This window comes from Peromyscus maniculatus, chromosome 5, assembly GCF_049852395.1.
Source record: "Peromyscus maniculatus bairdii isolate BWxNUB_F1_BW_parent chromosome 5, HU_Pman_BW_mat_3.1, whole genome shotgun sequence".
In the NCBI taxonomy this organism is placed as follows: domain Eukaryota; kingdom Metazoa; phylum Chordata; class Mammalia; order Rodentia; family Cricetidae; genus Peromyscus; species Peromyscus maniculatus.
In genome coordinates, this window is record NC_134856.1 from 138392594 (window position 1) to 139546026 (window position 1153433).

The window sequence follows — 1153433 nt, forward strand, 5'->3', positions numbered from 1 at the left end:
AAAGAGCCAGGGAGAAAATAGTTTGATCCCAATCATCACTTGCAAATGAATTAAATTCCAGTGGGTGTTTCTACATGTAGTTTGTGCATTAGAGGGATACATTTACATATTATACTAAGGAGTAGGAAAGAGTAATATCTGTGCTTGCATTGAGACACATCCCTGAGACACATTTCAAGTTCCCAAACCTCTATTTTAAAATTTGCTAACCAGCTTCCCCAATTTCTTTGAATTTTCTTCCTTTAAAAAAATATTTTATGTTTTCATTTATGTGCATGCATATTTGTGCACCATGAGGAGGCCAGAAGAGGGCTGGGGGTCCTCTAGAACCACAGTTACAGGTGGTTGTAAACCACTGTGTGGGTGCTAGGAATTGAACGTGGATCTTCTAGAAGAGCAAAGGCCTAACTACTGAGCAACCCTCCAGGCCCTAAAATTCCTCCTTGGACAACAGGTGACTGCAAGGAGGCTTTTAGCTGTCACTTCAGGTGATTATTTGTAGTTGTTATTTATCTGTAAGGTTTTTTTTTTTCCTTTTTTCTTCTTTAGGACTGGATGATACTCAATGGAAATTATAAAAATGAATTGCAAACCTCTTTCAGTTATTAACAAAAGCAGTTCTCTATCAACAAAATATACAACCTACAATCTTGAAAATGTTGAAATGAAAATATTATTAGGTATTATTACTTTGTTTTTAAAGATGTAGAATTGGGTTTTCTGCTTCATCGAATCTACTGGTTAATAAAGCTATCAGGTAAAGAATATAGTTAAAAAACAATACAATATCTATCAATAAACTAGCATCAAACCTTCTTTCATGCTAAGGAGGTGCCTCAGGACCTTCGAATGGCTTGCAAGATACCACCGTTCATCATTTCTCAGGGTGTAGGACATCCATGAAAATGCACCCAGTGGAGTGCTCTGATTGGCTAGCTGCAGCAGCAGAGCTCACAGTTCATTTTACACACTTGCATCTGTGCATTCAGAGGTTGAGTGTTCAGGAGACTAAATGAAATAACGTGGCTCAAGGACATTGTCCAGGAAGTAGATACAGAACTAACTAGACTAAGAGCATGTGGGTGATGGGATGGTCGGTTACGCCATCCCTGGAAGTGGGAAGGGTATCAGTGGAGTCAGGGCTGTAGAGGCGAGAAGAAAAAGGGAGCAAGGGACCAAGAAAGGAGCCAAAGAGTAAGGTGAGACAGAGACGGCCGGGCTGCAGGAAATCAGACACACGGCACATTACTTACTGAGGCTGTAAGCATCGGAGAGAGTCCGTGCTTCTACTGGGTCTCATGGGTGCTCTTAACTTCTGGCTTTATGAGGATTTAGGTGATCACAGAACTTTTTCATTCTAATTGTCTTTGCCTTTCTCCTCCCACAGTGAACTCTTGAATAACAGGAACATTCTCTTTTATCTTAGAATTCTTAAAGCACCTGCCATGCCAGCCACATGGAGTGTGAACAATAATTCCTGGAAAGAAGCTGTGTCTATACAGACTGATTGATTAGAGCTACAGTGGTGTGGAGAGGTTGGAATGCTGCAGGTCCAGAAGCTAATCACTCAATTTCAGACTAACTTTAGCCCCCTGAATACCTCCGTTGTTGGTATTGTGTGTATTGCCCACCTCTGTGTGTTAGAACTAACTTCTTGTGACTAATACATAAAACCCATAGAAATCTACCAACTTAGAAGACCAAAAGCTTCTACTAACCCAAAGCTAAGCATGTCTGTCACCAGCTGACATCTGAGGCCTGTAGCAAAGCTTCCATCTTGCTATAACTACCTCTCTGATGTACCTACCAATGTATTTTAAATGGACTTAGGACTTTTTTCTGTAAAACTATAAAACTGCTTCCATGTTGGAATATGGAATTTGGAGCAACCAAAATCTGTGTTCCTAGGCTGTGGTCACTCAAACTGGCTCTAGAATAAATTGTCTTTTATTCCATTTAAGATGAGAACTATGTTTTGATGGCTGGTGATGATATGACTGCTGGCACTGAGTCACTAAAGGCATGCTGGGGCTAATGATGCCCAGTGCAAATGCATGTACAGACTACGAATTTGAATATTGTGATGATATGTTAAATTACCTGAAAAATATACTACCTTACAAATCTGGACACTCTATTCATCTTAAAACATAGTAAAATTATAGCACGAATCTTAAAAGGTCTTATTAATAAAATCAAACCTGGAGCCAGGTATTGGGGTGAACACTGGAAGATCAGAGAAGCAGAACAAGCCACAGCTTCCTCACCTTGCCAATTTCTCAGCTGATCCTGTTTCCTTAGACTGGAAGCCTCTGAGTCCTCATCCAAATGAATCTCAGCTGAACTGCTTCTCAAAAGCCTAAAAGCTTAACCAGCTCTAGTTCCTGGTTTTCATGCCTTATATTCCTTTCTACTCCTGCCATCATTTTCTGGGATTAAAGGTGTGAGTCACCATGCCTGATTGTTTCTAGTGTGGCTTTGAACTCACAGAGATCCGAATGGATCTCTGCCTTCGAAATGCTAGGATTAAAGGTGTGTGTGCCACCATTTTCTGGCCTCTGTATCTAGTGGCTGTTCTGTTCTCTGACCCCAGATAAGTTTATTAGGGGGCACAATATATTGGGGAACACAATATCATGACATAAAATAGCATTTTAAAGTCAATTAAATGTTTCATAAAACCTTAAAATGCTAATTGTTTATATAAAACAACATTCAGTAAAATTATAAAATAAAAATTTCATTAAGCTGTGAAATTTGTTATATACATAATTTTAATAAGGTTTTCTTTTCAAAACAAATTCTAAATGTATATATTAAATTTTTTATTTGATTTATGTGAGTAGCATAATTTACTATGATTTCTTTTCCAAAATATTAATATAAAACTGTTGAATATAAGGTATTTTATTAAGGCTAGACTACATATACAGTAATAAATGTATATGTTTACTGATGATCTTTATGCTATGCTATTTTTTCAGAGTGAGGATTATAGGAATACAATCCCAACAATGAGTATGAAAAGAAGGAAAAACAAATAGAGATAGCTAATTGTCCTAAATCTTTATTTGGGTCAATTAATGGGAATTTTTAAATTTTAAAAGAATTTGTCTTTTTTAAAAGGATAATGTATACATAATCATATAATTCTGGTCGATGACCCTTGTCTCAATTCTGGTTCTATGACATGGTCTCTGTTGCTTAAGGTATAAATTAACTTTAAGATTGGTTGCTCCTACTCAAGGCTACTTTTTTCCTATTGGATAATTACCCTCTTTTGAGATACTAAACTCTTATGTCAAAGATCAAGAGAATGGCTTATGTCTGTGCTTTTAGATGTTTTGTATGTATGTGAGTGTATATATATATATATGTATATATATATACAATCCTTTTAAGGATTTTAAAGGTATTTTGACTACTACCGCCTTTTAAAAAAAGAAACAAATAGGGGCCTGGAGAGATGGCTCAGCAGTTAAGAGCAGTGGCTGCTCTTCCAGAGGACCGGGGTTCAATTACCCTACATGGTGGCTCACAACAATCTGTAACTACAATTCCAGAGATCCTATACCCTTACACAGGCAAAATACCAATGCACATAAAATAAATAAATAAAAATAATTTTTAAAAAAAGAAACAAATGGTAAACAAGTTATTTCAAGAGCTTATCATAAGCCAGGCTTATGTGACAACCTTAAACATTTTTTAGAAATTGTCATTTTTAAAACCTGCTTTAAGGCTTACAAAGACATCTTAGAGCTTAGAGATAATCTTACCTCATAGTGGTATCTTTGAAAGATTATTCATCTCTGTTTTTTAGCTTTAAAAATATTCAAGTCATAAATGGCAAACTTTATTCTGCTCTGGATGCCTTACAAACCTAGATGTTTTTTCTAAAATCAACAAAAAATTCAAGGTGCATCCTATAATAACTTAAATATTTAACAAATAATTTAAATTTGGCTAAAAAACCAAAAACTATTCATGTATTTACCTGTACTTATTACATATAATATTCATTACACATATATTCTCATTATTGAACATAATTGGGTAAAACAATAATTATTGGATATTTAAAATGACTTTTAAGTCTAATTAACTAGAGATACTCAAAGATTTGAGTTAATTTTCTTATCTAAATGATACAAAAGACATCAATCTATAATAACAACATTCATGATGTTTTATACTTTAAGTACTGATATTTCCTGAATAAACCAACTTCTTAGATGCCCTTTAATATAACTAGCTGAGATTTAAAAAATTAAATAATATCCAGGGGTTTTTTGCTAATAAAAAAGGCTACTACTACAGTGACTCCTTCCAAAGTCCAATTTCTACCTATTTAAATATGTCAGATAGTTTACAGAATATAAATAACTGTAAGTACAGGAGCAAACATATAGTCAACTGAGTTACAATGCATACATTTTAGTTATTTAAAATGCATGCTTTCTTTGCCTGTTACCCTCACTCCAATAGGCCAAACTATTGTCGATTATTTTGATGTTAGGGTGTGGTAATCCTATTAAATGGCACCTGTAAACATCAGGTACAGAGGACTAGGTGTGGGGTTAGAGCTGACTCATGGTGGATAACAGTTTGATATGATCCAGGAATTTCTTTCTTAATTTCTGTTATTATTCCCCTGTCCTGGAGACATCGGTCCTGCCCACTACTCAGTCGCTTCCAAACCAGATCCTGCAAAGACTGATTGGACTGTGAGGAGACGTTGAGAGGTGCGGGCGCAGAAGCTGACCACCTTCTTTCTGGTGCCTTAGACCCCTTCAGAGCCAGTCCTTGTCCATCTCTGTGTCAGGACTCATCCTGTGACTAATAAATTAAAAACCTCTGAATCTATGAACTTAGCAGAACACTAGCTTCCACCAACGCAAAAGCTAGGAATGCAGTCACCAGTGTCTTTGGCCTGTAGAAAAGCTTCCCCTTCTTACTGTAACCGCTTCTCTGATGTGCCCACCAATGCAGTCTAAACTTGCCTTGATTTATAACTTTCTTTGCTCTGTAAAACTATAACATTTGTGAAACCACTTCCATGTTGGAACATGGAATTAGAAGTAACCTAAATCTTTGTTCTAGGGCCGTGGTCACTCAGGTTCGGCTCTAGAATAAACTATCTTTAATTCCCTTTAAGATGAAAGCTTTTTTTTTTTTTCATCCACAATTGGTACTTATTAACTGTTCAAGAAATGAAGAATGAGGGGCCCACGGAGACAGCTCAGTCTGTAAAGTACTTGTCATATGCACTAGAAGGCCTGAGTTTCCAATCCCTGGAACCCACATTCAAAACAAAACAAAACATCCTGGGTCTATAGTGTTGCTTGTGTGTGTGTGTGTGTGTGTTTCTGAGCTGACCTCTTAGTACTAGATAATCACTTTATATGTGTGCACTTATTTGTTTATATGCGCGTGCGCTTGCACACACACACACACACACACACACACACACACACACACACACACGCATATATGCAACAATATTAATTTAAAAATGAGGCTGTGAATGGGGAAAGGGATTATGGGAGGAATCAAGGGAGGAGAGGAAGTAATATGTAGCTCGAATTCAAATTGGTCTTAATAAAAATCTGGAGTCAGATATCGGGGTGAAAGCTGAAAGATTAGAGAAGCAGAACAGCAGCCACCAGAGAGTTCTTACCCCTCAGACTCCTCAGCCTGAAAGCGCCAAGCTCCCGTCTCCACCCCACCTTATCACTTATCTCTCAGGCCATATCACTTCCTGTTTCCTCCTCCCAAGTGCTGGGATTAAAGATGTGTGCCACCACTGCCTGGCCTCTAGTGGCTAGCTCCACACTCTGACCTTCAGGCAAGATTTATTTGTTAAAGCACAAACAAAATTTCACCACAGTAACTAACTATATTTTAGTTAAAAACCCAGCCGGGCGTAGCCACAGCACTTGCTAAGCCCGCACTGGCAAAGGGGTCACGGGAATCCCTGGCTGGCTGGCCAGCTAGTCTGGCCTAATTGGCAAGTCCCAGGCCAGTGAGAGATGCTCTCAAAACAACAGGAACAAAATCAACAAGTTGGGTGGCGTCCAGGTTTCCCCTCTGGTTTTACAGGAGCCCTCCCATGTGTTCATGTGCCCAGAGGAACTGCCTGAGAGGGCCAGAGGCAATGAGGCTACCCTTCAATGCAAGCAGGCCACGTGGGTTAGCCTCTGAGAGGCTCCATGTTTACATCGGAATTCACCTTTTTCCGGTTTTGTTACACACATTAGCATAACACTTAGACTGATCTGTACTTTGCCCTTTTTTTTCTTCTTAAATATCAAATATGCAGCTTCAAATTTAATAACTGTAAGGAACAAATTCTAAAGCAACATATTTAATTTACAGAATGGTAAATTAAGGAACCCAAGCAAAGGAAGCAATTTATTCAACCAAGGTCAGGGACAGGAGCAGAGATTGGGCCAGAAATGAAATGCATCATGTCCATGACCCGATCCTTACCTAGAGAGCAACTCTGCTTCTATCCAGCAAGGCCAGTACCTGGTTTCCTTTTCCCAGTGTCAACAAGACACTGTGTTGTGGAAAACACCTAGTAATGAAAAGAAAAGCAGGCCACGATGATTCTAACAAGGAGGCCAGGATCAAGCTCACAAGGTTGACCACAAGGTATACTGGTTATGTTTAGAAAGTTAAAAATGTAAAATAATTATTTGATTGAATTATTGGCAAGTAAAACATTCATGCAATTTGAAACACTGAAAGACTGAAAGGGTATAAATAAGCAGGCCCAGAGAAGTGTCCACCCCACCCAGACCGGTTAAGTTAGTACCTGCACATAGGTCTGCATCCATCTTAGTGTCTTAATTATACCCGCTCTCATTTCCTAATGGTTGTACAAGCGCAATATGAATACATATTCTTATTTTCTTCCTTTAAATTACACAAAACTAGCATATTGCAATAATCATCTATATCTTGCTCTGCTCTTTTTCCTTTTCAACTTAAAATTTATCTTGGAGAACTCTCATGCCAAAGCCAATACCTTCACTTAGCTACAAAGTATCCTTGCATTGTGCATTGTAATTTAATTAAATGGCCTCGTATTGATAGGCATTTGGGTTATTTCTAAGCTTTTGTTGTCAGGGGAACATCCTTTTATGACTAGCACTGTCCATACCTCGGGGCTTTGCATGTGTCATCCTGACGGATTGCCAATTGCCCTCCTCGTGGTTGTACCGATTCATATTCAGGTCTGCCACTGCTTGATTTCACACAGCCTCTACAGCAGCGTGTTACCAGGCTTGGGATCGAGCCAATCTGATGGGTAAAAATGTTCTTTTAGTGTGCTTTAATTTGCATTTATTTTAATGACAAGCACGAGCATTTTAAAGACACTAGACAATGGCACTTTGAAAGAGGGGTAACATGATTTGTTCCTGTTATCAGGAGGAGGGGCTAGCTCCCTGAGAGACAGTTGGGACCAGACTCTCCCCAAATTCAAGGTCTTCACCTAGGTTAGTTCACTCCAATGTCGACATTCCTGAATGGCAGGCATTGCTGTATCTGCCAGAGAGGAAGCTGAGGTAGAGCTGGAGCACTCTGCCAGGATCTGGTGAAGGACAGAGCAGGAAGCTGAGGTAAAATGGGAGCACTCTCCCAGGATCTGGTGAAGGACAGAGCAGACACCGGAGCTCATATCAGGACACCAGGGTTGCAGCCAGCGCTCAGGCTCCATCAGGAGGCTGTATTTATGTGGAGAGCTGGAGTCGGGTCATTTGTGTGCTATTCTTTTCCCAGTTGATTTATGGTCTTTCCTGTGGCTTAGCTGTATCTAGCTCTGTGCCTGGTTCTGAAAGACATATTTTTATTTAATGTGGCTGTGGCTCGTTGCTATTCCCTGTAGACATGTGAGATGAGCAAGATTACTCTCAGGCTGTCTCCCTTTTCTGCTGGTTCCTTGTTTTAAAAGCCACCATATTTGCAACAGATTATAAATATCGATCTGTTTTTTCTTTCACCTTCATATCAATATGAACACTGGAGCAATGGACTTTGTAACACTAGTAAATAAAGCAACTTGGCGGGGAAGTTTATTATTTCATTGATTATACGTGAAGGATTAACTCAACATAATTGTAGAAAGATAAATGTTGAGGTTGGGCTGTGCCTTGCGTTTTGTGCAAACCAGCTTTGGGCTGTACTTGACTTGGGTGCCTCCATCTCACAAGCATTGGCTCCATTTTGAGTGCTGGCTGAATGTTCTTGTGCACAGAGACACCACCTCCAGCCTGGCACCACTCAGGAGATAGAGATTCATAAACTGGGGTTCAGCTCTACCCTGATCCTTTGGCTTGGATCTACAGCATGTCTCCAGGACCATCTCTCAACAGAGTTCATTATCTACCCCAACAACAACAGCACTACCTCAGACTCCTTGCTTCTCTATCAGCCCTCTGCCTCTGCCTCCAGTAAGGTCCCTTTGAACTCTGAGACCTCTTTAACCTTTTGGTAACTGTCTTAATTACTTTTATATTGGTGTGAAGAGACACCATGACTAAGGCAACTAATAAAAGAGAGCATTTAATTGGGGATTGTTTAAGAATTTCAGAAGGTGAGTCCTCTACCATGATGGTGGGGATCATGGCAGCAGGCAGGCAGGCAAGCAGGCATGGTGATAGAGCAGTAGCTGAGAGCTTACATCTTATTTGCAAGTTAAAGGCAGAAATAGAACTAACTGGAATAGTATGGGCTTCTGAAACCTCAAAACCCGTGCCCAGTGACACATCTCCTCCAACAAGGCCACACCTTCCAGTGCTTACTAAACAGTTCCCCCAACTGGGAACCAAGCATTCAGACATATGAACCTATGGGGCCATTCCCATTCACTGTTTCTATGTAATATATAATGTGTGATCTGATGATTTTTGTGGTTAAGATGGCAATTAAAGATCCTGTATTGGCCCATGGTCATCTGTCAAAGGAATAGTTGGCAAACTGCTCCCAAGGGAACTGACATAGTTGTGAATTTATTGTTATCCAGTAAATTCTGCCATTGTAAGAATACACATTTGTCTATTTCTGACATGGAATGTTCATGACATTAATCACTTTTAAAATAGTTCATTTTAATGACTTATTAAACGTACCTAGACCTTTTCAAAATTTCCTGGGAAAGACTATTTTCCCCAAATAGAAGTATACTACAGAAAAGAATGGAGCGAATGTTCTGGACACAGAGCAGCTGTGTCTGTACCTATACAGAGTCACCAGTCTTCCTTGGACTGTGCTCACCCTGTTGGAATAGATTGGGAGCCTGATAACAACAGCTGCCTATCTAAGAAGCCTCTACATGGCTGTAAAGTGGTGTGTATTTGTGCCTCTCTACTTCATACAAACCTGGCCAGCTTCCTTCAGACTTATGCTTGCATCTGGCCATTTGCCCCTTCCTTCCATAATCAGAGTCTCTGCAGTTCACAGCCTGCTTCTGCCTCGCCTGGCTGGCCACCTCCATTCTCCTGTCCTGGAGTTTCTGCAGAGCTGATGTAGCATGGTAAGCCATGGGATGCAAGGTCCCATGCCCAGGAAACCTGAATAAGCCCACCCAAGCTTCTCAGTCCAGAGTTAGAGATATCCTGGAAACTAAGAACTGAGTCAAGACTGCATCTCATCAGAATCACCCAGGCAACTCAAATCACTGGGAAACTGCCATGGAAAAGCTCACGTGCCAAACAAACAGCTCTGTGGAGAGGTGGAGAAGAAATGGTCACCCATGCCCTGCCACTCAGCTTCTGAGCACTTTCCTCGGGGTTCCCTCAGTACAAGGTAGAAGGCTGTCAGTCAGGGCTTGAGAGGAAAGAGACAAGGAAGGAAGCAAAACAGAGTCACTTTGCATCCCCTCCCCTCTGCAGGTACCTGTAGAGACCTTCATTCACTTTCACAGGCCATTCTACCTGTACATTGGAAACTAACTAACTAAATAAATAAATAAAAATAAACCACCACAAAAACCAACCACTAATTCTTGGACCCCACTGGATTTGCATGACCTAGAGTACAGCTTAAGCACTGGGCTGTTTACTTCCCAGGCTGGTACAGCTATGCTCAGGGGGGCATTGTTTACAATAGGAAAGCACTCTCAAGTGAGTGAAAAGATAACCGTGCAGATATTTACCCTTTAAAAAAGGAAAAAAATCTGGTACATGTTACATGTCTGAGCCTGGAGGACAGTTAAGGCTTGTGTTAGGGACCTGAATGAAAATATAGGCAGCATGGTGTCTCCTCTATGAACTACTAAGAGCTGCATTGCGGACTTCTGGCTCTCACAGTAAACAGCAGGACTTTCTACCTGACCATCTATCTCTAGGTTTCTCATAACCCTCTGGGTCTCTATCTTTACCCCCAAGATTATGTGATCCAAATAGCAATGACTTAAGTTCAGGGTGGAACTTAATTCTATGTCATTGATGGAAGTAAAATATATCTCTAGCCTCATTTGAATCTTGGGGAGTCTGGCTCCAGCATGCTTCTCCAGACTTACTTGCTCCCATCCCTGTCCCCACCTGGGACATCTCACCCTTTCCAGAACTCCCTGCACTCACCATTCACCCCATGTCCTAGTTCAAGACTTCCTTTTTTGGTTCCTTCTTTGCCTGTTGTAAACCCCCTCAACTATCAAGGATGGGGCTCACTTTGATGCTTTCTGTAGAAAATTTCCTGAATCCATCCCACATCTTCACCTGTCCCCCCTGTCTGGCACAGTCATAACATTAAGCTGGGAACATTAAGGCTGCCTGTTCGGATGTGTTTATATCTCACTCCTGCAGTTCCCAGGACGCGGTCTTCAGCTTGGAATTGATGTTCTCCAGGAAGACAAGGAATTTCCCCTGTTCCTAGCCTGATGTTTGGCTCTGACTGAGTGGTCAGAATTTATTATAGTAAATTAGATTTAGCTGTGCAGCCCAGACCTTACTTTTAAGCACTACACAAATATATTCAACTGTCCATATGATTTCTTAAAATTTTTAATCGTGATACAATTAAAATGAGGCCTTGATTTTTCTCTGTATTTTTTCCTCTTCTATACGATTTCCCCAGCCCAATAATGGTACATGTCTTTTCTCCATTTATTGCTCAGGTAGGAATGTTGAACATTAACATTCATAACACCTCACTCTCACCTCTTATATCCAATCAGTAATCGAATCTGCAAAAGAAATGACAAAAACTCTCTTTTCTCTCCATCTTTAGTGTGGCCGGCCACCAGGCTTCATCATGTCCCTCTGCCATCTGAAACAGCACCATCCACGATCGGCTCTTTTGGTGCCTTCTCTTCCCTGTAAGTAACATGTCAAGCAATGTCATCCCATTGTTCGGACCCTTTTGTTGAATCCCACCATGCTTGGCAGTGGCAGTTCTAAAGATGATCTGGAAGGCTCTTCAGGACCCAGCTAATCTTCTTAACTTGCTGCTCACACTGGTTTTCTCCCCACTCTCCCAACATCAACTCCATCACGGCTCTTTATTTTTGTCCTATCTCTTTCCTCCCTCAGAAAATTTGCCCACAGCCATCACTGCCAAGGATGCTATTATCATGTCTTTTATTATTAGCTACTTGCTGATCTTCCAGAAACATGTGCCCCACCCAAGTGTTGCAGATCCCTCTGCTAACCTCCTCAGAGCACCTGAGTTTTCCATCTTAGCTCTGTGCTAGTTGTATGAATTAAAGGTAGCCCCAGAGGCACCGGAATGCACTCATGTCACATTTAGGAAGGAAAGCTCAGTGCTTCCCTTTGGGTTAATCTGACTATGAGGAAGCCCGAGTTTGGAAGCTTACTTCTCTCTCTGTGTCTTCCATCTGTCTGTAATTGGGGTTTTCTGGTTTGCACATAACCTGTCTCTTGTGTGTGTGTCCTGTCCTTATTACCTGTGTCTTGATGCTGCCCTAACAAAGGACTTTGCTCTTATAAGTCAACACAGAAAGTATCGAATGGGACAGGAAATAAGGGGCAATTTCAGAAATCATGAGTGTTTGACACAGGATTATGTTACTAACTCCAGATGATCCCAAAACACTTACTCCTGCAAATACACAATTACAAGTAATTCTTATGTTGTTCCAAAAATTTATAGTGGATGTTTGTTGTGTAAGATTGCTTTTGACCTGTTCGTTGTTTTCAACAAATGACTACCATAAAATACACACATACATACATACATACATGCATTGCTCTTTAGGTCATAGACATGGAAGAACATACAATTAAGATTATAGCCCTAGGTTAGTTTAGGTAGTAAAAGCTGACTTCATGGGAAATCCAAGAAAGTATGTTAGTTGTTACATTGTTCTCTTAAAAGCAGGTTAAACAAACAGGCTAAGTACACAGCAGACCATCAGGCTCCTAGGTTTAGGGGCACGAGGGATGCCTAAGTGGTTAAGAGCATGGGATGCTCTTGTTCCCAGCACCCACATCACAGGCTCACAAGTATCCATGACCCAAATTCCAGGGAGTCCAAAGCCCTCTTCTGGGCTCGATGGGCACCAGGTATGCGTGTGGTATACTTCCAAAAGTATGAGCAAAACACTCATCCACAGAATTTCTCTTTTAATTTGGAGCAAGTTAACCATTGATATACAAGACTGGGAGGGCCAGCTTAAAAGGGGAGGATTTAGAAGTGGCCCTTCATCACTATCATACTGGGAACAACAACAACAAAAACGCAGTCCAGTGCTCAGCTCTTCCTGGATGAAAGAGCTTTGAGCATTATGATTGGAACAAGGTTCTGTGGCTCCACCCTGGGCCCTTGCACTGTGTGTGCTCTCAGGCTTCAGATCTCGGCCTGGGGCTAGGAGGAAGCCTCCATCCTGTTCTCTGCCTCTCCAAGCACATTAGCATGGGCAAAAGAGGGAGAGGAACATTGTTTTCTTGAACCGAATGCTGCATTTTCAATGAAGCTCCTTAGGCGTTTAAACAATCATATTTATTCTACATGCAACAGCAGTTTCATTATATATAGTGAAAATCCTTCTAAATGTTAATGTCACATTGGCCCAAGGAATAAGCCAAGATGTGGCTTCTCGTTAGCAAAAATCTATTGAGTCCAGTCCTCGGCTGCAATTTGTTTTGGGGGAGATTTTGTTGTTGTTTGTAGCTGTTAAGAACATGGACTGAAGTCAGAAAGAACTGAGTTCAAACCCTAGCTTACTAATTGGATGACTTTCAGGAAGTCATTTACTAACACCAGCCTACTAAGTACGGCTTTTGGTTTTAGTGGTGAGACAAGGTTTCACTATGCAGCCCGGGCTGGCCTCAATCCACATCCTCATGCTTCAGCATATTCACTCATGGGATCACAGGCATCTTCCATTGCATCCACCCTTTATAGGGCTCTTGAGCAAATGTAGAACAACTCAGTGCATGATGATTTATTATATATGGGTTAGATATTCCATACTCAAAATGGTTCAGATCAGAGCTGCTTTAGACATCAAACTTTGGGGACCTTTGAATATTGCCAGTTCTAAATCTAACCACAAAATTTATTTATATTTTGTATACACATAACCTGAAAGAAACTACTTATATTTTTGGTGTCTTTGAATATTAATAGGAATTTAACAAGAATCATAGCGTGTAACAGGAACCCATCACATGAAGTCAGATGCAGAATTTTCCAGTTACATCCTATGAGCACTCAAAAAGTTTTGGAATTTGGCGCATTTCAAACTTTGGATTTTCAGATTGGAGATGTTTAACCTGGAATATATTTCATATAATTATAGGTTTTCATATTTATAGTATAAGTCAAGATTGCAAATGGCATTTATTTACTGTATATTCTATTGATTTCTATTATGAATTTCTTATATTCTAGCTTAGTGGTGGTGCTTGACCATGGTACAAACTCAGTCTTGATTAATGTTCATTGTCTATTCAGTAGGTAACCATTCATTGAGTCCCTCCTCTGCTTCAGGAAATATGCTAGGGATCACATGGTATCTTAGGGAACAGAGTGGACACTGTTTTTGCCCTCGTGGAGTGCACAGGGAGGAGTAAGAAAACCAGTTATATGTAGTTGTGAGATGTGGGGTGTGCTGCAGAGCGGAAGCCCCTCTGGAGAAGAAATTTGGGGGAGAGCTGTGTCAAGGAGGCCATCGGAGAAGTGACAGAGAAGTCCACGGCTACAGGGTGTGGTTCCCAGCCAGCAACCCGGTGTCATGCAAGCCTTTGCCAAAGGCTGCTGACCCCCATGGTTCTTTCAAATTTCCTGCTAGGTCCTGCACAGCTGGCCTGATCGATGCTCTCATCTCACAAACATGTGAGGCTGAAAAAGAAATTCTTTGATAAAATACTAGCAGACAAAATTCAGCAGCATTTGAAAGAAACTATCTTCTTCCACCCATTGGGTTTATTCCCAGACTCCCAAATTGGGTTTACATAAATAGATTTGCCAATGTGATTTATCCTATCAGGAGGTCAGAGGACAAAAGCTGCATCCTCATACCCCACAAGTAGCAAAATCATTATATTTTATTCAGATTCTGAATACAGCTTTTTCTCATGACTCTTTGCTGTGGTTATTTTGCCTGAAGCTGTGGGGCTTTTGACTACCAAATGCACTAGTTAAAATAATCAAATTCTGAGGGTTAAGCTTAAAAAAAAATCAGTGCATATATGGAGTTCATACCCTGGCCATTTCTACTGAATCACACCAGGATCCATTGCCATTCACCAGAGTCAGTCCAACATGAGCACCATCTCATCCCAGTCCCAGCCACATGCTCAGCCTGTCAGCCCCCCAAACACCATCAACACACCGAAGGCTGCTGCTCACTGTGGAGATGGTTTGATGCCATCGTATAACTGACAGACAACCTCCATTTCCTAAATTAATTGCTTTTCCTCTGAAGTTAAATTTGCTGTTGATGCATCTCACAAAAAAACATGAGCCCTTTACACAGAAAATGCTCTAATTAAGTAAAAATAAAGGGCACAAAACTTCCAGCGCTAAATGAGATACATTTATTCTGTGCATGTGGTTTACTCCTTAATAATTTGAAATATAACCACTTCTTCTCTCCCGGGATAGTGTTGCAATTGTGCCCGTGCCTGCATTTACATCTATCTCCCTTCTAATGTTTATTTATGGCCAAGTACGAGATGGGGTGAGAGGCGCGCACTTCTTTTGCCTGCTGCCCCTGCAGAGTTCCCAAACCCCAGGGGTTTGGACTAAAAGTTGTTCCTCTCCAACTCTTGTTGAAGCCCCCGCATTCAGTGTGTGCATGTTTGGAAACAGGGCTTTGGAAGTAATGAAGCCGAAAGAGTAGGGTCCTCTGGTCAAGTGAGACAGCTGATGAGCTTGAACTATTTAGGAAGCCCCCAGGCAGTGAACCAGGACCTGACCTTGGTGCATGAGCTGCCTTTTTGGAACCTAGGGCCTATGCTGAGACACTTTGCTCAGCCTTGGTGCAGGGAGGAGGGGACTGGCCCTGCCTCAACTGAATGTACCAGGCTGGGCTGAATCCCCAGGGGAGACCTTGCCTTGGAGGAAGTGGGGATGGGGGTGGGGGTGGGGAAGACTGGGGGGTAGGAGGAGGGAGGACAGGGGAATCCGTGGCTGATATGTAAAATTAAGTTAATTATAAAATAAAAATATTAAAAAAAAAAAAAAAGAGCAGGGTCCTGACCCTCCAGGAGTGGTGGCCGGGTGAGGAGAGGTGAGGAGATTGTCTGTGCTCTCCCTTGCTGCCCTTCTCTCCTCCCTTTCCATCTCCTCCTTGCCAAGGCCCTAAGGAAAGGGCCTGCAAACACTTATTGCAGCCTAACCCACCCAGGCAGGAGAGAAAGGGGCAGCTGGGAGTGCAGGCAGACATCTCCCCGCTTCCACCTTCCAGGAGTCCCTCCCATCTTGCTTTTAGCACCCACCCACTGGGCGAGCAGACTTCTGCTGAGTTCTGCACACTGGGTTCTGAACATATGATTGAATAGCTTCCTCCTCCCCATGCTCTTGTGCTTGCTGTGGCTCTTTGCCACAGGGTGGAATAAGACTTTCCCAGTGGGGCAGGGTTCTAAGTTCCTCTCTCATCTGTCCATTGAGGAGCCATATGAGTTTTCCACCCTTGGTTTAGACTGCATGGGTCCAGGGAGCGAAGTTCCCAGAATAGGCAAGGCAGTGACTCAGCACCCAAAAGTATCTTGCTCCAAAAAACGTTTATCAGAGGAAATCAAGAGGAGGCTGCACAGGGGAGGAGACTGTGACCGGCCAACTTTTAAATTCAGCTTCCAGCAGAGATCTCTGGAGGAGGCTGTTCCTGAGCAGAGCAAAACAGTGTTTACAGTAGCGGTGAATTCCCAAGACCAGAGAATTAAGTAGTTTATTAGAAGAGTTTTGGTGCCATGGATAGACAGACAACAGTGTGCTGGGGGCTCCCAGGAGAATCAGAACCCAGGTTGGAGGGGTGGCAGTCTCTTTTTAGACCTTTCTGAAGGTGCTCTCAGCAAGGGCCTGAAGCCAAGGTCTCCGTTCCCAGGCAAGAAAGAGGGTAGGGCGCGGTGTGCTAGGTGGCATGCCCAGGTGAGATGTCCAATACCAGCAATACTTGGTGCTGGAAATGGGGAGATTCCGGTGATTTGTCCAAATAGAGGAAAAATGCTTTGGAATTTGAGAGAATGTGTAGGAAAAAGGTTTACCAAAATTACAGACTAATACAATGCCTTTAATTTAGCTAATTTCCTTTTTGATCTCCAGGGTGTTAAAAGAGAATCCGGGCACCCCACTGGTGTCAGGCCCAGGGGGTGGACAGGTAAATTCCATGTAGCAAAATCTCAGGGAGTCTCATCCAATGGACACAGGAATACATGTTAGAAACAATAAATATGCCCTCCACTCACTTCAGAGTTTAAAACAGCACCGAGGACTCTGGCTTCACATATGTGAACCACGTTTGTCCATGATGAACAAGGATGGCAAGGGATTAAACCCAAGGCATCGTTAGAGTGCTCTCCATGTGTTCTCATTCTAAAGGGGAACCTAAGTATATCTTAAAAAGAGAAGTAACAATAAAAGATTTGGGGGGGCATTTAAGGTGAGCTTGTACCCCAAGCAATAGCAAGCTGGAGACACTAGTCTGTAGTAGTGACTATAAATGATACTCCCCAAAAGTTGACGCCATACCATCAGGCAGCAACTTTAGAAAGCCGCTCATCTAGAATAAATCTCATTTTTAATAAAAATGTATCTTTAAGATATACACAACGATTACCCTGGAAATAGATTGGACTGTCTATTATATTGATATATACACAATCTCAGAAATTTGTCTCCAGTGCCCGGTTTACTATACACCAACCAAATTTAGAGCTCCATAAAAATACTTTATAGCGCTCAGGCAGCAGCGTGCCTATTTCTTATGCGGGTACACTGGGGATGTGGTTGGGGCTGTCACTCATTCTTGACACTTAAGTGTTTCTCACAAATAGTAGCTGCCTTAAGAAAGTATCGCCAAATAAACTCATTTTATTTGGTTCTTTGATGATATGTCAATAGACATTAAAATAAAAACTTCCTTGTACGTAGGTGCTATTGCCCACTTCAAAATGTTTGCAAGGGGAGCTGGAGGGTCTCTGGAGACCCATCAGCAAGGGGAGGCGGCAGAGCAGGGATGATTGCCTCTTGAAGGGGTGGCGCACTATATTGGCCACTTCACCTTTATTGGGAAGGAGGGTGAATAACGGAATTTATAAGACACATCCTGGCATGTTCAGAGGAGGACAGTCATATTGGTGTGTCAGCAGAGAGGGACCAACCAAACACATTTCTTCATCTCAAAACACCAACACTATGCAAGTGTCCTTTGCTTAAAACAAATTTAGTCTGTGATATCTTCACCTGCCGTGTATAGCTGGTGGGAGGATGATATGTAGACACTAAGGAAACACATCACCTATATTCTGTAATCATCATACACAGCGAGGCTTAATGGGAGTATTGGTCAGATATTTATAATTACAACAAAATGTGGGAAATAAATTGCAAAGAAAGAAGACTGATTTTGGCTCATGACGTTGAAGTTCCTGGTTAGTGGTTGATTGGCCTATTGTGTGAGGCACTAAGTCTTGGAGGGAGGGTGTGGCTCAGCAAAGCTGCTCACCTCATTATCCAAGAAGCAAAAGGGGAAACAATGGCTGGGGTCCCACAATCCCCTTGAGAGAATGCCACCTTGTCAACTATAGACCTGATACTAGAGTCAGGCATTGGAGTGCACACCAGTGGCCCCAGCACGTGGGAGGCTGAGGTGGGAGGACAGTAGTCAAGGCAAGCTGGGGACTTGCAAAGTAGGCTGGCATGGCTAGCCAGCAAGCTCCAGGATCTGCCTGCCTCCATCTCACTGGCACTGGAGTTGCAAGCATACACCTAGCTCTTGTTGTTTCATGGGTTCTGGGGATTCAGGCTCTAATGCCTACAAGACAAGTGCTTTACTAACGGAGCTGTACCTGTACCCCCAGCCCCATTTTATCTTCTTGTTTCTCGATGCTATTATTCCCATAGTCTAGAACATTCCTCATTCAAAGCATCACTAAATAAAATATTTTTAGACAAAGTTAAAAGCCCATGTTTGAAAAATTCTTGGTTGTGACCTTTACCTCCTGAAATTGGTATAACTATAAACAATACTATTTATTATTCCCACATTTTAGTTAAGAAAATAAATAAAGGAGTGAAGTTTTTGTATTAGGAGTTAAAACACTACCCAGGTACAGATTATGGTCTGTAAATATCATTTTTAATTAAGATTTTTTTAAAAAGGGGGCTTTCTAGAGAAATGGCAGATTTCACAACTATAACAACATGGAGAGGCAGGAGGATATTAAGTGTGGGGTGAGGGAGAGAAGGAGGGATGGAGGGAAGGAAACAGGAGGGAGGGAAGGAGGAGAAGAGGAAAGAAGAAAAGAGTGAGAAGAGAGAAGATCCCAGACCTGGGATGGAGAACACACAAAATGAGACTAGGACATCCTATTGAGTAGGGGGCAATGAAGCTTTAAAGATAGGAGTAAGATCTGTGGCCAACTCAAAGAGGCTTCCGCGGCCAAAGATGAGGCAATGTAATTATCAAAAGAATAACCACAATAGATTAAAAATCCTTACATGCTACAATCCAGCCATTCATATTAATGCTTTAAAATGCTGAGTTAGTCCCTTTTTAACAAACTTTTAATACTGAGAGTGTTAAACACATCAAGATTCCTAGTTTTAGTTGAAAAGTGTAGAGCTGCTGGAGGAGAAAAGTCACCAGCAGTACCACAGAGCTGTGACTTCTGCCAGCTACAGTGACAATCCCACTGGCAAGATTGGCCATGGTGCGAGGGTGGCACGGCTGTTATCAGTGTCACCTATCACCTTTCAGTTGTAGTTGAGGCCACTCCACGTTAGGGAACTCATACCTGGTACTACACACCTTGGCAAGAGCTGGTGGCTGGGGAGATCATAGTGGGAGCCCACAATTATTGCTTTCCTAAATGAAACTATGATCAAGCTGCCGTCTAAATACCGGAGTCTATACCCATGGACTAGTGCTGCTCTTAGCATCAGAGCAGCTTCTGTTGAAATGGTTAGTGAGGACTCATACCTGGCCAAAGTGCCAAAAAAAAAAAAAAAAAAAGGGACAGCCAATGGTTTGGCCCTCAATGGGTCATCAATATCACCCATATGAAGACTCATGGAACATCATGGAAGAGGGTGCAGAAAAATTACAGAAGAGCCAAAATCAGCAGAGCTCTGTTACAAGAAGACACCTTCTGGACAGGACATGGCTTTTGTGTTCATGGTCTCACTATGTCTGTGTGTGTAAGAATTGTACCAAATCAGGTCCATCAACGTTTCATCATGGATGGAGGAGGGGCTCTTGAAGCTCCACCCCTCTTCGATGGTATACTGGCAGTTCATGGCTGCTGGGGTAGGCTGCAGTTTTCCTCAACAGTACAGCCACTGGCACATTGCCTGTGATCCAGTAAATATCCTCTACCTGTGCTTATGCAGCAGCAACATTAGTTAACACACACACACACACACACACACACACACACACACACACACACACACACACACTGGGAAAAGAAGAGGGTACTTTTGGGGATAAAGAATGGTTTTAATCAGAGAAAGAGGAGTGGATGGGAAGGTATAATGGGTAAAAATGACAAAAATGATTATATGGATATGTATGAAGTCGTCAAAGATCTAAAATCATAGGGTACAGGAAGCAACACCATGTAGGGATGGCTGTCTGTACCCTGAAGTACGGGCCCTAGTAGGCAGCAGGTAACTGCTAGGAACCTCCCCCCCCCCCCCCCCCCCGCCGCCCGCGCGCGCCCCAGGTGCCAAGATGGAGACCCCTTAAGACCTGGGATGAGTAAGTGCTCACTCTCTCTTGGCTACCTTGTGGTCTTGGATGCTGGTGCTGCTGATCACGGCAGAGTTCTCCAGAGAACTGCATTGGACCGTGACCCACACGTCCTGGATCCCACGAACAACTCCTTTATGCTTGCTGTGAGTTAACCCAGAATAAATTCCTTTGATTATCAGATAGACTCCGTGGAATTTCCTCATTAACACCATGCCCACATCTATAGCAAGAAAAAAAATTGAACAAACAGAAAAGAGAGAAACAAATATTTTTCACAAATATGTAGAGAGCTGAGGTCACATAGCAAATACGATCTGCTGCCAACGGAATGCATCAGGTGAGCAGATAGATTCTTGCACAAAGAAGAACACTGGAGGTTTGAAAAAAACAGTGTCTCTTGGAGTAGTGGTCTTACCTTGGATGTTTCTAGAGAACCTGGCCTGTTTCATGTGGGAGGGGCTTACAAATGGGCCCATTTTGCTAGTGGGAGAATCTAAACAACTGCTTAGAAATGCTTATCTCCTCTGCCTCAGAGGACAAGCAGTTCTGACCTGAGGCATGCACTAATGAGGTGAGGATCTGCAAGGTGAAAGAGGTCATGTCTCTGGCTTTATTGGCATATACAGACAAGAGAGGAAAGATCTGCATTCAGCTTCATCACTGGCAAGCACAGGAGTCACACAGCGACATGGAAGAATGGACAGTGGGTTTATTTAATGGTGTGGAGAAAGCAGGCTCTGTGCTGAGTGCCTTCCTGGAACACAAAATTGTGTGGGGATTTCTTATATTTTTGGTTGTGAGCCTAGCCTTTAATGGCTGAGCCATCTCTCCAGCCCTGTGTGGGGATTTCTTACGGGTCACTGTTTCCTAGATGCATAAAGCTTAGGTGGAGCTGAATAGTGCCATTAAAGCGACACGGGAATGTATAAGAAAAAAGAATTGAAGCCATGGGTCGCACTGTATACAACAGAAGCCCCCCCAACCCCCCCCCAAGAAGCAGGTGGAAGAACATTGCAGTCTGGGGAGTGATGACAGGTGTAGTCCCCCCCAGGAGGAGCCCGAGGGATCATCCCCTGCTGAGATCTCACAGAGAATGTTTTCTGTTGAAAGTAAGAATGTCATTCCTGGAAAGGAGGTGGGAAGGATGTAAAAGCCCCTCTCTAGCTCCTGGTACAAGGAGTGAAGCCCCTATGAGACGGCACCCACGGTTAGGTGCACATGACTGCCCACGACTGTCCTCAATCAGAGGACCAGAGGATGCTGGCAAGAAAAAACAGCCGTGGACTACAGGCAGAGGAGCAGTTTCACTGGGAAGCAGGGCCCAGGACAGAGGGGCTGTGCCCAGCAGCAGAGGGGCCGGGACCAGCCCTTCTGCAAATCCATTTGTATTCCGATGGGTAGGTTCTGAGTTGTTTTTATTTAATTGGTGTCAAACCTTTGGATTTTGTCTGTAGAATATCCCACCCAAACGCCAAAGAGCATACATTTTCCTCATCAGTGTATGGAAGCTTCTCTGAAGACTATACTCTGGGACACAAAGCAAACCTAAACAAATACAGAAAAATTGAAATAATCCTATGATCTTATCTGACCATTAGCATTAAAACTGACAGCAAGCAAAATTCTAGTAAGAGTATAAACTCATACAGATGAAACAGCTCATTACTGAATAATAAATGGGCCAAAAAAAAGATCAAGAAGGAAATAAAAATATTCCTGGAAATAAAATGAAAACGCAACACAACAGAACCTCTGGGACACATTAAAAGCAGTTCTAAGAGAGACGTTTATAGCCTAGAGTGTCTGCATTAGAAAATCAGAACAATTACAAATAAATAACAATGATGTAAGTTAAGAATTAGAAAAAAGAAAACTGGGGTGGTTTGAGTAAAAATGGCCCCCACAGGCTCCTAGGGAGCGGGACTAGTAGGAGGTGTGGCCTGTTGGAGGAAGTGTGTCATTGGGGGGTGGGCTTTGAGGTCTCAGAAGCTCAAGCCAGGCTTAGTGTGATCTTGTTGCCTGCCTATCAAGATGTAAGGACTCTCAGGCCCCACACCAAGTCTGCCTGCACACTACTATGCTTCTCACCATGACAACACTGGACTTAACCTCAGGAACTGTAAGCCAGCCCCAATTAATGTTTTCCTTTAAAGAGTTGCTGTGGTTATGGCATCTTTTCACAGCAATAGAACACTAACTGAGGCACAAACCAAACCCAAATCCAAAAGACATGATAAAAAATAGAAGCAGAAATTAATGAAATAGAAACAAAGAGAACAATACAAACAATCAATAAATCTAAGAGCTGGTTCTTTGAGAAGACAAACAGGATTTACAAACCCTTGGCCCAATTAATCAAAATAAAGGAAGAGAATACCCAAGTTAACAGAATCAGAAATGAACAGGGAAACATTATGGCAGACACCAAAGAGACTCAGATTATTATAAGGGAATACTTAAAAAATCTGTTTTCCATTGAGTTGGAAAAGATCTAAAAGAAATAGAGGAGTTTCTTGATTCATCTAAACTACTAAAGTTAAACCAAGCAAAGGCCGACAGCCTAAACAGACTCCATGCAAAGGAGGGAACTGAGGCAGCAGCAAAAGCCTTCCAACCAGAAACAGTCCAGGCCCAGATGGATTCGCAGCCAAATTCTACCAGACTTCCAAAGAAGAATTATAACCAATCCTGCTTAAACTTAAAAAAACAAATAGATACAGAAGAATACTCCCAAACTCAATCTATGAAGCCAGTATTACTCTAGTACCCAATCCAGGTAAGCACACATGTGCATGCACACACTCACACATACACACACACACACAGATACACACAATTTCTTGAATATATATATTCAATAAGTATATAGAAATACATATTTTCATGATATATACTCAATATATATATTTCTTGAGTATATATGTATACACACACACATACACAAACACATAGATATAGATATTCAAGAAAGCTATTTTACTTTAGGCTAACAATGCTCTTCACAAGAATCACAGACTAACAAAAACCTCAACATGGGTATGTGAATTGTTGGTCAAGGTAGTCCAAGTGACTCCCCAAACAACTAAACTATTGATATATTCCTTAGCTGGCTCTCAGAGGTTGAGGATAGGCCCCTTTACACAGGCCTCAGATGATCTGAGCTGGATCTGACCTGAAAGCCTCCACCCTGTAGTCTAGCTTTCATGGTACCAGAAAATACTGTGCAAGCTGCCAAGAGAGAGAAGCGATTAAACAGTCCTACTCAAACGTGAGACCTATGAACTACGGCAATGGCCAACATGACGATATATGCATAAAGATACAAGATGTGGCATGCATATATCAGTGGCAGCCAACAGCTGTAACTGGACTTAAGGTCCACTCAACAGGAGGGAAGTCATGCCTGATACTGGAAACTTAGCCAGCTTCCCTGGGGTCATGAACCTTAGAAAAGAACCTTCTACTGACACCATATTAGAGCTCCATAATTCCTTACTACATCTTAAACCTTTTCCTTTTACCCATGTCTTAGTTAGGGTTTCTATTGCTGTGAAGAGACACCATGACCATGGCAGCCCTTATAAATGAAAACATTTAATAGAAGCTGGCTTCCAGTTTCAGAGGTTTAGTCCATTATCTTCATGGCAAGAAGCATGGCAGAATGTAGGCAGACATGGTGCTGGAGAAGGAGCTGAGAGTTCTACATCTTGATCTGCAGGCAACAGAAAGAGACTGTGAGTCACACTGGTCATAGCTTGAACATATGAGACCTCAAAGCCTGCCTCCATAGTGGCACACTTCCTTCAACAAGGCCACACCTCCTAATAGTGCCACTCCCTGTGGGCCACGCAGTCAAACACATAAGTCTATGGGGAACATTCCCATTCAAACCAACACACAGTGTGTATGCTGCCCCTAATCAGAGAAGCCTCTCTTTACAGTTAATGGAGAGCATCACAGAAAACTACAACTGGACACAATGCAGAGGTCAGTAGCTCATGGGGAGTCCAACCCCAATGGATACATCTTACTCAGAGCTCCCGCATCTGTGGCTCAGTGGATACTGAGGCAGAGAAGGAGGAAAGATTTTAAGATCCAGAATATCAGGTGCCTGCTGTGAAACGGTCTTTCCTAGAAATGACTATATAAAGAAGACAGGAACAATGTGATATCAACAGACATATTAAGGTGGAAGGGGGAAATCACAAGGAGGTCCCCACCCTTAGACAAAGAATTACAGGTAACTGTTGACTGTCAGAGAGGAGAATTAGCCTCTTCAGGAATGAGCCAGCTCCCTTAGTGGTTATCCAACCTAGAGTGGTGGGCCCTGAAACCATCTTCACACAAACAACAATGACAGATTCTGCATGTTCTATTTATGTATTTGGCATACACACACACACACACACACACACACACACACACACACACACACACGGGTATGTAACAATAATAAAGACAAGGAGGCTATCGACTTGAGAGTGGAGGGGATGTGAGTTAGGAGAAAAATAGCTGGGAGGAGCTAGAGGTAAGAAAAGGAAATGGAAAGTGATGTAATCCTATTTCAATGAAAAATATATTAAAATAAAAATTTAAATGTTTAATTCACAAAAAATAAAATAACTAGCAATCTTACTTACAACATCCAGGTAATTAGAAATCTCCTCAATTGTCCTTTGAGAGAGATATGGAATATTCTAGTAGCTGTCTATCACCAGATAGGCCATGTGCTGAATTACTAACTTTAGTAATTTATCTCTGAAAAGTTTATGTCCCCATTGTACCAAGACAAGGACCAAGTATCTGACATCCATTTTAAAGGCTTCCTTGTTCTCCTAATGAAGGTCATGTGCATACAGTATTCAAACTGAAACACCAGGGAAATTTAGATCTTGTACGTCCTGTTGAGGACCTGTGAAAAGCAGAGGACTCAGTAAATGCTGGGGCGCACCTGCCAAGAGGGCCGTTGTCCTCCCAGGAGAAGGCTGCAAGTACTGGCTGGGCTAGAGGAAAAAGACAGAGAAAGAGCCACTACATAAAGCCAGCGCCTTGCGAAGGAACTGATCACAAGATGGTATGTGGGTTAAGCAGTACTCAAGCAAAGTGTAATGATTTTGTTGATGGCCCTGAGGTCCCGAGCACACCCACACCCTCATTCCTTCAGGATTTTACTCTCAGGGGCCAGAGTGTTACATGGGATAAGAGAGAGCGAGAAGACCCTGGGATGGGGGTTTTAGCTATAGGATTGAACGCTTCTTTCACATTTGGCTTTAAGAAAGACTAGGGGGCAATTCATAGTGGCTTATAGGATCAATGCAGGTTTTTGTGTACACCAGTGAAATCCGCCCAGCAGGTCCCGGCTTACTGGAGCACAGAAGTTCCCCGGAGTTGAATGGAATGGTCCCCCTGATGTACAATTGACGGCTCAGTACCCATGTGCAAAATGCATTTCTCCCAGCTCACTTTGCTGCAGTTGGTGAGATAACAGCACGATCAAATGCTGTTCAGTCAACCTGAGGTTTGAGGTAATAATGCCTGGGAGATGAGAACCACACAGGACATTTACAGTACCTGTGGCCTGTGTGGCTAGTTTTCTCTGAAGTAGAGGCAAAGTGAAAATGTCAGGGCTTGCTACAGAGAGCATCGGACGCTAGCACTAGATGCTGTGTTTGTCTAATTCATCTTGAGTGTTTAAGGGATGGCAGGATTTTAAGTAGGTTTTCCTTCCCTAGAGTTTCCCACTTGGTCTAAACTGAGGGAACCCTTGCCTTTCCCCCTCTGTGAGGCAGAATAACTTCCTTACCACTTCTGTTTAGCTGCGTAGGAGTGCCCTTATCAGAGCACAGCTGGTTGGAGAGTGGATTACTCGCTATGATCTGGAGGCAACTGCATGACCATAGGTTACGACTCATTTTTCTTAAAGTTCCATCCAGATGCTGTAGAGGGGGTGGTAATTTAAGTAAAGGGCCCTTTTTTCCCTCCCCACCTTTGAATTTGCTCTCCGATTTCAAGTTGAACACCACTGAAAAATCAGACAAAAGGGTTAGTTACTGTTATACGAGTTTCTTCTCTCTAGAGTAATGGGCAAAATGTGTGTATTGTGTGTGTGTGTGTGTGTGTGTGTGTGTGTGTGTGTGTGTGTGTGTGTGTGTGGCTTTTTGTGTGTGTATGTGGGTTTTTTGTGTGTATGTGTGTGTGTGTGTGTATGTGTGTGTGTGGTTTTTTTGTGTGTGTATGTGTGTGGGTTTTTTTTGTGTGTATGTGGGTTTTTTGTGTGTATGTGTGTGTGTGGTGTTTGCATGGATGAATGAATGAAAGAGTGAGTGAATGAGGCTTCCATGATTCCAAGACCGTAGCTTTTAGGAGGCCATGCATCTAACATATTTGGAGCTCATTTTTGGCCACCATGCTTTTTGCAGTAGAAATGTCCCATGGTCCCTTCCCGGCCAGTTCAATTGGCTTTTAACATCTCAAGTTCAGAATGACTCATGGGCAAATTGGCCATGTGTGGCTGAAGGAATTCTAAATTCCTTCATGAATATTTGTGCACCTTGCTTTGGTGTAGGGATGTTTAAAATTATTTGAAAAATAGCATTTACTTCTGGTCATTTCCAGGGTTCTACAGTAACCCATGCACCTCACCCATGGGAGGGATGGGCTCCCTGTGGGCACTGGTATTGGAGGGGGGGATTAAAGCTATTGGGATGTTAAATGGGCATATGAACAAAGGGAAGAGAGAAGTAGAAGGCAAAAGAAGACAGATCAGAAGGGAAACAGCACACTAGCTACAGAGAGGTAACCTGAGGACGAGGAAGGACATTTGTTAGTGGAATGTGCTTGTTTTTTGCTTCTCATACTGATCTTCAGATTTAGACAAATGATATTTCAGTTGTGCAGTTTATGACTCAGAATTTTTCTCAGAAGCCTCTGTATACTAATCAAAAATCCTACCCGCTTTGCTTACGAAATCGTGTTCTCTTTCTTTCCTCAAATGAACAACTTTATTCAAGTCTAACATCCCTAAGAGGGGCACCGAAGGCTTAAATAATTCCTGATGTAGCATGCTGTTTAGGAAGGTAGGCATGAGAAACAGAATTATAATCAGAATGTTTGCAAAGAGCTGGGTTTTCCAGGCACAGAAGAGGGTTTTCATTTAGCAGAGCATTCACCACAGAGCTGGTGGTGGCCAGCATGGCATGCCTTTTCTTCCTGAGGCTCCCAGCTGCACATTTGGTTGACTACACCAAGAGACTGTACTTCTGCCAGATAGAAAGCTAGGAAGGACTCAGTTTACCGCAGCTAAGCTCTCAGGATGCAGCATGAGGTTGGAAAGAGAGGCTCGATTGCTTTTATTGGTGACCCACAGAAGCATTTGCCTGATGATGCTCATCTAGCAAGAACTTAAAATTCGCTGGGTTTTGATGCCAACTCTGTAGCATGAATCTTAAAAGTTCTTATTAATAAAATCAAACCCGAGGCCAGTTATTGGGGTCAATGCTGGTAGATCAGAGAGACAGAACAAGCCACAGCTAACCTCACCTGGCCAGATCCTCAGCTGGTCTTGTCTCCTCAGACTGGAGGCCTCTGAGTCCTCATCCAGAATGGGTCTCAGCTGAATTACTGCTCAAAAGCCTGAATGCTTAACCAGCCAAAATGCTTCTAGTTTCTGGTCCTCATGCCTTATATATCTTTCTGCTTTCTACCACCACTCCCTGGGATTAAAGGCTGGCTTTCTGGGATTAAAGGTGTGTGTCACCATGCTTGGCTATTTCCAATGTGGCCTTGAACTCACAGAGATCCAGAGGGATTTCTATCTCTGGAATGCTAGGATTAAAGGTGTGTGTGCCACCATTTTCTAGCCTTTGTATTTAGTGGCTGTCTGTTCTCTGACCCCAGATAAGTTTATTAGAGTACACAATATTTTGGGGAACACAATACCACCACACAACTCAGACAACAGGCTCCCAGGGCCTGTGTTCCACCCTGATTCTCCTTCTTATGCCAAGCAATGTGTTTAGACAACACAAAACAGGAACACATGCCCAAAATAGCAACAGGTAAATTTAATTTCCTGGACAAGGAGGTAAAAATAGGACATCAAGTCCCCTGTAATGGTGCCATGTGTGTGCTGGGAAACAAACCTGGGGCCTCTGCAAGAGCAGCAGGAGTTCTAAACCACTGAGCCACATCCAGCCCCAACATCCTTGTGTTTATTAACCTTCCCCCTTTTAATCTCATAACCTCTTTGGCTTTATTCTGGAACAATTCTTTGATTATAGCTTTCAGCTCATGAATTCTTTCTCTTTAGGTGTTTATCTGATGTTTCATAATGGTCTATTGAGAAATATTCCCCCAATAATCATGTTTTTCTGTACGTGTCTCCCAGTAGTGTACAGTTTTAGTTATTATTATTGACAGGTGAAATTCATTTGGGCAAATAATATATGATGTAATAATTATATTTTTAAGAGTTTGGTAGTATATAGAAAATCAGATAGGTTTCTCACCATTCCCTGTCTATGTTGGACTCAGCATTCACCTTCTTTATTATGTCTGCATCCAGCACTTTCTAAAATGGTTCTCTCATCATTTTCTTTCCAATATGTCCTTCTTCCCTAGAATATAAGTAATGCACATGGGTATTGCAGAATATTTGTGTACATTGTAAAGGTGTGTCTCTGCCTAGGTTGCCTTCTGATTGGTTTAATAAAGAGCCAAATGACCAATAGGCAGGAGAGAATAGGCAGGATTTCTGAGGAGAGAGAAGAAGAGGAAGAGGAATCTAGGTGCTCAGATTTCACCAGAGACTCTGCAGAAGTCAGGCACACGGTACAGAACAGAGGTAACAGTCGTGTGGCAGGAGGTAGATTAAAAGAGACAGGTTAATTTAAGTTATAAGAGCTAGCTGGAAAAAAGCCTAAGCTAAGGCCAAGCTTTCATAATTAATGTTAAGTCTCTGTGTCATAATTGGGGAGCTGGCAGTCCCACAAAAGATAGTCTGGCAAGAAAATTTGCTACACATGGGGTTTAAATTTGTTCTGTTTGCTATTGTATCTCCAACACCCAGAATAGCACTTCATTTATCATAGGTGTTCAGTAATTATTTATTGAATGAATTGATGAACTCTTTGTTTTTAAGATTTATTTTACATATGTGTGTATGTGCACATCTCTGCATGTGTATGCCACATGTGTGTGAGTACCTGCAGAAGCTAGAACAAAGTACCAGATCCCTGGGAGCTGGAGTTACCAGCAGGTGAGGACCACATGATATGGTTGTTAGGAAGCTGAACCCAGGTCCTCTGGAAGAGGCCAGTCATCTGAGCCATCTCTCCCAGCTGGGTAAACTCTCAATAATCTCATTAAAAATATTTTAGGGAGCATCCTGTATAAATTCACAAACTTCCTTATACGCCCAGTTTGCTGTTTTAATAATACTGCATAGCAAGCTCTTTGATGTGGCCTGTATGTTAGGAAAGCCACCTACCTTTCCATCTTTAAATAGAAGTACTCTATCTTCTAAAGTCAATGGACTGATTGGATTATTAATTGTGGGGAGAGGGGATTTGCTGCATGTGATGTCACCTGCAGAGGTCAGAGGACAAATTGTGATTGTTCATCCTCACCTTCTACCATGTGGGCTCCAGGGACGAAGCTCAGGTCATCAGACTTGACAATAATCATGCACCTCTCCCCACTGAAGCGTCTCTGGTTCAGAAACTGCACACCAACACTGGCATGCTAACATTCAGCTAATGTATTCCTGGGATAAACCTGAATTGGCCCTGATCTTTCTCATCTTATATTACTATACTTAGGTTCCCAGGGTTTTAGGAAGTTTTAGGAAGACAGATGTGGGAGTTTTGTTGCTTCTAAAATGTGTTCCTGGGTTTGGTATTAGGGTCACTCCAACTTCATTGAAGGATTTGCAAAGTAAGGAAAGATTATGTAGGATTAAAACCTGTTTGTACCTTGTTTCACAAAATGTCTCTACAAATCACCTGAGTGTATGTGGAATAGGTTGGTATTTAGTTTCCAAATTAATTTAATTTTTTAAATAGTTTCCTTTTTATGGCAACTATAATAGTTTATAATTCTGAAGTCTTCCATTTCATCAAGGTTCTGAACTTAATTGGCATGACGTTGTTAATCATCTTATTGCAGGCTGAACTTCAGCTTGGTCTCAATTAGACCACCTTCATTTGTAATCTTGTATGTTTGCATTTTCTCTCTTTGTTCTTGCTGAACAATCTGATTTTACACATTTAACTTTTAATTTCCATATTTGTTTTTAATTAGCACACATAGTAATGGGTTTCATTAAGACATTTTCACATGTGCTTTATTTTGGTTGATTCCTATTCTCCCTTCTCTCCTCCACCTCCTTGCTCCCCCACTTGTTCCCTTCTGCCTCAGTAGTCCCCTCCCCCTTTATGTGCCTCCCATGACCACCTCCCCTGCTTCCTTAAAGGGTTCCCCTCCCGTGACCCCCTGTTAGGTTCATGACCTATACCTACAACATAAAGATTCAAAACCAGGATCTGCATATGAGAGAGAACATGTAGTGTTTGTCTCTCTGATTCCAGCTTATTTAACACCATCATCTCCAGTTCCAGCCATTTCCTGGAAAGTCTGAAAGCACTTTCACTGTGTAAATGTACCCGCTTCTAGTATCCATTTTTCAGTGTTCACCTTGCTCTTATGAATAGAGCAGCAATAAACACAGAGTGAGCGGGCATCCTTGTAGAGGATCCAGAGGCCTTTGAGTGCGTGCCCAGGAGCGGCATAGCTGAGTGATATGGTACTTCTATTCTTTAGTTTTTTGAGAAACCACCCTACTGATGTCCATAGTGGCAGCACTACTTTACACTCCCACTTGGAGAGAGAGAAAAAAATAATTCCTCTTTCCCCACATACTGGCCACATTTATTTTCTTGATTATAATTGTTCTGATTAGAATGAGATGGATTCTAAAGTCTTTATAATTTGCATTTCCTTAGTGTCTAAGCTTTTAAAGTATTTATTAACTATTTGTGTTCATTAGCCTGTTCATTGATTGGCAAGGTTGGGAGTTAGTTTTGGGTTCACTTTGTACAGTTCTTTATATATGATAGATATTATCCCACTTTCTGGATTATTGCTAGGAAATAGTTTCTCCCATACTATAGGCAGTCTGTTTACAATATTGATAACTTCCTTTGCTATGCAGAAGCTTTGTAAATTTGACGTAATGCTATTTGTCAATTCTTGGGGGTCATTTCCATCTTATTGGAGTCCTATGGAGAGAGTACTTTTTTTTTTTTTCCTGAGACAAGGTTTCTCTGTGTAGCTTTGGAGCCTGTTCTGGAACTCGCTCTGTACACCCAGCTGGCCTTGAACTCGAGAGATCCTCCTGCCTCTGTCTCCCAAGTGCTGGGATTAAAGACTTGTGCCACCACTGCCCAGCTGAGAGTTCTTATGTCTATATTTTAGAATATTTTCCTCCAGAAGTTTCAACACTTTGGGTTTTTAATGAAAGTTTTTTTTATATATATTTTTGGGTTGATTTCCATGCAGAATGAGATATAGGAATCTTGTTTCTTCTGCACATGGATATCCCATTTTAGCAGCACAATTTATCTAAGAGGCTATCTTTTTTCCAGTATATGTTTTTGACACCTTTTGTTAAAATATATTCCGTGGCCACAGCTCTATGGGTCCTCTGTTCTGTCCCATTAGTCTACACAGTTTTTGTACCAACATGCTGACTTTGTCACTATGGCTCTGTAGTATAATTCAGAGTTAGGTATTGTGATGCCACCAGCAGTTTCTTTCTGCTTAGGATTGCTTTGGCTGCTGTCTTTTGTGTTTCCATATGGATTTTAGGATTTTTTTTTACATTTATGAATAGTATTACTGTGATATTGATGGGGATTGCATTGAATCTGTAGATCTCTTTGGTAATATAACCACTTTTTAAATATCAATTCTGCCAAATCAGGTACATTAAAAACTATTTCCAACACCCAGTATCTTCTTAAATTTCTTTACTCAGTGGCATTGCATTCAAGTCTGTACTGCGGAAGTCATTCATCTCTCTGGCTAGGTTTAAGTATTTGGGGTGTGCTATTGAATAAGGTATTTCTCCTTATTTTTTTTCTTAGCACATTTGTTTTCAGCATATAAAGATGCTACTGAATTTGTGTATCAATTCTGTATCCTGCAACTTTAAAAAAGGTTGTTGCAGGTTTTGTCGGACCCAAGAGTTTCCTGGTGGTGTTTGACTTTTACCACTATGCAGTCTGCAAATAGGGAAAACTTGACTTTGTCATATCCTGTAACATTTATATATTTAAAATAATCACTGTTGGTCAATCTCATCTCTTCTTTTACATTTTTCTTCTCTTTCTATTTCATTAATTATACTCATATTTTAAACACTATTTTTTTAATTTACATTTCAGTCATTGGTTCCTAACTTTGAGATCAGAGAATGAAACCTATGTGATCTTTTTTCTTGAACTCAGGTTTATGGGCTGGTGGACACCTGTTAATGATAGGACATTTTATTCTGTACTTGCCTATGATACTCACCTGTTAAAAATAGCACTTGGTTCTTTTTCAACATTACTCTTCTTTTTCCTATTTGATCCGTCATTGAGAAGTGTTTTTAAATCATTATAGCTCATTTAAATTTTGCTTGTTAGGACTTGAAATGCATTATTAGGTACACACAATTTCAATTCCTAAGTTTTGAATTTTTCTGTTTTGTTCTCCAATATATTGCTAGTGTGTAAAACCGTAATTACTACACAGTAGACTCTTGAAAATAATTGAATGAAGTACAATTTTTATATGTATAGGGACTATACCTAAGTAATTTCATCTTCACGAAGAATGTTCTGCAAATAACAACTCTGAGGCAATCTTTTTCCATCAGCGTCTCTGGGGAACAGAACCAAAAGAATGAATATATTAAATCAAAGTCTCCTAAGGGAGCTTTACAGTAATGATAGCCACATCACCTCTGAGCCTCCGGGAACCTGGTCCTCGGTCTTTGAGGCTGAGCTCAACAGTCTGAGCTGTCCCAGAATAGATACCTGCTGTTCACTGGGGGCAGGGCGGAGGGCAGTGATCAATAATTCTGCCCACAAGGTGGGATGCCTCATGATCCCTGCCCAGCTGTAGCCAGGAAGGCCTGGGAGAGCCACTGCTCCCTATTCCACGGTGAAAGTTTGGAGACATTAGTTCTGCTGTCAGTGAAGGAACCCGTAGCAGCAGCAACAATGTCAGGGCAAATCGCCTTTGTGGCCAGAGGGAAGGACAAGCAAGCAAGAGGAAGCTGAGCATCTTCTGACACACCCTTTTTATCTGGGCTGCCACCTGAAGGTGCTGCTTTGGCAGGGTGGACCTTCCTGTATCAGTTACGGCAATCAGGGCAGTTCTTCAGGGGGAAGCTCCCTGCTCAAGTGACTCTTAAGTTGTGGCAGTTGACATTGAAACCAAGCATAATACAGTGTTTTGATTATATTTGTGTAACATTTTTTCTTCCAACCTGTATCTATCCTTATATCTTAGCTGTGTCATTTACTAAACTACAAAAAAAAAATCAAATTGGATATTCTTCATTTTAACTGGAGAATTTAGCCAGTATGTGTTGACTGAGATTACTGAGTCCTTTACAACATAGTCTGAATTTCTTTTGAATGATTTTCTTATTCTCTAATTTCTTGTTTTCCCTTCAACTACATTGGCATTGTATATTTGTTGCTCTTCTTATAGTGAATATATTAACCATTTATACATGTACATTTATATGCATGTGTATGCCTATATATGTCGATTTTAGCTATAAATTTAATAAACATGCTTTATTACCCACCTACAAAATCAGGATCACATACTATTTTAAATCTGGTTATTCTGATTTTATTTTGTGCTTTTATATGTTACAATCTTAATTCTGGATTAATTTTAAAGCTCTACAGGTGAGAATTGTGTTTGCTTTTTTCACACAACATTTGACTTAAATTTACCCACACTAGACATTTTCTTTGTTCCCTCAGGCCTTCTCACATCTCAGACCTTCTTCTCAAATACTTTTCCCCTTCCTGAATTACCTATTCTAGAAGTTACCACAGCGGGAGTCTGTCACTAACTCCAGTTCTGTCCAGAGCAACTTGACTTTGCATTTGTTCTTGGAAGCTCATTTGCTGGCCAGCAATGCCAGGCCAGCTGTGCTCCACTGGTGTTTTAATGTGCTCATTCCCCGCCCACCACAGCTCCTCATGATGCAGTTACCAATCTAGCCAGTGTTTTTACAGGGTGGCCCCAGATCAATGCCATCAGAATCACCTTGTAGCTCAGTGTAGCTTTTTAAAACCTTATTCCACAATTCCTGACCCCACTTTACAGTTGGGGACAGGCAGGGCTGTCTACCACCCACTGAAGTTTGATGGCCAGTGGTCTGAGCATCTGTCTTTAGAAGCATGATGTGGATTTTGGTGTCTTCAAGACTTACCTAGTCTCTGGCATCTGTAGACTAAGACAACTCTAGGAATTGATTAAGTGTTTTTTTTTTAACCTTAAATGATGTTTTTTCTTTGATTCTCTGAATTTAATAATTGATGGCTTCTGTTAATTGGACAGGTAGAACCTGTTACCATTTCAAGCATTGGTTTCCACCTCTATTTACACTATGTTTCTGAATGTCCTTTAGATTTGTGTTGGACCTCCTCACTATGCATTGTGTATTTTAAGTCATTTCTTCACATTTTCCATGTCTATGGCACCATCACTTCCATGCAGTTATTAATGGTAAGTAGGGACATTTGCATTGCTTCTGATAGCAACACATTAAATTAGATTTTCTTCTTGGGTTCCCAGACCACACAGGTAATATGAATTCAGCCTCTAGCTCACCAATTTCCCTGTCTGGTGTGTGTGTGTGTGTGTGTGTGTGTGTGTGTGTGTGTGTGTGTGTGTACATGAATGTGTCATGGTCTATGTGGAGGTCAGAGAACAACTTAGATGTAGGCCCTTGCTTTCTACCTTATGTGACACAGGGCCTCTTTGTTGTTTTACTTCAGTGTACAATGGCCTGTGAGGTTCTGGAGATTTTCCTGTCTGTGTCTCCCATCTCACAGAAGTTCTAGAATTGCAGATCCTTGCACTGTGTGAATAGATTTTACCTGAGTTCTGGAATTCTAGAATTGCAGATGCTTGAACTGTATGAATGGGTTTTACTTGAGTTCTAGAGTTTTAGAACTGCAGATGCTTGCACTGTGAGCATGGATTGTGCCTGGGTTCTGGGATTCTAGAATTGCAGATGCTTGCACTATGAGCATGGATTGTGCTGGTTTCTGGAGTTTTAGAACTGCAGATGTTTGCACTGTGTGAATGAATGGATTTTACATGAGCTCTGGAGTTCTAGAATTGCAGATGCTTGCACTATGAGCATGGGTTGTGCCTGGGTTCTAGGGTTTGAAGCCAGGCCACTGTGCATGGGTACCAAGCACTTTTACCTACAAAGCCATTTCCACAGCCACACTTTACCTCTATTTTATTTATCAACACACTCATTCATTGAGGCCATTGCCTTTCCTAGAGTTTTGCCACCGACCTCCATCTTGCTGAGGTCCAGGCATTTGGCTATTTCCCAAGATCACAGAAGATTAGCACATAGCTAGAGACCAGAAAACAATTATCAGGTTCTTTGGGGGAAAATTAGTCCAACCAAGTCAAATATTGACAGAACCTTGTGGACTTTAGCCTTTTCATACTAACTGAAAAATTAAATATACCTACATCTTGATGGTTGAGCTATCATGAAAATACATTAATTTCTTTCAAATTTTTTTGAAATTCTTTATTGGGGTTTGCTGAGTATCTTGTCATCCAAATACCCACAATTGAGATTACTTGGATTATCTCACTCCCTGGGCATGAACCTCCTATCACTACCCAGACTCCTTGCTGAGCATCCTGTACCTATTGGTTATATTGACCTTAGTGCCTAGCAGGTGGTTAAAGTAAAGAAGTTTGAAAATAAAGATTAACAAGGGAATGGTTGTAGCCAATGAGAAGTAGGACAGGGGGTTACGCATTTATGTATTAGGGGAGCTGTGGGCATTAGACCAAAAATAGCCTAATGTGTTGTCATGTAATAAAGGTGACTGACAAAACCCATAGAAAGATGGAAATGTTCATGATGTGGGACGTCAGAGTGTCCTTAGTGTTGCTCAGGAGCAACTGGTATGAACGGCTGCTGGTTAGAGCGACGCTATCAGGCACCTTCCATTCATGGCAACCCAGGCAAGTGTTACCATTTATTGGTTAACTCTAGCCTGCTGCCTGAATCTGGTCTAGTGCGTTCATCCAAAGCGTTAAGTTCCTTCACTCATGAACTATTTGTTAAAGTAGAAAATGACTCGGGAATTATTCCACACAAAATGTCAAGTGGCAGAATAAATAACCATTCCCCTCATTAATCCCCATGGGCAGCGTCTGTCTGAGGGCTTTGCTTTTCCATAATGAAAATATGTCAGCACTGAATATATGTTTGCGCTATTGAGACTGAACAGTGAAATGAAATGAATTCTCCACTCAGCCGCAAGTGAAATACAGCAGTTTGTGGGAAATGAGGCACCGAGTGCTGTGAAGTGGTGACCTGGACTTTGAGAGACCTCAGGCAGGCTAAGATCAAGAGGGAAAGGGGAGGGCAGAGTGTGGCAAAAGAATAAAGCATTTCTTCAACAATATTCATCTTAATTCAGCCCCATTTGTAAGAGAAATCTCTGGCCCTCTGTGTAGCTCAGTGTCAAAGACATATGAGGGGCTTTGTCATCCTGGAAGCTGTGAAAATGATGGAGGCCCAGGGGAGACATCGTGGTGAGCAAGAGTGTATCACCTAGGAAGACTGCTGAGGACAGTGAGGTCAGAATCATAGGACTGTGGAGACCTGCCTGCCAGCCAGGTCACTTCAGAACTGGGGAGAGGCAGAGAGTGGAGGCCTCTGTCTGAAGAGCCGCAGAGGGCTGGGGCAATTATTAGCTAAGATGCATGCGCTCCCACTCGCCTAGCCACACAGCAGAGTGCCTGCTGCATAGCTCTGTCCTCTGCCCCCTCCAGCATGGAAATAAGAAATTCTCAGACGTCAAAGTGTGATGTGTTTATTGTCCAGTGTCCCCCACCCCTCAGGGCCCATTGCGGAAGAGGAGCAGAAAGATTGTAAGGGTGAGAGGTAGGAGAGGCCCGGAGTGACATCGCGTCTTCTGGGCACAACAGGAGTACCGTCCTCATGAACTTCCAGCACCCATGCTTGCCTCCACAGGATCAAGACAGATTCAATTCTAGCATGTAGAAAGGAGGGACCCCCACCCCAAGGGGCAATTGAGGTTGGTGGCTTCTGAGGAAGGGGGAGCCAATTTTTGTTAAGGATGTGGTCTCTAGGAGGCCCACCATGTTCCAGTGGGTGGCCGCACACTCATGAGAAGAGTAGCAGTATAAATTGGACTTGGTGAGTTATTTTTTAAAACAAACATATCAGTGGGAATAAAGTTTGGAGTGAGGATTGGGGGAAGAGGGGTAGATCCAGGAGGAGTCAAGGGGATAGGAAGTGGGTGAATATGGATCAAAATGCATTGAATGGGATTCTTAAAGAATGAATTAAGTACACACACACACACACACACACACACACACACACACACACACACACACACACACACACACACGAGCCACAGAGGGCCAAAGCAATTATTACCTAAGATGTGTGCGCTCCCATTAGCCTATCCTCACAGCAGAGTGCCCGCTGCATAGCTCTGTCCTCTGCCCTCTCCAGCATGGAAATAAGACATTCTCGGATGTCAAGGTGTGATGTGTTCATTGTCCAATGTCTCCCCCCTTTCTCCCCTGCCCCACTCCCCCATCCCCACCCCGCAGCTCAGGGACCATTATGTGGAATAGGAGCAGAAAGACATTCGTGTGTATATTTAAAGTTCAAGGGTGGCTAGATGGCTTAGAGGTTAAGAGCACTGGCTGCTCTTGCAAAGGAACTGAGTCTGGTTCCCAGCACCTACGTGGTGGCTCCCAACTATCTCTAACTCCAGTTCCAGGGGTTCTGATGCCCTCTTCTGGCCCCCCATGGGAACTGTACAAACACAGTGTACAGACATACATGCAGGCAAACACTCATAGATGTAACTTTAAAAACTGAAATCAAAGTTCCATCTGTGTAAAGATATTGATCAAATATCCTTTCTATGAGGCCAATACATCTACTACCTCCTATTGTCTACCCTTCCTGTCTCTCCTCATCCTGATTCTTCCTGCTCATCGGTCTTCCCTTCTCCAATCCTCCTGTACCTCTTCTTCGTCCTGGTCCCCCTCTTCCTCCTCCTCCTCAATATCCTTCTAAGCAGACTCAATTGGCCTGCCTCTTTGTTCCTGTTATCATTTGTCTGTTGATATGTAATTAACAGATTAATTGCTGTTCTACCACGTATTGGCACAGGACTCAGAAGTGAGGAAGAATAGGGCAAATTGTGTGTGTGTGTGTGTGTGTGTGTGTGTGTGTGTGTGTGTGTGTGTGTGCATGAGTGCGTGCATGTTTGTAAAATTATCTTTGTTATCCATCAGAATTTCACCATACCAAACTGAAACTTTATATGGGAAATCTCCATTTCTCCTGCTTCTATCCTCTAGAAAGTACGATTCATCTTTCTGCCTCTGAGCTTGGTGATTCTTGCTAGCTCATATAAGAGGAATCACAGAATGTGTCCTTTTGGATTGACTCACTTCGTTGAGCATGTTGTTTCAATATTAATGCATGTTTTAGCACACGACATCAATTCCTTCCTTTTTATGGTTGAAGAATAGCCTGTTTAGCCATGAGATGACATTTTGCTTCTCATCCAATCTGTTATTGGCCATTCACCTAACTAGCATCTTGTGGTTCTGCTAGTGATGCCACCATAAATATTGACATGTAAGTTTAAGTTCCTGCTTCCAGGCTTTTTGTGTAGAGATGGAGGAGTAAAATTTCTGTGTGCGATGGGAAGAACCTCCATGCTGCCTTGGGCATGAGCACAGCACTTCCCCTCCTTCCACTAGTACTCAGGGCAGTGATCTGCCGGTAGACTTAAAGTGCAACAGTTGTTACATTATTTACTGTTTTGAGAAAAAACATTATAAATGGTGGGAAGTGAGACCTCACTGTGGTTTGAGTTTGCATTTCCCTTTATGTGTTTTGGAACATTTGTATGAATCCAGCAGATGTTCTAGTCAAATATTTTGCCTATTTTTAAGCATCTGTTTTATTGAGTTGTGAAATTTCTTACATATTATGGATATTAATTTCCTACCAGATAAACGATTCTTAACTATTTTTTCTGTTCCCTAGATTGTCTTTTCATTCTGTTAATTATGTCCTGGGATGCACAAAAGTTTTAATTTTAACTTTACTTTTCATTTTTGTCACTTGTGAAAAGTCTAGGGTTATGACACACTTTTCTTTAAAGAGTTTTATAGTTTTAGCCTTTGCATTTAGATCTCTGAGCTATTTTGAGTGGATATTTTACAAATGCTGTGAGGGAAGACTTCACCATCATTATTTTGTGGGGTCCCTCCACTTTTCTCAGCGTGGCTCACTGCAGACGTCTTTCCTTGTTGAATTTTGTTGGCTCCCTGACTGATAATCATTTGACCATATCTGTGAGTTGATGTCTGGGGTCCCTCCTGTCTTTCTGTGTGACAGCCCCACACTGGGCTATTGCCACAGCAGTAGAGTCAGCTTTGAAATGACGGAGTGACATCTCCTCCCACCTGCTTCAGTCTCAGATGGTTTTGGATATTCAGGGTCTCTTGAGATTTTTAAGATTCCTTATCATTTTCTAGTGGGTTTTCTGTTTCTGAAAAAAAAATTATTTTTGGAACATTGATTTGAAATTAGTAGAACTATAATTGGGGTTTTCATTGGGCTAAGACTCATATTTTATTAATACTAAGCTTTCTATGACTATGAAGCCTGCCCATGTGTATATTCTTTGATTTATTTCAGTATGTTTTGGAAATTTCAATATACAACACACAGGTCCTTTATCTTGTCAGTCGTTTCATCCTGGGTATCTCAATTTGGGAAACTATTATACATTGGATTGTTTATGTAATTCATTTTTTAGCATTTTCTTGTGAATGTACAGAAATAGCACTGATGCCTGTGTGATCATTTCCACACCTTTCAACTTTATCAAATGATTTACTAGCGTAAGGTTTTTTCCTTGTCATGCCATTAGGATTTTCTCCAGAACTGTGCCATTGCAAACAGACACTTCCGATACCATGTTGAATGGGTGTGGTCCACATGGGCATCATTGTCTTCTTCATGGTAGAGAAAGCTTGCGGTCTTTACCATTAAGTACAATACGACTGTGGGATTTTTATATTTGGCTCCTACTATAGTGGAGATTGCTTCCCCTTCTATTCCTTTTGAGTATGTCTATCCTTGAAGAACTGTTGAAGTCTGTCAAGTAATTTTCTGCAACAATTCAGATGATGGTATGTTTGTTTGCATCCCATTCATTCTGCTGATGTATCATAGGCCACATTGATTTTGTGTTTGTTGAACCACCTTCATTTCAGGAATAAACTCTACTTCAGCATGGTTTATAATGTTATATACGTGCTGTAGTTTCCTTGTACTGTCTCCTTTGACTAGAGTTAGAAAGTATTCATTCTTCAACATTTCGAGAAAAAAATTCAGAAGAACTGGGTTAATTCTTCTTAAAAAAATAATTTATTTTCATTTTCTCTGTGCCAGTGTATGTATACCACATGTGTGCCTGGTGCCTGTGGAGGCCAGAAGAGGGCACCAGATCCTCTGGCATCACAGATGGCTGTGAGCTTCAATGGGTGTGCTAGGAACTGAACCCAGGTGCTCCATGGTCGGTGTTCTTATCTCTGAGCCCTTGTTCCAGCCACTTAGTTCTTCTTTAATGTTTGGTAAAGATCACTGGTGATGTCTTTGGCCCCCAGCTTTTCTCTGTTAGTAGGCTGCGTTTCCTGATTCACTATCATAGCTGGTTATAGATCTGTGCAGACTTTCTCCCTGTTTGTGCTTAGTCTTGGTCTGTAGATGAGTTTCCAGGACTTTGTCCATTTCACATAGGCTTCCTAATTTGTTGTCCAATAGTTGTTGACAGCATGACATTGTCTCTTTCAGCTTCACAAATGCCATCATTCCTATATTTTCACAATTTGATTTATCTTTGTCAATCTAAACATTTGTAAATTTTGTTAATTATTTTCTAAAACCTAATTTTTGGTTTGTTTGATTTTTTTTCTGTTTTAATATTTGTTATTTATACCCTTCTGCTGGCTTCAAGTTTGTTATTTTTCTCTTTCCTAAAAGCGAAATATTAAGTTATTGATTTGAGATTTTTTTTATGATGAGGCATAAGAGTCACAGAATTCTGTCTTAACCTTAGTTGTGCTTCACTTCATACCTTTTTGTGTGCTGCATTGTTGTGTCAAGTCATTTAAATAAAGATGTTTCCCAGTTCAGTATCTTCTTTGGTACAATGAATGTTTAGATGTGACTTGCTTAATATTCACATCTTTGGAAATGTTAACTATTTATTTAGCCATCTTTACTGATTTCCAGTTTCTACTGTGTCCAGAAAGATATTTTATATGAATTTACTTTTTAAAAAAACTTACACAATTGAAAGTCTTAAAACAAGAAAGACTTACTTGAGGCCTAACATATGGTCTCTCTTGGAGAATGTTCCATATATACTAGAGGGAAAAAAATCAATATATTCTGCTGTTGTGTAGGGGGTTCCATAAATGTCTGTGAGTCTAATTGGTTTATATTGTTGTTCAAGTCCTCGACTTCCTTATTGATTTTCTGTCTGGTTGTTCTATCCATTATTGAGACTGGAGGATTAAAGTCTGCAATTAGTATTGGGGAGCTGGCTATTTCTCATTTTGAGTGTGCCAATGTTTGCTTCATATATTTTTGCAGGTGTGAGTTTTTCACATATACATTTTTACTGGCTGTACCTTCTTCAAAGTTAGCACTTCGGGCATCACATATGTCTCTTGCAGGGCCTTGTAACCATTTGACTTCAAGCCTATTTGTCTAATATCATAACAGCAATCTCTACTCTCTTTTGGTTGCTATTTTTACAGACTTTCCCCCAAATCTTTTACTTTCTACCTATTTGTGTTCTTAGACTTCAAGTGTCTCTTGTAGGCAGTGAATAGTTGGGTCATATAGAAGACAGTAGATAGTTTAATCTGTTCTTCCACTCTGCCTTTGACTGGGGCATTATATTTAAATCAGTAACTAACAAAGAAATACTTTGGCCACGGAATTGTTCTCAGTATGCCTTACAAATGCTCTCTTTGCCTCTCATGTCCTCCATTGTCATTTCCTTTTCCATTTACTTGATTTCTTGTAACAAAATGTTTGGATTGTGTTTCCATATCCTCTGTCAATGTTCGTAGAGTCTGAACTATTATGAAATTCATGTTTTGTCCTAAAGTTATCAGAATCCATTTTAAAATAATAACTTCAACTGTATGCAGAACACTAACGTACAGGGCTTCCTATAATTGAAAAAGTGGATCCTCTCAATAAAGACAGGTGGAATATATGTGAGCATTGTTCAACCAGTGCAGCAATTGTTTATGCATGAAATCATGAAGAAGTAAAATCAAGCTAGCTTTGCTGTCATCTCAAATTGAAAAATTTGTGGACATGGTGTGTGATAGTTCAGGAGGAGGCATTAAATTTATAGGTGGAAGATGTGAGCTGAAACAGGCTCACTATGATTCCACCGTGTCTTCGGGAAGTCCAGAGCCTGTTTAGTCTTCCTTGAAGGGTTCCCTGAAGTGAGTGATACTGTGACTCTTAGGTAACAGATTGAGGAGCTGATTTAGAAACAAGTTTGGAACCAAAAGGTATAAAAATTTCGAGAGAGGCTGTGCTTGCTAAAAGAGGTGCTGCCCATTTCCCAGCAGAGTTAACAAGTTGGTTAAGGAAAAAGAACACAGACTAAAGCAAATCCCAATTGTGTTGAAACTGGGCACTTTCTGAAGAAGACAACCATCAGAAACTACATCCCAAAAAGTATAGAGGAGTTGGGGCTGGAGATATGGCTCAGTGGTTAAGCATGCTAACTGTTCTTGCAGAGGACCTGAGTTTGATTCCCAGCACCCACATGGTGGCTCACAACCATTTATAACTCCAGGCCCAAGGCATCTGATGGTCTTTTCTCTCCTCCATGGACACAAGACATACACTTGATACACAGCTATCCATACAGGTAAAACAGGTCATACACATAAAATAAATTCTTTTTAAAGTACAAAGGAGGTACCATAGCATAAAACATGAAGGACAAGTTAACTCTGCCAAGGTGTGGCAATACCACACAGTATGTAAACATGCAATTGTAATTACCAGAGCAAAGAACCCTGAGATTCTAAAGAACAAACTAAAAGTCATCTGCCCTTGCTCTAATAGGCTCAGAAGCATAGGAGTCAGCCATCTTGTTTATGCAAAGGTTGTACATATTCTTTACCATAAAAAATGGGATAATACTTCAAAGAGGAAAGCTTCATAATTTAAAGTCCTGTTAATAATAAAATGCCCTTCCAGCCATCCTGAACCAGTTTGCTATGAAAATGAAAATGTTAAGGTTGTATTTTTACCACTATGATCAACTTGGAGCCACTTGGCCAGGGAAATGCTTGGCTTATGAATGCTGCTCCTCTTACCCAATATTTCATCACATCTGGCTGGCCACTGGTGCAGACCCTAATCTGGATGTGATGCAGGGGTGGAAGTCACTCACTACTGCTGATGCAGTGATATCCATCAAAGCTGCAAAGGGTGAAGTGAAGCAAGAAACTATAAATGCCTTAGGAACATAAGGAGTTAAGTCATGAATGAATATATGGTTTTCCTGGGGGTTAAAGGGCAAATGAGAAAAATCATTCACTTAGCCAGTAGAGTTGGTGAAAGACTTGCAGATGTACCTGATAAAGATGTGGAGGGGCATATTGAAGGCCACTAAGAGTCAATTCTTAATGATGATGGATGGGAAGAACCCATGACTCATGCACAGAGGAAGAAGAAATTGATGCAGACCCAACAATGTGGACATGGTCCATTTTCCAAAGCATTTCCCGTTGCATAGACAAAGTAGGACAAAATGGAGGAGTGTGATCCTCTCTAGACTACAAATCCAAACTTCACTCAGACAAAGGCTGAAGGGTTACAACCCTTAAAACATCTGAGGAACTAAAGAGTGAAAACAGCTTCCAGTCTGATGTTTCCAAAAGGCTTTTGATAGACACCTATGAATTAGGGCCTTGGATCATTAATGTTGTCCGTTCTGGATATCTAGCCATCAACATTGTCTCAGCTTAATCACGGAACCACCAAAGAAAGATTTCCTTCTCATATACCTTCAGGTTATGACCTTTTGTGGAATAACAGCAGAGACCATTCACTTCAGGTCATCTGGTTACATTGTATCAAACCACCTCATCACTATGGGGTAATTGTCTAAGAAGTGTTAGATATTTAAGGAGGGAGGGGGTAATATCCACATAAACTTGGCCATATGTTGTATTCTTTCATCAGCTATAGCTAATATCCCACTGTGCTTAACATAAACTTCATCCTAAGTGTGTTAGTTGTGGAAAAACAGCACAACTAGGGGCCAGTATGAGTTTAAGGCATCCAGTGAAGGACTTGGATGTATCCTCCGGATATAAGGAAGGGGCACTATGGTTTATAATTGATAAAAAGCTTGCAATTAAATAGGGGCAGTGACCTGATCAGCTTAGTGCTTTAGAATCAATTACTGTGGTAACAACGTTTAGAATAGACCATAAGTGCCAGAGTGAAGGAGCGAGCCAACCCTTACTGCGAGCATTTGGGAGGCTGAGGCAAGAAGATTGTAATTTCAAGGCCAGAGACTCCATCCAAGAACCCAGGGGCTTGGTTTGTACCTCACTGGTGGGAGGGAGGTTTTGCCTAGCTGTGTGAAGTCCTGGTTTTGATGCACAACACCGAAAGAGTGGATGAATGAAGCCAGCAAACAAATTTGCTCCTGAGATAGTTGAGGAATGGTGGTTAGAACCGGACAGTGATGACAGGATGGAGAAGAAACCGAGACAAGACTGAGATAGGGGGAAGCTTTACGTAGGTGGCGGAGTCATTGCTTACATCAAGGGCATTTTGTTTCCCTGCCCCCCCATCTTTTCCCTCCTCCCTTCTCTTCCATATGCAAGGTTAGCCTCAAGCTCACTAAGTAGCCTGGGTGACCTCTTGCCTCTGCCTCCCTGAGTACCGTCATTACTGTGAGCTACCACACTTAGTTATTTTACTTATTTCTTAGACTACACAAGACAGTGGGATGGATTGCTATGTGATACAAATAGTGAAATTTAGAAACGAAGTCCACGCCTCTATCTGCCACCTGCCCCAACCCCAGGGTTTTTCCTTGGCAGGAACCACTGCTACTGTTTTGAAATGTATCCTTTTGGGTCTTTTTCTTTCTGTGTGTTCTCTGAGCAACCATTAGTATCAAGTTTTAGATATATAATTTACATACTTGATACTCTTTACCTGAATTTTTCTAATATAACCAATATCTTAGAGGTTTTCCTGAGTTAGTGCATAGCAGGTGACGTCATTCTTTTGACTGCTACATAGCCTTCCAAAGTGTAGCCTCCTTCTGTATCTCTTTTGATGGATATTTAGTTTTGTTTCCCCAATTTCTCTTTTCTATTAAACAAGGCCACAAAGGAAACGCGTTATCTCTTTTCTCGCTAAGGGTGGTTGCTGGGAGGAGGACTCTGCTCCCTGGGATGATCCTGTGTCCGTAGCTCTTTCCGTCATCTCGGCTATTGTAGTTCTCTACATTATGGGAGTCCCCTTGGCCCACGCTCTCATCAACACTGGCTTGTACCAAGATTATGGTCTCATTTATAAGCATGATATTATGGTATTTACCGTTGTCTAATACCAGGTGGGACTGCACAGTTTCACTGCCTTTTGTGTTCCTGTGAACTGCTTTTAACCTTCCATCTGCCAGTCCGTAGTGCTGTGTTTTTCTTCTGAATTGTAGGAGTTAAAACATCCTTTATACCCTAGTCATCCCCGTGCTTTATACCACCGATATCTTCTTCAGCCTCCTTTGTCCTTTCTTTATGGTGTGTTAGTCTTTTATGGGTTCACATTTGTCAATTTGTCAATCTTCCCCTTAATGGATGATGTTTGTAAGGGTTTCGGAAAAGCCTTCTTGGTTCTGCTTTCCCCAGGCATGATGACTGGATGTCCTGTCATTGGTAATTTGTAAAGGTTGAGGTTGAAGTGTCACAGGAAATTCATGCAATGTGAGCTCAACAGCAGACGGGTATTTCAAAATGGAAACGAATTCAAATCCCTCACTGGGGATACAGACTGGGACTCTCAGAGTGGAGGGGGTGTTGCAAGCAGAGGTCTCAGAACACCCAGAGAGTGAGTGATGCCAATGGGACTCCACTGAACAGCAGCAATTGTGACGGATGTTTGAGTTAGTTACAAGCACACTGGGACAAAAATGGATGCTCTGTCCCAGTTTGGATGCTCACCGGCTTGACAAGCATCTGGTATGTTAATTCATGGAGGAGAGGTGGGTTCTTGAAGAAAAGGAGAAAGCCTTACACCCCCACTTCACTGAAACTGAAAAACGTTAAGTGTGAGTAGGATGACAAGAGTGAAACCCAGCATGGCCAAGGAAAAAGCTGGGGCCAGAGAGAATCAGAAGTAGTCAGATGGGAGGGTTGGAGTGACGTGCCTCTGAGCAGGCACAATAAGCTGACTGGGACATCTGAGAGAGACTGGGTGTCCAGCAGGTCATCTCTAAGTAATGGCAGCCTTGATTGACAGCCCCTGTGGTGGTATTGTGTTCTCCAAAATATCATGCACCCTAATAAACTTATCTGGGGTCAGAGACAGAACAGCCACTAGATCGTTAGGATAGAAAATGGTGGCACTCATGCCTTTAATCCTAGCATTCCAGAGGCAGAAATCCCTCTGGATCTCTGTGAGTTCAAGGCCACATTGGAAACAGCCAGGAATGTGACACATGCCTTTAATCCAAGAAAGTGAGCCTTTAATCCCAGGGAGTGATGGTAGAAAGAAAAGATATATAAAGTGTGAAGAAACTAGAAACATTTGGCTGGTTAAGCTTTCAGACTTTCGAGCAGCAGTTCAGCTGAGAGCCATTGGGATGAGGACTCAGAAGCTTGCAGTCTAAGGAAACAGGATCAGCTGAGGAACTGGCGAAGTGAGGTAGCTATGGCTTGTTCTGCTCCTCTGATCTTCCAGCATTCACCCCAATACCTGGCTTCAGGTTTGATTTTATTAACAAGACCTTCTAACATTCATGCTACAAGCCCCAGTGGCAATTACTTGGCACCCCAGACTGTAGTTATTTGGGGACTTGGTGAGTCAAGTTCTAACAAAACACAAGCATTCACATGTTGCAGACAAAGTAAAATTTATTGAGACAGACAGAACTGCGCCTACGCAGGACTACAGGTAAGCTTTTGCTATTAACCAAAGAGTTGTGTTCACATTCCAGAAAAGTCTACATGGAAAAGCATTCAGAGTACTAGATTTTCTACATCACTATTTCACCTACAATAGGGACAACAAACGGACACTCTGGATTTGATGGGCTTTTGTTACAAGGCTACACATTGAACAGGGACAAACATCAGTGACTGAGAAAAGGTGTAAAAAGACCAAAACCACCCATTGTAGAAAGGGCTCTTGGATGTTACTGTACAGTGTGGTCAAGGCAAAACAAAAGCAAACCCAATGCCAATGGCATTGTGGGATGAGCAGAGGGCAGACCTGGACAGACAAGTCATCATTTCTGGTATGTGGGCATCAAGGAGAAACTGAGAGAAAGCCATATGAAGGCATCCCAATGCTGAGAATATCTGTAGAAACTAAACACATTAATATGGCAGACAGTGAACCATGGTGGAAGAGAATTCTGAGGTTTAAATTGGATGCCACAGTAATGGTATTAAATAACTGTAGAATTAGAGTAACAGTATCAACTGAAGGATTTTTAAGAATAAGTCAGTAAGGATTCAACTCAGTACGTGCTTAAACAAGGGGATCGTCATCACAGTAGATATGCTTTAAAGAATCGTGTGGTGCTTAGAATTATTGGGATTAAATTATTGGAATGAAAGGCTCCTTCCAAACAGGGCAACGGAAGTTCTCCATCTCAGGGGAGGGCAACACAAAGACTAATTTTAAGTACTATTATAAAGAACTGTCTTTAAAACCCAAGGTGGGGTGTGAGAAGTGGTACTGGTGCTGCTTTCTTGATGTGGGCTCCAGACCTCCAAGGGCTTTTGATTTAATATTTTAATGAATCAAAATATCTTCTTGGAATGTCTCAGAAAACGACATCTCATTACCTTCCTGGGAAGTGCCCATTGAGCACTCTTCTCCACCATCAAGATAATGTTAAGGAGCTCCAAGTGCCATCTTAATGTGACACTTGTCAGAAGATAATTAGACAAAATAAGTGGTTCATTGGGTTCCTAGAAGTTTCTCGAAGAGAAATCAATTTGCTGATTGTTAATTTGTTCTCTTGTGCATTTTTTCCAAGCTCAAAGGAAATAATAACAATGGCTTATGTTGATGGCCTAAACTGAGATTTCTAATATGTCTTTTTAATGTATTCTATCATAATTTAGCTGCAATTGAGCACCTGTTTTCTAAATTATGATCTAAATTATGATCAGTTTTGAGAGTGGGAAAAAACAAAAACAAACTGAGGGACTGGAGAGGATGTTGTTGAGATTCCCAAACTGAGCAAGTCTGCGCCTCCATAGAGTTCAGGAAGCACACAGAACCTCAGCGTCCTTGGGTCTACCGGGCGGGCCAAGGGAGCAAGCGGCACCATGTGTTCATTTCCCACATGAGAAGAATTCTTGGGCCAATGTGACCTTGTCCATCCTGTGCAAGGAGGGAAATACTAATTAAAGGAGGCTCACTACATACAGAAGGCCAATTTAGGGTGGGAGACTGATTTGATCAAACTCCCTTTTTGCCTGAGTTAATAGATCTGTCTTGTGGACTGGCTAAAACTCACTGGGGAAGGCAAGGGCAACCAAGAGATAATGCTGGCAGCCTGTGGCCGTTAGAGCAAAATAGAAACGGTTCCTGACCAGTCATGGCTGGTTAGGGCAACTGGCTAGGCAGGAAACAAGTAGGCAGAGCTTGGCAAACTGGCCCTGACCTGAACGGGGCTGCACTGAGGTCCACTCTTTGGTACTTGTGTGAAAGAAATCTGGAAGAATACAGAGACGATGCCATTACTGAAACTAGATGCCAACAATGAGCTTAGGGAACAGACTGTGATAAAACTGCTTCCGTGGTGTCTCCACATGCATTGATGGGTGTCGGAGGGGAGGTTGCCAAAGGTGAGGTTGCCGACTCCCTGGCTGGCTTCTTATGCTATGATGAATCTCTTCCTAGGCCTCCATTGGAGCTTTCTATTAACCAAAGAGTTAAATAATAGGTGAGAAAGAGGAACTCTTAGAGCCTTTATACCCTGGTCATAATTTGTGGATAGAAAGGGGGGGAAAGAAAACATGAAGAATCCTAACTTTTTTCCTATGGACTATTACCATGATGCTGTCTTCTTGGAGAGCAGGAGCTTGGTAGGAACGCTGTAGAAAGAGCCCTTGCGGGTAGGGAAGGGAGCTGCCACAGGCAGATATGCTTCATCCTCAGGGGAGCTTTGAGCTAAAATGAAGAAATGGCTTGTGAAGCTGCCCAAGGGGGAGTTGCATGGCTTCTGTGGGGGCGGGGACCAATTTAGGCAAATGGAGGTTTATCCAAATCAAAAGGCTTCTAGCCCCTCTGCGACTGCATGGAGGAGCCTCCACAGGCTGCAGGCTACACACGCCAAGTGTCAGTGCAAACAGGACTCCAAGGAGGATTTCCTAGACCAGTTTGTGTTCTGCATCTGGAGGTGGTGACTAAAAGCCATAGTTTTCCTAAAGTGTTTTCAGTGTATGGTGTACAAGCAGACACTCGGCTGAGAGGTGTGTGTGCAAGTCATGTAAGCACAGACACCCGTTTGTGGATGTGCAAGGGGGAGCATCGAGATCTTAATTTTTAAAAAGGGAAATGAATTCTCCAAAGGGACTTTGAATTAAGGCTGTCATTGTAGGAAGCCAGATACAGTGACGTGAAAATTGATTTTTAATAAACACCAGAGGTGGTGGGAACAGGAGGAAAAGGAACAGCGTGGCGTGTTTTCCACAACATCTACAGGACACAAGAAAAGCACTTAGACACCATAAGGCTGGGAACCATGCTGTAATAACCACCGGTGTGGGTGGTCAGAGAGGGTCGTTGACATTTGAGAGGGTGGGGCTCCCCGCACTGCTGGATTCCACATACATCACATGCTAGTTGCAAAAAGCTTACAGGAGGGAAGGAGGCTTTTCTTAAGCCAGCCATTCTCTCATCGGATGGAAACAAAAACAAGAAACAAAAACAACATCCTTTCTCCCACACAACTGTATGCAAATTCAGAACGCTCTGGGAAGGGGTCTTCCAAACCTTAGCCCTGGTACAGAGAGCGACAGCGGAGAAGAGACCTGCTGGCCTCAGAGTCTTAGATACAAATGCAGGCAAAGGAAGCGACTTGCAAATCTGTGCCCAAAGTGTGTCCTCTTCCTCGTGGGCACTACCATATGTACCCAACCTCGTCTTCTTTGTCATCGTCTTCGTCCTCGTCATCTTCCCTCACGGCCCGGGTGTGTACCCTCAGCTTCCCCTCTTGGTCCTTTGGTGCCAGCTCCCGCTCGTCCTCCAGATCATCCAGCAGGACCACGGAGCCGCCGCTGCCGAAGTCTCCTGAGGTTTCCTGCTCCTCTTCTAGCACAGGAAGGAAAGACCTCAGGTTAGCGCCCACTGTTCCTAAAGGCCCATGTGGGCTCCCTATGCTTATGACTTGAGTTATAGGATACAGCCAGGGCATTTACTTCTGCAATGTGGGAGCTCAGCTTGAAACAGTGTCTAGGGCTTGGCCCTGTGAACAGGTTAATTCTTATGTCCTGGTTAATTTCTTATCAACTTGACACATTTGGGAAGAGGAACCTCAATTGAGAAAATGCCTCTATCAGGTTCCCTGTAGTCAAGCCTGTGGGACATTTCCTAGATCAGTGATTGATGGGGGAGGGCCCAGCCCATTGTGGGTGGTGCCATCTCTGGGCTGGTGGTTCTGGCTGTATAGGAAAGCAGGCTGAACAAGGCGTGGGGAGTAAGTCAGAAAGCAGCCCTCCTCCATGGCTTCTGTTTCAGTCACTGCCTCCAGGTCCCTGTCCTGTTCCTGCCCTGACTACCCAATAAGCCCTTTCCTCCCCAAGTTCCTTTTGAATACAGTCTTTATCACAGCAATAGAAAGCCAACTGGAACAGGGCCCTGGGGCACCCCAGGTGCTGCAGCCTTGTCAGGAAGGTCACAGTCTTAAGTACCAGGGACAGTCCCCTGACTCAAAAACTTGTCTACTCAGTGCTATCAGTGAGTATCTGCTGCTAGCAAAACCAGCTTTGCCTGAGGTCATGGAATTCCAGCATTTCTGTCTCCATTGCAGACTCAAGACAGCCAGAGCTGGCTCTTGGAGTTCTGCTGCGATCCCTACACAGTGAGGTCCCCTGGGTCAGCTGGGGCTGGTGCAGGAGGCCTTACTCACCGCAGCTCACAGTGCCCTGTTTCCTGGAGCCGGCGAGCTCGTTCCCATACTTATCCACACACCAGCACTGCCCTGTGCTGCCATGACACTGCGTGGCTTTGTAGTAGCCCTCCTCGTTACACCGAGGTATGAATGCCCCTGCGGGGGGAAAAAAAGGGCCAGTCTAAGTCAGAGAAACAAGCATGGAGGCTTGGGGTTAGTGCCGTTTAAGACAGGGAGCGGGGCTCACATGTAAGCAGAAGATCTGCTGCAGGGCTAGCAGGAAAGAATGGGGTTGGTTGGTTACTATTTTGTAAACATTATAGGGACCTCAGCCTTGAGGAGGAAGTATACACTGGACTCCAGGAAGCTCATTCTCCAGTTAGGCTTGGTAATAGCCATGAGTACTGAATAGTTATACATATTCTAGGCACTAGTCTAAACCATGTACATTATATATTAAACATGTTCACATAATTTATTTCCTTTGAATACATATACAACTAGGGATTTTGATGAGTTTCATGTTTTTGCTCAAGTATGCTTGTGATAAAAATTTGGAGAGTCTGATCATTAATCTTAATTATCAACTTGATTGGATTCACATTAGTAAAGCCCATCACTGAGAGGTATCTTTGAGGGCATGACCTAATCAATGGGTTAATCCCTGTATGGATTCATAACAGGCTGGCAATATTGGAAGCACAGCAGCATAGAAAGACATAGACAGTTAAGGGGGCATGTGATGGCAAAGCAGCCCCCCCATCCAGGGTCTGACTGAAGCCTCATGACAGCTGAGAATAAAGAATTCCACCACAATTAATATTTCTTATAAAGATTGCCCACAGAGCAACAATACTCCTTCTATACTGAAATTTTCAAATATGAGTTTAAAGTAAGAGCAAACCAAGCTGAAGGCCTGAGCCCATGTGACGCCTCTTTCAGATATTTCCTGAGATGCTCACTAGACAAGGTTCTCAGTCTCTCATGTGCTTTTTGTGGTGTCAAGTTTTACCTTATCAGCTGGAATCCTCCTGGCATACCTCAGGAGCCACCCTGGGATCTCATTTAGATTTCTAGCAACCCTTTGAAGATGTAACTTCAGAACCCACTAAACTTGTAACTTTGGCTGCTGTAAAGACAGTCAAGTGCCACCCTCCTTGGGGAAGCCCACATCTGTAATAGCATGTCTTTTTCTTTCCCCAAGTGCCTCTCTTTCAATGGACCATCATGCTCAAATCCGTGTTTTAAATCCGTTTGTAATAAACTTCAGCTTTGCTTCATACTGGCTGGCCCCAAGAATCCTTCCTGTGGTGAGATCAGGGGTCTGGCATTACCTGAGTGGAAGCCCCTATAGGAAGAAGGAATGCCTCAGGCTGCTAGCCGCCATGCTGGGCTGCATCTGTTAGTGTGCTTCTGCTGACTGCAGCAGATGAAAGGTAGGAGGCGGGGTCTAGTTAGAGGAAGTATGTCACTGGGGGCATGTAAGTTTTCTGTATTTTCTTGATGTGAACTGCCCTGCCGTGATGGCTGGCACCCCCAAAACTGTGAGCTGGAATGCACATTTTAGCCTTTAAGCAGCTCACTCAGGTGTTCTGTCAGTGATGAGATCTTAAACGCACTGTCTCTTTAAATTATTTTACAGCTCTGTTTCACAATTTGGTCCATGGAGCAGCAACATAATCTGGAACCCCTTTAGAAATGACTTGTTTCTGGTTCTGAGTCAAAAGTCCATTTTGATTTTCTTTTTAAAAAGAACTTATTTGTGTTTAGTGTGTGAGTGTGTGAGTGGTGAGTGTGTGTGTGTGTGTGTGTGTGTGTGTGTGTGTGTGTGTGCGCGCGCGCGCGCGCGCACGTGCTCCATGTTGCCTGCTTATTTATGAACTGTGTGCGTGTAATTCTCATGGAGGCCAGAAGGAGGCATCAGGTCCCCTGGAAGCGGAGTGACAGACCATTGTGAGCAGCCATGTGGGTCCTGGAACCTGAACTAGGGTTCTCTGCAAGAGCAGCAAGTGCTCTTAACCCTGCAGTCATCTCTTCAGCTCCCTGCACCCCCAAAGTCAATTTTGAGGGCGGTAAACACCTTCCCTCTGTACTGGGCTTGGATTGTTCACTTTTAACTCGGGACCGTTTTGCCTCTTACTGCCAAGCTTCCTCTGTTCCGTTAGTTTGTGAAGAACCAGCCTTTTCTAATGCGCGGTCGCTGGGGTCCCTTCTTTCACTCCTTTATTCTCTACTCATTTCTGGTCATTGTGTTCTTGGGGTTTTGAGTTGAAATCTAGTTCTGTTCATTAATCTTGATAATGTGTTTGACGTTATGTGTGCTTTTGGGGGCATCACGCTGTTTCTGTGGAGTTGGTGTATAGCCCTTTTATATTTTCATTCAGCTGAAATTTTCAGCTCTAGATTTCTTTTACTTCCTTGACATCTCTTTTCCTCACTGTCTGGGCCAGTGAGTTTGAGATGTGCTTATTAAAAATGTGTTTTATTTATGGGACTGCCCAAGACAGGTATTTCATGCAAATCTGCATGACTGCATATGCAAATATGATTGTGAGTCACACTGTTCAATTAGTCTATATCCAATTTGTGTCTACTTGAGCTGCGTTATTTGTGAAAGTCTATTATACTTAGTCTTAAAGTAATGAGGACACCGGCAGTCTATGACATGTCTTACTTCTTAGAAGGTGAAATGTTTGCCTTCCCAGATGTTCTCACAATATAAAAAGGAGAATTTTCCATCTTCTAATTTCAATTTTCTGTACAAATGCTTTAGGTGTAACTTTGAAGATACTTTCAAGTTACAATCAATACTTCCTGTCTCACAATATGTCAGTCTGTCCCATGTGCACTGATTGGGATTATGGACTATTTTGTTTCAAATAACTCTGGACTTTGGAATTATAACCTCTTTTTAATGTTAAAAAAATTTAAGTGGAAAATGCTAAAGGACCACTGAACTCAATGTTGTATTTACATTTCTATATCTGTATAAAGTAATGATTATAAATGTTTGTTTAAAAAAATTATTATAGCCACAGTTTAACCAAAAGTTTAAAGGATTGATAACAATATTAAAAGTCCTAAGAGGCATACAAACCAAGTTATACTATGTAGGACAGCTTTTACTGTTATGAACCTGGTGTTTGGATCTGGTAGAATGTTATTGGTGATTTTTGTTTTAAAGATGTTAACTATTTGCATATATGGTTCTGTGTGTGTGACAGAGAGAGAGACAGAGAGACAGAGAGGCAGAGACACAGAGACAGAGAGAGACAGAGAGACAAGAGAGAGAGACAGAGACAGAGACAGAGACACAGAGACAGAGAGAGACAGAGAGACAAGAGAGAGAGACAGAGACAGAGAGACAGAGAGAGAGAGATATTTTTCTAGAATTGGGTGTGTTTTTCAATCCAGGAAGAGAACACACAGAATGGGAAACGCTGCTCCCATAGCCTCAGCTGCAGTTGGAAACCACAGCACCTAACAGACCACAAAATAAATTAAAATTGGGCTGAGCCTTCAGGTTGGTGAGAAGCAGGTGTTGTACTAAATCTATAATTTAATAAGATTACTGCTTTTTCTAAGTAGGTAGTAATTATAACTGATTATAATTTGTTGTTGCTTGTTTCGTTTATTTATTTGAATCTGAATATCCCTGAACACACAGTTGTTATATTAGGAGATTTTCTTCATGCAGAAAATAATTTGTAAGCAATATAGATGGCATTTGTCTGAATCAGTCTGGGTGAACTCAGAATGTGGGAGGGTTGAGATAAGACACAAGTGAGATTATGGTAGGAGAAAGGCGGCAGTTGTTGGATCATATGCATTGAGGAACATGAAAATGAGACATGTCAGGTGGCATACCTTATATACAAGTCATTAATGAATGATAACAAAATCACCATGGCCATGGAGCTTTAAAAACATTGTAATTGCTTAAGCTGCATGTAGACCATGGGTATATCCTCAAACCTAAAACATCACCCTATGTAGAGGAATATGATTAGCCATCAGAAGTCCATGAGTTGGATAAAACCTATGTAGGAGATATCCAGACATCACGCCTTCAGCCAGAATGATGTCGTTTACACTGACAAACCAAGACTGCCAGGGTTTGAAGGCACAAGCAATGTTCCAGCAAAAATGAAAAGTACAAGGCAAGCCATGGAAACATGTCTCAAAAGGAGAAGGAAGGGGGTGCACTATGAGGTGACCCAAAAATTTCAGAGTGGGGCCAGCGTTTGTAGAATGCTTGCCTTTGGCAATCTTTAGGGAAAATGTGCCCATCCGCTTAAAGTAAATAGATTAACTTCTGAAATGGTGGGCTGCTTAGGGGATCATGTGCCTCTGAATGCTTAACGAGAATAATTCTGAATTACTATGTTGTAGCTGTCTGCTCTTTTTATCAGGGAGAGAAAGCAGGTTCTCTTTTCACCAAATGTGATTTACCAGTGTGCCAGTGATGGCCGCCACACCCACTCCCCATCCTGGAGCTAAGAGGACCAAAAGGGAGCCTGTACTCCTGCAAATGACCCACTTACTGTTTAAACCCAAAGGAGAAAGCAGCAGTGTCTAACTAGGTGGGAGACTTCCATCCAGAGAGGCTCATGCCCTTCAACACTATCTGATACATTCAGGTAGGGCCACAGATGGACTGGTTCCTTAAATGGACAACTAGCCCTGGCGAAGAGAAGAAATAGCCTAACTGAAAAGCCTTTCATTTTGAGAGCTGGAAAAACACTCGTGGGTGGCTTTCTGTGACAGGGAGAAACCCCAAAAGCTAGTGTAGCCAGAGTCAGAGCTCCCTCAGAGAACAGAAGACTCTGAGCATGGCCGAGCTGCCTGCTAACCCTGGCCTGACCTCTGGCTTCTCTTGCTGGTAGAGGCCATCTTGTGTGTGCTAGCCGCCTGCAAGAGCTCAGGCTGGGGGAGAACGAGGCACTTCCTCCGCAAGACTCTGTCCCTAATTGAATAAACACTGCAGCGCCGAATGTTACAAGAGATGTGGATGGTTTAATTAGTTGTTCTAATGAGTGGCAAGGAAGTGCACTTACCCAACAGGCTTTTCCCCTTGCTCAGCTTCTGAATTCTGTTCATTTCATTCTGGCAAGGGAGACCTAGAAAATAATTTATGGACGTCAGTTTCCAGATGGTACAGGATATAATCTCTAATGATTGACTCCACTCTTGATATGAAATGTAGGCAACGACACACCTGGGTGTGGAACTGCTCCATATGTTGTTGACTGTGTAACAAAACAAATTCAAGCCATTAGTGTTACTAATTTTAAGAAAAGCTGCATATCATATGGCACTTAAAATAGCATGTGGAGGCTACTTATATAATATAGGACACCTCCTACCTACACCGAACCAAGCAATACCAAGTGATTGGCCCAAGGAGGTTTTCATTTTCTCAGCAAAGGAAGCATCCAAAAAAGGCCTCTTGGAGCTAAAAGACTGATGCTAAGTTTAACCCTTACAAGAGGGCAAGAATTCTGAATATACAGACCAACTAGCCAGGGATGTCAATGCTTGGCCTACTGCAGCTCCTGTCTCATGGGAGAGAGGTTAGAAGCACTCAGGCATGCCTGCATGGACACAGTAGCCATGTGGAAAGGCAGTGAGCTAGCGAAGCCATCCAGAGCCAGACTCCATCACGGTTTTCTCTGCCCCTTGAATACTCAGGGCCCAACATCTCTTCACTACTTTCAGCCACTGAGTCCTCACTTGTGAAACATATGTCGTGTGAACAACCACCCAGGAAAGTGCTGTGAAGGACAGACAGGGAGCCACATGGCTAAGTGCGGATGACAGGGAAGGCATGGACCTGTGTGGTCTCCCTGGAGAAGAATTTACTAGTAGGCAAAGTGACAAAGACTTGCCTTTGTCAGTCTCATGTGTTTGGCAGGTCCTGCCATGGGCTCAGCATCCTTGTGGCACAGGAAGGAATTCCGCACCTCTGTACCCACAACCATCTCTCTCTACAGCGCCACTTCTGTGTCACTGTACGGGCTTCACACCACCACCTGGGCATTACTGCTGCCAGGTGAGAAAGACGGGGCGGCAAGACACATGTTTCTTACTTCAATCGGGGTAAGGAGAAAGAGTGAAACAAATCCCACTGTGAGTATGAAAGGAGCACTTACTATGACTAACACTACCATTTACTGAAATGTTAGAATGTTCTAGAGCTTCTTAAAATCTTTATAACCCCATACAAGACAGGCACTGATATTATGAAATTCCCATCCAAAGAGCAGAGACAGCTGGTGGGTAGAAGGATGATCAGACTGATTGTAACAGAGCACTGCTCTGGTTTACCATAAGTTCTTCAAATTTTCCTGCGGTAGTTTTAAAAACAACTGGTTTAAAGAAAGAAAAATTAAATAAATGGAAACCTACTTAAACACACACAAGAACAAGACAAACACACATTTTTTTTTAAATGAAAAATTCATCCTGGAATGTATTTGCTGCTGAGCAGATGACAATGCCTTGTGGAGGGTTCGCTAATCGGGGATTCTAAAGACAGAGTGAACTGTGGAAGATCAGAGCTCAGGACAGAGGCGTGCGGGCTCTAGGATGACCGAGACACAGGAAGAAAGACGCAGACAACAAAGAGACAAAGTTCACCTCCAAAGCCAGGAGATTTAAATGAAACATCTCTGTGGAGGCTGAGAAAGACCGAACCAGAGAGCGAAAAGTTCTCAACACAAACTCAAATGGAGAAAGGCTTCCTGCAAATGAGAAAGAATCGAATTCTAGAGTTGAGAGGCATATGGCATCACATCTCATTGATGCAACACACTGAGCTAAGGCGGCTTTAGGAAATGAAGGGCCCTGAGCGGAAGAAGAATCCTGCATAGTTCTTTTTTGTTGCTTTTGGCCATGGTTCTTCACTGGGGTGACTTAGAAAGCAAGGGGCTTAGTCTGACCCACACGTCAGGAGGCAAGAGTCCACTGGGCCTTGGAAGGCAGACCATGCCAATAGGAGCAAGAAGGTGGTTGGTGACATTTCCTCTACACACAGGGGGCCGAGGGAGGCAGCAGGCAGTGGGGAGAGGCTCTACCTTGTACAGGCTCCTCACCCTCCCTCAGCAGCATCACCAGCTGGGACCAAGTGTCCAAATACTCCAGTCTATGGGGGACATTCTCATTCAATGCAGAGCAAATCCCTCTAGCTTCCAGGCACAATGGTTATATCACCCGTAAAAGAGAAAAAACTACCATGGCTTCATGTTCTCAAGAATAAAGTAAGACTATTTTCAAATATTTCTACTAAATGTCTTCTAAGAAAGATAACTTCCAAGAAAATTTTGGAGAAAAATCTCAGAAAACTAAAACATCCATAAAACTAGAGAACACCACAAGATCTCAGGTTTTCCTTGGGTCATGGGTCACAGAGGTCATCGGAGCCTTAACCATAAAGCTACCAGATGTCAACATGTGTAGCATCTCCAGCTCTGCTCTGGAGAAAAGCCTGGAGTCTTGAATGTACTTAACACTGACCTATAAATTCTAAGTGTGACACCCCCATCATGTTTAAGCTTCTTTATGAAATTATGCAGCAAATCAAGCAATAAGGAAGAACATGGAGGTAAAACGAAAGTGAGAGAAGTATACAAAACGAAAAACAATTTTTCTCAAAACTAATCCTGGATGCTGCATCGTTCCAAGGTACACCACAAGTGGAAGTCCTGACTTCTTCCCGCACATGCCAAAGGGGAACCTGTCCAGAGATAGCCCTGTGGTCAAGCACCTAGCTCAGTACCCTGGGTATGGCAGTGCATAAACTCAGCCAGAGGGCTGGGCAGACTGTGCCATAAGCATTGTAGACCAAAGTGAACCAACTGCTATCATTTAGCTCCAATTTGTGTTAGCTAATATAGAGAGCAGAAAGGAATGAGGCATGAAGGGAAGGGGAAACAATGCAATTATAATTTAATATTCAAAGAAAAATGTATCACTGTTTGCACACGATACAGTTTACACTGGAAAACACCAAGAGAGCCAACCAGAACAACTGAGACAGAGTGAGAATTTGGTGAGGGAGGAGAGGGAAAGAGGGTTCATTTACAGTCGTGCCAAGACGGGAAACTGTGATAACAATGAAGCTGAAAACGAACGCCACCAGCAAGGACACGCTTCTAAGATAAAGGACTCAGTATCATGGCTGAGAGGGGTTTTTAATAATGGACAAATGTATCCTAAAGTTTAGGAGGGAAGGAAAACATGACTATTCAGAGCATTCTGGTATAAAAATTGATGGCAAGAGAGGAGAGACCTAGAATATACCCAGACGCAGGGTCAGTCAACTGTGATTTAAACTGTTTTATTAAACTGTGAGCTAAATGGGATAGAATTGATTTATGGATATTTAGGAAAGTGGGACTTAGTATTCAGGAATAAATCTAAGACACATGCACATATATCAGACATACTGTTCACAGAAGAAAGATTAGTCAATAAATGACAGAAAGGCAGCTAGGTGGTTATCTTCAGGTTTGGAGCAGCAGCTGAGGCCTCCTTGACTGTGTGCACACGTAGAGTAATGCAAAATTTGAACAAACACAAAACCACCCAAATTAGCAAAAGCGTGAGAAAGTTGCTCTACTAGATTCAAGTGGAGAATACCCTTCAAAGCCTAATGCAAGCTTCATGACTTAAAAAGGCATAGAATAAGAAAATGAAGACATGCAATTGTGTCAAAATTTAAAATTTTCTCACTAAGAAGAAAAATGCACAATGTCAAAGTTGGGGAAAAAATTGCAATACTCATCACAAGCAAGTCTCTAAGTCCATAGATTTTCCTACACAATTCAAATAGGAAAAAATGTACAAAGAACATAAAATTATTTTGAGGAAATAGAAACCTGAGTGTCCCAGAGATGAGTAAAGTTACTCAGATTCATTCATGATAAACAGAATAAAGCCAGTGGGGAGCGTGGTGTTGTTTTTGTCCCACTTTGGCAATAATGACTAGGCCTGATACTGTCATGAAGAAACAGCATTCCAAATTTTTTTCTCTCACCAAAGTATCTAATACAACTTCTTTGGAAAGCAAATTGGCAACTGTGCTGAAATGTAAAGACGCATGCTCTGCCACTGGGGATATACCTGAGAACTCTCTGAACGTGCACATGGAATTATTCTTCACTGAACACTCTTTGGAGTGTCTACATTTTTGATGTGTGTCCCGGCATCTTTGTGCACATGCATAAATATTGCAAAATTTAAATACTATTAGTAGACAGCCAGCCAGACTTCTGGTCCGCTGGGTACACCCCAGGAGGCAGAGACAGAAGTAAAGCCAGAAGGAAAGGCGACCCAGGGGAAGGCAGAGCACAGCCACTGGATGGAATGCTGCGGCAGGCTGCCTCCCTTGCCTGACTTTGAGTGACAGGAGACTCCTGATATCCTTTTCTATATTCCTTAGATCCAGTGTCTTTTGTTAGCTGTGGTTTGTTATAAGCAAACTATTATAATTAAGCAGAATTCATGTGACAATGGGAAATAAGATCTTCTTACATTTGTATAATATTTTTCACACCAAGAATCTCATAGTGGCCTTGAGAATGAAGTAGCGAAGGTTTCTACACACCCATTTTTATAGATGAAAATGCTAAGCATGGTTAGGATGCTTCCTTTCCCAAAATGAAGAATTACTCAGTGAGGAGCCACCACCATTTCACTCTTAGTTTCCTGAAATGTCATGTTAAAAGCAGACAGGTGCCCTTGGGCTTGCTGTCCGTAGGGTGACTGACAGCTGTGTCTTTCTGCCTGCCCATCCCAGCTGCAGGCCCTTGGGTCCCACCTCACCTCCTGGCTTCTGGAAGCAGTAGCACCACTCATTGTTAGAGAGTTTGCCGTCCTTGAAGGAGTCACAGGAGTTGAAGAGAGGCTTGATGCAGGGCTCATACTTGTCTAGGTAGATGGCGTTGATCTCCGAGTGGTCCAGCAAGAGGTCATAGTTCATGTCCAACTTGTTGAACATCCAGCCCAGGGAGTCCTTGCAAATGGGCAGGATGCTGGTGTCAAACCCTGTGAGAGAAAGGGGCAACTCAGCCTACCAGGCAGGGAGCACACTGTGCTGCTCCGGAGTGGCCAGGGTGCAGCTACAGTGTCCTCTCTTCGGGCTCTTTCCTTTATATATGAGACATACAGATGTCCAAAACACAGCCAACTTTGAGGAAAATATCTTCCAAAGAGAAATCATTCCCTATGATACTATATCTCTGGTATAAATATGAGTTCCACTGTCTGTAAACCTACTTGCAAGACACATCTGAAAGGAGAACCACAAACACACTGAAACATGAGATGTATAATACTGAAACCTGAGCTTACCTATTTAGGGAAAAAATGAAGACTCAGAACAAAATACCGGAGGAAGGAGTTGGGGGTGGAGGAGACAAGAGCAGGTGAAGGAGACTCAAAGGCTCCATCTATTCCATGGGACCCTCCGGCCCAGTCTGAGGCTGGAGGGCAGAGCACCCAGGACCTGCCTCTCGTCCCTTTCTTCTTTTCTGCAATCCCCCAAGGAGACACAGGAGATGGAATCCAGACCAACTCAGACAATCATTTCTTTCTTATTTCCCCAGGGAAGGGGAAGTCATTTTTCCTTAAAAAATTCTGTTTCTATGTGGAGTCTGTAAACCAGGAATGCTTGCTTACACTCAGCTCCACACCCTGGAAGCCCCAGCATGGCGGACAGACACCAAAGCCCATCCTTCTCTCAGAGTCAAGGGATGGTAAAAGCCAGGCTTATTTTAGGCACTGAGTCTCAAGGAATGGCTTTATTTTCCTAGGACACTACAGATAAAATGTTTCTAAGTGTTATATGCTTCATTATCTCACGAAATCCAAGTAGCAGTCATATGAAATGCCATCATCGCTACCATATAGATGAAGAAATAGCAAGATCATATGATTTCAGAATTAGGATTGAAACCCAGGCAGCCCAGTCCAGATCTAGAGTCCCCACCCCATCTCTCCCAGGCTCCCTGTGCCTTCTTTGATACATCTGTCCTGAAAGCATCCATCTGGCCTAGGATACCACGTCTGGGACACAGTGTCTGCAGCACAGGGTCCTGATGAGACACACTGTCCTCTCCAGTGTCCCCCCCCTTCTGTTCTGCACCACGGGGAGCCTTAGGTGTAGTGGGACTCAGAAGATGAAGCAACATCTTCATGGCAAATCTGCACAAAAATCTATACAAAGACAGCAGCTACCTCCTGTGAGCTCTCAGGGGAGGCCAGGCTTCCCCCCAGAGCTGATGCTCGATAATCAGGCTAGAAGATCTCTGAGGGGAGACCTCCATTTTCTCTTTATTACCCTTGGCACTTTGGGCACATCTTATCCGTAAAAATATTTTTTCTAGCCAGATAGGAGTTTTCTAGCCAGTTTTAAATTTACCCTTTAAAATAAATCTTCACATATTTAAATTTATTCATTTTGCTACCAAAGGATAACATTCTTCAAATTTTTTTTTTCCAGATGAGGACTATGGATGTGACATGGCCTCTTCTTTAGTGACTATCATGACTTTCAACCAGAAGAAATGCCAAGCTGTGTGGCTTAGTCAAAAGGTCAAGCCTGCTGTACCCCATTTCCAGTCTCAGAAAAGGGCACCTGCACCTGGCATACGCAGCTGTCGGAGACAGAGGACAGAGCTTGGAGCGAGGCTCGGGAGCTGCCCCTCAGGACTTACGGCTGACAAATGTGTCGCTCTTTCTCTGGCTTCCTAGGACCAAAGTGTCCTTCCTCTAGACCCCCCTCCCCGCCTACAGTGGCTTGGGAACTGAGTTGACTCCTGGGTATACTGGTATTTCCCAGGCAGGCTCCCACCTGTCTACAGAAAGGCTCTGCGGACTGACTGGAGGCTTCAAGGACATTTCTTCCCAATAGCCTGCTTTCTGAGGAGAAGTTATTCTGAAAGCCTGGGGCTGGGCCGCTGTTGGGCGACTCACAGACAAGCTTTTCTAGATGGAAATTAGTGTTCACAAACTCCCAAGGAACTTCTGGGAAGAATGGGAAAAAAGAAAAAAAAAACCTAAACACCAACAAAACAAAACAAAACACCTCTCTCACCTCACCATCCTATAGACATGGCTACCAAAACCTACCTCCCGTCCAGCACATTCTGAGAAGCACATGTTATGTCACCATTAAGGGGAAAGAGTCAGGTGGCTACACTAAGCATCCCTTCTCCAGGACTCCTCAGTCACCTCTCCAGGAAGCTGTGGGTGTGAAAGGCTTACTGAACGTTCAGATCACTGTTTTTGTTCTTGAGACAGCATCTTTCCATGTGGCTCAGGCTAGTTTGGGTCCTGTCTTTAAAGGATCCTCTTGCTTCAGCTTCCCTCATATCTGGGAAAGCATGTGGACCGCCACACGGGGCTGGACAGCGGAGACTGGTCCAGCTTGGTGGCAGAGCTGGCACTGTCACTTCTCACCTACTGCCTTCAAGCCAGGAGCATTACTTTTAGAGTTCCATCCAAACGACCAGAGGGACGGAGGCTGGGTAAATACCTTGACCAGGTCACCTCAAATGCACACCCAGCCCAAGTACCTGTGTTTGAAGGATCAGGTGGATCAGTGATCTCTATTGTAGCAGTCAGCACAACTACCTTGGAATTCAAAGCATGGAGAGGTGGAATATAAGTATGTGTGGGTTCTGGGGGCTCCTTCAGGAGCTTGAGTGTTAATAGGGAAGAAAGGGGAAGGGTACCCGTCTTTGTTCCTGGTGAAAGTTAAACCCAGCTGCCCAGTGTACACAAAAAGCACATTATTCAAGCTGTTTGCTACACTGTTGCTTATATTAGCAAAAACCCAAATGTCCTAATTAAAGGCTCCTTAAGTTGTTATATCCATGATTAGGATCCTATTTGGCTCCTGCAAGAAACTACTCAATAACATGAAAGCATAATGATATTTCTAGGTATTTAAATTTCCAAATGGTATATCAGCCTGTAAAGTGTGTAAACTTTCCAAAACACATGAATTTCCATATACAGCAAAGAAAAGTACTTCAATGTAATACTGTAGTATGCTTAAGTTGTTAAATGGGTAGGTAGTACTGTATGTGTATGTATATATTTACACACACATATACACACAACTTTTTTCTATATAGTTATTTATTAAAATATCTCTATAAAGCATGATCTCTTTGAAATCACATTTTTCCAAAATAAAAGATATATCTTTCTTGATTCTAAAGCATCACCCCTCTTTAATAATTTAATGTTTCTAAAATTGGGACTTGTTTTAAACCTCTTTAACCAACATGTGCTGTTGATAAACCCATGTGTCTGATAATTGAGAAGAGGGATACTTAGTGTGAAATAGCAAGAACAAAGTGGTCTTACTGCCTTGGGCTGTATCAGAGCTGGTAGGCTTGATGACTCTGTTGGCATCCTCATGAAGAGCCCCGAACCAATCCTTCAGCCGGGAAGCGAGGTTCCTCAGCTCCTTGTCTGTGCAGGCTGTGGGGAAACACACAGAGCAGATGGTGAGCACCCGGACTTTGTACCCTCGGTGTACAAGGTCATTGGACAAGCTGCATTCAAGACAATCTTTCTTGCCCAGACACTCTGAAAACACCCCCCCCCCAAGGGATGCTACTGTCATAAGTCAAACATGGGACAAAAAAAGGTTGTCCTCGATTCCCAGGACAGACAGGCTGTTCAGACTTGAACTGTCTCAGATAAAGCAAGCTGCTGGCACTTCACATTTGTGCAGCGTCCTCCAAGTCTGACTGACATCCCTTTGCTAAGCACATAAAACTTGTTATTGCGATTTTGCCAGAGAACATGACACCTTCCAGTATGCTCACACTAAGAGATTAACCAGCTCATGCTCCTAGGGAGAAAATGTCTGGGGTACCATGGGAGCCCAGGAGCAGCAGATTGCCCATTTTGGATTAGGACAAGGTGGACTTGCGAATTTGGTCTTTTTTTTTCCTTCCATGTACTCATCGCAGCTCTCCACTACTGACAGGTAAACGTCCTCACCATGAAAAGCCCTTTGTGCCTCAGCCCTGGCTCCCCATTTTAGTGTATGACAGAATGATGGGGGCTGATACTGATAAGGACAAGGAGAAAGCTAGTTTGTGGGTGGCAGCAGATAAGTGGGTGCAAACTATTTGAGGGTATGTAGAAGGCTGTGACTTGAGAGGGGAAATTCCAAAGGAGGGGGATGATGGAGAGACTGGAGCGGACTCTGTAAAGCTCTCTGCTGTTTCTTCAGGGCCCACCTTCGTTCTGAGTGAGAGAATCTTAGCTAGGGGTGCAGCAGTGGGATGCTCTCAGGACCCTGGAACGGAAGCACTTGTTTTGTGTCCTCCTGCAGTTAGAGAAAAGTTTAAAAGCCATGAGGCCAAAAGGGAACGAGGAGCAGACCTTCATGACTGTTAGCTTTTCCAAACTCTAAAGCTGGAGTAGAGCAAGTAAGCTAAGAGGCTGAGCACACCACTGCTCTAATGGGGAGCTGAATCTGGTCCTCTCCCCGGGTTGAGAGGACACAGCTGGTGCCTCCGAGGGCAATGATGGAGATATAAAGTGTCATCCCAACCCCACTGCAGCCTCCAGAAAGCACAATGCTTGGCTGAATCCCAATGCCAGGCCCCAGCAGACAGCCGTGTTGTTGGGGAGAATGCAGAAGAAGGTGATCCTTGGCAGGTGCTTTCCTCATTTTACAGCTCACATCTACTGTAGCAGCCAGCTTTGCAGACCTCACACAATAAAGGTCTTTCTCCAAGATCAAATGGGTGTGGAAGTGCAAGCCCAAGCTGCCTCCATACAACTGCCATATTTCAACCCTCCCTCCACTTCACATAGGATGCAAGCCTGAGCCTCTGCATGGTGTCCAGTGAATGTGTCCAGCTCTAGATGTCAAGCTGCTAGCGACTCGGAGGTCCTGCTTTGCCTTTAACACACAGACCTGACTATAGTTTGAGACACAGGTAGGAAGTGGAACAGACTATCTTGTTGGTAGTAGAATGTCACACCATGGGGTCACGCTGACTAGAGTGATTCTCAGTTTTATCATCCATCACAGACCTATCCCCAAATCTCCTGGGACCTCAGTTTCCTTATCTGTAAACCCGGGGTAATAAGGTCACAACAAACCTGACAGTATGGTCCAAACTCTTAACAAATGACACGATCATTTGCAGAATGTGCCAAATAGAGCTTTAGCTCCTTTCCATAATTATTATTTTAAATGGAATGTTTAAAGGTAGGCTTAGTGCAAGCACGTACTGTATATCTCAGAAAGAAAATCTGTAAACCAAATGCAAATAATCAAAACTAGCTTTGGCTACCCACAAATTCGTGCAAGTAGATACTTGTGTGATTCTATGTAAGTGAATTAATATTAAATAAAAGTACAAACTAATTCCTCGGGTACATGTCCCATCCCAAGTTGTCTCATTGCCCACCTGGCAGAGAGAGACCTTGCACTGGGTAGCACAGGATCCAGATCTTGCCACCAGAGCAGGCTGCCGCACTGGTTGGAACTGGGTGAAGGTGGCTTTTATTCTCTGATTTCTAACTTCACAGGGGCTCCCCATGATAACTAGCTACCCAATGTGTGTCTTTCTCCCCTTCCCTTTGGCCTTTTGAGCCAGAATGAGAAGATTGTAAGCTCCCACAAGCCACCTCCCAATACCTCTGCTAACCTGTGCTCACAAACAGGAAGAGAAGCAGTTGCTGCTGAAGGCAGAGGTTCCTTATCTACTCCAACTCAGAGCCTCTGAGGACCAAGCCTGTGCCTTTCTGACCTGCTCAGCTCTAAACAGTAGTATGACTATCCAAAACCAGGGTATGAACTCTCCAGCCAATCTCACATTTGGAAATTGAAAATTAATAGCACTCATTTTCCGTCTATCGCTAGTGCACCATCTATTTAGAAATGTTCTCTGAGCAGAGAAAATTGCCAAGTCAACTCGCAATGAAATCACTCACACACTGAAAGATAAATTAGTCAGCCATGTTTGTCTAAACCCTGAGACATGCAGGTAACCTATATATTCACAAGCCTGCTGGATTCCCCCAGGCTTCACAGAGCACAGAGGCCAGGGATGGCTGAAGGAAATGGGCAGTGCAATCTTGAAAGAGTGAATGTGTCACTCAGCAGCAAGTCCGGGAGCAGGGAGCCATGGCATGGCTGGAGTGAGATCAGAGAACAGAAACAGAGATAGAAGACACTCAATTACTGGGCCCAGTTCACTCGGTATCTTCAACGGAGTGGTCTTTGTGAGGAGAAAGCCAAGCACAGTCTGCCTGGAGCATGATATATTCCAGGGGAAATAATAAAGGGTGACGGCCTGCAGAGAGCTATTTGTTCAGATTTGGCACTGCAGCCACAGCACAGGCTGGCTGCCTCTTAAGATGTCTATCACTCCTCCAGATGGTGGGACTAACTGGAAATCACAATTTAGGAACTGGGAAGCCAGAGAATATTTCCCAAGGAAAAGTAATGTTTTCCAGAAAAAAACTGCGAACCACACCCACCTGCCATTCCCGTACTCTGCCAGGAAGTGGGATAATTCTTGTCACAGAGGAATTCTGCCCCAACCAAACCCCCACGTCTCCTGGTGGGAGAATCAGTCTGCAGAGCAAATGATGCTCTCCTGGGGACATCTGGTTAAACCAGGACAACATGGACCCTGGTCTGTTTTGCTACATTTTTTCCCAGCATGTGGGCACCACTGAGGTCACTATATTTGGTTCTGCTCCCTCCCTGTCTCTACCTGGGTTTCTGTTGCTCTCTTCCTCCAAGAAGTCTCTGCTCAGAGTCCTCCACTGAAATCCTATTTTCCTGCCTGGTCACTGCATCTTTCTTACATGACTCAGTCTGCTCCAACAGGACCCACTGATGATCCCTCCAGCAATGCCACGTCCAGGAGGCAGGAAGTGGTCCTTCCAATATTTGCCCTCAGAGCAGACATTTGGAAGTTTCCCTGGATTTCCTCATGTTCTTCATCTTCCCAATCAGTTGGCCACCAAATGCTTGTTTCTCCCGCTGTCTCCACTGCCTGTTCCTGTCCATCCACCACGACTCACAACTCTTCCCCCCTGGGTTAGGCACAGCAGGCTCCTAACTCCTCTCCCAGGCTTACTCTCTACAACCTCCCAAGTTACTTTCTTGTCTGGCTGTTTCTGAGGCTCCTGGTTGCTCTGTTGGTTGAGCCTAAGTCCATGATTTAAGTGGCCCACGGGATCAACCCATGGTCTTCCGTGCTTTGGCCTTGCTGGCTCCCCCACACACTCTTTACCTCAACGTCCTTAGCGCTGTTGCCTTGCCCATGTCTCCCTTACATCTCAGCTTTAAGGTTCTTTCTTTTCCAAGGTCTTCCAGCCCAGTGCCATCTCCCCCTTGATCGTAAGAGCATAAACTAGTACTGTTGGCTCTCAGCATGGCATGCAGTCCGTTACCTGTTTGAAGGATGCTCTCATTATATAGCTATTGATGGACTCTCATAACCCTCTCACTGCCTTTTGTAAACTGTAGTTTTTCCATCTGTGAAATGGCAAAATGAAGCTTAGCTCCTGGCATCATTGCATGGAATAAGATATCAGCAGAGCATAGCTCACAGCTACTGGCATGTAGCAGGGACTCATATTCCAACTATCTGCATGATATGTTGGGGTTTTATTGTTATTCTTTATTTTTAAGCCTGAGGAGATACTGATGCTATAAAGAATAACATCTCCCCTCATTTAGTTTATAGCTGTGCCAATAGAAGACCAAGAGACTGGGGTTTCAATTTCTGTCTGCCTTCTAGTTGGATAAGCTGTGTGATGGGTGATTGATGTGACTTCCCCACACCCACATTCCCAGCCTTATTGTAGGTAGTATGTAGTAATTGTTCAAAATATATTTATGGGAAGAAAACATGAATGATTGATTGAGCATATTGGTTGCAAAGTCCCAAGTCAAATGTTACACTAAGTGGTAGGATTGGGGTTTGAAGCCAGGCTGCGATCTTGCAGAGTCAGTTCTATGCCGGGAGGGTTGGGGGAAGCAGCCATCTTGGATAGACTGACTGGGCTTGTGGGTAGCCAGTACTAACGAATGCAATTAATAAACCTGGTCAGGCCTTCCCCTGTAATGGAAGCTCCTCCAGTGACCCAGACAGCAGCCGGCCCAGCAGTTCAGGGTGGAGGGGCAGGGAGTGAGGCTCTCGCCTTCATTAGCTTTGGGGTGAGAACAATGGCCATTCGGGAGGACTGCAGAACAGCCTGCCTCGTGGCACATGTGCAGTCACTGGGGCTTCATTAGGGAAAACAGTACCATTGCACATTTTTCTACGACGTCCAGAAAGACAGCTCACTTCCCCAGGAAACCACAGCACTCAGGCAGGAAGGGCCCAGGTAATAAGACACTCTCCCAGTGGACTTCTGTCTCTTTGCAAAGTATGAGCAGACTGCAATGAGCAGGGGCAGCTCCCCGGGAGCTAAGCAGCCCAGAAAGCCAATGTGGCGACTTTTACTCCAGCATTCTCACCTCCCCACCAGAGAGGCCTGGAGCTCGGAGGGGTATGGAGTGGGCTGGGTCTGAAGGCTCTCTACAGGAAGTGCAGTTCAGGTGATTCAGATGCAGAGGGAGATGGGGGGCTGTGGCCAAAGCTAGAGACAGGGCCTCTCTATGTCACTGCAGCTTGGGGCAACAAGGAGGAAGAGAGATGGCTGACCCATCAGTATTACCTTGTGGGGCAGTCAGATTGCCAGGAGAGCAGCTACCAGGAAGAGGTAGCCATGATGCCTGCTCCCTGTCTCCAGCCCTGGGCCCCTAGGGCTAGTTCTTCCCAGCCCCTCTACCCTCCCACAAGGCCTGGTGAAGAGCAGAGGAGGAAGCTTTAAAGTATGCTGCCGTCTTGACAAAGAAAGAGCTATGAAATTCAAAACTGCACCCAATCGTTTACCTCAGTCTCCAGTTATTAACAAGCGTGGCAGCTGAATGATAAGACGACTATTCCAGAAGGCTAGACTTGAGAGAGGACATGTGCAAAGGTGCAGAAAACATGGGGGAAGTGATGTTAAAAAGGCAGGTGGTGACTGGATACACAATCTTATTCAAATCTAGTGCTAACACCTACCGCAGGGACAGACATAGGCACCTGTGACTGTGTCCCTGTGTCAGCAGCCCTAACTGAAGCCGCATTTGAGTGCCCACTGGGGATGTCTGAAAACAGCACAAATCTGAACTACACAAGCATCCCTGGATACCTGTACACCTCTGCCAGGGAACTGATTCTCCTGCTCTGCTCTTCATTGCATCAACTTCTCCAGCTCAAGAGCCCAAGTTAAAAACTACTCCACCTGCCACAGACCTACCTCCCCCCACACCAGCCTCACGGATGCTTAGCTCAGGGCTCTGCAGAGGCTAATATGAAAACAATCCGGATTTAATTTAAACTTTAGTGCCTCCGAAGGTAATTAAAGAGTTGGGCCATACTCAAGTTCTTTCTGGGAGCCAGCCGAGAGGCCTCTCTGCAATGGAGACCTGGTGTGATGGTCCTTTCCCACTAATCCCCCTCAGCCCTCCTAGGTGCTATTGTGAATAATTACTTAATCAGAATGGCTCTGGATCAACGAGCTCAGAGTGTTTGCAATTAGCAGTTTCTGCAGAAGGTCCAGCTGGGCCTTCTTTCTGGTGACGATTAGACGCTGGGATAAGACTTCCCAGAGTCAGGACCTGAGCAAAGGCAAGGTTCCTTCTTAACCGGGCCTGTCTAGGCTAGAACCATTGCAACCTTTGAACCATTGCAACCTCATGCTGCTGGTACCCAAGGGACTCTAGACTCCCCTTCCTCCCCGGGAACGGGATCCTTCCAGTGGTTGCATTTCTGGCATTGATCAGGAGTGACAATGCTTGAGCCATAGACTGGGTGGCTGATGAGGAAAAGCTACAAGACCAGGAAACTTCAAAGAGGAAGGCACAGTGGCTCCAGGTCCCTTCGAACATGGCTCCTATAACTGATATGCAAATAGCGGACTGATGCTGCTTCCTTAGTTTCTGCAGCAATAACCAAAACCATTCTGCCTTCAAGGGCTATAGGAAGGCTGGAGAGAGGAAGCAGTTTTGGAAAGACAAGGAACCAAGTACGGATGTCAGATGAGACCGTGGACTCTTCCAGTCTCCTTGCCAGTGCAATGGAGGTGAAACAGAACCAGCCAGCGGGACCGCAGGAGGAACGAAAGCAGAGCAGACGTAAGCCTCAACCACAGGCCTGACAACCACACCACCACAGCCAGAAGCAATCCCTGTTGTGTTTGTGGGCACAGCGCAATGCTGTGGCTGACCACATGGGAAAATTGCAGGCCACATGGTACTTGCACACAAATCATCCCATAAGGCTATCCAGCAAGACCCGATTCTCTGTTGTCTTTCAGCGAAGTTCCACAACCCCTCCAAGGTCCTACAGATAGCGAGTGGAAACGCTGAGACTAACACTCTGGTCTTCAAACTCAGATTTCATCTGCTTCTATGTTACAACCCATGATCCCCAAGGCACCTGCTCTGCTCTTCCACACAGTCCCTCTGTCACATGATAATGACCTTGGGCATGAGTTGTAGGCTTGAGACTATGCTCCCTTTGGACTTCTGGATACCACCCCCCAGGAGACCAGTTTTTCTCAAACTGGCAACTCTTGAGGAACCCCTGCTTCCTTTTCTGTAAATGGGGACAATGACAGCCTGGATCTTATGTGGTGATATTGTGTTCCCCAAAATATTGTGCACCCTAATAAACTTATCTGGGGTCAGAGAACAGAACAGTCACTAGATGTAGAGGCCAGAAGATGGCACACATACCTTTAATCCTAGCATCCCAGAGGCAGAGATCCGTCTGGATCTCTGTGAGTTCAAAGCCACACTGGAAACAGCTAGGCCTGGTAACAAGAGCTATTAATCCCAGGAAGTGATGGCAGGAAACAGAAAGGTATTTAAGGCATGAGGATGAGGAACTAGAGCCTGGTTAAGCTTTCAGGCTTTTGAGCAGCAGTTCAGCTGAGATTCATTCTGGATGAGGACTCAAAGACATCCAGTCTGAGGAAACAGGATCAGCTGAGGAACTGTCAAGGTGAGGAAGCTGTGGCTTGTTCTGCTTCTCTGATCTTCCCAATACCTGGCTCCAGGTTTGTTTTTATTAATAAGACCCTGTAAGATTCATGCTACTGTCTTACTCTCAGCTGAAGATGTGATGCAGAGTGCTGGGAGAATTGTCTCAAAACCAACAGGAAGCTGCCACTACCTTCTGAGCTGGGGGGCTTTGGGAGCTAACACTGCCCACTCTTGAGAGGCTAATACTGATGCTTTGAGCCACAAGTGATTGTAAAGGGGGCTCCACGAAGACCTTTGGAAAGCGCACATTGTTAATCCCATTCTAACTGGAGCTCTCTTGGCAGACTAGGCTGTGCTTAAATTAAACCATGTTACATATGATTCTGGCTTTTACTTTTCAGTGCCCAAAACATCAATATATATGCATGTTCTCTTATCCTCAGAGAAGGTATCATTTTATGGAAAAAACAGGAACAAGGAAGGAATTAAGGCTCTGTTACTCAGGAGCTAGCTAATAAAATCCTCCTTAAAAAGCAGTTTTTGGAAGAGCTTAAAGTACTGACATTAAACTTGGAAGGAGATGAGTTTAACTAATTAATGGTACAACTCGCAATCGGGGATGGATACATTTCCTATTAAAGTCATTAAGACTATTCTTGGTAACTTGATTTGAGGAGGCTCTCTGTTCCCTTGATTCCAATGATAATCCTTCATTTGGAAAAGGAAATATGTTTAGAATTTGCCCAACATTTGTAAATGTGCATTAGCAGAGCCACACTTCTCCCCTTGAATCGTCTAGCAGGGCAAATGAGCCAAATGAAATAAGCTTTGAAAACCTCAGATAAAATCCACAGCCTTTCTTATACTCTAAGGTACGCATGTACTATTGAATATGCAAAATGCTGGCTATAAATGCCAGCTCTGGTTCAATTGTATTTGCAGCAGGTGAGCCGGCATTGGCCTGTAGAGACCGGGCATGGACTGCCGGCCACTACATAGAGCAATGTGCAACTGACAGTTGCAATGAGAGATTGCATGGCCATGCAGAGGTGTCAGGTGTCCCCAGAGAAGGAGACCTTTGCTGAAGAAATGACAACTGCCATTCCTACTTAAAACAAGCAAGGAGGTGCTCTCAGACAAGCTGTGAATGGGTCCAACCTGGATTACTCAGGATGCTGGGGTATAACACACTCTGCTGTATTATATACTATATAAGCAGCACATATCCAGGCTATGAGGTAACATGATATAAACTGATCATCATATGATAACCCCAGATTTGTAAGTAGCTTTAGTGACAGAACTCTGATTTTGAGGGAAAGATAATTTATAAAGAATCTTAAAAAAAAAACAAAAAAAACACTTTAACCTGCTCAGATTCAACATTCAAATCTAGCTATTACAAAGTGTAGATTTTTATTCTGTGATTTCAATGCCTAGAGCAATAACATGCACAGACATTTCTACCCTTAAGCAAGAGAATACTACATTGCTAGTTAGCACAGCAGAGAGCTAATGACAACCTTTGATCTGAGATCTTACACTAGCAGGAAGTCTAGGAGGTGCCTGGAACCTATGAACGGCTTCCTTAGGACCAGGGCACTAAATACTGTCACATGCATCTTCTGTGGTGGCAAAAGAAACGAGACAAGTGTAGAGTCCCTCTTACCCTCACACCCAGTTTACAGCAGTTACCTTTCAACAAGCTGTGTGGAAGGGAGGCCACACTACTCTCTGGTGACAAAGGTCCAGTAGCAGTATCTCTAGGTTCTGAGTCTAGGGTAAGAGGATGGAGGCCAGAACTACACTGAGAACCCAGAGAAGGGTCATTGAAATGCCCGAGCCTGTCATCTTCATTTTCACTAAATGACAAACCGGGGAGTCAGAGTCATCGGGATAAATGAAGCAGGATGCATGGAGGACCTGCCTGAGACTGAAGGTGCCCCAACCTCCCTGAGGTGTGACTGTGGACAGTGATTTGGCATGAGAAGTAGCTGGCATCTAAGCCCCCCTAGACCTCTCCTAGACTGTAACTGACACAAGGGTGAGAGATTAACCACCATTCTTCTATCTTGATCACAATTGCCAGTCTGGAGAACTATTATCTACAATGGAAGACAGTAAGCGACTTCTACCGTCTTCTCCATAGATAATAAATGAGGTATACAGAAAAGGGTGAAATCCTTTACTTTCATTAAAACTAGGAGGGAGAGAGAGAGAGAGAGAGAGAGAGAGAGAGAGAGAGAGAGAGAGAGAGAAACTCTCTCTGGACTTAAAAGCCAGAAACCTCTCAGATGGAAGTGAAAAGTAGAATTTCCATGAGGGTCTATAAAATGGTTACACACACAATAAAATGGCACAAATCTGTCTCTCAGAGGCAAAGGTTCCTCCCTAAAGTGACTCAAATGTTCTGATCAGCAAGAACTAAGGGATGTGGAGGGGAGGGCAGGGAACAGACTAAATGGAAACCACACGGAGGAGAAAGCGTGAAGAAAAGGGGAGGCGCATCCTGGAGGCAGCAGAGCTCAGAAGACACCCAAGGTAGTTCTGTGTGTCCTGTGCAGACAAGAGGCTCACTGCAAAGCACAGCTGGAGTGGAACAAGGACACTGGAGGATGACTGAACAGAGAAACAGAGAAAGCCCTCTTGGGCTGATCGCTTCCCAGAAACAGGGAAGACAGGCCCACACAGAGGGGCCGTTTTTAAAGGGAGCAATCTGTCTGTACTGGGAAGTTGGATGCTTTTGGAATTGTGAAGTCCATGGAGGATAGTTCGGTTCTCCTCCCCTGAAGATCCCACTGTTTTTAGTGTTTTAAAGAATCAGACCCTGTTGGTTTAAAGACTTCATAGAGATTGGGGGCAGGGAACAGATAAAACTACTAGAGAACACTGAGCAGAAAACATGAAAATGAGGACCAAGTAAACAATAGAAAGTCAAATGAAACACTCACCTTTGGAGAAAATAATAATAGTAAAATAAAAAGAAAGCAGCACATCAAAGCTCAGAGAAGGGAGGAAACAGTAGGGATGAAGTCAAAACTGGAGGAAGAAGAATGGACAGACACTACAGGAAGCAGGAGGATGCTAGAGTGAGCACAGGGACCAGCACAAGGGGGAGGAACCACTGCACATAAGTGACAGCCTTAGAAGCAAAGGATGCTCCTCATGTGGATGACCGACAGCCCTGAGGATACCATGGAAACATGAAGCAGAGTGGGCTGCAAATCCAGTTCTCTAAGTAAATCCCCTTTCTGCTGAACCTACAAGCTGAAAGCACAATGTGGGACAAGGAAATGGCCTCGGGATGGTCAATACGAAGATTCATCTTAATCAAATCACTGGATTTTCGAAGTAAAGAAAGTCAATATGGCATCAGAAGATACATCCTAGGGACTTGTGAGAGAGAAAAGTACAAAGCTGCCCCCAGATTTGAGCAACATTCAAGGTGGAGAAGCAAAGCCGTGAGTATGGCTGAGGCACAGGTTAAACCATGGAGAGCTAGCAAATCAAGTTATATAAGTTTTTTTTATACAGCAAAGGTGGCAAGCCCTACTAGGATCAGTGTATTGCCAAGTAGAAGACCGAAAGAAGAGGAGCTTTAAAAGAAAGATGGAGGGTAGGGGAGAGAGTAAGAAGATCATCTGGGTTTTGTCACTGTCTAAAGTGCTAACTTCGATGCGGGGAATGTTAGTAAACGCCCAAATTTTTAGTTAGTCGGGAGAATCGTAAGTTTAAGGCCCACCAAGGCTAAATAAGAATTGTAAGAGCAGCTTGGGTACCTTAAGAAAACAAGTGGCTGGGTGGCGGTGGTGGCGCCGGCGGGGCACGCTTTTAATCCCAACACTCAGGAGGCAGGGGCAGGTGGGTCTCTGAGTTTGAGAACAAACTGGTCTATAGAGTGAGTTTCAGAGAAGCTAGGGCTACACAGAGAAACCCTGTCTTGAAAACAACAACAACAACAACAACAAGAAGCAAACAACAGCACCAACAACCAACTTCATCAAACTTAACCTCTATAGCAATAAATATAAATGAGCTAAATTCATGTCTCAAAAAGATAAAATATTATATCTAACCATGTCACAAAGAAAAACTTAACTAGATGTTGACTACAAAAGATTTAACAGAATTTAAAGGATACAGAAAGGCTACTAATGTTTTCATTATAAAAATCATCTGTGGTCAAGAATACAAGGCTCTAGTCCACAGTACTGTCTGAGATAGCAAAAATCAGGAAACAATTCCAATACCTCCTGTAAGTCAGTTATAACACACCTACCCCACTGTAATCAATACAGTTAATTGTATTGTATACAAGACTCTTTGGGACACGAAGCTTTAAAAAAAATCAACATTCTATATGTCTCATAGAGGATCCTTGTCTGTGTTTGTTTCTACAAGGCATCAAGAATCTATTAAGGGCTGGAGAGATGGCTCACCAGTTAAGAGAACTTACTGCTCTTGCAAAGGACCTGGTTCAGTTCCCAGCATCCATACAGTGGCTCACAACAGTCTGTAACTCCAAAGAATCCAATGCCGTCTTCTGACTTTGTGGGCATTGCATGCACATGATATATATACAAACATACACGCAGGTAAAACTGTAATGAGTCTTTCTCTGTCCCACCAGCCAGGTCCAAAATAATGACTGGAGACTTCTTATTAATTATGAAAGCTCAGCCTATAGCTTAGACTTGTTACTAACTAGCTCTTATAATTTAAATTAACCCATTTTTATTAATCTACATTCTGTCATGTACCACCCATCCTCCATGTCACCTCACGCGTCTCTCTCATGCACCTAGATTCCTCCTACTTTCTCTATCTGCCATGAAGTCCCACCTATACCCCCTGCCTAGCTATTTGCCTTTCAGCTTTTTGCTGCATCAATCATAGCAATACACCTTCACATAGTGTAGAAATATCCCAAAGCACAAAACATTCATATACACAAAACAAAAACAAAATTTTGGCAACAGTAAGATATAAGTGATGAAGGAAGGAATAGTTAAAAAAAAAAACAGGGTGGGAGCTTTAATTCAGGAACATATGAAAGACAGCAAAGAAGGAAAGGGAGGAGGAGGAAAAACTATACTGAGGATGTTTGGAAAAGCTGAAAAGATATTTTTAACCTACAATTACATGTAAGTATATGGATGCAGTGGTAGCACTCAGATCTTGGCAGTAAACAAAGATGCCAAACTAGACTAAAGGCCCATTCAGCAGGAGAGAAATCATGCCTGGTATAGGAAACTGAGCCGGCTGCCTGGGCCTAGTGAGGCCATGGCTATCAGAGGAGGACCCAATGACCACTTTAACTAAACCACATTATTTCTACTGGCATTCTAAATACATGTCCTTATACCCACAGACAAATGTAGTTTCCACTCCTCATCAAAGAAGCTCCTCTTTGCAATAGGTAGAGATCATAAAGAAAACACAACTGATACAAATGAGGAGAACCTGTTATGGGATGTTCAGGCTGGTGGATACATCTACAATACACCTCCTGCATCTAAACCTCAAGAAACATCACAGAACGGGGGGGGGGGGGGGGGGGGCAGAAAGACTGTAGGAGTGAAAGGACCAAGCAAACTGCTGTGTGTGGGTGTGCCTCCTAGAAATGACGAGGAAGCTTCCCATGATACCCAAAGACATGGCTATCTGCACAAGACCCAAATAAAAGGCATCACCAACAGACACTCTAAAGGGGAAGGGGGAAAATCTCAGAGGGCCTCATCTGTAAATTGAACTATAGGCAACTAATGACAACTGTAAGATGGAATATTAGTCCTTCCAGGGATGAGGGCCCTTGTAGTGGGTAGCTATTCCAGCTTGGACCTGGAAGTACTACCCCTAATGAGGCTTCTGGTAGCTGCCACACCTACCTATGACCTGCCCCTGGGACGGACCAGAGATGGGAACGCTTAAGACCTGAGATCTAGACATGCAGGCTCTCTTGGTTCCTTGTGATCCTGGATGCTGGATGGCAGACCGTGTCAGAGTTCTTTAGAGAACCCTGCTGGACTGTACCTCACCTCTCCCGGATCCTGTAACCAACCCCTTTACTGGCTATAAGTTACCTCAAAATAAACCTCCTTTTTAACTACGTGGGGTTGCCTTGTTAAATCCTCACATTACCCCCTAATTGACTTTATGGTGCCAATTGGTCAGCCCTGTAATCATATACAAGTAACACTAAATAGATTAAGGAAGATTATATTTATATATTTATGTGCATGTACATTCATATACACATACATATAAATATAACAATAACAATTAAAGAAAAAGGCCATGAATTTGAGAGAAGGGGTAAAGGAGGGACGAAGGGAGGAATAGTAAGAGAGAAATGATGTAGCTATATTTTAATTTCACCTTTTTAAATTAAAAAATAAATCTTTAGAAAAAAGAAACTATTCAAGGGCACATGAAAATTAGTAACAATGGTTTCTTTTGGGGCAGGAGCCAGGAGCTAGGTCACTGGCAGAATGCCTGTGTTCCTTTAGATGATTTTCGTGTGTGGTGTAAATGTACACACAGAATCAAAACCATGACACCAACCTTGTCTGTCTGTCTCCCTTGCTAAGCCACCTGCTCCCTGAATCAAGGGACTGCATGTCACACTCAGTCATCTCTTCAAAGCTGGGCTCTAGATCAGAAATAACAATTGTGGCTGCCTGGACTTCGTTAAGAGTAAATAAATGGATGAACAAAAGCAGTGTAGAATGATAGGAAGGATGAAGCTTGGGTTAGGACAACGAGGGACTTCTTACCTGCAGCTCAAGACAGTTTGCACCCCTCATCAGTTTTCATGCTTACATGCTGATAATTCGCTTTTGAACCCAGAGGAGAAATAATCCCTAAATGCAGGAATTTTTAATCCAAACAGTCTGTGTGCTGTTCTCCATTGTTCCCGGGGTCCCTGGGGGCAAGTCTAAATCAATTTCAGCACTCCCTAAGCCACTCCGGGGAACACAGAGATGATTAAGACACAGCCCTCGCTTGGTGCCTGGTATTCACTCTCCCCTCTCCTGATGTGTAATAGAGGGGCAGGTACTTTCCTCACACCAAGTTCGTGTAGTTTCAATGAGGGAGTCAGAAGTGCTTTCTCAGACTGCTCCTTGATGGAGATGCAGGGCTCAGATGGAGTTATGCTTACCAGAGAATCTCATCCCACCCTGGAGGAAGCTGGATGCATCCCGCAGTCCAGGACACGGAGTCCCACCTCTCTGAGGTATATTGCACTGTACCACGCTGCTGGCCATCAGGGCAGGAAGGATGCTGGGGTGCACCTGACTTTCCCCTAGGTCCCAGTAGCCTGCCTTGTCAAAAGCGGACATCAGTAGGCTCACAGAAGCATCATAGGAGAAAACCTGAACATTTTTGGTGAACAGTTCCCTCTACTGCAAAAGCACTAAGAACACACGGTGAACTGGCTGAAGCTTAGCTGAGCAGCAGGTCCCTTCAAGATCAAAACGGAAGCTAAAGTCAGGGGAACATTCTTCCTGCCAAAGAGTGAATGGACCTGAAGGGGACAGGAGAGCAGAGAGAAATACACACACGAGTGGAGATATTTTGTCTTAGCCAAGCTTCAGAATGCCTCAGGGTAGCTTTTTGTCTCCACTGCATATGTGAGAATAGCAAACCTTCCATCTTGTCCATTTAAGCCCACAGGACCGAAGGATTCACACCAACGTGCCTGAAACCCACAAAGGAAAAAGATATTCTGACCATTTGACTACGGAATCTGTCACACTGACTCCCTAGGCTTAGACAAAGGAAAGACCAGGACACCTGTCAGTTCTCATTGAGTTCAGGGTTTCCCATGCTGAAACTGGATCCACTGTTTTACGGACTGGGATGACCCTCACTGCTAACACTTCAGACCTCAGCCCTCCCCCACAGCGGCCTGGGAGACCCTGACAATTTCTGCTTTGTCTGCTGTTATTGCAGGGTACTAGAGCTCCCTCACACCTGGCTTCTTTCAGCCCTGGCTTCTCACTGCTGTCTGGGTAGTTACCACTGTGTAATTTAGTTTGTCGGTGTCTCGGCAAGCTTATTTGAAAACCATGGAAGACTGCTTACAGAAAATTAAGCTTCATTTTCTTAAGCATCCAGCCAACGGTGCAGGCAGGGGATGACGATTTGGAGATAACTGGCTTTTGCATATGTAAACATGATGCATTTAGCAAATTACGCAGACTTCACACTTCAGAGCATTGAAGAAAACAAAGGTGTCTTCCAGGACAACTTTAGTGCAATAGAGCCATTCTGAAAAGGATGCAGAATTATTGGCTTGTAAGAAGAATGGAGCTCAGACAGGAATGGAAAATAACAGTTTATAGTGTGAAGCATGGGCAGAAACAAGAATTGGAACAGGTCTAATTTTAAGTGGTTTTATGGCAACTCTAAGGACTCAGAGGAATTATGGATCGTACGTGTTTTGAGATTGAATTCACAGTAGGAAGAGGTTGTACACTTCAGACTCAATTCCACTGTGACTCCTTGCGCTTCACACAATTTCCCAATGCATGTTTTTCTCCTTGGGCCTAGAGAGAAAATTCTAGGTCTGTCCTAAGCTAAAAAGCATTTTGATAGGAGAGGCAGCCCTGCAATCTATTGGACTTTGTTTCCCGTCTCCACCAGGACCTGTTGCCTCAGTCCCTTCTTCTACCTCATCGTCGACAAATTACACCTGAAAATGTAATTAAAAGCTTTACTCTGGTAAAAGTAACTGCTAGTAGCCAACGCCATAGACAGGTCAGGTAGAAGAGGATGCCTGCTGGACTCATTGCACATCTGCAGGCTGCAGGAGAGACAGCTTAAGTTTGCAGCCCTGCATCTAAAGGGCTGGCTGCAGGAGTGGCAGTTTATGTTTGCAGCGTCGTATCTAAAGGGCAGTGATCAACGCTAGCTGCTGACTTTAGGGGTCTGGATGGTATCAAGGCAGCATGGCTTGTCTTGTTTTCTAGAACTGATGCCACAAATGCCCCGATGCCCCAAGAGCCGATACATATGGAACATCTACTGCCACCAATACCCATGATGGTACTTTGCCTTTGTTTTGCTCACTAGAGTTAGTGACAACCCCTCAGCACCCTCGTTAATTATTACTTCTATTTTACGGATGTGGACATTGGGCAGAAGGAGGTTAAGTGAGTTGTTTCTGGCTGCTACCAAGTGCTTATTTAATGACGGGCACTAAACACACTGGCACAACCTCACTGAATCATCAGAGCAGCCCTGCACGAGGAATGAACTTTAATATATCTGCTACAGGCAGTGAACCCAAGGGAGTCACGCAACACATGAAGTCAAGGGGTTAGTGTCAGGAGAGCTGGACATAATACTCAAGGCTAGGACACAGACATGTCTGTTCGGCTACATCCTGCATTGCCCCATTTAGAAAGGGGTTTCTGCCAGCTAGGGTTTCTGTTGCTGTGATAAAACACTACACCCAAAAGCAACTTGGGGAGGAAGTGGTTTATTTCAGACTATAACTCTCAGGTCATAGAGAAATTAGGACAAGAACTCAAGGCAGGAATTAAAGCAGAAGCCATGGAGGAGTGATGCTTACTGGCTCCCCGTGGCTTGCTCAGCCTGCTTTTTTTTATACAGCTTTACTATACAGTCAGGACCACCTGCCTAGGGAGTGGAACTGCCCACAATGGGTTGGGCCCTCCCACATCAATCATAAATCAAACAAATGCTCCCTTAGACTTTGCCAATAGGCCAATCTGATAGAGACATTTCCGAGTTGAGGGTGCTTCTTCCTAAATGACTCTGGCTTGTATCAAGTTGACATAAAACTAGTCAGCACAGTCCTCTGAGGCAGTAATGAGAGGACACCAGAGAGAAACTCTTTGAGCAGCCAAAAGCCAAACTGACCTTGAGATGATGTGGTCTTCCTCTCCACTTCCTCCTCCCAAGATCTCACCAGTGTGTATGTGTATATGTATGTGCACGCATATGTACATGTCTGTGATCCCAAGTGATATTCACTCATCTTTACCATAATACAATGAAGCTACCACTGTTTTCACCCCCATTTTAAGGCTGTGCAGATTGACAGTGGGGGGCTCAAAAATACTAAGTAGCAGAGTGAGATTGGCACCAAGGCCACCAGATTCTCTGAGGCAGACATCAGGCTAGGTACCAGTTACCCAGGAAATATCAGGTCCAGGCAAACCATTTACTGGATTTAACACAGAACTTACGGCCAAGAGGCATAGATGGATGAGGAGAGTTAGCAGAACTCTTACAAATGACTACACTGCATACCACAGAACAAACACCTCTCAGAAAGAAATGTCAACACTGGGCATTAAATGGAGTTTGCAGAGACACGGAAAAGGAATGGCAGCAATAAAAGTATGGTAAAGAAAGGGGCTATGGCATGGGGAGTGTCCATAATAAATTAGACTGTGGGGAAATAATTTGGAGAAGTATCTGTGGTTTGACCCACATGTAACATGAAATGGACAATGGGGTGTGTATGAGAGAGGCAGGACCTGAAGCAAAGTGGGAAGACAATAGGAAAATTCCATTTTTAGCTTTAACAACTTGGAGGGAGGAAGCAAACAGCTAAAAGAGCAAGACATGATGGCTGGAGATCAGTGTGGCATCTCAGAGTCTGGAGTGTGTGGACATTTCAAGAAAAGCATTTCATGGTGATTTGGTGAATTTTCTACCTTGTTTTGGTAATGCACACTGCAAGCTCTTGTTAGTGGGTTGTCTTAGTTGCTCATCTGTTAATATGATAAAACACCTTGACCAGGGAAATTTAGAGAAACAGTATTACATTAGCCGTACGTTTCCAGAGGGTTAGAGTCTATGAGGGCAGAGAGAAGGAACAGCTAGGAGCATGCATCCAGATCCAGAACCATGAACCATGAGGTGGAGAGCAAGCTCTGAGAATTACACTTTTGAAACCTCAAAGATCAACCCTTGACACACTTCCTTCAACAAGGCCACACCTCCTAATCCTTCCTATACAGTTCCACCAACTGAGGGCCATGTATTCAAACACATGCACCCACCAGGGCCATTCTCACTCAAACCAGCAGCACAGGCACTATGTTTAATTTTGCTTTAACTGACGCTTTTCTGATTTATATAACCAGAGCAGCAGTCTTCAGGTAAAGGCACGGATGATCTCCTGCTGTCCTGAGGAACAGGCTAAGAAATGAGATCCTAGAGGATATTTGCTGTGGGATGGTCTGTATGTCAAATTGCTCTGATTGGTCAATAAATAAAACACTGATTGGCCAGTGGCCAGGCAGGAAGTAGGTGGGACAAGGAGAGAGGAGAATTCTGGGAAGCAGAAGGCTGAGGCAGAGAGACACTGCCAGCTGCCGCCATGACCAGCAGCACGTGAAGATGCCGGTAAGCCACCAGCCACATGGCAAGGTATAGATTTATGGAAATGGATTAATTTAAGCTATAAGAACAGTTAGCAAGAAGCCTGCCATGGCCATACAGTTTGTATGCAATATAAGTCTCTGTGTTTACTTGGTTGGGTCTGAGCGGCTGTGGGACTGGCGGGTAACAGAGATTTGTCCTAACTGTGGGCAAGGCAGGAAAACTCTAGCTACAGATATTCATCCTACAATCTATGTGTCATCCAGATACTGACCTCTCTATCCAGGATTTAGCTCTCTCAAGTGCCAATAAAACAAGGGATTTTTTTCCCTGTCTGTATCTCCTGTAAATGCTTCCACACTATAAGTCAATGATGTACTCTTCTTAATCCTCTGGACTCAGAATCACTAGCTTATAGTTAACATGTTTGTGACATATGAAACACAGTTCTTTTCATTGTGACTGCTGCCAATATTATGGAGAGTATTATTTCTTAGGCCTGTATTTTTCTTTGAGAGTTTTCTCAGCAGCCATATCAAGACTGAATATCATTTAGGTGGCTGGGACAGCCGTGGCCTGGTACCATGGGACCAGCACACAACTGATAAGTCAGTAAGGGCTATTACATTAATTCCTGCTGACCCTTTATCCCCAGCCATATCCCAATCAAGAATGTAACCTAAAGACATTCATAAACCCATCCTTGCCAAGTCATGAACAAGAAAGTCTTGGTACATCACAATTTGGAATCTTCCTGGAAACGTGGCCTGAGATATAGCTACCCAAAGAACTCCCTAAGACTGCTCTGTCCTAATTGTAAGTGTTCAGAACCTGAGAGGAAGGCTTCCCGTCCCTATAGTGAGTCTCTGTGAGGAACAGAGACTGTCTGTGTCAATACGTCCGAGCTTATCACCTGTAATGGGATGTGTACATAGCTAAGACTTAGTAATCCAATTTTATATCTCAAGGGGTATTAGAATCCTGGCAGGCACACATTCCTGAGAGGGTCAGAATACATCATCTTTTATTTAGTTTATTTTGTGTTTGTAATCCTGTGTAATGGATATGAACACCCCAATGATTCCAACAGAAATTACCGAGTACTGACGGTTACCACTGTGCATGCAGCAAGGGTCTTGTGAGAAGGGCTGGCGGATGAAGAGGCCAAGTTCATCAGCAGGTGACAGATTTGCTCCTGTGGAATGAGGCTGGAGCAAATTCAAGACTTCTCTGGGTAAAAATGGCTTCTAAAGGCCTAATTTTTCTACTTTCACCAAGAGATGGCTGAAATGGCCACAGAGAAGAATTTATAGCACAGACTATTGCATTAGGGTTATGAAAGGAAAATAGGCCTGCTTTTACAGAACAGAGCTGGGATATAGACACTTGCATGCCAACATTCACATTCACACCAAGGACCCATTTCCCACACACCTCTCCTGTCCCAAATAGCTGGCTCGGGCATTCCAAGCATGTGACGAAGCATAGGCAGAGCCCCCTCCCCACCACCCACTACCCCCACCCACCCAAAGCCTGCACCTGATGGTATAACCCCTTGCTGGAGCTCTGCAAGGAAGAAAATGGGGTCCACTGTGCTGCACACACAATAAAATATTCTACCGAGGGGATTCTTGACCACCCTGGGGACACTCAGATCCTCAGGAGATGACAGATTTGTTCTGGACCATAGATGTCGCCTGACCCCCTGGAGGCAGGGAGCAGAGTGGGGAAGACGGGTCCAGAATGGTTTGTGGCACCACACCTGTCAGGCCACCATTTCCAAAGGCCTGGACAGTTAAGTGCTGGACAGTGACAGAAAGCTTTGAAGGAAATGCCACCAGCCCCAAGAACTACAGAGAGAAAGACAACATTCCATGTTTGGGATACATAGTTCAGAGTCTAAATGGCTCAGACGTGGTGGCTCAGTTTTGCTGCTGGAAGGAACAGGCCCTTGGGCTGGGAGGCTGACAAAGGGGGACACACGTGCTTCTCTAGAACAAAGCTACCTTCACTACTAAACCAGAGCAGCAGCAACTCCATGCTTTCCTATCCCTGGACACTTGTGAATATGACTATTACTCCCAACCTGCTGGTCTCTTCTTGGAGCTTGTGCAGATACAGCCAAAGTAACATCCTCATGTCCCACACCACCAGGCAGAATGCTGATAGTCATGCAACCTGTACAGCAGGAAGTCAGAGGCCACCAGGACACTGTCCTCTGCTTGAACACTGCTTGGAACTCTTTGCTAAGTAAGCAAAAAACAAACACATTTGTGAGTTCAAATCCAAACAGTAGCCTCAAAATAAGCAGACCAGAAATAGGGAAATTATCTCATACTCAAAGTAGAAATCAGATTACAGGGCTTTGGAAAATTGGACAGTCAGCTCTGCACCAACTGTGTCCACCAGCTAAAAACACAAAGGCTTCATCTAGTCCTTACACAGTGGGGCACAGGGGCTGGTAACACATGCACTGCACACACGTGGAGGTCAGAGGTTAATGCCAGGTAGCTTCCTCTATCACTTCCTCCGCCCTTATTATTTTCAATTTTAATTTTATTTTATATGTATGGGTATTTTGCCTCCACGTATGTCCAGTCACCCCTTGGGTCAGATAGGGTATCAGATCCCTTGGAACTGGAGTTACAGGTGGTTGTGAGCTGCCATGTGGGTGCTGGGAATTGAATTTGTGTCCTCTGAAAGAGCAGCCAGTTCTCTTAACTGTTGAACCATCTCTCTGGCCTCTTCACCTTGTCCTTTGAGACACGGTCTTGCACTGAACCCAGAGTTCACCATTTCAGCCACACCACCTTGCTAACAAGACCCAGGGATCCATTGTTTCTACTACAATCGTCAGTGGCAGGACCTCAGATGTGTGCCGCACTACTCTGCTTTTACAGGAGAGTCAGGGACTTGGACTTGGGTCCTCCTTATGCTTCCTGGCAAACACTTTTCCGGTGAGTCAACACCCCAGCCCTTCTCTCTCTTCTTCCTGGTGTCATGGTTTGATATGGACTCTCTCCGGCAGCTCATATAGTAAAGGCTGGACTCCTGATGCGTGGTGTTTAGAAACTGAACTCTGACTTTTCTTTTGGTTTTCAAGACAGGGTCTCTCTGTGCAGCCTTGGCTCTCCTGAACCTCACTCTATAGACCAAGCTGGCCTCAAACTCACAGAGATCTGCCTGCCTCTGTCTCCTGAGTGCTGGGATTAAAGGTGTGCACCACCGCCCCCCAGCTGAGCTCTGACCTTTTCGGGTTAATCCATTGACACATTATCACCTAATGCATTTGAGGGCAGGGTTTTGTTACACCCCAGATGCCGAGAGGCAAACAGCTTTGCTCCTGGTGTGTTGGTGTGTTCTGAGATACATGAGCCCCAACACCTTCCCATATGCACGCGTGAACAAATGTGTGTGGAGCACCTGGGTCCTCAGAATGTAAAGAACATAAGATGATGTAAGAGTCTCCAGAGAGAAGTCAGAAACAGAAAATATTATTCCCTAGAAGAATGTAATGAATGCATCAAGAAACATCATAATGGGATCATCCAACAAATTACATCATTACATTTGTTATATTCAAGGGAAAATTGCAAAAAGGTTAAGTGTCACCACACAGTGTCTTACAGGAATTAAAGGCTTAGGGCAAAAATAGTTAACAAAACTCACGAGTTGAAGATGAGGAAAGAGAAAGTCTGTATCTCAAAGCAAGACAAGGAGTGAGGAGGCAGGAAGGCGGCCCAAGCCTTTGATCCTGACACTTTGGAGGCTATGGCGGAAGGACTGCGGGGGTTGGAGATCAGCCTAAACCAGCTTGAGTGAGACTTTGTCTCAAAAAACAAATGGTCTGAACATGCTATCACTATTGCCCATACAAAGTCAAAGCAGAGTTGGTTACCTACACAACATCCGTGCAAGGTCAAGTCAGTTAAAACTACCAGCATGGTACCGGAAGGGCTACTGAGGCCCACCCCTGCTGAGGAGTTATGGGCACATAATGGGTACTGGGGGATGGATGGTCAATTTCTCTGGGGATTGGCCACTGGTGGGATGCCCGTTTTAAGATGGATGACCCCACACCGATGTACACACAGGCAGCACAAAATTAGACTCTGTGGGTTAAAAAATATAATAATGTAATAAAAATTTAAAAAGAGGACATGACATTGGAAGAAGACATATTGGGGGGCTCATGGGGGAATGTTGAAGCTCGTGGTGAACATTGGGGGGGATAATTAGGAGTTAACATGACTAAGACACATTGTGTACATGAATGAAATTACCAAGGAATAATATTAATAAATTGAACGCTAAAACTAAAAAGGTATATGTTCACAGAATCTCTCACTGAGAAACTGTGGTGATCAGCTACAATCCTGTCAAAACTAACCAGTTTGAAATTTATGCAAATGCCAGTACAGTCCCGTTCCCAAAGCCTAACGGCAGCCTCTTGTTCCTGCTGCCCTGTACAGCCAAGGCCAACACTGTCCCTGAGGGGACACTGGGTAACACCTGGAGAGACTTTTGACTGTCACAACGAAATAATCATATTGGCCTCTGGCCAGTGGAGGCCTGGGATATTGCTAAGCCTCTCACAGTGCAGAGGGGAACCATGAGACAAAAACAGTTTAGCCCAGTGTGCCAGCAACGTCCAAGCTGGCAACCCCCAGACTCAGAGAAAAGACCTTCATTCTTTGTCACTCATGACTGAGGGAGGTCACCAAGGTGACAGGAAGGACAGAGCAGCTTGTGGACTCAACTGCTAGGGAAAGTGAACCAGCTGTCTCAAAAGCTCTGCAAACTTGTGCCTGCGGGTAGGTGGGCTGAGCTGTTTACACACACACACACACACATACACACACACACACACACACACACACACACACACACACACACACACACCTGTGCCCGAGGGTAGGTGGGCTGAGCTGTTCACACACCTGTGCCTGCGGGTAGGTGGGCTAAGCTGTTCACATACCTGTGCCTTTGGGTAGGGGGGGCTGAGCTGTTCACACACCTGTGCCTGTGGGTAGTGGGCCGAGCTGGTCTCTTTTCCTCTCACGTTGCCCCCTTTCCCAAGCATGTCAGAAAAGAGCAATAACAAATAACTTCACAAACAGACATGCTAGCCATCAGATATACAGATGACAAAATATCCATCTGTGTCCTACACAGGGGTGGCAGACAAGACAAAAAACAAAACAAACAAACAAAAAAAACAAAAATCCCCTAATAAGTGAAAACTCCGGAGTACTCAGCCTCTTCTTCATCTCATGATTGTGAAGAACTTAGTTTAGAAGTATATTCTATTTCCTCTATCCCTCCTTGTTACCAAGACTTATAAGAGAGTCTTTTCAGAATAATGTGACTTTCCTTGTTTATATTTATTCATGCCCTTTTTCAAAATGCATAAGGAATCAATTTTTAATAGAAAAATTAAACATTAAGTTATTATGAATGATAGTCCAAGACAAGTAGGAAAACAATTTGAAAACAAGGCAGAGTCAATATTCTTAATATATAAAGAGCTATTTCAAATCAATGAGAAAACAATTAAGATTATAATTGAAAAATCGACAATAGATATGGCCAAATGCTCTAAAGCAAGAATTATAAATGACTAGTAAACATGAACATAAAAAAGTGATTGACTTCAGTAGTAATTACAAATGGGAATGGATATAATAATAAAATAATTCAGTACATGCATAAAGTTAACAGACAGTAAAATATAATGACTATTCACTTACTACAGGAGTTGGATATGAGTACAAATGACACAACCTTCTTGAAAATCAAATTCTACTTTACGTCATCTATGAAGCCCAAGTTGGTTTCTAATTATAATCAATGCATTTGCTAATGGAGAAAGGTCACACTCCAAAGACAGAAAGAAATACAACTTTAACCTATGACTCCTTCAATATCTGGGAAGAAATTTGAATTTCTTTTTTTAATTAAATAATTAATTTATTTTACATCCTGACCACAGCCTCCCCTCCCTCCTGTCCTCTGCTCTCCCCCATTGTCCCCTCTGTCCCGCTCCCATCCACCCTTCCTCCATAATCACTCAGAAAGGGGCAGGCCTCCCATGGGCTTAGCAAAGCATTGGCCTATCAAACTGCCATAAGACCAAGTACCTCCCCCTGTATTCAGGCTGGACAAAGCAATCCAACGTAAGGAATAGGTTCCTAAGAGTCAATCAAAGGGTCAGAGGCAGCCCCCGCTCCCATTGCCAGGAGTCCCACATATAGCCCAAGCTACACAACTGTCACATACATGCAGAGTGCCTAGGTTGATAAATTTCTTATTGTGCCTTCTCATGCTTCTTGAGGCACGTATACAAGCACACACATTACAGTGCACATGGAGAGTGGAGCCTTGCTCCCAACCTCTGTCATTTCTGAAATCATGACAATCACGGTTAGGTACTGCTGCGTGGATGCATTTATACAGCTGCAACCTCACTATTGCCCACATACATTTCTACTCCTCTGGTTTTGGTCTCTTGCCTGCCACAAACAATACTGTCATTATGTTTCAATCTTTTCTGCAACTCTAATGACCGTGACTATAGTTAGAGTGACAGGGGAAAGAGGACATGGTTACAGAAACAAAACCAGATACTGTGCATGACAGGCTCTCATTACAGGAATTCCCATAGGACACACTTCCGGACAGAAGGCAAGGGACCCACAGAGAGTTAACAGTGCAACACAAAGACAGTTAACAGCAGTTTAACACAAGGTTAAAAACAACAACAGCAAACAAATGAAAACACCGCCAAGGAAGCAGCCTTGAGGTTTAGAAAGGCAGTCTGCAGGCTCATGCCCTCACTGCCCACACTAGTTACTGTCTAAGTAATAACAGGATGAATAACTTCAAATTAGATGAACAGGAATTAGAATACAATAATCCAACATGAATAAATAGGGAAAAAAGGGATTCATGGGAAAAAACAAAGCAAATAAAAAGCAGAAAATATTAATCAGAAAGTAGACTTCTGATAAATATCGGCAAGGTGAATATTTAGTTAATACAAAGATTGTGGAAAAAATGAACAGCAAGCTCTAGTTATTTGCTACTAACAGATAAACTAGAAAAAGCAAAGGTATAAAAATTAAAACACTATGCAATACTAAGAGAGTTACTACAGACACCTAATGAGAATACCACACTTTCAACATCAGAATTCGTAATAATTAAAATCATGAGCAAAAATGCAAATAAAGAGGAAAATAAGAGATTCACACCACCACAAAGCATTTCTCAACATCATGCACGAAGAAAGGTCAACCCAGATATTCTACACACTAAGCAAAATGTCATAGAGCCTGTAGAAGAGAATAAAATGGAGAATGATATATAACCTCAAGTTAGGAAAGGACCTCAAAGACTGAGACTTGGCAGGGCAAACTTAACCGTTTCTGTGCTTTAAATCACAACTCAAAGAGAACGTGAGGCACCATCAGGGAGAGGGGCCATGCTGAGGAAGGCTGGGGACTTTGTAGAAAAAGGATGCTTCTAGAGATGACTGAGAAAAAGATAGCTCAATATATATACCAACAAGAGTCTTGGACAAGAATTTAGTAAAACAAAACAAAACAAACAAAAACCCCAGAAAATAGAAGATGCTCACAGCAACCAAAACGAGGTGACAAGTTTCATTTCCTAACTAACATTAGGATGTCAACAAGTGTTCAAAGACAAACAACCAGGAACTTAGTTAGAGGAGCGTGAGAAATGACCAAAACTTTTACATATGTTAGCATGTCCCATGAAAAAGTCACAGTGGAACATGATTCACCATTCCAACAAAGCTGGAAGTTAGCATTTGTCAACAGTTAGCTGAGATATAAGAATTTTGACATAGAAACTCTTTACGATAGGAAAGGGAAATGTTCATCAGCAGTAGTTTACGCTGTGGTTTCAATCTTGACTATATTCTAATAGTGAAGGTGACTGAAATCCATCTGCATGCAATAATACGGGTAAGTCTTGGGACAGCAGCGCTGAGAGAGAATAAATACAGTATGGCTCCAACTATGAAAATGTTCTAAAGCACATAAAACTAAATGTGTATCCCAGAGGGATGAAAGCACATACTACACTATAAAGAAAATTAACGCATCAATAAACACACAAGTCAGGATAATGGTTACCATAAAGTAGGGAAAAGTGAATGTGGTCAGGAAGAGGCACATCAGCCTCAGAGTTCATGGCCACATCCTTTTATATTGCTGGAGTTCTCTATGTTGTTACTATCTAATCCGTACACAAGTTTCATAAGTTAAAAAAGGTAGGGGCTGGTTCCACAGCTCAGCAGGTGAAGGTGCTTGCGTCAAGCCTGGCAACCTGGGTTCTATTTCTGGGACCCACATGGTAGAAGGAAAGAGCAGACTTCTACAGGAGTCCTCCACCCTTGTCCTGTCAAATGCATGCCCCACCACACACACACACTTAACTAAATTGTAATAAAATAAAGGTAGCAATTCTATGTTAAAGAACCCTAACAATTTAAAAATAATAAATATTCTAGTCAGAAATGTTTATTCATTAAGGTAGGGCTGGGTGTAACTCAACTCACAGTACTGTGGGTGGGAGGAGGGAACATCAGACTATGAACTATAAAAGTCTTAAAGTGGAATGCATGCAAACTATAAACTGTTGTGGTTTTGCTCAACATCCCTGGAATTACTCTAAATTATTCATGGTTTACATGGGACAAAGAAGAGAAATGTCTTCTGTTGATTGACACTGTTCAAGATGCAGAACTGGTTTTTGTGGGATGCCAGATGTCCTAAGAAGGGAACAGCTGATCTAGGCGATGGTAGAAATGCTTTGTGCAGATGTGTGAGCTCCAGAAACAAAATCATTCTAGGAAAAACCGAGGCAGCAGAACACCTGTTTCAGACCTAAGCACTCACCCGTTTCCCTGTAGTCTGACTCAGTGCACCTTAAATAGAGTTGTGAGTCCATTTCCTTGACATCAACTTGGATAGAGCTCTGTGATAGATGTGAAGCTCTAGGATTTGGGGTCTGAATCTTTGAAGGTGTCTACAACTGTCCTCTTCTCTGTCCCTCATCCATTCACCAGCTCTCTATCTCTCTTTGGACATTTGCTCTTAGATTCCAGTTGTGAAGCCGTGAGAAATCTCTAGAGGAATCATAATTAGGTGCTCCAGCCAACAGTCCTAGCTGTCATACTAGCTGATGGCCAGAATCAATGGCAAACCCATGCCTAAGAAGGATTTCAATATCACTTCAGCTACTATCTGACTGTACCTACCCATGCGATCCCAGGAGCAAACTGCCCAGCAAATCCCAGTTAGCCCCACTGAAGGAAGTAACAACACCAGATGTCACTGGGGCAGTCTGTTACACTGTGGTAGATACATGGTACCGTGACTTTGTTGTCACTTATAGCAACCAAAGCAAAGACAGTGTACAGGAAGTGAAGCCCTGGCACTAGCTAGTTATCTCTTGTTAACTGCTGTGAACTTGAAGTTCTCTAAGGGAAAGATTGTGAGTCCCTGTCACTGGCTCTCTCTGACATGGGGTAGGCCACCTGAAAACGCTATTGCTCATTGTCTGCTGGCAGTGACACATAGCATCCATCAGGTACATGTTGTAGTCCCTGCTACTAGGTCAACATCTGACTGGCCCTGTCCTCTCTTCTTCTATGAGACATGGGTAGAACTCCTGGGGACATGCTGGCTGCATGCAGTTTGCTGTGGCTAAGCTCTCTTATAGAAGGGACCATCTGCTTGAACTTTCCCCTCAGACTTTTCTCTTTTCCTCAACCTTTAAAAGTGTTTCTGGTCCATGGCGTTAGACCTGACTAGCTGGGAGGCAAGCACACAGGCTGGGCTGAGAATGGAGCTTGGAGCCTAGTGCTAATCCCAAATCCAGGCCCTGCCTCTTACCAGCACGAGACCTGGGGCAACAGACTGTCCCATATGCCTCAGCTCCTCCCTTAAGAGGGAAATTAATTTATCTAATTCCCAGAGCTGCTATGCACACTGAATTAACATGTTGACACACATCATTCTTAGAACCTCGATGGACCCAGAAAGCCTTCATAATCATGGAAAAGGGTCAATAGGTTAGATGGAGGGCAGGGACTCTTTCGGGTGTTGGAAAAAGAAGACATCAATTAAAACAGAAGGGCCAGCTTCACATCTGGCAGTCTAGCCCTCAATAAAATAGGAACTAGGTTTGGTTCAGAGAACCTTGTGCCTCTATAGTGAAAGTCGGTAAAACAATCCAAGTGGATGTGGACTTCTACCAGGGACAGATTTGAAGGAGGGGTGTGACAGACTAAATCTTGCTGTAGTTTTAGAAGCCTGCAATCCAAAAGGCATGTTTCAAAATGATTGGGATGCAAGTGTGACTTAAAACCAGACAGCAACTAGAAGACCCATCTATAAGATAGAATGAAATCACGCCACTCTTGGGGGAAATGCACCATGTGACAAGCATCCTTTCAGCAGCAATGCAGCCTCCAGACACACTCAATACCCTCCTTGTCACAGAGGGGGAATCTGCCAATGTTCTGTCACCCTATGTGCTATAAAGATCCTGACCCCTAACCTTTCTATTCTCAAGGGGATGAACGAAAATGGAGTCCATTGAGCTCTGTTTATGACCCTAAATATACCGAGCATCTTTAGCAATCAATGTATCAATGGCACAATGGAGCTAGCTAAAAGTAGCAAACTCACATGAACACTGCAGGCTGTGTGGTGAGATTGTATCTAATTAGCAATTATCAATATAGTATTGCTTTCTAACTTTAACTTCTTTTGCTATTTCAGAAAATCTACAGAAATTTTGTGGTTTTTTGTTTTTAAGTCAGGCGTGCAACCTGGCATCCTGGCACATCCTATGAAGTCACTTTACATGAATACAGTTGCTTCTTCCTGAAATTAAAACACCGCCAGCTCCCCAAATGACAAGGAAGGAAATCGTGGCTTTTGAACAGCAAAACTGGGCAGTGTAGGCACCACTACCCTGATAAGGTTAGCTCAGAATGAGAGAGTGCGGCCGAGGGTGACAGGTGTAATTAAAATTATGTTCAGTGGCTGATCTGCTAGACAGATAAATTCTACACGCTCTAAATTGCATCATTTTGCTGAAAAAAGTTACAAGTGACTGCTCATTTCTTGTTAAATATAACATTGGTTTTAAAACTAGGATCCTAGAACTTCACCGTGATTAGTGAAGGCTTCCTGGCTTTTAGAATAAAAGGGGCATCAACCTTTGGATCATCACACTTTTCAAGGACCCATGCAGAGCATGGGACAAAACACCCTGCTCACTCTCTACATTACTACTGTCCAGAAGTTCAGATACTTGATGGTGAAAGTCTTTTCCACTGTGCAGTATAATCCCAAGCCAAAGAGCTACCTAATACAGAAGAAAAACAGGAGATCCAGAAAGCAGGCAAGACACAAGGCAACTGGCTGGACACTGAGTTCATGATGTGTCTATTGGCCATTGAGACAAGACTGGAGGCAACTCGCCCTGGCCTCAGCAATTCTATTTGTGGGCAATAATCCCAAATACGTGAAATTGTAATAAAAACAGATGATAGCACTCTCGTGATTGGTGCTATTCAAACATGATGTGGTAGCATCCTAAGATGGATGGATGCAAAAAAGTGTGGTCTATGCATAGCAGAATATTATTCAGCTTTGAAAATGGAGCCTCCTGCAATGTGGCAACATGGGCAAACCTTGGTGACATGCTATATGAATTAAGCCAAACATAGAAATAGAAATATGATAGCACTTTTAGGAAGTATCTAAAAATATTTAAATGATCAAAGGGCAGAGCAGCGGCTTCCAGGTGCTGGGGGAAGGAAGAAAAACTGTAATATAAAATTATAGTAGGGCAAGGGGCTAGAGAGAGGGCTCAGTGGTTAAGAGCACTTGCTGCTTTTGCAGAGGACCCAGGTTCAGTTCCCAGCACCTACATGGCAGCTCACAACTATCTGTAACTCCAGTTCCAGGGGATCACATGCCCTCTTCTGGCTTCCATGTGATCCTTCATATGTGTGGTACATATAAACTCATGCAGGTCCACATTTATACAATCAATCAATAAACCTTTATATTAGGGCATAGTCTCTCTCTCTCTCTCTCTCTCTCTCTCTCTCTCTCTCTCTCTCTCTCAGACATCACAAGTGAGATTAAGGTCTGCTGGAAAGAGAACAGCAAACTTGACAACTATGGGAAGGAATCATGTTCTTAAAACACCTGCTACACATGGCCACCCCTGCTTACATCTTTCCCTCTGAATTAATTCATTCAATATTTAATCAACAGCTATTCCATGGCCATCTGTTCTATATTTAGGACTGTTCAATTTACAGAGTGGGAAATAAAAAATCAGAATCTGTCCTTAAAGACAAAAAGGAACAAGGGATGAAGGGGAAATGCCCACATTGAGTGGCAGGTACTACAGAGGGCACCAGGAGACAGTGCTGGTTCCATTTGACTGAGGAAGAACCTGAGTTATAGAGAAGGTAGAGTTGGCTAGGGAAAGGACCAGGGCTGCTTGTAATCTCCATGTCTAACTTCAAACCTGTAACATTCCCAACCCTTCACTGGTGTCCTAACTGTAGAAGGGGAGCTAGGGCAGGTAGGTAGGGAAGGGGTCCTCTACCTGGGACAACATGGCCAAGGAAACTGAACTCAACGTCTAAGTCCCATGAAGGACGTAAGAGCCTGCTTAGTTCTACTTGTCAATATGGCTAAGGCCACAGTGCTGGTCAAATGTTATTCTAGATGTTTCTGTAAAGGTTTTAATGAGATTAACATCTGAATCAATAGCCTAAACAAAGGTGATTACCTCATGTATGTAGGTCTGATGTAATTGGTCTAACACCTTTTGTGAATGGGGTTCTGGGCAACTGACTTCCATGAGGAGGATGGTGACTCAGGTGTGTCCAGAATCAGCCCCCACAGTCTCCACAGCCATTCCCCCCATCCCCTCCTCCCTTTCCCCATTGGTCCTGGCTCTCCTGGGAACCCTCAGAAGTAGGACTGCGCTCTGATACTGAACTATGAAGCCAGCCCTAAATGGCCCTGAGCCTACAGGACATCCAGCAGATAGTAGTCCATCCATAGCTGCCTCCTGGTGCTCTGTGCAGTCCCTAGAGAGCATGGGGAGCAAAGGGGAATGACTGAACAGACCAGCCTGTGGACTAACTGTTCTTTCATTTCACAGATGCTTCCTGAATGGCTGGTGTGTATCAGCCTCTGTATCAGAGTCCAGGCTCCACCTGGCACACAATGGGCATTCAGTAAATATCTATTGACTCTATTGGATGAATAAAAACTTTACCATATCTCAAGAAACTAAAATATCCATGTCCTCTCTATTTTCTATTCTCTGTGCTAAAATAATTATACTTTCCAAATGCCTGTAATTAACATTTTATATTTTTATCTTGAAAATAGCACAAGTCATACTAACTAAACAGACAGTAACCTCTTGAACCCATGCAGGATGCTGTACCACTCCACACAGTCACCCTGACATGGACAGAGGAGCAAGATTTCCAGGGCTCTACAGAAGCTAAGAATGGGAGGCAGACCATACACCCTGACCCCCACTTCAAGTCCAGAATTCTCCCATTCTGCTACAGCTGAACTTGCTCACAATCAGTGTCGGTCTTTTAGCTTCTAAATAAACTAGAATTCCTGTGAACTTCTCGGGGGGGACCACAGCTGACATTGAATTCAGCAAATAATTAAGTCATTGCTCTGGATGCAAATCCACCCCAGTGGGAAAGCATAGTGGCTACTTATTAGGTTTTTAATTCTAATTCTTCCGAAGAGTTTCTCGAAAAATTGTAATATGCCACAGTAATGAAGAGTTTTGTTTTGTAAGCGTTTTCTCCAAGAACCGCGCAAGCCCATTCTCCCTTTTAAATCACACGTGGCAGCTATGGCAGGAAGGGCCGGCCTCTGCCTCCTCTTTCAGCGTGATTCCATTTTAAAGTGTCCCCTTTGGTGAGCATGCGGCCGGCAGCCCCACTGAGGCCGCTTGGGGATTTCAGACCTTATTTATTTTTAAAGAGAAGACAGCACTTTGGAAGCTAGAATCAAGTTCACAAAACCTAAGTTTTATTACAACCCCCCCCCTCCCAAGCCCTCTTTTATGCTATTGAAAGTTAAGGGGCTGTGGCAATGACAGGAGAGAAATGGAGTAAGAAACACAGAGGGGTAGAGTGGCTCTTGTGACCTGTGGGAGGAGAGTTCGGAACGTATCAGGACTCAGCATTCTATTCTCCAGCAAAGAGGACTATCATTTTCATCTTCCACCCCTGCGGACACACGGAGGACTCTGGAACTACAGGGCAGGCCCATGGTTAAACCTGACAAACATTTGCTGAGTTGATGTGAACAAGAAAGCTCCGCCCCCACCACCATTAAAAGCAAACATCCCAGATAATGGTGTGTGAGAGAGTTCCTTTTTCTGAACATGCTCACTAATCTTTGTTACTTTTTATTTCTTTGATCACAACCCTGACAACTAAGGTGACATGAAGTCTCCCTGTAGTTTCAATTTGTATTTAAAAGTTAATCTGATTGATCATTAAAATTAAAAAGATGTATATTGTATTGTATGTGTATGAGGTTTTGCCAACATGCATGTCTGTGTATCAAGTATGTGCCTTGTGCCCATGGAAGCCCAAAGAAGGTATCACATCCCCTGAGAGTGAGGCTGCCCTGTAGGTGCTGGGAACCAAACTCAGGTCCTCGGTAAGAGCAGCAAATGCTCATAACCACTGAGCCTTTTCTCCAAGCCCAAGCATTTTTCCCATATACTTCTTGGCCATTTGTACTTCTTTTTTTAAGAAAAGTCTATTTAGATCATCTGCCTAATAAAAAAAATTACCCAACTCACCTTTCTGAAAATATTTAAATTTTTCCCTATATAGTAATATAAACCTGGAAATCAGTGTAGAGTTTCCTCAAAAAAAAAAAAAATGAAAAAACCAAAACAACAACAAACAAACAAAGAAAAAACCCCTAAGATAGCTTTACTTAAATTACAAAATGTGATACAGAACTGCAAATGATAAGCATGTTAAGAAAAAGTGCAAGGCCACTGTTGGAGAAGCTTCCTCCAGCAGTAGTTAGAGCAAATGCAGAGTCCCACAGCCAGACACGATGCAGAGAGAGAAACTTAGAACACTCAGCTCTGAATGGGGTAGTCCCATCAAATCCCTCCCCCGAGAGCTCAAAGAACCCCATGGAAGAGGAGGCTGAAAGAGTGTAAGAGACAAAAGCGATGGAGGAGGCCAAGGAAACAGGACCCTCTAACTTAACTAAGCAAAACTCCCATAAACTCAGACTGAAGCAGCGAGCTCAGAGTTCCCATCTGCGCAGGTCCTCTGCATGCATATTATGGCTTCCAGTTAGTGTTTTCGGGTAACTCCTGAGTGTGTGAGCAAGTGGGTCTCTGGCTCTAGTGCCTTCTCTTGGGCTCTTTTCCTTCTCTTGGTTTGTCTTGTCCAACTTAGACATGATGGTTTTTGTTTTATCTTGCTGTATCTAATTTTGTTGTTATCTCTTAGAAGCCTGTTCTTTTCTAATGGGAGACAGAAAGGGAGTGAATTTGGATGGGAGGGGAGAGGGAGGAACTGGGAGGTATAGAGAGAGGGGAAACTATAATTAGGATATATTGTATGAGGAAAGAATCTATTTCAATAAAGGGGGAAAACAAACACATAGAATAACTACACGGCACCTAGAGAGAAGAGCAATTGACTTTGACCTTGTCGAGGAGGGAGGACTTCTGGTGGAAAGTGACATCTGATCTGAGGTTTCAAGTATGTGTATGGGTAAGAAGCTGAGGGAGAGGCAAGACTGGGGCTACTGGTAGGGACACACCATCATACATATGAGGGATGAAGTAGCCCGGGTATCAGGAATAAGGGAAGGTTGACCCAGCCTGCAGGATGCATATTACAAATCACTTCATCCTCCTGTCTCATTGGGAACCTTAGAAGACCACCCATGTCTGTCATTATGGTGTAAGTGCCACAGGGGCAGAAGTATTTAATTTTTTACCTGACTCCTCTCTTTGAGCATAGTGGCCAGTCCTGTGTAAGCACAATGACTGGCCTTGACAAATACACAGCAGATAAATGCATTGGCTGTCACTGCTTATGTGTTGTGCCCCATAGTGCACTGGAAACAGGCTTCCAGAAGGAGACTGTCTCAGACACCATGCTCAAGGCTAGAACATAGTAGGTCCCTGCCACTAAGGAGTGCTTTGTCTAGGAGGGACATATAAGGACATAAGGATTGCTGTGAAATAATCCTTGTGTACATTGTGAATGTGTATTACTCTCATTGTTTAATAAAAAGCTGACAGGCTGGTAGCCAGGCAGGAAGTAAAGGTGGGACAATCAGACACAGAGGACTCTAGGAGGAGGAAGGGTGGAGTCAGGAGAAGCTAGCCAACCACCGAGGAAACATGATGTATAGAAAATGAAGTAACAAGCCATGAGCCACATGGCAAAGCAAAAATAAAAAATATGGGTTAATTTAAGTGTAAGAATTAGCTAGTACCAAGCCTGAGCTATCAGCCGAGCATTTATAAGTAATATTAAGTCTCTTAGTGGTTATTTAGGAACTGGCAGGCAGGAGAGATGTCCATCAACAAAGAAATTTTAAAACTGGGCAAAGAATATGGTGAGGGTGGTGCCTTGGGCAACCTGAGGAGCAACCTCTACCACTACTGATCATTGGTGAGTCCTTAGCAGGGCCAAACTCAGATGGACAGTTTAACAAAATGGCCTCAAGGAATACCAATAATACTCTTAAAGCCACCCAAGAAGTGGCCTTCACTGTGGCAGGGTTGCAGATCCCCGTGAACAGCTATGGATGAGGGCCTATTGTACCCATGTGGCTGGCATGCTAGGGACTAGATCATAGCAGGAAATACCATGCTGGAGTGAAAACTGGCCCACCCTGAGAGCCTTGGCTCATCACCCAGGAGAAGGGCTGTCTGCAAGTCCGGGAAATGGGACGTTGGTTTCACAGCTTTTGTTTCACTTCTTCCTGTAGCTGGAAATGCTGTGATGGGCAAGACAAACACACACTGGGAATTTCTCTCTCTAGCTTTTGCCAAACTGTAAATACATTCATATGTATTTTTCACTGTTTATATGTGTATATGCGTGTGTGCATGTGCGTGTGCGTGTGCGTGTGCGTGTGCGTGTGTGTGTGTGTGTGTGTGTGTGTGTGTGTGTGTGTGTGTTGTACACCTTCATCTTCTCTTAACTCAGGCAAGCATTCTGACCCAGAGCTGGCCTAGTGGTCAAGATTATGGTGACGGTGGCAGTCACTATGGCAGGTGAAATGGTTGCACAGCTGCTCAACTCCAAGTCCTGTATGGAATATCTCCCAGGCACTGCCTCTTGTTACACCTTGTAGGCTAAGCATTGGCATTACAGCCACTTCCCAGCTGAGGGAATTGAGGCTGGGTCAGGGAACTTAAATGATTCATCCAGTCACAAAACCAGGTAGGTGACAGTTAGAAATTAAAGGCAGGTTTGTGGTGCTCCAGAGAAGGATTAGGCTGTGGTTAGGGGAGACAATCAATCCGCACAGACCCACATGGTGATGCCAGATAAATAGCTGAGAAAGGGCACTGCAGAGCTGGTATCGGGGCCAGGGCTGCCATGGGCACAGCCGTGGACGGCAGCAGCTGTCCTCTCTAGATGGCAAAGCCTGCCTGGGAGAAAAGGCAGAGAGCAAAAAGGACATGTGCCTGAGGTCCAGAGGGCCCCAGGTGCAGGTCTGCAAAGCCTTGGCAGGGGCGGGAAGGACAGCTGCCTGCAAGTGGACTCACTCTGTGCCTGGGATTGACACTGCCTGAGCTGTATGTCTCCCCCCACCCCCTCCCCACTCACACTGATTCCCATCACCGAAGCCACAAGCATCTCCTCTGGCCCAGAGTCTGGCATACACAGAACTGCTGCAAGTTAGCACCTGAATGTAAATCAGGCCACATTAGTGCTATTTCTGCAGGTGCCTCTGCTGAGACTTCTCCTCTCCTCCTGAAAGAAAGGGGGAAAGCATGCCACAGGGGGAAGAGTTACAGCCTGTCAGCTTGTGCTGCTCCCAGCCAGGGAGGCTGTCAGTTCACCAGAGAACACGGGGAAGGTATAGAATCTCCCTGCTTCTAAGAAACCGTATCCCTGCAGACACTGTCCCAAGGCAGAACTGCTTCTGCAGAAGCAAGGCAGGATGGGTGCACACTCATCAGAGTGTGTGTGCAGGGAGAGTTGAGGTGGCATTAACCACGACAAAAAGGAACATTAGCCTGGGGTGGGTGGCAGATGCCCTTGGGTCTGTCCGGTGTGGCTCAGCATTCTCTTAGCATCAGGCTTCTGGTGGCCATGGCCACAGGAAGAAAGCATGGTGGCACTCCAGAGAATGTCATCATGTGCACATCCCTCCCCTCACACATGAACAACCCTCAACCGAGCGTGTCTGGAATAGTGTCTAGCCCGGCTGAGGCTCTTCACCCCACAGTGCCCAGGGGAGACACCAAACTCCCCTGCCCTCTAGGCTCACGAGCGAGGAGGGGAGGCCAAGCCTGGGGTGGCAGTGAGGAGAGGCCAAGCCTGGGGTGGCAGCGAGGGGAGGCCAAGCCTGGGAGGGCAGTGAGGGGAGGCCAAGCCTGGGATGGCAGTGAGGAGAGGCCAAGCCTGGGATGGCAGTGAGGCTGCATCTTCTTGTTGCCTGGATGCCTTCTGACACTGCGCTGCCAACTAAAGCCTGGGAGCAGCTCTCCCAGCTTCTGGGAAGGGTGAGACCGAGGGGCCAGAAGGAGATGAGAGGTCCTGGAGAACCTGGCAAGGAAGGTCTGAGATGGACTCTAAGAAAGGGTGGGCCCCGGCAGCAGATCGGGTTGAGCCACACTAGAGAGCAGAGGCTGGGGCAGTAAGCCTGCTTTCAACACAGGAGGGCAAGGAACATCTCATGTCCATATTCCCCATTAAGTTCCCCTGAGCAAGACTTCAGTCTTGCTGGTGCCTGGACCATTGCTCTCCCCACATACAGTTTACCGCTCACGGACAGTTCATGGGCCAGCAGGAGTCCAGGCCAAGAAATCAGAAGACATCTTCTCTCCCACCAGGAGGTTTTCTGTGACTCTCCCCTCTGCCTCCTCCGCCCTCCCTGAGCTTTCTTCACTTCCCTCCATCATGTTGTATTCTCTAGCTCGTGTGGCCTTTTAGTCTAGCTTGCATGCAGACAGGAGCTCTTTGAGGGCAGGCGTGGCAAGTCCATCACTCTCTCAGTGCTCAGAAAGCACAGGATGGGATAAACAGGTGAATGAAGGTGTAGACGACAGTCACCCCACACCCCTCCTCCCCGTGTGCATGCCGGCTCCAAGAGCCCAAGCACAGGGGCAACTGCTCAGGAGGACAGGAGAAGGAGAACGGAGTGAGAAGAAACCTGCTACCTCACAGACATTTCCTATTCCAGGCTTTTGGGGGCTGGCCCTGAGCTAACACCCCCACCCCAGGGGAGGACGTGCTTCTTAAACACTTACTTAGCAAAACATTTAAAATGCTATTGACTTCTCTCCTCGAGAGAGGAAGTGAGGCAGTGATAGACATGTCGAGCAGTTAGCAACAATGAGTTGCATCCACCACCAACTGGAAGACACAATTTCCCTTTCAGATTACCAGCCACACAGCCCTGGAGAGAGGCAGCTCACTAATGGAGGCAGCCACTAGAACCAGCAGGCACTCTGGCTCAGACACCAGCAATTAGAGGCTTAAACTCCCTTTTCAGGAAGACAATGCAAAATAAATCCGATTTCCAAAGGTATGCTGGCTTGCAAGGCATCTTCCCCCTGTGTAGGGAAAAAGACAGGAGCCCAAATCTCCAGGAGCCAGGATGAGGAGTAACCCACATCAGGGCACCATCCATAATGGTGCCCGAGTCCCTTCCAGCTGCTGGACATGGGACTGGATACCAAAAACAAAGAGGAGGATACAAAGATGGGCTTTGTCCTCTCTGGTAGCCGCTGTGTGCGGAACACATGGAAGGTCACTCTAGGTGGATGAGGGCCGGCCCAGAACCCAGTTTCCCTCTGCTTCCGCTGTCCTTACTGCCCTAGCACACAGCACGGCAGCTGTCCTGGATCAGGTGTGCGGGGACATTCTTTGCTTTAATCTTTTGGGATCCTGGCAGCCACTTCCTAATGCCTCAGTGCTCAAGTATAAGAAAGTGTATAATGTCCCATCGGCCTGTCCCATAAAACAGATAAGTGTGAGATCAGCACACACACTCTGCCTAGGCCTCAGCTACAGACGTGTTTCCCCCTGCGGCGGGCTGTGATTTCTGTCTAAAACATGTCTCTGGCTATAAATGTGCATTAGAAATGACAGGCAGAGAAGTGAAGCCTCAGGAACTCCAGCACCTGACGTCAAGAGTGAGGCAAGGTGAGCAGCAAAGGTGACCCAGAGGCGCACATCACATCCCTCTAGGTCAGTGCCCACATTTACATATTTTAATGATCATATAAGTGGGGACTGGTGGAAGAGGCCACGCCAGACTCGTCAGAATGGAAGATGCCCGGGGAAACTAAGTAAAAGCAGACTTTTCTATTGAAGTGCAAGATACTTACACACTGCCTCACACCTTGCATTGAGCCATCTCTCCTGTGGGTTGCTGTGGAGGAACAGTATGCGAAACCCCTCAAGGTGGGGCTGCAGATGACATCAACTGACCCCTCTCCCATCTTGGCACGAAGAGGTAGTGCACAACAGTACCAGAGATCCACACTCCAGGTCATTACACTCTGGGATTCATGAAGCTGCCAAGCTACTCAGGCTGGGGGGAAATCCATCGTAAGCCTGGATACAGGCCGCCAGCACCTAGCAACAGAAGAGGGCGGGAGCAAAGCCAGACCCAGGCCCGTTGGGTGAAGACCACAAGAGGGGGTCTACCCACTTCCATCTCACCCTTCAGAAACTCTGAGGGCCAGCGTCTCACCTGCACAGGACAGCCTCCTGTTCAAATTCGAGGAAGGAGCAGATGGGGTGGTGACCAGGTAACAGAGAAGAAAGAAGGCAGGAGCATCTACCGGTGGGGGGACAGAGGCATGGTGGGGTGGGAGGAAGGGCTTCCATGTGGACCTGCAGTCTCCCTGTCTTCTCTGGCTCCTCTCACTCCTCAGCTGAATTACTTCGTTTCTCCTCACAATTAATCACCAGACATTGCTTTGCTTTTTGATGTGTTATCAGAATTTAATAACTGTGTGATTTTTTTCATCTTTTAAAGGTTACAAGTTCTATGGGGACAAGCATGGAGTGGCTAGTTTTGTATCTTAAATATGCTCTGCATGTTGTAGGAATCAAGAATGACATTCTGGGTTTGAGTTAATACAGGGACTGATGGCAGCCATCAGAGGGGAGGTTGACACACGGGTCTTCCTATCCTTAAGGATCTAAAAGAAGGAAGTGGCGGATGTGAGAGAAGGTAGTGGCGGGTATGAGGCCATGCAGCAACGCACATTCCCACCGTTTTCCTTTGCTTGCTATGTTTTGAGGTGTTACTACTAATTTCCCTGTTAACCAGTGAAGGCATGAATTCAAACATGCAGTTTCTTATAGAAATCCTCCACCTAGGAGGCTTCAGAACTGAACACAGATCTGCCTGAATCTAGAAGTAGAACTTCTCACCACCGTACTGTTCTTCCTGTCAATCACATTCCTTTAAAAAAAAATTGTATGTGTGATGTGCATATATACATGTGTATATGTGACATGGGTACATGTACATGTTTATGCATGTGGAGGCCAGGAGTTAATACATGTCTTCCTTGATCACTCTCTTATATATATTGAGGCAGGGTCTCCTCTCACTTGGATCCAGAGTTCACGGGTTCAGCTAACTTAGCTGGCCAGCATGTTCTGGGGTCCCCTGTCTCTGCCTCCTGAGCATTGGTATTATTGGTGGGCCACCACACCTGCCCCACATTTATGTGGGTGTTGGGGATCTGAACTCTGGTACTCACTGTAGCGCAGCAAGTACATTACTGACTGAGTCATGTGCCAGTCATGCCATACATTATTTTTATGAAACATGGACATTCTGCCTATACTGGGAACCTAGAAAAAAAGGGGGTAAACTCCAGAAGTGTGCAAATGAGGAGTTTGGTTTCCTGAGGACCTTAATCGTCATATTCTTACTGATGGTCTGCTGGGTACTTTCACATTGTTTACTGCCTCTCCATTATGATTGCACCGTGTTTGCTGTCCTTTGCAAAAGGCCAAAACTGGAAGACTCTTAGGCTACCACTCTGCTCACCACCTAACAAAGCCAGAGGCTCTAAGAACCAGGTCCTCTAGCCTGGGTCAGAGCCCACAGGGAGGAGTGGCCCCTAGCATCAAGATCCTAAGCATGCTTTAGCCTACCTATAAACTCTCTGTTGCTGGTAGCATCTGCTGGACTACCTTAGCAGGAAAAGGATGATGCAGCCTAGCTAAAGAACAAAGCTGGGTACCCACAACAGTACAGCTGGCTGCACTCCACCTGGACCAAAGCTTCCCCGTCATGCCAACCTTCTCTGGATGAACTAGGAAGCTACCAAATATCCCACAAGCAGCCCATTTGTTGTTCCCAGTAGTAAAAGCAGCTGCAGCCATGGGGCCTGCCAAAACTGTCTTCCATGGGGAATTTGCTAAAGGTCACTGTGAAGCTGCCATGCACAGTCAGATGCTCGCTGGGGTCTCTGTCATTCTCCCCACACCCCACTGCCTGCTCTGGCACTGCCCATCAGCTGTCCAGTGCCTGTTAGATGGTGATGCCAACAGAGACTGGGCTTTGAGCCTAGAGCTGAAAGAACCTTCAGTGCTGATTGGCATCCTGTCGCCATGGGCCCACCCATTGATCTACAGAAGGAGGCAGGACAGCTAACAGCGGGCTCCTAACTTCAAGAGCGCTTGGACTACGGTTCTAATATATCCTGATGCACTCCATCTGCTGCCAATACACCCTGGGCATGGCTCCTCACCTCAGTAACCCATTATGACTGGAAAGCTCATTACAAAGCATGTACATGCCTTGCAGAGAGGAGACAAATGCTGTAGAGAATCTCCTAGAAAACCTGGGGACAAGGGCAGGCAGGCAGGCAGGCAGAGAGAACATTCCACAAATAGCAATGCCCCAAATGCGGTGGGGCTCAATACCTCTGAGACGATCCTCGGTCCTTGATTTTGCAGACTTTATCAAAGCAAACATACGACCCATGGATGTTCTAACATGGCTGGTGTCTTGGGGAAGCTTATTTTATGCCTTTGTAAAGTAAGAAATAATTTTGATCTCATCTTCATTAAACCATAATTTTTGAGTTCTGTCCCAAATATCTGTCCTCTTTTTGTTGTTAAACGCCATCCATTTTTAATTTATATCTCTGGAGATTAATTAACAGTTCTGGGTTTTATCTGAGAACCACAGGTGAAAGCTATGTGAGGCGTAGTGGCCCTCCTGGTATGGCCATACCTAGACACCTGCTGATCCACTCTGGGGTCATGGAAGTTCTCCCTCACTGCTCTTACTATAAGTCAACAAGTGAAAAACCAGGGTCTACTGTGTGCTGGGTCAGCAATGGTTCACCTAAAATACATGCTTTATACAAAAAGGCCATGACCCAAACATTTTTCCTTAAAAAAAAAACTACTATATTATGAGTATTATTATACTGAAAAAGAAAACGTAAGTTTATATTACCATATGTCTAAGGACAATATAATTATTCTATGAGTATGACAGGGGGGCAGTTTATATTACCATATGTCTAAGGACAATATAATTATTCTATGAGTATGACAGGGGGGCAGCACTGAAAAAATAAATTCATGAGGCAGGAAAAAAAGACTGACATACCCAGAGAAAGAGTCAACTCTTCTCAATAAATGGCCAGACATACAAGTGGAAGAAAATAACCTAGTTAGAGACCTTACACCAAAAGTTTCTCAAAACGCAACATCCCCTCAATGCAAACTGCAACATTATAAAATATCTAGAAAAAATGAGAAAAACCTGTGTGACCTTGAGGTTGGTGATGAATTCTTAAATATAAGATCATAGCACAATCCATGAGAGAGAAAAAAAACGAGTGAGTTGGACCTTATTAAAAGCAAAACCTTATGCTCTGTGGGTGATGTTAAAAATGAAAACAAGAAAATACTGCAAATGTTGGTAGAAAATAGTTACAAAATGCATACCTGGTAACAGATTTATATTTTAAATACCATCTTCAAACTCAACAACAGGACAAGAAATAGTCTGATAAAGTTGTTAAATGACCTGAGTAGACATACCATGTGAAAAGATCATCAGTATGATTTGGTATTAGGAAAATGTGAAAGAACATAAGATGTTATGGACATACATGCATGCAGACACAGACAGACAGACAGACAGACACACACACACACACACACGCACACGCGCACACACACCCCCCTAAAATCCTGGAGTGGGATATCCTCACATTCCCAGCTGATTCTCAGCACACAAAGCAACAAAAGCTCTCCTATGTTCATGGAAGTATAAAAGGGTGAACCTACTGTGGGTCCTAAGCTAAACAATATACCATATAGCTCAACCATAGCATGATGAAGTGATTGTCCAACTGATTTAAAAACTCAGGCAACACTAAGAGTCAAATCTCAAGTGTTTATATCAGTTTTGCCAATGATCACTCAAACTAGACATTTCCCAGATGTCCTTCGATAGAGTGATCAACTATAAAAACAAGTCCACAATGGCATGCTCCTAAGTGATAGAAAGAGGTGAGCCATCAGACTGCAAAGAGACATTAGTGAATCTTAAATGAGAATTGCTAAGTGAAGGAAGCCATTATAGATGCACTACACAGAAGGTGTGGGTGCCCCATTGGACTTTCTTCTAGACAAAGAAAAGGGCTAGAGAATGTAAACAGACTGCTGGTGCAGGGGCGGCAGGGAGGGAAAGGAGTAGTTGAAAAGGTGGAATGGAAAGAATGCTTTAAAGAATGATTCCTTATAATACTATAAGGATAGGCTCATGACACTGTGTATTCTTCGAAGCTCATGCAACTTCATAGTTCAGTGCATGAACATCGGTATATGCAAAATTTTAAAAACCATTTAGGATGCCAAATGCTGCTAGGGTGAAATGTAGAGTTTGACAAACCAATCTCAATGTGTTACAAATGCTGGTCCGAGTGGAACACCTTTGGAAACTTTGGACTTTAAGGCTGAAGACAAAAGATCTATACAAAAGCACAGAACTCTAGCTGAGAAAACCCTGCCCAGGGAGGTGACACTTAACACTTTGCTCTCACATACACTCATACCAGAATGGAAGAATCAGGTAAATGGATGGAGGGTAGTCAGAGCCAAGTTCCTCACTATAGAGTGGTGCTGGCCATATGGATACCAGAATGATCATGCAATAGTGGGCCAGTGTTGGAGACCTAGTGAAGAGCCAACATTTAGCTCATATAGATGTGAATGGATCCATGTTGGAGAATATGTGGATATGTAAGATTTATCTCTCACTCTCTATACACATACCCCTTGAACCACACACCAGGCACATATACACACATGTGAATGATTACTAAGGTAGGAATGCAAAAGAATACAACAACTTCTGCAGGTTCTGGCAAAGCTAAACAACCCATACACAACAGAGCAAAAACCCTTTTGGCTATATATTCAACTGACTTCAAAATATATGGCAAAATGGGACATTGATGGATCGATATCTATAGATAACTATATGAGGATGGAGGAAAAGATAGTGACTGGATGGATGGATGGATGGATGGATGGATGGATGGATGGATGGATGGATAGGTGGATAGGTGGATAGATGCATGGGTGGATGGGTGGATGGATGAATGGATGGATGGATGGATGGATGGATGGATGGATGGATGGATGGATGGATGCATGGGTGGATGGATGCATGGGTGGATGGATGGATATATGGACAAGTGGATGGATGGATGGGTAGATGGATGGATAGATGGACAGATAGTTGATAGGCAAAGGCTCATTGGTAGATCCATGTTTTTCCTTGCTTTGCATTCACATCTGATGTCCAGGTCTTGGGTCATAATAGCACTCTCCAGTAGAAGGACCCCTAGTGACTTAGCCAAGGAAAACCCTGATTCTGGGGCTGGAGAAACGGTGGGTGGTTAAGAACACTGGATGCTCTTACCGAGGACAAGGCTTGCACCCAGCACCCACATGGTGGCTCACAACTTCCTGTAACTCCAGTTCTTCTGTCCTTCATGGCACAAGGCGCATACATGGTACACATATAGACACCCAAGCAAAACATTCATATACATAAAAATGAAAATGAACAAACAAACAAACCAAAGGGCCTGACTCTCTAGATGTTCGAGTTTGGAACATCCTGCAGTGCCAACACTTTAAAAAGTGCCAAAAATATGTAAATAAACCACAATGAGAGGCCACAGGACCAAGAAAGAGAGCTTGGCTACAATTTAAACAAAATCTCAATATTGGATTAATAGGCCTCAAGTATAAAATAAATGTTCATGAATAAGTATTTATTTAAATACATGATTAAAAATAATTAAAAGGAGAAGAGCCATCACCTGTGTGGAAGACTTCCCAAAGATTCCCACAGCACTCTGCCCTTCAGGGTCCACTTGAGAAGATGAAGCATCACCCTTGTTTCCAATGTGGGCATGTGCGATAACCAATTACTTTCTTCTTTAAAAAAATAATACAGCATGGAGAGGGAGAAAAATAGGGAAACCCAACAGATGTTACTTCCACCAGGTTCCCAAGGGTCATGCAGCTGTCACAGTCAGGTCAACACCACATACTCTTGACCTGTGATGCTAATAGCATTTTACCCTAAGAAGACACAAGCTCCTGAAACAGGGAAAGGAAACTCTAGAGAAACATGAGTTAAAATACAGACTGTAGGCTGCAAGATGGCTGGGCAGGTAAGACACCTGCAGCCAGCCTAAGGACCAAGATTCGAGCCTCAGGACCCACATAGTATAAGGAGATAATCAACTTCTTCAAATTTTCCTCTGAATTCCATGTTCATGTTGAGGCATGTACATGTACCTCCTGTCCTGCCACACACAAAATAAGCTAATAAATGTAACTTTTTCTTTAAGCCTGAAATTAGATTAACATACATTGTTATTGGTTTGTTAACTGTGGAAATGTATCTTACACATTTAATTTATTATCAACAGAGAGAAACGGTGCAGGTTTCTATCTGGGAGCTCTCTGGTATATTCAGGTGTTTCTGAAGAACCCAAACTCTTCTAAAACAAAAGCCTTAAGAGAAATGACAAGAAGGAACGGCTTCAGGAAACAGCCCAGCTTTCTGGGAGACCAAGTGCTGAGCAGGGACAGAATGACAGAGAGATGACCAACCCCAGGGTGAGAAGGGCCACTACAGGCAGTGGACAGGGACCTCACCAGCCAGTTCACACACGAGTGATGCATGGGGACCTCATCAGTCCATTCACAGAGGGACAGACTGGGCAGTGGCCCTGAGTCAAGTCACACCCCTCATGAAAATACCCCATACCATGGCTTCTTTGCAAAGTAGATAATTATTCACTTCATTCTAGAAGTTTCAGCCAAAGCCACAAGACATAACAAAGAAACAGAACCTGCTCAGAGAGTCAAAGAAATCACATACAGCTCCAGATTCAGGGGTCAAAATGATCTAGGTTCAAATTCAGCTCTGCCATTTGCTGGATGTGTGACTTGCACAGTTCAAATTTAAAAAGGCTCACTTTCTACTTTCTCATCTTTAAAATAGAGATAATGGTACCTCCCCTACCGGGCACTTGGAATGACTAAGTGGATAGATAAGGCACCCAGTGTCTAACAATGGTGGTCATAAATAAATGACAGCTATTTCTTAAAACTTTCATTGGATAGAAGGACAAAAATGGCCATTACTTTCAGATGATAGAATTTTCTACATAAAGCCCCAAATTATAAACCAAAAACCTACCAGAATCATGATAGACTATCTGAAGGAATCATTTTTAACGATCATGAATAACATATTTCCATCACAAAAAGCTGTCATCAACACCAGCTCTCACTTAGTGAGGACATGTAGCCAGCCTGAGGGAAAGCCACGGACTTTCTCAAGGAGAGGTGGGGAAAGACACACGTCACACTTCCAGACGGCACAGGGAAGCCCAGTGCTATCAGATCCCGTCAGAACCCAATCTAAATCTCATCTTTCAAGTTTTCAGAAGTGATTCGGAATATCATCTAGGCAAATGAATAGGTAAGAATAACCATGAAAAATTTGAAAGCTGGTAGATGAAAAGATAAATTACTGGGTAAAAATAATTCTTAAAACTGCCTATTCAAAGCAAACAGAAAACATCCCATGGATGCATTTCTCTTTTCATATCCTGAAGCATTAGATTGATTAAAATTTTACCAAGTACAGGTTTCAGTCCCTGAGTGGGTCTCAGACACCATCTGTAACAGGAAGCATCATGGTGGCAATGGAACCAGCACTCCTTAGAGCAGGGAAGAGGGCGGCAGGATGAGAGCACCCAGTCTCACTGGAGCGTCCTACTTGAACAACACTGGGCCAATCATTCAACATGAAGTACAGAATGGAAATGCAGGCCAAAAGTGACCCCTGGCCTCAGCATGGGGCAGAGAGGGCTAGGTGTCAATCAAGGCCAGAAACTCTGCAAGAGAAGGATGAGAGAACTGATGGATATAAACCTCAGAAAATAACTGAAACCTAGCACTTGGGAGGCTGAGGCAGGAAGATCAAGAATTTGAAGCCAGTCTGGACTACAAAAGGAGGCTTTACCTAAAAAACAAAACAAACCACAAGCAAACAAACAACAAAGACACTTTAAAATAAATGTCATGTTGGAGAAAAGTGAAGCACATACGAAGGATCCATATCTTACTGTGAAGTATTGGTAATATTGGTGCCATAAGTATGAAGTCTTAGGGCATGCGGGCAATCTGAAGAGGGATTACAAACAGCATACATACAAGTACACCCCCACACAAACACATGTCAGAACTGTAGCTTGATCAAAAACAGAAAAATAAAAACCAGGAAGAGCAGGCAAGTTGCCTCCTAAGATGTACTGTTTTGCTTTTCTTGACAATGAGAACTTGTATTTCCAGCTCTGTTCTTGTTCTCAAGCTTAAAACTCTCCATTTCCCAGTATCTAAGTGGGACCTTCTGACTAGACCCAGACTAAACTCAGACGGAGCTGGCCTTTGAATGTAAGTGGAATTACATCCAAATTCACAGTTGGACACATGAAAGAAAGCAGAGTGGCTTCCCCTGCTCTTTGATTTCTCCTGTGGAGTGGACTGCAGGTGGAATGGCCATTCTAGCAGACCTCGTGGGCTGCCACAGAGTGGACTTTTTAGAGAAGCATCAGGAAGGGGCCTGGGTCCCCAATGATGGAGGCTGCCTGTATGAGTCACCAGCTTCCTATCATTGACTTGCATCATGGTTAGATTCATTGTCAGCTTGACACAAACTAGAGTCACCTAGGAAGAGAGTTCACCCCTTCCAGACTGACCTGTGGGCATATCTGTGGGGCATTTTGTTGATTGCTCATTGATGTAAACAGGCTCAGCCCACTGCAGGCTGTAGGTGGAGTTTTCCTGTCCTGCAGCCACTCTCAAATAATCACCTAGAAGCTTAATATAAATTATAAATGATGGGCCAATAGCTCAGGCTTGTTACTAACTCTTACACTTAAATTAACACATATTTAATATCTATGCTTTGTCATGAGGCTCATGGCTCTTTACCTCATTTTCTACATGTCCTGCTTCCTCAGTAGCTGGCTGATGTCAACCCTGAGTCCACCCTTCCTCATCCCATCATTCTCAGTTTGGCTTTTCTGCCTAACTTTATCCTGATCAGCTATTGGCTTGTTTATTAAACCAGTCATAGAGACATATAGTCACACAGTGCACAGAAGGATTATTCCACAGCAGTGGGCAGTACCAAACCTAGACACCCTGGGCTGTATCAGAAGGTAGCTGAACTTGAGGCTATGAGAAGGCAGGAAGTAGCATTCCTCCATGGCCTCTGCTTCAATTTCTAGTGCAGGTTCCTGCCCTAAATTTCCTTAATGATGGAAAGCTGTAAGATGAAATAAAGCTTTTTCTCCCAAGTTGCTTCTGGTCATAGTGATTATCACAGCCATAGAAAGTAAACCAGGACAATCTGGTAAGATGCAAATAAAAGAAACCCTCTTTTGTTTAAAGCCCTGTTATTCAGGAACTGGAATCTCAGACATATTGACACCGAAACATATCTTAGCTAGTTAAACTCCATTCTTTCTAAAAAAAATATCTGAAAAACTTGTGAAATCTGAGGTGGATGGGAGTCTCTGAATAGGCCTGTGTGGTCTCTCTTCTCTGAAAGAAACCCTGCCAGGGTGTAACAGCAGCCTTGGATTGTGTATACTCTCATACACACAAGATCTCCCTCTTAAAACTAACCTCATGCAAATGATTAAGATGTCTGCACAATTAATACTTGATGTTCATAAAAGCAAAGTATATAATAGTGAATTAGGAAGAAGCTAAATGTTCAATAATACAGGACTAGTTAGAAAAATTACATTACACTTATGTAATCAAATTCCATGAAGACATTAAAAGCAAAGTTTTAAAAGAATAATTGATGGTATGGGAGTATTATTAAGCACCATTAAGTTAATTGTAAGGGTTTTTAAATAGTATGTGATTACATTCAGTTTGGGAGACTGAGTCATTTTTAAAATTTATTCGTTATCATTTGCAGTATTTTAATAGTGTTCTGTAACAAACATGATTAACACCCCTTTTTAATGTAAATGCTGCCCATGTTTGCAGTCTCGTGCCACACATTGTTTTTTCCAGATGGGCAGTTAGTCTGCACTCCTGCCTGCCCACAGAAAAGGTCAGTATGCCCGGTTGGTGTGCACCATGCTGTTCCTTTATCTCCACAAAGGTGAGGAACAGCAGCTTGCATGGCACACCCACAGGTCACCAGCTCCTACTCCAGGCCATCCTGAAAAGCCCATTCACTGAGTTCTCTGTGCCCAACACCTACAGAGTACCCCCGGAAAATGGCACTGCAGCCATCTTAGGTGTCCTCCATCCCTAAATGCCAAGATGTCACTGATCCTGACTCTCTTGGAGCTCCTGGCCTCACACCAATGCTGTGTGTCTCTACAAACATGGTCACTAGTGGACATACTCCATTTCCACTAGAGTTTGCAGCGAGCTGGACATGCAGTGGCACAGTCTCGCTGAATTACTCTGGGGCATAAACTAAGGGAGATAGAGTAATGGCATGCGTCCAGCTACCCCACACTGGCATCAGGGACCCAGGTATTCTCTAGACTGTGTCTTCCTCCATGTGTGGGCTGATTTCCTGGGGCTTGGCATCTTGTGGTTGCAAATGTTTCAGTGCTCCATGCACACCTTAGGAGTGAAGAGGACCCCAATTCCATGCCTAACCAGATTGCTGTCAAGGCAGAAGCCTTCTCAGAAAGTTCTAGAACATTTAAATTTCATGGGCCAGACTCAACTGGAAGAACTTGGGAGAATAAATAACAGTTTAGTAGATCATTTAAAAATAATAATGATAAAACCCAGGGTTGAATGGATGACAAGTTAAGGAGCTGACTGTATCTGTATAGGTCATCAAGGCTGATTTTGGAATTCAAACATCTATAGTGTGTTGCCAAAATGCACATACAATAGACCCAAATCAGAGGCATGCATATGCACCTATATTATAAACAACAGCAACAACAAAAATCACTGAGTTTCAGAATCAGATGTTTTCATAATTACCTCCCTGAATTAATTTCACTTTTATACTGCTGTCTCCAGACAAGTCACTTTGTTTTACTAACAAAGGAACAGAGTCTCAGAGAGGTCAAGCAACTTGCTTCAAACCACATAGCTATTATCCTAGAGCGTACTTCAGTTCCACAAGTACCTGATTCCACAGCCCACACCATTTCCAGACGACAGTGTGGCATCTTACCAGGTCTGACTATGAGCAACTGAGGGGCAGATGATGAGAAAGAAGTGTACATGAGTTTTTCTGAAACCTGAAGATGTGCAAAGACTCAGAGGAAGTCAGGTGAAGAGAAACTTTCTGCCTCGGTGGAGATTGGAGAGTCACATTCTCAGTTATAGTTGGTACTGTGAGCACTGAGGAGAGCAATCCAGACCTAAGATGACATCAATCAGACGGCTCAGAACAACCCAAACAGCAGGCAGTGTCCGGTGAGCACAGAACAGACAATTAAACACGAACATTACAGAGATGAAACCTTTAACCTGGACATCTATGTATCAGCATATTACCCACATTAAATACATGCCAGTACATTACCAGTTAACACTCACATTTGGTTGCACCCATATAAAGAACAGCCCCTGTGTTGGAACACAAGGATAAAGTAGGCCCCAGTTTCAGAGGCAGAGCCTACCAGTACCCATGACAGAAGCAAGTGTCCATTGGACACCCAGTGGCATGTGGACCTACATCTTAAGGTCAGTGTTCATGTCTCCACAACTTGTAATGAAGTAAGACCAGAGAGGCCAAAGTGGAAGTAGGTCAAAATTCCAGCAGAGTCTGCAGAAAACAATAAAAACCCTGTGGAGTCCAGGACTCATAAACCCAACTCCATAAAGAGATGTTGCACCCAGATCCAGATAGCTGTAACCTTGGGACACAAGTGAGTGCTGTGTGCAGGAGGCATTACTGATTATCCACTGTGGAGAGTGCCTGTGGTCCCTCTGAGAGGAGACCAGGCACTGGGTCCGGGCACAGAATGAGCACTTGATTGAGGCTGGATAGCTGGATGATGGATGGATGGAAGGATGAAAACACATTACTCCTACCAGCAGACTTGACCGCTGACCTCAATTTTGAGAAACAAAAAGAAAACAGTATTCAGAATTTTGCCTTAAATTTTACATTTTAAATAGAGCTCAGAGGTCTTTAGAAGTGAGGTTTATGAAGTAATAGATCGCTTTGGCATTAGTTTACTGTATTTTTCCTGTATAGGCAGGTTTCCAAGTGGACACAGTGTTAATCGGATTTGAACACAACCATGTTACAACATAGAACTGTGCATAATTCTTGTGCTAGAAATGCCTGACTCAAGTGAAAAAAAAATCTCGCAACCACCAGGTGCTCCCTCCTTTGCCTAGAAATGGCCCATGTTCTCACAAAGCCCAACAGAACCCCGATCACCATGTGGCATCCCAAAGAACACTCTGCGTCTGCTACCAAAGCAAGATCCAAAGCAATAATACATGTTTCTCCAGATGTCTTGGGTAAGCAGAACATAGACAGGTCCACCTCCACCATTGAAGTCAAGAGGCATCTGGTTCCAACCAGAGGAGCCTCTAAAACGCACACTGAAGTGAACTGCCAGACCAAGATCAAGCTCAGAGCCATTTGCTCAGGGACTTCAGAGAGCATGTTCTTGAAGGGTATGACTCTTAGTCTAGGGACCCATTCCCCCACAGGGGGCCCAGCTGTAGGCACTCAAAAGAGGACGTAGATATTGTAGTGGGGTTTGTTGAGGGCTATTTCTCAGGAGTCAGAGAGGGAAATAGGGGCTGTTTGATCACATTCATCACATACATGTGTCAAATTCTCAAGAAAGGAAAGTTTTATTAAGTAAAAGATAACAACATGTGTAGCTAGAGTTTTCCTGCCTTGCCCACAGTCAGGACAAATCTCTGTCACCCGCCAGTCCCACAGCCACTCAGACCCAACCAAGCAAACACAGAGACTTATATTGCTTACAAACTGTATGGCCGTGGCAGGCCTCCTGTTAACTGTTCCTATATCTTAAAGTAACGCATTTCTACAAATCTATACCTTGCCACGCGGCTCGTGGCTTACCAGCATCTTCACATGCTGCTTGTCCTGGCAGTGGCTGGCAGCGTCTCCTTCTGCCTTCCTGTTCTTTTATTTCTCCTCCCTGTTAGTCCCGCCTACACTTCCTGCCCAGCCACGACCAATCAGGTTTTATTTATTGACCAATCAAAGCAACTTGACATACAGACCATCCCCCAGTACAGCCAAGTGCAGACCATCTCAGACACCTGCACTCAGGCCCATGATCCTAATCATCCTCTATGCAAACCTGCTGGGTAACGCCACAAGGAACCCAAGAAGGGCTCCCACAGGACATACATTAACATCCCACAGCAAACATGAGCCTATGTATTTGATTAGTGAACTCATCCCACACGTGACTAGAGGCGACCTAATTTAATCCACTGTGCAAGGCATGTGTACAAAGACAAGGATGGTGTGTGGGTAGAACTGGGATTGTGGGTCTAAGTAGAGAGGATAGACTGGCAGGTGTGACCCACAGCAGTACATGGCAGGCAAGGGAACCTATAAGAGTTGCCACTGATATGGAGGCTGAGGGTTAGGCCTACGGGAAGGACAATGACAGATCCTTCCTGGAGGCTAAGGTCCAGATGTCAAGCCTGCCAAGAAAGCTGGGGTAGGAAGCTAGCTCCCCTATGCTTCTGCCCTGGAGCTCTGAAAACTCCCTCCATAAGCCTAGGCTAGGACCAATACATGCCTGGATTTGAAGAGATACAGAGACATGGAGCCAACCCTGTTCAGCATCAGGAATCTTCTTAAATTAACAGTTTCATGGCCCCATACCAATGACTTTTTATCTCCCTTTAAATTTATCTTAAATCAATTTTAAGACACGTTTGTTGCACTGGCCCTTGATTGGTGTTCTAATCAAACTCCCTGCAACACTAATTTTCTGGTCTTTGACATTCAACTTTTAAATCTGTTTTCACAGAGTCAATACTCCCTGCCTGTGTGGCCACTGAGGCTAGGGCTGCACTCGCACCGCATTCCAAGTTGGGCTCAGGGGGCTTAGTTGCCAGCCTCACTTTGCCACATCTGGTGGCAAGGGACTTTAGGAGACTCAAGCAGACAGATTACAGCTGGGCCATGGAGGCACTAACACTTGGTTCTCTCCAGACTAGGGAGGAGAAGAAACAGGCTCCCTGCTGCCTGGGCTGATGCCCCACGGGAGAGCTAGATAGCTCTTCATATGATCTTCCACAAGGTAAAAGGCAGTCAGCACTGAAGAAAGCACTTCTTCACCATGCCTGTGCTTGCTCTATGGGTATCTGAGAAGCAGGGTTTGCACTTTCTGCAGAACCCCTGGTCCTGGCTCCTAACTGCCTGGCCTCTTCTTCACACAGCTCCCTGGCCTGTTCTGAAGCCACTTCTCACTCTAGGTCTTTCTAGGTCTTGAAATCATGATGATAATAAGTAGTACATCCACCTTTTCTTGCTGTAAGACTCTCTTCAAACAGAAGGGCCACTGGGAGCCTACCCATGGGGACTAGGAGAAGAACCACACCATCCCAGTTAGGGTGTGGCTCTTGGTGTTGATTCTGCTTGTAGTCCCAAAGGATCTGGGTATCTCTCACTGCATATTTAAGAAAATTGTGAGCCTTGACTTTATCTGTCCTTGATATATATCCTCTAAGTGGAACAGCCAAAGTGGCATCCCTGTCCCTTTCACATCCAATCAAAGTGGCATTCCTGTCCCTTTCACATCCAATCAAAGTGGCATCCCTGCCTCCTTCACATCCAATCAAAGTGGCATCCCTGCCTCCTTCACATCCAATCAAAGGGGCATTCCTGCCCCCTTCATACCAACCAAAGTGGCATCCCTGCCTCCTTCACATCCAATCAAAGTGGCATCCCTGCCCACTTCATGTCAAATTGCCACATTGGGTTTTGCAACAGAGAACCATTATGATCATGACTATGTTTGTACTGTTGACAAAACGCAGGCAGAGAACAGAGGACAGTGATGTCAGACTGATGGTAACACACAGGCAGAGGATGCTAATAGTAGACTGATGGTGATGATAGTATACGAGCAAAGAACAATGACATCATACTGATGATGTCATACTGATGATGGCACTCAGGCAGAGGACAGTGATGCCAAACTGATGATAATGATAATATACAGGTAACAGACAATGACATCATTCTGATGATTGACATTCAGGCAGAAGACGCTGTTGTCACCTAATGAAGATGGTGGTACAGGATGAGGAGATTGATACCATGCTGAGACTGCTGTTTACAGAGCTGTTGTATTTTGTGACATTTATAGGTAAAACACAGCTAACTTAATCTCACTTGCCTGCACTGTCCTCCGTTTCCCACCCTGTCAAAGGCCCAGCTCCTAGTCCTGCTCATGGAGCCCAGGAAACAGGCACTATTTCGCCAAGCAGCCCCTTGGTGGTGCGGCTGCCACATGCTTCCCTGTGACTCTAATTTCAATTTATTTCATATTGTGCAGCGCTATCTTTTTCACAGCAGCAGATAGCCGAGCCATGGAAGAACAGTTGACTTCAGGACAGATTACAAATGAATTTTTATCTTCAAGGAGCTAGGTCGGAAACTTGAGACTATCAGAAAAGCACAATGTGGCAGGGACAACGAGCTCGTGGCAGTGTTTTGATAAACTTCAGAGAGCTACGCACACATGCTGAAAGACAGAGGAGAAAATGAGTGAGGATAGTATGTCTCTCACCTTGGAAAAATCCCATCAGTGAGGAATGTCATATCAGAAAAGGGCCATAGCCTCTCAGTACCAAAAACACAGTAAAATGAGTTTAACAAGCATAGATGTGTATGTTGTTCACATATGTGGGCATGCATGTGCATCCATGTGGAGGGCATGCTTGTGTGAGGGCATGCTTGTATAAGGGCATACATGGGCATGCATGTGGAGGATATGTTTGTGTGAGGGCATGTATGGGCATGTACATGCATGTATATGGGTATGATGCACATGAATGAGCATGTAGGGGCAGCATGTGAATGGACATATATAGGAGTATGCATGTGTGTGGGCATGCATAGGCATGGACATATGTAGACATGGGCATGTATGGGCATGCATGTGTTTGGACATATATATTGTAACATGTGGACCTTTTTCACTTTCCAAAGGAAGCTTAGCACTCATGGATATTTGAAATAGGTTAAGAACACAGTCTAATGAGAGGGTGATAATGAGAGCTCCAGAAAAGACTTAACCCTCAGCATTATTATCTATTCAAATCTTAAATTTCCTAACCAGCCATAGAAATGACATCATTCATTGGAAGAATTAAGTAATTAAACATGGTTCACATGTTGAGTGCCTACTACAGGCTATCTTGTGCTACAATAGTCTCTTTAAAGAACTTTTAAACATTGGAATTAATGGAACAGAAACACACACATACCCACAGACATATATGCATACACACACATACACACAAGAACACATATACACACATGCATACATACACATATATACACACATATACACATACATGCAGCAGATAACTTTAAAGCACAAAAAGCAGGCTCATCCAACTTTTGACAGTTACTGAGACTCTAGACAACATGCTTTCATGGAGCTTCCATTCTGGCTAGGCAAGACAGTGAGCAGGACAGGCAGTAAAAGGGATCTATTGGAGGGTCATAAATGCTATGGAGAACAATAGAGAAGGAGCAACAAGAACTGGAGAAAGTTTGCTAAGAAAGCGACATCTGTTAAAGGTGGAAAGAGCGCTGTCTGAGGAAGACAGGGTTATGGGCAGAGTGACGTGAACTGCACGTGGAGGCCTAATGGAGGCCGTGAACTTGAAGCTGAGTAAGCAAGTGGGTCAAGAGCAGACGACAGGGGCATAAATCAGCCCGTGCAGGGCTTCGAACCTCACCAAGGTGTCTTTAGTTTTTCAGTTAATCTGAATAAGGTGGGAAATCAGTTGTTGTTGTGCCCTGGATAGCAGTGGCATGTAATCACTCACATGTCATAGGTCAGCCAGGCTACTATGTTTAGAGATGACACAGGCCCCAGAGACCAATCTGAAGAGATTAAAATAAAACCCTCTCTCAGAGTCACAGTAGTGGTGGCGGGAAGCAGTACACTTGAAAATGTATGTGGAAATTGTACCAATGTGATTTGCTGGTCAGTTTCATGTGACATGCAAGGAAGAGGTTCTTACTGTCACCAGTGGAAAAGCAGAGCTAATGAATTAAAGTGGCACCTCCTGCAGGAGGAGGTTTGCCTTGGAACATGTCACGCTTGCTGTGCCTGTGGAAAGCCACATGCAGATGCTGAGTGGCCAGTGTGTATATGGTCTGTTGTTGTAGGTAATAGCGAGGCAGGTGGCTGTGATCATTAATAGGAACATAAAGAGAGACATATATCCACACACAGACGCATGGAAAGATCTGTTATTATATAAGAAACATTCATGATACACAAAAGTTAGGATACAAAACAGCCCAATTTGACTAAAGTTTAAAAAATAGAGTGTAGACAGGCTGTGGTGGCACATGCCTTTAATCCCAGCACTCAGGAGGCAGAGACAGGTGGATCTCTGTGTTCAAGGTCTGGTCTACAGAGTGAGTTCTAGGACAGTCAGGGCTATACAGAGAAACCCTGTCTTGAAAAACAAACAACCACAACAAAAATAGAGTGTATATATGTGTGTTCATACATTCGTGTGTGTGTGTGTGTGTGTGTGTGTGTGTGTGTGTGTGTGTGTGTGTGTGTGTAAAATTGGAGGCATTTTCAGAAAGCAGGTTAGATACGAGAGTAATAAGCATGTTCTTCATAGCATTTAGATTTTACATAAGATTGTGCATTACCACATAATTTTTTAAATGTTTATTTCATTTTTAGTTATGTGTGTTTTTATGTCTCTGTGGGGAGCACATACATTCGAGTGTGGGTTCCTGTGGAGGCCAGAGGAGGGCACTGGAGCTGGAGCTGGAGTTCCAGGCAGTGTGAGCCCCTCAGCATGGCTGTTGGGAACAGCAACCAGGCCTTTTGGAAGAGCGGGAAGCACCCTGTAAGCAGAGGCATCTCTCCAGTCTGGATGTGTAATGTGTAAAGAACTTAAGAGTAGTTTAAGCAAATAACCAAAGCCCCTAATTTCTAGATTATGCTTCCATCCTATCCTCTGAACTCCAGCCATGCCTCAGTTTACCCCTCTTTTTTTTTCACTCCCAGCTTTCTCTGATCAGTTAATATCAAATAGGCATTAGGGGGATCAGGGAAATCTGTGGTCTCCCTTCCCAGAGTTGGTCCCACAAACAGAAGCAGAGACCAAAGCCAAATCCAGCATTTAATTCAGAGTCCTGATCAGGGAACTTAAATTCTTTAGTCAGCTGCCAATTTAATTTCCAAGGTTTTTTCTTTCTTTCTTTTAAATCCTGACATTTGGAATAACTGGTCCCTAAAACTTAAATGCTCCCTCGTACATTTAATTTCTGACTACAGTGTGGAACAGAATAATAAGCAATGTGCGAGAATGGGTAGGAAAGGTTGCTGTAAACTGCTTTTAAATCATGGGTTTGCAAGCCTGGGGCCTTCACCCTGTTACACCACAGGCATTAAGTACAGCATTCTCTCCAGGACGCAAAGACAACCTCCAAGCTTCTAACACAATGGGTCTCAACCTTCCTAATGCTGTGGCCCTTTACATAGTTCCTCATGTTGTGGTGACCCCCAACCATAAAATTATTTTCATTGTTATTTCATAACTGTAATTAGCTACTATTATGAATCATAATATAAATACGTGTGTTTTCCAATGGTCATAGGTGACCCCCTGCGTAAAGGTCTTTTGACCCCCAAAGGGGTTGTGACCCACGGGTTGAGAACCACTGCTCTTGGAGCCTGGGCAGCAGGGTTTTCTTTAAGGAGTTTTCCATTGAGATGTTACAGCTAGGAGGAACTGTACTCTGTCTCCTCTGCACTGTCTCGTGTTCCCATTTAAACACATTTCCCCAGATCCACTTGTGATAAGTAATAGAATTAGACAACCCTCTGTCAACCCGAGACTCTCTCCCCCCACAGAATCTCTCTCTCAGGTGGAAAACACCATTTGAGAAGAGAAAATCGCTGTCTAGAATCTTTCTACTGTTGGAAATAGCTTGGCTGCGGGGAAGCTGTTATTTCCCCCTTAGCAAGCCCTGCTGCCAAAAGCTGCAGCTCTCCTGCCTCCCTGAGCCCAGCATGCGCTGGTCTTGCTCCCTTCTGCAGCATGTCAGGCCTCCAGTGAGTCCTTCTGGCCTTTCCTGGCATTTCTCAGGGTATCTGAACTCATATCCCTTCTCCAAAAGCTAAGCTGAGCTTCCGGAAGGAGGTGGAGTTGCTCTTAGAGAGCCGCCCGATCTCTCCACCTCCTCCTTCAGAGAGGGCAGAGGAGGATACTGTATTAAAGTGCCATTCAAACCCTTCTGGTTACAAGAATATGATGATGCTGTCTGCCTTGTGGTTGACACTGTAAGATTCAGTCAATGATTTCAGACCCAAGGGAAACTCCCAGCACTCGGAGACTTGCCTTATCCAGGCTGAGGTGAGCTGAATGTGACCCAAGGCTATAAACAGAGACCTGGAGTCCAGTGACCTAATTGTCTGAGTCTGGGCAAGTCTCTCCCAGGGATGCTCTGGGGTTTTCCTCTGGTATACGGGAACTGGATGAAGATCACTGGGGACTAGGGAGATGGCTCACTGGGTAAAGCTTACTGTGCAAAGCTTGGGGACCTGAGTCCAGATCCCTGCAGTGTCCATCTGTAACCCCAACATTGGAGAACAGGGTAGATAGAGACAGGTAGATCTGAAGGGCTTGCTGGCTGGCCAGTGTAGCCAAGTCAGTGAGCTTCAGAGTCAGTGAGAGACCCTGTCTCAAAAAAATAAGATGGAGAAGCAATTGAGGAAGATACCTGATGTTGACCTCTGGCCTCCACAGTGTGTACATTCAAGTGCATGTGCACCGTGTGCTCACACACATTCATAATCACATGCATAGGTCAATGGTTGTAAGTCTGTACAAATATAATCTACTGTAGATGCTGAAGTGGAGATGGGGTCATGCACGTGGCCTCTTCTTCACAAAACATGGGTGCTGCAGAGACAGGTATGAGAGCAGAAGGTGAGACCCTTCCTCACCTGGAACCCCACAGTCACTCAGAGTCCTCCCTCCACCCAGGAAAGCACCACGCCTCTCCGGGTGTAGGATGTCCATGGCAAGGCTGCCAAGCTCAGAGAGGGAGGGTCTGGCTCTACTGGAGAGTGGTGGTGAGGCAGGCTGGGAGGGCCCAGGGTTAGAAGGGGAGGAGACCCACTAGCTAACCCAAAGAGGGTACCTTAGAGCCATCCTTAAGAGACTTCTACTTTCTTTTTAGTTTTCTCCACTGTGAAGAATCATGCACCCAGCACTAAGGACTTCCCTCACATCTTTGCTAAGAATGGAAGGAAGGACAGCTGCAATACCCTGCAGCTGACCAGTGACAGTCTAAGAAGTGGCTTCCCGACTGTCCTGGTTATTAGTCCTGGCAAATATCAAACACTAAACTTAGGCTGAGAAGAGTTCCAGAACCTTCCCTCTCTTTCTATCTTTTTGCTTGAGATTCGCCTCTAGGCTTGCACACCACGCAGGAGCTTCACTACTGTGCTGTACGCCCTGCCTCTCATCTCTTCTTTTGGACATTTTTCTTTTCTTTGGTTTCTGTTGCTGTTTTGTTGAACAACTGTGAGTTTATGATTCTGAGGCTGGCCTGGCTTGATGAGATCAGAGAGGTAACCATGGTCATAAGGTGATTGAGAAACATAATAAGAAGCATTCAGAGCTATTCGAGGATGATTTTATCCCCCACCAGCAATTCAGGAGTCACACCAAAGGAAAGATGCCAGATCAGTGAAAAGAGCAAAAAACACAACCGCTTGGTTCTGACTTCAAAAAAAGGCTGAAAGAGACACAAGACACTTCCCATTTACAAGTTAGACACTTCTTATCTTGAAAACACCAAACTCAGGAAAGAATGGGGCTCTTAAATTAAGATGGGGTAAGTAGTCAGGTCCTCCCGCTCCCCCACCCCTGAACTCAATACTGATCAATACTGAGGCCCCAAGCGGTGGGGCACAGGGAAGGAAGAGAGGAAGAGTTGCCTGAGTACCCAAGAGGGATGCCTCCCACCCCATGCCCCCACCCTGTGCCCCCACCCTGTGCCCCTACTCCATGTCCCCACCCTGTGCCCCCACTCCATGTCTCTACCCCATGCCCCCTACCCCATGGCCCCCACCCTGTGCCCCCACCCCATGCCCCCACCCCATGCCCCTACCCCATGCCCCCCACCCCATGTCCCCTACCCCATGCTCCCCATCCCTTTAGGTCCACCCCATATTTCCCATTCTGTGCTCCCCACCTCACACCTCAGATCTAGATCTTGTCCTGGATTGGGAAGAGGCAATTCTGAAAACTTAAGATAATGGGAGAGCCCCCACCCAAACAAAAGTTTGTTGCTAATATGAAAGCCAGTTTGAGGCAAAAATCATGCAAATATTCTCTGCACAGAACAGAAAAGACTTGGGAGAAGATCTACAGAGAGACCTGAGGTTCCATGGCCTTCTTGACGTCAGAACACCCCTGAAGGACTGCCTCATCTTATCTGTACCCTTGAATAGGGCAATGGAACTAGACATATCTGGAGGAGGAGAGAGAATTCCATATGTCATTCATCAATATGGTGCATAGGGGTCATGGAAGCAACCTCAGATAGCTCTTGGGCCTGGTAGGAATAAACATTGGTCACCAGCTAACTGAAATGGCAAGAACTCCACATGGTTGGGTGAATTTAGCTAAAGAATGGCATGCTATATCAGAAACTGCCTCCCACAATACTGTAGCTCCTATCCATACTTCCTACAGTTTAGAGACAAGGCTGAGTTAACAGAATATCCCTGGCAGTGACCTCAGTATGCTCCTTTTCAGAAGTCATGGATCCTCAAAAGAGAAGTAGTGTTGAATTAGACCACTGACAATGCCCCTTAATAGCGTTGCCATATCTGGGACACTATAGTTTTTGTGAGACCATAAAATGTGATTTCTGCAGCAAATCAAGAGTGCTGCTTCCCCAGGCCAGAGACTCAAAGTGTTTTAGAGGCAAAGACTTCCTAGAGATGCCATGCCCACTGCCGGCCATGCCCATTGGTGACCACACCTACTGCTGGCCATGCCTATTGGTGACCACACCTACTGCCAGCCATGCCTATTGGTGACCACACTTACTGCTGGCCATGCCTATTGGTGGCCACACCTACTGCTGGCCATGCCTATTGGTGGCCACACCTACTGCTGGCCATGCCTATTGGTGACCACACTTACTGCGGCCATGCCTACTGTCTATTCTCAGTCAGGCGCCCTGACAGGTAGCAGGAGGCTCAGGCTCAGCCTTCCTCCCCTGTCCCCCCTTCCCTGCAGCTCAGTTGTCACCTGGGAACTGCCCTTCACTTCACTTCTGACCTCTCCCTGATAATCATCCTTCCTCCTCATTCCAGCTGCCAAACCTCAGCCCAGCTCTTGTGGCCTGTTACAAGTCACTCTGAGAGCTTCATGGAAAGAACTATTATCACTCCAAGGAAAAGGTCAGCCTCCCTTGATCAAATTTGTTCAGGTCAAGCATTATTAATGTAAATGTAATGTGATGACCCTAAGGAATTGTCAAAGCTCTTGTCACCATACATGTTACTGTCTGTCGAGGAAACACCAATTAAATCCATATTAAGTCTTTGAACATTCTGTCTTAGAAGGGGTTAGGACAACCTTGGATGCAGCAATAAATCACACCATAGTCTTCAGTCTTGCTACTTACTGGCAGCTGGTTGCTGCTTCACCTCATGCTTAAGTCAAAATTCCTACGTTAACTCAGAGCTTAGAAACAGGATTGTTAGCACAGAAGGCCAGTCTCGGAATCCCAGAGAAAGAGCTTGCCCCCAAGGGTGAGCTACTGATAGTTCAAGGAACATGTGGGGCCTCCAAAGTGATATTTCTCAGACAACTTCCAGATGGCCTCAGGGACTGAATAAATATGTTTCAGGAGCCATTTCAGCCCAGGGGTAAAGTTCTGAAGGAAAAACAGGCATGCCATCTGAAAGGCATTGATATGGTTTGGGATATTGTTGATATTATTTCCCTTGTCTGCTGTGTTAAGATGAACTTCCTGCTTTTCTGAACTGTCTCTCACCATTAACAAACTTGCTCAAATGCCTTGAGATCTCTGTAAACAACAGTCTCATCCTCACCGACCTTTCAGAATGGAGGCATGGCACTTTTTATCCCCAAGTTCTTTTACATTAAATGGCAACACATTTGCATAGACTCATGAGGAACTCGTTTTACCTTTTACTCGTCAATATCTGCCTAAGTTGATGACAGGGCCAAAGCCATGCCTGGTGGGTCATGCTTAAGAAGGCCTCCCGTCATCAGAGGTGAAGATGGTTAGAACACATAGGTTTTCTTCACTGGAGAAATGAAAAGGTCTCCCAGAAAATGGGGCTGTGTTACTTCAATATGAGGAGAATGGAAAAAGTGATGTTTTCACCTCATGTATAGATATCAGAGGCAAAACAACAGAAGACTTCTGGGTTTAGTTCCCCTCCCTTGGGACAGAGGAACAAAGAAAAGAAATAAGCAGTAAATCTAGAATAGCATGGAATGCAGAAGAGGATGAATCTAGAATAGTGTAGAATCTAGATGGCGAGGACTACCACAACTTCCTAGTAAGACTCCAGAGAACTTTAGGCAGAATTTTCTTGACTATGTAGTTAATGAAGAAAGGATTCCAAGGTACAGAGACAGGCAGGACTTTGTTTGTTGGGATGTTCTCCAGATCTTAAAATATCTCTACCAGCCACAAAAAACCCAGAGCAGACAGTTTCCCCATGACCAGCATGTGATGTCCAGCAAGTGTTGCTCCATCAGTAGGGCAAACCAAAGAAATCCCCTCCCACCCCCTTGTCCCCACTGTGTGCCATGCCTGACTTCAGGCACCGGTTGTGGATGCTTTTGGCTGATAGAACCTGACTGGAATCTTAGGATCTGACCCCCATCAAAAGAAGAAACAATAAAGCCAGCCCACCCTAGAGACAATCCTCTGCTCAGAGCATCCTCTGACCCATACAAGGAACACTCCGACTGTCCCCGTGTGGACCTTGCTCACGAAGCCACTCATGCTACTCCCTGGAGCACACTGTTGCTTTTTTACACACCCTCTTCCTAAATTAACTTTTCTTGCTGGGCTTTTCACACATCCTCTAAGTTCTTTTATTGATGATGTCAAGGACCTAAACTAAAAGGGTCTGACTTCCCCCACCTTTACCTTTACCTACAACGTTAACATCACAGTCTTGGGTTTTCTCACCAAAACACAATGAGGTATTCTACATTATATCTAAGTTTTCTTAATGCAGTTATATAAATAAATTGGCTTCAAATGCAAATATATATAGATGAGATTGGCTAGTAGGAAATCAATAGTAACCTTTGCTGGTTACTTATAATTACAATATTCATGATTTATATTGCTCTTCTGAGATAAACTTCTCAAAGAGCCTGTAATGTTTCTGAAGTGGAACTGCCCACTTGAGGTCTCTATCTACTTGCCCTAGCAGAGACTACACAGTGAATAAAAATTACATTGTCTCTCATCTTCTTCATTTCCTTAATCATAAGAAGCTTCTAGCTTTGGAAGATGTGTTGGTATACACATGCATACATTGGCATACATGCATATGCAGTATTTTCTACAAATCAGCCAGTCATAGCTAAGAACAACCAGTGTTACCAAAGGAAAATTCAAACTTGGATTTCAGGAAGGGGCAACAGTCAATGGGCCATATTATTTCTCCATTAGAAAACATCCCAAGAAGCCCTAGCATCCCAGCCCTGTCAACCCTGGAGCAGAAACAGTGGTCCCCAGGGGGCTGTTTTCTTTCATCTGTCCCTTGGAGTTATGCAGGGCTCCAGGAGGATGTATTGATGAAGAAACGCTTGGGGAGAAAGCTCTCCTCTGCCAGGATATCTCTGCAGTTTCTGTGATGTTTGCTTTGGAGAGGTTCAAAGGACTCTAGAGCTTGCAGTTGGAGAAGGATAAACCCAAGGGCAGGCCATGGTCTTAGATGCTGAAAACCTTCCCCTCCCATGCTAGAGTTAAACCACCATTTAAAAGAAGCCGGCGTACACCTTGGTCTAGCAGATTTGTGTTAAGAGTCTTTCTGCTCTTCTTTCTCTCTTTAATGGCAGAAGCAGGAGATCTTACTTGCCAAGTCAGCTCATGTTCCTTCCATGGGCCTGAACAGCTCTGTCTCAAGCCTGGCTCCTGGCATCCAAGACACGCTTGCCCACGCAAGCCTGCCCTGACCCCTGGACCCTTGTCCACTCACCACTCTTTTCTGCCTTGGGTTTCGGTGGCTCGGGCTCAGGCAGACACGGACAGGGCCCATCGCAGAGGGAGCTGAGGCTCTTGCCTGTAGAACAAGCATGGAATTCCAACTTGCACTGCAAGAGAGAGAGAGGACAGAGTGTCAGAACACAGCAGCACAGCCGCGGCTCGGTTTCTGGAAGCTCGGCTGTCCTGGCTTTTAGAGAACAAAGGTGGAGAAGGGAGGGGCCGACCCCGTCTGGCTTTCTGAACACTAACTTGGGATTGGCCTTTCATTTTGTTTTTGGTTTTGTTTTTTTTCAAAATGTACCAGATAACTTCCAAAACACAGCGGAAACATTGGAAAGCTAATTTTAATTAACAGTAGGCTCAACTGTCATCATTTATAAAATGTGATGATTATCTGAAATTTAATGCATGTGGAGTTCTATATGACCCATGAAGCCCTCCCACTTGGGCTCTAAAGGCTTCCCAACAAACCCTCCCACACAGAGGAAGTACTTGAGAAATTCTTAGTAACCAGCTCTCCCATTACTGTGACAGATGCTGGTCATAAACAAAGATTGGTTCGGCTTGTGGCTTCAATCCATCATGGTAGGAGCTATGATGGAAATACTGGCATCATGGTGGACAGGAAGGAGAGCAGGAAAGAGGGGAGCCCAGGACAGGACACAAGACACAGGGTATAAGGACATTTTTCAAGCGGCTTACTTTGTCCAAATAGCTTCCATCTCTTAAGGTTTCTAGACACTCTGAAATAGCATCATCAATTGGAGACCAAACATTCAACACCTAAGCCCATAGGGATGTTCCATATTCAAACCATAGCAAAGCACGGCCACCTCCTTTCCAAGTCTGGATGGTGCATCTGGGGTGCTCTGCCCCTTCCTCTCTGAGCAATGTGCAAGCTTGTGCTTCCCCTGTCTAGAACTGAGGTCTATTCTAGTCTTCTGTGGGCTGGAGCCCTCCTATAACTAGCTTGGGATACAGTGGAAATGCCTACCTAATTCTAGGATTCAATGTTCGAAGTCCATAAGCTATCATCTTTTATCAGCAACAATGGTAGCTTTGGGGTCCCTTTCTTTATCTCTTTACATTTAAGTCTCAACAGACTCAAAATATAAGTGGGAGAGAGGGAAGGTATTTACAGGTGTCCTAGACCACAGTGGATACCACATTATTCTTACTTGTATATTATAAAAAAAAAGAAATTGAAGCTTTTCAAGCTTAAACAACTCATAAAAGACCTCAGCACTCAGCCGAACATATGCCTGGCTTCAGCACCAAGCCCCGAAGGGTCCTGAGACAGTTTCTGTCATGTGGCTGGGGTTCAGAGCCGAGCCCCTGAAGGGTCCTGAGATAGTTTCTGTCACGTGGCTGGGGTTCAGAGCACTGACACTGTACCTGCTGTGTGGTTGGTTCCGCACCTTTGCCTTTGGCCCAGGTGTGCTATCTGAGTTTCCTCCCTTTCTACCTGTCAGTTTCTCAGGATCAAGGCCTGCATGTAATCAGTCTCCTGCAAAGGCCCAGGGCCTGGGAACCTGGCGGAGGTTCAAAGAAAGGAGAGATAGACGGAACTTAAGAACCCACTCAGCATGCATCTCTTATCAGGTGCCATGGGGAATCATTTAAAAGAAAAGGAAGAGCGGATACAGTCCTTGCCCTTAGAAAACACAAATCATCCTGTGAGAAGCCACCAGCATTTGCAAGGCAACTTGCTGGAGTACAGATGGACATGGGCTCACTGCGAGACGATGAGATGATCAGTCCCCAGACTAACTACAAACCCAGGCAGTGTTTTATGGCTGGCTCTAAAGGTTCTGAAATCACTGGGTATAACTCCAGCTGTCACCCACCCAACGGGCTAAGGCAGAGCAAGCGTACAGAGAGCAAGCTCCATCTCAGTGCAGTGCTCCCTTCTATACATGATCCTGAAACACCTAGCATGTGACCAGTGTGGTCACAGGACAGGGGCACTTTGTGAAATGAAGCCAGGCCCAGGCATCACTTGCCCTGACTTTGGAGTAAATGAGAGCGGATTCATCCAAAGTCGTGTGGACAGGACTATATAGTGAGGCTGACTTCATGAGTATATACAGCCAGAGCAGAAGGACCTCTGGGCATGAGTGTGCCTGCAGGCCAAAGGATGGACTGAAGGAAAGCCGAAGGCCGCCAGTGTCAGTGTTCTCTTCAAACAGCACTGTGCTCTAGTTTGATTTCTGTGGCTGTGATAAACACTGACAACAGGCAACCTGGGGAGGAAAGGGTTATTGGGTTTCAGGTTCCAATCCACAGTGCAGAGAAGCCAAGGCAGGAACTGAAGCAGAGACCATGGAGGAGTGCTGCTTATTGACTTGCTCTCCATGGCTTGCTCAGTTCTCTTTCTTATACAACCCAGGACCACCTGCCCGGGGTGGTACCACTCAAAGTAGACTGGACACTCCTACATCATCAACAACAACAACAAATTAATAAAAAAAATGCTGTACAAACTTGCCCCCAGGTCAATCTGATGGAAGCAATTCCTCACTGAGAGTCTCTCTTCCCAGGTGACCCTAGCTTTGTCAATTTGACAAAAACTAAGCCACATACACAGCATGTGAGCAGCTGGAGCAGAGACCACTGTGGCCAGCAGCTCATCTCCCTCCATCTCTTCCTCTTCCTCCCTCTCTTCCTCTTCTTCCATCTTCCTCCATCTCTTCCTCTTCCTCCCTCTCTTCCTCTTCCTTCATCTTCCTCCTCCTCTTCTTCCTCCATCTCTTCTTCTTCCTCCTCCTCTTCCTCCATCTCTTCCTCTTCCTCCAGCTCCTCTTCTTCCTCTGGCTTGGTTCTCTAAAATGACCCTCAGTTTCACATTGGTGGTTTATAAACTAGTTTTTAAAGAGACTCTAAATCTTATCTGGGCAAAAATATTCTTTTATGTGTAAATTTCTTTTATAAAGTTTAAATTTTGCCTGAATTCATCATAAGGCCTTTTCATACTAGCTTGTAATTTCCTGCTTATGTCTGTTGTAGACTCAAATATTTTCCCTCACCAAACTCTACCCTCCTTGAGTGGGGAATCTACATGATGCTCATGCCTGTGGCTCTTTGTCGCGTGACCCACACCTGCCTTCCCTGCCCCATGGTCTCAGCCCTGCCCCGTGACTGACAGGCAGGTGGATTAGAAGCAACAGTGAAGGAGCAGGTTCCAGCAGACACTTCTAGAACCACCGGTTTCATTGCCTCGTCTGCACTTCTCAAGCTCTGCAAAGGCCACGTGCCACAGAGAGCTGCTTCTTCTGCCGGGGACTCAGAAGGCAGAAGAACAGAACGGAAGCGCACCCAGAGCTATTGAATGTCACTATGTGTGGGGAAACAGACTGGCTCCCTTCTAGACCACAGAGCAGGGCAAGGGGCAAGGAAAGCCCCACTTCCTGTCTTATCTCTGACATGATGTGACCCACAGTGAGCCTGGCACATGGTAGACATTCAAGAAATAGAACAATAAGGAAAGGGTTGTAATGTGCACTCTGCAAATCCCAAGCCCCTGTTCAGTCCCTGAGCATGCCAGGAGTTAGCATGCTGGCACTCCATCTCAGCTGTTTATCCCACCCAATATGAGGCCTTCTGTCTGTCCTAAAGCCCCACATTCAGCACATGTCTCTCAGTCTCATGCTTGCCCGAGGCTACTGGCAGAGTCAGCCTAGCCCACTTGCTTCCCAGCAGCCAGACACCTGTGTCCTGTATAGCTCTGCCTGACCAGGAGCCCCAGGTATGACCTCTTGCAACCAAGCCTGCTTGGCAGGATAGCAGCATCCCTTTCCTGTTCCCCTGGCAACTGTCTGCAGAGACAGTTGACCTCTCTATAGTCAAGACAGGAGCCCAAGAAGGCAGCATTCACCTGTACCAGTCAAACTCAAGGTTCAAGGGTATTTATCTTCTAGGACAATATGTGACATGCAAGTGGAGCTCAAAAGGCTATAACTCCAGGGCTGGAGAGGTGGTTCAGCAGGTAAGAGCACTGGCTGCTCTTCTAGAGGATCTGGGTTCGATTCCCAGCACTCCCAGAGTAGTTTACAACCTTCTGTAACTCTAGTTCCTCGGAATTAGGTGCCTTCTTTTGGCTTCCATGGGCACAAGGTAGTCTCATGGTACATATACATACGTGTAGGGAAAACAATTCATGTAGGCAAAATACTTACACACATAAAATAAAAATATATTTAAGAAATGGTAAATGACTGTAATCCCATCATTTTATTTGAATTTTTAAATTTCTTTTTGAATTTAGAAATTCAAAACAGGCTAGACAGACAGACAGAGATAGTAAAAACTCATCATAGGTGTGTGACAAGTGCCATCAAGCTATGGTTACCTCCCTAGGGGATGGGACAGGGCAAGGCAGGGCAGGGCACACAGAACCATCGCAAAAATGGGTGATGTTTGCTTCATATTTTAATTCAGCTTTATTTTTTAACTTTTTTAACTCCTGGACTTAACAACTTGTATAAAGGATTCAGATATTAGGCATCATACATTTTATAATGAAATGGGAACAAAATGTACAGGGTTCTCTGGAGGTGGTAACCAAGCCAGAACCACACTGCTCCACTGAAAAGCTGCTCATCTGTGGGGAGCCACTGGTACCATACGGTGGAGGCTGTGCCCAGAAGCTCTGAATTGGAGTCCTGAACCACAATTGTGGGGAGCCCCCATACCATGCGGTGGAGGCTGCCCCTGGAAGCTCTGAATTGGAGTCCTGAACCACAATTGTGGGGAGCCCCCATACCATGCGGTGGAGGCTGCCCCTGGAAGCTCTGAATTGGAGTGCTGGACTGTACCTGGGCAGAGATGTTCCCAGGGCCTGAGGCTCTTGAGACTAGGGCGTCTCATAAATGTTCCCTTCTGGAGCTTTTCTCTAATCTATCTCCCAGTAAGTAAGTAAGCCTCCCAGGTGCAATGCCATCCTTCTCCTGCACCAGGCTGTTGCCAAGTCAGAGGCAATAGTGAGGCTAAAAAGCAGCCTCCATGCCACCTTACCAGGGGGCCTGGTGACTCTGAGAGAGAAGGACTTCCTGCTGGAGGAGCTCTACAATGCCAGCGGGGCCTCCGCACTGGGCAGGTGTTCATTTCCCTCTGCCAAGAGTTAGGTTACAGCCCCCAGGGGGAGCTGGCTGACTGCACAGAGCTGGCTGGACAGTGTAAACACATGTACTGGTTTAGGAATAATCACAAGGCAGGTATGCTGTGCCCTCAGTTCAGGCCTGCTAGGAAATGGGAGCCAAGGGGAAAGGGGTTGCTGCAAGCCTTTCCACTGCCTCCTACTAGAAACAGGTGCATAGCCCGAGATGCTGGGCTTCCTCCAGTTGAGCAGATGCAGCCTCGACTTATCCAGCTCCCAACTTAGTTGTAATAACAAGACATACTTTTCTGCTTGGGAGAGAAGCAGTAGAGAATGGAGCACAAGAGAATGAAGGAGTCTGCAGGAGAGATGTGGGAAAGGGAGAGAGGGAGTCCTAAGCATCCTCCCAGCATCATGGGGTACCAGCAGCTTCCTTTTGACTTTAGGACAAAATGACAGGGGCTGAGAACCTTTTGTATAGTATATGCAAAGCAGGAGCTAAAAACTATGGATGCAGATTGCTGTGCCATGAGGAACTAACTGGTCAAGCAGCCTCTACACCCACCCTGCAGGGAGGGAGGATCTGGGCAGGCAGAATATTGTGAGTCACCTTCAACTTTCACAGCATGGCAGTAAAACCAACCCAAATGAAAATGTGACCTTCTTGGGGGCTAGTAAGGGTACAGCATAACTTGCCTGTCACTTTAGAAAAAGCAATTGGTTTTGAGTGTAAAACAGAGGAAACGGGTGTAAGCAAATCCTCTGGACTGAAGAGCCTCTTGGCTCCTTACAGCTCACAGGAGCCAAAGCTGGAGGCACACCTGGAGTCCTCCATGAGAGGGATGGAAGACACCCACTGGGATAAACACCGAGTGGGTGCTTCCTACGGGAGAACCCTTCCTTTAGCCTCGCCCACTCCAGAAGAGGATATGAGAGAAGACCCTCCGCAGCTGTCTGCAGGGAACTCCCAGTTACTCTGGAAGCCAACATCTCCCACTAGGGTCCGACTCCAACCCACATGCAAGCTGTGTCCAGAGGAGTCCCAGACCTGGCCTTTTTAAAGAGTGGGGGCCTCACAGAAGCAGGCTGGAGTAGGACTGAGCCAGTGTTACTGGTGTCCTCATAAGGGAGGAGCACATGGGCACAGAAGTACCCAGGGAAGGATGAAGTAATGGGACAGACACAGGAGAAAGATATCTCTAAGCCTCCTCAGACCCCCAGAGGCGCCACAGACAAGGAAAACGGCCCCTCCACTTCAGAAGGAGGCAGCCCCTGTTAGTTGTTGGATCTCAACAGTGTTGGAGCACCCAGCCTCCAGGGCTACGCAAGGGAACTCGGTCATTTACACGGCTCAGTTTCCAGTTCTTTGCTGTGACAGCCAAGTTCACTGATACACGTTGCATCTAGTGTTTTAAGAAGACACAAATTCCAGGACAAGGAGATGCTCTAGTTTGGGATTAAAAATATAAAACTTGTGCCAAGATGGCACAGGTCTACTGGAAAGAAACCAAATAAAATCACAGAAGAGCAGTCTTAGGGTGTAAGAGAAGTGGATCTGAAGAAGTCAGCCATGTTGTGTCGCTTGAGACTCACGCCCAGTGGTGGTAGTGGGTGGACATATGAACATTTCACGTCTTATGTTGATTTTATAATAAAGTGGTTATATGAATAATTAGCTCTAACTCTGTACAGGAAATGAATTGAGAAACTAGGAAATCAGGTAAGGTCATTTAAGCATGGACTAGCCTCTGTATTCACACAAATAAATATAAATACAACTCCCTGGAGCTTCTAGGCCCTGGACCTGCTGGAACATAAGTGCCCTCCCAGCCACCTAAGGAACAGAGAATGGAAACACTGTATGACTGTGTAGAGGTGCTCAAAACACTGACCTACTTAAAAATAAGCGTGCTAGCAGATTTCCCAGCCAATCCTTGCTTCCATTTTGCATAACACGTCGGCATGAGTGAATGTTTCCTGCAAATGGCCAGTAAATCTTTCTCTCCTATGATTTGTAAAGCAAAGCTAATAACTTCTCTCTGGTTCATTGCTCACGCAGGTCTCCACACTCTTCACTGGGCCTTGCATGCTTGGGGTATTATTTTTAACATTTTATTTAAATTGCTTTCTCCACTGTATTTCATCAACCTATCATCTATTTTTAAACCAGACTGTTGACGGTTCACAGTTGACAATTTTGTTCACAGTTGATGAATTCTGATTTGTTTTCATTCGCCCAAAATCATGTCACAGCAGAGGGAGGGAAATAATCCCCAGGCTGTGCTGGCTTTAATACCTGGGCGCGAAGTGAGCGGCTGCTGCCTGCTACAGTCAGATGGTCCCCTCAGCTCTCCTCTCTAGCTGGGCCAGCCCCACTTCTCAAGTGGAGTCGATCCCTCTACCTCAAGGCCTACGCACTTTCCTTTGTCTGGAGCTCTCTCCCCAACTCACTTTATTTCCCCATTCACTTTTTTTCTCTGCTCAGTTCTGATCATCCACGCAATATTCTCTGCCTCCCCCTCCCCTGCCATATAAACACCATGGGGACAATTCTTTGTCCTACTGGCTTAGAGCCTAGAGCAGATGTCCCATTAGTGGCTTTTTTTTTTTTTCTGCAAGAAGAGGAAGGTATAAGTGCATACATGTTTGGAAAGGTTCTGCATGGATCCAAAGGTCCCCCCCTTGTTTTTCTACCTTACTCCTTCCAGAGAGCCCCCAGCCATTCAAGCCCTGGGCACTGACAGGAGGCTAGCCATCTTTCCATCAGCCAGGAGCAGTCTCAATCTGATAGTTGACCTGTTTGTGACCAGGTATGGGTCTTATATGTATACTTCTGCCCACCTGTCTCTCATATAAGATTTAAGAGTTTCAAAAGGAGGCAGAACTTCAAACTTGAAACTAAGCTGTTAAGAAAGAGCCCCTTTTCACAAAACACTGCCTGTCAAGTTTAAAGGGAAGGTATAATTAGAAAGTTGCATTTTTGCAATGCAAAAAGTTTGGGAAAAAAATAAGTGGGAGTAAGACATCCACAAGGTAGTTGGTCTCCGGGTGTACCCCAAGGAGTGTTTAGTTGCAACAGAGAAGAGAGAGTACATTTCCAATAAAATATGTAGCTGTCACCTCTTAACAGAGGGACCAAGATGCCAAGTCAGCACCACAATGGAACAGCCTGGCATGCACCTGTTCATGTGCCAAAAGAAAAAATCCAGTGGCTCTATAAAATGCAGCCCAGTGGGGCTGGCAAGACAGCCTAGTGGTTAAGAACACTTGTTGCTCTTGGCAAAGGTCCCAAGTTTAGTGCCCAGTACCCACATGGCAGTTCCCAACCATCTGTAATTCCAATTCCAGGGGATCTGACTGACATGTTCTTCTGATCTCTGCCTGCACCAGGTACACAAATGGTACATACTTACATATGTGTAGGCAAAATATGCTCATACACATAAAATAAATAAACCTAAAACTATTTAAATACTGCAGCCACACTTGCTAAACTTGAACCAAGTAGAAACAAGCATGATAGAGTTTCCTTAGTGCTTAGGTAATAATAATTAGACAAAGCTATAAAAGACTTCTTTTTTGGGGAAAGCATCATGATTTTAATGTGAATCACATTATTAGGTGATGTTTTGAAATTATTTTCCCGTAAGTGCAATAGTAAATGCTTCTAAGGCAATTACACAGAAGAACATCCCTTTCTTTAACAAGGGTTACCTACCAGAATGTCTGTAATCTGCTTCCAAATGCTTCAAGGGTACAGATACAGGTGTATGTATAACACATAAAGGCAAGAATACTATCAGTTTCCATATCTTGGTAATAGTGGACAGAGTTTTCCTCATCTGTCTTAGGCTCTTCATTTACTCATCAATTATAAAATCAATAGCTTGGGAAGGAATTTTAACTTGCTTTGCCTAGTAGTTCCTAGAGACTCTTCCCAGAATCCATGCCTGCCTGCCTGCCTGCCCCAAGCCCAGGCGACTGTAGCCAGCAATCGCTTTCCTTACTCTTGTTCCCCGGTAGGGGGCGGGCTCTTTATGGGCAGTGACAGGATCCTGCTGGCAGAGGCTTCAAGGACCTGACTAACCCTGAGGAAAGAACCAGCCTTCAATAAGTTGTTAAAGAGGCAACGATTGAGGCTTTCCCTAGACATAAAATCTTTAATGGATGGAAGCAAGCAGGACTCAGTCGAAGGCTAAATGCATGTGCATGGTCTTGCATATTTTAGACCTTGCAGGGGTACTCTTTCCCATAACAAGCAAATCAGTAAACTGAGGCTAGAAGACAGACGACTATATGTGGTTGCTCTCTTCAGAAACACCCTCACTTCTCCCTCTTGGGAATCCTGTCAATGAGTTGGCAAACCCTTTCAATACGAGAGGGGGGAATTTCAGCCAGTTCATATACACATTGTTTGCTGTCAGACCAGAAACTTAAGTTATTATAAAATAACGGTAACAAAACCAGCGCAGCCTCACATGTGAAATGCCAAAGACAGACTAGACTCCACTAGTAGGAGGCCTGAGAAAAAACTATGCTTTGCCAACCCACCTGGGGAGGGCAGAGACACTGTAACAGGTTGTAGCTCTGGTTGACTCCCACAGTGTCTGTGTGGGACCCCCTCTGTGTGATATCCTTGGGGGGAGAGAGCTGCTCCCCCAGATGTCTTCCCTGCCCAGCATGCTCTCCAGTGCCCCAGTCAGCCTCAGTTCTGGCCTCTGTGTTTGGCTTCCCCGTTTGTGGGGCTTCCTTTTGATGCTCACTGACAGTTCCTTCTTTACTGTCTGCTCTGCCTGGAAACCTCTGAGGACTGCAGATAATTCATAGTTCTAAATTTATACGGCATGTCTCCTCCATCTAGAATTTTGGGGACAGAACAGATGAGGAAGGGCTTGAAGTTCCCAGGCCTGCTTCCTCTTGGTACCAAGAATAGCACATAGGCGGAGCAAGGGCTTGATGAAAATGCCCGGTGAAGGAGCAGGAAGAAGAGCCCACGTGCAGAGCTGGCTGGGGATGCATGCCTGCTTCAACCATCAGTTCAGACCAGGGTGATCCCTTCCACTCCCACACCATCGGGTTATCTGTCGGCTTCTAGGGGGGAAACAGGCATCTCCTTCGGGGGCCTGGCATACAGCAGGTGCTTAGTACATTTATGTGCAGGATATGTATCACATGACCCATGTGTCACTATGGTCATGGTATAGAATAAGAAGCCCTGGCACAATGGTGCATGGTATTCTATGACTGCTATGATGGTCAGAGCTTCGGCAAAGTCTCTCAGAGCATCTAGGAAGGCTCAGTGAGGAGGAGGCAGAGAAAGAGGAGACCATGGAGAAATGGCATCACAGTGATGAAAGGGAGGGGGGGCTCAAGGTCCCCGCTAAAGGCAAAGATGCAGAGCCACAAGGAGGGAACAGCTGGCAGCTGTCCTTGTGCTTGCCTGCACGCCACATGAAGTCCCTGCTTCTTACCGGTGACAAAGACATGGACTATTGTTGCGTATGAGGAATAGGAACAAAGCTGGTCTGCCAGAGGCCCGGATCAGATGAGGATAGTGCCCACCCTTGTGTTTCAGGAGCTGCTGACACTGGAACCCAGTCTCGTTCTGAGGCAGAAGGTCCCACAGCTATTCTAGGGCAACAGACAACCTTTGATATTCCCAGGGAGCTCTCCGGGAAGAGCATTTTCAGGAATCGGCAATCCACAGAAGCCCAGGCAGGGCCTCAGAACACAGCTGGGTTCATAGGACAAGGTCTGTAAAGTTGACTGGGGCCTGGCAGCATGTTCCTAAGAAAGCTGTGCTTGTGGATAAACCCTGGTGATTGACATATGCCTGTGCCTGGAAAAAGTGGGCTTGCTGGAAGTTCATTAATTAGTCATCGTCCCAGAAACAGCAGAAGGTTAAGACTAACACTTCGATGTCACAAATGAGAGGAACAAAGGCAAGAAAGGGGACACAAATAGGACAGGAGGAGGGAAGGAACAGGAAGAGAAGTCACATCGGAGCCTCCCAGAGAAGGCAGGAAGAAAAGCGAGAAGAAACACGAGACAGAGACAGAGGGAAGCAGGGAACACCCTAAAGCTGCATGAGGCAAAGAAAAAATCAGAACATCAGCCACCCGTCTCTCACCTCTGGGGGTGTAAGGGCTTGGCAGCTCCAGGAGAAAAGGAAGACAATGTTCTGGGGTACCCACGATGCTTAAAATAAACTCTCTGAACCTAGAAATGCCCTGGAGATTCCAACCCTTCCCTGCCCGCCCGCCCTGATTTTCTGGTTGTGGGGGAAGCTCTGTGACCCTCTTCTCCCAGCTGGCTGTGCCCTCGTGGGTTGCCAGTGGTTGCAGGGCAGGGTCCTCCACAGTCAAAGGGAGGTGTAGGGCAAGCTGAGGTGCATCTGCAAAGCTGGGATGGGGAGCGAGGAGGTGAGATCTGCCAGGACTCTGTCTGCACCTCTTACAGGGAGCTTAGAAGGGAATCTGACACCTCAAGCTGCAGGGAGCCACCAGAGGTGAGAATCCGAGTGATTTGCATAACCCTTCTGAGCCTCCTTCCTTATCACTAAATAAACATCACCCTGCTGCCTGTCTGCAGCGGCAAGAAGGCAGAATGGACAGCGAGCAGACGTCTAGAGCCTGGCGGCGGTCCTGGCATGGGCAGACAATAGAACTTCCTTCCTTCCCGGGTCTTCCATCAGCCCCGCCCTCATTCTTTCTCTCCTTCAGCAGCTTCACACCCGAGTGGTCTTTGTTTAAATGAGTATTTGCTCACACCATTCCCGGCTCCCCATCCTCTTCAGATGTACTACATTTTAGCCTAATAGAAAAGGCTTTTGTGATGCCCGCGTCCCACATCTCTCCATCCGTCCCCACTTAGGCTTCTCACAGTCCACCTAAGACCTCTCTGCCCCGTCCCCCCTCCCTCTGATGCTCTGCTGTATAATCTCCAGGAAGTCTATGGGAGGGAGCCCCACGCTCCAGAACCTGTGTCCACCTCTGAGTTTTCTGTGCTCTGCATTCTGATGCTACTTTCTTACCCGTATCATTACAAATTTAGTGAAATCACCTTTCAATTCACACATGGCGCTGAACAAAAATGTGATGGGTAAATTTTTGCACAGGTAGATGGACAGATGGATGCTCCTATCCTACATCTAACTGCCAGCTAAGCAATCCTACACAGATTTGCTGCTGTCCTCACCAGGTAAACTGCCTGAATTAAATTATTCTTCACCTCTTGACTCCAGGCTTGGGTACACCTTGGCCCAGATGAAAAACCATTTCAAGGCTGGGACACTCACTCCACCACCTTGCCCTACCTGAAACAGGTCCCAAACTGTAGGCTCTTCCCTACAAGTCCCAGGCAAATCCAAGCCTTTTCTTTTAAGGCCGGTCACGGTCACTGTCAGGTCCAGAAGAACTCAGACAGATGGCCAAGTGAGGTGCCTATTAGCATACAAAGAGCACACCCAAAGCGCGTGCTGGCCACCAGGCTCACCCAGAACGGTGGCTCCTCTCAGCTCTTCTCACCCTGCCCCCACACTAAACCTCTTCAGTCCAGGGACTTGGCTTTGCTTCCCCTGGTTTCTCTTCCCTATGTAACCCTGCCATTTTGACCACAAGCGCTCTTGGTTCTCTTGGCTCTGTTCCTGGATCTCTCTTGGTCTTTTGTCTTTTTCTCTCACCCCACCCCCACCCCTGCCATGGCCCAGGTCAGTCTACTGGCGGTAATTCCTCTGCTACTTTCTCTCCTTGCTGTGGACTCTTCTAATGCCTCTGGCTGTACTCTCCTCCTCAGCCCTCCCTGGGAGTGCTCAGGTCCTCATTCTCATTCAGTCCCTATCTGATGCTGACTCTCTAACAGCATGGCCCCTTGTGTCAACACTGCCCCTGCTCTGTCCCTGCTTCACCCCTGTGCTCTCCCACGCCAAGTCCTCCTGCTTAGAGATGCCCTCCTGCCACTCATCTCCTGCAGGCCCCTCAGCTGCACAGTCCCATCCCTGCTCCAGTATTTTCTTCCCTGTGAGAACACAGCTCTGGGATTTCAGGGCTTTTCTGTAGTGTATCTATGCTTCCCTCATCATGCAGATCCCTGTATGCTTCCATCCTTCACGGCACTAGAAGGAATGGCTTATAAAGTCTTCATGAATCACAGAAAGTGAAGAACAGCTAATTATGAACCCGACATTTGTGCTAAAACTCTACCTCTACTTTCTCCTTTAATTTTCACCCTGCCCACCACAGGAAGAACTATAATATCCATCTAACACACAAAAAAAACTGGGGTTCAGCACTTCTGCTTGCTGAGTGGAAGCCTCTCTGAGGAGGAGAGAGGGAAGGCATGCCCTGCTCCATTATGTGGATGTCTGTGCCAACATGCTTAATTGTGCTCCCAGGTCAAGATGTTTTATTGTTGAGTTCTCCATCCTCACAACCCGCAGTGCTAGAAGAAAGGACCGTCTTAGGTACAAAGCCAAGTCACAGGTTGTCGGCACATCTCTGTCAAATGTACCCAAGGGGACATGCATCTGCCTGGGGTTGCCATTTTTGTATCTGGAAGGCACAGAGATGTGCTCTCTTCTGGGTGTTTCTGAAGGGGCCTCTGTGATAACCCCTGTTCCTAGGCTGCTCATGATCATGGTCCTTGCTCTGTTCAATCCCATAAGCATCTCAGGCACTTGGAATACTGTGTGGCCATGGCACGGGCCCTTTAATTATTATTTGAGTTGAAGAAAGAGTGAATAAAGGAAGATAATCCACCAAAGACCTACCGCATCTACCACCAAAGAAACTGTGAGCACACTGAAGAAATGATAGAAGACTAGAACATTCTAAGTGCTACAGCCATCAAAGGCAAGGGTGGGATGACAACCTCAGTAATGACGAGGAAGGGCAGAGTCATTGCACCCACAACCGTGACAGGGTGGCTCTTTTGTGACTCCGAGTACATTGTTTCCTGGGTCTGAACTGGGGAAGGCTGGTGACAGGGACACCTTGTCATGGGGAGCAAGTCACAGTGACTGGAGCCCCTGTGTCTGGCGGACATGCTCAGCAGTGCAGCTTGTGCTCCAGCCCAGGGCACCTGTGGGACAAGGGCAGCCCCAGGATCTGTCTGTTCCCATGGCCTCTGCAGCATGGTATCAGGAACACTACAGGGAGAAAGCTCCTCATCTCAGGACCAGGACCTCGACTCTGAGTCTCCAGATTAAAAACTCTGCCTTCTCTTACTTACAGAGCTTTCACAGGCAAGAAAGAAGAAATGCAGATGGCAAAGGTCATTGTACATAATAGTCCAGATTGCTTCCTTCCCAGTTGCCCTCAGTGTGCTCTGAAGAAAGAGAAAACAAATGCCCACCAAGCATTTCCACCAACTCCTGGCCCAGGCTAACATCCACCAAGGTCAAAACAGCCATTAAAATCTCACCTTGGGCCTTTGCAAGATAACTATCAGGCACTATTCAACCTTGCTTTTTACAGCTGCCCTTCAGTGTAACCTCTCTACCCCAGCCCTCCTTTAACTGGAGAAAACACACCCCAGTTGTCTTGCTGAATAAAGCCCTGGATATGTTCATCAGAGCCAGCAGAAATAAAACCAGAGATAGAGGTGACCAAAAAATGCCAAAGCCAACTTTTGACCAAATGCAGCAAGATTGAAGTTTTTAAAAATGAAACAGTAACTTAAACTTTGAATTACTGCCTGATTTTACTGCTTAGAGATGAAAGACCCCTTGGTGCTGAACGACAAAGGCTTATAACTCAAAGAGGATTTGCTTTGCTTGGCATCATCTCTGTGAAAATACATTTAAGTAGTAAAATGTCCTTGCAAGAGTCCATTTTCTGATGATGAAGCCGAGGTGTGAACCTGGTGAGGGAAGACAGTTTTCCCCAAAGGGTCTGATCCCATCCTTATCAGAACCTGATGAGAGATGAGCCAGCCGGACCAGGCAGCCCAGGAGCTGACCCTGTTAAACACTTCCCTATGATGAAAGCCAGAGACTAATGGTCTCACAACTCATTATAAGAACAGAAACATTTCCACGTACAGCCTTCTCCTTTGTTACTATATCTTCTTTTGAGGCCATAGCTACAGCCCAGCAACCCTGCAGTGGCCATGGGGTGGGGTGTCAAGGCCTCTGATGGTGCAATATACGATCTGAGCAACGTCTTGGGATGTACATAAAAAGTGATATGAAATCTACCCACCGGGGACTAAGAGAGGAGGAGTCACTACTTGCAGAAAGCTCAGTCTTGGGGTAAGATGCTAAAAACTTATGTTGATCTTTCCATTGGGTAAGCAATTGGTCCAAGAGGGGCAGAAGTAGGAACCAGTGACAAGGGAAGAGGCTTTGGTGACAAGAAGCCACCAGAAGTGGTGGTGGAGAACACTGGAACTATTTAGATGAGGACAATGACAGGCATACAGGTTCTAAGGAACTGTGACAGCATTTGAGTCCCATCAGTCCAAGCTTTCTCTCCTATCTCTGTGCCATGGTGTAGAACGAACAGGGAGGCCTCGGAGCCTGGACCAGGCCTCAGCCTACCAAGGTCTGGGCAAAGGGAGAAGCTTCAAAGCCCCAGACGCTCATTATACATTTCACCCTCGGCTCCAAGCTCCTCAGTGGACTTCCCAAAGTTCAAAGTTAGAAAGCTCAAACTAGTCCCCTCCACACACACTCTATCCCTACTCAGTCTCCACTTGCATATGTTGGTATCTGGAACCGGGTTAATCAGACCAAAATTCATTCAGGACGGGCAACCGTGACCTGCGGGAAGCTAGCTGCCCTCCAGCTCATGTAATTCGTGTTTCATATAGAGTGATTTTCAAACCCCATAACATCACAGTTTGGGAGAGGGGAAGCTTGGGAATGGCGTGGAGAAAATCTGCTTGTGGAGGCTGGGCTGTAACATGTGCCTCTGGTTCGGGGAATTCTGTATTGCAGACAGCTTGGCACCCCCATCATGTCCTTTACACAGATAATTAGGCTCATCAATTACTTTTGTCCCCGTGTTGCCTGAGAAGAATGTCACTGTGGGCCTGCCAGGGAAGCAATACGTCAGCCCCTGCAGTCCTTGGTACCGCCTGCTTCTTAGGATGGCAGAGGGGTAAAGCCTCCAGCAACTTAAGTTGAGATCTTCCCAGGAAATGTAATCTTGTACCTAAGGGAAATAAAAATAACTGCTTTGGTGGATGCCATAATTCACTAATTCAGCTAATATTTGATGAGCACCTACTATGTGCCAGGAAAGTGAGATATTAGAAAAGTATTAATAGTGATGAAACTATGTGCACAAGGCTCTCAGGCCAACACTCAGCCCTTACCTACTGTGTGTCTGCTGCGAGCCCATTAACCCTGCTGCTCAGCTTCCACAGCTATAACAAGTCCTGCTTGGAGAGGGAGAGTTACCTAGGATGGTGATCAGGTTCAACTCAGTGCCTGGCTTGGCTCATGTGCTCATCCCTCTTCTACCCAGCTCCACTTTTATCCCCACAAAGACCCAGGAAGCCATAGCTGTCAGGGTGTCTCTTCCACTTCTAAGATGGTACCCAGGGCACCTGAGTCGATCACTCACAAAGACACCGTAGTTCCATCCCCATGAGATGCTTTGTCTCCCCTGCTTGACAATGGTGGCCCGGAGCAGCCAGGGTGAAGCTGAGAGGCGGCAGCATGATGCAGGACTTCAAGGGGCAGTGCAGCACCCCCAGAACTTCCCGCTCAACCTGGGGCCACAGTGCAGCTCGCCTCTTTCCTGCCCTGGAGACTGCTGACTTCTAGAGAGCAGAGGCTCCTCATGGCTCCCTTGGCACTAGTAAGAGGTGTGCTGGCAGGGCACAGGATACACCAGAAAGGGCACAAGAAGTGAGGACACAGAGAAGGCCCTGATAGGCACAGCTGCACCGAATAACCGTGGACTTCCCGAAGAGTCTTCTGTAGGAAGTTCTGGAGTGAAAGTATTGCTTTTCACTGAACTGTCATCCACATAATCCCTAAGGAAGGGAAGGCCTCTCCAGGGGCCTGCCGTCTACAGTAGGCAAGGGCTGTATACAAAGCAGACTTCTTCCCTTCATCTCCCAAGTTTTGCACTTGCAGCCAGAACAAAGCAAGAACACTTAAAGTCGAAAGGATGAAAACCATTTGCACAGAGTATTACCAAGCACGTCATTCTACCCGAAGTGACTGACAGATCATAGAAGGACAGGTAATGAGAGAGGCTGTGAGAGACTTGGGATGCGAGCATTCCCTCAGTGGCCACCTCAGACAGCCCCCACGTGGCCCCCTCACCCTCACTGCTATCAAGGCAGGACAGCGGCACAAGAAGCAGCTCTAACGGCAATTGTAAGGAAGGACCTGTAAGACGTTAGGAAGAAAAAAAGCAAGTTTAAGTTTGGAGACATTATCCTGCAGGGCTCCAAGGCAAGAGCAGCTGCTGGTATTCCACCCCCTAGGAGCTTAGCCACCGCAGGATGTCCCTGTCCGCCATCTGTGAGAGACGTGGGGACCTGACTAAGAGAAGGAGACTGGTGTTTCCGAGACAACAGTTGGGGCTCCTGGTGGAGAATGAAGAACACTTGCATCCACGTTCAAGAAAGGCGGGAATGAAAATAAGAATTTAAAAAGGAAGGACATGACTGCTCCTTGGTATGGAGGAGAAAGTTCATTGTCGACAAAAGAGAGAGTGGAGCTAGAGGCAGGGACATCTGGGACAGTCCAGAGTGGACATGACCCTGAGCCAGGTAAAGAGATGGGGAGGGGACAAGGGAGAGCCAGACCAAGAGGCCAGGGCGGTAAAGAGAGAGAGCCAAAAGGGCTGGCATAGCAAAATGGCTGGATTATAAAGGGAAGGGCAGCACGGGGGGGGGGGGGGGGCAGCCCAGCCCTGGACTGGAGAAGTTTAGGGTAGGGGTGGGGTATGGCAGCCAGAAGAGCCCTGTAACAGGTAGAGACTAGGGGATGCAGGGCGAAGCTGGGGGACAGCATCCACTTTGATATGTCAAATAGGTACCTCAGCCATTTGTCCTGGGTGTGAGACCTAACAAGGCCCCCTTTCTCCTGTCAGCCACCAGTAAACACTCAGTTGTAAGGGGTACACCTAACACAATGGGTGACAGTTTTCACAAATTAGTTCATGTGACCCTTATAATGCCCCTCACTCCTTAAGTGTTCAGTCAAACTGATCAGTGGAAAGCTGTGTTCTGCAGATGCCTGTTTACCTCCCCGCCTTCTGAAAACTACTTCTTGTTCCATGAGGCATGCCATTCTAGGCTGGAGAGATGGACTCTGCAGCAGGACAGACCTCGGCTTGATGCCAGTTGGGCCCATGTTAGTAGAGTCCTGTTCTCCCTTCTGCAGACTGAAAGTAACAGTGCCTAATTTCAGCGCTATTAAATTGAAGGCCAACGAAATAAAAATGCTCGTAAAGTATTTAGCACAAGGACTCCCTGGGTAACCCTCCTCATCTTTCTTATGAAAAAGACCCTGTGTCTTCCTCTGCTACCTCCTGGGTTAATCTAACGCCTGATGCCAGAGGACAGCTGAATTCCCCTAAGGAGCCCAACAACTCCTGTTAGAACTTTCTGGATCCTTCCTTCATACTCCCAGCATCCCTCAGTCTGCCTGATCACCTGGTTTCTCCTACAGGTAAGCCAGCCTCCACGAAAGTTACAAGAGGTAAGGAATTATTATGCCTAGCTGCTGCTCACTGAGGTGGGGGCTGGACATTACCAAGTACAGCAGTGGTGTCCTGCTTGAGAAATGAACTGCTCTGGTCACAAAGGCTTCTTGGAGCTGTGAAGACCCAGCAGCCATCAATAAGAACCCATTCTTCTGAGGGGGAGTTAGATCCTAAAGGAGAGGCTTACATACGAGGGCACAGGGCAGGAGGGCATGTATCAATGCCTCTACTTCCAATTCTTCATGGTTCCATGAGTTCAAATCCCCCACACTGGGGATAGGCTGATTCCCCATGAGTCTATAGTAAACACATTTAACGGGTCTGTAACATTCACCATGGACTTAAAAGTTTGTCTATTGCAGTCTGGAGATGAAAGGTCCCTGCGTGCTGAAGCTTTGCCCTAATGCCATGTTCAGAAGCAGAACTTTGGGGAAATGACTGAGTCATTTGGCTCCTGAAACTAATTCTTCCACTAACCAATGGGCAGATAAATGATGGCTTCATTACCAAACAGACTATTGAAAGGTGGTACATTGTGGCAACTTCCTCTAATCAGAGGAAGTCGGCCATGGGGAGCCTGCCTCTCTTGTCTCTGGCCTTTCTCTCTAGCCCTCTCTGCTTCCCGGACGCTATGAATTCAGCAGTTTTCTCTGCTACCTGCTCCTGTCACCATGGCATTTGCCTTTGCCACTGGCCCAAACAACAGAGGCAAGTGATGAAGGATGGAAACTTCCAGAACCATGAGCCCAAGCCTTTTCACTCTTCAGTTGGCCATCACAGAAAATTTTGTCACAGATATTAAAACCTCCCCACACAGTATTCTTATAATATGAAACATAATCCTTCCGTGCCCCGAAGTCCAAAGTCTAGTATTGCTTAAAACAAGTTCAAAGTCTCATCTGAGTCTCCAGGAAAACTCTTTCCAGCTGTGAGCCTGTAAAATCAAACAGAAGCCACGTGCACCTATCTCCAAGCTCCAGTGACACAGAGAACAAACAGGATCCACAAGGCAAACATCCTCATCCCAAGGGAAGATGTGAGCAAATAAGACAGAATCGAGGTTCTTGGCAAGATGGATGCCCACCAGGACAGACATGAAATTCTAAAGCTCCGAGTCCAGCATCCTATGCACGATATGACATCAGTGGGTCCCCAAGCGCTTCAGTCAACCACAATCTACATGGCTTTGTCAAGTCACAGCCCACATGGCTACTCTTTGGGACTTGCTTTATGAGATAATGCCTGTAATGTCACCAACCCAGCATTACATGTTGCCTTCGTGGGGCTTAAGCAGTGGTGGCCCCACTCCCTGGACTTCAGTAAGCATGATGATGGATGATCTTTGCAGCAGCTGCCTCCAGACTCTCTCTTTACCTGGTATCCCAGGCTTCCTTTGAAGTCTGAGTGGAAGCTGCCATAAACCCATTGCTCTTACATTTGGAATGCTTGTAGAATTAGCACCATGTAGATCTCAGGATCTGCTGCCTGCTGCCTTAGGAATAGGGACATAAGCCATGGTTGGGCCATCTTGAGCCATGGCTGTGGCAGGCAGAGAGTAAAGCAGATTCCTGAGGCAGAGACACTTAGGGAGGCTATAAGGATCCCCGGGCCTGTTCCCTGGAACACTGTGCCCCCATCTCTGGCCTGAGCACATTTCTGAGATGCTTCTGAGGCCTTTCCTCTACTGTTCATATGAAGAACAACCAACTTCTCTGTATCTGCACTGATTTGTGTTGGACTCTTCCATGTCTCCCTGAGTTTTTAATTTTTTGTTCTGTCTTCCTATGTTCCTTCCCAGGTCAGGCTGTGAAATGACCAAATCTCACACTCTTTTTAATTATAAATCCCATTTTTAGATTATACCACTGTTCTGAATCCTACTGTATCCAGATAAAAACATCAGGGACTTCCTCCAGTATTCTCCTTAAAAGATTCTTCTGCAAGATACCCAAGGTCTTTGACTTGGCAATTTCCACTTTCCACAAATCCCTAGGCCTAGGGCACGGATGCCATTCACCCAAGTTCTCTGCAATGGTGTAATAAGGATGGCCTTTGCTCCAATTTCCAGAAGTGCATCCTCCCTTTCCATCCAAGACTCATTAGCATTCTGGTCACAGCTACTCACCCTGTCTGTGAGACATTTCAGCTCCTTCTAAGTCTCTTCTGAGCCCCAGCAGAATTACCCACAATGCTCCATTTGCAGCCTTCTAGGCATTTTCAGCTCATCCAAACTCTGCCCTTACCCAAATCCAATACTTACAAATATGGGCAGGGGGTTATATCAGCAACTGCCTTCCTCTCTCAGTACCAATTTTTGTATTTGTTCATTCTCTGTTGTTCTTAAAAAATACCTCAGGCTTGGTACTTCATAACGGCAAAAGGTGTATGTAGCTCATAGTTTGGGAGGATGAAGTCTAAGATCAGTAGCCCCATTGGTTTGGTTTCTGGTGGACCAGAAAGGGGAAAGGGCCATGGAGAGGAAGGGTCAGCCAAGTGGGTGGAACTGTAAGGACTCTCTGTGTGTGGCCAGCATCAAGCCTTTCTGAAGACAGTGTCCTTATCAGCCAGTTGCCTTTAGCAGTCCTTACAACTGCCAGCCTGAGAGCTTAGAGAGACCCCTCCATACCGTCTGTAGGGATATGGTCATGATATTGAAAATATCAGGTATACACTATTTTTAATGATAATGACATCGGTATAGAAATTGAGGATAGTTTTTTTGAAGCGTAAGTTTCTAAACGCACTCTGTAAAGCCTTGGGTTAAGAAGTTTTGTGGTCCTAACACAGTTTCACACGTTGACTTTGTAAGAACTAAACCTCTGCTGTCCATTTTCACTGTGAGTGTCCTTATAGTTACTGGATCCTAAGGGTGAAGGCCCCTCCCTCACTTCGCTGGTGATTGGCACGTGTTTGATTCAGGACTTCTAGAGTCAGAAAAGTTCTACTGACTGAAGAAGAGGGTATTCTCAAACCCTAAACTGTTCTCTGGGTGAGGCTTTGTGTTCTAGGCAAATGAGATAGGCAGTTTGGGAGGGATCCAATCTTCAACCTATAGGAGAAGACAAATATGTCCAGCACTGGGTGGATTTAAACACTTGTGCCAATCAGTGCTCACTGGAGATACTGGGGTGGGAATGGGAATCTCACACCTGGAACAGGTTTTATTTCTGACTTGGTCATGATCCCATGAAGATGCAGAACCAACCCAGAGATGATCTGTCACTTAAAACAACACAAACCTAAGTGATACTTTCTCTACCAAAACACCATAATCCCACTCAAGACAGGCTGCTAGTTTAAGGTTGTATTTCAATGAAAGAGGGTTGAGCTTGCCTCAAGAGCAAATTGTGAAATGGCAATTTCAAGTTCATTCTTTTGTCATCAAAATTGCTGTGCAATTTCTAAACTTCTTGCAGGGATGTAATTAGCCAGCAGATACATCTCTGAGGCCGGGAGCACCTCCCTTTAATGTCTGTGTGAGAAAGAACAGCACCCTGGGCTGTGCCTGTGGCCATCCCTTACCCTCCCTTTCTCTGCAGATCAGATCACATCTAGCATGTAAGCACAGACTCCTCGGGGGCACTTGACCTTCTGCTGTAGTGGTGCTCAGTGTCCTGCCAACAAAAACAACATGGAAGCTAAGTTGGAGCTCCCTCCCCAGCACAGGTAGCAGGTCTGAGCCCTTCCCCAGGAACTCAGTGAGATTATGGCGGGCAGGTTTTCTGCTGGCAGCAGTAGCGAATAGTAGAAACCAGTCAAGTCCAGATGCTGTGTAGAGTTTCATCTCGAAAGTATGAGACACCTCTCAAACGTTCCATAGCCTCCAAGCTGAGAGAGGAAAGGGGCCGTGGCATATAGTGAATAGGCAGATTTCTTTAAAGGGAAATGTCTTTGTTCCCTTGGGCTTTTAAGCAAAGAGCTTTGACAAGATGCAAGGCGAGTCTCCTGAGCCTGTCAGGCACCTGTGCTCATGAAACACTTTCTCTTTCTTATCCTACTCTCTGGCTCTGTTTCAGATTCCAGTCTAACTCCCTCCCTGCCCACCTCTCTACATACTAATCCAGCCATGGAACTGAGCCAGGACCAGGAAAAAGGCAGAAGGCATGCAATGGGACCTCAGGTCCTCTGGATGTTCTGCACTCTATGGTCAAGAGTCAAGCAGGGATAAGGGACACAGGCGAGCTGGCCAAAAGAGATAACATGAGATACACAGATACATGTAGTACATGATTCAGCTTTTATGAGTCCGAGGACTCGACATTCAAACTCGACAGCTTGCAGGGCATTTCTTTCATCTTCCCAAAGACTAACTCTCCTCTGCTCCATCCCATCCTCCCACTAACATTCAGTGAGCCTCATTAGCTGCTAGGCACTACAGTGGGTGCTTGAGATACAAAGGATCCTGCTAAACAGTGCTAAGCTGGGTTGCAATTGTGCAAGGGGAAGGGCGTGGTACCCAGGGCTTGCTCTTCCTCTGTGCTTCTGCATGATCCAGATTTACTGGAAGCCCTTCCTTTATGCAAGTCAGTCATCAGGTCCTTAAGGGAGCTTCTAGGACTGCCCAGGTGAGATCATGTTTCCTCCTACTATGCCTCTCTCGGCTGAGGAGGGAAATGAGGCTGGGGGAAGCTGGTTATACTGGGAGAACTCAAGGAGGGTCTCCCAGGAGAGACAAACTCCCCGCTAAGACCAGGGCAGCATGGAGGAGCCAGATATGGGACGCTCCAGGAGGACAGTGTTGATGCAGAGGGAACAGTGTGTGTGAAGCCCTCATGTGAGGCAAGTTCAGCACGTGGGAAAGAAGCATGCCTGCACAGTAGTCGATCAGAGTCACGGAGAGAGAGACACAGTAAGCTACAAGGCAGGGGGCAGAAGCTGGGGAAGCAGAATAAGGATATTCTTCTCCACCTTCCTGTGAAGAACAGCCTGCAATCAAATATTGATGGAAACAGAGACCAGTAAGGATGCCAGGCGATGGCTTGCACCACTAATGGGGATAGAGGAAACGATGATTAGCACTCAAACACGTGGTATAGTCCATGGGCAAAGATGGCAAGGTTGACCAGGACTGGCTACAGGGAACAAAGGAAAAACAGAGTCAAGATGACCCCAAGGTGCTTGACCTGAGTCACAGTGCAAGGGGGACTGGAGCATGGGGTCATCAGCAAGCTCGTGAGGGTCCTGGGAACAAGGAAAATCAAGAGCTCTGTTTAGCCACATTAAGCATGAGGTACCAATCAATATCTAAGCAAATTACTCTAATAGGCCATTCAGCACCCTTCTAAACAAGCACCAGGATACTCTGACTCACTCATTAAACCAGGAAAGGTAACCCTTTACAAACTGCAGGTTACAGAAAGCCAAACTGTTTCAGTTCAGTTAGATTTCAATTCCAGGTCCACACTATTTACTCATGCTTAGGCAAGGAAAACCCTCTATAAGGATGCTAGTGACGTTACCTGTTAATATACAGATAGAATCATGCAAAACACAGTGGTTGTGAGGATGGAATTTGCTGATGGGCAGCCCCAGGCACAGGGTGAACTGGGACCCATGGCCACCTCCCTGCTCCCCATACTGCTCCCTTGAGAGACAGGCCCTGATGGTGGGGAGCATACTGTAGTCACATGCCGCTCTCCATTCCTGCCATTAGCTATTATTACCCTTGGGTTGATGCAAACCTCATGAAAGAAAAAAGCCCAAGAGATTCCAAAGCAATACAGCAACGCTGTTTTGAGTGACTGAAATGGCAAACCAGGAAAAATGACAGATACAGTGATAAAAATGTGGATCTACAAGACGTGCAATCAAGGAAGGCTATGAGCTGTGAAAACCAAGCGACCTCGGGGACCCTTATTCCCTCCCACAGCTGAACTCTTCAGTATCAACAGAGCAGAAGAATCTGTGTGGGCGGTGGGCAGGCAGGCGGGAGCAAGGGGCAGCCCGCCTAGCGGGGGGGGGGGGGATGAAAGTGGGGGTGGGGGTGGGATCATTTGGGACTAGAGTCTGGGAGACTGACAACCGAGGATATGTGACAGAAGTCCTCTGCTTATGATAGGGTAGTGGGGTGGGATACCTGGGGACCCTCCCTGAGGGGTGCTGCAGCCCACTGGTCGTCAGCCTCTCTCTGCCCCCTGAGATTGCTAAGTGATACACTGTCCTTATTTTCCATGCACACGGTCTTCTCTTTCCAGGCATCTATAATAAGACAATGACCATGGCCCAAGACCAAAATAAAAACAAAAAAAGTTTCCATGACAACCACTTCTGAGTCAGGTACATGGGAAGTGGTACCACACAGAGGCTCAGGCAACTGGAAGAGTTACTGTCTTCAGAGATGGAGCCCTTCATTGTTTTCCTTCCCCATAGCTCCACTATGGGCTCGGGACTGGGCAGGTCCAATCAGATGTTGGGAAAGGAAAGGGGGCGGGGTTAACACAGACACAGCTTTAGCAGAAGCCCTTATCACTCAAACACAGTCCATAGGTGGCCCTGGAAAACAAATTGGGGAGTATAACTGAATCTAAGTACTGCTAACTGTCCCATGTTGTCATTTGTACCTCTTTGCCAAGACAAGGCTAACAGAACTTGAGTCTGCAACAATATTTCTTGTAAGATATGTGTGTATTTACATATATCTACACACACACACACACACACACACACACACACACACACACACACACACTTCCTATTCCTAAGTGGCCTCATAGATGACTCTGAATTGAGATTGTTTCTGTATAGTCTTTGGGAGTCAGGATGACGCTGTCCTGGAAGCTGGCTCTTCTGTCTTGGACTAAGGGACTCTGGAAGTGTCACTGAGTCTCTTCCTCCTACCCTTTCTCTTTGTTGTCGTTCGGCCTTCTCTCTTCCTCTGCACTATCTGAAGAAGGGACCTGATGACAGTGCCCTTCCTGGTGGACTGGTGTCATAACTGTAGCAGCAAAGAAAAGCAGAGGCACACGGTAGACACAGTAGAGCTTGACTCCTAGTATTCCCAGACCAAGGCTACTTGGTCAAAAGGGAGGATCTAAGGTGGCATGGTCAGATCAAGGGCGGTAAAGTCGCAACCTGGAGGTGGCTCTGGAGTAGACCCTGGTCAATGATCCTGTGGGTAGAGAGTTGTCCTTGTTCAACTCCTGAGGAAGCTTCCCAAGAAGAGCTCTCCATTGAGTGGTTTCCCCTGCACATCTGGCAGACATGAACCAGCACAGGAATGGCTAACACAGCAACAAAACAGTGAACATTGGCTCAAAGACCTCAGCAAAGCCCAAAGAGCTCCTCCTGATTTGCAGGCTCTGTAAAGTGCAGCTGCCTCGGTCCACACACCTGCACGCATGCTGAGCACATCAGAGGGACTCAGCAAGCACATGAGTAAATGGCAGACAGGGATGAAGTGATGCCACACTGAGCCTGCAGGCAGGCAGACATTCACACCTGCAGAGCTGGGTGGGGTTTAATCCACTTCCTGCCATCCCTTCACAAAACTAGGCAAGGCAGTTCTAAATGCAGGCCCACCTTGACTTCACACAGGAACTCCCATACCTGACCTTGCTTGCTACATACTGGTCAAATGAACAACAATGACCCTGAGAATCACTACAGAGAAAAGCTTGAGCATCTATCATGTTGGATTGGGAGTGGTGAGATGAAGTCACCAAGGAGAAAAGCATTCTTGCCACAACCAAGGACTGCTGCAGATTATATACTCAACAAGAGGTCCCTGCTATCCATTCAGAGTATGGCACAACTTCATGGATGTGGGAACAGAAGGAAACCTGATCATCTAGGGCCAGAGGGGAGACTGGGGAGAAACTATTAAAATACTACAGGCATATCTACAGGACTTACAAGGTTCTGATAACTTAGTCTGTATTAATTCAGCTTCTCACAAAGACCCTTCAGCAGAGGAGGAAACTGGAACACAGAGAAGTAGACCTCTGGACAAGGCCTGAGCCATGACTGATGCACCAGCTTCCTCCTACCTGTTTGTCTACTGTTTTACATCCAAATCACAATCTGTTTCCATGTCTGCCTTCTCTAGACATAGAGAGCAATCTGGGACTAGAACCAGTAACCAGCAGGGTCCCAGGACATAGCAAATGTGCTTGTGACTCCAGAGGGCCACCTCAGGAGAGGGGCCCAAGGCAGGCTCCAGAAAAGTCTGTGGCCTTCTCTAGATGTGGAGACTTACAGGCCTGAGTGAATGGAGCTACAGCCCCATAGAGTCAGAAGACAAAGCAACCTCTGTCAATCATGTGGTCTCCTAAAAGAGCATTTCCCTTGCCTCTCTGTCACCTACAGGATGAATGACATTCTCACACTGATCAGGGAGCCTAGCCTCACCCTTACCAGCCACTGGTTCTTATCTCAGACATTTACCTGGCCAGAACTTTACAATCCCCCACCACCACCTAAGTGAGCATTCTCTGAAGGGCCACCAGATGTATATAAGTCACCAAGAGTCTTCCTCTGCAGCACCTGCCACTCACCAGTTGGCTCTTGTGGCTGGTGTTCCATCCCCAAACCCTCTTCCTCCAAACAATGGAGGAAACAGCAACCTCGCCCCATGGAAAGCAGGTGTCCTACCTAGAAGGATGCTAAAATCTAAGACGTGCTTCAAGAGCAGTTTGTCCCTGAGAGGAGACTCTGGAGTGATGGAGTGTTCTCGTGGGAAGCCACAGCTTTTGTGACCTTCAGAGTTGCATGGAGGGAAGAAAAACATTTGGAAAGCATCAATTCCATTCTTCTGTTACCAGACTAGATGGAAGAACAGTGAAGTCTTTCTAACTCACGGATGATGCCAACCACCAACTGAGAAATACAGAGTCTATGGTGGGCAACTGCAAGAATGTGCTGCACCTTGAACATATCCCACAGGCTCGACATGAATCCTTTTTTTTTAAACTTCATTTTTTAATTTTATGTGAACTGGTATTTTCCCTGTAGGTATGTTTGTGTGAGATGTCAGCCTCCAGGAGGTGGAGTTACAGACAGGTGTGAGCTTCCATGTGAGTGCTGGAAAGTGAACCCATGGTCCTCTGAAAGAACAGCCAGTGCTCTTAACCTCTGAGCCACCTCTTCGGCCCTCTTGACTTGAATTCTTAAAAAATTCATTTAAACAGTCAGTCGCACTTGCGGCGAGCTCCTCGGCCAGTGAGGAAGAACGACCACCACTCGAGGATTCTTCTCAGATCACACTTTATTGGAGCGCCTCTTGATTAAGGGAGAGCTGAAGGTGAGGGGCCCCGAGAACTGAATTGCAGCTGCTTATATAGGGAATCAGGCAAACGTGCCATACTGTGATTGGGTCCCGCCAGAATGCAAGCACGGGGAGCCACGGGATAGGCTGAGGACATGGAGTCAATTACCATACTCGTGCATGCGCGGATCTTAGGACACGTAGTCCTAGGAGCATAGCCAATTATGGAGTTGTTTACAGCTGGGCTACCAGGAAGTCAGCACCATCTTAGAACGGCGGCTCCCTACACGCACTGATGTATAATCAATATATAAAAGTCTACATATTTTAAGTATATACTTCAAGAAGGTTTGGTAAGTATAAATATGTATATTCACGTATAAAATAATGACCATAATCTAGATAACTAGCATACCATTGTCCTTTAAGCTTTCTTCATACCCTTTGAAATTCCTCCTTTTTATTCTTCTCCAACTGCCTCCCTACTATGGATAAGCATTGATTTATCCTATCAGTAAAGATTAGCTTACAGTTTATGAAGATTTTATTAATGCAATCAATACTATTTTGGATCTGTTTTTCCTCCACATAATTATTTTAATATGTATTATGTTGTTATATGTATCAATAATTGATGCCTTTTTGTTTCTGGGTGTATTTTAAATTCTATGGTATTCTGGTTTGAATGTGTCCCTGAGAAGTTCAGATGTCAAGAATGGAATTTCTCAGTGTAGTAGCGGTGGGAAGTAGGTCTCATGTTAGGTCAGCTTTCTATGGCTGTGACAGATGCCCAAGGAATCAAAGGAGGAGGAAAGACGATGTGGGTACATGTCCACGGTGGCTGGAGCCACTGCTCTGGAACCACAGAGAGGTATGATGTCATGGGGTGTGGCAAGTGTTCGAGCACAGTTTTTCAACTCAGAGTGACCAGAAAGCAAAGGACAGAGGACAGAGCTGGGAGCCTTCAAGAGCATGGCCTTGAAGGCTTAAGGAAGCTTAAGTGGCTTCCTCGGGTTCCACTCCTGGAAGGTTCCATGGCCTCCTGACAGCACCAGATGAGTGAGGATCAGGCCTTCAACACAGCACCCTTTGGGAGACATTCCACCCAGACCAGTGGGAGGGAACTCGGGTTATGGAGGATAACCCTTCATGAACTGACCACTGTCTTTCCTGAGGGACTACCTAAGCTATGACAATTTAGGATAAGGGGCTGGAGCACTGGTGTAATAGTGTAGATGGGTGTTTTCTTTATCAAGAGATGCTTTTCATAATTTCATCTTTCAATACTAGACATTTCAAATTAGCCCAGCAGCCTTTGATAAATGTGTAATTCATTGTCTAAGTCTTAAATTGCCTTTTGTATTTAAACATGTTGAGCATTTGAACTTTACAGTCTGGATCTGAAAGTCTGTCACTCAATCTCTTGGGGGTCTAATTCTGCTCTTTATTGCTTATATCATCCCTCACAGCAGCTTACTTCCTTCTGAAGAATCCCAGTCTGTCTGGCAGGGTTTGGAGGGGGTGCTGTGAAGCCTCCAGGTGTGGACTCAGTACTGCAGAGGGATTCATGCTAGTTCTTCCAGGCCCCCTCATGCCTTCCCACTCAGGACCATTGGAGGTATCTATCTCCTGTAGTATGCCAAGAATATGAATACGAACTGCCCACCCAAGCTGAAATCCCTGGTGTGTGTGAACCACAGGACAGTTTGCCAACCGCTAGCCCTTCTCACTACTTCATCCCTCTGTCCTACGTATGTCTTTAGATGTTGTCTGAGCCATGCTTGCCATCCCTGAGTGCATGTGGGCTCTTTGTTAGAGTATTACCGATTTACCCTTATTCTCTATCCAAAGTCTAAGCTGAGACTCACAAGTGCTCCTGTAATCCTGATTCACTACCAGGCAGATAAAAAACAAACAGACAACAAAACAAAACCTAAACCCTAAACCACCTCAAACTCAAGGTGAATACCCAGATGATACTAGATTTATTTATGGGCTTTTGTCTCTAATCCCACCGAGGACTTAACGAATTCTCTTTGTTCTGCATAATGCTCTTCCCAGTGCTTTTTGACTGGTTTATCATTCTACCACCCTAAACTGCAAGGCAGGGGTCAGCATCCTACCTGGCTTTTAGTGCCCTTCTCTCCTGAACCAGGATTTGTCTTAAATTTTCCAAGATTAATCACTCAAAATGATTTATGCATTATATCTAGGACTTTCTATCAGAGGGCTGGGGTATCTCCAGACTATCATACACTTGGATTAATACAGGCACTCAGACAGCTCCTGCAAGGCAATCAACATACTCCAAGAAGAAAACACATGGTGTGATTGACATTCAGAAGAAAGACACAGCATTATCTGGCGTGAGGGGAACAGGGGGATGTACTGAGGAGACACACTTAGGTTGAACCTTATAGCTAAAATCTCAGAAACATGGTTTCTCCTTTTCCTGCTAGAATAGAGATGGGCAAGGGAGGCTCAATCTATTCTCTCCCATCATTGTGAATTAAGTACAAAATCCTAGGAGCTGGCTAGGAATGCTGCCAAACAGTAGTTGTGCTTAGTGTCCGCATGGCCATGAGTTCAAAGTCTGCCACAAACAAATAAATGTTAAAATATTATAATAAAAAGGTACATGCTCTCTATTCTACCTTTACCGCTCTTTTGCATAGCATCATTTCGGGGTGTGCATTGGTTCTTTCTAAAGGGGGCCCAAGTGGCTGACCCAGACAGCTTTCAGGAAGAAAAGGTTAAACACAGCAGGGGAGATACTGTCCTAATCCTGCACAGGGACACCTTTGGCACATCCCACCTTGACTGATACATGCCATTATCTGCCATTCACTCTGCTAGATAGAGGTTGGGGTTAGGGTGGCATTAGAGAAAAGGCCAATAGACTTCTGTGGAATATTCCTTTACACTGTGTGAATATATGTCACTGTGACTGATTTAATAAAGAAGCTGACTGGCCTACAGATGAGTAGACTAAGGTTAAGTGGGAAAAACAAACTGAGAATGATGGGATGAGGAAGGGTGGAGTCAGAGGAGTTACCAGTCAGACAGAAAGGAAGTGGGACATGCAGGAGAGGTAAAAGCCATGCGCCTTGGGGGAGCACATAGATTAATAGGAATGGGTTAATTTAAGTTTTAAGAGCCAGTTAGTAATAAGCCTGAGCTATCAGCCGAGCATTTATAATTAATAATAAGTTTCTGTGAGTTTATTTTGGAGCTGTCAGACCTAACAAAAACTCTACCTACAGACTTCAGTGCCAAAGCAGTTCTTATGGCTTTGGAGAATGTGGAAGAACATCAGAACTTTGGGCTTCAGAACTTCCCTAGTGGCTGGAGTGTGTTCTCTGAGCATCTCACGGGCCTGGACCTAGCAGTCCAGGAAAGCTGCCCACTCCTGGAAAGCACCTTTCCACTTCTAACTCATGCAGGAGGCTCTGAGCACAGTCATCTAAACTGAAGGAGACACAACAAAAATCCCCTAATTTTCACTGATTCCAGAAAAGGGAAAATAATGCTTTTGTAGAAGTAAGAGCATCCTTACAGTCATAACATTCAAACATGGAACAGTTGTGATAAGTTCTAACCAAATTCTAATAAAGAATGAGGAGTTCCTTAATTCCCTCACATGACATATGGATCCTAGTCCAAGGCCTGAGAAATGTGCAGAATTCTCTAGGTACTGCCGACTCTGAGGCTGAACCGTTCTCTTGGAAAACACTGAGAAAGACCCATGGCTTTACTCATGTGAACAATATGTCCAAAGGGAATGTTTTGTTTGTTCCCTTAAAAAAAACAGCTACATGATAACTTAATTAAAGTTATTTGTAACGACTTAATTAGATTTATAGCACTGAGCGTAGCATTCTGGCCAGGGACCTTTTCCATCTTTTTAACAGTAAAAAGGTAGAGTCCCAGGTACTTTGCAGTTTTATCTCATTCATCTTCTGACGTGCTGATGAAGGGCACCGAGCCTCACTGTGCTCAGGTAAGTGCTTCATCAGATAGGTCAACTGTGTGTTTAGCAGAATTGACAGCAAGAGGCCCCCTCGCCTTAATGTGTTTCTAACAAAAGGATTAACTAATTACATGATGCTTTACTTGGAGTTTCTAAGAAGAAATAAAAATCTATTTTTCAAATCTCAGTTAAATATGTGTTTGCATAAAGAACCTAGAAATAAGTAGTGAAATAGTTAATTGAATCACTTCCTTCTGCTGTAACTTTATGAAGAATCTGCATGCTGAAGAAATCTAGGTAAATCCATGGATGTCTTTTTGTTATGGATGGCATCTGAACATCTGTGCTTCCTGAAAATGTTACAATAATCATTTTCCCCAAAAGTTCATCCCCAGGAGCCAAAAAGACAGTGTTATCTTGGCATGTCTAAAAAGAAAAAAGGATGAAGAGAACTGAAGATAAATGGGCCCCATGTTCTGCAGAAAGTCTTAAGAATTAGGCCGAATGTCTTCAAAGAATTCTGCATTCAACCAGCACTCACTCTACATTTCAGGGATTTCCCCCTTTAATTAGGAAACATTCTGGGTATAAAAGTCTCCTTTTATCACTGTCTTTCTACAGGTATTATTCCTGCTGGGCCTGGGGAGATAGCTGAGTAGATAAGAATGCTTGCCATGCAAGAAGAAGACTGGAATTTGAACTTTCAGCACGTACATAAAAGCCAGGCACTGTCTCCTGGGCCTGTATCCAACATTAAGAGGTGGAGATGGACAGATCCCAAGAGCTCACCAACCAGTTTGTCTAGCAAGCCTCAAGCTCAGTGAGAGATACAGTCTCAAAAAATGAAGGCACAGGATGATAGTGGAGGATAGCAGACATCCTCATCTGGCCTTCAAGCATGTAGCATGTATGCATGCATATGGTGTACACACACACACACACACACACACACACACACACACACACACACACACACACGGCCTTAAACAATCTTACACTGGCTCAAACTAATGCTACTTAGCTGTTGACCCCAAAGAAGCTACCACATCTGATACCAGACAGGTGCTTTTAAATGTGCCCAGTCTAAAATGTGGTCTCCTGCCTTTCTTCTATTAAAGAAGTCTTTCGCTTGATCATAGAGAAGTGGGGCTCACGAGGCCAGAGCAGGCCACACACATAGCCTCATTAGGCAGGACAAGGACTTGATTAAGAGAAGGCATTTGATTCAAAATGAGCCAATTAGAGGCCTTCCCTGAGATCCTAGCACAGGCTAGGGTAAATTTCCTTGAAGTTTCTAATGTGAAAACAAGGTAATTTGAGGGTTTCAAAACCCACCTTCTTTGCAAAGAGAGAGAGACTATTTGTAGCATGAAGGCAGGCAGAGCCAGGATGGGAAAAAGCCCAGGCTACCCAATGAGTTTCCCCACCTCCTTGCCAAGGCCTGGCTGTCCTCTGTCATTTAACCTAAATTTGAGGTATATGTTCCTGTCATTTTAAAGTCAGAAGTGTTATGCTGATAGAGCTGGTATTCTAAAGCTTTTTGGTGGAATTTTATTTGCAAAGTAAAAGCCATGACCCCAGTCAGACTGGGGTTCAAATATGACTCTGATGCTTCTCAACCACGTAGATCTTTTAGCTGTTTCTCTCCCTCCCTCAACTTTCACTTTGGGGTCAACAGTGGTTATTTACTCCTGAGTGTGGGTCTTACTTTGCTTTCTATTGCTGTGATAAGGATGATGACCAAAAGTGACTTGGATAGGAGAGGGCTTATTTCATCTTATAGCTTATAGTCCAACCTTCAGGGAGGTCAGGGCAGGAACTCAAGGCAGGAACCTGGAGGCAGGAACTGAGGCAGGAACTGAGACCATGGACAAACTCTGCTTACTGGCTTGTTCCCCATAGCATTTTACCTTGCATATGTACACACACACACACACACACACACACACACACACACACACACACACACACACCAGGATCACCTACTCAGAAATGGTACCACCCACAGTGGGCTGGGGCCTCCAACATCAATCATTAATCAAGTAAATGCCCTAAAAACTTGCCCAAAGACCAAACTGATGGGGGCATCTTCTCAATTTTAAGGTTCCCTCTTACCAGACAACTGGAGCTTGTATCAAGGTGTCAAAGACTAACCAACTCATGGTGTTTTGAAAACTTGTTGAAATAACAGAGACTCAAAACACCATTTGGCACAGAAGCCCAACATATAGTATTCAACACGGCCTCAGCAAGTATTCCTGTCCTCTTAGTACTCTGAGACGTCACCATGGTAGCCACTGTGAGATAACATGTTCATCTGTCCTTCAGAGAGCTGTCAAATTTCAGATGGGCACATGGCTGCCTAGTATTAAAGCTACATTTCTAACCTCCTTTGCTGGGGCCTATGGCATAATTCTGGCTAATGAGCCATGAACAGGTGAGGCTGATGACTGCCGGATGGTCCCCATTTTTCTTGTCTGTTTTGACTGTACTGGATGGGCACAGAAGCCATGTTACACCCATAGGCAAAGCCTCACTATTCCTATTATTGTGGATGACAGAATCCCAAGCCAAATGGGTCCTGGGAAACCCCAGTCTGGAGGCAGCGCCTCAGAGCTGTGTCACCTCTGTGTGGACCAGAAGCCAGTGCTTAAGCCTGTTTCATCTAAGATTTTGTCATAGCACCTAGAATCCATAGCTTCCTGAATATGTAGTTAATATTCTAAATAATGTTTAAACTTACTCCTTGTGGAAGGTCTTTCAGGGGCGGGGGCAATAAAACTAGAGTAAAAAGCCTATTTAAAATAGCTGAAGGTAACCACAGAAATGAGCTCTCATTACCAAATGATATCTGACTCCCCCAGACTAAGACAGGAAGTTGTAAATGAACATGGCCTGAGGGGAAAGGGAAATTGGGGCATCTGCCATTCATACAGGATTTCTCCTGAAACCTCAAATTTTCTAATGTATGAAGCAAAATCACTTAAGAGTTGGCTAGAAGCCACCACGTAACTCTCCAGAATCACAAAGCCTCTACTGTTGGCCTTTTCTATGCACAGAAAATCAAAGCCATGAATTGGACTCCAGACCATTTATCAGGCTGTTCCTCTCTGGGGTCTGTCTGCTCTCTTTCTCCTGCTCTCTTTCTTCTGTCTGCTCTCTGTCCTGCTAGAGCATGGACAGAGTGGACCAGGGTCGCTTGTCCTCACAGTGCTGTTCAAGGGGGGGGGGCTCTGGAGGCAGCTGCCTTTCTCTTCTCCTGCCTTCACCAGGCTCCTGAGCACAGTGTGTGCAAAGGCCTGCATCCTACCTGCAGTTCCCGATTGTTTCATTTTCTTCATCAACAGCAAGGCTCTCTCGGGAGCCATTTGCAAGTGAAGACCATTCACAGGCCACAGGCCTGCAGGGAACAGGCCTACCTCTACTGCCAATCTCAACTAGAGACAAGCCAAGCAGAGGAAGGAGCCTTTCATGGCAGGAATGCCCACAGGTCAGACATCCTAGAAGCTGAAAACAGTGCCTACAGCCAGCCGGAGGAGCCTCAAAAGCCTACACCCCGAATCAGCTTCAATCCTCTGACTTACCTGTTCTTGGAAAGTCTGGCCAGCAGAGACTACACTTGCCAAGAACTTCAAACACGACCTTTACTTGGTAGCGGTTGCTAGAAACTATTAAGATGCCTGGGCAAAGATAATATAATCTGTGGCGGCAATGTGCTGGAAGAAATGCCAGCCCTACAAAGCACGCACTCCCACTCCGCCCTCACGTGCACACTTTCAGAACCCAAAGACCACATTTTCTTCCACAGCAGTTCTCAACTCCGCATCTCTCTTGGGCGTCTAGACATAAATGAACCATTTGCTAATTGTTTAACAGCTTTTAAGGAAGGTGTGGGGGAGGGTCGAGAGCAGATGGGTGTTTCCCTGCTTGTTTTCCAATTATCAGCTGGCAGGTGCCAGAGAACAGCCAGAGCTAACTCTTCAGAAACCTGTGCCACTAAGAGACCCCTCAGAGGCCACCCCAGGTCCTGGCTGGAAAGGAGCACTTGTGGACGGCAGAGCTTCCGCCAGTGTGGCCAGTGAAGTCCCCCGGAAAGATCCTGCCAATGGAACTCCCTCCAGGGACAGGGCCAAATTGGCCCAGGTATCCAAATTGGAAGAAGTACTGTATTCCATGTACCCCTGTGAGGAGACCTGCATTCTCTGTACTATCATGGGCTGCAGTCCTGGAAATCATGCACCTGTATGGGGAAAAGTCGTGGATATAACGTACCCGCATGGGAAGCCATATTGCTTATCATTTTCCTGTATGAGAAACAGTCCCAGCCGAGCCCTCCTGTGGACCCACCCTCTCTGAGCTTCCAAGACCTGAGCACCACACAGAAGCTGCTGCCGTTTCTAAATTAGCTTTCCCTTCTAGAAGTAGAATAGCTGGCCCACCTGAATGGAAGATGATCACAGAGCCAATGCAGCAGCCTGGACCCCCTCCCATCGGATAAGCTGCCACCCAGCTCTGCTGGGAGCAGCAGAAAAGAAAGGGATTTGCAAATGATGGGCTCCAACCATTGCAGGCACAGCCAAGACGCTGCTGACAGGATATCTACAAGCTCAGCTAGGGTGGATATGCAGGTGTCCTCGCGCGCTGAGCTCATAGCGGAGATAACCTTATATGTTTCACATCTATCGGTCACAAAGGCCAGGCTAACCTCCTTGGTGCCACTTTAGATTGTTTTCTGCACATGTCACAAACCACTGTCCCAGTCTTGAACGCTGTCAGTAGGTCTGTCCATCCCATCCCACACATTCCTATCCTATATGAAGGCAGGTGAATGCAAAACCGTGACTCTTTAATGGGATCCCCCAAGTCTTACAGGGCAAAGTCCAAAGTCCTTCTTGTGGTCTTCAAATTACTAAATGTGGCTGATTATTTCTCTATAATCAGCTATTGGCTCACTTACATCTAGATGCAAGAGAAAGATGTGGCGTTAAGAGTTGCTGTAGAAAAAGATACTCCCCCACCTCTTTAGAAATTGCACATGGGACAGCAAGGCAGGAGCACATGCTTTATAGGCCTGGAGTTTCTGTACCCGCCCCACTCCCTGGAAGGTGACCCAGCCACACTGATACTGGATGAGCCCCTCCGTGTACCTTGCTTTCTTTCATCCTTCATACCTTCATCCTTTTTGCTGAATGAAGGATCCAGATCCTGTTCCTTTCAATATCTGTTTCTTTTCAACCATAAGATCTTGCTAGCACCACTGTTAGAATTCCTAGCCACTCCCCCAGCTACATGACCACACATGCGCTGTCCAGTAACCAGGCAAGATGCTTAGTCACCCCAGGGCCTTAAGTCCTACGTAATCTGCACACTGTGTGATCACGTAATTTGTGTGCAGTGTGATCATGTAATCTATGCGTATGCGTGGCATAGCTATGTAAACCCATATGTACATGTGCAGGGTGGGGGTGGGGGACCTATAAAAGCAGGTTCCACCTATTCCTCAGCCCTGCCTCCTGCACAGTCATTCCATAGATCTATGCACACCCCTTCCATTCCCTTCCCTTAATAAACTCTTATAGTGGGTTTCATTGTGCCTCGAGGCTTCTCTCCCATGGTAAACAGTGCCACTTAATAAATACATTGTGCTGCTTAATAAATAACAACCAGCACTTTCTCTAAGATGACTGCTTAGTCCTCCAAACTAGTGGGGGTGACCAAGCTCAGTGCTCACATAGTACCTTCAATGCCCCTCATCCAAACAATGACTGTCTTAACCCAACTCTATGACAAATGTCCAAGGGTGGGTAATGTATGAAGAAAGTTCATTCAGCTCACAGGATCCCTTCACTACCATATGCACCATAATGGTCATGGTGATGGCATCACAGTGAGGACATATATAAGATGATAAAACATTACAACACAAGAGCCCATGGCCCAGGATGGGGTCCAGTCTTACTCTTTATAAAACAACTCATTCTTAGGAGAAGTTATCTACAAATTCACCATTAATCTCACCCAAGATCAGTGTACCCAATAACTTAATTACCTTTTATGAGGCCTGGTCTCTTAAAGGTACCATATGAATCTCCATTACATAAACTCCCATGGGACAAATTACCTGCTATAATTTAAGCATGCTTTTCACTGTGTCTGTCTTCCTTACGAGTTCCATGCAAATAGAGCATTATCCATTTTGGCCTTTGCAAGTGACTCTATTATGCACCATGTCTAATACTGAGGAATAAAGAATTCAAGAACTGTTGAACTTCTGCAATGCATCAGTTTTTCTGGACAGAAGACTGGTAGAAAAGACAGTAAAGGAAGTAGCCTGACACTAACTACCCAGAAGCTAAGTTCAGGGATAAAGCCAACTTCACACTCTGCAGTGAGCCGCAGTGTTGGCTTTGTCTTGCCATATAGCATCATATATTATGTCAAGACTGCAGCCTCATGCATTGATCTTAGGTTCTGGGGAGTCAGAACTACATCGGTACCTCTGGGGTTGAAATATTGGGAAGTACCTGCTGTAGAATGGTATTCTTGAGTATCTCCTCCTCTGTCAGTTCTAGAAGGCTCCACCTATCCTAGGCAGACACAGAAGCAAAGCTTGGTTGATGTGTCCCCAAGAAAGACACCTGTCTCACGGCCAGCCTGAAAAGTGGGCTCTGCCTTTGCTGACCCTCCACAACTGTCAGACCCATCATGAAGAGATAAAGAATTCAACCGTAAAGTGGTGACTGCTCATCGGGGGTGTGGGCTTTCCTGGCCATGACAGGCCATTTTTATAAGTTGGACTTCATGATATGAAAACACTTATGCTTACAAGTGCACCATGGTCTCATCTGGTCTCTGTTTTCCAATATCGATGACTTCAAAAGGCCATAGCTCCATGAGAGAGGGAGCCACTGTTTATTAATAGTTAACCCATTCATTCACAATAGCTGAACCTCTATTAATATTCTTCAAAGGTTTGTCTGCAAGACCCCCTCTTTTAATGTTCTTCAAAGGTTTGGTTTGTCTGTAAGACCCAAACATCTTTTTGAACCTCAATAAACAAGCAGCCATGTATTGAGGGGCAGTAAATAAAATACCTAGTAGTAAACCCTACCAGATGGAAATATGCCTTCTGGAAGAAAGTCCTACTGAGTCCCATTGTGGTCTCCGTCTCAGAGGCCTTAAGCAGTCAGTACAGGGCCGTGACTTAACCATATTTGACATATTACATTAAGAGGGAACACAGCAGAAGATGAGGACTGTTGTAGAATATTAATTTAAGATGTGTTGCATTTGTTTATGCTATGGAACATTTGTTTTAATGATGCAAAGATGTGTTGTATTCTTTTATGTTGCATTTGTTTAGCTCTGTGAAGCTGTGTTACTTTGTCTGTCTAAAACACCTGAGTAGTCTAATAAAGAGCTGAATGGCCAATAGCGAGGAAGGAGAGAGGAACAGGCAGGGTTGGCAGGCAGAGAGAATTAATAGAAGGAGAAGAACGTTAGAGAGAAGGAGCAAGAAAAGGAGAGAGGACTCCAGGGGCCAGCCACCCAGCTACACAGCAAACCATGTAGTAATCAGGAAAGACAAGTATATAGAATAGAGAAAGGTAAAAGCCCAGAGGCTAAAAGTAGACAGGCTAACTTAAGTTAAGAAGAGCTAGCTGGAATATTCCAAGCAAAGGCCAGGCGTTTATAAGTAAGAATGCATCTCTGTGTGTGGTTATTTGGGAGCTGGGTGGCGGGCCTGCAGAAAACCAAAGAGTGAAAAAACAAACAACTCCAGAGGACCCACCATCTTTCCTGGGATGCTGTCACTCCCACCACGCTGCCTCCTAGTTTTAATGTCACTGAAGTGGGTAGATCCACATACACCCAGGCAGAAGGCCAAGGGCATCAGAGCCTTCCACAAGTCTTGTCCCAAGGAACCTTAGTGTAACATATTCTGTAGTGTGGATCTGGAATACCCAACAGCCTAAGTGTTGAAGGCTTGACCCCCAGTCTGTGACAGTGCTGGAGGCAGTAGGACCTTTGGGAGGTAGAGCCCAGAGAGAGGAAGTTAGATGACTCAGAGTATGCTCATAGTGGGAGGGGGGCTCTCATAATGGGGTCTCAGGTCCCTTCTACTTTTTTCTTTTCTTTTTTTTTTTCGTGGCTACCACAGGCCTCTTCTGTCCTATGGCATGTCTCCTCGATGTTGTACTGTGCCTGAACAAGCCCAAAGCAATGGAGCCAAATGACGATAGATTGAGACTTCTGAGGCTACCAGCCAAGACAAACTTCTGTGAAAAGTAATCGTCTCAGGCATTTTATGACAGCAACAGATGATTAACATACCACATACTAACAACAATTTCTGAAGCAATGCTGGGAGACAGACTCATCCCACTTATTCATGAATTGAAGGGTACTGCCTGCCCTGGGAATGGTGTTGGGGATGGGGAAGGCCACAGAGTGCTTCTTCGCTCAATTCTGTGTAGAGACCAGTTCTCTGAAAAGTAAGGAGCCATTGTAATGGGATCTTCCCAAGACAAATTCTGTCTTCTAACCAAGTTATCCACCTGCACCAGAAAGCAGCACCTGCTCCGTATACAAGCCAATTCCAGGATGACAGGAGGGCCTTGATCAGCAAATTTCCCAGACAGGTCTTGAACAACTGACAGCACTTTAGGCCAGTGCATTAGACAGGTCACTGCTGCCTTGCGGCTCAGGGGTCCTGAGAGCTGCATTTTAATTTCCTTCTGTGAGTGAAATGCAGAGGTCAGAGGAAAGGTTTTGACTAGGGATTGATAACCAAGAAGTTCTAGTCTCTCACTGGTGGCTCATGGCCATCCTATCTGAGGCTAGAGGAGAAGACGGCTTACTCATATCCACAGGCACAAGGTTATATTTCCATAAAATAAAGAATCTCCAACATCTAGCTTTCTGCCATAACCCCAGGCTAGGTGTGTAACTGAGCAACTTGGTCCAGGATGGGGATGACTGGTAACTTAAATGTCTCTATCCATCCAACTTGGTCATATCCAGGGTAGGTTATGAACATTGGACTTCTGTAGTTCCTCTCAGCTAAAGTCTTAATTGTCTCTTCTGTGGCCAGTGATACTGAACATTCACCACACACTGTGCCCCATGCTTGGCAAGGCTAAGAATTTACATTTGTGTCTTCAGGATTTGACATTCTTTTTTTCTTGTCTTCTTCTCTCATACATTACATCCTGACTGCAGTTTCCCTCCATCCAGTCCCTCCCCCAACCTCCCTTCTCCCCTAGATCCACTCCTGTTTTCCTTCAACAACGTCACAAAGCAGGCCTCCCAACACAAAACATGACCTAACAAGTTATAGTGTGACTAGGCACAAACCGTCACATCAAGGCTGGATGAGGCAATCCAATAGGTGGAAAAGGGTTCCAGGAGCAAGCAAAAGAGTCAGACACCCCACCCCCACTATTAGGAGTCCCCAAGAACACCAAACTAAATGACATAATATTACATACAGAGGACCTAGCTTAGGCCCACACAGGGTCTGTGTTTGTCACTTCAGGCTCTGTGAGCCCCTAGGAACCCTGCTTAGTTGATTCTGTGTGCTATGTTCTCATGGTGTCCTCTGCTCCTCTCTCTTACAATCCTTCCTCCCCCTCTTCTGTGGGGTTCCCCTGGCTCCACCTAGTGTTTGGCTGTGAGTCTCTGCATCTGCTCCCATCAGTTGCTGGGTGACCCCTCTGATGGCAATTAGGCTAGGCACCGCTCCATGAGTACAGCAGAAAATCACTAGGAATCATTCTATTGATTTTTCCCAGTCATGTTTGGTTCTATCCTGGGTCTCTGGGCTGTCCTGCCTCTGGTTCCTGGTCATTCAGGCAGTGTCAGGTGTGGGCTCCCTCTCCTGCCATTGGACCAGTCATTGATTGGCCACTCCCACAGGTTCTGTATCACCATTATACCAGCACATCTTGCAGGCAGGACAGATTACAGGTTGAAGGTTCCAAGGCTGGGTTGATGTCCCAGTCCCACTGCTGGGAGCCTTGCCTGGTTATAGAAGATGGCAGGTTCAGACACCATATCCTCCATTACTAGGAGACTTCAATAGGGTAACTCTCGTAGATTCCAGGGAGTTTCCACTGCACTGGGTTTCTATGTTGTCCACCAAATGCCCTCAATTCTAGTCATCCCTCCCAACCCTGATCCTGCCTGTTCCCATTCCCACCTCACCCCAGTCTACCCACAAAATCTCTTTATTTCCCCTTCCCAGGGAGATCCATGCATCTCCTCTTCAGCCATCCTTGTTACTTAGCCTCTTTTGGTCTGAGGATTTCACATTCTTACGGCAAATGCAACACTCAGCATCTTGCAAGCCTGAAACTGCCCTTAAGTTTTCATCCTCTGGTTTGGTCAGTGTCCCCTCCCTGACTATTTTTGACACCCTCCTCCTCATGTTGCATACCCCACCCCTCACCATGGGAGCCACCTGGTTGTCTAATCAGCTCTGCAAACACATGATGCTTCCCGGTGGGAACATCTTCTCCTACTCTTAGCTCAGAGGACACCTCTCACAGAGGGACCGGCAGTGTCATCCCTACCAAATCAGGTCTCTTCCCACCTCTCTGCCTCTCCCCTCTTCTCTTTTATGTCTTCCTCCTCCTTTTCCTCCGTTCCTCTTCTTCCTCCTCCCCCTTCTTGTCTGCCTCCTCTTTTTTCTCTCTCAGTGTTTCAGCGCTTGCTAAAATTTGAAATGACACATTCATTTGCTGATTACTTGTCTATTTTTGCCTCTTCTACAAGACTATGACCTCTCAGTGATCAAGGTGGCACTCGCCTGCCCCTACCCATGTTTGGCTTGGTATCTGGCACACCTGTAGGTGTTAGGGGAGTAGATGCTGAGGTGATGGATGGGTGTTCCCTCCTAGGATTTTGGAGTAGGAGGGAGTCTGACTCTGGAGAACTCAGCTAGTGGCAAGAACCTCAGCTAAGTTCTATTAGCAAAAAGACAGTCTTCCTAGCATGTAAGCTGGGGAGGCCATGATCTCTTGATAACTCCAATAAGACTGAAGATAGCAGGCCATGAGGGTTCTTCCCAGGAGTCTGTGGTGTGAGGAACAGCCTGACAGACTGTGTGCAGCTGGAGAGGGACGGGGGGGGGGGGGGGCAGAAATGCTTGAGACCCACACAGCAGTGAGACCCAGGGTGACCTAGGCATTCTCCATAAGAGCTCACTAGCCATAGGCTCCACCCTAGGAAACTGCCCTGGGACTCAGGAAGGCAGATGAAGGCACACAGCTGTGCAGCAGGAAGTGAGAAGTACTAGAGTTGCGCCCCCCCCCCCCCACTTCTCCCCTTCTTCACCGGAAGCACTAACTCCCAGGCTGTTTCTCCATGGGTCAAGCAATGTGGCATGAGTCTTTTGGACAGAGTGCATCTCCCTCCCCGCTCTGGCCTTCAGCCACTGCAATCACATTTCACTTTGTTTTTCCTCCTTGGCCAGACGTTATCTATCTCTGAGTCTGCCTTCCCCAGAAAAACCAGGCTGCCTGCTCAGAGAATGGAAACCTGGCAAACAGACGTGCAGGGGTGTTTATAATACGCACAACAATAAAGACCAACCTTGGACGTGTATGTGTGGCCATCAGATCCGCAGACCATCGCTGACTGTGCCACGGGGCAGGGCTTGCACTTCACCAAATTTGAAGGTCCAACCCAGTGTTTGTGAGCCACGTTCCCCTTCTTTTGCCTAAGGAAGAAAAAAGGGGGATAAGTTAGTCAAAACCCTGCCCTGCCCCCGTCGATGTTTCCCTAGCTTCCCAAAGAACACAGCTAAATACATACACTAGAGCATCCCTAAAACAGATAAGAGGCCCAAGGGCTGCTAGCCAGAACTCCATTTGTTCCAAGTCATTAAAAGGTATCAGGGGGTTTTCTCTCCAGAGCACACATTCCGCCCAATAGCTGAACCGAGCAAAATGGTAGCTATTAAAACACTGCAAATCACGTACCCACATGGAAAGAACATCACAGACATCTCAGAGACAGTGAGAGAGAGCAGTACAGTCTGCCCCGGTGCCCCATTCAACACATCACAAGTGTCTGGAGCAGCCTCCACAGCCTTACACTCTCCTGGGGCCGCTGGGCAGCTTCCATATGGGTACCACATGCCACGGTGTGAGCACTTTCTACAGAAATTCTCCAAACACCACCAGGAGACTCTTGCACAGCTGTAGAACACCATTTCTGGGTATACCGTGAGGCGACTTCACTATAGCTACCAATTTGCCACTTGGCGAAGGCTAGAGTGATGTCACTTCCAGCTCTGGTTTCCACGTCTCACCTTTGCTGTGGTAAGTGGCAGCAACTGTGGTGGCTCTGTCCACAGAAAGGACCCCATCTCTGTATCCCAGACACTGAGAGAGGGGCCTGCAGCTCCTGCCATGCCTTCTCCCTTAGCTGAAGCTGATCTCCATGCAGTTCCTCTGTGTGAATCCTGTGGGCCCAGGGCAAACACCTCTGCACTGCCCATCATCCTGGCACTCAGCACTGCTCATCAGTCAGACAGTTATGATTCCCTTGAGGTCTTTTGCTCTGGCAATCAGTCCTACATGGTGATCAGCATGTGGACTCTGCAGTCGGAAAACACAATTCACACCCAGCTCTACCACTTACAGTGTGACCTTGACAAAACATTGAATGTTAGAAATCCCAGTTTCTCATCTGTAAATGAAGAAAACAGAAACTACTTCTGGTGGCCATTATAAAGATCACAATATGTTATGGTCTGAATTCAAAATGCCCCAACAGGCTGATGTACTGAGGGTGTGTTTGTGGGAAATGTTCCATACTGGATGATATGCTGGGGGCCTGTTTGTGGGAAATGCCCCAAAGGGCTGATGTACTGGGAGCTTGTTTGCTAGTTGAATGTGCTTTTAGGAAATTATTGGATCCTGGGGGCTCTGATACAACAAACAGATTAAGCCCTTAAGGGATTGAAATATAATGGAATTACAAACTGCAGGCAATACTTATTTGGGGGAAGATCTCTGGGGAAGAGGCATGTCCTTGAGAATTATGTTGTCTGATCCCTTCCTGTGTTTGTTTCCTCAGTTGCTTCTGTCATGAGCTGAGGCGCCTCTGTCACATATTTCCTGCTTCCACCACCAAGATGCACAGGCCTAGCAAGACTGTGAACTAAAACCTCTTAACCCCTGAGACCAAAACACACAATTTCTGTCTTCATGTGGCTTTACTTAGGTATTTATTTTTACAGCAATGACTATAACTAGTACAGCCTTCAATAAAAGCAATAAAAATGGCAGATATTACAATTGTTTCCCCAACAGATGAGACTATAAAGAAGGAAGTCACCATTGCATGGAAATGTGATAAGCCCTTGGGGCCTAGATCCAGAGAGCCTTTAACCACAAAGAACCTGTGAAGCTAGAAGGAAATCTGTTCTGCCAGGTGAGGAACTACACCCATGTCCCTCGGGAATTCAGCTGTGCAGTCTGAGGGGAGTCGCACTCTTCCAAAGGAGAGGAAGTGAGCAAGAGAGAGAGGTGAACACAGGAAACACTAATTCGGTTCTTATGCCACATCTCACACTTTCATTAGGAATTTAAAGGAGGCCATGGGTGAGGAGAGTGTGTTTGGAGAATTCCTGGAGAGCAACATCAAAGGGAATCAGTTCATACCCATAGCATAGCCCCTGGGCCATCAGAAATCCAGGCTGGAGAGAAAACATTTCTGAGCCTGTCTGACAAAGAAACAGAGAACAAAGTTCTAGGAGGGCAGAGACCACCCAGGATTGACCTTGTTTTACTGAAGAGGGAACTGAAAACACCAAGAGAGGTGGAGTCCTGTCTGATCCATGAATCTGATTGGTTGGTGAGGCTTAAGGCCTTCAGAGAGTGTCCAAGGATGAAGCTCTGCCTTGTTCCATGTCTTAGTTACTTTTCTATTGCTACCGTCACAAGACATCATGACCAAGGCACCTTATAAAAGAAAGCATTTGATTGGGCTTAGAGTCTGTGGTGGTTTGCATGAGAATGTACGCTCCCCCCACCCCTGCCATAGACTCATAGGTTTGAATACTTGGTCCCTAGTTGGTGAAACTGTTTGGGAAGGATTAGGATGGGTATAGGAAGAAGTATGACATTGGGGAATGGACTTTGAGGTTTCTAAAGCCCATGTATCTCAGTTAGTATTCTCTCCCTCCCTCCCTCCCTCCTTCCCTTCCCTTCCCTTCCCTTCCCTTCCCTTCCCTTCCCTTCCCTTCCCTTCCCTTCCCTTCCCTTCCTCTCTCTCTCTCTCTCTCTCTCTCTCTCTCTCTCTCTCTCTCTCTCTCTCTCTCTCTGCCTTCAACTTGCAGATCAGGATATAAGCTCTTAGCTGCTACACCAGCATTACGCCTGCCTGCCTGCCTTCCTGTTGCCTTGTTATGGTGACCATTGGATACCAACATCTGGAAACTGTGGGCCCTCAAATTCAATGTGTGCTTTTATAATGGTCTTGGTCATGGTGTCTCTAACAGCAATAGCATCCCTAACTAAGGCAGAAGTTTCAGAGGGTTAGAGTTGAGAGCTCACATCTTGATCCTTAAGCAGGAGGCAGAGAACACAATGGGAATGGTGTCAGTCTTTTGAAACCTAAAAGCCTGCCCTCAGTGACATACCTCTTCCAACAAGGCTACACCTCCAATCCTTTCCAAACAGTTCCACCAACTGCTGACCAAATATTTAAATATATGAGCTTATGGAGGACATTCTTATTTAAACTACCACAGCCCACCTCAGTCCAACTTCGAATAGCAGCTTTAAAATTCTTTGAGGAAGGATACCCTTGTCTGTGCTGTTGGGGGTCTGCCTGTTTTCCAAAAGCTACTCACATTGTCCTTATCTCTCTATCTGAGATGGAAATTTTTCATCATTTGAGTTTATGAATCACATGGACTTGAGGGCTGCTCTTATTCTTCCACAGACATGACTTTCTCAAGGTCTGTTTAAGTCAACCAGCACACATAGCCATGTGAGACTCACCAGGGCAGAGGAACAGACTGTTAGTACATGGTTGATCTTAGGGCCCAGGATTTCGTCAGCAGAACACGTCACATTTATCATCGTTCACACAGCACATTGTCTGTCACTGACAATGAGTCAGCAAGAGCGAGGAGATATGCTTACATCTGGTAGCTCTTCTCATGGGTTAGGCCCCAAAAGGCTGAAGCAATTCCTGTTCTGAGCTTCCAGAGGGGCGATAAGGCCCACAGGTTTCCCTGGAGGGAGCACGCCCATGTGCAGTGATGCTTTAGGAGAAAGAAGCCTTGGGGAGTTTAGCCAGAGGCAGGAGAGAGAGCAGCGAGCCTTGCAAGGATGGAACCAGCCACCAATCACCAGCCCACGACAAGTGCTCTCTGAACTTCACTATTGGATTACATTCTTTAAGGGAGGCAAGGAGGTGAGGCTGGCTGGCGCCTACCGGTTACGGCCCCTCGTGGATGTTTAAGGTGTCCCTGTTGGGTGGAGGTTCTGCCCATGCCTGCCATGCGGTTGTCACTCTGCAGTTAACCATGGGGTCACAGAACGTTAGAGCAGCAAGCACCTTCCAACTGGTCTAGATAATGTCACTTGTCTGCATGCATTCAGGGCTTACTGTTTGGCAATGCACAACGCCTTGGTGTGCTCTTCCCTGGGGAAGATTATGTCTCTCACTCTCCACATTCCTTAGTTGACTGTAGTTCTTAGTGCAGGGTTGATGCCTTGTGATCTTTCCCACGCCCACTTTGGCATGTTTACTGTTGCCCTTGTTTAGTTGATTTAGGTGGCCACGTTGGTGAGGCTGTATGGGTGTCATTTTTTACATTGGTTGGTAAAAGACACAGACTCACAGGAAACTCACTGATCCTTAGGCCGTTACAATCTTTCCACCCCTGTTCTGCAATGTTTCCAAGCCTTAGGTGCAGGAGTGCTTTGTGAGTGCATTCATTGATAATGGACTCCACAACTCTACATTTTTGTTGGTTGCCGTTTTCTGTTATACGGACTAAGCAGGTTATATTTAGGTATATATATGTATATGTGTGTAACAACATATATAAATATGGCAATCAATAAAAAGAGAGGCCATTAATTTGAAAGAGAACAAGGAGGAGTATATGGGAGGATTTGGAGGGAAGAAAGAGAATGGAGAAATGATGTAACTATATTATGATCTCCAAAGTGAAAGAAAAATACTTTTAAAAAACTAATTAGATAAGTAACTTTGCCATATAAACGAAGAATTAGAAATGTAGACGGAAAGCAATTTGTAATGTCACACAGGCATATGGCACTTGCATCATAGCTATTTTCCCGGGAAACCTTGGCAATGATCCAGTATGACTTGAGTCTCCGACTGGGATCAGCACTGCCATTGGAAGGGCTCAGTTACATAACAACAGCTTCTCTGAAGACTTGTCCCTGGCTCTCTACCTGTAGAAGAGAGGCTTGCCATGCCCAGGGGTGGGTGGTCATGGAGCATGTCTAGGTAAAAGCACTCTAGGCCTTGCCTCAGATGTTGGGGAGACTTTTAGTACAAAGCCTTCACCATTCCATTTTGCCACTCGTTCCAAAGACTCTGGAACACCTGTTACAGGAGAGCAGTCCTGGGTGCTCCTTATTCCAACGCAGGTAGGAGCTCGACAGAAATGGCACTCAACCTGGGACATCTATCAAGAAGCCGAGCCTGGAAAGCTGTGTGCCACCAGATGTAAGCCAATGGGGCTTAACTTCCCTGATGTCTGTGTGTGTATTGGATTCCTCCAATCCAGTACAAATCATAAAATAACAACCAGCTCAGTCAAAGCAAGTGACTAAGAATTCTGACTCCAATATTTCAATTTCTGAGTCAATGAAGAGTGAAACCCGATGAAGCAGTCTTGATGGAAATGCTGTGCCCAGTGTCACAGACATTCATCAACACGGGTGACACAGCAATTTGGTCTGGAGGTAGGTCCAGTCAGCCTTTCCCTGGCCATAGAGCTGACTCATCTCTGCCTGGTAAGACTGGAGGGGTGGCCTCAGCTCCTGTGGTTGACGACATGGCAAAGAACACCCCAGCCTCTAAGGCCCTATGGACTGCCAGACAAAGCAACCATCACCAGAGCTCCTGCTCTGTCTATTAAACCGCTTTCCTCAAGTTTTCTGCTAGAAGTCTACCAAATTTCCCAGCATTTATGTTTCTACAGTAAATTGATGGTTCTTAACTACATATCTGATCATGTGATGCTCACGCATGAGACCCTCACTTTCCTGTCTCTCTGGCCACACTACAGACTCTGAGTTTGGTGGCAAATTACTACAGCCTGTCTTATTAGTCTCACTATTAGCTCGATCCAGTCGCCAACCCGTATGTGTACATGTGTAGATGCGTGCACCGGTTTCTGTTCCACACTCAGCTGCTTCCTAGAGCCCTCAACGATGGCCTCTGTGTCATCATGCTTCACCCTCCTCCATAACATATCTTCACACCTGCCTGTATGTCTCCCCCACACCAATCCCCCCTTCAGAGGCTAGCTCACATATTAACTCACCAGGAAGCCTCCTGGGGCCCCTTCACAGACAGCGGCACTGTACATGCCTTCCATTGGCCTGTAATCACTTCCATGTCAGAGTTCCCAAACAAGCTCCTTGACTCTACCTGACCAAATAGTGAAGTCTTCATCTATTCCAAAAGAGCACATGCATACCAGGGTGGAAGCTTGAGAGCCACCATGCACATTCCTTCTTTCCTATCCATACCACCTTTCCCACTGGGGCCTACTGAGTCTGTGTCCAGCCAGCTACTGGTGGTATCCACGTCTGTCCTATGTACCATTCAGATTTGAGTTTGGAAATGGCTTCCTATCTTCACAACAGATGCCTATTCTGGCTCAGGCGTTCAATCCATTGCCCCCTATGAGCCTTTCCCAACCCCGTAACTAGCAGCACACCACGTTGTTGATCATAGCAGTGTTTGTTCCAACACCGAATCTTGATCAGACCCAGTGGTGACATTAACCACAGCACAAAGTGGCTCTTCTGTGTCTGTCTTCCTTAGGATACTGTGCACTCCAGAAGGGCAGTGACTTGTTTTGTCTTTTTTTTTTTTAGAAAACAACCCTTATCAATTCTTCCTCCACCTGCCTCTGAGAGGAAGGCTGGCCAGTTTTTCTTTCATCGTATATTATACACAGTCTTTTAATTAATTGAGAAATATTATCTATGCCATTGATAAAGAAATGTAGACCAGAGCAGAAACATAAGGAGTGTACTCTATGAGAAGATGCTAATGGGCTGCCTTCAAACAGCAGCCACATCTTCTAACAGATTCAGAGGGTGACACAACACCACATGTGGCCACCGTGTTAAATTGATTTTGCTCTGAAATGTTCTTTGGAACACCAATCAGAAGACTTCTATAAAACGCACTAGTAAATCACCTATCCATACTCATTGTATGTATAAGAACAATTCAGTGGCCATGGATACAATCACACACTTACAAGGTGACAACAGGTTGATCCTGTCCAGGTTCCAAGAAATGTCACCTTTAACTTTTGGCTGCTGACAAGGGTGCTTCCCGCTCCTGCTTCCCCCATCACACACCTGCAGCAAGGTGATGCCAAGGGAGTCTGATGACATCAGCTGTGACCTGGCAATTCATTTGCTGTTGCAGAGTGGTGCCATGGTCAGGGCCCACAGCACGACCTGGCAGGACAATCATTTTCTCAACAATAAATATATCTGTAAGAATAAATTTACCAACATAATCCTGCTGTTTGAAATTCAGCAATTTCTGTCAAAATATTTTAAAGGCAAGAGGGAGGGAGGCCTGGGAATGGGTGGCTGATAAAAGCACACACAGTAGAAATGTTGACTTATTTTCTTTCAGCCACCAAGGAGGGGCTTTCCTGTTACTCTCTCCTTCCCTCTGTTGAGTGTAGGTGGATAGGACTGCTTCCCTCTGTTGAGTGTTGAGTGTAGGTGGGTAGGACTGCTTCCCTCTGTTGAGTGTTGAGTGTAGGTGGGTAGGACTGCTTCCCTCTGTTGAGTGTAGGTGGGTAGGACTGCTTCCTTCTGTATGTGAACAGCTGGTGAAGGGGTAAAGCAACTCCGAAGAGTAAGTGACAGCCAGGCCAATCCATTTGCTCTGAGTAACTACCATATACCAATCTAGAGGTGCAAATGTATCTCCCTGCTTCTTCTCACAGCAGCTCTCTGGGGGTAGCCGCCATTAGGACCCATTCACCGGAAGGAAAAACTAGGCTTACATAATCTGTCCCCATCAACAGACCTTATTTCCTGGCTTGTCTTTGTTCTCTGGTTGCCTGTCTAAGATGGGCCTGTCAGCCTGGAGGTGTGAGAATCCATCAATGGACAATCTTTCCCCACTAATAACAGCATTGGTTTGCTGTCTTCAAAGGACTGCATGCATTCTATTCTCATGTTAATATCAAACTGCCCGTTCAAGAATAAAATTGAATTTGTTTTCAAAATCAAAACTAATTGGTTCTAAAGCAGGGATGGGAGATCCCCAGATCGTTGACATGGTGGCTATTTTGAACCAGAGACAAAATAATGAATGTTAATTGAAATGAAAACATGTTAACCATTGGAATAATCTGTCGTGTACAATGATGCTGTGATTTCTCGCTTGTTAAGGTTATTTCAGTCATTATCCTGTGTCATAAAATTACACAGGAACAGCATAATGGCTTATGTCATTTGTGAAAGCTGTCCCAGTGAAAGAGACAGGTTCCCACAGGACTGTTCTCCATCCCAGCATGCATGGGCTTACAAGGGCCCATTTATAAGTGAAGAAGGTTCCAGATACAGGATCCAGTGCAAACAAGGACAGTTTTATTAATGAGGCAACAGGGCTACAGAAAATAGTACATCTGGGCAAGGCAGTACCCAGTGATACGAGGTACTCAATGGCATAAATACAGACTGTTTGCTGAAGCTGGAAATATAAAAGGACAGGAATGTGATAATGAGAAAGGCTGCTACATATTTATGGAGGGCTTATAACAACACACCACTACTGATATGGACAGGACCCTCTGTTGGTAGTAAGTAGCCTAGGCTGTGATGAGCTCCAGTGAGGCTACAGTCATTGCTTTAGGCACTTTTTGTGAACTTTCCCATTTGCTCCTCACAAAAGCTCCTAGAGGCAGAAAACTGTGGTAGACATAGGGAATCTGCTAGGGAGAAGGAGTGGGGGAGATTTTGTAGGCAAAGCAGAAATGAGCGATGGGAAGGACCCAGACCATCCCCCTGAGCCCACCCAGCATTGAGGTGGGAGGTAGCCTCTGGTTTATCTGGAAAGTCTTGTGTGGCTCCATCCCACCCTGCTTGGTCCAGATGAGGAGGGTGAGGTTCACAAAGCATCTCAGATCAAGATTGGGCATGACAGAAGGGTCTGTAGGGTCCAGATCAAGCAAAGAACCACACTCCAAGCCAGCCCTGAGTCGGAGCACCAAGTACTTTCAAATACATAAGTACACTTACTTTAAAAGTCATAGAGTAGAATCAGGCCCAGGCAAAAGCTATGTGCCTGGGAGTCCACAATTCCAAAAGCAAAAACAGTTCTTAAAGTTCACGGCCTGTTTACAAACTGACTCATTTCAATGTGGGAGGTTTTGACCTGCCCTTCACCTGGGCTTTGGGACGGCCAAGGCAGCTGAGATGCAGCCATTCTTTGTCAGAGAGGAGTCAACAGCTTGGACTAGAAGTTCTGACAACAGCAGTCAAACTGTGCTTCCTCAAGCAAACTGAAGATGAACAAGAAGACACACCAAACCCATAGTACACACCCGACAAGGCAGAAGAGGCCGGGCAGAGGGCAGCAAAAGAGAAGCCGTGCTTTGCCGCTCTCTCTATCTTTCCATTGTTTCTTCTCTTACTACCAATCACATAGTGCTAGCTGAATTGACCTAAAAGCCTAAAAGAGAAATGCATCTAGAGAGCTCTTAAATTGGGCTCACCCTCACCTGGCTTGTTCTTATTTCTGAAAATGTTTTTAAAATCCCAAGTTGTTAAAATAGAAGGAAAATCTCCCAGAGTAGGAAGGATGGTGGGGTGTCCACTGCCTGGGCATAAGGGGAAACCATGAGGTGGACCACCCTATCGGATTGAGCCTTCATCTTAGTATTTCGACTCTTTTAAAGCTAAGATCTCAAAACTGAAGGCACAAGCCTTCAGCACAGGAGTCCAGAGACAGTCTACTTTTTCAACATGCATAACAGTGTGCCAGACACTGAGCAAGAAACTGTAAGGTAAAGGCAGATTTGCAGTCTCTACCACCTCTGCTCAGAACAATTGTTAGTGCAACTTAGTTACTATGAACAGGATTAGCCCAGAAGAGGTGCTACCTTTCTGATTTTGTTTTATTTTATTTTTTATTTTTATTTTTTATTTATTTATTTATTTATTTTTGGTTTTTTGAGACAGGGTTTCTCTGTGTAGCTTTGTGCCTTTCCTGGAACTCACTTGGTAGCCCAGACTGGCCTCGAACTCTGATTTTGTTTTATATATATTTCAAAACACTAGAGGCACATAGACCACTCACTAGCTTTAAAACAATTTGTGTGCGTGTTAAGTAAAAGACTATTAGCCTAGCTAGGCACAGTGGCTGATGTTTGTATTCCTAATGCCCAGGATGCCGAGGCAGGAGGATTGTGAGTTAGAGACTTTCCTGGGCTATGTAGTAAGTACCATGACAATGTAAGCTGTACTGTTTGGGTGCACAAATGGCAGGAATGAAAGGATGCTTGACTATAACTTCTGGTGGTTCATTGGGATATTATTTGAATCATGGCTTTTTAGACTTGCAAATCGAATCTATTTATCCTGGGACCCTGGTCAGAGCAGCAATCTCTAGTCTGACACATTCTCAGTATTTCCCAACTGGGTAAAGAAGATTAGCAGATTGACTGATCATGTAAATGCCACCAGTCTTCTGTAAACAGCCAGTCGGAGTCACCTGCCTTTAAGAGAATGACAGATCACAGCCAGTGGCCACAGGGCTCGGTGAAGCAGAGAACAGCACAGTTGTCACATAAAAATCAACTGGTTCACAAGCTTGGGTGCTAGGGCCAACATGTAAAAATTACACATATGTTCATTCTCTACCTGCCCATCACTAACCCCCCCACCCCAACACACACTACAACTCCAACTAAAACTGTGCTTGGTCAAGGAAAACCGCCAAGTCAGCAGCATAACAAGATATTAGATAAGGCTGGAGAGATGGCTCAGCGGCTAAGAGCACTGGCTGCTCTTCCAGAGGACCTGGGTTCAATTCTCAGTCACATGGTGACTCACAACCATTTGTAACTCCAGTTCCAGGAAATCTGACACCTTCTTCTGACCTCCACAGGTACTATACACACATGATTCACAGATATACATGCAGCAAAACATCCATACACATGAAACAAAAATTAAAAAGTAAAATCTTAAAAGATCAAGGCCACTAGAAAAATGTAGAGTTGACCTTTCCTTACTCCCTTAGGGAAAAGGTGATTTTAAAATCCATTTCTTCCCAACTGTGGAAAGAAAAGAAACTGTTACTGTTACCCACTGTTTCTTGCTCTCCATTGCTCACTGGCCCAATAATGTCCATCTTTAAGCCTAGGGAACGCTGGGCACTCTACTAACAGGTTAAGAGGCAAATGTAAGGAGCAAGCCCAGGACTTACAGTTTCGCTGAGTTCCCTTCATATGCATGCATCACCTGCCTTTTTGAGGAGAGGGAGATCAGGGAGGGGTTTTTGCTGACACAACTCCCAGCTAAGTGTTTGCAAGCAAAGGTGTCTGCACCAGGATCGTGGAAGCACCAGGATCGTGGAAGCATGCACATTTCCACCCTAGGTTTGGCTGTTACAATTTTAGAAAACATTGGCTTGCATTTCCTGGGGCCAATTAATTATCATGATTTGAGCCTGTACAAGAAATGAACGCCTGTGTGTGTTTCCTAGTCACCAGCAACAATGATCTCTGTCCTAGTAGGGCTACATGCATGCTGTCTTAGCAAGGAGAAAGTCAGTCACCCAAAGGGAGAGGTGGCATTGGAGACATGACAGGATTGTTAAATGTTTTATTTTACTATTCATACATACCTATAATGGGTTTTGATCAAATCTACCCTTCTCCCATGCCTCGTTCTTTTTTTTTTTTTTTTTTTTTTTTTTTGGTTTTTCGAGACAGGGTTTCTCTGTGTAGCTTTGCGCCTTTCCTGGAAATCAATCTGTAGCCCAAGCTGGCCTCGAACTCACAGAGATCCGCCTGCCTCTGCCTCCTGAGTGCTGGGATTAAAGGCGTGCACCACCACCGCCTGGCATCATCCCTCATTCTTATTTTTCCCTGCCAACCTCATGTGCTCTTTTTTTTTTAAAATTAGAAACCCACTGAGTCCATTTTATGTTACCTGTACATGAATGAGTGTGTGACCATCTACTGGAACCTGGATAACTGGTCAGGCCCTGTATTCCTGAAGAAAACTCTCTCTCCTCAGCAGCTACCAATTGCAAATAGCTCCTCAGACAGGGTGGGACTTCATGAGTGTCTCCCCCATACATGCTGGAATTTTATCTGGCTTCATCTTATGTTGCTCCTATCTATGCATGCAGTCCTAGCCACTAAGAGTGTGCAAGTGTACTGTCATGTCTGGCTGATACGTTTCATTACAGATATCTATTCCCTCAGGCTCTTACAATCTTTCTTACAACTCTTCCATGATGATCCCCAAGTCGTGGGGGAAAGGAGTATGATATGGATGTCCCATTCAGGGTTGAGCAGGCCACAGTCTCTCCTTCTCTGCATGTTGAGCAGTTGTGGGTCTTTGCATTAATCACTACTTACTACAAAAAGAAGCTTCTCTGGTGAGGTTAAAAGATGCCCTGATCTAGGGGTATAGTAAGGATATGTACTGAGGGTATAGTTTACACTAGGATTACCATTGTTGAGATGAAATACCATGACCAAATTTGGGGAGGAAAGGGTTTATCTCACTTACATTTCCAGGTGACATTATATCACTAAAGGAACTCATTACATGAGGACAGGAACTCAAGCAGGGCAGGAACCTGGAGGCAGGAGCTGATGAAGAGGCCATGAAGGATGCTGCTTACTGGCTGCTCACATGACTTGCTCAGCCTGCTTTCTTATAGAAGCCAGGACCACCAGTCAGAGACAGCACCACCCACCATGGGCTGGCCCCTCCCTCATCAATCACTAATAAAGAGAATGCCCGAAAGGCTCAATCTTATTGAGGCATTTTCACAAGTGAGGCTCCCTCTTCTCTGATGAATCTAGCTTACGTCAAGTTGACATAAAACCAGCCAGCACAGTTACCGTGTTCATTTGGAAAATACTAGTACTAGGCTCTCCTGTAGGGTCTAGGACCTAGCCAGTCCTGGGCTTGGGGTCCCGGTGATACTTAAATGGGTTGAAGTAGAAAGACAGAGTAGAGGAGGGAAATGGGGAAGAGCACCAACTCCAAAGACCTTGGGAAACACTCTATGGAAAATTAACAGTGTAGACTCTTCCTAAAATATGCACCTAAAGAGGTTTAAATGGCATTATCCTGTAAGAGGGGACAACCCCTCACCTAGACATAATAGGCTATCCCATAAAAAGACCAATACCAGGATGGGCTACCTCTTTTCAAGTTCTTAGCCAGTGGGGTTCCACAGACTCCCCCAAAACACTACAGGCTATTTCCACTATTTTTGGCAACCCCCTAGAACTTAATGTAAAGTTTACCATACTATTGCTGAAGCCACTGCATGTCCTGGGCCATGACATAATTACAGCAGATGGCAATTGACAATTTAGATGTCAACCCATCAGGTGAATAAGTCTCTGATGGAGGAGAGCTCCATTCAAGCAAGGCTTACGGGACCATAGACTCTAAACACCGTTGCTTCTGTCTGTGATTTCACATGTGCAAAAACAGCTATGGTGTCTCCCCAATACCTGCACTGTAATGTGCAATCTCATGTGATGTTTATATATAATCTCATGATTATATCTCAATCTCATGGGCACATATATCTGTGGATGGTCAGAAAGATGACTTCTCATTAAGCTGTATAGTTTTGATATATAGAAAATATACTAGGAGATGTTTCATAACTAGACCTATTGCTCCATGTGTAGACACTTAAAGCCTGTTTTGTTTCTTTAACTCAGACTAACATAAGAAAATAACCATTTCTCCCCAGCCTACATACAAGCTACATACATTTAGCTGATTTGAAACCTCAGAGCAATTTCAAACTAGACCGATTGTCTCTGTAAATGGGTCATAAGTTAAAAACTTTACATATATGCACAAGGACAGTTACAGATGTCTAACCAGGGTTAGTAACACAAAGCAACTTAAACTACTATGCCAGCCTCTTTTGCCAAGTCTGGCTGATAAAGACCTACTCCCTACACAAATCCCTCAGCAGCTTGTCTCACCAGGCACTATGCCCTTGACCTCGGGTCACAGCCCATAACCAAGGACCTTGAAGCTGGGTGTTGCCATGGTTACTCACTTCCCCTCAGATACAGCCTTTGCAACTTTTTTATTGCAAAAAGTTTGCTGTTGAATGTGTATATAAGCTGTGGAGAATCGGAGCAGAATGGAATAAAGAGAATGAAGAAAATTAGAGCTGAAGAAGAATAAAAAAGAATGACCCTCAGTGTGTGTGTGTCTTTTTCCCTTAAATAGATAGAAACTTATTCCTAAAGATCCTCAGATAAAGAAGTTTCATAAACCACGCTACTCTGAAGGCATTCTATTTATAACCCTGGAGCAGTTCTGGGAGCTGGACTCCTGGGCTGCTTAACTGAACACTTGGATGAAAGAATGTGGAGACATCAAGCTGGTCCTAACCTGGAGGCTTCTTCCCCACTGGCTGGAGCTCATAGTGATGAAAGGTCCTATGCATGCTACCAAGGAAGAAGAATCATCATCAATCATACCCAGCTGTGAACTGTGAGATTTAACACTGGCTGAAGTGACAGGATATATCATGGTATAAATGTTATGTGAATAACCAACCACTTTCTAATTGTATTTAAAGCCTGTTCCACAAGACAGAGCTCACACAACATGTTCAAGAACAATCTAGTCTTGTAACATGGTGTTTGAGTAGCTCAGGCAGCTGCACACTGTTACCCACAAACCATCACTACTGGGTCATTCTCCAAAAGTGGGGCAGGACGGAAGTGTCTCCAATCATCTGTGCCATGTGTCCCGGGTTCTCAAAGCTTTCTTCGTAGTTCGTACTAGAAAGAACAAGATATAGACTCACAGGGGTGTTTTCTTATCTCTGTGTTCCTCACTGGTAGATAATTTTCTGGTTAAAGTTTTCTAAAACTAAACCTAGCTCCCTTGGTTTATACTTAACCTTCTTCTAGAATCTCCCTATCCCTTCCTAGGGGGCAGCTCACATGCCATTCTTCTCACAGAATTTCTCAGGTACCTCTGCATCACCAAGGCTGCTCGTGTTGTAGAATATTATTTTAAGGTGTGTTACTTTTTATGTTGCATTTGTTTAACTCTGTGAAGCTGTGTTACTGTGCCTGTCTAAAATACCTGATTTAAAGAGTTGAATGGCCAATGGTGAGGCAGGAGAAAGGATAGGTGGGGCTAGAAGGCAGAAAGAATATATAGAAGGAGAAAACTAGGAGGAAAGGAAGAAAGAAGTAGCCAGAGCAGGAGAAGGACTCCAGGGGCCATCCAGCCACATAGCAAGCCATGGAGCAAGAGTAAGATTTACGGAACTAAGAAAATGGGAAAAACCCAGGGGCAAAAGGTAGATGGGATAATTTAAGATAAGGAAAGCTGGTAAGAAATAATCCAGGCTGAGGCCAGGCATTCACAATTAAGAATAAGCTTCCATGTGTTGTTTATTTGGGAGCTGGGTGGCAGGCCCCCCAGAAGAATAAAAACCCCCAACTACATGTTTGCTTGGTGTTCTTGGCTGCTTGTATGTGAACACACACACACACACACACACACACACACACACACACACACACACAGCCCTTTCCCAGTTGTTTCACACAGAGAGACAGGATGCTCAGGCATATGCCAACATGCTGCACCTGTGTGTCAGGATGCTGTTTCTGAGTAGAACCCAGACTAATACAAACAAGTTACCGAGTAAACAATAACCTGTTAGCTCTGTTCCTGGAAAGTCAGCCAAAGACATTGGAGCTGCCTTAAAGAGGTTGAGTAGGCAGGCTCCTAATTCTACAAAATTCAGAGGTCACTTGAAGAGGAAATATTTTTATTTCTTCAATGCTGCAATCAAGCACACTGAGCATTCTTACATATCTTTAAGTTGATTTTTCTTCCATGAAAGGGATTGGACAAGATGGAATCAAAAAGGTCAGTCAGGCTGAAATGCTGGTCAGCAATGTACCAATCTATACTCCAATAGCAGGGCACTGGTGTAGGAAAAAATGCAGGCATGATCTGGTGGTCAGTCTATGTGGCACGGTGCTTCTAACTAAGAGGCATGCACACCATACTCCTGAGTATTCCCAGAAGTCAGAACATTGAATTCTGAAGTTGAGTGAGTAGCTGGTAGCTGGCCTGCTCAGGAGTCCACCCTCTCTAGGTCTCCTTTATGTTCTTCTTCTGCATAGAGACCATGGTGGTGTGGATGCTCACAGTCTAATCTGAGGCAATGTGCTAAGCAATCATAGTAGATAGGCTTCCACTATATAAGTGGTTGCTTAGTGCAATAAAGCAGATGCTGTTCCCTGAAACCTTCTCCACAGTGGTTCTTCTTGGCAAATTTTAGCAACCCACAGGCATTGTGGTCTTGTCGGGATAACTGCCACAGCACACTGCGTGGAACCCTACTCCACTACCCTACCCTCTGCTAGATCAGTTTTGACTACCTACCACTCTGAGACCTAACTGAAGCAAAGTGACTTCCAAAGGGCCACTGACCATCACCAAGGCCACTCCAGCAGCAAATCCACTTTCTCTCATAACATGAGGGGTGGGGATTGGTTCCTGAAGAAACTGTTCAAGTGGAGAGCAGGTGCAAAGACAGCAAACATTACCTCACCAGGGCTTATCCTACTTGGTTTGCAGGTATAGATTGAGCTCACGTGGGTAGTGGAACCACAATCCCAAGGCCCCTTGGAGAGGTGAGTATCACATCTGCCAGCCCTCTGCTCTAGGTTTTTTTTTCCAGACAGAGAAAATGATGGAAATGCTGCTGACTCCAGTCTGAGGATTCCTGCTGGTGGGGGATAGGGGTGGGGTGACATGGCCTCAGATAACTCTATTCGCTCCTGTTCTTAGGAGATAGAAAGGTGAATTGAATTCCATAGGCCAAGGAATGAAGAGCCTAACCTTAAAAAGAAGAGAGTCTGCAGTCTGCAAGCCTCCTGGTTGGAGCAGTCCTTAAGAAGGAACGTTGGGCATTCACCAGGGCTCAGGAGCAGGCAGAACCATACAGGGCCTGGCACGGGCAGCTGGAACGGAAGGCATTCAATGCTGGTCCCTTTCCACACCTCCTTTCTTAAGGCGGGTGCAAAGATCATTCTGCAGCACCAGGAGGAACACAGCCCAGCCGCTCTGAGAGACAAATGACACCCCACAGCTCTAGAGGGGAGCTGACCTTTATGTTTGTCTAGTCACTGCGCATAGAATTAGAGTGAGCAATGAGGCAAGAACCCAGAGAAGTGGGTCACAGGTCAGACAGGGCAGAGCCCTGGAATCAGGCTCTTCCCAGAGCACAAAATGAGACTGATATATGAACATTTTCTGAGTTGTTTCTGAGTGCCCATGAGTGTGGTAAGTTCTGCGCAGAAAACACAAGGGGGTGGTCCTGTCCCCATCTCACAGTAATCCTCATTTCAAGCACCAGTTTGTAACTCAGCGACAATCCCAATTCCTAACTAAGCAAATTGTCCTGGTCCCACATCTCTAGCTTCTCCCTTAACTGACCTATTTACCTACAAAAAATTTGGCAAACACCTATCCTGTGTCAAGTCCTGAAGCAGGAACAGGAGACATGAGGTGAGCGGCTTATGTCCTCATGGAGCTGGTACTCAGAGGGGATCTGGGCTCAGCCATTGAGAGGAGCATAATGACTTAGCTACTGTTCCATTGCTGTGAAGAGACACCATGACCAAGGCAATTCATAGAAGAAAACATTTCATTAGGGCTTGCTTACAGCTTCAGAGTGTTAGTCCATTATCATCATGGCAGGGAGTGTGATGGCAGGCAGCCATTGTACTAGAGCAGAAGCTGAAAACTTTACATTCCAATCCACAGGCAGCAGGCAGAGAAAGAGACAGAGGGCTTAGCATGGGCTTTTGAAACCTCAAAGGCCACACCCAGTGACACACCTCCTCCAACAAGGCCACACCTCCTAATCCTTCTCAAACAGTTCTACTAACTGGGAGCCAAACATTCAAACACATGAGCTTCTGGGTGCCGTTCTCATTCAAACCACCACACACAGCAAGGAAGAAACGATGCACTCAATGTAGAACTTAGTATGAGTGACACTCTACAGACTAAATGTGTGCACTCCCTTAAACCATCTATTATAGCTCTAACTCCCACTAACACCTTTGAGGGGGGTGATTAGATCATGCTGTCACATCTTCATGAATGGGATTATAACTTTGTAAAAGTCATCACAGAGAGTGCTTCCACCACATGAGAACCTTAACAGGTTCTCACCAGACTCCCGAATAGCCACATAACAACAGGTGGGAGCTAGAAGAGTTCTGGGAACCAGGAAAGGCCCACATCACCAGGCATGGACTATTAGAGGAAATTCTGATGAGGCCAAAAGGAAAGAAGACAGCTTTGCAGAAAGTGTTGGTCTTCTCAGACAAAACCTCAGCATCCCTGAACAAAACTTGGATGGGATTCAGATGTAAAGGCTGCTCTGATGAGGGTTCAGGTAGAAATGAGAAGCAGCTACTGGAAACTGGAGGAAAGGTCATACTTCTAAAGTGGCGAAGAGCTTGACTGACCAGTGTTTCTGTCTTAATCCTCTTGGAGGTAGAACTTGAAAACATTGATGGTGGATATTTGGCTGCCGAAATGTGAAATCCAAGCATTGAGGGAGTGGTCTCTTTCCTTCTGGCTCCTCTATACAGCATGATTTAAAGTCTGAAGTGATAACTGCTAAGGCAGCTGAACTTGAAGATCTAGAACATTCTCTGCTTATATCAAGAGAAAAAGCTAAGGGTGTGGCCAAGCAACCCCTGGTTAAGAAGATAATATAGATTAATATTTTAACAGAAGCCAAGCACTATCTTGAAGGAAATGGGGGAGATCAGCTAGCTATGAAAACAGAAGCCAGGAGTTAGTATCCAAAACAAAGGAAAAATGACCTCTAAGAAGGCATTAGAGATGCCTTCCCATCCTAGCTGGGGGTGCAGGAGCCCCTGCAGGCCCCATGGAACCACCACAGAGAATTCCTATTAGATCAGTGTTCCCTGACCCAGACCCCAGGAGCCTATGCCAGCAGAGCCACAGGTATGCATCGAGGGAGCCAAAGGCAAGAGCCCTGTAGACAGAGCCACTCTGGGAAGGGGTGCCTGGTTCCTCAGGGGCCCAACCATTCCTCAGTGAAGCTGGGAGGTGGAAATACCTTACCCAAGTAACTCCAGGAGGTGAGGTGTCTGCCCTTGGGGACCTGGAAGGTAGGGCCTCTGCCCAAGTGGGCCTTAGAGGCAGAACAAGTTCAAAATGGTGATTTTTTTAAAAAAGTATTTATTTAATGTGTGTGTGTGTGTGTGTGTACACATGTGTGTGTACATGTGTGTATATGCATACAGATGTGTGTGGGCATACATGTGAAGGCCACAAGAGGGCATCAGGGTCTTCTCTATAATTCTCTCGCTAGTCCTTTTGGGCAGGGTCTTTCCCTGAATCTGGAGTTGATGTTTCCTTTGCTAGGCTACGAGCCAGCAAGCCTCAGAGATTCTCCTGTTTCCACCCAATCCGGAGCTGGGGTTACAGGTATGTGCTTGACATCCAGTTGGTTATGTGGGCCCTGGCTCTGTTGTCCCCTTTATATGATATCTTCTGTTTAGAACAGAATGTTTTTGCACACCTTAGGTCTGTCCTAGCATTTTCTTCGGGAAGTGCCTATGTTGGTTCATAGACTCGCAAGCAGTGAACAGTCACCTGAGGATGAACCCGAGTCTCACCTGTCCAGGTGCATTTTCCTGAGACTGTGGAAGTAGACTCCAAAGCTGACAGTGATGTGAGCTAAAGAATACAGTTATGAAATGAGTAAGGCCATGAACTGGGGAGATCCCGGGTTAGAATGGAATACAGAGAGAGAATGCTTTCGTTCCTTGACACCAAAATTTGTATATTGAAACCAAATTCCAGATGCTAAGATATTTGAAAGTGGGTGTCTGGGAGGTGACTGGGTCTGAAGAGCCAGACTGGGACTAGTGGCTTTATTGTTTTTAATATATATATATATATATATATATATATATATATATATATATATATATATTATACATATGAGTATTTTGCTGTGCATTCCCCATGCTCACAGATGCCAGATGATCCTCTAGAACTGGAGTAACAGGTGACTGTGAGCTAACCGATGCAGGTACTGGGAACTAAACCCAAGTCCCCTGTAAGAGGAGCAAGTGCTCTTAACTACTGAGCCTGCTTTCCAGCTCCAGATTAGTGACTTCACAAACGAGCCTGGGGAGGTATCAGTGGTTCCTCCTGCCACACAAGGGCCCGGCAAAAGGAGAACCTCTAAAAGCCAGGAAATAGATCACACCAGGCATGATACCTGCCATAATCTCTCCAACTCTAGGAGTCTGAGAAATAAAAATCTTTTGTTCAGAAGCCACTCCGTCTCTGGCATTCTGTTATAGCAGCCAGAGATGAAGACAACAGTGATGTCATCCAGAACACTGCTCATTGAACTTAGTAGTCCTGAGCATCTCTGGGATGACAGTTACTATTGTCCCATCTCACTGTTCTTGGCCGAGAACCAAGCCTGACGGCTGTGGCCTGCAGGGCACTGCATGACAGACTCTACCTTCCCTCCAGGCTTCTACCTCCCCTTGCCTTTTCCACCAGCACTGGCCGCCCTACTCTCATTTCCTTCAGAACAGCAGGACCCTTCCCCTCCCTCCTCACCCAGAGGCCTGTGCCTCTGTTTCCCCTCTACCAAGGACACTTTCCCCTACTCTTGCCCTGTCAAGAGGCTTTCCACGTTCAGCCAAGCGGAAGTGACTTGCATGGAGCCCTGCGTCTTAAGCTACACGACACTTATCACCAATGATTAGATTCTCAGTTGCATTTCAACAGTCTGTTCTAATAGACTTTAATATCTACATGAGTAGACTATATCCCTTTACCACAGAGTTCTAAACATAACACATTGTAACTAGAGAAAGGTACCCACATGTTTGCTGAATAAAGGCCTCATTACCAACTCCGATGCAGTAGCATATGGATGAATACCCTTGACCTTGCCATCACCAGTGCACATAAGCAGTGCTCTGAAGTGGTCCCTGACTTTAAGCCCTAACTTTTACCATCCCCATACACACTCATGGTACCTGCCAACAAAAGGGATCTTGTTCCAGAGGGCAGGGCAGCCCCACCACCTTGTCTCCACTTTAGGGTTTCTCATGGCCATGGGATACTAAGCCGTAGCTACCCCCCCCCCAAATTGGGCCAGAATCATGCACTGGAGTTAGCCCCATGGACCTGCATCTGTGGAGCTGAGATGACCAAAAGGTCATGGCTCTGAAAGCATCAGAGGCAAGGCAGGCTGCCAGAAGTCCTCTTACCACCTGATAACGGAGGTGCACAGGTTCAAGGTAGACCTGTGAGAAGAGAGAGCACTGAAAAGGAACCAAGGTCCTCAAACTAATTAACATCATCTCTCTTGTTCCTCTGTGCACAGAGAGCCTTCCCTCCACCCACCCTCTCCATGAACAACATTGAAGACAGAACATTAACTTGAGAACATTCTATTTAAAACACAAGTCCTTCTAAAGATAGTCTTGAAAGTCTGTCTAAATCATCCCATTTTCTGGCCCAAGGGTCTGTAAGGTCAGTGCCCAGAATGGGCTCTATAGTGTTGGATGCCTATAAAGAATATCTCCCAGGGTTCACGGTTTGAATTCAGCGTGTATGAGATGTCGAAACTGAACGCCTGTGAGTGGGGATCCGGATGAGTTCAGTAAAACAACAGCGGGCAAAGCAGATTTATGATAATACAGGAAAACAAAAGCCTTTAAGGAAACTAAAATAAAAAGGTGGAAAAATGGGAAACTTAAGTCTTATAACTTTTGTTCATGACTTTCGAGGGCCACATGTGTCAGGCCTATCATGATTGCTAATCTGCCCTCATGACCTGTGTCCTCAGGATGGGTGATGAGCATTTTACAACTTCAGTGTGCTGCAGGGGTGCAAGCTTGTTTATTTCACAATGAGCAGAGACAGATGTGCTAGCATGATCCACACCTGTGTGCCATCAGCAAGACGTGATCCCACAAGGAAATCACACCCAGTGATTATCTCTTCAAAATGGCACACCCACCTCAGCCAGTTTTTTCCTCACACAATTCTAAAGCTTCAGATTTGCCACTGGGTACACCGCTTGATAAACAGATACACAGAAACACCACCTGGAGTCCCAACATTGAAGGCAGCAGTACACGGAATGCCTTCATCAGACATGGAGGCAGGAATTGGGAGGGTGTCCTTGAATAACCCTGTGTCCTGTAAAATACTAGTCATCTCAGCTCCACAGATGCAGGCCTATTAACACCTGGGCACATGCACATCCTAGGAAGTCAACCGTAAAACATTCCTCATCTCCCATAGACATGAATCAGCTCAAAAAAAAAGAATGACAAGGAACCAGTGCTGTAGAGTCAATAGGATCCATAAACCTACCTTTGCAGGCAATATGGCCTGGGAGCCTGGAAGTAGAAGGTGGTCACAATGGGGTATTGTTCTGGCCCCTACCATACCCAGAAAATGCCTCACCAAGCTCTGAGACTTACCAGGAGCCTGTGACAATTAAGCCTATCCTTCTCAGCCAGCTTCAGGTGGCCTTGAAAGTATGGCTTTTAGGAAAAAGGGAAAGAAGGTGGGACAATGCATGGATGCCAAACTGTACTAGAAAAATTGCATTTGGTAATTAAAAACATCTTTGTAGATCTGGACATCTCTTCTACAGCAGATGGTGACTATCATGAAGGTAAACAACTAGTCAAAATGCAGAAACAAGTGAATGCAGGGTGTCTAACTCCAGCTGATACATCTACAATACAACTCCTAGTCCAAAGGCTCAGCACAAACAAAGGAGGAAGAGAGGAGAGATGATCAGAGTGAGGACCAGGATGGGTCCTGGGAGAGAGAATCTGTGGTGGTATTGTGTTCCCCAAAATATTGTGCACCCTAATAAATTTATCTTGGGTCAGAGAACAGAACAGCCACTAGACAGAGGCTAAAAAATGGAGGCACTCACACCTTTTATCCTAGCATTCCAGAGGCAGAGATCTACCTGGATCTCTGTGTGTTCAAGGATACAGCCAAGCATGGTGAATCCCAAGAAGTGAGCCTTTAATCCCAGAAAGTGAGGGCAGAAAGCAGAAAGGTATATAAGGCGTGAAAGCCAGGAACTAGGCTGGTTAAGCTTTCAGACTTTCAAGAAGCAGTTCAGCTGAGATTCATTCAGATGAGGACACAGAGGCTTCCAGTCTGAGGAAACAAGATCAGCTGAGAAGTTGGCCAGGTGAGGTTAGTTGTGGCTTGTTCTGCTTCTCTGATCTTCCAGCATTTACCCCAATAACTGGCCTCAGGTTTGATTTTATTAATAAGACCATTTAAGATTCATGCTACAAGAATCTTCTGTGTATGGCAAGGAAGCTGAACTAAGAAAGCTCAACCTTGTGGTCACCTAAACAAGGCCTGCATAGTGACAATACCAGTTGACACAATGGGGGAAATTTACAACACCCCATCCCCTGACTGCCAAGAAAGGGAGAATCTGTTTTCTCCAGAAATGAGCCCCGACAGATTACTCAATCCAAAGTGGCCATCCCTAAACACAAATACATACATGGAATATTAAATTTAACTCAATGGTGTGTGTGTTGTATGTGTGTGTGTGTGTGTGTGTGTGTGTGTGTGTGTGTGTAAATAATAACTGAAGAAGTCATGAATTTAAGGAGGAGGCATGGGAGGAATTGAAGGAGAGAGGAAAGGGGGATAGATGATATAAATACAGTACTCCTCTATGAAATTCTCAAGAAACAAAGAATTTCAATAAAAACAAATATATCTCTGTGAGTCTACCTTGCAATATAATAGGTACCTCACAATTGCCTTACATGCTGTCTCCTGCTTCAAGGGACTGAAGATTCCATGTAATCATTCACATTTCTAATATGAATTGCTTTCTCCTCTCTACTGCTCCTGTCATCCAGGTCAGACAATCAACGCCTTCAGTTTCATAAAGGAAAACAGAGGAAGGAGGATGTGGGCTTGAGCTGTAAAACTGCACCCAGGGAAGCCCCAAGAGCAGGCACGTCTGCATCCTGGACACAGATAGACAGTGTTTCTGTAGTAAGACCCCAAGGGTTTAAATTAACTCGGTATCTCTATGTGTAAGTGACATGTTCTTTAAAGGAATGCTTATGGAAAAACCACAAAGGAGAAGGCACCTGGAAAGATTGGTGTGGGCACAGAAAGGAGGAAATCAGTTTAATACCAGAGACCAGACTAATTGACTGATAAAGGACAGGTAGTACTAGGAGAAAGGGGTCCAGGGTTCCTCATGATGGGACCTCAGGGACCAGGGAACAATGACTCCCCCTTGGAGATCATCCCTAGGTGGCCTCACATCCCCAGTGGCTGCTGTGTGAAATAAGTAGGTGAGGAACCTAAAGACAGATGGAAATCTGCCTCTTACTGGCCATGTCCAATTGGGACAATTATTTATGGAACCTGAGTGGCAGCTTTGGTCACCTGGGGGATATAATGCAGACAGCCATGAGAAGGTCACACGATCATTCATGTAAAGTTCTTCTGACACACAGTACAGTCAGTCAGCGCTGCTTTGGAACATTCACTCTCCTCTCCTCTTCTTCAGTGGTATATATCTGGCATGAGCTCCAGCTCGAAAAACACAAAGTGCATGCCTTTGCCAAAACTAGGCCACAGTGGGGTCTTTTCCGTTTATCAAGGTGTTTGACTTAGAAGAGGGTGAACCCAAACTTAGCCATGATGTTTCCATAGCCAGCAGAGGAGCACCACCAAGTTCTTGGGCCCGAGCTCTGCCCATGAAGATCTCTGAGCTTAAAATGAAGCCCAAGGCAGCACATGGTCCCTCACAGAAGGGACACAAGCCACATCAGTGCAGTTTCCTAGTAATGAAGGTGGTCTCCACGACCCGATGATAACTCTCAATGCCTTGATGGGGAAGCATCAGAAAGTCAGGCAGGCACCCAGGAACCCGGCGCCTTCCACGTGGCCATGTGCCTTCCAAGCCTCCACAGCTATGTGTATGTATAATCAACCGGTTCAAAGCTCCTGTAGCAGGAGGCAGTGCTTTGTTGTAAAACAAAACTGAGATGAAATAACCCCATCCTTTCAAATATCCTCTGAGAGTTTGGTATTTGAGGCACATCCTGTGATGTGCTTCTCTCTGACCTCAAACACTTTGATTCTTTTTTCAAGTTCACATAAAAGAGAGAAAGCCCTGAGATTGGTCTACTGTACCAAAAGCCTCGACGGCATCTAAATTCTTTGCTGGCACAGAGAATTAGTTGTTATTCCAGATAGGGAGGAAGTGGAGATGAAGGGCCATTACATTAGAGAGGCCCAGCCCTCTGGGAAGTTGGGCCGTCTCGCTCCTTACTTAAAAATAAATGAGTTCCCACAGCTCCCCAAGGCTTTGAAGGGTCCACTTAGATATTGCAAGTCCCATTCTGACATGGTCTCCCCATTCACAACACTCTGGCAGAATCAGAGAACGTGGTTTGTCTGGAAGGCCCCAAACAAATGCTTCAATTTTCTATTCTCCAAATGAAAATCAATGGCGAGGGAGAGGTAAAAATCAATACTCAGGCTCTTCCGGTCCCAGGCACTTTAGGAGCTGCTGATCACCATTCAGACATGGCCAAGTCCAGGAACCAAAACACATACAACCAATCCTGAAAATAGCACAGCAGTGGCATCAAGAAACCCGGGTCACAAAGATACAAATCTCCTAAGGGGGTGGACCCCAAGTTCCTGAGGAACTTGTGCTTTGCCAAGAAGCACAACAAGAAAAGCCTGAAGAAGATGCCGACCAAGAATGCAAAGGATACAAAGATGAGTGCACCTGCAGAGGCCATCAAGGCCCTTGTGAAGCCCAGCGTGGTTAAGCCCAAGACACAAAGGGCCCCAGCCGCAAGCTCAGCCATCTTGTTTTCATTGCTCACCCCACGCTTGGGAAGTGCATTAGAAGCTACGTGGCCAAGGATCATAGGCTCTGCCAACCAAAGCCCAAGGTTCAAAGCAAGGCAGAGGCCTCAACTCCAGCTCAGGCCCAGGCTTGAGCTCCAGCTCAGGCTCCCAAAGGGGCCCAGATTCCTGTGAAGGCCCTGTAGAAAAGGTTTCTGTCTGCCAATGTGAAGACAGATGGACTGGTGTGACACACGTACACACTATTTGCAGATGATCAGGACCCTATGCTGTTTTTACAAATAAACTTGAGGCAAGATCTGTTAGAAAAGAAAAATCAATGTTCAGTCCTCTGTGAGGAGACCCCACCTCCTCCATCTCCACAAGCAGCCAATCAGAACCAATGATCCCCAACAACAGAGACCCTAGCAGCAGAGCCCAAGGCAGGCTCCATCCCCTTGACAATATTCTCCTTAAGAATACCTCAGAGAGGATTACAAAAACAAAAACAAAAACAAAAACAAAAACAAAAACTAAAACAAAAAAACCAACTATGAATAATAAGACATTGTTCTAACCATCCCCTTCCATCGCTAGCAGACTCAGTTATGAATGGGGCCTCTGGCTTCCCAGGATGGAGTCTGACTTCTCTGTTTCCCAAGGGATCTGCCTTGTGGCCATGAGTTATAGGATGCTCAGCCACTCTCATGTCTCTTCTTCCCCAGGCAACTGTATGCTTTCTGTCACCCCAGACATGGAGTCTGTGCCCCTTACGATGGGCTTGGCCCCAGAAGGGAGGAAATGGAGACGACATACTCCATACTTATTTGAGTCTGATTCTTTTTGTTATTTGGTTAGCTTTTGATTGTTTGGTATACTAATAGCTTATATTTGTGTTTGTTGCTGAGTAGTATCAAATTATAATGGTTAGGCCACAGTTGGTTGATCAGTTCACCTTGAGTTCTTGTGTGTGTGTGTGTGTGTGTGTGTGTGTGTGTGTGTGTGTGTGATTCTAAATGAAGCTGATATAAACACACATGAGAGTACTTTTACATATATATAAAGCAAGCAAATCCTTTGGACTATTTCCTCCCAGCATGGCTGGACATGTAAAAAAAGTTGAAAGAGTATCTACAAAGCATCAGACGTCTTCAATTTGGGTAAACTCTCATTTGCTATGTCACAATTAGGAAGTCTTAATCAAACCCAAGGACAGAAATGTCACATTCTTTTCTTCTGGAAGTCTTATAGACTTAGTGTGTGTGTTTACAAATGTGACCCATCTCTCAAGTGAAACTTTTATACAGCATGTTATGTAACCATTAAAATTTTAAGCATAGTTTATAGTACCATAAAGTATTCATGTATAAGGATCAACACAAAATTTTATATATTATATAGGCCATTGGCTAAGTAAGTTTTGTCAAGAACAAGTCAATAAGCCAAACAGAGGCTGAAGAGGTGCTCAGCCGCTCAGAGCACTGGCTGCTCTTCCACAGGACCCCGTGACAGCTCATAAATACCTGTATACACCTATATAAATACTCCAGCTCCAGGGATCCAGTGCCCTCTTCTGATCTCTGAGGACATCAGGCACATGTGGGGCACACACACATACATGCAGGCAAAATACTAGTGTGCATAAAATAAATAAATCTTAACAAAAACAAGAAAAGAAAAACTAGAAAGCTAGACAGAACTTGGTGAAATACTTCTAATATTTAAATTTAAATAATGTGGCCACTACCTACTTCTTAAAATATTTTCTGTAATAAGCATCAGCTATCATACTAAAAGTAGACTAAGAATTTTTAAGTCACCAAAGAGAAGCCATTCTGACCACATCCACTACTCTGTGGCACACCAGTGATGCCACAGAGACTGAAGAAGGAGCATGTGGCCGAGAATGTACCTCCTCCCACACCCGCCAGCACTGCTTAACAGAAGCAAGATGTGAAAGAATTTCCACAAGAATTCTCTAAGAAGGTCGTGAATGTAACAGGAGCCTCCAGATGAAACCCTACACATCTCCTCCTCAAAGGGTTGAGGAAGACTCCAGGGGAGGAAGGCCCGATTCTCTGCCTCCCTTTCCACCACCCCTCTGAACTGTTTGGTCAGCCCTGAAACACTGTGGCCACAGACCTGTGCTCCCAGAAGCTTCTCCATCCCCTTGAGCTCCACGGGCCATCTGGGCCCACAACATCTCCTTGCTGGGCACTCTCCAGTCTTGCTCCCTAATCCACTTGCAAGGCAGCCTACATCAGGGCCTCCTCATCAGCTGAGGCCTCCCAGCTGCCTCCTGATCTGCCAGCAACTCCACGTCTAGAGGCAAGATTTTCCCTTTGAGCTGCAAGAGGCCAGCTTGGCTGGCAGGATTCTCCACAGATGTTTTGCAGAATGAAGAAGCACTTCTCTGATAGAAGAATAAATAGAGCTGTCAGTATGCTGTCCCTACTCTAGGGGACCCCTGAAGTTTAATGTGGAAGGACAGATGCTTCCTCTGGGAAGGCATCCAAGACCCTCCAAGGAGTTACACACATGGCTACTATCGAGGGCTGAGAAATCCCACTTCTGAGAAAGAGATTTGTGAATACAACCACAGTGACCACACCACAGGCCCCTTTGGGCTGGGTCACCCCCTTCCTGCTAAGGAAGAGGGTGTACCATCGTAGCCAAAGTTCATTCTTGAGCTATTTTTTCTGGTAATGAACAGACCCCATTATCAGAAACGCAGGTATTTCCTTTGTCTTCTCTGTTGCAGATCACAAAGGGGCAGCAGAAATGTCACCACAGTCCTAGAGATCCAGTTCGAAGGCTCAGAGGCAGCACACTCGGCCTGGGAAATGGGAGTTGCTTCTTTCTTAGGAACATATGCAGTTGGGAGGGAGAGTTCTGGCTGATCTTCCAGAATTACTCAGAAAATAACTATTACAATGGTTGTTTTGCTAATTGTCAGAATAGCTGATACAGTCTGACATTAAGCCATCATTATACACCATCCCCTACACTGAACATTCACACAAAATACTCTGTGTCTTTACATTAAATCCATTTAACAGATGAAGAAATACAAATTTAGACACACAAATATATTTATCAAGTTTACACAGGCACAGAGAATCCACCAAGAAATTGAACCCACTTTAGTCTCATTCCTAAACCCAAAGCTATTATCATTTTATGGATGGAGGAGTTGGGGTCTATACTGTCCACATAAGCGGAGGATGAGGCTCAGAAGTGTGGCATGCCCAATACAATGTGTGCCTGGATATGTATGAGCACCGAGGAGGTGACTACTTTGATCTCAAACACATTTGAATTTTAAACTAAAAACTTCTCATTTGGTATTTCTTTGACTTTTAGGGAAAAGCATGTGAAGGATGCACCAAAACATACATCCATGTGTGTATACACACATATGTGCATACACATATATAGGAGACCAAATGGTTGAACCACCTTGGACATTATCCCTAAGGGCATTCTGTTCCTTGCCACTAAAGAGGGCTCATTTCCTTCTATCCTAAAAGGCAGAAATCACATGGTAGGAATACTGGAATGGTTTTCTTGGAGTATAGATACCTGAAAAGGAGCTTCAAATGATAACAATAAAATTCGTTTTACATCCCACTCAGTAATGACCTGCATACATTTACAACAGACAAAATCCAACACAGAGAAGAGGAGGTGGGCACAAGCCATGCCCCAAGCCAAGAAGCTATTTGTCCTTGATGGCTGCTGGGAGGGGGAAGTCAGTTTTCTTCAGTGGAGCGACCACAAAGGTATATCACCACACTCAGGGGCAGGCTCCACACTCAGGGGCAGGCTCCACACTCAGGGGCAGACTCCACACTCCGGGGCAGGCTCCACACTCCGGGCAGGCTCCACACTCAGGGGCAGTTAGCCAACACAAAACAGGCTCCAGAACTTTTTGTCTGTGCTTTTTATTTTTTACGTCTTTTTTTTTTTTTTAAAGAGTATGAAGTTGGGTGGGTAAGGAGGTGAGAGAGGATCTGGGAGGATTTGGGGTAGGGGAAAATATGATCAAAATATAGTGTATGAAATTCTAAAAATAAAAATATAAATAAATATTACATTAACTGAAAGAAGTTTAAATATTTGTATGCAAATTACCGATGCCTCTTACTGCTTCAACTCTTTCCCTTGCAAAATAGAGACAAAAAAAAAATCATCCGTTTTGAAAACTGCCTGAAGGAACTGAAGGCAACTGCTGAGCACCACTCCTGGGTACCAGGGCCGGACCCATCTAACTCCCAGGAAGAAGCACCGGCCGAGAAAACAGCCCCGCACATCTCAGTACTTTGCACTTAAAACAACACTAAAAGCAATCCCCAGCAAAGGATCCCGTGGCCAGGTCTGGGGCATCAGAAGACAGAGGCGGAGCATCACTCCAATGAGCAACTCTGTTTTGCTGCCAGTACTGATTTCAGGGGAGGGGCATTACCCCAGCAAAATTCAGAGGAAGCCACTTAGAAGGGAGAAGTCAATCACAACACATCCCTGGGAGATGAGCCAAAGGGCCAATGCCAGTGGCTAACGTCAGGAACTGGAGAGGGAAAGCACCCATTCTGCGGGGTCCCAGGGTGTCACGCTGGAGCTAATAAAGCCAACGCTGCAGGAGGTTCCAGTTTCTCAAAGGCTGCTTCATCATGTTCAGACTGTCAGTGGCAACCCTAGGAATGAAGGGTCACTTCCTGTGGCATGAATCTTAAAAGGTCTTATTAATAATAATAATAAAAAAAATCTTGGCGCCAGATATCGGGGTGAACGCTGGAAGATCAGAGAAGCAGAACAACCACAGCTTCCTCGCCTCAACAGTTCCTCAGCTGATCCTGTTTCCTCAGACGGGAAGCCTCTGAGTCCTCATCCAAATGGATCTCAGCTGAACTGCTGCTCAAAAGCCTAAAAGCTTAACCAGCTCTAGTTCCTGGTCCTCACACCTTATATACCTTTCTGCTTCCTGCCATCACTTTCTGAGATTAAAGGTGTGTGTCACCATGCCTGGCTGTTTCCAGTGTGGCTTTGAACTCAGAGATCCAGACGGATCTCTGCCTTCGGAAGGCTAGGATTAAAGGTGTGTGTGTCACCATTTTCTGGCCTCTATGTCTATCTAGCAGCTGTTCTGTTCTCTGACCCCAGATAAATTTATTAAGTTGCACAATATATTGGGGAACACAATATCACCACAACTTCCTGCTTTCTTGGCTGCAACCTTCCTGGGCACCAGGGTCACTTAAAGAAGAGGAAGGGATCCCGTGATGACGAAAGGGGCTTTTCTGTTCAGATGAGGGCTCAGAGTCAAAATTAAGAATTTTTAAACTTAAGATTTCTGTTCTTAGAGCTGGTGAGATGGCCCACCAGTTAAGAGCACTGGCTGCTCCTCTAGAGGACCTGGGTTCAATTCTTGACACCTACATCTTTAACTCCAGTTCCAAGGGATATAATTCCTTCTTCTGACCTCTGTGGGCACCAGGCACACACAAGATACACAGACATATATGCAGACAACACACCCCCACATACACTCAAGTAATAGTAATAATTAAAAAGAAGATTACTGGTTTTTTGTAAACCTGTGCTTGCAATCTGAGACCCATACCACCACCTAAGAATAGGCACCTGACACCATTTAAAATGGTGGCAAACACACTGCCCTACTTTGGTCCAACCTGCTTCCAGTCAGAGCCTGGATGTTTTAGATCCACTAGCCACAGAGCACCACTAACTCCAAGACACCTCCTCCCCACCTTACCTGGGCAGCAGGTGCTTGCGACTGACACACAGGGCTGTCTGGTAGTCCTGGGTCACACACACTTTGTGAGGGCTGCATTTCACCTTCAGGCAAGGGTCCTTGGATGGGTCCAGGGCTGAGATAAAAAAAAAAATAAAAAAAAAGGACAGCAGGGTTAGCACCTTCAGGGAAATTTAATTTCTATCACCACTCAAATAAACAAGTGGGAAATAAGACAGCTGTGTGTGTTTGTGCTGCACACTATTTCCCGAGGCTGGTGGGGACTGAACGAAAACCCGAGTCAGGTGGAGCTCTGCATCTGTCACCCAGATCTCTCAAACATCCTGAGAGCAACTCATTCCTGTACCGAGCATTTCACCACCATGATTTCAAGCAGGAATTACTCTTCTAGAAAAATCCTTTACTGTTGGGGGATGGCTTTCTGTACACTGTGAGTATATGTTGTTCCCATTGGTTAATAAATAAGCTGATGTGGGTTATGGCAAGGCAGCTTAGAGGCAGGCGGGAAATCCAAAAGAGACAGGAAGGAAAAAGGCAGAGTCTGGGGAGAAGTTGGAAGCCGCCACCAGGAGAAACAACATGTAAAAGTACTGGTAAGCCATGAAGCCATGTGACCATGCATAGATTAATAGAACGGGTTAATTTAAGATATAAGAGCTAGCTAGCAAGAAGCCTGACCCATAGGCCATATAGTCTGTAAATAATATAAGCCTCTGTGTGTTTACTTGGGACCAAGCAGCTGAGGGACTTGGGAAGAAGAGATTCATCCTGACCACAGGGCCGGGCAGGACTGGAGAAACCTTCAGGCTACACTTCACAATTGTACATGATCCAAGGATCAAGAGATACCAAGGCTGTCCCGCTTTGGTTACTGTCTGATGTTGGTTTATGTGACTTCTTCCAAGCTTCATTTTAATTATTTCCTCTTATATACACCCCAAATCCTCACTGACTTGTTTGCTCCTGTTCAATAAATATGGACTTCATACATGAACAGTTTAAGTTTTTGGAAAACTTCATTCAGGACAGGCAAGACATTTGTACAACACAAAGTTATGACGTAAGTGGGAGTGGGAAAAAACCTACACATAAATATTTATTGTGCAAGGCAGAATTAGATAAGGGCCGTGATGGGCATAGAAAATGATAACAGAGCTTGAGAGAAAAATAGAGATCAATTTCTAGGGCAAGGATTAGTGAAGCATTAATATTTGAATTGAATCTTGAAGGATGGGCAGGATTTTTGCAAAGCAAAGATGGAAAAGACAAGCCAGGCAGGAAGAGCAGCTTGAGCAAACGGGGGCGGGGTGGGGGGGGAGGGACAGCATGTTTGGGCAATCACAAGAGAGCCAATCTCTTCACTGCGGTTGTGGGTCTGAATGAGAGAGGGGGAAAGTTGTTCCAAACACACAACTCCAGGAAGAAGTCCCAAGGGCACAAGGTCACACACAGCAGCATTTCCTAGACCAAGCTGAGCGCAGGTCCCTGGCTAATCAGTCCTCTGCATGCTGAGGTACACGTGCTCATCATGGGTACAGAGGAGGCCCCGGGGGATCCTCTGCAAAACAAAAGCGATTGTGCCATCTCCCAGCTTCCTGGCTGAAAGCCTATTAGGCAGTAACTCTTTCATAACTGCTCTGGCAGCCAGGAGAGGGATGCTCCCCACATCATCCCCACACAAACATTTGGCTAAACAGATTGACATTCCAAGCAGGGACTGCAGAACTGTCTACCCCACCAATGAGATTCCAGCTATCACACAGAAAGTCACAATTCTTCCCTCCCACCCAGGCCTGGAAACTGCACATCGTTTCCTTTAGTTTGCTGCTGGGAATTTCTCAAGGGTCCTGAACCCACAACATTGGAAGGAGCTACTGCTGAATATCTCAGCATGGCTCTGCCCTGCGGCATGGGTAGCAGCTGTGGGCAACCAGGGTACATTCTTTTATCAGTCACAGCAGCAACAAGGCCCTGACTCCCATCCCAATGGAGTCACCTGGTAGAGTCTACTTCCCAAGGGATATGCTCCGATGCCTGGAGCTTAACAGAGAAACAGGTTCCAATAAGACAGTGGCTGGTTTGAGCCCCAGAGACGAGGCTCTCTCCTGGCTCTTAAGCTGAGAGCAGCCTCTGGGAGGCAAGGAGCAGAAAAGGCCAAGCCTGCCCTGCCTGAGTCCTCTGCAGCCAAGCCTCCTAGGAATTTGCAGGCAGAGCTTCTTGGTCCCGTGTAGAGATCGCCTGCGGAAATGACTGTGTGGAAGTTAGGAGGTTGATGTGGTCTCTGTGCGTCTTACCATGGGGTGTAGTGCAGCCAACTTCAACTGCTCTCTAAGATGCCTTCAAAGCTAAGGCAACCAGGAAAGATTGGCATGTGACCACCCAGGAGGACTATGTAAATCCTTCCTTGTTTCTTCTCTCGCTTCCACTCGCCGCTCATGATCTCAGCAAACCTGGGACTAGACCACTGGCAACCTCACCACAATGGCCAGTTAAGGCATTTTCTTAGTGCCAATGCTGCTGAGCCTTGGCATTTCTGCCCCAGTAGCTTTCAGAGATGGAGAATCCCAGGCTGGCCTCCATGATGGGTGCTGAAATCTGCAACACTATGTGATGTATGTGACAGGCTTTGGGATAGAATTCAGACTCTTTTTGCTTCTGCAGTTGACGTTTCACAAACATTTAATGTCCACACTGCCACCCAGGGGGACAGAACAATGCAAATGTCATAAGGACATTATGTCAAGTACAAGGCAGGAAAGGGCACAGACCTCAGCTCAAGGGCTTCTGAGACTGACTTCTAACAGTTTGGGACAGTTTCTAACCTGTCTATACTTCCATTTCTTCTGCAAATTTGGGTTAGTAACAGCTCCTTTATGGATTGTTATAGTTTGTTGGCTGCCACTGGTTAATAAGTGTAGGTGTGCATATGATCTAGGATGGTGAGCATGCGCCATGCATTTGTTGGGTTTGAAGGTTTGTATTTCCTTCTCAAAGTGGGTAACAAGGCTTCATAATTACAAGAACAATAGCTGGCACTCGATCGAGTGTGTCTGACATGCAGGCAATGAACTAAGCCCTCAGATTGGATTAGCTCATTATCCTAGTTTATCTCCTGTTGCTGTAATAAATATGACTAAAGACAACTTGGGGTGGAGAGGGCTTATTTGGCTTCAATTCCCCACCACAATCACTGCTGAGGGAAGTTGGGGCAGGAACTCAAGCAGAAGCAGAAGCAGGAACCGAAGAGGAGAGACATTTACTGGCTTGCTTCCAACAAGTTCATGCTCAACCACCTTCCCTACATAATTTAGGAGCATCTGCCTGGGGTGGCACTGCCCACCGTGGGCTAGTCCCTCCTTCAGGGATTAGAGAACAAGAAAATGCTGCCCAGACAGACCAGTCAGTCTGATGGAGGTGACTTCTCAGTTGAGGGTCTCTTTTCCCAGGTGACTCTAGTTAGTTAGTGCTAGCTGGTCAGCTCACTTATTTAGCATCCTCAGCATCCAAAGATGGGGCCCTGGCCAAAATGCACATCGCATTTAAATTGGTCTTAAAGAAAATGGCAGCTCAGAGGTGCAGTAGAAATTCGCACACTCGTCTATAAACCCAAACTCCATCCTATTTCATGCCATGGTGTAGGAATCATCTGGGAGCTTCTTTCATCTAGAAAGTTGATTGACAGCCCAAACTCATCAATGTGGGTAGCCCATCACACCATTTTCCAGATGCTTTCTGGGGTATAAGAAGTAAAAGGTGAATCCATGGGGCTGGTGCTTGAGGCCACAACACAGCCTGCCAGTATCCCTCAGGACTAAGCCACACAGTCACCAGCCCCAAAACTCCATCAGGTGGGCCCTACGCTGCACTCTCTGCCTACCAGCTCTAGACATGGCAACACCCATCCCCACCTCCCAGCAGAGGCACTTGGCCCATGTCCATTCAATTCTCTGTATTCTCACTATCTGCCACTATTAGGATAACTATGATAGATAATCCTTACCATCTGAAAAGCCAGACATTCTTAATAAGTAAAATATCCACCTCAAATACGAATACTTTAAAAATGTTAGTTTAAGTTTAAGCAGGTCTGTTGGTGCAAGCCTGTAACTCCAACTACTTGAGGGAAACTTAAGTTCAAGGCCTGCCTGGATAACTAACTATAACCCTGTTTCAAAATAGAAAGGGAGGAAAAGGGCTTGGGGTAGAGCCTTGTCTAACACTCATGGGGCCCTAGGTTAAAACCTCAGCACCACACGAACGAGCCATCCAACCATCACCCATCCACTACTTAACTCCGTACACATATTTAATGATCTGCACAGAGACATCCACTCTGCTAAACAGTAATTATGAGGGTCTGAGCACTTCAAACACATCTATGAATTGTTTAGAGTAAATGAACTTCACAGCACGACAGAAGAGTCACAAATCAAACTGTCAGCCTTCGCTTCATCAACAGCACACAGTTGGCTTTGAAATACAGCCATGCTTGGCTTGAAGGGGAATGACGGGGGTGGGGGAAGGAGTCTGGGTCTATTGCGAGCAGCAGTCACAAGGCTCCCAGCACTGGCACAGGGCTGCCTGGCTCCTCTCTTGAAAGGGAATGACTGGTAGGAGGTCAACACAGAAGTTGGGGGCGGGGCCTTGTGAGAGCATCCTCCATCCCCGCTGGCAGGCTGACTGGTGTGGGCTTTGCAGGTCTCATGCAGCCAGCCATATTGTTGGGAGTTCTTGGGGGCAACATGTCCGGTCCAGAAGAAACTGTCTCACAGCTGTTGTCCTGGTCCTCGGGTCTTTGCCATCTTTCCGCCCCTGCTTCCTCAGTGTTCCCTGATCCTTCTGTCTGGGGTGTGTCGTACTGTCCCATTTGGGACTGGGCACCCCACAGTCATTTATTCCCTACACATGGATCAGCTGGAGAGTTTTCTCCAAAGAAAGAAACTTCTTTGATGAGTTGTCAGGGCTGTACATATCTGTAGGCAAAAGGATGAATCTTTGTGGTTTTAGTAATGTGCTGGTGCTAGGCTGTCCTCTAAGGCCTATGACATCTCTAGCCATGGGTTCTTGGTTGGATTTCTAGTACCAGGCCTGACTTCCCTCCTATTGAATGGCCTTTAGGTTCAATTAGACAGTTGTTGATTACCCCCAACCTACAGTTGCCACTATGGCATCATAACTGCTGAGAGAGGAAGAAAGAGTTTTGATTTGAGAGAGAGGATCTCAATTGTAAGGGGTTAGATAGACCTAAACACATGTAAATAAGGACTCGGTAGGGTGTGTGTGTGTGTGTGTGTGTGTGTGTGTGTGTGTGTGTGTGTGTGTGTGTGGTAAATATACAAGAGGTCATAAGTTGGAAAACATGGGAAGAGTTGGAACAGAGAAAGGGGAGAGGAAAGAATGCATATACAGCATACTCATGTATGAAATCCTCAAATATAATAATCAGGGAATGGAGAGAGGGCTCAGCAGTTAAGAGCATTGGTTGCTCTTCTAGAGAACCTGCATTTGATTTCCAGCATCCACATGGCGGCTCTCAACCATCTGTAACTCCAGTTCCAAGGGATCTGATGCCTCTCTCTGGTCTCTATGAGCATTATATACACATGATACACAGACATATATGCAGGTAAAACACCCACACACATAAAATAAAAATAAATAAACCTTTTAGAAAATAATGATGTTTAAAAACAAATAACTAATATAATTAAAAAAAAAAAAGAAGTAGCATTTGCGAAACCCTTCCACTGGGTGTGTGTGGGGGGGGGGGAACCTGCCTGCATGGGGAGGGAAGAAAGGAGGCCAGGTGGTCAGGGACAGCCCTGTGCAGGTATGGAGCCTTGCTGTCAGGGCACTGAGGATTTCCTGGTGGCCCTCTCCAAGGCACACTCTTTCTCTGCACATGGCTGGTGACAGAATGCAGCAGCAATCCTCCAGGGACAACAAAACCCAGTGTCCCTGCTACAGTGTTACAACTCCTGTAGGACTCACCAGGTGCTGACCAGAAAATGTGGCCATCAAGGGCACAGCAGGGACTGTGAAGGTAATGTTATCTCTCCTGCCCACCTTCCAGCAGAAACTAGGCCAGAGTCAACTGGCATATGATACACGTCCAATTCATTTTTCAAAATAACTTTCACAAATCTTTCTTCAAGAAAAAAAAAAGAATGAATTAATTTATGGAGAGATTTGTTGAGCTATAGCACATTGAATTCAAAAGCCAGTTAATTACAAGCTTCACATAGTTTTTTTTTTTTTTTAATTAATGTTATTTTTTAAGCTCATTGCTTGGTCTCAATTAAGGTGGTGATATTTTAATTATCGTAATTGTTTCTGAACTTGTTTTTGAGTTCAGTGGGTTTATTTTTTAATTAGCTACATTGATTTTAAAATTCAAGATCAAGCCTTGTCACTGTCCTTGGCCGTATCCTACTGGCTTAATTGACAAAGGGCCAGGGTCATAACACCTGTGACAGAAAAGCTGCTGTTACTTCCTGGAGGGTGAGGAGAGAGGGGGGTAGTTATTTTGAAATTTAACACAGAAGATCCACCGGTCACTGGGCGAGCTTACATGCCTGTCTGTGTTTATTCAGCCAACATTAGCAGAGTTTTATTCCACATGAAGCACCTTTTGGCAGGCCAGAGGCCAGCATCTCCTCCCTAGGAGCTCATAGCTGTCTGGAAGTCAGATGGGGCATCTGAGCACCTTGTAGAGCCTGGTGAACTCCCTTCGAGAGACTTGCAGACATGGAAAAGTGGGTTGAGTGAGATAAGAGGACAGCGAGAAAGCTGCAGACCTAAGGAAACTGGTTCCAGGGACAGGAGGGGCTGGCCCATTTGGGACCCGGTTCTGAACTAGGCTTGCAGCAGGCTGAGTAGGGGTGACAAGTGCTCCCTCATCCCCCAGAGAGGGTGAGTAGACACAGTCATGGAGGGCCTTGAAAGCCATGGGGAGCCACAACCTCCAAGTCTCAGAACAATTGTAAACATGGCAGGTCCTGGTGACTCCTGAAATGCCCTTCTATGTTTAAGTAGGTACAGGAGCAGGGAGAGGAGCCTTGTGCATGCACTGTGTGGGGGTGGTACTGAGCAAATACAGACAGGCTTCACACAAGCAAAAGCCCTTTTCCTTCAAGATAGAAGAGTGGTTATGGCTCTCAGAACACCCTTTCTTCCTTCACTGAACCTCCTTACTTCCTCTCCCAAGCTGTACAGGATTCTGGGAAACAAAGGCTACCCTCTGAGACCAGGAAGCCAATGTATTATCTAGAAGCTGTATGAACTGTGGCCCACTCTGCTGACCCCCAGAAGCTCACACATGCAGGGGTCACTCAATTTACAAAATATGTACAAATTAACCATGGCCTATGTTCTTGTCCTTGCTTTTAAGATTGGCCTCTGCCTGGGAGGCCCATGGCCAATAGTCATCTAAAGAGCAGGCATGCCCAGTGATTCATTAGGAGTGACTTCACAGATGATTGACAAAGAAATTACCCCAAACTGTGAAAACCTCCTCAAGCTAGGATCCTGGACATGTATTATAGCTTGTCTGTCCCCATGGTAACGCGTGTGTGCATCGCACCTCCCCCTCTCCAGAGGCGCTTGTTTACTAGCTGGTGAGCCTCCATAGAATACAAATTGTGCTCATTGGATCTTGCTGGAAGCAGGGAAGGACAGCAGCTTGGAAGCCGCCTTCGTTACTCTCGGCTTTCACATTCAAGGGCTTCCGAGTTCTCTGAGGCTGAACAAAGGGACTTATTGGCCACGTGGTTAGGTGGCTAACACGGTTACTTTCAGGGAGGCAGGCTGAACCTGTGTACCCAAGGCCTGGGAAGTGGCCACAGAGGAGGGCACAGGACAGATATGACACAGAGGCAGGGGACAAAAAAGATGCAACTGATCAAAGCTAGCCCTGCTCCTTCCGTCCCCCTAGACAAGGGTCTGAAGAGTCCCAATTCTCTGCATCAAAGCAGAAAGCACCTTCCTAGTTACTAAGGGTGTGGACACGGGACTCATGACAATTGCTGAAAGATAGCTGGATGGATTTAGGGCATTCATTACTCTTGACTTTATGATATACATAAATTTAACAATAGAAGCCATTTTAATTTAAAGGATGGAAAAAGAAAGAGCTTATGATTCAGCAAGTCAAAATTATACAAAAAGAAAAAATGATCACCCCAGTGGTTTATAACAAGGGAACATTATAAACAATTTAAATGTTCATATGCATTAGTCTGTCTGGGTTGTGTGATGGCTAATCTTGGTTGTCAACTTGACATACCTGGGAAAAGGAAACCTCAATTCAAGAATTGCCTCCATCAGACTGGCCTGTGGGCATGTCTGTGAGGGCATTTTCTTGATTGCTAATTGATGTAGGAAGATCCAGGGCCTCTATGTGTGGGACCATCTCTAAGCAGGCAGGCCTGGCCTGTATAAGAAAGGGAGCTGAACATGAGCCTGGGAACAAAACAGAAACACCATTCCTCTGTGGTTCCTATTTCAGTTCCCACCTCCAGATTCCTGCAATGTCTCCCTCACTGATGAACTGTGACCTGTAAGATGAAGCAGGCCCTTTCCTCCCCAAGTTGGTTTTGGTAGGGGTGTTTATCACGGCAACAGAAACCATACTAGAACAAGCTGCTATGCCAAAATACCAGACTGTGTGCCTAAGCAATAAGTTTATTTTCTCACAGTTCTAGAGGATGGATCCTTGATTTACAGCATGGTGGGATTCTATGAGAGCTTCTCCCTAGCTTACAGATAGCCAGTTTTTTACTCTGTCCTTCTGTGGCCTTCTTTTGGCTACATGAACTTAGAGAGAGACACAGTAAGTACCCTAGTATGTTCTGATAAGGACAACAATTCTATTGGATTAGTGTCCCACCCTATAAAGTTTATGAACCTACTTTAACCTTAATGGCTTCCTAGGAGCCTCATCTCCAAGCATGGCCAAGCTGTGTGTTGAGACTCTAACATGCTAATTTGGAAGAGATGATGTAACATTCAGCCCTTAATGTCATCTACTGGTAAATGATTTAACTAATTACATACCATCTGTGTACAATAGCGTGCAGCTATGTTAAAGAAAGTAGAGGTCTATAGTTACTCGCATAAGTGGATGTCTGTGATGAACTAGATAAAACAATTTGAAAGTAAGAAGATTATCAGGAGAAAAGTAGCTTCTTGGCATTGGAAAGCCCTAATGGCTAAGACTAAATACTAGATTTATCTGTTTCTAAAGATGCACCTTCTCCCTTCCATATCTGGCTTCTCTTGAAGCCTTACCTCCCTCCCACACCAGCTCCAGCCTCCTCTCCATTCAGCTTCTCCTGGGTGGTTGTTTTATATCTTGTGGTACCTCTGGAACACTCAGGAACAAATTCAGACGCCCACAGACTGAGGCTTACATGGCCGCTGCCTGTGACCGCCTGCTCCAGGAATACCGTCAGCAGATCTAGTTCCTTCTGCTTCCTGAAGACTCTTATTTGTAGCAGGGAGACAATAGAAGTTAGGATCATAGCCAAGGGCTGGAATGGGTTCTTGTCCATTCCTGGGAGATTTTACTGTTTGCCTCTGAGATGGCAGGGCTAAGGACAAGCCATGATTGGCTGGAACTAATGACAGATACCAGCAAGAGAATGGGCCCTCAGCTCACACACAGAGCAAGACATTATGAGCAACCACTACTGAGGCCAGCATGCTCTTTTACACACCCTGGTCATTAGAAGACAAAGTGTTGAGAGACATGTGCGTGAGGGGCTGTGGAAATGTGTCAGTGGGCACAGAATTGTTTCAGCCTGGCCAGGTAGTCTCCTTTCCAAGGCTCTCACATCAACCCCCTGTTTCTTCCGACATGCTCCAGGGAGGGGAAGGGAGCACCATCCCTCAGTGATTCCAACAAAAAACTGATTTCCCTTTAAGTGGGGTCACAGCAGGCAGTGGGGGTCAAAACAGAATGAGGCAGCTGCATGCTTGGGTCTAAGTGGAAAGAAAGGGGAGGAGAATCTTCTAAGATTTCAGCCAATCAGGAGGCTGGTGGTGTCAGCAGCAGCAGCAGGGATGGATCTATAGGATAACATACTATCACACATTCTAACTTAGCAAGGAGGAAACCCATGCAGAAATCAGTTTATTCTTAACTGGTTGGCTGGTGACGGACACAGAGACATGGAGCAGCCTATGCTCATACAGTCAGTAAGACTGGGCTTCAGGCCTGGTGAGTGTCACACAAAGGTGACTCACAGAGCCACTGGAACACAAGTAAAGTGTCCCATAATGGGGACAAATGTGGTAAACAGAATGCCGAGCAGCCACACACCAAACCTGATGGTGCTTGTGATATTACCTACCTATACTGTCAGCACTTGGGGGAAAGTCCAGGAGTTGAGGTGATCCTTGGCTACATAATGAGTTCAAGGCCAGCCTGGGCTATATGAGTCCTTGTCACAACAAACAGCAAAAGCAAGCCAAGTTTCAGGGTGTTTGAACAATCTTATGTTGATGTTACAATAATTTGGTTTTTTTTTAAATCAAGGGGTCTTTCAAAAGTGGCCCTGCTGCCCAGTGAATGAACTAGGGAAGCCTCATTCACATGCTGCTGCCCAGTGAATAAACTGGGGAAGCCTCATTCACATGCTGCTGCTCCTAGGCAGTGTTCAACCCACAGCACAGATGGAGAGCTACACCCAGCCTGGCAGCCATAGAGAGAGGGTAACATGACCAAGAGGACCTGGGAAAGGCTAGACCTCTAAGGAGAGGAACAGAACTCTGCCCACAGAAAAGCCACAACTTCTCATCCCTCAAAATGGCCAGCATTTAATTAAAATGTTTTACTACTAAAAATGCTTGGGCGCTTTTCACTATAGTTGACATAAATTATTCATAAGACATGAATGGGAAAAGGAGAGAGAATTACTTAAAATACAAAAGAACCAATTCATAACCTAGAGGATCAGAGAGATAATAAGCACAAGAAAAATCAAATATTTGCAGAAAAAAAAGGTATGCCTAAAAGATCACTGTTGCTCAGAAAGTCTATCTTTTGTATCTGTGCGTCATTTTAATGCAGTCAGAAACCCCATAAAACATGGAGCCTTCCTCAGAGCAAAGCCATGCACAGAGCTAATTATTCTGACGCTGCTTATCCTACCATTAGCAACATCCATGGCTACTGACCACATTAAGAATCTACCCCCCTTTTCTGTGCACCAGGGAGGCATGGGCTGTGGGTTTGGGAGTAGAGAGGTTCGAGGAGGGGGCTGCTGTGCGCCCACCTGTGTGGGATCTGGGGTCTTAAGAGCAGGTACAGAGAAGCAGGTCCCCTTCTCTGAGGTTGTAGGGGGGATAGGGAAGATGCCTGACACGGGGTGACACAGATTCAGCTCCCATCCTTGTCTCTCTCGCCAGTTCCTTTCCCAAGGCACAGAGAGCAGCAGCAGGGCAGGGGGCCTGGACACTTCGGACGCCCAAAGCCCCGGGGCGGGGGCGTGATCCTATTCGCCCCTCCTAGACTCTGCGCTACACTCATTTCTACATAAAGAAACATTAAAACTCCTTTCTGAGCACCAAGTTCAAGTGTTCAAAAGCCTTGTCCAGAAACCTCATGCTGAGTAACCAGAAGCACATATTGCTGACGTCAGCTTGTGGAACACATGGTTCCCACATCTCAGGAATAGGAGTGACTCCCCCTCCCCCAAAGAGGCTGAGAATTAAGAAAAAAAAATCATTTCTCTAAGTTCTGTGTACTAGGATAATACAACAAAGCCATATACAAGAAACTGAATTGCCACAACTCACAGTTGTGTGCATATTGTATTTGGGCTTGAGAGAAGTTTTGTGAGCTTTGAAATGTTTGTGCTGGAGAGATGGGGAGTTGGAGAGCTGAGATATCCTCAAAGCTTATATTCAACACTGCTGGGAAAAGGCTAAGAAGAAAAAAGCCTGGCTAAGGAATGCAGAATTAGGTAACGCTATTAACATAAGAAGACAAAGGCTTGATCTAAGGTGGTGATTAGTGGGGCTGGTTGGGGACACTGAGGTAGGCAGAACCCAGCAACACAAGCTGAAAGCTGGAGGGTGTTGATGTCCTTGGGTCTGCAGTAAGAACCACCTGCTTGCCATCCTGATGCATCTGTCCTGATCTGCAGAACTCAGCAGGGGCAGGGATTAAAAGGCACCAGGAAAGTACAGGCTAGGGTAAGCCTGCTTCAGAATGGCGGTTGGGGGCTCCAAATGACAACCTAGAGCTCCTCGGATGACATGTGACACCTTATGAAGCAGAACATCAGTGCAGAGCTCTGCTCTGACACATAAAACCCACTCTCTGGTCACCTTCCTGGGGAAACCTCAAAACCAGCTAGAGAAAGAGGAATCGGAGCCCCATGCTTTGTGCCCCTGGTACTGCCTGCCTTACACCTTCTTTTCCTGTTTCCTACAACCCAATCTAAGCCTGTTTCTCAGACGGCATGGCAGGCCATGGAGAATGCAAACCTGTGGCAATCTCCCTGCAGTGGGTAATCTCAAACTTACTTTACAGAAATCACCGGTCTACTGTGTAAATCAACCAGAATTCATGTAAACTGGCAGAGAAGAGACTCCAAGAATGTGCGGACAGTGTTCTCTGCAATGAGCCTCAGAGTGGGTGTTTGCTCTTGCTGGCCCTGAGAGACTCTTTGCGAGGAAAGTTTGAAAAGTGCTGAAAGTGTTTACCGAGTTTAGAGGGTTCTGGAAAGAGGCAGAGAGCTCTCCAGGGTTGGCTGTGGAAGATGGAAAATCGATATCGGGAAAAGAACATACAGAGAACCCTCAGTAGCAAACTGTTCATTCTGTCTGATCAGAAAGCAACTCCCATTAAAGGTTATTAATCAATGATATCCCTCTAGCAAACTTCCAGGCCACCTCCTTCTAGAGACCTCAGTTCCATTAGTGAAAGAACCCAGGACTTTTCAGAGAGCAGACTGTTTAAAACACTTGGAGGGTAACTTTTTCCACGTGCCAAACATTGTGTGAGGTACATAAGCATTTGTGGCTCCCTAGGTATCAAATTTAATATCCTAATTAAAGCTGTTATTGCTTTTGTCCCTCCCAATGTTAATTTTCCAGATACACTCGGCCGTGGATTTATAAATGGGCAATCAGAGACTATTCATTTCCAAGCTCTTTCTTTCCCCAATTAGGGCAGATTCATTTCTCCTTCTTTGGGAAGGTTCCCAAGGTCATTAAATTTCATTCCTGAACCCAGAGTGTTGAAGTAATCATCGTGAAGTTAGTGCTGAGTGGGGCCAGGGTTCTTGGGGGCAGCTTCTAAGTGCTTGGAAACCATCCCCAGCTGAGGGAACTCAGCTCTCCCACTGCCGGGTTTGACAAGTGCTGTATCATTCCACTCTTACATTTTCCTGCTCCTTCCATTGTTCTTTGTGCCCCGCACCATTCAATCACTGCTATCATGTGTCACCACACATCTGGTAAATCTATCCATTCCAAAGCAGCCCACAAGCAACTCTGCCCTGCCTGCCCCTCTACCAACGTGCTCCTCGCTGCTTCCCTCACAGGGCTCTAGGAGAGGTCAGTGTAACAAAAAACACGTGTCAGGTCTTACTGTGCATGGAAGACACACAAAAATAAGTAACACTATCATTTCCACTTGGCAACCAAAGAAATAAAGCTAGAGCTTGCCTGAAATCACCCAACTAAACGATCACTCCATTACATAACTTCAAGTCTGTCTAGGAGCCTGCAGAAGTCTGTAGTAGATGAATTCTAGGAGCAGGGACAGCACTTTGCCTTTTGACTAGTGCCTGTCCCTGTCCCCACTGTCTACGGTATCACAGAGGTTCAATGAGGTGCTTACACCCAGGTACCAGGACTTTTCTAATCCTCTAATCTGCATTGACTAGGTCAGGGATCAAACTCATGTACCATTTCTGAACTCCAGGTGATCTGACGTGCCTGTTTCAAAGGATGCTCTGAGTCAATGCTAGTCAGTGCAAGTGTGCAAGTGGCAGCTGGCATTGAATAACCTGCTATCTAGAGGTCACAAAGCCCCAGTGCTGTGAGTCTCCCAGGCAACCCCAGACCAATGTCTTCATTGACATCGCAGGGAAGATTTCAAGCCTCAACTTCACCATGCAATTATGAAATCCAAGCTGCTACAGGACTAGGCACTGAGAGGTGGCTAAGACAAAGCCTCTGCTCTCCGGAGGTCATAGACCAGCAGAGATGATCAGAGAGGAAAGGGAAGAAGGAGGGGGCGGGGAAAGTGAAGCCTGGAAAGAGGCAAGGAAGAGACTAGGTCTCCACAAATATGGTTGGAGAGGAAGACAGGGACATCTTGGTGAGATGACATGAGAAAAGAGTCTCTCACCCAGGGATCCAGGTGGAGACACTCTTGACACAGGAGAAGCAAGAATTCTGGCACATTTCTGCTTTCTCAGTTGTAAACTGCAATTCTCCAGGACTCTGCTCAGAAACTCCATTTTCATTGAAAGGGCATGTGTGAAACTCCCTGTGCGAAGCTAGTGGCGTCCACTTTACCTTCTCAGTTTGTAATTCCATCAAAGGCATCCTCGGAGACACCTTAGGGTAGAGTTTATCAAAAGAGACAAAAAGAGGGGCAGTTTCCTAGCAAACTTTTGAGCTATAACTTGAGGGCCCAAATGATATATATGATTAATTCTAGGACACTGGACTCTCCCCCTGGGCTCACCCATGCAGGCATATTTTATCTTCCGCAAGTCTCGTTTAGAGAAGCCCACATCTCTGCCCTCAGCTCCGCTTTTATTATCTTTTCTGGTGCCTTTCTTTACCTTAAAGTCTCTTTAATAAAATCCCCACCTCTGTGTCGTACTGCTTAGTCCTGAATCTTTTTCTGCACTGAAGTCCTGTTTCTTGGTTTGGCCTGAGTCAAGACCGACCCCTAAAAGATGAGGGGATCTGCTTCCCCCAGGCTGCTGGAGGTAAAGGTGTGGGGCTGTGCCTCTGCCCCTCTCCCATCATTGACAATAAACACTTATGTTAGCCCAACCTGTTCACAGTTGTGCATCCTTGGAGCAGGGAGGCTCCAGACAGCTGATTAGCATGTTGGTGTCTAATTGGGGAGCACTGGTAAAAGCACGTTGGCCCTGCTCCAGCTCTGGGCTCATCTTCATGATCCATGATGGCAGACTCATGGTAAAGGAAGTGTAAGATTTGAGTTGTTTGGCCAAGAGTCAACCATCAAGCTCTGTGTTCAGCTCAGTTCTGGCCTTAGCAAGTTCTTAATAAATGGTAGTTCACCCCTTTCCCACATGATGCCTCTGAATCCTCCCTTCAGCGGCCCAAACTGGGCCCGCCCTTCTTGGTTTCCTTCAGGTTAAAGCACTGCCCTGGGATCACCTTGCTTCTCATATCTGTTTCCCAGGAGATCCATGAACTGCCTCCACATCAGTGAGAACCTTGATATCCAGTGAGTCCCCTTCCCAGGCCCCCGCATTAGAAGCCTGATTACCCACTACTTTCACCACTGTTCAGGTGTCCAGTGGGAGAAAGGTGAACTGGTAGATCTGTGCTTCTATTCAGTGGGGTCCAACTTATAAACCGATACCTGGCACTCAAAGAACACAAAGAAAAAGATTAACGGGGAAAAACTAGTGGAATAATGGAGATGCTTTTCCCCCAAACACTCCTTCCCCTTGCAAATGTTAGCAGACATTCCTGGCCCCAGATCTCACTGGCTGGGACTAACCCAGCCATCAGGCCTTTGTGATCCTGAACAAGCTAATGAGGGTGTCTGTTTCTGTGTAATCCAAACAGGATCTGTTTCGTGCCCAATCGTTTTTTAAATGGGCAACAAATCTCCCTGGTGTGTTCCTTTCTCTGACAAACAAAAGCTCTGTCTGGGCTCTTTGTGGGCTCTGTCCAATCAACAAGAGCAAGAGGCCCCAAGGATGCTAATTCAAAGTCCTCATCACAATAGCAGAGCCTCTGGGCCCTCAGACTCCAAAACCTAACGAGATTCCCATGTTGGAAGTCATGCCCAAAGCTAGAATTGTGAAAACGGACGGATGATGTACATACACCACTGGTTTTTAACTAATTCCTGAAGAACATGTTGATGACTTCTCAAATGAAGTTCACTATCTCAGAGAGTTGCATTCATAGATACAGTATAACAAAGCTTCACCACATTATTAAATAGGGAAGAAATTCCAGGCACCACAAAGTAAGTGGCCTCTGGAATATATCCCTGGATCCTTGGGCACTAGCAGAGCAGAAGAACCTTTGTGTACTGAGAAGTGGGGCTGTGGCAGAATCTCCCCTGGTTGTGGTAGACAACAGGAAGGGAGCCCTCGGGTGTGCCTTGCAGAAGCACTTAAAATCCCTGGGCTTAAAAGTAGTGACTCCTCGCTTGGGTCCAACAATAACAAAAGCAACATGAAAGCCTGGTGTCCCTCTCTGTATTTTGTCTCCTTTACCTCAGGTCCTCTGCTTATCTCTGTCCAGGGACATGTCAATCACTCAAGCAGACACATAGAAACTGGCACAAAGCTCAAAGTAACTGGGGTATCTTACTGTCAACTTCATACACTGCCCTCTCCTAGACCTTGTGCCTAATGGTTTCCAGTTGTCCTAAACCTGCAGTCACTTTGGATTCCAAGAACAGCAAAGCCAGGAGGAACAAAAGACCCCCCAAGAGGAAGGCAGCTCTTTCTCCCTGGTGAGGCTACACCCTGGAGCAAGAGTAATGACCTCTCAGGAGGCCTTGTCTTCTCAGGCAACAGAGACTTCTTCACTGGGTAGGATTAGAACTGAGATAAAAGATGGACTGGAGCACACATGGACCAGGGCTGCCCAATTATGTATACATACCTCTTGCTTCCTGACCCAAGCTCTTTCTCTGTATAAACCTGAAGTTCATACTTGGGTTAGGACCCCTTTAATCTATTCCTCTTCCCAGTATAGACTGATCAAACCTCTTCCCTCTGCTTTTGACCACTGCTCATTCTCTTTAACTAGAATACCAGGGTAAGTACAGCATTGCCTGTTGGGGCTGCTGGAACCTGGGCTTTTGCCCTAAAACTCTGGTTTTATATGTGACTATCCTCCACACAGAACTAGCCCTGTGCAGCTTAGCTTGCAGCGTTTTCAGATTCAGCCTGGAGCATAGTTCCCATGGCAACCCATCCCTTTGACTTCGATAGGGGCATCAACAAAGAACTGGGTTCACTCTGAAGTAGTGTGATACCCAGTTGTTATTATCACTTAAGCACAGATGTTCACTGAACACCTACTTTATGCAGCTTCTATTTCAGGTGCTGAGGGAGGCTGATCTCTATGCTTGTGGCATATACCAGCCCAAGAAATTTAAGGGTACCAGCACATTTTGGCTTCATAGAATCTTGCCAAGAACCCTCTGCAACAGGGTTCACCCCCATCCCCATGTCACAGATAAGCTAGCAGAGATATAGAATGTATTCAAGCGTGTGCTGAGCTTGAAGACTCCAAAGAAGAATTCAACCCCAAGTGGGTAGAGGGACTACCTACATCAGAGGCCATAGAGGGTAGACCCCATGGGAATGCTCTGGCCAACTTACATGGTGCATTTCAAGTAAGTCATCAACAGCGAAACATGGTTCTCTACAGGCTGTGGTGTGACTTTTAACTGAAATATCTGGGTACCTGGGTTTGCCCTCCTGCAGCCCCACAAGGTGGCCTCCTTGTCACTTCCTTTCCCCTCTCCTTCCCACTGCTGTTGCTGCTGCTCACTGGCCAGCCTCCTTCCTTCCTTCCTTCCTTCCTTCCTTCCTTCCTTCCTTCCTTCCTTCCTTCCTTCCTTTCCTCTTTCCTTCCTTCCTTCCTTCCTTCCTTCCTCCCTCCCTCCCTCCCTCCCTTCCTTCCTTCCTTCCTTCCTTCATCGGTTCATCAATTGCCTGCCTGGTCCCAAAGGCTCTGGTGTGTGTACACCGAGACTCCATAAGAACATATCTGCTCTTCACGAAATAAACAAGCACACTGCTCTTCCCCGGGGGAACTCCCGGGTTGGCTGGGCCAGCCTGTTCTAGAAGGATTAGTCCTTGCAGTTTAAGAATCATTCAGCAACATAATCACTTCTTTCTTATCTTTATCTATTTATCCAACTAGTCTGCATTGAATTTTGTTAAATTTCGAGTAATCGGGTCAGTAATCCTCCACCTGGGAGTGCTTTCTCCTGACACACTGCACACCACTTTCCTCTCCCTCCTCTTTTGTGTGGTCTTGACTGTCAGATCCCGGAGGTGACTCCACAGCAGAGGAGGAGCCCAAGGACCTCCTGTTTCTGATGCTGGCCCTGGGCTGGGCTCTTGTCACCACATATCCCCCAGCAGAAATAAGGACATCACCTCTGCGGGTCTTTCCTGTGGATTTTTCTGCTAACTCCCAGATCTCAATCCATTCCCTCGGCACTAACCTCTAAACATGAATGCATGGAAAGCCTCTGCATAGAAGGCAGTTTAGTCAAGGATCGACTCTGGCAGATCTAAAATCTACACACAAAAATTCATGGGCACCTTTGTGATACAAGAGACCCAAAGTAGATGCTGAGTTTGAGCCTCAAGATTGTCCCACCCACAGCCCACTGGGCAGATGTGGCTCTGGGATGCCTACAAATGCTGGCCAATGTAAGACTGTAACCTTATTTAAAACATAAGAATTTCTTACGCTTTCCTCGTTTGTAACTCAATCACAGTTCTCAAACATGAACTTTGTAGATGATGACACACCTTTGAACCCTCCACCTCCCCTTGTGGAGATAGTGAGGGACTGTCCTGGTTACTTTTCTATTGCTACCTTAAGACATGATGACCAAGGCAACTTGTAAAATAAAGAGTTTATTTGGGGCTTACAGTTTAAAAGGACGAATCCCTCACCACCATGGTGGGGAACATGGCGGCAGGCAGGCAGGCATGGTGCTGGAGAAGTGGCGAGAGCTCACATCCTGATCCACAAGGACGAGGGAGAGAGAGCTGACTGGGAACGGCATGGGCTTTGGAAGCCTCAGAGCCCACCCCAGTGACACACCTCCTGCAACAAGGCCACGCCTCCTAATCCTTCCCAAACAGCTCTACCGGCTGGGAACCAAGCATTCAAATATCTGACCCTACGTGGGACCTTCTCATTCAAACCACCACAGAGAAGGCCATTTCAAATGTCAACATACCAGCAAGGAGACAGGAGGACCACCCGACTCTTCTCCTCTTTCCTGGTTCACTGAGTCAAGTAACCACCATCTCTGCTTTGTGAAGAAGGAGCCCCAGAGTAGAGGGCATGCTGAGAACGTGAGTCTTGCTGAGTGGCCCTTTGGCCTGCCTCCATCCCTTACCCAACACCGAGTTTTCCAGCTTCTTCTGCCTCTCTAAGCTATGATGCCTGTGCCATGGTCTGTTGCTAACATTCAGAGACTTCCTCAATGAAGTAGGGTTGTTCTCAGGGAATATCTAACACATCTGTGGAAAGAAATCACAGTTCTAGGCCATGAAGCCTTCCATGAAGCATAGCCAAACCTGAGCTAGTCACTGTGATGAATCTTACTTGCTAAGAAGGCTTAGAATGATGGGATCAGTAGATCTTCCCAATGCCACAGTTTACAGAATGCTGCCCAGAAAACCACTCTCTCAATCACCATGGTGAGTGAGTGAGCTTTATGTAGAACACTCCTACACCTGTCAGCCAGGGACAGGTGGAGGCTGTGCCACAGATGGGAAGGACTCCAAGAGGCATTATAACGAGAGGGGAACTGAGGACAGAGAGTAGGGTGGAAGAAGAGCCCAGGCGCATCACAGTAACATCAAAGGGTGGTCCTGTGGTGATCTGATACTTGATGGGGGCACCAAATCTCCTCAGAGCTGGCTACCTACTAATAACATGCAGTTTCTCCAGGCTTCATGGGGGTGGGGTGGCTGCCATGGCTCCTAGAGTTATATGGACAGCCCTGGTCACATGAGGAGACTAACATGTTCTTGGTCCTAAATAAAAATTCGAATGTAAATTACCCAGTATACCCGATTGGTAGGCTGGAATCAGGTGTTCACTTTGACCCAATCAGTGATAACCTGGAACCGAGGTTGGCTGGCATTAAGAAGGCAAACATGGCAACCAGGACTCTATCTGTATGAGTTTGGTTTTCAGTCTATAACAAAATGTCTGAAGCAGGCTAATTCAATGAAGAAAATAGGTTTCTTTAGCTCAGAGTTTCAAAGGTTGGAGACTCAACAGCATGAGCTCTGGGGAGGGCTCCACAAGTGACAGGAACATGTGAGGGAGAAGAGATCGCATCACTAAACAGGAAAGCAAAGGGGTACTGACAACCCACATTCCGAGTCCATGCCTCCCGATCACCTACAGACCTCTTGCTATGCTCCACCTCCTAAAGGTTCCACGCTAACTCTACATTGCCAATCTGAGCACCAACCAAGCTTTTAACACATGAGCCTAAGCTTGCGGGGGTCAATCCCATCTGGGCCATATCGCCATTCAGATCTTTCCTCTTGTCTTCTTGGATGCACAGGCAATATTCCAAGGAGCCAGCAGCTTGGGGTTGGGAAAATATTTCAAAGCCTATCAACTTCCAGAGGAGTTGAAGACACAAAAACAAAGCCCTCCTAACTTAGAATCACCTCTACTTGGAATAATTTAAGCCAGTGGGTTAAATACTCCAGAGTTAGCAATTAATATCAAATGCATGTTGTCTCAAGGGCTCCAGATTAAAGTGTTTAGAACAATGATCAGCCTCATACCTTAGCCCTAAGTTTGCTGCCAGGCCTCTACCCCTCCCCAGGTAAGTCCTTCCTGTCCACCTGAGCTGTATTTCTGTTTCTTCGGGCTCCGATGGCAATTACTGTGTGCATGTCACAAAGTCAGCATTGTTTTAATCTACAGTGTTAGTCATGATTTATATTTTGATTCACGACTTTGCTAGTTTTTGTCTGTCACCCACCAAATTATGAGCTCCTGCCTGTGTGTTTTACTTCTCTCAAAGAAGCCAGCCAGCTACATGCTTTTGTTGACAAAATATGATCAACAAGTTTGTAATAAATGCCTTGTTTGTGATATCCTGACACCAATGAAAATGCATCTGCAAGATTTGCCCACATCTAAGATGCGGTGTGATAGAGGCTTTCTTAAACCTATCTCTTTTTTTATCAATTATTCAGAACCACAGCCTCCCAATTTCCACAATATAAGAGTAAAATCCAAATAGCTGTCATATTCCGGGTAAGATCTGAGAGCTGTCACCCCTCTTCTTTCTTTGGTGATGTACTAGAGGTGGGATTATCTCAGTGTGAATTCAGGTCTCCAGCAAAATACATGGAAATAGTTTTATATTTTTACTTTCAAGCTGGCAAGTTGTTTTCTTTTTTATCCCCCATCCCTATGGGGCAGAAGCCTCTGATCAATGTCCCATCTGCTCTGGGCACCTGAGCAGACCTCCTGTGATGTTAGCTGCCAAAAGACTGGAGGGGAGCGGTGCATCCACCAGTGATGCTGTGGCTTCAGAAGATGGATGGCAACATCTGGAGACCTCTCTAATCACCATGGCTGGCATGTGCTTGGGTGGGGATAAGGCTATGGGAGTTTAGTAGGAAGGGACAAGGGAGGGTGTAAAACTCCAACAGTGTGCAATGCTCTGTAGCAAAGAACTCTCCAGCCAACAGTCAGCAGCGTCAAGTTCAGGGGTCCTGAGAACGATGTACTGCTGACACATCATGTGTGTCACATCACATGATGTGGAGTCAGACACCTCAGGGGGAAGGCGGGTAACGACACATGGTCCTGATGAAGTTGAAGGTACAGAAAGGAGGGCCAAGAGCAGAATGTCCCATCCAGAGACCATCCGTGATCCACTGAGCTTGGGAAGGGTCTTTCATGTTTCCTCCTGTGGACAGACTGTTGAGAAGCTGAGATGCCTGGTCTGTCCGAGGTCATGAACCCCCAGCCTGGTATTCCACCTGTCTACTCCATCACACTGATTCCAGTGAGCCACTCCAAAGTGACCATCAGCCTTTAGAGTCACCCAGAGATGGGAGGGTGGAAGAAACAGCCCTGGCTGGAACAGAAGCTGTACCCATGATGTGAAGCCAGTGGAGATAGTACACAACAGATTTAACACCTGCTATATGCCAAGTCCAAGTTTACCAGCTAGAAATGCAGCTGTGGATGGGGAGGAAAACACTCTGCTGTCCTGGAACTTGCTGTCTAGTCAGGTGACACCTTCAAGAGTGGCTGTGTGGCAATAGCCACCATGGAAAAGCAGCACAGTACACAGCAGTCAAAGATATGACTGGTAACCTGAATTGTCTCCAGCGCTACCAGAAGCCCCTGTCATATAAGAGCATCCATGGGCATCCTTTACAAAGGGTATTCTAGGATGTGTCAGGTCGTAATTCAGTAAGTCACTACTGTATCAGTGAGCAAGGGACAGTAACAGTCGCAGCCGTGATACTGTCCAACATCCCTGGGCATGGAAAGGTACACGTGGGTACTGTGCTGCACACCTGACACACACCAGTTCACTAAACCTCTTCAACAACCCTGTGCTTCAGACAGCATCGCACTAACCATTAAGTGCACAGACTTGGGTTCCATCACAGAAAATAACTAATCCAACATCACCTAACTGGAGGAACACATCCTCAGGAGTGTGTTTTAGCCACTAGGCTGAATGGCATGAAGTCTCTCAGTACTCAGTCTGTCAGCATGGAGGCTGCTCTTCTGCCATAGCCCAGTCTGTATGCCAGGCACGGCTGAATACAGTTGCTTTCTTACTGTGCTAATGCATGGCCTTTCTCACACCAAATGATACGTTGCCGTTCTAAGTGTCTTCTAAGAAAATTCAGATGGTTTGCAGGTGATATATTTAAAAACATGTGCATACTACACTGAGCACAAAAAGACATACACAAAGGGCCACATTGTTTGAAATGTAAATGATCATATGCTGTTGAAGGCTGAAAAGCTGGGCGGTTCTACGAAGTCTCATGTTTACTTCTGAACACCAGGCGAGACAGATTGTTGCAGCCCCATAAATCCTAACCACTAGATTAAATTCTGTTAATGGGACCAACAATATTCAAAATAAGCCATTTTTTTCCTATGTGAACATTTGATCTAAGTCATTACTCCTCTACCAAATTGAGTTTCTCTTTTTTATTTTTCAGTTCTCATCAAGAATGTCATGTAGTGACTATCTCGTCCTGGCCCTCACTCACTGGGGCTCTGGAAGTCCACATGAAGGTGGGCATGGACAAGGCAACCTGGAAGCTAGGACAGATGAGTCCACTCTGCCAATTAACCCATACTCCACAGATCAAAGCATAAAGGTCTCATCAGGCTAAGATTCATAGGATAGTCACTTGGCCTGAGGAAACATGGTATCTTCACAAGGCTCATCTCAGGCAACCTGAGAAGGAAGAGTGACTGTTTCCATTCCTCCAGGCAGGAGAAGGTGGGGCTCAGAGAGGCTCAGTCATCATCCTGGGACACACAGCTAAGCCAAGAGTCAAACCTCCCATTCTAAATCCACATTCTCTGTTCTTTTATCGTCTTTAGCTAGCATCCCTATTACACCCACAGGTTCAGAGAGGGGCCCTGGCCGGAGGTATACACAGCTGTCTGGAGGAGAGAGATGAACAGGCGGTACAGAAGTGGACATTCACAGAATGCTGCTCTGTGCCAGGCAATGGGCAGGCTGCCTGAGGGAACCAGATGGCACAGGTGCCCCATGGGCAGAATCAGACCCCGCCTGGGTTTGTGTGTTGAATCCCTGATACAACATGACTGTGTTTGAAGACCGTGGCTTTGGGAACCAATTCCTGTTAGATGAAGTAACGAGAGCAGAGCCTCATGACCAGATTGTCCCCACAAAGAGAGGCCAGAGAGCACGTGCACTCACACTCCCTTCTGCTCCGACACCTCTCCTTCCCTCTCTTCACAGAGGAAAGGTCCTGAATCTGCACGGTAGGAAGGAGGCCATTTGCAGGCCAGGGGATGGCCCTCATCATGACTGTCCATGCTCCTGGTGTTTAAGCCACCCAGAGGATCACATTTTGTTACTGTAGCTCAATCTGTAAAAAAAAATACTATCACTCTAACAATAAGAAAAGTAAAGTTCAGAGACACTAGGAACCTCACCTAAGTGCATAGTCACAAACTGTGACCCAGAGCCTCACATGAATGACTGTCAGCTCCTTATTTTATCATTGTTTACCACATTCTTGTGACATCAACAATCACCACAGCCTGGATGTAAATGTATGTGTTCTAGGGCAGGTCCTGTGAAGCCTCAATGAGACTCATTTCAGGAGACTCATTGCTTTTGTAGAGAGCAAGCAGCAAGCAGCTACCACCCACTTCAGAGTGGCCATTACCTGGCTGTGGTCTAGCATAGATACGCACACTTCTGAATTAAGTCTTAGGTCTCACTAAGAGTAAGCATTTCCATTTTTGCTTAATGTCCTTCCTAGTTATGAGCTACTCAAAGGAACATAATAGATGTTATTTATCCTTACACAGACTGACACTATGCCTGAATCCGGACACACCAGCCAACATTTGCTGAACATGAAAGCTCCTTCTAGAAGCCTCTATGTGAAACAGTGAACACACTGTCAGTGTGAAAGGTCAGGATCCAGTGCATAACAGGTGTTCCATAAATGGTGGCCGAATGAAGAGAAATCCACTCATGGGTTCTAAGCAATAAAGAGCTAGTTGTATTTATACCCAGACAGCTTCAACTTATTCTCAGCCCAAAGCATTTGTTAGAAAAATACTACAAATGACAGAATCTAAGGAAGATGGAGACAGGAGAGGAAAACCTCATGGGGACACACAGTGGGCATTCAATTAGTGTTCCCTGACCTCTGAAGTCACCAGCTAACAACTGCCCAAAGCGGAGCTTGCACTAGAGTTTGAATCACCATTCACATCTGAGAGGGCAGCATGGCTCCCACTGTGCCTTTCTGATAAACATATCCTGTCCATGAGCCTCCAATTATAAAGGTTACCAGGACTTAAAATGCCATTAAGAGTACCAGATCAGTTGCTCGTATCCTGCCTGTCTAACAGAGTAAAAAGCCATGAACGATTTGCCTTGGTGGTCAGCAAATGGCTTGAGCCCCTGGTATTTGCCCTGCAGGTTTCCATACTTCACTTGCATAGTAAACTCACATTCTCAAGGAATTCGACAATCACCACCGACAAAGAATACCACCCTAGCCTTCAACATGCAAATCACAATGTTCCTAAATCTTCCAGGAAGGTAAAGAAGCAAATACTCCTGTTTTTAGATGAAGATGCTCAGAGTGGCCCTCCCATGTGAAGTACCTGATTTTGTAAGCTGATTTGTATGAACATACCTATACCTTGCTCCGTGCTTCCATTCAATGTGATGCTTCAGTGGTGGCAGGGTAATAAGGGTTTAGAAAAACAAAGAACACTTGGGCTCATCCCTCTGTGCATAGACAGGGCTTGAAGTGGCGATGGGAAATGGTAACAGCATTTCCAAGCTATCTCCACTGCCACGTAGAAAAACCAATTATACCGAAGCCCTCTCCCCTGCAGGAGGGCAAGCTCTCTGCCCATCAATATTTCATGCATTGTCATCTGTGCATTATTTAATAAAGCAATTGAGAGGATGAGTTTATTTTCTTTTTCAACCTTTCCACTGGAGACCCCGGGCCTACTGTACACAAGTGGAAGTCAGACAGCAACCAGGGAGGCATCGCTGCTCAGTCTCTGCAGCCCGGGGCTATTCTAGTCTTAACCACACGCCCACGGTTTCTAATACACACACCCTCCCCAGGGACATCCTAACTGCCTCTTATTTGTGCTGACGGAGGTAAACTCACTTCAGAATTCAATAACTGGTGATGTAGTTGATCACCAGTCATTCACTGAGTGCCACACTGGGGGATACGAGTCTTATAAGCCAGATCCCTGCCCTGTGGAATGCAGAGACAGGAGGAAAATGCATGGGCAGATAAACAATGGAAACTAGACTCTAGCTATACACGGGACTCAAACAATGCATTGGGCCTAGATGATTAAGAACATACTGGTGTCCATCCTTTTTCATCTCCATCCAGTTTCTGATATCTGGTATGTAATATTAATGAGAATGTAGTTCTTGAAGATGCTAGTCTCTCATTCTACATGTGAAGAGACCAGACAGTCCTTTTCCTAAGCCATGGCATAGGTTTGGGCAGGCTTCCAGGATTGTTGAGTCTTCAGAGGTACTTCAAAGAAAATCCAAACATCAACTACACTGCCAAGATGTCAGCAGCTGGGATTGACCCACGTGCAACATCCTGTCCTCAGCAGGGCCTTGGTTCTGCCCTCTGTCCAAGCCCCACTGGCAGTGCTGAGGGTCATCTGAGGAAGTCACTGGACTCATTTCTGGTGACAAAGAGGCTGACTGATGAATCATGCAAGAGCTGCATTCGGAAGACAAAATGAAACTTGGTCCAACTGCCCCTCCATTTCTTTGCCGGAACTGAGAATATGATTAGGGTACCAAAAATATTTTTCCAAGACTGGTATTTTGAAAACAATACTGAACCAATACCAAGCTGTGGAGCAGAATCTCAGGTCTCTTCTGCACTTATTTCAAAGTTTAGTGTTGTTTATCTTTTGAATTGCACATGAGATCAGAACTTAAGGATCTTAAACATTTCTACCCCACTCTGCTCAGGGAGCAAATGTGTATTTATTAAATTTCTTTGACCAGGATACCCATTCCTTCAGAATAAAGGAGACATTTCTTGTCTTAAATATCTAACTACAAAAACATCTACGATCTTCTCTATGTCAAAAAGTTACAAAATTCTATGGATACCTGTTGTCAATATCCTGGGAACAAAAAGAAACCCAAGGCATGCCTGAGATGACTCAGCTTCTGTTCAAGTATTCCTTCTAGAGAGGGGAAACCTTTACCTGATCAAGCATTCCCCCACCAGCTTGCCCGAAGGGAACAACTACACACACCTCGGATCCCTTCCTCTCCAAGTTTGACCGCACTTCTCCACTCTCCAAGGGGAGGAGACGAGATGACCTATCTTGGTGGTAAATTGGCTTTTGCATGCTTCAAGACAATTGCAAGCTCTCCCTGCAGGCTACTTTTCCTGAGGCTACGGTTCCTAATTATTTTCATATGTGCCTTAATTCCCAGTTCCACAGTCAAGTCTGCTGCTTTCCCTTAAGCCATGCCCCAGCTGTCCTCTACAGTCTTGGATCTGGGCTCAACCATCTTTTCATGCCCGACTCAGGCATCTTGGGGTGGGGGTGGGACAGGAGCTAGAAAACCAATTCTAGAATGTGGGGCACAGCCATGATTCATATAGTAAGCATTTCTCTTGATTAGAGATTCTTTCTTAAAGTTGGTCCATGGGCAGGCACTTCCAAACTGGTGTTGGTCAGCTAAGGAATCATGGTTTGGCGTTTTAGGTGTCCCACCCTCTCATCAAACTCAGTGTCCTTTAAGGAGTCACCACTGAAAAGAGTAGAAGGGCCAGGTGTGATGATCTGTGATTCTAGTACTCATAAGGCTAAGGCAGATGGATTGAGAGTTCAAGGCCAACCTGGGCTACATAGCAAACTTTGTCTTAAAAATATTTTGTGTTGGGGCTGGAGAGCTGGATCAATGGTTAAGAGCACTTGTTTTTTGAGAGGACCCAGGTATGATTCCCAGCACCCATATGGTTGCTCACCACCATCTGTAATTCCAATGCCAGGGGTTCCAGTGCCCCTTCTGGCCTCTGTAGGCCACAGGCATGCACATGGTGTGCAGACGAACGTGAAAGCGAAACATCCATACATAAATTAAATTACAAAATACTCTGTTCTGTTAGACAAACAACAACCAAAGGCAGGAAAAAGAAAGGGGAAGTGAGGGCTCCATCTCCAGGGTCCACGGCCACCTTCCTGCAGGTGAGTCTGCCAGCCTTCCAGATCCCCACCCGTGGAGCCCACCTCTGCCACAGATGTTTGCAGAGCTAATTTCTACTTTCTCCTCATCCTTCCCAACTCTACAATTTAGTCTTGCCCTCAAGGAGCTTATAAAACTCTCAAGAGGAATGTGCCAGAGATCACAGGAGAAAGAGGGCAAACTAGCATGGAAACGGGAGCTGTGAAGAAGAAATTGCTACCCACACCAGGCACGGTGACCTCGGCAGAAAGTGGGAGCTGGGAGTGGAAACCCTGAAATAGCCTCCAAAACGGGAAGCAGAAGCACGTGGAAGTTGTAGGTAGGGAATCACGTGACCAGAGACCATAACGAAAGCACTGGTATATTGCACTGGGAGGGGAAAAATAAGGATTGTGAGTAAATTATATGGCTAGAGCTCTACAGGATTCTCCCATTTATAGATGCAAATATTCTGCCTCTATAGTAAGCTGTTTATGGACAGAGTGAGTGACTGTGTTAATGTATCAGTTACACTTATCATTGCTCTGACAGAATGTCTAAGAACTCAGGGATGGGGCTCTCTTCTAGCTTACTGAGTCCACTGGACCCAATGCATTAAGACTGAGCCGAGGCAGACCGCCATGACAGTCAGAGTGTGTGACAGAGGCTGATGACAGGCAGGAAGTAGAAAGGCAGATAGACTAAAGGTCAGGACAGATGCAGCCCCTAAGGACATGACCCCAGTGACCACTTGCTCCAACTGCTCTCCACTCCAAACGTTTCCATCTCTTCCTAATAACGCTTTTAATTATGAATCCACCTGTGGATAAATCATGATGTAGGCAGAGCCTTCCCCAAATGGTCACTCCCCACATCCCTGACTCTAAACACCGCTCAAAACCAAGCCTTCAAATCCACGAGCCTCAGTGGGGATGTGTCATAGTCAGATCCTAACAGCAGGGAATGGCGTGGTCAGAAAATGGTAAGTGTTTGTTACGGTTTGACCTTCCACTACTGGGAGCTGCTGCATTGCTCTTTGGAGTGTTGGTGCAGCAGCCAAGAGGCCGGGCTCCAGGTTCTAATCCCAGTGTCACCACTTGGCAGCAGTGGGACTCTGGGAGTGCTCCTTAACTCTCCACAGTCTCTTTGTCATCTTTGAGTTGGAAAAGTCAGTCTAGCTCTTTTCCTGGCTTGTCACATAACACGGCTGGCAATCTAAACAGAGTGCTTTGCAGAGAGGGTCCCAGACCTCCCCTCCGCTCCCCAGGCTCCTCCACCCTCCTGCATTTGCATGAACACAGCTTAGAGATATGTATGTGGATACATGAACACACACACACACGGAGAGAGACAGAGAGACAGAAATGAGAGAGAGAGAAATCACTCAGCAATGACTCATTTGGGGTAAATTTATAGTTTGTTCAAAGTTCAAAATAAAATTAAAATCTACCAGCAATAATAAAAACAGGAGGATTTCACTGTCCCGCATCAGTGTGTGTGTGTGTGTGTGTGTGTGTGTGTGTTTCAGTCTGTCTCTCTGTGTATGTGCGTATAACTATGTAAGTGTGTGTGTGTGTCTGTCTGTGCATGTGTGTATGTGTGTGTATCTATATAAGTGTGAATGTGTCTGTATATGTGTGTTTCTGTCTGTCTCTCTGTGTATGTGTATATATGTAAGCATGTGTGTGTCTGTGTGTCTGTGTGTCTGTCTCTCTGAGTATATGTGTACGTGTGTGTATCTATATGTGTGTGTGTGTGTCTGTGTGTAGGTTTGTGTGTGTGGTACTAGGAATTAAATTCAGGGCCTCACTCATACTAGGCAAGTACTCTACTACTAAGCTACTTCCATATATTTTTTTTCAACAACTATGTTTATGCTCTCTTTAATGCTATAGAAATGTCCAGATTTGAGTATCAAACACAGAGGAGTGGCTACTGTTAAGCTTCTACCAAATCTTCCTAATGGCTGAATGAATCTAAAGCAACAGCCATTAACTCCACCAGCCCTCTTGCTTGTAAAAGCCTTTTGAATGAACAGCCTCCAGTGAGTCCCATGGCAGGTCCTGTGTATCGTCAGTTTGGAAGAACATGTCACTTAATCACACAAATGGCCACTGTGTCCTCAATTCCCTCCAATGTCTGCCATCAAGGTCACTTGGCCAGGCTCTGGGAAAGGTGTCCTCTTTGTGTACCCTGAAACAGCCCGAGGAAGAAGAACACCTGCGCTCCTCCAGGCAGTGACCACAGGACGAGTGGGGAAGGGACGTAATTACCGTATCTCCTACCTAGAGGCCGGGAAAAGCATTGAGTGCCAAGGTGGCTGTGTAGATCCTGTCAAAGTGAACTTGAAAGGCTTAGAATTTTGACAAGCTGCAGTGATTGCAAAATCTACCCCACCGTCCCCTGAATATGTATGCATGTATATATATACATATACAAGTATTTGCTTATCAGAAAGGCACATATTCATCAATAAATAATGTCTGCAAGCAGTCCCTGCCTACTAAACCTCATTAGAAATATAAATTCCTAATTAGAAAGGGTAATAACCCAATATGATGCTCTTGTCAATGTACATCAGCTACCAGGAGAGGTAGAGTGAAAGCAGCCCAGACACAAAGCAAGTCTGACGCTGATAAACTACATGTGCAGCTAATTGGTGGCTGATAGTTCCTGAAGCCAGAGCTGATGCAATGTAAGGAATTCTAATGACCTCTCCCCTTCTTACAGTATTCTTCAAAAGGACATTTATGGTGGGTCAAGTGGTGGTGTCCATGTCTGTTAACCCAAGAGCACTGTCACAATTCTTCCATCTCTTGGGATGGATTCTCCCATCCCCTTCCTCCCTTCCTCCCTTCCATTTCAGATCATGTCCTTTCTACCAGGAACTTTTAGCCAGCACCCAAAGGCCGAGATGAACTTATAAAGAAGTAACTTACAAAAGTGTAAACCCCAAGCGACTAGAAGATGGAATTAATTGGCAGAAGGCTGGATGCAGAGCGCTCCAGGAGCAGAGATGAATACATGGCCTCTCGAGCCGCATCTGCCCTGAGGTAATTGAATGATGGTGTGCTTCAGACCCTGTAGAGGTTTCTTCAGAGAAAATCCACCGTGTGGTGTTAAAGATGACATTTGTTTTCTTTGAAATCAGGGCAATTCCAGCCAGTGGGCAAATGACCATCCCGTGCTCCAGGTTTGCTGGGGGCATTCCACACTATCAAAGACATCTTCAAAGAGGTCTGGGTGGGAGGAGGCCAGAGGCCCCTTCCCTGGAAAGAGCTCCAGGCCACAGCTGAGGTAAGGACTCCAAGTGCCTGGTGTGAGCAGAGTGAGAAGCAGGGGAGGAAAGAACAGCCAGGAAGGAACTCTGAAAGTCCAGAAGGACTTGGGGAAGGAGAAAACAGGCAAGGAAGGCTTAGGTGGGCACCGGCTCAAGGAGGCCGGAAAGGGGAAACATGGCTGGGAGTTGGGGGCCTGGGGGGGGGGGGAGACAGCCAACAAAGTGTATTTGAAGTTAACACACTGAGAATAACCCCCACTGAAATGAACACATTAAACAAACCAATCATGCACAGAAATGATAGATTCAGAGCTGAGATAAAGAATGGCCCCCAGCTTTGACTCTGAAGAGCCTTTTGAAGAACCCTGTTAATCTGGTCCCACCAATACAGGAAACTAGTAAGTTTCAAGCCTACTTGGTCTAAGAAGGAAGCCCAAGGCCAGCTCAGAATAAAAAGTAAAAAGAAGGCTGTGGATGTAACCCAATATGCACAAGGTCCGGTGAACAATCTGTGGTTCCTCCAAAAAAACAAAAAATAAAAAAGAAAGAGAGAGAGAGAGAGACAGAGACAAAGAGACAGAGAGGCCAAACAGGATGTCAAAATTGCTGAGAGGGCACCCTCCTAGAATTTCCTCCAAGGCCTGGCACAGAGGCCGAGAGGGGTCAGTATCCCAGAGACTTTCCTGCCACAGCTTCTTCTTGCTCACCTCACTGCCTGTTTGCTCCAAAGGGCCTCTACCCCCACACAGCTTCTTTACCACAAAGCTGCCCCAAGCCCCGTGTGTGGCTGTGCACCATTCACTCTCCTGTTAAAATGTGATTGACAGGGCCTGGTGTAAAACCAGACAACAAATTGACTCTCTGCTCATGGGAGTGTTGGGACGGCTCACACCACTTCTGTACACTCCAGGGGTGAAAAGGAAAAAGAATTTATTCTGTCCAGGGTCAGCACCACTGCCCCACCCTGCCCCACCTCTGCCCTGGATGCCATGTTTTCTTAATTCTGTTTTTCTCCCAGTGTGGAGCACACCAGAGAGGATGGTGATCTTGTCTCTGAGCCTAACATGATGGGTGCTGAGTATGACTCCAGCCAGCTTTTCCCAGCTTCTCCAAGGACGAGCACAGTGGCCAGCTCAAAAGAGTGGTTCCTCGGAAAATGATGATGAGTCGGGTAGTGAAAAGGGACTTCTGTTTCTGAGCTAGTTAATGAGAGACTGCAGGTGTGTCTGAGGCCATTTGAGCTATTTAAACCCCAGCATTATTTTTCTCTTATATTAAAAATAGATTTTTTTATTATAAAAATGGGACCATGCAAAAAGGCAGCATCCAGCCCCAGTTTTCTCAGAAACAGATCCATGGTGGGCTTTGAAGAAAGGAAGGATCAGTTGCTAGCCACATGCAGCAGAAAACATTCCTCTCTTCCCCATTTGATCTAAAAATAAAGGCATGGTTCTGAATTCCTCAGAGGGTACCTGATTTGCACTGATTGTGTTGTGGAACAGGCACAGACAGACTTGTCTGCCTTGGAAGGTGCCATTTAGTTAACTTACACAGATGTCCCACAGGGCGACTTCCGGGCTGGCAGGGCTCACTGACCTGCCGGAGTCATCCGGTGTCCTCCACTTCAACAGAGCATGCTGGAGTCCTGAGTCCCATCACCCTCTCATGACAACTATTTCTCTAAGCACTCAGCAAAAACCCCCACGAGATGCAGAGTAGACTGTGCAGAGAATCACAGCCTTGCTCCACCCCTGCCTAGTAGAGACTGAGTTTATTCCCAAGATCCAGTAGCAAGAGTTTAAAGCAGACTTCAAGTCATTAGCTTGCCATCTCTGAGATTTGGGGCGGGCCCTGACTTTGCCAATGAGGGGGCATTTCTAGGGGCTCTGCCTACTTCACAGGGCTTTTGTGAGGATCAATCATAGGCAGGGCTACCTCACCCTTGGGCCACTTTTGCCCTACCTTGCCATTCCTGGATATTTCTTGTGCCCTCACTGGTCTGAAGCAATAAAATATCATCACAGAGCCATCCCTTTCATGCTCAGAATTATGCTACAAAGCAACTGTTCCTATCTCAATTGTACAGTGACTGACCCAAGACTCGGAAACACCCAGTCAAGTGGCTGAGCAGTGACCTGCTTGCATGTGATGGTGGTGAGAGCGCAGCTCCACGGCCAGCCTGTTATTTGTTCCTGAACCCTCCCACATGCTTTGTTTGCTGGGCCCACTGGGCAAACGGCACATGATAATACCTGCCTAGCTGAATGCAGCATACTGCATACAACAAAAAGAAAGATGTGGGCTTAAGACGACATTGTTAGTTAATGTTACTCTTTTCAATAGTGATGTTTGTGTCTTTCCTCAGTCACTTTAGCTAAGGGGATGATGATGGGTGGGTGAATAGGAGAAAGGAATGTTTACCTTCTAAACTAATAGGCTCATTACCTCAATACCTCAATTATCTCATCCGCAGTGGCTATGAGGTACATCAAGGACATCTCCAAACTTGAAACACTGAGTTTTGTTTCTCAATGACTCTGCTACCACAACTCCCAGAGTTTACAGTCACACAGCCCTGAGGAGATTCCCTGGCACAATGTCCCTCGCCATGCCTCCAGTGACAGCCAGGATGTCCACGTTTCTCTTGGCTGGAAAAAAACCAAGTAAGTCATCAGTTCCAGCGTATTCAGGTCAGAGCTGAGAGGAGCCTCCTCCCCCCTCCTGAACTGTCCCCTCCCCACAATCTCAAAATAGAAACCTCTGGGGTTCAGGTACCAGGATGATGGAAAATGCAGAAGAGCCAGCAAGGAGCTGTTCATTTTCTGGCCTTATAGTGCAAAAGTGAAGAACACATGATCAGGTGGATGGTCGCACAGGTTTGGCTTGGAATTGAATCCAATCTCTCGTACCTACTGTATATAAGGCCTTGAGCTTGGCACAAAGCAGAGATAAGAGATAGAGGTGACTAAAAAAAAGTCACGAGTTTAATGTTCCATGTTAGCATACCCACCACACACAAGACTCCAGTAAGTCTCAAACAAAGTGGGAACTCCAGGATGCCAACTGACAGAAAACTCAATAAAGGACGAGGATTATGTTGGGCCCGTTGAAGTGAAGCATTCTGGGAAGAAGTGACAGCAGGAACGTGTATATGGAAAAAGGGAAGTAGAGGCTGTGGTGTTCAGTGCCACAGGCTAGAAATCCATGGGGACTGGTAAGGACATGTTGTCTTACAACAGAACAAGAAGACTGATAAGCACTGTGCTAATGAGTGTGCATATTACTCCATGATCGGTGACAGCTATTGTCAATCTTTGAGGATGGGTGTGATGCAAAGAATGTGCTTAATGTTCCTTCATTCTATCATCGAGTAGCAAGCAGGTAGACTGGATGCACTGGTCCGTGGGGAACTGTGAAAAGTCTCCCACGGCTCACGTGTTTGAACACGTGCTCACTAGCTGGAGGTGCTGTTTGTAAGGGTTGTGGAACGTGTAGGAGGGAGAGCCTCACTGGAAGAAATAGGTCACAGGGTGTGGGGGTAGACAAGAGGTTTTATAGCCCAACCCTCTTTCCTTTCTGCATCCTGACAAGAAACACAATGTGACAAGTCTACCATGCCTTTCTCCTCTATGATGGACTCTACTTCCTTAAATGATAGGCTCAACGAAACCCTTTCTTCCCTAAGTTACTTTCCTCAGGTATTTTGTCACAGCAATGAGAAAAGTAACTAAAGTATAAATTGGTACCATGAGTGGGGTTTTGCTATAATAAACCTGACGGTATAATTCATAGACTTTGGAACTGGTTTGCAGGAAAAATGTAAAAGAGCTTAGAGCTACGAGCTAGAGAAGTCCGGGGGATGTTGCAAATAGTACCTGGGCCATCTAGTTGAAATTTGGAACAATGGGCTAGCAAGGGAAACGTGGTCAGTGGAGGCAGACCTGAATCATGAGTTTTCAGAGGGGAACAAAGATTCCATTAGGATCTGAGCTAGTGGTCATTTGTTTTATATTCTGGGAAAGAACCTGGATGCATTTTGTTCATGTATGTCCTGAAAATCTAAGTGAGGAAAAATTCAGAAGTAATGGGCAAATTTGTTTGGCAGAGGAAATTTCAAGAAAGATAGCATTCAGGCTGTGGCATGGTTGCTGCTCATTGTCCTTCTTCAGGTTTATAGCAAGAGAGAAGCAAGTGTAGTGGAAAGTTTGAAAACATGTAGCCTAGTGATGAAAAGAACAGGAGCCAGTTAAAGGTGCAGGGAGAGTAGGTCAGGAAGTGGCTGTCATTGTTAGGGAGAGTGATGCTACTGAAGAGAACAGGGTACTCTCTACTGGGAAGAGCAGAGATTCCTGAGGATAAGACCCTACCTATCAATGTCGTCAGCTAGTGGAAATTCAGATTTATTTTAAAGGAAAGAACCTGACATAAGAATGTCACAAAAGGACCCCCTGCTCAAAAGCAATTGCCCTGGTAAAATATTTTCTCAGACTCTACCACAAAGATGCACAAACCCCTTGTTTACTGTAGCTCAAGGGGCCAGGAAACTTTTAAAGCTGTCAGAAAAACACAGCAGTACCATTCTCCTGGTACTGATGTTGCAGCATGAAAGATCCAAGAGCAAGTGGGTCTTCGAAGCCTTCGCCAAGGTTCCTAAAAGGCAGGCAATATGCGACAAGGCTAGAGTCCCAGCAAGGAGGGCCCGGGAGGGCATTGTCTGAAGCTATGAAGTGTAGTCTCAGTGGCAGTAGAAACATGAGGATATTGAGGATGCCCAGACTGTGGGATACCATCAAAGGGTAGTGTACTAACCCAGGAGGTAATGCTGAATGTGCTGTAGGCAACAGAGCTGGAGGTTGATATATCAGATGATTCTATCGGTGGCCCTAAATGGTAGACATAGAACTGTAGGGTTGGAATTTTCCCTGAGGAATTTTGATCTTACCTGGGTCTGGTTTTTCCTTACTTTGCTCCCATTCTTTGAACATTCAAATAGATGTTCATTTTGTGCTACTGTATATTGGAAGGATGTAACTTATTTTTTTCTTATACGGGGTCATAGTATGAAACTATTTTGAGTCTCATGAGACTGTGAACTTTTAGACAGTGTTGGGACTTTTAAAGACTATGGAGACTTTGGAAGGTGGAACGAATCTATTTTGCATGATGAATGGATGGACATGAGCCTCTGGAGGTCAGGGGCAGGGTACGGTTACAATATAAAACATTCCCTATAACAGTAGTTCTCAAGCTTCCTAATGCTATAGCCCTTCAATACCATTCCTCATGGTGTGGTAACCCCAACTATGAAATTATTTTTGTTGCTACTTCATAACTGTAATTTTGCTACATTATGGATCATGCTATAAATAGATGATATATAGAATATCTGATATATGACCCCTGTGAAAGGGTCCTTTGACCCCTAAAGGATCACGACCCACAGGTTGAGAACCACTGCCCTACAGACTCATATGCTTGTACCCTTGGCCCCAAGTTGGGAATGCTAATTTGGAAGACTGAAATCCCTAGGAGGAAGATCTTCACTGGAGGAAATGAGGCCCTGGGGGTGGGACTTGATGTTTTATAGCCGGCCCCATTTCCTTTCTGCTTTCTGCATCCTGACTGTGAACACATTGTGACCAGCTGCCTCACAACGTGTGTATCCTCTCAAGTCATGAGTCCATAGAAACCTTTCCTTCCTTAAGGGGTTTTGTCAGAGCAATGAAATGCTCAGATGCCCACTAAACAGGGCTCCCTTGAATCCCCACTTTAGGATTTAAAATGTGGGGGTCTATTCAGAGAGTGACGGGAAAACTGGGAAGGGTCCCAATGGCATCTTCTCAATCCTCAAAGCTTCCAGCTTGCCATCAGCTTCACACCCCCATTTCACTGCATTTGAATAAAACATTCAGCAGAGTTTGAAGCATGGTCCTCATGGGAGCCGGAAACTTTGGAGCATTAGCTGACAAACAGGCTGCTGCTGTGTCAACTCCCAGGGCAAATGCAAAGTGCGGCCTAATCTTGCTGCTATCACAAGTTCTCTGAGCTGAGGATAATGTATGATAATCTAAATCGGGCTGGGCAGATGCCTGCCTGGGAAATCTGATTAGGATTTGCTTGGTGGTTCCCTTTATCCCCCAGGAGACCTCAGGGTATGGCAGACAGGACCTGGCCATGAAGCTGGCATGCCCCCTAAGTAGTCCAGGCCCCAAGGCACGCATCTGCTGAACCATCGTTGGTGCTGAGTCCTCCACTGGTGAGAACAATAATCTTCAATAGCATTTCAGCACTGGACTCAGGCAAACAGATCCTGGCTTCATCAATGCACATCCGGCAAGGCCAAAGCCTCTCTGTGTATGAGGAATACATACGAGACTTGCTGGTGCCTCGTCTGTGGTTAACGTCCTTCAAAGGACACCATCAGCCGTGGTGTGGTATTTAAAGCTGTCCCGCCCTCACCACTTGAGGCTCCCCATCACCTAACACTTGGTGCCGCTACAAGGAATGAATTACCGTATCTCTGCTCCTACACCACAATCCCCAGGACTCTGCTCTTGCCCTTCCTTCTCTCTGAAACACCCTCTTCCAGCTAAATCCTATTTGCTCTTACAAACAAAAGCAGATGTCTCCTTCTCGGGGAAACTTCTCCTGGACAAAGTCCCAGCTATCAGTTATTCAACCAAGCTTGGCCAGTGTTTCCAGTCCTCAATACTTCCCCTGAGTCAGGACGCGATTGGTGTCACTGCTGTCCCTGATGAAAGAGCCCCGATAGCTCTACTTGATGAAGACTGCATCCGCGTGGCAAGACCGATCCTGCTCGCCATCTGGATTTCTGACCCCTTGTCTCAATGAGCTCCTTCCACACCCCAGCTCTGGGTCAAGACTGCTGCTTCGGCTTTGTCCGTTCATCTAGATTCTGATGTCCTGGAAGGTTGAACCCAGCTCTCTGACCAATGTGGGATGTCGGCCTACTTCAGGGTCTCAACCAAAAGGCCCTTGGCTGTAGGGCTCTATCTGGTCAGTAGGGGGACCACGCAGCAGTAGGATAAGCTGATAAATTCAATACATCTTCCTCCCCGGAACACCCTCAACCGTCATTAACCGCCACTAACAACCATGGGGACCTGGTGAAGGACGTGTATGGATTAGTGGAGAGCCACTCATGGTCTGAAGAACAACTCCTAACGTATGGAATAAGGAACAAGGTACTTGCATTTTGTTCTTTATTATTGGTGGCTGTAAGTCAGGTATAGGGTGCCATTAAAATCTCCTTTAGGCTCCCCCAGAAAAGAGCAGATAACTCCCTATATAAACACATTGACACTCTGTCACCTAGATCATCTTAGACATTGCTCTCAGGGGTCTTTGCTACAGAGTCAGTATGTGCCAGAGACTATGAACAGAAAGGTTCAAAGCAGTCTGTCCTCACTGAGTGCTGGGGGTGGGGACAATTAAGCACTGAGGTACTAAGGTTCCCATGCAGCTGATCAGATGACTGGCCTGGTTCAGTCCCTTTATTCCCAGCTGGACCATGTTACCCGGCCCAGCTGTACGTCAGTTTTCCTTGGGTAAGCAAGGAGCCCTGAGCGTTACTTACCTCCTAAGAGTCAGCCTGACTGACAAAATGAGAAGGTGGCTGATGCCTGATGATGCTTAACTTCTACCATGATTGATGCAGATTGCCATTGGCTGGTGGCTTGGCCTCGGTGACTACCAGTAGGAATGAGCCCCAGGACAAGAACAGATGCTGCCAATTTTAAAACACGGTTTTGTTTTCCTTAATTATTACATAAAGTAGGCAATCTCCACTGAGCGTCCGGGCTTTGGCTTGCTCCCAAGGGCACACAGCTGTGTTTAGGACACAAGCCAAATAAGCACATGGTGGATAGGCGTCTCACTGCCCAGCCTGAGGAAGCCAGCCAGGCAGCACAGCCTGGTGCAGGAGGGTTTCAGTGGCCCTCACGTACTAACCAAGTGGCACAGAAGCCCTTCTTTGCCCCAGTTTCACACAAGGCCAGCTAGGCTGACCCTTCTTCTATCCACCCCTGGCACATACTAGCTGGTATGGACCACGCTCATCAATAGGAGAGAAAGTGAAGAACTCTCTCTACAAGCTGCTGGGCAAGCCATAAAGGTTCTCACTGGGGGCCATCCAGGTTTCCAATAAAATCAACACCTTGGTCCCTGAGTGGATGACACCGAATAAGGAGTCTCCCTTCCCAAGTCAGTGCTAAGACCAGTGGGGCAGCCAGGCTAAAATCCAGTTCTGGAAGGTGCATTGAAGGTACAAACCCATAACACAAGCTGTTTGCGCTTGTCCTCTTTCTCTCTTTAAAAACATCTATGGGTGTTACCTGCATGTATGTCTGTATATCATGTGGGTGCCTGCTGCCCATGGAGACCAGAAGAGAGCACTGGATGGATCCCCTGAGACTAGAGTTACAGATAACTGTGAACTTCTATGTGGATGCTGGGGATTGAACCCAGGTCCTCTGTGAGAGCAGCCCTCTTCAGCGCTGAGCCATCTCTCCAGCTCCAACCCGCTTGATCTTGAGAATCAAGAGACCCCTGGCCCGTGTACCTGCTTTCCTTTACAGCCCCGCCCCCATCCCCAGTGCTCCCTGTACTACCTGAGACTCAAGGTCTTAGGAGGCTTGGAACTGGGGATCTTCTGAGCTCTGCCTCCAGTTAACCTCTGTCTGGCTCTTCTCATACCTCAGGGTTCACCTTATATGCCTCCCTCTCCAAGTCACCACTTCCGGTGCCACCTTGCCCCTCTCTCATGAGGACCGGCTTACCCCCTCCTAGAGTATAACCATGTGGCCTGTGTCATTATCTTCTGTCTTGTGGACATCACATCTCAGCATCCAGCACATCACATCTCAGCAGCCAGCACATCACATCTCAGCATCCAGCACGGCAGGTGACAGGAAAAGAATGAAGGAGAGACAGACAGAGGATGCTCAGTGGAAAGACTCGGACAGGAGCAGGAAGGAATGGATGGACTCTGCTGGGAGAGGGAGCAAGGACAGATGGCAAAAGAAGAGCATCTACCCTTGTGTCCTGAGTGGCCAGGGACGTTTTTATTTCATGTTTTCTTTGGCCTATGAAACCATGACTCTATCCCTTTCAACTTGGCTCGCTCCGGGGCAGGGGTTGCCTTATCAGGGGCCATGCTTCTGAGTGACAGCCACAGCAGCTCCTCAGCCCCACTGCCCAGGAGACCCTTGGGCCAGTACACCGAGGCCGGACCCGGAATTCCTCCTCATCGATGGCTTTGGCTCTGGCAGACAAGGAGTCTCGGTGATGATTTTAATTGTCAAGTTTCTCTTTTTAACTCAGGAAACAGCGCAGACAGATTAGCTTGCATGGCTTTAGTACCTTCCCCGCTCTGTGGCAACCACTGCTCTGTCTAGAGGCCTCTGAGGTTCCTATGTCTTAATAAAATACAGAAATAAAGGAAGTCTTCCAGAGCTGTAATCTGACCACAGTGGGGGTCAGCGTGTGATTAGGTGATGGGATATAATGAAACTGGGCTGACCAGAGGAGGCTGTTGCACTGAGCGGCAGGAAATGGATGTGCTAGGCCAGCCCCTGAGGGAGTCCCGCGAGAAGGCAGAGCAGTACCTCACAGGGGAGGAGCAGGCTGTGTCTTTGCTAGATAAGGCCTTTCCATGTGCGTCCCAGTAATTGAAAACACAACGAATGTGGTATCATGACAAGATAGATAGGCAGTGAAAATATCCAGTGCTCCAACCTGATAAGTCACAAGGGACAGAGTCTCCTAGAGTCACATGTGGGGCAGGCAGCATGCGGAAGAAAACCCACTGGCAGCCCGGATTTATCTGTACCACAGAATGAAGGCCATTACTGGGAATCTACTGTCCTCACCAGTACAGACCCATCCTCAGTCCAGATCTGCACACAGCTGACAGGGGGGGACCACCTCATCTTCAGTGAGACACCTGTGGGTCTCTCCTCACCCTCGTTTTATCTAACTTCTTCTCTCCCCATCACCAACCTTCTCACTGAGGCTCACACACAGTGGCAGAACACTCTTATCATGGGCGCATCCTCTAGGATGTTTAGGGGAACTGATCCCATGCTGGATAGTGACTCCATGGCTGGACAGCAGCCCCGTGGCTAGCGCTGCTGTCGCTCCAAGTGTCTGTTTTGGGATGCACCTGCTGCCAACAGCACCATCTTAGAATGATTCGAGAAATTATCTTCAAAACACTGGACCAAACTGGACCGGGTCACACTGGTGGCATCCCTCCAGCTTCACAAGACGGAAGAACAGATGTAGGTTCAGCAGATGTACGACTGTGAAATCCCATCAGCTACACTGGGCAGTTGACGACATTACTCCTTCCTTACTAGGTGAGACATTTGCTCTGGAAATACATTAGGCCTCTCGGCATGTGATGTGTTTTCTGAAGCTATTGGTGGACTTACAGGGTGCCTCGTCCATCATCACGATTATTCTGCAGAGTATTGCTTCTTATTGAGGAGCTACCTTCACAGATGCAATGGGCTATGCTCTTGGGAGTCACTGGCCACACCCTATTCTTTACTCTCCTGAAGCAGCTGCCTTAACAAAATCGTGGAATGGTCTTTTGAAGATGCAGTTACAGGAATGTCTTAGACAGTGTGCTATTGCTGTGAAGAGACACCATGACCACAGCAACTCTTAAAAAGGAAAACATTTCATTGGGGCTGGCTTACAGAGGTTTAGTCCATTATTGTGGCGGGAAGCAGGGCAGCAAGCAGGCACAATGCTGGAGAAGGAGCCGTGAGTTCTACATCTGGGTCAGCAGGCAGCAGGAAGAGAGACACTGGGCCTGGCTTCAGCATCTGAAACCTCAAAGCCCACCTCCAGTGGCACACTTCCTCCAATAAGGCCACGCCTACTCCAACAAGGCCACACCTCCTAATAGTGTCACTTACTATGAGCCTATGGGGGCCATTTTCATTCAAACCACCACAAGGACCAACTACATGGCAATAGTACCTTGCAAGGCTCTGCTAGGATCCCTCAGTATGCCATGGAGGTCCTGATTGATGTATACTAGGTGGCTGTTTCTTGAACAATCAGGACTCATAGTCCAGATATCAAGGGGTAAAAGCAGGCAATTCCACATTCCATCATCCCTAGTGACACACAAGCAAACCATGTGCTTCCTAGTCCTACAACCTGCTTCTCTGATGGCCCAGAGTTCTTAGTTCCAAAATAGGGATGCTTCTCCCAGGAGGCACAACTATTCCAAGGCTCTGCAAACTAGAATTCTTCCTTAGCACTTTCAACTCCTTACGTCCCCGAGTCAACAGTCAAGAATGGAGTCATAATAATGGCCAAGAGCTACACCACCAAGGTGAAACTGGACTGGTACCTCATAATGAAGGTAAAGAGGAGTGTGGCAGTTCAATATCACAGTACCTTGTGATTAAGGTCAGGTCACCAAAGGCTGTAAAGGGGCAAACAGATCTGTTTTATACTTCAAAAGGATGGGCCAATAGCCACCATCAAAAGGATGATCAAATTAACTGTGTACTTCACAGAGTAGTACCCACACTTAAAACAAATGAGCTAGTGATACATGAAACACCATGATCACCCTCAAACACATGTAAAGCCATTCCTGTGAGGTCTAAGACATGCCACATAGCAGTGTATATGTTCATTTGCAGATACATGCACATATTCATATGTGTACACATTAAAGACCAAATTCAGGATAGTCACTACCTCTGAGAAGGAAAGATATGAGAAGATTTGGGAAGGGTACATGGGCTCTTTAGTGATAGATCTATGATGTTTAGTTGCATTAAAGCCAGTACCTTGCTACAGAGATGTGGTGAAGAGTAAAATATTACTCAAGCAGTTGGAAGCAAATGAACTGGGAAGAAGGGAGCAATGATGGAAACTCGGGTGGATCAATTAGGATGTGGAAGAGAGCAGCAGTGCAGACAGTTCAAGGAGCAGACTCGGTCCAGACCTTATACGCCATCCTAGATGTGGGTATTGCTGGACTATAAGAGCTGGAAGAGGCAGAGTTTGGCATCAAGTTTTCCAGCTTCAGTCACTAGGTGCTGGAGCCCTTGAGGAGGCAGAAAGTAGTAGAGGAAAAGCATCCAGCCACTCCAGGGAGGGATCCAGAACCAAGTACCGTTCTGTAACAAATGAAGCAAGGCCCAGGCATCCCCCCAGACCCATAATGGGCTATTGCTGTAGAATATCCTGAGAATTCTTTTGTAAGTCACGCCTGGTGCCTTCTTTTGATGAAATGACCCAATTAAAGAAGGGGAAGGGATAGGGTAGAGATGAAGCCCTGAGTAGCCATGCAGCCCATGTTTAATATTGCCCTCAAACCTTTGGGTACAGCCAGCAGAGGGGGAAAAGTTGAGATCTGGATCGTACCCATGAATACTTGATGGCTCAATATAGCTTTGGGGGTACAAAAGACTGTGAAATATGAATAGTGCCTGGCTGCCCCCGAGAAGTTACATTAGTGGTAATAATACAGAGGGCCATAAGTACAGGATGCAGGTGATTTATGTCCTCTTTAAGGATATGTTAGGAAAGGGAGGTTTAATAGTGTGGAAATTAGACAGGGTGAGAGATGACATCACAACCTGTCGATAACCCATCAGGCTCCTCCAGCCCCCAAACAGGCTCCAGCCTCCAGCCCTATATCCACTCTCCTCCCCTGAAGACAGCACCAAGAGCCCCCATACAATCTCCCCTGTCATAATAAAAGTGCACGGCTCACTTTTGGGCTGAAGGGAGCATGTTTAACTGCTCCTTTAATTCATGGAATGTTGGGGTTTTGGCTTTTCCTGTACCTGATACGCCAACTGGCCTGCTTTAGACCGAGCCTTCCCAGGAAGTAGGTGAAGTATCTGGGCCAGCCATTCCACAGATCACGAGCACAGATGGGAAGAGACAGCCGCAGACTCGGCGTCCTTTCCTGCCCTCATCAAGGAGACCTCAATCAGTGCCATTTGTTAATGATGTATTCTACCGGCCAACTGTGCCAGGGCATCAGCTAGACAAGAGGAATGAAAGTGTCTCTTGCACAAGGGGCAGGAGACAGAGAATGTGTGGCATGTCAGTGGCCCAGCAGCAACCCGAGCGGCAGCTGGTCTAAGTGTGGAGAGCTGAGGGTAGGGTGTTGATGGCTTTCTCTGAACTCAGCCCGAACTGCCTTATGCTTGGCACACAGACATAAGATGCATCTGCTTTTTAGGAAGTGACAGAGCAGAGCCAAGTCTTCTCTCTCCCTTTCAGAATCTCCTCCCAGCTCCCCCCCCACAACCATGTGACGCTCCCACCTCTCTGCTCCAGACCCACGTGATACCGCTCTAAGATGGCAGCTCTCACTCCACACCCCCTCCCTTTCCTACTATCCCCCCAGTCCCACGACAGAACCAGCACTTTGCAAAAGATCTCATGGGATCCTTCCACACGCAGCATCCCCTGGGCCTGCACCCCCACCCGCCCCTGTTCTTGGACAGACCCATTCAACAAAGGACAGGATCACTAGAAGCTACACAAACCCCAACTCCATTTGGACTTGCTCCATATCTAACATGTGAATGAATCAGAACAACCGAGCCACGAAGTCAAGGGGCCATCCATCAGCTCTATTGTTTACTTCTGAATCGAACCATGTAAAATGACCCTGTCGAGCCAAACCAAACACGCTGCTGCAGCCTGTCCTTGTGTAACCCTTCGGTGGCAGCACAGACACAGCCCACAGGCTTCAATACATCCTCTCGGTTTTCTCCGCACTTCCTCCACTTTTCAGGGTCACCAGCCCATTCAGAAGCCGGGGCCAGCTCCCACTCGGGACCGCCTGTGCGACTGCTTTGATACAGGTGCTCGGTGATTTACCAGGCTCTCAACAGACACGGGGGAAGAGGTCACTTTGGAGGACTGGTTTTTCAATAGTATTATTTTTTCAATAGGATTATATTTTAAGGGACATCTTGGATCTCAGATTATAGCTTAGCCCATGCCTAGCATATGTCAGACCCTGGTTTGATCCCCAGCATCATGGGAAAAGAAAAAAAAGAACTGTAAAGTTTCTTTCCCTCTGATTATCACATCTCTATTGAAAGGTAATATGGAGCAGGAGATAAGAGCCCATTAACTGGGTTCCATCCAGCTTCACTTCCTCTCATTTCTGTATCTCAGGTAATCACTCAGTCCCCAAAGGTCTGTCTCTACCCAGCATATCCATAAAACTAGGAGACAATAATGGCAGCCTGGTTGAGGAATTTCAGTGAGATAATCTAAATGAAAGTCTTCACAAGGCCTGAAATGGAGGAGGCAGCAAATATGACCATAACCATTCCACTGAAAACACAAAGGAAAGTACAAAGCAAGCCAGATAAGGCCACCCATAAACCCACACTGTAAACACTTAAGCATGCTCTCACATCCACGCTCATATATTTCATTTACAAAATTGGGTTCATACTATATAAACCATCATATTCTGACTTCTTTAGTTTTCTTACAACATTAAAAAGAAACACAATGTAAAAGGTTCCATAATATCCCATTGTCTTGTAATACCAAGATTAATCTATCATAATAGTTCATTGACTAAATTTTTTTTTTTTCCGAGACAGGGTTTCTCTGTGTAGCTTTGCGCCTTTCCTGGGACTCACTTGGTAGCCCAGGCTGGCCTTGAACTCACAGAGATCTGCCTACCTCTGCCTCCTGAGTGCTGGGATTAAAGGCGTGCGCCACCACCGCCCGGCTAACTAAATTTTTATTACATGTTGTTTTATAAATTATGTTGACAAGTGTGTGTTTCTATGTATGTCTTTGCCCTAATTTCAAGTTATTTGTTTGGAAAAGACCCCTGAAGAATAAATTGCATTTAACAGAGATTCTTATTTATTGACTTTCCAATGTGCAGGGAGTATTTTCCAGAATCCACATGCCCCCTGTACCTAGCACCACACTTGGCACACTGAGAGAATGATAATGTAACATCAGAGGCAGCAAGGTGGTGATTTCCTTGCTGTCCACACTGTTGTATTAAAAATGCTGACTAGGAATAGAAAATGCTCATTGTGCCTCCTTTGTTGTTTCTCTGAAATCCAGTAAAGCAGAATAGCTTTTCCTGTATTCTATTCTATTCTAACGCTTTTGTCGCTATCTTTAGTTTTAGTGATTATAAATACTTCTCTCTGCATATGGCTACCATCACTTTGACTTACTTTTGACATAATCGTGTGATGAATTACTTGTGCTGTTATTTTCCTGACTGTCTTTACTTTGTGTGTATTCAGGTTATGTGGTTTTCTGATGGGGTTCTTTGGGGTGGAGGAAAACTCAAACCATGTTCTTTGTTGCGCGTTCAGTGTTTATGGGTAATTCTTCTGAATACTCAGTGACTGAATGCATGCATTTGGGTGGTTGATGTGAGTTGCTATCTACCTTGATGCACTTAGCAGCCTCCCAGCACCCTCTATAAAGCCTTCTTTCTCAGATGCCACCGCAGGGATGTGCCCAAGACCTACCAGTGACTACAGGGCTTATTTCTAATGTGGGGATCTAGCCATTGCTCTCTGGTGGTGGGTGCCTCATCATTCATCCAGAGCCTCTAAGAAGTACACATTTTCTTCCCCACTTCAATCAGCAGATCCTGCCACCCTGGCAGGAGGAGCCAGAGACTGCCCCCCTTCCTGCAGATGACAGAGGCCTGCCACACAACCAGCATGCACATTAGTGCCAACAGCCTTGGCAGCCCATATGGTGCCATTCATGGCCCTCAGGCCAGGGACTCCCACCCTCCCCTGTGGAATTTCTTTTTGACATGACTTTCAGTCTCTGCATATATATGTTCCCTGCTGCCCACATTGGTTAGAAAGGAGCCCCTTCGTCCACACGAGTAGCCACAGAGCCAGTTTGTTGAACAACAATGACCAGTAACAGGTGTACAGCTCTTGCTATGGTGGCCACTAGTGAACCCTCACACTCTCAGGCTCTGCTCCACCTGATCTTTCAGTGCCAGGTGGGGTGACTTCTGTCCTCCCAGTGTGCTCTCTGATTTTGGGGTTCCATGTCATCTTGACTTCCCTCCTCATTTCTAGTTTGCTCTCAATTGTGTCTGTTGCTGCCTCAGTTTCCCAATGTCTGAAGTCAGAGCACCCAGCTGTCATCATCAGGCCCTTGCTTCTCTAGCCATACTCACTCCCAAGGCCATTGTATCTAGGCTCTTGGTTCTAAGGCCCAACTCCAGGCTAATGACCCTGCTGTGTCAAGTCTCCTTCTGTTACTATAATACAACACTGACCAAAAGCAAATTAAAGGAAGAAAAGGTTTATTTCCCCTTATAGGTTACAGTTCATCATTGAAGGAAATCAGGGTGGGAATGAAAGGAACTCAAGGCAGGAATCTGAAGCAGAAACCATGAAGGAATGCTGTTTGTGCACTGGAAACCATGCTGAATGCCAGCTTGTCACCTGGTTCTCTCTCTCTCTCTCTCTCTCTCTCTCTCTCTCTCTCTCTCTCTCTCTCTCTCTCTCTCTCTCTGTATGTGTATTTGTGTGTGTACATATGTATGTATAAGTGTAGTATGTGTGTGTGAGGGAGTGTGTGTGTATGTTATGTGTGTTTGTGAGTGGGGGGGGGGCACATGTATGCTAGCTTTCTTATATAACCAGGCCCACTTGTCTAGAGACGATATGGCCTAAATTAGGTAGTGCCCTCCCACAACAATCATCAGTCAGGACAATCTCTCACAGACATGACCTCAGGCTAGTCTGATCTGGACAACCCTTTAGCTGGGACTCCCTCAGAAGACTTCCTCAGACAGCAAGTTAAGCAGAGGCTATCTAGGCTTCTCTGCTTTGCAAGCCAGCCTAGTTCCCTATCAGGTTTGAACCTTTGACATCCTAAAGTGAACCACAAAACATTCCCTCACTGCCTGTTTCTGTACCCAACCCCATCAGAGTTCCTCAGGGACACACCATTCATATGCATCTCCTGGCCCTCATTGTCACCCCCTGCATCTGCCAGGAAGTCACTGGCCTCTGCTACTTTAAGTCTTTTAAGATCTGAATGGTCACTCTGCTTCTTCCTTTTGTTTCCTGTTAGACTGTTCCTAACAGCAGGTGGGAGGATCCCACATCTCTCTCAGAATTGGAAATTCTCACTGGTGTGTGTAGCTAGAGTTTTCCTGCCTTGCCCACAGTCAGGACAAATCTTTGTCACCCGCCAGTCACACAGCCGCTCAGACCCAACTAAGTAAACACAGAGACTTATATTGCTTACAAACTGTATGGCCGTGGCAGGCTTCTTGCTAACTGTTCTTATATCTTAAATTAATCCATTTCCATAAATCTATACCTTGCCACATGGCTCGTGGCTTACCGGTGTCTTCACATGCTGCTTGTCATGGTGGCGGCTGGCAGTGACTCCTTCTGCCTTCCTGTTCTTTCTTTTCTCCTCTCTGTTAGTCCCGCCTATACTTCCTGCCTAGCCATGGGCCAATCAGTGTTTTATTTATTGACCAATCAGAGCAACTTGACATACAGACCATCCCACAGCACAGCCAAGTGCAGACCATCTCAGACACCTTCACTCAGGCCCGTGGTCCTAATCATCCTCTATGTGGACCTGCTGGGTAAAACCATGAGGAACCTGAGAACGGGCTCCCACAGGACATACAGAACATCCCACAGCAGGTGTGTCAGACCTGTGGCCTCTGTTTTCACAACTGGGCACCCTCCTCACTGTTCCATTTCTTCTAGATGCTTCAGAAGTTCCTCACACACACCAGACACAGGTACTCTCTCTACCCACACAGCCTTTGTGCTGGCTAGTTTGTCAACTTGACACAAGCTAGAGTTATCTGAGAGCAGAGAGCCTGAATTGAGAGAATGCCTCCATAAGATCCAGTTGTAGGCAAGCCCGTATGGTATTTTCTTAATTACTGATTGATGGTAAGGGCCCAGCACATTGTGGGTGGGGCCATCCTTGGGCTGGTGGCCTTGGGTTCTATAAGAAAACAGGTTGAGTAAGCCATGAGGAGTAAGCCAGTAAGCAGCACTCCTCCATGTTCTCTGCATTAGCTCCTGTCTCCAGGTTCCTGCCCTGCTTGAGTTCCTGTCCTGTCTTCCCTTGGTACTGAACAGTGACACGGAAGTGTGAGCCAAATAAACCCTTTTCTCCCCAAGTTGCTTTTGGTCATGGTATTTCACCACAGCCATAGTAACGCAGCTAAGACAGGCTCCTTTTGTCTGTGTTGGTCTTTGCACACAGTCATCTTCTCAGTGAGACCTTCCCTGGCCCAATCTAATGTGCCACCTCCAAATAAAAACAAAGCAGAACTTTACCTCCCTGCTTTTCCCTCTCTCCTCACCTCCCAAGCTTGTATTTTCTCCTAGGCACTGAACCTGACACCTCTACATTTTATTCTTTTGTTTTAACCTTGACTTCTAACTCCCTCTCATCAGATCCAAATTCTACCAGGGCAGCTACTCTGTTTGCTTACTGCCATATCTGTAGAGTATACAGTACTTGATATTGTTGGGTTTCTGCAGACCTAGAGACAAGCTGTCTTGTTTACTGTTAACCCCTTAGTAGCTGCTTAGTGTCCACCTCTGTGTCTAATAGCCTTGCAACTATCAGGTAAATCCTGCTGAAATGTAATAACTTAACAAATCACTATTATAGCTTCCTCCAACTTAACAACTAAGAGCATCATCAGATAGCACATGAAACCCACAGCAGAGGTTGCCCCTTTTCGGCAACCTGCCCCCATGTCCCTATCAATGTGTTTGATAAATGTGCTGATATATGAGTTCCTTTTGTTCTATGGCCAACAAAAACCCATGTAATCACTGTCACAGTGGAGCAGGTCATTCAAAGCAGCCTGAACTCAAGTGCCCAGGCCATGGTGGTTCACAGTTGGCTCAGAATAAACACTTGTTCCCTTTGGAACAAGAGCTGGGCCTTGTACCTAACAGTAGTCCCTGAGTACATGAGTGGGTGGATAGATGGACAAACCACCCCTTTGCAAATGAGGAAGTAGGAGCGTAGAGTGGTTGGAAAGCCTCCCCAAGGTTTGACTATGTACCCAGAAATGGTTCTATACCTGTGCCTTTATACATAACACTGAACAGAGGCACCAGGATGGGAGCATTGCCTTAGAAACTGGTTATACTTTGCAAACCCAGTTCTATTTCACAATGCAAAATTCCCCACTGGTGTCTTTAGGGTGTAGTTTTGTGTGGAGAGAAAAACAAGATAACTATCAAAGCAGCTGTCCAATTGAGTTGGCCCAGGAAGTGAAAAAGCCACCAGCAAGACAATGGCCAACACTGAGTGGCACGAGCTAGGACCTGACTGACAGAAAGGGGGAAGAATTATTTCATCAGAACAAAGGCAAGCAGAAGGGCCGCTCCAGCACAGAGGCATGGTGCGTGTCTGGGGGCCCCCTGGATGGAGCGGAGATTACAAAACAAAACAGTCCTAATAAGATTACAGCTGATAATGAATCTGCTACAGAACTCTGCGATGATGTTAGGGTTTTAATAAGCATTCCCCAATGAGTACTCAGTCAATTTCACAAATGCCCATTCTCATCATTAAATCCTAAAGGGGAGGAAGGCCCGTTCTACCTAGCTGTTTCTAAATTAATAATGTGCTTCATTCCTGCTAGGCCTTGGGAACAAAGCTACTGTAACATTCCAAGCTGTTTTGGGGGAAATTTTAATATTCTCTCTGATAATATAAATATAACCTTATTAATTAAGTCCCAGAGAGACCACATTTGGGATGTAATCCAGACCCTGGTGCCAAATGCAGTGTTAACTCTTAAACATGCCTCACAGGCACAGTTCATGTGACCAGTAAGGCATGGACATTTTCTCTAGAAAAATGGAAAGAGAAGCCAAATGATTATTGGTACCTATTGAGAAAGGCTGCTTAATCCCAACTTGGACAAGATGTACTGGATGGGATATGTGGTCTCTTCCCAGCCATTTGAACGGCATCACTCTCCCTCAGAACTAAATGACCTCCCTGAAACACAACTGGCTCCATTCCACAGAGGGGGTGACAGAAAGAGAAGAGCCGTGACTGAAATGCACATAGAAAGTATATCTCAGCAGGGCACACAGGCATCAGTACCACAGAGGCAGCTGTGGGGACTGACACTCCAGCCCTTCACATCCGCAGCTGAACTCACTGCTACACAGGGACATGCCAGGGTGATGAAGAGCAATCCACTGCCAATCACCTGGGCAGAGCATGGGCTAGGAGCCCCTGGATGCAATCATTTTTAAGAGATACTGATCCTAGTCTTATGATGCGGCCTTTCTTGACATCCAAGACTCTGGGCACTGCACAAACCCTCTCAACTTCCAACACCAGCTGGCGAGAGAAGGTGAAAATCCAGGGAGAAATAATGGAGCAGGAGGGGAAGGCATGCATGGCTGCTCGAGGTTCTCACAATCTGAGCAAAACACTTGTCACTCCTGAGTCTGTTGGTGACACAAATTTGATTTTTAAAAATGCTCTAATAGTGGAAATAAAGGGAATCCCAGAGGGCTTCACGCAACATGACAAACCAGAGAAGCCAGGCTAATGCCCAGGACAAGCTGGCGTTCAACTGCATTTGAGAGCAGATTGCATGCGTTCTGGGACAGGCGAGTGCAGCAACACAGACCCACCAATGCAGTCTTCATCCATTTCTTGGTGTTCTCAGCATGCATAAATGCTGCCAGGAGAACTGATGAGCAGAAATTGCATGGAACAATGCTTAGAGGCTTCATTGGAGTTCAAAACTCATTTCCTCAGCCAGCAAGTGAGTGATTGAGATGTTCACGGGCTGAAATGGCTCCTTCACTTAAGGAGCTCAGATTTCAAAAGGGAACAGAACAGTGAAGCATTCTTCCCCCAGAATTAAAAATCAGGTCACAGTAAATTCAAAAATAACTTTGTAAAGACTAAGGATGGGAACAGAAGTGGTTCTATAAATAATCAGCCGCATCCATATTCATTGTGAGCCTCTAGACACACTGGACAGGCGGCTTCCGCAAAACCGAGGCAGAGCTGACGGTAGAGCTTTAAGAACGTCATACATATTCACGGCCTTGATGTACTCTAATCACAAATCAAAGTGCTCGACTCATTAAATGTTGATTGCTTGTTGCACAAAGGTGAAAGTCAACCCTCTAGCCAAGGTCTGAGTTATTCTAAGGAATGATGATAGTTAAGTTTCTTCTAGCCATTTTCTGCTTAATGAGTACATTACTCTTCAAGCAACTTCATTTAGGCTAACAATTACCCTGATTTAATAAATGACCAACTAATGACGGTCTGTTAAAGTCCCAGATGGGACAACTGACACCATGGACACGGTAGACCAACTTTCCTCACTTCTAAGGTCTGGCCTGTGGTAGTCATGGGGTGATCCTGAACGGGATAGGCCCACCTCTCATTGGAGAAAAGTGGTGTTCAGCGATGGCAGAGGCAAGCGCTATAGTCACCACCTAGACGTGATGAGAACATTTTCCAAAGACAGAGGGGCTGGGCCAAAGGCATGGCACTCACTCTGAGGAAGTGACAGGGGCAAGGGTGTCATCCAGGCCTGCGCATCTTGCTGCCGACACTCAGGGAAGTCTCAGGAAGCCACAGCTAACTACTGATGGTCACCATGTGGCTTTCTTACATTATCACAATGTACAGACCTTTCCCCCTCAGGAGCACATTACTGTGTTCACCTGCGTGCTAAAGTTGAATGAAAGAATCCTCCCCCCTTACACAGAATGCAGTACAGGTGAGTTAAAGGTGTCCCAGCACATCGTCTGCAGCTGTTGTTCACTCTGCCTGGCTTACACCTTTATGATTTGTAAGGTGCTTTTAGACTCTGCTCCCATAGGCCAGAATCTGCTCAGATCAAAAGCAACGTCGCTCCTGCAGAACCGCCTCTGACTGGCTGCAGGAACTCTACAAAATCTCTCTTAAATGGTGCAGACTGAGGATGTCTGCAACTTACAGAGGGAAGGAAAATCACGATTCATCAAAAGCCTAGAAGCTGGTGAGATGTAGATGAGGGGTGGCTAGAAGAAAAGAAAGTCTGGTCTAGATTCTGAATGATTTGGACTTAAATCCTGCTATGCATTTGTTGGGTACTCTGGATGGGTTACTTAACCAACTAGGTCTTGTAGGGTTTCTTCCTCTGAGAAACAGAAATAGCAGCGCCTTATGAGCCGTTCATTATGACACATTGGTTAAGTCCTATGGGGCTTAGAGGATGGTTCAGTCAGTAAAGCGCTTGCCGCCCAAGTGTAAGGACCTGAGTCTAATCTCCCACACTCACAGCTTTTAAAGCCCAATGTTCACTGAGCATCTGTAATCCTTGTGCTGAGGTGAATGGAGACTCTCTGGATGGACAATCCAGCTGAATCAGTGAGCTCCAGGTACTAACTAGGTTCAGTGAGAGACCCTGTCTCAAAAACAGTAAGGTAGAAAGTTAGGAAGACATTTGAGTTCAACCTCTGGCCTTCACATGCACACACACAGGCACACACAAGCAGATATTCAGACATACACAAAAGATCATGCCTATCAAGTCCTATCGGTTTGCTAAACATTAGAGGCTAATATAATATTTTTAATTTTATTCTTAACATCACCACTGATGTCTGTAGTGGGTAGCCATTCCAGCTTGGTTCTGGAAGTTCCAACCCCCATTGAGACTCTGGCAACTGTCACGCCTATGAGGCAGGGCGAGGGGAGGCGCCTGGGGACCCGAGAGCTGGATGGGCCACCGCTCGCTCTGGGCGCTCTCTCGGTGCCGGAACGCTGACCGGTGCAGATTGACTGTGCAGAGCTCCGGAGAACACCGCTGGACTGCATTACACCTTCCCCAGACCCTGCGACCTACCCATTACTTAATTTGTGAGTTACGCCATTTAATAAATATCCTTTTAACTACGTGGAGTGGCCAAAATAATTTCTCCAATAGATGTCTGGTCAGTATCACAGCAGCTTATAAACAAACACAGCTTTATAGAGTGAACTAAACAAAACCTCGAGAATTTCACACCTACCTTTTGTGTGACTCGGTTGCTATCCTGATAAAAATGGCTCAGTGTGGACCAGTGGGAAGGAAGTACATAAACGACACCAACCCTCATCTTAGAAGTGGACAAGCCATCACCATTTCACCCCCTTGTTTAACTTATCACCCCATATCAAAAGGTCTATATTGATGAAATTATTAAGGCCACTCCACATAGTTAAAAGGAAGATTTATTTAGTGGGTAACTTACAAATAAAGGGATAGGTAGGTCACGGAGTCTGGGGAAGGTATATCACAGTCCAGCAGTGTTCTCTGGAGCTCTGCTCAGTCAACCCCCACCATTCAGGGTCCAGGAACAGAGAGAGTGCTCGCCCATCCAGATCTCGAGTCCCCAGGTACCTCCCTTGGCTCTGCCTTGTAGGTGTGACAGTTGCCGAAGCCTCAAAGGGGGTTGGAACTTCCAGATCAAAGCTGGATTGGCTACCCACTATAGGTCTACCCTCAGAACAAGTTTTGTCCTCTCCTGTACTTCTAAAGCCTTATCTGCTCACCTGAAGCTTTGCAACTAATCTTGCACAGTGTCTCAAACTAGTCTGTGACATTCTCTTACCCAGTGACCTCCCTCCCCATCATCTGACAGCAAGATTTATTTGTTTAAAACCACTTAATAACTCCCTACTAAGTTTAGGGTAAAGCTTAAATCCCAACATACCTCAGCTGATCCCTGCAATCTTTCATCCCATCTCTCCCCACACTCACGAGCATCCACTCTACTCCACACACGCTCGGCTTGTTTCCACATGAAGGCCATGTATGAACAGAAGATCACTTCCTCTACTCCTTGCTGAGCTGGTATCATCCTTGATATCAAGATAACTATATAGTACAATGCAGTCAAAAGTGCTTGGTCCAGTCCTGAGTAGTTTGTAGGCACTGTCTTCTCCAGTCTGTACCACAGCCCTATGAGGGAGGTCAGAACCCTGTCTGGCCACCATTGTATGGATGAGAACACTAAGAGGTCAAGGGGCACCATGCTCAGGGTCAAACATCCAGGAAACACACAGGTATCACACACACAACACACACACACACACACACACACACACACACACACACACACACACACACACACACACACAGTCACATAGAGGGACCTCAGAGGGAAGATTCTGAAATCTCTCTTTGATTTCTCTTCAGAATGGCGGCGGGTCATGTTCAAAAACGTAATGTCCTTGTAAAGGCTGCCAGGCTGGGCTGGATTCCCCCCAAAATCAATAACAACCTCTACATCAGAGTGCATTTAGAGGCCAGTGAAAGAAACAGGCTCTTGTCCAATCTGTCCTCATCTTACCTTCCCCACATGTGCAGACAGCACTCTGGAGCTGTGGTCCCCAGGCTGTGGCTCCCAAGCTACCATTGCCAGATTAACTTGCATGGGCTTTAATAGGCATTACACCCTGTTGCTAGAGTTTTCCGCCTTGCCCACAGTCAGGACAAATCTTTGTCACCCGCCAGTCCCACAGCCGCTCAGACCCAACCAAGTAAACACAGAGACTTATATTGCTTACAAACTGTATGGCCGTGGCAGGCTTCTTGCTAACTGTGCTTATAGCTTAAATTAGTCCATTTCCATAAATCTATACCTTGCCATGTGGCTGGTGGCCTACCGGCATCTTCTCATACTGCTGGTCATGGCGGCGGCTGCAGTCAGTCCTTCTGCCTTCCTGTCCTTTTATTTCTCCTCTCTGTTAGTCCTGCCTATCCTTCCTGCCTAGTCACAGCCGATCAGGTTTTATTTATTGATCAATCAGAACAACTTGACATACAGACCATCCCCCAGCACAGCCAAGTGCAGACCATCTCAGACACCTGCACTCAGGCCCATGGTCCTAATCATCCTCTATGCGGACCTGCTGGGTAACGCCACAAAGAACCCAAGAAGGGCTCCCACAGGACATACAGAACATCCCACAGCAACACCCCCAACCACACAGAGAAAAACCTTCCTGCCATACAGAGAAACACTAATAGAGATTATTTCAGAGAGGTGTGCAGCGGAGGAAGGGAGGGAGTCACCCCACGCCCCACCACACCCCTTCCCACTCACCCCTGACTGTGATTCAGCTGGATCCCTGGTCTACACTGTCTGGGACACATGAAGTAAGTGACTTGACTTGCTGGGTCTGTGTCCCCATCTACCTCTCATGAATGTTATGAGATGTAAGGTAATAGATGTATTAAGGAAATGCTAATATAATCCTACAAGTTAAAGTTGCTTTTAATATGTTACAACTGGCATAATTAACACAAGCAGGAGAAACATCACATAAATATCATCAGAGCTGACATTTATTAAGCACTAATGGCATGCCTAGCAATGTCTTATGCCATATAGTTGGTTTGTTTTATTGAATCCTTGGCTGCCCCATAAAGATGGGACAATTATTAGCCCCCTTACAATCAAGGAAACTGAGAACCAGAGGGAGTAAGAAACTTGCTGAAGACTCATTGTAACTTGTGAGAAAACCCAGAGGTGAATGGTGCTAGGTCACTCTGTAGGCCACATGCTGAACCAGACTCCTGGAGTCCATCAGGAATAGGAGCATGGCATGGTTGTCTCTGAGTATCAGTACAGTTATAAGGCAGCCCCTTCTCCTCACTAACACAAACCTCCACACAGCCTTACACTTCAGGAGTCTCTTCCGGTCTGGGTTATTGAGGGACCCTGAGTTGTCTGTCTGAAAAGGCTCTTCCATGCCTGCCACCAGCCAGCCATTCTGTGTTTCTCTCTCTGAACCATTGGCAATGACAGATGGCCAAGATTAGACCTGCTGGCTCTGCTCCAAGAGAGAGACCTCCTGATGGGGGACATTGTAGGTTGAAACCAACATACCACCACCGACTCTTGCTTTTGTGCCATGTATAAAGGATAGTAAATGAAGGATTGCGTGCTCATGTGCCTTTCACAATTCCTTCAGTCGTCTTTAACTGCCAGCCATAGGTGCTGCCTCCCACAGTACTTCATGCAGGCCTGGAGCAGGCTTTGGCTTGTTTTACCTCTAGATCACAGCAAACCACCTGTTCAGCCACCACTGGCCCCATGGCCCTGGACCATAGGCAGAGGCAGCAGAGAGGGGGCTATTCTGTACCATAGCTCCAGGAAGGCAGAGGGGCCAAAGCCAGCACTGATTGAGCACATGAGCTGCAATGGGCCTGTGCTAAGGAGCATCCTCCACAAATGCTCACTGTGGCTTTGGGGACTTAATGTAGCCAGAGTTACTAGTTTTGAATAGTATCACATTCTGAGATCCCAAAGTCAATGTGAATTGAACTCAGAGCACAGAATTTAGTGTGATGTTACATAAGTGCCTGTGAGTGAGTGAGTGAGAGAGAGAGAGAGAGAGAGAGAGAGAGAGAGAGAGAGAGATATCTTCCTTAAAATTTAATAAATAACTAAACAGAGGAAGTTGTCCCCTCTCCTCCTAAAGTATTCTAGAAGCATTTAAATGAGTATCACTCAGTAATATGGATTCCAAACCCTACCAGTTCATTCATTTTCTTGAAATCCATAGCATGGCCAGACTTCTTCTATGTACTTCCCAAGAAATCTCTCCTTTGCCAATCTAAAGGTTATTTTCCTTCTTTACCCATAACTGTTTGGACTGGTTTAGCTTCTCTGTCAACCAGGAAACCAAAACCAAAACACACCCCACTATTTATAAGGAAGGAGGAGTCAGCATTTGCAGGGTTCCTCTTGGTGGCTGGCGAGCAGGGACCTCTGCAGACGTGCTGAGTGGAGAACGCCCCCCTCTCTCTGCCAGTAGGGCTAGTACTGGTGGCCCTGGGAACTTCGGCCTGGTGTCCTGTCTGTGTTTTTACAGATGGGCCGATGAAAGCCAAGAGAGGTTAAGAAAGATGGCCAGACCTCCTCTGACTCCTCAAGAGAATGACTCATCACAAATGCCCTTTTGCATCTGAAACAGAAGGAAGCAGAAGTCTAGCCTATGGCACAGAGAGAGGAGCAGTGCTCTGGCCAACAGTGAAGCCCAGGCTAGCTCCTTTGTAATGCAACCAGCCAGCAAATCTCCCTTTGACCTCCATTTCCTCATTTGTAAAACTGAGAGAATAATGTTGGTTTCACAAAATTCTTGAGAGAAGGCACTCTCAACAAATGTTATTTTCTCCCTGCCACCAGATGAATCATCTTTAAAAAAAAAAAAAACAACAAAACCTCCTCTATATTTCCCCAAATGTGGCAGCCATGACATTTCCCCCTTTCAGTATCAAATCCAGCACCATAGTAGGAATTACTTGCAGAGTGTTTACTATTTCCTATTTCCAAAATGTATTTTCCATCATGTAATTCAAAGCTATTAAGGCTGCCAAAGCCCCAAATAACCAGACCGCATCATAGCCAGCCCTGCACGATCGGCACGCTGAAAATGAATTGCTTCTAAGCGCCATTTAGATGTGGAGGTAGTTTGATTTTGCTCTGATATAGCTCAAACTGATTGAAACACTGTAAATATCCTTCCCAAAGTTGGAGGCTGCTGCCATTACCATTGGCAGCAAATGCCAGACCATTTTCATAATCATTTCTTGAGCCAAGAACCTGAGAGTGGCTTGTGTGACAGATGAGAAGGCACCGGGCTTGATTGAATCAGACTCAGCACATACTGCTTGACTGCATTTTGCCTCCATTATGGGCCCCCTGAGACTTCAGTCTCCATGTCAGTCAAATGAGATACAACACAAGAAGCCAACCTTTCAGCCCAAAATGGCCAGGAAGGTTACCTGTACGGGCAAGTGAAAACACTGACCCACGAGGTCAATTAGTGTACAGCTCCTAAGAAGAGGTTTTAAAAGATGCATGTAAAGAACTCAGTCCACAAACACAAAGCCACAGGAAATCCAGGGGAACTAACTTTCTCTTAACTCTAAATGTGAGACCTCCATATTTATATTCCTCGGCATTAAGATGCCAGCACTTCCAGGGCTCTCAATGTGCCAATACAGTCTTTTCAAACTTGTGTATTTGCCCACACAACTAGATTTGATATTGATTTTTTGTTACAAAGCCAGGAGCTGAGAGACTTGGGAGCAAATGTATGATCCAGAGCGGCCATTATTTTCTCCTTGTATTTCCAATTCTATAGAGTTTTAGGGTGACACTTTCACCCCATTATATATAGGATAATTGAGCAATGAGGTAGGCAGACAGTTGTATAGTGCCAGTTAGTATCAGCCTCTTTTCTTTCACAGATGGGTTTGTACGGACGCCTTCATTCTTACACCCAGGGCCAAGACTCAGGCCAAGGTTTTATGACTTCACCTCAAAGAAAGTCTGAAAATGGGATAATATAAAGCATCAAGCAGAGAGCGTGCTTGCTATCTGACCCCCGCCCCCCATTGAGAACCTGGTAAACTGTTTATGCAGGGCACACCTAGAGCAACCCTGCCCTAGTTGCTGGGAAATTAACGATAAACTATGTGTACTGTTTGGTTTTTTGGTTGTTTTTTTTTTTTTCATGTTTTAGAAAGATTTTTTTTTTTGTCTAGAAGTTGTTTGTTTCGATTCATTAGAGCCTCCCAATGGCCCTTTCACTAACTCATGAAGGTGTTGGAAAGAATATAAAACAAAAGGCCCATTTACAGTCAGATCAATTACCCAGTCAGGAAAGGGAGGCTCCTGGAGAAGTCCAGGAGAGACTTCACCAGTGAATCAGCTTTGGCAACCTTCATCCAGGATAACCCAGTCTCCAGGCAAGGCAGGCAGGGGAGGCTGGGGAGGGAATGCTCACCTAACATCCTGTGTTACAGTGTTGATCTTCTAATTTGCTGCTTGGGTTCCCCTAGTCCTTTTTTGTGCTGGTTACAGAAGAGAAGTATTTGGACCCCAAACTACCAATGATATTAGCTGGCATGATATGATTGGAGGCCGTGGGCTTTAATTCTAAGGTTGTCCCTTCCCCCAGTACACTATCCAAAAGCCAGTTAATGTCTTCTCTCTATGAGACAAAACAACATGGAGACTCATTGTTTCTCCTCTCAGTGGCCAACACATCATAGCTGGGAGACAGACACAGGGCAGCGGATAATCCCGCACATCCCTGGTACCCACAGAGAAAGAACTGCATGAGGCAGCTACAGGAAGGAACTCCAAGTCCTCACTATACCATGTCCTTGAAGAGAAAGAAATGAAAACTCAGAGAAGTAAGGACATTATTCCTTATGCTAGCCTTTTAAAGCATGAGCTAAGAGTTCCATCTTCAGCGTCAAACCTACCTCTGAGGGTTACTCTACTGCCCATTCACTGTGTGACTCTCAGGTTTGTAAGCACTTCTGAGGTTCTGGTCCACAGTGGAAACTGAGAGGAACATGGCACCTACCTCAAGGGAGGGGAGTGTTGCTGACTATGATGTTGCAGTATTTCTCTGGGCAAGGTTTCTGAGACAGGGGTCCTATCAACATCATAGACAGGGCTAAGGGGAAGATCTTTCCTTCTATTTGAGTTTTAAACCTGGTTCTTGTAACATAGTTCTTAGAATCCTTGGGAACCTCTAAGGGCTCAGTGTCTTCTAGGCTACTGAGATGACCTGAGTCTGAGCCCAAGGAGTGATTTAGGATAAGAGTTGCTCAACCAGAAGGACCCATGCACAGTTAGAGGGTTGGAACTTTTAGTCATAGCTTTATGATATGGCCTTACCAATGGCCAAAGCTACGACCGATTGTGGCTACATAATGAAGCATCATAAAAGCCAAGGACACACTCTCAGCCTGTTGAATGCATAGAAGTTCAGTGAGGCTCCTGGCCCCTTCAAACATATTTTGCCTTTTACATCTCTTCTAGTTCATTTGTAAATTTAATATACTCTACAAGATGTGGTTAAGTTAAAGAGAAGAAGCTACCTGAGTCTGGTAAGCATCTATAGCAAATTAATAAAATCAGGGCAGAGGAGCAGGGGGACCCTCAATTTATAGCTGACTGGTAAAAACCACACATCATAACCCAGGGCTTACACATGGCATCAGAAGTAAGGAATTGGTTCCTGAGCCTGTCAATGTGACTGTAATTCTATGTAGATAGTACCCAAAAGGATCAAAAATGCAATCAATGTCTGCTGGAAAAGCAGTTGGTGAGAAGACATGTCCACAGTCTGATGACTGTGTCAGCCACTCTTCTGTCACCATGATAAGACATCATGACCAAGGCAACTTAGAGAAGAATGTTTATTTGGCGCTCATAGTTTCAGAGGCTGAGTCCTTGATCATCATGGTGAGGGGCATGGCAGCAGGCAGGCAGGCATGGTGCTGGAGTAATAGCTGAGAGCTTACATTTTGAAACATATAATGAGGCAGAGAGAGCTAACTGGGAATGGAATGGGCTTCTGAAACTTCAAAACTGCCCCCCAGTGACACACCTCCTCTAACAAGGCCACACCTCCTAATCCTTCCCAGATAGTTCTGTCAACTGGAGACAAAGTATTTAAATATATGAGCCCATGGGGGCCATTCTCATTCAAACTCCCACAGTAACCAAAGGTGAAGTACAGAGTACTGAGTATGCCCAGTGTGAGAGTAAAGCACCATTCATTCCCAGACTATGAATATAATTCATAGAAAGTATTTCACATGGTGTCTGGCTTATGATAAGTATGCATTACTGATTACAGTATGGATGTTTAGCATCCATTCACATCACAGTCCTCCCAAGAAAAATTTTATTCACTCAACAAACATACACTTCATATCAGGCACTGTGGATTTGGCTGTGGCAGAATCATGTAACAGATCCAGAGTTGCTTGCATAATGTCTGGTTGACAATGTCATCTTGGTAGGTGAACACCCTGTGTTTAGTCCATGGCTGAGAAGCCCTGGGCCAGGGCACGGAAGGTTAACCCTTTCCACTGTACTTCTGCAGTGTGTCAGCTGGTAGTCTGTGGGTCGGACTCGTTCCCTGCAGCCGAGCTTCCTTGCAGAAGACAAGGTCAAAACCAGCCTTCTTGCACATGCTCAAGCATGCTGTACTGCTCTTGAAGTGGAAAGGCAACAGAGCGAGAGCATCCGCAGCCCCAAGCTCTGCCCAGCCTCCCACACTCAAGCTTCTACAACCAGGAAGTGTGTCCTGAGCCTCGGAGTCCACACAATGAGGCCTGGATTGGGTGGTCTGCAAGAGTCTCTGAAGAGCAAGGGGTCCTTCCAGGAAGGAAGAGAGAGGCAACGGAGACAGCGGCCAGAGAGAGCACAGAAGGGAAAGCCAAAGCCTACTGCTCACTGGTTCCCTCTTTAAAAAAGTTAGGAGCGTGTGTGTGTGTGTGTGTGTGTGTGTGTGTGTGTGTGTGTATGTGTGTGTGTGTGTGAACACACATGTGAGTATGCACATACGCATGTACAAGAGCCTGTGGAGGCCAAAGAGGGTGCCGGATCCTCCCCTGGTGCTGGAGTTACAGGTAGCTGTGATCTACCTGGCACTAGGAATCAAACTCATCCTGTGAAAGAACAGAAAGCTGTCCTAGCCACTGGGCCATCTCTCCAGCTCCTGTGTTCTTGATGCAGCAAAACATCCCCTCCCCCCCAACACACACCCACAGTGCTCCTGGCCCTGACTGAGCTGTGCCATTCAACAGTGTGTGTCCACTGTGACTGTTTCCATTGACTCGGGAGAAAACTGGGGCTTGGGGAGGGTGAGTCAGTAACACACAGCCTGCCACGTAGTATGTGTCCAAACAGCCCTCATGCAGAGGCAGTTCCCATGCTCATCACACTCCCGCCAATGACTCCTATCTGCAGGTATGATTAAAGCTCTGTCCAGAGCAGTCTCCTGATTTCCCTTCACCAAACCTCAAGAGGAAGAACTGTTGCTACTGGTTTACAGAAGAGGAAACCAAACAAACCTGCCACACAGGTGACAAGGCTGCCATGTCCCCTAATCTCCACACTCCTGGGAGTATGAGGTGAGGAGTCTGGAGACTTGGCTTGGATTTTGTCTTCACCGTCACTAGACACAGAGCCTCAGAACAGTGAATGGTGATTGTCCCCTGTTTGCCTCCCTGTGAGGTGACAAACAGTGCCTCCTTGATAGAAGTTGAGTGAGGCTTCAATGGATAATGTCACTGTGGTGTACAACTGTCCTCAAAGCCAAGCAACCACCATCTTGGGGAGTTCATCCATGCCCCCTTGCAAAAGATCATCCCAGCTGGGCTTGTTTGCTATGGAATAATCCTTCCGTACACTGTATGAATATATGTCACTATGATTGGGTTAATAAACAAGCTGACTGGCCAAAAACTGAACAGACTAAAGTTAGGTGGAAAAGCCAAACTGAGAATGATGGGATGAGGAAGGGCAGAGTGAGGAGTCACCAGTCAGATGCAGAGAGGGCAAGAGATGAATGTGCCATGCTAATAAAGGTGTGGCCCCATGGCAGAGAGTAAATAAGGAATATGGGTTAACTTAAAATGTAAGAGCTAGTTAGTAATAAGCCTGAGCTATTGGCTCAGCATTTACAACTCTCTGTGTGGTAATCTGGAAGTGGCTCCTGGGACAGGAAACTCTGCCTACACTTGTTACTGTTAACATCCCCTCATGGAGGGGTGGATTGGTCCTGAGACCCTCACCTGAGTAGCTGTTCCCTGTCACCTGCTGTGTGTGACTATGCCTTGATTGCATGTCAATTCCCCGGGAGGGGCCGGGAAGACCAGGTGGGGAGTGGGGCTCCAGCTATGTGGCTATGGGGAAGCCATCATCCTCGCTAGGTAAACACTTCCCAGTTACAGCTTGTTGGGGGGAGAAACACTGAAACCCATGTAAGAACCCCTCACCTATGCTCTGTAAGAAAGCACAATAAACTCTTCGCTTCTGCGGGGTGAACTTTGGTAGAACTGTGCTCGGTTTATTATTAGGAGGAGATGGCTTGCATCTCTCCCTGACAAGGAATTTCAGCAACAGCCACACACAGGTATGGTCATTACTGTGGCAGTAATTCACAGTACTACGGTTGATATTGGAAATATCAGCACAGACCCAAATCTTGCCATGACAATACTATATCAGTTTGTTCTATCATTAATACAAGGACATTGCAAACAGAATTACTGCCACACAACAACCATGAAGATAGCCCCACATTCATTGTGTACCTGTTCATGTCTGCATTCAATCATACCAGCACCAAGGGGCGTGGGGCCAAAGACAACCACTACTGGAATGCTTTTCAGGCAACGACCTTTGCCAACATTATATTCCCCAAATCTTAACAAAATTCTTAGTTGACCATTAATTACACAATTAGAACACAAATATTACTAAATACTAGTAAATAGTTAATAAATTGCTAGCATGTACTAGTATAACCTGGCACTATACTATCTGTTTATCTCTTAAATCTATCAAAAGGTGTTATTTTTATCCTTTTTTTTTTTTTTGTACAAATGAAGATGAAGGTTCCAAGAAGGAAGATGAGATGGCTAAGGTCACAGAGCTGAGTGGTAGAGCCAGAACTGAACCTCTGATCTGTCCAAACCAGACTGAGAGCCCTTACAGCACTGTGTCCCAATACATCAAAGCCACCCAGACACCAGAAAGTTCTGTCACTGTCGCAGCTCCAATGTGCCCTTGAAGATGCATGCGGCTTCACTTTCCACTCAGGAAGAGGCAACACTGTTTATCAGTTCACCATCACTTCTCTGCATCCTAGCACACACGGACAGCGTAACCGCTCACCAGAGACGACAATGCATGTCAGATGACTGGCAGACTGAGTCTGTCCTGATGTGGTCTACCCCTCAGACCAATTAAGATAGTCAGACAAACACAGTAACGAAGCACAAGGAGAAATGGGAGCAACGAACAGCTCACCGATAACATTCCAATGCCAGGGTACAATAACCAGGGATCGTGGGGTCTGAGGAAATGCTGGAGGGTGTCAGGTGCTCATGAAGAACTGGATTCTGGAGAATGTTAGACAACATGAGGCAGAAGTCACAGAAAATTCAACCATGATCATTCCTCTGTGGAAAATAACTTTATAAAAATATGTTTTAATCGGTAAATAATACCTCAAAGATTTTTTTTAAGTTGCATGTGTTCATTTCAATGGAAAAGTTAATATTCACCCTGTAATTGGATACAACCTAAAAGAAAGCCATGCTTTAAACATGTGATCATGTAAATAAAAGATCAGGTGTTACCCAGAGAAGTACTAGGTAAGCATTGGTCAGGGCAGGGTGACCAGCAGGGCCTATTACTTTAATGGAAAAAAAAAACATTTTTGATAATTTACTGTGTACTACAAACCAAGCTCTTCACAGATGTTTCCATCTGAGACCTGTGAGGAAGCTCTTTTAATCTGTACAGACAAAGCATATTTGCTTTCCAATTTAATGTTAAGAATTATTTCATCACAAAATGGCCCTGATGAAAATGGGATGTGTTCAGGGGGATGTGACACTAACCAAGCCAGGACAAGAGCTGGGCACTGAGGTGGTCTATAAACATCAGGACAAGAGCTGGGCACTGAGGTGGTCTATAAACATCAGGACAAGAGCTGGGCACTGAGGTGGTCTATAAACATCAGGACAAGAGCTGGGCACTGAGGTAGTCTATAAACATCAGGACAAGAGCTGGGCACTGAGGTGGTCTATAAACATCAGGACAAGAGCTGGGCACTGAGGTGGTCTATAAACATCGGGACAAGAACTGGGCACTGAGGTGGTCTATAAACATCAGGAGCACCTGATGCAGGCAGAAGAATGGCCAGTGGATTCAGCAAGTCAAGACGGTCTCGGGCAAAGACTGCGTTCTCTCTTCGACCGTCACTACAAGAAGGAGAGCTTGACTCTCAGTCGGTATCCAAATCCCAGCTTCATCATCTGCTGTCTGGTCTCAAATACTGTGTATTCTCTCAGATCTTAACTCATCATTTGCACAAGGACCTCAGTATAATCTTCTGGAATGTTTTTAGATGACCCAGAACAGTTCTGAACATAGGGCAAGGAATGAGTATCAACAACTAGGACTCCTTTGCTGAGACATTCCAACATGAAATATTTGCTTCTGATAAAGGCTTCTTCTCCAAGGATTATGTAATATATTATTAAAATAAATAAATAGGGAATGAGAGCAGAGAGTAAAGGCAATCAAAACTCTACCAACTCTACCCCCAGGGTTTTGTTATAAAGCCATCACTAAGAAAGCCTTTTTAAGAGAAGACACTAGCTGTCTTTGGGGATAAATATAAATACCAATAGAAAGAATCAAGGAAAAAGCATGCCAAGGTGACAAGAAGGTGTCAGGAGCCTGGAGAATGGCAACGCTAGGGCAGGAAGCTGTGGGGCCAGGAGCCCAGGATGAAGCAGATGTACCAGCAAAATAGGCTCCAGGTGGGGCTTCAGAAGCCTGAGGACAGGCAGGTGACTGGAAGAGACTGCTCTGAGGTAGACTACTGAAAACGTGCTGTGGGGAGGAAGGGAGGCAGAAAAGAGCTCAGACGTGACACTAGGAACAGAAAAATGTCAGGGAGGCCCATGGGAAGCCATGGAAAATCAAGAGAAACCAACAAAGAAAACAACACTCAGTTGACTCAAGAATTTCTTTCTGGTACCAGAGGCTCTACCCAAACATGATGAATAAATAAATATACTCCCAGTGACTACAGAGCAGCACTTTGCTTCCATCTAAATGACTCCCCAGGGCCAGCAGTTGGAGAAGCAGTGAGTGAGTACCATCAGGCTGGATCCCTGCATCCACTGCTAGTTTCCTGCATCCACTGGTACTGGGCAGCTAGAGAAGTGAAAACAGGAACAGAGTCCAGAATATGCTAGGGTCTTACAACAACAACCCTACTTCGCTCCTACTCCAGCTGGCAATCACCTCTGCCACCCGTGCCAAGGCCTCCCATCTATAAAACAGGGACAAGAGGGTATTTTCTAGCTTAGATGTTCCATGCATCAAAAGATGAAGTTTCCTTATCAGAGATGCTCTGAAATGTATCTCTGTACTGTTCTGAGATTGTCGTTTGTACCCATAATGTCAACAAATCACAATGTGGTTTGGAACCAAAAATCACATTGTGAAGTCCGCCACTGTTACTGGAGGAAGTATAAACTGCCCTTCTTGTATTAATAGCAATAACTTAATTGTATTTTTATTGATCATCTGCTATAGTAAGCACTTAAAATGTCTTCCTCCATCATGTAACAATCTCGTTCTCCTACTTGATAAGGAAATAAAGCCCATGGAGATTCAATAACTTACTCAACTCCCAACCTGAATGAAAGGTTCCAGCTCCACTGCTCTCCCCTGTCACATTCTACTTCACCGGAAAAAACCCACTATTTAGAAGTAGGTCAGAAGGAGAGGCGGCTTTGGCATTACCTGGGTCAACTATGCACTCACGCTTTCCATACCTGCAGCAGACATAGCTAATCCATCGTAGAATCCTTCCCCACTGTGATCAGAGATCTGTTTCTTAAGTAATCAGAGTTCAGGATAAAACCTGATCTTTTATATTCGTTTTTTGCCTGGGGAGACTATCCCATCAGAAGAGATGTGATGTCTTTAACACAGCATGCCAGTGACAGAGTGAAACCTGGGCTCTTGTTCTTTCGATTTCTGGCCTTATAGACTCATGGCAAGCTCTCTGTACGCGAAAGACGATACCTTTTCTAATTGACTCTGATAAATAGACTAAAGATGACTGCATCAAGTGCCAGGAGGAGGCTGTTCCAAATCCAGCCCTGACATATGGTTCTTGGATATTACCTGCCACGCAATTAATGGACCTGTATAAAACAGCTCTTCGGCTTTCTTCATAAAGAAATGAATAATTTGTAAAGCTGAGAAATTAACTTTCTTTTTGTCAGGCTAACGAATATTTGAACTGGGAATAACAGAAAACTCATGCATTAAACAAAAGAGCAATAATGCCATTCATTTAATTCCATCTGCAGGAACTAGGTTTCTTTTAGCTTTGCAGGGGAATTGACGGGCTCTATGTCTCCGCTGCACCTGAAGGGTAAGCCAGCACTTACATCCCTGAGACACAAGCAGAAGCGAGCTCTAGGAACTGGGCCCAACTCATCCCTTACATGTGAAGCAGATGAAGTCAGGTGGTCCAAGGGCTTTCTGAGAAGGCACTCTTCATCTGACCAGCACAGGAGGAAGATGGGGAGAGGCAGATGCCACCAAGGGCAGGACTGAGTACCTAGCTCCAGGCATTTGGGCAGAGGCAGACCTAGAGCTAGGGTGATAACTCTTACAGTTTGCATGTATCCTGATGAGGCTTGGGCACTGGGAATATAACCCTCAGAATTAGATGTTAATGACATATAGAGGTGGGACCTTTGCAAAGTAATTGGGATTGGGCGAGGGCACAAGGGTAGGGTCCCCAGAATGGCATCAACAGCTTTAAAAGAAGATTTAGCATGCTTGTTCTTCTTTGTCTAGTGCAGCAGTACAAGCCTGTAATTCCAAAGTTTGGGAGGTTAAGGCAGGAGGATTTTGAATTTGCAGCCAGCCTGGCCTACTTAGAGGAAACACCATCTCAAAAATAAAACAAACAACAAAAACCATGTTCTCCTCACCAAATGTCAATGCCATGCTCTTTCTGGCTGCCTAATCTGTGCTCCAAGTCTCTCTCTATTCTTTATAAATTGCCCAACCTCACATAGCTTGATAAAGCAACAGAAAGTGAACTATGATGACCAAAACCAAAGCAGACAGTACCCAGCTGTACTTAGATGAGGGATCTCAGAGCACTCCATCTTCACATGTCCTGGCTGGGACTTCAGGTGCATCGCAAGCAGCCTGTCCTGTCCCCAGCTTTCTGCCTAAAGACTTACATGGAATCTCCCCCACAGTGATGACAGACACATTTGTGCCCAGGAAATACAATGGCCTCCCTATCAACCTGTCCAGTGGCCTATTTACATAAGCACATTGGGATCTTTGTGTAAGCAGGAATAACAATGGTAAGATGATAAAAACCACTCAGCTAAAGTCATTTGCAGAGTAGCAAGTAAGCAGAATCCTGGCAGCAGGGTCTCAAAGGTCCTTTTATTTCATATTAACTCTTAGTTATATGAGGTGAAGCTGATTGGGGGCACAGGACTAGAAAAAGCAAGAACCTCCGAAGCCTTGCAGGGCCTGCCCCAGGGAAAGCCATGCATCTCTTTGCAGGATGGGCCTAATGAGCCAAGGGTTGGAATTTGTGCAAATATGTTTCTTTCTAAAAGAGGAACTCATTATTCCAGGAGTTGCATTTCCGAATTCATGAAGGCAAAATTACACCAATTAAGAATCATGCCTTTTCTTCTCTAAATGAATAGAAGCTCAAAATACTGCCAAACAAAATCTCAGGTCGAATTCCTTGAGAAAGTTTACCTCATTGCCAGACAAACAGTTAGATGTGCAAACACAGTAACTGGCAGAGTGCCTTTGCCCAGCATTCTGCAACCCACAGTAACTGACATATTCCCCCTCCTAATCATTCATCCATTGGCCTACTTGCTCATTCATTCATTCATTCATTCATTCATTCAAAGAATAAGACCCTTGATGACTAGATAGCAAGCTCAGATCTTGGTCCCTAATGAGCTTCTAGCCTAGATTATTGAAGATAATCCAGGGTGGTTTTATTTCAAGAGATGTGACAGGTGTATGAGGCCCTGGACCTATCATTTAGAGTTGCTTTGCCTTTTAAGAGACAACAGATTTTGAACCTTCATGGCATCACATAGATCAAGAGACTCCTGCGCTAGTGTCCAAGTCCCAGGTAACACACCCAACATCTCATCTGTTTTAGCAAAACATTCTAGACAGTGAACCTAGAGCATCTAAATAGCCCTTGCTCCTTCCAGTGGGGCTACCTACTGCTCTGCACTCTGGCGAATGGTACTTCAGGGCTAGCAACAAGAACCAATGATTTGGGGAAGAAAATGAAAGGTTCAGAAACAGAACCTTTCAGAGTAAAATAAATCAATTTCAAAGTCAATATCTGTGATAGTTTGAATGTAACTGGCCCCCATAAGCTCACAGAAAATGGCACGATTAGGAGGTGTGGCCTTGTTGGAGTGGGTGTAGCCCTGTTGGAGGAAGTGCGTCACTGTGTAAGCGGGCTTTAAGGTCTCTTTTGCTCAAGCTTCCATCAGTGTGACTTTCAGACCATTTCCTGTTGCCTGCAAGTGGAGGATTCTCTGCTACTTCACCAGCACCATGTCTGCCTGCATGTGGCCATGCTTCCACCATGATGATAATGGACTGAACCTCTGAACTTGAAATAAGCCACTTCAATTAAATATTTTCCTTTATAAGAGTTGACATGGTCACGGGGTCTCTTCACAGCAACAGAATCCAAAGATAATATCCTACCCACAATTCCTCATTTTTCAAAAGCACAATGTTAGTCAGTTCTGTGTCAGAAACAAATGCCCTTCCCATCTCCATCTGCATGCTTGGAACTAATGTATCAGTGCTGCCCTGCCTGACAGAGTCCCATGTATGTGTTTTAAGCCTATCCATATATCTGCTCAAAGCACCATCATTTGCTAAGTAATGCCAGGAGGTATGCACCTTGCTTAGCATGGATTTAGATGGTGTAACTCTCAAGGAATCATATGAGGTTGGGGCAAAATACTACTTTGCAGAGGAGTCATATGAAAGAGGATGTAAGTTATGTGGCTAGCATCACATAGGGCTGACATCTAATTTAGCCTCTGAACATTGTGAACTCTATGACTCCCTCATGTCACTACTGAGCTGCACTCTGAGGATCCTGGAAGCCAGGGCTGAGTCACGTTCATCAGTCTCCCCAGTGTCCATCTGAATCCCGGCCTCCTGGTGTCTGTGATAGCTGTAAATTAGACAAGAGTTTCATAGAAAAGAGATGCCAGGCAACAAGCTCAACTATTATCAAGATATGTGCCTTAAAGTTCACATTTTTAAATCATTTTTATAATTATTCTCTTAAAATGATGTAACCAGTAGCCATGGAAACACAGCCAACAAAAACATCTGCTAAGAAAAGTGGGCTTTGCTTTGAGAAAACGAAGAACAAGAATGTAAATATCCACATGGAAATATAGACAGGACAGCATTCAATGTTTTTGAAGAGGAGCCACACTAAGTCTCCTCTAAATAGCTCATTGCCTTGGAAATGTCAAACTTTAAATGTCTGATTTGGGTATCTCTTAAAATATTATAGTTAAAAAAACCAACCTTTTAAACTTTTGTCCATCCTAAAGCAAATATCCAGTGAATAAAGACACCATATAGAACACAGAACAGTGTGTTATTACAGCCCAGGTCAGTGCCCAAGCGCTTCCAAGAGTTCCGGCTGTGCCAAACTCTCAACGTGACATTCTCTCATGCTACTAAAAGAATTGCTACAAACTAGAATATGTGACATGGTTCCATATTGTCTCAAGGGATCTGTCCAACAAAGCAAAAACAAAACCTCCAAGCCTTGACACATTCAGTCTATAATAGAGACAACAGTGGATACCAATTTTTCTAACTTAAGTTCGCTACAGCCAAGGGGGCTCAACTATCAGAACCATTCATTATGATGTTTGCTTAGGCTGTAATTAAATTCATTTTCTTGGTATGAATATTCATATTTTCTTTAGTTGTTGGTATAGAAGTGAACAGTGAATGTCAATCTTCTTTCTCTAAGAAATTAGCATCTGAAATATTTCTATGGGGCAATTGCCTACCTATAATGAAGAATGAGAAGTAAACGTCTCTGGGAATGCCCACAACAACTTTTCCTCATGAGGTATCAGAGAAGCAGCAGTGTCTGCCCCAGGCTGGAGGCACCAAACATGAGCAGTGGGTGACTCCAGTCCGATGGGAATTTTAATGACTATTACCATTCTTATCAAATGAGACAGCACAAGGTCACAGGCTCTCTTGTTTCATTGGGGGCACACTAAGGAGATACGTTCCCATGTGTCCATTTGCCCTGGTCTCACTACAGAGAAATTAGGGGGAACTGGGTAAGGTCATTGCTGGTGTTGACACAGACACTGTGAAGCTAATGTAGACATGCTGCTGGGGGCTCTGTCCCCGGACTGCTCTGTTTCAGTATCATGGCCTCTGTGGGCACAAAGAACAATACCCGCAGCTTATAAGAACACACAGCAGGCCGGGCGTTGGTGGCGCACGCCTTTAATCCCAGCACTCGGGAGGCAGAGCCAGGCGGATCTCTGTGAGTTCGAGGCCAGCCTGGGCTACCAAGTGAGCTCCAGGAAAGGCGCAAAGCTACACAGAGAAACCCTGTCTCGAAAAACCAAAAAAAAAAAAAAAAAAAAAAAAGAACACACAGCAAATGTATATTTGGGTTTCTGTGTGTGTTGATTAACACAGACCTGTATAGAGATTTAAATAAACCTCAACTAAACCCTCATTGCAAAACAAACAAAAAAACCTGAGATTCTAAGACTAAGCATATGGGAAATATGTAAAATATAAATTTCTCTTTTATTTCCACATATTATGTGGTTTCAGAGTTCTTCCTTCTTCTGTCTCCCTAGTGCTGGAATTAAAGTCATGTGACCCCACACTTGCCAAAACCCATATGTGTGGGCATAAAAAAGTTCACTCAATGTAAATCTGTTGAGTTCCTACAGTGGCCTAGGCACAGAAGGTCTAGAGGGTAAAATTCTCACAGGGGCAACTCTGTCCCTCAAGGGTATACAAATGTTTTTAAGGTTTTTTGTTTGTTTTACTTATGTACATGTGCATGTCCCTGTGTGTATATGTGCCCCAACGTGAGCAAGTGATTGGAGGCCAGAAGTGGGTATAGAATTCCCCGGAGCTGGAGTTATAGCTGTTTTGAGCCATCTGATATGGCTGCTGAGAACTGAACCAGGGTCCTCTGAAAGAGCAGGGGGTAACTGCTGGTAGACAGAGACCACACACAAGAAGTAAATTGCGGAGTTTATTAAGCACCAGTGCTGGGCAGGAGGGTGGGGGGGACTATATGAGAAGGAGATAAAAACAGGCTAGGAGAGGAGAGGGCAGACACAAGAGCAGCCATGTTTTCATTGGCCATTCCGCCAATGCCTTTTCCCAGTCGTGGCTCTGTGACTTCCACAGGGGAGAAATGAGATTCTGGTGACAAGTTTAATAAAGTAAAAACTCTAACCTAGGGTAGCCCTGTTCATAATCAGCTATAGGATCCCTGTCCATGGAGGGGGGAACCTAAAATGTGTGACAAATAACATATTTATGTGCTTTTAAGGGATGTGTTCCCCAAGTATTGAAAACACAATAACAATTAAATGCAATCTTTTTCTATTCCTTCAGCATTTTCTCTATGTCCTTTAATTTTCCCTTTCTTCACAATTCAATACCCAGTTGGCTATTTAATTCCAAGATCCATCCATTTGAGACTGATGAGCTGCCATCTGGGGCAGACATAATGATGACTCCCAATGTTGTCTCCATTTTCATGAGACCCAAGTTCAACACCATTATTCTTACGTGATCACACATGTTTATGAAATGAGAAAGAATGAGCCAAATACTTGAGGAATAACTCAGCCATAAAAGATTTGTACAAGCCATGGGGATTATCTTCTAGCTGGCAGGTCAGAGCTTAGAGACTCGAACATCTGAACAGTGAGATAAAGGCAGCAGTAGAGAGGCCAATCATGGGCGTTAACTCATAATGTAGGGTTTATGTAGAAGTTGAATATGAGAAAGTTGGGACCCCTTAGGGTCTCATTCTAGGGTGGTAAGAGAAGCAGAAGTTGACTCCTGGGGTGGCTTTTCCCTGACTAATAATGTCATGGCGTTTCCAGCTCCCTGCAAAGCCCCAGCATTGTTACAGATGCTAAACAAAGCTATTCTCCAAGGGAGCAGCTGAGTATCTGAAAGCAAGAACAGCCTAGCTCAGCACTGTTCATAGGCTAAGTTCAGCCTCCCTGCAGCTTTGCTAGATCTTTTCTATAGGGAAATTAACAAGACGATCTCTTGGCTTAATGTATTATTGGAACTTGGCTACAAGCTAATTGGGAGAGAGAAATCTTAGGGAGTGTAAACCATGGCTTTATGGTTCCAATACAAGTCTGAAAATCAGAAATAACACGACAGCTGCCCACAGAGGCAGGGAGGCACATGCAGCTCCCACAGGTGGGCACAGACTTTTCTTGGAGTAACTATCATGCCTTCAAGGTACAGACGGCAAAGTTAGAGTCTACAAGGAGGATGTAGCCAAATAGAAATCCTTGAATCATGTTAGCTGAGAAGGAAGAGCTGTACATAATCAAAAGGCCAGTTCATACTAGAGTCCCCAGACACTCACCTACTGCAGATTTCAGAACCAATGAGAAACTTGAAAAAGCATCACCAATCAGTCTGCAAACATTGTGTTGAAATATAGAAGCTCTCTGCTAAGATAATAGGCGAGTCTCGCAGACATGGCCTCAGGAGCCTTCTCAATCTCAGCCCAAGTTCCCCTCATCTCTAAAATAAACTGACATGGCTCCTAGCATCTGTTTAATAACGTAAGGAAACTCCATGGAGATTTCCAGGAAGTGTCAGACCCTGGTCCCTCAGGAAGGCTATGGTACAGACCTAGGAAGACTATGACCCCTTTCCCCATGGTTCAGTGCCTCATGTAGTGGCCTCCATTACTGGTCTGAGGCATTGGCCCTGCCCAGTTTCACAGGCATGGTAGTATATTTCAAGTGTTATGTGGCTACCTTTACTGGCTCACTTCATTCTTTGGTTCATATTTGTGCTTCTAACGTTGCTCTCGTAGGGAAGATTAAGCACTGTATATCAAAAACCCAGAAGCCCCTCATGCTTAGTGACTGTTGAAAATTGGAGCCCATCAACAAGCCAGCCCAAGGGCCACACGGGAAACCCAGGTGTTCTAAGAGTCAGGCACACCCAGAAGAACCAGGACAGGAGCAGCTAGCTGCGGGGGCCATGGGCATGCCCCTACTTGTGTTCCATTTATACCACTCCTGTCTGGGTGATGGTGAGCCAATCCATTAAGTGCTCTTCACAGAGATAGAAAATGTTGCCACCAAAAACTGTTTACTGTGGGAGCCAAATGAGAAGTCCAAAATGCTTCACAACAGAACTGGTACACAGAACATCACAAAAGCTGTCAATCATCATCATCCACACCATTGTTAGGTATCAATAGGTGTTAAGAATCCCCAAGCAGTGCTAGGACATTACACAGTGTCCCCTAGAATCATATCCCTGCCCAGCACCTCTCCACAATGTGCAGCCACATTCAAAATGACCCGTAGCTCTCCTACATGCTCACATGCTACTGCATGAACTTGCTACAGCATGACTTTGACCCAATGCCACAATCTAACAGGAATATCCAGCACAAAGCTGGAGCCTGCAAAGATACGGTGTTTGAACCAGGGCCATCACCCTTGGCAGGCTGCATGCCACCTATTCAATTATCACCAGCTTCTCCATGTTAACATGTTTGCGGGATTCTCTTCTGGGAGACTGATGGGTGCATCTCATGCTAATTCTTGCTGGAGTTGGGAAGCCTTTGTTTCCTTATGTCAAAGAGAAAATGATGGCAGACATTTCCAGAGGAAATGTCATTGCTTCTTTATAATACCATCCAGATGCTGCCAGAATTAAACTACTGACCAGATTCATCTGTTTAACCACACACACTGTGACTTGATCTTCTTGCGCCGGGGACTCAAGAGTCATGCTGCCAAGGCATCTGCATTCAGGCTCAGTTAAGTGTCACTTAGACAGACTGGGTCTTTAATGCCATGGGGACAGCAGAGAGGGCCACCTCCTAGCTGAGCTTTACCCTTGCATGCCCCTCCCCCACTCACCCATACTTGGAGTTAAGTCTAAATGCTTTAACAAGACTTATGGGCTCTGTATGATGAGATTCCCCTGCTTGTCTCTTCTCCAAGCTCATTCTCTCTCTCTAGGCATCTCCACCCAGGGCTCAGGACTTCACTGTCTCAGCACCTTGGCATAGGTTGGTGTCCCTGTCTGGAGAGTCGCCTTCCTGATAATTCAGATGTTTACCTGTGACTGGACAGCAGGTGTCCCTTTACACCTCACTGCTGCAGGTCCCAGCCGTGTCCTCATGTCTCGCCTCTCAAAGGTCTTATTGCCGGTCACTATTTGCTTCCAGACTGTGGAAGGCCGAGAACTGAATCTAGTGGAGCACTTGACAAAGTATTCACTGTGACAGGATCTTGACAAACAATTTCCAAAGAATAAACAGGCGGTTGACCCTCAGTGGTTCCCGTCCTTCTTCAAAACCTCCCACCTTCATCTACCCACCAGATGAGGGGTTTGGAGTTAGGAGTTTTAACAAGGTTGGTGATCAGGGGCCACAACAACATGCTCTGGGCAGCTGTAAGAGGTGATGTTCAGAGCACACAGATTGTCAGAAAACTATTCCAAACCCCAGAGTTCCCAGAAACTATCTGTAAATCTACTGTCAGGCTGTAGACATTCAAGAATGCTTGGAAACCCTGATTTAACTAATCACAAAGGGGTGGCGCTGCACATGAAAGAGAACCAGGAAGTTGGAAGCCATGGGTATTTCATAGCGACTCAGTCCCTCACCTGGCCTTGCCTCATAAGGGAAAACCCTGGGGACAGAAAAGGCCAGAGGATGTCACAGGCTCTCCTGTCCTGCTGATCATCTGGCTCTGGCAACATCAGAAAAAGACACTAAGAATCCCTGGGAATTTGGCATTTGTGACCCAACTCAGGTTGAGGATTGAGAGCTGCAGAGGCACCTGGCAGCCAACCTTCCCTCTGGGAAAAGCAATAAGCCTGTACATACAGCAACACGTGGACAGTGAGGAAATCCAGCTGAGAACCTATACCCAGAGACTCAGGAGAAGGTGAGGGTTTTGGTTAGACCTTTGGCTCTGAAGGACAGATGAGGAAGAGTTTATCTCTGGACACTCAGGACAGAGCAGCAGCTGGCACACCAACCCTCCAGAGCACAGGCAATGGTAGCAGATGTGGGCTACCAGCTCCAGCCTCACAGATCCTCCCCTCCTCTGGATTCTTCTGTCCTACTCCTTGGAGCTTGTTGTGAGATTCACAAACCCACAGACATGACATAAACTCTGTAACCTGGGCGTTCTCTCATCTACAGTCGGTGCAGATGAAGCAGAGCCCACTTCCTGACAAAGCTGAGACCAAGCCCTGTTTCTCCTCTTCGTCTTCAACATGACTGATGTGGGCATCCCTGAAGGACAAAACAAGGTCTCAGATTTACAAATGGCACATGGTTGGTGTATCTTCTGAGACGGCTGGAACCAAAATCAGTGAGACTCTAAATGCAAGGCACAGGGCCAGCTTGGCACATGCAAGTGAGACCTCAGATAGAATAAGCTACAGAAATACCTTTGTGTAAGACCCTACCTACCACAAGACAAACATCTTTGGGATGATGTCTAATGTCATTGGTGTAAAATTGCAATTCGAAAGTGCCAAGACTTTCAAAATCACCTCTAAGAACACTTTAAATGTATTTTGCTGAGGAGGAGAAAACATGCACAAATATAATATTTTCATTGTAATTACTGCATGGCAGCTCTAACCAAGATAATGGATTAACCTGGAAACAATGTGAGAAATTAAGAGCAATCTAAATATACTTCTGCCATCACAGACTGGTCATGATCCATGAGCTCGTTAGGATTTGGCCTTCATGCTGGTATCAATCTCCCCAGCAACAAGATGAGCTAACATACACACTGAACACCCAAGCCCTGGGAGCCTCGAGGCATCTCTGGGGTTCTAATTTGGTTCAGATGGGGCCGGTCCTGGAGCAGGGACTGTGAAACTGACCCATGTAGGACTCAGCAGGGAATAGAAGAAGAAATTCTGTACTTGTTTTAGATTCTACATACAGCTAAGAACAGTAAGGCATAGGGGAGAGAACAGAGGCATATATTGTTCTCAAGGAGAGCATGAGTGGACCCTTGAGTGCATGGGAAGGAAACTCAATGGGCACTCACTTAGCCCAGGAACACACCTCATTAGTTCATAAAAACAGATGGTCTACTGGCCTTTGGAACAGCAGGTACAAGAGACTGGCCCATACCAAGTCCTAGGCACACACTCTCTGGTGGTTCTCTGGCTCCCTAGTTTTACTCTCCAGGATCAGTGGGGCAGATTCTTTTGAAAAATGACACAATACTTCAATCACAAGGCTACAGAGGAGAGGCACATCTCCGAGTATGACAGACAGCACAGATGTCTGTGACAGGGACCTTCAAGCCCAGGTGTATATGACTGACAGCATCTTTGCCCCTATACTGTAGAGTAGCAAGAACTGAAGGCCTGCCCTGGCCTCTGTAGAAAGATGGTCCTCCCTAGTGTTCTACCTTAAGCAAAGGGGACTCATCTAGAACAGGATTGGATAGTGTGATCTCTAACAACCCTTCAGGTCTCCTCCCAGCACTAATAGATAATGAGGGCACACAGGAAGCTCTTTTGGTTCATGTCTCTTGGGCATCTAACTTCTGAAATTCTGTACAAGAGGCTTATCTCAAACCCATCCATAAATATGCAAACTCAGTTAAGTTATAGGAAGAGCATCAGACCCAGAGGCTTGGGGGCAAAGGTCATCCCAGCAGCCCACTGCAAAATGAGTGACAGGAGGAGAAAACAAACAAAGCCAAGTTCTAGGATTTCAGGTACATGCTCCCACACCCAGACTCACCATGTAAAATGTTTATGTGCGTTGTCTGCACATATGTATTTGCACCACTAGTGCCCATGGAGCTAGAAGAGAGAGTCAGATCCTCTGGAACTGGAATTAAAGATGGTTACAAACTGTCACGTGAGTGCCGGGAACTGAGCTCAGGTCCTCTCTAAGAGCAGCAAGTGCTCTGCATAGTTGGCTGACTCCCTGACTTGTCCCTTTTTAATACTTTCAAAATATGCTAAATCTGGTCCTGCTTCATAACATGATTTCATTCATTGAAAATTGTACTGGGAACACAAACTATGTGTTTGTTATTATAAGAACGACTCAAAAACAAAAGGAACAATCTAGGCATTTTGTGACCTTTTACCCAGTCTTCGAAGATAATACCTCGCCTCATAGTACACTATTATAACTCAGATACGGATGCTGGGACAGCCCACTAATCTTTTAATGCAGACTTCCTCTGTAGCAGAAATCTTAAAAGTTCTTATTAATAAAGTCAAACCCGAGGCCAGTTATTGGGGTCAATGCTGGTAGATCAGAGAGACAGAACAAGTCACAGCTAACCTCACCTGGCCAACTTCTCAGCTGGTCTTGTTTCCTCAGACTGGAAGCTTCTGTGTCCTCATCCAGAATGAATCTCAGCTGAACTGCTGCTCAAAAGCCTGAAGCTTAACCAGCCACATGCTTAACCAGCCAAATGCTTCTAGTTTCTGGTCCTCACGCCTTATATATCTTTCTGCTTTCTACCACCATTCTCTGGGATTAAAGGCATGAGTCACCATGCTTGGCTGTTTCTAATGTGACCTTGTGAGCCCCAGCTCAGGCCCAAGCCACACTCTTGCTATGGCTCTAATAGCTCTGACTCCCGGGTAACTTTATTTATTAACATACAATCAAAATCACATTTCAGTACAATTAGAATGCCACCACACTTCCTCAACTTCAGTTACAGTGTGTATGTGCATGTGTCCAGTTCCTTCTCAGTTTAGTACAAGTTTCGATTTCTGTATCCACCACAGTAACATGCAGAGCACTTGCCCTTTTCTATGCACATCTACCTCTCTGCTGAGCCTGCTCCTTGGTTCCTGCCATCCAGAATCCCTGACAACTAACCTCCTTCCTATTTTTAAATTTTTAGCATCTGAAAATGTTATATAAATGGAACTATAGTACGTAACCTTTTAAAGTCTTTTTTACTCAGCAAAATTCCCTGGAAATTCCCTCCGGTTAGTGCATTAATCGATAGTGCATTCTGTTTTTACCGCCAAGTACCATTTCCAGGGTGTGAGTGCTGCTGCACATTCTCTAACCACTCACCCAGGGAGGGACCTGATTGCAGGGTTTAGCTCTTGTAAATAAACCTGCTGCAAACATTGGTATGCATGGTCTTGTATGAGCATAGCTTTTTGTTTCTCTGGGATAAATGTCCTAGAGTGGAATCGCTGGGTTGTACCGGATTCTCATTCCAGCGATTCCACCAACAATACATAGGTGACCCGGCTTCACCATGACCTTTGCTAGCTTCAGGTATTAACACTGCTAGTATTTCAGCTGCTCTGTCAGGTGTGGGGTGAGAAGTATGCTAAGTTTTCACTTTCACTTCCCCAATGGCTAATGATGCTGACCATCAGTCCACACTCCTTAGTCATGTGTGTATCCTCACTGGTGAGATTCCTTGTGTCTTTGGCTCATTTTCAAGGCTGGAGAGACGGGCCAATGATTAAGACCACCTGCTGTTCTTCTGGAGGACTTGGGTTCTGTTCCCAGCACCAATAGGGCAGATCACAACCCTCTGTAGCTCCAGTTCTAGAGAATTCGATGCCCTCTTCTGGCTTCTGCAGGCACCAAGCACATGCATGGTACACCGACATGAAATCAGGCAAAACACTCATACACATAAAATAAAAAAAGAATAATTTTGAAATGTTAAAAATGGCCTTACTTATGATTCACTTTGAGGGAATTTGTAAATAAAATAGGATGTTTAAATACCACCCGCATCCCTCTCCTCCCCCTCCTTCCTTGGTCCCTTCCTTTCTTCTTCCCTTCCTCCCTCCCTCCTTCCTCCCTTCCATTCTAATATGTAATGGACATGGGCCTTAGGTTGCAACTTTGCCAAAGTCAGTTTATCTCCAGGGTTCTCTCTGGGTTGCTGCTCTTTCCTTCTGATCCTTGTGCTGGATGCACTTGCTTTGTTGTGTAGCCGTATGCAGCTCCATGGCAATGCCTCCTACTGTGTCTTATCAGCCTGTCCAGTCTAGAGCCTGTGCCTCCCCATATAAGTTATAGAATAGACTTACTTATGCCTGCTGGCATTTAGACCAGGATGAGTTTCTTTAAATCAACTAAGGGAGAGCTGACATCTTTGTTCAGCTTTCTAATATATGAACAGCATGTTTTTTATTTGTTTATATTGTTTGATTTTTTTCAATAACCTTTATGATACTTAGTGTATAGATACTTCATACATAAATGTGTATCTAAATATTCCATTTTCTTTGTTAATTTTGCTTCCCATATATCCCTTGTTAGCTTGGAGATGCATGGCTGATGTTGTGTGTTGATCTTATATCCCATGACCTTGTTGAACATATTTATTGGCCCATCTTAGGGAATACCTGTCTTTTTACTTTAAGGCAGTTTTCCTTGGGATGTTCTTCATAGACAATCACATCATCTGAAAGTAAATGCAGTCCGACTTCTCCTTTCCTGCCACTATCTATTGCTTCTTCTTGTTTTATTGTGTGGTCAGAACTTCCAGTACTACAACAAGTAAGAAGAGTGACAGTGGACATCTCTGTCATGTGCCTCAAGACAGACGGTTTCTCTAGACCAGGTCATCTAGTATCACTTGGATAGAAAGGAGAGTGTGATCATGGGGATGAGAAGGCATTCTGAGTGCTTATTGGAGTGGGATGCCCTCTGCCAGTAACCTCCTAGAGGGTTGTTGTGAGTAAGGCAAGAAATTCCCAGATCACAGGGAGAAAGAGGCTGGGCCACATGTGGAATGGGGATCTTTGGCCACCATGGGCTCATTCAGAGGAGGAAGACCCTGTGGCCCAGGGGCAAGCACAACAATTCCCTCAGATGCTAGGATTAGTAGATCTGGGTGGATTTACCCAGTGATCCCAAAGGTACCCAAGTACCAATGCCTGGGCTCCTGTCTGTTGCTAGGTCATGTCATGGGTCTGAGAAAGCCAGGCTTGGTGGATGAGGGGAAGATATGGCTACCTCAATCCCGAGTTCTTCCTCCAGCCTCCTTTTTCCACCTCCAGAGCTCCACCTCTGCCTCTTGTGAGAGCAATTGGGAGCATGGTCACACTCAGCAAGGAGAAGAGAGCAGCTCCTCCATCTTGTCTAGACCAGGAGTCACCAAATACCTGCGTAAGTGTTAGGGTAAGCAAATTCTCTCAGTAGAATTCCAAATTGCTTATGCACCAGTCTTGGCAGCTCCCTCCCCACCCACAAAAAAAAAAGGATAGTGAAGGGGGAAATTGACTATTTCATAGAGAAACCTAGAAAACCCCACTCCAACCAAAGAAAAATGAGAGTATAACATGTAATAAGTAGTAACATGGTAATGTCAGTTTCTCGTCATCAAGTAATCAGTAAATGCCAAACGCCCCTCTCCCATGCTCTTTACAGAGTGGGATATCTTTAGATTCAAAGCAGGGAAGACTGACATCAAATGGACTTTCCAAAGGCTGCAGTCTGTCTCACTAAGCACAGTGTTCCATGCCAAACTGCATGTTCACCAAGAAGAGTGGGTTACCAGTACCTGTCTTCCTTCTAGCTGGGGCTGCCCTGCAGTCAGACCCTGGGGCTGTGTTACGATTAAAGGGGGAGATAGGCTCACAGAAGGATCCAGAAGCACTTTCTCTGTATGGGTTCCCCCTGGGAATATGGTTCAAGTCAACAGTTCTCAACCAGTGGGTCTCGGCCTCTTTGGCAAACCTCTATCTCCAAAAGTATTTATGTTACAATTCCTTAACATAGCAAAATTACAGTAATGAAGTAGTAACAAAATTATTTTACAGTTGGGGGTCACCATGACATGAGGAACTGTACTAAAGGGTCGTAGCATCAGGGAGGTTGAGAGCCGCTGTTCTAAGTGATTCTGAATGCTGTTCCTAAAACACCTACACAAAGGAAACCATGGCCAGCTACATTCCCTGTTTGATGAAGTTCCAACCTTTATCGGGAGCATGCCACTCATAAAGACATAACACACGTCTGGACATTTAACACAGACTGCACTATGGTTGTCAGCAACTATGTGTTAACAAGTTTCTATTATCTACTAATGGTCAATGAGCAGAACTCAAGTAAAATAATGACAGTAGGGGATAATGGGGAGATGGTGGTCAACAGGACACAGTTACACAGAGGGACTGGCTTCTGGTGATTGACTACTGAGGAAAGTGACTGTAGATCATGTATTGGATGTGTCAAAACAGCTGACAGTGGAGGTTTTCATTCTCACCACAGAAAAATGTTAATTGTATGAGGTGATGGATATGGTAATTATACTGACTTAATCATAATGTATATCAAAACATTATAGTATCATACACACACACACACAACTACACATTAATTTTAAAATGCAAGATAGACCCTAAAGCCTTATTCTAGCCACGATTTTCAACTTCTTCCCTAGTAACATCAGTGGATGCTGACGACGAGTAAGACATGCCCAAAACAGCAGGTTTGGGTGTGTATCAAAGAGATGAATGTGGCCAAGTGATGCCAAGGTTTGAAGATACATAGACAGGCAAAATATAGGTAAATACACATCTATTATAACTGCACATGACTGCATGTTAATGCCCAGTGTGAGTGTTACACACACACACACACACACACACACACACACACACACACACACATACATATATCCTCTCATATATATAAAGATTAAAAAGAAAACCATACATACAATATCAATATTTGTGCCATAGTAAGGCAAATAGATGAAAATTCCAGGTCTGTGTATTTATTTAACAGAGCAAGGAGGATACAGCTGCCCAAAGTGTGGAGTGTGTGCATATGAGTGTGAAGAGTGGGGCATGGGCACATCAAGGGGAGCTCACTGCAAGGCTCAGCTCTGAGCACCACCAATGGTGAGCATCTGTGTAGGATGTATACATGCATGCACAGGATAGTTACAGTTTCTTCTTTGACAGAGACCTGGGTAAATGAAACCTGCCACCATCTAGGCACTGTCTTCAGACAGGCAGGGAGAGTCCTGTTCTGAATGTCACCTTATGGACCCCTCCAAATGCAGTAGGACTTCTGCAAGGCTTAGAACACATCTTATCATGTGCCCTCTGTCCATGAACCTCAGAATTTCTGCCCAGATGGTCCTGAGCCAACTTCCAGGCCAACTGGGCCCTTAGTCTAACCCAGAGGTTCTCAAACTGTGGGTTGCTGACCCCCTTGAGGGTTGAACGACCCTTTCACAGGGGTCGTCTAAGACCATTGGAAAATACAGATGTTTATGCTATGGTTCAAAAGAGTAGCAAAATTACAGTTATGAAGTAGCAACAAAATAATTTTATGGCTGGGGGGAGTCAATACAACATGAGGAACTGTATTAAAGGGTCACAGCATAAGGAAGGTTGAGAACCACTGATCTAGTCCATCCTCTGAAGGTGGCCTGAGTGTCCAACAAGAGCCTGCTAGGCCTGAGGAGAGGTCCTAAGACAATGGTTTGGTATGAAGAGGAGGCTATCACAGAACCTGGACAAGAAAACTGGTTGTTGCACATGGGCACATGCCAGGTCCTTGGAGAGATAAAATGAAGCCAAAGATAAAAAAAGGACAGAGTCTTCTACAACCACATCACACTTCATCCCAGAGGGTGATCTGCCAAGGCAAGAAGATGGGACTTATGGAAAAAGTGGCTTGGTTTGTTTTTTGATTCAGCTGTCCGTGTGTGAATCATACTGCAGGCCCCACATATGCCTCAGGGAGTTGGGCTGGGCACACATCCTTGTTTGCAGGTCCCCCGAACTTTTCTGAGTTCTCTAGTATGCAGAAGATTATGGCACATGGTGATGGGTATCCTGTACTTGGGGACAGACATGATTTCTTGAGTGCCTCACACCAATTCACACTCTGCACTCTCTAGTAATGGGCTCATTCATCATATCGTCCCCAGAGCCACACACACACACACACTCATGCCTGAGAGAATCCTGCACTGAGCACAAAACATATCAGACCTGGGAGTTTCCAGAATTACATGAGATATCTGAATGTAACTCAAAACTAGTTTTAGCAAATTATACCTTTGGTCACTGTCAAAGCCACAGAATCATCACAGCCTCAACCTAGTGGCATTCTGATCTGACTACTCTGGGTAAGACAACCAAGGAAGAGATGACAGGGACATTATTGAAAGCCACTTGAGCAGTGAGCACTCCAGCTCATGGCCATGCTGCCCTATGTAATGACTTGACCCAATTAGTATGTAAGCAGCTTGGCTTTTGTAAATCTGTGAGGCCAGCTAAATGAATTCAGTGTCCAGGAGGGAAGGGCAGGCACCTGGCAAATGCAGAGAAATCATTAATTGGGCTAAGGCCTTAGGTTAAGCCAATTATCTATTTCTCATTTGGGTGGCATCGTGTGGAAATGAAGTCGAGTGGGTAGCCCACCATGACATCACCCTCTTCCTAGTAGTCACTCATCAGAAGGCTGAGAGCACCGGCTTGCTCCAGAGTCCCTCTTACTCCTTCCTCCACTTCATCCAAGGAAGAGCTTGTGCATCATGCAAAGAGGCCAGACACAGACGCTGAGCACATCTGTGAACCACTTTCCCTCCTATAATAAAGTCTCATTAGTTTGTTTAAGACCTCTGCCCTGAATGAGGCTCTGAGCAAATGATGCTCTATTGACATTTCACAGGCTCTTTAAATCTCACAAGCTTCAAGCCACCCAGGGAGGCAGGCTTAACAAAACTCTCTTGAACAAACCAGTGTCAGCTGAATGCTCAGCCTTTACAGTCAGGGGCTAAACAGAATGATCAGCCTTTGCTTCAGGAGACTAAGCAAAGAAAACAAGTCCTATTTTGCCCTTATTCAGAGTCAACAAGTTAATAACTCTAATTCAGATTGCAGCTGGGAAGAAAAAGATGTTATTCCTGGACTCCTGGGCACACAAGGACTACCTGGAAGACTCCTCGGAGCTCATACTGTGGGTCTCCACTGCATTTCCTAGGGCAGTAGATGTGGGCAGAGCTTGAGAACAGGATCTGAGGTGATGTCTCAGCAGCAGGTCTGAGGGCTGCACTTGGACGCCATTGCTTCAGTAAATAGTTTTCATATTTCTGACCGCCCATAAAAACTCACATTTACTTAATAAGGGTGTTACGGTGACAGAAATATTAAAGGTGGGATTGAAGAGATCTAAGTTTCAAGTGTGATCTGTATGGTCTTGGAAACTGCTTCCTCTTCAAGTCTATTTTTATCTTCTATAATTGAAAAAACTCCTCACAGGGTTGTGCAGAGGATTAGAATGAGCTAATATATGTAAAGGTAACCTACTATAGATTAAATCAACTCATTCATTCACCTAATAATTTTTCCTACTAGTAGTAATGTCAAATTATTTTCCATATGTTGACTCCCAAGAGAGGTAAACCCTATCTTCATTATTAATTTAAGTTTGCACTCACAACGAATACACAACGGCCCACAAAACCACTTATCATGGCAAACACGCTCCGCATAATCTTATCCAGTCTGAGTTATTTAGAAAACTGCCCTCTGTAGAAAAAGCAAATGTAAGGTGTTCAAATTAAGAACAAAACCTCAAAACTATTACATGCAAAGGAAATCTCAAGATGAATCTAATTAGTGACTATCACAGCAAAAGCATGAGCACATAGAATCCAGGGTGTAATAAAATATTATTACCAAGTAGAGTTTCCACAATAATACAAAGATTTCTCTACACTAGTAATTCTACAAACTAGATCATATTTTTATGGTTATAAAATCATATAACCATCTCAGAATCACTGAAGGAGTATTGAGTAAAGTTCTATGGCATTCCTGATGACATTAACAAAAGCTACTCAGTGAAACAGAAAGAATATATCTTCCTTGAAGTGATAAAAATGTATTTATCTGAACCTCAAAGCTAGTATACCTACTGTAACACTCAGATAAACATGGTAGTCACTATAATAAGGAGCATGCATTTGGCCTTAATTTCTGGTTCCTGGAGCAGAGATAACAAAACCCTTGGACTTTCCTAAGGGTCAAAGTGAAAGAAGCATCTACTGGTCTTCACACTGAGTCACTTTCGGTCACTCCTGAGTTTATGCTGATGAGGTGACTGTGGGAGAATGGCCTGGTTGCTGGAGGAACCAATCACATGATATATGATTAGAAGCTAGAATTTCAGCTCCAGGTCTTACTTCCAGGGATGGGTCTGGAGCTACAGATTGACATAATCACCAATGGCCAGTGACTTTATTCACTGTGCCCATGTAATGGAGCTTCTGTGAGTCTCCAGAGAGAGTTTCTGGCTAGGTTAATGCATCTATGTGCCAGGGCCAGTGCTCCTCAACTCCAGGAGCTTCTACGTTCAAGGCTGCTCATGACTTTGTTCCTGGCCTTTTATAACATACGTGTAAAGAACATAAGACATTTCCCCAGATTTTGTAAGCCTTTATGGCAAACTACTGAACACAAGAAGGGAGTGAAGAAGTCTTTGAATGGACAGCCCAGTCTTTAGAAGTACAGGTGATAAGCTGGAACTTAATACTGGCATCTGAAATGGAAGCAGCCATGTGGAACTAAGTCCATTAACTTGTGGGACCTGACCTGAACCCCAGCCAGTGTCAGAGCTGAACTCACTGGGGTGCACCCAGTGAGTGAGAGCAGAGAAAGTCTTGGGAAAAACAGAATTGATAATGGAAATGTCTTCTGTATAGAGAAAAAGTGTTTCTCTTTTTCATTATAACTGCTCATATTTCATATTATCTAAAGAGAATTAAAGAAATTAATTAAGGAAAACAAATTAAAGAAAATCCTTAAAAGTATAAACACTTAAATAAATTTCACTAAGACTGGTGAAAAAACAAGTTGACTAGATATCCAAGTTTCAAAGCATCAAGTCAATTAATAAGTAAAACTACAAGTCATGTCAGGAAACAGACAAAATACAGATGCAATTTGTGGATATTCCTGGCTTCCTGACATGCACTGGGAACAACTCACAGGCTTATGGAAGGAAATTATTCCACTTGACAAAGCACACAGAGAGTTAAATAGCAACGAAGTAACTAAGGAATTTGTACGACCTATCAGAAGAAATTTCACAAACCTTTCTAAGGGATACCAACCACCACCACCAAGTAAACCTGTGCAAAGGCTAGTGGGTATAGTGTGTGTTCAGAAAGATACATTCATGACAACATCACCCAGACAGCAGTTCTTGAGGGACTTTCTAAAGGCAGTGTGGTCCTCATGAAAACAATGTTTTCAGTTTGGGGATTACAAAAGTTTACTCTTAGTGCATGTAGACAAATACACACATACAACTATGAATAATGGGGAAAATCTGAAAAATCGTGGGGCTGCAGAGCCCTGTCTGATAACATCATATATTATGGAGCAACACTTAAAATAACATAGTACTGGTGCTGCTACAATATGGTTGTAAGACAAAGGAATGGATAAGAATATAAAATACAAAAATCAACCCGAATACAAATGAGTCAGTGTGGACTGGACGTGGCATCTCTCGGCTCAGTGGGCAGGAATGTGCACTCACATTCACACACACAGAAGGACAGACAGATGGCATCTCAAGAAACCTGCTCCACAATCTTCATCATCCAGCAAGGTAGACTCCAGTTGTGTCAAAGATCACAGTGGGAATTTCCTAGTTTCCTAGTAACTCAGAGGTGGGAACCTGCTTTTAAAGCCATGCCAAATATATCCAGAAGCCATAAAAGTCAATACATATGAACTCATAAACGTGAAATTTTACCTGGCGATATGCCTTGTGAAATCAAAAGGCAAATGCTACCAGTGAGAATTTTCTTATTCTTTTCTTTTTATTTTTTTCATTCAAATTATATTTCAAAGGCTAATCTCTCTATATAGAAATTTTTTAACCCTATAAATTAACAAGGGTTAAAGACCCATAAAGAAAATGGATGAAAGATCATACATGTGTGTGTGCTTGTGTGTGTGTGTGTGTGTGTGTGTGTGTGTGTGTGTGTTAGCAAGGTTGCTTAGAAATTTACTTGTGGATACTGATTTTTTTAATAAAATGATAGAAATCTGACAGTGGCCATAAAAATTATAAATATATGCATCTTCTGATTCAGTAACTCCTCTTCTGGGAGTCTGGCATATTATGGAATTGACAATTTGTGAGAGGACATTTATACAAGGTCATCACTGCAGTCTTGGTGACCATGTCACAATACTGGAAAGCACACAAACGACCATCAATAGAGACCACATGAAGTAAACCCAGCTATCTTTGCAGACTGAAACACCAAACTGCTATACAGGAAAAGCAACCAGTGATGAGCTCAATAAATAAATATGGAAGTATCTATTATTCCTTACCAAAAAAGTAGGACAGGGAACACTGCACATAACATGCCATCATTCATGTCTTTAGCAGGAGAAGGAACAGGCAGGCACATGCATTAGCAGGCATTATTAAATCACCTTTGGAAGGAAATGCAAGAAGCTAATAACAATGGTTACAGAGCAAGAAAAGTAGGCTCAAGAGACTTTTTACTAGACGCCTTCCTATTTATTTTCATTTCTGAACTAACAATGTATTTATTGCCTAGTTAAAAACTGTATTTTAAAGACATCAAGAGCAATGCTAGCATCTGTTGTGGCTGACTGTGTGGAAACTGTTAGTCAAATACGCCCTAGGAAGTGCCTCATCTGGTGCAACTGAGCTCTGCTCCCCTCAGAGACCCACATTTTCTTTTGCGGAACAGCTAGAGCTTGAAAGAGAGAATACTGGGTGTTCAAAATGCCCCACATTTGGCAACTGTTTTTGAAACTTCTTAAAATGACCACAACGCATTGACAGCAAAGGCAGGTGCTTTAAATACAGCCTGAGAGCCTTTCTTTGGCTTGGCTGTGTTTTCAGTCTCATTTTTCAAAGACCAAAGATACCATGGAGGTGGTTTTCCAATGTCACCACAAGTAAATCTCATATCTAGATGTGGACAGACACAGTCACATGTGGGTGCCAACCAGAACCAGCCGTCTTGACGTCTCTAGGATAATGGAAGACTTACTCATGTGAAAAACTTCCCGTCTGCCTGCATTACCAGAAGACCCTCAACTAGCCCACGGAAGAAATAATAGTTCTGCCCAAATCTATGATCACATTTTTATAGGAATTCTTCAGGGAAAAAAAAAGTCATAATTCAATGTGCTGATGGCACTGCTGATTCAATTTTCTGCTTGCATAAATGCCTGCTAAATCCCTTATTATGAACGATCACGGCTGGCCTCAGGTAAGAGACCTCCCGCTCTCATCACTGCAGCCACCAGAACTAATGATCCTGTAATAACTCACAACTGATAGACTCGTAGACTGGCCTCACCCACCACGCCGTTCCACGGGCTGGTGTTAACAGCCTTGGCAAGCAGAGGCAGAATTTATGGGCAATGAACAGGGATTAAAGGATTATCTAACGAGATAAAAGCAGCCAGGGCAAAACTATTTCTAATAAGGTGGTTACAGCTCTCTGTCCTGACGGTGGCAGCGATCTTGGTAAACATCCCAGAGAAGAGTGTTGCAGCTTATGTTATTATTGATGGAAGATAGAACTCTAATAAAAATTCAGCAAGTATAGAAAATGTCAGAGATGGTTTCATTTCATGTGTAATAAAGTCAGACACATAAAAATAACATGTTGCCTATAAAGAGACTGTTGTGCCTGATATTGGTACGCAGAAGCATAGAGCAAGGAACCGAGAGTCTGCTGGCAGCTGAGACATCCACAAAAACAAACCCTTACACTTGGACACATACAACATTCTGATGTGAGCTGGGGCCTAGAGAGGTGGTTCTGGGAAACACGCTGTCCTTCGGGGCCCGGAAGCCTGCACCTCCCACTGTGTGGTTTGCAAAATCAAAGATTCCAAGAGGAAAAATGAAGCCCAAATTTGAAAACAGATTCCAGGATATCTGAAAGCCTGGCTTATAGTTATGATGAATGTGAACAAGAGGGGATCCTAAGTGTTCTTTTCTAAAGCCCTAGCATGGAAATGGAAATTCTTCTCATGAGACAATAAAACACACATGAGTGAGAAGGGGTGGATGCTGGGTCTGTGGGTTCAGTTAGGGGACATCCTGCCTGAGGACAGAATCACACCTGGCCGGGCAACCGAGACTTAGCTCTACCCTCTGGGAAAGGTGTTCTCATCTAGGGGAAAGACCTGAGCTGTGAGACCTCCATCTGCAACTGCACATCTCTTTTGGGAAGGCGTCACTGTTATCTCAGCACCTCGCCACCACCCCTACCCCGTGGTTCCCTGCCACAGCATCCACCTCACCTCAGCGGCACAGTGGCCTCCATTTGGACACTAAAGATCAACCCCACACACCAGAGTGAGCAAGGGAGACTTTTCCAACAGACTCTGTCACTCTGTTTTTTTTAAGCAGGAGGTCTTTTCTTTTGGTTTGGGGTTGGTTTGTTTTATAACTCACCAGTGTTCACGGTGCAGTTATTTCTACTTAAAAGTGGAAACAGTTCATAGAAATGGATAAAAAAATATTTTTGCATATTTGTATTTGAGAGTTGAGATTACAGGTGTGCACCACCGTGCCCAGGGAGGTGGTTAAAATGCTTGAAGGTACCATTCTTGGCTTCTTAGTAACTCAATCCATTCCTCTACAGATTCCAATAAGAAGATAAATCCATCTCCCCATCACACCCTGGCTTCCCATAAAGTTGAGGAGAAATTAGTGAACATGACCCCTGACCCCACTAGGAGCAGAAATAAACATGGCTGGTGCTCAGCCTCCAGGTAAAAACTAACACAATTAATAGCAAACACATCCTATTTCACTGAGAATTCTCCTCGATGCCAACATTAAAAAAAAAATCAATGATCTTTTCAACTTAATAGCCAATCTGGAAAGCAATTTTAAAAAAATAATTGGTTTCAGAAATGGAAAATGCTCAGACATGAGTGTGTCCTTCTATTACCGTCTGTAGCTTTACAAGGCCATTCCCAGGCCTTGTATAACATTTATAAGAAATAATTATACATCTAATGATTATTATACCAATTGTTTGTTCTAATCAATAGTTAAGGACAGACACAGGCGAGGGAAATAATTAAGCATTTGATATTGCTCCTTATAAATGAGAGGAAAACTGAAGGCGATATACACATTGGGACTTTGCAGGAATGAAAAACCGCTGAGTCCCAGGTGAGGGGGTCTCAGGTGAGGGGGTCCCAGAATATGGGACAGTGATTTCCACTTTGCCAAGGAACCCGGGTGCTTCTGGAATTAGAACTACAGTGACATTAACAACCTCACGGGAACTGTGGTCAGACAATGGGCCAGGGTGAGAACGTGGCCTGTCCGCGTCCAAACTCACGCAAAGACTGACTTTTTCCACTTGGTAGTGTTGGTGTAAACATGAGGTGGAGGATTTGGGTCATGAAGGTGGAGTCCTCAGAAACGGAGCTCTGGTTACTTTGTGGGAATGGTTGACCTGTCCACAGTGCTCCCTTTCCTCTTCCCAGTCCTGCCTGCCACTGTGCTTTCCATCATGAGGCAGCATGCTAGTTGTGGCTGCCCATCCTGGGTCTCCAGAATAACCAGTCAAAGCCATTCTCTTTTTTCTCACCAATTACCTAGCTATAAAGCAGCAGAAAGCAGAATACGACACAGCCCAACCCTGAGTTTCTGAATTATCTCACAGAAGACATTCCTTACAAATGCAGCTAAGGAGACTGACTGCCTTGAGATGTTCTTTAGGAATGAGATCTAGGCTCAAATAAGTATAGGGAATCACACATAGGCTGCCTTTGAAGAGGCACAACAACATTAGCATATTAAAGGCTTGCAGAAGCCAAAGGATAAACATGCCAAATCAATGTTTAATGCATGCATGTCCCACTTCTCTTAGCAGCATTGGCACTTGTAACTACTAACACCTATGAAGCCGAAGGAAGAGTGACTTTCCTAGTTTCAGTGTTCTATTTGAACAATTAGCCATGGGGCACCTCTACCACCCTCAAAGGAAGCGGTCCACCACCGTAGAGAATTCTAATTATTGAAAAAGCAGGAATGGCCACAATTCAGGTCTTAATGTGAAACTGATCGATATTAGAGTTTGCACTGTCCATATAATCACCATGTAACCTTATTTTTACCTTCTATTTACCTGTAGCTTTTATTACATCTACAAAGTGCGGCTCACAAGATTATTACAGAGATGCTGAAAACCTTAGATACATTGAGACGAGGAAACTGCCTGACGTCTGCTACTGCTAGCCTTATTGTGACTCTCCTTGTGTTGAGTGAAGGTCTCTACAACTCATGCCCCAGAGAGTAGCTCCACATTCGAGAATCAATGTGAGTCCTACTTCACCCACCATGCTGTGTGGAGTTCCAGTTCTCTTATGCTTCCAGGTCCTCGACTGTCACCTTCACATATCTCCAACGCTGTCGTCTATTTTGTGGTAACCAAACTCTGTCAGTCCTTACAAGCTCTGTGAGGATAGTGGGCCTTAAGGAGATCTTCACACTTGTAGTCTGCTATCACAACCATTCCCACACATCATCTAGACCTTATTCTGACAACACTGTCTGTCTGAAATTGCCCACACAGCCTTCTCTGGCATTACATGGGGCATATGAAGGAACACATACAAAAGGAATAACCCAAGGAGAAGCCTAAAGTGGCCAAGTGAATTTCTGACATCAGCCATATTTATGGAAATCATGCTACTTGAGATGGGTCTTTGGATCATGTATCTCAGAAGCCCATGGGACCCAATCCTTGTGAATGGAGTTGATGGTCAGCATCATATCAAGTTCTTGTCTTTGTCTTAAGCATGCCTCTAAAGTTGGAGGACCATGACCCTGCATTTAGGAAGGCATCTAAAGTTAAGCCCACTCAACAGATAACCCGTGACTCATCAATTAAGGCATATTATAGCTAATCTTAGTTGTCAACTTGACTATATCTAAAATTGACTACAGCCCAACCCACTGGGCACCTCTGGGAGGGATTTTCTCAATCAGATTATTGAAGCAGGAAGATCCACCCTAACTCTGGGCCACATCCTCTAAAAGTAGCTCACATAGAAGGATATGAAGAAGGACACTCTGCTTTTTGTCTGTCTGTGCTCACTCTTGCTGGCCATCTGTCCTATTACTATGGCTGGTGTTAAGACCAACTTCTTCAGGATTCCACTGTAGATTGAAGACCAGCAGCTCTCTAGGAATCTTCCAGGACTCCAGGGCCAGAGTAGGAATCCTGAGACATCCAGCCTGATGGACTAAACATCTACCAGATTCTCTGTCTTTCCATCCTCAGATAGCCATTGTTGGAGTACCTGTACCATACCCTCTAAGGCAGTCTAATAAATGCTCTTTTAGTATATGTGTATACGTGTGTGTGTGTGTGTGTGTGTGTGTGTGTGTGTGTGTGTCTTTTCATTCTATTAGTTCTGTTCTTCTAGAGAACCCTGACTAATACAAAGAGTGTCAACCAAGTTAAAGAGGAGGCACAGGCCAATAATAAGACAGGATCTGGTGAGGACATGGTGACGAAGTAGACATAAAGGGGATGGCAGATCAGGACCCAGCATACATACACTCACTTCTCACCCCGAGACCCGGAGGAGCCCCCTAAGGTTTCGGGCCCTGTGCAGATGGGTGGCAGAAACAGGAATTCAGACTCTCCTTTGGTAAAGAGGCCACCATGTATGCAGAAATGATCACAGGCAACAGTAGAACTGATGAGAACTGGAGATCTCTTTGCAATTGCTCTTTGGCTCACTCATGCTCAAGCAAGCAGAAAACAGAAGCATATACACAGACTTCTCCAAGTCCAGAGACCTAACAGCCGCAGCAGAGACCAAGTTCCAGAACACTTAAAAAATAGTAGCTACTTCACTAGGCCAAAGAGACCTTGTCAGAGTTGTTTTTACCCAGTTTTACACCTATAAGTAGGAGGTCAAAGATTAATTGCCATGTAGTTCTAATGTATTAAAAATAAAATTTACCATTCTTCTCATCTCATAACTAAACAGTTTACACTGTGTTCCTTCTTCACCTTTCAAGATCTGTCACATCTTAATCTTTTTTTATTCCTCGATGTCTCCTCCAATTACTCTATGTGTATTTGTCAAATTCATTCACTGATTCAGCCCATCCCTATTCACTGAGTGCCATTCTGTGGGAGGCTCACAAGTGTGAGCGATCACTCTCTTACCCTTCAAACTCACAGTCTGGAAGAAAAGTTTTAGCCTTTCTAAAACTACTTGAGAAATGAGGTTGGGGCAACTCTCAGCACTGCAGGTTCCCTCGCTGTGATTGGCTGGCCTGTGTCATGAACTAAATAATACTTGTACAATTTTGAGATGACCAGTAATAAATGGCAAGCTCCTTGGTGATCAAGAATGGGCATTTCACATTCAGCTCTGAGTTTAGAGCTTGGCTCTGCTGTTTCTGTGCTGTGTGCCCCTCTGACCCTTCCATTGTGGGATGCGAATAGCTCTAGTCTTATATGGTCATTTTGTAAATTCAAAGACGACTCACAAAGGGCTTAGTGCAGACACTGGTAGCAGACGCCGTTTCGTGCCTAAGCCACTAGCAATCCTCTTGTAGGCTTTGAGGAACACTCAGAGGGAGTAACTACAATTTTCAAAAGCCACTATTGCTCCTGGACCAGAGCATCCTGGCCAGGCAAGCCTATCACACTTTCTTTTTTGCCTTTAGAAAAGGTGGTTGTTCTTTAAATAGATGTCAAAGGTCACGATGAAATCTGGAGCCTCAGATGACAGTGTTGCCTGGTGACAACTGTACAGAAGCTCCTTTAAAGATGAACATGACCTGTAACTCGTCGAACAAGAAACAATAGGCCGAGGGAAATAGTACAGACGACAGGAAGGCGTCCATCTCCCCGCCAGCATGCTGTTTTTTGTAGACCTTCTCCATCCAGGCAAATAACTTGCTTGGAAGTTAATGTAAGACAGGTAAGAAAAAATATTTAAATAATGAGAAAAATATTAGAATGAGCTCAACTGCACATTCCCTTTGATGTCGTGGCTACACTTCTAGGGATGTAGCCTACAGAAGTATGTAGAGAAGTATGACAGACTTAATTTCAGAATATTCTAGCAACTGTGTTTTAATAATAACTAAAATCAGGAAAGAGCTCAGATGCAACAATGGAAAATGGATAAATAAATAAGTATATTTCTGGCACAGATCTCACGGAATATTATATATTGAAATAACATGTGGATGGTTCTCTAAGATGTATGACTTGAAAAAGCAAGTATGAATTAAAATGAAGGTAACTACTGCCTTCTCACATCAACTCCCAGAGAATGCCTGAGAGCCGACAGTGAAGTTAACTACCGCCTTCTCACAGGGACTCCCAGAGTGCAAGAGAGCCTATAGGTCCGGCCCCTGAGAAGAATGACCACAGAATAACAGAAGCAAGAAAGTAAAGGACCTGTCCTGATTTCTTTCTACCTTGTACAGGCTTTTTTGGTTTTTTTGGGTTTTTCTTCTTCTTCTTTTTTTTTTTTTACTTAAAAACAATCAAAGACCTTGCATTTCCTAGCTCTCAGTTTAAATGTACCAACCAAATTATAATTAACATCAAGCTAAAGAGAAAAAAGCAGAGCTTTTCTGAAAAACTTGACAAGCTTTTCCATTAAGGCAGGCGATGCTTTCAGCAGGATGTGTTAGAGATGAGCAAACTGATAGTCGTTATCTCCCCCCAACCCCACACCTGATGATGTGCTAAACAACACAGACTGTAGAGACCCTGGCCTCCAGGCCGCCCTAAACCAGGGTCAACAACCTGACCCATGGCCAGATCTGGCCTCGTACTTGTCTCATGTAACCCATTAGCTAAGTATATGCTTTACATTTAAAAATATTTGAAAAAAATTTAAATTATTTCATAACCTAAAAAAACTTAGAAAGCTCAAGCTCAGTCTGCACACCTGAAGTTGCCTAGAAAGCAGCCACGCCCTTCATTTGCATATGGCCAGGTCTGCATTCGCCTCTAAGGCAGAAGTCAGTTATGGCAACAGAATATATGGACCTCAAAGTCTAAAGTATTTACTATTTGACCTTTCAAGGAGAAAATGTATATGTTGTCTGACTTGGTTGAGTCTCAGCTCCCCTTTCTGCAGGGCAGGTGTGGGAAAAGCCCAGTCCACAGAGACGTCGTGAAGACAGAATCTAATAATATATGACATGCTTGACACTCCATTTTCCCAGTTTTCATATTCTAACACTGAAATTGTACTTTTTAAAACAGCTGATAGAATGTCAGCTTGATTTGCTTTTTACGAATAGTTTGTAAGACTTGCTGTATCTAGCAGTCAAGGTGTGTAAGACAGAGGAAGCCACCGAGCTTCCCCTCACTGGTTATGTAAGTTATGATATAGTTATGATTCTCATTAACCTTCATTTGCCAATCCCACTCATATCATCACCAGCATCTGTTCACAAGGACTGCCCTCCCACACACGATCAGTCCTCCTGCCGTTGTCCGGCCCCAGCCATGGAAGCCGTTCTAGCGATGCCAGCTCACTCTGATTGCAGTATGTCAGGTGGGGATCTTTCTAAGAGGTCCTCAGGAGAATATGAGGAACACCTGTGACCTTGGGAGAACAGGAAGAACACCTGTGACCTTCAGGAAGGGGCTGCATTAAGAGACAACAGGAGGAACAGCGTATAGTCTACGGAGCACAGGAGAGATCAGGAACAACACTGACCCATCCTTAAGGAGCAGAGACACAAGTCCCCAGGCCGACTGCTTGGCTAAGTGCATGAGTCATTCACTTACAGTCGCGTCTCCTTGAGGTGGTGCATTCCTATCACACAGGCCCAGGAAAGCCACCACAGCTCAGGTCCCAGCTGTCAGCACAGCATCAGGAGTTATTTCTTCCGTGTTATCAGCCGTTCTCAAATGTAAGTGAGCATCAGAAGGCCCAGGGACCTGTTCGCACACTCAAATGTAAGTGAGCATCAGAAGGCCCAGGGACCTGTTCCCACAGGCTGCTCCCCACTCTCCTATGGCCTCTACCCAGCAGTTCTGAAGGAAGCCAGAGGACAAGCTTCCAGAAAGTTCTCCAGAGACACTAATGCTCCTGTCCAGGGAACTTTGTAAATCAGAGATCACACCCCTGAGGTACTGGACAGAGAAAGCCCTCTCCCAGCCATTACCTTTTAAACTTCCTGCTCCCCACTCACATCACACAACCTCATCTATACAACAGGACATTGTGTATTTGAAAGAAGAGAAAACCCCATTGTTGTCTTGATAGCGCTCATCACAGGATTAAGAGCCAGATTTCTACAGCCTAGTCCTGATTGGCTAATAACTAGCTGGAAGTTGGGGAGCAAGCCACTTCTCCTGCTTGGCCTTATGTCCATCAGTGAAAAGGCCAAATAATATTTTTGAAAGGCTCCCCTGCAGACCACCACCACAATGTGCCAACGTCCCGAACACCCTCTCCCTTCCCTGAGTGCTTACTGCAGATCCAGGCAGCTGCTAGAAGCGTCCTCTCATAATGAATGAACTTCCTGGTTGAGACTTAATTAAGCAGATGACAGTGAGTGGCGTCCCCAGTGGGTTTTAGATGCTTGTATGGCACAGAACCCCAGGTAGTAAGTAAGCTAGCGAATCATTAAAGAGAAGATATTGGGAGCAAGTCCCGAGCATACCGCCACCTTCAAAAGAGACTTAGCTCCCACTGCACTGAGACAGATGGAGCCCCTTCCACCCACATCTCTCTCCTGGCTATCATGTCTCTAAACATCAGAATCTGTCTCAAATCTGCCTCTAGTCTTTGGTTAGGAATAAAGCCATGCTTAACTTAATTGTCACTGTGCCCACAGGACGCGGGAACAGTTGATGAAGCAAATAGTAAAGGTCTTTAAAGTGTGACACAGCAGGTTCACAACATTTATGACAAAAAATCATACTTGGTACAAATATGGTATAATAGAGTATTGTAGGAGATTAGCCTGACTTAGTCTAGGGCATTAGAATGGCTTCCTCCAGAAATGGCATATAAATTGAGACCTCACAGATGAATTGGACAGGATATGAGACAAGGACAGGAGTTTTCTAAGCTGTGGTAACAGATTGTGTGCATACTAGGGTAAATTTAATTCATATACTAGGGTACATGGATTATAATGTTATACTGAGATCTTAAAGGAAGAGCACAAGAGCTAAGAGATGGGAGACCTATTATCAATCTGCCTGCTGAATCACAACTTTCCAGTTTCCACCTGTTCTACTGGACAGTTATGACATCAGCATGTGATAGTTTGGATGTAATTGGCCTCCGTAAGCTCATAGGAAGTGGCACTATTAGGAGGTGTGGCTTTATTGGAGTAGGTATGGCCTTGTTGGAGGAAGTATGTCACTGTGGAGGCTGGCTTGAGGACTTATATATGCTCAAGCCATGCCCAGTGTCTCATTTCACTTCCTGGATCCTTAGATCAAGATGTAGGACTCTCAGCTCCAGCACCATGTCTGCCTGCACATTGCCATGTCCCACCATGACAATAATAGACTGAACCTCTGAACTGTAAGCCAGCCCCCATTAAATGTCTTCCTTTATAAAAGCACAGGGACAAATAACCAAATGAATGGAAGCACAGGATCTATGAACCAAAGGCCGAGGGGCCCCCAACTGGATCAGGCCCCCTGAATGGGTGAGACAGTCATTTGGCTTGATCTGTTTGGGAGGCAGCTGTGCGTTAGTGCCGGGTCCTGGGCTCATTGCATGAGTTGGCTGTTTGAATCCTGGGACTTATGCAGGGACGCTTGGCTCCGTCTGGGAGGGGGGAACTGGACCTGCCTGGACTGAGTCTACCAGGTCGATCCCGGTCCTCGGGGAGACCTTGGTCTGGAGGAGGTGGGAATGGGGGGTGGGCAGAGGGGAGGGGGAGGGGGGCGAGAGGGGGATAACAGGTGAATCTGTGGCTATTATGTTAAACTGAATGGTATTGTAAAATAAAAAAATAAATAAAATTAAAAAAAAGAGTTGCTATGGTCATGGTATCTCTCCACAGCAATGGGAACCCTCAGGCACATGGTAATTTTCTCCATTTGATGAATTAAATACATGTAAGAAGCTACAGAATCAAGAAAAATAAAACCAAAGGGAAAAGTAGATGATTCAGTCATGAACACACAGCAGCCAGGATGAGTGCTCTTGTCTTAGGAACTGCTTTTAAGGATATTAATCTGTGTGTGTGTGTGTGTGTGTGTGTGTGTGTGTGCGCGCGCGCGCGCGCGCGCACACACGCGCGCGCACACGCGCGCGCGCGCCTGCATTGGTTTGCATGTGCCATACACATACAGGTGCTTGCAGAGACCATCAGAGTTATTGGACTTAGAGGTGGTTGTGAGCCTCCCACCTTGGGCACTAAAACTGAGCCTAGGTCCTCTGCAAGAGCAGTAAGTGCTCTTAACTGACAAGCATCTCGCCAGTCAAGTGAGAAAATTCTACAGATAAGTTCCTGTAGAACCATTAACCAGACAGCTGGCATCTTCTTCTGACTGCCCTTCACCCAAGAGAGCCTGAACGTCCCTGGAGGCACAAGTAGTCCCTCGGTCGTTTCTAGAGCATCTCAGTTCAACGTTGACCAGAAACACACTAGAGCAACTGTCCAAGCACATGGTGGTTCTCCCTATCTGACAGAGTGCATTTCCTTCGGTGCCTGAGATAGGGAGATGTAAATCACAATTAAGCCATTATGCACTGCAGATTTTTCTGTCACTAAGAGATAGCTAAGACAACTGACACAGAAGTCTGTAAGTGCAGTTCCTGTTGGGGCTGCAGCCTGGGATCCATGGAAGTGACTCGACCCTTCAGAGAGGGACAAGAGCCCGCTGAAGGGCCTGGGTTTTCCTTGTGGTCGGGGACCAGGCTAATCTGTCCCTGTGACATCTCAGAGGGTACTCTGATGATAATGGCTCCCCAAGTCCCTTTTCTAGTCACACCTTTTATCCAAAACATATGAAGGCAAACGCATGTCCTGGACAAAACACCTCAATGTCTCACATGAATTCTACAAAAAAAAAAAAAAAAAATCAAGCAGCATTTGCAAATCCATGGCTACTTTGATGACTCTAGAAAGAGCGCATGCCTTTGGGGTGGCTCACTCTCCTGCCATCCTTGCTGAGGACAACAGACTCATCTGAAGGAGCGAGCACAGGTAGCTCTGCCTTTGAGAGACTGGAGCTGTGAGCTGATGAGGTGTGTGACTCTTCCTCACGTCGGGGTAATTCAGCTATTCTTCACCAGCCCTTTGTGTCCACAGTAAACACTGTTTTTCTGCCCCACTGGCCCGTCAGTCTTCAAAGCTATTCAGGGGAGACTTGGTAAACCAAATGCACCTCAGACACAGCACCAAGACAGGCACTTGGGGAGCCCTAGAAGCTCTATTCATAAAATAGAGCCTCCCTCTCACCAGCCTTCCTCTCCCAGAACCACACAGACTCAAGGCCAGAAACAACGCCAGTGGTAACCCGGCCCCACCCAGTGCTCAATAACCACACAGCTACCTGCTTGGACGAAGCTCAAATCTATTGTTTTACAGCTCCTGCCTACCATATCCAGTTACCCGTGAAAGCTGATCATTTCTGTTGCTATGATAAAATACCCTGACAAGAAGTGACTTGGGGAAGAAAGAGGTTATTTGGTTTATAATTCCAAATTATGCTCCATCATTATGAGGAAGTCAAGGCAGGAACTCAAGCAGCTGATTACATTGCATCCTCCCATCCTTGTGTGCTTCTGCTCAGCTCAATTTCTTAACTCTTATCAAGTTTGTGACGCCTTGCCTAGGGAATGTTGCTGCCCACAATGGGTTAGGTTAACAATCAAGGCAATACCCCATAGGCATACCCATATAAATAGTTCCTCATCAAGCCTCTCTTCCCAGGTAGTTCTAGGTTGTGTCAACTTGACAGTTAAAACTAACCACCCGAGTGACCTTGCACATGCCCAAGTCCAGCTCTTGTGTCTGCAGAGTAGACACCATGCCACATGCACTACAGGGCTGGAGCTGAGACTCACCCACCCATATGTGTTCCCGCAGTCACCCCTGCTTCACAAATGTACATAAAATGAAACAATTTAAGTGTGGAGGAATCTGGGCTCTGCTATGAGAACAGAACGACCAAGGTTTGCCTATAATGTGACAATATAATTTTATCATTCCCAAGTGTGAATTTCTCCTCCTGTCTAATCACAGACAGAAAGAAATGAGTCAGGATCAACTTCACTAAAGGTAAAAACCATAATTATTAGCATATGTCTGCCAACACTTGTATGGCTTGTATCAAAATAGTCTATTTTCCCCACGGGTATTTTTTGCATAAATAATTCATCTTAACTGGATCACTAAGAAGAGGTATAACTTAAAATTAAAAGGTTATAGTGGGATTTTTGTGCTTGCTTTGACTTGAAAAAAATCAAAATAATATTCCTATAATTATGTACTATTTCAACATGCCCACATTTCTCACAAGGAATTATTTTAATGGTTAAAAAGATTTTTTTTTTTTTTGTGAACTGCACCTTCCTGCTGCCTGGTGAATGTGGCCATCATGCTAAAAGTCCCATGGTTTTGAGAGTCCCTACCCTTTTGGAGGAGGAAATGGGAATGGGTCAGGGGGAAAGGCTGGGGTAGGAAGCAGAAGGAGGGATGTGAAGGGGATCTGTGGTTGGTATGTAAAATAAATTAAAAATTTTCTTGAATAAAATAAATAAATAAATAAAAGTCCCATGGTTTGCTGAGAACTTCATTGCACGACCAAGTAGGAATTTGGTGATGTCCTTAAATAGAACACAGATTTTAATCAAGATCTTGGTATCTGTATAGGTACCAAATGTGCACCTATTTTTAAAATGAGAAATATGAATGTGTGTGTATCTGTTTGTGTGTGTGTACTTGTGTGCATGTGTACACATGTGTGTATGTATATGTATGTACCTGTGTGGGGGCATACATGTGTGTATGTGCATGCATGTATGTGTATATGTGTGCATGTGTGTAGGGTGTGAGCATACATGTGTGCTTATGTGCATGCATGTGTATGGGCATACACATGTGCAAGGGAAGCATTCCTGTCCATACAAAATACACACCTCACTATGCTAATCCAGGTGGCACTGTGTAGCTGCCTGGGCCTCTGGATTCTATGACGGCAAGTCTCTTCATTGGCCTCACCTATGGGTGTGACTGTGGTGATATATTGTGTGCCCTAATAAAATTTGCCTGAAGATCAGAGAACAGAACAAGCTACTAGATTAACATAGAGGCCAGGCAGTGGTGGCACACACCTTTAATCCTAGCAATCAGGAGGCAGAGATCCATCTGGATCTCTGTGAGTTCAAAGCCACCCTAGGCTACATGAGATTGACTCAGACTAGGAGAGAACAGAGCCAGGCAGTGGTGGCACACAACTTCAATCCCAGGAAGTAATGGTTGGGCAGAGAAATGTATATAAGGTGTGAGGAGACAGGCTCTAAAAGGCTTTTTCAGGCTGAGGAGTCCTAGAGGTGAGAGGTGGCTGTGGCTTGTTCCTTTGTCTCTCTGATCTTTCAGTATTTACCCCAATATCTGGCTCTGGGTTTTTTATTAAAAGACCTTTTAACATTTGAGTTACATGTGACCAACCTCCTACCTCAGCATGGAGGAAGGTGACTGTGCACTGAGGAATTGGATTCTGGATGTCTGAACATCTCAATAGAGGAGTCTGGCTCAGCTGCCACTTGGCTAAAGTTAGAAGATCCATCTGCTTCCATTAATTGGCAACACAGATCATTCAGATGCCTCTCTCCTGCCAGGAAGAGCCCAGAGCTCTTTGTTCCCAGTGCTAAACACTTAGCAGAAACAACCCCTCAGAGCAGTCCCTGATGGAGGTGCAGGCCTTCTATTCTCCATCTCAACAAGTTTAACTGTGCGTCAAGCCAGACCTTTAGAACACTGTGTACTCAGTATTACTGGGTTAATTATAGACCTGTAAGCATTGTCACACAGACAGATCTTGAAGGAACATCCTGTCGCTGTCAGATACTAACAGGAACTAGGCTCTCCCTCCTAAGCCCACTTCCAAGATCCCATGGGGGGGGGTCATATTTTTTTAATAGATACTTATATATGGTTGCATATACATCACCCTTTGGTGAATGATGCAGATAAAGTTAATTAAAAATAATAATAATAGGCCGGGCGGTGGTGGCGCACGCCTTTAATCCCAGCACTCGGGAGGCAGAGCCAGGCGGATCGCTGTGAGTTCGAGGCCAGCCTGGGCTACCAAGTGAGCTCCAGGAAAGGCGCAAAACTACACAGAGAAACCCTGTCTCGAAAAAAAAAAAAAAACCAATAATAATAATAATAATAATAAAGATACATCAGGCCCTCATGAATTTGCTTACATAGCTAAAAAGAATGCTTTAAGTAGGTGTCTGCAGGAAATGGAACATCCCGTGCAGGAGAAGACAGCAAGCACATTAGTCACCAGGTCTTAGAGTTAGGGAGGCTGGGGTGGACATGGCTGGAGCAGAACGCCCTGAGAAACAGTAGGGAACACAAACTCGGGGTTGGGATGTCTCCAGAGCGAGCATAGAAAAATAGGATGGTTCCTTTAAATGGGCAGTTGGGTGTCTGAAAGGGAGTCTGACAGGGGAGTGACCAGATCCAATTTACCTGTGGATGTATGTGTGAGAGATTGCCTTCCTCGCCTTACCTGATGTAGGAAGACAGCCTGAAAGGGGGCAGCACCACACCCTGGCTCACGGCCCTCGACTGCCTTAGAGAAGTCTAGCCAAGCACTAAGCATGAATTCATGCATTTCTGTATACATGTAAAGATGTACACATCTTTAATCCTAGCACTCAGGAGGCAGAGCTCTGTCTGGATCACTGTGAGGACAAGGTCAACCCTAGACTACACAAGATTAATCCAGTCTAAAAGAAACTAAAAGAGCCAGGCAGTGGTAGCACACACCTTTAATCCCAGCACTTGAGATCTTATGCCTTTGCTATCAGTATTTGAGAAGCACACATGCCATTAATCCCAGCACTGGGAAGACTGAGACAGGAAGTGATATGGCTGGATGGAGAAAAGCATATAAGGTGTGAGGAGACAGGAACTCAGGCCCCTTTCAGCTGAGGACTCCGGGGCATTCAGTCAGAGGATTCGTGGAGCTGGCAAGTTGAGCTGGCCTGTTCCTTTGTCTCTCTGATCGTTCAGCATTTACCCCAATATCTGGTTCCAGGTTTTTATATGACCATTTAGGATTCGTGCAACAGTGTATTCTATAACAGCAACAGAAACGCAGCCTTTTCCATCTGGTCGAAGTCTTCCTGCCTCACCAAAGGCTTCTTCTGACATTTCCCGCCTGCTCTGAAGTGAAGAGCAGGAGCTGCTGGGGCAATCCACAAGGCTCAGCCCATGGTGAACGTCGAATGGCTATCCCAGCTGGACACTGCTCGGCCCATTAGTGTCCAGAGAGCTGGGAAAGTCAGTTCCTCCACCAGCGTTCACCAGCTCAAGCAGGCTCTGCTGGGAAGCTTGGGGCCAAGGTTTTCTCAGTCCCAATAGCAATCTATGTTCGTGTGTGTATGTGTGTGTGTGTATGTGTGTGTGTGTATGTGTGTGTGTGTGTGTGTGTGTGCGCGCGTGCGCGCGCGCGCGTGCATGTGTGTGTGCATTTGTGTGTGTGTGTGTAACAAACCACCTTTAGGAGCTACAAGGGACCACATGGACATAGCAGTCCCAGCCCCCAGGACTTCCCAGGCTTCAGCCCCTCATGGTTGTTTCAAGCTCTTTTGTGTTCATGGTACACACTGAGCACAGTCCAGCGGAGGTGATTTCACTTGGACAGTAAGTCTCTAGCTCAGCCAGGTTCTACATCCACTTCTTGGATACCCAGAAACTCCAGGTTAGAGAGGATCCCAAAATATCGAATGGCCTCCATACTATACACACACACACACACACACACACACACACACACACACACCCCTAAGGACAAAGTCTGGCCAAGGCCACTGGTTCCCAGTAGGACCGTACCTACAAACAACCCCAAGATGCGCAAACTACCCTCATCCAGCACTGTTCCCATTGTTGCTGTTTTGCTTATTTTGATGCAGGGGTTTATATCATGATCCAGACTGACCTAGAACTCACTATATATCCCAGGCTGGCCTCGAATTTGTGAAAATCCTCCTCTCCAAGTGTTGTGAAGCCAGCACACCTGGCTCCCCAGCACTACCTTAAGCAACTGCCTTGCCAGTGGTGAGGAAGGAAGCTTCACATACAGACACCTTCCTTCCTAGCTACTCCTGATAAAGCTGACGTCCAGCCGGGCAGCCCTTGTGATGGGCACCAGAGGCCCAGCTTCCCATGGGCACCGGCTCTGCCTGACTGTTTATTCACCTGCTTAAGGTTTCTGAGAGGTGAGAGATAAGGGGGAGAGGCGGAGAGTGAAACAGCAGGGCCAGCAGTGGGTTCTGTTTTCTTACATCTCCTAAGAGGAGTGTTTTCAAGAGAAGCATCCTGCCTGGGGCAGAGGTGGGGGCTGAATTTGTGTCCTCTGAAGGTTTTAATATTGATGTCCTAAGCTCTAGTATGAGAGTCTGAGTAGCAGGGATTCTGGGAAGCTGTCAGGTTCTTATGGTTACCAATGGCATTGGTGCCCTTGTGGGTTTCCAGAAGATGCCCTGGCTCTGTCCTCCCTGTGAAGACTGGAGAAAAGTTAGCCATTGTTAACTGAATGGAGACCCTCACCACAATCCCACCATACAGCCACCATGAGCTCAGGCTGTAGCTTCTAAAAGCGTAAGGAATAAATGTCAGCTGCTTGTGAGTGGCTCACTCTGATGATGTCACTGATTGTGAGTGGCTCACTCTGATGATGTCACTGATTGTGAGTGGTTCACTCTGCTGTGCTTGTTCATAGCAGCCAAGTCCCCCACACTGGTGGACTCTGCTCAGGTGACCCTGACTGATCACGGTCAGAATCTATTTATCCCTACTCTGTGCTTCCACTGCAGCCCTCCTCCAAATGCATGGCCATTTTTAGGAAGGCACCAGGCACTTCCTCTGGGGTCTCCTGCCAGACATCACCCAGACTGATGACCCCTGACCTGAGCTCCCCTAACCTGAAAAGCTTCTTTGGGGCACCCACGCTGATCATATTTACTGGGTGCCAGGCTGGATATCAAACTGTAATGAGTGAAGGAAGTACTTGACTAGGTGATTGACAGACCTAGTCAGACAGATCATACTCAAGTGCTCAGATCCTTCCACATCTGAGGCTCAAGAACGAATCGGTAATTGTGCATCTTGTGACAAAGCTTTCCACCCTTCTCGTGTTCTTTATAAGAAGGCTGGGTCAGTTTTGGGGATCACATCATAGGTATAATAAACCCCATGAGCTCTGGCACACAGACAAGGCTCTCCAGGCCCAGGAAGGCAGAAGCCTGTCCAACTGCACAAGGTTACAGAGGAACGGTAGTTAGGAATGGAGGCCAAGCTCCAAAGCTGCAGTGCCAGGGCCTGCCCAACAGACTCCATTGCCTCCTGTGTGCACGGTGACTGTGTAAAAAGGACACTGCACAGGTCCCCATCAATCGCATGCTACATAATAAGATGAGGGTCTTAACAAGCAAAACGCTTTGATTTGGGCTTGGAGTGGGGTCCAGCAGTTTTTGAAGTATCCATCTCCCTTCTGTGCAAATGGAGAAAAAAAGGAATCCATTCTACTCTCCAAGCAGAGGGCTGAACCAGCCATACTGATGGACTTTTTTAAATTCTGCTGACATATTTTAACTCTGTTGGGAATTCATCTAAGCCAAAGCTGGTTCATTACAGCTCAACAAAATCAACATATCCAGGGGCTATTGTCCTACCCAGAAGGTGGAATTGTAGTAGATCCCCTCCCTTGAATTAAAAACTACATCAAATTTTGTAAGTTTTGATCAGCATGACTTTAGAATGGACTGGACCTTCTGAGGAGGCTCTTACATGATGACAGGAAGCCATAGTGCCCATGACTGCCGAGTGAGTTTTACTGCCCTCTTGACTCCGTTATCCCACCCAAATGGGGGAAACACAACCTTGAATGGTTTTTACTCCTGGGTTCTGGGGACAAAGGTCCTGGGAAGCTGTCCCAGAGCATTCTATGCACATTTGTCCCAGCACTGTGTGTGTGTGGACAGGGAGCCCGCACAAGTACACCTAACCGAATAGTCTAGAAATCCGAGCCATCCCCTTGGCCCTTGTGAGCAAAACAGCCACTTTCACAAATGTCCATCCAGATGGAATCACACATCTGTGCTTTCCTGCAGATGTGAAAGTGAAGGGTGTGACTGGGACCACAAAGTAATGGCACAGCCAAGATCTAACCAGGAACCCTTCACCCAGTCCTCTGCAAGGTCTCACAGGACTCTGGGGCAAGAAACCAGCTCCAGCTTGGGCCTTTCTTCCTGCTTACACTAAATGTTTCTTCCTACCCTGGTGGTTAAAAGGCCCATTTATTTCTACTGGTTTTATTGACGTTATATTCATACCTCATTGGTTAACCTGTAATTTTAAAATAAGAGCATTATGTTTTGAATGTTTCATTTTTCCTTCCTCTAGGAGAAAACATATACAGAGGCATGCTCTCAGAACTTAACACCCAGAAATGCAAAGGGGAAACTTTCTATCCGTGATAGGCAACCTTAAGTTAAGAAAGGCCATGGTGTTTGCCAGAGTTGGCCATTTTGATACTGGCATAGCTGCATTTGTCTTAGTTATGGTTACTATTGCTGTGATAAGGCACATGACCACAAAGAACTTGGGAGGGAAAGGGTTCATTTCAGCCTTCAGTTCCATTATGGTCCATCATCCAGGGACATCAGGGCAGAAACTCTAACCTGGCAGGAACCAGGAGGCAGGAGCTGACGCAGAGGCCATGGAAGGCTGTTTACTGGCTTGCTCCTTATGGCTTACTTGGCTTACTCTCTTATACAACCCAGGACCACCAGCCCAGGGATGGCACCTACCCACAATGGGCTGGGCCCTCCCTCATCAATCACTAATTAAGAAAATGTACCACAGGCTTGCCACAGGCCAGTCTGGTGGGAACATTTTCTCAATTGAGGTTCCCTTTTCCAAAATGACTCAGCTTGTGTCAAGTTGACATAAAACTAGCCAGTACAACATCCCATCCTGGCTCCCCTCTGGGAGACACTTCTCTGCAGGGCTAAAGTCTTGACAGGAAAGTCATTGTATGCCTGTGGAAGTTGTTAAGAAAAAGTACCCCAACACCAAAACAAAGAGAGACAACGTAGCCATCCATCAACAGGGGAGAACTGGAGTGAAATGCGGCACCTGCAGGAACATTACATTGTAAAGGAATCGCTAAATCTACAGCTACAAAAACAAAATGTCAAACAGTATGCTGAGGGCTGTAAGCAGCCTAGAGAAAGAGAGACTGATTGCTACTGTGAAATATATGATTTAATGTAACACCTTGTGCACATGTTCAGATGACATGGAAAGAAAAGACAAGTAACAGTCCTATCACCTTTAGGGAAATGAAAATGGGAGACAGGACCAAGAAAGGTTCCCCTGGATGCAAATATTGCAAATCTGGTGGTTTGTTTCTCTCAGGCAAGCAAACAGGCAAAGTCAGACAAGGAGGAAAGACCAAACTTGAACCTTCAAAGCCGAGAGATGGAATTAAACCCAAGAACACCAATATTTGAATTAATAATGTTCTCTTCCCTGCCAGGATTGAGTTGCAACATTTAGAAATCAATACTCCAATTAAAAAAATAGTTATTTCATTGTCAAAGTCAAGACATAAAAGAATTGGAGAAAGAAGAATGGATTTATCTGGAGTGAGGAGTACAGTGTGGTAGGGTGCAGGGGAATCAGAAGTGTTGAGTTAGAGAGAACATCTTCCTGAAGTTGTGTGGTGATGGAGAAGTGAAGCCCATTCCTCTAAATGTGAAGCAGTCAGGGGGAAACCATTCTGTTGCCTCCCACGAAGCAGGCCAGCTGCCTCTGAGCTATAGCAGTTCCCAGGCTCAGAGGTGAGTGAAGCTTTAAAAGTTGTTTTTCAAGGCCCAATGAATGCAAATCAGAGGTTCTGTGGAGGTGGGTGTTAAATTCCACACCAAGAAGAGAGCCCCAGAGACTTGGCATCTCTAGCTGGTCCAGAGTGTAAAAACTTCCAGACTCATCTAAGTGGGAAAGTTCCAACAACTTTAATCAGTGAGCCATCTTGTCCCCATGCCTCTTTCAGCCCAGCGATACAGCATGCTGTGGCACTCCACAGGGCCCTGGGACCCAAAAGGCAGCTGGAGCATGGGAAGAACCTCTCCTCTTAATTGTAAAATTTCTCCTCCAATGGTTCTGTGATGTGTCAGGATTTGAGCTTGTTGGGATGTTTGGATAACGGGTGAAGTCAAAGTCTCAGGGCTCGCTTCTTTCCTGCCATTTGAGTTAACAGCATGTGGATGGGGTTCCTGACTCCCGTCAAATCTGGAGATCTATTCCTGCATGTTCCTCCTGTGCTCTGAAATCACCTGCTGAGGGCGAGCCCCTGCTGGGCTGCTGGATAAGAAGGATGCACTCACTGCAGAAGGAGCATCATCCTCAAAGCCAGTGACTGTGTGCTGTCCCTGAAACACCCACCTCTTTCTCTCTAAAGGAGCCCACTTGCCTCTGGCAGGTCCCCTGATGAATCTCTCGGCCATTCCTCCTAACACAGATTGTTTCATCACCTGGGACTTCGTACCCACATAAACTGCCAGGCTCATTCCTGGGACCCACAACTACAGGAGAGATCTAAATCCATCCATGCTCCATCACTTGGAGACATCTTCAAGTCATCAGAATCACATCCTAAACATTCCAGTGTGATCAGGTAATTACACACACACACACACACACACACACACACACACACCCATGCAACAACAACCCACCAGCTATTCCATAAACAATATTGTAAACAAACTTCAGCGTTCTTTTTCTAATAGGACAGTTGGGAACCTTTGAAATAACTCATTAGAATTTGCTTCACAGCTTTTTCATCCCAAATTCTGTGGACTCCAAAGCCACACTTTTACTTTTGTAATGACACTGTTGTAGTTCCATGAATTGTCTCTTTCTTTCTCCTCTGGACTCTGTGGACAACTGTCCTCATCAAGCTCATTTCATCAGGTGGAAAAGAGGAGGAGACACTCTTGACAGCGCTCTGGAGGTGAGTGACATCAGCAAGATCAACTGTGCAGCAACAGGGAGCCTGAGCCACAGACTGGGTGGGGCCAAGCTGAGGCTGAAGAAAGTCACAGCAGATGATGGAGCCATTTGTGTAAACATGTACCAGCTTATGAGTGTCCTGATAAGCCAAACCTCACCCTGCTCCTACCCATGGCATGTCCCCATCAATCAGTGCTCACACACTCCATACCCATGTGACTGGGCATGTCCCACAAGAGAGGCCCTCCTTAGTTCTGTCCCTATGATCAATATTAAACATTTGACAGCTTTTATGAACTCTGAGTGTGGTTTTCAAAAAGTTCTTTCTGTGTCAAGTAAATGTTTCCCTGATATAAACCTTCTTTTGATATCCCTCCCTCCCTCTTTCTCCCCCTACAACCCTGCCCCCCCCCCGTGTGTGTGTTTGTGTGTGTGTGTGTGTGTGTGTGTGTGTGTGTGTGTATCCATATGTATGTGCCACAGTGGGCATGTGAGGTCAAAAGGCAGCCTCCATGTTGGTTCTTGCAGTCCTCTTTCCTTGAGGCCATTTCTTCTTCGCCCTGTGTGCACCGGCTAGCTGGCCCGTCAGCCTCTCAGGATTCTCCTGCCCCCACCTTCCTTTAGGAGCACAGGGACTGTAGGTTTGCTACTGCACCTCTGGATTCTGGGGATCCAGACTCAGGCCCCCCACTTTCATACAGCAGGCACTATATCCACTGGGCCATCTCCCTAACCTTGTATTTAATCCTTCCTCAGATCAGGAAAGTGTCTGGTTAATTTTTATCAATTCAACACAAACTAAAGTTGCCTGGGAAGATGGATTCTCACTGAGGAATTGCCCCCATCAGATTGGCCTTTGGGCATGTCTGTGGGGGCATTTTCTTGATTAATGATTCCCATGGAAGGCCCCGCCCACTGTGGGTGGTACTGTTACTGGACTGGTGGTCCTGGGCTGTATAAAAAGCAGACTGAGCAAGCTGGGAGCATCCAGCCAGTAAGCAGCACTCTTCCATGGTCTCTGCATCAGCTCCTGCCTCCAGGATCCTGCTTGAGCTCCTGTTCTGGCGTCCTTCAATGATGGACTGTGATGTGGAAGTGTAAGCCAAATAAATCCTTTCCTCCCCATGCTGCTTTTGGTCACGGTGTTTATCACAGCAATAAAAGAATAGAAAGGGCTTCATGTTTCTGACCATTTCTGTGGAGTTCAGTAACTCCTGTGTTCCAAAGGATGAGGTGCCCGATGTCATCTGTGCCTGTGGCTTTTATTTCACCATGTGGTGTCAGTACCATCAGTGACTATCCATTTCTATTAAGCAGTGTACAGTGTAATTGATGGCATCTGCTGGAGCTAATATTGTAAGTGAAGGTTGTTCTCTACTTATGGCTCTCCCATGGCTGTGTATATAAATGACCACAGCAGCCACACGGAGGTACCAAGCAGGACATTCAGCTGTACCCTTAAGCATCGGGAGGTTTGGGGAGAGGGTTCATTTCAGCAGACCTAATTTTTCAAGCACAGAACAGGCCAGAGCTCCCCATGCAGAACAGTGGCAAAATGCTTCTCAAGAGTCTTTTCCTAAGTAGGTTTAAATGCCATGTTTCCCTTGGGACTCAAAATCCCTGCGTGACCATCAAAACAAGAGGAGCAATCATTTATCTATCCAGATGGCAAACAGTACTTGCCTTCATACATTCTCTTCTCTCATGTGCACTAATAAAAGCAAATGTGTCTTCCCCTCATGGAACTTTCATTTGTCTGAATGCCCTGGGAGGGGGTAAATCTAGCTCCTCGGATGACAAGAGTCTACATATGCATCTTAGCCCAGAGCAGCAGCTCAGGGTACCTCACAGCAGAGCTGGTATCACGATCGAGAGCCTGAAGCAGATGTCTTCAGACAAACTCGCCCATCACACACAAACAGGGGATGTATCACTCTGCATCATGAGTATCCTTCATAAACGAAGGTTTAGCCTTCTAAGAACACTTGGTTAAGGAAATGCTTAACATACATGACTAACACCTTCATACATGCTACTGTCAACTGCTGGGGTGATTTGATGATTGTGAGAATTGTAAAGGAACAAGGCCCTGGCAGGCTAACACATGCGTATCCCAGGCAAAGCCTCCAAAGGAAAGCTTTCTGCACACACCCTCCTCCTTCCTTGGTACACACAGACCCACAAACCCCTTGCCACAGTCCTCTACACAGCCACACACCCTACGCTGCACACACCTGCGCTGTGGTCATCGACACAGCCCACTGAAATCATGACCACTCCTTCTCCTCGATCCTCACTCTGGGCGGCTCCGGTGGACACTAACCATGGTCCATTTGCTCTGCACTAGGTTTCTTTCCGGCTTGGTGTTTGTGCACAGTGAGAGCTCCATAAATTGTCAAGGTGAGCAGATGAATGGATGGATGGATGAAGGCATGTGGGAATGGACAAAGGAGATGTTGTACTGCTTTAAGGTTTGGGATAAACACACGTGAAAATTTCAACATCAGTTTTCCTGATGAGGAAAAGAGTCCAGAGGAAGAGATTGAACTGAAAGCCAAGAGTCAGAATTGTGAGCCATGGAAAACATGTATGGTAGATGGTGTCTCCTCTGCGTTGCAAGCTTAACAGGACACGCATATCCACAACATAACTTAGTGTCATTATGGCAGTGATGTCTGTACCAAGAGCTGTCACTCATGGGACAGCAGGAACAGGACAGTAATTCAGATTAGGCCCTCGCTGTGTGCTAGTAACTCACACAAGGACATAATGACTTACATCTGCCCCATGGTAACAGTGCCGTGTCTCCCAGGACCAGTGGGAAGGACTCGAGGGGACAACCACCTATCCATGAGTGACACTGCGACAGCTTCTATTTAGAAACCATGAAGGATGGTATTTGGCCAGATGGTGCAGGGGGTAATTCACTTCCCACCAGGCCTGATGAGCTGAGGGTGATACTGAAGCCCGCATGGGCGAAGGAGGGATCCAACTCCTGAAGACTGTCTCTGACCTTCACACATGTATATGCGTGTGAACACACACACACACACACACACACACACACACACACACACACAAAATAAGAAAATTGTTTTTTAAAATAAAAATCATAAAGGGATGCATTTAACAAATGATTTCAAGTATCCTTGAAAATCTCCCAGAATTATTCTTTTTTCCCCCTCATTGAATGGGAGGATATCTTTCAGCATATTATACTCTATCAATAAAACTTCAGGGTATAACCAGCCCCACAATTCACAAGCTTGATAATCATTTTACTTTTTTAAAAAAAACAAAACTAATCAATAATTTCACCAGCTGATTCGAGTTATAAAAATTGTTTAAATCTGTCTAGAAATAACCTCAGACAAATACCCAATTTGATAAAATAATTTCTACCACCCCACTCAGTTGAGGGCCCAAAGTCAATAAAATAAGAATGCTAGGTAGCTTGAGAGAGAGAGAATCAGCTGCGTGCAAGGAAGGCAGAGTGAGCGGGCATTTCCCATGGTGTGCGCGGCTAGAAATGATGCATCCTTTTACCTTGGTCGAAGGGCTTGTTGGGATTCCAGTTTCTGAAGTAGTCATCCTAGGAAAGAAAAGTAGAAACAAAGGTCAGATGTCAGAGGCCTCTCCCTGCATAAAAGCTGCCTTGTCCCTTTTCCAAAACACAAAGGAGAACCCTCACAGCTTACAAATCTTTCCCCAAACAAGCATTAGAATGCAATAAAAAAAAAAAAAGTCAATTTACTTCTGCAATCCTCGCCTTTCAAATTGTGCGTAGTAAACACTGGGAGTTATAAAAAACATCTCAGCCCGATATGGAAACAGCTCTGCTCATCTTAGTTTGACATGTAAGCCCAGCCATCTCCTAAGTGTGAGGTGTATCTGCTATCAATTATATTGTAGGTGATGCCTGGGTGCTCTCACTTAGGATTAAGCCCCTGTGTTTGTAACAGCTGATAATTTAACTGTCAGCATTTCTTTTACATGGAGACATATATCTTGTGGTGCACATTTGCAGTTTCCCAACACTTAGGGAGCCTAAATCCAGAGGGCCATTCAAAAGTTAGAACACCCCTGGGCTGTATGTTTAGCTTAATGTCTTTTGTTTTAGGGATGGAGGGGGATGGGAAGCCAAGTCTTTTCTGCTCCCATCACAGCCATGTGGTTCTTGCACGCAGTCTGCACCAAGCATGTGCCAAGGTGGGTCCTTCATTACTCAGTTCTTCAGGGTTCTATTAACCTCTCCTTACTGCTAGCAACCCTCTCCCTTCTAAACAAACACCACTGGCCTCGCCCTCCCCAGCACACCCACAGCATGCCAGCAGGAAAGGCGAGACTGTTCTGCATCATGCCACACCACCTCCAGGGCATTTGGCCCTTTTCAGCTGATGGCCAGTTTGTTAGCTTTGTGATTTGGGGCAGGTACTCCACACATCACAGATACCTTCAAAAGGCTGTCTGAAACAAGCCCCCGATTTCCCTTCTGGATACGTTAATTTACATCCAAGTGTACAATTAGTTTAAATTACCATCCCCACTGTCCCATGCTGCAGTTCATCTCCCACACAATCTCCTGTGGATTTCATCAGCCTCCTCCTTGTTCAATCACCTGACTTTATTAGATCCTTGTTGAGGTCACCCAAGCCCTCAGACAGATCTTAGGAAACTGGATTTAGAGTTAAATCAGAACATATTGCTTCATGGCTAGTGATTCCATTTTGCAGAGTGTGAATAAACATGAACAGCCTCCCCTGGATCCCAGAGACTCAGCACTAAGCTATTTTTAACTCCAAGGAACTGGTCCGCTTTGCTCCAGCTTTAATTTTACGGCACAACTGTTGTGTTCACCTGAATTGCATTGAGATCTATCCCATGAGCCATCACTAAGAAAGTCTAGAACAATCTATCTGCAACATCCCCCCTTCCACTTATTGTTTTAAAGACAATCCAAATTTGGGGCATTGTGCTATCTAAAAACTAATAGCCAGTGCTAAGTGGTCTTAAGTAAAGGGTGGGAGTTGGTGGAATATTTAGTACTCAATGTTTTTGTCTGGTGCTCAATATCCTCTTAGCCTTAGACAATCCTGTTACCAGAAGAGTCTATTGTTCATGAGAGCAAGGCAAGAGATAACCCCAAAGGGTTGGTCTCATCACCAGAGGACAAAGATAACAAACTATTCAGACTGCCAACCAATGTACTCTTCTCATGCAGAGTGGATGGCAGCAAGTCCAAGGGCAGTGTGGAGCTTCTGAAATCTTTTCACTTGAACATGCTGTTCTAATCCAGGGGAGCTCTAGAAGGTGAGGATGTGCGTCCGAGGGAAGGGCCGGAGCCTAAGGTAAGTTCCTTTACTTTAATTTCACACATTACATTCTCTTTGATATCCCAGAAAGGTTTGAACAGGTCCCAAGAACAGCATATTCCCTAATGATTCAGAACACTTGAGAACCTGGATGGAATTTGAAGCATTCTTCCGGACCTTGTCTCTTTGCAGGTTAACTCTAATTGCTATTTTTACATTTTTCTTTTGGGAGGAAAGCACGGTTTTAAATATAAAGCCTCTAAAAGCTGATATCTGCCTTAGAATATTTAAAATCCACTGCAAATGTAATAATACTTCCTAATTAGTGCAAATGTGAAAGCACACCTTGAACGAAAACTCATTATGCAAAGTAAGTCCTTCAAACAGCCCCTTGCCCAGGGAGGCCGAGTGGGATGAGGAATCCCGCCCTGCATCTGATCATTTTTTCCCCCACTAGAGGAAAGTAGATCACCAAAACACAGGCCAAGGAGCTGGCAGCTCACAAAGCTTTGAGTATTATGAATTTTACTGTAGCTAGTGGAAAACCTTCCACCAGAGGCTAAGATCATGAGCACTGGGAAGTACTCGATGCAACAAAGGTCATTGGGGAAATGGGCAAGGGCCAGCAGGGAGGGGATTTCTAGCTGTCACATCTACTGCCAGGGTCAGAGTGTGAGGCGTCAGGGCATGAGGGATCACTATTCTAACATGTACAAGTGGCCCCAGAGAAGCCCACACCCGCTCAGCTGCTTCAGCTGCTTCAGTCTGGGAGAGATTTTGATGAGGTAGAATCAGCGAGGCACAAAAAGCCAGGGATGAAGAACGCCATCTAGAGACTTCACCTGGGAATCTGCTCCTCCTCAAGTCCCACCTAACTAACCACTGGCATCCTTGAGAGACTTAAGGACAGCTATCTATGGGCTCAAACTGTCACTCCACCGATACCAGGGCTGCTCTCTTCTCTAAGGCTCAAGACACAGCTTGTAGAAGCCAGGCTTTTATTTTCTGTCTAAATGAAACACAGGTGCTGCTGTCCTTTGTAGCGTTCTCATCCAGCAGCAGGGTGCCTGGTCCCACACCAGCTTGATGCTGAGGTGTGTGACAATACATTCCTGCTAGCAGAACCTCAGAGGCCAGCTGCAAGGGCAGCAGAGACCTGGACCTGAGAGCCCTTACCTCTGACCATTTTCCTAGCCCAAGTAAGTTGATATCTATTCAAATTCAGATAGGGTTGGAGGCTACTGGATAGATGGGAGCTTGCTAGGTGAGTCTGTCTGGTTTGGCCTCTTGACGAGAAATGTGGTCATCGAATGATGGAATTCTTGCAAGGACCCAGAAACAGTTAATTTTCAGACATAACCTAACTGGTTATACCACAGCCCCCAAACAGCTGACACAATTTGGCCGCAATATTCTCCAGGGGTTTCCCTTTGAGGAGGCTTCTACTTCAGCTACAGAGACTTAGAGTAAACATCTAAATATAGTCATTTATTAAATTCAATAACTCTCATTAATGTATTGCTCAGACTGAACAGCATGGATGGCAGAGTGGCTCCCTATCTGTATTTAATAGTCTACCCTGCAGGGCCTAAGAGTGTCAGCTTCTGGACAGGGAGGCACACAGCCTTGCTTTGGAGTCCAGCCAATTCTTAGGAAGAAAGGCAAATTCTATTTTACTGTGCTAGTCCACAAGTGACCTGCCCAACTCTCCTTAGATGAGACTCTCCAAGACTCTACCAGTCTAAACAGAGGCTCAAGCATGAGTTTACGGACTGATGGCTGAAATCACGAAACATTTCAGGACTGTAAGTACTCTAAAGAGTCAGCCTGACAGAAAGTAAATCGATGGTTGTATGTCTAAGGCGGAGGAAGGGAAGAATGGCTGGTGCTCACAGCAAAGAACCAAAGACTGGTTAGTATTGTAGTACCATGTTATCATGTCAACTGAGACAAAAATCCTATCTCAACATTCATCTCATTTGCTAAATATCCCCAGAAACACAGCACTGGATGCTATAAAATGAATAGCTGCTGATAGCTGGTCCAAAGGAATTAACTGAATTTTTAACTGCATTAGAGATACTCTGTTCTGATCAGCATCTGTGAAAAGAAAATTTGTACATATACATACACACACACCCATGTGCATGCATACATATGCACCACACATATCTGCATACAAATATATATAAAGTTGTAAACACATGCATGTGTGTATTTTTATATCATATTATAACATATAATAACAAATGTGTGTATTCTCACAAGTCATTTTGTGTATGATGAGACACATAAACACAGTCATCTCTCTGTACCTTACATGCCACTTTTACAGATTCAACCTGGTATCAGAAGCCTTTGAAAAACACCTGCATTTGCACTGAACACAGTCGATTTCCTTATAATGATTCACCAAACCATGCGGTCTAATGATTGCATAGCATTCACACTATATTAATTATCATGTGTAATCCAGGGGTGATGTAAACTACAGGGAGGACATGAGCAGGTTCTATGCAAACACTGTGCACTTGATTTCAGAGATGTGAACATTTGGGTTCTTGGGGTCCTGAAGCAGGTCCTGCACAAGTGACTACATGTGACAAGATCATTGCAGTCTGCTAAAGGAAGCTTGGAGTCTGCCTAACATGAAATGAGGCCAAACCTCTGTGGACTCTGGGTGATCAAGTCACCGTGGACAGGCTTGTCCTATAGCACAATTGAACATGATCTCTCTTCCCTTATACCAGAGCCCCCAAATGGCTGACACAATTTAGCCCCAATATTCTCCAGGGGTTTCCCTTTCAGGAGGCTCCTACTTCAGCTAAAACCAACTCCAGGGAAAAGCTGGGGGCAGAGCCAAGCAAAGGCACCCAAGTGCTGTGGCTCTGAATATGAAGATGAGGGGTAATTTATTACATACAACAGCTTCAGATGCCACAGATCAAAGACACTGAGTGCACATGAAACAGATAATTTCTCCCTCATACATATTTTAGCTAAACTGTTTGAACCCTGCAGATCCATCTGAAGATTACCTGAGACAATACAAATTGCCAGTCTGGAAAATAAATGAGAGCCTCATTTATCCTGACCAGGGGTGAACAAGAAAGCCGTGAGCAGAGGAAGCAAGCTACAGAGAGGTCACCACAGTCACTGTGAGGTCATCTGTGGGGCCACTGTCAGTCAACAGAGAGAAGTGTGTCTCTCTGTTGTCGGGAAGCAGTGTTTCTGTATCAGTAGCATCCCAGATGGAGGCTAACTCCGCCAAGCACAAACCCGTGAAAAGACCCACTAAAGACCGGAGTCAAACTTTCTGAAGGTGACTCAACACACACTCGTTCACCTCTCTTCCGTGACATTTGACAGAGTGGAGTAGTGCGGAGGTAGGTTGTTGGGTAGGAGGTTTCCCTAAACTGGTTAAAAGAAGTTCCAGACCAGGCTCCTGTAAGGCCATCTACTGTATAATAGGACATTTTCCTGTGACCAATTCTTATACAGTGCAAATGCTTGCTAGTCAACCTACTATATGATGCAAAGCAGTTCATCTTTTGGGAAATGTCATGGCCTCCTATCCAGCCACCTCACCCCTGAGCTGTGTCCCTTCACATCTCTAAACCAGTAACATGCTCTCTCTCTGTGAATCTGTTCTGCCAAGCCTGCCCCATCCATCCTGCCTCATCCTGGTGAGGAACCCTGAATAAAATGGTCCAACTGACCCCCAAGTCCAGACTGGGAAGTGACTTGAAGCCCCTAAACATCACTCGTGGGACTTTGGTTGACCAGGGACAGGAGCTGTGTGCTGTATGTTGCTGTAGTGCATTTCAATGTGTATGTATGATCCTGCCACCCCCCCACAAATACACACATGCTTGAGCCTAGGTGATGTTTGAGCCGCATATTCCCTTAGGTATCACTCCACAGTGCATGATAAATTCTTGATGAATTGCTTCAAATACGAGAGAGCTGATCTAGCTTTAAGAGCACAGCAGCCCCTGAGAAATCCCCATAACTATTATTGGTGTGTGTAAGCACAGGTGGGTGGATGTTTGTACACACACTCTAAATCACTTTCACCCTGAATAGAGCTATTCTTTGATAAATTGGTCTGACATTTGGTGTAAAGTCCTGCAGGCTTTAGACAGAATGATTTAGAAAATAACAATGTGGGTTTCTCCGCTCTTTCAATAAATAACCCACCAGTAAAATACAGATAATAACTGACAATCGTACTTGTAGTGTAACTAATGAGAAAAAATAACACAGTCAATGGACTGCTTATATACATTTGATAAATTACATCCCTCACATATACCCATGAGAAACAAGCATTGTATATTCCCGGTTGGCTGAATGCAAACAAATATTTACCATGGAGATTAAAGATCTGAGATACAATTTACATTTTATTTTGCAACTATTTTGATACTATGTCTACATAGGGTTTGAAAGCAAAACCTACCTCAACTTCCTGAGTCCGAAAGCATAATGAATGGGAAAAAATAAAAGAATCACATCAAACAAGAAGGAATGTACACATTTTTGATAAATGCATCAAAATTTCAAAACATTATAAAGGTCATAGCCAGTTATTTTAAGCCACCTACCATCATTCCTTTACTAAGGTCCATCACCCACAGAGCCCACGAGAAAGGACTTAGGTAAAAAGGTAATGACTTGCGGGGGGGGGGGGGGGGGGGGGTCATGTCTCAGCTATCTGTGCATGCTGCAGGAGAGCTACCAAAACTCTGATGAAACCCAGACACTCATCCACCGTTCCCATCCACAAGAATGTCAAATGACTCACTGCAACATCAGCCCAATCAATAAACGTTCCAAGACAACAACAAAAAGACAACAACAAAGGCCAAGAATAATAGAGCTTCTGTATTTCTGCAAAAGCATCATTTGCCCTGAAGCTCCAAAATAGCTGGCGGGGACTTCAAACATTGGGCAGCCATGGAAATATGTGAGATGAGTAGGACTGACTCATCTTCCTCCCTGCCCCCACCACCCCTACTCTCTCGCACCCCTGCTTCCCTGCCAGTTAGAGTTGTAACTGCTGCGATGAGCTCTCCTTTCTCTGGGACTTACTGTCTCTATGGAGCCATCCAAATTGGGGTGGTAAGGTGTGTTATTGACCCAAACAGAAAAGGCAAGTCTGTGGTTCCTTCTCTGAACTGTATTCTGTATCTTCTTGTATTCTTCTGCTGACACAAATGCTGAAAGGATGCTACGTATACATTCATACTGAACCGTGGGGCAAGACCCATGCCACCCATGCCCTTGTCCTCACCAGCAAAGCCGCCAGCCTGTCTGAGCTAATGAAAGGCAGTCTTGTCGATATCTAGGGAGGAGAGAAATCAGTTCCATGGACTCAAAGGCAGCAGGAGCTAGGGCAGGCTTTGAAGGGGGTGTGGGTTTGAGTTCCTGCTCCAGCACTTCTTAGCTGAGTGGCCTTCTCTGAGCCATGTTCCTTATCCACTGGTACCTACCTTAAAGATGCTCTTAGAGCCTGACAATGATCTCAATGCCCAGCACAGCTGGCTTTCAGAAATAAGTGACAGGCAAGTGCTCTCGTGCCCATTTCTAGAGCTTTACATCAGTGAGGTTCCCCAGGAACACAGAGGGAATCAACAGGCTCTGTGGAAGTGGTATGTTTAAAATTTCTATGATGTGATTTCGGTATATTTGAGTTTTACCAATGAGACACACGTGAAAAGTGACCCAGCTGTACCAGAAAACAATTACAAAGTATTTTCAATCTTGGCTATTTTACTAGTCTCTGGTATGAAGAAACTAATTCAATGTGACTTGGAAACTTGAGTTGCAGGTCTGCTTCTAAAGACCACACGCCCACTCTACAGTTCAGTGACCCTCATCTAGACAACACAGCCTATCTAGCAGAGAGAGGCGATCTTATGAGACTAGACTGCTCCCTGCTTCACAGTGTACAAACACTAAGGTGAGTCCCTGAACCCACACGTAAATGTTTCAATGATGACTCACTGTATCCTAACACAGAGACTGGGCTCCAAAAGGCAAAATTTCTATGTAATCAGTCATTTGCATAAAGAAAGCAGATGAAGGATCCCTGAAAGTGTCTGTGCCGCTGGCACACCAAACAAAGCCCTTGCTGTCTCAAAGCATTAAAATTTCATTCCCCAGAAATCACAAATGATAACTGGCCTGAGACCCAGTTTTGTCCAGGTATTATGGATTCCAAGTTAATTGTGTCCCACTATGTTTCTGATAGCCCCCCACTCCTGGCCCTCCATGAGCATGCTTCCGTTTAACAACAGGACACCGTGCGTATGCTGAAGGACGGCTTGGCACTTGGCGGGAGCACTTGTTGCTCTTACAGGATTGTTCCCCAGCTCCCACATGACCGGTCTTAGTCTGCAACTCCAGGTGCAGCCCTCTTCTGGCCACCGCTAGTACTACATGCACATGGTGCATACACATTCGTTCAGGCCAATGCTCACGCATATAAAATAAAAATAAATTTAAAAAAAGAAAGAAAGAAAAGGGTACTATCTATATGCCATCACTCATTCCTTCCTCCCCACTAGTCTTCTCTGGATTATATTAATTCCAGGAGAAAGTCGCTGTCCCTGGCTAAGTACTGGAGCAGCCAAAGGACTCTCTAATCACTGATTCCTATCCTACTCTGGAGATGCTGACTAAGGGGCCTGGAGCGTGGTGTTCATCATGATGGCATCCAGCATGGGATTTTAAAGAGCATCCTAGGTGACTGTAATTTAGCCCTCAATGGGGCAAAGGAAGTAGACCATACACTAACTCAGACCAAGCGACAGGTGACCGAGGGAATGTCAGAGCCACTATGTATAGCATGCATACCAGTCACAGAACACTAGAGGTCCTCTGCTCAGCTCTAGGGCCTCCCACATGCACAGCATGGCCCCTGGGGTACTCTCAGCTGGGTATACAGAACCTCTGACCACCCACTCACTCAGGCAAGAATCCAGCTGAAGCTGGGGGCTTGGTGGAAGAACGCTTGCCTAGGGTATATGAGGCCATGAGTTAAAGCCCGGTCCTCAGAATAAAAAAACCCGGGTTATCTGGCTTCACTTCCTTTACTCGGCGGTAGCAATCCCATGCTTCAGACTCACAACCGTGGCTCCCTCTTCTGCGTCAGTTCTCTGCATCCACACCACCACTTCCTCCATCCAGGACAGTTTTCCCCGCATCACCACATGCCCCGCCCGGCCTCCTGGCCTCCCACAAGCGCTGCCAGCTCTTCTCCACACTGCTCCAATCCGGAGTGGCTAGTCCACTAACCAGGCTCCTAGGGCCCGGCCCCTGCAGGCTTTCGCCAGCTCACTCCAGTCACACTCCAGCCCCCTTCCAGCCCGGAATGAATGTTTTTGGTTTTATCTTTTATTGAAACAGTACAAAATCTGCTTGACTTCTGAAACGCTGCCCATGCTGTCCACTCAACACCTGAAGCACACTTCCCCATCCTCCCTAGGCTACCAGGCCCTCACTCCCTCAAACTGGCCCGCATGCTGCCTGTCCTGGAAGCCCATGCTCTTCCAGGCCCTGTGCTACCTGACTGGTTTGCAGGCCGCACTGCAGCAGCTGGCTGCTCTTCTGTAGTTCTGCCACAGAAGCTGCCCGGGGCTGGGCTGGGTGGCTTCACCGTGGGACCTTAGTGCCAACATGGCGCTTGTGTTTAACACACATATGGATCAGCAGAGCCGGAATGAGTACACAATGATCCCACCTCTGCCTGATTTCCTGGATGCTGCAACATCTCCCCACCCCACCCCCCACACACATAATTTTCTACTTGGATTCAAGGCCATGAGGAACTGGAGTAGAGAAAAATGAAATGGGCACCTCCCTTTGGTGACCCCAGCTGGGGCAGACATGGGACCCGGGAAGCAGAACAATGACACGGGGAACTTGGGAGGATGGGTCAAGGTGTGCAGCACTGGGGTGCTCAGTAGCATCCTTACCTCACAGCTAGTACCCCCATATCATCTCGGAACAAGCAGACTTTACAACCCATAGACACGTTCCCCATATATTTGAACACTTGTCTTTAGTTGATGGTTCCACTCAGGAAGAGCATGGGCCCTTTAGGAACTGGAGACTTGATAGAGGAAGTATGTCACTGGAGTGGCGGGTGGGGGGGTTTGAGGGTTTGTAGACTGGCCCCACTTCCCACCTCCTGTGTCTTTCTATATCTTTATCTCTATCATCCCTAGCTCTAGCTTTCTCTAGCTCTATATATCTCTATCTCTATCATCTCTACATCATTTCTATCATCTATCTCTATCTCTCTTTATTCTATCTCTGTATTTGTCTATCATTTCTCGATTTCTATCTCATCATCATCTCTCTTTATCTATCATCTATCTATCTATCCATCCATCTTTCTATCTATCCATCTAACTAACTAACTAACTAACTAACTAACTAACTCTCACTATCTCTCCTGCGAGTGGATGAAATGTTGTCATTAAGCTTCCCCACCAGGATGGATTCTCTCCTTGTGGAACCATAAGCCAAAATAAACAAATCCTTTCTTCTTTACATTACTTTGGTTGTGGTTATTTTTATCATAGCAACAGAAGATCTAATGAATGGTTTTAGAGTCAAGGCTTGGACCAAAATGAAGTGTACATCTTTAAATAAAAATTTTAAACAGAAGCTAATAGTGATAATGATGACACCAGTAACGGCCACCATGTGTGAGTGGTCCAGTGATGACCTGGCCAGATGCTGTTTTATCTGGCCCTTACAATAACTGTCTGAGACAGGTACAATAAACAGTCCTGTATCTCAGGTACAGACACTGCAGTTTGGAATGAGCTATTACTATCTTAGGTCACATAGCTAGTGAGAAGGAGAAATATGACTTGAACTCAGTGTTGACTTGACTTGACCATGTTCTCACCACAATACAGCCTCCTTCAGTGGCACCATGTAAGGAATGTAGAGACTGAAGACCCTAGAGAGGACCATGGATGGGCATGCATGCTCTGTGAAGACAGGAGACAGGAAGGGATGGGAGATGAGCATGACGATGACCAGAAGCTTCCTGCCAGTAAAGTGGGAAAACAGAAATCTATGCCTCACTAGGTCTTTGAGGGACCAGACAGCAACTCAAGCTGTGAATCCAGCCCCAGTAAGGTGGGCAGCAAGCCCCACCTTCCTGAACCTTACCTACCCAAGTTTAACCTTCCTGGGCACAATGATGGCCTCTGGGGCCAAGAAGCACAGCTACAAGAGCCAGCAAGGATGAGGTCACAGAAGTGTCCTGCACCTGCGAGCCCTGAACTGCTGCTGTCACCTGCCTGCCATCAGCCTTCTCAGAAGCCCCAATCAAAATGGTGCAGCCCAGACATCAAAATGCTGACCAAAAGCTGTGGCACTTTGACTCAACTCTCCCCTCTGGAAAGCCACAGCCACAGTGTCTCTGAAATGTCTACCTGCCACCCGGCTCATTCGACTACAGCTCCCTCCAGCCCTCTGCTGCCCTTGCCGCTTCCACAGACAGTCTAGGAGTGGTAGCATTAAAGACGCTCTTCAACGGGTCCCTAAAGTGTCCACTTCCTACTGTCACCTGCCAATGACACTGTCCCGAGGAGCACTGGAGCAGCAGAGTCAACAAAGCCCCCAAATAGATCCCATCAAAGTCTTTTGTCCATTCCATGTTAGTGCCACAGCCAGGATCAGCCATTTCCTCTGTGAAATATGCAATGTCTGCAGCGATATTGTTTCCATCATGAGGTAGCTTTCCTCTGTGAAATATGTAATGTCTGCAGCAATATGATTTCTATCATGAGGTGGTCAGAGTAAACAAGCCTGCCAAAAAATGGCCTCATATTCCTGAGCCAAAGTTTACCTCCACAATTACCAACAAGTTTCCATGAGGGAGAGAATGCACCCACCACTAAACCAGGGTTCACCAAGTGAGGGTAAGAATCTGCTAAGGATGATTAAATATTGTTTTCAGAATCCACAGAGCTGCCAACAAAACCTGAGTCACAGAAACCTGTCACCCAAAAGCATCAGTGCTGCCCACCAGCAGAGGAAAGATGCTGATAGACTCAGAAAGCTTAGGGACATGACCAGAGGCATATCACCCGGACTCCACAGCTAAGAATATTCTCATCTGGCCCACTACAGAGAACAGAAGGATTTCTGTCATGAGGACAAGGCGGAGACCAGAGAGCCCTAAGAGAATCTTTCTCATACCATACAACAATGCACACGAGTTCCCTGGTAGGAATGCAGCCCCAGTATCTACATACTAGGCTGGTCCATCTCTGTCTAGCAGTCCCATTTTCCCCAGCTGGACTGCTACGGCTGGCCATGCTGGATTTAGCAGACAGCACTGAAGAGCCACCAGGGAAGCAGCCCAAGCAACTACTGTCTTCCAAACATGCTCAGCCCTGTGTGTTATGGAGTCTAGGGAGCCCAATGAGAGCCCAGGGGCCAGTGAAAAGGTTCATTCTAAATGCACCATTATCATGTTGTTTGTCTGCCCTGACACTGGGCCAGAAAACAGATGTGAGGAACAGCTAACCCATAGCTTTATGAAGCCTGTGGTGTACCAAGAGGAGAGAGAGCCAGAAATGTAAGGATGCCTTACAAATGTAATGTACCTGACAAATGTAGCCATTAAAGAAAAATAGCTATAACAACTATGAGGATGAGGCCCCTGATTATTATCACACACGCACATACGCACATGCACATGTACACACATGCACACCCCAGAGAAGCAAGGCAACTTCTACTGAGAAAGATGCAACCACCGGATCTTGAAGGTTAAGGAAGATTCTGGAAGCAGAGTATGGGGACAGGGCTTGCACATAGTGTGGAGCTAGCCCAAGTTCATGGGCACAGTCTTTGCTGTGGATGTCCTCAGCTTAGGAGAGTCAGGAAAAAGCCAATGGCTCCAGAACCCGGAGGCAGTGACAGCAGAAGCACTGGCCAGGTCTCCTCAGTGTCCTCTGCACCTGCAGCCTGCTCCTGCCAAAGGACCAGGAAGCTCTGCAGCGGCTGCAGACACTGGGGAGGAACAATACACAGGATGAACACTACCCTCAGGGCTTCAGTGGCACGGCAGAGCACAGACTTGGTGCCTAGGAAGCACACAGACCCACCACCTGCCACCCCAGGGCGAGCATTCCAGTCCTCAACCTTTCTGGTCCAATAGCAAAAGTCCCCATGCCACCTGTTAAGAACATGTGTGAGTCATTATGAGCCATGATGGCGGCCAACTATCTGCCACTGCTCCCCTCAAGAGGCACACTGCCAGCCAGCTGCACCTTCTCTGCATTAAGTAATGAAGCATCTACCCCTCTAAAGGGCAGCGCCCCAAGAGTAAGTGACACACCAATATGACCATGCTCTGGAATCAAAACCCTGGGGGTCCTGCCTCCAAGCCTCAGACCAGGACAACAATGAATGCCCTGGTGTCGTCACTCAGACTGTGCCTGCAGAGGACAGGGCAAAGGAAGGGTGTACAGCCTGGCATCTGAGGCCCCCATCTTTTAAATTCAAAACCCTCCATGTTTTCAATTCAGACCCTCAAGCGAGATCATTTATGTGCTAACACAGACACACCAGTAAGGACATGGTTTCTTGTGGAGGGGCACTCAGCCATCAAAGCCATGGGATGATTTCATGCTTTTTTTTATTCATTTATTATTGGAAAACTGACAATCCAAGTCTCTGCTGTCTCAGAGTCTAAATTTGTCAAATAAGAAACCAAATATGCCCCAAATCTCTGTGTACATAAAATGGAGCATTTTTTCACAGGGTGCCAAGGGCTGGAGCATGCATAAGAACTTACGCTGAACCAGAGCAATAGCCGCTATTGCTTGGATCTTTATTTTTCCACTCACATTTTAAGGCACTAGTGTGAATACAAGGAATTACTGTATCTGAGATCCCTCAAGTCCCTTTCTTAGTAAATAACTCAAGAACCTTAAGAAATAACTCAGCTGGTTTGTCCCCATGATGGCCAGAACTATGAAGACATAAACTACAGACAAACTCCCAAGAGCAAATCACTCACCATGTTGCCCTCTCCTGCAAGGAGAACAATGGAGGAATGAAGCCGAAACTAAGACTCAAGAGAGAGAGCCAAGGGTGTAATAGTAGCTAACTACTTCCTCTCCACTTTAAATGCACCCCCCCCACACACACACACCAGTGCTCACAGCTCTCAGCATGCAAAGGGACAGGGCAGCCAGGTCCACTAACATGCTGGAGGCCAGGATGTGGTGATATTTTATTCACGCACCCCAATAAAGCTTATCTGAGGATCAGAGGGAAAAGTCAGCTACTATTGTGGTGATGTATTGTGTCCCCCAATAAAATCTATCTGAGGATCAGAGGAAAAAGCCACTATAAGTAAACATAGAAGTCAGACAATGGTAGCACACGCCTTTAATCCTATCACTTGGGAGGCAGGGATCTGTCTGGATCTCTGTGAGTTCAAGGCCACACTGGGAACAGAGCCAGGCATGGTGATACACACCTTTAATCCCAGCACTAACCATAGAGGTCTGGAGGTCTGTACAGACAGACAGGAAATGACAAAGCTGGGCAGGAAGAGGGAGTGATGTAGCTGGGCTGAGAGAGCAAATGAGAGAACAGAACAGAAAAGCACATAGGTGTGGGTACACAGGAAGTAGGTCTCTTTGGAGGCTGAGGAGTCAGTAAGGTGAGGTTGGCTGTGGCTTGTCCTATTCCTCTGATCTTTTGGTTTTCACCCCAATATCTGGCTCTGGGTTTTTTTAATTTATAAGACCATTTAGCAATTTGTCTTACACCAGGTAAACATGGCTCTGCTAGATCACGCCAGAACCACAGTCTTGTTCAGTCAAGTTCACAGTTACAAGCTCTAGGCTCTCAACCATCCTGAAGATATGTCCACAGGCCATGTGAGGACAAAAGTGAATATACACAAGGAAAACTCAAAATGGCAACAGTGACTACCAGTGTTTGGGAGAGCTGAGTTTCCTTCCTGTTTCTGCTTTTAAAAATAATTTTTACAATTTTTACAAAATTAAGATGGTTGTTATCTAGCTGGGTGATGGTGGCACACGCCTTTAATCCCAGCACTTGGGAGGCAGAAGCAGGCGGATCTCTGTGAGTTCAAGGCCAGCCTGGGCTACAAAAGTGAGTTCCAGGACAGCCAGGACTGTTACACAGAGAAACCCTGTCTCAGAAAACAACAACAAAAACCAAATGAACATGCAAACAAACAAAAGATGGGTGTTATGTGCTCGCTTCACTAATTTAAAGTGTTTGGGATGAACAGAGAAGTAGCACATCCCTCATATTACAAAGGAACTTTCAGACTCAGAGAGTGAAGTTATTTTTGCCAAAATCCACATTTCATTCAAAGCTGCATCTAAGACCCCTGTAGACTCTTAGCTGAGGCTGTGACAAACACACCATGCACCATGCCTTGGAAGCAAGAAAGAGGAGGGCTGCTGTGGATATCGCTCTATATAAATAAAACACTGATGGCCAGTGACCAGACAGGAAGTGTAGGCGGGACAAGAAGAGAGGAGAATTGGGGAAACAGGAAGAAGGAGGGAGAGACACTGCAGCCACCGCCAGGACAAGCAGCATGTAAAGATGCCGGTAAGCCACCAGCCACGTGGCAAGGTATAGATTTGTAAAAATGGGTTAATTTAAGATAAAAGAACAGTTAGCAAGAAGCCTGCCATGGCCATACAGTTTATAAGTGATATAAGCGTCTGAGTGATTATTTTATAAGTGGACTGTGGGACTGTGGAGCTTGGTGGAACCTGAAGAGAAGCTCTCCAGCAACAGAGGGCCCCTGGACCAACCCAAAGAAAAGCCCAGAAACATTCCAAGGCAACCCAGGAAGTCCTTGGCCTTTTCTTATGATCTTTTTTCCAGGGTGGCAAAATGTTCCATTCATTCACTTAATCTTTTTATCCAGGCATTTCTACTACCTCATTAAGAAATGAAGGGTATGGAAGAAGCAGGGCTTGACCCTCAGCTCTCTTACCAGCACAGATCCCATGACCCCTTCCAAAAACACGAGAGAAAGGTTCAGAGCTTGCATCAGAAATCACACATTTGCTTAGGACATAGTGACAAACCCACAGCAAACCTGGACTGTGGTTCTGGTTAACAAGGCAATCGAGGCCTGACACCTCATCCAGTCTAGCAGTAGGACACACCAGTCTCAGTCAGAAGCAGAGGCACCTCAGCAGGGCTGCCTGCTGGAGTTATATGGCAGCAATACACAGCGTAACTTCCTACCGCCCAGCAAAGCCTCAGAAGGCCGTTTCCCATGCCTCTCTTTTTACAAAACTCAGCTCCTACCCCAGTTTGGAGTTGAAATCAATGGTTCTGCTTCCCAGCCAGAAACCTGGAATACATAAGTACCGCAGGCAGTTTTTTAAGTGGCAACTTCTTCTGTCATTTCCACCGCCACGGTGTGAGTGACTTCACCTGTCCGTGCTCAGCTTCCTCATCTGAGTAATGAGGGCAGCGGTGCCAACACCATCCAGGATGCCTGGAAGCATGGTCAGAGATGGCGACTGCCAGGTGCCCAGCATAGAGGTGGGCATGTTTAATTGATCCCTGCTTATCCTCTGCTCCAAGCTGATAATGGAGTTTTATAAACATAGTGCAGGCTTCCTTTGGATGGATGCTTTCGTGGGTTACGGAGGGAGATTTTTGAGAAATCAAATCCAGGTGATGGCTGCTTCAGAAAAGCAGCCGCCGATGCTCTGAGGAAGTGTAAATAAGGTGCCACTTTAGTAATCACATTACTCAGCTTAACATGTGTGATCAGAGCTGCACGTGCGGATGACGGATTGTGGATTATCTGCTGGCTGCCACTGCAGTCCATTCAACTGTCTCCAGGCATTCCGGCTGGGAATATCTACATTAGCTTAGCTCCTGATGGCCCTGAGCTCCTGCTCTCGGTGGGGCCAGTCTCAGGAGGAAGGAGGCAATACCTTTGTAATAAGGAGATAATACAAACAGCATACTTTGCCTGGGGAAAGAGCTGCCAGGTTCTAAGTATTCATTATAGGGCCTTTCTCAGTCTTCAGGGGCTCGAAGAACAGTGTCGGCTGCAAGCTCAGTCTTCTCTTGCTCCTGCACAGCAGGGGTAGAGCATTCCACTTGGATGCCAAGGTACCGCCTGCTTTGGCTTAGCAGCATGGACCACTAGATCAAGACCAAAGGAACAAAGCAAGCATAACCACACTCAAATCTGCTCCTTCTAGGAAGGATCCCTGATCCCAGGAGCTCCATTTGACCAGGGTCACTTGTGTATTTCCGTGTATTTGTGCTTGGATAGCTGTGGGCCTTCTAGAGGGTTCCAGAACCTACCTACAGTCTGCAGATGTGTGTATATTTAAAAGAAGAGGCTAGAAAACTCCAAGGAAGGACTTAAGGCAGTGGTTCTCAACCTGTGAGTTGTGACCCCTGGGGGAGAGCTCACATATCAGATATCCTGCATGTCAGATATTTACAATTCACAACAGTAGCAAAATTACAGTTATGAAAGAGCAATGAAATAACTTCATAGTTGAGGGTCATCACAACGTGAGGAATTATGTTAAAGGGTCGCAGCAATAGGAAGGTTGAGAACCACCGACTTAAGGGCTAAGTTCTGGGTAACAGATCCTGGTCCTTGGAGCCTCCCCAAACTCTAGACTGTCAACTTCTGATGGGTGAATTGTGCTGGATCCAACTCTGACTCAAGCAGGCAGCAGCGACTCAGAACAGCTCTTGGTGGAGTCCCAGTTGGTCGTGTTGCGGAGGGAGCAGCAGTGCGGAAGGAAAGAGACGACTCCTGCAAAGCAGGGGAGCTGAGCCTTCCGGACTGAGGCAGGGGAGCCGAGCGTGAGTGGAGAACTGTCTGAGAGGACATCTGGGAGGAAAGGAAGGAAGCAGGATACTGGAGCTGGCTCCGCACCAGAGTGACATCGGGGAAAGCCAGCTCAAGGGAAGGCCTCGGGATGGTGCCCTCACAAGGGAGAAAGCATGCGTGCTGTTAGCAGTTTTGAGGCTGTTTGCTGAGGAGTGCTTCGGGGACACCTGTCCTCAGGGCTCCACACGCAGGCAGTATAGCATCTGACTAGGACAATGAACACCATCTTCCCTGTGGGGAAGGGGTGCAGATTCAAAGATGCAGCCAACTCTGTGACTTGGGAAGGGAGGGAGCCATGGGCTGGGAGCATGGACCCTAACCCTGTCTCATTGTCACACAAGACTTCTGTGTGGCCCTAGAGCAGAGCGACATGGAGGGACAGGGGCACAGAGGAGCATCCCTGATCAGATAGACTCCACAGAGGGCCAGCATGTGGAGGGTGTCTGATGAAGGTGCATCAGTCTGCAGCCTGATCTTCCCTTGTCCTGAGCGTGCACCTGCCCCAGCAGCTTCCCCAGCTCTGCCCTGGTTAACACCCAATCAGGCCACTGGTAACATGAATGAACACATGCTATTTTAAAGGCCCAGAGATGCACCAATGTCAGGGCAAATATAAATGTAGTGTGGCTTGCCTTGCGGATGTCCCCATATTCTCATGTAACAATCACGCCTGGATGCCACAACTAGACAACATAGTAAGTGAGCAATGAACAGCACACAGGACCACAGCCATGCAGACCGTCTGCGCTCATCAGGGCTGCCTTTCTTCTCTTTAACTCTCTACCATCTACCTGGAAGCATAAATCTTCCTTACCATGTGAACCAGTCCCATGACAACAGCGGCAATTCATTACCAAGCCATTCTGGGTTATATTTCTCCAAGAAAATAAATAGCCAGTTTAAAGACCTTCAGAAAAATGTTCCACCAGTACTCTACATAAACGTGATTATTTATTAGGGATATCAAGAGCCACTCACCCCTGTGGGATGGGGAACATGGTTTAAGCTCAAGTGGGCCTCTGTGAGCTTTGTACTGAAAAGTGGAAAATGGCACGAGATCCAGGGCCTTTCGTTGGGTTTCCCTTTGGGACTGGGGACTGATCCCCATGTTAGGCTCACACAGGTCTCAGTGGCTGATCTCAGTGATAGAAGCCCTTGCCACAGATGGCCAGGCAAATAAGAGCCCCGGCAAAGTTATATGTCAGGTATCAGTGCCCCATGTCCAGCTGATCACCACAGAAATCAGGTTCTGCCCTTGCTAGGTGGGGATGTTAAAATTTCTCTGTAAGGGCCAGGGAGCAACTGTTTTAAGTTTGTATGTTGTATACCACCTGTCTCATATTCTTCTTTAGCTTCCCCCCCCCCACCCATCTACCTTAATAACATAAAAACATTTAACCCACAGTCTCAGCTGGATTTGGCCCACAAAATGTACCTGAGCATTCTTAACATTGCAAGCCTCATTCAACTCAAAGCACATTTGGATTATGATATATGGGCTGTACTGCAGACTCAGGTTAAAGATCATACTGCCTTGGTCATAGACTTTGCACATTGGGCCTTGGGTCCTCCATGGGGTTAGGCAGACTGTTCACTGTCTAAAAGATCCAGGCTAGGAAAATAGTGAGGACTGGAGTACCATCTGCTCTCACACAGTAACCAAGCATAAGGAACAAGGCTTCATCTCTCTGGATGGTTCTTTCTTTTGTTTCTCACTAAGGACCCATGGTGGTGGTAGCAGGGGATCTCCCAGGAATGCAGGGCAAGAGGAAGCAGCCTCACTAGAAGCCTGGTGCTATGATGGGGGCCAGGACAGAGTCCAAATGTGTGTAATAACAGAGTGGGAGGGTGGGCAGGAACCAGAGACAGGAGCCCAGCTTCAGTCTATCACCGAGCAGATGTTTGCCTTGAGCATACAGACTGCAGGCTGCCTCACACAGATGTGAGCAAACAGATGATGTTAAACCTCGACGTGAAGAGAGGGAGCAGACCCTACAAAGTATTCTTATACACATTCCACTCCGGTCGGCTGACTAAGCCCTGACCACAAAAGGCAGCCAAGAGGTAAGAAATGTCCTTCCAATATCCTGAATTCTATTCTACGGGTGCTGTCCTTGAACCAGGAAGGAGCCAGTGTGACAGTGGGTTTCTTGTGGGCTCCTCTACAGTCTGAACTTTCCCACACATCAATAGTTCTGCCCCCAAAGCTTCCAGGCAGAATAGTCAGTCTACTGATGGATTCCATGTCTCTAGACCTCTCTGTGGCTCAGACTTTCTGTTCTTAACCTATAAAAGATAAACTGAGGCAACTGTGACAGTCCCAGGGAAAGGCCTGAGGCCTCAAGGAGGCTGTCCTTCTCCCATCCGCCAGAGAACAGCAGCTCCACAGATAATCACAGCAGAGACAACTGAGTTAAACTGTCAGGACTTAGCTCACAAACGAAAGAAACGATATTCATTTTCTTGTTCTCATCTCCAACTCCAAAGATGAGATGAGATTTTTTTTCTCAGAAGCCCCTGGAAGTTCCTGTGATTGTCCCCAGACAGACACTAGTGAGGAGAGAGCAAATTGCACTCTGCAATTACTACGCTCTGAACTCTCAGACAGCCCATCTTCACACTGCCATTGTGTTTGTCTACGGATGGCTGGTTCAGGCGGGGCAATCATTCCCAGAGCCCTTCACTACTGCAAAATGCTCAAACAGCAGTGTGGAAAATTACCCAAAAAACAGCTGTTTATGCTTTAGGCGGCACCTACACAGGGAGAGAAGCAATAGGTGGGTGGAAGCCACAAGGCATAAAATTGAGAAAATACTGTTTTCAAGCTAAAAGAGAAGTGACATCTCATAGAAAAGGTAATCAATACTCAGAATGGATCATGGGAAGATAGAACACCCTGGCGACAGAAAGAAAGACGGCTCCCAACAAGTCACCAACAAATGACAAGCACTGAACCTTAACAGTCCCAGAGGGACTCGGCGGCAACCCCTCAGCTCCTCCTGAGTCTCTGCTCCCATGGTCATAACTCCACCCACATGAACTCGGGTAAGGTGTGGCTCACCACACGGTACCTCGCTAGTTTGCTTCACTGTTGCTGTGATAAAACAATGACCAAAACCAAGTTGGAGAGAAAAGGGTTTATTTGGGTTACACTTCCAGCCAACAGTCCATCCCTGAAGGAAGTCGGGACAGAAACAGGAAGCTGGAGGCAGGAACTGAAGCAGAACATGGAGTGAGGCTACTTCCTGGCTTGCTCAGCTTTTTTATGCAGCACAGGACCACCTACCCAGGGTGGCACTGCTCACAGTGGACTGAGCCTTCCCACATGGATCACCAATCAAAAAACGCCCCACAGGCCAATTCTGTCACTCTTCTTGAGAGACTCTCATTTGTGTCAGGTTGGCAAAGCTAACCAGCACAACGCTGTGCTAACTTGAAGAACAGGCACCTGTCACTCCCTTACAGCCACAAGCCAAGAAGCCACAGGCCTCGGAAACCTTGGAAAGAAATAATCCCGACTCTGCCCCTGAAGCTTGATAATAAATAGCCCACAACGTAAACCAGAAGAGTCTAGTTTCTACTCGGTTGCTTATTCCCTGAGAAAGAGCCTGGAAGCCACAGACACTAACTGCTGGTTTCTCTAAGATTCCAGAGACCTCAGCCATTTGCTGCCAAGCCCAGACACCAAGCAGCCTTTCAAAATAAACGGGATATATGATAACCTTACATGTACAATTCTAGTCCAGCTTGTTGCTAACTGTTGAAGTCAACCATGTTTTACCAAAACTCCCAGGTTCTCCTCTACCCCAGGAAGATAAAATGGAATGCCTTTCTGGACAACAAGACATCATTAAAAGGGCCAGGGACATAGTTAATGTCACCGACATACTTCTGTGGTGGAGAACTGAAGAACAAGAAACTTCCCAGTGTCTCAGAGCACTGAGCTTCTCATAGCACAAGGCTCAAAGTGTGGTTTGACTGGCTGGAGCCACACTGGAAAGCACAGGGGCTCATCTTCCCCAGAAGAGAAGGCTACAGAGTTCTAACCGGGAGTATCCAACAAAACTCCCTAAAGTCTGGGCTCTACAGTTTCTTGACTGTGTGACCCAGAGTGTAAGAGACCATCCCTTTCCAACTCAGCTGCCTAGAGTCTGCAAAGTCCACCAGATTTAATCCATGCTGGGTGCTAACACAGAGAGTAACAGATCTCAAGTGGGAATGCTGTTTAGTAGCCAGCTCTCATCTGTGTCCGTTTCCACCTGTCACTCTTCTTAACAAGACCCTCCCATTTCATTACCACATCAGAGGAGAAAGGATGAAGGGGAGGTTTGGCTGACCTGTCCCTTTCCTTCAAAACACAGACCATACTCTCTGTGGTCTAAAACATGGTCTGGGCCTGAATGAGCTTCTCTTAAAAAGAGACAACCCTAAACCAGCCAGGGGCAAAGGTAAAGAAAGGCTCTTTCACGAAGAAGCAGAAATTTAGGGCAGAAGACCACAAGTTTCCCCTCAGGAAATGTGTCACTGGCAGAAGCCAGGAAGAGCTGTTGACCGTACTCAACAAAGGAGTCATACCTCACTCTCCCAGATGCTTGTTAAAACAGGTAAAGGACAAAACAAGCATCCTCTCCCTCGTGGAAGGGCACTGTGAGAAGACACTTTTCACCAGTTAAAACCAGCACAGAGGTGGCTTACAGATGGAAGGTATCAGGCTTACACAAACTCACAGGATAAAGACAGACAATTCCGTTAAGAAGGAGGCACGTGGGAGGTGGAGACATGGCTCAGCAGTTAAGGGCTCTTGCTGCTCTTCCAGAGGAGCCAAGTTCAGTTCCCAGCTCCCACATTAGGAGACTCACAACTGCCTGTAACTAGCTCCAGGGCATCTGGTGCCCTCTTCTGGCCTCTGAAGGCACTGCACTCACATGCACATATACATAATTAAAATAAGAATGTTTTAAAAGAATGGGAAAGAAGGTATGAATAGTTGTATTTCACAAAGTAGATGTTCACAAGCTATATTATACCAGGATGGCTGAAATCTGAACCCTGACCCTAACAAATAAAAGAAAAACTGATCTGCTGGAAGCTTGTCACCACTTGTATTTGTGACAATGCAAAGACACTCACACCCAAGAGCACAACTGCAGACCATCATGATGACACCCCTCAGAAATGAGACAGGAATACAAAGGGACTCAGGAAGGACCAGCTATAGAAATGCTCACATAGCCCTTAATTGGAACAGTCCAGAGGTCCTCAGCATGAAAGGAGCAGACAACATGAAGAAATGAACAGCAGCCACACACCACAGTGGGTAACATCACTCCCAGAGCAATGGGGGAAGGCTAGGTACAAAGGAGCGTCAGCATAAACCCTGGTGTTCTAAACACCTGACGATGATACAACAGTAGGAACCTCCAGAAAGAAGTAGAGGAATAAAATGGGGGCGCTGACGTGTGTGTGTGTGTGTGTGTGTGTGTGTGTGTGTGTGTGTGTGTGTGTGTGTGTAATGCAGAAAGGGGTGAATAGGAGAAATCGTGCTTCCTTTGATCTATGTGATCAAGCTCGGCCATTGCTTACTGGGAAATAAAGGATGACACTGAGCCAGGGAAATTGTCACATGGTAAAATGGACACACTTGCCATTGTTCACACACTTGTGAACCCCTGGACAGGCACACCCAGAGCCAGCTAGGGACAGAGCCATTGCCTAATGTCAGCATGGAAGGCTGTGAAACCAGAAAGGCAAATGGAACCCAGTACTGCCACACACTGACTGAGGCACAATGGCTTCCCCAGCAGATGACCAGGCACTGAGGCTTGCCTGAGGTCACACACTAGAAAGAGGTGGAGCCTTGATACAGCCTCTGTGGTCTTGCTCCAGAAGTCACATTAATAGCCACAAGCCCCATTCCCACCTTTGAACTCTCTGAAGAAATCATCCCCTCAGGCTAACAGAGGCACCTAGTCAGCAGTGGAAGCTGGGGCAGAGGCCTTAAGGAGGAGGGCCTGTGAATGAGCTCACTGTGCATCCATTGGGATTACTCCCCATGAAGGCTTTATAGGTTTTTACAGTCCTGGACTTGCACCCACTCTTATTCCTAGCGGTGGAGGAAAGCCACTAAGGTAGAGAACCGTGGGGATGGATGGGGCCAGGCGGGACCAAGTCCAGACCACTTCACCAGAAATGCCAGTGGTATCTCCCAGGTCCCACAAGCCACATTGGATCCTGACAGGATTAAGTCTCCATGGAAGCTGCAGGAAGCTGTAACCACGTGTGTATGGTGTGGAGAGGAGTCCCCGTCTGTGTGCTCTCTTCACACCAAAGCCAGCGTGCAAACACACAGAGCACTTCCAAGCATGGAGGAGCCCAGCTCCTGAGCGCTGAAGACCTCTACACAAAACTGGGGTGTGTCTAGGGATACCTCCCCCTGCTGTGGCACAGACACAAAGCCTATCTGTTCCACAGGTTCCCTCCCTCTTCTAAGGGGAACCTTTGCCTAGAGTTCAGTCAGGGCCGATTAACCCCCAACCCCGCCAACACAAGCCACTCAGACTTTGCCAGTGGGAGTTCACCTTCCTTAGTACCAGGATTCATCCAGGAATGCCCAGGAGACCTCACAGTAAAGAGGGGCACACTGGGTCTGCTGTCACCACAGGAAGAAGCTGCTTTCTCTCCATAGACCCTAAGTGGGGGGAGCTAAAGTGGAACTGACTGAGACCTTCCTGCCACTGGAGAAATGCATGTTTAAGAATAAAGCCTACGCCAGTGAGGCAGGCAGCTGCAGACAAGATGTAAGGGAACAGTGGCCACAGGCCTGGATGCAGCCATGCCTGAAGTCCAATGCGAGGCTTTCGTGCTACTGGGAGAATCAAGGTGACTTTGTGTCAAAGCTATGGTCAAAATTCAGTGTCAATAACCTGCAGCTGTTAGTCCTGATATGGTGGAGGTCTCTGAGCAAGGGATGATGTAGGGACATTTATCCACACAATTGACTGCTGGATGGATGGGGTAGGACAGTCCCAACCACTGCAAGAAAGGTTCTAAATGGAAACTACATTCAGCAAACCTCTGAAACCTCACTGGGCTTCTAGGCAGGAGAGCATAGAAACCATGCTGTCCCCCCTCACTGGGACAGCGTTGCTGAAATCCCAGCATCTACACCTCCCCCTAAGGTCCCACTGATAAACACACTCACTCTGGGGAACCAGTGAGTTTCCTGGGCTTTCTTACAGAGCGTGGATGAGTGGTTACTTACAGGGGCATGGACGCTTCCACAAAAGGCTGCACTGGCAAGTCTTTATCAGCAGAGAAGTTAGGTTTTCCACCACTGCACTGATGGAGCCCACTCCTCTAGGCTTCTCCAGGCTTTTACTCTAGTCTCTCTCGGGCGGGGGGGGGGGGGGGGGGGGGGGGACACGACCTTACAGTTAGGACAGAATTGCCTTAAACAAGTGGCATGGAGTGACTACGTACTCAGGTGACCCTCTTTCTATGATTAGATGCCAACAGTCCAGTGGTGGTTATTTGGCTTGGAGGACAGTCATGCTCAACATGTAGAAAACAAAACAAAACAAACAAACAAAAAACCAAGAGGTGGAGGCCTGACCCACAATGCCAGGGGGTGCTCCGGATGGAAGTGTGACCTGACAATCATGCCTAAGTCCCCCAGCACACAGGTGTTGGGAGGAATCCCTTCCCACAGCACAGCTAACTGCAGTCGGACCCGTCTCCACCACATGGATCCGCACTGCATAATGAATTGACTCGACTTTAACAAGCTTTTCCTGCTGTTTTAATTCCGCAGAGGATTCAGCCGTGAGAAAGAACAGAATGGCACTTGACTACCTGTAGGTACACTCCCCAACTTTTAAATTCCTGTCTTTGAGATGGGAAAAGAGTCAGCAATAAGAGGAAATTAAATACATAAATCCTTTGATTTATCACTGAACACACACACAGCTCTGCGACAGTAAACTCTATTCAGGTCGCACTTCCCCAAGAGTCACTGCTGCAAACACAGCGGAAAATCCTGATTTGAAATGAGAAATAATTCTGTTTTAATCTTGTTTATCTTCTTGGTCTAGTAACCCCCCTGTGGCCAGAGCCCATCTGGCACACTCTCAAAAAAACCGTGGCCACTATTTAATCCAATCTTGTGGTTGGTCCGTTGACTCTTTTTTAGTATCTACTGTACGCCAATGGGTGTTGAGTTTATTCACTTAAACCTAATAACCCAAAACAGATACCATTTATTTTAAGACTGTTTTAAAGGTATATACAACACATTAGCAGTTTTCAGTGGAGCACACAAATGCTATCTGCGGGGGAGTTGGCTGAGCCCAGCAAATTAGTTTAATCTTGAATGGACTGCCAAAGCAGTCTGCCAGTTTGTATCTCACAGCAGCTGAACATCATAGAAAAAGCCACATGTCCCAGTAGTCTGCCATTGTCCCTTGGAGCTCCAAATCTCTAACATTAGCCTGCACCACAGCCCCAGAGGAAACAGTTAAGGGAGGCAGGCCCCTAAGCCTCATACTGGAGATTCTGAATCAGGAAATGCGTCACAGGCTCTGACATCCTGTTACTGATGAGTCAATACTATGAAATGCCACTGTTAATGAAGATATTGCACTCTCTTCTAGCATGGACCAGAGTTTAGAACGAATTAAGTGTGTTACTAGCTCAAAACCTCATGTCCCAAAGGAACATGGCTTGGTGACCAAAATGTGCTACCTCCTTCCCTGCCCAACAGAGCACTGTGCTGGTTTCTCTTCAATGTCAACATGACTGCCTAAGAAAGTGGATACCCCAGCATGCCTCTAGGGAGTATCTCTGAAGACATCACCAAAGACAATTGGCCTTGAAGGCTTTGAGAGGAAGAATGGGTTCATCTCTGGGTGGATTTGAACATGATGGCATTGCTAACAGGTGGTAAAATGTGTATGTTGGGGAGTAGTGAGTGGAAGTACATCATTGGAGGCATGTCCTTGGGCTACATCTCACTCTGACTCTTTCTGTACCCTCCTTTCTCTGCTTTTCCAGATGCCACAATGCCGACATCTTCTGCCACATACTCCTGCTCCCATGATGTTCTACCTCAATGTGGGCTTGTACGCGTAGAGCCCCGCAAGCACAGCCTGACCCCTCCTCCCCAAGGCGCTTCCTTCGGGCATTTTGTCACAGTCAAGGTGAGTAAACACAGCCACATGTGGCTGCGGTGCAGTTGACTTAGGAAGCCAGCATCTAGTTTTTATTTCATTGCCACTCACTTTATTTAAATGGCTTTATGCATTTAGGCTTCTCGGTGGAACCATACAGCTAGATATGGCCAGAAGAAACTGGAGAAAAAGAAATGAGAAGTTCACAGACAAGATTAAACTGTATTTCTTTCCATCGTGACAAGGTTAGCAATACTCCCGTCAGTACATACGGGCAGGACAGCATGGTTTGAGTCTCCGTTGCTCTTTGCTCTTTGCAAGGCCTCCTCCAAAAGTCCCTCAGGTGAGGAAGCAGAACCAGCTAGAGGTCTCTAAGGTGAGCAGACGTGGGAAAGCAGTGCTATTCAGTGAAAAAACAAATGTGTGTTTTCTGAGCCCCAGCCATCTGCAACCAGTGGAATCGGAGCACAGGTCAACAGATGTGTGAGGTCTAGCTTGTCACCACTCTGCAAAGCGCTGTCCCTCCTCTGCCACCTCACTGACTCCAATGACCCAATAAGGAAGACCCATCTTTCTTATCATTGAGAAGCTGCTGTGTGGGGGCAGGAGAGGTGCTCCGTGGCTAAGAGCACTCACTGTTCCTGCAGAGATCGCAGGTTTGATTCCCAGCACCCACATCAGGCAGTTCACAATTGCCTCTAACTCCAGCTCCGTCACTGTCTTCTGGGCCCCACAGGCACTTGTACACGTGGTGTATATACAGACAAGCAGACACACAAATGTCTTTAAAAAAAAAAATAGGCTGTGTGACCTGTTTGTGTGTGTGCCCTACCCCCACCTCAATCCATATGTCAAATCCTAGTCCTCAGCATATGGGTGTATACAGCCAGGGTCTCTGGAGCTGGCTTGGCCCTTACACAAGAGGTCCAAGGGAACTGTCCAAGCCTGTGGCCACATATAGACACAAAAAGAAACCCAATTGGTGAGGAAGCCGGCCCTTGCCAGACACGGAATCTTCTAGAGCCTGTGTTTGGAGCTTTTGGCCACTGGAGCTGTGAGAATACACCTCTGCTCTTTATAAGTCATTGGTTTTATGGCAGTCTGGGAGTAACAGTCAAAACTGAGAAGCACAGAGAGACAATATGACTCCCCACGTACCTCAAGTCACACAGCACAGGGATGGAGCCCAGGTTCCGAACCTATACCTGTTCTGAGTTACAAGACCCAATATCCAGTCAGTGGAGCTGAGCAAACTCTCAAGGAAAGGTACCCAGTGGGAGAGAAGCCAGAACGGGCCCCACAGAGCATGCCCAAGAGCAACGAACCCACAGTGCTATGAGCTGCGCTGCTGCCGGCTCTGCCTGTTGGTGCTGTGAGCTGACGAAGACTTCCTAGAGATGGGGAGGGCTCCCCACTGACCTACTGTGAGAGCAGACCTCACAAGTAAATACCCACACCTGCGACAAGCCCAGATAAATCAGTTTAGAGCTGTCCCCTGGAAGGGTCAGTGGAGGTGGCAAAACTCCCCAGCAGTATAATTCATCATCCAAAGAAGACAAGCTGAAATGCATGCAAACATTATGCAGGCTGCAGAAGCAGCCTCGCACCAGTGATGAGGCTGGATCTGAAGCCACACATGCACTGAAGAACAGAGACCGCCACAGCAGGTTTCCCGGAGCAAGCACCGCCAAGCTCTCCAGCAGCAGAAGGGCCACGGCATAACTGATATACAGAGAACCGCCTTTGGACAAAAGACAACTGTCTGAATGTGGAGAATCTTCATACACTGTTGGGAGATGTGTGATAATCCAGCCACCGTGAAGTCGGGATGAGGGTAACTCAAGGAACAAAAAGAGACCTATCACGTGACCCAGCTGTACACCACTCCCTGGTACATACCTGAAACAGAATCAGTACAGGCAGAGATGCCCACACATGTATGTTGAACAGCGGTACTCTGCACACTAGCCAAGTTACAAAAACTGCCAAGGTGCCCATCAACACGGGAATGGATAAAGACAATGGGAAACTATACATAACTGAGTATTACTCAGCCATATAAAAAACAAAACCATGTCATTTGCAGGAAAGTCAAGTGGGAAAGCACATTAATCATAAGCCAGACTCAGAACAGCACTTTCTGTTGCTGTGATGAGACACCAGGACCAAACTCAACTTATGGAAAAGAGAATTTATTTGGGCTTGTTGTTCCAGAGAGAGTCCACGGTGGCTGGAGAGGCACTGTGGCAGGCAGCAGAGCAGGGAGCTGAGAGAGCACACCTTCAAGCACAAGGCAGAGGGTGAACAGGAAGTGGACTGAGACTGTGCCCCAAAGGCCATCCCCAGTGACATACTGCCTCCAGCAAGGCTGCAACTCCTAAAGGATTCTTAGCTTCCCCAAATAGCATCACCAACTGCAGACCAAGTGTTCAGATACCTGAGCCTATGAGGGACATTTCTCATTCAAACCATTCAGACAAATATCCCCTTTTCTCTCATATCTGGAATCTAGATTGTATTCAAAGGCAGGGAAGAGAAAGAGATCACATGAGAAGAGAGAAAGGATGGGGTAGGGACCAGAGGGAGTAGACATGTGTGTCTGCTTTCACCCCTTTAATGGAGGTTGATCTCTGAGAACCTCTGTCCTTTGTAATAACTGAGGAAAATGATCTGTTCATTCCATGGTACATCACACAACCATTTAAAAAGTGCTTCCAAAGAGACTCAGATAATGAGAAAGCTTTATGAAATTATAAGTTAGAAGAAACAGACCATTTATGATGTATATTGGAAAACAGAGGAACAAATTTAAAACAAACAAAAACCCTCAGAGCTGAGAGCCATTTCCTTCTGTGAGGACTGTGCTGATAAAGGAGAGGCGCTGTCCCTCTGGATGGGGCAGTGTGTGGCACACAGCGAGCACTTGAGCCCTTAGGAACAGGGCACAGAGAAGGAAGGGGGCAGGAGACAAGGTTCTGTGGGTCTAGACAAGTTCAGGCAGAGCTGGCCGGGTCTGGTGTCACCTCACCCCGCCTACTCCAGTGGGTCTGTGGATGTCTTCAGTAGAGATGTAAGCAAAGAACTTTATGAATGCTTAATTTTAATAGAAATAGAACTATTCTACTAAGTAGAAAAAGCATGACCAGAAAAGAGAATGGATAAAATCAAGAGTATGGTATATCTACAGCATCCCTTCAAGAAAGGAAATGCCATTTATGCAAATATGATTAGAGGTGTGTGACTTATGTGTCCTGAGAAGGTCTTGTTTCTGGTCTCAAAAAGACCTGACCCCACCTCATCTCTGCACCAAGGTGGGAAACTCTGGGCCAAGTATGTCGGCTTGCCTAGTCAACAGACTCTGCTCCCAAAGGGAGACAACTGGGTACTACAAGACCCACTGCGTCCCAGGCACCTGTCAGTGGCACTGTGTATATGGGGAGGGTATCTCAGCATCTTCCATCCTGAGCCATTCACCACCCTATGTACACACCTGCTCTGGACACCAGAATGAGGCTGTTCCAGAGCTCCCATGGGTCTGTGAACACACTGTGGTTTAATTTCCAGTTATTTGTACTTTTGTTTCTATCATACTGATAATGATTTCTAATTAAATACAAGTGTGGACCAAGACAAGACTAAGATTCCAAACCTTTGTCACGCGGCTTTATTTTACTAACAGTGCCATCAATTGCTGAGCCAAGAGCACTGAATCTCCAGGCACAGCCAGGAGGGTGTCTTCCTTTGACCAGCCTTTTCTTTACATCAATTGTGTTGTATTTCTGTCGTTGGCCACATACCCAGCATGGTCTTATGGATGAACTCGCATCTTTGTACAATGACCCCAGCTCCCAGTTAACACTCCTGGACTTGGGATCTGTTGTCTGACATTAATACCATTATACCCCAGTTTGCTTAATCTGCTGTCTTGCATAGAATCTCTCTGCCAACCTTCACTGCTCTGTATTCTGTGGGCCTTCTATAGACAACGTTCAGGGCCATCTATTTCAACAGCTGACAGTCTCTCCTTTAACGTTTGATATAACCATGGATACAGTTGATTTGAATCTAACATGTTCATATTTATTGTTTTTAAGATGGGGGGTCTCTATGTCATCCAGACTGACTTCAAACTCCCTAGTTCAAGCAACGCCCCTGCCTCAGCCCTCCAAGTAACTAGAAGTATAGGTGTGTGCCATCACACCTAGCACTGCGCGTTTCAGCTGCTCTCTACTCTAATTTTCTTTCTCTCCCATTTTCTGGGTTAACTAAAATTTCAGCATGTCTTTTACATCTTTCTATTTTCTGTTTGAGCTACCTACATCTTTGCTCTATCATTTTTGGTGAGTGATTGATACAGGGATATGTGACCTTAGCTTACAACATCCCGCTCAGTTTATATTGTACCATTTAATGTAAAAAGCAAAATTATTCCACTGACTTCTGCCACCCTCTTCCTCTGGGCCACAGTTACTGTTCATATGTAAGAATAAACATGCATGCATTACATCATATAATCTACATATATAGTAAACCCAATAGTGCTTTTTTTATTTTTGTGTATGCTTTCTTTTCTTTTTTATGTATTCTTTGATAATTTCATACATTCATACAATGTATTTAGATTATATCTAACCTTACTCCCCCTTCTTCTAATTTTCTTGCCCCTGAAGTCATTTTTAATTAAATCAAATTGAAAGAAAATTTATACATGTTATACAAAAATTTGTGCATAACTTACATGTAAATTTATAGATATCCAGATATATACATACTTTATATGTAAATGTACACATATCTTTTTTATCTTGTTTTAAATTATGTGTATGAGTGTGTCTGTGTATGGGTATGTGCAGATGTGTATAGTGCCTGGGGAAGCCAGAAGGGAGCATCAGATCCCCTAAAGCTGGAGTCACAGGTAGTTGTGAGAGGCCCAACATGGGTGCCAGGAACTGAAGTAAGTTCCTCTGCAAGAATAGCATGCCCTCCGAACCGCTAAGCATCTCTCCAAGCCCCCATCCCATATCTTAGATATAAAGTTATGGGTCTGAAAAGCTTCCTCTATCATACACTGCTGCATAGTTTGCTGGCAACAAACTACATTGACTTATCTGAGAAATACTTATTTCATCTTCGTGCTTAATGGATGTTTTGTTTTATACAGATTTAGGAGTTGACAGATTCGTAATGTTCTTTCACTATTTAAAACACGCCGTTCCATTCTTGTGTGGCTTCATTATTCCTTAAAGAGTTGGGATTTAAAGTATCATCATTTTCACCATAAATACTGTGTAGTGCATTGCCCCCATCTGCTTTCAGAATTTCTCTTTGTTTTTTAGCACTTTAACTACACTGTATGTTGGAAGAGCTATTTTTGCATAAAGCTTGCTTTGGAGCATTGTGTTTCTGTGTCTTTTTCCAAGAGTTTCAGGAAATGTTTTGGTATTGGTTTTTTTTTTTTAAAATTTTCTGTCAATGCCCCGCCCCCCTTCTAAAACACCTTGTCCTGGTTGGCGTTTATTTATCCACATGACAAGCTAGAGTTATCTGAGAAGAAAACCTCAATTGAAAAAATGCCTCCATCAGAGGCCTATAGGCAAGTCTGTGGGGCATTTTCTTAATAATGTAGGAGGGCCAAGTCCACTGACAGCAGTGAGTACCAACCCTGGGCAGGCAGTCCTGGTATATATAATAAATTGGGCTCTGCAAGCCAATAAGCAACAGTCCTCCATGGCCTCAGCTTTAGTTCCTGCTTTTAAGTTCCTGCCTTGAGTTCCTATCCTGACTTCCTTAGATGACTGACTAGGACCAAGAAGTATAAGCCAAATAAACCCTTTTTTCCTGGAATTGCTTTAGTCATGATATTTTATCACAGTGATAGAAACCATAACTAAGATATTATCACATGTGTAGCTAGTCACATGCCCCACATGACCATGTACTCTACTGATTCAATATTGTGTGTTTCAGACTGAATCATTTAATTGATCTAAACTCTAGATTCAGCAACTTCCCCAGGTCCATTTTGCTACAAGTCCTGGTTCACGGTCACTTCATTTCAGGTGCTGTATTTTCTGTGTTAAAATTGGCATTGTAAACAGTTTTTGCTTCTCTGTTCACATTTCTCAGTCTGTTTATTAATACCCCCTTTCCCTTGTCCTTGTACACATTTATAATGATTGTTCCAAAGACTTATCTCCTAATTCAACACCAGTATCATGTCAGGATCGAGCTGGTCGGATAGGTTTATGGTCATGACTCACACTCCTGTTTCTTTGTGTCTGGTAGTTTACTGCATAGTGGAAATTGTTCACAGGCATTCTGGAGTCGCTAGGTTCTTTCCAAAGTGTTTCGCTTGCAATGAATAGCAGCTGAAATATCTCAGATCTTCAGACTTTCAGAGCTGCTTGTGGCTAAGAAGCTTGGAGTATGCCCCACTCACATGAGTTCGGGAGACAGCCAATGGTTTGGGCAGGATTTATAATAGCTATCATCCCCCCTTTCCATGGTGCTCTAAGCTCAAAGCTCCTCAGTGCAGTACCAACACCTCTCTCTGCTTGACTTCTAGTCTCCCTGTGCCCAAGTGGAGAGTCCCCTCAGGCTAAAGGCCACACAAACACAAATGTACCGAGTGTGATTGCTTTTCAATGGTCAATTCCCTTCCAATTTCTGGTGGAAAGCCTAAACCATTGGTTTGGTCCTCAGAGAGAAGAGGCTGCCTTGAAAGTCTAGCCCAGTGAGATTTAAGGAACCATCCTCAACAAAACAGGGAAGAAACAGAGACATATCTATGGGTCGGTCCTCAAGCCTTTTGCCTCTTATCATATTATTCACATCTCATCTTGCATTAAGGAATGCCTAGCGGGGATCCCAGGACAGCTGCAGGCCCCTAACAAAGGGGTATCCCCCACACACATCCTTGGATCTTCTCTTAGAACCCAACCAAAAAGTAGATTCCTACCATTGCCCATGGCTGATCCTGACCCAGTGGTAATGTGACTTAAAGCCACTTAGCAATTGAGAGGGGCCAGGGCAGCCACACAGGTGCTAGGGAAGCAGGATCAGTTCTCTGGCAGCATCAGCTGAGAGCTCCTGCCAAAACATGTGAACCTTCTGCCCAACCAGAAGTTCTCCTTGCTCTGCTCTGGAACATTCAGCAAATACCAAGCAATATCTTATCTCATCATAAACCAGCAAACAAACCCACAAATTCTGCCCATAGTTTTAGGCAGCTCATACAGCTTCCGGTACCTAAACAGAGACGATCTAGAGATAAGGAAACCAGGCTGAGTTCAGTGCTCAATGCTGACAGATTCACAAGGTTTCCCTAACGGGATAGCATCTCAGTATTGAATGAGTGATTTTAATGCTGGATGTGGTAAGATGTAAGGAGACAGACACCCAGGAGCCCACTCCAGAAGGCCCGGACCCAAAAATGTGCTTCCCACCCATCATAAATGAACAAGCTTCCCAGGAAACATTGTCACAACTGAATTCACTATTGTGCATATCACAGGACCTAGAGACACCCTTTTGGAAATTTTGGGCTATGGGGTTATAGAAACAGGGAATTTTGAAATAAAATGTAAAGGCAAAGAGAAAATTGAGTTAGATTTTTAGTTTTAGCAGATATACTGTGGTGGGCATCTACACTGCAGAAGGCTCCTTCATGCAGAGACTTAATCTTGAGGCTCCTTGAGATCAGTTTCAGATTCCAATAAAAGGCTGATTCGACTGGATTCCCATCAACCGAAAAAGCAATTCTCTTTCCTATTGCTCCATCTCTTTTTCTTCCTCCTCCATCTCCTCCTCCAGTTCTCCCTCCTCTTTCTCTTTGTGGAGTTTGGATAGTTGTATGGACATGAGATGAGATATCATGGGGATGGGGCACAGTCGAAGGTAAAACCCATTTATACTTCATATATATCTTATACATACACATCTTATAGCCTAAAAGTAATTTTATACTTTTAGGGCACCTGCATTTTGACTGCAACCTGTCATGTGAGGTTAAATGTGGATTTTTCTCCCTTATAACACCATGTTGGCTACAAAGTTTCAGATTTTAAAGCATTAAATGAGAGGCTTGGCCTATGTCGTTATTAAACCAGGTAACAGGGCAGGAAGCCAAAGAAGGACATTGAAGAAGGTAAACATTGAAAGCAACACATTCCTATTAAATAAAATGCCAAGATTTCACATGCACGAGAAAGCAGAATTCAGTGGCCAGAGGCTTGAATGTGTCGAGCACGGAAGGCAGAGCGGGGCGTGTCTGCTGATCTCTGGAGTCCCAAGTACCACTTGAGCCTTGATGCCCAGAAGACGGACTCTCACTAGGCCCTGCTCACAGCCCGGCCCCCACAAACCCTGACTGCTGCCTGTTGTCACTGGTCTCCCACACTCTGGCCTCCATGGGTCTTCCAGAAAGCCCTGAGATGGAAGGCTATGTCCAGCCCTGTGAGATGTGACGTATGGTGCACAGGACTGGGGACACACCTGCTGACTGAGAAGAACAGGAGTAGGACGTTTGTAGGAAGAACCCCCAGATAAGGTGCCATGATGAGATCTATGGTACCAGCACCAGCTGGCATGGTGAAGGAGGCAGCTCCCACACTGACAGGGCGTAAGGCCAGTGAATTGGGTATCTGAGGAGTCGGCATCCCTTTACTGTGAGCATATTCTCTCTCTCTCTCTCTCTCTCTCTCTCTCTCTCTCTCTCTCTCTCTCTCTCTCTCGTATGAAAGATCCACCATGCATGGCTAGGTGACCTTGGCAAACCACTTAAAGCCAGTGGGGACTGTGGCTTTATCTACTGCATGTCATTGTCCAGGGAACAAACCAGTTTACTAAACCCACCACAGCAAGGAACCAGAAGCAGGAGCTTTCAAACAACAGGAATATACACGGCCCCGTGGCCTAAAATCTAGGTGTTGGCTAGGCCAGGCTCCCTGTGGAATCTGCAGGAAAGAACCTTCCCTGCCTCCATCAGGTTTTAGAGACTGCTGGTTATCATTGATGATCCTCAGAGAGAAAGCAACATTTCATTTTGGCCATCAACAGGTTTGTTTCTGACATTTCTCTCTTTTCCTCATATTAATACACTTGCCATGTTAGCTCAGGGGCCACCCTATGGCTTTCTTCATTTATTTATTTTTATGCATTTGTGTGTGTTGTGTGAGTTTGTGTACAATGTGTGTTCAGTGTCCACAGAAGCTAAAAGAGGGCACCAGATCCCTTGAAACAAGAGTTACAGAGCCACTATGTGAGTGCTGAGAATGCGACCCAGGTCCTCTATAAGAGCCGTAGTTGCTCTTAACTACTGAGCCATCGCTCCAGCCCTCTAATGGCATTAGCTTGACTGGTTACTTGTTAATACAAAGGTCACATCCATAAATATCAAGGTTACAATTTCAAAAGGTCTTTCTGGGGGTCACAGATGTCATGTTCATTACACAGCAAGGAGACTCACTAGATCAGAAAGATACTCGGTGCAGCACCCCATCACAAGAAAGTGCCCAGTTGACATTGGCTATGATCATTAGTAACACTGGCAAGTTTAGCATAACCACTATCATCATTAACTGGATCCCACCCCCTGACCACTAAACATGTCCTCCAGCATGTTCACCTGACCCCAGTGTCACCGTCCTCATAGCTGGCTCAAAGAAGTCCCCCATTTGTGTCTCCTTCAGAACCTCTTCAGCTGAGGCAGTCTGGGGTATCCAAAGGGTCCGTGAACTTCACAGAAGCTTAGGACCTGCCTTGCACATGTTCCCCAAGACCCCAGAACAGGCCCTACTAATATGCTCAGCTATCACATGCACATCCATACAAACGTGAGGTAAGACTTTGTCTTAGCCACAGGTGTTTAAGGCCTGGGTCTCCTTCCACATCACACTTACTCTGCATCATTCTACCTTGTTCCCCCAAATGCCAGAACCCAGAAAAGAGCCATGGAGGAAGCCTATAACCAGAACTGAGCCATGGGGAGTACTCAGTCAACAATCATTTCCATGCTACCTGAAGTTACTGCTGGCCATGATAGTCAGGAAATGTCTTTCAGAAATGCTTTTTTCCATCTGGTGTCATGGTGACACCTAAGAACATCACTAGAAGTCACGTGACAAGAGGAACATGCCCAGTACTGGGAGTACATCGGCATGGAAAAGAAACAAGTTTGAAAGCATGCCACACCAGAATCTAGACTGAGGGTCTAGATGTCTTGGATCTTCCAGCAATAGAACAAAAAAATGGAAGTGAAGACATGGAGCTGCCCAAGAGGAGAGCTTTCTGCCAGCAAGCGGCCTGATAATGCAGCAAATGCCATTGCGAATGCTCAGACTGCAGCCTGTATTTCTGCGGGAGTCACATGACCCAGAAATAACTCAAATCCCTGTGCTTGAGGGGTGGAACACCGCAAACAAGCAGAGCACATCTGCGTTGGAAGTTGTATGCTTTGTGCATCCAATTATCAAATATAAAAACAAATTTGTTCAGCCACTAGAGGAAGGTTGAATTATCTTTCTAATCTCTCAGTAGAGAATATTACAAAATTGATGTCACATAAAAAGACGATCAAAGAGCATGCTGCAAAAATGCACAGGGCAAAATTTATTGCAGAGGTGTGTTGGGCAGTTAATTTCTAGAATATATCATGTTTTTAATGTGTGTGTGCTTTTGCAAACGTATAATTTTGTGATTATTTTCTCAGCCCAAATAACAAATAATTTTACACATCAGTGTATAAATAGCCATGAAGAACGTCTGTGAAGAATGTCTACATGAGGCTTAAGCTTCAGGCCCCACTAACCAGGATCTATGAAGGTGTGAGTGACCATGAATCTTGGAGCTCACTCTCCTCTCTGAAAAAGCAGGTAGTTTCCTGAGGCAGTGTACACACAGAGAATCATCAGACAGACCCACCCTTCTCCCCATCACTCCAGCTGCGCATCCAGCCTCTTTGAGCCTCAGTTTCCCAGGCAATAAAATGGGGCTGATTTTTATATCCCCTCCCAGTCAGATATGAAAGTCTGTGGTGATCACTACCTGTTGCTCACTTGAGACCCTGGAACTTCATCCTCAGCAACCATAAAAAAAGAAATATGACCATGTATCTTGTCTTAAATAAGAATCACTCCATTTCTAAGCACTATGCTAAAAGCTACAGAGAGTTATAAGGAGATGTAAAGACTCAGTCCCTGTTCTCGGGGTCCCTGAAATCAGAAGGGGAAGGAGGCCTGAGGTCATGAGAGACCACCTGCTTAAAATGCCAAAATCTTTACCTAGCAACCAAGAATGTACTAAATGAACCACAACTTCACAATTTAAACATTCACCTGTTTCCCCAGGTATATGCACATCTCATCCAACAAGAACAGGAGCCCACCATGTTGGACAGGGCTCTGTGGCTTTCCCTTGATAGGCTCTGTTCTGCAATGTCATCAACAGCCTATTCTCTTGCTATTTGGTTTGCTCCTGCTCACTACATTTTACCCACTGCGGTGCCCCCACCATGGATTATGGGGCATGTACAGCAAAGAAAAAATGAGGCTGAAGTGTTCATTTTCCAGAAGAAAACTTTTAGGACACAGGAAACAAAGGCCAGGCCACCTTTAGGGAACAGTGACAGCACAGTGTCTTAGTGAGGGCCCCACAATAGTGCCCACATCAAGAGCAGAGACCCGCATAACTATCACCAATGAGGAGTGGGAGAAGCACAGAGATGCCTCGCATAGCCTCGGGGAATGTGCTGGAAAGATGGCAGCCAGCGACTGAAGGTGAAGGCCCAGGTGTCATGCCTGCAGAGGGCTGAGTCAGCAAGCACGTTCATCTCCAGGAACACTGGCTGCATGGAATGAGAACTGCGTTTATATAATGAAGAAAGGGCCATGGCTACAAAGAAATGGGAGATGAGATGGTGCCGTGAACCATGGAGCCTAAAATGCTGATATACACAAAGCACGGAGCACAGGTTTGGCAGTTAGTGGATGCTTGATGGACAGTGGCTGTCGGAATAATACACCTGCTGAACTGCCACAGAGTGCAGGCCGTGTCCAGCAGGCACTCCCAGCTGGACTTGATCCAGCACAAGGCACCACAAGGCATACTGAAATCACACTCTTCCATGTGTCCTTCCAGGTTGTTCCAGACATATAAAAACCTCATTACTTAGCTGCCTGCTCCCATCCATGCCCATCACTCCATGTGAGAAGTCAGGGCAAAGCCCTGTTCTTCCTCTGTGTCAGAGTAAGACAATGCCCAGACTCCTCTGACTTTTGCTATCTCAAGGCAGTTCTTTTTTCCAGGAGGAAGCAATCAGAGAGCTGAAGGGGAAGCTGGTGTGGACCCACCTGCCTGTTTTGAGTGGCATCTCAACAGTAAGCATGCCCTTCCCATTGCCTCACTCCTCACTCCTAACCCTGGCTAGGAAGTCCTGCTGAGGGTCTAGCTCCCCACTAAAAAGCCCCTGCACCTGACCTCAGACATTACTTCCTGCCATGGTCCATCAGGAAAGGCGCAAAGAGTCCCACCCCTCCATAGCCCACAGACCTGCTCCTCCAACCAGGCCCTACCTCCCAACAGCCAATTCAGCTCTAGACTCATCAATCCCATAATCCATCACTGATGAGGGTGGATCCTTCATGAGCCAATCACTTTTCAGAGCTGCCACTAGCTGGGGACCACGCTGTCATCATCAGGTCCTTGGAGACTTTGATACCCAAATCAGGAGACCTCTCAGAGCTTCCCCTCGGTCACTGTTATTCTTGCCTGTGTGCTCACTCATCGCCCCTCGAGCAAGCCGAGCACACGACTTATCTTTACTTAGTGGTAAGTTCAGACTATAGACATCACACGCAAATATCACAAAGATTAAGCTAGAAAAGTGATGTCACATATCTAGTGGCATGCCCACCAAGGTCCTCAGACACTGGGTCTTCCCACAATGCACAGGTCCTGCATCCCCAAAGGACATACAGCAGGCATGATGTGGACTGCCCCTGCTCCCACATATGGTGCAAAACTCCAGTCATCAAGAAGCCCTCACGTGATGCCCACTTCTCTATGTGATAAGTCCCCAAACAAAACTAAACTAAAAACAGCATACATTTGGGAGCCAGGATCCTGTGTGAGATTGGCTTGTGCCATTTATTAGCTACCTGTCTCAAACAAGTTACTAGACCTCTCTTAGGCAGTCCTGTAAAACAAAAATGACACTGCCTTCCTAAAGAGATTCGGAGAAAGACTAAGTGGGAAAAGCATAAAGTGCTTAACACAGCTCCTGGGACAAGAGGATGCTGCAAATATCTGCCTCCGTTCAGGCTTGTGTGTGACCAAGTCTTTGGGAGGAAAAAAAAAGCACGCTTCACTGTAATCTTTACTATCACAGCATAATGGCATCCAGGTGGAACCATACTCCCATCATCTTCATTTAAGAATTCTACATCATTTGATGATTTATTAACCATAAGAAGCAATTCCCTGAGGGAGAGTACAGTTAAAATAATTGTTCTGAAGAAAGCAGGGTAGACCAGAACGCCTGAGTCATTAATCACCAACACAACATGCATCTGATGTGCTGGCTTCCGCAAAGCTTTCTTCTGTAACAAAGGAGAGTGCACACAAAAATCTATAGTCCCCTCAGCCCACAACTCACGGCATTTTCCAGCTGAGAATGGCAGTTGGGTAGAGGAGGGATCCTAGCCATTAGTCACTGCAAAGCAGCCAGAGCTTAATGGGCTTATTAATGAATTAATAAGTTAGGGAATATTTAGTGGCTGTTTTCTATTGAATAATGTCCATGAAATACTGCAAAATAACCCAGGAAATGAGAGGCTGTGATGCTGTACATGAGAAATAAACTACCTCCCCCAGAAGCAGGCGAGACATGCTTTCAAATCCATTTGTCGGCTATTACAATATCGCAGGAAGGGTCCCTCTGCTCCCAAACACTGGTACCCCCATCTGCCTCTGGAAACTCTCCTTCTCCTTCAAGAGCAAAGGTCACCCAAGCCAGTCTAGAAATCTATGTTGTTTTCATCTTGAAAGCATCTTCAGTGTGGGTACTAATCTCTCGGGCCACGAGCCCAGAGCTACCAGTGTTGGTTTAACAAACACAGCTAATCCAAGAGGGATGAATTCATAGTGGCTTCTTTGCTGTTTGCCTTGGAGGGTTGTGGTTTTACTGTAAGGAGACTTAGCACGCTGCTTTGTGTGCACAGTGTATTGCAGGGTGGGGAGTGGCTAACTATTTTCTGAGCACCTACTATGTGTGAGCCACTACCATTAATTTGGGGGTGAGAAGCAGGTAATTCCAGATTCATGTCTGTTCCCATGGTATATATGTTTTTTGTCTAATGGTGAGTTTGGAACTGGATACATATTAAAAATATTGCTATCTTAAAGTCTTTACAGAAGATCCTGTTTCATATACTCCTGAGAAACAGGTAAAGCTGGTCTCAGCCCAATTTCTCCGCTTGAAACTGTTTGGCATAATTCTAAACAATTCCAAAGTATTTTCTCCTGTTTTTCTCGAATCTGATGTTCACATACACATGCACACGCACGTGTGTGTGTGTACACACACACACACACACACACACACACACACACACAAACACACACACACACAAACACACACACACTGACTTTTCTCCTTTGGTCTGAGAACTATAGCTTTTGTGTAAAGTTAGCATGAACATATAAAAACAAGGGAAAAAAAAGGAATCACCCACTAGCTGAATTACCAGGAAGCCATTGTTAAAAATGTCCTATCTGCCTTGTCAGCCTTGGTCTGTATTTGCCTTTAAATCATAAGCAAATACAGTAATTCTGCACCCACTCCTTTGTAACCTGCTTTTTGTAGTTAAGAAAGCATGAACTCTTCTCCGTGTCATTAAATATTCCGCAGCATCATTTTAGTGGCTGTCTAGTAGTATTCTGCCCTCACTTACTTAGCTTGTCTGAATTAATTAGGCTTCACTGTCTGACAAAGTCTTCTCCTTCTATCCCCAAACTTTAATAGTCAGGCAGTCAGGTATTGAATGGCTACCCCAAAAATGTCAGTTCTTTGGGGCACTTCTTCACAGAGTGGTCCTAGACACATGCCATTCCAAAACACGCCTGAAAATACCCCACAAGCTGGCTCAACATGCAGACTTAGCTCCCTCATATCTTTAGCAGTAAAATCAGCCCTGGAGTTGTGAAGCCTCACGGGAGCCAGGTGCCACCATGCAGAGCCTAGAGTCTGTGACTAAGCATGGCACTTCAGGAGGTCTCGTCCCCAGACCCTCAGAAAAACCACAACCACACACATTTGTGCAAAGTCTTCATTACCCTACCTGCAACTAAGCAGCAAGATTTGAGTTTCAGGTTTGTCTCCTTTTGTCTTAATCTAAGTTCAGAAACAAGTGAAAATCTAGACTGTCCCAAAACATGATGGGTAATTTGGGGCTCCCAGTTCTTTACAAAACAACTATCCATCTTTAGGGCATGCCATGAGTGAGTTATGTGGTCAGCTCAGGAGCCCAATGAGGCCTGAAGGCTTCTAATTCTGAGAATAAATGCCTTTTCTGTACCCAATTCCTTCCCATCTCTTGCACCATTTCCAGCCAGGGAATGTCTCACCAAGAGGAGACACAGCCATGTAAGGTTTTCTCTAAGGAGAAAACGCCTCTGGGGAAGCAGTGTCCACTTCTGTGCAGCTCCAACACCTCCAAGCTGCCTCCAGAGAACAGAATGGGCAGGCCTATGCTGCTCCCAGTAGCAATCCATTCAACCTAAGCAAAAGAAGCCCAAGACCCTGGATCAGCAGCATCTGAATGCTGAGTGCAGCGGGGCACTCTTACCTTTAGGGGACAACAGAGAGTGCTGTATATGCCCTGGACCAAAGTGTTATCCTATCAAGAGTTTTCAGTGGTTCCTGAAATTCCCATGACAAGTCTCTCCTCAGAATTCAGCAGGAAGGGTGTCTTCATAAGTATAGAGTACTACACTTTACAGCAACACTCAAACTAGCCCCTGGTGTAATACAACTAGCAGGTGAGGTGCACCAACCACCTGCTTAGCATCCGGGATGAGGTATGTGCATGCGAAAGAGTCAGGCTTTGGTGGGAGTACAGGGCACAAAGACCAGAGCTAGCTATCCTGCTGATGACAGTGCTTTCCTGGAAAACCATCAGGAAGCATGACACCTGAGACTACCACCCACAGGAATGCATCCCAACAGCCTCAGAAGGGACCCATACGAGAGCCCCAGTCTCTGGCCTCATTCATGCAGCTCCCTTCAAATGACCTGACCTCATTCTTCTAATCTTCCAGACCCCCTGCTGCTCTGTACAAATGTGGATGCACCAGGAATGGGAGAAGTGGTTCAACCCTATCCACCACTTGGCCAAGAGCCCACCTTCCCTGGCAAACATCCTGCAAGTCTCCTCGGTTCCATGGGCCAGGGCTTGTACAACATGGTGGGTTTTTGTGGGGCAGAACAAAAGAGGGTTGTTTACCAGTATGTTCTGATTATTTACTGTGTGTCCTGCAAGCTCAACATACTGGGGAATCAAGCAGCCTCCACAGATGCTTCCAGTGAAGACAGAGATGGAGAGGACAGCACCTCCCCACAGGGCAATGCGGAGCCTCCAACTGGTGCCTCTCTGTCCTCCCAGATGAATCTTGAACCCAATAACTGCTTGCTTTTTCTTGAACTTAGGCTTACTTTTCCTTTTCTCCTTTTCCCTCTCTGAGTTCCTTGTCCCAAAAACAACCCAATAAAACCTGGATTCAGGCTCTGGGCACATCTCCCAAGGCTTCTCTGTGAGGTCTTACACTTTATTCAAAGCTGAACAGCCTGAGAGAGCAGTGTCTCTTCATTCCCTCTGCTAGGCTTGCTTCACTTAAGGTAGTGAGTCTCTAGTGCTCATCGCTAGTCTCTAGTGCTCATCACTAGTCTCCAGTGCTTATCACTAGTCTCCAGTACTCATCACTAGTCTCCAGTGCTCATCACTAGTCTCCAGTGCTCATCACTAGTCTCTATTGCTCATCACTAGTCTCCAGAGTTCATTCACTAGTCTCTAGTGTTCATCACTAGTGTCCAGTGCTCGTCACTAGTCTCTATTGCTCATCACTAGTCTCCAGAGTTAATTCACTAGTCTCTAGTGTTCATCACTAGTCTCTAGTGTTCATCACTAGTCTCTAGTGCTCATCACTAGTCTCTAGTGCTCATCACTAGTCTCCAATGCTCCTTCACTAGTTTCCAGTGCTCATCACTAGTCTCTAGTGCTCATCACTAGTCTCCAGAGTTCATTCACTAGTCTCTAGTGCTCATCACTAGTCTCTAGTGTTCATCACTAGTCTCTAGTGCTCATCACTAGTCTCTAGTGCTCATCACTAGTCTCCAATGCTCCTTCACTAGTTTCCAGTGCTCATCACTAGTCTCTAGTGCTCATCACTAGTCTCCAGAGTTCATTCACTAGTCTCTAGTGCTCATCACTAGTCTCTAGTGTTCATCACTAGTCTCTAGTGCTCATCACTAGTCTCCAATGCTCCTTCACTAGTTTCCAGTGCTCATCACTAGTCTCTAGTGCTCATCACTAGTCTCCAGAGTTCATTCACTAGTCTCTAGTGCTCATCACTAGTCTCTAGTGTTCATCACTAGTCTCTAGTGCTCATCACTAGTCTCTAGTGCTCATCACTAGTCTCCAATGCTCCTTCACTAGTTTCCAGTGCTCATCACTAGTCTCTAGTGCTCATCACTAGTCTCCAGAGTTCATTCACTAGTCTCTAGTGCTCATCACTAGTCTCTAGTGTTCATCACTAGTCTCTAGTGCTCATCACTAGTCTCTAGTGCTCATCACTAGTCTCTAGTGCTCATCACTAGTCTCCAATGCTCCTTCACTAGTTTCCAGTGCTCATCACTAGTCTCCAGTGTTCCTCAATAGTCTCCAGTGCTCAACGCTAGTCTCCCTGCTGTCCACAGTGGGTGAGCACAGAGTATTAGTGGCTTCTCGTCAATACCAGGGTAACGCTCAGACCTCCAAACTCCAAAGTTACAAACCTTTTGGTTCTAGAGTAGCCTTACCAGCTTTCCCAGGCCTGGCTTTCAATGTAGCACCTGATTCAGTCAAAAAAAAAAAAAAAAAAAAAGGCAGGCTAGCCGGGCGGTGGTGGCACACGCCTTTAATCCCAGCACCGGGAGGCAGAGGTAGGCAGATCTCTGTGAGTTCGAGGCCAGCCTGGGCTACAGAGTGAGTTCCAGGAAAGGTGCAAAGCTACACAGAGAAACCCTGTCTTGGAAGAAAAAAAAAAAAAGACAGGCTTAGCATTTGACAAGGCTGCACTGGAGTACCAGCTCTGCCAGGGAAAGCTTTCTGAGGCTCTTTCCCTCACCTGTACAAAACACATAATAGAATCTGCTTTGGGGACTTTTTTAAAAATTAATTAGAAATGTCACAGCTAAAACAGCCAGCACGGGGTCAGAAACACACTCTGTTCTCTAGGAAAGGTAGTTAGTATGACTAGTCACAGGTCTATTGTTTATCCCAGGCTAGGATCTCTAGTGGCTGATTTACAGTCCGGCTCTGTTGAAAAGCACAAATAAGATCCTGCCATACTGAAGGGTCTCTGCCTGGACCACATTCTCCACTGTCTCTTTACTCCCCTGTGCACCTCACCCTGCGCTCAGCACCAAACAGTTGCTCCATAAATTAAGCTCCCAGGGCAGTCTCAGCCAGCGCTACACCTTTAATTGGCTCTAGTGAGATCAGCAGCATTTAAAAGCTCTCTGTCCACCACCGTGAGTGCCTGAGTCTTAATACCCAGCAGAGATTAGCTGTCTTTGGGAACATTTGAAACTATTGTATGTACCAGATGTAACTACTTCCACAATCTTATAGCATCCTTCAGACCAAAGCCTTCCCCTGCATATCCCACCAAACCCCTGGAGCCCCATCTCTACTGCATGTGTTGATCTTTGGCCTCTGCTGCTCAGACAGGAATGAGGAACGGACAGCCAGAGCCAGCACTATGCTAGTAAGAGCTGCATTATCTCAGCTAAAAATCCACCTCCTTTCACTCAGAAGCCGTCTAAGAGTCAGCCCGCACAGAAGCAAAGCCAAGCTGCTGTACTCTGCAATTCATATTCCACTGGGCTGTAGCTCTCTCCTCCTCTTATCTCTCTGATCCCAGGAGGCTGTGAGCTCAGGGGCCTGACTGTATCTCTGCAGCGGGGTGACGGTGAGTATAGAGAATGGGTTCAGTATGCTTTTAGCAAACAGGCTACCAGCCCTGGGAAGATGGCCTTCTTCCCAATGCCTTCTCTCTGGAGGAAACCACAGCTGGGAGAGGCTGAGAGTCTCAACTTCTCTCCACTCTGCTGATGATAGAAGGGGGACGTGCACCCCAAAGCAAACTGCTCAGCTTCTGCTCACTAGTGTCCTGGTGGCTGGAGCCCCTCTCCATTTGTGATTATTATGAGTAACTTTTCCCTAGACAGTGAACTCCCCTAGAGTAGGCATAGGGTCTGTCTCTCCACGCAAATGTACTCTATCCTGAGGCGGATGAGGCCTAAAGCACTGGGCCATGCCTTAAGCTAACACAGAGCTCTGACATATGTAGTAGTATCCTGACCCAGAGGACCCTGAAACTGGACCCTCAAGATGACCACTGCTGACATGTGACCCAGAGCCAACCAGGAAACACCACAGCAGCTGAAAGCAGAGCCTGCCAAAAGGTACACACATAAATACCCCAGTCCTTTGTTTAATAAACGAGATTGCTGGCAACCTCCCAGAGCCTGTGTCGTTTGGTTCTGCGTCTGTTCACCCCCTGCCCCCGGGATCAGAGACAGAGGAACCCCAGCTGCAGACCAAGCAACACTATCCAGGCTGCCATGAAGATTTACTGAAATTACCCAGGCCATTTAGCTGGCCCTCTTTGCATCTCAGGCTTCCTTATACATATGAATCATCCCCAGACAGCTGCTGGAATGCAGACTGTTACTAGCTGGTGTAAAAGGGGCCTAGGAGCCAACATTTCTAATGCTCCCAGTAGCCCTAGACTCCTGAAAATGTGAAGGCTGACTCTTAGGAGCAGGCTCAAGCTGAGGGACGGCTGGCTGGCTGCAGCTAGTCCTCTGCTCCTCAGAAAGGAACACGCAGCTTTCATTCCTGGGTAAGCTAATGTCACTCTTTCAGCTGTGACAACTGCCACAAGGGGCTAGACAACATCTGAGTGAGGGGATCTTGAGCAAAGCCTCCATCCCAAAGAGCTAAGGCCTGGAGAACTTTCCAGATTAACCCTCTATGCTGCATTGCAGGCTGGCTGCCCGACTCACAGCTTAGACAGCTCGACACTAACAACCTGGTCCCGGCAGCCAAGGCCTGGGCAGAAGCCTGTACTTTTAAATCGCTGGAATTTTGAGACCTTATTCTAAACTAAACTTTCCCCTGCAGGTTTCATTTCTAGCTCCTCTGCTTTCTGAATATTTCATTTATGCCCAGGATAGAGTCTTAAATTGCAGGAAACCAGAATTCTGCAGCTCAATTAGCCTAATTTACAACCTGTCGTTTTTCTCACTTAACAATTAAAATAACACCATTTCTGAGTTCAATGTAGGCTCCAGGGGCCCAGTGGAGAGCAAATCCACCTGCTTTATAGATTTGGGTTCATGTCTTCTAAAAGGGGTGACGACACACAGCATTCTAAGGCTCAGACTATTTTCTCCACTGATAAGATCCTTACATGGCAACATGGACAGAAATCAAAGTGCCCATCTTTCTATGGGCTCTGGGCGCACCATAGCTCCTCCGTTTACTGCTGGCAGAACTGTTTGCAAGAACTGGGAAAAGAATAATCTCGTTGTTATTCAAAAGAATACAAGAGCAAAGTGAAAGCAACTTTGCAAGGCAATTTATTTTTTCAAGCTCGTGTGCCAGTACCCAAATCAGGCTGGAAAGTACACTCAGCCAAGATGGCCTCGGGATTTTACCTCTGATGCAAATAATAATTATTTATCATCCTATTTTGGGAGTTCAGTTTCATAATCTACCACTCTTGGCTGATCAGCACAAAGGGAAAGGGGAGGTCCAGAAAACGGGCCTGTGGAGGGCTGTATTTCTCACAGGAGTCTCCTAGGAGGCAAGCCCCTGCTCACAGGCACAGTTCAGCTCTGGGCTCTTTCCCTCATTCAACTACAGCTAGACAAACGCCCGGGACTTTGAAGAGCATGTGGACTCATGAAGCACCAAGTTCCTTTGTTCCCAGCTTCTGCCAGCCATGAGGCTGCTGGGACCTCCTGTCTCCTGCCTCTCTTCGTGCATGGCCACAGTAGGAGAGTAGAGAGAACTGGCGGTCCCCGCTTCTGGGCCTCCAGGAGGCTTGTCCTTGATTTATATTCCCGCTGCTTGAGTGCAGTGAAAGGCACTGGGGACGCCGGCATTAGTGACCAGCCATAGGTGTGTTTCAAGAACAGATGGAGGGTGATTTGGTGAATGTGAGGGAGAAAGCTGGACAAAGACAAACCCAAGTTTGATAGTGCGAACACAACTAAACAGAGTCAAACTGTCCTTGTCATCAAAAACCATTGCAAAGATTATTGTTCAAGAATCAAAGGCCCACCTCTCCAGGCAGCCCATGTCATCGGATCTGGAAACCACTCCCAAAAGTAGAGAAAGGTCTAACTCCTAAAGAAATCACACATCACTGCACAGCTGCCTCCATCCCTCAATGGATGCATCTGTGACCAAAATAAAAAAGTCATTTGCCAACTACAGTCTACAAGGGAACCAGGTCACCATGGCCATACTGTCTTCATCAGCTGAAAACTGGTATAGCTATTATTCCCCTTCTCTGTTTATACTTTTCTTTCTATATTTGGAAGCGAATTTTGAAGCTCACCAAAATCTAGACTAAAAAGTACTTTTAATTTGATTATTTTAAAAGTCTTATTAATGTTTCAAACATACATCACATGTGGGCACCAATATATGCGCCAGACATTTGCAAACCGGTGAAAGTTAATAATCATTTGATGTAGTTGCATATGTTACAAGCCATCTTGCTGTCCCACTGCATTTTCAAAGACTACATAAATATGTAATCTATTCCTCTTTTCCTATCACAACATTCCACTGGGGCGATTCTGATGAGCTGTGTCCCTGCTGTCTCCGCAGTAAAGTGCTGCGCGGAGGCTGATGGATAGATACTGGTTTCGAGTGGAGAGGATTTCTGCAGCCATCCATAAACCTGGCTCATTTAAATTGCTAGCTGTCGACTACCTGAGAAGAAAGAAAAGGCTGTCTTTAAATAATAAAAAAAAAAAAAAAGTGTGGCTCTATTGTCTAGAATGGCAAGCAGAATTCTTATTTCCAGGCAGCAGGCCCGAAGGACCACCTGACCATGATGAGGGGCTTGGTCTGTCTTCTCAGCTTGCTCTCCCAGGAACCTTCCTTGGTTGTCTGAGAGAAGGTAGGAATGTCAAGGTTCTTCTCCCTGCTGCGGGTATCTGGTGAAAAATGAAGTACATAATACTTTAGCTGCCCTGTTGTGTCTGAAGCAGAAATGCATACAGATCCTGGGGTTTGCAGGAACTTGCCCCTTGGTGAAATGGGAATTGAGGTCCAGTCCGTCATTGCTCATTGTTTAATCGCTCTTCTTTAACGAGTAAGGGATTCATAAGGAATGTTAGGACTCCAAGCCCACAGCATGCACGAAAGAACACAGCAGAGGCCGGCCTTCCACATTTCACTTGGTAGATAAAATTTTTTTCTTAAGCATGCTGCTGAGGGCAACAATGCCCTGTGATGGAGACTTGCTGATCACTTCTCCTGCTTCTCTGTGTGGAATAGGACCTCATTCATCCACAGGCTTGCCCAGTGGCAGAGAATGTTTTCAGGATGTCATTTTAGCCCAGGCACACACCTCACACATTAGCCCCTGAGATTTGCCAACCGATGCAGCTGTGAGCTAAAACCTGTAACAACCTATTTCTTCCCTCTCAGCAGAAATGTGTCCAATTTCTGCCTCACAGAGGGAGGGGCACACACAGACACATCCTGAGGCTGTATATCATGAAGGCTATGGAGCCTGTGTGAGGCATCACACAACTACCCAGCTGAATTTTAAGCTGCCTCTCCTGGGAGTAAAAGTTCACAGAATTGAGGAAAAGTGTTTTGGAAGAAAATATCTATTGAAAAAACACAGAGAACTCAAATGACAGAGATTCTTTTGCCCTCTAACTGATTTGGGAGTAGCATTCCACCTCTACTTGTGAATGAAGCCCCCATTAATTCCTTAGCCCTTCTGCTACACAGAAAATATCATTTACGGGCTAGCAGAGAGGGCACTGTGGGAGTGCTGGGATAAACACTGTGAAAGGTCATGAGGGACAGGCCTGAGACGCTGGGGTAGGAAGCCCTGCATCGCTTCACCCACAGAAATGCCAACTTAGCAAACGCACAGGGTCCAAAACACCTTACGAGAACTCCAGGAGTCAGTTACAAGGCCACAGTAGCCCAGACGACCCACACCAAGAACAAGTTCACCCCAATGAGTATCAAGGGCATCCCCTTCTGTCACATGAGTTCTCTCCCAAAGCCAGAGCAGCATATGACCCAGAGGAAGAGTCCATGTTGTGGATCCCCCCTCAGGAGAAAAACCTGAGTGAACTCTCCCAGTTACATGTCATTGCTGTGAGAAAATATCTGACAGGAGCAACTTGAGAGAGGACAAACTGCAACAGTGATTTCTCTCTGACATCGTGGGACTGGCTTCTGTCCTGCCCGACTCAGGGCACTGAAGAGAAACTAGCACCCCTTGGCTGTGGGGTTATCAGATGCTCCTGTTTGCTTTCTCTTTCTGTGATAAACATGGACCAGAAGCAACCTGGGAGATGAAAGGTCCATGTGGCTTACAGGGTACAGTCCATCATCGGGGGAAGCCAGGGCAGGAACCCAGGGCAGGTGCTGAAGCAGAAGCCGTGGAGGAGTGTTGCTTACTGACTTGCTCTCTGTGGCTTCTTCAGCCTGCTTGGAACACCACAGTGTGAAGCCAGCAAAGTTTGCTGAAGCTGGAAAAATGCACTGGACACACGGCTCCTATGCTGGGGTGGGAAGAGGAGGGTGGCATATGAATACAACATCCAGTCTCTCAGAGGTCCTCTGAGCAAAGGGCCCTACGGACACATTCAGCAGGAGAACAACAGAGAACTCAGACAGCAAGCTAATTCAAAGACTAATTCAGCAGACCCTACTCTTTTGGAAAGCCAAGTATATACCTATAGAAAATATCTCCCCAGAAACAGATTTAAGCAGCCCCCAGAATAGCTGGCTGGCACCAGAGGAGGTCTCACGGAGACCAAAGAGAAGGCTATTTTTCAAATGTGCAGGTGCAAAATGGAGGCTACAGGGTTCACAAAGGAACCCAGAAACTAAACCTCAGGAACTGCTCCTGGGGGCAGAAGTAATGAATTTCTTGGAGACGAGTTTAAGGGACTATTACGAAGAGAGTAAATAAGGTCAGAAAAACAGGACAAGAACAATAATAATAACCCGGGAATTTTAAACAAATAAAAGCTTCAGAGTACCAGAAGATGTAGAGGAGTTGTGGATGTCACTGAAGCTGGTTCAACGGCTGAATTAGACAAGAGAATCAGCAAGCATGTCCAAAGACAGCTCATCTACAATCCTACAGTCATAGGAGGAAAAAATCATTTAAAAGAATAAAGAAAGCATAAGGGATATGGGGAGTGTGCCTGGTGTATCTTATGAAAATTATAAAAGAAGAGAACAGATTCTAATAAATAGCCAAAGCCATCCAAAGCACGGAAAACCAGAAATCATTATCTCTAGCTTGAAGAAGCCCAATAAAACCTCAACTAGCACAAACCTACAAAACTCATGGAAATTTCAATTGTGACTTAATTAAACTATCAAAGTCAGAGAAGAGTTTCAAAGGATAAAAGCAAGAGAGACTCGTATGTAAAGGAGGCTTTTGGCGTGTTTCTCAGCCCAAGCCTGCTGGACCAGAAGGCCATAGATTCAAAGAACTGAAAGAAAACAGCCAACAAGAAATATATTGCAAAAATGAGAGAGAAATAAAGACTTCCCTCGATAAACGGAAGCTGAGAGCAAGGTCACTGCAAGAGAAGTAATGGGGCGTCCTCCGAGCTGGAAAGACGCGGCCCTTGACAACAGCACAAAGTGCATAAAAGAACACAGTGAAAATAAACGTGCAGCGGGATCCAGAACCCTGTAACACTGCTGGAAAACAGCTGTTAGTTCTGGTGTGAGCTCCAAGGTGGAAGTAAAAAAACCTACAAAATTTTTAATGGACATAAAATTAAGAGGATAGAATTTGTGAGCTAATAACAAAAATGAAGGGGAAATAAAGAATAAGATTTGTGTTTATGACTCAAGTTATCAACTTGAAATGAATTATAGGAAATATAGACTATTTCACATAAGCCTCTATGGTAACACCTCCCCCATCCCCCCACTCACAATGTAACTACTTCCTTAACAGTAGTTATTTTATGTGTAAAAGGATTAATTATTCAAACAAAAGAAAGAGAGGCTGAATGGATAAAGAAAAAGAATAAATTACCAAATGTACACTGAATTGATTTCATCCCCAATAATGCAAATTGTCCTCTAAGTAACTTTTTATTGAAAATAGATTCTTCTCTCATACAATACATCCTGACCACAGTTTCCCCTCTGATATAGAAATATAGGATATAGATATGATAGGATAAAAGGGTGGATTGTTGAACCTATTTTTAAAGAGCCAACTTGTTTCAACAAATGTTTTACATTGGTATAGATTTTAGTTTATTGATACAAATTTAATGTTAATTTTGTTAGACTGTACATATATTTCTACTCTTGTTTAAGGTATTATGTTTGTGCAGCCCATTTAAATTGTAATGGATAATTAAAAAATACTGATTAATAAATAGTCTTCTATGATAGTCAAACTTATAGTCATGTTAAGTTTTCTAGATATACATAGATATAATTCAATTAGGTAGGTGATCTTCAAACACTTCAAAGACCTACAGAATATGGCATTTAAAATATTTTAAAAACTTAGACTTTCCTGGACAATGAGACACGTCTGCTCCTGGCAGCACCAATTTAATTTAGAGAGAAAGATGGGCATCAAAGACACTCCATATGGAGTTTATCTTCTTCTTAGCAAGAATAGCCATTTGGGCAAGAAACTGTTCTTGCCTGGACTGCTTGACAAAATGTTGTATCAACTGGACATGCAGGGCCCATAGGAAGGTGACCACTGAACTTTGCAAAGTGAGATGGTCCTTCAGGTTCCTGCTTCACAGAAGAAACTGTCAGACATTCTACAGGACACAGAGAAAAGTGACTGAGAAACTCTAGACCTATGGGCTAAAAATGGATGTCCCAACATTACAAAAAAAAACCTTCGGGTAACTGTCCAGTTAGCTGTCTCTGTCATTCTAGATTTTTGAAAGTTGCTTACAATGTTCTTCCTGTTTACTTAGGTAATAGTATATGCTTCTGAGGTCTTTGATGTATTTAAAGACTAGATAGTTATAATATTCCTTGGTTATGATAAAAGAAAAATTAGATCCAAACTTGAGACTTACAAATGTAGGATAAATAAAATATTTTCTTTAATTTTACAAAATACAAATAGACTAGATATTGTAACTATAATTCTTGCTTGATAACTGTTTTGTTATATGTAATTTTATTATGTTGAAGTTAAAACCTTCCTTTTGAATAGAAAGAAAAGGGGAAAGGATGGGTGACATCATTCTGTATGCTGTGAAAATGTGTTGCTCTGATTGGTTGATAAATAAAGCTGTTTGACCAATGGTGAGGCAGAATAAGGTTAGGCAGGACATTCTAACTAGAGAGACAGGAGAGAAGAAAAGAGAGCAGGGGAGGCGTTGCTAGCTGCCAGAAGAAGAAGCAAGATGTAAAGATACCGGTAAGCCACAAGCCACGTGGCAAAATATAGATTCATAAAAATGGGTTAATTTAAGATATAAGCGCTAGTTAGCGAGAAGCCTGAGCCATCAGGCCATACAGTTCGTACTTAATACAAGCCTCCATGTGTTCATTTGGGTCTGAGTGGCTGCGGGACTGCAGAGCCGTGGGAGCCGGGCGGGACCAGAAAAACTTCAGCTACACTCTGCCTTCACTGTGGTGATATTGTGTCCCCCAAATATTGTGCACATCAAGAAACTTATATGGGGTCAGAAAACAGAACAGCTGCTAGATAGACATAGAGGCAGAAAATGGTGGCACACACACCTTTAATCTTAGCATTCCAAAGGCAGAGATCCATCTGGATCTCTGTGAGTTCAAAGCCACACTGGAAACAGCCAGGCATGGTGATACACGCCTTTAATCCCAGGAAGTGATGGTAGGAAGCAAAAAGGTATATAAGGCGTGAGGACCATGAACTAGAGCTGGTTAAGCTTTTAGACTTTTAGCAGCAGTTCAGCTGAGATTCATTCCAGATGAGGACTCAGAGGCTTCCAGTCTGAGGAAACAGGATCAGCTGAGGAATTGGTGAGGTGAGGTAGCTGTGGCTTGTTCTGCTTCTCTGGTCTTCCAGCGTTCACCCCAATACCTGGGTTTTCATTCATAAGACCTTTTTAAGTTTCGTGTTACACTTTACTCCTCCCAGCTCCTCTCCACCTCCCCTCTCCCCCAGATCCATTCCCTCTCCAGAAAAGAGCAGGCTTCCAAGAGTCAACAACCAAACACACCAAAAAAAGGTACAATAAGACAAAGCAAAATCCCTCAAGTCCAGTCTGAGCAAGGCAACCAACCCAACGGGAGGAAAAGAGTCCAAGAGCAGGTAGAGGAGTCAGAGGCATATTCACTCTCCTTGTTAGGGGACCCATAAAAACACCAAGCTGACAGCCATGGCATATACACAGAGGACCTGGTGCAGACCCATGCAGGTCCATCGTTTGCCGCTTCAGTCTCTGTGAGCCAATATGAGCCCTGCTTAGTTGATTCAGTGGACCATGTTCTCCTGGTGTCCTCCATCCTCTCTGACTCCTACAATCTTTCTTTCCTCCCCCTCTTCTACAGGGTTCCCCAATCTCTGAGGGGAGGGAACTCAATGGAGACCTCCAATTTAGAGTCTCTCTATGCATCATGCCTGGCTGTGGGTCTCTGCCCCACTGCTGCTGGAGGAAGCCTCTCTGGTGGTGAATAGATAAAACACTGATCTATGAGCATAGCACAATATCATTAGGAGTCATTTTGCAAATTTGGGGTAGTGGTGGATGGAGGTTGGGGTAGTTGTGTTTGGCTCTACCCTAGGTTTCTGGGCTAGCTAGTCTCCAGTTCTCGACCATCCAGGCAGCTTAGGGAGGATGCCCTATTTACCATCTTATATCTATGCATAATTGAGCATTTATATGATTAAAATCAGATTCACTATGGGAAGGGACATGCACAGAAAAGAAATGATTATATAACTTAAAAGTTGTCAGTCAAAATGGAGATATCCATGGTGCACCTTAGCCACCTAACTCTTCCTCCTCTTGAATACCATAAACCAGTGTTTTTCAACCTTCCTAATGCTGCGACCCTTTAATACAGCTCCCTCAACCATAAAATTATTTTCATTGCTACTTCATAACTGTAATTTTGATACTGTTATGAATTATAATGTAAATATCTGTGTTTTCTAATGGTCTTAGGCAACCCCTGTGAGTTATTTGACACCCAAAGGGGTCATGTCCCACAGGTTGAGAACCACTGCCATAAACAGAAGGCCCAAACAATAGCTGGGGCCCCTGAGTGTGTCCTCATCCACGTGGTCTGCTGTCATTCTTGGCAGTGTATCCCCTTCTGACCTGTACTATTATTTTGCTTTTACTTCATAATCTGTGTGCTCCTTTATTTCAGTACTTGGAACAAGAGGCCCCAAACCTGGAAACACCTGGCCCAGACCCCAGCCATCATTAAAAGCATAGTTGGCCCTTTCAGTATTCTTCTGAAGAAGACAAACAATGTAAAGGCCTACAACAACATGATACTCTTCAATGGCCCCAAAGGGAGTGGCACTATTGAGATATGTGGCCCTGTTGGATTACTAGGTGTGGCCCTGTTGGATTACTAGGTGTGGCCCTGTTAGATTATTAGGTGTGGCCTTCTTGGATTACTAGGTGTGGCCCTGTTGGATTATTAGGTGTGGCCCTGTTGGAGGAAGTGTGACACTGTGAAGGGGATTTGAGGTCTCATATATGCTCAAGCCATGCCCAGTGAGACAGTTCACTTCCTGTTGCCTGTGCAAGATGCAGAACACTCAGCTACCTCTCCAGCACTATGTCTGCCTACACACCACCATGTCCCATCATGATGATAATGGACTGAACCTCTAAACTGTAAGCCACCCAATAATTTTTTTTTCCTTTATAAGCATTGTCATGGTGTCTCTTCACAACAATAGAAACCCTAACTAAGAAAGGGACTAAGTGTGGAGCTGGCCTCATGGGGCACAGGTATACTGCTGGATATCTAAGTCATGTAAGATGAAAGTCCTAAGCAGATCTAGCCACATCCTATGCACAAACTACCATCAACAAGAATGCCAGGACCATCTTCAGCTGAATTCCAGGGTCATCCTTGCAGCATCAGGCTATGACTCATAAGGACAAGTTTTACCCTGATCTATGTATCACTGCTAACCACAGAGATAGCACTATCTGGTATAGGAAGAAGCCTGCTAGTAGTGGAGGAAGTAGACCCAATTTACTAGTTGCTTTTGAACCCCCAAAGCAGTAGAGTTAGCTGGCCTTTGGGACAAAAATATTCAGCAATGTAAAAAAAGTAAAACTTTATTCAAAGCAAAGCAATAGGACAAGTCGGCTGTACTGAATACACCTACAATGAACAGTTGGAAGAAAATCTCATTCAGCATAGCATCAAAAACAATACTTTGTGGTGAGCTTAACTAAGGGAGGAAGGATGTGTATACTGATGTTGCTGAAAGAAGCAAGACAGAAATAAATTGGGAGATGATATCAATCAGTCATAGACAAAAAGACTTAAAACTTAAAATGTCTACATTGCCCCCCAAATACAGAAATCCAGTGCAAGCTCTAAACTCAACAGTAATATCACAGCGTTATCTTTTACAGAAATAAGAAAATAAAACTCTAACATTTAAACAGAACCACCAGGACAGCCAAATCATCTTGAGAAAAGGCAAGACTGGAGACATCTTGTTTTCTGACTTCAAAACATAATGCAAAGGAACCATACATAAAACAGTATGGAAGGGTGGTAGAACAGACATGCGTGCTAATGGAACAGGATGCAAAGCTCAGAAACAAAGATCTTCAGCCAGGGCATCAAGACTATACAATGTAGAAACCACGGTCTCTTTGACCGACGGTGATGGAAAAAGAGAATTCATGGACAACAGGATAAAACTGGACCTTTATCATGTGACACCTGCAAAAATCAAGCTCAAAAATTTCCTGGAAGAAACCAAGGGAGCAAACGACACAACAGTGGCTTTGGCACAGACAGCAATAGCAAAGACAGACAAGTGGGTCTCCATCAAACTTGCAGGCTTCCCAGCCACAGAGGAAACAAGTCAACATGGCAAAAGTACAGCCTATAAAGATGTATTTGCAAGCCACCATTGTACAAGGGCCTCTATCTGAAACACAGCCAAAATGTCTATAATGCAATAATAACAAACAACCTACATGAAAAATGTACAGAGGAACTGAACAGACATTCTGCAAAGAAGACATGCTAACAGCACACAGGGACGTGAAAGGTGTTTAACATCTCTAATCACCAAGAGAAGACAATCAAAACATGGCCTCCCGCTGGTTAGGGTGGTCAGTTGAAACAACATTGTTTGCAAGGTGGAGGGAGAGAGAGAGAACGAGCAGAAGTACATTGTGGGTGAGAATGTAAAACAGAGCAGCCACTATGGGAAGCCATATACAGGATCCTTAGAAACATCAATTCAAACTATCGTGTGATCAAGCAGTCCTTCCACAAAGAATTTGTGTGAAATAATGGAGATCATGATCCCAGTGAGAATTTGTCCAGTGCAGGGATAGGATAGAATGGGAGTTGCTATTCAGTGGATTAGAGTTTTAGTCGTGTAAGATGAAAAGTCCTAAGTACCAGCCACATGAAGATGCTCATAGCTCACAGTACCACACAGTACACTCACCAGCTCAGTGCAGACAACTGCTACACTCCCTGCATACACAGAGAGCCTCAGAAGAATGTGAGCACAGCCATGTTTCTCCATCCCAAACTTAGCTTCCAAAGGGACAATGCCAGCAGCATTAAGCTATGTAAGCAAGTCTGAGAGCTTGACTCCCAAAACAAGACGAGGAGTGTGCACATCGGTCCAGTATCAGACTTTGATATACATACATGTGCAAACACAGCATATCTGTAAATATAAACAATAAACTGATAGGACTATCTTATTATGGGGAGAAAAGATCAAGAGATGAGGGGGGCAGAGCACAGGTCCTGGAAGATTTTGTCAAAATAATTTAGTATTTTGATTGGTAAAAGATTTTAAAAGAAAAATGTATTGAGTTAATGGTGGAATTTGAAATAAAGAGGGTGAAATTTAATGATTAAATAAAAACCTACTTACTCACTATGGTACTATCTCTCAGTGTGTTTTCTTCAAGACAGGGAGACAGGGTTTCTCTGTGTAGCCCTGACTGTCCTGAAACAAGCTCTGTAGACCAGACTGGCCTCAAACTCACAGAGATCCACCTGCCTCTGCCTCCCCAGTGCTGGGATTAAGCCCTCCCTTCCATGACACCCCTTCAAACCAGAAAGATGCCACCTTTCTGTGATGAGAACATGGATCCTTCCCTGTGCTTTCAGTTCTGTGTGCAGTGAGGCCAGGGTGGGATATCTCATCAAGGAAGCCAGGTCTGCACACAGACATTCCTCTCAGAGCACCCATGCTCATGCTCAAAGTAATGTCTGTGTATGTGGTTCCCAAGAGTCCAGTTCTCCAGAGTTGTCCACCAAACCAGAAGTACTTCAAGCAGCTTGTAATGTGGTATCCAGCAATTATGTCTACACCTTTCAACGTCAGACAGAGCTCGGCTGTGGGTACAGCAAGGGGGTTAGGAAAAGTCCCTTCCCTTTACAACTCACATTCACAGTGGACATGGGCACGCAGACTCACCATGTTTAACTATGCCAGAGAGTACCAAAGATGGAGAAAACAAAGCCAGATCAATGGGCCACAGAGTGATGGATGGTGATGTTGTATGCAGAACACTTGCTATGGCCTCTTTGAGAAAATTACTTTAGAAGCAAAGGTTAAAAATAATGAGAACACTGGGAGTATACAGCTCATTGGTAAAGTGCTTTCCAGCCTAGCATGGGAGATCACATGGACCCATGGGCGGTAAAGGAGGGGTGGGAGAAAGCGTACATACAAAGATCACAGCCTTTCAGTCTAAATGACTCTCAACAAGTTGACCTCTAAAGGGGTTGTGCCAATTCACACTGCACCAGCCACAGCTGGAATGCTTGTTTCTCAACATATTCCATCCCACCTCAATTATCCATGCTTCCTTTATTTTCTGTTTAAAAATCACCACTCCAGGGTGGTGACTCCTCTTCGTGGAAATGAGGACTGCAAGAGAGAAAACGGAAGGCAGGCAGTTCCCATTCAGCACTTCCCATGTACATGCACTATGTATCATCCCCTCCCCCACACACACCATTTGACAGATGTCCCAATTCATCTTCATCAACATTCTGATGGAAGCATTAGCCAGGAAAAAAACCCATGAAACCAAGAGACAGTAAGAAATCAGAAGAGGAGCTCTCAGCTCTTAAGATAGAACTGTAGCTGACCTCAGAGAAACCTGAATTAAGGGTCAAAGTGCCTTCGCAGGGCCAGGCTGCATCTTCATCCTGAGCTGTGGAAAAATTGTGGGATGATCACATGCCTGAGGGCCCTAGCCTGAACAGAGATGTGGCCCTGGGTAATGTCTGACATATGCATTTGATTTCCTTCCACTGGATCTTTTAACAGCAGAAGCCTATATCTCCTGATGTGCCAGGAATTTATCTGAAGCTGAAGTAAGTTACTGTCGGGAAGATGTGGATATGAATAATTAAGCCCCTATTAAACATGCACACATCTTGTAATAAATCTCAAATTAGAATGTGCCAAGATCTTGTTAAACCTGCCAACACATATTCTTAAATAAGGTGGGAATACAATTTGAAGCTTATCAGGAAATTCAACCTTTCATGAAAGATGCCATTTCTCTGCTCAGAATTTTAATCTGAAGATTACCCGACTTCGCTTGACTATCCTTCCATTGTGTTTACGCCCATTGTAAAAATCTACCATGTAATTTCTCTTGGGATGTCCTCAAATGGGGTGCATTTTAATACATGTTGCATTAAAACTCATTATCTCTGATGAGATGGTGTCCAAAAGAGCCTCACTCTGAATACACTTCACTTAAATCCTAAAAAATAGTAATTTGCATTCATCATTGACTTAAATGGAACTTTCTAATACCCAAGTGTTGTGCTGTCTGGTGGATGGGAGGGACGAGCACTGTGGCTGAGCACACTCCAGGAACAACACCAACTTTTCACCTCAGCTCCACACTGAAGCAGAGAAGTCTCACAGTGTTCAGGACTGCCAGCCCCACACCAAGTACAGTCCGTAATGATTCATTTTGTTTGCTGTATCCCAGTCATGGAACTGACATTATCAATGGCATAGAAGTTCGTCATGATGCTTTAATTTGATGGTAGGAAACAACAGAGATGTACTTTCATAATCTTATAAACAACACGTGAGATTAAAATGAAAATGAACAGCTAGCATAAAGTACTGGAGTGTTACACATTACACCTATATATAGAAGCCACCACAGCTATATCCCTCTCAGTCAGGGAAAAGGGGACACCAGTGGTTAAGACACTTGCTCTCCACCCCCAGAAAAGAAACTGAAGATGTTCCCAGCCTGTCACAATTATTTAAATCACACCTCACGGATATTTCCTATCCCAATAAGTTGGTACACTGTTTAAATACAAGTCTCAGTTTTTATACAGAAGCTACATAGCCTGAGACAAAGCAAGCAGCCAACCAGGCTTTGATTTCCTCCTCTGTAAGGTGGACAATAACAGAGAGACAGGTTGCGGCATTGCTGTGAAGAAAATGAATTCACATGGTAGACAAGTCTGCACACACAGTGAGTACTTCCTGATGAGCACAGGGAAGGCACCGCCAGCTGCCTTTTCTATAGTGGGTTTTCATCATGTGCAAAATCGTGTGGACTCTCAAGCCACAGGATCAAGAGGGAAGAGTCTCACCAAGAATAAAAGAAGAACATAACTCTATTGTTCTCGTGGACTCTTATAGTCATGCATTGGAATTAACCATCCATTATCCACAGCCAGCTGTGACCCCATTTAAGGAGCAACAACCCATCACAGCCTTTGCTGCTCCCAACACCCAACTGATTGCTGAATGGCTCTTCGCTAATGAGTGGGGAGCAAATTCTGAGACATGACTGTACTCATCAGGGTTTTCCGTTGGTCTAGTCTACCTACCTACCTACCTACCTATCTAACTGCCTATCTATCTAATCTATCTATCTATCTATCTATCTCTGACTAGTTTTGTTTCCCTGGAGAAAACTGATGACTACAGGTGCCGAACACCACAGACATCCAATCAACACACGCCAACCTCTGCACGCAAGTGCTAGCCACTACTGCGATCTTAAAGAGCAATCTGCATGGTGTGCCGTCTTCAGCCAGCCTAAAGGGCCAGCCAAGCCTGAACGGTGCTGAAGGGAAAGCTACTGCTCTGGAGTCCATCTCAATTTGGTGCACTGTGTCAATCCCCATCCTTCACCATTTACAAGACAGACCCCCTGGCTATCACACTGGACCCAGTAGAGAGTCCTCACCATGTGGCTAGAGCATGTCCGGCCTCTATGGCATGCGGCGTGGGCAGCTGAGCTGGGGCCTCAGCTCTGCTCTACCATACCTTTCACCAGGCATGGCTTCTGAAAATTAGCTCTTCATCATGATGAGATGCCCACAGCATAGGAACTAAGAGATGGCTTGTGGGCCCAATTTGTATTATTTATGTCTCTGCCATGTCCCCACTTTCTCTCTCTGCTCAGCACCTGTGGCTAACTGAGAGAACCCCAGACACAGTGGGGGGGGGGAGTCATTCAATGGATGGCAGCTTAAGGGGAGGGCCCTGGAATCTTCCTGCTCTTTCTTCTCCTTACAACCGTTTCAGTCGCAGTGTAAACAGTCACCAATCTCTAGTCAGTTTGCCAGAAGCCAGTTCAGCTCGACCCTTCAACCCATCAACATTGATTTTAAAGCCATCTCTCTCTCTGATCTTAAGACATGACAATGATCTAAGCCGGACATCTTACAGACAGCAGAAATCACAAGTGAAGGCACATGTTAAGGCTCAGGTATGGAACCTGTTTTTAGTCCCAACCGTAAGCACACTCCCACCCCACCCCATGCAACCCTTCAATAAGTACATGCTAAGGAGCTATGCAGCAGCAGTCAGAGGGAGTGGAGAGATGAGGCCACGCCCACAGGGGCTCACTATTCTTCAGGAGCCCTCAAAGCCTCTTCAGTTTAGTTTGTCAAGGAAAGCTATGTGACTCTACCCAGCCCTACACTCACTCGGTAATTATTACTTTTATCTAAGGAGTCACATGCCAAGTGTCACTTAACTACGGTGAGCTCCATTTCTTGATCCAGCCCCATGACAGATACTATGTCTACCATACCATTTAAGACCCTGACATCACAAGGTAGGGAGGTATTCATGGGGCTACTTTACAAATGAGAGCTAGAAAGACCCAAGGACTTGCCCAAAGTCTTATAATCATCAAATGGTAGTGGGCTGGGACTGAAAGTCCCCGGTTTCCAATGGCAAAGCTCCAATCGCTCCCAGCATCTGCTGTGATTCCCAGTGGCTCCCAGGAGGCCTGCTTTTCACTTGGTTGTTAAATAACCTTCAGACTACTCAGCTGAGTCCAAAAGACTGAGCAGAAGAGACAATGAGGTGACTGGAGAGCGTGTGGCTGCAGACCCCACGGCCATCACTTCCTGCTCTGAGTGCCCTGCTGTCTGCAGGATGGACAGGCTGAAAACTGCAGCCCTCAGACACATTCCATCTTTAGAGTCTTCCGGATCGCTGCAGGCGGAGGGCCGGCCTGGTGCGAGTCCTAGCCCACTCCTCACAAGATACAGGCTGGCTCCAGTAGCCCCGCCTCTGTACACCCCAGACAGGCACTCGTCCTGTTCCCTCCCCTAATTCACCTGTGCATGGATTAGCATTCTCTGCAACTCAGATTACATCACTTTTCTATGTTAAAGGAACACACCGTACTTCAGCTCACTACTGCAACCTCATCAGTTCCACATAGTCTTTCCCTCCTAAGCTTCAGCCTTTCCCTGTCTGTGATATGCCATGTCCTTCCTCTCAAGTCGGCCCCCTTCCTTTGACGAGTCTGCTCCTTCTTCTCTCCCCACACTTTATCCATCAGTTCATCTCCAGTTTGTGCCCCATATCAGTATCACAAGTGGCAACTTTTCTATCTGGGCTCATTGTTCCTCTCTGTTTGTCCACAGCCTCCCAGCACCTGATACAATGCCAGGCACAAGATCAAGAAAGTAGCATTCACTGCATACCCCAAAGCGTAAACATTGCCTCCAGCACAGCGTCCTCCTTGGCTTCCCAGAAACCATGTTACAAAACTCAGGTGGCAGAGCACCTGAGGAGTGAGGCTGGCTGCTGAGGAGAGAGGACTTCAGCCAGGCCTAAGAAGTGGCACAGGTCTGCAGGTGGCAATAGCCAGTGCACCTGACTAAGCAACACCCTGATGGACAGCATATGACTGAGGGAGGCTGCACTGTCACCACGTGGTCTAGCCAATCTGATGCCTATGAAATCCACCAATGGGCTGAGTGCACACAGCTGTGCCTGAGGACAAGCACCTAAGGGAGCATGGAGTAAAGAGGGAAGGCAGACATTTGAAGTTGAATGCTAACGTCAAGGCTAATAGCACGTTCGAATGTCAGATTTAAGAACTAGATACAGATATTTGACAATGCCATAACGTAACATGGACACACCAGGTTTTTGTAGAAAAACAGGTTCTCGGCACCAGATTATAGCCACTGTGTCTGTTTCCAGAGGCTGGGATGTCTGACTTATGCATGCATCCCTGCCAACTACCTAGGCCTGAGCACTTGAGCTCTGATAGATCTCTCTCTCGGCCCATGAATAAGGGATTTCTCCCTTGTGCCTTGAGCCCCTCTGTGTTCCTTTTGTCAGCCTCCCCAGGCCTGGATTTCTCGGGCAGGCCAGAGCAAATGCTTCTGAAGGTACTTGGCAGTAATGTATGCAACACATCCGATGCTCCAGTCCCTAGAAACACAAAGGCAGGCACTCAGATCTGGTCAGAGCTGAGACGCAGCTCTTCTGAAAACAACAGGCATGCACATAGTGCATCTTCAAATACATAAGCTCTTCAGTGAACACATGGGGAGATAGATCCAAACAGCCTCTGCTTCTCAATGAAAGAAAAGAAAGAAAAATCTCAAAGATGTAGAAGCATCATGTCCAAAGCACCATTCTTAAAATTAAGCACATTAAATGGGATTTAAATGATGCCTCACTAGGGACCAGTGCAGCCCCTTCCCTGGGGTCTCGACCAGAGAAATCATCCACCTCTCCCTCTGTTGTTCATGTGACACGTATCGTGTGAGTTCCATAGAATTCACCATCTTCCCAAGAATGGATTCTGGGAGACAAGGTTGCCTTAAAACAGTGTTGCTCCAGAACATGGACTCAAAACAAGAGAATGTGGAAGCAGGCAGACAAGGTTCTTTTCTGCTGAGATAAATAGGAGACTTTCTACAAAGTGTCCTTTGAAACATCTGAGCAATGCTCCCGCCAGCCAACAGGAGCAGCTGCATCCTCACCTGTCCCCAGGCAGCCAAGTTGTGAATGCTACAGGAAAGTTTGTTTGAGGGTTTTTTTTGGGGGGAGCAGGGTCCTCTAAGCATTGAGTACACATTTAAATGGTTTGAGAAAAGTTTAATTAGCCAGGTATAAAGGAGAGTAAGAGGATGTCATGGAATCAGGCCCCATGCTTCTTGTCCTGTTGTTCTACAATCTTTGCAGATCAGACAATGTTTTTCCTGGTCCTCTGGTTTCAAAGATAACCTTCATAAGAAAATCGATCATTAGAAGATAGTCTTTGGTTCTGAATGAAGCACTATCCCAGACTCTGAGAAGTGGTCCCTGCAGAGGTCAATGAGATACCCATACAAGACATCTCATTTTCCCATCAGCCATGTTGACATTTGCAATCTCTCCCATCTCGACACTCAGGTCAGATCAGATCCTGCCCATAGACACTTGTGTTGTCCTGCCTTTCCTTGGAGAGCTGCACACAGTGCCAGATGCCCTGCAGAGGTGCATCTCCAGTAACATTTGAACCAGACACTTCTATGAAGCCAACATGTCAGTGTTGTCCCCAGGGAACCCCATCAGTGCCGGGGCTGACACATGCTTACAGTCTTGTGGGCCATATTTAGAGAGGCCCAGCACAGCACAGCAGTTGTCTAGGGGAGAAATGGGACTTGGAATTCCGGGGATCGATGAAAATGTTCCCCAATTAGATGTGTGATAGTTGTAGTACAACCTGGAAATTTGACTGAAACTTACTGAATTGCACACTTTAAACAGGCTAATGCTGTAATATTAAATTAGGCCTCCATAAAACTGTAAAAGAAATGCATTCATTGAGTAGCTAATGATATGGGGGAAGCAAGTTATGAAACAACACAGAACATAAAGCATCACATCATTTGCTCCTAACTGTTTAAAGTCTACATTCAGGCACACACAGCCACAGGAGAAACAGGAATTAAGCATACCAAAAGGCCTGTGATGTCTTTGCTAATGGCGAGACTACCCGTCCGTATTTCTTCTTCACCTCCCTGTACAATCCAAACCTCTCCATGGATCTGGACTTTGACAACCAGGAACTGACACCAACTGCAAAGGCGCTGCGGAGCAATGGATACAGGCAGCAGGACAGGAGAACCTAACTGTGCTTCAGGAGGCAACATTCCCAGCCACTGCCACAAGCAGGCTACCCAGCACCCTTCCTATTCCTGCAATTCAGGGCCCAGAAAGGAGTAAAGGCCTCTCTCGAGTGAGCACACCCTCTGCTCAGTGATGAGTTGCATTCCTAGAAGAGGGCTGTGCCTAGAATAGGGAAAGCAAATGATGAGCCCCACATAACATATGTATGTATACCAGCTCCTGAAACAGATATGTCTATGTGTTTATTCAACATGGACAAGTGCTGTGGATATCACTATATATAAATAAAACACCGATGGCCAGTGACCAGACAGGAAGTATAGGTGGGACAAGGAGAGAGGAGAATTGGGGAAACAGAAAGGAGAGACACTGCAGCCACCGCCAGGACTAGCAACATGTAAAGACGCCGGTAAGCCACCAGCCATGTGGCAAGGTATAGATTTATAGAAATGGGTTAATTTAAGATATAAGAACAGTTAGCAAGAAGGCTGCCACGGCCATACAGTTTATAAGTAATATAAGTGTCTGAGTGATTATTTTATACGTGGATTGTGGGACTGCAGGGCTTGGTGGAACCTGGAGAGAAGCCCTCCAGCAACAGACAAGACTTACAAGAACCACATTGTTAAGAGTCTGGAGGACCCATTCCCAGTTCAAAGAGGCATACGTATTCATACAAATGCTTTCTACTTGTGAAAAAAAGAGTTCATTTCTAGAAATACACATAATTACATATGAGAGGATGTATTGACACCAACTAATGATGAGATTAATGTGGCACACTGTCCTTTAGGTAGCACAGTGACAAAGAATTGTCTAAAACTATAGCTACTTTGTACCATACTAGCATGAAGTTTCTCTGCCTTAGGTGCTAAGCCTGAGAACAAAGGTCAATCCTCTTAGGTCAATCCTACAGTTCCCTGGTATGAAGCATCCTAAACTTGGGCAAAGGTATGTTCCTTGCTAATTCCCAGCTGGAGACCTTGAAGGCGGTGTCCTGAGCCTGGCAGCATAGCTCTGCCTAGCAGAGTGATGGGTCCTATGGCCTGGCTGATGCCATTAAACCCATCCCTTCAGCCCACTGTTGCTGGGCTGTGGGCACGCCACTGGTCTACTTATTCTCTCCTACAGTGTCCGGAACTAGACTGCAATAGACCAACTCACCACTGGTCATTTAAAATGTGGATCTGTACAGTCCTGAGCACGCCATAGGCAGTTCCCACCAAGGCACCTGTAAAATCACACTAATGAGAGGGGTCAGGCTAAGCAGAGAACACAGAAAAGAGACTGGGGTGGTTTTCTTGGCCCCCCAATATGCCTCTGGGTCTGAGCAAGAGTCCCTATGAGGGTACTTCTTGGGATATACAACTACCCCTTTAGTCTTCTGAGTCTCTATCCTTTTAGCATGAATGATTTTTTGTGATTCATATCCAGAGTGCCCTTGGATAAGGAACCTACAAAACTCCCATTCTGAATACAGGAAATTCTTCCCTGGGCTCTCTGCCTGGCGACATTAACAAAAGGACATTCAGAATAATGAAAACTGTTCCTCCCAGGACTAGAGGCCAAGAGGCTGCACATACAACAGGGGCTTGAGTACCAGCACTCAGGCGGGGGCCCGGTGAAGCCTCCAGGGTGACAGGTCAGGGGAATGCTCCCTAAGGACAGGGCAAGGGAAGACAGCTGCCTTGCTAACCTCTGTGTCTCACGCACCTGCAACAGCACTGAATACACAAAGCCTGACTTCACTGATGGCTTGGTCAGTACTCACTGAGAATCAACTTTTTACACAAATTAATTCCAAGCACAGGGTTGGGTTGTTAAACATACAATAGTAGAGGTCAAAAGGAAGAGCGTCTGCCCGAGGAACAGAAAGCAGCCCCGTTTGATGGACAAGCCATGCCTGTTTGCAGAACTGTGGGATGGGACTACAGGAAAGCAAGCTTTGACTGGGCTAGTGAGTCAGCCTTGTGTGCAGCTCAGGCCACCACATACTTGACCTGTTTGTATTCAAGAACACACGGCCACTGCAGTTTTATAAGACTGTAAACTCATCATCTTCATCTCCCTAATGACCAAGATTTCGCATCATACGTTTTATACCATGTACCATGAAGCACTAAGTCGTGGCCCCTGACATTAGATTCCACGGTACCCCCCACTTGTATACAGTCTAATCCTAAGTATCCATGCAACACTGGCTCCGGCAACCATCCAACTAAGGCCAAAATTGAATAGCAATTCACAGTATGACCAGAGATTTCAGTCTCATGCTCTTAGAATGGGATGTCTACAAACTACACACACACACACACGTGCATGCACACACGTGCATGCACACACGTGCATGCACACACACAATTCAGTGTATAACAGCATTATGTTCTGATGTTCCTATATGAATAAGCTTTATTCTTTCTTCTGGTCTGTCAAGAAATATTAATAAATGTCCACAGGATGGGGGTAGTGATTTGGTATTAGCCAGGAGACCAGACTTCTTAGCAATGTAGCCTCTCCACTAAGAACGTGACTTTCCAAGGCACCCTCTCCCCTCCAGAGTGTTGCTCCGTCCTTAAACTGGACTAGTGCCAGCCTCCGGTGGTGGCATTCAAAGGCAAGTCTGAGAATATACATCAAGATGTCAAACAGTAAATACCATGTAGCAGAAGCTGAAATGATGCTGTAGCCCATAAGTACTGCTTTTATTAAGTATATACTGTCATGCCAGTGCACGTACAAGGCCAGGGCACAAATCTCTATCTGCTTCAGGAATACAAAGATAAACGTGCACATGGACTCTCCATCAACCAAGGCCCAAAGCAGATCTGAGGAAGCCAACATGACCTCCAACATGGCCATCGGCATCCACATCTCATTTCCTACTGCATTTAGCCCTGGCTTTGTGTTAGACCCCACCCCAGCTCCAGGGTGGAGCACCGATTCACACCTACGCCAACCAAAGCACTACATGTTCCTGGCTACTGTGGTTTACATAATCCAGTTAAAACCAAGGGAAAACTTTAAAATGTTTCCATAACTAAACGACATTTTCTACTCAGCTGCTGTGGGTGACATAGCTCTGAGAACACAGCATGCCCCCAAATAGGTCCAAACTGAGGTTAAAGGCCAGCACTTAGAATCTGGTCCTGATGGTATCCATGGCCCCTGTACTGAGCTAACATTGAATTCTCAGTTGCATTTTAAAATCTCCCATCCCTGGCTTTCTTTTGAGAAAATTACTTTGTTCATAGTCCTGGAATGTTCTCATCTGGTCTGTGGATTGAGATGTTTGGGGTTGGTTGGAGGGGAACAGTGTGAGCAGAGAAGCTCGCTCATATTGAGCTATGAATGAGCCATAATCCTGATTTGAAGCCACAGCCTCGTTTCATACTGGTCTGCGGAGCAGATGCCCTGAAGAAGTGGCTTGGCTGACAGATGGCAAACCTGAACCCCTGGGAGGTGTGTTCCTAATATGAAGATGCCACACTCCAAGCCTGAGAGCACAGGCCTGCCCTGGGAGACCAGTCCAGGCCGGATGCGCAGTATGCCCCTGTGTGTGACAGCTCCTGACTTCCTATTTGTCTCATCCTTCCAGGTGGGCTGGACCATGACATTTACAAGGGGCATTCACTGGGGCACAGTGTGAAGCTGCTCGTAAATTCTACTTTATTGACCTCTTTAAAGAAAAAAAAATACTTGGTTAAAATACACACAGAAGGTAGACAGTTAAGGGACTTTGGGTCTCCAGCTATGGTCCCTGAAGAGATCTTGATCTTGGATTTTAACAAGAAAGGTGAACTGCCCTTCTCCTCTGCACAGGCTCAGGTCAGTATTACCTGACATTCGCCATCTGCCCAGTGCCCCTGGCCTTTGTCCACAGCTCACCCAAGCAGCTCTTCACCGTGAGGCTGTGTAGGGTAGTGATCTGTGTCAAAACCTGTCCATTCAGCACAATCAGGCTGGACCTCTGACCTTGCCTCTTCCTGGGACCCTTCTAAAGCAAATCACTTTACCTCTGTGAGCTTTAAGGCCCGCACCCCTGAGACATGCTCAGGAGTTACAGCCCTCACCAACAAAGCAACTGGGCCGGCAGCAGACCTTCACTGCACTCTCACAGGTAAGGAGACTGCAGAGCAGAAGTACACAGTAGCTTTGTGACCCTCCAGATCCCTGCACTGATAATGGAGATTCAGATCTCATGAGGTCCCTTCCCTCACTCATGCCTGGTCATCAGACACTCCATAGTTCTGCCAGTTAACATGCAACACCACACCCATGAGCTCTTAACTGGCTCTGCTCACGTTTCCTCTACTACCCAGGCTACAGTCTCCTTCAGGGGGAGCAATGTCAAGCTATGTTCTATACATATGCAAGGTAGGTCTCAGAAACAAGATGCACATTACATCTACCTTGTAATATGTGTACCTGCTCACAGTGCCTGGCAGACATGCATAGATGGAGCTGCATTCGGGGTCTTCTCTAATCAGTGAGATCTGTTTCCAGGGCCTTTACTCATCCTAAGGATGGAGAAGATACAGAAGGGGAGCAGGTGTACCCCAAACAGAGGGTATCAGGGTGCTGCTGGGGGAGGTGGCTCAGGTGTCAGGAGGGTGGATCATGTCAAAAGTTTGGGAAGGAGGAATGTGATTTAAAAAGGAAAAACATGAAATGTCTCAACTCTTTTGAGGTTGTACCTACTAACAAAGAGAATGTGTGTGCTAAGGACCATAGAGAACTATCAAAAACACAGAACTCACCTGCTCTTACCCTCTTGTGCCATTGGTTTATACTGAGCTCCTAGGAGCAAGACAGGGTAATAGACAGGACACTGTATCCCAAAGGTGCGAGACGACACAGTCTGGGCCCTCCTGATGAGAGCAGAGACTCCACATCTCTATGTCCACTGCCAGGGCCCACAGAAGTTTTCAAAAATTCCCTGTTCACCGTGACAAAATAACAGCTAATCCCAGGAAACAAAGAGTCCCACAGACCAACACTTCCACAGATGTGCCATGGAAAGAAGACAAAATGCTTATCAAGCTACTGGAGAGTGGGTGATTTTAAAACCAGTGCCCCAGACTTTTCCCTAAAGGATTCTCTGATTCTTTGCCTTGTGAAGCATCCTAGGTGACTGGCCCATGGATGAGGCACACGGGGCTGCCCCTGCGATAATGCACATCGCCAAGCAGACTTAGCCACAGGGCACTGTGAGAAACAAGGCTCCGCAGAAAGCGCTTGGCAAAAACACTTCAGTTTGAGATAATGTCCAAAGTAAGCCTACTACAGGCAGAGTAGTCCAGTATCCCCTCTGCCTAGGAATGCCCTCTTCCCAGTGTGATAATGAATAGTTTTATAACAAGTATTTCTCTGCGTGGGAAAAATAAAATGAAGAAATCTAAGAGGCATTTTATACCTACATCACTAAAACACATGCCTTGCCTGGGTACTTCTTTCAGCTCACCCTGTGGAATTGATCACCATGAATAATTCAGAATACAAATAAAAAATTCATTTGTTAGCCCAGCCAATCTCTAGCCTGTCCAATGAAGGAAGTAGTAACTGTAACCCCAAGGGGGGATTTCCTGACCTCCTCCTTATCCATTCAGGACCAAATAAGGTAGATTTCCAATAGAGTATTGGCAGACAGAAGCACTGGTCAATAGGAATGAAAGGCAGTAGCCTTCTGGAAGGGAATAGGGTCTTCACCGAGTACTTAAGTGAAGAAATGTGATTAGAGTTCCAGGCTCCAATAGGAGAGCAGTTTGGGGGTGGAAAACACTGGTCATGCACAGAAAGTGAGCCGTGACTGAGGAAAGAGGCAGCCAGGGAACGGGGCACTTTGTAGGACCGGACTATTTCATAAACTCCAGTCTCTAAGTTCTGTGTCCTTTGCTCCTGCTGACCCTTTGTTCCGCTCTTTGTTCCTACCTGCCTCTCTCAGGATAGAGATAGAGATATATGGATAGATAGCTAAATGGGTGGGTAAAATTGGATTTCAGGAAATGAGCTGAACTCATACACACCAGAATGACTAATACTAGCTATACCTGCAAAGGGCTGGTGGGTAGCTTTGAGCAGGTCTCCAACCAATGCAAGGGTACCCTGATGCCCGCCCAACCCTGTGGCTATCATGGGAAGTTTCAGGGGCACTGGTCACTGAGGGGAGAGGTCTGTCTATACCCTGACTACTGTCCATGATGACTCAGCTGCAGGTGTTGGTGAGAAGGAAGAATGAACTGCTCCAAACTTATACAGCATTTCCTCTGTCTGTCTGCTCTGCAACCCCTTGCCCAAGTTTCACCCACAGCAGAGGTAGAAAACTCGCCCAATGGTTGTTGTAAACTCCCACATCAGACAGGACGCACTAAAAACAGGATTTTGTTGGGGTTGGCCCCAGCCTCCCACTTTACAAAGCAGGAGTCATTCCCTGGGGGGCTGGGGAGTTAGCGCAGCAGTTAAGAGCACATACCACCTTTGCAGAGGACCCAAGTTCAGTTCCCAAGAACCCAAGTCTAGTGGTCCATATCTCCTGTAAGTCCAGAGGATCCAACACCTCTAGCCTCTGTAGGCATCCACACTCACATCACACACCCACACATGGACACAAACATATACATATGATAAAAAATAAAATAAACCTTAAAAAAGAATGATTCCCTGTTACAATATCCATTTACCCTCAGTCTAGTTCTCCAGCTGCTGCGTCTTCCAGGGAGAACCTTTGTCCCGGCATAAGATTAGAAAGCAGATGCCACAAGACAGTGCTAGGGGAATGCGGATTGGCCAAACTAGTTAATTGCCCTTTAGTAGAAGAGTCAAATATGAGTACAGGATGTTCCTTGTCTTCACCGGACATACTCCAAGGCCCCCAGGAGATAGCAGAAATCATGAACTGTCTAATCATTTCTTTTTTTCTGTACAGACATACCTACAATAGAGTTTAATTGCCAGATTGTGTACAGTAGATTATCAGTGTAATTAATAGTACAGCAGAGCAATTATGCCCATGTACTGCAATGAAAGCTACATGAATGTGGGCTGTCTGTTTTGCTTCCTTTTCTCCTTCCATAGCTCTCTGAGAGCACCTTACTGGACCGTACTCACCCTTCACTAGTCACATGTGGTCATGTGGGACAATACAATGGCCACACATGGAAACACTGGACAAAGAGATGACTCCCATCCCAAGCACAACAATGAGATATTTCATCACACTCCTCAAAAAGCACACAATTAAAAACTATGAACTTTTTAAAAATTTTTTCATTTAATGTCTGCCAGCCACGGGTGACTGGAGCTAACTGCACCTAGGAAAAGCAGAGCTGCGGATGAGGCAAGATAACGTCAGGGACCACGGGGGTGGCTGGCCCTGTACCACACAGGAGAATCCTGTTCTGCCTTCCACAACAGACTTGGTAACCCTCACACAGCCAGGCTGGAGAACACACAAGACTGCCCAGAGACCTTTCTTCCACAGCAAATCTCATCCCAACCTTTCTGGAACACGTACTTTCTATATGGAAGCGTATGCCACACAATTAACAGCCCTTTCCCCAAACTACAAAATCTAATAGGATTTGCCCATTCTGCAGAGTTTCTAAGAGAAAAGTTATTACACACCCCCTCATCCCCTCACATCCACACCCCCTAACCCCCTCACACCCACACCCACGCTCAGAGGCTTGTGCAGTCCAGCAGTCTACAGCTGTCTTGTCTACCTGAGGAAGGCCACAGTGGTTCCTGTGCAGACCTTCAGCCCAAGTGTGGAGCTGTGAATGCCGGTCCATCCATTACAGCTTCCTCTAGACTTTCGAAAAATCAAAACAACGTTTATAAAGCCTGAATGTCTTAGTCTACTTCCAAGTCAGAAGTCATTCTACTGCTGCCCTAAATAACCTGTGAAGACAGTTGTCACATCTTAGCTCTCGGTGACCTTATGTCACATGCTGTCTGTCACTGAAGTGGGCTGGAGGTTCACAATGCACTCTGGCACAGCAGTTCCAAAGGGGACGATTTTGCCTTCCAGGGGATGCTGGCAATGTCTGGAGGTATTCTGATTGTCACAAATGAGGAGACAGAAGTGTGCTGACATCAGTGTGGGAGGTCAGGGATTTGACTAAACAGATGCCACCACACAGGACGGTTGCCCATACAGGGACGATCCAGAACATCCACCGTGCCAAGGCTGAGGGCCTGCCTCAAGGTAGTGGCTTCACACAACACTCCTTAAGACACACACACACACACACACACACACACACACACACACACACTTTCCCCTTCCCTCAGGCCACTTCAAAGCAAATGTTTGTTATTTCCTCAAACAACATTGGTTTGCAATTCCAAAAGCTGCCACCAACAGTGGTACTGTTGACTTGAGTAACAAAAGCTTTCTAGAAAGTTCTCAGGCAAAGTCTGGAAGAACCACACATACTTTCCTTTCCCACAAAAACAAATTCAATGAATACAGGGTTTGTTTCAGTACAAAATCAGAATAAACACAGGATCAAACAATATTTAACAGGAATCAAATGCCAGACACTGGGGGTTGCCAACTCACAAAAGTCCCCTCCACCTCCTTGAATTCCTACTGGAGAGTCTACAGCCAAGTGCCTTCAGAGCTGAGCATGAAAGTCACATGTCTCACGGCCTCAGTTCAACAAAGGAAGTGACTGTCCAGGGACAGAGCTGTGTCCATTCCCAGTCTGCTCCATGACTAGCTCTTGTAGTTGAAGGCAGAATGTACAACTACCTTTGTGTATGGCCCCTGATGCCTGTCTTGGTACCCATGGCTCACACAGGGAGGACATGGCCTAGATTCTACAGCCTAGTACACACAACTTTTCTATCCCAAGGATCATCTGGGGCTTGGCAAACACAGGCCCTGTGTCTAGAGAGATAGCTCAGCAGTTAAGAGCACTGGCGGTTCTTCCAGAGGACCAGGGTTTGATTCCCAATACCTTCGTGGCAGCTCACAACTGTCTACAACCCCAGTCCCAGGGGATCTGACACCCTCTTCTGGTTTCTACAGACACTGTATATATGTGTTGCACAGACACACATACCGGCAAAACAACTACATACATAAAATAAAAAAATTAATAAATTCTCAAAATAAAATTTAAATACAGGCCCAGAGTCCAGAAAGTCCCTACAATAATCCACCTAGGACAGATGATGAATCTCCCATACACCCAAGCTCTTTAACTGGTTGTACTCAACTATCTCAGAATGTAGACAGACCCTGAAAGAATCAACTCGGCCTCATTCCAGACCAGTCCAAATCTGGGGCAGGGGAGCTGAACCCAGAAATAGTAAACGAATTCCTGGTTACAGCTGCTACACATGACAGCTAAGAAGCTCTCTGTGAGCAAATTCCACACAGTGCCACGGCCTCCCAGATGGAGCCTGACCTCTGACAAGCTGGCTGTGGGCTGCTGTGGGACAGACACAGCCTCACCTGCGCTGTTGCCACAGAGGCCCTGGGGGCGGGGGGTGCACCTTACAACAGCTTCTGTCTGCACCATCTGGCCCCTGGGCTCTACACGATACAGACATGGAGGTATTGGAGTCAGCATTCAGACTCTCATCCATGCCCGATACAGACATGGAGGTATTGGAGTCAGCATTCAGACTCTCATCCATGCCCCACACATCCCAGCTCTCCTTTCCGCAGGCCACCTCTCAGACAATTTCAAGGGAGCCCAAGCTCCCCACTTGCTTAAGCTCTCTCTCCTGGAGCTCAGTGGAGTGACTGGGAAGAAGGAGCCCTGGAGGCTGGAAGCATGCTACTATGCCGTCTCCTCCCAGCCTCGGGAGCCGGTTACACAGAGTCAGAGCCCCAATGCCATCGGAAGCGTGATCACCCCTTCCACCGGAACCTTCCTGGCTCGTGAGGGGCACGCCCCAAGGGACAGGGTGCCTTTGACTCATCTGCATCATCTGACTCCTGGCCTGCTTCCAACTCCAAGTCCCAGTCAAAGGCAGGAAGCGAGAGTGGGAGGAGAGAAGAATGCAGATGATCAGCCTTTGATTAACACTGAGCCAGGGATGCAGGGCCTTTTCTGAAGTGGCACACTCGGCTGCTGGAAGGAGTGTGAATGAGATGCTGGGTATGAAAAGTCTGCCCCAACTGCAAAGCGCCACACAAACAAGAATTAGCACTCAAAGAGAATCAAACGGGGAAACATGGCTTTTCCAGCAAATTCTGCCAGGCTCACCTTCTTCAGTCAAAGAAAGTCAACATCTCCTGAAAAGGGGTCACAGCTCAGAAGGAGAGTTCCAGCTAGCACGGTGTGCCCAGCTGCCTGCTTGGCTCTGTACACAACCACAGAGCTGTCCTGAAGAAGGTGATCAGGTGCAGAGGTGAACTGAGAAACATCCACGCTTCCCAGACTAGGGCTGCCGGGACAGGCTCCAGGAAGTGAGAGTCGGGGAAGATTGCAGGACTCTGCTGGGCATCCACCAACGGCCCTTCCAGTGGCCCTTCCATCCTCTGCTCCCGGGTCTTCCTCAAATGCCACTGCTGACCTTCCTAGTGTCGCCACCTTCACCCAGACCTGTCATTGAAGCCTACACACCCCCCACCCCACTCTCCCCACCCACCCCATTAACCCTCCTCACATATCAGCCCAGGGGATTGTTTACCGTCCAGTTCTGCTCTCAAACCAAATTCTGTTTGAAGGCCCCAACACCTCCTGTGACCGTTTGGGGAAAGTCCAAGCTTCCTGTGTATGACCCTGAAATTTCACTCAGACTCCCATGTTACTGCCCAGCATGAGCTCAAGTCACAACCTAAAGTTCCTCCAATAGGCTGTCTTCTCTGAGCTGAAGCACACATCCCTGCCTGGGACCTCATACATCATGGGGCCACCCAGTCTCAGCCTTCTTCCTCCTGTTTACACTTTCGGTCTCAGCTGAAACAGTCCCAACCTTGCCAGACCTTCTCTGAGTCCTTCCCATCTATATGTGGACATGAGCTGCTCTTTTCCATCCAGGGGCCACACTTGAACATTTTCGTGTCATATTGTGATTACCCACTGAGTACATTTCATCCTGCCTAGGAGCAGGAACTACCTGATAAACTCCAGGTGGTTCGGTAGATCTGCAGAGGGGACCATGATGCTCCATCTCTGACCAGCTATCCGGTCGACCTGAAGCTGCTGGGCTGTGGACCATATCCTGCGCACACAGATTGGAGCTTGATGAGCCAAGGCCATGCTTGTGCTTGGTCTGTGGGCACCACTAACGCCGTTTAAACCAAGAAGATGGCAGTCCCCAGCCAGTACAGAATGAGTAAATGAGAAATGGAGAAGGGATAAAGATAAACACTAGGAAACTGGAGGTTCAGATAGGCTCATCAGGACCATAGTGTGTAATAACAACATCCACAGAGCCAACTTTGTCCCTTAAAAATCCAGCCTTCCTGACACACATAATTGCTCATTTATAAAACTGGGTATTTGCCTAAATCAAGTCTGTAAAGCAAATGCAAGACCAAAACAGAACCTGTGAGCTTGGCAATTCTGTGCCCTTTACCAAAGTTAAACAAATTGTCACTTGTGACAGGGGCCACAGTGCCGGCACTCAACTGTGAATTATTAATGTGAAAGATTTGCATGTGCTTTTTCTGAGTAAAGCCGACTTTGATGTCTTTGTACCCTGCCTAGGATTTCCACAAACAACAATTCCTATGCCTGCCCTCAAATTATTTTTAAAAACATTTTGAATAGACCAAGCATAGAAAATGTGTTAAAGTCATTTCAATACAAGACAAAATTTCAACAATGATATTGCTCCTCTGTTGCCAAGGGTAATACAAGAGCAAAGGATGAAGTGCAGGGACATGCTTAAATCTCCATCAAGCAAGACAGCCCAACAGCCCTTTGGAAACCTGACTCTTAATTCTGCAGACCAGTGATCAGTGAATGGGAAAAATGGAGGCAAGCATTTGCAACAACTTCAATAACTTGCTGCAGATCAATACAACTCTAAAACAGCCCTCCTCGCCCTTAGCCTTCCAAAGAGTTCCGCCAAACTTGCAAGATGCTTTACAAAGCCTACATTGTGCACCTCAACACACTGGTGCGGCTCACTCACAATAAGAAGAAACCAGTGAAGAGAGAACTTGCAGGTAACGCTCCCAAGTCAGAATCAATAGTTCTCAGAAGAATAGAAAAGCGGGCAGGCTGCAGAGCCCTTATTTACATACATGTGACTCTCAATATATGCCTGACCCATGGCTGAGAGAAGAAATCAATAGTGCCCCTCGGGAAGCCTCAAGTACAGAGGGATGGGATGGATATAAAAGATGTCTGGGTCTGCATCTCTTTTTAATTCCAGCTCTGCACCTCCTCAAAGAAATACCTATAATGGCCAAAAGGCCCTCAATACCTGGGAGCCTCGATTAAACAGCCAGTGTTATGCACGCCTAACATCAAGCGAGCCCAGTTCTCAGGTTAGAATCCAGGCTTCAGGCTTGTGCGATGGGAGAGATCCCCTAGTGACTTGCTGGGAGCAGGACTGTGCAGACAGATGAAGTTTGCAACACAGATGGCAGAGGGGAGCATATTCACGTCTGTTGTATCAAAGTAGCCATAAGACGGTGGCTTAGCCGACAGAACTGTGTCGTCTTCAAGTTCTTGATGCTCCGAGTCTAACTTCACGGCTGGGTAGGAGGGCTCTTCGGAGAGCTGTGAGGCAGAATCCATTCCATGCCCCTGCACTAGACTCTTCATGGCTAACTGACAATACTTCATACCCCATGGCTCACAGGTTCATGACCCCATCTCTGACTTCATCTTCATATCTTCATCATCATCTGCATCTCTTTATAGTCTTCCACCAGTGTCTGTCTATCTCTGAGCCCAAATATTGCTCTACATGAAAAACAAACTAATAATGCTAGGTTACAAGGCCTACCTTAATTATCTCAGCTTGACTGTATTGTTCTAAAAATCTTGTTTCACAAAGGGCCTTATTGTGACATACAGGGGATTAGGTTTCCAGCACACGGCTTTAGTGGGATACAGACAAGGAGATAAGAGAGGAGGCTTCGCCAAGCGAGGCACTGAGCAAGGTAAAGGTCGGCTACCTGTTCATTCTTGAGTCCTGAGATCGGAAGGGAAACACAAGAGACAAAGAGTTGAGATGTACCTTCATTTACCAGTTTACACAGCACGGGCTGTCTGAGGGCAGGGTCCTGAATACCTATATGAAGACACAGACACAGCGGACACTGTTCCAAGAGATCTCACAGAGCTTTGGAGCAAAGGAAATCAGGAAAGAAACAGCTCAGAACCTTGGCACTCCAGGGACAGAAAGGAGCAGCTGCCAGAAAGGTTAGGAGCAAACCCAGGCTAAGGTCAATGGGTGAGTGTGGCGTGAAGAAAAGGACTACTGCTTCAGTGATGGCCTCCCAGACATATAATGCCATGTCACACTTCAGTGTCTGTAAACTGTCCCCCATCATAATTCTGTGTATCAGGAAGACACAGGCATGACTACACAGTGTTCCTATACCAGTGTGGTGGCACCTAAGATGGCCCAGTGGTCTCTCCTGAGGATGGGCTGCCATAGAAAGGCCATTCCTGTTTTACTCACCTGTTGGCCTTCTGAGTGAGTTCAAGAGAAATTACTAGGAGGCTGGACTCAGCTGCAATTGTCTGACCCAGTGCCTAAGACAGCTTCTCCACACGGAAGACCCATCAGGCTCAAGGCTGAAGGCTAGCCCACTCTGGCCTGCAAGTCCCCATCCACCTTCTGAAGCAACTTTCAGTTGTAAAATGAATTTGTGAAGCTCAGTACAACACAGGCCTGTGAGATTTTTCATCAGAACAGCAGAAACACTCATCATGAAACCTGCGACAAGGGTCTGGAGAGATGGCTCAGCTGTAAGAGCACTGGCTGCTCTTCAACAGAACCTGGGTTCAATTCCCAGCACCCACATGGTGGCTCACAACTGTCTGTGACTCCAGTCCTAGGGGATCTAATGCCCTCCTTTGGCCTCCAGAGGAAGCTACATGGTACACAGACATATACACAGGCAAAACCCCCACACATAAAAATAAATCAGTGACTTCCCATGGGAGACCTTGCCTTGGAGGAGGTGGGAACTGGGGGGGGGGTGGACTGGGGGAGAAGTCTGCGGGAGCAAGAGGAGGGAGGAGAGGGAGATCTGTGGTTGGTATGTAAAATGAACAGAAAAATTGTTAATAAAAAGAAAAAAATTAAAAATTAGTAATAATAAAATACTAAATAAAATTTAAAATACAACAAATACATACACATACCCTTCATAAAAGTGGGTATAAAAGTACCACTGTACTAAGATCATTGCCTGTCTCCATGCCCCAATTTCCAAAAATGTGGTTATTTTTCAAGGGGCATGAGCTTCCAGTTTATGGGACATGAAGGGCATATTCATTCACAATTCCACCCTGACAGCATATTCATTCACAATTCCACCCTGACAGCATATTCATTCACAATTCCACCCTGACAGCATATTCATTCACAATTCCACCCTGACAGCATATTCATTCACAATTCCACCCTGACAGCATATTCATTCACAATTCCACCCTGACAGCATATTCATTCACAATTCCACCCTGACAGCATATTCATTCACAACTCCACCCTGACAGCATATTCATTCACAACTCCACCCTGACAGCATATTCATTCACAACTCCACCCTGACAGCATATTCATTCACAACTCCACCCTGACACACTTGAGTGCAGGTGATGCTTGCTGCCAAGCTGTCACCACCACGTGCACTCTAGCCTCGGGAATCCTAAACTCAAATAAACTCTTCTGTAAGTTGCCATTTGATCATGGTGTTTTGTCACAGCAGCAGCAAAGGAAATCATGCAGTATTTTAAAGGACCCTGATGCCATGGCCCCCTATTGAGTGTTGGGCAGGTATCTAATTACCTCCTTGTTGTACAATATGTGTGCCCTGTGTGGTCAAAATGTGAAATTATGGCAATAGGTTTGCTAAGCCAGAAACTCAGGCCATTTGGTAAGGCAGCTCACCAGACAAGAAATGTAACTGGCCAGGGCTTGGGGGTGCAATGCAGAAGTTTCTTTCATAGAAGCATTGCTGGGCACTGCCCGTCTTCATCAGAAGATTGACTGAGAAGGCTTGAGGTTTTCTAGGCAGCCATAAGAATTGACAATATGACAGTATTTCCCACAGAGGATGTTGTCTGCCCAGCGCTGTGGTGTGCTTTCATTTTATTAGCATAGAGCGAGGGCTGAGGGCACTGCCTGGCACACTTCTAAGTTCTTACTCTGGGGCCTGTCTGATTTGGTAGGAGGTGGGAATCAGCCTCAGTGGCCTCTCTTTCCTGGCTCTCTCCTTTCCAATTCATCTTTGAACGGCACACCACAATTAAAGAGAGGCATGGGTAACCCCCCTCATAACACACCTCTAACTAGCCTTCTCTGGAAGGCAAAGCCGTGAACCTTAATGAGAAGCTTCCTGGTCTGAAGCCCGGGAAGGGATGGAGGCCACATGGACAGGTGTCTGAAGTCAGACAGGATAGGACGCAGCTCTTCTGTGACTCGTGTCTGTGTGGCTAGGAGCAAGCCTCTCCACTTCTCTGTGCTGCCTCTTGTCCTTGAGAGTAAAATTCACTAATGCAGGCTGTCAAGATGTCTCAAGATAATTTAGAAGAAACATCTAGAATGAGAGCTGGTACACCACAGGGCCCAACCAAAAACAGCTACTGTTGTTATTATGCCAGAAAACATTGGAATAGACTAAAACTTTTCCTCAAAGGTACAAAGCTAAATTTCATCATTAAAAGTCAGTTAATCATTCATCAAATATTTCATAAGCACCTAATATAGCCAACTATTTTGTAGATAGAAAAATGAGCTGAAGTTTGTTGTCATAATGTAGTAACTGCCTCTGGTGCTCTATTCTTGGATATAAGGTGCATCAGGAGTTTCCTAAATTCTTCACTAAGTTGTTATTGGTTTTTTGTTTGCAGGGCAGTTCTCGCCTGGAATGACAAGCCCACTTCTGTTACAGAGCTAAAGGGCCTGGCAGAGCTGATATGTGAACTCACCATGAGGCAATAGCAGAGAGAGAGAGAGAGAGAGAGAGAGAGAGAGAGAGAGAGAGAGAGAGAGAAGAGGAGAGGAGAGGAGAGGAGAGGAGAGGAGAGGAGAGGAGAGGAGAGGAGAGGAGAGGAGAGGAGAGAGAGAGAGAGAGAAGAGAAGAGAAGAGAAGAGAAAGCGAGCAGGAGGGGAGGAAAGGAAGAGGAGAAAGGTCTGAAGTTACTCAAAATGAAAAGGCAGGCAGCCACACACTGAAACCCTTGGACGTCAAGCAAAGTGTGCCACTACTTGCAAATGTCAGTGAGATCACGTCAAGACATGCACAGGAAACGGTAGGTATGGGGTAGGGGGTGTGGGGACTGCAGTGACCCCCTTCATATTCTTTTTGCTCTTTACACAGTTATTTTCTGCATTTGCAAATAAAAATACCAAGTTTTTCTGAGAGTTTTTTTGGAATTTACACAGTAAACGTCTATGACGTTCTGGATTTACCAAGTCAAGTCAGAGAAAAGGGATTAGCAGAAACAAATGTAAAGAACTCACATGGGAAGTAAAGCCAATAAACCTGGCAGATACCTGATGGCCTTGTGCTGGACCTGGACCTGACGCCCTGCACCTCAGCAGAGGAGCTGCCTTCTAGTTAAAAGCCAGCTTATGTCTCTGATCAGGTAACAGGGAGTTCCCCTTTAACAAGGACAGACTTTCTAGTTCTTCAAACCCTACTTTTAGATCCTTCCTGGGACTAACTTCACAATCTGACCAACAGAGTCCCCAGAGTACTCAGCTAGTGCAAAGTCTCAACCAAAAATTCCTAGGTACAAGCACAGCAGACCCAAGTAGAAATATCGTCATCTTCACTCTGCCTAGCAGGCTCATCTCCTTCCACACTTCCATTTCCTGCCCACATCCTTCCTCTGTGGATACTGCTGGCCTCCTGAGAGCCAATCCTAATACAATGTATTTCCCCAGACCATCACCAGCTTGACCTCCCCATGGCTGCTGAGCACCCACAGATCATCACCATCACCAGCCTGACCTCCACATGGCTGCTGAGCACCCACAAATCACCACCATCACCAGCCTGACCTCCACATGGCTGCTGAGCACCCACAGATCACCACCATCACCAGCCTGACCTCCCCATGGCTGCTGAGTACCCACAGATCACCACCATCACCAGCTTAACCTCCACATGACTGCTGAGTACCCCCAAACTGCCATTGTTCTCTAGAACTTCCTCAGAGTTGCTGTCTGAGGGAAACTCACTGCCCTTGCCTTCCTCCCAGCATCTTCATCTGCCAGCTCCCTTCAGATGATGCTCTCTGAGCCAGCACCACCCCTGCCCAGTAGCATCCCTAATCACTGTAAGCCTAACCACTCTAAGGTGCATGGAATTCCCACTATGGTAGTCAAACCAACAGTTAGTTCCTTGCCCCTAGGTCCAAATCCCCAGTCCTGATCTCTGCCCTCCTAGGCTTCTTCCTTAACTCTGCTTACACCCTTCACTCTTGCCAATCCAAGCCTTCTAGAACATCCAGTAATGAAAACTGGCCTTTTGGTATACTCTTCCACTACTCAAGGATACCTCAAGTCTGACTTCCCACTAAGGCTTCTTCATTGTTCCCCTGGAGGAAATGAATGCTTTTCCTCTGACCCTCCAAATCGGTCATCGAGTCCTACTGAAGCCATGTCTTGCTCCATGTCACTCTGCACTCAACATCCTTCCCCCAACCCTGACTCTAAGCTCCATGAAGTTACAATTGTAGTGCATTTCTATCTGGTTCTGTGTGCAGTCTAAAATATGTAGGCTGGTCAAGCAGTGTCTGCTAAACTGACCGTCTAGCTGATCCATACAGCACAAGGTTTAAGTGAGGATACCTCAGTTTTGGCACAGATGTGAGATTCTTTTCTGTGAAGGGATTGATTTTATTTTTCCCACAAGAATATAATATTCCTAAAGACAGACACCGTCTTCTTGCTCCCTGCTGAATCTTAGCATCTAGGAGAGAGTCCGACCTCTATACAGCACTCAATCAATACTATATCAACTAAATAGCCTTCTTTCAAGTCTTAGTTGATACACATCATCTCTGGTGGGTATCTTACTCTCAAATTTTAGTTAGATGTTTGGTAAAATGTGAGAGCAAGACAAAAACCACTTCTAAGGGCTATTATATAGAGCCAGTGAGGAGGAGGGCTTCCCATGGAGCTGCAGGGCACCAATTTCTAGAGCAGTGCTGGACTGCCATTGCACACTCATCTATTTCATCTCTAGAATGCTTTAAAGACCAGCTGCTCACTGTACCGATCAGCACTGGAGGCTGTCCCCAGACCCCACAAGACTTTCATCTGACATCCTCTACTGCCCTCAGCACCTCCACCCCTTTTCTTCCCTGTCTCAGGTCAGAGCTCACACAGGAGGGTCCTGCCCATGTCCCTTGTTGAGTCAATACTGGTCCCTGAAATTTAAGACAGTAGCTCCTGAACACAATGGACCATAAGCCTTAGGGACTTACTTACCTGGGACACATCCAGCTGTGAGTGGGAGTCACAGACAGGAGAGAAAACTCAGATCTACTGAAGTCCTAACCTCGCTCATCCCTTCCTCAGGACCTCAGAGAGTGCCCAGGGTGTCTGCACTGGCCCTGTCCTGGGATCACCTTCAGAAAATAGTTTCAAGTCACCCCAAGCTTTGAGACTTCATGTGTACTATCTCCACTGTAGGTGGCATCAGGCCAGCCATTCTATTTCTCTTTGATGAACCCCAACTCAACACCAATTTAGCAGATCAAGGCAAACACCACAAAGTCCACTTATTAACTAAGGTAAAGTGCCAAGTGAGGTCAATTTATAATTTAAATCTCCACTGCATAATGCATAAGATGTCGTGATAAATTATTCACTTACAAATTGCCATCTGGACATTTATGGAACTTGGTGGGAAATTTAAAAGGCAATGGATGGATGTCTGCCCGGGGTCTCATCAGTGGCAAAGAGCATCGCTTCTGTTGTTGCTGCCATCTTTTTGGCCATGAATCCCGGCAGATGGATTTCATGCACCTTCAACTGAAAACACTTTAGAGTTGTGTGGGGACCCATCTTCCCATTGCCTGTCTCTGCTCCAGATCCCACCCGGGGCCAATTTCCACCTTTACAGCAGCCATACTCCACACTCACCACAGCAGCTCAGAATGTCTACTAGACCACAAGGCCTCACCTACCGCTGACCTACCTGGTAACTAGCAGAGACCCCTCTCTCCATGTTCCCGCTCTATCTATCTACCTTTCTACCTATCTACCTATCTACCCACCCACCCACCCACCCACCCATCCATCCATCCATCTACCTATCTATCTACCTATCCATCCGTCCATCCACCATCTCTCTATTTCTGTCTCCCTTCACTGAAGTCCACACAAAGAACTGATCTCTACTTACCCAGCTCAATCACTCAGACAGAAGCTCCCCTGAACAGAGGATAAACTCAATGTGGGAACAAGGGGGGGTGTTCACTGCCTCTGACACCCCCCCAAAAAAAAATACATCCTGAGGTTGCTATGATAAACTTATTCATTCAGTTTATCACAACCAAACATCTATATTATCAACCTGTTGTCTTGCTGAGGACACAGAAATACGTTCCCATAACAAGCTACTACTGAATGAATTATCCCTGATGCCTGATCCCTGTTAAGGGCAGGGCCCATTGGGGGATGAGAACCAGAGCCAGTTTGTGTCTAGGCCAATGGGGATGCAAAGGACACAATCATTCATAGTGACAATCTTACATGTCAGGTTGACAAGGGATCAATTGTTTGGTTTTGGTATTGTCAACTCGACATTGGGTAGGGTCATCTGGAAAGAGGGAATCTCAATTGAGAAAATGCCTCCATCAGATTGGCCTGTAGGCAAGTCTGTAAAGCATTTTTTTCTTTACTGATAAATGATGTGGGAGGGCCCAGCCCACTATGGGCAGTGCCACCCCTGGGCAGGTCCTGGGCTGTATAAGAAAGCAAGCAAGCCATGAAAAGCAAAAGTAGGCAACATTCCTCCACAGCTTCTCCTTCAGCTCCTGCCTCCAGTTTCCTCTCTTGAGTTCCTGGCCTGACTTCCCTTCGTGATGGACTGTTAAACTGTGAGATGAAATAAATTCTTTCCTCTCCAATATCCAGTTCCTTCTGATAATGGTGTTTATCACAGCAATAGAAAGCAAGGTAATACAATCATCTCTACTTGTGTGATGAGAGACTCAAAACAGGCTGCACAGAGAAAGGGTGCTCCAAGAGCCATGGAGGAAGACTAAGATCTGCTGAGGAGAAAGACGGTGAAGAGAACAAAGACGTCCATAGGTTTAGTCATGTAAAACATGCACATGGGAGCTATGTAAAACATGCACACAGGAGCCATGTAAAACATACACACAAGAGTCATGTAAAACACACACGTAGGAGTCATGTAAAATATGCATATAGGAGCCATGTAAAACACATACACAGGAGTCATGTAAAACACACACACAGGAGTCATGTAAAACATGCACATGGAAGCTATGTAAAACATGCACACAGGACAACACCACAAATCTCAGGCCATGATGCAGTTCAGCAGACATGGCTGGAACAGGCTGATCACACACTGTTCCCTTTAAGGAGGTCGGTGTGGCTCTACTTCACCCATGACTAATGTAGGTCACACACTCTTGGTGACGCTAGGAGGAAATGGAATTTTTCTTATTCTCTCATAATAGGATAATTGGAACCCTTACAGCATCCTCTCCTTTCTCTGTTAATAATCCAACTTCCAATAGAATACAGTATCATTACCCTGAGGTACCACTCCATTTAAATCTTATGGATCTTCCTGGGAACCAGGAAATTATTGTTGGATTCACTTCACATGGAGGTGCAAATACGAATTTTAAAAAAAGAAAAAAGAAAAGAACAATGGCCTCTGATTAGGACACCCAAAACCCTGTCTCCTTCCCAAAGACTGTACCCTTCACCTCAGACTCTTGGAAGATCACTCCAGATGCCACATACCAGAAGGTGACCCAGCTGGGTTCTCGTGTTAAGGAAGAGACAGAAACTGCACAGCTGTGTGCTGTGTGTTCATGAGCGAGATCACTGGTCAAGGGTTGAGTAAGGCCAGTCCTTTCTCACGGCCCAAACCAGCTCTTCATTGTCCTCCCCACCTGCCACCTGAAGGACAGTGACAGAGCTGGCACATGGCAGCATGCTCAGCTGCACAGTGGATTTAGCTCATCACTTTCATGCCATAAACAGAGGCAGACAGACAGACAGGCTTCTCTACAATAATCCCCTCCCAGAAAACACTAATGTTCCACCCACCAAGACCAGAAGTGAAATCATCCAAGGGATCTTCAGCTGCTTCTTGCAAACCATGGATGCTGTGGGTGGTTGTGTGTTTAAGAAACATCCTCTGTTGGTTTTCTGATGAACTGTTTATCTCAGAGTCTGATATTCCTTGGCTAAACCTTTTCTGAGACTCCTGTTCAAACAGATTAAACACTAGAAACTTTGAAGGATTTTTCTATGCCTCCTGGACAAATTTTCAAAACTTACAAGATCAAATAAAAAAAATCCTGGTACCCTGAACTCTAATAGCTGCTTTTGGATAGTTTAGAAAGTATAAACCCATTACAAAGGCTTCGGTATGGAACAGAGGACAGGTTCTTAAGGCATCATTTCTGGGATGAAGGCTAAAAATTGTCTATCACAGCCAGTTAGCCTCAAAGGATGTCTAAATAAACCATGCCCACCAGGGAGCCTCTGGTATAAGACCTACATTGGTCGCAATCTTTTGAGCATCGTGTCTACATGAAATAAGAACTCTCCCTCTAACTGGGGCAAAGGACCCTCTGAAGAATAAAACTTTAAGTCACTGTACAGCAATGCCCCTCTAGGGATTAGAATGGAGGCTGCATTTGGATGATACCCTCATCCCACTGTTCACCATGGAGACAACAGCTGCTCCCCAGATAATGAACAAGGCACAAACATGCATTCTCATCAACAGCTCCACCACTGATTAAAGACCAAACTACCAAAGTCCAGAGCATGTAAAATCAATTAAGAGAGTTAATACATGCAAAGCACTTTGAACCCTGAATCAAAATTAGCTATTATATCAATAAAAATAATAGCTTCCATTTATTGAGTGCCTACTACATAGCAGGCAGTAGGTTAAGGACATGTGCTAATTTAATCCTAACAGCAGACCCTACAGGCTAGTGATAATTCCCACATTTCACAGATGAAGGTGAGGAGATGCAAATCTTATTAGTTGCTGCCTTGCTTGCAAGGCTTCTGCTAATGAAAAGCCATTTTTGCTTTTTTTAAATAAAGCACTGTGGTCCATACTAAGGAGCAAATGCGGTTGGTGCTTTTATATGCTTACCCAACTTAGATAAAGATAAAAATTCAAGAAGCAATACATAGATGCATACATTTTCTAAATCAGATATTTTTCTCTGTTGTGTACATAATATAGCACTGGGCTTTCTCTACGTCACATAATTTTGCAGCTGTCTGTCCCCTGCTGGGGGGAGGCTGTGACTCACAAATTCATCTCACAGCAATTTCAAGACACATGTATTCCTGAGTCCCCACAAGTCTGCCCCTACAAAATTCTGTCTAGTGGGCATTCAACAAGCAAAAGGGACCTACTTCCAATCCAGTCACTGACATCCTATGAGTTAATTGGACACAGAATTCTGCAGTCACACATTGCTGTCAACTATAAATGTGCAAGACTCAATGTGTGATCACTCTGTTGAACATTCTGCCTCCCAGAACACTGTTTCTTGGAAGGATACATGAAAGAAGCCACAGGTGATGGTGAACGGAAGATGGCAGCGGCATCAGTGTGCTCAGACGCCGGGAGACAAGGGGAGTTGAGTTCATGCTCACTACATGTCCTGATGCCCCACCTCACAAGTGTGCAACACTTTGCACGTCTGTCCTACTCATGGCTGGAAAACATTGGGAAAGTGTTCAGGAGGCAGACAGGAGCCATGCTTTTACAACAGCACTGCTGAACTTCCAGAACAAAGGAGTGTCTCAGCCACGCCTCTTCTCAGCTGAGTCTTTGTCTAGGGAGGGAGCTCTCCATGGAGACAATTGCCCCCTGTCTCAAAAACACACTCACCATTGCCCACCGAGTCTCCCACCTCCATCCCCACAGTGCAATGCTCTATTCCTGAGGAGCCTCGTGCTAGGAGGACAGAGGTGATGACCCTGGGAAGACAAGAGGGATAATGGCACCGCACAACAGTGTCTGTGGTTCCATCGCCACTGTAGCTGCTGATCCCCTTCCTGTGGTGGTTGAATGGAAGTGTCCCCCATAGGCACGTGTGTGTTTTAATACTTGGTCTCTCCAGTAGGTGGCACTGTTTGGGAGGTTACAGAAATTTTAGAATCTGCAGCCTTGCTAGAGGGGTCATTGGGGTGTGCCTTAAAGGTTTGTAAATGCTCCCCACTTCCTGTTCTCTTTCTCTCTGATTCCTGTGTGCAAACAAATATGACCACCAACTCCCTGCTCCTGCCAGTGTGCTATGCCTGCCCAACCATTATGGACTCATCTCTGGAACAGTGACCTAAAATAAACATAAGTTGCTTTTGGTCACGGGATTTTATCACAGCAACAAAAATGTAAGTTTACATTTTTATTCTTTTATTCATGTGTATGGCTAGGGGATGTTCTGACATTCCAAAAAGAGTTAACCAGTCAGGGTTCCTCAAACTTCCTCCTAAGAAGAAACCTCAGAGAGGGGCTAGCTGCCTCTGGAAAGCCGACCTAGTGTCACCACTTCAGGAGCAGTGATGAGACCCCAGGCACAAGGCTCCTCTTTCCCCCACATTCAAGCAAGTATACATGATGCTTGTTATGGACTGGACATCCATGTCCTTCCTCCTCAGATCCTCGTGTGGAAGAAACCTGGCCCTCAGTGTGATGGGATTTGGAAGAAAACTCTTTGGAAGGTAACCAGGTTTAGATGAAATCATGAGAATAGAACCTGTTGTATTTACTAATTTTTTAGAAAGAGGAAGAAATATCAGTGTCTTCTCTCTACTCTGTGGATACAGCCAGACTCTGGCCATCTGTGGGTCAGAAAGAGGGCCTCACTGGAGAGGTGAATCTTCCAGTACCTTGACTCCCTGCCTCCTTAAACTGAGGAACAGAAATGTCTGCTGTGTAAGCTGCCAAGTCTGTGGCACTTCATTAAAGTCTGAGCCAAGGAAGATTGTGTTGTCCTGGTCATCTCCCCTAGATCCCTGCCAGGCTGTGGACTCTGTGACGGAACAGATGATGTCATCTCCCCTAGATCCCTGCCAGGCTGTGGACTCTGTGACAGGACAGATGATGTCATCTCCCCTAGATCCCTGCCAGGCTGTGGACTCTGTGACAGGACAGATGATGTCATCTCCCCAGAGCCCTGCCAGGCTGTGGACTCTGTGACAGGACAGATGATGTCATCTCCCCAGAGCCCTGCCAGGCTGTGGACTCTGTGACGGGACAGATGATGTCATCTCCCCAGAGCCCTGCCAGGCTGTGGACTCTGTGACAGGACAGATGATGTCATCTCCCCAGAGCCCTGCCAGGCTGTGGACTCTGTGATGGAACAGATGATGTCATCTCCCCTAGATCCCTGCCAGGCTGTGGACTCTGTGACAGGACAGATGATGTCATCTCCCCAGAGCCCTGCCAGGCTGTGGACTCTGTGACGGAACAGATGATGTCATCTCCCCAGAGCCCTGCCAGGCTGTGGACTCTGTGACAGGACAGATGATGTCATCTCCCCTAGATCCCTGCCAGGCTGTGGACTCTGTGACGGGACAGATGATGTCATCTCCCCAGAGCCCTGCCAGGCTGTGGACTCTGTGACGGAACAGATGATGTCATCTCCCCAGAGCCCTGCCAGGCTGTGGACTCTGTGACGGAACAGATGATGTCATCTCCCTGGAGCCCTGCCAGGCAGTGGACTCTGTGACAGGACAGATGATGTCATCTCCCCAGAGCCCTGCCAGGCTGTGGACTCTGTGACAAGACAGATGACATCCATGTGCTCACCACTCCATGCCTGGCACCCAGCACAGAGTTGAGGCTGCAAGAATCACTAAAATCATGTGTTGGGTTGGAGGATGTGTGGGTGGGTGGGTAAATGTGTATAGGCACAGGCAAAGGTTTTGAAGGACATTCAATGCTGAAGGGAATGGTTATGATGTAATAAGTAATAATGTGGGGGGAAAATCACATAAACAATGTGATCCCAATTATGTAAACATTTGCACATGCTTAGGAATCTGGAAGGAAGGAAGCTGGGGATGCTAACAGGGATGGTCTCGGTGCTGAGATTTGGACTAATTGCTGCAGTTTTCTTCCTTTTCCATGTTTCCACAAATTCCATGTATTGCATTTATAATTCAAAAATAGGGTTATATTTCTGTAAAGAAAATTAGTAAGGAAAAATATGCCTTTTTAAACCTTCCAAAGCAGGGCTGAAAGAATCAAGGAAGCAGCCAGGACTATGAGGGGCCCATAGTCCCTGAACTCAGAAGCTCCTGCCTCACACTCCCCACAGCAGGAAGAACACTCACAGGGTTTGCTCCTTAGCTGGATGACATTAAAGCAAGTGGCCCTCTCAGCCCTGGCTTCTCAGATGTAGAAGAGAGGCAGGTCCCATCTTAAAAGGCAGAGCTCAAACCTGGAGGCACCATCAGATCAGAAGCAAAAGGCTAAGAAGAAATTCCATCCAGGGCTTTAGGCCCACGAAGACCAGGAACCCCAGGAGTGGTCAGCTGGTTGAAACATCCCCGACCCAGTTTGTGTTGGGAACACTCAGTTCCAGCTCCTGGCACAATTTTAAAGGTGGTGGAGCCTTTAGGAGGTGAGGCCTGGCTGGCAGAAGTGGGTCACTAGAGGAGGGTCTTCAAGGCTACACTTGCTCCTGTACCATCTGCTTCCAGGTCCATCTGCCATGTGACATCCACCTCCTGCTCCCCCTGCTATTAAATAAATCACTCCCACCTCCGAGGTTTCCATGGTGGCTGAAACGACAGCCAAACAAGCCTTTCTTCCCTCAAGCATTTGGTCAAGGCAACGAGAGTAACTCATATACCAGCTGCTTGGAAAGTCCCTCCCAGGGCCTCAAGCACAGAAGGTCGAGGCTCTGGAGCTGACTTTTTCATGAACTCGAAGGGTGGAAGTTACAGGTAATGACAATAATTGTGATGACAGCTATACTTGCTATTTGTTCAGAGCTCAACACAGCAGGTGGCAACCTTTTGCTGTAAAAGGACAGGAAGTGAATATTCTTGGCTCTGTGAGCCATATGGTCGCTGTCATAACTAAAGTGTGCCATTAGAGTACAAACACAATCACTAACAACAGGAAAGAGTGAGCGTGTCGCAGTCAAGGACTACTATATATATAAAGGTAGCCAATGGGTTAGAGTTGGCCCAACTGCCACAATTTGGCAGCCTCTGGCTTAACATGAGCAGTGATCTGCAGAATCTCTCTTTGAATCTGGTTATGCAGACTCAGGAAGCCCGTCACATGCCCAGGACCATTTTTCTGAAAGTGGCAAGGTTCAAGTCCAGGTCAGTTTGACTCCAAAGCAGCCTCATTATACCATAAGTTTATTTGACTTTGGGGCACCCAAAGGGCAAGCAACTCCTTCTCCACCAGTGAACGCACACTGAGCATGTCCATGAACCAGCATCAGGCTGAGGACAGACTGCAGTGAAAAGCAACCAGGCCTTGCGCTCTGGAGCTCACAGTGTCAGAGGCATCTGCCCCAAGGTAGCCAACATCCTCTCCTCGATGGAAGCCCGCAGCCTACAGTCCAGACACACATCAAGTGCAAAGCTTTCTTTACCAAGGGATTGAGTGCTCTACGCAAGGATATTGCTGGGAAGTGAGCTTATTCAAAGCCTCTGTAAATATTGATTTACACATTCTCAGTCCTGAGTACAGAAGCCAAGGGATAAACGGTGGCATGAAAAGCCCCTACTAGAAACTTGGTGTTCTAAGTCCCAGTTTAGGGCCACCTGGGGTGAAATCCCAGCTCTGCCAGGCCCTGAGTAAATGACCAACTTTCTCCAAGCTCTACTCATGCCTATACACTAAGGTTATGAAGAACTGTTTCCCCAGAGCTGGTAGACAACAGTGTGGGCAGAGCAGGGAACGTATTTGTTATGCTCACCATCATATCTAAAGCAGCAGATAGCCTGAGCACCAAGAAACAAGCAGAGAGGTAACCACAGATGGAGACGTTCTGAAATTACCCAAGACAGCAGAAAAATGGGGCTTATACTACAACCAGCAATTGCAGAAAGCCCAGCACAGCTGTCTGGCAGGCTGGGTAGGGCCAGCACAGAGGAGAGCTGAGAGGAACAGACAGAGTCTTTAGAGAGAGGAGGGCCTTGTTCTGAGAGAGGTAGGTATGATGGCGGTACAGAGAGCTGGGAAGGTGTGGGGTCCTCAGTGCAGACAACCTAGGATGCCTGGGCCCCTGCAACCCCACCTCCAGCCTTGAGCGGCAAGCCCCAGAGGCTCATTCATTTCCCCAGGCAGCCTCCCTTCAACTTCTGACTGTAAATAAACTCTGATCATATTTACTCCAGCAGAGGAATGAATACCCAGCCGCCCTTCCACCTGTTCCCTTCCCCAGGCCTTCCAGGGGCATAGATGGCTAATTGGAGGAACATAGTCATTAAACACCAGGATTCCCAGGCAGTTTTCCCTAAGGTCCAACTACCACCTGCACACCCAGGGCTGCTTCAGCGCCTCCAAAGCTAACACAATGGTGCGGAGAAGAGAAATGCCATACCGGCACCTACAGCATTGGCATCATGAGCTACAGTAAATTATACAACTTTTGTCTTCACGCCAGTTCTGAGAGGTAGGTGCCTCCATCTACAGTAGGACTTTAGCTCCAAGATGTTCTGTAGAAAAGACAATGACTTCCCTGAAATCAGAAACAACTTTTACACATGAGTCAGTCCCTAGTACTTTCCACAAGATGTGATATGAGATGTGATATGAGGTAAATGCCCATTTCTGTCTATAGAATGAAAATGAATGAATGAATGAATGAGAACAAATAAATAACCACCCATGTTCCCTGGATATTTCAGGACATGTAAACACCAAGAGTCCCAGAATCCATCACATGCCTCAATTTCTCTCTCTCTCTCTCTCTCTCTCTCTCTCTCTCTCTCTCTCTCTCTCTCTCTCTCTCTCTCTCTCTCTCACACACACACACACACACACACACACACACACACACACACACACACGGAGAATTTACCACCCATAATAAAACTTTCAGAGCAAGATTACAAACCACCACTCACTCCTTCCCTCACAGCATTGCCCTACCCTACGATGGAGATGGAGATGATGGAGATGGGGATATCTATATATATATATATATATATATATATATATATAGATAGATAGATAGATAGATAGATAGATAGATAGATAGATAGATAGAGAGAGATGCCTTCTCACCAAACCCTGCTCATCCCACTCTAATGGTAACACCTTGGTGACCTGCCATTTGCTGCTCAACTGACCTGCTGGAAGAAGCCCTCACAAAGCCAAAGAAAAATACAGTCACTCACGAAGGTCTTGCAGGCCCAGTGACACCCCTAAAGACAATGCGTGAACCACCCACTCTTTCTCCTAAGGCCACAGAGTTGATTACAAAGGACACAATGAGATCCCTCCCCAATGCTTCTGCTATTCAGCCATGTCCAATACCCAGTATGCACACACTAGAGCGCAGGACATTAGCCACCGTTTCACACCTATTGGCAGGCAGAATTTAAGGGGCAAAGCATGGCCCCAGTGCATGGCCCTGATGCATGGCTCCAGTGCATGGCTCCAGTACCCACTGCTGCTTGTGCAGCCTCAAGTCATTTTGTCTGTAATGGGGCTGGTTCAAGGAACTGTTCAGATGAGGGGGCTAGATGCATGTAAACTGCTCTCTGGTACTGCAGGAACCCTGTCCTCTACCTCCTGTCAGCCTGGATGCTCCACACTGGAAGAAGCCTGCCTGAGCACCCAGCAGGAGGTCATGTCACTATGTCTCTGATGATACCAACCCAAGCTTGAGGGAAGCATGGAGACAGCACCTGCTTCATGCAGCCTGAGGGAAGCCTGGAGACAGCACCTGCTTCAGGCAGCTTGCAGCTTCCTGTTGCTCAGCAGCCCTCTCCTCTCAGGCTGCGTCCGTCTGTGAGGACCCTCTCCCTCAGGCTGCGTCCGTGAGGACCCTCTGGAGGGCAGTGTGATGCAGCTGAGCAGATAGATGAGCCGGTTAAGCCATCTCCTTTGTCATGTCGGAGGCTTTGGGCCTCCTGAGTTAATTTTGGTTTCATCTAGCCCTTTGCTGAGGAGTCTCAGGCACACCCACATATCCACCTACACAAGGAGAGTTCTAATCCCATGGACCTTTGGAAGGGAGACAGGCTTGGAGAGAAGTCTACAATGCACTCGGTAATTGACACAAGTGAGTGGCCCTCTTCTCAGGAAGTTCCCTCCTTAAATAAAAGATCCTGAGATGTCACCTTAGAGCAAACAACAATGGGGGCAGGACCATTTGAGAGTCTCAGTAAATCAAAATCCTCCCATGAAGGAAACTGATTGCTGAGAAACCTACCTCCTAATCCATTCATAAATCAGACCAAGTCTCAGAGTCTTTCCCATGATTCATGTTAACATTCTGCTCGCATAGTATGAATCATCTGTTTAATGAAAACTTTCACCACGACCGGCAAGAGCCACTGGATCTGGCTTTAAGACTCTCTCCAGAGCTCAGAAGGTTTTCTATTATTGACAGAAAGTTACTGCATTTTAAGCAGCCACTTTAAATATTACTCATGCAATCAAAGCTGTTTTCCTAACTCAATTTATACAGTTTCCAAACATGTATTATAGTTGACCTTATTAAATATTCTGTAGCATCTTTTACACATGTTGGCATACAAAAGCACAACCCCAGACTTCTGGTAGATTGGAAGAGGCACAGACTCAGGGATTGGTCCTGAGGGAACAGATGAGGCTTTGGGCCAACCAGTACCACAGGAGGCCAGGGACAGGTTCTCACAAGCCCGCTGAGCTGAAGTGAGTGAGCAGGCATGCAGAGCCGGAGATACGGGCACTCTGAACACCATTCAGGAACCTCCCAGAAGCCTCCTCAGGAATTCTTTTCCAGGCTCTAGGGACAGGGGAGCATTTTTCAGTCTTATGAATGCCCAGGGTATCACGGGGAAAACAAGGCAATTAGACATTTTCAAATAAAACCTTAAAGTCTATAAGCTAGAAAATAATGCCTCGGATGGCTCCAACCATTGTGCTCACACCACCTGGCAATATGCTAAGCACTGGAGACTTAAGTCTTATTCCATCCTCAACACGCTCCTGAGAAAGATGCTGCCATCTTCCTGTCTGGTAAGATAGAAGGCAAGCAAGCTTGTCCATGACCAGGGCAGAGTCCAGTGAAGTAGAACCTGATGCAGCCAATACCTGTACCCTAAATCCTTCCCTCGGCTGTCCTAGGAGGTCAAAGCTTGAGTTGCTCCCCATCTACCATTCCTTGTTCTGAGTCTCATTCAGTTCTGGTAAAAAGGGGGTTAACGCCATTGGACGCCAACCCATTGCTCACCAAAGGAGTTCAGCTCCTCTGAACGGAGTGCTGCGCAGTGCTGTGAAACAAAATGATTAGTTCAAAACAGTTGGGCAGGGAAGTCCACCCCAGATGCTGCCATGAGAGTAGGAATTAGAGGGAAGAGAGCATAGCTCTGAAGGAAGATGAGAGGGAAGGGGACAGGTGCTGCAGCCAGCCAGGTGACAACTGTCAGCCACACCAGAAAACATCAGAGCAGGCAAATGAGCTAGCTAATGAGTATGGCTGCAAGTTTCACCAGGCCTCACTCTGGCTTCCTCACTGAACACAAGAGAGGGGTGGCGGTGCATAAGGAGGAAAGGGGGAGAGAGGGAGAGAGACAGAGAGACAGAGACCCAGGATCTGCTCGTCTCAGTGAACAAGGAGAGGGTGACGGTGCATAAGGAGGAAGGGGCAGAGGCAGAGACAGAGATCCAGGCAAGCACAAGAGCATACATAGTCTCTGGGTCCGATGCTGCCTATGCTCCCATCTGTCTCTCTCTGGACACCTGTCCACATGAGTTCAAGCAGGGAGCTAGGATTACCTGAATTACACCCCCATTGTCCCATCTGTGGCCGGGGGTAGGGGCACCTGCTTAGCCACCACAGACAGCTGTCCACTGAGTGAGCTCTCTACCTCCCTTGCTACATACAGTCAAACACTGCCAGTCACCAGGTGTCAACTGGTGCAAGATGATGCAGGAGCCACAGGGAGAGCCCTCAAACTCGCTAAAGCCAGAGCATCCTAAACAGTCAACATTCAGAAAGAGGAAGCTGCCCCAGTCAGCAAGAAGAGCATGGAAGAAAATAATTTGGAGAAATTGCATCACTGGGAATTTTAGGTATTTCTAGGGCAGCCAGCCCCTAGAGGACAGTGACCCAAGATGAGACAAATGGATGACACAGTCTCATATAAAAGGCTTACAGCTTAATTGGAAAAGAATAAATGACCATACAGGAGACACATGCCCCAGGAAGCCACAGAGCTGGCAGCACACAGTGGGGTGCCAGCCCTGTGCGGAACACCACCAGGCCCATCCCAGCTGACTCCCTGCTTCCAATTCTAGGTCCACAGTTCTTCATGCAGACACAGTTTATTCCAATAGGGCTTCTCAGTCCACACTCTTTCCCACCATCAGTACTGCCTCCACAAACAGCCAGCAACCATGCCAAGCCCTCTCATTAGGACCCTGCAGTGGGAACACTGGCCCCGGATCTGCCAGCCCAGACTACTGCCCTATCAAAACCTCCCCAACTAAAAGTCAGATACACTGTCACATGACCTCCCCTGAACACATGCTCTAAATTGAAAGCAACACCTGACCCTAAAGGAAATAACCCGATCAAATTCCTGCTAAGACATCCGACCAGGGCTGGAAAGATGACTCAGAGATTACGAACACTGGCTGCTTTTGTAGAGGCTCCTTGTTTGATTCTCAGCACCCATGTGGGATGCACAATCATCTGTTAGCTCCAGTTCCAGGGAACTGATGCTCTCTTCTGCCTTTGGCAGGTACTGCATGCACACAGTGCACAGACACACATGCAGGCAAAACACCCATACACATAAAAATACAAATAAATGAATCTAAAAACAGAAAGCAACCTACCATACCTAACAGTCACAGAGGTAGTAGCCTGGTAAGAATGAGTTTAGAATAATCCAGGTGAGCAAAAGAAGTGTGTATGTGTGTGTGTGGGGGGGGGGGGAGGTCACACTACAATTTATGCTAAAATTTCAAATAGCAAGTAGCACAGAGGGGTCCAGGGGGTCCTCAGAGGGAACAATGAGCATATATTACCTCATCCAGGGGTCATGGAAGGTTTCAAGAGACCTGAAGGAAGAAAGGAGCTAACTCGACAGAGGCGAGAGGTAGAAGAGAATGTACCGAGTCTCCACAGGACCCCGGGCAGAGCCAGCTAGGCTACGAAGCAGTACACGCTGCACGCAGTACACGCTGCACCGCACACAAAGTCAAGATTCCTGCAGAGAACGCTGGGAAGCCCTGGACTCGGGGGATCCTGCCATAATGCTGCTCTTCCCTGACCCCAGCAAGTTCCCTGAGCTTGCCTCCCCTCGGAGCCCTGCCCCTGACACCTCTCCTTGACCCCAATGTCTCTGCTGTTGCCTTCACCACCAAGCACAGGACTGAGTGGTCCAAGGGCTGTGTGGTCGGCTTCCTGACTCATCTTGCTGTGTCTTATGGAAATAGCCTGCTGCCTGCCCGCTGTTCTTCTGCACAGAGCAGAGGGGTCTGAGCAGCACAAGCGGCAGTGGAGCAAGCTGTACCTCGCTTCTCTGTGCTGGAGGGATGACCTAGATGCTGCTCTCTACAAAAGACAGCACTCCAAGCTTTAACTCTTCTTCCAGCCTGGCTCCCAGGTAGCAGACAAGGGCTGCCTAGGCACATGTGGGCGGGGACAGCATAATACAACCCCTCTCTGCCATGGGCTGTTCCAGATGAGATGAGGGCATGCCCCTGTGTGGGTGGGTGCCTTCAGAATGGCCAGCTACAGCAGAGATTTCTCTGGGACTCCCTGTTTATTGCAAACTCATTCACAAGGTCTATGATAGGGGACAAATGTGGCCTCCCCCATCCTCCTCTATCCTTACCTTCTATCCCAGACTGTCACCCTCAGTCTAAAGCATCCATTTGCAGTCTACTTTAAATATGTCTTTGTGAGGAGCCCATAGACAAGTGGCAAGCCCGTGTGAGATCTTTCTATGGAGAACACAAGCAAGCAGAAACCCGCAGGCAAAGACCACCTGGGGTTAAAGGAGCTGGGGAGAGAACAAAGCAATGGGCATTCCCAGACAGGCTAGGCATGCAACTTTCTAACTAGTCAGCTTCTCAAAACTGTAGACCATTGGTGTAGACAACTCTGGCGATAGCAACAGAATATATCATAACAAAATAATTAAATATAAAATAATAGCAAAAGTATTATAGATTATTACAGATGGCTGAGGCAGCAGGAATTCATGCCTCACAGCTTGAGACTGCAAGTCCGCTGTCATGGTGTTGGACAATTCGGATGGCTCTCTCAACGACTTGAATATGGCTAACTTCTTCCTTCGATGCCATCCCATGGACAGGAAAGAGAAGGGGCAGACTCTTAGATATCTCTTTTTATAAGGACAGCAATCCCATCAAGAGGGACATAACCTGATCACCTCACCCAACAAGAACCACCTCCCAAAAGCCCATCCAAATACCCTCACACCGTGGGTTAGGAATTCTACATAGGCATTTAAGGGCAGAGACATAATCTGCCACCTATAAACCACCAACCTCTAGGACTAAGGTAGCAACCATGTATCACCCTCGGGTACACTGCTAAGTCCTGTACCTTGTTATGTAAATGTCTTGCCATCCTGCTGACTCTTGTGGGTGCCTCAGGTATAAACGGCAGGCAGAATTTGCCTCCCAGAACCCAACTTGCCTCTCAGAACAGACATAATATCTAATTCTATTCTTCCTCTTCACACCCTCCCCCACCTCCCCCTGCACAGCAGGAGTGTGACTCAGGATTGAACCTTTTCCCTCCAGGGCTATGAAAGGGAAATGAAAGCACAAGCAAAGTGATTAAATGCTGAGCTGGTCATCATGCCATGATCCGGCAGTCCGATGCTGACCAAGTCCGTTGATTTCCCACCTTCTAATCACATCCCTGCCAGACTTGAAATGCAGTGAACATGGTGAGAACAAACAGTAACAAGGCTCTGACAGCCCTCAGAGGTCAGGATGAGGAATACACCTTGCATGTTTTGACTGAAAGGGGGCCAAAGAGGAAATAACGGGGACACTAAATAGAGATCTGTTATTCAATAGCATCAGCATCCCTGAAAGGCACCGGCTCCAATCAGTGACACTCACCCATTAAAGAATGTGCTGTGCAGTGTCCTGCAGCAACAGAAACACCCAGCTTTGTGACATGTATCTTTCCTGGCATTCAGCTAACGTGGCGAAGTCACAAGCAAATTTGCATCAGGCCTGAATGGAAGAGAATGTCCTTTACTGACACATGCTGTCATTAGAGTCTTGTTGTTGTGAGATGTTTCCAGGTAAATGCCAGGCCTTTAGAAATCTGGTATCAGATGCCTCCTAGAAGCTACATTGGGTAAGTTCATGCATTTACCCAATTGTCTTGACATTACCAGGGTTATAGAACACCCTTCTAGTGGCAAGACCTTAGGTCCAAAGGGACAATTCTATCTGGTCTTGCTGGCTGAGGCCAAGAGGACCCTAGGACCAACCCTAGCCCGTTCCTTAGCTAGTCATGTAACATGCTCTCCATGTTCTTCACTCTAGGCCCAGAAAAAGCTCAGTCTGGACCTGAGGATTCTCGGCCATTTTCTGGGTTCCTTGTACCTTCAGACATTGCCCTCTCCAGGGACCATACATTGAAAAATACCCACTTTGTATTGCATGAGTTTCCTAAATAAGAGACTTGGTTTGGGTCCTAATGAAGCACAATAAATAGTGTAGTAACTACAGGATTAGACAGCCCTGGAGGCAGGACCAGGCTTCTTCATATGCTGGGCACATGCCATGTGCAGACGCTTGTTCCACTCCAGTGTGGACTGTGGAAGCCAGTGCTTACCACCTTGGAGGAATTTTAGGGATTTCACGAACAGGAAATAATGTATATAAAGTGCTCAGCATGGTGTATTCGCAAATGTGACAAACTTAGCCTGTTTATAACTGGTTTCATAAAGAAACTGAACTTTTACTCCATTACAATAGTTAAAACAGCTGACTAGATGAAGTGTCGGAGAATGTACAGAGCAGTTGGAAACAAATGTCCCTTCGGGCAACATCATCCACCCTAAACCATGCCTACAACCTCCCATTATAAACACAGACAGGATTACTTGTGACACCAGAACTCCCCCCTTCTGCCCTGGCACATATACAATCATATTCATCTTCTCAGAGGAAGGACATCACTCCCCATCAAGCTACAACTCAACCACAACCACTCCAGTTTTCTTCCTCTTAGCTTATGTTACCATCTTCAATGGGAATGTGAGGAGGATGAGCTAAAGCCACCTTCAACCTGCCAAAGCCATATAGACACCATTCACCCATTTGCTTGATGCAACACAAGTATTTCACAATGTATGACATTGTGAATCACAATATCCTCACAATAACCTAAAGGGGCTCTTGCTAACCTCTGCAGAGGCCAGCACTATTCAACAGAAATATAGTCGCTGTATCGTGACTTATATATTGGTATCATGACCAATGGTATGCTCTATAATATGTAACTAAATTCTCTACCCATCACACTAAAAAGTAAAAACAAATGGGAATTTCAACGTTTTATTTAACCCAACATACTCACAAAGTATATTTCACCATGCCATTAAAGTTTTTAAATATAATGATCATTCATATTGAGACTTCAAAATTGGGAGTGTGTGGCTCTTGGCATATCCTAACCAGCCTCATTTCAAGGGTTTAGCAGCCACATGTGCCCAGATATTGTTGAATCAGATTCTGAGGTTTAAAGAAAGAAAAATGGCTTAGCCCCACACAGCTTCAGCAGGCTCTGTGTGCAGAGCCAAGGTCCTTTCTACAACCCTTTCCACTGTCTGGTTTGTTGTGTTCTTTGACCCCCACACCCTGCAGGCCACCATCTTCTGCAAGCAATGGGAGCATCTCCCTCATTACAGGAACTGGATGCACACCCCATCCTATACACTAAGAAGGCACAAAGATATATCTGCTATTTAACTTTAAAAATATGATCCTGACAAAATACCATCACTAAAAACCTGCTTAAAAAAAAAAAGACCCCAGGATGACAACAGGTAAGAGGAGAAAATGGGTGGTTTTCCAACAGCACCCCGTGGATGTCAGAAGATAGCTTCAAAACTGTCACACACACAAAAGTCTGATTCTGTCAAAAATTTCAGAAAGAGGGTGAATGTTTCACAGATTAGTTATTATTGGAGAAGGATCCCATTATAAAATACAGAAAATGGAAAGCAAAGCCCTGGGAGAAATGGGTAGCATGTTCTTCAATGAGAGCAGGTAAATGCATATTCATTCAGAGACAGAGCAATGAGTTGGGAAGCACTAGGCACAGAGCTCGGGGGAGCAGCCTCATAATGGCCCAGCTCTCGCTTCATCATCTTGCATTGTCTCCTCAAAGACAATAAAGTGATTGCGGATGGACTCGTCGCACCCATAGTTTGCCTCATAAGAGATGGTGGTGATTTCTTGTTGCCAATTTCACCACATGTAAAGGAACACCCAAGAATCAAGACAGCTTGGAAAGCTGTCATGAGATTAACACAATCCACAGTTTCCTGTAGGAATAAACCAGCTAGAGTTTAACTATAAAGAATACAAAGTCCCAGAGCATGGGCAGTCCTTAGTCTCTGTGCAGGATTAATCCAATGCCCTGTGTGCCAGGAAGGGTCTCCTCCTACCCAGCTAACATCCTTGCAGCATCTTTGTCAGAGTCCAGGGAAGAAGTCTGTGCCCAGTTCCAACAGACCTGTGGGGAAGTCCAAATCAAGAGACATGGCACATCCTCTGTGCTAGCAGGCCACCTGAGGACAGCTGAGACCTGAGCTCAGACCTGAGCTCACCCGGGTAGCAGGTGACCCGTCCTGTATTCTCCCTGCAACATGCCAGTCTCATTACTGCGGGTACATGCAAATTATGAGCTAAGGGGACATTTCCCAGTTCTTATAAAGTGGGACATTGACCTCAGTGCCCACTAGACCTGGCTCTTCTTGTCAAACATAGTATGGCCTTGGTGGGTCATTTAACCACTTGAAACACTATTTTTTTTCTTCCTAGAGTCCTCCAATCATGTTACACATAGTTATTGTGCCCATAGTTACCTAGCTACTTATACTAACAGAAAAACAAACAGATTTGTTCCGCCTGGAAGGAGGACCTGCCAGCACACAGGTTATCACATAAAAGCAAATATAACAACCGTGCCCTCTCCACAAAGCTGTCCTCGAGATTAAACGGCACATCCAGTGGGGACAGAATGCACTAAATCAACGTTATCTGCTGTTGGTATGAGTAGTAACAATGTTGATGTCTAATCTATCCAGCTACACAAGAGCCTGGGCCTAGTTCCAAAAGTCTAATTTGGCTGGAAGCCAGGGTAGAAAAAGAGCCCAAAGGGGTCACCATTCTTCATATCCTAATGTCTTTCTAGATTTTCTGGATTCATGCCACATAAGCATCCTACATATGGATGGACCCTAGATAGACTTCATTTGGCAAACTCAACAGTCCACTTAGCCCAGGACCTCAGTGAAAGGTGGACCTGGAACAGAGAGCTCTGGGGACAGAGAGCTCTGGGGACAGAGAGCTCGGCGATACAGTTCTCCCAGCTGGGGGAGTGCCAGCTTGTTTTCAGGCTGTGCCAAGTAGTCTACCTGCCTTCGGAGCTCATGTGCTAGCAAGGAGAAGCTGAGGACATCCCAACAGGCTGTGTCCTCTCACATCTTCACAGGGAGTGGAGAAACAGCAGGGAGTCAGTCCTGTCACCAGCATGGATTAGTGCCCTCCGACAGGTGTTACTCTAGGGGTACCAGGTCTCTGGAGATAGGAGGCTCTCAGCTCTGAGTGCTTGCCACACCATTCACCATGGATCTGCTGAACATGAACACAGAGACAGCGCTTGCCCACCTCCATGTTCCTACAGCCCTCCGTGGAATAGAAGCACTTCTGTGCTGTTTTATAGACAAGGAAAGTGAGGGTAAAGAGTTTGACCAAGGATGCACGTCAAGGAGAAACTAGGCAGATCCCAGCTCCAGGAGTCCAGGCTTGAACCCACGAGCCAAAGTGCCTCACCAAGGTCTACCCTTGGGGAAAGGGAAGCAAAGATCTGGGGAGGAGAGGGGCCTCCATGTGACCTGAACCTTGCTAATCTGTAGCAGTTCCTAATTGATGTAATTTCCATGAATGGATTCTATATGAAATTTCCCATTAACCTTTCAAAAATCATTGGATGATGACCAAGACAGCTCATATGCCAAGCTTTAAAATAAAAATGTCACAGTGAAGCAAAATACCCCTCAACAGTACAACTGAGAAACTGTGGCAATCAATCCACCTAAAAGGATACAAGAGGTCCAGGTAGTTCGTTTTTAGCAACACTTAATACTAAATGAGGAGACTGGTTCTTGGCAAGAAGGGACTACTGCGGGGTGGGGTAGGGAGTGGCCCTGGGAGCTGGGAGATGTTGACCTGGCTGAGGTTACAGAGGATGATGTAGAAGTCAACATTCACTGAGCTGTATATGAAAGATCTGCATGGATATTATCCCTCAATATGAATGAAAAATAATATTTAAAAACAAGTTCCCCTATATATTATTTGATCCAGGACCCTACTTTTAGGTAAGAAAGCCCAGATTCTGATTTGGTTTCTTAAGATGTCTCACTTCACGTAAGTGTCCATGTGCATGTGTCCATGTGTGTGATCTATGTGGATTGTATGCCCAAGGTGAGTGTGGGCACGCATGGTGGCCAGAATAGGATATCGGATCCCCAGAGCTGAGTTGATAGGTGTTTGGGAGCCACTCAGCGTGGCTGCTGGTGTATGAACTCAGGGCTTCACGATGGATCAATAAGCGCTTTTAACCACTTAGCCATCTCTCCAGGCCCCGCAGAATCAATTAATAAAGAAAGCAGTGCTCTATACAGAGATATTTTATATCTCTATATAGAGATAAAATATTTAAAAAAAATATAAATAAGAATTTTTTTGTGATTGAAAACTTATTTCTTTGCCAAATAATTTGTGTACTTAACAAAGAAAGGGCAGTGGCTATTAAAACATCTAACCAGAAAACTCAGGAACTACAGTACAACGTGTAAGCAATGGAATCAACTGCTTTAGCACGTGTGCACAAGCCACACAGAGAACAAAGCAAGGCCGCCCCTGCCACTTCAGAGGGCCTTAGAAGAACATTCCCTTCCTCTACACCTAGGAGCATTGAGCCTTTTAAGACGACGCCACAAGAAACTCAAAAAAGCAATCTCAAAGAGTGAGATAAAACTGTCAGCTATCTATCCCAATGACCAGGTGCATGAAGTAAAATGGGCGTAAGTGACAAGAAACCAACAGCTCACAGTCTCTCACCACACTGTGTACCATTGTGTGTGCCCTGGCCTCTAGTCACTTTCAGGCTTGGCAGCAAACTGTACTTAGGAAAATAAAAAACAAAAAAAAACAGTCCAAGGATCCACCCAGGTACTGCCCTGAAGCAACCGGAAGTCCCACAAAATGCACCATATGTGACCCTGGGCCACTGTCACCCTGCCTGGCAGCCAGCACTGGCTGCCTCTCCCATCCGCCCCTCCCACCTAACAAAAGTGAATCTTGCCTCCCAGGCCTCCCAGGCCGGACTTCGCTTCGCTCACTGCCACTGCGAGGGTTTTGATACACCAGGCACAGGAGCAATGAGTACGTGGCTTGACCACAATCACTCTGGTTCGAAAGATGGTTGAGCAATTACTAAGTCCTCAGCCCAGTCAGAGCTCCCTGGGGTGTGGCAGGTGGGCTTTTAAAGAGGAAATTGGACCCACCATGCAAATAGGTTTCACTCTCCTATGCCTTTTCAAAGAGTCCTTATTCCCGAACTCTCTTCAAGAGCTGGGGAAAGAAAAAGAAAAACTTAAAGGCGATGTAATTGTAGACCCACCCCATCTCCAGGCCCCTCTCCCTCCACAGGTGTCAGACTCTCCTCTCCCTCCTGCAGTGCCCTGAATCTCTGTAGCCGCCCCTGCTTTCTGGTGCACCCTCAGTACAGATGCCAACAAGATGAGAGCCGCTGGTAAGCATGTGGTGAGGCTGCGCTTTCTTTCTGTGAACTGCAGCTGAGAGGGCCCTGAGGTCTTCCCGGAGCCTCTCACTTTCTTTTGCCTCCAGCTACTCACAGTAATGTGCCACCGCCCTCCCCCCCCCCCCCCCCCCCCCCCCCCCCCCCGGGTCAGGGTCAGGAACCAGCTCTGAGCTTCTTAGGGATGAGGTTCTCTCTGCACCATGAAAGTCTAAATATACATCTTTGCGGAGTGCAGAATGGGAGGAAATGGCTGACAATGGTTAAGCCCCACTCCAATTCCTTAGTCCAATAAGAAAATGTAACCGCAGCAGCCCTGTGAAGGGAGGGTGAAGCATCCCGGCCAGGGGCAGTCAGGAAATGGCCACACTCACATCTGTATGGGGTTGTGCAGAGTGAGCTGTGGCCCCTCAAGGGGACCCTGGCTCCTGTGGAGCTCAGAATCTTCATCCTCCTGAAGCTTTCAGGCCCTCCCCACAGCATGAACCCCGAAGAATAGCCGAATCTGGGCTTCTTGTCTATGCCAACAAGTTCTGTCTAAAGTTGATGCGACTTAGGGAAAACATTTTAATGTGTGATGTCTTACTTTCCAAGTATCAAGGAACAATTTGTTCCTGCTACATTTTTTCTAAATTTCCTACAAGGAACGTGTATTACTTGTGGAATAATAAATTAAGTTTTTGGAACAAGACAAGACATAAGCAATTAAATAAGCTGACAGATTAGCCGTGGGAGGAGGGTTACTTCTTATGCTTCTGCATGACCACCAGCTGGAGCAGAATTCAGGATTCTCCTACAATGTCTTCAGACAAAACCCCTGACATCTCATCATGGACAGATTCCAACATCAATATCTTAGCCAAAAATCAGAACAGAAAGTGGGTTTGGGTCTTAAAAAGAAACCAGTCAGGGTTGAAAAGAAATCAGGAAACAGAGAGGGTAGGAAGAGGCACAACGACCCCACCCTTCTTGTGCTCCATAAGAGCATGGCTGCCTGAGGGAGGCACAGCCTGTCATGGCCACACTCTGCGGCCCTTGTAGCTGAAGGAGGAGAGAAAACGGTCTAATAGACCGTGTCTACAGATGGGACTGGAAAACCACTAGCTCCATGAAATCCCCAGGGGACAGGTGGTGATCAGAGTCAAGCTCAGAGGGTGAGTTAGGGGCAACAATGTGTCCTATGTGCAGATGGGCACCTTCCGTCTCTGAGATGGAATCACTCAGCAACACAAAAGGCCCTCAGGAAAATGAAGTCAGAGTCCCTGCCTGAGCCAAAGGGGAGCATCTGCAGGTACAAGCAGCCATGCTGACACCCTCTTGTGAGCACATCACCTCAGTGGGGTTCAGGACCATGGGTCAGGATGTCTGTGTCGGGCAGTCCCTCTTAGACATAATGCCAGGCCAGGGCTCAAGGCCTGAGGTGAAAGCTGTCCTCAACAGTCTAGACAGCAACATGAGCCCTGGTGGTAACTGAGCAGATGTTAAAGGAGCAGGAGAGTGAATCAGCAGTTGGTGAGAAAGGAGAGAGAAGTACCAGAGATACAGCAAAGCACCAGGAAGCCAAACTACTGCCCTCTGAGATGCCCAGGAAAGCCGGGCCCTGCTGCCCTCTGAGATGCCCAGGAAGCCAGGGCCCTGCTGCCCTCTGAGATGCCCATGAAGCCACACCCCTGCTACCCTCTGAGATGCCCATGGAGCCACACCCCTGCTACCCTCTGAGATGCCCATGGAGCCAGGGCCCTGCTGCCCTCTGAGATGCCCATGGAGCCAGGGCCCTGCTGCCCTCTGAGATGCCCATGAAGCCACACCCCTGCTGCCCTCTGAGATGCCCATGGAGTCAGGGCCCTGCTGCCCTCTGAGATGCCCATGAAGCCACACCCCTGCTGCCCTCTGAGATGCCCATGAAGCCACACCCCTGCTACCCTCTGAGATGCCCATGGAGCCACACCCCTGCTACCCTCTGAGATGCCCATGGAGCCATGCCTTGGAATGATCACAGCTGCTCATCAGGCTGGCTAGGCCAGTGGCAAGACATGGCTTTCCTACAGCTGGGACTGTTTTCTAAGCCTCTTCCTCCCGCATAGGACTGCAGTACACACTGATTTTCTGCAGGAGCTCAAGCAAGCCTCTATGCCTAAGAGCCTAAAAGAGACCCAGCATCAGCACCAACCTCAGAGGCTGAGATGCAGGGCTGGAAGGGTGCTGTGTGGATGGTGGGTAACAGGAGCATTCATTTCATCCCTGCCTCAGGACTGATAGTGTCAGGATCATGTTTTAAAGGCACTAGAATGGAGGTTCCTTCTGGCTTTCCGTCAAGGCAGACAGATTCAGTGTTTGAACAGTTTCGTTATAACTAATCTATTTTAATCTCCTTCAAACACAAGAGAGATCAAATACATACACATTTATCTTTACTGCCGAAAACAATATCCTGTGTAACATGCAGATATGCACCTGAAGCATCTTGTGGCCCTAACGAAAAGGGAGTTGCATGTTGAATTGCCACTGATTCGGTGGGAGGGTCTGTTCACACCTCACCACCATCCCCAAAACCTCACCACACCTGCTTCTCAGGAGCATCCCTGCCCACCAGGAGGATTTGAGTGTTACTTAAAAATCAAATGAGCCTCCAGGCAGAGGCCACACACACCTTTAATCCCAGCACTCAGGAGGCAGAGGCAGTTGGATCTCTGTGAGTTCTGGGACAGCCTGGTCTACTAAGAGAAGCCCTGTCTGGGGTGGTGGGGGGCGGGGATCAAATGAGCCACGCCAGTGATTTTTAAACTTCACTAATTTCTTCATCTTAATGGCCTTAAGTTATATATTAGATCAGCATCTCATTTGCATATGCAAGTTTCTCCTCAGGAGCAAGCCATGCCTGGCCATGCTGGTGCTTCTGTCGCTAGCCAGGACTGAGGTGACAGCAGGAGCTATGGGGTCAGTACAGTTAGGACTGTCTTCTTTCTCTAAAGTCCTAGTAAAATAGTCTTCGGGGTGATGCAGAGATCAGTGGTGGATCAATTCACAAGCACCAGTGGTGACGGTACCAACACCAATTCCCCGCCGCAGACTGAATCATCAGAACAAATACTGCCACTTTACCACTTAGTGGGGAGGATTAGAACGTCAGGGAAGAGCTTTACAAGCATTCATCATTCCCATTTTCTCCCTCTAAGATATTCTCAATACACACCTCAGACCCACACCAAATAAACTCACTGGACCAATAGCCAGGCAGAGCAAATGCCACAGAGTCATTCAGGCTCCAGGTAAGAACACTGTGCCCACAGGCACTCACTCACAGCAGGGGCAGGGGAAGATGTGGGGAGGGGTTGAGATACCCAAAGATAAGAATGGTTGTAACTCAACAGCTGGGCATCCCTGGCTGCTTCCCTGACAGACGCCCCCAACTGACGGGAGCTAGGTTCATCTTCCATCCAACCTAAAGACACTAGGGGACGGAATGGTCTTGGGGGATGTTTAATATGTTACTATGTGTTTTTTTTTTTTTTTTTTTTTTTTGTGAGCTTCTAAACAAGGCATCAGAGAAGACAGCCTGGAAAGGATGGGCAGGTAGACTGCTCAGGGGAGAAAGCAGCCTGAGTCACTTAGGAAAGAGCAGGAGGTGGCAAGGTTCTGAAGTCTGGTAGGCTGAGCCAATGCCAGATGCTGTTGACTTAAAAAGTTTCTTTCTGTTAGTGACTGAGCAACACTAGGGTAACAGTTGTACCTACTTCGGCTTCTTGTGGCTGATACACTAAATTACCAGCAGGCAGGATGCTTCACTTCATTTTTGTAACCTTTCTGGAGGCCAGAAGTCCAAACTCAAGGTATCCAGCAGAGCTACCCTCCCTCTAAACCTTAGAGAAGAATTAATGCTTAATTCTGCTAGCTTCCGAGAGCACCTGGAGTTCCCCAGTTACAGCAGCATAATTCCCATCTTGACCTCTGCCTCCATAAACCACCCATTCTGTGTCACTGTATCATAAACTGCTTCCCTTTCCCACAAGGAAACCAGTCACCCTAAGCCCAGAATGACCTCATTTCAAAAGTCTTAATGATATCTGAGAGACTCTTCTTCTGTATAAGATTGCATTTACAGTTACTGGGAGTTAGGCCTTGATACCACTTCTATGGGATAGAGGAGCACAATCCAGCCAGCAGTGCCTAGTGCAGGATCACACAGAGTGAAAGAAAAACAAGCTGTAATACATGTGATATGATTCTATTACCCAAATCATCAGCGTTTCCTCCTCCTCTTCCTCCACTTCCTCCTCCTCTCCCTCTTCCTCCAGGAGACCTTCAGAACACCTCATCCCTAAAGGAACTTTCTATAACTCAGGATTTCTCCATATTGTGATGAGTTTATGATAATCAGCAAAGACCATGCTTAGGCTGAAGAGAGATGGAGTCTCCGTGGCAAGATCACAGGTATATGCATCTGGCCAGATGTGGTTGGACCCTCCCACTCTCTAACAATGGGTCTCAGGCATACAGATCAGTACCCAGACCTCAATACCACCTGTGAGGAACAGAATTGTGACCATCTCTGATGGAATATAATGGGCAGTTCAGGTAATTAATATCCAGCACAAATGAGAAAATGTCACGTGCTCTCTAAAGAGAATTATGACTCTGGGTGCTACTCAGTGACTGTTTGCTCACTAAATGTCGCATGACTAAATCCAACAGCACCTCCAGCCACTGCTCCTAAACCTATGGTGGGAGTGGGTCACACTGGGCCATCTCCGTCCCTGAGAGACATGGCTGCATCCGAGTTTACCATCTCACCTCCTCCAAAATCCACAAAAATGAACATGCCATGTGCAGACTGATAAACCACTTCCGACATCCATTGGTCAGGCATTCATTCACCCAATACATATTCTACCAGGTACCTACTATGTGCTAAGCCACCTACATGCCCATGAATGGGGGTCAGCAAACGTTTCTATCAAGGGCTAGATAACAACTGTTTTAGACTTTCTGAGACATATGTTCGCTGCTGAAATTACTCAGTTCTTCAGTCACAGTGTTAGAGCCACCGTAGAAAACATGTCAACACAAGTGAGCATGGCTGTGTTCCAATACAACCTTATTTGGAAAAACAGGTGGTAGTTAACAAGCAGTTACAAAAAGTTGCAGAATACAAGGATAATAACATATAAAACTCAATTGTAATCATATAGACCAGCAAAGGACATATAGAAATTGAAATTATAAACACAAAAGCATTTATATCAGCATTTAAATTATATATCAGGTACAAAAATAAAAATATATATGCAAGATTTGTATGAAGAAAACTATACAGCCTTGATGAAAAGTTTAAATAAAAATTGGCAAACCAAGAGACATTCCATGTTCATGGATAGGAAGTAAATGCTATGAAGAGGTTGGCTAGTCCTGGCTTGAGCTACAGTCTTAATGTAATCGCAGTCAAAATCACAGCATATTTTCATATACACTGACATCTAAAGTTCACACGGGTCAGGGGGATACACATGAGAGCTAATATTTAAACAATATTACAGGGGAAGAAACAAAGTGGAAGACAGACATTAACCAGTTACAAGACTGTGGTGATTTAAAGGGAAATGGCCCCCATAGACTCATAGGGAACAGCACTATTAGGAAGTGTGGCCTTGCTGGAGTAAGTGTGGCCTTGTTAGAGGAAGTGTGTCACTGGGGGTGGGCTTTAGGGTTTCAGATGCTCAAGCTAGGCCCAGTGTCTCTCTCTCTTCCTGCTGCCTGCCAATCCAGGTGTAGAACTCTTGGCTTCTTCTCCAGCACCATGCCTGCCTGCACTCTGCCATGCTTCCCACCATGATGACAATGGACTAGACCTCTGAACCTGTAAGCCACCCCAATTAATTTGTTTTCCTTTATAAGAGTGGTCATGGTGTTTCTTCACAGCAATAGACCAACTGTGAAACTGTGCTCATCAACACAACAGAGAACGGGGATCCCAGAAACACAGGACTAGAGTCAAATGTATTTAAAAAGAAACAGAGGAAGAAAATGCAGCCCTTTCCAGAAATGGTATTAAAAGAATTAGACATCTGAGAGAGGAGAAGGGAAGAGGGAGAGTATGGGAAGAAAGGAGAAAGGGAGGAGGAAAATCCAAATGAAGACATTGTATCCTTGGCATAAATTAACTCAAAACTGATCACAGAACTAGCCAGACACTAAAACAGTAAAGCCCTTGTACAGCACCACAGGAGGAAATGGATGGGCTGGCTTTACTGGCAACTTTTCGGATAAAACATCAAAGGTGGAGCCCAGGAAGGAGAGAGCTGAGAAACTGGACTTAATTAAAATTTTCTTCTCTGTAAAAGACAATGCTAATAAAATGAAAACATGAGCCACTGAATGGAGGAAAAATATCTATAGAAGTCTTATATAATAAGGTAATATTATTTGAAATATATGAAGAATTCTTAAAACTTAACAATAAGAAATAACCCAGTTAAAATAAATAGACCAAGACTCTGAACAAATATCAAGGAAGACCCACTGAAGCAAACAGCCCAATGACAAGACGTCAGATGCCCCAAAGCTGCTAGTAGGTGGATAAAAACTCTAACAAGAGAGCTTTGCACACGCACAAGAACAGCCAAAGTCTCCAACAGGGACGTCACCAAACGCTGGTGAGGAAATAGCTCCTCTTGTCCACTGCTGGTGGAAGAGCATATGAAGCCACTTTTTGTAGACAGCTCAGCAGTTCCGAGAAAACTCAGTAGGCTCTTGCCGTACTTTCCAGCATCCTCCCTCCTTGGATCTTCTGAAGGGGCGGAAAGCTTCGAGCCACAGTAAAACTGCTCACAGACACTAATAACATTACTCATGAATCTCAGAACTTGAAAGCAATCAGGACATCTTTCATGTGTATAAAGTGAGGAAGCAACATCCAGGCAATGGAGTGTTATTTATTACTAAAAAGAAATCAGCTTTTTTAGAAAAGAAAAGATCCAAAGAAAACACAAGTCCATGCTAGTATGTGGAAGAAGCCAATCTGGAAAGACCACACTGTGTGATTCTAGTCTCTAATGTTCTGGGAGTCATAACCATGGAAACAGAAAGATCCTCAGCAACTGTCAGATATTAGGATGCAGAGAGGGATGAGCACACAGTACAGAGAATTTTAGGGTAAATAAAGCTACTTGCCATGGTGATGTGATATATCATCTTTTACCCAGACTCACAAAGTAAACACCCAAGAAATTATAAACTATGGGCCTTGGGTGATAATGAAATATTTGAGTGTAGGATCCTTGACCTAACAAATAGAGCACTCTGGTGGGGAATGTTGGTAATGGACAAGTTGAGCATACATAGTATCTAGTATCTAGAAATATCTCTGTAACTTCTCAATTTTGCTATGAACTTGAAACTGGTTTTAAAAATAGTCTAAGTTGGGTAGGTTGGTACAGCTACACAGAAGGCTGAGGGTGGGAGAACTCAGGAGTTCAAAACCAGCCTGAGCTATATGGTGAGACCCGCCCCCATTTAGATAGGCAGATGGGTGGTTAGATGGATGGATGGATGGATGGATGGATGGATGGATGGATGGATGGATGGATGGAGAGATGATAGGAGAGGGGGAGAGAGGGGGTGGCCTCTCAACAGCTTGTAGCCCCTAATTTTGAGGATGAGACCCAAATGGGACTCCCATTCTCCCAATGATGTCAACACTCACATAGAGAGGAAGAGATACTGCTGAGAACAGAATCCGGGCCTGTCGCTTACACATCAGGTGGTCAAACCATGTCCTGCTATATCCCATTCCGTCTACTCAGCACCAGAAAAAAAGTGCACTTAAGAGAAAAGAGTTGATGCACCAAAAGCATTTGTCAGAGGGACCTAGAAATATTTACAGTATTAAACCCAACAACAGCAAGGGTCTGTTTACACATGCAGCAGGTGTGTATAAAGCTCCTAACAGACTCTGGGCCTCTGTCAGGCAGTAAGAATGTAATAGGAGGGACAAAGGCCTCAGTCCCTCATGGAGCCCACAGACTAGGGGGATGAGAATCCCCTTCTGGTGACAACACCCTATCAGATGCCAACTGAAAGCACATAAACAACATAACCACATGATACATGAGAAACTATCAAACACCAGTGATCTTTCTGATGGAGAGCCAAATTCTCCCTGTACTTTTTGATGCTATCTCTGGGGGTAAAGGACTGCTGTTGACTTCACAAGGTGTCTGTTGTATAACAACATCAAGGTCACAAAACCCTTCAATAAAGACCATGATTTCTCTGATGTGCAGCCAAATGCCCCGAGTGTGTGAATCTATCGGCCCCTATGCCGTCCCCTGTCTGTGAAGTGTGTGTTGGCATTTACAGCCCCTGGCAAGCTCTGCTCACCAGAATAGATGGCGACTCTCCTGCTGCAGCTCTACAGAGATGTGACTCCAGTTTCCATATGGGTTCAGCACTCGAGTACATCACTCTGAACTGGAAGCTTTCAACACCTTGCCGAGGCTGCAGATTCTGCTCTTTAAAGACTCCCTCTACTCTCAGCCTCTTCAAAATAGTCAGAATTAAATTTAGACAAACATTTCAAAGATAAAGAAAATCCATCCAGAAGACTTGCCAACACTCACTGCTTTGACTGATGAGGAAAGGGCCGAGGAGGAGAACTCAGCACAGATTACCCACTTGTCATCTTACGCAGTGCTTAGCAGATCCTGGCATGATTTAGGTAGGCAAGAAAATAGGACAGCTACGGTAAAGCATCTAGAGTCTGTTCCAATGCCCAACCAGACAGGATGTGACAAGCACAAACAGAACAGTGCCCACACTTCCTGAGAGATGCGGACTGCAGGTTGCTGAGTGACAATCCAAACAAGCACACTTCAAGAGGGCGGGGAGTGTCTCCAATACATCCCCTAAGGTCTACGATCACAGATGCCTACAAGAAGGGCCCAAGCTTTCTAGAATTTCAAGAATATTTTGACTGGGTCCTGTGTGTGTTCTTCATAGCTTCTGTGTCCTGTCCAATGGGCACTTTGTGGGCCCCATACACTTAAATCCACTATCAACACTGCCCTGGCTTCATCTGACACCACAGTGAAGAATACATTTTTCCAAAGGTTTCAGATACCACTGCTGAGAGGACCCCAGAACAAAATGTGAGTTATATGCTCCCAACATGTGACAAGCAGTCCAAAAGCTAGTGGTGATGGTAAAAGCCATCTACTTTCTGACTAATGCCATGCACCGAGCTTTGGTCCACCCATGCTCAGCAGAGCATCACACCTACTTCGCAGGCTCAGAGCCACAAAGTTGTAAAAGGTAGAAAACAGTGCCCAAATCCAGGTCTCTGAGATGTCGAACTTCTAAGGAAAAGTGTGTGAATCAAGTCCCTTGTGGGTGGCACACAGAAGGAGAGCCCATTGACCACATAATCTCTGGTGCCCCACAGCTTAGTTCGGATGCCTGAACTGCCAAGGGTACATGAATTTTTGTGTAAGTTTGAATGGGGACTTACAGGTTTCAGCTGAGACCAAGGCTATCGAATGATGGGACATGAGACTATTCAGGAAGCCCCTCAACACGGAGAAGCCCTACAGCCCCTTTCCACTAGTGTCCTATTGGAACTGTCCACCCAGCCCATGTATGGAGGAGGGGCCTCTACATGACCTAGCTGTGGGCAGGTCTTCACTGTCCTTGATCTCATATAAAATTCCCATGCCTTTGGGCTGTATTCCCCGTTAAAGGAGACCCTTTCTCTTCTCCTCTCTGTGTGGGATTTGGCAACCCAGAGGTACTTGGGGATTTTTCTATTTAATAAAGGGGGCATAAGACAAGACAAGTCAGCAGATAAAAGTCCCCTGTGGTTGAAAACAAGGTCAAGAAGAAGTCAGTGTGAGGAAGTGATCCTGCCTAGAAAGCATATGTATCTATAAGGAGATAAAGGACATTTGTTCCTGTGCCTGTGAATACTGGGAATGGCCCCTGGGACCAGAACAGCCTCCCAGACTAACTCGTATATATTTTTAATGAAAAACTGCAAATTAGATTAGCTTAATTTGACCACATCTGCCTTTTTTAAACAAAGGAAATTACCATTTTAATAGAAAGACTGGCTATTTGTCTAAGGGAGAGGTCCTTGTGAGGTCTGCTCTGCCTGCTCTATTTCCATTTTTAAATAGGCAAAGAGAGACAGGGGGGCAGAGGACAGGTGGTCAGGCTTGAAAAACACAGCAGTTGTCCTGGGGTGCACCACAAAGGAGCAGAGGGAGCCTCCAGAGATGTGCGCACACATACATGCTGGAAATTTCTACAGCAGCAGGGCTCCCCCCAGCACATGACAGTGCTCAATCCCTGTGCTAAGCCCCTACTGTGTGCCCAGCATGGCATCAGGGTAGGATTCAGTAGAGACCATGGCACTTTCCAGAGGAGAGAAGCCAGATTTTTAATGCTCTGAATGCAAGCCAGGTAGCAGAAAAGATCTGGCAGGCGCAGGATACAGGACAAATTCTGCAGGCCAAATGGATAGAGCTGAGGTTAGTCAGGATGACAGAGCTGGATGAGGCTTCAGAACCAGAAGACACTGGCCATGATGGCTGCCTCCTTAGAGGAGAACAGTCTACCTTGTGGGGGCTGTGGTGAGTTTAGTCTCTTAAGGCCCCCGCAGCTCCACTCCTGGGTCTGAAGGGTTCTGACCTTTCTCCTGTCCTGGCCTCCCAGTCACCTGTGGTCTGCACAGCCTCCCTGCCTGACCCCCACCGCTACCCATGCATGGTTAGTTTGTCCTCCATTGCTGGTTCTGTATCCACCGCTTCCTGTCTGCCTCACAGACTTGCTCTTTTAACTAGCCCTTCTCTGAACTCAGTCATATCCAGCCATCTCCACTCACACTCGCCAATGCACAGAGGATGCAGAGGACCTGCCTACCCATAGACCTCCTGGCCTAGGCTGCCCAGCTCGGGCTCCCTGAACACAGACTCTGGACCAGACCCCACCTCCTGTCTTCTAGTTGCTTCTGCAGCAAGCATATCCTTCCACAGCTCCAGTGAGGCAGCCCTCTGAAGTCTTGGTAGATAGACCTCTGGTTGGACAAACCCTCTAACTCTCCTAGGCTGTCTTTCTAATGGTTTTTCCCATTCCTCCTCCATCTTTATCTTCTTTAGTGTGGTAAATTCTACATTAGTCTTTCTTTTCAGTCAGTCCACAGACACCGAAGTGTCCAACATGCATCCCACTCCTCTTGTCTACAGACACAAAAACTCACTGTGTCAGTGGGTTCCACAACTCATAGCGGATAAACACAGTAGGAGATGTGGAGGAAATTTCATGCACGGTAACAGACGATGACACAGCACAGTGACACAGAACACGGTTCCAGCCACATGTGTGAGCATCTGTACATAGAAGGTGACCTAGTTACAAGTACAGATTCTAATAATATCCATCTAAGGCCTGTCTCCCAGTCTTGGTATGTATCTGAGACACACTTGCTTCCTATACCATCACAGATTGCATGCCTAAGCTGAGGGCAGTAGCCTTATACATTCTAAATAAATACAAGTGAGTAAGTGGGAGACATTCCTGCATGCATCCAGAAACCTAGAAGTTGCACGTCAAATGATCAAAAATGGCTATCTCTGGATGCTTGAATTGTAGGGGGCCTGTGTTCCAGATCTGTCTTAAAACCAGCATTTCCTGCCTTTCTACAACTACTGAAGATTCCTTGTGTAATAATGCAATGGCTGAGACTACATCTGTCAAGGTGGGGACCCTAGATTTGGGCAGAATCCCTCCACCAGACAAACCCTGAGAAGGACCTTCCTTCCTTCCCCAAACACTCAGGCGCTCAATCATGATTACAGCTTTATTTACTTTCAATTGGCAAAGACCATGCCCCCACTCATAGATGGGACACTCTCAGGAACAAGGGTTTTGCCTTTATCCTCTGTATATACTTCACTGACCCATCGGAATAATTTCCTTTTAATTCATAGATGAGAAAACCCAGTTCCCACAATCTGCTAGGGCATTAAGTTCTAGGATCAGTAACTTTATTATACATTTACAGTTGTTAAGGTTCAGTGAAGTATCTAAGATCCTAAAGAACAGAATTGTAGCAATGCAAAGTTAGAATCTAACTTCAAGTCTCCATTCATTCTCTGATGGTGTTAGACCACCTCTGTGTCTTCTCTAATGTTGATGCTGATGAACAGCCTCCCAGTCAGACCCTCCAAAGCTGATATGGGTCTCAGTCACTTTTGCATTTCCAGCCAGAGGTGACTGACATGCAGTGGTGATCAATAGATATTCATTGAACTTAACCAGGAAACAGGAAACAGTTCTGAGGCCAGTTGTCCTTGTCCTTCCTACTACAGAGGGGCATTCTAAATCAAGTATGACCTTGAAATGGTCTCAATGCAAAGAGAGGCTAAAGGTCATTGGGCCTGGAAGTCCTGAGGCCCGAGGATGGGCTTCGAGTGGTCCACCAAGCCTTTCCCTAGGTGAAAAAAATGCTCTTGGGATGTGCACATGTTCTCTAGTGGGAGAGAAAAGCTTCATTCAGACACTAGTAGAATGGCCCAGCAACACTGAAGCCAAACAAAGCTCGAAGCCAAGCAAGATGAATGATCTCGGTGCAATGGGGAATGGTGGTGAATGGGTGGAGCTGGGGCTGAACCCAAACCTCCTCGCTCCTGTCCTGGAGTCTTCTCTCCCTTTGTTTATGCCAACGGCATGGTCCTAGAACGCTACGTTCCTGCAGCTCGGAAGGGTGGGCAGACAGCTTTACTGCTCTACTGAATTTTGTTTTCCGCAGACCACAGTGTTCTGTGGTGGTGAAATATTTCTGACGTGATCTGGATCCCTTCCTTTAATTCATCAGCTATCTATAAAATGTCAAGGCTGCCAAAGTAATTTTCTTTAAAATGATGTATCGGCCACATGAACACCAGTCATCTCATCTGATCTGCAGAATTAAAAGTACATTTCTCTTCCAAAGAGAGTGAAGCCGGAGGCCTGACAAGCAGGATGTGTTTTTCTGGTCTGGGGTGAGGAGGTCTCCATCAGCAAGGAGGACATCCCGAGGCACACGTATCTTCCTCACAGCTCAGCAACCCAACCCTGGCACTTAGACCTGGGACTCAGTCTCAAATAACTGCACTCGATAACCAAAGCAATCACTCATCTACCTGCCAAGCTGCAGGTGACTGCTACACTGCACACAGGTCACACGGTGATGGGGAGGGGAAGCAGCTGGTGGAGCAGAAATGATGTCCCTGCAATGCATTCAAGAAAGAGATCTAAGTCAGGTTCTCTGGGGCCTGGAACTGCATTCCTGGCAGTGAGGAAATAGACTCGGGGTGAGTCCTGAGCATACTGTTGTCCTGGGTGGGACTCTATCTTGAGTGTACATATGTCCCTTCAGAAAGCTGCGTAGAATACACAGCCAAGGTCATTCACTAAATTTCCTCACTGAAGGATCCCAGCTGCCCGACACTAATGGGAAGTTAGTGGCATCCCATCAAAGCTCTTTGTGTCTCCCTGGCCTAAGCATGCAGCCATCAGAATCCTTCATCTTGGAAGCTCAGACAAGGATTATGTCAGCTGAGACTTTGGGACTCCATCACCTAGAGGGAGGAGACAGCACTTTTGTTTACTTTTCTCATTTTCATTAGTCTTTGGAAATTTTTCTACTATGTATTTTGCTTGTATTTACCTTTTTCTTCCTAACCCACCCAACTTTATATCCTCTTTCTTTTTTTAACCCATCAAGTACAGTTTGAGCTGCCCATATATTCTTAGATGTGTGGCCTTCTACTGAAGCATGGTCAACCTGCTAGGAGCCACACCCTTGAAAAACCTGACTCTCCCTCTCCCAGACGTCATTAGTTACCAACAATTCCTTAGCTAAGAGTGGGACTTCACACCTACCCTCCCCCCCAGGCTGCAATTTGAGACAAAGCTTCCAAAACTGAGGATGCAGATGCCATAGTGGATTTGGGATTTCTCACCATGATTCAGCCTGCTCTATTTGACTTCCCACAGCCACAAAGCATGCTCTCCACAGCCCTGCTCCTTCCAAATGCCTGGACTACTTCTTCATGAGAAGTAACCAAGAAAACACATCTGTGAACATGAAAGTATCTCACCGGGATTTGGTTATCAAGGCATTCCCAACAGGTGATACATATGCTACTGAGGATTTTAGGAAGTACACATACATGCTTTATTTAAATTATGCATGATAATGCGTACTGCACCTGTGAGCTCATATTCATGACTGCTTAAGTTGGAAAGAGAGAGAGCTGATTTTATTAAAAAACATTTTTAGTAACTCCAAACGTATGATCATGGGGTAAAAGTCAGAACGGTGATATTTGCAGGGCAGAGCGGGTTAGACATGAGGAACAGGAGAGAAGGCAAGCTCTGGGCATCCACCCTGGGACAGGAGCTTTCACCTGGATTCCCATTCGATTCCCACTGCAGCCCTGTAAGAGGCAACTCAGTCTCTCATGTCACAGACAGGAAAAAATACGGCAAATATAAAAACATTTACCAAATATTTGGCCTTGAATTAGCTAGAGCAATTCATCCCGTCCCATCCCCCACCCCACCCCGCCCTCCGCAAAGAACTTCTCAGTGTCACTGTCCCTGCTTCTGCTAACAGGCTGAGAAAATACCGCAGCATTGCAAAGTGCTTTGGACTTCTAGGCTTTCAAAACACTCAGTTCACCAATATTGTGTGAAAAAAGAAGAAAACAGCCCTGAAATGTTAAGCAAATTGGCCCAAGTCACCCAGGTAAATGAACAAGAGAAATATCAGAACTGAGATTCCCAGATTTTTGGTCCCCAAAGCTCAAAGCCCTGCTCTGTGATTATTCTGAGGTAAAGAGCCATGGCTTTTCCAAGGAGTCCCTTGGAAGAGGGTACTGAGGTGGGAAATGCCTGTGATTGTATAGATCAGCAGTGGTGTTCTACCCAAAGAGGACCGCCACAAGAGTTGAAGGAGCCATGTCCACCCCTCTGCAGGTGTGAGGACCAGCCCTCGACACGGAGTGTGTGTCAGCAGGAGCAGTTGTGGATGGCTCACTGTGCTTGCCTGGGGACCGCTGTCCACGCCGCACCTGCAGTCACGGCTGTGTGTGTTGCCAGCAGCTACATTCCAGCTCTCCCAGCCTTGCTCTGCAATGGCGCAGTTCACTCTCTAAGGACAATGATCGAGTTTCTGTCCATTCCAAGCTCCACTCCTGTCACAGAGCCAGAGATGAAGGAGAGGAGCTTTGTTCTCTGTCCCTCCACACCTCATGTCTCCCTTGAGCATGCCAACATTGGGGCAGACTGTGGGTCCTCACCTCTGCCCACTGTTAAGATGCAGTAGTTGATCATATGTCTCTGCAGAGAGATTCCCTAAGGTCACCACTAGCCCCTGACCTTGGGCACATCAGCTACCCTCTCTGAGAGTCTGTTTTTCCTCAATTCAGTGAGAACAACACTAATGCCCATTACCCCAGGCTCTGTGAGGCTCATGTGGTCACCATGACCCCTTTCACCTGGCCTTCTTCATCTTCGAAGACTCAGCTCTGAGCTCACTTGCTCCAGGAGACTTCTTGGCTCTACACATTCCCTGCCCACAGAGTCTAGCCTACTCCCAGAAGTCAGAGGATGCTCAATATTTACATACCAAATGAATATGGAATGATGATTTTTCAAACAAAAGAGAACCATAAGATCCTAAAACAGGTAAACTACTGGAGTAGCAATTGTAGAATCATTCTTCCATAGCCTGGAGAAACTGCTAGAACCTTGTCTCACCATCAGCTCACATCATACATGCGGCAGCCTGAAACAACAATGCCCTTGTGTATTCTTCAGGCTTCAAAGACTTTTGGTGAGGCTGGTCAGCTGGCCAGCCAACCAGCCAGTCTGCCTGAGTGCCTGTCTGCTGGAGTGCCTACCTGAGTACCTGCCTACCTGATGCCAGTCTGGGCATGTGCAACCCTCAGCAAGGCAGCCTCATTAGCTGATGGGTTACAACAAGGCAGCACCATGACAGTAACTCACACCTTGGAAATAATTGGTGCCTGGAAATGAAGTGTTTGGTCCAAAATAAAGCTGCTCGAGGTTCCCGTCACCCCAGGAGACAAGCCAGAGAAACCTGAATGCAATCCATCCCCTGGTCCCCCAGGAACAGCAGAACGTAATGTGATTGTTTCTGGCATTAAGCAATGTATCTGGCCTTGGATCATTAACTTATATGGCTCACAAATATACAGTAACAAATCTGAAGTATTTGCCTAATTTATCTCCCTTCCTCCAGCCCTTCAAGCTGCATCTGATAGGGTATGCGGAGCACATTCTTCTCTCAGGAAGACAGAAATAAATCTTAGGGTGAAGTATGAGACCACACTAAACAAATACTCAACAAATTCAATTGATTTTCTAATTTGAAAGTATGGCATATTAACAAGGGTTTATGGATAATATTTCCATGATTTCTCCCCTAGTTAAGTGATCAATAAAAATCTAATACTATAGCACTTGTTTACTTGTACAAATGAACAAGTAGCATAGGAAATACTTCATGGACCAGCCAGCAATGACCTGCAGTGCACAGATGGGGTAGAGACCAGCCATATAGGTACAGAATGCACCAAGCCATTGGGGTTTTCCAAAAACCTCTCAATGCAAGCAGCTAGGGAGGACTGGATAGGGCAAGAATTTCTTTGCCAAATGAACAAGATGAGGAAGGACCATCTGCATGCAAATGACATTATGCTAAAGTATACACAATGGAAGGCGAAGGCGAAGAGACAATGTGTGCTACCTGAGACATACCTACTTTGCATTTCTGCTTTTCTTAAGCCCTTTTTCCCCTGAAATTTGTATCTCTCTGAATCACAGTAGCCAATATGAGGCACTGAAAGTAATGTAAGAAAAGGTTTGAAACACGTACAGAGTGGAGACACCAAGGAAAGGCTGGAATGTAACCATGAATGATGACTCATACTGAGGACCAGCTGTGACATGCAGCAGGCTCATCCAAGCATGAACCCATTTAATGCTACATCTAGCCCAGCCTGGACTATGGGGAAGCAGCTCCTACCACTGGGCTCTTTTTCCCTCTTTGTTCTTTTAATCACAATGAGGAAGAATGGACAGACAAAAATGATAGCCACTTAATACATTTGACTTGATGAGCTCAGGGGGAAGAATATACTTGTGGGACCATCACCACTGCTAAAACATTACCTCCAAGTATTAGCAACAACAAAAAAAGATTTGAGACCTTGGTTTCATCATTAAAAATGACACATACACACACACACACACACACCACACCCTGTCCATGGAGGCTAGACTACTCTTAGAACTCAGCAAATGCTCATGGGTCAACAACCAAACATATGTTCCAAAACAGTCTTCCAGGGAGAGAGCCAAGTATGTTGCAGAGGGATGGAAAGTCACATCCCCACAGAGGTCGAGGGTGGCTTCCTCTGCTCGCAGGAAGGCCCCTCCCTAGGCACCTCTAGATTCATCCACACAGCACCTACTAGGTGTCCCTTAAGTCAAGTCTTTGCTGGGAGCAAAGGCAGTGGATGAATTGGGTCAGTACAAAGGGAAGGCTAGGCTCCCAACAGCAGCTGGAGAGCTCCCCTGTCAGAGTCCAGCTCTGACCTGTTGACGGGTTCTGGGGGGAGGAGAGAGAAATGAGGAAGTATTAGATAGAAACATAGACAGAGATGATAAGAAAGACAGAGACACAGGATAGCTTCAGGAGGGCCCTGGGTCAATACCCAGTCACCCAGACTTTTATTCTAATGGGCTTTTGATACACTACCAAGGGGAGAGGGAAAAGACTTCCTTCTTTCAAGATCAAAGTACAGCATACAGCCAAGTGTAGACCCTTCAAAACACCTGGTAACCACGCCCCTGGCCAAATCATCCTATTTGCAGCCCTGCTGGGTAAAGCAAACTCAAGTTCTCTGACCTTGAGTAAGGCCTTACTAGGGAGCCTCTGTGGGCCCCTACACACCCCCTTCCTAAAGCCAACCTACAACCCAGGGCGCTTCCTGCTGCATCCACCAAGTGGGGCGATGACAGCCTGGGCAGTGAGGAGGGGCGGTGCCAGGTCTACTGGTGGACAGCCTGGGCAGTGAGGAGGGGCAGTGCCAGATCCCACTGGTGGACAGCCTGGGCAGTGAGGAGAAATAGTGCCAGGTCCACTAGTGGACAGCCTGGGCAGTGAGGAGGGGCAGTGCCAGATCCCACTGGTGGACAGCCTGGGCAGTGAGGAGAGATAGTGCCAGGTCCACTGGTGGACAGCCTGGGCAGTGAGGAGGGGCAGTACCAGGTCCACTGGTGGACAGCCTGGGGAGTGAGGAGAGATAGTGCCAGATCCCACTGGTGGACAGCCTGGGGAGTGAGGAGAGATAGTGCCAGGTCCACTGGTGGACAGCCTGGGCAGTGAGGAGGGGCGGTGCCAGGTCCACTGGTGGACAGCCTGGGCAGTGAGGAGGGGCAGTGCCAGGTCCACTGGTGGACAGCCTGGGGAGTGAGGAAGGGCAGTGCCAGGTCCACTGGTGGACAGCCTGGGCAGTGAGGAGAAATAGTGCCAGGTCCACTGGTGGACAGCCTGGGGAGTGAGGAGAGATAGTGCCAGATCCCACTGGTGGACAGCCTGGGGAGTGAGGAGAGATAGTGCCAGGTCCACTGGTGGACAGCCTGGGCAGTGAGGAGGGGCGGTGCCAGGTCTACTGGTGGACAGCCTGGGCAGTGAGGAGGGGCAGTGCCAGGTCCACTGGTGGACAGCCTGGGGAGTGAGGAGGGGCAGTGCCAGATCCACTGGTGGACAGCCTGGGCAGTGAGGAGGGGCAGTGCCAGGTCCACTGGTGGACAGCCTGGGCAGTGAGGAGAAATAGTGCCAGGTCCACTGGTGGACAGCCTGGGCAGTGAGGAGGGGCGGTGCCAGGTCCACTGGCCAAACACTGCAGCTGAAGGAAGTGGTGGCAGTGGGAAGCAGCTATGTATCTCTCATCGTGCCAACAACAAACAAGAGGTACCAGGGTGCAGGGAAGGCAGCGAATGAAAGCAAATAGAAGCTGGTGTTTAGCAAGTGTCAGCTTTTGATAAATCACCATCTGGTCTTCAGAATGATCCTTAAGGAAGCAGTACCTTCCTTAAGTAAGTACATCCTCTTCCTCAAGTTGGGAAATAAAGGTTCGGGGAGGTTAGATGGGTTCTCTGGGTCACAGAGCTGGCACCAAGAAGAGTCCGTGGTAACATGTCCATACTTACACATGCAGACTCCCTATCCACCACTCCCTCGCCCCCCTCCAGGCTCAGAACTTCCTTTTTGAAGAGTAAAGGTAAGTATCTCAGGAATAGCTTCTGTTCCATCTGAGATCTAAAGATTTGAGCCTCGGGTTTCTGAGAGAGGAAAGAGCACATTTATTAGTGTTATCTCAGAGACATTTCTATCTGCTTCCAAAGGAGCCATGAAAAACTCCATCTGTTCATCAAGATTCCACCTTGCGGCCAGCACCAAAAAGCCAAGGAAGGTGGGCTACCAGCTCTAAGCCGCATGTGCTGGAGGAAACTGGCCCATCTATTTCCATTTCCCTAGGCCAGAGGGTTTTCATTTGTTTCAGAAGCTGGTAGGTCCCTTCAGGAAAGCTTTTGTGAAAATGTACAACCATTGTAGATACTCTAGTTCAGGTGAGATTAATATGCTCAGATGCATTAAAACAAAACATACTTACATCTCCCCCAAATGCATGTAAATCATGGAAGGAAGCATTTGCAGGCCTGAATTCAGTCAGCATTTTTAAATGCCCCTTTTTATTGACAACCATCTGGAGTGGGAATGAGGTGTGTATTATGCCACTTGGCGGAGGCACTACTTGGCCTATATTATTTCATAGTTGACTGCAGTTACTTCTCCATTAGTAAGTAGAATGGAGGTGGGAACTGTACCACGGTAGAGAGCTCAGTGTGAATGCTGTCTCCCAAAGCAGCTGCTGGGAGCAACCTCAGCCTGTCCATCTCCTCCAGCCATGGCAAAGGCTACAATATGAAAACTTCAAACCGTGTTATATTTCATCGAGTGAAGGTAAATATCCAACCCCAAAAAGCAATTTCTACCAGAACCCTGAGAAGTAAAAACAGAACACATTTTCAAGACCATTGATTCAGATTCAGGAACCAGCTATAAACTGCACAGTGCAGATGAGAGGCACAGATGATTGTCCTGGGGTCCCTGAGGAATCCAGCCCATGTGGGTCCGGACCTTGTTAGAACCCCTGACCGACAGCATTACAGGGCTGTGTCAGTGGCCTCAGACACCCTCTGGAATGGCAGGCTCCCCTCATGGATACTAACAGTGAGGCCCAGACTGTGCCTAAGGTCACGTGGTATGGTAGTTTGAATGGGAAATGCCCCAGGATCAAGTATTGAGCACTCGGTCCTCTTATTGGTGGTACTGTTTGGAGGAGAGAGTTGTGGAACTTTGGGGAGGTGGGGTTTGTTGGAGGAAATGCATCATGCAGATGGGCCATGATGGAACCCTCTGGAACCATAGCACAATAAACGGTTTCTTCTCTACACTGCTTTTGGTCATGGTGCTTTATCCCGGCAGCAGAGTCAGCAGTAGGAGTGTCTAGATGAGTCCACGGTGGAACCACCACACTCCCACTGCTTTCTCTGTCCCATGCAGACACGCAGACTGCCACCTGCATCGTCACAGAAAAAGAGGCAGTGGAACAAGGAGGCCACGTGGGGAAGAAGCTGGAGGGAAACTGCTGGGACTCTGGCCCTCCCATCTTGGGTCCTCGGCATCCCCTCCTAGGATTCTCTGTTAGGCAGCACACTGAGACAGAGGGACATCTCCTGATTCCCATCACACCACGTATTAATTTCCAAGAAGCTCTCAGAAAGCACTTAGTTATTTCAATAGTATCCACTGCCAGGCTTTCTGAATGCCTACTGTGTGCCAGGCACTTCCCAGTGTGCTGGGATGAGAAGGTGAATACAACAAAGGCCATTGGCATTGTCAAGTTCACATTCTAGCATGGAGGAGACAAGTGTGATGGTTTTTTTTTTTAAGTATCCATTGTGCTAGAAGTGAATAAATGCTATAGAAATATGAAAGCATGAGTACAGCTTTCTGTTGAGATGAGAAACACAGGAAATGGAGCGGGGTAGGGCACAGCAATAAGTAAGATGGGGAGATGGGAGGTAACATCTGAAGGAGAGGGGAGACAGACAGTTTCTGGGGGAACATTTTGTGCAGAATAGGAAAAAACCCTGAAGTCTAGCATGCTCAAAGCAAAGCAAGGGGCCCCAAGGCCAGAGAAGTGAAGGAGGCCAGCCAGAGAGGTAAGGAGGCACCATCACACCTGCCTACAGCAGTGTGAGCACTCTGACTGCACAGCCATATATAAGCAGAGGAGTGACAGGATTCCACATGGCTTACAGACACCAGTTTGGCTTTTTGCTGAGCACAGACTGGAGTTGGGGGCATGGGGTATAAGTAGAAGCATACAGAGGTGTCAGGGGTCGTTGGCATTGCTCCAGATGGGAGGTTCACTGAGACCAGAGTGGGTGGGACCGAGTTGGTGAGCTTCAGAGTCACGGAGCATGTCACACTCACTAGCTTGGTACTGGAATGCCAAAATCAAATGCCACGTGAAGCCTAGCTGATAAGTTTAAAAGGCAAAGTAGAGCAGGCACACCAGAAAGGTAGGCTGTGGAGGGGCAGCTGCTCCTTGGTGACAGCCATTTGTGAGAGACTGTGGCCAGGGTGTCTGTGTCTGAGGATTCTCTCAGATAAGCAGGAAATTCACATGTATGGATTATTAGAGGGGCTTTCTAATTTATAAATGTTAACAAAAGAGTTGAAATCTTTTTTACATCCACATGAAAAAACCTACAAGACAGTTTTAGCCTCTGCAAGTTACCTTTGGTGTTCCTTAACTAACAGTCTGCTTAGCCACTGGAAGCCAGACCTGCTCATTTATTAAGGGTTCTGACTGGGTTATGAAGTGTCTTCTGTGAAAGCTCATGTATTAAACACTTGCTGCCCACTTGCTGGCATAGTTTTGGAGGGTTCTGGAAACCTTAGGAAAGAAGACCTCTGTGTGTATGTGTGCACGTGTATATGAGCGTGTGTGTTCTTGTTGGGTACCCATGTGGATACACTTGTGCATGCTCATGGTGCCCATGTGGATACAGTTGTGCACACTCATGGTGCCCATGTGGATACAGTTGTACATGCTCATGGTGCCCATGTGGATACAGTTGTACACACTCATGGTGCCCATGTGGATACAGTTGTGCACACTCATGGTGCCCATGTGGATACAGTTGTACATGCTCATGGTGCCCATGTGGATACAGTTGTACACGCTCATGGTACCCATGTGGATGTAGTTGTGCACGCTCATGGTGCCCATGTGGATGCAGTTGTGCACACTCATGGTGCCCATGTGGATACAGTTGTGCATGCTCATGGTGCCCATGTGGATACAGTTGTACACACTCATGGTACCCATGTGGATGCAGTTGTGCACACTCATGGTGCCCATGTGGATGCAGTTGTGCACGCTCATGGTGCCCATGTGGATACAGTTGTACACACTCATGGTGCCCATGTGGATGCAATTGTGCACACTCATGGTGCCCATGTGGATGCAGTTGTGCACGCTCATGGTGCCCATGTGGCAGTCAAAGAACAGCCTCAGGTACTAGAGCTTCACCCACAAGGCTAGGAGAGTAGGCCAGCACATTTCCAGGGATCCACCATCTCTGCTGCCCACCTCACCACTGCCGGGACTGCAGGTGCATGATGCCAGCTTTCCTGTGGGTTCTGGAGCTGAACTCAGATCCTCAGAACTGCCATCTTGCCAGCCTCCTTTGGTGGCTGAGGCTCCTGGCCCTTTCCTGGCCTTCCCCATCCACAACAATGTGAAGAACATTTTCTTCGATGCTTCTGCCACCACGGGGCTCTGTCTAAGACCATTTAGCCAAGCAACCATGAGCCAGATCCTCTGAAACCATGACTCAATGCATGAGCCAACCCTTCCCTCTTCCGGTTGTTTCTGTTGGCTGTCTGGATACAGATAGGCAAGAGTAACCCCAACACAGACTTACACCACATCAGCACTGCTTCTGGGTGTCCTCAGGAACCTTCACGAACACTCCAACATTCACTTTGAGTTTAGCTGCAAGTCAAGGGCTAGTCACCTTCAAAAGATGGTTTTAATGTTTAGTAATTAAGAAATAAAGACAATGCAATTATATCAAAGATACAGGGAGCCCTGGTCACCCACAGGGCTAGAATTTTTCTTTGGAAATACTACTCAAGACAAGTTTCTATAAAGCAACAGATTTGGAGATTAAAAGTCATCCTGAACTGGAAAAGGCTAATGTCTAAATTCATCACTGTTTAGGTCAAGAAAGTAAAGTTGACCTGAAATGATTTTGCAAGCATCCCAGGCAAGGAACAGGGAAATCCTCTCATCAATTTATATAATTACTGACAACTCACATAATGAGCTTATCTTAGCCCCATAAATCAGCTGAACTGCCAGTTACTAAGTCATGGGGTGAGGTGTGTGGGGAGCTTGAGGTAGGCCTCCTGGGAGAAGGGCTAGCGGCAGCAGGCGAGGACAGCAGCCGTTTTTCCTGTGTCCTCCTCCAGTCAGTGTGGATCCTCTGGGAGCAGCCTGGGTCTCAGGGATAGGCACAGCCACTGTCTCCAGATCCACCTGTCCAACAATGAACAAGCTTTGGAGCAACCCTGATACCCACCAGGCCCCATGAAGATCTGGACAGACACGTCCAAACATCTGAACAAAATCTAAACTGCAGAGAACAAGGGTAAGAGAGGAGCCTGGAAAACCTCTTCCTTGGAGAAAAATATTGAAAGCCGTATCAGGAGAGGACATGTCTTTGTTGTAGTTAGAAAAAGAGGCAAGGAGCCAATGCCATGCTGTGGGTCGTATGTGCAACCCAGTTTCCTATCTAAGAGCCCAGAGACCTAAGCTTACAATGGACTTCTCACAGTAGCCAAGCCCCCTCTGGTCTCTCTGCGTAAGTGAAAGAGGAAACAGAAAAGTCTGTGGCCAGGCACTGCCTGCTTCCGTCACCCTACAATCTACTGTCCTAGGGAAATTGTCATCATCCAGGTCCCGCCACAGTCCAGCTGAGAGGATGTCCTCAGTTCTGAAGAGATAAAATGAGAAGCCTTGTGGTCCCTGCTCACTCAAGGAGCCCAGAACACTCGCCATAGGCTCACCACAGGCAACCCAAGGCCAGCCACCCTGACAAAGGCACCTGCCACCAAGACAGTCACACCTAGGGGCACATAAAAGCAGTGCCCCTCCTGGAATCAAACTGTATAAAAGCCCAGTCACCTGATGGAGTATATAATGCTGGGGCTGGGGTAACAACACAGACTTTAGCAAGAGCATGAGGACTTGGTAAGAGCAGACACATACCCTTGACAATGAAGATGACCACCTGGGGTCAGAGCAGGCACCCCTTCTGCTGCAGTTTGGCTTATCAATGCCTCACACATTTCACATGCAGGCTGCTTGCAGCACTGGATGCCAGAGGACTGCCATCCAGCATTTGGACCCAAAGCTTCTGCTCTTGTACCTGAGGGCTTCTAGGGGGCAACTCTCAGAATTCATGGCAGACTGATGAGGGAGAACTCTCTGTGCTTGCTGGGCACACAATGTCCACTTCAATCGCACACCAACCTCAGAAACAGGCTTAGCTGGCAGCTGAGAGCATATCCATGGCTCCAGGTGCCAGCTCTTCTGCTTTCTGGGTAAGTAACCTTGGGCAGATGTGAACTGTGCCTTGGTGTTCACATCTGTAGGGTGGAAGAAATAAGCACCCGCCATATAAGATTGCTAAGAAGATTGAATAATTCAAACACACCATCAGCCTAGGTGTGAATGCTCACTTCCATTAATATCTGCTATTTTATCAATTTTTTATTGAGGGCCTTGACACTTGTAGAAAAAAGAAATTTGCCTAAAGCCAAAAAGCTAGTAAGTGGCAGAGCTGGGTCTCGGGCTGAGCTCTCACCCTCAGCCACTGTGAGACATTAACAGCGTCCTGCAGTGGTGCTGAAATATGGTAGAAATAAATTTGGAGAGAATTAACAGCTTAATTATACCAGTGAAATACATACTGAAATAGGGTGTAATTTTATGGTCTGGAAAAACAGACATAAGATCTTCAACTCCATAGCTGTCATTTTTATCCAGCTGGTGTCCAGGGAGATGAGCAACTTCGGAGTAACTGATCTTTTTCTCCTCCAGGAAAAGTGAAAACACTACCTTTTTTAAAACTTAGAGCTATACTTCACAAGTGGAGAGAAACTTGGGAAGAGACAAGGGATGGAAAAAGGGCAGCACCGGGGATTAACCCAGAGGGCAGGGTGTCACAAAAAGATCACACTGCCTTGGGACTCAGGACCTTGGGACTCTTAGAAGAATTTTCCTGGCGTACGGGTGCACAGTGGCAGCACAAATAGGGATCTGAATTTTTCCTGGACCTATATCCTTACTCAAGGTCCCTAAGACACATGTAATCAGAGAAACATTCAACTGTGTTTATGTTTCTAATTTTAATGTATTCTTTCACAACCTCATTCCTAGATAGATATGGAGGGAAGGAAGGAGGGAGGAAGGGAGGAAGGGAGGGAGGGAGGGAGGGAGGGAGGGAGGGAGGGGTGATGTGCTCTCTGATTATATTCCTTCCATTGCCCTAGCTCCTCCCCTATCCCACCAAGCCCTTTCTTCTTCTCATTAAGACCCCCCCCCCCCCTACTTTACTGTCTATTTTTGTTTGTTTGTGACCAACTGCATTGAATCAGGGTTCTCCGGTATGAGCATGGGTTCCTTATTCACTTATTTACTTGAGCAAGGACAACTTACCACACTACAAAACTGAGGAATATGATTCCCTCTGTACCCAACAACCATTAGCCACTAATAGCTCTTCAGCTAGGGATGAAGCTTCATGAGCCTGTTCCCTATCCACAGTGGAATGTTGCCTGGCTCAACCTTATACAGGTCATGTGCCAGGAACCACAGCTGCTGTGAGTCCATGAATGAACGCCACGACACAGAAGGCTTCTCACAGCACCCCTGCCTATCCCTGGGGTTTGTATCTTCTGGGAGAGGCCCTGGGCCCTGGAGGGAAATACAATGCCAGCGATATATGCTGGACCTCAGAGGCAACTTCCAAAGCTCCATGAAAAAGACCTCAATCTCCCCCAACACAAAACTAAGTCAGAAATCTTAGTACTCTGCAAAAGCTCAAGCCATTGCGCCCCTTCTAGATCAGAGGTCATGGGAATGTGCGAAAATCTTGAAACCACCATCAGGTCCCATCACCCTGCCTCCCAAATATGTCCCCATGAACAGGAGGAAATAAAAAATAAAAAAGCCACAGGACCTGCAGGGTCTGTGTCCACTTATCTCCTCCCCACCTTGTTGGGTGGCAGCCACAGGGACCTCCAAGAGCAGGACTTCCTGTGACAGGCTGAGCTTTGCACCACCCAGGAGCCTTTGCAGGTATAGTTCATCTCTCTGATCTGCTATTTGACCATACTGTGGTTTCTATCCTTCGGAGTATTTCCTGTCTGAATATACATTCTTTGTTTTCAGGCTTGCTGGGTTGTTTAGAGATTTTTGCTTTTATGATTTGTGCTCATAATCCTGTGGCTCCCCCAGGACAATGGCTCCAACTGTGTCACAGCAATCACAGCAAACTTTGGAGGTTTCCAGCTCTGTCATGAATGATGGGTCACTGACTGATGTCAGATGCCAGGCAGTGACAATGAGGATGGGGAGGGGACAGACACACAGTAGGTCCTCAGCTGATGGATGATGAAGACAGACCACACACCTCTGCTGTGACCATCACAAATCAGGAGGCCCTAGAATGCAAAACCAAAACCTTAACCCAGAAACCTGTCCCTCCTCACCTCCCTGCTGAGGGAGTAAGTGCTTGTCTTCGGCTTTAATCACAACTTGTCCTTAGAAAAAGTAAGGGGGGAGGGGAAATGCCCTAAGTTCCTGTATATGGCCAATGGGAAAATAAACTAGTCACCAGCTCTGGTCTCCTTTTGGTTTATTTTGTATTCTCTGTAACTTGTAAGGTCCCTCATAGCTCAAATATTTCAAATGTTGTGCCACAACAAAATACAGCATGGTCTACAAAATCAGATTTCCCTGGAAAGCCACAAAGAAATGTAGGGAAGGGCATGGACTCTGCTGACATAGACTTCGGGCATCATAGCTCTGCTACTCACTATTGATGTGGCCTTGACCATGTCCTGACATTGTTTCTTGGGCTCTCTAACCCTTGGTTTCTTTGACTGAAAAACACAGTTGACTAATCCCACCCTCCTCCTTGAGTGAGTGGGGAGATGGTGCCTAGACCCACTATGCCTGCTGAGCAATTCACGCCTCTCATCTCCTTCCATTCTCTGCTCCACGCCTCAGAATACAGCCCTCCAGATTGCCGAGAAAGGACTCCTGAGTCTGAGGGAAGCTGGGTCCCACATAATCTCTAACCTATTCTCAGCTCTGCAGGAAATGCCAGGCATGAGTTCTGGCATCCACAGTGTGGATATTCTCTTTCTTTTAAATGTCAGAAAGAGGTAGTGCTGTTGGAAGCACTTATATGGGCCCTATTTGTTATGTCCCTCACGACCCTCGGCAGGTAGTTTGAGTGAAAGCCATAGCTTGGGAAACACCAGTAGGCAAGAAAAAGAGGCTGTGGCAAACACACTGGCATACAGCTCCCATAAAACGGATAAGGAGTGCTGGACCACAGGAAACCTGGATCAGATACTCGGCCTGACAGCTCACATCCAAACTAGTTCCAGTTAGCTGCCTGTGCCTTCTTCTTGTTCTGTACAATGGCAAGATTATACACACCTTATAGGCTTGTCCATTTGTGTAGATGACATTGACATTAGCAGCATTTAGACACACACTTAATCCATAGCATTTAGCCCACAGTGAACGCTGCGTAAGTTAGCGGCACAGAGTCACCATCCCATCACTGCACCTGTCTTCCCACCTATTGCCTGGGGAGGTCAGTTTTGCCTTGCTTTTTGCATTCCTTGTTCCTCTATGGTTAGGATACCTATAAAGAGACTGTTCATTCAGTCACTGGACATCTCTTAAGTGCTTGGCTTAGTCTAAATGCTGAGCAAAAGAGACATCAACCCCTCTGGGATTTTATGGTCCAGTGGAAATTCAGTCTAGCTCAGTTTGGCATTTACTGGGTTCAGGCAAAGGCTAAGGACTAGAGTGAGAGGAAAGGATGGCCAGCACACCCCAGCAAGTACCCACAGTACCACCACATGGCTGGCACAGGATGGCACTGTCCTGGAGCCTTGAAAGCTTCATTTCCTCTTTTGACTCCCCCCACATCCCAAATCATCACAGACATTATTACCTTCCCAAGTCTTCCCATTTTCCACCTTCATTACCATGCTCCCAGAACTCGGCATTCACAGGCACTTAATCACGGTTCTCTGCTGGTTTATACAGAATCTTCCAGCTGATGTATTTCCCCTTATCTGGGAACTCCACCACAGCTAGTGCCAGTGTGTAAAACCTTTCCCAGGTATCATTTCACTTGTTGCCGAAGGTAATTAATTTTAAGAACTGATCAAGATGTTAGCGGGGGACCAGCCTCTGGAAATTGATGAGCATGTGGGGAAAGCATGACAAAAGGGCTTTTAAAAGATGTTCTGAGCAGCCTGGGAAGGAAGGGCTGTCTTGCGATCACCATCGCGGCGGCTACACGGATCATCACCATTCGATTCTGTTGTTAGTTTCATTATTCCAAATGAGCTCTGTTTTGTGACCAAAGATAATTGGCCCAGAAGATATCTTTGCATTTTAATGGAGTCAACAAGTATTAAATGGAGACCTTACCCACATCTGGGCATCTCTGCCTAGGGCTCATCACAAAGAACAGGCAAGCAAGGTGGACATGAGTACTGGAGCTCACACTTCCAAGCACCTGATCCAGTGAAGAGAAGAATGGACCCCACAACCCCATGAAAGGCACCACCAGAGACACAGACAGAGATGTCCTGTGTCAAAAACAAAATAAAACTGGTTTGTTTGTTTGTTTGTTTGTTTGTTTTCCACTCAGCTCAAAATGGAGAGGGAGGCAGTACTGGAGTGAGAGAAAGTAGAGTACACACCTTCAAAGAGGCAGAGATCCCCAGCCTCCAACAGGCATGTCTCACGGAAGAGCAGGAGAAGTCTGGGGACTGCAGAGAAGAACGCTTCTTCACACCTCTCTTTTGACAAAGTCCTGATCCCAGTCACAAGTCCTTTGGTGCCAGTGGCAGCGTGGGTCCCCACCAGATCCTCAATCCCAGAAACTTTATGTAAGTTGGGTGAGCAATGGGTCCTGCTGAAGACAGCGGAGAACAGGACAGATGAAGCCCCTAGCCTCATCATCCAGAGCTACTCACAGACCTGTGTCAGAACACAGAGAAGAGCGCACTTCATGAGCCACTGCAGCAACCATCTAACGTGGATTAAGACTAAGCCAAGATGGTCCAGACCAAGAGAACCCAGAGCCAGGCTTGAGAGTGGCTGTGACAGGCAGAAATAGAAGAGACACTTATTCAGAGTGGAGGAAAAGTTGGACACGTTCTAGAGAATGGGGAAAAGGCTGAGGAGATGAGGGTGAGAGATCAGACTTAGAATGTATTATACTGAAGGCAACAGGAGCCACAGAAGATTGGAAAGACAAGGAAGACATGGCTAGTATTTAAAGATGAGTCTTATGAGTAACCCACATGGTATTCTAGAATGTACCCTGGACTCAAAGCTAAGAGAAGCATGGCTTCCTCCACTCCATCATGTCCTAACTACCTGTATTTAGATAGATGACTTCCCATGAAAAGTCCCACTTTATCATATGTAATATGGGGCAATGTAGTCAAGGTACTATTGACCTAACCAGGACATTATACATCTCTAATCATGAACATGGAAATGCCACCAAGTTTCACAAAATAAATAAATGCAGTGATGACAATTTAGGAATGAAAAAGCGGGTCAGTCCACACAGTGCCTGCCTCACAAGCATGGAAACTTGAGTTTAGCCCTGGGAAGTCCCATTCGGAAGCCAGCAATGGCAATCCACTTGTAAGCCTAGTGCTGCGGAGGTGGAGACAGGCAGATTCCAAGTCAGGAAGTCCCAGGGTAGTGAAGAAGGACAATACCAGAGGAGAAACAGCACCCAAGATTCTCCTCTGCCTTCATACACATGTACACACACAAATTACAATCATGACAACTCTCCACAACACCCAAATTTCAGGTTTTTCCTGTGGATTTAACTTATTCCAGAAAAGAAAATTCTATTTGGCCCTAAAGACAAGATTGAACATACTTTTCTCATTATCCTCTCCAGCCCTCACCTCTACAAGAAAGAAAAGACCTGAGTAGCTACCACAGCAGCCATGAAGAAAGATGGAGGATAGGAGAGTTACTCCAGAACTCTGCTGTGGAGCCTTGGATCCTCTGGAACCCCAAGTTGAACAGTCCATCCCACTACACATGAGGTGAAGATAGAGCATGTGAGCCCAGTGAGACAGCGGCCTTGCTGACCTCCTGGCTCTCCAGACCACTGTGCTCTGGGGCCTCCTGCAACACAGATAAGACATCTGTCTTCAGTGACCAGGTCTACATCCTGAAGGCCCTCCCTGACACAGACCCTCACTGCCCAGGGGCCATGTAGAGCTGATACTATCACCAGTTCTGTTAGGAAAGAGTGCCTTGGGTCAAGCTGAATGCATGACACCTCTACAGAAAATTAAAAGAATTAGCTAGACTTCCATCCTATAGCTGAGCTGACATCTGAAAAGAATGAGTCTGGACGACAGCTGAAGATAGATAGATTTTTTCCCAAGTCAAATCCACATTAGCATGAAGGAGAGAAAAAACATTGGCAGGTTATATCTACTTAGTTTTAGGGAAAGACCTGGGAAGGACAAGGTGCTTGTCTGGAAACCATCCCTAGGCACTGAAAGGAATAATGTTGACTTACAATTTGTGAAGCTCAGAAAGAACAGTCCTTGGGACAGAAAGAGAGAAGTGTGGAATCTAATTCCCCAGAGCAGAGGAGGCCCAGAAACTCCAACAGAGTCTGAAACCAGATGTATGATCCAGGCAGGCAATGCACACGGCCCTTTGTGGGTGTCAGGCATGCACAGTAAAGGCGCTGTATTTCTTGAGGCATAGCAAGACAAATGTGCATGGGTGCTCTCCACAATGCGATGAAATACAAGAGCAGGGGAGCCTAATTCCCTTCAACTGAAGACCTGGAAAATAAATTGGAGTTCAAGAATATCTTTATAATCCAACCCTAATTGCATATTCTGACCTTAAACATTGTCCAGAACCTAAAGTTAAGTAGGAGTGTACTTTTGTAAATAATGTGTAGAGTCTGATTCTACCTGTATAAAAATTTTAGTAAATGTTAGAAATGTGATAGAGAAGGGACAATCTCCGTCTCATCTGCATCTTGTGGAACACGCACTAACTTTATCCCATTTTACAAATGCAGCTGTTAACTCGAATGTCTCTCCTTGAGCTTTGCTAAATGAGTGACTGCACTCAGCTCCTCACGACCCAATACAAACACCATTAGCTTATTCTGGAAAACTACACTGTGTGCCAAATATAAAGCCAAAGAAATATTAAAATGTACAGCTGAACCTTGACACCTTTGCTGGTGACAAAGAAAGAAATTGCAAGCAAGCACTAAATAATCACATGCTATAATCTACAACTTCACCCACTTCTGCTTCAAAGTTGTCCTTGAGGTGGAATGGTTTTCACAAGATGGTAAGGAGGGGTAGATGAGGGGGTGTCCATTCACCCACCTGGAAAGGGTCTAGATCCAGTCCTGCCTAAAGATGGAATTTCTTTGCTGCACTCGCTCCTTTGAGGGGTCTGGAATGAGCTCCACCCACCCAAGCACAAGGCACTGCCCTCCCTCCAGAGTCAGACTCCAGGCTTCTCTGGAGCCAGGACCTCGGCTGGGAGGTGCCTATTCCGTGATGACATAATCTAAGCACCAATCTCACCTGTGCATGGATGGATGCCTATCCAGACCAAATGTCTAGTGAAGTCTTTTCCTTTTCACCATTCTGAAATGTCCAACAGCTCACACCGAGCCTCAGCCTGCTTCCTCAGCAAGGAGTCTGTGGCCACAGAAGCTGACTGGGTTTAGAGAGGACGAGGCACTCCAGCCACCAGCCACTTCTGTTCTCTAAAATCCTGACTCCTGCGTGAATAAAATCAAACTTTTAGATCTTGCGGGTGGAACAGCTTGCCCTCAGCTAAACACTCAAGAGAAAGCACCAGTAGATAAGGTGACAGGAAAAGAATATGAATTACAGATTTATAAATGATTGTTAATTGTAAATGGAAAAGAAAACACAGGAAATGCTTATCCAACTCAGAGGGACAGAACACAAGTGAATTCGAAGGACAAAGCATGATTCTAAGGGGTTGGACAGGTGTGACCTCTGTCCCATAACCCCAGGTCCTCAGCAGCAGCACCTGCATTCACAAAGCCGTGCCTGAGTGACAGGGAGCAGCAGGCAGTGTCTCTGGGGTGTGGGAGACAGTGACCAGACATGGCTGTCCTTTGTCACTTAACCACCTTTCCAAGCTTCCCCTCCTGCCAAGCCATCTGCAGGAAAATGTCAACATGTGCTGCAGGGAGAAAGCGTGTTTGCTAATTTATATGCTGGATAAATTCTCTTATTCAGTAGAATAATAAAGCTGTGACTGCTCGCCCCCTCCCCTCTGAGAGTACAGACATCTTTATTAAAGGTTTTAAAGCCTGAAGAAAAGGGAGCACTCACTCTGCTTACATTTCCCTAGATTAAGTGGAAGACATTCGCTAACAGGTGGCAAAACATTGAAAACTGCCTTCCAGCTACAATTTATTACCAAAGAAGTTGTATCAAATTGGGATGTGACCATGTGTCCACCTATCAATTACATCACTGCAAAAAGGAAACACCAGAGATTTACAGTGTTTCCTGCATGTTCTATGTTCACGAGTATTAAAAATACACTTCCCAAGACCTGCTATTTCACCCATAATGCTCAGTTGAAAGTGCTGCTTTTTCTGGTGTCAAGTGGACTGTCGGCAATCCTCAATGCACCCTCGCTTTCCCACACTAGCCAGGAGAGCTCGTGCTGGTCTTAACGTGCTCTCCCCCAGCTTACCAAAGACAGCAATCACAGATGATCTTGCTTCTGAATTTGGCCTGAATCAACAAATGAGAACTCACTTAGAACCAGGGAAGCATTCAAGTTCTGCAGACTTGAGCGACTGTAAGCAAATCAGGACGGAAGACAGAATAGAGCTGAGTCCTGTCTAGTGGGTATAAGTCATTGAGTATTATTTGGGGATAAAATGTAAACAGAGATTTGCCAATACTTACTGGACCAGGGCGAAAGGAAGTGGGGTAGAGAAGCCCTTGTAGGAACCTCCCACTCCCTCACACAAGAAGGCAGAGCGGAATCAATTCTACCTCTAGTCCTCCTGACTGACCTTTAAGTAGAATTTGTGTAGATGGAGGATAAATCCAAACCAGGTACTTCAAAGCTAAGTCCTTAGCTAAGGGGCATCTGTGAAGGACACATGTAGGTTCAAGATGAAATCTAGGACCTCCCTCCTCTCTTCATGTAAACCAGTAATTCTCAATCTTCCTAATGCTGTAACCCTTTGATACAGAGTTCCTCAGGTTGTGGTGGCCCCCAACCATAAAATTATTTTGTTGATACTTCATAACTGTAATTTTGCTACTGTTATGAGTCATAATGTAAGTATCTGTGTTTTCTAGTTGTCCTAGGTAAGCCTTGTGAAAGGGACATTTGATCCCCGCAAAAGGATTGAAGCCCACAGAACTGCTGATATAAACAATGGTGAAAGCTGCCTGGATCTCATAATGTATCAATAGACCAGACTCTTTGGATTCCTTGTTCCAAGCTATTCCTTCATCCACAGCAGAAACTTATCCCTAGCGGACACTGAGAAAGACTACTGATAAACTGCTAACCAGTCAATTGCCCAGATTGATCAAAATTAACGTAGAGGGCCTTGTGTTCCCAATCTAGAGTCTTGTAGCAAACCACTTACAGCTTCTGGAAGAGAAAAGCCCTTGCTAAACAACATTCACTTCTACCCCAGTACCTCAACTACCCCAAATCTCATGCTACCTTCCTAATTCTCAGAAGTCTAAACACAAAAAACTTCAAACCCACAGATCCAAGAACTGCAATGAACCTCAAGTATAAGAAACATGAACAAAACTGGTCATATCACAATCAGATTGCTAAAGCCAGTGGTAAAGAGAAAGAGAAAACTCTGAACAGTAGCTGTAGGAAACATAGACTTGTCACAGACAGAGAGAAAACCAAAACAGAAAGAACAGCTTTCGTGGCAGAACAATATGAACAAGAAGACGGAAGAGCAACATCTTTAAAGTACAAAAAAAGAAGGTGTCAACCTAAAATGTTATACCTAGCAAAAATGTCTTCTGAAAATGAAGTTTGTAGAAAGACCTTCTTAGGCTTACAGAAACGTAAATGACCATGAAGAGACATGCATTAGAAGAGTTAAACCTTCAGACAAAAGAAATGTGTCAGGCAGACTTAGATCTTACAAAGATATGGAAAGCTCTGGAAAGGAGTTAGCTACACAGGGTCTCAAAGTCAACACCAGTTATAGATAGATAAATAGATGATAGATAGATAGATAGATAGATAGATAGATAGATAGATAGATAGATAGATAGATAGATAGATGATAGGTAGGTAGATAGATAGATAGATAGATAGATAGATAGATAGATAGATAGATAGATAGATAGATAGATAGATAGATCAGACAGATAAATGGATATGTAGACAGATTTCCTCATACTAATTGTCTTGTCAAATTATACTTATAGTTTTCTTTAATATCTGAATTAAAAACAGAGATAAGTGATAGTTTTATCTAATCTGCTCAAAGATAACAGAACCTGAGAAAACATTGCTCTTCCTAAAGAGGTATAACATTGGGGAAAATAAAAGATACACTAGAGAAATCAAAAAGGTCCTCAATGTGGTAGCTTGAATAAGAATGTCCCCCATAGACTTAGGTGTTTGAACATTTAGTCCCCAGTTGGTGGTGCTGTTTGGGGGAGAGTTAGGAGGTGTATCCTTGTTGGAAGAATCACACCACTGGTAGCAAGCTTTAAGACACTATACCATTTCCAGAATGCTCTCTCTGCCTTGTGCTTATGGGATATGAGCTCTCAGCTTCTGGTTCCAACTGCCCATCAGGCATGCTAGCTATGATGGTAAAGGACCCTTATCCCTCAGGAACCATAAGCCCAAACAAGCCTTCCTCAGTAAGTTGCTTTGGTTGTGGTATTTTATCACAGAAAAAGAAAAAAAAAAAACAGAAGCCCATCAGAATAACTATGATTAAGAAAGCACATGACTAGGGCATAGCTTAGGGGAAGAGTGCTTGCCTAACACATGCATTGCCTTGAGTTTTGTCTCCAGTGCTCGGAAAAAATCCTGCCCATGACTTTTTTTGCTGTGGGTATATCAACCAGAGTTTCAAGCGATCCATATCTGCATCCACACTGTCAGGTTTTTTTAACGTTACCCACTCTCAGAGAGGTGTAACAGTATCTCATAATAGTTGAAATTCATATTTCCCTGAAGACTAATGATTTTGAATACCGTTACATGAGTTGATGAGTCACCCATTTTCTTTTGCCATGTGTTTGTTCAAATATCTTGTTCATTTCCTTATTTAATCATCTTAATGTAAGTTACATTATTTCTTCATATACATATTTCTTCATATAATATTTCTTTATTATATCTATGCATATACATACACCTACATACAGCATATATATTGATATTTGTCAGCATATCAATATATACCAGTATGTCATATTTGGACAGATATACATGGTTGCTATAGTACTGACTGTGGAAGAGCAATCTTTCCCTAGGAAATTATATTGACATCTTTGTTAAAAAGAATTCAACTGATCACAAATGTATGGAACTCTTTAGAAACTCCCCTCTGTTCAATGGATCTACAGGTGTGATCCAGAAAGTCCATTCCTCGTTATTTGCCCAACAGAAATGCTTTGCGACCGAACACTGACGACAACCCTACTTCCAATGGTCTCCGGCTAGAACCAACCCCGACTAGAACCAACCCCGACATCCATCAAAAGATGAACAGAAAACAGATTTTGTTGAAAGCAGTCAATATTTTTTTTAAAATATAGACACAGAAAAACAGACAAATCTAAAAATGATCATGAGGAAAAAAAGAAGCCAGACACTGAAGAGCATACACATATGCTCTTATTTAGATGTACAACTTGCTCTGTCAAAGAGGTGATGAGCGGTGGGTCTCCCGGGACTGAGGGGCTGATTGCACAGGGACACGAGGGAGCTGATGGTGAGGAGATGTTCTCCAGTCTTGATTGTGGGAGTCACAAGCTGCATACATTTGCTGAATCCCAAACTACACTTTAAATGGGTGGGTTTTATTGCATATAAATTATTTCTCAATGAAACTGAGTTAAAAAAAATAAATGCTCCCTGTTTTCATTTAGGTCTTTTTATTTTAAAAATCTACCAGAAGTTCTGTCCACATTTATAAGTATGAGAAAACACACTTTGTACATAAAAATGTCACACTGCTCCTTGTCTCTATTGACTATTTCTAAAACGTTTTCACAAAGCTAATATTTTAAACTAGCACTTCAGATTGGGTCTAATGCAATGGATGGGCTGCCTTGTGTGCACATTTGTTACTAACGTGCTTATTGATCTGTCTCTCCTGGCTGGTTGTTTTCTTGACTCCCATCAGGTCACTAGTGTGATAAAAGCCTATGGAGCTAGAAACAGCAGACTGTGAAACCAGTTCCACCTGGCACATGCCCCTGCTCACTTGTGGATCTTTCCATCTGTGCCACCATGTCCTCAGCCTCCCTCCAAATGAGCATGGCCTGCGATGCTGCTGCCAAATTCACCTCCAACAAAAGAATGTATGCGAGTAATTGTTGAAGCAACTCCAGCAATGCCAGCACAGAACAAACCCATGCGGCCCCAGGGAGAGCCAAGGCACACACACACAGCATTGCCATCTTGGTTTGGGGGATACTGAGACACACCTAGAACCTCTGGAGCAACACACCCACATCTGCCCCCCTCCAAGAGCACCCTGACTCTGTATCCAAGAGCAGAGGCAGTCACAAAACACTGCCATGTCTCTCTGGAGCATGAGTTTTACGTGGAAAGTTAAAAAGGAAGAGAGGGTTCTATGACCTAGCATCTCTGTGTCACAGACTAGAAAGCAAAACTCACAGAATCTGCTAAGATTTTAAAAGGTACTGTGGACAGATCCTACCTTCAACAGATGCTTCACTTTCAAGACCCTAAAATGCCCTCAAACTTTGGGGTAAATGTTCCCACTGCATATCATTTAAGGATTCATTCCAAGGAGGGGAGGGGAGAGGCTGGAAGGGGAAGGGGAGAGAGGGGACAGGTGAAGAGGAGAAGAGGGCTGAGTTGAATCAAAGTTAGGCAACCCCCCCCCCCCCCGAACTGATAAGGCTAAAACATCCACCAGGACATGTTCCTAGCCTTCCACCAACATATCTGGCCCAGTACTCCAAATATGTCTTAGCCATATTTCTGCAGCACCTCAGAAGATGGAAGAACCGCCATACCTTCTGCATCCACAGAACAGAGATGCCAACAGTTGTTGGGTTATAAAGCACATGCTACCAAAGACTGCCCAAACATAATGTTGCCACTGCCCCTGGCTGTTTCTAGTCTATGCGAACTGTTCCTTGAGCTTTGAGCACACCAACTTCCATGCATTCAGCCATCAGATTGACTGCCAGTTCTCAAACGTTAAGGCAAGCACTGAGGACTCTGGAAACCCAAAGCAAACGCAGATTCTCTGGAACTCTTCAACATACTATACTTGTTGGCTGTCAACTGACATCGCTGAAATAAATAAGGGCTCTTTGTGGCTGAGCTTCAAAAGTAACCTGAAGCAAGCTGTTCAGCTTTGCAGTGAGGGTGGGCAGAAGAACAGACTCATTCCTATCAAACAAATATAAGGCCCGTGTATAATCCAGAATGCCTCCCCTTCTTGATATACAAAGGGAGAAGCTATGAGCAAGAGCTAGAAGTCACTCAAGCCAAGCATCTTTATTTGGGCTTGGAGGTGTGTCTATGAGTGCAAAATAAGAGTCAAGTCATGTTCCCCAACCTGGTGACCTACTCTCAGGCATATTTCAAGGCTCCTTGAAGTAGAAGAATTTGGAAGAATTGTTTTACACACACACACACACACACACACACACACACACACCAAAAGCACTGGGAAGTGCTTACTAAACGGAGCCTAAGTTTATGTACAACCTCCTGCTTCCAGAAATCTCTTTCTGATATTTCTAGGAGTGCCTGGAAAGGAAATGCATGAGCTGACAAAAAATCCTCCAAGTATGACGCCCCTTGACAGCTATATTCTGCCCAGGCAACCCCAGGAGCATGCTGACATCTCTGGCAAGGGTGCAGTCTCCACAGAGCTCCCAGAAGGCATCTGCAATAGTGCTGTGTGCAGAAAAGAGCGAATGGCACATCAAAGATTCAGGTTCCCTGTACATAGTGCATGAGGGCCGCTGAGAAACAGCTATCAAGCCCAGACCTTCATCTCTACCCCCCTTTGCATGTAAGTGGCACTCATTCTCACTAGCAGAGTGATTAAAAAAATGTGTGCCACTTTCAGATCAAATGGGCAAGCAGTGGGTGTGTCTTCTCCATGCTATCTCTTCGCACATCTGCCAGGGATGCACGTTAGAGATGGTAGGTCCTAGTCCAACACCATCTGATGCTCTTGGGTCCCAAAGCAGTGTGGGCTATGCACGCATATATCCCCAATGTCCCACAGAAGCAAGACTGAGTTTCTTGGGGTTACTGGGAGGAGGCTACAGCTAAGTCTTGCCACAATTAGTAAGAAGCCAGGGATCTAGGTGAGGGTGTGTTTCATCACAAAAGTGTTTTCAGAACCTGGTGGTCATGAAATCCCTCAGAATGATTCCTGCCAACAGAAAGGATGGCAGATGTGATCTGATTCCAACCTCTTCTGTCATAACCCAGAAATAACTCAGCCCTCAGATAAGGCAATCTATCCAGGCCCCATGATGTCCATGCTTGCTGTCTCAGAATCAGACCCACCTTATCTATATCTGCACAGTAGGATCTAGAAATTTTCCGTTAGTATCCACTTCTGAGCAAGAGATAAGCCAAGACATAATTTAGCACAAGCCATCCCAGGGATATCTGCTAATATAGAAGTCTACTTAGATATTATACTGGTTAATTCTCCCATTACTGTGATGGAAGCAACTCAGGGAAGAGCATATTTTGACTTACAGCTCCAGGTGACACAGTCCATCATAGAGGTAAAGGCATGGCATCAGGAGAGGGTGCTAAAGACACTGTATCTGCAGTCAGGAAGCAGAGAGCTAACAGGAAGGGAGACCTGGTTGTAAGACTCCAAGGCCTGCCTCCAGTGACCTACTTCTTCCAGTGAGTTTTCACCTCCAGAAGCTTCTCAAATGACACCACCATACGGGGACCAAGTGTTGAAACAGATGAACTTATGGGGACATTTCACAATTAAGCTACAGTGTGAATGTATCAATCTTCGGGGCTCAGCTTACAGATAAGTGAGTTTACATGAAGGAAAAGCCTCAAGAGTGTTGGCGACAGAAGAGTGACTACCGGGCAGCTTGGGCTGCTTGGCACACGGAAGCATCACTGGCAGAGTCCTGTAAAGGACACTGAACCACGAGGAGCCCAGCAGGAGACCCTCCCAGCAGAGGAACCCTGAGAGATGGCCCTACGAGAATCGGCCCCACCTGCCCTTCAATGAGTTGCTCCCTCATTGCTTCCTAGATTTACTAGTGGAGTTCAGGATTCCACAGAACATAAATTCCCTCCACTGTTCCAATCCCTCTTCTCCATTCTGCACCTTTCCTACAAAAATCCATAGGCTCTACCTATTAACTAGACAGAATTTTTGTTTTCTCCCTCAAATGATTTTTACTAAGGACTTTCTCTGCCCAATTAAAGTGTTAGGGTTTGAATACGAAATGTGTTTATGTGCTAAGTGATTGATGGTTGTCTAAAAGTTGGTAGGTGGAACTTGGCTGGAGGTAGTCCAGTCACTGGGGCTGTGCCTTGGAAGGTGATATCCAGCCTTCCAGCCTTGTCTGGCTTCCTGCTTCCCTCCTCCATGACATAAGCAGCCACCTCTCCCACACATTTCCACATCAGGATGTCCTGCCAGACTGTACAGCTTGACAGCTGGAGCCCAGGAAGCTAGATCCAGGGTTGGACCCTCTGAAACCATGAGCCATGAGCTAATGTAAATAATTCGTCTCCTCTAATGGTTTCCTCTGGTATTTGTCACAGCAGCACAAAAGTGACTAACAGAAAATTAGTACAAAAAAAAGTCACTCTGACTACATGACAATGTGGCCATTGAGTCTTTGAAAGGGGTTTGTAGGAGGAATATGAAAAGTATGAAGAGTGAAGGAAAATCTTGACATGCTGCAAACAGTTTCATGGTGATCCTGGTGAACTCCCAGAAGACCTTAACGCTGAGAGACATCAGAAGAATAGCTACAGTGCACAGATTTCAGTTAGAGTCGAGAACTCGGGAGAGGGGGCTGGACTAAGCCATTCATGTTCAGCTCTGACAAAGCCTCTCCCTTCATTCTGTCCCTGCCCTGAGACTTTGAGTGGGACTGAGTTTTAAAGCAATGTGCTAATTAATTCTGTGAAAGAAAACCAAGGACAGTGGAGTGTTGGAGGTATGACATCAGTGTTGCTGGATGCTTTTAGCAGGCTTGCAGTGAGGATTAGGAACAAAACGCTCAGAGTTTAACATGAACAGTTTGGCCATGAGCATAAAATGAAGCCCTTTAAAGTTGTAGACAAGCAGTAGACGGCTGTTTCAGTGTTAGCTCTGCTAAACAGAGGGCAATGATTCTCCACCAGGGCAACAGGAATGATACTCTGAGAGTGTCAGAACTTGGCTGGCCCCATGCCTATCTCAGAACCAAGGGTGTCAAAGTTTTTGTTTTTGTTTGTTTGGATTTTGGTTTTTCAAGACAGAATTTATCTGTGAAACAGTCCTGGCTGTCCTGGATCTCACTCTGTAGACCAGGCTGGCCTCAAACTCACAGAGATATGCCTGTCGCTGCCTCCTGAGCACAGGGGTTAAAGGCATGTACTGCCATCACCCAGCGGTGTAAAGGTTTTTAATTCATGTGGAAGTCCTTGCTTTGAGAAGAGGGCTCCAGGGTACCACATGCATCCACACAGATGCCTAGGGAACTGAGCATTCTGAGGCTGCTGAAGCTATCCATGGTTCAAGCTCTTGGCAGACCTGGGAGCCATCCACATGATGCTGGTTTTGCTGACATGCAGAATGCCAGAGTCACAGTTTCATGGCAATATCCATCTAGATTTTAAAGGAGAGCCCAGCGGACCAGGCAAGGCAATGTATGTAGAGTAAGGATCGCTACAAGTCGCCTCTGAGAGGGCAAGGTATGCATCTATGAGATTGAAGCCTAAGGTGCAGTGGAGAGCCAAGGTTGTTGGAGATTCTACCAAGAAAAGCTGCAGTGACCAGTGGAGCCAGCCTGAGAGAGAAAGACAGTGTGGGCTGCAGATGGCATAGCAGTAAGGTCAGGGATGCCTGAACCCCCCAGAACTCACATCAAGACAGTACATTACTCAGAGTCAAAGACTATACCCCTAGGGTTTAATATTTACCTTCCTGGGTTTCTACCCTGCTTCTATCTGATGCTTCCTTGTTAGTCTTCTATTATTTCCTTTTAAAATGTTAATGAGACCTCTGTAAATTGTATATTGGAAGAGCATGCCTGACTGTGTGTGTACATATGTGTATGTGTGCTTGTATGTGTGCACATGCATGCATGAACATGAGTGCATGTGTGTATGCATGGGTGCACATGAATTTGTATGTGTAGGATTTTAAGGGACTCCCAGCTAGAAGTTTTCTTTGACTCTCAGAGGACTTTGAACTTGGATTATTGAACAATGTGGGAACTGTTAAGATTCTGAGTACTCTTGAAGCTGAACTAAATGAATTTTACGTTATGAGGTGGCCATGAGCCTTTGGAGACCAGGTGCCAAGCATTACATCCTGAATATAAAACGTGTCTCACAGGTTTGTGTGGCAAACACTTGGCTAGGAGCACATCTTAGAGGTCGTGGCACCTTCAGGAGGCAGCACACGGCTGGAGGAAGTAGACTAGGGTTACAGCTACCCCAGTTCCTGTCTTCCTCTCTGCTCTCTGTCGGCCATGAGGTGAACTGCATGATGCTCTGCCTCACCCTGAGCCTAACCCCACAGAGCCAAGACTGAACCCTCTAAAGCCAAGCACAAAAGCAGCTCCTCCCTGTAAGCGGCCAAAGCCTTACAGAAGTAATTAACATGGATATTAAGACCATATGCTGATGCTCTGCTGCCAAACTCGGATCCCCTTGGTAATCTCCTCACTGGCCTCTGGCACACCAACTCCCAGAGACAAAAACAAAAATGATGAGTTTCCGCTAGGGGTTCCTCTGCCCGATTCCCACCATAGCTTACCAAACCTCCCTCCAGAATCTCTGCCAAGCGCTTCCATCCTCATGTCCACAGCTGCCCCCATCTCCATCCTCCACACCAGTCGTCACATGGGTCCTTACACACCCTTTCCCAGACAGCCTTCCCTTGGTGTCTCCTGAAGCGCCTTCTCACTGTATCAAAAACCGTTTCTACAGCTCCACATCTAGGCAGGGGACTCCAGCCTACTGTGAGTGGCCTTCCTTTGGTCTCAGGATCGCTGCTCCAGTCTCAGCGGGTTTTTATTACAGTATTATTACATCATTTCCCCTTCCCACGCAGCCCCATGGTTTTTACAGTGCTGTGATGGCAAGGCCGGACCTTTCCATCACACTCAGCTTTTCTCTAGTTCAGTTCCCCGGATCGGTCTGTTTCACTCCTGAAACACAGTGGGGCCCTAACTTCCCTGAGTTGTTCGTCCCTCACTTCCTCTCTCCACTCCTCTGGGCCTTCATCTCTGTTTGATGTCTGTGCGTCTTCTTCCAACCACACCAGAGTAGCCAAGTCGTTAGGAAGGCAAGAAAGCATTTCATAGTGGGAAGTCCACGAGGCTGCCAGAAGACAGTGTTTGATAAGGACGATAAACACATGATACTCATCTTAGCACACAGAGCTGTGTCCAACACCCCAGCACACAGAGCCAAGTGGCAGGTGATCCATCTTACAGAGATGCATTGCTGGCTAACTGATTTCTGCCAGCAGTGTATTTACTGGGATTAAAATTTGATTTAAATGTACCTTTAGAATTATTATTGAACATACCAAAGGCTCCATTCACATGTGGGCAAAAAGATAATTGATCACTCCAGCCCATTCCTATCAATTCACAGGAAGTTTATTCCTGCCTGATCCAAGAAAGCCGGATATTCTAGAACCATTTCCCCCACTGGAATATTAAAATGATGCTTCGGCCAGTTCTGTAATCACTTACCATTTTGTCTGTGACATTTCAGGCCCAGTGCTGGATTGTGTGATTTCAGCAATGATCAGACAGCATGTGCCCCAGGAGGCTTCCAGTCAGTCAAACTACAGCTGTACAGCCCTTTGCAATCTAGCAAGTGATTTTCTCTAGACTCTTTAAGCATACTTTTAGGTTATCTTAATTATTACTGTCCACACCTCCCCAGGTCTAAGAAGGGTGTCACATAAAAGTGGCACCTGGTTAGAATTAGAGAAAGATCTTGTTTTGTCCCGTTTTGATTAGAATGTAAACAAGAAGTACATACCATGGATTCCTCTAGAAACACACGCCATGGCAGACTCCTGTGTGGCCACCCTCAAGCCTTTGCAAGTCCACTCTCCCTTGAAGCCTCTCACTCCAGAGCTCGAGAAGTCAGACTCCAAGTTGAGTCATAACTCAATCCACTTCCAGCCACTGGGACATCTGTAGGGAACCTCTCTGAAACTTCCATGAGAGCCTTTACTTCAACTTTAATAAGAGAAAACCTGCATGGCTTGGCCCTTATTCTTCCCCCCTGTCTTACCCAGACACGTTATGTCTGGAGCTAGAACAACCATCTTGCAGACAAGAAGCCAGGGCAAAGGCATTAACAAAATTTCTGAGAATTGAGGATGCTAGCCCTAATGTTATTGAGCCAGCAAGCAGCTAACAGCAGCTAATGCCTTTGGGTGACTTATTAAGTAATGAAAGCCATCCCTGGGTGTTTAAACCACAAAATGAAGCTTTTGCTGAATTTCCTGAAGCCAAACAGTGCTGGAATACATATCCTAGGGGATGATTAAGTGTGTGGCCTTTGAACCAAACACACTCAGGTTAGTGCCTTGTTGTGGGATATTTGTATACTGTGTGAAAATGTATTGCTGTGATTGGTGTAATAAAAAGCTGAATGGCCAATAACTAGACAGGAGGTATAGGCAGGACTTCCGGACAGAGAGAGAACTCCGGGAAGAAGAAAGCAGAGTTGCCAGACAGATGTGGAGGAAGCAGCGTGGGCAGTGTGGAGAGACGAGGTAATGAGTCTAATGACAGAATGTAGATTAATATCAACGGGTTAATTTACGTTATAACAGTTGGTGGGACAACCTAAGGCTGAGCTTTCCTAATTAATAATAAGTCTCCATGCCAGTATTTGTCAGCTGGTGGCCCAAAGAAAAATCCAGCCACGGGGCCCTTGGTAACTGACTAGGTGCTTGAATCTGGACAAGTCACCTGACCCCAGAGAGCTCCATTTACATCCCACACATAATGAAAACATAGTTAAAGCCCATGTTACAGACTGTGGCTGGGAGGAAGTGAGGTGAGAGGGGGAACAGCACCTGTGGCACCCGAAGGATAACTTCCTGGACAAACTGTGACCTGTGACCCTGTGGAGGGGGCTCAGCACCATGTACAGTCAGGGACACACCTCCCCAAATCAAAGATCCCAGTTCACACCTATCAGGACAGACACTAAAGAATAAAAAGAAAATCAGCAACTTTGCAAAGATCTGGAGGAATCAGAGTCCTTAGGTTATTACCAGAAACTTAAACAGTGCAGACATTGTGGAAAACAGTAAGAATGCATCCACACTGTGCATGTGCAAGTGTGTGTAAGTGCACATTTCTCTCTCTCTCTCTTTCTTTCTCTCTCTCTCTCTCTCTCTCTCTCTCTCTCTCTCTCTTTCTCTCTGTGTGTGTAATGTTTTATATCTTCTCAGCTAGGAATTTGCCTGACTCCCAGAGAACTTTGGTCTCAGATTAATGAACGATGTTGGAATCATCAAATTACACATAAATTAGCATATGATCCAGATCCAGCAATTTCTCCAGAAAAAAAGAGCTGGACTTGAGAAGGATATTTGTGCACCTAAGCTCATAGCAGTGTTATTTGTGGTGGCCAAGGGGCAGGAACACCCAAATTTCAATGACTCAATGAACTAAATGTCACACACACACACACACACACACACACACACACACACACACACTGGAATATCATTCAGTCTTAAAGAGTAAAGAAATTTGGACTAGGACTGCAACACTGAACAAACCTTGAAGACATTTAGTTAAGCAGAATAAACCAGTCACAAGAAAGAAAATTACTACATAATCCTGCTCAGACAAGTTCTCAAAATATTAAGATCTATAGAGAAAGAAAGTGGAAAGGAAAAAGGAAGAGTTTCCATTAGGAAAGGTGAGACCAGTTCTAGAGATGGTTGGTTACAACAGCGTGAGTGTACTTACAGTCACTAAGTCTACTTAAAGATGCTAAATGGTTGTTTTCTTAGTGCGCATGTGTAGCTATATATAGCACATTTTTGAATGACTGTTAAATAAAAACAAAAATTTCAATGGAATAAAATTACAACCTCCAATCCTGACCCTAATATTAATAGTAAGATACCAGTTAATTCATAGGTTGGCAGACAATTTCATGGGTAACATGTCAGACATGGGTGGTATGCCATGATGCCTGCCCCAGGCTGGGTTGGTCCCTGAGCCTCTTCTCTAAAGGGAGTTTCATTCAAGCCCAAAATTGGAACACTCTAGTGCTTTTCCAGGAAACCCCAAGCAATGCAAGGATACCCTGCCTTGCAGAAGGCCACACATCTGTAAGCTGTTTGTTATATAGCGGGGGTCGCACTTGCTGGGTAGTGAGCCAGAGACATGTAGGACATCATCAGAGGCAACGCTGTGGCTCACAGCTTGGGGGCTTGATAAAAATTCCAAAGAAGATATGGAACTGGGGCTGGACTTGACAAACAGGAGCCTTTTCTGATCGGCAGAAAGGTCTACACTGTCTCCATACAGAAATCGCAGCTTGTGAGTCTAGGCATTAGTCCCTGTAGGTGGCTGTGATAAACATGGTGAACGAAACTGACTTATGGAAGAAGAGGTTATTTGGGGTGATGTTCTGGAGAAGAGTCTTGTCAGGGAAGGATGGCAGCAGGTGACTGGAGCAGAAGGCTGAGAGATCACATCCCCAGTCACACAGCAGAGAGAACGAACTAGAAGAGGGACAGGACTTTAACCTCTCAAAGCGTTTCCCCCAGTGACATACTTCCTCCAGCAAGGTTGTCCCTTCCCTACAGGTTCCACAACCTCCCCAAATAGTTCTACCAGCTGAAGGCTGAGTGCTCAAATACTTGAGCCTATGAGGGACATTTTCATTCAAAGTGCCACAGTAGAGACAGAAGAGCAGCTTGGTTGGTTGGAGAGAATCATGCATTAGGTTGAGCAGGAAAAGTGCCGTACACTGGGCAAAGGGTAGGGCCGCACACAGTGCCAGCAACAGCAGCTGAGACTTCTAAACACACCCAGGATTCTTAAAAACCATTGCCTCATCCAGCTGGAAGCAATGTGGAGTGATGAGCATGAAGACCACCAGTCAACTGCACCTCTTCTAAGAATGTGGGCACCCTCAGCAAACACACAGATACCTCCAAAGGTCTCAGACTGCGGATGGATACACAAACACATCCCAACTGCCCCAAAATCCTTCATCACACATGCTCCCACATGTGTAGAATAGACAGGAGCTCTGGGCCCATGTTCAAAACACAATTTCAGCCTGAGCCTTCAGAGTACTCGCTTAAGTCCTCAATGACAAGCAAACAGTAAAAATAATTGAGAAAAATATGCAGAAGGAGACCAAACCCTCCCAAAAAATGTACTCAACTGAGACCAATTTTAAGAAATTATTTTAAAGTTCTAATCACTCTAAGAGGAAACAATTCATGACAGAAATTGCAATTACCAAAGAAATGATCAGTTATGCAACAGCAATTTTAGTGACATTTATAACATACAAGAAATCATGAAGCTTAATTATTTGAATTTACTACATCTACAGATGCCATGTAGAAATCTAATTAAATAGATGCAGCAGAAGTGACCAGCTGAAGTAATGGTGCTGTTGCTCAACCAGGCATTACTTAGTCTATGAATAGCCTCCAAACAGGCAGGGAGTGAGGATCTAGCTCTCCCCTTAGCTGTCATTTGGGAAAAAAAAAAAACCCAGACATCCCAGTATTGATCCTCAGCGCCTCACAATGGACTTTACTTCAACTCTGAAAACACATCTTCCATTCTAATGATCTCTAGTCAACTCCAAGACAGATGCGTATTCTCACTGTCTGCCATCTGGGTCTCCCATCCAGACACATCAGCCTTGAGAGCGGGACAAGTCCCTAAGTGGTGAGAAAAGGATGTCCTGTCTCACTTAAGAATTGAACTGTTGGGGCTCGAGAGATGGTTCAGCAGTTAAGGGCCCTGGCTGCTCTTCTAGACAATCCAGATCCTGGTTCCCAGCACCCACATGGTAGCTCAGTCATCCATAACTCCAGTTCCAGGGGAGCCAGTGCTCTCCTCTGCCCTCCATGGGCACTGTACATGTGTGGTACACAGACAGACATGCCGGCAAAATATTCACACACAGGAGAAATACATTTCTATAACGTGAGCTGTTAACAGTAATCACTGGGGGAGTGAGTAATTCCTGAAACTGCCATGAATGTTTTGCTTAAATATTAAGGACTTCCAGAAAACAAGACTCTGGTTATGGATGGTAAGAAAATGCTCAAAGATGAAGAAAATACAGAAACCATAAAAGTACAAAGAAAATAAAGATTATTTATAACCTGAACAACCATGTAGAACCATAAAGAATACATTATACCCTCTGTCCTCCCAATGTATTTCTAAGAATAAGTCATTTTATCACAATGTGGAGCTATTGTGTTTATAGTGTTCTATCATATTATCTCACTAAAATTGTACAAAGTATATTAAATCGAGCACATTTAAAATAATTTCTTTAAGTTGCCCTCTACTGCTGTACTTACAGTATGTTCCCAGTTTCTAAACTTTCACCAATAAACTGACTGCTGTCACAGGGCCAACCTACCACTGCCTCTGCGCTAACTCCTGACCAGAGTTCTCAGACGGATGCTCCTGGGACAGTGCTCATTGACTTTTTCAGGAACATCTGCCAAGCTACATTTCTACCAACCGTGCAATGAATAGCCACACTAGAGAATTCTTTCCCCCTTTTCTAACAGTATTATTAAACTTCCAGAGGCTGGAGGGATGGCTCAGATTTATATGACTGCAAATTTTTACATGCAACAAAATAACTTTTGGGTTTAAACAAATCAACTAAAATTTTTCCAGTATATTTTATAAGAAAAGGCTTCAAACCATATTTTTCCAAGTAGGTAATTTAGAAATACATTTAGTAATTTACCCTTTCCCCTGGCTTATGCTTAGCTGTTATGGACCGATCTGTTCCATGCATGGGTATACTCCTAAAATGAAAACCACATGGTCCCAATTAGCATCATCTGAGGACATTTATATCTGGAAATGCAAATCTCTTCTCATTATACATAATTTTCAAAATTTTCTTGGCAATTTCAGCCAGTTTATTCAAGTATTTGAGAACAACTTGACACATTCCAAAACCAGGAGAAAGAGAGAAAAGACTGGCTAGGATGTTGATTAGGATGGGGCAAAATGATACATTTCTTTAGTGAGAGCTGACATCTTCATAGCACTCTGAGAACCCGGCATCACACATCTCCGTTTATTCACATCTTCCTTTATGTCAGCCAGTAAATTTTTGTGATTTGCCTCATATGGATTCAGCCACATTTCTTGCTATACTATTTCTGTCTGTTTCATATATATTTTACTCTTAAGCAAACTACCCCATGCACAGAAGGTCTAAGATGGTATATTCACATTTCAGTGCTACATCATCAAAGACAGCTTCACTCTGCAGGGCCTGAGAGAAAGTGTTTCCCATTTCCTGAATGAATAACAAATGGATGATGTATGGGGCCCAAAGCCCCTGCACCCATGCCGAGTGGGGTTTACCAGCCTGTGCAGTGTTCACGGCTCTTCTCCCATGCCCAGTGCTAACATGATATTAAAAAAATTAAAAAATCACATGGCATCTAATATGGTAGTTCTGCCACCAGAGAACACTCTCCACCCTTCCTGATCCTCTGCTCCAGATGGATGGATGGTGCGGCACAAGGAGGCTCAAGCCTTTCTAGAGAACTTCAACTTTGAACAGGCTGAAACTGGCTTTGGGATTGAGCCAGATCTCTTGCTGTGAAAATCACCTCTGGTCCCCTCCAAATGCACAGGAGAAACGGGGTGCTAAAGGGAAAATTTGAAATTGGGGTTTTCACATTTTATTGCAACATCATCTATATACAACACTTAAAGTGAACAGTTCACTGGTTCCTAGTACAGAATTGTTCACCAACCAGCACAATCAATTTGAGAACGTTTTTATCATGCACAGAGCAAACTGTATCCATTATAAGTTGAAACGGAGTCATTTATATATATTTCAGTAGTGGTAGGTCTGTTCACATCATTTTATAAACTACCTCCAAAATTTTGTCATCCTGGGCACACAACACTCCGTATCTATTAAACAACAGAACCCCATGTACCCATTCCATAACCCAACATCTACCATTCTGCAGTCTCTGGGATTTTTTTACTATTCTAAGAACATCGTATAAGGGAGCTTATCCAGCAGTTATTATTTGAGTGTGAGAGAGACAACAGAGGTTCAGCTATACTGTCAAGCATGTCACAACGTCCTTCATTTTAAGGGTGAATACACTACAGTCTTTTATCAAGAGAAGAGGGGCGTGGGGACAGGAGAAGGAAGAGGGGATGATAAAAAGGGAGAGAGAAGGGAGACCTGCAGTTAGGAAGCCCTACACTGCTGCAGGCAGGCCAGTGACAATGACATACTTCCAGAAAAGATGTAAAGGAACAGGCACAGATGCACTGAAAGAGATGTTTCGCAGTAAAGGAAGTAAAGAGTGACAGGACTTGCTAATAGATTTGACCACAGAATAATGGACACCACCTTGGCTATCACAGACAGAGGACTACAGGGAACAGGTGGGCAGATGGAGGGGGACTGTTAGCAAGGAACAAGGGGATCAGTGTGAGGAAGAAGGGGACAAGACACGGTAATGGGAGGCGGAGATGAACAAACTACATGATAAACACACATGAAGATGTCAAAATGAAGTCCATGACTTTATACAGTGAACACATGCTAACAAGAGCTAAAGAAGACTGTCAACAGGCCCGGCTGCTGCTGTGAAGGAAGACTGTCTACAGGCCCTGCTGAAGTAGTTCAAAGGAGAACGAGAAGCACTCAGTTCAGCAAAAGCAGCTGTGAGCACGCCCCCTCTGGGGGCGTGGGCCCAGACGGTCATTCCAATGACAGAAAAAATTGCCACTACTAGGTCTCCCAAGTGAAACCACGTGAAGCAGCCAGTGTAGCACACAGTAGGCATGCAGGTGAGGCTCAACACATACCTTAAGAGGTTCAAGGGGATGCACGGAGCATCAGCCAGTGGCTCTACCACCAGGCTGCTCTGTGGCTGGGGCAAATTCTTCCAACGGAGTTTCCATTTCCTTATTTGTAAAATCAAGAGAATCAAGCCTAATCCATAGGCTGGAGGAGAGTGGCACATGAAACAGAGAAAGAGAGAAAGGGGGGGAAGATGGAGAAGGACTAAGGAGAGAGACTGGGGGTGGGAGGTCAGAGCACTCCAGGTAGTTTCAATGCTGAAGAAAGGGTCAGAAGACCTGGATTCTGGTTGTGTGATGGGCAGGTCACCTCCCTTCTCTTGGTCCAGGCTCCCTCGCTCAGTAAAGTTGCAGTTGACCTGAGTGAACCGAACTGTCAACGACAAACAGGCAGTTAAGAGCCACCCCATTAACACTGCAAATCCCAGGAAGGAAAGAATACATGCTTTCCAGCTCTTCCTGTGATATGGGGGTGGGGGGGGGCCTCACTGACTTCTGAACAAGAAGCATTTGGGTCCCTAACTCACCCTACTATGCCACATGGCTAAGCTTCCCGCTCCTTCTCTACAGCAGCAAGACCCAAGTTTATGAACAGGCCTAGCAAAGGGTCTCCCAACTGAGGGAGCCCAGACCTAAGGCTGCGTAAGCAAGCCGCCAGAGGAGCATGAGCCACCACCCTCTCTTACCCACTGGCTCCCAGAGGCACGGCCAATGCCACTCTCAATTCAGACACCAAGAGTCTTCTCTGGAACAGAGTGGATCCAAGAGGACACACGTGCAGAAACCAACCCAGATGCCTAAAACCCAGGCCACCTTCAATGAGGCTGGGGGCCCACAACACCACACTGAAGCCTTTGAGTGACTTTGAAATCCCCTTGACTAGGGATCCAAGCTGAATATTACCAGACACTGAAGCAAAGCTTTCCAAAGCTAACTCAAAGGAAAAAGGAAAGTCAGAAAGCTGGAAGGAAAAACCAAAGGACATCAAAACCATGGAATAAGAATAGTATGACATAATACAAGAAATATGGAGTAAACACCCCTCCAAAAGCTGAATTAGAAAGTAAAATTTCTATGTTTGCATTTGTTCACAGAAATAGAAAATTTTATGCACTTTCCAGGAAATCCTCATAAAAAAAAGTCAAGAAGGTGGCAAAGAGACAGAATAAAAAGGGGATGAGGAAGAGAGAAAGGGGAGGAGAGAAATTTCCATGCCCAAGAAGGTTCTCCTGAAGAAGAATATGCACAGATGTAATGGGATGATTGTGGTGATATATTGTGCACCCCAAAAAAACTTATCTGGGGATCAGAGGACAGAGCCAACCACTAGATTAGACATAGAGGCAAGACAGTGGTGACACACACCCTTAATCCTATCACTTGGGAGGCAGAGATCTGTCTGTACCTCTGTGAGTTCAAGGCCACACCGGGAACCGAGTCAGGCAGTGGTGGCACATGCCTTTAATCCCAGCACTTGAGATCTCATGCCTTTGCTTGGAAAGTACACATGCCGTTAATCCCAGGAAGTGACATGGCTGTGAAGAAAAATGGTGTATAAGGTGTGAGGAGACAGGAACTAACTAGCAGTTCAACTGAGACTCTCAGGGGTGAGGACTCAGAGGCTTTCAGTCTGAGGATTCCTGGAAACAGGATCTGGTGAGGAGCTGGAGAGGTGAGTGAGGTTGGCTGTGGCTTGCTCTGTTTCTCTGATCTTTCAGCTTTCACCTCAATATCTGGTTCTGGGATTTTTGTTTTTTTTTTTTTGTATAACACCTTTTAAGATTCGTGTTACAGATGATACCCACTAAAGAATAAAATCAAGACCTATAGAAATGATCACATGACAGGAATGGTCACATGACTGACTCTCACAAGGGAATTCTCTAAACTTGTAAGCCCTGACACTTTCAATTCATATTCTTCTAACTTAAAATAATGCATATTAATTATACAGAACACAGCCAGGACACTCCCACATTGCATATAGCTAATTTTGATCACATCCACCAAAATTACACTCTCATCATGCCCCTTTGGCTCCCAGGTCCTCTCCCCTCTCCCTTGTAGGAGGAAACATGCAGAAATGTCTTTCGAAGGCTGGCTGTTCCACCATTTTCCTGCCAAAGAGGATTTTGTTCTTCCTTATGATTGAATAATACTGTATCATGTACATATACCACAATTTCTCTTATGTTCACCTGCTCATGGGCACGTAGGCTGACCCTCTAATTTGGCCATGGTCAACAAAGATGCCATAAAAACGGGTGTGAAGATATCTCTGTTGGATGCTGACATTGGTTCCTGTATGTCAAGGAATGAGGCAATTTTTTTCATGACATTTTCGACTTACTTGAGAATCTTCCAGCAGACATAACTGCCATCTTTGCTGTATGCAATCATCTACTAGAACTCAGAAGTAAATTCTCAATCTAAACCACATTATGGGGAATTGTTGATATGAATGAAAAAGGTGTAGCTACCTGGCTTCCCTGAAAGTTTTGTTTTATACCTGTTTGATTCAAGCTTTTACTTTTACAGCTGTATTTTGAGCCTGTCTCATATGGGAAGATGAAGATAAATGTCTTTGAAAAATCATGTCTACTGACCCAGATCCTGCTGAGTGAGCAAGAGAATCCTCGAGTTATTTCCTAGTGATGCCATTCAGCCTCTGGAGACTTCATTTGCTGCTTGACTATCTGAAGGGCACTAATGGGCCTTTAATAACATAAAGAGCAATGAAGTTTTCTACCATGACAACTGATCCTTGCTCACATGCCTGAAAGTCATCACCACCATCAGTGTAAGGCTGGATCAAAAGGATTCACCACCATGGAAACTTCAGTTGCCACTGACGAAGCTGCTCCAGCATGATCTTCTCCCCATGCTCCTGGGGTCTGTCATAAGATGCTCGCAGGAGCATGGTAGAGGGCTATGCAGCTCTGCCCTCATTCTCCTTGAGACCTAACTAAGGACATTTCCTTTCTTCACCCTTTGTTTTCTCCATTTGCAAGACAAAGAGAATGAACAGAAATTCCCTCCAGCACCCAAAAGCTGGGTTTCTGACTTTTATGAAATCACAACCCAAGATGTTCATCAACAGATGAATGGATAAAGAAAATTTCATAAATTTTTACAGTGGAATATTACTCAGCCATTAAAAAAAATTAAATCATGAGATTCTCAGGTAAATGGAAGTAGAAAAAAAATCATCCTGAGTGAGGTAACTCAGACCAAGAAAGACAAATATGGTATGCATTTGCTTGTGTGTGGAGGGTAGCTGTTAAGTCATTAATAATCCATAGAACCACAGAGGTTAGGCAGCGAATAAGGGACTGGTTGGGAGAGGGAAGGGTCTTCCTAGGAAGGGGAAATAGAATAGGTAGATATGGATGGAATGGGGACTGGAACAGGAGGATCCAACAGGAAGGGCACTGGAACAGGAGGATACGGGAAAATGGGGGGAGAGAGCTTAAACTAAGGGCCATTTGAGGGGTAGTATGGAAACCTAATACAGTAGAAGATTCCTAAAATATATATGTATATGAAGGCAATCTAAATGAAATCCCCAAATAACGGAGGAGACAGTCCTAACTGGACCTCTCTCATCACCAAATGAAGCTTCCAGTACTGGGAATGGGTTACATCTAATAGAGTTCTTGACCAAAGGGGTCTCATGGGAATCCCCAAACAACCAGGTTATTGCCAGAGCTATTGGTGGACCCCCACAAACAGCTAGCAAGGCCCCATTGCTAAAGACAACATCTATAAAACTCACTGAACCCTGAGAAGTCAAGTTGGTGCTTCTCTAGAGCCTTTATCCCTATGGACAAGTATTCCTGATGCTGGGAGGCACTCTGTGTGCTACCAAAGGAGAAAGGTAAACACCAACCCAGCTACAAATCTACAAGAATGACCTACCTGCAAAATACACTGGTGTAATAGTAGCAAAAAGCTTGTACAAGTACCAACCGACATCTTATTTGAGTTAAGGCCCACTGCATGAGATGGAACACACCCAGCATTGCTTGTGTGACCAAGAACTTGAGACTATTTAACCGGGGACCTGGGGTAAAGCAAAATACTACTGTTCTTTTTTTAAATGTAGGAATAAAACGACTCTTAATGACATTCTGCTATACTCATAGATCAGTGCCTTCCTCAGCCATCATCAGAGAAGCTTCCTTCGGCAGCAGATGGGAACAAATACAGAGACTTACAGCCAGAGAGTGAGAGACTTTGGAACACTCAGCCCTAACGGGATGTCTCCATCAAATCCCTCCCCTCAGGGCTCAGGGAACCCCATGGAAGAGGGGGAAGAAAAGGTGTAAGAGCCGGAGAGGATGGAGGACACCAAGGAATCAAAGCCTTTGAGACACAAGCCTGGCCCACATATGAGCGCACACAGCCTGTGGTAGCAACCACAGCACCTACATGTGGCTAACACAAAACAAGCTCAATGCCATTTTTGGATGTTCTTTGTTTCATAATGTTAACTTTATTAAAAAAAAACACTTGGGGGCATTTTTTTAACCTTACAGGTTCTATGAATACATATTACAGCTTCCAGTTTCAGATTTTTATGGGATTACTGTGTTTCCAAACCTGTGTGTCGCTGCGTGTATATGTGTTTCTTGTGCTTTTTCTTTGGCTCTTTTTCTAGTGTGTTTTTGTTTTATCTCACTGTGCTTTGTTTTATTATTACTCCTTAGATGCCAGTTTGTTTACTAAGGAGACACAAAAAGGATGTGGATCCAGATGGGAGGGGAGGAGGAGAGAAACTGGGAGAAGTGGGGGGAGGGGAAAACATAATCAGAATATATTATATAAAAAAAATCTGTTTTCAATAAAAGAAAAAAATCATACAACTTAGTAAGGTAAATCAAATCAGCAGATTTGGCTCCTACCAAGTGCAAGCCACTGCTCACCACAGGTGAGGGGACAAATGAGCCCGCGTGGACCTGGCCAGTTTGCAGGAAAGGAGTGGGACCACGGCTAATGGTCCAGCTTTGTAATCAGTTTAGAGCTCTCTGCCCTCAGTTCTGGTCACTTGGGAGCTGGCAGCTGCGTCTCCTGCTGTACAGATGCCATCAATCCACTACCTCCTAGGTAATTCATTAGTGAATGAGCACAGAATGACTCTAAGGACAAAGGAAATCCATAAGCCAGAAGCCTCATACAGAGGGGTCACTTCTACCTGAGGCTCCTGAATGGACACTTGCATCTGCTGTCTCAGGCTGAGCAGTGAGCTGGCCACAGCTGGGTAGGTGCAGAGCCAGTATTAAGGTGCACACAGCACAAGAATGAAGAGCTCCAGAGCTGCCCTTTAAGGTCAAGAGGTGCTTGATAGTATCGCCGTTTTCTGTGTCTCTGCAACAGCCTCAGTTCACATCTCAAGCAGTAGTGTGCACAGTGCTGAGCTGGAGCACTCCCTTATGGTGACATGTTAGGTGACCTTAGCTGCTGCAGCTGCAGCCCAAGTCTCTGCAAGAATTCTTTCCACTCTTCTGGGACCATTCAAGCCAGCACCCCTTACACCTATCTATACAAGGACAATCACAGATTAGAGCAAAAACCAAAATCCCAGGTTTAGGCCAATGAGACTGAGTCAGATAAGATGTCCTGACAGATGTGGGAAACAACTGGAAAGGCTGGAGAGAGCTGGGCTTACCACTCTAACTTCCATCTGTTAGCTATGGGCTCTTTGAACAATTAACTTCCCAATTAGTAGGGAAGTCACAATGGCAAGAAGAATCCCAAGACTCACGTGCCTGTACCAAGATAATGCATTTACGGTGCTCAAGTGTATCACCTTGCACACAGTAGGTGCTCAATAAACCTTAGACACAGTATGCACCCAAGCTCTCATACACTGAGGCCCCTGGCAAACTCTTCCACTAGCTCAGAGCTGATCTGAGGTGAGAAATCAGGATGAAAAAGATAAAGGCTTTTGCCAAAGCAAACAAAGCCAGAACTAATTGTAGCTAATCCTCTGTGTCTTGTGCCCAACAGAAAATAAGTTTGTTGTTGGGTTATTTTTCTGGCCATAATTTGTGGTGCAATTAAACCACTGGCACTGATTCCCATGTTCCATCTGAAACAGCTCCCAAGTCCAATCGCCATCACACGGTCTGCTCAGCAGGCAAGCCTGGAAGGAGATGAGTGGCTGCAGGCTTCACTGAGACCTCTCTCTACAACTGCCAAGTCTTGGGGATACGATGCTTCCCAAGTGGCTGACATCACCCCCAGTGGGACAGCTTTCAGGACTCTAGAGCCTCACCCTTGGCTGCAGATACCTGTGCTGTGGAAAGGAGAAAAACATCACCTGATTGGCTCAACTGGGTCAGGAGCCTGTCCCTCTCAGGTGACTGTGGACAGTCGAGATAGAGTGGAGGGGACACTCCTGTGAACCCTGGACTGACCCTGGGTTGTCCTTGCTTCCTTTCCCTAGAAGATTCCACCTTCCCTCAGCAAGAATTATCTCTGTAAATTCTCTGTCTCCTCTTCAGAAGTGAGATCAGGTTTCACACATGAGGACATTTGTGAGCTGATTCCCTCCAGTTACAGAGCACTGTTCATGCGATTTAGGGAGTTTCTTTTTATTTGTGTTCATACCCTGGGTTTTTTTTTTTCAGCCCTGGGGATGGTCTACTTAAATTCAGTACTTTGAAAGTGTTCCTAGTGCGCACTAAGACAGAGCTGGAGGACACAGTAGGGCTTCGGGACACACGTAACCTCCAAGGCTACTGAGGCTACCTCACAAGGACAGGTAGGGAAACCAACAGAATGTCAGAGGCAGAGGCAAACACAAACAGTATTTCCCCAAAACGGTCAATTCAAGGATATTTTGTTTATGTTATAAAAGTCCCTCTCAGGGCCGGGCGGCGCACGCCTTTAATCCCAGCACTCGGGAGGCAGAGCCAGGCGGATCTCTGTGAGTTCAAGGCCAGCCTGGTCTACCAAGTGAGTTCCAGGAAAGGTGCAAAGCTACACAAAGAAACCCTGTCTCGAAAAACCAAAATAAATAAATATATATATATAAATAAAAATAAATAAAAATAAAAGTCCCTCTCCATTTCCAAGGTGGTTTAAACCAGCCAGCTCCTTGGAAACAGAGAGTCCAACAGTTGGATTTTGTGCCAGCGTTGGAAGGACATCTTGAGAGAGGGCGGCTGACAGACAGGTGTGCAGCCTCTTCAAGCTAATGACAGACTGCATGTGGACATAAATGGCACTCAGGTCCACAGCAGCAAATTGAGTTTAGTAAACTCCAAAAAGGTGCATCAAGGAACAAAGGAGCTCACAGCTCCACCTGGGATCCACGTCTGGTTCTGTCTCCCAGTCTAAAGCCACCGTCAGCCACCTTCCCAGTCAAGACTCCAAGTTCTTCCTCTATTAAAAGGGAGAGGGGCTGAAATAAAACCTCGCAGAAATCCCTTCCAACAGGAAAACTCCATGTTCCTCATTAAATTATGTATATGCAGGCCCTGCCATGTCCCTCTGGACTTAAGTATCACATCAGAAACCAGTGCCAGGAATTTACTAGCAGTAAAAATTTAAATGATGCTTAAGAATGGTTACGCTTCATCTTTTGGGAAGATGGAAGTACCCACAGCCTTTTTTTTCCTGCTGCACCATGTGCAAATCCGTTAACAGCAGAGGCACTGCAATTAAACCAGACCTAATGATGCAACTAATCAATGCAGCTGCAGAAAATGACGCCACATTAGCATCTCAGGAGAGCTGTTGGACCAGGAAGAAACAAACCCTAGATGTTGCCCAGACAGGAAGAGAAGCTTCCCACAGCAGGGGCCAGAGTGAAGACAGTCTCCCTTTGGTCTCTGCAGGACCCCACAGGCAAGAGATCCCAGAAAGGAGTCTAAGCTGGAGCCTGGGGAACTCCCACAGGAGGGAGGTACGTGAGGTGCACAGCAAACGAAACCTGGGACTATCCCAGCACCATGGAAGAGATGAAAGAAGGACAACGTTCATGTGCATGCATCCTCCGTGTCCATCTAGGTCACAGTATACAACAGTATTCTGGGCCTTTTATAAAGCCTAAGCGGTGTATCATTGTATGTAGGTGCTACATTTTTGTTTCTATTCATACACATGAGATGGGAACTTGAGAAAGGAAAGCTTCTAATACCAGGTTACAAACACAGTGTTGATTTTCATAAGAATTGCCCATTTCGTTTGGGAGGCATCCAGGCAATGGAACCGGGTCCTGTGCTCATTGCATGAGTTGGCTGTTTGAAACCTGGGGCTTATGCAGGGTCGCTTGGCTCAGACTGGGAGGAGGGGACTGGACCTGCCTGGACTGAGTCTACCAGGTTGATCTCAGTCCCTGGGGGAGGCTTTTCCCTGGAGGAGGTGGGAATGGGGGGTGGGCTGGGAGGAAGGGGAGGGGGGCGGGATGGGGGAGAACAAAGGAACCCGTGGCTGATATGTAGAACTGAATTGTATTGTAAAATTAAATTAAATTAAATTAAAAAAAAAGAATTGCCCATTTCTATGAGGCCAGCCGGAAATAACTACCCCAAGGGATGTGAGATGACCTGTATCTGTGACGGTCTGGGTCTGTTCATTTGTCCATGGGCTGTGACTGCTTTTGCATGACAGTGACATTTGCCCTTGAATGCCAGGCAGACATTATACACTGTCATTGAAAAGCATGTGCGGATTTAACTGGTGTTGCACTCAGAACCACATCTGACATGGTGGGCTCTGGGGCTGGGCCCACCCACCTTCTTACAAACATCCCTTGATTAGGAGTCTAGCAGCTCTGGCTATGGTCCCCTAGGGCTAGGAGGGTTGAATGGAAAATCCTTCTGTGAGAACTACCCCAGGAGATTCCTAATTGCCTATGGATGCCACCTGCCCTCCCATCTACCTGAGCTCTTAGGAACAACAGACCCCCTTTTCATCAGTAATAGCCACTATATAGAATCCAAATACAAGATGTATGTAAAAAGTTAAAAAATTTTTAATAATTTTCCTAGTGAGACTATCATACACTTAATTTTTCAAATAGCAATGAATTTAAAGACACTTTTAAAAAATCAGTTTGAACCCTCATTCAGAACTAAATGGTAGGTTTGAAATTCCGAGATGTTTCCCCATTGGCCTGTTGCTTGCACGAGATGCACCCTCAGAAGCGCCCTGTGTTTATTGACAACTCCAGTTCTTTCTGCTTCTCCTACGTCTGCTCCCTCAGGCTGGACACGATTCTATCCAGAAATCCCTCCAGGAGAAGGTCCACAGAGCAGAAGGGATCTGGTGTGAGCTCTGGTGTCCCCTAAACTGAATGGCATGAACGTGGGCAGCCGTCTTCATGTACCCTCCTCTCAGCTATGGCCTTCCAAGGTCCCCTGTGCAAAGGCCCTGCTCCCAGGCCCTGAGACAGGCAGCTGAGAAGGGAAAGGCGTGTCCAGGACCAGACGCCATGGTGCTTCTTCCAGCCTGCCCCCTGCTAACAACCCTAAGTGGAGAATGATTTCTTTCCACCTACCTGAGATCCCCACCTTCTGCTGGCTGAGACAGAGCCTGCCACCTCCAGACACTTCCAGGCCACCATGTCTGCAAAGCACAGCACCCTGCACCAGGGTTATACCCAGAACGCACAACTCCTTGTGATCTCTCTGCTGGTCCTGCGAACAAGGCCAGCCTGTTTCTCAGAAGGCAGTTTTAACATCAACTCTATCTCAGACTCTCTGTGTGTTTGTGTGTATGTATGTGTGTGTGTGTGTGTGTGTGTGTGTGTGTTTGATTAATTATTTGTTTTCGTTACCCACAAAGGGAAACTTCTGAGAGAAATTCTGCCAGCTGCTGGTCGTGAGGAATTAGAGTCTCTAAGCTCACTCAGCCCTGAAGAAACATTGTAAAATGAGGTAGGGGTCCATCTAAAGATTCAATAAGCTAGTATTCACTAAAATTCTCTAGAAAGGCTGACAGGATGACTCAGGGGGTAAAGGTGACTGCCCCCAAACCTGACGACCTGAGTTCAGTCTCTGGGACCTACTTGGTGGAGGGAGAGAACTGAGAACTGACTACTACAAGTTGTCCTCTGCATGCTAACACACCATATGTATGCTAATCACATGCATGCATACCCAAGTACACACACAAACACACACACATACACACAGAGCAGACTCTCACCATGCAAACTCTATCTTTTTCCCTCAATAAAAAGTGGCTACTCCTTGTGGAGTGGAAGTTTGGAGCAGAAACCAGGCAGCAAGCCTGAGTATCTCCAAAGACTTTTCTTGTGGCTTAAGTTTCCATTCCACTTTCAACGTGGGGTGTCAGAGGACCTCTGCCCTCCCTGTGTGTGCTTAGGAACAGGTCACATGAGATAATGAGCCTAGTGCCAAGAGCTGGGACAGAAGAGACCTGGGGTCACAAGATAGGCCACCGGAGAGTCTGCTCCTTCGGCTTTGTTCTCGATCCTGCAGAGGCCTGTGCTGTTGCATGTAAAGTTGTTCTGCGTTGTTACCTGAAAACTCCAAGGCCCAGGGAAGGTACTCAGGAAAGCTGTGGCAGGCATGTACATTTCGGGTCATCCTGCCTAGCCAGGGCTAAATATGGGACCTGTGCAGTCACAGAGGCCTGTTATGGTTGGAATACAAGATGCCACCACCACCACTTAGCTTGTGTGTTGACCCTTCGGTCACCAGCTGGCAGCACAATCCTGAGAGGTGAGCAAAGCTTCAAGACACAGGGGGAAGTAGATGGCCAGGGCAGGCAAAGGACAGCTGGTTCCTGACCCTCCGCCACTTCTCCATGGTGGATAGACATCTTTCCCCTTTGGTAGCCTGGTTCCTGATCCTCCGTCACTTCTCCATGATGAACAGACATCTTTCCCCTTTGGTAGCCTGGTTCCTGACCCTCAGTCACTTCTCCATGATGGACAGACATCTTTCCCCTTTGGCAGCTTGTATATCAGATGTTTGGTCTTGGTGATGAAAAAGTCTAACACAAGAAGTGAGTACTTGGCAGTGTTAAGAGAGGTAGCTCCGTGGTTAAAGGACTAGGGTTCAGTTCCGAGCACCCACATGGTGTCTCACAACCACTTGTAACTATATACCTTATCCAGCATATCTGGCACTCTCTTCTGCTCTCTGAGCACCAGGCATTCATGTGGTACACATACACACATGCAGGCAAACACTCATCCACAAAAAATGAATATAAAAAATATCTTTAAGAAAGTTGGTACTAGGCTGGAGAGATAGCTCAGAGGTTAAGAGCACTGGCTACACTTCCAGAGGTCCTGAGCTCAATTCCCAGCATCCGCATGGTGGCTCACAACTACCTATAATGAGATCTGGTGCCCTCTTCTGGTGTGCAGGCAGAACACTGTATACATAATGAATATGTCTTTAGAAAGAAAGAAAGAAAGAAAGAAAGAAAGAAAGAAAGAAAGAAAGAAAGAAAGAAAGAAAGAAAGAAAGAAAGAAAGAAAGAAAGAAAGAAAGTAAGTTGGTGCTGAGTGGGGTTGCTGCTGTAACTTTGCCTGACTATGTGACTCAAAGGGGTTTGGGGACTGGCTTAGGAGAGGAACTTGGAAAACTTTGGAGGTGTGGATGAGAGAACCCTGGAACTTCATGGGCTATTCTAGTGGAAGCTAAGAAAGCAGAATACTGACAGAGACACAGAGAGCAACACTGTGTTTGCAAGGCTTCAGATAGAACGAGGTCTATATTGGGAGCTGGGGAAGAGGCTGTTTATGCTATGTTATGACAAAGAACTTACCTGAATCTTCTCTATGTTCTAAGACTTTATTGGAAACCAGGGTTAAAGATGATGGACTAATTAAGCTGGCATATAAGTTTCAAGGGAGCCTAGCATGTGTGCTATGCCATGGTTATTGCTGGCTGCTCAAAGCCAATGCAATGTCAGAACTGCAAAAAAGCAAGTGGAGAGGTTTAGAAAATGGTTGTTCAGTTAGAAGGGTCAAGCTTCAAGATGGCACCAAGCGTGGAGTAGTTACTTAAAAGATTAGAGCCATTAAAAAGAAGCCTAGCACTTTGCATCAGGCATCACAAAAATTGGCCAGACCTCAGTCACCAAAGGCCTGGGTATGAGAAAGTAGACCCCTTTGAAAGACTGTCCCTTGAAAATAGTGGGACACTAGAGCCTAAGGTCTGCCATCTGTGGCCTCTATGACACTGAAGTATGCTCAACTACCCATAACTTCTCTATGACTTTTATCAAAGGGATGATGGATTTTTGCCAAAGGCTTTTTTCACCTGTTGAGATTATCATGTGACTTCTGGCTTTTAGTATATACACTATGAATTACATTTATTGATTTATGTGCATTGCACCATCCCTGCATTGATGGAATAAAGCCACTTTGGTCATGATGAATCTTTTTGATATGATATTGAATTAGGTTTGCCAAGTATTTCATTGAGAATTTTTGCATCTATGTTTGTCAGAGAGATTGGTCCATATTTTTCCTTTTTTGTGGTATCTGTTTTGGGTTTGGGTATCAGAGTAATATTTGCTTATCAAAAACATTTGGAAGGCTTCCTTTATTTTCTAATTTATGGACCATTGGTTCTTCTTTGAAGTTCTGGTAGAATTCTTCAATTCATTTAGTCCTTTTTTAGTGGGGAAATTTTTTATTATTGCTTCAATCTCATTGCTGGTTAAACATGTTTCTAAATTATTTATTTCATCTTGACTTAATTTTGGTATGTCATATGCATCTAGAAACCTGCATTTCTTTTAAGTTTTCTAAGTTAATGGGATATATCTTTTTAGGGTAAGTCCTACGCTCCTCTGAATTTCACCAGCATCTGCTGAATGTCCCCTTTTTCATATCCAATGTTAGTCTTCTCTCTCCTTCTTTTGGTTACTTTGGCTAAGGGTTTGTCAATTTTGTTCATCTTTTCAAAGAACTAATTCTTCATTTCACTAATTCTTTGTGGGTTTTTTTCATTTCATTTTACTATTTTCTGCCCTGATTCTGATCACTTCTGGCCATATATTCTTTGTGGGTTGGCTTATTCTTGTTTCTCCAAGGCCTTAAAGTGCATCATTAATTTATTTATTTGAGGACTCTCAATTTTTTTTTTTTTTTTTTTTTTTTGGTTTTCCGAGACAGGGTTTCTCTTGTGTAGCTTTGTGCCTTTCCTGGATCTCACTTTGGTAGCCCAGGCTGGCCTCGAACTCACAGAGATCCGCCTGCCTCTGCCTCCCGAGTGCTGGGATTAAAGGCGTGTGCCACCAACGCCTGGCTAACTCTCAATTTTTTATGTAGGCACTTAGCAACATAAACCTTCCTCTTAGGTCTACCTTCATTGTTCCTATAGATTCTGATATAGCGTGTAGCTATTTTCACTCAGTTCTGGGAAGTTTTAAAAATTTCCTTCTTGATTTCTTCAGTGAACCATATATCATTCAATAGTGTGTTGCTTAATCTCCATGAGATTGTGAGCTTTCTGTAGTTTCTATTGCTATTGATATCCAGCTTTATTCCACTGTGGTCTGACAGACAGCACGATATTACTTCAATCACTTTCTATCTGCTGAGTGTTGCTTTGTATCCTAATATGTGATATATTCTGGAGAAAGCTCCATGGGCTTCTGGGAAGATATGTGTATTCTTTGGTGTTTGAAGGGAATTTTCTATAAATAGCTTTTAAATAAATTTTATGATGTCATTTAAATCCAAGGTTTCTGTTTACTTTTGTCCATGTGACCTGTCCTTAGTGAAAGTGGGGGCTGAAGTCACCCACTATTGCTGGGTTGGAGTTCACCCATGGTTCCAGGTCTAATCACATTTCTTTCATGAAATTGGATTCACTCATGTCTGGCACATGTCTGTTTAGAGTCACAAGCCCTCTGGGTGCAGTGTTCCTTTGATGAGTATGAGGTGACCTCCCTTCCTTTTCTCTCCTAGTTTTGGTTAGAAATCTATTTTATCAGATATTAGAATGGCTGCAATTGCTTGTTTCTTGGGTCCATTTTCTTGGAATATCTTTTTCCATCCTTTACCCCATGATGATTGCTGTCTTTGGTGGTGATAAAGATAATTTTCTGATCCAATATGCTAGTCTGTCTTTTTGTTGGGTATTTGGGCTCTGGACCCAAGGAGGGGGTCTAGGCCTGACACACACAGAGTTCCACAATGCTTCCCACAGGATTCAGACCTGGGCAGGAGGCCTGCACTAAGCCGGGTAATGCACATAGGTACAGGGGGTTTCTCAACATAGGGAATTGGAGGCTGTGGACCCAATGTGGAGATTGGATCTGATGCAGACTAAGGCCCGCAGCCACACAGGGGATCCACACCTCCCAGGAAGCTTCACACCCAGGCAGGATGCCCACACTGACTCAAGGACAGAATCTGACCCTAAGAAGAATACTAGGGATACACCATGGGTCTCCAAGTATCAATCCCACAGGGGAAAACAATACCTTACCTCACTTGAATTAGTTCTTAGAACATTGTAAATATATCTATTGAAAGCATAAAGGAAATATAAATATATTTAAGGGAAAATTTTTAAAACTAACTCCAGATGGGCAAATCACAGTGCATAAATAAAAACAACAGGCACTCTATAATATTTTGCTGGACCCTAGCAACAACTCAGGCAGTCCTTTGTTTCACATTTAATATCCAACTAGTTCTCTCCCTCTCTTCCTGATAATGGCAGCACTATCACTGTCTTCCTGGTTTAAAAGCATAGATCCTCTCCCCCATCGATGCTTTGTGTCTGAAAACTATGAAGTGCTATCAATTCTGTTTGTGTCTGGCAGCTCTGTCTTCCTATCCATCCCCATTATGCTTGCAGAGGCTCCTACTCCGTCCTTCCCTAACTCTCTCTGCGTGGGAGTCTTTTCTCCCCACAGCTCTTCAGTTGTTCATCAATCCTGCTCAACCAGGCCAGAGCAATTCGGCCAAGGCAAAAGTGACCAGAGGGCTCTCAAAGCCCCTCTGTCTGAAGCCACAAATTCCTGCCCCTGGCCAGCCTTAAAAGAGATGCACCCTGCCTGTACATCTCAGGAGCTGTGACCATTCTCTTCCTTGATCCTGTTCTAAGAGTGGCCCCCAACCTACACACACTCATTTCTGATTTACAGCGTATCCTTGATATGCAGCATGCTCCCCGAAGTCAGAACCCACCTTGGCCACTCCATCTCTGCTTACCTGAAGCATTCCCACACACTGTAAAACTTTAGAAGTAAATTATAATGGATCGTTTCAGTGTTGCCCTAAGCTCACATTTCAGTCTTGCTAGGGTGAACTCAACACTAACAGTGTTTTCCTCTGTGAATTCACTTTGGTAGGACATCTGTCATCTCCCTTGCTTCCATTACATTTTGTGACAATGCACACAAACTGAACAATGACATGAAACATAAACAACCTCCCCCCAAGTAGCATGGAAGAGCTACACTAATCCAGCTAAACGAGTTCCTTCTAACACCCACATAATCAACTTTTTATCTGAATATTTAACAAACATCATCTCAGCAAACATCTTCCCCTTGATCTATACAAAAACAATAAGGGATTTAGCCCATCCAGACTGTATTTAGTCCCACACAGACATTTTATGCCTCCTTTTGAAATCTTAATCCTGCTGTGGCACAGTAATTCAGATGTGGATGAAACACGGCGGGCAGACTCCATTGATCTGTTCCACTTGTGCATGTTAGTTCCCTTCAATGAGCATTGTAACTTTTTAGCTAAGTATGCCTGCAAAATCTAGTTCTACAGATTAGGACAATTTCAAAATGTCTAGGTTTTATACCAGTAACCATATAGAATATGTTTTGTGAGGGTTTTTTTTCTTTTATTTATTTTTATTATGTTTGTGGGTGTTTTGTCTACATGTATGGATGTGTACCACATATGTGTCTGGTGCCCATGGAGGCCAGAAGGGAGAACCAGAGCCCCTAGAGCAAGAGTTACAAAAGTTTATAAGCCACCATGTGGGTGCTGGCAACTGAACCCAGACCCTCTGCAAGATCATCAAATAGTCTTAAACCACTGACTCTCCAGTCCTAAGAACTCCCTCTTTAACTTGGATGTGTCCAAATGACATCCTGTGATTGAACTATAATGAGTGACATGTCCCATACAATAACTTCTGGACTAGTTTTCAATTTAAAATAATGACAATTTCTAGGAGATGTTTCTGACCTGTAATGACAGTCATGTTTTTATCACCTGCATTTCAGATGCAAACACAGACCTTCCCCCTGCTCACATGACCACATTCACATGGACAATTATGAACCCCATGCTTGTCCACTCGACAGCACTGTCAGCTCTGCAAGAGCCCAGTTACGCCCTCAATCAATACATCCTAAGCTGAACACCACTTCCGTTCCTGCTGTTATTGTCTTAGTACAGTGGCTACACGAATCCAGAAGAAAATCTCCCCTTGTTTCCTAAAATGCCCCAGTTGCCCTAAAAATCCAGGATGAAAATCCACAAGTCTGAGCTTTAGAGGAAAGTAATGTGGATGTTAGTTGACTTTTGAAAGTCCAATTTAGATGTCTTTTCCAGGATACATGTTCTTTATCTTCATTCAAAGCAAAGACAAACATTAGAGAGCTGTCAGCTATGTTTTCTTATATATCACAAATAGATGGTTTGCTAAGCAAAACTGACAATCTTCTAAATAAAACTCAGGACCAGAACCCATTCTGTCCTTCCAGGGAGATTATGGATCTGCTGCCAATGCAAACAGTACCAGAAATACATCCACCTCCCTGAGTGGTGCAGAAAACTTGGAGTGCAAAGCTGCCTCACATACACCTCTCATTAAAAATAACTGTCAATCCCCTGTGGACTTCCGTGACTCTCTTGGGTATCTACAAGAAAGTAAAAGCAAAAACACGAGCTTTCTTTCCCATAAACAGCCCATGTGTGAGAAATTCTCTCTATGTGTAACACCAAGAGAACTGATTTCAAAATATCAAGGCACTAAAAGGTACAACCATTTTTGCTCAAATCAGTAAAATAATTGTTCCCTATTTTCTATATCTCTCGGTGTCATAAATCTATCCATGGCACAGCTATAAGTACCAGCAGAAAAGGGTCTCATCCACCCAAGGCCATGTACTTTAAGAAACATTTTCTCGTAAGCCAATCAGTATCATGGACAGATCAAGGAAGAATTCTATTTTAAGGATGTCATCATAGCTCTGAAAGTTTCCATATTACATTGCTGGTGCAGTTTAAGACATGGAATGAGTTAAAATGCTATTTTATATTATTTCAGTGCAAGGGGTTCATAAAAAGCAGTGAACTTAAAATAACGACCTCAAATTCTCTTCTGACTGCTAGGCTCACATTCGCAGAATCTCCACATCCCCGGGGTTTTACTTTTCTAAGCTAATTGAAGCTGTTTGTGCATGTATGTGCACAAATGTCTACCAAGCAAGTGAATAACAGATATTGCAGCTCATAATGATGTCATGAACAAAAAATAAAAGACAAGTTATTAGGGATTAGAAAACATTGTGTAAGGGACCCAAGATCTCACAGTCCACTCATTGTTTTCAAGGCCAGAGCAGGTAAAAAGAGTGAAGATGCATCTTTATAGGACAAATTAGAATTGTCATTGTCTGTCTTAGTGTAGCTCAGCCCGTGAAAACCGAATGTGGCTCAAGTGACAACCAAACCTCATTAGATATGCAAGATCAGCAAGTGACAGGAAGCCAAGCCTAAGAAGACAGATGCCCAAATATATTGCACCAGTTCTGGCAGTATCCGAATGAGGTCTGGGCCAACTGCAAAGATTCATTCCCATGATGTCCCCAAATAACCAGAAGAATTGGAAGTATATCCAGAGGATCACTGGGCTTCTCTTAGAATCCATGTGAAGGAGCATTTAAAATCTCATGCATAGCACCAACAGACCTTGAAGCAAATGCCATATTTCTGAAAAATCTATCCAAAGCCTACTGAAGAAAAAAAAAAACACTGCTGAAATGGGGAGGGGTGACAGCACACAGAGAGACTTGCCAGAAAAATTAGAAGTGGTTTCTCCCAGCAGTAATTCAGGGGCTCACAATTAGCACTCTGATTCAAAAATGGATATTGATTTCTCTGTGGAACACTTAATAAACATGAGTTACATGGTTTTCAGGATGGGAATGTTGTTTCATCTTCATTTTGTTTTGGCCAAGGACAACTAAGACCCCTGACCAACCAAAATCACAATTCCTGAATTATGCAATAAATGACAGATTTGCAATCCCAGGCCACGAATGCTGTCATACCATGTCTATACCATGGGCTTTTGCCTTTAGATAGCAGCTTTTTAAAAGCTGTCACACATGATTTGGACCAGTTGAAGTAAAGCATAAATCTATCTGGCCCATTGTTTTTCTGCCCAAACAAAAAAAAGTACAGAAGAAAATGGTCTCTGCTTTCCAAGTTAAATAATCAGCAAAACAGACTTCTCTTTAGAGTCCTTGAAGAGTATGCTGCTTCCTACACACGCCTGTTCTGCCCTCTAACCTCTGCACATGCCTGTTCTGCCTTCTACCCTCTGCACAATCAGCTCGCTGAGCAATGAGGCAAGCTTGAGGTTTAATGTGCCTTATGCTCAAGAACACGTGACCACACTACCTAACTCTCAGCCTCCACCACATCTTTGCTCAAAGGATGCGGGTGTGTTCACACAGATCACCTGATCATAAGAGAACTGTCTTCTCCAAATTGTGTATGTGCAGCTGGAAGAGTTAATGGAACACTCCCAGGGTGCCAAGGTCACTCAGCAAGAAGAACCATGCCTTCTTGGTAGTCTGTTTCCAGGGAAGCGCTGTAGACATGGAGCCACCTGAATCAAACCGAGGCAGTTGTTCTCAAGATATTGTACAGGTTTCCTAGGATACAAGGCCCTTGCTGGCCTAGTGGAGTATATAAGACGAAAAGCTGCATTGTGGAGGCTAAATAAATACAACACTAAGTAGATCATAGGCAAGGTACAGCCTTGAGATGTTCTAGAATAGCAACTATTCATGAGCATTAGTGCTAATGTGTCCCACAATAACTGGCAGCTTCTCCTCTCTTGTATTTGAAACAGTGGGAGGATCTGCTCTCAGAATCAAACTATTCCACCTTGCAAGCAGCCACTTCCATCATAGCTTAAGAGTTAGAGACCACTTTACTTCCCCAGTCCATTTTTATAAGCAGTAGTGAGCACAAGAGGTGCCATAGCCTGGACCTGAGGCCTCATCGGAGCTGTCCCTGGTGCTAAACCATCAATGGTCCCTGGTGCTTCTCTTATTTTTTAGGAGGTTCTTACCATACCCAATACTCACAGCTCTCATCCTGATAGCACAGAATGTGTGGTTTTATATTGGCATAGGAGGCTGGGGAGATTGGCTCAGAGATTAAAGGGTAGGCTCACAACCAAAAATATATTATTATCATAGGACCAACCTAGCTAATAATCTGTGCATCACCACTTACACAGCTGCTTACATGTACTTTTAATTCTTAGAGATGATGGTGTCTTTTCTTTTGATAAATTAGAGGTAATGTGCTCAGTATGCCCTCCCTATAATTCTCCAACTATATTATATGCTAAGTATAGACAACTCCTGAGCCCAGATGGTATCTTCATTTGAAATAATCATATAGTGTTTTTTGTAGCACTAACTCAATTAAGATTTTTGGTTTATTTATTCTATTAACAAGCACTTACTGGATAGTACTATGGTTGGGCCACAATTATCAACACAAGGAATATTTGTGAAGGAGATCATCTTTGTCCTCTAAGAACAAATAATAAATGATGGAGTCAAGAGCCCATAATCAGCACAATGATGTGCTCTAGAAACCATGACAAGCCTGAAATGAGACCATGATGGTCCCAAACAATAATTAATCACCTCAAGCTAATGAGAAGTTTGTAGAAATATTCTTTTATCTACAGCAGTGTAGTAATGGTGTGCTTCAAACATGAGAAAACCTGACAGCTACAAAGGAAATTCAGTGTCAACACGTACTACTAATACTCATCTACTAGTGGGTGTACCAATAATATCTGAAGAAACTCTGCAGTAATTCTGCCAAAATACTCATCAATTTAACAGTTCAGGTATTCTCAATTTAACTAAATATCCACAGGAACATAATTTTAAATATGAGAATGACTCTTCTGATGGGAAAAAATCACTAAGACTTCATACACAGCTGCTTCTGAGCAGAAATTCACACATAAGCAGCAACCTGAAGAGGTCCTTATGAATCTTTTAAGGGAAGATCAAAGGAAAAATAGACATGAATGGGTTGAAGCAGAATGATATGAAGTAGAAGTGGAGCTGGTGTGGATTGGAATTTAGATAAAATATATTTATGCAGGGTGACCTGGAGAAGAATATGATGTGCCTGAGCTTAAGGAGATAAAAGAGCACTCTCCATGGGGAACAGCAGGAGAGCACAGGATGTCCCCAGTCTTCCAAGCTCAATGATATTCTCAGAGGTATTTTTAGGAATACAAAAGTCAAGGTTTAAAACACATACTGTAGATTGACTATCACTTCTAGACAGGCTGCTATGTTCAGCCCATGTGAAAGGGGCCCTGGAGTCACACCTCTTCTGATGAGCTAAGTAAGTAAGGATGTGTCACTGTTTAATTCAGAAAATCACCTAGGTTTTCTGAGTACCTAGAGAGTACAGCAGTCATTGGTAATGCAATGGTTAAAAAGCATGTGGCCCATGCTAACAGCGTTACCATCTGCAAAGAGGACATGATGGCTTTTCAAATTATCTCAGAGAAACTAGAAGAGGAATCTGTTCCCTAAATGCAATCAATCTCCTTCATTTTTAAACATGTGGGAACTAAAGAAAAATGCACAAAATGAGAAAATCCAAAGAAAATGACTCAATCTTGTTTGGTGGTTACTAAAAAGGAAGAGAAGAGTGGTAGCCAGCATTCTGCCAAGATATGCAAGCAGGCACTTCAAGAAATGTGGAGGTGTCTCCTAGAGAGAGCTAGCTCCTTCGTGGGCAACACACAGCATCATCGCTCCTCACTCTAAAATAGTCTGAACTCTCTTTTCAAGGTCAAAATAATACATGTCAGGAAAAAACAGCCATGGGAGAGAGGACTAGACAAGCAACTTCCATGAAGACACACAGGTGTCATCTTGTAAGTTCAAAGCATGGATGCTTGAAGAAACCACAAACTTCTTCCGTCATTTCCCAAAGTGGCTGTATGGTCAAGCTTTCTTGCCCAGACCAGAGGAGTCTTGGAGAAAAAAGAGTTAACTCTACTTTCTAAGTTCCTACAACGACTGTGTGTGTGTGTGTGTGTGTGTGTGTGTGTGTGTGAGAGAGAGAGAGAGAGAGAGAGAGAGAGAGAGAGAGAGAGAGAGAGAGAGAGAGAGAGAGAGAGAGAGAGAGAGTCTTTTAAGCAAATTTTAAGTGAAAAATTCTAAGTGTTGCTTGGGCAACATCTTTCAGTCCTGGGTGCCTCCATCTTGAAGAAATGTTCTTGTGAATGTGTGTGAAATCTTGGCTCCTGGTCAAGTTTTTCTAACACACAGTAAGAACTCATTTTACACATTTTAGGAAATTTTTATTTCTTCAGTTATCTCATTTTTTTACATCCAAATTCCTTCTGGGGAAATACTTTTCATTTCTAGTATTTGTGGTTTTTCCCAGCAAAGACTAGAACACATCTAAAATTCATGTGTGTGTGTCATATTGTCCCTTTGAGGGATCACAGATCACCTGTGGATACAAGGGAGACATGAGCATCAGGCAAAAACACACAGATCAGCTTCCAACTAATTTTAAAAGGCTGCAGAAACATAGATCATGAACCTCAGCAGTAGCTGGTGCAGCCAGTTTGGGCATATTCTAAGTCCACGAAAATGGACCACTAACTTGGTTGTGATTGATTACTCTAAGTTAATGACAGAAAATGGTCAACATGCCAAGGAGGATATAGTATGTATGCTTCCTATCCTGGCTGCATGATGCTGTTCCTCAGTGAAGCTTCGCACACAGCCTATGGACCAAGCAGTGTTGTAAGCCAGCCTGGAGTTTGTTGGTGACTGTGTATTGACCCATATGAGGGCTTCCTGTTGCCCATGAGTGGGTGTGGGTACATGAAACCTGCAGTCTCCTAGGGACTAAATGTAAGGCTCATTACTGAATTCAAGGGCAAGGAAGATCCTTGAAGACAGACAGGAGCATTTATCAAACTAATGCCAGAAGCAGCAACACAGTCCCTATGGCCAAACACACACATCTCAAAAACTGCCCTTCCTCCTGAGATGCAAGGGGCACCTCTAACTCCAGGGCCTTGGGGGATTTCCCTTCAGTGAGAGGGATCCAACAGCAAAGGAATAGTGGCTAATTCAAAGCCTAGAGATAAGATTTGAAATCCTCCTCTGGGTCTGTGTAGCTTAGTATGTGTGCCACGGGTTCAAGTCCCAGTGCACAACATGTGTGACATGGGTTCAAGCCAGGGATTAACACGTCTGGCATGGGTTCCAACCCCAGAGATTAATGTGTGTAGTATGGATTCAAACCTCAGTGTTTAGCATGTGTGGCATGGGTTCAAGCCCCAGATATTAACTGTGTGCTATGGGTTCAAGGCATAGTGCTTAGCATGTGTGCTGTGGGTTCAAACCCCAGAGATTAACATGTGTGACATGGGTTCAAGCCCAGAGATTAACATGTATGGCATGGGTTCAAACCCCAGAGATTAACATGTGTGACATGGGTTCAAGCCCAGAGATTAACATGTATGGCATGGGTTCAAACCCCAGAGATTAACATGTGTGACATGGGTTCAAGCCCCAGTGCTTAGCATGTGTGGCATGGGTTCAAGCCCCAGTGTTTAGCATATGCCTCATGGGTTCATGCCTCAGCACACCTGTGCACATACACAATCACTGAAGGATAGTATTTAAACAAGGGACTCCTCTGTGCCATTACCTAAGGTGCTAGGAACAGCCTGGAAACTGAAATGAAGATCCATCTTTCTGCACTATCTCATCTGAATTCTTCCCAGCCTAGGGGTGTGTGTGTGTGTGTGTGTGTGTGTGTGTGTGTGTGTGTGTGTGTGTGTGTTTTCCAGTTGTTCGTAGGTTCCTACATCCCTAGGATATTTATCTATACCATCTGTAAGACAGGAGCCCTGGTCCCCAGGAGCTACTGACAAACTAGGAGAGACAAGGAACAAAAAAGGGGGCACCTGTGAGGCCACTAAAGACAAACACAGGAGGCACAGTGGAGAGCCTCGCAGGTATGCCAAAAAGCTGGAGACCTAAAGCAGCCAAGAAAGGTTTGACAGAAGAGAAGGACTGGAACCGGAAGGGGGGACTGAGGTGAGGGAGGGGTGGGGTGAAGAGAGGGACGGGGTGAAGAGAGGGGCTGAGAGAATCAGCAGGTGCTGGTGCAGAAAGCACAATGTGTTCAGAGGCTGCACGTGAACATGCTCTCTGTGAGGAGTCATAGAGGAGAGGATGGACAACAAGCAGGACCAAGTCACAAAGGACCTTGAAAGCTAAGCTAACTTGATTAGATTTTGATTCGTTGATACTGGGTGATCTTTGAAAGCACTCAATCACCTTTGAGGGTAACATGAAAAATAAACCTGGATCTACAAACCAGTCTGGGCTGGAACAGCCTGTTCTAGAGAGCCAAGCACATCTGCAGAAGTGCAGGAGGCTGGGCCAGCTCCTGTAGGGCTGACCCGTGTATCCGCCTCTGTGTGCCTCAGTCTTCCCAGTAGGGATGAAAGCGAGGCCTCCATGGACCACCAGTGCATCGGGGATACGGAGGAGCCAAGTCCATTCTGTGGCCTCCCTGCCATCCTCTGAGCTCTCACCCTGAAGAAGACACACAAGTCTGTTTGTCCAATTACCCAACAGATTCAGGCCGACCTCCAGGCTGGATGCTGGGTACACAGAGAAGACATCAGTGACCATCTCTACCACAGGGTTCCAAAGACTCTCCAGAACTGTCTGCTCTGACTGCCTACCTGTTGCCCTTGAACATGAGATGCAGAGAATTTTTTAAATAAAAGCTAGCTCTACACACTGCACTATAAGTCTTGGCATGATCCACACAACCCTGGCTCCCTAGTCCACAATATTTCTGTCATTTGCCGCACTCCAGACGTCTTCCTTAGGCAGACTGAACACATTCCTGCTTCTGCACTTGGAGAAGGTCCTCTCCGCAGACCCTGCCTCAGCTGGCTCCACTTAAGTCCAGTTCTTCAGCGAAGCCCTCCTCAAGGAGGCAGACGACACCATCCACCCCATCTTCACTGCCATGGATTCTGAGACAATCTCTGTTGTCTGTGCCCCGTTAGACCATGAGACCCAAGAGCAAAGGGATGATTCTGTTCTCGTGTTTCTCCAGTATCTACAAAAATGCTTGGTACATAGACACAACCAATAAATATTTGCTAAATAACGGAATAATTAATTGATCAATCCATGTCTTAGAAAATGCATGAGCCTCAGTAGATCTGCTTAGGAAAATGACAGCCTGGCTGATTTAACAGAGACTGCAACAATGGAGTTTCTAGGTTCTTTTAAACTATCCGCATCCAAAACCCTGACAGCTGGGTACTGGGTATGTTCACATCAAACAGAGGAAAGCTGTGGGGAACTTGCTGAATACACAGTCCATGAAAAAAGAAACTTCTAGAAATATCCTCATTAATGAAGCAGCTTTTGAGGGAAGCCCCTTGAAATACTGTCAGTGTCGACACTAAAGCTCCCTTAACTATGAAGTGAAGGGCTGGAGAGAGAGGGGTCACCTGCATTCCACTGTGATTGAAATAAGAGTTTCCGGGAAGACCCAGGCTCTAAGTCGCGGCTCACTCTGGGCCTCTGTCTATGTTCTGTCCCTTTCTTCAGACTCTAATGAGGCTTTATGAAAAGCAGATCTGCCTGTAAAGGAAATCTTCTGCTAGCCTAGAAACTGCAAACTGCAGCCAAGTCTCACTTACTGCTACTAATGAGGAGACACAGGGACTGAAAAACCTTCTGATAATGCAAAAACATCTCCCAGCCAACCTCTCTGTGATCTAATAACAACTCCCTGCACTTCTGCAGCATCTGATCACCAGCACACTTGCATGTCCTATCACCTCCTGCGCTTCTCAGGCTCCCTGGGGGCTGGGACAGCAACATCAGCATTTTGCAGATAGAGATACGGCATCTCACAGACCAGGGGCCTGGCCCCGAGTCTGGACAGGAGGCCCAAACACAAGGAAGACATAACCAGGGTCCTCTGGCTTTATGGTGGATGCCCAACTCCCAGCCTGTACACAGCGGAAGAAGCAGAAGTGAGATGGACCTGCAGGGCACTGTGCTCAGCCCTTGCCCCAACAACCCTGAGGGCTCAAAGCATGGCAAACTCCAGCTCATGCAGAAGGGTTCTTCCAAGCGTCCCCTGAACACACGGTTCTCCTTGACAATCATGACTCAGAAAGGCCCCCAAAGTATGCCTCCCCAAGGAAGGTTTTGCTGAAGAACTGAATTTGAATGGAGCCAGCTGTTGGCTATTCCTTGGACAACAGCTAGAGTGTTTCTAGGGACTCTAGGCATTCTGGCCAGCTGTGTGTCATGGCCAGGTACAGACAAGGCTTTTGCTCAAGCTGAATGGGGACAGCTCAGGTCAGACTCACTTCTACGAGCCTCCAGCACTGAACAGTGGGAGATGCCCTGGCTGAGGGTTAGATTTGCTGCCTCTACCAGGACTAAGGTGCCAGCTGGGTAACTCCAGGCAGGTTCCCGACTGAGTCTTAAGTGAGAACATTCTAGATTGAGGAAGAGCACACTAAGTAGAGAGCCATTTGGGCAAGTATGTATCTGCCCTATATAGTTCTTCCTATGGCTGAGGCCTCAGGAGCTCTCTGAGGTCAAATTGATGTTCTCCTATGGCAGAGACTCCATGGTGTGGCAAAGGCTGATTTAGGCTCTGAATCCCCCACTTAATTTTTCTATAGCTAAGAATTTTGACAGTCTATCCAGGCATTCAAACCTTCTGCCATAATATTACTGAATACCACACCTATAGGAGACACAGGGGCTCTCCAGCACCCAGTGGCTACCTGCTATAACCTGCTGTGGGATGTTCTGTATGTTAAATGTGTTGCTCTGATTGGTTAATAAATAAAACACTGATTGGCCAGTAGCCAGGCAGGAAGTATAGGTGGGACAAGCAGAGAAGAGAATTCTGGGAACAGGAAGGTTGAGTTGCAGAGATGCTGCCAGCTGCCATCATGAGAAGATGTCAAGATACCAGTAAGCCACGAGCCACATGGCAACTTATAGATTAATAGGAATGGGTTAATTTAAGATATAAGAACTAGATAACAAGAAGCCTGCCACGGCCATACAGTTTATAAGTAATATAAGTCTCTGTGTGCTTACTTGGTTGGGTCTGAGCAGTTGTGGGACTGGCGGGTGAGAGAGATTTGTCTTGACTGTGGGCCAGGCAGGACCAGGAAAACTCTAGCTACAAATGGCGCCCAACATGGGGTGCCAGATGTAGCAGGAATCTTTAAAGTTCTTATTAATAAAAACAAACCCAGAGCCAGGTATTGGGGTGAATGCTGGAAGATCATAGAAGCAGAACAAGCCACAGCCACCTCACCTCGCCAGTTCCTCAGCTGATTCTGTTTCCTCAGACTGGAAACTTCTGAGTCCTCATCCAGAATGAATCTCAGCTGAACTGCTACTCAAAAGCCTAAAAGCTTAACCAGCCAAATGCTACAAGTTTCTGGTTTTCACTCCTTATATATCTTTTCACTTTCTGCCATCACTCCCTGGGATTAAAGGCTCACTTCTTGGGATTAAATGTGTGCGTCACTATGCTTGGCTGTATCCTTGAGCACACAGAGATCCAGGTAGATTTCTGCCTCTGGAATGCTAGGATTAAAGGCGTGTGCTACCACTGCCTAACCTCTGTTTAATATAGTGGCTGTTCTTTTCTGTGACCCCAGACTAGTTTATTAGCATGCACAATATTTTGGGGAACACAATACCACTACAATAACCAATGGAGACCCCAGGTCTTCAACTACTACTCTAAGGAAAAGAATGCCATGTACATTTGTCAGCCCCATCACATCCACCCTTGTCCCCATAGACTCCCAAGTCCCCAAGGAGCCTGTAGTGTACTATGGAATCTCTTTCATGGCCTCAGCTTTGTGAAGAAGGTTGAAGGGTTTGACATCCCAATATCTCAGTGTGGGGAAAGCTCAAAAATTAATAATTATATTAGCATAGAATATGCTACTGAATTTTGGTTGACTTAGCATCAGTAGCAAACTCTTAAGCTATATATAAAAGCACATGCAAATGAAATTATCTAGTCACTCATCAGTCACTAAGTCCCAATACCCACCACATCCCGTTTCCTAAAGGTACTCGCGGTCTGTATGTGGCCTAAGAGGAGGCAATCCATTCCACTTGACTGGGAAGAAAATGTGTCAAAGAATAAATGCTAGGTCAAGCAGCAGTGGTTAAAATGATGGTCATAGCAACATGTCTGAGCATTCACTGTGCTTCAGTTGTATCTCAGGACCCTCTTCAGCCATGCAATCCCACAAGCACATGATGTGGTGGCCCTATTACCCACACTGCTCAGCAGAGGAAACGGAGAGGCAAAAGTGTTCTGCCCCTGCCTGAGGTTGCAGAGCTCATGAACAGCTGTGAGAACAACTGGCCTGAACCTGCACCCGGGAGCATTTCTGCAAGCAGAGTGGTAGTCATCTGTACCTCAGCACCACTGGTGTGCTGTGCATGGTGCATCTGCACAGGGAGGTCCGCCCTGGACATTGTCAGCCCTGGGCTCTACTCACAGGACACTAGCAGCAACCCTTCTCCTCTTCATCTCCGTAGTGACAGACACAAAGATCTTGTGGCTTTTCCAAATGTCCACTGGGGATAAAGTTCCTTCTGGGTGAGAGCCACTAGGAAGCACAAGCAAGGTCCTCCGGCAGGAGATAGAATGTAGTGTAGAATGACAATAGCTTAATGTTGCTGATATCTGGGGGATAGTTCAGAGAATGACAAGGGACAGAAGGGATGCAACGATGGGTCAGTGAGTCCCACAGAAACCTCGGAGTTCAAAGAAAGAACTCTGACAATCGTGGGGACAGTGGAGAGCCACTGAGCCTGCAAAGCTGGGGGATAACAAAGTTAGGTTTTTGGAAGCATGTAGCAGAAAGCAAGATCCATCTGGAAGGTGGCCTGAAGATGCTGTGGCAATATGTGGTGAGGATCTAAGAGATAACAAGAAGCTAAGGAGGGAAAGATGGATTTGAGAGAAACAGGAATTTCCATGGGCAGGCCTGGCTAGAAAGGAACTGGAAATCCAGGGATAACTGCCACCTACAAGCCTGGGTGTCTAAAGTGGCCGCAAGGTCACTAACAGAGATGGCAGGCAGGAGGGAGAGGTTTCGGTTTAGGAGCAGGAAGAACACAGTGCCACACATGCTGACTCGAGTTGCCAAAGAAGAGGACTATGCAAGCTGGGGGTCACTGGAGAACAAGTGAACAAGCTCTGTTTAGAACCTAGGAGAGCAAGCTGGGCTGGAGAAATGTCCTAAGAACACAGCATAGACAGTGTTAAAAACTCTCTGTGCCCAGTAGGCAACCCTACACCCATGTGCACATGGGCAGCACTAATTGGACTCGATAGGTTTAAAAGGTTAATTAATTCATAAATTAACTAAAATTTAAGTTTTTCTCTAATGAAGCCAATTCATTAAAGAATGACAAAGAAAGGGGAGCTAGAGAAATAGCTTGATTAAGGGCACTTGTTGCTCTTGCAGAGAACCTGGGTTCAGTTCCCAACACCCCATGATGGTCACAACCATCCTAACTCCAGCTCCAGGGGGCCCAATACACTCTTCTGACCTCCATGAGCAACACACACACACACACACACACACACACACACACACACACACAGAGTGCACATATATACACACAGGTAAAACACTCATACATATAAAATAAAAATAGATAGAGTGAAAAGAGATCTGAGGGCAGTATTCTAGGGAATGACTAATATTTAAATGGGATGAAAAAAAGAATCTGAGGCTAGCGGGGCAGAAGCAGAGACATCAGAGGGTCTGTCTAAAGCCATGAGACAGTGGTACTGAAACCCACAGAAAGAGAACATGCCAGGTAGCTCCAGAACCCGAGACTCTAGAGTAAACAGGAAAGGTAAATAACAACACCCAGGCCATCTGCTTTGTTTATATTCATAACACAAGAAAAACTAGATATGAATACATACTATCACATTTCTCCAGATTTAGCTTGATGAAGAGAACACAAATCTAACACACTTATGTAATTCATTTATGATTTCCACAGGGGCTAGAAAACTCCTACTAAAATCATGACAGCTGAGCAGGATGGGCAATGCAGAGTTTAGGAATATGAAATCCAAGTTGTATCCAAGTGCCTTCCCAACAGCACAGAGACTCCTGTGCAGACTTACACTTTTGGAAAATCATAAACTGATCTTTCTTAGGAGCCCAGATTGGATTCTTGTTCCCTGGAAAAGCTCTGATGCAACACCAAGGATTGTCACTGTGGGTCATGGTTACTTTGCCAGAATATAAGGTCACACTGGAAACAACATTCCACACAGCCACAAATTCACTATGTCTCATGGCATGGCCAACACTCGCTTGTAATCTGTACTCACCTGGCTATTTTTCCATCACTCTACATGAATCTGTCCCAGCGAGCCATTATGATGCAACTCCACAATGCTCGAGATATGGGTAAAAATAGATTCTGAAGCAAGAGCCCGGCAAGCATAGCAGAAGACAGAAAAACAAACAAACAAACAACAGAACTTTGTTCTTCCAAATCTCTCCTGAAATATATTCTCTACTACAAGGGTCAGAGTCACTCTGTACACAAGATCAGTGCCCTGCTCATGATCTTAGAACTCTATAATCCCATCCTCGGCCATCTTACAGAATGCTCCTCCTTCCCCCCAGAACATCATACATTCTGTTCTGTTGAATTTTTACATCTACAGATAAATAAAATTTAAAAAAAGGAGAAGAAGAACATACGCTTGACAGGCTCTAGTACCAGCTTAAACATTCACCATAGTACAGTCTGCCTCAGAAAAACCAGTCATGGGGGCAAACGAGCAAACAATGACTAATTTAATATCATCATGCAGAAGTTGAAAACAAGTTGCAATCATGGCAGATACTGCCCATTTAATTACAAAGCACCATCTTTTATGTTCCTGATTGGATTTTATTCTTGGCCACAAGAGGAGTGATCAGCTGACTTGGAGTGTCTCCCCAGGGCTCTCTAATGAGCACACTAATTCGGGACATTGAGGGGGTCACACCTAAACAAGGCAACAGATGGCCCTCTCCTAAAGGGGCTCGCTGAAGCTCCTTAAAGAGGCAGGGTCCAAGCTGAGCACTGAAGCTCCTTAAAGAGGCAGGGTCCAAGCTGAGCCCCTGTCCAAATGCTCATCCAAACCCTGATATGTGTCACCTGCCCTGTGCTCCGGTCACCTCCAGGGTCAGAACACAGGGACTTTAAGGGAGAAGCTGAGCACAGTTCCAGGTTGCACTCTTGCTTCTATGCTCCAGGATCACACTTAGCAGGCTCAAGCACCCCATATGCCTCATCTACTAAGTGGACTCAGTAACAGCTCAATCCAGAGTCAAAGCCAGCAACAGGAAAGAGTGTGTGTAAGTGTTCAGCACGAGACTTGGAATATATTACGTTCCCATGATCACCACTAATATATCTAATGAGATACAGGAGAGAAAAATCTGTGTATTAGTTAGCTAAGGCTACGTAACAAATTATCCCCAAAACTTAATGGCTTTAAACAAATAAGTCTATATTATCACAGTTCCAGCTGATCAAGAATCCAAGTGCATTTCAACTCCAAGCCTCTACCTTGAGGTTCTCACGGACTACCGGCAAGACATCGGCAGGATTGTACCTGGAGCCAAACAGGCAGGATGTGCTCCAAAGATCATTCTCATGATTACAGGTGGGATTCAGCCACTTGGAGGAACTGGCCTAGGTGGCAGGTGCCTCTTGCTTGTCAATTAAAGCGTCCTCGGTTCCTGACTGCACCACAGGGACCTCTTCTGAGCAGCGTACAATGGTGGCTGGCTATCCTCACAACAAAGAGACAAGTGAGCAACCCGAGACAGGAAGGAAGAGGCTCCACTACATCCTCTGAGGAGTCTGTGGAAGCGACAACATATTTCTGCTGTAATCAGGGAGCTAGTGGGTTCAGCTGGCGGGGTGGGGTGGGGTGACCCTGGAGGACATGGAGACCAGGAGGTGGGGCTCCTAGAGACCAGCTTTCTAATGGGAAACGGCAACATCTTTGCAGGGAACTTCTCATTCTTCTATCCCTTTTCCTTTTGAATGTCCTCCCTTGAATGTCTAGTCCATATCAAACACTACTCAAAGGCCACAGTAATCTGGTAAAACACAGATGAGCTCCTGCTCACATGAAGCCTATAATAATCTAGTAAGAGACAGACAGATATTAAAGAAATAAGACATGTTTATTTAATTAAACCATTCAGTTCAAGTAGTGATGAGCTCCTTAAAGAAAAACACATTATAAAATTAGAAGTACCGTCTGCTTCCCTACGGAAGAAATCCATCTGAAAGCAAAGGTTGAGGAAGAATTGAACAGAGAAAGGCCAGGGCCAGGAGAGAGGATTAAGGTTCACCTACAAAAGAATCAGAGTTCATAAAGGCTAGGAGGTGGAAGGCATCTGAAACACGGCACTAGATCCAAACACGGAGGGTGCAGGACTCCGGACAGAGGGACAGTGTCTAGCAAGCAAGGAGGCAGACAGTTGACCAATTAAATTTACAAACTATCTCACATAGATTGGTTCTCTGTGGTTTGGGCTGCAAACACTATCTAAATAACTAGAGTTAATAAAATACACTTGGGCCTTAAGTTTCAAAACTTCTCCAGTGACTTGGGGGCTTGGGTTCTTTTAATAATGTATCCATGGTGGCATTATTAAATGACAGGATGCACTGCTCCTAAACCAAGTCAGATCTCATCCCAGTGGTTACTGCTAGACAAAGGGAACTCACTTAGGACAATGAAGACTCCAATCTCATTCCACTCAATAAACTCAATCAATTTTTACATAAATAATGCCACCAACTGACTCCCCGAAAGTGGATACTGATCCATGGCAGGAACAGGACAGAAATATCAAGATAAAGATGCTTGCTTTTTGATCTCCAAGGTCAGAGACTAGACGGAGAAGCAGCAGCCCAGAGCATGCTTCAAGAGCTTCCCCAAGGCTCTCAGGCCTAGCCAGTGCCCTCCTGCTCAGCAGCAAGCCATGGGGTCCAGTGTCCAACAGCTACAAAACACTTCAATGCAGTGGGAGTCTATTACAGGCTACAAGGGGAAAACACATCGTTATAGCAGTGTTAGCCTGGGCTGACACACTTTGGAAAAACGGTCCACACTGTAATCCCATCAGCAGAGGAGCGACCATCTTTGCTATTGGCGCTTCAAGTGCTCTGTCAGGGGTAAACACATACATAATAATGCAATTAAAGCTCAAGAGTTGCAATATGTGCTTATTGTGCTCAAAAACCGAGCTTCAACAAGAAACCAGCTCTGGAAGCAGCACGCCTCCTGCCCCACTCCCCCTATTCCTAAGCCCAGGATGGATCCCCCAGGTGAAACCTACAGACAGAACAAAGCAGAAGCATCAAAGCTGCATGCTTTCCTGGGGCAAAAAGCTGTAGTGAGATAAAACTGAGGGAGAAGGGCCTCCCACACACATGCAAACACCTGCCAGAAGACTGTCGCACGCCCACTTTCAGCACAGCTAAGGTCCAGAATAACATGGAGGCGGAAGGCAAGAATGACGTGCTCAGAGAAAACCACTTAACAGGGAGTTTGTTAAGCTTTTAAAGTCAATCTGGAAAACTGCAGGAGGCTGGAGGACCTGAAACACAGAGTTTGCTGGCTGGCTAAGCAAGCCTCTGGCTACAAGTTGAAAGAACTGGATTCCCACCTCAACTAATTAACTTTCTGGCCTTTAACAAACATCTTCAATCAATCAATTAATAAGTGATTATTGAGTATCTATTATTCAGCCAACACTGAGAAAATGCTCTCAGGCTGGTACAAAGGAGGTCCAGGGTGCATGGCTTACCCTCAAGGAACTAAACATTCTGAGGAAAAGCTGGGGTCAGCTTTCCAGAGCCTATGAGAACAGTCCTGGGAGGTAGGAGCTGAGGCTTTCAGCAGAAGGACATTCTAGCAGTTAAGTACTTTTAAGACAGAAAGCAGTCAGAAGGAATGGGCTATCTGTGTTTTGTCTAAGTGTGAACACAGTTCTGCTGGGTGTGTAATAGGTTGTGTAAGAAAAAGGCAAATATATATATGGGAAACAATTGAGCTAAATAAACTCATGAACACTAGGACGTCTCAGAGCCTTTGAAAACAAATGCTTGGTAAGTACATGCAGACATGGGACTTTCTCCAGGGTGTCAGCTCATGGGACAGAGGCTCCACATGGCAGGCGCTCTGGAAGGAGCTCAGTGTATTGTTTCCTCTCTCCTGGTGCTGCACAGGGCTGGTCTTGTGCCCTGTGGGCTTCAGGCATCCCAATGGGCTGCTGATGAGGGATGCAAAAAAATATCTCCCTTGTTTGGCACCTTAAAGCTGGAAGACTGTCCTGATAGGCTGCTCCACTCTGGAAGTTCCAGCTCCTGTAGACAGAACAATCCACCCACAGGACCATCCACCCACAGGACTGTCCACTCACAGGACCATCCACCCACAGGACTGTCCACCACACAGGACAATCCACCCACAGGACTGTCCACCACAGGACTGTCCACCACACAGGACAATCCACACACAGGACTGTCCACCACACAGGACAATCCACCCACAGGACTGTCCACCCACAGGACTGTCCACCACACAGGACAATCCACACACAGGACAACCCACCCACAGGACCATCCACCCACAGGACTGTCCACTCACAGGACCATCCACCACACAGGACCATCCACCCACAGGACCATCCACCACACAGGACTGTCCACCCACAGGACCGTCTACCCACAGGACCATCCACCCACAGGTCATCTACCACACAGGACCATCCACCCACAGGACCATTCACCCACAGGACCGTCTACCCACAGGACCATCCACCCACAGGTCATCCACCACACAGGACCGTCTACCCACAGGACTGTCCACCACACAGGACCATCCACCCACAGGACTGTCCATACACAGGACCGTCTACCCACAGGACAACCCACCCACAGGACCATCCACCCACAGGTCATCCACCACACAGGACAATCCACCCATGGGCCCCAGGGAGCCACACCTTGCTCTTGACACCTGTCCAGACACTGTCTGTACTTTCCATGTCTTCTCTCCTGGCTACCGCCCTCAGTGGATACCCCTTGTGGATGGGTGGATGGGAATCCCACCTGTAGGTAGTTTCTGTGTCTTCTTGTGGCACTAAACCCAGACTCCCAAATCTTTGCTGCATAACGAGGAAATGTAAATAACAGTATAAAATGGTGTGATGAAGAAAGGCTCTCATGATGGGCCATGCAACCGGCTAAGGAGGACATGAGTAACAGGAGACAAGACAGCCAGGCCTGGCCCCTGGCTCTCTAGCGATGGGCCTTAGTCCCTGGGCATCCTGAACAACACTCTGAACCTCCCCATGCATGAGTGAAAACGGCTATTTTCCATAGGGCTGCTGTGAAGCAGATCGGACAACTAGACAGAGTCCTCAGACCAAAACTGGGCACAGAGCAGGTGCCCACTAAACGCTGGCATCATTCACAACAACGGTTTGATCCTACTTAACCAAAACCTGTTCTGCAGGGTCTCCGCCAGATGGGGTGATCCCAGAATAATCTGTTCAGAAGATACATGTTCAAGAAGTCATACTATTTTTCCACATAATTGGATTAGTAAGGTTTTCTGTCCTCTCCACAAAATTTTAGACAGACTAAGTGTGTGTGTGTGTGTGTGTGTGTGTGTGTGTGTGTGTGTGTGTGTGTGATTTGTGTGTGGTGTGGTGTATGCATGGTGTATGGTGTGTGTGGTGTGTATGGTGTGGTGTGTGTGTGTGGTATATGTTTGTGCTGTGTAGTGTGTGTGGTGTGATATGTGTGTGTACTATGTGGTGTATATGGTGCATATGGTGTGGTGTGTGTGGTGTATGTGGTGTATGGTGTGCGTGTGTGTGGTATGTGTGGTGTATGTATATGTGGTGTATGGTGTGTGTGTGATGTATTGTGTGTGTGTTGTGTATGGTGTGGGGGTGCATGCTGTGTATGGTGTGTATGGTATGCTGGGTGGTGTGTGTGGTATGTATGGTGTGGTATATGTGTGTGTGTATGGTGTGTTTGTGTGTGTTCTTGCTGTGCCTCCAAGAGTATGAGTATTTTCAGCAGCTTCCTCACTAAAACAAAGTAGATAATGATGTGACCTGCTTTACGCAGCTCTCGCAAAGGTTCAGCAAAGATAGGACCAAAGCTCTCAGCACCTGGTGAGGTTCTGATCCATGGTGGCCTCCATCACCATGTGGCTGTGCAACCAGAACGGAGAGAATGGTGTGCCCATGATCTGGCTGCTGTGAGTTGGCTGACAAACGCTGCTGGAGGCTAGACCTTAACACTTAACCTGTGGATTCTCAAAGTCTGAGAAAGCCCAGATGTGGTCCTCTCGTTACCCACATGTGGTCCTCTCGTATGTTGCAGGCATCTTATCCCAGTTTCCGTCTGGGAAGACGGGCATCAGCAGGGAAGGAACGCCTCCCTTAGCAGCTCACTCCACCTCCCAACAGAGAATGAGAGGCCGGGAGTGGGAGGCCCAAGGACCACAGCAGCTTGCAATCAGTGAAGAGGTAATCACCTGCCGCAGCGCCTGCGGGCAGAGAAATAACAGGGCAGCATGATTTAGTTCAGTAGATTGGGCAGGAGGGAGCGGGAGCAGCCGGCCGGGTGAACAGAAACGAGACAGGTGATGACATTCCTCAGGTCACAGGCTGGGCTACGGTCAGCTCTGCTACAGAAGTCATCCGCAGGACGGCTCTCCAAGGACCGCACAGTGAACTGAGGACACAGCAGCGAGGACTCGGGGAGGGGAAGAGGTGGTACGGAGGATACACATAGACACACATATACATGTACCACACACACTGGCCATGCTGCCCTTCCCCAGATGCTCTCCTGACCACCTCACCCAGATAAAAGAGTGTTCTGCTAGGGGACAGCGGCCTGGACTTGAAATAAACATACAGGAGTGATAAAGTAAGGGAAGCCGTGCAAACAACCCGTGCACACTCGTGACGCTCCTTCCTCTACCATCAGGAGAAGAATCAGCAAGAACTCCCAGCCAGAGGCGTCGACGGGGGAGAGAGGGCAGCAGACTGAGGGGAAGAGGAGGAGCCGCCACTGCGGAAGTCAGCGGGGAGTTCCTCCCGGCACCCGGCTCCTGGGTCTGAGGGACTCGCACATGCACTGTCCACAGCAACCAAGTCAGGAGTTAGCCAAGGTGTCCGTCAGCAGGTGAACGATCATTGTGTAGAAGGAGTAAGCCAGCCTCAGAAAGAGGCGTGTGTGTTCCATGTGTGTATGTGTGTATATATTTGTGTGCATATGTGGTGTGTGTGTATATGTGTGTGTAGTATGTATGTGTGTGTAGTATGTATGTGTGTATGTGTGTGTAGTGTGTGTGTGTATGTGTGTGTGGTATGTGAGTATATGTGTGTGTGGTGTGTGTATGTGGTGTGTGTATGTGTAAATATGTGTGTATGCATGTGTATGTATATATGTGTGTGGTGTGCGTGTGTATGTGTGTGTATGTGTATGTATGTGTGTGTGTATATATATATGTGTGTGTGTGGTATGTGTGTATATATGTGTATGTGTGTGGTGTGTGTATGTGTAAATATGTATGTGTATGCGTGTGTGTATATATGTGTGTGATGTGTATGTGTATGTATGTACGGGGTGTGTGTGTGTGTGTGTGTGTGTGTGTAAGGGAAAGGTGTAAGAGGGATTACAAAGGCAGCATGAAATCAGAAGCGCAGACTATTGGAGGAGAAGGGGCCTGGGAGGGCAGGAGGCAGAATTAAGAAGAGGGCGTGTTTAGAACAGCACTGATTACAGGAGAAGTGGATTGGAGGGAGGGAGGGGAGGGATGCTGGGAAGGAGGGACAAGAAGACTTAGAGGGGCATCTGGGTGGAAATGATGGAAATACAGTACTCATGTATGTAATTCTTTAAAAATGAATGCAATAAAAGTGAGAAGGAGAAAGTATAACAACGAACACACACGGAAAGGCCTTACGAACCCATTCCTTCTTGTGCTGACTCTAAAAATAACCAAGCAGGCAAACAACTCAGTTGTCTCTGGGACTTAGAGGAATCAGAGAACGCACCCCTGTTCACTGCGGGGTGGGTGCTAACCGGACAAGCCATGAGAGGAGCTACAGTTTAATGTAACACACGCTTTCTGACCAAGCAAGAACTTTAACCCCTGACAGCACACGAGCAAGTAAAGTTTCCATGAGATCAGTCATTGCAATAGCAATCAATGGGACCTCTTGAAACTGAGAAGCTTTTGTAGAGCAAAGGATACGGTCAACAAGGCAAAGCGACAGCTTACAGAATGGGAAAAGATCTTCACCAACCCCACATCTGACAGAGGACTGATATCCAGAATATATAAGGAACTCAAGAAATTAGACATCAAAAGGACCAACAGTCCAATTGAGAAATGGGCTTTAGAACTAAACAGAGAATTCTCAACAGAGGAATTCCAAATGGCTGAAAGACATTTAAGGAATTGCTCGACTTCCCTAATCATCAGGGAAATGCAAATCAAGACAACTCTGAGATACCACCTTACACCTGTCAGAGTGGCTAAGATCAAAAACACTGAAGACACTTTATGCTGGAGAGGATGTGGAACTAGGGGAACTCTCCTCCACTGCTGGTGGGAATGCAAGCTTGTACAACCACTTTGGAAATCAATATGGCGCTTTCTTAGAAAATTGGGAATCAATCTCCCCCAAGATCCAGCTATACCACTCCTGGGCATATACCCAAGAAATGCTCAATCATACCACAAGAGCACTTGCTCAGCTATGTTCATATCAGCATTGTTTGTAATAGCCAAAACCTGGAAACAACCTAGATGCCCTTCAACTGAAGAATGGATAAATAAATTGTGGCACATATACACAATGGAATACTACTCAGCAGAGAAAAACAACGACATCACACGGTTTGCAGGCAAATGGATGGATCTAGAAAAAATCATCCTGAGTGAGGTAACCCAGACTCAGAAAGACAAATATGGTATGTACTCACTCATAGGAAGATGCTAGATGTGGAACAAGGATGACTAGACTGCTACTCACATCACCAGTGAGGCTACCTGGAAAATGGGACCCCAAAAAAAGACACGGAGAAATGGACAAGATCTACATGAATAGCCTGGTCATGAGTGGGAACAATGAAGGGCGACAGTCGAGGGAAAGAGTGGGAGATCCTAGCTGGATCAAGAAAAGAGAGGGAGAACAAGGAATAGGAGACCATGGTAAAAGAAGACCACATGAGAAGGTGAGAAGGGGAGGAAGCAGAGAGCTAGGGAGGCCCACGAAGATCCACAAAGATACCCCCTCAAAAGACTGCTGGCAATGGTCGCGAGACGGCAGGAACTGACCTACTCTGGTGATGGGATGGCCAGACACCCAAATAGTGGTGCCATAAACCCCATCCAAGGACTGAGGAATCTGAAGGCAGACATCCACGGCTGGTCCCCTGGTGGAGCACTGGGAGTCTAATTAGTGAGTAAGAAGAAGATTTATATGAGCGAGAATTGTTGAAGCCAAGGTTGGATAAAGCACCGGGACAAATAACCAAATGAATGGAAGCACAGGATCTATGAACCAAAGGCTGAGGGGCCCCCAACTGGATCAGGCCACCTGAACGGGTGAGACAGTCAGTTGGCTTGATCTGTTTGGGAGGCAGCTGTGCATTGGTGCCAGGTCCTGGGCTCGTTGCATGAGTTGGCTGTTTGAATCCTGGGACTTATGCAGGGACACTTGGCTCGGTCTGGGAGGGGGGAATGGACCTGCCTGGACCGAGTCTACCAGGTCAACCCCGGTCCTCGGGGGAGACCTTGATCTGGAGGAGGTGGGAATGGGGGGTGGGCTGGGGGGAGGGGTGGGCGAGAGGGGGAGAACAGGGGTTTCTGTGGCTATTATGTTGAACTGAATGGTGTTATAAAATAAAAAAATAAAAAAAAAATAAAAATAAAAAAAAAAAAAAGCAAATCCAAAGAAACAAACGACTCTGGCCTCTACCCTTACTGGGCTCTCGGTAACGGTGTGCATATCTAAGCAGCGGCGCGCTAGACTGGGTTTTTACAAAAAGAAGGATGCAAACTAAGCACTAATGGGGGAAATGGGCAAAATTCATAAGCTTTCCATACAAAAGACACATACGGTATTTGAAGAGATGCCCTGCTTCACTGCTGGGCTAGAGAGACGCTCGGAGGTCAAGAACCCAGGTTTGGTTCCCAGCACCCGTTTGATGGCCCACAACCATCTGTGCCTCCAGTGCCAGGGGACCCAAAACTCTCTCTGGCCTCAGTGGGCACTACACACATGAGGCTCATAAATACATATGAGGCAAAACAAATACAAAATAAAAATAAATTTTAATAGTTTTTTTTTAATCTACGCTGCCAAATCACTTTTTGTCTATCATGTTTGAAAATATTCCTAAGCTTCGTCAGCTCCCCTACGCGTGAGGCTGTGTGGAAGCGGGCACCCTCATTGCTGCTGGTTGAAGTGCAGGATGGTTCAGAAGCCCCAGAGGGTGGGTCAGTGCTCACAGAACCACACTTCTAAGAGCTTCCTCTAAAGCTGTGCCTTGGCCGTGAACAAGTGTACACAGTTTTTCCCTCCTCCGTGGCCCAGCTCTCCCATGACCTACAATCTTTACTTCATGCTTCCTGCTACAAACAAATGCAGCTCTCTTTGTGTCGCCTCTCTGTTCTCGGGTCTGTACAGTCCGCTGCTAATTCATGATGGACCGATATGAGAGATGCGGTTTTCCTTCGGTGTGCAAATATCCTTGTGTGATATAAACTAAGAAGGCTAAGGTGTTACCAGGTGACATACCTCCAGTGTCACACATATGGTCCACCACTGATCAAACATTACATGACACATGCATGTACATGTGGGTGGATGGGTGGGTGCACATGTATGTTTACATATGTGAGTGTCTCGTTTGTAACTTTGGTATCTTGTGGTTTTCATTTGATTCGTGGGCCGTTCTACAGCCTCCTGAGGCCTTTCTCCCTTGGTTACTGACTGTGTAGACCTAAGTAGTTCGTTCAGTCGGTCACTCCTGTAGACAAACATTTAGGTTGCTTAACACTTCCTGGCATTCAGAGTTCATGTAGCAGGGCGCTCCAAGCGACTTAAGAAATCAAGTAAGGTGTCTAAGCATTCATCTGCGTGTAGTCTTTGGTGACCATGTAAATTATTAAGAAATAATTTTTAAATGACAATAAACTAAGCTGAATACAAGCAGTGATAAATCTAAGTGTAAATTAAGATGTTCATAGAATCGCTTTGCTTAGGAAACCAGCTTGCCCAGGAAGTTGGAACACCCTCCACTATTACGTTAGACAGTATGGAGTGTCTGAACAGAAGGGGCTGCTGTGTAGTCTGAAGCTTCAGTGGGTTTCTCTTAAGTGTGTTGGCACATAATTCCTAGGCCCCTTTTGTGCTATAGAATAAAGCATGTGAGTATAATTGCTGATGTTATTGGGAATCAAGGTTCTTACTCTGGGAAAAACAGAAGTTTATGTAATGTAATGGTGTAGTGTTAGATTTACATTGAAACTGTTAGTATGAGCTGGTGATTTCTGTAACTCTGTGTACTTAATATACCAGAGTACTGACGAGTCCCATCAGGAGTGAGTACACCCACGTCAGCCTTACAGACATCACCTCTGGCCATGTTCAATCTACTACTTTCTCCCTCTGCTTCGGACACTTCCAGATGCCTCTGGCTGTACTCTGCCTCACATCTACAATAAAAACCTTCCCCTCAACCACACCTTGGAACGATCATGTCCTCCGTTTATACATCTGGCGCCAAAACCCTCTTGAACCTCACACCTTGGTCTACAAAATCAGAAGTAGTCAGATAATTATATAATTTTATTTTATTGTACAAACATAACTTACAGAAATATATATAAATATAATAAAAGTGGTTGTGGTAGGTAACAAAGGGGATAAAAGGGCAAGAGAGGGTAGATTAGAGGCAAGAGCAAACATGTTTATTTATTACTGTTACTTTTATTATGATGACGACGACGATGACGACGACGACGACGACGACGACGACGACGCCACGCCCCCACAGCAAGCACATGGAGGTCAGAGAGGATAGCTCTCGGGACTCAGGTCTCTCCTTGCTCTGTGGGATCCAGGGACCAATCCTCAGGCTTGTGCAGAAAACACTTTTACCCACTGAGCATCTCACTGGACTAAGAACAAACACACTTTATGTGTTTTTTAAAAAGTGCTGTGACCTCTACAAAGATACTGATTCAGAAACACCTGGGGAAATTGTTTTTATAATAAAGAAATGTAAAGGCCTAAAAAGTGAAAGATCTAAGTCCATGAAAGAATTTAGGGTCCTCAGGAGAGAGACCTTGGAGGTTTCCAGAGGTAGTGATGACATCCTTGGGAAGGTCAACATGTTCCTGTGGGCTGGGGCATTGCTCTGTAGAATAACACTTGCCAGCTTGTAAGAGGCCCTGAGATTAACCCTCAGCAGAATATCTAAAAGGCCTTCGTTTTTGCATATTTTTATTTCACAGCAATTTCCTTTAAAAAAATTCTGAAATGTTTTCTAAGGAAATAATTCTAAAGATGGCCAATGAATTAATCCCCTAAAATGTTCATCACAATAAGATAATGTGGGAAATAACACAAACATTTAAACAAAAATTCTTCTTTCAAAATAAAAAAAAAATTAAATAAATTATCGGGCTATCCAACAAAGGACTACCCAGAAGGGTCTTTCTGTAGCTTTTTAATGGGAGGGGCATATACAGCAGACCATGTCATTTCAAAGCATGTACATGTGTATATGAAGACATACTCGACACAGCTCTCTTGGAGGGATGGAGTGCAGATGTTTTTCTCACCCTTCTGCTTATTTCTTTTGTTTTCTGTTTCTTTATAGGGAGAGAATCTATTTTGACAAGTTGTGCTGGGAAAGCTCTGGGGGGTGTGATCCAGACATCCATCTCACCAATGCTTCAAGGTCAGGAAGACTGTTAGGACCATGCTGAGTTGAGAATCAGCACCTCATGCTTTCGGCTCCTGCGATGCTGCCTGGTGTGGCTCGCTGGGAGGAAGGGAGGAGATCCAGATGCTGCCAGGATGTCAAAGCAAACCTGTCAACTGCCAACAACCCCTAAAAGCACTTCAGCACGGGAGCAGGTCAATATCCACTGGACCGTGACAACACTTCCCCTGCCTACTCCCTGGGGAAGGATTGCATCTGAAGGGGAGACAGCCTACTCTCAACAGAGCGACAGCCCCCCATTAAGCATCACATGTCACCTCAGACACACAGGGCACTGTGGGCTGCTGTTAAAGGCTGTCAGAGGACACACCCACGTCAGTATAGTCTCTTGACTCTAGGAAGAGGGCATCAGATGCAGTGGAGGGGGAAGGATGGTGCTCACTCGGTGCTCAGGAGCGGAGGACCGGAGTGACATCGGGTTTGAAGCTTCCTCCTTCACATTAGCCCTTCTGCCTGGGTGAGCCACTTAACCACTTCAGGGCTTCCACCTGCTCTCCTAGGAGAGCCAGGGCACTAAATGCATAAAGTGCCTGGGACACAGGCGCAGGGTGGGGGTGCACATGATAAACAGAACAATCTGCATTCAGGCAATAAATTTTCATATTTACAAGGAATTTCTATGCTGCTGAACAGAAGGTCCGGGCCCTCATTTCACAAGCAGGTCAAGTAAGGGGTTTTTAATCTACCCCTCCCCCCACACTGTCACTATGACCAAAGCTCAACACCAAACATCTACAAGTCCTTACTCAGCAGGAAGAGGGTCCCAGGTGACAAGGTAAAGCACGACTCCTAGCTAGAGGCTTCCTGGACAGAAGATGCCTCTCTGTTCCCCAGTCTGCATGAGTGGAGGACTGGAGAGGGAGAGAATGATGGCTGCCAGCATTTGGGGGCATGTGAGATTTGCCAGGTTCCCCCAGAGATGTGCATTGCTCTTTAAGTTCCATCAAGAGTCATTACAAATAAACTACTTTAATGAACAAAAAGACACCAAAGCTGAGAAAAAATCTGAGTTCCCAATGAAGATATTTTCTCAGCCAGTGAGCTTGCTCATCTGTACTGGGACTAACAAAACAGGAGAAGAATTTGAGAGGACTAGCTAAATCTAGAGAAAAAAAATAAGGAAGCCTGTGCCCCACCCCTTAGTAGAGAGTGGAGAAGAGAGTTTAGGAGTCAAAGGAACAAGTCCCAGATGGCCCAGGGACCCACCTAATGCACCCATCCATGAACACACCCACATAAGGTGGGGGGGGGATGGCTCACCTGGAGAGAATGCTCTTGACATGTCTTCAGTGCCATTGGCCAAGCATATGATTTCTCCACTCTCGGAGTACATGATAGGATTGACCCTAATAGATGGATGCTTTCAAAACTGGCATCCTACCTAAGAGGCACTAGGTATTAAGGCAGATCTCCACAGGTTGACAATACTGCCACCATGTCTTTAACAGCATGCCCTGGAGCCCTCAGCAGCCACTGTCCTGAATAACATAGATGGGGGCCCTTCCTGTCCATAAGTGACAGTAGTGTGATATAGAAGTGAGCTTTTATGGTTTCAAAACTTTTATGGAGTTGTTCCCACAGATGACAAAGGAGAATAGGAGGAAGAGGTTGGCTGGGAGTGGACCACCACATCAAGGGATTGCTAGTCCTCAAGAGGTTGGCCGGGAGTGGACCACCACATCAAGGGATTGCTAGTCCTCAAGGGGGCCAATCTCGACCTCTAGCTTGGCAAGGAAGGGGTTAAAGAACCAAGAGTGCATCCACCAGCATGCAAAGGCCTCAAACCACAAGTCTAGACTGTTCAAAGCAACAGAAAAGGGAACCCCAAATCTGATATCAGATGGTAGCTTCAAATTCAGCCAGACTTGGTTTTAGATCTTAAAATGATAGAAAATGGTCCATGTTACTAAGAGAAAGCAGGACATGAAAATAAACAAAAACTGCTTCATGTTTACTTCCCAGATTGAAATTTCTCAAAAAGCCAATGGCTTGTACATGTTTAGTAAACAAGGGCACATGTTTGTAACTGGCCTCAGAAAGCAGCAGCTGTTCACTCCAGCACGCCTTAAGGCACACGTGGGCACACACATAAGCATGCACACATTGCTGCATTGATTGTCAAAAGGCAATCAATACCACCCTAAGACAATGGGCTCCAATGAGCGCTCGGAAGTGCAGTACACTAACCCCATTCTGTGCCTTCCTGCTCCCTTAAAGTCAGGGTTGTATCACTCTGTACAGAGAGGGTGTGCCCTGCAGAGAGAGACTGGGACATGTGGAAATAATCTGTCCTGGAGAAGTGCATTATTGTCCAACGACCCATATAGGAGGGTGAGCATTGAATAGCAAAGTATGCTCAAGGGGGAATTAATGGGGTGGAGCTCCCCAGTTCACCCCAATCCTCATGCTTACCCTATAAAGGATGGTTCTGCTTGTATTTCCAGCCTGAAGTCAATAGGACAGGAGAATACCTAAGAATCCCATAGAAAGTCGGATGTGGGCGGCCAGGACAGACTAAGCAGATTACACTAAGTAACAAAGAGTGGGGGGCAAGGAGAAGAGATATCTTGTCACAGCAGCTCAACAGGGCCAAAAGAACAGTGAAGAGGAGAGCCTTGAGCTTCTGAGATTCACAGCTCTGGGGTACGAGTCCATCTTCTCTAGCACTTTTGAAAAGATGGGAGTAGAAACTGAATTTCTTTCTGGGTCCCTTTGGATACTGGACCATACATCTGTGAGTGGGGTGTTAAGCACACACAGCCTTGGCTGAGCAGGGTCCTGGAGCTCATCTGCGTGTAGACGCTTCTGAAGACCTCTGCTCAGCATCCTTCCCCTTGCCCTCTCTCCTCCAAAAGGCTCTGTAGAGTGCAGAGCAGGTACCTTCTCCTCACCAGCTTCTTAACTTCTCCACTGGGACTGGACGACCTTCCCTGACTGATTCCCACCACCTTGCATTTCCTCCATCTATTTGTTTGTTGAATAGTGTCGGTGCCTTAGAAACAAGGGCTAGCCAGAACGTCACACTTTCTAGCATGCTACCATGCCTGATAAAGAAGGCTTCAGTAATTAAGGTCATTGAATCTCTCAAGCTCAAATTTTCACTTCAGCTAAGTGATGGGAAGAATTTACCTGAGCTAAATGATGGAAGACTGTGATTCCATTTCTGCTCTTGGCCCCCTTGTCCGCACAACACAAACTGAACTCTTGGATCTGTACTGACAACAGTTGGTTGTTGAGAAGCCCAACTCTCCTGCTGCTCAGTTTTGTGTGTTACTAGAATGTTTTGCATAAAGACTAACTCTGCAGTGGGCAGGGCACAGCAAAGACTAAGACTGGAAAAGTGGGAAAGTGTGTAAAACAGTTACTCCAGATATCCTGTCAGACAAAGTCTATGTGAAGGGAAGGAGGCAGTCTCCCGGAGCTGTGCAAAGCGGGCAGCCCGTCACAGGACAGGTGTCCTCTGTTTCCCCAGGTACCTTAGAGCATGCCAAACAGCTGAATGGACCTTTTGAAATTAACCCCGGCCTAGAGAGGAGAAAGAATGCTTTCATCTTAGTGTGATTCAGGAATTACATGGGAAAGAAATGGATACTTAAAATAAAAATAAAAATAAAAATAAATCTTACAGGCCAGACTAGAAATATGAACTATACCCATAGTTCTATATCCTTCTTACATACACAGCATTCAGCCTTGCTCAGGACTGAGGCCAGCCAGGTTGAGAGAGCGACTTAGCAAGACAGTCACTGGTGAGGAGAAGGCCGACGGAAGAGGTGAGCTGACATGAAGTCAGTCCTGCCACCGGCCTAGAGTAGGCCACACCATACACCTATGATCCTAAAACACAGTATGAAGAACAAAACATCAAATAGAGACAATGTTCACCCGCCTCTACTAGCTAGACTTGTAATCAATGTGAATTAAAAGCAATGACAGAATCCCACATCATCTGTGAAGCTACTAGGCTTGATGACTTTGTCATGGGCTGTGACTCCTTTCCTGCCTTGAGGAAGAGTGCTGGAATCATGAGGGCCACAGAAAAAGACCCTCCGCACATAGAAGCCACAAGACAAGAGCTGAGGAACTCAAGCTGAAGCCATAAACAACACCCCCCCAACAGGCCAAGCTTGCAGAATGCTGGGTCACGTGGTGCAGCCAACACTGCTGTGGGATCATAGAGCAAGTCTTGAAAGTTTGCTGCCTCAGCATAAGAGAAAGAAACGAGTTGTGAGCAAGAACCACCTTTGTGAACGTAAGGCATGTTGCCAAGCTGGTGAGGAAACAAGGACCAAGGCGGAGTCCTAGCCTGTCCATCTGGAAACCGTCAGCTCTTAAGGAAATGGAAGTGTTTTATTCTGCATTCGCTAACTCTTTGAGGTAAGAAAATGAAAAAGCCCTCCGGTTCACAGTGAAGATGTTTCCTGTAACTCGAAGGAAAGCATGGAGCATCTTGTACAACTCCCAGCAGCTCTTTATCTCAACAAAAATAATGAAAGTCATATGGCCTTTACTACGGAGGACTGTCTGCAATAGCTTATCACATCCCCAAGGATATGGAACAAAGCATATTTATTCAATTAATGCTGACTTTAATTTTAGAAAAGTCAAACATTGTGTCTTAGAGCATAAGCCCCAGAGGGCAGGGCCTTTGCTGTCTGTTTCACAGCAGCCTCCCAGGACCTAGGAAACTCTACTTGATTCTTAAGAACAAAGGAGAAGTGACTAGGCACAAGTCCCTGATCTCAACTTCCCCAGCTGGCACTATACCTCGCTTTTAAAACCATTGGCTAAGAAGCTACTGCAGTTGGTGGTTGATAGGGGAGTGTGGTGGCTTGAATAGGAACGGCCCCATAGACTCGTGTGTTTGGGTGCTTGGCCCATAGGGAGTGGCACTATTAGGAGGTGTGGCCTTGTTGGAGGAAGGACTTTGTCACTATAGCAGCTGGTTTTGAGGTCTCATATGCTCAAGCTATGCCCAGTATGGGATACTGTCTCCTTCTGTTGCCTGCAGATCAAGATGTAGAACTCTCAGCTCCTTCTCCAGCACCATGTCTGCCTGCACAATACCATGTTCCACCATGATGATAATAGACTAAACCTCTGAAACTGTAAGCCACCCCAATTTAATGTTTTCCTTTATAAGAGTTGCCATGGTCATGGTGCCTCTTCACAGCAATAGAAACCTTAACCAAGACAGGAAGGGAGATCCATTTCTCTCCAGGGGTATGGGTTCTGATAGGTTCCCCAGCCTCAGTGATTGGCAAATCCTACATCCATGTGCACAATAGCAGTACTAATTTGAAACAGTTTGTGAAAAAAGAAAGAAATGTAGAGGACACAAAGCTGGAAGGCAGATGTGGTAGGAGGAGCTAGAAGGAGTTGGAACATATGAGTAGGGTGCAAGTATAATCCAAGTATATTGTATACATGTATAAAATTATCAAATAAGTTAAGTTTTTAAATGTCATAAGGGGAATGACTACCTCTAGGCCATCATTTTAACAACCCTAACCTGACTGTCAGTTCTCTCTGGGGGGTGGGATGGAAGACTTCCTACACAGCACCTTCTCGCTACACATCGTTAGTCCCTGCCCACCCACCATGGCAACTCAAAAATGTGACCAGATGTGCCAAATGTCTTTGAGGACACAGTCTTCTCTAGATGGGAATCAATAGCCTACAAAATGCTCCCAAAGAGCAACCAGACCCAGAGAGGTGGTTTTGTGCTTTCAGCTCATTGTTGATGCTGAAATAGCATCGAGGGAACCTTCCCCTTGCCTACTCTGCAGTGAGTACACCAACAGGTCTGGTGAGAGCAGTGGGTAGGAGGAAATATTGGGTAATGAAAAGCAGGCAGATGTCTCAGACACAAATGAAGACTGAACTGGGGCCCAGACCTTGTCTGTATTCTATAGGAGCATCCACGTTGCTGCCGTGGTGAAGGTGGACTTGGTTTTTAATTATTTCCTCTCACCCTCCTCCACCACAAGGGCATTAAAGCAGCTATATGATGTGCCAGCAGCAAGGGATCCATCAGCCACAATTGCACTTAAAATCCAGCTTGAAGCATCTGCTCCCAATTACAAGTGAGGCTGGGCTTCATTAATACTGCCACAATGAGTTCAGTGGCATCCTCAGAGAATTGGCTCTGCAGACATTTCCAAAGCCAGGTGCACATGTGAGAAAGGGGAAGATGTTCTCCCCCAAACTTGGAGTGAGCTGATACTTCTTAAAGGCTGTCTCCCTGGCAGAACCCAGAGGGAACCAAGAATCAGCTCTCCAGCAGGCCACTGAGGACCATTCCCTTCCCTGAGTAGAACCACCACCTACGTTTAGCTTGATACACATGCCAGGTTTCCATCCTTTACCAAGAAATACTAACAACAGGCATAGGGAAGAGTCATGATTCTGAGGGTTTCTGCTCAACACAGACACATGTGTGAGTACACCAAGTATTTCTACATCTTGAAATACATGAAAACAAATCCACTTTAGATGCAGGATGACTCATATGCTCCAAAATAAAGAAAAATAAAAACAATTACTTGACTATCATCAGAACCCTGGTTTTATATATTATGGAATGCATATATTCACAGGAGTGAGCTAACGAATTAAAATGACATTTTTGAAGTCCAATACCACACTTAATGTCTATGCTGTGCTGTTAAATGAATGAGAGAGTATGTGTGTATTAAACCAAAGAAAATGGCTTATAAATCATGAAAAACTTTGGCATTAAAAAGCCTACCTGGTTTGAGATGGTTTGGCAGGTAAAGGGTCCATCTGCCAAGCCTGATAACCTGAGTTCAATCCTCAGGACCCACATAAGGGAAGGAGAGAATTGACTCCTGCCACAGGTCCTCTGACCTCTATAGATGTACCTTTGTGAATGTGTCATCCCCACAAATAACTATTTTTTACAGTGTTAAAGCCTACTGGACGCACAGAGATGCCATGCAAAGAGCTAATATCACCTACATATTGGACAAAAGTGAGTTATTTTCTTCTTTTTTTTTCTGTACCATCTTACTTTTCTTTAAAATTATCTATTCCTTTAAGTTGGGAAAAGAACACTATAAAGCCAAAAGAACAACAAAATCCCCCAAAGTACAAACACATCTTTTCTATATTCCCCTTACCCTACTTTTTATCTATAGCACTCAAAACACTACCATGTCTTTAACTGCTTTCACTCATAAGCTCAGCTTTCTCCCTCTCCATCCCCATCTCCTCCTCTCCTACACCACACACACACACACACACACACACACACACACACACACACACACACACACACACTCCATAAGGCTAGGCAAGTGCCTTAAAAACAATAGATGCTCAGCATAGTTCTTACTTAGATCTGTGGGTTGATTATAGGTTTGCTTCTGGTTTTTATTTTTAATTGCATGTGTTGCTACCACTGAATTTTCATTCATTAGTAGTGAAAGAAATTGGCCTAACCACTGTGGGAAATGGTCCAACCACTTCCCTTAAAGCTGAATGCTCCCTTGTCTTTTGGTAACCACTGAATTCCACAGCAGGTATGTTCCTGGGAACCTAGGCCACCCAAGGACATGCCCATGACAGTATTCATGTGTAATAAACCTAATGACCTTAAGTGCCCTTGATAACAAGTCGACCACGTTTGGGTTGTTCATAGCACGATGAAAAGGAAAAGATATCACCTATTCAAACCACATAGCCAGTTTGGTGAATGAAAACAGACAACAGAGTGAGTCCTCAGAGACCCATCTGTAAAAATACAAAAGCAGGCAGAAGTCACATGCTGTTAGACATCAAGAGAGTTCTTCTTCCTAGGGGAGGGACAGGCAGGAATCCCAAGGTCCACAGGATGAACTTCTCAACATTGTCTCTCAGTTTACAGCTGTGTGACTGTGCTTGCTTTGGGCCTCCTGTGATTGGTGTGTGCTACACTCCTGTGAAACATGCCCACCCCAGTAATGCAGGCCTGTGGTGGTTATATCTCTATGAACAACGGGCTTCAGCCTAGAGACTTCATGAGGCTAATATCACCACACCAAAACACCTGTGAGCACATCAGGTTGGGTGCCTTTCAAACCACCCATCTCAATGTACAGACTAGCACATGTACACACACACACACACACACACACACACACACACACACACACACACACACAGTGTTTAGGTCCCCAGAGTCAGGCAAAATAGTAGCAGTTGTTCACACATTTCAATATAAATCCAGGGGAGCTAATTTGACAACAGACACACATACATTAAAACTAAACTGTCCCCTGGAGATATGGCCCAGAGTCTCAGGAAGTAGAGAGCCCAGTGTGTCAGGCTCAGGTGGTCCATTCAGAGGCATGTTCTTTGCAGAATGACTTCATACAGGGTTCTCCAACCTGTGCCTTCTGCTTATCTCAGGCAGGAGCCATGTTTGTCTCCATGCTGTGTCTAAGCACAGCCTGGTCTTGTGGGATATCTGTACACTATGTGAATATGTACTGCTGTGATTGGTGTAATAAAAAGCTGAGCAGCCAATAGCTAGGCAGGAGGTATAGGCGGGACTTCTAGGCAGAGAGAGAACTCTGAGAAGAGGAAGGTGGAGTTGCCAGCCAGATATAGAGGAAGAAGGACAAGCAGGAGGAGAGGTGACAGCCATGAGCCACACGGGATATAGATTAATAGAAGGGGGTTAATTTAAGTTACAAGAACTAAGCCTAAACCATAGGCCAAGCTTTCACAATCAATAAGAAGTCTCAGTGTCGTTATCTGGAAGCTAACTGGTAGGACAGAGAAGGACTCATTACAGCTTGGCTAGTCATTCTATGTAACAAACACAGAGACAAGAAATCTAACCAACCCAGTAAATCAGTATACCAGGGTCTGGTCTCTGGGAGGCAAGAACGTGGGTCTGGGATGACCACAGAAAGGAGCTGGAGAGGTGGCTCAGCAGTTAGGACACTCACTGCTATTGCTGAGGACCCACGTTCAGATCTCAATACCCACACGGCGGCTCAGCTCACAAATGCCCGTACGTCCAGCTGCAGTGGGTGTGATGTCCTCTTCTGGCCTCTGCAGACACTGCATGCATGTGATGCACATACCTGCATGCAGGCAAACACTCATACACATAAAACACAAATAAATAAATCTTTCTGTAAAATATGTACAAAGGTTTTTCTGGGAAGTTATTTAAACCAGCAGCCCCGGAATACAAAACTTCCACAATTTCCCAAATACCAACCACTGAGCTCAGCAGCTGTATGTTCATGGGGGTGGCATTTCTACTCTTACTCGCTGGAAGTGACACAGGACTCATTCAAGAAGATGGAAAGTGGTACAGACCAGGCCCCAGGGTTACTGCAAGGCTAGATGTTTGTAATGAAAGCAATGCTGTGCCTTGTTCAAAGTGCTGAGCACTGACCATGAAGTCCCCCAAAAGTCCCAAACCACTCAACATGCCCATTGAGCATGGAAAGATCTGGAAAAACCTGGACAGCCCAGAATAATGACATAATGAGAAATCCCACCAGATAGCCACATGCCTTTTTAATAGACTATTTTCTCCCTCTTGGCCATAGGTTTACCAATTTTAGGCACTGTGGATTTACTTTTGATCAGATAAAATTCAACCAAGTGGAGCAAAGCAAAGCTTAAGAGTTGGGTGAGAGGTCAATGGGAAGGCTTCATAACACAGAATCCTGTCTGCTTCTGCTAATGTCCAGGAATTTCCTAAGTTTTGATGAGTCTTTTTTGATGCCCACGATCTTTCCAGAATAATCTGGCCAACCAAAATGACTTGTGTACCAAAATGGTTTAGTATACCAAAGAAAAAGGTAGCAAGCAGGTCTCTGAACCTGACCTGCATGCATTCCTTTTCTACGCCTCCACTGGCGTGCCAGCAGGTATCTGAGGGTGCATCCCCTGAAGAAGTCAGCATTCTTTGTCACATCTACCATTTCTTGTCTTCTGTGATCTTAACATCTCTTCTGCCTCAATGCCTATAAACTCAAGCCAATGTCAGAGTCAATTTCCTTCTGTTCATCTGTGCATAAATCATATCCACTCTGTGATAAAGGACGCAAAATCAGAGTCTTACGGCATTTGCCCTCTGAAGGCAGGGAGATTTCCATTTCAGCTATACACACTCTATCCCTCCACACATACAGAATGATTCCAACCCAATCCAAAGGGAGGCCAGGCCAAATTAGTGATGACCAACTATGGAGGAGGATAAAACAGCAACATGCAGAGGGCTGTGTGGGGCCAGCACACTCTGACCTCACAGCATTGCAAAGTCACTGGCGGGGCTTGCTTCAAATGCAGAATGGAGCCTGCTAGTCAGGACCACCGTGTAGACACGGCATCCAGGAACCTACATTTGACGCACAGTCTGAGTAGTTTTGGTGTAAGTGATTCTCAAGCAGTATTTACAGAGAAATCCTAGAGAATAGTCATTCAGCCCAAATAGCCAGCAGAGTGCCGTTTTCACCTTATACCAACATGGCTGCCACTGACATCAGGGGAAGGAAAGATCCCATTTTCACTATATCTCATTTCTAAGTGTTTTATCTGGGCTGAGATTGCCCAGGACAACTCCAGGAGGCTCCGCTTCTGGTCCCAAACACAAGCAATGCTCAACTCTGCATAAATACCCACTTACCCAACAACGACCCTGCTGGGAATATTGCTGATAAGCCTAAAGTTATTACAAATAGTTGCATAATGTGCCCTTTCCTCCATCCTATTGCACTAAAGAATAATTCTTCTTTTATATACGAGTGGGTTTTTTTTAAGTTTTATTTTTATTTTATGTGTATGTTGAGTGCCTATATCCGTGACTGTGCACCATGTGCATGTCTGGTGCCCACAAAGACCAGAAGCAGGCATCAGGTCCCCTGTAACTGATTACAAAGGATGCTGGGAACTAAACCAGGTCCTCAGCAAGTGGTTCTTACCACTGAGCCATCTCTCCAGCCCCAAATACATTATTTTCCAAGCAGCAGATCAATGTCCTGAGGGACACATTCACAGAGAATTTGTCAGAAGAGTGACCCAATCAAGTTAATTTTCACATCTGTGGATGCATCATTCCCCCGCACACACACACTTAAGAAACCATTAATCTCATGTCTGCCAAGGAGATATAGGGAAGACCCATACCCAAGGCTGTAACGTACATATCCCATGAGTGACATGGCAATATGGTTACAGTATACAGTTGTCTCTCCCTACCCTAAATGACCTCTGAGAGTAGAAAGCTTTCCATCTATGACCTCAGAGTCTGGCCTCCACTTGTTTTCAGTGGAAGAGAGGATGGAAAAGAGAGCAAGGAGCATCTCATGAACTTCAATCTCATTTTAAAACCCCAAATTCACAAAGCATCCAGGAAACTCTAAGGCACCTCATTCCTAAACAAGAGACTGAAATGCAGCTCCGAAGCCCTGTTCACTTGACTAGAGGGCAAGGATAAAGACACTAGAGAAGTATGAAGTCCTAGGGTGTGAGGGTAAAGAGGAAAGTCCACACAGCAAACAGTTGCAGAGGATGGCACAGCAAGACTCAAGGAACAGGCAAGCTCCCCAGTGTTTGGGCCATCTGTGCACCCCACTTTCCATCATTGACTTCTTGGTCCCAAAATAATATAATAAATTGAAGATGTGTAAACATGTGGGAGAGAGTTCACCACTTGAGAGAATCCTAGGATAAACACATGTGACGAAAATACCTTAAGGTTTTTCCCACTTCTGGACACTCAGTCCTGCCCATGCTACTGCCTGGGATGGGACACAGCTGCCTCCTCTCCTCCCCAGATCACTCAGGCCATCTTCTGGCTGAGCTTCTATACCTTCACCAGGGATGGAGGCTTTCCCCTAGCCAAAGTGCTCCAGCACGCCTCCTCCCCATTCAGGTTCCTCTGCCTCTCAGCTGTACCTGGGTGACTAAGTACTAAGACAGTCTGTCTCACACAGCACACCAAAGCCCAGGACAGTGTGTACTGTCCTGTTCCCAGCACTCAGTACAGTACACACTGTGTCTGTCTCCTGTTCCCAGCACTCAGGACAGTACACACTGTGTCTGTCTCCTGTTCCCAGCACCCAGGACAGTACACACTGTGTCTGTCTCCTGTTCCCAGCACTCAGGACAGTACACACTGTGTCTGTCTCCTGTTCCCAGCACCCAGGACAGTACACACTGTGTCTGTCTCCTGTTCCCAGCACTCAGGACAGTACACACTGTGTCTGTCTCCTGTTCCCAGCACTCAGGACAGTACACACTGTGTCTGTCTCCTGTTCCCAGCACTCAGGACAGTACACACTGTGTCTGTCTCCTGTTCCCAGCACTCAGGACAGTACACGCTGTGTCTGTCTCCTGTTCCCAAAGCCCAGCAAAGATCTGATGTAACTGGCATTTGAGGAACATTTCCATCCCAACAAAATACCCTTTTCTGGATCAACTTTGTTATTGCTTGTGGTTTCCTAAGCCCTGGGCAGTCTGCTCTGGCTACCACGAATTACAGGCCTCTGACTGCCTTTCATGGGCAGGAACTGACAGCTGGTTATTGGGAGAGAAGGAACAACAGTGTGGCCAGTCCTATTCCTGTTTGCCTGTTGGTTCTAAAGCCAAACCTGGAGCCAGTCAGAATCATCACTAGACCCTGTGGGTGCTGGCCCTGAGGAATGGTGCTGGTCTCACTCGGAGCTGAGAGCAAATGGCAGGTTTCTAATGTACAGGTACTAAGAGGCCACAGTAGTACACTGGCTACCTGGACCATCTGCCTCAGGACCCATCACTCTCTCTACCCATAAGACTAGCCTGGGAAAATTCTAAAAGACAAAATGTTGTTTAACAATTGGCTCAGAGATCCTGGATGTGGGCTTAACATGGGTAGTGATGTAAGTGAGGGATCCTTGGGTTTAAAGGTGTCCAAGGGAGTGCTCCACATAACTAGAATTTTTGGCACAGCTGAGCTCCAAACCCCTCCTTGATATTTCATGATGAGGATTGCCAGTTTGACCTGGGGATGAGAGAACCTAAGTGTCATGTGAAATACAATGGGGAGGCTGCCTCTTCTAGGAGCTGTGAGTGGCAAGTTACAGAGATTTGGCTAATGAAACTGCGCACCACCTTTCAGATGGGCATGAAATAAGAACAGAGTCAAGGACAGTGAGTCAGATTTCCTTTCCATTTAAGCTGGCTTGGACTGGTTTTCAGTCATTTGCATGCTAGAGGCCTCACTAATAAAACAGAACCAACACACTTTAAAAAAAAAAAAAACAGAGGAGCCAGCAGCTCAGAGAACAGATGATTTGAGGCTGCTATAACTGTGTGGAGTTTGGGGAGGGGTGATGGAGCAGTGGGGTACACAGGTGCCTATTGAGGGTCTCTGTGTTCATCTCGTCTTTTCTCTCCACTGCCAAGGGAGAGATGGACAGGTTGTCTTGCTGGGGCTCCTTTCTTCATAGTGGTCACTTCCACAGGAAGATGCAGCCCCATGCAGCCCCAGCTTTCTGCAGGTCCGCCAAGCTCTACCCTGGACATAGACTTACTTGGTTAATAGTGCATTAAAATGGTAAATCTTACAAGAAATGGTATCTCAGACTAGAAACCATCCTGGAAAAGTACCTGCAACCTTGGCAAACTACTTAATCTCTTACAGGAAATGTTTTATGTATCATTATCTAATGTGGGAAAAGAAGGCCATGTGTTAGCATCCAAGTAACTTGCCACCTGACATACAGCACAGAGACACCTCACAATAAGCAAGGGGGCTGGAGCTGGAGCTGGAGAGACACTCCGCAGTCAGGAGGACTCATGCAGAGGACCTGAGTTTGGTTCAAAGCTCCTGCGCCTCTCACTGCAGTTCCAAAGGCTCTGCCCACTTCTGGCCTCCCAGGCTCCTGCATGAGTGCAGTGTACATACAGGCACATATACATACTTTTTTAATGTAAACTCAACCTTACAGAAAATATCTGAATTTAGATAGTGAGTGTGTTTGGTTTGAAATATGTCATATTGAGCAAATAAATGATTTTTTATAAAATACCTAATTTCTAGTTTTCCTCTGTCTCCTCAAGCAAAATAACAGTTGAATTAATGGATAAGTCTTGTCCCTCAGGGACTCTCACAGATCCAATTCTCTATTTGGAGCCACTGCTTGGCTTGGAAAATACCTTTGCCAGCATGTACCAAGGTGCCTGGCCTCCCAGAAATGCATTCCAGCCCTGTCCTGTGTGTAAGGGCTGCAAAGACCAGGGAGAGGTAGAAAACTCAGCTCACAAGGTCGGCAGAGAGAAGAGGTTCTACCACATATGCCAAGAAAGACCTGGCTTCTATCTGCCATGGCTAGACCAAAAGGAAGGTCAGAGAAGACAGGATGTTCGTAGGCCTGTCAACCCTTAAAACTGTTCCAGGGAAGTAATTATCAGTGGTCATGTGGTTCAGAGATTTAAGACAGTGGGTTCATTAAAGGCATTCATTTATGTCTCCTTAAATCTGTTTAATCAAAATGACTTTCTGCTACACTCCATCACAAACCAACCTCATGTGGTGACAAATTAATGACCAATCTGCTAAGCCACACCATCACTTGTCACCAGCACCACCAACAGAGTCAACCCCTGTGCTAGCAGGAAGCCCCACTTGGCCCTGAAACTCACTGTAAGTGAGATGCTATGGTCAGGTGGTCGCTGCCACCCTTTTCTGCCATGGAGACCACCATATCCCACAGAGTGTGGTCCACGTGCGCTCTCATTAGAATTATAAACCCAGGTCACTCAAGAGTAAGATAAATGCCAGCAAAGCAGCACTTCTGACTCTTCAGGCTTACTAGAGGTAATTATCCCGGAGTTAAATGTCAAGGCTGGTTTCATGTGTGCAAAAGAAAGGAAATGTCATGTTTAGTGTAAGCAACGATATTATTTTAATCAAATCAGAAGCTCATTATTAGAAGATAAAGCTTGACACAACCCCGACATTAGCTGTGTCTCCTGGCTTCCCACTGCTCGAGTTCCTGGATGACTGCCCCCAGGCATGAAGTGGGGAGGCCTTGCCCCATGATATGGATGGAGCTGTGGACAGGTACACACCCGAGAACCACTCAGCCCTGTTGGTTGCAAGACCCAGGCCACTCACACCCAGGTGTCTCTAGAATCCTGGCTAAGAAGCTCAGCTCTCTCAATAAATAGGCAAGGATAGTAGTACTCTTTTCATTGGATTGTTATATTAAATAATGCACAGGAAGTGCCTTGAACAATGCCTGACACACTGAATGCTCCATAAATGTTTGCTATTATCTATTTATGCAATGTTAAATCTTTTCCTTACTTCCAGTGGGTATTATCTCCATGAGAAAAAAAAAACTTGCTGCTTTTTAAAGAACATAGAATAAGAAAGAATTGTGCAACAGCCTAAGTTAACGGCATACCAGAGGGTGTAGGAGAGAAAGGATTACATTAAACCTGCTCACTTTTATAGGTCAGAACCGCATACTTAAGAAGTAGTCAAATATTTACAAGGATGAGTGAAATGTAGAAATGAATAGAGGGAACTTGGTGGAAACCAGATCAGACCTGTAGCACTCAGATGTCTCAAACGCAAACCACTGGGAAGCAGGACACAGGCGGCGGGGATGGGAAGCGCTGTGTGGCTTAGACATGCGCTTGCTCTCTGCTTCTTCTGCTGCTGTCGTGTTCCTCAGACTGCCCCGTTCTCCACCCACCAAGACCCCTGTGTTTGTTTTCAATCCTTCAGGACAAACCTGTGCTGCCCACATATTCATAGTCCTCCTCCGCTAGAGTGGTCAACTCACCAGGGACTACCGTCTTGGAGAAAACTGTCTCCCCTCCTGGCAGGCAACAATTGCCGATAGCTCCAAGGCCTGGAGTGGGTTTGTGTGCCCAGCTCCTCTCCGCATGCTGGGATCTGGTCTGGTCTGGCCTCGCTCGGGTTTTGGACATGCTGTCACACCTCTGCGCGCTCACATGTGCAGCTGTCCTGCTAATAGCATCCTTCTTGAGGTTGTATTTGTACAAAAGTCCAGGCCTCCCTCTGGCCAAACATCCCAATTTCTAGTCTTGATAAAGTAATACCAAGCTAAGTAACCACCAGTGTGTGGAGGAACAGCCATCTGGGTGCCTTTATGTCCTTATTGGATCCCTAACTCTAGCCAGCAAGCCATGGGGTAGTTCTAATGTTTAACTGGGGAAAGTGACTGTCCATGTGCTGAGTGACAAGACACACTTCAAAGTGGTAATCCAGGGGCTGCCAGTTCATCTCCAGCAATGTCACAGCACACCCAACACTCAAAAAAACAAGGAACATATTCTTACACCATCCACTTCCAAGCTGGTCCAGACATGACTACCAGTATGTACCGTCACCTCTCTGGAAAAGGTGCTTAGGACCACATGCACACCAATAATCCCAGCACTGGGGAGGCAGAGTTCAAGAGTTCAAGGTCAATCTTGGCTACATAATAAGTTCAATACCACACTAGACTACAGGAGACTGTCTCAAAACCAAAATAAGACAAAACAAAGTAAGGTAACCCTTCGCTGTTAGCTTCCCAAGATCAAAGGTCACTTCTAAATGTGTATCGCCCAAGTCCAACAAAGCAATGTAAGTGGGAGGTGGGTCATTTTTCTTTCACAGTGAATTTCAAAAGCCTGACATGCATCATTACCATATTCTTTTAAAGTGATCAGCAACTTAAAACAAAAAGCCCCAGTTGGGCATGGTGGCACATATCTTTAATCCCAACACTGGAATCTCTTTGAGTTCAAGGCCAGCCTGGTCTACAAAATGAGTTGTAGAGACAGCCAGAGCTATTACACAGAGAAACCCTGTTTCTAAAAGCAAAACAAAAAAAGCCCCAAAATAATAGCCAAGAAGCTAAGGTTTTGTCAACCTGGAGCAAGGACTGGCTCACTAAGAGTGGTCAGGCTGGTCAAGCCTCTGCCACCCTAGCTAGACTTCATCCATTATCCCTAGAGTGGCCTGTGTCTAAAGAAAGCACTCTTCTCTCCCTGGTGTCTGAGGGCCCAGGCTTGTCCAAGCGACACAACTAAAGGTACTTAGACCTGCCCCAAAAGGATGTCTGCTGAGTTCATGACACTTTAAAGAGGTTAATGGCATTCAATTATATCTGAGCCACTGAGGAGACCAGATGATTCCATGAAGCGTAGAAAATGGTTGATGATGGATGATGTTTGCAAATATTTTAACATCTTTGGATGTTTTTAGTGGCTTGCTGAACCAAATTGTCGTCTTTACAAACGACAGGCTGCTGAAAGCACTGGTTTGGCACCTCACTCTGCTCCGGAAGCTTCCCTCTTTCATGCTTAAACCTTGGACCTTTCTTCAAAACAGTCATCAAGGCGGTGTTCTCAACCATCCTGGGAACTGTCTAGTATGTTTGTTTAAAGGATGAATCATAGCGCCTGTCCTCAAAAAGGTGCCTAGCCCAATTGTCACCAGAGAGGCTTCATCCAGTAACAAACGGGTGGTAACAGATTCAGACCCACAGCCAAACCTTAGGCGGAGCTCAGGGAACCCTGCTGAAGAGAGGGAGGAAGGGTCTATAGAAGGCAGAGGGGTCAAGGTCATCACAAGAAAACCCACAGAATCAACTAACCTGGGCTTGTAGGGGATCACAGAGTATGGACAGACAACCAGGGAGCCTGCATGGGGCCAACTTAGCCCCTCTACATACATATCCACAGTTGTGCAGCTTGGTCTACTTGTGGGACTCCTAACATTGGGAGCAGGAGCTGTTGCTAACACTTTGGCTGGCTTTTGGGAACCTATTCCTCATACTGGGTCACCTTGCCCAGCCTAAATACAAGGGGAGGTGCTTAGTTTTACTGCAACTTGATATGCCATGTTTTGTTGATATCCATGAGAGGCCTGCCCCTTTCTGAACAGAAAAGGAGGAGTGAATGAGGGGGGACAGAGGGAAGGTGGGGAAGAGAATGGGAGGAGAGGAGGGAGGGGAGGTCAGGATGTAAAATAAATAAATAATTTAATTAATTAAAAACAAAACAAAAAGCCTGGATGCTGTAGTTCAGCAAACCACCTGGGTTTCATCATTAGTCATGTCCGGGGGTGGGGAGTACAATTTGATCTACTTTTTAAAAGTCAGGACCACCCAAAACAAAAAGAAAGAAGCCATTCACTTTCTTAAAATGAAAAGCTAAATGGGAATAAGGACATTAGTACTCATGACATATTGAGGATACAGACCTTTGCACAACCCAAAGACCCAACAGGTACAAGTATTTTCACCCCACCCATTATTCCCTGTCCCAAAGCACCCACCCAGCAAAGGTGGCCCATCCTCTAAACCAAGTCCAATTTGCCCAGGTCTGTAAGAGTTCATCATGTACCTGGTTCCTCAACTCTAGCTGAAATGTAATAATTAAACAAAAGCAAAACAGTGTCTATACCTCCCCCATGCTCCATTCCAACCTGGCTAGGAATGGGAGTATCACAATCTGGCCATCAAAATCATAAATGGGCCGTAGATGGCTAAGAGAACTTATTGGGAACTGTGAGATGCAGCTGGAATCTGCCTGTTGGGATTCAGCAGGCAGATCTGCTGTAAACAGCCCCAAATAACCAAGGATACTCAGGGTGTGTTTGAAAACCTCTTCCCTGAAGAAGCTGCCCACCATCCACTCCAAAGAGGAGAAGGGGCTGAGAGCGCATATAAGCAAGTCTGCACTCAAGGCTAAAGTTGCTTCTGCCTCTGGAGAGGTTGCTATTTAGAAAGCACAGGCAAACATCTGGAGCCATTCAGTTCCTCAGAGACCTGCTCCCTAGGGAGGGCGGGGAGGGACACTGAGAACGGGGCTTTAAGAAACCCAGTGGAGAAAAGTGTGCAGCCACCTCTCTCCACTTCCGTATTTAAGCCGTGCCCTGTCATGAGAACAAGGGGTTCGGTGGTACCGGCCAGGTACTTTAAAATACATATACTGCTTGTTAAAAATGTCATAACATATAAACTGAAAACAAACAAACAAAAACAAAAAACAGCAATGCATTTGAACATAAAAGCTTTACTCATTGTAAGTCTTGGATATTTTTACAATATTGAAAGCATCTTGAGGACAGGGATTCCTAATGTCCCCTGGAAGTGCTTGCCCCCTTCCACCCAGTAGAATCTTTGAAGAAGCTGTGATCAGGTACTGCTGGGGGGTGGGAGGGAGACTGGCTGCTGGAACGACTGTGCCAGATGCTTCTTGCCCCATCTTCTGGGGGCGCAGAGGTACGTGGGAGCCAGGACTGGGCCGCAAACAAACAGAAGCGCCCCTGATGCCTGGCAGTTTCTCCTCCACATCCCAGCACATCGTGGGGAAAAGGGACGGATTCCCTGGGCTGCCTGCTCCCTTTTCCCTTCCACTAAAGTCTGGAAGACTCCAAACCACTACACTGTTCCCTGACATTTCATCAAGCTCATTGCCATGAGACCCCCAAGACTCCCCTCATGCCTGCCACATCTGGCTCCCTAATAAATGAGCTACGCTCATCCAGTGGGGATTTTTGTCTGACGCAAAATCACTGCTGCTCCTGGGAGCTTCTCTCTAGGGCTTGGTAAAGTCAGTCTGCCATCCGGAGCTCTCAGACACTTTGAAGAGCCCCTCTCCCCAAGCTGCTTAAGGTTCGCGCCCTGTTTCCATGCAGACAGCTGCGTCAATCCTACAAGTGCACACACCTGGACCACAGGTAGCACGCAAGAGCATCCAGCCTTCCAAGTTCTCTTTAAAGTTCCTCTCAGGTTAGACCTATGGACTGTGGACCTCCGTGGGAGATTTGAATCTACCATCCCTACCCCTTCACCTGCCTCTGAGCTTCCCCTATTTTCCACCCCCAGAGAGGGTGGCAGCTGTACTCACGTCTCGGAAACGGTTCCAGTACTTATCACGGTCATACTGGGAGACGGTGCTCAGCCACTGGTCATTGTCTAGGAAATTGGCGTTGTTGAGGGCCGCGCCGCCTGCGAGCGCGTCCAGGTGCCGGCTGTCCACTTGGAGGAAGCACCACGCCGCGGCGGCCGCTGCGAGCACCGCGATCGCTGGCATCTGGGGGCAGGGTACACGGGCGTGAGCCGGCGACAACAGGACGACCTCGAGCCCCTCGCTCCCTCCGGGGGGTCTGGGCGCCTAGGGAGCGCACCAGCTGCAACGCCTAGGATCACAGTGGGGACAGGGTGGTCCCTCGCACACCTGGGACGGAGGCTGCACCTGGAGAGCCCTTATGAATGGAGACAGCTACAAACGCAGAGGCTAGGTCAGGGAATCGGGGCTGCTGTCAAACTATAGAGGACCCTCTCACCTGCTCTCAGATGAGCGGCGTCAGTACCTCTCCCCAAAACCCGGATGCTCAATGTGCCAGCCGCACTCCCACAGACGGGGCCCACAGCTGTGGGGCAGGGATAGGGATAACGGGGTTCTGAGCATCATCCCAGGCTCTGGCAGATGGGGGCTTTTAGGGTGCTCTCAAGCCGGGCCTCCCATTCCCAGCCTAGGCGAAGGTCCTCCTGTACCCTGCCCGCTGCTTCTGTGCAACAGGGGCGCGCAGAGATGCCCCCAGGCCCTGACCCTGTCGGCCCCGGGGATGGCCTCCGGAAGGTCCCAACTACGCCAATACGCCAAGTTCGGGCTCAGGGTTCTGCGGACACGTACCTTGGGGGCCCGCTCGAGTCCCGGTGACCGAGTTGCTGGGGCTCCTGTGCAGCGGTGGCTGGGAAGGCTGCTGCCCGGCTCGTTCCCCTGCGCACCTGCCGCCTCTGCGCGTCCGGCCGCTTTGTGAGCCCGCAGCGCTCTGGCTCGGCTCGGGCGCGGCGTCCGCGGGCGGAGAAGCCCGAGCTCATAGCCGAGGCCTCTGGCGCCCCCTGGCGGCTACGTGATGCTCCGCGGTCCCATCCCGGAGCATGATTCATTCGCAGCTCTCTGCAGGACTGACACAGATTTCAGGTCGAGGGAAACGAGGTTATAAGGCCAAGAAGTGGCCAGTATTGGGAGACTCTCCAAGGGCAAGTGGTCGGGACACCTGGCTCAGAATCACTTTGGTGGGTAGGGGAGGCAACTTTCTGAATCAACATCGCTTAACAGGGTCTCCAAGAGTCTGCACTTTTAACGAGCCCCTGGGTGCATCTTGTGCACAGAAATACTTGAGTGAATTCCTCCACTCCCTCGGCCAAGCCATGCACCCAGCATCTCTGAAGTCTGGTCCTCACCCACAGCCACCCGTGGGAGTCCTTTGTAACCATGCTCCATCTTCAGGGACAGGGCAGAGTTCTGAAGCAGGAGGCTGGCCTTGCCCCAGCCCTCGCTCCTCTTCCCAAATACTCAGCCATGTTTGCCTAAATAGGGCTGTGAGGGACTTAACACGTTGCCCGTCCTGAAAACAGGGGCATCCCCTGCCTGCTTCTCTGTACAGCTGCAGCCGATGCCCAGTACTGTTAGGACAAAACTGACGCCGCCCACACTCACACACCCACACGCATGCATGCACGCACACACTACAAACTCAAACACCTTCATGATGCTTTCCTGAGAAACACTGAACAGTCAGCTGCAATCCTAGCCCCCTCTAAACCTGGCCTTTGCCTCCTTACCTCTTCCTCTCACGATTTCCACCTCTTATTCTCACTTCCTACTCAGGCTAGCCCTAGGGTCAGACCCCAGTGGCAATGGTCTCCCTCCAGCACTGGACTCACTTTGGTCAAACTGGAGCCAACTGGAACCTACGAATGCATTCTGCAGCCGCCTCATCCATTTGTTCAGAGATTCCCGGTGCCTGTGATGCAGGCCAGGACCTCAGTGATGCTGTCCTGAGAACACAGTGCTTCCCGGGCTGCAAGCTCAGCACACTTGAGATCACTTATTCCAAGTGAAACCTCCTTATGGGCTAGAACTGTATGACAGCATGGGCTGTCTTGCTCGTGGCTGCCCCTCAGTGCCCAGGGTACAATTCATGACAAACAAGCACTTGGTATCAGATGAAGTCTGAGCGAGCCACACCTTTCAAGGTGCCACTACAATAATGTGGTCAGTTGTGAGTTGTGCTGTAATAATTTGGCTATGGATGGCATAGTTTAAGCTGGACTGTGATTTATAAGCATAGGCTTGTTTGCAGCTACTGTACACTCTGGGAAGCCTCAATAGGAGAGATGTGGAGTCCTTTTTCTTGTTGGGAAAACACTTCACCCAGGATGTATCTCACCACAGGAACATAGTGAGTATCTGGTGTCATAGCCTGAGTGAGAGACAGGCTTGGGGATGGCAAGGAGAACGCACTTTACATTTAGAGGACTGTGCAGTCATTACCTCTGCCCTGTTCTGAAGAGTCATCTCCAGATGTCATTCTTGCCTTCTCACATCCAGTTCTTTAATCAAGCCATCTTAATCTACCTTTGGGCCAACTAACTGAAGTGATTTGTCACATCAGCAGCCTCTCCTGCTCAACCCTGGGCTGTTTTTATGGGCTCCAGGCTTTCTGGTCCTCAAGTGTCATCCTCCATCCATGCCATGCTCCTTGGCGAGCATCCCTGGACTCTATTCTCCCACCACAGCATCCTTTCCCGAGACATCTGCATCCCCTGTGGTCTCACACTGAGAGTCTGTAAGTCAACCCCAGCCCACAGTGGTTGCAAGGCTTGCCACTATATACCCAGCTTCATGCTCAATATCTCAGGGTGCCCCACAAAGCATACTGTTTCACACCTGTATCCCCAGGTTTATCTCAGAACTTAACAATCACTGGACACTCAATAAATCCAATGATTGGATGGATGGAGCAAGTAAATTCCATAAGCCTAATGTATCTCTAAGTTTAAAACTCCCATCTCCAACCTTTGGTTCTGCAGGGCAAATCTCTGGTTTTTCTGGGAAGACCTGTCCCTAGTTTAATTAGAGGGCATCTGCTCTTGGCCAGGTGCCAGCCTCACAACTGGAATTGTCCCTGTAACCACTGCGCATAGGAAGGGCAGCCAGTGCCGAACAGGCAGGAGAGGGGGTGTCAGAGCTGGCCTGAGCCAAGAACAGACTTAACCTTGTCGTAGGGTGAGGAGGCTGGCAGCTGGACTCCTGCCATCCGCTCAGCCAGAACTCATGGAGGAATGTCAGATCCATTCGGCTGTGAGAAGCATCCAGGACCAAATCAATACTGTGCCTTGGGGCTGTATTTCTGCTCTTCATTGGCTCGCATACAAGTATAATAACTCCTTGTTTTAACATAGTTCTCATTTCCAAGGAGCCCACATGTTTTATTTTCAGTTTAGTGGATCCTCAAACATGTGCTCCTGGCTAGACTGGAGTAGACAGAACTGTCGCCACTTTCTGCCGAGGAGAGGGGCTCACAGGGAGAACTATGGAGGTCAGAGTGATGATCTAGCCTGGAAAGTCTAGGGGTAGCACCCCCCGAGATGCTCTGCTGGCCAGGATGGGCTCCGCCTGCTGAAAGGGGTGCACTGCTTTGCTGCCTGCCTGGATTCCTCTTAGCTACAAACTCATTTCTCTCTGACAAGCGGCGTCTCCATTCCAGTGCCTCTGCTGCTCCGAATTCAAAATGTCAACAGTGGGATGCTTGAGTCTCATCTCTGGTCAAGCTTGCCCCCGACCTGTGTCCCCACATTAGGAAAGCACCTCCCACCCCCAACATCAACTCTGACCTTCTCAGCCCCCACCTTGAATGACCTTGCTGTCTGGGACTACTCTAATCTTGAATTCTGACGAGCTCTCCCTCCCTCACAGATGCTTCCCTGCACCTCTCCCCTGCACTGAACAGAGCCCTTGGCCAGGGCCTCCATCTTCTGGTCATCAGAAAATTCACTCTGCACAGGCGCTTTAGAGTCCTCTGTCCGTGTAAATGTGACCCCCTTCTCCATAGTTACCACTCTTGCTGTCTCCTCTGGACAAATACCCGCACCTCAGCTTGAGGTCCTATCCTCCTGCTGCCCCCACCCCACCCATCTCTGCCTTCTGCTATGATCACCCACCCTAGCCTCTACAGAGCCTCTCCTGTGGGCTCCCTACAGCCTGCATGCTCTCCTCTCTGCCCACCATTCTACTAACAGCCTGGCCTCCCCTTCAGACCACAGCATCAACCCAGGTCCTCAGACACAGCTTCCCCAACCCCCACAACCTTAAAGACCTCAGAACTACTTCCCATCCATCTTTCAGCAGACACTCAGCAGACACACTCAGCAAAATGAAGTCATGGTCTCTTTCGGATCCATTCTACTTGCTACTAAGTCCATAGTGCTTTACAAAGCCCCACCTGCATAGTAGGTGCACAAGAAACACTGACTTAATCAGGATTGCGTGCTCAAAACTCTGCACATAGTAGGTAAACAGCCAATGCTGACTGAGGGAATGAGGCTCAACTTTCAGCGGTTTTTATTTCTTTCAAATCTCAGAAGCAAAGAAGCTCCCAGGTTTATGTTGGAGATTTTAGACCACAAAAGCTCCTTGGGTGGAGGACGGGGACGTGAGAGAGACATGGCTTTGCACTCTGGGCCATTCTGTCATAAAGGTGATGCCGTAGTCTATCCTGCCCTAAGAAGAGGAGGCATGAAATAGATGTATTTCTTGTCACCATGGAAAACAGCTCGCCCAGCAGGGCCTGTAACTTTTATGAACACATCGATTTCACCTATTGATTCTATGTGTTCGCAGAGCCAGGTTCACTCCATCTCCCACATCCCCACAGCCATCCCTCCTCCCTCCTATACATGCCTTCTTGCTTTCTTCCCCTCTTCAGAGCCACAGTGAATGGACGACCTAGCTCAAGTAAGTGAGCAGATCACAAAGAAAAGAAAAGTGCCAGAACTCTAGTAGCCAATCAACCACACAGGGTCAAAGTACAGGGGTCCAACGTCCTCCTCAAAGAGAAAAACCATCTTCACAGTACCAATACTGACAACGCAGCTGATACTGCATGAGTATGCTCACATGTCAAAACAACCCTCATGCTATCTGATGTCAACCCCATGGCAAGCCTCTATGGAGTGGATGTGGTAGCAAGTCCCCTTAATCAGATGAAAACATTGAGTCTCGAGTTGTACTAACCATCGTATTAGCCCATACTACCTGAGACTGGGTAATATATAAAGAAAATAAGTTTAACTCAGTTTTGGAGGCCGAAAGCCCAGAATTGAGTGCCCACATCTGTTTGGTTTCTGGTGAGGGCCCCCATCTGTGTCAAAACACAGGAGACAGATGGAAAGGGAAATACGTAAGTGCAGAAAAGCCATCTGCAGAGGGTGGCCTTACTTTCTGACAACCCATGCTCTTGAGAACGAACTCTTCAAGCCTGGCATTCACCCATCAAGAGGTTTTCTTTCTTTGGACCCCCAGTAGCCTAATTACCTCCCAGTGGACCTTGCCTCTTAAAGTTGTGCCCTCTCTCAAAATTACACAGTGGGTACCAGGCATCCAGCACACAGACCTCTGGGGAGGGAAATCATATCCAAACCTCACATCACTCCTCCTAAGTCACCAGGTCAAGGAAAGAGCTGGGATTTGAACCAAGAACCACCTCTGCTGGTTTCCACTGCCGTGGCACTCGACTGTGCCATTTCTCACTGTGACTTGTGGGGTCCCTCACCTGCCTCAACGTATCAACAGCATAGTAAAAAGTCATTGTTTAATATAAATACGTTTTTATTAATGCACATACATACGTGTGTGTGTGTGTGTGTGTGTGTGTGTGTGTGTGTGTGTGTGTGTGTGTATGTGTTCTTTCTTCTCCAGGGGTTCTGTATCTGTCCCTGTGGAGTGTATGGTCTACTGGGAAAGGTATTCAGTTGTTTTCAATGACTGTGTGCCGCAAAAGACCTTAGCAACTGTGACTCACAAAGTGAAATAGTACCAAAGGACTTTGTGTGACTCACACTCTGTGAAGATCGTGGAGCCTTATCATCCTGGAAGAATAAAATAAGGTTTTGCTTCCAGGACCAATGTGTCTGATCTCTCCCCAAGAACTGGGGCTCTTCTCACCTCCAATGGTAATAACTCTTACAAAGTGTCTGTTGAAATGGTGTGAGGTTGCATCTCGGTCCACAGTCTCTCTGGCCTCTGGGCAGCTAACAAGGTGGCCAGAAATCCTGGGAGAAGCTCTTCCTGGAACTGATGACTGGTGAGAGATGACCACAGCTGGGGAGGAGAGACCCAGGCTGCACTAAGGAAGGGACCTCAGAATCGTCACTTAACCATTAGACCCTGAGCTACTAAGCTGGCTCTTTGCGTCCGGCCAGATGCTGCTGGGAACACACCAGGGACTGAGTCAGATGTACTCTATCTTTATGAACCATATTTCAACAGGGAGCATCTCAGCCTGTCTGCAGTGCTCAAGCAAGGCTGTTCCACACAACAAGCAAAAATTCATCTTGGTTTGACTCCTCTGTGCTGCAGCCAGTTCCCAATAAATTCCGATATCCTTGTTTCTGGAATGTTCTATCCTCCAATTCCCCAGAGGCTGAAACAGTCATTGTCAGTTATCAGATGCATAACAATCTTGAAGAAGCTAAAATAGCATCCAAGAATGTCTGAAACAGCCTATATCCCAGGGTCATCCAGAGGGCTAAACAAGTCCACATTTGTACTATGCTTAGAACTGTCCTGCACATAACACATGCTGTTTGAGAGCTCCTCTGTTCAATGTAAAATCCCTCACCTAGACCCATGCAGAAGAGGCCGCCATCGCCCTCTTCTGGGTGAGGACCCTGACGTTTGGAGAGGTTAAATGGCCTGCTCAACATTCTAAAGCATCAGAACAATGTTATCTCTCAGCCCTGGGTCTCTGCCTCGATGCTGTCTTCCCCTCCCACAATGATCTGAGACAGACAATGAAGACATCACATCTATGTAGCTAAGTCACAGGCTTTCCAACATGTGAAGGCTGTTCTCTATCTATCTATCTATCTATCTATCTATCTATCTATCTATCTATCTATCTCTTCCCTTGGAAAAGCTATCCAGCTCCCTTTGCTTTGTTTCATCAGTTTTGTGTTCATTTCAAAAAAAGAAATGCAGCCACATACTCACATCAGCCTCTGTGTACATGACGGAGCTTCGAGACAAGTGGGAGGGGCTTCGTTCTCTCTCAAGGCCAGTGCCAGGTGGTTGCCTTGAGGAGAACTACAATGTGTATGTACACAGGTTCACACCTTAGGGACTCAGACTCCCGAATGTCAGGTCAACAGAGAGCTTGGCCAGTTCCTGAAAGGCACCAGGCTGCCAGAGCCCCAGCTCTACAAGGATCCCAAGACTGAGAGCACCATAGACCTCCAACATGGCTGCGCCATTCTGCATCTCCACCATTTCCATATTTCCCCACAGCCCACCAGCACTTGCAGTTCATTGTAACAGTCATTCTAGAGCTATGAGGGGATTTCTCATTATGGTTTTCATCTTTGTTTCCATAATAATTGGTGACACTGAACATTCTTTACACTCATTGGCCATTTAAATGTATTATCTGGGGAAATGCCTGCTCATGTTTCTACTCAAATTACTATTTTTTTTGCTCTTGAGTTACAGAAGTTACTTATGGATTCAGGAAGGCTGTTTCAGGGCGAAGTCATCTGGGATAGCCTTGGAAGACTGTGGGAAGATACAAACCATGAGCATGGGGCTCTCCCAGAACCCTAAGTCTGTCCCCTACTATCTATGGACTTGAAGACAAGTTGAGTCGACACTGCCCATCTGTTTCTCTATGTGATGGGAATGGAAGTGTCTTTCTATGACTTTGGGACAGAAAAAGAGCTAAGCATAGCTGACAGCAGCTAGTACCCACGCCTCAGAAGTACTGTGCATGGCATGGTGCTGCAGATGCTGTTCTTAGTTAGTGCTTCTTAACTTACTGTGCAAATCATTATTTAAGTCACGTATATGAAGCTTACAAGGCAGGTCAGTTCATCCCTGTATAGACAGAGACACTGAGGCCCAGGGAACAAGTTTTAACTGCTTTCACAGGCATCCTCATTAGATTTTTTTTAAGGTCAAAATGTTAGGAAGAATTTGTCTGGTGACACACACATTCACATAATTTACAGATGTCTACAACTATGAAAGACATCCTTAAGCAATTTGCAAGTTAAATCTGTACCATTTCACTCAAAGCATGAAGTGAGAAGGGAATTATCCATCCAGGGAGAATTGCAGGGGAGACAGCAGGGGTCCATGGAAATTCTCCCAACATCTTCAGTGAGAGAACACTAAATCCAAGAATTTAGCATCTGCCCAACAAAGGAATATTATGCAGAGCATTAAAATGACTGCTATAAAATCCATGAAGCAACATGGGGAAATGTAGAATGAAATGATCATGTTAGAGAAGAGAACTGGGTACGCAGAGTTCTGCCAAAGTGGAGGTGAAAAGGCACCTGGGAAAGAGTGACGGCTGTCAGAACACAGTTGCTGGGGATGATTTTTAGTTCTTCCAACAGGACTGTAATTTAGATGTTCGTTCTAGATTTGAGGACAGGGGACATCTGGAACTCAGCTCCATCACTGAGGTACTGTGTGGGCCTCAAAAGATTTTACCCTGATGGTGCTATGCTCTTTATCTGGAAAATGAGATGGTCATGACACATAACCATCAAGACAAGGGAAGGTGAGGTCACATGTGTGCAAAGTACCGTATCTGAGACACACCAAGTCTTTGTGCTGAGTATCCTGAAGAGGAAAGGGACCTCGTGCCTTCTTGCCAGTGTTGCTTGAGAATTCTGGCTGCCATTCTGTTGAGTCTTCTCTGACCTCACATCCTTTCATTCTTAATTTTGATCTTTGTTTTAGCTTTTCTCTTCCTGTGATAAAACATTCTGACAAAAGCAACCTAAGGGGGTGGGTTTATTCCAGTTCATTCAGGGTCACAAGTCCATCGATACAGGAAAGTCACAGAGCAGCAGCTTGAGGCTGCTAGGCACATTGCAGCAGCAAAGAAGCAGAGAGTGAGGGATGGATGCACACTGCTGCTCAGCTCCATCATACCGTCTAGGACCCAGCCGGGGAATGGTGCTGCCCATAGTGGGCAGGCCCTACCATCTCAATTCATATAATGAGGATAATGCCCCATAGGCATGCCTAGAGGCCCATCTCCAAGGTTAATCTGTCAAGTCGACACTAAACCACCACCCTCCTTAAGTCTATATTCTGCAGATGAGAGAAGTCATGTAATATGTGTCATTCTGAGTCTGACTTACTTTATTTAATATGAAAATCTCCAGTTTCATTATTTTCCTGCAGATGCCCCAATTTCATTCAGCTTTATGTCCAGGTATGTGCATACATCACATTTTCTTAATCCACTCATCTGTTGGTGGGCATCTAAGCTGGGCCTATGTCTTTCAGCCACCCTTCTTCTGATTACAGTGGAGGGAGGAACAATTTTGAGGGTCAGAGGCCTGGACTCAGTTAAGGCTGTTATCTTCCTGGTTACACCTGGCTCTGTTTCTTCTCCTTTAAGGGGAGGGAAGAGGACCATGGCACTAGTGCTCTCCAATTCTTCTCCCTACACAGGTCTGCAGTACCCCCTGCTCCTACAACTGAAAGTTCTATGTGCCTTGATCAACTGCAAAGAAACCTCAAACAAATTGATGGGGGAAAGAATACATCAATTGAAAACAGCCAAATGCCCTGAAAAGGCAATTTACCAAAGAAATATAAATGGTCAAACTATAAATGTGACAGCTGCCTAGCAACCATAATAAACAATTAAAATAATAAGTAATCTATCAAATTTTCAGAGTGTTAAAAATCCTAGTGCCCTAGCTGGCGAGCATGAAGAGTCACTCTCCTGTACTGCCTGTGGGATTCCTTGGTGGACCCAGAGTTCAGATTCTTGACAGTTATGTTAAGAGCCATGAAATGTTTGTAACCTTTGGCTTTGTGATTTCCCCCTAGAGGAATGTAATCTAAAATACAATTAAGAATTTTTACAAAGCTTTATCAGCAGTGGAAGCCATCTGAATGTCTGAAAGCAGTAGACTGGCTCAATCTACTCTAGCTCTATAATACCATGTAGTCATCAGAAGTCATTCTCTTTAGGAAAATGACGTTTATTGAATAAAAATGACTGAGCGGTATTATCTTATGTTGGTTCTCTAGAAACAGAGCCTGAGACAAGGATTCATGAGGAAGTTATTTAATGGGAAGATGCTCTGAGGAGACCAGGGGAAAAGGGTGCAGGAGAAGAAAAGCAAGCAAGAGACCAAGACACTGTGGCACACACCTGTAATCCCAGCAGTGGGAAGGTAGACACAAGAAGATCACACATCAAGACCATACTAGGCTAAATAATGAGACCCTACACCAAATCTCCTCCCCCCAATAAAAACGAAAAGAAAGAGTCAAGCAAGATTGTGATCTCCACTGGACATCAGTTTCAATATGGTTCCCCAGGGAGCTCCGGAAACGAATTGGGACCCTAGTTAGTGCCCCCTGAGAGACTTGTCTTTTATTCCCTCTTGGGACTAGCTGTTTAATGGCATGTGGGAAGCATGTGGAGTAAGTACAATCTTTCAGGTATGTGTGTCAAGTACAAGGCTTCTAAAGAGGAGTACCACTCACACCCACATCCTATCACACTCAGGTCCTGTTGTGGAATATTAGTTTAAGATGTGTCAAAGCTGGGCAGTGGTGGTGCACACCTTTAATCCCAGCACTTGGGTGGCAGAGCCAGGAGGATCTCTGTGAGTTTGAGGCCAGCCTGGTCTACAGAGCAAGATCCAGGACAGGCATCAAAACTACACAGAGAAACCCTGTCTCGAAAAAAATGTGTTACAATTTGTTTATACTGTGGAATATTTGTTTAATGATGCAAGACTGTGTTGCATTCTTTTATGCTGCATTTGTTTAACTCTTAAAGTTGTGTTACTTTGCCTGTCCAAAATACCTGATTGGTCTAATAAAGAGCTGAACAGTCAATAGCTAGGCAGGAGAGACACGGGCAGGGCTGCCAGAAAGAGAGAATAAATAAGTAGAAATCTAGGCTGAGAGAAAGGAGAGCTAGGAGAGAGAAAATGAGAAGGAGAGGAGGATGCCAGGGTCCAGCCACCCAGCCACACAACCAGCCACAGAGTAAGAAGGGAAGAAAGACATTTAGATAAGAAAGGTAAAAAGCTCAGAGTCAAAATGTAGAAGAGAAACGGGTTAATTTAAGTTAGAAAAGCTGGCTAGAAACAAGCCAAGCTAAGGCCAGGCATTCATAAGAATAAGTCTTGATGTATTTATTTGGGAGCTGGGTGGTGGGGCTCCCAAAGAGTTAAAAAAAAAATTACAAAGTCCCTTCACCCACTCAACTTCTAATGCTTGGGTGTCTGTATAAGAAGATGCTGACACAGTTTAATGTAAGGAGATGGTTACCCAGTTGCTGATACAGTTTGTGTAAGGAGATGGTTACCCAGTTGCTGATACAGTTTATGGAAGGAGATGGTTACACAGTTGCTGGCACAGTTTGTGTAAGGAGATGGTTACACAGTTGCTGATACAGTTTGTGTAAGGAGATGGTTATGCAGTTGCTGGCACAGTTTGTGTAAGGAGATGGTTACATAGCTGCTTATACAGTTAGTTTCAAGGTAATGATGAATTCTTGACCCCTCCCCACCCTGTGGCTAATATTACTTACTTTTTCTTTTGGCCTTTTTTGTTTTGTTTTGTTTTGTTTTTGTTTTTTCAAGTCAGGGTTTCTCTGTGTAGTTTTGGTGCCTCTCCTGGATCTCACTCTGTAGAACCAGGCTGGCCTCGAACTCACAGAGATCCACCTGGCTCTGGCTCTGCCTCCCAAGTGCTGGGATTGAAGGCATGTGCCACCACTGCCCGGCTTCTTTTGGCCTTGTTAAGATAACCTAGATGCATACCCTTGGAGTTCTGAGGCTGATTTCCAGGCCCTTACCAGGCTATGGTTGCTATCTGTCCATTCATGTACACAATTAGTTACAGAAGCAGGTACAGGGACACTAGAATATAAGACTTACTTCTCCTCACTGCCATTATGTAGTGCCAGTACCACCTCCTCCTGATGACAAGAGTCAATTGTTCCTCACTGCCTACTGGTCTTCTAGCATAAAGAGCCAAAGGTAACTATAAAGCAGCCATAACTAAGTTTAGAGGAAGCTCTATCTACTGTGGCTCCTGGAAAAAGAATCCTCTTAGGGCCTGAGATCTCTAAACAGAGATTAGAGTGGTATAAATGGAGAGAACAAATCCACCAAGTGGATCCTTGGGAGTGAGAGTGAGCAGGACACTGATTCAGAGATTATACATTGTATCTCCAATGGTCACAGCACCTATTGGTTTTCAGGTGCAGACCTGGCATACAGATCGCATCCTAAACTGGTACCTCATTACATCTCCAGGAGGCTAGCCACTGTCATCAGACCAGCAGCATGGGGAAGGTGCAGGATAAAGAAGGACCAGCAAATACATGATATGTACTCACTGACATATGCCGCTCAACATGGACCTGGGTCCAAGATGAGGCCATGTGATTGGTAGCCCACACCAGTAGACCAGACTACACTTTGATCCCTGTGTTGTGCTGGTTCTGAGAAGCTGCAGACTGCATGTGGTGACAGCATATGCCACATGATCTATTACAAGTGAGAAGTATAATACACGAAAGACCCAGCGATGCTCTCTATTTCAGACAGGTGGAACATTTGGTCACCTACTTGAAACAGGGAGAAAGGGAGCTGGTGATGACAGCACCATCCACAGTTTTCAGCTCTGCCTCGGTGGCTACATCATCTGTTGGTCAATTGTACAAGACACAGATGGGTGTTGACCCGTAGATTACTACACATACATGCATGCCCTAGCTTTGTCCTTGGAGCATCTAGAACATCACATAGGCAGCAATGTGCATTCCTAGTGCCAAAGGTTTGAACTCTAAATGAAATTATTCAACACAAGGAGTTAGGACCACTTGAAGGATGGTTGACTCAGTGCTGGGAGGGAAAATACAAAATGAACTTGGAACATCTTGTTCTATCCAAAGGCAAGAAAGTTCTCACAGAGGATAGATATGGCTTGTCAAAAGAATGAGGCTTAGATAAATAAACTGCAGTAAGACCAGACAGTGGACTATTATACAGCATGAAAAGGATAAGAGCCATCTGCCCAAGTGCATTTTACTAAGTGAAAAAAGACAATTTGAAAAGCCAGTCTATTACATGACTCAAATTGCATGGCAATCTGGGAAAGATCAATCTGTGAATATCTTTTTTAAATCAATGGATAGGCTGGAAAGATGGCTCAGTGGTTAAGAGCACTGGCTGCTCTTGCAGAAGACCCAGGTTCAGTTCCCAGCACCCACACCATGGCTGGTAACCTTCTGTAACTCCAGTTCCCAAGTATTTAATGCCCTCTTCTGGTCTCCTTGGGCAATGTCATGCACATGGTGCACAGACATGTGTTGGTAAAGCACACACACAAAAAAATATTGTTTAAATCGGTGGCTTCCAGGAAATAGGAAGAAAGATAAATAAATATATCATGGAGTATTTGTATGGCAACGAGACTATTCATGTTCTATTGGAGGGGGCGTGTCATGACACATCTGCCCAAACTCATAAAAGACCCATCAAGAGGAACCCCTGTGCTAGCAATGGCTGGCTTAGCAATGATAGGATGTGGTGATATCATGTCCCCCAATATATTGTGCACCCTAATAAACTTATCTGGGGTCAGAGAACAGAACAGCCACCAGACAGACATAGAGGCCAGAAAATGGTGGCACACACGCCTTTATCCTAGCATTCCAGAGGCAGAGATCCATCCAGATCTCTGTGAGTTCAAAGCCACACTGGAAAAAGCCAGGTGTGGTGACACACACCTTTAATCCCAGGAAGTGATGGCAGGAAGCAGAAAGGTATATAAGGCATGAGGACCAGGAAGTAAGTTTGTTAAGCTTTTAGGCTTTCAACAGCAGTTCAGCTGAGATTCACTCCAGATGAGGACTCAGAGGCTTCCAGTTTTAGGAAACAGGATCAGCTGAGAAGATGACGAGGTGAGGTAGCTGTGGCTGGTTCTGTCTCTCCGATCTTTCAGAATTTACCCCAATATCTGGCTTCTGAGTTTTTTACTAATAAGATCCTTTAAGATTCGTGTTGCAATTGGATTTCAATACAGGCTCATGATGGCAGTGCGTGTGCACACTATGTTCGTGACGGCAGTGCATGTGCACACTACAGTTCATGACGGCAGTGCATGTGCACACTGATGTACGTGACGGCAGTGCATGTGCACACTGATGTTCGTGACGGCAGTGCATGTGCACACTGATGTTCGTGACGGCAGTGCATGTGCACACTGATGTTCGTGACGGCAGTGCATGTGCACACTGATGTTCGTGACGGCAGTGCATGTGCACACTGATGTTCATGACGGCAGTGCGTGTGCACACTGATGTACGTGATGGCAGTGCGTGTGCACACTGATGTTCATGGCGGCAGTGCATGTGCACACTGATGTACGTGACGGCAGTGCATGTGCACACTGATGTTCATGACGGCAGTGCGTGTGCACACTGATGTTCGTGACGGCAGTGCGTGTGCACACTGATGTACGTGATGGCACTGCATGTGCACACTGATGTTCATGACGGCTGGAGGTGTGCAGAATGGGAGCAGGCAATTCACGTGTGAGGGAAGTGGAGCGGAATGCAGGGCTCCTCTGTGTCCTGATCACCTTTGCTCTTTCCATAAAGCTGCTCTCCAAATAAAATCTACTGGGTAAGTGCAAAGGTGGTCTGATCTTGGAGGACCCTGGGGTCAAGACCAGAAAAACTTTTGGAAAAAGAGGAATCTAAAGGTAAATAACAAAAAAAAAAATGAAAACAAACAAATCTGACCCATCGTCCTCAGGAATGTCAAGATCGTCTGATGGGACACAGGAATGGAGAGAAAACATTCAGAGAGGAACTCCTGAGATAACATTTCCATCCACAGTGTTGTACGAATGGTAGTTACCTGTGATGGTAACATTAAAGAAAATGCAAAAAGTAAAAAGAAAAGTAAGGGGACTCACTGTTCCTGCACTCTGCAAGTTAAAACTTAATTTAAAAAAAAAAACAGAAATGCTTCACATTCTGAAAGCAGAGAAGGAGAAAACAACAGGAAAATGCCAACCCCAAATAACACTGCCTCCCTTAGTGTTACATAAGCCAGGCAAGACAAATGACTGAGTGAGGAGAACAGAAAAGCCATGGCCACTCCTTAAGCCAAGCTGAAACTATATTCAGAGCATCCGTATACAGTGCTCTTCTATTAGCATGGGTAACTAGAAGTTGACAGCATTTAGAAATTATGCCTGGCTTTTCACTCTCTGGGTGCAGCACAAGATAAATTCCCAGGGCAATGGTCTATGATATTGAATCCAACAGTAATTAAGTTAACGTGCCCTGTCTTGTGTGTAAAGGTGTAATTCGGGTGGTACAAATCTTTTATTGAACTCAAATTCAATAGTTGTGTTCAATTCCTCTATTTGTGGTACGTATAGAGGTGGTAGAGAATTGTACAAGGTGATACATTATAATTATATTCCTATGAAGGCCGGTGTTTTCACTCCACATAAGCCTTTCATGGGGGCACCTTTCATGTCACAAAGGAAACTGTTAGGTGAGTAAACAGCTGTGCAGAGTAGATGGTGCAGTGACGCATGGCTTTTGCTGCCCAGAATTCTTTTGCTTGCACTAAATATGCCTTGAATTCCCTTGGGCATCTTACTTCTCTCCCTTTTCAGCCACAGGACTCAGGACATAGGTGCCTCTAAAGCTAGGCATTTGAGCCAGCTGAACATATATACAGTCAGCCCATTTCTACGGGGTCTGCATCTGTGGACTCAAACAAAATACTAAAAGAAAAATGTACTGCACCCAAGTACATACAGTCAACATGAATTTGACTCAGTAAGGGTGTGTGTGTGTGTGTGTGTTATAGAAGAAGACATGGATTTAAGAGGGAGGACATAGAGGTGCCAGAGAAAGAGAGAGAAGAGCTGTGATGAAAATACACTCATATCTGAAATTCTTAAGAAAAAATTTTAAATTAGGTACATGGGTGTTTGCCAATATAGCTGTGTACTGTGCATGTGCAGTGCCTAAGGAGGCCAGAAGAGGACATCAGATCCTCTGACATTGGAGTTACAGATGGTTATGAGCCATCATGGGGATGCTGGGAACCAAACCTGGATGCTCTGCAGGAGCAGCGGGTGCTTTTAACTGCTGAGCCATCCCTCCAGTCCTACAAGAAAAAAAAGGGAGAGAGAAAAGAAAGGAAAAGAAAAACCCAAAAAGTAAAACCCTAATTTCCACACAAAGCGCAACACTGAATTTATGTGAATGGCGTACTACACAGCACCCCACTGTGGCTGCCCACCATCCCACAGACCCTCTCCAGCACTCCTGTGGGCACTCGTGGCACCAATTCTTGTGGTTCCTGGGGACTTAGGCCCCTTGCTGTCCTGTCATACTTGACATGTGTGTTATTTTGTAAACAGTACAGCATGGTGGTTTATATAGAGCGTTTATACTGACAGGAATTTTAAACACTCTTTAGGTGATGTAGGTGGACAGGGACGTATGTCTATAGGCATTGTGCCACTTTATATAAGAAACGTGAGCGTCTGTGGATCTGGATACCAAGGGGTACTAAAGCCAAACACCCCAGGATGCTGAGGGAAGCTGTGTTCTTCTTACCAGAGCCTTCTGTTCAGCATGAGCATGCGGTTCCGTTGTAAGACTCCTGTTAGAATTGCCCAGGAAATGATGGTTCTGTCCCCACTGAGGATACTAAGACAACGGCCAGAGTCAAGATAGCTTCACTGCCATTCCTAGAAGAGATGGCCAGTGAGGCCCTCGGTGGAGCGGAGCTGAGATGAGCAGTTGGGAACACTTACCAACATCCTTTGTTTTCTTCTTTTCCTCTAAGCCAGCTTTAGTTTGGTTTCTAACACTTAAACAGTAGTAAACATTGCAAGTAAAGAGTTCTTGCCCAAAAAAAAACCTTCTTTTATTTGAAGTCTCAAAACCCATATTTGTCTGTAAATTCGCCCACTCTGTTATGCCACCACAAAGAGACAATCTCGGCAATTCTTTTAGTTCTCTCCTTCCCACCCCCCTCACCTCAGACCTCCAAAGTCTCCCCTCTTCTGAGACAAGATGGTATCCCAGCTGGCCATTCACATTCTGAGAACTGTTCTTCAGACTGAATGTCTCCCCGCTAGAGCGTCACAAAACATGAGGGAAAAAACCTGCATGGTCTAGAGTTCAACTTGCTGATTCTAGCAGGAGTCGCAGCCAGGGTAGAGTGGCCATGTGTTGGTACCAGCGACTGTGGGATCTGGGGCTCCATGCTGTATGGGGAAGGGGGTTTCTTCACCCTCATGGAGTTTGAATCAAGATCATCCTCCAGAAAAGGGAGGTGTGTGGAGGAAGTCTGTCTGCCCTGAACATATTAGACAAACTCACAGTGGTTCTGATTGGACCTTAGCAATGCGCCCACTTCCGGTGTCTGCATGCAAACTAAGAAGAATAGTAACAGAAGACAGCAGTGTTTCCTGTGTGCCTGCTGCATGGCACTCCCCCAACATCTCCAGGCCTCTCAGAAACTCTCTGCATGACACCTGCATCTTCTTTGTTCAACACGGACGGACGCTGAAGTCCAGAGAGTTTAAAGAATGTGACTGGGCTCTCCCAGCTGGGAAAGGGCAGCGCCATTCTTCCCCCAGGTCCGTCCAGCCATGATCCTGTCCCCTCCACTCCACACCCCACTCTTGATTGTCTTCAACTTCATAGAAAAGCAGAAGCAGGAGCCTGGTGCTCAGCTGGTTGGCTGCAGGATGATGGGGACACTGGGTCTGCCCCACAGAGAAGCCAGACACCACCATGCCTCTCGTCCAAGGAAACACGGACCCAAACACTTCATGCAAAGCAGGTACTGCTTCACAGTGTGCACAGTGGGACCTGTCATAGCACGGTTTGCAGTGAAGGAAACACCAGGGATTTTATACCTGAGAAGGGCAATTTTGAGGATGGAGACCATGGAGGCCCCAAAATTGGTATTTTCTTTCTATATATAAAACAGGATTGGGAGAAAGGAAAATGCATAAATCAAAAAAATAGTCTCAATTAGAGCAAAACACACACACACACACACACACACACACACACACACACACACACACACAAAAGACTTTCCAAGTCTTGCTGAGTGCAAGGTATGACCAACAGACCTCCCAGCTGAGCTTCCTGAACCCTCAGCTGCAATTTAATAAGCAGGTTCTATTGTTCACCCCCATTTTTCAGATAAGGAAAATGAAGTTTGGGCTAAGTACACAAAGGAACTAAATTGAGACCTATTTGAGAGAGAGAGAGAGAGAGAGAGAGAGAGAGAGAGAGAGAGAGAGAGAGAGAGAGAGAGAAGGTAAGTAGGTATATGCATGCGGTATATACCTCCCTTGGAGGTCAGATCCCCTGAAGCTAGAGTTACAGGCAGCTGTAAGACACCCAATGTGTGTGCCGGGAACCAAACTGGGGGCCTCTGGAAAAGCAGTCCATGCTCTGGGTTCTATTCTAGAAGGTAGAAAATTACCTGGAAAGCCTTCTTCTTTAAGAGTTTATAATTACTGTGCAAACATGTAGCTATAAGCAGATTCCAACAGTGATGTAGAAGCGTGTGTATGTGCCAGGTTCTTCAGAAAGTTCTGAGCTGTGGTAATGAACAGAATGGATGAGGCCAGAGACTTCTCACAGAGCTCGCGCCTCCTGCTGGATGTAAAAGATGGTAGAGATACTGAGTGAAGAAAACAGGCAAGAGCAAAAAGAGGGAGAAGAGGAGAGCAATCCGGATGAAGAGTAAAACAGGCCCTTCTGGAGAGGACTTGCTGAGAAAGTAGCATTTGAGCAATCTTCAAAGAATGGGAAGGAGGTTCTGAAGAGGGGGAGTCCAAGACAGGCCCCTGTGGATGGAAATGCAGATGCTTCAGGGAGAAGAAACAGAAACCAAATGAAGGCACCTGGGAAGGACACACGGTGTATTCCCAGAACATCTGGAATATCTGCATGGTGGAGAGGTAGAGAGTGACAGGGTGGAGGTGTGGTCAGAACCAAGGCCAAGACCCTGGAGACTTCATGGCAAGGCCTTTAGATTTGGGGAATCCAGGGAAACCTTCAGAGGACTGGAGCAGAAAGATGCCACAAGATAAAATTTAGAAAGCTTTTTCTGGCTGCTGTGGGGAAGACAGTTGCAAGGCCAACCACTGGGAGTAGGGTCATACATGAGAGAGCATAAAGGCAACCTAAAAGTTGGTATTTGATGTCTAAATATGAAACAAGATTAAGGGGAAGGAAAATGCAGAAATCAAAAAAAATATACATATATAATTATACTTAGGTGTGTGCGTATTGTGCATATGTTTGCATGTGTGTGAGTGTACATGTGTGTCTGGGTACTGGGTACTGGGCCTGAAGCTGACTTTGAGGTCTCAGCTTGCCCCCAGGGATCCCTTGACTCCGCCTCTCAAGTGCTGGGAATTACAGTCATTGCCATGCCTGCCTGGCTGTAAGTGGGGCTGGGATCTGAACTCCTGTCCTCACACCTGCACTGCACACACTGTGTCCGCCGAGCCGCCTCCCACGCCCGGATTCCAGATATATTTTTAAGAAAATCTTGACAGAATTTCCTTATGGTTTAGATTCTGAATATAGGGAGAGAGAAGGATGTCAAGGATATCGCCAAAGAAGACTTAGTGTCATGAATCAAAAAGAAACAAAGAATATGTCAAATAAGGAACTTTTATGTAAAATATTTGAATACATAAAACCATTACATTTTAATGCCATAAATAATTGTGGATATATTCAACAAAGTGGTATGGCCAGTATAAAAAGTAGTATAGAGATTCTTTAAAAATTAAAGGTATAGTTAGCATATGATCCAGCATGCTGGATGATTTTTGTCAGCTTGACACAACTTAGAGTCACCTAAGAAGAAGGAAGCTCGATTGAGGAACTAGTCACATAAGATTGGCCTGTGGCCATGTCTCTTGATTAGTGATTGATGTTGGAGGGCCTAGCCCACTGTGGGCAGCACCATCCCTAGGCAGATGAGTCTGAGTTGTGGAAGAAAGCTAGATGAGTGTGAGCCAGGAAGCAAGTCACAGACAGTGTTCTTCCCTAATTTCTGCCCTGCCTTGAGTTCCTGCCTTGGCTTCTCTCGATGATGAACTGTAAGCTGAAAAACTGAATAAACCCTTTCCTCTCCAGGTTGCTTGTGTTCGCTGTACTCACCGCAGCAACAGGAAGTAAAGAAGAGCAATGTACGGCAGGTTATTACTCAACCCCAAAGTGGAAGGAAATTCTCACAGATGCTAAGATGAGCCCTGAGGACATTAGGGTGAAATGAGCCCCAGCCAAAATGGAAACCATTGTGTGGGATGTCAAGTTTGTAGAGACGGAAGAACAGAGGGGCTGAGGAAGGAAGGGATGCAGAGGTGTTTAATGGTACATGGTCCAGTTTTGCAAAATGAAAGGTTTCTAGAGATGGGTGGTGGTCATGGTTGTACAATGAATGTAAATGTGCCTAATCCCACTGAACTGTACCATGAAAATAGTCAGGATGATAAATGTTGCATGTATTTTACCACATGAAAAAAAAATTATTAAGTCATCAGCACCCATCTCACCCCTACCTCCAAAAAGAAAAAGTCTCCTGAGGCAGGGTCACCGCTTGTGACCCAGGAGTGACTCCACCCATATGGGTTGTAAATAGCAGTATGTTTGGGTGGCTAGATTAAGATGACACTTGAAATTTGATTTCTCCCTGACTGTTTAGGTGTCTCAAAGAGACACTGTGATGGAGAGCACTAATATATGGTGTGTTGTTCAAGTATCTATTAGAAGAACAAATGATGGATTCTTTTCCAATTTAATAAAGCAGAGCTCATGAAACACACATCTCAGGCTGTGAAACATCCTTCCCATCACTGGCTCCCTGGAGAGGCTGTAGAATAGATAGACGTTAATATCTGAAGATTAAATAACATGATAACAGATTTGATATGTTCGACCTAGTTTTTGAAAAAAAGAGTATTTTTTATTCATTGTTTTATAATAAACAGCTTAATGTCAACGATAATCCCACTGTAACAAGGATGGCGGTACCAGGGGCACTAAATGTGTGGGTGTTCACTTATTACAAGGACCGGATGGAAGCTGGGCCCTCCGGAGGGGGTGCACACAGCAGGGAGGCTGGTAGAACTAGGCGAGGAACGGAGTGTCTGTGACTCCATCTTCAGACAGCAGGGAGGCAACGGGCCACACTCCCACCACTCAGCTGGAGAAGACAACTCATAAAGGAAGGCCGAGGGCTCCACCACACTGCCTGCTTCTTAGGGGCCCAAAAGGGAATGGGGGGGGCTGATACAATGGCTCCACAGTTAAGAGCATTGGCTGCTCTTCCAGAACACCTAGATTCAATTCTTAGCATCCACAGGACAGTTCACAGCTTTCCATAACTCCAGTTCCGGGGGATCTGATGACTATTTCTGCCTTCTGTAGGTACCAAGCATACATGTGGTGTATATACATATATGCAGGTAAAACACTCATACACATAAAGTAAAAAATAAATAAATAAATATTTAAAAGGGGTGGGGTAACAAAAGTGAGAATTAGTTCCAAACTCAAATACATAAAGTCTGTGCAGCCTCTTAAGGGGACCTCATTCATCCACACGGGAAATTGTCATGAGACTGACTGACCTAAAGTTGTGTAGCTAACACTTATCAAAAAGTTGGTTCCCTTGACTACCTGTGCAGCTTTGAACAAAGGAAAGGAACTTCAGGCAGGCGGTGGGGGCTTTAATTCCAGCAGTAGCAACTGGATCTCTGTGAGTTTGAGGCCAGCCTGGTCTACAGAGCGAGTTCCAGGACAGCCAGAGCTACACAGAGAAACCCTATCTCAAAACCTCAATGTTATCATCAAAGGGAGTAAGGCTTGGAGGGTGGAGCCCTGCCTCCGTGGTTAAGAGTGTGCACTGCTCTTGCAGAGGATGAGAGTTCAGTTCCCAGCATCCATTTCAGTCAGCTCACAACCACTTGTAACTCCAGCCCCAGGGCCAGCCAATGCCTCGTCTCTGCAGGTGCCTGCACTCGCGTGTACATGCCCGTCACTGACACACACACTTGATTCAAAATGAAAAATAAACTTTCTTGAAAAAGGAGTTTCTCCTCCGACACAAGGCCACAAGAAGCCTTGGACTCCCTCCTGGCCCATGTTCTTGTGTATAAATGGGGAACCGTGGCTACTTCAGTCTGTATAGAAAAATAATCCATGTTCATCTGTGCGATGGTGGGTTGGTGAGTGCGGCACACTGTGGTTGTGGTCCCCCAACAGAGACATGTCAACTGCTCCTCTTCTGTCTACTGGTGGAACCCTAAGTGACTGGCAGGCAAATCTAATTTATATGCCACATATATTCATCCCAGCCCTTCCTCACCAGTTTTCTTTCAGGGTGCATCTGGCTCAGCACCCCCAGCCTCTCTACCCCCTGCTTTAGTCCCTGTCTTCACAGCGTGCGCCACTGATTTTCTTATTGTCCACCAGCCTCACCCACTATGACTGCTCAGGTCTTCAAACCGGATTGTAGATGTAGCAGTCTTATTAAATAAGACACACAGAGCCAAATGCAGAGTTAAAAGCCCAAGAGGTCAGAGCAGTAGCTAAGAGCTGAGACTAAAAACCGCATTCTTACCCTTCGCTGCCGCTGGCGTCCTTCCCCTGAGAAAGAGGCCTATTTCCTGTGTATCTGTCTTTATATAGACTTTCTGTTCTGCCTTCTTATTGGTTGTAAACCCAACCACATGACCTCCTCATCACTGCTTGTCTATACAGACCTCCAGGTCTCTGTGGTTGGTATTGAGATTAAAGGCGAGTGTCTCCATGCTGGCTGTATCCTTGAACACACAGAGATCTGCCTGTCATGTGATCAGGATTAAAGGCGTGCACCACCACTGCCCGGCTTCTGCTATGGCTTGCTATTAGCTCTGACCCCCAGGCAACTTTATTTATTAACATACAAATAAAATCACATTTCAGTACAAATAAAATGTCACCATACCGGATGTTATATACCACAGTCCTCTGGACTTGTTAACTGGCTGGTCTTAAAATTCAAGACCTTATACAAGACCCTCTTCAGAAAAAAAAAGGGGGGGGGAGGAGATTTTGTTATACCCTTTTCCATGTAGAATGGCTTGAACATAATTCTGTCAGTGGGCAGGGTTGGAGCAAGAGAACTCTCAAGACCCTTTTTACTTTGCAGAATTGTCTGACCTCTCCCTGTGTCTGTTTGCCACTGGGAAAATCCATCATTTGCAAAAAGCGGCAATGAGACAATGGGCTGCGTGTTCCACTTCACGGCAAAGCCAGAAGCCTGTGCAAAATTGCACAATCTGTTCACGCAGTGGAGACTTGACTCTTGGAAAGGAAGGAGAGAGCTTTTTATACTCAAGAGCTCAGACAAAAATATGTAAAGAAAAATAACAACGCTGGCAGTAAGTATTGGCAGTTTCTCTGATGACAAAATTCAATTTAAAGGGGGGAAAAGCTAGACAGTTCTTCAAAATAGAGCTAGGCTTCAGGAAATTAGAACTGCTGTTCAAGTGGGCACATTACAATTTCAGAAGAAATTGTCTCAGCTATTTCTCCGCTGTGGACTTTGGAAGATAATGACGAACTTAATGTTTCTGATTATGTTGCTAGGCAAATCAGGGACCACAGAATAATTGGAAAAGCAAAGACTAAACACAGTGAGAAAGACAGAAACTCAGCCCAGGAGACAGGTCACCAACTCTGAGGCTGGGTCACCCTCACACCAACCCCCACATTGCATGTCTACTTAGGATCCTCTCATTCACCCCAAGCCCACAGAAGGGCCTGGGTTCATCCTTAGCAAGGATTGTTCCATTTTCAATAAGGTGATATCAAAGGAAGGAAGCTCCCTGCTGTGGGACAGATGTTGGGATGGGGTAAAGCAGCAGGGAGGCCCCTTCTCCAAGAGCCAAGGGTCACTATGCCTTCCACACCAAAATCATTTCAAGTCAAGAAAAAGGATGTTCAGCAAAAGGGTTTCTCTTTTTGTCTCCTAGCGGGGAGACCCCGTTAGTGTAGGTCCAGAACACCAGCATAGAGAAATCAGGTCTTGTGAGCTTAAAACAACTAGAGGAAAGCCCCAAACCTACTCTATCTCATTTCACACAAGAGGAAACTGAGGCTCTAAGACAGCAAATTTCTCTCTCAAGGTGACTCACCCAAGCACAGGCAGAAGCTCTACCTTCCTAGCAGGATGACCAATGCCTGGTTTTCCCAGAAGAGTCCCTGTCTATCACACAAGGTTCTTCTCTGACTTCCTATAATCCCAGTGCTTTCTAAGCAGATCAGAGAGATTGCCTCCAGTTCAAGGCCAACATAATCTATGCAACAAGTTCTACCCAGACTAGCCAGGGGTACCTAAAAAGACCTTGTCTTTAAAAAAAATCAATAATAATAATAATATAATGAAGAAGAAGCAAGAAAATTAAAATAAATTTTTCAAATGAGATGTAGAGATAGCTCAGTGAGTACCCTGCATGGGTGGATATGTTGGATAGTTTTATATCAACTTGACACAAGCTAAAGTCATTTGAGAGGAGGGCCTCTCAGTTAAGAAAATACATCGATAAGAATGGGCTGTAGGCAGGCCTGTAGTGCATTTTCTTAATTACTGATTGATGGAGGAGGGCCCAGCCCATGGTGGGTGGTGCCATCCCTGAGCTGGTGGTCCTGGGTTCTATTAGAAAGCAGGCTGAGCAAGTCATGACGAGAAAGCCAGTCAGCAGCTCCCTCCATGGCCTCTGCACCAGCTCCTGCCTCCAGGTTCCTGCCCCGTTTCAGTTCCTGCTCTGGCTTCCTTCAGTGATGGACTTCAGTGCAAAAGGGGAAGCCAAATGAACCCTTGCTCCTCAGCTTGCTCTTTGGTCATGGGATTTCACTGCAGCAATAGAAACCTAAGAAAGAAACTAACTCATACCGTGAGCAATGCTACTCCCAGAAGACATTGCTTACTATACAGAAACTTCGGTGCCAGACACGGGATACCTCCCTGTGAATGACTGGTCGGGAAGGTTCCAGAGGTTCCCTCAACAATATGGACTGACTGCTATTGCTCTTGGTTGCCCACCATAAGGAGATGATAAGACCATATTCCTCAAGATGCCACAGACTCTGGTTGTGGGACATAGAGAAATCAATCCTGACCCAACTTAGAAACTCTCCTTCTGGCTAGCTTTCATGGTGACAGATGGTGCTATACCTCCTGGGCAAGAGAAGACATCAGTAACATTTCCCAGTGTTGAATCCGAATGCTGTAGTACCAACCTGCTAGGCAAGACCTGTCCACTTGTGCAATAGTGGGAAGACTGTTAATGGGTTACCAATCCTTTGTGCCTAAATTTGAGGCCTGCTCCACAAGAGGGAATCCATGCCTGGCACCTTAAATACAGTCAAAGCCCATGGCTGGGGAAGTCACAGACCCAAAGGGGAAACCTGCTGGGGTAATGTAAGTGGTCACATTACCAAGCTGCATCCTAAATATTTATGTTTATATCCATAGACTTGCACTGCTCTCCACTGTGGTCAGGGAGCTTCTACTGCAGTCAACGTGGACAATGCAGAGACTCATGGCTGGTCAAGGAGCTGAGAGTCTATGGGTGCTCAGTCACAGCCAAGGATGGGACATTACACCAGCCAACATCTACTTAAACAGGCGAAAAACTCACACCCACACAAACCCCTGCACAAGAATGCTCGTAACCACATTCATACCTGCCAGGAAGTGGCAGCAGTTAAGATGACTTCCACAGATGAATAAATAAATCAACTGTGAAGTCTCAAAAAATGGAGTATTATTCAGCACTAAAAAGAAATAAACATGATGCTCCATGCTTGCAATCCCAGCATTCAAGAGGCTAAGGAAGGAAGGATGTGAGGAGTCTGAGTCAGTCTGGACTATATCCTGAGTTCCAAGCCAGCTTGGCTCAAAAGCAAGATTCATCTCAAAAGACCAAAAATAAGTGTGTGGGCGTGGGGGTGGGGGGGGCAGTGTGCAGGTGTCACAAAGAAGTAGAAAACTAGAGGTGGGTTGGAAGGGAAGAGCTGGAAGAGGGGTTAGGCAGCGATGGACAGTGAATACCGAAGCACAGTTGTGTGAGTGTGATTTTAATGCCCCATAGCATGTAATTGCTCCTACATTTCCAAACAACTACAGAATAACTTGAGGGCTCCCAACACATGAAAATGGTATTTAAAGAGAAGAAAATGCTAACTACTGCCATTCAATTGCTATCTGCCATGTACATGTGTCAAATTATAACACTGTACCTCAGAAGTAAGCATAAATATTAAATGTCAATTAAAATGTCTAAAAGACATAACATTATGAAAAGAAATTCTTCAAAGACACAGAGGAACCTTAGACTCCCGGTACAAAGAGAAAGAAGCCAAGGTAAGAAGGTGGCATGCTGGAGAAGCCAGAGGTTCTGGGGACCCTAGAAAGATCAGTGTTATCCAGGGAAGAGGGAAGGGGGGCAGGGAGCAGGTGGAGCACACAGCGCTTTTAAGGTAATGAAATTACTCTGCGTCGTTCAACTGTGGTGGATCCATGTCATCATTCATTTGTCAGAACTCATAGAACAGGTGAACCCCAAGCAAGCTGAAAGGCTCGGGGCAATGGGTGTCAGTCTACACAGAAAAGGTAGCAATCCCTCACTCAGGAGCAAATGTCAATATTTAGGGAGGGCAGTGTGTAACCAGGCAGGTGCACACAAGTCCCTTCTCTCCTGACAGTGGTGGTGTTTCCAAGAAGCTGGTGGACTTGCCGGACTGCCCTCTGTAGACGAATTTCTAAACAGTCTTATTAAATAAGAAACACAGAGCCTCGGGGAAGCACTTTTGAGAGTGACATAGGGAGAGGCCCAGGCGCTGCTAGACCCTTTCCTGAAGGTAGATCATCCCCTGATTCTTTGCTCGGCCCTAGCAGCCTTGTAAGAGAAGTCTAAGAAAATCCCAACTCAACTAAACCTGTGTCGTAAACATCCGACAGCTAAACCTGCTCCCCTGGGGGCAGCACGTTTCAAAGTTCATCATGGGTTTAACCCACCTGGGGTCTGGTAAATGCAAACTCTGACTTGATGGGCCATAGGAACAGATGTAGGATTGGGACATGTTCTGGGATTTCTGCATATCTAAAAAGCTTACCAGTGATGCCAATGTTCCAGGGAGTAACCAGGACTGACGTACTTAGGTCTCAATTCTCTCCCTGGAGTCTTCCCCTAACTTCTAACACACATGCACTGAACTGACCCTATTCACAACTGAGCTCCAGATCTGCACCCTACTAAGAGAAGTAACAGCTGATCAGCCAAAGAAAAGCATGCTCCACCAGCAGCCTTTTCCAAGCCATCCTTCAAGCTTCTCACATAAAAAGCTCCAGGTAATCCCTGATACCTCTCCTATGACCCATATGATCTGCCATCAGTCTTTGGCTTTTCACAACTTCTGCTGCCACCACCGCTACTGCTCTGTACTAAGCCCTTCTCATCCCCTGGCTGGATTTCTGCATGACCCTCATCCAGTCTCCTTGATTCTGCCCCAGGTTATATATCCCAAACTATATACCCATCCAAATCCCTGTAACCTGTGAACATGACTTTATTGTCAAGTCTTTGTAGATGTCACAGCTAAGTTAAGGACCCCAAGATAAGATCCCAAGTATTACCTGAGTATTTTCTAAATCCAAGGACAATTGTCCACACTAAGAGAACCCAGAAGAAGAGGATCTGAGAAGAGAGCCTTGGAATGACAAACCAAGAAGCCAGGGAAGCAGCTGGCAGACAAAGAAGGGACCCCCAGGGCTGTGACAGTGAGTACGACATGTCAATATGTGGTCACCTGTGTCCAAATGTTTGTCCATGACATTTTGAGGGTAAATTTGGATGAGATGCTGCCCTCCAGACATTCTTTCTCTCCTTCAGAAGTTGTATCTTGAGGCAAAACTTTGGGCAAGACAGGACAGAACTGCATGGAGCAAGATAGTGTCCTGCTGAACTCTAGAGTGAAAAAATCAGGTGCAGATAAACCCCATCACTTTTGACTGCCAAAGGGATACCTGTGCCCACCCCTTGCTGGGACAAAACCAACTTGGAAATGGGGAGGGGCTTATTTTGACTGGCAGTTTGAGGTATAGTTCCCTGTGGCAAGGAAGTTGGGGCAGCAGAGCTTGAAGCAGCTGACCACATCGTGCCCACAGTCAAGAAGAGAGAAATGGAGCTTACACTCAGCTCATTTTTTCCTTTGTGTGAAGCCCACGGAATAGTGCTACCCACAGTGGACAGGTCTTCCAACTTAAATTAACCAATTCAAGATAATCCTGTTGAAGCCCATCTCCCAGTAATTCTAGATCTCATAAAGTTGATGATTGACAGTGACCATCATAAGTAGGGTCTTTTTGTCACTTAGTCAATGAAATGGAATTTGTGCAGTTTCAAAGCTGGCTGTGCTTTTGAGAAATTTGGAATTTGTAGACTTTTTCCTCTTTCTTTTGGAAGAATTTTTAGTTGGAAAGCAAATTGGTTTTTTAATGGATGTACTGAGGTAGGTACGTGCTCTCTGTGTGAGCACATTCACATGGAGACTAGACGTCAATTTCAGGTGTCATTCCTAAGGAGCCATCCATCTTGGTTTGAGATAGAGTCTCTCAACGGACCTGGGACTCACCAATTATGTGAGGCTGTATGGCCAGCAGGCTTCAGGGATTCATCAAGAATTCATCACCACCACAAGAAGGGACTGCAAGTATCCACCATACCCAGCTTTTCACATGGGTGCTAGGCTATCAAACTTGGGTCCTCGTGTTTACACACCATGCACTTTACCAACTATGGCATCTCCATATCACTTACCCATCTCCCAGGCTCCTATGAGAAAAGCCACTCCAAAGCAATGCTGGTCTCTTCCGTGTCTTTAGCCATCTCTGGTCACATGGATTCCATCTGGTCACACGGGTTCCATACCATGATGGAGACTCCAATGTTCAAGAGCAGAGTCAGCTGACCACTAAGGCCAGAGGAGACTGGTTGGAAGCAGACTTCATGGGGATGGATCCTCTCACTAAAACTCTGGGAGACACTCATATTGTTTGCCCAACTGCCTTGATATGCTGGAGCTGGTGTGCCTCTCCTGCAGCTGCCCTGTTCTCCTTGTGAATGCACAGATGCTGGACTCACGGCTGCTGTCCTAAGCTGGGAGGACTGACTCCATAGGTGTGAGCCCCAAATGAATAGACATGGGCTCAGAGTCTCTAAATGTGAGAATGCGAGCTTCCAGCCAGTTGCCCAGGTAGAATTTGGTATTCATGAGTTTTATATTTGTCTGTTTAAGGATGCTCAGACATAAATGGCTCTTTAATTACATGAGTCTAAATATAATCCCATCTCCTTGCACACAAATCCCACCTTTTGCCTAATATATTCACTTGCTCCTACTGATGCTAGTTTCAGAGAAAAAGCTAAGGTGAGTTGGGGAAGGAACTTCTGGTGCACAAAGGAAAGACCCCTCCCCAACAAGGAAGCCCCCCATCTTTTCTGTGAGTCTACTCCTTTCTAAGAAAAGTGGAGTGTAAGAAGACAGCAGCTGCCTAATTACAGCCTGCCCATCTGCTATTTGTGAACGCCAATGTGTTTCAGGCAGAGCAGCTTTGCCTTAAACGGGGATTGTCATTAAGTGCAGAAGGCTCCCCTCTGTGGTCCTGAACTGCATAAAGCCTGGATGCTTGGGTCTGAGATGGGAATCACTAGGCAAGACAAGACCATCAGGGCCCCTGTCACTAAGCCCTGGGAACGTCTCCAAGGCATCCTCGGTAGCTCGCTTGATGTGATAAAGCTTGTCTATTTCTGTCGATGTTGACATGTACCAGTTACTCTTACTCCCTGTTTGAATGTAGAGTGGACCCTGGGCTGGGGGGACAGTAAGAACTATGCAGCTGAGGAATGGAAGGGTGGGAGCGGTTGGAGAAGAGGAATCTGCCTGGAGATAACCATTAGTCTTGCTGCCATGAGTTTCTTCCCAGCCACACCCCAAGGGTGTCCTTCCCAGTCCGCTCTCTGAGCATCCCACCCCCAACTGCAGGCTTCTGCATTCTCCACCTAACATTTGGTCCCTCTCCTTGAACCTCTTCTTCTTTCTTCTGCTTCTTTGGATCAACACAGTTCACCCGAGGGAGTCAGAGCAAGGAAAGATTTCTAATTTATTTCCCTGAGCTTCAAACCTGAGACTTGCTCATCCTTAGAATGGAAAGCCCTAATAGTCTGCATGCCATCACAACCACCCAGAGGCATCAGAGGCAATTTGTGTTTCAAAAGTAATAGAGAGTAAATTGCAGAGGAAATATTTTATGCAAATTAACCAAGCTTAACATTTTGATAAAGGGCTTTAAAAAAAATGAACCAAGCAATCTAGTACTCCATTGCAAATTTAAAACAAAAGAAAATTTCAAAAGCCTGTTCTCAAAGTACGTGACAGCAAGAGAGGTTTAGCCAGAGACATTAACTGCCCCATAGATGGAACACTTTGGGAGCCAAAGTGCATAAGACTATTAGTTCAAAACAACATCCATATGAGTTTATGGATTAAGGTATTTCAGTAACTTAAACAGGTCTCCCCCTTCTGTTGGGTGGACCCATTCCTAAACCAGACTGTTGCATGAACCCTAAATGGTCTTATAATAAAAACGCAGAGCCAGATATCAGGGTAAATGCCGAAAGATCAGAGAGACAAAGGAACAACCCACAGCCACCTCTTACCTCACCAACTCCACGAATCCTCTGACTGAATGTCTCTGAGTCCTCAGCCAAAAGGCTCTAGTTCCTGTCTCCTCACACCTTATATACCTTTCTCCACCCAGCCATTTCACTTTCTGTCTCAACTTTCCCAGTACTGGGATTAATGGTGTGTGTGTTTCCCAAGTACTGGGGTTAAAGGAGTGTGCCACCACTGCCTGGCTCTGTTTCTCTCCTAGACTGGATCAATCACATGTAGCCCAGTGTGGCCTTGAACTCACAAAGATCCAGACAGATCCTCCTGGATGCTAAGATTAAAGGTGTGTGTCACCACTGCCTGCCCTCTATGTTTAATCTAGTGACTGGCTCTGTACTCTGCTCTTCAGGCATATTTTATTAGAGTACAACAAAATATCACCACACCAGACCACATTTGCTGTGATTCCCATGTTACACTGGTGAGTTTGGAATCTGCAATCACACAAAAGGAAGGGGAGAGGAAAAGTGTTGAACATGGACTACAGGCCATGTCCCATTCTATGTGTTCCACGTGTGTTAGCTCCTTTAGAATGTGTCTTCAAGTCCCCCGAGAGGATGACAAAGGGACTCAGGAAAGCCACATGCTGCCTATGCTGTGGGGAAAGCACTTCTCTTTAGGAAGAAAATGGCTGAGAAGAACATGGTTAAAACAGTCCTTCAAAACTACAAAGGGGTAGTTGGAGACTGTTAGTATTCTAACACTGTGAAGAGACACCATGACCATGGCAACTCTTATAAAAGAAAACATTTAATCAAGCCTGGCTCACAGTTCAGATGTTCAGTCCATTTTCCTCATGACAGGAAGCATGGTGGCATGCAGGCAGACATGGTGCTGGAGTAGTAGCTGAGAGTTCTACATCCAGATCTGTAGGCAACAGGAAGAGAGAGACTCTGGGCTTAGAATGGGCTTTTCGAAATTTCAAAGCCCACCCCCAGTGACACACTTCCTCAAATAAGGCCACAACTCCTAATCCTTTGACATAGTGCCACTCTGTAGTGACCAAGTATTCAAATCTGTGAGCCTAGAGAGGCTATTCTCACCACAGAAACATTTTTAAAACCCCATTAATACCCTTATTTATCCCCAATTCAGACTTCCGAGAAGCCCCAAGTTCATATTCCTGCAGTTCCCAACTGCAAGCCGCCTAGAGGGAGGGGCAACATCGGTGACATGTCTGAGTCTCTGCTCTGCCTGTGAAGGCTTAGGTCTGAGGGGCGCGGGGGAGTTCCAGCTCCACAGGGCCTTGAGGTTACCGTGAGCTCAAGCATCCACGATCATGTCAGGCTTTCCCTGTAAACAGAATACACACTTTACACATGGGTACACTACTTCTCAAAACATACAAGTGTTATGGTAATTGATACACTGCCAATTCTCTTTAGGGTAAGTGAATGTATGGGAAATTTGAATATTATCTATTCTCTATATTTTCATATTTTCTATAGATATATATTTTCAATCATGTAGTGGAGGTTAAAATCTCCTTATCATAATAAATGTAGAAACCAATCTCACTGAAAGGACGGAACAACCGTTACCCAGCTCACATCAGACACAGAAAAATCCCACAGGTCCACACTACAGCCTCACTCACTCAAAGTTGTCCAAAGGGGAATTTTATTCTGAATACATCTATGCATGCTTGTAATCCCAGCACCTGGGATCTACACAAGAGGATGGAGAGCTCAAGGCCATCATGGGTGACACAGTGGTCTCAAAACACCATTTTTGCAGAATCAAAAGCTGCAAATTAGGAAGGTGGGATGTCATGAAAGAAACACTCAGTCAGTTTGACCTTTCACCTTTATACAGCTCCTGTGTATCGACATAAAAGCAGAAGCAATGGGATGAGAATAACAGGAGGGGGTGAGGAATGGTGAACGGGGGAATTAGGTCAAAGTACATGATATATTTATATTGAAATATCTTCATGAACCCCATCTCTGTGAACAATAAATACATACCAATAGAAATCATATTAAAGCCGGGCGGTGGTGGTGCACGCCTTTAATTCCAGCACTCAGGAGACAGAGCCAGGCGGATCTCTGTGAGTTCGAGGCCAGCCTGGACTACCAAGTGAGTTCCAGGAAAGGCGCAAAGCTACACAGAGAAACCCTGTCTCAAAAAAACAAAAAACAAAAAATCATATTAAAATAGTCTCCATAGGAGCTAAAATTATAAACTTGGAAAAATGTATATGAGATAAGCATAAACCAATGGGTTAATAGCCTTAATATATAAAGAACACATACAAATGTGTAATACAGCGGAAAGAGAGAGTTCCCAAGCAATAAAGCAAAGGTACAAAACTATGTAGGCCCACAAATAACAAGCACATTTAAAGTGAGGGAGACCGGGACCGCCTCCGCCTCCGCCTCCGCCTCCGCCTCCGCCTCCGCCTGGACAATGGAGAGCACAGCCAGGAACCTGCATGGCTTTGGCCATGGCAGATATTCAGGAATGAGTCACTAAGGGCAGCTACAGCAGACAGGCTGTGGTGGCAAAGTAGCAACGGCAGCCGCGGAAGCATCAACTGGCAGCGTCTCTACAGATCCTCAGGAACCACAGGTCAAGGCCAATGGGGAGCTAAAGGCACAAAGTGGCCATAGCGCCAAGACCAGTTCTCTGTCCCTGTGCTCCACCTCCCATATATGGGTAAACTGAGTCCTATGAACACGATTTCCCCCTCACTGCCACCACGCTCCATCTCCACCCCATCTGATGGCTTCACTCCTAGCTGCCAAGCTTGAAGGAGCCTCGTCTTCGCCCGCCCCCTCCTCCTCCTCCCTCCTCCTACCACAGCCCTAGCCAGTCTCCAGTTCATGGGACCAACACTCTGGAGAATTACCTTGACCTATCTAGTCTACTGTAACAAAATACTTTCCAGTGGGCTAGTTTATTAATAGCAGAACATTGTAGTTCTGAAGGCTGAGAAATCCAAGACACAGATGATCTGGTGTCCAGTGAGAACCGGCTCCTGTGTGGTGTGTTCTGTGTCTTCCTGCAGCAGAGGTGAATCCTACTCTTCTTTCATGAGGACTCCACGTCTGTCTCATTTGTCTCCATAAAAGCCCTTCCTCTCAGTAACGCCCTGCTGGGGTTAGATCATCTGATGCATTCTGGGCACAGCAGGTACCACCTTTTCCCTTTGCTCAGTGCCCACTTATTTTCAGCATAGCAATACTGGAGTAGGTAACACCAAGATGCAGGCAGTAATTTATCAATCCACACCGCTTCTCAGAGGCCATAGCTGTTGCTCCATTTTGCAGACAAGAAAAGTGAGGCTGGAGTTCAATTACTTTTCTTCCAAAGATTAAGGTTTTGAATTTGTTTGTGGTGCAAAGTACTAGAAGACTGTCTTCATTGGGGTCCCTGTTGCTCTGATGAAACACCATAACCCTGAGGAATGGGTTTACTTTGGCTTACTTGATCTCAGGTCATACTCGATCACTGAGGGAAGTCAGGGCAGGAACTGAAGCAGAAGCCACAGAGGAGTATTGCTTACTGGCTTGCTCCTCATGGCTTACTCAGCCTTTGTTATAGAACCCAGGACCACCTGCCCAGGGCTGGCACCACTCACCCTTCCACATTATCAGTTAGTAAGATGCCCTACAGACTTGACCTACCAAGGCCTACAGATTGACCTACAAAGGTCACTCCTATGGGAGCATTTTCTCAATTAAGATTTCTTCTTCCTAGATGACCCTACCTTGTGTCAAGTTGGCATAAACCTAGGCCTCACGGAGGCTGTGACAATAGCTAAGGACACAGCAAAGGCTGGGAACAGAAGCCTAACATCCTCCCTCACCCCGAAGCAAGTGCCCGGTATTTAATTTCTTTTCAGCTAATGATCTTAGAGGCAGTTGAGCTTTGTTCACATCTTTCCTTTGGGTCATATTCCTCACTGTAGCTAAAGGACTAAGGCATCCTGCCTAGAACTCTAAAAGATAAAAGGGGTTATCTTCCCTGGTGTCCCCCCACAAATGCCCCACAAAAAGCCAGCCCCCATTTTCCTAAATGTAAAAAGGCCTCTGTCTGGTAGTCTTTGTGACTTTGGAAGACATGAGCAGGTGAGAGGCCGCGACGGCACGCAAAGCAGCCCACAGGCTGAAGAAACCAAGGACTTCTCTTCAGGGAGATCACGAATTAATTCTTCTCCACAGCACAGGGATTTAAAGTCACTGCACTAAGAACACAGGCCCTGTCAGCTGTATAATCACTGCAGTGCCCTCGCCAGCCCTGGGTTAATAGACTGTCCTTCAAAACATAGGTATAGCCAGAAACAATCCACAGCACCGACAAAGCAAAACCTCTTCCTCTCCTTCTCACTAACTTACCCATCTGTCCATGCAAACATTTATTGGGTGCCTATTGTTTGCCTGTGGGCTTTAGATATGCCCCTGTGTTCAATAAGCACACATTCTAGAGGGAGAGACAGGTGATTAAATGGATAATTATGCTGCTGAATGAATGTGGATAAATGTGAATTATAAGGGACAGGTTAAATTAATCATGGGACAGCCATACAATAGAGTCCTATATAGCCATTAAAAAGAATGATGAAGCACCATATTCATTGACATGGAAAGAATCTCTACAGTATGTCAAAATGGAAAAGGACAATGATATTGCAAAGGACTGTTTACAGGGTTTTCCTCCCTGGAAAAATATATTTTACACAAATGCTTGAAGAATGTTCACCAACTTACCTACTAGTTAACTTCAGGTGATGGCTTTCAGACAGATTTTATCTTACTTTTCGCTCCTTTCTATTTTGTTTATATAAAATAAAATTCTCAAATGGAGCAGCTTTCCATGGTGAAAAGGAGAAGCAGTCAGTCAGCATGTTGGACTCCAGAGTGGAAATCCACACACACCCCTGTGCACATGCACACACCCAATCCTGTAGAAAACACGTTCTCTAATGGTTTCTGGAAGGTGAAGGGGGTGTCTAGGTTCTCCTCCACTTTGAGTTAGCCAACAACTATGAACCAGGCTGAACTCATGTGAAAGCTGAAGATTTGGGAAAATAAGAAAAAACACAAGATGGTCTGTGGTTTGTTACCTCCAATGCCAATGGTTTCTTCATGTTCAAAAGCAAGCTCCTTTTGACAACTGGAACTATTTGTGCCAGGTACTAAGATAGCATAAACCTCCAGAGCTTGCCCCAGACCCCAAATGTACACCATCCCTCCAGACTGCACAGCACACAAAAGGAGATGTGAGAAGGTAAGCCTGGTCCAGGGGTACTTTCCGCTCTTACAACCACACCCGAACTGGGTTTTAGTTTCATTCATTCACTTGAACTCTGCAGAACATCCACTATGTGCTCCTCTTCTGTTAGGAACTGTGCCTAGAGGTCAGCAAGGCTGGTATAGCCTCTGCCCCATGCCACATAGGATCTGTAGGACAGAGGGACTAAAAAGACGTTCCAAAGTCAAACCCTGCAAGTTCAAGCCCTGGCTCTCCATGTTCTGGGTGGGTAAACCTGCCCTGTAGTTAGCCTTGTGGGGTTTCAGTCCCCTGTCTGACAAAGGGGCACAATAAACTTGGGAGGGTGTGTGGGAATACAACAAGATGATGTGTGTGGGGGAAAGGCCTGGAGTGAAGGTTAATTCACATTGTCACAGGCATTCACACTCTGTAATAAACTGTCATGGAGACGAAAGTGCAGAGCAGAGACTGGAACTCACAGCAGTGCAGCCACAGAGCACTTCCCAGCTCCACACCCGCCCTCCCCAGGACATAGTGGTCCAGTAGGATAAAGATACAACACACCAGAAGCCATTCATTGAAATCACAGGCATCAAGAATCTACATTGCTGATTAATCTCTGGGCAACACCAAGTGGAGTATGGAAGCAGAATGCTAATGCCTGCTCATTCTGCAGGAATATACTGTAGAGGCCTTCGCAGGCTGACCTTTTCCACATAGAATATGTTTTATTAACTGGCCACTGATTCCTCCCCTGCAGGCCTAGGAAGCTATAAACAGAGAAAGGGGAGAGTGGTCGGCCAATCCAGTTCTGGGTTCAGTGAGAAGGTTGAGAGAATGTAGTAGAGCACAGGACAGGAGAGTAGCTTCCACAGGGGTGGGAGGAGGGTGGGAGAATATGGAACCACAGGGGCTTGGTGCTGGTGGAGACTGATGCCTTCACTCCTGGTCCTGAGCCAAGCGAGGCCTTCCTGAGGGCCAATTAATCCCAGGCACCAGCATCTGCCGTCAATTCTTCAAGGTAATTAGCTCCACATGTTATCAACAGGAAGCTGGTGCCCACGGGCTCTTGAGATAATTGTTTCAATGTTGGCACATAGTCTGCCTGCCGTGAAAGGTCACCGCACCCGATAGGTCTCCACTACCCCGTCCTTCTTGTTAAATGAAGAAAGCTGTCCCTTGCCACTGCAGGTCTATCAAGGCATCGGGTGCAGGGCTCGGAGCACCACGCAAAGGCTTCTTTAGCTGTGTTCTCTAAGTGTGTACACATCGTCTCCTGTAATTGCTGGCAGCTAGTACCAGCCCCCTTCATGTTGGCAACAGCTGAAAAATAGGTGGGTTTGGTGAGAGAGCCTGTGTGCACAGAAGAAAAAGATAATGTAATTGTATTGGGTGATCATGACCAAAGCTATTTAGGAACACACGAACACACAGACACACACACACACACACACACACACACACACATACATACATACATGCACACACTCATGCACCACAGAAAACTCTTCCAGCAGAGTTGGAGGAAAAGGAGATCTTTCGAGTACCCTGTCAGGACCTGTATCCATGCTATGACCATGCAGGCTGGGCCACACCAACTAGAGCTGCGCTCTCCACTCCATGATTATTTCCATCCATTCTCTGGGACAATCTTCACCACCCTTACCTCACCTGTTAAACTACGTCCTCCTCACAATGCACCTCATGTTTCCCTAAAGCCTAAGAAGGAGGGGAGGAACTCACACCCTCAGACATGTCAGCCTGTGCTCCTGCCCACCCCCTACCTTGTAGCGAGCCTCCTCTATCTTGTTCATCCCTGTCTCCCAGACCTGGCAAGATCTGTGATAAATATTTATGGATGAATTTTGAACACATGGAAGGCATTTGATGATCCCTGGCTGGGTAATGCAGAATTCAGGAATTGTTGCTCCCCTGAGGTACAATCATCAAATTCCTGATTCCAGAGCAAACAAGACTGTGATTGGCTCCCAGCACCAGTGTCCCAGCCTGCAATAATACCCTCCCAGGATGCATTGCATCCGCATGGAAAGCTGCCTGTACCCACAGGGCAATGCAGGCAGGCACTGCAACAGGAAGCTCAGACAGCAGCATCTACTTCCCCCCCACACCCCCCCCCCGAAAATCACAGCAGGGGGCTTCTCCCACACCAGTATCCCCAGGATCTCAGACCACTTCACACCAACCTGTAAATTAAGGAGGTCTCAGCAGCCCCACCCCCACTCCCCACCCCGCCATGGACCCCAAACTCCTTTAGTTCTTGCTGGGCATGGTAGAGTACTGTCGACTGTGCCATCAGCTCTGAGAACTGGGGGTGGTAGGAGGTTCACAAACTTCAAAGCTGCCCTGGGCTGCAGAGCAACAGTGTATGTCAAGAAAACAAAACAAACCCACAAAAATAGCAAAAACATGTGGCCTTGATCTGTCCCCTCCTTCCAAAAAGAGATTCTGGAGATCTCACCAACCTCTGAGTAAATAACCAGCCAGACCACCTCTCCACCCCTCCACCCCTCCCACTTGCCCCAACCCCTCCCACCTGCCCCAGCCCCTCCCACCTGCCCCAGCCCCTCCCATCTCTCCACCCCGCCCACCTGCCCCGGCCCCGCCCACCTCTCCACCCCTCCCACCCGCCCCAGCCCCTGGTCACACAGGCCTCACCCCACTCTGAGAAGCACTCCTAGGTCCCAGATCAGAGCTCTTCTCTCTGACAAGCCTCAAGCCAAGCACCCTTCATGGCCCTCCACCTCCCTCACTCCCTCTTGGATGCCAAATCCCCAAGGCACCCATGTCCCCCCTGCCTGGCCTTCTCCTGTCCCGTTTATGCTGGGTGTGAACTTTCTCCCTTAGTACTGCCAGCTCTGACTGGACTGACTGTCAAGGTCATGAGGTCAGGGCCCAGATGAGGTGTGCTCTGGCTCCCTGTTGTCCCAGGGCTGGCATTCAGCAGCAATAAACAGAGATGGCAGAGAGAACAAACGCATTGGGAGGGCTGGCTCCAGTGGCCTTGTCGGGAAACAGTCGGGTTTCAGTAAGATTGCTCCCGTCTTAATGAACGTGAGCGTACTTAGAAGAAGCCCCGGCACCACACATGGCCCCTACAAGGAAGAGCCTGTTTAAAGCCACCTGAGTCGGAAATTTCTCATTCCTCCCCTCATCCTAGAAAGTAGAGCTCCAGGGTGCTGGCTTGGAAACCCTACTCAGGAGAATGTCTCTGTTTAAACATTCTGTTTAAAGAAACAGGATGTCTCGGAGTACACTGTGAGAGCATGGTGGGGAGGGGCTCCCCCGCCACACCCCTACCCTGCCCTCAGCAGTCTGCACAGGATGGACTCCAAGAGTTACACTGGCATGTTGGGTGTGGACAAAAGCCTCAAGCCTAGCCGGGCGGTGGTGGCGCACGCCTTTAATCCCAGCACTCGGGAGGCAGAGCCAGGCGGATCTCTGCGAGTTCGAGGCCAGCCTGGGCTACCAAGTGAGCTCCAGGAAAGGCGCAAAGCTACGCAGAGAAACCCTGTCTCGAAAAACCAAAAAAAAAAAAAAAAAAAAAAGCCTCAAGCCTTACGTCTGTGTGTAGAGGCTGCAACGCAAACAAGTTCACAGTTCTTTTAACACGTGAGGAAGAACAGCACCTCTGTCTTCACTTTGCCCATCAAGGTTACTTATGCCATCCTTTTGTCTCACGAGAAACCTAGTAGGTGGGGCCAGACAGAATGTCCTGGCTTAAAAGAATGTGTGTGTGTGTGTGTGTGTGTGTGTGTGTGTGTGTGTGTGTGTGTGTTACGTTCATGAAACTAGCAAGGGTCTCATGAGAGGGGAGGAAGAGATCTTGAGGGAAGTGAGTATCTGCCCCCAGGAGAACAGAAGTTGGGATTAATCGGAGGAAGAAAGGGAACCAGCTGGAGTGGGGATGGGGCATGTGGGAGGGCGGTCTGGGATGAACACACTCCCAAGACACGTATGTGAAGATCCCATGAGGATACCCTTTGCTTTCACCATAACCTAAAATACTGACTTAAAAATAAAATAAAAAGGAATAGAACTGAGCATGGTGGCAATACTCAGAAGGCTGAGGCAAAATGACCCTGAGTTTGAGGCCAGCGTGGGCTACATAGAAAGACTTTGTCTGGTAGAGGAGGGGGGGAGGGAAGAGGGGACAGAGGACAGTAAGACCTGCAGGGCTCGAACAGCTTACTCAGTGACCCAGCCCCGGGAGCACAGAGCACGTTGAGTGTTGCAGACCCTGTCTCTCCAGATGAGCCTGTCCCTGTCATGTGACAAGGGACTATTCCACACTACAACAATTCTGAAGGAGGCTGCTGGCCACCAAGCCTCCAGCCTGGGGACACCCCCTCCCACTAACCCCCTTTGCAGCTCCTCATGCCAGGAGAGCCTGGGGCATCCACAGCAGAGGCTACTGGTGGCCCATGGCAGAGTCTGGGGGCGTTATTCCATCCCACGGTGTGACTGGGTTCCACTTGTGTCCATTTAAGAATCAAAAACTTTTACCTTAAAATCTGGAGCTGGCTTATCTTTGAAACCTCAGAGGCCTGCCCATCGTTTATCTGCCTGCCCTTCCCGACAGGCACATCTACCATTGCTCACCCCAGGCCCACAGCCTGGATCACCTGCTTGTGCACCTGCTGGGCCCAGCTGGCATTAGAGTTCAGCCTTCTGCTTTGTAGACTACACACACTTTGTTCCCAGGACCACCAGCTACAGAAGCAGAACAGGCGGACAGCAGAGGGACTGCTAAAGGAAGCGTGAGGACACAACAAAAGGATGTCTTATGGAGTCTGGGGAAACATTTTACCACCAAAAATAAAAAGCAAGTTCCTGCAACAGAGAAACTACAGACGTAAATTTCCTTTAACCAACAGCCAAATGTTTTAATATTTATGACTAGACTTTCCCAGGCAATTTTAATTCACATTTATGTTTTTCCTATGGAAAATAAAAAGGAAGACAGGGGGTGCTGAATTTGGGAAAAGCTATTCAAAATATCATCATTTAGATGGAGCTGAATCCCTTTCAAAACAGTCTGTCCAGAGAAGCCGTTGCCTCCGAGGTGTTTTGTCAGCTCTGCGCTTTACTGGCAACCCATTGAAAGCCATAAAAAGCACCTGCTGTCTTCACTCAGCTCCACATCCGTTTTCTCTGGGGTTGGGTTCTAATGTGCCTCTTTGCAGGAGCAGCAGAGCTGGGAGCAACAGCTGAGGAACTGCTCAGGCTGTGACAGGTGAACTTGTTATATTACACTTCAAAGCCACACACTGGTACAAAGAGAAGCAACGCCATGGGGCTGCAGCATGCAAAGCCCACGCTATCCAGCCAGGCGGGCAGCAGGGGTGCGCAGCGCTGCAGAAATAGCCTGGCACAGTTGTCCCAGTCCTTCAGAGTTCAACGGCTCAAGTTGTTCTTTCCCCAGTGATTCTACTTCCTATTGGCTGTGGGGTTGACTACCTAGGTTTTGTATGGAATCAGGATTAGTTTCTCACCAGAGTGAGCTCTCAAATGTGCCCACATTCCAGACACGGGTTTCCCAAACTCCCCTCTGCCCTAGATGGCCTCCACCGTGGTTCAGCCCTCCCCTCCTGCCTCTCTTCCTTCCCGGTGGCTGGAGTTCTTGGTCTATTTGACATTTGGTCTTCTTTATGAACATGCTTGCCCTTTTACATAAAGGATCCCTGTGACTAAGCAGGGTAACAAGCTGGTCACTCGGGACAGACAGAGTATCCTGCTTCTCTTTGTAAGCACCTATGTGGTCCATGCTCACCGGGAACACACACTCAGGTGCAGCAGGTGACCTGTCAGGCTTGGGAGCTTCAAATGTAGCAAAGGAATTGCAGACAGCAGGCCTAAAGAAGTTGGGGGAGGGGGGGCGGCGCGGATGGAAGATCAGCTTCCCAGCTGGAAGGATGAGAAGATCAGGGGCCAGAACCCTCCCAGGCCCTTGGCACTGCCTGAAACCTGGTGTCTGGTACTTTATTAGGATGGGCAAGGGTACAAGACCCAAGAATGATTGTACACGGGTACCTACCATCCCAGTAAGATGACGTTGAACATAGGAAATGAAACTGTTACGCCTTGGAGTCTGTGACCTGAGCCTCCCACCAGCCTCAAATCTAGCTGATAGAATGACAGAGAGAGCAAAGAAATGAGGTAGGGTTTCTCAGCCTCCGCACAGAGGAGGAAGCCTTGAGAACATACAGGAAGTAGTATGATACAAATATGTGAGTCGAGAATGAGATGTATCCTGAGCCCTAGGGCCAGGACTGCTGGTGTAGATCTGCTGTGCAACCTCAGTGGCTACTAGATGTAACTCACATGTTAATATCAGCTGGTAACTGGGCCCCTACCCTAAGTCTCCAGAACAAACTCCTATGGCCACAGAGAACCCCCAAAGGAGCAGGATACCTCCTGAGAAGAAAGTGTCAGCCACAAGGAAAATGCTGCAAGAGCTTATAGTCCACAAAGACTGCAGGGTAAAACCAGCAAGAAGCATGGCTGATGACGAACTAGCAAGTGAACCAGCCCACTGGCGTGGCCCACATGCACCAATCACTCATTAAAGAAATGTTTCCAAGCCAGAACTTTCTCAACATTCCCTTCAGGGCCCAGCATTTACGTTTGATATCAACTAAAAGGAAATTTTCTCTCAGAGGATTAGACACATCTGTTCTGCTATTTTCGTATCTAGGGGAACAGGAAGCCCAGACGGTGACTTGATTTAAAGAAAGATTCCAGAGGCCTCTCTTTCCCGTGCTTGAGTCATTTAAGGGATGCTGAGCTTCCAGATGGAAACACCAAGCAGGTAGAGAGATGTGGATGGAGGGGCTAGTGGGCTACGAATCAGCCCTTGTAGCGGGTCCCTGTAAAAACCTGCCACAAACAGAGCATGCAGGAGAAAAGCTGAGGGCAGAGGCCAAGGTTCATGGTCAGCCCTGGCACGTTCTTTACGTGTGCCCCGACTCATGGCCTGAGCTATGTCACCCCTCACATGGATCCTCACTGCAGCAGTAACCGCTCTACCTGCCACAGACCACCTACACTGCAAGTGAGAGATGAAACACACTGCTTCTCCCTATTGAGAACCCTTTAAACTCAACCCACTGTCCTAGGGACAGAACCTGAGTGTGTTTCACTACCCTGTGCCCACCGTCTCTCCATCACCTCCCTGAACTCAGTCCCGTGAGCTAACATTTCTCAGAAACTTAAGCTGGGCCTATGACAATAAAAACCTCTAGCGGTAGACTCGGCATGTTCATGTTCCTGTAAACATCGGCCCTTAACACATGAAGCATGCCCTCATGTTTTCAACTGCTTTTCTCTTTTCTTCTGCTGGGACCATGCTGTAGCATGAAAGGGCCAGCCAAAGAAACACAGCCTGGCCCTGAAGGCAGAGCCAATTCACTGACTCTGAAACCAGAGCCAAAAGCTTAAAAAGGACCAGTGAAGGAAAGTCTTTGTTGTTTGCTTAATGAACCCACAAAACCAATCCTGTTATTACTTGATTTTACTGATAAGGAAACTGACAGCATCACACATGGGGTCAGATCTGCCTCATTCTCCAGTCAGAGCCCTAGCTCCAGCATAGAGGCTTACTTTCATAATGAAAGCCCAGAGAGCCCTGATGTGTACATAGCCAACCTGTTCCTATGAAGATCCAAAGTAAGACATGATATGTGGAGCAAGGTCCTGTACCCAGAGCTTCCCAGCCTTGCCCCGCTTGGCTCTGATACACCTAATGCTCCCAAAGAGCAATGTAGTAGGACAGGCTCATAGGGTCAAGGAAAATGGCTCAGACCACTTACCAAGGCATGCACATAATGTACTCCTTAAAAGCCAACCTGGAGTCAGCCTGAGGGCCTAGCAACAGGAGCTGTCAGAGTTCCTGGTCACTGTCAAAGGTCCTGGTCATGCCAAGTCTGCCTGAGGACCTAGCAATAGTCACTGTCAGAGTCCCTGATAATGCCCAGCCAATGAGGGACGACCACATATACTGGGTGCTGGGAGGAGGGTATATAAGGCCTTTCCTGTTATTGAATAAAGAAGTTCATTATTTGCCTTCAACTGACTCCCAGTGTTTGTGCTGTTGACGCTGCTCCTTCTCACCCCCTCCCCCAAGGGAGCCGTTAGAATCCAAGCAATAGACCAAGATTTATCCCAAGCAAGTGCTCTCTCTCTCCCTCTCCTCCTCCCTCCCCATCCCCCCAAACATTCCTCTATCCTCATCTCCTTCTAGTCTTTTGCTAATTATCTCACTTCAAAATCTTCTAGCCCCAACATTGCTGACCCGGCCCCTCCTCCTCCTCACTCCCCTGTATCCTACCACCTTGGTAGGCACCTGGGCCCCTCTGTGGATCATCCGTCTATTGGCCATGGTTAGCTTGCTTCCCAGTTCACCACCACTCTCCCTTGACCTACAAGAGTGGTCACCAGTACATCTTCCTGCTCCCAGGCTTCCTCTACCTGTCAGTACCCACAGAATGTCTAATGTGTCTTCCAAAGGGCAACTCTGGCAGGGTCTTTTCTTCATTCACAGTCTTCCAGTGGGCTCATAGGAGCCCATACTGCTAGCTAAAACGCAAGTGTCAAAGTCCACTGCTGTGAACTGATTTTAAGGGACCTTTCCAACCACATTCCATCACAGCTCTGCTACATGTGATGTACCTCCAGCCAGCAGGCCTTCCAGGCACACAGTAGGCCTTCTATTCCTACATTGATCCAAACACTACTGTAATTCAATTGCAGGCTTAAGGCTCAGCTGGAAATATTACCAGCAGAACCACCACCACATGCCATACATTACAGGCATTGACAAACTTTACTGAGGGTTGAGTTCATTCGTGAAGAACATAGAACCTTAGTCATGCGAACTGCAAAAATAGGCAGTAAAGGTTCTGGTGGAATCTGAAAGAGTGAATTAAACACAAAACTGCAGATTGGGAAGGCTGGAATCCTGGGTCCCTGTGAGCCCTAGGAGAAGGACTGGCCCCCGCCTAGCCCTCAGGTAGACCCCAGTTTACATGAGGAATCAGTTCCTCAGAGTATCTGCTTGCTCTCAGAAGTCTTCAGAGAAACAGCTTCATGTAGGCCAGCTTCCTTTCTCTCTAAGCATGAGAAGTTGGAGCCCTCCCTCCACAATCCAACCACGAGTAAGGGCCAGTCACTAGAGGTACCACCCTGTGATGAATGCTTCAAGTGGATCATCCCTATGCCAACCGCTGTCTACCCCCCCCCCCATGGCTGACTCAAGTCTTTAATCTGATCCTTCCCTGCCTGGCTTGGCTTGACTGGGGTTCTGACTCTGGCATTCCAAATGCCTAATTGGGAATAATTGCAACTCTTACAGTTCACTCGTTACACACCACTACCACATCTGCTTTGAGTTTTATTTTTCATTAAAGTGATGTTTTCAAGAGCCTGTTTTTTAAAAGAAAAAAAAAACTACTGGATAATCACTTGTAATTTACAAGCAAATACAACTAAAGTATGGTCATGTTTATGAACAAGATGTTCTTCTGTCAATCCAGTTGGTCATGAATGTGCAAGCATCTTTTGTGGACCTGGAGCTTCAGGGTTCATTCACTGAGCTCAGAATTTGTTCCCCAGTAATTAAATCCTGTATCCAAAGCTGTGGTCATCTGGAAAGGACAGTGACAATAAAACTTGGTGAAGCCAGACAACAGGACTAAAGCACAGGACTCCTGAAGACGTTAAGAACAACCCTCCTGCCCTTGTTCAGACAGCACCTCCCACCTTCGAGTGCACATCCAGGGTACCTGTTGACAGCCCATGCTCATTACTTCCCTGACTCTTAAGCTTTGAATGGTATGAAAACTCTTCCCCAGAAAAAGTCACATGGATCAAATATATATGAGATTTCTCACACACACATGATTTTAAACAGTTTACAAATTCAATGAACCAATCTGTGAACTCCTAAGGAGTTTGTGGTTCACAAGGTTTTCAGTGTTTGTTTTTACTAAGTAGTTAAAGCATGGAGGCATGGGCAAATTCTACATCCTATAAAATGGTCAAGTAGGATTCTTCACTACGCAGTGTGGGTCTATTGACTGATGCCTGCTGTGTCCAGGTGCTGGGTTGGACTCCAGAAGAGAAGAATGGAATGGGAAATCCAACTGTCCCTCAAAGACTTCAAAGCTGGACTTTCCTAATTGATGGGAAAATATTTCAGGCTATTAGTGGGTGGCCTTCCTCACCTAACAATTGTTCAATTTTGGTCAGCTTTGCTACACTAATGTGTAATTCCTTTCTTTTACAAATACTTGACTATTAGATTATAGAGATGGGAACAAAGACCTTTTACTATAGGGGAAAAGCATACAGTATGCACAGTTTAAAGAAAAAAGATGTGACTTATTTGGTGAGCCAAAAGCAACACACTCCAGGTCCTAATGTGGACTTAGGCCAAACATGTATGTATTGAATTTTTTAAAAGAACAAAACCACAAACACTTCCTTATGTTTATATTTGACCATTAGCTACATATAACTAATTGATAACATATTTATCATTTCTCCCTCTGAAAATACTAAATACTTAAATACTAGTAAAGATTTTTATATTTTCAACCAATGAGAAAGGGATCACAGTAAATAAAAAAATTTTCCACAAATTTTAGGAAAAGATACATGGATAGAGGATCAGTAATGTCCACATCAGGGCAGGAGAGTCCGCTATCCCTACACCCTCAAGATGGAGACAGCTACAATTTAAATAAGCTAATTCCTTCCTTCCCATCTCCCTCTTATGCACAAAGAATCCTAGGCAGGCTCAGGTCTTAAGGTTCTCAATGCATTGAAAGGCGAAAGGTAGGGAATATGAGGCTGAAACTGAAAAGGATTTATTGAAAGCTGTCATATAGAAGTGTTGTGTCCCAAGCTTCCCTCCCAACCCACACAGCCAGGTGACTCACTCCACCTACTTATTTCCAAGGAAACCAAAGGTTTGTTCTCTGAACACGTACATGAGACCAGAGAGACTGGAATTGAAACAATATTAGTATATTAGATATAAAGGAATTAGTACCTGAGTCCTAATCTTCTTCCCCAGTCCCCAAAAAGCTGGAAAGGAGTCATTCTCCTCCCAGACTGGGCATGAGGTCATTGTTATCTACAGCAAAGACAGCAGATAGCAGATACATCTATTAATTGTCATTACAGTAAATCCAACTAGTTGACCAAGCTCAGTAGTTCTTTTCCATTCTCTCTCTCTCTCTCTCTCTCTCTCTCTCTCTCTCTCTCACACACACACACACATACACACACACACACACACACACACACACACACACACACATACACACACCACTCACACACACACTTCAAACACCTTTTAAACAGCTAACAGATGACCAACTAACATTTGACAAAATTCTCCAGTATGAAAAGCAGAATGAGCTGGGCGATGGTGGCGCATGCCTTTAATCCAAGCACTCGGGAGGCAGAGGCAGATGGATCTCTGTGAGTTTGAGGCCGGCCTGGGCTACCAAGTGAGTTCCAGGAAAGGCGCAAAGCTATACAAGAGAAACCCTGTCTCGGAAAACAAAGAAAGAAAGAAAGAAAGAAAGAAAGAAAGAAAGAAAGAAAGAAAGAAAGAAAGAAAGAAAGAAAGAAAGAAAGAAAGAAAGAAAGAAAGAAAGAGAAAAAGAAAAGCAGAATGAGCAAAACAGAGAAAAAGAAGCACATCTTCATTTAATCATAATATATAAGATATTGCATTCAAGAAATAATAAGGTTCTGACAATTTTTAAGAAAATAGGGTTCAGGAAAGAACTTTAAAATGAAAAAGAAGATATAAATTAAAAATTCAATGAAATAATTGGAAGAAAAAAAAGATTTACCCTGAAAGTATTTTTCACTCTATGTTCCTCTTTTATAGATAGACCAAAGAGTGCAGTGCGAAGGGCTTTAATGGAGTGCTTAGATTTTATAGCCAGCTAAACTATCACTTGTGGGAATTGGATATGCAATGCAAAAGGCTTCAAGAGCTTTTACAGCCAGCTAAACTATCATTTATGTGCCATGAATTGAATATGCAATACAAAAGGCTTCAAGAGAGTATTTAGCTTTTATAGCCAGCTAAGCTGTCATTTGTGTGCCATGAATTGAAGATGCAACATAAAAAGCATTCAAATGGAGTACTTCAATTTTATGGGCACCTAAATTATTGTCTTGGTGAGCATAAATACATTTCAGACTTGAAAAAACTCAAAACATAAACAGAGAATCTAATGCAGAAGAGATACACTACCCACTAGTGACTCTGTGTTGTAGGCCTGAAAAATGAGTAATCAGTCCAAATTAGAAGCAGAAGATGAAAGTCTTTACAAAAGAGGACTCTAAGAGAAAAATATCACGACCAAATGGACAGGATATCTATGTGTAATGGCTAACCATGGCTGTAAAATTGACACAGTTGGGAAAACAAAACTTCAATTGAAGAATTGCTCCCATCAGATTGGCCTGTGAGCATGTCCACAGACATTTTTTCTGATTGCTAATTGATGTAGAAGGCCCAACCCACTGTGGGCAGTGCCATCCCTAGGCAGGGGGCAGGTGAGGGATGGAAGGTTAGGCCTGGGTTATAACAGAAATGTAGCTGAACATGAGGGAGGCAAGAGCCAGGAAATAGTGTTCTCTATGTTTTCTACTAAGCTCTTTCCTTGAGTTCCTGCCTTGGCTTAATGAAGAGCTATAACTTATCAAATGAAATAAACACTTTCCTCCTCAAATTACTTTTGGTCATAGTGTTTATCATAGCAACAGGAAAGTAAACTAGAATACTATATGTAGCTAGAGTTTTCCTGGTCCTGCCTGGCCCACAGTCAGGACAAATCTCTCTCACCCACCAGTTCCACAGCCGCTCAGCCCCAACCAAGTAAACACACAGAGACTTATATTGCTTACAAACTGTATGGCCATGGCAGGCTTCTAGCTAGCTGTTCTTATATCTTAAATTAACCTATTTCTATTAACCTATAAGTTGCCATGTGGCTTGTGGCTTACCGGTATCTTAACATGTTGCTTCTCATCACAGCGGCTGGCAGCATCTCTTTGACTTAGCCTTCCACTTCCCAGAATTCTCTTCTCTGCTTGTCCCGCCGATACTTCCTTTCTGGCTACTGGCCAATCAGCATTTTGTTTATCAACCAATAAGAGCAACACATTTAACATACAGAACATCTCACAGCAACTATATATGTGCATTGTTTACAGATTTGATAAAACTATGAAGATATCTGATTTCAAAAAAACAAAATAAATTAGTAGTAGAAAATAAAGAGACTAAAAGGTATACACACACACACACACACACACACACACACACACACACACACTGGGAGAAACATAGTAAGCATCCCAAAAGAAAGAAAACAATGGTAATACTTGGCTTATCCATGAGCTACATTTTCCAATCATGATGAGATAATCAGAGTCATAATTCAACCCAACCACATTGTGACTGTAATTTACTGGAAGAAATTACAGAGGAAGCAGCAGTGAGGTTGGGGATGGAAGGTGAGCAAGAAAGAGTATGTAATCAACCCACACCTGCTAACTAACAAAATCCAACAATGTCCAAAGAAGTATTAGAATATGATCTATAAATACAAGGGCAATATTTTTAAAATTACAAATGTTCAAAACAGTTAACTATTTTTGGAGGATTTATAATGTTTTCTAGTCCATGAACAGATACTTCTTCATAACACATAAACCTATTGTTCCACTGAGCCAACTCAGTTTTCACCTGAAGTTCAAGGCATGTGCTGGGTTTCAAAGCAGGGATCCCCTTGTTACATCTCTTCACCACAACATCACGAATAGCTACCAGCCCTTTGCAGCCTGAATCCAGGCAGGCCTGGCCCACAAACAAATGACCCCTTCACTGTACCCTATCATAACAGGCTGAGTCATAATTTTCAACAATAAGAGCCTTGAACAAACCACCAAGACAAACCAATCCTCCTATCTGATGAGGAAATCACCTGGCCCTCAACAGGGGCTGGAAAGCCCTGGCTTAACACTGAGGGTCAGCAACCTCACTGAGAATGAGATAAAAGAAGCACTTTGCAGAGTAATAATCGGATAGTTGTAGTGATTAATAATTTCTCCAGAATGAATGTCAAGTCTTCCTTAGGCAGTCAGCAGTTAGACACTGCAAGCCCCCTTGGGCTGGGGCTCAGTACTGAGTATCTCATCTCTTTCCCAGAGGTGCCAGACGCTGTTCCATCAGTGTGGGCACCAGCTTGTAGATACAGTTCTTGTGTGGAAGAGACCAGCAAAGGGGCCAGGCTTGATGTGGAAAGCCTGAGCCCAAATCCAGGATCAGGTCTAATTAAGATTAAAGACCTCTCACAGCTGGTTCCGGCTACTTTATCAACAGATATCCTGTGGAGCAAACTGCTCCCCAGCCTCCAATTTGGCCAAACAAGTCCTACTCTTCCATCCCGACAGCCCCAGCCACCAGCCCTCCATGGACAGAAGAAAACACCACGGTGTTTTCAGGACTCTGAGAGGATGAGGAAGGAAAAGCCCAACCACCGAATCAAGGGATCCTAAGATCATAGGCTTCTTTGCCCAAACACATGGCCTGCCAAGAGCGGGAGCAAGAACGTTCTAGAAGCATTGTGGTCATTATTTCTGGGACTGACTAGACTTAGGCAGATCTCACTTGCAGGAGATGCCCCCCAGCTCCACCCTCCTCAACTGCCGGTGTCAAGTAATAGTCAATGAGAGATTCCCAGACCAGCTTGAGTCGAGTAAGAATCTACTGGATAGGAAGAAAAGAACACCCCAGTCAAAGGCACAGATGGTGCTGTATCCTTGGGGTGGGACTGTGACAAGCTGTTAGTGCTGCATAACCAGAACCAGCAATGGGGGTGGCAGAACCCTACGCCAGACCACGTAGACCACAGTGAGGGAGTCAGCAACGGAGGTTACCTAGGCAGGAAAGCTTCTACAGTCTGGGGAAAGTGGTGGACAATGCACTTTGTAGCAGGCTTCTCATTAAAGGAATGACCCTAGATATATAAGTTTATAAAATAGAGAGATGAATCATTTATGAAATCATTTATTAAATATGAATCATTTTACAAAAATAATTCATAAAGGAATTTATTTTAAAACAATCCTTGGGCTTGGGAGATGGCTCAGTGAATGAAGTGTTCGTTACACATGCCTGGGGCCTGAGTTCAGGTCCTGGCACACGTACAAACAGCCAGGTACGTGGACTGTGCCTCTCATCCCAGCACCAGGTAGGGAGGCAGAGACAGGCAGATCCTGGAGGCTCTAGCCAAAATATCGAGTTCCAAGTACAGGGAGAGAACATATCTCAAAAAGAAGTGGAGAGGTACTGAGGAAGACACAACCAACACCAACGTCTGGTGCACATACACACACACACACACACACACACATACACACACGTGCACACACAACTGTGCACACACATACATAGACACAATAAATAAACAGACACAAATATTTTTAAACTTCCCAAGTCCTTGGTATACATATAATTTTACCACTTATTAAAAATGAAAGCATAATTGCATACTAATGATATGGACATTTGTATACTAATGAGATGGACATATTTATTTATTTTTACATGAAGAATGAAATCCCAGCTGGGATTTGATACTGCAGGACACAGACCAACTTCAATGTTTTTCAGAACTGACTGATATTTTTAATTTATGGTTGTCAGAACTGAGAATGTTGCTTCATAGAAACACCTGGTATGTTTAGGGCCAGTGTAGTAGTTTGAATGAGAATGGGCCCCCATAGGCTCATATGTTTGAATGCTTGGTCCCCATTGGTGGAACTGTTTAGGAAGGATTAGGAGGTGTGGCCTTGTTGGAGGAGGTGTGTCTCTGAGGATGGACTTTGAGGTTTCAAATCTCATGTGATTCCCAGTTAGCTCTTTACTTTATGTTTGTGATTGAGATGTCATCTCTCAGCTACTGCTCCAGCGCCACACCTGCCTGCTGCCATGCCCCCCACCATGATGGTCACAGACTCTAACTCTCTGGAACTGTGACCCCAAACTAAACATAAGTTGCCTTGGTCATGGTATTTTGTCACAGCAATTGAAAAGTAACTAAGACAACAAGTTCAGAAATCATTGGAAATTCTGTCCTAATTTTAAGCCAAAAAATCATCTGCTTTTTTTATGAAGCTTGAGTCAACAACTCAAATAGTAATTTTTAAAACCAAATATCCTAACACCAGACAACCCAAAGACAGATTAATTTGATATTTACATGTGATGAATGACAGTAAGAAAATATTAAAAGGCTTTTTTCATAATTAAACCATTATGCTCCTATCAGAAGAGAAAAATTTTATGCATGCAATAAAAATAGTTCAGCTTGTAGGTTGTAGTCACAAATCTGAGCTGAGGTGTTTCAGGCATGGCTCACTGGCATCACATGACATAGTGGCATGCATAGTGCATAGCATTTGTGTTGTGTGTGTAGAACCAAGGCTACAGTGAAGTCACACAATGCAACAAAGGTGAGTACTAGCAGAGCACCCAGGATTCATTTCATGTCTGACTTTGAATTCAGTGTTGGCCATTGCATGTTCAGAAACATTTTACCATTTGCCAAAGTATTCACAATCCCTACATTCAGCTGTGACACCCCATATGGTGTCATAACCCACAAGTTTAAAAGCTGTGCTTTGAGACACAATCCCTACTTCCCCTTTCGGGAAATACTTCATGGAAATAAAGTCCATATACTCATCCACTCACCTGATGTGTACCAAAGTAACAGTGTTAACTCTCACACATGGCTGGGAAAATTTGTCTCATGTGGTCAGTGGTAAAGCTGGCACTGGGGAGTGGCCAGTGCTTCACTCCTCACAGAGACACAGAAGCCAGAGGAGGAAACAGGTCCTGCCCTGGAGGCCACTGGGAAAAGGCAGGCCATCGTGGGCTCCCACACAGGAAAAGATCCTTCCAGAACCCTGTTCTTCTCCAGTAGGACTTCAAAAGCAAACCAAATGAGTTAGAAAGAACTAAACTCAAACTGTAGAAAAATCTGAGAACATTCCCGGAAGCCCTTCATGTGGATACTCAGCCTCAGGCATTCTCTGCCAAGGGATGGCACAGCATTAGTGCCACAGTGGCTGGAGAGGAGGGATGGGCCAGTTAAAAGTTTTAGGAGGAAAATCAAGAGGCTCTCCCACCCAGCTGACCTTAGCCACATTAACTGATCCTCTGCAAAGCAGCTATTCACAGAAGCACTTTACAGCAAATCAAAGCTGAACACTTCAACAGACTTCCACACTGAAGATGCTTTTGATGGGGTAGATGGTAATAGGTTCAGTCCCAAGGCTCTGCATTGGCACCAGCAGCCAGTACTGACCCAGTTTTGGGGAACAGCTTTTCAAAAAAGCCTGGAAATAGGACTCTGCCTTGTCCTTTACACATGGATGCTGTGCCTGTCACCCAAACCACAAGGAAAGGAGAGAACATGAGGTGCCTGTCACAGTGAACGCCACAATTACCCAACTCACCTCGTGCTCCCAGCCTGGCTGCTATTCAATCCTGCATCCTCTCAAAGCTAAAACTGGAGCACCAGGCTTGTTTCCTGTCTGTTACCAGAGCTCTCTCTCCTTAGCCTCCTTGGGAAGCTGAAGACCCCAAATCCTTGTCCCATTTCACCCCAACTGTCAGTGGACATTGGATGGGAGTCTCAGGACCCAGGGAGCCTATCTGCACAGTAAGAGATGAGAGGAGGTGTGAGCAGAGGACCACCGGCTGCCAGAGGAACAGGGACTCTTCTGAAGCTTTGGCAGCGTCCTCAGAAGCCAAACACTGTCAGACAAGCAAGCCCTGCTACATACCCAAACTGCCCCTCACCGCCTCTGCTTGAGCTTAGGGACGTGTCACCTGTCTTTGTAACTATCCAAGCATCCAGCCTCCCTTCTCTTTTGCTCTCAACTAGAATGACACTTATGAGAGGTGCTGTGGGATATTCTGTATGTTCTAAATGTATTGCTCTGATTGGTTAATAAATAAAGTGCTGATTGGCCAGTAACCAGGCAGGAAGTATAGATGGGAAAAAGAGAAGACTGAGAAGTGGACAGCTGAGTCAGGAGACGCTGCCAGCTGCCGCTGCCATGAGAAGATGTAAATAACTGGTAAGCCACAAGCTATGTGGCAACTTATAGATTAATAGAAATGGGTTAATTTCAGATGTAAGATCTAGATAGCAAGAAGCCTGAGCCATTAAGCCAAACAGTTTAATGTAAGTCTCTGTGTGTTTACTTGGGTCCAAGCAGCTGGCCGCAGGGCTGCAGGAGCTGAACAGAACCAGGAAAACTTTAGCTACAGAGAGGCTTTTCTCACTCCATCCAGTCACTGCCACACTGAGCTCTCCTTGACAGCCATCCACCTGCTGGTTACAGAAGGAGCCAATGAGCTCCCTGGAGGAACATCCATAGCTTCTGAGACACGCCCACCCCTCTGTGTAACCCAGGCTGCTACAACTTTGCTCTGAAGTAGTGTAACAATTCAGCTCCAGCAAGGGGAAGGTTCCCCAGCCAAAGTGTTAGAGTTCTGCTCCCCTCTCCTGCTTTGCTCCACTCTGGAGAGAGCTGTTCCAACTCGGCTTGTTTACATCTCTGCTCTACTCCCTCTAGTGAAACAAAGTGGCTACAACAAACTTCCCTCAAGAGATTTATTGGGAAGGAGGAATCCAGGAGAGCGGCTGCCTCTGCCAGAGTAGTCTGCCAAAGTGAACAGGTACAGGGCTTATATAGGGCTTCCTAGGGGCAGAGCTTTCCAGGGTGAAGATTTTCAGGGTGGAGATTGGTAGAATCTCAATTCCTGAGCTTGAACAAGCTCAGAAATTGGTTGGATTTCATGCTCAGGAATTGGTTGGATTTCATGCTCAGGAATTGGTTGGATTTCGTGCTCAGGAATTGGTTGGATTTCATGCTCAGGAACTGGTTGGATTTCATGCTCAGGAATTGGTTGGATTTCAATTCCTGAGTTGGTTATGGACAGGGTATATTTCCTTGGCTCTGGTCTCAGGGCCAGGGTGTTCTTTCACTGGCATTTTTTAACCCTACAGCTTCTGCTGTCTCATACCCCAAATGCTTCTCTTTCCCCAAACTGCCCAACAGAAACACAGGCCAGCAACAACCCCCAGAACACCTGGCACTCTTCTCCACCCCCTAGGCAGAGCAAACGCCTTCCCAGTAAACTGTCCAGGGTCACCTCTCTCCAGAGCTCCTCTTTGTTGTCCAGTAGGGCCCATAGCACAAAACGCCCTTCTGTCCCACTGGACTAAGGCAGGGGGACTGTGAATTCACAGCTAGCCTGAGTGAGACACTGTCACCAAAAACAAAAATTCACCTTTCCCACCTCACACCTAGAGACAGATGAAAGGCCCTTTTAGTGACTTGTAATCCAGTACAGTATCCCCTAGTGTCTTGTAGTAGAGTACAGCCACCCCCATGTGAGAGGCAGAGAAAAGGAAACCAGGGCTTAGAGGAAAGAGGAGAGTCACAACTCCACTCCAGACTTGAAGCAGAAATCAGTATTTCCAGAAAATCCAGAGCATTTTCCGAGGCCTCCCATACAGGAGCAGGATCCTTCTCTGTGTGGAAAGTGCCATCTGCAACCAGTCCCTCACACCCTAGGCCTCATGGTGCAGTGGTCACTGGGGCCGGGGACTCCTTAGGTGCTGTCATGTGACCTTACTACCTTTTTTTTAACCCCTCCTAGGCTAGTCTCAAATTTGTGATAGAACTAGAGCCTGCTCTGTACCACTGCCCCTCCTGATTCACACTCTGAATTGTAAGATCACAGGTGACCACACCAACTGTCACTGCCTGTTTCTCCCCTTTCCTGTGAGCTCATGAGTCTCCCTAAGAGTGGCACAGATCCAGAGACTTTACCTCACCGTGGCTTCCTGGTCTGTAGAGGACATTGCCCTAAGAACCACATGTCAGGGACAGAAAGGAAGGCCAACTGAGTTCGGACAGAGAGCAAGGCCTGAGATTGCCTGGATCCCTTGCACCGCCTTAGCCCTCCCAGAGCCAGAAGCAGGAAAGGCCACTGGGAGAGAGCTTTTAATTACCCGCAGGTGTCCCAATTAAGCAACATTGCCTCCCCAATTAGCAGTCCCTTCCATTGGAAATCATTAGGCTTAATTCCATTTCCCAAGAAACATCTTAATCAAGCAAGCTCTGTCCCCAACTCCTGAGGCAGCCAGGCTCCATCAAGAAGGCCTGCCCTGTCTGGTGGGGGAGGGGGATGCTAAATGGGGCTTTGGATCAATTTTCCAATTAAACCCATTCTTTTAATTATACTGTTTTCTAATGCTTATCCAGACCAAGGGCTCTGCTTCTTAGCTCTTGTCTGAAGGGAGAGTATATGTTATGAAGGAGACAAATCTGTGTGTATAATATCAAAACATCTCTTATTAAAAGTATGTCTGATGGAGACTGCTCAGTAGTTAAGAGCTCTGGCTACTCTTGCAGAGGACCTGGGTTCAGTTCCCAGCACCCACATGGTGGCTTGCAACCTTCCATAGGTCAAGTTCCAGAGGCTCCAAGCCCTCTTCTGACCTCAGTGGGCACCAGGAACTCACACTGTGCACACATCAACTATGCATGAGGCAAACACTCATATACAGGAAAACAAAAATTGTTAAATCTAAAAAAGAAAGACTATGTCCAAACCTCCATGCTGTGACAAGCACAGCCACTTACCAAGACATAGTAACACAGCAACATCTTCACTGTTAGTCAGGAAGAGCCCTCAGAACCCCTACAATGGTTCTGTTTGGTGGTGAGGGGGGGTGGGGCGGTGGGGGGGTGGGGAGGTGGGGGGTGGGGGTGGGGGTCTGTTTTGTTGTTTGTTTTTCTGAGTCCAAAAGTTGTTAAAATTTAAGAGGAGACACCGGAAAGAAACCCTTCTAGATGCTGATGCCAAAACTGACTTTTGAAGCTCTCGGTGTTGGGATCCAAACCTTCTCAAACCTTCTGTCATCGGGTGAGGAAGGGGCGGGGAGGGGGGGAGTCTCCCATCTGGGCAGCTGTGAGTAAACTATACTCTACTGTGAGTCAGCCCTGAGGCTGACTGCTGGTCATCAGGTCAAAGAGCCCCAGTATCCTGCTGACAAAGGCTCCATCCCCCCCCCCCCCCGCACCCCCCCTCTCCACCACACACAACCAGCCTGAAGTCTCTCACTCTTCTAGGTTGACTGTCCGGCTCCTCTTAGGCTGAGCAGGCCGAGCATCCTCAAGACGGGCTGTTTCAGCTCCTTTAGCTCCCTTCTCAGTAAACCTCCTCTTTCAGGAAAGAACCAAGGAGGGGAGGATGTGCAGGATGGAATTGCTTCATTCGCAACCTAGAGTCCCTGGGAAACGTATCTGTTCGTACCCTGCAAACACATCTTTACTTTCATCTGAGATAGACCGTGAAGTTCAAATCTAATTCTGTTTCTTTTCACTTTTTTCATATCCATGTTAATTGCATTCCTATAAAATTGAGAAGAGAGAAGTGCCTCTCTCCTTGGTACTAAATTTAATACAGGCATGATTAGAGGTGTGTTTGTTCCTGTTGCTTTGAGAGCTTCGTGCATTAGCCCTGCCGAAACCAGATTAACACCCAGCCAATCCCGCTGCTCCTGAGTGCTCCGTGCACTGCCTGGACGATAACTGCCCTCTGCTGACTTTTCCCAAGTCAGTTACTTTTTTAACTTCGTAATTCATTGCTGTATATTTTTAAACTTTCTTTTTGTTTGGTTTTGTTTTTCAAGACAGTGTTCCTCTGTGTTACAGCTCTGGCTGTTCTGGAACTCACTTTGTAGACCAGGCTGGACTCAAACTCAGAGATCCACCTGCCTCTGCCTCCCAAGTGCTGGGATTAAAGGCCTGAGGTACCACCACCCGGCTAAACCTTTTAATGAATTTAATTCATTGTTATCCAGCTCTCAGTGACAACATCAGGTTCCAATGACTCCCACTCTGACCCACGATAGGCTCAATATTCCCTTACACTATCAATATTCCCTTAAACACACCAGTCTAAAGTCGACTGTTTCACATTGGCTTTCACCGCTTCATCTGTCTCTTCACCCGATCAATCCTCTGGCTTGTTGAGTCACTCTTTCCTCTGTATGGACTCTAGATTGGAAACATTTCCCATGCACAAGCCACAATTCACTGAGTTCAGGATTAAAGCTTTCAGGTTGGGGGAAATGAAATTCTTTGTTTATCCTTCATGAAGGTCAGCCCTTGGAGCCCACCACAGATGACAGAGGCCATGCCTTGTAACCCACCACAGATGACAGAGGCCATGCCTTGCAGCTCAGCACTGCTTGGGCCTCTGTGCTCGCTCCAGAGGGAGGGCCAGTCAGATAAGAACTCCAGTGGTAACTGTGGAGTCATCTTAAGCTTAAGACTGTGCTTCCTCACTGCACTCCGCAAACAACCACAAGGTGTTCTTCCGGTATCAGCTCACCTCTGAGAGGATGTTGCCCACAGTTCACAGAAAACTAAGACATAGAAAAAGCAAATTTTGTTAAAGTGCACACAGCTAGTAAGTGATGATACCTAGGACACAAGTCCAGTTGGTTTATCCTAATGTCATCGGGAAGCTTAGAGAGGAAATTAACATGGAACTGTGGTTTGGTTAGCATGTACTCCATCTCCAGTAAACACCTACCCTCATTAGTTAGGCCTTCTCTGGACAAAGTTCTGACTTTGGGTGAATCAATTTCCCTCTGCTTCTTAGATTTCTAATTCAGGCATTTAGGTTGTTGACTGGATTACTACATGGAAAATCTCTAACTCTTACAGTCCAGGATTTTAGAAATATGTATTGTATATTATAGCATGAATGGAGATTTAAAGCCAGAGAAACCTTGAATGTATATAAAATCCACAGCATACATGCTCTCTCTTTCCTTGCTGGGCCTGTGGTAGACATCACTAGTAAGTCATGATCCCCATTCTTGCTAAATACACTTGTTGCTTCCAAATACATTACAGCAGTGTGCCAAGGAAGCAACCGAATGACAGTGGGACCAGGACAAACCTGTTTACCAGTTCCAGTGCTAACAGTACTGGTTTAAATGGGAAATGACCTCCACAGGCTCAGATACATCAACACATGGTCCCTTTCTAGAGGAAGTACATCACTGGAGGCAGGCTTTAAGGATTCATAGCTTAGCCCCACCCCCCTTTTTGCTTATGTTGAAGATGTGGTCTCTCAGCTTCCTGCTCCAGCCTCCCCTGCCATTATGGACTCTCCCTCTATGGAATCACAAGCCGCAATAAACAATCCCTCCTATAAGCTGCCCTGTATGGCGCTTTGTCCCAGCAGCAGAATAGTAACTGATACATTAACCAACACCTTCGATTTACAAATAAGGAAACAGACAGAGTAAGGGGCTCAATAACCACCTGTTGAACCACTATAAGCGCAAGATCTTGTGTGTGGGTTCTAAGGATCAAAACACTGAAGAAGACATCGCCTGCCAGCAATTTTCAGTGTGGTGAGCAATGGAGGTTGTGAACTGGTCCAACACTGAGTACTGTCCAACCACATGGGGAAGCGTCTAACCTGGCTGAGGGGATTTACACAAATCTAAGCAGCACTTAAGCTGAGGGGATCCAAAATCTGCTAACTGAAGGAGGGTTAAGAAGTCCGCTGTAAACATAGCAAGCAATTGAATAGTGGGAGACAGCTGAATATTCAGGGAGCTATAATCTGCCAAGAATGAATAGAGCCTTGGAACACAAAAGGTAAGGAGTTTGGAAATGCTGAGCAGGCAGTCAGTGGAGGCCAGCCAGGAAAGGCCACATGCAATGCTTAAAAAGATCATCCTTCACCCTGATGGTTAGAAGAATGGCTAAATATTCCCCATAACACTGCCATTGCCCAAGGGGCTACACCCGCCCCCATCAGCTTTAGACAGTGACACATAAAGGATGCTTTGTGAGTTCTAAGGCTAAGCCATAAGACCATGCAGCTTCCTTGAAGCGTCAGGTGACTCGTGACTCTTAAGACCAACTACCCTCAAATTGCTAAGTTGTAGGGAACAAAGGTGAATACTAAAATCTACGTTCCCGACTGAGCCCAGCATCTGGCCATCATAACCAAAGTGTTACACAGCATGTAGCACCGTTTCAAGCTACACGCTAACCAACTGACTTCTGCCACGAAACCAAGAATCCCACCCATGCTTGTCTGAATTTCTGGTGTAAGAAGATGGCTGTTTTCAGCCACCAGGCTCCAGGGTCTTGTTTTATGCATCACTAGGTAGAATAGAAAAGAAATGCTGAAGGTTCTTTGAAAGGTGGCATGATTACGTCTGCTCTGGTGTGCTTTACGTGGGGAAGAAAGGTGGCATGATTACGTCTGTTCTGGTGTGTCCTGTGTGAATTAGGAACTGAGGAGAGCTAAGAAGAACAGCTTTGGGGCTATGTACAATGTATGGTGGTTGTCTTAGTTAGGGTTTCTATTGCTGTGAAGAAACACCATGATCACACCAACTCTTTTAAGGAAAATATTTCACTGAGAGGCTCAGTCCTTTATCATCATGACAGGGAGCATGTCGGCATTCAGGCAGACATGGTGCTGGCTACATCTTGACCAGAAGGCAACAGGAAATAGACTGACACTGAGCGAAGCTTTAAAAAGAGACCTCAAAGCCCACCCCCACAGTGACACTTCCTCCAACAAGGCCACACCTCCCGTTAGTGCCACTCCCTTTAGGGGCTATTTCCTTTCAAACCACCACAGTGGCCAAAAAGTGAAGAGAGATGTTAGCATGATTAGAAACAGATGGTAAAGGTGGCAGGATGCGGTGTGACCTGACTGAGATGACGGGGTAGAAGGTGGCACCCAGAGCTAAAATGGAAGAGTGGAGAGGGGACACATATGAAACGCCGTGGGAAGGAGGGGAGTAGAGATGAGTTCCTCCCAGTTGTCTAGGTGACATGGTCCTAGGCAGAGTAGGAGCCACCAGTAAACCCAGGAAGCCCTCCCATTGGAGGATAAGATTTGAGACCCATCCACTAAGGGGTGGAATTGGAACCTGTCTTAGTGAGGGTCTCTATTGCTGTGATAAAACACCATGACCAAAAAGCAAGTTGGGGAGGAAAGGGTTCATTTGACTTACACATCCAGATCATAGTCAATCATTGGAGGAAGTCAGGACAGGAACTCAAGCAGGGCTGGAAGCTGGAAGTGGGAGCTGGTGCACAGGTCATGGAGGGGAGCTGCTTACTGCTTGCTCAGCCTGCTTTCTTATAGAACCCAGGACCACCAGCCCAGGGATGACACCACCCACAATGGACCGGCCCCTCTCTCACTGATCACTAATTGAAAAAACGCTTTGCAGCTGGATCTCATGGAGGCATTTCCTCAACTGAGGTGCTTCCTCTCTGATGACTCCAGCTTGTGTCAAGTTGACACACAAAACCAGCCAGTGCAACTGATCCCTTGTCAACTTGACACACAAACACATCACTATTAAACCACAACCCTTCCTTTCTTATTCATCCCCAAGATCTCACATTAAAATTATAAATAATTTTTTTTTTTTTGGTTTTTTGAGACAGGGTTTCTCTGTGTAGCTTTGCTCCTTTCCTGGAGCTCACTTGGTAGCCCAGGCTGGCCTCGAACTCACAGAGATCCTCCTGGCTCTGCCTCCCGAGTGCTGGGATTAAAGGCGTGCACCACCACCGCCCGGCAAAATTATAAATAATTTTAAAAGTCCCACAGTGTTTACAAACTCAAACACATTAAAATTTCAGTCTTTAAAATATCCAATCTCTTTTAAAAGTTCAAGTCTTTCATCTGTGGGATCCTTTAAAAACTGAAATTAAACACCTTCAAGAGGGAAGAATCAGAACATCGTCAGAATCTGAACCAAGCAAAACAAAAGCCCAATAATATAAAATAGCTCAATGTCAAATTATATAGTATTCACTCATGATCTTCTGGACTCCTGCAAAGGACTTGGGTCACTTCTCCACCTCTGCCCTCTGCAGTACACACAACTTGTCTTCCAGGCTCTGGCCAGCTCCACTCCACTGCTGCTGCTGTTCTTGGTGGTCTTCCCATGGTACTGACATCTCCAACATGCTGGGGTCCCTGCAACTGGGCTGCACTTTCACCAATAGCCTCTCATTAGGCTCTCTCCATGGTGACTCCTTCAGTCCTGGGCCTTCAACTGCTGCTGGGGTTGCATCTTCACCAATGGCCTCTCCTGTCCTCTCACAGTGCCAAGCCTCGGCTGCTCCCCATGACCCCTTCATGCCTTCACAACCAGTACCACCTGGGTAACACTTACACATTACCAAGTCCTGCTGCCAACACAAGGTACAACCTTGGCTGTCTCTGAAACACAGCTTCTCTGTGCTCTCAGGAAACACTTCCCAGAAGATTTCACCTCAGTGAAGCTGGTCTCTTCTCAATCACCACTAATTAGCTCCAGCTAACCAGCAGCAAATGTCCCAATAACGTAAGGTTTCACTTTAGCAGTTCTGGTATCTTGTTAATCACAACTGATTCTCCAGCCCCAGCTAACCACAGCGTCTTAATTCAAAGTAACAAATGGCCCTGATAGAGTCTTTAAAGTTCCTTCTGAAACTTCACAAGCCAGGCCTCCATCCATCCTCTGCACTGCTCTCAACATTCTTATCTTCTAAGTTCCCAAAGAACATCCACAGAGCTCTTAACACTCAATAGCTCTTTTAACCCAAAGTTCCAAAGTCCTTCCATAATCCTCCCAAAAACATGGTCAGTTCTGTCACAGAAATATCTCACTCCAAGTACCAATATGTCTTAGTTAGGGTTTCTATTGCTGTGACAAAAATATCATGACCAAAAAAGCAAGCTAGGGAGTGTGGTAGTGTGAATGTAATTGGGCCCCATAATCTCATAGGGAGTGGCACTATTAGGAGGTGTGGCTTTGTTGGAGGAAATGAGTCACTGGGGGCACAGGCTTCAAGGTTTCCTATGCTCAGGATACCACCCAGTGAGTCAGTCGACTTCCTGTTGCCTGCCAGATATAGGACTCTCAGCTACTCCTCCAGCACCACATCTGCCTGCATGCCTCCATCCTCCCTGACATGATGATAATGGACTGAACCTCTGAAACTGTAAGTGAACCCCCTCAATAAATTGTTGCCATGGTCATGGTGTCTTTTCACAGCAATAGAAACCCTAAGACAGGGAGGTAAGGGTTTACTTGGCTTACACTTCCAGATCAAAGTCCGTCAATGGAGGAAGTCAAAACAGGAACTCAAGCAGGGCTGGAACCTGGAGGCTGGTGTAGAGGCCGTGGAGGGGAGTTGCTTACTGCTTACTCAGCCTGCTTTCTTATAGAACCCAGGGGCACCAGCCCAGGGATGATACCATCCACCATGGGCTGGGCCCTCCCCCATTGATCACTAATTGAGAAAATGCCTTACAGCTGGATCTCATGGAGTCATTTCCTCAGCTGAGGCTCCTTCCTCTCTGATGACTCTAACTTGTGGCAAGTTGACACATAAAACCAGCCAGTGCAGAAGCCATGTGAAGGATGAAATGCCCAGGGAACTCAGTGTAAGGAGAGATAAGAGGGAAGCAGAGGGAGAAGCCATAGGAAGTGAAGAGCTGGGGTTAGGACAGGTATAACCCCCATAGGAAGGGAAGAGCTGGGGTTGGCACAGGTATAACCCCCATAGGAAGGGAAGAGCTGGGGTTAGGACAGGTATAACCCCCATAGGAAGGGAAGAGCTGGGGTTGGCACAGGTATAACTCCCATAGGAAGGGAAGAGCTGGGGTTAGGACAGGTATAACCCCCATAGGAAGTGGAGAGCTGGGGTTAGGACAGGCATAACCCCCATAGGAAGTGGAGAGCTGGGGTTAGGACAGGCATAACCCCCATAGGAAGTGAAGAGCTGGGGTTGGGACAGGTATAACCCCCATAGGAAGGGAAGAGCTGGGGTTAGGACAGGTATAACCCCCATAGGAAGTGGAGAGCTGGGGTTGGGACAGGCGTAAACCCCATAGGAAGTGGAGAGCTGGGGTTAGGAAAGGCGTAGCCCCGTTAGGAAGTGCAGGGCTGGGGTTAGGACAGGTATAACCCCCATAGGAAGTGGAGAGCTGGGGTTAGGACAGGTATAACCCCATAGGAAGTGCAGGGCTGGGGTTAGGACAGGTATAACCCCCATAGGAAGGGAAGAGCTGGGGTTAGGACAGGTATAACCCCATAGGAAGTGCAGGGCTGGGGTTAAGAAAGGTATAACCCCCATAGGAAGTGCAGGGCTGGGGTTAGGACAGGCGTAACCCCCATAGGAAGTGGAGAGCTGGGGTTAGGACAGGTATAACCCCCATAGGAAGTGCAGGGCTGGGGTTAGGACAGGCGTAACCCCCATAGGAAGTGAAGAGCTGGGGTTGGGACAGGTATAACCCCCATAGGAAGGGAAGAGCTGGGGTTAGGACAGGCGTAACCCCCAGCTCTTTGGGAATCTCTCAGAAGCTGGCTCACACCCCTATCTCTTACCGACGGTCTCCAAGAATCTATGGAGATTTGTACATGGCCAGCACCAGGGCTGGGGAAACCATGAGACCAGACTGTCTCCTGTCACTCATCCGATGCATATTCTGCCCCATGCCAATTTTTCGAATTTCTGAAACGCTCTGCTTTGTCTCTCCCCAGTCCCTCTAGCCTGATTGTTTTCTTTTAAAATGCTCATTTCTTTCCCATTTCATTTCCTTTCATCTGCAACCTGCTATTAAGGTTGTTTTCCCCACAGCTATTTTGACACCAAAGCAGCTTAAGTTGTTCTCCTAATTAGCTGTGATATATACACAGCACCCAACACGCCCACACAATGGCCTTCACTCTACTTATCTCCCTCGGCTCCCCGCACAAAAGAGGGAGCGTTGCCCCTCCACGCCCTTCTCTTTCTTCCTTCTGGTTCCCATGGCTCTTCCTACCAGATCTTTCTATCCATGGTCAGAACCTGGACCCCTGAGCTGCCCAGTGACTGCAAAATCCAGAGCTGTTCCTCAGAAGTGAGACACTGTCTCCATGAAGTCACCGTTAGATGACATTCTGCTCTACTCAGAGATTGGTGCCTAGTCCAGGTGATTTCAGAGAGCCTCCATCCAGCAAATGATGTAAACAGATACAGAGACACACAGCACAACATTAGGTGGATCTTGGGGAACCCTGCAGAAGAGGGGGAGAAAGGATTGTGGGAGCCAGAGGGGTCAAGGAAGCCACAAGAAAACCCAGAGACTCAACTAACCTGGGCTCACAGGGGCTCACAGAGACTGAACCGACACCCAAGGAGCCTGCACAGGACTGAGCTAAGCCTTCTACGTATGTGTGGCAGTTGTGTGGCTTGGTCTTCTTGGGGGACTCCTAACAGTGGGATCGTGGAAGCAGGGGTTGTCTCTGACTCTGTTGCCTGCTTTTGGGAACCTATTCCTCATACTGAGTCACCTCCCCCAGCCTTAGTAGGAGAGGAAGTGCCTTATTTTACTGTAACTTAATATGCTGTGGCTGGTTGAGATCCATGGGATGCCTGCCCTTTTCTGAATAGAAATGGAGGATGGGGGAGAAGAAGGGAGGCGAGAGGGCAGAGATTGTGGTTGGGATGTAAAAATAAATAAATAAAATAAAAATACAAAAAAAAACCCCATTAGAATGCACACACAGATGTTTAGCAGTCAGAAGCAGTTGTTACCATCAGAATGCACACTGGGCATTAAGCATTGGTAAGCAGTCATTACAGGGTTCTAGTTAAGCTTTCTCTGACAGTTAACAGATTCTGATGAAGTAAGAAACCTCATACACGGGGGACACAGAATACAGCAAATGTAAGAACCAAATCCCAGCTCCATAAAGAAAAAGACGAGCTGGAAGACAGATACCTGGCCAGGGGTAACTGGGAGCATGAGAGTCCCTAACAAGGAGCCGTTCAGAATTAAGACAAAACTCCACAGTGTGTATGTGGAGGCATGTGAAGGCAGAGTGTTGGCCTCATGGATTCTGAGAGTTTTAGTTCCTTCCACTGCCTCCTACACACACATACATATGCACATACACACACGTACACATGTGCACACACACACACATGTACACATGTGTGCACACATACACACACACACATACACACCAACTGATCCCTTCACAGGTTGTCTAGTAAAGCCAATGGGACTGAGCTGGCCGATTAACTCAGGATTTTTGGATTTTCACAATAGGCTGGCACAACCCCAGAAACAGGAAAAAGAAGCGGAAAGATCCACCAAGATGCCATGCTGTCTCCATGCCCCACCTCCTTTCTTGAACTTGGTGGTAACAGAACACAAGAACTCCTCTTTGCCTTATTCCAAGCACCCCCTGCCCTAAAACGGCCGGCAGGCCAGACGGTGGCTTGGCTTTCCCTGGTGAAATGTTTAGTTTTGAATCACCTAGGAGACACGCCTCAGTGTGTCTGTGAGGATATTTCCAGAAAGGTTTAACTGAGGTGGGATAACTCACCCTAACTGTTTCACCACTCCATGGGATGGGGAGCTGGAATATATTAAAAGGAGAGAGACAGACAGACAGACAGACAGACAGACATTGTGGGGAGATGGAGAGAGACAGACAGACACAGGGCTGGGGGAAGAGGAGAGAGAGCAGCATCGTCTTTCCCTGCTTCTTGACTACAGATCCAGTGTGACCAGCTGCCTGTTGCTCTCACACGGCAATGGACAGGACCCTCCGAAACAGTGAGCTAAACCAACCCCTCCTTTGCTTAATTCCTTTTGTCACAGAAGCAAGAAGAGTAACCAGCACACCTAAGTTCCCCAAGAGCCCTCTCTAGTCCCAGACAAACCTGAGGACTCCTCTGAGGTTAACACTGTTACAAGACCCTATATGTGCAGGGATGTATCCCTGGCCTAGTTATAGTGGGCCTGCGCGAATAATTTCAAATGCCACAACTCTCTACTCAGTGCTCCAGGGTGTGCACAAACAAGACATCTCACCACACCATTGGGGATATCAAAACGCTGTCCTTTAACATACTGAGAATGTCATCATATGGTTTGCAGTGTGACCAAAAGTTGCTTATGGAAATATCTGTCCCTTATCCTAAAAACAGTTCCTGTGGGTGGAGGCTCCAGCCCTGTCTGCTCCTAAGAAGCACCAGTTCTCACAGGGAAGCATTCACTCTCACCTGGACATCAGGATCCTGAAATTCACACTCCACCTCTGGCCCTGATTCTCACATTCTACCACACCCTCTGCTCTTTCCAACAGAACTTGGGCAATACCACACTCTTGTCAGAAATGCTTCAGGCTTCCTCCAAAGTTACTGTTTTAAAAAAACATTTCCCATGCCGGGCAGTGGTGGCACACGCCTTTAATCCCAGCACTCGGGAGCCAGGTGGATCGTTGTGAGTTCAAGGCCAGCCTGGCCTACAGAATGAGATCCAAGAAAGGAGTAAAGGTACACAGAGAAACCCTGTCTCGAAAAAAAAAAAAAAAAAAAAACTATTTCCCAGGTAATACATTTATCCTAAGTGGCAACACCTTCCCAGTCTTCCCTGCCTGTGGTACTCTGAATGACTTCCCTGATTATATTTAAACATACAGCATGTTTAGCCCTGACTAATAAAGTGAGAGCCATGCCCAGACCTGTACAGTCCTTTTGCTTTCTTATCAAAGATGTGGCTGATTTTGGAGACCCCCAAATCTTGTTTCCTAGCAGCCACAAGCACATGTCATTGTCCTCCGTGGCAGGCCTGACCTGTGGATATGCCGAGTGGTCAACACTGAAATAGAAGTCCATCAGCTTAGGTACCTATCATCAACTTGGCCCTGGGCAAGCAGTGATGTTTTTGGAGCATCGGCTTAATCTGTAAGTGGGCTACGGTGGGTGTGCCTGTGCCAGAGGATGAGGGGAGAGAACTCAGGTGCCTCCCAGACAGTGCATGGCATAAGAGCTGCATTCAAGAGTAATGACCTCAGAACACACGATGCTGGGGGCTGGGGGGTAGAGCCGCACTTTGGGGTCTTGTAAGAACCATGTGCCTTTTAAATTCCAACTGGGTCATGTTTTGATCAGCTCTAGTCTCAGGTATCGTATTCACTGCCTACTGGTGGGCCCTGATGCCTTCAATCACGCCTCCACCTCAGACCTCTAAAATCTCACTGTGTTCCTTGCATGGACCTACTGCATTCTAGGCTCCAAATCACTGTTTTGCCACACTATTTCAGAATCAGTCACAACCCGAGAATCAGCAACGCCTAGTTCAAACCCAAGCTGAACCTGAAATACACCATTCATTCAACAAATGTCCTGCCTGTCTCAGATACCAGACCTCTGCCTTCCTGTTTGTCATGCTAAATGGCAGTATATTCATTCGATCATTTAATTAAGACCTACTATGTGCCAAGCAAGAATAAGCAACAATAGGCAAAATGGGCAGAAACACCTGCCTTCATGGAACTTACACTCTATCAAGGAAGACAAATAAAGAAACACATTAATAAGTGGCAGATTTAAAAAGGAGACAAGTTGAGGTGAAAGGAAGTATGGGTAAGAAGAGGCCCTTCTGTTTTGTAGAGGTCTTAGGGAAGGCCTTGGTCATGAGGGTCTGAAGAGATACCAGCTTGATTGACATCTAGCGAAGAACATTCCAGAAAGAGAAAAGCTCACCTGCAAAGGCCCCAGGTGGAAATGTGGTTGCAGGTTAGCAAGAAAGTCAGAAGGTCATGTGCAGAGATACTGTCAAGAGGGACAGAAAGTGTGCAGAGATGTTATCCAAAGGGACACTGTAAAAAGGTCAGAGAGAGTTGGAGGCCACATCGGTTAGGAAGACAGGAGCCATGCCGCAGAGGGGACTTAACTCTGGAGTGATGGCAATCAGCATGAGCTGCAAGCAACAGAGAACGAGCTGCACGGGAGTTAGGAGACTCCTGCATTGATCCAGGAGAAAGTGGACAGTGATGGAGACCAGGGATGCTGGTGGAGGTGGTAAGAGAAGCCCAGACCTCTACCCCTTTCTCTCCTGGTCCCCTGGGGCTTTCACTTCACACTCCAACTCTTTCTGCACCTGCTGATTCTGCATTCCTTAAGACAAGGAGCCCATTTCATGCATTTCTGTGGCCCCAGAATCTAACCCAGTGCTCATGCAGGGAACACACTCCCAACAAAATGAAACTTTGGATCCTCGCAATGTGTGCTAGGTGCTGTAGCGGTGACCATCGGTGGTCCATGGCCCTAGAGAATGAAACACTGGAAATTTACACCGCTCCAGGGTGATTATGAAGTACATACTTGCCATTTTGCTGGGGCTCAAGTGTAAGTTTCTTGGGTAGAGATGAAGGTAATAAAACGACACTTCCCTGATGACTGAGCCACACAGTCCAGGCTACACACTTAGTTTTTCTCTTTTTCTCTTGTTTCTCCCTACTCACATAGTAAGGTGTCCACACTGAAAGTCAATAATTTATTATAAGATGAAGCCTCTGTCTTCATGAGATTTATACGTTAATAGGGAGACACCAACTATCATAAAATGCAAGCAAGTGAAATATGAAAATAAGATACAAATAAAGATAAGACAAGGAGACTACATAGTTCCTGAAGGCTTCAATGTATGATAACATTTAAATCATAAATTTACATAAGTTTTAAAACAAAATTTAAGAACAAATATCACATGATTATCTCAACCGATATTAAAACTAGACTTGGCAAAATACAACATCACAAAATTGTTTGTTTTTTTTTAAACTTAACAAATTAGGAATAGAAAAAGACTTCCTGACCATAGTAATAATAAGCCTCTATAAAACAAAACCACGTAGCATCATACTTAACGGTCCAGCAAATGGGTGTTTTCCTCCTAAGGTGAAAGTAACAGAAGGCTGTCCACTTTGCCTGTTTTCGTCAGTATTATATCAGATGTGCTGAACAGGACAGAAAAGGAAGCAAGGTAACCCAGACTGTAGAGGAGGTGCTGAATCCGTGTTTGCAGATGGAATGATCTTCCCGTGTAGAAATTCCTAAGGAGTCCATCCACCAGCAACAACAAAAACCAGTAAGTGGGCTCAGCCACTTACAGAAGAGAAGGTGGGTGTAAGAAAACAATTCTATCTCTAACACTGGTAAAGAACAACCAAAACTTGGAAAATTAAGAACACAAGTCCATTTATGGTAGTATCAAAATAGATAAAAGCAGCATTGAGAAGAAAATACTTAGAGATATGTGTAGTAAGTACAAAACTTACACTCTGAACATTTTAGATCCTATTTGAAAGAAATGAAGACCTAACTGCTCCAAAACACATGCCCTGTTCATGAATCCAATGATATTTTTATGATCATAAGAGTTCCCCCAGCAACTTACAGATTTTGATGCAATTTCTTTATACTCCCAGCTGGCTTCATTTTAGAAACTGACAGGCTGATCATAAAAATCCCTATGTAAATGGAAAACATCCAGAATCGCCTGTTCTTGAAACAGGAGAATTAATTTAGAGGAAACACTTCCTGATTCCAAAATTTGCCACCAAAGTAGTCAAGACAGATCATTATGCACAAGAGTGTGCACATAGTTTGGAAGAGATCTGAGATCCAAAAATAAATCCATACATTTGTGGTCAAATAGTCCTCAACAAGGATCTAAGACAACCCAGTGAGGAAAAAAAGGTCATTCAGCAAATAGTGTGTTAGTACTGGGGCACGTAACAACTGGGTGACCGTCTAGGCCAAAGAGTGAAATCTGGCTCTTACCTCACACCATATGCAAAAGCTAATTCAAAAAGAATAAAATATCTGCATATAAGAAACAGACCTATATAACTCTTAGAAGAAAATGCAAGAATAAATGTTCACAATGTTGCATTATGATATTAAATGTCATTAAATTGTGACATAAAATACTCAAGTAATAAAAGAAAAAGCCAATTTCAATAAAAATTCTTTTTGCTCCAAAGGACATGAAAGACAACCTATAAAATGGGATTAGATATTTGTGAACCACTTCTCATATACAATTTACATTTTAAATATTTAAAAATACACTAAATTTCTTGAAAAACAGAATATGTAATGTCAAAAAGAGCTGAAATCTAGATGAGTGTGGTGATGCATACCTTTGATCCCAGTGAGCCATGTGGATCCCTGAGGGTTTTGAGGTCAGCCAGATCTACATAGTAAGTTCCAGGTCAGCCAGGGCTACAAGTGAGACCCTGTATAAAATAAATTAATTAAAAAGGTCTGAATAAACAAACAAACAAAGAGGATAAACAAATGGCTGCTTTGTTTAGATGACTGGACATGAGGGAAATGCATGCTGAAAACACAATCAGGTGCTGCCTCACATGGCATCTTGTGCTGAATGGCTATAGTCAAAACGGCAGCTAATAAATGTCAGCATAGGAGTAGAAAAAAAGTCAGACAGTTCGTGTTGGCTGGTGGATAGCACAGCTACTTTGAAAATCAATAACTTCTTCAAAAGGTTAAATGTAGAGTTACCATTTGACCTAACAACTCTATTCCTCAATATATGCCCAAGGGAAATGAAGTTATATGTTCACTCAGAGATGTGTAGATAGATTCTTACAGCTTCATTATTCGTAATTTCCAAAATATAGGAACAACTTATATAGCTATCAACTGATGAATGCAGAAATAACCTGTGGTATATCTAGTCAATGGAATAGTATTTAGCCATGAAACACAATGGAGTATGTTTATACAAAGACGAATCTTGACGATATTATGCTAAGTGAAAGAAGCCACACACAAAAGACCCTATATTATATGAAATGTCCAGAATATGCACGCATGTGCTGGTGGAAAATGCTTTCTGCTTGCTAAGTGTTGATGAGTGTCTCAGACTGTTCCATTGCTGAGTAGACACTGTGACCAAGGCAACTCATAAAAAGAACCGTTTCATTGGGGGCTTGCTTACAGTTTCAGAGGGTTAGCCTCTTAGCCTCTGATCCTCATGGCAGGAAACTTGGTGGCAGGCATGGTACTGGAAAGCAGCTGAGAGCTGACATCCTGGTCCACAAGCAGCAGGCAGAGTGAGAGAGACATGGTCTCCTAGCATGGGCTTTTGAAACATCAAAGCCCACCCCTAGTGACACATTTCTAATCCTTCTAATCCTCTAATAGTGCCACGCCCTGGTGACTAAGTATTCAAATATCCAAGCCTATGGGGCCATTCTCATTCAAACCACTAAAGTGAGATAGCTAAGAGGCATGGAGTGTCTTCCTGGGGTGATTAAAACTTCTGAGACTAACTGCAGTGATTCTTCCTCAATTCTGGATATACTAAGAAATCATTGAATTACACACTTTAAATTGGTTGACAGTGTTTTATGCAAATTATATTTCAATGAAATTTGTTACAAAAACAGAAACAAAAGAAGTAAAGAGATCTAATGTTATCAGAATTCCAACAGCAGAGAGAAATTCAGCCAGAGGCAGACTTGAGAGGATTATTCTCCCAACCTTATAATCAGTTTCAATCTACAGATTCAGGAAACTCAAGCGAACCCAAGAAGGAGAAGCGTGCAAACAAATCCCCTTGAGTCATGATTTAGTGAAAGCACACAAAAACAAAGATAGGAAGTAAACCATGAACACTGTCAAAGGGAAATGACAAAGAAAAGTAAGTTTGATAGACAGCTGAGCTGTGGGCAGAATAACAAGGGTCCAAGCGTGAACTGAAGGCAGTTCCTATAGTCTAGATTTGAAGAACTAAAAACAAATAAAATGAGATTCCCCACGCCCCAATTAAACAAGGAGCCAGGGGCTTCCTGGGGGAAAATCTGGTAAACGTTTGTGTGCCGGTAAGAGAGACTTTGGCACTGAACTCAAGGCCTGAGCTTTCTTGTTGTTGTTTTGGTTTAGTTTGGTTTTTCAAGACAGGGTTTCTCTGTGTAGCTCTGGCTGTCCTGGAACTCACTCTGTAGACCAGGCTGGCCTTGAACTCACAGAGATCTGCCTGTCTCTGCCTCCTGAGTGCTGGTATTAAAGGGGTGCACCACCGCTGCCAGGCTCTGGATTTTTTTAAGGTTTATTTTATGTATATGAGTCTTTCCCTGCATGTACGTCTGCACCACATGCATGCAGTGCCTACAGAGGCCAGAAGAGGGCATCAGATTGCTGAGAACTGAAGTTACAGAGGGTTGTGCCATGTGGGTGCTGAGAACTGAACCTGGGTCCTCTATAAAAGCAGCCAGTGTCTTTAACCACTGAGCCATCTCTCCAGCCCCCCACACACACACACACATGCACATATGCACATGCACAAACCACACACATCATACACACACACACACACACACACACACACACACACACACACACACTCATACATATGCTTGCCTATTACCACTATAGGATAAACCCTTGGTAACTAAACTCTCCTCATTTGTACCACAGGGATATCTGCCCACTTCCCTGACAGGGTATGCACTAAAGGTCTTCACTACCTGCAAAGAGTGAGGGAGCTTGTTATGAACTCATTCAAAGTTACCCTGTGACACTGAAAAGCTAAGATGCATTGGAAAGTATAAGGGAGGCTGTTGTGTAGAAGGAAGGGGAAATGTGATAGGCATGTGCTCTGTGTGTAGATTGTCTATAGAAGGATTTATAAGAGATTAGTAATAAACACTACTCCTGGGGAAGAGAGAAATGGCTAGCTATGAAACAGAGACAATCTGAAATTTTTAGAACGTTTAAAATCTAAACTATGAAAGTCCTAGAGGGAAATACATGGCAACATAATTTTTTAATTTTATAATTTTCATTGTCCTAAAGCCTCTTTAAAACATGACACATGAAAATACCATAAAGAGCACATTGGAAAATGTATATAGCCAAACATTTAAAGACTACATAATATTTAATAAATATATAATACTACCTTTCATACATTTTTAAGTTTTATAATATGTGCTTTATACTCCATATACTCAAATAAATAAAGTTATATGATTTTAATCTCTGAGGCTACAGGGTCCTCATAACACCCCCACTCCTCTCGTCTCAGCTTTTCCAAGCACTGGGACCAGTTCCTCTGGGCAGCAGAGCACCTCAGCCTTCACTGACAGGAGCCTCTCAGTTCTGGACTCTGGACTTTTGGGAGGAAGGTCTCAGGGGTGGTACATGATGCTCATGTCACATTGCCCCGCCCCCGCTCCTAAAACCATGGGGAACACACACATACATACACCAGTCCGCTCTGGACTGCTTCATGACTTCCAAGCAAGTGTTTGAGTGTCTACAATTTGGGGGGTTGCTCTAATGTGATGAGGATGAGAGCATTTTAATTAAACAAACCTGAGAACCCCCCCCCCCGGGGGGGGGGGGGCCGGATGCCTCTGTGTGTGTGTGTGTGTGTGTGTGTGTGTGTGTGTGTGTGTGTGTGTGTAGTGCTGTCCATGGTTCTGGACCAGCTCAACAAACAGCTTGTGGGGATTTCTAGCCTCACCAGCAACCTCTTTATGCATTCTAAAAGAAATTCAGAGGGAGAAAGTCTGGGGGGGAACATAGGGTGGAGGAAATGGGAGAAGAGGGGAGAGAGAGAGAGAGAGAGAGAGAGAGAGAGAGAGAGAGAGAGAGAGAGAGAGAGAGAGAGAGAGAGAGAGAGAAGGAATGAGGGAGAGGGAGGAGTTGGGAGCACAGGAAGTTTAACTAAGGACTTAGAAAGACTTCGTAACTTTGTTTTACCGTTTAGACAATCGCTACCAAGAAGCCAGAGTCCATCGTAACTATCTGTATCTCACAGTTGCAGAGGAAGAGAAGAGCTGTTCACCTCGCAGTGTTCAGGTGAGCTGGTGTTGAAACATGTGGGCCACTTTGAGGAGGGATGAGGCAGCAGGCAGGGAGAGCAGGCATGGTTGAAATGAGCCCGTTTTCCTGGTTTTTCTTCCGTACTCATTTCAGATTTCAGCTTCTGTGTCACACTTTATATAGCCGCTTGCAGGTCCCTGTGAGAGCCTCCTTCCAGCTCCAACGGCTAAATTATTTTTCTCTTCAGAGGCTGAGGGGCACTCCCTCCCTGCCACCCTCCTCCCCTGCGCACGCACGGCCCCAAGGCCAGCCATTCCCAGACATGCTGCAGAGCACACCCAAACACTCAGACTCTGGAAGTTGATAAACTGCCAGCTCTCTCTACAGATCACAATTCTTCATAGCTTATTTTCAAAACACTTGAACTCTATAATGTATGCTCAGCCTGCTACAAGGAATTACAGAAAATTGATACACTCTTCAGGACCAAGAAATGGCCATTGTTCTTGGTCTGGTTGTTTATACGTCACTGCAGCTTCAGGGCACAGGGGGAGAAGCTGCCAAATTGAGGGCAGTGTTCAAGGGGCTTGGGGTGAAGGCAGCTGAGAAGCCTCCGAGCAGCATAAGACGGGCCACAATGTAATCATCGGCACCAGCATGGAGGTGTCGTGGCTGGAAACGAAGGCCAGATGCAGCACTCTGCATGGGAGATGAGGCCATTCCATCCACTTTGACGCCTCTTTCTTCTCAATGTAATTTCTCAGATTCCAGAGTGTCAGAGCTAGAAAGAGTCAAAACTAAGTTCATCTTTTCCAATCTTCTCATTTACAAGCAAACCACAAAAACAATTTTTAAAAAACTAAAACCCAGAAAGGTGAGGGAGATAATCAAGGCTGAGTTGCCGCCAGTTTCTGGCCCCAATTCAGGACTTGTTTTGTTCTGGACACCCACACCCCTCCCCGGTGTTTCCTTTTAATACCCCGTTCACTCCAGCTCTACCAGTCAGTGTCTGTGTGGCCTTGAATAGGCTAATGTCCTGAAGAGAGACGTGGTTAATACCTCCCTCTGGCCGTCCAGGGAGGAATCCAGTGAGGTTCTTCTGGAGTGCCTAGCACCAGGCCTGGCTCCCTGCGTTCTCAAAAGCCTTGGCATCGTTCCTAGCATTACCATCGACGTATCTGCATCACCTGTGAAGAACCCGGGTGTTAGAGCTTCCAGATAACCTGGAATGACAAGAGTCTAAAGCAGCTGTACTCCTTTCAACTTCTGTGGACACTGACCTTGCTGCCCTTAGGGCACACGTGTGTGAAAGCCAACACAAGTACCTCCCCCACACGCCCAAAGCCCTGGGGTTGGACTGAGACCTCCAGGACCCAGGAAAAAACTGAACGCTTTCGCCAGCCACAAAATCCAGACTGGGTAATGAAGCCATCAGCATACTAAGATTATGCATCTTGCAATTCCAACCTGCCTGTCGCTTATAATTGCTAAAAATCCCAATTTTTGTTAATCCTCTAACCTGATTAATGAAGCACAATAAATGTTTTAGGATTAATGAGTGTGTTCATATAAAAGAAGAGATGATTTTTACCAAGAATGCCTGGGAGACAAAAGAATGAAAGCCTTTGGAGGAAAAATACTAAGAGACATGATCAACTGAACACAAAGACAGTTTTAAACAACCTCGTCCCAGGCAGCAGGCTAGACTCTCCTTTCTCTTGGGAACAAACCAGAGGTTTGACTCCTCTGCAATGCGATCAGCCCTTTGCGTTTCTGAATGAGGGTCAGATTGTAACTCTCAGTCATTAAGTCTGGCATTACAGCCAGCCAATTCAGAAGCTCTTGATTAAAAAGATCATTACAGGGATGAGATATAAGGTGGAATCCCTAGCTTTTACAGAAATCAGAGAAAGAGGGCAAAGGAGATGAAAACCTGTAGGTGGGAACTGACAGCTGAAGCCCACATCAAACTCCCACCTCCCCACCCCCCATCTCCCACCCCCCCACCTCCCCCCACCCCCCACCCCGCTCTCACTGTGGTCATTTCTGGAGACATCACTCCTCTGGTAGCAAAACCTTCCGTGGGCACACAAGGGGCCACATAGATAGAGGGAAGAGGGCATGTGTATACCTTGCCATGAATGATGCTTCACACCAGTGAGGTCATTGGGTAGACATTCTGGGTTAAAGATGGAGAAATCAATCGGCTTCCCCAAAGCCCTACAATTTGCCCCAGGTTTGGAGGGCTTTCCCCCAAAGAGGAGCAGGACAAAGACTCAGGTTCAAGTTTTATGGTCCCAGGACTAAGTGATTATTTAAGACAGTAAAACAGTAACTCCCCTGTCCCAGCGCTGTGTATGACAAGGGTTGCTGAGTCCAGTGGCCTGTACAGACTCAAGCCTCACACCAGCTCTGCAAAGATGTTAAAGTCTGTTTTATCACCAAGGAACCTGGAAGGAAAAGTATGGGCTCAGGACCCCCAAGACCAAGTTCTCAGCACAAAGGAGATTTATTTGCCCCTGAGGGGCAGAGGGCAGAGATAAGAGACAAAAAAAGGCAGGAGATAGAGGATGGGGGAGAAGGGGAAGGGAACAGGGAGAGGAGGAGGGATATTTGCCCCAGAGGGACAAAGCACTGTCTCTGGATAGAGGAGACAGATGACGCCCATAGAAAAATGGCCTTTTACAAAGGGAAAAGAGGAACCCATGTTAGGATGAGATGCTTAATTTTAATTGGGCACATTAATTAGGTGAGCCAAAGGGGGCTTTTGATTGCTGGATTTCAATATTTTGATAGCTGGATTTTGGTCGCCAGCCTCAGGAGGAGGGAGTGGACAAATAAGAGAGGGGACCTTGGGAGCTAGCTTTAGGAATGAGACAGGGAATGGGAGAAGGGCAAGGCCTGCCAGAGCCACGTGCTCGAGGGGGCCAGCGTCCCTTCAGAACCCGGCTCACAAGCCAAACTGTTGGCTGGACTTCAACCTCCTCGTCACGATTTTAGTCTGAAATGCTCCACACATGCTCATATTTTGAAGTTTTAGTCCGAAGCTAGTCCTACTGTTTTGGGAAGTCCTGGGAACTTTACGAGGTAGGGCCTAGCTGGATGAAGAGGGCCACTGGGGGTGAGTCTTTAGGGATACCTGGCCCTTTCCCCTCTCCCTCCCTTTCCTGTTCATAACGAGGGAAAGGAGCTCTTTATTTTTAAACCACACGCTTCTGCCACCACGATGTTCTGCCCAAGCACATGAGACCAATCAACTACAGACTAAGCCCTTGGAAACCACGAGCTAAAATATATCTCCCTTTGAATTGTTTATATCAGATACTTTGGTCACGGTAACACAAAGCTGACTAATATATTCCTCATTTTTGAAATAGAAGATTTAATTCAATGGTCTCTAAGCCCAGCACCCAAAAAAGGCTAAGAACCTGTGAGTGCCATGGAGTCATGACCTCCTTTACCTCCGGCATTGCCAGCACCCACCTCTGTGGCATTCGGGGAGCAGCAGTACCTCTGAGAACAGGAAACCCAAGGAAGTTTCTCTTCTCCCTCCCCAGACACTATGGCCCATAGTTCCCTGCACACAGCCCAGATTTACCAGCCCGTGGATTCCCATGGAAAGGCGGCGCCCAGCCAAGCAGGCCCATATGCTGAGTGGGAGCCCCAGACGCACAACCAGAACAGACTTCTGAGAGCCCCACAGGGCCGCCAGATTTCTGCGCTGCTTCCACATCCCACTTACCTAGAAGAAGCCTGCAGTACCGGAGACCACGCCACAGGGCAGAGGATCTAGGGACGCGTCTGGCCCCGCTGATGTCAACTTCCCTTTCCTGACATCAGTCCCAGCAGGGACAGCAGCTGCCATCTGTGTTACAGCCTCGGGCTCCCCAGGTCCTGCTCTTGCAGCACCCCCACAGCAGTCTGCTGTGGGGTACCATGCTGTCCCTGTTTTGCAGATTAGAAAACTGAGGATCAGAGCCTGAGTAACTGGCCTAACGTTACATCACTAGTAAGTGATGGGAGGCAACCGTGAGCCTTCCTGACCTGACAGCTCGCACTGTTAACAGTTGGCCCCAGGGCCTGGCACTGTGCCTGGTGCTCACAACGTGAGTGTGGATAAGTTAGTGTGTCCATATGGTACAAGGACAGGAAGCCCTTCAAGGGCAGAGTGGCAGATCACACTGAGCTCTGAAAAGAAACATGTGCCTCCAACCATCCTGCAGCGAAGGAGGTAGGTCCTGACATGGGAAATGGGCCACAGCCCTTGCCAAGGGCTGGAAGTGGCTAGGAACATGGGCTGGGGAGCACTTGCTATTTAGTCTGTGGCTTGCTTTTCCTGATTGTCAATTTATTACAGGCTGAAACTTTACTTTTCAAAAATTACGAGGAAACACTCCCCAGACAGGCCCTTCGAAGGAGACTAGGATGGGGGGGGGTGTCCAGCCAAGGGATAAACTTCTGTCCATCACTCAGCAAACAGCGCTGAACATCTATTGTGTACCCTACTGTGTGCCATTCTCTGGGAGAAAAGATCATCCTGGAGACTTCAGGCTACAGAAGCAGAGAAACTCCAAAATATCCTTATGCAGCTAACAACCGCAGCGACACCATGAGGGAAAGGTGGGATCCTTATTACAGGAATTCATTACAGGAATTTACTAATAAAGCAACTGGATTTAGTTTGCTGGGGTCACTGCAGGCCTGACTGGAGACTCTTAGCAGAGCCATTAACCATGTGCAGGAATTCCCCAAGCCAGCAGAGGGCAGGGAAGGACGGAGCTGTGGGACATGTCTCTCCTTGACACTCTCTCCTACTCCCTTCTCTGTGCCCCACCAGAGTCCCCAGCCCCTTTCTTAGGCCACCTCATAGCCAGCCACAGTGGCCTGGCTGTGCTCAGCCCCTGACCCTGACTAGGAAAGCCAATGAGGCTGGGGTGGACTGTTTTCAAGGTAACTTGAACTTTGACCTTGTATCTCCCTCCAGGGCTACTTCTGGGCTGGGAACCGGCACCACGGCACCACTGGACCTGGTGCCATCAATCAAATTAAACCAGGCCACTGGTCCCTGAGGTCCGCCCCCACCCCCTACCCCAGCTCCAGGGTTCTCCCCAGGCTGCACTAAGACAGCGCAGTTCGGCTGCTTTATTAGCAGCAGCAGCCACTTTTCATGCTCACAAAATTAAAATTCCAGGTCACAAAATAGGTAAAGCAGCTCTTGTACCCAGGGTCCGCATCTCACGTGTTACTGCGTGAAAGCTAGCAGTCTCTGCGGGGAAAACTCAGCTCTTGCCAGCTGAGAACACTTCCCTTTGGAGGAGGGAAGCAGCCCAGAGCCCCTCCTTCAAAACGCACAAGTATCTTGGGTTTATTTCAGGGACTGAATGACTCTGTTGCAAGAACATACTTCCTCCTGCTCCCAATGGGGCCCTGCAGAGTAAAATGATAGGACAGTTTTCTCCAGCAATCTGAAAAGGCTGCAGCAATATACCCCCAAAGTACCCCTAGAGATAAAAGGGGAAGATTAAATAATTTGAAGATAATTTCTTCCATGAAAAGAATAATGTTGCCATCAAAATGAAAACCCTTGTAATAAAACCAAATTATTCTGAGACCACGGGAGTGCTCTGCCTTTCCTGCTACTTGAGGATGGACGAGGAGCATTTCTGCAGAACCCAAGCTAGGTTCATCAGCACTGCGAGTACACCAGAGGTGGGGCCCTGGGCCCGCAGGTACCCGAGCTACTGTCTGCAGTACTGACCAGGCAGCACAGTGGCCAGGTCTGAAATCACGTGCCAGGCCCTCGGGGGAGACCTTGATCTGGAGGAGGTGGGAATGGGGGGTGGGCTGGGGGGAGGGGTGGGCGAGAGGGGGAGAACAGGGGATTCTGTGGCTATTATGTTGAACTGAATGGTGTTGTAAAATAATAATAATAATAATAATAATAATAATAATAATAATAATAAAAACTACACATCCCATTTGCCACTAGAAGTAACCGCATGTAAGAAGCTGTTCAAAATCATCAATTGCTAAAATGCACTCAAAGGAAGACCACAATGGGATTCCAATAGAAACCTACCCAATATTGCTTCAATAATAATCATCATATCTGATAACACAAAATACAAGGAAGGGTCTGGAGAAAGTCAATTACTCACACATAGCTAGTGAAAATGTAACACACTCCAGCCTCTGAGGCTACTTGAAAGTTTCGTTGTTTAAATTCACTTTGATTTTTATTTAATGTGTATTAGTGCTTTAATTGCATGTGTATATGTGTATTTTGTGCATGACCGGTGCCTGCAGAGGTCAGAAGAAACTGTCAGATTACCTGTGATTCGAGTTACAGACAGTTGCAAGCCACTGTGTAGGTGCAGGGAATTTGGCACAGGCCCTCTGGAAAAGCAACACATATTCATGGATACTGAGCCATCTCTCTAGCCCCTGACAGTTTCTTATATAAGTGAACATGGAATTATCATAAAGCCTATGAAATGTGTGCCTAAAAAAATGAAACTATACATTTCTGCCTAAACCTTGTCCATTAATTTTCATAGCAGCTTTATTTTGATATCCTTAAACAGGAATTGTCTTAGATACCCATCAGTGAGTGAACTGTTCGACAAACTGTGAGCTACCGAAACATAGAACATTACTTAATGATAAAGAAAAAAGAAAGCTAATATGGAATAGCTTGAGTGAATCTCCATGTAATTGTGCTGAATAAACATGTTAATGTCAAAAAAAAAAAAAAAAAAAAAAAGAAATCACGTGCCAGGCAAGTGGGCCAGCACAGGCATTCACTTCAGGGTCCAGATCTAATATCGCGTGCTACGACTGTGTGCAAGGGTCTAATACTAATAACTAGAGAAACCCTGGCCAATGCCAGGGAAGTCAGAACCAATCTCTGTGGCCCCAAGGAAATCAGACATCCAGGGTCATGAACAGTGGCATCGCTTTCTTCCTCTCCCAGCTGGACTCTGCTTTGGACTGCAGCCCTTTTTTACATTTGGCCTGCAGTCTGTACATAAACAGGACCAGAGGCAAAATCTCTGAGTGGCTGAGGCCCAGAGAAGTAAGAGCAGAAGAAGGTGTAGCCAGACTCGGGGAGAGAGCTAGTTTGACCACACACAGTTAAAATCTGCTAACCCCGGGCTCAGGAGCACACCAGAGCCCTCCACAGCTAGACGGAACTGAGCGGAGGGTAAGTGGCCGCACAGACAAACACAGATTCTCACGGTGCTGCGAATCGTAAAGACTGGCGTTGGGGCTTTGTTTTTCTCTCTGCTTAAGGGTGCTCTGAGATGGCCTGAGCTAAATAGCACATGCACACACCGTACATGCTTTTTTGTTTGTTTGTGGTGCCAGGGAACAAATCCAGACATCTACACGCTGAAGCAAGTGCTCCACCACTGAGCTACACCACACTGTGTAGAATCTGAAACCCTCAAGAAATGACAGCCCTAAGTGGAGCTATTGATTCAGGCCATCCTCCTAGGGCAAAGATCTGCCGACAGAAGAAATTAGCGGACCCAGGATCTCCAGCACAGGAGCATCTCTTTCTCTAGGCACTGAGCAAGACATTGATTTCCTTATTTCATAATATTCATTAATGTATGTAACCCTACCCTCTTCTCTTTGAAGACTAGCTAAGGCTTTGATACAAGTCAGTCCCAGATTCAAATCCTACCATTACCATTCACTAGCTGCACAACTATCAGAAGGTCACCTGACCACTGTGGCTTGTAGCTTGAGTTTTCCTGCCTGGCCCACAGTCAGGACAAATCTCTGTCACCCACCAGTCCCACAGCCACTCAGACCCAACCAAGTAAACACAGAGACTTATATTGCTTACAAACTGTATGGCCGTGGCAGGCTTCTTGCTAACTGTTCTTATAGCTTAAATTAATCCATTTCTATAAATCTATACCTTGCCATGTGGCTCGTGGCTTACCGGCATCTTCACATGCTGCTTTGTCATGGCTGCGGCTGGCAGTGTTTCTCTGCCTCAGCCTTCCTGTTCTCTCAATTCTCCTCTCTGTTAGTCCTGCCTATACTTCCTGCCTGGCCACTGACCAATCAGTGTTTTATTAATTGACCAATCAGAGCAATTTGACATACAGACCATCCCACAGCCGTGGCTGTTTCAGGAAGAGGATGCTAATGCACACTCCTCAGGACCATTGTGGGAGCAAACAAATTAACTCAGATAAGTAAGTTGTTATCCAGAAGGATGATGGTCCACATCACAAATGCAAGAATTGGTGATAGTGAGCTTTGCATATCTAAGTCATGTGGCGGGGTTGGCTCTGGTGGACAAGTAAGAAATTTTCTTAACCCCAAAGACAGAACTCACATTAAAGATCTTTAAGAACCTCTTTAAAAAGAGGGGGAAGCTTCTAGAATCTCCTTAAGATCTGGGAATGACAATGACATCTTCTTATGTGGAAAAAATGCTTGGGGAAAGACATACATACTTGAAAACAAATTGCAAATTTTACACTATTTTAGGGAAGGCCTGGATTGTCTCACCGTTTCACACTCTGACAGCTGTAGACACGGCACAGCTCACCACATCAGGAACACCAGGCAAACACTTGTGTTTTATTTGTGATAGACAAAGGAGCCCAAGGGCAAATGCGTAAAACCCATACAGCAAATCAGTTGAGTCTCTGAAGCCGGTTCCAGTCCTGTGCCTTGTCGTACTGGAACCAGTAGGCCAATGCTACAGTTGATTAGTAATCTCTCCTCGGACTCAGGACAGGGTACCACGGCTCTCTTACTGCGGGTTTTTGTTTGTTTGTTTGTTTGTTTTGTTTTTTGTTTGTTTGTTTGTTTTTATACTTAGGCGTACCAACAGCGGTAACCAGGTTCTGCTCTGTAGTACAGGTAGAAGGATGGGAGTCCTGGAGGGAGGCACCGCTGGCAGGAGTCAGCTTGTCCAATGCTTAGACTGCCCAGAAGGAAACAAAACTACAGCTCAGACAACTGGGTTGTGACGAGAGACACCGTAAAAACAGCTGCTTTGAATAGAGCCGTCCTTGGGGGGAATTCCTTTGAAACTCAGCAGATGCAGCAACAGGCTGTGCTAGAGGGAATGAAGAGTCATTAGCCGGCATATTTCCAGAATTTGTGCCATTCTTGTTAGAAAAGGAAAGAGGACATGAAAGCGTCAGGTGGCTCCTTGGTTAAGAATGCTTCTTGCTCTTGCTGAGGACCTGGTTTTGTTTTTCCAGTGTCTGTGATGGTGGCTCACAAGCATCCATATCTGAAGACTGCCTAAGACGATTACTTCAGCTTTTGAATAAGACTAAATTTACCAGACTGGACTAAAATTGAAGTGTTTTTCCTCCCACTAGACAGCAAGTGGGAGGATTGTGAAGAAAATCAGAGTACATTTAGAGTGCCCCAGACAGCATTCTCTCTCCTCACACCACTCTATCCCATTTCCACGCCTGCCAGCACGTATTACCTTTTCAGTGTTCTCAAAAACTTTCCAAAGACTTGAAGATTACTATGTCCCCGATTCAAAGGTCAGGCCATGGAAGTAGAAAGGCCACGCCCAAAGCCATGCACAGCAGTACAGCTGTGGGCTGCCAACAGACACTGCATCCCCACAACCTGCCTGCTCAGGCACCCCGCTGTTCTTTCCTCTCTGACTCCTAGCTCTCTCGGTCACACTTAAGCCTTGTTCCCTTTGCTTGTTCCCTTTTGAACTGTGCCTGGGCACTCAGGCTAGGGCAGGTGCAGCTGCTGGGGCTGTTGACTTTGACAGACAAGGACATTCTGTGTGGCTGGCACTATGGCCTCTTTGGCTGAGCTCTGAGAGTGACACTTCAGACTACAGTAACTAAGCAAAGTCACTCGATGGGTGGATCTTTCTGAAGTCTGAAAAAACACACCACAGTGTCTTCCTAGAATTCCTCTGGCCCCTGCTGAATGACTCCATCCAAGCACCTCTCACACCAGCAAAACCCAAAGGAGGGAAACACACACACACACACACACACACACACACACACACACACACACACACACATTACCAACAAGAACAAGAACAAAATTATTAATAACCACTGGTCATTAATATATCTCAATATCAATAGACTCACTTCCCCAATAAAAAGACACAGGCGAACAGAATGGATATGAAAACACGATCTATCCCTCTGCTGTATACAAGAAACACACATACCTCAACATCAAAGATAGACATTACCTCAGAATAAAGGGCTGGAAAAAAATTTTTTGCAAGTAAATGGACCTAAGAAGCAAGCTGGTGTTGCTATTCTAATATCTAACAAAACAGGCTTCCAACCAAAATTAATCAAAATGATGGGAAAGGACATTTTATACTCATCAAAGGAAAAATTCACCACGATTCTTAACATCCATGCCCCAAACACAAGCATGCCCACATTTGCAAAAGAAAACATTACTAATGCTTAAATCACACATCGGGCCTCACACATTAATTGTGGAAGACTTCAATACTGGACTCTCACCAATGGATAGGTCAACCAGACAAAAACTAAACAGAGAAATAATGGAGCTAACAGATGCTATGACTCAAATGGACTGAACAGATATCTACAGAACATTTCACACAAATACAAAAGAATACACTTTCTTCCAAACACCTCATGGAATATTCTCCAAAACTAACCATATACTTGGTCACAAAGCAAATCTCAACAGATTCAAGAAAACTAAAATAACCTCCTGTACCTTATCAGACCATCATGGACTAAAGCTGGATTTCAACAACAACAGAAAGCCTATAAACTCATGGAAAGTGAGCAACTTTCTACTTAATCACCACTGGATCAAGGAAGAAAGAAAGAAATTAAAGACTTTCTAGAATTCAATGAAAATGAATGCATAACATACCCAAAATTATGGGACACAATGAAAGTGGTGCTGAAAGGAAAGTTCATAGTGCTAAGTGCCTTCATGAAGAATGTGAAGAGAACTCATTCTAGCAACTAAACAGTACACCTGAAAACTCTAGAACAACAAAAAAGCAAATACACCCAAGAGGAGTAGAAGGCAGGAAATAATCAAACTAAGGGCAGGAATCAATAAAATAGAAACAAATAATCAATGAAATAAAGAGTTGGTTCTTTAAGAAAATTGACAAGATAAACAAACTAAAGGGCAGAGAGAGAATATCCAAACTTACAAAATCAAAAACAAAAAGGGGGCTATAACAGATACCAAGGAAATCCAAAGAACCATTATGTCATACTTCGAAAACCTGTACTCTACAAAACTGGAAAATCTAAAAGGATTAGACAATTTTCCTGATATATACCACTTACCAAAGTTGAATCAAGATCAGATAAACAATTTAAATAGACCAATAACCCCCAAGGAAATAGAAGCAGTCATTAAGAGTTTCCCAAACAAAAAAAGGCCCAGGGCCAGATGGTTTTAGTGCTGAATTCTACCAGATTTTCAAAGAAGAGCTAATTCCAATACTCCTCAAACTATTCCACAAAACAAAAACAGATGGAACATTACCAAATTCACTTTATGAGGCCACAGTTACCCTGATACCCAAACTACGCAAAGACTCAACAAAGAAAGAGAATTACAGACCAATTTCCCTTGTGAATATTGATGCAAAAATACACAATAAAATATTTGCAAACCAAATCCAAGAACACATCAAAAAGGTCATCCACCATGATCAAGTAGGCTTCATCCCAGAGGTACAGAGATGCTTCAACATATGAAAATCTTGCCAATGTAATCCATCATATAAACAAACTGAAAGAAAAAAACCACATGACCAGCTCATTGAATGCTAAAAAAGCCTTTGACAAAATCCAACACCCCTTCATGATAAAAGTCTTAGAGAGATTAGGGATATAAGGAACATGCCTAAACATAATAAAGGTAATATATAGCAAGCCAATAGCCAACATCAAATTAAATGGAGAGAAACTTAAAGCAATTTCATTAAAATCAGGGTTTTCACTCTCTCTATATCTATTCAATATAGTCCTTGAAGTTTTAGCTGTAGCAATAAGACAACTAAGGGAGATCAAGGGAATACAAATCGGAAAGGAAGAAGTATCATTATTTGCAGATGATATGATAGTATACATAAGCAACCCAAAAAATTCTACCAAGAAAGTCTTACAGCTGATAAACATCTTCAGCAAAGTGGCTGGATACAAAATAAACTAAAAAAAAAATCAGTAGTCCTCCTATATACAAATGATAAATGGACTGACAAAGAAATTAGGGAAACAACGTCCTTCACAATAGCCACAAATAATAATAAAAAAAATATCTTGGTGTAACTCTAACCAAGCAAAGACATTTTTGGCAAGAACTTCAAGTCTATGAAGAAAAATTGAAGAAGATATCAGAAAATGGAAAGATCTCCCATGCTCATGGATAGGCAAGATTAACATAGTAAAAATGGCAATCTTACCAAAAGCAACCTACAGATTCAATGCAATCCCATCAAATTCCAACACAATTCTTTACAGACCTTGAAAGAACAATACTCAACTTCATATTTAAAAAACCAGGATAGCTGAAGCAATCCTGTACAATAAGAAAATTTCTGGAAGTATCACCTTCATTGGTTTCAAACTGTAATACAGAGCAATAGTAATAAAAACCACATGGTATTGGCATGAAAACAGACAAGTTGATGAATGAAACCAAATCAAAGAGCCAGATATTAATTCATATACATATTGACACTGATTTTTTTATAAAGAAGCCAAAAATATACAATGTAAAAAAGAAAGCATCTTCAACAAATGGTGCTGGCCTAACTGGATGTCAGCATGTAGAAGAATGCAAATAAATCCATATCTATCACCCTGCACAAAACTCAAGTTCAAATGGATCAAAGACCTCAACATAAAACCAGATACAATGAAGAAAAAGTGTGAAGTAGCCTTGAACACATTGGCACAGAAGACAACTTGCTGAACAGAACACCAATAGGACAGACACTGAGATCAACAGCTAATAAATGGGACCTCATGAAACGAAAAACTTCTTAAGGCAAAGATAAAGACACTGTCAATAGGACACCACAGCAGCCTACAGAATGGGAAAAGATCTTCATCAACCCCACATCCAACAGAGCACTGATTTCCAAAATATATAAAGAACTCAAGAAACTGGACACCAAAACATCAAATAATTCAATTTAAAATGGGGTACAGATCTATACAGAGAATTCTCAACAGAGGAATCTCAAATGGCTGAGAAACATGTAAAGAAATGTTCAACATCTTTAACCATCAGGGAAATGCAAATCAACACTACCTTGAGAATTTCTTGTATATCTATCAAAAACACAAGTGGCAGCTCATGTTGGCAAGAATGTGGAGCAAGGGGAACACTCCTCTATTGTTAGTGGGAGTGCAAACTTGTACAGCCATTTTGGAAATCAATATGATGGTTTCTCAGAAAATTGGGAATCAACCTACCTCAAGACAAGCGATACCACTCTTGGGCATATACTCAAAGGACACACAGTCATACCACAAGGACACTTGCTCAACTATGTTTATAGCAGCACTATTCATAATAGACAGAATGTGGAAACAACCTAGATGTCCATCAACTAAAGAATGGATAAAGAAAATGTGGTACCTTTACACAATGGAGTGTTAAAAACACTCAGCTGTTAAAAACAACATGAAATTTGCAGGCAAATGGATGGACTAGAAAAGGTCATCCTGCATGAGGTAACCCAGACCCAGAAAGACAAACATGGTATTACTCACTTATAAGAGGATATTAGCTATAAACCAAAGGATAATCATGCTACAATCCATAGATCCAAGGAAGGTAAGTACCAAGGAGGGCTCAAGTGGGACACATGAATCTCACTGTGAAGGGAAAATAGACTAGACATCACAGGTGGACAAGAGGATGGGTCTAGATAGAAGGCATGGGAACAGGAGGGATCAAGTGGGGGCAGGATGGAGGCAGAGAATATGGGAAAGACAACTAGAATCATAGTCATTACTGTGTTCCCCAAAATACTGTGCACCCTAGTAAACTTATCTGGGGTCAGAGAACAGAACAGCCACTAGACAGACATAGAGGCAGAAAATGGTGGCATAATCCTAGCATTCTGGAAGCAGAGATCCATCTGGATCTCTGTGAGTTCAAAGCCACACTGGAAACAACCAGGCATGGTGACACACACCTTTAATCCTAGGAAGTGATGGTAGAAAGCAGAAAGGTATATAAGGTGTGAGGACCAGGAACTAGTCTGTTAAGCTTTTAGGCTTTTAGCAGCAGTTCAGCTGAGATGCATTCAGATGAGGACACAGAGGCTTCCAGTTTGAGGAAACGAGGTCAACTGAGAAGTTGGTGAGGTAAGATTAGCTGTGGCCTGTTCTGTTTCTCAAATCTTTCAGTGTTCACCTGTAGATGTAACAGTGTTATTATTAAATAAGAAACACAGAGCCAAATGCAGAGTTATAAGCCCAAGAAGTCAGAGCAGTAGCTAAGAGCTGATGCTAAAAAACCTTTCTTACCCTTCGCTGCCGCAGCTGTCCTTCCCCTCAGAAAGAGACCTACTTCCTGTGTATCTGTCTTTTTATTGACTTTCTGTTCTGCCTTCTTATTGGTTGTAAACCCAACCACATGATCTCCTCATCACTGCCTGTCTATACAGACCTCCAAGTCTTCTATGGTTGGTATTGAGATTAAAGGCGTGTGTCTTCATGCTGGCTGTATCCTTGAACACACAGAGATCCAGACGAATTTCTGCCTCTGGAATGCTAGGATTAAAGGCATGAGTGCCACCATTTTCTAGCTTTTGTACTTAGTGGCTGTTTTGTTCTTCTTGGCTGTATGTGTGGCTTCATCTCGGCATCCCATTCTTCTCTATATCCCTCTATTACAGGAAGTGGGTCTCTTTCTGAGGGGAAGGACAACAGAGGCAGCAAAGGGTTAAAAGGGTGGTTTTTAGTCTCAGCTCTCAGCTACTGCTCTGACCTCTTGGGCTTTTAACTTTGCATTTGGCTCTGTGTGTCTTATTTAATAATAACACTGTTACATCTACTTTCACCCCACTACCTGGCTATGGGTTTGCTTTTATTAATAAGACCTTCTAACAATTCTAACAACATCTCTGGGATGAGCTACGGAAACTCACAGGAATCTTTGAGCGTGACCCTAAGACTCCTAGCAATGGGGCATTCAGAGCCTGAACTGTCCATCTCCTGTAACCAGGCAAGACTTCCAGTGGAGGGACTGGAACCCCAGCCTAGTCACAAACCCTTCAGCCTACAATTTGTCCTACCTACAAGATGTGACAGTCAAGGTGGCACAAAAGTTATGGGAATGGCCAGCCAATGACTGGTCCAACTTGAGACCCACACCTCGAGAGGGCGCCCATCCCTGACACTAACCAGGGAGCCTGCATGGGACTGACCTAGGCCCTCTACACATATGTTACAGCTGTGTGGCAGGGTTTCCTCATCCAGCCTCAACAGGAGAGGTGCCTAGTCTTACTGCAACTTGATATGCCATGAATGGCTGATCTACATGGGAGGCCTGCCCTTTCCTGAAGAGAAAGGAGGAGGAATGGATTAGGGGATGGGGGAAGAGGGCAGATTGGGGGGTAGGGACTACAGGAGAGAAGGGGAGGAGAGAAGGGAGGAGAAATTATGATCAGGCTGGAAAAAATTAATAAAAATGAAGTTTTTCAAAAAGAGCTTACAAAACAAAAAACCTTTCACTCCTCTGTCTTTCCTGCCTCTCCAACACCCCTTCATTCATCTTAGCAGCACTGGGGGCTGCAGTGTGTCACAGAGTAGACCCTTTTGTCAAAACAGCTTTACTTGCAAATGTTCATTATAATGAGTTGTTGGTCTGGTTCAAGGTCTGGTAGCTTCACCAAAACTCCTCTCAGCTCCTGCTGCTATGGTTCCACAGGACTAGTCCCTTCATAAGCTACAACAGACCAAATATGGGGTAGATGTTGGGGTGGGCCAACTCAAAGCACTGGATGTGGGCCTGGGTGGCAGCTGAGTTGTCAGTCTGGGGCTTCACTGGGACTCCCTCTTCAGGCAAGGGTCAAGCCAGCTCTCCTGCACCCACACCATCAGGGTCAGCTATCCCTTGCCAGTGGTGAGGGGTGGGGGCAACTCTCTGGAGTGTGGTGATATATTGTGTACCCTAATAAAATTTGCCTAAAAATCAGAAGACAGAACAAGCCTATGGTGGTATTTTATTTGTACTGAAATGTGATTTTAATTGTATGTTAATAAATAAAGTTGCCCGGGGGTCAGAGCTATTAGAGCCATAGCAAGACCATGGTGGTGGTGGTGGTGGCGGCGGCGGCGGCGGCGGCGGCGGCGGTGGTGGCGCACACCTTTAATCCCAGTGCTTGGTAGACAGAGCTAGGTAGATCTCTGTGTGTTCAGGGATGCAGCCAGCATTGGAGACATATTCCTTTAAGACCTGGAGGGCTGTACTTACAGGCAGTGACGAGGCAGTCATGTGTTTGGGTTTACAACCAATGAGAAGGCAGAACAGAAAGACTATATTAAAGACAAACACACAGGAAGTAGCTCTCTTTCGGAGAGGTAGGAGCACCGCAGGAGGAAGGGTAAGATTTTAGCCCTGAGCTCTGACCTCTTGGCTTTCTCTTTTACATTGGTTGTGTGTTTCTTATTCAATAAGATGGTTGGTTACATCTATGCAAGCCACTAGATTAAACATAGAGGCCAGGCAGTGGTGGCACACACCTTTAAATCCTAGCACTCAGGAGGCAGAGATCTGTCTGGATCTCTATGAGTTCAAAGCCACCCTGGACTACATGAGATTGACTCAGTCTAGGAGAGAACAGAGTCAGGCAGTGGTGGCACACGCCTTTAATCCCAGCACTAGGAAGGAAGTGATATCACTGGGTAGAGAAAGATATATAAGGCATGTGGAGACAGGAGCAAAAGCTTTTTCAGGCAGAGGAATCCTAGAAGTAAGAGGTGGCTGTGGCTTGGTCTCTCTGATCTTTCAGCATTTACCCCAATCTCTAACTCCAGGTTTTTATTATAAGACCTTTAGAAATTTGAGCAACACTGGAGTGCTGGACTAGCTCTCCCAGAGCTGGGGTCATCAGGGCCAGATCTCCCAGGGCCAGTGAAGGGAGAGGGCAGCTAAGATTTCAACACACATGGTTCAAATGGCTCCAGATGATAACACAGACATCAACACAGACCCCAGCTGTAGCAGGTCCACAGACCTAGACACAGCCCTCAGCAGCAGCTTGGGCCTGAACATCACCATGGCAACAGGTGGCAGCACAGGCCACCCAGATCTGCATGGCCTTGGTGGGAGCATGGCCCTTGAACATGTGGATCCTGGGCATCTATGTGGTCTTTGGTGGCAACACAGGCCACAGATATTAACACAGACCCAGCCATGGTCCTTGGCAGCAGCCTGGGCCCAGATGCCAACATAGTCCTGGGTGGCAATATCAGCAGCATGGCTGTTGGGCACCAGCATGGTCCCAGGTGGTGGCCCAGACCCCAGGTATCCTCATGGCCTTCGGTAGTAACAGGAGCCACAGACATCAACACAGACCTTAGCTGTGGCAGAGCCATGGACCCAGACATGGCCCTCTGTTGTTTTGGCTCTTCTGGGGCACCTGCCACCCAGCTCCCAAGTAAACACACACAGAGGCTTATTAATACTTAAGAATGCCCAGACTTAGCTTGGCTTAGTTTCTTGCCAGCTTTCCTTAACTTAAATTATCCCATCTATTTTTTGCCTCTGGGCTTTTCCCGTTCTCTTACTTCTGTAAATCCTACTCTTACTCCATGGCTTGCTGTGCAGCTGGGTGGCTGGCCCCTGATATCCTCTTCCTTCTCTGGCTCCTAGATCTCTCCTCTCAGTTTTCTCCTTCTATATATCCTCTCTGCCTGCCAGCCCTGTCAATCCTTTCTCTTGCCTCACCATTGGCCATTCAGTTCTTTATTAGACTATCAGGTGTTTTATATAGGCACAGCAACACAGCTTCACAGAGTTAAACAAGTGCAACATAAACAAACGTAACACACCTTAAAATAATATTCTACTACAGCCCTCAGAGCTTGCCATTCTTAAGCTAGGCTGGCAGCCAGCAAGCTGCTGGGAGCCTCCTGTCTCTACCCCACCCCCTCACTGGGGTCACCTGATGTTTTTATGTGGCTGTGTGAACTCAGGTGCTCATGTTTGCACAGCCTCAGCCCCTGGGGATTACAACCCCAATACATGCTTTTGACACGCCCTGATCACAGATTGTATCAATGAATAAAGTATTTCACAATATTATTCAATATGTTTAAAAAATAGTCCATATGGCTAGGCAAAAATTTCACTTATCCATTCATCAGCTGATGGGCATGTAGGCTGTTGTTTTTACAATACTTTTGAGCTATTAGAAATAATGTTGCATGGGGCATGGTGGCCTACACCTTTAACCCCAGTACTCCAGAGGCAGAAAGAGGCAAATCTCTGAGTTCGAGGCCAGCCTGGCCTGCATAATGAGTTCCAGGACAGCCAGGGCTACATAGAGAAACTTAACCTTAAAAAAAAGTAAATAAATATTTAATAAATAAAATTGTTATGAAAATTCATATACAAGTTTTTGTTTGTACATGTGTGTTGTTTTATTTTGCTCTTTTTTTTCTTTTTTTTTTTTTAAAGACAAGGTCTCACTGTGTGGCTCTGGCTGGCCTGGAACTAACTTTGTAGAACCAGGCTGGTCTTAGATTCTCAGAGACCCTCCTACCTCTGCCTCCCAGGTGCAGATTATTAAGATGTGCACCACCACACCCAGCCTTACAGACAAGCTTTTGTGTGATCTTGTCTTCTGTCTTCCATTTTCTTGGGCATGTCCCCTGAAGTAGGACTGTGGGCAATACTATAGCTCTACATTTAACTTTTGAGGAATGGCTGATCTGGTCCCAGAGAGGCTGTATGGTGGCTTGGACCCAGTGGCCACAGATGAAGACTCTGCTCTCACAGACCTTTGTCAGTCCTGGTGGCCGATGGCAGCCCAGCCTCCTGGTGCGGCTCCCTTTGCCTTTCCCTGATGGCTCATGATGCTGATCTGGTTTCAGTGGGTTTATCAGCTGTTGGTATGTTGTCTTTGGAAAAATATCTGCTCAGATCTGTTGCCCATTTTGAGAAACTGGTTGTTTATCTTTACTTGCACATTTTTTTACCGATTCTGATGCTCAGCTTTCATCAGTTTTGTGATTTGCAAATATTCTGTCCCATTCTGTGAGCTCGCTGTTTGTTATCTTGTTGGTCTCATCTGAAACACCTAACTTTTTTTTTGTTCTAATGAGGTCCAGTTTTCTGCTGTTGCCTGTGCTTTTGGTGTCAATGACTGATTTTTCCGGAATACAAACTATTGGTCCCCTGTGTCAAAACAACATTGAAAGGCCACCCAACTCCACAGCTCCCTGAGGGACGGCTGAGGCCTCTCTGCCGTCATGCTGTAGTTCTGCCTCTCCCTCTCACCCTCTTCCACGGAGCCTCTGCCTGGGCCTGAGATTTGAGCTCTGTGATGGCTGTTCTTGGTTGTCAGCTTGACTACCTCTAGAATTAACTAAAACCCAAGGTGCCGGATACACTTGTGAAGAATTTTTCCTTAATTAAATTATTTTAAAACCCACTTCTAATCTGGATCTTTTGAGGCAGGAAGATTTCTGGGCCACACTTCCTGTTGGCAGCCTGTGTAAAGGACATGGAAGGAGGACGCTTCCTCCCTTTGCCTGCTTGCTCTCTCTCACTGGCAAATCCATTCCTTCACTAGCATTAGAGCCTGCTTCCTCGAGATTCTGTCATATACTGAAGACCAGCTGAGACATCCAGCCTGTGGACTGAACAACTACTGGATTCTTAAACAACCACTGTAGGACTAGCAGGACCATAGCCTGTAAGCCACTCTGGTAAACCCCTCTGCAGATGGCCATGTCAGAGGAGCAGCAGGTGGCAATTGACTTCAGGGGCTTAGCCGAGCAGGAAACAAAACCCTAATGGGTGAATCTCAGATAGGCAGGGTCCTGAGAGCCTTGGCCCCAGAATGTCTCTTGCTACTGCTGTCTTTACATGTTTGCCACTGCCATTTTCCTCTGGTGTCTGGCACGGTGTGAATGGTGTGGGGAGATCCCCACTGCCCTTAATGCAGTGTGATCATCTCTTGGAAATATCCTGTTCTACTGGGCATTTTTACCTGGGGATTGTTATGAAGATGATTTCCTCCTAAGCTGTGCTGCTGAACTGAAGCAATGATCTTATTCAATAATAATGTTAGTTCAAATAGGATTTTGATGATTGAGGGTTTTAATAAATATAGTAAAGGATTATGGTAGAGGTTAGTTTAGTGGAAAAATTAACATAGGTAAAGGTGGGATAAAATGTTGCCTCTGCCTCTGATAAAGCAGAGGCTGCAGGGGATAAAAAATAAAACACGGAAGTGTCACACAGCGAGAACACAAGAGTTTCTCTTGAGGATCCCTATAGACTGTGACTTAGGTTAATGATTAAGAAAAACAGTTGAGTCCCAGTTAGCCCGACCAGCTTAAATTTTTTTAACCTTATGTTCAAAGGTTTCAGAGTGCATCATAGTTGAAACAAAGCTTTGAAAATAACTTAAAATTAGACTAAGATGTTTTTGTCAAATAACTTTGGGATGAAAAACCCAAGAAGACAATCCAAAGTTTTAGAAAGGAACATAGCTAAGTGAGGGACTCATTAAGGTCAGGGATCAAAAACAAAGAAGTCCAGTTATCATTAGCTGACCTGCCTTTCTTGCTAGGATGGACTGATGATTAATTCCTTGTGCCCATTTCTGCCTTCAGCTTCCTGATATAAAAACTTTTGAGGAGTGGGTATGTACCCTGAGGAGTTAAAATAGAGCTGACTGGTTCTTCTTCATATATAAAAGTTTAGATTTGTGATTCTTCTTGGATTTTATATAATGTAACCTTTTGAGATAAATAATAAAATAATTTGTCCTTTCTTTGTAACTGAAAAATGCAGCCTGCCAGTAAAAGAACTGGCTGAGAAAAATACCTTGCTTGCTCACACTCTGTTAATCTATAACAAGTTGCTTGGATATGAATATATGTGGGTTCTTGGGACAACTTGTTTTTCACCTATAAGATGTAAAATGTTTAATCATGTAAGGGATATGGAAAGCATGCTGTTTTTTACTTGTGTTCGCTGTAATAATTCACTTGAAAAATAGAACGTAACTATATTGTAATTTTTATAATGCTTTGAAAGATTTTGCTGGGGTATATAAGCTGTAAGGGAAAAAAATAGAAGGAAAACATCAAGAAGGAGAGAAGGAAAACACCAGGAAAGACGTAGAGGAAACGTAAGGAGAAGAGTAAAAACGAAGTCAGAAGGAACCCATCAAGAGAGGGTGTGTGTCCCTCCCCTCACTCCCTCAGGTAAAAAGTCTTACTTCTCTGACTCCGCTGGGTCCTCATCGAGCCCTGCACTGCTGGAGGCCGCTCTTCATGGTAAGGGTGCCCCTCTCTATCTGTAAGTTCTTTCTATCAGTTCTGTTCCTCTAGAGACCCCTGACTAACACAGGTTCTTGGGAACACAACCTCAATCGGCCCCTCCTGTTTCCCACAACCTCAGGTCAGAGGGCACCTCTTCCTCATGGTTTCACAGCCTACCTTGACATAACCCGTTCCTAGCTTCATTTCTCTTCATTTCTCTGCATATCCCTCTTATGCTTCAAGATTCAAGCAAGCTGGACTAGTTCTTATTTCTCTCATCTCTCTAGCCTCTGGGCCTTTGTATTTGTGGTTCCTTCCTGCTCTCTACTCAGAATCCCACCCATTTCTTCCCTAGGACACAGATTACCATTGCTGTTGTGCACACACTCTGCATGCTCCCATAGACCACCTTCCTCCCCAGCCTCATCGTGCTGCTTCAACTCGTAATTTACAGCATTGTCCCTGCAGCTCCCCTGAGCCCATGACAACATGGACTCTGCCATTTATACCGTATTTCCAGAGCAGGCACTTCATGGCACATATAAATCATACAAGTAGCCCAGAGACAGCAGCAACTACCTACAGACTGCTTTTCTCCACGGGGTCTCCCATGTCCAGTGGGAGGGTTCCGCTGGAGTCATGCAGAGATCTGGAGCCCATCTGGTACCTCACTTGTGATGAATAGCTAGTGCGGCAGCAAAGGTCAACTCCTTCATCCACCCCGCTTGCCTCTCCCCAGACCTCTGTAGTCTCCCCAGAAGCAGTTGTTTCACGAACACATTCCCAGTCCTTAGAACTAGGCAGATTCAGGCAGAAGATGTCATGAGGAGCCACTAGAAACGAAGCTGAACATGTGTGTAGCCTCATGTGGCTGCTTGGAGATGGTTTTATGGGCTTTCTTATCAGGACTCTGCAGCAGCCACCAGCACCAGGACAGAGAGTTTCTTAGTTAATCATTCTAAGAGGAGGCCAGGTTACATTAAAGTGATGGATCTGTGGCTAGAAAATGCATTTGGAATCCCCTGTGGGGCCTCAGCCTTGCCCTCTGTCCCCTTCTCTCAGACCTAAGCCCTTACAGGAAGATGGATGTGGGAAGTCTAGGACTGTGGGAAGGCCCTCAAGGGAGCTGTGCACTCCCTAGTGTGGCCCCCTCCCCTGGGGCGATGCTGGGCTGAGCTGTCTGCCTAGGGTGCAATACCCTTCTACCTGGGTCACATTGACATCTTGGTGAGCCGGAATGAGAACCTGCATTTGTAATGTCATGTGGACATCACTACAATACTGGACCTTTCAGCTACTACCACCCTCCCTACATGGTAAGAAGCAAAACCTCTCCACTGAGATATTACTCCCTTCCTGCTCCCTGCCTGGATACGAAGCCTCATCTGGTGAGAACCGCGTGGGACAGCGCCCTGGAAAGAGGCTGTCCATGTCTCTATTGTGACTGTCTTCAGTTTAGTTCAGCACAGGATTGCCCATCGGGGGCTACCATCAAATGCAAGGGTGGCCTGGAGGCCTGGAGGACAAATAACTGGAGAAAATTGCCTTCAAGAGGCCAACACCAAACCTCACCCACCTCTACTTTGCAGTTGTGACTCAGAAAGATTTATGGTGCTGCACAGATGGGTCATTCTTGAGATAAAGGTCATAGATCTTGTTGCTGACAGAGCTCCTCAATCAGTGCTTCAGGGAAACTTCCACTGCTGATAAATGAGCTGTCTCAAAGCTCCACTCTCAGGCCCAAAAGGTCTCCATTGCTCAGGGTTTCTCATTTATCCTGCAAGAGGGACATCCACTCTTGATGCCAAGAAGAGCCAGCAAGATGGCGGAATTGCGGCTCTGAGAAGCGCCCCCCCAACCTTACCTGTGCTGTGTCCCTTCAGCCAAGTACATAGCGAACATCATTCTCGCTCAGTGGCAAGGAGCCCAGGATTTACTCAGTACCCAGACAGAATCACCTTCAGGGAGGACACCAGAGCCCAAGGCAGCGAAGACCAAAAGGGCCGGTGGAAAGGAACCACACAGCAGGTCTGCTGACTGTGCTAACGGCCCACCTGATACCAATTCTCTCTCTCCCAAGTCGAACTCCAAGTCTGCCTCACCTGCATCTGTGACAGTGCGGGAGCTTTCTGTGCTTGCCCCTGGGGATTTCCAGGGAAGATTTCCTGTTATAGACCCCGCCCCCTCACCTCTCAGACCACTTCTTCTATAGCCATACGGCATCTGTCCCGAAACATGCTAAGCATGGAAAAATGGACAAAAGGACCTGGGTTGTGATGGCAGTGTGGAGTGACTTTTCCAGCCCCAGAATTGAGCCCCTGGGCTTGTGGTTCTATGAGCAAAATAACCGGCTCCTTAGTTAAGCCACTGGACTGCTGTCACGAAGAGCCAAGCACAATCCTGCTTGGTATCATGGCTCTTATGAGAATCCAAGCAAACCGTGTTGCCTCTCAAACCCGTGTTCCATTTATATAAAGGAGAAAACAATGAAGAATAAACACCATGCGCAGGCGCCTTGATCACACATGGTACACAGGCGCCTTGGGGAGCACTGAGCACTCATCATCCACTGCATCAAGAAAGCAACCGCTATACACAGCCAGCAGAGACATGGTGCATACAAGAATGTCTATGTCCACTGCCTCACAAGACTTCCCTGAGGATCCAGTGAGCCCTGGCCTGAAATGCCTGAATGATGTACCGCCGTCACTCAAGTGCTTACAAAGCCGTGTTTCTGAGTTACCAAAGGTTGGATGAAGACGAGCACACAGATACTTGATCTTAGCCAAAGGGACTGGAAACCATGAGACGCAGGTCTGGTGATGGAAGGACCCTCATGAGCCCCGTGCCGCCCGTGCCCACTCAGGGGGAGGGAAACAAACGTGGATAACAACACAGCAGGGGCAGAGAGAGAAGCCAAGTGGGGCAGGTGGCGCCGGCGGCCAGGCGCCCTGCAAGCAGCCACTCCAAAATGCCCATTTGCATCTGCACATCGGCGAGGTCAAGATTGTGCGCTACTCCCACAATGCCTCCTCTTGGGAAGTGCAGGACGCTGTATACTTGCTCCAGATGGGTATCACTGTGAACGGCCAGGGGGAAGAGGCCCACGCCACAGCCTCGGGGTGGGTGATCTTGTGGGCCTGAAGGGAGGTGCAGAACTGGAGGAAGCAGAGTCTGGAAGCAGTGGACACATACTGGGCAGCTCGGCCACAAAACATAAACACCAGGGCCACAGAATTTCCTGTCAAAACTCTGAGCTGGCCATGACCCAGGAAGTCACAAGGTGGGAAGGTGCATGTTCATAGCTAATCATTTTAGAGTACAAATAAACTCATTATCTGTTACCTTACATGTTATTTACTTAATGTGCATGGGTGTTTTGCCTGCATGTATGTATGTACACCACATGCATGCAGTACCCAAGGAGGCCAGAAGAGGGCATAAGTCCCTTGGGTCTGGAGTTAAGAGTTGTGAGCCTCCATGTTAGTGCTCAGAATCCAGGCCTGGTCCTCTGGAAGAGCACCTAGTGTTTTTAACCACTGAGTCATCTCTACAGTCTCTTGAAAAAAATTTTAAAAAATCCAAGTGGGCCAGGCAGTGGTGGCACACGCCTTTAGTCCCAGCACTCAGGAGGCAGGCAGATCTTTGTGAGTTCAAGACCAGCCTGGTCTACAGAGCAAGATCCATGAAAGGCGCAAAGCTACATAGAGAAACCCTGTCTCAAAAAAAAAAAAAAAAATCCAAGTGTTTCCAGGTAAAGCTAAGCCTTTCCAGATAGCCTCACTAGGCCTCCTGCAGAATTGAAGCCTGGTCAGCCAAGGACTAGAGATAGACAACTTCCCCGTTCTGTGTGCCTTATCCCTCCTGCACACTCCCAGCACCTCAGCCTTGTGTGCAGCATACATGGGCATATACACAAGCATCCTGCAGGAGACTTTACCTCCTAGTCCAAAGGCTGTGCTGCCACACCTGCTTCTAAGACCTGAAGAGTCCGCCTTCTCCACTTCAGGAAATTTTCAGTTTCTCCAAGGTCACCAGCAGGTGTTTCACCCATATCTCCCAAAATGGAGGCTGACTGAGAAGCAAGAGACTGGCCCAAAGGTACCCAACCCCTTTGCAGACATGAGGCATTGAATGTGTCTCTCCCGCTCCTAAAGCCTCTGTCTGCTTCATCACACTGGCCAGTCTCCACAGTTTTAAGAAATGGCTCTAACTCGCTCTGGCCCCCTTCTCCCTGAGCCTCAGTCCTTCTCGTCCTTGTCTTAGTTAGGGTTTCTATTGCTGTGAAGAGACATCATGACCACAGCAACTCATATAAAGGAAAATATTTAATCAAGGCTGGCTTACAGTTTCAGAGGTTTAGTCCGGTATCTTCACAGCAGGAAGCAAGGCAGCATGCAGGAAGACGTGGTGCTAGAGAAGGAGCTGAGAGTTCTACATCTTGATCTGCAGGCAACAGGAAGTGAATTGTGTGCCACAGTGGGTGTAGCTTGAGCATATAAGACCTCAAAGCCCTTCTCCACTGTGACACACTTCCTCCAACAAAGCCACACCTCTTAATAGTGCCACTCTCTATGGTCCAAGCATTCGAACACATGAGTCTATGGCGGGAGGGGGAGGGGGGGCATACCTATCCAAACCATCACACATCACAGTCCCCTTCTCCCTGAGCCTCTGTCCCATACTCTTAGGTGGGTGGTCGCTCCTCTCTGGCTCTGTGTATGTCTCTCTCTCTGTGTTTGGTGTCTGTAGGACAGAACACAAGAACCTCGTTTTACAAACAAGGAGCCAGAGAGGGTATGGGAAGTCCTAGGACTAACAAAGCCCTGGGCAGGACCTCCTTCCATTTGGGGACAGTGGAGGAGAAATCAAAGTCTCTCTGGGAGTTTGGAGATGATTTTGAGGTCCAGACATTAATGACCTCCTTCTCCGAAGAACACCTGACAGAACTCAGCGGGCAGCCTCAGGAGGATGGGAGAGCCTAGGTCTCCTCTCAAGGGTCTAATCATTGACCCTTGTGGTGATGTAAATTAGCAGAACAACACATAGTCACCTGTCTCTTCAAAGTGGGTATGGCACACAGTGGCTGTACAATAAATGCTGGCCGCTATTATGTTCAAAACGACTGCATCCTGGGGCCTCTCCTCAGACTGAGTCTCAAACTCTAAAAGGGTTCAAGGGTCTGGTGTCCTTTATGTGAGTCTGCTCCACCTCTCCCTTACAAATCCCCTTCAGACAAGCACATTCGCCTGTTTGGGCCTCCATCCTGGAGGGACTTAGGTTCCTGCCCATGGCCCAAAGGACTGTGGTAAGACTAACAACTCTCAGCTTCCACTCATCCTCAAGGGACAAAAGAGGGGGGGCCAGAGCAGAAACTGGGGGAGGGGGATGCTGTGCAGAGGGAGGGCCAGCCGTCACTGGGTCCAGCTTGCTGCCCTCCATCCATCCCTACATTTTTGTCCAAGTGCCAAGTAAGTGCTGGGCCCCAGATGTCTATTTGTTACTTTTATGAGACAGAGCCCCTGACAATCTGAAGGGACCTAGGGACTGTATGGTCTTTATCCGGAGGGACATCCATGTCAGCAGGCAGATGGCTCTCAGAGATTGCCACCAAGCTAAGCACTCCACATGCCGGGACACAGCTCAGCTTCCACGAGTGACAGCACAGACGTCAGCCGCACTCCCCTCCAGGCCCAGATCCCAGCGACTGCCCCGCCATTGTCCACAGTAACCCCTTCTAGAAGGACTGCCTCCACTGGGCCTTGCACTGTGTTGTCTCTGTGGGCCTGCACTGTGCTGGGGCCGGGTGGCAGGGATCAGTGGGATCGAGGCTTCGTGCAGCAGGTTCCGAAGAGAGAAACTTCCATCTGATCCTGAGTGGAGCTGAGTCCTCCCCTTCCATACTTGAGACAGAAGAGATGCTGTGCAGTGAAGTCGAGAATGTCTGTACAGTGCAGCTTTTATTAAAATGTCATGTACAGTGTGGGGAACCGGAATGGGATCCTATTAAAATAGCACATTTGGGGGACTGTTTCTTGGCTCTCACTGTATTGATCATGTGACAAGTGTTCTTTCACAAGCTGTATATACACGGTCCCTGACATCCATGCAGAAAACATCAGATCAGCTCATGGACCTGTGCCAGTATCCAGTGACGACCCACGTCAAGCACAGGGGTCAGAACATCCGCACAGATACACACTCTCTGTGTCTTGAGATTTCTTTCAAAGAAAGTATTTTACACAACATTAAACAAGAAGTCCAACAAGGGTCCTTTATTACCACCAAAAAGGGGGGAAATAATTTACAATCTTATAACCAAAGGCAAGAACAGCACAGGGTCACCATATTCCTGCAAATGCCACAGCCCCGTGCATTCCTGCCCAGGCTGCCGCTGCATCCAGGAGTCACTGAATCCCATGGCAAAGGCTGCCCAGGGCCTCTTAGGCTGTGGTTACCCACACAGAAGAAGCTTCTTCCGTCCCCATCTGTTGGAAGTGCTGCTGGATTTTCTGCTCGGTCAGTAGATAAACAATATAGCTGAACATGAGGAGCTTAAGTAGTGCAAACACCACACACACACACACACACACACACACACACACACACACACACACACACACACACACACACCAAAAGAAAGAAAACCTACTAAAACCACTCTGACCTCCTTGCTTCTTTGAGTCAGAGCCTTGGATACTCTGCCCACTACAGAGTGCAAACAGGAAGAAGCATGGAGGCAATTTAGATGGCACCTGTCACCAAAATAATAAATTAAGATTTACAAAAGAGAAACAAGAGTCTTATGGTAGATAAATGCACAGAACAGAGCCTGGAGTCGAGACAGCTCAGGAAAAAAACACTGTGAGGGTCTGCTAAGCACATTCTTCCCGGGAGTCCTGAGGGACCCCCTTCTTCCTAAGTACAGAGAATGCAAGCTTCCCAAAGAGGCATGACCCAGCTGCAGAGGCCTGAGTACTAGAAGCCTCCAAAACCAGGAGAGAGTAGAGAAGGGACAAGGTCTGCAGGGCCTGGGCAGCCTAGGGAATGTAGGCCAGAGGGCAAGCTCAGTGCCCGGTGATGAAAGCCACCACTGTGTGGGCCAACCCAGCCCCAGCCCTGCAGAAGGCAGACTCATAAACACAAAGAGATGAGAGATCTAGATGGGCAAGTTCAACATTAGTCCCTAATAGCTAAAAAGCAAAGTCCCATGGCTGTATCTTGGAATTCCACAATCTCCCTAAAATACTGGGAACCTGGAGCTACAGGCATCTGAGAGGTAAGAAACATAAAAAGGACAGCTACAGGTTGCCCTGTGTCAGGGTGAGTGACACACGGAATGGCATTTCATTATCGTGGACAATAGGAAGCGATTCAAATATCATGAAAAAATTATCTATAAAAATATCTACATTGAAACATTAGCCTGAAAGCTGTAGCTTCGATTTTACAAAAAGGCAATCTTGAAAGGATCTGGCTCAGAAATATACAAACATTACACAACAGATATCAAAGTGGGACAGCTCAAAAAGCGTCTGCGGGGATACTGCAACCGGTTTGTCATGAGAGAGAATCAAGAGTTCTTATTGCAGAGCGGGAAATGAGGTCACTTCATTTGCATAATACTGCCGTGTTTTGAGATGGAGATGCTCTTGGGTACTGAGGAGAAGTAACTTTGGAATTCAGAAACTGACTTTTACATTGTCCGAATCGGCATCCAAGTGGTGTCTAAGCTGCTTCTGACTCGGGGTCTCAGTTCCATTTTGCCCCTGCAGTCAGGTTTCTGATGTGGCCCTGGCACGGCCGTGTTCACTAGCGACGGCAGAGGCTTTACCCACCATGTGATTAGCACAGACTCGAAAGTGAGTCTGAAGTGTCCACCATGGGGAGACTTCTACCTGATGCCTCATGATGGAGTAACATGGGTCTCAGGGTGGCATCTGTGGGCAGCTAGGGCAGATTGGCTTTTTGGTGATGACGTACCAGTGTTCTAGTCCCCATGAGAAAGGACGCACGAGGGTGAAATGAGTTGGACCCTCAGCAGCTTCACCCGCAAAACGCTTTGCAGGAAGGGAGATGGGACCAACAGCAAAACCTCCAGCAGAAACCACAGCTGGCCAGCTTCCACAGAAGGAGGGGTGCTCTCCAAAAGGAGACTCATCTTGACCCCTCAGGATACAAGTCTAGGTTCTTGGTGGGAGTGGGGGAGACGGTGGGGTTTCCTTTCACCTGAAATGGAGTGCTTGTGCAAACAGCACATTGGACTCTGGTCCCCAACCTTGTCTTCGCTGCTCACACCTCAAACAAGTCCCCAGACTTCCCTGGGGAGGGAGGAAGGGTACCCGGGCTGCGTCCTACCCGCTTTCCAGCACAAGGCCTGGAGTTTCACAAGCAGCTCTCCCTACTCACACCTGGTTCACAGCTGGAACCAGGGCATCTGCCAAAAAATGTCTGCATCCCTTGAGAGACATTTCTTCTGGACCTCCCAAAGCTGGGTATTCTAGCTACATACTATTCCTAAGGCTACTAACGATCTGGGTGTTGTGGTGTTTAACTTCTGCTTAACAGTAGAAAGAACGATTTTACTCTCGGAAGAGTGCCCATTAAAGGCTCAGTAAATACTCAGGGGCCGCCTAGCTGGGGCGAAGCTGGGCTTCCAAGTGCAGAGGACAGGGGGTGTCAGCCTCCTGTGGATGTGCTTTGAAGAACCTACTAGTAACAGAAGTCCAACATTAGAGTTCACAAAGCCCATGGTCTCCTCTACATGGATTCTGACTTCAGGGAAGCTGAACCCCCACCCCCTGGGTGTTAGACTGCTCTCCAGGCACAGTTTCCCCTCCGAGGGCTGAAATTCCAGTACAAGCAATTTGCTAACTTAGGAAGAGCTTGGCTTTGAGGTTCTTTGTGTGTGCAAGGAGGGTGAGTGTGCACAGAGACCAGAGGTCAGCCTTTAACGTTGGTCCTCAGGAGCCACAACTTGTTTTGAGATGCGCTCTCCCAGGGACCTGCGACTCGCTGGCTCGTCTAGGCTGGCGTCTCCAAGCCTCAGGCAGCAGCCTCTCTGTGCCTCGCAGCTTTGAGATTGTGGGCACATGTTGCTGTACCCAAAATTCTTTACGTCAGTGCTAGAAATCAAAGTCATGCTTGTGCAGCAAACACATTCCCCAACCCTTAATGTGTGCGCATCCACACACCTCCAGACACCACCCCAGGTGCAGGAAGTTACATTCTTAATCGTTTTGATCTGTTGCTTTTGTTTTTAAAATACAGGTGGTTTTGAGGAATATCTCCAGTCCAGGGCCCACTACCATCTCCTCCCCAAAGGGGAGAGTAAAAAAGGGGTGTTTGGGGGGCTGGGGAAAGTATATGGACCCTGAAATAGGAGGAAAGCATGAAGAAGGGAAGACAGATACAGACAGCCCTGACCATCATCACAAAGAGCTGATGGCCTGATCTAGCCAGTATAGTCCTTAGAAGTCATTCATGTCTCTCTGAGTACATATGGCCCCACCTAACAAGGGGCAAGTCTGTCTCTGGGTTTAGTGCAGGGTGACCTTTTACTTATTCTCTGCATGAGAACAGATACCATGAATGAGAGAGCCTACATAATACACATAATAAATAGGGTTGTTGCCCTGCGAACTCAGAAGCAGGGTCCCTCTCTGAGACCACTGTGGGTGGGAACAAATCCATACCACTTTGGTTTTTCTGGGTTTGGTTTTGTTTTTTCTTGTCTATTTCTCTCCAGTGTTCTACCTGGGGCTTCTCTGAAGTTTGTTTTCCCTGCTGAAAAGACCCAAAATCTTCCAAACCTGGAATCCATGACATCAAAGACTAGAGATCCAAGATGTGAAGGCAAAACAGTTCTCATCTGCTTCCTGGAGTGCAGCCAAGGAGGAGTGGCTGGCAATGGCTGGATGAAGCTGTACCCCAGAGGTACACGGAGGAAGCAGGGCAGCTTTGAGGAAGCCCCAGTTCTTCCACACGGCTGCAGTAGTCAAGTCATGGTCCCAGAATGGCTGAAGGGCTGCTTCTTGCTAGTTCTGCCTTGGTCTCCAAAAGACAGCAGCTTTAGTAATCTAGGGTCCCCGTGGGACGAGTCCAGAAGACATGTGTAGGTGTTTTAGCATCGTGAGAAGATCAGTAGTAAAGAAATCCAGTAGGCACCCGCACAGCCCCAGCCCCTACTGAATGAAGTGTTTCCTACACACACAAACACGAATGCATGCATACATGTGCACACACACACACACACACACACACACACACACACACACTTCAAGGTTCTCCATTGTCCTGTAGAAGCACACACACACACACACACACACACACTCAAGGAGTTTTGTGGGGCTGTCAGGAACCCTACTGTTTAGGGCAGAAACCAAAGCACCTCAGAGCAGAAGGTGGATCATCAGTGTCCACACTGAGAGGGACAAGGCTGGTCTGCTAAGACAACAATGGTGGTTCTCAAACCACGCCAGAGCCTCCCAGCTAATCTCGTCAGTTGTCATGGTCCCGCTGCTGGCTTGATGCTCGGGTCACAGGCAGTGCCCGATCCTTCCTCCACCTCCTGGCAGTGGGAATCTGGGTCACAAGGATTTGTGAATCACAGCAACACCTAACAGGAAAGAAAGGGAAAGAAAGTTACCATCTTGGCTTCTCCCAAGTTAACCAGAGTCCCAAGGGTCCAGGAATCTGTGATATCCTGTCACCGCCTGTGGAATCCCAAAGGGTCCCACACTATCGCAGCCAGCAACTGGCTGTTTCCACTCTAACAGCCACATCCTGGTGGGACATTTGAATCCACAAGCATGATCTCAAACAGTGTATGCCAGCAGACCCATCCCACTTCTCTTCCTGACCACAGCATCCAGCTTAACAACCCCCATACTCCTCACTGAGAACCCAGAGGCATCTGTCTCCAAATCTGTATTGTTTTTGGAGAAGTGATGTCTGATGTATATCTACTTTTCTACTTCTAGAAGTCACTGGAATGACTGGAAATAACAGTACACCAACATTACGGGAAGAAGAAAAATGAAATTCCAACCTCAACCTTGCCAACAGGCAGTTTGTATTGTGGTCTTCAGTGAGTTTAGTCAAATCTGCAGGCTACTTCCCATACAGCTTGTTGTCATAGAGCTGAGAGGCCCTCATCCAGTGCTCAATTCCCAACCAGATAAATATTCCAATTATGTACTGTGTGACACTGCTTTAGTAAAGCTTAACTTTGAGGTTCTAACTTTGTAAATCCATTTATAACCTGTGTTAGGTAGCTGTTCCAGCTTTGACCTGGAAGTACTACCCCCCAGTGAGGCTTCCGGTAACTGTCACGCCTACCTATGGCCTGCCCCTGAGGTGGGGCCAAGATGAGAGCCCTTAAGACCAGAGATCTGGATGTGCAGGCTCTCTTGGTTCCTGGTAATCCTGGATGTTGGATGGTAGACCAAGCAGAATTCTCCGAAGCATACCACGGGACTGTACTTCACCTCTCCCAGACCCTGTAACCTATCCCTTTACTTGTTATAAGTAAAACCCCCAAATAAACCTCCCTTTTAACTATGGGGAGTTGCCTTAATAGTTCTACCAATAATAACCCAAGCTTCACTGTAATCCACTGAGACTGTAATCCACTGTAATCCATGGAAGACACCAGAGGCTGAGAAATCAACATCCTTTCTACACATTGTTCTCAACTGTAGACACCAGCTAGTGACAGACTCAGCCTGCTAGACTGCCTTTCCAAATGCCCTGTGGCCCAGTGCTGGCCAATGAGACCGGAAGGCAAGCCTTCTGTGTTGTGATGGCAGCTTGTCCACTTCTTTCTGCCGGGAACCATACGTCTTCTTCCTGGTGGAAATCAGTACCAGGCAGGTTTCTGGAACCTGCTAATAAGCCCTAACTCAAAAAGTGGCCACAAGTGAACATGTTTGCTAGAGAGGTATTTATTTATTTATTTGCTTATTTATTTATTTATTGGTTTTATTTGGGAGGTTTGTTTTGTTGTCCAAGACAGGGTTTCTCTGTGTAGTCTTGGCTATCCTGGAACTCACTCTGTAGATGAGGCTGACCTCAGACTCAGAGATCCACCTGCCTCTGCCTCCTGAGTGCTGGGGTTAAAGGTGTACGCCACCACTGCCTGGCTTGAAGATTTATTTTAACATATTACTAGAGCTATAAAACATTCTACCTGAAGATGGGATTAAGGAAACACAACCTAAGGAAAGGAGGATTCTCCATCAGAGACATTTTGCTTTAGACATCCATTCCCTGGTGGTTCCTGGCTAAAGGTACAGACAGAAGAGCCTGAAGGCAAGCAGGGCTGGACTCCAGACCAGACGGTACCTCCTGGCCTCGGCAGCCTCCCCTGTACTACAGATGCCTATCTTACTAAGTAATATTTGTTAAAAGCAGGCTCTTGTAGTATTTTCATGTAGTGTTTTATATAAGCCTTTCTTATTAGAAAAGTAATATGCTCTCATTATGGAAAAATACAGAAGAATACAAAGGAGAAACCTTTTATCCCTTCGAAGAGAACAACCATCATCTTTTAGTACTTTCCAGCTTCTAATAATAATCAGAATGAGTTAGCTCTTGCTGACTCACACCAGGCAGGCACCATGCTACAAACTATACACATTGTATCACGTTTTACTCTCTTAAAAGCCCTCAGAGGCCCAATCTAATTTTATCCCCATTTTTCAACTGAGACAATGGAGGTCAGACTGAATGCCTAGCCCAGAGACCCAGAGCTAGCAGCAGATCTGAGACTGCAACATCCACTTTGAGAAATAATAGTTCTGCAAACTCCTGCTCTGCCAATGTAGAACCAGAGCCCTCGGCACACTGGCCATACACAACTCAAGTCTGCCTTTAACCCAGCATGTCAAGTACGAGCATTTTCTCCAGATATTAAAAACAGATGAAGTGAGGAGGAGCTGGGAGGAGTTGGGGGAGAGGAAATCATAATCAGAATATACTGTATAAAAAATCTATTTTTAATTTTTAAAAAGATAGAAAAAATACCCACTGAATAAACATTCCATAGAATATTTAATTATTTCTCTAATATCAATCCTTAAATATCATTTTCCTGTAGGGGGGTGCTATTATAAGCAATGCCCTGAGAAGTCATGTTGGCCTTAAATCTTTACATATCAGATTCTTTCCCTAGATTCTGAGATACACACTCACTTGGTCAGTTAGTCTGAGTACAAAATGGCCTGATTGATTGTCTCCTTCCCACCAGTTCTGAGTGGGCAGACAGTGAAAAGAGGCTTTGAAATATTCAGCAGATATGTGAAATCCTAATGGGCTCTACTCAGCCCACCCACTCTCAGAGGTGGAGCCAGAGGATCCCACCCACTTTCTCATCCTACTGAATGCCCTGTTCTTCCTCTGCAGCTTCAGAAAGAAGGTGCTGATTTTCGTGAGAACAGAGTTGTTCTGGGTCAAAACGCTTCCAACGTCTTCATGAAGGCAAATGGCACAGGGTGAGAAAGGCTTACAGGACGGAAAGAGGAAGAAACGCTTTGCAACGGGGAAAGAAGATGACTTGGTGCCCTTGGCACCCGCATAGCACAATCATCCCATCCTGAAACCCGAACAAGATGGATAGCTGACAGCTGACCTTTCTCCTGGGAAACGGGAGTAAGGGGAGAAGCATTGGAGCCAAGGTGTACGTGACACGAGATAATGATTTTTAAACACTTGGGATAATGGATGGCACATTGTGTGTACTCGGTAAACATTTAGTCCACACATATCGAAATGTTTAGGTCAGACATAAGAAGCTGGGCTTGTATTTCTCCTCTTCAGAGGAGCTCTGACCAACATCAACTCTTGGCCCTGCATTGCACTGAACTTGGTACCACCCCCTACAAGAAATAGCCTCTGCACCAATCTACCCATCATCCCCCAATCTACCATCACCCCCCAGTCTACCCATCACCCCCCAGTCTACCATCACCCCCCAGTCTACCATCACCCCCCAGTCTACCCATCACCCCCCAGTCTACCCATCACCCCCCAGTCTACCATCACCCCCAGTCTACCCATCACCCCCCAGTCTACCATTACCCCCCAGTCTACCCATCACCCCCCAGTCTACCATCACCCTCCAGTCTACCCATTACCCCCAGTCTACCCATCACCCCCCAGTCTACCATCACCCTCCAGTCTACCCATCACCCCCCAGTCTACCCATTACCCCCCAGTCTACCATCACCCCCCAACTCTACCCATTACCCCCAGTCTACCCAATAACCCCCAGTCTACCCATCACCCCCCAGTCTATCCAATAACCCCCAGTCTAACCATTACCCCCCAGTCTACCCATCACCCCCCAGTCTACCCATTAGTCCCCCAGCCCCTTTACTCAGCCTTGAGCGGGGACAGTAGAAGGGGTGTGGCTTAGGTAGAAGTCGGACCTACATTTGAACTCTGACTGGTGCATGCTTATTAGCCATGTGGCTGGCCTTTGGTGATTACTTATAGTCTCCAAAACTCAGCTGCAAAATCAAGGATGCAGTCCCACTCAGCCTGAGGGCTGTCGAGAAGATGAAAGGGAATGTACACACTGTACCTACAATGCTGGCTCCCAGCTCAGGGAGGGGTTAGAGGTGGAATATAAAACAGCTCCTATGGGCCCATGTGTTAAAGGTTTGGAACCCAGTTGGTCATGATATTGTGGGAGATGCTAGAAACTTCAGGAGGGGGAGGGAGCGAGTCACAGGAGGTATGCCACTGAAGGGCTCTTAACTCTGACCCTCTCCCATCCCTCTGCTGCCTAGCTACCAGGAGACTGGAAGTCCCATTATCCCACACGCTGTCCATATCATCTCTACACGTTGCCTCACAACCACCCAGAAACAAAGGAGCCAAGAGACAGCAGACTGAAATTCCTGACACTGAGACAAAACAACCCCCTCCTTCTCCCTAATCCCTCCCACACACACACACCACACATACACTCCCCACCCTCTACACACACTCCACACACACACACCCCACCCCATACACACCCCACACCATACACACACTCCACACACACACCCCACCCCATACACACCCCACCCCATACACACCCCACCCCATACACACACTCCACACACACACCCTACCCCACACCCCACATCCCACACACCCTACACACCCACACACACACCACACTCACACGCACCTTACCCCGCCCTTCCCCGACACACGTGTACACACATAGTTCCTCTCAAGAGCTGGTCACAACAACAAGAAACTACCTAACATAAAAAGTACACAATGAAAGGCAGTTTATGTATGAATTTGTGACCCAGAATCCGACAGAGCCCATCCCCTGAGAACAGGTCCCTAGCGACTGTTCTTACAACTGTTCTGTCCTGAAGCACCCCATTCACAACTCATGTTAATCTTATGTAAGTATGTGGTATTTCCTATCTATGCAGGTAGGTCTTAGCTTCCCAACCTAATTTCTTTTTTTTTAATAATTGATTTATTTTTATTTTATGTGCATTGGTGTTTTGCCTGCATGTATGTCTGTGTGAGGGTCCCCTGGAACTGGAGTTACAGACAGTTGTGAGCTGCCATGTGAGTGCTGGGAATTGAACCCAGGTCCTCTGGAAGAGCAGTCAGTGCTCTTAACCACTAAGCCATCTCTCCAGCCCCTCAACCTAACTTCTAATGAGCAAGAACTATGCTGTCCCACCTACACAAAGTGAACCAGGAATGACCAAGGCAGTCACAGCTCAGGTCAGTGGAAAATGACCCCTGGAACACTCTGGTGAGTATTCCAGGAGGCTACACTCAGATTCACAGGGGAAGTGCCAGTTTTCAGCACCCGCCATTGGGGCACGCTGCAATCCTGCAGGAGGTATTCCACCCATCCCTCATGCTGCTCTTGTCCTCGCTGTGCCGGAGCCTGGAGCAGGAACCCACTGACCTGCATAGCTCCTTCCAGTGCTCATGTTGGTGGGCAGCAGCGTCCACTTGTCGGTGACTGGGTTGTAGTACTCTACTGAAGCCAGGTTGCAGGATCCGTCGTCCCCTCCGACCACATAAAGGAGTCCGTTCACTGCACAGACCCCTGGAGATCAAGCAGAAGTCACAGGATCAGTGGGAGTACCAGAGACCGGGACCCATGGACAGCTGATGCCCGTGTCCTGGAGACTCTTTTCCCCAGCTTCTGTGGCACAAACAGAGGTGGCACTCTGGGGTCTGAGTCCACTCAGTGGAGGAGCATGCTGGGCATAGCCGTGAGGCTCCCCATTCTAGTGAGGCTGTTTCTCTCACCAGGGAGCTTTTATTACTATACACTCCTACAGATGTTCCTGCTGTGCCCCGCTCCCGCCACCACACGATAGAGAGAGCATTATGGGTTCTCCCTGTGGGAACATTATAGAGAGATGTCACAGGTCTCCCTGTGGGAACATTTCCTGGGGTACATGCAGCCCTCCCCGTCTGTTATGTTCACCCTATATGCTGCTAATGGCTGTGCCTGTAACCCCCTCTTAAGACAGGCATCTGAATTCAACCCGGGCTGGGGCTCTTTTCTCGTTCTTATCTCAGGGTGAGCTTGTTTGATGGCATGGTCTCATGAAGCTGGACGAAAGAGCAGGGAAATGTAATTCTTATTTGAGACCCTAAAACTCATAGTCCAGTAGACAGTGTTTGGTTTTTGGTTTGTTTGGGTTTTTTTTTTATAAACTCAAGTTTATTGGTGATGCTTTTAAAAGTAGTAACTAGCAATGCTGATTAAAGATACTGTCAGTACTGGTGAGAGCATAAAATGTGCTACCTTCCTGCCTGGATGCACATAAATGTACATGTACATAAAAGCACAGGTCCTTCCTCTGCCTCAAGATTCTGCTTTTGGCCTTTTCTTCTAGAGAAATCATTTTAAATGTGTACATTGACTTAACTATAAGGACCACTTATAATAACTACGGCTTTACTAGTGGCATATAAAAGATAGGATAAACGAAATATTCTGTAATGAACTGGGCAGATTATGATATAGCCATGCTAAGCAAAAGCATGAAGATACATTTAGTGCTGTAACTAGACATTGATGAAGAATGGAAAAGCAAGTTTTAAAACAGGACTATCCATATGTTATTAAAGAAATAATATCTATATGTGAATGTGTGTACATGTCCATGTTTATAACTTAATTCATGACTGCAGGCAGATTCAGCTGCCTTACAGGCTCTGTAATTTCTTGTTCATGTGGCTGAAGGCCAAATGCCTGCATGCATCACACCAGGCTCAGGCAGCAAGCCAATTAGTAATGCCCCTCTGTTTACCCTTCCAACAAGTCAGCCACAGTGAGTTTAGCAAACAGGTAATGTGAGAATGAAGGAAGGAAGTCTACCTGGCAGCACCTTTTAGTCAGTCCAGCCTGGGAAGGTGGGGGAAACTAACCTACCTGTTCCCAGAGCAAAGAAGCACAAAGCAAGGTCAACAGTGCAGGGCACAACTCAAAGTCACAGACAGAAACAGCCTGGCTGGGCGTCAGGCCCCAGGACACGTGACCCTGAGTACTCTGGGACAGGCTGTTCCTATAGGGAGGATTCAGAAAGCAAAGGGACATGGGGACAGGGAATACAAGGAAGACGATAAAGGACCGGATGACACTGAAGGATCGGGGAGGGTCTGGCTCGCCTGCTGGGAAGGAACTTGGACCTTGTGAAGTATGAGGACCTTTCAGCCTGATATTGGCAGAGAAAACACAATACGGCACCGCTGTCTGGCTCGGTGTGCACGACTCTGTACATGACTACCAGCCTAGCCATCGGGCAGAGGCATTGGTGAATCTTGGCATCAACCTCCACTGGAGAGGGGACTCCTCTGAGTCTCAGTGTGAGTGTGTGTGTGTGTGTGTGTGTGTATGTGTGGTGTGTGTGTGTGTGTGTGTGAGTGTGTGTGTGTGTGTGTGTGTGTGTGTGTGTGTGTTGGGGGGGGCTATGGCCAGTTTTGGGGGTCCAGGTTCTCCAGTCCTCTAACTCAGCCTATGGAACAAATGGCCACTCCTACATTCAGGACACAGGCTCAGCTCCATACTCTGGTAATCCTGCCTCTTTCCTACTGTTCAGAGCCATTGTCTACAGGGAGGAGGAGCCGTGGCAGCCCAGTCACATTACCTGCATTGCGCCGGCACATGTTCATGTCAGCCACCTGCTTCCAGGTGTTTGTCCCAGGATCATAAACCTCCACACTCTTCCTCACCAAGGGTCCATCGTGTCCCCCCGTGGCATACAGCTGTCCGCTGAGCACCCCAACCCCTGAAAGGCAGAGCAGTATCCCAGCCTCAGGCCTACTAGAAGAACAGGAAACCAAGAGGCCTGGTGTCCGGTCCTGGACAGCCATCACCAGCAGGGTGACTTGGGGAGCAAGTTCTGTCTCCCTGGACCTCAGTCTCCTTATCTGTAAAACAAATACAATGATGCCCTTCCCAGCTCCTAGTTAGGCAGACAGCCTGGAAACACTGAGATACAAAGCCAACATGACCTCATTTCTGCTTTTAAGATGAAAATATGCATGTGTGTATATATATATATATACCGGGACTAACAAAGGGATAAAAGAATCAAATCCACTAAAATGTGAAAAGTGGCTAATTCTCAACAGTAAAATGATACCCATTTCCCTCTTGTCTATCCACACAGCCTTGTTTTCCTTCAATGTCTTAGTATCCAGCCTTGTATCCATTGTGTAAACAGCCACAGAGCAGGACTGCTGAGGTCACCTCTGGGCAGACATCCCTGCCAGCCTGTTCCTTCAGGCCCTCTTCTCCTTGATGGAAGAAGGCATAAACATCTCCAGAGAGAGCTGACCAAGACAAGCAGTCCTTTGCCGTGAGACAAGGAGATATAGGTCATAAAGGAGGAAATTGTCACCTCATGAGAGCAACTGACTGGAAGCTGGGACGCCTAGGTCCGCCTCTCTCACGGCCCTCCGGGTGACCCTTCCTCTCTCCCATTCATGGAGGGGGGGAGTTGGAATGACTCAGTGGTTCCATGAACACTACTCCCTTATGTGGACAGGCTACATCCCCTCTGCTGAGAACCTTCTGGAAAGACAGGACTTTAGTCCCAGAGTCACTGGTCAGAAACCCAAAAAAAGGTGCTGGTGAACGGGATATGCAGCCAGATTGTAGGTCCAGGGCTGAATCTGGAGGCTACAGGCTTCATAAGGTCAAGAACTGCTTATGTCCAGCCCTGGCCTGTTCTCAGTGCTGCTGCATAGGCCCTCAGCAGATCTAAATAACAAGATGTGAAATCCAGCCAGTGGTTATTTATGCAGGTTAGCCAGCGGTTCCTAGCAGTTTCCCAAAACTAGCAGCAGATGGTGCTGCTGGGCCAGCAATGGCTGGCGTCAGGTTGTGAGATTCAGAAACTCTGTAGGCTCCAAGCTGCTTCACCTTCCCTTCCTCCAGGGTCATCAGGAGTTGACACCTCCGGGATCCCAAGATGGCCTCCTTTCCACCACCATGTCCACCCCTCTGCTCATGCTATCCACTGCTGAGGGAGCCAGCAGTCACCCAGGCACGGCCCACCAACTCTTCCACACCCCTCGTCCCTTGGCAGCCTGCTCTCAGACACCCATGTAGAGCCACACTGGACCTTAGACAGCTGGAAAACAGAGCCTTTGGTCTCTCCTTGGCTCTCACAGGAACCCACTATGATGAGCACATGGGCTCCTAGCCCTAGAGATGACACATTCCCCAGCTCTTAGCAGAGCGAAGCTTTGAAGGAAGGAATCCAAGGACAGGGTTCCATAGCAATCTGAACACAAAGCTCACCCCAAGCCAAGGTCACTGGGCCTTCCAGAAACATAAGCAGCAGTTAACGACATCATCTAGGGCCTCTAGTCAAGGATGGGCAGGTGACATCCACCCTAAAACACCTTCTGAACAACTGGGGAACAAAGGCATCACCACAGGCATGCCTGAAGCTCCGGGGACTGAAGACCCTGGCTTCCCTGTGACCCACTGCACTGTGTCAGGCTGTCTCCGGCTTCTCCGTGCCTTTAGCACTTGCTGCCATGGCCCAAGTCACCATATGGATTTTTAGGAGGTATAAAGAAGGTGCTAGAAGCTATAATTACTAAAGGATCAGGAAGCAGGGGGAAATCACAGGATTCACGGATGGAACTGGTCCTTTGAGTATGTGGGCAGCCCATATATTGCACAGCTGAGGTATCAAATGCCAAATATGGGGGAGGGGGCTGCCCAGTTGACATGATGAGGTCAAGCACACTCAGCTCTAAAGCTCAGGTTTCTTGACTTCAAGGCATTCGTGGGGGGCCAAGTGGTCAGGATTAGCAGAGACTGCTCCCCAAAAGAACTCCAAACACACGCTTCTGAAATGGAATTGTACAGACTTTCAACTTCACAGCCCATCCATGTATACACAAAACTTCTCTTTAAAAAAAATTAAAACAGCCTAATTTTTATAAAAAGTTAAGGATGTAGGTATGTGAGGTCATAATCTAGTCTCCAAAAGTAGATGGGGGCAGAGGAGAGAAAATGAACACATGTAACTCTACAGTTTCACTTCTCAGGAATCATGCGGCCTTCCCACCAGCCCCAAACTGAGAATCAGATCCGTCGCCAGGAGCCCCAGGAACTGTGGCCAAGGCCTCTGCTTGCTCCCTGAGACGGTGGGCTCCTGGGATGGTGGAGGAGACAAAGGGGAGAAGAAGAGGCTGTTGTGGCAGCTCCTGAGTGCCTGGACTTCCCCACACAACAGAAATAGAAAGCCATTTGGGAGGTCATGCTGCAGAGGAACAAAGCAAAGTGGGGATAAGGACCTGGGCTTATCCCCAGCCATAAACACTCCCAGGACACCAGCTGCAGGCAGGCCAGCTGGGCTCGACAACTGAGCCACAGCAACAGTGTCCCTCCTCCCTCACAGGAACGGGGCTCATGATCTCAGGTCTAAAACGCCTCACCCTGGAAAGAGAATTCTAACTCTGCAAGTTTCTAATTCTATAAGCTTGGGCACAGTGATCCACCTCTGAAGTCGAATCAGTATCAGTACGCCTTTTAGGGCTGAGGTGAGGAGAAAGTGTTGGAGGCATTGGCCAGGCACTCCTGTAATCCCCACATGCAGAGGCTAAAGCAGCAGGCTGTAAGTTTGAGGTCAGCCTGGGTGGCACAGTGAGATTCAGAGGAAGGAAGGGAGAATATTTGTATTCTGGTGCATAGTGGGCCTGTACCTTCCAGAGACGTAGGCCCATGTACAAACAGAAGGAATACCCTGGTGTGGCTTGGGCTATTGGTGAGACTGAGGCCTGCCTGGACCATGGAACAGTTGTCTAAAACAAAAAAACAGTAGTAACGGAAAGACATAAAAGACAACAACCCTTCTGTGCTGAGCGAGGAGTCCAGGGAAAAGGCAGATCCTTGTGTGACAGAGCCGTGGATGTGGAGGAACTACTGACACCAACAGGAAAGTCTCAGTCATGAGGAGCACAGACACAGCGTGTGCCCCAATGCTCTCCTGTACCCCGAGGCTTTCTCCGAGGCTCTCACGTACCAGCGCCACTGCGTCGGGTGCTCATGTCGGCCACGTATGTCCACTCGTTGGTGGCTGGGTTGTACTGCTCCACGGTGCTCAGGCACTGCCTGGAAGCCCCATCATAACCCCCAACAGCATACAGCTTCCCTGGAAGAGACAAAGTGACTAAGGGCGGTGACGTGGAACAGCAGCTCGGCTGATGCTCCATTTTTAACCCTCCGAGGCACCTTTGCCTCATTCAGAGTTCTGGGTGGAGCCAGCTTCGTCTCCAAGCACGACAGGGCATGTCTCCCTTTGCATTTCTGCCCTCTATCTGCTCTGAAGCCATGAGACACTTAGAAGCACTGCTGAAGCTCTTTCTAAAAGGGGCCCCAGGTACCTGACACAGAACACCAGCCTAGCATCACTGAGGTTCCAAGTAATGTTGCTTGGAGAACTAGATTAAAAGACATAGCACTGGGAGCTACAAGGCAATCACACACCCAGCTCTCTGGCTCTGAGAAGACTATGGAAGAATATTCTTTAGTGAGAGCCCAAGTCCAGTCCTAGTCACTCCTCCCAAAACCCTGGCTGGCAGAGCAGGTGAGTGAAGTGTTCTGTGTACACTCTGAGTGAGGCAGCTGGAATTTTTCTGCAGATCACCTTTGTTCTCTGTGCTGTATCAGAACCCTGAAGCATTATCAACTATTTTTTTTTTAATGTGGAGTTTAGCCTGCATGTATGTCTGTGTGAGGTGCCAGATCCCCTGGAACTGGAGTTACAGTTACAGATAGTTGTGAGCTGCCATGTGGGTACTAGGAATTGAACCCAGGTCCTCTGGAAGATCAGCCAGCACTTTTAACTGCTGAGCCACCCCTTCAGCCCTTAACAACTATTTTTAAACAAAAATAACATTAAGCTACTGTGGGAGCCATCCCCAACTGGGGCTGGAGGCTGGGAGTGAGGTATAAACAAGAAGGGGGAAATCTGATCTATGTGAGAACAAGGGTTCAAACATCTGGGACTTAACACTTATGGTCTTAAGATGCAATAGGACAGTCCCTTCTGTGGGGGCAGGGATAGAGGCCCTACTTTGCCTATGGACATCAGATCTGCAGGACGCCATGACACTAGCAGCAGGTTAAACTGACGCTAACTTCAGGCTAATAAACACAGACATGGGCAAACCTATTCAGCAGAATTACTTCGTCAAGGATTGGGGGGCAGTACATGAGTCCCTGATATGGCGGGTACAGCTAAGATGCAAAAATCTTACGCATGATTGCGTTTTACCTTCTCCCGCCCAAACAATGCCGCACCATCACAGCTACTGACCCAGTAATCCTACTATGCTGTGTTTTTCTCTCTGAGTCTTTTCAGTTGACCTTTTTCAAAAAGACTTCATCCACAGCTCCTCCCTCGCAAAGTCAAAGTTGACAGAAAAATCCACTCAGTAACCTCTCCCCGAGTGCAAGCCACTAACACTGTGTGCTGGCTCAGGTGGTCCCATCTCTGTAGCACACCCTCCACTCTGTCAGGCACTTCCGTCTACACTCCAACCCCCGCTGTACCTTGTTCTTAGGAGTGACTCTTCCAGGAGGCAAGTAGCGAATTACCCTGCCATCTTAAGGGTCCTTTAGACTGCATGATCTTGGCAGTGAGATGATGAGGCCGAGGAGAGTGAACCAGTGTGGAAAGCTGAACCTCCAAACCTTTGTGAAGCACAGTCCACTCCAGCTCCTCCCCTGCATTCTTAGAAACACTCGCTGCTGCCCTGAGGCAGCCCACAGCCCTCAGAGCTTCCGGTGCAGGAGGGGCGAGAGAAACAGACCCCCAGCTCTCCTCTACACCCGCAGGGCAAGCTATTTGACTGGCTTCTGCAAGCAGGCACACCGGCAAAAGCCCTTGTCCCGGGCCGTGTTTTAAATCTCCACTGTCAAGGCACCTCCTCTAACCGTGTCAGCTAAAGCAAACGGCCACTCAAGGTCTCTCCTGGAGGGCGTTGTGAGGGCCTGCTATCTTTAAGCCTCTAAGTCTCTTGTTTGATGTTCTTGGCTGAGGAGCAAGAAGGGAAAGGAGAAGGTGACTGGACAAAGCTCTTGGATCTGATTGGCAAATCAGTTTCTGTCCCACCAAGAGGATGAGACCTTAAGAAACAGCTTATCCTGGTAGAGGGACAGGGTCCTGGCCTCACTGAGATGATTTGTTCAACTACACTGGGATAATATGCCTTTCAGTGAAAATTTCAAACTAATAGCACTGGTACAGGTTGAGACGCGCTGAGAGAAGAGATGGTCACCATCTATGCTGGTCAATTTTTGTCAACTTGACACAGAATAGAGCCACCTGGGAACTGGAACCCTCAGGGGAAGGATTGCCTCCATCAGACTGGCCTGTAGGCATGTCTGTGGATCATCTCGATGGCAAATGAGGGCCCAGCCCACTGTGGGTGGTGCCATCCCTAGGAAGGTGGTCCTGGGCTGTATATAAGAAAGCAAGCTGAGCATGCCATGGAGAGCAAGCCAGTAAGCAGCACTCCTCCATGGCCGCATGTGTACCTGTGTGTGTGTGTGTGCATGTATATGTGAGTGTTAGTATACATGTGTATGCTCTCATGGGTACACATGAAGCATCCATGCATACATCTGGATTAGCAGACATCAGTGCAGAGTAATACATCTTCACTGGCCCATCATCTCTAACATTTTAATTCAACTCATACTCTCCACATTGGTCCTGAGCTCACAAACTCCTGCCTATCAGCATTTGAGAATGGTCTCCTAATCAAGGTCAGGAGTCAGAAGACCTGGGCCGAGGACTGCTCTGCTATTTACTATCGTAATGCAAGTACTTCATTTGCCCTCTCCAGGTCTCAGTTTCTCCAGTTGAAAGACAGAACAATCTGAGACCTGCCTATCCTTCCAGAAGGCTTGGGAGAATAAGTAAGAGAAAGTTGTTTTTACAATCTTCCAAGTCTTGTCTGGCCAGGCCTCCGGTCTCAGCACTGCCTCCTGCCTCAGCCACACCCCACACCACGCCTATCCTGAGACCGCACACTTGTCAGGCCTGAAAAAAACGAGCCTGTCTTTCCCATTGCCCTGTTAACATGCAACACGTGAAGGTGAGCAGAGAATTAATAGGCATAATTAACCCATACGCTTACTACAGTGCACCCGAGTTTATATGTTGACTCAGGGCTCCCTACTTCCTTCCCATCCCCCCCATATCCCCCCCCATTAGCAGAGATATTGACAGGTAGCCAAGGAACAGACATCACTCTCCCCCAGGTCTCCTCTCTCTCCTAACATGCTGAAGCCCTTCTTAGCCTTGGCTCGGGAGCTTGCCCTTGGGGTCCCAGCCCTCAGTGGAACTGAACTCAGCCCAGTGACCTGAAGAATGGAGCCATAATGGAGGGAGTATCAAGCACAATGCCGGACTCAGGACAAGAGCCACAGGTCAGGGCAGGATGAGTCACCACCCTCTGCTGCCTCCTTACCCTCCACAACACCCACTCCCACGCTGCTCCGCCGCGTGTTCATTGGCGCCACGAAGAACCACTCATTGGTCTTGTAGCTGTAGGCTTCTACTGAGGCCAGGCCTAGGGAGAAGAGAATCATGAGATTCCTCCAGTCATGGGCCTCCCCCTGCTGTGTGAAGAACAGTGAGACCAGGAAGAGGCCAAGCCAGGACTAGACTCGACGTCCAGCTAGGTACACCTCTGCCTAGCATGTGGCCATGGCCCATAAGAAGGCTTGTTTCTGCCCTAAAGCCGAGTGATTAAGGTGGACAGCACATAAGAGTTTGGATCTGGAATGCCCTAGAGGTCCACATTTCCGCTAAAGGCTTGCTCTTGGGTAGTGGGAAGCGGTGGGACTTTGGGAGAGGGTCCTTAGCCACTGGTGGTGACCCCTTAGGTGACTTAAGATCACAGTCTCTCCTCTTCCTGTTGCTTCCTGGCTAATGAAGTGAGCAGTTTCACGTGGCTACACCATGCCATGATCAACAGCCTCACCACAGATCCACACAGGCCTGTGGACGTGAACCTGCACAACTGTACGTCATAAGACACCTTTGCTGTGTGTGAGCATTACGTCAGTATTTCCTGCAGTGCGGGAGAGCTCACTAATTCCGATGGGGTCATTCCCGAGTACTTCCACAAACGCACAGGGGCTAGCCCAAGCACTGACTGAGTGAAGCGAAAGTGCCCAGAGGAGAGGGGGCAGCAGCACACCCCGGACCTACCGGTGCTGCCGTCAAAGCCCCCCACTGCATAGAGGAGGTCGTTGAGCACCGCCGCACCCAGCGTGCTCCGGCGCTCCTGCATGCTGGCGATGGATGTCCACTGGTCCTTCACGCCATCATACACATCCACTGTCCGCACCCGCAGGGAGCCGTTAAACCCACCCACGGCGTAGACGTGGCCAGCCATGAACACCACACCTGAGACAGAGGGAAACAAAGCATGAGCTGGGGAGGGAGCTGCCCGCCCAAGTCCACGTGTGACATCAGGGAAGCAGGGTGGCCTTATGCCTGACTCGCTGTGGGAAGCCACCCCAGCTTTAGATAGCTGTGAACAGCTATGGGACTCTGATTTCTTCCCCTGTTTGTTCTCTAACTTCACCTGATTTGAGTAACTTCTCGGAGTTGGCTTAAATGCCTAAGCAAAGAGGAACCGGCCTCAGAGCAAGCAGCCCCGCCGGGCAGGTGGGAGGGGAAGTCTGGAGAAGAAGCGGGGCTTCGGGGCAGCACTAGGTAGAGATTTGCTGCTGCCGCAAGGCTGCTTGGAACCCAGGTGAGTCGGGGGGGGGGGGGGGGGGGGGGGGGACGGGGACTGCTTACCTGCTCTGCATCTCCTGGAGGGAAGCTCGGCTATCTGGTCCCAGCGGCCCTCCTCAAAATCATAGCACTCCACACTGCGGATCGCCTTAGGCGCCTGGCCACCAACCACAATCATGACCTCCAGAAAGACAAATGCACATTAACTACGTCGGCCCAGCATGCACGGAGTGGGCGGCCAATCCGTGGCCCTTCCACATGCTGCCTGCCGGTTTGCAGAGTTACACACAGGAAGATGCCGTCCTTGTCACTGAGGGGGTACATGGTCAAGAAAAGCCAGCCAGGCACCACAGAGGTCCACACTTTCCAAACACCCCTCTCAGGGTGATACCGAGGTAAGGCAAGTACCCTCTACAATCTCGGTACACAAAAGACGGAGGGGTGGGGTAGTTACATTGAGACTAACAAATGAATATGGGGTGGGAAGCATGGATTCTGGATACATTTTTAAGATAATATTACTGCTCAGAAGTATTTCTAAGTACCTAGACTGCTGAGGGTACCTATTACTTGCAGTAAAGAAAAAAATAATAAATTTTAAACACTGTTTTGTGGTACTGAATGAGTTACTTGACTGACAGTGCTCTGAAAGTGCTTTTTCCCCCTACAAGTAAGGCCGTAGCTGCCACAGCCAGGCATGCCAAGTGTGCTGTCATTTGCTTGTCAGTGTGATTGACAGATGAGGAATGTCAAAGTCTGAGAACACATGTAAGCAGCCAGAGGTCACTCCGCAGAGGAAGGCAGGACAGACAGGGGGGCCAAGCCCACGTGACACAGAGGTGAGGCTGCCATGGCTTCTCTTCCTGTTCTGGACAGAAACTGTGGTCCATGTCAACACTGCCCACTGCACACTGCATGTCATTAGGGAGTCATGAAAATCAATTCCGTGGGTTGTGACCAGAATACATCAAACTGAACATCACAGAGAATACACAGCCAGGGTATTAGCTTATGGAATATTTGTTCTGGTTATACCATCTAGATGTCTGTTTTGAACAGCAGTTCATATGCATTTCTTGCTGCAGGGTGTGGTTAAGTCAAAGGAAAGCCATGATCTGCTATGTTAATGAACTGTGCTGACTTGTGGCATCCACACTCCCAAAGCATTATACATGCCATCAATAAATAAGAATCAAAATGCCAAAGATAACAATAGCCTGCATATTTTGATAAGCTCAGGCAAACTCACACTGTCCCCATCATGATAGTATCACCCCTTCCTGACATTTCAACACCCTTACGGGATGTGTGAAAGTCTCAGCCAGTCAACATAAGCCACGGGGTTGAGCACAACCTGAAGCCTGTCTTACCCACCTGGCCGTCCTCACACAAACCTTTCCAACTCAGCAGGTCCATGGTTTGTCTGAGAATCTGTTTCTCACATGGCCCAGGACATGCCAGGCTCTGCTCCAGAAGTCAGACATTGAGAAGCATGTTTCTAACCCCTGGCCTGTAGGGCTTTCTTGCTGACATGCCATTAACAATTTCTGCCACACTGAACTGTCACACTGCTTTCTACTTCCTCACAATCTGTTACTGAAGAGAGACGGAGTCGTCTATATGACCATGTGAACTGGCAGGAGTATAAACCTCAGGAAAAGAAAAGGCCCAAGGATGGCTCAGCGGTCAAGAGCACTAACTGATGTTCCAGAGGACCCGCGTTCAATTCCCAGGCCATCGGGTGTCCGATCACACCAGGATTTTAAAATAAGGAAGAAGGAAAACCCCAAACTACCACCATTCCACAGTATCAGACATGACACCAGACTCCCTATTGCCCATTGGTCACTGCTCTTTGGAACTGGTTCACAGTGTCTGTGACCCAAATGTAGGTCACAAAATCTTCAAAGCTCGGGAGTCACTTCTGATCTCTAATCCCTTCCGAAGCAAACCAAAACACACAGGCCTGGCCTCACTGCAGCTCCCAGACCAGGACACACAGGCCTCACTGCAGCTCCCAGACCAGGACACACAGGCCTCACTGCAGCTCCCAGACCAGGACACACAGGCCCCACTGCAGCTCCCAGACCAGGACACACAGACTTCACTGCAGCTCCCAGACCAGGACACACAGGCCTCACTGCAGTGTTCGAGGCCAAGTCTTCACGTCCCTTTCCTGTGAGCCTCATACTGGAGCCCTCAGTTCAGGCTCAGCAGAATCCTTTTCAGAGAAAAAGCAGAGTGTACATTTCTTGCCACCACCTCTTGTTCAAATGGAGTCAAGGGCAGGTCTATAGGGTAGGGGGTCTGGGATGTTAATGTTAATGAACGCAGCTTCTTGACACACTTCAGACAATGCCCATCTCCCTCCTCCAGGGTATCGATAAAGGCTGTGTGTCCACAAACCTCCCTGAAACTTGCCTTAACTATCTCACTGTCATTTAAGTTAGCCCCAAACTCTTAGACTCAAGCAATCCTCCTGCCTCAACCTTGTAAAACTACAGATACATGCCAGCCCCTTGTGCCCAGCAACAATCACTGCTTTTTGGATAATCTGTCCCCTGGGGTGACCCTGGGTAAGGATAGGGATGCGGGGATCATAAGGAGTTGAAGAGCAGGTTCTGGGCTAACAACAATGCTAGCTGACCAGCACATAATCCTCCTAAAAACTGCACTGTACTTGAAAGTCTTGCAGGTACCTGGTGTCCTGATCGCAGGTCTCAGTTGTCCCTGTGGTGAGGGCTGCCATTCTGCTCCCTGGAGAGTTCTAGTTGACTGACTATGGGCAGCTGAACTCTACCGCGGCAGGGATAGTTATTAGGCACCTGCCGAGGAGAACACCACCACCACTGAAAGTCAAATGGCCATTTCTTTCAGTGACATTTCTTAGCCTGGTTTCTTAGAATGTGGACCGCCAACATAATGAATTTTAAAACACTCATTCAATCCTCTTTCACATCCACCATTCTGCTTCCAGGAGACTACCAATAGGAAAGAACGCACTGGAACCACAGGTAAACAGGGCCCCTGTGTGGACCAAGACTCTAGCCACAGGGAATGTCCACTCAGGTCAGAGGAACATCCTGGGCTGTGCACACTTCTTCATGGAGTAAGGGTAGAGTATGTCCAAACTCTCTTCCATGACAGGTGAGCCGGGCAGAAGGCAGGCCCAGCCAGTCGGTCCCTCGGGCCAGGGCAGGAAGCGAGTCTCTCTTACCCTGGTGCGTGGGGCCGCAGGGCTAACACCAAAAAATTCATCCGAAGGAAGTGTGTCCAGTAGAGTAGAAGACTGGTCCATGCAGGCTCCTAAGCAACAGGAGCCCTGGCAAGAGCTGACGGCAAGATGCAGAGGCAGTGGGGCTCTGGCAAGCAGACAGCAGGAGCACAAAGCCCAAAAAGGGAGTAAAAGACGGAAAAGATGGGGGCATTGGGGTCAGACTCATCTTGGCTCAACGTGAGTCCGTTACTAGTCATCTGTTGACCACAGGCAAGACTTTCAGCCTTGCTAGGCTGTGTTTTCACACCAGCATCACATCTGGAAACCGGGGTCTTTCTCATGGTATCTGTAGGCTTAGGTGATATGATGCTCACATGACAAGGCTCAGTGACCAGCAAACCGTGTTACAGGCAAACACTGGGCACCAGCACTGGTGCTCAAAGACCTTGCTAAAAGACTAGTGAAAATGTAAAAAGGAAATCTGTATGAGCCTTGAATGAGAGAGGGAAGTATATGAACCTCAGGGGTTCTATCCCGAGGTGAGGGCTCTCGGGATCCCAGGGTGTATGATGGAGCGTGGAATGAGATGGAAGAGAGGCAGTGCCAATCAAGGGACTTGGGCCAGGTGTGAGGTCACCCTAACCACCTGCCAGCAGCCTCTGCTTCTAACAGTTTTATCTGAAAGCAGAATGGTCCAAAACAGGAGCAGGCTGCCCTTATCCATCCCAAATGGCTTTTTGTATCATTTCTGCAGGGGTGGATAGAGGCGCCCACTGAGTTGGAATCACAGAAAAGCATCATGCCCAATGTATTTCCAAAGGTCTCCTTTGCACCCTCCGAGAGCCTGATTTTTTTTTTCTGCTGCCATCTGTGGAGTTGGGCAATGTAGGCAGGCTCTGAGACTGAGAGACGGCCTCTGGTTGTCCTTAGCAACCCAGCCTCAGGGAGCATGCTGGGTGCCAAAGGTATGGGAGCCAAGAGTGTGTCAGGATGATCGCCTGTCCCCACCTCAGGAACACACCCTTACCACCCTCTGCTGCTAGCTCAAGGAATTCTAGTCCTTTCAGGGAAAGGACTTCCTTGCAGACAGTCACTGCTGAGAAGTCCTGAGGAGAGTGCAAATCTCTCTCCATCACTCTATTTTTCCAAGTGTGATGTATCAGAAAGCCTGTCTGAGCTGAAATTCTGACAGCCCAAGACAGTCTGTCCTTGGAGTTCCTCCAAGGAGCCCGAGGACCTCCTCTTCCTCTGCTTCCTTGGTCATTCGCAAATCTCTTGCCATCTCAGAGAGACTTCCCGGAGGGCAGGATTCAGGTGTCTTCCCACAGAGGACTGAGGTAAAAGACTGTGGAGTTTAGAGGCCAATGCCACACAGCAGTTTGCAGCTACTCAGCCTCATCTTAAATCTCAGCCCAACCATCCACTGGCTGTACTTCAAAGACAGGGCAGACATCTTCTGATCCTCCTATAAACTCCCTGCCCTTTGTGTGTGCTACCTTAGTGACTTACGTCTATCAAAGAAAATAGCAGAAGGGATGGATGGTGGTTCTGCGACGAGGTTCCAGCGAGGCCGAAGCCTCTGTCTGGAGCATGCTCCTCACTTTTATGTGGTAAAGTTCCTCACTTGAGAACCAAGCTACCTTGCACTGAGGCCCATGAGACAAGAAACCAAAGTCGGCCAGCAGCTGTGTGAGCGAGGCCTTCCCCAGACTAGCCTTTCGATGGCTGTCACCATGACCTCCAGTTTGGCTTATGAGAGAGAAGAGCCAGCACAATCTAGCTAAGCCACCCTGGGACAGCTGCCCACAGAAACGGCAACACGGTCAATATCTGTTGTGTTGAGCCAGCGAGGAATACGGAAACAGATCATGCATAATCCATAGGGAGTCGATGACATATCCTACAAGTCAATTTTCCTACCTTCAAAACGGGAATGATTACGACTGTGAAAATCCTGAGTAGTAACTGTAGAGGACTTAGCCCAGTGCGAGGCACCTTTGCTCAGTAAGCGAGGTCCTCTGCTGTTGTCACTGTAGGGACTGTCATCCTGCACTGCCATGGATGGGAAAGCTCTGGGAGTGTCACTCAACCCTCCCGACTCTCAGTGCTCTCTACCAGCATCCAGACCCATTATAAAGACAAAACAAGATAACGAGTGATGAACGCTCGGCATGGAACACTGAGAGGCTGCCTAGCAACTGCTTTGTAAGCAATGTACTGTGTCATCCATATACTGTGGATGCTTTTTGTGACACGGACAATGACCCAGGAAGATGCAAGAAACAAAGTACCCATCACCCTGAGTTACCATCAGAGCCAGTGTCCAGACATGAGCCTCACAGACAGTCTGCATTTACTCTGTCAGCTTGGGTATCAGCCCAAAAAAGGCTTCCCTCATTATACTCCACAGTGCAAGAGCGTCTTGGGCACTCCTCCATGACGGTACTTACGTCATGTCATTGTTCTGCACATCTGACTCCTGAGAGTCTCTTGAAGAATGGACAGTTAGCCCAGTGCTGGGTGACTGTGGAAGGACATTGAGTGAACTGATGCCACATGACCACTTACAGCCCAGTGCAGGCTGGGCTCTGAGATCTGTTTATTTCATCTAAGTGTCGTCTGGTCTCCCGGGAATGGTGGCTTGGTTCACTCAGTGTTGGATGGTTTTGTGGGCTGAACCAAATATTCTATAAAGCAGGGTGCACATCCTTATTATACCCATGCATAGTGAGTGCACAGTAAGCGAAAACACGTGTGGGTGCTGAAGACAGTGGGGAACAGCGAGAGGTGGAAGAAACAGTCGTTACTTGTTCTTTTACCACATCTACCGTTCACGGGAACCCTTACCATCAGCCACCCCGTGCCAGGGTCTGGGCTGTGTGCCAGGGACACCAGCGGATAACGCCTGCTGCCACAGAACATACAGCTTAGCACAGAGTGTACACTGCAGAGGAGAATCCTATAAACAGTTGTCAAAGCCTCCACCTGGGGTGCACACATGCTCCTGAAACCAACACCCCTCCTCTTTACAGACCGACCTTTACATCACCAATTCAGCCAGTAAAGATCCTCCCCATCAACTGTGTTTCCACACACGGGTGACAAACAATCAAAAGTCAGATTTTAGAAAGGAAATACTGCGGTGTGCACGGTCAGCTCTAATTCTCCTGGAAGTCAGTGGTGGAGTGCTGGTTGTGTGAGGCCCTAGTATCGATTCCCAGTACTTCCAAAAGGAAAAAGAACATTTATAATTGTGTCAAAACAAAAATGCCATAAATAAATCTGACAACAAGCAGGCAAAAGCCATATGTGGACAAGAGAAAACATCACTGAGAGAGGTCACTGAGCCAAATAAACAGGGACAGACGAGTGGCAGACTGTCAGATAATTCCCCCATTGACCTAGAGATGGAATCCAACCCCAGTGAAAATGAGCTGACTCTGAAATTAGCAAAAACCACGCCCAAGAACAAGACTGAGACGACCGTCCCCAGGACTTACAGTCCGTGAGCGGGGCAACGTGGCTTGCACAGGGCAGACAGATCAGGCAACACACAGAGTGCAAACCAGAAACAGGCCAGGACGTGCAGTCGGTCACTTAGAGCTAAGGGCGAGGACTCGGGGAGAGGGTCCTTCCCCCTGTGGCATGCTACAAACATAGATTCAAACATAGAATAAGTGAAACGTGATCCTCACTTCATATAACACATTCCTTTAATCCTCTGAAAAGGAACCATAGATTTAAATGTAAAGGTTCAAACTTACAGAAAAAAAAAAGTTTAAGTTAGGGTAAGGGTTGTTTGTTTTCAGCTTAAACTCAAAATAAATCACAACAGAAAAAAAAATGAAACCTTCAGGCACCCGCTATCCCAAGCATACTTTGGAAGACAGTGTGGAGGCCCCTCAGAAAGTTAAAAATAGTTCTGATACATGATCCAGCAATCTCACTGCCACATACATATCCAAAGAACATGAATCAATTTGTCAAGAAGACACCGTCACTGTGATGTAGGCTATGGCCTTGTCCACAGTGGCTAAGCTACAGCCTCATGATGGGACAGACAGAGAGTGGGACACAACGTGGTGGAATACTATTCACCCTGAAAAAGGAAGGAAATCTTATCATTTGCAAAATGTTTGAAGCCAGAGGGCTTAACACTAAGATAACCCAGGCACAGAAGGACAGACAGAAGGACAGCTCTCACCTGCATGCAGAGTCTAAAACAGGCAAACTCAGAGACAGAGTTACAGTGGTTACAACAGGCAGAGGGGGAGGGGGTGGCTAGGGTTAATTAAAGTGTACCAGGCTTCCATTCCATGTAGAAAGGCTAATTCTAGAGCTCTGCTCTACAGCATGGCACCCACAGTTAATAAAACATTACATTGTTGAAAATCATTAAGGGTAAAATGTAAATGTTCTCACCATAAAATATAAGTATATGTGGTCATAATACATGCTGGCTTGCTCAGTTTTTCCATTCTATAATGTGTACATACTTTAGAATATTTTAAATCATAATGTACACGATAAACATATACAATTTTTCTTATCAACAGAAATAACTTATTTTTATGAACTCTACTCTTCCAAAGATACTACTGAGAAAACAAAAAGACAAGCAGGGGCTGGGAGAAAGTATCATCCTTAAAAGGAAGACTGCAAACTAAGAAAATGCACACATACAAAGGCCTGATGCCTTTAATATAGAAAATGCCCTTAAGAGCTATCAATAAAAATAAGTAAGCCAATAAGGACAGGGACAGATGACATAAACAGAGAATTCCCCGAAAGAAATACAAATAATGACATGAAACCAAGATTAATAGCACTCAAGATCAAAGAGACACAAACAAAAACATGTCATTTAGTAAAAAAAAAAAAAAAAAATCTAGCACAGATACGTTTGCAAATAAAAACAGAAATTATTTCAAAGACTCTCAGTTGAGAATTGTGACAGACACATGGTACAGACATACAGCAAAGCGCCGCGTGCCCATTACACTTCCCACACTGACTTCGCCCGTACTTGCCATAGGAAAAGCAGTGAGGAGCATTTGGTTAAGTGGGAGTAAAAGTTCAGTTCATACAGAAGATCCCGCATACATAAAAATGTACATTCTCAGTTATTTATGAATAAAGGTACAGAGATCTCTCTGAAAAAGAAAACTTGGCTGAACAGTACCTGCAATGGAGGGATTTCGGGTGACTTCTACTTTACTCCTAAATTGTGTGTATTCTAATTAATCTGCAATAAAGCTACATTTCTATAATTAAAGAAATATAAATTATAAATTTCTTTATTTAAAAAATACAAGATGGGCCAGCAAGATGGCTCAGTGGGTAAAGGTACTTGCCACCAAGTTTTACAACTGGAGTTCAATCCCAGGGTCCCACATTGTGGAAGGAGAGAACAAACTCCCCCAAGTTATCCACACACATGCATGCATGCACACAAACACGGAGAGAGGTGGGGGAGGAGAGAGGGAGAGAGAATAATTAAATGTAATAAAATAAAAAACAAGTTTCAGTTTGGTGTTTCAACAAAACACAAGACATTGAGGGACAGCAAGGCAGGCGGCCAGAAAGACCAGAAGTCTCTAACCCTGTCCGTGCGCCTCCAAGGGCACGTGGAGCGACAAGAGCAGCCAGCAAGTGCACGCCAAGTGCACGCCGCGTTTGCACAGGATTAGATGTGACTCAGAGAGCGATCTGGGGGAGGATGGCCCGACAGTGGGCCACCACTGGCTGTGCTGACACTTGGACAAGACATCGAACTTCTGTGAGCCCAGTTTTCTGTGTAGAACTCAGGACCAATGTTCAGGGTTATGGAGACTTTTACATAAAACACACCCGGCTGGCCAGTTTATGTCACCCTGACACAGCTGGAGTCATCGGAGGGGAGGGAGCCTCGACTGAGGAAATGCCTCCATGAGATTTGGGCTGTAGGCAAGCCTGTAGGTTGTCTTCTGAATTAGTGATTGATGGGCGAGGACCCAGCCCATCGTGGGTGATGTCATCCCTGAGCTGGTGGTCCTGGATTCTATAAAAAAGCAGGCTGAGCAAGCCATGAAGAACAAGCCAGTAAACTGCACCCTTCCATGGCCTCTGTATTAGCTCCTACCTCCGTGTTCCTGCCCTGCTTGAGTTCCTGCCCTGACTCCCTTCAGGGATGAACAGGGATGTGGAAGTGTAAGCCGAATAAACCCCTTCCTCCCCAGGTTGTAGCTGGTCACGGTGTTTCATCACAGCAAAGGTGACCTCAACCAAGACAAGAACTTCCTAAAGACCAAGCTGCTGTGGACCAGTTGAAACAGTTGTGACACATAGACACTGCCTGATCCAGAGGGATGGGATAGGGGGGGTGGGGGGGCTACCAATCTCAGAGTAGCCAAGTGGTTAGCATTGGACAATGACCTGTTTCTCTGGCTCTGTGAAACCTTCCTGGGAGCAGCAGGCAAGAAGAAGGGTTATTAGTTAGCTGAGAAGAGGAGGAGGAGGGAGAGAAGGAGGGAGAGGAGGAGGAGGATCATGACAAGGTAGGAGTCTAAACACTTTCTTGGTAGCACCCTGCTGTGTAGTCAATGGCTGATGTGACTCATTCCTGCCTCCCTTCCTGCTGGGCTGACTGAGACTACCCCCCACCCCCACTCACCTACCCACCCCACCGCATCAGTATGTTAAGACAGTGGAAAGATTCCTGCCCAGCCTGAGGACTCTAGGGACCACCAGGGCCACATCCCTCGTCCCACAGACGAGAGCCATGAAGACCAGACAGAGAGAGAGAGCACCAAGCACTCAGCACCCCACTGACTGTTCTGAGCCTCGGGATCACCTAGCACCTTCCTTTCCTTTCGGCGGTCTCCTCCACAGCTTCTCAGTCCCCAACTTCCTGTCCCGCTCCACCGTCCGTCCGTCCGTCCGTCCGTCCGTCCGTCAGACTCCCGGAGACCTGCCATCTGTTGTCAGTCCCAGCTGCCCTCCACGTCCCTTCCGGGGTGAGGAACGGCACCAGACTGGGAAGGTCTCGACTCCCACAGTGCAGCACGCTCATGCCTCCTCTTCTCTCAGAACAGCGCACACAGCGTGATGTGGGACGAGAAGAGGAAGGAGCGACATCTACCTTATGCTCAAAGCTCCCCGATGCCGCTGTGAGCACCTTGGAACTCTAAGCAAAGCAAGTTCCTAGCAGAGAGGGGACAACAAATTCAAGAGGAGCCAACAGACTCCATCTCTTGGACCATAAAAGCAACCCTGAGCCAGAAAGAACTGAAGAGGAAGGGGAAGGCCTCCATCCCTGGACGGTCCTGAGTCTGGGCAGAGGCTGGGCCGGGGCTTACCTTGGGCAGGCTGACCGGAGTCCGAGGCTTGGTCCTGGGGTTCTTGATCAGGAGCCTCTGGTCAAGGGGCAGCAGGTGGTACTTCATGGCTTCGATGAGGAAGTCCTTACAGGTGTTGTTGTTCTTTATTAAAGCCTCCTCTTCGACTGTCTGGGGACAACAGTCCACAGGTGATCCTCCCGCGGAGTGTGACTGTGCCTCCCTAGCCTCTCCCCAGGCTGGGTCATTCCCAGCTCCCACTCACCCCCTCTGTACCACACCATCCCAGACTCCAAGAGAGGCCCACAGAGCTACAAACTAGTGCAGAGTCCCACCTCTAGTCCCTGTTCCACCACGTGGATTCCCTGACCCTCAACCTCCTCATCTATAAAATGGGCACGTCACAGGTACAGCAATCAATTGTTTGTTTTTGAGGTGCCAGCCCTAAGGAAGACACTGATGGACACTACAAGGCTCCTAACCTGCGCAGCTCAAGTGGAGAAACTGAATTCACTCAGCCCTCAAGCCAGTCATGGACAGAGAAGGCATAGCCACGCCTCTCCCAGCCCCATCAGCTGGGGGAGTGAACATATGGCCAAGGCCATCGTCTTCTGGCAGCTTTGGAGCTGGCAGGAAAGATGGATTGAAGAAGCAAGGCCTTCGCCTCTGGAGACTTCGCCTCTGGAGGCCTCTTTTTCCCAGGCATGATCTGGGTTTCTTTCCCCTTCCCAGTAGGGAAGGAACTAGATGGGGACAAGCCATAAAGGGTTAGGGTTAAAGAAAAAGTGGGGTGAGGGCCAAAGAGCGGCTTTGGCTGGAGGTCGCAGCCCCTCCCTGGGAGTTGGCATGCACGTTCAGCTGCAGCGCAGGGTGATAAGTAGGCTCCAGACACATGTGGTGATGGTGGACAGAGGGAACTAACACCACAGAGCTGCACACTTAATGATTAGAATGGGGGTGGGGGGCTGAAGAGGTGGCTCAGTGGTTCAAGCACTGGCTCCTCTCCCAGAGGACCTGGGTTCCATCCCCAGGACCCACAAGGTGGTTTACAGCTGTCTGTAACTCCAGGGAATCCAGCGACCTCTTCTGACCTCCATGAGCGCCAGACACACACATACGTACACAGACACACACGCAGGCAAAGCGTTCATACACATAAAACAAGCTTTTTAGTAAGAATGGTCAAAGTTGTGAAGTTTATGCTAGATGTTTTATCACAGAACAGCATAGTATCCATGTGAATGCTGTTTTTAAATGGCTGGTGGACGCTGAGTAACCATTTGCAACCGTGAAGCCTGAAGGCGCACACTAAAGTGCCGGGCTGACCACCGTTTCCCTCCTCCTGCACCACCACCAGGTTAAACTACTCTAAGTTTCAAGGTTAACTAAAGTTAATGAAGCATCCTTTCCTAGAGGAGTTCACTTCATGAGGCCTGATAAGAGTCCTTTTCAAAGGAGGGTTCGCATAACCTTCCTCAGGCCGTTACCTCTTCCCATACCAAACCCGGCCTCCTATGATAACCGGAATAAGGCCGTGTCTTTGGTAAGTTTCTGATGTGGAGCCTCGGAAGCTTCCTTAGCTCTCTGTGGAGCCCAGTCCCTTGGGCACCCACCCTCGGCTGTGAAACTGAGTCTGTGCCGGAGGCCACTCCACCAGGCAGTTTCCAGGGGACAGGGTGGGGGCGACAGTAACATTGGTAACTCAGGCGAGGTCGGGGTAGCGTGTGGCCACCAGGTGGCAGCACTCCGGGGACTTCCAGCACACTAAGTACCTGCAAAGGTGTCACACTGCGGACAGGAGAGAGCTGACCCCTCAGGCTTGAACAAGAGGGACAGGCACACAGGACTTGGCAAGCACTTATGGAATAAACGGCACCTGTGGTCCCAGACGTAAATGATCAGCTAGCATTCGCTGAACGGTGTCACGGGTCTCACGTGGATCATCTCTTTTTGTCCCCACAGTGTCCTATCAAGGCTGGTATCATTTTGACCAGATGAGGGAATTGAGGGTCTAGCTGTGAAGTGTGGCTGGGAGTGAGGAGGGCAGAGAGGCGCTGCTGGCCTGCTCAGCCTTCTCCCTCACCCTTGCGTAGGAACGTTCCTCAGGAACCACTGAGGACTGACTGCCCTGAGCGTTGTTGAAGTCACACATTTGGAGGGTTTGCAACAGAGCCTAACACCATTACTGTACAAAATCAGCATCCTGTGTGTGAACAAGACAGATGCTATCAAGGGTGGATGGTCACCGAGTGTGTGCTTCAGAGCTGTGTGGATGTGGATCTCAGTCATGACTCCCTTATGCCAGCCAGGGACCCCAGACAGATCAATCCCAGCCTCCAAGCTTCAAGGCCCAAAATTGAAAGGAAGGGGAAAAGAAACAAGCGATCTGCAATCACTGCCTCAAAGGGTCGTTGTATGAACTAAATGAAGAAACATGAGTGCACCCCAGAATTCTTCATTGTTCTTCTTCTCTTGGAGGAAGTAGAACTCTATGCATCTGTGAAGAGCCAGTTTTCACAGTCCTGACCTGGACCTCGGGTTACCTCAGAGCACAGCAGAGGGGGAACACAGGGGCATTATGAAATGATGCTTCTTTCTCTGTTCATCCGAGAGAAAACCAGCTCTGGGCTGACCCGCTTGCCCGGACCCTCACAGTTCCTTAGTCCTTACAACAGTTCTTCACACTCAACCCAGGGGGCTGATGCCCTCCCTCCCACAGACTCGTGATGTGCCTGTGCACAGGCATGCCCCACAGCCAGGATCACCTCTGCTCTCCTCCAGCAACACTGAACACACAAGCACTGACCTGGACCAGGTAATCCCTAGGTAAGAGAGGGAGCCGGACATGCTCCATCAGCTTTGCCATGTGGTCCAAGCGAGTCTCCTTCTCATAATTGATCCACGAAATCACAGCTTCAAACACCTAGGAAGAAAAAGAATGCTTGCCAACAGCCGCCTCAACTCAGAAACCTGGGAGAAAAAGTGGCCAGTCATCCGCACGGGTATTTCATCTAAGGCAAGATGTACAGAACTAAACAAAAGTAGAGAGGCCATGACTACCAGCTGGCCCACTAGAGAACGCATGCCTAGAGTGGTAAGCCTGCTATCCCAGAGTGTGGTGATATGCTATGTACCCTAATAATAATAAATAAATAAAATTTGCCTGAAGATCAGAGAGATAAAGGAACAAGCCATAGCCACCTCTTACCTCTACGACACCTCAGCCTGAAAAGGCTTCAGTTCCTGTCTCCTCACACCTTATATACCTTTCTCCACCCAGCCATCACTTCCTTCTTAGTGCTGGGATTAAAGGTGTGTGCTTCTACTGCCTGGCTCTGTTTCTCTCCTAGACTGAATCAATCTCATGTAGTCCAGGGTGGCTTTGAAATCACAGAGATCCAGACAGATCTCTGCCTCCCGAGTGCTAGGATTAAAGGTGTGTGCCACCACTGCCTGGCCTCTATGTTAAATCTAATGACTTGTTCTGTCCTCTGATCCTCAGGTACATTTTATTAGGATACACAATGTATCACCACACTAGATGTGCAGTTGTCATGGCTCATACTAAAATAAGTTCTGATAGTCATTTAAGGATGCAGACACAGAGTGGTAACTGTAAACTAGATATGTAAAGAGTGCCCAGAAGGACCGGAAGTCTTGAGCATATGGTTTCCTCTCTAATTTATTTCCCAGATAATAGACTGATGGCAGTAAGATTGCCCTCTGCCTAAAGCTGGCTGTGATGATGAAAGTGACATAGAATGCCAGAGAACAAAACATCCTCCTTGGAGATGCTCTATCCTCTGTCGAGATTTCACCTCTATGCAAATCAAAGCTGAGAAACTTAGGACAGAAAGGAGAAGCTATGGTTTCCTTTGCATGGGGGTTAAATCCAAATTCAAACTCCATGTCATCATACACACATGGACTGGCAAAATCCAGACCTGATGAGGCTGAACCAACCAGTAATCTTGAAATAAATAAATATAGCTTTGGGGGAGGGAGGAGATGGGGCAAAGCCAATAAAAATGGAAATATGCACCAAGTCTGGAAAAAAAAATACCCCTTCTAGAGCGAAAGCTTGCTAAAAGGCCCACTTAAAGGGGCAAGAACACGTGTCCAAGGTGTCAGCTGTAATACTGTTGTGGCGGGATTTTTAAGAAGAAGAACCTGAAGTTCACTGATGAAGAGGTGGGTTTGCTGCTGAGGAGAATAAAACACAGGCTGGAGAGACGGCTCCGCAGTTAGAAGCGCTTGTTCTTGCAAAGGACCCAGGTTCAGTTCTTAGCACTCACATGGCAGCTCACAACCATCCATAACTCTAGTTCCAAGGATTCAATGCCCTCTTTAAAATTAACCAGACTGTACACTTAACATGTATATTTCACTGTTTTGCAAACCCTATTTCAAAATCAAACAATCTTACTTTCAAAATACAGTAATTGATCATAACACAGCAAATAAAAATCAATCCAGCTTATGGATACTTTAGGAAGTACAGGACGGCCTCTTCTGTGCTGTGGATGATTGATTGATAAATAAAACACTGACTGGCCAGTAGCCAGGCAGGAAGTATAGGCAGAACTAGCAGAGAGGAGAATTGAGAGAACAGGAAGGCGGAGAAGAGGAGACGCCAGCCTGCCGTCCAGGGAACATCATGTAGAGGCAGCAGGTAAGCCACGGAATGCGTGGCGACATAGATTAACAGAAATGGGCTGAGTATAAGAGTAAGAGCTAGACAATGGAAGGCCTGAGCTAATGGCCGAGCAGTTTAAATAATATAAATGTCTGTATGTTTATTTTACAAGTGGGCTACGGGACTGCCGGGGCTTGGTGGGCCCTGGAGAGGAAAACTCCAGTTACACTTCTATAAGAAAATCACTGGCTAGTTGAGTGTAGGAGAATGACAGAATTAACAAAACTGCTTTTGCAAGGAACACCACAGTCACTGACTCAGTGGATGCTAACAGCAAAAGCTGTCTAGGAACAAGAATTCCATTCTCAGCGTCATGCCACGGGTGACATTCCTTACCAAGCATGCACACTCTCTGTGACAGATACAGCCTGAGACAGGGATCAAGTTTACTGAATTTACTACTGGTAATAGGACAACCCTGCATTTTTTTAGTTTTTTGTTTGCTTGCTTTTGTTTTTTGAGACAGAGTCTCTCTGTGTGTAGTCCTGGCTGTCCTGAGTGGACCAGGCTGGACTTGAACTACAGAGACTCTCCCACCTCTGTCTCCCCAGTGCTGGGATTAAAGGTGTGCCACACCCAGTCATTAAACCAGGGACCAGAGAAGAGCATCATCTCCCCTGGGACTGGAGTTACGGATGGTTGTGAGCCACCAGCTGGATGCTGGGACTGCAACCTGGGTCCTCTGCAAGAGCAGTCAGTGCTCTTAACCACTGAGCATCTCTCCAGCCAAGAACTTCATTTTTAAAAGCAGAATAGAGCAGAACTAAAGAAAATGAGCAGTGTACTATGCATTTTTTTCTCGTTTCTGAATGTAATAAGCTATATATTAACCGTAAACACACGAATATCATAGAAATCCTCCTTGCATGTCTTAAAAACCATAAACTCAATAGTTTTGTCCCTTCCACACATCAGTGTTTCCGGTATAATATTCACTCAAACACTCTTGTCAGTGAAGGGGAGGATGAGTGAATTCAGAGGAAGCCTATGAGGAGGCCATGGCCAGACTGAAGTGGAAAGCCAGGCTGGGGAGGAGGGGCTGGAATCTTGGTGGGTAGCACAGAGTCAGAGGCTGGCAGAGAAGCCTGGCTCGTTCGGGGATGTGGTGGGCTGTCGCCACGCGCCTGGCTTGCACGCTGCCCACACCTCTTCCTATTCCATTTTACCTGACTGTGAACTTGTACAGGAATGAGGAGTCTGCCACCTGACCCCTCCCCCCATATAGTGTGACACCAAGTGGCTGGGTGACAAAGCTTGGCTGAGGATTGGACTATGAGCCCTGGGGTAGGCAGAGTTGGGTGATGGATCACATTCTCCCCCACCAACCAGCCTAATCTTTGCTTTAAAGGTGAAAACGTAAGGCCAGTCTTCCAACGCTGCGGTGTTAGCTTTATCTTTACTTTGGTTGGACCAGCCAACTGGCTCTGCTCAGTTGCCCTGTTTATCTGCTCAGCTGTGAAAGACACAGCCAGTGATAGCACCAACCTCCACAGCGCCGACCCAGGACCACATATCTCTTTCACTTGGGCTTCATGCTTGAAAACAAACAAGCAAATAAACGTGCAAATAGCTTTAGCCCTGAGTGGACTCTAAGTAATCGCCAACAGCTCTTCCCATGGAAGCCTCAGAGACACCATTCTCCTGAATTCTCACAATAAGCCAACAAGTCAATGCTCTTGACCCCATTATTGACTCGTCCAACCCAGAACTGGAAAGAGGCAGATACGGGTTCTCCTCAAACCCAGCTGTGATTTCCCATTTGTTTTTCCCATTAGTCTCAGCTGCCTCTCAAGTGTCTACTAGCCTGGCTTGGCAAAGTACAGCCCACAGGCCAAATCCAGCCTGCACCTGTTTTGTACATGAAATTTCACTGGAACAGCGCCAAGCTCGCTCAGCCTCTCCAGGCTGCATCCTGCACAGCAGCAGAGATGAGAAGCTACATAGCACAGTGCCTGAAATACTCACTACCTGCTCATTACAGGAAAGAATATAAACTCGTACTCAGGAAAATCTACAGAGACCCCAGGGCTTCAGTCATGGGACAGGGTAATGCTTACTTGATGTCAATGTTTTCATGGGTTCCCTGATAAAACACTCAGCAGCTCACACTTGGGGTCTCGCTCTCAAAGAAACAGGATCATTCCCTCGCTGATTCATGCTGCTGAACTAGTTTCTTGGATGCTATAAATGCAAAAGAGTTGAGGCAAAGTTTTTATTGCTCTGGGCCCTCAGTCTTTAGGATAAGCCATGGCTTGAGAACAGCAGGTAAGTGCTTACCCTCACCCTGGTTACACAGACCGCCACGCCAGGCTAGACCTGAATGCCTCAACTAAAGGGGGTTGGAGGACCGAGCACTTATGCTAGCTTTCAAAATGTAATTTGAAAATCAAGAAGGGGGATTCAAGAGCAATAGGTAGGATGGTACCTCAGTAAAGTGACCCTCACAACAGGAACCCAGGAAGAGCTCACTAAACAATACCAAAAACAAACAAACAAACAAACTAGGTCCTGACTTCCTGACTGTGGGTTTGATTGTTAATCAGGACTGAAGGGTTTTGATCAATGACATCTTACATGAATAACCTCATTTAATCCACACAAAGCTTCCAAAGGAGGTGTCACGGTTCATATTTTAGAGATGATCAAAGAGCCTCAGAGAGCAACAAGTTAGCAGGCGCCGGGGAGGAGACCCAGATGCAAACTCACCTCGAACCCCAAACCCCAAGTCTGAGTGCTGTGCAAAGAGTGCATCTCAGTCCCGAGTAGCTGAAAGCCTGTTCCAGCTGCGGAGCTGGGAGCCCAGTTCTTAAGCCTGTAATACTAATTATAGCCCTACGCACTGTCCTGGGACGTCATCCCAGGGGAGGGATGGGGAAGGGCACGTGCCAAGTATGCTGCCACACTTTTAAACTGGGGGCTTCTGTGTACAAGAATGGTCAGGTTTTGCTTCTTTCCTTGTTTTGTTAAATTAAAATATATCATCATTTTCCCCTCCCCTTTCCTCCATCCAAACCCTTCCATATCCCCCTCCTCCCTCTCAAATGCATGGCCCCTTTTTGTGTGTGTGTATGTATGTACATATATGCACACATGCATATGCATACACACATACATACATACATACACACACAATCTACTGTATCCATTTAGTGTTGCTTGTATGTATATGATTTCAGGGCTGAGCGCTTGGTATTGAGTAACCAATTAAGGTGCTCATCGCTGGTGAAAACTAATTCTCCCACTCCCAATAAGTCATTTTGAAGACTTTTTAAAACAATGTATTAACTTTTTTCTTAAAAAAGTCAACCTAAAGCATTGCATAGAATGTAGCAGGATTCCTGGGCTCCCCACAGAGCTAACTGACAATATGCTATGAGGTACAGAGTGCAAGGGAATGTGTGGGGAATGTACTTTTAATGTCAAACATCTGACTCTTGGCCCCTTCTTAACTCAGTGGCAAAGCCAGTGTGGATAACTGTGGGGTTGGCAGTCTCCCAGGTCCTGTGGCTCTCTCAATTGTTTTCCTTGCTTTTCTTCACATTTTTGCTAATATGAAGGCATTATACAACCCTTAAAGTCACTCTGCCCCATTGGTAGTTCAAGATTAATTTCCTGCAAATCAAAACAACTCTGAGATTCTATCTTACACCTGTCAGAATGGCTAAGATCAAAAACACAAGTGACAGCTCATGTTGGTGAGAATGTGGAGCAAGGGGAACACTCCTCCACTGCTGGTGGAAGTGCAAACTTGTACAGGCACTTTGGAGATCAAAATCAATTTTCTCAGAAAATTGGGAATCGATCTACTTCAAGATCCAGCTATACTATTCTTGGGCATAAACCCAAAGGATACTCCAACCTACAGCAAGGACACTTGCTCAACTATGTTCATAGCAGCTTTATTCATAATAGCCAGAAACTGGAAACAACTTAGATGTCCCTCAACTGAATAATGGATAAAGAAAATGTGGTACATTTACACAAGGGAGTATTACTCAGCTGTAAAATACAATGACATAACAAAATTTGCAGGCAAGTGGACGGGAACTACAAAAGATCATCCTAAGTGAAATAATCCAGAATCAAAAAGATAAACATGGTATGTACTCACTTATAAGTGGATATTAGCTGTAAAGGATAATCATGCTACCAAAAAAAGGATTAATTTCCACATAGACTAGGTAAGTTTGTCTTAATGTTAGCATGTCATTTAGACATTGTGAAAATGATCTGAAATATATTCCTAATGTTTTCAGAAAGTGAATTTTGTGGTTTTAGTCAAAAGTTCCCTTTTATCATTGAATTTGCCTAGCATTCATCTTTTTGAACAACAAATATAAATTGCTATAATAATCATGGGCCACTTTTGCTTGTATTTCAGACAAGACCTGGTTAAAGCTATAGCTCTTCCTATTTGGTTTTTCCTATATTTGATTTTTTTTTTAAAATACTGAGATACACTGCATTTATATCTCCTGGTTTAAACTCTGCTGTCTTTCACTTCTAGCTGTTTGGACTGGTAGATCACATTTATCTTCATTGAAGCACAGGTACTTTAGATTATCTTACATTAAGAATTAATTGACTTTTATGTAGACCACATCTCATCCAGATGTACCTTAATGCAGACTACAACTTTTCACCCTTGAAAAAAACAATACTGGATGCAGGCGACATTACACAGTCAAGGGGTTCAGGGGCACATGAGCCTGAGAAGCACCCCATGCCACAGGCCAAGTCCCCATCAGAGTGCATGCAATCAGTGTCTGAGCCCCCAGGAGTGTGCAGTACAAAGCTCCGAGCACTCCCCAGCCAGCTCTCGGATATGTGTCTGCCCCGAAAACCCCTTTCTCTGTTAACGCCTATAAACATCTTGTGATAATGTGACTTTATAAGGCATAACTGGCTAAATTCTGACCTAAAAATGTGAATGTTCACTCCTTAGCCATTTTTATAGATCTTTCCTTCATTCCAAACCTCAAGCCACCACAAATCCTTGATTCTCGTCAAGCAGATCACTTTCCTCCCCAATTACAGCAAATTGTCCCAAACTCCTAGACCCTTAACATGTACTGTCCATAGCTTGAGGACTCTGCAAAGCCTTTCCTACTCAGTAATCGGGGATAAAATATTCCTGGGTGTCTTCCATGAGCACTGGCCATAAGAACTGCTTCTTTGGTCCAGATGTTCCAAACACAGGCTTTCCGTCTATCTGCTCACCACACTGAAGTCTCAAGCAGTATGTCTGGGGCAGCTCAGCTTTGTGTCCTCCTCACAGAGTGGTAGAGCAGAGAAAAGCATCGTTCCCACTCACCGGGCTCTGCTGCTTAGGAATTCAGTTGCCTCACTGAGCCTCCGTTATCCGAAATGCAAGCAGGTATGAGCATTAAAATGCTAAGCCAACGGTGCTGCGACTGTGGCGTCAGTGGTTGAACATTCGCCTAGCAAGCGTGAAGCTCTGGACTCTATCACCAGCACTGCACACAGCTGCTGTGTGGAGTGTCTGTAATCGCAGCGCTTGGGAGGTGGAGACAGGACGATTCTGATACAATAGCTCTTGTCAAAAAACCATGAAGTGAGCAGTGTTCTGTCCAAGACACACCAGACACAAAAGTATACACAAATCTTTATGCCATATCTTTAAGTTAAAATATTCATAAAAACTTCTCTATGGTATAGGAAGTCAAATGTCAGCCGTCCTTCTTTGGCCTAGGGGAACTGACTGAAAGAGGATTCTGGAGTCTGTTTCTGTGCTCGTTGGATGGACCTGTTTACTTTGTAAAAAGTTGAGGTGCACATGTTTTATCTGCTGTGTCCATGGACTCACTACAAGACAAACTGCACACTGAAGGCAAACGTGTGGGCTCTGCCTGCAGAGCGTGGGTGCTCACGGCAGACTGTGCACAGCACTGCGGTGCTGCTCAGCTGTGGTGACAATGACAGTCCCCAGAGGACAACAGTAAAGACCGATACCCCCAGAAGCCGTCGGTTACGTCAGCGGTGGTCTACCTCCCTATGAGCTGTTGGTCAGGAAGGCCCCGTGGGGTCCCGAAAACAATGCAGACCGTTGCTGCTGCTGCCGGTTGCCCACCGCAGACTACACGGTAAGACTCTACAGTTGAAGACACCGCACATCCTGGTTGCAGGACACAGGGAAATCTGGTTGGAGCCTCCCCCGATGGCCAGCCCTGACAGTGTCCAAATGCTTGTCACCAAGCCTCACTTACCTGTGCGCCCTGTGGGCAACAATGCTGACCAGGCAAGATGTGCCCACTGACGAAATCATGGCAAGTCTGTTGTGGGGATAGCCAACCGCTTGCTGATGGAATCAAGGCCCGTTCTCTGGTGTGGGGGTGTGGGGGTGGGGAGGATTGGTAGTTGGAAATTTCTTTGGGCCGCCAACCAGTTTCCAAATCAAGACATGGAGACTTGTTATTATGAAAGCTCAGCCTTGGCTTAGGCTTGTCCCACTAGCTCTTTTAACTCAATTTAACCTGTTTCTATTCATCTATGTTTTGCCTCAGGGTGTTTTACCTTTCTTTCATGCTGTATGTCCTACTTTCCTGCTTCCTCCATGTCTGGCTGGCTGACTCCTGGTGTCTCTTTTTTCTTTCTTCTTCAAGCCTAAATTCCTCCCCCAGCTTACTCTCTCTGCCCACAAGTCCTGCCTGTACCTCCTCCCTAGCTACTGGCTATGCAGCTTTTTATTAGACCAATCAGGTGCCTTCAGCAGGCAAGATAAAACAACACACAATTTACACAATTGTGTGTTGTTTTATCTTTACACAATTAAACAAATATTCTCCAACAGGTCACATCTGGCACCATAAAGCCAGTCACAACCTATGGTTTTGGAAGCCACAAACCTTAGCCGGGAAGCCACTGCTGTTGTTTGCTAAGTGGATATGGCAAGTCCATCCTATTGCCTTCCAAATCACTATATTCACGCCCACAGATGCATGCTGCTCATCCCTGGCCATCAAAGCTCCTTCTGCATGGTCAGCGGTGACTATGGAGATGTTTAACTGGTAAGAGTGCTAACAACAGTGACTGTTGAATGTTTAGCCATAAATCGAGTGTCGACCTCATTCCCTTCCAGACTTAATACAAGCCAGGAAAGCGGAGCAGGGAGCAGTGGGGCACCCTGGCTTGCAGGTAGGGCATAACGGTCGCATTCTGAAACTCCTAGCAGCTGTGATTACATGTACAGGAGCTGCACACAAAATTGGACCACCAATGTCCTGTCATGGGGAAGGAGCTCGTGAGGACACATCCCTTCGTGGGGATTTGTAAGCAGTTAATGGTTGATGGGACATTTTCTTCAGTGGCGCATCCATTGGTAGGGAACCTGTTCTCCTGTAAACAAGTCCTCACCCACTCACCTGTAAACAACCCTAATGTAACTCACGAGGTCTCTCTCTCTCCCTCCCCAATCTCTCCCTCTCTCTCCCCCCTCTCTCTTACACACACATACACACACACACACACACACACACACACACACACACACACACACACACACACAGAGTAAGGTTACCAGTTGGAAAGAGGAAGGAGTTCAGTGGGAATGTGAGGGGGGGGCAAGAGAGGGGAACAGAGAAGTGAATATGATTGAATTATGTTACAAATGTAGGAAAATGTCATAATGAAAGCCATTCTTAAATAACTAACTCATGCTAACAACAATAACAACAAAACCAATGCTAAGAGAGGCCTAGGTGAGAGCACTGTCTTGGACTAAGAAGCTGGCTCCAGACCTCAGAGTACAGCAGGGCTTCCAACCGAGCACTCTAGCAGTCAAGTCCACCTGCTCAGTCACCATAAAATAGTGCCTTCATGGCGGTCAAGCCCAGCTCCTCCCACACCTGTGCCCACATCCTAGGAATCCAGATAGAAGAACATGTACCACTAATAACCCTGGGAGACATAGCTCCAGTTTCTCCCAGGAAATAAAGTATCACAATTAGACCCTTGAAATGTGTACATCACATTTTTAAATGCTATAATACAGAGAAAATATAACCTGGAGTTCACGAAAACGTAAGTTTTAAGAGATGTAACCACTTTCTTTCTGACCCGTCTGAATTCCCCCTCAGCGTCCATTCAGTGCTGTCTGTGAAAAGCATCACTGTCTTGGGGTTTCCACTGCTGAGCTAAAACACCACCAAGAGCAATGGGAAGGGAAGGGTTTCTTGCAACTTACGGCTGGTCCATCACCCAGGGAAGTCAGAGCAGGAACTGGAGGTAGGACCCTGTAGGATCACTGCTTACTGGCCTGCTCCCCATGGCTTGCTAAGACTGCTTCTTATGGAACCCATGACCACCTGCCAAGGGAGGGCACCACCCACAGTGAGCTGGACCCATCCACATCAATCATCACAGACTTGCCCACAGGCCAATCTGGTGCGGGCATTTTCTCAATTGAGGCTCCCTCTTCCCAGATGACTCTAGCTTGTGTCAAGCTGACACAGATCCAGCCAGCACATTCATGTTTCATAAGATGGAATGACTGAGCTGTAGAAAGCCAAGATTCAGATACACCCATTGATTAGCTGAGCCCTACAGCAGCACCATGGCAAACTGCACTAGAACTCGGGAGAGGTTGCCACAACTTTCTCCTATGTGCATCCCAGGAGTTTGCTATCCTGCCTCTCAAAGGTACCTCTGGCCAGAGCCTCTGGGGAGGAACGCAACAGTCTGCTTACAGGCTTAGATTTGACCTGCTACACCTACCATGCCATGTAATAGGACCCTGGAGGGTCTTTGTATTGGCTCTGTCCTAGTGGGGAGAGGAGATATGGGGAGTCTACCCAAAGAGCCAGTGATACTGGATGGTTCTGCCAGCTGTATTTGTCCTATCTCAAGCAACAGGATGTGTGCATGCATGTGTGTGTGTGTGCATGCATGTGTGTGTGTGCATGCATGTGTGTGTGTGTGTGTGGTGTGTACATATATAGGAGTGTGTTCTCCTGTGTGTGCACATGTGTGTGTGGTATGTACATGTATAGGAGTGTGTTCTCCTGTGTGTGTGTGCATGTGTGTGTGTGTGTGTGTGTTGTACATGTATAGGAGTGTGTTCTCCTGTGTGTGTGTGTGTGTGTGTGTGTGTGTGTACGTGGTATGTACATGTACAGGAGTGTGCTCCCCTGTACATGCACCTATAGAGGAGAAAGGCCCACACTGGATGTCTCCTATTGCTCACCACCTTATTTTTGGAGCCGGGATTTCTCACTGAGCCAGGAATCCCCAGCTCCAGCTAGAATGCTCAGCCAGTGAGTTCCCCTCTCCTCAGCACCACGGTTATGAACACAAACTGCCAGGCCCAGCCCGGCTCTGACACTGGTGTTTTGGTATCTGAACGTAAGCCTGGACAAGGGTGCTTCGCCTGCTAAGCCGTCTCTCTAGCGTCAAGCAGCAGGAATTTTTAAAACAAAAAAACAAATGAAAAGAGAGAGAGAGACTAACACCCGCCTGCCCATTAGCACCCCCAGCCCCCCACCTCCACATGCCTGCTCTCTTCTCTGAAGAAGTACTGAAATGAGTCCAGTCTGCTGGCCTAGGGCAGGTCCATCCTCAGCCCGCCTCCCTCACTCCTATAGGAAGCATCCGCTGAGCATCCTCATGGTGTCAAGAACTGTGCACAGCCCAGAGATCGCTCTGGTGCCCTTGGCAGGCCTCAGGGAGCCTGAACTCTAGGTCACACCCCTAAGCCAAATCAGTGTGGGTACTGGGAGAGCATCCCCTGAACAGGGCCTGACTCAGCACCACTAATGCTACCACTGGCCCAGCTGGGAGTCACAGCAGGATTCCTAACAGCCCCGCTCTCGGTAAACAATATTTTCTGTGTCCCGCAATTCTGTGCAGGTTTCGCTCCTTCCAAGAACAGTGCTGCAGGGTAAATCCTGCACCACCGCTACCCACTTGTAGAGACAAAAATGCTGAGCCTGGGAAGTCTCTTCCAGTCTCTTATTCAGCAAATACTTCCATTGTCTCCCATGAGCCTCGCATCACTCTGACCGCGGGGTGGGCACATTCTGGTAGGAGAGAAGTTGCTAATTTTAGCAATTTTCCAGCTCTGAAGACACAGCTGTCTCGACCCGCCACTCCTGCATACATTGGCCATTAACAGTAAAGCAGTCGTCTCCTTGGCTTCAGGAAGGGCAGGTGAATTCTTTCCAACTCTGATGTCTGAAACCTGGCTCTACTTTATAATACATTCACAAGAACCCTGTGAGCTACAGGCAAAAAATAAGTATAAACTATAGTTAACTGTTCATGTGTGGATTTGGGCAAGCCAAGGTTATGTAATTATGAACATAATTGAATTTCAACTTAAGATCCCTAACATTACTTCAAATACTTTTTTTAAACCCAACTATGAAACAAAATTGAAAGGAAAAGCTATTGTGTGTGCCAGAGATCACTATCACATCCAGAGTAATTACAGGAAGTAGGAATCGTAAAATCTGGGGCACAATTTTCAAAGCACAAAAGACTAACATTCAGATGGCAAACACTTGTCAGAAGTTTTTGAACTATTTAGCTTCCAGCAACATTTGATCTACTAAGAAAAATAAAACTATGGTTTAGGGCCTGGAGAGATGGCTCAATGGTTAAGAGCACTTCTGCTCTTGCAGAAGACCTGGATTGGTTTCTCAGCACCCACATGGCAGCTCACTACCATTTGTAACCCCAGTTTCAGGGGATCCAATGCCTTCTTCTGGCTTCCATAGGCACTGCATGCACATGGTATGCAGACATACATGTAGATCTCTGAGTGTGAGACCAGCCTGGTTTACTCCAGGCCAGCCAGGGCCACACAGTGAGACCTTGTCAGAAAGAGAGGAGAGAGAGGAAGAGAGAGAGCTAGAGGTTAAGTTAATGAGAAAATATAGCCCAAAGCCCACTATTTTTTAAAAAATTATGTGCATGAGTGTTTTACCTGCATGTATATCTGTGCACCACATGTGTACCTGGTGCCTGCAGAGGCCAGAGATGACATCAGACTCCTTGGAACTGGCGTCACAGATGGCTGGGAGCCACCACGTGGGCGCTGGGGACCAAACTCAGGTCCTCAGAAAAAACAGCCAGCGCTCTTACCTCCTGAGCCCCCAAACCCTCCTTTTTGGTAAGCCTCACTCTTACACTCAAGCGATTAAAGGCGCAGGTAATTGTGTTAGGAACTTTTCATGTCACTGTGGCCAAGTTCCCAGTAAGAAATGAATTGGTGGAGAATTAGCCCATCTGGCTCAGGGTTTGAGAGGAAGTCTGTCACGGCGGGGAAGCAGCGAGAAGCTCCTTGTTCACATCTCCGCGGACCAGAAAGCAGAGAGAAGTGAATGCTGGCACTCAGCTGGCATTTTCCTTCTCTCCTTTGTGTTCAGTCTGGGATCCTAGCCCACAGGAGATGCCACCCACATTCAGGGTGTGTCTTCCCGCTCAGCTGATCCTCCCTGGGAAAACTCCTCCCAGACACACCCAAATATTTGCCTCACTAATGCCCTGGCACTAGGTGTTACTTAAACCATTTAAGTTAACAACCCAAATTTACCATCACCAGCCTACCCCTTGTCAACTCAACACCCAACATATCACTTTATACCACAGCTTTCCATCCATGGCCCCAAAAATCTCATATCATCCCATATATAAAGTCACAGAGTAAACAATCCCATCCCAAAAGAGAGGAGCAGGAGGCTAGGAGAGAAGCTGTGACCAAAGAAAAGCAAAACCGAGGAGGGAGAAGACAGCGACTCGGGGCCTCTGGCCTCACGGCTCACATGGCAGTCCCAACCTTTCAACATTAGTGCTTGCTGCGGTAGCGGCCTCTCTCCAGGGTCAGCTCCGAAGGGTATCTGCAGCCTCCCTCAGCCAACGCCCTACTTTTCTGGCTCTACAACTGGGGATCCCCATTGCAACTGGGGCTTGACCTTCTCAACTTTCATTCGAAGCCTTCTCGGGTACTTCCCCATGCTGGGAATCTGATCCTGCTATAGGTGGCCTGGCCTTGGTAGCTTTCTGGAACTTTCCTCATGTTGACACCCTGGATGCTTCCAAGATCAGCAGCACCATGTGAATGATGTCAACGTCTGCTGCCGGCTCATGTCACCTGGCCCCTTGGGACAACAGCTATACTCCATATGCCTCTGTTGCTGAACCTATGAAATGCCTCTTCAGGTGGCCCTGCTTCACTGGGTTGCCTTGGTTGAGGCATTCTCTTTCTGACATTTTTTTCTTCCATATGCATTTTTATTGTTAAACCCTGAAGCTTCCAATGGGTGGGGTATTGCTCTTAAAGCAATTTCCTACTGTCCCAGTCGCAAAGTGTGCGAGGCACGTCCTAAATCACACTGACCTTTTCAACTGTTAGCTGCTGTGCCCACACACACCTGCCCTGTCTGCTGTCTATGTGTTTAGCTGCACCCATATTCCTTTCCTCACCAAAGAACACACTTTTTCACATATTTCTGCTCTCTCTCTCTCTCTCTTTCACACACACACACACACACACACACACACACACACACACACACACACACTGTAAACCTAACTAAAAGTAGCCATGCCACAGCCTGAATGTTTTGCTGTCCTGGAACTGCCTCCTCCCAACAACCATTTCTTGTGAACTTAGTCTCACTCAGACGCTCAGGACCCAGGCAAAAAGCAGCCAGATTCTTTGCCAGAATGGAACATGAATGCCTGACAACCTGGTTCCTGGGGCAGCCCTTTTGCCCCCTAAAATTTCATGAACACTGTTTTTATTGTCTACATTTTCAGCATCACCCTGGTTTTCTAAACCCCCAAGAGAATGGCCCGCATGGCCCATGGGGCTTAGCTCACAGCATTCTAGGGGTACGCTAGCCTGAAGCTGTAAACTCTTCCGCATGCCCGTGCTGACCTATTCCAAAGCCCCGGCAACCCAATGTCAGGTTTATTGCAACAATGATAAGTTTTGTTAATACCAATTTTCTGTATTAACTACGTTCTTCATTACTGCAGCAAAATATCTGATAAGAACCTGTTTAAGGGCAAAAGATTCATTTGGCCCACAGTCTGAGGTTATAGCCCATCACCTTGAGGAAGGATGCTGGTTCACAGCTCCATGGAACAGGAAGCAGAGAGCAAGGAATAGTGGTACTCAGCCTTTTCCACCCCCTTTTTATGCAGCCTGGGACCCAGCCCACAGCGATGATGCCAGCCATACTGGGGTAGGTCTTCCTCTTAGTTATTCCTCCCAGGGAAAGCCCTCACAGACACGCCCAAGGTGTGGCACATTAACACCCTAGGCGCTTCTTAATCTACTCAAGTAGACAATCAAATCAACCATCACAATTCACTTTAGGAAAAGTATCCCTAAATTTGAAGGTCCTCACAGTTTCCAGGAATGATTCATGTGCAGAATTTCATCAGTGTGAACATACATATACACATTCTAAAGTCTACTTTAAAAAGAGCGACTCATCCCTAAGTACAAGAAGTAATGAGAGCCACTATACATAAGTTCATGTTTCTCTGCCTCGGGAAACATGCAGTTCACTTAAAGCACACTTTAGCTGTCCATCGCCTTAACCACTCAGCCACCTTGTTCCACAGGAATATATCTTAACATCATCATGACTTTGTCATATTGGTTTCATTATCATTAACAATGGTACCTCAAAATGCAGTGCTGTGGCAGTTACCATGGCATTAGCTGAAGTGCCTTAAAAGGAAGAGGCCCCCTTAACCACTGCATCTCCTCCAGGCTGGTTGACTAGAACTTTAGTTACTTTGGAAAGGCTGAAACGTTGCAGATGCAGAGCCAAGTTATCTTGGGCTACCTTAGCCTCTTAAGGAGCCATTTATTGGAGCTGGAGAGCTGGCTCAGCAGTTGAGAGCACTGGCTGCTCTTCCAGAGGACCTGGGTTCAATTCCCAGCACCCACTTGGTGACTCACAACCATCTATAATGCAGTTCTAGTGAATCCATTGCCCTCGTTGGCCTCCATGGGCACTGCCTGCACATGGCGCACAGACATACAGGTAGGCAAAACATCCACACACATCAAAGAAATGAATCTTAAAAACAAAGCAAACCCAGCCATTTTGTGCCCACCTCTGTGTGTAATCTAACATCCTAGCAACTCTTGGGTAAGTTCTTCTGGAATATATAAACAGACCTCTAGGGTCTACCAACCCAAAGGCTAAGGATGTCACCAGCCAGCATTTGAGGTCTACAGCAGAAGCTCTCCTGCCCTGCTGCAACCTAACTACCTGATGTTCCCACCGCTGTCTTTGAAAAGTGTGTTGATTTATGACTTTCTTTGTTCTGCTACTATATATATATATATATATATATATATATATATATATATATATATATATATATTTAAAGACTTCAATAATCTCCCCTGTTAGAACACAGTATTTGGGGCATCCTGGGTCTGCGTTCCTGGGCCATGGCCGCTCATGTTTGGCTCCAGAATAAACTGTGTCTTCTTCCTTTTGTGGTCAGAGCTGTGCTGACAAATGGCATTTACTAAGCATCCGGTGAACAGCACTGGTTTTTTTTTATCTGTCCCTTCTAATCCTCTCGCCAACTCTCAGAGGGAGTGCTCTTGGCTTCTTATTTTATATTTAAGGAGAGTTCTCAGGATGACACAGACAGCAAGCAGAGACTGGGTCCAGGCTTGCCTGAATCCCAAGCTCTGTTGGTTTTCAGGGTGTGGTGATGCATCTGCCCCCTAACAGCCCACCCAAGCCTCCCACCCTGGCACAGCAAACAGACTCACTGTGCTTTTCTGAGCAGGGTGAGCTGGTGTGGATTCTAGAAAGCCATGCTCCATAAGGAAGTTGGGGAGGAAATGTTTTAAATAAATAAAAGCTTACATACCCTGCATCACAGTCCCTGAGGGAGGGACACCAAGGCAGGAACTCAAACAGGGCAGGAACCGGAGGCAGGAGCTGATGCAGAGGCCATGGAGGGGTGCTGCTTACTGGCTTGCTCCTCATGATTTTTCATGGAATCTAGGACCACTAGCCCAGGGATGACACTACCCACAATGGACTGGGTCCTTCCCCACCAATCACTAATTAAGAAAATGTCCTATAGGCCTGCCTACAGCCTGATCTTACAGAGACATTTTCCCAACTGAGGCTCCTTCCTCTCAGATGACTCCAGCTTGTGTCCAGTTGACATAAACTGGCCAGCACAGTTCATATCTTCCAGTTGTGTCAAAATCTAGCCAGGATAGAAAACAGGTTTAGCAAGAAGCCCCTGGCTTCCTAACTGCGGCAGGAAGGAGCCTGTGGCCTGGCTGGAGACACCATTCTCTCTGAAGGGGATGTTTCTATGGTGCTAATGGCAGCAGAGTCAACTTCGCTGTGCCAGTCAGTCTCCTGATGGATGACTGTGGCCCAGGGCCCACAGTTCTCCATGCAACTGCTCTTCTCCTCAACCAAGCTTTCCCAGGAAAGCCGTGATTTGTAAGTTTTACCTCTAGACATGCACCAACAGACAAACCATCCACAATATCTGTGTGTATTTCTCCTTGAATATCTCCTCAGGAAAGGGCCTGGCACTTAAATACTGAGTAGACTAAGAGGATTCGAGAAGAAAAAAAAAATTGAGACTCTCTAAGAATGAAGAAAATACCTGAGATGTGTTTCCCAGCACTGGGAAACTCAGCACTGCATTGTGGGTAAGCCCATCCCAGAGCTAAGTACAACAAACAGGAGAGCATGGTGAATGTTCTCCTGGAATACAGGAAGAAACAACTAACCCCACATATGGGGAGATAACCTTGGCTAATGTTGACTCCCCACCAGAAACTCTAGCAGACATCTTATACAGCACATCATTCCATTTCATCCACACAACCTCCCGGGGCAATGTATTGACACTATTGTCCTCAGTGGGTGGGGCTGATATGGACAGTCAAAGTACCCAAGACCACACAGCTAATGTGCATAAACTAGAGAGGAGGTGTGGCCCCTGCTGGATCACACCTAGAGCTCACGTGATTTTACCGCCCTAGACAGAAAGAACCGGTGTGTGCTTCTCTTCTCTAACACAGGGTCGGCAGCAAAGCCCGCACCCAGGGCCACCATGAAGGCAGAGAGAACTAAAAACAGAAGGACTCAGTGTTGGGCGTGGTGCTCTGAGTGCTCAGTCAGTAGACCAGCTTTGTCGTCGACATCCCTGTCACCTCCTGAAAGGATTCAGAGTACAGTGCACCTTCCATTATTTCAGCTTAAAAGGACTTTTTTTTTTTTTTTAATGAGACCCATGTTTCTCCAGAGGGCACAGTACCTTCTCTTCTGAAGAGACAGTCAGCTTGTCACTGGATATCAAGCTGCACACCTGGTCCAGACTCAAGCTCAGAAACTCTTCCCCCAGCATCACCTCCGGGAAGTGCTGCTCTGTTCCAAGACAAGAAGTGAAGACGACATTAGACCACACTCACGGTCCACGAGCAACACCACAGCGGCGGGCAGCAGGAGCAGAGGCTGACGAGAAAGCTGGAGGACGAGGGAGGGAGGGAAAGACAGCAGCCTGGCTGCAGGGGAACTAGACGTTTCATTCAGAAGTGAAGGCGTGGTTTGTCCTGTGTTGCTCGAATCCTAAATGGTCTTATAATAAAAAACCCAGAGACAGATATTGGGGTAAACGCTGAAAGATCAGAGAGACCAAGGAACAAGCCACTAGAGAAACTCCTCACCACTACAGAATGCTCAGGCCGAAAGGGAGGTGAGATCCTGTCTCCAGGAATCCTCAGACTGAATGCCTCTGAGTCCTCAGCCAAAAGGCTCTCTAGTTCCGGTCTCCTTGCGCCTCTTATTTGCCTTTCTCTGCCCAGCCATTTCAGTTCCTATCTCAACCTACCTAATGCTGGGAATAATGGCATGTGTGCTTCCCAAATACTGGTAACAAAGGCATGAGATCTCAAGTGCTGGGATTAAAAGTGTGTGCTACCACTGCTTGGCTCTGTTTCTTTTAGACTGGATGAATCTCCTGTAGTCTAGAGTGGCCTTGAACTCACAGATGGATCTCTGCCTCCCGAGTGCCACCACTGCCTGACCTCTATGTTTAACTCTGGGCTGGCTCTGTCCTCTGATCTTCAGGCAAGCTTTATTTGTTAGATAACAAATATCACCACAGTCCTGTGTTATCTTGTCCTGAACAATGATGGAGACGGAAGTGGGGCAGAGATCTGCGTTTATATTTCGTCCACGCTCTGTGAGGCTGACACAGCCTTGCAGCAGAGCCTCTCGGGGACCTGCTTAGGTAAGTGAGCTCCCTCGCTGTCCAGGTACAGGCACCGTGGCCCCTGCAGCTCAGCCACATAGCAACGGTTCAGAACAGTCTCTGGGTTCTTGTGGACATTGACATTCTGAAGTCAGGAGGCAGCATCTCTCCTCCTAGCCCAAACCTCGCCTGTTCTAGTGAGAGTCGCTGACAGGGATGTCCGGCTCAGTGTTCATCCCGGTGCCAACAGGTTGGCTGCATGAACCCTGGGAACTGTCCACAGCAGCCAGCCTGGGGAGCTGTCAAGAGAAGGAGAATCTGGGGGCAGCTGAGGCAAGACAAACCCCACAGGCCTGAGGGCCACAGAAGGAGAGCACAAGAGGGAGCCTGGGCCGACGTTTTCCTGGGCCATCTTTCGGAGCGCTGTGTTCACTGAAATGCCACCCACTTCAGAAAGAAGGCCTAGGCACAGGCCTGGCTTCGCCGTTTGTGACTTGTATCCTTGGGCCAACATCATTTCTGTGGGTTTCATGATGAGAGCGGATCTGGAAGTGCTTGCCAGCTTTTCCCATGTAAATTTACCCAGAGGGCACGTTTCAGTGTAGGCCCTCTGAGGCTCCCAAGACCTCCCACGGACCCTAGGTTTGCTCCACCTCAGCTCTCTCACCAACCCCTCATCCCGTGGCCCCCCAGCCTGGCAGCCTCCTGAATTACTCTAACGGGTGCACCTCCCATTTCCCACTGGAGCTGCCCGGTCTGGCTGATGCCTCCTCCAGCCTTAGGAGGCTACGACCCTAGGAAAACTGCATGATGCCAAAGAGAATTGGAGCATATTAAATCCTCCCACATTTGTCATCTTCCCATTAAAAACTGAAAAAGAGCTTACTCAAACATGAGCGTTTTTGGTTTGGTTTGGTTTGGTTTAGTTTTTTGAGACAAGGTTTCTCTGTGTATCCCTGGCTGTCCTGTAGACCAGGCTGGCCTCGAACTCACAGAGATTCGCCTGCCTCTGCCTCCTGAGTGCTGGGGTTAAAGGCGTGCACCACCACCACTGCCTGGCTATCATTAGTTTTTTTAATGTGTGTGTGTGTGTGTGTCTGTGTGTGTGTGTGTGTGTGTGTGTGTGTGTGTACCTGGATATATGCATGTGTACCACATGCATGCGGGAGCCCATAAAGCTCAGAAGAGAGCATCAGATCCCTGGAACGGGATTTATAGGCCATTGTGAGCCACCACGTGAGTGGTGACATCCCAGCCCAGGTCCTCTGTAAGAACAGTGAGTGCTCATGACCACTGAGCGATCAAGCCCCCATTCAAATCGTTTCTTGCAAAACTCATTTTATTTTTAGATTGAGAAAATTTCAGCTCTAGTGAGTTCCAGTATAAATGCCTACCTTCATCTAGATTACCCAAATGTTAATATTTTATTCTTAGATACGGATTTATAAACATTTTTTTTCTTTTCTCCCCACCCCCATAAAAGGTAATCCTGGTCAGCCTAATGACGTCACTGTGGTCATGACTGCCTACCTGGAACTCAGCGATGTTACACAGGACAACCTGGAAGTCAGACCCTTGGTGAGGGGGAACTGTCAGCCTTTGCTCCTCTGAGCTTTGGCTTTTAGGTTCCAGGAGAGCTTACAGATCAGCACAGCTGGCCTCTGACTGTCTTACATTTGGCTTTGGTTGCCAAAACATGACAAATGGAAACCAGAAAAGCATGACGAGAACAAGAGGTAAAGGAGCAAATGTCTGTGCTGGGGAAAAATAAAGCTCCCTGCAGTACCTGAAGCCAAAAGGGCCTGGGCTTGGGGGAGTGCCATGCTGCGTGTTCTTCCTGGATTTGGAAACAAACCAGAAACCCCAGAGATAAACGAAGGCAGAGGACAGCCTGCTGCCCTGAGGAGTGGTGTGGGATTTCAACCTAGTTCCCTTCCTGCAGCAGGGGGCTGCTTCTCTGCCCTGAAGGAAGCGCCCGCCCACCGAAACCCCCTTAGAAGGCCACCCACAATGTCTGTGGGAGGGCACAAGGGGAGTGAGCGGCACTTCTCATCCAAGGCTGGGACCCAGGGTCCCAGGACAAGTGCAGAGGATGAGAAAAAAGAGTCAAGGGTGATGGGGAGGAGAACTGTCTGTCGCCTCCCCTGAGAGGCCTGGGACGCGATGCACATGCAAGGCTGTTCTAATAGCTGTAAGCTGAGTCTCGAGAGGCAGGTAAGAAGAGATCTCTTCTTGAAACTGAAGGTGCTTGTGCTGGAGATGAAACTGCGTTCCAACTGAGAGAGATGCACTTGTGCATACAAACCAGAGAACAATCCCTGACTCCTGGGAGCAAACAGAATGCTAGGGGAATCCAGAGGAAAGTGACTCATGCCCATGGTCACAGCACCACATTTTGTGACAAAATTGGAAGCAACTTTCTTCTAAGTGCCACAGAGCCTACGTGATGCTGTGCCCCTTGAGGCCTTAAGATAAGAAGGGGGATTAAAGGGGGGAAGTGCGTTTGAAAGGGGGAAGGGAAGGGAAGGGATGGGAAGGGAAAGGATGGGATGGAAAGGGAAGGGAAAAGAAGGGAAGAAACAGAAGAAAGGAGGAAAGGATTGGAAGTAAAGAGGAAGGGCATGGGCGTGTACTATTTATTCAGTCTGAGGAGATATTCAGCCCAGAGTCCCCTTTCCGTTAGCAACACTTTAGAAACAATGGGCTTAAGAGGCACGTGAGGCGTCTCAGTGGTTAGAGCACTGGCTTCTCCTGAAGAGGATCTGGGTTCAGCTCCTAGCACCACATGGTAGCTCACAGCCACCTGCACCTCCAGTTCCAGGGGACCTGACACCCTCTTCTGGCCTCTGTGGGCACTGCATGCATGTGGTGCACAGATGTACACACCAGCAAACAGATTCACATTTTTTTTTAATTTTTTTTTTTTTTGTTACCATTCAGTTCTACATATCAGCCATGGGTTCCCCTATTCTCCCCCCTCCCACGCCCTCCCCTTACCCCCAAGCCCACCCTCCATTCCCACCTCCTCCAGGACAAGTCCTCCCCCGAGGACTGTGATCGACTTGGTAGACTCAGTCCAGCGAGGTCCAGTCCCTTCCTCCCAGACTAAGCCAAGTGTCCCTGCATAAGTTCCTGGTTTCAAACAGCCAACTCATGGAATGAGCACAGGACTTGGTCCCACTGCCTAGATGCCTCCCAAACTGATCAAGCCAATCAACTGTCTCACCTATTCAGAGGGCCTGATCCAGCTGGGAGCCCCTCAGTCTTTGGTTCATAGTTCATGTGTTTCCATTCATTTGGCTATTTTTTTTCAATAATTGAGTAAAACTGAAATTTATTATATGCCACAGTCGTCCTAGGGACCTCCATGCTATATATATAGCCTCTATGGTTCTATGGGTTGTGGTCTGATTGTTCATTTTATATCTAGAATCCACCAATGAGTGAGTACATACCATAACTGTACACACCAGTACACACCAGCAAACAGATTCACATTTTTTTTTAATTTTTAAAAAGAAACAAGATAAAAAAAAAAATCAAGAACAAGATGTGGCACCAAACTCAGCTTCCTGAGAAGGAGGGTGTCCCCAGAAGACTGTGGACCCAGTTAACTCCCTTCCTCGATCCTCAAGAAAGCACCCACTCTGCTTCCGGGAGGCATTTTCTGGAGAATCATCTTCTATTTTAACAGTTGCCCGACTTTTGTTTGCTTTGTTTTGAGGTGTATTTTATATCTTTTTTATTTTGGTCCTGTGTATATTTACTTCATTCGTAGGTTTCATTGTTGCTGCTGGTTGTTTTCTGATGTGGTTGTTTTGACACAGGTCCTCACTATGTATCCCAGGTTGGTCTCAATCTTTCAATCCTCCTGTCTCAGGCTCCCAAGGGCAGGCATGCACAGCGACACCAGCTGCTTTAATGTATTGATGCAGAATGTGGCAAAGAGCCTCACTTACGAGGAGGCCCGGGCTCACCTCACGGTCACTTTTTCCAACTTTGGGCTCTTCCTTGATAAAATATAACCAAAACACTTGAACTAGGTTTTATTTTAAGGCTCAAAACCAACAACATGCATTAGTCTACTTTGGATTCCTTAAGCACTCACTAGAAATGAAGCTTATCAGTGTGTTCCCCACCACAGATCCAGGCGTGGGCAGTCCCACTCTGACAGGGATGCCTGTCCACAGCTGTGGGGCACCCTCTGAGATGGTGGTGTGGTGGTCCTAAAAGGTCTCAGACATCAAATTTAATTCCATTGAATTCAGCAAACTTTCTAGTCATACAAATATTCAGTCTCCCAAGGCTACTATTTTCTCAGCTTTTCATAGAATATCTCATAAAAGTATTATGAGCATTAAAATAACCAAATATCGAAAACTTGCATTTATTGAGACCCTCCAAGCACTACATAACTATTAGCATGTGGCGTACCAAATGTGGTTTCTAGAAAAATCAAGGGAACCAAGCTGATGCCTACAAACAGGTGTGCTGCCACCAAATGATCCCGGCCTCAAGCTGGTGGCCATGACTGCCCCATTTCCTTGAGTCATCCCTCCAGCCTGCTTCTCCTTTGTTGATAACAGAGGACTCTGGGCTGAGGACTGGGCTGAGTGTTTCCTCCAGAAGAGTCGCCTCAAGTATTAAAACAGCAGAATCATGGGGAAAATTAGCGAATGTGCAGAGGACGTAGCACAGAGCCTAGGGAGGCCCCGGGCTCTGTTTCCTTCATCCCATGCCACACACTACATAGGGGCCACTGTCATCCACAGGAGATGCCAAGGAGAGCTGGGTCTTGGAGGAGAGATGCTCATACAGAGACACAGAGCCCTGCGACCATGGCCCAGCCCAGTGAGGGTGACCCTCCAATAATAAAGTACAACCTTCATTGTCATTGGTTTCCTATTTCCCTAAAAGGAATAACAGATAAAAAGGAAGCAACAGAACCAAGGGCCTGACTATCATTCTAATTAACCAGCCCTTACTATCAATAACAAACACTGTTTGCGTCCCAAGAGCTGACTAATGAAACCATTTGTGTATTTCTGTCCGTTTGGATGAGAATTTATGGACAAGACAGAGTCTCTGTGTAACTTCCAGACATCCCCCATGCCAAGCAACACATGTGCTTATCTCAATGTTGAAAGGGCTTTCTCTGGGGGCATAGTTGGGTCTTTTCCGTGAAGAAGGCCCGGAGGGACATTTCCTAATTATAGCTAACACTATATATACAGAGAGAGAGAGAGAGAGAGAGAGAGAGAGAGAGAGAGAGAGAGAGAGAGAGAGACAAACAGACAGACAGACATTTAATCTTCTCCAAAGCCCTGACAAAGTAAATAGCAATCTCTCTACTTTAGAGACAAAACAGAGGCTCAAAAAGCCTATGTCTCCTGCTCAAGTTCACACAACAGTAAATGTAAAGCCAGATTTTAAAGCCAAGACTGTCTGATTACAGTAACAAATGTCCTGGGAGTGTCTTGGTCTTTAAGATAAAAGCAGTCCTAGGGCTGGAGAGATGACTAAGAGCCTGAGCACTGGCTGCTTCCAGAGGGTCTGGTTCAGCACTCAACTGTCTGTAACTCCAGTTCCCGGGATCTGATGCCCTCTTCTGGCCTCCATGGGCACTGCATGCACATGGTGCACAGACATACATGCAGGCAAAACACCCACACATATAAGAAAGATAAATTTAAAAAGCTAACCTGAGCAGGCCATTAGATAAAATTAACTACAGACACCAGAAAACCCTAAACTCCCCTCTTAGATGTGATAGAGACAGGTGGGGGAGGGGCACACATAGAGAAACAGGCAAAGGATATGAATACAAAGAACTTCCGTTTTTAAAGGGAAAATAGTAATCTTAGAATAGTGTTCAGCTGGACATGGTGGGGCACTCCTTTAGTCCCAGCACTCGAGAGGCAGAGGCAGGCAGATCTGTGTGAGTTCAAGGCCAGCCAGGTCTGCAAAGTGAGTTCCAGGACAGCCAGGACGGTTATACAGAGAAATCCTATCCCAAAAAACAAAAACTAACAAAAAACAAAAGATAGTGTTCTAAGCATTGTGGAGCCAGTCCTGGGATCAGAATTTAGGTATAACCTCTGCAGTGGTTTGCATGAGATGTCTCCCCACCCCCATGTTCTTGGGCATCTGAATACTTGGTCCTCTGTTGGTAGCACTACTTGGGTGGGTTTGGGAGGTGTGGCCTTGATGGAGGAAATGTGTCGCTGGGGGTGGGCTGTGAGGTTTCAGAAGCCATGCACTGTTCACAGTGTGCTCTCCCTGCTTTCTGCTTGAGGTTCAAGATAGAAACTCTCACCTGCCACCTCTGCCATCACGGACAGTTAACTTCTGGAACCGTAAGTCAAATAAGCTCTTTCTTCTAGAAGCTGCCTATGCCATAGTGTCTGCTCACAGTGACAGAAAAGTAACTAAGATCACCTCTGAATTAAGACCTTTCCCTGCCCACCAGGCTAGATAAAGTATATGCTGTGGGATGGTCTTTCTGCACACTATGAATATGTGTTGCTACTATTGGTTAATAAAGAAGCTGTTTTGGCCTATGCTAAGGCAGGATAAGAGCCAGTCAGGAAATCCAAGATAGATACCGAGAGATGAGGGTAGGGTCAGGGCAGAAGCCAGCCCAAGGAGCAACACACCAGCTGCTGATAAAACCATGGCCACGTGGCAAGATATAGATTAATAGGAATAGAAATGAGTTAATTTAAGATGAAAGAGCTAGCTAACAAGAAGCCTGAGCTGTAGACCAGTCTGTAATTAATATATAAGCCTCTGAGTGATTATTTTATAAGTGGCTGAAGAATTGCAAGTGGGAGAGATTGGTCTGGATCGTGGGCCCAGGCAGGACCAAGAAACTTCAGTCGCCAAGCATATTCATCCATGTTCCCAAAGTTTCCCCCCAAACAGGGAAATGCCATAACTTACATATCCCCATTCCCCTGCTTTACCATAGGAGATCTTTCCACAATACAGGGACTGGGGAACTCATGAGGGCAAACACCAAATCCATCTTGCTCAGAGCTAACCTCTCAGTGCCCAAACCAACTAGTTGTATCTACAATTATTATCTTGCTTCCATCATGTTCTTTAGGGTGGCTTAAGACACAGGCTCGGAGCCACCTCCCCAGCGAGCTCTAACCAGCCTTTTCTTAATGGGATGAAATGAACCAGACCTTTGCTCTGGACCACTCTGAGCTCAGAACAAAGGAATTCATAACCCATCTGTGACTTCTTTGATTTTAGAGGTGACATGAACCCCCCAAACCCCAGGGCCAATGAGGAATGTCCAGGAACTGAGCTACTGGACACAGGCACTGGGAATCCCGGTGGAGACCAAAGGGCTTGAGCGGAGTCAAAGCACGTGGCAGGGAGGGAGCGCTTTAGAAGAGCTGCCCAGGTGCCCCCCCACACACACACACACATGGTTCCTTAGTGTTCTGTTTTTGGAGAACAGCGGTCAGCTTTCCTGAGGCAGCATTTGTTTTTCAGCCCCACAGTTTCTCTGCTCCGAGGAGAAAGCTGGGCTTCCACAGGGAAATAATAGAGCTCACCCTGACCTCTCCCAGAAGGGCAGAGCTATGAGCCCTCAGACTCCAAATATTTCTTTCACTCTCCCCACAGAAGGCAGGAAACATTCTCTGTGTAGCCTGTGTCTTATGTCCCCTCCAAGAGAAACATGTGTGCTCCTCTTACTCTCTCAGGTGCCCACACTCAGGCACACATGCATGCACACCCACACACACTGCCGTGGGCTTCTCAAAACTGCCCAGTCGTCAGTGCTACTGGGACAGTGTGTCTGGGACACAGCAAGTGTTCAGAACACTAAAGTTCCCACCGCCACCATCATCTTCTCCTCGTGGCACATTGGGTGCAGCCAGTCATAAGAATCCCTCACCGGGCCAGGGATTCACTTGTTTAAATGCTTTGCAAAACTTATCTGCTCTTGATTTAATTACTTCACTCCACCAATGACCTAATCAATCAAGGGGGGGGGCACTGCTCTTCATGAGCACATGAAATTAAATGGCTTTTCCATCTGTGGCTGGAGGGTTTCAGCTCAGCTTTGGCAGGTTGATGTAAACAACATACCCAAAGAATTTTAATTGCCATTGCCTTAATAAGGTCCCATTAAAATCCCCTAAGCAGCTCCACTGATGGCCCAGGCTCATGGGCCTCTAACTACCAAACAACGAAGTCCTCATAACCCGGCCCCGGCCTCTGAGGTTAAAGATTAAGCAGTCAGGCACAATTACGAGGGATAAGAAACAGAGTGTGCAAAACTTGACCTTTTCCAGCCTCCAGCTGCCCGCAAGGACTGAGATACTGTCGGCTGAGGGCAGAGGTCTGAGCAGACAACTTCTAAATGTGGACCCACTCTCCTCCCACTCAGAATAAACATAGCAGCATCGGAGCAAAAGTCACGGCTCGTCACCCTGCGCGTCAAACTGGACCCAGAGGAAGCAGGAAGGACGGCTAAGCTGCAGGAGCCTGGGTCATTCCAAACAGGAAGCAAACAGTGCGCTGAATAGAGAGGTGGTGGCCCCCAACACACACACACACACACACACACACTCACACACACACACACACACACACACACACACACACACACACACACACACACACACACACACAAGTTCTCCTCTCACCTGGAAGGCTGGAGACTTATCAGAAAGCAAGAGCCGGCTTTTTATTTTCTTCTTCTTCGTTTAAGAAGAGAAAATCTTGACAGTATCTGTCTGTCCATGTACATAGAATTGGGAATCAAACTCAGGGTCCATACACACTAGGCAAGTACTTACCACTGTACTGTATCTCCAGCCACATCAGTTTAAATGTACATTTTCTCTAGTCCCATTATGCTACCAAGATTATATCCTGCCAAGTATACTCCGAAATATTATGAGTAAGAATGCTTACTTTACTGAGGGCCAGCAAGCAAGTAGGTGTGGCCAAGTCCTACAACCTGAGTTCAATCTCCAGAACACATAGGGTCAAAGGTGAAAACTGACTCCCATGAGTTGTTCTCTAACTTCTGCATGTACCATGGAACCCAGGATCCCCCAACCAAAATAAAATAAATGTAAAAATATTTAATGCTCACTGAAGTATGTTCTGTAAAAGTAAAAGTGGAAGCATTAATATCCCTCAACAGAGTACTAGTTAAGTATACCATACCCATATCACACACACACACACACACACACACACACACACACACACACACATACACACACATATTAAAATGGACATCCTTACTCAAGAATCTGGACATGATTCTAAGATTTTGTAATAGATCAAATAAAAGCATAATGGGTAGGTACTGGCATGGTGGATCATGAGTCAAGAGCAATGGTTGCTCTTCCAGAGGACCTGGGTCACAACTGCCTGTAACTCCAGTTCCAGGAGATCCAATGCCCTCTTCTGGCCTCCATGGGCACTAGGAATACACAAGGTACACAGACATACATCCAAACATATAAAATAACATGTCAAAAAATTTAAAGTACAATGGGTATGAATGTGTCTGTGTTAGTTAAAACACATATATATACATCCTATAGTTATATTTGATATTTTCCCCTGACCCCTTCAGAGAAGGCAGGCGACTGGCAGGCTTTCATACTTTCACTTTTGACAGACAGGAAGATAACTTGCCTCATACAGTAGTATATATTTTATGAAGTTTAGTATAGGTATAGAAATGTAACTGTAGATATGGGAAACTGCCCAGAACCTGCTAAGAAACTTTATAACCAAGGGAGCATTTTTTTATTATTTTATGTTCATGAGTGTTTGCCAGCATGTATGTCTATGCACCACATGAGTGCCTGGTGCCCTTGGAGGTCAAAAAGAAGGGGGCATCAGATCCCCCGGAACTGGAGTTACAGATGGCTGTGAGCCATGTGGAAGCCGGGCACAGAACCTGGGTCCTCTAGAAGAGCAGCCAGTGTTCTTCATGGCTGAGCCATCTCTCCAGCCCATGAAACATGTATGTGCAATGTAGGAGCTCCTGATGCCTCCGAGAGGAGACACACAAAGGCACTGCCCGAACTTCATTCTGAGTGGAACTGTCCTGCCTCTCACGGTCTTTCTGCCAGTCTGCTTTCCTGGAATGATCGTAAGTTTTGTGTTAAAGTTGAAATAGTAACCATCTGTTAGGAAAAAAACCGTGTTCAGGGACAAGCTGGGGCGGCAGACAAGTGAAGGCAGAACCCGGTCGGCTAGAGATGGTGGAGGGGAGATGAGGGACCGCAGATCCACCTGCCTGTGTTTCCAAATAAAGGAAACCACAAATCAGGAGCATTGAACTGGTCCCCTTCCCCAATGTGCACATGGTTTGAAAACCAGAGGTCAGTTGCCATGAGTTCTAGTGTTCACAGCCTGGAACTGGCTCTGAGGCTCCCTCAGGGCAGCAGATGGGTATGTCATGGGAGATCCAGAACACTATCTCCGGGGCATCTGCTACAGGACACCTCCTCCTGCTACCTGTCATCCCCCACCATCCTGAAACAGTAAGGTGTATCATCCCCATCACAGAGGAGACAGGCCAGAGTCACTCAGCCAGTAGTGTTGACTCCTGGATCTGACCCAAAGGGTTTTTTCTTGCAATGTTGGCCTGAAAACACCTTGTAATGCAGGACAGATTCCCTTCTAGAAGGCATGTGACCATAGACCCAACACCGTTCCTTGTATGTGACCCTAGTAGGTTCTATACATCCAAATTCACAGTACAACAAAGTAAAGGGAAAGATCTGTCTCAAGAAGTGGGGGTATCCGAGAGTACCAAGCCCCATCTGAGGCCAGAGATAAAAATCAACAAAATGGAGAAGGCCCACCCCACCCCACACACCATCCTCATCCTAACCCCTCTCTGAACACGGCAGTCTTCTGTCACTTCCCTTCTACTGTCTTCCCATTGTGTCTCTGACCTCTGATTAGCTGTACCTTAAAAGCATGACCTGCCTCTTGTGCAGAGCTGAAGGCCATCTGAGAGATGGTCACAGGCCTGCACCCCAGACCCCATGTCTCCCACGCCTGCTAACTGAGCCATGGCACACAGGAACGGTCACTCATGCAGTGAGGGGACAACCTCTGTGTGGCTGTGGGGATATGGTGCAACCAGGAAGAGAAGAAGACGTCCATGTTGCACTTTCCCAACCCCAAGATGGCTGTAACTCTATCCTAGCATCAGCTGTCTGTCTGTCTGTCTACACTCTTAGATGCTGGAATTTGGTAACTCCATGACACAGGCTACCAAGCACACCATTTCAACGGACTAGGTCCACCAGCTACCTGCACTCCCCCTGATGGCTCATGCAGCTACCCTTGTGCGCAAACTGGAAGCTGTGGGAGACAACAGCTGCAAACATCGGCCCTGGGTTTGAATTCCGTCCCTGCCCTTACTAGCTACATCTTGTCTCTTTGGACTTTGGTTTCATCAATGATTGTATACGTTCAACCAGGATGTCCATGAAGTGCTTCGCATAGGGGGGACCAAAGTAAAAGCCCAATAAATACCAGCAAAGGAAATTCACTGGCCTCTGACGGACAGACGCGTGTGCACCTGCACTGCTGCCAGAGGCCGATCACTTTGACAGCATCAGGACCAGGGAGCACCAGCGAGATGCGTCGTCTCCATCCCCCCACAGATCAGGCTTATCATCAACCAGGGCAAGAGGGGATGACGAAAACACGGCGCTTGTATTCCTGCATATGCTAGGTGGGCTCGCAGAGGGGCTGGTGAAGGAGACGAGGAAGAAGGGACCAGACGTGCAAGCAGCTCAGCATCGTATCTTTGCTACACTGATAAATGCTTAGAGTGGGACCGCATGCATGCAGATGCTTATCCCGGCCCAGCTCCTGCTAAGTAAAACCTGAACAACATCCTGCAGGAAAGTGGCCTCGTCCACTTGGGGACCCTTGCTGGAGAGAAAAGGCGGAGAAAGGAGAGCACAAGTGGACAGATGACAAGCGGGGAGCTCAGGCTCACAGCCAACAGGACTGAGAACCAGGCTACTAGAGAAGTCCTTCACAGTGGTCAGCTTCAAGGCCATCTTAACCATTGGTCATGTGCGCCTGAGCAGTGAGGAGCGACAGTCTGTGGCCATTGGTCATGTGCACCTCTGTGCCAAGGGGCTGATTAGAGAACAAAAGGAAACTGGGCACTTGCTTGTCGTCTCATGGACACAGGGACTAATGCCACACAGGGCTGACTGCAGGTCCTCAGCTCATTTCCAAAGTCCTGGCTAGAGAGGAAGCAGAACAGAAGCAGGCATGGCAGTATTCAGCCGCGTGTGGGACAAAATAAAGCTTTTCACTGATAGACAAGGAGGACGCTGTGTACAAGCCTAGCAGTTAAAATGGCCAGACCCATTTCCTAGTTAACTTTCTGTTTGCTGCAATGAACGGTGAGGGAAAGTGTCTTGCTAAACATGGTGGACTGCACGGTTACTTTCATGCATACTCCCTCCAAGACTCCACACAAACACCAGGATGACAAGCTCTCTCGAAGGGACAGTGTTGCCCAGAAAACATGTTGTCAGACTGAGGCTCATCCTGCTGTCTAGTTGCGCACACGTACTAAAGAACAGGACAGTTGCTGCCTTTCTGATGTTCACAAACATTTTTCTGGTTAAAACACCTCATTGTAATAACTGAGTGGCTCAGTTGTGAGGAAGATAGAGGATGAAGTGTGGGTAAGACCGTGTGCATGAGGGAAAGGAAGTCTGTGAAGGCCTGATCTTACTCTCCTGAAGAAGTCATCTCATGAATCCAAAACAAATAAATTTAAAATTCACAGTGTTCACAATTTTATGAGGTAAATGGAGGAAGCCAGCACATGAAATAGCTTTTTGTTTAAATTTTTGTCTAATTATGTGTCTGCATGTGGGTATGTGCATGTGAGTGCAAGCATGCATGGAGACCAGAAGAGGGCATCAGATCCCTTGAGCTGGAGTTAAAGTATGTGCGGCACCAACACAGGTGTTGGGAAGTCCACTCGGGCCCTCTGCAAGAGCAGCATGTACTCCGGACTGCTGAGCTCTCTCTCCAGCCCCAGATAACTAGCTTAAAGTGAATCTGACTCTGCATTTTCATTCTCCTTTGGGGGTTGGCTGGCTGATTTGGTTGCTTTGGGTTTGGTTTTGACATGGGGTTTCATCTTGTAGCCCATATTGGCCATGAAGTTGTGGTGATCCTCCTGCCTCTGCAGTGCTGAGTCACAGATGTGTGACACCACACCCATCTTGCACTCAATTCCATTCAGACTTAAAAATCAGTGAGTCTAGAAAACAAGACAGTGTATAAAGAGGATACTTATTAATCACCAGGAGCCCAGAATGTATTTAACTTCCAATATCATCTACATAGAACCATTTGACCAAAGAAAATGTGTCTTAAACAAAAAAGATCTATTTCAACCCTAAGCTCAGTTTATGCAACACACACATACACACAAATATTCATACACATGCACACACACACACACATACACATGCAAACACACAAATTCATACATACCCATACATACACAAGTTCACACATCCACACTCCCATACTCATATACACACTCACACTCTCATACTCTCTCTCACACACGCCCTGACACACTCTCCCAAGTCTTCTCAGACCTTTCTCTGCTGGCTATACCATCCATGTACAAATTAACCACATTCCACTTGGCAGTGAGCGAAACCTGTCCACTGTTAACTATCTGTGTTTTGTCTCCCTAACCAGATCAGAGCTGCTCTGCAATAGAAACTGAGTCTCAAAACCTCTGAAGGTCCTCAACAGGCCAGGCGACCAAGTCCAGGAGTGCAGAGGAGATGCAGGCTGCCCTGCCTTACCTGCATAGGCGTTAGCCTGCTGCAGGAGGTCCGTGCAAGTGTGCACGTCTGCAAATGCACGGATGCCCAGGCAGTTGGTGGGATGCAACTGAGACTGCAGGAAGTCGCAGCAGTTCTGCCGAACGTCCATGAGCTGCAGCAAGCTGGCTGCCGGAAGCAGCACCTGCAAGAGAAGGTAACACTCTGAGACTCCCGTCCTGCGGAAGGAGCTCATCCCCCAAAATCACTCTCCCCATGTTTCTGTGGCCTTATACTCAAGATTTCCTCATGGCTCTCCACTGCCTTCTCACTGACTAGTCCAAACTTCCCAGCCTGCTTTGCAGCCTCATTTTCTGCTACCCTGCCCTTAAAGTCACACTCAAGGGTGGAGTACCAGTATCATTTTCTCCTGTAAAGTCTCCAGGATGGTCTCCATCCCAGAACCTTAGTAAAGTGCAGGTTTAAGTTCAGCAGGAAGGCGGGCCGATCCGATTCATTACTAAGAACTCAAGCCACCTTCTACCTGCCGGGCCAGGAGCCACACTCAATGTGACAAAATGTGTGCATGTGTGCTGCACATGTCTAACACTTGTACAGCACACACACAGGCTCCATATGCTTGTTGTATACACCGGCGTACCCCAGAGAATTGCAAATCCTGATACCTGGGTGTCCCATCTAAAGATTCCGATAGTGTGGACTGTTGGTGTGGTTTCTTCTGAAATGGAAGCCTTCCATCCGGGAGGAAAGCTTGCTATGACACAGATGTCTATGGGGAGGTAAAACAGCAGGGTGGTCTAAGGGGAGGAGAAACATCCTACCCTTCCAGGAGGCTCTAAAGCTAAGGAAGCAGGCAACCCAACTGCTTCAGGAAGTCCCTGAAACCCACCAGCTCCATAGCCTCTCCCTCCCCAGGCTGCTACATGCATAAGGACTCAGGAGAGACACTCTCTGGCAAGCTGAGCTGCTGGAGGAAGGGGAGACCAGCCGAGCTTCAGACCGACTGAGCTACATGCAAAGGACACTCTCCAACCTGTTGAGCTGACTAGATTCCACAGTGTGCTCCAGATCTCTGTGAGCTGCCACCCTTGCTGGGGTGGCTTTGGTGATGCAGCTGTCTTTGAGTCATTTTTGCTCCTGTAAGTGACCCTTCACCAATATCCCTGTAAGTAGCCCCAATAAAACTCATTGGTTTACCAAGTTAGACTGCGGTGGCATCTGTAATTTGGTCCACAGCCGGTTCCCTATCTAGGGTGAAGAGGTGTTTATTTGCCTCTCCCCTGGGATAGTGTCGCACAGCAGTATGACCTGGGCATGGGGATATGTTGAAGGCTCCCTCACATGCTTCTCTAGCTAGACAAGTCTGGGGACCACTTCCCTGCAAACTGCAGTGTGCTGTCCTCACTCAGAAAGGTACTTAATGCGTTGCCCACTGCCTCATTCTCTATCTACCTGCTGAGTGTCTACGTGTCAGGCACTGGTCAGGGCTCTAAGATTCAGTAGTAAGCAAAACGACCAGATCTTGCTTTTATGGTGCTTATCAACCGACCGAGAGGGGAGCTGGGTTTTCTTTTTAAAAGTCACAGGACACTTACTTATTCTGCATCATGGAAAACAGAATAGTTCTTGCCTGAGTGTGTGCTGCAATGTTTTTCCTAAGAACCAGGGGAGACTGGATTGAGCAGGTCGGCTGGGCGCTCACTACCAACCCCTGTCAAGCTTCCCACGGCTGCCCAAACCTGCCCTCTAGATCATAAAAACAAGATAAAAGTCATGCCCCCCGGACTCTGCTGTCCAACTCACTCTGTGGAAGAGGCAGTAGCCAGGATAATTTACCAAAAGGAAACTCAGAGGGAAAGCCACTGAGCATTGGTTTAAGATTCTGTAACTTACAGAGCCCAGCACTAGTTCCTCGTAGCAATTCCCTGATCCCAGGTCCTTCCTCCCAGCTCTTCCCCCAGTTCTCAGGGAGAGTGTTGCTGGAGGGCTTCTCTCCAGGTTCCCCAAGCAGTCCCACAATCCACTTATAAAATAATCACTCAGACGCTTATATCACTTATAAACTGTATGGCCATGGCAGGCTTCTTGCTAACTGTTCTTTTATCTTAAATTAACCCATTTTTATAAATCTATACCTTGTCACGTGGCCGGTGGCTTACCAGAGTCTTTACATGCTGCTTGTCCTGGCAGTGGCTGCAGTGTCTCTCTCCCCTTCTTCCTGTTTCCCCAATTCTCCTTTCTCTTTGTCCCGCCTATACTTCCTGCCTGGTCACTGGCCATCAGTGTTTTATTTATATAGAGTGATATCCACAGCACTTCCCCTTTTCTTCTTTTTTTAAAAAGGAAGGTTTTAACTTTTACACATCTCCAAAGCCAGCTTGGTATATTTGGGAATTTGGGAATTTGGGTGTAGCTTCTCTTACTACTTCCTGCTGGAGGGGGGTGCTGTATCTTATGGGGACACAAAGAAAATTTTAGGATCATGGAGTAGTCCATGAGGCTGTATCGTCTGAGCCAGTTGCCTTGAAACGATTCTGGATGTTGGATCATCTGGGCCATGGTGTCATCAGAGACCTTTCAGGTGGTCTTGGCTGGTCAAACCTGATGTATCTTAATCTGGAACAAATCCATAGCCTCTGGCTTTCAGTGTCTTCGCATGCTGCTGGTCATGGCGGCAGCTGGCAGTGTCTCTCTCCCCTTCTTCCTGTTTCCCCAATTCTCCTTTCTCTTTGTCCCGCCTATACTTCCTGCCTGGTCACTGGCCATCAGTGTTTTATTTATATAGAGTGATATCCACAGCAGAGGCTGAGCCAGACCAACTCCAGCTGTTCCCATCCACAATGACTTGCCTAGGAAGACATGGCAACAGGCATGTCTGCAGCTGTGGCCATATATATACACATACATCATATATCATATATATAATTTAAATGCTGGATACTGATCTTCTCCCAAAACATCTCTGCACCCTCCATATATCCTCCCTTCACCTCTATGTGCTTAGGCCCAAAACAATGTCCCACTGATCATCCCCAGGCCTTGGCCTTTCACAAAGAGTAGCCAACTGTCCTGGTCTGACAGGACTGAGGGACGTCACAGGACCTCCGATGCTGTGGAAGGATGGTCGGGCCCCATTCAGCATCCCTCCCCAAATGCACCAATGGCCCACCCAAGAACCCACTGTGTGTGGACGGAGCAGGCACCCCCTCTCTACGGGGAGAGCTCTGTCCACCTACAGCTTCACCTTCTCCCTGGAAAGGCCACTCCTCCACCCCCCAGACTGCCTGCCGCCGCTGTGTCCCCACGAGGCTGAGCTAAATTAGCACAGTGTCCTTGGCGTTTTCTGGCCCACTGATTCATTCCTGAAGAAGATAAAGATAAAAATCTCCTTCACCTCAGAGTTTTAAAACACAGGTGAACTCAACTACAGCCCAAATCTAACTGCCAGAGCGCCATCCCCAGCATGCAGCCTCCGCCCACTAAGCAACCATAAACTGGAAAACTCAATTAACCTGTGGGCCGCTCGCTCAGCCTGGCCACACAGATTCCAAGACCAGATTAGTTTGTGCCTGCCAGTGAGGTGGAGGCCCGTTAGCCATTCTTGCTGAACACACACTGGGAACGGAAAGCTCGACACCAAGTGCCCCCCCACACCCCCACAGCCCCTTGGCCAATCATCCTGCACTGTCTGACCCTGCTAGTTTTAGAACAATCCGGGGGGACCCCTCAGTTCTAGGCACCCTGGGGCATGTATTCATGCTAGGACGGGGGTTACATCTTACCAGTGAGTCTCAAGGTGACTGAGATTCCTGTCTATCCCCAGACTGCATCCCTGCCAAGCTCCAGCAAGACCATGCCAGAGACACAGGGAGGCTCCCCCTCCCCCTCCTTCTCTCCAGGAAGTAAGCATGGTTTACTGCTTAAGTTTCCAAGCTCATGATAACCAGCTCGAGAAAAATAATAAATTATGAATTATTTCCTGGGCACATGTTAGCTTACACTCTTCGCACCTCACCCCTCCGTGGGCAAACTACCCACACAGCTATCAGCTTCCCTCCTGTTCGCAAAACCCACTTCGGGCCCAAAAACTAATGAGACTCCGCCGTTCTGGAGCCCACGCCCACTCCCACACCCTCGTCTTGCTCCGCCCACTCCCACCTGAGCACCTTGAACTGGCTTCCCACAATGCACAGGGCTAGCGGTTTCCCTAACGGCTCCCACACTCTTTGATTTCACACTCAAAGGTCCTTTGCTCCCCCACCCCACTTCCTTCACTCAGGACAGGAAGGAAAGTGGAGGAGGTGGTCAGGATATCGAAGGAGAGGATGGGGAGACCAAGAGATTAGCAGTCTCCATGCACTGTGGCTCAGGGATAAACTGGGGCCACATCAGACAAGGACACACACACACACACGGGGAAACATGTATGAAGTGACTGATTGACCCTGTCTTCCACAACTGCAGGACTTGAGCATTTCCTCTTCTCTACTTCCCGAGCCCAGCTCCATTCTCTGCATTGAAGTGGACTATGGGGGTAGAGCCATAGGATGGACCACTTGGCCACTGAGGGGACAGAAGGCCAAGACCTGGAAAGAGGCAGCAGGAACTACCTATCAGCGTGGAAGATTGCCCTGGGTCAAGCTCCTGTTTGCCTTTCCCACCTCCTTCCTAAGACCCTGAAATGGCCCATGGAGAAGAGTTTACAGGTTCCCCTCACGTTGCAATGGCCAACCCTCCGTTTTTCATGGGCTGGGCCTGTCTTGTTTTTTCTCTCCCTCTGATAATGTGAAAACACAGCAGAGGATATCCCGTCACGGGCTTCGCTTCCTTTTGCAAAAACAAGAGGAAATGCCCTGCCTCAGAAAGCACCTAGTCCTGGAACTGCATCTGGGGGTGTGGGGGTGCAGGGCCAGACACCAAGGAGAGCATGCCAGAGTGCCAGGTGAAGGGTGGCCAGAGTGCCAGGTGAAGGACGGCCAGAGTATCAGGTGAAGGGTGGCCAGAGTGCCAGGTGAAGGGCGGCCAGAGTGCCAGGTGAAGGACGGCCAGAGTATCAGGTGAAGGGTGGCCAGAGTGCCAGGTGAAGGGCGGCCAGAGCGCCAGGTGAAGGATGGCCAGAGTGTCAGGTGAAGGATGGCCCGAGTGCCAGGTGAAGGATGGCCAGAGCGCCAGGTGAAGGACGGCCAGAGTGTCAGGTGAAGGACGGCCAGAGTGCCAGGTGAAGAACTCCAGGTGAAGGACGGCCAGAGTGTCAGGTGAAGGACGGCCAGAGCGCCAGGTGAAGGACGGCCAGAGTGCCAGGTGAAGGACGGCCAGAGTGCCAGGTGAAGAACTCCAGGTGAAGGACGGCCAGAGTGCCAGGTGAAGAACTCCAGGTGAAGGACGGCCAGAGTGTCAGGTGAAGGACGGCCAGAGCGCCAGGTGAAGGACGGCCAGAGTGCCAGGTGAAGGACGGCCAGAGTGCCAGGTGAAGAACTCCAGGTGAAGGACGGCCAGAGTGCCAGGTGAAGGACGGCCAGAGTGCCAGGTGAAGAACTCCAGGTGAAGGACGGCCAGAGTGTCAGGTGAAGGGCAGCCAGAGTGCCAGGTGAAGGGCGGCCAGAGTGCCAGGTGAAGACGGCCAGAGAGCCAGGTGAAGGGCGGCCAGAGCGCCAGGTGAAGGGTGTCTCCACTTACTGGCCATGTGGCTGAGGACAATGGCCTATGTTTCTCAGTCTCAACAGCACAGTGGTCATGGCCACAGCAATGCCATAACAGCTTTTGAGAATGACCGGGTGACGCACTTATGGCAGTCGCAGTCACAGCGACGACGTCAGTTTTGATTATAATCAACCACCGGGAGCAGACACCAAGGCTCAGGTCACTCACTTCCACAAAGGTTAGTCAGAGGGAGCGGGGTCAGGTCGCCACTCCACTTACTCCACGTGACCCAGGTTACTAAGTCCTTCTGTGCATTAGCTGCCAACAGGGATGGCGTCAGTCTCCCGGGAGGTGCCAGTGAGGAGGAAGCGGAGGGACTGGCGTAGCCTGGGTTCTTAGGCATCAGTGTCAGGCCCAACTGTTGCCACCTCCACCATGGGAGAGCCACACCTCCGAGGGACGTGACTGGGGAGGAGACTCACAGCCTGGGGAAGGGGAGGGGCACAAGGACAGAAGAGGCAAGCCAGACCACCCCCTCTTCCTACAAAGTTTGGCCCAAACATTTCCTGAGTGTGGTCTGCCCTGCTTATCCCCACCAGGCAGCAGTGGCTGCTTCCTCCTGGATGCCTCCACCAGGCCCGCCGTCTGTCTCTGCCCACAGAGCAGCTGTTCCTTGAGGAAGCAGCCTGTCATAGCAACTTCTCTGCAGACACTGTCTGCCACCACAGGGCAGTCGCTCAAAAGAGAGGTGCTGAATGACGGATCCGACGGAGGTGGACAGCCCAGCACAAGGGAGAAGGCCCTAGTCAGTCCACGGCCTTGTGCCTTCTAGATGGTGCTTTTCTCCCCTAGCTACTGAAAAGATAGCCCAAAGGCCCTTCTCAGAAGAATTGCTGGTGCCTGGTCCAGGCCTCTGTCCATGCCAAGCATTCTGGGCATACCCAGGAGGTATCCCAAACTATGCTCCTACTTGGGGGAATTGCCAGACACTTCTAGATCAGATGGGGTTAGCCCCCCATCCTTTACCACGGTTCCTACTCCCTACCTGGCTACCTGTCCTCAATCCCCATCAGCATCCAGTGCCTTCTGTGTATTGATTGTAATGACATCACAGCTCCCTGTTTTAAGTAATAATCTACACCGTGTGCCGGGTCCCGCTCTGAAGCGGTCATGTCAACATGGTTACTGCTCACACCAGCTCTATCAGATTAGATGATATTATCATGCCCACACTGATGAAAACACTCTGAGAAAAGGAGGCACAGAGAGATGGAGTGACTTGGGTCGGAGCATAGTCAGTTTGTGAACACCTACAGAATGAGTACTCTTACCACCTGCGCTCTGGGGAGGAGACTGAACCTGGCAGTGGGGGGGGGGGGGGTGAGAAGGCTCTGGTAGGCGGGCGGGAAGCACACAGACTGAACGGTACCCCGCCCCCCCACCGCAGTCACATGGGGGAGGAGGAGCTGAAGTAAGGGCGTAGGAGCAGTGGCAGGCTGCCGGGCTGTCCCCCCACTAACCCCATAGGCTCTGTTTCCACTCGTCCTCCCAACTGCACCCCTTCACTGCCCTTCCCCCACCCCTCCCTCCTGGACAAAGTCACTCTCTGCAGAGCTCTCTGGCTGTGGAACCCCCTGGCATCCGCCTTCACATAATGTGCCTGTGAGCCAGAGAAATCAGCACTGGGTTAGACCAGGGTTATAAAGATGATCTTTTTACTGGCTGATCCCCTATTACTTTTATTTATAAATTAATACCATGATATTAAATAATTATTTATTAACACCTCGTTGCTGTTATCATCTTAGGAAGTAAGGACCACAACAGAGCCTTTTCTAATGATCCGAATTATACATTTTATCGTGTATAAATTTATTTTGAGCCAGGCATGATGGCTCATCCCTTTAATCCCAGCTCAGGAGGAGAGGCAGGCAGATCTCTGAGTTCCAGGCCACCCAAGACAGTGAGACACGTATTCATATGTATGGGATAATTGGAATCATTGTAGTAACTATGGCGCAGCAGGCCTTGTGCACAATCAGTGTGCGTCACTCTCTCCGCCTACCTGCACCCCGACCCCAACAGCCCCCTTCAGCCTGCCACTCTCCCCACAGCCTCAGCTTGAAGCTCAGCTCTAAAAAAGGCTCTTCCTTCACGCAAACAGTGTTGTCCCTTGGCATCCTCCCTCACTGCAAGGGACTGTGCACAGATGTGACTTGTGTGTTTGCTTGGTGGATGTCTGTCCTCACCCCTGCACTGAGGACACCACAGGACCAGGGCTGTCACAGCTACAGTGCCCAACAAAGGGTGTGGCCGGTAATAGGAACACTGGGGCTGAATTAAAAGAACAAGCAATTACCAGTTCAGCCTCTCAGACAGCTCCAGTCTGGAAGTGTGGTGTTTTTGATAAGGAAAATGAATCCCTTGATCACTAAAGAGGTGTTAGCCTCAAGTAAATAAGGTGGCTTTGTGCAAAAAACAGAACCACCACCACAAAACAAAACTAAACAACAACAACAACCCTTCCGATCACATATATTCCATTACTCTTGTTAAATAGTAAGAGCAAACGAATGGATCCTTATCTGCTTAGTCCCATGATCTGTGGAGGCCAAGAGTGCCTCCCCAGTTATCTCCCCAACTGGAGCACAATATGGGTGTCCTCTCTTGGGTCCTCTTGTTCTGCACTGACTCCTCTTTCCCAGGCTTCAGATGACTGAGGGCCAGGCAGGACTGAGAGAGGGGAAAGGCAGACACACACAGTAGTCACAACCACACTGGCTGAGACGCCACCCTCGTGCTAGCTCTTTACATGACTGATGCTAAAAGACAAGAAACATTAACAGCCTCACATTCCCTGGGATAAAAGGGCAACCTGGAGAGAGAAGGGTCTCCGAGCTTCTGGTTCCTCCATCATAACCTAAACACAGCATGAGCTAAAAACTCCTCGCTCCTGGGTTCGGCTCATGCAAAGGTACCATGTGACCCAGCGCTGAAAAGCAGAGCCACTTACGCCAGACAGAGACATGTAGGGCCAGCTGGCCCACTGGTTGGCCATGGGATCCAGCTAAAGTGGCTTGGTTTTCTCTTTCGTGACCCGGAGGAGCTGTGAGGGGTAATGACGGGTGCGGAGTGTGCGGCACATGCGCCATGCGGAGATTACCTGCACGTTCTCTTCGGTCACCTCGATCTCCGCGGTGTAGATGTAATCAATCAGCTTGCTGAGAGTCTGCCCATCCACGTCCTTGATTTCAACCTTCTTGGCCTTGCTCTCAGACATGTCACCTAGAGTTCCCAACAGAACAGAAAGGACACGAATTTGGCACCTGTGGCCAATCTGCTTCCTGTGTTGTCCTGGAAACCGCCAGAGAGATACAGCACAGACATCCAGGTCATGATGACCTTGGGTCTCAGATCACTCATAAACCAACTGGAGGCATTCTGTGCTGTTACCTGTTTCTGTAAACAAGGCCTCCAGCAACACTTACTGACAACTGCATCCGGGACCAGGTGTGGCGAGCAAACTCTTCACCGGCCTGAAGGAGGGCAGGTCTTGTAAGAGGAATATACATATGCACAGACTACCATGAGGACATGAAAAGCTAGTCCTTGAGTGTTAACTATGGCCAAACACTGAGAGAAGCACTCTAGTTCCTGCCTCTTCCAAGCCTCATAGAAGTGTGTGATGTCTGTGATATCAGCCCCATCCTACAGAGAGTGAAAAAACAAGACCCGGGAAGGCAGCTCATTCATCTTGTACTCAACATCTGAAGAGCCGAGGTGGGCTGAAAGGGAGTCTGACTTGAGGATCTTTAAACACCATGCTATCCTAAGTCCCAGAAACACAGAGAAGGAACAACAGACCACACCTAGGAGCTATAACGAGGCCTTCCAGGAAAGATACCATTTATCTGGGGGGGGGGTGGGGGGGAGCAGGATGAAGAGACATTCCCGAGACAGCAAAGGTGGAAAGGAAGGGTGGATGTGGACTAAATGTTGGACTAATCCAAGAGAATGTTGTATCTGAGAGACAGTGAAAGGCTGGGGTGGCTGGGCACAGGGTACATGGTGAAGAAGGAAGCTAGAGAGGTGCACACGGCCGAAGCTGGCAGAGCTCTATACATCACACTAGAGAGATGCACATGGCTGTAGCTGGTACAGCTCTATACATCACACCAGAGAGGTGCACATGGCCGTAGCTGGCAGAGCTCTACACATCACACTAGAGAGGTGCACATGGCTGAAGCTGGCAGAGTTCTATACATCACACCAGAGAGGTGCACATGGCCGTAGCTGGCAGAGCTCTATACATCACACCAGAGAGGTGCACATGGCCGTAGCTGGTACAGCTCTATACATCACACCAGAGAGGTGCACATGGCCGTAGCTGGCAGAGCTCTGTACATCACACCAGAGAGGTACACATGGCCGTAGCTGGCAGAGCTCTATACATCATGCAAAGGAGCTTCATCCAAAGGGTAATACCACTGAGAAGGGAATTACAAGGGAATTCTAAACAGGGAATTACAAGAACAGATGGAATGTTTTTCCTGAGAATTTCATACATGAGTACTGTATTTACATCAGTTCCACCCTTCCGTCTCCCCCCTGAAATTCTTTTGTGCCCCACAAATCCCTCTAAAATTCATGGCCTCTTCTTCCACACAGATACATATATATAAATACAACCTACTGAGTCCAGTTAGTGTTGCTCACACATCTATGTGTTTAGGGCTGACCATTCAGGAGTAGATAACCTCTCAGGGGGCTCCTCTCTGGGGAAGACTAATTCTCTCTCACACACACATCAATCATTAACTGCCTGTAGCTCTTCACCTAGGGGTGGGGCCCTGTGAGATGACATGTCCACTGGTGTTGTCATTGGAGGTCTTGCTTAGATGACTATGTCGTTGTAATTTCACAGGTAGACAGAGGACACGATCTCTCGGCAGACACGTCCTGGTCCCCCGACTCTAACAGCCCTTTGCTTCCTCCTCCCTGGTGCTCCCTAAGCCTCAGGAGTAGGAGCTGTGCTGCAGATGAGTGCTCTATGGTCAGTTGTTATCTGCATTTTGACCAGTTGTGGGGTTCTCTGAGGGTCTCCAGACAGAAATTTCTGAATGAAATTCTGGGTGCAGGGGTGGGAGAGAGCAGCACCGGAGGCAGGAAGAACAGCTGGGAGACCCTGATAGTCACCCAAGAAAGAGTACACAGCCAAGAAGCAAGGGCAACGTCAGCACCACACTCTCAGCCCAGACAATGCCAGTGCGGACCCAGAACCCGCCTCTTCAGCAAGGAGACAGCGGAAGACTGGAATCGAGGGCAATCTGACCACAGGAAACAACACAGGCAGAAGCTGAGGTGAGTATGCGAACAGCCTGGTCACCGTTCTCTTTCAAATCCATGCCAGAGCCAAGAAAATTCAGGACAGTGCAACATGCAGGCTACCGACACCCACCTCCAAGCTACAGGCACACACCACTAGTCGGTAGAACCCCATCCTGCCACAGCTCCAGATCTGAGTGACTCTAGAACAGGGGGAACAGATGGTGTTGGGTTTGTCAAATCCTGCCTGCTCGTCTCCTTGTCAGACCAGCTTGGCCAGGAACTCCCCCGCCATATTTCTCTTCTCTGGGCACTGTGAAGGCCAATAACTAGAATGCACTGCGTCATGGGGTGGCGGGGGGGGGGGGGGGGGTGTGAGCAGTGGTGAGGAGGAAACAGGGGAAGGTGACGGACTCTTCCTGCCCCTAAGATGGGGGTCCTGATCCCCTGGGTTTTTACTGAGTCACACAAACAGAACCAAGCGTAGGCAAAGAAATCAGAAGTTTGTGTTTCTTCTTCCAAATGGCTATTTACAAGTTCACTAATTAGGGTCCCACTGCTAATCGTATCACAAAAGATGTTAGGTTTAAGAACTTAGGCCTTAGAAACAGGAATTTGAAAGAGCAGCTGGCTGCAAGAACTCAGAGGCACGCAGTCAGGTCTGGGCTGGCCGCCCTCCCTCTGTGGAATCTGTGTGTGGGAGTCAAGTCAGGGTTTTAGAACTTTAGATAAACAAATAGAAACTATTGAAATTGTATGAAAACCACTTTCTGTGTGTATTCACACACCCTTGGGTGCGGGATCAAGAGGAATTCCGTTTTCTGGGACAATAACAGATTCAGTGGATTCTTTCAGGTTTCTATGACCCGCAAAAGGTTAGCAGGCTTCTCTAGACAGAGCTTCTTGGACTACGGATATTATCCTGTATGGTGCTCAAAATCAAGCACACCAAGAATCCACATTGTCTCTGGCAGTGGTCGCCTGCATATGGCCATTCAGCTTTGCTGCAGCCTCGTCCTGAACACGTGTGTGCACCATGCACTGAACATGCCACCACTCTGCCATGCCAAGAACCTGCCTGAAACACATGGGCTGAGCCTCGAGAATATGATATTCTACTGACGCCATTGTTTTCACTGCACAGATAAGTTGTTCTGCACCTACAGAAACACAAACACTTCAATATGGAAAACAAAGAATTTTAAGTATTTCTCTACTGTCATTCCTCAGCATACGTCAAAGCAGTCTGTCTCTGCATCGTGTTGTGTTGGAATATTTGGTTTTAAAAATTGCTGTCTGAAGCAAAGGAAACTATAGCAGAGGAAAATACAGAATGAGAGAGAGATTTGCCAGGTATGCATGAGACACAGAATATATACTATATATACTATATATACTATATACTCTATACTCTATATAAAGGTCTGGGGAGATAGCTCAGTGAGTAAAACTTTTGCCACACAAGATGAATGGCCTGAGTCTGGATCTGCAAAGCCATCCACAATCCCAGAGCATCCCTACAGGAGACTGGAGGGGAGATGGGAAATCTCCAGAAGCTGGAAGGCCAGCCTGGACTACTGAGGTGAAGGGGTTCCATCTCAAACAAGGTAAAAGGGAGGAACCAGCACTCAAAGGTTGTCCTCACTTCCACACATGTGTGCTTACACACACACACAAACACACTGTGAGTCAGTAAATAGGCTAATGAAATATTTATCTAAAGTAGAAACAAAGGTGGCCAATGTTTTTAAAACTGTTTGATATCATTAACTATCAGGGAAATATGTATTAAAACTACTTTGAGATTCCATCACAACACAGTCAGAATGGCTATCACCAAGAGAACCAGTGACAAGAAATGCTTTTGAGGGTGTGGAAGGAGAAGTTTATTCACAGATGGCAGAAGTGTAAACTGGGGAAGCCATTTTGGTAATCAGTCCCCCGACCAAAAAAAAAAAAAAAAATAGAAACAGAACTACCTGCTGACCCAATCATATCAGTCTTGAACACACACCAAACACATCCATGTTGTGGAATATTAGTTTAAGATGTGTTACACTTGTTTATGCTGTGAAATACTTATTTAATGATGCAAGGATGTGTTGCATTCTTTTATGTTGCATTTGTTTACTCTGTAAAGCTGTGTTACTTTGCCTGTCTAAAACACCTGATGGTCTAATAAAGAGCTGAATGGCCAATAGCTAGGCAGGAGAGATAAAGAGGCTGGGTTGCCAGGCAGAGAGAATAAATAGTTGGAGAAGAAGAAATAAGAGAGAGGAGCGAGAAAAGGAGGAGGGAGGACAGCAGGGGCCAGCCACCCAGCCACCCAGCCACCCAGCCACCCAGCCACCCAGCCACCCAGCCACCCAACCAGGAACAGAGAAAGAAGGAAAGAAAGGAATATAGAATAGAGAAAGGTAAAAGCCCAGAGGCAAAAGATAGAAGGGATAATTTGAGTTAAGAAAAGCTGGCTAGAAACAAGTCAAGCTAAGGCCAGGCATTCATAAATATGAATAAGTCTCCGTGTATTAATTTGGGAGCTGAGTGGTGGGCCCCCAAAGAGCGAAGAGTAAAAAAACAACTACATATCCTTGTTCACTGATGCCCTATTCACACCAAACACATCCATGTTCACTGCTGCCCTATTCACACCAAACACATCCATGTTCACTGCTGCCCTATTCACACCAAACACATCCATGTTCACTGCTGCCCTATTCACACCAAACACATCCATGTTCACTGCTGCCCTATTCACACCAATCACATCCATGTTCACTGCTGCCCTATTCACACCAAACACATCCATGTTCACTGCTGCTCTATTCACACCAAACACATCCATGTTCACTGCTGCTCTATTCACACCAAACACATCCATGTTCACTACTACTCTATTCACACCAAACACATCCATGTTCACTGCTGCTCTATTCACACCAATCACATCCATGTTCACTGCTGCCCTATTCACACCAAACACATCCATGTTCACTGCTGCTCTATTCACACCAAACACATCCATGTTCACTGCTGCTCTATTCACACCAAACACATCCATGTTCACTGCTGCCCTATTCACACCAATCACATCCATGTTCACTGCTGCCCTATTCACACCAAACACATCCATGTTCACTGCTGCTCTATTCACACCAAACACATCCATGTTCACTGCTGCCCTATTCACACCAATCACATCCATGTTCACTGCTGCCCTATTCACACCAAACACATCCATGTTCACTACTACTCTATTCACACCAAACACATCCATGTTCACTGCTACTCTATTCACAATAGAAAGGAAATGGAGTCAGCCCCGATGTCCACCAGCAAACAGACATGTGGAAAATGAAGATGTGGTCCACACACACAATGGAATTTTATTCTAATATAAAACAAAATGAAGTTTACAAGAAAATATTCTATTAAGCATGGCAACCCAGGTTCAGAAAGACAAATATTGTGTTCTCTCTCTTAATATGTGGATCTTAGCTTCCTAGTTTTTAATGTTTGTGTGTGTTTGTGTGTACGTGTATAGGTGTGGGTGTTTGTCATATAGCATAAAGGAGCCACCATAAAATGGGGAGTGGGGGGAGATGTTAAAGACTGAGAGGCAAAAACAGAACACAGGTAGCCTGGGTAAAGAGGCTACTGGGGGTAGAAACCTAAAAGGAGGCAGGAGGATGGGAGGCAGCAGGAATCAACAACAACTACTGTGTTTGAAGTGCCATAATACTTTGGATACTGGCTAAAATGTGTATCTCCTAAAAATTGCTGTTTGAGTTTCTGACCTGAGTTTGATTTTTTTAAAAGAGCTATATAAATTTTGACTTGTGATTGAGATAGCAATTTTGATATGTCTCTAAGTATACTTCTGCCATTTTGTATTATGTATTTATGTGGCATTCTTAGCTTGACAATCATAAAATTAAAATAACCACCAACTCTGAAAAACACTGAAGATGTTCTATGACCTGCAATATCAAATATTCAGCCAAAATGTAACTCCTTATGTATCGTGAGACCAAAACAGGAACTAGAACAATACACCTTGCTAGTCAATGGGAAAACAAAATGGGAAAAATATACCATGTAGGTCAAGAGTTCTGTTTGTAGTTAAGACAGGTAAGAATAAGTTCCTGTTTGTCGTATGTTTGTTTGACCCACCTGCACTGGACGTGCTTGATCACATGTGGACAGGAGGTATGTGGGCAGGAAATACGACAGGATGTATGCTTGCCTCTGATTGGATGTAGGTGGGAGGTACACAGGCAGGAAGTACAACCAGATGTATGATTGGACCTGGTGGGAAATATGGTGGCCCTGTGGTTTTGTCCTTTTTAAGCCTTTGCAAAATGTGACTTGTGGCCATTTCTTAGGAACCCAGGAGTGGACCTGGCCAGAGTCCAACTTCCTGCCAGTATTTAATTAAAGCTTGCTTCAAATTTGGCTCAAAATTGTGGAACTGGTTTTCTTGCAGGAACCTCAGGATCAACACCACTTCCCTGGAGGTGCTGAGAGTACGAGACTGTGTCACCATCTCCTGTCTGAGCCGAGCTGGGGTTGAACCCAGGGCTTCCTGCGTGCTAGCTAAATCCTGTTCCAAATGAGCCACATCCTCAGGCCTGTAAAGAAATTCTTTGGTATACATACAGTTTTACCATTTATTAAAGATAAGATCAGATTTTTACACTAATAAGATAAATGGACATACAGTTAATCCTGAGTTTTGCAAGAGAAAAACCAGTTCAACCATTTTGAGCCAAATTTGAAGCAAGCTTTAATTAAATACTGGCAGGAAGTTGGACTCTGGCCAGGTCCACTACTGGGTTCCCAGGAAATGACCACGAATCACATTTTGCAGAGGCTTAAAAAGGACAAAACCACAGCCACAATATTTCCATCAGGTCCAATCAGGGCCAAGCATACGTCCTGATGTCGTTCCTGCCCACTCCCTCCCACCTACATCCAATCAGAGGCAAGCATATATCTTGACATATTTCCTGCCCACATGTGATCAAGCACATCTGCAGCAGATGGTTCAAACACATGACAAACAGGAACTTATTCTTACCTGCAAACAGAACTCAACCTTCAAGGTATATTTTCCCCGTTTTGGTCTCCCATTGACTTGTACCATGTATGTATTATTCTTGTTCCTATTTTGGTCTCACATTGGAGGCAGAAGGATCTGAAGCTCAAGGTCATCCTTGGCTACAAAGTGAATATCTAAACCAGGCCTCACTGTCTCAAAAAATTAATAACAAAAAATAAAAAACAATTGTTTTAAAATAAATTTCTCTATGACATTATCCATTAATGCTTGTTTTATATAGCTACTTTATATTTTTATGTGATCCATGGTCATGAGTAGAAAAAGTTTAAGAAGCACTGTTCTAGGGACTTTTTTCTTCTTTCTTTGGATAATTGTGAATCTTCAGTAACAAGAAAATGACAGAGTGAAAGAAAACCTCAGGGCTCACAGCAGCAGTGATGCTCTCAGTGCCCTCCATGGAGGGTCTGTGGGACGGTTCAATGAGCAAAGGCCCTCGACCTCAGACCGACCACTGGAGCTCAGTCTCCGGAGCCCACAGGCGGAGGACTGACTCCCGCAGGTTATCCTCTGATCTCCACACACATGCTCTGATGTGCTCACACACATAAAATACATGCACATACACACACACCAAATAAGTAAGTAAACAAATGTTTAAAAAGCAAGCTCCCTTGTAGTAAACTAAGAGACGTATCTGTAGTCACATAACTTTAAAAATCCTACAATCCTACAATTTTCTAAAAATTTTCTTACTTATTTATCATGTATGTGGGTGTGATCTTTGCATGCACATGTGTTGGCATGTGTCTGTCACAACACACATGTAAAGATCAGAAGACAATGGCAGTTCGTCTCTCCTTTTACTAGTGGGTTCGAGGGTTCAAACTTCTGCTCTCAGGCTTGGCAGCAAGCGCCTTTGCATGCTGAGCCATCTTGTCGGCTCCAACCTTATTATTTCTTATGAAACAGCAGAAATGACTATAGCAAATTAAGATTTTAGTTTAAATTTGCCCTAAAAAAATGGCAGTAATAACAGTCCCTATAGCATCGTAGGCCCTCTGCTAACTGGCTAACCACAGAACCTCATGTAGTCCCTGCAACAGTTCCCAGAGCCGGGTGACATTACTGCCATCTGACAAATTAGTATAGAGTTGGCATTTGAAGAGTTGTTTATACGCAGATGAAAGACAGGGTTGGACGTGAAGTTGGCCCAACTCTAGACTTAGTCTCCATTCCTATCTAATAATAAATCCCTCTGTATTTTGAACCTTACTCGGGCAACAGCTTTGACAAAAGAGTTCTAAAACTTAAAACATGGGTCAAAAGTCTAAGGACAAGCCACCATTTCCTACTTAGCAATAAGCATCAAGATGGCCAAGATCTTGTCAAGCTTGTTCCCAGCAGCCTCGTCACATGACAGAGAGCTGGCAGACACAAACACCTCAAGGTTTCCTCTCGGCCGCTCATGATGCTGTGAGCTGCAGTCATTCCCGAGAGAAAGAAGCCATCCAGAGACTTCCCATTCTTGTGCTGTTTTGTTTTTTAAGACAGGGTCTCACTCTGCAGCCCAGGCTGGCCTCAAATTCATAATCCTCCTGCCTCAGCCTCCCAGGTACTAAAAAAACAGTGTGCTGCCGCATCAAGTTAGGAGCTTGGCCATTCTTGATTCTTTACTTATCTCTAAAAGTTTGACAAAAATAGGTCTAGAAAACAGAAACACAAATCCTATAACTCTTTCCGTCTCTGAATTCAACTAAAAAAAAAAAGAGCCTCCTCTGCTAGCTTTTTCCCAGGGGGCTCTGCCAGACACCCCAGAGAAACTCACTTTACATATCTTTTTAGCTCTATCTCTGATTGTCATATGTTAACATTCATGTCCCATGAGGGACAGACATTTGCTCATTCAGCTAGCACATACCAAATGCATCCCTCATGCTTGACCTATAGGACACATGGTGAACAAGCATCCTTCTGTCCTCACTGAGCTAGTGGTTGAGCTTACGGAAGCCACAGGCAGACACCATCAAACCCACAATTACAAAGGGCACTAAATGCTAGAAAAGGGAACTCTGCTTAGAAAGACTTTTGAGCCAGGTGGTGGTGATGCACACCTTTAATCCCAGCACTCGGAGGCAGAGGCAGGTGGATCTCCATGAGCTTGAGGCCAGCCTGGGCTACAGAGTGAGTTCTAGGACAGGCTCCAAAGCTATACAGAGAAATCCTGTCTCAAAATATCAAAAAAAATGAAAGAGAGAGAGAGAGAGAGAGAGAGAGAGAGAGAGAGAGAGAGAGAGGGAGGGAGGGAGGGAGGGAGGGAGGAAGGAAGGAAGGAAGGAAGGAAGGAAGGAAGGAAGGAAGGAAGGAAGGAAGGAAGGAAGGAAGAAAGAAAGGAAGGAAGAAAGAAAGACCGGCCTTCAGAAGGCTAGGATTCCCTGCACCTGGACACCTTACACAAATGATGAACTCACAAGAGCACACATTGCTTCCCCGTCATGGAGTCCGCTGCTCCCATTGGATTGATTTGCTTTTAAAAGCCACTGGCCTGGAGGAGCCATGGCTATTCAGAAAAGAAGTGAGAATAAAGGGAAAGTAGTCCAGGAAGAGAGATTCACATAGTAAAGAAGTCGAGAAGTGAGGAAGAAAGTGGCCTTTACAGAGCCATGGGAAGTTCAGTCGGAGTCAGTGAGGTGGACCAGCAGAGCAGGCATTGACAAAGCATGCCTGTCCACCCGGTCCCAGCCCTGCCACCCAAGATGGAAGGAGAGACCAACTCCCAAAACTGTCCTCTGACCTCCCCACATACTCCATGGAACATACACACACACAACAACAACAACAACAACAACAATAAATTTAGTCTGGCTGAAGCACACAAGCACAGGAAGAAGAGTGAGAGAGCTAGCGGAGAGCAGGATCTAGGCTGCCTGTGTGCTAGCGGAGAGCAGGATCTAGGCTGCCTGTGTGCTAGCTAGCGGAGAGCAGGATCTAGGCTGCCTGTGTGCTAGCTAGCGGAGAGCAGGATCTAGGCTGCCTGTGTGCTAGCTAGCGGAGAGCAGGATCTAGGCTGCCTGTGTGCTAGCGGAGAGCAGGATCTAGGCTGCCTGTGTGCCAGCTAGTGGAGAGCGCTAAGGAGTTCCTCATGAGAAAGTAGTAGAAAGCCACCCTGGCAGGTTTTTAGTAGCTGAGGGATGCACCATGAGTTTGTTTGGAGAGGACCACTGTAGCTACACCATGTTAAATAGTTTGGGGGACAAACAAAAAGCCTAGAAGTGGGTTAACCAATGAGAAAGCCCTGTAGCAAGCAAGAGAAAGAGTCTGATGTCCCAGCTTAAAAGATTTGACCTTGAAGCCTTCAGACTTCACATTTGGATGTTGAACTCAGCCCTCTCTCAGAAGCACAGGAAACCCCAAAGAACAATTTCACAGTCTATCAGATTTGAGTCCACATTCTAGATTCTACAAGCAAACTAAATGTATCCATGTCCCTGAGGACTGCCAAACAGGACCAGAAGGAAGAGACTCAACCATGCAAGGAAGAGAAAAACTTTAATTATCATACAAGGTTCAAGAGGCCTAGAAAAATCACTGGCTCATCTCCAGACAAGCCCAATCCTGTTACTAAGCAAATAAAGACTTGATAATGAGAAAGAAATGGTTTATTAGCAGCTGGTCTCTGAAGAGCATGGTCTCTGGGGGGAAAAGGGCTATGTTCAAGAGTCCTTACGTTACAGAATTCCCCCTTCCTCCTGTCTTGAATGATCTCTACTGTAATTTAGTCTTGTGCACAAGACAGAAAAAAAGCAGGATAAGCTTACCCCTTACCCAATGATCCCTCACAAGTGTTAAGATGGCGTTTTTAACCCTTACCCAAGTTCTAAGATGTACCTTGCCAACTCACTGAGCTAGAGCTGAGGTCTAAGGCCCTCTTCAGTTGTTAACTCCACAATGGCAAGAAGAAATATTCTATCTGCTCCTTGAGTCCTAGCCAGGCCTCCAGCAGTTGGTGGTCTGAGTCATTTTGCTGCCAATGTCTAACTCCCATCTCCTGTCCTGCCTTTATCCCTAGGCTAGGTAAGAATCAAAGAAGACAACAAGTATGTGAAAACTGGAGCTTAAGATTCAGCAGCGCCAGTGAGGAAGATCACCCCAACATCCAGATTCCCTGGAACCTCATCCCTCCTCTACCTGCTTAGTTAAAAAAGAAGGAAATCCCCGTGTATCCATAAAGATACTTCACATTCTCCCTCACCACTCTCAGCATGGCACATGCTACTATTGTGACTGCTGCCACCACCATCACCAACAACAGCCACCACCACCATCATCACCACCACCACCATCATCATCACAATCACCACCACCACCATCATCATCATCACCACCATCATGACCACCACCACTACCACCACCACCATCATCATCATCACCACCATCATTATGACCACCACTACCATCACCACCACCACCACCACCACCATCATCATCACCACCACCATCATTATGACCACCACTACCATCACCATCACAATCACCACCATCATCACCACCACCACTGCCATTATCATTGCCATAATCATGACCACCACCATCATCACCACCACCATCACCAACAACCATCACCACCACCACCATCACCAACAACAACCATCACCACCACTGCCATCATCATCACCACCACCACCATCACCACCATATCACCATCATCACCACCACCACCACCATCATCACCACCACCACCACCACCATCATCACCACCACCATATCACCACCATCATCATCACAATCACCACCATCATCACAACCATCATCACCACCACCATCATCATCACAATCACCACCACTGCCATTATCATTGCCATAATCATGACCACTACCAGCATCATCACCACCATCACCATCACCACTACCACCATCAATGACTATAATACACTAGGATCCAAAGAATGGAGCCAGGTTATTCCCACGGTTTTATTTGGGTTAGAAACCCAAATATGTTTTGTTTTAGCCATTATGGTAGGATTAAGAACCCAAGCTCAAATTATCCTTAGACCTCAGCTCCTTTAATACCACAAAGTGAGACTTGTTTTTAGTGTATCTAGATGACATGTACATCAAAGATCTCTGAATGAAAACATAGCAGAACACGGAACACGGGTTAAAGGGCATAATAAAAAGACAAGGAAGCTAGAGAGGTGGCTCAACAGTTAAAAATACTGCTCTTGCACAGAATCCAGGTTCAGTTCCCAGCTCCACACTGGGCGGCTTACAATTGCCTGTAACTCAAATTCTAGGGATGCACACCTCTAGCTTCTGTGGGCACCTGAATTCATTGTGTGCATACCCACACATAGACACATCACTTAAAAAAAATAATAGTAAATAAATCTCTTTTAAAGAGGGAGAGAAAAATTGACCAGACTGCTGGTTGTCGTAAGAACTTTGTGTCTCCTGAAGTAGAGATGCTAGATGGTGGGATGCATGAGCAAGTCTTATGCATTCCATATTCCCAACTAAAGGATGGGCAGCACATAGCCCTGCTGGTCTCTCTACTCAACCTGTGCTAAAAGCAGTGGAGGCCATTAAGTTCCTTGCCCACTCCAGATCTTTTTGCAGGCAGGATGGATATAGATACTCTAGCAAGCGCTCAGACTTTTAGTTCACAGCATCTCTCCCATGCTATTATGGGTAGGACATGGTCAGGGGTGTGGACTCACATTCAGAACCACCATGGTCAGGAGTGTGGACTCACATTCGGAACCACCATGGTCAGGGGTGTGGAACCACCGTGGGATGAAAAGCAGCAGCACTTCAGCCTGACTGAAAGACTTTGGTCACACTTCTCAGTCAAAAAAAGGCCACTTGTACTTTCTTTCCTCTGGCCTTGAACATGCTTAGAGAAAAAGACTTCAGAGGAGCCATGTGGGCCTTTGCATGGTGAATTTATATATTTTAAACCCAAAGCTGAGAAGTAGGAACATTTTGCAATGTTTTGGAGATTTTTTTTTAACATCTACAGAGTGGAAAGGTCTCAAACATCTACAAAGCTTATGTAGGATCAGAGCACAGGCTGGGACAGCTGAAGGTCTCAACAAAAGCAAAGAGAAAAAAACCAGAAAAATGAGAACAAACAAAAAGTGAAAAAGTATGTGCACTAGAGCACTCATGTGCACACCCTTTCCAGTCATGCTCAGATACACACACATACACACACACACACACACACACTCACACACACACATACACACACACACACACACTCACACTCACGCTCACACATACACTCACACACACACATACACATACACACACATACATACACTCACACATACACACACACACACACACACATACACAAAATATGCATGTCTCCCAGGTCTTCAAAATGTGCATGGTGGGGCAGAAGCGATGGCTCAGCAGTTAAGAGTATTTGTTGCTCTTGCAGAAGATCCACGTTCAGATTCGGGTTCAATTCCCAGCACCCACATGTGGCTCACAACTACCCACAACTCTGGTCCCAAGGGATGTGAGCCCTCTTCTTCCCCTGTGGGCACCAGGCATGCACATGGTGCACATACATACACGCAGATAAAATGCTCATATACATAACATAAAACAAATAGATCTAAAATAGACTTGTTTTAATGTGCATGGCCTTTAGCTAAGTAATTCCTGTCATAGGAATCTATTCTAAGAAAATGATTAGAGGTGTAAATAACAGTTTAGATTCAGATTCCCAGGGAAACAATTGTAACAGAAAATGCTGGGCAGAAGTATAATTTCTAGAAAATAAGGGAATGAATTTTCAGTTAGGATGGAATCTTATGAAACTATTGAAATTAGGATACAGACATGATGTCATGGACACAGGGACATGTTAAGGATAGATGCTAAGTGCCGTTAATGTTTACTGAGCACCTGTTCACGGTGGGTAGCACTTAATAAGCAGACATAAGCTCTTGACCTCATAAAGCTGATGACTGACAAGGAGGATCAGCGGTTAGGGAAGTGTTAAGCAAAGCAGTAATAACTAAAGAGAAGCGTAAGGTACCTGGGAATAGGTGACAAGGTTTGGGGGGGTCATGCAAGACTCCACTAGGGCACTGATGCTTACATCATAATGAAGGATGGAGAGGAGCTAGGCAGAGTGGAAATGGAAAAGAAAGTATTCCAGGTTAATAGCAATTTTTAAATATATGTTTATTAAAGCATGGCTATTCAAATATATGTGAATGCATTTATGTTGAAAGATATGTTGTATATGTACATATCTATAAATAGAACATCTGAAAGAATAGTCATCTAAATGCTATAGTACATGTATTTATTTTTATTTTAATTTTTTTTACTTTCTGCTTGCTCCCATTTTCTGACTTTTTCTTTTTGTAATCAATATGTGTGGACGGTATTTGGATGGACAGGAGAAAGGGTAAGGAAAGGATGAGGGAATTGACGGTAACCGAGTCATGTGGCGGGCTTGGGCAGGGAGAACATTAGACTGTGCTCCTCTCCATTCTCTCCTCCCTTTCAACTGCTGGAGGCCGAGATCTGTCCTAGGAGCATGCGCTCCCCCAACTGCTTCTGTTTTCTAAGGCATTTCTACTATGCACAGGCATGTTCGTTGGAGCCAACAGTTCAATTCATTATATTTCTGAGCAGATTCCTCTGTCAATACTGAACTTACAAAACCACACATACAAAGAGTGACTGGCATATTGAAACTGTGGCTGAATAACTACTGGAGAGAGACAAATTATTCTAAAATAACTAGTTGCAGGTGTAGGAAGGAGGGGGGAGGAAATGAAGCCCCCGTACCTAGAGTTTGAGAGAGCTCTAAAGGGGGGATGGCTGGGATTCCCAGGTAGTGGACACAGCTGGCTTTCCAGGCTCTACGGCAAAAGTCCTGCCCTGGCTCAAGTGATACGGGACATCTGGTCTACTTCAGCAGGTGCACGACTCCAAGCTGAGACTAACTCCTTCATGTGGTGAGGCAGGGGATGCATGCATGGGGATTCTTACAGGACACTACCAAGGCCCTTCCAACAAGGTCACTCTTTCCCAGCTGTGCACCACAGTAAGGAAAAATTAAAGTCTACCGAGTGAAAATGTTTGCATTCACCTCCCCTTGCAAGCTCGGGCTTACTCTTCCTACCTTCACCCACTCACTGTCTTCTGTAGTGGGCATGTGGACTCAACCTTGACACATCTCCCAAGCACCTGGAGTTCACACTCAAGCACTTCATCCACATTTGCACAAAACACTCGTGTCCTGCTGTGAGCATTTGAGACATGGTAACAAGCAGGTCAAACAAGAGCTCCATCTTCACAAGAAATGAGGAGACAGGTTTAAAAAAAAAAACAGATGGCTATAGTTTTTGTTAAAAAAAAAAAAAAAAAATTACGATATGGGAAGGAAAGAGCCTTGGTGTAGAATGTTGATGATAGGAGGGGGATTTTCTGAGGGGAGCGCATGTGCAGGATGAGAAGCAGCAGTTCCATGAGGGCCAGGGCGCAAATGTTGCAGACACTGGGGCACAGGCCAGAATGTAAGGGCATGGACACCACACTCATGTGGCAGGGGCACCTGCGTGGGCGCGGTGTCTCACAAGCCCAGATGGCATCCTCCGGCAGCAGTCATTCAAGCACTGCATGTCTATGGTACAAGGAGGTATTGCAGACAGACAGCTCAGCCTGTGGACTCAGGGATTCAGCCCAGGCGCAAGGTATGTGAGATCCTTAGGCAAGCCGACTTCTTCCCTGAAAACTTGGCGAAGGTGCTGGAGTTATGGCAGCCATTGGCTGCTCCTCTGCCGTCACTTCTCCAGATGGCCACACCTTTAGAGAGGCTACAGGAGGCCCCTGCTCCTGCCTGGGAGAAATGACCGACCAGAGGAGAACAAGAACAGTCCCTGGGGGAGAGTGCCGGGCCAAGAGTCAAGAAGTCACGTCCTTCCTCGCTGGATATTCTCGCCTCAGCCCTCGGCAGGCCGAGCAGACAGAGGTCCACGCTGTGAACAAGCTTCCCCCCACACACACACAGCTGTGATGCTGACGCTTGAGACTCATGAGCCCTTTGAGTCTGTCTTTGTTCCCAGTGGGGGCCAAAAGATTACATGGCCATCTGGCCTGGCTGAGGCTGGGGCTCCCTCAAGTTCTCCATGTCCAAAGCTCAGAACACAGATGTTCCTCATGGCAGGCTGCATAGCTCTGCCTCCCCACCCCCTCGTCCTGTCCCCCACCTCATGCAGCCACCCTCAGTGTTCTCCCAGCACCTCGGCTGCCCTGTGCACCCTCGCCATACCTGTGAACATGGCACAGAAGTAAGGGCTGCAGGCTGCCAGGACCACACGGTGAGCCTCGATCTCCACGTCTTCTGCCACGATCATCACGTCACACAGCAGCTGCTTACTGTAAGACACCGGTGGGGTGACAGGAAGGGCCACAGCATGGACACCCACCCCGTCCCACCGGATCGCACACTGTTAATATAGACGGCTGGACGGAGACTCTGTCTTGACACAGGCCGGGAGTGGGGCCCTGAGGAAGCTCGCATTCATACTTCCCCAACTGCTCTGTGACTGTCAAGTCTGACGCTCCCTCATTTGTCCTTATCACTCTGGTCAGCAATGAATAGGGCAGGAGTGGCTTGGGACTGAGTTAGTGCCGAGGAACACGAGCATGTCACTGACGTGTGCCACCAGCAAGACCAAGAGTTCCCCCTGGGGGCTCCACTGCATATGCAAGACTCGTAAGAGACCAGTCAGACTCGGGTGTTTCTCTTCCCACCCAGGTGGAACACTAGCACCAAGACACCCTTACACACAGCACTCCCAGAGATCTTGAGCAGACGCCAATGGCTACACTCCCTAAGAGTCGTGCCTGGGCTGCAGATCAATAGCAGTACACTTGCATAGCATGCATAAAGTCAGATTCAATCTCCTGTACCGCTAAAAGAAAAAAAGAAAAGAAAACCGTTGTCTGGGGCCAGGTAGACAACTCAGCAGGTGCAGGAATGAGGATTTCAGCTCATATTCCCCAGCTCCTACATTAAAAAGGAGTCAGGTGTGACTGTGAGCATGCCTGAACTCCAGAGCTTGTGAGGGGCAAAGAGAGAAAGATCATTAGGGCTTGCTGGCTGCCAACCTAACTCCAAGTTCAGAGAGAGACCCTGTCCCAAAGGATACAGCAACACAGATAGAGTGATCTTGATAAAGTAGAATACCTGATGTCCTCCTCTGACCTCTGAACACAGTCTCATGTACACACACACACACACACACACACACACACACACACACACACACACACTCCAGAATCTTGCAACTATCTTTCTACATGGCTGTCACTGCCACTCCACTGTGAACTTGGAAAAGGACTTAGCAGATTTAATCTTGTACCCTGGACACTAGGCTGCATGTCTGCCACATAGTAGGCCCTACATCTTTTCAAACAAACAAATATATGAAAAGAATAAATCCACATTCATCGACAGAGTGGGTAATTGTAGAAGGATAACACAATACCACCACAGGTAATTGGGAACTGGGCCTGGTGGCACAAGCCTGTAATCCCAGCTACTCAGGAGACCAAGGCAGGAGGATCTCAAGTTCAAGGCTAGCCTCGGCAACTTAGTGAGATCCTGTCCCCCCGCCCCGCCCCCCCAAAAAAAGTACAATAGGCCTTTGGGTTCAGGTCAGTAGAGGATTTTGAAAAGGATCAACAAATGGATATTTGAGCACCTTAAGGTGCCACAAGACCTTGTCAATCCCAGAACTTTTCCATCAGCCTTTCAAGTTTTTGCCACACCTATCACTGATGTAATAGATAGCATTTGCTGAGTTAGAGATGCTGAGTGCTTTTCTAAGCACCCCCTCCCAGACACAATTTCATTTATTCTCTCTACAGCTAACTCACTGAAGTAAGGCTAATCGTTATGCTTGCATCCTACAATGAGGGAACTGAGGTCCAGAGAAATCAGTAAGTTTGTCAAAGGCACACAAGAAAGTGGAGATGGGTTTAAGTCAAGGGCCTGAGTCCCCAGGACCCTTCCATGCACCCTGACCTCTTAAGGTGCTAGCGACAGGACAGGAGGTAAGATGAGAGGTGCATCTCAATTTGCTCATGTCTGGCTTCCGTCTGAAGATGTTGGATCAATGAGTCTGTCGGGGCTGATGGACGGAAGGGAAGTTATGCGTTTGCTGTCTCTGGAGCAGCACATTTAACCATTGTCAACCACCAATGCACTGTTTCATTTTCTCTCAGAGGCAGCGGGAGCCTCAGATGCTCTCACTGGCCTTGGACAGAATTTGGCCTCTGGAACCCAAAGGGAAGGGATGCCCCAACCAGAAGGCCAAACCCTGAATACAGTTTAGTGTTTTCTCCAAAGCATCCCCAGGCTTCATCACTGACTGGCCATAGGGTGAGAAAAGACAAGAGCTGGCACTACAGTGGTGGGGCTTCTGGGATGGGGAAGACTATGGGAACTAAGAAGTCGAGACCATTAGGACCTCGTTCTGCAGCAGACAGCACAAACGGAAACAGAACTGACTCTGCCCTAACTAGCCACAGAACATGAGCAAATAAGCCTCCACCATTTTCTTGACTGCCTTAGCTGGGACAAACATTGCGGGATCCAGTTTTTAGGCCACTTTGGGTGAAACAGTGAGACTCTTGTCTAAAAATAGACTATTTATTGAAAAGAGAAAGAACCAGCCCCCCAAAAGAATACACTAACATAAAAATAGCTCTTATGATGGTATCTCAGTTGTCAACTTGATGAGACCAAGGATTACCTGGGAGATGGCTACAGGCATGCCTATGGGGGATTATCTTGGTTAGGTTAACTAAGATGGAAAAACCTGTCCACCGTGAGTGGCACCATTCCCTAGGCTGGGATTCAGGACTATATAAAAAGAGAGCTGAGCACCAGCATTCAATAGTCCTGACTCTTGACCATGAACACAGTGTGACCCCTGCAGTTGTGACCTCCCCAAGACTGTTGGGCTGTGACCTCAAACTGTGAACCCCATAGACCTTTTATCCTTTAAGTTGCTTTTGTTGGAGTATTTTATCATAGCAACAGGAATAGTAACTAAGACAGCTAGACAGATCAACAGAAAACTAGAGCCCATAAAAAACTGACTTTTGTTACTTTTTAGTGTATTTTATGACATCCATAGTCAATTAACTTATAAGTTAATGTGCACACGCATGTGGAGGCCTGAGGTCAATGTCAGGCATCTTTTTCAGTCATTCTCCACCTTATTTTTAAAATTTGTTATATTTATTCATTTTGCTGGGGGGTGGGCACATGCCATGGCAAGTATGTGTGTGTGTGTGTGAAGGTCATGCCATGGCAAGCACGTGTGGACACATTGAGGTCATGCCATGGCAAGCAGGCATATGTGCATAAAGGTCAAAGAACAACTGGCTGGAATCAGTTCTCTCCTTCCACCACCTGGGTCCTGAGATCAAACCCAGGCCATCAAGGTTGGCAGCAAGAGCTGCGACACACTGAGACATCTTGTGAGCCCTCCACCTCATTTTTGAGACAGGGTCACTTATTAAAGCTGAAACTCACCACCAATTGGCTAGGCTGCCTCGTCCAGGGGTCCATCTGCCTGTCTCTGTGCCCCACTCCCACCCTCAGCACTAAGTCTACAGACAAAAGCTGCACCTGGTTTTTCCCTGAGTGCTAGAGGACTGAGCTCAGTTCCCTGTGCATGGCAAGCACGTTGTATGATATTTTGTTTGTGTTCTGACACATGACACTTGCTTGGAGATCAGAGGGTGGAGCTAGCCACTAGTTAACCATAGAGGCCAGGCAGTGGTGGCACAAGCCTTTAATCCCAGGACTTGGGAGGAAGAAGCAGGAAGATCAGGAATTCAAAGCCACCCTGGGCTACACTGAACCACTCTAAAAGAGAAACAGAGCCGGGCTGTGGTGGCTCACACCTTTAATCCCAGCACTAGGGAGATGGAGACAAGAATATAAGGTGGGTGGAGACAGGATCTCTGCCCATTTAGTCTGAAGATTCATAGAGACAGGATCCCCCCTCCCATTCAGTTTCATAGAGGTAAGAAGTCCCTGATGGCTGGTTGCTCTGCTTCTCTGATCTTTCAGCTTTCACCCTCCATATCTGACTCTGGGTTTTTATTGATTAAGACTAATTAGGGTCACGCTTCACAAGCACTTTACCCATGGGCCATCTCCCTAGTCCCTTAATCGGCTTTTTACAAGTGGGATGAGCAGTCATCTGCGAAGTAACAGTCTTTTCAACACATCGTGACAGGGTACCTGGATGTAAGTATGTAGTCAAATGGATTGGATTGCTCCCTCATACCGTATACAAAAAAATCTCTCAAAATAAACCAAATATCTAAGTGTAAGAGTCAGAAATGCCAACCTTTTAGAAGAAAACTCAGGGAAATCATGGCTTCAGATAAACAATGGCCTTAAAGCTAACACACCAAAAATATGAATAACAAAAGAAAAAGATGCTAAATTAGATGCTCATGTTTAAAACATTTGCACTTTAAAGGACATCATTAAGAAATATGGATTTCTAACCCATAGAACGATTTTCTTTGGCAAAACATTTATGTGAAAATAGACATATATCTAGAATATAAAACCAACTCAAACTTACATCTGAATAATCAACAGAAAAATAACCTAATAGGGTCAAGGGATCTCAAGACATATCTTCCTAAATAAGACATTGAAATGGCCAATAATCACAGGACACAGTGCTCACAGCTGTACAGAAATTCAAAGTCCTCAGATAACACCTCACACCCAGATAATACCTACAAGCAAAATCACATCTGATAAGAAATGTGAGCAAGGAACTGGAGAATTTGGAAAAGGCAACCCCAAACCCTACATCCACACTCAAGAAATGAAGCCTGGAAGGTGGGTAGCAAGCAGTGCTCTTCACAGACAGAGGCCAGGATGAAATCCCACTGTCCAGAAAAAGGATCAAATGCTGAAACGAGCTGCAGCGTAGATGAACTGTGAAGCATTACATACGGCAGTGTGGCCTCACACACCTGTAATCCCAGCACTTAGGAGATGCAGGCAAGAGGATCAGGAATTTGAGTCTAGCCTGGGCTACAAGAGTCAAAAACAGGAGTGGAAGACGGCTTAGTGGGTAAAGTGTCTGCCTTATGAGCAGGTCCTCAGTCTCCAAAACCCACATTACAAAATTAAAAAAAAAACAAAAACAAAAACCTAAATGTGTGGGCACACACTCGTAATCCCAAGCAAATCTCTTTGGGGTCCGCTGGCCAGCTAGCCTGACCTACTAGGTTCCAGATCATTGAGACTCCATCTTTAAAAAAGCTGAATGGTGCTGAGCGGTGGTGCACTCGGGAGGCAGAGGGAGGTGGATCTCTGTGAGTTCAAGGCCAGCCTGGTCTACAAAGTGAGTTCCAGGACAGGCTCCAAAGCTACACAGAGAAACCCTGCCTTGAAAAAACAAAACAAAACAAAAAGTTGAGTGCCACCTAAGGAAAGACACCTGAAGTTGTCTTTTGGTCTCTAAATGCACATACATACATATGCATGTGCACCTTACACACTTGCACCCACATATACAGGAACACACACACACACACACACACACACACACACACACACACACAAATAATAATAATTTCTCAAGAGGACAATGCAGAGGGCAGTGGAAACCAACAAGGGGCCCGGGTGCCGCTCAGTGAAAGGATGCATCCTTAGCAAGCGCAGCCAACCTTCAGCAGAGAGAACTGAAAACACTGTCTGGCTGCTCCATGCTTCCTGCTCCCCTCTCTCAGACCTGGTCAGGGTGTGCTCTTCTGGGAAGGACTAGTCCCCACTACCCGCTGGTCTCCGCGTCAGGAGCCAGAGTCCCTGGAGCTCTGCCACCCAAAGCACCACAGTCAGAACCAAGTACCGAAAGGCAAAGGAGGAGCAAGGCTGAGTGGTTGCCATGCCAACAGCTCGTTCTCTACCACAGAAGTAAAAAGAATAGGAAACTCGGGAGTTGTGTGATTCATAAATTGCAAAGAGCATGTGTGCTTGAACTAAAATAGCTCAAAAGCGAGGGAGGGGAAGGTGGAGACAATGTGAGACGCAAGCCCAGGCCCCTGGGTACTCCGGAGCAGTTCATTAGCGTCATCTCAGCAGAGTGGAGTCGGCGTATCTGCTCTCCACGAAGATCCCATTAAAGCCACCCAGGTCAATGGCACGGGAATGCGGGCCCTTCTCACTGCCTTACCCATCTACTCCACTTTTTAAAAGAGCCTTCAAATACCTTGGGGCTTGATGTTGGCTCCCAATACCACAAGAACACACGCTTCACTGAGGGGCAAGGCTTTGATTCTCTTACCCACTGCCCTATATCTGCAACAGTGGTCAGTGTTTGTCAAACTAAGAGTGACAGAATGCTCCTGGGCCAGCCCTCAGCAGTGGCTAATGTATCATTACCACTGTATCCAGACTGTTGAATCTACTCTATTTCCAGGAATTGATCCTATTGGGATAACCGCTGTGGCGCACACATATTTAACAACTACAGTACATGGGCTCGCACTATTCTGAGCACTTTATTTATCAACACTCTTAACAATCCAGCAAGAATGGTATTATTATTAGCCTCCGTTTACAGCTGACAAAAGTGAGGTCAGGGAGATTAAGGTGCCCAGGGCCACACAGTATGGACTAGAACCAATACTGAAAGCAGAGTCTGTGCTTGTGATTTGGACACATTGATGGAAAGGTAACTGCTGAGAATGGGTTTTCACACGAGGCATTAGGAAATGGTAATATCCATCAGCAGGGAACTGGCTTTTATTTTATATATGCCAAAAGCAGAATACCATCCATCCATTTGATTGATGTTAGAAAATAGTGACATAGGGAAAAAATTATTCAACAACAGAACTAAGAGAAAAGTCAGATCTATAAATATGCTAAAAAAGAGAAAGTGATTCCACAACGTCCTATCAATAGGTCACTAACAAAGTTCTATGTGGCTTTAAAAAAATTAACCTTTGTTTTTATTTTATGTATATGGGTGTTTTGACTGGATGTATGTCTGTGCACAGTGTGCATGCAGTGCCTGTAGAGGCCAGAAGAGGGTGTCAGACCCCCTGGAACTGGAATTAAAAATGGTTGTGGGCTGCCATGTGGGTGCTTGGATTTGAACCCTGGTCCTCTGCAAGAGCAACCGGTGCTGTAAACCACTGAGCCACCTCTGTATGTGATTTTTTTTTTTATCATCTACATCTTCTAAATGTCCTGCTGCAATAACTACAGCCCAGAGAGGAACACAGAGAGAGAGAGAGCAACCCATGCCTAAACCCGAACTAAAAATTTCAAATATATAAACAGAATATAGTCCTTTTGAACAAAGCAGAAAGAGAAAGGACAGTGTTATTCATTTAAATCTCAGCGAAGGATGGTGGTACTCAGACCAATGTTTTCCCAAACACTAAGTCCAGCATGTGTGGGAAGTCTTTCATCAGGCTCGCTAGAGCCTGTGATATGCCTACGTGCATTCTCAAGCCCATTTGAGTGTGACTACAAGACTCCGTTTTCCCACAGCCTCTAGAAGGAGCTAGCATTCCTCAGATGTTGGCAGTGTGAGCCCTAAAAGGAGAAGGAGAGTACCACTCCTGGGCAGAGTTAGACCCAAGTCAAGCAGACACTCTTGGAGAAAGACATGAAATCCAGGGACCAACAGGGACACCAGAGTGACTTCTAACTCAAAAGCGAAGGGTGTGGTAGCTGGCGGTGAGGTGGGAGAATCTGGACAGACAAACTCAGGCCTGGCGAGAAAACCCACTCTTAAATTAGTTAACTGACATAATCTGTACCCTCAGGGACTAAATGTGGATCTCCAGTGGTGTCTAGGAAACCCCGCAGAGACTTCTCAGTGACGGAAGATCCCGGTCCATGTACATGGCTTCCATCCTTCTCCACTGCCTAAGTTCCTAGACTTTCTGGGGAATCTGGTGGGAGGCCTGACACAAACTGAACAACATGCCATGTGTTGCTTAATTTAATTGTGTGTGTATGTGCATGCATGTGTGTGTGTGTGTGTGTGTGTGTGTGTGTGTGTGTGTGTGTGTGTGTGTTAAATACTGGACCATGCAGAAAAGAGAAATTAGAAAATAAACAGAGAATGAGAACTTCAGGACTGGCAAGACGGCTCACTGGGTGAGAGCTTGCTGCATAAGCCTGAGTTCAATCCCCAGGACCCACCTAAGTGAGGAAGGAGAGAACTGACTGAGAGCTGTCCTCTGACTCCCAAATGCACACTGTGACACCCATGCACCTACACACACATACACATATACATACAGATGCACGCTATAACACAAACATGCCTCTCCACACAGACACAGACAAACAGATGCACGCTGTGACACACACATACACACACACACACACACACACACACACACACACACACGAACATATACATACAGATGCACACTATAACACAAACACACCCCCAGCACACAGACATACACATACAGATGCATGCTGTCACACACACACACACACACACACACACACACACACACACACGTACATGCACACATACAATGATAAAGTTCGGAAGATTTCCTAAAGGAATCAAATAGAAGGTCTGTTTAAATGCGGTCAGTCCCCCACTCAGCAAACACTTCTCTCAGCCATATGCCGTTCTCTCTGCCTACAAGTCTCCTCCCTGCCCCCCTGCCCTTTGTGTCTTTAGCTCTTACTTGGCCTTCAAAATTCAGCTCAAGTATCACCTGCATCTCCAAAGTTCAGTTTTCATCCTCGTTTCTGCTCAGCCCTTTAAAAAATAAGTAAAAATGCGCACACCTATGACCTGTCAGGCCTGCACCTCCTACCTCCTGGCACCCTCGCTCTAAAGGTCTTTTCAGTGACCTTTCACACTCCTGGCCTCGTGGCCACCACCCGCTCCTCCCAGCGCCTGGTCGGGGCTGAGACAGGAAGGGATGCTGCACATTGGCTCTGGACAGGAAAACGCGTTCAGTGCCCAGAACCCATCTCGCGACACGCTTGCCAAACATGCACACTGGCCTTACGCATGCCCCGCATGCCCTCAGCACTCAGTTCTGGGGGACTGGATGCACTTTCACCCCACGTCCTCTTACGGAGTAAACGTACATTTCAGGAGAGGCATATTCTGCCAGTTGTGTGGCTGCCTTCCCAAGCCCAACTCAGCCCAAGGGACGGTAGAGGGAAACTAAACAATGCATGCTCTCTACCATCCCGTGTCTGCAGCTGCGTGTCAGTGCCAATTATTCCAATACCGGGTCTCAGGCTTATCCACAGACCTGCTCCAACTGCAGATGAATAGCTCCTGTGATTAATCACCAACATGTAGATATTAAATAATTATAAAGGGAGAGATTTCAGTCTCAGAATCTGAAAAGGGAGTAGAGCGAGAGCCGGCCAGAAGTCAGAATTCAGTAGGTGGTGTGTGCCAGCATCTACTCTAGGCCCCGATGAAGCTCTCCCTTCAGGTTCCATCTGAAAGGGCACAGGAAGGGCAGAAACGTACCTTCGAAGCTCATTCATGACCTTGAAGGCCTTCCCCATGTGGGCAGCGTTGACAGTGACTGTCCTCTGGCTCTTCTCAGCATCCTGGGCCTGCACTGCGGGCTGAGGGCTCAGCTTGATGCTGTGAGCAGAAGAGGGAGGGAAGGAGAGATCACGCATTAGCAAGCCCGGTTGTACATCTTCCAGGAGTGAACGGACTTGAGCCACCCACAGGGGCGTCTCTGTCAGCCTGTTGTCTTCCCCCAGGAAGCAGTGGGGGACAGACCGCAGCATTTCTGCAGGACCTTCCGATGCAGGGCGCTTTTCTCCGGAGGCTCCAGCTCACATTCTCCCACCAGGCACGCGACTTTGTGAGAGGTCGTTACCCTCCACTCTTCCCTCCCTCCCTCCCCAAAGAGGACGTGGTGTAAGCACTCTAATACTCACTATTTGGGGATGCTGGTCCACTTAGCAGTTAATGGGAACTAATGTATGACAGGTCTTATATTTCAGTTCACGGGAGACATGATGGTAAACAAAGGCCAATCCCTCCCGTCACAAAATTCAGAGTTCAGTGAAGGAGAAAACCGTGTAACAGTCAAACATCGTAGGTTTTAAAGATTTATTTATTCATTATTTTATGTATATGAGTGCTCTGTCTTTATGCACACCAGAAGAAGAAATCTGATCCCATTACAGATGGTTGTGAGCCACCATGCAGTTGCTGGGAATTGAACTCAGGACCTCTGGAAGAGCAATCAAGTGCTCTTAGCCGCTGAGCCAGCTCTCCAGCTCCCAAACATCATAATGTAAGCATTACAGTTCCATAGGAGCTGCAGAAGCACAAGGGATCCAGTCAGTGATGCCAGGGTAGAAGAACCCCCCAGAAGCGGAGGACTTTAAAAAGCGGACAGTGTCCCAGACGATGGGAACAGCAGGCACAGTGACCAAAGGAGAAGCAAGTGTGTTCAAAGTGCATGTGGTTCAGGGAAACGAGGCACAGGAAGTGTGAGTCAGGGGTGTTGTCCTCTCGGACCAGGGGAAGGGGAGGAATGGGTTTTAATCAGAAAGCAAGCATATAGATATGAACATATCTATAATCTAGAAAAACCACAGTGACTGGAGTTAAGAGAACAGGACTCACAAGCGAAAGCTTTTGGGAAACCCTAATTCCACTGAAGGCCAGGCAGTGGGGCTGGAGAGGGCTCAGCAGTTAAGAGCACTGGCTGCTCTCACAGAGGACCTTGAGTTCGATTCCCAGCACCCACATGGTGGCTCACAGCTGTCTGTAACTATAGTTCTAGAGGATCGGAGCTCTTTTCTGGTCTCCACAGCCACCACAAGCATACACGACACACAGACATTCACGCGGCAAAACACCATCTACATAAAGTAAAGTAAAAGTAAGAATTTTAGAAAGAAAAACAGGAGTCTGTGGCTGTGATGGGAAACAGACTGCATGGCCTATGTGAAGAGCAGGTGCAGTCTAATGCCCACTGTCTCGACACTGCTTGCTGAAATCAAGGTATAAAACTTGGGAATGTGCTGCAGAGTCATGGGAGTAGAGGGAGGAATCAAAAGAGTGAACAAGGAAAGGATATTCTCCTCAGACAGGAGCTCGCAGGTCCAATCCAGAACCTTGGAGGGAACTGCGTGGCCCGGACTCCACTGTGTGAGCAGGAAAACAGAAATGTTCCCATTTGTGCAGAGTTGGGAACCGGCGGTTTATCCCAGCTCTCGGACCTTGACCGTGGTCCTTAGACTCCCTGGCAAGCATCCGCCATCTGCCGCCTCCTCACCTTGCACACTGCTGGAGACAAAGATGCTTTTTTCAGAGGATGCACCCAAGTCCCAGGTGTCTTTACGGAGTTCACACTGGTATTCACCACTGAAAATGCCAGACCCACAGTTTGTCTGGCATAGCAGACCCTACCTTTGGCTCCTACCTTCCCCCCCTTCCTGCCTCCCCCCCTTCACCTGAGCATGCCAGTGAGCTCTGGGGCTGTTTGGAGTCTTTGCACAAGGAAGCCAACTGAACAGAGGAAGATAAATATTGAGATACACAAAGATGATTAGAATTACTCCTTCAAGTAGGTTAAAAAAAATTCCCAAAGGACTGGAGAAATGGCTCTGTGGTTAAGACTGCTCTTTCAGGGGACCTGGGTTTGATTCCCTGAACCCATGTGGCAGCCACCTTTAACTTCAGTCCCAGGAGATCTGACACCATCTTCTGGCTCTACCAGTATCAGGCACACATGTGGTACAGAGACACAAAACACTCATACACATAAACAATATATAAGTAAACTAAAATCTTAAGCCAGAAAATATGGCCAGAGAGAGGAAGCACTCAGCAAGGATGAAAAGTTTGCATCCCAAGGCCAGAAGCGTATGTCCAACTTCCTGGTAAGAGTGCATTCTTTTACTTTTGAGATGCAAGCTCTTCATTTATTAGATACTGAATCTTATACCACAATGTCAAAAGGAAATTCAAATTTTCCAGTGGGTTCTATTTATTGATTCTTATTGTCCCCTTTCCCTGTCATGCTGCCACAGTTCACAAGGCTTCACATACATAATGATCTGTTTTTGTCTCGCCAGCCAATTGCACAGGTCAGTTTATACAAATACCTTATTTCTGTAGCTTCATAATGTCTAATTTTTGACAGGTTAAGTCCTCAAGGCTTTGATTGCTCTTGGGAAATCACCTGTGTATTCATTCAATCTAGTCCTTTTATTCTTTCTAAAAATCAGCTTGTCAAGTTCCATGAAAACCCTGATAGGTCTTTGATAGAGAGTGCATTGAATTTATAGATCAGTTTAGATTGAACCAACATTTCTTTTGAGTTATTTCTCCCTATCCATGAACATGGGATATCTTCTGTTTACTTACATCCTTTGAATTTTTTATTTGTGTGTACTTGTGTGTGTGTGAGTGTACATGTGTGTGCCTGAGTGTACATGTGTGTACCACATGTATTCAGGAGCCCACAGAGGCCAGAAGAGGATTTCAGATCCTCAGAACTAGTCTTACAGTCAGTTATGAGCTGCTATGTGGGTGCTGGGAACTGAACTCCAGGCTTCTGCAAGAGCAGTAAACACTTGACCACTGAGCCATCTTTCCAGCCCCATGGGCCCTTTTTAACATCACTCATGCATCTGTGTCTTTCTCTGAAGATCTTATACATATTTTGTTAAATTTTGCCCTAAGTATATTACAGTTTTTCTTATTATTTTATGATAGAAAATGTCTTTTTAGCTGGGTAGCGGTGGCACGCACCTTTAGTCCCGGCACTCAGGAGGCAGAGGCAGGTGGAACTCAGAGTTCAAGGCCACCCTGGTCTGCAGAGCTAGTTCTAGGATAGCCAGGGCTACACAGAGAAACCCTGTCTCAAAACACACACACACACACACACACACACACACACACACACACACACACACACACAAAATAATAATAATAAAATAAAGAAAGGGAGGAGAAAAACAGAAAAAAAAGAAATTGTCCTTTATAAGGTGTATTTGCTGATTGTTGAAATTTATGAAATATAACTAACATTTACAAATTCTAGCCACGCTCCATACCAAATTTGATACCATTGTATCAAATTGTTTGTCATTAACTCAATTAAATGTTCTTTGTAGATAAACTTTATATTATTAGTGTATAATGCCAGAGATGATGTGATGATGTTCCCATTCTGTCTATCTGCCTGATTCTGTGTGTGTGTGTGTGTGTGTGTGTGTGTGTACACGCGCGCGCGTCTTTGTATGTGTGATCCTCTTGCCTCAATTTCCTGAGTGGCTGGGAGGACAGGCCTGTGCCACTAAGCCTCATAGCTTCTATTGTTTTTAATTATTCTAGGCTTATGGGTATGTTGTCTCATATATGTCTGTGTACCACAGTGTGTGCCTGGTGCCTATGGAGGCCGGAAGAGAGGCTCTCATCCCCAGAACTGGAGCTACATATGTTTGTGAGCTACCACAGAGGTGCTGCGATCAAAACCCAGGCCTCTAGAAGCAGCCATCTCTCCAGCCCCTTGAGTTTTGTTGTTTTTTAACCAGTTTGAATACATAATTCTAATCATCTTTGTGCATCTCTTTACTGAAAGAAATTCTGCACTGGCGAAGATCATAAGATAATGCCAAAGAGAAAGAGAAATCATGAATATTCCTGTCATGGTCCTGATTTCAAAGACATTCTAATGTTTCCCATCGCATGTACTTATTACAGGATTTTGCTAAATGCATTTTATAGAGCTAAAAAAAACCTCCCAAGTTGGGTGTGATGGTACATGTCTGTAATCCCACCATATGCTGAAGCAAGAAGATTGTGAGTTCAAGGTTAGCCTGGGCTACACAATGAGTTCCAAGCCAGCCTTGGACTAGATAGGGAGAGGCTGTGTCAAAATTGAAAGGAAAGAGGAGAGGACAGTGATAAGGTATGTGACAGGGGAGAGGAGGGGAGAGAAGAATTCTCTATTTTCATTTAATCTTTTAAATCATGTTTACACTGCATTTTACCAAATCATCTTACATATATAATGAAACAATGATATGTAGATCTCCCCTTTAATCTTTCAATGTGGAAAAGCCAGGATAAGAAGAGCGAATACGGAGCAAATCAAGGAACTGCTGAAGATCCTAGACAGCGAACACATAGATTAGAATTCAGGACAGCTGTCAGCTCCGCTTCACAAATATGCAGAAGGGGTAGACCGAAGGGCAGTGTTTCGGAGGAACTGACACAATGTCTGCAGTGACTCTACCATTGCTTTTCCGTTTTCTAACCTTCCAAATGGTCCAGGAATAGCACGTGTGCCTGTTAATGCAACTCTGTTTATAAAGGGTCTCCAGTATGGACTGCCTACAAAGTCCAACGAAGTATAACTCACACTGGGGCCTCCCTGAAAGGACAATGACATGCCAACGTGCCCCGGCCACCTCAACACAGACTAGTCTTGACACCAGCAAGAACTCCAGGCCGCTTTCTCCTCCTGCCCTACAACAGCTCCATGAGGACACAGTCAATCCAAAGCGGTTCTAAACCTCTGGCTTCTAAAAGATGCAAGCTTCTTGGTGACATCACCATTGTTCAGCTAAGAGATGTGGAGAATCTGATGAGTGATCCCACAGGAAGGAACAAAGTGGGTTCTGAGTCCCAGGATTCTCAAACCTTCTGTACTGCAGCTTATACACTCAGCAAACTGTACACCATGTACATAAGTGTGCGCGCGCGCGCGCGCACACACACACACACACACACACACACACACACACACACACACACACGTCTCAGCGTAGGATACATGCCCAGGGACAGTTACTAGATCCTGCCATTTCCTCCCCTAGGTCTTTCTCCCCAGATATATTTCATCGCCCAACAGCACTGAGCTTTCTGGTTCTTGACCCCCAAGTGAGGCTGGTGGACCCTCTCTTCTCACCTACGAAACAGGCCACACTGAGTCATGCTGCCACCCTCTCAGCCAGGGTCTACAGCAGTTCTTCTCAACCCACTCAGACCCAATCTAAAGAGACTCAGCCTTCCAGGCTCCATGAGCTGGCAAGGGATACACAGCCTATCAACTGCCCTCCATAATCAGTTCATCTGTGCCCGTCCCAGTGGCCCTGAAGCTCTGGCTGCTGATTATAGAACCTTCATCTACACCCCAGTGTCCAGGGTTTCATGCCACTGAATCAGACCATACTTAAGAAATCAGGGTAACCGACCACAAATGTTCTCAGGATAGTCACCTATGCCACTTTTTGTGTGAGCTTTAACAGACTCAGAACACCCCAAATGAATCCACTTGAGCAAATGTCTAAGGATCTAACGCGACAACTAATTTCACACATTATTCTGCTTACTAGTCAACTTACTTGTGTGACCAACATTGATGCCATGCAGTGAATGATTTCTTTAGCCCAAGTGGTAAAAATGCCAAGAACTGGAGCTGGAGAAATGGTTCAGAGTAAAGAGTGCTTGCTGCTCTTCCAGAGGACTAGAGCTGTGTTCCCAGCACCCACACATGCACACACACGCACTCATGTATGCACGCACACATGCATACATGTACATACATACACATATAAATAAGAAAATAAAAATAAATATTAAAAAAAAAGCAGGGCCCTGGCCCCTGTTTTGGGTAACTGTTGCCTTGCTTGCTGACCTTGACCTTGATATTCTCCCAGTGCTAATTCCCTGCCAGGCTCCATCCTCCTGAATGCTTAAGGGAAGTTCCTTGTCTGTGTATCCTGAATATTGGGCGTTAACAGCTTAGATGCAAGATTGTAAAACATCAGTAGCGAACTTCTGTCCTCCGGGGCTCTCCCATTGTGCTGTAAGCCTGTATTTAAGACCTCCTACCCCCTTCAAGAAATGACATTCAACATTTAAAATTTATATATATATAAATTTTATATATATATAAATTATATATATATATTCATTCAATTATATATATATAATTGAATGAATACTGCGAATGTAATCTATGAATACCACAAATGTGATTAATATCATGAGTGTAAGTAATGAATATCATGAGTGTAATTTAAAAAATAAATTAAAAAATAAATTAAAAAATAAAATTTAAAAAAATAAAAATTTTAAAAAAAAACAGACTAGGAACCCGTCAGCAGCTCACAGAAAGGGAGTGTTATACATTGGCTCACTGCATGTGTCTCTCCCAGGTGTCTGCTGACTCCATTCAAAGTCAGACTAAGACAGCCAAGCCTCAGAAAGGGCCAGGCATGGCTGTCTCTTCCTTCTTGAGCCGTTTGGGTTTTTGTTGTTGTTGTTATTGTTTTGGACCATTACACTGATCTCTCACCTGACCTCCTCACTGCAGATGTTCCTCTTTCCAGGCTTCCTGAACACCACACACCACTGCCAAACTGCTCTTCCGGAAGGTGAGTGGGCTCCTGTCCTATCTCACCATCCACATGAAGGGGTTAAACTCTCAACCTTCTCAACCGAATTTAGGCTCCAGTCCTTGAGAAGGATAAACAGGTATCTTTTCCAACAAAGGGCCACTTATCTACAAGGCCCTTACATTCAGGGTCAAGGGAGAGAACAAACATAGGGTCTAAGTCGGCCTCATGGTGTCTCAATCACAGTGTCCTCCTCTGAGTCACATCTAAGCTTGTGCAGATGTGTCCAAAAACGATAAGACTAAACCTCAGCCAATTAGAAATACACTAATGTAACTGCTGCCTGCTTAACCAATTATGTAGTTGACCCTGACACTCACTCCCCTTAGCTGTGCTTAAAAGGAGCCTGCATGTCCCTCTTGGGGTTGTAGCCATTTTGTACAGGTGAACGACCCCACATGCACGTTGGTATAATAAACGTTCTTTGTTCTTGCATACTATTTGAGACTGAGATCTTCCTTCAGTGTTTCCTTAGACTCTTCACAGCGGCCATCTGCTATATGTATTTACTTCCATGTAAGATTATGTTTCAAAAACTACTATGGTGAGCTGGGCAGTGGTGGCACACACCTTTAATCCCAGCACTCAGGAGGCAGAGACAGGCAGATCTCTGTGAGTTTGAGGCCAGCCTGGTCTACAAAGCAAGTTCCAGGACAGCCAGGGCTGTTACACAAAGAAACCCTGCCTCAAAGAAGAAAAGGGAAAAACAAAGAAACAAACAAAAACCTACTAAAGCAAAATGAATCTCAAAAATCCTCAGCCTAAAGTCATGACTCTTGCCTAGTATGCAGGTACCCCACAAGCACGCCATCCGGCCTGAACTTGAACCGCCAGCCTGACCTTCCTCAGACATGTACTGAGTGCCATTGTGTGCTAAGTGGATGAATGGCCGATGTGGATGGACTGCCCTCCCTTTCCCAGCATCACAACCCGAGTGTCTGTCCCGCAAGGACACTTCAGCTTTGCCGCCTCTAGGCAGCCTTGGAACGTCAGCCCCAACTGGTCTCTTCCTTTCCTGAATTCCTGTTGCATTCCTAGCCTGTGACCCAGCCAGTACACAGAACACAGCCGTGTTCAATTGCCTTTCATTTCCTTATCTAACCATCCTCCCCTCACACCAGATTCAACATACTGACAGGTAAGGACCAAGTGTCCTTAGCACAACTGACTCCATGATGGAAGTGCCATTCAGGCTGCAAAACTCAGCATGTAGACAGCACCACCTGCCAAAACAAAAGCAGAGACCTAATCCATCAAAGCCCACAGTCGTGGGAAGTCTCTAAATGTACTAACCTTGCTTTTTGGCATCTGTAGTTAGTTCTGCTTCTGTCTAGCTGTTCTTGTTAACTGAAATATGACAACCCAGAATACAGATTTTGTGCTTAAAAGCTCACCCTGAGAAAGGCTTGGGGCTACCCTGGGATCCTGAACACCCGGTGTCATCACCAGCCAGTTAATAAAGACTTTCCATGGCTTAAACCCATGTCTGAGCAGTCTTGTCTGGTGGATCCCCACAGTTGAGCCCACCCAGCACAGGATTATGATGCAGCAGGCTCCCGTTGTATGTCATGGATGGGTTCTGAGCTGAAAGCCTTCGTCTGTCCTCACAAGTGTTGGATACAGACTGCAGTCTGCCTCCCCCACGGCCAGCAACTGCAGGTGCTGACGTAGAGCAGGCCTCGGGGCAGAACTAGCAAGGAACACACAGAAACTATTGAGCAGTATGCATAAAAGACACACTCTAGCCGGGCGGTGGTGGCGCACGCCTTTAATTCCAACACTCCAGGGGCAGAGGCAGGCAGATCTCTGAGAGTTCGAGGCCAGCCTGGGCTACAGAGTGAGTTCCAGGTCAGTTAAGGCTACACAGAGAAGGCCTGTCTTGAAAAAACAAACAAATGAAGAAGATACCGCTCTGACTACGCCTCCAGAGTCCACCACTTCCCCTGTCCTACAATCCCATAACCAGTGTCTTACCATCTCCCCTCCTGAGACTCTACACAAGTGAATCCACACATATCCCAAACTGCCCTCTCTCAAGCTGGTTCTTCTTTCTGTATTCGCTACCTCACAAGATGTAACCAACAGGAACACTGTAAGCCCCCTGAAGACCTCCAACCACCAGGTTCCACCCACAGAACACTCTAACTGCCTTAACGGCTTGACACAGACCCAGCCCTAGAGAAAAAAGCCAAGCTCAGGACTTAAAATCCCACCAATCCCTGAGCTCACCTCAGGCTCTGGACTTGAAATCCTACCAATCCCCACCCTGGAAAGCTCCATCCCCAAGAAACGCTATATAAACTCTGTCTGCTGCTCAGTCCTCTGCTGCTTTTCACCCAAGCAGAGGCAGCCACCCTTCTGGAGTTTTCCCTCCCAATAAATCTCTTATGTGAGGTTTGTTGTGTGGTGTGACTTTGTGGTATTCCTTGGCTCCTAACTGCAAAGATACCTTTCCCCTCAGAGCTGTACCACTTACAAACACACCTATCCAAGACAGAAACTGGGGCGTTGTCCTCCATAGCTTGTTTCATGCACACACCTGTCACCTACACACACAAGTCTAACATTCCATGCCCTCTAACATCCCTGCTGCCCACATTCTCTTGGTCACTCCTGCCACAAGCTCCCGTCTGCCTCTCCTGTTTCCTGGGTTATCACCATTAACTCCTCCACGGTGTGAACTTGGTCAAGGCACTTCGACACGAAGCCTCTTCCTGATTCCTCACAGGATTCAGAATGAATCTCAGAGAACCGTCATGGTCTTTTATAGTCCCAGCGTTGCCCCGGAGACTCTGATGCTCTCTGGCTTGGTAAAGCATGTCTGCCTAAAGCACACGCCCCGTCACCATCTTCTCTCCTCACATGTCTACCCAGAAGCCTTTCCTACCCCCCTCCACTCGCCGCCGGACCAGTTCTCTCCCTGCTCCCATATGCTCCAAACTTCCCTCTGTTGTCTTTCCCGCATGGTGTGTACTGCGCAACGGTCACAGCTGGACGGGGGCTGGGGAGGAGAAGCACCCTGACTAATTACGGTTATTTATTATTTCCCATAGTATAAGTCATCCCTCCATGAGAGATTTCAATCTGCCAACTTGTCTCTTGGGATTTGGAGACAGACATATGCTCCTAATGTACAGCCATTTCCTATGAGATACAACAGATCTAAATTCAAAGGCTTAGGTGAGAGTAATATTTGAGAGTTGTGAGCCCTGAACATTTTAATATAATTTATGTTATTTAATTTTCATAATAGCCAAATTGAATAACTGAGTCACAAAATTCCTGAAAATTTAATAAGTGGCTTTGGCAAGTTTGACTCCATGAGACTTTGAGCTCCATGAGAACCAAGATGGTGCCTCAGTTCCATCTTCTTAGCATGCAGCACATAACAGGCACTCAACAAGCCTTGGGGAAACGAAGTTACGTGGGCTGAGACTACCAACAGCTTGTGCCTCCTTTCTCCCCCTCTCTAAATCTAAGCCTGGCCTTATCTCCTTCCATCCCCTGCTTTCACATCACTTTCGGGAGGCACAGCCCAGACTCCTTCATGTAGTGAAAAAGCAGGAGGATTGGGGGAGAGAAAAAGCCAGCAAGAGAAGAGGGGAAAGCAGGTAAGACAGTGTTTACCTTCTGAGTCCTCGGGTTCCCGTGCGGGCAGAACCCGGGCAATGAGTCCAAAGGAAAATGAGGAGGCCGTAAGCTCCTCCAAGTAAGCGACCAGCAGGGTTTAGAGCCCTAGAGAGCGAGGACCTCCAGTCATCAACAGTATGGAGGATCACCCAGGGGATAAGGGATCCAGGGTAAAGCGGCCAAAGCTTAGAGATTAACAATTCCCTCCACAAGTCTTCCCAGGACAGACCTCAGAAGCAGTCAGTTCATGCCAGGCCTCATACATGGGGCCCAAGAATGTTATATTCAAGCCAGCAATGAGACAATAAAGACAGGCAGTCATCTAAGGAAGGTCCAGCAGGACCAGACTATATTCACTGTATTCTCTCGGCAAAGAAAGGTCATTTGGAAAGAAGAAGCCAAAAGCTAGATATTAGCTGTAGGTCCCTCTCGTCTCACACTATATAGAAAATACGTAGAAAAGGGATATCCCACGATGTCCCTTGGTTAAGCCTCAGGTCGGAGCACAGAACCTGAAGCCTGTAACTCACTACACAGCCTTTAGAGCAAGTTGGCCTCCGGTGCCTCCCGCAGGGTCCCCTTCAGGGAGAACAAAAGCAGCAGGGACTGCAGTAATACTGTGCTCGTTTCCCTACAGATTAATGGTGAATGTGCTGCCCACTGTACCAGGCTCTCACAGGGTCACCAGCGAGAGCCATCTGGGACACTAACAAGACCAAAGTTCTCAGGCTGGAGAGATGGCTCAGCCTTTAAGAGCACTGGCTGCTCTTCCAAAGGTCCCAGGTTCGATCCCAGACCTATGTGGCAGCTCACAACCAGGAGAGCTAATGCTCTCTTCTGGTCTTCAGGGCATCAAATGCACACACTGTGTATAGACACACATGCAAGCAAAACACCCATAGACACAAATAGTAATTGCTGCGGGCCGCAGGAATATATCATAAGAACTCAGCTGGTTATGGCAAAGTCACTACCTGGAGGGATCAGGGAATTCCTCCACAGGAAGCCAAATCCCAAGGAGTTTTTGGTGTTACTTGGCTTGTTACATATCAGCTGTATTCTGTTATGAAAATCATGTGTGCCTTCATAGTTTTCCCAATTGATTTTTCCCTAAGAAGGACTAACTGTGGACTGATCACTCTCTGGACATACACATTCAAGGTATTTGGAGAACAGCCTCAGGAAAGGGTTTCTCTGGAATCAGATATCTCCCTTAGCCACTTTCAAGGACTAACAGTAATAACAGTCCACATGCAAGTCTCCTGATTTAAGGTAAATTCCACAAGGAGACACCGGCTAGGTCAGGTGGACGTTAAGTAATAACTTTACACAATTTAGTTCAGACCCTCCTTTCTTACAGCCTTACTAACTTTATAGACCTCTAACTCCTTACCTAACCACTTCTAGGAATGTTTAGATAACCTGTGCGCTAACAGCTATGCTCAGCCAGAACCCCAGTTCAAGCCTCCCTGTAATTATTATCATTGGCAGCATCCGGCCAGGTCCATCCTCAGTTGGAGGAAAGTACCTTATCAGAGATACCTCTGTACTCTCTAAGAACAGACTTAAGCATCCAGGCTACCTGTTTGAGAAGGCCTGGCGGATGTGCTAATTAAGCTTAACTTCCTCCTTTCCCACATCTTGCCTCTGGTTCCAGATCTCCCTTTAACTATCACCAGAGGCATCTACCTGTACACAGGTTGCTTAGCGACCGAGCACACTTTCCCCCACCCTGCAGAAAAACGGCAGATAGCTTGGACAGATAGGAGCCACAGGAAAAAAGAAGACAGTTTTATTTTCTCCCATTGACCTAGCAACTTATAGATTCTTAACATTTTCTACTAATCACGTTTAAGACTATAGTTGAACACATAAGATCCCTCTTCTTACCTGAATTTAGCCTTTGGTTAATTCATTTCCCCATTGGTCACTTCCCTTTGAGGCTACAAATGATAATTAACGGTTATTGCCTCCCTATGTGATTCTTATCACCCCTCCGTTTGACCCTGGAAGCCTGGTTTTGCACTGCTAAGGGAATACTGCTTGTAAGTGTATATATACCAGGACTCCCAGGGCACGAGAGGACAGAGAAGAGAGAAGAGAATGGAAGAACTAGATGGGTAAGAACTTGAGAGGAACAAACTGAGACGGGGAAGAACTAGATTGAAGGGCTAGAAGAGAGAACCAGAGGAACGAGATGGAAGATGAGGAAGAGCCAGATGGGGAAGAACAAGATGAGGAAGAAGGAGATGGGAGAGGAGATGATATGGGAAAGAACTAGGTGGATGAGAACCTAGAAAGAGCAGAGTTAGATGAAGGAATTAAGATAGAACCTGGAGGGGACAACAGATAAATGTAAAGAGAAATTGGGCAAGAAAGGAGCTAAAAATGAGAGCAGAGTATAAGCTTGTAGAGAGAGAAGTGACAGAATAATAAAGTGTATGGACTAAGGAGTTTCGTGTACATAGATTCATTTCTTTTCTTCAAAGATTAATTATCAGCTGGTTGTAGATTCTTCCCAGACCCTGGGAGGGGACTATCGAGGGGCTGGACCCCCATAGTCACCGATAGTAAATAAAAAAAAAAAAAGATCAGATTTCTGAATCCATGAGACCTTGGATAAACTACAGATCTAGGAAGTACCCCAATCCTAAAGGTCAAGACAAAAATTACCAAATTTTGTTGTGTGATATTTTGATTGCACTCTGACACTCCTGAGACTGCCAATAAAATTCAAAGTTTACTTTGAATCAAAGGGTAGAGCTAGCTACTAGCTGACCAAAATTAGCCATAGAGGTCTTGGAGGACTGAGGACATATAGAGAGACATAGGAAGTAGTAGGGAGAGGCTCAGAAACATTCTTAGCCCTTTTGGACTGAGGAAGGAGAGAGAAGAAGTCACTGGTCACTTCTCTGCCTCTTCTCTGATCATTCAGGTTCTTATCCCAATGTCTGACTCCCGAGTTTTTATTGATAAGGAATAATTAGATAAACGCTTCAAAATTTAGATGTCTACTTCTTGATTGGTGAAGAACTTGGCACTTGAGTATGTCCAGCCACCAGAATCTAGACCTTAATAAACCCTGCCATCAAGTAACATCATTTACACACAAGCCACGTACTCTCTCAGCAGGGCCACCTTGATTCCCAGCATCAGAGTGATGCTGTGAAGCAGCCCACATAGGCACACAATAGCAATGCATCAAAAGCTATGAATCCCAGGGGACAGTCAATCACAGTCAACGTTTACTGGAAGCTGGCTCTGTAAAGGGTCTTACAGCCATTATCTAGTTTCATCTTCAGAACAATAGTATGAAGCAGGAACTACTATCTCCGGAGGCTCTGAGATAAAATTTGTCGGGACAACCCTACATGATACTAATTTTCCTGAACTTGTCAGCCCTTCACACCAGCCAGCCATGATTCATAAGAGCTGTTTGTAGTTGCTGCCCTCTCATCCCTGACCAACTTCAAGAACAGGCGTTAACTAATCACGTTACTGAAGGCCTTATTCATGACTTTCTTTAGAATTAGGATGGAATAAAACAAGTTACATAAAGATATAAAACACTTGAGTTCATGCAAATAGAACTAAACAAGGAAAGAGACACACTCTCTGCAATGTGGCTTGAAAGCCAAGCTTGTATTAGGCTTGAATAGGAGAGTTGAACTCACCGTGTAGGCCACTATGACAGAGGCCATGGTGTGAAATCACAAGTAAAAAGGAAAATAGGAAGCTGGAGAGATGGCTCAGTGGTTAAGAGCACTGGTTGCTCTTACGGAAGACCCAGGTTCAGTTCCCAGCACCCACGTGGTGGCTCACAAGCTCTACAAGGTCAGTTCCAGGGCATGTCTTCTGACCTCCAAGGGCAAAAGGAACATACTTGGTACACAGACATACATGCAAGCAAACATTCCTACACACACAATAAAAATAAAGAAGTCCTTTTTTCAAAAGGGAAAAGTAGTCTAAGATCTTCACAAATCATAGGAAGTCACATTCTACCTGAGATTCACTGAATCTTACATAACAAGAAAAAAATCTTAGAACAAAGCATGTTCAAGCTATTTTTTACATCGTTTCTCACTGGTCTGTTCGATTTAACCTACTTTTAGGGTTCATCTATAAATTTTTTTTTAAAAAATAGGTCATTTCTATAGTGGTGATGTTATCAAATAAAGTAGATGATTTGGAACACACACAGAAAAATGCTCTTGCCTGGAATGGCCTTAACAATCTAAAACTTATCAAAGAAACCCTAAAAAGCCAAATCTTGGTGTGGAAAAAAAAATGAAATAATGGCCCCTGTTGCTGACTCTGTTCCCTTTCCACATTAAAAAAAAAAAAAAGATCCAATGGAAAATGTGATCTCAGTTATCACCACTGCAGTGATGTACAGTGTCTCAGGAGGTGTGGTAGCCCAAACATTCCTGCCCAAGTGTCTGCTCACAACTTCTGGGGCCAAGGAGAGGACTAAGTGCTGGCCAGCAGGACCTGGAGTAGAAAAACACTGTTCTGCTGCTGGACGTGTGCCCTGTGCTGGGTCTCACCTGTCTTTACCTGGTGACGCAGACTTCAGTGTTTGGGGAGGGAAGGCCGGCTTCCCAGGCTGTCCCCCAGTGTTTCTCTGTCTGCTACTATCAAGGGTAAACATGCCTCCATCCCAGGAGCTCCTTGAGGCACAGGAGCAGGCTCCCGTCAATAAGAGACAGCCAAGAAGACCATCCTTAAGGACACCTCATAGGTGGTCACAGCAAAGTTGTATCTGAAAGCCTTTTCAAGAGCTCCCCACCCTTTCCATGATGAAAACCATACAACTTTAAGAAAAATAAGCAGCCAGCTTCTCCTTTTGATGATGTCTCTATTAAAAAAAAAAATTGCTTTTCTCTGCAACTGCTGCAGATCTGCCAGTCTGGACCTTCAGGGTGTGTGTGTGTCTGTATGTATGTATGTATGTATGTATGTATGTATGTATGTATGTATATATGTATGTCTGTCTATCTGTGTCTGTCTTTGTGTGTGTCTGTGTATCTGTGTCTGTGTTTGTCTGTGTGTGTCCATGTATGTGTAACATACACAACAAAATTTATAAGTTGTATTGTGAAGCCCATTGAATTGCCACATAACCATGACCACTATCTACCTCTACACTTACCCTCCTGAATTGAAATCCCACACCTAGGAGGCAATCCCTACTCCCCTTATTCTCCCCCTGGCAAGCACTTCACTTTCTGTTGCTATGAATTGAGTTTATCTTGAAAGTGGAAAATTTATTTTAATACATCTCCAAGGTTGATTTTCAAGTCTAAAATAAAATCCCAACAGCAAGGGCAACTGCCATTTTAGTGTCTAAGAGACTCAGGGAAGAAGGGGGAGGGGAAGAGCTGGAGCCCCTTTGTTGATGAGAACCCCAAATCGCCTCTCTCCACTCATCAGGCCTTGGATGTTCCCCAAAGAGGAAGGTTCAGCATCAGAAAGCCTAGCAGAGCTGAGGAGCCTGGGATGAGGCAGAGGAAGAGCAGCCCCAGGCTCTTCAAGGTCTTAGCCTGAGCAAGCGGTACCCAGCTCATGCCCACTGGGGCATCCATGTGCCACATGGCATCTGTAAAGGGAGGTAAAAATAGTAAATAAAATCCAAGCGGTGTGGAGCCCTGTGAGGCACCTCACTGTGTAGAGATCACTTAAGTAGGGTGATACCTGCTAAGCTTTCCCTCTGTGTTCCTCGTGTGAACAGACCACATAATCTGCTCTGGATAATTGTTATAGGACAATCCTAAAGGCTTTGTTAGCATCTCGGGGTGCAACACAGCAATAGAGGGTCCAGGGGTAACAGTAGCTGCCACATTCTAAGCACTTACTCCACGCCAGAAAAAACAAAATGAGGGACTATACACACACTGCCTGGTTTAATCTTCACAACAACCCCATGAAGAATAGTGTGATTGTTCCCTTTACGTATAATACAACACACGCAAGGTCACACGGCTTGTGAAATACTGCACTGAGTTAGTGTTACTCCCAAGCCCACACTTTCAATTAATCATATTTCAAGGTAAAAAGTATTTTTGTACCCTCATAGCAAGGAAAGAAAATTATTCATAGAAATCTTTTGGCTGAAATGTTTTAATGCTTAAAAATAGCCCCATTTACGTTTCAGCAGGTTAAATGTGGAACAAGCACCAGACACAGAATGCCTCCAGTCCCTGGAGATCAGACTCGTGACCTAGGCCAATCACCCTTGGTTTCAGGAAACTTATAAACCAAAGCTATTTCCACCTCTTCTTCCATGTCAAGGCATGACATTTCAAGTGGAGCTGAGACAATCAACTTGATAGCCAAGGATGTCCAGATATTTCAATCTTTTCTCTCACCTTTTTAGTTACCAGAGTTCCTCACAAAAGTCACCAGGTAAGGTCAAGATGCAAAGGATGGGAGAAAATGGATGTCTACACCGTAACCCCTCCCCTCTAAGTCCATGGGTCTTTGTGGAAGAGGCGGGTGGAGAGGGTGCTGGGGCCAGAGATGGTGGAGGACTTCAAGGAAACTGTGTTTTCCCAGATAACAGAGCAGCTGCACACAGGAACTCATGGCAGCGATGATGATGTGCACAAGATTGGTGCACACTCAAGCCATACAAAATCCCAGCATGGAGCGGGGAGAGCCACAGAGCCCCGCCCAGAGCTGGGGAGACGCAGCATCGGATGGCTACTTCGAGGGGAAGAGTCGGGCTTCCTTACTGGTGTATTTTCTGGCATACTGACCACACTCTGGGGCAGGCCTCACAACCAATAGTGATTGGGTAACACAAACTAGACTCAAGTGGTTGAGGAGGGATATTACAAAGAGGGGGGCATGAACATGAAGCTGGATGCCTTGAGAAGGTGGGAACAGATCAGGGAGTGACTGGGGAAAGGGAGATGAATACGATCAAAATGCATTGTAAGAAATTCTCAAAGAATTAATAACACTGGTTTATATTATCAGTTAACCAGAAAATTACTACCCAGTGCCTGCTTTGGCGAAGCCAAACAGTAAGTAGTCAGTGAGAAATATTAAGGAGGAAGTACAGAGACACCATCTTTATGTGAGTTACATGAAGCAGAAACACACAAGGACTTGCTTGGCCTCTCATTCGGGTCTAAGATACAAACAAGAAGTTTGGTCAGGTAAGGTGGTATGCACTTTTAATCCCAGTACTTTGAAGGCATCAGTAGGTGGATCTCTGTGAGTTCAAAGCCAACCTGGTCTACATAATGAGTTCTAAGAGCCAGGGATACATAGAGAGACTCTGACTCAACCCTACCCCTAGCACCGCCACAGGCCAAAAAGAGGTTTGTATGTAAGAACAGCAGTGAGGACTAAAAAGCTGAGTTCTCCAATAAGATGGGAAGAGAAGGCTGGGCGGTGGTGACGCGCACCTTTAATCCCAGCACTCGGGAGGCAGAGGCAAGTGGATCTCTGTGAGTTCGAGGCCAGCCTGAGCTACAGAGTGAGATCCAGGACAGGCACCAAAGCTACACAGAGAAACAGAAGTGTTATCAAAAAGAGCTCTGAGGATGAGGATTTGTGGCTGGAGAAAAGGAGTGTGAGGAACCACAAAAACACCAACAGGACTCTTGGTGGGTGGATGGGTATGCTTTGGAAAGAGATGGGAGACAAATCAAAGACTTACTTCTTTGGCAGGTAGGCTGTCCCTAGAATAGGGACAAAAAGTAACGATCCGGGCAGCCTGGTGAGTGTTGGAAATTCTCAACTTGGATTTCTTGTCTATGTGCAGTCTCCAGTGGACAAAAGCAAATGGGTACGCAGCCACAGACATCCCCTGCCCGCACTCACCAGTTGAAGATGATATAAGGACTTGTGAGCTCTGAACTGTGGACGCAATCGCTGCCCCCAAATGCTCAGTTGGCAGCAGGTCTCACGCCAACCTCAGCGCAGACATGCTATGGGTCATGCAGGCAGACACAGTCCATAACTTCACACCTCCATCACAGCACTCCTTCCTTTGCTAGCTACGGGCTGGTAAGAAAAGGCAAGACCACTGTCCACCTCTGCCCCAAGGCCTCTGGATGTCCCATGGCTTAGGGGGACTTGTGAAGAGACCCCAGAGGCAACAGACATGCCCTAGGCTACCGGTTCCCAACCTGTGGGTCATGACCTTTTGTGGGTCAAACGACCCCTGTGAACAGGGGTTGAATATCAGACATCCTGCATATCAGATATTTACATTACAATTCATAACAGTAGCAAAATTAGTTATGAAGTAGCAACAAAAATCAGTGGGGGGTCACCACGACATGAGGAGCTGTGCTAAGGGTCGCAGCGTTAAGAAGACTGAGAACCACTGCTCTGGACTCTCCCTGCGAGTGGGACTGTCCAGAAGCGCTGGTCTCTAAGGCTTTACAGACAGGAGAGTGAAAGGAACCACAGCTGTTCCCACTGGGCTGTCAGGAAGGACAAGCCGCTCTCATCAAGGTGCTCTCCAAATATGTCTGCACTGATTTAGTGAGCCTGTTCCCGGGGAACCAGCAACTCACAACTTAGAGGAAAAGCCTTCTGGCTCTCCCTGTGGTCTTCTCTCCTCAAGGAAAATGGCAAAGCCTGTTCTCTGCACCAACCCACGGATGTGGAGGTGGTGGCGCTCAGACTTCTGATCCGTAGTCTGCCGGATCTGGCCCTGCCCTGAGAACCTTCGCAGTGGGAGGGTCAGCTCTTCAGACAAAGTAAAACTGTATACGCTCCTGTTTGCCAGGAGACGAACCCTGGCCAGCTTGTTCCTGCTCAACGCAAGCACTTAAATGCCTTCTGTCGATTCTTATTTCGCTAAAAGTCTGTGGGTTCCTCTGAGACAGACCTTGCAGCATCTCTCAAACTTTGTGATACAGACAAAACCAGTTGTGAGCAAATGTCAATTGACTAGGTTTCTCCTTCACTCACACCAGCACAGGAGCCAGAATCCATGAACATACATATTAGGCTTGTTTTTAGGAAAAGCCATCCACTTGCCATGTTTCCTGAAGATTCAACCACCTCCGTGTAAAGGAGGCAAGTGCTCGCTCCAAGGCCAGCCCCGCAATGACATCAAAACCCCCCATCAAAGAAAGACACCCTGGAGAATGGGAACGCCTCCCTGAAGCAGCCTGGAAAGGGCAATCCTGACTCAAGCCGTGCTGAAACTATTCTCCAACGCCAGCCAGGAAGTTCCTTCTTTTGGCGTGCTTTGCTGCCCAGCAAACCCAGACTTGCCTTGGCAAGAGCCGAGTCTCTGTAGCTTTGAGCCCTGGAAGAGGTAGGTTTCCAAAGGGACTTTCCTGCGCTCGCTCTGCTTTGGGATCCCGCAGTGGCCAGGATTAGCAACCCTGCCTCGCAGATGCAAACATAAACGCCGGTGGTTACACCTTAAGCTCACGTTCGCTTACACATGCATACCGCACACACCATGCTTACACATACATACATACCTTTCGCCCTCCATTGTGGGAGGCCGGGCAGGGTTAGTAGCCACCAAACTGTGCATGCACCCGGGAACTAGCGCTGCTCTCTGGGTTCTCCCAGCAGCCCCGTGAGGGATTCTGATCAGCAACAGTGATTCAGCATGGCTGCAACTGAGCCCTGCTCGCTCCCGGTCCTCCTTCCTCTGACTTACTCGCGGCAGCTTCTACCGCAGAAGCGGCAGGGGTAGAAAATGTCTTACCCAGAGCTCCCTGCAGCCCTTTCAGCTGCTAAAAGCAGCAACCCACTCGCTCCCCCTCCCCCGCAGGCTGGCTTCTCCTCTGTCTCCTAGGAACAGCCCCGGCTTCGGCGGCTACCCTAGGGCTATGCCACCTTTCCAGCTGCTTCCTCATCTGCTCAGGCATCCCCAGCCCTAGCGACTAGCCCACCCCACGGTCTCCTGCCTCCTCTGCTACACTGCAAAGAATCAGAGGAATCCTCACTAACGGAGAAAAGCTGACCCCTCCTTCTCTCCTCCTCCTAAGCTGAGTCTGTGGGCCTGGCCAGATTGCTGGAATGAGGAGGCCCCTCTGTGGCCTGCGGTGGAGTTTACCCACCTAGGGAAATTCACTTGTAACATCAGCTCTGCCTAATTGCCCTCCCCAAGCTCATAGTAGTTCTGAGAGGTAACAATAAGACAAGTGGGATTTGGGCGGGTGGGTGTCATAGAAAAGAAATGAATAAGGAGAAGAATTAGACGTGGGAGCTGGAGCGTTGTTTTGTTGGGAGGCTGAGCAACTGAGACAAACCCCCTGTATTACAAAAACCCCAAAGAGCATTGCAGTGATCAATCACAAGAACACTGCCGCACTGTCGTCCCGGGCCACACTGAACGCTAAGGTCTGCCATGCTGAAGTTTCTGCAAGCTGTGACCCCAGCTCACATATCTACTACTGAGCCCCAATATCCAGCCAAAGCTCCTGTTCACTCTAGCTGTTGACCCTACCTGGAATGACTCCTCCAAACCTCGGTCCTTGAATCTTTATGGAAGGGCAATAGATCACAGGTCTTCTAAAACCTTCCCTAAACCACACCAATGACAGCCAGTGGCCTCCAAAATAACTCCAAAGGGCATTGCCCTTGCTGTTCATCTCCCCTAATAGAATGTCTTGGGGAGCTCGTTATTTACATGCCTAGTTTCTTGAGCTAAAAGACAATCTTGTAGAAAGCCAGAAGCTAGCTGTGTCTCCTAGACATAACCAGTGGGCTCAGAAGCTTCTCTGAATGTGTAGAAAAACCAGACGCAAGTGTCCCTTTTCTAGGACTCACCCACCAATACACCTGGCGCCTTGGGAGCCGTCTAAGCACTGGCTGGGTGGCCTTCAGCTGGGTGGTCTTTCCCTAATCCTGGTGCCATGCTCAATCCCTCACTCACCAGACAATCCCTCAAGTGCCTTTCAGCTCTAAGGACTGTGATTCTACAAAAGTTGGAAATGTCCCACTTTCCTTCTCAGTATAGCCTGTACATCTGCTTGAGAAGGAAATTTTCCTGGGCTCTGTGTTTGTGGGGAACTTTAGGGGGATACAATGATGCATGTGAAATTAAGAATTCACTACATGTGTTAGTTATAATTTTGACCTGTTAAATTTCTTCAGTGTTCCACAGACCTCACATCATCAAGCAAAGAGGGACCACAGGTCCAGAAACCACAAGTATTAATAACTTGAACTTGACATAACATTCTGACCTCAAACTGGCTAAGGTGTGAGACTCAAAGTTGATCTCCCTAACACCCCAGTGCCCTCTTAGTTGGGACCACTGCCCAGTCATTCTCCCTCAGATGAGAAGAGCCATGAGTGACTGCTCACACCCAAACCCCCATCTCCCTCCCACCACTTCCCTTCCTCCTCTATCAGCTTCGTGGTTCTGCTGCAGATATTTCCTCTGGCCGTCAATCACAGGGGCCACAGAAGCTGAGCATCACAAACAAGGAAGTGGGATCCTAGAATCTGTGCCAGAATGCAGGCATGTGACTAGTGTAGGAAGACAGCTGGGTGAGTCACAAGAGGTGTGTAAAACTGGTTTCCCTTCTGCACGCCCTCATTCATGTCTTCACCATACAGGAAAGAGGAAGGGGAAACAAATCTGAAAGGAAATACTTAAGGTTGGAACGTAGTCACGATCCAAAATGAATCATTAGAGCCAATATAAAGCCCCAAGTGGCTTCCTTGCAAGCTGCTCTTGCCACACTAACCAGTGTGGCTGTGGCGTATCAGAATCACACCCACACTTTCCCACCCCCCACCCCCAGCGTCCCAGGAGCCAGGATGGAGAAGGCCACTCGGGAAAGCCACCTACCAAAACTAAGGGCAGAGCTGAGCCAAGAGTCCTTCCCTGGAGTGCTGCTGGAAATGTCTCTGTTACATTTTCTACCTGTTATCCAAACCCGGTCTGGGCCACAGCCTGACCTGCTCAGTCTAGGCTAACCCTCCTGGAGGACCCAGATTAAGAAGGGCTGCTTCATTCTAGCAGGAGAAGCAAAAGGACCAAGGTGGTCCTGCCTGGAGGGAAATCCCCCTCCTGAACTGTCCTGAAGTCACATCAGAGCCCACTACTGCCCCTGCCCAGGTTCTGCCCCTGCCTCGGGCTACATCCCCAGTCAGCCAAGCACACCTGGTAACCCAGACCTCCACCCCAAAGCTGGTTGTCCAGTCTTCATTCAGAATGAATTTGTTATCCATCAACTTCATTCAGAATCCTCCAGCTCTCAGCTGGCTTGAGAAGAACCAGTGTTGGAAGAAAGACTTTCTTTTTTAGTCTTGATTTGGTCTAAAAAGTTCTGTCTTCTGTGCTCTGCCTCAGCACGGAGTCAGGACTTCATCTGGAGACACTTAGGCCAATCATTCCTTCCCATGAGTGCCTTTCCCCTCTTTTCTGCCCTCCCCATGCTTTGCTTTCTTACATCTGCAGATTCCAGAACACAGCACTGTGTCTCAAGTCACACCGTGTATCTGAACCATCTACCTAGGTCATTAAAAGCGTAAGCATTAGGGGATCAAAAGGCACAAAGGAACTTTTAGGGTGATGAAAATGTTCCTTATCTTGATGGCTTGGGGGGGAGGGGGTACCAGAGAGATGACTCTGTGGTTAAAAGCATGCATTGCTCCTGCCAAGGACCTGAATTCAGTTCCAAGCACCCATGTCAGGTGGATCACAACCACTTGGGACTCCAGCTCCAAGGGTACCTGCACTCATACATGCACATATGCAAACGCATTCCTACACATATTTGTATAATTAAAAATAAAATACTTAAAAAAGAAACTACTGGGTTTTTTTAAAAGATTTATTTATTTATTATATATACAGTGTTCTGCTTGCATGTGTCCCTGCAGCCAGAAGATGGCAACAGATCTCATTATAGGTGGTTGTGAGCCACCATGTGGTTGCTGGGAATTGAACTCAGGACCTCTGGAAGAGTAGTCAGTGCTCTTAACCACTGAGCTATCTCTCCAGCCTGAAACTACTGTTTTAAAAATTACACACTTAGAAAAGGAAATTCTCCATAAATTTATATATTACAGAAGAATACTGGATAGCTAGGCTCTACCTCACACCTGTGACACCAGAGCCCGGGATGAGAATTTTAATGAGCTCCATAGGTGACTGGAACGCACAGCTAGACAAGAAGATCACATAGACTTCGATGTCCTAACGGCAGAGCAGAGAGCCTGGCCTATGAGAAGCATCCAGTAACCGCTAGTAGCACCTAGTTCCGCGGTCTTCTTCAAGGCTATTAAACATCCTTGACCCATGGATCTTGGAACCAAGGAAAAGATTAGTCAGGGTGAGAGGGCATTTGTGGAGCCATCCTACACCTCCAGAAGCCACTACTGCCAACAGGTCAGCAAGGACCGGACAGACGGGCGCTAAAGTACAGCCCACCCTCATCTCTACCACCAAAACTCCCTACCAGATCAAGCTAGAGTCAGAGCAACACATATTCACAGCATACAGAAGACCATCCCTCAGCACAGCCCACCCTCATCTCTGCCACCAAAAGTACCTACAGATTTTGGGCCACTTGCTGAATGGACTCTGCTTAAAGCACCCTGGGAAAGCAGGTAGAAACTGAGAAAGAACCTAGGGCCCCAAAGAGTCAAACAGACCACTACCTGGTCCAGAGGGATGCCTGCCTTCCTTCACCTTCTGCTCTGAGGACAATGTCCTGGGGAAGTCTTCTCAAGCGTGATCACTCATGCGGTCTGTGTTCCACCTTTACGATGCTCAAACTGCCTTTGACTCCAGTTAACACCTCGAGCAACCACGAGGGCTTCAGCTCCCTCTGTAATCACTCTACACAGTCGCTGACTCACTTGTATCCTTTGTTTATTTTTATACCCTCTAAGGAGGTTCTTGTAAACCCGTGGGTCTCAACCCCTTTGCGGGGGTCACATATCAGATATCCTGCATATCAGATATTTACATTGCAACTCATAACACTAGCAAAATTACAGTTATGAAGTAATAACAAACTGATTTTATGGTTGGAGGTCACCACATGAGGAACTGTGTTAAAACCTTAGAAAAGCTGAGAACCATTGGGCTAAGGATTGTGAACATGAGAGTACTGAGATTCTGAGGGCTAAATAACTTGACCAAGGGTGCCTGGCCCAGATAACTTTCAACCTCTCTTCTGATTTAGGAACTCCTAAAGACATTACATAGAGCTGGCATCCAAGGCTTCCAAACACCTCCTTTAGGAAGGTCCTCTGATCACCAACCAAGTTAGCCAGTAAGGAGAGCAGATGAGCAGCATTGGACGCCAAGAGAGCCAAAGCAAAGCCGACTGGCTACAGCCCCAGGAAGCCACCTCCATAGACCTAACAGATTCACAGCTCTCAAGCTTTTCCCAAGAACTCTTTCCTTTCCCAAATCTGCAGTCCACAACTGGTGCCCTCTGCTGGTAAGCTATGTATCTCTCATAACAAAAGTGAAACTGCTTTTCACATCCGCAGTCTAGAAAGAAAAAGGAAAGGAAAAATCTGCTCTGTCACAGATTCAAGAATGAGCATTAATTCAGCTTAAAGACGTTAATCTTCTATCCACTGCTCTTGCCTCCCCTTTCAGTTCTTCTCTGGATACAGAGAAGACCTAAAGGATAAATACAGATGATACATTCTCCCCCACCAATCAAGCATACAATGATAAATGTGTGTGCTAAGGTAGGGTCCACACACCCAGTAGAGACTGTACCCTTAGACAGTGAGCTCCTGTTGTCTCCATCATCATCTGTGTACCCTTAGACAGTGAGTTCCTGTTGCCTCCATCATCTGTGTACCCTTAGACAGTGAGCTCCTGTGGTCTCTATCATCTGTGTACCCTTAGACAGTGAGCTCCTGTGGTCCCCATCATCGTCTGTGTACCCTTAGACAGTGAGCTCCTGTTGTCTCCATCATCATCTGTGCACCCTTAGACAGTGAGTTCCTGTGGTCTCCATCATCATCTGTGTACCCTTAGACAGTGAGCTCCTGTGGTCCCCATCATCGTCTGTGTACCCTTAGACAGTGAGCTCCTGTTGTCTCCATCATCGTCTGTGTACCCTTAGACAGTGAGCTCCTGTGGTCTCCATCATCGTCTGTGTACCCTTAGACAGTGAGCTCCTGTGGTCTCCATCATCATCTGTGCACCCTTAGACAGTGAGCTCCTATTGTCTCCATCATCATCTGTGTACCCTTAGACAGTGAGCTCCTGTGGTCTCCATCATCATCTGTGCACCCTTAGACAGTGAGCTCCTGTGGTCTCCATCATCATCTGTGTACCCTTAGACAGTGAGCTCCTGTGGTCTCCATCATCATCTGTGCACCCTTAGACAGTGAGCTCCTGTGGTCCCCATCATCGTCTGTGTACCCTTAGACAGTGAGCTCCTGTTGTCCCCATCATCGTCTGTGTACCCTTAGACAGTGAGCTCCTGTGGTCTCCATCATCGTCTGTGTACCCTTAGACAGTGAGCTCCTGTTGTCCCCATCATCATCTGTGTACCCTTAGACAGTGAGCTCCTATTGTCTCCATCATCATCTGTGTACCCTTAGACAGTGAGCTCCTGTGGTCTCCATCGTCTGTGTACCCTTAGACAGTGAGCTCCTATTGTCTCCATCATCGTCTGTGTACCCTTAGACAGTGAGCTCCTGTGGTTTCCATCATCGTCTGTGTACCCTTAGACAGTGAGCTCCTATTGTCTCCATCATCGTCTGTGTACCCTTAGACAGTGAGCTCCTGTGGTCCCCATCATCGTCTGTGTACCCTTAGACAGTGAGCTCCTATTGTCTCCATCATCATCTGTGTACCCTTAGACAGTGAGTTCCTGTTGTCTCCATCGTCTGTGTACCCTTAGACAGTGAGCTCCTGTTGTCTCCATCATCATCTGTGTACCCTTAGACAGTGAGCTCCTGTGGTCTCCATCATCGTCTGTGTACCCTTAGACAGTGAGCTCCTGTGGTCTCCATCGTCTGTGTACCCTTAGTGAGTTCCTGTTGTCTCCATCATCGTCTGTGTACCCTTAGACAGTGAGCTCCTGTGGTCTCCATCATCGTCTGTGTACCCTTAGACAGTGAGCTCCTGTGGTCTCCATCGTCTGTGTACCCTTAGACAGTGAGCTCCTGTTGTCCCCATCATCATCTGTGTACCCTTAGACAGTGAGCTCCTGTTGTCTCCATCATCGTCTGTGTACCCTTAGACAGTGAGCTCCTGTGGTCTCCATCATCGTCTGTGTACCCTTAGACAGTGAGCTCCTGTGGTCTCCATCATCATCTGTGTACCCTTAGACAGTGAGCTCCTGTTGCCCCACCCTGCCTCAGATCAGCTAGCTGGTATTTTATACTTACTTACTTATTTGTGCTGGGAACTAAGCAGAAGGCTTTATAGGTGCATTCCTACTCTGACGCTCTACCTCAGACCTAGCCACATTTTATCTCTAGGGCATCTCATGTAAAGTGCAGGCATCAATCAATAAAATCTGTCCTGTCCTCCTTTATCTGGTGTTGTTCACTTAGCTAACCTTATTTTCAAGGTTCATTCATGTTGTGACATGTACCTGAATTTATTTCTTACGGCTCAGCAATATTTCATTTTGTTTATCCATCTGCTTTATTAATGGACACTGGGTTGGTATTTCACCTTATGGTAGAGCAAAATCTAGCTACTATTTCCCTAATGTTGACATTTAGATGGTGATAAGGTTTTTGCTATAATATATTGATCATCTTTAGGCAAAGTTTGTTTCCCTTACATCACAGGAGTGAAGGATCGGAAGACTTCAGTACTTCTCACTGAACACATTTGAACTCTATTTCACCCTCCTCATTTGATGCTTCTTGCTGCTTGGAAGAGAAGCTAGTATTGGCAGTTTCAGGTCTAAGAACACAAGTGTGGGACCAACCCCAGAGAGTGTGTTTGGAGAAAGGTCTTCCCTGGACACGGCTGGCTCATCTGTGAGCACTTGCCCCAAGCTGTGAATCCCACAACAACCTGATGTTTTCCAGCACACACACACACACACACACACACACACACACACACACACACACACACACGTACGTACGTCAGAGATCACCAGGCCCTAGGATTTGCTGAACTCATAGCTGAAGCTCATTGTAACGGCACTGTTAAGTGTATGCTCCCAAAGGGAATGCAGGGGCTCAGCATTAGTAACATCACTACACAGCCCGTTACAGCATTAGTAACATCACTACACAGCCCGATACAGTCAACACCTCTGCACGTCAGAGGATGCTGGGCACACTCCCTAAGTGGAAGTGCCGGGATAAAAGATCACAAGGCCATCTAACAGGACCGTACCATCAGGTGTGATATGCTAACATTTTACCGATGCCACCAAAAGAAGGTCCATTTTGGCTAAAACCCATGTAGCTATGGAAGAGACTGTCATACTTTAGTCCAACTAGTTCCAGCCTTTCCTCGTGAACGATCATCAAACACAGTTACACCAAAAGAATAGAAATTTTAGCCGGGCAGTGGTGGCGCACGCCTTTAATTCCAGCACTTGGAAGGCAGAGTCAGGTGGATCTCTGTGAGTTCAAGGCCAGCCTGGTCTACAGAGCGAGATCCAGGACAGGCACCAAAACCACACAGAGAAACCCTGTCTTTGAAAAAAAAAAAAAAACAGAAATTTTGACAAAGCCAAAAAGCAGCCTTTAAAATTCAGACCATGTCATTCCTCTACTCAAAATCCTCAGATTGCTAGGCAGCACCCCTGTAATCTCAGCCCTCAGGAGGCGAAGACTGAGGAAGGAGACCCATCTTATGTTCAAAGCCACCCAGGCCACATAGCCAGTACCCCATCAGCCAAGCTACACACAAAGTGAGACTGTGTCTCAAAAACAAAACCAAAAACTCCTCCAGTGGCTTTCCACTCATTTGCTCAGGGCTGTTTTAGTTGCTTCTCTGTTGCTGTGATAAAAAAGAAGAAGAAGAAGAAGAAGAAGAAGAAGAAGAAGAAGAAGAAGAAGAAGAAGAAGAAGAAGAAGAAGAAGAAGAAGAAGAAGAAGAAGAAGAAGAAGAAGAGAAGAAGAAGAAGAAAGGCTGAAAAGCAACTTGGGGGAATCAAGAGTTTACTCAGCCTACAAGGTACAGCCCATCATCAAGGGAAACCAAGGGAGGACCTGAAGCCACGGACGACACTACTGACTGGTTAGCCTCCCGTTCGGGCTCAGCTTGCTCTAATACTCAGGCCCACCTGTGCAGGGCACCACCCACAGTGGGTTGGACCTTTCCCAAATCACCATCAATCAAGACAGTCACACGGATTTGCACACAGGCTAATGGAGGCTTACCCCAGGGGAGGCACCCCTTCCCAGGTGTGTCAAGTTGACAACCAAATTAACCACCACCGAGACAGTCTTTACCTGGCCTACAAATCCCCAAACACCATCTGGTGCTCTCACCTCAGTGGAAGTGCCTTTGCTCCGTTTCCCTCAACTATAGCCACCCTAGGAAATTTCCAAATTAAAATCTGCCATAATTATAGTTAGTAAGAAACTGAATTTAAAAATCAAGAACAGCCACGGTGCACTGGACTCCACCCTGAAGCTACTGATTCCAGCTCATTTACTACTTTTTGAACTATCTTGTGCTCCCAAAGTGACCTAACCTTATCTTACAAAAGAAATTCCAAACTTAAACACCCTTTCTATTACAGCCAATTGGCTTTCATCTTCATGAGAAACTGGTGAAACCAACAGAAAAGTTTGTTTCTAGTGAAACAAGTCAAAATGAGGAGCCCGTGAACAATGAGTCATGGGAGACCAGCTTCACGGGACCTCAAACTACGGATTAGTGTGTGGAGTGGCTTCTTAATCTATGACGACTGTCGTTTTTTTAGACTTATTAACTTGTGTTTGTGTGTGCGTGCACACCATGTGCCGGCCTGTGCCCTTCAGAGGTCAGACGAGGGCTGGGACGAGAATTAACAGTTATGAGCTGCCATGTGGGCACTGGAAATCTCTGCACCAACAACAAGTGCTCTCAGCTGCTGAGCCAGCTCTCCAGCCCCTGTCACTTTTCACTAAAACTCTCCGGTGACTGATATTTCCGAAACTGAGTAAATTAGTCTGTGTCCCACAGCCAGTTTTGCTATTATTAGTACTTGGCAAAAAAGAATAAAATTTAAGTGGCTGTTTTCTTAAAGGCCTTTGCGGCCTCACAGTCAGCAGGGATAATGACATAAGGAACCCAATACACCACACTTTGCATTTCAGCTAAGCAGTGGGAATGTCCTTTGTGCTTGACTTCCTAATCCAAATGTTAAAACTAGTTCCCACACCTGTCACATTCTCTTGTAACACAGTCACAACTGCTTATAGGTCCAACTCAAATGCTAGTACTGTCATAATTGTTTAAATTATCATCCAGACAAAACTGTGGACACCTTAAAAGGCTGGCCCCTATCAGCTTGGTACTCAATTTTTTTGTTGAAGGTATCATAAGAATGAATCTCAAGGTTTCTCTCAAACTGTTAATAATTACCTAGAACGATTTGAAAACCGTATTAAATCATAAGGTATCTAAACAAGTGCATAGTCTAAGAAATCAGCTGACTTACCAGGTTAAATAGCAAACTGAAGTTGTATCTCAACCTAGAAATCCACATTTTTGGTGATAGTCACCTCTGACCCAGAGCAAACCTCACCCAGCACTTCCCAATTTGTGATTTTCCCCAACTTCTAGAGAAAGCTTCATTCATGATAAAAGTATTCAAGCAAAAGCAAATGCTGCTACTAACACCTATTAATGTACAACTGGAAAACTACGCCCTCAATTTTAAGTAGGATAAAACACAGAGTAATGCTTGCTCTAATCTCTGACCTCAATGTATAATCCCTTCAGAAGAGCAGCCGAGCAGTCTAGCAGTCAGAAGGCAGAGGCAGGTGGATCTCTGAGTTTGAGGCCAACTAAGACTACATGGCCTGTCCCCACCAAAAAAAAAACAATTTTATTTTAAAGCTGCAAGATTCCTATCTCCTATTTTCAATCCTTCATATTAGACAAACTGTTTAAATTAAGAGCCTGTAGCCAGCAGGCAGATGGAGATAAAAGCATCTCTTCATGGAGTGACTGAGGACAGAAATCAACAACACAACACAAGCACTTACCTACTTCTTAGGTTCTCAAGGAACTTCTTATTGGGGAAAAAAAAGTTTCATTTTTAAGAGAGCAGGAAAAGTGTGACTCAAGCATGTCTGCAATAGAACACTGAGGGGAAAAAATGTCCCACTTAGTTCCATAGGCTTGGCCAGTCCTTCCAAAAAGGCGGAAGAGCATGTCCACAATCCTAGCACTAGGTGGGCAGGCTCCTGAAAATTCAAGGACAGCTGGGTCTACATAGCTAGTTTCAAGCCAGCTAGGGACACACAGGAGAAGTGGGGGTTGGGGAATGAGGCCAAAATAAGGCTGACAGGGCTCTTCCCTTCACACTGACAGAAGTGGAAGACATTCTCAAGTGTCAGTGTTCACAGGTAACACCCACACACTAGCTAACGGCAGGTGATGAGCAAACAACCCACTCCTCAGAGCACACTTTACACTTCCACTATCAGACGCAGAAAACAAACTGAAATGCAAGTGATCCAATTTAGAGTGTGAACAAACAAGTCTACAAACCAACTGACCCTCACTGGTGGTCTTGAGGCAAGAAGTCCTAAATTCCAAATTCTCAGCCACCCTTCATCCTTTAGTATCTATCTTTCCTAAGACAAGATTCCATATTAAGGTATAACCATGAATATATTCAGACTCAAGAGCATTTTGTGAACCTAAATCACTTTTAAGCTTTAAAGATTTGAAATTCTGGGGTCTGGGGATGGCTCAGCTTTTGAAGAGGACCCCAAATCTGATCTGGCAACTCACAATCACCTGTAATCCAACTCCAATGGATTCAATACCTTCTTCTGGACTCTGCAGGAACCTGCACTCACAAACCTACACACACACACTCACACACACACACACACACCCCTTTTTTTTTTTTTTTTTTAAATAGACCTTAAAAAAAAATAAGATTTTAAACTATTGCCATCTTATTTCAAGATCTCCCAGATCCATCAAGATGGCTCAGCTGGGAGAGGCACTTGCAGCCAGGTGTTTGATCCCCAGGACCCAGATGGTAGAGCAGACCTGCATAAATCCTCTGACTTCCACAGGTTGCTGTGTGAAAGGCACAGGCTTACACACATACACTCACACAAAATGACTGTAAAGATCTTCCAAACTATCATTTAACTAATGACTACTTTAGAATTTACACTCAAAGTATTTGAAATACAAGGATCTTCACATTGGGGCAACTTCATCTTGAAAATCAGGTTATAGGGCTGGAGAGATGGCTCAGAGGTTAAGAGCACTGGCTGTTCTTCCAAAGGTCCTGAGTTCAATTCCCAGCAACCCACACAGTGGCTGAAAACCATCTGTAATGAGATCTGGTTCCTTCTTTGGGCCTACAGGGATACATGCAGGCAGAACACTGTATACATAATAAAAATCAAGAAAAAAAAAGAAAATCAGATTATATTCAAGTATGAAAAACCATCTCCACCTCCTGCCAACTAAGCTTGAAGTCCTCTGTTCAGACTCTCACAGGTAAATCTAGACACCAAACAGCTGTCCACCCATTTAAAAAGCTCCCCATGCTGGCCAGGGGACCACAGGAATCCCATTTCCTGTCCTACTATCCAATTAGATTTCTAAGGTGAGCATAGATGACACTGGGCTGTTTGAGTATGCACCATGAACTGTGGGGTTTCTAAAGCCACCATTTTCAAAGTAAAAAATGACCTCGTTTGACAATCTTCCCTAATTCCTACCAGCTAACTCAGTCTTTCCACCAAAAATAAGCAAACATCAGAGGTAACACGTAACGATAGCTCTAAATCATTTCCTGTATCCTCGGGGCACCCCCAAAAAAACTGCATTAAAAAATCTTCAGTCTTGTGAGTCAAAGCTCAAGCAGAAACCTAAGGACAGTACAGTTAAGCGAGCAAAGAATTCAACTTCCATCCAATTTTCACTCCCATGTGGGACACTTACCTGTTCGAGGTGCTAAATATTTGAACCAAGCATCAACCATCATTCATTCAAGTACCTGAGCAAACTAGCCTAACCTCCATGTCCTTCTTGACCTTGTAATTACACTATTTGGGCAAGAATCAGATCTTAGAAATTACATGAGGACGAGTTAAAATGTAGGGGGTTCAACATTAAAATATTACCATGAGGCTTTGGGCTTTCAAAATCTTGAGTCAAAAAATTTTACCATACCATTAAACCCAGTAAGTTAACTGGTACTCTGAACCACCCACCGGATTATACATACTCTCACTCAATCATGTAAAGAATTGAATTCTTTATTTGTGATATCCATAAACGTTGCTATTCTATGTTTCTATCCAGGAAGGCAATTTTTTTCTCCTATTATCAGGTTTTTTTTTTTGTTTTTTGTTTTTATAAACAACAACTTGAATTCTATTGCATGAAGGGCTACAAACACACGTTAACCAAGCAGAGTACATAGATTGTTTTACAACTTGCACCTAACCCCGTACACATAGCTGCTCCGGTAGCTACAGAGCAGTTTGGGGCTCCTGCCCAAGCTATGCATAGCAGTTGACATTTTCAAACCTCATGTAGAAGACTGGTGAGGGCTGTCAGCTACATTCCTGTGAAGCCCATCTCAGTCAAATGTGGAACTTCCAAGTCTGCACCGATTTCTGATGGCAAACTGCTCAATCTGATGAAATTGTCCTGAACAAATGACTTTTTTAACCAACTGTCTTGCAGCTATACGGCCACTCTACCAGTAGATGGTGCTACATGGGTTGGACTTCAAAGGACAAAGTTCAGATTTAGGAAAAGAAACGTTTTTAAACCTGCTCTGAAAATACAAAAAAAAAAAAAAAAATCACTTAGTGTTAGGGTCAACATAACCCTTATTTGTAACCATTCATTACAGACAAACCAATAAGGATGAAACTAGGTCATCTAAAAAAGTTTCAAACAGTTTTATATGAATGAGAACACATGCTTAAACACAAACTATTTCTCTTAAAACTACACAGTACATATTCTGAAGTAAATTCTCATAGAAAGAAGTGACCAACCATGTCAAGATGATAAGCTTACTCGCTTAGTACAGGAGATGGATGCACAGAAACCTTCAACAGCCACATCCACCACTTCAAAAGTTTGACTGTAAGGGGTAAATTCAACACATCACTAGCTGGGCAACAGGAAAGGGGAAAAAAATAACCCACAAGACCTCTTTTTTAAGTTTCTCAAAGTACATCAAAAACTAACAAAAATATCCTTTAAAACGGTAAGGAGTGGATCCTAGAAAAAAAAAATGTTAGACATGTACGGTCAAACACAATGATTTATTAAAAATAAAACGTAAAAATGATTTTTGTACATATGCTTCCAAATTTCAGGCATGGGATCCAAGTAGGTTTCATAGAAAACGCTGTAGCCAGGTATCAAGTCCTTACAACAAAGTAAACTACCCCCGCCCAACCCCCACCCAGGTTTTGCTACAGAATCAGCAAGTTCACTCCCTCCCACCCACCCCCCCAAAAAAACACAAATTAAAACAAGACATTTTGCTAGTATAAAAACGACCAAGGTCCAAGTAATAATAAAAAAATAGAGTCCATCAATGACTGTAACACAAAAATGTGTGTGTGGGGCCGAGTCCACCTTCAGGGGGGAGACAGGCAGGCAAATGGGGGGACTGCCCCCCCAGGGTAAGCGGCTCCCCCGCGGGCACCTGGGGCGGGCGCGGAGGGGAGAAGCGCCGCCGCCGCCGCCTGGCATCCGGAACTCGGCTTCTAGAACGAGCCTCCGCCGTAGCCGCCGCCGCCGCCGCCGTAGCCGCCTCTGTACGGTCCACTGTTGCTGCGGCCGCCCCAGCTGCCGCCGCCGCCGCCGCCGCCGCTCTTCATCGGCCCGTACGAGGACTGGTGCTGGCTGTAGCTGCCGAAGCCGCCGAAGCCGTTGCCGTAGTCGCTGCCGCCGTACGAGCCGCCGCCGCCGCCGCCGCCCCCGTAGGCGCCGTAGCCCCCGTAGCCGCCGTAGCTGTTGTAGCCGCCGCCGCCGCCGCCGCCCTTGGCCAGGCCGTTCTGGTCGCGGCCGCCGCCGCCGCCGCCGCGGCCCCGGCCGCCGCCGCGCCCGCCCCGAGCCGCCCGCGCGCCCCCGCCGCCCGCGTGGATATCCTCCTTGGGCACCGCCTTCTTCACCTCCACGCGGTGGCCCTGGATCGGGTGGAACTTGACCACCGCCGCCTTGTCGGCCGCGTCGTGGCTCTGGAAGTAGACGAAGCCGAAGCCGCGCTTCTTGCCCGACTGCTTGTCGGCGATGATCTCCGCCTTCTCCACCGCGCCGAACTGCGAGAAGTGCTCGATCAGGTCGCCCTCCGCCACGTCGCCCTTGAGGCCGCCCACGAACAGCTTCTTCACCTTGGCGTGCGCGCCGGGCCGCGCCGAATCCTCCCGCGACACGGCGCGCTTCAGCTCCACCGTGTTGCCGTCCACCGCGTGCGGCGACGCGGCCATGGCGGCGTCCGCCTCCTCCACGTTCGAGTAGGTCACGAAGCCGAAGCAGCGGGAGCGCTTGGTCTGGGGGTTCACCACCACCACGCAGTCCGTCAGCGTCCCGAAGGCCTCGAAGTGGCCGCGCAGCCCCGACTCGCTCGTCTGCACGTTCAGGCCGCCGATGAACAGCTTACAGAGCTGCGAGTTCTCCATGTCGGCCACCCGGGCCCTGCCCCCGCCCTGCGCGCTCCGCGGCGTCGCCGTCGCCGTTAGCGGTCGCCGAGGCCTCGCCGGAGCCCGGGCCCGGCCGCCGCCGCCGCCGGCGGGGAAGGGGCGGGAGGGGGAGGGAAGGGGCGCGCTGCCGGCCCGAGGGCGAGCCGAGGACGCTGGAACCCCACCAGGGCAGCCGCGGCCGCCACCTCCGCTCCCCTATCAGGGCACCACACAAAGAGGCCGCTGAAGGCGCGCGCACCCTCCCCGCGCGGTGCGTCACGCGCGGCGTCGGGCCGCCGGCCAATCGCCTCCCCGCCCGCCTTCGTCCCGCCCACCGCGCCGCAGCGCCGCTCTGGGCCGCGGCCTCCCCGCCCTCCGCGGCCTCGGCGGGGCCTCGGGCTGCCCGGCGCCCGCCCGCCCTCCCGCCCCCGCGCTCGCACTCGGCGCGCTCCCGCCGCGCCCCAGAGAAGGGCCTCCGGGGCGGCCCGCGCGCACCCGCCGAGCGGTTCCTAGCGGACGCGCGGCTGTTCCCGCAGCCCTCCCTCCCTCCCCTCGCCGGATGCCCCGGCCCAACTCCGCAGTGGCGTTGGCGCCAGCCCCTTGAGGGACGTGCCCGGCCAGCCAATCACTGCCCGGCTCTCGAGCCCACTTCCGGCGGCCGCGGCCGCGGCACGGGCGCGCTCCTCTTACGCGCTGGCCCGGCGCCGCCTGTGCGGAGCCGGCCGTGGCCCGCACGCCTCGTCCTCGCGCGCCCTCGCGGGACTCCCGGCCGTTCCCAACGGATCTGCCCGGGGCCTCCGCGCGGGCTTTTTGAAACCACGACTGTTGGGGCCGGCCCGCACCTGGCGTCGGCTCCCCGCGGGCGGCACAAAGATGGAGGCCCGGGCCTGGCAGGAAGGCGGTTATTGGCAGTTTAGGGTGGGCTGGTGCCCCGTGCCGGCGCGCCCGCCAGAGCGAGCCCGTGTGGATAACAGAACGCCAGAGGCCCTTCCGACCGGGTGACCCAGACGGGCCGAGCCCGGCCCGCGGTGGCCCCGGCGCTCCTGCAGCCATGTCCGGTGCGGGCCGGCCAGTGCTCGCACACCCGATCTGTGCGCTGCCAGCCTAAGTGTTTGCGACCCGTTATCTAGGCCCCGCTGGCCTCGAACTCGCGGGACATTAGCCTCCCAGGTGCTAGATGACTAGCGTGTTCTGTGAAGAAGGTTAACGTTTTTACTGCATCCTCTCCGCTACCCCTCTTAGGGGATTACACCCAACTTCCCTGGAGCCCAGGCTTCGCCCGGGCTGTGTCTCATGCGCTCCCCCTCGCTTTCCTCTTCCCTGTTTGGCTGTGCCCCGGTGCCCTGCAGCAGTTTGCTGCCAGCCTCTCCACTGGGCTGCCAGCTTCCTAAAGAGGGGCGCACTGTCATTTTGCTTCCTTCTAGCACATTCATTACCCGTGTAACTAGATAAACAACTGTCACTTACGTGCTTGGTGTCCACAGACAAGATCTCAATTTCTTTTTTTTTTTAATAATTTATTTTTATTTTATGTTCGTTGGTGTTTCGCCTGATTTATGTCTGCGAGGGTGTCAGCAGGCCTGGAACTGGAATCATAGACAGTTGTGAGCTGCCGTGCTGGGAATTGAACCCGGGTCTTCTGGAAGAGCAGTCACTGCTCTCAGCCACTGAGCCATCGTTCCAGCCCCCAAGATCTCAATTTCTAAAACAAGGAAAATGTGTTTTATTTTTTCCATTTTAAGATGATAGAACCAGGAGGCCGAAGAGATGGCTGGGTGATTAGGAGCACTTTGCTTCCAGAGGACCAGAGTTCTGCTCAGGTCCTCGCGCCCAGGTCAGGGCTCTGGTCTCCGCAGGCACAGGCACTCTTGTGCACGTCCCCTCAGGTAGACACACACACACCTACATGTAATTTTTTAAAAGTAATGTTTTAAAGATATTATTGCCCAAAAATTGCATGCCAGGGTTTCTACAAATGGGATCGGTGTAACAGAAGTGGGAAATTCAAGGGAAGGAGCTACTTTGGTGTCAAATTCCTGTAACTATAAAGTTACAGGATGTGCCACATGGGTGCTGGGAATCAAACCCAGGGCCTCTACAAAAGCAGCCAGTACTCTTAACCTCTGAGTCATCTTTCCAGCCCCAAGTCTTTATTTTTTATTGATTTTGTTAACAATTTCTGATTACTCTCTCCTTATCATTTCTCTCTTATCCCTGCCAACCATCTCTTCCTTATTATTCACCTTTTTTTTTTCTTTTGGTTTTTCGAGACAGGGTTTCTCTGTGTAGTGCTGGCTGTCTTGGAACTAACTCTGTAGACCAGGCTGGCCTCAACCTCACAGACATTCGCCTGTCTCTGCCTCCCAAGTGCTGGGATTAAAGGCGTGTGCCACCACCGCCCAGCTAGCCAGGTCAGTCTTGACTATTGGAACTATCGTGGAGTCACCAGTCGGTACACAAAGGCAACAGCCCCCTCTTCTTGAATCTGTCGGTGGCAAATAGGTCAAAAGTGAGAGTAGGAACCCGTGGGCCCCTACGCCATCCAGGCCTGGGTGTTGATGGGTCCATTCTTGTGCAGACCTTACCAGGCATCCACAGCTGCTGTCAGTTGGTGATTACAATGGCTGTGTCCAGACTAGAACCAGCATTTCACCGTCCTTTCTATCTTCTGGCCCTTAGGTCCGTCCCGTCCCCCCACCCCACCCCCAGTATTCCCTGAGCCTTAGAGACTGTTAGACCAGACTCCTTACTGTGTATGGGCCTCAGCAAACTCTAGAAGACCTGCAACTATTTCCTCCCAGACCAGAAGGGCGCTACTTCCCACTGTGGTCTAGGAGGGTAATGTAAGCAGGATGCTCAGGCTCACGTGGAGAGTCAGCTGAGACACTCCCATGTGTCGCCTCCCCTGGTGTTGCAACATTAGCCCCAATAATGTTTCTCTCTGGTGATCTTTTAGGGAGTTTTAATGCTGCAGCTGACCTGCTAACAGGATGAAAGCAGCAGCAGCAGCAGCAGCAGCAGCAGCAGCAGCAGCAGCAGCGACACCTGAGCAGTTAGAAGGCTGGTCTTTGCGAGCAAGTCAGCCAGCGCTTGACAGCTAAAGCAGGGCACCTTCAATGTTAGGATCGCCCGGGGCATTGGGGGCTGTCATATTGACCAGATGGTCTAACGCTGGAATCCTAACCTATACAAGATGATTCCCTGGTCTCTACTTGTGTCTTGCAGATGTCCACTGGAATCTTAATGCCTTAGACCAGTGGTTCTCAACTTGTGTGTCGTAATCCCTTTGGGGTTGCCTCAGACCATCAGAAAACACAGACATTTACATTATGATTCATAACTGTAGCAAAATTACAGCTATGAAGTAGCAACAAAAATAATTTTATGGTTAGGGATCACCACAATATGAATTGTATTAAAGGGTCACAGCATTAGGAAGGTTGAGAACCACTGCCTTATATTTCTCTTTCTGAATCTTTCCAAGGATCGTGAAAGGTTCTGTTGGGTAACAATTTCCTCTGAGATGAAGCCTTCCACCTTTGAGGAAAGGCCTTAAGACACAGGTGAACCTTTCTGCCCTGCAGGGAAGCCCCTCAAACTCAGAAAGGAAACAACTCAATAGCTTCAGGAAGTCCCTGAAATCCACCCCATCCACCAGGCTCCACCTCCCCGGGGGACCGGTAAGCAGTAAGTGCTGCTGAGAGAAGAGTTTCGGACCAGTGGAAGCGCCTGGAAGACAGTCCCCAGAGCTGCCTGCGACCTGTGCAACAAGCTATGGGGAGATTTTATTTGTGCTGAAATGTGATTTTACTTGTATCTTAAAAATAAAGTTGCCTGGGGGCCAGAGCTAAGAGCAAGCCATTTAGAAGAAGTCCAGCAGTGGTGGCACATGCCCTTAATCTGATCACATGGCAGGCAGAATCTCTGTGTGTTCAAGGACACAGTCAAGCGGCAACCCAAACCTTTAATCTCAGTATGAACCATAGAGACCTGGAGGTCTGTATAGACAGGCAGTGACGAGGAACCAATTAGAAGGCAGACCAGAAAGGCAATAAAAAGACAGAACACAGAAGGACTCTCTCTCAGGAAAGATGGCAGCGAGTGGTAAGATAAGGTGGTTTTAGCTCTTGGCTACTGCTCTGATCTCTGGGCTTTTAACTCTTTATTTGGCTCTGTTTCTTATTTAATAAGACAGTTTAGAATTCCTTCTACATTAGGCACCCAACATCCATGGTACAAATTTGAAAAAAAGCTACTTGCCTGGGGCCTTGTGGGCCCCAGCTCAGACCCGAGTTACACTTAGCCAGAAAATGGTGGCACACACGCCTTTAATCCTATCACTTGGGATATCACACTGGAAACAGCCAGGCATGGTGACTCACGCCTTTAATCCCAGGAAGTGATGGCAGAAAGCAGAAAGGTATTTAAGGCGTGAGGACCAGGAACTAGAGCTGGTTAAGCTTTTAGGCTTTTAGCAGCAGTTCATTCGGATGAGGACTCAGAGGCTTTCCGTCTGAGGAAACAGGATCAGCTGAGGAATTGGCGAGGTGAGGTGGCTGTGGCTTGTTCTGCTTCTCTAATCTTCCAGCGTTCACCCCAATACCTGGCACTGGGTTTGTTTTTATTAATAAGAACTTTTAAGATTCGTGCTACGGGGCTGGAGAGATGGCTCACAGGTTAAGAGCACCGACTGCTCTCCCAGAGGTCCTGAGTTCAATTCCCAGCAACCACATGGTGGCTCATAACCATCTATAATGAAATCTGGTGCCCTCTTCTGTATACATAATAAATAAATAAATCATTAAAAAAAAAAAAAAAAGATTCATGCTACAATGAGCTCCAGGATCCGATCTTCCCCGAGCTGTCCATGCTGAGGTGGCCACTTGCTGACGCAGGTGTCTTTGAGGCAAATCTGCTTCTATAAGTAACCCCAATAAAACCCATTGGTTCACCAAGTTGTACCTTGATGACATCCTTATTTTGGATATTGTTTGTTCCCTGTGCAGCGAGTGATGTCTTTTCAGGGATAGCATCACATGACAGGTATATCGGATGCCAGGCTTCCGTTGAAGAAATGAAGGCTATCTCCACCTTAAGTTGCCCAAGTTCTGTCATCCGTACCATCCTGCTTTCTTAAAGGGCTAAGTCAAAGAAATACAATAGACTGAAAGTAGAATAAATCATGCTCACATCTTTATGAACCCCTTTGCTTTAAATATTTTTCAGAATCCAAGGAAGATATTTTCAGTTTGATATCATTAATGTGCCTAGCTAACTGCATCTGAGGGTGATTATAGAGTTTCTGTCAATCATTAGCATAAACAACATAAAAAAGTCCCATAAGGTTTTACCCCCTAGTGACACTGGAGCTGTCAAGTGTTAATTAGCGTGAGTAATTCTATGGTGTTTGCACACTGAAATCACCTAATGGAACACTTCTTAGAAAGTTACACATCCCTGTGGCTTAGGGATGCATGACTACTGTAGGTGCAAAACATCACTTGAGCAGAGAAAACACTTACTGTTTGACCCCAGTTTGAATCTGCGTACTTCATAAAGGAAAAATCAAAATACAGAGTATCAACCTCAGTGTCTTGCTTGTGAGAGGCAGAAGCCAAAGTCTACCCTAGCCCTCTCCTCTATCCCAGAGAGTCAGAGCCAGTCCCCAAGCTCATGTCACACCCAGCACAGTTTGCTTCTGCCATCTCTGTTGTTGCATGGTGTCCCCAGAATAAAATGGTGCCCCACAAATGGTTAGTGTGAGGCCCACGTCATGAGTCCTCCAGAGATCACCAGGAGTCTGAGTTCATGTGTAAAGGCAAAGAGCCTTTATTGCAAGCTTAAGCTTAGGCCTCCTGACCATTCTGGCACAGCAGTTGGATCAGGGAGAGCATTGAGCTCAGTTATGGTAGGGTTTTTAAGGAGTAAAGGATGAGGGGTAGGGGATCATTTGAAATAGGAAGACCCACTTTTTTTTTTTTTTTTTTTTTTTTTTTGGCTTTTCGAGACAGGGTTTCTCTGTGTAGCTTTGCGCCTTTCCTGGAACTCACTTGGTAGCCCAGGCTGGCCTCGAACTCACAGAGATCCGCCTGGCTCTGCCTCCCGATTAAAGGCGTGCACCACCACTGCCCGGCCCGAAGACCCACTTTTAATCCAGATCTTTTGAACGAAACACAAACCCAGTACTCCTCAAAAGGCATTGTCAAGAAAACACAGAGGCAAAGTCATCAAGTAGAGAAGCCACTTGCAACCCATGCATGATGAAAGTTTTGTGGTGAGAATATGGAAAGAATTCTTACAATTTGATAATGAGAAGGCAGAAATGAAACCTTTAAAAATGGACAAAGACTTTGATGGAATACTTTACATGGGATGATAGAAGAATGGCCAACAAGCACATGGAAAAATACTTAATATAATTAGATTTCTGGGAAGTGAGGATGACAGGCTTGATGAGAAGCATCTATATGACCATTAGAATGACCAAAACTTTTAGTTTTGTTTTTTTTTAATCTGGGCCACACCTTCTCCTGGCAGCCTATATAAAAGATGTGGAAGAAGGAAGCTTTCTCTCTTTGTCTGCTTGGCTCTTGCTCTTGCTGGTGAGTCCATTCCCTCACTGGCATTAGAGCCTGCTTTTTTGAGATTCCATCATATACTGAAGACCAGCTGAGACATCCAGCCTCACAGACTGAGCAACTACTGGATTCTTGGTCCTTCCACTGGTAGACAGCCATTGCTGGACTAGCTGGACCACAGCCTGTGAACCTCTCCAGTAAATCCTCTTTATACATGTAGATCCAGTCTGTAAGTGTTGGCGGCCATGTCAGAGGAGCTGCAGTCATCGATGGAGCTCATGGAGTTCAATTCACCAAACAGCAAAGCCAAATCCTGAGAGGCAAAGCCCCAGGGGGGGCCGGGGGGGAGGGACTGTCTCCGGAATGTCCTTTGCTCCTGCTTGCTGCGGCTCTGTTCCTGCTGTAAAATGAAATGAACCCCTTTCCTACCTGTCTTAGTTACTTTTTTGTTGTTGTTTTTGTTTTTCCTGAGACAGGATTTCTCTGTGTAGCCCTGGCTGTCCTGGAACTCACTCTGTAGACCAGGCTGGCCTCCAAACTCAGAAATCCTCCTGCCTCTGCCTCCCTCGTACTACGATTAAAGGTATACACTGCCACGCCTGACTCCCTGTCTTTGTTACTTTTCTATTGCTGTGAAAAGACATCATGACCAAAGCAACTTATAAAAGAAAACATTTACTGGGGCTCATGGTTTCAGAAGGATAGAATCAATGACCACCATAGACAGGAACATGGCAGCAGGCAGGAAGGCATGGTGCTGGAGCAGTAGCTGAGAGCTCACATCCTGATCCACAGGTGTAACAGATTACCTATGTTTAAAAATCCTGTCCTCTAGACAGGCTGAACTAGCGAACTCTAAGCCAGTTTATCTGATAATGAAATATGGAGTCATCATAGTGGTGATCAGGGGAAGCAGAACTTTGAATATCAGCTGTTGACCTCGCTAGGTGCTGACCTGTTCGGTTGGCAGAATTCTGCACCAGCATGCATTTCAGGCCTCCCTGAAACTGAAGGATTCTTCTGAATAAAATTGCTAGTGCCAAGAGAAAAGAGATCTAACATACACAGTAGGAAGTTGTTGTAGGGAGACATTGGGGGGTTGTTGGGGGGGTGGGGGTGGGAGTCAATCTTCCTCTCCTCAGTAGCCAATAATTGTTTTGTTTTGGTGCCTTGTTCTTTAATGTGAACACACAGCTGGAGATTACCAGAAATTGGAAGAAATCACCAAATATGAGGCTGAAATCACACAGGAAGTACATGGTAACACACGGAAATAAAAGCAGCTGTAGGGAAACCATTTTTAATTTTTTCTTTTATTTTTTAGATAATGTAATGACATCATTTCCGCTGTCCTTTTCCTCTCTCCAAACACTCCCATGTGCTCCTCACTTTCAAATTCATGACCTCTCTTTTCACTCACTGTTAGTGCATGCAGTGTGTGTGTGTGTGTGTGTGTGTGTGTGTGTGTGTGTGTGTGTGTGTACACGTATATTCCTACGCATGACCAGCTCAGTCTGTATTGCGTTAGCCGTGTGTTTGTTCTCAGGGCTGACCATGTGAAAACAGACGGCCAGTCAGCGTGCTCTTCCCTGGAGAAGACTGTTTCTCCCACTCTCCGCATCCTCAGCTGCCTGGCGTTCTTTGTGTAGGGTTGAAGTCTGGTGGCTCAGGGAAACTCGTCTTAAAACCTGAAAACAGGAACTGGAGAGATGGCTCAGTGGTTAAGAGCACTGGCTGTTCTTCCACAGGCCCCAGGTTCAATTCCCAGCACCCACATGGGCACTCACTGCTGTCTGTAACTGTAGTCCCAGGGGATTTGACACCCTCACATAGACATACATGGAGGCAAATACCAATGTACATATTTTTTTTAATAAAAAAAAAAAAAAACTGAAAACAGGGCCCAGCAAGATGGAAGGAAGCAACTGACTCCCACAAGCTGTCCTCAAACTGGGACATGTGCAAACTCCCATCCCCTAATAAATGTTCAAAAAATTAAAAAATAAAAACCTGAAAACAAAACAATAGGAAGAAAAAGAGAGGGAGAGAGGAAGGGAGGGATGGAGAGAGGGGAAGAAAGAGAAAAAAAGCAAGGGAGACAAACAGACAGCAGATTGAAGGGCGGACACTGAGATAATAAGATGAGAACTCTGAAACCAAGAGGACAACAGCAGGTGGGAATTCCCGGATGGAGCTGAGGGAAAGTCACAGACGCCCACATCCGCAGAGAAAGGAGGACCTCAGGAGGTCACCGCATACAGGCTTTTCTCCTACCCCAGCCCCACACCCTCGTTCTGGTTACTGTGGTAACAGCTTCTGGGGGCGGAGTATCCACTGTGTCTCTCAGCACCATCACACATGGAAGGTGACTTTACGGAGCCCTCACCATGCCTCTGGAAGCAGGTGTTGTCCTGCACTGTCTCAGTCAGGAACCTGAGGCACAAAGACCACATTCACTACAGCTGCAGAGCTGTGGTCCATGACATCTCCAGACTCTGGAACCTCGAGCACCTCCTGCTGCCTCCTGAGTTCTGTAAAACTTCATGTGGGTTTGAGAAGGGGGTGAGAGCTAGACTCCCCGCTGCAGCAAGGTTTGCCTGGAGGATGAGGAAGCTGACCAAATACAGCGGGGTTGTAGAATGAGCAGGGGAGATTCTGGGACTGCCCGAGAAAAACAAGGAAATGGATTTAATTCCATCAAGGCAGGAGGAAGAAGCGTGAGGTGCAAGGGGCATTTGAGCCCCGAAATAAAGCCTGGCTGTGCATTTTGACTCTCTTTGCTTTCCTCTCTGCATTCTTCTTTTGCATTTTATTCACTTATTTTACACGTGTGGATGTGTGTGTGCACTCACACACACATCCACATAGAGCATTCGCACGTGGAGTCAGTCCAGAGGACGTTCTGGGTGGTTTTTGAGACAGGCCTCTCACTGGCCTGAAGCCTAACAAGTGGGTTAGGCTGGATGGCCAGCAGGCCCTTGGGATCCATTTGTCTCTGCTTCCCAAATACCAGGATTACAAGCACACACCACCCCCCTGGCTTCTTCACACAGGTTCTGGGGATCGAACTCAGGTCCTTGTACTTGCAAGGCAAGCACTTTACTGACTGAGCCATCTCCCCATCTTGCACTAGAGTCTTTAAAGAGGCAAATAAAGTAAAAATAAGGCCATCCGGATGGGCCTACTTCAGTACTGCTAGGGTCCACGCAAGAAGAGGGCATTGGAATTCACATGCTCATCCTGGTGAGCCAGTGGGAAGAAGGCATGAGAAGACAGCCAGGGAGGGCGAGGCGGGCGGCACCAACCATGCTGAGAGCTGGATCTCAGACTTCTGCTCTGGAACTGCAAACTGGAGAGAGAATAAAATGCTATTGTTGAGGCCCCCAAGCCTGTGAGACTTCTGGGGGAACTAACTACAATGCACTCCCAGAAGGGCGCCCACAGACAGCTTGTGTGGACTTCCCAAGGCCTGTTGATTGAGGTAATGACACTTAGTGATTTACCTGTAAATTCTGGCTTTTAATTGACTTAACTCATTTTATGTGTATGGGGTTTGGGCTGCACATTTTGACAGAAGAGGGTGCCAATCACCTGGAACTGGAGTTACAGCTAGTTGTGAACCACTGCGTGGGTGCCCAGGTCCTCTGGAAGAGCCTAACCTCTCCAGCCCATACCTGTGATTTTTTTTTTGTGTGTGTGTGTGGGGGGGGTGTCAGGGGTTGGTTTTTTTGAGACAGGGTTTCTTTGTGCAGCCCTGGCCATCTGGGAACTTACTCTGTAGCCCAGGCTGGTCTTGAACTCAGAGATTTGCCTGCCTCTGCCTCCCGAGTGCTGGGATTAAAGGTGTGCACCAACACTGCCCAGCTACCTGTGAATTCTTTAAAGAATTATACATTACATATATCCCTTAAAATCATATAAGTTATTTAACTTTGGGTTTGAATGTTATTGCTTTTATTTATATTTACATATTTATATTATCCTAAAATTGCTTTCATTTTAATAGTATTGTTATATAATCCACTAAAACTTGGATTTGCCAGGCGATGGTGGCACACGCCTTTAGTCCCAGCACTTGGAAGGCAGAGCCAGGTGGATCTCTGTGAGTTCAAGGCCAGCCTGGTCTACAGAGAGAGATCCAGTACAGGCACCAAAGCTACACAGAGAAACCCTGTCTCGAAAAACCAAAAATAAATAAATAAATAAATGAAAACTTGGATTTGTTTTGAGTATCTCTTCCAACAAATTTTATGCTGAATATTTCATCTCTGTGGGGCATCTGTCAGAAAGATAAGAAAATAAAGTTTTTGATCTTACCCATTAACCTCATCCATTTTCTAGCTTCAGCATGTAGGATAACTGGGGGTGTCAAGAGTGACTCACCAAGCTCATCTTCCTCCTCTTCTGAGACAGACAACAGAAATACCTGATCTTGACTTGCTTCCTGTCAACCTGAAGAGAGTGATGTCCTCTTCACCATACCCAGTGGAGCCCTGAAGAATCTGGTTCTTCCTAATTTCTTTTTTTTCTTTTCTTTTCTTTTTCTTTTTTTTTTTTTTTTGTTTGTTTGTTTTTTTCAAGACAGGGTTTCTCTGTGTAGCTTTGTGCCTTTCCTGGAACTCACTTGGTAGCCCAGGCTGGCCTCGAACTCACAGAGATCCGCCTGGCTCTGCCTCCCGAGTGCTGGGATTAAAGGTGTGCGCCACCACCGCCTGGCCTCTTCCTCATTTCTAAGCACACAGTGAGTCCGAGTGGAGGGGTGGGGGGAGGCTTGGTGGCTCGGCACCCTGCTATCATGTGGGAGGTTCTGTCTCCCAGCATCACAGAAATAAATGAATGCAAGCTGAACAGAAAGGAAGCTGCCTATGGAGCTGACCAGGAGAGGCTTCCTCAGTCACAGTCAGACCTTATAGATACAAAGCCTTTCTGGATCATTCAGTCTAAACATTTTTAGTTAAATGGTATTTATTACCACACTTTCAGTACATTAATATTAGAAGGAAAAAAGCAAGCATCTTGTTCAACTAAAAGTGAGCAGTGGAGAACATGAAAATAGCCAACCTTCCAAGAGCAACAGTGAACTGATGTGGAATGGACTCCCGCCGCTCCCCAAGGCACGAGCCCCTGGGATGACACTGGCACCTCCCACAAACCGTGGACAGCCCAACTTACCGGAAATCCAGTTTCCTTTCCGCCCAGGATTCTAACTACACTGTCTTTTGGCTTCTGAAACAGTGTAGAAAGCATTTTCATTGATCATTATTAATAACTGGATATTCTTTCAATGACAAAAATTACATCAAAATCATTTCCATTTCTAATGATTTGCTAATTTCATTTGTTGTTCATTCAACGACCTCGATATCTTTGGCACTCAATCAAAATTTGTAGTAGCACAGCTAAGTTTTATCTCAAGGTTCTGTTGGATTGATGTCACTGTTGTCAGGTCGCAAAGACTGGGACAAGTCGCACTGAGTCCGGAGGTCCTCCCTGCACTTCCCACCCCACCCTGCTCTAAACCTCGACAGCCCAGGGGCGGGGCTTCGCTTCCAGCTGCTCTTCCTCATAACTCAGCCAGTTTAGCTACATGCTCTCTTGGTTCCCATGGCCTCCTCTTCTCTCTTCTCTTCCTCTCTTGCTATCTCCATCACTCTCTCCGCTCACGGTCCAGTCAATTCTGCTGGCCATGTTCAGCCTGGATTCTTCCAGATGCCTCTGTTCTCCTCCTCATATCTACAATAAAACACTTCTCAGCCATACCTAGGAGCAGTCATGGCCTCATTTCTTCTTCTCTTTTCTTTTCTCTCTTTTTTCTTTCTCTCTTTCTTTCATTTCTTCCTCTCTCCTTCTTTTCTTTTTTTCTTTTTTGTTTTTTTGGGACAGGGTTTCTCTGTGCAGCCCAGGCTGGCCTCGAACTCACAGAGATCTGCCTGCCTCTGCTGGGATTAAAGGCGTGCGCCACCACCGCCCAGCATGTCCTTATTTTCATTCAACTGTAACATTCAAATTTTCTATTAAAAATAATCCTACATCTAGTCATTCTCTGTGATACATTCTCTGTATCGATTTATATTTATCTTCATTCTAAAATGGTACAGAGAGAGCATAAGGAGGCTGTTTATGATCATCCAATCCAAATAAGAAGCAGTGCACATAAAGCAATCCACAGTCAGTCAGCCGGCTTTTCACACACAGTTAAAGCTATCATCACTTGTGCTGTATTTCCTGAACTTCTTCTTTCAATTACTAAAATTACATCAAGTTCATTGCTAATAATTTGTTAATTTCTAGCATTTGTTGTTCATTCAACAACCTCTGATATCTTTGGCAGTTAAAGATTCCTTTTTTTAAAAAATTAGAAATAGCTCATTGATTTTTTTAAGATATAAAATCTATTTTCCTCTCACTACTATAGTCTTTTCTAGAAACTTAAGTGTACTTGTTTTGCCCAAATGAGTGTCTGTGCACTGTGTATGAGCCTGGTGCCTGCAGAGGTCAGAAGTTGTTCCATACCCCCTTGGAACTGGACTTACAGATGGTTGTGAGCCATCATGGCATTGCTGGGAACTGAACCCGGATCCTATATGAGAGCAGCCAGTGCTCTTAAATGAGGAGAGATCCCTCCAGCCCTGATTTGATTTTTTTTTTTTTTTCAGAGCTGCGGACCAAACCCCAAGGCCTTGCACTTGCTAGGCAAGTGCTCTACCACTGAGCTAAATCCCAAACCCGATTTGATATATTTTTAAACAGAAGAAAAATGGGGAAAGTTTTAGGTTATGAAATCCCTCCTTCCAAAACAAATGCTTTCTTAAATTGCTTTTTCTAAATGGGTCCATGGACAGATGTGCTCAGTGACCAGTGGCATCTAATTCCTACCATGTTGATGGTTCATGGAATTGAAAAGAATGCCCAGAGCTAGGAATGGTGGTGCACACCTTTAGTCCCAGCACTCAGGAGGCAGAAGCATTCCATTGACGAGTTTGAGGCCAGCCTGGTCTACAGAGCTGGTTCTAGGACAGCCAGGGCTAAATAGAGAGACCCTGTGTCAAAACCAGAAGGCCAGCTTCCACAATCCATGCCTCAGAGGAACGGCACATGTTGGATTCATTTGGAATGCAGAAACTGTTCTTGCCACTTCAATTTCCAAAAATTGAATTCACGTATTGACAACAAAGAAAATGAAACAAACAAACAAATAAACAAAAACCCACTATGCTGGAGTTAAAACTAGAAGAAGGGAGCAGGGTGGTGGTGGCGCACGCCTTTAGTCCCAGCACTCAGGAGGCAGAGACAGGTGGATCTCTGTGAGTTCAAGGCCAGCCTGGGCTACAAAGCCAGTTCCAGGACAGGCTCCAAAGCTACACAAAATTTTAGACGTAATATAAGAAACAAAAATATCACTGATGAACAAATCGAGTCTCTATTTTTCCTCTTTAAAGACAAAAACAAGGGTTGAAGAGATGGCTGGCTGCTCTTCCAGAGGACCCAGGTTCAAGTCTCAGCACCTACATGGCAGTTCACAACTGTCTGTAAATCCAACTCCAGGAGACCTGGCACCCTCAGACAGACATGCAGACAAAATACCAATACACATAAAAATAAGAATAAATCATTTAAAAAATTATTAACAAGAACACCAGCAGGGGCTTACTATGTAGCCCTGGATGCTATAGAGTCTGAAGAGATCTGCCTGCCTCTGCCTCCTGAGTTTTGGGATTAAAGACATCACTAAGTAAGTACATTTGTCCATTGACCCACTTGGAAAAAGACCACCATGCCCCCCATCCCTTTCTTTTTGCTGTTCCCTGAGCCCAGATTCTTGTGTGGATCAGGTAAATGTTCTACTGTGCTCCAAACTCCAGCCCTCAGATCAGCCTCACGGTCATTGTGTAGCCAAAGTCCATCAACAGTGTGTCACAATGGAACTCTCCAGGCTTAAATGAAGATAAATACATATATGGGAGTGCCAGGTGGAAAGGCGCTGGAGAGGCAGAGGCAGCCAGATCTCTGGTCTCAGTGAGTTCCAGAACAGCCAGGGATACACAGTGAGACCCTGTATCAAAAAAAAACAAAACCAAAACCTAAGAAGAAAAACATATATAAGGGTTAGATACTTGGATGAGATTTTGTATGTGGAGCTAAAATTTTGAATCCCTGGAGTGAAGCTGCTGTTGGTCCCTTGAGCTCAGAGTGTCCTGGGGAGAGGGCTTTCTCCTGAATGTCACAGTTTGTCCCTTCCTTTCCAACACCAGCTATTGGGTTAGAGAGAATAAAAGAAAACCAAGCTCTTTGAGGTAGAACGAACTTGTTTGGCATTGGTTTCTGAGTATATAGCAAATGTTCTCTTGTAGTGGGTAGCCGTCTCCAGGTGCCTCCCTTGGCCCCGCCTTGTAGTCGCGACAGTTGCCGAAGCCTCGGTGGGGGTTAGAACTTCCAGATCAAAGCTGGAATGGCTACCCACTACACACTCTTGTTTGTTTTCTCGTGGAAATTTGAGCCAGGCGGTGGTGGTGCATACCTTTAATCCCAGCACTGAGGAGGCAGCGACAGGCGGATCTCTGTGAGTTCAAGGCCAGCCTGGTCTACAGGGGGAGTTCAGGGCAGCCAGAGGCACACAGAGAAACCCTGTCTTGAAAAACCAAACCAAACAAACAAAAGACACACTACATTTTATTGGAAAATGCCTTTTTATGTGTAAGAAATCCCTGACAGGCACTGAGAGCTAGAAACATGGGGTGGTGGAGATGTAAACTATCCCTCTGCCCTTCATGAGGAAAAATGCACATTATTTTTGTATTCTCATGTCTCACCTTAAACCTCTCTGAATGTGACTGAAACTCTAACTTAAAGCGATAAATCCACGGGAGTCTGTTTAAGAAGCATTAGGGAAATTTATTAAGGTAAATTGAGGAAAGTAGGGCGGTGGTGGCGCACGCCTTTAATCCCGGCACTGGGAGGCAGAGCCAGGCAGATCTTTATGAGTTCGAGGCCAGCCTGGTCTACAGAGCAAGATCCGGGAAAGGCATAAAGCTACAAAGATACACAGAGAAACCTGGTCTCAAAAAACCAAAAAAAAAAAAAAATTGAGGAAAATACACTCACGAATACAGAACGGAGTAGACAGCTGAAGTCGCCCTCTGATCTGACAAGGAGTGAATCTACTTTGCAGGCAGACAGCAGAGAGAAGGGGCATGTGACCCTTCTCCCGCTCCTTTTGAGAGGTCATATACAGTGGCAGGAAGCACCTCCTCCTTCGGGCCCTATAGCCCAAGGTCATGGGCGGAGCAAATTCCACTACATCTCCCCTTTTTGTCTAAATAAGAAGGTTCTAAACTTAATGCAAACTACATACAATAAGAATGATTATCAAGTATTGTCCAGGAAAAACAAAGGGTAATAACATAAACAAAAATGGAACTACAAACAACAAGAATAACATCAAACAAGAAAGACATGCTAAATGTCCAGAAATGTCCAGAACACAGGTAAATGGCAAATTACTGAGATTACTCCAATAGCTGTCCTATCTCGAGGATTCTAACTCTAGCACGAATATGTTCTAGCTAGTACTAGATTGTAACTATAACTATCTAGTCTTCAATCCCGTCAAAGACCTGAGAAGGAAAATAATAACATCTGAGAAAATGGAAAATGCAAGCAAGCAATTTCCAAAATTCTTGCGAGACTAGACAGAGACAGCTGGCAGCCTGGACAGTCACCTAAAGTTTCTCAGCATCATTGGGGCATCCAATTTGGCTATAGGCCTAGAATATCTGACAGACCATTTTCAGAAGCAGGATTGAAAGACCATCTTACCCTGTCTTGGCAGAGTTCAGTAGCTGCTTTTCCTTGTGTCCTGCTTGTCCAGAAAAGACAGCATTCATACTGTCAGCAGTCAAGGCAAGGGCAATTCTTTGCCCAGCAGGCCATTTTATGCCAAGAAGAAGACAAACTTCCAAACAGAAATGTCTTAGAAGCCCAACATTCTCTCAGGATCAGATCAGTGCTGTCAAGAGCAATCTTGTTTCACATCAACAGAATTCTAAGTTATCAAAACATTTAAATGTCATATTCTGTAGGTCTATGAAGTGTTTGAAGATTACCTAGCCATCTGACCTATATATCTGTAAATCTGGACAAACTAACTAACATAACTATTGAGATGACAAGCCTGGGTGATTATAAATCTGTAAGTAATGGATAAGATACCTAAATATCCTAAGGACTAAGGCTTCACATTAACAAGATAAACAGTCTACAAGCAGATGTACAGTATAAGAACAATGACCTCAAAATTGTGACAATACATAAAATATCTTAAACAGAGGTAGAAATGTATAGTGCAATATGCAGTGACAGCAATATCCTTAATATGTATCAATATGCAAAATATCCTAAACAGAGGTAGAACATGAATACAGTATGATAAATATAATATTACATTTGTATCAATATATAAAATATTTCAAACAGGAGTAGGAATATGTGTACAACAAATACAATTTTATATTTGTATCAATATACAAATTATCTTAAATATGAATATAAGAATAGTTGGGCTGGAGAGATGGCTCAGTGGCTAAGAGCACTGGCTGCTCTTCCAGAGGACCTGAGTTCAATTCCCAGCAACCACAGGGTGGCTCCCAATCATCTGTAATGAGATCTGGAGCCCTCTTCTGGCCTGCAGGCAGAACGTTGTATACATAATAAATAATTTTTTTTTTTAAAAAAAGAATAGTTTATGTTTGTATCTATAGACAAGAATTCATAACATTGAAAATTACCTAAGACTGATAGTTTGCTAAATCAGTTTACTAGTAGATACAATAATCTACCTTAATATGCTATTCCTATCCATTCCCCTTTTTCTTTTCTAATCTTTTTTTTTTTTTAAATTTTTATTTTACGTGTATGGGCGTTTTGCCTGCATGTATGTCTATGTGCCACATGTGTGCCTGGTGATCACAGGGGACAGAAGAGGACACCAGATCCCTGGGCCTGAAGTTACAGGCAGGTATGAGTCATCATGTGGGTGCTGGGAATCGAACTCAGGCCCCTCTGCAAGAGCAGCCAGTACTTTTAACCACTGAGCCAGCTCCCCAGCCCACCCCTTTTTCTTTTCTAAAGGAGAATACGGAGTCTAAATTTTATTGTTCCACCCCCAACCCTAAAACCATCCATCCATAACCCTGAGAAAAATGAAAACTTTAGGAGAGGGGGCATAGTTTTCTTAGAATTGCTTCCTGCTGTTTAAGGAGCAACAGTATCCCTGTGGGGTCCTGTAAGAAAACTTAGATAGTTAGGGCTCACTAGGGCTAGCTGTAGAGTCTGCAGCCAACCTCAGAGTAGTGGATAGGATTGTCTGAGATTCTGGTTAGAGGTGTAGTATGATGGACCATCTCATCTTAGTACTGTCCTGAAGAGTTTTCAGTCCAAAGCTGATCCTTGAGTAATGCTCTTAGGTACAATGGCATCTTTCTGGACCAAATAGAGTCATTGTTGTGGGGGCTCCATCTTCCTTATAGAGACTTTAGTGTAGTGGGTAGCCATTCCAGCTTGGATCTATAAGTTCCAACCCCCATTGAGACTCTGGCAACTGTCACGCCTACGAGGCGGGGCCAGGGGAGGCGCCTGGAGACCCGAGAGCTGGATGGGCCAGTGCTCTCTCTGGAGCTCTGCTCAGTCCACCTCCAACGTTCAGCGTCCAGGCACAGAGAGAGCGCTGGCCCATCTAGCTCTCCGGTCTCCAGGCGCCTCCCCTGGCCCCGCCTCGTAGTCGTGACAGTTGCCAGAGTCTCAATGGGGGTTGGAACTTCCAGATCCAAGCTGGAATGGCTACCCAACACTTTAGAGATTGCTATTGGGAAGATTTATTTTTCACTGTGGAAAACTTGAACACTATTAATATAAAAATGGAAAGTTTGGATTTGTGCTGGATTGAAAAGGGATTCCCAGAAAGCAAGGACAAGCATGAAAAAATATAGAATCTTGACAACAATGGTCCCTAGATTATTGGCTTTCTTCTGACTCACACCAGTTGGCTTTTCCAATATGAGACCAATTCTCCTATTTTTCCTTTGAACAATATGCTTGGGTTCAGAGAAGGAGAGAGCCACATTCCAACTCCAAAGCCAGCTTGATTTATAATTGAATCAGGACCACAACTATTCTAGAGTTAAAGCGATATTGATGTTAAGCAGTGAGATACTACCCTGTAGAGTATATTGGTACCAACAGGTCCTTCCTTTATGTGGTAGATGTTTAGGTGTCCAAGGCCTTATGATTTCTTTAAGATGGGTATATTTATTATCCTGTAATAAGACAAAAACAGAACCCTGCCCCAACCCTTGTTTGTTGAGTTTGTCTTACAACTTGTAGAGTTATCATTTTGGTGGATGAGCTGTTACTTCTCCTCATCAAGGGGTTTCTCCTGTTCAAATCGAATTTTTATTAATTTTATTGGTATCCATAGCTTTTCCTCTCTTGTAGAAACAAAAGCAAAGCCACATCCCCAACATAGGACATATCCTGGTTTCCATTCCGAGGTTAACACATCTTTGAAGTAAACCGGTTGGTTTAGCTCAAGAGTTTTTTCTGTTGTCCAATGTCTCTCCGCAGCTGTTGTTCCTTTCTCATCAGCATTGAGAAAACTCAAGGTTAATATAGCATTATGTAATCTATTTCTAGGAGTCATTGTTATTTGTTTCTGTTTATTTAGTATATTCTTTAAAGTTCAGTTGGATCTTTCTATGACTGTTTGGCCTGTGGGATTGTGTGGTATACCTGTAGCATGCTTTATATTGTAATAAGCAAAAAACTGTCTCATTTTATTTGAGACATATGCTGGAGCATTGTTTGTCTAAATTTGTACAGGTATTCCCATGATGGCCATAACTTCTGATAGGTGTGTAATCACAGAGTCGGCCTTTTCAGAACTCATAGGAGTTGCCCATTGAAATATTGACTAGGTGTCAATGGTATGATGTACATACTTTAATCTTCCAAATTCTGCAAAATGAAACACATCCATCTGCCAAATTTCATTTCTTTGTATACCTTTTGGATTGCTCCCTGCAGGTAATGGAGTTTGGTTATAGAAGGAACAAGTAGGACGTTTTTTTATAATTTCCTTGGCAAGTGATGGAAAAGTCCTTTTTCTTTTCTTTTCTTTCTTTCTTTCTTTCTTTTTTTTTTTTTTTTTTTTTTTTTTTTTTTTTTTTTTTTTGGTTTTTCAAGAAAGGGTTTCTCTGTGTAGCTTTGTGCCTTCCCTGGAACTCACTCTGTAGACCAGGCTGGCCTCAAACTCACAGAGATCCTCCTGCCTCTGCTTCCCGAGTGCTGGGATTAAAGGCGTGCGCCACCACCGCCCGGTGGAAAAGTCCTTTTTCAAGCCTTTGCTGTTTACATGGTGTTTCTTTTGAAATTCTGAGGCTTCTAGCACATTAGCCATTAATAACTGAGCAATCTCATTGTTATCTTGTGCTAGAGGACGTGGCAGACCCATATGGAATTTGATGTGTTATATATAGAGAGAATGTTCCCTATTTTTGACGATTTCCTTTAATTGTATAAATAGTGAAGTTAATTTTGTATTACCAGGAATAAATTCAGCAGTTTCAATATGTAAAATAACTCTCTCTGCTCTCAAGATTTATTGTTTTATCAATTAAGTATTCATATTTATCATCAATAGAATTAAATCTGGTTGTCCAGTTATTATTAATGGACTGAAGTTCTTGTGGTAAATTGGTGGAATCCAAAGAAAGAATCCCTCTATTGAAGTCCTGTATCAGTCCCAATAATGAAAGAATCCTTCTGTTGAAGTGCTGTATCAGTCCCATCAATGTCTCATTTTTGTTATTATTGAGCCAATTTTTCAATGATGAATCACTATGCTAATTGCTATTATGGTATATAATAGCAATTATATACCATATAGATGAATATAGATATACCATATAGATGAATCACTATGCTAATTGCTATTATGGTAAACATTATATACATCCCAGGAAGGTCATATATGTCTTGTAATACTTCATTCATAGTACAAACAAAAAGGTTTTTAAACTCCTGAGTGGTGAAATTGTCTGCCATTTTTGGAGAAATATTCGAAATTTGTAAAGAAAAATTTTATTTATTTATTAATCAGTTTAAAGTGTAAAATTATCAAGTAATTTACCTCAGATAAAATCTTTGAAAGACTGTCCTATGTGTCCAGATGTTCCAGGTGCAATTAACCAGGTTAGGCAAATGGTGGTTCATTTGATGATTTTTGGGTGTAGTACTGTTGCTTGGCCAGTAAGTGTCGCAGGTGTAGCACCAAAACAGGTCTGGTGCGCGCTGACTCAGTCTCCCTGAATGGGCTCTTGTGAATTAAACACTCACCCAGACAACTCTCACCTGGTACCCGTGAGTACTAGGCAGAGCAGATCACAACAGATGAGGAGATACACCAAATGAACAATTAAAGGTGCTGCCTCCCAGGCAGTGGTGGCGCATGCCTTTAATCCCAGCACCCAGGAGGCAGCGCCAGGCGGATCTCTGTGAGTTCGAGGCCAGCCTGGTCTACAGCGCGAGATCCAGGACAGGCACCAAAACTACACAGAGAAACCCTGTCTCGAAAAAGAAAAAGAAAAGAAAAAGTGCTGCCTGGGACACCTGCAGACACTCTGCAGGACTGGCTGCATGCATGCGCTCCATGATGGCGGCACAAAATGCCAGTCACGCGGCGGCGGCAGGAGTTTCAAAAAATGGAGTTGGCAGCAGCCACACTGAGCAGTTTTAAAAGTAAAGGAACAGTGGGCTGGTCGTCTCTAACCAGGCGAGGTCTGTTACCCGATCTGGCCACTTCCAGCGCAGACCTAGAAAGGCGCCTAACATGATACCTTTCTGTCTGCTGCGGTGCTCTATTATCCCCCCCCCCAACAGAACTGCAGTGTTCTATCATCCCCCCCCCCCCCCCGCAGAACTGCAGTGTTCCTCTATCATCCCCCCCCCCCGCAGAACTGCAGTGCTCTATCATCCCCGCAGAGCTGCAGTGCTCTATCATCCCCCGCAGAACTGCAGCGCTCCTCTCTCTGCCGCAGAACTGCAGTGCTCCTCTATCCGCTGCAGAACTGCAGTGCTCTATCATCCCCCCGCAGAACTGCAGTGCTCTATCATCCCCCGCAGAACTGCAGTGCTCTATCATCCCCCCCCGCAGAACTGCAGTGTTCCTCTATGCCCCGCAGAACTGCAGTGTTCTATCATCCCCCCCCGCAGAACTGCAGTGCTCTATCATCCCCGCAGAGCTGCAGTGCTCTATCATCCCCCGCAGAGCTGCAGTGTCCTACCATCCCCCGCAGAACTGCAGTGCTCTACCATCCCCCGCAGAACTGCAGTGCTCCTCTCTCTGCTGCTGAACTGCAGTGTTCCTCTATCCACGCAGAACTGCAGTGCTCTATCATCCCCCGCAGAACTGCAGTGCTCTATCATCCCCCGCAGAACTGCAGTGCTCTATCATCCCCCGCAGAACTGCAGTGCTCTATCATCCCCCGCAGAACTGCAGCACTCCTCTCTCTGCCACAGAACTGCAGTGCTCTATCTTCTGCAGAACTGCAGTGCTCTATCATCCCCTGCAGAGCTGCAGTGCTCTATCCGCTGCAGAACTGCAGTGCTCTATCATCCCCCGCAGAGCTGCAGTGCTCCTCTCTCTGCCGCAGAGCTGCAGTGCTCTATCCGCTGCACGCTTTTGGCAGTGGTTACAAGAACCGCTGCCTGGCCTACAGGCTCCCAGCATGGCCGCTGTATTCAGGCGGTCCCTTGAGCAGGAGTCAGGCAGTTCCGGAGGGGCGGGGCAGTTTGTGCAGGCTCTGCAGGGCGGAGAACCTCCCCAGCAGCCACCCACGGGTGTTAGGGTTTGGTCCCACCAGTAGTCCCAGTAGGGGCTCATGGGGTTCAGATCCACGTGGTTGGGTGCCAGATAAAGTGATAAATCCATGGGAGTATGTTTAAGAAGTATTAGGGAATTTTATTAAGGTAAATTGAGGAAATACACTCACGAATACAGAACAGAGTAGACAGCTGAAGTCATCCTCTGATCTGACCAGGGGCGAATCCACCTCACAGGCAGGAGCAGGGAGAAGGGGCACGTGACCCTTCTCCCGCTCCTTTTTAGAGGTCATGTACAAGGCAGGAAGCACTGCCTCCTTCGGGTTCTATGAGCCCAAGGTCATGGGCAAAGGTCTCAGGCTTGACACAGTCCAGAATGCAACAGGCCCCCAGACCTTAACACAACTGACCCCATGATGGAAGCACCATTCAGGCGGTAAAACTGTGCGTGTAGACAGCACCACCTGCCAAAATGAAAATGACCTAATCTATAAAAGTCCATAGGTATGGGAAGTCCACATGCTGGGCTGCCACCAGCACCCTCGGCCAATGAAGAGGTCTCCTACCTAATGGCTTTTGGATTTCAAGGCAAGGACAAAGGGAAGGGAAGGGGTGGGCAGTGGAGGGGAGGAAAGGAAGGGAAGGGGAGGAAGGGGAAGGGCAGGTTTTAAATAGCACATACCTGATCAAGCCATTTTAATAATAACGTCTTCCTCTTTTGATGGTCACCATCCACAAGAAAATTTACTCATGAGTCGGTGGATAAAGTTGAAGGCTTTTATAACTTCTAAAATGGGCCACAATTGAAATTATATGTTTAAGACATTTATTTTTTAAATTTATTTATTATGAATAGTGTTCTGCCTGCATGTATCCCTTTAGGCCAGAAGAGGGCACCAGATCTCATTACAGATGGTTGTGTGCCACCACGTGGGTGCTGGGAATTGAACTCAGGACCTCTGGAAGAAGAGCCAGTGCTCTTAACCTCTGAGCCATCTCTCCAGCCCAAGAAACTATATGTTAGGACTCTAATAGCTCATTTGTTTTTAAACTGGGAAATTAAAAAAATTCAGAAGAGTGGGCACAAGAGTGACAGTTGTGGGTCGGGAGGCTCAGTGGGCTGAGCTCACCTGCAGGGCAACAGGAAAGCCAGACTCAGAAGAGAGCTAAGCAAGGGCAGGACGAGCAGGCCCTTGTGTACCAGGCCCACAAATACAGGTTTTAGAGAACAATAGACTCACAGGAAGGCTTTAACAGGAACTAGCATGATATGATTTCTTAAAACTTCCAAGACTGCCGCTGGAGAGACTGGAAAGGGCGTAGGCTGGGCTCTCAGAACTGCCCCATATGGGGTGACTCACAGCTCCACTCCAGTTTCAGGGACCCAAATGTCCTCTTCCAGGCTATATATGCTCTGCATTCGTGTGCACACACCCACAGACAGACACACATGCATGTACATAATTAAAAATAAATATTTATAAAACTTTGAGTGTCTTCTATGTGGATCTGGACAGCTGGACAGAAGCAAGAAAATCAGTAGCAGTCTCCTTCAGTAGCGCAAGCAGAGAGGGAGATGTTGGGAACCAAACCCATGGAAGAAGACATGAAAAGTAATGAGTTCAAACACAGTGGGGTGGCAAGGAATTTGCTGCTGGTCTTGACTAGCATGTAAGACAAAGCAGTCAAGACAAGCTCAGGGAGGCTCAGTTGGCCAACCATGGGGAAAGCAGACTCATGGTCTAAAGTTTGGAAGGCTGAGAGAGGAGGCTGGCATTCTTATGACTTTTGTTTTGTTAATATTAAGTCTTGAATTAGACAATCTAAGAGTTAAGTAAGCAGTTGGATATATGGAGATCAGGGATAAAGACCTACGGGAAGTAATTTACACATAGTATTTAAACACACAAGATAACATCACATAGCAAAGCCCTGGGATAGAAAAGCTGACTCAAAACAAAGCCTGGGGTCATTCCAACATTTAGAACCTGAGAAAAAGAAATGGAAGAGGACTAGAAGGAGGAAAAGGGAGAGGAGGAAGGGAAGGAGGAGGAGGTAAAAACATATGCAGGGGCTTAGAAAGAGCAGCAACTGAGGTAGAGGACAAACTAGGAGACTGTCACGACTTAGAAGTCACTACAAGGCAGTGTCTGGAGAATGAAGGATGGAGGTGTGGCTGGAGAGACGCTCTTGCAGAGGACCCAGGTTTGGTTCCCAGTATTCACATGGCAGCTCACAACCGTCTGTAATGTCGGTGTCACAGATCTAATGCCCTCTGAAAACACTGCATGCATATGGTGGACCTATATATATGTAAAAAAACCACTCATACACATAAATTTAAAATCTTTTTAAAAAAGCAAAGATCAAGATAGAGTGAAAACAACAGCCACAAATATTAGTGGCGAGCTGAAGAAATGAGAAGGCTCGGCACTGCTTGGTAGGCATGTAAATGGTGCAGCCACGTTGTAAAACATTTTGGTATTTTCTCAAATCTAGAGATACCCTAAGATCCATCGCCCTCTTGTGGCCTCCGTGGGCAGGCGCGCGCGTACACACATGTAGACAACACACACACACACACACACACACTTTCTCTCTCTCTCTCTCTCTCTCTCTCTCTCTCTCTCTCTCTCTCTCTCTCTCTCTCTCTCTCTCTCTCTCTCTCTTTGGTTTTTCGAGACAGAGTTTCTCTGTGTAGCTTTGCGCCTTTCCTGGGACTCACTTGGTAGTCCAGGCTGGCCTCGAACTCACTTGGTAGTACAGGCTGGCCTCGAACTCACAGAGATCCACCTGCCTCTGCCTCCCGAGTGCTGGGATTAAAGGCATGCGCCACCACCGCCCGGCCCCACACACACCATTTTTAAAAAGAAAGAAGAGGCTTGTTTGGAAGACTCTAAGTTTACCTGTTGGACTCAGGGACAAAGCTTTGCTTCTGGTGACTCATGCAGGCCTCTCCAGTACCTTCTGTTTATGGTTGTCCTTAGAGCGGCTCTGGCTGGTGGTCGCTGTGGGTGAAGCTTGTGGACTAAGGGACAATCCGAAAGCCCCAGACTGAAATCACCAGACTGTGTTGCTCGTTCTCAGGAAGAAGTTCATGTGAATGGACGGCAGCTCACTTCCAGCGCTCACGTGAACCTGTTTTCATTGCCAACATTACTGAGAGCCGCAGTTCCCACTTCTTGAACGAACAGTGCTCCACTAACACAAACCCCTGCCGGGAAGAGCTACCTCCTGAGTGTGTGTGTGGGGGGGGGTCCTTACTGAGCCTGCTCGGCTGGCTCCCTCTGGGAGAGTCAGCGAGGCACCAGTGTATGTGCCGAGCATCTGCCCTGCCGGATTTAGCGAGAGTTCTCCTGCAGAGTTGGTGTTCGGTCACTTCCTGCAGAAGACAGCCACTGATGCAAATTCGCTGTTTGCACCGTGGAAGGGGGTCCAGGAGAACTGGCTTTCAGCAAAGTGGGGACAGGGAAGAACTTTGAGGAGAGAGAGAGAGAGAGAGAGAGAGAGAGAGAGAGAGAGAGAGGGAGGGAGGGAGGGAGGGAGGGAGGGAGGGAGGGAGGGAGGGAGGGAGGGAGGGAGGGAGGGAGGGAGGGAGGGAGGGAGGGAGGGAGAGAGAGAGATCCATCCCTGGCTCCACGTCGTTGTCCCTTCACTGTTGTCTTTGTTAGTAAAATATTTCTATCACTGTCCACCCGTCCCTGGTGGATTCCTTGTGGCAGAGCACAAGCACCTGGAAACGCCAGCAGCTGCCCTCTGGCTGCACCACCCAGCGGTCCGCACTGGAGTCGGCGGGGGCGGGGCCTGTGACGTCAGGACTAGGCGGGCCCTGTCCCGGAAGAGGGCGCCGAGGACCAAGGAACTGGGAGATGGAGGCACCGCTGGTGTTGCTGGTGATGGGCGTGAGCGGCTCCGGGAAGTAGGTCGCGGAGGCCGCAGGCGGGCGGGATCTGGGAGGCGGTGGGGCGGCCTGAGCCCTGGGAGCCCTGCCGAGGTCCCCCGCTCTCCTGCCCCGCTGGCCGCTCCCCAGGGTCACCACGGGTGAAACGCCAAGGTCCTGTTGATGGTGGCTAGCAGCCGGGGAACGAAGGTCGGGCATGGAGAGGCTGCTGGAGTGCAGCCTGGAAAGTTGTAGCAGGAGAGACACAGAGTCCCGCCACAACTTTCAGCTTCAGTCTTACGAACCTGGGCCTGGGGACATCTTGCAGAGCAAGGTGGGAGGGTGCAAAGTCCCAACCAAGAGGTAAACCTTGTCCCGGGTCTTTACAAAGCTTTGTCTGGTTGGGCAGATGGTCTCCCTACTGGGTGAGTTTCTGCATTTTTCTGAATAGACTTTGAAAAGTGAAGATCACTCTGCAAGGTATCGTCTTCCTTGATCTTGTTCCTGCTTAAGAAGGAATGTTCATATGCAAAGTGCCAGAACTCTGCAAAATATGCAGTTTCTTCTCAGCCCAGGGCAGCCAGTTTAGAATTAAGCAAGCAGTAGGCACTTGGTTTGATAGACACCATCAGACTGCACCGGGTATAATCCAAGACACCAAACTGCAACATACAACCGTAGGCATCCCAACAGATGTTAACTGGTGAGCCAGAGCCTTTTAAGGGTCGATGTGTCTCTCTGGGGACTTTCTAAACCACAAGGTAGTCTTTTAAAATGAAAGGCTTGTTTTATTATTTTTAAGTGTGTGTGTGTGTGTGTGTGTGTGTGTGTGTGTGTGTGTGTGTGTGTGTGTGTCCGCACCTGCCCACACTAGTGCAGGTGCCCTCAGAGGTATCTTATCCTCTGGAGCTGGATGGCGGTGAGCCAATCCATATCGGTTCTGGGAACTGATCTCAAGTCCTTTGCAAGAACAGTATGTATTCTTAACCAGTAAGCCATCTCCCCAGTCCTACAAGGTAGCTTTATGTTTCCAAAATTACTAAGTAGTGTTTAATTTGAGAGAAGAATTTTTGATGTGCAGTTAAGGCTGGCCTTTCAAATGCAGGGATCTTCCTGCCTAGTTTTCTAGGTGCTTGGATCACAGTATTAGTCAGTCCATCATTCTCTGCTTTAAAAACCAAAACTCAGAACTAAAAGTGAAATGGAACACAGAGCCCAGAGCTGTAGGTGTAATTCAGTGGTGGAGTACTTGACTTTCATGCCCTGAGTTCAATCCCAGAGCCACAAAAATGAACAGAAATCACAGAGCCTGAAAATCCCGGCTGTTGTATAATCGGGAAACCTGTTCGCTGTGTTCATTGTCTCTTCCCCCACCAGAGACCCTTTCTGTCTTGTCCAGAACAGCACCTATCCCATAATAAGTGCTCAGATTGTCCTTGTCACAGAGACTGGAAGGATGAGCCAGAGAACCTTAGCATTGTTTATTTTCTTATATTTTAATATCACAGTAAAGCCACCTCAGCTTCTGCTAGGATCAGCTTAAACCTTTCAAATCTAGTTTTCTTTATTTCTTCCCTCTCCCTGATAGCCTACTGCCTTCCAAGGTGCCTTTTAGTCCAACCTGCTGGGAGAGAGACATCTGGGTCCTGAAGTTTGGCTTGTAAGCTTACATCAGTCATTGCTTATGAGCCCCACACTACGCCTTGTTCCTCCTGTGGTCCTCTGGTTTAGATCTGGATGGAGCAGAGAGAGTGGATTTTTCCTTTCCTTTCTACCTCCTTTCTGCCAGCTGACATGTACCCTAGCTCTTCTGTAATCAAACATTTCTCTTCCGCCTGCCTGTCCCTAAATACCTGGCAGCCACTTCCCAAATAATTGACTCAGAGGTTTAATATTACTTATAAATGCTCAGCCAAGAGCTCAGGCTTATTACTAGCTAACAGTTACACTTAAATTACCTCATAATTCTTACCTATGTTTAGCCACGTGGCTTGGTAACTTTTCTCAGTACAGCATTCTTATCTTGCTTCTCTACATCTGGCTGATGATTCCTGACCCCATCCTTCCTCTTCCCATCATCCTTAGTTTGGTTGCTCCGCCTATACTTCCTGCTTGGCTACTGGCCCAGTGTTTTATTTATCAGTGTTTTATTAAACCAATTTGAGTGACAAATCTTTACAGTGTACAAGAGGATTATTCCACATCACTCTTCTTTTAGACTATAGTTGGTGCTAACATGTTTATTCATAGTTAATCTAACTTGATCTTAAGTATGATTTTTTTTCCTGTGCAAAACTCTGGTTTGGGTCCGCTGTGGTGCACTCACCTTAATCAAAGTACAGCATAGTGGTCTCTTCTTTGTCTTTTGGGAACTGCTAGGTGATACATATTCAATAAAAATTGGCTGAATTGGGACTGGAGAGACGGCTCAGTTAAAAGCACTGGCTGCTCTTCCAGAAGACCTGGGTTCAATTCCCAATAATAACATGGTGGCTCATGATGGTCTATAACCCAAGTTCCAGACCCTCTTCTGACCTCCCTGGGCACTGCACATATGTGGTACACTAACTTACATGCAAACAAGACACCCATATACCTGAAGTTCTCTTAGTTGGCTGAATAAACTAGAGATGAACGGACAACTTGTATAGCAAGTTGACCAAACTGAGGACTCGAGAAGCCCAGTTAGCTAAGGAACAGCCATTTAATGACAGAATGACTGAGGCCCAGACCTCCACTTTTGAGGTCCCAGTCCTCACTAGCATACTCTGTGGGACACCCCATCTTAACAGGTGTTGGCCGTTCTTGACTCACTGACCTTCTCTTTTATGTGTATGGTTTTTTTTGTTTTTGTTTTTGTTTTTTTTTTTTTTTTGTCTGCATGTTTGAGTACCACATGGGTGCAGCGCACAATGAAGCCAGAAGAGGGCATCAGATCCCTGCCATGTGGGTCCTGGAAATCGAACCCAGGGCCCTTGGAAAAGCAGCCAGTGCTAATTGCTGAGCTTCCTCTGCAGCCCCTTATGGGTATCTAGTAAACTAACAATGCTTTGATGTGTTTATGGCCCCCGAACTTTACAGGGCTGCATGGTATTAAATCTCTTATTAAACCCCTCCCACTAGGTGTATCAAGAACTCCTGGGAGGCCCAGGAGTAGTTGGCTAACACAAAATAGTTTTTTTTTTTTTTTTAATAAAAAAAACCAATCCTCTCTTGAATTTTTTATAAAACTACCACTTTATTCGTTTGGTATTCTCTCTATATAGGAACTAAAACAATGGCTCTCTGTTGTCATTGGTTTTTTTTTGTTTGTTTGTTTGTTTTTTGAGTCAGTGTCTCAATGTGCCATCCAAACTGGCCTAGAACTGACTACCTTCCTGCCCCCACCTCTCGTATCATGGGATTACAGGTGTGTGCCGACACAAATAACTATGAAACACCGATTATTGAGAAAATGCTTTGTTGTTTGTTGGTTTGTGTTGTGGACCTCCAAGTGTTGGGATTACAGGCATGTACCACCACACTGGCTCAGTGGTCTAATTAGTTCTGATGAACTGCTTTCTGGATAATACATCTTAGGACAGTGAAGGTTGTCTCTAGACTCCAGGGTTAAGGGCATCTCTGCTTTAGGACCACAGAGGGACCTGCATTTTAATGTGACAGCTGCTCATCTCTCAGGCATCCTCTCAAAACAGCTGGCACTTACATGTGTTGAGTAGAAATGGACACATCTGTATTCTTTTCACAGATCTACCGTGGGCGCGCTGCTGGCCTCTAAGGTAACGTCCCTCATCCATTGTGCTCTTGTCCACAGCTCCATCCCTTTCTTTTGACCTATGGTCTGTGCAGATGCCTCAGCATGGCAATCTAGGTTTCTTCTTGGTATTTATAAGTGAGAGGGGCAGCCTCAGACCAGTGATTTATTTTTTATTTTTTGAGACAGGGTTTCTCTGTATAGCTTTGGAGCCTGTCCTGGAACTCACTCAGTAGACCGGCTGGCCACGAACTCAGAGATCTGCCTGGCTCTGCCTCCTGAGTGCTGGGATCAAAGGTGTATTCCACCACTGCCTGGCTAGACCAGTGATTTCTATACCTGCCTGCCAGTAAGCTCTTGGTGATTGTTTATGGTTTTTGCTGATGCTACATACACCTCTCCCTTCATTCCTAAAGCTGGGATGGAAATTCTATGATGCCGATGATTACCACTCTGAAGAGAATCGGATGAAGATGGGAAAAGGGGTACCTCTGAGTGACCAGGTAACGTTGGCCGTGGGTGTCCAGTATCTCTGCTTCACGCCTCCTTGTCTAGTAGCCTAGAACCTGACTTGTCCATGAACTGAGGCCAGGAGTGAGCCACCTTCTCACCTGTCTTGTGCACAGCCAGCCACAGCTTGTTGCAGGATTTTAATCTCTAATCCCCAAGTGAGCAGAGGCTCCCTTGTGCTCAGACACAGAAGTTAGTGCCTCCTAGGTCCTTTCCCCTTTCCCACACCATCAAGTTCCGGTGAACTCCAAGGCCATAGTGGCCATGCAAATTCAATGTGGCCATGTGTCTTAATTACTTTCCTGTTGCTGTGCACCATGACTGAGGCATCTTAGAAAAGCGTTTAATTGGGTTTACAGCTTCACAAGATTAGAGTCCATGATGGTGGAGCAAAGGCAAGACAGCAGGAACAGCTGAAATGTTCAATAGTTGACCTGAAACAGGAGGCAGAGAGCATTGGGAATGCACAAAGCCTGCTCCCAATGACACACTTCCTCCAAGGAAGCCACACCTTTTCATCCTCCCCCAAAGGTTCCATCAACTAGGGACCAGTATCTGAGCCTATGGGGGCCGTTCTCACTCAAACCACGGCACCAGGTACCAAGTCTGAGACCCTTTAGGCTTTTAACTGATCTCACGTATGTGGAGTCTCTTTTAGAAAAGTGTTAGGTACTCTGTGTCCACAGGAACCTCTCAGCGGCTCAGTCCCTCCTGTGACCATGCTGTTCCTCATAAGGCCTTTGTGTCCACTGCCCCCTGCTACCTGGAATGTTTCCTCCTTCACTGAGTGACCGATGTTCACCCTTAATATCTCAGCTCCAGGCTACTCCTTGGGGATGCCTACTCAAAGGCCATCCCTTCCCTGTTGAGCTGAAGGTTTGATAATCCACCAGGGTATGGGAGTGGTGTGGTGTGGCCGAGGTGGGTGGCGGTGACAACGCTTGTACAGAATCCCAGGAAAGGAGACAGAACTTTCTTGGATGGCATTGTCAAGGCTGAGTCACCTTCTGCTACACAGGCCTAGGAGCTGCTTTACACAACATACCTGAGGGGCTGGAGAAGTGACTCAGGGGTTAGGAGCACTGGCTGCTCTTCCAGAGGACCCAGGTTCAGTTCCTGCACCCACATGGCAGCTCATAGCTGCCTGTAACTCCAGTTCCTGGGGATTCCTCCACTCTTTTCTGGCTTCTGAGGGCATGCACTCAGTGCGCGCGCACGCAAAACATTCACATGAAATAATACTTAAAAAAAGAAAAAAATATATATCCAAGAAGTTAAAATTAAGAAGCTTATAAATAATCTTTTTCATCCCCATTAGTTCTTGAATGTTGTAGGAAACCTTGGCTAACCACAAGGTATTGCAAGAGTCATTTTGAAAGATTTAAAGTGCTACATTAAGAAGTTAGGCAGGGTGGTGCTTGAGCACGCCTTTAATCCCAGCACTGGGAGGCAGAGGCAGGAAGATCTGAGTTTGAGGCCAGCCTGGTCTACAGAGGGAGATCCAGGACAGCCAGGGCTGCACAGAGAAGCCCTGTTGGGGTGAGAGGTTAACTCGAGGGTTGGGATAGAACTCAGCGGCAGAGCATGTGCTTAGCTACAGGTTCTGACTAGATTCACTGAGAGAATATATTAGCTACAGTAAGAAGTGTGTCAGCATCAAAGCTGGGAGACATTTACACAGGGGGGGGGAGAGGGTATAAAGTAATGTAGCTTAAGGGGACTTATATCGTGAAAGAGCCATTGATACCAGAACCAAGGCACTGCCTCTGTGGTTGTAGGCCTTGGGCGTGGCCTTCGGACGGTCCATGCCCAGTTCCCACCGAGGTCTCTGGGTTAGTTAGCATGTGTGACTGTGGTACTACTGTTTCTTCTGTACAAGCAACACCCGGGAAAGCTTGTAATTCCTGCTCTAATTTCAGGACAGGATCCCATGGCTCTGCAGCTTGCATGACATTTTAGTAAGGTAAGAAGTCATCTGGCCCTGGTATAATCCAGTAAATTAAAAAAAAAATCACTTCTGAAATTAGAACCAGCGGCATCACGGTGGGGCCAAACACGTGTGCACACCAGGTACTCATTAGCTCTGTCCTCTGGCCACTTAACAAGCGAGGAACTGATGCCTGGAGAGGAACACTTGAGCCCAAGATTACTCAGTTCACTGAGGAAGGCTGAGAGCACCCCAGGCTTAATCTCCATTTTCAAGTACCATTTTCCATCGGCAGGGACTGGCTCCCCTAGAATTGGCACAGAGTACCCCCATTCTGCATTTCTTATGTTTTGAAAACAGAGATGTGGCCTCAGGACAGCATGTTGTTCTAGCCTGTTCAGCACTGAAGAAAATGTACAGAGACATCTTGATACATGGAAGAAATGATGTGCCTTTGAAAAGCAATGAGTCAGCAAAGGGAAAGCTGGCTGGCGAACAGCTCTTGGTGGTCTACCTCTGTGGGTCGTTTGAGATCATTTCCAGACGCTTGTTCCAACGAAAAGGACATTTTATGCCGCCTGAGTTACTGCAGTCTCAGTTCAGTATTCTGGAGCCCCCATCAGCTCCTGAAAACTTCATCCAAGTCAGCGTGGACCAAAGTGTCTCGGAGATCGCTGACGCCATTATGGAGGAGCTGCAAATGAAGTAATCACTTCTCACCTGTGGTTTACAGCGCACTCTGGTTCCAAGCGCCTCACCAGTGAGTGGTGAATTCTAAATCCCTAACTGAGAACAAACCACAGTGCGTGGAGGTCACTGTTTGACTGTATTGACAGGAGTCTGTGGTATGCTTGGCATCCTGCAGGTGTGCCAGGAGGAGGGAAAGGAAGTCAAAAGTTAAAGCTGAAACTTGTGTAAAGTCATGTATAATGCAACCAGATTGTCAGTGGAAATCCTGTAATCAATGCTAGAAATCACTACCACTCAAAAGAACAATGCCTCATGCTTGTGTTTGTACAAATGAACGAAATATGCTGTCCTGGAAATCCGCTGGAAGTTGGTCTCAGCAATAGAAACCGAACAAAAACCAGCCACCCACTGCAAGTCATTTCATACCATACTGCCTTTAGTTTTTTGAAACATGGTTTCTCAGTGTAACAGCTCTGGCTGTCGTGGAGTAGACCATCTTCAAGCTTACAGAGAGCCACCTGCCTCTGCCTCCCAAGTGCTGGGATTAAAGGTGTGAGCTACCACTACCACTGCCCAGCTGCAGTTACTGTTTTTAAATATTTACCTTAACATACAAGATCACAGGCTTCATTTTCTTTTGTTATTATTGTTTATATCTTTCTTTATTCTTAGGACTATTTTTTATTAAGAAATTTTTTTATTCATTTTACATACCAACCACAGATTCCCCTCTCATCTCTCCTCTTACTGCCCCCCCAGCCTTTCCCCTCAACCCAGCCCCGATTCCCTTCTCCGAAAAGGTAAGGCCTCCCATGTGGAGTCAGCAAAGCCTGGTACATTCATTTGAGGCAGGTATTATGACTATCATTTTTTGGGGCGGTGGGGGGGAGACAGGGACTATGTAGCCCTGGTTGGCCTTAAACTCAGAGATCCGCCTGCTTCTGCCTCCCCAGTGCTGGGATTAAAGGTGTGGGCTGCCATAACTGGCTTCGTCTTCACACATACGTTATACCTTGTTCTAATTCATTCCCTTTCACTGCCTTCCCCTCCCCTGTGTCCCTGCCTCTCTGGCTGGTTCCCTTCCTTTCCCCAGGTGACCACCTTCCTGCATTTATGGTTTCTCACCCTTTCTCAACATCTCTTCCTGCGTGTTTGAGTGTGGACATCATATATGTACATAAACTTTTAAGTCTTGCTTGGGAGAAAATATGGGCCTTTTTACAACCACGTGAAATCCCATTGTGTACATACACCACATTTAACTTTTTGTTTGTTTTTCGAGACAAGGTTTCTCTGTGTAGCCCTGGCTGTACTGGAACTAGCTGTGTAGATGTGTAGACCAGGCTGGTTTTGAACTCAGAGATCTACCTGCCTCTGCCTCCTGAGTGCTGGCTCCATTTCCTGATAGGGGTTACAAATAGCTGACTTGCTAACAGACTCCAAGGGCTCTTTTGGTTGAACAGTGTGATGGATCATCTTGACTGTCAACCCTACAGACTTAGAATCACAATGGGGAATATCTATGATGGATTCTCTTTTTTCTTGTTTTTAAAAATCACTGTTTTTTCTGTGTTTTGAGACAGTGCCTCTCTATGTTATCCTGGCTGTCCTGGAGCTCCCTACATTGACCAGGCTGGCCTCAAAATCAGAGAGCTGAGATTAAAGGTGTGTGAGGCTAATGGATGTGGGGAGACGCACCCCAGTGTGGGCAACACTACTCCACGGGCTTGGGTCCCACACTGAGTACAAGTATGTGGGTTGAGAAGCAGACTTCACTGCTCTGTGCTTCCTGACTGGATGCAATGTGACCAGTCATCACCAGCTCAAGCCTCCATGCTGTCCTTGCCATGCTGGACTGGATCCTGTCAAACTGTGAAAGCAGATGAGCCCACCCTGGCTTCCCCAAGCTGCTGCTTGCCAGGAGCTTGGTCACAGCAACAGGAAAGCTACCTACCACACACTGGCACTCCTGGGAAGACATGAAGCTTCCTGCTCTTCCTCTTTGCCAAGTTATTTGGAACATGTTCTCCTTGGTTTCAGACTTGACATGGTCCAATCCTGCCGGAGGAGGATAAGAGTTCCCCTCATGGGCCAGGCATGGTGATGCTCACCTTTAATCCCAGCATGCCAGGGGCAGCTGAATCTTCGAGTTTCAGGCCAGCCTGGCCTGCATACTCAGTTCCAGGCCAGCCAGAGCTACACAGTGAGACCTTGCCTCAAAATAACAAATAAAAATAAGAGTTCCCCACACCAAGAAATAGAGGAAGGAACCATGAACCAGCTGTATTCACTGAGCCACACCTATGGTAGTCTTCTGAAAGGTTGGAGGGCGATAACACAAAGCTGTGGTTCTTAGCTCCATTTGGAGGGAAAGGGAAAGACAGGTCATCTTGTGTTATCAGGCTAGACTCCTCATGAGGAAGGAAGGACATGGCAGGAACCTTGGGACTTGGTAGAATGTCCCTGTGCCCCACTCCCTTCCCATGACAGAACTGAAAGCATATCCCAGATAAGCTTTGTATCAGATCACCACAGATGTGCCACAGCTGGACCTTAGACCCTCTGTCATGTGACAAGAAAATGAAAAGAGAAAGGCATTGGTTCCCAACATCCAATGCACTTTAGTCTTGATGTCTCAGGGAGTGCAGATATAGCTCAGTGTAGAGTGTAGAGCACTCGCCTAGCATGTTCGAGGCCGGAGTCTGAGCCCCGGCATTCCAGAGACCATGCCTTCCCAGCAAGCACACTAAACCATCTCAATCAGGGTGTTCCAGTGGCTGACCCCAGAGCCTTACAATTGTGAAGAGCAGCCTGGCCCAGAACCGGGGCAAGCGCTGGCCAATCAGACCCATCTGGATATGCAGTTTATGTAGAGCACCACCTGGAAGGAAGCATCAGAGACTTTTCATTAGGGTCAAGTTCAGAGCTGGTGGGTTCAGACCAAGCCAAAACCCCACAGGACAATTCACACAAATCTACAGAACTCCAGGTAAGAACTCAGAAGACCAAAGGAAGAACAGAGCACAGAAAGGGGTGAGGTGAACTGGCTTAGAATACAGGATAGGCCAGGCGGTGGTGGCGCACACCTTTAATCCCAGACTCTGGAGGCAGAGGAAGGTGGATCTCTGAGTTCAAGGCCAGCCAGGGCTATACAGAGAAACTGTTGCCCCGCCCCCCCCCCCCCAAAAAAAAAAGAATACAGGATAGGCAGAACTTGCTAAGACAGTCTTCCCACAGGAAAAGGAAACTGTTTAATGTCATTTGAAGAGGCCTTGGGCCACCCCACTCTCAAGTGACAAAAGGGCAGGGGAAGCAGCAGTGAGGCTGAGTCTGGGTAGCACAGGGGAGACTGCATTCCAAGAGAAAGTGCATTGGGGATCAGGCAAAGGGGAACCTGAGCTGTGCAGGCTGGACTTGTCCTAGTCAGAAAAGACCACACTGCTGACAGGCCTTAAACCTGTCTGGCAGGCAAGCTTTGGAGACTCAATACATTTTGTCACCCCCTATATCTCAGAGTGCGATACAGTCAGCCACCATATTGAGAAGGGGATACTTATTGTTTGAGACCCAGGCACTCTGGGGAACAGAAAGCAAGCAACAATCAGGGATCCTGGGGACTCCCTGCCACTGGGTTGCCATGGAGACAGCCACAAAGGCTTGGAAAGGGGGAGGGCCAGATGTAGACCCAGTGAGAGGCTGGAACACACTGGAGAGCAGAGCCTGACTATAGAATGCAGTGTTCATCCACTTCTGTGGTGAGGGGAGGGACAAGCCTTTAGCTTGCACATTACCATGGAAACAGAAAGCTGAGCACAGGTCTAGGACTGCCCATCTTTCCAGCCTCCTCCCCACAGGGCAGTTTGCCGCTGGGTGGGTCTCTAAGTGCCCACACCAACAGGCAGAACTTCAAGTCCCTCCGCTCTTCCTGCGTGCAGAACTCAGTGCTCGGCTTGCTGACCCTCTGACCACTTCAGCTGGACATTTATTACCTCTGGGTGTACAGAGGGGTGGAAGGGGGTGCTCTGGAGGCATGGGAACCGAAACAGGTTACAGGCTACAAAGCCCATGGGAGCCAGCAGCAGCTCCTGATGCACGGAGCCTGCAAAGTTCTAAGATTAACCCAGCAGTGACCCTGGCAGCTTAACATTGACCAGCCCAGGCCTCAGCCAGTGGGAGCCAAGAGGAATTGCAGTGAACTCCATCTACAGATGGAGGAAATCTCACGCAGAGAGGGGGCTGGGACTCATGTTAGAGGACCTGTAAAGAAGCTCCTACATTCAACGCCCACCCCCCCACACACATAGGCACAATCAACATTTTACCTTTTTATTATATTTTACTATTGTTTTCTTTTTATTAATTTTAATTTTGTGTTGTTCTTAACACTCCAATAGCTGTATTCAATGCTATTAAAATGACTGAAATGCTGCACAAAGAACTGGAAGCCTAGTTTTAAAAAATGATAAATGGGAGAGAGGCATGGTGGCACACAACTTGAACCCCAGCACTTGGGAGGCAGAGGCAGGTGGATCTCTGTGAGTTCAAGGCCAGCCTGGTCTACACTGAAAGTCAGGTCACTCAGTCAGAGCTACATAGTGAGATCCTATCTCCATAAAAAACTGAGGGATGGCTCAGCAGGTAAGAGCGCCTACTGTTCTTCAAGAGGGCCGACATTTGGCTCCCAGCGCCCACATGGTGGCTCAGAACCAGTTCCTGAAGATCCAACTCCTCTTCTACCCATGCAGGCTTCTGCATACTTGTGGTACATAAACATACTTTCAGAAACACACACATACACATAAAATTATTTTGTTTTAATCATGAATGACCTCAAGAGACTTTAAATGAACTCAATTTACAATCTGGGTGAGATTTTCAACTTCAATGAGCAACTCAGCAAAAAAGGATTCTAAAAAATAAAAACAAAAATATTGCAACATGAAGTTTAATACATCACCTCAACGGAGAGCATTACCAACAAACCAGCTTTCTCTACACATAAGGACTGGTGGGCTTGGAGTGCATACTGAACAGGCAGACCTCTGAGTTCAAGACCATCCTCAGCTACTGAGTTCCAGGGCAGCCAGAGCTACAGAGCCCCACCCCAAAAGGAAAAAATGTGGGGCCACAAAAAAATTGGCTATAGTAATGGTAGGGGGACAGGAAGGCACATCTATATTCTGTATTTAAAGACATTTTCACCTCACATTGCTGAGCGGAGTCTGCTGTATTTAGTTCATATGTACACAATCAATTTTTGGTTGAGTCAGCACCCACCCCACCCTGCCCCTACGGCACAGACACCCCAGGAGTAGTACAAGGTTGGCACTGGCGGATGTTAACTAGACTCGAGGTTCGAAGAACTGCCTGAGCCCAGACATGCAGAGAATGCCAAGAGATGGTGAAAGACATCACACGTCTTAGAGATATGGCTGAGTCCCTAGAAGAAAGGGACAAAACTGAACTCTGGAATGATTGGCTCTATGGCCCACCCCACCACACCCCCTGTAAGGTTGACTGACTGGAGAGGAAATATAAAGCAGTTTTCAGGCAGTTAGATTCTATTAAGATTGTTGGCTTTAATAGATTAGAGTCTAAAGTTCAGCCAGGTGTAGCAGCACAGGCCATTACTGCTAGCACTCAGGCAGATCTTTGTGACTTTGAAGCCAGCCTGGTCTACATTGTGAGTTCCAGCCTAGCCAAGGCTATATAGTGAGACCTTGTCTCAAAAACCAAAAGCAAATGGAAACAAAGGTTTCAGTTTGTCTCTACTCATTGGACATCCCAAGTGCCAGGAATAGGTTTCTGACATGCAATACCCACAGGTTAATTTAAAATCAAACATGTTAAGAACCCCAGGTATCTCTGGAGCTCAGCTGTGTTGTAGTTTGTTACAGCAGCTTCCTTCTGAGCACATGCACGCACACTGCACCAGATGCTGCTGTGGCGGCCTGTCAGAACACAATCCATGGATGAAGCCTGTGAGATTTCGGAGAGCTTGTGAGAAAACTCCAAGTATCCAAAACAAGAGTCTTGTAACCTCCGCTCCTCCATAACATGAATCATTCTTGGATGTGCTCCTGCCAGGTGTAGTAATTATTTCCCAGAATGTTGTCTTTGTGACTGTGTACAACTGAACTTTTATGGAATGGCTTTGCCTAGCCCTCAGAATATACATTGTCTGATGCCCGGAACAGTTAGCTGTTGTCAACTTTGGCCTCCGTGTGGGGCGTGTTGGAATTACAGATGTTTGTGAACAGTCTCTGAAACACCTCAGACCAGATTGGAGACTAGTATATGTTACTGAATGCAGGAGAAAGAAGTAAAGGGGAAATAAATAAAAAGAAATAGTTTCTAAATCTCACATGCTACTTCAAGCTCTGGTGCCATTCCAAGTGTGTTCCCCAGGCCTTGCCCAGATCATTCCCGATCATCATGGTATTCCCTTGGTTTACCATAACTACAGTCTAACCCCACCATGTCCACTGTGGTCCTGAGCACCAGCCAGCCTGTGAGTGGGCCAGCAGGGTTTCTCCATGGCTTCTCTGTCCTTCCTTGATCAGAGGCAATGCTGTATGGAACAGCTAGCAGGCCTTCCTTCGAATTCCTGCCTTGACTTCCCTCACTGATGGATCATGACCTGCCACTGTCGGTCCAATCGACATTTTCTTCCCCTAAGTTGCTCTTGATCACAGTATCTCTCAGTCTCAGCAATAAAACTAGAACACATCTAGCCAGCCCAAGTGCCCGTGACCTCTTACCTAGACTGCCACTTGCTGACACTCCCACTCCACCGTTTTCTCTAGACCATTCTCAATTAAGAATGGCAGATCTAGGCTGAGGACGGCTCAGTTGGTGAAGCATCTGCCACAGAAGCAGGAGCAGCTGAGTTGCATCCACTAAAAAGCCTGGTATGCTACAGCGGCCTGTAATCCCAGGGCTAGGAAAGTGGAGACAGCCAGACTAGCCTCCTCAGTGAGTTCCAGGTTCAGAGATCCCGCCTCAACAAACAAAGGAAGAGAGTGATCAGGGAAAGAAATGTGACATTGGTCTTTGGCCTCTACACTCAAGTCCATAGATACACATGCCCACACTGACAAGCATTTTCACCACACATAACACACCAGGAAAAAGAATGTTGCCCCTTGTATGAGAACGCCCACTCCTGGCCCAGACTCTATCACAAGGCTGTACTTCTCGCGGGACCTCCTGATCCTGGCAGGCAGTATGGGGTATGTACTGTCTCCTACGTAGCCTGGGCCCACTACTGTCAGTATCCGACAGAACTGTATTTGACTGCTATACTTGGGTGACAGAACACAGAGCTTCTGACTGAACAGCATCACCCCCAAAAGAGAACACCCTTCCAGTCCTCGTCAGCCGTGATGTACCTTTGTAGCAGATGCCCAGATCCATCGACCCACACATCCTCTCAGTATGCAATAAAACGTCCAGCACACAGGTCCAAAATAACAATGGTCTCCCTGTCACCCACATGTAACCAAGACTTACAAATACTACTTATACTCACTGTTTGCTTTTTCTTTTTTGCTTGTCTTCTGCTCTGTGGTATAACGATTTTGTTTAAAATGTCAAAAAGACCAGCAGGACAAGAAAAAGAGGAAGCATTTATGTCCATCTACAGCACAGGAAGTCAACCTGCTGGAAAAACTGGACAGCGGTAAACCATCTTATTAAAGAGTATGGTACTAGAACAACTACCAGATATGACCTGAAGAAACAGGAAGAGAAATTGTTGAAGGTCAGGGCTGAAAGTGAGCTAAGAGTAAAGAACAGAAAAACATGGCATTAGGCTAAAACTGAAGCACCCTGATGAAGTATTGAAAGAGCGGACCCATCAGTGTTAGCAGTGAACATGCGCTATTGGACAGTGTGCTGCTTGTGAAACAGCCAATGATCACACGGAACTGTGAATATTCAAAGCCTGACTGCAGAAACTTAAAAGAAGGAACGGCATTAACATTTTAAAGATGTGTGGCAAAACAGACCTAAGGCAGAGAAATTCGTGGACAACATGAATACTGAAGCCACTCTGGACATTGACGATGAGCGAGGCCCCAGGTGTTCGTCATTTCCCTCACTAGGCTGTGGTAAGCAGATGGACTGCCCGCACTCAGATGGCCGTAACAGTGGTGAGGACATCGTGGGGAGCACTGCAAACTGCCTCTAGACGCCATGTGCAACCGTAAGGAAATGGTTGCTCACTGGTGGCGTATATATTCAGCTAGGGTTATGGTGAGGTCAAATAGCCAGATTGTCCATACAGGGAGGAAGTGAGACCTTTGCTTTCTGGTGAAGTGGACACAAACTTTGTTTCATCCACAAAGTGATTGAAAATACTGTGTATAAGGTATGTGTGAAACATTAATGAATTTTATGTCTAGACTTATATCTACTCCCTAGATATCTCATTAGACACACTACTCTAAAACCCAAAACAACTGGAACTTTTGGTCCAGAGCATTTCAGACAAGAGATGCTTTCAACATAATGAGATTTCTGCTGCCTGTAGTGAATGTTTCCATGCATACACATATTTAAATATGGACTTCAGAAGTAGGGTAAGTTCCTGGCACACTTTATGACACAAAGTACAGCGAGGTAAACTGAGCTCTGAGGAAGTTTTGCTCCCTGTAACATTATCCTGTCCCCTTGCCATACTCCCTGGTAACAACTTTAGTCTATTTCCATAGGTTGTCTTTGTTTTGACTACACACCACTGCTGCCCCACAATAAAAAGAAATGCTATTTGTTTAAAAGGAAATGCTATTTGTTTAAAAACAAACAAACAAACAAACAAACAAACCCACAGAGGCTAGTGGATCTTTGTGAGTTCGACAATAGCCAGGGATACATGGTAAGGCCTTGTCTAATTAATAATCCCTTTCATTACATTGGCTAAACCAAACTTGAAATCCAAGATTTGAGTATTTTTCCCTTTTCTTCTTTTGATACACAGAATTTCACTGTATATCCTGACTGGCCTCAAACTTTGGATCTCCCCCCAGCTACAGTTACATTGGATCCCTACTGGCTTGAAAGTCGAAATCCTTAACATAGAGACCCAGCTGTCATGTGCCTGGCTGCTGTTTGCTGTCTGGTAACTTGTTTAAAGTTTCAATTTCGCCCCCTCCATTCTTTACTCAAACTGTTCTAAAGGACTTGACGTAAGAACAATCCATGCCTGCACTCAATGTTTTCTAAGAATTCCAGCAACAGCTCTGCTGTTCGTACACGGGGTCATTCTTAAACAAACCTACTAGGAGCGGAAAGCATCAAGTCAAAGAACACTTGGTAACCTGACCTACTCGATGGCTCACTGTCACAACACTGCACTTGCAGGACAGGACGGCTCACATGTTATCGCGATACTCAGGAGACTTACTCAGGAGGAGGACCAGTCTAGGGATAGAGAATGAATTTCCGAACAGCCGGATCTACCAAGTAACACCCTGTTGCATAAACCACTACTGTACCCTCCGCCCCCCCCCCAAAGAAGAAATAGCCAACTTTTCACAAAATCTGGGATAAATTAAGCCAAATAGCCTTTACATTAAGACGTGTTGAGAAAAAACAGACATTTTTCTACAAAAGAGGCAAGACAAACCAGTGTAAAAGCTGGAAATTTATTGTTATTTGTGATTAATAAATCAAACTGGAGATGACACCGCCCCGCCTGTGGTACCATTCACCAGTACAAAGTCCTTAACCCAGACAGACGGAGGCGTAAGGCAGAGCGCAGGGACACACCAACACTATCCTCGCCAAGCTCTCCAGCCATGCCTCCACCCTGACTTTTGTACATGCTTTCTTCCTGGGGAAAGTGTCACAACAGTGCAGTCTGGGGGCAACCTGGCCTCTCAACCTTTTAATAGCAAGCAGCTTACAGAAGTTACAGAATTCACCTTCTAGTTCCCTTGATTTTATTTGTCTGAACTCGTTTTAGATTATTTTAACATCATAATTTTGGATAACTGTACAAGAAAGAATACAATGACCTAAGAGAATACTGAACCAGAGTCAGCCGCATATATCACTGACCCTAAAGTTATATTTTAATTGGTCCCGAAGGAATGTATCACCCCAACAGTGTGAGAGTTAGGCAAATAGAACTTCTTTGGGGAAGGAAGAAAGAGGCTATAGGATAGCCAAACTTACTCAAAACTGTTAAAACGGCTCTTTGTTTTCACCAGACTGACACTACTATATGCATAGAGTCTCCACAGAATCTTGGTTGCCAGTATTACTTAGTTCAGGCTGGCCCAATCCAGAATAAGATTCTGTCTTACCCCTCCCCCACCCCCCTTCTCTGAGGCTCTGAACAGCACAACATTCAACTATTTCTTAATAGAACTAGGCAAACACTTCAGAAACAAGTGGCTCACTAATCATTTTAAACCCAGGTATTGCCTATGAATGAGAAAGCTGATAAACCCAAAAGATAGTTCTACTTTTATATGGCAATTAAAACGGAAACATCAGCACTTTCAGTGAAAGCAACATTCAATCAAACTCAATGCTGCTGAGACAGCTATGGGGAGCAGAAAGCCCCGGGTATATGCATTGGAGTATGTTACAGTGCTTCTTCAATCTGAACAAAAGAAAGGTAATTTACAGCCATTATGTAAATGTTGAGATATTATTACAGTATATTTCCTGTACAATTAAATGTCCCTAAAGAGATAACCAGAATCAGTTTTTCTTTATTTTCAACAAACCTGACTAAATGGCACTTCTGCTGAGAGATGTTTATCAAAGGTGCTGTAAGATTCTACACAATTAAGAATCCTTATTTTACTTTTTTGGTTACAGGAATTTTGCTTAGATGATCTAGAAACGCGCAATAATTTGTACTGTATACAAATAAGCAAAATTGTCAGTAGTATAAATCTTACAGCATTATTTGCAAAAATACATGCCAAAGTCACAATAAGCAATACTGTCCCACAAATCATGGAGCGCAAATGATCTGCTTTTTAATGCCTTTATTCTACATAAATTACTACCATAGGGTTATGTTTAAAAAGCAAGTTAGTTGGACAGATGCAGGACAAAAATTTGTTCACCCAATTAGAAAAGGTGATATTTTTAAAAAATTACAATAAATGCCAAGTGTTTGATGCATGCAGCAGCCTTAACTGAAAACATTGATTCCCACTGTTCCAAAGATACAGAAAACCCGCACATCTTACTGCACTCCACCTCAGATGCTTCCTATTGGTTTCGTTTATAACAGCACAGAATTCCAATGAAATAAAGCAGGTTATTTTAAAGATTTAAGAGCCGTTATCAAAAATAAATTACATTTTTCAGGATACAGAAGTGCTGCTATGACGGCTGAGAGCCCAGTAACCTTTCGATTGCTGCGTTGATGTCGCCCCCTGTTGCTATCAGTGCTTGCAAGTTTGCTTCTCGGTTCAAGAACCCCATGGCACTGAGCTGTTCCAGCTGCTGCTGGAATCTGACTTCCGGACTCTGCAGCTGTTGAGAGGAGCAAAGAGGCACATTCTGAGGAAGGCAGGCCATGCTAATGCCGAGTCCCTGTCCAAACACCTCAGCGGCTTTTTAAATGACGCATGCGGGTCTGCTGAGCTTTCTCTAAATTGCTACCTGTGCCTGGAGATACATCCACCATATGTAGTTATTTATTGAAGAGAATGAACTTACTCAACTAAAATATACAAGACTAGCTACAACTATTTTATTAAGAAAGTAGATATTTCTAGGTGTTGTTTAGTTTATAATTTATCCTTACATATATAAGTGCATATTTACTTAATGATGAGCAAAATATGATTTAAAATAATTTATAAATATCCATCACATTTAAAAGTTGTTTAGCATTTTATTTTAGAATAGTTTATATCTAAACAACCATGATAAATAGACTATATAATTCTGCCTTTTGAAAAACCTCATAGCCTGGGGATGAGTGCTTGGGGCCTTGGATTTGATTCCTTGGGGTCCCCCCTTTCCCCTTCTCCCACAAAGGGTAAAATAGGCTTACTAAATCCATTGCTTTAAGGCTTGTGAACAAGCAGAAACCCTTTAAAGCTCATGCAGACCGTTAATGCTTTCTCATGTATTGATACTGAATGTACTTCAACTACAATATACTAACTAGCCTGATGGCAGAATTTTTTAAAAACTTTATCTTGTGGGTTTTGCCTGTATGTGCACCATATGCATGCCTGATGCCCACAGAAGTTAGAAGAGCCCTGAGACTGGATACCGAAGTTACAGACATCTGTGAGTGAGCTGCCATGTGGGTGCTGGAATTGGATCTGGGTCCTCTGGAAGCACAGCCAATGCTCTTAACCACTGAGCAGGTCATTTCTCCAGGCCCTCTTAGTGGTAAATTCTTAGTAAAGACAATAAATGTTCACAGGTGCAAGACCATCACTAGGAGTCCACACACGTTAAGTTACTACAAGAAGTGCTGGGGTAGTGGATGAGTTAGAATAGGAAGCCTAGATACAGGTGTTCTGAAACACTGACAATATTTTTAGGCTCTCTCTGATAAATCCTTATAAAACTATTTCAAATGACTTTGAAGAAAGCCTTATAAAATGGGAGTTTTGAAGTCCTATTTCTAAATACTATGGCATTAGATTGAAGCATTCTATCCCTTGGTATCTGATATAGGAACAAAATTAATTTCTGTAATGCCTGGTTTTAGATTTAATATCCTTGAATAGTACTTTTCATTACCTAAACACTGCTGCTGCTTTCCTTTTGCCTTTTTTGAAAGTTCTATACTTAAGTTAGGAATGCCAAATTTGTAAAGAAAAGCATTGTCACCTGAGGATTCACCCCAGCAAGAGCTTGTAGCATTTGCTGGATAAATTGCTGGTGGCCTGGCTCAGTAGCGCCCCCTGTGGGGCTCGTGTTTTCACTAGGTGCAGTGCTAGGTGCGTTGTTTCCTGAAGTGCCTCCAGAATTGCCTGCTGCTCCCAAGCCAGGATTAAACCTAGGGAAAGCACACACATCCCCATCAGCTGATCAACCAGTTACATTTAAACATAGTATTCGCTGTTATTTTCTTAAAAGTAAGCAGGTGTAAATTTTAAAACTAAAAAATAAGTCAACAACCAAAATAAAAGACAGAACAGTATTAATTCTGCAATTCTCAGAGAAATGAACCATTATGAGCTTTCAAATCTTTCCCAAATAAGCCTACCCTGGGATGAGGCCGGGGGCTTCTGTTGCCAATGTCTGCAAGCCCTGCTGAATCTGCAACAACGCCTGCATGGCTCTAGGGTTCGACATGGCTGCCAGTGTTTCAGGATTCTGCATCTAAGGAAGAAGGACAAACAGTGGTTATCAAAGAATTAAAAGCAAGGTAGGTACATTTTTCCAACTCTGCCTCATTTTTAAAAGAAAATCTAAAACCAGACATCAGTATTCCATATTTCTTCCCAAAATACACACAAACCCTCCTCTTTGACAGCAAATTCCATACACAAATCATGATTTGACTCGATTGCAAGCCTACCATAAAAGCCATTTTCAGAATGAAGACAATTAAGAGCAATTCCAGAAGCCACATTTCCCCCTACTCCAACTGAAGAAAAAAAAGAACAAAAACCAACCAAACACAAAGCCAACCATTTCTAAGCAACTCCAACTGCACATTTACTGGATGGTGGTACGCTGGTGAAAGTGTGAATGTCTCCTGACCACACACTGTCTGCTGCTAACTGAACAGTGTCACTAGTCTGCCACCTCAACCACTGCTCCGAAGTGGAGCCAACCCAGTGTCCCATGGTTAGCTTCGTTCCTTTCAAACACCCACACCTGACTGACAAAAGGGTACATAGACCATTGCAGTAGACCAAGGACAACCACTGACCGTGGATAACGGCTGGCTGGCCTAACAATCATTTCAGTCAGATAGGAACCCTGAGAACTACCAGTTTCCAAAGCACCAACACCACTTTCATGTTTTTAAATAATACTATGACAATCTTGGGCACTGTGTTTTTAAACCTCCCTGATGTGACAACACTGACAATTTTAACCTTACTATTTCTGGTTTTGAGGAAATGAGGTCTACTCCTTGGAGAACAAGCATTCTACTAATTTGGAAGAAACTGAGACATTACAACAAAACCCAACCTGTGAAGTAAGAGAGGGTAGCTCACTCAAAACTAGTCCAAACTAGTGTATGTGCTACAAGTAAGCACTTCAAGGCTAGCAAAGTGAAGGGAAATGGCCTGTGCTATTAACGAAGCCTTCCAAACCCTAAATTCTCGTGAGCAAGGAAGGCAACATGGTATTAAACACAGTCAGGGGTGACACGGGCTGGGGAGGATCAGGCTGGGGTCTGCAAGTGGTGAAATCACACGCTCCTCTCTCTGCACTGCTCTATCAGTCGGGAAGGAGGCCACGATCACCATCAACCTTTCAAGCAGATCATTACAAAGACAGCAGCGTCTTTTCTTACTCACTTGTTGGAGGAAAGTTGGGAGCTGTTGTCTCATTTGTTCTTGAAGCTGAGGATTTCCAGCAAATAGGGGATTATTCAGCATCATCTATGGGGCAAGTGTTCAAACAATTTTAACTGGAAATATCTGAAACAAGTAATGTACCTGGTTTAATATTCTACCTTCCTCCAAGTGCCTAAATTGGCACTTCAAAGGGAGGAAGGGAGAACACAGATAAAAGGGAGCAGGGAAGTTCTATCCACAAGCTCAGGGGAAAGAAAGGAGAAAGATAGGTAGATAGGTAGGTAGGTAGGAAGGAAGGCAGCTTCTCTTCACCGAGAATGGTGCATGATGATGACATGCTGGGCCCTAAAAAATGAAAGCAATTGTTTCGTGGTCTTTTCCTTGAACAAAGGTGAACTTCTGCCTTTGGGGAAAAACTGAGAGTGCCAGGCTCGCAGGATGATAACGCTTTTGGCTACACTACAGAATAAAAGAAACATCAATCTGTAAAAGCTTAAATATGGCTTGCTTAGAAACCTCAACACACAAACAGCAAGCACAGAAAACACTCAGATCTGGAGCCAGAACTATTATCTACCTGCCCACGTCTAACAGTTGATATTAAGTCCAGAATAACCACCAAACAGCAACCAACTTGCCAGAGAAATGGAGCTGCTAGATGAAAACCAGCCCAAACTAGCACCAGCAGTCCTCTGGGGAAGGGTTAAAATACCTAAGACCCAAAGATGGAAATGAGACCACCAAGATTAACATCTGGACTCCACCTCCTTAGCACCACAGGAGAAAAGTGGGATGCCTCCTAACCTTCCAAGTCTGACCAACTGAAAAGCCAGGGCAGCAGTAACAGGACTTGACGGCCTGAAGGTACACTCACACAGTCAGCAAACCAGAGACTGTTCAGTTCAAAAGACAGATGGTGTGTCACTTTCCAATGAGTGACTGACAGCCTGTTTACCTGTCCAAAGTCTGGGGAGGAAATGACCTTTGCCCTCAATTAGGTAACCATACTGTATGAAAATCCTGTTTAAAAAAAAAAAAAACGAGAGAGTTCTCCCCTCACTCTTTCAAAGTAGATTATTTAATTTCAACATCACCAAAGCAGGAAATAGTTAATGCTTTATGGACACAGATTATTTCTGAATGAGCAGTAAATAAAGCAGGAGCTGCTCTAGGCCAGGAATGCCTCTTTATTCTTCCAGACAAATGCTGCTTTACTGAGGTTATTAACCAGTTATCACATTCATTTTTCATTTTAAATTATTCAACTAGTCTGGAAAAAGCTTGTCACAGAAAAATCATCTTTTCATTTATTATATTTATTATTTCTCCTAACTTACCTGAACCTTCATACCACAATTAAGTTTTTACATTTTAAATTTCAAAAGATAAACTAAAAACTTTAACCATCTGATGCCAGAGCACACTGTAAGTTTTAAAATATTCTCTACTAAGAGACCCCACCTAGCATTGTCAGTGTTTTGCTTTAAAGTTAGAAAACAAGTGTGCAAAGCAGCCCAGATCCTTTATAAACATAAAGGTACATGAAATATGCTTACTAAAGAAGAATTGTAAGAATAAGATACACACTCAGTGTTGTAACTAAATACACACTTGAAAATACAGGAAAGGATCTCTTCACACATTTCTACCTCTTAGCTACCCAAGGGACAAAAGCGACTCAGGATACATTAACATCAAGCATTTCAGTAATAAAGTCACAAGACCAGCTTTCATAAAAATAGACCCATAACATACAAAGTTTAAGATAAAAATTATCCCAAAGCATTATTCTTTAATGATTTGTCATTATGGAAGTTTTCACTGAGGATCCCACCTCAAGGACACCTGCTATATCCTTCTGCCAATGTGGTTTCAGAATTTTGAAAATAAAAACCATTTCATCCAGCATAATGAAACAAGGAGTCTTTGGATGTACATAGAGGAGCTATGAAGGAAATCATTCTAAACCTCTAACCCAGAGCAACCACTGTGGCCGGTCACGGTTTACAGCACACCCTCCACAGTTGTTCAGGCCCAGGAGTGGGTGGTGCTCCAGCTGGGACACGACCTCCACCCAGAGGGCTGACACCCAGGGGAGTGTGATCAGAGCAAATTCTCCATAAGCTTCAGGTTTTTTTTTTTTTTTTTTTTTTTTTTTTTTTTTTAAAAAGCACATTGCATCAACAAATAGCAGAAATGAGGTTGTTCTAAGCATGTATGAAATAAAACTGCCCCAAAGCTGGAGACACAATATGTCTACATCTCTGGTACTCGGAGAGCCAAGACCAGAACTATGTAGCTCACAATACTCTTAGACACGTTTATAAGCTCACCTGTGCGGCAAGGTCAGGGTTCTGGCTTAGTGACTGCATCATGCTTCTCATGTATGGGGCAGCCAGCATGTTCTGCATAAGCTGTGGGTTTTCAGTTATTTGTTGCAACAAGCTTTGCATTCCTGGTGTGTTGAACATACTAGCTAAAATTTTATTTACAAAAAAACAAAAACCAGATTAAGACACATTAATATTTTAAAACAGTGTACACTGTACTTAAATTTTAGCTACTTAAAGTGGCATATGGCCATTCTCTCTCAGCAACAGGCTCATTTATGAAATTTGGTTGCCCATAGTCAACCACAGCTCCCAAATATGGAATGACAACCTTTCCAAGTAGACAGCTAAGTTTAAACTGTATGGTTTCTGAGAAGCATGAGAAAATGCTGTCCCACCCTACTCTGTCCCTTTCTCCAGCACACTCGTGCCTAATAAGGGTCCATGACCTGATGCGATCACTTAGCTGTTTTCAGATCAACTCTTATTTTACTGGTCTCCAAGCATAAGAATTCTGACACTGGCACTTTAGAGTCACAAAAAAAAAAAAAAAAAAAGCAAGTATGCTTCCTTCAAGTGAAGAGAGAACACTTCTGACACAATACTAAAGGAAAAGGAAACGCCAGTATAGTGCTAACGGAACTATTTATTTCTTACTTCCATTCTGGTTTTTGAATTAATGTTCCTTATCTGACTTAAAACACTATTTCCACTTCTCTTTCTAACTGGCTCTAAGTCTTGTGCTTGTGGTGTACCTATTTTATCAAGTTTCAAGTTAGTTTTTTCCACATTCCATAGGTCAAAAATATCTTAGAGAGTTTGGCAAACTAAAGCCTACAGTAGGACCAATCTGGCTTTCACAACCTGTTTTTTTTTTTTTTTTTTTTTTGATTTTTCGAGACAGGGTTTCTCTGTGTAGCTTTGCGCCTTTCCTGGGACTCACTTGGTAGCCCAGGCTGGCCTGGAACTCACAGAGATCCACCTGCCTCTGCCTCCCAAGTGCTGGGATTAAAGGCGTGCACCACCACCGCCCGGCACAACCTGTTTTTTTATATCTCACAAAGTGAACATTGTTTTTACATTTTTTTTTAAAGATTTATTTATTTATTATGTACACAGAAGAGGGCGCCAGATCTCATTACAGATGGTTGTGAGCCACCATGTGGGTGCTGGGGATTGAACTCAGGACCTCTGAAGAACCGTCGGTGCTCTTAACCTCTGAGCCATCTCTCCAGCCCTGCTTTTACATTTTTAAATGGGTAAGAGGAAAATTTCTAGTGAAGGTAAATATCTGTATGAATGTGGAGGCTACTGAAATCCATGCTAGGTGTCTATGAGTTATCATTTTGCAGGAATACTTATGCTGACGCTTTTACTCTAGAAAGGCGAGGACACATAAATGGACTGTGGTGTCACACTGCTTCATATGGCTTTGTAGTGCGCCACAAGAAACCTCTAGTATCCTGTTTCTTCTTAATTACAAGTGCAAATTAATCATACAAGAAGTAAAGTAAGAGAAGTAAACTGCTAATGTCATAGGTTTAAGGCACAGAAGAGTGCCTTTACTTGACCATATCAAAGAATACAACATAAACAGACTTTATCAGACTAAACACTTATCACAGTATGTAGTGGGTAGCCATTCCAGCTTGGTTCTGGAAGTTCCAACCCCCATTGAGACTCTGGCAACTGTCACGCCTACGAGGCGGGGCGAGGGGAGGCGCCGGGGGACCCGAGAGCTGGATGGGTCAGCGCTCTCTCTGGGTGCTCTCTCGGTGCCGGGATGCTGACCGGTGCAGATTGACTGTGCAGAGCTCCAGAGAACACCGCTGGACTGCGATACACCTTCCCCAGACCCTGCGACCTACCCATTACTTAATTTGTGAGTTACGCCATTAAATAAATATCCTTTTAACTACGTGGAGTGGCCAAAATAATTTCTCCAATAACAGTATTCCAGCCAGGCACGAGAACATTCACTCAGGAGGCCGAGGTAGAACACGAAGTTCCAAGTCGGTCTGTGGTACATAATGGAGACCCAGTCTCGAAAAATGAAACAACAGGCTGGCTCAGTCGTTGGGAATTGGTCCCTAGTTCAGAGGACTCACATGACAGTTCACAGCCATCTCTAACTCCAGTGCTAGATGCAATGCCCTCTGCTGGCCTCCTCAGGCACTGCATGCACATGGTACAGACACACATGTAGGCAAAACACCCATATAGATAAAATCATCTTTTAAAAAGGACATTTAAAAAACAAAACCCAACCTCAACCAATATTGTCTACTCACAGGAAAACAAAGATCAGAAAAATTACAAAATGAATGTGAAGTATCTCAGCAGAACTATATTTCTTTGATTATGCTGCAACCAGTTAAATTTTCAAGGAGCATGTCAGTAAAGGAGAGTCATATTTCAGCAGTAACTAATTCACAGTTAATTATATCTACATTGTACAGGCAAATGTGTTTAGAGAAAGTAAACACAACCTTTTTGGGGAGAACAGACAGATGCTTTTCTCAGAACTAAGGACAGTGGAGCCAGCATCAATATTAGATTAAAAAAAAAAAGTACTAATGATTCTGAGTAATAGTTTCTTGGTTCCTAAAGGTCAAAAGACATTACTAATGGTGTCCTGTCCTAGGTTATTTAGGGAATCACAAAGTTTACTCTGGGCTGGAGATCACTCAGTGGTTAAGAGCATTTGTTGCTCTTGGCAGATGTCTCAGGTTCAGTCCTAGCACCCACATGTAACCCTCGGTCCTGGGGATCCACAACTTCTACACACACACACACACACACACACACACACACACACACACACACACACACACACACACACACAAAAGTAACATCTTTCATGGAACTGCTCAGGGAGATTGTTTTCAAGGGCACCAAGGATCTAGTGTTGGAGACTAGCCTGAGCTACAGTGAGTCCTTAAAAAACCAACAAAACAACCAAGTGAGAAAATATAACTTCAGTGAGACCTAAAGTAGGGTCTGCTCAAGTAAGCTCCATCTGACATTGACCAAAATATGTGTGGAGAACTAAAAGGGTTTAGTCGGGCCAATTTACAAGTCTTATGACTGGCGTATTCATTATAGGCAGGTACCTGAGAAAATACTTAATTGGTGTTATTGAAACAGTAGACCATCAATGATGACCATCACTTACTCCTACAAACTTAATGTGTTAAGTTCTATCTTGTCAGAAACAGCTCAATATCCTGATGTGCCAAAGCATGGATGGTATCTTGGCAGAGGTACAGCAGTGTTTTTATTAGTTCATGGGTGAGATTAATCTTTTTCTAAATAAGAACACCCAATGTTATGAAACCTTCGATAACTTTAGAAATCAGCTTTTGCCAGAAACTGATGTTTCTCCAAGGACTTAGCATGCTAACTCACACTCATTCACTGTAATGAACTAATTTTTTGTTGTTTTTGTTTTTCAAGACAGGGTTTCTCTGTGTATCTCTGGCTGTTCTGAACTAGCTCTGTAGGACAGGTTAGCCTTGAACAAAAGAACTTCAAACCACCCACTCAGTAAGTCCATCCAATAATAAGCTGAGGTAGTCAGTTCTCAAAAGACATACAAATAATTGAAAAAGTTCAATCCTTAGGCATCAAGGAAACACAAATTAAACTGATTTGGGATTCCATCTCACTTCAGCTAGAACACAGGCAAGGAAGGGTAGAGGGCAAAAGGAGACCTTAGTCACTGCACATGGGATATAAACGTGTGCAGCCACTATGGAAATCAGTGTGGAGGATCCTAAAGAACTGAAAATCGAACCACACATGACCCAGCCGCACCATTCTTGGGTATATATCTGAAGGACTCTGAAGTAACATATTGTGTTATTCACAGCAGCCAGGCTAAAGAGCCAGCCTAGGTGTCCACCAACAGACAAACAGATAAGAGAATATATGAAATATATATGCAATGCAAGTTTATGCAACTGTAAAGAAAACTACCATTTGCAGGAATATGTATGGGAGCAACTAGAAATCCTTATGCTAAGTGAAATGAACCAGACTTAGATACATTTTCTCTCACATGTGGAACTAGACATAAGGCTGAGTACATGTAATAAAAAAGCAGAGGTTGGGGTCAACTGGGAGAAGAAAGGAAACCAGTTTGGGAAGATAGGACATGGGGGAGGATGTTGTAGCCCACTAGGTTTCCTAGTGGCTGTACCCAGCAGGACTGCAGAAGAGGTTGACTGGACCACGGGCCTGAGTATCAGGTGTTTGTAAGGGTCTACACTTGGCTGTAACTAGCAAGGGGGAGGTCGTTTGCCCCTCCCCTTGGCATTGTTATAAATAGCCCTATGGAATAAAGCTCTGTGTCACTGGATAAGGATCCAGGCCCACTCAAGTCTATCCTGTTTTCTCTTGCCTCTTCATTTCTAACTAAGTCTCTTATCTCTCATTCTTCAAGAGTCCCTGGGGTAAATAAATGTGGGGGCTGGTCCGCCACAGGAGGATAGAAGGGAAGGGGAACAAATAAGAAAAATGTAAAATGATTCATACGCACAAAGCTGTCATTGTGAAATCCAATTTTTTTGGTTTTTTTTTGTTTTGTTTTGTTTTTTCGAGACAGGGTTTCTCTGTGTAACTTTGCGCCTTTCCTGGAGCTCACTTGGTAGCCCAGGCTGGCCTCCAACACACAGAGATCCGCCTGGCTCTGCCTCCCGAGTGCTGGGAGTAAAGGCGTGCGCCACCAACGCCCGGCTGTTGTTTTTGTTTTTTGAGACAGGATTTCTCTGTGCAACCCTGGCTATTCTGGAACTCATGGGTTCCAGATGGGGATGGCCTGGAACTCAGAGATCCACCTGCCTCTGCCTCCTGAGTGCTGGGATTAAAGGTGTGTGCCACCACGCATGGCAACAAAATGCTTTTTATGCTAATCTAGAAATAATAAATTAACCTTCCCCCACAGATCTCATACCTCACAATGAGGTCTGACATTAAGACCCAGAACCTTGGCTTTTGAGGGTGGGAATAGGTCAACTGTTACCTAGCCTGGTCCCGTACTTCCTTCCATATTCAAGTAGTCTCCCCATCTCAGTCTCCCAAGTGAGCTGGACTATGGACCTGAGCCTGACTGCAAAAACCTGCTAGTTAACACATCTGGCAGTTGCTCTACTTCAGCTCAGTTGGGCTCGGCCTTTAGACTCGATTTTGAGAATCCACAGGTATAGAACACAAGACCAACTAAAACCCAGGAAATGAAAACAACTTCTCTTGACACTATCTTATTAGGATGTGTGGTCACAAAACTGCTTTAGAAATCTTCAGTAACACTCTTACTGACAATGCACAATTAACCATCATGTATGTAAAGTTTCCTTCAGAAAAAAACAAAAAAATCGTTCACATAACAATGGGAACGAACAGGAAGGAAGCATCTAATTAAAAGACTCACAAACAAAGTGTTAAGTGAAAAGCAACCAGAGACCTGAGCATGTCAATACTCAGATTCCAGCCTTCACAAAATATGGCAGGCCTCAAAAACAGACGCACAAAGCAACAGTACTGAAAATTTGGTTAAAAAAGCACAGAGCAAAAGGATCTCACCACCAGCAATTACCTACGGGTGTGAAGTCAAGACCAATCTTTTCAGAGTAATATGGACATATCCTTATCTCTGACTATGTCAACTCTGGAGCCTTAGTTCACACACATCATCCCCCACACTCATTCCAACTCAGGAGATGTCACAATTTTCAAGTCCTTTCTGGCCTCTGCTAAGATCCAAAACATAGTGCTTTCACCTTATCTGGGAATCTCAATTTTGTTTTCCAAGCTCCATGCCTAATTTGTATGGCTCTACATCTCTACAAAGTATAGAAAAACTAGGTTAAAGGGGGGTGAGGAGGGGAGTACACATGTGGTAATGAAGCCATATACCCCTAGAAGGAAATACCTTTCAGCAAAACAAATCAGAGATATACACAGTATAAATGGATTTCAAAATGAGTGCAGACAGACACAAAAGAACTACACACTGTATAGTCTATTTCTATAAATTTGTAGAGCTAAAGATGGCTGTCTCAGAGAGAGAAAGAATGAAGCAAGAGATGGAAATGTTTGAATTAGTGTGGCAACAACTTAGGTGTTAGACATCTAAATCTGCATTTTTATATCTTGTATCTAACAATAACAGTATAATCATGGTAATAATGAGAGCAATTGTTCTACTTCATCAATAAGTGAATATGTGGCTTATTTTCCTATTTTTTTTCAGTCACTCAGCCATTATTTCATTTCCTAGGTTACTCAAATGAATTCAGAATCAAGTTCCTTTCATTAATTCTGACTCCCCCCCAGTATATTAGTACTTTTATGTAACTGTGACAATATATTGGACATAAGACAATTTAAAAGAGGAATTTATTATGGCTTATGGTTTTGAAGACACCAGTCCACAACAGCATGGAAATTGTGGCAAACAAAGCACTGGAGTTCATATCATGGTAGCCAAGCAGCAGGGAAGGGGTGTCCTAGAACTCACTCTAGTAACCTACCCATCTCCTATAGTTTCTAATACCTTCCAAAATAGTGCCAGCAGCTGAGGCTTTAACACACGAACCTGTGAGGGGCGTTTCATTCCAAACCATAGTATTCAATACATGCTCTTCGAATAGTAACCAAGATAATTTCATTATCATCTTAAAATATGTTATTCTTCTGTTTAAAAATTTCCCAGGAATGACCTCTGGATATCTTCTGTATAACATGGTGACTACATACACTTAATCATTTCACAACAAATGCACACATCAGAACATGTTTTAGGGGCTAAAGATAGAGCAGTGATTAAGAGAGTTTACTGTTCTCGCAGAAAACTTGGGTTTAATTCCCAGCACCCACACAATGGCTTGCAACCGTCTATAACTCCAGTTCTAGAGGACCCAACACCCTTTTCTGATTTCCATGGGCTACTATACACACACACACACTACTATAATAGATAAATATTTAAAACAAATGTTATACCTCATAGATACATATACAATTTAAAAATTCTATCCTTCAAACAATCCCCAAAGCCTGCAACAAAGAATCTTTATAAAAGGGATGCACATGAATGATAGATAGTATCAGCAATAGTTTCATTCTATCAATGCAAGGCCACATACCTCCTGCTCCAGGCACCACGCCTGGCCCCGAGGCGCTCTGCCCAGCGGGGGTACTGGTGGCACCCCCAGCAGAGGCACTCACAGTGCTGGTGGTGCTACCAGTAGCTGGTGAACTCTGGGAAGTCTGCGGAGCCCATGGGTTGGGTAGTGGATCCCTATTTTCTGTTCGAGAAGGCTGACTTCCTTCACCAGAGGAAGTACTGCTTACTAAGGAAGCAAATGGATTACCACCAAACTGAAAGAAAAGAAAAAATATTAACAAACACGTAGTTATTTTTCAATGAAGCCACATTTTCCACATATCGGTCCCTCAATCACAGACTATCCGTGTTAGACATGAACAATCTTTAGGCCTGAGTCTTGGAACAAATGGATCACCTGCTCTTGGGCGGCACTCAGCATGGGCTCCTGAATATCTGTATACATGCGTCGTAGAGCATTGTAGCCCCCGGGAATGCTTTCTAGGTTGCTCAAGGCTCGGTCCTGGTTTCTCATCATTTCCTGCATCATTGCTGGATTTCTGGCAAGTTCCAATGTCTAAGAAAGAAATCTCCATTTTAAAAACAGGCACTGACATAGCGTTTAAGTAGCTAAGTTTATGAGACGCCACTGACGTGGACTAGCTCCTGTACCAGGCCCCGGAAACCTGAAGGGAACCACTCGTGCTAAGTGCCAGGCAGTCAGACTGAACTTTAAACAGCTGTTTGAAAACCAAACAGAGGACCCTGGGCAAGCCGAGTCAGCTCCTAACGGTTAGGAAAATGACTGCCACACGTGTGCCTGTCTTTGCTCTCCTCACCTGTTTCCTGCCTGCTAGAAAGCCCAACTCATTTGTTCAGTTCACAGAAACACTAATTCTATTTTACAGGACGAGGTGTCATCGAATTCTAGCATCATAAGCACTTTTTAACTCACAAGAGATCCTCCTGCCTCTGCCTCCCAAGTGTTGGGATCAAAATATTTTTTTTCATACAGTATATTTTGGCAGTGTTTTCCCCTCTCCCAAACGGTTTTGTTTTTTAATGTGTGAGGGAGAAGCAGGACACTGATGTCATCTCTCCACCCTGCATTCTAAGAACCTTCTCTTGGACCCCCAGCACGAAAGGTTTGTCCTCTAGAGTGTGTTTTTAAAGAATTTTCAAGCATAGCAGAAAATTCAGTGTTCAAACAGACCCAAATAATATTTGTGTTTTGCTGACTTTCCTTCAACAATGATTGGAATTTTCTTTAACTTAGTAGGACACACACAATGCAACCTCTGAAACCACAGAAAGTAACATATAATGTATATATATAAATTTGTAGTTAAGTGAAAGGAACTCTTCTCTACACACCTGTCTCATTATATCTGGATTATTAAGCATATGGCTAATCTCTGGATTTCTCTGTATCAGCTGCTGCATCTGTGGATTGGCCATAATCAACTGCCGCATCAGGTCAGGGTTTGAGAGCATGCTCTGGACGAAGGGATTTTCCATGATCTGGACCATCATTTCAGGGTTGGACAAAAGCTGCCGTTGCATTTGGCTCTGTAGTTCAGAGAAGTTGGTAGTATTTAAACCCAAGCTACTGAGACCTGCAAGTCCTCCAAGTCCACCTTAGAGGATAAGAGGGAAACAAAAAAATGAAATTCAGAAGCTTGTGCTAAAACATAATTGTTAACTCAACAATACACAAGAAACCATTTAAAACAAAACAACTTCTCTCACTCATTTTTTATGATATTAGGTTATACACTATTATACTATTCAGCTTTAATTCCTATGCTATGGCTTAGACATGAAGTGCTGCTGCCCCAAAGCCTTGATCCTCAGCTGGTGACACTGATGAAGGTGATTGGTTCTATGAGTTCATAGCCCAATGAGCTATGGGGTGCAGTACATTTGAAGGGACTTCCTGCCGCTACGGACAGCACACACTGCACCCACAGCAGACCAGATGCCCCTATCAATGCAGCACTGACACCAAGCAGATACTAATTCGTCTCAGGGCTTCAAGAACTCTCTGAACCCAGACACCCAAGGACTAGGGGATCATGAAAGGTCTAACACAGGAGACATAGACACTACCAGTATCATAGCTGACCATCTGACCAGAGAGGCAAACCTGAGCTCTGAAATGATCAACTACCTTGTTTCTGTTCTCCCCCACCCAATATCATCTGCTGGCGGAAGATAAGATGTGGCCTCCTCAGATTACCAGCTCTGAAATAAAGCACAGCTTCAAGACTCAATCTGCCTCTTCTCATTCGCCTCTGCAGGGACAGGCAGAAGCTCAAGACTACAGTCCCTCTGGGAGGGAAGCAGCTCTCTGCTGCCCTCCTTTTCCACACCACAGGCCTTGATGCAGCAGCAGCCCATCAGCTGAAACCATGGGCCAACATTTTTTCCTCACCTAAACCGCTTCTTTTCGGTGTTTGTCACAGTGGAGCCCCCACCCCAAATACATTCTACAATCAAAACCAGCCAGATTTTCAACTTTGATATTTAACAGAACTAACAAGACATATTTTTTTAACCTGTCTGGTAAAAAACAACCTATTTGCTCCTTCTTGATCCCTTACAGGATTCCTAATAGCCTAGGCATCTTGAGTGCCTTTTGTTGTTATAGCAGGCCCTTAGATCTCTCCACTGATGAGGATAACAGTGAAAAGACCAGGATGGTAGAGCTGGTCACCTTCAGCCCCACCAACCAGTCACTGAAGGAGAAGAGAAGCAGCTGGAGACTCCTCTCTGTGAAAACCTACAAAAGTTTCTATTTACTTGTTATTAGTACTGTGCGTTGTGTAGCATCCATGCCATGCTCTAGAACTTGTGTACCATATACTGGCATACTATAATTGAGCTACCCAAGAATTTCCATGAAAAGGGCAAAAGGTGTATGATTCCAATTATGTGAAAATGATACCTAAGAAAAACTTCAAAGCACTATACTAGCTATAGCCAGCAGGGCTGATAACATTTAAGCAATTCTATTAAGTCCAACTTTTGTTAGCTTCAGAACATTTTTCCTCAACAAAATCTCAACATATGCAACTGGACAAAGAGTAGCAGTGTGGGGCTGGAGAAGGTCAGTGTGAAGTGCTTGCATAGAGAGCAGGGGGACACAGAGGCAGGGGAGGAGAGCAGAGGGGCTGAGGTGAGCAGGGAGGAAGGCAGAAGGGAAGGAGTGTGGTTTGGGCTGAAGTATTAGATTTAGTAATTTTTTATTTTGTGTGTGTGAGTGTTTTGCCTGCATGTATGCATGTGTACCATATGCACGCCTAGCATCCACGGGGGTCAGAAGAGGGCATCAGACCCCTTGGAACTGGAGTTATGGATGGTTGTGAGCCACAGTGTGGGTGCTGGGAACTGAACCCAGGTCCTCTTCCAAGAGCAAACTATGAGCCACCTCTTAACTACTGAGCTCTCTCTCTCCAGCCCCTAGGATAGTTTCAAAGTAACTACTACAGGTCCAGTGATTCTGTATACCTGCAATATCCACACCAGGAAGCTAATGTAGAAAGACCAGAGTTCAAGGCTAACTCAGGCTACATGTGCAAGACTTTCTCAAACAAAACACAAGACTAAAAGGTAACAAATAAAGAACATAGTCCGCTGGCCGGGCGGTGGTGGTGCCTTTAATCCCAGCACTTGGGAGGCAGAGGCAGGCGGATCTCTGTAAATTTGAGGCCAGCCTGGACTACCAAGTGAGTTCCAGGAAAGGCGCAAAGCTACACAGAGAAACCCAGTCTCAAAAAAACAACAAAAAAAAGAACATAGTCTGCCTAATACCTTTCTTGTACAAACGAAAACAATATCATTCACTTGATCACAGCTTATCATCAATTAACTGTATCTTCATATGCAATTATGTGGTAGTCAGATTACTAGGTACACACAGGCTACATCTCTTTCATTATAAAACAGAGGTGTGTCATTTACTAAATATAAATGTAAGCTATTCAAACATGCTTGTATCCCAAGCGACTTTCTTAACACAATTACAGAAGTAAACTATGAAAAGTCTAAAAAAAATTTTTTTTAAATGGCATGTTTTATCCTGTCATTTTATCTAAAACTACCCTTGGAGAAAGAGAACATTTTACTCCCATCCTTATCTAAAAAAAAAAAAAAAAAAAAAAAAAAAACAAAAAGGACCAAAACAACACTTACCTAAGCCAAAAGGGCTGTTAGCAGCAGGAGCAGATGTGGGGTTACTATTAGGAGATGATGAATTGGTAGCATCGCTTCCAGTGGTATTTGTTTGCTGAGCTGAATGATCTTGCGGCCTAGTGAAAATAATTAAACCACAATGTAAAATGCAAAACTCATTATTTTTAAAAGAATTTCTAAAATTCCAATAGCCAGAAACAAAGGGTAAGTTCTCATAAACACAACTGTCATCAATACCCTGTCTGAAATGACTGAGCATTAGGAACAAATATTGGAAACAGTAAACTTTATAAAATTACTATTGTCTCTCCTCTTTGAATATAATATACACATGAATGTTTCATTACTTTCAATCATAGTGATTATATGAGAAAGAGCCAACAAGTCACCTCACAGAAGACAATCCATGGTCACTAACACCCATAAAGCTCAAATACTTACACCATTTTCTAGTTCTATGGGATTAGGGGCAGTTTAATTTCAGTCCATGAAGACTGCTAAAAGTAAAAGAACTTAAGAAGACACTTTAAGAGGCTGGCTCGCGGGCGGTGGTGGTGTACACCTTTAATCCCAGCACTCAGGAGGCACAGCCAGGTGGGTCTCTGAGTTCGAGGACACCCTGATCTACAGAGTGAGATCCAGGACAGGCACCAAAACTACACAGAGAAACCCTGTCTCAAAACAAACAAACAAACAAACATACATCTCAAAAAGATGACACTTTAATCACAAAAGCTGACTGATTGCCAAGGCATTGGCTGTGACGAAGGAGAGAGTTTGTGAGGGTGCAGGTTCCGACACCACTCTGTAACTGTGCAAGAGCTGAAACCCTGTCCCATGCATCTCCCTTTGGCTGTCAGACTCCTGACACACTGGTCCAAGGAGCTGGAGTTTCTCCAGGAACCACATGCTGGAAGAAGGAAAGGCTGGAGAGCGGGTGTCAACTAGTGGGAGAACCTGTCCTGGAATTCAATTTCACAGTTCTGACACCTGGATAGAATACCTTGTAGGAGAGATTGAAGCCATGAAAAGGATGGGTCCATCGGCGGGACCTCACTTTTACCAGGGCTGCTTAGATATGTATACCTCTTATCCTCCATTTCAACCTAACCTTTGTCAGGACCTGGAAAAAGGGGTGGGGAGGCTGTCACTGGACTCTCTTTGATATTCTTCTTCCCAAAGTGTGACTACATTCAGTGGATTTCCCTTCTCTGATCTTCAGCATCACTTGTCTGTGTAACTGGACACTAAGGACCAGAGGTGGAGCCAGCTTGTTAAGGAGGGCAGGGCTCAGACTGTGACGCCTACAATTCAGGTGTCATCATTACTTAGTACTTTAAGAACAGCAGGACTTTATTAGAGAAGCCTCTCTCATCTGAGGTCAGTTAAGACTGTAGATCTCACCACTTCTTTGTTGATTCAAAGGTCTACTTTCACTTTAACATCCCAGAAATCATAATCTGCCTTACACTTGCTTGGCAACTTGGCATCAGTCACCATGTATGCCTTTGTGTGCTGTGTACCACAGTTAACTGCATGTGTCCTCAATAACTTCTTACTTGACTGTGATGCAGCTTTATCAAGGACACAGGAAAGCACAGGAAGAACACATTTCCTTATCAGCTCTCTGGGGAACACCAGCACAAAAACCTGCCTAATGAGTATGGATGGCTTAGAAGTTCCTAGAGCAAATGCAAGCTTGTGAAAGACATGCTTCACTACAATGCTTTTCAACTGCAGTCTGTGGCAATGGGAGAATCAAAAGAACCAGACTCTCTGTCCGTAGTGAGGCACACCTATAATCCCAGCATTCAGGAGGCTAAGGCAGGAGGAGCAAGTTCATGTCAGCCTGGACTAGACTGATGCCTCTCTCAAAAAGAAAGCTAGTGTAGCAACATAGGTATGCACTTCCAGGACTTGGGATGCCAAGGCAACATGGCAAGAGATTCAGGCTGACCCGGGCTATGCGGCACAGCAAGTCATGGCTAGCCTCAAAGTTAAGAATAAACATGAAAACGTCTTAGGAGACTTTAGTGATTTACTCCATTACATTATCTTAGGTATGTGTATAGCAGAATGATGCAATAAAACTTCATACTCAATAAATCTGATGAAGCAAATGACGGAACAAAAATTTAAGTGATATTCAGAGTGACAGCGATATAAAAATATAATAGCCTCTCTCAAAAATTGATCACGCAATAAATTATGATTGGTCTATAGTCTGATAGTATATTACCAAAATCATGTCTAAAACTTCCCCAAAGCAGAGAATAGCTAAAAAAAAAAAAAAAAAAAAAAAACCAAGTTGTTCCCTAAATCACAAAATTTCTACATAATGCCAGTTGAATTTTCTGAAGTATTAAATGAGGGTTGCCCTAGATTTGCACCCATCCCTTTCCACAAAAGCCGTTCATCTAAGGAACATGGCAGAACTAATACTGGCATGGAGCCACACTGCTAAACATTCTGCTATCAACAGAAACAAAGAAAAGACTTTAACCATTTAAATACTAATGATAAGGAAAGCCCCTTAAGGCCGAAACTGGTTATTTTTAGAAGACATACCTGTTCTGTGTTTTGATGACAAGGTGAACAGTAAGTCCATCGTGAATTCCATGCTGACTCAAAGTATCTTGATCTTTTAAAATTTTTCCAGCAAATATCAACACAAGTTGGTCAGTGTGAGATTTGAAACGTTTAGAGATTTCTTCTTTGAACTGAGTGAGATAAAATAACATATGTATTTTTTTAATCCCAGGCGTTTGCACAGCACCATCCAGACTGGAGAGGCCCTATAATACAAGCACTGCATCTCCATCTGCGTGTCCAACAGTCCTGTCTCTAACACAAAGGACTTACTCCAGGTGTGTTCGTTAGAGACATGATCACTGTGCCCCAAGATGGAGAGCGTGGTGGGTTTCCTTCTTCTTATGCCAACAGGACCAAGTTTCATTGGGGTCACAAATTAGCTCTTGCTAAACTTACCCTGTTTCCTGGACCTCCATCTCCAACCCCGTTGATTTTTATTCCAATACACACATGGCCACGCTCATCCTCTCAGCCCTTTTTACTGACTGTACTAACCACTTCTCTCTTTCAACATTTATTAACGAGCAGCACCATGGAAAGGCAAAGATTAAATAGTAAAATCTTTCCATGAGAGAGTCAAACTATAAACAGAGAAAGCACAAAGAACAGTTGGCGAAGGCTTTTCAAAACTTTTACAAAACTGAAAACCAAAAGAAAGATTAGAAATCAGGAAAACATGGAGAACTGCTTGCTAGAGAACAGAATAGCCTGCAAATGCAGATAAAGATGATACTACAGAGAAAAACTTACTTATCCTGACCACCATTAAGTTTCTATTAAAATAACCAGAATACACAGGCGTTATTCAAATCAGAAAGCCTCACAGTGGCCTGGGAATCCACATTAATAGACTACCTCAGAGCACCACAGTTCAAATCTAAAGAAAATAAACACTTCAACTCTACCCACTACTACACAGTGGTAGGTTTCAATCAAGCACTACTACAAAGAGGAAGTTTTGTTATAACAACATGAATCTACTGAGTGTTCCTTATCTGAAATGCTTCTGGAAGCAGATAGCTCATCTTTAATATTAGTACGTGACTCTAATCCAAAATACCCCAAATCTAAAACTGTTCCAAAATAATCTGAAACTTTGAGTGTCCTGTTGTCCCTCAAAAGGTCTCTGATCTCAGATCATTTCAGACAGGAAAGCTCAGCCGTCTGTGTAACTGAGTGTTAGAAGATCCTCCAGGATCAGGGAATATAAATAAGGGCTACAGTCAAAACGACACAGCCAGCACATGTTATCAACCAGAGCTGAAAACCAGAGACGCATAAAAATTCACAGTATTCTATACATTCACATGTAAATAACATTCCCCCAAGCCAAGTCCCAACACTATGTAACTGTAAGGCTTTGTTTGGTTGGCTTGGTTTTGAGACAGGACATGTCACTCTGTAGCAGAGGGTGACCTCAAACTCCCAGCCATCCTCCCAAGTCCTGGCATCATAAGCTTGATCATCACCTCACCCAACAACCTGGATTTTACAACCTACTTTCTCCACTCATGCACACAGCCACAATTTTGAAAAAGGCCAAGAAAGCATAAAGATGCCCAAAATTGTACTACAGTAAATAATCTGGAACTTTCTCATCTGAGCCACCCCCCCACCCCCGCCTCCATTTGAAACTATATGGTACATAATATTTTTTGTCATTGATGATTTTTTGAGACAAGGTCTCTCTACATAGCCCAGGCTGTCCTAGAACTCATTATGTAGGTAGATCAGGCTAGCCTCTACAGGAAATTAAAGGTATGTGCCACCACACCTGGCTATGTGATATATAATCTTTTTACCTAAGCAATTTCCAACTAACTAAAAAAACAAGCTGGGTGGTGGCAGCACATACCTTTAGTCCCAGCACTTGGGAGGCAGAGGCAGGAGGATCTCTGCGAGTTCAAGGCCAGGATGGTCTATGTAGTGAGTTCCAGAACAACCAGGGCTACACAGAGAAACCCTGTCTCAAAAAAACAAAACAAAACCAAATGAAAAACAAAAGCCGCCGGCGGCGGCGGCGGCGGCGGCGGCGGCGGCGGCGCACACCGGTAGGATTTGCTGAAGGAAGCGGAGGCAGGAGGATCATGAGTTTGAGGCCAGCCTGGGCTACAAATTTTGGGCTGGAGAGATGGCTTAGAGGTTAAGAGCAGTAGCTACTCTTCCAGAGGTCCTGAGTTCAATTCCCAGCAACCACATGGTGGCTCACAACCATCCGTAATGAGAGCTGGTGCCCTCTTCTGGCCTGCAGGCATGCATGCAGGCAGAACACTGTATACATAATAAATAAATAAACATTAAAAAAAAAAACAAGCAAGCAAGCAACCCCCTCCACACACACAAACTAAATACCATTCTATATTCTGTACCATTATACACGGAAAGAGCACAACTTAACCACCCAGTAGGTACTCACTCCTTTTGGTAGTTATCAGAAATAATATAATGAAGAAAATATTTGTATAAGATTAAATCACAATGCATAAAACACAAGCATCAAACACAGTAAACGGTGGCCACTTTTCTGCCAGTCCTCTTAATCCACAAGAACAGAGAAAGGGGTTAAAGACATGGCCCTGAAAAGTATTAAGTTGCTGCATTGGGTTTCCATCATAAATCCAATTTCAAGGACAAATCTATACAAACCATACACAAAATAAATAAAATTTATTAAATTCATACCTTTTATTATAGATTTGTTATAATAGATTGAAAATGTATTTAATACATAAAATGGGAAAGCTGATCTAAATCAACTGTTTTATTCTTAAACTCAGAAGTCCTTTTAGTTTGATCTCCCTCACATTCTGAAGTAAATAATCTAAAATAAAATTATTTTATTTTGGGCTGGCAAGATGGGTCAGTGAGTAGACATGCTTGCTGCCAAGCCTAACAACCTGAGATCTACTCCTGGTAACCTACATGGTGGAAGGAGAGAACTGGGCTTTGAATTCCACATGTGGGCTGTGGTGCACATGTGTGTGTGTGTGCACACACACACAATTAATAAATGCATTTATATAGCATTTTATAGTGTTTGAAGGTGAGATGTTAGATCTAAGGCATGCTCCCACTTTTGCCTCCAAATTCCCACTAATATAAAAGGATGCTTTTAAACTTTACTGAGTTATAACTCACCAGGCATGGTGGTGCAGGCCGATCTCTGAGTTTGAAGCCAGCTTGGTCTACAGAGAGACCCTGTCTCCAAATACATATATCTCGCACACCATATAATTTGGCCACTTAAGTGTGTAATTCAAAGATCTTTAGTATATTCAGAAATAGATTGCAATGATGACAAGAGTCAATTTCAGAATACCCTTCTGTTTCTGACCTAATCTCCTTGAATCAAAAAAAAATCTTTAAAATGTATTAATAAGCCACTAGCTTAACCAATGCAAAAACTAAAAAACCATTATACAGCATCCGAAACCTATAGCAATTTCCTCTTTGCTATACCCCACCTACTGTGGTGATATTGTGTTCCCCAAAATATTGTGCACCCTAATAAACTTATCTGGGGTCAGAGAACAGAACAGCCACTAGATACAGAGGCTAGAAAATGGTGGCACACACACCTTTAACCCTAGCATTCCAGAGGCAGAGATCCATCCGGATCTCTGTGAATTCAAAGCCACACTGGAAACAGCCAGGCATGGTAACAAGAGCCTTTAATCCCAGGAAGTGATGGCAGAAAGCAGAAAGGTATATAAGGTGTGAAAACCAGGAACTAGCTGGTTAAGCTTTTAGGCTTTTAGCAGCAGTTCAGCTGAGACCCATTCAGATGAGGACACAGAGGTTTCCAGTCTGAGGAAACAGGATCAGCTGAGGAATTGGCAAGGTGAGGTAGCTGTGGCTAGTTCTGTCTCTCTGATCTTTCAGCGTTCACCCCATAGCTGGCTCTGAGTTTTTTTTTTATTAATAAGACCTTTTAAGATTCGTGCTACAACCTACCCGCGATCTTCACCAATGCATCTGGCAAAAATACCATATTCTGTAATGAAATCTCTTACAACCACCTTCACAGCAGAACATGCCTTTCAAGCTAACCTCTACACATGTCCCTGGGTCCTGGTCAACTCATATTTGGTTCAATAAACTCATTCCCTTTGAAGTGACATCTGTGCTCTGCATCAACAATTTATTCATGTAGTGTGTGTCTGTACTTCATTCATCTCTATAGTCTGAATCTCCTTTGTGATTTCGAGTGTCCATTTTACACTCCTAGCTTCATAGGATTCCAACATTCCCACAGTCTCACCAACAGTTTTGATTATCAGACTTTTCCATAGCCATCCTAGATGTTGTGCACTTTTGATCTTCATTCTCCTCATGACACAAATGGCACTGTGCCCCTTTTTCACATGCTCACTGCCCACTTTCCTTGTGTGTGAACGTGGTGTATGCACACATGGGGGCCAAACTCAGGTCCTCAGGCTTGCAAATGAGCTATGCCCAAGACTCCCCTATTTCCTGAAAGATGAAACCTAGAAAAACAGCCAATCTCCTATAGACACAAGAGAAACATTTCTCAACTCACTTCACAAGGCCCTTATTACTAGAGACAAAAACTAGTAAAGGTAGTTAGTGAAGAAAACCAGCATTTCTCCTGAACAGACTAACACTATCAGATCTAATCCAGCTATGTGGGCACTAGGGGGAGCTGGAGGGAGGTAATAGTAGACAGACATGATCAAAATACATATATAGACATACAAAATTTATCAAAGAATAAAAAAAAATGTTACTTTTAAAAAAAGTCTAAGTGACCAACTGAACTTAAGTCTATATAGGGAAGGTTCCCCACAGGGGGAAAAGTTCAGGTAGCTCATTGGATTAACTGACAAAGAAGAGCCACACAGTCAGTGCCGGAAAGGCGTTTGACAGCATCACTTCACAGCAACACTCAGCAAATTAAGAGTTTGGAAGAAGAAAACAAACAAACAAACAAACATCTTAGACTCAACAGAAGTGTCCCTACAAAGTAATGGCAAACACAGATTTAATGGTGAACCAATGGATGGTTCCCTCTAAAATCAGTAACAAAGTGGAATGTGTCAACTGGGGACATGTGGTCTTCAGGGTCCTTGCCAGTGCAAGAAGTTGGAAGGATGGAAAGAAAGAAAAGAGCAGGAGGAAGCTCTTATCAGTCTCCAGCCATTTAAAAGCACAACTGGACACAACTTAAAAACATCTTTCAAGAAATTAGAAGAGCCGGGAGGTGGTGGCGCATGCCTTTATTCCCACCACTCAGGAGGCAGAGGCAGGTAGATCTCTTGAGTTCTGAGTTTGAGGCCAGCCTGGTCTATAGAGTGAGTTCCAGGACAGCCAGGGCTACACAGAGAAATCCTGTCTCGGGGGAGCATGGAAAGAAAGAAATAAGATGAACAACAGAAGAGACAAAAATATTTGCAAAGGGCATATTTTGATAAACAGCTATTGTCCAAATATACAAAGAACTTATAAAACATATAACAACCCAATTTTAAAACGGGCCCAAGCAGGCACTTCACCAGAGATATACAGATGACAAATTAGTGTGAAAGATGCTCTTCCATCACACCCAGAAGATGTAGAACGAAAGCAAAGAGATAAGCAACAGAGATGCATTAAAACAGTCAAAATTCAGAATACCAACACCACCAAATGCTGGCAAGGCTAGGAGCAACAGTGAGGCCTTCGCCAAGGTGAGAAGGCAGGATCAAGAGCCACTGCACAAGAAGGCCTAGCTGTTTCTTAGGAAACCAAACATACACTCAGCATGAAATTCAGCAACCACTCCTTTATATTTATCCCAAAGAACTGAAAGGTATTCAAATTAAAACCTTCATGTATGTACATCTTCAAAGGCCTCATTCATAACTGCTAAAATTTGGAAGTAACAAAGATGTTCTTTAGTAGATAAGCTGTGGTGAATTCAGATAATGAAATATTCAGCACCAAAAGAAGTGAGCGATAAAAGAAGTGAGGTCATGAAAGGATATGGAGAAACTTTAGATGTATATCACTAAGCAAAAGCTGACAAACTGAAAAGGGACCTACTATGTGACTCCAACTCACTGATCAAGCCCAGGACCCTCTGCAAGCCAGGCAAGTTCTCTACCACTGAGCAACCTACTTCCTAGTCTCCACCTACTTGAATTATAAACTTTTTTTAAGAGAAAGAGAACTAGTGACCTAGAGTTTTATATTCAGTAAAATTTCCTCAAAATTAAACTGAAATGTAAAAACAAAATAGCCCACAGGATCTTTTTCATACTCACATAAACAAAGAATGTGACGCCTAGCAGGCAAACAGGTTAGAAAATATAACAGGCTCCTTCAGGCACAAGAAAATGACCCTGGATGAAGGAATAAAAATGAAAAATTGTACAGACAACTCTTAAAGCCAATTTTACAAAGCCCCTATACATCTTGGGTCATTTGACAGGGACCAAGAGAGGGAACAGGAAATCCAGGGCACATAGAGTTCAAGAGTTCTGGGATCTATGCATTATTCTAGAAGTATCGAGTACTTCCTGATTTGAACAATTTATAAAATTCATGGAGAAATCTCCAAAGGATATAAAAACAGAAAAAGAAAGTCAGATAAAACAGCCACCAGCAGAGGGGGCTGTGAAGAGCACCTGATGCTCTCTCTGGTGGAGGATCTGAGTTTGGTTCCTCATAACCAACAGGGCAGCTCACAACCATCTGTAACTCTGGTTCCAGAGGATCCAGCACTCTGTCCTGGCTTCCATCATCATCAGCATGCACATGGTGTACACACACACAAAATAACAATAAATCTTTTAAAAAATAACCAACAGAGAGCACAAACTCAGATTCCATAAAAATGTCCTATAAATTAGCAAGAAACACAACCCAAACAAAGAATGGTGAAAAGGACCCCTCCTTGGCAGGAAAAGGTGCTCTTCCTTGTCCACAATCAGGCAACTACAAATTACAACCAGAGACCATCACTAAAAAAAACACAGGTTTTGCAGAGCATGTGCAGTAACTGGACACCACATAAACCTCAGACTCAAGTGTAAGTTAGTCGGTTTTATAAAGACGTTTCATGGTAGACACTGGGGTTGATTACTAAGACCTTACGGTTCCACTATTCATCTAACAGGTTCCATGTTCATGGTTTTACCAATTCTGGTCCCCTGCAAGAGCAGCCCACAGACCTCTTAAGGGCTAAGTCCCCATTCCAATCCCGTCACACCATTTCTCCTAGATCACACTGTTACATAGTAAAAGATTTCCAGTGAGCATTGTAACAAGCTGCTGAAGCTTGCAGTTTCCGTAAAGGGCTACACAAAGTCTATTTTGTTTCTAGAGGCCAGACTGGTCGGCTGTGAAAGGAACCAGCCATATACAATACAAAGGCAGACAAGAATTGCCCTGCCATAGTCGCTAACCTCTGTCTAAGGAACCCACTTAATAGCTTCTTAATTTTTAGGAATTTTTGAAGCAGTTTAATACTGGTGGCTTGAAATCTACCATTGTGTGAATATATACTACATACGAACAAATAAACATTCCAAATCTGTGCTGTTTTTCCTAGAGAACTGATTGACAATCATTTACCAGCTTAACACGGACTCTGCAAAATATTAATTTCTCTACACATCTGAAAATTTATCAGGGGTCAGTGAGATGGCTCAGCAAGTGCTTGCAGCCAAGCCGGAAGACCTGAGCTCAATCAATAGGACTGACATGGTGGAAAAAGGACAGAAGCAATTCCCATAGGTTGTCTGACTTCCATATATGCGCCCTGTCCTGGTGCAAAGGCCCCCACACACAAAAGACAAATGTAATAAAATAGTTATCATCAGTCACAAACCATCTTTTAAAAAATATATTTATTTTTATTTCATGCACACTGCATATATGTCTGTGTGAGGGTGTCAGATCACTGGAGTTACAGACAGTTGTTAGCTGCCATGTGGGTGCTGAGAATTGAATCCAGGTCCTCTGGAAGAGCAGCAAGTGCTCTTAATCACTGAGCCATCTCTCCAGCCCCTACAAACCATCTTAAGAGGCGAATACTAAAATCATTTTCTATGTGCCCGAAGATCTCTTCAGCTGAAAAATAAGGAGCCAGTGAGACGGCTCAGGCATGGAAAACATTGCTATCCAAGCCCAGCTCACATGTAAAATAACTTTAAAAAATATTTTTAAGAGTTGATCTGGGCTGGGTATGGTGGTACATGCCTTTAATCCCAGCATTCGAGAAGCAGAGGCAGACAGATCTCTGTGAGTTCGAGACCAGCCTGGTCAACATAGTGAGTCACAGGACAGCAAGGGGTACTTAGACCCCATTTCAAAGAAAAAGAGTTCTGAGCTAGGAGAATTGGTTAATTAAGGGAAGAGAAGCTTAAGATGAGGTTTCCAGGGGAAAGTTGCCATTTGTTTATGCTTTACTCAGTAAAAGTTCCACAATGGATATTTAGTATTAAATACACATTACTGTGCAAAGTGTTCCAAATTCATCCACAAACGCAATGTTTATGGAGTCTATACTATGCACCAGGTTCTAGGGACAGAAAAGTAACAATCACAGCCCTTTCATAGCAGAGAAGCATTAATAATCATAACTATATAATTTTGAACTGTAACAAATTATCATACATGCACGCACGCTAATGGCATTGTGAGAAAATGCAACAGGTGACCCCAATCTAGCCTGGGCCATCAGAGATACTTTGAGAAACCGATCTTTATTCTGCAATTCCAAGGATTGGTGGAAGCCAACAAAGAGTAGGAAGCAGGCCAGAGCAAGCTGTACAAAAGTCCTAAGGCAGGAGTAAATGTCGTAAGAGGTCAAGGTATTACAGAGACAGTGTGGCTAACCAAGAAGATCAAGGAGCCTGGACATTTAGTTTTATGCATAAGGACATCATCTAGTGAACAATTTTCAGATTTTACTCTGGGAATAAATGGGAGGGGAGACATACAGAGAAGTCAGAGACTACCAGTAAACTACAATGTAATTTCCAGACAAGAAGCAATGGCAACTTAGTGGGGCCAGTCCTCAAATGTTTTTAAGCAACTACCTGTCATTTAATTACACTTAATTAGCAATTTGCTAGATGTCACTTCACACAAGAGCTGTTCAGGCAAAACTCAACTATTGGTATTACACTGGAAATTAAAACTTAATAATCTAAAATGTTAATTAAAAACTCTTTCCATATTGCTACAGTCTTCAGGAAGACAGCTGTAATTTCCTAGTAGAGAAAGTTGCACCAGGAGAGAGAAAGGTGGTCAGTGTTGAGAGCAAGAGCTGTTTTACAGAGGACCCGGGTTCTCAGCGTCCACACAGTGGCTCACAACCACCTGTAACTCCAGTCTCAGGGGATCAAACACCCTTTTCTGGCCTCTACAGGCACCAGGCACACGTGGTACATCAATGTACAGGCAAAACGCCCATACACATACGTTTTTTTAAAGAGTTTTTTTTTTTCTTCACTGTTTGAAATTGTGTTTATATTCACACTGTTATGGGGAGGAGGACACACAGGACAAGATGCACAATGGAAATCAGAGGACAACTTCTGAGAGTCAGTTCTCTCCTTCCACTCTGAGTGGCTATCAGGACTGATGACAGCCCCCTTCTCCTCTGAGCCACCTTGTCAGTCACTGCAACAGATGACAGCTGGTTTTTTCTGCATGTTGCAAATATCCCATAATCTCAAAATCTGCCAAAAAAAATTGTGATATTAAAAAAAAATACACAATATCTCTAGCCCATCGGTGGTGGCGCACACCTTTAATCCCAGCACTTGGGAAACAGAGGCAGGTGGCTCTCTATGAGTTTGAGGCCAATTGAAAGAGTGAGTCTAGAACAGACCCTGCCTCAGGAAAACAAAACAAAAAACCCAAACCAAACAAAAACAAAAAACCCACAACATCGCAAAATTACTATGACATGGCCATCCTAAAAGAGTATTAGAAATAATAAACAATATCTTAGTGACACTCAACAGCCACTGGAACAGTTATAATCAAAGTCAGACAATAGAAAGTGTCAATGAGAAACTAGTAATTGAAACAGCCTGTTTAGAAAATACTTTGGCAATTATCCAGAGATTTAAACATACAGTCACCATGTGACCCAGCAATTCTACTTCTAGCTCTACACCCAAGAAAAATGAAACCATATGTCTACAAAAAAAGCACACAAATCAAGTGTTCACAGAGACATTATTCATAACACAAAACAGAGACTTACATGTCCAGTAGGTGATGAAGCAATCCAATGTGGTACACATTCATAGAGCAGCATATTACTGAGCAATACATAGGAAATACTTGGGGCAATTTTGAGATAGTTCAGAAGGTAAAGGTATTTACCATCATATCTGGCGCCATGACTTCAATCTTTAGGACCCACACATTACCTTCTGATCGCCGCCACACACACAAACACACACATATGAATAAAGAAATGCTTTTTTAAAAAAAAGTACTGCTAGACTACAATTCAGATTATCTATGGAAACATTCTAAGGCAAACACAGCACAAAACCTAATCCCAGCACTAGGAAGGCTGAGGCAGAAGACAGCAAACTGAAGGCTGGCCTGGACTCTACAGGGAGAACTTGCTTCAAAAACTAAAACAAGGAAGAGTATAGGGTTTCTCAGAGGTGAGGGTGGGGGGTAGGGAGGTGTTACATAAGCCTAAGAAAGTTCTTTAAAGTCTATGAATGCTCTTTTAAAAAAATGTCAATTACAGGTTAAAGGAACCAACTGAACAATTTCTGATTTTTTTTTTTTGTTTGTTTGTTTTGAGACAGGATTTCTCTGTGTAGCTTTGGTGCCTGTCCTGGAACTGGCTTTGTAGACCAGGCTGGCCTCGAACTCAAGAGATTCATTCACCTGCCTCTGTGTCCCAAGTGCTGGGATTAAAGGCGTGCACCATCACCGCCCTGCTTTGAAATCTTAAATTATGCTGTTAAAGTTCATTCTCTGTTAATTAGAATCTTTACATTAGTTCTTCGTAATTCACTAGAGCACACAAAACACTAATCTCAGGGGCATATATCCTGTGATACTGGCTCAACCTAGCCTTCTGGATAAGATGCTGTCCAGAAAAATACACAGAAACCACAGAAATGATTTCAAACATTCAAGCAGACACACTAGAAAAGTAGAGACTGAGGATATCATGGTGGTAGAGCACATAGCACAAGAGGCCCTGGGTTCAATCCCCAGCACCAGAAAGAAGTCAGATTCACATTTACACATTATTTAATGTAGTGTGTGCAAAATATTATTTTAACACTTACTACCTCTAAAGTCTATTAAGGTTTTTGAAAAATACTAAATTCCCCAAACCTGGTTGATATTTCATAGCTACAATACAGCTTAACTCAGTGCGCAACTACAATTTTACAAGCTCAACACCCACATGCGGCTCTTAACATTAAGATGAGCATGGGAGTTTCATACCCTGCACGGCTTCATGTCAATGTTACTTGTGATGACCTAGAAGTATGTAATCTCCCTCATCAAAGAGGGGCCCACATTCAAAAGTTAGGCACAAGCTCCCCTCCATTCTCTCTCCCCACCAACACACACACACACACACACACACCTCTATCTTGCCTTTTGACCAAGAATCCTGGAATTCTCAAAGCTGCCTGTAAGAGCTCATAAGTAGCAGAAAAAGTCTCATACACAAAGCCACTACACATTTGCCTTTTCAAAATCTATGTTATAAAGAATCTTTATTAATGAAACCTCTGTGGAATATAAACTGTTCCAGTTACTCATAAATAACAAATTAAACATTACACAATTCATTCTAGCTACTCCATGAAAAAAAAAATGTTTTTGCTCTTATTTGGGTAAAATTTCAAGCTTTATTAATACATATAAAACAAGTAATACTTATTAAATGCCAACTGTACGTGGCACTGCATAGAAATCTTGTTTCTATTTGTTGGTTACACACACACACACACACACACACACACACAAATCAAGAATTAAGCTGGGCCTGGTGGTGCATGCCTTTAGTCCTAGCACTGAGGAAGAAGAGGCAGGCAGGTCTGAGTTCCAGGCCAGCTTGGTCTACAACACGAGTTTCCAGACAGCCCGGGAGGCTGTTTCACAGAGAAACCCTATGTATATGTGGGATTTAAATTACCTAATTTACCAATTACTGAGGAGGTTTAAGATAATTCATCTAATTAATGATAACAGTCAAAGAAAATGGGGCATTGAAGCTGAGAGATGGCTCAGTGGGGTAAGCACTTCACACAAATGTAAGGGGGACCTGAGTACAAATCCTCAGAACCAAGTCAGGCCTGCAATCCAAGTGCGCACACAGTGAGCTACCACAGACAGGGAATTCCCAGGAGAGGGGTCACAGCTAACCTTGATTATGAAACAAACAAGACAACCCTATCACAAAGCAAGTGGGAAGGCAAAGATGATACCTGTAGTGGTCCTCCAACCTCCACAACCCTGAGACTCTGGATGTGTCTCCCCCTTTCCCTCTCTCTCACACACAACACACAAAGATTTTAAGAGAGATCTCCTACCATAATGAAACCCATTACTTTGTGTGCTAACACATGTTTGTAATGTGATTTGCCAGCCGGGAGGTGGTGGCGCACACCTTTAGTCCCAGCACTCCGAAGTAAAGGGAGGCAGATCTGAGTTCAAAGCCAACCTGGTCGGCAGAGGGAGTTCCAGGACAGCCAAGATCATTCTTTTCCTTCTTCCCCTTCATAGGTTAAGAATTTTCAGAATCAAGCCGGGCGGTGGTGGCTCAAGCCTTTAATCCCAGCACTCAGGAGGCAGAGGCAGAGACAGGTGAATGAATCTCTTGAGTTCGAGGCCAGCCTGGTCTACAAAGTGAGTTCCAGGAAAGGCGCAAAGCTACACAGAGAAACCCTGTCTCGAAAAACAAAAACAAAAACAAAAACAAAAAAAAAAAAAGAAAGAATTTTCAGAATCAAATACTTCCCAACATTAGCCTGCCACTTAGGATATGGGGGTGCGCTGGGGATTCAACCAGGGTCTCCTGTATCTGAACCACATGCTCCAACACCGAACTAATGGGCAGCCCCTTCACAATTACTAACTACTAAGCATTTTTAAAGGAAATACTACTGCCATCCAACATTGCTCATTGACAAGCTTTAATGTATAGCAATTCTGTAAAAAAAAAATTTCTTTTTCTTGTACATGTTTCTAAGTGTACTCTCCTCACTCAGCAGTTTGATGTGTTTTCAGTTTGTGGTGCAAGGGTAAGCTTTCAGCTTTTATCATATTTTCTGTTTCCACAGAAAACAGACGAAACTTTAAACATTAACCAATATCAGAATAAGTGACTTTAAGAAAGCTTTGAAGTCATTTTTAGTTACAGCATAGTAAAATATAATCTTCCATGGAATTTAAAATTTTAGTGCCACTATTACAAAAAAATCTTACAGATGTTCATATAAATAATTTTTTCTATTTATAAAATATTATTTCTAATGTCCTAAAGTAAAAAGTGGAAGCTTCAGGATGATGGAAATCTAAACTGGGAGTCTCAGACTCAAGAGCTTCATAATTTAATATTAGCTACACATTCATTAAACAGCTACAATTAAAAAACAAAAAAACTGTTCATAGCAAATATTAGCAAGGATACAGAGAGACAGAAACACACACCCTTATGCTGTTGACTGCTTCTTATAAAACTAAACAGAACTGGCCAGGCGTGTTGGTGCAGGTCTTAACCCCAGCACTTGGGAGGCAGGGGGCAAAGGCAGATGAATCTGTGAGTTCGAAGCCAGCCTGGTCTACAAAGCAAGCTCCAAGGTGAGTTCCAGGGCAGCTGGGACTACATGATGAAATCCTGTCTTTAAAAAAAAACAAAAAAAACAAGCAGGGCATGTTTGCACTCGCCTCTGATCGCAGCACTAGGGAGGCAGAGGCAGGTGGACCTCTGTGAGCTTGAGACCAGCCTGGTCTATAGAGTTCCAGGACAGCCAGGGCTGCTACACAGAAAAACTGTCTCAAAAAACCAAACAAACAAACAAAAAACCCCACAACAACAACAATAACAAATTAAACAGAACTATTCCAATGCAGAGAAAAGCATATAGTCTCAAAATGACTTATTTGAGGCTGTTCACAGGAACCGCAAACCAGCTGAAAAAGCCCCGGGGCAGTAAGTACACTGGTTCATTCACGGTATGGAAAACCACAGTACTGAGCTGGGGACATGGTTCAGTGGTAGTATGGAGCCTGGGCCTAGTATGCAAATCTCTGGGGTAGGGGGAGTGCAAACACTCACAAAATAAGTGGAGTGAGGGAAAGAAGAAAAAAAAACCTTACCCAAAGATTGCACTATATGTGACTCTGCTTACAGGACTTCTGAACAGGCAAACTCAATCGGGGGGGGGGGGGGGGGGATCCCCACAGGAGTGACAAAAAGTGACTTGAAAAGAGGAGGTGAGACCAAACCTTTCTAGTCAACTCTAACAGGCTACACCTAGTTGTGTGCTGACACAGGTGTAGATGAATTTGTGAAAACTAGCGAAGGCAAACCACGTGCATCTCATTGCACCTCAAATTTATGTGGAATAAATTTTTCAAAACAGTTGTTCTCAATCAGGGAATGCTGATATTTATAACTTCGAAGTGTATTCTAGAAATGAGACGCATAAAACAGCAAATGCAGGAAAATGTCAACGGTGGGTGACGCACAGACATGTGAAAAACACAAAAATGCTAAAACTTTTCAATAGCGTTAACAAGGAATGATGATTCAGTCAAGAGTTTCTCTCAGCTGATGCCACACACCCTCCTGCTTCACAAAAAACGACTTCACCTTTGGAACCAGATAAACGTTCAGAGAACTTGAAGGTCCATTCCAGTGGTTGTTAACTGCTTCCTCACACAAAGCTGTGCACAACGTTTGAGACTGTCAACAACAATTCAAGTGCTCTAGAATGTGTTGAAAAGGTAAACCTGACAAATTCTGCCAAGGCTCTTAATTAGTTGCAAAATTTGTTTTCCTGAACCGAGTTTAAAGCAATTACTCGTTTAGTAAGATTTCCCATTAACACCAATTGTGTTTCCTTGCGTTCGGTTGCAACCACTAATACCCAGCCAGGTATAGCTCTCGTCCCCCTAAAACCAAACAAAAAACCTACCCAACCACTGCAGCTAAGCGATGACGACTGTACTGAAACAGAAACGGCAAGTCGCCTATGAATCAAAGCCATTTACTTTTCCCCTTCGGGCGTGAGCTATTACAGTGTGACTGAAAACAACTCCACGTCATAATTTTTATATAAAAGGCTGAAAGGTGGGAAAGACTTCGGCATTCAAAGCTGAGAACTAAGCCTCCACGTGCCTCTCACCCCCAAACCTCTCCGACTCGCAAGCAGGTAAAACAATGACCCCCCACCCAGGCCGAGCGAAGGCCGAGCGCCGCCCGCGCCCAGCCTCCCCCCAGCGCCCGGCTCCTTTGTGAGGAGAAGGGTCCCGAGGCCCGGAGCTCGCCGGCCGCGGCGCAGCCCAGCCCAGGCCGCGCGGCCCGCCCGCCCAGGCCCCGCAGAGCTCCCGCAGCGGAACCCGGCGGGGCCGCCGCCCGGCCTGGCCTCGCCAACGCCGCCCTGGCCTCCCCGCCGGCGACACGGCGGCTGCCCGGCCCGGGACCTCACCTGCTGGACCGAGCTGTTCTCGGGCACAGCGAACTCCTCCTTCTCTTTCGGCGTCTTCACCGTGACCTTCATGATCTTGGGCTCGGCGGGGCCGCCGTCGGCCGCACTGTCCTGCGCGCCCGGGGGGCCGCCGCTCTCCGCGCTCTCGGCCATGGCGGTGACTCAGGCGACCGGGACGCTGGCGGCTGCGGCCGGGTCCGCGGGGCGCGGCGGGCTGCGGGGCCACCGAGGGCGCGTGGACGCGGGCTGCGGGTGCGGGTGCGGTGCGGTGCGGGCCCGGGTGGGCGACCGGCTGCCGTGTGGACGCGGGGACTCTCCGCGCCGCCGCCGCTTCCTCCTCCTGCACCTCCCCCACGCCCGTCGCCGGCGCCGCGCAGGGCACGCTGGGTAACGCGCTGGCCGCGGCGCCGACTCATGGCGGCCGGCGGCGCGAGGCACGCCGGGTAGCGCGTTGGCGAAGGAGCCGAGTCATGGCAGGGCTCCCTCCTTTCCTCGCTGGCGGACGGAGCGCGGCCTCCCCCAGTTCGAAGGAGCGCGGGGCTCGGCGAGAGAGCAGCATCACTCAGTTCGCTTCTCCCACCCTTCGTTCAAAGAGATGAGTCGGGGTTTCCGGCCGGCACCATGATGGTGCGCTGAGATGACGTCAGGCCAGCGAAATTGCTAGAAACGGCCTGGCGCACCGGCGCTCACGTCCCGGTATCGCCCCGACCTGGCCCCCGTGGGCGTCGGCCTACAAAGGAGCGGCGAGTGACTTTGTTCTAATGAGACTGGTGTTGGCCCGGGTGGAGGGGGCGGGAACGGCCCCGGTTCGTGCTCAGGGGTTGCAAGCTAAGTCCCTGGGGGAGAAGGGTCTCCGCTTCCCTCCCCGGAGTCAGACCGGTTTGGGCAGAAGATAGGGCAACCCTTGTCTGTCTGCCAAGCTGCGCGGGCAGAAACAGGATGCCCAGGACTGTCCACCCCACGGGCAGGATTTACCTAGCTGATGCGCGCCTCTAGTCGTCTGTCCAGTTACGTTACTGTACCCCTCAGGCTTGAGGTGGATTCGGGGACGATGGTTGAAAAAGTATTTTCAGTATAATGTAGGTACAAATAAGCTATTTTATTTGTAAATAAGCTATTGTGAATCCCACGTCACTTATTCATAAAGATAACTTGCAATACATTCTGGCACTTTATATCAGCATTTCACAAATGTGAACTCTGACAGCATACTGTGACCCAAATATGCAAAGACATTCCATATTTCTGCTCTTGGGCCATCGAACCGTGTTCTGTGATCAACTACTGTTGCATCAGCACTTCTGAGCAGAGCCCTTTGAGATCTGGGTCAGAGTTTCAAAGGTATAAATTGCAATGCAGGTATGATTTGATATCACTTAGATGCCTGCCAGCGTTGTTCGGTAACTGGAAGAAGTTACAAGGCTTATGTCCAGGGATAAGAAGAGTGTTACTTCTTGGGGTAGAAAGTTCCACCATTGGGCTAGCAAGCATTTGGGAATTTTTCTCCTGTATATTTAAGTAAAATTTCTTCCCAATTTCATTGGTTCCTTGTTGCTGTCTTGTTTTCCTTCATGGTGTATTCTCCCTGTTTGTTTTCCCTAGGCTGCCTCTCAGGCCCACAGTGACCTCTCTTACCTTCCCCTGCCTACCTTTATTTATTCTCATATCACATTCCCCTGGAAGTCTTCAGTCCCTTGCCCTTTAGAAGCCTGAATTCTTGTGCTCTAATAAATCGGCTGTAGATAACCTCTAACAGTGTACATGTGTAATAGTCTTGTAATTGTCCATTTTTTGTCTTTTTTTGTTCTCTTCTTTCCTTTTTTTTTTTTTTTTTGTTTGTTTGTTTTTCAAGACAGTTTCTCTGTGTTGCCCTGGCTGTCCTGGAACTCACTCTGTTCACCAGGCTGGCCTCGAACTCACAGAGATCTCCCTGCCTCTGCCTCCTGAGTGTTGGGATCAAAGGTGTGTGCCACCACCACTCAGCCTATATTGATTTCTAAAAATTTCTAATATAACATGTTGTGAATGACTGTTCTCCCAGCCAAGCAAGCAGCTGCATTCCCTTGGAAAAGGTTGATCCCAGCTGGTCTTGACTGTCACACCCCATCATGGGATAGTAGGTAGAGTCACAAGATCTGTTTGCAACGCTGCCCTAATTGTATACGGGTAAATGTACAAGGAAGGGCTAGGGTAAACGGGCCCTGAAGAGACTTAGGGGAGAAGGCCCCATCTATGTGACTAAATGAAGGCCCTCACCACTGCGGTGGAAAGGCGTTCCAGGAGCATCTGCATCCCTGTCAGGAACCCCTCACCCATGCTGTGTAAGGAAGTACAATAAACTCACAGGTTCTCCCAAGCGAACTTTGGTGGAATCATGCCTTGGTTTGTTGTTGAGACCTTAGAAGAGGTAGCCATTGCTTCTGTTGTCCCCTGGGAAGGAATTTTCACAATATGGCATAATTTATTTATGAGTATTTAGTGTATTAGTTGCTTTCTTCATTGCTTTAATCAAAAGGTAGGTACAGCCAAAGATGAGCCTCACTGATGCCTTAGGTGTGTATAATCAGGTTGATAATCAAAATTAACCATCATAGTCAAGAAGATAGGGTGTCATTAATTGCCCATCATCATAATGTTAACCTGACAGAATCATAAATTATAAAGGATCATTGGCAATTGGACAGGGATTTTCTAGATAAGGCATCTGTAAACTTTCTCCAAGGATAGGGGTCCAGTAGGCCATACATTCTCTCTCTAAAACATTCAGTGGGGATACATTGCTAATCTTTGGTCTAGATGTCTACTTGAGTCTTTTTTTTGCGGTGGGGGGGTGGGGTGGGGGTGGCTTTTATTAAGTGGTTGGTCTAGAGATAATTATAAGAATATATTTCAATTGTTCTACATTTAGTTGAGTACAATTGATTCCCAAATACTGAATCAAGGATTGATGGATAGCATTTCCCAACTTCCTTGCAAATGTCCAGTTTAAACTACCAACTTGAGGTCACTGGGGAATTTGACCATTTAGCTCTCACAAGCTAGTTTGAGTAGCTCCAACTAGGTAGTGGCTCATGGCTTTAGTCCCAGCACATGGGAGGCAGATCTCTGATTTCATGGGCAGTGTGGTCTATAGAGAAAGTTCTAGGACAGCTAGGGCTACACAGAAAAACCTTGTGTTGGGGGGAGTATTCCTTGACAACGTGAATTAAGAGTTTATTGTGCACCATTTAGCAAGTTTATTCTAAGCCTGTGTATAAGAATTAATATAACAACACAATGTCATTTATATATCAGATAGATAAAAGTAACAAGCACTCTTTATGCTACCCCCTGTGCTAGTCTTATGTCAACTTGACACAAACTAGAGTCACCAGAGAGGAGGGAACCTCAATTGAGAAAATGCCTCCATAGGATCAGGCTGTCAGCAAGCCTGTGGGGCATTACATTTTCTTAATTAGTAATTGATGGGAGAGGGCCAGCCTATTGTGAGTGGGGCCACCCCTTAACTGAGGGTCTTGGGTTCTACAAGAAAGCAAGCTGAGCAAGCTATGAGGAACAAGCCAGTAAGCAGCACCTCTTCATGGCCTCTGTATCAGCTCCTGCATCTTTGAGTTCCTGTCCTGACTTCCTTTGATGATGATATGTAAGTGGAAGCCAAATAAACCCTTTCCTCTTCAAGTTGCTTTTGGTCATGGTGTTTCATCACAGCAACAACAACACTAACCAGGACACTTCCCTATTGTACAATCTGTATAAAATAAAACCCAAGAGCTTCAATAGAGGCAGGAGGACCTGAAGTACAGATCATCTTCAGCTTCATAGTCTGAGGCCTACCTAGAAAAGAAAAAGAAATGACATTTTATGAAAGTTCTTTTAGTTCCACATCTGTGTAATATTCAAGATAAATCTTAGTGTGGTTTCCCTAGTCTGTAGTATTGCCAAGATCTCATTACAAACTTACATTTAATTTCAGTTGTATTTTGTGACCTTGTTTTTGGGGGATTTGGGAACAGGCCTAAGAACATCCCAGTGAATCTTCCTGTGGCATCTTCTATTAAACACACACCTCCCAGTGCAGCCCATCTCACAGAAGTTGTAAGACTGGTTCTCCTGGAAACTAGGAACACAATGTAACTGCTCTGGTAGGTAGGCTCTGGCTCCAGTCTTACTGGTTTTCAAAATTGCAAGCCTAATAATTTCTCTGCAGATGACAGATTTACCCCAAACAATTGGATTTAAAATGTGTTTCCTGAGCTTCTCTATGTAAAGATTTTGCTGTTACACATTGTGGAAACCATAAGCAGGTGAGCTGTGTAGAAATGGTGGACGCTTTGCAGTAACAAAATTTTAATCTGCAAAACAAATTTTCTAGGACAATAAGGCATCTTAGGGAAAACAGGTCTTCAGGACTGAAATCAGGTCTTTAAGGAAAGGCTTTTACCTCTGGTGCACTCGGGAGAATCCATCTCTTGCCTTTTCTGGTTTCTGGAGGATACCTATGTTCTGTGACTTCACTGCCGCATCATTTCCTCACTACTTCGGTTGTCACTTTCTATTTGCCTTTTCTCATCGTAAGGATGGTTGGCCCACCTAGATAAGCAGGCTTCCTTTATATGCAACAATGTACACAAGAATTCCTTAGACTAGGCTTGGTCAGGTATTGTGAAACAGTTTCCTCTGAGATTGAAACATTCTATCCTGCAGGAAAACTCCTTAATTAGGAAAGTAAACAACTCAAAATAGCTTCAGGAAGTCCCTGAAACTGACCAGGTTCTCTAGGTCCACTTCCTGTCAAAGTAAGCAATAGAAACAGAGTTGCTAAAGAGATTCTCAGACAAGTAAGCAATAGAAACCGAGTTGCTAAGGAGATTCTCAGACAAGCCAAGCTGCAAAAAAGACTGACCCCCAGCCCAGCTGCCTGGAAGATGGTTAACACCAACGAGGCACCAAGAAAGAACACTCTCCAACCTGATGACTTGCCTATAGTCTGTGCAGTGAGCTCAGGTTTCCAGCTTTGTGAGTTGTCACCCATGCTGGAATGGGCTTTGCTAATGCAACTGTCTTTACTCATTTCTGCTTCTATAAGAAGCCCCTCACATATATTCCGTAAGTAACTCCAGAAAAACTCATCGGCTTACCAAATTGGACTTTGGTGGTATCCCTACTTTGGTCTGTCCTGGGATCCCTATCTGGGGTGAGTAGGGGTGTGTGTTGTGTCTCCCCAGGAAAAGTTTTATCACACAACACATGCAAGCAGGAGGACCCCATAAAGAACTGTATTTCAACTACCTGCACATTGTCACTGAACTCTTCACTGTCTGTGAGCGTGACAGTCCTCTGGTCAAGAATCAGTCTGAACTCCAGGTTCTGGGACAAACCATCTCAATTTGTTTTACTTTGCTTTAATAAGGTTACTGTCCACAAGACTGTTAGCAAGACAAGAGCAGCCTGCAGAACTAAGGACCACATTCTCTAGTGCTCCACTCCTAGGCTATCTAAACAAATACCACAAACCATCAGACTCTACGTTGGTGCTGCCTAATTGTTGTATCTGTATTGACTTTTTCCCTTGATCCAAAGCATTAGTCCAGGTACTAAGAAGTATCAGAGTTTTCACATCCTTTGTCATGGCCTGCAAGGAGGAAATCTAGGACAGTCTTACTGGTCACAACAACAGTGAGCTGCAGTCAGCTTGAATACTCCCCCAGGCTAATGTGACATCATTGATCATTCCTGTTCAAATAAGGCCAGATTTTGTTCCATCTCTTTCAATTGGATGTTCACATTGTAGGAATAACATATACAAGAATCACATAAATACCAACCAGCCATCCTTCTGAGAAGCTCCTGAAGCAATCCTAACCAGTCTCATTTTTAGACAGTTTTTTTTTCAGAGATCTGTTGAACTCTTGGAGCTCTCATGACTAGCCCTAAGTCACTGTTTCCAGAGTGGGGTGTTATTGCTGACTTTTGTATAATACAGTGCTGGTGATGTATGTGGTGCACCTGAAAGAAAATGTTAGTAATTATTAGAGGCCAAAATTGTGACCTGCATCAGTTGGGAAGTACAGGCAGGCAGGACCTTCAAAGTGGTTGATCGCTACACCTTAGTTTGGATATTCAGTCTAGTTCTTGTTTAAGGAGAAACTGCCTAAGAGCATCAATTCAAAATATGGTAACTGTGCCACCCAGTAAGTAGCATTCATCTACCCTACAGAATGGCTGGCAAAGGGTAAACAGTGATGCTAGTGGGAAAGATACTCAGAAGTGTTGACTGATGCTTTGCTTAAGAGGGGCAGGAGTTAATCTATTCCCTGCTGTCTTACTCTCCTATGTACTTAGTGGGCAGGACTCAAGGACTGTCCCTTATTCTCTGAGTGACAGTCATCTTCAAGAAACTTGCTGCAGTTTGTGCTCACTCTTTTTGTTTTGTTTCTGAGACAGGGTTTCTCCATGTAGTTTTGGTGCCTGTCCTGGATCTCACTCTGTAGACCAGGCTGGCCTTGAACCCACAGAGATCCACCTGGCTCTGCCTCATGAGTGCTGAGATTAAAGGCAGGTGCCACCACTGCCCAACTGTGCTCACTCTTAGGGACAGTTTGAGAAGACTGATTATGTGCCCAGAGCTGTCTGATGCATACAGCAGACCCAGCCAGGTCAGGAGAACCTTCTCAGAAGACTTCACTGTCTTCTTAGTTAGGGTTTCTGTTGCTCTGGAGAGATACCATGACCATGGCAACTCTTATAAAGGAAAATCATGCAGTTGGGGTGGCTTAGATTTTCAGAGGTTTAGTCCATTGTCATCACGGCAGAAAGCAAGGCAGGTTGCAAGCAGACACGGTGCTAGAGAAGGAGCTGAGAGTCCTGTCATCCTGACTCGTAGGCAGCAAGAAGTGGTCGAGACCTCAAAGCCCACCCCCATAGTTACACACTTTCTCCATCAAGGCCATACCTACTTCAACAATGCCACACCTAATAGTGCCACTACCTTTGGGGGCCATTTTCTTTCAAACCACCACATTCCACATCCTGGCCCCCACAGGCTTGTAGCCATATTATAATGTAAAAATGCATCCAGTCCAACTTCAGAAGTCCCCATAATCTATAGCAGTCTCAAACTTATTTAAAAATCCAAAGTTCAATTTCTCTTCTGAGATTCATGCGATCTCCTTAACTATAATCCCCTATAAAATAAAAATCAAAAAGCATATCAAATACTTCCAATATATAATGGCACAGGATATACATTAGCATTCCAAAATGTAGGGCAGAGGGCATAGTGAGGAAATAGTGGACAGAAGCAAGACCAAAACCAGCTGGACAAACTCCAAACTCTTTATCTCCATGTCTCTTTGGACAAACTCCAAACTCTTTATCTCCATGTCTGATGTCAAAATGCTCTTCAGATCTCCAACTGGAAGTGTGATCCTAATTATTTTTATCAATAAAAATTAGGAGTCAAATATCAGGATAAAGCTGAAAGATCAGAGAGGCAGGGCAGCAGCCACTAAAGACTTCTTACCTCTCCAAATCCTCAGACCAAAAAGGGGGTTAAGATCCTGTCTCCTTATATTCCTGTCCCCACCTCCCAATTGTGCTGGAATGAAAGGTGTGAGCCTCCCATGTGCTGGGATCAAAGGTGTGAGCCTCCATCACTGCCTGGCCTCTATGGCTAACTAGTGACTAGCTCTGCCCTCTGATCTCCAGGCAAGCTTTATTTGTCAGAACACAAAATATTCCACAACACCAACTTCTTTCAGCTTTGTTGACTGCAACACACTTCTTTCTCTTGGGCTGATTCCATTCCCTATTAGCAGTTCTCCTCAGCAGGTAACCCACAACTCTGGCATCTCCAACATTTTGGGATCTACAAGGCAATCCAGGCTTCAACTTCACAGCTTCATGCAATGTCCTCCCTAGGCCTCCATTCAGGGACACCTAAGACACATGCCTGGCCTCAGCAGCTTTCTTTAGTCATGGAGGCAAATTCCATAACTCATTTCTTCTATCTTTAACTCTAGAACCATGTAGCCAAAACTGCCAAGTACTGCTGCTTACTGGGGCTCAAACATGGCCCCCTTGTTCATTTACATCCCTACCAGCTTTCTGTTTTCCATCATTTCCTTCACAACCTAAGCTTGGCTGTTCTGGAACTTGCTCTGTAGACCAGCCTAGCCTCAAACTCAGAGATCTGCCAGCCTCTGCCTCTGGAGTGCTTGAATTAAAGGTGTGCCCCACCACACCAAGCTCCTGGCTTTTCTTTAGTACCTTTTCACAAGTTGGAAACTTAGCTGGGTAGAATCTTGCCCTGAGGTCACTACCCCCTTTATTCCATTTCTTAATCTATCTCCTTGAACACAGGATTTAACTCTATTCCACTATCTGGTGCCCCTTTTCTCAATCTGTAAATTTTGTATTTTTATTTGCTTAGCTTGCTCCTTTTCATTATAAATCTTCATGAGAGTTAACACTAATAATCACATGAGAGTCTAAACAAGGCTGTTTTGAGATTTTTCTCTCCCTATAAAATTAATCCAAAATTTTCCACTTTAGCCTCAGACAGACTTTTCAGAGAAGGGCAAAAAGCAGCCACTTTCTTCACCAAAATATTGTAAGACCAATCTCTAGACCACATAATAACAGTCTTCTCCTCTGAAACCTCTGATCTCTACAGTTCAAATCACTTTTAAAAAATTATTATTATTATTATTATTATTATTATTATTATTATTATTATTATTTGGTTTTTCGAGACAGGGTTTCTCTTGTAGCTTTGTGCCTCTCCTGGCACTCACTCTGTAGCCCAGGCTGGCCTTGAACTCACAGAGATCTGCCTGTCTCCGCCTCCTGAGTGCTGGGATTAAAGGCGTGTGCCACCACTGCCCAGCTTCAAATCTCTGTTAACACTACTGTCTTCCATGCTCCTACTGGTATGGCCCATTAAGCAGTGCTTAAAGCATTCCACTGTTCTCCTAATCCAGAGTACCAAAGTCCAGATTCCTCCAGACAAAACCATGGTCAGGCCTATCATAGCAATACCCAACTCCTGGTACCAACTTCTGTCTTAGGATTTCTGTTGCTGTGAAGAGACACCATGACCATGGCAACTCTTATAAAGGAAACAGTTTGATTTGGGTGGCTTCCATTTTCAGAGGTTCAGTCCATCATCATCATGGTGCGGAGCGTGATAGCATTCAGGCAGATGTGGTGCTGGCTACATCTTGGAAAGCAACAGGAAGTGGACTAAGTGACAGGTGACCACAGCAACTCTTATATAGGAAAACATTTAATTGAGGTGGCAGCTTACATTTTCAGAGGTTCAGTACATTATCATCACAGCAGGGAGCATGGCAGTGTGCAAGCAGACCCGGTGCTGGAGACGGAGCTGCTACATGTAGATTTGCAGGCAACAGGAAATAGACTGAGGCACTGGGCATGGCTTGGGCATACATGAGACTTCAAAGACCCTCCCCCACAGTGACATACTTCCTCCAACAAGGCCATACCTACTCTAACAAAGCCACACCTCCTTGTAGCACAAATCTTAAAGGGTCTTATGAATAAAAGCATGAGAGCCAGATACTGGGGTGAACACTGAAAGATCAGAGAAACAGAACAATCCACAGCTAACCTCACCTCACCAATTCCTCAGCTGATCTTATTTCCTCAAACTGGAAGCCTCTGAGTCTTCATCTGAATGGATCTCAGCTGAACTGCTGCCTGAAAACTAAAAGCTTAACCAGGCCCTAGTTCCTGGTCCTCACGCCTTATATACCTTTCTGCTTTCTACCATCACTCCCTGGGATTAATGATGTGAGTCACCATGCCTGGTTGTTTCCAGTGTGGCTTTGAAATCACAGAGATCCAGATGGATCTCTGCCTCTGGAATGCTAAGATTAAAGGCGTGTGCTATTACTATGTTTAATATTGTGGCTATTGTGGCTATTCTGCTCTCTGACCCCCAGATAAGGTTATTGGGGTACATAATATATCAATCACACACACACCCCTTTTTGGGTTTTTTTCAAGACAGGGTTTCTCTGTGTAGCTTTGCACCTTTCCTGGAACTCACTTGGTAGCCCAGGCTGGCCTCGAACTCACAGAGATCCACCTGGCTCTGCCTCCCGAGTGCTGGGATTAAAGGCGTGCACCACCACTGCCTGGCGCTCCCTTTTTTTGTTTAAAATAAAAAAGTTATAACAAATATAAGAAAAAATATATACAGTCAAGAATTACATTAACAATGTCTAGTCCATTCACATTGGACAGATTCAGACAAAAAAAACCTCCATTATATACATTAACAATGTCCAGTTCATTAACATTTGACAAATTCAGACAAAAAATTTCATTTCTTATTCTATTTAAAACAAGTAGCTGTTGTGTGGCTATTCTGTTCTCTAACCCCCAGATAAGTTTATTGGGGTGTACAATATATTGACCACACCTCATAACAGTGCCACTCCCTATGAGCTTATGAGGGCCAATTACATTCAAACTTCCACCCCAACAGTTCTGGATTTTCCAAGTAAATCTACAAGCTTCCTATGCCATCTCTTTTGTCCTTATCATTACCTCCTAGGAAATGGTCAGGAAGAGGTTATTGTTTTCTGAGGACAGCCATATTTAGTGACTAAAATATCTAGTACCAAAGTGTGTGAATTGAAAAATGATGAAGGTAGAATGTGAGGTGGTTTTGATCTGAGATGATTTTGATATATTGTGAGGCCCCACAGAGACTCCATAGTGAGGTCTTATTCCATCTTGACTCAAGGTCCGAGCTTGTTTTACCTCCACAAGTCTGCATAACAGAATGTTTTGCCAAAGGTGTGGTTACCCAGTGTCTTGAGTACTAAAGATGTATTTACACTTGTTCGTACTTTGAACCGTGATGTCCTTGAAAGGGGGAGGTCTTTTGCCCCACTTGCTTTGGGTATAAAAAGGCTGTGAAAAAATAAACTCAGGGCAACGTGGTATTGACCCAGAGCCCTCCTGATGCTATTCTGTGTCTCTGTCTTTTTCTTTCACATCTACATCTGTATTTTTCATATCGATTATTTCTCAATCCACACTCTCCTATACCAAGAACTGTCCAAAGGTCAGGCTGGACTCAACAATATATCTTTCAATACTGAACAATACCACATGCTGTAGCATGAATCTTAAAAGTTCTTATTAATAAAATCAAACCTGAGCCAGGTATTGGGGTGAACGCTGGAATATCAGAGAGACAAAACAGGGCACAGCCACCTCACCTCACCAGTTCCTCAGCTGGTCCTGTTTCCTCAGACTGGAAGCCTCTGAGTCCTCATCCAGAATGAATTTCAGCTGAACTGCTGCTCAAAGCCTAAAAGCTTAACCAGCCAAATGCTTCTAGTTTCTGGTCTTCACGTCTTATATATCTTTCTGCTTTCTGCCATTACTCCCTGGGATTAAAGGCTTGCTTTCTGGGATTAAAGGTGTGAGTCACCATGCTTGGCTGTATCCTTGAACAGATGGATTTCTGCCTCGGGAATGCTAGGATTTAAGGCGTGTGCTACCACTGCCTATCCTAAGTATCTAGTGGCTTTTCTGTTCTCTAACCCCAGATAAGTTTATTAGGATACACAATATTTTGGGGAACACAATACCACCCCAACATGCCAATGATTGATGGGGAGTACAGAAGACCACTAAGTACCTTGACCACTGACACTCTGGGGAGTGACCTTTGCAATGAAAGATGCTTCAACTGTCAGACTGTGAAAAGCTCACAAAGTTAAAAAAAGACACATTAGTGTTAAGAGCCACAACCATGTAACTATGTGGTTAAAAATCAACTGATTGGGGTGGAGTAGAAATACATAAACTGAACAAATATCAACCAGAGAAGAAAATACCTTTATCCCTGAGGGACTGCCAGAGACCTCTGGTAATCAATACATTAAGGACATGATCCCCTTCACTGAGATAGATGTGTGAGCTTTCATCAGGAACCACAATATGGTCTGCATGACAGCCAGTTCAGCAGATACACTGATAGCTCTATGCTCAGTCTGTGATGATGGATGGTTATTGGGCCTAGCACATCAATGTACACAGGCAGCAATTTTGTCTGTTGACGTGCATCAGCAGCTTGACACACCACTCAAATTCATCAGAGAATGTAGTGAGTCTTTCTCTGTCCTGCCTGCCAGCTCCCAAATAACCACATGGAGACTTATTATTCATTATGAAAACTCAGCCAATATATTAGGCTTTATTCTAACTAGCTCTTACTACTTAAATCAACCCATTTCTATTAACTTACTTTCTGCCTCATGGCTTTATTATTTCATCTCTGTATTTCTCATCCTGCTTGCTTTTTATTAAACCAATCACAGTAACATATCTTCACACAGTGTAAAGGAATATTCCACAACATTTCTCCCTTTTTGTCTAAATAAAAAGGAAGGGTTTTAACTCTAACACAGTGAAACTATATACAATAAGAACAATTATCAGGTGATAATTAAATTTACAATATCCAGTCCATTTGCATTTGGCAAATTTAGAGAAAATATTCCATTATCTATCCTGTCTTAGTCCAAAGTTTTATACCTAAACCATTTTTATCATAACTTGTATTAGCATCCTAAAAAATATCTTTTTAGACCTTAAAATATTTTTTTAAATAAACAACTTAAGTTTTTATGTTTTTCAACCTTATAAACTTTACATTGCTTATGTAAGTTTCTTTTTTGAATTTGGTAACATAGAAAACTGTAAAACTATAACTATCTAGTCTTCAATTTCCATTAGAGACCCAAGAAGGATGAAATATAACTTGAGTAAAAAGGAAATGTAAAGAAAGCAACCTCCAAAACTATAGAAATTACAGAGACATCTGGCTGCCTGGACAGTCGCCCAAGTTTCCTCTGCAATGTTGCGGCATCCATCTTCAGCCTACAGGTCTAAAACATCTGACAGACTTTTCTGTAAAGCGGGAATTTTGAAGGACTGTCCTACCTTGTCTTTTGTGCCCTTATTGCCCAGCTCTGACAGCAACTGTCAGCAGTCGAGGCAAGGACACTCTCTTGCCCACATGGCTGGCTTTGCTGCTAAGAAAGCAAACCCCATATGGAGGTCCTTTGTTGTCCATCATCTTCTCTGAAGTAGATCGGTGCTGCCAGGAGCAGATGTGGTTTTTGTCATCAAAAGCCTTATGTTATTAAAACATCTTGAATGCCATATTCTGTAGGTCTCTGAAGCATTTGAAGATCACCTATCTATCTAAAACATATCTCTGACCTTGAAAACATACTTAACATGATAAGTTTATTATAGGTGACTAACTACTAACCTGCATTTCTTTATTATCCTAAATAGTTTGTAATAATAACTTTCAAGGAGTAGAAATTTACATTACATTGTTAAATGAGCTGCATTGGTACAATACCTTCAATAAGAGTAGAAACATATGTGCAGTGTGTTCTAAAAAATAACATTAAATTTGTATCAATATACAAAAATCCATACCAATGTAAAATATTTGCGACTAGTGGTTGCTCAAAAGTAGACTCGACAATCCACCCTTTTATCTCATTATTTTTATGCTACATCTTCCCTTTTTCTCTTCAGAAAGAGATCCCTGAATCTCCTTTGTTCAGTTTTTTTAAACCATGACCAATAACAATTTGTAACCAAGCCCCCTAAACAATGACAAACATCCATAGCCCACTGAATGACCAAAATCCACCTACCACATTTATTGAGAATGTGGGCATTGTGTTCCCTAGACTGTTTTCTTTTGTTTGGAGGCACTGGCATCTTTGGAGGATCCTGAGAAAATTAGGATAATGGTCAAGTCCTGGCTAAAATAATCTGTGAGGCTGGACCGTCTCAGCCAGCAACCTTGAAATGTTTTTGATGCAGAACTCTGAGGCAACAGAGGCACTCTGAGAGCCTGGGTCACCCTGACCACTCATTTTCATTGGTGTCTGGTCCCTTTACTCTGAAAACACATACACTTTGAAAGGTAACATACATATCTGCATTAACACAAGTATGGACTATGCACTGTATATAAGCCAGCCAAAGATAATTTTTTGTTTTACGTTTGAGCAGTTAAAATATACATCACTGCTGTGGATATTGCTCTGTATGCTGTGAATGTGTTGCTCTGATTGGTTAATAAATAAAATGCTGATTGGCCAGTAGCCAGGCAGGAAGTATAGGTGGGATAAGCAGACAAGGAGAATTCTTGGGAAGAGGAAGGCTGAGTGAGGAGATGCCAGCCCACCGTTCAGGGAGCAGCATGTAATGGCACACAGGTAAAGCCACAGGGCACGTGGTGACATATAGATTATGGGGTGTTTACCCACCAACCCCACAGCTCCCCAGAGTTTTCTTGAGTGCAAGCAGCAGGAAATATTAGATAGAAGGATTTATTGAGGAGAATATTGCAGAGATAAACAGAAAATAAAGGATAGCCTTGAGAGTGCCTGGAACCTATTCCAATGGGCCCTGACTGTCTCTGCCCCAGGGTTTTTATGAGATGCCAAGGGGTGGAGCAAAAGATCTCCTCCCCCAGCACAGCCAAGTGCAGACCATCTCAGACCCCTGCACTTAGGCCTGTGGTCCTAATCATCCTCCATGTGGACCTGCTGGGTAAAGCCACAAGGAACCCGAGAATGGGCTCCCACAATAGATGAACAGAAATGAGCTGAGTTTAAGTGTAAGAGCTAGTCAGTAGTAGGCCTGAACTAATGGCCAAGCAGTTTTAATTAATATATGCTTCTGTGTGTTTACTTGGGTCTGAGCGGTTGTGGACCCGGTGGGACACAGAAAAATTCAGCTACACATCATCTGTATTATAGTTTTTCTAGGTTTATTTCTTTATGTCTATAGCCAGGATTCGTGTGTGTGTGTGTGTGTGTGTGTGTGTGTGTGTGTGTGTGTGTGTATGTGTGTGTGTGTGTGTGTGTGTGTGTGTGTGTGTGTGTGTGTGATTTTATTTTATTTTTGGTTTTTCAAGACAGGGTTCTCTGTGTAGCTTTGCGCCTTTCTGTGATTTTGATTTTTTTAAGAATTTTTTTATTCATTTTACATACCAACCACAGATCCCCCTCTCATGCCTCCTCCTGCTCCCCTTCAGCCTCTCCCTGCGCAGTCTGCCCCCCATACCCTCCTCCAAAAGGGTAAAGCCTCCCATGGGGAGTCAGCAAACCTGGTACATTCAGTTGAGGTAGGTTCAAGCCCCTTCCCCCTGCATCAAGGCTAACTAAGCAAGGCATTATAGGTAATGGGCTCCAGAAAGTCAGCCCATGCACCAGGTATAGATCCTAATTGCACTGCCAAGGGCCCCTCAAACAGACCAAGCTACACAACTATCTCCCATATGCAGAGGGTCTAGTCCAGTCCCATGCAGATTCCACAGGTGTTGGTCTAAAGGTCATGAGTTCCTATGAGCTTGGTACTAGATGAAGGCTCTATGATAACAGTCAAGGTATTCACCAGTCTGATTACTGGGGTAGGCCAGTTCAGGCACCCTCTCCACTATTGCGAGTAGTATTAATCTTGGGTCATCTTTGTGAAATCCTGGGAATTTCCTTAGCACCATGTTTCTCCCTTACCCCATAATGTCTCCCTCTATCAAGATAACTCTTTCATTGCTTTCCCACTCTGTCCCTTCTCCAGCTTGACCATCCTGTTCCTTTATGTTTCCACCCCCCATCCCCTCCCCTGTATCCCTCCCCATCCTCAGTTTACTCATGGAGACCTCATCTATTACCCCTCCCCAAGGCAATCCATGCATATCACTCTTAAGGTCCTCCCTGTTTCCTGGCTTCTCTGGAGCTGTGGGTTGTATGTAGTCTGATTATCCTTTGCTTTATATCTAGTATCCACTTATGAGTGAGTAAATACCTTGCTTGTCCTGAATCTGGATTACCTCACTCAGGATGATATTTTCTAGTTCCATCCATTTGCCTGCAAACCTCATGATGTCATTGTTTTTCTCTGCTGAGTAGTACTCCATTGTGTATATGTACCACATTTTCTTTATCCATTCTTCAGTTGAGGGGCATCTAGGTTGTTTCCAGGTTCTGACTATTATGAATAATGCTGTTATTGAACATAGTTGAGCAAGTGTCCTTGTGGTATGAGTGAGCATCCCTTGGGTATATGCCCAAGAGTGATATCATTGGGTCTTGAGGTAGACTGATGCCAAAATTTTCCAAGAAGTCATCATACTGATATCCAAAGTGGCTGTACATGTTTACACTCCCACCAACAGTGGAGGAGTGTTCCCCTTGCTCCACATCCTCTCCCACATAAGCTGTCATCAGTGTTTTTTATTTTAGCCATTCTGATAGGTGTAAGATGGTATCTCACAGTAATTTTGATTTGCATTTCCTTGATGACTAAGGATGTTGAACAATTCCTTAAATGTCTCTTGGCCATTTGAGATTCTTCTGTTGAGAATTCTCTGTTTAGATCTGTAGCCCATTTTTTAATTGGATTGGTATTTTGCTGTCTAGTTTTTGAGTTCTTTATATATTTTGGAAATAGCCCTCTGTCAGATGTGGAGATCTTTTCTCATTCTGTAGGCTGTTGTTTTGTTTTATTTACTGTGTACTTTGCCTTACAGAAGCTTCTCAGTTTCAGGAGGTCCCATTTATTGATTGTTGCTCTCAGTGTCTGTGCTACTGGTGTTATATTTAGGAAGTGATCTCCTGTGCCAATATGTTGTAGGCTACTTCCTACTTTCTCTTCTGTCAGGTTCAGTGTAGCTGGATTTATGTTGAGGTCTTTGATCCACATGGACTGGAGTTTTGTGCACGGTGACAGATATGGATCTATTTGCAGTCTTCTACATGTTGACATCCAGTTATGCCAGCACCATTTGTTGAAGATGGCTTTCTTTTTTCCATTGTACAGTTTTGATGTAGCCAGGATTTTAAGGGTGTCTTCCCTGATCAAATCTGATCTCTATCAACTTTGAATGAATCCACAGCCTTTTGTTTTCTGTGGAAACAAAAGCATAACCTCTTCTGCTGTGGGATGGTCTGTATGTCAAATCTGTTGCTCTGATTGGTCAATAAATAAAACATTGATTGGCCAGTGGCCAGGCAGGAAGTAGGTGGGACAAGGAGAGAGGAGAATTCTGGGAAGCAGAAGGCTGAGGCAGAGAGACACTGCCAGCTGCTGCCATGACCAGCAGCATGTGAAGACACCGGTAAGCCACCGACCACGTGGCAAGGTATAGATTTATGGAAATGGACTAATTTAAGCTATAAGAACAGTTAGCAAGAAGCCTGCCACGGCCATACAGTTTGTAAACAATATAAGTCTCTGTGTTTACTTGGTTGGGTCTGAGCAGCTGTGGGACTGGCGGGTGACAAAGATTTGTCCTGACTGTGGGCAAAGCAGAAAAACTCTAGCTACACTCTTCACCAATGTAACTTATTTTTTTACTTCCATTTTGAAGTTAAGACATTTTAAAAATATATAGGTTGGTTTAATTCAGCAATCCCTTTCACCATCCCATGTCTCTCAGCAGCTGTCAATTCAAAATTAACAAAGTACCATATATGGTCCAAACTCCCTGTGTTATATTTCCCATCCTTGTGGGGCTTATTCCTTTTTTTTTTTTTTTTTTTTAAATTACTTTACTTCTGTCTTTATATGAATGCTCTGTTTGCATGTACAACTGAATGCCAGTAGAGGGCATCAGATTCCATTCTTGTTGCTGGAGGGCTTCTCTCCAGGTTCCCCAAGCCCCGCAGTCCCACAATCCACTTATAAAATAATCACTCAGACGCTTATATCACTTATAAACTGTATGGCCGTGGCAGGCTTCTTGTTAACTGTTCTTATATCTTAAATTAATCCATTTCTATAAATCTATACCTTGCCACGTGGCTGGTGGCTTACCGGCGTCTTCACATGCTGCTTGTCCTGGCAGTGGCTGCAGGGTTTCTCTGCCTCAGCCTTCTGCTTCCCAGAATTCTCCTCTCTCCTTGTCCCACCTACTTCCTGCCTGGCCACTGGCCAATCAGTGTTTTATTTATTGACCAATCAGAGCAACAGATTTGACATACAGACCATCCCACAGCACATTATAGATAGCTGTGAGCTACCAGGTAGTTGCTGAGAATTGAACTCAGAACCTGTGGAAGAACAGCCAGTGCTCTTAATCACTGAGCCATCTTTCCAGCTCCTTTACTTCTGTCTTTAAAGACTATATTATTTTAAAACTATTTTTATGACTGTATATGTCCTTTTTCTTTTCTTTTCTTTTCTTTTCTTTTCTTTTCTTTTCTTTCCTTTTCTTTTCTTTTAAGCCTACATACATTGTTAAACACACTATAACCTGTTTAGAGGTTTATTTATTTATTTATTTATTTTTAGTCTGAATCTGCTTTACTTTACTGGATGAGCAAAACTTAAATCACTGTGCAGCTTAGCTCATGGCATGCTGGCAGCTCAACCCATAGCGATGGCCTGGAGACGCATCTCTGTACTGCCGCCCACACGAGAGACTGCAGGACTAGGAAGCTGCGTCTGGCTCCATTTTTGTGTGTCTGGAAGCTTTTTTAAGCGTTCTTAGGTCTTACGTGGAAATATGTGTCCCCACATTAGATGCCATTTGTAGTGAGTCTTTCTCTGTCCCACTTGCCAGCTCCCAAATAACCACATGGAGACTTATTCATTATGAAAACTCAGCTGATAGCTTGTTTCTAACTAGCTCTTATAACTTAACCCATTTCTATTAATTTACTTTCTGTCTTGTGGCTTTATTACCTCATCTCTGTATTGCCCATCCTGCTTGCTCTGCATCTAGCTGGTGACTCTGCCTTCTTCCCAGCATTCTCTCTGCCCTCAAAATCCTGTCTAGCTATTGGCCATTTAGCATTTTATTAAACCAATCACAGTGACATATCTTCACACAGTGTGAAGGAATATTCTACAACAGGAGAACTGGCCCTTATCATAAACATGTATTGAAATGTGGTTGGGTCAGCAGCTATGGTTCATTTTCACAATTCAGTCACAAAACCATTTTCAATCTACTAGACTTTAGCATGCCAAGTCCAGCCAGACCACTGGTAACAGCTCAAGGGTGACAACAAATACAGGAGGTTTCATAAAGATGGCAGCTGGTACCTTAGTTAGGATTTCTACTGCTGTAATAAGACACTGTGACAACAGCAACATGCAGAGGAAAGGGGTTATCTCATCTTACAGCTCCACATCACAGTCCATCACGGCACAGACACGAAGTCAAGCACAGAAGAAACCTGGAGGCAGGAACTGAGGCAGAGGCCACTGCTGTGTGATATTTTATTTGATTCTGACAAATAAAGCTTGCTTGGAGTCTGTGGGGGACCAGCTCCCACATTTATTTACCCCAGGGACTCTTGAGGAATGAGGGATAAGAGACTTAGGTAGAAATAAAGAAGGGAGAGAAACACAGGATAATCTCGGGTAAGCCTGGATCCTTATCCAGTGACACAGAGCTTTATTCCAAAGGGCTATTTATAACAATGCCAAGGGGAGGGGCAAACGACCTCCCCCTTGCTAGTACAGCCAAGTGTAGACCCTTACAAACACCTGATACTCAGGCCCGTGGTCCAGTCAACCTCTTCTGCAGTCCTGCTGGGTACAGCCACTAGGAAACCTAGTGGGCTCCAACAGGAGTCAGAGGGCGGAGCTAGCCTCTAGTTAACCAAAATGGTCTGGAGGTCTGTGCAGAGAGGAGACAGGAAGGGATAAGGCGGGGCAGAGAGAGGATCCTGGCCCTTTTGGTCAGAGGAACCTCAGAGGCAGGAAGTGACTGTGGCTGCTCACTTGCTTCTCTGATCTTTCAGGTTTTACCTCAATACCTGACTCCTGGTTTTTATTGATAAGATTAATTAGATTTATGCATCAGGTCATGGAAGAACACTGCTTACTGGCTTGCTCCTCATGGCTTCTCAGCCTGCTTTCTTATAGCACCCAGAACCACCAGTACAGGCGTGGCACCACCCACAATGAACATTTTCTCAATCGAAGTTCCCTCTTACAAAATGACTCAGTTGGGTCAAACTGACATAAAAATATCACAGTTGGTTAGAGATAGGAGGTAAACCCTAACTCCTGTTCATAAGTATAATGTTGGATATTTTTGATTCTGTGTGTCAGCATGGAGACTGAACTGCCTCAGTGGCTCCGAATTTCCGTAAGGCTTCAACTAAGCTGAACCCTTCGAGTGAGGCCCAAGGACACAGGAAAACTGTCAAGTGAGGGTCCCACCGAACAAACAGCTTTGCTTCAGGGAGAAAAGTCAAAAGGACAGGGAGGAGAAAGATAAACTTAATTAATGCCAACACCACTTACAGAATCAGTTTTGTCTGTGACAACTTTGTACACGTTTATGATACAACCCAGTCACACTCCTCCTCCTCCTCCTTTTGCTGCACTTCCTGCTTCAAGTCCCCATCCCACTTTCATGTCTTAGCTTTTGCTGTGTGACCCATGGGTCTGACCAGTGTCACTTGCAATGGTATGGATGTAGGGCTATCCACTGGAACATGGGTAACTCACCAAGGCTACATCAGGAGACAATGAATTCCTCTCCCCAAGCAACCTGTGATTGCCATTAGATAAGACATCCTTTCATGGCTCTGATCCTCATCATCTGGCTCTTACACCCCTTCTCATTTTGCTTCTTCAGTGTTCCCTGAACACTGAAGGTGTGAGACGGATATCCCACTTAAGGTGGAGCACACAGCAATCACTTGTTCTCAATATCTTGACCAGTCACGATTCTACATTAACTGCTATTCGCTGCAAAAACTTCTTTGGTCAAAACTGAGGACTGTACCAGTTAGAAGGTTTGACAACATATCCATTTAGCAAAATAAAAGTGCTCATGAGTTCTGGGTCTTTGACAACATCCACAGTACTAGGCATGAAGTTCCTCTTATGGCATAGGCCTCAGAGCCCATCAGAAACAAATTGGTTACCTCCTAACAGTTGTGCCACTCTTATTTCAGTGAGCATCCCTTGCCTGGCAACTTGATATTGTAGTTTGCAAGGTCCAAAGCTAAGAAATACCATTCCTGGCTTCCCATACTCCCTCAACTGCCTACACAGCAACTTCTGGCACCATGATGGCCTCCCAGCAATGAGGAAGCTTCCTGCTTGGTTCCAACATGGCTTCTCTATATTCTGTGTCCAAGATGTGTGGTTGTCATCAATAAAAGGGATGTCTTAACATCCAGTTCTGGGGGGAAGCAGGTGCAATGGCCATAACTTGCATAATTTAGGAGGTCTTTCTTTGGGACTTCCTGGCCAATAATTCTTAGAGAGGTATCTCATACCCAGGACTGGGATTTTTGTTTAGTAACCCAGGGCTTCTGGAATGGGAAATGCAACTTTTTAAAACTTATTTGACCGTTTCATACACATATGTAATGTGTTCTGATTATTCTCTCTCCATCCTCTCTCATTTGGCTTCCACCCTAACATCCCTTACCCCCCTCCCCCACGTCCTGCCCCATCACTAGCAAGTCCTTCCCCACACTCTTGACTTCCGCTGTTGGTGACCCACGTAGTTTGACCAGGGCCATCTGTATGACAACTTGCGTGGTCATTGATGTGATGCACATGCAAAAGCCAATGGCCCTTCCTCACCCGGAATCTACTGGTAGCAATACTTCAGCTGGGAAGGGCACGGCCTTCTTGTGCAGCTCTATCTTGTCTTGTCCAGAAGATAACACTTTGCAGTTCTTTGCTATCCTTTCTCTCTTTTTACCCACTCTTCTGCAGTGATCCCTGAGCCTTGGAGAGGATTGCACAAATGTTGTCCAGGGCTGGATTGCATCTGTCACTTACTCTTGGCCCCATGAGGCTTTGCATTCACCACCAGTCACTGGAAAGAGCTTTTCTAATTAAGGTTGACAGTAGTATTTGCCCATGGGCATAAGCATAAATATTTAGAAGACAGCTTAATGCTATGTCAATTTGCCAAGCTATGGTATTCAGTTGCCTCCCAGGGCCTATAATTTCTTCCACCACTGATTTTTGACTAGGTTTACAGTGCTAAGCCGTGGGCTTTCCTCTGGTCTCAGATCTCATCGGAGAGCAGAGAGCTACTGGCTACCTTCCCACCAGCAGTGCACTGTTTCACTTTACACTACTGTTGGAGTGGTGAGTGCACACAGTGCACACCAACAGCGGACAGTAGTCCCTTTACTATTTTTGTTTGGTTTTTGTGTTTCCTGAGACAGGGATTTTCTGTGTAACAGCCCTACATGTTCTGAAACTCGATTTGTAGACCAGGCTGGCCTCGAACTCACAGAGATTCACCTGCCTTTGCCTCCCAAGTGATTAAAGGCATGTGTCACTACTACCTAGCTTAATTAAGCTTTTTCTTTTTTCTTTCTTTCTTTCTTTCTTTCTTTCTTTCTTTCTTTCTTTCTTTCTTTCTTTCTTTTTTTTTTTTTTGGTTTTTCGAGACAGGGTTTCTCTGTGTAGCTTTGCGCCTTTCCTGGAACTCGCTTTGGAGACCAGGCTGGCCTCGAACTCACAGAGATCTGCCTGCCTCTGCCTCCCGAGTGCTGGGATTAAAGGCGTGAGCCACCACCGCCCGGCCTTTTTTCTTTTTTGTACCTTTTCTTTAAAGTTTATCACTGTATGTATGAGTTGTGCCTGGTATTAAATAAGAACATTTTCATACAATTATATAATGTACTTGAGCATCCCCACCTTACTTCTCATCTTCCATTTCTGTCTGTCTTCCTGGAAGTCCCCTTTGCTCTAGACATTTTTCACTCTACATTCATGCCATGCACACATGGTTTTATACATCCATCTAAAATCTAGAAACAACAGATGAGAGAAACATACAATATCTGCCATTCTGAGACTGGCCTGATTTATACCATTATCTCGGGTTGCATCCATTTTGCTGAAAACATAACTTCATTCTTCTTTGTGACTGAACACACATGTATATCTCACATTCCTCTGCTGTTGGACACCTAGGTTGGTTCTGTAATTAGACACTGTGATTGGTGCTGCAATACACATTGGTTCTCAAGTACCCCTGTGAGATGCTGAAAATAGGAGATGACTATTTTCAGGTTTCTGAGGAACCTGCATAGTCATCCCCACGGTGGCTGCACCTGCTCACATTCCACCAGCATCATGTAAGGGTTCCTTTGGTCCACAATGGTACCAGCATTTATTTTTCTTTTGGAGAATGAGTACTGCATTAACATCATTTACACCCTCCTCCTCCCCCCAAGTTCTGCTCGTTTTTTTTTTTCTCTTTTAACCATGCAACAAAACTTCTATTAACATTTTTAACAGAGGTTCAGCTATTACTGAAACTTGTCATTTCTAGACTTAACTTGGGGCAAATGGCTATAGTGCAGAGTAGTGCCATCATCGCCCACTGGAAATGCAGACTGAAGAGTTAATAGCCACCCCTCCGATGGAGGACCAGGTGCAGGGTGACTCTTTCTGGATGTTGTAATCAGAAAGTGTGGCCATCTTCCAGCTGCTTGCCTGCAAAGATGAGTCGCTGCTGGGGGTGGGGGGCGGTGCCCTCTTTATCCTGGATCTTGTCCTTCACGTGGTGGTGCCACTGGGCTCCACTTGTAGGGTTATGGTCTTGTCAGTCAGGGTATTTTGGCCTGTTAACAATGTGATGAAACCACAAAGCACCTGCAGCCCAGAAACACCTAGACACAAGGTCCCCTGAAGTCTCTTGCCACTGTTTTGTTTTCTTCATGACTGCCATAATGGCTAGGGTAAATGAAAATTCAATGTAGCTTAATTTGCTTTAAAGTACTTTTTTAAAAATTATTTTTAATTATGTGTATCTGTGTGTCTGCACCTGGCTGTTTGAATTTCTTTGAAGAACTGTTCACTAGCCCATTTATTTTGAGTGGTTGTATTTCTTTAGAGTTTTGAGTTTTGTGAATGTTCTAGATAGTAATCCTGTCAGACAAACAAATATATTCTCATTCAGGAACTGTCTCTCCACATGGTGGTTTCCTTTTCTGTGCTAATTTAATGCATGAGGTCCTATATGCCAGTAGTTGGTCTTATTTCCTGAACAACTGAAATACTGTTCAGAAAGTCCTTGCCTATGATTCTAGAAGTGGTTTTTTTTTTTTTTTTTTTTTTTTTTTCCTGCAACAATTTCAGCTTAAGGACTTACATTAAGGTTTCTGAAGCAGTTGGAGTTATTTTTTTAGATGGGGTAAGAGGTAGGGATCTAGTTTTGTTCCATCTGTGGGTACCCAGTTTCCCCATCAATGTTTGATGAAAAGGCTGTCTTTTCTCTAGGGTGTATTTTAGCATCTTTCTCAAAAATCGGGTGGCTGCAGCTGTGTGGGTTGATGTCTGGTCCCGTTTACTCCACAGATCTGGTTTGCTGATATCATGCTCATAGCTGTACAGTGCAGCAAGAAGACAAGGCATGCAGTCAGGCCTACTTTGGCTATCCCAGGGTCCTTTGTGCTTCCATGCGAATTTGAAGATGACTCTTTTGCTTTTGTGAAGAATGGCACTACCATTGTCATGGGCTCACACTGCATCTGCAGGTTGCCTTTGGCAGCTTAGCCTCTCACAGTATTCATATTCCCAATTCCTGAACATGGGAGGTCCTTCAAGTCTTTCATATTCTTGGTTAGGTTTCTTTCTAAGTGTTTTTCTTCAGTTGTGAAGAGATTCCCTTCCCTGATTTCTTTCTCAGCAAGGTTGTTACTGGTAGAAAGGAAGGCTACTGGCTTTTGTATGTTATTTTTGTGTCCTCTTTCTCCTGTGTGCACTCTGGGGATTGAACTCAGGCAGCAGATGTGACAGCAAGCACCTTTACCTGCTGAGCCCTCTCACTGGCCCACAAGTCTGTTTTCTCCCACTCTACTTTAAGTATTTATTAAAGGATCAGTTCATTCTCACTTAGGCTTGAGATCTTGTCTCTGAAACAAAGTTTTTTCTTTCTCACTATTCACTTTTCCCCCTCTTAAGACAGGATCTATTATTATGTATCTCTGGCTGTCCTGGAACTTGCTATATAGACCAGGCTGGCCTCAAACTCACAGGGATTCTCCTGCCTCTGTCCCCCAACTGCTGGGATTAAAGGCGAGTGTCACCACACCTGTCTTAAACTCAGTTTCCTTAAAGGACAGGATTACAGGACTCTCATGTAAACTTTTCATGGTTTTTCTTCACTTATCAAATTATGTCGATTTCCTAATTTGAAGCTCAAGATGGATCGTCGGCTATCTGCACACTACTTCCCTACCTTTCTAATTACTATCCTGTGTAAACATCCATGCTTTAGTCAAAATGAAGGCCACCTGGGTGGCCAGTGTAACTCAGCAGAGTGTTTCCTACTCACCTAAGTGTGTGTGAGGCCCTGGACTAGACCCCTAGCATAAAATAACTTTCCAGGCTTCTACTCCTTCACCATACTTTATCATTTTTCTTTTCTCCTAATTTTATTTTCCCTCTCCCCTGCATATTCTCTTTATCAACCAAACACTGCTTTGGCGTCTACTCCATGCCTCATGACAGCAGCACTGGGCGCACAGGGAACGATAACCACGGCTCTTTACAAGGCCCAGAGAACCTAATGAAGAAGTCAGAGAGAGAAGCAATGGCAACTCATCACATTTCTGTTCAAATTGTTTTGTTTCTCAAAAACTGTCCAGAAACAGAGCCATGGATGCTTCAGGGCCGGGGACGCTTGCCCTCAAGCTTAGCACCCCAAATCTGACAGCCAGGCCCCCGATGGTGGAAGGAGACAAGAGTTACGCCAGGTGTTCTCTGACTTCGTCACGCATGCTACAGCACACACCGCTTTAGTAAATTAAAAAATAAAAATAAAAAAGAAAGACTGCCAAGAAAGGGAATCTTGGGGGCTAGAGAGCTGGCTCAGTGGTTAACAGCACTTGTGGCTCTTGCAGAGGACCTGGGTTCTGTTCCCAGAACCTGCATGGCAGCTCACAGCCATCCCAAACTCCAGTTCCAGGGGATCTCATGCCCTCTTCTGGCCTCCACGGGTGCCAGGCACACACATACATTCAGGCAAAACATGCGTGTTTTTATACCTGTAAAGCGCGCGCGCGCGCGCACACACACACACACACACACACACACACACAGAGTATTTCAGTAATATTGGCTCAAGAGGCCAAGCTCAGTGTGCATGTATTCACTTCTAACATTACACACTGCTTCTTCCACTCAGCAATCTACTTCAAAAGACAAAGACAAATTTTAATAAATCATAATTGTGTATCATTGAACATATTGAAGGAAAAAAGTCCCCATTTGCAGTTAATTATTCTAGCAATTTCCCAGCAATCAAGAGTCCCTTGCTGACCTCCCTCACTGAGCCTTCTCAGTGTTGTGTGTCTGACTGTGCTAGGCCAGGAAATTTCAGCAAATCTTCTAGTCCAGATTTTATTCCTTCGGTCAGAATGCTTCTCAACAAAAACACAGGAAAAACTCCCTGTAAGCATCCTCTCTTGTAAACTTTCTCGATTTACACTGAGGAACATGTGATATACTTGTGATGACTCTTGGAAACATGTGGTCATTATTTTTTCCTCTTTGCTCACCACCACCTGAGGACATCAGCCATATTCTTTCTACTCATGGTTCGATCCTGTCAGGTTCAGCACACAAAGGTGTGGAAAACTGAGCAATAACAATACCACACTGTTCAGGAGACTTTAAAGATCAGGCGGATTAGTGGAAGAGTAAATTAATTTTATTGACTGATGAAAAACTAAAGTCATAAGAAGTTTGGACAGAAAACAATAATCAAGTTCTGCTGGTATTCTATATTTTCTTTTAACTTTAAGCCAAAAGAACATAAAATTGTAGACTATGAGTGAGCTAGTTACTTTTAGTTCCTTCAACAAAAACTGCAGTTTAGCAGTTACACATTTTTTGCAATATACACATTTTTTGCAGAATTCTGAAAAATCTGTGTGTTGACCTCCAAGGCTGCCGTAATCACCTACACTGGTCAGACTCAGGGTTCCTTTTCCCTTTTCTGCCGCCCTGTGAGGAAAAACAGCACATTACTTCAGCTTGGGGCATTTTCAGTTTATAAACACACAAAATCAAAGTGCAGCTAGGTATTCTACCTGGCTGCTTTCACAGTTACTTTTACAAAGACTACATAAAGTAATTGTTTAGGTTGATTAAATAAGATCACAAATACCTCATTTTTCAGAGTTTACTTTGTCCTAAATACTTTAAAAAGTACAAAACAAGCAAAGTTTATTCATCTCATATAATCAGCAAATCTGGTAATTCAGTTAATTTCTTTTTTGGTAATTTAATTTATGTATAGTTTTGTTCTTATTAAATAGCATTAGAATTTAAAAAATTTAAATTTATTTGTATTTTTTGCACATGGGCATTTTCCTGCATAAATGTCTGTGTACTTCAGTGTCTGGTTCCTAGGGGAGACAGAGGAGATTGTCAGAGACAGAGGAGCTAAAGTTACAGAAGGTTGTGAGCTGCCTGCCATGTGGGTGCTGGGAATTGAACCCAGGTCTTCTGGAAGAACAGTCTGTGCTCTTAACTGCTGACCCAACTCTTCAGCCCCAGCATTAGAAATTTGATTTTCAGGCTGGGACGAAGGGCAAAACACCGACACACATAAAATAAAAAATAAGTACTTAAAAGTGTAAGAATACATGAAAAGTCTATTTCTCAGCCGTACTGGGGGCATGTCAGGCAGGCTCATGTGAAAGGGAAGTGGCTTCTCTGATTTCTTTTACCCTCTGGGCCTACAGCTTCCATTTGAAGTAAAATACATCGACCTTCTAAATTAAAAACCAAAAACTCTTAAATATATGAATGCTGGTCTTCACTCCTGATCACACACAAGGTTCCAAAAGATTTATTCATTTAGGGGAAAAATGTACTGATTTTGTGGGAAATGAAATGTATAATAAACATATATTTAAAAAGAGATTTATTTCCTGTTAGTAGGAAAATAAAAATAAGTTTAGAAAACATTCCTTTAAGGTAAATAGCCACTATGCTCAGGCCCTACTATTGTGTATCTTAAAATTCTTAGCATGCTTCTCAAAGATCAGAATTACCAATGATGATACAGATGGATGAGTATCACTGGCTATGACGCTGCCAGTGTGAAAATCCAATGAGATTAAAACAAAACCAAAAAACCTCAAATAACAGACATACAAGGATTGCTTTCAACATTTCATTATGACCAGGCTGGCCTTGAATTCACAGAGAAACACCTGCCTCTGCCTCCCAAGTGTTGGAATTAAAGGTGTGTGTCACCATGCAGGGCTGGATTAAATACTTTTTATATTTTCTATGCCTCCAATAGCTTTCAAGCCTTTTTTTTATACCATGATTTCACATTGATGATTTACATGTATATGTGTAAGTATGGAAAAACAAATCTGATGCATTGATTAATGGAAAATACTGATGATTACTCTCAACTGTTTCACACAGGAAAAAAGAGCTGAGTTATCTTCTTAAGTCTAGCAGAATCTAATATCATCAAAATAATGATGAATGCAAATAACATCAATGGCTACAAAATCACTGGTGAAAGATCACACCATCTCAAAGTATCAATCTCTACACACCTGTCGGTTAACAAGAGCAGAGTCTATATCCAAGTCGCCAAGCGTGTGATGCTGGGCTGTGTCACCTGCGCCTTTCTGTCACATAACCAACAGGACAGACTGTCTACACAGCTCTGATGCACTTCTCGAATCACTTTAGTTATTGGTGTACATACCAGTATCTAGAATTACCTTTTTATTTTCGAAAATGTACATTATCTGGCTAACCACAAAAGCATTAACATGGAATTGGAGAAATGGCTCAGTGGTTAAGAGCCAGAGGACCTGGAAGCTTGCAAGTGTTTCTAACTCTAGCATCAGGGGATCAACACACTCTCTGGCCTCCACAGGTAACCCCCCCCACCCATACACACACAACTCATACACATAAATAAAATAAATCTATTTTTCTTTTACAAAATCATAATATATCTGGTGAATACATTTTCACTTAAAAATAAAATAGCACAGTTACTCTTACATTGGATCTATTCCAAATGTAGCTATAAAGAAAAATTAAAAATTATAAAAACATACCTGGTATTTGGCTAATTCTGCTTGTAATACTTTCACTTTAGATCTTTCCTGTTCCAATGCGGCATGAAGTGAAGTCACCTATAGCCAAATAATCAGTAAGAAAACTCTTTTTGCCTTTTTTGGAAAGTACACTAATTCTGAACATACCCAGTGTGATAAAATCTGACAACCGTCAGTATCAGAGATGCCCTTCCCATGGTTCCCCTGAGACAGCACAGGTGTGCAGACAGGAGGAGAGGCTGACGGTGAAGAGAAAACCCATGAGAGCAGGGTAAGCTCTGCCTGCTGCTGGTGTTCATGTCCACTGTCTCACAACCTTACCTTTCCAGAGTCTTTAGGACATACCTACCATCTTTAATTAAATAAGCAGAAACTCTCTTTGCTAGTACACAGTAATAATGAATACTCTATTGTTTCTCGCCTGCTTACTGGGCAGTACTTCTGTTTTGTGGGGCATAACAATTAAGACCTGAGAATAGCATGAGACACGCAGTCAACAGGTCCCAAAGCCCCTCACCTGGACTGTCAGCTCATTCTTGATGCTCTGTGATTCATCCACTTGCAGGAGTATCTCGGCCTTGTCTTTCACTGAGGGAAAGAAAGCAGCGGCGTCACTGTTCAGTCACTTCAGTGCCGAGTAGACAAACTCAGGGCAGCACAGCCAGAGCAGTGGTTTCCTCCTCTGCTGACTACACGTCCTTCCGGGGCCTGACCGGCCGTATTCTCTCTACTACATACTGGTCGTTACTACAGCAACAGGTTTTTGTTTTGTTTTTTAGTAATTTAATTTTTTCTGTGATGTTGAAATATTATCTGCATAGATATGATTAATTTTTCAATTTACAACCACTAGGACAGGTATATAAGAAAACTGAAAAAGTTATAAGAAAAAAGAAATATCTTGAATATTTATCTATTTATTAGGTCATGTTTATATTTTTTGTTATACTTATTTATTATGTGTGTGTGCATGTGTGTGCATGTGCCACAGTCCACACGTGTCAGGATAACTTGTGAAAGTCAGGTCTATCATGTTTGGCAGCTCAGCTTTACCCACTCAGCCATCATTCTACTTTGTAGCCCAGGCTGGCTTTGAGCTTCTGATCCTCTTGCCTTAGTCTCCAAGTTGCTGGGATTACAGAAACAAACCACTATACCTGCTTTTTGGCTAGTCTTAAAAGAAAGATTTTATTTTATTTCTTTTCCTTTTTTTTTTTTGAGATGGAAGTCTCATCACCATGCAGACTTGGCTGGCCTAAACCTCAGAGATCCCCTGCCCTACCTCCAGAGTGCTGGATTAAAGGTGTGCTCCACTATGCCCAGCTTGGTGCAATGGTGTGTAAGAACTGGAATCTCAGCCCTCTTACCTGAATAGTGGTAGATGTGCACAAAGCCAGGTGCTTGAAGAGGTGGTGATATTACAAAAAACTATCCAACTTGTATCACTCTGGGAAATGTATGTGTGCGCATTGATAAAACATGTAACTTGGTGATGTGTCTTCAGATATGAAGATTACCTCTAATTCTAAAAAACACTCAAAGGCTGAGTGTGTCGCACATGCCGCTAACCCAAGCACCTGAGAAGCAGAGGCAAGTGGATCTTTGTGAGATCAACACCTGTCTGGTCTACAAAGCATGTTTCTGGCCAGCCAGAGCTGCACAGCGAGACCCTATCTCAAAGAAACAAACTAAACTCGTATGGAGAGCCAGAGTTCAACCTGCACACCCACATGGTGGCCACAGCAGCGTGATTCCAGCTCCCGGGAATCCATGCCGCTCTTCTGGTGTCTCTGAGCACCAGGCACACTCACAATACATTTACATACATGCAGGCAAAACACCCACACACCTCAAATAATTAAACAAACAACCCTCGCACCCAAAAGCACGTGAATCACTTACTTTCTCCTTCCTGAAGCATTTTTAATAATTGTCCATTTCTTGCTTTTACTTCTTTATACTTGGTCTAATAATCAAAGAAAAGAGATTTTAACTTTTTAAAAATAAATGATAAATTATGGTCCACTTTTAATTTATTGGGCTGTACATTCTGTGCTTGTTTAAAAACATAAATCATTTAGGGAATAAACGGGCGGAGGAAGATGTAATCGGAACTACTCAATTAAATCTCAGAAAACTTGAAGAGGGGCCAACAAGATGGCTTCATGGGTAAAGCTAATGACATGAGTTGATCCCTGGAACCCACACAAAGGTACAAGGACAAAACTGACTCCACAGGACTGAAGTCTACACACACACACACACACACACACACACACACACACACACACACACACACACACACACACGTCCAGGCACATGCACACACAAATGTATACACACATGCACACATACTCATCCCCCCCCAACTAATAAAATTAAACTTAAAAAGTTTCAAAGTAGTAGGGGAATAAAAGTGAAGTCAGGAAATTATTAAAATTTCCTGAAGGATTTTTTCCTTTCTTCCCAAATAAAAACTCTAAATAATTCCAACTAATTTTGATAAAAATTAAAAGAAAATGGCTCCCTGCAAGTTTTCCCAGAACTCTCTGTCCGTTCTACAACTGCTACGTTCAGATACAGAACTACCAGCACTATCGGACTTTGTCAGTTCCTTCTCCCAAATGGCTTGGCTCTTCCAGCCCTAACAAACAATACACCATCCATTCATGAATAAGAGGAACTGTGCTCCCACATGGACCATTTGAATTTCTGATAATTATCTGCCCAAACTGTCTTCACTCGACATTTCTTTTAGTACTCTAAAAACCTTCAAACACTAACAAGCAATTAGTGAAAACATTAAATGTTATAAAAAGAGAAAAGCCTAAAAATATCAGTATAAAAACCTCCTCTCTTTTTCTCTCAGCATGTCCCAAGTGTGTGCAGAACTTACCAGTTCCATTTTTATTTCCACAGTGATGGGTCCAACACAGGGCCTCACCAAACACACAAATCAAGGAGCTACCACTGAACCATGCCAGAGCCCAGTGGACTTAAATATATTTTATTTTTATTTATTTATTTTGAGGGAGGGGTTGAGACAAGGTTTCTCTGTCTCTGGCTGTCCTGTAGACTGGGTTGGCCTCAAAGTCACAGAGATCCGCTTGCCTCTGCCTCCCGAGTGCTGGGATTAAAGGTGTGGGCCACCACTACCTGGCTTTCAATATATTTTAAATTCTATAAAAAGTGACTTTTACTAAATGATACTCTATCCAATTAAACTGCTGATAATAATTATCTACTGAGTAGTACTGCAGTCCACACAGGGAACTGAAGTGTCTGCCACAGTAAATATAAAGAAAGAAGAAACACTTAAGACATTGAGATTAAAGAGAGATGCTGCACACGGCAAACCCAGGACCCTGGCATGCCCACAGGCTCTCAGGAAATAATCAGTAGACTAACGTTGGTCAGAAGACACACCATGCCTCGGAACTGGAGCGTCTTTGTCCAAGTCTAAAGGGGAGCAGCAAGAGAGTGCTTCTTAAGTTTGTGGTTAAAAACCACTGTAAGGGCTGGGGAACGAGCCCAGGGTCAGGAGCACTTGCTGCCGCTGCAGAGGACCCACCCAGTTTGGTTCCCAGCACAACCTGTAACTCCAGCTCCAGGGGATCTGACACCCTCCTCTGGATTCCACAGCTACCTGAACACACATGTGCATTCATACAAGCACACATGCACACAAATAAAATTTTAAAACTAATCTTTAAAAGAAAACAATTGTATACATAGTATTAGCAAGGATAGGGAGAAATTAGAATCCCTGTGCATTTCTGGTAAAAAAAGAAAAAATAACAGTTGCTTTGAGAAAGCTTGGAAGTCACATAAAAAGCTAAAACAGAATATCATATAATCAGCAATTCTACTTTTAGTTTCTCAAAATATTCAAAGAACTCAAAGCAGGATCCCAGATACTTGTGCACTCATACACAAAATGTAGTCTGTACATTTAGGAGGATGTTTTTAAGGTAGGACAAGGAATGAAGTTCTGATAAATGCTACAACACACAGGAACCTCAAAAACATTATGTTAAAAGAAATAAGCCAGAAAGAAAAGACAAAAACTGTGTGATCCTCCAAAACAAGGAATCCACAGCAGGCAATTCAGAGATGGACCGTCAGAGGGAACAGGAGAGGAAGGGCGGGAACAGTGAGCCACTTCAAGGTCAAGTCTCTGCGGGGTGGGGGGTGGGGGGGCACGACAATGACGACACACAGCAGTAACACAGTAACAGCCACTCGACAGTGGGAAGGTAATACTTTATGTTACTGGGCCTTTAGTCCCAGCACTCGGGAGGGAGGCAGAGGCAGAGGCAGGCTGATATCTGTGAGTTCGAGGCCAGCCTGGTCTACAGAGTGAGGATGGTCAGGGCTACACAGAGAAACAACAAGCAAACAAACAAACACAAAGAACAAGTAACTAAATAAACTTAATGCTACTAAACTATATGCTTAAAATAGTTTATACAGCTAAATGCATGTAACATACATGTATTTTACAATATATATTTTCTTTTTTTTTTTTTTTAAATTTTTCGAGACAGGGTTTCTCTGTGTAGTTTTGCGCCTTCCCTGAGACTCACTTGGTAGCCCAGGCTGGCCTCGAACTCACAGAGATCCGCCTGCCTCTGCCTCCTGAGTGCTGGGATTAAAGGCGTGCGCCACCACCGCCCGGCCAATATATATTTTCTAACAAAATTTATACCATTATTCAGACTTTAAGTGAATAGTCAGTTTAAAAGACTGAATAACAGAATGACTATTTCTAGTAACTGAATAATAAACATATATAAAAACCCATAAAATGTAAATTCCTAATTCTTTTACAGGAATGGATACACACCTCCCACTGGGTGATCACAGCTTTGAGCTTCTGAATTTCAGCATCCTTCCTTTCAAGTTCTAACTTTAGTCTTTCAATTCTTCCATCTTTTAGACCCACTTCCTGAAAAAAAGAAAAATACTGCTTTTGACCAAGATTGTTCCACCTATCATTGTTTACAATAGTCCTTTGCGAAAATATTAAGAGGAAAAATACTGTATTTTTTTAAGACAATTCTGAATTACTACATTTCTACCTTTACTCAATTACATGATCCTAGTTTCATACAGTGATAGCAAGTGAGGTTTTTATGACAAGCTGTAAGTATACGCTAGACCAATATCCAGTCCTAGCTTTTGACCAAGATTGTTCCACCTATCATTGTTTACAATAGTCCTGTCTGTGTTCCAGCTCTTTCCAGGCTCCTTTTATTTCTTTTGTGGGTTTCCAAAGCTGTTCCTCTCTTTGGAATAGAATCTATTTTTTCCTTATTCTGCTTTTCTTAAAAGCTTCACTGGTTTACACAGAGGCATTCTCAAGTCTGCCATCTTGTGTGTAAATCTGATATTTATTTATTGTGTTTGCACAGTGAATTTTAAAATACACTGTGTAATGAGAAAAGTCACTAAATAATAGTTCAACTATGTATATATTCATTCTCCAGATGTGTCTCAGGTCTGTAATCCTAGTGCTTGTGATGCTGAGGCAGGTAGATCCCTGTGAGTTTGAGGTCAGCCTGGTCTACAAAGCAAGTTCCAGGATAGCCAGGGCTGTTACAAGGAAAAACCCTATCTCAAAAAAGAACTGAAAAGTATTAGTACAGCTTAAGTCATGCCCATCAGCTAGCTTCAGGTTTCAAAGACATTGCCACACTGGTTTTGAAATGGCAATTCCAATCTTCATTCTGCCTAGTTTGCTATGCCGTCCTGTCTCCTTCAAACTGTTATCTAGCTCCATGCATACTTTTCATGTTCCTTCAATTCTCCTAGACTCTGCAATAAAATTATTAGTACTAAATAAAAAGTTTATTCTGCTCAAAAATTTCCTAAAATTCTTTCCAGTCTACAGACTAAATTGCAAACTAGGCTTTAAATGCTCCACCACCTTTCCAATCCACCTCCGCCAATTTATACAACCTCCTCTTTTCACTAAACTGATTTCATTTCATTGTTCATGGTTTTACTGAAGACATTCGAGTTTCCTCCTCAGCTTTGCATGTTCAGACCCTCTGTCCTGTCATCTTCAACTCAAGTGTTGATTTCTCTCCAGAAACTCATCCTGATCTCCATTCCCAATCACACTAATGTGCTATTTTTTGTTCTCACACCTCTTATCTATACAATCATCTATAAACATACACTGTGTACATGGACTCTGTTAAGTATTTAAACTGTAATTTCTAACATAAGAAGGAAACAATTATGTCCAGTGCAGTACAGCAGATGAGTTCCCACGCTGATATTTTTATAATATTTGATTTCAACAACTGTTCTTTTCCATTACACCCCACTGCCATTCAGGCTTTATATAGCACTAATGCCTCCTAATCATCTTAACTACATTTATATACTCAACTCAGTTCTAGAGAGAGCGCCTGAGAGACAGGACCACCCTCTCCAGCACCAGTTCTTAACTATACACACAGTGCAGCATGTGCTCCATAGTCATTAGTGAACTAACTGCACATACACATTACCCTCTCAGAATGATCACTAAGATAATATCCTAAAACTGTTACTTTGTACGGATAGAGTTGAAATCTGTCATTTACCTTCTTTTAAAAAGAAAAAGAAAACTTCACTGTGATTTTAAGAGAATTTTATTTTACATGCCTGGTTGTGCTCCGGAGCGGGACAATTATCTGTTCCGTTATGTTCTGTAAGTTGTTCTCTTCTTTTTTCTCTAGTAAGAATCTTATGAACATCATCTTCCAGTCTATTGAAGAATCCCCCATCGTGTGATGAAGTCTGAGAAGAATTCAATTCCTGTCAAAATAAGTCATGATTTACGATCACTCCACACAAACACACACTGAACCCCGTGAGTCATTAGGAGGGCAGTGGAAGTGGACAGTTGCTAGGAGACAGGCCACCACTCTGCCCTGTCTCTGGAAGAGAAGCACGAGATACACTTACAGGTATCTTTTTCTTACTCCTTCGTATTTTGGAGTGTCATATGATTGACAGTTTTTAGAGGGAGGGTCTTACTACAGAGCCCAGACTGGTCTGAAACTTGTGATCCTCCTGCCTCAGCTTCTCAAATGCTGAAACTACAGCTCTGTGACATCATGCCCAGGTACTACTTGCCCTTTACATTTTTATTATACACACACCACACAGTTCACCTGTTAGCATGTGAAAGTCCCAGGTTTTGTACTCTCGAGAGTTCTCCAGCTGTCACCACAAACAGCGTTATATTCTCTTCACTCCGCCCGCATTCATTAGCAGTCACTCTGTCCCTGATACTCTTCTTCACCCTAGGCAACACTAATTTTCTGTTTCTATAAACTTATCTATTCCAGACATTTCATATAAACAGAATAATTGTGTTTTCTGTCTCAAACTTCTTTGCTCTAGTAATATGTTTACAAGATTCTTCCACGTGATGACATGGATTAGTGCTTAATTTTTATTACCAAGTAAATACCCCATTTTACATACTGTTTTTCTTGTCACTGGTGGATAGACATCTCTTTTGCCTGTTATGAATGGTGGGGCTATGAGTACTTATACACAAGATGTTTCCAACTCTGTTTGGCACATACCTAGGAGTAAGGTTATTGGATGGTGCGCAAAGTCTATGTTTAACCTTCTGAAATCTTCCAGCTAGTGTTCCAAGCAGCTCACTATATTACAATCAGCAACAGGAGACAGTTCTAATATCTATATTCTCACCCATATGTTATTGTGTTTTTATTGTAGACACCTTCATGGATGTGAACGACTATTTCATCAGGGTTTTAAGTTGCATTTTCACTATGGCTAACAGAGCAGGCCTGCTTTCATGTTTACTAGACACTGTATAATTATCTCTTGAAAAATGTTGACTTAGCACTTTTGCTCATTTTTAACTGAGTTATTTGCCTACTCACTTTCAAGTTACAAGGATTTCTGTCTTCTGGCTGGAGAGATGGCTCCGTGGTTAAGAGTGTGTACTGCTCTTGCAGAGGGCTGGAGTTTAGTTCCCAGCACCCACTCTGGGTGACTCACAGCAGCCTATAACTCCAGCTCTAGGGGATCTAACACTATCACTCACATACACATACCTGTCCCTTTGACATGTCCCCGAAAACATACAGGCATATTTACAATAAATACAAATCAAAAAGAAAATAATGTATTCTAAAAAGCTGAGCGTGGTGACAAATGTCTATAATCCAGTGAGTGATAGAGGGGCCAGAAAGATCTGTCCTGCTGAGGACCTCTGATTGTGAATCTTTTCTGTGGACACCCTCCCGTTCTCAAGTCTGTGAATAAAATGATTTGACACCCTCTCAATATAGTATATAAGATGAAGAGCCACTGAGGAAGACACTGGAAATTGACTTTTGGCCCCCACAAACACACACATGCACACATACAAAACCTTATTTTAAATAAACATCTCATTAAATATTATTTGTATTTTCTCTCATTCTAAGAGTTGCCTTAGCAAGTATTTCATGTCCTCTATATAAAACAAAAGTTTTAGTTGCCTTTTTTAATTTTATTTTTAACTAGGGGTTGAGTTCAGGATCACATGCTAGGTGAGCACTTCACCACTTGACTTCCGAACTTCTTCTAAGAGTGTTGGAGTTCCAGCTCTAAACCTTTCAACTTAGATAAGCCTTTGTGGTGTCGGGGTTCAAACCTTGGCATGGCCTCACTGATGTCAGTGATGGGCACTTGACCACAGGAGCTGCAACTCCAGCCTGCCACTCCAACTCTTGTGTCCAGGCAAGGTCCAGCCTCTCAAGCAGCTGGACTGCAGTGCATGCTCTTCTGCTTGGTGTTAGGTTTTACATAGACTTCTGTGATCCACTTTGAGTTAGTGTCTGTGCATGGTATGCAGAAGGCATTCAAATGTATTCCTCTGCATACAGCTATCTAACGTTTATTCAAGGGGAAGTCTATTTTTCCATACTGAGATGTCTTGGCACTCATACTCAAAAATTCAAACAAATACAGATATCAAGGTTTATTTCTGGACTCAATTCCATCCGCCTCTGTGTCCATTCTCAAGACTCAATTCTCAGTATCAAATTGACTTGATTACTACAGTTTAGTAAATGCACTATTTTACAATGCATTTAAAATTCACTTTGATGCCAGGTGGTAGTGGTGCACACCTTTAATTGCAGCATTAGGAGGCAGAAGCAGGCAGATCTCTGTGAGTTCAAAGCCAGCCTGGTCTATAGAGCAAGCTCCAGGACAAAGGGCTACACAAGGAAACCCTGTCTTGAAAAAAAAAAAAAAGCCATTTTGACATAAACTGTGCATACAAATAAAGACAATATGTTAAAGAGGAGTGATTTTAATACAAACTATCAAATTACTTAAATTTGGAAATTTTACACATTCTCTAATAGAAATAAGATTTCCCCTCTCATTATCAAGCACAGAGACCGACAGAAATTCTCCTCCTGTCCCCCTCAATTCCACACCCTTAGGCTACAGTACTGAGTTTTATCAAGTTCAACTGTATTTGTAAATAGTGATAGACAGTTAAATGGCGGCTCACTGTTTTACTTCCATTTCACCTAAGAAAGTGAAATGTTTGAATGAAAGTTTACTTGTCTATCAATACAAATGAAACTGTTAACTACCCGTAGAGAACTTCATGTTCTATAGAGCACTAAGACCCCGCTTTACCTGAGTCTCATAAACACCAGGAGAGGCTGACAGAGTCATCAAGGCTTGGGATGCCCAGGAGCCACCACCATGTGGCATAACCATACTTCCAAGTATTGCTTTATAAAACATGTCCGCTCTATGGTAAGATCTCATTTAAAGCATACAACAGTGCTGAGCTTCCATGGAAGGAGCAGCAGGCTGACATCAACTAACCAGCTTCTGGATTTACACTAGTCAGTGGCCCTGTTTGATTGACAGTTTTGGAGACAGATCTCACTATTCACTCTGCAGCTTTGCAGGCCTTGGATTCACAGAGACCTACACCTCTATGCTGGGATCAAGGACATGCACACCATACCTACCACACATACCTTCTGACTGCTGCTCCTCTTACCAGTGTTCCTATCCCCAAAACAATTTTAGCCCCTCAGTATTTCTGAATGATACACACATAAAAACACATTAGAAGTGGCAAAAAGAGAAGACTGTTCAGTAATAATACCAGAATTCTGACAAGCACATGAAAACATACTCATTAGTTATCCTGAAAAGCAACTGAAATCCAACGGCGAACACTACACTCCCACTCGTGTGGCGATGGTTTATTTGTGCTGAAATGTAGTATTTATCTGTATGTTAATAAATAAAGTTTGTCTGGAGATCAGAGGTCATAGTGAGCCACAAACAGAAGTCAGGTGGTGGTGGCACACACCCTCAATCTGATCACATGGCAGGCAGAGTCTCTGTGTGGTCAAGGACACAGCCGACAGAGGTGACACACACCTTTAATCCCAACACCAACCATAGAGACCTGGAGGTCTGTATAGACAGGCAGTGACGAGGAAGTCATGTGACTGGGCTTAGAGCCAATGAGAAGACAGAACAGAAAGGCAATAAAGGTGCAGGTTAGACAGGAAGAAGCTCTCTTGGGAAGCTACGGAGAGGCAGTGAGCTAAGGTTAGTTGGCGGCTATTGCTCTGATCTCTACGGCTTGCACCACTGTACTTGGCTCTGTGTTTCTTATTTAATAAGACTGTTTAGAAATTTATCTATAATTGGCACCCACTGTGGCAAGAATTCTTTAAAAAACTGTTGGTGGCCTTCCGGCCTTACATCACTGGTGGGAACGGTAAATGGAACATCCACTCTTTAAAACAACCCGACAGGCTCTTGACAGTTAAATAGCTTCAACCAGGTCTCCTGGTGCAGGCCTACAATCCCAGATAGTGCAAGGCTGAAGTAGGAGGAGAATAAGGTCAAGGCTTGCCTGTGATACAGAGTTCAACGCCATCCTAGATAACTTTGTAATAAAATGCTTGCTTAGCTGCTCAAGGCCCTGGACTTGATCCTCAGAACATTACAAAGAGGCAAACACTTTCAATCTCTGCCTCTGCAAAAAAGAAAAATATACTATACAGCCTAAGCAATTTCAGCCCTACAGAGAAAAACACAGAACCACATAAATATTATCAACAGTTTGTAACTGAATACAAAACATTTCTACAATGTTCAGTAATAAAGCTGAATGAACTATTGTTTACTTGTGTGAGACAGAGTCTCACTCTGTAGTGCAGGCTGGCCTGGAACTATGCGGACCAGGCTAGCCCTGCCTCCTCAGTGTTGGGATACAGTGTGCAGCTATGTCTAGCTGAATAACTACTGATAGATGCTACAACATAAATCAACCTAAAAACACTGTGCCAGGTGAAAAAGCCAACCGTAAAAGACCACATAGTCTGTTCACAGGTTACCAGAAAATGTAAATCTCTAGAAATCAAAACAGAATAGTCATTGCCAGGGGAGCATTTACAAGGGAACTCTGGGGAATTATAGACAATTCTAAATCTAGACTGTGATTATGGCCGAATAACTTCTTAAATACACTACAAATGGGGCTGGGAGTTTAGCTCAATGGTAAAGCAATTGTTTAATATATCTGAGACCCTGGTTTGATTCTCTGTCTTTGTTCATGACTTAGTTATACACATGCAATGGTAAATAAATTATATAACTCAATAAAGCTGTTATTTTCAATTATATTTTGTTTACTGAAGGGGGTAGAAGCCAGAGAAGAACTTGTTTTCTGCAAGAGTTAGTAGTCTTCTGTCACATGGGTCCCAGGGATTGAACTAGGATCATCAGGCTTGGCAGTAAGTGCTTTCCCACGAGCCACATTACCAGTCAGTAAAACTGCTTGTAAAAAAGCCACCCGTGACCTCATTTCTCTTGAAAACTAGAGCATGACCTACCTGTGCCTGTGCCCTTCATCATCTCCCACACTCAACTTCTTGCCTCCACAAAGTAACCATGACCCTGAATTTAGTGTTTATCACCTCCATCTTTTTCATTAGGCAAACAGCACTCAACAATATAACTTCATTCTGTTTGTTTTATTTCACCTGTATACTTCTTGACTTAGGTATTTTTTGCAGTTGGGACACCATGGCCTAATCTGAACGAGGCCTGACATTACAGCTGCTGATCTCTCAAGTCTCTTCTAATCTAGAACATACCCCTTTCCACAACCCACTTTTTCTTCACACACTCTGACTGGAGAGACCAGGTGAGTTGTTAGACAAAAATCCATTCCCCAGGTTTGCTGGGAATCAACCTAGGGCCTTATTCACAGCAGGGAAATGCTCCGCCATCAGCAGCATCTCAACTGCTTCCTTTAGGGTTTGTTTCACTTGCACATCCAAGCCCGGAACCTCATGCTGCATAGACAGCCCTCTTAAGGCCTGACTTATATTTAGGTTAAGCACTGTTTTTGAGCACACACAAAACTTTAAAGGACAGTTTTGCTTATCCTCAAGTTATATCATTACTTCATAAACCTCTGTGTGATTACTCTAAAGTAAGTATTCTACTAAAGATAAACATCTGGATTTATTCTAGTCTCTTCTTGGGTAAGATGAAGGGTAGGCCTGGTCATCACACACACAAATACCAACATTAATGTACATGGTTCCCAGGTGGTCACATATGTAAGCTTCTCTAGAGCAGGTATATCTGTGATGGCCTGCACAATCTTATCTTGTATATGTTTGAGTGCTTCTGTACATGTGTGCAGAGGTCAGAACTGGACACGAGGCACCCTTCTTTGTCACTTCCCACCTATTCATTAAGGCAGGATCTCTCTCTGATCCTGGCGCTTGTATCAACTCACAGGCTGTAGTTATGCCAGCAGGCCCCAGTAATCCTCCCGCTTCTGCCCCTCTCGGAGCTGGGGTTATAGGATGAGTGCGATCCTCAGCCTCTGACATCTGAGCTCAGGCCTTCACAACTACACCATCTCTCCAGCCCAACATTTTCTGATTTCTAAGGGTTCCACATAACCTCTTACGTCCATCTTTATAATTAAAGATCTCTCTCTCTCTCTCTGGCTTTTCGAGACAGGGTTTCTCTGTGTAGCTTTGGCGCCTGTCCTGGACCTTGCTCTGTAGACCAGGCTGGCTTTGAACTCAAAGAGATCCATCTGCCTCTGCCTCCCGAGTGCTGGGATTAAAGGCGTGCGCCACCGCCGCCCGGCTAAACATCTCTTAATGCACTGCAATACACAATCTTCACAACGGTCCATCTAAACACGCTGCCCCACTAGTCAAGTGTTCGTAATGTATTCCAAGAAGCAGACACTAGTGGTGTTCCTCAAATGAACTACCACAGATGACTCTAGCTGGCTCTTCCCTTCCACCAATGGTCTCAAGGATCAGGTTCAGGTTGTAAGCTTGACAGCAAGCACATTCATGTGTTGAGCCATCTTTGCCAGCCTTTTGGTTGTTTTGTCTTTTTTTTTTTTCCTGGATTTTTCTGTTGTTTTGGCTTTTAGTCACAGGAACTTGCTATATATAGCTCAGGCTTGCCTTGAGTCAAAAATCTCCTGCCTTTGCCTTCCAAGTGTGAGATTTGTAAATATGTGTCACCACACCTAGAAGGGTAAGCATTTTTAAAGGTTTTTTTTTGTGTGCCACATTTAGGGTGGCATGTGTACCAGAACACACGCAGAAACGGTCAGTTCTCCTCCACCATGTGGGTCCACAAAGGTGGACAGCATGTAAGGAACAACATCTGCACTTGTTTCCTGGCCTCCACACACAACCATGCACACACATGCATGAACACACACCTGTGCAGACACATGCCTTCCCCAGTACAATAGAGTGAACGCACTACAAACACAAAAATTAGCACAGGGCAGTGGTGGCACACGCTTTTAATCCCAGTACTTGGGAGGCGGAGGCAGGTGGATCTCTGTGAGTTCAAGGCCAGCCTGGTCTACGGAAGAAGTTCCAGAAGAGTCAGAGCTACACAGAGAAATCCTGTCTCAAATAATAATAATAATACAAAAATTAAAATACAGATTTGGAGACTAAATCACTTCTTTGAGTTTTAAGCCTTATAAACAGACACAGATTAGGACAGTGATGTGAAATGGAACTGTAGTTTATGTCCTCATAATACCAGAACATAATGAGTTTAGTCAAGACAAACCTTTAAGTGGCCATGTCTCTAGAAAAAGACTTACTGTTAGTCATTATAGCACTATTCTTCAGTGTTTTCTAGACTACAGGACAATCATAGTAAAACTTACCTCTGCCTTTTTACTAATATGATCTGTAAATGAAAAAAGAAAAGTTTTACTGGAAAGAATTAACAAATACAAATATTTTAACATGTAAAAAACAAAATATCCAAGAGAATGTTAAAACTGTAAAGAGTTGCAAACAGAATGTTCTAAGACTCACATCTGATCTACTTTCAGGCTTAGGATGTTAAAATCTAGCACAGACTGGGTAGTTGGTTCAGCTCAGGGCCTGTATCTTATATCCTAGTAGATGCCACCACATGGAGAGATGTTATTAGATTTTAAGCATGTGAGTTTTATATATAACTCAGTTACCTGGTTTCATTTATTTTTCAGGGAACAGAAATTTGAAGAGATACATCTACGTCCAAAATCAAATCACAGAGGACTATTAACTGAAAATGTTCTGATTACTGTCTTTGTTGAATGAAATAAAAAATATGATAGCAATTTATGTCCTTGAAAGCTATTGGCTATATTATTTTTAAGATATAGTGATTTAATTGCACTGTAATAAAACCCTTAGCATATTTATATACATATTTATAGATGTGTATTTGTAGAATTTAACGATGGAACAATAACAAATTATAGATGAAACAAACCATGGACAACAGTCAAACTAAATAAAGCACAAGCAGAACTAACTACTGCATTTAAGTCAGGGTGATCAGGATGTCTAGTTACTTAACAATGTTCTTGTATACAAACAATTATCCCCTCTCAAAGAAGAACCTGATAAATTTTTTTTTTTTTTCTGAGACAGGGTTTCTCTGTGTAGACAGGGTTTCTTTGTGTAGCCCTGGCTGTTCTGGAACTCACTTGTAGACCAAGTTGGCCTTGAACTCTGCCTCTGCCTGCCTCTGCCTCCTAAGTGCTGGGATTAAAAGGCAATGTGCCACTACAGTCCCAGACTAGCTTTTTTATGATCAACTATTTGAAAGTTGGCCTCATTTTCTACATCATTTGTTCATCAGAACAGTATAAAATATGGTCAATATCAAAGCGTTAATTCACATCAAATTACCAAATGACTGCTCTTCTGGTATGTCCTACTTGGTAATATGATGCCATAATCCAAGAAAAAATCACAACTGTGATAATCACACCTTGTAAAAAGCATGCAGCTAATAAGTTTGCTTACAATTTGAAAAATCGAACACACAGAAAATAAATTAGAGTTTTAAAAAAGTATTTTGGATATGCATTTTGTCTCATGAACTTCCAATTCATCATGCAGTTGAGGATGAAACGGAATTTCTCGCCTTCCTGCCTCCATCTCTTCAATGCTAGCATCACAGGCACATGCTACAGAGCTCAGTGTATGTGTGGCTAGGGATCAAATTCAAAGCTTCTTGCATGGTAGACAAGGCCACTGCCAAGTGAGCTGCATCCTCAGCCCCTATTAAGTATGTTTCTGCCTAAATTTTAATGAAATTCTTTTTTAAAAAAAAATTTGGGCTAGAGAGATGGCCCAGTGATTAAGAGCACTGGTTGCTCTTGCAGAGGACCTGGATTGGATCCCCAGCATCCACATAGTGGCTCATAGCCACCTGTGACTCCTGTTCTAGGGGATCTGATGCCCTTTTCTGACCTCCACAGGGACCAGGCACACATGTGGAGAACAGATATATATTCAGGCAAAACAATTTTACAATAGAAATAAAGACATACATTTTTAAAAATTTACAAAATTAAAAATTTATTATCTTATTCTATGTGCATGGGTGTTTTGCTGGCATGTATGTCTGTGTACCATGTCTGGGTGGTGCTCAAGGAGGCCAGAAGAGGGCACTGTTTCCCCAGAACTATCTGACACAGTTGTGGGTGCTGCCTTAACTGCTGCGCTTCTCCACAGACCCAACATTGACTCTATAAAAAATTCTCCTTGGTAAACTTGGCTATTTTACTTTAATGTGTATGATTCATCCCTAAACCAAGCAACACATTCTGGGATTACAGGAATGTACTACCACAGTCAGAAATATCATACTTAATTCCTCAAAAAGTAGAAATGTCAAATTTTACTTTTAGTTGGTTTTAGAAAAGGGACAAATTCAGAAATACAACAAGGTCAACTTTTACTAAGTTTTACAGTCTTACTGACTTGTCTAATGTTTAAGCCCTCACATAGTTATTTCTAACACATTTCTGCCTTAAGTTTGTCACTGTAAAATCCATGTTGAAATGTAACTGTCAGTGGAAAATTTTTAAGCAATGGGACTTTGATTTTAGCCTCTGCCCTCTTGAGAAACAAACTGACACCTGCCGTGAACAGTTCACTAACTAATGTCTGCCACGAACAGCTGAGGCTCTGGAAACACTGCTCTTTGTGTTCTAAGAAACTTTCACCAAAAGTATGGAAAGATGGTGGGTGTCTGTGAGACCAGGAGTTTGGGTGCAAAATGGCTATGATAAAAAAAAAAAAAGGTCCAAGAGAGAAATAAAAGAGCAATAGAAAATAGAAGGGAGGCCACGTGTGATTTTTTCCAAAGGAAAGCCTGCGGGACACCCAAGCACACTTAGCAGGGCACACTAAGATGGCCCCTGTCGGGAAGCACAGTGAAGGACACATGGCCCAGCGAGAGCCTCAGAAGAAATGTGTGCACTGCCAGAACCCCAAAGCAGGCCGAGCTCAACAGCCACAGGAGAAACGACACCCCAGGAGACCTGGCACACGTGCTACAACAGTAGAGACAGCGCACAACTCCCTTCCCGTGCTAGTGCCGGAGAGCAGGCGATGAGCCCAGCAGCCAGGGCCTGGGACTGGAATCCTTACTCCAGCACACAGGGTGCAGCCCCACGGCAGGGCTTCTACAGAGGAAGCACAGGGAGGAGGTCAGCACACATCGACACGCCCACCTTTTCAGGAGCTGTGGACACCACCACAGGCTGATAGCTTCTTGGTATTACAGAACAAGGATGACCAGGTTCCTGAGTTGCCAAAAATACCTCAGAGCCCCACTTTAAAAACCAACCACTGAAGAAAATCCAAACAAAGAGATAAGGACTTTAAGATGTATACAAGAAAATGATTGAATCAATTCAACAGTTAGACAAGAAAGTTACCAAGTGGATGAAACAATCAGTAATTTGGAGGAAAAATTCCCTAGAGGGCAGAGGGAGACTCCTGCAGTTCTGGAAGGTCCATGAGGCCTGTGTCTGAGGCACCCAAGTGGCACAGATGCCTCGGAGAGCTGCTGCAGGCTGGACAGTGATATTCAGGGTGCGTGCGGTGTTCACAGCTGCCACCCAGGCTGAGATGGCTTTGGTGATGCACCTGTGTCCTCCAGGTGACCTCTCCCCCCTCCCCTGCGCTTCTGTAGGAAAGCCCCATGAGTTCATTGGTTGGGCAGGCCAGACTTGCAGGCAGCTGTCTTTGGTCCATATTGGTGCCCCTCCTGGGTGAACACACACTTGTCCTCATCTCTCAGGAAGTCACACAGCACCTTCTCTCTGGCCCTTTTGCCTTCTACCGTTTGAGCAGCAGGCATCCCTCTGACAGATCCCGGCACCTCGAGAACCGTGAGCCAGTGCATTTCTGTTTGTTGGGAATTACCTACTACAGCAGTACAAAATTAACAGGCTTACATTTTTATACTTTACATGGTAAACAAAACAAACCAAAATCAGAAAAGTACTCCTAACTATAAAAAAGACTCAGTTGGTAGACTCTTGGCCAGCACAACCAAGCTTCCAAGTCCGACCCCCAGCACCACACAAACTAGACATGGTAATTAATGCACGGCCTGGGACCTTGAGGCAGAGGCAGGCGGACCCTCGGCTACACAGTGAGTATGGAGTCAGCCTGGGGAATGAGAGTCCAGATCTGAGAGACAGAACACATTGAAGCGGGTCTGGTGTGGCTGGGGTTGCACATACTTTACCTTCACACTGAAAATCTTTTAGTGACACTGTGAGAGGTTTGTCTTTCCCCTGCTGGTTCTTTCTTTTATCTTTTTTATTTATAACTTTTGACTGAGTTGAAGCATTTTCAGCATTTTCATAATCCTAGAAAGAATCACCAACAGTAAGTAAGCTTGGTTCATAAAGCACAACATCAACTCCTCAACATGCTTCTTCATGTTTTACTTTTAAAGATTAAAGGCAAATAAAAAACTGAAAACTTAGGTCAGCCAAGTTGTATGAAAATTCCTATTTAGTTATTGTTCATCTTCTCAACTGAAAACATCGAAGTAAAAATATCATAGATTGGTATATAAGCCTCCCCCGCTGCCAACTTCTTATTCTTTCCTTCAGGACTAAATTTAAGAGAATAATCTACAATTTCCAATCTCGTACCCTGAAGTGGGGATTGTGTTGTTCTCTGACACTAACATTAAGATCAACTTTCTCTTAATTTACAAATCTAAAAGACATTTTTTAATCAAGTCATGTTTTTAAAAAAATATTTTTATTTTACATGTATGGGTGTTTTGCCTAAATTTATGTCTGGTGCCCAAGGAGGTCAGAGAGGGCACTGGATCCCTTAGAACTGGTGGTTGTGAGCCCTTACATGGGTGCTGGGAATGGAACACTGGTCCTCTGAAAGAGCAGCCAGCCCCTAACTCCATACATTTTTTAAAAATGTTTTTTTCCCATATACTTGTAATGCCTCGGGTCTCCACTGCTGCCTTCTTTCCCCAGCCCTCCTCCTAAGAACACAGCTGTTATCCTAACCTATTCTTACATGCTCTTCAATATCCAGGTTTCCATTTTTACCCTAATAATTTCCCTATGTACAGACAGCAGCTGCAGTGCTCGGCTGCACCCTCTGCCACACCGTGTTTATTTCCAGTCAACAACCCTGGCCTCCACTTGACGCTCTGCTGCGTGCTCAGCTATGTCACCCTCTACACGGCCATCGGCTGTAAGCAACATCTCATATGCAAATGAGCCATTCAGCTGGTTACCAGGTCTTGCTGAGTCCATCTCCTAAGGATCTCCTTGCCCCTTGTATTTCTGTCATTCCCTTTCTCTTCTCTGGCTTGGACACTGACGGTCTCTAATTTCACCTTCTACAATATTGATCGCATGTCTTTCTAAAATAAAACCTGAAATCAATCTGGAAGTTAAAATAGCAGTATCTTAGGAGAAGGCAAGCCCACCTGTGTTCTGACACCCTGTCTTCCTTCCATACTGAAGCTTTCCTAGGTCACTCAATTAGTCTCCTATACAGCACATTCTCTCACATGTGATCTGTTGTGTATTTTCATACATCTTCCCCGAGAGTGCCTACCTCTCTCTGGTCTGCTTTGCAAAAACAGCTAATACATTAAGTAAGACTTTAAAAAAATCTTTTTTGAAAAATCCCATCCTCATCAAAGGCTGAGAAGCTGTGGATGCTTGACCCTTCATTGTGCTAAGAACAGGTAACTCTCAGCACTAACAGGATGATCATGTGCATGCCTCTTGCACTGAGCTCAAGGGCTGAAACTCTTTATCTCTACATCCTAGGCAGCACATTCTGGCTATTTAATAAGCACCCAGTGTGTAAGTAATGGAAGAGGACAGAAGACAGCATCCCTCTTTTCTTTCTTTTCTGATTTTGAGACAGCAGTTCTTTTGTAGCCCAATCTGGCTTAGGACACAGGGTGTAGCCCCAGCTGGCCCGATGCTGTGGCAATCCTCCTGTCTTTGCCTTATCAGTGTTGGGATTATAGATGTGATGCAATGCATGGCCCAAACTCATCATTTGTTATACAAACTCACAGGTAAGAATAATCATGGCGGGGGTCGGGTGGGGAGTAGAGATGATCAGTTGGTGTTTGCTGGGCAAGCCTGAGGACTGGGGTTCAGTCCCTAGTCTCACGGAAATAAAGACACCTGGTGCAGTAGTGAGTCCTGTGACCCCAGTGCTGGGCATGGGGCCGAGAGGAGGACCCTGGGGCCTGCTGGCCAGCCCATCTAGCTGGGTCTGTGAGCTCCAGCTTCAGTGGAGACCCTGTCCAGAGACTGAAGAAGACATCCAACGTGGATTTCTGGCCTCCCCACATCTTGTGTATGAGCACCAACATACACACATGTGCCCGCAAGCATGCAGGCACGTGAACACGAACACACACACACACACACACACACACACACACACACACACACACACACACACTCTATTATGGTTATTTGGTTGAAAAACTGACTTATAAACTATGAACACACTAACACAATTACATAAAACTAAAAAGCAGCACTTCCATTCTCTTCGAGTCATTACTGTCTTACAAAAATCAATGCTTTGGGGTACTAGGCCTATGAATTTAGCAAGAAAACTGGCTGGGATCATGACATTTTATCAACACCATTTGCTCCACTCCTGAACAGCTAATCATTTCATCTTCAGAACAAGATACATCCAACAACTAATCATTACTGTATGGTAATATTCTGTAAGTTAAAATCCTATGCATTAATTCAGAAGTAAAGAAGGACCTTGCCAAGCATAATCTCTAAGTCCATTTAAATGGCTAAATCATAGTCAAGCGTGTTGTATTCACTTTTATACTAGCTTCATTTTTATCTAAGTGGACACCTAACCATTTTGGTTATAATCATTCTTTTGTTTTCTCTTTTAAAAAATATATATTTTTGAGTTAGCTTCCCCCACAGATGAGCCCATTTATTAGTTGTCCAGCGTAAAGTGGTCAGCCATAAAAATAAATAAATAAAAATATATATTTTTATGTGTATGGGTATTTTGGCTGCAAGTATGTTTACCACTATGTGTGTATGTAGTGCCTCTGAAGAGCAGAAGAGGGTGTCAGATCCCCTGGGCCTGAAGCTGCAGGTAATCTGCCTTGTGGGTGCTAAGAATTGAAACTTGTGTCCTCTGGAAGAGCAGCTGGTGCTCTTAAGCACTGAGCCACCTCTCCAGCCCTGATTTTGGTCACAATCATTTTCAATTATTTAGGATACAAAGAATAAGGACATGGAAAATAAAGCACACAGGATACACAGACTACCAGACTGGCAAGTTTCATTTATGTATTTATTTTTTGGTGAAATAATCTGCTGTGGGTTTTAATTCCTCTCTTCCTTTCCTGGGATAGAGGTACCAGTGGACGGTAGCATGGCCAAAAGGGCTTTAATCATGAGAGGGGGGGCATTTGGATCAACCATCAAGTTATACCATGAATTAATTTAGTGAAGAACAACAGAATCCTAATAAGTGTTAAGAATACGTTACATAAATCAAATCCCAAGTAAATACAGGAACTGGAAACCAACATTACTTTTCCCTTAGTATCCTTCTAATCAGAGATGCACAATATATTCCAACCTCTAGCCTAAGGCCAGTGCTCATGACACATGCTGAGCGTAAGAACAGTCTGGGAGTGAGCTCTGTGTCCTGCATGGCCATGCCTCTCTGGCAGGGAGCCTCTGAATGGATTCCTGTACACTGCAGCACACAGATTTCCTTAGATTTTTAAGTCTCCTTTTGAGGAGGGAGCAGCATTGATGACTGGACAATATGTGGTAAGCCCACACTTGGCCTTTGAGCATCACTCAAAGCTCCCTAAATGTACTTAGATTCAATGCTCATTTCAAATGAAAATAAATCATCTGACATTAATTTCATTTCTTTTGTTTGCTTCATCTCGGTTGGAGAAACTTCACATTCCAAGTCATTAGACAAGGTATAGCTCACTTGTTTCTGTCCCTCAGAATCTGAGGAGGGAATCCTATCATGGATTTTTAAGGCAAACTTTATTTTTTTTGTAGTTCCAGGGAATGAATCCAGGGCATAACACTAAGTTACATCCCAGCCCTAAAGAAGAAATTTTATATAAATTCAGGAAGGATTGACCTGAGCTTTGACCACATAAAAATCTTTAATTTTAAATTCTCACATTGGTAAATATATAAGTACCTGTTTGTGCTCTTCATATTCTAATTTGCTCAGCAACAACGCCTTCTCAAGATCAGCTTCAAACATTTCAGATGTCAGCTAAGACAAAAGGGTCAGAGTGAGCACAGTGTTATCCCACACTCTCAGAGTAACGATGGTTATGATAGACGTACAGGACAAGAAAAAGAATGCACTTTAAATAAAAAGTTATCTGTTTTCCAGAGTTTAACTATGCTCTCCTAGGAACCCTGTGTGTGTAAAAGCATAACTCCTATCTTTGAAATGTCTATTTCCTCTTTCATTGTTGAGTACATATCTGTGTCTACATATGCTATAGATGTCTCCTATTTCTTCTCTCCAGAACCCCTTACTTCATACTTTAAATAAACTATTCTGATACCCCTTGATTCAACAGGACAGCTGAGCATGCCCACCATTCTACCACATGAGCACCCACGCTGAACCACCAGCAACAGGTCAGGGAGATGAGCCAGGGCTTCTCTGCTCTTTTAGGCATTATCTTAAGAAAGGTTTAACCACCTGACATCACCCCTAGAATGTGGTATCTGCTAGCTCTGGCCTCTGAGCGTCCCAGAACTTCTTAGTTTCCATCTTTGCTATGGCCTAAGTTTTCAGGTTTTAATCACTCCTCAATAAATTTTTGCCCAAGTTATTAAAAATTATTTATGTTACTTAATGTTTAAAAATATATAGACTAAAATAGAAACCAATGTCAAGAGGGTATAAGGGTATCTTGAAAACTAGAAAACTTAATATTGAACACTATAAATTCAACTTTCTAACTGAAGTCACCCCTTTGAAAGTGTCTCATCTAATCCTATGCTGAGACAAAACCAGCAAAACAAGTCAGCTTTGCACAGAAAAGCATGATCTAATAGAAAAATACAGTGAGAGTTAAAATGATAAATGCAAGAATCTAAGTAAGCCCACAGTAAGCTACAGTAATCTAAAAAGACTGAGGATTAGCTCAATCAAATTAACTGTTAGCAGAAAATAGCACTTTACAATTTAATTATAGGAGCCCAGAAAGGCGGCTCAGTGGTTACAAGCACTGGCTACTCTTGCAGAGGACCCATTCCCAGCTCCTACATAGCTGCTCACGACCATCTATAACTCCAGTTCCAGGGGATCCAACACCTGTTTCTGGTTTCTGCAAGCACTAGTACACATGTGGTACACATATATACATGCAAGCAAAACCCCATACACAGACAAAAGCCCTAAATCATTATATTGATAATGAAAAATAATAAAGTAAAAATAGGATTTATGTGTTAGCCACATTAAAAAGAAAGTATAAACCAATTTCTACATCTAAGCTGAATAGTTTGTTCATGAATTAAAAATATGATGATCTTAACAAAAAAGGTAGCAAATCTTAGTTTATTCTGAACAAAGCTCGTTAACTGTCATTAAAATCCTATTTTTAACATTTAATTATGGAAAGAAAATTTGTGGTTATTTCTAATGTATCATATATTTGGGCTGATATCCCAATGAGTCAGACAGAAAAACAGGTTAGGAAGCTGGAAGTCTTGCAAGATACTGTGATTTTCCACATTAACTCACAGAATGTAAGTGTTAAGGTAGAGCATTCCAATAAAAAAAAAAGAATTAAATCAATTTTTTTGAGATGGTTTCACTATGTTGCTGTGGAATAGTCCTTTACACTGCATAAGGATGTGTCACTGTGATTGGTTTAACAAAAGGCTAAATGGCCAACAGCTAGGCAGAAGGTGGAGCAGGGGCTTCTGGACAGAGAGAGCTCTGGGAAGAAGAAAGGGGGGTCACTAGCCAGATGAGAGGAAGCAGGATGGGCAGTAGAGAATAAAGGTAACTGAGTCACATAGAAGAACAGATTTAAAAACATGAGTTAATTTATGTTATAAGAGCTAGTGGGACAACATAAGCTAAAGGCTGAGCTTTCATAATTAATAATAAATCTGTGTCGTTTTTTTGTGAGCTGGTGGCCCAAAGAAAAGCCAGACTACACTGCCTATCCTTAGCTGTCCCGGAACTCACTACACAGACCAGATTTGTCTTGGCATAGAAATGAAAAAGTGAAAAACAAACAAACAAAACAACAACAAAGAAAACAAAGCCACGGCTCTCCCTGGGATCTGAGTCTCACTGCGACAGCTCATGGTCTGCCTGACTTTATTGTGGTGCTGGCAACTGGTCTAGTGTGATAAGAAGCAATGACACAGTATAAAGCATCAAACAAAACCCTGACCCATCCCTTAAACTTACTTTTTTATTAACATAAACTAGTTTACAGATAAGCATGAATGAATGAAATTCAAAATTCTAAGGAATAGAAAAGAACCTTAATTGGGATATACTGAGAATTTTCTGGAAATTAATTTTATGTTGATATTTAAAGGACAGAAATAATTTTGATAGGTAGAAAAAGGGAAAATGGGGGCTGGAGAGATGGCTCAGAGGTTAAGAGCACTGCTTGTTCTTCCAAAGGTCCTGAGTTCAATTCCCAGCAACCACATGGTGGCTCACAACCATCTGTAATGAGATCTAGTACCCTCTTCTGGCCTGCAGGGATACATGCAGACAGAACACTGTATACATAATAAATAAATAAACCTTAAAAAAAAAAAAAAGAAAGAAAAAGGGAAAATGGTAATTGTGGAACCATAGCAATTCTTACATAATAATGCTTACATCAGCTTACAAAGTACAGCTGTCTTATGGAATACTAAAGACCATCCTGACACAGAATGCATAACCTGACTGTTTGCTTCTAAGCAGTTCTAACTAAGATCTAGGTCTTTTCACATGCTCCAGCAACACACCCAGTACGAACTCCTGCAACTTCCTGAGCCACAGAGGAAAGGTTTACATAGAACACCTGATCACTGTGCTGGCAAACATGGACCAGAAAGGGACCCAGAGACTGTTCTTGTTAGCATACTGCACGCATTTCTGAGTGACTTTCAGTCATTGTCCTACATCACGGTCCAGTCACCTCTTGGCAATTGAGAGAAATTCCCTCTGGTGAAGACAATGTCAATTCTATGACTGCCCAACAGCACCTCACTATCTGGAAATGTCAATGCCATTAATGCAGGGCTCCTGATTAATAGCTGGTGCTCATAAGCGGAGTCTTGGACAATGCAAGATCCTAAAGAAAATACACTGAACACACACAGCTTGTGAGAGGAGCATACTGAAGCACTGGCAGCCTGTGTTAGCTCGTCTTGCTTCTCAGACAAGATCTTGCCCAAACAGGCTGGGCTGGAACTCAAGAGCTTCCTGACTCAGTTTCCCAAGTGGTTAGATGCTTGGATTACATATAAGTACCACCACACCCAGCTTTCTCTACTTCCTTTAAAACTGGTAACATAAGAATGATAGGAAAATCCACTAAATGGACCAAACATCTGTTTGAAAATAATGCCTATTTTCCTATGGACCAAATTATAGTTTAATAAATATGCAAATAAACAATGTCCGTTTCCTATGCATGCAGAGCTCATGTGTGTGTGTGTGTGCGCGCGCGCGCGCGCGCACCCCCACCCCCACTCTCTCCCTTTCCTCCCTCGTGTGTGCTCTCATAATAAGCGTTCAGAGACACAGAATAAAACACCATATAAACAGGTCAGCAGAACAAACCTGCCTTCAACAATTTTGCACTGAAGTTAAAAAGGAACTCTCACCTCAAAGTCCTTAGGTTTAATCAAAACTGTTACTAGACATTTTAACAGGAGATCTGTAGCCCTCCAAATCTGGTTTTAAAAAATCTGAACAAGTGCTTTTTAACCACTGAGATACCTCTCCAGTCCTCGAAAATCTGAAATAAATTATTATATTTCTCTATGTTCCTAACACTCTTCTCATATGTAAACAGTAGATGAATTAAAAAAACAAAACAAAACACACACAAAAAACAGGGCTAGGGTTGTAGGGTAGAGCACTGCCTTGCATGCCCAAGGCCCTGGGTCTGATCCCCAGAACCCACAAACAAACAAAGAAGACACTCAACTGCTTCGCACTGACGGCTCTAACACAGTGTACACACTGGCCACCAGCTCTCAAAGCTGCACACAGGAAGCGTCCAACCCTAACTGTTCTCTAGAAGGCAGGGACAGGCAAACAGCTGGGGCACCCCCTCTGCCGACCCGGCTGTACCTGCTCGTCTCTCTGTCTCCACTCTTGCCAGTTCTCTTCCCGAGACTCCTTCTGTGCTGGGTTTGGCAATGGAAGCTCATGTTGAACACTGCAAATGGCATGGGAGGATTTCTGGGGAATTTTCTTAAAAGCAAGATTCCTGAGCTATAAAATAAGCACAACAGATATTAAATCCAGTTAATTTTAATTTTAAAATATTTTTAGTCGAAGTACTCATATTAACTTTTAAAACTTAGATAAGAGTTATTTATGGATTTTATTTATCTTTACTCATAAATTTCTTAATTTGTTTACTACATAAAGTCTCACTATGCTCTATGCAGTCAGGCTGGCTCAAGGAACCCCATCAGCTCAGTCTCCTGACAAGCTGGGGCTCTAGGCACGGGCTGCCTCCTTTTAAGACTTCTGTTTTAACTTAAGATCTTGAACACCCAAGCTGCTCTGGTCAGGAGAAGACGCCTGTATGTTCACCAAGCAGCTCTGCTCCAGAGATGGGGCACAATGGCTGCCCCAGTGTGGCTCACACCAGTGCTCACAGCGTGGCTCACACCAGTGCTCACAGCGTGGCTCACACCAGTAGCCTAGGGAAACAGACAAAGAACTCTAACAGTACCTCATTTGCTTCACTCTGCTGCTGTTCCTTCTTTTTCCTTCGTTTCTCTCTCTTTTTTTCATTTGTGGTTGATTTGTTTCCCAAAGCTTGAGACTTCCCATTATTCCGGCCTTTGCCTTTTCCAGGCTCAGAATCAGAACCACTGCCACTATCAACTTGTAACAGGGCAAATCGAGAGGCAGTAGTGAGAACAGAGCTAAGGACTGCTGAAGCCATGGTTCAGAACTGTTTTTTAAAACTCTTATGTCAACAGTAACTCCTGTGGGCAGGGAGAAGAGGAAGCAGATGAGAAAACACACTGAAGAAAAATTATTCTAATGTCTAGAACAGCCAGACATATAAAATTATATTTCTCCTAACATCAGATTTTGTAGTATTTGGATTTGTACCCACAATTTCATTGGCATTAACATATTTTTTAACTTAAGTAAAAAAAATTAAGAAAACATGGGTTTTATTTATCTCACAGCTAACAATACAAGACTACAATCATACATGATGCTTATTCCCACATCTGGTTTTAGCATCCTTGGCTTTCTTTTCTTTGAATGCTTGTGTGGTGTGGTGTGTATACACTCATGGGGAAAATCCTAAATCACGATGGTCTGCTGTGGAAGAGGAGGAACAGCACTTTTCATTATACACAAAGGCCCTTACTGCAGTTGGGTTTTCCCCAACTTCCAAGAAAACAAAAGAAGAGAAAAGAACATTCTTATATTCAAAATGCTGAAGTTTGATTATAAAGACTGAGGTCTTACAACTAATTTAAAAAAAATAAAGAGCTTATATTCCCTCACCCATGGAATTCATGCCTAGTACTGTCAACTTTGGCCAAGCCTATGCTGAAGCGGTCACAGGCCTAGGGTGCTTACTACGGTAGATTTGCTGAAAAGGCATGGCAAACCACCTTGACCAGTGCTGCTCTTAGCCTCGGCCAGGGGGTCTTTTGTTTAGAATGGAGTGCAGTTAAAACAACTGGGGCCAGGAAAGGGCATTGTATCCCCTGAACCACTGTACAGATGGTCGTGAGCCACTGTGCATGTGGTGAAGACCAAACCTGGGTCCTCTGCAAGGGCAGATAGTGCTCCTACCCACTGAACCACTTCTTTAGCCCGAAATACCAGCTTCAAACGACACTGTGTTCTCCTTCCCCTTCATCTAAACTCTTGGAAGCGTATGCTATACTGGGGCATGGGGTTGGCTCTATTAGTGAATGATAGAATCTGAAGCCACAGTGAACTAAACCCTTAATAACCTGTGGTAGGCATGTGGCTTGAACCAAACAGGTGTGCCACTTTAGGCTCCTGGGATTTTCAAACTGTTACTGCAGTATAACCTAGCTTTATCATGACATATTTAAAGACATTTCCAGAAGAGGGCGCCAGATCTCATTATAGATGGATGTGAGCCATCATGTGGTTGCTGGAAAGTGAACTCAAGACCTCTAGAAGGGCAGCCAGTACTCTTTACCTCTGAGCCATCTTTCCATCCCCTATGACCAGATTCTAAGCAATGGCCTTAAACCTCTACACTGACATTTTCCCTCCTTTGCTAGCTAATAACATGCCCTTTTAATAGCACAAAAATCTATCTACAAGGCCTTGCTTAGACAATGCAAACATATTCTGCCAATCAGAGCTTTGTCATCAGTTTAAAACACCTGAAGTTAGAAAGTCTGATTAAATTTGAATTACTGAACTTATACTAATTCAGTATGTAGTGCCTGTCCTTGCTAACTTATTGTTTTCTTCCTCCTGATAACGTTATTTCTAAAATGTGAATATATTTCTTCCATTAGCTCTATATGATCACTCACAAGTCTCTTTCCAGTTTGAGATTAAAAGATGCCTTTTTCCTGTGTGTTAGAGATGCAGGTGTCAAATGGCAGGGTACTAAGCAAGGAGCTCAGCCTGGGAGCCAGGGAGCCTAGTCAAGCCCAGTGTGTTACTTAGGGTGAGCCCCCAGGCAGCCTGCTATCGTCTTCCTCTGTGAGATGGGAATGACAGCTGTCTGGTTTCAGTAGGTCAGTATGTGTCAACTGTACAGTGGCAGCATAAATCAGACGTCAGCATTTCCTTGTATTACTTGACTGTAACGTCTTACATGAGTTAAAATGCTCGTAAATATCTATTCTAAAACACTTCTTGAAGAGGTGTTAGGACCTGGCATAACTAAAATGTGACTAAACACAATGACTCCACTACAAAGTATGTCCCGAAATTCAAACCAACATTTGCCCTATCTAGAAGCTAAGGCTTTAACCTTTGAAATGAAAGAAACAAGTTTTTAGGCATGAAGTAGAAATCAAGCAGTCAGCAAAGCTCCATCAAAGGTCTAACGAGTCCACTAGTACAGCACAGAAGATAGGCATGGGTTACCTGAGACCACAACTACAGCTGGGACTATGGGTTTTGTTTTTCTTTTTTTCTTTTTGGTTTTTCAAGACAGGTTTCTCTGTGTAGCCCTGGCTGCCCTGGAACTCATTCTGTAGACCAGGCTGGTCTTGAACTCAGAGAGATCCACCTGCCTCTGCCTCCCCAGTACTGGGGTTAACGGCGTGACCACCTCGTCCAGTGGGACTATGTCTTAAACACTGGACACACAGAGTGTTTCCTGAATGAGTGAGAATAACAAAAGGCAAAGCACAAAGGGACTAGAGTACGATTTTCACCTGAGAAAGGCCAACAAGGACTGTTCATAAGACAAAGCACGCTCACTAAGAAGGCTGCACCACTGCAACAGCGTGGAGGGTGGCACAGCATTAAAGGGAGAGTGCAAAGGCGGAAATGCTCGTGAGCAACTCCTTGTTTGCTCAGGTTCAAGGGCGCAAAAGGACAGGACAGTGGCAGTCATCTGAACAATAATATAATAAATTATTATAATATGCTAAATACTTAATATAGTAAATACAGTAAAGACAAAAAATTGTTCTACTTAGTCTTCAAAGCTAAAATTTCATGGTTTATATGGTCCCTGTTCTTTTTTAAGACCAGGATTCTCTAGGTAACCTAGGCAAGCTCAGACGTTACTCTGAGGCCCATGTGGCCTCCAGGTGCTGGGATGATAGGTGTGTACCACAACACTGACTGAACCTAAGATAAACAGCTGGCATATCTTCTATCTCAGCAGCCATGAGGGGATCTACAAGCCATGGCAAAGGCAGAGTAACTAGTACTTCTAAAGTGACAGATGTAAATTTTAAATGAAAAAAGGGAATATAATTTAATGTAAAAACCGTACTCAATCCATTGGCAGCTGCTGACAGCTCTTCACCAGTAGGATCTTCATTTTTCTGAGCTCTTAACTCTACAAGTATAACTTTTTCTGTTTCCATTTCCATAGTTTCTTCAGATACTTGCTAAATTCTTAAATATACCTGTCCTGACACTCTGGGTATTCTCATTCTCACACTTTCTCTCAAGATACTCCTAAAGTCAGCCGGGTGGCAGTGGCCTTTAATCCCAGCACTCGGGAGGCAGAGCCAGGCGGATCTCAGTGAGTTCGAGGCCAGTCTGGTCTACAGAGTGAGATCCAGGACAGGTACCAAAGCTACACAGAGAAACCCTGTCTCGAAAAACAAAAACCAAAAACAAAGAAAAAAGATACTCCTAAACTCAATACAGCTGCTTGCAGAATTCCACTCTGAGCCTGCCTTCTTGGACATGATCTCAAAAGACACAACACTATCTCCTTCTTCCAAGAACCTACCAAAATGTATAACTTTCCTGCAGTTTTTAATCTTAAAATGCAATAAAATTTTCCTTGAGCTTACAATATATAAAAAGAAAAATCAAAATGCTTGAAATTACATTGTTTTCCAATGACTCCTATGAAAAACAAAACATCTTGAAAAGGGAAAATTACTCTCTCTCCCCAAATTGAAAAAGCAGAGTGGAACCAATACAGTAGGGCTTTTCCTATCATGAATCAAAATGAAGAATTAAGAGAGTTAGAATTGGCAGTCAGACTGCGGTCTTTTGTGTTACTGACGCCTAAGGATAGCAGAAAGAAAGCATGCTCCTAGAGTCCATTAGCTTCACTAACCAACTTCTAAGACTTCCCAGAAATAGTCATTTCATACAATCACCATCTCCTATGCAGCCCTACAGCTCACACAGACATCCCAGGTCCCTACAGCTCACACAGACATCCCAGGTCCCTACAGCTCACACAGACATCCCAGGTCCCTACAGCTCACACAGACACATCCCAGGTTCCTACAGCTCACACAGACACATCCCAGGTTCCTACAGCTCACACAGACATCCCAGGTTCCCTACAGCTCACACAGACATCCCAGGTTCCCTACAGCTCACACAGACATCCCAGGTTCCCTACAGCTCACACAGACATCCCAGGTTCCCTACAGCTCACACAGACATCCCAGGTCCCTACAGCTCACACAGACATCCCAGGTTCCCTACAGCTCACACAGACATCCCAGGTCCCTACAGCTCACACAGACACATCCCAGGTCCCTACAGCTCACACAGACACATCCCAGGTTCCTACAGCTCACACAGACATCCCAGGTTCCTACAGCTCACACAGACATCCCAGGTTCCCTACAGCTCACACAGACATCCCAGGTCTTAAAGCTCTTCCCGCAGGATGTGGCTGGGGTTAGTGCTCCTTTAGTCTTGTGTTCTCAGTTTCAGCATCTCACCTCCAGTCACATCTGAGAGTAACACAGCATCACTTCCTCTCTTCCCATCCTCTTTCAAGCATACTTAGTTCTTTAAATCCAGATTCTTAGATACTTACCTATACATACTTACACAATTAGTTAATAATTAATTATATAATTAAATGGAGGAATAATGCACTAAGGTAGTCTATAAATATGGTGTTTACTATATAGACATTTATATAGCACTAAAGTACTGCAAAGTCAAGTTTTAAATCAAGAAATCTAAATATAGTTTTGTATTTTTTCTTCTCTACCCTGTGAGTCTTCCATTAAGAATAACTTTGGTGCTGGAGGGCAGCTTAGTAAAGGACAACTGCTTTGCTCTCCAGTACTACTAAACATAAAAAGTAAACGTGTCCTCTATAAAAGAAATTGTAAAGCTAGTGTAAGGGGTTGATGAAAGACAAAACAAGTTCACAAGGTAACTTTAAAAGCAAATGTTAAAGGGAAAAGTTAAAAAAAAAAACAACCAAAAAACAGGTTTACAATAAAAATCATGCAGGTAATTTATCATCTGCAAATCCATCTCACTAGTCCACTGCTTTACCCGAGGCTCCAGTGTGCTCCCTACTCTACAATCCCGAGGTCTAGAATGTCTCCTCCACCTAAAATGTTTCCATTCCTCAAATTTAGCCCTCTAAAGTCAACTTTGATCTGCCCTCAAGTTAAGCATTCACTCTAACATTCCTATTTACTCCTGTTATTCAATGGATTCCTTAAAATAGCTGTTATTGTATCTAGCTCCCTGATGTCCCGATTTAAAAATGCTGAACATAGATCTCTTCCCCGAGTTCCCAGGGAACATAAAGAACTTGGCACACACATTAACAGATAAATTTATCAGTCATTTGTAATGGTGCATATCTGCAGTCTCAGCACTAGAAGAGCTAAGGCAGGAAGGTCCTATGTTCAAGGCTTGCCTGGGCTACACATTAGGAAATTGTCTCAGCAAAAAGAAAGAAGAAATAACATTAAATATATCAATAATGATATCAAGCTTACTGGTTGGGGCCTAATTATATTTTCCAGGTACAGAGTGCTACACATCTAGGTGTGCACTGAAATGTGTGCTTCTGAACTAGGAAAATGAGGGTACAAAGTACAAGCAAATGAACAATCAGTTCAAAACGACTTCATTAAAAGCACCATCCCAAATAATTATTCCTACAACTAATTTTTTCTAGGAATCTTGTTTTTATGGGGAGCTTTTGGTTTTGAAAAGGTGAGGGTGCAAGATACACTGTTTATAGTAAAGAAAAGGCTAAGCTGCAATCAGCAAGATTTATAAATGATCTAGGTTCTTGGCCTCTATGAAGGGCCATAGCCATTATGACCTCCTTCCTCTATGACCTCACTAGAGTCAGGAAAGAACTTGTCCAGGGAACTCAATTACACTCAAGAACAATCAATTTTATTCCCTTTTAAATGAACAGTAGTTACCATCTATCAATACCATCAACCAGTTAGCTAGATCCAAAAAGAAAATTCACAATGTATACACCATCAATGAATGTGGCCACATGCTTTGAGACAAGATCTCACTGTGTGGCCCAGACTGGAACTCTCAATCCTATCCCAGCCTCCTGAGTCCTAGAAATACAGATGTACACCACCACATCCATCCAGAGAGGCCTTGGTAAAATCTAATAGATTAAAAACAACAAACTGATGAATTAGACCACGAAAGGCCCTGGGTTTGATGCTAAGCCCAATTACAAATGAGCATAAAATGAAATCGCATTAAGTATCACTAAATTTTGTGCCTGTCATTTTGACTTCTTAAAACTTAAGGTTCACAGGCATCAAGGGCCAAGTGCATTCTGAAATTCTGCTTTCAACATACTTATTGCAAATAGCATAAACTTAAAGGTCTACTCCAAATCCCACCTCCCCCAAAATACACTGGTAAAGTACAGCCTGCCTTCTCTGATTTGCAGCTCTCAATTTCTGGGATTGAAAACTCAAGAAAAAAAGAAAGAAAGAGAGAAAGAGAGGAGAGAGAGAGACGAGAGAGAGACGAGAGAGAGAGAGAGAGAGAGAGAGAGAGAGAGAGAGAGAGACAGAAAGAAAGAAAGAAAGAAAGAAAGAAAGAAAGAAAGAAAGAAAGAAAGAAAGAAAGAAAGAGAAATCCAAACAATGTACTAAGGGATTCTGTCATGAAGGAAGTGTAAGGATTTTCACAGCATCCCTCTGATCCACGTTCATGTTTGCTAGAAGCCCCTGGTTAGTGCAAGTAAGTTTATTTTGATCTTTAATAGATAAGCTCATTAAGCTTGAACTACGTGCCAATTTTAGTGGTGTAAACTAGTGTAGGGAAACCCTAGATTTCTAGAAAGGTTTTTCAATATAGTTTTACGATTTTTTTTCGACAGTTTCTCAAGTATTTTTGGAGCTACAGGCTTAACTTCATTCTGGTTACAGGTGCAAGCACGTTCTTATAAACAGAGCAGGGTGCAGAACAACGTGTTCTCGGCGTTAGGAAAGCCATCTTTCGCCAGAACTCTCCACCGATATCAGCTGAGAAACAGGGCAATGGGAGGGGGCGGGGCAGACAATGGACTAAACTTTCGTCCCAACTGCTCAGGATTTAGGAACAGCTTAGCGCGGGCGACCCCGCCACAAGGCGCAGCTGTTAAAGGCATCGCAGCAAAGGCACGCCTGAGAACCCGCGCGTCTACCTCTGGCTGCCGGGAGGAGGCCGGTGTGGCCGTCCCCTCGCTCTCCCTCCGTCGGGACCCAAAGCCAAATCTCACGCACGAGCGGTTCCGGGTGCTCCAAAACTTGTTCGCGAAGTACCCGGAGAAAGAGCGCGGGGTGGGCGAGCCCCAGCTGCAGCCGAGACGCGGCGTCCAAGCCTGCGAGCAACACGGGAGTCAGGTGGGCGCTCTAGAAATTTCCGGGCGGGCGGGCGGGCGAGCGGCCGCACCTGTCACGCCCGCGGCCCGCCGAGGCCTGCGGCCCGCACTCTCCCGCAGCCTCCGCGGCCCTCTCGCCCCTCCCGCCGCCCGGCCCGGTCCCCGCCTCAGGCCGCACTCGGCCGCGTCGCCCCAGCCGCGAGCTGCGGGGCTCCGCGGACTCACCGGGCCTGGCCGCGGCGCGGCCGCTCTCCTCTCCCCGCCGCTCCCGCGCAGCCCCGGGCGTTGGGCGCGGGGCGCAGGGCGTCCGCAGTAACGGGCCCGCGGCCGGGCGGCGGGCGCGCGGAGGCGGCGCGGCGCGGAGCGGAGCGGCAGGCCTGGCGCCCGCAGCGGCGCGCGGGACTCCTTTCCTGGGGGTCGCGGCGCGGCGCGGCGGACGCGGACGCTGGCGCCGAGGCGAGGTCCGCGGGTGACGGACCGCGGAGGACCAGAACCACCTGCTGGAGGAGCCGCGCTACGGGGGCCGCGCAGGGTCCAAACGGCTCGCGTAAGCTGCGGCTCCGCGGTCCTCGGGGTCGCGGAGCCGGGAAGGTGGGAGGCCTTCCGGGACAGAGGCTTAGGCCGCCGCCCGCGCCGCGCGGCGGGATCACTGGGCTCTCCCAGGCCCGGGGGCGGAGGAGGACCTCCAGGCGGGGAAGGAGGGCGGTGCCGCCCGCGAGATGCAAACAGCCGGGCGGCCGCCGACTCCCTAGGGAAAAGGGAGCTGCTGGGCTCTGCCGCCCCGGACACCTATCGGTCTGGGTTTAGTTTTGCAAAGTTAAGTGGCTTACCCAATCCCGGCAGCCGGCGGCAGAGCGGAACGGCGCTGCCCTGCCCGACGCTGTCCCACACAAGTCACTTCCACGGGGAGGATGCTGCGGGGACACCGGGAGGCGTTGAAGTTATCCTCGCCCTCACGGAGAAAGGAGCGAAGCGGAGCTGAAAGTGTAGAAAACGCCGGAGCACCGTAGGGGCCTGGTGGGAAAATACAGAGCACTGCACAGGAGGACGGCGTGCATCCGTGGGGCAGCGCAAGGGAGGAGGCTTCTGGAACTGGCCTGGGAAGAGGTGGAGTTTTGCAGGAAGACCTTGGGGCCTCAGATGGAGGCCTTTGGACGCTGCGTTCCAGTGACTGAAGACGCCAGAGGCTGGGGCATGGTGACGAGTGGCAGAGACAACTGGAAATGGGGCACAACTTCCAAATGGGAGGATTTGTATTTAAGGCAGCGTTTCGTTTTCTAGGTTTAGAAGTTGGGAGGAAGAAAAGGCGTTTGCTTTCTAAGTACTGTCTGAAGGAAAGCAGACGTTAGCGATGGAAAACTGACAGCCCCATGTAGACCAGGTAATGAGGAGCTAGGACGGCTATTGAGGTGTGGTGACACACACCTGTGACCCCAACACTGGGAGTCCGAGGTCGGTGGTTACACAGAAAGATTGATCTGGGCGTAAGGGACAAGAGGAGGGGGTAAGACTGAGATGGGGGAGGGGCAGAGAGAATTTTAAATGATGTGTAGTACACTTTACAGGATTTGACAGCTTGATTGGTTAGGGAGAGAGAAACAGGGGCGTGAGACTGGATGGTCTTAAGAGGGACAATACTTAGAAGAGAAAGGAGACAGTTATTCTAAAAAATTACTTTTAAAAATGTATTTATTCTACATCCAGGCCGAAGTTTCCCCTCGCTCCTCTCCTCCCAGTCCTTTCCCCCACCCCGTGTTCCCACCCATTGTTTTTGGTTTTTTACTCTTTTGGGGGGCCCGCCACAAAGCTCCCAAATAAATCACACACAAAGGCTTATTCTTAATTATGAATGACCGGCCTTAGCTTGGCTTATTTCTTGCCAGCTTTCCTTAACTTTAAATGATCCCATCTACCTTTTGCCTCTGGGCTTTTCCCGTTCTCTTACTTCTGTAAATCCTACTCTTACTCCATGGCTTTCTATGTAACTGGGTGGCTGGCCCCTGGAGTCCTCTTTCTCCTTCTCTGGCTACTTCCTTCTCCTCCTCCCAGATTTCTCTTTTTATTTATTCTCTCTGCCTGCCAGCCCTGCCTGATTATCTTTCCTGCCTCATCATTGGCCATTCAGCTCTTAATTGGACCATTAGGTGTTTTAGACAGGCAAAGTAACACAGCTTCACAGAATTAAACAAATGCAACATAAACAAAAGTAACTCACCTTAAAATAGTATTCTACAACACACCCCCTAATCCACTCCTCTTCTGTTTTTTGTTTAGGAAAGGGCAGATCTCCCATGGATATCAACAAAACATGGCATATCAAGTTGCCTTAAGACTAAGCACCTCCCCATGTGTTAAGGCTGGGCAGGGAGACCCAGTGTTCAGAGTAGATCTCAAAAGCCAGTGGAAGAGTCAGAGATGGCCCCTGCAGGCGCTGCTTTTTTTTTTTTTTTTCAAATGTTCATTGGTGTTTCGCCTGCATGTATGTCTGTGTGAGGGTGCCAGATCCCCTGGAACTGGAGTTACAGCCTGGTGTGAGCTGCCATGTGGGTGCTGGGAGTTGAACCCGGGTCCCCTGGAAGAGCAGACAGTACTCTCAACTACTGAGCCATCTCTCCAGCCCCCAGAAAGCTACTTTTCAGGAAAAGTTGATCAGTTTAGACTTGGACATTTGGAAGGGCTGAAGGCAGCCAAACAGACGTGGTCACTAAGAAGTTAGAAAAGTTCGAAACAGGTGGGAGAACTGAACAGGAATGCGCGGGCTGAGGGCAGAGTGCAGTGGGTGGTTTGCATTCTGTCCCCAGAGTGAGTGTCAAATCTCCTCTGGTAGCATCATCTTGTCCCAGTGGTTAGCAGACGGGAACAGGGGGATCCCTGGGTCTTGCTAGCCAACCTGTCTCAAAAAAAACAAAAATAAAAAAAAAAACCCAAGGTGGATAGCACTTGAGGAATGATAATCAAAGTTGTCCCTCTAGCCTCCACATATACATGCACACACAATCCACATGCATGTATATGAGCACCCCCCACATCTACACACATGCACACACAATCCACATGCATGTATATGAGCACCCCCACATCTACACACATGCACACACAATCCACATGCATGTATATGAACACCCCCCACATCTACACACATGCACACACAATCCACATGCATGTATATGAGCACCCCCCACATCTACACACATGCACACACAATCCACCTGCACGTATATGAACACCCCCACATCTACACACATGTACACACAATCCACCTGCATGTATATGAGCACCCCCCAAACATGTACACACAGTCCACTTGCCCCCACTCACATACACACAGAAATAGATTGGAAACTCCTCAGCCTAGCATTGTATTCCTGTGAGAGAAGTCTGTAGACGCAGTCCTCAAATACATTGTTAGTCTTGCTATCTCAAGTATGGCCACATCTGTGTCATCAGCAAGTCTGTTAGAAATATGGGGATCTCAGGCCCCAACACAAACCTGCCAACTGACACCCTAGGCTTCAAAGACATTGCAGGAGGTGATCCACATGGGTGTTTGGGAAGCTGGGTCATAGGTGAGAAAACCCAGCAGCAGAAGAGGAAGAGGGGCACTGAGCAGGGCCAGAACACCAAAGCAGGGGGACTTGAGTCTCCTGAAGCTGGGCATGAGGAGTGCGGGTCAGTGCCATGAACTGTAGAGATTGAGAAGGACGAGGGACAGTGATGCCATTAGCACTGTGCCAGCCTGTTCTCAATGGAAGCTTAGAGACTTACTTTCTGACTGTGGAGTGCCTAGAGACAGTCCTTGCTGTGTGCACACACTTGGGACATGTTGAAGTAAGCGGGTGGACTGATAGATGGAGAACAGAACGTCTCTAAGGGTTGCTTCTGCTTTCTCAGCAGAGTGAGGAGCAAGGTCATCTTTTGTCTGTTACAGTTCACGTCCCTGGACGCAGACTGCTTTTCTCAGCCTACAGTGGGACTTGCCGGAGTCTTTTCTTGAGCAGTGTGCTTCCTCCAGGTGTTTCCTCCTTCTGCCAACTGGACCCAGGACACAGCAGCTCGGCTTCGATTATCTAGATTCTTGGAAGCACCTGGAAGTGGCAGAGCCACAAGAAAGCGCCTGGAGGAAGAGGAGCTTCTGATGCTTGACCCAGAACACCCAATTATGTGATGATGTGTAGACTTGGATTGAACTAGAGCCTTAAGACTTTGGGGTTCATTTGTTGTAGCCATTTGGCCTCCTCTACTTAACATGGCATTAACTAAAACTCATAAAGGAAGAATAGAACTTGGCATGTCTGAGTGAAGAAAAGTGATCAGATGGAACTTTCCAGACACCACTAAACCCTTCAGTGAAGGGCCAAGAAATTAGAGGGGACTAGTCAACCAGTCTTACATTCTCCAGGCCATGTGAGGCACTGAGGAGATAGTGTGGGCACTATGCGGGACAGGGAGCTGGCCAGGAAGTATAATAGGGGAGAAGGACAAGGTATTTGAAGGTAGAAACAAAGGAAGCATTATTATGTCAAGCATGGTAGGAGAGAAGCTTAAGAAGAGGGTAAGGAGTAGCTAGAAATATGATAAGGTTGGGGCTGGAAATGTGGCTCGGTGGTTAAGAGCACTGGCTGCTGTCCAAAGGACCTGGGTGGGTCTGATTCCCAGCACCCACATGGTGGATCACAAACATCTGTAACTCCAATCCCAGGAGATATTCTGGCCTCCACAGGCACCAGGCATGAATGTGGTGCATAGATATATATGCAGGCAAACATCTGAAAACATTAAAGAAAATATGGTAAACTTTCTAAACTGGAGCATTTGACCAGGTTAAGTAATTTCTAGAATTCAGGTGCTGTGGAACAATCTTTGTACACTGTATGTATTTCTCTCATTGTTAATAAAAAGCTGATTGGATGATGGCTAGGCAGGATTTGGGGCAGAGAGAATGCTGGGAAGGAGGGCGGAGTGGGGGGAGTCGCCAGACAGACAGGAAGCAGGACATGCAGGAAAGGTAAAGCTCACAAGCCCCAGGACAGCACACATATTAATAGAAATGGGTTAATTTAAGTTGTAAGAGCTAGTTAGTAATAAGCCTGAGCTATGGGCTGAGCATTTATAATTAATAATGAGTATCTGAGTGGTTATTTGGGAAGTGGCTGGCGGAGCAGAGCTGATTGTGTTCCCAATGAAAGACTCCACCTACATTTGGGTCATTCCTATGGGGAATGACCTAAAACAGCACAAGTGAAAAGTAGAATCTGCACATTAAAATTAAAAGGAGATCTGTGTAGCAAATCTTGCTTTGTACCACCAACTTCCAAATGATGACATGGAGACTTCTTATTAATTACGAAAAACTCAGCCTTTAGCTTAGGCTTGTTCCCAACTAACTCTTATAACTTAAACTAACCCGCTTCTATTAACCTATATTTTTCTACATGTCTTTTTTACCTCTCCTCCATTCTGTATGTCCAAATTGATCTGGATCTCACTGGTGTCTCCCCACTTCTTCTTCCCAGAGTCTTTTTTCTCCTTGGAAATCCTGCCTTGTCAGAAGTGATTGTCATGAGCTATTGCAGGCCATGATGTAATTACAGCTTATAGCAATTGATAATTCAGATATCAACCCACCAGAGGAATGATTCTCTGATGGGACACCTGCTATGGGATGTTCTGTATGTTAAATGTGTTGCTCTGATTGGTTAATAAATAGAACACTGATTGGCCAGTAGCCAGGCAGGAAGTATAGGCGGGACTAACAGAGAGGAGAATTCTGGGAGGAGGACGGCTCAGAGAGAGACACTGCCAGCTGTCATGATGAGAAGCAGATGTTAAGATACCGGTAAGCCACGAGCCATGTGGCAACTTATAGATTAATAGAAATGGGTTAATTTAAGATATAAGAACAGTTAACAAGAAGCCTGCCTCGGCCATACAGTTTGTAAATAATATAAGTGTCTGTGTGTTTATTTTATTTTATAAGTGGGCTGTCGGGCTGCCGGAGCTTGGCGGGACCCGGAGAGAAAACTCCAGCTACAGACACCCTGTCAACAAGGCTTACGGATCACTGACTCTGAAAACTGTTGCTTGTAACTAGAGTTTTCCTGCCTGGTCCACAGTCAGGACAAATCTCTGTCACCTGCCAGTCCCACAGCCACTCAGACCCAACCAAGTAAACACAGAGACTTATATTGCTTACAAACTGTATGGCCATGGCAGGCTTCTTGCTAACTGTTCTTATAGCTTAAATTAATCCATTCCCATAAATCTATACCTTGCCACGTAGCTCGTGGCTTACCGGCGTCTTCACATGCTGCTTGTCATGGCGGCAGCTGGCAGTGACTCCTTCTGTCTTCCTGTTCTTTTTTTTCTCCTCTCTGTTAGTCCCGCCTATACTTCCTGCCTAGCCACTGGCCAATCAGTGTTTTATTTATTGACCAATCAGAGTAATTTGACATACAGACCATCCCACAGCAGTTGCTTTCATCTGTAATTTCACTTGCACAATCACAGCTATGATATCTCCCCATTACCATGCATTTTCATGTAATGTGTACATGTAATCTCATGATTACATCTCAATCTTTCGGCCACACATATTTGTGGATGGTCAGGAAGATGACTTCTCATTTAGCTGTGTAATTTTGATGAATAGAAACATACTAAAATATTCTTCATAACTAGATCTATTGCTCCCTATGACTTAGAGGTCTGCTCTCCATCCTTGGCTTACTGACAGGGCAAACTGTCCAAATGAAGTGTCCTTGGGATAGATTACAGGCATAAGTTTCACAGATTTTATTCATGAGTGAAATTGCAGGTGTTTGGCCTTATTGCATCAAAACCATTCAAAAGATTTATGGTGAACTAGTGTGATAGTGCAGGTGCCTTGGTATATCTCAGTCCTTCAAGGGATCTACAGCACCTATGTTGCCCTAAGCTTCCTCCACCAGCTCTGCCTTATCAACACCTCCCCACTCTGATTCAAAAAGCAATTAACACTTTGTATTTATTTCTACACTAGTTTTTAATGCAAGATTTTAGGCTCAATAGACTATGTTTAGGCCCTGCGATTCAGATGATTAACAGAAAAAGGCTGTTAACTGATTAACCATACCTGGATATTACTAATCACACTTAAGAAATATGATAGAGTGCAGGTATTCTTCACCTCTTCCTTAGATCTCTCATTGGTTTAGTTTTTTCCATTGTAACCCTTGTAGCTATCCCTTTAAGAGATAAGCCAGAACTTTTTACGGCTGCAGCTATGACCAGCCATCAATTAAGCTGACAAAGCTTTTGCCTAGTGTGACTCTTATTGTATCTACAAAGAATGCTTGTCCCTGAGAGTTTGCCTTGTAGCTTTTTTTTTTATTAGTAACAAGTTACTAATGAATGGATATAGATATGCTTGGGAATTTATAACAGAGAACAATAAAGAGACATGACTGGAACAGCACATGTGTGAGTTTTTCCATAAACCCTCAGATTAGAAATATCCTAATTTTCTTTCCCTTTGTTGTGGCTTCTGATCCTGAGACAGATCTGTAGTTATTAGTAATATCAGGGTGCAGGGGATGGGCATGAGGAGTAATATATATATATGAAGTATGCTATATTTCAGATCCTAAGGTGCTCCCCAAAGGAAGGTCTACCTGATCAAGGTTTGGTGCCCAGAATCTTTGGGGGTATTTTTAAAGATATAGTCCACTCTGGCCCCACTTGAGTCCCCTTTTCCTTCCTGGCTGTGAAGTAAGCAGTTTAGGGGTTTGCTCCCTGCCATGATGTTCACCACAGGCCCTGAAGCAACAGTCAGTCATGCACTAGAGCACACAAAACTGTGAGCTAGTGCTAATCTTTTCTCTTTAAAAGCTGTCAGGTATTTTATAATAGCTGACTAACAGTGAAGGACCAGAGGATCCAAGGTCCTTTGAATAGAGGAAAGGGCCAAAGAGTCAAGAGGCAGTATCTTGTATAATATTAGAGGGACCAGCCTTAATATTATACATCCCAGGGGCTCAGGAGAGAGAACTACTAACGATGAGGACTATTTTCAGGAAATAGAATCTCAGCACACCAAGCTCTATAGTCCACTTGCTTTAATTCCTCTGGCATAACATCCTTGATACACAGCTTCAGTTCTGTTCTCATGTCTAGCTCCTTTCTTGCCTGATTTCTCTATATTTATCTACTGTCCCCCCTAGGTTCTATCTTAATTCCTTCATCTAGTTCTGTCCCTTCTAGGTTCTCATCTATCTAGTTCTTTCCCCTATCAGCTCCTCTCCCATCTCCTCTCTCATCTGGCTCTTCCTCATCTTGTTCTTCCCCATCTGGCTCTTCCTCATCTTCCATCTCCTTCTCTTTTAGCCCTTCAATCTAGTTCTTCCCCATCTCAGTTCGTTCCTCTCAAGTTCTTACCCATCTAGTTCTTCCATTCTCTTTTCTCTTCTCTCCGTGCCCTGGAAGTCTCGGTATATAAAGGGAGGGTCTGAGCTAAATTGTGTAAAGCTATTTATTACTTAACGTCCACCTCTCCTAGGCGGTGTCTCCTTGTGGAATTTACCTTAAGTCAGGAGACTTGCATGTGGGCTGTTATCATTGTTAGTCCACCTGGGACTAACAATGGGCACCCACCTGAGTGGTGTTTCCTGTAGTCCTTGAAAGTGGCTAAGGGAGATAATCTGATTCCAGAGAAAGCCTTTCCTGAGGCTGTTCTCCAAATACCTGGAATGTGTATGTCCAGAGAGTGATCAGCCTACACTGTTAGTCCTTCTTAGGGGAAAGTCAACTGGGAAAACTATGAAGGCACACATGATTTTCATAACAGAATACAGCTGATATATAACAAGCCAAGTAACACCAAAAACTCCTTGGGATTTGGCTTCCTCTGGAGGAATTCCCTGATCCCTCCAGGTAAGTGACTTTGCCATAACCAGCTGAGTTCTTATGATATATTCCTGCAGCCTGCAGCAGCAGTAAGAGTTTTGAAAGGATTATATGTAGTCATAACAGGCCCCCAAATCATGACACAGAGACTTATGAAAGCTCAGCCTATAGCTTAGGCTTATTTCTAACTACCTCTTATAACTTAAATTAACCTATTTCTATTTGTCTGTGTATTGCCACATGGCTCATTGCTGTGGAATAATCCTCTTGTACAATGTAAAGATTTGCCACTCGAATTGGTTTAAGAAAACAACTGATTGGCCAGTAGCCAGGAAGGAAGTATAGGTGGGCCTACCAAACTAAGAATGCTGGGAAGAGGAAGGCATAATCAGGAGTCACCAGCCAGATGCAGAGGAAGCAAGAAGAAAATGCTGCACTGAGAAAAGGAACCAAGCCATGTGGCTAAACATAGATAAGAATTATGGGTTAATTTAAGTATAAGAGCTAGTTAGTAATAAGCCTGAGCTACCAGCAGAGCATTTATAATTAATAAAAGCCTTTGAGTGATTATTTAGAAGCAGCTGTGAAGTGGAACAAGACAGAGAAAAGCCTCTGTCTACAGCTCATGGCTTTTACCTCTCCTCTTGCATGTCTTGTATCCTCTATGTCTGGCTAGCACTTCCTCCTTTCTTCTCAGTTTTTCTCTGTTCAGAAATCCCGCCTATACCTCCTGCTTAGCTAATGGCTATTCAGCTCCTTATTAAACCAATCACAGTGACACATCTTCACACAGTGTAAAGGAATATTCCACAACAAATATCCATGTTTATTGTTTATATGTAGCCATGCATTGTCTTGGTTATCCACATGGTTTATTGTTCATATGTAGCCATGTGTTGTCTTGGTTAACAACACACCACATACAGCAGTGGTCTCAGAGATCGAAGTGCATGATGCTGTACAGCTCCATTCCAGTACTTGGGAGGTGGAAGCAGGAAGGTCATGAGTTTGCTGCCAGCCTAAGCTACAAAGAGAGTTTGAGGCAAACAAAGCCCATCTCAAAGAAATAAAAACACAGCCTAACAACAACCAACCAAGATAATGTTGCCTCAGGACATCTGGCTGTGTTTGTTTGTGTAAGTGGCCCTCTGTGCTATACAATGACTAAATCACCATACGCTCCCAGGACATATCCCTGTCATTACACAATGTCAGACTCTCCATACATATGTGGGAAGAGAGCTCCTTTTTGTTCCCTCAGACCCCCCATGTAAAGGCTTGGTTGCCATTCAGTGCTACTGGTAGGTGATTGAAGCTTAAAGAGGGGGGGCTGGTGGGAGGTCTTTAGGTCAGTGGGGGCAGCTCCTGAAGGGGGTGGCAGAACCCACACCTTCCCTTATGTAGTCCCCAGCAGTTAAAGGAGTGGTCTCACTTGCCGAGTGCTCCTGTCCCAATGCAGTGGGGCCAGCCAGTCACAGGTGGGCCCTCCAAGACTGAGCCGAAATTACTCTTCTCCTGTAAGTTGTCTACGTTAGGTGCTTACCACCATAGTGCAAAGCTGATTAGCGTGCTTTGGGAACCAGCTACTCCAAGTAAAGAGATCTCTAAATATGAAGTTTGGCCCCCTATAGTGAGGAGGAGTGTGACTTAAAAAAAAAAAAAACTCTTACAGTGAAGCTATCCACATTATCAGAGACCTCATTAGATTTCTATCACTGGCTCTCAAATGTAGGTAATATTTTAGGATATGCATGTATTTGGAGAAGCCCCTTGCATGAAAGACCAGCCTAAATGATCAAACAAGAAATTTTAAAAGAATAAGATGTGTGTGTGTGTGTGGGGGGGTGTTAATAAAACCAGTGCACAGAGCATAAAAATGTATCAGTTTTTTTTTAATTAAAAAAATTTAAAAATTAAAAAACAAAAATAGTTCATGTATATGGGTGTTTTGCTTGCTTCTGTGTTTGTGTGCCATGTGCATGCAGTGCCCTCAGAGCCCAGAACAGTGCACTGGCTCCCCAGAACTGGAGTTAGAGATGGTTTTGAGCCACCCTGTGGCTGCTGGGAGTTGAAGCCTGGTCTTCTGGTAGGGCAGTATACCTAGTTAAGCTTGCTGTTGCTGTGATGAAACACCATAACCAAAGCAACTTGGGAAGGAAAGGGTTTATTGGGCTCACACTTCCATGTTGCTGGTCATCATTGAAGGAAGTCAGGACAGGAACTCAAGCAGGGCAGGATCCTGGAGGCAGGAGCTGAAGCAGAGGCCATGGAGGATGCTGCTTACTGGCTTGCTCCCCATGGCTTGCCCACCTTCTTACAGAACCCAGGACCAGCAGCCCAGGGATGGCACCACCTACAATATGCTGGGCCCTCCCCCATCAATCACTAAGAAAACGCCCTACAGGCTTGCCGACAGCCCATACTAGAGCATGATTATAGCTGTGTCGAGGTGCCATAAACTGCCAGCACAAGCAGCAAGTGCTCTTAACTGCTGAGCCATCTCTCCAGCCCCAAATCTTAAATATTCGGATTCCCACCTGCTTTATCCAGGAAATTGCCAGAGAGAAGCACTCTATCCAAATAAGGGCACAGATCAAGAAACATAAAAACATAAGCATCTAATGAATAGAAGCTGAAGAGAGAGGGGAACAAAATTCCCTTAGCCTAGGTAAAGGTGCAGGGGGCTCCGGGAAGAAGACTCTGCCAGGGTTAGAGACCAACTGGCCCTTCCCAAAGCTCCAGAGAACCCATCTCCAGTGTGTTTGAACCATATGATGAAACTTTCCAACTCTGGTGGGACATACAGCTGAAATGCTGATAGGTAGAGAGAAAACTAGGCAAACTGAAAAGGAGGGGTTTATAAATGCTAAGGAAACATGTTTCTAGCAAATTGCCTGTTCCAGGATTCCGCTTTCATCAGTTAGCCAATGAAGCCGAGGCAGAAGCTGTACCACGTCATGGTTCCCTGCCTGCTCTGCCACAGACACTGCTCAGTATGGTGGTATTGTGTTCCCCAATATATTGTGCACCCTAATAAATTTATCTGGGATCAGAGAACAGAACAGCCACTAGACAGACATAGAGGCCAGGAAATGGAGGCACTCACACCTTTAATCCTAGCATTCTGGAGGCAGAGATCCATTCGGATCTCTGTGAGTTCAGAGCCACACTGGAAACAGCCAGGCATGGTGACTCACGCCTTTAATCCCAGAAAGTGATGGCAGGAAGCAGAAAGGTATATAAGGCGTGAGGACCAGGAACTAGAGCTGGTTAAGCTTTTAGGCTTTTAGCAGCAGTTCAGCTGAGATTCATTCCAGATAAGGACTCAGAGACTTCCAGTCTGAGGAAACAAGACCAGCTGAGGGATTGGCCAGGTGAGGTTATCTGTGGCTTGTTCTGCTTCTCTGATCTTCCAGCATTCACCCCAATAAATGGCACCAGGTTTGATTTTATTAATAAGACCATTTAAGATTAATGTTACAGCTCAGGAGTGCAGACAGCTGAGAAGAGACCTGCAGCTCTCCCACTGCTGGGTGTGAGGCATCACTGAAGGAATCCTTTATTGTGGAAAGCTCATCTAACAGCACAGTGGCATAGGGACGGTTCTGGGGTTGTCAGTGTGGTGCAGAAGTGGGTCGATCTCTGGGACAGCCAGAGCTCATAGAGAGACTGTATCTCAAACAACAACAAAACAAAAACCTATGCAGGTCACTCACTGTCTTTGTCCCCGAGGAGTCCAGGTTTGCTATAACTTGGCCAATTAAAATCAGTCAGATCTTTAATATCTAGTTCCCTTGCTTATGGGAGACACTACATTTTCTACCTTTAGATGCTGGGAAATTAACTTAAGGCTTTCTACATGCTAGGCAAGCCTTCTGGCACTCATTCAGGAAGTATATGGAAGTCTTCCTCTCCCCTTATTGATTCACAATCCCACAGAACTCTTCAGACTGTAGGTTCTACTCCCTCAAGTCTCGTCCTCCCGGCTTGCCTGCTCAGGTCACGGATACTCCGATCTTGAGATGAAGCATTTCTTAATGTTGCTAGATACGTATAAACTAATAGGAAGGAGCTCCCTCTGAAAACCCATGCTGAACAGGCGACATGGTAACGTCAAATTTGCTCTGATTACTTCTGTATCTGGTAGCATAGATCAGGACATGCCAATGATGATGTCTGGCAGTCTGACTACCTTCCTATGGAATGAACTACCAACTGAAGCAGGCTTCTTCAGCTTCAAGAAATGTCATCTCCCAGCTCTGGTCTGGTTCAGTTACTCTGAAGTGACTATTGCTAATGGAAGAAATAACTAATAGCCTAAAATACTGGTCAAAATCTCAGTAAAAATGTAGTTTTTCACTCATAAGTCAAGGGTAGTCACACAGTATGACTGATGCCTAGGAAAATGGATTCAGCGAGTGTTTAAAATACTTTGCTGACAGAAGTCACATGAAAATGCAGAGGATATGGCAGCTCCTGTTGTTAAGATCTATGACTATACTGGAGGTCAGCCCATTTAGAAAATGCTTTACTACATGCATACTGGAAGTTATTCTACTTACATAGCCTTTGGGAACCCATCTCATCCTAAACAATGCACTACTTATATACTTTTGTATATTTCTCTGGTAAAGCAACAGACTGTTTGCCATATATAATTTAAAATAGTCATTTTTCTTCTTAAAGTAATTAAATGTTGCATTTGAAAATTTTTTAAGAGTAAAAGAATGATAAGTGGCCTTTTTATTTTTAGAGGCTTACTGGTGGTTTAGAAAACACCATTAATGCACTCTATTAAGATTATAACTGAGGTTGTGATCATTGGTGATACCCAGAGCCACCTGAGAAAATGTCCCGTGAGAGGAGATACACTTAGGCCGAGGCCTAGAATTAACAATTCAGATGCTGCCCAACCTTGAGATGATGGTAATTTCAAAGAGACTGGCTTCAGCATAAAAGTATTCTCATTTCATTCTTCCTATCTGGAGAATGCAGTCACACTAAAAATAACAACACCACCAAGCTTAAAACTGGCAAATTATCAGAACTATCAGTTAATAAATCCGCTAAATCCTCAGTCTGACCGTGTTGGGGAACGTCGCTGCAAGCCACAAACAACAGTGGACAGTTCAGCCTCTCAGGCAGACAGATGGCTACTGGTTTTAGTCAGTTCTCAGTGAAAACCTTTGCACATGGATGTTTTTAATGAAGGAAAAATTAAGCAAAATAATTGAGATTATACTGCTTAGTAGAGATGAATCAACAGGTTGTCCAAGTCAGATATTTGGCCAACCCTTCCTGGTTCCCCACTGTAAAATCACGTAAGTCTTCACTAGTTCCATTAGTTATATAGTGATGACTTCTTGTGTGTCACCTGTATGGCTTCTTGTTTCCCCCAATTCGGCCTTAGAGGGCTTTTTATAAAATCCTGAGTAACTGGATTTATGTTGACGTCTTTGATCCACTTGGATTTGAGTTTTGTGCATGGTGACAGATATGGATCTATTTGTAATCTTTTACATATTGACATCCAGTTATGCCAGCACCATTTGTTGAAGATACTTTCTTTTTTCCATTGTATAGATTTGGCTCCTTTGTCAAAGACCAGGTGTTCATATGTGCATGGATTAATGTCAGGGTCTTCAATTCGATTCCATTGGTCCATATGTCGGTTTTTATACCAGTACCAAGCTGTTTTTATTACTATCACTCTATAGTAGAGTTTGAGGTCAGGGATGGTGATGCCTCCAAAGGTTGCTTTATCGTATAGGATTCTTTTAGCTATCCTGGGTCTTTTGTTTTTCCATATGAAGTTGAGTATTTTTCTTTCCAAGTCTGTGAAGAATTGTGTTGGGATTTTGATGGGGATTACATTGAATCTGTAGATTGCTTTTGGTAAGATTGCCATTTTTACTATGTTAATCCTACCTATCGATGAGCATGGGAGATCCTTCCATTTTCTGATATCTTCTTCAATTTCTTTCTTTAGAGATTTAAAGTTCTTATCAAAAAGGTCCTTCAATTGTTTAGTTAGTGTTATCCCAAGGTATTTTATATTATTTGTGGCTATTGTAAAGGGTGATGTTTCTCTGACTTCTTTCTCAGCCCTTTTATCATTTGTGTATAGGAGGGCTACTGATTTTTTTGAGTTGATCTTGTATCCTGCCACTTTACTGAAGGAGTTTATCAGCTGTAGGAGTTCCCTGGTAGAGGTTTTGGGGTCACTTATGTATACTATCATATCATCTGCAAATAGTGAAAGTTTGACTTCTTCCTTGCCAATTTGTATCCCTTTGATCTCCTTTTGTTGTCTTATTGCTCTAGCTAGAACTTCTAGTACTATATTGAATAAATATGGGGAGAGTGGACAGCCTTGTCTTGTTCCTGAATTTAGTGGTATCGCTTTGAGTTTCTCTCCGTTTAATTTGATGTTTGCTGTTGGCTTGCTATAAATTGCTTTTATTATATTTAGAAATGTTCCTTGTATTCCTGATCTTTCTAAGACCTTTATCATGAAGGGGTGTTGGATTTTGTCAAAGGCTTTTTCAGCATCTAAGGAGATGATCGTGTGGTTTTTTTCTTTCAGTTTGTTTATATGGTGTATTACATTGACTGATTTTCGTATGTTGAACCATCCTTGCATCCCTGGGATGAATCCTACTTGGTCGTGATGGATAATTGTTTTGATGTATTTTTGGATTCGGTTTGCCAATATTTTGTTGAGTATTTTTGCATCAATGTTCATGAGGGAGATTGGTCTGTAGTTCTCTTTCTTTGTTGCATCTTTGTGTGGTTTGGTAATCAGGGTAATTGTAGCCTCATAAAAAGAGTTTGGTAGTATTCCTTCTGTTTCTATTGTGTGAAACACTTTGAAGAGTATTGGTATTAGTTCTTCTTTAAAAGTCTGGTAGAATTCTGCACTGAAACCATCCGTTCCTGGGCTTTGTTTTTTTTTTTTTTTTTTTTTTTTTGGTTGGGAGACTTCTGATGACTGTTTCTATTTCTTTAGGGGTTATTCGTCTATTTAAATGGTTTATCTGGTCTTGATTTAATTTTGGTATGTGGTATTTATCCAGAAAATTGTCCATTTCTTCCTGGTTTTCCATTTTTGTGGAGTACAGGTTTTTGAAGTATGATCTGATGATTCTCTGGATTTCCTCGTTGTCTGTTGTTATGTCTCCCTTTTCATTTCTGATTTTGTGAATTTGGGTGCTCTCTCTTTGCCTTTTGGTTAATTTGGCTAGGGGTTTGTCTATCTTGTTGATTTTTTTCAAAGAACCAACTCTTTGTTTCATTGATTTTTTTGTATTGTTCTCTTGTTTTCTATTTCATTGATTTCAGCCCTCAATTTGATTATTTCCTGGCGTCTATTTCTCCTGGGTGAGTTTGTTTCTTTTTGTTCTAGAGCTTTCATTTGTGTTGTTAATTCATTGGTATGGGATTGCTCCATCTTCTTTATGTGTGCATTTAGAGCTATGAATTTTCCTCTTATCACTGCTTTCATAGTGTCCCATAAGTTTGGGTATGTTGTACTTTCATTTTCATTGAATTCTAGGAAATCTTTAATTTCTTTCTTTATTTCTTCCTTGACCCATTGATGTTTCAGGTGGGCATTATTCAGTTTCCATAAGTTTGTGGGTTTTCTATAATTTTTGTTGTTGTTGAGGTCTAACTTTAAGGCATGGTGGTCTGATAAGATACAGGAGGTTATTCCAATTTTTTTGTATCTATTGAGATTTGTTTTGTGTCCAAGCATGTGGTCAATTTTTGAGAAGGTTCCATGGGGTGCTGAGAAGAAGGTACATTCTTTTGTGTTAGGATGGAATGTTCTATAGATATCTATTAAGTCCATTTGAGTCATAACATCTGTTAGGTCCTTTATTTCTTTGTTAAATTTCAGTCTGGTAGATCTGTCTTTTGGTGAGAGTGGTGTGTTAAAATCTCCCACTACTAATGTGTGGGGTTTGATGTGCGTTTTAAACTTTAGTAGTGTTTCTTTTATGAATGTGGGTGCTTTTGTATTTGGAGCATAAATGTTTAGAATCGAGACTTCATCTTGGTGGATTTTTCCTGTGATAAATATGTAATATCCATCCTGATTCCTTTTGATTGATTTTAATTTGAAGTCTATTTTATTAGATATTAGGATAGCTACACCAGCTTGTTTCTTAGGTCCATTTGCTTGGAAAGCCTTTTCCCAGCCCTTTACTCGGAGGTAGTGTCTGTCTTTGACGTTAAGGTGTGTTTCTTGTATGCAGCAGATCGATGGGTCCTGTTTTCTTATCCATTCTGTTAGCCTGTGTCTTTTTATAGGTGAGTTGAGACCATTGATATTGATGGATATTAATGACCAGTGATTGTTAATTCCTGTTATTTTTTGTGGTTGTGTTGTGTTGCCCTTCTTTGGTATATGTTGGTGTGGGATTACCTATTGCTTGATTTTTCATGGATGTGTTTAGCTTCTTTGGGTTGGATTTTCCCTTCTAGTGCTTTCTGTAGGGCTGGGCTTGTGGACAGGTATTGATTAAATCTGGTTTTATCCTGGAATATTTTGTTTACTCTGCCTATGGTGATTGAGAGTTTTGCTGGGTATAACAGTCTGGGTTGGCATCCGTAGTCTCTTAGTGTCTGCATAAGATTTGTCCATGATCTTCTAGCTTTCATAGTCTCTATTGAGAAGTCTGGTGTTATTCTGATGGGTTTGCCTTTATATGTTACTTGGTCTTTTTCCTTTGCAGCTCTTAATATTTTTTCTTTGTTCTGTGTGTTTAGTGTTTTGATTATTATGTGGCAAGGGGACTTTTTTTTGGATCCAGCCTATTCAGTGTTCCTTAAGCTTCTTGTATCTTCATAGGTATTTCTTTCTTTAGGTTAGGAAAGTTTTCTTCTATGATTTTGTTGAATATATTTTCTGTGCCTTTGAGTTGGTATTCTTCTCCTTCTTCTATCCCTATTATTCTTAGGTTTGGTCTTTTCATGGTGTCCCAAACTTCCTGGATGTTTTGTGTTACGACTTTTTTGTCTTTAGTGTTTTCTTTGACTGATGAATCTATTTTCTCTATTGTGTCTTCAGTGTCAGAGATTCTCTGTTCCATCTCTTGCAATTGGTTGGTTATGCTTGTTTCTGTAGTTCCTGTTCGTTTAGTCAGGATTTCTATTTCCAGCATTCCCTCAGCATGTGTTTTCTTTATTGTCTCAAATTCATTTTTCAGATCTTGGAATGTTTCTTTCATCTGTTTAATTGCTTTTTCTTGGCTTTCTTTGATTTCTTCCCATTTTTTGTTCGTTTTTTCTTCCATTTCTTTAAGGGAGTTTTTTTATTTCCTCTTTAATGGAGTTTTTCATTACCTCTTTAAGGGAATTTTTTATTTCCTCTTTAAGGGAATGTTTTATTTCTTCTTTAAGGGCCTCTATCCTCTTCTTAAAGTCGTTTTTAGGGTTGATTTCTTCTGTTTCTTCTGTCTTGGTATGTTCAGGTCTTGCAGGTGTAGAATCACTAGGTTCTGATGTTGCCATATAGGTCTTTATGTTGTTGCCTGTATTTTTGCACTGGCGTCTACTCATCTCTTCCTCTGCTCAGTGCAGGTGGTGTCTGTGTCTGAGAGTGCCTCCCTTGTTCTAATTTTTAGTCTTGGTTCAGTAGGAGTTCTTGGTTAAGTTGGTGCTATTGGGCTGTTTCTTCAGGAGCAGCTGATCTCAGTCGGTGAAGTATACACTTATGATTCTGGTAATCTGGTTTGGTGGCTGGGCAGCGCCTTCTTCTGTGTTCCCAGGTCACATTTTGTTCATTTGTCAACTCCTCAGCTGATCTTGTTTCTTAAGACTTCAAACTGTAGGGATCTGAATTCTCTCCCAGATGGATTTCAGCTGAGCAGGGTCGTCTTACCAACACCTCCAAGTTGTTGGGTTTCACAGGATCAGCAGCTGGGCCCTGGGTTGGCCTCAGACGGAGTGTTCAGATTCATTCTGGTTCTGTCCCACGGAGATAGCTTCTTCCCCGGGTGTTGGGGTTAGAGGCGTCCCTGCCTCTGCTTGTCGCTGCTGCTGGGCTCGTCTACCTCTGCAGCCCGCCGCCGGGCCTGTATGACCCTGTCAGCCGCAGTTCCCGGGCCGTCTACCTCTGTGGGCCGCCGCCGCCGGGCCTGTATGTCCCTGCCGGCCAACGCTGGGCCTACCTGCCTGTGCTTGTCGCTGCTGCCGGGGCCTGTCTATCTCTGCGGGCTGCCGCCAGGTCTGTATGTCTCTGCTGCTGCAGTCAGGCTTGTATGTCCCTGTCGGCCTGTCTACCTCCGCGGGCCTACCTGTGTCTGCTTGTCTCCGCTGAGGGGCCTGTATGTCTCTGCCGGCTGCCGCCGGGCCTCCAGGGTGAGCTTTTAAGCACAGCAACCATATCCTGGGTTGTCATACTTGAGTTAACAAGAACAGTTAGCCAGAAGTGTAACTAACTGCAGAAGTCAAAAGGCAAGGTCAGTGCACTTAGAGACTTCCCCGAACTGTGGGCTTTGATGGGTTAGGCTTCTGAAAAGTTTTGGCAGGTGGTGCTGTCTACACGCTGAGTGTTACAGCCTGAACGGCACTTCCATCATGGAGTCAGTTGTGCTAAGGTCTGGGGCTCTGTTACAAGGGCCTTCCTATAAAAAAAATTAAAATATACTAAAAGAGACAAATACAGCTTGCCTTCCCTAGGGGAGGGGTTTCTTTTAAATTCTAATAAAACTGTCTCGAGTGGGAGCAAATGAAAACCACTGGAAACATTAAAAACTGACACTGTAACATAAGGCTTTCTTTCTTTCTTTTTATAACTTCCCTGGTTCTGATTACTCTCATGCTTGGCTCAATTCAAAGGATGTTATGACCATCAAATACCATTTTCAGTATTTGGTGCCTGTGAGCAGTTCATGCTAAGAGGAGCAAATAAGCAGTGACCGTGTGCAGGTGAGGCGTGTATTTCTGTAGAGAATGTAAACAGTTAAATCCCTTGCAAAGCCAGCCACCAGCAGCAACTGCAGTGGTAAAGCACTGCCTTCTGGGTGGATGTGCCCTTGTGGTGAGCCAGGTAAGTGACCCTACCTGTGACCCTAACTACACCACTACAGGCTCACAGCCAGTCCTCAGAGCGCTAGAGACAGTTACTGTAGAGGGGCTCATTCTCACATTTGGTACGTTTTGAAAATGTTACCCAGATTAAGACAGCCTATAGCATGTTCCAGTTTTAAATGTAAGATACACATAATATTTTTAAAATTCCAAAGAAGAGAACTATCACTATGAATGACCTTCTACTTGGACCCCTGCGTATCATCCTGCACCCAATGTTTGAGAACCTGTGCTGAGCACGAACTGCCCTTACTAGTGATTTGATTCCATTACAACCAGTCATGTAAGGCACCTGTTCTTAAATAAGCCTGACTTTATTGCTGTAGGTTATTATAAACAAAGTAATAGCTAACAAAAATCAAGTCCATGTCATTAAAAATCATAATGTATTTCTGTTGACTCTTTGAAGTCCAGGTTCATAAGGATATGAGTAACTGAGGGGCCCAAACAATTCCATCAGAAGTGAAATCGAACTAAAGCAGCATCCAGTGCCGAGGGCAGCAGAGCACCTTCTAGTGTGCCCACAGCCTGCGGTGACCCCAGCTCAGGACGGGGCGCAGAAGCACCTGCATCCCTGCTGTCATTCCCCACGGTTCCAGATTTACAAACTTCTCCTACAAACACTCCAGTTAGGGACGGAAAGGATATTTAAAGAGGCAAACCACTCTCCCTTTAAATGTTCTGTTGCACGTGGAAAATGTGAGAATATACCGAACAACAAAGATCCTGTTTTATATAAGCTCAGAGGTGGTGGCACACACCTTTAATACCAGCTAGGGAGGTAGATGAATCTCTGAGTTCCAGGCCAGCTTGGGTACAGAGTGAGTTCCAGGACAGCCAGAGCTGCACAGAGAAATCCTGTCTTGAAAAAACAAAACCAAACCAAAGCCCCATTTTATATACACTGAGAAAGTCAGGCTGAGGAGACGGAGGTCAAATGCTGCGTAAGCACGAGGATCTGAGTTCAGTCCAGGTGTGGTGGGGACTGTAAACCCCAGCATGGCAGGGGTGGGGCGGGGCGGGGCGGGGCAGGGCGGGCAGAGAAGCAGGTGCTCTTGGGGGCTTGCTGGCTAGCCAGCCTACTCTAGATAGTGATTAGGTTCAGTGAGAAACTCTTTCCCCAAAAATTATGTGGAAAGTACCCAACTTCCTTCTCTGGCCTCCACAGGCACATGCCCAGTGAATATGCACGAGCAGGCAAATGCATGCACACCCCCATGGAGAATGAGGCTGAGTTTGCACTGGGGAGGAGGTACCTTATATTGTGATTACTTTGTAAGCATACTGATCGAACTAGACTGAATTGTTCAACCTAAATTACATGTTTGGAACATTATATATGTTTTAGTATGTGAATAAAATCTATCAAGGCATATACAAGATACAAATGAAATGTTTAACAAAACAGGGGAAAAATACTTTTGTTACTTGGCAATCAATTCATATTGTATTGTCTGATGAAATCATTGTAGTTTTATGTAACTTCTGTTGCTTTGCTAGTGAAAACGAGGTTTATATTTCCACAGGTACAGTAAATGTTTTAATCAAAACACATAATTATATGAATTACTTACTGAGGCATAGCACGTTATTTATTCTTAAAGAAATTTACAGTTAAGACCTTCATTAATAAAAAAGATATTTACTGCTACATAATTGTTTTTTGAGACAAGGTCTCTCTATGTAGTCCTGGTTGTCCTAGGGCTCACTATATAGACCAGGCAGACGGAGATCCACCTGCCTCTGCCTCCAAAGTGCTGGGATTAAAGGGGTGTGCCACCATACCCAGATTAACATATAACATGTTTAGTTGAAGGCACTGACTTTTTGCCACAAGACTAATATATGATATTGTGTGTGTGTGTGTGTGTGTGTGTGTGTGTGTGTAAACATAGATACACTTTAAAAAATAAACTCAGCAAGGAAGGAGGTGGCAAGAGAATCAGTGGGAACTGAGTAAGCACCTGTAAGCTACTGGCTCCACACAACTTTAATTAGTCGAAAAAACCCAAACAAAAACAAAAACCAACCCTGACTTACACATGAAAGTTTGGAAAAGGAACAATATTTCAGGACATTATAATGAGATGTTGCCTACCATAGACAAATATGGCAGGGAAAAACTAATTGCTCATTTAATTGAACCGGAAAAACTTAGAGGGAAATGTTAACAAGATTTCATGTACATATTTACACCCCAGTGCCATCGGGTCTTCAAAGCTGGAAAGCTGAGATGGTCAGGTCTCAGCTTCTAGCCTGTCAGATGCATGCATTACCCACGCACTCCACAAGGCCATGCTGCTCCTTAGAATGCTGGAATGTTTTATGTTACTCTGTGTGGTTCCCTGTCCTGTTCCAGGAGCTGCAGACATTTCTCACAATTCTGTCATCATATGAGACATATGAGAGGGATGTGAAATGCACAGGGCAAGATAAAGGTGAAAACTTGCATTCTATTGTATTATCAAACAAAGAATATATAACTATAAAAATGAAAGATACCATGTTAGAGTTAAGGCTGATGTGCCACCTCTGTGGATCCTAACAACTGTGATGCAGCCTTGGCCCTCAGGCTTAATTCTGGCAAACATTTTCATCTTACCAAACAAACACAGTAGGTAGGTAACTCGGGCACAACTGGGATTTATCTGGAGCTAAAAAATAGCAACATATGTATACTTTAACATTCCAACACTTAAGGGTTATAATGTATATATGCCTTATATACATTAATATGCCTTTATATTATATAGAATATAATATGCCTTTATATTATATAGAATAATATACATTTGAAAAGTGTTTTAGTCTTAGTTTTGTTCTTCAAATGTACTTAAAAAATAAAGCAAATATTCCTGGAAAAGAACTTAAATATACTTATATAGGTAGAAATAGTTCAATGTACCAAGCATTCAAAAATGCATTTATGAAATAGTAAAACCCTAAAATACACTATGGTACACAAGAGTACCATCTGGCCATCCCTTCCCTCACATCTAGAATCCACTTATGAGTGAGTACATACTATGTTTGTCCTTCTGAGTCTGGGTTACCTCACTCAAGATGATACTTTCTAGTTCCATCCATTGCCTGCAAATTTCATGATATCATTGTTTTTTTTACTGCTGAGTAGTACTCCATTGTGTATATGTGCCACATTTTCTTTATCCATTCTTCAGTTGAGGGACATCTAGGTTGTTTCCAGGTTTTGGCTAGAGGGCACCCAGGCAGGGGGATAGGGATCTGTCCTTGGTCTATGGACAGGCTTCTGGGAATCCGGTGCCTGTGGTGTGACACCTTGCACAGCCTTGGTGCAGTGGGAAGGGGCTTGGACCTGCCTAGGCTCAGTGTGCTGGGCTCTGCTGACTCCCCATGGGAGACCTCGATTTGGGGGATGTGGGGATGCGTCGCGTGGCTTGGGAGTGAGGGCTGGGGGGTGGGAAGAGGGAGGAGGGGGGGAATCTGTGGATGGTATGTGGAATAAGGAGAAAATTTCTTAATAAAGAAAAATGAAGAAAAAAAAAAGAGTGCTATCAACCCCCCTTTCCTATATCCTGGGAAAAAGCTGGTGACCCTGAGTTTTCATTTTGTAAGTTAGAAACAGGGATCAGTCACATATTTACTAAATTAAAAGTTTTATTGTCCAATGCCTATGCTTTGAAGTCGCTAGGTTTCCCCGGGTACTTCAAGGGAATCAGCAATTACAGACCGGGTCCCAGCTCCAAGACCGGAGCGTCGCAATGACAGCTCCAGAGCAGAGATCTGACGTAATTCTCTGCGACACAGTTTGACAGGCGTGACACCCTGAAGCTGCCCCGTATTTCCCACAGGCTGAAACCGGGAGGGCGGTGGACTCGGAGGTTGTTCCAAGGGATGGTCCTCGGGTTTATCGGCATTGGTTAACAGTTGGCCACTGGAGGGTGCTAACGAGCCGTGGACTGGAAGTGAGTCTGGGCTACCTTCCAGAGTCTGCACGGGCAGTGGTTCCGTTTTTAAGCTACTTGAAGAATTGTCTACTTCTCTTTCTCTTCCACTCATTTTTGTATTTTCAGTTCTAGATGCCCATTTTAGTTCTTCAGAAAGCACAGCCGCCTCTTCCGGATTCAAGACTCCATCTCCAGCATCACGGTCTAAGGAGAATCCACACAAAACAAAAGAAACATCTCAAAACCAGGTACTAACTACAGCATTATGATTGAACATAAACAGTGTTTTCAGACTTTTGCTTAATGACTTCTTCAAATAGATGTGTGACTAAGAATCAATCTTGATTCACTTATAAATTTCTTGAAATGTGAATAACAGATTTTTTTTTAACTCACTTAAGTTGAAAAATCATGTAGTGATTTTGGTACTCTCTAGAAACCTGAGTACTTGGTGTGTCTCTGAAATCTTTTAAAAAATAGTTATTAATTTTTAAGTTTAATTTAATGTAATTCACTGTTTTATTTTGTGTGAATAGTGTTTGCCTGCATGTGTGTCTGTACACCTACTGCATATATGTGTATGATGCCTGCGGAGAGCAAGAGGATGCATATGCTTTGTTTGGGACTAGAGCCGGAAACTGTGAGCTGCCATGTGGGTACTGGGAACCAAACCTGCGTTCTCTGGAAGAGAAGGCAGTGCTTTTAACCGCTAAGCCACCTCTCTAGCCTGAAGAGTTATCTATTTTCATGTATCTGAGTGTTTTGCTTGCATATATGTATGGGTATCACATGTGTGCAGTGCCTGAGGAGGCGAGAAGAGGTTGTCAGGTCCCCTGAAGTTGGACTTAACAGGTGTTATGAACCACCTGACATGGGTGCCAGGAACTGAACTTTGGGTCCTGTGCAAGACCAGTGAGCCATCTCTCCATTCTGACTTCTCTCTTCGCTTGGCTTGTTACTGGTTAATGCCAAGTTCGGGCCAAATTAAGCCTGCTCTGCCCTTACCTCCAGGCACTCATCCTCACATACACGTATGAAAACCCGGTCTTGGCTGGCCCCTAGCATGATAGCAATATTCTGTTATCCATCTGTAGTCTGTGATGTGTTCCACAACTTCTGCTATCAGAACGGAGGTCAGGGCATACACCTTTGGTGAGTACAGCCCCGTTCAGTGGATCATTAAGGGTGACTGGAGAGTTAAAACCTCAGAAGTCTTCAATTATAACATACCTAATATAAAATCTTGCCTGTGGTTTATCACATAGTTAGTAGTGATAAATCAGTTGCCAACTTTAACACGTGATGTCAGATGTTTAGTACACTTTTTAGTCCTTGAAGTTAAAATGTAAACACAGGTGGTATCCTGGCAGCACTCAAGCCCACACAGGGTTACCTTCTCCCTCTACCTGGAGCTTGCCTTTAAACTGACCCACATTATCAAGGGAGCAAACTGACTGTCTGCTGCAAGTTCTGTCTCTGACCCCTCACCCCCACCCGCACCCCCACACACATACATGCACACACAATAAATAATAATGGAAAGAAACCCAGTGGGCATGTCTGGGTCCTGGCTTCCCAGGTCTTGGTCTCATGTACGACTGCTCAGAGAGCTGGCTCCGTGGGCAGACACTGACGGCAGGACTGTTAAAGCTCACTGGTGACTAGAAAGCTTGCACAGCCAACTTCGGGAGCCACTGCTTAGTGTCAGCTTTGTGTCTGTCCTACCTCCGTGTGAAGACCTGTGCCAGCACCTAGTCCATTCGTTCTGGTTTGGAGGGAAGCTTTGAAAAAGCTTCACAATAAGTTCTGCTTGGTTTCCCCAGTACCAGGGATCAAGCTCAAAGTTGGTTGTTTTAAACCCTGAATTATAAACTAGAATATGGTTGGCTTAATATCTTCTTTAGTCATAGAAATTATTTTTAAAAATCAGCTAAAGTGTTTCTTCTATAAACTTCCTAACTTTTAAATCTGGGGTCAAGCTATTTCAGAAATATTGATTGCCCTCCTATTTTGAGGTCTTATAAAAAGGAATAATATATTACTTTCCAGGAGCTTCTGACTTTTGCCGAGTACTTTGTCATGGTAACTGTTCTATTACGAAGGGACTGATTTTACATATGTACATTTAATGGTTATACAAGGAAATATCTTTGAATTTGGTCATGTTTTTAAATTTCTGGAGGGCACACCTTAGGACTGACCTGAGTTTCACTTGTACTATTCTACTTTGAACATTTTTTTAAAGTCTTGTTTTAAAAGATTCATTTATTTATTATGTGTTTGCATGTATGTTTATGTGAGGCTACAGGATTTCAGACCCTCTGGAGATGGAGTTACAGGTGGCTGTGAGCCGCCATGTAGGTCCTAGGTCTGTGGCAAGAGCGGCCAGTTCTCCTAACCACTGCATTTCCTCTGTACAGTGTTTATGGTACTCAGAAGGCTTACTTTCTTATAACATAGGAAAGTAAGAGTTAAATGATAGGGCCGCCCTAAGGGCTGAAGGTCAAGGATAGCAAAAGCTACTCTCACATAGCAGGCAATCAGTAAAAATAATCATTTCTACAGCGTGTGTATTACTTAGCATAGCTTATATATTTAAGTTTTACACATTTTTAATGTTTGAAATCAAGTACATTCCTTAGTGGTTAATAAGAGAATGTTAACAAGGCTGTAGCTACTGTTCATATTGATAAACTCCAGGGCAGATTTACAAGTCTGCACTAAGGCTAACCTTAAGAGTGTATACTTGCTGAGCATGGGTGAGGTACAACACTCCCAGTTCAAGAGGGAAGAGGTTCAATTCATTAATTCACCACAAAAGGAAGAACTAAGTGCAGCCTTTATACTACCACAAGATATGATTTGAGACAACCTTTATTTGGAGTTAATATATTCTTCTGAAACAATACTTTGGGCATATTATACTTTCATTTTCAAATTTGATTTTAATATTTTCCATAATGAATAAAGCTTTGCCCATAAGAAAAAAGTGATCACCAGGGGGTGATTGTGGTGGTGGTGGTGGTGGTGGTGCACCTCTTTAATCCCAGCACTGAGGAGGCAGAGGTAGGTGGATCTCTGTGAGTTCGAGGCCAGCCTGGTCTACAGAGTGAGTTCCAGGACATCTAGGGTTATACAGAGAAACCCCGTCTCAAAAAACAAAACAAAATAAAAAACAAAAAGAAAGAAAAAAAAAGAAAAGCATGACCATTATCTACACACATACATGTGTTCATGTTCCCAGCACTCCTCATGGGGTCTGTCTTACATACAACCTGAGGAAACACTGTCTACAGAGACACATTAAGTACCTCCCCTAAACCACCTTGTCACTCGGGAAGTGCTCACTATGCGTCAGGCAGGACCTCAGCAGATGTTTGGGAGGGGGAGGCAGGGTTAATATGGCAGGTGGCACTCAAAGCCTTACGCTCTGCTAACGAGAGCTGCCACGGCGATGGTGATGCTCCTCCTCGGGCAGTCTCTTTCAGTTTCTTCTTAAGATCTCTGCTGGTTTTCTTATAGAAGTAAAGATCTTTTTCCAGTTGCTGGATTTTATCTTCGTATTTTTTTAAGGTTTCTATAACGCCTTCTCCATCTTGCTCTACAAAGCAAAAATTTACATTTAACCTTGGCTTTAAACAAATGATTCAAAATTATACTTTAGCATAGCTGCAGACTGACTTTAAAGGGTCAGAAGTATGTTATACATATCTGTTACCTGAAGGAGAAGTATGTTATACATATCTGTTACCTGAAGGAGAAGTATGTTGTACATATCTGTTACCTGAAGGATTTGTTCAGCCACAATATGGATTCTTCTGGCTATAAAACTTCTTTCAAAGAATCGATCCCTTCATTTCCTTCTCTACCTGCCACGTCCTGCTCACAACTCAGCATTTTTTGCCATTACTACTAACAAACCTTATCAAATGGGCATTCCTCTTAAAAACAACTCAATGTGTAGAACTCTACCAATCATCTGTGTTAATATATTATTTCAAGCTTGCATTAGGAACTGTGGATATATGGCAAGTTATATGTCTGGGTTTATAGGTCCGAGAAATATACAGTAAAACACACACACACACACACACACACACACACACACACACACACACACACACACACACACAAGAAAAGCTGCGAATAATGAGCCTAGAAAGAATAAAATAACAAGGAAAAAAACACTGCAGAATGGGGGGTGGGGAGCTTTGGTTGTTGTTCCAGGTAACTTAAGACTTCTAGTTAATGTTGTGAATGTGTACCATTGTTCTATAATGATAAAATCCAGTTTTCTGACCTTCAGAAAATACACTTTCAGAGCTATGCCCTCCTTTGTACAGCACATATAAAAATGTAACTCTATTGGTATTCAATCTTCTTTTGCTATCCTTCTATCTTATTTAACCCATCATCTAGCTATAAAAATTACTTCAAACCAGTAGCATTCCAATGGTAGAATGCATGACTAACATGCAAGGCCCCAGGGTCTGGTCTTCAGCACCAAAACCAAAAAGGCCAACCAACCAAAAGCCACATAGCCTATCAGCTTTATTTCCCATACAAACACAGTTGAAATTAGAAAATTCTCAAATTGTTAGTAATTTTAATCATAGCTACTGTGTATAATCTGCATGCATAACTATAGGAACAACTGGGTCGTTATTGATTTTTTTGAGACACAGTGTCATGAGAATAAGAGGTGCTGGGAACGGAACCCAAGGCTTCCCCATGGTCTGTGGCGCTCCACCAACTAAGCCAGGACTCACTGCTCTGCAATTCTAGCCATCTCAAAACCAGGCATTCAATTCAGTTACCACTTCAGAGTTATTAGACAGAACTACAGAAGGAACAGGACATATTTGAATGCAGTGGGGTCCTGCCAAGGGAAATCCTGTTCGTTAGGCAAAGTTACATTTACATTGTAAAATTAGCTCACTGTCGTTTCCTCAAGACCCAAATTTATGTTTTCCAATTTTCTGCTTCTTTCAAATCCCTTTCACCCATTGCAGCTCTGTATTCAGGAACCTCAGGGCTAAGCAGCCTGAACGAGAGCTGAAGGAGACTCGGCTGGCAAGACTGTGTTGCCACAGCACCTGTTTGGATACCAGCCATGTACTCAGGTAAGGTGAGGCCACTTACCTGTGTGATAGCTCTCTTTCTACACCAGAATCTTGTGCTGCTGGTCATTCATAATATTATAGTATCATGTGTCCATCAATTTTGACCTATGATATAACTCAACTAAAATTATAACAAGGAATATAACCAGGAATGACAACAGAACCTATCACTCATCTGTACATGAAAAAGCCAGAAGTTGTCTTACATTTCCACACAAGAGGCAGACTAACAGACCAACAGGATGAGAGGAGGTTCTGAGTGCCTGGGAGCAGGTACGAAGCATGGTAGCCACACACGTAAAGGCCCAGATTGTCTGTAAGGAGGAGCTATGCACACACACTGGGAGATCCCACTCTGGCCTGGCTTCCTCCTCGGCACTCCCCACCTCAGCCGACACCCAAGGGGTTACCTCTGAAGTGATGTAACAACAGCTGCATCTTTTGTTCGTGTTCCTTTTGCTGGAGGGTCAGTCTTCGGTCACACTGCAGTCTCAGATGCTCCAGTGCAGACTCTAACTCGTGGACCATGTTATCCAGTTCCAGAACCTTCACTTTCATCTCTTTATTCTGCAATTGTTGTTTGCGCTCAGCTTCTCGCAAATTAATCACCTATCAAAGACATTTTTTGGCCTTTTAAGTGTAGCTTACATAGCCTAACACAAAGATCAGTCCAGTTTTCTTGGATTACTCAACCTCAGTAACATCTTCAGTGCCTTTGAAAAGGTGTTGGATGCCTTGGCAAATGCTGTAAAACATAACTATAAAATAGCCTAACAACCTTTTGAATTTGTTGGAATTTTGAATTGGTAATATTTTCATTTTCAATACAATAGTGCACTAATAGCCACCACTCTAAAACTTCTTAGATAAGATCACTGAGTTCAGATTTTATGATTCTCTTTCTTGCTTGCTTTTTCTTTGGAGACAAGGTTTTTACTGTATACCCCTGGCTGGCCTTGAACTTGCCTCTTAAGTGCTAGGAATGTACAGACATGTGCCACCATGCCTGGCTATAACTGTTTCTCTAGTCCACAAGGATACTGGGGTATGTTTCTATTCTTGCAACATCACTCTGTCTAAGTTGAAGAGCATTCTGACATCGACACAGAGGTTCCTCTTGAGGCCATGCATGTGTCTGTTAAGGTCTGCTGTGCTGTAGGAAGCAGAGCAATGTGGACAGTGTCTGTGCAGTAGAACCTGTCAGGAATCTCCAATGACCTCACTAAAACAGCACCTACTTCTACACAGCAGCCTTGGGCTAGGAGCCCTCAGGATGCAATCAGAGACTCTATCTCCAAGCCTAGGCCACATGCCAACAAAGCACAGTCTCATCAGTAATAGCTACTGACTACTGACTGATACACAAGCCTCAGATTTTCATTTTTTTTTTTTGAGATAAGATCTCACTATGTAGCTCTGGCTCTCCTGCATGCAACTCATTATGTAGACCAGGCTGGCCTCAAACTAACAGAGATCCACCTGCCTCTGCCTCTCTAGTGCTGGGATTAAAGGTGGTATAATACTATCCTGAGCTTTTCATTCACTTTATTTCACACAAATAGACCTTGAAAAAGCCTTTGTCTAACTTTGTATCAACTGTTGGATACTCTCATTAATTCAATATATTTTTAGGGAAAAGCCATTTTTCATGATGTGTATCTTAAGTGAAAAAATATTAGAGAAAATGTGAACATATTCTCAAGGACACAGAATATGTCCATCAGTGAACAGTAAGTCCTTTGATTTCTGTAAGGCGATCTCATGAAGCGATCACATTCAGACGAATAAAGCCTATCCCTGCCACCGTGCCCCACGTCATCTCCACCAGCTCACATCATGATGGGAAATGCACAGTGTAGTCTACTCACAGCAACGGAGGAAGGAAAACTCGCAGGGCCCTAGAATTTTCATGAACAGCATTTAAATTTAGAATCAAGGAATAAGAAGGAAGGCTATAAATTAAAGTTATGTCACCAAATCTTTCAATCTTTTAGTTTCTTTAAAAGTTTGATATAAATAAGGGTACCTTGACCATTTCTTGTAAGGGAAGTGTTGTTCCTTGGAAACATACCTTATTGAAATATTTGAAAAGAATAGCTCTAATCTCAGTAAGATTTAGGCAAACCAGTTTCCCCACGACATTAGCTTCACTCTGAGAGAGATTCTGGAATGATGCTCTAAGTGAGTTCTGGCGACTCCGGATGCTTTCGTTCTCGAATTCAATCGCAGCTTCCAAGGCTTCTATTCCTTCTTCAAGTTGGAAAAGAAGATGTTCTTCCTAGAGACCACAGAGAGCATTCATCTTAAGAAAAGGTATAACCTGAATTCTGTCACACGCTTAGCTCAGATCTTACCATGTGACAGAGCCTCTGTCTAAAGGACTATCCCCTTAGACTCTCACTGATGTTAAGGATTCATTCGGTGTTTGCGATTTGCCTAAGCTGTATGATGTATCACCTGACATTGTACAATGCAGAATCATCAAGTCTTCACCATAAACATTACATAACAAAATGGAAGATGTAAAAGCTAAGTGAGTTCCACAATGTTCCAAGGCTATGCAGCAAACACTGGTTACCTAATCCAAAGGATACACCGGAACATGGCCTCAGCTCACAGAAGTTGCAATACTGTCATCTCCTTCCAATATTCCTAAAGTGCATTTAAGTGTAGACTCTCCACTAAGGAGACCTGGTGGATCTGTTGCACCTCCAAAGAGTGCAAGGACAAAGGGAAGGGACACCTGCACTTGGAACCAGCAAATGAGAACCGTGATCAGAAGAGTCTCTGGAGGAAATGCAGCAAAGGTGACAGAAGCAGTCAGACCCGACGAAGTGGAACGTTTCATTCCTATGAAATGGACCAGCCACAGAGGCCTGTGCCTAAAATTCCAGTACTTGGAAGGCTAAGGCAAGAGAATCATGAGTTCAAGGGCTGCATAACAAGACCCTATTTTAACCCCCTTCAGAAAAAAAAAAGATTCCTATGAAGCATGGTGATATACTGTGTACTCTAATAAAATAAAAAATAATTTACCTGAAGACCAGAGGACAGAACAAGCCACTAGATTAAACATAGAGGCCAGGCAGTGGTAGCAGATACCTTTAATCCCAGTACTGGGAAGCACACATGCTTTTAATCCCAGGAAGTGGTATGGCTGGGTGGAGAAAGGTATGTAAGGCGTGAGGAGCAAGAACTAAAGGCTTTTCGGCTGAGGAACCCCTTTCAGCTAGAAGTCTCTTCAGGCGGAGGAGTTGGCGAGGTAAGAGGTGGTGGCTGTGGCTTGTTCCTTTGTCTCTCTGCTCTTTCAGCATTTACCCCGATATCTGGTACTGGGTTTTTTTTTTTAACTGAAAGACCATTTCGCAGTTCATGTACAATGAAGTGTTATTTTTTAAATGGTGGCACTATAATATCAGTTAATATACTGTTTGTGTCAGAAGACAAAATAGTCCTTTGAGTTGTCCAAATTCATGCTATCTGGGAGAAAGCAGGGGAACCCAGATCCTAGCAATGGAGACTTGGATGTATCTCTGTATCCTATGTCTGCACTGAGGTCACCTAAAGCAAGCTTCTCCAGGAAGACTACCTGACCCATACTCACATCCTTGCTGCTGAGCACAGTATTTATCACATAATTTAAACTTACTATTTGTTGAATGTGTTAATGAAAATTTAAAAAAATATTTCCATTTCCTCACCACTCCTAAGAGTTGTTAGTGACTCCCAGACCTCCTTTTTTTTCCCAGCTCAAGAATCAGATAATGACTTCACCTAGCAGGAAGTCAAGTATTTACGTTAAAAAGCCATCTTATAAAATCTTCTGTAAGAGCAATTTGGGGAAAACATTCAATTGCCATTTCTCTGTGCAGTAACTAACCATCCTTTGCTTATATGATAATTGTTCCAAAATAAACAGAATAATCATATTTTGAAAGATTAACTTTTATGATTTTACATTGTGTATATTGTGTATTGTCTGGCATGTGAGTGCAGGTGCCCTGCAGAATCTAGAAGAGGATGTTGTCTGTCTTGGAGCTGGAGTTACAGGTGGCTGTGAGCTGCTCAGTGTGGGTGCTGGGAACTGAACCCAGGTCCTAGTCACAGAAGCCATGTTTTCAGGCCCAACAATCACATTTTTAAGAGGAAAAAACCACCTTAAATACTTTTGAAAGATACGTAAGTGAATGAATAAAAGGAACCTAGAAAAAGAAGCGAGTTAACTAAAGAGAATACATCTGACTTTTCAATTGATACTCAGATAATATTTTATCAAAAATAAGAAAATTTTGCTGAGATCTATTTAGTATTATTTTAGTTTCCATAGTTTAGGATGGAAGTCAAGGAACTGCTAAGAAATATGAGGTCTTATAACTATAGAACCCTGAGGACTGTCCACTCCAAATAACTGCTGCACATGGGCCAGTGCCATGGCTCAGTGGGCAAAGGCTTTTGCTGCCAAGCCTGCCTACCTGAGTTTGTACTCTGGAATCCACACGTCAGAAATAAGGAACCAACTTCCTAGCTGTCCACTGACCTCCATACATGTGCTACAGCATACAAGCATGTGCATGTATACACATGTTAAGTGTACATGTATACACACACACACACACACACCCCACAATGAAATTTTAAGAGTGAAAAGGTAGAAATATGATGAAGCACGCCACGTGGCTGTGGGTCCCTCTAACTCAAGGTAAGTGGCCATGGGGGACCGTACAGCACATTACCATTACTTTGCACTAAAGATATTGATAAAGATCTGAGACAACCAGTCCAGGTGAGTCCTAGAGATGTACTTTTCTAATAGCTTCCTAGAGAACAAGGCCTACAGCACTGGTCTCTAAATGTTTTAGACCACACATTCCTTTCAATAAGGAAGTGAAACAAAAGACTAACAAAAGCTCCCTCACAAGTATTGTGTTACCTGTACATTTTGGATAAGTGAATGTTTAATCGTAAGAGAAGGAACTGAAGTCGGAAAGGCAGACTAGACATGAAGGTTATTCCATCCCTTCCTGTACACACTTCTCAGAGAGCAGCTCTGCAGCGCTGAGTCTGCAGCAGCGTGGACAGAAGTGGGAAGCAGTATGTCGATAAAATGAGCCTCGTCAGGAAAACAAAGACGAAGCGTTTCCAACCCACCTGAGCAGGATAAAAAGCTGACAACTGAAAGTGGGGAGCAGGAGAGCGGTCAGCGGAGACTGCTAAGTGAGGAGGACAGTGAGGGTTAACAGGCACCCCAACACAGTCAGAGAGACGATGTAGTTCTCGTGTTCCACAGCAGAGCAGGTGTCCCGGTTAGACACAGCTAGTCACTTGAGAAGGGCGTCCCAACCGCGGGGCTTCCCAGACCAGACTGACCTGTGGGTAGATCTGTGTGGGACTGTCTTGACTGCTGATTGATACAGGAAGACCCAGCTGACTGTTGTTCTGGGATGTATACAAAAGGGAGCTCAGCGTGAGCCAGAAGCATGCCAACAAGTAATGTTCCTCCATGGTTTCTGTTTCAAGTTCTTGCTCACGTTCCTGCCCCGACTTCCCTCAGTGAAGGACTGTGACCGGAGAGTTGAAATAAGCCTTTCCTTCCCTGAGTTGCCTTCGGTCAGAGTATATTATCACAGCAACAGAAAGGAAACTAGGACAAAACTGGTAGCAGAGAAGTGGGCTGTTGCTATGATCAACCTGACCACACTGTTTTGAGAAGAATGTAGAAGACCTTAAACTGTGGGCTAAAAAAGCTGTTTCTACTCAGAGCTTAATAAAAACATACAGTGGGCAAGGAGAACAGGGATGCTAAGGGAATGCAGACGATGGGGCCTGGGATGTGGGTCAGAGGGAAGCCAAGACTCTAGGAAGCCTTGGGATGGGGCCATCGTAGGACATGGAGTGTCTGATCAGCTGGGACTGAGAACCTGCTATGATCAACAAGAGGTCACACCACTGAAGGAAGTATGTTCCCCCGAAGCGGCAGGAAGTATCTGCTCAGGGTCAGCAGAAGCTAGGCTCTAAGGCAGCCAGTGCTGTGTCTCAAATTGGCAGCCAAACTTGGCAATTTACAAAAGTTCCCACAAAGTACTGGTTTGGAAAGCATGAGAGATTGCAGGAATCATAGAGAGTGGGTGACATCTGGTGCCATGTGGCAGGGACAAAAAGTCCCTGAAGAAAGGCCGAGAGCCCATCAGTGAAGGTGTACCCTCAGTGGTAGTGGATGTCTGCCAAGGACAATGGCAGGTGCACAGCTGAGCAGGCACAAGCCTGCCAGGCGCACTGTCTGTGCTGTGGATGGCAGAGATGATGCAATGAGATTACTGTTCAAGCCTTTGGGAGCTGGAAATGGCAGTGAGTGAGCCCCAGGGTCCAGATGTGAGCTTCAGGATCTAGATTTACATTGCTAATTGTTTATATACCCTAGTTCTCTTCTTCTGGGGTAAGACAGTGTGTAACTTTGTTCCGCAGAAGCCCACAGTTAAAAGACTTTGGACTTTGTATTTTAGTTTTAATTTATCCGTATGTTTATGTCTCTGTGTGTATTCCATGTGTGCAGGTGCTCAGAGTCCAGAAGATGACACAAGTTCCCCTGGAGCTGGAGTTACAAGTCGTTGTGAGCCACTTGAAATGGTTTCTGGGACCTGAACTCCAGCAGCAAGTGCTCTTACCACTGAACCATCTCTCCAGTCCTAAGAGACTTTTAACTTCTGGGGTCTTTTGGGGGTAGGGTCAGGGTTCAAGACAGGGTTTCTTTGTGTAGGCATGGCTGGCCTGGAACTCACAGAGATCTGCCTGCCTCTACCTCCCAAGTGCTAGATTAAAGGCATGCGCCACCACTGCCCAGCCTCAAATATATCATTTTTAATTTTTGGATTTCATCAAAAAATGGAAGTGTTCTGTTTTTAGTGAATTGTTGGGCAATTTGCTACTAAAACGATCTAAAGTCTATCACTTATTGTAAATAACATAATTAGAAAAATAATTACTGTAAAAAGAATAATTTTAAGCAAGTTTAAAGACATCAAGATAGCAAGCTATTCCATACCTATTCGTGTCTTGGGTCACTTTAGAATCTCCTTCCATTAATTTGCTACTGGCAGACTTATTGAGAATATTAATCTTGGTTTTAAAACACGGTAGTGAAAGCAGAGTGTACTTCAAAACTACACTAAAGAAAGCCAAAGGGAAGCTCACAAGGCCAAATGGCACACACAACTGTGTTCCACCTGGATGGTATTGTTCAGGGGGTGTTGTCAATGTTACCTGCCACAGAACTCCACACTAAACAGAAGCCATTCTCTGTGAGACCCACCTCACCATGTAGTTGGCCTAGACCTTGCCTTGAATTTACAGCCATCTCTCCACCTCAGTCTCCCAAGTGCTAGGGTACAGGTGTATACTACCATGGCTTTACTGTTTATTAATAATGGGCTTCTGCCCTCTGCTAATAGTTTCCTCACTCTTCTGTCTGCTCTACCTAGTAATGTTCTATCAAAATCCAACTTATGACTGCAGTCCACCATGGCAGCATCGACACAGCTTCCCCAGATGACTTCTCCGCACTGTTTGTGTAAATAATGTAATAAGTACAGCTTTCCTACGTTGCTCGTCATTGTCTTCTTCATGTTCTTTTGGGATTCTCTTACATTTCTGTCTTCCCAGTTGGAATACGAACTCTCAAGAGAAACCTAACTTAGCAGTTGTTTGTGTCTGCTTTCCTCTCCACGGCCTCGTAACCATTCTGGCAGACGGAATTCCTCACTGCGTATACTTGCTGTGTTTTAGGGGCTTATCCCTTCCAAGTCAAGTCATAAAATAGGGCAACACATGTGTGGAATGTCCCTTCAGTGGACAGTTAGACAGATGCCTACTGTAGTCTTAATTCCTCTCATCAGTTCATCCGACAGTAGGTTCACAGTAGACTTACATGACCCCCTTTCTGCTGTTTCTTCTTGAGCCCTTCTAGCACCCCTTCCCCCCCCCCCCCTTGCCCAATCTAAGACACAAGATCTAGCAAGGCACAAGGCTCCTGCAGTTCACCTTCTTTCAGCACTTTCCCTTGTTTGGGTAATAACAGGCCATAACAATAACTATTTGGAGAGAGATTTCAGGTTCAACAACTCCTATGAACAGGGCATTGGGATCATTTTCCACTGAAATAAAATAGCTTTTAAAAGATGAAGTCCGGGACAACTTGAAAGCCATGAATGAGTCATTTCTTACATGTTAAAAAAAAATGAAAGCAGGCTGGGCAGTGGTGGTGCACGCCTTTAATCCTAGCAACTGGGAGGCAGAGGCAGGTGGATCTCTGTGAGTTCAAGGCCAGCCTGGTCTACAGAGCTAGTTCCAGGACATCCAGGGCTATACAGAGAAATCCTGTCTCAAAAAACCAAAACCAAGCCAAACAAAAAACAAAAATAGCTGAGTTATATGCCCTCTCCAATGAAAACTGTACCTAAAAGGTATTTTATTAGAATTTTTCATTTGAATGGTGGAGAATCCTCAGTCAAGTTTCCAAGGAAAGAATTAACTTCTAATGTCACAGGCATGTTTTCTGTAGTGAACTACCTAGCAAAACTACCACACATACACAGAATACAGATGAGCTGAGGGCCACACCTGACCCTTGAGTACCACATGGTAAAAAGGGGAGAGCTGACTCCTCCACATTGTCCTCCAACCTCACAAACACACCACAGCATGTGCACATGCACACAAGTGCATACCCTCCAAAATGTGAAAAAGAAAAAAAAAAAAAAACAGAAGTTATATGCTCTCCTTGAAAGACAAACAGAAGGAAGCTTTCACATGATTTTCTGTAATCTGTGATGTCAAGTGAGAAACAGCTGAGCAGGCCATGCTCAAGGGATGTATTGGTTCCCTAGTGCCTGGATGCCAGCAAGAGTTGATGCAGGTGCCGTTCTGTGAAGGTCTCTGCCTCCCTCTCATCAAGCATAGCTTATCGCAGCAAACAGATGCCAGGGGAGCCCATTACTGACACAGTCCTGAGATGGTTTATCAGGTTTATGATCACGGGAAAGAGTCCAGGGGGTCACCACATCACCCATCGTACAGCAACTCCAGCTCCAGAGAATACTGACTTACTTTGGGGGACAGCACTCTACCATTCTGAAGCTTTTCGTCCATGATGCTCCTCTGTCTCTGCAGCTGCTCCTTCTCTCTCTGGAGGGCCTGAACCTGTTCTGCGATCTTGACTTTATCCTCAGCGGTGCTGCTCTCAAGTTGTGAGCTCTTCTCCGACAACTCTTGGTCCAGCAAGTTCAGGCGAGTTGATATTTTCAGACTATCTGTGCTTAGGTCCTAAAGGACACAACCATCAGACAGAAAGAGTTAACAAGAAATTCAGACAGCTTAGAAAACAGGAAAAACATCATTATGATACTAAATGATTTTATTTCTATCTTTTATTTTCTTCCATAAACTTTCTAAAATCTTAAATTTAATGGTTCTTAAAAAATATATAGGTTTGCTGGGTGTTGGTGGCAGGTGCATCTCTGTGAGTTCAAGGCCAGGCTGGTCTAAAGAATGAGTTCCAGGACAGCCGGAACTGTTACACAGAGAAACCCTGTCCCGAAAAACCTATCTATCTATATACATTTCAAAATATGAAGTTATGGGGGCTAGAGAGGTGGCTTGGTGGTTAAGATCCTCTTGCAGAGGATCAGGGTTCAGTTTCCAGCATTCACATGACAGCTAACGTCTGTAATCCAGTTCCAGGGGATCTGGTGCCCTCTTCTGGCCTCCTTGGGAACTGCACACACATAATGCACTATACATGCAGGCAAAACACTCAGACTCATTTTTTTTTTTAAAAAAAACAAAGGTTTTGAGAGGCAGTATTTTTCTTTTTCTTTTATTATTTTACTCCTCAGTTCATTACATGGTAAAACCATTACAATTTCTTTAGAGGCTAATATTTGGTGTGTTCAGCATACTTTTTTTTCTTATTTCATTATGGTCAGAAAATATAAGAATCTGGTCAATTATGGAGCTGTCCATTATAACTTAAAACAATGTGCAAAGATATTGTATTATATACTTCCATATGGTTTCTAACATACATATAGACTATCATAAAGTTTATCATATCATAATAGAAAGCAGAACCTTTCCTAAAATAAGTCTCCTTAACTCCTTCTAGTTGCTTCTTCTAATAGTTTGCCCACCTGTCTAAACAACCCACTTTAGACACTATCTGTCTACTACAGGTGCGAGAATTTAGCACCCACACCCTTCTCTGTGTCCTCCCTCCTCTATTTTCCCACTGTAAGTTAGATGAGAGCTTTTGGGTAAATCGATACTCACTTACCTCATTAGGAACCTGTGACTATTATCCATAGCTGATATATCTGTAAAACATGGTCAGACTTCGACTAGATACATCTTTTTATACCTTATAACTAACTCTTCTACAGACCTGTAAAATCTCATACTTTCATTTAATCAAAGTTGTCAGGAAATGTATTCAATAATCTGTTATTTTACATGTATTAGTTTTCCTTCTCCGGGGTGAGCCCTGGGGTCACACTGCATTTGGTGGTGAGCCCTGGGGTCACACTGCATTTGGTGGTGAGCCCTGGGGTCACACTGCATTTGGTGACCGCACCCTTGCCCACTGAGCCACCTCAGCAATTCTTTTCTTGCATGACCATGCTGAGTGATGTCTTCAGACGCCGCATGTTCCTTTTTCATATGTGAAGTGCAGTTGTTTGACAGGAAACACTCGACCTTTATACTAATTAGGAATTTGGACTAAGAAGAGGACTTTTAGTTGAACATTTTCCTCATGAATCTGAAGATGCTTCAAATCTTTTAAGTGGAGAAAGTGGCTCCTGAGATTGACAAGTGACTGGTTTTTCAAGTTGGAGTATCAAAGATTTGTTTTCCTCTGGTCACCTAAACCCTTCACAAGGCTTTTGTGTTGGCTCCTTGATGGGCTTTTTCAGTCTAGAATCTTATATTATGTTGGGAAACTTTTCTTTTTAAGATTGATTTGTTTTTATTTTATATGAATGTTTTGCCTGCATGTATGTATATGCGCTGTCTTAGGGTCTCTGTTGCCGTGAAGAGACACCATGACCATGGCACCTCTTAGAAAGGAAAACATTTCACTGAGGTGGTGGTTTACGGTTTCAGAGGTTTTGATAGTTATCATCATGGAGGGGAGCATGGCGGCTGGGAGTGTGGCAGCGTGCAGCCAGCCATGGTGCTGGACAATTCTACATCTTGATCCAAAGGCAACTGGAAGTGAACTGGGAAAATTAGCAGCTTGAGCAAAGGAGACCTCAAAGCCCACCCCTACAGTGACACACTTCTTCCAAAAGGCCACACCTCCTAATGGCTCCACTCTCTTTGGGGGCCATTTTCTTTCACACTACCACATGCACCATGCATGTACCTGAGATCAGAACCTAAGTGTTCCTAGAAGGGAGAAAGTGAAGGCTAATATGATGTTGAGAGCTACAGATGTCAGCTACAGATAAGGGCATAGGATCCTCTGGAACTGGAGTCACAGCTGGTTTGTGAGCCACCATGCAGGGGCTGGGAATGGAACCTGAGTCCTCTGCAAGAGTAGCAGGGCTCTTACCCACTGAACCCTCTCCCCATCCCAGGAGCTTTGACGTTGTGTTTTCTCTGACTCCTCTTTTTGGATTTCCTGTTACTTCAGTGCTGGGTTTCCTAGATTTATCTGAGATTTCCCCCTTTATTTTCTAGTGATTTTTCTTTTAACACACTCTCAAATATTTCAACTTTTTCTGTTTGCCCTTTCAATTCCTAATAGTTCATGTCATTAATGTCCTGTACTTCCTGTCTTATGGTTACAGTATCTTTTTTAAAAACCACATTGAAGATATGAGTCTTTCCTGAAGCTTTTCCAGCTTCTTGTTCTATTCCTAGTGTCCTCCAGTTCCTTTTTCCTTCAGTTCTATTGCTTGTTTTTAACATTGGTGGCATTTATTTTTCTATTTATTTATTTTTAGAAAGGGTCTTATTATGTAGACTTGGCTTACCTCGAAGTCACTATGTAGACCAGGCTGGCCTCAAACTCCGCCTGCCTCTGCTTCTCCAGTGCTGGGACTAGAGGCATGCACCACCATGCCAAGCAATGTGGTAGCATTTATGAGTCATGTACTAGGCTGGAGAGATGGTTCAGTGCGTGAAGCACTTGCTGTGCAGGCCTGATGACCTGAATGGATTTCAGAACCGTTATAAAAGCTGGATGCACTAGCTTGTCTCTAATCTCAGTGCATCCCATAGGAAAATGGGAGATGGAGATAGGAAAATTGCCAGAAGCTTGTGGGCCAGCTACCCTCATCTACCCACTAGTGACTAAGATAGACCTTGACTCAAATAAGCTGGAAGGCAAGACCTGATACCCAACTGGGTCCTCTGACTTCCAGATGCATGCTATGGTACCACCATCCCCACCCCCCGAAAAAAACCCCACTTGCATGAGTTAGGAATTTACTAGCTCTTAAGACTGCTGGGAATAGTGACAGTAATCTCAGCACTTCTGGGACATGGGAGGGTGAGGCAAGAGAACCTCAAGTTCTATGCCAGCCTGGGCTCCATAGTAAGACCATGTCTCAGACAAACAAATGAGCAAAAGCAAACAAGAGCTGGTAAGATGTGATGAGAGGATCATGTGGGATCCTAAATATAAGGGTTTCTACTTTTGCAGGGACTACTTAAAAACATGTGCTGGGCTGCTGGAAGTGTAATTCCAGCTGGCAGCATGTTGGTGTCTAAGCCAAAGTTACAAGAGGGATACCTCAGAATTTGCATGTGGACCTCCATGCATTCCCTTTGTGGGGCATTCTAACTAATGCCTGCCACCTCATGAAGAAAAAGCATCCCGTGAGAAAAGAAGTTTGCCAACTATGTTCTGCTCCATCCTATGCCTCACTCCTGCTTTCCACATTGACTCTGATGCTGTAAGTGAACTGCATTTCTCTACCGCTGTTCCTGTGTTTAAAGGTGTGTGCAGGGCAGGGGCTGAAGGTCTCCCTCAAGCCTTCATCTTTTGTCCTAAACTCTGGGCGTCACCTGTTGTTTCCATCTCGCAGACAGTCTCTGAGTAATCATGCAGCTTTTGTTAAGTCCTTTCCTGGCTTTACAGTTATTCTGTTTTTCTTTTTCTCTTTTTGAGACAGGGTTTCTCTGTGTAGATTTGGAGCCTGTCCTGGATGTCGCTCTGTAGACCAGGCTGGCCTGAAACTCACAGCGATCCACCTGGCTCTGCCTCCCAAGTGCACCACCACCATGTGGCTGTTTTTGTTTTTGTTTTTTGGTTGTTGTTGTTGTTTTCTTTTTGACACAGGGTTTCTCTGTGTAGCCCTGGCTATCCTGGAACTAGCTCTGTAGAGCAGCTTGCCTCTTCCTCCTGAGTGCTGGGAGTAAAGGCATGTACTACCACCACCCAGCCTATAGGTAGGTATTCTGAATAAGAAAATTCATGTAGGGTTTTAGTATATTCAGAATTATGCAATCACTGCCACAATCCATTTTAGAATCATTTCATCACCCTTCAATAAAGACTCAGTAAGTCACTCCATTTTTCCCCAATCTCACCTCACTTCACTAGCCAAGGCGACCACCCACTATTCTACTTCCTTTGGAATCCCCTATTCAGGAAGAGTATTACACAATACACATTGTGACTAGCTTATTTCACTTAACGTGTATCTTCAAGGTTCACCGTATGTAGCAGATATCAATGCCTCATTGCTTTCTAATACCAATACTCAATATATTACAGCCTATTGATTCATCAGCTGATAAACACTTGTAGTGTTTCTATTATTTAGCTATGATTCCATGAACCTTGAAGTTTTGACATGGGCATGTGCCTTTATTTCTCTTGAATATATACCTAAGGAATTGCTGGGTTAACAACATATCTGAATATTTAACCTTTAGAAGAACTCCAAGATGGTTATCCGAGGTAACTGTACCATACTAATCCCACCAGCAGTAGACAATGCTCCATTTCTTCCCCACTCCCTCAGCAATACTTCCAATCTGGTTTTCTAATTATAGCCACCCCAGTGAGCGGGATCTCTTTGAAGGTTGTGCTTTGTATTAATTACTTTGATGGCTAACTTATGATTGTTTTCTTATGTGGTTATTTTCACTTTTCTTCTTTGGAAAAAAGTCTTTTCAGATCCTTTCTTCTTTAATTAGGTCATATTTATTTTGTTTTTGTTTTAGACAAGATTATGCTATATAATCTTCCTACTTCAACAACCTCCCAAGTGGTAAGAGAGAACGCAGGTTACTCTTTTATTATCAAATTTTAAGTCTTTCTCAATCTCTTAGCAGATAATACAAAATTTGCAAATACTTTCCTATATTCTGTAAGCTATCTTTTTACTTTCCTGATCATGTCTTTTAAATCTCCAATATTTTTAATATTAAGTCCAATTTATTTGTTTTTTCTTTTCCTGCTGTGTTTTAGGTGCAATATCCAAGAAATCACTACTCAAAAGTCACAAAGCAGGCCAGAGAGATGAGTCAGAAGTTAAGAGCACTTACTGCTCTCACAGAGGACCCAGGTTTGGTTCCCAGCACCCATACTAGGTGGCTCACAACCACCTGTGACTTCAACGCCAGGGATCCAACACTCTTCTGGCCTCTGTGGGCACATACATAGATGTAGACACATGCATATAAATAAAAATAAATCTTAAAAAATTACATTATAAAATGGCTGCAGTCCAGACTGTGTGTTCTCCTAATAGTTTTAAATTTTTAGCTCTTATTTGCAGGTCAGTGAAGTATTTTAATTTTTTTGTTTCTTTTGTGGCAGGGTATTCTTATGTAGCCCAGGTTAGCCTTAAACATGATATATAGCCCAATGGGCCCAGAACTTCCAATCATCTTACCTTACCTCAGGAATGCTAGATTTACAGGTACTAAATAAATGTATGCTTGGCTTGAGTTAACTGTATGCAATGCATTTTTCTTTTCTGTCATTTCAGATAAGTATTCAGCCTACCATGGTCCTTGTCTGAAATGCATATCATCAAAGTCTTGTAAATATTCCTCAAACACTAGAAAAAATGAAATCTTTTAATGCCTTTTTTTTCTGAAAAGAATCAAGTGGGATAATAGTCTCAAGTCTGTTAAAATTTTCAAAGTATTAAGGTGGTTTTCACTCATTTATACTTCCTATTTATCTCAGTGTGTTCTTGCTTCTTAAAATTCCATCTCTCAAGGCTGGAGAGATGCTCAGTGGTTAACACCAGGTGCCGTTCTTGCAGAAGCCCCAGGTTTGGTTCTGAACACCCTTAACAGGTGGCCCACAACCACCTGTAACTCTAGCTACACTCTTTTCTTCAGGACACTGCACATACTTCTCAGACAGATAGACATATGCACCTAATTTTAAGAAACAAAATCTTTGTAAAAAATTACAGCTCTTTAAAATCAGAAAGCAGCTGTTTTATGCTTTTTCTTTTCCCATCTCATAAAGTAAACTTTAAGATAATATTTTACTCCACAGACCCTTACTTTCTTCTTCTCTCTTTTGTAACTAAACATATCTTAAAGATACAGGTAATTTCTTCTATCATTCCCTTGTAATTTTGATTTGTTAAGATTTTGCTGTTATTTTACATATTTTGAGGGATAGTTTCTATAACTTGACCCTGACAGTTTAAGCAGTTACCTGGATGTGCCATCAAGAATCATGTTTGTCAGAGTAGCCACCCAAACCCTGTATTCAGTGACAACTAGACTAGCAATGGGTGACAGCAGAGTCACACACAGGTCCCGGGGGAGCAATGTTAAGAACACACCATGATCAGTTTGGACTCTCCGGTCTAGATGCTTACTGACATGTGAGCCACTGAGCCTTTGTCCTATGTCACAGGTGTGGACTCTCTCTGTACCCAATGCCAGCTCTAAGTGAAATTATCTTTTCAAGTCTGACAAGCCAGCTTCATTTTTAGATGCTATTAGTGAAAATACATGCAGGTAAGTCAAGAAACAGTTCCTGCTGCTTTCACTTCCACAATCATCCCTTTCTGAAAATCTGGGACTAAGGCAAACCTGTTCATAAAACTACTTCATGACTTGGCTCCTAAGGTCTAAGTCCTGCAGGAAAAGTATTTATGATATTATTCAAGTCTTTATAATTAAACAAAACACCTAACCATCATTCTACAATCCTCTTTCTTTTTATATGAATCTTGTAACCCTCTAATGTTGGGTGGCAGTGACATGTGGATAACATTTTTCAAATGCCCACTGTAGAATACCATGTAGTACAATCTATTTAAAATACCCTCTGACATCACTAATGGAGGGTGACAGGAAGGAGGGAAAGAGAGTTACTGTGGAAGGTCACAGAGCTTCTATTTGGGGGAATGAAAAAGTTTTGGAAATATATAGTTGTGACAGTTCAACAACATTGTAGGTATTAATGCCACTGAATTGTAAACTCAAAAAAAATGTCTTTTAAAGTAAATTTTAAGTTGACCATGACCATAGGCACATTCCTATAAACCTAGCAACAGACACTGAGGCAGAAGCTCATGGCCAGACCAGGCTACATACGAGACACTGGTAAAGAACAAAACTAAAAGGTAAATCTTATGTTCTATATATTTTACCACCAAATAAAAGAGAATAAGTCACACTTGAAGACTATGGAACATGCTACCTGAAAGCGGCAATGCTTTGATGTCAATCATTTGATAAAGCAGCAGAAGACACTGAGAATAATAATTTTGCTTTGGCTTTTAACTACAGTTTATCTTTATGTGTCTGTGTGTCTGTGTGTCCATGTATGTGAACATGTGTTTCAAGGCCAGAGGTCAGCATCAGGTGTCTTCCTCAATGGGTTTTGCACATTATGTTTGGAGACAAGGTCTCTCAGTGGACCTGGAGCTCAGTGATTTGGCCATGTTGGCCAGCCAGCCCCAGGAACTCCATCTCTGCCTCCCCAACACAGAAATTACAAGTGACTGCTTCCATCCCCCACTTTTTGTGTGGGTTCTTGAGATCCTAACTCAGGACCTCACCCTTGGATGGAAAGCAACTTACTAAGGTTGTGATTTACCTTTTTAACTTTCTAATTTTTATATGTTTATGGGTGTTTTGTCTGAATGTATGTCTGTGTTCCATGTGCATGCCTGATGCCCAAGGAGGCCAGAAGAGGACCCCCTGGAACAGGAGTTGTATATACGTGGTTGTGAGCTTCCATGTGTGTGCTGGGATCAAACCTAGGACCCCGGAGGGGCAGCCAGTGCTCTTAATCACTTAGCCATTTATCCAGCTCCGGATTTACCTTTTAGAGAGAAAATATCCTAGAAGCAGAATAAAGTGACAAACAGGATACCTGACTAGAGTGCAGCTTCTTATTTTCCAGGTGGCTCTTCTCCTGTAGCAGGGCTTCCTTCTTAGAGACGATGGCTTCACGTTTCTTCAGGTCTTCTTCCAGCATCTCTAGTTCTTGGCGTTGGTTCAAAACTTTCTCTACTTCTTCATCTAACCATTTCTTTTGCTCATCCAATTTCTACATTAAAAGAAATACTGTGGTTTGTTTCTCCCCTACCATAAAGACTCTTATCATTTTAAATGGCTAGAACTTTAAAAAAATGAACATTAAAATTATTCATCTTCCCATTTGGCTCTGATGATTCTAGTTAACATGTTGCTGTGTTGTTTTGTAGAGAGTTAAAGTTTATTGTCCTACAGTGTTACTCAAGCTATTTTTGCCTGGCAAAGGCATTAGTTTTCTCTACATCTGTTAAAGCCAGGCTGGGCATCTCCACCTCTACATCTGTTAAAGCCAGGCTGGGCATCTCCACCTCTACATCTGTTAAAGCCAGGCTGGGCATCTCCACACGTTTGGAGGCCATGCTTCCACCGTGGCTCTCTTGAAGCAGCCGTCCTCCAACCTGAGCTACCTGAAAGACTCCATGAGCAGTACTTTTCAGCTCTCTATGATTCATTTCGGACGTGCTGCCTGGCCTGCAGATGGTATCTGATACAAGGTCAAATGAGTAAGTAAATAAATGTCTTATTCAGTCATCCACTGGAATAAATACTCCATGAAAAAACAAATCTACTTTATAGATTGTTAATTTCAAATACTGCAAAATACAACAAAAGGGTGGAAGGATATGCAAAGTGTATTAGTATCCTGTTAACACAACCAGAAGCAAGTCAAATATAGATAAAACATGACTAAGATACATCCTATCACAAGCACACTGAAATGTCACTAAAGGCACTAAAACAACAAATAAATAGAGAAGTCAACACAGCACAGAAAGAACTGGAAATCTATTAAGAGAGTGAGAAAGCAGACATGGTGTCCCAAGCCTGTAATCTTGCACTCCAGAAAATTTCAGAGTAACCTCGGCTTACCTGAGACCCTGCCACAAAACAACAACAACTAGAAACGAGGCAACAAAAAACACACGAGAGGAGAGAGCAGTGAGGCCAAGGCAACTAAGGCGCAAAGCCAGTTAATCTCCCAACAGACCCGTGAAGTCTGGCCTTGCGAGCATTCAATCCACCCAACACTGATGCCCACAGGAGCAGCAGCCCTGCAGTTACCAGGAGTGGGAAGTGTTCAAATACTTCAGTTAGCCTAGACCCAGGAAAAGGCCTTAGGAAGTCCAATTAAGTTAATATTTACAGCACTTCTCAACTGTGAGTGGGGTTTCCAGTAGACAAAAAGACAATTACAATTGTTGAAAATATTTCTGAGTGCAAATGGTATCTGTGGGAATACATTCATACTCTAAATGTTACTATTAAAATAGGTAAAATGTAAATATTTTTCAAAATTTAAATAGATGTATTTGTATTCTGAATATGATTACAATTTTAAGTATACTGTTTTTCTTAAATAAATATTTTCAATTTCTTTGACCTTGGAAAGTAGTTTATGGGTTGTGGTTTTATTTTTTAAAATATGACACTAAAATACTCCTTAATATGTTATAGTACATACATAATTTGATTCTGTTTGAATGTAGAGTTCTAGATTTTAGAAATATACCTGTCTCTCTGAGAATAAATCTGTCTGTAATGGGAATAAATATAATCTAGTATTATAACATGTATTTCATACAATATTCAAATAAATCATTTCTGCCAACATAAGAAGATAACACATTTCTGGATGAGAAATAATTTAATAAAAATTTTTGAAAGAAATATGAGACATTTTACAAACAAGCAACAAAAAAAATCTAATATCTGAAGATTTTATTCAGAATCTGCCATTTTTTAACCTGTACTTAGACTCTCATCAAAATTGAAGAGCATTAGAAACACTGAACAGAGCTGACCAACCTGGAGTTGGTCCACACTTGCAAAAGGACCTTTTCTTCTGTTCGAGTTAAACCCATCGAGATCTTCAGCCTTTGGGTTCAGACCTTCTCCTTGTCCTGTTTTTAACTGCAGCTCCTGCATACAGAGAAATCAAAATGCCTTATTCACTTTCCCTACCCGCTACCGTCGCGTTAACTATGCAGATGACCACTCTTTCTCTGTTCCCTCCTCTTCCCTTCTCCCACTGCTCCTTTCCTTTCCAACGCTAGGTCAGACCCCAGAGCCGCATGCCTGTCAAGTGTGCTCGGTTGAGTTTACACCCACAGCCTCTGAATGATTTTCTTAGCATTCACATTCCTTGTTACAAGAGCAAAAATAAGATGAGTGAGGTCATTTTAATTTTAAGGAAATAAAGTCGGTTTACTAACAAAACTGAATCTTTTTCATTCTTTGTATTACAAATTTCCCTGTGTTCTTCTTTTCTACCTTTCTGAGATTGTGACCCTCACAGTCACCCATGATACTTACCTGCCATAGATGTATCTGAACTTATTATAGTAGAAATGCAATTTTCCAGTGCAGAGTAATTCTCGGGCTGGAACAATAGCTTGATAGTTAAGAGTGGGTGCTCATCTTGCAGAAGACCTGAGTTGAGTTCCCAGAACCCATGTCAGGTGGCTCACAACCACTATAACTCAAGCTCTAGGGGATCAGATGTCTCTGACCTCTGTGGGACCTGTGCTCATATGTACATAAACACACACACACACACACACACACACACACACACACACACACACATATATATATATATACAAAATTAAAAATAGTAAGTATTTTTAAAATGGGAGCCTGTAGCTTAAGATCAGACAGAACAAAGCATTGAAAAGAGCAGTCTCTAACTTCATTGGCTTCTTTTACGTCTTAAGGACTGAATCAGGAAGGCCAGTGCTCGTGGTGTCCCCCACCACTGACACCTGCAGTCAGGAAGGAGGGTGTGGATAAAATGGTTCCCACGTGCTGGATGGTAACTAAGGAGAAGAGATTCAGGGAGGAAGAGACTAAGGGGCCTGGCCTTGACTTCAAGAGACCTAAGGATTATTTACATTTTCAGAGTAAGATTTGAACAGATATTTGGTTAAATATGGATTTGTTACTGATCGACAATGGGTAAGTATAGAGGTTGAAAGTGTTCGGTCACTTTCATAGCAATTCCACCTCATAATTCTTTACCTACTGACTTCAATCAGTTAAGTCTTGTGCTGATCTGAGCATAATTTATGCCTATAATCTTGCTACTTGGGAGTTTGAAATAAGAGGATCACATGTTTGAGGCCAACCTAGACAACAATAGTGTGTGTGTGTGTGTGTGTGTGTGTGTGTGTGTGTGTGTGTGTGTGTGTGTTTTAAGTGAACCTTTAATCCCAGCTCTGGGGAGGCAGAGGCAGGCAGATCTCTGTGGTGAATTCAACCTGGTTTTATACATGGTGAGTTGCAGGACAGCCAGGGATACATAATGAGATACTTTAAAAAAGAGTACGAGGCACAGTAGCAGGACACACCTGTCCCGACCCTCAGCCATGAATTTGAGACCAGACTGAGCTACGTACTGAGATCATGTCACAAAGACAAACAAGTATAGAAAGCAATCAAAAGTGTGTGTGGGGTGGTGGCTTTTATTAGCATAATTTTACTTCATTTTTCTGCTAGTTTATCTTTACAAAAGCATTGGGCTGTGGCAAATGTATAAGGAAATAAAAACTGCTTCTCAAAGATCATTTCAGGAGTGTCATCACCAAAGAAGCAAACGGAAAGATCTGAGTTCTGGGCGTGAAATGATCGAGCAGAAATAACAAAGATCTGTGCTGCAACTGGCCTCTCCCGAGTTCTGGCACAGACAGGGTAGGAAAGGGCTCAGGGGAGCAGAGGGGTCTAACCCTGGGGACAGGGGTGCTCAGCCTCTGTGAAGGAGCAGACAGGCACAGTTAGGAGACACTGACGGACTTCTTGGTACCATTTGGTGTGTATTCTAAGTGGAAAAGCATGCCGGCCAGTCATTAAGGACACAAAGCTGAAGGCAGGGAAAGACCGGGCTAACAAATTAGATAAAAAGACTCAGTGGCCTCGACACAGTTTAGAATGTCATTGGAGAAAAGATGAAATAAAAGCATTGTCATGCTCTAAAGCAGAGCAGCCTGTAAGTTACTCCAGCCAGGGGCCCATCATCAAGAGCCTGGGCTAACAGGTTAAGGCAGGCCAGATTCTAGTCAGCAGTATCTTCAACTCTGTGGATGCAGCAGGAGACCCACACACTCTGGTACCAGATACAGAGATGCCATCAAGGGCAAGAAATATAGGGAAGGTGATGGACTGGACCTTCTTATTCCAGAGAACTAAGAATGATATAAAGGGAATGCTTGTGTTTCAGCACAAGCTGAGTGGACAAGTGTTTTAAGTGCTTACCTTGTTTGCAGCATTAGTGTAGCATGGATGGGGGCGCAAAGCTGAACTCTCAGAGAACCTCCCCTTTGGCTCTAGTTCACAGTCATAATTTACCCTGTCACACCGGGGAATTTCAGGACACTGAAAGAAACCTCCTTTGAGCAAAGGCACCTTAACCTGGGAGGTGAACCTACACAATACCTGTTCATCTCTCCCATGTGCTACTTTAGAAACTACTGCCTTTTCTTTATAACTAATTCCTGTCACAATATAAAGTAATGGTGAAACTGGTGCCTTGTACCGGACTTGAAAAAAACCAACCACTTAATTATAGTATTTAACTGTTGCGGAATATTTGTGCACTGTGGGAAGACGTGTTGCTGTGATTGATGCAATAAAAAGCTGAATGGCCAATAGCTAGGCACCGGTATAGGTGGGACTTCTGGGTAGAGAGAAACTGGGAAGAAGAATCTAGGCATGCAGGAGACACCAGAAGATGCAGAACAAGTCGACATATAGAAATAGGGAAGAGGTTAAAAAAAAGCCACATGGTAGAATGCAGATTAATTTAAGCTGTAAGAGCTAGTTGGGGGCAAGCCTAAGTAAAGGCCAAGCTTTCATAATTAAATGGAAGTCTCCATGTTGATATTTGTAGGCTGGTGATCCAAAATAGTCCAACAAGAAAGCTTGCCCCATGTAACCCTTGCAGTGACACCGTGAGAACAGGACTACTGTGAACTCCATGTCGGAAGGAAACAGGTGCTGATAAGTAAACAGCCCAGTGTCACAACACAGCCCACGATTTCAGAGATTCTCCCGTATTTCCCTGCATAAGCTCAGCATGGTGCTTATGACTGCAACCAAAGCACTGTGGAGGCCGGGGCAGAAGGAACGCATGTTCTAGGCCAGCCTCAGTGACAGAGACACACTCCAAAGCCAAACAAAACCTGAATCTTAGCCATAGAGACGTGGTTCAGGCACCCAGTGCATGACTCATACACAAAAGACCCTGGGTTCTGACTCTAGTGTGCCCAAGACAAAACAGAGAAGAAGAGCCCATGAACAAGCCATTCTATGCTCTGGATGGTTTAGACAAGTATAAATTAGATAAACAGACTAAAAGTTATCTCCAAACAAATGCCAAGGTATTCTTTTGGACTGAGCATGGTTCTCTGTTTTATAGGAAGCAATATAATGTTACATTTGGAGTAATCTGTTTCTTTGTCTGGAATACCTATACTGAATAATTGCCGCAAAGCGTGTGAAAGTTTAAGTTACAGGTAGAGTTGCATTTCAACGGTTTATAGCATGGATTTAGACAGCACTATGTCTGAGGTAAGCCATGGTTGTGTTACACAAAACCCCAAACCATAGTCTGATCCTTACACCAATGGAAGAATGTAGACCAAGACTCAGAGTTGCTTACAACAGAGACTGCAGTGATATATTGTGTACCCTAATAAAGCTTGCCTGAAGATCAGAGGACAGAACAAGCCACTGGATTAAACATAGAAGCCAGGCAGTGGTGGCACACACCTTTAATCCTAGCATTCAGGAGGCAGAGATCCATCTGGATGTCTGTGAGTTCAAAGCCACCCTGGACTACGTGAGATTGACTCAGTCTAGGAGAGAAACAGAGCCAGACAGTGGTGGCACACACCTTTAATCTCAGTACTTGGGAGTCACATGCCTTTAATCCCAGCACTTGAGAGATCATGCCTTTGCTTGGGAAGCACCACATGCCTTTAATCCCAGGAAGTGAGGGCTGGGCAGAGAAAGGTAGATAAGGCTCAAGCAGACAGGAACTAGAGGCTTTTTCAGGCTGAGGAGTTCTAGAGGTAAGAGGTATCTGTGGCTTGTTCCTTTGTCTCTCTGATCTTTCAGAATTTACCCCAATATCTGGTACTGGTTTGTTATTTATTTATTTATTTATTTATTTATTTATTTATTTATTTATTTATTTATTTATTTATTTATTTATTTTTTATTAAAAGACCGTTTAGCATTCGAGCAACACAGACAGAATTAGAAACACTACAAACTGGCAATTGACATTCCCAAGGATGTCAGATAACATCCACTCACAGGCTGTATCCAGGGCAGTTAGAGTAGCTGCCCTATGAGGCGGTGGGTAATGGCAAACACTAATTTCAGTAGCAAAGGAAGGAAGAAAGGGAATTTTGGAAAACAGAACAGTGGAGAAAGTGTAGAGTGTATCCTAGGGGGCTTGTCCCTGACTGGGGTGCCTTCTTCCTGGTCAGGGACAAACACAGGCTACCGAATGACATAGCAGGACAAAAGGAAAGCCCCAGAAACTGCACAGAGATCATTCTAAAGGAGAGCGAGAAAGAGTGGAGAGGGAGGGAGGGAGAAGGGGAGGGAGAAGGGGAGGGGAGGAGGGAGGCACTGCAGCAGCTGCACTGGCAGAGGGAAGGATGCCAGGAAAACCCTCTCCTCCCAGCACTCAAACAGCATTGCTAAGCAGCAAGTTGGCAGCTAGACAGTTAAGAGGTAACGATCCCTCCTGGGATGCCTCACTATGAAAACCCAAAGCAAATGTCACAGTACTGTATTCTGAGATTTGAGCTGGAGAATATCTCTAACTAAAGTGGGAAAATTTGAACCACAGTATTCCATGAGGTGGGGATCCGACCTAGGCTAGGGATCCCAATGGCTCATAGAGACAGGCCCAGCACCCACGCCAGGCTATACTAGGGACCATACAGAGAAGGCGCAGCACCCACGTTCACATGAAGAGTTAAATAGTCAGGGCCAGCACTAGAGCACAGCACAGGACAAACACAGACGACGCACACAGTCTTTCCTTCATGGCCACACCTCCCTCATTTAATATCGACCCGCAAAGTCAGCAGACCAGTTGTTTACCCTGTTTACTCTCCTCCCTTTTCCTGACAGGCTGTCACCTCCCAGGCGCTGGGCTGTTCTGGGTCTGACCTCTGCCTTCCCACCTTTAGCTGCCTTATCATCTCTCATCCCCTCTTTTTACTTCTCCCTCTTTACATTCTCCTCTGTTCTAACGCTAACCCTGAATCCTGTCTTCTGTGTCCCTTAGCCCTGGGAACCAGGATTGAATATGTTGTGCTACCTTGTGCCTGTACTCTTCCAAATCTCTAGAGTCCAAGAGCTAAGCTTTTTGAGTCAGGATATAAATCTGTAGCCTATTTTAACCTTGAAATTGCAATCCTCCTGCCTCAGTCCCTTGAACGCAGGAATTCCAAGCCTGAGCTATCAGATCCAGCTTACTCTAAATACAACATTCTTTAACTGTCGTCAGTAATCTACCCTTTGGATGTCTAGACTTAACTCATCCAGCTTTGTGCCCTTTAACCAACATTCTTCCATTTCCCAATCCAAACTCAGTTTTGACAACATCCTCTTCAGTTCCATCAGGAAGAAAGAATGGTGTCCTCAACAGATGGTGCTGGTACAACTGCAATTCTACATGCAAAGCAATGAAGCCAGGCCCATGAATCACACCATATGGGAAAACTGACACCAAGCAGATTAACACTCTGACTGTATCAGCTACAACCACACAACTTCTGTGAGTAAATACAAGCTAAGTTTTTCATGACCTTGGACTTAATAGCAAAAGCAATAGATAAAGTGGGCTTCAAAATTTGAAGCTATTGTGCATCAAAAACATTACAGGGATGTAATGAGGATGCAGCTCAATTGGTTGAGGTCCTATCTAGGATGCAGGAAGTCCTGAGTTCAGTGCCCAGCACCACATAAACTGGACATGGTTGTGCATTCCTGTAATCCCAGCACTCAGGGAGTGGAGCCTATATGATTGGAAGTTCATCAAGGCCATCGGTTCGTTACATAGTGAGTTGGAGGCCAGGCTGAACCTTGTCTCAAAAAAAAAAAAAAAAAAAAGAATAGCATTATACCCCATATTATTGGACCTTTCAACACCCTGCCATGGAAAGGGGAGGGACTCATGGACTCCTACACCCAACAAGGATTTATAAGCAGCTAGCAGTTGACAGGGGAGGGAGAAACCTTTCTTCAGTGGTGTGGCCATTGGTAATGAGGACATGCTCCTGTAGACAACCCAAATGAGTCACTGGGTAACAACAAAAAAGACACGAAAGCAGAAGCGGAGTGAGTGAGATTGGAAGGGAAAGAGAAGTAATAGGAGTGAGATGGGGTGAAAGAGGGGAGCAGGGGAGCGGGGAGACATCCAAATACAGTAGGTGCATGTATGAAAATGTCATAGTCACCAACCCCACATCTGACAGAGGGCCAATATCCACTATATATAAAGAACTCAAGAAACTAGACATCAGCAAACCAAACAATCCAATTTAAAATGGAGTACAGAGGAATCTCAAATGGCTGAGAAACACTTAAAGAAATGTTCAATCTCCTTAGCCACCAGGGCAATGCAAATCAAAACGACTCTGAGATTCCATCTCAGCCTGTCAGAATGGCTAAGATCAAAAACACAAGTGACAGCTCATGCTGGAGAGGATGTGGAGCAAAGGGAACACTCCTCCATTGCTGGTGGGAGTGCAAACTTGTACAGCCACTATGGAAATCAATATGGCCATTCCTGAGAATCCTGGGAATCTATCTATTCCAAGACCCAGTTATACCACTCTTGGGCATATACCCAAAGGATACTCCAGCCTACAGCAAGGAGACTTACTCAAGTATGTTCACAGCAGTTTTATTCATAATACTCAGAAACTGGAAACAACCTAGATGTCCCTCAACTGAAGAATAGATAAATAAAATCTGGTGCATTTACACAATGGAGTATTGCTCAGCAGCTCAAAAATGACCACATGAAATTTGCAGACAAATGGGTGGAACTGAAAAAAATCATCCTGAGTGAGATAACCCAGACCCAGAAAGACAAACATGGTATGTTCTCACTTATAAGTGGATATTAGCTGTTAAGTAAAGGATAATCATGCTATATAATCCACAGATCCAGAGAGTCTAAGTAACAAGGAGGGCTCAAGGGGGGATGCATGGTTCTCCCTGGGAAGGGGAAATAGAAGAGATATCGAGGGTAGACTGGGTTGGATGGGGATGGGAACTGGAGGGATTGGGTGGGGGGTGGAGGAAGAGAGTCCTGGGAGAGAAGACTGGAACTAAGAAGGCACTTGGGGAGCCAATTTGGAAACCTGGAAGTGGAAACTCCCTGGAATCTACAAGGATGACCCTATTGAAGACTCCTAGTAAGGGGGGATATGGAGCCTAAACTGGCCGTCTTCTGTAACCAGGAAAAGGTTTCCAGTGGCGAGACTGGGACATCAACCTACCCACTAAACCTTCAACCTACAACTTGTCCTGCCTACAAGATATGCTGGGGTAATGGTGGTACAAAACTTGTGGGAGTGGCCAACCAATGACTGGTCCAACTTGAGGCCCACACCACAAGAGGGAGCCCATGTCTGACACTTCCTGGAGGGCCAGGAACCAGAGGCTGGATATCCCATAGACCTAGGATAGAACTAAACACTGGCAAAAAAAAAAAAAAAAAAAAAAAAAAAAGTCAATGAAACAATTCCTAGTGCTAGTCTGTTATAGACTGGAGCCTAGCCCAATCATCATCAGAGGCTTCCTCCACCAACTGATGGGAGCAGATGCAGGGATCAACAGCCAAACTTTAGGCAGAGCCAAGGGAACCCTGTGAAAGAGGGAGAGGAAGGATTGTGGGAGCCAGAGGAGTCAAGGACACAAGATCATGGTCCACAGAATAACTAAGCAGGGCTCATTGGGGCTCACAGAGACTGGAGAGACAATCATGGAGCCTGCATTGGTCTGGGCTAGGTCCTCTGCATATATGTTATGATTGTGCAGCTTGGTGTTCTTGTGGAACTCCCAACAGCGGAAGTGGGGGCTGTCTCTGACTCTTTTGCCCACCTTTGGGACCCTCATTTTCATCATACAGCCTAAATATGAGGGGGTGTGCCTAATCTTATCATAACTTGTTATGCTGTTTCGTTTGCTATCCCTTGGAGGCCTGCTCTTTCTGAAGGGAAATGGGGGAGCTGGGGGTGGGGGTTGAAAGGAGTAGAGAAACTACACTTGGGATGTAATGTATAAGATAAGAATAAATAAAAAAAGAAAACATCATGATAAGTCTATTCTGTATTACTGGTAGGAATGCAAAATGATGCTACAGAAAACCAACTACTGGCAGCTCCTCAAAAAGCTAAAAGAACTTCAACACTTGTAAATTAAAAAGGCAGCAAATACCACGCCAATGTTCTTGTTGCATTATGTACAATAGTAAAATGTACACCCTAAGCATCCACTGATGGATAAAAATTTAAAAATGATTAAATAGGCCAGGCATGGTGGCACACATCTTTAATCCCAGCCCTCAGGAGGCAGAGGCAGGTAGATCTCTGTGAGTTCCAAGCTTGGTCTACAGAGTGAGTTCCAGGACAGCAGAGCTACATAGAAAAACCCTATTGGGGGAAGATGGAGATAGAGTCTTGCTATGTTGCTCAGGCTGGCTTCAAACTGTCAAGAAACCACCCTGTCTCTGCTTCAGGAGCTGGCACTACACACAGATGCTACTGCACTCAATGTCCCAGTGAGGAGAGTGAGGATCTGACAAATCCTAAAAACACCAATGAACTCTGAAAACATGCTATGTAAATAAGCCAGATGCCAACGGATGAATTATCCCACTTACAAGACATACAGAGAAAATGAAATTCACAGAGAAGAAATAAATATTAGAGCTTATCAGAAGCTGAAGGAAAGTGGAGACAGAGAATTATTATTAATAGTTATGGAGTTTCTCTTTGAAGTCTTAGAAACGTTTTAGAAACTATGACGGCTTCGCCTCACTGTGAATATAGTTAATGCCACAGAATTAAACATTTATAAGGGTTAGATGGTAAGTCTTACATTACATACATTTTGTCATACTTTATAAAAATTGACAGGGCTAACAAGCCAGCTCGGTAGGTGCCTGTCACCAAGCCTAACGTCAGGAGTTGGATTCAAAGAACACACAGGAGAAGTGGAAGGAAAGAACAGACTCCTGCACCTTGTTCCATGACCTCCACACATGCACTCTGTGGCACATGCACACCCACATATACACACACATACAGAAAAATAAGTGCAAAAATGAAAATTCAAAAATTAAAAATAAAATTTAATGATCTATCAAAACCCATTGTAAAGAAATTATATCCCAATAAAAAATTTTACAACAAAAAAAATTTAAGAATGGGCAAATACTTAAGTTCCATAATTAGGTTCTGTGTTGGATTTTAAATAGTCTGAAAGCAGATTACAACCAATGTTAAAATATATCTAATCTGGGGGTGCTGACAATGGAGGAAGCTATGTGTTGCAGCAACAGATAGTATCTTTTGTTTCCCGAGACTCTAAAACCACTCTAGAAAGAAGTCTTAATTTAAAAAAATCCTAGGGAGTTTCTAATTGTGCTGCAACCTTGGATTCTGTTTGCTGTTTCAACAGAGCAAAGCCTGGCACACACAGCTAGGGAGTACTTTTAGGACTGTCCACTTCTTTCCCAAAGAGTCCTGGGAGCTAAGTGTGATGAGGGCAACTTTAGAGAAAACTAAACAAATCCAGAGGGCCAATGCTTTTCTCCACACATCTCATGCAGGAATAGAGAAAGCTGGGATTGAACACATGCCAGCCCGGCTCCAGGTCCCAGGCTGACCCATGTTCCCTTCCAGCTCTCCACTCCATATCCCCACTGGGTGCACAGACTGGCCATTCGCACTTGGCAGGGGATGCCACCACTCTACCTGGACCTTCTCCCACACAGCAGCAGGAACAATGTGTGTCAAAGCATTCTGAAAACGAGCCACCCTTTACAAGTAATACTGTGCAGAAAGTGAGCTTCATAAGCTTAAAAATGTGACATCCTTAATTAAAGATCAGAGTTTTTATCATTGTGACTTATTGTGATGTCAGAACCTTCAAGAAAGTACTCAGAGTTGAGTCAACAGGTTTTACTGTGTGGCTGAGCAAGCTTTGCAGGAATAGGACAGTGCTGAGACTCAGGCAAGGCGAGAGACACGGCACAGAGCAGCTGAGGGAGGCACGGGCTGCTCTAGCCTGAGGATCACCATTTCACACAATGCTAAGCAGGAAGTATGGACAGTATTACTTTGATTTTTTGCTGGTCTCTCTTAATCTCTGCATCCAGGTGCTTCTTTTTCTCGCTCTCTTCGAGAAGCCTTCTCTGCAGTTGCATTTTCTGGTATTTCAGGTGATCCACATTCTGCTCCAGTTCGCTGGCACGCTTCTCGTTCTGGATGGACAGTGATGCCAACTTCTTACTATCCTGCTGCTTCTTTTGTAAGACCTGGAATCACATGGAATATTCCAGAATGAGAAAGAGTATTTCTCTCATTTCCTGTGGTGATATATTGTGTACCCTAATAAAATTTGCTTGAAGAATAGAGGACAGAACAAGCTACTAGATTAAACATAGATGCCAGGCAGTGGTGGCACACACCTTTAATCCCAGTACTTGGGAGTCACACACACTTGTAGTGGCTGGGGCAGAGCAAGGTTTGTAAGGCATGAAGATACGGGAACTGAAGGCTGTTCAGACTCAAGAGTCCTCGAGGTGAGAGGTGGCAGTGGCTTGTTCCTTTGTCTCTCTGATCTTCAGGCAAAGTTTATTAGGGTACACAATATATTACCACAATTTCCAGATAACACAATATTCAATGGTAAGGCGGCCATTTTTTATTTACATTTATTTTTGACAGGCTCACCAACACATTTACTTTTCTACCCTTCTTTTTAAAAATTTTTGAGATAGGATCTCTCACTTCTAATTTTGTAATTGAAGAAAACATTGTACTTCCATCAGATATACAAAGAATGATGAAACTTGCATTGACAATCAGAGGAAACAACCTCTTTTGCGTTTTTATGAAGAATTCTAATTTAAAATATATATGGCATGAAGTATTCTAATTACCGCCTAGTCTGCAAGCCCCTTGCACACAAACACAGACACAGTCTCTCTCTCTCTCTCTCTCTCTCTCTCTCTCTCTCTCTCTCTCTCTCTCTCACACACACACACACACACACACACACACACAGAGGCACAGAGGCTCACACCTATAATCTCAACACTGAAAAGGCTGAGGCAGGATGATCACAAATTCCAGGCCAGCCTGGGCTACAGAGTGAGGCACTATCTCAAACACACACAATGTGTGTGTGGTGTGTATGTGTATGTGCATGTGTGTGTATAATTAGAACAACACAAACTGAGTTTATATATAAATTATGTTATCCTAGACTCCATAGCTACCTGTCCTGTTCCATGACGCAAATTATTCATGACAAGTTCATCAGATGTATAGAGACATATTTTGTAAATGGATCCCCTCCCTTTTCTATGGATCCTGGAGTTCTAAAACTTCTTGCTTTGTACATGACTACACAATATTCCACTCTTATTTTTCTGATTCAACTGTATGAACCTTTGAACAAAACTGGTCATCTCCCCTGAACGCCCATTACGTCTATAATGATCTGTTAGCAGCACTAAAACATGCTCACGTTTTCCAAGTGTTTATAGTAGTATTAAACACCAGCATGTTACAAGTTAATCCCAGTCAAACAAATGACACATATAAGTGCCACTTGTATCACGGCACTGTGAGAAGTTCAGGGGATGGGGAGTGGTGGCTATCCTAGTTTCAGAAGGCAAAAACAGAAGGATGACCACAAGTTCAAGTCCAGCCTGTTCTCCATAGGAAATTCCAGGCTACCCAAGGTTCCAAAGCAAGACTAACTCATAAAAAAACAAACAAAAATTAAGGAAGTTATTAATGAATTATGCAGGTCCTAAGTAATTACTATCTTTATTATAGCAATGGATTGTTGACATAAACATATTCTGTTCTAATCTAAATATTCATGGAAATGGTGCCGCCTATAGCAGTGCTATTCAAAGTCAGTCTGTGCACCAGCATCGGTCAGACTGTTGCCTGCACTGCAAAACACACTATCAGACTGAGACAATGTTATCTCCATGCAAGACATCTTATTTCCATCAGACAGAGAATAGTCCAGGATGCGCTTGAACGCATAATCCTCAGCTCTCTGAATGCTGGGAGTATAGGAGTGTGCCATCTTACCAGCTCCTTAGAGAATTTTTCTTATATATAGTTTTTGAAATTAAAATATAATTACATTGTTTCCTCCCTTCCCTCCCTCACCTTCTCTGCACTCCCCCAATCTCTCTCAAATTAATGATCTCCATTTCTTTAATTGCTGTTACATATGTGTATATACATATACATATATATTTCTAAATATTTAAATACAACTGCTCAGTCTGTATAATGTTACTTGTATGTATATGATGTCAGAGTTGACCACCTGGTATTGGATGGCCAATTGGGGGATCTTCCCTAGAAAAGACCATTTCTGCCATCCTCGGTCATGCAAGCCTTTCTGATGAAGGAAACTGCACTGACTCACTGTATTTCATTGGAAATCATGAACTAACACTGTACACATAGGTCCCACCAGCTTGGACCCCAAGCCCTTTGCAGTTTCTCATATTGCAATTGTAAGACAGCTTTGCCACTTACCATGATAATAGAAAAATTAACAATGCTAGCATTTTGAGTGTTTTTCATATAGTATTAAATATCAGTGTGCAGCCTAATGAACTTATTTAAAAAACAATTAAGGCTGTTACTGTATTTTGCATTTATTCCACAGAGGCTCAGAAGTATACCTTTATCAGCATTATAGTATTAATGCAGAATATAGCTCTCTATGAAGATAAAAAGTTTTCGTAACTTTAAAAATTAAGTTTTAAAATGGAAACTTTCATTGGAATAAAAACACTAATATTTCAATATTCTTTTTTTTTTTGTTTTTTGTTTTTTGTTTTTCGAGACAGGGTTTCTCTGTGTAGCTTTGCACCTTTCTTGGAACTCACTCTGTAGCCCAGGCTGGCTTCAATCTCACAGAGATCCGCCTGCTTCTGCCTCCCGAGTGCTGGGATTAAAGGCATGTGCCACCACTACCCAGCATATTTCAATATTCTAAGATGCACATTGGAGTACTAAAAACTAGTATCACCATTCTGCAACTTGAGATGAGTCACTTAACTTGTTTCTTTCTTTCTAAAGTAATGTAAAAACATCTACCGCCAAGGGTGGTGATTAACTGATACATATTTATATCGGGTTTGTACAGGGCATGTTGAAGACACTGAGCAGATGGTTACTACATCCTTGTCTTAACCCAACACCAACCATCACCTCACTCCCACCCAGTGTGCCTACAGATGTCAAAAGCACAAGATCTTCTAAAAGGGCACATTTTGTTTCAGGCCTCCTCAGTCAGATGTTTCTGAGGTTCAGTCTGTGTCTTTTTTCTTTCCTTTTCAGTACTATGAACAAAGATGAATATATAGCAGAAAACAGGAAAAACAAAATATGTTCACCTATTCAGAGCTTTAGTATTTTTTTTTTTAGTAAAACTATGTCATTTTTGTATTTATTTCAACAAGATAAAGGTCTGTTGCCACCTCTCTGGTGTGTCAGGATTTATCACTGTTGGAGATGCAGAGGTGGCCAGACCAAAAGAGTCCTTCCTTCTGAAGTTTCTAGTACTACCTTAAACATCCTAAAAACCAAAACAAAACAGTAATAAAGTGATCAGAAATGATAAAAATGTAGATTATTGAATCTACTTTAATCCAAAAAACAACTGTTAATCTCAAATACTTTACATTTTGGTTTACTGATACAAATTTAAGGTCAATTTTGTTATACTATATGTATATTTCTACTCTTGTTTAAGGTATTATGTTTATGCAGATCATTTAAAAATATAGTATATAGTTAAGAAATATGGATTAATAGTCATCTATAATAGCAAACTTATAGTCATGTTAGGTATATTTTCAAGGTCACACAGAGATATATTTCAGATGGCTAGATAATCTTCAAAGACCTAATGAATATGGCATTTAAAATGTTTTAAGAACTCAGACTTTTCTCGACAATGAGACACGTCTGCTCCTGACATCACCAATTACTTCCAAAGAATGATGGACATCAAAGAAGCTCTTTATGGAGTTTGCTTTCAATGTGGCAAGGCTAGCCATTTGGGCAAGAAACTGCCCTTGCCTAGACTGCTTGACAATATGCTGTATAAACTGAACATTCAGGACCCACAGGAAAATGATTGCTGACCTTGCCAAAACAAACTTCAGCTTTCCTGCTTCATGAAAGAGTCAGCCAGATATTCTGCTGGACACAGAAGAAAGCGACTGATGAATTTTGCCAAAATAGGTGAGACAGTCTTTCAAATTTCCTGCTTCACTGAGAAATCTGCCAGATACTCTAGGCCTGTAGGCTGAAGTTGGATACCCCAATGTTACAGAAGAACTTTGGGGGACATCCAGGCAGCCAGATGTCTCTCTGTCATTTCTAGTATTTTGGAAGTTGCTTACAATGCACTTCCTGTTTACTCAGGTAATATTATATCTTTCTAGGATCTTTGATGTAGTTGAAGACTAGACAGTTATAATTATAGTTTTCCTTAATTATGATAAAAGATAAATTAGATATGAAACTTTAGGCTCACAAAGATAGAATAGATAATAGAATATTTTCTTTAATTTTTCCAAATACAAATAGACTAAATATTTTAACTATAATTCTTACTTGATAAGTGTTTTGTTATATGTAATTTTACTATGTTAAAGTTAAAATCTTTCTTTTTGATTAGACAGAAAAGGAGAAATGATGTGGGATGTCTTTCTGTATGCTGTGAATATGTGTTGCTCCCATTGGTTAATAAAAAAAAAAAAAAAGCTGCTTTGGCCTATGGCAAGGCAGGATAAGAGCCAGGTGGGGTATCCAAGCAGAGATACAGGGAAGGAGAAGGGCCGAGTCAGGAGTTGCCACCCAGATGCACAGGAAGCAAGATGAGAATTTCACATTGAGAAAAGGTACCAAGCCATATGGCTAAACATAGATAAGAATTATGGGTTAATTTAAGTGTAAGAGCTAGTTAGTAATAAGCCTGAGCAATAGGCCAAATGATTTGTAATTAATATTAAGCCTCTGAATGATTATTTACAAGCAGCCATGGGACAGGGTGGGACAGAAAAAACCTCCATTTATAATAAAGCTCTGAACAGGTCAATTATAACTCAACTCTACCTACAAATGTGGACAATATAAATATGTTTCTACAATATGGAAACAGTAGATACAATGAAAAACAAGCTAGATATGGTAGCATGCCCCTTTAATACAACCAATCAAGAGGCTGAGGCAGGACAACAGTGAGGAAGGTAATCTTGGCTACATAAGATCCTGCCTCAAAAATACAAAACAAATGAAATACATAAAAAGAAGAATTGGAAGAGGCATTCTAGAATCCTCAAAGCACTTGTAAATGGCTCCCTTGCACAAAAACCTTTCTGTATAAAATATTCTTACTGAATAGGGTGTGTGTGTGTGTGTGTGTGTGTGTGTGTGTGTGTGTGTGTGTGTGTGTGTGTGTCCCCACCAGAAATTGAACAGAGCCTCATACATAATCACTAAGCAACATACCTAACCCCAGAACAGAAGTTTTAACTCTTTCTAAAGGTAGAGCTAAATCCAAAGCATTTGGAAATGAAGTCTGAATTGTAGTACTCAAAGTTACTAACATTTTTTTGTTTTTGTTTTTCGAGACAGGGTTTCTTTGTGTAGTTTTGGTGCCTGTCCTGGATCTCACTCTATAGACCAGGATGGCCTCAAACTCACAGAGATCCACATGGCTCTGCCTCCAGAGTGCTGGGATTAAAAGCATGCCACCACCACCTGGCAAAAGTTAATAACCTTTTAAAACCAATCAATTACGGTCTTAAAAACTGAAATAGTTCATATTTGCAGACTGTCTGCAAAGTGTCACACTGGTACCTAATGTTTATATGCATTGCTTAACTGTTAATCTTTGTCCTTCAAAAAAGGATACAACTTCTGTTCTTTTTATGTCTTATTATATATGATTTACAGATGAAGAAATATACTACCCAGACTGTAAATACATAAAGTAATGGGCACACTAGGCAAAAGGAAATGTCATACAGTTTTGATGACTAAAAACTGAATCCCATTTCTCTCAATACAAGACTCTTCAAAGATGAGACTCGTTTTCTTTTTGTGGTGCTGGGGATCAAAACCAGGGTCTCACACTGACTGGGTAAGGACTCGACCTGAGCTTCATCCTCAGCCCAGGAAGATTCAGGAAAGGATGGATGGCCTGGCCAGGCATGGTGGCGCATTCCTTTAATCCCAGCACTCAGGAGGCAGAGGCAGGTGGGTCTCTGTGAGTTCGAGGCCAGCCTGGTCCACATAGAGAGTTCCAGGACAGCCATGGCTACACTAATGAGACTGTTTCAAAAACACATACAAAACAAAAGGAAGGTGGACTTTACAAAGTTTACTTGATTGCATTTAGTAAGTTACCTGAACTCTCAGCTTTGCAGCATCCATCTTTTTACGGAACTCTTTCTGTAACTTTATCTTCAAAGCAACATCAGAAAGATCTTTGCTTTCCAGCTCCTGCAGCTGCTTTCGGGTTTCAGTGAGCTCCACTCTCGCTCGCTCAGCTTCATGTTCCAGTTTTGTTACCTTCAAAGAATACTGTCTGCTCACAGACTTGGCATTGTCACCTTCACCAAAACACAGCAGTAAGGGTAATTACAAGTCCAGCCCTCTACTCTATAACGGCAGGCAGTTACAACTACGGTATAACATTCAACACCCAGCTCGACCTTCGTGCACTCCAGCTTGTGACTGTCCCCACGTGGTTCTAGCTGGTCTCTTCACTGGTTTATCCTTTGTGTTTTAATGTTACAGTCGAGATCTGTTTTCTATGTATGAATGTGTGTATTTGTACATGTAGATGCCCATGTGCTTGGTACCCACTGGGGCCAGAAGAGGCTGTCCAATCTTCTGCAGCTGGAGTTACAAATGGTTGTGAGCCCCAGTGTGAGTGCTGGGAAGCAAACCCAGGCCTCTTTCACCTCAGTGAGCTGTTTTTATCTTCCAAATTTGCAACTGAGGTTTGCTAGTGTCACACTTCAGTTAAGATATGAGAAGGCCAGAGAGAAGGCTCAGCATTAGGGGAACTGGCTGCTTTTCCAGAAGACCTGAGTTCATTTCCCAGCACCCACATAGAGGCTCACAAACATCCACAACTCCAGTTCCAGGAGATCCATGCCCTCTTCTCGCCTCCGTGAGTACTAGGCACACATGTAGTACACATACTTGCATGCCGGTGAAACATCCACAGACATTAAAAAAATAAAAACTATTAGGAGGGACTTGTCCTCTTATTTAGGATACTTGAGCTTTTTGCTATCCATGATGTCTTCTTAATTTAAAAACAATTACTATGAAATACTTTTCTTAAGAGACTTTATTATGCCAGGCAGGATCACAAATGCCTTCAATCCTAGCACTCAGGAGGCAGAGGCGGACAGATCTCTGTAAGTTAAGGCTAGCCTGGTCTACAGTGTAAGTTCCAGGACAGCCAGGAACTTGTCTCCAAAAAAGGGGGAAGCTTTATTATGAAATATTTTAGTGTATTAAAAATAAAGGAATAATAAATGAAACCCCATTGCTTAGATTTAAGAGATCAGTATTTGTAACAGCTATTTCAGTTAAGCCTGTTTTTGCTTCAAAATAGATCCCAGATATTATTTTGTTGTTGTTTTGGGAGACCCCAACTGCAGAGCCAGCAACATTAATTACTTTCTTGAAATGAAAAATAGCTGTGTTAAAGGATACTTAAAAAATTAAATTATATTTATTTGTTATGTGTATGTATTGCACACACAGCATCGATGTAGAGAGAGTCAGTTCTTTTCTTTCATCATGTGGGTTCCAGGGACTGAACTCAGTTGGGCAGGCTTGGCAGCAAACACCTTTACCTACTGAGCCATCTTGCTTGCCATAGTTACAGGATTCCTAATAGATATAACAATCAGATATATCGTGACCCTTATTTAGATCCTGATTAAAATAAATAAATTAAAAAGACAAGTTAAAACTGGAGGTCTGAGTTTGGATCAGTGGGTACTAATGTTGTTGGTGTGATAAAGACTTTTTGGTTATGTCTGTACTTTGTGCAGACACTTTCCAAGTAAATATAAATGAAATGATATAATATCTGGGATCCAGCTGGGCATGGTGGTGTATACCTTTAGTCCTGGCACTCAGAAGGTAGAGACAGGTTGGTCTTTGTGAGTTTGAGACCACTCACTACAGCAAGATCTAGGCCAGCCAGGGCTACATAGTGAGACCCTGACTCACAAAACCTCTACTCCCTGCACTGCTGTGGTGGTGTGAGTGTGCACACTCTACTCCCTGCACTGCTGTGGTGGTGTGAGGGTGCACACCTCTACTCCCTGCACTGCTGTGGTGGTGTGAGTGTGCACACCTCTACTCCCTGCACTGCTGTGGTGGTGTGAGTGTGCACTCCTTACTCCCTGCACCGCTGTGGTGGTGTGAGTGTGCACACTCTACTCCCTGCACTGCTGTGGTGGTGTGAGGGTACACACCTCTACTCCCTGCACTGCTGTGGTGGTGTGAGGGTGCACACCTCTACTCCCTGCACTGCTGTGGTGGTGTGAGTGTGCACACTTTACTCCCTGCACTGCTGTGGTGGTGTGAGGGTGCACACCTCTACTCCCTGCACTGCTGTGGTGGTGTGCACACTCTACTCCCTGCACTGCTGTGGTGGTGTGAGTGTGCACTCCTTACTCCCTGCACCGCTGTGGTGGTGTGAGTGTGCACACTCTACTCCCTGCACTGCTGTGGTGGTGTGAGGGTGCACACCTTACTCCCTGCACTGCTGTGGTGGTGTGAGGGTGCACACCTTACTCCCTGCACTGCTGTGGTGGTGTGAGTGTGCACACTCTACTCCCTGCACTGCTGTGGTGGTGTGAGGGTGCACACTTTACTCCCTGCACTGCTGTGGTGGTGTGAGGGTGCACACTCTACTCCCTGCACTGCTGTGGTGGTGTGAGTGTGCACACTCTACTCCCTGCACTGCTGTGGTGGTGTGAGGGTGCACACCTTACTCCCTGCACTGCTGTGGTGGTGTGAGGGTGCACACTCTACTCCCTGCACTGCTGTGGTGGTGTGAGTGTGCACACTCTACTCCCTGCACTGCTGTGGTGGTGTGAGGGTGCACACCTTACTCCCTGCACTGCTGTGGTGGTGTGAGTGTGCACACTCTACTCCCTGCACTGCTGTGGTGGTGTGAGGGTGCACACCTTACTCCCTGCACTGCTGTGGTGGTGTGAGGGTGCACACTCTACTCCCTGCACTGCTGTGGTGGTGTGAGTGTGCACACTTTACTCCCTGCACTGCTGTGGTGGTGTGAGTGTGCACACTTTACTCCCTGCACTGCTGTGAGGGTGCACACTCTACTCCTTGTAGTGGGGAGGTTTGAATGAATGGCTGCCACAGGCTCAAGTATTTGAACGTCTGGTTTGCAGTTGGTGAAAATGGAAAGGATTCAGAGGTGTGTCACTGAGGATGGGTTTTGAGCTTTCTTAAGCCTCACTATTGCCCGTCTGCAAGAGAGCTCTCTGAGCCTCACGCTTGTGAATTGAAGTGTGAGCTCTCAGCTATGACTTGAGCACCATGCAAGACTAACTGCCGCTATGCTCCCTGCCATGAGAGTCATGGACTCACCATCTGAATCTATAAGCCCACATTAAACACTTTCTTCTGAGTTGCCTTAGTCCTGGTGTCTCTTCACAGCAACAGAAAAGTAACAAACAACTGGGGAGGCAGAGATAGGTAGATCTCTATGAGTCTCCATAATGAGACCTTGCTCAAAATGAAGAGACACACACTGATTTGATAAGACACTAAGGCATAAAATGTATATTGGAATAGATGAGATACAGTATCCATGTCCCTGTCATTACTAATGACTGGCATGGGTGTTGTTTGGGAGAAGTCTTCACTGAGAGTACTAAAAATAAGCATGCACTATTCATTTTTCTAATCACTGTCTCTAAAGATCTTTAGGGAAGCCCCACAACCACTGCCTATATATAAGCTTGGATGTCTTCTATTTTAAATCATTCATAGATGTACACAGCTATAAAAGCATATGTGATCCGGGAGCTCCAGGGTGAGTGAGGCCCCTCTCTGAAAGATCGTTTATTCCAGGAGGTAATAACTGTCACAACTCGCAGAGGCACTATCCTGAAGCTGTGAGGATAGAAAAGCCATTCACCGCCATCAGCTCTCCACATTCCTAAGGGGTATCTGACTGCACATCATGAGGGGACACAGTCAAACTTGACACATCTGTGATCACTGGAGTGAGGGTGACACAGCGCATGAGAATCATTAAGAATGAGGCAGGAAATAGACTTTGGGAAGCAGAAGGAAGCACCGATAGCCAGACAACAGCTTGCAAGGAAGAACATGGAAATGGGGAAGCCATGTTCTTGCTGGAGCAGATTTGAGACTCAGCATACTTTATGTAGTTGATAAAAGTGCTGGCCATGTAATAAAAGCTGGTGTAGTGGCACACACTTGTGCTAGCTTACTCTACTTAGCATGTTCCAGCCAGTGAGAGACTCTCAAAAAGTAGGCAGACAGTGCCTGAAGAACACCCATGGTTGTTCTCTGGCTACCACAGGCACACGCAGCTCTTTACCCAGCTCCCACACAAAGGAATGTTTTCTCCAGTTCCCTTAAATGAGACCAGAGTTGTTTTGCATCAGAACTGGGAATCAATGCTGGTGTCTTTTACACCTTCAATTCTTGAGTGAAGTTCAAAGTAGTCAGGACCAATCATTTAGACTACTGGGAAGAAAAAGACCAAAGAGCTTGACTTTCCCTTCTTTAATGTAAAACTAATCTGCCTGATGATGAACATGGTATCCACCCCAACCCGACAAAAGTCAGATGTAAGACAAGAGTTAAAAGCTTGGCTCACCAAAGAAAATAACTCTTAAAAATAAATATTTACATTTTCAGAGAAATAAAAATTACCTGTATCCAAAGTACAAAATTTAATGTTAACAATAAACTACCAGGCTGGGGATATGGCTCACTGGTAGAGTACCTGTGTAGTATGCTCGAGGCCCTAGGTTCAACCCCCAATACGGGGAAAAAAAGTGAACTATCTAAGTCAATGGTGACTAATAATTAAAAATAATCATTGTAAGGGGATACTTATTTGACAGTTATTCAGTGCATGCAAGTACCTAAGCTACTCTGCTTTGGTTTTGTTATTAATGTTGTTTCATTTCAGAGGGAATGTCACTCTGTAGCCCAGGCTGGTCTGGAATTCACTACCTAGCCCAGATTGGCCTTGAACTCACAGAAATCCTCCTCCTCAAACTCTAAAATGCTAGCACTATAGAACAGAAGTGGGGCTCAGCTAAGATCCTGGGTTCAATCCCCTGCTCTACAGGAAGAAAAGAAAAGTAAGATAACTGTGTTCCTTTTAAGTCCACACATTTAAGTGCCATAAAGTTTCATCCAACACAGCTGACAGTAGCGAGAACAATTGAAGGTGAGTCCCAGCTGCCAGTGGTGTGTCAGAGGAGCAGCAGGTGGCAACTGAAGTTCAAGGTGTCAGCTCACCAGGAGGAAACTCCATGATGGGTGAATCCTGGATAGGCAAGGCCCTCAGACCACAGACCCCAGCATGTCTTTTGCTTCTGCTGTGCCTTTACATGTTTACTGCTGTTATCTTTCTCTGGTATCTGGCATGGTGTGAATGGGTGTGGGAGACCCCCACTGCCTGTAATGTAGTGTGTTTATCTCATGGAAATATACCTTTCTACTGGGCATTTTTACCTGTGCATTATTATGAAGATGATTTCTTCCTAAGCTGTACTGTCTAAATGATAATGATAATAATAATAATAATAATAACAATAATAATAATAATAATAATGTTAGTTTGAATAGAGTTTTGATTACTTAAAATATAAACAAGGAAGTATCACACAGCTACAACACATGAGTTTCTATTGAGGAGCTGTATAGACTGTGGCTTAGGTTAATGATTAAGAAAACAATTGAGTCCCAGTTAGTCTAACTAGCTTAAATTCTTTTAACCTTAATGTTGGGAGATGTGTTCACAGGTTTTGAAGTGCATCATAGCTGAAACAAAGCTTTGGAAATAACTTAAAATTAGACTAAGATGTTTTTGTTAAATAGCTTTGAGGTGAAAAACCCAAGGAGATAATCTAAAGTTTTAGAAAGGCACATAGTTGAGTGAGGAACTCTTTAAGGTCAGGGAACAGGAACAAAGCAGCTCAATTATTACTAGCTGACACACTATTCTTGCTAGGATTGGTTGATGACCAAAGGTGATGATTAATTCCTTGTACTCATTTCTGCCCTCAATCTCCTGATATAAGCAACTAACTACTGATGAGTGAGTATGCACCCCAAAGATTTAAAGTAGAGCTGACTGATTCTTTTTCATATAAAAGTTTAGGTTTGTGATTCCTTTAAGATTCCTTATAAGATTATCTTCCAAGATAAGTAATCAAGTAATTGGCCCCTTTTTTGTAACTGTACCCTGCCAACAAAATAGCTGGCTGTGAAAAAATACTTTCTACTTGCTCAAGTTCTATTAATCTATAACAAGTTGCTCGGGTATTAATATACATGGGTTCTTGGAAATTTTATTTTTCACCTGTAATATGTAAATGTTTAATCATGTAAGGGATATGGAAAACATGCTGTTTTGTATTCACTGTAATCATTCACTTGAGAAACAGAATGTAACCACACTGTAATTTTTAAATTTCCTGAAAGATTTTGCTGGGGTATATAAGCTGTAAGGGAAAGAATAGAGATGGGGTTAGAGAGAGTTAAAATGGGCTAGAGGAAAACATCAAGAATGAGAGTTAGAAGGAAAATGTCAAGAATGAGAGAGCTAGGAGAAACTAGAAGGGAAACATCAAGACTAAAGATAAAGTTAGAAGGAAAACATCAAGAATGAGAGAGAAAAAAATCACCAGGAAAATAAAGAATAGAGAACACAAAAGAAAAATAAAGAAAAGGTCTGAAGGAAACCATCAAGAATGTGTGAGTGTCTTTTCCCTAATCCCCTCAGATAAAAAAAAGTCTAGTGCATGCTGACACTGTGGATTTCCTTTCAAGCCCTTCTCTGCCTGGAGACTGGTCCCCCAACCTCATAAACTTCCGCACACGCTGGTTCTGAGACAAACCCGAGTTGCAGAGGATGGGTGGGAGCTGCATGTCACCACGTCACATGCAGTCTCAGGGGCTTTTCTTTCTCACACAAGTACAAGACACTATTACCTGTTTTTATTAACTCTTTGATCAGATCTTCTTTCATCCTGATGTTAATTGTAAGTTCTCTCATTTTTTGTTTAGCTTTATTAAGTATGAATTCTGAAGTTCTTAATTTTTGCAAATTTAACTCTTGACTCTCCTGGAGACATTCCATCTTCAAATCTTTAAAATCAAAGACACAAAAATCCCTGTGATTAAAATATTCAACTGAAGTGGAATTTCAAAACAAAATCAAAACAAAAGCAATTTAGAGTACCTTAGTTACTTTTCTATTGTTGTGAAAAGAACATCATGACCAAGGCAACTTATAAAAGATAGCACTTAATTTGGCTTACAGTTTCAGAGAGTTAGAGTCCATGAGGGCAGAGCAAAGGCATGGTGGCAGGAACAGCTGAGAGCTCACATCCTGACCCACAATGATGAGGCAGAGAGAGCACACTGGGAATGGTGTGACTCTTTTGAAACCTTAAAACCTGTCCCCAGTTAACACACCTCTTCCTCCTAATCCTTCCCAAAGAGTTCTACCAACTGGAGACCAAGTACTCAAATAAGCCTCTGGGGGCTGTTCTATCTGTATCATCACATAGAGGTAGCAGGAGGGCAAACAAGAAGAGAATGAAAACAGGAATAATGTACAGCAACTGAGATCTAAGCTTTTGGTTTACAGGAAGTTTGTAGCTTAAAAGTTTTCTAATTTAAAATACATACCTTTATACACATATACATATAGCTATGCATATATTTTTATCATATCCCATAAGTTTGGAAAAAATAGCTTTTATTCCTTTTAACTAAAGTTATTTGAGTTGGAAATGAGATCTCCAGGTGAGCAGAACAGTGAGTGCTGTCCTATTAACCTCGATTTTGCTATAAGCAGAGAATGTAGTCTTTAGCTTACTCTGTTGTAGAACAATCTTTCTGTACACTGTGAAGATTTGTCACTTTGATTGGTTTAATGAAAAGCTGAATGGCTAACAGCTAGGCAGGATTTTGGGGGCAGAGAGGATGCTGGGAAGAAGAAGGGCTGAGATGCAGAGAGCCACCAGCTAGAGATGGAGAAAGCAGGAAAGCAGCATGGGTGGTACAGAGTAGAGGAAATAAAGCCACAAGGCAGAAAGTAAATGAACAGAAATGGGATGATTTAAGTTATAAGAGCTAGTTAGAAACAAGCCTAAGATACCAGCTGAGCTTTCATAATTAATATGAAGTCTCTGTGTCATTTTGTGTGTGTGTGAGCTGGTGGCCCAAAGAAAAGTCCATCTACAAATGTCACCCAACATCCAGCCTGTATATCCACATAAGACCAGAGAAAGCTTAGAAATAGGTTCTAAACACACACACACAAAAAGTCGAACCAAGCTCGTTTTCCTAGTCTTGTGATTCTCATGCTGACCATGGTACAGAGACATGTCTCCTGGTAGCTGCCTGTGTAATTGAGCCGGCAGTGTGCCAAGAGCTAAGTCATATGGTGGGTTTAAGGTTTTGCTCAAATGGGTATAGATAGTCAAAGAAAAATTAGTTTAAAAATAATAAAGACTTCAAAGAGAGAGTAAAAAAAAATAAACCACATAAGGATGGAAAATACAGAGGGAGTCTGGATCTATATGGTATCTTGTTAACTTTGAATTATTTTTAAGGCTAATGTACAAAAAATAACAGCTGCTGAGAAAAACTGGACTATGGAAACTGTTGAATTAAACCAACCTACATATTTTTAAAATGTCTTAACTTCAAAATGAAAGTCAGACAATGTGGTATGTTGGGGGAGAGGTTATGCTTTTATTTCCATGGGAAACAAAAGGTTGTGAATTCCTTCTAGATTAAAAAAGATCAGATATGACCAGGGGAGACCTCCTGAGTATCTTGGGGGATCATAGGGGAGGAAGCCAAAAAAGACTACAGGACAGGTAATGTATAAGCTGATCCCTTGACATAGGAACAGCTCTGAGATGAGATGAGACATGATAAATCTTGTTGGCTACAGAGTCCTCATGATTTATTACCTGCTATTCTTTCATAAGGCATGGATAGAGATTTATATTGAAATTTAATTATACAGTTCAAACAGACTTATAAAGTTAACAGATGCCTTTTACCTGCCTGCTCAAACATAAAACAAAAAAAATCATCTTTAACTGACTGGTGCACACTGCACATTCCATACACGTGTTAATGCAGATATGTATGTTACCTTTAAAAGTTTATGTGTTTTCAGAGCAAGGGGACCAGACACCAATGAAAACAGGTGGCCCAGGTGATCCAGCCTCTCAGAGTGCCTCTGTTGCAGTTTCCTCAGAGTTCTGCATCCAGAAGAGCTTCAAGGCTGCTGGTTGAGATGGTCTAGCCTCACAGACTATTCTAGCCAGGACTGCAGATAAGCTTTACACTTTCCCATCACACAGTGACCTCTCCCAGGATTTGACCATTATCTCAATTTTCTCAGGGTCTCCTAAAGATGCCAGCACCCCCAGACAACATGAAGCAGTTTAGAGAACACAATGCCCACATTCCCAAGAGGTGGGGTGGATGGCTTTTGGTCATTTGATGGGTTACAGATGTTTGTCATCTAGGGGGGGATTGTTACAAGTCATGGTCAGGAAAAAACTAAACAAAGGAGTTAGATTTAAGAATCTCTCTGTTAGATTTAAGAAGGAACAGAGGGTGATACAGTATAAAAATGATGAGATAAAAGGGTGGATTGTTGAGTCTACTTTTAAACAATCACTGGTCTCAAATATTTTACATTGGCATGGATTTTTGTATATTGATACAAATTTAAGGTTATTTTTGTTATGCTGTATATATGTTTCTACTCTTGTTTAAGGTATTGTACCTATGTAGCTCATTTTAAAAGGTTATGCAAAGTTTTAGTCTTTAAAAGTTATTTAGGGTAATAAATACAATAATAGAGTCATAACTACTAAATGTATAGTCAGGTATGTTTTCAAGGTTATACAGAGATGTATTTCAGATAAGAAGGTGATCTTCAAATTCTTCAAAGACCTACAGAATATGGCATTTAAAATGCTTTAATAGCATAAGGCTTTTCATGCCAGTGAGACATGTCTGCTCCTGGCAGCACTGATCTACTTCAAAAAAGGATGACAGGCACTGAAGAATCTTCATATGGAGTTTATTTTCTTTATGGCAAAAGCCAGCCATTTGGGCAATAAACTGCCCTTGCCTCAACTGCTGACAGTATTCTCACCAAACTGGACCAGCAGGACACAAAGAAAAATGACTGCTGAACTTTGTGAAGACAGGGTGGGTCCTTCCGAAATTCCTGCTTCACAGAAAAGTGTGTCAGATATTCTAGGCCTGTAGGTTGAAGATGGATGCCCCAACGTTACGGAGGAACCTTGAGTGACTGTCCAGGCAGCCAGAGGTCTCCGTCATTTGTTTTAGTTTTGGAGGATGTTTGCTCTGCACTACCTGTTTACTCAAGCAATATTTTATCCTTCTTGGGTTTTTTAAGGAGTTTAAGACTAGGTATTTATAGTTGTAGTTTTCCTTAGTTATGATAGAAGGTAAATTAGGTACAGAGCTTTGGACTCATCAAGATAGAATAAATAATGAAGTATTTTCTCCAAATATGCCAAATACAAATGGACTGGACATTGTAATCTAATGAATTGTTCTTATTGTTTATAGTTTTATTATATTAGAGTTAAAATCTTTCCTTTTTATTTAGACAAAAGGGAGAAATGTTGTGGAATAATCTTCTTGTACACTGTGAAGATGTCAGTTTTTATTGGTCTAATAAAAAGCTGAATGGCCAATAGCTACGCAGGATTTCAGGGCAGAGAGGATGCTGGGAAGAAGAAGGGCTGAGATGCAGAGTTGCCAGCCAGAGACAGGAAAAAGGAAAGCAACATGGGCCATACAGAGTAAAGGAAATAAAGCTATGAGACAGAAAGTAAATTAACAGAAATGAGTTCACTTAAGTTATAAGAGCTAGTTAGAAACAAGCCTAAGCTATCAGCTGAGCTTTCTTAATTAATAAGAAGTCTCCATGTCATAATTTAGGAGCTGGCAGGAGGAACAGAAAAATCTGCCTACATTGCTCTTCAAGAGTGTGTTCCAGAATGCAAAGCACACTGCTTTTGTTTGGTTACTTCATATTCATCACCAGATTTTCAAGGAAGTAACTAGTGTATGCACTCATGTACATTCTGGTCTGAGTTTCCTTTGACTGTAGACCAGTAACAAATAACTCAAGGATGGGTACTTGACTAGCACTTGTCTTTACTATTTTGACATTTTAAAATTATCATTAGTTTTATTCATAGTCTGACTTTTGGTATGTATTTATTAGCATAGGTTCTTTAAAAGATGTTATTTTCACAATTTGATACTTTTTATGTTAAATTCTCTATAATCTTACTTTTTGTGTACTAACCCACTTATAATTTAAAAAGAGAAGCTAAAATAGTTTATTAGGGTAGCTGGAGAAATGGCTCAGAAGCTAAAAGCACTTTCAGAGGACCTGAGTTTGGTTTTCAGCATTCACATTGGTGGTTCATGTGGGAGCCTGTTTTCAGGTTCCTCATGGCTTTACTCAGCAGGTCCTCATAGAGAGGATGATTGGACCATGGGCCTGAGTGCAGGTGTCTGAGTTGGTCTGCACTTGGCTGAGCTGGGGGGGGGGGTGTCTTTTGCTCTTGGCATCTCTTTATAAATACCCTGGGGCAGAGACAGTCGGGTTCCTTGGAATAGGTTTCAGGCCCTCTCGAGGCTATCCTTTATTTTCTACCTGTTTATGTCAACGATCTAGATCCTTCTATCTAATATTTCCTGCTGCTCACACTCAAGAAAACTCTGGGGAACTGTGGGATTGGTGGGTAAACGCCCTGCAGAATGGCACCAAGAACAGGGGAGTAAAGAAAAAAGAAAAAAAATAGGGACTAAAGACAAATGAAGAGGGACTAAAGACAAAGTAATAGGGGGACTGGGGGGAGGAGAGCCCCTACCTCCAAAGGTAGCTAGCAGAGGAGCAGAGACACAGCCTGAGATATGAAGCTCTGAATCTGGTGGAGAGGAAAAAGCAAAATGACATAAAGACCTATAAGTGGGAGAAAATCTCTCCGAAGGAGCTATAGAAAAGCTCTGCTGTAAATGTTTTTGTTTTTTACTGACTGGCTGAGGCAAACACAAACCCGGAGGGAAGTTGGTAAAAGGAATGCCCATGGTGCAGTCCTGATTTGGGGCCAGTGTCTGATGAAGGAAAAACACCTGTTAGAGCCAGCTGAGGAGAGACCAGAAATCTCTCAATGTCCCATAGCTGAAAATGTAAAACGCTTGTTCAAATCTCCTGTTGCAAAAGCAAAAACTTCTAAAGCAAGCCCAGTAAAAGAGAACCAGTTGACTGTCAGACCTGAAAAGAACTATGGGAAATGGAGTCCATAAGCTAGTTCATAACAGCGAACTGATATAAGAGAAATGAATTCTGGGAAAGGTAGTTTTTCCACCAAAGATGGCAACAGTGCCTGGAAGAACTTTTCAGCTCAAAAAGACATTCATAGTAAACTTAAAATACAGCTTTTAAAAGAAGAAGGAGGAAAATCGTCTAAGAGTTTGTTAAATGTCAGTTCCAATGAAAAATTGAAAGGATACGGAACTAGGAGCTTCGCGGTTTGGGGCTCCTTTGGTAAAATGCCTTATTTACCCTAAGAGCTGTGCAGTTTTTACGGTAGTTGGATGACAAAAAGCTACCTATAAGAGCAAACAATCCTTCAGAAAGCAAGAGAAAGCAGTCCATAAACTGAACATTGTTTTAGATATGAAGAAACTTATAGGAAGATAAAGTTCTTTGCCTTTTGAACAAACTGCCTGCAAAGAGTAATTCCTTTGCAAATCTAATAAGGAGACAAGGAAACAGGCATTCAAAAAGAAATGACTGCTTCATATATGGGAACAAACTTCAGAAAGTCTAGCTGTCTTATGAAATAAGAGTTGCTTCATCTGAAAGTTCCTTATAAAAAAATCAATGCGGGGCGCAGCGGGGGGGGGGGGGGGAGATCAATGCTAAATATCACAGCTGCTAACAACAATAACATCAAGGGTTTAAAGTTAATGAAGTGAAAATACTAAATCCTGAAAATGCTTTTCCTCAGTAAGCTAACAAAGGATATGTTTCATGAAAGAAATCTATGTTCTTGACTCCTTTGAATAGTAGTAGTTTTGGTGAAAATATTGAGCTAATAAAAACCTATCAGAAACATCACCATGGTTAAAGAACTCATGGAAAATACAGCTTTAAAATTAAGGGGGAAAATTGTATCAGAGTTTGAGTATAAAAAGCAACTATATCAATTTTCTTGCTATTAAGGTTCCATCTTGCAGTCTGGGGACAGTAGGAGGATAAAGAGGCTTCCAGACTGCTGAGGAGTTTGACACAATTGTAACTAAGTTTCTGCAATGTTTTCAGACCTGTTGAAAGCTGCAGGTCTGGAACCTGACTCCAATTTAGACAGCTAAGCAATTCAGAAACAGAATATTCCTTACTGGGTTTTTCTTCTCTTTTTTCTTTCTTTTGGGTTTGCTGTAAACTAACATAGCTCTTAAAAGAGTTGTTATAAAGGACCTGAAATGCATAAAGTACTGTTTAGAAACACTCACTAAATTTCAGAGTTAAAGCCATTAAAGAAATACTCTTTTCAAAAGAACTCTCAGAACTATTAAAGCTGTCTATGAGCTCTGAACTTTAGAAATGATTTGTGTACTTTGTCTAGCTAAGATAATCTTTCTAATAGAGATAGTGATAATAATTAAGAGTAAGAAGTAGAAAATTATTCTGTCTTGTTAGAAAATGTTAAATCTTTCAGTGTTAAGAAATCTTTAGGTGTTTGCTAAGTTAGATAAATGCTAAAGAATATAAGCTTGTAAAAAATATGTGCTAATGGTAGTCCTGGAGTTTGCTTAATAGTATATGTGTGTAAAATAGATTAATAGAATTTCTTTAAGACATGTAGCAATAAGATTGTAAGAAGTAAAGATGATAGTTGTAAAAGATGAATACAAGAAGTAAATAAGAAATATATTTGCAGGCGGTGGTTGCGCACGCCTTTAATCCCAGCCCTCGGGAGGCAGAGGCAGGTGGATCTCTGTAAGTTCGAGACCAGCCTGGGCTACAGAGTGAGTTCCAGGAAAGGCACAAAGCTACACAGAGAAACCCTGTCTCAAAAAACCAAAAAAAAAAAAATTTGCCGGGCGGTGGTGGCGCACGCCTTTAATCCCAGCACTCGGGAGGCAGAGCCAGGTGGATCTCTGTGAGTTCGAGGCCAGCCTGGGCTACCAAGTGAGTTCCAGGAGAGGCGCAAAGCTACACAGAGAAACCCTGTCTCGAAAAACCAAAAAAAAAAAAAAAAAAGAAATATATTTGCTAAAGTAGTTCTATAGTTTCCTTAAAGAGTATAAATAAGTAGAATTTGTTACATGTGAGTTTGTGAAAAAGTGTAAATGTTGAATGTGAGTCTAAATGCTTTGCAAGATATGTGAGTTTGTAAAAAAGTGTAAATGTTAAGTGTGAGTCTATGCTTAATGTACATGGTGAAAGAACCTGAGATGCAGTAGTGTTCTAGTAGACTGCAAAGCAGGGAGTCTGAGTGGTTTCAAAAGCTCCAAAAGCTGCTAAGAAGCTAAGAATTGTGGATGCCCGAACCTGCACAACAAGGCATTCGCAGCTGAGATGTATGGAAAATCAACGCAACACAGAAAAACCTGAGCTAACTGCAAAAACGGTGCAGTTTAAAATATCACTGTAACTAAGGTCTCTGACTTGAGCATGAAAGTTGCAGAGATGCTTGTTGGAACTAAAATTGCTAACTGCAAAAAGTTTTGGCTGTAAAATGTCTCTTCATATTTGGAAGTGAAAGTCTAATACCAGAATTTACTTTTTTTGAACTTTTTGAACTTAAAAAAAAAAGAGATAAAACTACAAAAAGATCTTTGTTATGGAATTCTTCATATTCGGAAGGATACTACCAGAATTTATGAATTTGGGGACTTAAGGAATGAAATGAACAACAGTGATTTCATTGCAATGGGATAATTTTGAGTTTACTTATAGTGGTGACCTAGGAACTGTTTTCTGGAATTTGTGTTGAAAATGGAACTGTTTAAATGAAGAAATTTATTGTTTCTACCTAGACTCAAGATGCAGTTTTGTATATGTATATATGCTTTATTAACTGGTGATTCATGAATTGTTTTGTGTTAAAAATGGAACTGTTTTATGGAACTCTTTATGTAAAAATGGAATTACTTATGGAACTGGTTTTGTGTTACAAATGGAACTGTTTAAATGGAAAAGTTTGGGTTTTTTAACTAGGCTTGAGATTTTGCTTAAATTATAAAGAAAAGGGAGAGTTAATATTCCTTACTCTATTTTAAAAAATTGTTATTTGAGTGGATTAATGTTTTTAGTAGGAAATGCAAATGGATATACTAAGAGATTACTTTAAAGTGTAAAGAGTTTTATTAAGAAACTGCTTTTGGATGTTTTACTAAAAGTTTTCAAAGTGTTAATGGTTAGATTGAGAATATTGCATTTCAATACGGGTTTGTAGGAATTGTGTAAGTCTGGGTTTTTCTAACTAGGTTCAAGGTTTTGTTCAAAAAAGTTTATAAAGAAAAGGAGGAATTATAAGTGAATTAAAGTTGAATGTATGTTTGCAGAAATTATGTCAACCTATTGATATTAATGCACCCTGGTTTGAAGTTAAGGAAATATTTAAGCTTGTGTAAACATCAGAAGTTTTTCCTATGTTCTCTTAGCAAGAAAATTCAAATGATTCTATTAAGAGTTTAAGTTGTAAGACTGAGAAAATTGTTAACTATATATAGCACCATTTATGTTAATTCAAATGGTTCTGTTAAGAGTTTGCTTTGAGTTGTAAGATTGGGAGAATTGTGACTATGTATAGCAATATTTATGTTGACCTGTTAATGGTAATGATGAAGCTAAGGGATTCTTTAAGTTTGCGATTGCATTAAGTTTTTGGTTTAGAAAGGGCTTGAGGCAGCTAAAACTGCTGTAGTCACCTTGGACCTAATCCAAAAAAGAAATGCCATCTTTATCATCCTCTACTCCCATACTGGGAGGTGTAACAGCTATGGAGATTGCTGAATAATGAGTTATTTTTTATATATTAAGAAAGGGGGACCTGTGTGAGCCTGTTTTCAGGTTCCTCATGGCTTTACTCAGCAGGTTCTCATAGAGAGGATGATTGGACCACGTGTCTGAGTTGGTCTGCACTTGGCTGAGCTGGGGGGGGTGTCTTTTGCTCTTGGCATCTCTTTATAAATACCCTGGGGCAGAGACAGTCGGGTTCCTTGGAATAGGCTTCAGGCCCTCTCGAGGCTATCCTTTATTTTTTATCTGTTTATCTCCACAAGATTCTCCACTATAAATCCTTCTATCTAATATTTCCTGCTGCTCGCACTCAAAACTCTGGGGAACTGTGGGGTTGGTGGGTAAACGCCCTGCAGGTTCATGACTGTAACTTCAGCTCCGGAGGATTCGACACTTCTGACCTCCACAGGTATTTGTGCTTGTGTTTACATACTCAAACACAGACACCCAGAGTTTTTTTTTTTTTTTAAAAAATACTATTAGTATTTTTGCTACATAAATTTTCATTTTTTAAAATTTTAATTAAAATATAATTACATATTCTCCCCCTTCCCCTTCCTCACTTCAACCTCTTCCATGCCCCTGCAACTGCCTCTCAAATTCATGGTTTCTTTTTCTTTGATTATTACTGTTTTTATACACACACACACATACACACACACACACACACACACAAACACATTACATAACTGTTTTTAATATTGCTGTTTGATGTATAAAAAATTCTACCAATTTCTTCTAAAACATTACTAGGGCACTAATTAGGCTTCAAGGCATGATGGGTTACTAATAGAATGCCAAGTGGACAGACTCCTGGCAGACTGCTTATAGTACACTTCAGGGTAATCAGCAGTAGTACAGCACAGATCAGAGCAAGTCTGGATTTCAACTTCTGTTCTGAAGAGTTGATGTCTCCAGCCAGAACTGGTTGGTAGAAACCTTTTTTGTTTTTGTTTTGAGATAGGGTTTCATTAAGTAACCCAGGGTTACTTCAAACTCTTAATCCTCCTTGAGGAGCCTGAGTGCTGAGACTTCAGGTGTACTAGTACACCCATGTTTTAAAAAATTAAAGAAAGCCAGGTGTAGTGGCACACGCCTTTAATTCCATTACTCGGGAGGCAGAAAGCAGATGGACCTCTGAGTTGGAGGCCAGCCTGGTCTACAGAGTGAGTTCCAGGCAGCCAGGGATACACAGAGAAACCCTGTCTCAAAAAACCAAAAATAAAAATATTACAGAGTAACTCTCTTGGAAAGACAGAGACTGACTGAGAACATGCAAGTAGCCCCACCAGCACGGAGATCTCTGGACCTACTGGCCCCAAGCACCTGGTGCTTCTAAAGACCACGGAGAAGACCACCGCCATGTCTACACAGTCTGAGAAAGACACCTACCTCCATTCCCCAGATGGGACTTCTGTGCTTCATCCTGAGGATCACTTAATTCAACAAGAGAGCAAGCAGAGCCTGGCTTTTTGATCCATGAGTGACTTCTAGATCTAAAAGAGAACATTGTAAAAGATTGGGATTAAAGGCAACTTCCTTGTTAACACATCCTAGGCTCTCAAATTAGATCCTCCAAAAGGTAACAGAATGTTTTAAAAAGGTAATTGTACGGAACAAGCACATTTTACTAGTATTCTTTAAATTACTGAGACTACCCCATTTTGGATCCACCGTTTACAGCCATTGTAGCAGAATACAGAAATTAAAAAAAAAAATCTCTGAATGCTTAAGTCTAGTGGCTCAGAGGTCAAGAGCCCTCGTTGCTCTTGCAGAGGATCCAGGCTCAATTCCCAGCACCCACACGGCTGCTAACAACCATCAGTAACTCCAGTCCAGGGAATCTGAAGCTCTCTTCCGGCCTCCTTGGGTACCAGGCAGGTGGTATAAAGACAGACATGCAGGCAAAACACTCATACACATAAAACAATAAAGTAAATAAATTTAAAAAAATTAAAAGGCACACGCCTTTAATCCTAGCACTTGGGAGGCAGAGGCAGGTGGATCTCCATGAGTTCAAGGCCAGCCTGGGCTACAGAGTGAGTTCCAGGAAGGGCACAAAGCTACACAGAGAAACCCTGTCTAGAACCCCTCCCCCCCGAAAAAAAAATTAAAAAATTACTTATATTCAAACACTATTTTCTTACTAAGTAAGATTTAGCAGAAACTACCCACTGCTTTACTAAATGAAAAAGACACCACAATGAATGAAACCATCAACAACTATAACAATGGTCACTAAAGGGGTCTCTAGACAACATACCTAGTTCTAGGCTTATCTTGGCGCTCTGACTCTTCATCATCGCTGTTGTCAGAAAACTGGCAGTGGACAACTTCGTCTTGTTCTTCTAAGTGACCCATGAGCATCTGGCTTCGAGTCCGGAACCCAGCGAATACTTGATCCAGAGAGTATATAGGAGGACTGGAGTAGACCTTGCAAGTGACCCACCCAACAACAAAAGAGGTGATTCTTTAAGCCGACTTTTATTCTAGGACTCAAAATGTTTTTGAGGGAATATAGGTAAGTACTCTTAGGTAGCCAGTCACTAAAAATATGCTCTGCAAATGTCAAAATTAATTCTACAATACTATTATGCTTCACAGACACAAATTTGTTTCAGATACTATAAAGTTCTATTTTCAGTGATGGTTTTTACGGAGAATAGTATTCAAAACTAAAGCCAATGATAAAATCCCCACTGTCTGGCATAACTCATGCTCCCCAGCAAAAGTATTCATAACCCAAGGGTCCCAGTTCAAAGCTCTTGGGGAAGTGTGGGGCTGCCACAGGATGCACATCTCCTGCACCCCAATTCCAACACAGGGCAAATCTCACACCAATGCACTCTCCCTGCTATGATAATATTCCAAACCTGGAAACTAGAACAGAGTCATAAATCCTTGATACATGCAGAGGATAGAAATCACTGAATTAATGCTCCAAATCATACATTTAATGTACATCACACAATAAACAAATTTTATGGGCCAGCTAGGAATCTTCACTATTATGTTTCTACTGTAAACATACTCTAAGTGCTCAAAAACTGATCGTGGAAACAATGGTGGAGTAGAAACTGCTTTTATACTTTTGCTCTAGATTCTATTTCCAAATGTTTCCTCATCCATCACTTCTCAATAACTAAACAATAGGGTGACTTCAAATAATAAATTAATTTAAAAATTCAATTAGCTGACAGAGCCCTCATGCATCTCATTCCAAAAGTGTGTACTTGGCACTGGTTCTCTTCCATCTGATTTTTGCGTTCCTGTGGTTGGTCACAGGTGGGACTATCAACAAGGAGGTGGACAGGGAGTAAAGTGTTCTAAGTGGCCGCCTCCCAGTTCCGAGGATTGAGGCACAAGAGAGAGAGCACCTTGGCCCTTCCCTGTGGTTCCCTTCTCTCTGTTTTGCAGCCACTGAGGCAATAAAGCTTTCCCATCACATGCTCCTTAGTCCATGATACCTGTCTCACAATGGGCCTGGAAACAGGAAGCCAAGCAATCAAGGATTAAAGCCCTGGAACCTGTAAGCCAAAATAAAGCTTCCCCATATGAAGTTGCTTTTCTTAGATATTTGGTCACAGTGATTCAGAAACCTAATATTCTTCTGTAATAGTCCATGGAAATTAGCCACATATTTGACCATAGAGAAGTCAGCAGCTTCCCAAAGCAAAACTAAAATCAATAATTACAATGATTTAACATACAAAGCCCTAGCATTTAAACCTGAAAAGCTACAGATAAGAGAGCATTTGTCTTACCGACCCTGAAGCACCCAAGCCTGGGACATAACAGAGGTACTGTGGATACAGTGTGAGGGTACAGTGGGGCAGCAGTATGCTGGGCACGGTCACCCGAGCCTGGGACATGACAGAGGTACTGTGGGTACAGGGTGAGGGTACAGTGGGGCAGCAGTATGCTGGGCAGGGTCACCCAAGCCTGGGACATAACAGAGGTACTGTGGGTACAGGGTGAGGGTACAGTGGGGCAGCACTAGGCTGGGCAGGGTCACCCGAGCCTGGGACATGACAGAGGTATTGTGGGTACAGGGTGAGGGTACAGTGGGGCAGCACTAGGCTGGGCAGGGTCACCCGAGCCTGGGACATGACAGAGGTATTGTGGGTACAGGGTGAGGGTACAGTGGGGCAGCACTAGGCTGGGCACGGTCACCCGAGCCTGGGACATGACAGACACCACGGGTGTGTGGTGAGGATGCAATGCAGCAGCAGCGTCAGAGTCACACTCTTATAAAATCTGTGCACTCCCCTGGGGCCCCACGCTTCCCTAAGGAACCTGAGATCACTTAGGTTTAGTCACATCTAACACAAAGTCCATCCCCTATGCACACCTTGCTGCTTCACCTATTTCTTATCCTACTGATTAACTTACTACACAGATCTCAAACAAATCATTTCCATTCCTGAAATTAGTGAGTAGAAACAAAAACTCAATCAGATAATTAGATCACCACAGGAATTTTTTTGTGTTTTATTCAAGATAAATCTACACTGGGGCTAGGGCTGGAGAGATGCTCAGTGGTTAAGAGCACTGGCTGCTCTTGCACAGGACCCAGATTTGGCTCCCAGCACCTGCATGGCAGCTCACAACCAGCTCCACAACTCCAGTTCCAGGGGATCTGACGTCCTCTTCCAGCCCATGAGCACCAGGCAAGCATATGATGCACATACCCATACACATAAGATAAAAATTTAAAAAGATAATTAATCTACATGGACATATATTTGCTACCTACATCTTTACAAATAAAAATTAAAACTAAGTTTCATGTGATGTTTACACCGTCTATACTGCCAACTTGATAATGCCAAATGATACAAAAGTTTAACTTTGAAAACAAAGACAGATAAATTAGATCAAACAAACAAGCAAAAACCACTGCCTAGCCTCGTTTCACTGTGAGAAGTTACAGGGACAATCTCATGACACCATCAACCTTAATCGTGTCTGAAAATACAGCAGCAGATGCAGCTGTTGCTTTCACTCAGCATTCCCCCTAAACCTCTTACACAGGCACCCTCTTATTTACTAACATTTATCTTAAAAAATGTTTAAAAGGAAACACACACACAGAGTGTCCATGAAACCAAAAGGAAAAAAAAACTCCCAAGACTTTATAAACACTCTGATATTATAAATAACTTTAAGATCTCAGCAGGAGCCGGGCCGTTGCGGTGGTGCATGCTTTAATCCTAGCACTTAGGAGGCAGAGCCAGATCCAGGACAGGCACCAAAACTACACAGAGAAACCCTGTCTCGAAAAACAAAACAAACAAACAAACAAAAGCAGGATTGATGCTAACACCTGACTCACCTGTTTGGAATCCTGCCTTGATGGGATGTAAACATGATGTCCCCCGTGACTATCACATGGTACCGTGTGAGGTCTCTTTTCAGAGATCCTGGCATCAGGCCCGTCTCCACAATTTTCCTTAACTGAAGACGGCACTGACAGGTTAAATTTTGCTAGTTCTTCACTCAGCTGATCCACAAGAAGTTGCTGTTCTATTATCTTTTCATTCTTTGCAGAAGAGAGATAATTGGGAAACAGAGAACCTTAGTATACATGTAATCATGAATAAGGACTAAGTTACACTGGCCAAAATCACAACAGCCTAAATGGCACCTCACCACTTCCCTCTGGTATTCATCAGTAACTGTACTACTCTAAGAGCTGAGAATGTGTTCTTGTTCAGTGCTGACATCAAACCCAGGGCCTGGTGCACACTAGGCAAGGGCCCTACCATTGAGCTGCATCCCTAACCCATAGAAACCTACTGAATAGTAAGCAGAAATAGGCAAAAAAGAAAATACTACAGAATAATAATGTTCATTAGCTAGCTGTAATTGGATAATTTGACACTGTGGTTCTAACGGTCTACTTAACTAGCTATTTTTATAAAAGTTTGAACTTTCTGGCTGAAATACAAGATGCACTAGACAAAGCTGAGAAGCACAAAAAGTGTTACACACAGGAGATTACAGCTAAGGAGACGGAAAATGGTGAATTGAGCAAGTGAAACTCTATGTGATGAAGGAAGCCCGACGCACACACAGACAGGAGACAGTGAACCAACAGTCCGGGGACAGAGGATTTGGAACTTAAAGGCAGAATGGATATGACAGGAGTGTATCTCTGCTCCGTGGCCAGTTTGGGTTTGAAGCATGGCCAATGCAGAAAGCTCTAACTTCAATAATGTCTCACAAGCACAGAAAGTGCACCAGTGGTGCCACCTGTCTTTAGTCCCTGTATTCTGCAGGCAGAGAGGTAGCTGGATATTTGTGAGTTTGAGGCCAGCCTAGTCTACACAGCAAATTTCAAGTCAGCCATAGCTACATGAGACCCTGTCTTAAAAATAACAACAAAAACACAGAAAGTATGTAAACAAAAACTTATCAGACAATGCTGGGAATGTAGCTTAGTGATACAACTTCCCCCAGCACGTATAAAGCCCTGGATTCAATCCCAGTGCCACATAAAGTGGGCACAGTAGCTCATGCCTATAATCCCAACACCTGGGAGGGGGAAACACAAGTTCAAGGTCATCCTTGACTATGTAATGAGTGTGAAGCCAGTCCAGGCTACATGAGACCCAGTCTCAAACAACCAAAGCAAGGGACTGCTAGGTGCAGTCTGAGAAAGAGGAATGACCAGGATCACAAGTTCAAAGCCAGCCTCACACTATGTGATCTGACCTCAAAAGCAAAACAAATAGATAAACAAAAAAAAAAATGTCATTCATCTTAACTTCACATAACACTATGAAGTTTAATTAGGGAGAAAACAGCTAAGATTTCACTGAGTTGATACAGAATAATAAAATATAATCTTATTTTAAAATTACCTTGTAGGATCACTGAACTATACAATATTAGGGCAGGGAGTGGTGGCTCATGTCTTTAATCCCAACACTTGAAAGGCAGAGGCAGGTAGATTTCTGTGAGTTGGAGACCAGCCTGGTCTACACAGCAAGTTTCAGGTTAGCCAAGGCTATAGAGTGAGATTCTGTCTCAAAATGAAGGACAAACAATGAAGGACTGGAGATAGCTGGATCTGGTGGTGTAGGAAACAGACAGGAACACTGATTCTAAGTGCAATGCCTTTCTGGGCTATAAATGAGTTCAAGATCAACCTTGATGATATAATAAAGTCACGGCTCAAGATAAAAGGTAAGGGGCTAGAGAGATGGCTCAGCAGTTAAGAGCAGTGGCTCTTCTTCTGAGGACCCAAGTTCCAACCCCAGTGCCCAGATGGCAGCTTACAACAGTCTATAACTATATTCTCCTGGGGTCTGATGCCCTCTTCTGGTATGCAGACATACATGGAAACAAAACACCTATACACATAAAATACATAATTTAATAAAATAAAAAGAATATTGAGGAATATAGCTCAGTAGTAGAGTGTTTATTTAGCATGCATGAGGCTTTAGGTTCAGTTTCCAGGAACACGCATGCACATACACACACTCATTCTCTCTCTCTCTCTCTCTCTCTCTCTCTCTCATCTCACACACACACACACACACACACACACACACACACACACACACACACACACACACAGAGTGCGCGTGCGCACACAGAGGAAAAGGGAGGGAAAGATGAACAGAGAAAGCTGGGGACTCATGCACAAATGTACAGAGTGCTTGCCTAGCATTCATGAGGCCCTGTATCAGGTTGCTAACATCACTTGTCATCATCAAGAAAGTGAAAACTACTTTGAGATAGCAACTTACCCTAAGTCACCATGGCTACTAAAAAACCAAAAGTGATGGCAAGACACTTAAAAGTTAAGGATGTTTGTTGCCAATCCTAATGACTCAAGTTTGATCCCCAGGACACACATGGTGGAAAGAAAAAAACAACTCCAGTAAGTTATCCTCTGACCTCCAGAAGAAGACACACATACACCGTGTGTGTGGGGTGTGTGTGTAAATAACTGTAAAAGAAAATAAAAGGACAGCAATGGTGGCCAGAACGTGGGGAAAAGAGCAACTCTTACTGTTGGGAGCATCAGGGTGGAGGTGTCTAAGAAGGTTACAGTACAACTACCACATGGCCCAGCTCTACCTCTCCTGAGTGTTTATCAAGAAAAATCTATACTATAGGACAGAGATACTTACATATCCAGGTTCACTGTGGATCTGTTCACAATACCTAGGAAAAGGAATCATCCTACACTCCCATTAACTAATGAATGGATAATGAAAATTGGCTGAAAGGAAAAGTGAGCTTTTTCAGGAAAATGGATGCAACTGGAAAGGACTATGAATGAGGTAACCCAGGCCCAGCAAAACAAATTCCAGACATTCTTATATGTGGATCCTAACTTCAAAACCTTCAGTCAATATGTGCCAGCTGGAACGAATACTTGCACAGGCCAGCTAGCAAGAAAGATCCATTAGAGGGGGACAAGAAGGTAAGTTCTTCATGGGAATGGGAAGAGCAAAAGCATCTGCTATAAAGTAGAGGGCAGAATATTAGGGGCTGAAAGATTGAAACAGGGATGAGGGTACAGAGATGGGGAAAAGGGAAGGTTGGAGAAAGGGTCAACCAAAGTAAGGATGTATGGACACCTACTGTATAAACTAACTAAAAATGCAATGTAAGAAGCTTGAATGGAGGAAGTGCCATGCAGGGGTGAAACTGTTGCCCCCAGAAGCCGTGGATCTTTAAGTAAATACCTCTGTGCAATACTGGACTCCTCCCTGTGAGCCCTCTGAGGGCTCTCCATGATACAGCTCATTGCTACTGTTCTTGGTTACTCACCAGAACTAAATGAAGAACATAAAGCTGAAGGCACCACACTTTGGTTGCAAAACAGAGAAATCAAGCTAAACTGAACTGGAAGCTTCACCCCTGTGCCAAGTTCTCACAGTGCCACAGGTGTTGTGCATACTTCCAGGGGAGAAAAGGCAACACCAGTCTTTCCCGGCTGTGAACAATTTGTGAACAAGCTGACTTTCCAGGCAGGCATGTTTTGGTGTTAACCAGTTACTTCACTATTGGATTTGAGACCCATTCCACAGGAAGAGATCCGTACTTAGTATTGTAAACTTGGTCAACAGCCTATGGCTGGGGAGGTTAATGGCCTTGGGAGAGAATATACTACTGATGCACTGCTAAATGGACAATACTATCTTCTAAATATTGCTTCTTTTCGCAGAAGATGACAGTCAATGCAAGGCTCACAACTGGCAAAGTGAATTAGTGATTGCTGAGCTCTCAACCCTAAACATCACATCCTTATCATTCCTTCCAAGGCTCAGGAAACAACACAGATGAGGGGTTAGAAAGATTACAAGAGCCAGAGAATGGAGAGGAACACTATGAAATATCATATTCTGGACCCTATGTCATGTTAAAGCCACAAACACAACACAACACACACACACACACACACACACACACACACACACACACACACACACACGGGGGGGGTAGTTGTGAGGAAGAATGGGAAAGGGGTAAGAGAGTGATGAACATTGAATATTATCACAATACATTCTATACCTATACAAAATTGTAAAAAAAAAATTAAATAAAAAATTTTAAAGGAGAAAAGAAGATCAGATTGGTCCTGTGTGTAGAGAATGTGATCTTTTTAAGACTTATATGCCTGTATGTGCACCTGCATGAGTTGAGGTGCTGTGCATGCACTGCCTGTGGAGGCCAGAAGGTGTCAGATCTCCTAGAACTGGAGTTACAGATAGTTGTGAGCTCCCTGATGTGGGTACTGGGAACCAAACCCAGATCTTCTGCAAGAGGAGTAAGCACTCTTAACTAATGTGCCATCTTTCCACCTCCAATACGATCTTATTTTTATATTTTTGGTTGTGAGCCTAGCCTCTAATGGCTGAGCCATTTCTACAGCCCTATGATCTTATTTAAAACAAACAAACAAACAAACAAACAATACTCCACAAAAAAAAACCTTGTTAAAATGCTAATGAACTCATCAGTTAGCAGAATACAAATCAACTTATAAAAACTAGTAGAGCTTTTAAATACTAATAACAAAATTCCTGAAAAGGGAAATCAAGAAAATAACCTCATTCATAGTTAAATATTAAATATTACCAAAAAGTGAATAACCTCTACAATGAAAATTATAAAACCCTATGGTGATATTTTATTTGTACTAAAATGTTATTTGTATGTTAATAAATAAAGTTGCCTGGGGGTCAGAGCTATTAGCAAGCCATAGGAAAGCTGGGCGGTGGTGGTGGTGCATGCCTTTAATCCCAGCACTTGGTAGGCAGAGCTAGGTAGATCTATCTCTGTGTGTTCAAGGATACAGCCAGCATTGGAGACACATGCCTTTAATCTCAATACCAACCATAGAAGACCTGGAGGTCTGTACAGACAGGCAGTGACTAGGAGGTCATGTGGTTGGGTTTACAACCAATGAGAAGGCAGAACAGAAACTCTATAAAAAAAGACAGACACAGGAAGTAGGTCTCTTTCGGAGAGGTAGGACCACCTCGAGAGGAAGGGTAAGGTTTTTAGCTCTTAGCTCTGACCTCTTGGCTTTCTTCTTTGCATTGGTTCTGTGTTTCTTATTGAATAAGACAGTTACATCTACAAAACCCTAATGAAAGAACATAAAGGGGAAACCCATGACAGAATGACCTTCCATGCTCGTGGACTGGAAGAAATAACAGTTAAATTAATACTCCACAGTACCCAAAGCAGTCTATAGAGTCAATGTAGTTCCTATCCCAACAGCAGTGATATTCTTCATAGAGGTATAAGAAATACTACTAAAATCTGTACAGGACTACAAAGACTGTATAACCAAAGTAATTCTGAGCACAGGGACAAAGTTGGGGACATTAAAAAACACTAACTTCAATCCAAACAGCATGATACATGCAAAAAACACAGAACATATGTTTATTTAAACCATAGGGTGTGTTGTTACACAGAACAATGAAACAGAGTCCTTACAGACAGTGTTTACAGCCAATTGATTTTTGATAAAGACAGTGTGCTGGCTAGTCTTATGTCAACTTGACACAAGCTAAAGTTATCTTTTAGGAGGGAAACTCAATTGAGAAAACACCCTATAAGACCCGGCTGTAGGTAATTTTCTTAATTAGTGACTAATGCCAGCCAGGTGGTGGTGGCACACACCTTTAATCCCAGCACTTAGGAGGCAGAGACAGTTTCAGGCCAGCCTGGTCTACAGAGTGAGTTGCAGAACAGCCAGGCTACACAGAGAAACCTTCCCTTTAAAAACAAAAAGAAAAGCAAAAAAACAAAAAAATCAGTGATTGATGGAGGAGGGCCCAGCCCATTGTAGATGGTACCATCTCTGGGCTGGTGGTCCTGGGTTCTATAAGAAAGCAGACTGAGAAAACCATGAGGAGCAAGTCTGTAAGCAGCCCTCCTCCATGGCCTGTTGCAGGATATCTAATCATACTGTAAACCCAAAGACTGCTGGAAAAACCTGCTTCTAGTTTTGGTGTGGCTCAACCTTAGCATACACCTTACCTTTAATCCAAGAGCTTTCTGCTTGAATACTGTAAACAGAATTAAATAAAGTCAACCATAGGTCAAGAGGTGGAGCAAGCAACCAGTTGACAGGAAGTGAACACAGGATAATTAAGAAAAAAAAACCATAGAGAGTCAAGGGGAGTCAGGAGGACAGATAGAGAGATATATAGGAAATAGAAGGGAGGGACACTGAGTTTGAGGAGACTTGGTTGAGACAGCAGGAGAGAGGAGAGGTTTCAGGGGTATCAGCTGAGGAGGAAGGTCAGCTGGGTGCTTTCTCTGCCTCTCTGAGCTCACAGGCTTTCACCCCAGCATCTGGTTCCCAAGTCATTATTGGTAAACTCAAACAACTGAGAATTTGTTTAAAAAAAGAACAATGGCCTCTGCATTAGCTTCTGCCTCCAGGTTCCTGCCCTGTTTGAGTTCCTGTCCCAACTTCCTTTGATGATGAAGAATCCAGAAGTGTTAAGCCAAATAAACCCTTTCCTCTCCAATTTTCTTTTTGGTCATAATGTTTTGTTTTAGAAAGCAAAACTCTAAGACAGAAGTTGGTACCTGGAGTGGGGTACTGTGGTGGTATTGTGTTCCCCAAAATATTGTGCATGCTAATAAACTTATCTGGGGTCAGAGACAGAGCAGCCACAATATTAAACATAAGAGGATAGGCAGTGGTAGCACAGCCTTTAATCCTAGCATTCCAGAGGCAGAAATCTGTGTTCAAGGATACAGCCAAGCATGGTGACTCACGCCTTTAATCCCAGGGAGTAATGACAGAAAGCAGAAAGGTATATAAGGCGTGAGGACCAGAAACTAGAAGCATTTGGCTGGTTAAGCTTTTAGGCTTTGAGCAGCACAGTTCAGCTGAGATTCATTCTGGATGAGGACTCAGAGGCTTCCAGTCTGAGGAAACAGGATCAGCTGAGGAACTGGTGAGGTGAGGTAGCTGTGGTTTGTTCTGCTTCTCTGATCTTCCAGCATTCACCCCAATACCTGGCTCCAGGTTTGATTTTATTATTAAGTACCTTTATGAATCATGCTACAGGGTATTGCTGTGACAGATCTGACCATGTTTTTTGGGGGATTGTGGAAAGACTTTGGAACTTTGAGCTAGAAAAGCCATTGAGTGTTAAGAGCAATGCAGACAATGGAGGCCTGGCTTATGAATATTCAGAGGGAAATTTAAATACTCTATCAGGGCTTTCTATTTGAATTAAGATTCTGTCACTCTGGTCAACTGGGGCTGAAGAGTCAGCTGTGATTAACAAGAGAAGTGAAACCTTTACTGGGACAACTGGTGCTGGTTAGCTGGAGCCAATCAGCTGTGATTAAGAAGAGACCAGTGTTTTTGATCTTAGCCATTCTGACAGGTGTAAGATGATATCTCAGAGTCATTTTGATTTGCATTTCCTTGACGACTAAAGATGCTGAACAATTCTTTAAATGTATTTTGGCCATTTGAGATTCTTCTGTTGAGAATTCTCTGTTCAGATCTGTATCCCATTTTTTAATTGGATTATTTGATATCTATTTTGATGTCTAGTTTTTTAAGTTCTTTATGTATTTTGGATATCAGCCCTCTGTTAGAGGAGGGGTTGGTAAAGATCTTTTCCCATTCTGTAGGCTGCTGTTTTGTCTTTTTTATTTTTTAATTTATTATGTATACAGCATATGTGACTGCAGGCCAAAAGAGGGCACCACATTTCATACAGATGGTTGTGAGCCACCATGTGGTTGCTGGGAATTGAACTCAGGACCTCTGGAAGAGCAGTCAGTGCTCTTAACCTCTGAGCCATCTCTCCAGCCCATGTTTTGTCTTATTGACAGTGTCCTTAGCCTTACAGAAGCTCTTCAGTTTCAGAAGGTCCCATTTAATTGTCTATCTCAGTGTCTGTGCCACTGGTGTTATATTTAGGAAGTAGTCCCCTGTGCCAATGCATTCAAGGATAGTTCCCACTTTCTCTTCAGTGTAACTGGATTTATGTTAAGGTCTTAGATCCACTTGGACTTAAGTTTTGTGCAGGGCAACAGATATGGATCAATTTGCATTCTTTACATGTTGACATCCAGTTATGCCAGCACCATTTGTTGAAGATTCGTTCCTTTTTCCATTGCATAATTTTGGCTTCTATGTCAAAAATCAGGTGTTCATAGGTGTGCGGATTTATATCAGGGTCTTCAATTCAATTCCATTGATCTACATGTCTATTTTTATGCCAATACCAAGCTGTTTTTATTACTATAGCTCTACAGTAGAGCTTGAAAACAATTGTCAGAATGGCTAAGATCAAAAACACTGATGACAGCTTATGTTGGAGAGGATGTGGAGTAAGGGGAACCCTCTTCCACTGCTGGTGGGAATGCAAACTGGTACAGCCACTTTGGAAATCAATATAGCAGTTTCTCAGAAAATGGGAATCAATCTACCTCAAGACCCAGCTATAACAATCTTGGGTATATACCCGAAGGATGCTCAGTCATACCACAAGGATGCTTGCTCAAACACATTAGCATTATTTGTAATAGTCAGAACCTGAAAACAACCTAGATGTCCCTCCACCAAAAAATGGATAAGGAAAATGTGGTACATTTATACAATGGAGTGTTACTCAGCTGTAAAAAACAACGATCTCATGAAATTTGCAGGCAAATGGATGGAACTAGAAAAAAACAATTCTGAGTGAGGTAACCAGACAGGAAGACAAACATGGTATATATTCACTCATAAGTGAGTATTAGGAGTAAAGTACAGGATAACCAACCTACAATCCACAGCCCCAAAGGCTAGAAAACAAAGAAGACCCAAAGAGGGATGCATGGATTTCCCTGGGAAGGGGAATAGAAGAGATCTCCTGGGTAAACTGGGGGCAGGGGTGAGGAGAAATGGAGGGATGGGAACTTGGGGGAGCAGGTTGGGCAGGCTGGGCGCAGGAGGCAATTTGAGGGCCAGATGTTAGGGAGAAACCTGGTGCTAGGGAGACTCCCAGGAATCCACAAGGATGACCCCCAACTAAGACCCCTAGCAATAGTGGAGAGGGTGCCTGAACTGGCCATCTCCTGTAATCAGATTGGTGACTACCCTAATTGTCATCAGACAGCCTTTATCCAGTAATTGACGGAAGCAAATGCAGAGATCCACAGACAAGTACTGGGCAGAGCTCTGGGAGTCATCCTGAAGAAAGGGAGGAGGGATTGTATGAGCCAGGGGGCAGTCAAGGTCCTGACAGAGGAACCCACAGAGACAACTGACCTGAGCTCATGGGAACACATGGACTCTGGACAAACAGGGAGCCTACATGGGACCAACCTAGGCCCTCTGCATAAGTGTGACAGTTGTGTAGCTTGGTCTATTTGTAAGGCTTCTAACAGTGAGATCAAGACCTGTCCCTGATGCTTAACTGGCTTTTTGGAACCTGTTCCCCATTCTGGATTACCTTGTCCAGCCTTTATACAGGCAGAAGAGCTTGGTCCTGCCTCACCTTGATATGCCATGCTATGTTCAAGTCCATGGGAAGCCTGCCCCTTTCTGAATGGAGACAGAGGAGGAATGGGTGGATGAGGAGGTGGGTAGATGGGAGTCGGAGGAGGGGGGTGATGGGAGGTGAGGAGGAAGGGGAAAGTGTGGTTGGTATGTAAAATAAAGGAAAAAATGTTAAAAAGAAAAAGAGGAGGAGGAGGAGACTAGCATCAATCATTGAGGGGAAATCTGAGAAGTGTTTCCTCAGAGTCAGCACACAGAAGCTGTATTCCAAAGGTGGCCAAGGTTGTACCTCATGCTGGAAGCCAAACTTGGGTAATGTTAAGAATCACCCTGGCCGGGCGTTGGTGGCACACGCCTTTAATCCCAGCACTTGGGAGGCGGAGGCAGGCGGATCTCTGTGAGTTCAAAGACAGCCTGATCTAGAGAGTGAGTTCCAGGACAGGCACCAAAACTTCACAGAGAAACCCTGTCTCGAAAAACCAAAAAAAAAAAAAAAAAAAAAAAAAAAAAAAAAAAAAAAAAATCACCCTGGTTTTTAGAATGTTATTATTTGTTATATAATATTTCTGAACATTTATTTTTATTGTGATGATCTGCTGAAGATATGTGTGATTGAATAGATGTTTTAATCCTTGAATAAAAAAAAGAATCACCCAAGTAGTACTGGTTTTGAAGGAATGAAGGTGTCGTGGAAAGCAGCTGAGGCTTGGCACTGTGAGAGGCCAGGAGAGGTAATTGGTGAAGATTCAGCCTCAGCGGCAGTTGAAGGCCCAAGATTAAAGGGGTCATGCAGAGAAGTTGAGGCTTGGTACCAGGAAGAAAGCTTATGAGGATACTGGTGAAAGTACATCCCAGTTGCAGCAGAAGACCCCAGAATTTTGGATGGCCAGCATCATGTGATGACCACCAAGAACAGAAGCAGTATTGGAGTGGAGCCATTTGAAGCCTAGAAGACAAGCTGTGTGTGCTGCAGAGGACAGACCTGGAGAAATGACCCAAGTCCCTTGGAGGAACCCAGAAGATTATGAGTGAATCTAGATATTGGATACTGAGTTATTTATAATTTTGGAGTTTGGTTTTGCTTTGATTTGATTATAATTGTGCCCTGATTCTTTGTTGTAAAAATGTTTGTTTGCACTGTAAAGATGTGTCTCTGTCTGAGATGCCTTCTTATTGGCTTAATAAAGAGCTAAATGGCCAATAGCTAGGCAGGAGAGAATAGGCAGGACTTCCGGGGGGAGAGAGAACTCCAGGAAGAAGAGAAGCAGAGAGATGACAGTGAGAATCAGAGCAAGCTGGATGTGCCATACTGAGGAAAGGTAAAAGCCTCATGGTAAAATGTAGATTAATAAAAGCAGGTTAATTAAGTTATGAGAGCTAGCTGGGGGAAAAGCATAAGCTATAGGCCAAGCTTTCATAATTAATAAGTCTCTGTCTCATTATTTTTGGGCTGGCAGTCCAAAGAAAGTCTGACAAGAAAGCTTGCTACAGTGTTTCCTTCTTGAAATAAGAAAGTATTTAATTTATTTTTTATTTTACTGGAGCCCACAGTTGAGGCTTTGAAATTTAAAAGACTTTGGATTTTAAAAGAGATTGGCGCCGGGCGGTGGTGGCGCACGCCTTTAATCCCAGCACTCGGGAGGCAGAGCCAGGCGGATCTCTGTGAGTTCGAGGCCAGCCTGGGCTACCAAGTGAGCTCCAGGAAAGGCGCAAAGCTACACAGAGAAACCCTGTCTCGAAAAACCAAAAAAAAAAAAAAAAAAAAAAAAGAGATTGGCTATTTTAAAGTGACTGAAATTTTAATGTGTTTGAATTTGTAAAGACTGTGAGATTTTTAAAGTTATTTATGATTTTAATGTGAGACCTTGGGGACAGAATAAGAAGGGAAGGGTTGAGGCTTAATAGTGATGTGTTTGTGTGTCAAGCTGACAAAGTCAGTTGTGCTGGCTAGTCTTATGTGAACGTGACACAAGCTAGAGTTATCTTAAAGGAGGGAACCTCAAATGAGAAAATGCCTCCATAAGATCCAGCTGTAGGGCATTTTCTTAATTAGTGATTGACGGGGAATGGCCCAGCCCACTGTGGGTGGTGTCACCTCTATGCTGGTGGTCCTGGGCTCTATAAGAAAAGAGACTAAAAACAATTATCCATCACGACCAAGTAGGATTCATCCCAGGGATGCAAGGATGGTTCAACATACGAAAATCAGTCAATGTAATACACCATAAAAACAAACTGAAAGAAAAAACCACATGATCATTTCCTTAGATGCTGAAAAAGCCTTTGACAAAATCCAACACCCCTTCATGATAAAGGTCTTAGAAAGATCAGGAATACAAGGAACATTTCTAAATATAATAAAAGCAATTTATAGCAAGCCAACAGCAAACATCAAATTAAATGGAGAGAAACTCAAAGCGATACCACTAAATTCAGGAACAAGACAAGGCTGTCCACTCTCCCCATATTTATTCAATATAGTACTAGAAGTTCTGGCTAGAGCAATAAGACAACAAAAGGAGATCAAAGGGATACAAATTGGAAAGGAAGAAGTCAAATTTTCACTATTTGCAGATGATATGATAGTATACATAAGTGACCCCAAAAACTCTACCAGGGAACTCCAACAGCTGATAAACTCCTTCAGTAAAGTGGCAGGATACAAGATCAACTCAAAAAAATCAGTAGCCCTCCTATACACAAATGATAAAAGGGCTGAGAAAGAAGTCAGAGAAACATCACCCTTTACAATAGCCACAAATAATATAAAATACCTTGGGATAACACTAACTAAACAAGTGAAGGACCTTTTTGATAAGAACTTTAAATCTCTAAAGAAAGAAATTGAAGAAAATATCAGAAAATGGAAGGATCTCCCATGCTCATGGATAGGAAGGATTAACATAGTAAAAATGGCAACCCTACCAAAAGCAATCTACAGATTCAATGTAATCCCCATCAAAATCCCAACACAATTCTTCACAGACTTGGAAAGAAAAATACTCAACTTCATATGGAAAAACAAAAGACCCAGGATAGCTAAAAGAATCCTATACGATAAAGCAACCTTTGGAGGCATCACCATCCCTGACCTCAAACTCTACTATAGAGCTATAGTAATAAAAACAGCTTGGTACTGGTATAAAAACCGACATACGGACCAATGGAATCGAATTGAAGACCCTGACATTAATCCATGCACATATGAACACCTGGTCTTTGACAAAGGAGCCAAAACTATACAATGGAAAAAAGAAAGTATCTTCAACAAATGGTGCTGGCATAACTGGATGTCAATATGTAAAAGATTACAAATAGATCCATATCTGTCACCATGCACAAAACTCAAATCCAAGTGGATCAAAGACGTCAACATAAATCCAGTTACACTAAACTTAATAGAAAAGAAAGTAGGAAGCACTCTTGAACGCATTGGCACCGGAGACCATTTCCCAAATAAAACACCAACAGCACAGACCCTGAGCACAACAATTAATAAATGGGACCTCTCGAAATTGAGAAGCTTTTGCAGGGCAAAAGACACAGTCAATAAGACAAAAAGACAGCCAACAGAATGGGAAAAGATCTTCACCAACTCCACATCTGACAGAGGATTGATCTCCACAATATATAAAGAACTCAAGAAACTAGACATCAAAATACTGAACAGTCCAATTAAAAAATGGGCTAAAGAGCTAAACAGAGAATTCACAAAACAAGAATCACAAATGGCTGAAAGACATTTAAAGAAATGCTCAACATCCTTAATCATCAGAGAAATGCAAATCAAAACGACTCTGAGATACCACCTTACACCTGTTAGAATGGCTACGATCAAAAACACCAATGACAGCCAATGTTGGAGAGGATGTGGAGTAAAGGGAACACTCCTCCACTGTTGGTGGGAATGTAAGCTTGTACAACCACTGTGGAAATCAGTATGGCGGTTTCTCAGAAAATTAGGAATCGAACTACCTCAAGACCCAGCCATCCCACTCTTGGGCATATAACCAAGGAATGCTCATTCATACCATAAAGATACATGCTCAGCTACGTTCATAGCAGCTCTATTTGTAATAGCCAGAACCTGGAAACAACCTAGATGCCCGTCAACAGAAGAATGGATTAAAAAAATGTGGTACATATACACAATGGAGTACTACTCAGCAGAGAAAAACAATGAAGGCATGAAATTTGCAGGCAAATGGATGGAACTAGAAAAAAACATCCTGAGTGAGGTAACCCAAACCCAGAAAGACAGTCATGGTATGTACTCACTTATAAGTGGATTCTAGATATAAAATAAAGAACAATCAGACCACAACCCATAGAACCATGGAGGCTATATATATAGCATGGAGGTCCCTAGGACGACTGTGGCTTATAATAAATTTCAGTTTTACTCAATTACTGAAAAAAAAATAGCCAAAGGAATGGAAACACATGAACTATGAACCAAAGGCTGAGGGGCCCCCAGCTGGATCAGGCCCTCTGAATAGGTGAGAGAGTTGATTGGCTTGATCTGTTTGGGAGGCATCTAGGCAGTGGGACCGAGTCCTGTGCTCATTGCATGAGTTGGCTGTTTGAAACCTGGGGCTTATGCAGGGACACTTGGCTCAGTCTGGGAGGAGGGGACTGGACCTGCCTGGACTGAGTCTACCAGGTTGATCACAGTCCTCGGGGGAGGCTTTGCCCTGGAGGAGGTGGGAATGGGGGGTAGGCTGGGGGTAAGGGGAGGGGGTGGGAGGGGGAGAATAGGGGAACCCATGGCTGGTATGTAGAACTGAATGGTATTGTAAAATAAAATTAAATTAAATTTAAAAAAAGAGACTGGACATCAGTCTCTTCTATACAAAAATCAAGTTAAAATGGGTCAAAATGCAAGGCCTGAAACTAATGGGGAAAAAAACCAGGAAATATTTCAGAACACTAGTTTGAGCAAAATATTGTTTTGTTTTAGAGACAGGGTCTCACTGTGTAGCCCTGGATGACCTCTATGTAGACCAGGCTGGCCTCTAACTCACAGAGATCACTTGCATCTGCCTCTTGAGTGCTGAGGTTAAAGGTATGAGCCACCACACTTGGCCATGGGCAAGAAAAATTTAAATATACAGGCATATGTGTATTATGCATAAGATAGAGAATTTGAAGACTTAACTAAAATCAAAGAGCAAATCACTCAGGTAGTGTAAAAGGATAACCTCATAAATTATTTTTTTTTTTTTTTTTTTTTTTTTTGGTTTTTCGAGACAGGGTTTCTCTGTGTAGCTTTGCGCCTTTCCTGGAACTCACTTGGTAGACCAGGCTGGCCTCGAACTCACAGAGATCCGCCTGGCTCTGCCTCCCGAGTGCTGGGATTAAAGGCGTGCGCCACCACCGCCCGGCAACCTCATAAATTATAAAAGTTTCAATTTTATGATTACCCTCCAATTGCTTTGGGGTTTGAGGAGAGGAGAAGAGAGAAAGGAAAGAGAAAGAGTATATGTTATGAGAGACTTGACCCATGGTCTTGAATATACGTTGTAAGTTATATATATGTATGTATGTGTGTGTGTTTGTATGTATATATATGTGTAAGTTGTTTACCACTGCACCATACCACCAGTCCTGCTTTGCAGTTGTTACTTAATACCACATCGCCTAGTAATTTGACAAAAGTAAATAGAAAAGTCTGGAGAAAAGATAACTAATGCATGATTTGTAAATCAAGTCCATAGGTATTTTCTTTGTCTGTGAAACAGATACCAGGCTAACAACAAAATGTTTCTCCTTAAGATTTAGGGTTTTAAAAAAGTAACTCTTTCAGCTGCCAGTGTCCAGAGCTATCCACCTGAATACACCTCTGTGAAGCACGAGTTTATGGTTTCAGATGCTCTTCGTTCACCCAGGTGCTGCATTGCAAAGCTTCACCACTGAGACCTACCTGTATTCTGTTCACTTTCTGTGCTTCCTTCAAAGTCACAGTGTGTCCCTTGTTCTCCTGCACCATCAGCTGCACTTGACTCCTGAGCTCCTCCATCTCCAGCTCCTTCTGAGTGAACAGCACTTGATCAGCAGCCAGGGCACACTGGGTGGGGTGGGGGGGCAGAAGGCAGAGCTCAGAACTACTCAGAGAACTACACAATGAAATAAAACCCGGCCGCTTGACGCTGTCATTTAGTGTTGTTTTTTCTTTTTTTTCTTTTTTTTTTTTTTTTTTTTGGTTTTTCGAGACAGGGTTTCTCCGTGTAGCTTTGCGCCTTTCCTGGAACTCACTTGGTAGCCCAGGCTGGCCTCGAACTCACAAAGATCCGCCTGCTTCTGCCTCCCGAGTGCTGGGATTAAAGGCGTGCGCCACCACCGCCCGGCTGTTTTTTCTTTTTTAATTGGTTTTTCAAGACAGGGTTTCTCTGTGTAGCTTTTGGAGCCTGGCCTGGAACTCACTCTGTAGACCAGGCTGGCCTCGAACTCACAGAGATCCACCTGCCTCTGCCTCCCATGTGCTGGAATTAAAGGCGTGTGCCACCACCTTCCGGCTCATTTAGTGTTTTCTTATCCTCTTCCCTTCACTTCTCCTAGATTCTTTTTGAGAAAGGCAGAAATAGAGGGACTTATCACTGTGGCTCTCTGAGAATTAATTACCATGAAAACAAGATTTTCTTGATGATTTTTCCCTTATCTAGGTTCTAGAGTGTGATCAATAAGATTTTTGTAACTTTGCTAGAGTTGTCATGAGATTTTAATGTGGGTTTTTAATAATCAAAGCTCTCATATTTTCCTATAAGACCTATAAGATATAAAAACTCATTTGGGTATTTAAATAAAGTTTCCTTGTGGATTTTTAATACTTTTACTAGCAAGAGACAGATTCTAAAGCCTGGAAGCAAAATTTAATGTCTTTATTTCTTGTTTGTGACTACTTTTGTTAGGTTTAACATAAACTTAAGATATATAGTAAACAGTTTTTAAACTAAATAAGCACAAAGAAATCTGTCAGCCAGGCTGGTTTTAAAAGGTGGATGTGTCATTAAGGTTTTTGAATACAGGCTTAACTGAGGGAAAAGCCACAGTAACTGGTACCCTTCTACAGGAACAAAAATGAGGAAGCATGTAAACACCAGCACTCATCTGTTCTCCTGACAGCAGGAGCAACATGACCAGTGGCCCTCTGCTCCTGCCATCACGGTGGCCCTGCATGGTGGACCGGACCCTTCAAACTGTGAGCCAAAGTGAGTCCTCCTCTCTTCAGGCTGCTTCTCTCAGATATTTTGTCACAGCAACAAGAAAATTAACTGACAGAAAAGCATGGCTACTAACAAGCGGGGCCATTGCTGTGATGAACCTCATCACGTGACCTGGTGTGCCAGGAGACTATGAAAGAGTTTGGAAATTTAATGTAGAAAACCCTAGAATGCTATACTTGGAATTTAATGGCCATTCTGGCAGCAGTTTGGTAGACCAGAACACCAAAGGAAATGTGGACAGTGGCGACTTAGTTCATGAGGCTTCAGAGGGAAACAAGGACTCTAGTGGGAACTGTTACAGTTGACAAAGACTTAGGCTGCAGTCTGTCTGAATTCAAAGCATTCTGGACTAATTTGTTTGGTGAAGAAAACTTCAAAACAGGATAGCATTCAGGCTATGGCATAATTACTACCCACTCCTCTTACCCAGATCCATAGTGTGGGAGAAAGCAGCAAGCAAAGCATACATTTGTTGGAAAAATGTACCGTTTGGCAGGGGAAGAAATGGGTTGAAAGCTATTGATGAGATGGCTGGACAATAGGAAATGTGCCTTGATGGCAAGAGTCTACCGAAGAAAGGCTCCAACTTGTAAGAATAAAAATTCACTTGAGCCGGGCGTTGGTGGCGCACGCCTTTAATCCCAGCACTCGGGAGGCAGAGGCAGGTGAATCTCTGTGAGTTCGAGGCCAGCCTGGGCTACCAAGTGAGCTCCAGGAAAGGCACAAAGCTACACAGAGAAACCCTGTCTCGAAAAACCAAAAAAAAAAAAAAAAAAAATTCACTTGAAAGAAGAAAGCCTGAACTGGCCTTGCTGTTGAAGGGGTTCCCTTCTAAAAACAACTGCCTAGGAAAGTGTCTCATCGAAAGGTGGACACGACTGCAGTACAAAGGAGCCAGGCCCCAGCACCAGCTAACAGCAGAACTTGGCAGCATTATCCAGGAGATAGTGATTGTATAGGCGTGACAGATGCAAGAGTGTGGAGGTCACGGAGGCTTGTACCAAGTTTTTAGAAAGCCACTGAGGCTAGTCAATGTATTGCAATGTAGAATTCCCTGCAAGGAATCCCTGAGAGGCCAATGGGTAAAGCTGTGAGGGCAATGCCTAAGTTGTAATGGAACCCCAGGGTATTGGAGATGCCACGACCATGACACACCGATTAAGGAAAGTTATAGACAAGTAGTAGGACAAGCCTAAGAGAGAGAATATCTGTACTGAAGCAGCAGAGCTAGAGAAATGTGGCTACCTAAGCCCTTTGTAGCCCAGGTGATACATCACAAGCCCCAGATGCTGGACATGAAGATGCCAAGATTTGGTGTTTTCCTTGCTGGGTTTCCGTCCTGCTTCGGCCCCACTTCCTTGCTATGTCCCGTTTCTACATTACACACGTTTATTTGGTGCTGTTGCACACTGACATTATAGGGCCCAAAGTTAAGGAATCAGAGTCTCAGAAGATCCTTTAGACTTTAGAGCAGTCTTAGGACTGTTAGACTATGGGGATATTTAGAGATTAACTAAATGCATTTTGTATTATGAGATGAAAATGAGGTCTAGAGACAGGGATGGGATGTTATGAACTAAAAGTTGATAAGGGATGGAATTGTGATGGGTGATCTTCATTGTCAACTAGACTAAATTTATAAGCACTACGGAAACATACAACTGCAGGTGTGTCTATGAGGATATTATAAAATGTTTTAGCTGAAGAAGGAAGACCCATCCCAGAATGAATAAAAAACCCAAAGTGAGTATGGCACCAGCATTCACTTCTCTATGTGGCCAGCAGCCCCGTTCCTGCTGTCATGCCTGTCCTGCCATGATGGACTAGACTTTCAAACTGTGACCCAAAAGAAAACTTCACCTTTAAAAGTTGCTTTTGGTATATATTCTGTCACAGTAACAAAAAGTAACTGTTACATTGTGGTGATACTTTGTGCTCTAACAAATAAAGTTTGCTTGGAGATCAGGGTATGGAGCTAAACCACTAGAGGCCAGGCAGTGGTGGCACACATCTTTAATCCCAGCATTTAGGAGAAGGAAACAGGAAGTGATATGGCTAGGAGGAGAGAGGAAGTGACAGGTGGGGTAGAGCTCAGCCCTTTCACGCTGAGGTATTTCTAATGGTTGGCTGTTCTGCTTCTCTGATCTTTCAGCTTTCATCCTGATATCTGACTCTGGGTTTTTATTATTAAGACCAATTAGAATTTGTGCTATAATATATTTTTGTTACAAAAATATAAACTTGAAGTTTCATTTAAAAAAATTAAGATTTTTTTAGAAACCATTTATGCAACTGTGAGTGTAGCAGCTCCATGTAACTGCTAAAGACTCTGCTAGTGAGGCACCAGTGACACTAAGAAATTTAAAATAAAAATGTTTAAACACTTGGAATATCTGTAATACTAAATTCTTTTCCAAATGACCACTGTATAATCATTAAAATCATAAGCAGAAAAAAGATTCACTCAAAGGTCAAGATAGAGACCAGTAGGTTTTAGTTTATAAATCATAATATAACAAAATAATTTCAAATCACTCTTTGCAAGTCAATAGATAATTTTCACTTATTAAGTTTTGGTATAATATCAAAAAATGTCCACAATTATCTCAAAAGTTATTGAAATACTCATCCCTGCCAATTATAAATCTACATAAAGATATATTTTCTGGGGTTGGGGATTTAGCTCAGTGGTAGAGCGCTTGCCTAGCAAGTGCAAGGCCCTGGGTTCAGTCCTCAGCTCTGAAAAAAAAGAGATTTTCCTTATAACTTTGACAAGATCTTGCTAAATCATAAGAAATTACAAGTATCTTCTACTAAGTCACATATCAAAGACATTTACCAAAATGTAAACGGCTCTACTAAGTTGTTCCCAAGTGCTGGAGATCAAACCCAGGGCTTTCCAAGTTACAGGCAAGTACTCTACCACTAAGCCACACACAGTCCATGTTTTCAAAGGTTTATGGGGGAAGTTACAGACTTTAAAAGTGAAAACAAACTCTGAATTTAAAAAGTTCAAGAAGAGCTTTTTTGTTTATTTTCAGACAAGGCTCAATTTGTAGCCCCAGAAGACTTTTCCACCTCTAGATCCTCCTGCTTCAACCTCCTGAGTACTGGGACTACAGGCATGTGCCACATGTACAACTTGGAATGGCTTCTTCCTAGTACATGTAAAGAGGTATTTTGCTGAAATCTATAACTAAAAAGACTGTTTTTAATTGTTTTCCAGCTTAAACAAACAAATAAAAAACAGTGGGCATGGTGGCACATGCTTGTAATCCTAGGACTTGGGAGATGGAGGCAGGAGGATCCATCCTTAGCTACATATAGAGTCCAAGGCTATCTCACACTACTGGAGATCCTTCCTTGGAAAAAAGAAAAATAGGGTTAGAGAGAGATGGCTCAATGGTTTAAGAACACTGGCTGCTCTTCTACAGGACATGGGTTCAATATCCAGAACCCAGGCAGCCCAGAACTGTTTGTAACTCCAGTTCCAGGAGACCTGATGCTCTCTTCTGGTCTCTGTGGGCATCAGGCAAGCATGTGGTACACATACATACATGCAGACAAAAATGTTCATATACATAAAAGGATAAAATAATGAAAAATAAAAAAAAACACAAAATTTTTTAAAAAGCAAACAGCAATACCATGGAAGTTGGTCTTGGTGTTACTTAAGGAACAACTGAAGGCCCCCCTCATTGGAATTTGCTTGCAAACTCCACAAAAGCAGAACTGATTTTTATCTTTTTCTCTACTAGTTCCTGCACATAATCTTTAGTGAAAAAAAAGTGGAAGTGAGATGATTCAGTGGGTAAAGGTGCCTGCCACTAAGCCTGATGATGTGAGTTCAAACCCTGGGACCTACATGGTGGAAGGAGAAAATTGATTCCTGCAAATTTTCCTCTAACCTCTATATATGCAATGTGGTACACACACACACAAACACATACACAAATAAATTTAATTTTTTAAATATAAGGAGGTAATTTTGGACTAAATATATATACACACAGTATGTATACCTGCACACACCCACTGTTTAAAAATCAAGTATGTAGACAGGTATGGTGGCACATACCTTGCCTTTAATCACAGCACTCATGAGGCAAAGGCAGGTACATCTTTGTGAGTTTGAGGCCAGCCTGGTCTACAGAGTAAGTTCTAGGCAGCCAGGACTACACAGAGAAACACTGTCTCAAAAAAAAAAATGTATAATCCAGACTCAAAGGATAAATATTTTCTTCTTTCAAGAACCACAGTGGGCACTCTGGGGATATAATTAAATTGGTAGAGTGATTACCTAGCATGCATAAAACTCGAGTTTGATTTCCAGCAATGAATAAAACTAAGTGTGGTTGACATACTCCTATAATCTCAGCACTCTGAGGTAGAGGAAGAAAGACTGGAAGTTCAAGGCCATCCTTGGCTAACAAGTTGGAGGCCAACCTGGGCTATATGAAATCCTGTCTAAAAACCAAAAAGAACCACAGACCCAATAAGCCAGACATGGTGACTCATACCTGAAATTCCAACACTTGGGAGACTGTGGCAGAAGATTACTCCAAGTTCCAGAAAAGACTAGAATATTAGGGGAGTTTCTGGCAAGTCTAGGCTATCGTACCAGACTGTCTCAAAGAAAAAGAATCAAGAAAGGACTGAGGGTGTAGCTTAGCGACACAGTGAGTGCCTAACATGTTCAAGGCCCTGGGTTTAAGCTTGCAAACACACACACCCAAAGAAGGGGAACTAGGTGCAACATAACTTAATTTTGTTTCTAAAAATGTTTCTTTGAGCTGGGCGGTGGTGGCGCACGCCTTTAGTCCTAGCACTCGGGAGGCAGAGGCAGGCGGATCTTTGTGAGTTCGAGGCCAGCCTGGTCTCCAAAGTGAGTTCCAGGAAAGGCGTAAAAGCTACACAGGGAAACCCTGTCTAGAAAAACCAAATAATAGTAGTAATAATAATAATAATAATAATAAATAAATAAAAATTAAAAAAATAAATAAAAATGTTTCTCTGATCCTCTAAATTGCTATGGAAGTTCAAAGGTTCTATTTAACAACACAGTACCTTAAAATGTACTCTGCTCACATCACAGGAGAGTGAAAAGAAACTAATAAAGAATAAATTCAAGAAGAACAGGAAATGAGATGGAGAGATGTCAAGGAAGAAAGGCGAGTGAGACTTTTATATAATTCTTTCCTTTTTTTTAAAAAAAGACAGGATCTCACTATGCAGCCCTGGCCAGCCTAGACTTGCCGTATAGACCAGGATGGTATAGATCTCATAAAGGTCCAGTTGCTTCTGCCTCCCCAGTGGTGGGATTAAAGAAGTCTACCAATACGTTCAGCTAATTTTGAAATAATACTTAAAAAAGAAAAACACCCCCCAAAATTGTCCTCTGACTTCCACAAATATATGCTTGCATTCCTCACATACCATCTACACAGTAATAAAATAAAAAAAATAAATTAGAACTTCTGAAATTCCAAAATGACTTTTAGGACTTACTTGTCCAAATAAATGGAGTACTTAAGCAAGTGCTGTCTATGATCCAGGTGTGAGAGTTCACACCCAAAACCCCAGCACTTAGGAAGCAGGGGCAGTTCCTGAGTTCAAGACCAGCCTGGATAATCAAATAAGACTTTATTTAAAAGAAGATAAAATAGATCTGGCAATGTATCTCAGAAAGGAGAGTACTTTGCTAGCATATACAAGGCTGTGTGTTCAGTCTCCATTACCACCAGAGTAGGGAGGGGCATTCTATTAGTCAGGTGGGATCACACACTCCTATTATCCCAGAACACAAGAAACAAGGGAAGAAAGAGATCCAGCCAGCCTGGCTGGTCTACATACTGAGTTCCAGCCAGGGTTACAGAGCAAGACACCATCTCAAAACACACATTAACTAATAAAGTAATGTCTAAGTACCTGGTATTTCTTAAGTTCTCTCTTCAGCTGGAGAACTGTCACATGCTGGGGTCCTTCTTCCAGGTTCCCAATGCCCTGGTGTCCTGGGAACGGGGCGAGGACAGCCTTCCTGACTTCCTGAGTCCTGCTAAACCACTCCTGTAGCTTGTGCTGCTGTTTCTGGTTTAGCCTGACAGCATCTTTTAAGTCCACCAGGAAGGTGAATGCTTGCTCTATGCAGTCCTGGTAGCCCAGACATTCCTCCTGGAGCTGAGATACCTGTTCCTCTAGAGAATGGATCCGATTCTGGTCAGGAACACCCTCTGAAGGGGTCTGGCTAGTTTGGCTGATACTGGCCTGATGGCTCTGCAAAGCTTCTCGAAGCAACTTAATCTCAAATTCCATCTCATCCATTCGGTCTGACTCAGGGCTAAAATTTAAAGTGGGTTTGTTTCTAATGTTCCGTGCTCTGTTGGCATATTTGAGAGAATTTAAGGACTCATCAAAATCTGAGGAAGATGGGCTGACGCACGTGATCATGACAGTCTTGGCACTGCCTCCCAGGGAATCTTTCAGAAGCCGGGTAATTTTAGCATCCCTATATGGAATATGAGAGCTCTTCCTGCGTGGGTCCCCAAGGGCACTTATTACGTTTCCTAAAGCAAGCAGCCCACTGTTGATTTGAATGGACTCTTTGAATCGTTCACCAGTGTTCCCCGTTTTGGTCACTCTTTCTGATCCAGCCAAATCCACAAAATGGAATTTGGAGACAATATGCCGATGTGAATACCACTCTCCATCTTCAGCTGCCTCTGTGTTTTTCTCAACTTGGCAAATGCTTATTGTAAAAATTGCATGGGATCTACTGGAGTGCTCATTCATCTGGGTGGTGCTTGTGTGCCTGGCCGCATTCCCTACCTCCAGAAGACTCATTACTTCATCCACGCTCTCTACTTGGCATTCCTTGGCCCCAACAATCACTTAAAACAAAAAGTTTTAAAAACCATGTTTTCATCAAAATTCAGTACAATTAAATTAATCACACAACCACTGGCCTTTGCTAAGCAACCCCAAAAGATAGTCCCTTAAAATAAGCAGTAATGTTTCAGACTAGCATGATTCAAATGTTTCACATACTAGCATCATTAAATAATTTCAGCAAAGCTCCAGGAGGAACGGTTTTAAGAAGTAGTATTATGTTTAAACTCTAAAAGACGTATTTTATTCATTAAGATCCAATTGTTGCTTCTGGTCAAACATCATACTTAATTCTTTAAAATGACTGACAATCAAAACCTCTGGAGCTGGGGTTATATAGCTCAGTGGGAGAGTATGTACAAAGAGCATTTGAGGCTGGGGTTCAAGTTCTCAAATCAAGAAAAAGACAGACAAACAGAGAGAATACTCTGTTTCAATATTTTGATTGTAATTATTACAAGAACACAGGAGCCATGCCTGGTGGCACAAACCTGTGACCCCCATCTACTCATGAGGCTGAGGCAGAAGAATTAAAGTTCAAAGCCAGTCTGGGAAATCGTGAGTTCAAGGCCAGCATAGGTGAATTATAATGAGACTCTGTCCCCAAATCTTTTAAATTTAAATATGAAAAGAGAAGGCTGGTGGCACTTTCCTAGCTGGATGACTTCCAGCATGGAAAAGCAAGTATATGAATAAAAAGTAACAGCAAATTCATTGTGCATGTATTTTTAATTCTTGTAATATTGACATTTTCTAGCTGCCACTTGAAGGCACTCAATAATTTCACTGAGCTATTTCACCTGTGTTTCCCTTGTCATCTTCGCGGATGTGAAGGTCCTTCATGGAAGTCTCCAACTCTAGAAGATCTCTTAGGTCTTCCTTATACACTTCTATATATGATACTTTGATTTTAAAGTCAATGCTAGGGTTTTCAGAGATGCTTTGGAATATCTCCTGGATAGCCCGAGGAATGATTCCCTTTTGACCCTCCACAACTGACGCTGAAAATTTAGAAATAGAAAGCATATCTGAAACTTGAAATATAAGAAAAACTACAATCTAAAATTTATGCTTAATATATTTTTGTTACATTTCTATTATGAAAATTTAAAAACTGGGTGGGCATGGTAGCTCACACCTTTAATCCCAGCACTCTAGAGGCAGAGACAGCCTGGCTGGCCTACAGACAAAGTTCCAGCCAGAGTTACATAGCAAGTCACAGTCTCAAAATGTATAGTAATTAACTGAATTAATGAATGTAAGGCTAGCCTGGTCTATATAGCAAGTTCAAGGCCTTCTAGGGTTAAACCATACAACCATAAAATTTGGGGGTGGAGGGGGAGCCAGGCGGTGGTGGCGCACGCCTTTAATCCCAGCACTCAGGAGACAGAGCCAGGCGGATCTCTATGAGTTCGAGGCCAGCCTGGGCTACAGAGTGAGTTCCAGGAAAGGCACAAAGCTACACAGAGAAACCCTGTCTCGAAAAAGCAAAAAAAAAAAATTTGGCGGGGGGGTTGGGGGGAGGCTGGGGCATGATTCATCAGGAAAGAGCACTGATGCACAGGCACAAGTCCCTGAGGTACCCATGTAATAAGTCAGGCACAAAACAAGCATGCCTGTAACTCCAGAGGGCAAAGACAGAAGGATCACTGGGGTTGGATGGTCACCAGCCTAGCTCCAGATTCAGTGAAAGATCATGTCTCAAGGGAATAGAGTTGAGAGTGATACACAGGCATGAAAACATACACGTGTGTGTGTATACATACCATGCACATATACCTATACAAAAAATTCAGGGCAAACATTTTCACATGTATCCCTCATGCAGAATTTATTGATTTAACAAATAGGCATTTAGTATCTACTACATACAATGCAATAGTCTAGGGCTCTGGAACAATCAATCAACAAAACAAAGGAAAACTTCTCTAATGCTGTGAGATCCTAAAGGAAAGCTTCAGACTCTATGGTCTATTAAAACCCTGGCCACACGCAGTGGTGTACACACACCTAACATTCCACTGAGGTGCTGAGAGAGGAGTATTGGGAGTACAGCCAATACAGAGGAGGAGGCTATCTCAATAGTAAATAAATAAATAAGTCCAAATAAACAAAAACTGGAAGTGTTTGGAGGGCAAGGTACGGAGGCTGGAGTGTGACTCTGTAATTGCAACTTGAAATACGAAGGTCATGAGCAAAAACTTGGTGTGGAAGGACGCATATTGAAGGCACTACCTGATGTGATTGCAAACACGGCTGGCATGGCCAGAGCACAGGGAGCAAGAACAGAGGAACAGAAGGTGAGGTCAGAGGGGCGGCGTACACTAGATCATGGAAGTCCTTGTAGATTACTGCACATTTGGAGTCATTCTGACTGAGGTCAGAGCCACAGGGGTAGAAGAGTAACATTACTGTCTGAAGTTTTACACAGACTATTCTCGCTGCTGTCTTTTGCAGAGATGAGTGGAGAGACCACTTCAGAGTAGGACTCTGGTAATTGAGGGGTTTGGAAGATAAATATAACAGGTCCTGATATGATATCAGGATAGACTGACAGCATGTAATGTAATGAGGCTGGCTGTGACCACTAAGGACAAGGATTTTTAAAGAGAAAGGGGTAGGGGGGAGCAAAAACTGAGCTTGAGCATTGTAATTGTTAGTTCACATGCCAGAGCACCTCTGAAGGGACTAGTAGAGTAGGAGAAAAATCAAGAATGTGGTCGGTCACCTGGAAACCAAGTGGAGAATGTGCTAATGGGTCCAGTAAGGTAAGAAATGAACTGACCACTAGATTTATCAGAGTGATCTCAACAGGTGCAATCTCAATGACTGTAGAAGTCTGAATAGATTGAGTTTAAGAATGGGGGTGGGGGATGGAGAGATGGCTCAGCAGTTAAGAACACTGGCTGTTCTTCTAGAGGTCCTGAGTTCAATTCCCAGAAACCACAAGGTGGCTCACAACCATCTATAATAGGACCTGATGCCTTCTTCTGTTGTGCAGGTATACAGGCAGTGCACTTATACATAAAATATAAACAATTTTTTAAAAAAGGGAAGAATGCGGGAGGAAAATGAACATAGTCACAGATGACAGTTTCAGGCCTTGATGTAAATTAATTTGAAAATCAATTTCAAGGAGCTGGGGACTGTAGCTCATGTGGTGGAGTGTTTGCCTAGTGTGCAGGAAGTGCTGGGTTTGAGCTCCAGCACTACATAAATCAGGCACAGTGGTGTGTATCTGTAACCTCAGCACCCAGGAGGTGGAGGCCAAAGGATGACTACACGTTGAGTTCAAGCCAGCTTGGGTTAGAAACTGGATCTAAAAACAAAAACTGAACAAACAACAAAATAAAACCCTGATTCCTGAAGGTTGTCCTCTGACCTCCATTCATATGCCATGGCATGCACCCCCAATAATAAATAAAAAAAATTAAAAGATAGCTTTTCTGTAAAGAACTATAATGGCACAGAAAATTATCCCCCAAACTGACAAACTACATAAAATTAAAATGTGTATCATACAGCAAAGGGAACAATCACTTGAGTAAACAGAGTGCAGGATTAGAAAATATCTTCCTCAACTACACAACACACCCGTATTGATATCCAGAATACACAACTTCAAAAATTAAATTCCAAAAATTATCCCATCAATAAATGAACTAATTAATGGAACAGACAGTTCTTAAAAGAAGACTCTGTTGGGGCGGCAGTCATCATGGAAACAACAAACGCTGGCAAAGATGCAGATAACACACATTGCTGGTGGGGTGCAAACTAGTCTAACCACTGTGAAAATCAGAAAAATGAAATGTCCTCAGAAAACAAAGCAGACCTACCATATGACCCAGCTATACCACCTCTGTGTATTTAACCAAAAGATTCTGAGTTCACACACTCCAGAGACACTTGCATGTGGATGTTCACTGCAGTGTTAATCACAACAGCCAAGTAGAAGCAATCCAGGTATCCATTAATAGCAGAATGGATAAAGAATGTGGTTTATATACATTGTGGCATTTTTTTCAGCAATAGAGAATAGTGAAGTTATGTCATTTTAATAGATGCAATTGGAGACATTCATATTATCATCATCTTGAAGAAGACAAGTATCATGTGGTTTCTCTTATTTGTGGGTCTAGATTTTACAAAGACACATGTGTCTTCTATACATACGGTATCACATATGTATAGAAGACACACAGTGGGCTGGAGAGATGGCTCAGTGGTTAAAAGCACTGGCTACCCTAACAGAAGTCCTGCCTGAGTTCAGTTCCCAGCAACCACACGGAGGATCTGATGCTCTCTTCTGGCATAAAGTTGTACATGCAGATAGAGCACTCATACTTAGAATAAATAAATCTTTTTTTTAAAAAAAGACACATCACATATGTATAGAAGACAGATAGTATGACCAGCCTAGATGTCCATCGACAGATAAATGTGGTACATACACAAAATGGAATTTATACAGCCATAAAAAATGAAACCATGATGCTTGCAGGAATCATATATATGCATATATATGCACAAATGTGTGGTCACAAAACTAGAAAGGGGCTCATGAGAAGGAAGAGATCTAACAGGAGTGGGGAAATAATGTAAAGGAACATGCAACAAGAGGCAGAAAGGAGAACTAGCTGAAGGAAGAAAGGGATCCGCTGGAGAATCGGGCACGAGAGAGGGTAGCGAGGGGCCAATGACGGAGAAGAAAATATAGTGACATATGCACACAAAGACGCCTGAGGAAACCTGGGACTCTGTATGTTAACCTCAACAATTATTTTACAAGGCTATGGCAGGGTAGGGCCCAGTGCCACATGCAAACCCCACTCTGGTGAGGGCTGAAGCAGGGGGATCATACTTTCAAGGACTACTTGCACTACAGAGTGAGTTTAAGGCCAGCATGGGCAACTGAATGACACTTTCCCTTGAAACAAAAAAGTAAAAAGGAGGCAATGGATGCAGCTCAGCAGCACGGTGCTTAGCTAGCAAGCACAGCAGCCTAGCTCTATCTCAGTACCATAGAAACCAAACAAATTAAAATGTTAAGGTCTATGAAGGACTCAAACAGGCAGCTGTACACCAGTGTTTGCAGCATCCAGAACAGGAGACAAGCCTCGGCTTATCAGCAGGGCAAAGCCAAATAAAACACACCCAATAAAACAGTGCTCAGTCACAAAAAGAAACCAAGTCTTCATACATGCTATAAAATGCTAAGTCAGAGTCTGAAAATCTTACCAACATGGCCTCCTCCAATGGTGTATGTCTTCCCAGATCCAGTTTGTCCATATGCAAAAACCGTTGCGTTATAGCCCTCAATGAGTGATAACACCAGGGGCTTTATGCATATATTATAAACTTCATCTTGAGTGGAACTTTTGCCAAAAACAAAGTCAAAAGTAAAAACTCTATCTCTCCCAATGATAATCTGCTGGGTGTTTGGAATATCCCTCACACAAACTTGATGATTATGAAGAACTTCTTTGCAAAGCAGAGGTCTGATTCTTACAGCGACTTTTACTGGTATTTCTTCCATTGCAGCTTGGATTTTACTGAATAGATTACCTACTTAATGTTCAGTAACAGTGTGAGAAACATCCATTTTATGTAAGATCAGGACTCCTGTATATTAAAATAAAAGATATAACTTAATTACTGGCTCCATTACACAAATAATACCACACATTTTAAAGCAAAATCCTTTAGAACGGATTCTTTACCAGTACAAATTAAATTACAAAGAGTTGATCTGTCTTGTAAAGTGCTTAATTTAATAATGAAACAATTCAGCATTTAGGTTTGCTTCAAAATAGTTGAGGGGACTTGGGACACTGAATTGGTTAATTATAAAGTTAAGGAGTAAATATAAAGGATTCTATTGTATATTTATACAGTGGTAATGTTTTCTAGTTCACTAATATAAATAGTGAATAATGTCTAACAGAATTAGAAAATTCAGGAAAAGCTGGGCGGTGGTGGCGCACGCCTTTAATCCCAGCACTCGGGAGGCAGAGCCAGGCGGATCTCTGTGAGTTCGAGGCTAGCCTGGGCTACCAAGTGAGCTCCAGGAAAGGCGCAAAGCTACGCAGAGAAACCCTGTCTCGAAAAAACCAAAAAAAAAAAAAAAAAAAAGAAAATTCAGGAAAAAAAATAACTGAGGAGTTCTAAAAATGTTAACAGCAAATATTTGGGAAGGCAGTGAAATGGTTCAGTGGTTAAGAGCACTTACTGCTCTTCCAGAGACCTGATTCAGTTCCCAGCACATACATGAGGCAACTCACAACTGCCTACACATAAACATGCAGGCACACATATATACATACATACATATAGATAGATAGATAGATAGATAGATAGATAGATAGATAGATAGATAGATCAATTTTAGCCCAGCGGTGGTGACAAACCACCAGTACTTGGGAGGCAGAGGCAGGCAGATCTCCAAGTTCAAGCCCAACCTGGTCTACAGAGTGAGTTCCAAGACAGTCAGGGCCACACAGAGAAACCCTGTCTCCAAAAACCAAAGTAAGTAAATAAATTTTATAAATTATTTGTATTATATTTGAAGGTATTGATAAATGGCATTTCATCTCACAAACATCAGAATTAAACCATGAAAGCAGTTTTAAGAGTTTCTGTATCAGAATAATTAAAATAATTAGTTCAAAAGCAATCCAAACTATAGGCTATAGTGATAGCTCAGCAGGTGAGCACTTGCCACACAAGCCTTGAGACACATGGAAAGGCAGAAAGAGAAAACAACTCCACTAAGTTGTCCTCTGACTTCCACTCATGTTCATGACTCACTCCACAACCCCAACACACACAATGAATTTAACTTTGAAAAATCCTAACAAATAGGAAAACGTCTTCCTAACTCTAAACACTGTCTAGTTCCTTTTCCTGTGCTGTGATTTCAACATCCCATTGACAGTAACTTAAAGGTGCAGTCATTCATGGCAGGGAAGCCTAGACAGCAGCTTGAAGAAACTGATCACGTTATAGCCACAGCCCGAAAAGAGCAATTAATGCATGCTAGTGCTCGGCTTGCCTTCTACATTTTATATAGGCCAGTGTTCCCTTCCCAGGAAACAGTCCTTCCCAAATTTAAGATGGATCTCCCAGGACAGCAAAATGTTTCAGTTTGTAAAGGTACTTGCCACCAAGCCTGACAACCTGAGTTTGATCCCTGAACCCACATGGGAAAGAACAGGCTTTCACAGATGTCCTCTGATCATCATGTGTACACACACACACACACACACACACACACACACACACACACACACGAGTCTTCCTACATCAACTAACATGATAATCTTCTACAGGCATGCCCAGATGCTGGGACTGCACCATGGTCACACATATTTAGCCCTAGAATAAACTATTTCTTATTCCTTTTTGAAGTGCCAATTTTTTATAACAGTTTCTGATGCCTTAATATGGGGGCCCAAGAACGATCCGCTTTCAGAGGAGGAGCCCCCCCCCCCCCCCCCCCCCCCCCCCCCCCCCCCCCGTCTGGCCCTCGGTACTTCTTATGCTTAATGTTCAGGCAGTGCCTCCTCACATGTGTGTCAGTGAGTTCTTTCTGGGGCTCAGCCCCCCTTGGTTTGGACAGTGGTGCGCTGGTTTATTCTGAATTGGCTGTTTGGATCCTGTTTTGTTTGGACATCTCTTTTGGTTTCCAGAGCGCTTGTTTTGGGAGCATGAGGAAAAGTAGCCAGTCTGGAAAGGGGCATATTCTTTGTAAGAGTGGGTCTTAAGATTATCACCAGCCTAGAAGACCACTGGACAACAATGGCATCTTGTGGACTACTTGGTGTGGAAATACTCATTTTGGTTTTACACAGGTCCCCCTCTGTGGCCAAGGCTGGTTTGGAACTCAAGGCAGTCCTGCTGCCCCCTCCTCCCCAGCACTGGCATTAGAGCTGTGAGCTACAACAGCTAACAGTTACGGAAATGTTAGCCATGAAATCAATGTTCTCCAGGCCTTAAAAACAAAGCTGAGCAACAGTAAAAATGAATGCCCCAGAGGATCACAACAGAAACCTTGTGTGTGACACTACTAAAAACTCAGGTCCCTTGAGCTTCAACATCCCAGAGTCAACAACTATCTTTAGTGGGGTGGGTGGGGTGCGGTGGATAACACATAGCTTGGCAGTAATTCTAATCAATAATTCTAATCAAATCAACAACAAAAAAGCAACACTCCTATGTATGGTAAACACTTATATTCTAAAGCACTCTAAGAAATTCAGGGATGCAGTCTTTGATGGTTCTTCCAACAGCCATCATACAGATTAGATCACTTTTTTAAAAAATAGGTCATCTCGGTAAGGAAAAGCCAAGGTCTGGGCCGGCGCAATGGCTCAGCCGCAAAGGCAGTTGTGGCCACATGCCTGACAACCTGAACTCCATCTCTGGAACCCACATAGCAGAGGTAAAGAACTGACAATTTTAAGTTGTCCTCTGACCTCCATATGCTCACATTCACACACACACACACACACACACACACACACACACACACACACACACGGTTATAGTCTATGTTAAGCTTAACCCAACTTCTTTCGATGAAACTGCTAATTTAAAAAAATACCAATTGTATTTTTCAACTGTGCAGTGGTGGCCCACTCCTTTAATCCCTGCACTCGGGAGGCAGTGGCAGAAGAATCTCCAAGTTAGAGGCCAGCCTGGTCTAGAGAGTGAATTCCAGGACAGCCAGAGATACACAAAGCAATCCTGTCTCGAAAAAACAAAAACAAATGAACGAAATACAAACTGTAGTTGGAGTATTTTCACCTCACTGGTTTTTGTGATGGCAATGTTGACATAAGCAGTGTAGCCATATGCTGTTGCAATCACTTACTGCAATCATAAGAAAAATGATACATAAATATATGGCTCATAAACAATATTCAGTCAAGTTTTTTAAAGCTTGTATGCAACAGTTATTTTTCAGCTTCAGTTTGGTCCTCGGAAACCTATTAAAAGACAAACAGCAGGGAAATCTAATTGGCTGGTACTATTTAGGGACACCCACTGGATTTTTGAACTGTGCAAGGTAAGTACTGGGCCTCGTGCCTTGTCATTTGCCAGGAATAGGGTCTTCCAATACCGGCTTCTCCGGACGTGGCGGGAGTGCAGAAGTTGTGGACTGCGGGTTCCAGCAGGTGACGAAGCTCGCAGCATCTCACGACGGCATAAAGGAGCCTGAGCGTGAGCGGGGAGCAGCCCCGGGCCGGTGGCGGACACCGGCGGCGCCGCACCGAGGCTTCCCTCGCGAGGGCAGGGCACACCGCGGCGCCCACCTCACGCCGCAGCCGCGCGCGCCCCGCCGCCCTCCGGCCCGCGCCCTGGCCCCGCGGCTACCTCAGGACCCCGCTCCGTCCGCCGCTCGCCCGCCGTGTTCGCGATCTTCAGCGGGACAGCCGCAGGCCGGCGCCGCCAGCTTCGCGCCCGTCGGGCCCGCCGCACACCGTCCGGCTCGGGACAGCCCAGGTCTTCGCAGGCCCCCGCCTCACAGAGCGGCCTTTCTCCGCCCCGCCGCGCGCACGTCTTTTGTTGTCAACAGTTCTCCCGGCAACGGCGCAGCACGCCTCCCGCCACCCCTCCCCTCCGCGACCCCGCCCCCCGCTGGCTCCGCCCCAAGATGTCCCCGCCCTAGGTAGGCCCAGGTTCACGCAAAGCCCGCCCACAAGGTCCCGCCCACAAGAGGCCCCGCCCACAAAGGTCCCCCTCTGAGGAGTCCCGGGCTTGGCTCTGCCCAGGAGCCTTCTCTGAGCGTCCCAGTAAACACACAGATGTGAGCCAGGTTTGAAAATGAATAAACTGAGCACTCGGGAGGCAGAGCCAGGTGGATCTCTGTGAGTTCAAGGCCAGCCTGGGCTACCAAGTGAGTCCCAGGAAAGGCGCAAAGCTACACAGAGAAACCCTGTCTCGAAAAACCAAAAAAAAAAAAAAAGAAAATGAATAAACTGGATTCCACGTTGACTTTCAGTATCCAGCTACCATCTCAGGTAGCTTGTTTTTGAGACAGGGTCTTATGTAGCCCAGGCTAATCTTGCCTTCGCTTCTGGAAACCCAGGACCCCAGGCACCTGGCACCACACTGCTTACAGGTGCAGAACCTGACCTGGTGAGGGGTGAACACCAGTAACTCTCAGCACTTTGGAGACCTGGGCAAGAAGACTGAGTTCAATGTCAGCCTGATCTATATATTGATACCCTCTTAGGAATAAAAAAGTTGGGGTGGGGGGAGTGGAACAATGGCTTTCAACTTTTACCTGTTCCATTAACAGAGATAAATTTGAGAACCCAATGTATGAGGCAGTATGAAAAAAAAATTACCATAAGACTCAATACATATGTGTAAGTACATAAATGAAAACGAGTTTCATGAAACAAAAGTTAGCTCTGGTCTTATTCTAACTTTTCTTTTTTAAATTTATTTTAATTTTATGTGCATTGTTGGTATTTTGCCTGCATGTATGTCTGTGTGAGAATGTCGGTCTCCTGGAGGTGGAGTTACAGGCAATTGGAAGTTGCCATGTGGGTGTGAACCCAGGTCCTCTGGAAGCAGTCAATGCTCTTAACCACTGAGCCATCTCTCCAGCCCCCTTTAACTTTTACTTAATGTTGACTACGCTCCCTAAATTGATTTCATTGGCACAAAGGGTATAGTATAGTGATTGAGCATGTGTTTATAATGTACAAGGCCCAGAGTTCATTTCCCGTGACTTTTTCCACAAACAACTGATTTCACAACTCAGTGATAGGACAGAACCTGCAGTTTAATGTATTTTGGTCTTCAGTGAAAATCTAGCTGAAGACGACCAGATAAGACATTTTCTACACAACAGTTATTGCTGTACTCCGGTGTCTTAGGGTTGATACTGCTGTAATGAAACAACTTGGAGAGGAAAGGAAATGGTTTATTTGGCTCAGGTTTATCCTGAGTCACAGTCCAGTGAGGGGGGAAGTCAGGGCAGGAACTCAAACAGGGCAGGAACCTGGAGCAGGAGCCGATGCAGAGGCCATGGAGTGGTCCTGCTTACTGGCTTGCTCAGCTTGCTTTCTCACAGAACCCAGGACCACCAGGCCAGGTGGAACCACCCTCAATGTTCTGGGCCTCTCATATCAATCACTAATCAAGAAAATGCCCGGCAGGCCTGCCTACAGCCCCACCTTTTGGAGACATTTTCTCAGTTGAGGTTCGTTCCTCTCACACTACTGTAGCTTGTGTCCAGCCGAATTAAAGCCTGGGTTTAAATGTGCTGTTGGGAAGTGACGGATGTCTCATCAACCATCCAGAGTCTGTCCTTAACGAGAAGCCTCCTCTCCTCTTCCCCTCTTTTACCTCGAGGTCCGGAGGTAAGCCGTTTGCTTCTGTGTGCACTAGCTGCTATGTGGTAAGCCTGACCACGGGTCAGAGCAGGGGTGGCACCGACTGGCCACGGACTAAACCTGGAGATGAACGGTCTTATTAAATAAGAAACACAGAGCCAAATGCAGAGTTAAAAGCCCAAGAGGTCAGAGCAGTAGCTAAGAGCTGAGACTAAAACCGCCTTCTTAGCACCCGCTGCTGTCCTTCCCTGAGAAAGAGACCTACTTCCTGTGGGTCTGTCTTTTTATTGACTTTCTGTTCTGCCTTCTTATTGGTTGTAAACCCAACCACATGACCTCCTCGTCACTGCCTGTCTATACAGACCTCCAGGTCTCTATGGTTGGTATTGAGGTTAAAGGCGTGTGTCTCTAAACTGGCTATGTCCTTGAACACACAGACTCTGCCTGCCATGTGATTGGATTAAAGGCATGCTCCACCATCACCTGGCTTCTGCTATGGCTTACTATTAGCTCTGAACCCCCAGGCAACTTTATTTATTAACATATAAATAAAATCACATTTCAGCACAAATAAAATATCACCATATAAACCCTCTGAAACTGTGAGCCAGATAACTTCTTGTTACAAGAATTTGTGAGTTATTTATCTTAGGTGTTGTCTGTCGCTGTTCTACTGCTGTGAGGAGACACCAAGACCAAGGCAATGTATAGAAGAAAGCATTTAATCGGGGGCTCACTTAGAGTTCCCGAGGGTCAGTCCATTATCGTCGTGGTGGGGAGCACGGTGACAGGCGGGGAGCACGGTGACAGGCAGGCAGTGGAGCAGCAGCTGAGAGCACACATATGATCTTCAAGTTGTAGGCGGAGAGGGTAAGACAGGGGCCTTGGGGAGGGCAAGAAGTGCACACAGATAAGCCCTGGAGAAGCCAGGGAAGTTAAACTCCCAGGCATCCTTCAAAGGAAGAAGATGTTTAACCTGCCCCTCCTGGAATGCTGGGAATGGTGTGCTTTACAGCTTGATGATCCTTTGCTGTCTGATGAGCCAGGCTCTGCCCATATTTTCCAGACCCTTTCCCCCTAAAACCTTGAGCATTACTTCTAGGCCATAAAACCCATCCTTATGAGTAATGTCACTTGTAATTTACAACAGCCTAAGAGACTTCTATGTTATCTTAGGGCCAGGCCAATCCTGACTCCCACAGGCATTATGTTTACCTCAGTTAATCTCACTAGACCCTAAATCTTGGGTACTATCTCTGAGTCAACAGTAATGATTCTTGTGAAAGAAGCCAGATGTACTTTGTAAAGAATCTTAATGTAGGTCGGGTGGTGGTGGCTGCACATCCCTTTGATCCCAACACTGGAGAGGCGGAGGCAGGTGGGTCTCTGAGTTCGAGGCCAGCCTGATCTATAGAGCGAGTTCCAGGACAGCCAGGACTGTCACAGAGAAACCCTGTCTCAAAAAAAAAAAAAAAAAAAAAAAAAAGTCTCAATGTAAAGATGTCTTAAATTTGTTGTGCACTTGGAAATAAGTTATCAGAAAAATTTTTTTTTTTTTTCAAAATTGGGCTGTGCTTAACTATGGCTAACGTAAATGATCTGGTATCAGACTCTAGAAGCTATGGCCCAGCACCGGTATCTAAAAATTGGTCTAGACTGAGTTTCATTCTTGTCTCTTTGCAGATCATTTCCCTACTTGCTGTAAACCTTGCAGGGACCCCTCCAGGCCTGGCTTGGGCCCTTGAAACCTCAAAGTCTACCCCCAGTGACACCTCTTTCAACAAGACCACACCTCCAAATCCTTCCCAAACAGTTCCACTAACTGGGTACCAAGTATTCAAATACATGAGTCTGTGGGGGCCAATCTCATTCAAACCAGCCCAGATATTTTGTTCTAGTAACAGAAAGATGACTGATACATTATTCACCTATTGCATTTAATACCTACTACCAAACAACAAATTACCCTGGAAATGAGTGGCTAAAAAAGACAGACAGTTTCCACAGTTTGAGTCCTGAGCCTGGGAATGGCTCAGCTGAGTACTGATTCAGGAGCTTCACAAAGGTCCTATGCTCTCTCTAGCGATCTGTCTAGAACAGCAGTTTTAATCTGTGGTCACAACCCCTTCACAGGGGTCACCTAAGACCATCTGAAAACACAGATTTTTACATTACAGTTCATAACAATAGCAAAATTACAGCTATGGAGCAGCAATGAAAGTAACTTTATGGTTGGGGGTCACCACACCATGAGGAACTGTATTAAGGGTCTTACCATTAGGAAGGTTGAGAAGCTCTAGTCTAGAGCATAAATCAAAATAAGGGGAGAAAGGTCCCTGATAAAATAGAAAGCCTTCTGTAATGAACATATTTTAAAAATGACTTTTGGACACAGAAATAGCCTCGTCAGGATCCCCACTACACTCAATGCTGTACCTAATAACCAGAACCCAGTGACACCGCTTACTCAAGGTAACCAGGCATACAACTTTGTAAGCAGAAACCCTGACACCCACTTGATACTCTTCAGGACTGCTGAAGACTGGAGAGATGCCACCTGATCTGTCCTGCTGCTGAAGACTGTCCCCCAGGATCCTGACCCTTCAACTGGAGACTACTATTAGAGACTGGACCTGACCTCCTGCTAAGACATGCAGCCTTGGGGAGATAGGCTTAGGATCACAGGAACCTGGAGTGCAAACCTTGTGTGAAGACCCTCAGCATAACAAAATATAATTTCTGTTATACCAATTGAGTGTACCTACCTTTGCCTGCAATAACTTCCTAGTGAGAAATCACTCCACACACTTAGAGATTAATTAAGGAAAATCTCTTTCACGGTGCTTGTTGGCTGGACTAACGCCCAAGGAGGAGCTGGGTGTTCAACAGATTTCACTAAATTATATACACTTTAGGCTTATGCATTCCACAAACACTGTCATCCTTAAATCTCTTCCAGGTCCTGGCTCCACGTTACATTTCGAACAATTTACACAAAGAAGACTAAAGTCTGGCTGTTCCGTCAGATAGGGGATTTATTTACACAGCAAAAATATTACATATTACTGGAATTATTTTAAGTACAGCAGTCTTTCTTGTGGGATATTTTGATTGTACCCTGACAGTCCCAAGAATGCCAATCAAGTTTATCTTGAATCAGAGGGCAGAACTAGCTACTAGCTAACCAGAACCAGCCATAGAGGTTTTGGAGGACTGAGGACATATAGAGACACAGGAAGTAGTAGGGAGGGGCTCAGAAAGAGTCTCGGCCCTTTTGGATCAAGGGAGGACAGAGAGGACATCAGTGGTTGCTTCTTCACCGCTTCTCTGATCATTCAGGTTTTTATCCCATATCTGACTCCCAAGCTTTTATTGATAAAAGAAAAATTAGATAAACACTTCAGTTAACTCTTTTCAAATAGTTGACCCAGGTTCACCTTGCCCACCTGGCAGAATTATGTTTTTCCTGATAAGAGCACAAAGGACTTAATGGCAGACCAGAAGTTTAGGATACCTGTGGACAGACAACCCCCAAACCTCCACACCCACCCACCCCCTTTCTTTATGGATTGTTTGTTTCACCATTCATTAAAAGGAATCTATGTTGGGTCAGGTGAAATGTAATCCAGCACTTGAAATGCTGAGGCAGGAGGATCACAAGGGTAAGGACAGAGTGGATATGTACTAAGAGCATGTTAAAGGGAAGAGAGGAGAAAAGAGGGGGAGAGAAGAAGCTCCATCAATTAGTACAGAATTCTTTTCCTCCCTCTCCCTCCCCTCCCCCTTTCCTTTCTCTTCTCCCTTCCCTTCTTCCCCTCCTCTCCCCTCCCCTCCCCTTCCTTTCCTTTTCTCTCCTTTGTCCTTTCCTTTGGTTTTTTGAGACAGGTTTTCTCAGTGTAATAACCCTGGCTGTCCTGGAACACTCTCTGTAGACCAGACTGGCCTCAAACTCTCAAGAGAGCCTCCTGCTCTGCCTCCCAGATACTGGAATTAAAGGAGTATGCCATCATTGCCCAGCAGAATTTCTTAAACTAGATTTGATCTAGCCTATCTGTGTTTTCATTTAACTTCTTTTATTGCCTTCATTTTTGTAAAACAGTAGAATTGAGGTCTTTATTAGATTCATGTTCAGAGCTTATGGCAAGATCAGGGTGGCTGTGTACTTCCTGCAGCACACCACCAGATGGGTGATGTCCACACAACCTGCTTTTAAAGATTATTTTTATGTGGGTGTTTTGCCGGCATGTATGTCTTTGCACCACATGTGTGCCTGGTGCCAGAAAAGGGTGCTGGGTTCTCTGGAAGTGGAGATACATATGGTTGGGAGATGCCATGTGCCTGCTAGGAATCGAACATTGATCCTCTGCAAGAGCAGAGTTTTCTCAACCTCTAAGCCACCTCTCTAGCCCCTCCCTCCTCAGTATCTCACCTAATGACTTCAGTGGCCACTGATAGTCATTTTCAAGATCTATTCATTGGATTGCAGAACAGTAAAATATATATATAGTTTTTGTTTTTTGGAGACAGGGTTTCTCTGTGTAACTTTGTGCCTTTCCTGGATCACATTCCGTAGACCAGGCTGGCCTTGAACTCACAAAGATCCACCAGCCTCTGCCTCCGGAGTGCTGGGATTAAAGGCGTGTGCCACCACCACCTGGCCTTTTTTTTTTTTTAATTAAAGATTTATTTATTATGTATACAGTGTTCTGTCTGCATGTATTCCTGAATGCTAGAAGGGGGCATCAGATTTCATTATAGATGGCTATGAGCCACCATGTGGTTGCTGGGAATTGAACTCAGGACCTCTGCAAGAGCAGCCGGTGCTCTTAGCCTCTGAGCCATCTCTCCAGCCCTCAAATTCTAATAGTCATTTTACATTCATTAGCTCACATTATTCTATAACAAAGGCCTCCTTCCACCTAGTTACCCTGAAATGGTGTTCGTGCAGGAATAAGAGGGCTAGTGCTGCTTCCCTTCTTTCATTTATCAATTTTGACAGTGATGAATTGACTCCTACCAACATACCAAAACCAAATATAGTTTCTTTCCTTAGAGTATGTGTAATTACTCATATTATGAATTTATAGATTTTTATTTGTTTGCTTTCCAATACTCTATTGGGTCTCAAAGAGTTTCTAGGCTTCTCAGATACCATCATCACCTATTATTTTTGAAAAAGGATTTATTATTATGTGTGTGTATGTTTTGTCTGCAATATGTATCTCTGTACCACATGTGTGCCTTGTGCCTGAGGAAGCCAGAGAAGACATCAGATCTCCTAGAAGTGGAGTCACAGAGGGTGGTGAGCCACCATGTGGGTGCTGGGAAGAGAGCCCAGGTCCTGTGCAAGAGCAGCCAGTGCTCTCAAGTCCTCTCTCCAGCCTCCTCACAGATTCTTTCATTTCATTTGACCCAGGCTTCATTAAACTTAATTGAACTAGGGACTGGAGAGATGGCTTAGCAGTTAGGAGCACGTGTTCTTGCTGAGGACCTGCGTATGATTCCCAGCACCCACATGATGGCTTACAACTGTTCAGAACGCTAGTTCCAGGAGATGGGACTTCTGTAGGCACTGGGCACCACACATGGTGCATATGCCTATATACAGGCAAAACACTCGCACACATAAAATAAGTTAAAAAACAAAACAAAAAACAAAAAACACACAATCAAATTTTAAAAACTGAATTTCAGCCCTGCAACATGGATAGCGGTTAGTTAGTTATTATCAACGGACCTTTAGCCCACCCTGAGAACAGCGAAATAGGGAAGAAAGTGATGAGGCTGTAATAGCTGCTCTTCACATTATAAAAGTCAAACTAACAGTTTGTCTTTTGGAGAAAATCTTGGAAAACGAAAATTTTTGTTCCCCATAGGTTTTTGTTGTTACTACTTGGGTAGGGCCTTTTATTATGGTACAGGCTAATAGTAGAATTCCGTTATATAGCACAGACTGACCTCAAACTCACAGTCATCCTCCTGCCTCTGCCTCTAGAATTCTGAAATCACAAGCATGACCCACCGAGGCTTCCTATAGATGCTCTTCTTGACAGACTTTGAGCTCTGTCATAGCAAACGTGTAAAGCTACTTGTGACATATGGTGGCCTGGCTTCCAAATGCACAGCTGCTGCATTTGTAGCATAGAGAAAACAATTTCTGAAAGCAGCCTGAAAACAGTGTGCCCTTTGCTTTGATGTAGCGACCTCAGAAGCCAGTGGTAACATGCGGGCTGAGCAGTGAAAACTACTTTCCGCAAGGGGCTGGAGCAGTTAAGAGTGCTTACTCCTTTTCAGAGGACCTTGGTTTGGTTCGGGGCACCTTCATCAGGTGGTGTATAACCCCATTATTTCAATTACAGGGCAGTGACACTTGTGGCCTCTGCAGGACCCTGCATGCACATGGTACATAAAAACCCATCCAGGCCTGATGACCATAGTTAAATCACTGGACCCCACATGGTGGTAGAAGACACTCAACACCTGCAAGTTACCCTCTGAACTCCACACATGTGCCATGGCAAGCACATGCATGTGCACACACACAGTACATAACAAAACAAACTGAAAATGTAATGTGTTTTTTGTCTCAAGCATGAAGTGCACAAACACAACAGGTACCAGGGGTACAGCAGAACTCTGGTCCTCAAATTGGCGGCAATGGGGGAGGGTGTGGCTCTGTGGGAGCGTACTTGCCTACCTACAGAATACCAGAGGCCCTGGGTTCCATTCCCAACATCAAATGGAATAAAAACAAAGGCTACGATTGTCTCAGCTGCCATGCTTCAACAGACCATCTCTCAAAGAAGAGAACTTCCCTGTGTCCTTCCTGACAGCTGCATCCCCCGCCACCAGGATGATCACAAGCAAGGAGACAGGTTGACAGTTACTCACTGAGACTGTACCACACCTACCTCTGGATGGGCACAGGATCACCTGCCCTTGAATCACACAAGGAGGAGGGACAGGCACCAGCTACTCCACGTAAGCTGTGTACTGCTTAGTCACTGTCACAAGTGTCCAGCAGATGGCAGCAGGGTACTCAGACACAAAGCACCTCTCCCTGGTTTATGTGCTTACAGCAAGAAGGCAGGGGTGAGGAGAGGCCCTAGGCATTCATCTCCACACACTAACCAGCTGTACCAGAGCTTTGGTACTTAGCTCCGTGACACAGGAAATCATCTTACTGTAAGTCTCTTAAAATTACACTTGGAAAATTCTATCTTGATGATAATATTCCATTCCATGTTAAAGAAGTTTCTAAGATCTTAATTCAGTTCCAGTGAAGTCTAAAAACAAACATTTAGGCAAACAGATATTCAAAACCCACTACTATTACCAACAAAAAGCCCCCAAATGCCAAGCTTGATCTTTTTTATTTTTTTCAAAGACAAGTTCTTGGAGGTGGTGAGGTAAGAGTGAATCTGGGAGGAGTTAGGGGTAGACTGAGGGGGTAGGATCAAAGTTCACTGTATACAATTCTCAAAGAATTAATTAGAGTGCTGTATTAAAAATAATACAAGGTCTTAAGTATTCTAGGTTAGTCTTGTACTATCTAGCTGAGACGAATAACCTTAAATGTCTCCTTCCTGACTCCGTCTCCTCAGTGCTGGGATCACAGGTATGCAACATCACACACTTGGTTTTATACAGTGCTGGGAACTGAACTCAGGGTCCCTGTTCATGGCAGGCACTCACTCCATCAACTGCACTGCATTCATAGCCCATTTTTTTTTTTTAAAGACTTTATGTGTATGTGCACATGTATGCGGATTACAGTGGAGGCCAGCAGAGGGCACTGATCTCTTGGAACTGGAGTTACTGGTAGTTGTTAGTGCCCAGGGTGGGTGCTGGGAACCAAACTCATGTCCTCTACAAGAGCAGCAAATGTCGCTAACTGGGGAACTGTCTCGTTAGCACTTATTTTTGACTTTTAAGATAACCCAGGATGGTCTAGAACTCATGATCCCTCAGCTTCCAACTTCTGAGTACTGGGATTACATGTATGTGTGCCACACCATACCAAGCATTCCTTGATGGGAGAATTCCCACTGAGCTACACCTAGTCTGGCTCCAGAGCACCTAGCCTTGATCCACCTTTTGTTTTCCTTGTTGCCCTCAAAGTCAGTCTTGTCTGAGAGAGTCCCAAGGGTGCAAAGCCTATGCAAAACTTAGCTGGGAAAAATCCGGCACACTGTGATATTTGTAAATTGAGAATCTGCATTTGCCATTGTCCTTTTGGAAGCTTAGGATGTTTTGGGGATATGGATATCGACTTGCTAAAAGTGTAAATTGGAGAATAATAAAGATGCCCTCGTAAATAAAAAAGGAAGGGTGTCTCAGTCTGAGAGAGACTGAGTCCTTCTGCAGCTGGAAAGGCTAAAGATTCATCCTTAAAGTACGCCATCTAATATTAATTATTATAGCACATAGAAAATAAGTAAATTGGCCTGTGACTCAGTGGTAGAGTACTTGCCTAGCATACACAAGGACCCCAGGGCCATAGAAACACAAAAGAGGGAAAGAAGAAGAACATGGCTATTATCAATGAAGATTATGCAATATGATTATGGGATTATGGGAACACACAATGATATGCCAAGAAAAAAAAAAAGAAAAGACTGGATAGTCAATTACCTATTCTTGTGATTTCTATCTATATCAAATCAAAATGATGCAAATGACTGTATGACCTAAAAGTGCAAGTATTTACACTGGATCCATTTACATTCAGGGTCAGTAATAAATGCAGCGTGTGCGATGAAAGGGAATTCCTCTCATGTCATTCCTGTGGTTGCGGGCATAGTCCCACAAGTGAAAATCCAGAAGAACAGAGTTGATCTCGCCCTGAGGTTTCTCACCGCTTTTCTCAAAAAGCTCCAGAAGACAATCCCGGATCATCTCGACACACCAAATTGAGCAACCTCTAATTTCCACCTCTTGTCTATCTCCATTTAAGAGCATTTCTCCTGCAAGAATTAAAAAAGGGAAAGGAAATCACTTAGAACCCTAGGCATTGCCGGGCGGCAGTGGTGCCTGCCTTTAATCCCAGCATTCAGGAGGCAGAGGCAGGCTGATCTCTGTGAGTTCGAGGCCAGCCTGGTCTACAGAGTGAGTTCCAGGACAGGCTCCAAAGCTACACAGAAACCCTGTCTGGAAAAACAAAAACAAAAACAAAAAACAACAACAACAACAAAAAAAAAATGAAGTCTAGGCATTAATGTAAGAACACAAGTTAAATTCGCAGTGACTGAGGCTGTGTCTGGCTTGTTTGATTCAGTACTCCCAGAACCAGAACCTAGTATTACACTGTGCACATACTAGTTCCTCAAGCAAATCTGTTATATGAAGATATGGTAGCCCGAAATTTAAAGGACTTTTTTTTTTTTTCGGAGACAGGGTCCTACTATGTAGCTTTGAGTGGCCTGTAACTCACTAGGTAAAACCAGGCTGGCCTAGAACTCACAGAGATCTGTTTGCTTCTGTCTTCCAATGCTGGGACTAAAGGTGTGCTCCATAACACATGGTTAGCGGTAAGGCTTCTTAAGACGTGAATCAGAACTAAATGGTAGAGATACAGATGAGCATTCTCATAGGTTTCCTCCATGTAGGAGCTTCATACCAGAGCCACTTACCAAAACTGTGTGCATGACCTCACATAAGGGGACCCGAGTGAGGTCAATATAAGGAATACGTCAGAGGACAGCTACCCAACAGTTTCCTGGCTGTTGTTTCCTCTCAACATGTGTTATCCAAACTGGAGGAAACAGAGTTTGTTTATTTTCCAACTAGCCGATACTCACTCCAGAAAGCACCCATGTGGCTGAGGTCTCTGCAGGTAGAGAACCCAGGGCTAAGTTTACACCGACTCTGGTAAGAGGCCACTGAGGACAACATGAATGGACTCTTGAAGCACGCTGGCTCACAGCTTTGCAATAAGTCTCTTAGAACCCAAATCATAAGCACAGTGCTACACCTAAAATAACTACAGCATTTCACGAAGAACTTATCTTTCAGCTAACTGTGATTTCAGCAGAAAAGGAACGGGGGAATGTGAAAGAATCAGTCAGCACAGGACACAAGACCAAGTTCTCGGCACAAAGACTGATTTGCCCCAGAGGGACAAAGGGCAGGAATAAGAGACAAAGACAGGAGATAGAGGGGTTGGGTGGGGAAGGAGGGAGAGGAAAGGAATATTTTTTCCAGGGGCAAAGGACTGCCTCTGGATATAAAGGAGACAGATGTGGCCCATAGGAAAATGGCGGTTTATAAAGGGAAAAGGGGAAACCATGTTAGGATGAGGTGTTTAATTTTAATTGGGCACATTAATTAGGGTGGCCAAAGGGGGATTTTGTGTTGGAGTTTAATACTTTGATAGCTGAACCTTGGTAGTCAGCCTCAGGAGGAGGAAGTGGCCAAACAAGGGCCTAGCTCCTGGCGGCTGGCTTTAGGAGTGTGATCTCACGGTTTTCTTCAGGGGAGGGGAACCGTTGGCACCACATTTGCTATGCTGGGGCCTGCTGGGGCCCTTCACTAGCCAGAAGCACAACACCGAACCTAAAGAAACTACAGCGTTTTCATGACCAAGTTATCTTTGAGTTCACTGGCTGATTTCAGCAGAAAAGGAGGGGAGAAATGTGTCCAAACCAATACGATACACAGCTTGCTGGTATCCAGGACAGGCACCAAAACTGTCTCGAACCCCTCCCCCCCCCCAAAAAAAAGTTAAAAAATAAAGAACTAACATGAAAGTAATACAGTCCTTTTTCTTGTAAAAAGAAGTCACTTTCTGTGGTGGTATTTGTAATCTAAGAAATAAAGCTTGCCTGAAGATCAGAGGACAGAGCCAGCCACAGAGTTAAACATAGAGGTCAGGCAGTGGTGACGCACACCCTTTAAGATCCGTCTGGATCTCTGTGAGTTCAAGGCCACACTGGGCTACATGAGATTGATCCTGTCTAGGAGAGAAACAGAGCTAGGCAGTGGTGGCACACACCTTTAACCCCAGTATTTAGGAAGCACACACACCATTAATCCCAGCACTAGGAAGGCTGAGACAGGAAGTGAAATGGCTGGGCGGAGAAAGGCACGTAAGGTGTGAGGAGACAGGAACTAGAGCCTTTGGCTGAAGACTTAGAGACATTCGATCTCTTGGCATTTACTCCAATATCTGGCTCTGAGTTTTTTTTTTTTTTTTTTTTTTTTTTTTTTTTTTTTTTTTTGGTTTTTCGAGACAGGGTTTCTCTGTGTAGCTTTGCGCCTTTCCTGGAGCTCACTTGGTAGCCCAGGCTGGCCTCGAACTCACAGAGATCCACCTGCCTCTGCCTCCCGAGTGCTGGGATTAATGGCTCTGAGTTTTTATTATACTACCATTTAGGATTTGTGCAACAACTTTCACACAAACTTTTTAATTTACCTTACCTATTCTAACATGCAAGATGCCCGGCCTCATGTCTGTAACTGTGCCCAATCATGACTACAAAAGATAACTCAGTGGCAGGCCTTAACTCTCTCGACTCAAAATCTTGTACCTACCACCTCTCTGATACCACCTTCATATCACAATGTACTTTAGTCGGCTCAGTTAACACACATCAGTCACTACATGTATTCTACACATCTCCATGTAACAAAATAGGTTTCATTTATCAAGCTCTGAAATTATAATGTCCATATAAACACAATTTTTAATCTGTCCACATTCCACACTGTAAGCAAAGTTGTTTGTAAACAAGCCCAAACAGACTCAGCAACAAACCACAGAACAGCAAACAAGGATGTAAGTTGCAAACCTCTGAGAAGCTTCTTCAGTAATTCCTTCGAGTATTTCAGGGCTCCAAAGTAAAGGAGAACTTGTGGCAGTCTGTAATCAGCAAATATGGTGATGCTGGAGATGTCCCAAAAGCAGCCATCTCCCTTTCCTTCCAGCACACTCCATGTGTCCGCCACCAGGATCTGGGCTCGTTTGTAAAAGGCAATCAGTTTCCCCTGGTAAGTGAAGAATACAGATCACTGTGGCTTCTGTGTACTCTTAACGTATACTATTTAAAAAAGGCACTTGATGGAGACAGACTGTCCCAAAAAAACAAAAAAGGGCACTTGTTGAAAGCATTTTTTCAAGAGACAACAATCCTATTCTGTTGGTAAGAATTTATAAACTTTTTACAGAAAATAAAAGGATCTAACAGCAAGATGGCTCAGCAAGCTAAAGTCTGTGTTGCCCAGGACTTCCACACTCACACTGCACTACAGCACACAACCCTGACCCAAACACATAATAAATACATGTAATTTTTAAATTATTCTTGCCCAGTGTGCAACTCATGCATTTAATCCCAGCGCTAGAGGCAAGCAGATCTCTGAGTTTGAGGGCAGCCTGGTCTACACAGTGCCCAGACTAGCAAGGGCTACACAGTGAGACCCTGTCTCGAAACATTAACATTATCATTACAAATCCTCTGTTTTTGTTTTCTGAGACAGGGTTTCTGTGTAGCTCTGGCTGTACTAGAACTCACTCCATAGAACAGGCTGACCTCAAACTCAGAGACATATCTGCCTCTGCCTCTCTAGTGCTCAAATTAAAGGCGTGCCCACTATGCCTGCCTGGTTTTGTCATGTCCCACACCACCACCACCCCCTCACCCGGCTACCCAAGGTACACAAAATATTCAGTGTAGATGTAACGGTCTTATTAAATAAGAAACACAGAGGCAAATGCTGAGTTAAAAGCCCTCAGAAAGAGACCTACTTCCTGTGTGTCTGTCTTTTTATTGACTTTCTGTTCTGCCTTCTTATTGGTTGTAAACCCAACCACATGACCTCCTCGTCACTGCCTGTCTATACTGACCTCTAGGTCTCTGTGGTTGGTATTGAGATTAAAGGCCTGTGTCTCCATGCTGGCTGTATCCTTGAACACAAGAGATCTGCCTGTCATGTGATCGGGATTAAAGGCATGTGCTACCACTGCCAGACTTCTGCTATGGCTTGCTATTAGCTCTGACCCCCAGGTAACTTTATTTATTAACCTACAAATAAGATCACATTTCACCACAAATAAAATATCACCATATTCAGTCTTGATACCTTTCGGCATTCAGTAGTCATTTTCTTCTTCTTTTCTTTTCTCCCTCCCTCCCCCCACCCCCCAGTGCTAGGGATCAAACTCGGGGCTTCATGTGCACAAGGTAAGCACAGGGAGCTATAGCGAGCAACCAAGGAGCTAGATCCCTAGACGCCAGCATTTTCTTTCTTTAAAAGGAAAAAAACAAACTATTTCATTTCTAATCATTTGCGCACGTGTTTGGGGTGGTGGTGGTCTATGACGCATGCATGGGTGCCTGCAGAAGCCAGAGGCATTAGATACCCTGGAGCTGGAGTCACAGGTGGCAGTGAGCTGCCCAGCACGGGTGGTGGGAGCCAAACACTGGTCCTCTGGGAAAGCAAGTGTTTGGTTTTTTTGGGGGGTGGGGTGGGGGTTGAGACAAGTTTTCTCGTGTAACTTCGGAGCCTGTCCTGGAACTGGCTCTGTAGACCAGGCTGGTATTGAACTCACAGAGATCCGCCTGGCTCTGCCTCCTGAGTGCTAGGATTAAAGGCTTGAGCCACCACTGCCCTTCTGAGTAAGTGTTCTTAACCTCTGAGCTAGCTCTCCAGTCTCTCGCACTCATTTTCAATATTAGTCATAAATATATGTCAATGTGCTATAATTCAACTAGTTATTATTTTGATATGTAGACAGCATTGTTTTTGAGAAATTCTTTAACCTTGACCACATGCTTATCTGTGGTCGGGGAGTATAGTCCAGCGGTTACATATTTGTCCTCTGACATCCACATGGGTGCCTTGACACACATGCAGTGTACACAAGTGGTTGGGCGTGTGCACATGCACACACAGAGAAGTAAAAATGTAAAAACATAAATTTTAAACAGTAAAAAATGATATCTTATAAAAATACCCCATCATAATGAGAAATAACCTATTACCTAACCTTTCATAAAAGGTTTACCTCCTTTTATGAAAAGAACATTTCTAAGTGGCTACTGGGGACTTCTGGGTGAGAGGAAGCAGGTTCCCTGCACCCACGAGTGGTTCTCAACCATCCCTAGCGCTGGCTCCTGGGGACACCCTCTTCTGAACTCCTTCCTTCCAACCATGAACATGGCACACATGGACACAGGCAAGCAAAACATTCATACACAAGCTAAACACATCTAAAAAAGAAAAGAAACTCAGCCTGGAGGAGGGAGATTTAATTGCTTATCTGTTGCTGTGATAAAGCACCATGATCCGAAGCAATTTAGAAAAAGTAGAGTTGGTTTGGGTTTACAGATCCATTGGGAGATTCTGGGGGAGGAGATCGGCCACGGGCCACAGGCATGACTGACGGCATAGCACAGGAGGCCGAGAGCTCACAGCTCATACACATAAAATTAATCAGTCAAAACAGAAAATACTCAGTGACAAGGCTTCCAAAGGATTTCACAAAAATGAAACCTAGGTGTGTAGTGGGAGCATAAAACCAATGCTCATCATTAAAAAGTACACCCATTTAATTTTTTTTGTATCATAAAACAAATTATTATAACTGTGTAAGAAAACATACACCAAGCTTTCCAAGAAATACTTTTTTCCTAGAGAAAAACTGTTATACATTCTACCTTCTGATTCTCATCCAACATCGTGAACTTTTAAAGTACTAAAGGTGCTTCTTTATCCTCAAGTGACAGCATTATTTTGAGGGCTGAAACATTTTAAAGGAATAAAAGACAAAATAAAGGAAATCTCCAACTGGAAAACAAAAAATAATGGATCTGAAAGACAAATTTCGTTATTGCTTCTAGTCCACAGTAAACAAGCTTCAAATTTTAAGCTGCTAGCCTTAAAAACAGCTCTGTTAAGAAAAGCATTAACTCAGAATCATTACGGATTCCAAATCCTCTGGCGACAAACTCACCTTAAACACTGCCACATCTCTGTAAGAAGGAAAATTTTCAACAACCAGGTACATTAACTTCAGTGCACTCTTTTCACATTTTTTGACACAATTAAGAAAAGAGCCTCCAAACTTGTCCAGCAGAATTTTCCCAGTCTCATTTAGAATCCAATGCCTCTCTTCTATTAAAGGCATGGGCGTGGCTGTGTCTGAACGAAATATATTCTGAACTTGATCAAGAGTCACTGTGGCGTAGTAGGAGGCACTAGTTATTGGTATCCCTTTAAAGAGAAAATTCAGAGATTTTCACAACTTGTAAATAATATGGAATCAAATTCTCATTAAAGACAATGGAGTGCGGTGCTGCTGGCCTACTCTGAGCACCGGGGTAGGGGGTGAGGCAGCAGGATGGGATCCCAGTGAGTTCAAGGCCAGTGAAGTCTGAATTCTATACCCGCCAGGGCTACTCAATGAGATGTCTTTCTGTCGGAAGGCTAGGGTTCAGTTCCCAGCACCCACGTGGCGGTTCACGACCTTCTGAAACTGTAGTTCAAGGGCATCGACCTCCGTGGGCATTACATGCACATGGTGCACAGATATGCATTCAGGCAAAACAAAACAACAACATACAAACAAAATAAATAACTCTAAATAAGTGCTCCAGATATGCATAAAAGGTGCACAAATAACAATCTGAAGTAACCCCTGCTTCGCTGTGTATTTACTCCAACACTACTCACGACAGCAATGTGACATCGCTGTAAAATGTGACACTGTGTAAAACGTTCTATAATCTGTCCTTTTCTTCTTCAGGTGGCCTTCACTTTTCATTTATTTTCCTGTGACAGGGTTTCACTCCCTACAAGCCTGGCCTGAAACTACGCTCTTCAGGCTGGCCTAGAAACCGGTGATCCTCCTGTTCCTGCTGTGGCCTGGAGTGCTGGACTGTGGACAGGAGCCACTATGGCCAACTTAAAGTGACTTTTTTTTTTTTTTTTTTTTTAAAGAAAACTGGCTTTGTCACTGAAAGGACCAGGCAGAAGCCCTAACAGGAGCAAGCAGTTTCTAGGAGCGCCATAAACAAAAGACAAAATCCTTGTCTTGCAGTGGCTCCCTTTCTGCACGTACTCTGACCGCTCAAGGCTCAGCCAATTGTTTATTGTCTGGGACCCCTCACCAACTCAGAGCTATGTGCATGAGTCAAGGACAGAGCCTGGACCACTGAGTTAGCTCCCAGTCAGTACGTCCCCGTCCAGCCAGCCTTCAAGGCAGCTCCAGGCCTGCCCCAAATGATTACGGTAACCCCCAACTAACAACCCTTGCTGCGCCGGTGCAGCTGGAGCACGAAATCTGGCGAGGGACGCCGAGGTTCAACAGCACTCTAGACACCCAGTTTCAGTTCTCAGGGAAGCAGCTCTTAATTCATACCAACATGGGCTTAAATACCCCTCTAACAGCAGGGGTCAAGGACTGGTTACTCTGTATCCGGAGGCAAGCCCAACACTGTTTTCCAAACACGAAAAACCAAAGGGGAACTGATCCCCAGCACCCTCCGGAACCAAAATGCACATTTTTCACACAAACAACTTAACTGGGACGGGACCAAAAAGGGCATTTAAAATTAAGGCAGCAAACTTACTGCTGCCGACAACCCTAGCCAATTAAAAGTCACTAACCTGATTGCCACTCCCATAAACCAATCCTGAGTCTGTTCCCCCCACCCTGTTCTATGTAGTCTGTAGACCCCAAGCCTCCCTTGCTTTAAAAGCCCTGCCCCATTGCTAATGGGGGGGGGGGTCTCTCCTGCTCTGCTGCTGTCAGGCTGACGGAGAGTCCCGAGTTAACTAGTAACAACACAGAGTCTGCTTTTGCATCGGTTTCCGTCTCTTGGTGGTCTTCGGGGCACTCTGGGTCCAACAGTCACCTCTGCTGACTGACAGACGGCTGCTGTGTGTAGACTTCGGCCTCCGGCAGAGGACACCTCCCGACCCGCACCGGGCGACCGGTGCGAAGGGCCGGCCACACCCACCTTGGTCGAGCGCTCGGTTCACGGCGGCGCACAGGGCCCAGTAGCCGGTGTACGCTCTCCCGCCGTAATGCACCTCACACCTGTGCTCCTCCTGCTCCGCCCAGAAGGAGAAGTTGAGCGTGTCCACCACGAACACCCAGTTGAGCGCAGCCTCGTCGGCCCCGCGCGGGTTGAGCTCGTGCAGGGACTTCCACTGCTCCACGCGCCACGCCGCGGCCGCGGGCAGCAGCAGCTCGGCCATCCTGCGCACGCCCTCGGGGTCCACGTACACGTCGCGACTGTTCTCTGTCACGAAGCTCGCCGCCTCGCGCGGCGGCAGCGGGAACTCCATGCTGCTCTCGCCCTGGTCCCCACGGCTGTGGCCACGCCCACCTTGGGGCCACGCACTTGGGGCCACTTCCGGGTGTGAAATCCGGAAGTCGCGCCAGGAGGCTTCCGGGTGGGCTCTGTGGCTCCGGGCTCGGCCAAATTGTTCCTGGTCGCACGCCAGTGGCACGCGGGTCTTTGAGGAAGACTTGGGGGTCGCGTGGGTCGTGGGGACTCAAAGTTCCTGCGGCGCCGCCTGGTGGCGAGATGTGGACAAGCCTTCGGCGGCAGCCAGCAAACGGCTACTGGGCTGCACGCCCAGGAGCCCCTCTGTCTCCACGCTTCAGAGGCCGAATGGATGTTTAGGATTAGTTGGAACCTTGAGTAGAGGAGGGAACACTGTTGTGTGTCTGACCTTGTGCGCAATCACTGGATTTCCTGCATGTAACAGGAGTGATGGTGAGCCCCGGTTTGCGAGTAAAGGGAATAACCAGATGATGCGGTTCCCCGAAGGGAACTGTAGGAGCCAACTGTAGGAGAAAGGACCGGCCAAAGAAACCCACCCTGGCCCTGAATCCAGAGCCAGTGAAAGAAACACTTTAGCCCTGAAACCAGATCCAAATCTGCCCCTAACCAACTAAGCAGAAAACGAACCAATCCCCGAGGACGAGATCTAGGCAATCAGAGCTCAAGGGACTGAAATCTGACCAATTCCCACCCAGAAAAACTTCTTCATGGAAGACTGTATAAGCCCTGCTCGCCTGCCTGTTCAGTTCGCGGCTGTCTTTTTTCACCCTGGCAGAGTGGATTCTTCCCTCCCAATAAACAAATCTCTTTTTTCGCCAGAGCAGAGATGAAGCCTGGACCGAGCGGAGCAGAGAAGGGCTTTAACGCTTTGGCTGGGGAAACCTTCCCCTAGGGGACCAGAGTTGTGGAAACCTGAGCAGAATTGTAACTAACAACTTCGTTGGTGAAGCCCTGCGCTGCTGGAGCAAAAGCTGGTACATTGCAGCAATCTTTCCCTGGAGCAGGGATAAGCTGCTACGCTCTCTGTGATTTGTGCTATTCCTTGGCTCCCAAATGCCGGAACACTTTTCCATCTGAGCTGTAACACTTAGTATTCCTTGGCTGCCGATTGCCAGAACCCCTTTCCATCAGAGTTGCAATGCTTACACCAATCATAAATGCCAACCATTCTGGTCATTAAGTGGTGACAGGGCAAGACAGTGCAAAAGTTCCTCTATCATGTATTCTTGCCGCTCTTTTTTTTTTTTTTTTTTTTTTTTGGTTTTTCGAGACAGGGTTTCTCTGTGCAGTTTTGCGCCTTTCCTGGAACTCACTTGGTAGACCAGGCTGACCTCGAACTCACAGAGATCCGCCTGCCTCTGCCTCCCGAGTGCTGGGACTAAAGGCGTGCGCCACCACCACCCGGCTTCTTGCCGCTCTTGATGGAGAATCCCATAGAAAATTATCCAACTCTATTCTAGGACCCAGAAGTCAGCTAACTTAGCTTCTGTTAAAACTCCCTGTTTGTGTGGAATCCCCTCCAGCTAACTAACTGCTTTTCTCCGATTTTGTTAAAACTGCCTGTTTCTTGAAAACTTCCCTACAGCGGCTGAGCGAGGTGCCAGGATGTGGTGGTGGTTCCTGCCTTTAAAAGATTGGTCATCTTCCAGGACAGGCACCAAAAACTACACACAGAACCCCTGTCTAGAAAGCAAACAAAACAAAACTGGTGATCTGGGCCCTCGGGACCACACCCAAGTCCCTGAATACCTGGGTGTGGTCCCAGCTGGCTAGAATCAAGACTTTCAATTGACTATGTACTGTAAGTGGTGGTCTCTAGTGGGCTACCCAGAAGAACAAAGTAGCAACTATAGACAATAAATGAAACATCACCCCAAATTCCAAGTTTTAACAGACTTATCGATAGATACATTGGTCAATGTAGAAGTGATCCAAAGTTGCCTGGGAATGCAGAATTAGTATAAAAGGATGTTTTTATTCTTTGAGATTTTGTTGTTTTGAGACAAGGCCTGTGTAGACACCCAGAATTTACTATGTAGACCAGGCTGGCCTTGAACTCACATAGATCTGCCTGCCTTTGTCTCCTGAGTGCTGGGATTGAAGGCACCCATGGGTCACCATGTCCAACTTTGTCTTGTTCTTTAGATGTTGATTTGTTGTTGTGGAATATTAGTTTAAGATGTGTTATATTCATTTATGCTGTGGAACATTTGTTTAATGGTGCAAAGATGTGTTGCATTCTTTATTGCTGCATTAGTTTAATTCTGTAAAGCTGTGTTACTTTGCCTGTCTAAAACACCTGATTGGTCTAATAAAGAGCTGAACGGCCAATAGCTAGGCAGGAGAGAGAAATAGGGGAAATCTAGGCTAGAGAAAGTGAGCGAGGAGTGAGAAAAGGAGGAGAGGAGGGCACCAGGGGCCAGCCACCCAGCCACACAGCTAGCCTGGGCTAAGGAAAGAAAGATATATATGGAATAGAGAAAAATAAAAGGCCCAGACGTAAAATGCAGTAAAAGAGAAACAGGATAATTTAAGTTAGAAAAGCTGGCTAGAAACAAGCCAATCTAAGGCCAGGCATTCATAAGTAGGAATAAATCTGTATATTTATTTGGGAGCTGGGTGGCAGGCCCTCAAAGAGTTAAAAAACAAAACTATATTTTGTATCCTGCAATTCTGCTGTTTATTAGATTCAAAATTCTTTTTTTTTTTTTTTTTTCAGAGCTGAGGACCGAACCCAGGGCCACTGAGCTAAGTCCCCAACCCCCAAAATTCTTCTAGTAAATTTTATAAAGGTCTTTTAAAAAATTGTTATTAAGTTTTTTGTCAGGAGTATTTTGCCTGCATGCATGTATGTGTAACTATGTATGTATCTTAGGCCCACACAGGTCAGAAGAAGGCGATGGAGCCCCTGGAGCTGGAGTTACAGGAGATTGTGAGTGGCAATGTGGGTGCTGGGGCTCCGTCTGGGTCCAGTGGGAGAGCAGTCAGTGCTCTTCACCTTTAGGACAGCTCTTAAGTCCATATAGAGTGCCTTGTAAATAAGAGTCCCATTTCCTTAAAACAGGAATCGATGGGTTCTTTTCCTATTTTTTTTTTTTAAGATTTATTTATTTATTATGTATCCAGTATGCATGTATGCCTGCAGGCCAGAAGAGGGCACCAGATCTCATTACAGATGGTTGTGAGCCACCATGTGTGTGCTGGGAATTGAACTCAGGACCTCTACGAGAGCAGCCAGTGCTCCTAACCGCTGAGCCATCTCTCCAGCCCTTCTTTTCCTCTTTTCAATTACAGCCAAGACTTCAAGCACTATATTGAATAAACAGGGAGAATGGGCAACCTCGTGCCATTCTTGATTTTAGAAGAAATGCTGTCTTAGTTTTGTTGTATATAGCCTCTATTATTTTGAAGTATGATCCAATCCACCTATTTCTAACACTGCAGAACTTTTTATCAAAAGGCATGTTGAACTGTGTCAAAGCCTTTTTGATTGAGATTATATGGTTTCTGTCTTTGTTTATATGGTGTATTACATTTTAAAAAAGATTTATTCATTTTATGTATGAGTGCTCTATCTGCATATACACCTTTATTCCAGAATAGGACATCAGATCCCACTATAGATGGTTCTGTGCCACCATGTGGTTGCTGGGAATTGAACTCAGGACCTCTGGAAGAGCAGTAAGTGCTCTTAACTGCTGAGCCATCTCTCCAGCCCAGGTTATTACATTTTTGATATCTATGTTGAGCCACAGCTAAATATCTCTTCATTCAAAGAAATTAATCATCACCATTTCATATTGTATATAGCCACCCCAACTCAGACAAGTTCCTCATTTTAAAAGCTTTATTATTTTATTTTACACTATAAAGTAACAAGGGAACAAACAGCAATAGTACAGGTCAGATACACTACAGAACAAAGAGCTAGGGGAGTGCTCACAGGCCTGGAGCTCAGACTCAAGTGTCTGAGCTTTTCCTTGGGTCAGATTTTTTTTTTTTCTTGAAGGGAAATGACTCATCTTGGAGGAATCCTATCCATTTGTGCACACAAACTGACAGTGCCGACTTTTATGGCTCTCCTAAGAGAAGTAGACGTTTGGAGCCCCAACATGCTTGAGAATGTATACACATGACTGGCCACCTGGAGTACACAGCTCTGCAGACAGAAGAGACCTTGCCTCAAAGTCAAGGTTAAAGGAGAGAAATGACTTCAAAAGAGTCCTCTGACCTCCACTTAGGTTGGGGTCCCCAAGCACCTACACTCATTCCCATAGGGGGATGGGGTTGAGTAACCCTGGCTGTTAGTTACTTGTCTTATTGGTGTCACAAAAACACCTGACAAAAAAACTTAAATATTGCTTTGGCCCAGCTTGAAGAGTTCTATCTTGGCAGCAGCAGTTTGAGCTAGCCACTCACGTCTGCCGTGAGGAAGCAATGAATGATTATGCTTAGTTCACTTTATTCAGTCTCAGACCCTAGTCCATAGAGAGGATGCGCCTCCAATTTAGGCTAGTCTTTCCCACCTCAATTAACCCAATCTAGATTCCCTCTCATAGGCAGCAATATTCACCATCACTCCTAGGAACATGCCCATTGCTAGTCCCTCCATAAATTGGTTTAGTTGTTGAGGTATGCTTATTAATTTGCTTTGTCTCGATAGGGTCTCACGCAGCCATGGCTGGTCTTGAGTGCCTTCCTATTCCTGCCTCTCCTGTGCTGTCAATTTGCATCATAAACCTTTTTATTTGGTTTTTGAAGACTGGGTTTTTCTGTGTTGCTCTGGCTGTCCTGAACTCCCTCTATAGACCAGGCTGGCCTCAAACACCCACCTGCCTCTACTTCCCAAGTGCTAGGATTAAAGGAATGCACTCCACTCCTCACTTAAAAACTTTAAATGAACATTGAAATTTCATTTTTGTTAATACCAATTTAAAATTCTTGTGTATGACGGGAGTGGGCACTCTGATCCCTGTAAGTGGAGATCAGAGGACAACTTTGTGGGTTCTGGGGATTGACCTCAGGTTGCAAGGCTTGTGTGATAAGTGCTGGCTAGCCCCTGGATTTAATTAACTAGTACCCTTGTTTTTGTTCTAATTGCAATATTGCTTTTCAAGAATTCTGTAGTACCATGAAGCTGTGCCAGCCTTGGTGTGGTGGTGTAAGATTATAATCTCCTACATTGGCTCAGGCAGGACCACAGATTGAAGGCCAGCCAGCTAGCCTGTCTTAAACAAAGAACACAAGTTGATTTGGGTTCATAGAGATAACTCATAAATGTGCCAATTCTGACCAGTTTCATCCATGGAATGCTCATAGTCAAGGGTATTTAGCCTTCCAAATTGTTCCGACCTCCACACATGCATGGCACAAATGTTCACCCCACCCCCCACCTCACCCAAATAAATTGAATATAGAATTTGGGATTATTTTATGAGTTTTTGGAAAAATATTATTTCCAAACTTCTGGTAGACACATTAAAAAAGACCCTATTAATCATATTTTGGATGGGCTAGTAAAATAGTTCAGTTGGTGAAAAGTGCTTGCTGTACAACCATGTGTTAGGGTTCCCAGAACCCCATAGAAAGCCAGGGCAGGAGCCTGAAAACTGCTAAGAAAGCCAATGAGCAACTGGTTTCAAGGAAGGTGAAGTCAGAAAACCCTCTGGCCACCACACCCCATGTATAATCCCCTCATAAGCAGACACATGCATACAAACTTCAGTCAAGTCTTATGCACGTTTCTCCCTGGAAAATTGTTTTATGTAGTTTCCTTTGAAATCTTGCTATGTACCCCTGGGTTGGCCCAAACCTTCAATGATCCATCTGCCTGTCCCAAGATTACAGATATACACAATCCTGCCCAGCTGCCAAGACACTGGGGATAGAACCAAAGGCCTCAAGCACTCCACCAACTAAGCCACTCCTTTACCTGTGGGGTAGCCTAGTTCTTAGTCCTAAGACCACTGGGTAAAAAGCCCATCCTTTCCAAAACTTTATTCAAATCAGTGTCACTATGCAGGGCATCCATGTATTGATGCATTTATGTTGTTGAAAGAACACTGTGTTCTTTCACTTTACCGACTTTGTGAAAGCAGTCTTAAGGGATGCTTCCCTCTGGTAGTACTAGCAATTTGTTACTGTTTTTTTTGTTTCACTCCAAACTGAAACCGTAATTCACTTAAATGCCAAGGCAAGGCCAGCCATGCCTAGGATGCAATACAGCCAAGCCTTACCTTCTGGAAAGGAATCTCAGGTTATGACTTGCTGGTTTTGAGAATGAACTCATTTAATGGTTCCTTAACCAAACTCTATGCCCTTCATAAGCGTGCCACCCTCTATAGTCTCTGGCAAGCACTACTCAACATGTGTTACAACAAAACCTGCCCACTTTACACTCTTACACCAACCTTTTCAAGCTTAAGCTGTAACTCCACCTCAAACTTACTGGCGCAGAAAGCAAGTTATCTTTACTCACTACAGTTATACTGTCTCCAATGAGTCACACATTTGAGGCTTGATTTACTCAAAATGACCGAGCTCTGAGGTCTATTTAGTATCACAGTGTCACTTCCTGAACTGTCCTTAACCAGACTTTGTCTCTATGTGCTAAAAAACATTTCACACAAAAAACCCCCAATGTAATTTAAGATCTCTATTTCCTTACAAGAGGAACACTTCAACAAACTTTACATATATCAGTCAACCCCCTTTCAAATTGGGCACACATCAAACTAACATCATGGAAGTTTTATTTAGATGTGGATTTTGAACTATCAATACAGATGCCAAGTTACTACACAAAACATCCACAGGAACTTTTTCCATTTGTTTTGAATCGTTCACAAACATTTCCTACATAATTCAACACACAACAGAGAAATGGTACATCTTTTTTCTTTCATTGTGCATACAACGGAAAAACAAGTATATATATATTTTTACAAAGTTCAACTAACAAGACACTAGCAGGTTGACAGTTTGTCTATAGGTGAGAAATTATCTAACAAAAATAACCAGATTTACTCAGCATCAGCCACTTCCATTACCAAGTGTTATTCTGATTAATAAAGCTCATTGCCCATCAGGCTTCTGGCATATACTTAAGATGGTTAACTCTTGTAATATTGCTCCCCACCTTAGTTCTCCACAACTAACACAGAAAACTGTTGAAAAGTTTTGGCAAACATTTGCAAAAACAAACAAAATCCCAAGCTTATTATAAGCATGAATATGTGATGGAAATTTAATCAAGCCACATCTTTCCAACCATTAAGAAATCACCCAAACTGAAATTGCCAATGTGTTTTGCCTATATCCAAGAGGTGCACTTATATCCAACAGAGGAGCTGAAAATCAAACTTAGTGTTTAGTTTAGGGGTGGGCTGGAAAATTCAACCACCATTTGAAAATTGTCTTAATTTAAAAAAAAAAAAAAAAGACCACCAAAAATAGATTCACTAAATTTATTTTAAAAATCATAAAACGTTTCTTACAAAAGAGCATTACATTCTGCACACTGCTCTGAACAAATGCCAGGGACATGTGGACTATTACTTTCCTCCCTGTCCCACCCCCCCCAATGTTACAAGTGACCACAAAGCAAGGTGTTCACAATAATTACACGGGGGGAATTTTTTTTAAAACCACCAACAATGAACAAAAAATAAAATTCACTCACTCTGCTGCTGTTTCAAAATTTCAATGTTAGTTTTTGCATGCCCTCCCCCCAACCCTGTTTGTAAGGAACTAAAACATTACATCTGGTGAACAGCAAAGATTTCACTACACCTCAAATGCAGAACACCTATGAAGCAGAGGAATGTTGGCTTTTTAAACAGAAGCAGATAAAAAAAAAAGATGCAGGACTCCTTCAGTTCTTCACTAGTCTTAGAAAAACTTTCCAGAATACTGCTTCACACTATAAAAAAGAAAAAATATCTTGCATTAGAATCCTTCAACATCTGCATACTGCTTCACACTATAAAAGAAAAGAAAAAAAAGTACGAATTAGAATTTTTGTTCGAAACATCTTAATCAACATTAAGACAATTTCAATGCTAAATTAAATGATAAACACGTCCATTACAGTTAGAAGAACTTTAAAGAGCACTAGCAACTATAAATCAAAGCAATGTAAACCTCTAGAGAATGTTAGACAGTAGTAGTGCGAGTTAAGAAAATGAAACTAGAAGCTGTTAATACTTGGTAGAAAGACAAAGGAATGCGAGGAAGGTGTGAAATGCTGCATTTTACAGCACCATCATTATCTGTCCTGTAGAGGTGGCCTGTGCCATATGGCAGACTGTGATTTGTTGTCGTTTTAGTTATCTAAAAACAACAAAATCACTAGTCTTCCACACAGAACTAGGCCAACATCCAATGACTCTTCTACATTTTCTACAGGCTCTGTATAATTTATTACAAGTGGTGGTTTTGGCAGCAGTTTTCACCAGAGAAATGAGTAGTTTGCTTGGTTAAGGCTTCTTCCAGCAAGATTAGTATTGAGTGTCTTCATTTTTTAGTAAGAAAACAGAAGAAAATCAAGGCAGAGCTATTAATTAGGATGTTTAAGAGGTTAGATTCCCCAAGTGACGGAAACACCATGGTTTCTAAAAGAAAAATCAATTGGGAAGAAAAGCTTTTTAAAAAAGGTTTTAGTATATATGTGTGTGTGTATATATATATATGATAACACAAAGGTAAGCTTAAACTGACCTGTTCTGCAGCAAATACTGTGCGTTCTGTATCTGGTCCTGTGTTCCTGTAATAGTAATGATCCGATCTTCGGATCCTTCTAAAGGCTCATCAATTTTGATCGATGCTCCAGACTCATGACGGATTTGTTTAATCCGCTGACCACCTTTGCCAATAATAGATCCAGCCAACTGAAAAGATTTTTAAATACAAGCTTAATGACTTTAGTACCTTGTAGTTATTATACAGTAATTTATTTAGAAAAGCAGTCTTGAGTTCCTTAACTAAATTTTGGATTAGGATATGTGTAATTTAACATTTCCTTAATCAACTAATCAAGAACCCAAAACCATCCATTTTTATTAATGTCACCATCTGATGTGAGATTTAACAACCCCCACAAGTTCTTAAACATTCTCTTAATCATAAATTTTATGTCTTTGCTGAATTTACAGAAGTAGCAATCATAACAAAAAATAATAAAAAAAGCCCCCTGATTTAAAAATACTTACATCTTTGGGAATAGTAACTTGTGTAGTAATAATAGGTCCGCCAAGATCACCGTATGAGCCACGACCCCCTGCATAGGAATAATCTGATTTAAATAATGAGCAGTAAGTTCATGTAAGAATAAGTATGAAATAATTTTTGATTTCACAAAGAAGAAACTTACCATATCCAGAACCACCCTAAAAACAAAGGAAAAAAAATTACTTATTTATTTTGTTTTTTGAGACAAGGTTTTTGTGTAGCTTTAGAGCCTGTCCTGGAACTCACTCTGTAGCCCAGGCTGGCCTCGGAACTCAGAGATCCACCTGCCTCTGCCTCCCGAGTGCTGGGATTAAAGGCATGCACCATCACTACCCGGCCAAAATCACTTATTTTAATATTTAAAAAAAGAAAAGCCCCCTCCCCATAACAACACACATCCAATTTATTCTAGTAAGCACACTGGAGATTTAGGTGCACAGCATTCTAAGAAACTAGAAAGTATGTGTATGTGTGTGTGTATGGGGATATTAAAACAACTATTGTTAATAGGAAAGTTAGATTGCAGATAATCACATGAACACTATTAATACTCAACCTGTGGTTCATAAGCCATCTGCCACTCTGATGGACTCCATGTGTCAATTGCAGAATCCCAAGTTTCATCAGCACTGAACCCAACCTGTATTCAGACAGAAATATCAAACTATTTAAATGGCTGTGTCATCTTGCACAAAATGTGTGATTATAACATCTCTTACAACACACACACACACACTCACTCACTCACTCACACTCACACAAATCAAAATTCTCACCATGCCATCATAGCGGTCTCCAGGCCTTCCTCTTCTGTCATAAGCCATTAGATCTCTGCAAACATAAACAAGTGTTGTAATGTTTGTATACTCACACCAAAACCACCCCATCTACTGCTAAAGAAAGCCTCTTTTAATGTTCATGTTTGGCTAAAAACTTACCCCCCTCTAGGTGGTGGTGGTGGTGGAAGAGGAAGATTCCGAGCTCTGCTGCCACCACGGCCACCTCGACCAGGAGGAGGTGGAGGAGGTCCTCGACGAGGGCTCATATCATCATAATCTCTTCTAGAAGGAGGCAGAGGACGCCCACCCCGAGGAGGTATTCTGTCAAAACCACCTCTTCCACGCATAGGAAATCCCACAGGACGTCCACGGCGGTCATCGAACATCATTGTAAAACCACCATAATCATAGGTTTCATCATAAAAGTTGGGATCATAAGGTTGTGCACGTCCTTTGATGGGAGACTGAAAACAGAAACACAGCACTTTAAAGACTGAAGTAAAAGAGCTTTTGGTCTTATCAAACCATTTCAATTATCAATTAATTTCAATGGTAACAGAGGCAGTGACAGGAAAAGGCAATGATGAAAAGGACTTTAACAATACTAAAGAGCCATAATTACCCCCAGGTTATGTCTCAAAAATAACTCGCAGGGAAATGTCAAAATTAAATACTGCCACATTTCTGTTTGATGACAATGAATGCAAAACAAACAAACAAAAACCCTCAAAGATACCTCAGATATAAGGTCAAGGATGATCTTGATGCACTCTACAACCCTATCAGGTTTTCCTCCAATAAGAACGACTCTGTCAGTGGAGTGAGGGCAGCATTCCTGGAAAAGCTTGATTGTTGTCTGAGTGTTCTACAACACATTTACAAAAACAACACTCATTAGAGGAAGTTAACACATGAAATAGAATTCATAGGCTCCCTAGTTCAGACAGGAACCCAATTACTCCCAATAGAAAAAAAATGTGGTCAACTTAAACAGTGCCAGAAATGGTGGAACAGAACAACTTAGTTTTGTTACTCTCAGAGCCAACTAGTGATGGGGTTATTTATCTTAGGGAATAGCACACAGAACCAACCATGGATAGAAAATTAAATCCAGCAAGGAACAAAACAGTCTTACTTCTCGAAGTTCTTTAATTTTAGCACCTTTAACACCAATAATTCCTCCTGCCAGACTTTGATGAATCAACAGTCTCAACTCGCAGTCAAAGTCACTTCCTTTATAATGCTGGTACTGTGGAGGGGGAAATACACAATTTTACTCTCTTGTAAGTATCTTCCCAACACACTATCAGCTTATGTTTAAGCACACCATAATGCACTGTTGCAGTAAGCAACCTGAATTTATCTCAATAACTTTACCAGTTATGTGCTTATTATCCTCAATAGCCAGGCCCAAAAAGGACAATCTGCACCACCTTAAAAAACTATTTTATTTTCAGGTCCTGCAACACCATACCCACACTGCAGCCATTTAGCATGTCGCTGTTACCACAAAATTATTAACATTCAAATAACACCATAATAAAAATGACTGCAAAGCACTTTGCAAATGTAGTTAATTCCCACTGCAGCATGGAGCAGGGTCAACAGTGAGTTGTAAGACCATTCATATCTCATATTTTTAAGCCTTTTTCTATAGAGATGGGAAAAGCACACTATGTTAAAAATAAATCGATCCTATGGGCCAGGCTCCATACTTCAGTGGGGTTCAATGGCACTATGACATACATTTAAGCATTCCACAGCATCAGATTCGAGCGGGAGCTGGCTGGTTGCAGTGGGTGATGGCAACTGCAGGCCCTGAAAGTAGAAAAATAAGAATAATAGGTTAAGTGTCTAGCGTGATCAGGCTATTGTCGCATATATTGGTAAAGCTACTACAACATATTTTTAAAATCTATTATTAATCCAGAAAATAGCTTATTTAAAACAGTAAAATCCAACATAAAAACCTTGTTCCACCCACTAAATAAATGTTTACATAGACTCCAGCAGCCATAAGGTCTGCTGCCTGTCTAGAAGCCCTAGGATATGCTCCTGACTTTAAGATGGACTGTAAACCTGGAACTGAACAAACCTTTTCTTGTCACTTAAAAAAAGAACTTTAACCTGCACTAATTATATCTAATCTGCCCATTACATCGCAACATTGTTAGTTTAAGGAAACAAGACTCTAAAACTTTAAAATAAATACATGCTAAATCATGATACATGACCAGATAGTTACTACTCCAGGAGTGGCAGCCTGAATTTTAAAGACTAATACAGAATGCTCTATATACTGTGAAGATTTTGCTGCTACAAAACCATCATATTCCTCTTCCCTCTCCCAGTACACTCCAATAAAACTTAAACATCAACCCTCATCTTGCCAAATTAAAAAAAAAAAAAGAAAGAAAAGAAAAAAGAAAAAAGGGAGAAACCTACCTCTTCCAAGGTAGGGATGATTTTCTTCAGAATTTCTCCAATCGTTTCAATATCAGCACTGATACTCAGTATGCTGCCAAATATCAAATATCACATAATACAAAAAAAGTGGAAAAGAAAAGTGAGTTTTGTCATCAGCAGTCATAAACTTTTAGAGAAGTAACATCACAATTACTTAATAGTCCCCATTTAAAGTAGCCTATTTATGAATTTCATACATGCATTTTATTTTTATGCCCAATACAGACATAACATTATTAGAAGACTTTGAGAGAGAGAGAGAGAAAGAGAATGGGCTGCTGGAAGGGCTCAGATTAAGTGGCAATAATCGACCAGAATTGAAGCAGAGTTGAATTCTCATGTTCCCCGCCACCAAGTTAAGGACACCCTCGCTGTTACATTGGTCATACTGGCACACCTTCTCTTGGGTAAAGGGACTAGCAAGTGGTGAGCACTGTATCTGGAGTAAGGCTATGGATACCAGTTAGAAATTAGACTACTAATGGGCTCTGCAAGAAAACAAATACAAATGCAAGACAAAACAAAGACAATACAAATGAGAAGTGAAGGAAAAGTGAACCAGTTAGCGTTTCATCAGAAAAAATTATGAACAGACAATGTTTGGGAAGCAAGGTGGGCCACAAAGACAGAGCGAGAGACTATTTGGGTAACAGTTTGATTTACAATGCAGCAAATATGCAACACTTGAAGCTGTGCTCCTTCCATTGAAATAAAATTAGTGGATCGTTTGGGTGGGCAACTCACGGTCAAAGTTCAGTGACAAAAGGACTTAATGGGGAAAATAAGACAGAAACTTGAAAAACAATACACCGGTCTAAAGGGGATACTATTTAATTATATAAAAGGCAGGTAATAAAATACATTTCTCTCTTTCTAATCAGGCAGTGAGGCATAAACTGTTGGGACATACCGCTCGGGGCCACTGCTGTCTGGGACTGAAACACTGGCATTGTACTGCATTGGTCATTGGCGTTCGTGGATGTTGGCATTGGGCATGGGCATTCAATCAGAAGTTGTCAAGTATTGTACCCGTTTGGCAACGAGCACATTTTTGGGCATAGCCAACCAGGGTTTTCACATGGGCGTTCAGGGGCGGATGGGCCAACGTCATGGTGGGCAACGCAGGGGTAAGTCGATCCAGTACATGGGCAACGGAGATATATGGCCAAAAAAACAAGGAGAGGGAAAAGGGGGAAAAGCAATAAATTTTAATTTAATACAAACTATACTCATACTCTCAATTAATGAAACAAGCTTAAGTTGTTCTGAAGACTAACACAATAATGGACTTCTCTATACCTGACTGTGGCTTAACATTTAAGGACCTTAAATGATGGTTCTAGTTTTGTTTTGTTTTGTTTTGTTTTTAATGTTTCAGTAGCAGGCTGGCTCGTGAGGGTAGACACAAAACCTGTCATGACTCAAAAGTTTACTGAAATTCTTGAGGAAAATGGGGAAATAACCCAGATAATTATACAGAACATCTGGATTAAGAGGAAAAAGAGGTTCAAAGACAAAACAAAAACTCCCACACCAAACCCCCAACTAGTAAGACTGTTTCGGGTTCATGAGGTGTAAAACACATTCCCATATCTTATAAGCAGGCTTATAAAAATTAAAACAAAATTTAAAGTTTATAGCAATCAAGAGAAACACAAAGATCTGTTACCGAGAGAGAAATGAAATACTGTTAGGTACTCAACAGTTATTCGCCTTAATTTTACCAAGATAAACATTAAGAAATTTTGGTGTAGTCAAGTTCTAGAAATACACACACACACTTCTGGTGCTGCCAACATTGAATGTGTCTAATCACAAGAGTCAACCCACTATAAATTATGAAGACTCAAATTCTAGGCATAGTTTCGACTGCCAAGATTAATCTATTTGTTACCCACGTTTAAAAATCAGTTAACATTAGCTCCATGTTGCAAGCTGTGGAACAGATGATTTTTTTTTTTTAGAAAGTAAGTTAGTTTTTATAAGCCATCTTCAACGGCTTTCAGTAATACCTGGTGCCCTCTCACACATTCAAGAGGAATGATGCAATTATGAGTTTTTATACTTAGTCTCTAACTCTAATTAAGATGTTTTATTTTATTTGAAGTAAATTAATTTGAAGGGCCTGATCAGAAAATGAAAAGATTTTTATTATTTACGTTCCACCTTAATCAGGGCTTTAAAAAAAAGCAGGAATCATCTATATAACCATTAATTATTACAAATGGTTTGTAGCTGCATTCAATGATTTCTAAGATGTGAACCTTTAAAATTCAAGAAACATACAATGAATTTGCTTGTTTAGTACTTTAATACTTACGTCTGTACGGAGAGCCTTAATATTCTTGCCTCCTTTTCCAATCACTGCCCCAGCATTCTGGAATAGACAAAACAAACAAAAAACCTCACTTTGCATTTCCATAAGATCAACGTTCTCACCCGTATCTTTTAAACTTTAACAACAAATCTACTTCAGAATGAGTGGAAGCAAAGATTCTACTTCCTGAGCATGAATAATTTTACAATAGATTGGAATATTACAACATCAGACATGAGTGTAAAATTCCTAGAAAAGTATAGATTACTTTACAAATAAAACCAAGTACATTCTGAGCAGCAAATACTTTTATTGTGACTTGAACAAAGTTATAAGGTAAACCTAAATAAACTAGTTCCAAAGGGAAACAAAACTAACCAATATCTAAAAATTCAATGCCTAGAGTCCTGCTCATTCCTCAACTTCATCTTTGGTGGACCCTGGTAATAGGGCTTCACACCTTCCAAACTCCAGCACCACCCAGAGTTCAGAGGTCTTTATAATGAACCAAACCAACTAAATGGGAAAGTACACATCTGTAATCCCTGTACTCAAAAAGGCAGATGATCAAGTGTTCCAGGCCAGCCTCACCTATATAAGATCCTGTTTCAAAACAAACCTACAAAACTTTAATAAAAGCTCTAAAAGCTTTCCAGGGAGCCAAATCAGGGCTTAAAGTGAAATATTTTAATTTACGAGGACAAAATGTTGTATTTATACCTTGCTCTGAAGCAAAATGCGCAGTTCAACCATCTCATCAGTATTTCTAGATCTTTTAAAGGCTTGCTCCTCTTCCATATCTTCTGCAGGGCGTTTACCTAGAAATTAAATTTATATTAAATTAGAATTATCCACAAGAAAGGGTAGTTTAAATTATATTTTAAAATCTCAGCTATTTTCTCGGTGTTTTCCCTTTGTAACATCAAAGATCATTATTATAAATACTTCAAAGGATTAAAAATTTGGGTGAAAACAATTTATACTGTACAAGACGATTTACTTCTTATTCATAAAAACCAAGAAGTAACAGAATCTCAAGAGTATGGAATTATAATTATGTATGAGATAACCACAGCACATACAAACTACAATGATACCGAAATTAACACATGTATGTATAATTGCTTATAATTAAAATATCTTCTCACCAAATTCACCATTGGTTTCGGTGTTGGGGAAGGTTTCTTCTGGCTGCTCGGTCTCCATTTTCTTGAATTAAATGAATACACCAATCTGTAAAAAAATAAAGAAGCTAGTTCACTTGGCTTACGGGAAGGCAAACACAATCTCGCTTAATATCTTTAAAAGGGATTCCGCTTCCAGAACACACACAGCCTTGAAGAGCAGAACTGACACCCTAAGGCTACAGTAGTCTATAAAAGCCAACAGAAATCAGTTTTGCCTTTCATTATTTAATACTAATTAATATTGGGGTCGCCAAGTCTCATTTGAGGAAGCTGGAGAATCAGGTGTGGATTGCTTTTAGACCGAGACTGTCTCAACGAAACACAGCAGCCCAACTACCTCCATCATTAAGAGAAGCCCGTTTTCCCGCAAAGCAATCAGTAATCTTGCCCTCAACAACTTCATTACAACTGCAAAGCCAGCCGATCAAAAATTTTGCTCACAAAACTAATTCTTGAAAAGACCGCACCTTATCACAAAATTATACAACTATTATTGTAAGACTAGTAGTAACTGAATTTCTCTTTTGTTTGACAACTCCATTCAATGAAATCTGTCAGGTTTACGAACATGGCAAATACAAAGCTGCTTTCAGCGCCCACAGGGAGAAATCTAAAACCCCGACTAAGGATCAGACTCAAACTACAGCCACTATCCAGCAAAGCTAGCGGAGCCTTTTAACCACCAAAACCATCGTAATTTTAAATGGTGCTAAAAAAAAAAAAAAGGCTACAATTCAACAACCCCACCTCTATCAGAACGCTCAACGCCTGCTACCGAAGCGACGTAAACTTGAGGCCGTACCGCGGCCACAGCACAAGTGCCGACAGTCAAGGCATCACACTTAGGACGCCTCCTATTCCAAAACGCCGGCCGGCGGTGCCCCCGTAAGGGCGGCCCGAGCCTCGCCACCCGGTCTCCAGCCGCGATGGCCAATAGCCTGGGGCGTTGAAGACAGCCCGCGCCCTGCGGCCGCCGTCCCGCAGTCCCGCTAGCACCGGCGGGTCCCGCCGAGCCGAAGCTCGCACACCGCCCTCCCTCCTGCCCACGGCCCGGCCCTCCGGAGCGCTCAGCCCGTCGCCGAGCGCCGCCGCGCCTCTCCTCACCCGGATCCGACAGGAAATGGCGGCCCGCGTAATGGCGACTACGTGCGACGAAGGCGGAGCCGCGCGAGACCCCCTCCCCCACCCAGCACGCGGGCCCGCGGGCTCGTCCCCCGCACCTCCCCCACCGCCCGAGACAAAGCGGCCGCGGCGGCCGGGCCGTCGGCCCTGCCCGGGGGGCCCACGCCGCGGAGGGACAAAGGGGGCGGCGGAGGCGCCGCGGCCCGCGTCCCCCCCGCCCCGCCGGCCGGCCGAACGGCCCGCGCTCCTCCCACGCCGCGCGCCCGCCCCGCACCCGCGCCCCGGCCCGGCCCCGCGCAGGCCTCTGCTCCCGGGCGCCCGCACGCCAACTGCAGAGGCACGCTCGGGGAAATGGCGGCGGTGGGGGAGGGGAGGCCGGGCGCCGCTCCCCGGCGGCCGGGCCGGCGAGGGCGAGCGCCGGCGGCCGCCCCGAGCCCCTCCCGGCCGCCGCGCGGGGGTTCCGGCCCCGCTCCCACGCGCGCGCGGCTCGCCCGGCCCCGCTCACCGCGCGAGTCCGCCGTTGCCTCCCGGCCGCGCCGCCTCCGACGGTCGGTCACAGCTAGACAGAGAGCGAGGGCCCACCCCCTCCCGCCTCGGCGTCGCGCCCCATTGGCTGCCCGGGCTTCGGCGGTGGTGCGAGGCCGCGGCGATTGGCCCGAGGCCGCGTCAGTGACGGCGCCGAGAACCCCGCCTTCCGCCGGCGACTCCCTTTGGGCTGCAAGGCCGCGGGCCTGAGAAAGCCCGGGCTTGGGGACGGCCCGAGCCGCCAGCCCGGGGCGCCAGCCCGCTCCCCGCCCCCGCCGGCCCCGAGGCCCGGCCGCCCCGATACCTACAGGCCGCAACCGAGAGCGAGGCGAGCGCGACGGCGGCGTCCGTGCAGCGGAGAAACAGAGGATAATGGCGTCTGCAGCGCTGTGGCCGGGAGCGCCCTCCTCCTTTCTCGTTCGCGCACTCTGGAGTGAGGGGGAGGGGAAGAGCGGCGCTCCTCTCGCGAGATTTGGAGCGGCCGTTCACGTGTGGCGGGAGGGGGCGGCGCAGGGGTGTCTGCGAGCCCCGAGGGGGAGCTGTGGGATTGGAGGAGGGAGGCCGCTGCGCGCCAAATCGGGCGGTGAGCGGCGGCGGAGGACGCTTGGGCGGCGCTCGGCGGCGGGCTGCGGCGTCCTCTCCGGCGCGCGGCCCCAGGACGAGGCGGGACGGCCAGGTCGGTGCGCGGCCGGCGTCGCTCGCCCCCAGCGCGGCGGGGCCCGGGAAGCCCGCCGGGCGGAGGGCGGGAGGACGCGGGCCGGGGGCGGCGCCCCTCGTCCTCAGCGCGCCGGCCGCAGGCCCTCACGGCGCTGCAGTTGAGTCTGAGGTCTGGAGTGGCTTTGGTGCTGGCCCTGGGAAATGCAGGGCGCGGGGTGACGCCGTGGAGCGCGCCCCGCGGTCTTGGGGACCCCCCCCCCCGAAGGTCGCCCGCAGTGCGGCGGGCCCGGCCAGGGGGGTCCCGCCAGGTTGTCCCGACTTCCTCACCTCGGCGCCCACCTGCTGCCCCGGGCTGTGGAAGGAGGCTCTCGGGGAGGCTTGGCGCTGCTGGTCTCAGTGTGGATAGCAGCGCCCTTTAAGTGGCTCTGTTGTACGGTAGCGGCGTTATCTTTTACCTACCCGACGGAAGAGGACTGGGAACTGAGGATTGGGTGAAGCACGAAGTGCGGGTGGATGTGAGAAGGGCTTTGAGACAGTCTTATGTAGCCCTAGCTGCCGTGGGGTTTTACTGTGTAGATGAGGCCGGCCTTGAACTCAGATAATCCACCTGCCCCAGCTTTCCATATGCAGAGATTAAAGGTGTGTGCCACCATGCCTGGCCCATTTTTTTTTTTGTTTTTTGAGACAGGATCTCACTATGTACCTCACAACCGCCTCCCTCTCCCTCCACTTCCCGAGAGTTGGGGATTAAAGGTGGGTATCACCACACCCCAGCAAAAGTTAACTCTTTTTTTTTTTTTGGCTTTGGCTTTGTAAGTAGTGATGAATGGGTATCTAAAAGAAACTATACTGGAACTATCTTGACTAGACTCTAATGAAAAGTTACTTTCTCTAGACTCCATTATGAGATTGTTAATGCCCTCAGCTACACCCATTTGGTTTCTTCTCTTTTTTTAAGGTTTTTCTCTTTGAGTAACTAAAAGTCTCTTCTCCATCCTTCATTTTCTATTTGAAGTTGGAAGTTTTCAATTCATTATCAAAACCTCAGCTCAGGATTGGAAATGCAGCTCAGTGGCATAGCAACTTAGACTGTGGAGGCCCTGGATTTGGGTGGCACAACAAAGCCTGTGCCAGTTTGCTTCATTTAGTGGCTCCAGGGTATACCAGGAGTTAATGGTTAGGTTGTATAGTCTAATGATTTAGTGTCAATTTGGAACCAGTATTACTTGACTGGGATTTAGTATAATTGGAACTGTACAGTAAGCAGCTAGTTGGAATAGTAGTTAATATACTGTAGGTACCAAATCCGGCATTCTGTATTGTATGCCAGAGTTTGTGCTGGCAATTTAATGCTTATCACAATTCTTTGAAAAAGTGGTGGTTATCTTTTTTTTTTTAAGAGTGTGGTTGTTCATGCCTTTAACCCTAGCACTTGGGAGGCAGAAAAGGGTGGATTTGTGAGTTCAAAGTCAGCCAAAGGGCCATATAAGTTAAATTCTGTTTAAGAAAAAGAACAAACACAAAACAGAAGGGGGCGTGGCAGATGGGATGGATTAGTGGTTAAAAGTGCTTCATGCCAAGGGCATATGGTGGATGGAGGGAACTGACTCTCAGGTCAACCTCTAACCTCCACATGCATGTGTGTGTACATACACACACACATAATGCAAAAAATTTAAAAAATATTGAGGATAAGAACCATCCATGGCCATATAACAGCTGGGTTGCAGACTCCTAAATGGAATTTTCTCTCACTTTTCTGGTTTTGGAGGATACACAAACAGCTCCTGTTTTTTCATCCCTGATTTTATTTTTTTTGAGTGCCTTCTCAAAATTCAGAAATGACCTTGAAGTCTTTAACAAGTTACAATGGACTTAAAATTTTTATTATATCGTGTGTGTGTGTGTGTGTGTGTGTGTGTGTGTGTGTGTGTGTGTGTGAGAGAGAGAGAGAGAGAGACAGACAGACACAGACAGACAGACTACATGCACACGTCATACAAGTGGAAATCAGAGGGCAGCCTTGTGGAGTTGGATCGCTCTTCTACCATGTGGGACCATTGAACTCAGTCGTTGAATTCAGTCATTACTCTTAGTGGCAGGTACCTTTTATCTGCTGAGCCATCTAAAACTTTTTTTTAGATGAAAATACTATGTATATAGTGGATATAAATCTTTGTCAGTGCTTTAGAATCTCAACTATTGGTTGGATGTCAAATACACTATCTAGGGATGGTACTTTTCCACTAAAAAAAAAAAATTGAGGCTGATTGAAAATTAATCATTGAGCCAGATGCCTAGACTTAGTGACAATAATAGAACTTTTCTACTTTGTTTTCTTCTGTTTCATTCTTAGTAGTTGGGATTTAGAATGGAGATTTGTACAAACAGCCAAATCTATCAGGCACAAAGGTTAATGAAAATATTTTCTTACCATAAAAGTTAAGTTCTGTAATTTTATATATGGCTATTATACTAAGAAAACATGAACGTATTTTCATGTCATTAAATAGTCCCTAAAAACCCCTTCAGAGCTGGGTGTGGTGGCTCACGCCTTTAGTCCCAGCACTTGGGAGGCAGAGGCAGGCGGATCTCTGTGAGTTCGAGGACAACTTGGTCTACACAGAGAGTACCAGGTCAGCCAGGACAACACAGAGAAACCCTGTCTCAAAAAACCAAAAATAAAAAATAAATGGAAAAAGAATGAAAGAAAAACACCCCTCCCCCCCGCCAAAAAAAAAAAACCTTCGAGTTCTAGAAGGATGGTTTGGGGGTTCAAAGCATATATTGATTGCTCTTCCAGAGGACTAGAGTTTAACTCCTAACTACTTGTAACTCCAACTCCAAGGGATCTGACACTTCACCTCCTTGGGCACCTGTGCTCATGTGCGTATACTCAGACACCTAAAATTTAAAAAAAAAAAAAAAAGAATTGAAGATTACAAAGCCTTCTATTTCATGGATATATTGTAAATTTTTTTCTAGATAACATTCAAAACCCCTGTAATATAAAAACATAGATAAACATTAAGATAAATGTTCTGACATCTTTTCTCTTTTTCCTCTTGCCTTTCTTTCCCCCTAAATCCTAGAGTTTGAACCCAGGGCTCTAGAGCTAAACCTTGTTCTTGCCTATATTTCTTTTTTTTCTTTTTTTTTTTTTTTTTTTTTTTTTTTGTGGTTTTTCGAGGCAGGGTTTCTCTGTGTAGCTTTGCGCCTTTCCTGGAACTCACTTGGTAGCCCAGGCTGGCCTCGAACTCACAGAGATCCGCCTGCCTCTGCCTCCCAAGTGCTGGGATTAAAGGCGTGCGCCACCACCGCCCGGCTGCCTATATTTCTGATTGTGTTGGTTTTTTTGTTTTGTTTTTTCTGTTTGTTTGCTTTTGGAGACAGGGCTTCTTTCTGTCCCTGGCTGTTCTGGAACTTGAACTCAAAGATCCACTTGCTTCTGCCTCTTAAATACTGGGAGCTACCATGCCTGGCTTCTTTTAATATTGGTTCTGGAAAGTTTATATCCCACACACAGGTTATAAACTTAATATCCAATTTAAGAGACATCTTTTCCAGAGTTTTTTTTTTCTTTTGTACTGAGGAGTTCTTGAGACTCTGAGGCTGTTATTTGTCTCTCAGCAAATGGGAAGTTGTGCTGTCCTAGTTAACTTTTCCCTCTGAGCTGTTATCTGCTGTGACTGTGGTGATACAATTCTACAAGAGTAGGGGTGTGCCTAACCAAAAGCCAGTGGGGTCCCTGTTAGCATTTCGCCATCTGTACTGTACTGGCCTGCCCTGCTCTGCCCTGCCCTTAGGGTCCTGACAGGATACATCCTCAGCTGTAGCCACTAAGAGCACCCCTGTGTGCATTTGCTAGTTTCCTTATAAAAGGCGGGCCTTACTCACCTCCTGTCTCTTTCTTTCTCTTCCTTGCTCTTATCCCCAGGGACTGGTCTCTGCTCCCTTCTCTGCCCCTTCTCTCCTCTCCCCTCAATAGACTTCTCAATGTGGGCCCTGTTGTATGGTTTGATTCTTTTTCCCACCATTTTTAAGGGCACTTGCCACCAAGCCTGAAACCATGGTTTTGACTCTGGAACCCACCTGGTGGAAAGAGAGAACCAACTCCTGCAAGTTGTGCTCTTAACTTCTCATGGATACCATGGTGTACATGCTCTCCCTCCAGACACACACAAGTAATGGTAGTATGTTACTAGAGTTTCCTCTGAACTGCTCCATCACACTGCATTAATTTTCTTCTACCTTAATTTTCATAGTAGCATGATGAGTTTAGTAATGAAATAAGAGAGTAACTTTCAACAGCTTATTTCTGTTTATCTCACTCTATACTCCCCCTCATTCCCCACCCCTCCCACCCCACAGACAGGGCTTCTCTGTATAGCCCTAACTGTCCTGGGACTCACTCTGTAGACCAGGCTGGCCTCGACTCAGAGAGATCCACCTGCCTCTGCCTCCCAAGTGCTGGGATTAAAGGCATGCGCCACTACCGCTTGGCTACACTCCCAGTTTTAGCCTATATTATTTCCATTTTACCTTGTTAAGAAGTCTCCAGAACCATGTGATCATACTCTTACATTCTGTGGCTTCATTTTAGAATCCTTACTGCTGCTGTTTTCCCTCAGGGTCATTTCTCTGCAGTAGAGGTTTTGAGTACTCCACTGGCCCCACTTGAAATCTTGTCATCAGATCTCATGTTGTCCTGCAAAGTGGTAAGTTTACTTACAGACATGTTAAACCTTAGATAAGTTCTGCCTCTTAAGTATCTTCATCTCTGGAAGGAGCAGATACAGATATAGATATATGATTTGTCTTTAGTACTTTGTTATTGCATTATTATACTGAGAAAGACAGATTTAAGTATTCCTGACAGCACAGTTGAGAATATTTAGGCAAACAAGACATCTCAATGTCAGCCCAGAGCTAGGTTGCCAACCATAGTCATATAAGTTTTAATAGAGTTAAAATATGAAGTTAATTATAGATATTAAAAAAAACCTAGTGAACATTATTTGAGTAAAATTTAAATTAATAGAATCTGATTATTTAGAGAATCAAGATGGTGCTGCTGGCCACTGCAACCTGAGCGTCAAGCTCCTCAGGCTTCAGGCTCTTGGCGGTGGCTGAGGCAGCTGTAGCTTTGGCCAGGGCCTTGATCTCTCCCAAGAGTGAGAGCTCTGGTGCCTCTGCAGCCTCGTGAAGCGAGACCTGGCTGTGAGGAACAGCATGAGAGCAGTGCTAGCTCCCAGCAGCTACCATGACTGGGATCATCCTGGATGCTGGAAAGCCCCGAAACAACATCAAAGCCCTATGAGGTAGGAAGTGAGTAGTAAGTAGATGGTGAAGTGATGGGAGAGAAAGAAGTGAGCAAATAGGTGGAAGAGAAATAGAAGATGAGTGGTTTGTGTGCTCTGAAGTGAGGCTGAACAGGAGACGTGAAGGCGGTTTCTCTTCTTGCTCCGTGAGAAAGGTAAAATATACTGCCCAGTAACAAGCACAAGTACTAGTGGGCTCATGAGTCTTCCTTTGAGAAAACCAACCGCTGTATGAGTCTCTGTGACTCCCAGAGCTACATTCTAGCCCAGGCAGAAGAGCAGTACCTGCAGAATGGAGACCACATCTGGCTGGACATGTCCTGCTGTGTTTACTTCTCGTCATTGGTTGTAGAGACTGAGCAACTCTGTTGAATTATAGTTTTACTGTGCTGCGTCTAACTTTGGCCAAAGATTTATTTCCTTTGGAAGCTTTGGATTGAACAAACACTTGAAGACACCCAGAGGCCTCACCCACTGCCATGCAGAGTGGGCAGGAAGAAGACTAGAGACTCCACCCAAGTAGTGGCCTGCCTGAAGCACAAGCCACTACTGTGTACAAGTATGGGGTGGAGAGATGGGAGAGAAAGAAGCAGAACAGCTTGAGATTATGAAGAGGCAGGTCTGAAGACATGAGGGTAGAGAGAAACAGCCCAATGTGAGTAGCCTGTGATGAAGTCCTGGCCCATGCTGCTGCTGAGGGCCATGTCTGACTCTGTGGCCATATAGCAGCAGGGGTCTGTGTCAGTGTTAATGGCCCATGTCGTCACCAAAGGCTGTGTGGATGTCCCTGGTCTGGTCTGGACTACTGCCTCTGACCACGTTGACATCCAAGGACTGCACAGAGTTGGCTCCACCCCTCACCGTCTGCAGTACTTGGAGTGTAGGCCCTGAACCTTGCCTAGGCAGCACAGTAGGGCTAGCCCTAGTGGTGGGGGTGAGGGTGATGCCCTCCCCCCTGTCCTCTCCTGCCCCTCACCTGGGCAACTCAGAGTTGACCCAGTTGGTAAGGGTTGGGGGATGTGGGGTGAGCTAGCACTGCTATTTGTCTGTCGAGCAAGGGAGAGATGCCCCTCCCTTCACTCCTCGCCACCTATGACAGGTGGGAGAGCGGGCCCTTGGAGTCATGAGAACAGGAGAGTGGGCTTTGCATCTCACCTGGACAACACAGTAGAGCTGGCACTGGTGGTATGGGTGCTGGTGTGCCAGCCCGAAGGGCAGATCTGGCTCGCCCCTTGCCTGCATTGGGTGAGCTAGCTGGGGCAGTGCTGGAGAGCTTGCCCTGGTGGTAAGGATACAGGCAAGCTGGCAGGCTGACCAACTAAGCTACCACCCAGGTCTAGATCCAGAGCTATGAGTTGGCCTGTCCACCCCATCTGTGGACTGCTGAAGCACATGAAGGGGCTTGTCCTGCAGATCCAAAACTGCAGACTCTCCAAGATACAGGGCAGCAAAAAGAATATCTGAGAAGAGTCCCAAGTGAAGATCCAGTATCCATGATGAGCAGAAGTCAGAGGCATCGAACCAACCAATGACTCATTGCAATGAGCACTTGCAAGTAAAATATGGACTAAAGGGAGGAAAAAAGAATCTGATTATTATTTTGAGAAAATAGTAGATACAGTAATGACTGAGTATCTTTCAAGATCTGACACTTACACTTTATTATGCATATCAGTTTTTCAACAGCCCTGTAAGACAGATGGTGATACTGATGAAAATACTGAGTTAGAAAAGTTAAAGTATTAGCATTAGGTCATGAAGCCTGTATCTTGATGGAGCTAGCTCTTAAACATTTTGTTTTTCTCATTATGCTATCTGAGTACTTCTAAAGATTGAGTTTCAGCGGGGTAGAAAGTCAAGGATTTTTTTAATGCTGGAGAGAGAAAAGTGTAAAGGGTGTAGTAATTAGGCCTGTCTGTGTATTTGAGTTATAGGTGCTGTATTTTAGTATATTAAATCACTCTTTTTGTTTTCAGGTGGACATATATGCTCTTATTTAAAGAAATGAGTGTATCAAGTGCTGTATTGAGAGTTGAAACTTGGCTTTTGGCAACATGGCATGTTAAAGTGCCTCTAATGTGGCTGGAAGCTTGTGTTAACTGGATCCAAGAAGAAAATAATAATGCTAATTTGAGCCAAGCACAAGTAAATAAACAAGTATTGGAGCAATGGCTTCTTACTGACCTGAGAGACTTAGAACATCCTCTCTTACCTGATAACATTTTAGAAACTCCAAAGGGAGAACTGAATGGATTTTATGCTCTACAGATCAATTCCTTGGTTGACGTAAGTCAGCCCGCATATTCCCAGATACAAAAGCTGAGAGGAAAGAATACAACCAATGATCTAGTTTCAGCTGAAACACAGATTACTCCAAAACCATGGGAAGCAAGGCCTTCACGGATGCTGATGCTGCAGCTCACTGATGGTGTCACACAAATTCAAGGGATGGAATATCAGTCTATTCCAGCTCTCCATGGTGGTCTTCCTCCAGGTACAAAAATTTTGGTTCACGGATGCATTTTGTTCCGTCTTGGTGTTCTCTTGTTGAAACCAGAAAATGTGAAGGTGTTAGGAGGTGAGGTAGATGGTCTTTCAGAAGAATATGCTCAAGAAAAAGTACTTGCAAGATTAATTGGTGAACTTGATCCTACAGTTTCAATCATACCAAATAATTCTGATCACAGTTTGCCCAGAGTTCCGGGGGGATTAGATCCTATTTTGGGACCTTCAGATGAAGAACTCTTGGCAAGTCTTTATGAAAGTGAAGAGCCTGCAGCAGGTAATGACGCATCTGTGGAAGGAAGCTGTTTTGGCACAGGCAGTTCCTCAAATACTACTCCCACAAGTCAGCCTAGTTTTGAGCCAGGCTGTGATATTTCTTCAAGGCAAAAGGAGAATCCACCAAACCAATCTATGCCTTTCACTGATGGAGAGTTTGATGACTTTTCACTGGAAGACGCCTTGCTTTTAGAAGAAACTGTCCAGAAAGAACAGTTGGAAACAAAAGCATTGCAGCCACTAACTTTGAAAAAAAACACAGATAAATGTGTAGAGATATTTTCACATAAACCTAATACTCTGAACCACAGTGCTTTGATTCATAAACAAGGAAACAGCAATTACAATGAAAAAAAGTTATCTGAACAAATGATTGACAAAGACAAATTTTTTGGCTGTTTGTCTGCTAGAGACCATCATAAGAGACTCTTAGCCCATGATTTTACAAATGACACCAAGACTTTGGAAGTAGATAACACAACAAAACCAAACATTGCCAGTTCAGATGAGCATTGCTTAAGTAATACAATGTTAAATAGAAAACTAGGAACCCGTCTATCAGGAAAGAGTTCAGAAATTTCTAATGAAAATGACTACCTTTTACAGACTTGTTCTTCAAGATCATTTGAGGATAACACTGATCTTTATATTGGCATGGACTTAAATTCTCCACCCTTTATCTATTTGTCTGTTCTAATGGCCAGAAAGCCAAAGGAAGTTACTACTGTGAAAGTCAAAGCATTTATTGTCACTTTAACTGGAAATCTCTCAAGCTCTGGGGGCTTTTGGGGTGTAACTGCAAAGGTTTCTGATGGTACCGCATATCTAGATGTAGATTTTATAGATGAAATACTTACCAGTATGATAGGGTTTTCGGTACCAGAAATGAAACAATTAAAAAAGGACCCTCTTAAGTATCAAAAATTCCTAAAAGGATTACAAAAATGTCAACGAGATCTGATAGATTTGTGTTGCCTAATGACAATTTCATTTAATCCTTCTTCATGTAAAGCCGTGGTGCTTGAATTGCAGGATGTTGGTGTGGAGCACCTTGAGACTCTAAAGAAGCGGCTGAATAAATAATTTGCCAAAATACTATTGGAGTACACTTTAAAACATGCAAATATTTGTAACCAAATTTGTTCATATTCTTATTTTTGGAATTCTGTAAAAGAAGAAAAAGCTTCAGAGCTTAAAAATGGGTGAGATGGTTCAGTGGTTAAAGAGACTTTCTGCCAAGACTGAGGACCTGAGTTTGATCCCTAGGTCCCTTGGGGCTGAAGGAGAGAAACAACTCCCAGACTCTGTTGTCTGTCTTCCACACATGCAGCATGGAGTACACACACACACACACACACACACACACACACACACACACACACACACACACACACACAATGACATTTAAAAATAAAGGTGTTTAATCAAAATGTATGTGTAAGGGTATTTTTGTTTGGTTTCGTGATGCTGAGCCAAGGTCTTGTAATGCTATCATAAAGCAACATCTCTAGACCCTTGTTTTGTTTTGTTTTGTTTTGTTTTTCCCTTTTCCCCTTCCTGGAAACAGGATCTCATATACCCAGGCTGGCCTCCAGCTCTCTTGTATAGCTGAATGTAACCTTGACCTTCTAGTGTCTGGTCTCCATCTCCCAAGTGCCAGAACTAGGGTTGTACAGGTTTAGTTGTTGCATTGGCTTAAAACCAGGGCTGTGTTTGCTAGGCAAATACTCTGCCAACTGAGCTACATCCCCAGTCCTCCTTGTTGAAGAACTTTGCTGATCCATTCTTGCTGAGAATATAAGATAACTGATAAAGAATTGTGATGAGCTGACAAAATGGCTTGGTGGTAAAGGTGTTTGCTGCTGAGCCTAATGACCTGATTCTGTTGCTGGTACTACATAGTGAAAGAGAACACTGTCTCCCACAAGATATCCTCTGATTTCCACATGTGCCCCCACCACACACACACACAAGTACACACAATGAAATAAAACATAATAATACGCCTTTAATCCCAGCACTTGGGAGGCAGAGGCAGGTGGATCTTTGTGAGTTCGAGGTCAGACTGCTTGCTACAGAGTGAGTTCCAGGAAAGGTGCAAAGCTACACAGAGAAACCCTGTCTTGAAAAACCAAAAAAAAAAAAAAAAAAAAGAAATAAATAAATGTGAGGATGTTCCCCAATGAGATACATTATTAAAAGTTAGAAATTATGAAAGTAATTTTACCTCTAATATGTTGACTATTTCCAAAAATTTGTTTGTGCTATTATTTAGGTGTCATTTTACATTTATTTGTATAAGTCAGAGGACAACCTGTGAGAGTCACTTTTACCATGCAGATTCTGGAAATAAACTAGTCATAGACTTGGCAATAATCACCTTTTACCTGCTAAACCATGACTGGCCCTATGGTTTTTGATATGGCACCTCACTATGTAGCCCAGGGTAGCCTAAAATTCATGAGGCTTCTGACCTCTGAATTAGCTGTGCATATAAGTTACTTAATTTTGTTGTGATGGTTTTAAAGAGACTGTTTGGGAGGTGAAGTTATTTTAATTAATCCTTTATCTTAAAATTATAAATAGGGTGCTGGTTAGATTATTTAGTGGTTAAGAGCTGATTGCTACCCTTCTAGAGAACCCAAATTTGGTCCCTAAGATGGCCTGCTGAGCTGCCAGTAACGCCCATCTCCAGAGGATTTGACACCTGGCTTCCCCAGGTGTAGCTATGGGCACAGTATATATACACATACACATAATTTTTTAAAAAATTGTTTTTGAGACAGTTTCTCTGTGTAGTCCTGGCTGTCCTAGAACTTGCTCTGTAGACCAGGCTGGCCTCAAAGGTGGAGATTCACCTGCCTCTAGTGAGTGCCACCATGTCTGGTTTCATAATTCAGAAAAACAGCATGGTAATGGAGGTAAGATCAAAAGTTGATCATTCTTGGCGGCATAGAGCCCTGCTTGGACCACATGAGACTGTCTCAAAAAACAAAAACTGAATAAAAGGATGCAAAAATGTTTTTCATTGGAAAAACCAGTTCAAAGCACAAGAATACAAAGATGTATTTTTAATGTGTGTCTGCCATGTGTGTTTAGGTGCCCACAGAGGCCAAAAGACAGCATCAAATCACCTGGAGCTGTAGGTGTGTGTAAGCTGCCCAGTGTGAGTGCTTAGAACTGAATTTAGGTTCTCTACAAGAGCAGCAAGTACTCTTAACCACTGAGCCTCCTCTCCAGTTCCAAGAATACATATACTGCTGATACGTACTCTCACAGTACTCCTGTCTGTATACTTAGGTATCTTTCACTGTGAGATGTGTGTGTGATATTTTGTTCTTTTAAATAACCGTCTCTGGACTGTGATGGCTATTCTTGGTTGTCAACCTGACTACATCTGGAATGAACTACAATCCAGAAATGGTGAGCAATTATTTTTGCTTGGTTTGAAGTAGGAATCCACGTCTAGTCCAGACCTCTGAGGAAGACCAGTGATCCAGATTTTGAGATGGGAAGACACACCTTAAATCAGGTCTATACCTTCTGCTACAAGTCTGTGTAAGGACATGGAAGAAGGAAGCATTTGCTTTTTGTCAGCTTGCCCTTGCCTTGCTAGCATATCCATTTCTTCATTGGCATTGGAGCCTGCTTCTTTGGGATTCCAGCATATACTGAAGGCCAGCTGAGTCATCCAGCCTTGTGGATGGAGCAACTATGGGATTTTTGGACTTGTTCACAGTAAGCCATTGTTGGATTAGCTGGAATACAGCCTGTAAATCATTCAATAAGCCCCCTTTATATAGAGAGATTCATTCTATAAGTTCTGTTACTCTAGAGAACCTTGACTAATACATGGATGGTGCTTAAAAATATATAATTAGAACTTGTTGCATCACTGAATAGAAGTATCAATCCATTGTTTTGTATTCCTGGTGTTTGTATTGGGTTTGTTTTTTTTTTTAGAAGAACAGAACCAATAGAATGAATATATATTACAAAAGAGATTTACTAAATTGGATTACACCATGTTGGCATGGTAGTCCATCAGTGGCCATCTGCATACTGGGGAGGCTGGGAGCCTGGCTAAGTCTGGTTTGATGAGGCTTGGTACCCCAGCTGTCCCAGTCTGATGCAGAAAGCCTGAAAGGTTTCTGAAGAGCTACCTGTCTTTGTGTTGGAAGGCCACAGAAGATGGGTTCCTATGTCAGTGAAGAATGGTGGCAACAGCCTCAGAGAGCTTTGTACCTGGGCTGCTGCTAGAAAGTACTATTCATCTGGGGGAGGGGCTTCCCTCAGTCCTTTCAGGAAACACCCCCACAGACCTGCCCAAGGGTGTATCTTTTATTTGATTCTAGATCCAGTCAGTTTGGCAACCAAGATTTGGTCTAATCTGATCTGGATTATGTTTAGTGGTTTATTAATTGGCCTTAATTTTGTTGTCAAACCATTCTTCATAATGTTGCAAGAGTGACTTTTTTTTTTTTCCTGAGACAGGGTTTCTCTGTGTATCACTGACTGTCCTGGAACTTACTCTATAGACCAGGCTGGCCGCGAACTCACAAAGATCTGCCTGCCTCTGCCTCCTAAATGCTGGGATTTAAGGTGTGCATCACCATCACCCACCCGGCTGATCTTTTTTTAAAAAATTTTCCTTACAATATATTTGACCATATTTTTCTTGCCCCCAATTCCTCAGATTCTACCCACCTCCCTACCTACCCTACCCACCTCCCTACCTACCCTACCAACCTCCCTACCTACCCAGCTTCTCTCTCTCAAAAAAAAAAAAAAAGTCAAAACAAACAATAAGAAAAATAATACAAAGTGTGCATACACTGCTGTGTGCTATTTTGTTTCTGTTCTGAAAATAAGCTTGCTTGGAGTTAGAGGGCAGAGCTAGCCACTAGTTAGCCATAGAGGTCTTGAGGTCTGTCTGTACAGGCAGGAGACAGGATTTCAGCCCTTTTGGTTAAAAGAATGGAAGAGGTAGGAAGTCACTGGTGGCTAGTCCCCTGCTTCTCTGATCTTTCAGGTTTTTACTCCGATATCTGACTCATGGTTTTTATTGATAAGATTAATTCAATTTATGCTCCAACACACACTAAAACAAAACAAACAAAAAGCCTATGGTGTCCATTTCATGTTGGCCAACAACTTGTGGGCATGGAGCTTACCTTGGAGTGTGTTTGATATACTCAGTGATGCTCAGTTGGAGAAAACTGATTTTCCTTTCCCAGCAGTTATCAATTGCGAATAGCTTCTGGGTTAGAGGTGGGACTTAGTGTCATTTCCCCTCTTTGTGCTGGGATTGTGTCTAGTTTGAAACTGTGCAGGTCTTGTGTGTGCTGCCACAGTCTCTGAGTTTATACATGATCTGATCTGCTGTGTCTGAAGATGTTTTCTTGGTTACAACTTATAATCTTTCTGATTTTCTCCTTGTTTTCTCAACATTCACCTTTAATATCAATCTCTTGCCATTCTCTTAATTACTAGGTAAAGTCCAAACTCCTTACCCAATTTGTGATCTAGCCTGACTTCCTTTTTTGTTTCGTCTTGCCCCTTTCTTGCTGTCCCTGAGTTTTACTCACCCCAAATTGTTTGTAGTTGCCCAAATCTGTATAGGAATGTACCTTCCACTTAGGTACTTCTGCTCTTAGTGCTCATATTCCCTACCGCTACCCCTTATTTCCAGTTCAGTTAAAGCATTAATTGCCCATCTCAGTGTTTCATGAGCTAGACTATGGACTTCAATGCCTTTTTGTGCATCTTTCAGACTGATTCAGCTGTTTTACTAGCTTGTCTGTTTATCACTGCACTGCTGGATGTTTTCACAGAATAACTTGCTGTCATGTGCACAATAGGCTGTTAGGAGCATCACTGGTCTGTACACACCATGCCCATAGCATCCTTCTAGTTGTGACATTGCTAAATCTATCCTAAGGGAAAATATTTCCATTTAAGAACTGTTGCTCTGCTGGAACATAAGCTGCCTGAGCTGTGGGGCTAGCGTTTGGCCTGTGTTAAGGCACTGATGGTCCTGTCAGACCAGCTGTCGACCCCCTTGCTCAATACCTATTTTAGTTACTTTTCTTGGTACTGTGATAAAATACACTGACAAAACAGCTTAGTGGAGAGAGTGACATTTCATTGCAAGACATGTACAAACAGTAAATTATTGGGGACTATGGAGGTCCAGCCCCTTGATAGTCCTCTCTCAGGGTCCAGGAAGAATCTACAACCAGCTGATATTAATCCTTGATGAAAAGAAATGAATATATGTACACGAAATTCCTCAGTTCATATACTTTATTATTCTGTGTCAGTTACAGGCTTATATTCTGCTGTAATACTTAGCTCCTTTCTTGCTTGATTTCTCTCTACTCTTATCTGTGGTCCCCTCTAGGTTCTATCTTAATTCCTTCATCTTAGTTCTGCCCCTTCTAGGTTCTCATCCATCTTGTTCTTTCCCATATCATCTCCTCTCCCATCTCCTCTCTCATCTTGTTCTTCTTCATCTTGTTCTCCCCAATCTGGCTCTTCCTCATCTTCCATCTCGTTCCTCTAGTACTCTCCTCTAGCCTTTCAACCTAGTTCTTCCTCATCTCAGTGTGTTCCTCTCAAGTTCTTACCCATCTAGTTCTTCCATTTTCTTTTCTCCGTCCTCCAGTGCCCTGGAAGTCCCAGTATATATACACTTACAAGCAGTAATCCCTTGGCAGTGCAAAGCCAGGCTTCCAGGGTCAAATGGAGGGATGATAAGAATCACATAAGAGGCAGTAATTGTTAATTATCATTTGCAACCCAAAAGGGAAGTGACTAATGGGGAAGTGAATTAAATAAAGGCTAAATTCGGGTAATATCTAAGAAGAGGGATCTTATGTGCTCAATGATAGTCTTAAATGTGATTGGTAGAAAATGTTAAGAATCTATAAGTTGCTAGGTTGATGGGAGAAAATAAAAATGTCTTCTTTTTTCCTGTGGCTCCTATCTGTCCAAGATATCTGCCGTTTTTTCTGCAGGGTGGGGGAAAGTGTGCTCAGTCGCTAGGCAACCTGTGTACAGCTAGATGCCTCAGGTGGTAGTTAAAGGGAGATCTGGAACTAGAGGTAAGATTTGGGAAAGGAGGAAGTTAAGCTTAATTGGCACATCTGCCAGGCCTTCTCAAACAGGTAGCCTGGATGCTTAAGTCTTTTCTTAGAGAGTACAGAGGTATCTCTGATAAGGTACTTTCCTCCATCTGGGGATGGACCTGGCCAGATGCTGCCAATGATGATAATTACAGGGAGGCTTGAACTGGGGTTCTGGCTGAGCATAGCTGTCAGAGCAGAAGGTTATCTAAATATTCCTAGAAGTGGTTAGGTAAGGAGTTAGAGGTCTATAAAGTTAGTAAGGCTGTAAGAAAGGAGGGTCTGAGCTAAATTGTGTAAAGCTATTATTTAACATCCACCTGACCTAGGTGGTGTCTCCTTGTGGAATTTACCTTAAATCAGGAGACTTTCATGTGGACTGTTATTACTGTTAGTCCTTGAAAGTGGCTAAGGGAGATATCTGATTCCAGAGAAAGCCTTTCCTGAGGCTCTTCTCCAAATACCTGGAATGTATATGTCCAGAGAGTGATTAGTACACACTGTTAGCCCTTCTTAGGGAAAAATCAATTGGGAAAACTATGAAGGCACACATGATTTTCATAACAGAATAGAGCTGATATGCAACAAACCAAATAACACCAAAAGCTCTTTGGAATTTGGCTTCCTCTGGAGGAATTCCTTGATCCCTCTAGGTAGTGACTTTGCCATAACCAGCTGAGTTCTTATGATATATTCCTGTGGCCCGCAGCAGTAAATGAGCATATGAAGACTTGAGATATTATCAGTGATTAAGAGCTCTTACTGTTCTTGTAGAGGACATGGATTTAATTCCCAGCACGATGTTAGGTAACTGAGAACTCCAGAGAATCTCACACTGTGGCCTCAAAAAGCACCTGCCCTCATGTACAGATACTCCCAACTCCCCCACCCAATTATAAACCTTTTATTTTTAGTTTTTTGAGATGGGGTCTGTATATATAGTTCTGGCAGTCCTAGAACTTTCTATGTAGACCAATCTGGCCTTGAATTCACTGAGATCGTCCTACCTATTGTTGGTTGGTCTTTGGTCTTTTAGGGGCCTGCTACCCAGCTCCCAAATAAACCATACATGGAGGCTTATTCTTACTTATAAATGTCCGGCCTTAATTTGGCTTGTTGCCAGCCAGCTTTACTTAAAATTATCCTGTCTACTTTTTGCCTCTGTCTGCCTTTTCCCATTCTCTTACTTCTGTAAATCTTACTCTTACTCCATGGCTTGCTGTAATAGGTGGCTGGCCCCTGGGTCCTCTTCCTTCTCTGGCATCTTCCTTTTTCTCCTTCCAGATTTCTCCTTCTACATATTGTCTCTGCCTGACAGCCCCACCTATCCTTTCTCCTGCCTTGCTGTTGGCCGTTCAGTTCTTTATTAGACCATCAAGTGTTTTACACCGACACAGTAACACAGCTTCACAGAGTTAAACAAATGTAACATAAACAAAAGTAACACACCTTAAAATAATATTCAACAACACCTACCTCTACCACACCCAGCCCATCATGATTATCTACAAGCTCCTTTATAACTTCACACAGTGCACTGTAGCAAACTTTCTTGTTGGATCATCTTTGGATCACCAGCCTGCAAATATTGACATGGAAACTTCTTATTAATTATGAAAGCTTGGCCATTAGCTTAGGCTTAGGCTTGTCCTGCTAGCTCTTTTTTGTTGTTATTGTTTTGTTGTTTTTTTTTTTTCAAGACACGGTTTCTCTGTGTTGTTGTGGTGCCTGCCCTGGATCTCCCTCTGTAGACCAGGCTGGCCTCAAACTCACAGAGATCTGCCTGGCTCTGCCTCCTGAGTCCTGGGATTAAAGGCATGCGCCACCACTACCCGGCCCCACTAGCTCTTATAACTTAAATTAACCTTCTTTTATTAATCTGTATTCTGTCACATGACTCAGCTACCTCTACGCTGTACCAGATTTCTAACTCCTTCATTGTTTCCCTGGCTTCTCATAATCTGTACTCCTAGGTTCTTCCTTTTCTTTTCCCCTGGAAATCCTGCCTATCCTCTCCTGCCTAGCTATTGGACATTCAGCTCTTTATTAAACCAATGAGAAGGCACCTTGGCAAAAACATATCTTCACAGTATACAAAAAGATTATCCCACAACATTTTCCTCTTTTTGTTTAAATAAAAAGGAAATGTTTTAACTCTAATATAGTAAAACTATATACAAGAAGAACAATTATCAGGTAAGAATTACATTCACAATATCTAGTTCATTTGTATTTGGCATATTCAGAGAAAATACTCTAGTATCTATCCTATCTTGATGAATTTAAAGTTTTATACCTAAAACATTTTATATCATAACTTCTATTACCTACCTAAAAATAACTTTTTAAACTTTAAAATATTTTCTTAGATGAACAACTTAAGCTTCTAGTCTCTCAACCTGAGAGACCATGGTCACCAGAATCAGAAATCGTTTTTCAGGTCTTATGTGGATCTATGTGCCAGATATTGGGTGCCAAATGTAGCAAGCTTTCTTGTTGGACTATGTTTGGATCGCCAGCCCCCAAATATCAACATAGAAATGTTTTATTAATATAAAAACTTAGCCATTAGTTTAGGCTTGTCCCACTAGCTCTTATAACTTAAATTAATCTGCTCTTATTAATCTATGTTCTGCTATGTGGCTTGGTTACTTCTACTCTGTACCATATGTCCAACCTCTTCAGTGTCTCCATGGCTTCTCACTGGCATAATCTCACGCCTAGATTCCTCCTCCTCTTCTCTCTCCCCTGAAATCCCGCCCAAGTTCTCCTGCCTAGCTATTGGACATTCAGCTCTTTATTAAGCCAGTCAGGAGTTGCTTTGGCAAAGACATATCTTCATAGTGTACAAAAAGGTTATCCCACAACAGTGAACTTTCAAGATTTCTTTGTTGGGAGTATTGCCTAAGTAACTTCCTAGAGCTTTCCTGAAGGCCTCCATGGCTTTGACAAGAAGCAAACTAAGAAAGAAGAAATTAAGCCAGGTGGTGGTGGCACACATCTTTAATCCCAGCACTCAGGAGGCAGAGGCAGGCAGATCTCTGTAAGTTCGAGGCCAGCCTGGGCTACAGAGTGAGTTCCAGGACAGGCTCCAAAGCTACACAGAGAAACCCTGTCTCAGAAAAAAAAAAGTAAAGAAAAGAAGAAATTAACTCAGCTCATGGCTTAGAGATAGTCACAGTAGTATCAGTGAGTAGTTGCTCACATCTGGGCATATCAGGAAATGAATTCTGACACTTGAATGCTTGCTTTTTTGTAGGCAAAATATCTTTTTTTTTTCCCTAGGTGTTACCAATTTTCACTGTGAGGAGTTTGAGTTTTTAAAAAGTATGTTTGGCATCCGGCAATTTCAATGAAATGATTCAACATATCTCTTTAGCCATGCCTAACTTACTCTCACCTGGAATCTCAAAACACTTTCCTCTCTATTCAAATCTCTATCCAGTTTTTGTGTGTGTGTTAGTTGGGGTTTCTATTGCTGTGAAGAGACACCAAGACCACAGCAACTCTTATACAGGAAAACATTTAATTGAGGGAGCTCACTTATAGTTCAGAGGTTTAGTCCATTATGATCATGGCAGGGAGTATGGTGGCATACAGGCAGACATGGTGCTGGGGAAGTAGATGAGAGTCCTACATCTTGCAGGCAACAGAAAGTTAACTGAGACACTGGGTGGCATCCTGAGCATAGGAAACCTCAAAGCACACTCCCATAGTGGCATACTTCCTCCATCAAGAGCATGTGCCCTTGTGGTATGATTGAGCATTCCTTGGGTATATGCCCAAGAGTGGTATAGCTGGATCTTGGGGGAGATTGATTCCCAATTTTCTAAGAAACTACCATATTGATTTCCAAAGTGGTTGTACAAGCTTGCATTCCCACCAGCAGTGGAGGAGAGTTCCCCTAGTTCACATCCTCTCCAGCATAAAGTGTCTTCAGTGGTTTTGATCTTAGCCATTCTGACAGGCGTAAGGTGGTATCTCAGAGTTGTTTTGATTTGCATTTCCCTGATGATTAGGGATGTTGAGCAATTCCTTAAATGTCTTTCAGCCATTTGAGTTTCCTCTGTTGAGAATTCTCTGTTAAGCTCGATAGCCCATTTCTTAATAGGACTGTTGGGCATTTTGATGTCTAATTTCTTGAGTTCTTTATATATTCTAGATATCAGCCCTCTGTTAGATGTGGGGTTGGGGAAGATCTTTTCCCATTCTGTTGGCTGTCGCTTTGTCTTGCTGACCATGTCCTTTGCTCTACAAAAGCTTCTCAGTTTCAAAAGGTCCCATTTATTAGTTGTTTCTCTCAGTGTCTGTGCTACTGGTGTTCTATTTAGGAAGTGATCTCCGGTGCCAATGCGTTTCAGACTACTTCCTACTCTGTCTTCTATCAGGTTCAGAGTAACTAGATTTATGTTGAGGTCCTTGATCCACCTGGACTTAAGTTTTGTGCACGGTGACAGATATGGATTTATTTACAGTCTTCTATGCTGTGGGATGTTCTGTATGTCCTGTGGGAGCCCTTCTTGGGTTCTTTGTGGCGTTACCCAGCAGGTCCGTATAGAGGATGATTAGGACCATGGGCCTGAGTGCAGGTGTCTGAGATGGTCTGCACTTGGCTGTGCTGGGGGATGGTCTGTATGTCAAGTTGCTCTGATTGGTTAATAAATAAAACCTGATCGGCCGTGGCTAGGCAGGAAAGATAGGCGGGACTAACAGAGAGGAGAAATAAAAGGACAGAAAGGCAGAAGGAGACGCTGCAACCGCCACCATGACCAGAGACGCTGCAGCCGCCGCCATGACCAGCAGCATGTGAAGACGCCAGTAAGCCACCAGCCACATGGCAAGGTATAGATGTATGGAAATGGATCAATTTAAGATAAAAGCACAGTTAGCAAGATAAGGACAGTTAGCAGGAAGCCTGCCACGGCCATGCAGTTTGTAAGCAAAATAAGTCTCTGTGTTTACTTGGTTGGGTCTGATAGGCTGTGGGACTGGCGGGTGACAGAGATTTGTCCTGACTGTGGGCAAGGCGAAAAAATCAAGCTACACTTCTACATGTTGACATCCAGTTATGCCAGCACCATTTGTTGAAGATGCTTTCTTTCTTCCATTGTACAGTTTTGGCTTCTTTGTCAAAAATTATATGTTCATAGGTGTGCGGATTAATGTCAGGGTCTTCATTTCGATTCCATTGGTCCACATGTCGGTTTTTATGCCACTACCAAGCTGTTTTTATTACTGTAGCTCTATAGTAGAGCTTGAAGTCAGGGATCATGATGCCTCCAGAGGTTGTTTTATTGTATAGGATTCTTTTGGCTATCCTGGGTTTTTTGTTTTTCCATATGAAGTTGAGTATTGTTCTTTCCAGGTCTGTGAAGAATTGTGTTGGTATTTTGATGGGGATTGCATTAATCTGTAGATTGCTTTTGGTAAGATTGCCATTTTTACTATGTTAATCCTGCCTATCCATGAGCATGGGAGATCTTTCCATTTTCTGACATCTTCTTCAATTTCTTTTTTCAGGGACTTAACGTTCTTGTCATACAGGTCCTTTAATTGCTTAGTTAGAGTTACCCCAAGGTATTTTATGTCATTTGTGGCTATTGTAAAAGGTGATGTATCTCTGATTTCCTTCTCAGCCTGTTTGTCAATTGTATATAGGAGGGCTACTGATTTTTTTTTTTTTGAGTTAATCATGTATCCTGCTATGTTGCTGAAGGTGTTTATAAGCTGTATGAGTTCTTTGGTCGAATTTTTGGGGTCACTTATGTATACTATCATGTCATCTACAAATAGTGAAAGCTTGACTTCTTCCTTTCCAATTTGTATCCCCTTGATCTCCTCATGTTGTCTTATTGCTCTGGCTAGAACTTCAAGTACTATATTGAATAAGTATGGGGAGAGCAGACAGCCTTGCCTTGTTCCTGATTTTAGTGGAATCGCTTTGAGTTTCTCTCCATTTACTTGGATGTTGGCTGTTGGCTTGCTGTAAATTGCCTTTATTATGTTTAGGTATGTTCCCTGTATTTCTGATCTCCCCAAGACCTTTATCATGAAGGGGTGTTGGATTTTATCAAATGTGTTTTCAGCATCTAGTGAGATGATCATGTGTTTGTTTTTTCTTTCAGTTTGTTAATATGGTGTATTACATTGACAGACTTTCGTATGTTGAACCACCCTTGCATCCCTGGGATGAAGCCTACTTGATCATGGTGGATAATTGTTTTGATGTGTTCTTGGAGTCTGTTTGCCAGTATTTTAGCATCAATGTTCATGAGGGAGATTGGTCTGTAGTTCTCTTTCTTTGTTGCATCTTTGTTTGGCTTGGGAATCAGGGGTAATTGTAGCCTCATAGAAGGAGTTTGGTAATGTTCCTTCTCTTTCTATTGTGTGGAACAATTTAAAAGAGTATTGGTATTAACTCTTTTTTGAAGATCTGGTAGAATTCTGCGCAGGACCCATCTGATCCTGGGTTTTTTTTTTTTTTTTTGGTTGGGAGACTTTTAATGACTGATTCTATTTCCTTAGGAGTTATTGGAGTATTTAAATAGTTTGATGTTGACTTAACTTAAGTATGTGGTACCTATCCAGAAACTTACCCATTTCTTTTAGATTTTCCAGTATTGTGGAGTAGAGTTTTTTGAAGTATGACCTGATGATTCTCTGGATTTCCTCAGTGTTAGTTGTTATGTCTCCCGTTTCATTTCTGATTTTGCTAATTTGGATGCTGTCTCTACCTTTTGGTTAGTTTGGATAAGGGCTTGTCTAGCTTGTTGATTTTCTCAAAGAAACAACTCTTTGTTTCATTAATTCTTTGTATTGTTCTGTTTCTATTTTATTGATTTCAGCTATCAATTTGATTATTTCCTGGCATCTATTCCTCCTGGGTGACTTCGCGTCTTCTTGTTCTAGAGCTTTCAGGTGTGCTGTTAAGTCACTAGTATGAGATTTCTATAACTTCTTTATGTGAGCATTTAGTGCTATGAATTTCCCTTTTAGCACTGCTTTCATAGTGTCCCATAAGTTTGGGTATGTGGTATACTCATTTTCATTGATCTCTAGGAAGTCTTTCTTTCTTTTTTTTTTTTTTAAGTGTTCACTCTTTTTTATTATTATTTTATTTTATTTTACAATACTATTCAGATCTACATAACAGCCACAGATTCCCTTGTTTTCCCCCTTCCTGTCCCCCTCCCCTTCCCCCCAGCCCACCCTCCATTCCCACTTCCTCCAGAGCAAGGCCTCCCCCGAGGACTGAGATTGACCTGGTAGACTCAGTCCAGGCAGGTCCAGTCCCCTCCTCCCAGATTGAGCCAAGCGTCCTTGCATAAGTCCCAGGTTTCAAACAGCTAACTCATGCAATGAGCCCAGGACCTGGTACCACTGCCTAGATGCCTCCCAAACAGATCAAGCCAATCAACTGTCTCACCTATTCAGAGGGCCTGATCCAATTGGGGGCCCCTCAGCCTTTGGTTCATAGTTCATGTGTTTCCATTCGTTTGGCTATTTGTCCCTGTGCTTTATCCAACCTTGGTTTCAACAATTCTTGCTCATATAAACCCTCTTCTTTCTCGCTAATTAGACTCCCAGCGCTCCACCTGGGGCCTAGCCGTGGATCTCTGCATCCAGATTCCTCAGTCCTTGGATGGCGTTTCTGGCACAACTGTTAGGGTGTTTGGCCATCCCATCACCAGAGTAGGTCAGTCCCAGCTATCTCTCGGCCATTGCCAGCAGTCTTTTGTCAGGGTATCTTTGTGGATTTCTGTGGGCCTCTTTAGCACTTTGTTTCTTCCTTTTCTCGTGTGGTCTTCATTTACCATGGTCTCCTATTCCTTGTTCTCCCTCTCTGTTCTTGATCCAGCTGGAATCTTCCGCTCTCTTTCCCTCGACCCTTGCCCTTCATTGCTCCCACTCATGTCCAGGTTGTTTATGTAGATCTCAGCCATTTCTCCATTATTGGGCGATCCTCGTGTCTTTCTTGGGGTCCTGTTTTCCAGGTAGCCTCACTGGTGATGTGAGTAGCAGACCAGTCATCCTTGTTCCACATCTAGTATCCTCCTATGAGTGAGTACATACCATATTTGTCTTTCTGAGTCTGGGTTACCTCACTCAGGATGATTTTTTCTAGATCCATCCATTTGCCTGCAAACCTCATGATGTCATTGTTTTTCTCTGCTGAGTAGTATTCCATTGTGTATATGTGCCACAATTTATTTATCCATTCTTCAGTTGAAGGGCATCTAGGTTGTTTCCAGGTTTTGGCTATTACAAACAATGCTGATATGAACATAGCTGAGCAAGTGCTCTTGTGGTATGATTGAGCATTTCTTGGGTATATGCCCAAGAGTGGTATAGCTGGATCTTGGGGGAGATTGATTCCCAATTTTCTAAGAAAGCACCATATTGATTTCCAAAGTGGTTGTACAAGCTTGCATTCCCACCAGCAGTGGAGGAGAGTTCCCCTAGTTCACATCCTCTCCAGCATAAAGTATCTTCAGTGGTTTTGATCTTAGCCATTCTGACAGGCGTAAGGTGGTATCTCAGAGTTGTTTTGATTTGCATTTCCCTGATGACTAGGGATGTTGAGCAATTCCTTAAATGTCTTTCAGCTATTTGAGTTTCCTCTGTTGAGAATTCTCTGTTTAGTTCTATCGACTCAAGAAATTAGACATCAAAACGACCAACAGTAGAAAGTCTTTCTTTATTTCTTCCTTGACCCATTGGTGATTCAGTTGAGCATTATTCAGCTTTCATGAGATTGTAGGCTTTCTGTAGTTTTTGTTGTTGTTGAAATCTAACTTTAAACCATGGTGGTCCAACAGAACACAGGAGGTTATTCCAATTTTTTTTGTATCTGTTAAGATTTACTTTGTGGCCAAGTATGTGGTCGATTTTAGAGAAGGTTCCATGGGGTGCTGAGAAGAAGGTATATTCTTTTTTGTTAGGATGGAATGTTCTGTAGATATCAATTAAGTTCATTTGAGTCATAACATCAGTTAAGTCCTTTATTTCTCTGTTAATTTTTGATTTGGCAGATCTGTCCAGTGGTGAGAGTGGGGTGTTGCAGTCTCCCACTATTAATGTGTGGGGTTTTATATGTGATTTAAGCTTTAGTAATGTTTCTTTTACATATGTTGGTGCCCTTGTGTTTGGGTATAAATGTTCAGAATTGAAACTTCATCTTGGTGGATCTTTCCTGTAATTAGTATGTAATGCCCTTCTTGATCTCTTTTGATTGATTTTAGTTTGAAGTCTATTTTGCTGGATATTAGGATGGCTACACCAGCTTACTTCTTAAGACCATTTGATTGGAAAGACTTTTCCCAGCATTTTATTCTTAGGTAGTGTCTATCTTTGAATTTGAGGTGTGTTTCTTGTATGCAGCAGAAAGATGGATCCTGCTTTCGTATCCATTCTGTTAGTCTGTGTCTTTTTATAGGTGAATTAAGTCCATTGATATTAAGGGATATTAATGACCAGTGATTCTTCATTCCTGTTATCTTTTGGTGGTAGTGTGTATGTACTTCTATTCTTTTGAGTTTACTGCTGTGGTGTTTTGCCTGTGTTTTCGTGGGTGTACCTGACTTCCTTAGGTTGGAATTTTCCTTCTAGTACTTTCTGTAGGGTTGGGTTTGTGAATAAGTATTGTTTAAATCTGGTTTTGTCTTGGAATGTCTTGTTCACTCCGTCTATGATGATTGAAAGTTTTGCTGGGTATATTAGTCTAGGCTGACATCCATGGTCTCTTAGCATCTGCCTTACATCTGTCCAGGTCCTTCTGGCTTTCAAAGTCTCCATTGAGAAATCAGGTGTTATTCTGATGGGTTTGCCTTTATAAGTTACTTGGCCTTTTTCCTTTGCTGCTCTTAATATTCTTTCTTTATTCTGTACATTTAGTTGTTTAATTATTATATGATAAGGGGACTTTTTTTGGGGGGGTGTCTAGTCTGTTTGGTGTTCTATAGGCTTCTTGTATCTTCATAGGCATTTCCTTCTTTAAGTTGGGAAAGTTTTCTTTTATAATCTTGTTGAATATATTTTCTGTGCCTTTGAGTTGGTATTCTTCTCCTTTCTCTATCCCTATTATTCTTAGGTTTGGTCTTTTCATGGTGTCCCAGATTTCTTGGACATTTTGTGTTATGACTTTTTTGGCATTGGTATTTTCTTTGACTGACAAATCTATTTCGTCTATTGTATCCTCTACACCAGAGATCCCCTCTTCCATCTCTTGTATTCTGTTGGTTATGCTTACATCTGTGTTTTCTGTTCATTTACTCAGATTTTCTATTTCCAGCATTCCCTCTATTTATGTCTTCTTCATTGTTTCTATTTCCCTTTTCAGGTCTTGTACTGTTTCCCTCACCTGTTTCATTGCTTTTTCATGGTTTTCTTTAAGGGATTTATTGTTTTTTTCCACTTTCTTATTTGTCTTTTCCTCTAGTTCTTTATAGATTTCTTTCCATTTTTTGTTTGACTTTTTCTCATTTTCTTTATTGATTTCCTCCACTTTTTTGTTTATATTTTCCTCAATTTCATTTTTCATTTTTTCTTGAAAGGCCTCTAGCATCTTCATGGTGCTATTCTTAAGGTTGCTTTCTTCTGTTTCTTCTACCTTGTGATGTTCAGGTCTTGCTGTTGGAAGAGGGCTAGGTTCTGGTGATGCTGTATTGCTCTTTATGTTGTTGTATGTACTTCTGCCTTGACGTCTGCCCATCTCCTCATCTAATAGGTATAAGAGGTGCCTGTGTCTGAGCGAGTTGTTGTTGGTCCACTCTGTGTTTTTTGTGTCTGTGTCTCAGGGGGCCCTTCTGCGTCTAATCTTAGCTCTTGGTCTGATTGGAGCAGGCAGCTTCTGTGTCTCAGCAAGCTACTCTTGGGTCAACCCAAGCTAGTTGATTCTGTGACTCACAGATTTGTTCTTGGTCTTATCAGGGCTCTTGGTCCAGTCAGAGCTGACAGATTCTGTGTTTCAGGAAGCTTCTCTTGGTCCAACAAGAGGTGGCAGATTCTGCTTCTCAGAAAGCCACTCTTGATCTAATCAGGGTTGGCAGATTCCCTGTCTCCTGACTTTACTCTTGGTCCAATGATGGCTCTTTGTCCAATGAGAGCTCTCTCTTTCTCTGGGCCGGATGGGAGCTCTCTGGGCCAGGTGGGAGCGCTCTGGGCTGGATGGAAGCTAGGCATTGGTCTCCAAGTCTCAGGAAGTGGTGGGGGTCTCCGGCAGATGGGTGTGGGGGCAGGGCGTGTAGATTGCAGGGTCCGCTAGGGGGTCTTGGAGAAGGGGGGCCCCATTTCCATTCTGAAATAGTCTGTTTCTATTACCTTCAAACAAGCAAACCTCTGTGGATTGAGAATTTCATTCACAAGTGTTGTTCTAGGCTCAAGGCCTTGGGTTTATCTTCCCGGTACCACCACCTGCTGTGGAATAATCCTTCTGTACACTGTGAAGATTTGTCACTGTGATGGGTTTAATAAAGAAGGTGACTGACCAATAGCTGAACAGGATAAAGTTAGGCAGGACAGCCAGACTAAGAGAATGCTGGAAGGAGAAGGGAGGAGTCTGGAGTCACCAGCCAAACAGAGGGAGCAGGAGATGAACATGCCATGCTAATAAAGGTACTGCAATGTGGCAGAGCATAAATAAGGAATATGGGTTAACTTAAATGTAAGAGTTAGTTAGTAATAAGCCTGAGCTATTGGCTGAGCATTTACAATTAATATAAGTCTCTGTGTGGTAATTTGGAAGTGGCTTCCAGGATGGAAAAACTAGGTCTACAGCCACCATTCCTCCTCCTCCCAGTGCCACACCACTACCCCTCCACACACACTTCCTTTTGATTTTGGATTTCTAGCCCAGGATGGCCTTTAATTCACTGTGTAGGTAAGGATGCTCTTGAATTTCTGATCCTCCTGCCTCCACCTCATAGATGCTAGGATTGTAGGCCTATATGCCTCAATGCCTAGTTTTATACAGGGTGAGGAATCCAATGCAGGGCCTCCTGCATGCTCAACTATTTCCCCAAACCCAACAAAACCATTCTGTACCACTTTTTCTCAACACTCTTCTGATTTATTGTGAAACCTCAGATATTTCCTTTGTAAATATTTCCTCAAGCAAAAATGTGTAAATATTCCTTCAAAAAATACTCTTTAATTGTATGTCTGTCTATCTATCTATCTATCTATCTATCTATCTATCTATCTATCTATCTAATCTATCTATAGATCTAAACAACGTACTCAGCAATTTAAGAAAAAGAACCCATGAGTATTAAAGAGAGCGGGGTGTTGGGGGAGTATATGGGAGGATTTGGAGGGAGGAAAGAGAAGGGGGAAGTGATGTAATTATAATCTCAAAAAATTTAAAAATTGAAACACACTCTTTAAAACTATATAGCTTATGTATATAAAGAGATGGTTCAGCGGTTAAGAGATCATGCAGCTCTTGCAGAAGGCCCGAGTTCGGTTCTTCGCACCCTCATCAGGTGGCTCACAACTGTCTCTAAGTCCAACTCCAAGGCATTCAATGTTCTTTTCTGGCCTTTTTACCTCCTCCTCCCCCCCCCCTTTTTTTTTTTTTTTTTTTTGCTTTGTTTTGCTTCTTTTGTAGTGCTAAGGGTTGACCCTCAGGTTTTGGGCAGGAAAGCTCTGCTTCTCTGAGCTGTATCCACAGCCTCTACCTTACTTTGCCGTAGGGAGGGCTCCTTTAAGTCTCCAAAGTTTAAACCTTCCTGCAGCGTCCTTGATCTCTTAGGTGTGCTCAGCATCAGAGTTGGGCCCTCCGCTGTACTCACATCCATTTAAGGGGACACTGCAGCCGATGTTTGTCAAGACCACTAGGATTTTCTCTGTATCATCAGTGTTTCTTTTTCTTTCTTTCTTTTTCAAAATAGGGTCTTGCTACATAGCCCAGACTGGCCTTGAACTCACAGTTGCCCAACCTCCCTAAAGATAGAATTACAACTCTGGACTGCCACACCTTCCTGATGGTTTTGTTTTCTTTTCATTCATGTGTTCACTGGAGTAGCACTTTAATTTTCTTCAGGAACTTTCCTTCAAATTTACCACTTGGCTAAATGCTTGGCTTAATGGTAAGCTTTGGGGCTGCCTCAGCTTTTAGCATACTTTCCTCAGTATGTCCTAATCATTTGTATATTTGGTAGTTTGTTTTGTGGAGGTTTTTTGTTGTTTTTCTTGAGAGATGTCCCTGAAGCCTGGGCTGTGTGAACCTGCAGAAGTCCTCCTGCCTCAGCCTGCAGAAAGCTGTGGTTGTGGTGCCCTGCCTGGCACCTAGCTTTGGTTTAAACTAAGATATGTGCAAATCTTTCTTTCATCTGAATACTTAGAGGCCATTGTGGGGTTATCAATGGACCATATTTCAATATTGTGTTGCATGTAGTAGGGTAGTCCACAGAGAGAAAAAGAGACAGATAAATAGCTGGCCAGTGGGGAGATAACATGCACACACAGCTTTGTTTGCTGCCTTTCATAGGCATGATTTGTGATGCCTCTAAATAACTACAGTAGTGATGTCAAAGATCACTGGTGGACAGATCGTCATGACAGATACAATAATAAGAACATCTGTGGTACTGGGAGAGCTACCAAAACATGACAGAGACAGAGTGAGCACCTGGCTTTGGAAGGATGGTGCCAATAGCTTGCTTGATGTAGGACTGCACAAACCTTCCATTTATAAACAATGAATTATCTGCCAAGCACAGAATGAGGTCAGCCTGCACCAGGATTGTACAATGGGCATCTTTCCATTCTGTTCTTTTCATGCAGCCGCACATTAACAATGTGGTGTTGGATCAGTAAGGCTTAGGTTGGCCCATTCCTAGGACTACATAAACACCTTCCTGCCACAGTGGGCTGTCGGAAGCTCAAAGATGCTGCTCCTTCCTGTGTGTGACACTTAGAACATCTCCCGGCTGATGTGTTTTCCACAGGACTGATCTATTACCTGGTTGTCACTTGCTTGTGAATTATAGCATTGTCATGAACACAAGCATATCCAGTTGGCTGTATTAAGCAGCTGACCTTTATTAGACCTTTCCTTAGGGTAAAGTTGGAAAGGAAAAGAAAAATGAAAAAAGTCAAACCAGAACAAGCATCTAAACAACTGCTAAATGAGTAGGCAGACACCAAGATGTCCTCACTGTTACCAAGTGTGTTCTTCAGGAACTTTACAGCTCTGTTAGTATAGATGCAGACCTGCAATGTACTTGCTGCAAGTGAGGCAGCACTTGCTTGGCACAGGATGAGCTCTTATTTCGTTGTTATGGAGTCCATACCACCCATCCCCTTCCCTGCTTTCTTTTTCCCAGCGCTATGAAGGTAAGCAACATCCATTCTTGCTCCCGAGGACCAGCTGTTCTGAGGTCAGAGGTTTTAGAGTAGCCACCAGCCCTGGGAACTTCATTTCAGATTCTGCGCAGTTTTGCTGGGTCAGCATGGCTGCTGGGAGATTGAGGTCATGTCCTAATTGCTATGCACAGCCCAAAGTCTCCCATGGCAGTAAGGAGCAGAGGGTGGCCTGAGCTCTGCTTCACAGAACTGCTGATGACGTAAGCCAGAACTCAAATGCTTGCATAGACAAGTGCACTCATTTCTGGATATGTAAAGGCACTTTTATCAATTAAAGATCATTATTTAGGCCAAGGTAAAGTTGCTATATTTATGCCTCTGTTCTATTCACCTTGCAGATAGAAGGATTTGGCTCTTTCAGAGGTTGCACATCAACTCTTGTCTCATGCATATGGCTCCTTGTTCCGAATATCTGTTTTTGGCATCTCTAGGTTCCTGATTTCCACTTGGATTTCCAACTATGAACACCTGTTCCCTACTTCTGTGTGTCACAATTGATGTGTTTATGAAGCATCCAAGAGTGAGGGAATTGGGGGCTGACTGCTGGGTTCAAACTCTTGCTATGCTACTCACTAGATGTGCAGACTTGAAGTTATTTGACGTTTGGAGGCCTTAATTATACAATCTATATAATGGAATAATAATTATGTATCCTTCATCAAGTTGTAAGCATTTGCATCTATGACAGGCATGTAGTCACTGTTTGTTTTAATTAGTTAGGTTATATTTGGCTTCATGTAACAGAATATCAGTTAAGAGTAGCTTGGATTTAAAAAAGGATAAAATTATCCAACATAAGTAGAATTCTGGAGGTAGTAAACTTTTATTATGAAGGACTAGTTTAATATTGCTAAAGAACCAATTAAATTATGTATTATTAATTTTTTTTTTAAGACATGGTTTCTCTGTGTAGCCCTGGCTGGCCCCGAACTCACAGAGATCTGCCTAGCTCTGCCTCCAAAGTGCTGGATTAAAGGCGTGCACCACCACTGCCCAGCAAATGTTTTTAATTTAGTGTACAAAATAGTGGATTTCCTTCCTTCCTCCCTCCCTCCCTCCTTCTCTCCCTTTCTTTCTTCTTTCTTAAAGACAGGGTTTCGCCAGGCAGTGGTGGTGCACGCCTTTAATCCTAGCACTGGGGAGGCAGAGCCAGGTGGATCTCTGTGAGTTTGAGGCCAGCCTGGTCTACAGAGTGAGTTCCAGGACAGCCACCAAAACAACACAGAAAAACTCTGTCTCGAAAAACAAAAAACAAACAAACAAACAAAAAAGACAGGGTTTCACTGCCACTGCCAGGTGTTGGTGGAGCATACCGCATACCTTTAATCCCAGCTCTAAGGAAGCAGAGGCAGAGGCAGGCGTATCTCTGTGAGTTCAAGGCCAGTCTGGTCTATAGAGCGAGTTACAGGACAGCCAGGGCTACACAGAGAAACCCTGTCTCAGAAAACAAGCAAGCAAACTAACAAAAACAAACAAACCAAAAAGTCAGGGTATCACTATGTAGCCTTGGCTGGCCTGGAACTCGAGATAAAGAACCAGGCTGGCCTTGAACTCACAGAGATCTACTTGCCTCTGCCTCCTGAGTGCTGGGATTAAAGACACCACCACGCCCAGCATTTTTTATGTATTTATGAAGTTAAACGTCTTTGACAACTTCACACACACACACACACACACACACACACACAGAGAGAGAGAGAGAGAGAGAGAGAGAGAGAGAGAGAGAGAGAGAGAGAGAGAGAGAAAGAGAGAGAGCAAGCGCGAGCGAGCGCATCTGATTGCAACTTCCTGCCTGCTCTTAGCCCCTTCTCACCATTGTTAACCTCCATCTCCTCCTACAAGTCCCCCTCTCACTTTCATACCCTTTAAAAAGTTACATTTATGTATGTATGTATGTATTCCCCCATGTGGGTGTGCACATGCAGAGGTCAGGACAACTTGCCAGAAGAATCCATTCTCTCCTTCAGCTATGTGTGGCTGGGGATTGAATTCAGGTCTTCAGGCTTAGTAGCAAGCACTGTCTTAGTCAGGGTTTCTATTGTTGTGATGAAACAGCATGACCAAAGCAACGTGGGGAGGAAAGGGTTTTTCCTCTTATGAGTCCACATCGCAGTTCATCATTGATGGAAGTCAGGACAGGAACTCACACAGGGCAGGAACCTGGAGGCGGGATCTGATGCAGAGGCCATGGAGGGGGAGCTGCTTACTGACTTGCTCCTCGTGGCTTGTTCAGCCTGCTTTCTTTTCTTTTTTTCTTTTTTGTTTTCTGTTTTTGTTGTTGTTGTTGTTGTTTTGCTTTGTTTTTTGAGACACAGTTTCTTCGTGTAACAGTCCTGAATGTCCTGGAACTTGCTCTGTAGCCCCGGCTGGATTGGAACTCAGAGATTCGCTTGCCTCTGCCTCTCCAGTGCTGTGATTAAAGGTGTGTACCATGACTGCGTGGCTTAGCCTGCTTTCTTATAGAACCCAGGACCACCAGCCTAGGAACCACACTCTGGATGATGGGCTGAGACCTCCCACATCATTCACTAATTAAGAAAATGCCAGCTGGGCGGTGGTGGTGCACGCCTTTAATCCCAGCGCTCGGGAGGCAGAGGCAGGCGGATCTCTGTGAGTTTAAGGCCAGCCTGGTCTACAGAGTGAATTCCAGGAAAGGCGCAAAGCTACACAGAGAAACCCTGTCTTGAAAAAAACAAACAAGAAAAGAAAAAAGAAAGAAAGAAAGAAAGAAAGAAAGAAAATGCCCTACACTCTCGACTCCAGCCTGTTCCTATGGAGACATTTTCTCAATTGAGGTTCCTTCCTCTCAGATGACTCCAGCTGGTGTCAAGTTGACATAAAAGTTGCCAGCACAAGACCTTGTCTTTTAATTTTGTTTTTCAACTCACTAAGTTTAACCAAGGCTGTCAGTGTGAGTACAAGGCTACCCACTGGAGCAGAGGGGACCCACCAGAGGCTTTATTACCAAAGAGAATGACTCTCCTTTCCTCAGAATCCATCAAGAGACAGTTATCTTCACCCAGGGAGAGGTCAGGCCCTCATGAGACCATCTCCAGTCATGACTGATTATTGATAGGCCCAGACTTATACAGGCCCAATGTTGACAACCACAGCTACTATGAGTTTATGGTTGGGATGGCCATATCATATCCAGAAGGTAGCATTTCACAGTCTTGCTCTCCATCATTCATCTCTTCTATGTTTTCTATCCCCTCTTCCACAAGGTCCCCTGAGCCTTGGAAGGATGCTCTAGATGCCCTGTTTAGGGTTGAACACTCAGTGCTCACTTTCTCTTACACCATGTGCAACCCTACTCTGCTTTCATTGTTGACAGCAAAGGAAGCTTCAAGGCCAAAAGCAACTCTTGTGTTTGGGTCTGAATGCAAATATTTAGAAGGCAGTATGAGGACACATTCATTTAGCCAAATAACTTCTCCCCTAGGGATCATGGCCTCCCCAGTCATGGACCTCTGACCAGATTTGCAGTACCAGGTGTGAATCCCTCAAATTCAGTCTGAAAGCAGTTGCTCACCTTCATAACAGCTGTGTCACCATTATACAAGTGGCCACACCTTGTCTGGTAAGTCAGTATTTTAGTACCCGAGGCCCATCACTGGACAAGATTGTTAATGACCTTTCTCCCTCAGCTGCCTTCATAGAACCTTCTAGCAATGTGGAAGCTAGCCATCAGGAAGGAATCTCCCAGTTCAGTTTCAGATTGATTTCTTTGTGTCCTATAACCAGTGTGTTGTGTCTTCAGCGACAGGGTCTTACCATTAAATTTTGGCGGCAACCAAGAGCACTGACAAAAGCCTGAGTTGTTTTCAGGGCCTTTGGGGTTTGTGACTCACAGGGAGTCACAGGCTCAGTTAACATTGGGATTTTCCCTTTATCCCCATTTTTTTTTTTGAATTGGAATTATCCACCTGTGCAGGATACTTCCATTCAAACTCTTTTAAATTATTATTATTATTATTATTATTATTTGTTTGTTTGTTTGTTTTTGTTTTTGGAGACAGGGTTTCTCTGCGTAGCTTTGCGCCTTTCCTGGAGCTCACTTGGTAGCCCAGGCTGGCCTCGAACTCACAAAGATTCACCTGGCTCTGCCTCCCGAGTGCTGGGATTAAAGGCGTGCGCCACCACCGCCCGGCATTAAATTATTTTATTTATAATTAGCTCATAAAGTAGGCTTCTATATGGCATCTGCTTAGATACTTGGTTTTGATTAGCCCTTCCAAACCCCCTCTTCTCTCACAACCTCTAGGACTCCCCCCCCCCCCTTTTTTTTTTTTTAAAGACATGGTTTCTTTGTGTAGCCTTGGCTGTCCTGGAATATGCCTTGTCTGTAGACCAGGCTGGCTTCGAACTCACAAAGATCCCCCTGCCTCTGCCTCCTGAGTGCTAGAATAAAGGCGTGCGCCACAGGCCTGGCAAAAGTCGGTGTTGGTTTGTTTGTTTGCTTGCTTGCTTGCTTGTTTTTGTTTCCTTTCCTTTGTAAACCCTGCCATCCCCAGCATTCCTCTTCCTCAACTGTGATTTCACGTCTCCTGCCATCCCCACCTCTCAGGCCTCTTCACACATCTCACGGACCATTTTTAGTTTCCTAATCACCACAAACATTCCAAGTTAAACTCATGAATCTGAAAATTGGAAGTTGTGGTCCATGTATGAGAAAACACATTCAACGTTTGTCTTTTCTGAATCTGGGTTGCTTTAATTAGTATAATACTTTCCAGTTCTATCCATTTTCCTGCAGAATTTATCATTTCAGTTTTCTTTACAGCTAAATAAGATTCCATTGTGTAAATGTATTGAATTTTCATTATCTGTTCATATGTTGATGGACATCTAGGCTGATTCTATTTCCTAATTATTGTGAATAGAGCAGCAATGAACATGAATGAACATTATCTTCCATAGAGGGATAGAACCTTTAGGTATATCTCTTTGAGAAACTGTCACACTGATTTCCATAGTGGCTGCATCAACTTAGACTCCCACCCATGTGAACAGGGTCCCCTTCTACATCCTTGCCCTCATTTCTTGTGATTTCTTTTTTTGATGATGGCCATTCTGACAGGTGAGATGAAATCACAAAGAAGTTTTAGTCTGTATTTCATTGATGGCTAATGATGTTGAACACTTTTTAAAGTTTTTTGGCATTTGTCTTAGCCAGTGTCCTGTTGCTGTGAAGAGACACCATGACCATGTCAACTCTTATAAAGGAAAATATTCAGTTGGGGCTGGCTTACAGTTCAGAGGTTTAGACCATTGTCATGGTGGGACATGTCAGTGTGCAGGCAGACATGGTGCTGGAGAAGGAGCCAAGAGTTCTACATCTGGATCAGCAGGCAGCAGGGAGAGAGGGAGAGGGAGAGGGAGGGAGGGAGAGAGAGTGGACCTAGTTTGAGCATTTGAAACCCCAAACCCCACCCCCAGTGACACACTTCATCCTACAAGGCCACACCTAGTAGTGCCTTGTGACCCTGGTGACCAAACATTCAAAGCTAAGGGCCTATGGGGGCCATTCCTATGCAAACCACCACTCCATTCATCTGAATTTCTTCTTCATCTCTTCCTTCCTTCCTTCCTTCCTTCCTTCCTTCCTTCCTTCCTTCCTTCCTTCCTTCCTTCCTTCCTTCCTTCCTTCCTTCCCTCCCACCCTCCCTTCCTCCCTTCTTTCCTTCTCTCTCTCTCTCTCTCTCTCTCTCTCTCTCTCTCTCTCTCTCTCTCTCTCTCTCTCTGTCTTTTTCTTGAGACGGTCTCTCTGTGTAGCCCTCCCTGGCTGTCCTGGAACTCACTCTGTAGACCAGGCTAGCCTTGAACTCAGAGATCTGTCTGCCTCTGCTTCCTGGGTGCTGGGATTAAAGGTGTGCATTACCACACCTTGCTTCTGTATTTCTTCTTTTGAGACTCTGTTTCAGTTCCATGGCATATGCTTTAATTTTTTTTCAACTAGTTTCTTTCTTTAAAATTTTTGTTTTGTTTTGTTTTTTGTTTTTGTTTTTCAAGACAGGGTTTCTCTGTGTAGCTTTGGAGCCTGTCCTGGAACTCACTCTATGGACCAGGCTGGCCTCGAACTCACAGAGATCTGCCTGCCTCTGCCTCCCGAGTGCTGGGATTAAAGGCGTGAGCCACCACTGCCCGGCTAAAATTTTTATTTATTTATTTATTTTTGGGGTTGGGGATTTAGCTCAGTGGTAGTGCGCTTGCCTAGCAAGCACAAGGCCCTGGGTTCAGTCCTCAGCTCTGAAAAAAAATTTTAAATTTATTTTTAATATTTTAAAAAAGTAAATTACCAAATCCAACCCCACTCCCATCCCTTCGATTCCTTCTTTATCTCCCCACCACTATTCTCTCCCAAGTTCATGTACTCTTTTTTCCCCCAAACCCACTGGGTGCACAGTGTGTACATGGATGTGGAGTCATCTAATGTGGCATGGGGAGCTTCTGAGAGCTACATCCTTGAATAAACCTGACCCCCCCCACCCCTCACCCCGCCCCAGCAACTGTCAGTTGTCAACAGTGCCTCAGCTAGGGGTGGTACTTCATGGTGCCCTCCCAACCGGTGCTTGGCTTTTTGTCTGGCTCAATCTTGGGCGGTCTTTGTGTATGCAGTGACAGCTGCTGTGAGTTCATGTGACGACAGAAAATACTGCTTCATTGCAGTCACCCAGTACCTCTGCCTGCCATAGTCCTTCTGCCTCCTCTTCTGAGATGATCCCTGAGCCTTGGGAGGAACCAGTACATGCTGGTTAGTATTTGTTAGCTCGACCAAAACCAGAGTCACACAGGAAGATGGGGACTCAGTTGGGGGTTGCCTCCATTACACTGGCCTGTGGGCATTTTCTTGATTAATGACTGATGTTAGAGGGCCCAGGGCCCAGCACACTGTGGGTGGTACCACCCCTGGGCAGATGATCCTGGGTTCTATAGGAAAGCAAGCTTAGTAAGCGGTGGCCTCTGCATCAGTTCCTGTGTCCAGGTTCCTGCCTCAGCTTCCCTAATGATGGACTGTAGACTCAGCTTCCCTGATGATGGACTGTAACCTGGATGATGAACCTCGGCTTGGACTATAACCTGTAAACCCAATAAACCCTTCCCTTACTCAGGTTGGTTTGGGTCAGTGCTTTTATCACAGCAACAGTAAACAAAACTTGTAAACAAACAAAGAACAACAACAACAAAACGTTGTGATACAGCTGTTCCATTAGCACTGAGTACTCTGTAGTCTCCTACTCTCTTCATGCTGACCAGTTGTGGGTCTCTGTATTAATTGCCATCTACTGCTTAAAGAAACTCCTCTGATGAAGGTTGAGGGATGATGCACTAACTCATTGGGTAAAAAGATAAGTACTCAGGGGCAGTTTAATACTGTGTCCATTTAGCAGAATAACAGGTTCTCCTCTGGAGGCTATGACCTACTCAGTTACAGGTTCTTGGCTCAGTTAATGATATCAGTTATGATTTTCATCTTACGGAGTAGGCCTTAATCCAGCCGAAATGTTATGGTTACTCCCGTAACATTCACGATCCTATTGCACCAGCGGGTGTGTCTTGACAGGGCCAGTCATTATTTGGTCTCTGAGTACGACTTGACCACTCCGCCTCCCCAGTAGCAGGCATAGCACCTTCCAGCATGCTGAAAGCTAGGCTGAAAGGATACAGTCTTCAGCTCTGTTCCAGTTTGATTTCTCATTTTCCTGTCACTCAAATATGTGCTATCTTTAGTAATAGGGTCTCACCATCAAGTTCTATAGGTAGCCAAGAGTAACGGCAGTGTCCTATAATGTTTGTGGGAGTGAAATCTACAAGGCCTCACTGACTCATCTACCCAGCACTTTTGATGCCTATTGGATAGAATGTTGATTTTGGTAGCAAAAAAAAAATGCATTATTAATGATAAAAAATAGAAAAATTTCATAATTTGTTTATTTAACCAGCCAGTAATTGGTAAATATTTTACTATTCCAAGATCTTCCTTGATGAGTGAGACAGAGGCTTCTGGGAGAAACTGGTATCTAGTGAGGAAAGAAATGTGAAAAGTTCAATAAGTGGTTCCTGGCACAGCTGTGAGAGCATGAGGTGTGAGCTGGAGTGGGAAGAACTGTGGCTAGCCTCTCTCAAGAGTCATCTTCTCGGCAGGGTGTGATGGCACATCCTGCAACCCCAGTGCTTAGGAGCAGAGGCAGGAGGATCTCTGGGGGTTGGAGGCCAGCCTGGTCTACAGAGTGAGTTCCAGGACAGCCAGGGCTACACAGAGAAACCCTGTCTCAAAAAACTACAAAAACAAAACAAACAAAAAAACCGAGTTATTTTCTCTCTCACCTTCTCCTATATTACACGTGGCTTCTCTTAGAATCTCAATAGAGTGATCATTTTTCTCACGTTTGGTGTCACTTTCTTACCAGCTACTACATTTTAGAGTTAAACATCCAAGGAACTGATAATATCTTTGTACTAACTAGACTTGAAAAAATCTCGGAAACCATCATTTTCAATTTAGCCAATAAATGAAATGCTTATCAGTTTTCTCTCTTCTTATCAGTTTCCCATCCTTCTCCTATTTCTACCCACCCCCTTGACTATGAGGGACCCAGGGTCATCAGCCATTCCAGTGCGGCTGGGCTGAGGAGTGTCCTAGGACCAGCTTTCAGTGCAACATCAGACCATCCTGAAAAGATTGGCATGGCCTTGGCCCACAAGGATATAAAGAATATTCAGAATGAAGGGACTTGCATCATTTTGGTTAAATTCTTAACTAAATGCAGCAATGCTGTGTTGTCTTTGTGACACCAAGTGGCACACTGAGACTTGATTGTGTCCTTGGAGCCAAGCTGCTCAGGTCCAGAGCACAGTTCCTCCAACAACCTACTGTGCTTGATTTGCGCACTGGTTGGCCTAAGTTAGAACCAACATGGTATTTGGCATAACTTCCCTGGAATTTCACATTATCTCGAATTCTCAGGGTCTCAAAATAAAATTGCATCAGTCAAAAATAGAAAGAATATATTTAACTATGAGTGGGTTAGAAATGTGGCCCAGTTGGTAGAGTGTTTATTTAGCATGTATAAGGCCCTGGCTTTGATCCCCAACCTGCAAAGAATTAGTGTGGCGGCACATGCCTATCATTCCAACTCTTGGGAAGCAGAGGCAGGGAGATTGGGAATTCAAAACCATCCTCTCCTACATAGCAAATTTGAGGCCTAGCCTGTGCCGCATGAGATCCTATCTCCAAACAACAACTACAACTGCTTTTATATTAACCACCGTCTACTGCCAGGGACCTTGGAAGAAATTACCTCTGTGAAAGCATGGTCAATGGCCAACACGCTTCTGGAAACTTACTTTCTGTTGTCTAGACCTCCTAGTCCATGGGCAGAGGCTTCGAGTAGGTCTTCCGGATACGTGTGAGGATTTAATTCATGTGGGAGACAGTCTCTCAGGAAGCCCTGGGTGATCCATGGTGATGACAGTGGGGACATCGGAGGGCTTGCCAAGCCTCACTGTGGGCCTCTGATGACTGAGATACCTCCCATGCTGCCCTACCACAAGGACGGTCTGTGGGGGGGGGGGCGCCCCCCCCACAGAGTAAAAAATTATGATAAAGATTTAAAATCAACAAAGTGATTGTATTACTGGGACCAGTTTTAACTTTAGTATTAAAACAAATGATCACCAGATTCAGACTATGAAACTTGGCCTACAGATAAAAGTAGCCTTTTTTGAGAGAGAGGGAGAGTATAAAATAATAGTAAGGATGTCATAAAATATCATAAGGATTCATATTATTATCTGTTTATCTAAAATTATACATAATACATATAAGTCAATGCACACACACATATGTACTTAAATACATATGTGATTTAAATGAAAAATTTCTACCTGGACTGACAATGCTCCTCCCCTCAAGAGCCATAGACTATCTAACAAAATCGCAGTAACAGGCATGAGAAGTCCCTTCCTAGTTGTTGGTCAGGAGAGTTTAAGAGACTCCAGAAGACATTTATGGACCATTGCATTTGCCGTTGGTTGCCTCTCCGACATCGGAAGGAAGTCCCTATTGCTGAAGACACCTTGTACTTTAGATACAGAACCTAGAGAATCTGATTCAGATTGATGTAAAATCCTCCTTCCTCAGGACTAGCTCTCATGATCCTAGAAGGCACCATGCAAGCTTCCAAAGGGGACAAGCCACCAACTGCCCTACCCAAGTATGGTTTACTCCAAGGACCAACACAACACTGAGGGTATGCAGTAGAGGCAGTCATACCCCAGTGGTGCCAACTCTCTAATTGGACTTAAGTCCCACTCAACAAGAGAAAACAATACCTGGTCCCGGAACCCTAGCCGACTACCTGGAGGTAGTGAGGCCACGGACCTTGGAGGAGAACCTACAACTGTCACTTGACTAGACCAGCACAGCTCCAAACTGCATTCTAAACATTTGTCCTTTCACCCACAGAGAAGTTTAGCTCTCAGCCTTCTTCAAAGAAACTCCTCTTTGTAAGAGACCATTGCAGAAAGCCACGGTTGCTGCGAACGCAGAGAGCAAGCGATCATGGTCATGGGTGCCGAGCCCCAACTGATGCATTCGCAGTACTGTTCCTCACCTGAGGCTCAGGGAACATCCTGTGGAAAGATTGTGAGAGTCAGGGGAGCAGGAAGTTGGCTATGAGGTTGTCTCCTAGAAAAGTCAGGGAAGCCACACTAATGAAATCTTTACTATGTGGTTGCCAAAGCAAGACCTGTACAAAGAGGACGTCAACAGACATGTATCATGGAAGGGGATCTCATGGGGTCCCAATCCTAGATAAAGAACTACAATCGACATGCTGACATGGAAAAGAGAAGTCTAATGGGGCTCTAACCCCAAACAAAGAACTGAGGAATGATTGTGGGAGAAATAGTCTTTCCCAGGGAAAAGCCCCCCATTGTTATCCAAGTGATCAGCCCTGAAATCCTATCATATACATACAAGTAACATTGTATGGACTGAGTAGGTTTATTTATAATTTATATATTTATTAAATTTATATATTTATGAATATATGTATTCATATGTAACAACAAAGAAAAAGAGGCCATGGTCATGAACTTCAGGGAGAGAGAGAGAGAGAGAGAGAGAGAGAGAGAGAGAGAGAGAGAGAGAGAGAGAGAGAGTCACAGCAAGGGTATATGTGTGAAAGGTTGGAGGGAGGAAGATGTAGGGGAAAATGATGTAATTATATTTTTATTTTTAAAAGCTATTTAGCCAAGCATGATGGCACGCCTTCTATCCCAGCACTTGGGAGGCAGAGGCAGACGGATCTCTGTGAGTTTGAGGCCAGCCTGGTCTACACAGTAAGTTCCAGGACAGCTAGGGCTATTATACAGAGAACCCTGACTCAAAAAACAAAACAAACAAATGACCAAACAAACAAACAAGCTGTTTAAGGCAGGGGTGGTGGCACATGCCTTTAATCTTAGCACGCGGAAGGCAGAGGCAGACGGATCTCTGTGAATTTGAGGTCAGCCTGGTCTACGCAGTAAGTTCCAGAACAGCTAGGGCTATGAAGAGAGACCCTGTTTAAATGAATGAATGAATGAATGAATGAATGAATGAATACATACATACATACACAAATAAATAGATAATAAAATCAGTTAGGAAATTAAAAGAAAGAAAAAAAGCAGCTTCTCCAGGAAGAGTGTGACAGGGTCCAAGTCTCCTACTTTTGATGCCCTGGTGGCACTGTGCATTGTGCCCACAGCATCATCTCATTGCTATTGTGAGTTCCCAGGAATTAGACTTCAGTAATGCTGGGGGTCTCTGAGGTTTCCTAAAAGTCAGTAATACAGCAATTGAAATAAGAAGTAAAAGCTGGATGTAGTGCTTTGAACCTGTAATCCCAGCTCTCAGGAAGCTAAGGCAGAGAGGAAGTAAATTAGAGCCAGTTTGGAACACAGGCTGAGTGAGAATTGGTTCAGAAAGGGTGGAGGTGGGGGACGACACACACACACACGCACACACACACACACACAGACACACAGACACACACAGACATACACACACACATGCACACGATACACACAGACACACACACACTCACATACACACGACACACAACACACACAGACACACACACATACACACGACACACACAGACATACACACACGACACACACATGACACACACATGACACACAGACACAGACAGATACACACACACTCACATACACACGACACACAACACACAGAGACATACACACACGACACACACACAACACACAGACAGACACACATACACCACACACACACATACACACACACATACACACACAACACACACAGACATACACGACACACAGACACAGACAGACACACACACACACACAACACACACATATACACACACGACACACACACACACAACACACACATATACACACACGACACACACAGACATACACACAGACAGACAGACAGACCCACACACATACACAACACACACACACACACACACACACACACACACACACACACACACGATGACGACGACAAACAAAAAAAGATGGTTCTTATTTAAACTGGCTAATGCCAAACAGCGAATTTGTTGTTCTTGTGTCAAAATGAAAACAGAGCTTGAGTACTACTGTGCCATCCGAAGCCTCCTAACCTTCCCGGTGCCAATCGAGACAGCTCGGTGCTGTCCTCCCAGGGACCTGCGTAGATAATACAGGTTCACTTCCCAGCAAAGGGTCTGGCTGCTGGGAACACGAAGCAGATGGGTCACACGAGTGACTGTGTGTGCATGTCGTAGAACTCTCAGTATCTATCTGAATAAGTTCTCTCTTCGGATGCTGCTGTTCCTGTTAGGGAGGAGGCTGCCGCTGACTTCAGCTGACGATGGGGCAGATCTTCAATCCACTGTGCTAAGAGGGAAGGAGACGGCTGGGCCTTACTCCACGAGGAAAAGAGAGCCAGGAAGGGCTGTTTACCATGTCTGACCTCAGTCAACATCAAAGGGACGTCCAGTAAATGCCCGGAAGAGGATGTATGGACGGTAGAGAGAACAAGAGAATGTGGGCAGGTCTGATAGAAGATGGCCGAGTATGCCTTTGGGGCCAGGGGGGTGCTGTAGGCAGTGGGACAGCAGAGGCGCTGTGGACTCCTGTGTGACTTGTGTGAGTCAGTGTTCAGAGTAGACAGCTTTGAGCTCATTTGTGGCTGACCGACTGAAGCGTAACTGGGCTAGAGGCTTTCATAACTGCCTTTCCCCATTGTTGTTACTGCATTCTCATCAACCACTTAAGTGTAGTGTATAATTTTGATTGTAAATGTTTCCACACATGTGCCCGCTGGTGCTAATATTCAGTGTCCATCTACACAGTTTGGGGGGGGGGGGGATGCATTCTGATAACTCATTAGAACACATGGCTGGAAAATTCTCATTTTAAAATGGAATCATTCTAAGCAACATTAAAATGTAATTAGAAGTCTTCCCTGCATTTCATTATGAGGTTATTCTGTAATTACTCAGCAGGTCCTGGTGTTTACTAATGGGGAGTGACAGTGCATGGTGATACTAAATTACCATTGTGTTGTTGTAAAGGTAATTAGAGAGCGGGGAACTGATCCAGGCATTGTCAAAGAGCCTTAGGAGAACACTCTCATTTCCTCGAGCTGACTTGGTGCAACACTCAGCACCGTGGACCTCACCTATTACAGCTCTAGCTGCAATTTTTACGTTTGGCACGAGACTCTTTTCTTGTCAGAGTGGGTGCGGAGTCGACCCTGCAGTCCTAAATTGCTTAGATACATATGTGGGGAGGGAATGCATTTCTAAGTGACTCACAGTGGAGGGTTCTGAGGAGCTTTCTGCATTTTAATCACATTTTGTTCCCCTTTCCTTAGGCTAGGGGTAATATATTATAACTAGAGAACATAATGGGGTTAGAAAGCTCCATTAACTAAACCCCGGCCCTTAGAGCACGGCTGTTAATGTTCACATAAGCGTACTGAAATCCTTTTTCCTTTTAAATTTTGTTTCAGCAGATCTCATATTCTTGGGGTGAACCCAATTCCCTGCTGCTTCCCTCATTCTTTTCAAACAGCCTTTGTATACACCTAGTGAACTGAGGGGCAATTTTGATGATTTAGGTGAGAGCATTTTAATGGAGACCTTTAGAGAATGGAGAGATGCTCAGTGGTTTAAAAATGGTTAACATTTAGATAACAGGTATGTGGTGTGTGTGTGTGTGTGTGTGTGTGTGTGTGTGTGTGTGTGTGTGTGTGTTGGGGTACTGAGGTGAGGGAATACCATCTATGGAAATGGATTGTCTAGTAAGTCACCTTTTGTGCTAACTGATGACTACAGACATTTTTGCTTTTTTTTTTTTAGAGTATAAAGCTGTCAAGCTTGCCCCTTAATTAGGTGTGAGGTCAACTAAAGCTGGCTTGAGGAAGTCTCTGCTAAGTACAGCTAACACAGGTAACAGACCTTACAGACTGAGTGCTTAAACACTAAATCTCTCTCTCTCTCTCTCTCTCTCTCTCTCTCTCTCTCTCTCTCTCTCTCTCTCTCTCTCTCTCTCTTTCTGATATTGACTTTTGAACATGCTAGACAATGCTTTACCACTGAGCTACACCAAAATTTTAAATATATATTTTAAGGTTTTTTTAAAAAAAAAAACTACCCAGGAGCTGGAGAGACGGCTGAGCAATGAGGAAGCTGGCTGTTCTTGCAGAGGGTCTGGGGTTCATTTTCCAGCACCTACACGGCAGGTCACAAACATCTGTAACTCCAGTCTCAGGGGATCCACTGCCCCCTTCTGGCCTCCTCACATGGTGAGAAGACATATATACATGCAAAACATACAAATACATACAGCTAAATGCATTTTAAAACATGTGTGTGTGTATGCGTGTGACTGTGCCTGTGTGAGTCTATTTACCGTGTGTGTGCAGGATCTCACAGATCTCAGAAGAGGGCAACTGATCCCCTGCAGCTGGAATTACAGGTGGTTTGAGCTGATAAAGCTTATAAACACCTTCAGCAACATAGCAGGATACATGATTAACTCAAAAAAATCAGTAGCCCTCCTATATACAATGGACAAAGAAGCTGAGAAGGAAATCAGAGATACATCACCCTTTACAATAGCCACAAATGACATAAAATACCTTGGGGTAACACTAACCAAGCAAGTGAAGGATCTATATGACAAGAACTTTAAGTCCCTGAAAAAAGAAATTGAAGAAGATGTCAGAAAATGGAAAGATCTCTCATGCTCATGGATAGGCAGGACCAACATAGTAAAAATGGCAATTTTACCAAAAGCAATCTATAGATTCAATGCAATCCCCATCAAAATACCAACACAATTCTTCACAGACCTGGAAAGAATAATACTCAACTTCATATGGAAAAACAAAAAACCCAGGATAGCCAAAAGAATCCTGTACAATAAAACAACCTCTGGAGGCATCACAATCCCTGACTTCAAGCTCTACTATAGAGCTACAGTAATAAAAACAGCTTGGTAGTGGCATAAAAACTGACATGTGGACCAATGGAATCGAATTGAAGACCCCGACATTAACCCACACACCTATGAACATACAATTTTTGACAAAGAAGCCAAAAGTATACAATGGAAAAAAGAAAGCATCTTCAACAAATGGTGCTGGCATAACTGGATATCAACATGTAGAAGGCTGCAAATAGATCCGTATCTGTCACTGTGCACAAAACTTAAGTCGAAGTGGATCAAGGACCTCAACATAAATCCAGCTACTCTGAACCTGCTAGAAGAGAAAGTAGGAAGTAGTCTTGAACACATTGGCATAGGAGATCACTTCCTAAATATAACACCAGTAGCACAGGCACTGAGAGAAACAATCAATCAATGGGACCTCTTGAAACTGAGAAGCTTTTGTAGAGCAAAGGATACGATCAACAAGGCAAAGCGTCAGCCTACAGAATGGGAAAAGATCTTCACCAACCCCACATCTGACAGAGGACTGATATCCAGAATATTTAAGGAACTCAAGAAATTAGACATCAAAAAGACCAACAGTCCAATTAAGAAATGGGCTATAGAACTAAACAGAGAATTCTCAACAGAGGAAACTCAAATGGCTGAAAGACATTTAAGGAATTGAGCTATCTTATGGATGCTGGGATCCAAATTCTGGTCGTCGGCAAGAGCAGTACGCAGGAACCCTATACTCTAACTAACACCTTCTGGAGCCTAGGAGCCCAGAGCCAGGAGCAGTGGCTGGTGGCACATGACTGCAATCCCAGCTCTCAAGAGGCTGAGGCAGGAGGGTTTTCGTTTAATTTACCCCATCAGCAGTGCCTCTGTCTGTTTATGGAAACACCATTCTATTTCTAAATTGCTGAGAATTCTTACCGTAAATGAAGCCTGAGCTGTGTCAAGTGAGTTTAGTGTAATTTGATAGGATCATGTAGCTTTTTCTTCTTTAGAATGTCATAATGGTGGTTCACATTGATTGTTTCTTGTACTTTGATACAGGGTATTATTTTAATGTATTGCTAGATTCAGTTTGTTAACATTTTGTTGGGTGTTTTGGAAAGCATTCACAAGGCGTATTATTTTCTTTTTTAAGTATTTAATTTTGTGTGTGTATGTATATGTACCACATGTGTGCAGGAGCCCATAGAGGTCAGAGGAACAGGAGTTACACGTGGCTGTGAACCCCATGTGGGTGCTGAGACCTGAACCCAAGTCCTCCAAAGACTGGTAAGTGCTCTTAACTGCTGAGCCACCTTTCTAGCCCCAAAGTATATGGCTTCCTCTCCTTATAATGGCTTAGGCTTTAGTTCCAGATTAATCCTGGCATCATGACATGTGCCTCTCCCCTCTCCTACCTGTGGAAAAAAATTGTGCAGAATTTGTGTTTGCTCCTTTGCTTTGTTTTGGTAGAACTCATCAGAGAAACATTCTAAGCTCCTGTTTCAGGAGATGTGAAGCTGTGGATGAGATTTCTCTATGGGTTGCCTTCACTTCAAGGGAATGCTGTAACTGGTGTTTTGCAAAATACTGCCTTTCACCCAAGCCTTGAGCAGGTATTGTTTTTCTTTGATCTGCAAACATCCCCTTCCTCATTCCTGGCATTGGTGATCTTTGACCTCTCTGTTTCCAGGCTTATCCATTTTATTGATCTTTGTCAGTCTTGCTAGAGACATTGATCTATTTATAGAGCTTTCTCTCTCTTTGTTTCATTGATCCCTCTCCATTGTTTTCCTGTTTTCAATGTCAAGGATTTTTGCTTTTTAATTTTATCATCCCCCTTCTGTGTACATTGTGTCTTACTTACTTTTCTATTGCTGGGATAAGACATAATGACTTATGAGCCTATGAGGGCCATTCTCATTCAAACCACCATAGTTAGATTTATTTCTGTCTCAGGTGGCATCTTCAATTACTAATTTGAGACTTTTTCTTTTAAATTTTATTTATTTATTTAGTGAGACAAGGTCTCACTCACTGTGTAGCCCTGGCTGGCCTGGAACATGCTATGTAGATCAGGCTGGCTTCAAACTCACAGATATATTTTTTTTATTTATCATCAGTGGCGCGCGCGTGCATGTGTGTGTGTGTGTGTGTGTGTGTGTGTGTGTCAGAGATAGAGGACTGTGGTGCATGTGCAGAGGCTAGAAGACAAGTAGCATTTGATGTGAATTTTCTTCAGGCAACATAAATTCTCATGTTTATATTCATTTCTAATTCTACTTGTGTCCTTCTTGATTTCTGTTTTTTGACTGGTATATTTAAAATATTTACACTTAATTCAACATTTATATTTAATAGGTGATATATTTGGATTTAGGATTAATCTTATTGTTTGTTTTCTGTTTTTCCCCGACTTTTAGTTCTATATTCCTTTTCTTTCTTTTTTTCTTGAGGGTTATTTGAACACGTTTTATTATTGTATTTAATTTATCCATTGTGGGCTTGATTACTTAAAATTTTATTACATTTATTTATTTTATGTGTGTGCACTCATATGCACATGCATAGAGGTCATAGAATAACTTATGGGAATTGGTTTTCTGCTTCTACTGTGTGGATTCCAGGGATTGAGCTCAGGTCCTTAGGCCTGCCAGTAAGGGCTTGTCCCTGCTGAGTCATCTCACAGGCCCTGACCACTTTTTCGGTTATTATTATTAGTAGTTAGCATATAAAGCAATAAGTTTTACTGGAATATATATATATGTATGTGTACATATATATGTATATACATATATATATATATATATATATATATATATATATCCACTTTTTTAGTAGTTAGCATCCCTCGTCCAAGGTGTTTGGAACTATAAATGTTTCAGATCTTAAGTTTTTTTTTTTTCATTTTAGAATATTTGTACAAGATATATAAGAATGAAACCCAAATATAAAGGCAAAATTCTTTTATGGTTCAAATATATCTTGTGTCTCTAGCTGATTATAGTTCTATTGAGTTTTTAGTATGCTTGTGTTTTCGCTGTGATCTGTTCCACAAAGTGAGATGTCAAGTTTTCCATTTGTGGCATCACATTGGGAGCTTAGAAAATTCCGGATTTTGGGGTACTTTGGGTTTGAGGTTTGGGGATAAAGGAGATCTGCACTGTATTTCTTTATAGTAGTTTTATTAGGAATTATAAGACATTTACATAACATCTTATGTCCTACTTAGAACTAACACTTTACTCACTTACAAAGCACGCAGTGAGAAAACAACCTAAAAATATGGGAGACTCAAAGTCTATGGCATGGTCCCCGTGTGCACTTTGGGGTGGGCCAGGGACCCACAGAAAATGAGTATGTTCTCTGAGTTCCATCCTTTCAGGGACCTATCTGGTCCTCTCTTATTCCCTGGGCACATTTTCATTTTTCTGGCCTGAAATCTGGGCCTATAGTGATCACCCTCTGCCCTGGTGGGGTGAGGAAAGTTGTAATGAGGACAGACTGGGGGGCTTTCTCCTCTCAGTCTTTGAACTCACAGCTCAAGGCTGTCTGTTCTGCCTTCCCTGCTCACTCTTTATTGTTCCTAGATTGGTCTGGGGCGTCAGGCAGGGTTCTGGTTTTTCTGGGGTTGTGGGGTGGAAGCCTACATAAAATCATTGGGTAGTCATTGCGTCTTTAAAAGTCCTGGCTTTTCTTGGATGGGGCAAAGAGCCATTATGTTTTTCATGCTAAAAATAAATTAATTTCTTGTCAAATATTACCAGAGATAATAATTATCTGCTTTTTTGGTAATTGCTATGAAATTCAGAACAACTTTTATTTGTGAATCTCTTTAAAACAAAAAGTTCATATAAGCAAATGCTATTATTTCAAGAAAATTCTTGGAACAATAAATCAACACCTGAAAATGCTGTGATATGATTTCCATTTAAATAGGCATTTAAAACATTTCCTTCCAAATTGTCTTCTCTCCCATAGAACTAAAAATTGATTTCTTCTTTTTATCCATCCAGGTGCCTGTTAGGGCTCATGGGTAACAGTGAATCTGTTTTCTTTCACGTCTCCCACTCGGGGTGGTAAGGCCCCCCCCCCCCCAGAGCAGGACAGATGGGAACAATAGAAACACCAGGCATTCTAAAACTGCAAAGGATTGATTGGTGACTTAACAAAGACCACCTCAGCGTGACATTCTCTGGAGAAATGCACAAGGCCACATAGAGAAATCCCCCTGCTTCCAAGTAGTTGGCCCATCCTGTTTCTGCATTCTCCTGGGACCAAAATGACCCTCATAAGAGACACTGGAAGGACTAATTTTCCTTGCTTTTTTTTGTTAAAGACAAGATTTCTCTATATAACACCCATTGTCCTAGAATATACTGTGTAGAGCAGGCTTGCCTCCTAAGGGCTGACATTATAGATGTGCACCAACAAGTCCAGCTTGCTTTTCTTATATTTAAAAGATTGGGATAGGAGAATTCTCTAAAAGAGCTTCCAGGAGTGCAGTTTTCTAAGTGGGCTTAGCAATATTTTTTTTTTTACATTTGTTTATTTTGCGTGTATAAGTGTTTTGTTCTCATATATGTATGTGTACCATGGGCCTGGTGCCCTTGGAAGTCCAAAGAGGTCATGGAGTTACAGATGGTTGTGAATCATCATGTAGGTACTGGGAACTGAACTTGTGTCTTCTCTAAGAGCGTCAAGTGCTCTTAACTGCTGAGCCATCTCTGCAGCCACGAAAGTGCATTTTTAAACATTTTTGACAGTACCATGTTTGTTTACAATACCCTATGATCACATTTACCTCCATCACCTTCTCATCCCTCTCCACCCCAGCCTCGTGCGGCTGTCACATCTGCTATGTTCATGACTGTAGTGGTCAAGTCACATTCAGGTGACAGAGCCCCACTGTGCCCCTCCACATCTTTTGGCTCACACAGCCTTCCCACCCCCTCTTCTACAATGTGCCTGCCTCTGAGAGAGTGACATAGGTGTCCTGTTTGGAACTGACCCCTCAGCAGCCACTTCTTCTCAGCATTTTGGCCCTTTATGGATCCCTCCCTGCTTTAACCACTTCTGAAAGAGGCTTCTCTGACCGAGCCTGAGTGTCACTAGTCTGGGGGTGTGAGCACAGATGATGAGAAGACAGTTTTACTCCATGTGTCTACTTGGTGTGACATCAGTAGTAGGTTCTCCCAAGGGGCCTGTGACTTCCCTAGCTGTAGGCTTTGATTCGCTCTACAGCACCAAGTATGTGTTTGAAGTTGGCCTCAAATCCAAGCTGGAGACAGTTGGTTTCCCCAGAACATCCATGCCACTGTTGTGCCATTGTGTGTCTCTTGCCAGGCAGTTCAGGACTGCAGAACCCTTGGTGTGATGTTAGTAACTTTTCTCCCCCAGCAGCCTGCACAGCGTCTTCTAGCCCTGTGAACGAGACACAGCAGGGAAGAATCTAATTTGGTTTCTGTGTCCTATATCTAGGGTGTGGGTGTCTAGTTCTACTGGGCATCCAAGAGCAACAGCAGTAGGCTGTATTGTGTTAGGGAGTCTCTGTGGGCTCCCTCACCAACAGCTCACTAGGAGGTATCCCTCACTTGGCTGGTTTTGAAAACCAGTGACTTCTGGAAGTAGTACTGACCACTCACGCAGAGTACTTCCATCCAAATAACTCCTTAAATTTTTTTAAAGTTAGCTCATAAGGGAGTGGGTTTCTATGTTTTTTTTTTTTTTCATATATAGGTTGACTTTGCTTTAGTCCTTTTCTCCCCTAGTCTTACCCACTTCTGCTTCCATGTGAAAAAACATGGAACACTCCACAAACGCCATTCTTGTGCAGGAGCCACGCGATCTTCTTTGATTTGTTCCAGTTTTACTATTAGCGCTGCAGAAGCAGGCATGGAAATGTTTTTTTGTTTTGTTTTGTTTTGTTTTTTTGGAAATGGGTTCTTGTATGAGGTTTAGGCATCTGAGAAGACAAACGCAGTATGGATCTTGGAATTTACTGAAGTCTTTCTTCAAATCTCTCTTCAGGTCTGCAAATGGTCTATGGCAAGAAATATTAGAGGCTCACCAGAGGCCATGGTCTCCTGACCACCTTCTCATTTGGCCGCATACTTGAGGGTTGTTTTTAGTCTTTGAGACGGGCTCACTAGACAACCTTGACTGGCTTGGAATTTTCCATGTAGTCCGAGATCTGCCCACCTCTGCCTCCTGAGTGCTGTGCCTGGCCTTACTTGAGTTTTATTCAAAACTGATTCAATACTACTTCTAGTAAGGCCCACCAAGCCTCTGCCATCACCTTGTTCTCTTTTCTTCCAGGCCAGCTGGGAGGAGACGACTTCCGGGATAAGCACGGAAACCCCATGTTGCCCGTGGGCGGTGCCTCCATTGCTTCCTCCCCAGCCCGCTGTTCTGCCAGCTTGTTCGAGGGTCCTGTACTGTTCTGTGAGCAAGAAAGGAGTTCTGCTGGGTCCGTTGGCACATTTTTCATATATTTGTGGGTCATTTGGACCTTTTGTATTCTGTAGTAGTACTTACTTGAATATTAATATTCGTACACTCTGAATGATTTCCCGGTTTCTTTTATATTTGAAACTTTTAAGATGGTGTCTTTGGTTATTTTTACTTAATGAAGCACCTGTCAATCTTTCGTTTTCAGCCTAAGACAAATCTTCCTCACTACAAACTTGCACATACAGCCTCTTCATTTTCTTCTGCATAAAAATGTGTGGACGAAGCAGAGGGAGTCCAGGTCCAGCGAGCCCTTCCTCCTCAGCTCCCAGCCAGGCTTCGAACCCAGCTTGCCTTGTGATTGAGTGTGCTCAGGCTGTTAACAGAGTTCTGCCCAGTGGAGTGTGGCAAGAAGAGAAAGGCAGTGTTCTGGGCCTTGCCTGAGTGGTGGACAGGGAGGATGAAGTCATCTGCTGAAGATGCCGGGACCCTGCTGCGGAAATCACAGCAGCACACACTTGTGTCGCACACTCAGTGGTGGAGGTGAGCGGCGGCCATGGTTGTTTTCAGCACACCTTGTTTGATCACCAGTTTGGAAAGTGACACAGAGACAGAAGCTCAGATTGAGGAAGATGGATGAAAGCCATTTTAACCATCACAACAGCTTTCAGCTACGGAAAAGTCTCCGTGAGTGTTATTAGCCAGTACTCACCAACCACGCCGTCACGATGCAGCTAATGAGGCTGAGCACTAATGGCCCGGGAACAATGAGGCAAATTACTAAGTTCTGCTAAAATGTTTCTCCACTTATCTTCAATTATTCAGATCCAATCTAATTTCCTTCAAAATTAAATGCTGGGGCTCCAGTTAACTCGTGTGACTGAACATTTAACAACAGATGCCTTCTGTACCTGCACGTGACGACTTTGCTGAGAAAGAACAGGGCAGGCTTACTCCCCATTGTCTCTGAAATACAGCCATTTCCTAGACATGTTAAGATGGCGTGCTACAGGAGGCGCGTAGCTGGGGCTTTGTCCCTGAGTGCTAGGACCTAGGGAGCCTCCAAACTGCCTTCTCCCCGACTCTGCTGCCCTCCACCCACCTCACCGCTTCTTCAGCAGCTGTCCCAAGCTCCTGGGCACTTTTGGCTAAACCACTGGGCCTCTGGACACAGACAAAGCAAAGACCTGAGGTGGAAGTCTGAGATGAGAGAGCACTTATGGGTAACAATACACATTCAGTTTTCACTGACAGATGCCACAGAGTTTTCACAGAGCTGGATGCCAGGGTGGGCTTCTGGGGTCTGGATCCATTGGTGTGTGGTCTCAGCTATGGCTCCACATTCAGGAGCCAGGCACAGCTAGTTGTCAGAAGAAGAATGCTGAATAGCTTGGTGCTCTTCCCACCTGAGCTTCTGTGGACTTACGGGCACCGCTGATCTGTGTGCCGTCCATCTTTCCTCTCTTTCTTTATCTCCTGTTGCTCCTTTGCTATAATCTGGTCTTTCCTGGTCTCTTCATTTTCCTTTGTAACATTTCCTTTCCCTCTGAGGCTCCAGCTGTATTATCATCTTGCTTAGGAAAAATTGCATTTAATAAAACCAGAACTATCCCATTTAATAGTGTTCCAGTGGGAACAACCTGCCTTAATGAAGTTAAGAGTGTTTCAGGTGGCATGACTTTTCTTCAGAGGGCATGACGTGATTTCTTCGAAGGGACAGTATGCTCATTTTAGTCCTCTAAGGCCTTCAGGCCCTCCATGCAGTCGATTCTCCACGTTCTATGGAAGAGGCACACAGTGAATGAAGAATTGCAATCATTTGGCATTAGATTTGCACTGTGATTTATTTTATTAATTAGCCTGAGTTTTTACTTGTAGTACTTAGTTTTCCCTAGAGTCCACAACAAGCTCTTCTAAGTCCATCTAGAACCAGGTGGACTTAAGATGAAGTGAAAGGGAAATAAAAACCCTTCCCAAGTAGACAATTCCACATGCAGCCTGTCGGTCTGCAAATCTATCTTCCTGTAGCCCAAAGAGAATTATGAGGGTCTAGGCGTGGGGGTGCAAGCTTGTAACCCCGTACTCAGGGGCCAGAGCACAAGATTGCCTTGCGTTCAGACTCAGCCATGTCAGCCTACTGAGCTCTAGCCAGGGCTGCACAGCAAGATCTCATCTCAGAACAAAACCAGTGGAAACCACAGCAAGAACTGGGGAGAATGTCAGCTCTGGCTCCCCGCTTGGCACACTGTGCCTTTTGATGACCAAATGCCCTTTGTCCAGTGTGGAACTTTGTCGACACAGTCACTGGTGTGGATGACTCTCCATGTGCCAAGAACAATACTTAAGACTCTACAGGATTTATCTCATTTAAACCCCATGTTATTTGCTGTCTGCATTTTCAGATGAGGTTCAGAGAGGTTAATTATCCCACCCAAAGTCACACAGTCACACAGCCTCTCTTGACCTCAGCTTTCAAGATCTGCTGCCTGTTTCCTCCTCCTCCTCCTCCTCCTCCTCCTCCTCCTCCATCCTTTTGGTTTTCTGAGACAGGGTCTTACCATGTAGCCCAGGCTAGTCTGGAACTCACTATGTAGACCAGGCTGGCCTCAAACTCTCAGAGATCTGCCTACCTCTGCCTCCCAGGTGCTGGGACTAAAAGTGTGCACCACCATGCCCAACTGCTTGCTGCTAGTGTTCTTAAATTTTTCCCCAGTTGCCTCTGACTTCTTTGATGAAGAAAAACATCCAGCATTTAAAAAGTGGATCTTGGGCTCAAAGCACTGCGTTGGATGTGGAGAAAGCAGGCGTTGTTATGGGTGGGTTCCCCGACCTGAGAAGTAAACTGGTTTGTTTCACCAGGATGCTTCTGAGGAACAAGTGAAAGTACAAACTGCTGGCGGGATGGCTCAGGAGGTAAAGGTGCCCACTGCCAAGCCCAGCAGCCTGAGTCAGGTCCCGGGAACTCACGGCCGGAAGGAGAGAACCAGCCGCTTCTTGCTGTTCTCTGATTTCCACACTTGTGCTCTGCCATGCATGCACATAAAATAAATAATATAAAAATAAAAAGGAAGCAAGGTTGGTATTTTTCTCACCCTTGAACTTGATGGTTTTATCTGGCCCTGAAATTTATGCCAGGAAAAACTCTAACATAAATTTTTTGTTGAAGTAGTGTAAACAAACAAAAAATAAAAGAGGCAAAATGTTTAGTGTTCAGAAAATACAGTCTCCAAGGACCATGCTCTCCTTCTGTGGGTCTGCACATTTGTTTGCAGCCGAAAGCTGATATTTGCACCACCAGCCTCTGAGTTCAACACAGAAGCCAACGATTTGGCTTCAAAGCAGCATTAATGAATTAGTGCAGAAATTTCAGTCAGAGCTAACAGTCTGAATTCCCCTTCCATTCCTGTTTTAGAGGCCCAGGGACCTTTGAGATTCAAGATGAAACAAAACTGACTTTGATTAGTTTTAAAGCATTGCTCTGCTCTTATCTATACCCTCCAAGTCTAGGGCCTGGTAAACATTCTCCTTCATTCAGCAAGCGTTTATGGGCTGTCGGCCCTGTTCCTGCGTGGGGAGGACAGTGGCCACTGAGCAGACCTCGGCTCTCTAAGTGACTTCGCCTCGGTTTGATGCACACTTGCCCGAGGCTCTCTGATGTGCATTATGGATTCTATTCAGATATCCCTAACTCTTTCTTGTATAAAACACACAACGGTGGGGTCCCTGGCATTTTCAGAGAACCTGTGTGGTTCTTGTTGGAAAAATACTCTCACAAAACCAGAGTCCAGTGGTCAGGACTCTTGGTGATAAATAGTGTGTTGTGACAGAAAAATGATCCCGCTTCTCTCCCTTTGGTAAGAAAGACGTGCATTTCTGAGAGCATTATGAAATGATTTGGTTTTCCAATACATTATCATGAATTAGTGAAATTGGTTATGGACTTAATTATGCTTTTCTAAAAAAATGTTTTTAGTCTGCTCTCAAACATTTTGAAGTGGACCTTGATTATAGTTACCAAATTGTATGTAAGTGCCCTGCGCTTATCACGGAAGGGCCACAGGTGGAATGTAGCGGGGCTGGAGAGGAGGGTAATGGAAAAATCCTCTGCTTGAGTTTGCTGCTTAAATGTCATGGTCGGTAAATGGATTTCTCTGCTTCCTGGGACTCGCTTCTCCTGCATTAGCCTGGCAGCAATTAGAGGGCCGAGATCGCCCTGGAAATGGGCTTGCTCGACCATGTGGTTCATCTTTCTATTGTGCAAAACAGAAAAAATTGCTTCTAATCAATCCACTTCAACTTTTAGTCGGAAAATTATTTACCATCCCATCAGCTGAAGTACCAAGAAATGTTCTGTTTGAATTAACTGGGGGGAAGAGGGACTCGTGTCAATCAGCGGGCTGCAGTGACAGCGGCGCAGTCTCACGATGGAGACAAGAAAGAGACGACATTATTCCTGGTTTCCTTGCCCAACTGATTGGTGCTTTTAGGGCAATTAATCCTCATTTCAAGTATAATTGGACTCTTATTGATTGAAGCAGCAATGTACGATGTGGTTGCTGTAACATGGAAAGATAGGCTTTCTTCCAAGCAGAACACCGTTAATTTTGAACTTCAGATCTTTTGCATTTCATTCACACAGTTGATCAATCCCCCTGCTTTGCAGCTGACTTAAGATGTAACATTTTAAGCCGGGCGGTGGTGGCGCACGCCTTTAATCCCAGCACTCGGGAGGCAGAGCCAGGTGGATCTCTGTGAGTTCGAGGCCAGCCTGGAGTCCCAGGAAAGGCGCAAAGCTACACAGAGAAACCCTGTCTCGAAAAAACCAAAAAAAAAAAAAAAAAAAAAAAAAAAAAAAGATGTAACATTTTGTGATATTGTTACTTTTTTTCAGAAGTATCGATTATCAGGGAATTTTTACTGATTTCTGCTTTGCATATCAGTTTAGTCACTGACTTTCCAAAGCGGAATGAGTCACACGGCTGTGTTCTAATGAATTTCAGATAGTGTGAATTAAACATTGACAAAAATCTGAGAAAACAAAACTATGTGTGAATTACAAGAGTAGACACATTAAAATTGTGCTTTAACACAGCTACCTTCATTAAGGGAAAAAACCCAGCTCAGGCTGAGCAGCTAGGGATGCTGGGAAAGCAGGACCAGCAAAGGGCGTTTGTGGGAAGTGGGTCCTGAGTCTGTGCTGGAATCTGGTGCCGGGAAAGAGGCTTCCTTCACAGCTCCCTAAATAACTATTGTTTGTCTCTTGGGTGACTGGAGATTACCACAGCAGCAAGCATGCAGGTTTCTAAGCAGATCATCTTAACAGACACGAATACATGCACACATGATTTTTTGGTCAGCTTAGTGACTGTTCATGAATTTACTGATACTTCAGTTATCGTCTGCCGCCCCACAGTCCCTCAGTCAGCACTCTGCCTGCCACTTAGCCACTTAACCACGGCCTGTCGGGGCTTCCGGTCCAAGGGCCCTGGCTCTGTCATAGCTGTGATATGTACGTTTAAATTAAGTCTCTATCAGTCTGTTTATCAATACGGCTCAGAAGTCAAAGGCTGGGGTGAAAATCTGCTAGCTCAGAGAGGCTGAGTAGCATCTAGCTGACCCTTCTTTTTGGCCGGAGACACCACAAGAGACCGGTCTCTTTCCTGGCCTCAGAACCTAGAGAGCTCAAACTGTAGTCCATGTCACTCCCCCTCCCCCTTGGGTTCCTTCCTGTGGGTCTTCTGTATCCAAGTTGCTGGCTTCTCTACGGCCAATTCAGGTCAGTTAGTCACTGGCTCCACCCCCTGATTCAAGGTATAACTTTACTGGGCAGTCTTGGGAGTGTCAGAGTACAATCAAAATGTCCCACAACACACATACACACACACCTACACACACACCTACAAACACATACATATATGTGTGTATATATTCTTTGGAAGAGACAGTTTACCTCCTTTAGATCAATGTTGATTAACAATAGGGGTATAAAGCCATATCTGATGACAGTGCCCTGTCTTATTTAAGCAGAGGTTTAAATTCTAGGCACCCATTTAACAGGAAAACCCTCAGCCTTTGTAAAAATTAAATAGAATCCCAATGAAGACATTTCTGTTCTGCCTCTAAGGCCACTTTAAGTGCTGCTTTCCACTCACTGGCTTTTGCTTGGCACACTGACCTTGGCTCCCCCTCATTCTCAGGGCCACACATGGCATCAATGTTCATAAAGCTTCCTCCTTCTTACAGAAGAGTTTAGCTGAAGTGGACTAGTGCTCACGGTACACAGGGTGCTGCCTGAACTGGGGGCTCCTACCGCTTCTGCCTTCTGCATCTAGGGCTTTGTCAGAGCTGACATGGCACCCCAAAAGAAGCAAAATAAAAGACCCAGGGAGAGCTTCCAGATGTATAGCTGGAATCTTAAAAGTTCTTATTAATAAAAACAAACTCAGGGCCAGGTATTGGGGTGAACACTGGAAGATCAGAGAAGCAGAACAAGCCACAACTAACCTCACCTTGCCAATTCCTCAGCTGATCCTGTTTCCTCAGACTGGAAGCCTATGAGTCCTCATCCAAATGGATCTCAGCTGAACTGCTGCTCAAAAGCCTAAAAGCTTAACCAGCTCTAGTTCCTGGTTTTCACGCCTTATATACCTTTCTGCTTTCTGCCCTCACTTCTTGGGATTAAAGGTGTGAGTCACCATGCCTGGCTGTTTCCAGTGTGACTTTGAACTCACAGAGATCTGGGCGGATCTCTGCCTCCCAAGTGATAGAATTAAAGGTGTGAGTGCCACCATTTTCTGGCCTCTGTATCTAGTGACTGTTCTGTTCTCTGACCCCAGATAAGTTTATTAGGGTGCACAATATTTTGGGGAACACAATATCACCGCACAGATGCTCAGTGTAGATGTGACCATTGCTGTTGATGCAGGTGGAGGGTGGCCTAGGGATGCTTACATGGAGTTTTGCCGCTTGCGGGTTAGGTTTGAATGCTTGTTCCCAGGCCTCCTCTGTCCCCAAGACTTGTGTCCTTTAGAGCCGATCCCAGATCACCATCTCTGTGGAGTCTTTTTCCCTGATTGCGAAGATGAGATTGCTGGCAGACCCGAGGCTGTGCTAACATCTGAGATCACCTTTCATACGTCTCCCTCCCGTCTGTGTATCAAGTCCATTGCAGAAAACACAAGGTATGGATAATTACAAATGAAGTAAGATCGTCAGTCTACGCGGAACACAATGGGGATTTTCAAAGAGGATTTTCCTTTTAAGCCTGCATGTGAAGTTCAAGTGTTATACGTGTCCAAGTCAGACCTGTAGAAGACATTGGGAGGTGACAGGAGCGGGAGTCACCAGCACCCCACCCTATCTAGCCCCTTCAGTGAAGAAGTTTCTACCTCCAAAGATGCCCCCAGAAAGAAAGCTGGAGTGTGGGGGTGTTGACACCAGGTTAGCTCTCATTACACAGCTCCAGGGCAAGAGCATGCACACGCATCAACAAGTCAGTGTCCCACACGAAGAAGCGACCGCTCATCCTGTCGTCGCTCAAATGTTTTGTTTGCTGGGAAGTCAGGCTTGGAGTGGGGCGGGGTTCCTCGGAAAATGCAAAAGAACTAAAACTTTGTGCCATTCGTTTTACAGTATAATTCCATCCTCCCTCCTTCTCTCCTTCCCCTCCCCCGTCGCCTCCCCTTTTCTTCTTCCCAGAAAGTATCCCTGGCAGGCAGCAAATTCTTAGACACCCGCAGAGGAGGGAACACGTGCCGCTGGCCAAAGGGCACAGGATTTGCGGCGTGAGCCACTCCAGCCCTCCCTACCCCGCCCCATAGCTTCGCTTTTTGTTGGGTTGCTGCGGAGCATTAAAACTGCTGCTGAAGTTTTCCTTTGCTCCTCCTGGGCACCCGTATTCGGAATGGAGCGAGGGCCAAGTTGGATCCGGTGTCTCAGGCAGCCGGGTGCAGGGGCCTGCGCTCTTTCTGTCTGAGATGGGAGTAGCCGAGCTGGGTAGGCTTGGCCTGATGCTGGTGGTGTGTAGGAGAAGCAACCCAGGAGCCCTTGGTAATGGGAACCACTGTTCTCCAGTCCCTTCCCAGCTGGGTTAGCCTGGGCTGCTCAGCTATCTCGGGACGGATGACGTCATGGGACAACGGGGGCTGGGAACTGGAGTCCCCAGCATCCCATGCCAAAAGTTTCTGCCCCAAAAGCTGCCCCCAGGAAGGGCGATTGTTAGGCGATGGTGACACCTGGAGAGGGCTGCTCTGGAGACTTATTGAGTCCTTATTTTACTCTATGGGCAACCAGTTTCAGATTTTCTGTGTGGGTTTTAAAAGACATTTCTCGTTCAGCACACATGCATATCTAAACCAAATGTCATTTTTCAAGCTTCAGAACTGGCACCATTTACAGCGTGTTTACCTAGCATTTAACTAATCAAATCCTGAAATACCTTCTGGAGCAGCGGTTCTCAACCTTCCTAACGCCGTGACTCTTTAATAGTTAGTTCCTCATGGTGTGGGGACACCCAACCATAAAAGTATTTCGCTGCTACTTCATAACTGTGGTTTTGCTACTGTTATGAATCGTAATGTATCAAGCTATCTGCTAGGCAACCGGAGAGGTCTCTACCCACAGACTGAGAACCACTGTTCTGGAGGTTGTTTTACTTTTGGAAAACAGAAATTCCCTTTCCCAGTTGGTAGGAATCTTATGAACAAGCTCCCTGCTAAGGAAAGAGAATTCTGAGTGTTTAAGTAATACCATATGGGCTGGAGAGGTGGCTCAGCAGTTAAGAGCACTGGCTGCTCTTTCAGAGGACCTGGGTTCATTCCCAGCACTCACACTGCAGCTCATAACTGCATGTAACTCCAGTTTCAAGGATATTGGACACCTTCACACAGACATACATGTAGGCAAAGCACAAATGCACATGAAATAAAAATAAGTAAATATTGGTTTTTAAAAATAGCATCATATTGCCGGGCGGTGGTGGCGCACGCCTTTAATCCCAGCACTCGGGAGGCAGAGCCAGGTGGATCTCTGTGAGTTCGAGGCCAGCCTGGTCTCCAAAGCGAGTTCCAGGAAAGGCGCAAAGCTACACAGAGAAACCCTGTCTCGAAAAACCAAAAAAAAAAAAAAAAAAAATAATAATAATAATAATAATAATAATAATAAAATAGCATCATGCTACTCTGCCACAAACTTTAACCAAAGTAAAAATTTTATATACATAGGGACACAGAAACATGACAAAGTAATTGTAACCTTCTAAGGCTACCATACCCTCTGTACTGGTGAGCAGCCGGATCCCCTCACTCTGCAGACCGGCCTGGTTTCTCAATCCTTCCTTTCTCCTTTTCCAGGAGTGAGTGTGCTTGTTGCGTGGTGGCTTCTAAGAACTGTCACAGCAATTCTGCAGCACTCTGCAGCCTTAGGTCTCACTTTGTCAGCATGGAGGATTCACTTTCTCATGTTTTTGTGTCCAAGGAGACAATACTCACTACAAACTCTGCATTTCTAATTTGGTTGCAGAGTTAACCAAACAAGTAAATCAGCGGCATTGTGTGTGGGTTCCTGATTCCCGGTGTCGGAGCCTGCTGCTGGTGTGGGTGGGTTCCTGATTCCCGGTGTCGGGGCCTGCTGCTGGTGTGTGTGGGTTCCTGATTCCCGGTGTCGGAGCCTGCTGCTGCTGTGGGTGGCTGTAGCCACTCTAATGATGTAGGAGGTCTTTTAGAATACATGGGTTTGTCATGGTGGCCATTTAAGAAGGCCATGGTCAGTGGGAAGTGAGAGAGTCTCTCATTTCTCTGCAGTAGCTAAACACACAATGGCCGTTTCTGCCTTTGCTCTGGAGAGCAACTTTGTGCCCACTTTCCATTTCTCAGTAATCATGTAGGTCTAGGTACTCGAACTTACACGTGTGCAGGGATTACGACAGGAACTCCAAATCCCTAAACCGTACAATACTTTCGCCTCCTTCTGCCTACAGTCCATCTGTGTCCACAGGGAGGACAGCGACAAGGGGCGGAGTCTGTTCTCGTTCTCTTCTGGATCTGAGAAGGGCTCGGGGGCTTTGGCTGCATTCTTTCATTTAGTATCAGTCACAATCCTTTACAGTAGGGTCTTCGTTCACAAATAAGTCAAACGAGACTCAGAGACATGAAATGAACTGCCCACAAGCACACACTGAATCAGGCACGGCATCGGGTACCACACTTGAGCCTATCTAATGACAGACACTGGGTTCTTAGTCTTTGCCGAATCACTGTGGCCAGAGAACATGTAGGTTTCATTTCCCTGGTCAAATGGGAGCACACCTTTTTATTTGAAGCTATGTTTGAACATGGTTCCTTCTTTAGTGTGATATAGCTCTAACACATGAGGCAAAACAATTTATTTCCATGATACCACAGACTTCATTTCCAAACCTACCTTACACCATTCCCATTAGCGCTGATGTTCATCCTGAGGTAATGAACAGTTCTTCAGCAGCAGCCTAGAGCTCTGTGGAGTGCTGGTTAAGATGCAGCCTTCTTGATCCCCATGTGGACAAGGATTAAAATTTGGAACCTGAGAAAGTGCCTTTAATTAAAAAAAAAATATACATTCTAGAAATAAAAGATTAATGATAACATTGTATTAATGTAATTGTTCTATGGAAAAAATCTGTAATCATTGAAGATGATTATTGGAAACATTGAGAATGTATATTGAAAATATCATCTGATTTTTAACAAGTTGAATTCAGGGCATTCTTACCTAATATGATAAAGTGTATATATCTGAGACCAACATGAACATCACAGTTAAAAGGAAAATACTGAGACAAAGATGTTATTTTATTACAGTTATTTTTGTATTTATGAATGGTTTGTTTCCAAAATTTTCCATTTAATATTTTCAGACAGCAGTTGGTACCTGGTAACTATAACCAAGGAAAGCAAATCTGTGGCTAAAGGATGATGGATGCCCAAAACATCACACCTGGACTTTAATTTAGCCTTGTCTGCATTGGAGGAACTGCCTTTTAATAAGGTCTTGAATGAATTAAGCTTATGAGTGAACTAGAAAGGCAAATAGGAATTTTGGAATAAAACCTTGACTTTTTATCATGATTTTAGCTCTTTTTTTTTGAGCTGAAGGATGATGGATGCCCAAAACATCACACCTGGACTTTAATTTAGCCTTGTCTGCATTGGAGGAACTGCCTTTTAATAAGGTCTTGAATGAATTAAGCTTATGAGTGAACTAGAAAGGCAAATAGGAATTTTGGAATAAAACCTTGACTTTTTATCATGATTTTAGCTCTTTTTTTTTGAGCTGAGCAAGCGCCCTACCACTGAGCTAAATCTCCAACCCTGATTTTAGCTCTTTTTAATTGCATGACTCTGGGCAAGCTGTTTAGAGGGCTGTGGGGAAGTCTAACCCATCAATGTATATGTCAAATATTCGTTTTCAAAAGTGCCAGCGGGGGCTGGAGAGAGATGGCTCAGTGGGTGAAAGCACTTGAGGTTGAAGCCCGACGACTTGAATTCGATCCCCAGAATGCATCGTGGAAGCAGAGACCCGACTCCCAAAAGTTGTTCTCTAATCTCCATGTGTGTGCTTTGGCACACATGAGCCCACATTTGCACACATCATACACACAGACATATAATAATAATAATAATGGTAAATTAAATAAAAATAAAACTCAAGAAAGTACCAGTGATGCTGAAAGGTATAGTTTCCTGAACACTTGCTGCTGGCCCGTAGACACTGTGCAAACATTGCGTGTGCAAACTTATTGAAGCATGCTAGAACATTTGCAAGGGAAGGCTACCCTCGCCTTAGTTTTACAAAGAAGAGGCTGGGGCACAGAATAAGCTGAGCCAGGATTCATCAGGGAGTCTGACCCAGTGTTGTGCTCACCACAGCACCTGGCTGACTTTCTTAGTGGGCAATGGCTGCTTAAGAACAACAGCAGGTGGCTGGAGTCATGGTCCATAGGTTAAGAACACTTGTGCTCTTGCAGAATGCCAGGATTTGGTTCTCAGCACCCACACTGGGAGGCTCACAACCACCTAGAACTCCAGTTACACAGGCTCTGTCGCCCTCTTTTGGCCTCTACAGGTACTCACACACACGGTGCACATACATACATTTGGGCACATACACATAAAATAATAAATATTTAAAAAAAGTAATATTAAGAAAAACTGATAATACTGGGTAGAAAACAGTAAGAATGTTTTCTTTCTTAGAGTACGGACCCAGTAAGGAAATGCTAAATTCATTCTTGAGATAAGTTATCAATCTGGTAGCAGAGATGTGTGTTTGATAAGACAGTAGTCATCTGTCTGGGTTAGTCTGTGGTCCTATGGACTTTGGACAGCTACTGCAACTTGCAGTTAGGACAGTCATAATCACCAGCAAGGCAATGTCTTAGAAATTTGTATATACTAATTATTGAAAAGAATGGGTTTCATCTTGTTTTTATGTGTGCACATTATACTTTGATATTACTATCCTGTGACTCCGATTTCTCTCCCTCCTCTCCCCGACCCACTTTCTCTTTCCTAAAATCTCTCTTTAATGTGTGCCTGTTTAAATTATAAATTCTACATGTGAAAGGAAATGTCTTGCTTCTCTTCCTGAATCTGGTTTATTTTGCATAACTTTCTGGTCTCCAGTCCATTTTGCTGAAAATGACATCTTTTGTTCTGTGTGCTGAACAGAAGTTCACTGTGCATAAATCTGCTGTTTTCTTTGTAAAGTGATCATCAATGGGCACCTGGCAAGGCTGACTCTCTGTCTTGGCTATTGTGACAAATGCTGTAAGGGACACGAGTGGACAGCAAAAGCCATCGCTCGCCTGCCGGCAGCAGCACCATCCATTTCTTCTCTAAGATGGGAAACGCCAAGCCTTGCACCATCAGAACCACTTTTAATCAAACTCATCTGAGATTCAATTTGAAGAACTGCGCTTTCCTGGAAATGGAATTGGTACAGTTTAAAAGTAAATCTCATCCAGAAGTTATTTCATAAGAAATATGAAGGTTAAATATGTCTGCCCATTTCCCCACAAGACTCCTATCATCAGGTCATTTAGCATGTCACATGGGTAATACACCCAGGACAATGACGCTCAGTTCCAGCTTCTCTGAGAAGGACACTGCAGTCTCGCACGGCAGCTTCTCCTGCTTGCCCTCTCCTCCCAAATATGAACAAAGGGAAAGTAAGTAGCAAGAAAGGCTCTGAGGGTGATGCTAGAAAAGATTAAAAACAAACAAAAACCAAAACAAACAAACAAAAAAAACTGTCCAAGGAAAATATAATAGTTGAGTTTAAAGATATTAGTTGCCGTTGCTTTGTGACTGGGAGTCAGAAATGCTTCATTTGATTAGTAAGCATAAGGATTCCATGGAAATAGAAGGGGGAGCGATCTGCAAGGGGGAAGGAGACCTAGTTAGGAGAGGGCAAGAGGGCTGGGAGAGAATAGTGGGGTGGATGAGTAAGAAGACACACAATTACATGCATGAAAATGCAAAAGGCAGCCCATGGTTTTTTTTTTTTTTTTTTTTTTTTTTTTTTTTTTTTGGTTTTTTGAGACAGGGTTTCTCTGTGTAGCTTTGTGCCTTTCCTGGGACTCACTTGGTAGTCCAGGCTAGCCTCGAACTCACAGAGATCCGCCTGGCTCTGCCTCCCGAGTGCTGGGATTAAAGGCGTGCGCCACCAACGCCCGGCCGATAAGCCCATGGTTTTTAATGCTAACTTAAACAATAACACAAAGAGTAGCTGTTCCAAGAGATCAGCTTTAGGGATGGAGAAAGCCGATGAGCAGAAACAAAAACAAAGCAGGTAGGTCATTTCAAAGTCCCTTTATCTGAAAAGAAAGGACAACAGAGAACAACTGGTCGATTGACATCCGCTACTTTGAGCTACTTTTTGTGAGAATAAAAGGATCAAATGAGGTCTGGAGACTGATTAAGAGTGCTCACTGCTCTTTCAGAGGACCTGGTGTGGGTTGCCAGCGCCCACATGGCAGCTCACACCTGCCAGTAACTCCAGTTCCAAGGGATCCAATGCTGTCTTCTGGCCTCTGTGGGCACTGCCTGCACGTGGTGCACATTTATGTGCTCAGGAACACACACACACACACACACACACACACACACACACACACACACACACACACACATTTAAGAAGAAACTGGATGATGTAGGGATTAAAGCAGATGACTCCGTTGTCATACCTGGTGGTCTTTTCAGGAACACCAGCCCACTCTCCATTCTGCTTTCATAGGCGGCCAGGTAACACTGTACTTGAGGTTTGGAGATGTACAACCTTTGCACCAGTGACATCATCCTGATTTCCAGGCTGGTCTGTTTGGACCCGGTTTAACAGCTTAGTCCCAAACAGTGGCCATCTGGGATCATGATAAAACCAACAAAGCCATGCACAAGGAGGCAGGAGTAAACAGACCTGAAAACGGACGGGGTGGGAGAGGAAAGGCTGTATAAATACTCAGGAGGTTTTTGTTTGGGGTTTAAGAGCTTCTGTTTGTGGAGAAAAGACAGCAGAATGGCAGGGACAGATCTTAACACTATTTTATCTTTCACACTAACTTCGTTCCTCCAATTCTTTAGCTTTTGATACAAACCCCATGCAGACTATAGCTACTTTTAAAAGTGGTCTTTTCTTGGTGCTGGCTTGTGTTGGCTTGGTTTTAATGGACAGTGTTTCTGAGAACCTGAAGACTCCAAGAGGCCCTGAGTTACTGGAGTGCTGGTGCTGAGTTGTGTGGGCAGGGCTCTTCCGAGTGTGGGCAGCGCTCTTCCGAGTGTGGGCAGCGCTCTTCCGTGTGTGGGCAGGGCTCTTGCGAGTGTGGGCAGGGCTCTTCCGTGTGTGGGCAGGGCTCTTCCAAGTGTGGGCAGGGCTCTTCCGTGTGTGGGCAGGGCTCTTCCGAGTGTGGGCAGGGTCTTCCGAGTGTGGGCAGGGCTCTTCCGAGTGTGGGCAGGGCTCTTCCGAGTGTGGGCAGGGCTCTTCCGAGTGTGGGCAGGGCTCTTCCAGGTTTTAGAAGAGGCAGCATTTAGTCGGATTTTTAGATTTTTGAGAGTAGATTTTTTTTCTTGTTTTGAGAAAGCGAAAATACTTCATGGTATTAGTTCAAATGTGGGATACAAGGGGTGAGAAGGCAAGGAGATTGAACTAGAATATGGGATTTGTATCAGTGTGTGTGTGTGTGTGTGTGTGTGTGTGTACACCTGTATCTCTATGTGTGCATGTATGTAATTCAAGCCTCATACATGTTAGGTAAGTGCACTACCACTGAGCTATATCTCGAACTCATATTCCTTTAGAAATTGTAGTAAATACACATCACCAATCGTCTTCATCCCTTCCACCTGTACATCTTAGTCTGAGGCATACATACCCTCACCGCTATGCAGTTGCGCGGGACTTTTATTTTTCTCAAGACAAGGTTTCTCTGTGTAGTTTTGGTGCCTTTCCTGGAACTCACTCTGTAGCCCTGGCTGGCCTTGAACTCACAGAGATCCGCCTGTCTCATGCCTCCCAAGTGCTGGGATTAAAGGCTTGCGCCACCACCGCCAGTGAGCGGGACTTCTAAGTGGCATTGCACAGAGGCATGGGTTACAGAGAAGGGTGAGGTACTGTGGCTGCTTTTGCAGTGTGCTGCAGGATGCTAGATTTTGGTGGGAGTGGTAGCTGTGAGAAGTCTGCCGTGAGATTCCCAGGGATTTATGCCCACCATAAATATTCCAAAACCTTTATAAGGCTAAAAGTAAGCTTATGAAGGAAGAAAGAAATTTCCTTGGAATGCTTATCAGATAATTCTGGGATATTAAAAATACAGTGTATGAATTTAAGAAACAAACTCTTTTAAATTTGGGATAATCTTAGATATACAGAAAACTTGCAGAGACAGCAGAGTCCCTGGTGTCCTCTACCCAGCCTTAGCAATTTACATTATCACTGCCGCACATCAGCCAAAGGAAGAAATCAAATGAGGAGACTGTTCCTAGATGTTCCTAGTCAGTTTGTTTCCTTAACTCCTCACTAATTCCGGCCGTGACTCACAGTCATCAGTTTACTCTAGTTCAACTAACTGGCTTTCTAAAGTGCACCCTTGATGAATCTGCACATTTCCGAGCCCAGAAAGCTCCTGCTCCCACACACACACCTCTTAGAGACTCTTCCATGTAGCCCTCTTCTTGAGGAGCTTTCCCACATGCTCAGAGTGCTTTTCCTCAGTTCCCACCACCTCGTCCTGAAGTGTCACATAAAAGCATGTGGCTTTTACAAGCTGACTGTGTCTGTTGGGTGGGCACAAATTCCCTGTGACATTGGGGTGGGTCTCAGTGGAGTGGGGTAAACAGGGGCCGAAGCAAGGGTGAGACTTCACATTCTGTTCCTTTGTGTCCCTCCCAAAACTGAAAACCCACCTCAACCAATGGACCGACCAACCAATCGAAAACACAATCAAAAGTAACCCACTGTTTTTGGAAGAGCTGATAAAATAATTATTTCTTCTTGCTTGGCGGTGGTGGTGCATACCTTTAATCCCAGTACTAGGAAGGCAGAAGCAGGCTGATCTCTGAGTTCAAGGCTAGCCTGGTCTACAGAGTACGTTCTAGGACAGCCAGGGCTACACAGAGCAACCTTGTCTTGAAGAACAAACAGATAAACAAACAACAACAATTTTATTTTTCTTTCTAATAAGGACACCCGAGTTCTACTGTGCCCTTGTTGACCCTTGGTCCCTGCAGGCTAGTCAGTGTCCTCCCCCAAATATTTAACTTCAGGGCCTTCTCTGGAGCCATAATGTAGCTTCGGGTTGTGTTGTGTGTGCCAGACACGAGCTTTGGTGAACAGAGAGGATGGGTAGAGTGTTGGTCTCAGAACGTGTTTTCCTGAGCAGTCCCTGGTGTCAACCGGCTTTGTGGTAATTTGTTGCCTGTTAAGAAGGTAGAGGGAGGCATGCCCAGCTGTGGACTCCTGGGTTGTATCATGTGCCTGGTGTTCTGGCAAATTTATTAGCCAGTTTAAGGCAGGAGCAGCATTTCCTCTCAAGTGATTTCTTGTCCCTAGAAACTTATTATTTCCCTGGGGAACATTCTGTGACTCATGACTTGCTAGCATCTTTTAAAATATTACTTCTGCCCACACTGGCACAGCCCATACCTTCCACTTACAGTTTGTGTTTTGGATACTTGTGTACCAGATGCCCCCCAGACAGTTGCCTGCTCTTACACACAGCTCACACTAGAGTTACAGTAGATCGGAAGACATTTTATTTTAAAAAATAGGTAACACAGCATTCTTTTAGTCAGAAAGATGTTTATGTGAAAGTAAATTATTGGTTTTTTTTTTTTGAGGATCATTTAAAATTTAATATTGTTCTTTTTGATTGGAAAGATGTAACTGTATACATTTGTGGGACACAATGTAATTTTTATAAGGCTAGAATATTAGCTTGATTAAAATAATTTAGCTAACATATTCATCAACTTGTCTACCATTTTTTCTAGTGAGATACTTGAAGCATATTGTCAGTGATTTTGGAATATATATTATATCATTATTTAAGTAAAAGCAACTTACTGCTCAAGGCAGATTTACAGAGGCATCAAGAAACTTCAGAGCCCATCACAAGAATCTCTAGATAGTTACCACAGATGTGAACTCTAAAATGGTATGTCCGTCCCTTTACCTATGATTTCCTGAGGTTTTCAAGCTAGGAGGGTCATACATTTCATCGTTTTTCTCCTTTTTGTCTGCACTGGTTTTCTTCCTAAGCATGCCTTGTTGTCTTCTGCTCTCACTGAATTTTCTCTGTGCTACTAAACAGTGTTTGAGACTCTTTTTTTCCATTTTTCATGATTCCTAAGACTTTGTGCCTTGCTTGCCTGTCGTTCCTTCCTTCCTTCCTTCCTTCCTTCCTTCCTTCCTTCCTTCCTTCCTTCCTTCCTTCCTTCCTTCCTTCCTTCCTTCCTCCCTTCCTCCCTCCCTCCCTCCCTCCCTCCTTCCTTCCTTCCTTCCTTCCTTCCCCCCTTGCTTCTTTCCTGCTCCCCTCCCTCTCCCCTCTCCTTCCCTCCCTCCCTCCTTTCCTTCTTTCTTCCCTGTTTGGTTTTTCTTTTTTAGCTACAACACATAGTGAATCTAACCTATTGGTTAATGTGGCTGAGGGATGCATGGGAGTGGGTAGGTGGGTGGGTGAGTGGACATTCTCCTGTTTGAGGCCACAGTCTCTCTCCTTGAACTACCCTGAAGCTTTCCTTTATTAATTTCATATAATGGCAATTGGGTTATTAGGTTTTTTTAAATAAAAATGTCAGATGTCTTTGATAAAAAGCTGCCAAACTATCAAGAGAACAGAAACCTGTAGCTTAAACCATCTATCCCCATTTCCTACCCAGCATACTGGGGACTTCTAGTCCTGTTTACTTTTCAAATATCCTTTACTTCCTAATGGTTAATATATATCTCCAAGGAGTATCGCATGAATATTTATCAGCATTGCAAGTTAGAGAGATAAAGTTATTCTTAGAAGTCAGTAAATGAAAAAAAAAGAGGATCAAGATTTCATTTATTTTAGAGACTATATAGCTAGAGAGAGCAAACCTTTATTTTTATTTGTCTTGGAAGCTACAGTATTTCTTTTCCCTTTATCCTAATAACTCAGTATCAAAGTGCTACTTTGTTTTCTTGAACACAAACAAGTGCAGAAGGATCAAAAAGTTGGGGACAATTACCTCAGGAAAGTAAAACTACAGAATTCTTTTTCACATCAGATTTAATTTACAGTCTTTGTCCAGTGTTTTCTCTCATCCTCTGTCACACCTCTGTACTTGAAAAATTCTGATTATAGAAATAACATCTTAAAAATATAAATCACTGATAGTAAATACATTTAAAAGTGTAAGGCAGGGCCAGCACGAAGGCTCTGTGGGTAAGGATGTTTGCTCCACATGTCTGACGACTTGAGTTTGTCCCCCAGGACCCACAGAAAATGCAATTAACTCCACAAAGTTTCCTTCTGAAGTCCACAGTTGCATGCTGTGGCATGTGTGCCCCCCCCCAGTGTATACACATACAACATGCACACACACACACACACACACACACACACACACACACACACGAATACACACAGTAATTATAAATATAAGACATTCAACAGTTTATAGCAGAATGCAGACACTGTAGACCCCTGAAGTTCTTTCCCCCTTAGCACACACAGTACAGGGACATTTCGTTGTTTTGTTTTCCATAAATTTTAATGGCTCCATGAAATTACAGCTTCATATGCTGTGATTTATTTAGCTGTCATTCGATGTTTAAGTCATTTCCAATTTGGGATTACTGGGACCCATTTCTTGGCATTCTGACCCGTCCCTTGGGGACCTGACCTTCCTCCTGACTTAACCTCTTCTTCTTCCTCTTCCCCTTCCCCCAATTCTTGCCATGAGGTGTGCACACCTCCGCTTTCCCTCTTTCTCTTTCTCTCCCTCTTCCCCTCTCCCTTTCCTCCCTCCCTCTCCCTCCCTCCCCCGCTCTTATAATAAACCCTCCACACGGATGCTGTGTCTGCATGGCGTGAGTGACTTTCCTTAGCGCCACAGTCTCCCTCACCCATGGGGCACCTTGGCTCAACCTGCCAAGGCCTCCCTCGCCGTATTATTATACCATTAGTCTGTGAGAACATAATGATACACATGTCTACATGTTCTGAGCTGTTTTCTAACATGTCTACATGTGTTCTCAGCTGTCTTCTAACATATCTGCATATGTTCTGAGCTGTTTTCTAACAGGTCTACACGTGTTCTGAGCTATTTTCCAAGTTAAGAGAATTGTGATGTGAAAAGTGAGAATGTTTTTAAGACCCTAAATGATGCCAAGTTGCCTTCCAGAAAGGCTGAGAGCCAGGACTCTTGACCTCTTCAGTGTCCCCCATAAACCTGCTGCTGAGTAAACAGAATGTTAGGGTTCCCCCTCTTCATCAGTGTGACCTCCTTGTTCCCAGACGTGCTCCATGGAGTTCATCACAGCAACTTCTGCAAAGACTCATCGATAGAAAAGACCCCAAGAGCCTTTGAATTCCTAGAAAGTCCTTCCCTTACTGTTTCCGCCAATCCTGGGCTGTTTTGTCAAGATCCTCACCCAGGCCCAATCATGCCTGTTGGAATTCCTGGCCACTCCCCCAGTTATATGACCGCACATGCACACATGCACTGTTCAGATGTTTAGTTATTCCAGGGCTTTACGCAGAGAGATCATGTAATCTAAGTGCATGTTGTGGCATGCGTGGCATGCGCAGTGTAGCTCTGTAAGCCCTTATGCACATGTGCAGGGGAATGCATAAAAAGTGGACACAGAGTCCACTCTTCTTCTCCCCCTTCTTCTCCCCCTACCCCCTTGTACATGTCTTCCACAGGCCTGATCACATTCTGTCCTGTCCTCCCTTCTGATAATACTCTGATAGTGGGTTTTGTCGTGCCTTGTGGCTTTTCTTGCATGGCAAACAGTGCTACTTAATGAATAACATTGCGCTGCCGCATAAAACCAACAATACCCACTTCACTTCCCCACTGGAAGTCCCACCTAAAACCAAATTTGAACTTGCCTTGTTCATGATTCCCAGTGGTGCTGTCTCCTCTTCTAGACACAGAGCTGCATGGAGTTGGTGTGCTCTTTGTCTCCAAAAGCCACGAGCTCAGCTTGGTCTAGTACATGGTGTTGGTGACGTCTACTCCATCTATGCATTTTATAGAGTACAACACTCCCCCCCCCAATGGGGACAGCAGGTTTACCAAAGGACATAGCACATGAAAGGCACTAATTTGGTCCAGCAGCCAGCCCCATCCCAGGAACTTTTAATTAGGTATGTTTTCAGTGTAAGGAAGGATCATTGAGGCAGGGTGGGGCAACAAGTTCCTGTAATTCTTTAATCCTAATGGGTTTGTGGTGAGGATGGGGACAATGGGGAGGAGGAGCAAGCTGAGACAAAGTGGTCTCTACTTCAAGAATAGCCTGGGCTCCATATTGAGATCCTGTCTAGGAAAAAACAAGGAGAGAAAAGGGATGGGAAGAGAGTGAGGAAAGGAGAAGTGTGGGGAGAGGGGGGTCATTAGAATAGCCTTCATCCCTTTTGCCAGGGACCTTTCGGTTTGTGCTTGTCCTGATTCAGCCACTGACAACGTCGTCTTTCTCCCTGGAATTGACGCGCATTCCTGGTTCTTCACTGTTCATCAGACCCCATTATGATCCCATCCATCCTGTGCTCCAGAAATTGCCATTGATGTTTTATTATCAACAAACAAAGCTCTCATTTATTAACTGTCTCCTTGCCAAACCCTGGGCTACTAACTTGGTGTGCGTTTTCAGTCTCATGCAGTTTTCACTGTCCTCCGGGCTCAGATTATTCTCACAGCTATCTTACTCTG

At 45.0% G+C, this 1153433-nt stretch overlaps 12 protein-coding genes, 5 long non-coding RNA genes and 2 pseudogenes across 52 annotated transcripts; 9 read left to right on the forward strand and 10 right to left on the reverse strand.

Moving 5' to 3' along the window:
• Nucleotides 1–47914: 47914 nt before the first annotated feature.
• Nucleotides 47915–542041, reverse strand: Spock1 (SPARC (osteonectin), cwcv and kazal like domains proteoglycan 1). 2 transcript variants are annotated; one of them, XM_006976754.4, is made up of 11 exons: nucleotides 541888–542041; nucleotides 541099–541284; nucleotides 321101–321146; nucleotides 206109–206223; nucleotides 174504–174630; nucleotides 130967–131081; nucleotides 65527–65643; nucleotides 61975–62196; nucleotides 57207–57269; nucleotides 52168–52305; nucleotides 47915–51350 (listed from the first exon to the last, which is right to left on the reverse strand). In XM_006976754.4, exons 2-11 carry the CDS (start codon nucleotides 541282–541284, stop codon nucleotides 51160–51162), a joined length of 1320 nt encoding a protein of 439 aa, XP_006976816.1. In that variant the 5' UTR covers nucleotides 541888–542041; the 3' UTR covers nucleotides 47915–51159. The 2 variants fall into 2 exon arrangements, with proteins under 2 accessions (XP_006976816.1, XP_076429554.1); XM_076573439.1 differs by having other exon boundaries at nucleotides 541099–541390; nucleotides 541888–542028.
• Nucleotides 200066–200541, forward strand: LOC121829642 (large ribosomal subunit protein eL29 pseudogene; annotated as a pseudogene).
• Nucleotides 244368–301156, forward strand: LOC121829643 (uncharacterized). The gene is made up of 3 exons (XR_013051674.1): nucleotides 244368–244509; nucleotides 297948–298077; nucleotides 299457–301156. It is a non-coding gene; the product is annotated as an uncharacterized LOC121829643 (long non-coding RNA).
• Nucleotides 542042–643928: 101887 nt separating the features above from the next.
• On the reverse strand, nucleotides 643929–765341 carry Klhl3 (kelch like family member 3). 4 transcript variants are annotated; one of them, XM_006976751.4, is made up of 15 exons: nucleotides 764827–765341; nucleotides 744822–744941; nucleotides 735563–735669; nucleotides 719041–719162; nucleotides 710259–710421; nucleotides 695458–695567; nucleotides 677278–677394; nucleotides 674493–674642; nucleotides 664002–664119; nucleotides 663405–663602; nucleotides 662659–662760; nucleotides 659202–659330; nucleotides 655803–655943; nucleotides 653603–653746; nucleotides 643929–648286 (listed from the first exon to the last, which is right to left on the reverse strand). In XM_006976751.4, exons 1-15 carry the CDS (start codon nucleotides 764880–764882, stop codon nucleotides 648258–648260), a joined length of 1806 nt encoding a protein of 601 aa, XP_006976813.2. In that variant the 5' UTR covers nucleotides 764883–765341; the 3' UTR covers nucleotides 643929–648257. The 4 variants fall into 4 exon arrangements, with proteins under 4 accessions (XP_006976813.2, XP_042134504.1, XP_076429556.1 ...); XM_042278570.2 differs by lacking the exon at nucleotides 764827–765341 and adding an exon at nucleotides 753710–753859; XM_076573441.1 differs by lacking the exon at nucleotides 764827–765341 and adding an exon at nucleotides 753029–753154.
• Nucleotides 765342–778722: 13381 nt separating this feature from the next.
• On the reverse strand, nucleotides 778723–780337 carry Hnrnpa0 (heterogeneous nuclear ribonucleoprotein A0). Its single transcript, XM_076573442.1, has one exon. The coding sequence runs from the start codon at nucleotides 780104–780106 to the stop codon at nucleotides 779192–779194; it is 915 nt and encodes a 304-aa protein (XP_076429557.1). The 5' UTR covers nucleotides 780107–780337; the 3' UTR covers nucleotides 778723–779191.
• A 21891-nt stretch (nucleotides 780338–802228) lies between these two features.
• On the reverse strand, nucleotides 802229–807166 carry LOC121829644 (uncharacterized). Of its 2 annotated transcripts, XR_006072705.2 has the most exons (4): nucleotides 806291–807166; nucleotides 805464–805695; nucleotides 803240–803344; nucleotides 802229–803021 (listed from the first exon to the last, which is right to left on the reverse strand). XR_006072705.2 is itself a non-coding variant. In XM_076573446.1 (2 exons), exons 1-2 carry the CDS (start codon nucleotides 806654–806656, stop codon nucleotides 805618–805620), a joined length of 444 nt encoding a protein of 147 aa, XP_076429561.1. In that variant the 5' UTR covers nucleotides 806657–807166; the 3' UTR covers nucleotides 803383–805617. The 2 variants fall into 2 exon arrangements, 1 of the variants encoding a protein (XP_076429561.1); XM_076573446.1 differs by lacking the exons at nucleotides 802229–803021; nucleotides 803240–803344 and having other exon boundaries at nucleotides 803383–805695.
• Nucleotides 806363–813722, forward strand: Idnk (IDNK gluconokinase). Of its 3 annotated transcripts, XM_006976750.4 has the most exons (5): nucleotides 806364–806476; nucleotides 810186–810216; nucleotides 810608–810694; nucleotides 812621–812664; nucleotides 812989–813722. In XM_006976750.4, exons 1-5 carry the CDS (start codon nucleotides 806427–806429, stop codon nucleotides 813335–813337), a joined length of 561 nt encoding a protein of 186 aa, XP_006976812.1. In that variant the 5' UTR covers nucleotides 806364–806426; the 3' UTR covers nucleotides 813338–813722. The 3 variants fall into 3 exon arrangements, with proteins under 3 accessions (XP_015851155.1, XP_006976812.1, XP_015851153.1); XM_015995669.3 differs by lacking the exon at nucleotides 810186–810216 and having other exon boundaries at nucleotides 806363–806476; XM_015995667.3 differs by lacking the exon at nucleotides 810608–810694 and having other exon boundaries at nucleotides 806366–806476.
• A 9229-nt stretch (nucleotides 813723–822951) lies between these two features.
• On the reverse strand, nucleotides 822952–860038 carry Ubqln1 (ubiquilin 1). 2 transcript variants are annotated; one of them, XM_076573444.1, is made up of 11 exons: nucleotides 859676–860038; nucleotides 843990–844141; nucleotides 841422–841537; nucleotides 838602–838864; nucleotides 837646–837804; nucleotides 837268–837502; nucleotides 830123–830265; nucleotides 827790–827873; nucleotides 826520–826635; nucleotides 826141–826309; nucleotides 822952–824820 (listed from the first exon to the last, which is right to left on the reverse strand). In XM_076573444.1, exons 1-11 carry the CDS (start codon nucleotides 859826–859828, stop codon nucleotides 824668–824670), a joined length of 1743 nt encoding a protein of 580 aa, XP_076429559.1. In that variant the 5' UTR covers nucleotides 859829–860038; the 3' UTR covers nucleotides 822952–824667. The 2 variants fall into 2 exon arrangements, with proteins under 2 accessions (XP_076429559.1, XP_076429560.1); XM_076573445.1 differs by lacking the exon at nucleotides 827790–827873.
• A 26356-nt stretch (nucleotides 860039–886394) lies between these two features.
• Nucleotides 886395–923483, reverse strand: Gkap1 (G kinase anchoring protein 1). 4 transcript variants are annotated; one of them, XM_076573461.1, is made up of 13 exons: nucleotides 923434–923480; nucleotides 923111–923208; nucleotides 915664–915922; nucleotides 915051–915194; nucleotides 910908–910985; nucleotides 906928–907051; nucleotides 903047–903069; nucleotides 895459–895611; nucleotides 893648–893749; nucleotides 890704–890767; nucleotides 889319–889389; nucleotides 888802–888879; nucleotides 886395–886708 (listed from the first exon to the last, which is right to left on the reverse strand). In XM_076573461.1, exons 3-13 carry the CDS (start codon nucleotides 915877–915879, stop codon nucleotides 886661–886663), a joined length of 1101 nt encoding a protein of 366 aa, XP_076429576.1. In that variant the 5' UTR covers nucleotides 915880–915922; nucleotides 923111–923208; nucleotides 923434–923480; the 3' UTR covers nucleotides 886395–886660. The 4 variants fall into 4 exon arrangements, with proteins under 4 accessions (XP_076429576.1, XP_076429577.1, XP_015851150.1 ...); XM_076573462.1 differs by lacking the exon at nucleotides 923111–923208 and having other exon boundaries at nucleotides 923434–923483; XM_015995664.3 differs by lacking the exon at nucleotides 923434–923480 and having other exon boundaries at nucleotides 923032–923171.
• LOC121829646 (uncharacterized) lies at nucleotides 922758–924254 on the forward strand. Its single transcript, XM_076573464.1, has 2 exons — nucleotides 922758–923230; nucleotides 924119–924254. The coding sequence occupies exons 1-2, from the start codon at nucleotides 922886–922888 to the stop codon at nucleotides 924188–924190; spliced, it is 417 nt and encodes a 138-aa protein (XP_076429579.1). The 5' UTR covers nucleotides 922758–922885; the 3' UTR covers nucleotides 924191–924254.
• An 11795-nt stretch (nucleotides 924255–936049) lies between these two features.
• LOC107401779 (uncharacterized) lies at nucleotides 936050–958920 on the forward strand. Of its 4 annotated transcripts, none has more exons than XR_013051675.1 (6): nucleotides 936050–936195; nucleotides 943600–943884; nucleotides 944354–944437; nucleotides 947238–947359; nucleotides 952124–952234; nucleotides 955984–956160. It is a non-coding gene; the product is annotated as an uncharacterized LOC107401779 (long non-coding RNA). The 4 variants fall into 4 exon arrangements; XR_013051678.1 differs by lacking the exons at nucleotides 943600–943884; nucleotides 955984–956160 and adding exons at nucleotides 942934–943023; nucleotides 958785–958920 and having other exon boundaries at nucleotides 936070–936195; XR_013051677.1 differs by lacking the exons at nucleotides 936050–936195; nucleotides 955984–956160 and adding an exon at nucleotides 958785–958920 and having other exon boundaries at nucleotides 943797–943932.
• Nucleotides 946804–1043211, reverse strand: Kif27 (kinesin family member 27). 14 transcript variants are annotated; one of them, XM_076573449.1, is made up of 18 exons: nucleotides 1042943–1043211; nucleotides 1038806–1039189; nucleotides 1034365–1034565; nucleotides 1032608–1033566; nucleotides 1025380–1025523; nucleotides 1009791–1009997; nucleotides 1006719–1006888; nucleotides 1005848–1005951; nucleotides 995329–995484; nucleotides 988474–988679; nucleotides 982128–982325; nucleotides 971564–971677; nucleotides 969594–969770; nucleotides 961334–961549; nucleotides 954306–954512; nucleotides 952645–952843; nucleotides 950460–950712; nucleotides 946804–947315 (listed from the first exon to the last, which is right to left on the reverse strand). In XM_076573449.1, coding segments are annotated over exons 2-18 (3810 nt in total). In that variant the 5' UTR covers nucleotides 1039104–1039189; nucleotides 1042943–1043211; the 3' UTR covers nucleotides 946804–947314. The 14 variants fall into 14 exon arrangements, with proteins under 14 accessions (XP_076429564.1, XP_076429565.1, XP_076429562.1 ...); XM_076573450.1 differs by having other exon boundaries at nucleotides 950423–950712; XM_076573447.1 differs by having other exon boundaries at nucleotides 950539–950712; nucleotides 1042943–1043204.
• Nucleotides 965061–966845, forward strand: LOC121829647 (uncharacterized). The gene is made up of 3 exons (XR_006072710.2): nucleotides 965061–965184; nucleotides 966461–966507; nucleotides 966708–966845. It is a non-coding gene; the product is annotated as an uncharacterized LOC121829647 (long non-coding RNA).
• A 1604-nt stretch (nucleotides 1043212–1044815) lies between the features above and the next one.
• LOC143273505 (uncharacterized) lies at nucleotides 1044816–1047666 on the forward strand. The gene is made up of 2 exons (XR_013051679.1): nucleotides 1044816–1044942; nucleotides 1047446–1047666. It is a non-coding gene; the product is annotated as an uncharacterized LOC143273505 (long non-coding RNA).
• A 4603-nt stretch (nucleotides 1047667–1052269) lies between these two features.
• Nucleotides 1052270–1062266, reverse strand: Qng1 (Q-nucleotide N-glycosylase 1). Its single transcript, XM_006981677.4, has 4 exons — nucleotides 1061877–1062266; nucleotides 1059869–1060128; nucleotides 1056705–1056900; nucleotides 1052270–1053881 (listed from the first exon to the last, which is right to left on the reverse strand). Exons 1-4 carry the CDS (start codon nucleotides 1062205–1062207, stop codon nucleotides 1053649–1053651), a joined length of 1020 nt encoding a protein of 339 aa, XP_006981739.1. The 5' UTR covers nucleotides 1062208–1062266; the 3' UTR covers nucleotides 1052270–1053648.
• Nucleotides 1062267–1068944: 6678 nt separating this feature from the next.
• Hnrnpk (heterogeneous nuclear ribonucleoprotein K) lies at nucleotides 1068945–1080281 on the reverse strand. 6 transcript variants are annotated; one of them, XM_006981679.4, is made up of 16 exons: nucleotides 1080142–1080281; nucleotides 1078148–1078232; nucleotides 1077720–1077817; nucleotides 1077003–1077059; nucleotides 1075593–1075636; nucleotides 1074662–1074734; nucleotides 1073963–1074034; nucleotides 1073352–1073465; nucleotides 1072953–1073081; nucleotides 1072376–1072680; nucleotides 1072214–1072268; nucleotides 1071994–1072077; nucleotides 1071580–1071595; nucleotides 1071419–1071501; nucleotides 1070928–1071097; nucleotides 1069662–1070130 (listed from the first exon to the last, which is right to left on the reverse strand). In XM_006981679.4, exons 2-16 carry the CDS (start codon nucleotides 1078203–1078205, stop codon nucleotides 1070100–1070102), a joined length of 1389 nt encoding a protein of 462 aa, XP_006981741.1. In that variant the 5' UTR covers nucleotides 1078206–1078232; nucleotides 1080142–1080281; the 3' UTR covers nucleotides 1069662–1070099. The 6 variants fall into 6 exon arrangements, with proteins under 6 accessions (XP_006981743.1, XP_006981742.1, XP_006981741.1 ...); XM_006981678.4 differs by having other exon boundaries at nucleotides 1069662–1070190; XM_076573460.1 differs by lacking the exon at nucleotides 1080142–1080281 and adding an exon at nucleotides 1079814–1079945 and having other exon boundaries at nucleotides 1069662–1070190.
• Nucleotides 1080282–1080365: 84 nt separating this feature from the next.
• On the forward strand, nucleotides 1080366–1090022 carry Rmi1 (RecQ mediated genome instability 1). 4 transcript variants are annotated; one of them, XM_076573457.1, is made up of 3 exons: nucleotides 1080366–1080509; nucleotides 1085122–1085208; nucleotides 1087788–1090022. In XM_076573457.1, exon 3 carries the CDS (start codon nucleotides 1087798–1087800, stop codon nucleotides 1089673–1089675), a length of 1878 nt encoding a protein of 625 aa, XP_076429572.1. In that variant the 5' UTR covers nucleotides 1080366–1080509; nucleotides 1085122–1085208; nucleotides 1087788–1087797; the 3' UTR covers nucleotides 1089676–1090022. The 4 variants fall into 4 exon arrangements, with proteins under 4 accessions (XP_076429572.1, XP_076429573.1, XP_076429574.1 ...); XM_076573458.1 differs by lacking the exon at nucleotides 1080366–1080509 and adding an exon at nucleotides 1080636–1080659; XM_076573459.1 differs by lacking the exon at nucleotides 1080366–1080509 and adding an exon at nucleotides 1080728–1081243.
• A 36999-nt stretch (nucleotides 1090023–1127021) lies between these two features.
• Nucleotides 1127022–1135039, forward strand: LOC121829651 (uncharacterized). Its single transcript, XR_006072714.2, has 3 exons — nucleotides 1127022–1127164; nucleotides 1131867–1132017; nucleotides 1132207–1135039. It is a non-coding gene; the product is annotated as an uncharacterized LOC121829651 (long non-coding RNA).
• Nucleotides 1131346–1131443, reverse strand: LOC121829889 (U6 spliceosomal RNA; annotated as a pseudogene).
• Nucleotides 1135040–1153433: the final 18394 nt, after the last annotated feature.

Coding starts and splice junctions, on each gene's coding strand:
- LOC121829644 (XM_076573446.1), bottom strand. CDS start 806,656: ATGCCCGACCTTCGTTCCCCGGCTGCTAGCCACCATCAACAGGACCTT. Junction 805,696..806,290: donor GCAGCTGCTGGCGTTTCCAG/GTGCTTGTGCTC, acceptor CAATGAAAACAG/GTTCACGTGAGCGCTGGAAG.
- Hnrnpk (XM_006981678.4), bottom strand. CDS start 1,078,205: ATGGAGACCGAGCAGCCAGAAGAAACCTTCCCCAACACCGAAACCAAT. Junction 1,073,082..1,073,351: donor AAATTAAAGAACTTCGAGAA/GTAAGACTGTTT, acceptor AATGTGTTGTAG/AACACTCAGACAACAATCAA. Junction 1,072,269..1,072,375: donor CCACCACCACCTAGAGGGGG/GTAAGTTTTTAG, acceptor TTATGTTTGCAG/AGATCTAATGGCTTATGACA.
- Hnrnpa0 (XM_076573442.1), bottom strand. CDS start 780,106: ATGGAGAACTCGCAGCTCTGTAAGCTGTTCATCGGCGGCCTGAACGTG.
- Spock1 (XM_006976754.4), bottom strand. CDS start 541,284: ATGCCAGCGATCGCGGTGCTCGCAGCGGCCGCCGCGGCGTGGTGCTTC. Junction 206,224..321,100: donor CAACAAGCCCTTCGACCAAG/GTAAAAGGATGC, acceptor TTTTTATCTCAG/CCCTGGACCCATCCAAGGAC. Junction 57,270..61,974: donor CTGCTTCCAGAAGCCAGGAG/GTGAGGTGGGAC, acceptor ATTATTTTCTAG/GTCTCCCTTGCCAGAATGAA.
- Ubqln1 (XM_076573444.1), bottom strand. CDS start 859,828: ATGGCCGAGAGCGCGGAGAGCGGCGGCCCCCCGGGCGCGCAGGACAGT. Junction 838,865..841,421: donor TAACAGCCCTTTTGGCTTAG/GTAAGTGTTGTT, acceptor TTATCCTCTAAG/GTGGACTTGGAGGACTTGCA. Junction 837,805..838,601: donor ATCCAGATATAATGAGACAG/GTGTGTAGAGAA, acceptor TTTCTTTCTTAG/ACATTGGAACTTGCCAGAAA.
- Kif27 (XM_076573447.1), bottom strand. CDS start 1,039,103: ATGGAAGAAATACCAGTAAAAGTCGCTGTAAGAATCAGACCTCTGCTT. Junction 982,326..988,473: donor CTGCAAAGCTGAGAGTTCAG/GTAACTTACTAA, acceptor ATGTGATTCCAG/GTCTTACAAAAGAAGCAGCA. Junction 969,771..971,563: donor CAAGTGTGGACCAACTCCAG/GTTGGTCAGCTC, acceptor CTTTTAATGTAG/AAATTGGATGAGCAAAAGAA.
- Gkap1 (XM_076573462.1), bottom strand. CDS start 915,879: ATGGCTTCAGCAGTCCTTAGCTCTGTTCTCACTACTGCCTCTCGATTT. Junction 903,070..906,927: donor AAAAGATTTTCAGTGTGAAG/GTAAAGTATGTG, acceptor TTTCATTTACAG/ATCATATTAGTAAAAAGGCA. Junction 888,880..889,318: donor AGAATGAGCTGACAGTCCAG/GTGAGGGGCTTT, acceptor ATTTGGCTATAG/GTGACTTCACTTCATGCCGC.
- Idnk (XM_006976750.4), top strand. CDS start 806,427: ATGGAGGCACCGCTGGTGTTGCTGGTGATGGGCGTGAGCGGCTCCGGG. Junction 810,217..810,607: donor GCGCGCTGCTGGCCTCTAAG/GTAACGTCCCTC, acceptor TCATTCCTAAAG/CTGGGATGGAAATTCTATGA. Junction 810,695..812,620: donor GGGTACCTCTGAGTGACCAG/GTAACGTTGGCC, acceptor CTCTAATTTCAG/GACAGGATCCCATGGCTCTG.
- LOC121829646 (XM_076573464.1), top strand. CDS start 922,886: ATGGGAGGGGGCGGGGCAGACAATGGACTAAACTTTCGTCCCAACTGC. Junction 923,231..924,118: donor GCGAGCAACACGGGAGTCAG/GTGGGCGCTCTA, acceptor TTCCACGGGGAG/GATGCTGCGGGGACACCGGG.
- Qng1 (XM_006981677.4), bottom strand. CDS start 1,062,207: ATGGAGTTCCCGCTGCCGCCGCGCGAGGCGGCGAGCTTCGTGACAGAG. Junction 1,060,129..1,061,876: donor GAACCGAGCGCTCGACCAAG/GTGGGTGTGGCC, acceptor TTCTCTTTAAAG/GGATACCAATAACTAGTGCC. Junction 1,053,882..1,056,704: donor ACTGAAGAAGCTTCTCAGAG/GTTTGCAACTTA, acceptor TAATTCTTGCAG/GAGAAATGCTCTTAAATGGA.
- Klhl3 (XM_006976751.4), bottom strand. CDS start 764,882: ATGCACAGTTTGGTGGCTACTAACCCTGCCCGGCCTCCCACAATGGAG. Junction 663,603..664,001: donor CTCCAGGAGATGCAGAGCAG/GTAAGCAGTCCC, acceptor CCTCTGTCTCAG/GTGTGGTGTTCATGGCTGGC. Junction 655,944..659,201: donor CACCCGACGCAGTGGCGCTG/GTACGTGAGAGC, acceptor TCTGCCTTTCAG/GGGTTGGGGTGCTCAGCGGA.
- Rmi1 (XM_076573457.1), top strand. CDS start 1,087,798: ATGCTCTTATTTAAAGAAATGAGTGTATCAAGTGCTGTATTGAGAGTT.